General features: G+C 49.8%; 5 protein-coding genes and 1 long non-coding RNA gene across 20 annotated transcripts; 4 read left to right on the forward strand and 2 right to left on the reverse strand.

The window, feature by feature from the left end:
• Positions 1-49,256: 49,256 nt before the first annotated feature.
• On the reverse strand, positions 49,257-60,747 carry ACKR3 (atypical chemokine receptor 3). Of its 4 annotated transcripts, none has more exons than XM_041767007.1 (2): positions 60,632-60,747; positions 49,257-51,225 (listed from the first exon to the last, which is right to left on the reverse strand). In XM_041767007.1, the coding sequence occupies exon 2, from the start codon at positions 51,197-51,199 to the stop codon at positions 50,111-50,113; it is 1,089 nt and encodes a 362-aa protein (XP_041622941.1). In that variant the 5' UTR covers positions 51,200-51,225; positions 60,632-60,747; the 3' UTR covers positions 49,257-50,110. The 4 variants fall into 4 exon arrangements, with proteins under 4 accessions (XP_041622941.1, XP_041622943.1, XP_041622942.1 ...); XM_041767009.1 differs by lacking the exon at positions 60,632-60,747 and adding an exon at positions 60,313-60,596; XM_041767008.1 differs by lacking the exon at positions 60,632-60,747 and adding an exon at positions 59,294-59,487.
• A 52,600-nt stretch (positions 60,748-113,347) lies between these two features.
• Positions 113,348-257,420, forward strand: IQCA1 (IQ motif containing with AAA domain 1). The gene is made up of 19 exons (XM_041767589.1): positions 113,348-113,601; positions 122,756-123,080; positions 126,900-127,019; positions 130,140-130,331; positions 132,471-132,542; positions 148,711-148,916; positions 176,869-176,953; positions 185,176-185,307; positions 192,054-192,129; positions 199,053-199,159; positions 199,331-199,429; positions 206,790-206,854; positions 210,650-210,732; positions 217,388-217,495; positions 221,131-221,330; positions 234,828-234,914; positions 245,356-245,533; positions 251,824-252,062; positions 257,292-257,420. Exons 1-19 carry the CDS (start codon positions 113,591-113,593, stop codon positions 257,418-257,420), a joined length of 2,514 nt encoding a protein of 837 aa, XP_041623523.1. The 5' UTR covers positions 113,348-113,590.
• Positions 257,421-293,780: 36,360 nt separating this feature from the next.
• Positions 293,781-356,472, forward strand: ASB18 (ankyrin repeat and SOCS box containing 18). 2 transcript variants are annotated; one of them, XM_041767401.1, is made up of 7 exons: positions 293,781-294,036; positions 295,075-295,077; positions 312,026-312,145; positions 315,627-315,894; positions 336,312-336,816; positions 354,237-354,350; positions 355,081-356,472. In XM_041767401.1, the coding sequence occupies exons 1-7, from the start codon at positions 293,832-293,834 to the stop codon at positions 355,264-355,266; spliced, it is 1,401 nt and encodes a 466-aa protein (XP_041623335.1). In that variant the 5' UTR covers positions 293,781-293,831; the 3' UTR covers positions 355,267-356,472. The 2 variants fall into 2 exon arrangements, with proteins under 2 accessions (XP_041623335.1, XP_041623334.1); XM_041767400.1 differs by lacking the exons at positions 295,075-295,077; positions 312,026-312,145 and having other exon boundaries at positions 293,786-294,036.
• A 17,759-nt stretch (positions 356,473-374,231) lies between these two features.
• On the forward strand, positions 374,232-376,419 carry GBX2 (gastrulation brain homeobox 2). Its single transcript, XM_041764869.1, has 2 exons — positions 374,232-374,754; positions 375,806-376,419. The coding sequence occupies exons 1-2, from the start codon at positions 374,232-374,234 to the stop codon at positions 376,327-376,329; spliced, it is 1,047 nt and encodes a 348-aa protein (XP_041620803.1). The 3' UTR covers positions 376,330-376,419.
• A 28,332-nt stretch (positions 376,420-404,751) lies between these two features.
• AGAP1 (ArfGAP with GTPase domain, ankyrin repeat and PH domain 1) lies at positions 404,752-934,965 on the reverse strand. Of its 10 annotated transcripts, none has more exons than XM_041766496.1 (20): positions 934,342-934,965; positions 754,403-754,461; positions 747,771-747,858; positions 747,049-747,060; positions 728,546-728,631; positions 726,734-726,875; positions 722,291-722,425; positions 679,681-679,808; positions 678,157-678,312; positions 671,555-671,647; positions 609,362-609,466; positions 588,245-588,413; positions 568,252-568,410; positions 535,416-535,577; positions 500,718-500,795; positions 482,647-482,801; positions 478,998-479,088; positions 470,303-470,525; positions 413,389-413,644; positions 404,752-412,375 (listed from the first exon to the last, which is right to left on the reverse strand). In XM_041766496.1, the coding sequence occupies exons 1-20, from the start codon at positions 934,502-934,504 to the stop codon at positions 412,172-412,174; spliced, it is 2,664 nt and encodes an 887-aa protein (XP_041622430.1). In that variant the 5' UTR covers positions 934,505-934,965; the 3' UTR covers positions 404,752-412,171. The 10 variants fall into 10 exon arrangements, with proteins under 10 accessions (XP_041622430.1, XP_041622423.1, XP_041622431.1 ...); XM_041766489.1 differs by lacking the exon at positions 934,342-934,965 and adding an exon at positions 788,658-789,588; XM_041766497.1 differs by lacking the exon at positions 747,049-747,060.
• Positions 934,966-1,096,257: 161,292 nt separating this feature from the next.
• On the forward strand, positions 1,096,258-1,103,503 carry LOC121496485. 2 transcript variants are annotated; one of them, XR_005989252.1, is made up of 3 exons: positions 1,096,258-1,096,363; positions 1,102,960-1,103,140; positions 1,103,249-1,103,503. It is a non-coding gene; the product is annotated as an uncharacterized LOC121496485 (long non-coding RNA). The 2 variants fall into 2 exon arrangements; XR_005989251.1 differs by lacking the exon at positions 1,096,258-1,096,363 and adding an exon at positions 1,099,446-1,099,559.
• The last annotated feature ends 49,930 nt before the right edge of the window (positions 1,103,504-1,153,433 follow it).

Here is a 1,153,433-nt window from a genome sequence, read left to right on the forward strand (position 1 = left end):
TGCACCTGCCCGGGCGCTGGAGCGGGGCAGTGGGGACGGGCAAGAGACCAGTGGATAAACCACACGGTGCCCGTGCCCTGGGGTGCACAATCTGCGGGGGGAGACCCTGAGGACGGAGGAGCCCGCCCAGGGAGACGCTCCTGAGACAGAAGCAGAGCTCAGAGTGGATGGAGCAATGGGTTCTGCTGGGGCCTCAGGAAAGCTTTCCAGAGCAGGTGCATCTGGGCAGGGTCTTGAAGGATGATTACAAGCCTGCCTGGAGGCCAGAGGACCCAGGCAGAGGGCACACTGGAGAACGAGGGTCAGGAATGACCCCCACGAGAGGAACAGAAAGCAGGATGGTGGAAGAGGTCTGGAAGGACAGGCTGAGAAGGGCTTGCATGCCAGGCTGAGGAGGGCATCCAGCAAAAGGCTTTCAGGAGGTGAAAAAGGGGGGTGCTCCGATGCTGGATCGGGGAGGAGAGAGCAAGATGCCAAGGGAGAGGACTCCGTCCAGCTCTCTCCCGGGGCTGCTGGCTTCACGACAGGAATCTCCTTTTGGGAAAGGGGAGTTTCTGGTGGCCGTGGAGACATCCCGAGGCACGCGTGGGCTTGGAGCCCAGGGGACAGGACAGCTGCACAGAAACAGTGGGCTCAGCCTGCCAGGAGCGCGGGGCTTGTCGCGGGGACGGTGGGAAGAGAGCTCGGGACGGACCCGCAGGGGATGGAGAGAGGGGGGCAGGCCACAGAGGAACTGCAAACGGGAGAAGGAAGGTCCCCAGGCGATGAGGGGAGGTGGAGAGGCGGGGAGGGATTGCCCCGAGGGGCGTCCTCCAGAAAGGGGGGCTCACGGGAGGCACATCAGATGCAATGGCGAGGGGGCCTCATCTAGGCTGGACGCCGCCCCCAGTGCTAAGGCCAGCTCTGATCTCCGTGCTCCCCAAATACGCTACAGCTCCTCCCAGAGACAGGGTTGGCCTTCCCCTTCCTCAGTGTAAAGGATGAGGCCCGGACAGACTCCTCACCTGTCACCTGTTGGACGCAGGCCAGGCCAAGCCCCGCATGCTCGCCCCCTGCATTCTGCTCCCATCGTGCAGAGCCCGCATCCCTGAGCCAGGCTCCTGCTCGCGACTCAGGCTGTGGAGGACCAGGAGGCTCCAGGGCTCTGGGCCGCAGGGAGCCCCTCACAGACAGCGAGCTGCGTGGGCCCGAGCCTAAGTCACAGGAGATGCTTTCCGGGGGCCCTGGGCAAAGGCAGGATTTTCTGCGTCTGGCAAAGCACCTGTTGAGGGAAAAGAGGAGCCGACACACGCACACACGCACACGAGCCGTAACCTTCTTGCTACCCCTCGCTAAGCCCCAGTGGTGGACTCGCTGCTCTGGCCTGGATTCTTATTCCTCCAGGCTCCAGGATCCCAGACCACCTGAGTCGTTCCGGGTTTCAAACCTCACTTGCTGGGGACACCTGGGTGGCTCAGGCCATTAAGCACCTGCCCCCGGCTCAGGTCATGATCTCAGGGCCCTGGGATGGAGCCCCACATCGGGCTCCCTGCTCAGCAGGGAGCTGCTTCTCCCTCCCCCTTGCGTGTCCTCAATCTCTCTCTCTCTCTCTCTCTCTCTCTCTCTCTCTCAAATTAATAAATAAAATCTTTTTTTAAAAAATAAACCTCATTCACTATTTGAACAAATTGGTTAGACTTTGGTCTGAAGCTCTGATCAGATCCCCACTTAAATTCATTCTTTACTTGAAGGTCTCTGCAAGGCCCAAATCTGCCAGAGAACTTTCCACAACGGAGGTTTCCTGCCTGCCCTGTGGGCTCAGAAGTGATGAGTGGTTGGGATGACAAGCAGCCCTGCAGCTCCTTTCTCTCTGCTCTGATGTCCCGTCAGGGCTCGCCCTGCTGAAGGGGAAGCAGCTCCAGTCCCCCTCTGGAGCCTCCGCTGAACGGGGATCCCTCCGGTGGAGCAGATCATGGATGTGTCCAGGCATTACGTGGTTCTAGAGAGTTCCGGTGACTTGAGCAGATGATCAAGTTCACCTAAATTCTCAAAGACTCCCAGAAAGCATTTGAAATCCAGAAGATTCTGACTCAGTTGGTCTGGTGAGACTCAGGAGGCCACAGTTCTAAAAATGCCCCATTTGTCCAGCCAGGTGCCCAGGAAAAGTCATTGTGACCCCAACCGCGACCGCCTGCTTCCCTGGGGGCCTCAGCTCCTCCCTCTATCACGTCAGCAAGACAGAAGCTGATGTCAAGGTGCCAGTGGGGTGCACTGTTTCAAACTGCCTCCTAGTTTGGGGGCTGAACTAATTACCGTATGAATCTACACAGCCCCTGGTTCATCCCACAAGAGTTGATGGGACTTGCCCAAAGTCCCCCAATTTTTTTACAATAAAATAGTAAAATAGCAAAGGATTGAAAATAAGTTTCTCCTCCCTGGCTCAGAAGAAGGTCCACCCCCTGGTAGAGATTACTGAGATTCTGAATGAGCAACATCCAGAAGCGAAAGCCAGACGGGGGCACCCAAAGGCTCCATAAAGCCGCAGGTAGGGGGCAAAGCACTTATTTGGGAGCAAAGGGGAGGGAAGATTAAAAATAGTAGGAGCCAGGAGGGTCAAGGCCCTGAGCCAGAGGGACTCTCTCCCTTGGGCTTCTCACCATCCCAATGGGGGATGGGACGGTGTGTATGAGCTTCCAGCAGCCACTGTAACAAAGCACCACAAACTGGGTGGATTCACACAATGGTGATTTTTTTTTCTCTCACAGTTCTGGAGGCCAGAAGTCTAAAATGTAGGTGTTGGCAGGGTCACGGGGAGAATCCTTCGTGTGTCCCCCAGCACCAGGAGGCCCCGGGCATTCCTCAGCTTGCGGCCACCTCACTCCCATCTCTCCACACGGTCTCCCTCTGCACGTCTGTTTGTCCTCTCCTCTTCCCATAAAGACACCAGTCCTTGGGTTTAGGGCCCACTCTAACCCAGGATAACCTCTTCTCAAGATCCTGAACTAATCTCACCTGCAAAGAACCTAACTCCAAATAGGGGTTAGGGCACCAGGGGTTGGATATGAACCTATTTTGGGGGACGGAGGAGCCACTGTCCTCAGTGGATCCAACTGCGGGGGGATTACCACGCCACCCCTATTTTAGAGATGAAGACACAAGAGGAAAAGCTCAGGAGCTGATAAAGGCCCACAACTGGCAGGAAGCAGAGCCCCGAGCGGCAGTGTGCGCAGGTGTGAGCGTGTGAGGGTTCTGGAGAAGGAGAAAGACGTCTTCCCCTTCCGATTATATCCCCAAAGCAAAATCGAGCACCCAGAAATGGCACAGGTTTTGAGATTCTAGAAGCAGAGTGCCTGGGCAGACCGTCTCTCCCTAGACCACAGGCCACCCAACCAGAGTGCGGCCCACCCACCCCGAGTCCGCGCCGGCGACACCAGAGACACCAGAGACAACCGCCGCGAAATGGAACGACACGGTTGCAACGAACACACTCCCCGGCTTTTCTCCCTGAGCGAGCAAGGATGCTTCCCGGGCTAATTAACAGAGACTCCCTGGCACGGGTCTCACCTGGGGCCCACGAGGCGCCCTTAATTTATGAGGATTGATCATAAATCCTCATTTAATGCAAATCATCCCTCAGCTTGTGGGGAATATGTCAGCTGTCACAAGCGCCCAGGGGCTTCGCCTCCTCCTCTGGTGAGTCGAGCCTGATGCTTGGAGAGGAGGCGCACGAACCAACCTCTGGAAAAATCACAGAAATCCAGGAAGAGACGTCTGAGATTCCAGACCACTGGTCCAAGACCGAAGGAATGACAGCAGAAAACATGGCAGTGGCAGGACACTCGTCAGCCTGCACGTGCCACGTACTCAGAGGAAGAGGGCGGCGGGCGAGAGGACAGTACGGAAAGTTAATTAACCTGCCAAGTGGATAATCCGTCACCTGCATTTCGGAGCCAAGAAGAGAACGATGGGGGAACAAAGGAGAGCGAGCGCTTAGGAGCCGTCCCCTGGACGTGCGAACTCGAGACCGCAGAGACTGGGAGGCCAGCGGAAGTCCAGGCCCCCGGCCCAGCTCACCCCAGCTCGCCAGAAACCCAGGCCCCCCCTTCCGGGAGCGGCCGAGATGCCCCTGACGGTGAGCAGCTCAGCCAGGACTGCTTCCTTCCGAAAGCGGTAGCCCGAGGCCGCCGGGTGGGCCGGCGCGGGGTGTCGAGCACGGGGGTCAGGCTACGCTGGCCGGGCCGAGGGGTGTCATGCAGAGCCCAGGGCGCAGTGGAAGTAGCACAGCTGCTTCTGCAAAGAGGCCCAAACACAAGGAAGCAAAGATTAATGCACTGGAGTTAGCGTCTGATCCTCCCAAATGAAGGTTCCAGAAATGTAAAGGCCTGGTTATATTTATCTCCAACACATGGCTGGTGCGGTTGCGAATTTGCAGAGCTTGTCGATTCTCTGTCCTTCGGGCCCCAGGGACCCTGCTCCCGCCCGGCTCCTGCATTCACACCCTAGGACCCCATCTCCGGGTCCCCCACCCACCCCCACCACCCAGAGCGATGACCTGCAGATTTTAAGCCCCATCCCTCTCCGGCCGCATGGATCCCACTCTGCAGACGGAGCTGACCCCCTTCTGCCTCCTGTCACCCTGGAACCCGTCCCTGTGGTCCCCGTCAGGGGTAGCAGCCCCACCTCTGGCTACTGCTTCCATGAGGGCAGGTGCCTCCCTGAGCCCAACAAGCAGGCCCAAGTCCTGGCGCGACCCGCAGGCCCTCCACAAGCCACGTCCCACCGCCATCGGCACGGTACCTAGCAACCCAAAGCCACCCCCATTCCGGCCCAGCCCCCCACGCCACACCCCTCCCCACAGCCTGCCTGACCATCCTGTAAAACCCTTTCCGACGTCATGTCTGGAAAGCCCTCTCTGCCAGCTTCCAGCCACAGCGTCAGCTCCTTCCCCCCCTCACACCCCTCCCCATCTCAGGCCCTTGTGCCTGGCACCTGCCCTGCCGTCACCTGTCCCGCCACCACCGTTGTCCGCGCGTCTCCAGCCCTTCCACACCTCGGCCGGGAGCCCCTCCGCGGAGACCCATCTCGTGCCTTTCCAAATCCCAGAGCCCACTGCTCTGCTTGGCCTGGGTGTGTGGGTCACAGTCCCCACCGCCCAGCCTCGGGAACATGTCGTGTCGACAGTGATATGTGTGACAAGAGGTGCCCTGCAGCTCTCTGGGCTCCCTCTGAACCCCGCAACCCCCATCAAGCCACAAGAACAGCAAACAAACCCAGACGGAGGGACAGACGCTCTACGAGCCACCTGACGGCCACCGGACGGCACTCGTCACACACCCCTGCCCCAGGCAGACGTGAACCACTGGAGACGACGCCCACAGCGAGCCTTGATCCTTGTTCCGTGGCCACGTGGGGTGTCTTTACTGTAGGGTCAGCTGGCTATGGGGACTCTCGGGCACAGGGTGGAGCCCAGGAAGGGGTGGCCACTCCGCCACCCCGTGCCCCGGCCTCCCCGGTCTCCAGCCCGAAGGCGCGTGGCTGTTTCAACAGTGACTCGCAGCCCTTGGAGAGAAACCCGGAGTGTGCACTCGGGTCTGCAAGACTCTGCTTGGTGTGGCCCTGACTCCCCCACCCTTCTCACCGCGGGCAGCCACGCGACACCCCTTGCAGCCCCCAGCACCCCAGACTCCGCCCCGTAGGCCTGCCCTCCGCTGGGCCTCCTCTTGAACCCCCCCTTGGAGCAACCGCCCTCCCGCCGGGAAACCAGCGTCCCTCCAGCGGGGAGGGGGCTCTGTCACCGCACCCATCGTCGCCCTCAGTTACCATGTCCTGCCTGCTGCCCCCTGCCCCCTCTCAGGCCCCCATGAGGCAGGGATCTCCGACGACAGCCCCCCACGCAGACCCAGGGCCCAGCGGCTCCCTAAGTCTAAGGGAGGCGTCGGACGCAGGATGCTGTCTGGAGCGCAGCGTCACAGGGAGACCATGTAGACTCTGGGGGCAGATGCACAGGATCTGAAGCGGGACTTTGAGAAAGTGCATGTGCTACAGAGCCTCCTTCCCCATAAAACTGCAGATAAAGACGCCACTTAGTGAGGTTGTCAGGATTAAATACGACGGCGCGTTTGAAGAGCCAAGGGCCGTGTCTGGCACCGAGCGAGATGCTCATTATCCCCTAATTTTTTTTAAAGATATGACTGGGCCAACAGGATGTGTTGTTGCCATCCCTTCCCAAACCGATTTCATTGCTCTCATTCTTCCACACCCACCAAAGGGCCTCGCGTTTTATCTCCACCCCAAGTCACCAGAAACAGCACATTCTTTAAAAAAAAAAAAAAAAAAAAAATTCAACTTTCTGCCTTGCCCACATATCCTGAGGTCCAAAAAGATATAATTGACAATACGTTTGGGAAGCAAATGTGTCTTTTTTCTGCTGCTCGAAAATAAAAGGCAAGTCGTACAGCTGCCCCTGAGGTGACAGTCGCCGGCCTCGGTGGCGTTGCCCGAGCAGGGCTGCGGTCAGGGGTCGGGGCCGGGCGGGAGGGCGCGGACAGGCCCGTCTGAGCGGATGACAAAGGTGGAGAGAACAAAAGCACGAAGCCCAGCCGGCAATCCCACCGTTGCTTTTAAGCTTACCCTGGTCAAATTATAAAAAGAACAGAATCCTTTCCTTGGTGATAATTATAACACTTACCCCAAAACGACACAAAATGGGGGAAAGGCATAATTTATTACAGTGAAGACAAAGTCCGTCGGGGGGAACAATTCGCAGAAAGGCGAAGAGACTGGACTCCCCCAACACACCGCGCGGCGGAGGCAAAGCCTTGAATAGGGCCGCGGGGCCTGGCACCAGCCTGCCCAGGAGGGAAGGGGGTCACACAGCAATTTGCCCCAGAAGAGGACGCATAAAAGTGGAGAGAAGGTAGCCCTGCCGGGGACCCCTGTCACGGCTTCATGTCGGGGTGCTGGGGAGTCCGCTATGGATCGCCAGGGTGCAAGGGGCCCTTGTGCAGGCGATAAAGGGATGTCTGGCGGCGTCCCTCCCCGCGAGGGTGGGCTGGGCCCTGCTGCCCGGCGCTAGACCAAGCCAAGCCTGAGCCCGTATTTCCCGAGCAGAGTCAGGGCACCGATCGTGGGAGCGGCGGGAACACTGGGGTCCGTGCTTCTAACGCCCGGGCTGCAGGGGGCGGGGGGCGCTCAGGGCCCAAGCCCCAGGTCCGTGACCACGCTGGGCCAGCGCTGTCGGCCAGACCATGCTGCCTGACTTCTGAACTCAGATGTGCAAAGAAAGAACCCAGTCCCCTGCCCGGAGCCTGGACTCTGGGAAGGCAGGCAGGACAGCGGGGGACAGCGGGGGACAGCGGGGGACAGGGGCGCTCCGGCTCCGCAGCGTGGTTACAGCAGCTTCTGGTTTGGGCAGGCTCAGCGGAGCAGGCTCGGCCCCAGCCCGAAACACCTCAACTTCTGCAGGAGGCTGAGTGTTGGGGATCGAGTGGTGGCCCCCCCCAACAGATATGCCCACGTGCTGGAATCAGAATGTGACCCCATTTGGAAAAGGGGTCTTTGCAGCCCTCCCGGGGCCCACGTTCCTGCAGGCAACGGTTCCCTTCTCCCGCTCCCCGCACGAAGGCCCCCCCCCCGGCTGCATCTGGAAGCTCTGGGTCAGCCCTCGGTTACCTGCTCCAGGCTGGGGGACGGCCGACTGCCGGGCCAGCTCATGGCTACGGGGTGGGGGTGGGGGGGACCAGGGCACAGGACAAATTGTTCACGCCCCCTGCAGCCTTCGTGGAGGGTCCAGGCCCACAGAGTCTGAGAGAACGTCTGCCCTGAAAGTCACCTGCCCTGGGTCACCCCCTCCCCCGCTGACTCACCGGACACAAACCGTCCCCGGAGCCACCTTCCATCATCTCCCCAGGCCCCCACATCCCAGGATGAGCATCGAGGGGACAAGGGGTGAAAATGCCAGCGTTTCCTTCGCACTAATGTGCAGACTTTTGCCTTCCGGAGCCTCCCCACGGCCCCCAACACCAGAGCTTCTTATTGACCCCGGACTCTTGACGGACCCTGTACCTTCGGGGTCGTCAGCACAGGGACAGCCGCAGACGCCGTGCTGCCACCAACCCCTTTCCCACCACCGTCGTGTAGTAAGTCAGCTCCATCTCCCCAGAACGCGACACCAGGGATGATGAGACGGGCACCAACTTTGCACAATCCTGCCTCCTTCCCGGGGACAGGGAGGACCCGCTCTGAGGGTGGGGAGGCTCAGGCGTGCAGATGTCAGGGGGCCGGAGCCACAGCAGAAGGGATCATAGGCCAAGGCAGGTCTGAACCACCCCTCCCCTCTGATCCCAGGTAGCTCGCCCCAATCCCCGTTGTATGACACCAGCTCCCTCCTCAACAGAGGGGCGCACAGTTGTTTTACCCTGTCCATGCCCCGCAGGGTAGGGGTTTGCTTCCCAGGACCCTCCACGGAGACATGATCTTCACCCCTCATCAGCGAGCCTCTACCTGGAAGCCACTGTTCCCTTGGCTTTGTGGGCCGTTAGCCAGCCCTAAGGCGGCTCTTGGAGACCAAAAGCAAGATCTCACATAGGCTGGGGAAGCCCTTGCACCTGGGCCTCCTCCTCCCTGAGACCCCCAGGCCACCATAAGGAACGAGGAGGACAGAATGGGGACTGCAAGTGCATCCAGGTAAATGCTCAAGATCGACAGACGGGAAAATAGAACAAAAGCCGATGGGCGAAGTTCACGTCAAGTGGCCCCGTCGCCCTCCTTCCAAGCGTGCCACCCCATTGAAGGATGACCCGGGATCCTTGGCGTTGTAGGTTCCAAAGTCTAGGCTTCAACCATCTATACAAGAAGGAATCTGCCAAAGCATCCCTCCGACCCCGGCAGCGGGAGCTGGTGGCCAAGGGCCTCGCTCCGCTGGCGACGGGTCTGACCTCGCGGCCCCAGGGAGGCTTAGTCCCCTCCCGGCTCACGGGCAGTGGCCCTGGGGAAACAGCCTGAGGATGCTCCTGGGAAGCACGGGGACAGGAGAAACTGCCTCTCGGCCTGACCTGTGATGTGTCCCCGGTGTTGATTCTCGTCCACTGTCGCCTTTTCTGTGACCTCAGACTGAACTCAGGGAGAAACTCGTCCCTGTGTCCCTGTGCCTTCAGGGTCATCCAGAGCACTGGGGACACCACTCCCTGCAAGTGCAGAGCGTTCGCTCCACTATTACACCCATTTTGCAAATAAGGAAGCTGATCCTCAGGGCGCCTGGGTGGCTCGGGCGGTAAGTGTCTGTGTTCCGCTCAGGTCATGATCTCAGGGTCCTGGGATGGAGTCCCCGCATCGGGCTCCCTGATCCGTGGGGAGTCTGCTTCTCCCTCTGCCTCTGCCTCACCCCCCCCCCCCGCCTCCCTCTCTCTGTCAAAATAGACGAATAAAATATTTAAAAAATAGGAATGCCTGGGTGGCTCAGTCATTGAGCATCTGCCCTTGGCCCAGGGTGTGATCCTGGAGTCCCAGGATCGAGTTCCACGTCGGGCTCCTTGCAGGGAGCCTGCTTCTCCCTCTGCCTGTGTCTCTGCCTCTCTGTATGTGTCTCTCATGAATAAATAAATAAAATCTTTAAAAAAATTTAAAAAAAGAAAGCTGAGACTCAAAGATCTGAAATCACTTTGTCAAGATTTGTCACACAGTGGGGCCAGCCTCCTTCTTGGGCATCCTGACTCCTGTTCCAGAACTTATTCAGTTATTTGACAATGTCCATCACGGGCAGACTGAGCCAGGCACAGCCTCGGGGGGCGGGGGGCACATACCAATGTGCAAAATGAGCAGAAGCTCCTGCCCCTGGAAGCTCGCACCCCAGCTGGGAGGGCAGGTGCTGACGGGACGTGAAAGAGCAGGCCGGATGGTGGTAAAGGAAGCCCAGGCGGGCGCTGAGATGCCCTGTCTGCTACCCCGAAGGTCTCTAACGTTCCTTAAGCAAAGATGACTTTGCCCTGACCCCCCAAAAACCTTATGCAGAATTGCAAGAAGTGAAACTAATCGGGAGGGCTGTGTAGCTGAAACGGGAGAGGAATGGTCCCGTCAGCGCCCCCTCCTTGCACCCCAGCCCGTCCCTCGCCCCCAGCCGCTGGGGAACGTCAGCCCACCTGGGGAGCACCAGGATCTGTGGATCCAAGAGGAAGACTCAGTGCGGTGGCTGGGGTTCAGCTTGGACACTTTGGGCCACTCCACGGGGCCCCCACCGCCAGCTGCCCACTGAGAGCCTGGCCAGGCGCAACGGAGAGGCGGACGGCGCCCGAGACCCACCACCGTGCAGAGCCGCCTCCAGAGCTGGCCAGACTCCCTAAAGAGACCCCACAGGGGCTGCCCCCCTCCCACCTTCCCCACCACTCCGAGGCGCCTCCCTATTAAGAGAGAGGCCCTGAGACCCTGGCACCCCGTGAGAGAAGGGGGCCCCTCCAGGGTGCTTTCCTGGAAACCGATGACGGTGACAAATGGCCCAGGCCATGTGCCACATTAGCAAGGGTCCTGAGAAAGGGGACCGCCCGGATGGCCTCCCGCCACCCCATGCACACACCCATCGTCTCTCTGCAGCAGAGACAGAGGGCACCCTCCGGAGGTAGGCGAGGCGGGCTTCTGAGCAGCGGGCCGCGGGGACCCTCCAGACTCACGGGACGCCTCTGATTCTGCGTCCGCGGGAGGCCGAGCCATGGACCGGGACCCTGAAATGCGGGGCTGGAGCTGGGGGAGGCACCCGAGAGCCCCCCTGTCTTCCGACGTGGGTGCACCACCCGGAGGAAGCCCACCCCCACCCAAGGGCGCGCCCCACCCGCGTCTGCCCATCCCAGCTTGTGCACACCTCCCTCCAGCTCAGGCCGGCCCCTCGCCTCCTCCGCCCCCCTTCCCCAGGCCGAGCCCCTTCCTGGGCTTGCACAAGGGGCTCGCTTGCGAACGCCTGACAAACTGGATTAAAAAGCTGGAAACTGTTAAAGGCAAATGGGCATCAGGAAGCCCGGTCCCGTTTGCACCGGTTTCCAGTTGCGAACAAATGGGGAGGCTGAGGCGGCAGGCCCCCGGGGTTAGGGAGGCCGAGCATCCGTCCCTCTGCCGGCTCGGTGGATGCTCGTGCCCAGGTCCCCAGCTGCCTGGATGGCCCTGACGGAACCAGGTGTCGCCTCCTGTCTGTGACCCCAACACACACAGGCTCAGGGCCCTCATTTCGTCCCCACCTCTTCATGCCACCCCCCGCCAATCCCGGCCCCTCAGCCTTCCACACAGCACAGCTCCAGGGCACCTGCGATGTCATGGGGCAAGTAGGTGGCACCTTGCAGTTATCTGGGAATGCATTTGCACCCCCCACCCCATCCATGGTGCCCCAACCCGTCCACTGGGGCCCTTTAAGCACAGGAGTCCCAGCTTATTCATCCTGCACCCCAGGACCCACCTGCGCTTGGCACCCAAGGGGAGCTCAGCAAGGCTCGCCTCGACCCCCCAGCCCCTGACATTTCTTCTGTGGGGCTCCTCCTCACTTCCGCTGTGGTCCACCAGCCCCAGGCGGCCTCTCCCCCGAGGACGAGGGGCTGTGGTTGCCTTAGCTGTGCACCTTACGAGCTCAATCAGCGTCTGTGACAGTGAGCTATGGAATGGCACATGTCACAACGTCACCATGAGACATCCCGGCTGCGTCTCAAGCCCTAGACTCCCAGTCCTGAACGCAGCACGATCCCTCCTCGTCCCCTAAATGCGGCAGCTGACAAGGCAAAGTCGCCGACTGGAACAGGCCAAAATATTGTTAAACCAGGAAGCTGTGTCTGAGGCCAAAGCCAACCAGGAGAAGCCTGGGACAAAGCTGGAGAGCACGTCCGGGTCCCCAGTGCCAGCAGACGGCATCGCCATAGGTTAAGAAGGCTCAACTTCAGAAACGGGGAACCGGCACACCTCCTCCTGCCCGCAGCGTACCCTGGGAGGGTTTCCAAGTCCTCAGCCTCCTGCTCCTCCTCCAGAACCTGCTCCCCAACCCACACCAAGTAGACTAGCAGCAGGCTGCAGGGCAAAAGGTCCATTCCCCCCCACAAAAAAACAGAGAACACAGGGATGTGCTAGACCCTGGGACCTCTCAGAGCTGGAAACTCAGCCCCACTTCATGCACATCGTCTGCACGGTCCAAGCTAAGTGGGTGAACGCCTCCTCTCGGATGCCTCCTCGCCAGTGACAGGTGACTGGGACCTCACCACCACCAATTCACGTTAGGCACCGAGGACCCGAGACACCTCTACACCGGGTCAGTCTCTGGCTCCTCGCCCTGGACCCCCTCATCTGGGAGGGCACAGAATGAGTTGAACTCATGTCCATGGGTACCGCCTCCAGGCAGCCCTCCCGTTCCCTGACCAGTCCTGCCCATCAGCCCGACACACCCGACCTGTCCCCTCCCCTCTTCACCTCCGGCCCTGGGGATCCAGGGCCACACTGCAAATGTGATCTGAGCAGGGCACGGCTCCGGGAGCCTGCACCCTGACGTGATGGGCTATTTCCGTCGCAAGGCCCAGGGACATTTGGGCAGCCACCCCACTGTCCTGACTCGCTCTATATTTACAGCCTGCTGTCCCTCTGCCACTTGTGAAACCAGCTCTCTCAACTGTCCTTACCCAGTGGGGCTTTTCTGTACCTTAGTGTAAGACTTTGAAACAACCACCGTTGTCCATCTCTCGAGATAGCTGAGTATCGTAGATCGAGGACACACACGGACAACACACACACAGGCAACATGGAGAAGCTACCAGCACATGAAGGACACGCACAGCCCATTGCCCCGATTCCTAGAAATAAGATGATTATTACACTCGAGCAAGCTTTTGCACAGAGCCTCCTAGAAGACAATGCAAAAAGGGGAAGCATGACAGGTTTCCACGGGCAGCTGGAAGGAGGCACAAGGAGCCTTGAGTCAAGACCAACATTTTCGTGGCAGGAATTCAAAAGAGACATATGTGTCACGTATTTGCTTACATGAGCGCCCTTAGGAACCGTGATGAGGAAAATTGGTCACAGTGGGTTCTGCAGGTTGGCCTTTCTCCCAATCAGACAGGGGAGGAGAAGCCGTCGGGCGCTCACGCTGGGATGCAGAGGCCGCCGCCCCGTCCGGACCACAGTTTGGCGCGTTCGGAGCACTGGGTGATCCAGCTCCCCGGGGCTGCTTGGACCTGGAGCTGCTTCCAGCAAAGTGAATGCCCGGCACGGCCCGGGTCAGGTGGGAGTGCACACCCTGGGTAGCTGGAGTTTGCATCAGCGACGCTGGCGGCAGGGCCGAGCGGACGGAATAGGACGGGGTCAGAGGGCACTGCGCTGCGTGACTTGGACCACAAGATGTGGGCTTTGCGCCCCAGCCCGAGCGGCCTCCCACTGACCGGCATCTCTGCGGCCAAGCACAGAGCCCCCCGGGAGAGGGAGGCGCCTCGAGGGGCCAGGAGGGGAGGCCAGGCCTGTCCCACCCTCGGGACCGGCCGCCACTGAGAGCGCACGAGCCCCTGGCTGGCTCCACACCCCACCAGGCGGAGGCCTCAGGACCCCAGAGGGCCCCTCAGACCATGTCAGAAAATTGCTTAGATCCTAGACGACGACGGGGGCATCCGTTTCCATCCTTTCTTCCTGGCCTCCACGCTGCCTCAATCACGGCTTTCCTTTCTGGTTTGTGTTTCTCGTTTGTTTTCCCGAATATTATTTTCTACTTATTTGTATTGGTTTCAGGCCTAGTTTACTAATAAGGTAAGCGGGAGGCAGGGTGAGGAGAGTCTCCACCCTCGGCCCCGGGCCGGCCTTCCGTCCCCCTCCTCCCAGGAGAAAGTCTCAAGCACCTCCAGTGGTGGATCCCCATGAGATGAAACACACTTCTGGACCCGCCAGGACCCAGATCCGTGAGAGCGAGGGTCCTGCAGGCCAGGGGTGCTTCCCGTCCCCGATCTCGAGCTGCTTGGTCTCTGCCTGCGAGCTCACGAGGTCCCTCTGAGTGTCGGCAGCGGGAAGCCAAGAAGCCCCGGGTCTCCGGGAGGAGCCATGAGGATATAGGGGAGCACGAAGATCACAGGATCCAAGACTGGAGTATAAAGGCCCCAGGACTTTCAGAATGAAGATGTGACTGGTCGGAAGGGAAGAGAAGGGACTCAAGATAGACGTTGGCCTCCGTGTTGGGTAGAGAGGACAGGGCGGTGGCCGAGGGAGCAGCCCCTGGCAGGCCGGAGGTGGGGGCCATGGAGCTGAGTGTCCCACTCCCCTGACAAGACCTGCGGCTGTGCCATCCTCAGTGGCTGGCTCCCCCTCACCCCCTCTCAGCAGTGACATCGCTGGCGTCGCCCCATCTTCCTGCATGATTCCTGGTCCTCTGCAGCCCCTGCCCCTGGACCACTGCCCCCCACCCCAGGCTCTTGGAGTGCTCCTCTTTGGTCCATTTCTGGGACCTTACACCAGCCCCCCTTTAGGCTCGCCCTAAACCCTGCACCCCTCCTGCCACAACAGAGGCCCAGCCCACGGCGGTGTCCACGACCCGGGACACCCGGGAGGCTGAGTGTCCCGGGTTAAGCTCCCCTGAGGCTCCGCAGCTAGCAGGGGGCCGTCTGCACCCGAATCTCCTCCTCTTACCAGGACACCCCACCGATCAGATCAGGACCCGCTCCCAAGACCCCGTTGTGCCTCGATGACCCCTTGAGGATCACCAAACACAGTCACGTTCCGAGATCCTAGCTTCAACCCACAAATTAAGGGGGAGACAGTGCAGCCCCGAACACAGCCCCTGAACAAGCACCTGCAGAGGCCGTCCTCCCCTCTTCCCCTCGCTGAGCAGCGTCTTCCCAGCACCGCCAGGCGGGGGGCGGGGGGGCCGGGAGCATCTTCGAGGGCCTCTCATGCCCCCGGCTCACGTGGGTCAGGCTGCTCTCTGTGTAATTGTCCTGCTCCCGCCCTGTTCCTGCAGGAAGCAAACACTTAAAGCTCTTCCCCATCCGCCCCAGCTCCTTCTCCCCTCCTCCTGCCCACCAGGGGCCCTAAAAAGGTGAACAAACTCTGGGGCTGAGGCAGGGGCTGCTGCTCTGGCCTTGGCCCTGGGCCCCAGTCCCCACTCGCCCCTGACGCCCGGAGAAACCAAATCACAGCTCTTCTTTCCAGATCCCAGCAAATGCCCCTCCTCCTGGGCCCCCCGCTCTGGCTGGGGTTCTGGTGGGTCCCTCCTTCCCAGGTGCAGCCTGGGTGCTTGGTGCCCACCCGGTCTGCCCCGCGGCCCCGAGGGAGGCGGTGCGCACGCTCATCACCCAGCAGCTCGGCCTGCAAAGGCCGGCCCGGTTCACCTTTGCACGCACAGTGCCTCGGGGCCCACGGTGGACCCCCACCCTCCACCCTTCACACACACCCCTGCCGGGTACTGGACCGGCAGACGAATGATGGGTTCAAGGAGCAAAGCTGCAGCTTGGGGTCGATCCTGCCAGAGAGTACAGAGAGCTTATTTTGCACTACCTTGCAGGGCCTGAAAAATAAATAACTTTCTCAGGAGCCTGAGAAATCCGGTATCAAAGCCCTTCCCGGGGGAGGTAGGGTCCGATACCTGCAGGTTAGCGACCTGGTGGCGGAGTTGTAAGGCGCCCCCAGTCCCCGCACCCCCAAAGGCCCCGCCGCCTGCTGCGGGGACAGGGCCGCCCCTCGCGGGGCCCGGGCTGGACGTTCCACTCGGCCTTTATTTGCAAGCAGATGCGATTAAATGTGAAGGGCTCGGGCAGCCCCTAGGACTGAACAGCCTGTGACAGAGCCGAGCTGGCCCCCCGAGGCCCGGGCCGGCCCCTCCGAGGCTCCGGCTGCAACCGGGGGACCCTCCCATCGGCTCGGGGCAGGAAAGACTCCGGGAGGACGGGGGACTGGGTCCTGAATGATAAAGGGCTCGCGGCTTGGCGGGAGTCTTTGCAGGAACGAAGGCGCGGGCCTCCATCTCTCGTCTTCTCCTCCAGAAAGTGGGACGAAGCCCAAGCCCTCCGGTCGCGCTGTCCTGCCCCCCGCCTGCCAAGCCCCCATCAGTATCCCCTCCACGGGCTTCACCTTTTCTCCGGGCTCAGTGCAACCTTGCACAAAGCTCCTGCTCCGACGGCGGCCTGGGGGCCTCCAAAACAGCAGGTGGAGGGGCCCACCTCCCCGGGGAACCCGTTCCCGTCCCTGGCACAGGTCATGCCCAGCCTCTGGCCCTGATTCCCATGGGCATTTGAAGACGCTGACCTCAGGGCCCCCGCGCAGCTCCTCTGTCACAGGTGGGGATCTTTTCATTTCTTCCTTCCTTCAGGAATTGCTTGAGGATGCACTTGGCCCCAGGTGCTATATCCAGGAGGCCCCCAGGGTACCCACCGTCGAGAAGTCAGGCCAACCCCTGAGCTGTCTCCGACCCAGCCACCTCCTTCCCCCTCCGACACCCACCCCGGCCCCCCTCGGGATGACCAGTCACCATATGGTCAGGGACCATCTGACTTCCCGGCTTCTGTCCCCTGCCTCCCCCACTAGCTCTCCTTCTCCAAAAACAAGGTTCCCAGCCTTACCCCTCCCACCTGGCAGCAAGGTGGTGACATAGCACACCCCCGCCCCACCCAGGAAAACACCCAAGCCCTAATCCCTGTAATCTCTGTCTCTGGACATGGAGGGGTTCTCGTGGAGTGTCTGGGAGGGCCCTAAATCTCATCATAAATGCTCCTACAGGAAGGAGCCAGAGGAGGTTGGGCCCCAGAAGGGAGGGATCATAACCGTGACATCGCAGGCAGACGTGGGAGGGACCATGAGCCAGGGAACAGGGGTCTCTAGAAACAGGAAAGGCAAGGAAACAGGTTCTCCCCGTTAAGCCTCCGGAAGGAGCCACCTTGAAAACACCTTGATTCTAGCCTAAGGAGACCGACCCCAGGTTCCCGACCCTCCAGAACTTTAAGAGCATATTGTTTTGAGCACTGAGGTCGTGGAAATTGGTTCCAGCAGCCGTACTACCCTAACGCGTGCCTCTTCCCTCGGGTGGGGCTCTCAGGGCACGCGGGCCGCCCCATATTTCCCCAGGCTTCTGGTGTCCATCAGCTCCCTCCACGGGCCAGTATCGTGGCGCGAGCCTCCGTCAGGCCTGGGGCCGCCGCTGGGAGCAGAGCTGGCAAGCACTGCCCCGGGGCCTGCCCCGTGAGGTTGTCTCCCTGCCACGGGGCTGCTTGCACGTGTGCGGTGACAGGGAGCTCACCCCCATCCAAGCGATGCCCATGTTATCCTAGGTCCGATCTTGCTGCTAGAAAGTTCCTTCCTTGAACAGAAAATAACTGCATGTGAATCACTTCTTCTAACGAGCTCTGAGGAAGTGAGCCGCCCAGGGATGAACGCCACACTGGGTCTTCATACCTCACTCCTCACTTGTGTGAAATGCGGCTGCCGCGGAATCACTCACCCCTGAATCCATCCCATTACCCTCCTGGAAGGAACCCCGGCCCCTCACACGCCAGCCGTCATCAAACACGTCCTCCTTGTTCCTATGTCACTGGGTTTGTTTTTTTTTTTTTGAAGCCAAGTCAGTTTTGCTGATGAAAAGCCATCTTTTTATTTTTTTAATTAATATTATATTTATTTATTCATGAGAAACACAGAGAGGCAGAGACACAGGCAGAGGGAGAAGCAGGCTCCATGCAGGAAGCATGACGTGGGACTCGATCCCGGGACTCCAGGAGCACACCCTGAGCCAAAGGCAGGTGCTCCACCGCTGAGCCCCCCAGGCGTCCCGAAACCCCATCTTCTTAGCATGTCGTCAGTATTCTCCTCCAACTATGGCATCGATCCCATCCATACACTCCGCCGCTGCGTGTCATCAGAAAAAAAAACAGTTCTTCTATTTTGGGGCAAAGTCAAAAACGTCAGGGATACCTCCTTGCACGTGACACCTGCTACTCCCAGACCTGTCCTGCCGGGGGCCGCAGGACGCACATCCCCACGCCCTGCGGCCCACGCCTGTCACCACTCCTCGCCGGCTCCCCAAGCAAGAAGCGGTTAACACATCCCCAAGCCTCATCACCCGGAGGCCCAGATATCAGCCCCCCCGTGCGTGCATTCCACGAGCATTAGGGTACCAGGCAAAACCCTCCCACAGGGATTCCGCAGGAGACTATGGAGGCGAGGAGCTTGCTATCAGGACGCCGGCCTGCACCAGGACCGGTGAAGCTTTCCTTATCGCTCTCGGGAGCGCGCACTCACCCACCAGCAGAAAACAGACATGGGCCGTAGAGGCCTGCTGCTGAGTAGACACAGCACCTAGTACCGCTAGGAAGCCAAGTGTGGGAGGACTGAACGGAGACAATCAAAATAGATCACTGGGGTGTTGATCCAGAAGGGGGCCCTGAGATCCCTCCAGTCGACCCCACCACCAAGCAAAGCACCTCTCCCCCTTCGGGTCTGCGCTCGCTCGTCGCTCACGGGCTGGTCCCAGCCCAGAAATGAGGAGATGAGCCTCCCCGAAGTCTTCGTGGGCCGGCCAGCGCTGCCGTCGTTGGCTGAGGTTGGTGGAGCTCTACCCACGAGCGGCACGGGGCGCCTCATGCCCCATCCTGAACACGCGGGACGTGGCCCCGCCGTGACCTGGCGGGATGCCCTCCGCACACCCTGCAAGTCACCCGCCACACCTGCGTGCCCGCCTGCACCTTCAGCCCCGGGGAGGTCTCTGCTGAGGCCACCGAGCATCCTCCCAGGCAGAGTCCGTTGCTCCCCGTCTTCAGAACATGCCCCGCTTCCTCGTACTCCTTTTGCCCCCAGCACCTGCCACGGTGCCTGGGATGTGCAGGCGTTCGGTAAGTATTTGCTGAACGGATACGAGAACAAATGAAACTCATGCGAACTACAGCAGATGTGGGACTTCGGCAGCCCCGGATCCCCCACGTGGCTCCCAGCTCACCCTCGAGCATTGCTAAGGGTCCACACATCTGCATTTCCAAGTCGTTAGCAACCACCCCTCGATGCCATGGCCCTGCGACAAATGTGTCTTCCCCTATTCCGTCCCAGCAAAGCCCTTGGTGGAGCAGTAAGGAAGCAAAGGGAGCTTTTCGAGCACCGCCGTGTGCCGGGCACCGAGGTAGAGCTTTCAAGGCATCATCTCCCTCGGTCTCGTCCAGGAATTCCCAGTTGGTCTGCACCAGGTTGGACAGTGTCTCTCAAAAACCCATACCCACCCAGAACCTGTGGACGTGGCTTGGTTTACAAGTGGAGTCTCTGCGGCTGCAAGCCAGTTAAGCCGAGGCCACGCTGGGTAAGGGTGGGCTCTGAAGCCCATAGGGTAGAATTGGTGTTAGGGACCGAATGCTTGGGCTCCTCCCCCTGCAAGAAAATTAGGATCCCAAAATCCTAATCCCCAGGAGATGGTGTGTGGTTGTGGGGCCCTTGGGAGGTGATCAGGTCATGAGGGTGGAGCCCCCGTGGATGGGATCAGCGCCCTGGCAGAGAGGCGGCCAGAGAGAGCGAGGCCGGAATTGTCAGAAATAGATGCGGGACGTTTATAGGCCGCTGGTCTGTGGGTGCAGTCACAGCAGCCCCGATGAAGACCACGGGGATCCTCGCCGGGAGAAGAGGCCCGCAGAGCCCCCAGGGGTGGGAGATGGGGCGGGAGGGGCTGCCGCCTGGCCACCCCAGGCCTCTGCATCTCCAAGCCCAGGAGCTCTCGGGGTGACCGGCGGCCCCCAGAAGCTGGGAGAGAGGCAAGGGGGGGCCTCTCCCCCGCAGGTTTCAGAGGCCACGGGCCCAGAGACACCTTGCTTCAGACATCTGGCCTCCAGACTGTGGGACAACACATTTTATTGTGTTAAGCCGCCCAGGCCATGGCCCACTGTTACTGCAGCCCTCGGGGATGAACCTGCCGTCGGTCCTTCCTTCCTTCCTTCCTTCCTTCCTTCCTTCCTTCCTTCCTCCTTTTGTCCTTAGTAGTGAAGGCAGGGAAGCTGGTTACGCAAACTCGCACCCGCTCAGCAGCAGAAGCCGAGCCAGGGCCGCGCCACCTGTGGAGCCCAGCCCAGCGAACGTGTTCTCTTCTTCTCCTCCCTCTCTCTCTACCTGTCCAGGTGGGTTTATTTGCTATTTATGTCACTCTCGCTTGGGCGCAGGGATGCGAGCCGGGGGCCTGCAGACCTGCACAGGTGTCGGGCCCACCGCCCAGGCTCTGCCGGGGATGGAACAGGGTGGGTGAGAAGTGGGGCCTCAGGGGGTGCACGCTCCATCGTCCCATGGGACTTTGCTGACAAAACACAGATCCGAAGGTGAAACAGGATTTCCAGTTCCAGATGGCGAGGGCAGAGCACTAAAAGCCCAAGTGCAAGCCCCGCTGAGTGCAGGCCCTGTGACAAGCTGGGTCCCACCCCTGATGACACCAACCCAAGGCCGCTCAGGAGAAGGGCAGGAACATCTGAGGATCGTGCTGTGTGCCCAGCTCTGTGCCTCCCATTTCCTCCAGGCCCTGGTGTGACTATAGTCATTTTCCCAGATGAGCCCACTGAGGCTCCCAGCAGCCAAGGAAGGCGAGCCCTTCCCGGACGCTGGCATCGTCTTCCCACAAGTGCTCAGCTCCCCGTGACGGCCCAGCCACCAGCCAGCCCACGCAGCTGATGGAGAAGAAGGTGGCTTCTTTCCAGAGAAGGTTTGGGGCAATTTACACCAAGAAAGATGCAACAAATCCAAAAACCACTGAAGCATAAATAAAAAGAGTCACAGAATACGGTGGAGAGGCAAATATTCGCACCAGAAGGCCCGAGCGGAGAGGGGGGACCTCGGTGGCGGCTCAGAGCTCTGCTCCAGGCTCTCTGGCCGCTGTGACAAGGAGAGGGCGTGACGATCCCACAGCCCTGGTTCTGGGACCGCCTGCCCACCAGGACAGAGAATGTTTCTCCTACGGCAGAGCCGCAGAGAGGACGTACCACCTGCGTCTCCACGGGAGGGGCACAGAACAGCAGGATGGACTTCTAGAACTGGGGGACGGCAGTTTGCAGAAACAGGCAGAGGCTCCCAGTCCGGCTGTTTCATAAAACCACGTTTTGGATGAAGACGGAGGGCCCCAAGGCAAGGTGACGGTGCAGTAGAGAAACAGTGACCAAGGGGGATCAGTCCGCCAGGCTGGCCCTGACATCCTCAGCCCTGAGACCCCGGGGTGGGGGGGCCTCTGGGAGGACTCAGGAGGGAGTCAGCACGGCCTCGCTGCCCTGGACGTTCTCTGTCAGCGGAGAGGAGACAGAGACGCCTGAGCGATCGTGGGCTGAGTGACGACACCCATGGACAGGCGGACCGTAGGTGCCTCTCCCCTCTGCTGCTCCTGCATAGACACCTGCACCCACTACCTCCAGATGGCAAAAATCTATATTCAGCACAACAAATGGTTTCAAAATACTCCAAATATTATTCCCTTCTTTGAAAGGATGGTGGGTTTTTGTTTCAGTTGAGATAAGGATATGTTGCTGACATCATTGTTTTTTTTTTTTTTTCTGGGTAAAATGTGGCGGGGAGATGCTCATTTGGTGGCCTTGGCCAATGCCAACCTTGGAGAGACCGCTGGAGAAAAAAATCAACCCGGCAGGTGGTGTGAAGGACTCGGATCTTGCAGTCAAGCGTGGAGAAGTGAAGGAGCAGCTGCAGTTGGGTTTGGAGAGCCAGTGGCCTCCGTCCGGGCTTGAATGCTCCGGGTGGCCTGAGCCAGAGGGGGGCGGCAGCCAGATGGGCAGGGCCCCTCCCCGCCACCGCGGGCCAGCGCTGCGCCCCCCATGCAAGCCCAGCCTCCTCCTGTGTAGATCAGACCATAATGGTTAGAAGGCCCTGAGGATAAGCATCGAGGCCCCCACCCGGAGCTGGAAACACATCCTGCTGGACACCCCTTCCCTCCCACCCAGCCGGGCTTGCCCCCCACCGCACACTCACGGGCACACACCCTGTGATGCAGACAGAGCTCTGGACCCTTAGGAGAAGGCAGCGAGGCAGATAGGAAGCTCTTTGCGGATCCATCTCAGCCCAGAGTCTCAGAGTATGGAGCAGCTGTGGGTCACAGGACCTGGTCTCCTGATCCAGCTACAGGGCGCAGAGAGATGAGACCAGGAGGAGGAGAGCAGAAGGCAGCAACCTGCTTCTGCCATGCGGAATAAGGCCCGTCTGCGGTCAAGGGGGAGCCCCAGGGTGAGTGGCACCAAGGATTCCGGCCGCCCAAGGGCTTCCTGTGTGAGCCATGAGTGGACACAGCACTAAACCCTCCTCAGGGGAAAGGGAGGTACAGGCAAGAACTAAGGGGTTTTTTCGATCTGTATAACTGATCCCAGAGCCTGGAAGCCTCTGGATTCGCTTTCAGAGATCTGGAGGTTTCCAGGACCCACGCAAACCTTAGCTACAGACCTTCCCCATGTCGGACTAGGTCCCTTGCACAGAGGTGGCTTCAGAAAGGTGGCAGGTGAGCAGTCCCTTAGCTTCTGTGCATAAGGCCATTCATAGCAGAAACCAGTCGTTACCCTCAAACCATCCTTCCAAGAGATATAAAAGAAAACTGGAACTGTTAATAAATAAAGGTCATTCGCAGCTTTCCCTTGAGTAAACGGGTCACCTCATCTCTCCTGGGCATCCTGCCCCGGCCCAATCACTCAGCATCCACGTCCATGAACCCTAGGCCACATGCAGGTGGCTGGGGCTGGTGGAGAGGGAGGTTCCTCAGGGGACACGCCATCTGACACAGAGGGAGAACCACAGCCGGTGCCCACCACAGTCGGACTCTCCGTTAAAGAGCAGTGAGCTCAACCCTATGTGCTTCTAAGACCAGACTTCAACACGATCAGCAGGCAATGGCCAAGCTGTCTGGTCCCCAATTCCCCATGACTACGTGACCCAATGGAAGCTCCCCCAATTTCAGGCTTCTTTAGTGCTGGACCCCCAGAGTCAAGGCAGCTGACAAGTGTCACCTTCGGAGCCAACCCTCTGCTGACCAGCAGAGCGTCTGTGAACACCGTGTTAGAAGGATTTCAAGCCAAGCCTGCAGGACTCCGTGCCAGAGGGAAGCCGGGTGGATAGGCCGTGCCTGCCACCGCCACCACCAAAGGCCTTAGCGATGCCCCACGTTCATCCCCAAACCTACAGATATTTCTGTTCAGCTGGCTTCGCCTCCCTAGCTTGACCCAAGCACATGGCCCAACTCCTAAAGAGCTCCTCTGACTCGATACCGCAGCGACCTCGAGAGCAGGGCGGCCTCCACCCCTCCCGACTCACCGCTGGGTCTGAGCGTGCAATAGGAGGCCTGCCTGGCCCCGGGGTACAGCTCGCCTGAGACTGTTAGCAAAATAAATTTGGACATAATTAGTTCGCTCAAGCCGTCCACCGCCAAGAAACAGGCTAGAAGGTTTGGGCTGATTCATAATTGTTACTGACACAGCAGGTAATTAGTGTATAACGCTGAGCAGCTGAACCGTAATTCCACTGAGCTTACATCACAAGACCAAGCATTAGGAAGGATTACTTTCAAAGGGCCAGTAGCTATCGCTGAACTTCCACGTGCTCTCACCTGCCTTTGAACCAAGTCCAGGACCAAAGGCTCGCTGCCACCCTGACGTGGCTCTACGAAGGCCTGGTGGGACCACAACTCATGAGGATCGCTTTAATGAAAAACCCCAATGCTGAGCCCAGGACTGCAAACACCTGCATCTGGGAGTACCCTTTCCCCTGGCTGGCTTCCCCCACCGTCCCTCTAGTGAGGGTCTCTGGTTGCAGCTGTCCTTGCTACCCTCTGCCCAAAGCATGGCTTCCCTCTTGTCTCCTCGCCATCAAGACTGACGAGTCCATGGGGCTTGACTTCCCATGTGCTGTTGTGGTTGTCAGTACCTTTTATGAGAGTGACCAGAAGAGAGAAGCCCCTTCTTCTGGGGCTTTAGGAAGACCTGGTCTTCCTAAATCTGCCCCTTTAAGACCAAAGATGGTCCGTGCATTCCATTCGTGTACCTTTGGGGTGTGTTCTGCTTGTAAGAACATGACATCTGTCCCCTGGGCACTGATTTCCAAAATAAGTGGGTACGCTACAGGATTAACTCCCAAGTTCCTGAACAGCCCTGGACGTGCATCGTGAAGAGTCAAAGACACCCACTTGTGTCCTGCACGCTTCATGGGCTAATACAAGTGGTGCCACCCCAGGAGGAGCTGGTTCTGCTCTTGCATTGTGTGTGTTCATACCTAAGGCATGTAGACAAGTGCCTGGATGTGAGTAAGTGCCCTGTGAGTCTTCACCTTCACCAGCCAGTCACAAACCACCTCTTTCTAATTCATCCCAAGTCACATCAAGGAGAAAATCCATCCCACTCGACCATAAAGAAAAGGTCTTGGAATTAAGCAGACTGGAGCTCCAAGGCTAATGGCATTTCCCCAGGCTTGCTGGTAGGAGAGATCAGAGGCGTGCCATCTTGCAAAGTGGCCGAGAGCCTGAGGGACAATGGATGACAAGCCCTTATCACACCGTGGGCACCCCATGAGTTAGCCTATTGTCTCCAGGAACCTGGTGGCACAAAGGAACAGCACCTTCTCCCATATCTCTATGCCTGGAGCTCAGATCTTTCCCACCTCACTCAGGGTGCATCTCTCATTTAGTGATATCTCGTTAAGGAGCTGTCACCTAAATCCTTCATTTTATTTTGAAAATCAGCATTACACAAACAAATGGGAGGGGGGCATCATGGCTCCCCTTTTCATTGTTTTCTCACTTTTCTGTTTCTTTCCACAATAAATCCAAAGTAAATCACAAACATAGACAATAACTTGATTTTTTTTTTTTTAAGTAACAAATAAAAGTGAGAAAGGAAAGAAGTCAGGTGAGCTAAGAAGGCGGCTGCGATTATCACTTGCCTCTGAGTCTTGCATTTGAAGATGGCAGTTGGAGGCTGTAGACTTCATTCCCCTCCACTCTTAAGAACCCCCCATTGGATTTTCTTTGAAAATAGAAGAGAAATTCTGTAGCGGAACTGGAAAATAATGCTGGTGCCACCGTGGGTAATAAATAACAAGGACTCCCTATAGGTATGGCGCTCATGAGACAAGGACCCCATTTGCCATTAGGAGTGTGACAAAGTCATGAGGCAAAAGAACAAGGGCTGGAAGACGTTACTGCAAATATCTTTGGAAAATCCAATCTGTCATCATACTATTGACTATCTTACCATCGCCTCTAGTATTAACATTTAAGGAACTAGTTCGAATAAGTGGTATGGAGATAATTGTTTAGGATTCATCTGTATTTCAAAATAAAATTAATGAGGAGCCACTGGGTGACTTTTTATGAAGTATAAACAGGAGGTAGCCCCCCGACCAGTGAGCAGTAACACGCACAAGTGTGAGGCTGGCAGCTCGACTGGGTCTTAGACTGGTCCTGTGGTCTTTGCACCATGTTCTATGGCCATGCCCTGGGGCTCGCTGGGTAGAGGCAGGGAACAAGGGAGCCTCCTTCTCCTGACTTACACCTTAACCAGAGCAGCTGTGACTTTTCTCTTTTTCTCTGTATTTCGTTTCACCTGAACCACGGTCATGTATCTCAAAAATGCTTCAACACCATGAAGCTAATCCAATCTGCCTTGTTTATAGACAAGGAAACTGAGGCTGGCCTCCATGGGACCCGCTTAAAGTCCCAGAGCTGCCTGAACACCGAGCAGATCCCAGGGTTCAACTCTGTACCCTTATCCGGGGATCCTTGCTGAAACATCGGGCGGCCCCCACACCCCCGGGCTTCCCCGCATCTCTGTAATCGGGGTCGGTCACATGGTCCACTGTGGGGCCCTCACCACACTTCTGAGTCAGCAGGTGCTTTTGTTATCACAAAACATAAGCTGGAATTAGAACAGCAGAGTCACACAATGCGGCCAGACCTGACATTTTCCCCATAGGACTGGATGGAAAAAGGAGAAATTAGATAATTTTAGATTATTTCAGAAAATAAAATGCAAAACAAACAAGCCTGAGGATAAGTATGGCCCTTGGGTTCTGTTGGATCCTCAGAGGCCTTTCATTTCTGCTCGACTTGCTAAATAATGTCAAGACCCAAAAATGTCAGTGACATCTATTACTGGAGACTATGATGGGTTGTTTTCTTTTTTTTTAAAATGGTTAAAACCTGGATTGTTATCTCCTGTTTAGCTTGCAGAAATGTCAGGACGTGCACCACGTGAGAGCCAGCCAGCCCGACACACGCCTCGGACAGGCTCGCAGTCCTGGTACTTCAGATCTCTCATCTGGAATTCATTAAATGGTAATATTATTAAGCTCCTAGTCAAATGGAAAAAAGAGCTGTATTCATTGGAAATGCGAAGGTATTCGAATGTCAGCAACCAGGCCGTACCTCCAGGGACAAGGTTTTCTTGAAAGAAGTGTTACCACAGCAACAAGTCTGTTTTTCTGGTGATTTCACCATTTCCGCATTGTTGTCACCAAACCTCACCGTCAAAAATGATGTGGGATATGTAACAACTCTCTGTGTGGGTGCAGCACCTTCCCCCCGCAGTCAGCCAGCCTCCGTTCATGGCACCCAGCCCCCAGCCCCAGGGATGAGCAGGGCACCTCTCGGCAGGTCAGACGGGGTGGATGGACACAGCTGAGGTCACCCAGGTGAGAAGTGGGTGAGTTCCCTAGAGTTGGTTCTAGAACGCTGCTCCTCGGTCTCCTGGCTGAATGCACCACCCTGGGTGCCCCCTCCATGACCCCTGGCCCCAGATGCTTCTGCTACCTGCTGAACCGGGTTCCCCAAAATTCACGCATTGTAAACCTAACCTCCAATGTGACTGTATTTGGAGGCAATGCTTCTAAGGAGGTCATTTAAGTTAAATGAGGTCACAAGTGGGGCTCTAAGCAGGTAGGGCTGAGGCCTCATCAGGAATGAGGCCTCTCTCGCTCCCTCCTCCCACCCCACGTACACAAAAGAAGGGCCGTGTGTGGACACAGAGAGAGAAAGTGGCTGTCTGCAAGCCAGGCAGTGGGCTCCCACCAGAATCCGTGTTTGCCAGCATCTTGATCTCCGACTCCTGGCTTCCAGAACTGTGCAAAAAATAACTACCGTGTAAGGCCCCTGGTCTGAGAGCTTTGCAGTGGCAGCCCAAGCTGACCAGGAGCTGAAGGCCTTCGAGGGCCAAGGGAAGGAGCCCAAGAAGCAGGGCGGGGGCCCTTCCTGAAGAAGCAGAGCAGGTGGGAGTGCAGGTGTGAGTGCGGCCTGCAGGGGCGGGTGTGCGGTCACTGCTCTGCGCAGGTGGCCTCGGGGCCTGAGAGCAGGGCCAAGCTTAAAGCCTGGGCCGCCGCGCTCCCCAGCTGGAGGCAGAGTCCGCTGAAGGGCAGCAAGGCATTGGGCCCCACTCCTGCGGGCGGAAATGCGGAGCTGCAGACCCGGTGCTGCTCAGCGATGCCGTGGGAGCCGGGCCAGCAGCCCCCAGGCCGGAGGCAGTATCAGAAGGCAGCCAGGGCCAAGGGCAGAACTGGCACCCCAGCAGCCTCTCTGGGCAGTCAGGCCCCAGTAGGTGTCCCTCCACTCCGGCCAGTGCCAGGAGGACGCCGAGAGGGCCATCTCGACCCCTGGGGCCAGGGCAGGTGGAAGGAAAGAAAGTTGGTGGGGGCAGGCTGCTTTGTGCAAGCTCCTGAGAAGACACCGGAGGGTCCAGAGAGTGGGCAGGAGCCCAGCTCTAGGTCTCAGGCGGCAGGTCTGGACTGGACACGCAGAGCAAGGAGCGTACTGGCCCACAGAAGGGATGGGGACCAACATGTGACGAGGCCAGCTGTCACGGTGAATTGCCCCCCAGCCAAATCCGTTTGTGGAAGCCCTGGCCCCGGACCTCAGAACGTAGCCACACTGGGGACGGGGCCTTTGCAGAGACGCACAAATGAGGCCGTTAGAGAAGACTCTGCTCCAGTGCAACTGGTGTCCCTGCAGGAAGAAATGCAGACCCCCGAAGGACACCAGGAGGGGCAAGCACAGGGGACACACCAGATGAGGACACCAAGGGGAGATGGGCATCTGCGCGCCGAGGAGAGAGCCCAGCAGAAAGCAGCCCCGTGGCACCCTGACCTCCAAGCTCCCACCTCCAGAACTGGGAGGAAGTGAGCTTCGTCAGGGAAGCCTCGTCGGGGGCACCTTTACCGCAGCCCCGGGGCAGGGCCACACGTCGCCCAGGGACAGCGGGGGTGCTGCAGGGGAACAACGCAAGGGACTTGGAGACAGTAAGCCACGGAGAAGGGCCACTGAGCAGAGCCCCCCGCGCCCCGCAAGCTCCGCGGCACCTGCTCATGTAGACACGTCCCGGGGCGGGCACCTGCGCACGCAGACAGGTGCCCAGGAGGAGGCAGGATCAGGTGGGGCCGGTTCCCTGCAGAAAGCAAAGGCTGTTTCTGTGAGCAGGAGGGGCAAAGCCAGGGGCTGGACTGGGGGCCGTCAGGTGAGGGCCGACTCTGGACACAGCAAGAGGACGGGCTCTTCCCGAGGATTCGGGGTGAAGGGCAGGCATGACGGGCAGCAGCATCGGTGCGGGGCAGGGGTCCAGGGAAGATTTTGCAATTTTCTTTTCTTTTCTTTGGGGTAAAGAGCATGCATACGGCGTGGGCGGCTCGAGACTGCTCTTGTGGAAGACGGGGAAGCAGCGCGTGGCTGGAATGGGATGCATCCTGCACCATCTGCAGAAAACACCCGGCCTGCTCCGCCAGGACGCTGGGACCCCAAGGACAAAGCCATTAAACACTCAGACCCCAGCGGATGCGAACCAGACACGGTGATGCCCGCCCTCCCCATCAGGCAGCCGTGGGAATGTGGACGGAAGGTGTCGTGCGTCAGAGGGGCCCCAGGGTGGCTCAGTCGGTTAGGCATCCGACTCTTGGGGTCGGCTTAGGTATGATCTCAGGGTCCATGCTTAGTGCAGAGTCTGCTTGAGACTCTCTCTCTCTCTCTCTCTCTCTCTCTCTGCCCCTCCCCTCTGCTCACTCTTTCTCAAATAAATAAATGAATCTTTAAAGAAAAAAAAGAAGAAAAAGAAGGGCACCTGGGTGGCTCAGTGGTTGAGCATCTGCCTTTGGTTCAGGTCGTGATCCCAGGGTCACGGAATCAAGTTCCACATCAGGTTTTCCACCGGGAGCCTGCTTCTCCCCTTGCCTGTGTCTCTTATGAATAAATAAATAAAATTTAAAAAAAGAAGAAGAAGAAATCGTGCTTCAGAAGGACGTGATGTTTTTCTCAGAACTACATCGATGCAGGAAGGGATGGAAAGAAAGGCTTGATGCCTATCTCCTTTCACCTCTGATCTGGAGATCCGAAGGTCTGAAGACCAAGGGCAAGAATGCACCCTCGAAGGAGCCAGGCCACAGGGGTCGTGGCCTGGGCCACAGAGCAGAGGGGCTCATGAATTTGGAGGATGTCATGGGTAGACCGCGTCTTCCCAACAAAAGATATGTGGAGGTTCCATCCCCAAGCCCCTCAAAATGTGGCCTTTTCTAGAAATGACTTTGTTGCAGATGTTCTCAGTTACGACGAGGTCACACTGGAGTAGGTGGGCCCTCGGTCCAGCAAGAATGACCCCTGTCCTTAGGACAGGACAGCTGCGTGAGGCCAGAAACACAGGGAGAACGCTGTGTAAACACAGGGGATCCGAAGGATGCACATTCAAGCCCAGGAACGCCCAGGACGGCTGCCAAGGATTGAAGCCAAGGGAAAGCAGGGCAGGTTCCCCCTGGAGTCTCCAGGGAGCGCACGGCCCTGGGGCCACCTTGATTTCAGACTCTCAGCCTCCAGAACTTTGAAACCACAAATCAGGAAACTGCTGCAGGGAGATGGGCTGGCGAGCTGGCACATTTGGGCAACAGCCATGAGCAAAGCCCCGGCCAGAGGGTCAGGAGCAGAGGCAGTGAGTGAGCTTCCTGGGAAGACGGAAGGGGCAGGGCGGTTGGGGAGTGGTGGACATTCCAAAGGGGATGAAGGGCATGACCTTCCTGCCGCCTCTGCAAGGTCATCTGCCCGGATGTAGCTGTGGGGGCTGGAGTAGGAGTTTGAGGAGCCAGAGGAGAGCCAGGGACATCTGACAGGGAAGGGAGAGGAAGGTTCTGAAGAAGGACACAGTTTCAAGGGTCTGTATTAAAGGGCATCCGTACACTTGGCACCAGTCTACATGGTCTTGCGATTTTTCTCCAGCAGGAGCTATACTGGGATGGGACGGGATGGGGATGTGTGTATCAACCCCGGGCTGGGAACCTGCAGTGTGAACTCTGTGGAGGGGCACGACCCAGCAGGATTTTCTTCGATGAAGGAAATGTTCTCTTTTTTTTTTTCTTCCATTTAAATTCAGTGAATTAACGTAGAGCATATTATTAGTTTCAGGGGTAGAGTTCAGGGATTCATCAGTGGCATTGAACACCCGGCGCTCATCACATCCCATGCCCTCCTTCATGCCCGTCCCCTAGTTACCCCATCCTCCCACCCACCCCTCTCAGGTGACCCTCATTTTGTTTCCTATAGTTAAAAGTCTCTCATGGTTTGTTGGTTTGTCTCTGATTTCATCTTATTTTTGCCTCCCTCCCCTATGATTCTGTGTTTTGTTTCTTAAATTCCACATCGGAGCGAAATCATGTAATTGTCTTTCTCTGATTGACTTAGTTCACTTAGGATAATACCCCCTAGTTCCATCCACATCATTGCAAATGGCAAGACTTCTTCTTTTTTTTTTTTTTTCCTGATGGCTGAGACATCTGCACGGTCCAGTAGGAGAGCCACGAACCACACATGGATACTGAGTGCTTTGACACAGGCTGATACAACTGACCAACTGAATTTGCTTTATTTTCACTAACATAAAAGGAAATAACCACAGGTAGCTCTCAGCTGCCACGTTGGATCCGGCATGCCGTAGGGCAGTGAGGGAAGGCAAGGCTGGTTCGAGCCAAGGAGCGCGCTCAGGGAGGTAGGACCACAAGGTCGGAGGCCAAGTTGGATGCTCATCCAGGCAAAAGGACAGTCTGGAATCATTACATTGTTTCTTTATTAAACTTCTCAAGGGGGAAATTGGTGAGGGCCCAGAAGTTGGTGGGCAACGCCCTGGACATTTTTAGGGGTGACAGCTGTGTTGAGACATGAATGCTGGAAACTATGATCTTTCTCTAACACCACAGTTCTTTCCTCATTTGACACAGGCCTCCATGCCCTCCAAGCATCCTGGGCTTCTCTTACGTGTGAGCAGCTCTCTGAAATGTGTAAAGCCTTCCCAGATGTGCCAAGATGTGTCCCAGAGAAGCTGCAGGCAGGTATTTTCATGGTGCTTCGTTGTTTCATTGGATCCTTCCCCCAGCGTTTTAAAGAAAACCCTTAGGAGGGATAAGATGCCTGTTGATTAATTAAACTGTATAATAAGTCATTTGGCCTCTCCTGGGCCTTATAAAGCTACAGATATTCCATAAAGGAGCTCCTAAAGGAACTGCAGTGTCTGGAGAAAAATATTTAACCACCCGGAATCCTCTGCTAAGTTTCTCACTGGTTTTCTTGAAGACAAAATGCATTTTTGGAAGCTTGGCGGTTTCCCTTTGCTCACCCCCCTCCCCATAAATTCTTGGATCCTTAAATGGGGGAGCCATGCTCCCTAGGCATATTCCAGAAAAGCAAGCTGGAAAACGATCTCCAGGCAGAAAGCACCCAGCCCAGACCTCTAAACTCTCAATGCAGAGTTTATTCCCCTACATAACGTCATCTCCTGAGCACCACTGACCCAGAAAGAAGCAAAAAATTCACCCCTCTGGATGCCTGGGTGGCTCAGCAGGCATCTGCCTTCAGCTTAGGGTGTGATCCCAGGGTCCTGGAATCGAGTCCCATATCAGGCTCTTCACAGGGAGCCTGCATCTCCCTCTGCCAGTGTCTCTGTCTCTTTCTCTGTGTCTCTCATGAATAGTCTTTAAAAAAATTCACGCCTCTTCTCAAAGCTCCCTAAAATGTCCACCATGGTATTTACCCAGACACAAGGAGGAAAAAAGAACCAACTTACAAACAGCCACACTAAGAATTCTAAGTACAGAGAAAAATAAATGTTGGGAAATAGATACTTGTGCCAATAATGGAAAGACGTGCCCGCTGATATGTTTGAGAACAGCTGACACACTGTCCCATTAAGAGAGGAGGACACGGGCCACAGGGCCAGGCACCAGGCTCACACAACCCAGGGGGATGATGCTCTGTGCCCCAGATGCCAGTCACTGGCCAAAATAAATCTACAAGTGTAAAAAGTTCGGGAGGAGGGAGTAGCTGCCAGGTGTTCCCAATGAAAAAATTCACAAAATGGGGACCCCTGGTTGGCTCAGCAGTTGAGCTTCTGCCTTTGGCTTGGGTCATGATCCCAGGGTTCTGGAATAGAGTCCCGCATCAGTTTCCCCACAGGGAGCCTGCTTCTCCCTCTGCCTGTGTCTCTGCCTCTTTCTGTGTGTCTCTCATGAATAAATAAATAAAACCTTTAAAAAAAAAAAAAGAAAAGAAAAAATTCACAAGATGAATGAAAACTCACCTTGTGTAGTATTTTTCCTGGATTGACAAAAGATACCCGCTAACCCTGTGTTGAGGCCGGCTGTGGTCTCTGCTAGTGCCAGAGCTGGGGTGCATCTCAGGGCCCCGGGGCTGTGTGACCCACGTGCCCCCAAGCCCCCACGACCCTGTGCCCGCCCCCGTGCTCCCCACCGCAACCGCTGTGGCTCAGGGAAAGGGACCCCTTTGTGGGCAGCAGCTACTCCTCCGCTCTGTGGATTTTTCATACCTAACCCCTCAGTGCTCTACTTTTGCCGCTTCCCCTTTATTCAAACATAATTGACAAAAAAAAAAAAATCATTCAGCGAACCCTCATTAAATACCGTCGTTTTTATTCCAACGTAGTGGTGATGATGTCATTTGAGGACTTTTGAAAAACAACTTTTTTCCCCCTCCAAACCTATGAAGTTGGCCTCGCCTCTTGAAAAGCTGAGTGTTATCTCAGTAAAATGAGTATCCCCAGGCGATGTTTTCAGAGGCAACGGGCTGGTCAGCCCGTACACAGGTGACCAAAACGGCAATATTTCTCTCTAGCCAAACAGCCCATGAGGTTTCTCTTACTAAAGCAACATCCAGAGCTCGCCTTTGGCTCCTGCTGGTAAAAATCAATTTTAGCGCCAGCACAGACAGCGGGGTCTAGTGATTAATGGAGTCACTCTGGATGGGGTGTTTGGTAGCAGAGCTGACGTCCTTCATGAGCTGCAGAGCTAAACACAAGTCAGTCACTCTGGCTCGTGAGTTCTGTTCTCAGCAGGAAGACGAGACCGTTCAGGAGGATGTTGGGTGCGCCCCTCTCCTTCTGCAAGTCGCCTGCCAGGGCCCGGGGGCAGGTGGGAGTGCAAAGCAGCCTGAGGTCGGTCAGGAGGCTTCCCCATCACCCGTCTGGAGCAACGGCCCCGTCGCACCGCGTCCCCAGGACGCAGGAAGGCACAGCACCGACGGCCCGGGTTCCGTAGCGACCACTGTGTTGTCTGCAGATCTGTCCAAGGCGCGGCCCCCCCACCAGCCAAGGCTGCTCCCCGCACAGACCCTGCAGGTAATTCGAGAGGAGCCTGCTTCCCCCTGGGACTGTCGCCAATGAGTCCTGGCATGATTTGTGTTGTTTGGTTTTCATTAGGGAACAACCTGCAGATAGTCGCTTGCAAAAACGCAGCCCGCCCCGAGGATGGATGTGGCAGGTCTCGGCCCACTGTATGAGAGCTTCGTGAAGGTGCATAAAGCAGGCGGCTGGGTGGGAATGAGTGAAGTCTGCGGTCTCTCAAAGGGACGGGCCTCCTTCATTCGTTCCTTATCCCAGCAGGTGCGCGTGGCCCCTCCGGGACTTGGGCACCTATGAGGACGGGAAGACGTCAAGATGAGCGGGACGGTCTCCTGTTTGCTGCCCATCCTCCCAACACCTTCCAGGTGAGGAACACGGCAGAAGCTGGAGGACACACAAGTGAAACAAAACCCAGACCGTTCTCCCGTGTGTCGCAGGCGCACAGGTGGACACGGTGCCTCGCCCTTCTCTGTCACACCTGAGATCGCATCAAGATGGAGCATCAGATGCGCTGGAGGCTCAAGGACCAGTTGTGTGGATAGCGGCCTCGAGAAAGCCTGCGGGGTGCATTCGGATTACGATCCCTCAAGAAATTTCACCTCCTCCAGGAAGCCGGGGGCAAGCTGGAGCCCCATGCGTTTGCCCAAACCGAACCAGCGGACCTCAGGGCATGCTGCCTGCCGACCATCACTTCCTCAGGCCCTGGCGAAGAACCAAGGGTTACGTGAGCTGAGTCATCATAGGTGGGGTCAAGAATTTGTTTTTTATTTCCCCCACTGTTAACAATATTTGGAAATACGTGAATTCCCCAAATATTATGCATGTAACCACAGGGTGGGGCTTTAGAAACGAATCACAAGGGGCTATGAAAATGGAAAAGAACTTGACGTCTGAAATGTAAGAACAAACAACCTCTAGTAAATCTGTTTAAAGAGAGTGATGATACGGAAAGAATTCTTCTTCGAGGGGGCCAAGAAGAGCGCAGGGCAATCCGCCGCGTCCGGATGAAGTTACACCTGCCAAGTGTGCTGATGGGGTAACGAGCTAATCCACGGATGCGGTGCGACGACCTCCGAGGCCCGCCTGCAGGCACAGGCGTTCCCAGCCGTGTCCAGGCCTGCCCGTCACAGGCTTCCTCACCCCTGCCCCCCACAGCTGTCCCTTGACGGGACTGTCACACATGGCAGCAAGAGTGAAAGAAGAGGCCAACGGGCGAGAGGACGGGGAGCCAGCGCTGATGGACAAGTGGGAGGCACTGGCCTGTCCCAGAACTATCTTGACCACCTCTCACTTGGAGAGGGAGGCCACAGCGGAGTCCGAATTCTAGAGGAGAGAGTCCAGCTCAGAGGGGCTGACTCGCTCGTCCAGAGCGGAGAATTTGAATCTAGATAGGTCTGACTCCTAAGCTCTGATGCCATCTCCGAGCCAGAAGGGGCCGGAGAGAAAGCAACAAGCAGTTGGCAGGCAGAGGAAGCCAGCTTTGGGGGACGGGCAGTACTTGCTTCCAGAGCCCCGCTGTGAGCTCGGTGGTCCATCCCAGGGAAATCCCAAATCAAAGTCTGACTCATTTAGCTCCTGGCTTCGAAGACTCGAGCTGGTGGAGGAATCCAGTGAGGACTGGTCCACTGGTGTCACCTGGCCCACCCTAAAGCCCGGGACATTTGGAGAAAGGCAACCCAAAGTGGAGGCGAGCACACGTCCTGTGGCCCAAAGCCAGGCCTGACCTCCATGATTATGATCCTCTCAGTCTTGGCCAACTTCTTGGAGCTGCGTGAACATCCCAATGGATCCGCTCAGTCTGCACGTTCCCTACTGGCTGCCAAAGAGAACAGTCATTCAATTGTATAGGAAGTCAATGAGCCTCTGCGGGGCCGGCTACGTTGCCAGGCACCGTGCGAGACCCCGGAGCCACAGAGGTGCAGAAGCCGCTCCCCCCAAGAGAGGCCAGTTCTTGCAATACGATCGAATGAGAAACTGTTAACCACGGAGAAATAGGCAAACGCTCTGGCTGCTGACCATTCGAATGTATGGGTATTTTCTGGATCAATTAATCTAAAGTAGACACCACACGTGAGTGAATAGCTCACCATAGAAATGACTGTTGAGGCAAAGCCAAGCTTTCTGATCAGAAAAAGCAGCAAAAAGCTTGGCCTCCCTTCTCTATAAAGGATCTTCACCAGGGCGTGCAGCCTCTGATTAGCCTTCCCTAAAAATGCTATCAAGTTTCAGAACTTTCAGGATTTTATACCAAAAATGAGCCACGTGGTTTGGGGGTTTCCGCCTACATCGCCTACCATATCTTTATGGCAGCGACCCAGCCTCTAAGAATAAGCTTTTCATCCATGTGGCGATCAATATTATTTTTATAAGTTGTCAGGAGAAAGAATGAATTGCCAGCTTAACAACCTCTGAGTAACCTTAGAAGACCGAATCTAGCTATCCGAGAGAGAGGAAGGGAAAAATGAACCTCCAAGTAGAAATTGATGAACTTGGCCTGGTTTTAAACCTGCTTCTTCATCTGCCCTTCCTTTTGAGCAGAACCCCAAAGGCCCTATTAAACTATTTTCAAACGCTACTCCTGAATGGCAATCTTGTTTGGCCTTTGGATAACTTCCGACTTTGGCCAATTCTGTAAAATAAACGTGCATTTCATCAGGGTGCCTGCTCTTGGAAACGAAGAATCGAGGACTTATTTTCAAATCCACAGCTCAGAGGGAAGGGAGGAGAAACAGAATTCTTTTGTAAATTGGGTTTGGGTCTCTGGCAGTGCTGGCCTGGCTGTCTCAGAACGCCCCCTGGGTCCCTGACAGAGTCTGCGGAGAACGAGTCCTTCTGGAGGCAGCCTAGGGGAGCAGCCCCAGAACCCGCCAGGGAGGGTAAATGCATGAGGCTTAGGTTCCGATTCAGGCCTCATGCATTTACCCTCCTCGTGCCAGCACCTTTATGCATGAAACAAGGGTGATAACAGCATCTCCCTACAAAACCCAGATGGAAACCGAGTGATAAGCTTAGCCCAGCGCTGAGCACCTGCACTGGAGTCTCCTCCTCCCACCTGCTGCCAAGAGCTCAGACCTCAGACCGTGGTTGGGCTGCGTCCACTCCCCCGTCTCCAGTGGTGGCTCCCGTGGCATTCACTGCCGAAGCCACGAAAACACCTAAGCTGGAGCAAAACTGCCAGGAACTCCTGCTTTTAAATGCTAAGGAAACAGTAGTTTTTTGTTTTTTGGGTTTTTTTTTTTTTTCAGTTGTGTGGGCCTCATACTACTGTATAAGTCAAAACACATGGAGTTACTTCCTGTGCCTTTTGCACGGAGAAAAGAAAATCCATATACAGTTTGGTATCTTAGTGTCCAGGTCTCTGAGCAGGAAACCATTTGACACCGTGGGAAGCCCACGTCCGAGGCCGCCTCCTGCACAGATGAGCATCTGTGGACTGCGATGCCCTATCTGCTCTCGCCTCCGAAGGTAGCCACAGATGCACGTGCATGAGACCATCCTTAATTCGTCCAAACCGATGGTGCTCCTGCCTCCACTGTGACTGTTACCGCCGCGTCCCCTCTGCAGGCAATGTAAGGGAGGGCAAGCTCGGAGAGCCGCCCATCGTCCACGTGTCGGTTCACCAGCTCCACACTGAGCCAGGCTCGGAGCCGGGCCCTGGGCGAGCAGGGATGGTTCCCCATCCAGGGCCCTCGCGTCTCGCTGGGGAGACAGGAAGTGAAGGTGGGCAGGATGAAGCACGAGGGAAGCCCAAGGGGGAAATAACGTCTGCTGACGGCACCTGCCCCATCGTGAGGGTGCACGTCTATCAGGCATCGTGCCATGAGTGTATACGCTGTCTCTGGTGTAATCCTCACAACAAGCTCATGAAGAAGAAACCTCCAGTCTCTACCTAGTAGAGTCAGAGAAACTGAAGCTCTGAGAGGTTATGTAACTTTTCTTGAAGTCACACAGAGGTTACGTGGGGACTAAAACCCAGCTCTAGTAGAACAAAGTTGGGAGTTTTGACCATTCTTTGCTTTGTTTTTAAATATTTCACTTATTTCTTCATGAGAGACACACACAGAGAGAGGCAGAGACACAGGCAGAGGGAGACGCGGGCTCCATGCAGGGAGCCCGATGTGGGACTCGATCCCAGGACCCCGGGGTCACGCCCTGAACCAAAGGCAGACGCTCATCCACTGAGCCACCCAGGCGTCCCTTGACCGTCTTCTACACGCCGTCTGTTTCACCTATGACCTGTGCGTTGCCAGCCACACCTTCCTCTAGGTTGTCTGCTGTTCATAACCCCTGAGACACTTGATGGTAGAGGGTGGGAGGTAAAGGAAAATACCCATCTGTGAAGTATTATCAGTCAACCCCTGAGCTTTCTCTACAAGGAAGTGCTTGCTGAGCTCAGCACGATTTGGCGCTCTGAACAACCCTGGAACTCAGTCTGAGGATGAGATAGGGTCACTTATTAAACATAACCTATTCAACTCATTTGCAGATTCTTCTGTGCAGCCAAGCTTAACCGCGCGAGGTTAGTAAGGGTGGCACGGAGCCCTGCCCAGCCTGGCTCCCGCTCGCTGCAGGCTCCACCCAGGGTAGGGGGCTTCCAGTTCGATGGGAATCACCACTCGCAGGAGCCCTGGTCCATGAGAGCCGGAGAGCCCCGAGTTTTGCAGGTCGCCCTGTCCTGCATGGTGGTCACGCCCATGCCGTTGGATTTGGCGGCCAGGCCCGCTGCTCAGGCTCCCCTCTGTGGAGAGGTTTGCGCGGCCTAATTGCCTTCCTGGGGACTAAGAGGTACTTTGTGGATCGGTTCTAATCCACGGCCTTGGGCTCTTCCTAAAGTAGTTCCGAGTGGGTCCACACACTTCTCAGATGTCTCCGATGACTTGATTTTTCCATGTGAGGTTGAGCACGTGATACGTTTCCCAGGTTGGGTGGAAATGTGCCACACGCGTTTGCCGGGATGCTGGGCAAGCCGTTCACGGAGGAGACCATTTCCTCCTGTTGCTTCCCAAAGGGAGAGCTGCTGATTTAGCCGTCCAGGCCAGAGCCTCTGCAGGACACGTCTTCCTGCCACTCAACAGCAGTGCTAGCCCCTCGGGTAAAATCAGCTCCCCCACAGCCATGCCCAGCCCTTGAAAGGCAGGAAAGCTCTATCAAGGTCCCCGAGACGACATTCTGCAGGAGGCTCCCCGACGGGGTGAGTCTGGGGACCGATGGATGTGCCACGGCTGACTTCCCTCTCGTGCGCCTCCGGGATACTCACACTTACATCAAAACAAAGAAACAACTCAGCTCTTGGGCTCTGCGGCCCCTAAAAATCCTCCGTGGGCCTTTGAGTCCAAATTCTAATCTGAAGGATGATCAGAATCACCTGGAAAATTTTAGAGTGTAGATTGTAGGGTTCACCGTGGAGCCCTAAACCAAAACAGCCACGGGCAGACCCCAGGAGTCACTCCTGTTTCCAACCCTCCCCAGTGGGCATCCCTGTTGCCAAGCTTGGAAACGCTGCCAGGCTCAATATTAGCGCTGCAGGCTGACCCAGCCAGAAGTACACGTTCCGTAAGGAATGGGCTCCACACAGCCACCGAAGCTGAGGTTTCTTTGCTCCAAGACTTCCGGAGCCTCGGACCTGCTCAGGTGCAGGTGAAGTTCCCACCAACGCAAGGCAGCACATCCTAAACCTGGGGTCTGATCTGACCCCAGAAACCTCTTTCTCAGGGAACGCTCCGGGACTCTGGTGGGTCTGGGCACCCCTGGAGAAATGTCGCCAGGACACAAAGAAGCAGGCATCCCCTTCAATCGTCATCCTCAGCATTAGTCCTGGAGCTCATGCTGCCCGGAGCTGAACGCGGCTGAGACGCATTACCCTGAAACCAATCCCAACCATCCTGCCGGCCGACCTCAACCAGGACACCTGCGCTTGCTGGATCTGTTTCTTCCCCGTGCAACAGAGCTGCCTGAACCCCACAGTCTCGCATCTGAGAAGGGGGAGTCTGTAACCTGCGAGCGTCCCGCCTGGACATCCATCCAGGTCTGGTTATGAGGCCGGTCGGTGACCAGGCGCAGCAGCGCGGACTGAGCAGCCCAGAGATGATGAACTGTTGAAGTCAGCCTCGAGGCAGGCCACCCGTGACCACACCTCATTACTCACTGGCCACTCGGGGCCTCCCTGGCTGGATTCCGCTCAGGCCACCGGGGCGTGCTTCCTTCCGCAGCACGCGTGTCACGCGCCGCCCCAGACCGCTGGGTGCCTTCTGTTAGCACCACTGCCTTTGGTCCCCAGCAAGCAGGTGTGAGCTCCTGAGGCCCAACAAGGAGGTGTTTGGGGTCGCAGGGGTCTCCAAGGGCAGCATTAGAAATAATGTGATGTTGGACCCATGGTGTGACAAATACTGGAATTGACTCAGAAAAAAAAAAAAAAACAGGCAAGAAAAATGTTGAGTACGAAGGAGGAGGGATGGGGAGTGAGAATCAGGGCTGCTCCCACACCCGCCCTGCCCTCGACAGGGGACTTGGTCAGTTCAAGGAAGGACTCAGGAATGAGGAGGAGACCACGCCAGCCACCGAGGGACAGTACACAGCTCGGCGGCCTTCGGAAAGGTGCCGACAGCACTGAAAAGCCATTCAAGGACAATGAGGCAGCCCAGCGCTCAGGATCGGGGAGGGGACACCACCCCTGGGGCCCACGGGGCCGTGGAGGAGGTGGGTTCCCCGATCCAAAAGGTCAAGGCCACCCGGCAAGGGCAGGCTCTAGGCCCGGCACCACACGTGCCAACGAGGAGCACAGGACGGAGCCGCTGCAGAGCCGCTGACCGGAGCAGGGAGGGAGGACAGAGTGCCCTGGCTTCTCCCTCCTGCCCCACTGTCCTGCTGGGGCCCCTCAGTGGCCCAGGGGGGCTGGAAGCCAGTGACCGGGGGTCCCCGGAGTGCAGAGCACCAGGGCCAAGTCTGACGCTTGCAAGAGGGATGAGTTGGTTGGACAGAGACCCGGTAGGGGACCAACCAACCGATGAAACCGAGCTGAGGGCCCCCGTGGGAGGGTGACGGGTGGCGGCCGATACCCGGGGAAAGCAAACCCATCAGACGCTTGCCTGCCCTTCCCGTGGGACGCAGCAGGCACTGACTTACCCCCCACTCCCCCGCCCTCAGTCAGGGTCCACTCAGGAGAAGAAATTTGAACAGAGGAAGTTTAATACAAAGGGTTGCCAACCATAGCAAGGCTTCACTGGCGTATCTTCCAAAACCCTCCCTAGGGCGGCCCTGGAGAAAACTCAACCAAACGTAAATAGACACATACGTATCGTCTTTTACTTTCTATCTCCCAAGCCCATAATGAAATCCCACGTCCTGCAGAGAGAGAGAAACCAATAAGAAACAAATTTATTTATGCCACAAACCCCAGAAAGCCTTAGAAACTTGAGCTGCGGGGCACCAGCAAAGAGGGCAGGACGCGGCCCAGCGGTGCGGCGTGCGAGAGCCAACGGTCGCACTTCCAGACCTTTTGTCCATCAGTTACTAAACACAGCCCTTATTAAAACTAAATCATATGAACTTCAAAATGAACGCACCGTACGAGAAGCAGAGGTAATAAGTACTCAGGACGCGTCACGGCCCGACCCTTCTGTTCCGTGACCGACGGGACCGCGTCCACCCGCTGGAGGCGCCACGGACGGACCCTCCGTCCTCCACTCTGCCTTCAGCGACATCCCACGGGGAGCGGGACATCGGCCACGGTGGGAATATTTACCCCACGGGAACCAACAGATTCTAGACATCAGGACCTTTTTCTTTCCTCCCAGGAGCCAGTTGTTCGACGTTTAGCCAAGACACCCCTGGGTGATGCTGAAAACATGGTGATCTTAGACACCCCTGCTTCGAAGTCAGGAGACCACCCTTTCGAGGGAAAACTAGGTGCCTCCTGGGGAGACACTGAAGCGGGGTCTGGGCCCCAGGGCGGAGCAGCGGGTGGTGAGAGACAAAGGCTGAAGCTGGGGCGATTGAGCAAAAGTCATGATGGGGTTGGGGACACTCCCCCAGCCCACTTCCCTACCCCCTTCTCCTGCTCCCCTTCTAGAATGCCACAGACCAGGGCTACGCCTCCCTGGCAGACGGGGGGGTGCTCTGGGCGAGGAGGCCGGGCTGGGAGGAGACCCCCGCGGGCTCTGACACTCAGGTGTCCACCCAGCCACGTGGTTCTTCTGCGAGGTCGCTGCCACCAGGGCCCTCCTCGCCACACAGCGCATCCCGTCGGGCCTCCAGCAGCTCCTGTGAACCGGGAACAGGTCGCCAAAGACCTGTAGCTGTTTGAGGGAAAAACCTGGATGTGAAACATAGAAACCAAAACCTGCAAACGGGGACATAGGAGGAGAAAGGTGTGGCCGGAGGAGCCCGTGCACAAGCCCTGTGCACTGCACGCAGGGCTGGGCTGGGAACCAGGAGCCGGGGTGGCGCTGTGTACACCTGTCTGCCCACCTGGTGCGTGGGCAGGAGCATCCCTGCAGGGGGGCCGACTCGTGTCCCTTAAACAACACATCCACTCAGCTCACGACCAGGGGCTTCCTTGAGAAGGATCTTCTCAGATATCATTAAGGGTCCTAAAGGTAATGATGTCCCTGTAAGGACGGGGGGAGACCCAGAGATGCGGAGAAAGGAAGTCACGTGAAGCCAGAGGCCACAACTGGGGTCATGCAGCCCCAAGCCAGGGAAGGCCTGGAGGTGGAAGGCGTGACCGTCCCTCAGATCTGTCAGGAGCAACCGAGCCTGCCAACGCCTTGATTTCAGACTTCAGGCCCCCAGGAGTGTGAGACAATATGTCTCTGTGGTTGCAAGGCCCCCACTTTGTGGCCCTTTGTTACAGCAGCCCTAGAAAACGGCCTTGCCATCAGCCCGCAGGAAGCCGTGTGCACCAGCCGCCTTGCCCGGGCTGCAGACGCGCTGAGCCGCGTTCAGATTCCCGATCACGGCGGGAGGGGCAGGCCGGGGCCCCCACTAGCTCCCTCGGGCCCCGTTTCCTGTCTCCAAGAAGGGAATGCACACACGTGAGCATCCTCCCCAGCACCCACCTGGCTGGCCGGGATGGGGCGCAGCGGCACATGGAGGTGTCCTCCCGTCTCTGCGAGGGGCCGGCACACCGCAAGCGCTCAGGAAGTTCATTACACCCTGTGGGCTATGGACCGAGTGTTCCTGCCCCCTCTCCCAACAAAATTCATATGCTGAAGCCCTAAACCCCCACCCCACCCCCACTCCCAGGCTTGCTGTATTTGAAGACAGGACCTCTGAGGAAGTGACGAAGATGAAATGGAGTCATAGGGATAGAGCCCTGGTCCGCTGGGATCAGTGGCCTCATTAAGAAGAGATGCCAAGGGCCTCTGGGTAGCTCAGCGGTTGAGCATCTCCCTTCAGCCCAGGGCATGACCCCGGGGTCCCGGGATCGAGTCCTGCGTCGGGCTCCCTGCATGGAGCCTGCTTCTCCCTCTGCCTCTGTGTGTGTGTGTGTGTGTGTGTGTCATGAATAAATAATTAAAAAAAAAAAAAAAAAAGACATGCCAAGCACTTGGCCCCGTCCCCCCAGGGTGTACAAAGAAGGGGTCCCGTGAGCACCCAGCGAGAGAGCTGCTACCCACACACCAAGAGAAGCCTCACCATGCCAGCTCCCTGCTCTAGGGTTTCCAGCCTCCAGAACTGCGAGAAAATGAGTTGTTGTTTAAGCCCCCTCAGGATTTTGCCACAGCAGCTCCCCCACCCCCGGCCGTGGTTGTCAGTTCTCCCCACTGAGTGCCGAGCCCCAGGGAGGGAGCGGGAAGCAGGAGGGGAAGGGAAGACGCCGATGGAGGTGCTCCGGACTCCGTCCTGCCTAAGGCTTCAGGGCTGCGCCCTCACATCCCCATGCTCCCTGGCTTCGGCCCTGTGACCTCCAGGACATTTCCAGTTCTCTTCACCGACCCGGAGCCCCCCGTGCCCAGGACACCAGCTCGGGGGCGCAGGTCAGGTCTTTGGCAGGCAGGTGCACGGCCCAGGTAAGAAAGGAAGGGGCGGCCGGGAGCACTGCACAGGGGCTCCTCCTGCCACCCCGGGCAGGGCCCCGATTGCGGTTTCTAGGTAGCAGGTGCTCGAACCCTCGGCCTAAAGACCGTGCGTGAGATGGGGGGACAGAAGACCACGCAGACACGGACTCTGGGCGGGCTGGGGGAGCTGGTGGGATGCTGGCACTTATGGCATGGTCTCCGTCCCTCTGCAGTCACAGCAAGGACCCGTCGGGCCACCACGCGGGACAGCCAGCGGGTCTGGCTCGCAGAGAACCGCATGTTCCTTTTGGAAACGGGGCTCCCAAGGTACATTCTGGAGCTGCTGAGGGCGGAGTGCAGATTGCCCGAAGCCTCGCTGGCAGCTCCCCTGACTTGCTTGTCCTCAGACCTCATTTTCTGTCCCTGGGGCAGGGGTGACCATTAAGATGTCTAATTCCCGCTTGGAAATACGCTCCTATCACACAGTCGTGGGCGATGTCAGCACTCATGAGCTTCTGGCCGCCCCTCGGATGCCTTCACCGCCCGGTAACACATGCCCTCTCAAGCGTGACGGCATCCCAGCGACGATGCCGAGGCCTGCCGTGCCCCCGGGGCTGCCTGCTGGAGCCTGGCCGTCCTCAGGCTGGGAGAGCAGGACCCCTTCTTCGGAAGCTCCCCCGGTTCCTTCTGTAAAGCATCACTCTCGGGGATCCCCGGGGGCTCGGCGGTTTGGCACCTGCCTTCCGCCCAGAGCGTGACCCTGGAGACCCGGGATCGAGTCCCACATCGGGTTCCCTGCACGGAGCCTGCTTCTCCCTCTGCCTGTGTCTCTGCCTCTCCCTCTGTGTCTCTCATGAATAAATAAATAAAATCTTTAAAAAAAAAAAAAAAAAAGGATCACTCTCTCCGGTGGGCGCTGTTTCCAGAACAAGGCCACTGGATCCTTCTCACCGCGCCGCCCTCTAACGATCCCTCTCGACGTCTCATTGTCCACCTCTCCCCTTCCAGGCTGGGAGCGTATCAAAAGGAAACACAAAGCCCTGGCCATCTCTGACATTTTAAAGACAAGCACAGTGCCTGGCACACAGTGGGCCCTCGGCCGGGCCCGTCCGATCTGCGACTGAATGAACAAGCGCATGGATGGATGAATACATTAACGGGAACAAGTGTGGGATAAATTGCAGAGAAAGACGTCCATCGGTCGCGCAGCTGGGCCACTGACGACTTTTCATTTATACTTCAGGCTCCACACGAAATTCAAATTCTCATTACAGTACCGCATAAAACACAATCCGCACTTCCAACAACGACCCTGAGAAATGCGGCGGCGGCGGGGAAACCTTTAATGCGTTCTTCCTATTGATTACAGCTCTGCGAAAGGGAATGAAAAGATCAGCTTCAAACGCTTTCCTGTGAAAGGCTAAAAGGAAGCAAATCCAGCATGGTATAGCGAAGCCCGGGGCCCTTTCAGACATGCGGCGGCCACCGACACGTCGTGTTTGCGGCTCGCCCCATGACATGTTGCCGTGCCAACATACATTCTGAGTCACCCAAGCAGATTTAATGCCATTGCCACAATGACTCGCTCTTTGCTGTTTCTCCTAAAACTTGTTAAAGGGAAGATTCCGACCTACCTAGGAAATGATTTTAATCAGTTTAGTTCCGGAAATAACTATGGAAATTCAGATTTTGTTGTTGTTGTTGTTGTTGTTGTTGTTGTTTTCTGTTCCATTCGGTTGCTTCGGAACATTATATTGTGACCAACGGCTGACGGTCACCGCGTTTTCCCGACGCGTCCCGAGAAATGACATGATTGGCAGCCGTTCTGAATCCCACATGGAAAGGTCTGAGTGAATAAGCATATGAAAAGCCAACCAAGAGGAAGCTTTTGAAAAAAATTAGAAAAACACCAAAATTGCCCATCGCTCTTCTCATCCCGTACAGATGACCGTCCCCTCCTTCAGTAAGAATCCTCCCCCGGGGCCACTTATCTCGGTCCTTGGGAAGCAGGGCCCTGGGAAACCCAGACGGAGGCCGTGTGTACGGCCACATGCAGCCACACGCAGGTGAACAGAGAGTCACCGGTGGCCGTCAGACAAGCCTGGAAAGACGGGAGTGCACCAGAGATCTGATCACGGGCCTCCCCGGCTTAGGGTGGGGTTACATCCCAAGAAACTATAAAATCGTGGCAAATGCAAACTGCCTACAATAAGTCAGTCGGTTTCCTATCACGCCTGACCCAAGCTGCTGTCATTCCGTATCAAGGGCTGTTGGTGTCGAGATTCGGGGCTGCCGGCGAGCCCTGCACATCTGTGCACCACCCAGGACGTAAGGGGCTTTTCCCTGGCAGTTCCCAGAGCAGGACAAGGGGTGGGAAGTGCTTTATAACAGTGGCAGGTCTTCTCAAGCATTTAGTACCCCCACCCCCGGGGGACCATCACCCCGGAAGGACTGAAATCTCAGGGCCATGCATCCACCCAGAGACGTCCCTACGGTTTAGGAGCAAAGCCCAACCCCCTAGGAGGAGACTGTGGGGATGTGGGGACCCCCCTGCACTCATCAGCCCTTGCACTCAGCCCCATCCGGTGAACATTCACAGCTCCCCATGTGTCTGTCCGCTGGGGATACTGGGCTTAGCGTGGACAGGGAGTCGCCTGGACCCCAGGGAGGGAAGGCCCAGGGAGACAGAACCACGTGCCTCCTAAATAGACCCCATCCTCAAGCAGCTGCCTCCTGGGGGGGCCCTCCAGAAGCAGCCAGCCTGGCGATTTTCAACTTCTTGTTACCCAGTAAGAGATCTGAACGCAAGCGTCCGCGGGCTCTCGGGCCGGGTTGCCCTGAGTCTCCCCGGAGGGCTGAAGCCATTATCCAGGGGACAGATTTATTCCTTGATGCCCGCAGGATTTTACGTGTGGTGTTTTCCGCTGCAGGTCCCAGGAGGCTGCTTATACCCTGGCACACGTGGAAGGGGTTCACTAGCAACGCGAGCTGCCGTCCGCTCTGGCCCCTGGTGCAGGCCTGTCGCTGCCTTTGGAGCCAGGTCCAAGGGAGACGCTGGAGCCAAAGAGCCTTCCCCCGTCTCCAGGGAGGTGGGGGCTCCGGGCCGCTTCTCTCTCCACCCCACGTCCCATCCTCTCCCGCAGCCCAGCCACCCTTCCTGGGTCCAAACGCGTGGTGCGCTGAATTACTAACAGCTTCACGACCGTCTCTCGGGGCTGGCATTTTCAGGGATCTCTCCCTCCGAAGGGAGGCCAAACAAATGAACCTCAAAAGGGAGAAATGTCAGCGTGAGGCTCTCTGGACTCTGAATTTGAGGAGAGCCAGGGATCTTCTGCCCCAACCTTCCTCCCCTTAGAGCCCACCTCATACCCCAAACCTGGCACACGACTCCTCCCAACTCCACACCCACATCCACGTGGGTGGGACAGGATTTCTTTAATATTAACGGATCATCCGCTCCCCTTCCACGGAGTTCTGTGCCCCTTGACCTGCGCCTTCACCTTCCACCTGCAGTGCCGCAGTCCAGCGCCGTCGCTCGCGGGAAGGGTGTGAGAGCCAGAGATCCAAGGAAGAAGGGCTTTGGGGTCCGGATTAACCGGGGTGATTCGGGGCAAGTCTTCAAGCCCCAGGCAGCACAAAGAAGGGGGTTGCTAGGAGCAGAGAGAGCTTAGTCACCGCAGCTTCCCTGGGATGGAGCTTGCACCACAGAGACCCCACGGAGGTCGAGGGCACCACGTCCTGGGGTCTGTGGGCAGATGGGCAACCCCCACAAAGCAAAAGGTGGCTGCGTGGTAGGTCTAGAATCAGTTCAGCCTCTGCACTCCCTCCTTCCCTCCACCCCTCAGTGCAGGAGGGGGCAGCTGGGTGACTCAGAAACCAGAAAGGGGCCAGGGGCAATCCATCAAGGACCCAAGGACCCCATGACCCAACGTGAGGCTGGAAAACAATAGACGGAGACTCTGCAATAGGGTGACACAGAGGAGCCCTGCATAAGGACCGGGCAGGTGGCCGTGCACATTTCTGAAGGTGATGGCAGGGACAGACGGTGAGGTCCACCCCCAACTCTCCTCCCCACATCACCCCCTGCAGAGCTTGCCCAAAACCCCAGGGTGATTGGGCAGTTGTGGGGAGCATCTCCCCACAATTGAATTGAGTTGGGGCCTCAAGATAGAAATCGAGTTGAATGACTTTCTCTATCACACCTACTGCACAGCTGAGCTTAGGGCTCGAATTTACTACGTGGTGAGTGTGTTTCTCTCTGAGCTTAGACCCCCAGGAAGCTGGGAGCAAGCTGCAATCCCTTCCTATGGTCAGGAACATGTGTCTGGGGGCATGACTCACTGGCTTCGCCGTGCCATCCTGCTCTCGCTCGTCCTGGCTCTTGGGATCCTCACCTGTGGTTGGGCTGCTGTCCCACTAACTACACTACTGTCATCCAACCGGAATCCTATTTGGAACAAGGCAAGGCGCACACACACCTGAGAACGTGTGTGCATCAAGCAGATATTTAGATATTTAATTTATAACCCTGGTTTCAAAAGTGTCAGCTACAAGCCCTTTGAGGAAATAGGAGCTCCCCACCCCCCACCGCAGCAGGCTCGGTCCGTGGGCCCTAGGGGCCTGCTGGGGGGGGTAGCCCACCGCGAGTCTATGGGTGAGCCAACATGCACAGGGACTTTCCTATATAGTAGCAGCCCCCAAACCCACAGGGGAGAGTGGAGCTCCTGGCCGGGGTCCACCCTTGTGTTGGCAAATAGCTCTCCACCCGCATCAGTCCCATCGGAGGTGGAGATGCTAAGGGCAGCTTTGGGGAGCCGGGTCCTCCCCCTCAGATCCCGCCCGGACGCACCTGCCCGCTAAGGTCTCCACCACTCTGTGGTCCCACAGAGGGCGGGTGAGGGCACAGCAGAATGGGCCATTCTCAAAGTGCTCTTTCGAGCCACTCATCAAGGGGGAATTACTTGGTAATGCCCAGGCTGCCGATTCGCTCACCCCATGGCCTCAAGAAGAGGGTCCCTGATTGGTTTTATCTTTTAAATGAAGAGTTTGTCCCGTATGCAGAAAGAGAAAGCAGGACTTAAACCACAGGACCTTAGCAGGGGAGCGTCAAGGGGCTGTGACATGTGGCCCTGGGAGCACACAGGGTCATGCACAACGACAGGAGTCCTGAGCCCTGAACGATTCCGGGCCAACAGCAGGTGAGAACCTCCCAGCACTAATGTGGTCTCGAAAGCCACACCTCCCAACCACCTCTTCCCCCCAAATACATTGCATGACATTAAAAAAACAAAACAAAACAAAAAGCCAAATCCAAAAGGCCTGGGTGGCTCAGGGGTTGAGCATCTGCCTTCAGCCCAGGGCGTGATCCCGGGGTCCTGGGATCGAGTCCCCCATCGGGCTCCCCACAGGGAGCCTGCTTCTCCTCTGCCTGTTTCTGCCTCTCTCTCTCTCTCTCTCTGCATCTCTCACGAATAAATAGATAATTTTTTTAAAAAAAAATTCAAAAATAAATAAATAAATAACCCAAACCCTCAATACGCTCGAATGTTTTCCCCTTTATGTCATTTCCACAAGTGAACCCCTGGGGTTTTGCCTTTATGGTGGCGCCTTTCTCTTATACATATTAGGACAACCCGTCGTGCCGTATATATTTGTACTGTTATTACCACACATGCCACCTAAATGCCAAACATGCTTCTAACACTGAGACGCAGATGCCTTTTTTAGGAAAAACAAATCTTTATTTAAAAAAAAAAAAAAGAAAAATAACTTACAAATTGAGAGAACTCTCCGAAATAAGACTGTTCAACTTTGTGCGCGGCGCTGCAGCCTGGAGAGGTTCCGCTTCGTTTCGCTCTTTTAATGTAACTTTACGATACAATTAATATCACAAACTGCTTTACAGCGTCCTTCTTGTCCCATATCCCATGCGGGTAGCAAAGCACCACACAGATATAAAACTATCGTAAATAAAACATTTCAGCCCAGACTGGCATATATTTATATATTTATATATTTATATTTATATATATATATATATAAAATTTCAAAACAGCTAACAATTAATGTCATCCTTAGTCAAAACTGAAATCAAACTAGTCTTAAAACTACAACGCTCTGAATATATGTCAGCGTATGTATATGTATCGTATGTTACAGCGCCCATACGATATTTATAAAATATATTTAAACTTTCAAGTACATTTATAAGGTACGCCGATAATGAGAAAATAAAGTCTTAAAACTTAAATACAAGTCACCAAGTAAAACCTCCAGGGAACACAGAAAAGTCCTATTTTACAGAAGTGCAGGCGAGCCCGCCGCGCAACCGGCTTGGACGAGTAAGTAGTAGGGTCACGCAGCACGGCCCACGCCGTCAGGACGCACGGCCCCGTGACAGCCACCCCGGCAGCCGGACAAAGAGGAGAAGGGCCCACGGTGGCACCTGCTTCCCCACTTCGCGCGACTCAGGCCTCAAGCCCCGAAGGCGCCTTGCTTTAACTCTTGGAAACGATGCAACCCAGCGCCGTGTAGGAAGCGCGCACGCTTGTCCCCGAGGCCCCGCGGGGCCCGTCACTTGGCGTTTTGCTCCAAGGCGGAGTACTCTGTCTCCGACACCCTGGAGGCATCGATGAGCTTGGTGAGACCCGTCTTGGCCGAGTACTTAAAGATGAAGGCCTTCATCAGCTCGTATCTGTAGTTACGGTTGATGAAGCTGTAGAGCACGGGGTTGACGCAGCAGTGCACCAGAGACAGGCACTGCGTGACGTGCAGAGCCGTGAAGAGGAAGTTCTCCAGCTGGCAGGTGAAGGGGATGTAGTGAAGGATGGAGAAGATGTCCAGGAGCACCACCACGTGGTAGGGGAGCCAGCACACGAGGAAGACCACGACGTAGGAGAAGATGATCTTTCGGCTGCTCTGCTTCTCCTGGTCGCTGGACGCGGAGATGGCGCGGGCCAGCAGGCAGTAGAAGACGGCGATGACGCAGAAGGGGATGGCGAAGCCCAGGACCACCGAGACCAGCTCCATGCTGATGAGCCACTCCTTGACGCTGTGCTCGGGGTAGAAGGAGCGGCAGTAGGTCTCGTTGTTGGACGCCGACGTGACGGTCTTCAGGTAGTAGGTGTCGGGCAGGGACACGCAGAAGGCCAGCAGCCACACCAGGACGCAGACGGCGCGGCGAACCACCTTCTTCCTGCGGCTCGACGTGCTGGCGAAGTAGGTGATGGAGAGGTAGCGGTCCACGCTCATGCACGTGAGGAAGAAGATGCTGCCGAACAGGTTGATGGAGAAGATGAGGTGCGTGATCTTGCAGGTGAGCTCCCCCATGGGCCACTGGTTATGCTGCACGAGGCTGACCACCCAGACGGGGATGGTGACGACCACCCACAGGTCGGCGATGGCCAGGTTGAGGATGTAGCAGTGCGTGTCGTAGCCGGTGGTCTTGGCCTGGATGTTCACCCAGACCACCACGGAGTTGGCGATCATGCCGATCACGAAGATGAAGATGTAAATGAAGGACAGCGTGTACAGCAGCACGCTTTTGTTGGGCATGTTGGGGCACAGCACGGTGTCGACGACGATGCAGTCGCTGCTGTTGCACGGCCAGCTCATGTCGGAGAAGTTGCCTGGCTCGGCGTAGTCGAAGAGGTGCAGATCCATGGTGCTGCGGGCAGCCGGCGAACGGCCTACGCGGGAATGAAACAGAAAGGACGGAATGGAAAAGGGGGTTCACCGGGGAACACGGCAGGCGCCCTGGCAGCGCTCCACACGCTCAGCCGCTCTGCTTCACTCGTGGCGTCTTCCACCCAAAGGAGAAAAGGAAGCAGCAGAACGACGACAGGACACACGCCCAGCATCTAAGCCCCTGCGGTGCCCGAGTGAGAGGGGCACCGCCTTCTCTACCTTCTTACGGCTGTGATCTCAAGACCTCACCAGCCCGGCTGTGCCCGCAGCGTGAGATCAGCCCGGACCAGGGGCCGGGGGGTACGTCTGACAGCCACAGCGACGCTGACGCCTCGCTCATTCTCAGCAGGGGACACTGGAGCCACCTTCCCCGTGCCCCAGAGAACGGCAGCAGCGACCATCTGTTCCTGGCACTGCTCTGGCCCCGGTGTCCTGCTCTGGTGTCTTAACGAGAGGGCTTCAGATTCCAAGCGCGCATCCAAAATGTGACTCACTGCTTTTTTACCTTCCTGCAAAACGTGCATGTAAAGCCGGGTCGAACAGGCCACCTTCAGTTCGCCATCACGAAGACCACGTGAGACGTGAGACACGGTCAGCCCTGCAGCCTGGCTGCCGCCGCAAGCCCCCCACCCCCCGGAGACCCTGGGTTTGCCGTGGGATTTTCAACTAAGGGCAACCAACCAGCTGTCTGGCACTGTGGGCCACTGCCTCGTGTCTCCTTCTTTCATTAACCCAACTGCTTCAAGAGCAGCTTGTGCCAAGACCCAGGGCACAAAAATCACCACCTGCTGCAGCTCTGGAGGGGCAGACAATGGTCTCCACTGTCTTTCCTGCTGACCTGACGTGAGGCCAACACTCTGAACTGTCACCATTTTGATATTAACAGAGAAATCAGCTCTGAAGTACCCCTGTGCCTAGAAATGATCATTTCTCCCCAAATGCACCGGCTAGGAGAGCTTCCAGGGGCTGTCTTCTACTGCTGCCCCAGCCACTGGAGGGCCCTGAAACCCCACCAGGACACGGCCCTGGATGGGCAGCCCACTGTGCGACCATGGGAACAAGGACGCCCTGCGGAGAGTGACCTCGCAGAGGAATGCGGTTGTCCTTCCTTCTCACATGTCACAGGTAATAACTGACCCCAAGTCGAGCTTCTGCGCCAAGTTCATTTAACGTGGATTCCAGGTCACACAGAACTCCCTGGAGGATGGGCCACACCGGTCCACAGGTCAGCGCCCAGGTGGCTACGCTAACGGTATGAGGACACACAGCCGGGAAAACCAGCCACCCCGAGACCGGACCTTCCTAGGTGGGAATCCTGACTCTTTGCTCACCGGCGTTGAACCTGAGACTCACTAACCTGCCTCTGGCTGCATCCTCGAGACACCGGCACCATCTCCCAGAGGCGCCCAAGAACCAAAGGGCCCAAACCGGAATCTAGCACACAGCAGGTGGCCTGTAGCTCCCTCCCCCCCTTAATTCTTGCTCCACGTTTGAAACCAAGTCTCACTGCCTAAGTAATGCACGTCCCCGCCCGGAGGGAGACAGAGGGGTGCACGGAGACAGGCAGTCTGCTATGTTGGCCTTCAGGATAAATGCACAGGAGCCCTGACAAGTGAGATGCTCCCTGGTCTCCCAGGACCGGCTCCTGAGCCTCGAAACACATAGCACCTGACCTAATCCTAAATCTCAGGTAGCAGACATCACCTGCAGGCTTCTTCTGGGCAGTTCTCCTCTGGGGGTTGAAAGTGGCCACTGGTCCCTCTCCCGAGGGGAACCTCACCAGGTCCCCGGGGCCCCGCTACTGAGGGGAGGAGGCTGGGCCTCCCTGGAGGTGCCGGCAGCTGCTGGGCCCAGAGGGTACCCCACCAGGAGGAGCCCATGCCCTGTGACCACCGCCTTGTGCAAGACCAGACACACCAGCAGAGGAGGGCACCCAGGGAGACTCAGCATGACCATGTTTAGGACAAAGGAAACTGTCACGTTATGAGACTTCGGACCGCCTCGTCCTAAGCGGCAGCTTGCGGAGCCCCAAAGCCCATGGGTCCAAGGGGCAGCAGAGGATGCCCTCGAGGATCCACAGCTCCCTGACCACCTGGACTGGCCTCAAGGTGGGCAGCCAGCCCCGGCCCGTGCTCTGAAGCTACTCCTGCCACCTCGCCCCCACCCGGCCACTAACCCGCCTGCAGCTGGCCCTCCTCTCCCCATCCCACGAAGCCCCCAGCCCCAGAAGAGAACAAAGCAAGGATTTCAGCTCGGCTCTCCTATATATGGTTCAATGTGGCGAGCCCCTTAATCCCCCCATTTCCTTAACATGAAGCACATCTGCAGCATGGGCTGGTTTATAAAGCACTTTGGCCTCATGACCTCACCTGACCCCACAGTCCCTGTAGAGCGGAGGGGCTGTGCTGGAGGGCACAGCCGGGCAGAGGGGGGCCCAGGCCAGGCAGGGCCCCTCCCCAGCCCCATAAGGCAGGGGCAGACACAGCCACAGAGCCGTCACGGGGCCAGAGAGGAAGGAATGCGCCCCAGCCCTGTTAGCCTGACGGGGTCCAAGCAACCCCAGCTCTTTGCTCACCACAATGAGACAGGGAGTGAGCTCGGGCCTCCTGTGCCGCTTAGCGGAAGGCGCCGGGCACTGTTCAGTGTGGACAGCTGGACCCCTGCAGGGCCAAGGTTGTATGAGAAGCTACGTGCCTCTCACACCCCACTCTTTTGGAAATTACTAGGTCAAGATGTCCAGATCAGGGCGCCTGGGGGGCTCAGCAGCTGAGCATCTGCCTTCGGCTCAGGGTGTGACCCCGGGGTCCTGGGATGGAGTCCCCCATCGGGCTCCCTGCATGGAGCCTGCTTTTCCCTCTGCCTGTGTCTCTGCCTCTCTCTCTCTCTGTCTCTGTCTCATGAATAAATAAATAAAATCTTCCAAAAAAAAAAATAGAATCAAGTTGTCCAGACTGACCCTCTGGAGCTGCCAACCGCTCCAACCATGGCGCAGGGAGGGCTCAGGGCCCATCCTTGGTTTCCTCCTCTGCCCTCTGGGCAATGGAAACCTGATTAGTGATCACTGAGCCTCTGGCCCCCCTCCCTCCCTGGGCCACAGTGGGGCTCTTCCAGCCAGGGCCGAAGGGGAGGGCAGAGGCTTCGGGGCTCCCGGCTGGAGCGGGCAAGTCCGCTGGCCCAGCAGTAGGTGATCTTCCACCACCCATCAGCCCGGGAGCTGAGGGCCGAAGCCGGGGCCCTGGCCACTGCCTCCCCCAGGGAGGACCCCCGGCACCCCCTCCCAGGGTGGGGCGGCTTTCGTGGCCAAGAGGAGGAGGGAGACAGAGAGGAGCTGAAACAAAGCACAGTCTTCAGAGGCCCTGCAAATCCAGACAGAGGATTTGGATTTGGGAAACCGAACTCACAACAGCTTAGCCCCCTGCCCCATCATTTCAGAATTTTTCATGCATTTGGTTTTGGAAACAATCAAAGGCCGTTTCCAGAGAAGAATATGATTTGACAAAGACAACCTCATCTTATGTCCCATGTGGTCTGCAGCAAAGGCCCGTGGGCACAAACCAGGGTCCAGGAGGGCTGGGGCCGTCCCCATCCCGCCGATGGTGTGCAGCCGCCCCCGGAAAAAGGACCTTCCTAATCTGCTGGCCGAGATCTTAACAAGCGGCCCTCTCACAGCCACGGATAGGGCAAGCTACGGAGTGTCTACCCAGGCCCCCCTGGTTTCCACAGGCTGGCGACAAAACCCGAGGGTGGAGGGGTGAGGGGGCGGCCAGCGAGCGACAGCCCAGAGCGCCCAGCACCGGAGGCCCAGCTGCCCTCCAGCGAACGCAGGACACAGCCGGCGGACCGCACTCCCAGGAGTCCAAGCCGTCTGAAGACCACCCCGGCCCGGGGACACCCCTCATCCCAGCCGCTCCGGTCCCCTCTGCTGGAGGAAAGCCCCAACTCCATCCCGCCAGCCTGGGGCCAGAGCTTGTAGATTCTACTCTATAAACTTCTGTATTATTTATCTGACATCAAGAATGACGGAGATTTTAGATTTTGATGGAGGGAGGGTTCACAGAACAGTGACGGATCCAGTTCCGTCGTCCTAGGGCGCTGGGCACCCCCGACTCCCCCACACACCCTGAGCCCCGCCGACCGCTCCTCTCGCCAGGGCTCCCGGTCTCTCGACTCCCCGTCCCGCACCCGGACCCTGGGAGCATCGCCGGGACCACGGCCTGCGCCTGGGGTCTGCACAGGGCCTCAGCCACCCTCCCGTTCCTGGGGGGCAGAGGGGCTCCTTGTGGTCACTTGGAGGACCTTTCCCGGAGATGTGCCTCTCATTCCTCAGGTGCATGTGCATCCGCCAAGGATCCCTGACAGCGACTGAGGTGCAGCACGTGGTGGTGTGAGATTTCGCTGCCTCCCAACGGTGGCCTGAGCTCACCCGGGGGGCTGGGGGTCAAGCCAGAATTAGAAGGCCCCGAGGTCAGTGTGCAGGGGGGCAGTCGGCCTGCAGTAAACCGCCCGCTCACGGGCCGGAGCCAGGCCCTCCGTGACAGAGACTGCCAAGCAGTCAGGCCTCTGGCTGGCCTGCACCGTAACTGCCTTCGGCATGTTTGCAAATTCCCATCGCAGACAGGAAGATCATTCCGCACCAGCCCCTTAGCTGCTCCTACACCAATCAGCGCATCCTGTTTCTCCCTCTGGTCCCCTACCCAGGCCACACAGCTCTATTATGTGTCACTGCTTTTCCACTTCTCCATGTTCTTCCTGCCCAAGCCCTGCACCCCTACGACGTCTTCATCTTTGCATGAAGCCAGTACAATACAGGGGTTCAGGGTGTCCACAGTCAAGAAGTCAATAGTGATCATCAGGCTGCACCAAGCCCAGTGGTCTGAGGCCATCACTGGAACAGGAGTCCAGAAGAGACTCTTCTGAACCACCCCCCCTCATCGAACTGAGACAAAGATCACCCTTTTCATGCCCCAAATGTCTGTGGAGCCTCCCATGAGGGGAGCACTGCTCTGGAGGTCGAAGAGCAGAACCTCCATGCACCATCCTCAAGGACTCACCAGCCAACTGAGAAGGGCAAGAAGGCAGCAGGGCAGTGGTGGGTGCCCCTGGAGCAGAGGGTGAGGAATTCCCACTCACGTGGTTTATGGGGGTCATCAGGGAGGAATGCAGGGGTGAGATGATCAATGATAGAGACCATGGAGAGGGTCACCAGGCGAGGCTGAGGCCAAGCTCCCCACAAAGGAACGGTAGCAGGTGACAAGAGTCAGGGGCAGGGGTACAGGGAGTGAGGGAGTCAGGCTGGGCCTGCCCACACAGAGCCGTAAAGGTTTTGAGCAAGGGAGCAGCTTGTGGCAAAAAAAGGCTCTTGAGGGTGGAGGGGACACAAACTGGGTAGAAGGCATGCAGTGGGGGCCTCTGGCGGCAGGGTGCAAACAGGCCGCAGGAACGTGCTTGCTCCCAGTCCCCACTGGTGCAGGTAAGATTGCATGGGACCAGCCGACCAGGACTGGGTACCAGGTCGCACAGTGAGGGTCCTCCTGGGCCTTGGGGCTCCTTAGGACCTCTGCCTACAGGTGACCTTTCTTATTGGCCTTCTGTGGTTTGGGACCTGTGTCCTCCAGGATGGAATTTCCCGGAGCAGTTCACTGTTGTTCAAACGATCACCTTGCTCAGCCTCCCGCTGCTGCACACCTGCACACTGAGGCCAGGCCAGGAGAAGAGAGCCGCGTATCTCGGTTTGTGGCTAACAACGGCCCTCCCCACTTCCCCAACTTTTCCAGAGACTTCACCCAGTGGCAGCCATGCTCTGGCCTCTTTGCCAGTCTAGTTGGCATGCAGTTCAGGTCAGGAGAACTCACACCACATCTAAAAAAATCATTAGGCAATTGCCCATCACTGGGGTCAGGGTTTTATTTGTTTGCTTTTTGGTTTTTTGGGGTTGTTTTTGTTTTTGTTTTTACAGATGCTGCATTAAATCTATGGGCAAGTCCAGAAAAGCTTCAGCCCTGGCAGGCTCCCTGCAGCCATCTGCTAGGGCTGACAGCAGACTGGGGAATGGTCTGTCCCCCAGTGCCAAGCAAACAGAATGTGTCTTGACTGCACATTCAGTTGCAGACTACGAATTATTTCACACAAGCAAGGAATGGCTCTAAATCATTAGAAAACTCAAATAATAATAATAATAATAAAGAGGAAAAGAGGGGAAAAAAACTCCCTACCCTGAGTCATATATAGGTCCCTTATCCCTGGAGTCCTCAACCTACTTCCTGTTAACACATGGGGTGGGGCATCCTCGCCCACTTTTAAATATTTGGGGGAGAAAAGGAACCCCACATCCAGAAACCCGATCTGGTCTATTGTGCTCAGCTGCCCACAGGGAGGCCGTGCTGTGCCCAGAAGGGCAGATCCAAAGATCCACGTCACAAAGGCTGCCGTCTGGGTTGGCCGGGTGTAACCAGAACCCCAGTTCCCACCCAGCTCAGGACCTGGACGAGGCAGTGGGAGGTCAGCCAGGCTCTCGGCCAGACACAATAGAGTTCCCAGGAGAAGGCTACTCAATCTTGGACTCTTCTAATAAAACTCGGGGAAGAGCCCCACAAAGGTATTTGTTACGATTAGAAAATGTGAAGATGCTGGCTATCTGGCTGACACAGCCCCCCTGACCCAGGGTCCTCCATGCTGCCCACTGCTCCTCTAGCTGTCCCTTAGCCAACGGCCGGCGGACCGAAGCCACCCGGGTGACTCCCAGTCCCTCCACCCTTTAAGCACTAGGAACAAAACAGAGTCGGCTCCAAACCTACCTGTGGCTCAGCAAAATGTTCACAATAAAAATATTTACTCCCCTCCTCCCTTTCATCAGGAAAGCATGTACTTTTTTCACCAATTCTAAATCACTAGATTCTTCGGTTAAAAAAACAAACATCAAATATTCCCTGTAGAAACCATCAAATACAGAATCAGATAATTCTATTTTTCCTTTTCTTCTCTCCCTCCCTCCCTCCCTCTCTCTCTCTCTCTCTCTTTTTGTTTGTTTTTACTCTTAATAGAAACTGTGTGTCCCAAGACTACAATTTTCTGGACTTGAACAGCACTTTCCGTGACCTGGCCTTGAGTTTCTCTCTAAACTCTACCTACGTGCGTGTAACTAGAAAGGTGCTCTAAGACCATTCTTCTTCCTAAAAGTAAAGCTAAGTTCAAACCCTGTACATTTTAGTTCCAAAATCCGTTTGCGCCCTGCAAAACCACTAAGAAAAATCTAAAGTCCTGAAATCCTGAAGGTTTTTCTCCCCCTCAGTTTACTCTTAGAGTTTCTAGAGTGACCGTCTGCCAGTCTCAGGTTTGAGTAACTCCAGCCAGCTCCCTCACGCCTCCCTGAAAACAGAAGCCCCTCTGCCTAGATGAGCACACAAAAAGCCACTGTTCCTGATTAAGTAGGTTTTTTTGTTTGGATTTTTTTTTTTTTCACCCAGAAAGCCTATACTTTGCCTGTTCTGGGTCTGATTAGAAACCATAATACCTTCTCAATTCTCCCAGGACTTGCTGTTAATAAGGGGAAAACTCACCTCCAAAGTCCTGACTCAGTTAAGCACCAGCATGTTGCCTTGGCTATACTCTCTGGAACTTTTTTCAAACTATGATTGCAATGCATGCCACTTTTAAAAATTGGACGGGCAGCAAAATGCAGGCATTTCTCAATTTTCTTTTGCTCTATCACCCTCACCCTTACCCACCACCACCCCCATCCCCAGGAGGCTGGGGCATCCAGCTCAGCAATTGTGCACACATTCAAGTGTTTATTGCACAGACTGGGGGGGAAAAAGAGCAAATTGTTTCCAAGCTAGAGCTCCCATGTGCAAGTTTGCTTTAGAGAAAGGCTTTGCATCTGGGGAAGCTCGTGCGCTGATGGGAGGAAGGACAGGCAGTTTATCCATTTAAAATCTATAGAAAGTTAAGCACAGACCCCAGCAGCCTCCACTTTCTTTTCTAGGCAAGCCTATTTGATCTCCGCATTTTTGCTGGAATAAATAAAAGGACACAAAGGCAGCATCTGCGTTTAAAAAGAAAAGAAAAAGTTACCACATTGAGACTTTGCAGAATGAAGTTTCAGGGGATGTCAGCGCACCGAATACCCCTCAAAGAGCTGTAAACCATGTCAGGGGCCCCTCCTGCACTTCTGGAAAACCTAATGATCCCTGTCGTGAGCAAGTGAATTGAGAGAAAGAAAAAGGAAGGAAGGAAGGAAGGAAGGAAGGAAGGAAGGAAGGAAGGAAGGAAGGAAGGAAGGAAGGAAAAAAGAAAGAAAGAAAAGAAAGAGAAAGAAGAAAGAAAGAAAGAAAGAAAGAAAGAAGAAAGAAAGAAAGAAAGAAAGAAAGAAAGAAAGAAAGAAAGAAAGAAAGAAAGAAAGAAAGAAAGAAAGAAAGAAAAAGAGGAAGAGAGACAGAAAAGGAGGAGGGAGCGCAGGGGAGCCAGCCAGTCTGACTTTTACAACTTCTCATTCTCTCTGGAAGTTACAAGTCTTGGCTAACCACCCACCCCTGACCTCACTCCAAAGTTCTCACTGTCAGTCACCCCTCCAGTCTTTCTGCATGCTAACGAAATCCAACAAAAGTCAGGTTTTACCTGAAGGGTATATTTAAATTACAAAAATCCTAGACTTGTGCATGTGCCTTCCCCCCCCCCCCCCCAACTGCCAGTTGCACTTACCTTCCCAGAGCACAATAAATATTCAAATCAGATTAGCAAGGAAGCCATCCAAGACCCAAGACCGAGCTGCCTTTAACACTCACCCTTGGAGCTTCCAGGCTCCCAGGAGCTGGTGCTCCCTCCCGCCCCAGAGCCCTGGATTCAAATACATTCTGGAATCACAAAGATTCACAGCACCCTTGGGGGGGGGGGGCTTCCCTTAAGGATGCCCCCTCAAGCAAGCATAGCCCGTCCTGCAATGACACTTGTACTGGCCAGTCCATCTGTTTCCTTCCCCCCCCCAAGGACCCACGCGTGGAAGAGGCAAGCAGTGAGTGGTGCCAGGCGTGCCCGATGCCAACCCCGGGCAAGCAGGATGGACGGTGCGCATTCCTGCTGCGTCCTGCCCTTACCCGAGCTGAAACGCGCGCGGCTCTGGGTGCCTAAAGCCAACACACTGCACGGAGCGCTGGTTCCACGCGTGACTTAAGGACACCCGGCCCCTTGCTTTCCGCAGCAGAGCGCGGTGGCCCCGGCTTTGCAAGGCGCTTTGCAAGGCGCTTTGCAGCGCGCAGCGCCGTGCTCTGGGGAAGCAGACCTGCAGCCACCAGCGCAGCGACTCAGGAGTCCGGGCTGGGGGGGCGGGGGGGACCACTTAGCTCCAGGCTGGAAGCCCTGACCTCCGTGCACCCCCCTCGGTGCAGGCCGGGCTGCGGGGAGCAGTCGCCTTACCTCGCGGCGGGGCTCGGGCTCGGGGCTCCCTGCGCGCGGTAGCGGCGGCCTCGGCTCCCCGCCTCGGGGCTGAGCGGTTTGCAGCACTGAGCTCCCGGCGGCCGCCCCGCGTTATATACACCGCAGGCAGGCGCCTCTAGGTGGCAGCTTTGTAACCCGCATCTGCTCCCTCCCTCCCCGCCCTCCCCCTTGCACACGTGCACACACACACACACACACACACACACACAAGCGTGCATGCACGCGCGCGCACCCACGCACCTCTCTGTAAACCCCAATCTGTCCTCCCCCCCCCCCAGCTCTGCACCCTCACAAAGCGCCCTTGGGGGAAACCCCAGCCGCCCTTGGCTTGCAAAGGTCTGATGAAGCCCCAAGGTCCGGCCCCCACAGGGGAACATGTGTCAGCAGAAGAAAATCTGCAGAGAAACCCTAGCGCTTTGCAAAATCATCAAATATTTATCTGGTCCCAGGTATATCTTTAATAATCCCATTACCACCCAGAGTCCCTTTGAATGCCTCTTAGCTCCAGGGAAGACTTTGTTCCCAAGACAAATTGCTCTGACCTTCTGAACTTCGGTGTTGATTTATTTGGCCTGGGTTTTTCTTTGTCAATTCCTCCAAAACAGAAGTAACTGTTTTGGTTTTTTTGGTGGTTTTTTTTTTTTTTTTTTTTTTTTTTTGGTATGAGTGATGGATCCACACTATGTTATGTACCCTGACCACCGGGGTGGAGGGGAAAGCTTTGGAAACATTTTTTTTTTTAATTTTTATTTCATTTTATTTTATTTTATTTTATTTTATTTTATTTTATTTTATTTATTTTATTTTTTGGAAACGGATCTTAAGATTTTATTTGAATACTTTTATTTGTAAAGGATTTCGGGTCCAAAGTCCTTGAAAATCTAAATGATGCGTGTTCTCAAGTGCCTGCCCAGTGCTAGGCGCACTTGAGAGGTATCATAAATGCCTTTTGATACAGTCTTTTTTTTCTTTTTGAGATGAGTTTAGCAAATGTTTTTATTATTATTATTATTATTATTACTGAGATCTACAGTCTTATCAAGAAGTATGTACCTAAAAGTTCTGCCCACTGTGCAATTCAACCTAAGAATGTGTTTTCACCTCGAACACCCTATTTAGAAAAAAATCGACCCATAAAACAACGGATGTGAACTTTCACTTTTAACACCGTGCTCCCTGAGCTTTCTCCCCTAGGGTGCCCTGAGTGCACCGTTTGGGCTCTGGGCTGCTTTCTGCCTCTAGTGGGGTTCGCGATGGGGCGCATATGCCTGGAGGCACCCGCATGGGCCCACTTTCTCCCCAGCTCAAACTTTTTGAGATTCTTTTTATACATCTTGCTAAAAATAACAGCAGACAGCCAAATGCCAAGCCTGGGGGACTGGGGAGGTCAAACTGCCCTGCAGGCTGCAAGGCCCGGGTGTGGAGAAAGCCCTTAACAAAAGAAATACTCTGCTGAGATCAAAGCTTCCCATTTTTCTCCTGGGCGGGACACCAAAGGCGAGCTCGGGGCGCGCACCTGCTGCCCCGGGGCTCGCGGAGGGAGGGGGGCCCGCGCCCTGCCCTGCCCTGCGCCCCGGTCCCCGGGCACCCAAACCCCACCTCGGGGCGCGCGGGGCGAGCGCTGCGGGCAGCGGGTGCGCACGCCCAGGACCTAGGGCGGACCGACCGCAAGAGGCTTTTCCACGACTGTCCCGTCCCGGTTTCTTCTGGTGCGTGACCCTGTGTCTGAGCCTGATGGAAACGTGCGCCCCGGCCCGCGAGCAGGGGTCTCCTCTGTGACCCTGATGCACGCGCTTCGCTTTCTGGTTTCCATGAACTTGACGGTCCCTCCTCTGGAGAGCGCGCGTCTCCTTGGGCACCCTCGGGGCGCGGGAGCCAGCACCCGACCCGCCCGAGTCCGGAGGAAGGGAAACCCAAAGTCGTTGTTAAGGAAAAAAAAAAAAAAAAAAAAACCTAGCCTGGTTGAAAGCACCCCTGACTCCGCCCCAGCTCGCTGCGTGCGCCCCAGCCCCGCCCCTACCCCGGGACGGGAAAAGAGTTTCCCCCTTCCAGGGTCTGGGGGTGGGTGGGGATGGATGACAGGTCGAGTAAGCCCCGCTTTGTAAGGGGACCAGATCCCAGGGCCCCAGCCCCTAAAATATCTCTTGGAAGCTTCTGTGGGTGGAGTCCCCCAGCTTTGGGGAAGGAGGCTTCTGGAAGGGAGGCATTGCACAGCACGGGGAGCTCGGGAGGAATGAGTTTGGTTACCCCATCCCCCATCCCCCCTCCAGGAAAGGCTTAGGCAGGACCGGGCAGCTGTCCCTAGCATTGTCCCAGCTGCCTCAGGACCCGGTTCTCTAGCCCTGAGGACTGGCTGCGACCCAGGGCGATGTGGTTTTCAGCCAAGCTCGCCCCTGCCCCTCCTTCCCCATGTAAACCTGCACCTGGGAGTTTGGACGCGGCCCAGCGGACTCTCGGCCTCTGACCTGATTTCCTGCAGATAAAATCCACACCAATAAAAAATAAATTTATTATTATTTTAAAAAATCCTTATAATAGAAGCCTCTATTCTTGCAGGGTTTGGGGCCACCCAATGGGCCTACAGCCTGAGACCCCGTAGAAGCGCACGCACCCTGGAGAGCCAGCCAGAGCCCTGCTAGGCTGCGTCTGGGCTCCTAAGAGAGCCCACTCCTAAGGGAGTCAGCGTGGATTCTGGCGGCTGCAACCGTGGCCTGAGGTGCCCAGAGGCACCATCGGCCTGAGGACAGAAGGCTCACTTTGCACAACCTTGGGTCTTCATTCGCACCTCGAGTATCACACGAGGCATGACCGAGGCCTGGAGTCACGCCCCTGGAAGAAGCTGCATCATCCAGGCCCCGGCCTGGTGACAGTCGTCTCAGCTAGCCCTAGACATCCCCCCCTGAACAACAGCCCAAAGCCCCTTCTGGGCGGGGGGGAGGAAGATCCTAGAAGTGAGACGAAGGCCACCCCCAAGGAGATAGGCTCCCCCAGCCTGGGGTCCCTCCTGACTTGGGCTCCACGCCTCCTTAGGAAGCTTGGCCTTTTTGAATATGAAGTTCCCACCTTTAAAATAATTATAATAGGGGTGTCTGGGTGGCTCAACTGGTGAAACCTCTGATTCTTGATTTCCGCTTAGGTCATGATCTCAGGGTGGTGGGATGGAGCCTGGCATTGGGCTCCAGGCTCAGTGCAAAGTCAGCTTAAAATTCTCTCTCTCCTTCTCCCTCAGCCCCTCCCTATCCTCTCTCTTTGTCCTCAAATAAATAAATACAATCTTTTAAAAAATAAGAATTCTAATAAAGCTTTCTATTCTTGCCAAGTGCTTCTCAGGATTAAATGAAAGAATGCACATTAGAGACACCTCACAGGGATCCCTGGGTGGCGCAGTGGTTTGGCGCCTGCCTTTGGCCCAGGGCGCGATCCTGGAGACCCGGGATCGAATCCCACGTCGGGCTCCCAGTGCATGGAGCCTGCTTCTCCCTCTACCTGTGTCTCTGCCTCTCTCTCTGTGTGTGACTATCATAAATAAAAAAATAAAAAATTAAAAAAAAAAAAAGAGACACCTCACAGGTCCCAGAGCCGCTACTTCTCCTTCTCCTCCCAGTCCCGGCAGGAAAGCAAATTCCAGTGACACAGCGCATTTGGGTTTTTTTTTTTTTTTTTTTTTTAAGGAATAAAAGATATATAACCCAAGGCTTGTAACATTTTATGAACTCTTTGGTAGAGTCCAGACAGGTTTCATAATAATAGCTAAATCTGAGTGTTTGCTCTTTGCTGATCTAAGTGTTTTGCCTATACTCTTTCATTTAACCTCTACGGTGACCATAAAAGTGGCACTATTTTTGTCCCACTTTTGTAAGTGAGGAAGCTACGGCCCAGAGTGGATAACCTGCCCAAAGCTAGTGAATGGACGGGATTCAAACCCACGTTTGTCTGACTTCACAGCACGAGCAATCATCTGGTGCCACAGGAGGACAAACTCTTAAAGAGAAAAAAGAAAAGCCATCGCAAAATATAGATCAGGCTGTCTTAAGTGGGGCTTCCTAAAAGCAGCACCGCAGATGAGAATTCGGGGCAACCCATTTATTAAAGAAGTTCTCCAGAAGAAACTAGCAAGGAAAGGAAAAACACAACCAAAGGTTCAATTCTGGCCAGGTCTCAGCTGCAGCTGAGCCTTCGAAGCCTGCAGGACACCCTGACTTCACCCCCACTGCAGGCCAGGGTGCCGGCTTTCATACTCCTACACCCTCCAAACCCTGGATTGGGGCCTCCGGGTGGGAACGTAGCCTCCCTATCTTCCTGTTCCCACCTTGTGGGAACCTGAGGTCAGTCTCTCAAAGATACATTCCACTCACAAGCCTGGGCAGTAAACCCACATTAAATGGACACACAGACACACAGGGAGGTCGAATGCATCCAAGAGCAATGCCACTAGTGTCCACTGTGCTAATCATCAACGGCACCTCTTATGTCAATTTTGACCCAAATAAGAGAATACTCCCTAATTAATACTCAGATTATCTTGTTTCCGCCTCAGGAACAAGTACCTGACATTTTCTCTACCTAGAATGCTCTTCCCAATGACTGCTGTATGGTTATTTCCTTGTAATTCTAATGCTGACTTAAATATAATTTTTTTTAGAAAAATCTTCCTTCACTGCTCTGGCCCATGACAGTTACTCTGTCATTATCCTATATACTTCATAGAACATATTGCCACCCAAAGTTTCCAGTTTATTATTTGTCTTCTCCCCACCAGCATTCCTTGAGGGCAAGAACGTCGCTACTCTGCTCACTGCCATACCCTCATTGTCATCAAACAGGGTGCTTGGCACACAGTTGGAGCTCATAAATATCAACTGAATGAATAAACTTATAAGAATCTCACTTTTGAATCAGGTTCTTATCCCCCCCCATATTTCCCTCACCTTCTGCCTCATAGAAATGGTTGAGAGGATCAGTTAGGAAAGGACCCCAAAACATGTTTTAGAAAGACCTAAAATATATACATTGAAATAGACAAAAAATGTGAACAGGTGCTTCACACAAAGTTATGACCCCTAAAGATATGAAAAGTGTGCCATTACCTTAGTCATGGGAAGAATACAAATTAAAACATGGTGCCTTTACAACTAGACACCTCCAGAATGGCTAAGATGAAAATTAGTGAATGTTAGCAAGGCTGTAGAGCCACCAAATTCTCCCACACCAGTGCTTCTCAGACTATGTGGTGAAGGACCAGTGTTGTTTTTTTTTTCTTTTTTTTTCTTTCTTTCTTTCCTTCTTTCTTTCTTTCTTTTTTTCTTTTTTAGATTTCCAATGCAATGCACACCAAAACATGGTCCAATTGAGCATGACTAGGGAGGAGCTCCTGCCACTATGTGTCATCAAGTAAGTGCAACACGTGAAATGTCTATACTGCAGCCTGTCACACAAGGTTGCTGACCATGTTTTTGCATATCACAGGGATATCACGTTTCTTTAAACTTTTCTAAATGGTTTCTCACTCTCAATTTCAAATCCTACTTCTCTGAAGACTAGCAGCAAATAGCTCACAGCCCACAGTTCAAGGGACATACCCCAGTGGTGGAAGCGTAAATTGGCACAACCATTTTGGCAGTATTTACTAAAGTTGAACATACACATACCTATGACCTAGCAATTTCACTGCAAGGTAACACTTCAAGGTATATACATTGCACCAAATGAAAGACACAAGAATGTTTATAGTAGTATTATTTATAAAGACTCTAGACCAGAAATACCCAACATTAGCAGAAAAGACTATAATAAATCAATATCCCTCATTATACCTCGGGGGTCGTTACTGGTTAACTGCCCGCGCCAAGGCCTGGCTGGGCCGCTCTCCTGGCCTCAGCCCCTGAGGTGGCCTGGGTGCTGCCACTGCCACCACCACCCAGCAGGGAAGGAGCCTGGAGCCTTCCTCTGGCGGCAGGGGGAGTGCTGGCCACACCCCCATGTCGGGAAGGCCCTGGGGCGAAGAGAAAATCTGCTGGAATAGATTTGTTGGCTGAGGAGAGCTCAATAAAATGTTGTTTCAAAAAAAAAAAAAAAAAAAGGATAAAAATCCTTCAAAAAAATAGCAAATCAAATATAATATATACCATGACTAAATGGGGCTCATCCTGGAAATGCAAGACTGTTTTAACATTTGAAAATCAATATAATTCACTAAGTTCACAAAATAAAGCATTTGAAAAATTCAAAATCAATTTGTTTATATTTTATTTTATTTTATTTTATTTTATTTTATTTTATTTTATTTTATTATTTATGATAGGCACACAGTGAGAGAGAGAGAGAGAGGCAGAGACACAGGCAGAGGGAGAAGCAGGCTCCATGCACTGGGAGCCCGACATGGGATTCGATCCCGGGTCTCCAGGATCGCGCCCTGGGCCCAAGGCAGGCGCTAAACCACTGTGCCACCCAGGGATCCCCTCAAAATCAATTTGTGATAACAACCTTCAGCAATCTAAAGGTAGAATGATTTTTATTTGATTTAATTCTTCACTTTGGTATAAGGATATGTATGAATTTGAAATAGGGCATTGTGAATACTTAAAACTAACATCATACTTAATGGTGAGAAGAAGGAGAAGATATCCATTTTCACCACTTCCTTTCAGCATTATACTGGTGGGTCTAGCCATTGCCAATAAGGAAGATTAAGAAAAATGAAGACATACGGGTTACAAAGTTGTAAAATCGCCTTTATTAGTGTTGATGTGATTATTTACATGGAAAATCCTGATGAATCTGCAAAAGAACTTTAAGAACTAAATGGTAAATTTAGAAAAGAGTCAGAATACAAAGTCAGTATACAAAAGCCAATTGCATTTCTATGTATCAGCAGCAAACAATTAGAAAATAAAATTGTAGAATTCTTTTATAATAGCACCAAAATCCAAAAAATATCTAGGGATAAATTTAACAAAAAACACATGAGACCTCTATCACCACAGTCCTCAGAGAAAGAAGAGTAAAATAAATGGAGAGATATACCATGTTCATGGATAGGGGGATTCAATACTCTTCAATTGCCAATTTTCCCCAAATTGGTCTATCGAGTCAATGTCATTCTAATCAAAATCCCAGAAGATTCTTTTGTAGAAATCGGCAAGTTGATCTCTACATTTTTATGGAAGTTCAAAAGAGTTCAAAATAACTAAAACTGTCCCAAAATGGAAGAATGTTGGACGATTCACTTTGTGATTTCATGACTTACTATAAAGCCATGGCAAGCAATCTGGCATGGTATTGGCATGCTAGGCAAATAGAGCAAGGGAGCAAAATAGAAACTCTAAAAATGAACTCACATGCAGTCAATATTCATCAAAGGCACCATAGCAATCAGCAAAAGTTAAGAATGATTATATTACTATATCATAGTAAAATCAAATAATTGTTATTAGAGGGGTAGAGATTAACTGTAAGGGAATCTAATGGGGTGATGGCAATGTCCTATTAATTAGGTCAGTGGTTACATTGGGTGTATATATTTATCATATCACCTGTTCACTGAAGAGTGCTTTTCATTAAATTTTACCTCAATTTTAAAAAAGTTACACAATGTAAGCATAGAGTAACACCATTTATTTAAAGTTTTAAGGCACTGACATAAAGTACATATTATTTATGGGACTATGCAAAAAGCCTAACTAGAGGTAAGAAAGGTTACACACCAACTTGAAGACAGTGGTTGCTCTGAAGAAGGAGAGAGAAAGGGGATGGGGTGTGATACATAGGAGTACCTACAGTCTCTACAGTATTTTTTATTTCTTTAGGCAAAATATTCACATTTGTTAGCTCTTATTGGTTGAGAACATGGGTATACTTTATATTACTTGCTGTTCTCTGTTTGAAATTTTTCATTTTAGCTTTTAAATTTTAAGAAAAGGGGAAAAATTGAATTGAAAGTTCTGAGTGAAGCATTGCTTTCTCTCCACTTCGTTGTGAAGTTTGACACAGAGAAGAATGTTTTCTGATCTCTGAGTGAGTCCAGGAAACTTCTGCCATGAGAGTATATCAAAGTATGGAGGGCTTAATGAGATACCAAGCATCTCGGGTCAAAACCAAGTCTCATTTTTCTGAAACTTTGGCATCATTCTAAAGTACTGTGATTTCACACTTCTCAAACTTCAATATATAGATTTTTAGCTTCAAAGCCTAAAAATGATTCAGCCCAAAAATATCTAACCTGAAGATAAAGAAATATCTGAATATAGCTAATAAAAATTATTTCAGCTGATTCGAGTTTTGAGATTACAAATTTCATATATGCCAATAAAGTGACATGTTTTCATTTCCACTTATGTTTGAAAATACCCCTAAAAACCTTAAAACACCATGTGGTGTCAAATTAGCAAAAGAGACGATTGTTCCTATCTTCTTTCTTTCTTTCCTTCCTTCCTGTTTTTATTTTTTTCGTGTATTTCAAGTATTTATTTACTTGAGAGAGAGAGAGAATGGGGGGAGGGGCAGAGGGAGAAGGAGAGACAATCTCAAGCAGACTCCCCACTGAGCATGGAGTCCTACGTGGGCCTCAATCTCACAACCCTGAAATCATGACCTGAGCCGAAATCAAGAGTCAGACACTTAACCAACTGAACCACCCATGTGTCCCTATTTTTATTTTTAAATACTTGAAAACCTGCAGAAACTATTCAAGTGAGGGGCAAAAACTCTTTTTCTCTATGAACCAGTTGAGCCTAAGTTGTTGGCACGGTGCCCCATCACCCCCTAAATACTTAAGTGTGCATGTCTCACAAATAGGGATATCCTCTTTCTTTATCCAAATGCAACCATCAAAATCAGAAAGTTAACACTGATGCATTCCCACCTCCAAGTCCCATTCCAGTTTTGCCAATTATCCCAATAATCCCTTTTGCAGAGAAAGGATCCTCTGAATCCTGTTGCTTTGAGCTGCTATGTCTCTTCCATTTCGATCAGTCCAGCACACTTTCTCAGACTTTCCTTGACAATTATAACCTGGAACTGTCTGAAAATAACAGGCTGATTATTTTATAGATTGTCCTTCCATCTGAGTTTCTCTCAGATGATTCCTTTTGATTAGGTTCAGGTTATATGTTTTTGGTGAGAGCTTCACAGAAGTGAGGGTGTGTTCACCCAAACAGTGAACAGTGTCAATTTGTTCCATTACTGATGGTGTTCACTCCGATCTCTTGATTCAGAACAGTCTGTCAGGCTTTTCCACTAGAGTTACTCTTTTCTCCTATGTAATTTTGAGGGTAGATCATTTGAATCTATGCAAACACTTCATTCTTCCTCAAACTTTCCATTTATTCATTCATTTATTGACTCATATTTGTACAAACTTGTGGTTTCCTGTCTCAGTGAGTTATACTCCATTACTCTCAGTATTTATTTTGCAGCTCAGATTTTCCCTGACTTGGCTACTGGGAGCTGCATCTGTGTCCTTTTACTATACCTCCATCATTTTTTTGAAACTTCCATTGTTTCCTGGCACAAGAAGATGATCCAGGCTCAACTTGCACTTTCTCTAACCCAGCTGGGAACCAGCCTTCCAAGGAGCCTTAGTAGTGGTATTTAGAAGCCAAGAACTGGGTGCAAAACGTGCTTACAGCTAATGTGTACTGCAACTCCCTTCTCCTCAGGGACAATCCTGGCTTCCATTGCCCTTATTATGGTGATTTATTTGATCATTCCCCCTGTTGCTGCTGTAACAAATCACCTTTTCTTACATTTTTGACATCATCAGCCTGAAAGCATTGTTCCAGTGGGGATTCTTCCCTTTTGAAGGCTTCAGGGAGACACCTTCCTGCTTTTTCCAGCCTCTAGAGGCCACTCACAGGCCTTAATTTGGCCCCTTTCCCATGTTGTTCCAACCTCGTGTTCTGTCCTCACATCTACTCCTACTCCTGATTCTCATCTCCTGCCTCCCTTATATAAGGACCCTGTGATGACATTGGACCTACCTGGATAATCCAGATAATCTCCCCATCTTAAGATCCTTAGCTCAGGGGGATCCCTGGGTGGCTCAGCAGTTTGGCACCTGCCTTTGGACCAGGGTGTGATCCTGGAGTCCCGGGATCAAGTCCCACATCGGGCTCCCAGCATGGAGCCTGCTTCTCCCTCCTCCTATGTCTCTGCTTCTCTCTCTCTCTCTGTCTATCATAAATAATAAATAAATAAATAAATCTTTAAAAAAGAAGATCCTTAGCTCAATCACATCTTGCCATAGAGGTAACATTCATAGGCTTGAAGGAACAAAAGATGTGTTTGAGGATGAAAGACGTGGACATCTTTGGGAGGCCTTGTCATCCCCCTTCCCCTTATGTGGACATCCTCCTCACTCTTTCTGGACCCCAACACTCACTACAGGCCTGACCTGTGAGAATGCCCTGCTCATCCCATCCTGAGTCTCCACGGCTTCCCACTGTGGGAAGGACTTAATTGCTTTAGGATTGAATTGCTCAGGAAGAAAATGGAAGAGATGAAGAGGAGCAAGATCTTATTTTCTAGATATGCTTTTTCTAAAAATCATTATTAACAACAAATTCCCAGAGTTACTATTTAAAATTATATTAGCTTGGGATCCCTGGGTGGCGCAGCGGTTTAGCGCCTGCCTTTGGCCCAGGGTGCGATCCTGGAGACCCGGGATCGAATCCTACATCAGGCTCCCGGTGCATGGAGCCTGCTTCTCCCTCTGCCTGTGTCTCTGCCTTCTCTCTCTCTCTCTCTCTCTGTGTGTGTGTGTGTGTGTGTGTGTATGTGTGACTATCATAAATAAATAAAAATTTTTTAAAAATTAGCTTCTACAGAAACCCTGTATCAAGGAAATGAGACAATGACACCCTTGCCTTTTTTTCTTTTTTTTTTTTAAGATTTTATTTTTTTATTCATGAGAGACAGAGAGAGAGAGAGAGAGGCAGAGGCACAGGCAGAGGGAGAAGCAGGCTCCATGCAGGGCCCCCGAAGTGGAACTTGATCCCGGATCTCCAGGATCACACCCTGGGCTGAAGGCGGCACTAAACCACTGAGTCAACCAGGCTGCCTTTTTTTTTTTTTTTTCTTTTTTAGTGTCAGGAAATGTGGAGTTGGTATTCTTGACTCCTATAACCAAGCCAAGGCAAAGAGGCACTGGGGCTGGCCTCAGGGATGGTGGTCACCAGGGACCCCAGTAGCACCAGGTGCTTTCTCTGTGTCTGCCATCTCTGAGTCCCTCTCAACTTGGAGGCATTCTCTTTGGCTGGAGTCAGGGCTGGATGGAGGCAGCTTTCTGGACTCATTATATCTTAGCTTCATCATCCAGTGTGAAAAGAGATTTCTCTTTCCCCCCACCATTTTGAAAAGTCCCATTTCTAACATAGGTCCGAAGTCACTCCTTAGATCACTCACTGTGGCCAACAAGACAAGTGCCCCATTCTGTACTATCAGAACACATTTGGAACAGGTTTCGGGGGAGAGATGACCAAGTCTTGAAAAGAGACCCAGATCTGTGACAGTGCATTCATCCCCACGCTTGGTAGAGTGAAAAGGCTCTGAACTGTCAGAGAAGTCATAAGACGTGTCATTTACAGGAGACAGAAGCTTTGGGGAAGAAGCAAAGCAGAAAGACTGGCTTCCTGTACTTGAAGAGCTGGTCTTCTGTTGGGTGGCAGACATAAAGGTGAAGCAGAGCCAGAACTGGAACTGGAAGGGGGCTCAGTGCGAGGAAGGGCCGTCTCACCAGCCCAGGTGGTAGGCCTTGCCCTGGATGTCTCACGAGCTTGAACACCACTCAATGGGGATGCAAGGATTGGGATGCAGTAGGGCTTAGAACATCCCTTCCGAACCTGACACTCGGTGAAACCCTGCTGCAGGCTTAACGACTCACTGTCTCTCGGCAGCAAATTCACCCTTTTTTTTTTTTTTTTGCTCTTCTCTAATGGGTCTGAGCCCCTTAAATATTTTTACTGTGTCAGTTGGCATGATGTGTAGTTCTGTCGATGGAGGAGGCCAGAGGGGTGTGGCTTCCTAGTTTGGGTGTGCCAGTTAGGGGGTTCCCTACGGCCAGGGCAACCAGCAGCAGCCAGCGGCCTCCCCCAGCACCCTACGTGGTTTTGTCGCAGAAACTTGGTGGGTTTTTTGGTATAAAAACTGGGCTGCCTGTAATGAGACATTTCCTCCAGAACTGCCCCAGAGGAAAAGAGTTCTGGTTAAGTCCTGAGACTGAGTCACCATAGCAACATCTCTGGCGTCCAGGAAGCCCCGGCCAGCTGCCCTCTGCTGCGAGGCGCTGGGGGGATGGTTGCTCTTACATCCGCCAATCCTGTCTTCCTTTTTTTTTTTTTTTAATAAATTAATTTTTATTGGTGTTCAATTTACCAACATACAATCCTGTCTTCCTTAGGGCTCTCTTACTGCTTGCCAGAACCTTCTCTCCCTACTCTAATCCTCTGTTGTTATTAATAATGCTTTTCTTTTTAAAGATTTTATTTATTTATTCATGAGAGACACAGAGAGAGAGGCAGAGACACAGGCAGAGGGAGAAGCAGGCTCCATGCAGGGAGTCCGATGTGGGACTCAATCCCAGGACCCCGGGATCATGCCCTGGGCCGAAGGCAGACGCTCAACCCCTGAGTCTCCCAGGCACCCCGTTGATAATGCTTTACATGACACCTGTCCTGTTGAGGTCTCTGTGTGGTGTCTCTCCTGCTTAGACCCTGATGGATACACCCCTCCTTGGTTCTGGGTGCCTCATCTCTCCCTCCCTTTCAGAGTGTATCACCCGCTCCTGGATCCAGGGGCCCGTCATACAGATCTGAGGGCAAAGGCCTTAATCATAACTCATATTATTTATGTAAAATGTTACAAAGGGTTAACAACCCCTCAAAGGTAAGGGAAGGTGTCGTAATCACTTATCTTCCCAGCAGGGGAGAAGGGACTGGTCCCCGGGAAGCTTGTCCAAACTCTACTTTCCCGCTGTGGAAGTAAGTCCCACCCAAGATTCAGTGCAGCTCAGACCCCCAGCCATGCCCCGGGGTTGCTCCGTGGGACACTGTGTCCCACCCCTGGGAAGCAGAAACGTGCAAGCCCCGTCCTGGGCCCTGTCTAGCAACGGTGCCGAGGGCAGGCGTGCGAGCATGTTCTGATCAGAGACCGACACACTTGGCACAGCAAGATGGGACGAACCTCCCACGGCGGCTGCTACCTGTTGAGATGAAATCATGAAAATATCACCAAAGAGAACACTTTCATTTTCTGAAAGGTCTTTTTTTTTTTTTTTTTTTTTTTTTGAGACTCTTTCCACTCCCTTTGCTGCTACAGATGCTTACAAACCAAACCGCCTGGCTGCACAGGCCCAGCCCCGGCTCTTTCAGAACCGCCCTGAGCACAGGCCCGGGCCCCCACAGTGCACAGCCGGTCTCTCAGGCCTCTGCCCCCCTCTGTCTCACGGGCCCCCACACAAGCACCCTCAAGCACGTCCATGAGCGAGGGCCTTCCTCATCCATCTCAGATGTTAAGCAGGAACTTCTCTATCCGTGCCTCAGTTTACTGAACTGGCGATTCTGTTGGGAGCCACCACTGGGCCAGACTACAGCCGGGCAGGGTTCCCCGTGACTGAGACCCTGGGGACCCCGAGTGGTCCCTTCTCGCTCTTCTCTACTGGATCCTCCGCATCGTGGGCTCGTCCACCTCTAGGCTCTCTTTAAAGGGTCGCGAGAATGAATATGCCCAAAGGTCACCGGTGGCTATCTGCACGGGGAGGCGGGTGGGTGTCCAGGGCTCCCTTTGCCCTTTGGATCCATGCCCTGCCCCCGTCCTACTGGGAGGCCAAGGTGGCATGGGGCCCACGGGCTCAGGGCGCTCCAGCTTCTGGGGGTATGGGGCAGCGGGCAGGAGGGGAATATCACCCTGCTGCCACCCTCTCCCCAGGGCGCCTCACAGAGCCCCAGCTCCATGCAGCTGGACCCAGCTCAGGCCGCCCCCTTTCAGAAAAAGAATCCACGGTTGTGAATAGAAAACATCTGGGCCACTGTAAACCCCCAAAGGGGGGGGGGGGGGGGTGGCGCCAGAGAGGACTTGAAGTCAGAATGGGAAGAGAAATGTGTTTACCTGATGGCCATTGGAATGTGTTACTTCTGGGGATCCCTGGGGGGCTCCGCAGTTGAGCATCTGCCTTAGGCCTAGGGTGTGATCCTGGGGTCCCGGGATCGAGTCCTACATCAGGCTCCCTGCAGGGAGCCTGCTTCTCCCTCTGCCTGTGTCTCTCTGGGTCTCTCGTGAATAAATAAATAAAAACTTAAATAATAAAATAAAATAAAATAAAATAAAATAAAATAAAATAAAATAAAATAAAATAATAAAATGTGTTACTTCTACAAATGTTCCAAGTGATAGGATGTTCTGAGCAGCCACAAGGGCCTGGCCTCTCCTGGGGCCCAGGAAGAGGCCTGGGAATAGGCCCGCATTAAGGCTCCCTGACTTTGCCATGACCCCTGCTTCTGGCTCCAGGGACCACTCAGCGTGGCAAACTCTGTGTCACCCACCGTCTTGCTATGTAAGCCCTTTGTAGACCCATGCACTTCAGATTACCCTGTTCTGATGATGTCATCATTGTTTCTGTTTTCTTTTTTTTTTTTTTTAAGATTTTATTTATTTATTCATGAGAGAGACAGAGACAGAGGCAGAGACACAGGCAGGGGGAGAAGCAGGCTCCCTGCAGGGAGCCCAATTCGGGACTCTATCCCAGGACCCAGGGGTCACGCCCTCAACCACTGAGTCACCCAGGTGCCCCCATCATTTCTGTTCTCTAATTTTTTTTTCATTAGGATATTTTTTCTTAATTTTTTATTTAAATTCAATTTAATTAACATAACCCGCTGTCTTGCTACGTATGCCCTTTGTAGATAATGCACTTGGGATTACCCTATTGTGATGATGTCATCATCGTTTATACATTCTAATTTTTTTATTAGCATTTTTAAGTTTTTTATTTAAATTCAATTTAATTAACATAAATTCAATTTAGTTAACAAATTAGTAGTTTCGGGGGTAGAATCCAGCGATTCATGCAACACCCAGGGCTCATCACATCATGTGCCCTCCTTCATGCCCATTCCCCAGTGACGCTATCCCCGCACCCCTTCCCCTCCAGCAACCCTTCTTTTGTCTCCTAGAGTTAAGAGTCTCTTATCTCATTTTTTTTAAGATTTTATTTATTTATTCATGAGAGACACAGATAGAGAGAGAGAGAGAGAGGCAGAGACACAGGCAGAGGGAAAAGCAGGCTCCACGCAGGGAGCCCGATGCGGAACTCGATCCCGGGTCTCCAGGATCAGGCTCTGGGCTGAAGGCGACACCAAACCGCTGAGCCACCCGGGCTGCCCTCATCTAAATTTTTGACCAGAGCCGACATTTATAATTTCTTCCAAGTAAAATAACCTCTCCAGCACCAACACAGAAGTTGCTTTGGGAGACTGCAGCTCGTAGCAATCACCAGGGTCAAAGAACAAAATAGAGGAGGAAAAGCCTGGGAAAACACACCAAAACTCTCCAGGTGGTTTTCTTGGGGGCGGGGGGCGAGGTGGACGTTCAGTCACTTCTGGGTTTGCTAATTTCCGCAATTGTTCACCCCGTGAAATAGAAAGTGAATGAACTAGATGGACGTGGGCAGGTGGAAAGGGCTCCTTCCTCTGCCTGCCTCTGACCCTGCGGCCACCGCACACACCAGAGGACGGAGTCCCTTACCGGGAAGGCCTCCCTCCCTCTTCACTCCTCCCCTTGGGGTTTCGCTGAGCACCTTTACCCTTAGAAGATAATTGCTGCTTGTTCTGGGAAATCCCCCCGGACTCCCCCACAAAAACGTGAATGCTCCGAATCAGGGTATCGGACAGGAAGCCCAGCAGAAAGTCCCCGCAGGGGAAGAGACCCATTTCCATTACTAACAGGAGGATAGAAAGAAGAGTTTGATAATAAGAATCAAAGCCCGGGTCCAAATACTGGTTCCCCGAGTCCCAAAACAGGTGGGACTGGGGGCCCCCAAGCCCCGGCCCTGGGCGCCCGGAGGGGCCGGGACAGGGCAGGTGGGGACCAGCCTCCCTCGGCAGCTGCCGGCGTCAGAGGACCCGGGGCGCAGGCTCCAGGGAGACGGGGTCTTGGAGGTCGTGCTCAAGTGTGAGCGGGTGCTGGTGGACCCTGAAAATAAAGGCAAACAGCCCAAGACACGTTTTCCTGTTGCAGACCTTCCGTTTTGCCTCTTAGAAGCGTCATTCCGGGGATTAGTGGGGCAGGGGAAGCAGGTCCCCACACAAGCTGTTTTGATGTGGGGTCAGTTGGTACGTGAACCGGCAGGTGCCTGGGTCCCCTCCCACGCAGACACGGTGCACTTGGGGGGTAAGCTCGCGGGCCCGCCCCCTAACGTCAGCTCACAACAGTGTGCGGGGCTCCGTGAGCCCAGGCCCCTCTGAGACCAGCTCTCGGGTGGCAAGAGACCTGGGGGGCAGGTGCATCTACCTGTGCCAGGGGCAGCGGGGGACCAGGGTGGGAACTCCCGTGGCAGAGGAGACATTGCTCCCGAACCAGGGCTCAAGCGCCAGGTAAGGCTTAGCAATGAGACCTCAGAAGCCACGGGAGGGGGCAGGGGCCGATGACTGCGGCCACCTGCTGGGACAGCCAGGTAGGGACTACAGGACATGTCAAATGTGGTTTGTTTTTTTTTGTTTTTTGTTTTTTTTTTTTTTTAGTAATAAACGTTAACGACCATAACAATAAGTAAATATCGAGTATTTACTCTTGGACAGAGACTGCATTTATCTTTGAACCTGGTAACCGCCCTGCAGAGGGTATCAATACCCTCATTTTACAAATGAGGAACTGGAGGCTCAGAGAGGGGCCTTGTCTTGCTCAGAGCCGTGCACAGCTGTTAGGCGTCATTCAGCCCCCAGCCTGGTTAGGGAGACTCGGCCCTTTGCTGCAGGAGGACTGATCTTGCCTGGAGCTGGTCTGGGCTTCGGGCCCACCCTCAGCCTCACTCTTAGCAAGCCACACTTGCTTCGCCCTTAGCAAAACAGTCATACTGATGTGGATTCCCTCAGAGGTAATGCCATCAATCAGCACATATTTCACTGCCCCGTGATGCGGAGAATGTTGACTTGGCAGGACACCGACACACTGTCTTTAACCTGGTCCAGTCAGATAACAGGTGCAGAGGCTGCAGGGTGCCCACCCCACCCCCAGGTCTCCTGCTAGGGCCTCATCTGGCAAAGATATACTCTGGCATTCCAGGCCCACTCCTCCCCACATGGAGGCATGAGGATGGTGTCATTGGTTTCTCCTCACACAACCCCCCCAACACCGCACAGACTGGCCTGGGAAAGCTAGCCCCTCCTGTGACCATGGGGATGGGGAAAAAATGAGGTATGAAGAAGGAATCCACACTGCTGTGGTCTGGCTGGCAGCTGCAGAGCCGGAGCCCCTGATTAGCCACTTTCAAGGAGCACTTGTCAAAGGACCAGTGGGCATCCCTGATAGACGGCGCTGGATCAGCAACAGATGGTCCCTGCCAGCAAAGTCACACTGTGCAAGATTTCATCAGGAAGGCCAGAGAGGTGGAAGCCCCTCAGGCACATTAGAGAAATCAGTGTTTGGCAAACATGATCTGCCCATGGATCCTTTAGAAATAAGTGGATTGAGACATGGTCTGTAGCCAATTTTCTTCTACGAAACGTAAGACATAATGTCCACATTAAAAAAGCACCCTCCAGGGAAGTACTGGGCACTACAATGATTTGTAGCTGCCATTACACAAGGGCGCATCAGAGGTGGCTCATTCCCTTGCCCCTGCAGCGTGCACGGGGGGGCCATGAACCTTGCACCAATTCCCCCAGCCCTCACTTTCACTCTGTTCCTATTCTGACATCAGAAAGGCAACCAAGGGGGAGGAGGCTGCCATGATGAACATCTTCACTCCATTATAGCTTAGTGAAACATTAAGTCACCTGAAAAACCTGCTGGCAACATGCCTCCCAGTGATCCAGATCCAACAGTTGGTCAAGACACCCCAAAGAGAAAAGTCCTTGGGAGGCATGGATATGTCAGTGTGCCTTCAAGGAAGAGAGCCTTCTCATTGCAGAGGAACAGAGGGTACCTGCAGTCCCCCTCCTGGCAGGTGCAGGGGATAGATGGGACACTCAGAAGGGTGGTTGAGCAGGGACCCATGAAGAATTATGAGCAGCCTTGCAGAAACCAGCCAGGGACTGCGAAACAGTCTGGGACCAGCAAAGGTGGAAGCACCCCCTTGGCACAGCCTCCCAGGCCTGAAGAGTAAAGGCAGGGATGAGAAAAGAACCTGAGCCCAGCAGAGCTAGACCCACAGGAGAGGCTTGCTCCATGGAAGCTGTGGGCTCAGACAAAGCCCCGTCAGACAGGAAGAGAGCGGGGGCAGAAACACCTCAACCTTTGGAAACATCTCAACTAAATGGAAAAGAGAAGAGCGTTTCTCATTTTAGATAAACAAAATTTATCAGTCTGTGATGGGTTCTTAGTAACTCACTGAAGCAGTCTCAAATTCCCCCAAAGTTGAACTATGATAACTAAGGTTCTAGATTTAATTAAACAATCCTAATTTTTAACCAAAAGATGATCAAGTTAAAGTTCTAAGAATAGCATAAATGTGTGTGCCCTTGTTGTTTGTTTAGGAAATATATTCCAGAATGAGGATATGTCTGCTTTAGATACATGTAAATGAGCTTTTAATAAGCTCTTTGGCAAGAAACTCATCCAGTAAGTATAAATTACAATTACATAAATACTGAACTGTGCTGATGTGAGTTTTTATTGGCTGTTATGTCAGAAAAAGCTGAAGTCTGCAATTCTCAACAGTACTCTCTGATCTTCCCGTTCATGCATCACACGGGGCCCCCTTCCCCAGGTGAGCAGTTCCTCCTGTCCAGAGGTTTGCAATGTCCACTCTCTGTCCTCTAGCTGGATGGTTTGCCCAAGAAAGATGGGACAAGGGACAATGCTGAGAGGTTAGACCAGAGTCCTCCACACACAATGCCACATGCTCTGTGGAATGATTAAGAAAGATGGTGAAGAGGGGTGCGTGGGTGGCTCAGTTAGTTAAGCATCCAACTCTCGATTTCAGCTCAGGTCGTGATCTCAAGGTCATGAGAAGGAGCCCCACGTTGGGCTTCACACTGGGTGTGGAGCCTGCTTAAGATGTTCTCTCTCCCTTTCCCTTTGCCTCTCCCATCCATGCTGGAATGCACGAGCACACTCTCACAAGAAGAAAGAAAGAGAAAGAAAGAAAGAAAGAAAGAAAGAAAGAAAGAAAGAAAGAAAGAAAGAAAGAAAGAAAGAAAGAAAGAAAGAAAGAAAGAAAGAAAGAAGAAAAGAAGACAATGAATCTCAGGCCTGGTTAGAAAGGGATAAAAATATATTCCCTGACAATTCATCATAACAGCTCAGACTTTATGCAGGTTTGTGACCTAATTTCTCCCACCCTTGTGGCCCAAAAACATCTTGGTTGAGAAGTTCATATAAAATAGACCTTCCTGCAGCAGGCAGAGTGAAGCAAACACAAATGCTCCCTGGAAGAATATAAGCCAGGCCTCAGAGCTCCCTGAGAAGAAGAGCACTGGTCTAGAGCTCACAAGCAAAATAAACTTAGAGGGGCACCTCGGTGGCTCAGCTGGTTAAGCATCTGCCTTTGGTCAGGTCATGATCTCAGGGTCCTGGGATCAAGCCCCAAGTTGGTGTGTGTGGGGGGGTCCCTGCTCAGCGGGGAGTCTGCTTCTCCCTCTGCCCCTCCCCCCATTTGTGCTTTCTGTCTCTGTCTCTCTCAAATCAATAAATAATAAAATTTAAAAAATAAAAATAAACTTAGAAAAATCACAAAGCTCATGAGGAAACAACATACCATGAACACTGAGTCAGCAGAAACAACAAATGGCAGATCCAAACCTGCAAAGACACAGATACTGGGCTTACTGGATACAGACTGGAAAATAGGAATGTGGAAAACCAAAGACGTGGAAAATGGGAATGGCAGATGAAAAGATACGGGGGGGGGGGCAGTGGAAGTGGCCACCACATGTCTAATGGAAAATCCAGGACAGATAGAAGAAAAGCGATGACACAGTAATTGGGGGCAATTGATCTGAATTTTCCAGAACTGATGAAAGACACAAATCCACAGGTTCGGGAAGCACGACGGATCACAAGGAGAACACACACAAAACGCTCAACACCCAGATACGTTATGAAGAAATTTCAGAACATGAAGGTCAAAAGTGAAGATCATCAGGGCAGGCCCAGAGAAAAAACAGTCTAGCACAAAGAAATGGCAATCCGGCTGAAATATGACTTTTCAGAGGCCGGAAGAACAGAAGCCAGAAGTCAGGGGAATCATATCTTTAACATGATGAAAGACTGTAGCTGTTAATCTGGAATTGTCAACCCAGGACAATTTTCTATTAAGAATGAGTACGAAATAAAACTTGCTGTAATTGCATTCGACGCATCTGTTTAAGTGCACAGTTGAGTGTTCTCTGATATATTTATAAAGCTTTGAAACCATCACCAAAATCCAGTTTCAGAACATTCTCACCATCCCAAAAGATGCATTTAATTTTAGAGGTTAGTTCCAAGTACTCCTTTTCCCAAGAATATTTTGACAATAGCGTATCACACACGCACACACATGTAATGTCAGAAAATGTCTTTGGGGCTGCCAAAAATTGAGATTTCTACCAACAAACCTTCTTTAAAGGAAGAAATAAAATTATCCCCACCCCCCAAAAAAAGTATCTGATATGTAAGAAGAAAGGATGAGCAAAGAAAATAAAAGACTGTGTATTCAAATTCTGATCATGTGTTTGTGGAGCTTATTCTTTATGGATAAGTAATATGTATTCTTTTCTAGATAAACACAGAAACAAACTGCCTCCTTTCGGAGCATCTCCCATTTACAGCCAGACTTTAGTAACTATATTTATATATTTATGGTATGATTTGAAATATAGTAAAATTTAAAAAATATATAACATTTTAGAAGTGTCCCTATCTTAGCGTGGAGATACTCTGGGCAATTTTTATTTCTTTATTTACACTTTAATAGTTTTTCTGTATTTTCTAGAATCACCATTGCTGAGGTCTGAAACGATGAAAGGAGACATCCTGTGCCGTCCATGTAAGTGTGTGTCTGCGGCCAGGGAAGAGGTAGGGCAACACATCCCACCAACATCCAACTTCCAGGCCCCAGAATCTGCACCTCCAGAACCACTGCATGGGGGGGGGCTACCTTTTGGGGAGCAGGCTCCTGTGTGAAAAGCCAGGGAACCGATGCAGTGTTAATTTACAGTGAGAATAACCACCTCCAGGGTCAAATCACTTTCTCTCCCTGTGAACAACTAATGGAAAGAAGCCAAAATATAATAAGAAGTTCTCCCTATTGGGGTGCATCCAAAACAAAGGGAGGAGGTTAAGAGACCCCACTGCATTCTAGCTATAGATGAACATAACTATGTGTCCTTCTCAACAGGGCACCAGGTGACCCAAAGGGTCCCATCACCAGCTCCCTGTCCCATGCACAGTGTCTGCACGCCGCCCCCCCCCCCACTGGAACTCCACCTACCCCGGGGCTGACCAACATCCCCTCTTCCGTGAGTGTATAACCCTCACTCAGGAGGGTGGCCACGTTGGCAGGCCTGGGCACCTTCACCAGGAGGGCCAACGGCGTTGCCCAGCCTTGCACTTCACAGCTTAGATCTCAGAGGACACGTTTACTCCCTTAAATCTAGGTTCTACTATGACCACCCAGGACTGACGTGTCTTATTAAATTTGTAGTGGAAAAGTTAGCAGTGTGTTAAAACAACACGTGGAATAGCCCCACCCAGGCACACAGAGACTAAGAGACGGAGAGATCACTGGCCCCTGGAGTCAAGGCCCCCAGCAGGTCGGGCCCAAGGAGCCATCCTTCCAGAATGAGCTCTGACCCAGGCCGAGTGCCCCTGTGGGCGTGCCAGTCATCAAAGGACCCATGTTACCCACGATTCAGTAAGAAATGGCCTTCGTGTGGCAAGTTCAGCACAGTTGACCAGGTACCTAGTTTCTCGAGAGACCAACGCGGATTCGGGTGTGACCCTGAAATGTGCCTGCCGGGTGGCGCTTCACAGGTCACAAGGGGCCGCCACGCGTTTTCTCCAGCCACACATGCAACGCGTCTCCGAAAAGGAAGCAAAACTCTTGTGGTCAAAGTACAGCTCCCTCCTTTGTAGTCATGCTGAAAAATAACCCAGAGAACAGCTGCTCCAGAGCTTCATTTCCTTTCTCACATGCTGTAAAGCCGAGGCTGTGCAGTTCTCATCACGCCGCGAGCTTCAGGCATGTGAAATTCAGCAGTGGTCGACTCCACCATGCAAATCACTTCATGCATAAACATGGCTTCTCTTTCTAGTAACATACAAGTATTTGGCTTGGACAACACCACCAACGTGGCCCGGGGGAGCTGTAAAATCTATTCCCAGGGGTCTTAGTTTCCATCCCCAGAGACAAGAGAGCCCAGATCACATGCCATGAAATCTTCCTGTTGGAGAACCGAGCTATAAAGCGGAGCCTTAAAAAGTGGGCTGTCCTGAGGCCCCAGTCCCCCCGGAGCCCCCCCCCCCCCATCCGTCCCCTGCTCACTGGAGGAGACAAGTGTCGATGGGGGAAGGGGAAGTGGAATCTCAGGCCCCACTGAACTTCCTGGCCTTTAATGGTTTGACTCACACTCAGAAGAGAAATGTTTTGTTTCAGCTGGCCCCGGTTTGCATGCATTCCGAATATTTTGTCCATCCTCCCTGCCACATCTTGAACATCATTATCAAAGTATTCATCATATGGCTCCAGCACCCTGGTTTCATGACTGCGGGGTGTCCAATGAATGAAGCAGCATCCTCCTCTTTAACACTGTTGGGGGGTTGGTTTCCAAGGACCTGCAGATGTGCACAAAACGATAAAGACACATCACATCGAAACACTGAGTGTGGGTGCAACCTTGAGATGGTACATAAACCGGAAGACGTGGCCGTTGTATTTCCAGGCAGGGTGACAGAGGGGCAGGCTGCGAACACCCAGCAGTGTGGGCATTCCGGAGCTGAAGGATACTACACATGAGCTCCCTGGTTTGTGGGGGTGGTGGTGTCCCTGAAGATTGGGGTGTCTCTCTCACATCCTTCAGTTGCAAGAAACAGAGGTGCTCTCAGCCTCTTTACGCTTCCGTCAATGAAGAATGTATAGAGAAGACCCAGAGAAGACCCTGGAATTCAAAGGAAGCCAGCACTAGCGTCCTTAGGGACTGCAGTGGGCAAGGAATGCCAGCCCTGAGGTGCTGGGCCTCCTAGAGGGCCTATGTCTCCCCTCCGCTCTGCTCTGGTGGCTTGCCACCATCTGTAGACCAGATTCCTCTTCTTTGGGGTGAAAACCAGTGGCCCCGTTCCCCTATAAATATGTCCAAATGTCTCCAATTAAAATAAAACAAAATCCACATTGTGTCTTGTAGATTTCTGCCATAATTTCTAAGTTCCTTAAAATAATTGCCTACACGCCGCATCTCTACTTTCTTCCAAATCTGGCCCAGGTCTCTTTCCTGAGCATCAAACCCACATGAAAGGGGTCTCTCTTGATGTACTTCTAATTTGTGGTTGAGCCAAAAGTCTTCCCCCTAAAATCTGCTCCGCCTCTTCTGCTCCCCCAGCTCAGTCATAAGCCCATCATTCATCCAGCTACACACGCTGGGGTCACCTTCGCCCTGTCCCCTCCACGTTCACCGTCTATGCAGGCCCTCTTCCCATCCATCTGGCCTTCCCTAGGTCTCTCTCCTCTGGCCTCAGCTCTATGCTCCCAGTGGACTGCCAACCTGCCACCCTGCCAATGAAGGAAGCCATCAAGTGACAGAGCTCTCCTGTGATGACCCACAACACAACTGAGTGGCCTCCAGTGACTACGGCAGCAGTGAACACCTCCCCACAGCCTGGGCCCCTCAGTGTCTATATGAAGCTATGGACCCCGCTCCCAGGGGATGAAAAACTCATGCCCATCTGTACACTTTACATGAACAAGCACAATTCATGGATGGAATAATACAGCAATTTTATTTCGGGTACCACTGTCCCTTCAAACTGACTCTAGGAGGCAGATTCTTTCCCTGCCCTTGGATGGAATTTAGGTCATAAAAATTTAGGGCCATCATGATTCTGGTCACATCCAACCAATAAAAGTGCCCATACCGGTCAGGAATTAAAATGTCTGGTGTGGTGATTTGATCAAAATGTGGGATTTCATCTCAAGTTACTCCTCCTCACCAGGCTATGCCTACTCATGGCTGGGCACCTACTTGGGAGGTTGGGGGCTTCACTCTTCCCACACAGTGTGTGTTTACCCATCCACCCCCTGGCGGCAGGGTCCGGACACACAGCACATGAGTAACCCCAATATCTTCTCTTCCTCTCCAACCCCTTTTCTGTAGCCTCCGTGTTAAGAGAAGTAAGACAGCTTTTGTCTTCACTGCCTCCTGCACGGTGGCTTCAGAACCCCCTTAAGAAATTGGGCACCCATTTTGGGGTCATAGTTGAAATTGAAACAAAGTGGTCCCATCTGGGACACCTGGGTGGCTCAACGGTTGAGGGTTGACTTTGGCTCAGGGAGTGATCCCAGGGTCCTGGGATCCAGTCCCGCTTCGGGCTCCCCACAGGGAGCCTGCTTCTCCCTCTGCCTGTGTCTCTGCCTCTCTGTGTCTCATGTATAAATAAATAAAATCTTAAAAAAAAAAAAAAGTGGCTCCATCCATCTCACAGAGTCCACACCGCATGAGCCTTGTCCTTCCAGATGGGCACCTGCCACTGCTCCACATGCTGAGCCCTGGTGAGATAGATCCCTTAAGGCACAAGGCTCCTCTCATGCACTTTCTCTCCCCTCGACCCAAGCAACCCCCTTTCCTGTCCACTAGGATAACCCCCATCCTCGTTTTCTACCCCAAGCAGCACTTCATCTGGAAAGATTTCCTGATTTCTTTGTTGCTTTGATAAAGCATTTATCACACTGGACTGTGATTGCTTTATTTCTCTCTCTCCTGCAGAAGACTTGTATTCCTGGAGACCCACAAACATCTTCCTTGCAGCTTCCGCGGTCACCACGCGGTGTTAGACAAGTAGTTAACGAGGCAACAGAAACCTTGGCCAAGAGTGCAAAGAGGCAAGGCCTGCTCTGGGTTTTTACAGGACTCTCCTGGGAGGTTGGGGGAAGAACCCCACTCTGATGCTCATGCACCAGCGCCATCCCAGGTCGGTACCGTTGTCCTTTCAAGTTTGCACCGTGTATAAGAAACGTCATGTATTTTCTCATTTATCTGGAAGCTTAACTCCGACTGCAGTGGGACTTCTCTTGAAACACCACAATGCTGCTCGCCACTCCTTCCAAGCCCAAAACTCATGTGAAGAGGATTTTAAGTTTCTTACCATTGATTTGCTTTGATGGTATAGAAGACCTAGGAAGTAGTCCAAACTCTATGAGAAGATAATTATTGAACTACAGCTGGTGGGGGGATCTCCAACACTTTTTTAAAGATTTTTTTTATGTGTTTATTCATGAGAGACACACACAGAGAAGCAGAGACAGGCAGAGGGAGAAGCAGGCTCCCTGCACGAAGCCCAATGCGGGACTCGATCCTGGGACCCTGGGATCATGACCTGAGCCGAAGGCAGACACTCAACCACTGAGCCACCCAGGCGTCCCTCTAATACTTTTTTTTATAATGTGCCTCAGCATAAACAAGCATAGCAATTTTGAAAGCAGAGGGTCCTTATCTTTTGTAATTGCTGGAGTAGATGAGTGGTGTGAAGGCGGAGGTGGATATCTACAGCCCAAGGGTGGCAGCACTGGCCACGGCCACCAATTAGATACCATCTCTGGAGGACCCCCCTCTGCAGACCAGCTCCAAGATTGCTCTGGGGCTAGACCCCATCACAGCGCTCTGAGAGTGCGAATAGTGCGAATTGATACGGTGCACCCTATTAATACAGCGTGCTCGGGCAACAGTAGATGTCCATCCCTAAGACAACCCCCTGAGGCAGTGTGAGCCTTTCTGCACCACACTCAACGGCCCACGTGAAAACTCAGCCACTGGCGTGTCACCCCCCCAGCAGGAAGGTGGAACCCAGTGATATGCTGGTAAATGTTGGCCAACTTTGGGGGGAAAAAGGCCTAATCTGTAGCTCTTGCCAGTTTCCATGGTGTAGATGCTCGCATCACTGCTGATTGCAAGCTGCCAGCATGATGTCATGGTCTGTAGAGCTGGAAAGAGAGGAGGAAAGGTGACTGTGAATTGACTGCACAATCCTCATTGGGCCCTAAGTCTTCATCACCAACAGGTGCCAAGGGCCGGCCTGTCACTCATCTGTGTCGTCTATGAGCCTTGGACCCTCGGTGTGTATGCAGTACTGTACTGAGTCTCACGAAGGTCAGAGCAGCAGATCTTCCCTGGGGGCTGAGATACAAGTAATCTCTTACAATAAAGTATCAAGGTTTTCAAGTATTGACTATAGAAAAATAGAGATTTTCCCAATCACAAGGAAAGTCTGTGGTTTTCATTCAGATGCACATTTCCGAGCAGGGGAAAGCAGGGTGGACCCCTCACAGCTGCAGGGGAATGGCTCGGAAGGCCAACAGGACTATGGAAGCATGTCAGACGCGGGACACCACTGGCCCCGCTGGCCACGTGCTCTGTGACAGCAAACCAAGGCTGACAACTGGGGGGACTGACACGAACCACCTGGCATTTGTCTGCCGTGGCGATATTTTTGCAGCAGACGAGAGAGAAGACTGAGAGGTAGGAAGTTAAAAATGCCAAGTGCATTTTACTTGTAAGAACTTCCAACAACTTTTTATTTTTCTAGCACATAAAGAGAACAACATTGACTGCAGGGAGGGAGGATAAAGAAGCAGCATTCTGGGGCGACCGTCCTCAAAAAGGCCAGAGTCTACCCTGGTTACACAGAAACCTGAGATGCACGCAGGAAAAGAGGTGGGTTTCGATAAAAGTGTAGATGAAGCCACAGGTAGGCACCCATGAGGAACTGTGCTGAGAGGTTTCCTCCCATTGTCCTGCTTGGCTTCTCCCGGAAGGCGGAGTCATCTGGGATCCGTACTCAGGCACCAGGGACCTCAGGACTTACCGTAAGGCTCCAGGAATCAGGGCAGGGGGCATGGCTGTAAAGACAGATGCATGAAGCAAAGGAACAGAACATGCCGGAAACACACACATGCTCCATAGATCTTCACCCCAGACTGCAGAAAAGAAGGCCTTTTCAGGAAAGCACTGGGGAGAGAAGGAAGCTCCCCGCTCCCTTACTTTACACCAAACACAGAAAGGAATTCGAAATGGAGCATAGGCCTAAATATGCAAGATCAGCCTATACAACTTTTATAAGAAAATAAGAGGAAAATTGCGTGACTCTGAAGTAGGCAAAGATTTCTTAGAACATAAAAAGCACCATGCAGGAAGATACTTGACAAACTGGACGTAATCGAAAAAGTAGAGCCTGCTGCGTTCCCATCATTAAGGAAGTGACAAGGGAAGCCATAGACGAGGAGCTAGCATCGGAAAAGGACTAGTATCCGGAACGTACAAATAATTAATGACTCAGTAAGAGGACAAACAACCTAACAGAAATGGGCAAAAGAATTGGGCCGTTCTTTTTGGAGACAGGAAGGACCATGAAGCACAACCAGATTAGCATCGGAGAATTGCAAATCAGATACACGATAAAATACCATTTGGCAACTGCTAGGGTAACTGAAGTCTTAAAAGGACAGTTCCAGGTGGTGGCCAGGGTGTGGAACAGGTGCCGGCCTGGCGTGCCGCTGGTGCTGCGGTCTGCGTGTCCCACCCCGGGACGTGCATGCGTGAGTCCTCGCCCCGGCGTGATGGTGTTAGAGGAGGTGGGGCCCCGGGAGGCCAGCGGGTCCTGAGGACGCAGCCCTCCTGAGTCACGCTCACATGAAAGAGGCTCCATGGGGTTCCCCAGCCCTTCCCATTAGTGGAGGCCACAGAAGTAGGACCTGCCTACAAACCACTAAGAGAAGGCTCGCCCGAGTACAACCACGCTGGAGCCTTGATCTTGGCCTTCCAGCCTCCTGAACTGTGAGGAGGAAAAAAATTCTGCTCTTGCTAAGCCACCCAGTCCGCGGTCGTTGGTTGCAGCAGCTGGAACGGACCAAGGCGGCTGGTAGGAGTGCAACGTGCCACCACCGTTTTGGAAAAACGATTTGGCATTTTCTTGCAAAGTTAAACTCCCCCCTTAACATCGGATCCAGCCAATCCACTCTTAGGGTTTTACCCAAAAGAAGTGAAAATATACGTGTCCGCCAGGAAGTGATACGCGTCAAAACACACAGCAGCAGCTTTAGTCATTATCGATGAGAATTGGAAATAACTCCAAGGTCCTTCTCTCAGAGAGAAGACACCAAGTTGCCGTATGGCTTGATCCCATCTAGGTAAAGTTCTGGAACCTGAGAGCTCACTAAAGATTCCTGCAGACTTGATCAGCGAGGAAAGCCGGCACCACCTGCCTGGGCTCCTTTGCCCTGCGCCCTATAGGGTTGCCCGGTTTAGCAAATAAAATCACGGGACGCTTGTAATGTCATCTTTCAACTTCAGATAAACCACAGATAATTTTTTAGTGTAAGTATGTCCCGTGCAATATTTGGGATATACCTCACACACACACACACACACACACACACACACACATCGGATATACTTAGACTAAAACATTACTCATCGTTCATGTGCAAATCCAAATTAACTAGACATCCTGTTTTATCTGGCAGCTCCACACTGTGGTTTCCTGTGGCCTTTCCAAGGGCAAGGCATCGACGGACCCAGAGGTCCACGAAGCTCCAGCCTAACCGCAGCCACTTCTCAGAGAAGGGGCCAGAAGACGAGCGTGCCCCAGACCCCTTCCGGCGCACAAGCCCCTGCCCAGGCTGTGTCGGTTTTGCCCTGGATTTCTCAAAAGGTGCAAGGGTGGCAAGCCTTCCTTCCTGTCCCTGCAAGGCTCAGGTGGGGGGCCTGCCCTCCGTCCCCCACCCCCACCCCACCCCAGGAGGGCACAGAGCTTCTCCTACGCGGGGCCGAGCCCAATCTCTGGCTTAAATGGATCCTTTTGACCACTTTGTCGTTATTTCAAATTGTGACAATGTGTCATTACTGTGTCCCCATTTTCTGTGGGTTATTTGGGCCTGTTCTGCTTTTCTTTTCCGGAGACGTCTAAAGCTCCCCGTTACCTTACAGAACACACTCAAACACAGTTAATCAGCTAGAGGACTACGGCACACAAGGTTTTTAGCCGGTTTCCAAGAAGTCAAATACCAGGTGTGACAGCCCTGATATTAACTGCGCCTCGCAAGCAGGGGAAGTCTGATCTGTTTATGCTCCTTTTCACACTAGTAACAAAAGGAACCCTTTGAAGGAAAACCTGTTAAGAGTTGTTTGGGGAATTATTTTTTAAAGTACCTTTTTTTTTTTTTTTTTTAGAATACCTACTTTGAACATAAACACTTTCTTAATACGTTTTTTTTTTTTCTTTCCCCTCGCCTGGCAACTAAAAGAGGGCATAATTTGCAAGAGTTGATTCCCTGAAAGAAACACATTCACTTGCTTGAAAGAACATGAATATATATCAGTGAGAGAAAGGAAATTTGACAAGAAAATTATACCTTTTGGGGAAAGCACAAAAAAAATAATAAGGTGGTGGAAGGGAACCCTTTGAACATAAAACTAATATGCATTTTCCCTCCCCTGCTCTTCTTTGTGAAAAAATCTCTAACCCTGGCTCATAAATAATAGTTGCAAAAAGATAAAAAAACATAAAATTTGAAAGTAGGATGCATTAAAAAAGCAAAAGGAGGAATTCAGGCTATTGCAAAGGCCGAGTCGGATGGGCCTCGCCATCTCCAGGGGTGCTCTGGGCTCCAACCCCCGCCCCGGCACCTTTGGAAGTGACATTGGGATGGCCCAACCAAAGTGGGTCATGGATCATTAAGATCCTCATAAAAATCATGAACCTGCTTCTTGAAACTGCACACACTTTCCAGACCACTGCAAGAGGTTCAGACCTTAGCCCCACATTTCCTCACGGAGCCCAGGTCTGGAGCCCTGGCACAAGGCATGACCCACGTCTCTCCCACTGCCTGCCCCCTCCCACTGGCCTCCCTAGCAGCTGGCTCTTAGGGCTGAGGGGGTGCCCCTGGAGCCTGACCACTACCCACCCCTTGCAGCAGCAGTCAGCAGCCTGGGCAGCCCCCTTGCTGTTTCTAGTGTGAACGGGAATCCTAGGACGTTTGCTGCGGTGTCACACTGCCCGGTGACACCACATGGTGAGAAATTTGGGGCTGGAAATAGAGACGGGAGTGAGAAAAGCCCCACTGTGCACTCAGCAGGCGGCCCTGGGCAAGGCCCTGGTCTCTCTGAGTTTCTGCAGCCTTGTCTGCAAACGGGGGTGATGGTGGCAACGCCTGGGCTGAGCACTGATGAGCACTGGGTGAGCACTGGATGAGGACTGATGAGCACTGGGGGAGCACTGGGGGAGCACTGAGGAAGCACTGGTAAGCACTGATGAGTGCTGGGTGAGCATTGATGAGCACTGGATCAGCACTGGGTCAGCACCGGGTCAGCACTGATGAGCACTAGATCAGCACTGGGTCAGCACTGGGTCAGCACTGACGAGCACTGGGCGAGCACTGGGTGAGCACTGGGCAAGCACTAGGTGAGCACTGATGAGCACTGGATGGGCACTGGGTGCACACTGGGTAAGCACTGGGGAAGCACTGGGCAAGCACTGGGCAAGCACTGATGAACAATGGGTGAACACTGATGAGCACTGGGTCAGCACCGGGTCAGCACCGGGTCAGCACTGATGAGCACTGGGCGAGCACTGGGTGAGGACTGATGAGCACTTATCATCTATGGCCATACCACCCTGAACGCACCTGATCTCGTCTGGTGAGCACTGGTGAGCACTGGATGAGCACTGGGTGAGCACTGATGAGCACTGGGTGAGCACTAGGCGAGCACTGAGCAAGCACTGGGCGAGCACTGTGCGAGCACTGGGTGAGACTGGGGAAGCACTGGGTGAGCACTGGGGAAGCACTAGTGAGCACTGGGCAAGCACTGGGTAAGCACCGGGTCAGCACCGGGTCAGCACTGATGAGCACTGGGCGAGCACTGGGCGAGCACTGGGTGAGCACTGGGTGAGCACTGGGTGAGCACTGGGCACTCAGGGAAGAGCCTGGCGGGTGGCAGGAGCCCCAGAACGCGCAAGAAGCCATCTGTCCCGCTGCCAGGCGGTTCAGATCCGCTGACGTTCGCCCGGGAGGACCAGGGCACATTCGGACGGCGCGATTTGCAAAATGCAAAGCATCCCCCTGGGAAACCCGCTCTTGCTCCTTCGTTACTACCTCGCAATACCCAGGAGGTGGGAAAGTCAAAAACATTGTCCCCGCTGTGCAGATGAGGAGGCTGGAGTCTCCGATTTTCTTCGCTCCCTCGCCTGGTGCCTTGCCCCGGGGCCAGACCCCTAGCCGAAGCCCAGGACCGACGACAGCACCCCGGCGACCCCACGTGACAGGCACAGGCCGCCCAGGTGCTACCCGTGGACTTCCCAACGGCCCGGAGGCTGCTCGGTCCTGACACCAGAGGCCTGGCTTGGGATCAGGCCCCGGAGCCGCACCGACGTCCCCTCCTGGGACCCCTCCTCTTCAGTCCTGTGGCAGCGACCGGCTTCCCGCAGGTGCCAGCTTTCAGCACTTGGCTTCCTCACACCTAGGACACCTGCCTGTCGCCCATGCACAAAGGCTGGAAGGACCGGTGCAGCGACACCCGTGCGGTGGCCCCCGACAGTGCGGAGCAGGGGCCCCCGGTAACTGCTCCCTCTTCTGTCCACGGGGAGACCATCCTCGGAGGCAGAGTCCATGCGGCCCCCAAGAGGATCCCCGTGAACGGACCCCACGGCCCACAGTGCGGCGGGGGCCAGCGTGGGGAAGTACCTTCCGTAACCTTGTCTACTTGTCCCACGTCAGCCCCATGTCCCCGCGCTGCCGTCCCCGCTGCTCTGTGCCCACGTCCTTCCCCTGCCCAGCGGGGAGAGAAGGTCCTTCTCTCGGAAGGAAATCCGATGAAAATACTTCCATGTTGCCCTTAATCTTCAAAAGTCACAGGGTAATGGCTGCATCAGGGCTGTCAGTGCAGCGCATCTGTTTTCTTAATATTGGATATTGCTTCTCTACAGAAAATAAATTTGTTTGGATAGGGGCACCGGGTGACTCGGTCGCTGAAGCGTCTGCCTTGACCTCAAATCATGATCCCAGGATCCTGGGATCAAATCTCGCATCGGGCTCCCTGCTCAGTGGGGAGTCTGCTTCTCCCTCTCCCTCTGCCTGTCTCTGCCCCTGCTCATGCTCTCTCTCTCTCTCTCTCTCTCAAATAACGAAATCTCTTAAAAAAATTTTTGTATGGTTAGATTTTCCCTTTTCAAGAGAAATTCCCAGGAATAAGCAAACAAACAGATTCAGTATTCTAGGTCCCTTCCCGTGGGGGATGAGGGATGTACTCATGTCCCTTGACCACTCGTGGGGGTGACCATTTCTCCATTTTATTTACAAACGGTACTTATCCTTGTGAGGATGTGCACTCACCATCTTGCCCATTTATTCACCAACTGCTTGATGCTTCCAATCAATCTGTGTGGGTTGCTGCAACCTCTGCCCACCTATCGAGTGTGAGAGCCATTGGTGGGTCCATGTCTACGCTGTGCGTTGCACACGCGTGTCCTGTGAAGCCTTAAGCAACTTAACTCCATCATCTCCTGGTTGGGTTCAAGTGTTCTTACCCACAGGACAGAGAACATTGGGACATGGAGGCCCTTGGTCCTGTGGCCTGTCCTCATTTTGTAACCCCCAACAATACCATTACCGTGCTCTAGTCCAGTTTTTGTGTGACAATTGCATTTCCTCTTATAAAAAAGACATGGCCCACCCATTTTTGATGTGTGGGTTACGTTTAACATTCAATGTTGAGGATCAGTCATCATTCCATGTACTAGAAATCCTATGTTGAGAAGATTTTATTAGAAAAATTTTAAGTAATGCAGATGGCTGTGTATATATATATAAATACACACACACGATATTTGGTAGGAAACACTGGGTGAGAAGTAATTTTGCCTAGTTGAAAAATAACTAGCTGTTTAAACATAAAACATAACAGTTTCCCTTTTGTAACGTACCCTTGTGTTTTTCTTCAGCGCACAGGGTATTAGAACGTATATTGTATTTTATCTTGCGTGTACTTACTGGTGACAAGACTTCAAGTGGGACAAAAGAGAACAGAGTGAAGGACAGAACGGATCTGCGGAGGGAAGCACCTCCTTGGAGAAACTGAGCTGATGGGGAAGCCAGCGGTCCCTTGCTCCTGGCAGCTTTTCTGGAACTCTGGCCCTTGTAGGATCTCGCTAACTTTGGATTCTGGGTATGTCCTTGGATCTTCTTAATAACAAATTCCTCTTTTGGTGTAAGTTAATTTGGGTGGGATTCTTTTACTTTTACCGTGTGGTTCCAGTGGGAACTCTACAAGGCTTTCTCAAATTCAATCTTCTATCACGTGAGGCTCTAGAGTATAGAAGTCAGAGTATGGACTGGCTCTGCTACTCACTAGCTGCACGATTTTACAAAGTCATACGACTTTCATTTTCATATTTACATGGTAACAACGATAAAGCTTGCTTCATTATGAGGACCAAATGAGATATATGTGTGTGTGTGTGTGTGCGTATATATACATATATATGTATATATATATATAATGCTTATCAACTATAAAACACTACAAATAGCCATTTGATATTATTTTGTCCTCAAAACAATTCTGAATTTTTTTTTTTTTTTAAGGATACTACCATCTCAGCTGTTCTCTGGATGAGGACCTGAGTGGTGTGGTGCCGGGGTCACAGACCAGTCCTGGCTCAGAGCTTGGCTCATGGAAGTGTGGGCAAGTCCACATTGGTGGAATTAGAAAGGCAGTGCATACCATGAGCATGTCTGAAGGAATTGAGGGCTTTCCTTTCTGGAGAAAACACAGGTAAAGCAGTAGGTTGTAGGCAGGGCCTCAGATTCCCTCATCAGACCCATCCGGGAGGAGACCCAAAGCATTTCAAGGCACTTCTAGCCTCTTCCTGGCCAGGACATTTAGACAATTTGTGTTTAGTGCAATTACCGATATGGTCGGGTTGGAGTTTGCCATTTTGTTCTTTGTTTTCTATTTTTTTCCACATTGTGTCTTTCCCCCTTCTCTTCTTGGAGAGGTCTACAGACCAGCAGCAGAATGGAATCCCATAGAGAGATACCCTGTGAAGAGGCCCCATCTCAAGAAGGGAAGACCAGGAAGGGTTGATGCACCTCTCAGATTTTCAGGACACAAGAAGACACACAAGACCAATATTTAGCCCTTTGCCACCTGGACTATGTCTATTTTACAAAGCTAAAAGAGATATTTTTCACTTTGGTAAAAAGAATGGTTTTAATTATTCAAACTGTGGGTGTCAGCTCTATTTTTCTGGTTGCATGGGAAAAAAATGTTATTTTGGCAAAGGCTCCAAACTCTTTTCATCAAACTAAATATTCCTAAAAATTCAACAGTGTGAATTATTTCTTCCTTGAAAAATGGAAAAAAAAGACAGGCAATCACCGCCACAGATCAGGTGCTATAATGCAAATACATGAAGATACCACACCGCTCGGGTTTGGAATGAACCCAACACCAGAGGTTTTAAGACTCCAGCCCAGCTTACATTTCGGAGTGGTGGTGCTTTGTCCCGTTTTGTTGCCATGCAGTCGTCAACACAGACATTTGTGACCGACACATAACAAACAACTCGGTGCCTGTGAAGGGGCGATGCCGGTCCAGGATGATTCAGGGACAAGATGCAGGAAGCACAGTCCTGTTGAGCTAAGTCAGCTCAGTAAGAGACGGGAGGCTCTCAAAGAAATGCAACAACGTCCAATTAAGGTGTTTTCTGTCTGTCCTAAGCACTACGATAAGTCAGTGTGGCTTTGGTAGTAACATAAATACATAAATCATTGCGCTTCCCAGGGCTGGAGAAACAGGAAAGGGACCCTAGGCCCCAGACCCTCTGGCCACACATAGAGCAAGGGGTGTTCAGTCACACGCAGACACAGATCAATAGTAAGGGGACAGCGATCCAGAGCGAAAGATTCTGGGCCCTAGAACCTTCTAAAGTATTTGACTTGGTGGGCACCTGAGTGGCTCAGTGGTTGAGCGTCTGCCTTAGGCTCAGGGGGTGACCCCGGGGTCCCGGGATCAAGTCCTGCATCAGGATCTCCGCAGGGAGCCTGGTTCTCCCTCTGCCTGTGTCTCTGCCTCTCTCTGTCTCATGAATAAATAAATATAAATAAATAATTAATAAAAAATAAATAATTTGATTCCGACAGAACCACGCTGACGAGACAGACTGAGGGAGAGTCCTGCCCCGTGCCACCACGCAGGGCAGGAGACACCAGGGCATGGGAACAAGAGGACAAACCCAGGCTGGCTTGGGGTGAAGGCACGGCTGCCCCCGACGGCCTCACGTTTGCGAGCCAGTGAGCATCCCTTCTCGCTAAGCCAATGTGAGCTGGCTTTCTGCCATTTACAACCTAAAAATAATAAAAATAAATAATAAATAAATAAATAAATAAATAAATAATAAATAAATAAATGAACAACAGCCCTGCAGGAGTTCCAGTGAGGGGGCGATTGCATGAGGGAGCCGGTCGGAGGGGCTTGTGGCGACCATGGGATTCACCGGGTCCTCTAGGAATGCGGTAAGTGAAGGGAAGGGGGTGGTGGAGAGGGGCAGCAGGGCTCAGCTGCGAAGCCACGAGAGAGCCAGACACGCTGTTATAAAACAAGTCACGAGGATGAAAAGTAGGGTAGAGGGAAGATAGTCAAGAACGTTGTCATAAGGACATCTGGGGACAGATGGGAGGACGCTCATGGTGGCGGGTGCATAGAACTGTCAGATCACACCCTGTCCTGCACCCGAAACTAATACAATATTATATGTCTATGATGCTTCTAGTACAAGATTTTAAAAACAAACAAACAAAAAAACCCACAAGGAGTCATTTATGACCTTAGTCGGGCACGTATCACTCAGGAGAAGGTACTTTGGTGGAGCGGAAATAGAATTAAAATTTCGTTTTCTAGGGGTGTCTGGGTGGCTCCATCGGTTAAGCCTCTGACTATTTTTTTTTTGTATATTTTTTATTGGAGTTCGATTTGCCAACATATAGTTTAACACCCAGTGCTCATCCCATCAAGTGCCCCCCTCAGTGCCCGTCACCGACTCTTGGTCTCAGCTCAGGTCTTCCTTTTTTTTTTTTTAAGATTTTTTATTTATTTATTCATTAGAATACACAGAGAGGAGAGAGAGAGGCAGAGACACCGGCAGAGGGAGAAGCAGGCTCCATGCAGGGAGCCCGACGTGGGACTCGATCCCGAGTCTCCAGGATCAGGCCCTGGGCTGAAGGCGGCGCTAAACCGCTGAGCCACCCGGGCTGCCCAGCTCAGGTCTTTCTTGATCTCAGGATCGTGGGCTTGAAACCCCGCCCTGGGCTCTGTGCTGGGCGTGGAGGCTCCTTAAAATGAATTGTTTTTCTTTTGTTTTCTAAGAAGAAGGCTTCAGCCTTGAGAAAGAAAATGTGGTAGTTCCGTGCATGTTTTGGCTAATCTTTCATTGAGGAGATTAGAAAAATCCCTCGTCTGATAAACAGCCTGAAATTCCAAGTACTCAATCCTACAGGAATTCATGGTACAAATTTAGTCTTAATTATAGCATCAAAAAAGAAAAACCTAACCAAGCGGGAATTTTTAGCCTAAGCTGAGACAGGGCTGAGGTTGTTATGAAAAGCGTTCCTAGTGTGTTTACATTTAAGTAAAAGGTACCCCTCTCTGAACCCGGAGAATGAGAAAAGCTATCAATAAGGCCTCTTAACTTGTTACAAGTTCAAAGCAGGTCAATGTGCCGCTAATAATTCCATCATCCCTTGATTTATGCTGCTCCATCACCAGTGTTTATTGGAGGCCGGGAGCAAGAGCCTTCCTGCCATCTCCCCGAGCCCGGGAAGCAGCCTTTGCTCTGCTGATGGTACCTGAACCCCACGCCACTTGCTTCGGTCAAAAGACCATTGCACCCCTAGATCTATCTGCACCCCAAAGGTTACCTCCAGCAGTGAGGTCAGCAGCTAAGGATTCCCACAGGTCACCCTAAAGGCCACTGGTCACTACTGTGGACTTCAAGACTATGTCTGATGTCTATGTCTTTTTTTCCTTTCTAACTCCAAAGCAAACATAGTCCATGGAAGTGTCTCTGAGAAGGCAGAAAGCCTGGAGCGCCCCCCACTCTGCTGACACCATTTCTGGTTGACCTCAGGCGCTCGATAAATGTTTCATAAAGGAATTTGGCCCAACCTGCTTAGGAGGGCCTCCCGGGCACCAGCAGCCCGCGCTGCTGCATGAGGACGGCACTCAGCCTTGTAATAGGTGGCACTTATGGTGGATCATCGTCACTTTATTTTTTGGTGAAAATAAGTGAATTTGCAAAAAAGGCAAACTCTAGTTAGAAAGTTTCTAAATTGGCGGGCCAGCGAGGTAAAGCCCAAAAGATTATAAAATAAGCTGGAACCGGTTAACTTCCTACAAGAAACAAAGGTGCAGTGTGGGCTGGGCAGGTGATGGGCTCACTTCTGAATGAGGAAGAGGGAGACATCTAATGTGGGACGTTTTCTTGCACACACGCATGCGTATCTGCACACATGCACACATTCACATACTAAGCCTCTTACACCCCCAGAGCAGTGTCCGTTCTGCAGAAGCTTTCCATATACATGACTCACATAAGCAGTGTTGCAACAACCCCAAGGAGGACCCAGACTTTGTATAGTATCTCCATGTTTTCAAGCTGGACATGAAGAGGTCTACCTCTCAAGTAATGACTACTAATTATTTTTTCTATTAGCCAAAGTGTTTTTTTCCTAATCACCCAATTTAATAACCTGGGGCAGGTTGAGTTCTATAAGAAGGACCCAGAGATGCCCACAACCTTGATTGAAATGGCTGCATCACCCCTCCCCTTGGTGGATGGATGCACACCTGCGATGGCTTAATGGCTCCCTGGATCAGGGTACAACCTAGAAGCTCATCCACTGTCGTCCACTGTGGTTCCCCGGTGGCTGTGCAGAGGGGAGCTGCGATGTGCAGCCACAGAATGAGCTTGCAAGAGGAGGCCGACTTCCAGAAGGGAATGCAGCCTAGCCGGCACTCAATTTCAGCTTTGTGGGACACTGACCAGAGAGCCCAGTTGCCTGTGCTGGGATTTCTGATCAACAGAAACTGGGAGACACTGAACGGGTCCTGTTCTAGGCCCGGGTTTATGACAATGAGTTATACAACAATAGGAAATTAATACAGACTCATTTCCTATGATTTTTATCTAGTTCTTCTTTTTTTGTCGTCTTCACCTCTGACCTCTTATTTTCTCCACTTACCTCTGCCTGAATCCTGCACCCATTACATTATTTAATGGTAATACAGTCCCCAAGTTACAAGAAAAAAGAAAGGGGACCTTAGTTCTGCTTCTTGCTAATTCATCCAGGCCTTGAAACAAGCAGAAATAAAGGCAATCCCACTCATTTCTCAACAGGTGAACATATAGGATTTGATCTGGCAAATGATTGTCCCAAACTCACACACTGGCCAGTCTGAAAGAGCAGAGGGACAAGGCCTTTGTGCTACACTCTGGCCCGGAGCAAGCCAGGGCTTCTTTCAGAGTCTGAGGACATCCGGCATCCAACCTCCAGCCAGGGAAAGCAGGTGTCTCAATTCATATCAGCAGCATGGAGAAAAGAGCAGTAGAGCAGGGCCTCTCCTGGCTCATCTCCTGTCCTCTGTGCTGTGTCTTCAGGCTTCTGGGACATTCCTTCTCATCCATCCCAAGGTCTCAGGCATAGAGGAACATGGATAATGACTCTACACTCGAGCCATAGGTGAAAGGTTTGGACATTTGATGCTGAACCTTTCTGCACAAGAGAACTAGAGATGGACACATGTTTCCAATGATTTCTTGATGGGAAGTGGAGAATTGCAAGGAGTACTTGTGAACAATAACACCAGTTAATGGAGAAAACATGAAAAAAAGGTTTAATGAAATAACTGAAAATGAATTTGAGCATACATCATTCATTTAAATCCTAGATTAGAATGATTTCATAGAACAGTATCTCATGCATGACCCACCACTTTTCAGAAATGATTTTCTAATCCAATCTGTTACAGTCACAGAAAGGTTATCAGTACTTCAAATGTGGATGCTGCTGTTTCTTATTAATTTTATGTTACTATTATTGCCTGTGTCATTAAATCTAGATGTAGGTAAGGCATGAAAAGAACAGATGTTAAGAAAATGGTCCTGAAGCAAACAATATAAAGGAAGAGTATCTGTCAAAGAAGTGATCTATCGGTGCTATGGAAGAGGGAGCCTGAAAGTTAAAGGCAATTATTTATTAAAATAAAAATAATCAGAGTTCTGTCCAGCCCTGATGAATTAACTAGTACTGTGCCAGCCCTCCTGCTGTACACAACAAATTGGAAACAAGTTGTGTTTTAACCATTTTTCAGGTGTTTCCAAACAATAGGTGGTACGGAACCCAAGAGAAGACAAAGGCAGAAGTGATGCAATCATCTGCAGGAGGAGGTTGAGGAAAGACTCGGGCTGCTGTCCTGCCCATACTCTCTCGCTTGCTCACTCTGGCAGAGTCCAGCTTCAGTTCTGTGAGCTGCCCAGTGGAGAGGGCCATATGGGAAAGAACTGAGGAAAGCCTCCAGACAACAGCAACCCAGGGCAGATTCCCCAGTCCAACAGCTCATGATGAACTTAATCCTGCCAACAACCTCCCAAGTAAGGGAGGGACTTCAAGCCCACCCCCAACCCCACAACTGAGCCATCGGATGAGGCCACGGCACAGCTGACCCCATGAGTGCAGCCTGTGAGGAGCCTATGGGCAGAGATACCACTGTGCTGTGTGCAGATTTCAGACCCACAGAGATGCTGAGACAATAAATGTGTATTGTTGTAAGCCACCGAGTTCTGGGATGATTTGTTGCATAGCGATAGATAGCTAATATAGAAGACAGAAAATAAAGATAATTAATAAAACCCAAGGTTGCCTCTTTGACTATATTAATAAAAACGATAACCCCTAGCAAGACTAATTAAGGGGAAAAAGAGAGAGAAAACATGAATCACGAACATTAGGAATGACAAAAGGAATATCATCAATGATCACACAGATATTAAAAGGACGGAATGAGAATATTACAACCAATTTAACATCATAAATTCCACAAGTTGTATGACATGATCAAGGGTCCTGAAACATACAACTTGCCAAAATTGACTAAGAAGAAATGGAAAATCCAAATAGCCCTCTATGTATTAGAGACATCGAATTCTTTAAAACAAACAAACTTCCCACAAGGAAAATTAGGTCCAGAAAAATTCTAGTAAATATTTCAGAAAGAAATAATAACCATCTTACACAAACTCTTTTTAAAAATACGGAAAAAAGAAATATTCTCTAACTTATTTTATGAGGCTAACATAACCATGATAGTAAAAACCTCACACGGAAATCAAGAGAAAATTAGGGACGCCTGGGTGGCTCAGCAGTAGAGCGTCTGCCTTCGGCTCAGGGCGTGATCCTGGAGTCCTGGGATCGAGTCCCACCGTCGGGCTCCGTGCAGGGAGCCTGCTTCTCCCTCTGCCTGTGTCTCTGCCTCTCTCTCTCCATGTCTCTCATGAATAAATAAATAAAATCCTCAAAAAAAAAAAAAAAAAAAAAAGAGAGAGAGAGAGAAAATTAAAGACTGACAACCTTCATGACCGCAGATGCAAAAACCCTCAACAATGTCTTATATATGTAATGTTGCAGTGTATAACAAGGATAATCTATCCAGTGGGGCTTATCTCAGATATCCATTCAGAAATCAAACAATGAATTTCCCTATATTAACAGAATAAATGGTAAAAATCGTATGATCACCCCAAAGATTCAAAAGACACCCAACGAAGTTCGACACCCACTTGGAAAGACACCCACGCTTGTACAGACACTGGATTCCTGAGAAAGGTGTCACAGCAGGGCAGGAAGAAAATAGTCTTCTCATGAACAGTGCTGGTAGATTTGAATATCATGCAGATAAAAACAAGATTTAATCTCTACATCAGCCTTCACAGAAAAACTAATTCTGGATAAATTATAGATCCAAATGTGGAAAAATAAAACAATGCAGTTTCTGGAAGACAACGTAGAAGAATATTTCATCACCTTGAAGCAGGCAGGAAAATTCTTAAATAGGACCCAAAAAAGCACCAATTATAAAGTAATACATGAATATATTAGGCTTTATTAAAACTAAGAAATTCTATTCATCAGAAGATACCATTAAGAGAGAGAAAGGCAAAGCATGGTTATTGAGGAGTTATCCTCAATAAATATATTAAACATGGATTGTGTCAGAATACATAAATGTCTTCTAAAAATCAACAAGGAAAAGAGAAATTCTAATAAAAATCAGGCAATGGTTTCCACTGGCGTTTCACAAAAAATAATAATAATAATAAAAAATAAGAAGGATATCCAAGTGGCCTAAGAGAGGCACATGAAAAGGTTCTCAGTACCATTACTCACCAGGGAAATGCCAAATTAAAACCACAATGAGACGATAATACCACAATTTCAAAGAAAAAGAAAAAGATAGAAAATTCCAAGTATTGGTAAGCACATGGGGGCAGCAAGAAAAGCTGAAGAAAATGTTGGTGCGACCACATTGGGAGCTATTGGGGCAGCATCTGCTGAAGTTGACCATACCCGTACCCTGCCATCCGGCAAGGGGCGTGCTTGTGCACTAGAACATGTGTGCAAGAATTATTCACGAGGCTCCTGGGTAGTTCAGTCAGTTAAGCATCCGAGTCTTGCTTTCGGCTCAGGTTATGATCTCAGGGTGGTGGGATGGAGCCCCGCATCTGGCTCTGGGCTCAGTGCAGATTCTGCTTGTCCCTTTCCCTCTGTTCCTCCCCCTGGTCTCTCTCTCTCTCTCTCTCTCTCTCTCTCTCTCTCTGTCAAGTAAATAAATAAATAAAATCTTTAACAAAGAAAAAAAAAGAATTATTGGTGATAATCTCAGCCTGGGAGCACCCCAACTGTCCGTCGGCAGTAGAATGGATAAACTATAGTCTGATCGTACAGTGGGATACTACACAGCAGTGAAGACATGTTGCATCTACATGCAGAGACAGGGATGCATCTCACACTCACGAGTGGGTCCAAGCCTGACCCGAAAGAGCACACGTGGGCTAACTCCATTCACATAAAATGTATACAGGAAGGCTTCCTTTATAAGGGAAAAAGGAATCTTTGGCATCAATAGGGCAGTGGCTGGGGGAAAGACATAGGGTGAGCTTAGGAAGGACACAGAGGAGCTTCTGGGAGTCTGCTCCTTTGGGTCTTATCTATGTACTTATTATATGACTGTTTGCAGATTGAGAAAATTCATTACTTAAGAGTTGCACCCTCTTCTGCACTTGCTATAATAAAAAGTATTTTAGGGACGCCTGGGTGGCTCAGCCTTTGGTTCAGGGTGTGATCCTGGGGTCCTGGGGATCGAGTCCCATATCGAGCTCCTTGCATGGAGCCTGCTTCTCCCTCTGCCTGTGTGTCTGCCTCTCTCTTTGTCTCTCATGAATAAATAAAATCTTTAAAGAAAATTTTTTTAAGTATTGTAAAGGCTGTAGCTCTTACTGTTTCTATCCACATATCACACGTTAGGACAACTAAAAAGTCTGAAACAATGTCCTTGGCATAGAAAAGCAGAAGCCAACAGCTCCCTGGATGGCTCTTAAGGCTTAAACTCAGCACGGCCTCAACAGGCTGCCCTGGGGATCTGAACCAGTAAGCTGCCTCGGCCGGGGGGCCTGCTAGATGACACCATCCCGGGGCCCTGCCCTGGGACAGGCCAATGCCCCTTCTCAGGACTACTGCTGCACTTCCAGGGTGAAGGGACAAGCCAAGAGATGACCGGAAGACAGATGGAGGACGAAATGTGCATGTGAAAATCTTATTAGCCCTTTGTCTGATTTTTTTTAATGGAGATTATATTTCTATTAAGTCTAGCAGTGAGCTGCGATAAATGAAGAGATTAAATCACTATGTCCTCTGCTGCGAAACTGCAGCCAGGGCCACCGGCAATTCCAGTCTCTAACTACCTCCCGTTAATGTATCACTTTGTTTTACGAACAATGCAGCTGTTATTTGCAATTAGCTTTCTACCCTGGGTATCAAGGACTATTGTTTTATTATAAGCATTGTGAAAAATCCGCACAAGGGGAGGGAAATGGTATGAGAGTCCAACAGAAACAAAACAAAACAAATTGGACAGACACGTGCTGGTTATTCAGAAGGATTTTCAAAATACGGGGAGACAGTCATTTCTGAGGCGGTTTTAAGGCTGAATTTGTCAATGGCTTGTGGAAATCGTGTTCGTTTTGAAAGACAGCAGGTGTTCAAACAATGAGAAGTGACCTCCTTTGCACCTGGGTTACAAAAGCTGCCTCAAGTGTTTGTGAAAAAAAAAAAAAAACAGGATAATAATAATAATTTCTAAAAAACATCCTGCCTTTGGCTAGTTCCTTTTTACTTTTTTCTCACACTGGACAGTTTTATTTATAGATAATAAAGCAGCTTATAAGAAACACATACACACACACACACTCATTTCCCCGTGGAAGTGATGTTTATTTGACGTAAAATAGCTTTGCTGTTTGTGTCAGCTGTTGTCTTTGGAATTTCATCCAGAATATAATGTTCGGATTACTAATATCCACTTTAAATCTGTTTACTAGCATAGGCTCAACACAATCCATCAAACAAGACTCATTTCCAGTCCAATATCCTTTGATATGTTATTATAATGGGCTGGAGAGAAGCCAAGTTTCACAACCCCGACGTCGTACTGTTTGGGCGTCGGAGCCGAGTTTATAACTAATACTGTTATTAAGCCAATATCTATGCTATGAGCGCTCCGCTGAACAACCTGTATGGAACAGATCCTTGACATCTGGGATTTCTCCCGAGATCACTGCAAACCCCCAAATTAGGAGTACTGCTAATTGAGATGTGGATTTTGAGCAGACATCTCAGCAACCCTAGGAGCTTAAGGGATTAGCTGCCACAGAACAGCAGGTGGGTTCTAATTTGTGCCAAGTGCCCCGCATCCATTATTCATTTAATTCTTATAATAATCCTTTGAGGGAAGTAGGACTGTCCCTGTCATCAGTTCTAACACGTCACCAACAGGGGAGGTTGGCGAGGAGGAGTCAAGAGTGCGAATGCCGGGTCTTGGGACACCGAGGGTCTGCCCACGTGCACGTTCCTAACTGGGAACCAGTGAAACGAATGCTCTATTCATTTCCGGTTACGCCTGCAAATGTAACAAGCTCAGCACGTCACGGATGTGCTTTTGTACCGACGTAACACCAGACATGAAAGGTGATGTGTCGCAGCAGAGGGTCTGTATCTGACATTTTAAAATGCGCCTCTTGGGCCCAATGACATTCTACACTTAGAAGCATAGAAAATGTTTCTTACATCTAAGGTGAGAGGAGAAAGCCTTCGGATTGGATTTGAACCTGACACCTTTCCGCGTTTATCCGTCCGGGCTGCACGTCCTGCAGACCCCCGGGCTTACCCAGACGCCTGTGGGGGCAGCGGCCAGAGCCCAAGGCTTCCTGTCCCATTGAACGGCGGCCCGCTGCCAGCACTGCCCCGAGTCCAGCACTCACGCCGCGACAGCCTCTTCACAGGCCACCTACACTCGTCTCAGAAGAGAGAAGCACCAGCAGCGCTCAAGTACTGAGTTTTCGGGAAAACTCAATTTTGGGAGCTACAGCGACACACCACCCAGCTCCCTAGCACATGGCAACTTAAAACCATCCCAGCAGCCACGCTCTATGCTCTGAGTGATGGGGAGGGGGGGTTGATAAGCACGATCCTCACTCGGGGGTCGGGGGAAGCTTTTGGGGAAATCCCTAAATGGGTGAGGGCGGGAAGAGACACCAGTGCCACTGGCTGGCTCCGGCTGGAGGAACGAAGGATGTGCTGTCTTCCGTGGGATGTTACGGAGAACGTGCCAAGACTTACCAAGACTGTGCTCTGTGCCGACGCCACCTGGCCGGGGAAGGGCCAAATGCCACCACCCCGAGTCCCAGGCAAGGCCCCGTGTGCTGCGAGAACAGAGGGAGAGGACTGGCACCTGGGAGAGAAAGCAGGGTGGGGGGGTTTGAAGAGCCGTCCAGGCACATCGTGTCGGGGCGAGGGGAGGAGAGCCTTCTAGACCAGGGTTTAAAGGTCAAGTGCATGCATTTGGCTTTTTTTTTTTTTTAAAGATCTTATTTATTTATTAGAGACACACACAGAGAAAGAGAGAGAAACAGAGACAGACACAGGCACAGGGAGAAGCAGGCTCCATGCCGGAAGCCTGACGTGGGACTCGATCCCGGGTCACCAGGATCACGCCCTCGGCCGAAGGCGGCTCTAAACCGCTGAGCCACCTGGGCTGCCCTGCATTTGGCTTTCTTTCCATTTATCCTAAAAACGAGCTCACGCCTCCCTCCTGTGCAGCAGCTTCCGTGTCCGGTTATCCCTTTCGGGCTGCTCCCCTGTCTTCTCTCCCTCACTGAGCTGGGCTAGCCGGCTAGTGGTTGCTCCAGCTCAGCGGGCCTCAGCGCCTCAGCCCTCTTCTTGCAGAAGCGCTTCCTGCGTGATGCACCCAGCGCCACCTCCGGTTCTGCTGGTGGCCCCGGCCTCCTTCCTACCCTTGGCACCGAGCCTGCAGCATCACCCTTGATTTTCCCTCTCAGAGCCACACCATGCAGCCTGGGAATCATACTTTCTCACGTCTTTACACCTTCTCCTCCATTCTCGGCCTCATGCTTAAAAAGTCCAGGTCCAAATATATATATATTAGAAATATATGTACACACACACACATACACATATACATACATGTACATATATTTATACGTGTATATATGTGTACACAGTGCTAAATATATACACAGCAAGTTTGATGTCATATATATATATGCTATTCCAAGTGTGCAGTTTGGGGGTATTAACTATATTCTGGATGCTATGCGACCATCGACACTATTTCCAAAGTTTTTCATATGCCAACCAGAAACTCCATACCCACTAGGCAGTAACACCCATGCCCTCCTTCCCCCAGCCCCTGGTGACCTCCAATCTGCTTCCGTCTCTATAAATGTGCCTGAAGAGAGATGCCATATTAAGCGACACCACACAGTATTTGTCCCTTGGTGTCTGCCCTATTTCACTCACCCTGCGGTCCTCAAGTCTCGTCCACTCCGTAGCGTCATTCCTTCGCGTGGCCGAGTGGCATCGCACAGCACATTCACTCCACATTTCACGTATGCACTCCCCGGTGCTCCCTGACCTTTAGGGTCTCTGGGCTCCATGATCACGTCCCGTCTCCTGCTCAGCTGAACCTCAGCAGCTCTGGGGCAGCCACACACCTCGGGCCAACCTGCTCTGCCCGCTGGTGAGCGCACACACACCCCGGCCCCAGTCTGTGACGCCAAACCTGTTCCCAGGCCAGACAGAAACATCGACTCTCCAATGGTTGTACCCCCACACTTCTGCTCTCCCCATGGCGTTTCCTTTGCCTGGAATGTTCTTCTGTTTCCGCAGGCCACAGCCCTGCTCATCCTCAGCGTGGCCAGCTCAGGCCCCACCTGCTGGGGGAACACGTTCCACATTCCCAAGGGCACCTAGACTCACAGACGCCTTGACACCGTGGCATAGGGCCCCCTCTGACCTTACCTCTCCTCTGCTCTACTCTTCGAAGGCATAATTCATATCAGGGTCAGCTTTTTCCATTGCACAGCATCAAGTGCGGGGCTTTGTAGAGAACCAGCACCAATAAGCATTTGGCCAGGGGCGTCTGGGTGGCTCGGCCGGTTAAGCATCTGCCTCTGGCTCAGGTCATGATTGCAGAGTCCTGGCATGGAGCACTGACTCGGGCTCCCTGCTCAGCGGGGCGCCTGCTTCTCCCTCTCACTCTGCTGCTCCCCCCACCATGCTCACTCACGTGTGTTCTCTCCTTCTCTCAAATAAATAAAACTCTTAAAAAAAAAAAAAGAGAGAGCATCTGCCCAATTGATTTCATACATTATCAAGACGGGTATGAAGATAGACGTCCCCAGATACCCAGCAGTCGGATTATGAGGCTGGGTAAAAAGACATTTACATTTCATATGGAAGAAAACATCAATTGCCAGGATAAAACACAGCAAGTGCCAGAAAGACATTGATCAGGTTAGAGGAAATTACTGGAAACGTGAGTTGGAATCACGATGTGGGCCTTGGATGTCTAGCAAAGCACAGAGTATGGTCACTAAATAAAATGGACTCAAGCATTTTCACGGGGGAGAGAACCTAAGACCACCGAGGCGTGGCAGGATGGGACTGTGGGATGGGACTGGGCAGGCCAGAGCCCAGGCTTGCTCTGGGACACTCAGGGAGCTAACTCCCGGCGGGCGGTGTTGCCAGTGTGCCTGGGCTGGACGCTCGGTCCAGCTGGGCTTGCCGGGGACAGCTTGATCTTCGGGTGCAGCGCAGGCCTATCTTGCTCTGTTTCAGTCTGGCCGTCCCTGGGAAGGATGCGGGATGGGGGGCGTCAGCGAAGGAGGAGGGCGAGAACTGGTGAGTGGTGCCCCATTTTGACGGGTTAGTGGCCTGGGTCGCCAGGAGCTGCTGTGGGGTGCTGCATGTCAGATGCTGGCCTTCAGGGAGACTCGGGTGGGAATGAGGAGCCCACCCCCACCGGCGTAAATCTAGCTGGGTAGTCCCCGAGCGCTGAGAGACCCGGCCAGCGAGTTCTGAGGACGGGCTCCGAGCGGCAGGTGACTCGCAGAAGAGAAGAAGGCCAGGCGCTGGGCCAGGGGACTTCATGGGGATCAGCAAAATGACGTGTGAGTCCTTAGGGAAGGCACCAGAGCCGAGCGTCACCTTCCTGGGTTCCCTAAAACTCGGGGCACAGCAGCCGAGCCTGATCCTAAAGTGCCGCCGTTGCTCCTCGCCCTCGAGGGCGGTGCCGTCGGTACAGCGGAGCCGCGTGTTGGCAGATCCTCGGCTCACGGAATTGTCGAGAGACCCGAGCCGGATACCGGGGTGGCGGGGCAGGTTTATAACTTGCCAGCTGACGGAAGTTCAGGCACGTCTCGGGGGCCGTGCGCGGGCTCCCTGGCTTCCTCGTAGCGAACATTCCACCTTGGAACTGGTTGGGGAGGCAAAGACACTGAGCGACACAGGTGGCTCAGTGGGAGGGAGACACGGGGCGGGGCGGGGGGACGCCGGCGGACCATGAACATCCCTCCCGATCGACAGCGTGATGCTGACCACCTGGCCCGGCAGCCGCCACCTGGGGGTCCCGTGTCCCTGGCTTCCGTCTGCAGGAGCTGACTGAGAGCAGCGAGGCAGACAGGGGTCACAGGGGAGCAGGACATCTCCCGCGGCCGAGGACCTGAGGGTGCCTGCCCTGTGGTCGGGGGACGGGGTCGGGGACCCGGGGGCTGACGTGTTCACAAGGCCCTCCCCTGGAGGACAGCTGTTCCGCTCTGCCCGGGGCCTGGATGTAGAAGGGGAACGGTGAGTGCTACAGAACCACAATGAACTTTCTAGAGGGACCGGGTGGTGCCCGGTCCCGGGCAGTGTCGGCTGAGAAGGGGCGCTCGAGAGACAGGAAGGTCCTGGGCCTGCAGCCTCGGACACGGCCGGGTGGACAATGTCTGAGGCCGTTCCTCCGGGACGTGAGCCCGTGGTGAGGAAGCCTGAGCTCCGGGGATGGCCACCGCCGCGACTCCTGAAGGCCCAGTGCAGCCGGCTCTGTCGTCTTCTCCGGCGGCACCGTGCGGGGACTCGAGCTTTCTTTGCTCAGCACGACCATCAGCAAATATTCGCCCCAATGACTTGCATGTGTGAGAAGCTACATCTTCCCAGACACCTGGCAGTCTGCTTCCGAAGCGGCCTGAATTATCACCTACTGAGGACGGGTCACCTCCTCCACTCCGTCTACCTAAGAAGGCAGCATTGATTTTTTTTTTTTCCTTAAAAGATAAATGATTTGAGAACCACTGATTTTAATAACGTTCACCCCCTCCCGCCCAGAAAACAATTTTTTAGCAGGTATTAATTAAGACAGTTGTTGCTGCCAAAAAAAGGATGACAGACCGGGGTAGAGTCTTGCAAGTGAGATTACCGGGTGGTTCGAAGGCCAATTCCACCATCTGCTGGAGTGTGGCGTTGGACGTGCTGAGCCTCCCTCGGCCTCGGCCTCAACGTGTCCAAAATGGGGATGAAATCCGTCTCGTAATGTTAACAGGAAGGTGTCGTGAATGAACGTGTATGTCAGGTCCTACAGAGACCCCGGCGTAGGGTAAATGGTCTGTAAGTAGCAGCTGCAAAGCTCTTGGGACATAATCAGAGAAAACTAGATTAGTTCTCCTGCTTTGCAGACTTTGGGACACCTCGTTCCACTGTCTTCCCACACCGAGGACTTGTTCACCGACTTCCATCTTTTGGTTGCTGGATTTCACCCTCGAGTCGTGCTATTTTCTAGAAGCGCGAGAGTCATGCCTCTTGCTAAATGTTGCCTACATAGCAGCCTGCTTCCAGGCTGGCAGGGGCCTGACTCGGTTCTTTGCTCCACTGCTCTCTCTCTCTCTCTCTCTGTCTCTCTCTCTCTCTCAGAATGCAGATAAATCCTGATTTCTCTAAGACGACAACGGGGGTCACATTTCCCAGCTGGCCCTTTTGCTATCTCCTCGAGATGTCACAGAGTGAGGTTGTAATGTCTGGAGTCGCAGCAGGCATTTTATGACCATGAGGGCAGTCACCCCACATCTTAAGGATGACAACTCCAAAACGTGAAAACACCATCAAAGACGAGTGAGGCCACCGAGCCGCCGAAATAACCGGCTCCCAAACTGTCTCGCCCCTATTCTCGTTAAGAGAGACTATACCTCCTCATTGTTTAAGCCGTCAGACATTGGGTTTTCTATTACTTGCGTTTGAAAACATGCCAGTTCATACATGAGTGCTGCATCCCCTGAGGGCTTTCATATCTGGGAATATTAACTTCAGGGAGTAGGAATATCTTGGGTCACATTTTTCCCCAAAAACCTTTGTAAATGTTGCAACCTTTTCATCTGACGTTGAAAGCTACCGTGGAGACATCTGAGGCCACCAGGTCCCCCTGCCACTCCTCCCTGAAGTTCAATCACACATCCAGGAGATCTTTGGTGTTGGTTGTTCTATACCAGCTTTTCCTGGAACACAGTGAGCACTTTTGATCTGCAGATTTAGTCCTCTTCTTTCAGGGATGTTTCCTTACATCTTTGGGAAAAAAGGACATTAATATTGGAGGACTCTTTTTTTGAAGGAATATCAACTAACCTCTTCCTAATTGCTCAAATGACACAGTTTTCTTCCTGTACATTCACTGTAGCTGATCCAAGCGTTTCCTGTAATGCTCTTTGGTCTTTCCAATTTGGTTTCTCTACTGGACATTTCTGATTTTCATTTGGTTGCCTCAGCTGTATAATCTCTCTCTTCCCATTGTGCTGTTTTTATCTTTTCTCCCAGCCCTTATTCTATTAAGTTAGTGTCCTCGATTAATTTATTCTGTAACACAGGACACATGTGAAGAGTTTTCTTCTATTTGGTTACATTTTCTTCCACACTAGATTCTTCATCTCCCTCAACCATCATGTAATTCTTTTTGTAAAGATTTTATTTATTTATTTATTTAAGAGAGAGAGAGAGCGAGCACTCGAGTCAAAAGTGGGGGTGGGGAGAGGCAGAGGAGGAAGAGAAGCTGGTTCCTCGCTGAGCAGGGAGCCCCGATGTAGGGCTCAATCCCAAGACCTAGAGAACATGACCTGAGCCAAAGGCAGACGCTCAACCACTGAGCTACGCAGGCGCTCCTCTTTTGTTTTCTTTTTTTTCCCTTCTCTGGTTATCAAACTCTTAGATTTGGATGCTGGATTTGTTGCTTCCATCTTATTTATATCTAACAGGGATTTGCTCTTTGTAAATTTTCTGTTCAAATACAACGTGAGCAAATTCTCCTTAGCTGCTCTCTCGGTATATTTGAAAGAGTTTGAGAGCTGGAAGCTTACACTTTGATCTACTTTCCAATAACCCATATTCACAGTGAGGATTAGGATTGACCCAGTGGATGTGTGCAAGCCCTGGGCTCTGTTTGCTCCTAAGATTCTGGGAAACTTCTACCACCACCCCCGACCCTTGTTAGAAGCCCATCCTGTTTCTGTGGCAAACTGTCCTTGGATTTTGAACCTTTGCCTCTTATACGGTGCGAAGTCCTAAAAAATGGCAAGCCCTAGTGATCTGTTCCCAGCTCTGGGCAGGTCCTGTGGGCGGTAGGGGCTGTTCTCTACTCCCAATAGTTTCATCTCCCCTGGATTTCCCCAGGTGGCTTCCTTCTGTGCCCACCTTCCCATCTCACTTTGCAGATTCATGTCTTCTTTGTATCAAAAATGATTCGTGAGAAATCTTGGTATTTTCTCTCCTTGGTTTCCTTCCCTAGCAGAGATTTTGGAGGAACAGGGGTGGGATTCGGATGCCATTCTCCGCTTCTATTTCACCGAGTGCCATTTTTTGAAGTTTACGGTCACAAGGTCCTACTCGATTTTTTTGTTGTTGTTGTTTCCTTGCTCCTTTCTCTTGTTATTGTTGTGGCTGCTGATTTTTGCTGTTCTTTTGTCCATTTCATTAGTAATTGTGGGAGAGAGGCTCTGTGACCCATCACGCCGTCATTTTCATGCTCATGTCTCTTCTCCGTGCTCTTGCAACTGCATGGGTTCTGAATATATTCCTGTAGGAATCGCACGTCAAAAAAATTTTTTGTGTGTGTGCAAAAACAATAAAACTGCAAATGCATCTCAATCATTACTAAAGATGAAGAAAGGAGGGCAGTGAAAGCAGACACTCACAGCAGCTTGCTAATAAGGAACTTCCGCATAGCGTCTTCCATTTACAGCACACTAGCTCCTTATCTCACTTCCATTTCGCCCCAGAAGGCGCCCTGCATCCCCAGAACCTAAGTCTGCGCTTGGGCGGGAGAAGTCCCGGCAAGTCCGACTGTTGTGTCATTTTACAGATGGGAACACTGAGGCTACAAGCATCAAGGCCCACATGGGAAGGCGGATGAAAAGGGGGCAAACGGGGACGCGGGAGGACGGCGCGGGGGGACGAGGCGCCGGCGGAAGGGACCGGGGCTGGGCCCCGGGGCTGGTCCGCGGGCAGGTGGGCTCCTCCGCATCCCGGTCCCTCGCTGGCGCTGGACCAGCATCCCGCAGGCGCCGCGCCGTGGTTGCCATGGGAACCAGGCCGCCGCGCAGGCGCGCGGAGCTCGGGGGCGGGGTGGCCGGCACTGCGCAGGCGCGGCGTCCCGGTTGCTAGGTTCCGCGACGCGGCCCGCTGAGCCCGAGCCTCGGGTGGCGGAGGGAACGTTCGAGCCCGCCTGGCCGAGCCTGCGCGCGCCTGCCGGCTCTCGCCTTGTCCTGCCCAGAGTGACAGGCTAGCCCCGTCCCCCTCCTCCTTCTGGACGCCCCCGGTGGCGTCCCGACGCCTGCAGCCGGCCGCCCGTCAGCGGGAGACGGAGGAGCTTCCAGGCGGGCGAGGGAAAGAGGGAAATAGCCATGTCGAACGCGTAAGTGACGGGCGGCCGGCTTATGGCCTGGGCGGCTTCGCGGAGGAAGGGCGGCCTGCCCCGCTTCTTGTCCTGCTCTCCTCCCCCCTCCCCTCCTTCTTTTTACATTGCAGCAAAGAAAACTGGGGCCCGGAATAGAGTATCAGCCTCCTGGGGACCTGGAGCGCGTTCGCCCAGGCCTCCCTCCGCCCCGTCACTGCCTCCCCCCACCCCACCCCGGGGGTGAGCTCCCGCAGGCCCGTGGCGGTGCCCTCGCTGCCGTCTTTTTGGAAAAGCAGCATCTCCAGCACGCTCAGCCCTCGCCTGCCCTTTAGTCCCTCGTGCGCAGCGGCACAGGGGCTGCTCTGTGGGAACTCCCAGGTGCCCTGTGAGGTCGAGAAGGAGCTGCAGGACGCCCCCTTGCACCATGTCGCTTTCCACCAGGGAACCCCCATCGGGTGGCGGGGGTACAGGAAGGAGCGTGCCCCAGGCTCTGTGCTGTCCTCATCGTGCCCATTGCACACGTGTGGTGGGGCTGATCTGTGGGGGCTGAGGGTTAGAAATAGGGCAGGACACCTGAGCTTCACAGCACCCCTCTACACAGGACCTGTTACACTGTTATTCCCATTTCACAGCTGGGGAAACGACACAGAGAGGCTAAGTAGTTCACACCCAGCCAGCACATGGGCCGACCAGGCACCGCAGCTCCAGCCTGCAGCCAGGCTATTAACTAACCGCAGGTTTAGGCGACAAAGTAAGAGCAGAGAGGCCGGGGCACCTGGGGGGCTCAGCGATTGAGGGTCCGCCTTCCACCCAGGGCATGACCCCGGGGTCCTGGGATCAAGTCCCACATCGGGCTCCCTGCAGGGAGCCTGCTTCTTCCTCTCCCTGTGTCTCTCATGAATAAATTTTTTTAAAAAAAAGCAGAGGTCAAGGCCTTGCTGAGATTTTGCATGTGGGGACGATCCCTCGGGAGCTCGGTTTTGGACGTGTTGAGTTTGAAGTGCCCGTCGGAGATCAAGTAGGCACTTGAGTATTCGAGCGTTGAGTTCAGGAGAGAGGTCTACGTATGAAGTATAGACTCGACAGGTGTTGGTATGCAGATTGGCTTTATTGACACGGAGTGAGCGTAGACAGAAAAAGGGTCCACGGATGAAGGCTGGTGTCATCCGGTGGTAAGAGACTGGGGCGCAGGCACCAGCAAGGGGATGAAGGTGTGACCAGTGAGGAGGAAGCGAAAGCGCGGTGTCCTGGAAGCCAGGTGAACAGGAAGTAGTGTTTCTGGGCGGGGGGGGGGGTGAAGGATTCAAATGCTGCCCAGACGAGTCAGAAGAGAACCGAACTGAGCCATGCATTGAGCAACATGGGGCCCTAGGGTGCCCTTGACCCTTGTGGGGGATGGGGTGGGAAGGTTGCTGAGAGTGGGAGGGGACATTTGGAGAGACCCTGTAGACCGGGAGCATGGCCAGCTTTTTAAAGGGGTTTTGCTGTAGCTGGTGTGGGGAAGCGGGGCCAGGAGACAGATAGGAGGCAGTGACATGTAACCCTGCTAAAGGGCAGGCCTCGGAATGGACCGGGAGTCAAAGAAATGGGATAGTGTAGAGGAGGGGGGGGGACTGGGGTGATGTTGCTGGTGGGGGCATGAGCCCCAGCCGGCAGCTCCAGGTCTTGGCTTCTAGGGAGGAACTGAGTTGTTTATCACAGGGGAGTGAGGAGGGTAGAGTCTGTCGTAAATGCTCTTCATGGGGTAGACACCCCGTGGGAGCCTGGAAAGATGCTATAGGAGGAGACGGTGGTGACGCTGAGGGGCGGTGGTGATGCCACCCGGTGAAATGGGGTTCAGAACTAGGGGGTGGGGTGGGGAGAATGATCTGGAAGTGGCAGTGAGGAGCAGGGACCTTGACCCTCCAGCCCCGCAGTCGTCGGAAGAGTCTGGTGGAAAGGGAGCCTCTCCTGTGAGGGCTGCACGGGAGGACAGCCGGGCCTCCCTTAGGCAAGAAGGCCAAGGGAATATTCCAGAAAGAGGACAAACAGCTGCATAGTATTGGGAGAATCTGGAGATTTATCCTGTATAAAGTATCTTGGGAAGAATTCCCACTTTGCGAGATTTAGATATTTTTCATCGAAGCCCATGATGTCTGAACAGTCCGGTCTTCCGCTCCCTCACCCACCCAGCCACAGAAAATCTGCCAAGCTATGGAAATCGCAGGCTGGCCGTGGTCAGCTGTCACGTTCAGTGTTCTCCACCCACGGTCCTCCTGACTTCAAACTCTGAAACGTTTCTTGGTCATACGCCCAAGTCTGAAACCAATCACGCACTTCAAAAAAAAAAATTATAAGTAACCTCATGGATAAAATACCACCTTCTCTTTGCAAGGTGCACTTGCGATCCCCAGAACACTTGCACATCCGTGATCCCAGCCCGCAGTCATGCCTCGGGGTGTCAGAGAGGTGCCGTTAGCCAGATTTGCCCCTTGTGGAAGTGAGGGCACAGGACGTTGTGGCCTGAGACCACCCACCCCAGGAGACGATGCTGATCCGAAACTTACAGCATCTTGCCTTTAAAACCCTCCTTGCGGGACCCCTGGGTGGCTCAGCGTTTGAGCGTCTGCCTTCGGCTCAGGGCATGACCCCGGGGTCCTAGGATCGAGTCCCGCATCGGGCTCCCTGCAGGGAGCCCGCTTCTCCCTCTGCCTGTGTCTCTGCCTCTCTTTCTCTGTGTCTCTCATGAATAAATGAATAAAATCTTTTTACAAAATTAAAAATTTCTTTAAAAATAAAATAAAACCCTCCTTGCTATGCCCAAGAAAAATAAAAATACGCACACAGGGATGTTCACCGTGGCCTCATTCCCAACAGCCGCAGAAACAGCCCCACGTCCATCAGCTGGAGCGTGGACAGCAGGCTGCGGTGTGGACATGCCGGGAACATACTCGGCAGCCAGGAGAGGCACGTGTGCACTTTGGAAGGGTGTGCTGAGTGCAAGGAGCCAGAGCGCAAGGGCCACCTACTAAGTGGGTCCTTGGATGTGAAATGCCCGAGCTAGGCAAATAGAGTAGAAATGAGGTTAATGGTTGCCAGGGGCTGGGAGGAGGGGGCGGGGGACGGGGTGGCAGCTGGTGGTTACTAGCTGATGGGTGATGATGGGGGCTTGGCTGGCTCACACGGCTGCCTGATATTTCCCGTCACCCAGCCACCAGCCCCCCAGTGTCTCCAGCAGGGCCCTCTGGGACAGCGGCAGGTGCAGGAGGAAGAGGCCACCACCCAAATGTGGGACTTGGAAGGCTCGGGCCTCCGGGAGAATCGTGGCCCAGAGTTCCAGCCAGGGCTCCGCGGAGCCACGGCCCTGGAGGGGTTCCTGCCTTGACCCCGGGTGGAGGCCGAGATCGCGCTGAGCTGGGGCAGCAAGGCTTCCCCGGGCTGGGCCTGCCCCCAGGCCGCGTCCACGCATTCCTGAATTCTGGGCATGTTCCGTCCATCAGTTTGGGTGTTGTGGCCGCTGGCGGAAGCATCCTGTACCCAGCATCCCTCATCACGATGGGTGTGGGTCTTTGTGGGATTCAGCCTGCCCCGTCTGCACCCCACGAGGCAGCCTCCCTGGGGTCTTGCACAACCTTACTGCTTCCTGGCTTTGAAGTCTGATAAATGCCCCTGATTTATCACTACGGATCCCACCCCCACTTGTAGAAATCATGGCTATGATCGACATTAGTCCCAAATTCTCGGTAGTGTTACATCTGCATGTCAGTCTCAAGAGTCTGCTCGCTTTTTGTCCTGTCTTCCAGCCTCTGCCTGTTGTGATCCTCCTTGCAGCTAGCACTCTAGAATTTTCTTCAGTTACGTCTTGTGTGGCTCCCACCGTATCCATTCTTAGATATTTAATCAGTACGAGGAAGAAGGTTTCGTTTTTCCTATTTTTCTCTGTGACTTTTTTTTTCTTTGTGGCCTTTATCAATGTCTTGCAACTTTGCTGTACAGTTGACTTCTTATATCTTGTTGCTGATTTCCTTGGATTTTGCAACTGTGTCATTGACAACCATTTTCTGAATTCTTTTCTATTAATCCCTTTTTGTCTGCTTCCTCCTTTCTCATTGCCGTCTTTTAGATTTCTGGTGTGCCTCCGGAAAGTGTTTTTGGTCCATGGTGTTCAGCATTTTGAAGGGCTGACAGCGTCCGTCCTTTGGGGGTGTGTGGACGATATTCTTAATCAGGCCTATGCCATAAATTAAGTTCATTTTGAGCATTTTCTTGGCATCTGTGGAAATAACCTTCAGTTTGTGCTGTTCTGTTGCTGTATTTAGCTCAGCTTGTCTTTCTGCTGAATGCTCACAGATTCCTGGGGCGACCTCTTCCCCGGTCAGAGGGAACCACTCTTTTGATCCGGCTCAGTGTCCTGTTTGCCAAGTGGAATTTTCAGATCTGAGCTCTAAACAAAATTAGCCTGTAATTTTCTTCTGTAATGCTGTCCTGACAGGCTTAGGCCAGAAAACAAACCACATGGTTTTCTGTTTTATGTGAACATTGGTTGCACAGCTGGTGTCATTTGCCAGGTCAGGGGACACCTGGGTGTGCCCCGCCCCCCTCCTCCAAGTTCTCCAAGTCTGTGCTTCAGTGAACCAGGCACATACTCAGTTTCTCTCTCTCTCTCTCTCTCTCTCTCTCTCTCTCTTTAAGATTTTATTTACTTATTCATGAGACACACACAGAGAGAGGCCGAGACACAGGCAGAGGGAGAAGCAGGCTCCCTGCGGGGAGCCTGATGCGGGACTCAATCCCAGAACTCTGGGGTCACCCCTTGAGCTAAAGGCAGGTGCCTGACCACTGAGCCACCCTGCCGTCCCCCCACACTCAGCTCTGGGCACCCTTCCTGGCTTTACCTCTGCTGCTGGGCAGACACCTTGGTTTCAGCCTTTCCCAATCCTGTCCCGTTCGCCTGCTTTCTGAAGGCGCCGCCGGCCGAGTCACCACCGTGATGCCACCTGATGCTGGCACGAGCCAGAAGGTCCTGTGATGGGGTCGTCTCTGAGAGCCGCTTCGTCTGCGCCAGATGGCCTCTAAGGTCCCCCCTACAAACGTTCCCTCTGCCCAGAGTCATCTAGCAGCGTGCTCTTCGTTGGTAGTAGTTTTTAAAATATGTCCCAAGCTTGGAGACCCATGATGCTCGCAGCCCAGGAGCCACCCAAGGCAGTGCTCAGGATCCGAACCCAGCGGCCTTGGCGGAGAGGAGAAGTGTGTCTTCAACCGCAGATCTTTGCCCATCGTGACTGTGCCACATGATTCGTCACCCCATTTGCTCCACCCTGAGAACGGCGGGCCCCCAAGTGGCTCGGAGCGTGAGCCCTGGAGCCACCAGACTTCCGGGACACAGGGCAGCGTTGCTGTGTGTGAACGGCGGTGAGGGCAGCACCTGCCTCGCCGGGGGTTGGGGCCACATGAGCCGACAGCTGTCAAGTACTTAGGACGGTGACCGGCCTTACCTACTCGCAGCAGCTGCCACCACTGTCATCCAAACCCGAAAGGCTCTTCATGCACCAAGAGAAGCTTCTAACCCTTGGCCAAGGACATGAAAGTCTCTCGACTCTGTTCCAGGAACATAAAAATAAGAGATGAGAAAAAAAATTTTTTTTAATGTCTTATTTAAAAATTTATTTTTTAGCGGCACCCAGGTGGCTCAGCCGGTAAAGCATCAGACTCTGGATTTGGGCTCAGGTCATGATCTCAGGGTCCTGGTGTGGAGCCCCGGGTGGGGCTCTGAGCTCAGTGGGGAGTTGGCTTGTGCCCCTCTCCCTCTGCTCCTCCCCGTGCTCATGCACACACGTGCTTCCTCTCTCTCTGAAATAATTAATAAATCTTTTTAAAAAGTTTTTAATAGTTCTTTTAAGTTTATATTAATTGACCACACACTAATAATGCATTTATTATATTTAATAGTGTAATATCCCATTTTAAAATAAAATGAAAATATTTTAAATCGAAAAACTAAAGTTTTGGAATTTTTTTAACTCAAATTGAAAATCTCTACACCAGGAGCAGAGTGGGAGCACACAGCAGTGAGCAGGCCCATGCACAGGCATGGACACTGTGCTCTGGGATTGCTGCCCCTGGGGGACCTGGCTCCTGACTAGCCCAGAGGACTGCAGCTGGACCCCCACAAATCCCAGTGAGATCACCCTTCTCAGCAGGATGGAGGTGGAGCACAGGTGCCCACAGCCTGCCTGGGCCATGGTAAGATACCAGCTTCTCAGATGGAAGGCAAGCTAAGGAACCCATAGGCACCCAGTTTATATAAAGAACCCACATAGATTTACCCCAGAGATAAAGATGCAGTGAAACGCCGGGACACCTGCACCCCAATGTTCTTAGCAGCAATGTCCACAATAGCCAAACTGTGGAAGGAGCCTCGGTGTCCATCAAAAGATGAATGGATAAGGAAGATGTGGTCTATGTATACAATGGAATATTCCTCAGCCATTAGAAACCATGAATACCCACCATTTGCTTCAACGTGGATGGACCTGGAGGGTATTATGCTGAGTGAAGTAAGTCAATAGGAGAAGGACAAATATTATATGGTCTCATTCATTTGGGGAATATAAAAATTAGTGAAAGAGAATAAAGGGAAAGGAGAGAAAATTAGTCAAAATATCAGTGAGGGTGACAAAACATGAGAGACACCTAACTCAAAAAAAATAAAAAAATAATAATAAATAAAAAAATAAAAAATTTTAAAAAATTAAAAAAAAAAGAGAGACCCCTAACTCTGGGAAATGAACAAGGGGTAGTGGAAGGGGAGGTGTCGGAGGGGATTGGGGTGACTGGGTGATGGGCACTAAGGGAGACACTTGGCGGGATGAGCACTGGGTGTTATGCTATATGTTGGCAATAAAGAAAATTTAAAAAAAAAAAGATGTTTTGAAGATAATAAATAAAGAACTCCCATGAATTAATAGAAAAGCAATCCAATGTAAAAACAAGGAAAACAAATGGATAAACAGTCTGAGGAAGAGAACTTGCAAACAACCAACATGCAGGTGGGTATTCAATCCCACTTGCAACCAGACGAACGGACATGAAAACGTTGAGATCAAATTCCTCACCCATCATCCTGGCAGGAGTTATGATGATGTATTTTCTGGTGGTGGTGGTGGCGGTTCTTTCATTTTTGGTCAAGGTCGAGATGGTGGCACTGTGCTGAATGATGGTTCTGAGCTCGGAATCACATGCACTGGGTTCAGACACTAACCCCGCCTCTGAGGAGCAGGCTACCTCCCCCCACCTCAGTGAGAGTAACAGGAGCCCGGTTTGTGGAGCGTGGCAAGGACCTAGCACACTTAGCACAGGCCGCAGCGTGGGGTCGATTCCAGTAAGTGGTGCTTACAGTTTCTCAGAGGGAAGTGTGGAGCATGAGTGAGGAAGGACAGGTCATGGGACCAGAGCAGAGGACCTAGAGGGGACGCCCGGTAATGACCTTGGGAAGGTCAATGAGGGACTTCCAGTGAAACAGGGTGCATTGAATGAGCATCGTTATTTCCCGCTCTTCCTGAATCACCTCCAAAATAGGCTCTTCCTGAATCACCTCCAAAATAGGCAACAGAGGATGTCAAAGGCTATAAACACACAAGGGCCAAAGGGACATGAGAGCCTTTGACAGGAGATGCCATGAAAACAGAAGGAAGGAAAGCAGATAAGATGAGGGGGACGAGGCAGGCCAGAAGACGTGGGACCCCTGGGCCAGCAGAGGGGCAGCGAGGATAAAGCCCACCTTCCAGCAGAACCCTGGGAGAGGGGGGCAAGGTCCGGTCCTTCTGAGGTGGGGCTTGAAGGTGGTAGGTCTGCCTAAGGGGCATTTCGACCCCAGAGAGCAGGTGCCCAGCTGCCCCCATGCCAGCAGGCAGCCCGGGTCCAGGGATGCCACACACAGGTGAGGGTGGGGTTGGGAGGCCAGGCTGACAGTGAAGAGGACACGAGAGCCCTCCCTCCCCTTGACCCACTGGCTGCATCCAGGCAGAGACTGAGCCCCCCTGACCAGCACAGGATAGACCTAATGGGCTGTGGGCTCCCCCCTCATCCCAGGGAAGCAGCCAGGATCCTACCCACCCACTTCCCTCCCCCGGGAGAGTTAATAAGCCTCTTCCCAGACACACTGAACTTTCCAGTAGCTTTTCATCTGGTTCTTGGATATAAAGAGAGCCAAAAAATCACCCAAAATGTCAACACCACCAAAGAAGTCTGCCTTGGATGTATTGCTCAGGGTCTGGGCAGGAAAGGGATGACAGGCTCAGCAGGACGGTTAATAGAGGGACCGGCCGAAGGGACGTGCACAGGGTTCCATCGAGGAACCAACGAGGGGTGGCCTGGCGTCCCGGGGCTGGCAAAGCAGAGCGGCCACCACCCTGAGCACTCCCAGCCGGGTGCTCACCAGGGACGCCGTGGGAGAGGACACCCCTGCATCTCACTCTCCTCCGACTCGACCGAGGGCACGGACCGCTCATGCGGACCCGGGGGCCGGGCTCCAGGGCCAGCCGTGCCTCGCCTCTCATGCCCCGCGCCGTGGTTCTCAGGTTCATCGTCGCTGCGTAGAGCTGTGAGCCCTTCACCCTCCCCACTCTGGGGCTAGTCCACACCGCGGTGCGGTTATTTGTTCTTTTACTCCTAAACAATCACACTGTTTCCCTGTTTGGGCTATTATAGAAAATGCTCTTATGTTGATTCTTGATAGAGATTTCTAAGAGTTTCTCTGGGGTATGGTTGTTCGTTCACAGGGTCGGCCCGTGTCTGACTTTACAAGGTAAGCGCAGAATCACGTTCCAACGTGGTGTTGCTCTATCCCATGCCCCACCAGCTGTGTGTATGGACAGGTCGGTGGAATATTCTGGGTCACAGCTTCTTCATCTCTGAAATGGGTACAATCAGGCTGGTCTTACGGGTACGGTGAGGACTCACTTTTGTCATTTAGGTGAAAGGTGTTTTTCAAGCTACGTATTTGATAACGAGAGCAGTAGTCTTGTGCAAAAAGCACACGCAGCTCAAAACAAGACGTAAATGGTCTGAAGGGAACTACATGCCGTGTTCTCGGTTCACACTTGATGCTGTGTCATGGCAGCTATTCCAGCCGCGCATTTTGTATGGCTCACAAAGGAATTTATGCTTATTTTCTGTCTCCCCCCCCCCCCAGAATGTATAATAAGATGTGGCATCAGACCCAAGAAGCCCTCAATTCTTTGCTTGATAAAGAGTCCCAGAACATGATGGAATCACAAAGAAATCAAGTTTTCATCTTCCAAATGCTGGCCACCTTCTACATAAAATATGTGCAGATCTTCAGAAACCTGGAGGATGTCTATGACCAGATTGTCCACCCGCAGAAGCGAATACTGATCCGAAAAATCCTGGATGGAGTGATGGGTCGCGTCCTGGAACTGAAGAATGAAATGGTTGAATTGGAATTAACTGAGTTTCACTATTTTGATGACATCCTACAGGATCTAAAGTTGGCTCCTGTAAGTACTCAACTTCTTCTCTTCTCAGTTTCTAGTTGTTTTTAAATAAGCTGTGGAGGCCTGTGGTCAATTTCCTACTGACTTTCTAGACGTAGTTGCCAGTTGTTGGATGAAAAGTTGAAGCATTGCCCTTAGTTGGACCATGCGGCCATGGACAAGCATTGGGTTCCTGTAGTTTTGGGCATAGACACAGCTTCACACAGTCCTTGGGTCCATCGGACACTGAAGATGTTGTCTTCCTTGTCACCATGGTATCTGCCCAGGGCTGTTGGCTGGAGCAGGCCAACTCTTTGATAAATACCCTGTGACACAGTCCCTCCCGAGTCCCAGTCCCAGTGCCCACTCTTCTGCTTCCAAAGGAGATCTCCCTCTGGACTGTGTTTCCCATCATCTTCCTCAGGATGAGCAGTCTATTGGTTGCCAGTTCCTTATTCCCAGGTGGATGCATCTCCTCCTCTGCTTTGGGTCTCTGGTGACTCAGGCGTTTTTGGCAATAGGCCTCTGAGACTCAGACAAGAAAGAAGGACATCCTGCCTCTCTCTGATGCCCTGGAGCTGTGAGCATTGTGCCCCACGGTTGCCCTGGAGCTGTGAGCATTGTGCCCCCCGACCTTCACTGCCAGACACCCAGAGTCTCTTCTGATGCTCTGTCTGGCCGAGTCTGCCAGCGGCCAGTGGACAGCTCACTTCAGTGTCACAGTCCTATGAGCCCCGTCTTCATTCTGAAAAGAACATTTCCCTAAAATAAGATTAAAAGGAGACAGTGTTCAATTTTCTACCTGGCATTTTAATGCTTCTTCTTTTGAACATATTCAAGATTCTATAAAGGTTATGTTTCTTTCTGGAATAGACTTTCCTAGCGTTATTATTGCACTTTGTTAGAATGGACTATAAAGAATAGCTAAAATGATTGCAAATGTTGACAATCACTCTGGAACTTTTATGTTTATTGCATTCAGTTATAAGAGCGCGGATTAAAGCACCAGATTTTTTTCGGTCAGGTGTACTTTACTCACCCATGTGAGTATATCGAGAACAACTGAGGATAAACATGAAATAAACAGTCATTAAATCATATCCCTAAGTTGAATTAATAAAGCAATATTAAGTGTGTTAATTTAATTCAAAAAATATTAAATAAGATTCTTGAAGTTGAAGAAGACATTTATGAAATTTGTGTCGTGGGCTCCTTCAGATTTTCTTTTTTTTCTTTTTTTCTTTTTAAAGACTTTATTTATTTATTTATGATAGACATAGAGAGCGAGAGAGAGAGAGAGGTAGAGACACAGGAGGAGGGAGAAGCCATGCCAGGAGACTGATGTGGGACTCGATCCTGAGACTCCAGGATCACACCCTGGGCCAAAGGCAGGCGCCAAACCACTGAGCCACCCAGGGATCCCCTCCTTCAGATTTTCTGGTTCACCTAGATCATCCTTTCAGAGCCCATGAGTACTGAAATGGGTGACAAATGAGTGACAATGTCCAAGAAGCCTTCCTGCTGGAAGACTCTCAGCTGTGTTTTCCACCAGTTCTGGAGCATGCACCCTGAGCCACGTGATGACACCTGGGTCCAGGTGGTTAGGGGGTGTGTCCAACAGCAGCAGCGTGGACTCCTGGGCAGTGCCGGGCCAGGGAGACACACATGTACCAGCCCTGGGAGCTTCTGCAGGGCTCAGTTCTGCGCTTGAGGGTGGAAGCCTGACCAACCACCACCCCTGGGTCTGGGCTTCTGTGGCCACCACCCACACAGCGCACAGCTCCCTTCTGTTTTGTTGGGCTGGGACCCAGCTATCTGTACAGTATGACCCGCAGTCTGACCACAGCTCGTCAGTCCAAGGATGGTCCTGATGCTGCAACCAGGCGATCCTTTCCCAAGAGATTCTGAAACCAAGACAGGGAGGCGAGTGTCTGTCTTGAAGTCTCAACTACAGTCTCCCAAATTTGTAAGTAGTTGGAGCCTTAGCTCTCAGATGCCCAGAAGAATGAAGAAAGCTGCTCTTCAGAGTGAAAGAGGGAGAGAATGAGAGGGAGAGAGAAAGAGAGAGGCACGGAAGAGAGAGGACAAAACAGATTCACCAAGAGGAGGAGTAAATGGCGGCGTCCTGAAGGCATCTTCATCCCTGGACACATCCTTGCTGATGACAGACTCTCTGCTGTGTTCCTGCCCCAGATCCACAAAGCCATAAGTCTGTCCATCGTGTCCCCTCAGCTACACTAATCAGAAGAGCGTTTCTGCCGCCTGCCATGAAAGGAGCCTTCCTAATGTCGAGAGACGTGTAAGGGAGAGAGAGGGAGTTCCTCTGCGGGAACAAGTTTCCTTGATCCCACCCTGCAGAGGATGGGAAACCACCAGGTATCTGAGATGGACACAGAGTGTCAGGTGGATGGAGGCCTAGCAGCCGATACAGGTCTTCCTCTCTCTTCCATTCTCAACTGCTATATTTCCTCCCCCTCAAACTCTTAGCTAATGGACCAGATGGAGCCATGTCAATAAAAATGTCTTAAATGTTAGAAGAGCACATCATTTGAACACACTTATTAATAAATAAAATCTCAACATTAAAGTAGAATCATTCTCTTCTGACTGCCCTCCATCCGCAGGCCACACTCACTCCGTGGACCCTGGAAACTCACCTGAAAACTCCCATTAGTTTAAGAATTTTTGGTTTTTAAAAACAAATGCCACCTAGTACTGATACTGTCTCACCAAGTCCTAAAAAAGACGCTCCTTTATGGTTATAATGCTTCTTTAAGGGAAGGCCTGTTCAAAATCCCCTGGTCGGGAGAGAGGGTGTGGAGAGTCATGCAAAAATGGGAAGAAGGGGGATCCCTGGGTGGCGCAGCGGTTTGGCGCCTGCCTTTGGCCCAGGGCGCGATCCTGGAGACCCGGGATCGAATCCCACGTCGGGCTCCCGGTGCATGGAGCCTGCCTCTCCCTCTGCCTGTGTCTCTGCCTCTCTCTCTCTCTCTCTGTGACTATCATAAATAAATAAAAATTTTTAAAAAAATGGGAAGAAGGGGAGTTGACCCTGAAGACCAGAACCTTTTGCTTTGCTGGGCCAACTGGTCTACCAGAAGGCAGCCAGGAGTGTCTGAGAGTCTAGGACAGTGTTCCTCAATGGGGGTGGCCAAGGGCCCATCCCATATGCTTGAATAACACTTCTACACCCCCGATTGTTGACCTCGGGCTGATAAATAGTTGTGTGACCTCCACTAAGTGAAATATTGGTCATATGCATAAATGAAACATAGAAGTTTCTATTTATGGCATAAAAAGCAAGTTTCCTAATAAAGCAAATGAACTTTGCCAGTAATTTTTGTAATTTCAGGTAATTTAGGTAAAAATAAAAACAAATCATTAGGAAAAAAATGTGATCATTTACATGCAAATAATTAATGATGCTGATGATAAATTGTTATCAGGCTTAATTCAAAGATCTCTATGTCACAATACTTTGCTATCTTGCATTATTATTTTAGGTAGGCTGAGATTATTTTAGGTATTATATTTATTTAAAGACATTCATTAGGTTATTAGTCGATTGAGGATTAACTGATGTGAATTCTCAAGTTTTACTGAAATGATTAAAACAGGCCAAGGTGATGGTTTTTCCCCGTGATTTTGTGTTTCCTTAGCAGTAATGAATCCTCTTTATACCACTGGCCTCATCGCCTCTTAAATAAAGATGGGAAATGAAGCACATCTCTTTGACGTGCAATCCTTACTGTATATTGTAAATACATTTGAGTCCTGGAGTTGTGACAAAAATAACAATTGTGACAAAATTGTGCCTTTTTGCTTATTTTTTCTCCTCTCTAGCAACAATTAGATATTCCCATCCCCAAGTATTTTTTGAAGGAGAAATTGGAAGTAATCAAAGGAAGGGAGAAAATTCTTGCTCAAATATTAACCAGCACTGGATTAGATATACCCAAAAAGGTTTGTATATCATTTTAGTAAACATCATTCCATAATCTATTAAACCTTTCTCTGTGGCTCCTAATTGTGCAAGAGACAGATTATTTTCAGCAGGCAGAAACCAGCACCCACGCCTCCTGCTAGTCGGCATGTAAGAAGTTGCTTACCTTCTGGATGTATTTTTGATGCTTCGTGACCATTATTTTTCAAGAACTTAGACATCAAAACATAATGCTTTGTTGGTTGAGTCGGTATCTCCGAGACTGAGCAGATTTATCAGCTCAGATTCATTTTTCATCTCAGACACCTTGAAAGTCAGAAGCAGAATGTTTTCATGTGAAATAATTGTTAAGATAACATACTGGTCAGTCTTTTCCTTCCAGATTTTTCCATGTGGCACCACCATACCCAGCTTCTGGCGAGTCTGCTTATGCATTTCGGTGGCCCTCACTGCCTCCCGCATCTGTGCCTCACGTCCCCAGCTGGTCATTGCCCAAGCAGGGAGGCGGCAGCTGGCTGTCTAGGCTGGGATGATTCAGAGTAATTATCCATCAGTGACTCTGCTGAGGCCGCAGGTGCAGCCCCAGTGCCTGGGGAAGCCAGCACGTATGGGCTTCCTACAGATAGGGTATTGGCAGCCTGGGTCCTCGTGCCAAGAAGATTCCGGGAGCCACCAGAAGGGCAGTGGGGAGGGAGAGGACGTGCCCTGTCTGCCTGCCCCAGGAAGCAGGTAGGGTGCACGACTGTATGAGGTGGCTCTGTGCTATCTCCTGTGCACGGGCACACTCCATGCTGCAGGGAGGGCTTGCTCTTTTCCCTACAACCCAGCCTGTCGAAATGGTACTCACTTAGCAGAGCCCGACTTGATGCAGCATCCCTTAGGAAACCTGTCCTGACCCAGTAACTCAAGAGGGCCTCTCCCTCCTCCGCCTCTCCCCTCACTGACCAGCCCTCCCTCTGCATTGCATTCCTGGAAGTCGGTCTGGGGCTATTTCGGGGACGGAGGGTCATCTAGCCATCCTGGCACCTCTTGGTGTCCTCAGTTCATGCATCACACAGAAGGAAGCACTCAGCACTTCATCCAGCTCCCCCCAAGGAATCCCCTGGAGCAAAGCATTGATGAGCAGTAGAGAATTCACGGCAGATTTTATGGGGGAAACGGAGGAGGGAGGTGACGTTGTACACACTACAGTCAAACCCCCAAAATTCCTCTTTGCTGCTTCTCCTTTCTGGTGTCCCTCTCCGCTTGTGCAGAGTTAGCAGCAGGAAGCTTGCTTTCTCAGCAGCCAGCCCTAGCCGGCTCCGCTAGGTAGAGAGCCTCCCGCCCCTATCTCAGCCTCTATTTCTGATAGGCCTAACGTCAGCAAAATGCTGGGCTCTGGACAACCGCCCTCGACTTCTGGGTGACCTTCCCATGCCCTTCAGTGCCTCATGAGACCCCACTTTCACCTTAAGCTGCTTATTTCTTGATGATATATACAGCATATGCCCCAAAAAAGAATTTTGAGATGCGATTATTACCATCCAGTCCTACATCTTTAATGCTTAGTATTTACTCTAAGGCCTTCCATAAATTTCAAAAATCTTTGTCTTTTTGAGTAGACCTCTCAAACCCTCCAAGGTGCTCGGTAAGGGCTGTAATGATTTTCAGAGCGACAATATAAAATCTAGAAGGAAGTAAGTACGATAATAACTAGTGTTTGCAGGACACCTGCCATGTGCTTGAGCGCTTGTACGTACCTTGTCTGATCCAAGGCCAACATGATACCCACTGCACTCTAACACGCCGAGGGCGTTATTGGAGATGTGCGCTCACAGCATATCCAAGGTGACAAGATCCCACGGAAAGCCAAAGTCTGAGGAATCGTTGCATGAAAGAGGGAGCTCCTAGTGATGGTGGATGCACCACGGGGATGAGGGTCAGTCTTGGTTCAAGCTGGCTCCACCCCTTACTGACCGGGGGAACTCGTGGTGACTCTGTCTCTTGTGCCAGGCACAGTCTTCTTCTGAACTCTTGGCTGGTCACAGGAATACCTGCCTTGGAGGTTGCTTTGTGAATTTGCCAAGATTATCTACGAAAAGCATCTGGCTTCTGTAGGGTCTCGGTAAATGCCCCTTGCCTTTCCCTGGTCCTTCCTGTGCACTGTCCCCCCTACCACCACCCCGGGGCCATTACAGAGGAGACATCATCCTGAGAATCAGGGACCCTGGTGATGAACTGGAGCACCCCGCACTCGGGATCTCAGTGTCGGACATCATGTCCTGATAAGGACATCAGCCCGTGACTTTCTGATTCCAGAGGCCTCTCACTTCTGTCTCTGTCCCTGCATGAGGCTCCACCGAGCCAGGCCCTGTGCCCAGCTTCTCCCTCGCCCTGGGGACAACAGACAGGCCCACCGCTGCGCCCACTCAGAGCTCTCACAGGGCTCTGGGTGGCCCAGCAGCCTGGCTCCTGACCCTCCTCAGGAAATGGCACAGCCCCGTACCTGGCCCTGCCTCCCCGTGGCCCATCTGACATCTCCAAAGGCAGCATTTTACTGCACCAGCCCTGGTTTTTGTCCAGTCGTAATCTTCTCATCCCATCTGGATGTTTTGAAATGCAGATTTGTAATTAGCAGAGGACATTTCATGTATAAATTAAATATGCCTAAAATGATGTTAACATTACTCATATTTACTAGATCATCCTGTAATTGATTTTGAAGTCAGCATTTTACTTCATGTGTGTTTTACTTTTTAAGTTCTCATATTAAAGATATGCTTTTAATTTATATGTTGCTACTATTAAGTTAATAAAACATGGGTAGCAATTTTGAGCTTTATTGAATCCATTTTATTGGCATTCCCAGTATAATGTGCTGCCAACCTAAAATATTGTGGAACTAATTAGTATTTTGTTTGAAATGGTAGAGGAAAGCTTATGGGGTCCTTAAATATGGGACCAGAGCACGAGCATGGCACGTTATCAAAATTCACATAATTAATGAGGAGTGTGGTTAGTATTAAAGCACCGTCAGACTCTTTATCAACGGTTTGGGAACTCTTAGCAAGGTTGCCTTAGAAGTAAGCATGTGATGCTTCTGGGATCAACCAATGTAGTTAATGTGTTTCAACACTGATTTAACATGAATGTTTCTGCAGAAATACAGCATGAAGAGTATCCCCCTAGAAGAGGCTGTTAAGCTAATCCAGATCTCCGAGAGAGCACGGCAAGGTCGCCTAAGAGCGATGTTCATGAAGCAAATCTTCCTTCGAGAACACAGAGCAAAGCAAGCCAAGACACTTGGCGAGAAAGTCGCCGACGTGGGAGCCGCCGCGCTGCAGATTCAGAAGGTGCGAGTGTGGTGCTCATGGAGCTGGGGCACAAGTGTGTTGACACGGCCAGAGATGCACCCCAGGGTCGGGGGTGAGCTCTGAAACCCCAAACTCCAAAACCCTACCTTTACTAGAACTGGATTTTGAATTGCAGGGAGATTTATTATCTTACCCTGGAGAAGCTGTTACCTAAGCTTGGTCCGGTTTTGGTTTTGGCTTGTGGTCGTTTTGGGGTTTTGGGAGTTTTTTTTGTTTTGTTTTGTTTTTTTAGGTTTTATTATAAGTAGGTATAAAATGCTGGGCATTTGGTTCAAATATTTTTAAAGATCACTGATAATTGTTGGAAAGAATGTCGCTCAAAATATAAACCCTCAGTGAATCTTTACAAGTGTATTCACACGCAGACACAATCACAGAAGGGGCACAGGACCAACACCTGCCGGCTTGCGTACTGTTCACAATGCCCGTGGCCATCACCGGGCGCCAGGACGCCGGTGTTCCCTTTAGACGTGGGCCTCACGGGTCGTTCCCAGATGAGCACCATGGGTTTGCACCCCTGAGGGTTTGCACCCCATCTTTTCCCAAACGGAGGCTAAGGTTGCTTACAGGAAAATGAGGAAGCTGGCCGCGTGGGGCAAATTAGAATGAGATGAGAGGGAAGGAAGGTACCAGGACGCAGACCCCAGCCAGAGAGTCGCAACCACCCCATCCCTGCTGGGGTCTGAATGGGGACGGGGGGCCGTGGAGGCAGAGAGGCCAATAACAAACCATTTCCTTTCAAATTTCTGTGAATATGGGAAGTTCTAAACCATCATTTTGAGTTCACAGCTTGAGCTGTACCCGTCCTGGATGTGACCGTGTTAACCTTTCCCCACATCACAGTGGAAACTTCTTTGAGAGCTATGAAGTGCCGCCCTTAGATCTAGCCCCACGGTCCTGAAATCTGGAAGTTTCTCCTAAAGAAACCCAAGTAGGGGACTCTGGCTAATGAGAATTATAAAGTCACTTCTTCTTTCCCCGCCCCACCCACCTTTCCTGACGTACGACATTGTGCATATTTAAGATGTACAGTGTCCTGATTTGATATACGTGTCTACTGCGAAGTAATTATCACCATAAGGGTGACTAAAGCATCCATCACATCACAGAATTACCAGTTGTTGTAGTGAGGACGCTTGCAATCCACTCTCTTAGCAGCTTTCGAACACACAACACGGTGTTGGCTGCCCACCATGCTATGTACGGAAATCCCCAGAACTCATTCATCTGGTAGCTGGAAGTTTGTATCTTTGGGCCACTTTCACCTGTTTCCTCAACCCGCCCCCCACAGCCCCTGGCAATCCCGAATCTGCTCTGTTTCTGTAGGTTCAGTATTTTAGAGTCCACGTGTCAGTGAGATCATACAGTAGTCGCCTTTCTGTGACTTTTCTCACTTAGCGTGCTGCCCTACAGTCCATGCATGTTTCACAAATGTCAGGATTTCCTTCCTCTTTTGACTGAATAATATTCCATTATACACACGCACACACACACACATACGTATATCACATTTTTTATCCATTCACGGATGGTTTGTTTCCATGTGATATGTTGTAAGTAATGCTGCAGTGAACATGAGGGTACAGATATGTCTTCAAGACGGTGATTTCATTTCCCTCAGATAGGTATCCAGAGTACGATCCCTCCGTCATAGGGTAGCTCCGTTTCTAACTTCTGGAGAAACCACCACACTGTTTCCACAGGGGCTGCTCCAGTTTGCGTTCCCAGCAGCAGCGCACGAGGGTTCCCCTTTCTCCACATCCTCCGCAACACCCATTGTCTCTTGTCTTGTGGGTCAGAGCCACTCTGACAGCTGTGAGGCTGTTGCTGGCCCAGCGGTGGGTTGCACGGTTGGCAGATGTGCTTCCAGGGTCTTGGACGAGTGTGGATCCTGTTCGGTCCCCAGGTGGATGGGACAGCCTCCAGCACCCCTTGTTCTTTCTTTAAAATCTTTGCCCATGATCACAGAAGAAAAGATATTCCATCGTTGCGCACATACGTGCACGGCCTTGACTGTGTAGTCATCGCACTGTTTGAAATGGGAGAAATCATAGGACAATGTTTTCCTTTTTTATTTTTTTTAATACATTAGTCAAGTAACCATTTATTTGTTTTTAGGTTTGGCGAGGTTTCCATCAGTGTAAGAAAACCGAAAAACAGAGAGAGGAGGAGATGATATTCCTGGGTATGGTAAGTTCCCTTACAGGCCGGATATGCGTATGGTTTTCTTAAGTCTTGTGTCTTCCTTAGAGAGTTTTTGTGGGAAGAAAGGAAAGAAAAATAAGTGACCAGTGACTTAAGAGAACGGGATCACCTGTAATGTACGGGGCGGAGCAGACCTGCGTCCGTTTACACGTCTCTTAGAATACGTGGGCTGCTCTGAATGTGGAAACGAATAGTACGCGCCCCGCGTGATGTCTGCACTGCCCTCTGTTAGCATTCGTGGTCAACAGAATGGGCTTGCACCGAGACAGCTGGCTTTTCTCGGGCGACCTCCACGGTGACTGCTCCGCCAGAACTGGAAGCGTGTGTGTTCGTTATCTGTCGCCGTGGAACAACGTTACCACAGTTTAGCAGCTCAAACACACGCTCGCACCTCAGCTTCTGTGGCCCAGGGTCCGGGCTTCGCTCCGTCATCCACTCGGGATCTCGCAAGGCCGAGCGCAGGGTGACCCCCGAGGCCCTCCCGGGTGCAGTCCCCGTGCAGGCTGGTGTGGTTGTTGGCGGGACTCGGTCCCTCGTGGGCTACAGGCCACAGGCCTGCTTTCTGCCAGCTGTCAGCTGGAGGCAGCCCCCAGCCCCGCGCCGCGTGGGCCATTCCGTGTGGCAGCCTGCTCTGTCCGAGCTAGCACAGGAGACAGGGACACCTGCAGTCTCCAGCCATGTGCTTCACCTTTCCCTCTTTGGGTCCCTTAGAGGCAAGCCATGGGGTGCACCCTCACGCAGGGGTGCGCACCAGCAGGGGGGATAATTGGGGACCATCTTAGCACCTCTTTCTGTGCAAAGGAGTGTTTTGCATTCCCTGCCCCATGCAAGAGGCCCTGTCTCCACTGCCCCCCCAGTCCCTCCTGAACACCAGCCCCAGCTCCCCAGGCCAGCCCATTCTCATCCCTTTTAGAAGCTTCTGCCTTTCATTCCAAGGAAGCCCCAGGCCCCACAGGCCCCGCAGCAGCCCCGGGCTGTGGCTCTGTCCCCTGGGGCAACTCAGAGTGTGCCTGCTTCCCCTTCCCCTTCCACCCTCGAGCCTCAGGGACGTGCAGGCAGCTCTCGGGCCCACGCGCCAGCGCTTCTCAGAGCTCGTTCCTGCCACAGATGGCCACCGTTCTGGCGGGCCTGGTCTCCTCGCTGCCTTAAGGGACATCACGATTTAAAACAAGGCCTGTTCTAGCACTGTGTTGGTGCACTGGCATGATCTACATTATTTAGCGCCCCATGTTTAATGCCAGGGATAAAAACACTGCACCGGTGACGTTGATAGACACTGTGACCAAATCTTTGCAAATGCTGATCCCATACCAAGCTCTGCTGAGGCTAAAAGAAGAAAAGCAAATGTGAATACACTGTGTATAATCACAGATACCGATATGTTAAAAAAAAAAAAATGATTAGACAGTATCATGAGTGACTAAGGTAACAAATTAGAAAATACTGAACAGAGAAGATTATCTAGGGAAGTCTAAATATCAAAGCAGACCAAAGATACAAAATACCCCCAAAAAACCAATCACTACAGCGAGTGCCAGAGAGTTTTTCCGAGCGCCCACGTTCGTTTGGGTGCTATGAGGGGCAGGTGCCAGGCTGGACTTAGACACGCAGAATATGGGGTCCCTGGGTGGCTCAGCGGTTTGGCACCTGCCTTCAGCCCAGGGTGTGATCCTGGAGTCCCAGGATCAAGCCTCACGTCGGGCTCCCTGCATGGAGCCTGCTTCTCCCTCTGCCTGTGTCTCTGCCTCTCTCTCTCTCTCTCTCTGTCTCTCATGAATAAATAAATAAAATCTTAAAAAAAAAAAAAAGACACGCAGGATATTTACTGGGAGGAAGAGAGGGAGGAGCAGAGGGGCCAGGGGAGCTCCACCAGGAGGCAGGGGTGAGGGTGAGGGGTGTGGGGGAGGAGCCGCTTCCAAAACAGAGGCCAGCACCATCTTTAAAAATCTATGCTGGGGATCCCTGGGTGGCACAGCTTTGGCACCTGCCTTTGGCCCAGGGCGCAATCCTGGAGACCCGGGATCGAATCCCGCATCAGGCTCCCTGCATGGAGCCTGCTTCTCCCTCTGCCTGTGTCTCTGCCCCCCCCCCGTGACTATCATAAATAAATAAAAAATTTTTAAAAAAATCTATGCTAATAAAAGAGAAGAGAGGGGCACCTGGGGGCTCAGCGGTGGAGCGGCTGCCTTTGGCTTAGGGCATGACCGCGGGGTCCTGGGATCGAGTCCGGCATTGGGCTCCCCACAGGGAGCCTGCTTCTCCCTCTGCCTGTGTCTCTGCCTCTCTGTATCTCTCATGAATAAATAAATAAAACCTTTTTAAAAATAAAAAGAAGAGAGAATCAGGAATGGGGATGTCTGGGCAAGGACCCAGGGCCGAGGGCAGCTCAGAGACCACTAACGGGGATTTAAGTGGGCACCCACCGGCCTGAGGACCATCTGTCTCATCACAAACGTTAAAACCCTTATTCCTGTTTGCTCAGAAATCCTGACCCTTTGCAAACTTCTTTGCTGAAAAAAAGAAGAAGAAGAAGAAAGTGAGCAAAGTTTACAGTATGTCAATATTCCTATCAGAGTAGTTTTATAATTGTAGATTGGTGCCCAGAAATAGTTCATACAGTTAAACATCCCACTGTGCATCTTTCAAAGTGATGTTCAGAGTTTCTCTGTGTCGTGCAAATTGTGAACACGTGATCCTATTTTTACACTTTGATTTATTCTTACATCTTTCTAACATAAACATATATTTTATGTCTAAAAATTTACAGATAGGGGATCCCTGGGTGGCTCAGCTGTTTAGCGCCACCTTCAGCCCAGGGCATGACCCTGGGGTCCAGGGATCGAGTCCCATGTCGGGCTCCCTGCATGGAGCCTGCTTCTCCCTCTGCCTGTGTCTCTGCTCAAGACCTGAGCTGAAATCAAGAGTCAGGCAGTTAACCCACTGAGCTACCCAGGTGCCCCATGGATTTTTATGATTGAACACATTTGCTGGTGGCATATTATTTAGTCATAAAAAGAAGGAAATCCTGTCTCATGCTATATAGCATGGGCAGATTTTGAGGCCATTATGTTAAGAAAAATAAGCAGTCACAAAAAGATAAATACTGTGTGATTCCACTTATCTAAGACACCCAGAAATTCAGAGAAACAGTAGAATGGTGCCTGCCAGGGGCTGAGGGAGGGGTGGGGGGCAGATGTTGCCCAGTGGGTATGAAGTTTCAGTTTTGCAAAATTAAGAAGTTCTACAGATCTGTTTCACAACAATGTGAATACACTTAACACTGCTGAACTGGATCTTTTAAAATGGCTAAGGTGATAAATTTCGTTGTGGTCTTTTTTTACCATGATTAAAAAAAATTTTTTTTTAATTCACCGGGACATTGAAATGTACACTGAAGTGGTTCTATAAGAATCATGAATATTTGCTAGTGGTCAAAAATACAAATTAAAGGGATCCCTGGGTGGCTCAGCAGTTTAGCTCCTGCCTTCGGCCCAGGGCATGACCCTGGGATCCGGGATAGAGTCCCACACTGGGCTCCCTGCAGGGAGCCTGCTTCTCCCTCTGCCTGTGTCTCTACCTCTCTCTCACTCTCTCTCTCTCTGTGCCTCTCATGAATAAATAAATAAAATCTTTTTTAAAAATACAAATTAAAAATTAACTGACATACTGCATTTCCTTAAGTCCTGGTGTCATCGATTGTAAGATGCATCATGATTTTTATGTGCTTTTAAAGAAAGAAAATACTGTCAAATAAACCAAAACATGACCTTGATTGTAAGGTACATCCATCCCTAATTTCGGATATATTCAACTATGAAAACTATGCATCTTAGAATTGATGGAGTAGGGTAAGGTCTTTCTATCTATAAGCAAACAAAAAAGTTTTTTCAAGTTGTAATTATTGCCAACTTGAAATAGTTGAGAGTGAGAGGAGACACTCATTCTCCTGCACCATGAGTTACATCAACTCAGCCTTTCTAAAGGACCATGAGCCAGGTGCCACAATATCTCTAACATATTTATTTTTTTAATAATAAATTTATTTTTCATTGGTGTTCAATTTGCCAACATACAGAATAACACCCTGTGCTCATCCCATCAAGTGCCCCCCTCAGTGCCCATCACCCATTCACCCCCATCCCCCGCCCTCCTCCCCTTCCACCACCCCTAGTTCGTTTCCCAGAGTTAGGAGTCTTCATGTTCTGTCTCCCTTCCTGATATTTCCTACCCATTTCTTCTCCCTTCCCTTCTATTCCCTTTCACTATTATTTATATTCCCCAAATGAATGAGACCATATAATGTTTGTCCTTCTCCGATTGACTCATTTCACTCAGCATCATACCCTCCAGTTCCATCCACATTGAAGCCAATGGTGGGTGTTTGTCGTTTCTAATGGCTGAGGAATATTCCATTGTATACATAGACCACATCTTCTTTATCCATCATCTTTCGATGGACACCGAGGCTCCTTCCACAGTTTGGCTATTGTGGACATTGCTGCTAGAAACATCAGGGTGCAGGTGTCCCGGCGTTTCATTGCATCTGTATCTTTGGGGTAAATCCCCAACAGTGCAATTGCTGGGTCGTAGGGCAGATCTATTTTTATCTCTTTGAGGAACCTCCACACAGGTTTCCAGAGTGGCTGCACCAGGTCACATTCCCACCAACAGTGCAGGAGGGTTCCCTTTTCTCCACATCCTCTCCAACATTTGTGGTTTCCTGCTTTGTTAATTTTCCCCATTCTCACTGGATCTCACTGATCCCACTGAGGTGGGATCTCATGGTGGTTTTGATCTGTATTTCCCTGATGGCAAGTGATGCAGAGCATTTTCTCATGTGCGTGTTGGCCATGCCTATGTCTTCCTCTGTGAGATTTCTCTTCATGTCTTTTGCCCATTTCATGATTGGACCCTCAAGTTTATGGTCAACTAATATTCGATAAAGCAGGAAAGACTCTCCACTGGAAGAAAGACAGTCTCTTCAATAAGTGGTGCTGGGAAAACTGTACATCCACATGCAGAAGAATGAAACTAGACCACTCTCTTGCACCAGACACAAAGATAAACTCAAAATGGATGCAAGATCTAAATGTGAGACAAGATTCCATCAAAATCCTAGAGGAGAACACAGGCAACACCCTTTTTGAACTTGGAAGGAAACTTCTTGCAAGATACATCCACGAAGGCAAAAGAAACAAAAGCAAAAATGAACTATTGGGACTTCAAGATAAGAAGCTTTTGCACAGCAAAGGATACAGTCAACAAAACTAAAGACAACCTACAGAATGGGAGAAGATATTTGCAAATGACGTATCAGATAAAGGGCTAGTTTCCAAGATCTATAAAGAACTTATTAAACTCAACACCACAGAAACAAACGATCTCTAACATATTTAAATCCGTTGCCCCCGCGTTCTATTTCTGTCTTAAGGAAATCGTCAGAAATAGAGATTATGTGCATGGAAATCTCCTACAGCGTTCTTTTTAATAATGAAAAATTGGGAATAAAACCAATTCAGAGTAGGGAAGTAGTTAAATAACTTCTGGTGGACCTACATTAACGCAGTAGTATGTCACCATGGAAAAGCATGTTCATAGCTAATTTTTGATGACATTAAAGTGCTCAAAGTAAAAATTCAAGGTGTAGAATTACACATATAATACGATTTCAACTAAATACAGTCACACATCTGTGCACATGCAAAGGGAAGAAAAGATACCAAGTTCAAATAGCGCCCTTTTTTTCCACATGGGACCTTCAGAAGATTTTGTCTGTCTGTATTTTCCAATATGCTTAAATTTTACGTCAATAACTGGAAGCAAGCACACATTTAAAATGAAAGCAAATGGCTGTAGAATCATATTTTTTTTTCTCCTGAGATCTCCACACCATTTGGTGCATATGGAAGGGGAGACAGACATTGATATAAATTTGTTTCTCTGTCCCACCCTTCAGAGGCACACAGATGCAAGATGTCATGATAAAAAACGGTGGTTAACTCCAACTTTGTACTTTCAAAACTAAACTAGCAATCAAAAGATTCCATCTGAGATCATCTAAGTTTGACGTGAAATTTTACATTAGTAGTTTGATTCAACAATTTCCTTTTAATTTAATTCAGCAGCCATTTACTGAACATCTATGTGTAGCATGCCAGAAACCCAGGAATGGCCCAGCACCCTTTTTCAACCTGAAGTCTTAATTGCTTACACTGATAGCACACAAAGATAGAATTACATGTTTATTACTGTAATTTTTCTGTTTTATTTTGGAGTTTATATTTACTCAGCTGAAATCAAAGAAGTCTGTATTAATTTTTTCAGCAGTACAGGGTTTGGCTAGTATAAAAAGACCACGTTGTCTGTTTTGTGTTAAATGCGACTTTCTTCAGTTTGCCTTTTTTATCAAGTATGTCTCCTCCTGGTAGTGTGCATTCTATTGAGATTTTGCACCATTGAGAAATATATATGGATTCAATTTATAAAAGAATGATATCTTCTGTTCTCTGGCTGATAACCATAAAAATCCATTATCCCAAATCCAAGAAATGTTTTCAATTGAATATATTTTCCACCATATCACTAATGAAGATATTGTCCACTCACTTTAAAATTTCATTTTTCCATTATTTCACTTCGTGACTTCATGCCAATGAATAAACCATTGTCTTATCTGATCAAAACAGTATTTGGTGTGTTTGGGGAATCTTGGCATGTTTCCAGGTATTTAGTAACTAAAACCAGAATCAGAGCAAGAGACAATATTACGCCTTCCATTCCTGACCAAATGTTTCTTTTACCATTGTCATATAAATTATTTTTTGATATTGCCATTTTAAATATTTATATTCTAAAATCTACAAAAAAGAAAATAAATAGCACTCTAAAAATTCCTGTGCAGTTATTTTAATTGGCAGAGCCAATGGAGTGGATCGAGTGGAAGGAAACTTAATGAATGTAATACATTTCCTTCTGTGGATCTCTTTGAAATAATTTGTCCTACGGTCATGCCCATCATATATTTTATGTTACCCTGGAGCTAGCAATGTTTTCATTATAATAAAGAACACTGGGGGACACTTATTAAAGGGGAAGAACTGTCACTTTGAAATGAGTCAACTAAGTCCTCAAAGCACCATAAAACCCAGCTCACCTTCAGATTCTAACATCCAACAAACTATATTATAGATTATTTGTTGGTCAATTTGGTCTTTCTTATTAACAAATATCCCAAAGCTGGAGCTTGGGCACCCAGTGAGCTCCCAAAAGGCAGGTCCCTCAAAGGCTCCCCTTGGGAAGGCGATGCTTCTGGTGCCCTCGGTGGTCATGGGCTCTTCTTTGGGAACTGCTGTCAAAGCCAAAATGAGTGAAGAATCAAAATGAAATGCTCCTTATGGTCACACTTTAGTTCCAACCAAAACCCACGTCATCCTTTATGTTATCATTAAGAACCCCCAGTTACTAAGATTTCCTCATATGTTTTCTTTTAGAAGGTTTATAGTTCTTACATTTAGGTCTTTACTCCATTTTGAGATCTTTAAAAAAAAAATATGTGGTATGAACTGAAGTTCATTATTTAAACAAATGGATGGCAAATTGTTCCAGCACATTTGTTGAAAATATGGATTTTCTTTAGGGGTGCCTGGATGGCTCAGTGGTTGAGTGTCTGCCTTTGGCTCAGGGTGTGGTCCCGGGGTCCTGGGATCAAGTCCCATGTCAGACTCCTTGCAGGGAGCCTGCTTCTCTCTCTGCCTATGTCTCTGCCTCTCTCTCTGTGTCTCTCATGAATAAATAAAATTTTAAAAAAAAACCCACGTCATCCAACGCGGTCATGTACATAACTCATTACAGTTGTCTTCAGATGACGTTTGCTTCTAGAAATGAATTTATTCCCCCCAAAACGGATTTGTCATCATATGCCTTGTTTTAGTTTTATTTTGCTTTTTAAAGGCAAATGAGCTGTTCCTTTAGTGTCCCTAGGGGAGGCAGCATCTTAGAAATGAATGCATGTCTTCAGGCACCAGCTTTGGAGGGTTTGCTCTGCCATGTTAATAAGGAGCCAGGCATCAGGGGTGGCCAGCTGGGAATGTGCACCTAGCTCTACCACGGGGGCTGGTGGAAGTCATAGAGCAACATGCTTATTACCCTCTCCCGAGCCTCAGTTTCTTCTTCTGTAAGAGCAGGATGATGCTACCTATTTCACAGAGCTGTTAGAAAAGCTTCAAGAGAAATTATAGGTAGGGGGCCTGTCCTGGAGCTTGGGATGGGATATGCCTTCAAGGAATCGTGGCCAACCCCAATCATCGTGGAAGATTACAGTACATCGTCACAACAACTGAATCGTGAAGAAACGTGATAACTTTTCCATGGAACAAAACAGAATATATTCCAAAATAAGTTGTTGGATAAAGTACACATGCCGCTGATTTCCCAATACAAACACTCTTGGCCTTTGTTATTTGCTGCTCAGATTTATGAACTTGAAATTAGTGTGTTAAAAGTAGGATCTCAAAAACAGTGGAGTTGGAGCAGCCCATGGTGTCCGGGTCTAATCCGCAGCCACCTCCCCATGTCAGATAACTGTGAGAGTAGAATTCTGAAGACCCCCGAGGCAGTGGGTGCTGCCCACACACCACCCATGCTACGTGTGTTGCACCAGAAAAAAAGTTCGCAAACCAAGAAAGGCAGTGCCCCCACTACAGGTGTGCATGAAAGGCTCTTAGGTGGAGCATGGAGGTCAGAACTTGAGGCAGGACGTCGTTTTCTGTTAAATGGGATCTTCCAGTCTAGTTACTTGAGAAATTTTAGTTGGATTTTAGGTTGTTACTGTTGTGATTCTGCTTTACTCTTGTCCCAGATCCCCAGATCATCAGAAATTACATGATGAAAAGAGTTCTTTTCTTACCCTCCCTTTGTCACCTGATCCCAGGATACCTTTACCTCCATCCTAGGACAGGACATTTGTCTGTATCTATCTTGGATTAGGGCCCATTACATAGTCTGTTAATGCAGCCAGTAGAGTTGTTAAGTCTGAGAACTCTGGAGCCAGCCTGCCTGTGTTCAGATCCTGGTTCTAGGATCTGTGGGATCCTAGCTGTTGGGAACTGGGGTGGTGACTTGACTTGTTTGTGCCACGATTTCCACATTTGCAAGATGGAGATGGTCTTAGCACCTTGCTTGTAGATTTGTGTTGATTCCTCAAGAAATTGCTATCTGTAAAGCTTTTAAAACAGTGGCTTTCACATTGCACATGGGGAACACTAGGTGAGTGTTAGCTGTTGCTTTTCCTCAAATGGTTTAATATCATTGGTTTAGTTGTTCACATCATTCATGATCCAAAAATACTTACTAATTGCCTTTTTTTAAAATCTATTTAAGTCAGCGAAGACTAAAAGGGTTAATGTCACCATATTGGCAAAGTGTCAAAAGACAGACTCTGTCCTACACTGTTGGGATAATAAATCTAGTAACATGTTTGTGAGGCAGATTGGCAATATCTATCAAAATTACAAATGCACATTTTCTTAAAAAGTATGATCTATAATACCCATAAAAAAAAACCATTTTCAGACAAGATGCATTAAGCTAGAAGACCAAGCCATGCATGGAGGGTAAGAGCAAAGATGCCAGAAACAGCCCTCAGGCCGAAGCCCCAGTCTCCCACTGAATGGCTGTGTGATGCTGGGCAAGCTCCTTGACCCTCCAGAAACTTCAGCTTCCTCTCATATAAAATGAAGATCAGGGACACCTGGGTGGCTCAGCGGTTGAGCATCTGCCTTCGGCTCAGGGCATGACCCTGGGGTCCTGGGATCGAGTCCCCCATCGGGCTCCCTGCATAGCCTGCTTCTCCCTCTGCCTGTGTCTCTGCCTCTCTGTCTCTCTCTCTCTGTCTCTCATGAATAAATAAATAAAATCTTTTAAAAAAATAAAAAAATAAAATGAAGATCATAGTGCCACCTACTCATAAATTTATTAGGAGGAATGAATTAGTTAATATTTGTAAATCATTTAAAATCATGCCTCATCCCCAGAAGTGCCATCATCAAAGTGTTGATTTTTAAAAATATTTTTTAAAAAGTAAAACACAAAAGTAGCAGCTGAAGCTTCCATCACTAATCAGTTGGAAACTCAACTTGACCATTCCGGCTCCGCTCCTAATTTAGCACATCTTAAAATTACTAAACCATGTTTAGAAGTTAGGTTCGCGGGCTGGAAAAAAAATTATTATTTCATAGTTTTGCACCCACTAAACTTGCAGCATCCTAAAACCAGGGCCTACCATCACCACTCTGAGCAGAGGACCCAAGAAAGCCATTAGCTGTGGCTCTGCGTACAGTCTTTTCCCCACTTGTGCTGCTGCGTTCGTCTTTACAAGCAGGTATATTTGTATAAACACAGACGTGCAAATAGAGATGCGTTGCTCTAAATGAAATGATGGGACACAATGGCTTATTTTCATAAACTAAGGAGCACCCCACACACCGCCTTGAAATGGCCCAACCGCAGAGCAGCTCCCCTCACAGCATGAGGCATTCATTCCGTGGGCAAAATTAGAGCAGGAAGCGCGTGGCGGGAGTGGGGAGCCCACCGAGCTGCCTCTAAATGCTTCCTAATGAACCCCAGCCCACGCTGCGTTCAGTAGGCCTGGCGCTAATTAATCTATGCGTGGACGACAGCAAGAGATTTCACAGGATCGCCATTTGCTTGGAGGAGATGCTTCCCCTTCCCCTCCTCGCTTTGCCCTCAGTGACAACAAAGCCCCACGAGGAAGCCACACCGCCCCCCCCCCCCACCAAGACGATGGGCTTCTGGAGAAAGTGGCCAGCGTTAAATCAATCATCTGCCCATATATTTGTGACTGATAAATTGAACAGATCTTCATGTGGACAAATGTCCATTTTATCTGACTTAATTCGAACAAGGATTTTTAAAGACAAAGCCCATCAAACATTAGATAAGCATTTTAAGTTAATGGACCGTGGCGTCCTATTTCCCCACAAACCCGGGAAGCATCATCAGATGTCCTATTTTAACAGCAACATCAATTATTAATATGTATATTTTTGCTGACAGAGGACCTTGCTATCAACGTAGGTTTCGCTATCCCGTTCCGGGTCATTAACTGTGGAAAGCTTGTAAATATAATGGTTTATTCACATGGGAAGCCTTCATTAAGATGCATTATTCTACAGCTGATGTATTTCAATATATAGTGTATTATCATGTTCTCTATTTCCCCCTAATATTCGTAATTTATTTTTAAATGAGTTGCTGTTTACGCGGTGAGTTAACAAATTTGAATTCCATATGACCAAAGTTGCTAACGAGGAAAAGATGTTTTAGCCCAAAGGAAAAGCTGCTCATTAACATAGGACCTAAATATATTATAACCTTTAAATTCAAAAGCGACTAGAGAAAGAAGCTACAAATGACCCCAAATGTATTTTTTTTTTGTGGGAGAAAGTCTATACCAAGAACCATGCATGAATACACACATATTAACGGCACAGCATGGGGTAATAGGAGAAACATAGAACGGAAAGAATCTGGAAACCTTCCTGCCAGCTTCTTCATTAAGGTAGAATGACTTGGGAGGGCCACTTAGGTACGATCCTCAGTGTCCTCATCTGTTCAATGGGATGGTCACGTCCTCATTTCTACCTCCAAAATGCATGTGAACATCAGCAAGGAAATGTAGAAAGAGAATGCAGAGGACAGAGCACCACACCACTAGCATCATTAGAAAAATCCAGCAAGAGCTGAGAGATTTCTCTGCCCACTCGGAGATCATGGAAGCGCTAGGAAGTTGGCGGAATGCTTCATAGTGTCATAGAGCTATTGCCAAGACCCAAATCAGAGCCACCTACTCATTGCTTCATTTTTTAGGGCATGAAAGGGGGAAAGACCAGCTACACTATAGTTTATCCATGTACATCTGCCAAAGAAATCCGCTCTGAATTACCATAAGAGCAACGTTATTGGGAATAAAGCAATAGCATGCGATTGGTTGACAGAGTAGAGGATCAGAAAATGGATGCAAGGCCTCAAAACACTTTTGCACATTCATCACAGACAAAGAAGAAATTTGGGTCATTTATAGTAGAGATCCATTTTAACATCTTCATGAAAACCATGAACTTTAAAATAATCATTGGAGAGATCCGAAAAAAATTGCTCTGTGCATTATAAACTCCCACTTCATACATTTAAGTGCAAACGCTATCACCTGGAAGATATAAGAATTGGGGATTTTTTTAAATGATTAGATAAAGAAAATTTCTCTTTGTGTGTTTAGGCACAAGATACATAATATAGTCATGCCCTGAACACCTGCATAGGGAGGGAATTTACTTCATTTGTTCTTAACATTGTTCTTTCAAGTGATCCTATAATTTTCATTCTAGATTCACTTTTAAAGTGGTTTTAGCATTTTTTTTCCTACCATGAAAGTTGTACATTTTCATTATTCTGAACTCAGATCATTGGATTAGTTCCTTAGACTTTCTAAGGAATATTTTCAAAGTATTATAATTTTTTTCATCTTTTTCACTGACTTTGTGTTGTTAAGTGGGTGCTGTATTCTAACGGCATCTCGAGTGTGGTTTCTAGTCGAGAAATTATTCCCAGAGATTCGTAGGGAAATTGTGTGGCGTGTGAGTGTGTGTGCTACATGCATACTTGTTACAATTATGTATTGCATCTATGTGAAATTCATTTTGATATAGGGCATCAATTGAGTCTTTAAGAATATCTTTTTTTCTAACTAATTGATTTCAATTTATAATTTTGTTAGTGTCCTTTGTAACTAAGGCAAATTTTGTCCTATACTTGAATTTTGTCCTATATTTGTTTCAAAGCTTTTGAGATGAACTTTACTGTTTTTCTCTTATCCCTGCAGTTTTCTTTGTACAGTAGCCCTGAGCATCCCTGGGTTCACGCGCTTAGACGTTAGCGCACCTGACCTTATGGTGACAGTCGCCATAACAACGGCAGTAAATGCACCGAGGGGTCCCTCTGGGCCAGGCTCTGTAGCAGAGCCTCATGTACAGTGTTCCACTGAGTCTTCACAGTCCGATGCTGTACTCGTCAAAGAGGAGGAAACTGAGCCACAACCATGTCACTGACTTTTACAAGGTCACAGAGGTAGCAGTTGGCTGAGCCTCATCTTGCACCCAGGCTTCTGTCCCAAACCCCAGAGCATGGCTTTGGGTCAGATAAACCAGGAGTTGTTTCCTGCCTCTGCCATGTGAATTTGGGAAAGCTAATTAGCCTCTCTGGTTCATTTCTTTGTATTATACAAATACCTGCCTGGCAGGATTATTTAGGGATTGAGGGTTCACTTCTGTAGTGTGAGTATGTGCTTCCTCAGCAAACAATATCTACATCTTCTGTGATTCTTCTATTAAACAAATCCTCCCTTTCTTCCTCCTCCTCCTCCTCCTCCTCCTCCTCCTCTGCCCCCTTCTCCTTCTTTGTCATCACTTAGGCTTTGCAGGCCAGACAATCTCTGCCACAACCATTCAACACTGTCCTTCGAGTGTGAAAGCAGCCACAGACAGTGTGTAAATGACTGGGCTTGGCTGGGATCCAGTATAGCTTTATTTACAAAAACATGCATTTGGGTCCAGTTCGACCTGTGGGCAACAGGTTACTGAATCCTAACCTGGGTAATTGTCAGAATCATCTGAAGATTTTCCAAAACTACTAGTTTCTTCATCCTTCCTCGCTCCCAGGATAAAACTGGGGAAAAAAAAAAAAAGAAAATCTGGAAAAAATTACTCACCAGTGTATTTGAGGATATGTTGCATCTAAAAAAAAAAAAAATCCCCAAACAAAACGACTACTAAAAACAAGAAAGGAGCAAATATATTATAAATAAGATAGAATTCCAAGGAAATGAAAAGAAGGCTCGCAAAGGCAAAACAATAACTCCTCCCCCAAAAATATTAAATATTAATCCAAATAATAAATGGACATAACTGAAAAAGAATTTTTAAAAATTTACTTATTTATTCATGAGAGACACAGAGAGAGGCAGGGACATAACCAGAAGTAGAAGCAGGGCCCCTGTGGGGAGCCAGAATAGGGACTCTATCCGGTGACCCTGGGATCAGGCCCTGAGCCAAAAGCAGATGCTCAACCACTGAGCCTCCCAGGCATCCCTGAAAACCAAATTAGTTCTGGAAGCTAAAGCTCAAGAACCCACCTATAACATAGTGCAAGTAGGTAAAGGGGAGATGGGACATATAAGACAAAAGTTCAGAGTTGCAGGAGATTATTCTGGTGGCCTGGCATTTTATCTAATATTTGTTGCAGAGAGAGAAGTAAGGGGAAAGGAAGTAACAGAAGGGAAATTTTCACAGATGGAGACATAATTTTTTACGTTAAACGGACCCACCAAAGGGAGAATATGGTGAGTGAGGACCTGCCCACACCTAGACGCATTTCAATAAACGTTCAGAGCTCTGAGGACAAAGCAGGAGCAAGTCACTGGGGGCTCTGCATGCTAGAAGTCCCCTCCAGGGAAGCTGCCACGGTGCCATTCAGGTGGGAAGAGCCCAAGGAAACACGTCAGAAGGGCAAGCACTGAGAAGGTTCACTGCAGCGTGCATCCACTGTGACCCTTACACTCATGGGCACATTTCAGCAAAATGGAAACAAGAAAGATGAAGAGTAAACTGAGAAATCAGAATGACTTAGGGTTAAATTTAAATAGCATCTGCTAATTTCCATGGTGTAGATATTCCCATGATGGCCCATTCAAGCTAGTAGCGGGAACAACCCCTTTGGGAAGATGGGCACCTGGCACACCATCATATAGTATTTTCGCCGTAGAGATGCAACAAACATAAAGAACATCAAGAACATTGATGATATAGTAAGACCCAGCAAACTAATTAGGAAGTAATGAGTTTGGAGTATGGAGAACTTTGTAATATAATTTGCTTGATTGTAAGTTTATGCAACTTAGCATTTTTTAAATGGCTGCATTTAACTACCAGCTTACAAAATTCTAGAAAATGTGTCAGTTGGCTCTCATGAGCTGTCGTGGGCTGGCTCCAGCACACCACTCAATATGCCCTTCATTTGCTAAAGGGCCGGGCTGACTCCGTACTGCTTAGAGCCCAGACCCTTTATCTGTGAAGGAAACAGTCCTTAAGCTTGCAGAGGCACCACCACCTCATACGTGTTTTCCTTCTCCAAGTCCCTTCCAGTTCACAATGTCCATCCAAACCCATGTTGTGGTTGTCTAGGTTATCTGACCTTGTTCCCTACTATGTGGTACATTCCTCTTCTCTTGCCAACTCCATTTCTTTGGAGATTCTAGAGAGTGAGAATTATGTCTCAAAGTGACTTGGATTGTATTTTTGTTGTTGTTGTTGTTGTGTTGTTGTTATTTTTAAGTAGAAAACACCCAACGTGGGGCTTGAACTCACGACCCTGAGATCAGATCAGGAGTCCTATGTTAGACTGACTAAGCCAGCCAGGTGCCCCTCAAAGTGATTTTGTGTTTTCTCCTGCTACACGCCTATAGACGTTTGATGATAGACCAGTGCTGTGCATTTGATTGGTGCTTAATAGCCGGCTTCTGTTGACTTGCTAACCAACAGATTTTGAAGAAGAACATTCTAACAAAAAGATGTTAGCACTGAATGTGCTGAATGTGTGGGGTCATCTGAGAATTTCCTACTTGGGAGAACTTTAACAATAGAAAGGATGTTTGCAGAGTTGGGTTGGGGGTAGCTTTTCTTGAAATCAGAGCACCAAAAGTTTCTTCAAACTTTTCACCAGTCTCGCTTCAAATACTTTCTTCCTCTATATTCGTTGCTCTCCCATCAACCTCGAAGATCTGCAAAAGCTTTATTTTCTGAAATTTGAACAGTATTTTTTCATCATGTATTGACTATACATTTTTTAAGCTAGCTTCCGCCCCCCAGGTTCTGGGAGACAGTACTAAGGGATCCCCATCTTTCCTCCCCATGGTGGTGAATCACTTCTTCGGATTTAGATCTGATTCTCTTGTTTTGTATGTATTTCTCATAGGCCTTGATAAGGCAGCATCAAAGATGTTGACATACTTCATTAGTGCCCGATGCCCTTTACCAGCACAATAACCTTTATGATCTCGAACCTTTTTTGCTTGTGTTTTCAGAATCCACCTCCTCTGTTTAATGAAGTCAGTGCTACAGTCATCCAGGCTGAAAAGGTGGCCTCTCTGAGGAATGAGATGCAGATAAAGCACGAGATGAACTACAAAGAAGCCTTGGTTACAATCAAGGATGACCTGAAATTACTAGAAGGTCCAGATATCAAGGAGAACCTTCAAGACCAGATCCGGCATTGGTTCATCGAATGCAGGTAAATGCCAGCAGCACAGAGCTGTATCCTGACCGTCTCCTCTATAGAGGCTGAGGCTCTTATGGGTGTTCAAGCACCGCAGCATGTCCATATAGATTCATGGAGCTTTGGGCTTTGTGTTAGAAGAGTGAAATGTCAAGGCTAAGCATTCAGGAACTAATTTTTTTTTTAATGAGATTGCTTTTTGGGCTGGTGTTTGGTATTGGTATTTTTTAAAATAAGGTCCATAGAATGCTCCTATTATTGCATGGAATTGAATGTCATGGATGGATTTCATGAGCCAGGGTCTGTCTGGAGCCAAGGGGTCCAGGCACAAGCTGGTCCTGCGGCCTTCCCCTCTGGGGTCTGGTCAGCCTCTCCACTTGCATGAGCCTTGAGATTCTCAATCACAGCTCTGTTCTGTCAGAATTCTCTGAGACAGCTGCATAATCTGTGACCTGTCACAGAGGCCCCGAGCTTCCTTGAAATGATGGGTGGATAGTAGTTCTGGGGACAAGGCCCCAGGCCTTCCTGTATGAAGCATCTTCTTTAATGGTCCTAAGTGAAATGTTAAGTGATTTAAAGCTTGCTTACAAAAGAGCATTTTTGGAAAGTATTCATTTTTAGAGAAGCACACATAGTAGAACAAACACTCGGGGAACACAGAAGTTTCTACACAGTGGGACATTTTGTAGAAAATTTAATTAGAGAAATTTTTAAAATCTATTTTATTTCAAGAGGGGGAGACAAGAGGGTGGATTATAGTGATCAATCCCGGGAGCCGTGGGGGCCAGACCTGGCCATCTGTTCTATTTAACAGGTAATGTGCCACATCCTGTTGGGCTCAGAGACGCTCAGATACCATCTTTGGTTAGCTTATCAGAACTGGAGAATGTATCTGCAACAAAAAATGAAACTTCTTCTCAAAATATTACATTAAAAAATATTCATAACCATGGTGAGCAGCCTCTGAGATGACCTCCAGTGACCTCACCTTTTGCTCCTTGTAATGTCCTCCCCTTGAGTGTGATCTAGACCCAAAACATCCTTCTGAAGGAAAAACAGAGGCAAAAATAATGGAGTGTCACTGCCTTCTGGCCTGCCTCTCTTGCCCCCCGCCCCCCCGCCACCTCCCACTCTGAGAAATTCGGCTGCCCTGCATTGAGCTGGCCAGGGGAAAGACCCATGAAGGAAGGAACCAAGGGGCTCACTCCAGCAGCCTGGGAAGTACTAACTTTTGCTCACAGCCACATGATGACCTTGGTTGTGGATTCCCCCCAGGTGAGCCTTCAGATGAGACCACAGCCCCAGCTGACACTTGGTCTGCAGCCTGGTGAGAGACATAGAGGCAGGGGAACCCAGTGCATCCTCATCTGGTCCCTCCCCACAGAAACAATGACCACATAAACGTGCATTGTTTCTATCACTAATGTGTTCTGATATAACATGTTATGCAGCAATAGATATCAACTATCTATTGGTTACTTTTAGAACAATTTAGAAACATCTCAGCCATCATATACCCTCTTGCAGTAACTTTGTATGGGATTCAAATGCCCTGTTCCCTCAATCACACTTAAGTTTTATCACAAACTTTATGAATCTTTGATATAGCAATTAATTGCTTTCAGCTGGGGAGTTCTGTCCTTTATTATACAAATACAATTTTAAAATCCTGATGATTTTTAAACCTTCAAAATTGATTAAACTGGTGAGCTTTTCTTTTTATATCTTTGTTGTCAAGGATATGTTATAGCAAAATGGGACATTTTCAATGAAAAGATATTTAAAATGCTTGTATTATTTCTGTGCCAAGAATGATCATAACGAGGTAAATAAAGCTCTTAACAGAGAAGGAGGCATATATGTGCACATTGGCTCTCCTTTCTCCATCTTGTTCCGTCCTCCCTCCATTCTGGTCACGGTTTCATGGGTATAGTCAGAACTTATCAAACTGTACACTTTATGTGTCTATATATATATATTAATTATATATAATCCCATTAAAATGTTACGGTGTTATATCAGCAAACATATCAGTGTTTTCTAGTTCTTAAATAGCATGTTTTTCTGTTATCCAAATATCAAAACCCAGTATTCCCATCACTAACTTCCCATCCTTGAACTGTCCCCTCTTCTGCTCACAGACTAAGAAAAACTTAGCTTTGCCCATCGTAGGTACTCAGTGTCTTCTGGTTTGAAATAGTCCCTTTCAGGTTAACTGTCTGTTTTGAGTATATTTGGAGTCAATGCAAATGCCTCTCAAGAGTACTGTACCACTCTTCTCCTTATGGCATCTGACGACAAAGGGAGATTAAGCCCTCACGCCAACCACTGGGGGCTGGATAATGAGTGAACGATGTCTGGGCATGTGCTGTTGTCCATGCCCTGGCCAGGTCCCGCAGGAATGCAGTGGAGTTATCTGGCCCAACACAGGGTGGCCATCCCACCTGGTCCTTGAGGGCTTCCTTCTGTGATTTCTGCCACAGGACCCCAGTCACTGAGCACCCGCAATCCTGGCCTCTTGTTTCTGAGCGCACCTTTGCTGGGATGCTGGTTCTTTTGGGAACCCCACGTCCCCCAGGAGCACAGGTGGTGTCATGCCCAAGCCTTGGGGCATGGGCAGGCTCCTTCAGACCCTCATTGACCAAGTCCCCTCCTCCTCACTGCCATCTGACCTGCTCTAACCCCATCCACCATGCTGCCCACAGCAGGAAGAGAAGCACAGCCCAGATGTTCCTAGATTCTACTCAGCTCCTCTGGGAGTTCTGCTAGGGTCTCAGCATTCACCTCCTCCCTCATCAAGAGCCCTAGAGGCTGAGGCTCAAGGACTCAGGCAGTGTCCTCTCTCATCCATCTCCTCTTGCTTCCTCCTACCCCTCTTCTGCCTCACTACCTTCATTTTCAAGTTGATACTCTTTATGAAAACCCTCCCTGAAGAGTCTCCAGAACTCCTCCTTGTCTCCTGCTTGAGTTCCGACTAGCCCGGCACCCACCATTCCTGCCCCTGAACGTTTGCATAATGATTAAGAACACAGACTGGAGACCAGTGGGTAGCCTTGGGCAGGTCATGTAGTTTCCTGGTGGGTCGGTTTCCCCACCTGTGCCCTGAGGACAAGACTCACACCTACCCCCCAAGGGGCTGTGAAGAAACACAGGTTGCTTAGACCTCTACACTAGGCCTTTACTGTTTCTATGGTGCTGTAGCCACGTGCTCACTCACGTGCCCCTCCCCCAGTCAGTGGCAAGCCCGGTGAGGACAAGCCTGGTGCCCAGAGGGAGTGGTGTATGAACCCCACGTGTCAGCAGTGAACCGCCAAGCCACGGTCTCGCAGCGTTCCACTCTTATCCAATTACATAATTGTGTCCAGAGGAAATATACTTGGGGTGATTTGGGGGCGATCGTGGAAATTTAGGCGGAAAGGCATAGTTTCGAAAGAAATGAATCTTCTGATGAAATCTCATAGGTTTACAATAAAATTCATTTTTATAGTGAGAATGATACACCGTGTGTTCACGAACCCCAGTCATCAGGAACTTCCCTCCCCTTCTCTGAGGGCTGCAGAGAATAGGTTTCCACAAATACATTTCCTGTAAACGAAACGATGCTTTACGTTTTAAAGTCCAATTTACTGGTAGGTGACAAAACCAAGTCGAAAGCACCGTGTACAGTTATAACCCCGAATAAGCTGAAATCTATAAAATATATCCACACACACCCACGTATTCATACACATGTTTAACTTATTAAACATGTTTGTATGTGCATGGAGAAATTTCTGGAAGGATACACTGGAAACTGTTAGCATGGCTACGTCTGGGGACTAGTGTGGTGATATTACTTTTTATTTTATATTCTGTGCTATTGGGAGTCTTTTCTTTAAAAAAGTATTTTTCATAATAAAAAAGCCTCATTACAAATACATTAGAAAGCAAAGAAAGAAAACAATCCATTTGAGATAATCCAAAATAAATATTTACAATTTTAAAACCCTAATTTTCAAAAAAGTAGGCTAATGCGATGCCTGCATTATACTCTTGGAGATCATCCTTGATAAAAGAATAGGGAGACATGAGGCTCGCAGTAAATGTGAGGTGTCTTTGGAAGGCTCACGGGAGACCCTGGCAGGCCCTGGTGTAGGCTGGGGGGGGCCCTTCCATTGTGCCAGGGGCTGCAGGCTCCCCTGGAGACCCAGGCCTCGCTGGCCAGTCCCTCGAGAACACTTCATCCCAACATCACTGACCTGACGGTTTGGAGGCCAAGTTAGAGCAGCTCCACAGGTGTGCTGGGTATCACTGGCAAAGACATAAAGATTCCTCTTTTTTAAAGTAACATCGCTCAGTGCTCATCCCATCAAGTGCCCCCCTCAGTGCCCGTCACCCAGTCACCCCATGAGCACTGGGTGTTATGCTCTATGTTGGCAAATTGAACTCCAATAAAAAAATACAAAAAATTAAAAAATTAAAAAATAAAGTAACATCGGGTCAAAGGCAAATTTATTTTCTTTTTCTTATTTTTTATTTTTATTTTTTGCAAATTTATGTTCATAATTGGATTACATTCATCTGATGGACTTTGATAAAATCCTTTTCCTTGCTTTTCTAAATCAAAGACAAATAAAAAGCAAAAAACATCTTTTGAAACATAAAACTCAGTCCTCAGGCTAAATTCTGAGAGGACACAATGACCGCTTGAAAGGTTACCAGAAGTTACGATTAATCTAGGCTCCCACCATTTAGAATACGTATTCTGGGCTCCTTTAATCAATACTTAGAGCTGCCAAAGTACACGAGGACTCGGTTTTTAAGTCATTCTTTGAATTACTTTAAAGGAATCCTGTTTTGCCAATGTTAAAAGCAGCACATGCTTGAGTAGAAAATGCATGAGACAGGAAAGGGTTTAGAGAGGAAAATTAAAACCATTCCTGATCTCGGCAGGCCGAGGTCGCTACTGTAAAAGTTCTCGGTGAATTTCCTTCCGCCTTTTTGTGTCACGGAGGTACTTAATTTCACTTCTATGAATCCTTTTTTAATTTTTTGAAAGTTAACATTGGGTCTTCTCATGCCCTTAAAATATTTTCCAGAAGATGTTTTTAATGATTGCTTAGCCTTCTAGGGCACAGGTGTACTAGTGGATGAATCGATGACGGTCTTTTTCATCTTTTGCCAAATTGATAAAAGAAAAATCCTCTTGGTAATCTTTCCATTTGAATCCATCTTATTAATGGGGCGGGGGGGGACTCTTTTGGGTTTTGTCCGTAGCATCTCTTCTATGAACCGTCTTGTCCTGTATGGTTCGCTCTGTGATGTCACCCTTTTAAGCAATTTCTAAAAGGAAGTCACCTGTGTTACTGATACTAAAGCTGTTTCGGTTACATTATTATGATACTGACTTCTCAGTTATCGTGTGCCTTTGATTTTTTTCGCCGGCCTGAAAGAAAGCCAGAAAAAAAAAAAGAGGAAGAGTGACACAGAAAGAGAGAAAACACACAGCAGTTGAGAAGCCATCGCCCACTTTGCGTGCCCTGGGCGCCTCCGAGCCCCACCCTGGCCACGTGCACCGGGCGGTCACCACACCTGCCACCTGCGGTAGTTGAGGGCGGCTAATGAGACAGTGCAGATGGAACACCTGGGCCCCAGAAATTCCTTGTTGACGTTATGAATTTTGTAGGTATATTCCTATTTTCAATGAGATTTTCTCCAGATACCATTTTCTGTTATTATAGTCTGTTATTATATATTTTACTTACATGCATATTTTTTTATTACTGGAATGTAGTTGACATAAAATATCATGGTAGGTGTGCAACATAGTGACTGGACAAGCCTGTCCATCATGCGGCGCTCGCCACAGGTGCAATCCCCCTCATCCCCCGCCCCTCAGAGTTACTACAATATTCTTCACTGCGCTCCCCAAGTTGTCAGTTGTACGTTGTATAGAATTGGCACCATCAGCTACATGAACTCTCAGGTTATTTCTAATTAGTCTTTTACATGATTCTCTTGGATTTCCTTGGATATGTAGTCATGGTAAAGATGTAGCTGATTCTCTCTCCCTGTCGCCCTAGTTACTCTTCTGGCTCCTTCCCACCCAGGGGAGTGGAGGGCAAAGGGTGGGGGGGAGGCTCCAGGCTCCCTGCTGCATTCACCTTGATGCTCCTTCCTGTGCTCTGTTTCCCTTCGTTCAACACTTAGGCTCCAGGAGCTGAGAACCTTCCGGATAGTCAGGTGGTTGTGTTTATTGGGTCCTTTGGTCCAGACTGAACTAATAAAAATAGCTGTTTTTGTCAAATATTGCCATCTTGGGAACACGATTTCGGTAGGTGGGTGCTTCAGTTGCTTGTCAAGGAAACACCAGCTCCTTCTACCTAACCTTCCATCCCTCTTCATACCCTCCGAGCCCCCACTCAGATGTGGGCACCCACCGCCCTAGCTCACCACTGGCCTCCCTTGTAACTAGAACCATTTGCAGACTAGATACATTCAGTGTGTATTAATCTCAAATAATAATGATAACAGAGAGTAACATGTATTGAGCATTCAGGGCCAGGAGCTCCCAGTGCTTCACACGGTAATTGAACCCCTGCATGAATTTGCTGTTGCTGCTGTAACAAATTACCACAACCTTGGTGGCTTAGACCAATAGAAATTTATTTTCTCCCAGTTCTGGAAGTCGGAAGTGTGAAATCAAAGGTGTGGGCTGGACTGTGACCCCCACCCCACCCCGCCCCCCAGAGGCTCTAAGGGAGAATCTGTGTCTTGCTTCTCGTAGCTTCTGGAGACGGCCAACGTTCATCACAAGATGAAGCTTGTGGCTTCATCTCTCCAGGCTCTGCTGTGTGGTCACCCTGCCTCCTCCTCTTCTGCGTGTCCTGTGCTCCTGTCCCCTGAGGGATGATTGCATTTAGGGCCCACCCAGATAATCCAGGATAATCTCCCTGTCTCATGAGCCTTAATTTAACCACATCTACAAAGACCCTTTTCCCATGTAAGGTACCTTTACAGGTCCCAGGGATGACGACCCCATATCTTTGGGAACCGTTAATCAGTTGACCATAACCTTCAACAGCTATGAGAGAAGCAGTGTCCTTTTCACCCTATGGTAGCATTCGTGATGAAGGAGGGAGCTACACAAGTTTGCTCTAGACCAGTACTGGCCTGTCGGCCTTTCTGCGGTGCTGGAATTGGCCTGGCTCCTCATAGTCCAGGTAGTAGCCCTAAACCACAGCTATTGAGCACATGCAAGGTGATTAGGATGACTGGGGATCTGCATTTTGTATTTTATTTTATTCTAATTAATTCAGATTTAAGTTTCGATAGCCACATGTCATGAGTGGTACCACGTTGGACAGTGCAATCATAGGGACACTGGCCTTCAGAAAAATACCTTGCTACCGTTGGCATTTCTCTTGGCGTGGGACCTGTCATAAGCTGTCATTACGTTTCAAAATCCATCAATAAGCTTGATTTGACAGGATCATCAAGGGATCTTGGAAGTGCCCTCCTGCAACCCCTCAGGACTGCAAGTGAGAATGGAGCCCTTGGGACCATGGGCTCCCATCACCCGAGATGCAGCTCTCTGTGTCATCGGCATCAGGGGCATCAGGACACCTGAAAACTAGGGCTGACCCCAAGCCTTCGGGTCTTTGCAAATTGTCATGTTAAGGAGCATTGCCACTTCCTCTCCACCTAAATTTTGTTACGCAGCGGTGGAAACTATGCCTGATGTCCAGCTCATCCTTCAGTACAGAGAGTAACACCCCAGACAGAGCAATGGCTCTGGGATCAGCCCAGTGCCACTTCTCGGATTAAAGCAGACTCCTTTCAGTCCACATACTCCTAAGGGATCTGGAAGAGATGTAAATCAGGTAGCCTTAGTCCCTTTTTCAGGCCAGCACACGGTCAGTTGGAAGGGAGGGTTAAGAGGGAAGGCTCTGGGGGCTTGGGATGATCTTGGTCCTCAGCAGGGTGGGCCTGGCTGGGAATGTAGTAGACACAGTCACTGTCTTAATGTTATTATGTGATCTTACCGATGATGAACAAATACATTATAAATCACACACACGGGGGTAGAGGTTGTACAGCCAGGCAACATGGGTTGAAACCCCAGCTCTAGGACTTACAGGCTGCATGACCTTGCTTGAGCCAGTTACTTAACCTCTCTGGGCCTCCCATTTCCTCACCTTAAAATGAGGATTATTAATAGCGCCTAACTCACAGGTAGGACGACAGAGACTAATTCATATAAAATCCTCGGAGCCTTGTGTGGTGCACGTCACACCCTCCATGATTATTTCAAGCACAGAGGGAGGCCTTTATTTTCTAGACACAAAATTTGCAGTTTTCCTTCCTGGGGAGCGGGGCCTTCATATTCCCAGCTGTAAGCATCTTTTCAAAACGCTGCATTGCAGATCTCCAGAAAGAGAGACTGGCTGGCGGGGGAGCGGGGAGAGGCGGGGCTGCCGGGGGTGGGGGTGAGGGCAGAGCCGAGGGGTTAATAACAGGGCAGGCAAACAGAAATTAGACAGCGTGGAATGTGCTTCAGATCCCCAGGCGGAGCAGTGACACGTCCACAGATCACCAGCAAATGTGCATTCTCTCTGGAAGAGGTCTTGGAATGCTTTGTTTTGGGGCTGGGGGTGGGGGAGGGTGTTGTTTCTTTGCTCATTTCATTTTTAAAATTAAGATATAATTGAAATGCAGTAAAATTCGCCCTTTGGGGCACAATTCTGCGAGTTAAGCTTTGTCGCTTTAAGGTATCTGGATCCAGAGGGACCCTTCTCTCGCTCCCCCGGTTAATGCCAATCTGGGCTCCGGGAGCTCACACTGGAGGGGACTCTAGAACCTGTGTGGCCATACCCACTGCCCAGCAGAGCCCTGGGCCATGAGCAGAAATTCGCTGAGGGTGAGTGGTTTGGATGGAGGTAGAACACTGGTTCCCTGTCGGCGTGGGGAAATCAATGTCCTGTCCACACGAGGAGAGCTGTCCGGGTCCCTCCCCGCTCTGGCCTCCAGCGGTCTCGGGCCCATACTAGCCTCCACCACGACCCTCTCCTTCAGAAGCAGGTCCCCACCCACGTGCCCTCACCACTGCTCCCACACGAGAAACTGCTCCAGGATCTCCCCATGGGTGCCCTTCGGGGATCCCAGGGCTTAGAAAGTCTGCAACAGTGGCTCTGTCGGGGCCCATGGCTCAAGAGAGGCAGGGCTGGAATTCCTACTCAGGTCTCCGGATTCCAAAGGCCATGATGCTCCCACAACACCAAGCGTGTCTCCTGGTTCCGAGCATTCCAGAAGCAGGAAGCTTGTCCCGTGTGTCTTGACTCCGTTGTGCAGCGTCATTTTGTAGGAAAGGATGACGGTTGTCCGAGGCCGCCTGGCTCGTCGGACACCACCTGGAAACCCAGGGCTTTCCTTATTTCTGGTTCCTTCTCTCTCCCCTCCTCCTACACATCTGCACAGTGAGCACGCTGATGGTTCTGTGCTGGGAGAAGGAGGGAGAGGAACCGTGGGATTCTAGAGACCTGGGGTGCCCCGGTTATTTTATAGATTCCAGAGTGGGCTCAGAGAAGCGAGAAGTTGGCTAAAACCTCGGTATTTACTGGCAGAACTGAAACCCGGCTGCATGAAGACTTGCAGAAACGTGAATGTCTTGTAAAACCAGAACTGGTTTCAGGGCAGGGTTCAGAACTGGTGCCTCTGAGGACTTTTAAAGACAGAGAACAGAAATCACTAGAAGGTGCAACAGCGGATCTCGGCTTGTTCTTTCCTTTACACTCCAAGTTTCCTACACGGAGCATGAATGACTCTCAGAATGGACAAAGAAGCCTCCGGGGGACAGGGAGACGCTCGGTCACGCAGGGAGGGGAGTTTGCATCCTCGAGGAAATCCTCAAGAGCAGTTGTGGTCTGGAGAGGGGATGGGAACACGGGCAGGTGACTCATACCGGGAGGTGCGTGACTTTTCTGCGTCTGTTTTGGGTGCGAAACACACCAGGTGGAGCCCAGGACATAAGAAGAGGTGGGATGGGAAAATAAGGGCCCGGCGTTACCCACCGAGGCCCCGCGGACAGGTGCACCTCCCGCCCCGCCGCGTGAAGTCACACGGGTTGCGCCAGCCGTCCCGCTGCAGCAGATTCAGAGCACTCAGCATCCAAGGGTGCTATCCGGTGGCCTATCCTGTGGCCCATCTGGTGCCCATCCGGTGGCCCATCTGGTGCCCAGCCAGGTTGAAAGGCGGGCCTTGAGGCTCTCCGGTGAGTGAGGTGAAGAGTCGCCCTTTCCGTGGGCCGGGGACCCCTCCAGCTTAGACCCCCGGCCCCCCGGGCCCTCCGCTCTGCTGTGCTGCTCTGTCTGTCCGGCTAGACCACAGGCTTTTCGGGGGGACCACAGGCTTTCCGGGGCGCAGGGCAGTGATGTCTTCATCTAGTCCTTTCCCGACCAAGCACGGGGCCTGGGATTCAGCAGAGGGAATACGCGAGTCAGAGCTGAGCTAGTGGGCAGGGAATGGCTGAAGGTCCAGCTGAAGGTCGTAATTAATATTGGGCCTGACTGGGGATCTCTGGGGGGCTCAGCGGTTGAGCGCCTGCCTTGGGCTCCGGGTGTGATCCTGGAGTCCCGGGATCGAGTCCCACATCGGGCTCCCTGCGTGGAGCCTGTTTCTCCCTCTGCCTGTGTCTCTGCCTCTCTCGCTCTCTCTGTGTCTCTCATGAATAAATAAATAAAATCTTTTAAAAAAAATATTGGGCCAGACTGTAGTGCCTCTTAAATTGGGGCCTGCATCGGAATCAGCGAGAAAGCCTCTTAAAACACGGGTTGCTGGGCCCCACCCGTCAGAAGGTCTTGGGTGGGAACTGAGAGTCTGCATTTTTTTTTTCAATTTTCAACACCTCTCACTCTTTTTACTTTTATTTATTGTGTGTGTGATAAAGACACTTAAGATAGGATCTGCCGTCTTCGCAAATGTCTCAGTATACGGCGCAGTGTTGTTAACTGCAGGCCGAGTGCCGCGCGGTAGATCTCTAGGACTTGCTCATCCATACAACCGAACTTTCTATCCTTGGACTAAAAACCACGTCGTTTCTCCCCACCGCCCCCCCGCCCCATCCTCGACAAGCACCATGCTACTCTCTGCTCCTAGGACCTTGACCATGTGAGATTCCTCGTGCAAGTAGAATTTTGTAGCATTTCTCCATCTGTGTCTGGCTCATTTCACTTAGCATCATGTCCCCTAGGTTCATCCGTGTTATTGCAAACAGCACGATTTCCTTCTTCTTTATGGTTGAATAATACTCTCTTGTGTGTTTACACCAGCTCTTCTTTATCCACATACCCAGTAGCGGGTGTTTAGGCTGTTTGCGGATCTTGCCTACTGCGAGAAATGCTGCAGTGAGCACGGGCGCGCCACGAGAAACTTCCTCCCGTGTTTCTTCCCTGGACTCACACTCGCCTGCCCCACTCACAGTAGTTCACAAGTTCACATCACCTGTGCCACCAGGTGTGTGCATTTTCTGCACATCGAGCAGTTATCCTCGCCACCAGCTGGGTGCCCCATAATTCAGCGTGTTTCTGACACGACCCGGAGATGCACCAGACCCCGCAGACTGAGGGCCGGGTCACACGAGGGCCGGGTCCGCCACCTCAGATGCCATTCGCGAGTCTCCGGGTGTCACCTGTACTTCCGACCCTTCAGCTATCAACTGGGGTTCCCAGGACTCCCCCCTTCGGTTCAGTAGTTTGCTAAGACAGCTCACAGACCTCGGGAAACATGTTCACCAGTCTGTAGCAAGAGGAAGACAGAGGATCATCCAGATGGAAGAGCTGCGTGGGGCAAGGTATGGGGGGAAGGCGCGCCACCCTCCCAGCACCTGCGCTCGTTCAACCCCGACTGCCTGCAGACCCCGTACTTTGGGGGGTTTTCTGGAGGCTTCATCACATAGGCCTGATTGATCATTAACTCAGTTCCCATCCCTTCAGAGTGGGATTGAAAATTCCAAGCTTCTCATGCCTCCGTCTCCCTCGGGGTGAGCCCCAGTCTGCAGCCCACCCGACATCATTTCAGTAGAACAAAAGGCGCTCCTCTCACCCAGGGATTTACGAGCCCCTGTGTGAGGAAATGGGGTCAAAGAACAAATACTAGAACAAAGGATGCTCCTAGCGCTCTGATCACTTAGGAAATGACAAGGGCTTTAGGAATCTGTGTATATATATTTGTTCCATTATTTCAGCGTGCATACAACTCTGAGGTCCTCATTTCATCTCCTTTGGGTATATACCCAAAAGTGAGAACGTGTTTTTATAATGGCCGCACCAATTTACGCTCCCACCAACGGTGCACAAGGGTTCCCTCTTCTCATTATTTTTCACCTCCGGTGCCAGGCATGCTGACAGGTGTGAGGGGATAGCTCACTGCGGTTTTGATTTGCATTTCCCTGATGATGAGTGATGTTGGGCATCTTTTCATAATACCTGTTGGCCCTTTGTGTGTCTTTCTTGGAGAAATGTCTATTCGGCTCCTTGGCCCATTTCTTAAACAGGTGATTTTCTTTTTGATATTGAGGTACAGGAGTTCCTCGTATATTTTAGATGTTAACCCTTTGTCAGATACATGGCTTGCAGATACTTTCTCCCATTTTATAGGTTGGCTTTCATTTTGTTGTTTCCCTTTGCCATACAAAAGTTTTTTTTTTTTTTTTTGGCTTAATATCCTCCCCCTTGTCTATTTTTGCTCTTGTTGCCTGCATTTTTGGTGTAGACTTTGAGTTTCTAGCAAGCCCCAGGGTGATGCTGATGCCTCCACTCCCATCTGTACTTTGAGTGGCCCTGGGCCAAAGTTACTGCCACCCTTTGCACACCGTCTAGAGAAGGGGAACGTGTAGGGAATCACGTGAAGGAGTAGCAGAGCACCAGTAAAACAAAAACCAGTATTATCCTGGGAATGTGAAAGCCCCCAAATCTACCGATTGAGGTCACTAACTGAGAAAGTCAGATGACGTTGGACCATCTGCTTTCTAGTGCTTTCATACACAGTGATGGAGGACAAGCTGAGTGTTCTTTGGATCGAGAGCCTCTCTGTTCTAGCTAGCTCTTAACTTCCGTGTCATATGGTGACATATGTCAATATGTGTGTGTTGCTTCGGACAGAAATCATCCTGCCTTTGTGCTTCACAAATCTGCATTTGCCTGGGCACCTGGGTGGCTCAGTGATTGAGTGTCTGCCTTCGGCTCAGGTCATGATCCCAGGGTCCTGAGATCGAGTCCCACATCGGGCTCCCTGCAGGGAGCCTGCTTCTCCCTCTGCCTGTGTCTCTTCCTCTCTCTCTCTCTCTCTCTCTCTCTCTCTCTCTTCTTTCTCTCTCTCTCTCTCTGTCTCTCATAAATAAATAAATAAGATCATTTTTAAAAAAATTTGTATTTGCTACTTGACCAAAGAAGTTCAGACAATCTTCAAAATTAACCTTTATGCCCTAAAGCTGCCCTTTTCTGTGATTTCTTCTGTTGCTCTTTATAAGTGATTATTTTTTTTAAAAAATGGCACCTAAGAAATGAGTTTGAAACATACACATCTGACTATTTCTGCTAACTTACACTTTTCCTCCTATGGCCTGCCCTCCTAGGCTTTCCAGAACCTTGAGATAGACAAGGGAACGCTTTACTCCTTTAAGTGAGGAAGGGTTGGTGGAGGAAGACGCTGGGGTTTTGAAGCATGAGTGTGGGAACAGAACCTGATGGCAGTCTGTTTGAACGAGAAATCTCCACATTCCTTCCTAGAGTGACTGGCTCTTGCCTAGGTATACATTTTTCTTCACAAATAACTATTTAAGACAGAACGGTGAAAGCAGGTGTCATTTTCTCAACTGAAGAGTAAACCAGAATCAAAAGAGTAAATTGTGCAATCACTGGCATATTGTTTCTTTTAATAAAATAAGAAAGGGCGGAGGGTAGGGCGGGGAGGTCCCCATAGGATTCAGGCGTGAGCAAAGGTAGTGCTTTCCAATCAAGAAGGAAGCTTCCGTCTTGAGTGATAACTGCTTATAATATCCCACTAATAAGTAGAAACATCAGTGAATAAATCAGATTTTGTAACGTGCCACCATGAAACTGCCCTGCTTTTTGCACACTACTTTTTCCTCCTCTCCTTTGAGAAACGGTGAGCCCCTCCGTCTCCCAAGGAGGGCCATGGTAATTAAGTCCATGTGCAGCCAATTGCCTTTATGGAGTGTAAGTGAATTTATAGGCAGCAAGTGACACTTTTGGGGGGCTTCTGTGCAGTGGCACAAGCTGCTTTCTTTAGAACACAGGAGAAATTTATGAGTCTGCTGACATTAATGGAGGTAGCTGGATGACTTGGTGGGGGGACCGGCCGGAAACCCCTCCACCCATATATTTTTCATACTTGATGAAACACAGATAAATCTCTGTCCTGGGAGTCTGAAATGGTGGGACCCATTGAAGCACAGTGTCAGACCTCAAGGGAAATATTTATCATTTTAGTAGTTCTGCTTTCTAAATCACTTCAGACTCTAGAGCTGGTCATTTTCACGTTTATGCAAGAATTTTTGACAATACGCATAAATTTTTAATAGGCCCTAACGTTACCAAACGCTCGGTACCTCACATTTGCTAACCAAACGATATAATAAGGCACGGGTGTTTTTCTCCACAAGCTTCCTCAATAAAAGCGTTATAAAGTCAGATGGCTACGTCAAATATATTTTTATAAGAAAGTAACATTAATCACTGAGTAGATTCTGTAAGAAACTAACATTGCCTTTCCCCACCAACTTCCGCCACATATAAATCTTAGAGTGTCTAGAGCTGAAAGGAACTTTGGAAATGGTCTAATAGCCACGCCATACTTATTTTTTAACAACTGAAGGAATAAACCTAGTTCAACTACACCATTTGGCAGAAGAAAGCGAGCTAGGTCCCCACAGTGACCAAGCACTTCGCTTGCACCACACAGCTAACCAGTGGCAGCGACCTGGCTTTCCTCATTTCCAGGAAAATACGATGCTCGTGATACATCTAGCCACCCAATGCTTCTCTATTGCGTCTTGAGCTTTATTTTACAGTTTTATCACTGGAACTTCAACCGGCAGTTGCTTCCGACGACTATCGGCTCAGCTGCACATGGGTCCCGAAGGTTCTGGAGCTGCTCCGGGCCAGGCTCTGCGTGGGCAAGTCACTGAAACTTGCCGAGCCTCAGTTTTCTCCAAAATCCACTGACAACAATACTAGTACCTACCTTGTAGGACTGTTGGAAGCATTACACAGGAAGATGGTATCAAGTTCTGAGCACAAAAGTGTTAATAATGAGTATACTCTTATGGAAGGTTCTTTGCAATTCATTTCAATACATGTACTAGATGAGGTTATTGAAAGATTACACTGCATTTTCAATGACCATGAGTCATCACACTGAAGACATTCAGGATACAGGCAAGAAGCAGCAGCCGATATAGGGAATGGACCTGTCCCTGGGACCCAAGGACATCGCCCTTTCCAGCTGGAAAGGCCATCTGACTTGTAGTAGTCTCCCCTGGTTCTGTGGAATCATCAAGTTTGTCCAACAAATGCCCTATCTTGAGGCTGACTTGGGTTACATCGTATAGAAGGCAGTGCAATCATCTGAAAAGGGGTGGGGGGGAAATCCTGGCTGGGAAGTGCTGATAGAAGCTACCCAAATGTGCTGTTGGTCCCTCCTGTTTCTATCCCACCTCCTGACAGCCAGAGGCCCGGGGCCCAGGCCTGCATTCCTGGGCCTTCTCTGTCTCATCCAGGCTTCATTGACTCCCAAATATGAGTCCCCAGCCCCGAGAGACCTGGAGATTGGCAGTCCCCTCGGTATCACTCGGATGTCCAGGGGACCTCATAGGCTCCGCACGTCCAGACCCTTATTCCCTCAGAGCTGCCCCACACAGCCTTTCCCATCCCAGCAGATGGAGACCCCACCCTGCCCATGTCCTAGCCACAACCCTGACTCTGTCCTCTCAGCCCGACTTCTATTCCGTCAGAAAATACCATTGGCTTTACCTTCAGAATATGCCCCAAGCCCACCCACTGCTCAGTCCTCCGTCTTCGCTGCCACTGGGTCTGGTCTGAGCCACATCAGCCCCCACCTAGACTGCGTGGCCTCCTCACTCATTCTTGCAGTCGCCCTTGCTCCCCAGACCTATTTCAGCGTATTCACGATCTACGGCTGCTGACAGTATCACTCCGGCTTACAAACTTAGAGGCCTCAAACCACCTCCATAGAGGGTCTCACCGTTGCAGTGGATCAGGAGTCTGGGCTTAGCTGTATCCTCTGTTCAGGGCCCCCCAAGACTACAGACAAGGTCTCGTCTGTTTTCAAGCTCTGTGGCTGCCGGCAGCATGAGGTTACTTGTGGGACCTCGGAGCTAGCTGGAGTCACCCCAGATCCTTGCCACGTGGGCCTCCCAGTCTGGCAGTGTGCCGCATCAGAGCCACCAAGGGAGAGGGTCTGAGAGCAAGGTGGGAATTACAACCGCACAGAACAATCAGAGAGGTGACATCCGGCCACCACGCTTGCTGTATTCTGTTGGTTAGCAGCCAGCCACCAGTCCCACCCACACTCAAGGGGAAGGAAACACACAATGGCATGAACACAGGGACTGCGGACAATCTGTCCACCACAAGGAAGAAGAACCAGCCTTTAAAACCCTAAGGCAGGTCATGACCTTGCAGTGGCTTCCTTTTCACTCCTGGCCTCACAGTCCTGCGGCATTGACCGTGACCTGTCGCTCCCAGAGGCCCAGATCAGCCCAGGGACCCCTCCCTCCTCACAGCAGGTGCTGTAGGGACTGCAGGAGCCCCCTGCCCAGGAACTCTAGCTCCCAGACCCGTCCCAGGTGTGTGCTTACTTGCTTGCTGCTTCCCCAGGGTCTAGGAAAAGGGAAGTCAGAAGCATGTGATTAATGAGCTGGATCTTTATTCTGGACGATTTTTTTTTTTTAATTACATATCATGGGGCACCTGGGTGGCTCAGTCAGTGAAGTGTCTGCCTTCAGCTCAGGTCATGAACTCAGGGTCCTGGGACCGAGCCCTGTATCAGGCTCCCTGATCAGTGGGGAGTCTGCTTCTCCCTCTCCCTCTCCCGCCTTGTGCATGTTCTTTCTCTCTGTCCCTCAAACAAATAAGTAAAATCTTTAAAAATAAATAAGTGTAAATAAAATTACATGTCATGATTTTCTTCTTGTCCATCTCTAACCTGTTTGCATTTGGACTCTTGTCTCTGGCTCAGTCATTATTTCAGGGAGCGTGTTTAGATTCCCAACTGGCTCAAAATCAGACCACAAATGTTTATTCCCAGAAACATAAATAGTTAGGTGGTAGGAAAATTCAATGTTATGTGTACCAATAAAAGCGATATGATCATCTCAACTCATGCAGGAAAATCATTTCATAAAATCACCCACTTCATATTTTAAAACTTAAAAACGGAAAGGCAAGGATTAATTCTTGGCATAACAAAGTGCAAGCTGAATAGAAATAAAACCTTTACAGCTTCCACTTACTGCTTTTTTCCAAGTGCCTCGAACAGTGTCTGGCACATAGTAGATACTCAATAAATAAGCTCTGAATCAGTGAATGAACGAGTAAACAAATGAGTGATAACATCCAGTATTTTTTTAAAAACAAAAGAAAGCCCTGCACTTAATGAAGAAACACTGGGGGCCCCTGGGTGGCTCAGCAGTTAAGTGTCTGCCTTTGGCTCAGGGCGTGATCATGGGGTCCTGGGATTGAGTCCCACATCAGGCTCCCCACAGGGAGCCTGCTTCTGCCTCTGTCATGAATAAATTTTTTAAAAAATGAAGAAACACTGAAGGTATTCCCATGAAATGAAAGGGTGGTATGGATGGCTTTCACCCCTGATAGTCATCTGTGCCCTAATAAAAATTGTTTTCGGTAAGATGACATGAGAAAGAAATAAGAATAAATATTTTAAAGAAAGTGGCAAGATGTAGGTTTTAAAAATCAATGTTAGACTAAAGATGGAAGAAAAATATGCAAAAATTTAAGAAGTCTATAAATGTTAACAGGATGGAATGAAAAGAGACGTGAATAAATGGCCAGATATGCCACGTTCCTGGTTAAATGGAAGGAGGACACATCTGCTCTAGGTAATTTATGGAGAGAGGGCTATTCCAATTAGAGTCCGAATAGGCTTATTTATTGAACTTGAAAACATAATTATTAAAGCCATTAGGATTAAAACAAGAGAAAAACGACAGAGAAGGGCAAATGGCAGTGTGTTTTCAAGTATGTTATAAAGAAAAATAGGGACGCCTGGGTGGCTCAGTGGTTGAGCGTCTGCCTTCAGTTCAGGGTGTGATCCCGGGGTCTCTGAATCTAGTCACACATTGAGCTTCCTGCGAGGAGCCTGCTTCTCCCTCTGCTTGTGTCTCTGCCTCTCTCTTTCTGTGTTTCTCATGAATAAATAAATGAAATCTTAAAAAAAAAAAAAAAGAAGGCAAATATAATATACTCAAATGAAAGCATAAACAAAAGATCAGTGGAGCCAAGTAGAGGGCCCAGGCCCTGACGAGCAGATGGAAATTCATAGCGTATGATAAATTAAGTAAAGAGAAGTCATGGGAATACAAACAACATAGTTACGATAACTAGATTGATTTAATCATTAAGACCAACAAGGAGTAGAAAGCAGAATGGAGAATTTAATCCTCCTAGAGACAGGTCACAATGTTCTAACTTAAAGAAACAAAAATACTGTCAAAGAACATTGGACTAATTCTGTTGTAGAATTTACGAAGTCTGTATAAAAATCAAACCCTGAAATAAGACATAAAAGGAAACCAAAAGAACAAAAAAAAGAAAAAGAAAAAAAGGCAATCAACCAAATATGACATTTGTTTTTACTGTAATTTATTTTTCTTGATTGTTTTGTTGAACTGCCAAGGTAATTCCCATATGTCATGGCAAGAAAGCACTACAAACACGTGCAGAGAAGAGCTTCATGGCCTTCCTCCGTCCATTCCCACCGCTGTGAGCGAACCCAGCTGCACCTCGCTGGGTCTCAGCTGCCCGGTCTCCACGCACCTGCAGACAGAAACACGCCCGGGAGGCTCTCCTATCCCCTCTTATCTCCATATTGCATGTCACTTCCCAGCCTGGTCTTTCTCCTTGATGTCCTATGAGCAGATTAGTCTCTGTGACAGCTGAATTTACTCATGCATACGCGCGTTTACGCAGCGCCCGCAGCGAACAGGTAAAGAACAGATGGAGTCGGGTCCAGGAGCGGAGTTCCACCAGGAGGCTTTACCATGATTCTATAACCATTCCCCAGAGGGTGATTATTTGCAGGGTTTTACTGCAGTTTTTTTTTTTTTTATTTACAGTTTTTGCCAGTACAAACTGCACCACAGAGTACGTCTGCTTTCATTTCTGGGAGGCGTCCCAACAGTGGAACCACTGAGGCAGGCCGTGTGTGCATGCGGAAAGTGTTCAGGGCACACGTGACAGCGAAAGTGTTAGGAATCCTTTGTGTAAGGGTGGGTGCAAACGCAGTAAGTGGTTGTGGTGAACAGGGGCACCCGGGGCATCCAGGCACAAGTCCAAGTCAGAATCTGGGCTCTTCCCTTAAGGAACCATTTGTCTTGGGAATAAGTCGCTTGAACTCCCACGTTTCCAAATTCCCTTCTTTGCCAAATGGAGAGAAATGCTTCTCTCGAAGCATGTCTGTAAGGATGAAATGAGAAATTACCTTGTGAAAGGCACGCGTGAAGGTGCTCTGTGAGCACTCACGCAGCGGGCGTGTGAGCGATGAGAATTTCTGCGACACGAGTGGATCCAAGAAATGAGGAGACACAGATGCACCTGGCACATCGCAGAGCATCCACCTCATTAGCGGCCCAAGAAATTCAAACTCACATCTGGCTTCCATTTTTATACTCAAGTGGGTCAAAACCCCAAAAGGCAATACGGTGAAAGCATCAAGGAAGGAAGAGAGCTAACGCATCGGGCCATCAGGTGAGCGGCTCGCCGGGGACGCCGGGCCCCACGGAGTCGGGCTGGGATCTCCCTTCCCGGCCCCTCGGCCAGGGCCTCCCGTCAGCAGCCTCGGGAGATCTTCCGGAGACCCAGCAGGCATCCAGGAAGGCCGCACCACCCATGCCCTGGACTAACCTCGCTGATAAAATTTAGCATGAGGAAATATCTAAACGAGTATTTGTGAGATCTGTCAGTGTACGTCCTGCGGCTATTCCACGTCTGGAAAAAGCACCCAAATGTCCTGCAACGGGAGCTGAGACAAGGGCTCAGTGATCATATTTTCTCAACAAACCGGGCTCCGGCCTGACAAGAGATCCTTTTCTTCTTCCTGGTGCGAAGGAAGCAGACTGCACAAGGAGATCGGAACAGCGTGGCACGTTTGAGTGTGAATTCTCTTCTTTCGGAAAGGGACCAGGGCTGCCACCACCCCGCGTCCCCCAGAGCAGAGGCGGTGGCCCGTGGCGGGTGGTGGGTATGCACAATTGTAATCCCTCCCACTGAAGCCAAGGCGACGTGGGCAGCCCGCGTGGGGCAGCTGACCTCCCAGAACGGGCTGCTGCAGGTAGCAGGAGACACCCGGGACGTGTGACCTGGGCTGGCTCGGGGTGCATGGCAGTTCCAGACAGGCCAGGTGGGCTCCACAGGGTCCCGGGTGCAGAGGCAATTTCTCTGCCCCAGTTCCGGCCTCCACCTCCTGACCGTGGAGCCCTGGTGGAAGCAAATCTCAGGCACAATAAGGAAATGGCCTTGTCACCCTGCCGGATACAGGGCTGAGATACTTCCCACTTGCCCCATGGAGCTGGAGAGTGGGCAGGAGTGGCCACTGGCCTCGGGGCAGAATGGGGCCTCGGGTCCCCTGTGCTTCAGGCAGGAGCTCCTCTCTTAGGCTAAGAGAAGCTCAGAGCACCTGCCGTACCTGGACAGCCGGGGACAGGGCTTGGAAGTGGGATCATGGACCAAGGATTTGGATGCGGGTGGGGGCCAATCAAGTGAGCACGGATTAGAACCAAACAGTGGGATCGTTTTACTCATGTGAAGCCCATAATGGAAGCTCAGTTAGAGGAGAGCAGGTGTTATGGGTGCAGACCTCGCTTAGGGGCCAAAAGGTTGTAGACTGTCACCCTAAATATCTCTGACGGTGCAACAGGATTGTTAGAAGAGACTGGAAGGAATGTCAGACCACCACAGCTATCCAACCCTGGCACGGCTAGAACATATCATCACCTAGAAGATTAGTTCTCTGGCAGGGATGCAGACTCAGTGGCTCCTCGGCTTCCTTCTTTGGTAATATTCCAGGAATGATCAGACTCAGTGATACGGAAGTGTCGTTTATTTTTGAGAACTATTGAACAGCCTCTAGAGTTTGATATATATCGCACAGCGTTCCTACATCTTTCTAAATATTTTTAGAGAAAGGGTTACATGAATAACCTCAAATAAAGCCTATCTTTTGGAACTTAGACTTAAGACAAGTGAAATTTTGTTCCACAAAGCTGAATTCTTGCTTTAAAGCAAACGTGACCGCGATGGGATGTGCCGGCATTTGTTTGCGGGTGACTAAATGCTAAGACTCAGAAATATCTGACAAATCCATTCATCTCAAGCTCCTACCTGCTTTTCAAGCTTTGTGTTCTCGGACAGTTTTCCCCTTTCTTGCCTCTACTTTTCCGTTTTGTTCTGTGGACTTGGGTGAGAGGAGAGAGGCCTCGCCGGCGTGGTTCAGGTGATCTTTCATGCAGTCATGTGACGAGTTCCATTATCTGCATCCTGTGCTCCGTTAGGTGCCACACTGAAACACCCGCTCTGGCCTTGCCTGTTGCAGCGATTGGAGGACAAATGGAAGTTGGGGTGGCAGCAGTTGGGGGGGGGGCATCCAAGAATAGGCATCGTAGCACAAGCTGTGCATTCACCTGGCCAATCAGCAAAATGATGAAAGTTCAAAGATAACCCGATGTCTCTGGACTCAAGATTCCAAGTATAATTTTTTTTAATTTTTATTTATTTATGATAGTCACAGAGAGAGAGAGAGAGGCAGAGACACAGGCAGAGGGAGAAGCAGGCTCCATGCACTGGGAGCCTGACGTGGGATTCGATCCCGGGTCTCCAGGATCGCACCCTGGGCCAAAGGCAGGCGCTAAACCACTGCACCACCCAGGGATCCCCGATTCCAAGTATAACTGAGGGAAAGCTGTGACTTCAATAATTATGCACAGAGACCACATATTTAACACAACAATTTTGCAGAGATTGTTGTGTTAAAATTTAAGTAGAGAAGATCCTGGCATCTATTTAAGGGTTTTCCAAACTGCAAAGAGAAACTAAAGTAATTTTCCAAAAACATCCTTGTTCTTCTCCACCCCAGATACACCTACCTCAGCTAGGCCTTTGGCTGTCAGATAGGAGGAAATAGGTTTTGTTTGGCCAAAAATTCTCTTTTATACAAGATAGTCAGGGAAGAACTCTCTGATACAATGACATTTGAGCGTGTGTGTTATCTCCTCGGATGAGCATGTCTCTGAGGAAGGACAATCCAGGCAGACCAAGGAGCAGCTGGGAGTAGGAGAGCAGAAGGAAGGTGGTGGGGCTGAGCCAGGGAGGTGCAGAGGGGCGTTTCTAAGGCCACTGCAAGTGGAAGAAGCATGTAATTTAGTGTCCAAACCAGGCCTCTTAAGAATCAAAGGGGTGCCGTTATTAATTGCCTATGAACCAAGCCTGTAAGCAGGGACATAAAGTTAACCTGTACAGACGCCATATAGACGTTGGTTTTACTCTGAGTCCAGGAGATGGCTGACTTTGAGTGGAGACAGGCATGTTATGGCTTCAGTTTTGAAAGGATCGCCCTGGCTGCTGTGAGGAGTGTAGTCAGAACAGGAGCAGTGGGCTGCACGGAGACCAGTTCCTCAGAGTAAGGCAAGTGGAGATGGTGGTGGCTGGGACCAGCACAGGCAATGACAGGCAGTCAGACCACAGGTGTGGTCAGAAGGTAGATCCAGCAGGGTTGGCGGATGGACGAGGTATGAAAGAGGAGAGCACATGAGCAGGATTCTGGGTTTTCACCCTTGGAGCCACTAGAAGAACAGTTTGCATTTTCTGAAATGGGGAAATACAAGAACAGAAGAGGTTTGGGGGGCAAGGTGAGAATGAGGGCTGAGTTTGGGCCCTCTGAGCATGAAGAACTCACTGCACTTTGCAGGGGGATCCTGGGCAGGCAGTTGAATGGAGGCCTGCAGTCCCAGGGGACAGATGAGCAGGAGACGAGGTGTTGGGAGAGGTGAAGCATGCGGTGAGGTTTGAAACCATGAAACTGGATGAGACCCTGATGGCTGTGCACAGAAAAGAGCCTAAGAATGGAGGCCTGGGTCCCCCAGCACCTTCAGGTAGGAGAGACGAGGAGGACCTGGCCCAGAAGGCTAAGCAGGTGGTCAGCGGGGACAGGAGAGCGCAGAGGGAATCCAATTAGCCCTTCATTTCAGAAGGAAGGGACAGTGGAGAGCTCAAATACCGATTACAGACTGTGCAGTCTGAGCTCCTTCTGTGTGAGGCAGAGGAAGGGGCCCTAAAAAATGGAGGGTCAGCGAGAGAGGCAAGAGGAAAGGAAGCCAAGGAAGAGAACCTTCCAGAAAAGAGGACTCGGCCATCTGAAAGATCCACGGAGAGCAGAATGGAGTGGTAGAGCATCAGGGGAAGTTAGCAGCAGCGAATTCATCGCCAAACTCATGGATTAGCTTCCTAGGGCAACCGTAACAAGTACCATGACCGGGGCAGCGGAAACAGCGAGAATTCACTCCCTCACAGTCTGGGGCTTCAAGTCCAAGACCACTGCTGTGATGTTGATCCAGTTGTTTCCATGCACCGACTGTGAGATGGGCTGTTCCAGGCCTCTCTCCTTGACGTGTGGTTGGCCATCTTCTCCCTGTGTCTTCACACAGTCCTCCTTCTCTCCTCACACGGTCCTCCCTCTGTCCTCACATGGTCCTCCCTCTGTGCATGTCTACCCTGGGGTCCTAATTACCCCCTTTTATAAGGACACCAGTCATATTGGATTCACGCCAACTCTCTCCATCCAGTATGACCTCTTCTCAACTAATGCTATCTGCAATGACCCTGTTTCCAAATAAGGCCACATTCTAAGGTCCAGGGGGTCAGGACCAGACTAGCCCATCATGGAGAGCAGGGAGTCCCTTCCACCAGTGACAGAGGAGACCAGCCATCTCTACCTGATGGCAGTGCCCCACTCCCTTCCCCTAGGACACATTCAGACAACCGGTTGCAGATCCTGAAGAGGGGTGGGTAGGAGAACTTTCCAGGCCAAGAGCCCATCATTTTGCAATTCCAGTTGTTTGAATAATGGCAATGTTCACACCACGAGTCAGCCCTAAGCACAGCAGTGGGTTTTCTGTATGGGCGCCACTGGTGTTCAGATACCATGGGTGGTGAACATACATGTCTGCCCAGGTGAAAGGACGGCCTCCGCCCCTGGTGATCCGGGGACTGCAGAGAAGGCAAAGATAGGAATGAAGTGCCCATGCGGGGAGCGGCGTCCAACAGAAACCAGATACGTTGTTTCCACTTGTAATCTTTCCTGACACCATGTCATTGGAGGTCCTCAGTCACTCCCTTGGAAGTCCCCATCTTCACCTGCAGCCGATGCTGTCAGCGCCCAGCTATTTCTGCCTGGAACACGATGGGAGCCAAAAAACATCCTCTCCCCTCGCCCCAAGTCTGAGGTTTTACAGCTCACGGGGTGCTGAGCTCAGAGCGCCAAAGCCCTCATCACCACACAGCTTCCTTATGATGCGCAGCAGGAGAGATCAGCTGTGTCCCGGCTCTGGCACCCTGACTTGGGAGAAGGAGGCCCTGGCCCCATCTGTGCCATAGCACACAACTGAAAATGTGAGGCTGAAACCCAGCAGCCACGGAAACATAACATAAAATTCAAAACGTGTTTTGTCTCAGTGTGCGCTAGGTGACTAAGTCACGCACAGGAATAAGAGGAGAACCCCAATCAGGGCAAACCCAGGGCGCATCCGGAATATCCCAAAGCAGGGAACCAACTGCTGTGGGGACAGAGGACTCCTTGCCAAGGGAGGGAGAACATGCGGTGGTGTGAGCACAAGGAAGTGTGTGTGTGTGTGTGTGTGTGTGCACCCGTGTGTGCGTGCATGGTGCATGTGTGTGCATATATGTATGTGTACTTGCATGTGTGTGTGCATTGTATACTTGTGTGTGCACGTGTATTGCGTGTGTGCATTTATGTGCATTATGTGGTTATGTGTGTACATGCAATGCACACACACAATGCGCATGCACACACATATGCACACACACAATGCACAGACGAGCAAACACACACATATGCACACACACATACAATGTGCACATGAAGGTGAGACAAGCCTATCAGGCTACGCGATCATTTCTAGATGTAAATTTTAAAGTAAATCTTTTACAAGCAACAGTTGTTGCATTCTTCAGGGTCAAGACATCCAATTTCAGATTATCATGAATTACTTAACCTAATGTGACCAAAAATACTAAACATGTTCTTTTATCTGTTAAAAATAAATATAGTTAATGCTATTTTCGCAAAAAAGTACTACGAATCATGTAATATTAAATCTTCCTATAACGATTGATGTGTAATATAATTAAGAATTCTACTTTAGAAATGGCACAAGGAAATCCTTTCAGTTTTTAGTTTATATAAGTTTCTAGGTTTGTTCTGCATCCTCAAAAACACTCAAGCTTCAAAGCATGGAAATAAAATTAGACAGTGGAGCTGCCTATAAAGGGGGCCGTCAGGGGAATGGGTGGGTGCCCAGAAGAGAGAATGCTCGCGCTTTTAGTCCCAATGTGTTCATAGTTTTTATCCAAGACCTGTCAAGGCCAAGTGAGGCACAAAACCAGACAGACTGTGGTCAGGCAATTTAATAAGAGTTGAGATTTGAGTCTTGTGGACAAGCAGTGTCTGAGGTCAGCTATATGTACCAGCCGTGTGACTGTGGAAGGTGAGGCATCGGGCCAAGGGCTGACGTTTTAGTCTTCAGATCACTCTCTCACATCACTGCATCCAGACTCTAGTTGGTACTAATCAGGTGTTTGTTGATTGGATGGATGGATGGATGGATGGATGGACGGATAAACAGATGGACGGACAGATGGACAGATGGATGGATGGACGGACAGACAGATGGGTAAATGAGTGCATGTGGCCACCGTAGCTACAATGATGGTAGCTCCATTGACAGAAGGGCACACTTAGTGTGAGGTCGCCTCCAGCGTCCTTGTCCCTGCATTTGTCCACATGTGCCCCATTGTGTTCAGTTCCCTTCAAGACAAAACTGGGGACCTATGTCATGTTCCTACTGAACGAGCCACAGGAAAGCCCACAGGCGGGGCCTGCTGGCTCCTCGGCATGAAGCAGTGGCCCCAGTTCAGAATCCTTGTGGTCTTCACCATCATCTGCCTTTAGCAAAAAGTTTCATTTAACAATATCCTTGAGGACACTGTGAAATATAATTGTATTAACACTTGACCCTTGACCACACAGCTTTGTAGTATTCTATGTGACATAACTGGAAGTGCACCTGAAAGCCTCGGGCTGCACCCCGAAGTCCGATGGCCGTGAGGAAGCGCGCCTGTGAGGTCGTCTGCTTTCGGCTGACCTAGCCACTTTCCGTGGGGGAAAATAACTGACAAAAAAAAATAATAATGTTTTTGAGAAATGTTTTCGCAAAAATGAACCAAATGAGCCTGAAAGAAAAGCTCCGACATAGCAAAAATTAAAATTTTAGAAATCTTGTAATCACCTCTGTGAGCCTGAGAGCTTCTCATCACTTAGACTTTCGGTTTTGAGAGCAGGGGAGTTATTAATGAATGTGATTTTGATATGATGAAATGTGCCAAATGTGAGGACAGATTTTCTTCCCAAACTTCAACCAAAACAGCATATTGCAGCAGAATGAATACAGAAGCACATATGAGCGTGCAGCTAACTTCCATCAAGCCAGACGTTAAAAAGACTTCAAAGATGCAGAACAGGAACGCTCTCTCACTACTCTTTTTTTTTTTTTTTTTGGTTTTGGAAAATATGCTAAAAATGTTATTTATGTGAACATATAATGAGCTTATTATTGTTATCTTTAAGTGAAGTTAAAATGTGTACGTTAGAAATTTCTTGGTTTTAATATCTGTTACAGTAAACATCAATAGCTATAAATCACATAAACAAAAGCTCTTTGAGATATTTGGAAATTTTCAAGAGCATAAAGGGCTCCAAAGGCTGAAAGTTTGAGAACCACTACTGTGGTCTCATCTTAATCCTTAGATTCTCTGCTTCGGTGGATTCGTGGAATTTAGAAATCGTTAACTACCCATCCCTCCTGAAATTCCTCAATATTAAATTGCAAAGTCTGCTTTTTAAAATGCAGAAATTAGACGGTGGCACAACGCACAAATTACTACCTGGACCCCACAGGCGATGGAGCCTCAGCCCTATGGAAACCTCACGCGGGCCCGTGCATCTCACGCACTGTTACTAAATTTGTCTTCACCAACAATTCCATCCTTCTGTTTAGTTTCAAAACCCTGTGTTTATCTTAAGTTTTAAACAGGAAGAAATGATTTGTGCTTCTGTCTTCATTCCTAACTCAGGCACAGAGTACCTCAATAATTTAAAAAGAAAAGGGGGTGGGAGGAAAGGGAACAATCTGTTCTAGAGAGAGGGGTGTCTGTCTCCGAGTCACAATGACCTGGAGGAAGCAAACCTCTAGGAACGTGACCTGGTCCTGCTGCTCCTTCGAGGCAGGGTGTCCGGCCGCATGGGGCAGGGAGCCTCCCCCCTCACCGCCCTCGCCCATCTCAGTGACCATGCGCAGAGCCAGCCAGTGGGACTCTGAGGACAGAGTCCATTCCTACTTAATTTCCCTCCTTTTCTTCCTCAGGAACTTAACTGGCATGTTTCCTGAGTACCCTAACGTGGAAGAAGGAGGGTCAGCAATTATCTTTTCCAACAAGACTCCGCAACAGGTACGGAGATGCTGGAGAAATAAAACACGAATATACTGTAATCCCATTTCTCTAACTGTACACCCGATGGGTTCCTAGTGTTGGTAGGTTTGGGTGATTCTCCTGCAAATATTTGCATGGAGATATTTTGATGTCTCATCAATTCTGTATTTTTAAATTTACTTCAAAATGAATTCATGCTTTCCCCTGTCTTACCTTTGAGAGAGACGTGACAACAGAGTATTTATCACAGAAACCAAGAGAAAAGTTGCATCGTGCTCAACAGCAGAGCACTAGAAGCATTGCTATTAAAATTATCATGAAATTCATGCTAATATACTCCAGCTGATATACTGGACTACATAAAACTCAAAAAACAAAAAATATCACAATTGGAATTAAAATCATGTGAGAACTGGAGAAAATATTTGCAACATATGGGATGATAGCTATCTTTCATATATAAAGGGTTCTTAGGAAATATTAAGAAAAATCTGAACACCTCAGTAGAAAAGGAGGCAAAAAAAACCTGTTACCTTAATTTTTAAAACCTTTAAACTCACTAGCAAAAAACTTAAATATCTCTCTCTCTCTCTCTCTCTCAATAAATAAATAAACAAATCTTAAAAAAGGGGGGGGGCAGCCCTGGTGTGCAGCGGTTTAGTGCCGCCTGCAGCCTGGGGTATGATCCTGCAGTCCTGGGATCGAGTCCCACATTGGGCTTCCTGCATGGAGCCTGCTTTTCCCTCTGCCTGTCTCTCTCTCTCTCTCTCTCTTTCTGAATAAATAAATAAATCTTTTTAAAATTTTTAAATATAAAATAATGTTCCTATAGCTCTTTTCATCTATAGGATTGGTAAAAAATTTTAAATCCTGGTAATCACTAGAGTTGCTGAGCATGGGGAGAAAAGTCATTCTCCTACATTGTGGCTGGATACATAAATATATAAATTAGTGTGACCTTTTTGAGGGACATAAACCAAGTAAATATCAAATGTGTATATTACTTTATCCATAAATGCTATTTAAGGAATTTATACTACGAAAATAAGACATGTGGCCATAGACTAGAGACAACAACTTTTTCCATAAAGGGCCAAATAGTAAATTTGTGAGGCTGTGAAACATATGTCCTCTGCCATAACTATCAGCTCTGCGTGAACTACTCATTCTAGCATGAGTGTAGACACAGACAGTAGGTAATGAATGAGCATGGCTGTGTTCCAATAAAACTTTATTTACAAACTGGGCAGCAGGCCAGATTCGGCCCATGCAATATGACTTGCTCACCGACCCCCTGCCGTAGATGATTGAAACAGCTGTTGGTGGCTGCCCCGTTCATCGCATTGACAAAGAAAGCAGGCTACTGTTCACGAGGAGGGAACTAGTTAAGGAGCATGAAGCACTACACAGCAGTAAAAGCTCTGCTGCAAGTCAGGGTCTCTCCATCTCAGCACTGCTGACCCCACGGTCAGCCTCCTGACCCCCCACAACCCCATGCACCCCTGAGTGAGCCGTCAGGATTAGAGGGACGTGCTCTTTCCCCAGCCCCCTGTCAGAAGCTGATGTCAGCTCCTCAGCCCCCACTCCACCCTCTGGCAGACTGCTGTCCTCCTCAGAACTCAGTGACCATGTACTGTCCACCCTACCATTTGGTAGTTCATCAAGCCCTCTCCTGAGTGACTGTCATTTCAACTCGATGTTATTTCTCTTTTTTACATGGTTAGGTCTTGTCCCTGCAGCTAAACTGTCAGACACAAGTTGTGTCTTGAAAGCCCAGGACCAGAAACCGAATGCATTCCGTGTTAGTTTAGAAAAGGTAATGATTACAGAATTGAGAGTGTTGGTGCAATTTCTGAATTGTGCACAAGAAACATTCAAAAGTAAGGTTAATCTACTAAAAACAAAAGAAGATGAAGATGTCCGGCTAATACTTAAAACAAAGAAGGCCACAAAGCAGCATGACTTGTAAAGACAGGTAATTGAAGAGTACGAACAGCATAGCAGTGATGAACCAGTCCCCCCACACGCTGGGTCTGTGATTTAGACGAGCTGACTCGTGTACTGTACCTGCAGCAATAGGCATGGAAATCCCAAAGGAAGTCATGATAATTGTTACTAGTGGGAGCAGGAGGATGAAGAGACAGACCAAGCATGACCATTATGGCATGTACATAAATACTCAACTTTATGTTTGCAAAAAGCAAGCAATACAAACACCTTTTACAAAGTGAGCATAATCATGTAGATACCAATACTCCAAAAGAAGACCAAATACAAATAAAATCACAGATTAGTCTTCCTTACAAGTATTAATGCAAAAATTCAAACTGAAATATTAGCAGACCAAAACCAGCAGCACACTAAATAAGCAAAACACTGCAGTCAAATGGCATTTATTCCAGAATGCAAGAATGTCTAGGCTTGAAGATGTCTGTGAATACACTGCTTCCTGTAAAATGATCCAAAAGAAGAAAAACAGAAGTTCATCCCTGTGGATGCTGGTGGGGCATTTCACGAATTCAGCATCCATTCTTGATTTTAAAAACTAAAACGAAAAAATTAGAAGATAGGGATAGTTGTTTAACATGACAAGGTATTTCTTAGTTCAAGATCTAATATTATGCTTAATGAAATTTGCTAGAAACCATTCCACCAAGGTCATGAAATATACAAGGATGGCCATTGTTACCGCTCTCCCCTGGGATCCACTGAACGCTGTTGGACACGAGCAAGAACATAGAGATACAGAAATTGGAAGAGAGGAAGCAAAATGACCACTTTTTATAGGTACGCTCTACACCTAGAAAAGCAAAGAGAATAAACTGAAAACTAAAGAGTGTGAGAAGGAAGATGGGGAGTAAGTTACAGAGAGCAAAAGCTTTTATGTGTGCAAACAACAGCTAGATAGAAAATACAACAAAATGGTCCATTTACAACAGCAACAACAATCCAAAGATAAAGCATCCAGGAACAAACGTAATAATAAATGTGTGTTCTCTGTGAGGAAAAGTTTAAAAAAATGTGAGGGATGCAAATGGAAAGAAGGAAAAGCATACTGTATTCTTAGGTAGGAATACTCCACACACATCTCGTAAATACATCACGTCTCCCAAACATCAAATGCACGTGTGATATGATCCAAACAAAAATACCAAAGGCATTATGTTGGGGGTGGAGACAGGCCACACGGAAGGTGACCAACCTGATTCTAAACTTCAGGTGAAAGCAAATACACAAGAACAACCAGTAAAATTCTGAAAACACATGTAATGAAGAAGAACTAGCCCTGCCAAGTATTGAACCATGCTATTAAGAACCCATTGGCACAGACAAATCACTATAAAGACAGATCAGTGGAAAAGAAAAGAAAATCAAGAAATATACCCAAATGCATATGCCAATTTAGTACATAGTAAAGATGGCATCTTACCTTTCTTGGTAAGGGGAATGTGTAGAATAACCACATTGTCATCTGAAAAAAAGAAGAAAAGTAAATCTCTTTTACTTTATACCTCACCCCAGGATGATACTGGATAGATCAAAGATTTAAATGCCAAACAAAACAAAACAAAACAAAACAAAAAAAACCTAGAAGAAGCCAAGGAAGAAATGCTATAGCCTTAGAGTGGGAAGACATTTCTACGTCTGTTGCACAACCCAGGGCTCATAAGAGGCACAAAATGAAATTTTAAATGGCACACACAAAAATTTTCTAACCTGCATGGCAAACCGACCCCAAGTGAAGTCAAATGACAGATGACACAGTAGGATAATTACTTGTAATAAGCACCACAGACATGAGATCATTTTTCTCATATATAAAGAGCTCCTACAGCTCTATTAAAAAAAAAAAAGATCAATAACCCAATATTTTTAAAAAGCCAAAGGATATGAACAGACATCTCTCAAAAAAGAAAATGTAAATGGGTTTGAAACATAATAAAAGATGTTCGACATATAAAAAGATGATCAACCCCACACATAGAAATGCAAATTAAAACTATACTGACAGACAAAATTGATCAATTGAACCTCATCAAAATTCAAAACTTGCACTTCAAAAAATACCATCAAGAAAAGGCAAAGACAAAAACAGACTGGGGTAATACCTGATATGAGATTTGTATCCAGGATAAACAAAGAACTCTTGCATCTGAATAAGAAGACAATTCAATCAAAAAATGGGCAAAAGACTTAAATAGACAATTCACAAAGGAGAGCTAATTAGCACATGAAAAGATGCTTGGCATCATTAGTCTTTCGGGAGATAAAACTACTGTGAGACCATTTCATTCCCACTAGGATGGCCATAATCAAGAAGATAGGCAGTAAAAAATATTGTGGGTGTAGAGGAAGGGGAACTCTCCCGTGGTGCTGGTAGGAATACAGAATGGCGCAGCCACTTTGGGAAAGGCTTGTCCATTTCTTTAAAGTTAAATATAAACATACCAAATGAGCCGGCAGCCTGCTGTCAGTACTCTATCCAAGAGAAGTGAAAACGTGTCCACCCAAAAGAGTTTGTACACGAATATAGGAGCATTACTCATAATAACCAAAAAATTGGAACAGAATAAATATCCATCCATCAACCAGTCACTGGATAGGCAGATATGGTGCATCTAGACAATGGAATATTATTTGGCAATAAAAAAGGAAACACCAGTTGAGATACGCTACAACGTGGGTAGACTCAAAACCATGATGCAAAGGGAAAGGAATCAAACATGAGAGACCACACATTATATGATTCCATTTACAGGAAACGTCCAGACAAAGCGAATAGAGGCAGGGAGGAGATTAGCCGTGGCCTGGCCAGGCGTGAAGGACAAGGAAAGGGACCGATAGTGGACACGAGGGGTCACACTGGGGTGATGGGAATGTTCTAAAACTCGTATATGGTGATGGTTGTGCAATGCAGAAAATGTACTAAAAATGATTGAATCGTACTCTTGGAATGGGTGAATGTATAAAATGTAAAATATGCCACAATAAAATTATAATAAACCATTATAAAAGAAGAGATGTGGTGGGCCAGACTTGGCCTTCAGCCCCCACAGTTTACTGAAAATATGGTGGCTGGTTTAATAGGGCAATATAGTGCACTTCTCACTTTGGGAGGTTTTGCTATAGCTGAAGAGCATGAGCAAAGTAAATTCAGCACTGGCATCTAAAAAAAGAAAAAGAACTAAAACAACCACAGTGACATACCATTTCTTCAGCCGTTCCGTTGGCAAACATCACACACTGTGTCACCCTGTGTCAGAGCATATGGGGAAACAAGCACTCGCCTGCATGGCTGGTGAAAGTGTAAACTGGCACAGCCCAGTGGAGGCAGTTTGACAGTATTACAGCTGCACATACCCTTGGTCCAGCAGTTCTCCTCTTAGGAATTTATCCTGCAGATATGCTCACATACCTGCAAAATGATTTTTGCATGCATTTCTTTGTGCAGCATGATTAGTAACAGCAGACGATTGGAAACAACCTAATTCCACTGGTAGGAGAATGGCCAGATAATCTACGGGACACCCGTAAAAACAGAACAAGGAAGCCCTTTAGGTACTGCTATGACAAGTGGCCAGGGGCATTATTAAGAGGAAAATACACAACAAGGACAATGTGTACGATACACTGACATGGGTATAAAATGACCAATCGATGGTTACATCATGTATTTGTATGTATGCATGCGCACATATTTGTGTGCTTTGGAAGATTCTGCTAGAGTTGAAAATCAAGAGCAAAACAAATTCAACACTGGCCTAAAAAATAAAGAGACAAACTCCACACACTATTTTCAAGTGTGTGATTGGCAAACATAACACATCGGAGACTGGGAGAGTGTGTGCATGTGTGTACACATATATTTGCATATAACTTCATTAAATGTCCCTGGAAGCACCTCCAAGGTATTGATGCTGCTTTAGAAAGCAGATCTTGCTGGTGGGCTCACAGCATGGGAGCAGAACATTTCACGACATGCTCTTTTGTAAGTTTTGAATTTGTGGATCAGGTGAATATATTTATCAAAGTCTTAGTAAACTAAGTGAGGATATAGAGGAAATAAGTAGTACAATGGAGAAGGCTTTAAAAGATATGCTGAATTGCGCCACAAATGAGGATTCCTCCTTTTTGTGTAGCTGCTCACATTTTATACATCAGGTCATTTTTTAAAAATTGTCTGTACGTTTTTCTGAAAGCTTCCAAACATCCGAAGGGCCAAAAAAAAAAAAAAAATGTTCATGCTCCCTACATGCTCCAAACATAAAAGTCCTGAGTAGCCCCACTTTGGTTCTGAGTTGAAATGAGCTTGATCCCCAAGGAAAACACTGCCACTTGAACAAGGGACTTTTAATTCCATCTAAAGACACGCTTTTTATTACCAAATAATGTGCGCAACACATACGTCACCTCTTACCCTCGCCAGCACCCTCTCTGTGCCTCACCCCACCGAGAGCTTCACTGGAGCCTTGGGATGGGTTGGCCTCTGGACAGTGGAAAGGAGACACATGACTAATGACTAGAGTGTTGTTTTTAAGCCCAAATGGGACCAGAATATCCTGCTCTTGTTCACAGTAAAGCTATCTGTTATATTTTTTAAAGTGCGAACTAAGCTCCTAAGAACAACATAGGTATAAATATAAAAAAATGTAATACTAGAAAATAAACGTCTGCGCGGTAGTAAATCACTAATAAGCCGTAACAAGTAGACTTGACCCCAGGAGGGTGGTTAGTACGAAGCAGTAAAGGTGAAAGGATACTAGCCCTTTTGTTTCATTGCATACCCTGCTCTCCAGAGATTACCACTGTACTGAATTTGGTGTTTGTCATTCCTTCATATTTCTTTGTTCTTTGACTACATATGTATCCTGAAACCGTAGAGGGTAATTTTTCTATTTAACTGTATGCATTTTGTACAATAGGATAAATTTATGTGTGTCATTCCGCATCTTGCATCTTTTCTTTTTCCGTTGTGAAGGTCATCCTGGCGAGCACCTGTTCGAATCCCAGTTCAGCAATGGCCAGTTGTGTGTCCTGGGCCACATGGCTGATGTCTCTGTGCCCCCTTCTCTTATCAATAAAACAGGCTGGTAACAGCTCCCATCCGTAGGCCGCATTTAGCAGTAGATGAGTTCATCTTTAGTACCGTGCTGGGCTTACCGTAAGTCCAATGGATGGAAGCACTGACTTGATTTTAGGAAATGAAACTAGGAAACTAGAACCCAGAGATGTGGATCCCTGGGTGGCGCAGTGGTTCGGTGCTTGTCTTTGGCCCAGGGCGCGATCCTGGAGACCCGGGATCGAATCCCACGTCGGGCCCTCGGTGCATGGAGCCTGCTTCTCCCTCTGCCTATGTCTCTGCCTCTCTCTCTCTCAATCTGTGACTATTATAAATAAATAAAAATTTAAAAAGAAAAGAACCCAGAGATGTTATGCTACTTGTCTTGGTCACATGACCGGTGATGGGCAGAGCCCTGGGGTCTAACAAGAAATGGGTCCCATCACCGTCACCCTCATATCTCCCAGAAGTCGTGGCTCCCCCACCACAGCAAATGGGAGCTCAGCAAACATCCTTGTACAGAACAGATCGTATGGTTTTTCATTATATGGTTTTACTAATTCTCCAGTGATGCTGATCCGATATGAACCAAGTATTTCTTAAGAAATATTTAAAATTTGGGGAGCATAAGTGGGATTTTGTCACGCAGGACATACAGATTTAATCACAGGTGAAAGGAAGCAACCCTGAGAAGAGATGCATGATCATTTACAGGAAAGCAAAGTTACTGTAAGATCAACTGTCACGCAGAGTCCAAGCAGGAATCACAAGGTGTCCTCAGCTCATCTGGGGAAGAGGTGTGGGCAGGCCTGGCACACAGGCTGCGGCAGAGACACCGAGGAAGCCACGACCTCCCTCATGTTTACATTCATAGGAGCCCTGGGGACCAGAGCAGCTCTGAATTAGGGGGCAAGGGGGGCTGGGTTCAGAAATGTCCAACCTCCCTCAGCCTCCCCATCATCTGCTCCCACCCCAAGATCTGACTGTGGCCTCACTGTTGAATCCAACCAGAAGCAGGTGGCAGGCGGTGATGTCCCCAGAAGGGTCAGCCTCATACCCAGAGCAGGGCAGGGAGGGAGCAAGGACAGGTCAGCACAAATACGTCCTCCAGACAGAAAAGGAGTCCTCATCTTGATAGGGCTCCATGAAAGTGAGAAGTTGATTTTGTATTTCTTGCCAGGTCACTGAAGATATTATTGCAACCCAAGAAGAGGAGGAGAAAAACAAAAAGAAAAAGAAGAAGAAGAAGGCAAAGAAACCCAAGAAACCTAAAAAAGAAAAGGAAAAGAAAGAGACAAAGGAAAAAAACAAGGTAAGGGATTTGGAATTTTAAAAGAAATTTTTTTTTCTTTTAGGTGGATTTCTTGCTTTCAATCAATGCCATCGCCTCAAATCTCCTGAGATTGCAGTCATTTGTTTCCTAGGAAACCATTCTACCAACTGTTATTCAATATTTTTTTATGTTCCTCGATAACTGGTCATCCTCTTCTCTGTGACTTATAATAAATACCCATTAGCATGAAGGTGGTTTTCGTGACTTCGATACTTTATGCATTTATTCACATATGGGATAGCTTTGAATTTTTATTCCTCAAAATAAATGATCCTCCTCTTCTTTCTTCAAGGGTAGAGATCAGAAAAAATGCTCGCAAACCAGGTGACCACTACAAAGTCAACATAATCTTAACTACTTTAACCAAAATGTGTTTGTTCAAGTTTATCACTTTTCGTTGACATATTGGATGTATTTTAATGGAAGTTTTTGTTTCTTACTACCCAAAGGATATCAGATTTCAAAGAGTGTCACTTTGGGCCAGGCCTCCCCTCGTGCAGTCGGGGGAGGATGAGGCGGTGGGTTTACCAGGTGCTGCTGTCACGGGGCAGGAACTGGAGGAGTCTTTACCTCCAAGCTCGTGGACAGGTGCGCGCTCCCCGGACAGCGTTCTCTCAGCAGAAACTCCTCCATGGGAGATGGAGCTCAGGCTGGAAGCTCGCATCACCCTAAAGCATGATCATGTTTCAAGAGGCATTTCTGCACAGACGGATCCTCCTTCACAGCTGACCAGAACTCTGACCTGAATCGACTCGGGAGAATGGATCCTTAAGGGGTATGTCCGTGTGTGACTCTGTCCAGAGGCAGAGATCCATCTCTTGCTCAGGCCGTGGCAGTCACACTCCTCGTGTTCCAAGAGGTGCGTCCGGGAGAGAAACGAGACAGGCTGTGTCATCAAAGACAAGCGACTGGACCAAGGAGTCAGAAATTGTGAGCAGGGGAGAAAGGAGGACGGTGGATATACAACGGCAACACCCAAACGCCACAGAAATGCAACATTTTGCTTTTATGAAAGCCAACATTTTGTGATGAAAGCCAACATTTTGCTAAAAATCTCTTGCATGGGGGCGCCTGGGTGGCTCAGTTGGTTGAACATCCGACTCTTGATAATGGGCCAGGTCATGATCTCAGGGTCCTGGGATGGAGCCCCAAGTCGGGCTCCGTGCTCAGCCTGGAATCTGCTTCTCCCTCTCCCTCTGCTCCTCCCCACCCCCTCTAAAATAAATACATAAAATCTTTAAAAAGAAAAATCCCTTGCACTATTGTAGGCACCCAGCTGGAGGCAACTGCCCCTTTTGCAAGGCTCACCTCCTGCACCATGATAAGCAGAAATCTTCCAACTTCCCCCACCTGTCTTTGTCCCTTTCCTTAACCATGTACCATTGCTGGGAACAAAAGAAGAGAGACCTCTTACTGCTCGCTCTGGACACAACCCACTCCACTGCAGTCCCCAGCTACCCAGTGTGTCATGCTGACGCCTCACCTAATTCCTCCCCAGGAATTGTTCCGGGTCTAAAGGAGCTGCTCCATGCAAAGTTCCAGCACCCTGCCCAGGGAACTGCATCCGGGTCTAAAGGAGCTGCTCCATGCAAAGTTCCAGCACCCTGCCCAGGGAACTGCATCCAGGGACAAAGACCCAGTCCTCTCATGGGACATCTCTGAATGGTTCTCCTAGGTCCTGGGCTCCCCGTGGGGTCAGTTGACAGCTCACATCCAGTCACATCACAGCTCAGTTGCATCAGCTTCTCTGTCCGGTGTTGCTTCTCTCCCTTCTTCCCTGTGGGTTGTGTTCCCAGTAAACCACCTGCACAGCCTCCATCTGAGCATTTCCAGGGAATCCAGCCCATGAGGCCACCTGTTGCCCTACTGCTGGCCCCAACGCTTCTAACTTGTTGCAGAAAAAAAATAAGACGGGAGCTTACCTGATACGGTTAATTTTTAAAGCCCTCCTCTCACTTTGCAAGATAATTTTGAAGCAGTGCCTAAGAATAAGGACAATTGGAAGAATTTCAATTTTATTCTAAGCATTCTCTTCCGCTAAATATGCATTAGGGAGTTTGACACTTGCTAATTAAAAATTCACTGTTAATGAAGCTTGTTCCATAAAAAATCTGAAATTATCAGCTACACAATCTGGTCTTTGTTGAGTGAAGGTATTTTATTAACTAGCTATTAAAGAGTCATTTAATGATTAACAGTTTGGGACAAAAAGCAAAGTTTGAGTGTATCAGCATTTATGAAGTAGTTGCAAATGAAGGATTAAATCCTTCAGAGTTACTTAGAACTGAATTTATTCATGAAAAGTACAAGTCTACGCGGTGATAACATAATCAATGAAAGAACAAATGGTGATCTCTAATGAAAATTGATATCATCACATTATGTTCCTACTCATTACTTAGAGGTCAGATCATCTTTCCTGTTCACTTTTTAAAGTCTTACTCTAAAAGCAATCCCAAAGCCTCCAGAAGCATTCATGAGATGAGCTATTCAAATCCTTGTATGAGAATTGGTATTTGACCAGAAGAAAAAGTCATCTATTATTCACCCTAGTTAAAGGGTAATGCAGGGGAGACAGAAAACTAGTTTTGTTTAGCTTGCATAGATACTGACCCAACCCCAACCCTGTTTCACACGGTGGCACAGCTGGGAGGTTATCCTTCAGGTATTTTTATAAACTTGGTCATTTCTCAATTGCCAGTGCATTTATAGTCAGAAAACGTGGGAAAGACCTCATATTAACAAAAAACTGAGGATTCTCTGGATATTTCCACTCACCTCCATAAATGGAAAATAGACGCTTATCAAACTATCACCCAAGTACAAGCTTCATCAATCTGCAAGATGGCTGCAAGTGAGCATAAGTGGCCGAAGACAGGGCGTCGACAAGGGTCAGGCAGGGAGAGGATCAGAAGGCTGGACGGGGACCGGGGACTCCAGGCAGGATTCCAGGCAATGGGTGAGCCAGAGAACCATAGGACCACGTCAGGGCAGGGATAACAGAGGCCAGGGAGGGTGTGTGGTGTGGGGCTGGGAAAGAAAGCTTGGAGCAGCCATGGATGGGGCCTTTGGGTGCTGTGCAGAACCTTCCAGAGAAGACAAGAGTCATCCTGGGGGTAGTGACTTGAGCAGACCTCAGTTGTATGAGTTGTAGTCTAAGGCCTGTGGTTTGTGGCCAAGGTTGGGATGGCCCATGGGTGAGGAAGTGACCGAGGCAGGGAGACAGGTCCAGGTGGTGACCGCCACGAGACAGGAGGCAGGCTCAGTGCAAGCCCAGGGCCCACACAAGGACAAGTGTGGGCCAGGAGTCAGAGCACCTCAGAAGTCTGCATCCATCCACATGGGAGGACACATTGAAAACCAAACATCATTCACAAGGTGGAGAGCGAAGCAACTGAATTCTGTTTCCCTCGATTTTTTCTGAAAGTAATGAAGAAGGAAGGGTACATCCAGTGGTGATGCAAAGATCTGGGCTCATAGTCACCAACACCCGTCCCTGGCTCACAAAGACCCACCGTCACCCTTTTAAGATTGCTTCTCCTCGCACTTCGACCCTTGCCTGGGGTCACCTCTATCAGCATAAATGTGTGTCAGAGTGACCTGCCCAAAGCACCTCTCCTCCTGACCCTAGTGCAGCGGGCAGGAGCCCCCCTTAGACACTCTGTTATTCAGGATTTTGAGGATCAGGGAGTACCCCTGGGTGTCTTGAGATGTTTGAACCTGGAGATGCCTGGGATGAAGTTTAGGGGTGAGAACTTGTAAGTTTTGCAGTCTTGCTTGGATTTCCAATCTTCGGTGGGGCTGGCAGCCTGAGAAAAGAAAGGGCTGTTATGGTGGGTCTCCATAATCATGCACAACATTTTAAAATAAAATAACTGTGGGGGCACCTGGGGAGCTCAGTTGGTTAAGCGTCGGACTCTGGATTTCAGCTCAGGTCATGATCTCAGGGTCTTGGGATCAAGCCTCATGTCGGGCCCTGCACTGAGTGGGGTGATTCTCTCTCTCTCTCTTTCTCTCTCTCTCTCTCTCTCTCTTTCTTTCTCCTTCCCTCCCTCCCTCCCCGCCCCTACTCACGTGCACTCATGTTGTCTCTCTTAATTAACTAATTAATTAACTGTGGCTGGTAATCTTACATTCATTTGACCATTTTATCAAAAATTTTGCAAACAATTTAACATTGAAAGCATGAAAGTTTTCAATTTTTTATCTGGATCCATCTGGAGACCTCTATTCTGAGATGCCAAAGGAGAAAAGCAAACAGATTGGTCTAGGGGTTTTCACCTCACCAGACCTAGTAAAGGGAAAACATAGAAACACCCTAAACACTTTCAAAGTGAGCTTCCAGGGACACCTGGGTGGCTCAGTGGTTGAGCATCTGCCTTCAGCTCAGGTCGTGATCCCGGGGTCTTGGGATTCAGTCCCACATCAGGCTCCCTGCGTGGAGCCTGCTTCTCCATCTGCCTGTGTCTCTGCCTCTCTCTGTGTCTCTCATGAATAAATAATTAAAATCTTTTTTAAAAAAATAAAGATGAGCTTCCAAAAATTAATCATTTCATCCCCTAGACGAGAAAATGATCATCTACCTGTACCTTATATAAAAATTATCTCACCATGGATCATGGACTTACATGTAAAACTATAAAACTTTTAGGGAAAAACATCTTCAGGATCAAGGGCTCACCAAACAATTCTTACACTTGACACCAGAAGCATCCATAAAAGGAAAGGGGGATAAATTAGACTTCATCACAATAAAAAATAAAAAGAAAAAAAACCTTCTACTCTGGGAAGAGGATGAAAAGACCAGCTACAATCTGAAAGAAAATGTTTGCAAGCTATAGATGTGACAAAGGACTTGCATCTAGAATATACGAAGAATTCTTGAAATTTAACAGTAAAAAAAAAAAATTCATCTTTCTTTTGGATCTTTGGTTTGCAAACCATCTCTAAAAGATAAGGCCATCCCCTGTTAAGAATATGTGATGGTTACCCTACAACCCAGCGATTGCACTGCTGGGTATTTACCCCAAAGATACCGATGTAGTGAAACACCAGGACACCTGCACGCCAATGTTCACAGCAGCAATGTCCACGAGAGCAAAACTGGAAGGAGCCACGATGTCCTTCGACAGATGACTGGACAAAGAAGATGTGGTCTGTATACACAATGAAATATTCCTCAGCCCTCAGAAGAGATGCATACCCACATTTGCTTCGACGTGGATGGAACTGGAGGGTATTATGCTGAGTGAAGTAAGTCAGTTGGAGAAGGGCAAACATTATATGGTTTCACTCATCCAGTGAAAAGGACCATAAGGGAAAGGAGGAAACTGAGTGGGAAAAATTAGAGAAGGAGACAAACCATGGGAGACCCCTAATTCTGAGAAACACACAAAGGGTTGCAGAAGGGGAGGTGGGTGAGGGGACGGGGTGACTGGGTGACGGGCACTGAGGAGGGCACTTGATGGGATGAGCACTGGGTGTTATACTATATGTTGGCAAATTGAATTTAAATTTAAAAAGAATATGTGATAGAGGGGCGCCTGGGTGGCTCAGTTAAGTGTCTCCCTTCAGCTCAGGTTATGATCTCAGTCAGGGTCCTGGGGTCGAGCCCCGAATCAGCCTGCTTCTCCCTCTCCCTCTCCCTGCCTCTTCCCCCTGTTTGTTCTCTCTCTCTCTCTCTCTCTCTCTCTCTCTCTCTCTCTCTCTCTCCCCGTCAAACAAATAAACAAAATCATTTAAAAATATATATATGCTAGAGGAGAAAGCTAGCATCAGGAGGACATTCTCTGCCAGCCAAGAGCCATCTCTGCAAATGTGCTTTCGGTATCAAAGTCACAGCCCTTGTCTGACAGTCGCTTTAGGAGCCAGAAGAGGAGCCCCATGCGATCCATCCTTGCACCTCTTTTCTCTTTGTTGTTTTTCAAGCCATGTGTTGAACCACTTGGGCCTATTTTAGGTGGATTGTCTCTGTCCAGAACACGTGATCATGTGAATCCTAGAGTCTTCTCTACGTCCACCTAACGTCGTGCTAAATCCTGGCAAGAGCCTGGCACCCAGATCCAGCACCACGAGCTGTAAAAGGTGCCGTTTGTCTGCAGCGCCACCCAGCCTTTCCGTGACCCCCACGCCTCCTCTCCCGCCGCCTGGCCCACGGAGGTGCTGCTCCACGCTGGACCCCTGAGCCAACCACGTTCTCATACCATCTTAGGGGGTCTGCAAACTAAACTTTGTACCACTTCACAAAGAGGGAGACGCGCGCGTTGCGGATTTCCAGAGGCTGTTCTCAGGAATGAGGCCATCATCGTAGCCACGTCCTCTCCTCCAGCCTCTTCGGACATTCCAACCAGCTTGACGTCCCTACAAGGACTCAGGCTGGGATCAGCTTCCAGAGCAAAGAAGGAACCTGATTGTCAGACAAGCCCAGCGTGTGGGGTACCCCTGGAGAGGCACCTGAAACGGGGGCGCCACAGTGAGCCTGCAGGCAGGGCTGAATTTCTAGAACCATCCACGCCCTGGATGGTGGACACAACGCTCCCTGCTCAGACTGGCCAGCAGGGAACCTGCCCGGGTGGGTGGCCAGGGGCTGGACCTTTGCTCATAAGCCAGGAAAGAGCACGTGTGCCTTGGCACAGCCCGGGCATGAGGATGTGTGCGCCTCGTAACTGTCGCGTCCGGGTCAAAGTAGGCCTGTAATCAACAAAAATATCATTTTTCCTCAACAGGAAGAAGATGAGGGATGGAAAATGTCACCGAGTGTGTTCATTCCCATGATGGAGGAAGGAAACAACGTGTACAAAGGTTGGTGCCGGAGAATATGGGAAGGCAATGTGTTACCCATCTGCCCAGGGTGACCCCTGGCCCGAGCACCCGGCCTGTGCGGGGAAGAATTAGGTGCTCATCCAGGAGAGGCTGCAAACGTGCAGCTCATCGCCAGCACCTTCTGTCCGTCTCTATTTTAAAATTCCTTTGAGTCGCCGAAAGGCACAGAATCAGTAAAAAAAAAAAAAAAAAAAAAAAAGCCAGATATGAATAGTACGAGGACGTGATCTAAACCTCCGTTCTGTTTTTGAACCCCTAGGACCTCAGCTGAACATTCTCTTGCTGGGAATGAAAGGGATTGTCCCAGATTGTTTAAATTAATAAATCAATGCCTTGTGGACAATGAAATGTTTTAATCCTGTCAGACCAAGACAGGTGCCTGAAAACCCACACATGATTCTTCTGTCCGTTGTTCAGCATAATTAGCACCGTGGCTATCATCTGAGTAGAGCTGCAGGTGTAGGCATTGGTCTTTCGGGCATTTCTATTACAATTTACTGGAACAATTGTCCACGTCATCCCAACACAGAATGACCCGCCACGATGACCCTGGTTATCAGTACTCTTCGGTAATCCCTAAAATATGCGATTAGGACGTGGAGTCCGCCTTGCGTATCCTTCCTTCCTAATCCTGGTCTTATCTGGGCAGCAGGCATATTTTTTCATTGACTCATGGTTTTTACCCTAATGAATTGAGCCTCACCCTAAGCAGCAGTATCAGCGCCATTTCAGGTTTGAGATGAAAATGTCCACGTGCCACCGAAAATGCTTCCACCAAACACTAGTGGCAAGCGTCCCACCCTGCATGCAGTGCTGAGCTCGGGTGGAAGCCCAGGGGGTAGGTGACCCAGCAGGATTTGGCAACTGCTGTAGCTCAGGGAAGGTCAAAGCAGTGACCTCCTATTGTTAGATGCCCAAGACACGCAAGCCTTTGTATTTCTCATGCTCATCTCGTTTGATCTTCAGGACAACTGTGCGGGGGGGGGGGGGGGGGGGGGTAACAAAACTATCCCCCTATGGCAGGTGCTGGTAGAGTATTTTTTTTAACATTTTATTTAAATTCCAAGTTAGTTAACATATCGTGTATTATTAATTTCAGGGGTAGAGTTCAGTGATTCATCAGTTGCTTACGACCCCTAGTGCTCATCCCATCCCAAGCCCTCCTTGGTGCCCGTTCCCCCAGTGACTCCAACCCCCCACCCACCTCCCCTCCAGCGACCCTCCCTTTGTTCCCTAGGGTTAAGAGGCTCTTACGGTTTGTCTCCCTCTCTGCTTTTATCTTATTTTATTTTTCCTTCCCTCCCCCTGTGTTCATGTGTTTTGCTTCTTAAATTCCACGTATGTGAAGTCATATGGCATTTGTCTTTCTCTGACTATTCCACTTAGCATAATACTATCTAGTTCTACTCACATTGTTGTAAATGGGAAGATGTCATCCTTTCTGATGGCTGAGTAATATTCCATGACAGATGATAGATAGATAGATAGATGATAGATAGACCACATCTTCTTTATCCAGTCATCTGTCGATGGACATCGGGGTTCTTTCCATAGTTTGGCTCTTGTGGACGTTGCTGCTATAAACACTGGGGTGCAGGTGTCCCTTCGAATCACTGCAAACCACAGTGCGGAGCAATCACTGTCAGACACACTCACTCACTGGTGTATTCATTCAACCACCATTGTGTCCAGCACGCCAGGTGCAAGGCTACTGTGGAGATAGGAAGGTGGCACGTGCCATCAACATGCTTACAACATACTGGCCGTGGTGGAGGTGGATGGCGTGGGGACAGTGGCATAAGTTGAGTGCTTTTGCAAAGTAGGCAGGCAGGCAACAACATCCAAGGTCCAGCTAGGAGCCACATGCATCACACTGTAGGGTCATGGGCATGCCATGGATGCTACTAGAACTCAAGTATGTCTGCAACAAGAAGGGCCCCTTATTCAGACCTGCTTTCTGCCACATTTCTTTTGGTCTTTACGGCCACCGCATGGTTCCATATTCTACAGGTCTATCACCAGCCTCCCAGGTTTGCACCTTTGAACCCATCAGGTCATTTGCCGGCTCATGTTCTGCTGAAGTCCTCCCTCCTGGAGCCCTATCACCTGTCATCCCTGGACCTTCCTTCATCCTTCCTGATTGTCACTCCTTCATTTTGGTGCAGCCCATCCTCCCCCAGGGTGTCCTGAGAAGGAGCTACGGCAGGGGAGCTCTAGACGCCAACACACTTAAATATGGTCTCAGGCTTATACTCAGGTCATAGTTTCCTTCGGCATTTGGAAGGCCTGGCTCTCTTCTCTGAAATTACTATCAGGAGAGAATAAGGGGAAAGACAGGAAAAGCCCTCCTCTGCCATAACAGGGAGTCAGGTGCTCACGTCTCAAACTCATAAATCAAGAAGTAGCAGTATGGCCGCATGACGAGCATGGAACAAGAGACAAGCAGCTGGAGGAGCGCTCAGGAAGCTAGACGGCTTCACACCCACCTCCCATGGGTGTCCTGTTCCACCAGGGAGCCAGGCACTCTCACCTCAGGGACCTGGTGCTGTCTGTTCCCCCTGCCTGGAGTGCTGGTGCCTGCAGGCCTTCCCTGAGACCCTTGTGGGCTCACAGTCTCCAGCCTCACTCTGTGCCCACCCTGTTTTACTTACCTCGATCTGATGGGGATGTGGGTGTTCCCTGTCACCCCCACAAAGGGATTGCCAGGTCCCAGAAGGCAGCGCCTCGCACTGTCTGCCCAATCTGATAGCAGCACCTGCCCCATAATCAGGCTCAGTCAAGTCATGAACTAAGTAACTTATGAATGAATCAGATTTGCAGATAACTCTGAAACCATTCCATGAAATTTTATTTTAAGATTTTTATTTATTTATTCATGAGAGACACAGAGAGAGAAGCAGAGACACAGGCAGAGGGAGAAGCAGGCTCCATGCAGGGAGCCTGATGCAGGACTCGATTCCGGGACCCCAGGATCACGCCCTGAGTCAAAGACAGACGCTCAACCGCTGAGCCACCCAGGCGTCCCTCCATGCAATTTTAAATGAATGAATGAATACAGGAATGAATGAATGCCATTGGGCAATTTCACTGCAAGGCAGAGTTAGACAGTTATGTTATAATCCTTTCCATATTCTCCGACTTTGTCTAAAACAATGTGCATGTATTATTTTGGTAAAAACAAAAACTAACTTGGGGGAAATCTAATGTTCCCGTGGGAAGCCGAGTCTTGCAACCTGCTGACCCACTCAGGAAAGCTCTTGAGACTTTCCACACCGTCTGTGTAATATGTTTCCATTACGCTGTTTGTATAATATCTGTTTCCATAAAGCCTAAAAAAAAAAAAAAAAAACAAGCAGTGGTCATTTGGGAGCAGAAATCGTGAAGTGCCATTTCCCTAGCTGGATTTGTAGCGTTTCCTGTGTTATCTTTCTGGTAATTTAAAGAAATTAAATGTCTTCATCTTAGCATTTTTTTTCTCAAAAATCCAAGGTTTTCCTTTTCAAATAAAACATTAGCATTTTAATCACTGCCCCCCCCCCCCAACGTGAGAAACTGCCCCAGCCTGCTTTTCACATTCTCGGGATGAAAGCTTGTGGGGCAGTTGTTGTGCTTTGAGGGCCCTGAAAAGCTTCCTGCATTTGTAAATGTCCATGAAATTCTTGAAGGGATTGAGAGGTGCCCTGTGCAAAAGTGTCATGAGAAAAGCAAAGTTTCCTCGCAAAACCAAGACCATTCAAATGGCGGGAGAGGGGAAATCAGCAAAGGCCACCAAGCACTGCTTTATTCGCGGGACACAGTTACAACTCCAGAATGAGAATGTGTTACGAGGTGCCATTGCTTTTACATAAATAATCGCCTCGTGTTCCTTTCTGTTAAATATTCTGTGTCCCTTTCTTTCGGAAATGCACTGTTTCCAGATTTTAGTAAGTCTGTCTGGTGAAAAAGCAAAGGAGCTCCCTTGCAACAGCAAAGGATATTTTTTGCTTTAAAATATCTTAATAAAAACAGCTGAGTTTTGCTGTTGGAGATAGAATGATCGTTGCAAGGCGGAAGCCTGCTAGACAAGAGTGATCAGTAAATGGCACCTTTTAAAGACATTTAAACACTCCGTAGTATTTTCAAGGGAGAGAGTTTACAGTTTCAAACACATACGGAAAAGCATTATTTATACATGTTAAAGTTTTCCACAATTTAAGCTCATGTGCTTTTCAGCAAATGAACTGAGAAAGAACAATTACCCTCAAATGAGGGAAGTGCAAATTCGCTCTTCCTTGGGTGTACACGCACCTTACAGACCGACCGCAAAATCCACCTGCCAAGGGGGGGTGGTTCGGGGCCAAGATAAACTTTCAAATAATGACTTAACACGTGTTTTATGTCAGTGGGCTGGTGTAGACAATTTGTGCAACGCCTAGTTTTCATTCCCTGACTGTAAAACACAGGATAGGCCTCTCTGGCTGGCACTCAGTCATGGGAGTGATCATTTAAAATAACAACAATTCAGGTCCTAGCTTTCTGGCAATTTCCTGTGTGCCCACTCCTGCCACGAGTGGCCTTCTTCAGTCTGATCACCTGCCCCACCCAGGTGATGACATCCTCACCTCTAGGGTCATCTCCGACAGGCAGGCACCCAGGAGAGGTCAGCAAGAGAGACCAGAGGTGCCACATCCACTCCCAGCCCCATCATCCGTCGCCATCATCTCTGCCCCAGGGGCAGGGTCACCTGTCACGTGGCCACCCCAATGGGGAAAGACACATGGGTGAATTGGCTCTGAAAATTGTACCACGTTTGTGACTTGTTTCCTGTCTATTTCTTATAAGTCTACAGTGGCCACCCCAAGAGAAACTGGGGTCCTTTGGTCATCCTCGTTTTCCAAAATCTGTCCCCCCTGATTTGCCATAGGCTGTGACCATGGCAGAGACCCTGGCTAGCCAGCCCCTGGCACAGCCCTGCCCAGCCACACCCCCTCAGTTCTCTGGTGTGAAGCCGGGGAAGGCTGAGAGCCCTCGCTGGACCTGGATTCCAGATAGACTCTATTCTGGCCAACATCCCATCCCATAGGGAGTGAGGTGGGCCTGCCTGAGTGTGTGGCAACACCTTGTGGTGACCATTCCCAACTCTGGAGATTTCCATGCCAACCACCAGGAGCATTGTAGGCTCTTCAGCCTGAGGCTCCCACACTTTTGGAGAACTGGAGCTGCATTTCCACATCCCATCTTCCTATAGTTTTCCTGTCCACAGGATCCTGACTAATCACCTTGAGACGGCAGTCACTGGCCCTCAGGCATCCATCACTTCCACTTTGCTTCCACTTTTGCTGTGCCCAGAGCAGACAGGTGTCTGCTCTGGGCACAACTGTCCTGCAGAGTCCCTCTCCCCTGAGGAAGTGGGGATTGTCAATAAGGAGGATGAAGACCATAAGACCAACAGTCATAAGCGGTACAACGGGGTTTCCCCCTGGCTCCACCATGGGCTGCGTCCTATGGGCTGGCATCGGATGGCCAAAGACCTGCCCATTGGCCAGCTTTGAGTTGTGCATCAGAATCTCCTTACTGTGCTGTCCATTTTTCCAGGATCTGCAGCTTTTCCTGGGTCACAGCACATCTTGTCCCTTCTTTCATCTCTGGTCCCTCTTGCTGACCTCAGACCCTGGGATTGATTTGGCCCTCCCTTCTCATCTGTTTGCCAAGGCGTCTCTCCAGGAACCTTCTCCACTCTCCGTCTTCACGGTTGACACTCCTTGCTCTCCACAGCTCCCAGACATCTGTTGGTGACTGTGACTGTCCCTCCCTTCTCAGGCAGCTGCATCAGGAGGACTCATCCCTGGCCGGTCTCAGGATCCCCCTGCTGAGCCCATACGGGAGGCCATGGTTGAGAAAGCTCTGCCCATTCACGTGTTCACCTGCCCCCAGTTGCACCCTTCTTCCCAGGTATTAGCCTCTGCCTAAGACAGGTGTTGAGGAGCCGCTACCCGGCCCCCATGGCCCTCAGTTGCCTCCCCTAGTTGAAGGGCATCGCTATCCTAAGGATGAGCTCCCAGGGAAGTGGCCAAGCCGGGTGGTGGTTGCACGTTGAGTTCTGGCAAGTTTCCCCTCCCGTTGTGAACACAGATTCTGGGAAAAGGTCTCATTTCCCAGATGGACAAGTCTCATTTTGCACAGGACACCACCCCGTGTCCCAGTGCCAGGATCCAGCTGATCTGTACCTTGGCACGCATTTGGAATTCCCCTCTGAGAAATGAACTTTAGTTCCGTTTATTCCAGCGACACAGAATTATCCTTATTTCCTCTAAGGTCACATTTCTCTAACCATTCTCCTAACTGCCAGGCCAAGGCAAAAAGGGAAATGGAAAACATGTATGATTTCAAACACATCCAAAAAGTAATTCAAAAATATAGCTGTCAGGGGAGCATCAAGGGTACTTGTATGTTCAGTGCTGTCTTTTAACAAGGGGCTGGGGCTAATCACTGGTGGCTTCAGCCAACAGTAAAATCTTTCCTATTTTACTGAATCGTTTGAATAATGAAAGTAATATAAAACATATTACAAAAATAGTCATCCCACATTTGTCTAATTATATAATCCCACAATTAATGTATTATTTTTTACATGGTTATAATCATTAGAAGAATACTACTCATGTCATACTTTTTATTTTATGTTTTCACATTAGCAGTTTTCTTCTTTATTTTTTAGGTTATTATGCAAGCACATTTTTCTCATTTGGGAACTTGAGGGAACAGAACACACGAGTCCCATCACTCTGCCATCAATAAACTCTTGATTATTTTATCCAACCTTGTATTCCACGCAATGCTTTACATTGCAATAACTATTTTCGTTCGTCTTCATGTTGAAAAAAAAAATTCATTTTCTTTTTCTCAATCCTTCTGGACCACAGACTTGTGGAAGAATAGAGACGAGTCGTGGAATTTCCGGCAGGACTATGACCCGGAACTGATCAAACAGGAGAAGCGAAAGGAACTAGAGTCGGAGATCAGACTGCAGGTAACACCGCGCTTAGATTTGCGCAAAGACAAGTCATCAGTGGCAGCCATTGGGCTTCTTCACGATTTCCCATCAATGATCGGCCTAGATTCTAAGCTATTTTTAAACTTCACAAAGAAAACACAAGGCACACAAAGTCACTCATAAGTGGTGTGTTTTGTTCTCTCCTAGGTGGATGAGCTAATGCGACAGGAGCTCAAAAACTTAAAACTGGCTGTGAACAGAGAAAAGGAGTATCCGGTCAAAGTGGGAAAGAAGAAAGGTAAAAAGGTGAGTAGCAAGCCAGCATGGGAGGGATGAGGTAGATGCAGATTTGAATCATGAGCAGGAATGCTGCCCAAGCCCCAGAGTTGAGTCCTGGGTGCTGCCTGGCACACCCAGGTGGATTGTGGATTTGCCTTGTTCCACCATGTAGCCTTCAGGGACATGACCTCATAAATGCAATACATTCACCAGTCTGAGAGTAAACTGCTCACTGCAGATTTGCATTACCCAAACCCCACATGAAGGATGAGGACAATGAGGGGAGCCAGTAATGTACCCAGAATGCCTCCTCTCTCGTCCTGTAGGTAGATCTGTAGAGGAGGCCAGCGGCAATAAGCAAGTTCTTTGTGAGTAGGGGAATCAGACAAATTGAATTTTAGATTGCCACCAATCCATCTCAGGGTGTTTTGGGGTAACCATGTAAATCCTGACGTTCAAAGTTCATTTACTAAGGCCCTGTGAGATAATAGAAGATATATATAGGTCCCTGGCTCCGGTTCCTGGCACAGAGCTCCTGAAACCCTTGTAAATCCCTAAGTCAGAGAGTACTTGGAGCATATGTGTTCTAATGAGACAACTCTGGGTGGGCTCCCAGATGGCTCCTGTCTGGGGGCCAGTCACCAGGTAGACCAAGGCATGATTAAAAGCTTCGAATTTCCAACCCCACCCCCAACCCTCCAGAGAGGGGAGAAGGGCTGGGAAGGCAGCTAATAATTGATCGTGCCTGTGTGACGAAGCCTCCATGAAATCCCAGTAATGTCAGGAGGGTGAACACTTGGATGTATCAAGAAGGTGGCACAGCCTGACTCCGCAGGAACAGAGGACTCTCCCAGACCTTATCCTAAGGTCTGGCCATCAGTTGTTACCCTTTATCACATCCTTTAATAAACTGGTAAGTGTGAAGTGTTTCCCTCAGTTCTGTGAACCACTGTAAGAAACTAATTGAACTCAAAGAAATGGTTGTGGGAACCTAAGAGTTTTAACCAGATTTTTAACCACAGACTTGTGTTTGGTGTCTGATGTGGGGGTAGGGGAGCAGTCATGTGGGACTGAGCCCCCAACCTATGGGATCCGATGCTATTTCTAAGTAGATAGTGTCAGAATTGAGTCAAATTGTAGGACTCTCAGCTGGTATTTCTTGGTGGGGGAACTCCCCACGCACACACATACCTGGTGACAGAAGTGTTGTGTATGTGGTATTCATGTGGGAGCAAAGGACACACACAGGAGGAAAGAACTGGTTATTTCCTAACCTAGGCCCCTACTTCCACTTTCATTCCAGAGCTAGCCCTGCCATTGGGGCCAGAATCATCCAGGAAGAGGCCAGACTTTCCTTCCCTGGCAGGGTCAGCAGGTGCATAAGGCAACCTTTGCCCCTTTGATGGTTTTCTCAAGGTCCCATGGCTGATCAAACTTTCTTGTGGTTCACATAATCTCTTAGAGTTTTTCACACATCCAGCTACATGAGTGTCTAGTGCAGCCAGTCCCTTTAGCATGACGCCATCCTGATCCGTTTTGTATTGACTTTACAGTTTACAGTTTCACAGTTTAACTCTGACTTACTAGTTTGACACCTGAATGTCCTTCAAAGTCCTCCTTGAGGACATATCGCTGAAGCCTGATGAGGGTCGTCTGTAGGTTGTTCTCTCACCAATAGGTCTTATCTGCATGAAGAAGTGATGTTTTGATGATTGAACATGGAATTCAAGCCAAACAAAATGGGAAATGCAGAGAGGAAGTAGGTTTCTCTGGCTGAAAATAGGCTTTTTCCTTTAACCCAACACGTATCATTGTCCAGGCCCAAGATAAGAATTGGCTTCCTCACCCTCCTGCATGACTGCCTCCTCCATTCCTTGTAGTCTGGTATCTGCCCTTTCCATGTCATGGTTCATCATATGTCACAGGGAGGGGTTGCTCTGAATTTCCCTCTTGGAATTAAGCTGGTTTAACATTCAATGGTGTGCTCAGGGTATCCCAATAAATTGATGGTAACTGTGTAACTATGGAGTGCCCCAAATTCCAATCCAATGACTTAGGTATAAACTTTGGACACATATGTTGGATGTGGTTTTAATTTCAAGGCTGAAACAATTAACTATACCAAGTCTCATCCTCAGGAAGACCATTAGCATAAAGGAAATAGTCAACCCTGAACATAGAAAGAAGAAGAAAAGGGATTCAGAGAAATAGAATCAGGCAGTATTAATCTGTCAGCACCCACTTAAAATTACTTGATCAGAGACTATCCGCAACCTGAATCTTCCTTTCAAAATACAAACCTATTCTTACCACTACATGCTGAAACCCTTCAATGGCATCTTAATCCTCTAAGAATAGAGATGACAATCTTCAGCCAGGCTTTCTGTCCAACCTGGCCAATGTCCACTTCCCTAAGCTCTTCACCCACTCTCCCTTCTCACCTGTGCTTCAGCACCCTGAACTTCCTCTTTGTCCCTCAAACCCACTGTACTCCTTCCTACCACAGGGCCTTTGCACATGTTGTTCTCTTTCAAGAACTATCTTTGCTCCCATGCCCCCAGTCCCTAACCTAGCTAACTCCTATTAATCCCTTAAATCTCAGTCCAAGCCTTCCTTCCTCAGGGAAGCCTTCTGGGCCATCCATAGTAGGTCTGCTTTCTCTGCATACATATAGCACTGTATACTAGGCCTTCCAGGTGCTTTATCACAGTTTTAATGTTATATTTATTAGTGAGATCATTTTGTTGGTATCTGCCTTCCCGAATCTACTGAAGGACTATGACTGCAGGAACTGTATTACTGTCTTTTTTGCTTGCTCACCATTGTAACTCTTTCTGGCACAAAATAAGTCCTCAGTACATATTATCAAATAAATTAGTCAAATTGAGATCCCATGCAGATTGATCCTTATAAGCTAAATATGTGCCTCGAGATGTCACAGTATAGCATCAATTGTCCAGCAGTTCACAGCATCCAGCCACCTCCTTTCTGAATCCATATTCACCAAGCAACGTTCTGATAAGTTATTATAGTTTCCTGATGATTTTTCTATAAGATATGAGTCTACATGGTCTGTTCCTCTTGGCAATTGTATATCTGATTCTAAATTCACCAACTTAGATTATTCCACTTTCCACTTTCTCCTGTTATTTGTAGATCCAAAATTAGGCTTAGGGAGCAGACTATCTTTATTAATTTTTTTCATTCAATAGCATTTATTGAGTACTGTATGCCAGGTATATTTCAAGTCACTCAGAGTAGATAAGAGAACAAGACAGACAAAGCATCTGTACTGGCAAGAGCAAGTTTCCAGATCTGCAAGATTGGATCGCTCTGGATGTGCTGTCATCCTCATGATGACATCACTGGGTGAGGTCCTACCTCTCAGAGGCCCTCCTTTCCTAAGTTCTCCTCCTGTTGTAATCATGGAAGTTTTAAGAATATAGGAGTTCCTGGAGAAGCTAAGAAGCTCCTTGAGGGTAAAATCTTTGCCTATTTTTTGCATTTGCCAGAGAGCTAGCATATATAAATGGGAGAGGGAGGAATGCCTTATTTAAAAATAAATTGAAAATCTACTTTGAAAAGAAACAAGTGAACATTCTACAACTGAAAATTGCAGGAGCAGAAACTAAGAACTCCTTGAACTGGTTCAACAACAGCATGGGCATAGCAGAAGACAGATTGAGCTTAAAGACCAGCCAATAGGAAATCTAAATGGAAGCGCTGAAAGAACAAGAATGTAAAGAACAGAACAGAGAATAAATAAATTTGAGACATAGTCAGTGGTTGTACTGTATATGTAATTGGAATCCCCCACCACCACCAAAAAAAAGCAGGAGAATGGGAAAGAAGCAATATATGAAAAAGAAATGTCCATGAATTTTCCCAATCTGATGAAAGACATGAAGCCACAAATTCAGGAGCCTCAATGAGGTCAATGAGGTCTGAGTAGAACAAACACAAAGAAAACTACATCTCAGGACATCATGGTCAAAATGCTGAAAAGTTGAAGATAAAAGGCAAAATCTTAATAGGTTTGTTTTTTTCTTTTAAGACACAGTTCCTTTAAGGAAACAAAAATAAGAATAAGAATTACTGCTGACTTTCTCAACAGGAACTATGGAGCCAAGAGGCAACAAATGACATTTTAGAGATTGGAAAGAATTAACTGCCAACCTAGAACTCCGGACCCAGTGAAAACATCCTTCAAAAATGTAATGAAATAGAGATGTTCCTGGATAAACAAAATCTTAGAGAACTTATCAGCAGCAGATCCACAATATGAAAATACTAAAAGAATATTTTTCAGGCTAAAGGAAACTGATCCCAAATGGAAACAATGAAGTGTAAGAAGGAATGATCAGCTTTTGAAAATATAAAACACTACTTTTAGAATATTCTGTTTTTTAAGGCAAGAATAATAACAAAGTCTTAGGTATTTATATAACATGTAGAAATAAAATATATGACAACAGCAACTGATAAGGTAGGTAGGGGTAAATGGACTTGTAAGGTTATTGTGCTGTTCAGGCACCATAAAGTGCTAGTTCAAGGTAAATTGTAATAAGTTAGTATTATATTTTGTAATTCTTTAAATGATACTAAAATGTATAACAAGAAGTAATAGTGAAGATAACATAGGAAAATAAAAAATACCTGATTGATTAGGAAGACTACAGGAAAGGAAAAGGAAAAGGAACAGATTGCACAATTAAAAAACAAATATTGGAGGGATCCCTGGATGGCTCAATGGTTTAGCACCTGCCTTTGGCCCAGGGCATGATCCTGGAGAACCGGGATCAAGTCGTGCATCGAGCTCCCTGCATGAAGCCTGCTTCTCTCTCTGCCTATGTCTCTGCCTCTCTCTCTCTCTCTCTCTCTCTCTCTCTCTCTCTCTCTCTGTGTGTGTGTGTGTGTGTGTGTGCATCTCTCATGAATAAATAAATAATTTTTTTAAAAAATAAAATAAAATAAATAAATAAAAATAAATATGAAGATGATAGAATTAAACTAAACTATTGGTAGAGGGATAGATACATAGATCAACAGAACAGAATGCACAACCTGAAGTGAGTCCACATGAATATTCCTGACTGATTTTTGACAAAGGTACAAAAATTTAAGGAAGAATAACCTTTACAATACATGATGCTGAAACAATTAGATAACCACAGACAGAAAAAAATGAACCTTTACCTAAGTTTCATACATTGTACAAAAATGAGCTCAAACTCAAATGCACTTGAATGGAAAATTTACAACTATAAAACTGTTACTAAAATATAGGAGAACATCCTTGGGATCTAAGGCTAGAAAGAGTTCTTAGAATAAATAGCAAGAGCAGAATTCATAAAAGGCAAATTTAGACTTGATCAAAATTAGAAACTTTTCCTCCATGTAAGATTCTAAGGAGAACATGAGAAGACAAACTAAAGACTAGGAGAAAATATTTGCAAACCACATATCTGAGGAAGAGCTAGTACCTAGGGCATACGAAGAACTCTCACAACACAACAGTTAAAATGCAATTGATTAGAAAATGGGCAAAATACACAAGGAGGTATGGCACTGGTGTGGCTGTAGAGAGGGCAAGAGAGCATGGGAAAAGATGCCATTAGCCATGAGGGAAATGCAAATTAAAATCACAATGAGAGGTCACCACACTCCCATTAGGATGGTATCACCAATTGCTGGAGAAGATGGGAAGAAACGAGATCACTCATACATTACTGGTGGGAATGTGAAATGGTATTGGCACTCTGAAAAGCAGTTTGGCACTTTCTTTGCAAACCAGATGTGCAAGTACTATACAACCAAGCAATTGCACTCATGGGCATTTATCCCAGAGAAACAAAGACACACACACACACACACACACACACACACACACACACACACCTTCATTCACAATAATTCAAAACTGAAAACAGCAATAAAAAAGAACAACCATTGATATATAGTATGACCTGGCCAGATTTCCTGAGAATTATAACAAGTGAAAAGCAAAAAGATATGTACTCTGTGGTTTTGTTGATACAACATTCTCAAAAAGACAAAATTATGGAAACGGAGGAGAGATTCATAGTTTCTGGGGGTTAAAGATGAGGTGCTCATGAGAGGGAAGGGAGTGGGTCTGGAAAGGGCCCCCTGAGGGGTCCTGGTGGAAATGGAAATGTTCTGTATCTTGACTATTCCATTGTCAATACCAGTGTCTTGGTTGTGACTTTTGGTTCAGGTAGTTCTGTAAGATGTTACTTTTGAGAGAAACCTGGTAGATGGTACTCAGGATCTCTGTATTATTTCTTACGACTGCGTGTGAACCTACCATAGTCTCAAAATAAAAAATTTAACGTGTAAACACCTGAAAATCATGAAGTATAGCTATGTGCAACCACATTAAGTGAATCTTAAGAACATGATACTGGCTGAAAGAAGCCATAGGCAGTTTATATTGTACAATTCCGTGGACTGCAACAAGCAGTCTGAATCCACAGTGAAGTCTACCCACAGGATCTCTCTCAAGCTCCTTTCCAGGGATGGTGAGAAGACATTCTAGATGTTGATTCAGGCAGTGTTTATATGGTTATATGTAAAAAAATAAATGCAAAAGTCAGTCAGCCTGCACACGAGTATATTCACGGTGCATAAATTATACTGCAATAAAAATAATGAATGAATGTGGACATGGACGTGGAGGAATGAAAGATGCTAGGATAGTAAGAAAGTGCCCGACGGTCAGTCTGCATGACGGGGGAGCTTGGGCGGAGGCCTGAGAAAGAATATGAGCCAGTAAAGGAAGAGAGCCAGGCTGGAAGAATTGCATCCACCATGGTGGTGAACTTTAACTTCATCCCATGGGCGATGGGCAGGTACCAATGGGTGCTTTAAACAGAGTAGTGAAGCAACCAGCACTGTTTTGAACAATCATATTCCAAGCACTTCCCTCCGGCTATCCCAGTGATCAGAATGCAGAGCCCCCTGGGATGCAGATCTGGGGCCGAGGCTAACAGGGCATGAGATTGGATGTCAAAGACCAGCACAACTTGATGGCCTGGGCACGCGGTGCTCTCATCCTTTGTATGTGAGAGCCCACAGGAAGAGAGCCAGAATGCTCAGAACCTGTTGGGAATCAGGCCTTGTGCAGGCTTCGCAGTGGTGACCTCACCATCTACCCACCCAGGGATGTGCCCACATAAGCAACCTGCAGTTTCCCAGGCCAAGCCTTCCGTCCAGGAAAATGTGGCAACCGCACGTCCAGTGTGCCACAGTGGATGTTCCCATCCCATTCCCTGCCACCACTAACAAAACCAGCTGTCCTCCCTAGTATCTAGAGCTAATTTGCTCACTTGTTTTTACTAAATTGTTGACTGTTTCCATTTTTTTCCAGAAAAAGAAAGGGAAGAAAGGCAAAAAAGGGAAAAGAGGGAAGGACAAAGATCTAACAGCTGACAGGTGAGGTGTGCCCTAGTGCTGTTGTACTGCACGTGACGGGCTCCCCAGAGCAGAGCACAGGTCACCACAGAAGTCCACAGCTCCAGCCTAGGAAAGGCACCCCTCTCTGCCCACCGCACTTCTTCCCGCCTCGAAGTGCTGGGGCGCTCTGCAGTCCTGCATGAAATGCAGCCTCCTAGGGACACCTGGGGGACTCAGCAGTTGAGCATCTGCCTTTGGCTCAGGTCGTGATCCTGGTACCGGGATCGAGTCCCACATCAGGGCTAAGCAAGCTCCTGAGGGGAGCCTGCTTATTCCTCTGCCTATACGCCGCTTCCTCTCTCTCTGTGTATCTCATGAATTAATAAATAAAATCTTAAAAAAAAAAATGCAGCCTCCTAGCCTGCAGAGATGTACGGCAAAGGATGTACGCCAGGGTCACCTCTGAGATCATGTGAATTTTTTAAGTTTTAAAATTCATGGGGATCCTTTTGGTTTTAAGATTTTATTTATTTATTTGAGAGAAGGAGAATACGAGCACAGGGAGGGATAGAGGGTGAGAGAGAATCTCAAGCAGACTCCCCACCCAGTGCAGAGCCTGACGCAGGGCTCGGTCCCATGACCCCGAGATTGTGACCTGAGCTGGAAACAAGAGTCGGACACTTAACCAACCAAGAAGCATCCCAAATTTCATGGGGTTCTTAAGAAATTGTTTAAGAAATAGCATCCTGATCCAACTTTTGAGGGAGTACTGACACTCCACGAGGGCAGAGACTGTTCCCATTTCCTGCCCTGTCCCGGGCCCGGCCCACTGAGGCACTTCACAGATGCTCGTTGAAGGAAGGACAAAGTTTTGCCATGTTGAGGGATGTTTCCATTTCCTTGAGCTCTGCTGTCCGAGCTTTGATACTCATGAATCATTTTTAAATGCTCATTTTTTATGCTGAAATGGCCCTTCAGTGCTTTAACACTGGAAATAAATAGAACCTGGGTTTTCGGATAATTTCAAGGAATGTAGTGGAATCTAAAAAAACAAAACAAAACAAACAAAACAGATGCAGGAAATAAGCTAGTGGCCACCAGCTGGGGCAGGGCTGGGGGACAGGTAGAAAAAGGGGATCAAGAGGCACAAACTTCCAGTTATAAAATAATTAAGTCAATAGGATGTGATGTACAGCATAGGGAATATAGTCAATGATATTGTAATAACTTTGTATGGTGATAGATGGGGACTAGACTTATCGTGGGGATCATTCTGTAATGTATAAAAATACTGAATCACTAATAATCTAAAACTAATAGGATACTATGTGTTGATTATACTTTAAATAAATAAATAAATAAATAAATAAATAAATAAATAAATAAATATCGAACAAATACAATCCCTAAGAAAATGTCAGAAATCATTCTGAAGGTAATACTTTTTCTCCCATGGGTTTTATTAATGGGTGTCACATACATATTGCTCCCCTGTTTGGGAGTGTTTTCTAGTCATCCCCTGCCTACCAGGGATATATTCCCAAACTACTTGAGAGTGGATCCATGAGAAAGGAAGCCAGCTTAGAAGCATCCAGAAGGAGAGAGGAGGCCAGAGCATACCAGAGCTAGTGCACATGCCTGGAGCCTGCCAGGTAGCCCCTGGAAAGATAGCCAGAGGGTGTGTGGGCTTTAGGCTCTATAGAGAAAAGGCTCGCACAGGGTACCCATAGAGGCAGGTTTCCTCACTTGAGGCTCCATCATCTGGGGACAGGTTCAAAGTCAAGATGCTATAGCTGACTGATGCCTAAGAGGGGCCTAGTCAGCATCCTGAGAGTCAGGTGCCTATTCCTAGGGCACCAATCCCTCCAAGTGCCAGCACTAATGCCTCCTGGGGACCCAGGGAGCTCCCTTCCCTAGACAGGGGTCCAACCTATGAATGCACACAGTGCCACAGGACACAGCTGTTTTGTAGTAGCTTTTAAAACCCACCTTTCTCCTTTGCTCTTACATTAGCCCCAAAACCAAGTACATCTTTCAGGCGAAGAAGATTATGCTAAGTGCCTCATCCAGACACAAACCAGAGCTAAAATCAAATCAACCAATATGACCTGACCACTAAATTCAGGTTTATCATTCACATTCTCGTGCATATAAAGATGAGTTTACCAAATAAAATGCAGCTTTAACAATACAGATCACACGTATGTAGCTCATGAACAATATCCATTAGACATTGAATATGTTCTTACACTTGCTTCTGTATAATTGAACTAGCGTAAATGGGCCAAAAGCGGTTCTCTAGTGAAATAAAGAGAGACCAGGACTGTTTTATTCACTTTTATGCCCAAAAGCATAGAAGTAACTGGCTGTCTCATTCCTAGAAGACTTTTCATTTCAATTTTGGAGACCCTACGTCTCTGGACTAAGGCCAATCCCACCAAGACACTCTAAGACAACTTTCATTTTTCTCATCGAGTTAATATCAACCTGAAACCAGTACTTTTATCATATTTAAGGTACTTTTAAAGTGGAAAATGTTTTATTCCATAACAGAAGTTTATTTCACTGGAAAGATCCAAATACAGGCTTGTGTTCCAACCTTCTTCATGTATTTTGTTTTGATTGTTTTAGAGAATCTTCTTCAATTTTATGTTAACATTTTATGCATATATTCTATGTTTATTATTAAATCAATATTCTAGTTTAAAAAAAAAGGACAGTTGGTACTTTCTTGATACTGGTCAGATACTATTATCCCAAATCCCATTACAATTAAAACCTTCTTAATTCAACACAGAATTTTAAATGTTATTTTAATTTAAATACTATTTTAAATATATTTGAAAGAATAAAATTCTGGTCAATTGAAGAATGGGGTCATTGAATTAATATTTATCCCAATGGTATTTGGCTTAAATATAACTGATATTCTTGCTCACATTAACCTGGATCATAGAACAAAGAACTAGTGAAATATAGTTAATATATTTACAAAAATCCTTCATTCTAAAGAAATACTCGGGTAGAACTAAAGCATAAGGCCCCTAGAAATGAAAAGGGAATAGGCAAAACATCTCAAAGGATTAAACTCAATGTTTGAGCTTGACCTATCTAAATTCCTACAAACCAAGCCCCAGTTAATTTCACTGGGAGTTTCAATCATTAAGTGGGATACTGTCTTGATTTTTTCCCTCAATTAGTATAAATTACCAGTGTGCTGGCTATATGCCCAAGGCCCTCTTAGGGAAGTGGTTTTGACATCTGTAAACACTAAGGAAAAGTATAACATCCTCCAAAAAAAAAAAAAAATCATCACACTCACTGTGTTAGACATTTGTCTTTCGGAGTAGAATTAGCTCCCCTATAAGCCTTTGTTCTTTATAGATATTTCTCCTAAACTATTATGCTATTGGGTTAAAAAGGAAACATCAATTTCACAAAGGATTAATGATCTACTACGGCTTGCAGATGCTAACTGAATGTATAATTGTGGGCCCATTGCGCTACTATTATTGGGCAATTTCTAATTCATATCTGTGCCGTCACAAGGACTAATGAAAGGGCACACTGGAGGAGCGATAGCTGGTCTCAGATGCCCACAGATATCATTCTTATTAATGGGAAACGTCAGACGTACACACGGATGAGCAAAAGTATTGTTTTTAAAGCCTAATGTGTCCCCCAAATTGGAGAAACGCTTCCAAAAATCAACTTATTTGCATAGATGCAAATGTGCTTAGAAATAGATCTGGTGAAAGTTCTCTGTGTATGTGATTAACAGAAATGCTGATTTTATTGTCTGCTCATGGAATAGCTGGTCTGCTTTATCACCAGGACCATTGAGTCTCTGTATAAGGAACTGGTGGAAGAAGGGCTGCTGATCCAGGCTCTGAAAGTTAACCTCTCTGATTACATCGGTAAGATACACCAAGAATAACACATGTATGTACCACATATGTCGCCCCTTGGGTTGCGAGGTCCCGACAGCTGGAAATAGGTTTCCTTTGCGTTTCTGTCCAAACCAAAACCTGGCCCCCGTGGTGGCTTGTGGTTGATTTTGGTTGGCCCGAATTGATTTTAATTCATTCCGTGCTGTGAACGCACAGGTCCAGCTCGCTCCCAGCTCTCTCTGAGCCTACTAGCAAAGTTCCTTGAGGCGTGCTGGCTGGCATAAGCCAAACTGAGGAAAGGAATTGTTCACACTTTCAGATTTAAACAAAATGCCCCAGGGAACAGCACCTGGCATTTGCACAACACACAGTTCTTAGAGGAGGAATTCCTACCAGAAAGGGCCACCACAGAAGTAGCTGAAAAGAAGGAGGGGGGACATTTGCTATCAGCATCCCCAACTAATGTTTTCTCTTAATTAAAAAACAAAAACAAAAACAAAAACATAATGACCTGAAAGCACACTTAAAATTCTTAGTAATCATAAATAAATAAATAAATAAATAAATAAATAAATAAATAAATAAAATAGATAAAAATTTCTTCCTAATCCCAGCACCCTGAGGCAGGTATAATGTTCCCTTTCCCTGAACATTCTCATATGAACCAGAACATTCTCCCACATAACCACAAAAGAATAACCACACTCAGACAACTTGACATTATTACGATGCTGTTACTTAATACCTAGGAAGCGATCTACTCCCCCAATTGTCCTAATATTGTCCTTTATAAATGTTTGTCTTTCTGAATCCAAGATCCAATCAAGGACGGTGGCTGTGGTGCTCCTATCTGGTTAGTTGCCTTTCCTGCCTTTGATCTAGAACAACCTCCAACCCAACATCCTTCACACCATTGACAGTGTCAGAGTCCGAGCTGTTTCACAGACTGTCCTTCCACAGACGTGGTTTGATGGTTTCCTCGTGACTGGATTTGGGTTACACATTTCTGAGAGGCAGACTCCACAGGTGATATTATGTCCTCAGTGTTTCACGCTGGGAGCATGTGTGTCCCATCACTGGGGACATTAAGTTCCATCACTGGCCGAAGATCTGTTCCCCAGATTTCTCCACTGTCAAGCTTCACTTTAACCTTTGTAGTTAATGAATAACCTGGGGATAGGGGAGATTCTTCAAAGCTCTGGAGAATCTGTTCCCAACTGGCTTAAAGTTTTTATCATCCACTGATGATTTTTGCCTGCTTTGATTACTGCTAGGGGGGTTATAAAAGGTGGGTCTTCTATTTTTTTTCATCCTTACTATGTTTAGTAGGTGCCATTCTTCTAGAAAGATATGTCCTTCCCACCCTCTTCTTAAATTGTTGTGGCATCCATGTAGAAACATGGAATCTCTATCTTTTATTGTATTATATTTTACATTGACTTAATTTTAGCCTGTAGGAACGAGAAGGTTGACATTTCCCTCTGATCAAAAAAAAAAAGATTACTTTAATCCCTTTGAAATAAAGCTACATTTCCTTCTTGAGGGTCTGGAGGAGCATTCATTTTTCCTAATAGTAAAAGAACTTTGCCACAACATATACTGGGTTATATATTGGATTTCTATTTCTTTTATGTGTTTCTTGTTCAACTACTAAAGGGTTTTCTCCTGGATTCCCTTGATTTTGTTTTGTTAATTCTGTTCATGTGAAAAAATGACATTTTTCACAGAACCCTGACCCTTTCCTTGTGATTGAGATCTCTGACTTCTCCTCAACTGCCATCTCTTTTGACATTGTGTCTTTTTGTTCATCGCTGAATTTCTAGTGTTTATACAGTACACGGCACAAGGTGGAGTCTCCAAAAATAATGAACCTATTTCTCATCTTCTGTTTGATTTCTTACCCATCTTGGACTTTGCAATGATCTGTCCGTTTCCAGGCAGCATCTTTATGACACTGAAGGCCAAAGTGACTGCAATCAGACACTTAACAGTGAATTCAAGTGAAAATGACCCAGTCTAATGATAGACATTTTTCCAAAGAGGACATCCAGATGGCCAACAGACACATGAAAAGATATTCAACATCTCTCACCATCAGGGAAATGCCTCACAACCGCGATGAGATACCACCTTACACCTGTCAAAATGGCTAAAATTAACAACACAAGAAACAACAGATGTCAGTGGGGATGTGGAGAAAGGGGAACCATCTTGTACTGTTGGTGGAGATGCCAACTGGTGCAGCCACTCTGGAAAACAGTATGGAGTTTCCTCAAAAGTTAAAAATAGAGCTACCGTATGATCCAGCAATTGCACTACTAGGTATTTACCCAAAGGGTACAAAAATACAGATTCAAAGGGGGTACATGCACCCTGTTGTTTACAGCAGCATTATCAACAATAGCCAAACCATGGAAAGAGCCCAGATGTCCATCGACAGATGAATGGATAAAGAAGATGTGGTATATATACGATGGAATATTATTCAGCCATCAATAAGAATGAAATCTTGCCATTTGCGATGACATGGATGGAGTTAGAGAGTATTATGCCAAGCGAAGTAAGTCAGTCAGAGAAAGACACATACCATATGATTTCACTCATATGTGGAATTTAAGAAACAAAACAGACTAACATAGTGGAAGGAGGGAAAAAAGAGAGAGAGAAACAAACCCTAAGAGACTCTTAGAGAACAAACTGAGGGTCGATGGAGGGGAGATGGGTGGGAGATGGGCTAGACGGTGACGGGCATGAAGGAGGGCACTTGTGATGAGCACTGGGTGTTGTATGTAAGTGATGAATCAATGAACCGGAAACCGGCATTGCACACTGCATGTTAACTAACTGCAATTTAAATTAAAAATCTGAAAGAAAAAGAAAATGACCCAGTCTAACAAAATCAGTCATTCTGCCACAGGGGCTTTTCCATGTTTTCCTTTTTTTTTTTTTTTTTCCCTGTTAAAATTCCTTAGCTTGAAAGACAGCAGTGGATCGTGCCAAATCCCCACATAAAAATAGACAATGCATCCAGACAGCAAAGACGGAAACCTGCAGACAACATTTACACCAAAACTAAATGACAAGGTCTCCCCTCAAACCTCAAAGTACAAGCCACTAGGGACACAGAACAGAGGAACACCGAACCAACCAGCAAGCACTCACCGGGAAGCTAAGGCAGCCGCAGCATCTGTGACCAGGAGGGGTCCGGCCACCTCAAAACACACCACCGTGCTTTTAATTTATCTGGAAACAACAGAAGAAGGGGCTCCATGACAATTAAAAAGCTACCCAGAGCCAAACTTACTTCTAAAAGTATAGAAATGCTGTCTCATATAAAATTAACGTCTTGGAAACATCCAAGATCAAAGCCTATGCAAAGTTTCTATCAAAAAGAAAGAAGAAGGAACAAATTAACATCACAAAAAGACATGTAAATGGAGCCCACTCTTTCAAGCAAGCTAACACAATAAGAAAATTACAGAAGAAATGTAAGAATACACGAAATGGAATTAGAAAAACTCAGAAATGAGCTGACGAAACTCAAGGAATATTAGAAATAAAGAGAAAAAATAATTTCAGAAGATAAATTGCCATGCAGGCAAGAATGAGTAAGTAATGCTTCGAGAGAAATAAAATATGAAAGACAGAATGTCCCCTCCCCGACCTCCTCGCCCTTTATGGGATCCTTCTGTGCCTCAGTTTCCACAATTAGGGGAATAAGAGCAGCTCCGGCCTCATTAAATCGCTGTGAATAATGAGTTAGGGGATGAGGCCTTCGGGACATGCTTGGCCTGGCGCAGAGCTAGCTATTGTCCTGCTCTTGCTGGTGGCGGCGTTCTCGCCCAGCCTTTGGCAAGCTCAGGGCAAAAATACAGGGAGGATAGTATTAATCATAAATTAATATCCCCCCAAATTAGCTGGCCCCACTCATGGTTCAGCCACTGGGCTTTTGGGGGAGCATTGACCCAAGGCCAGAGTTACTGTGTTGGGACCCTCTCCTGGGTGTTCAGAGCCTGCCCTACAGAGGAGAAAACTCAACATCGTAGACGGCATGACTCACACGTGTACACATGAACCCCCCACCCCGTCCCCCAAAGCTTCGGAGAAGGTGATGCCCAGGCAGGTGCACCGTCTCAGCAGCGCTGTCATGACACGAAGTCAGCCTGGAGCCGACTCTCTGCTGACCTTGTCCTGGAAGCTGGGCGGCCTGCGTCCAACCCAACAGTCTAGAAACGGGAAATCATTATTATTTTCATGTCTTTTTGTGATGTTAATTTGTTCCTGACTCCTAAGCATGCAGCACGCGTCCCGGTCCCTGTCGTTGGAGGAGTGGAGGTGGCAGGATGTCCACCAGCACGTCTGCTCGTGAGCCTCGGCCCCTCATCCCCCAGGAACGTATTTAGGAACCTACGATTTGTTCAAAATTGCTCGGTTCTTCATACCCTTTTTATGCTATGTGGCGCAGAATGGAGTATTAGAGGCCAATTGGCACCTTTATTTCTCAATTACTTTTTGATTTCTCGTTATTTTTTTTCCCTGCTCTGATGTCCCCGTTCTCTCCCATTATTTCACTCCTTCTGTACCAGTTTGCTAGGGCTGCTGAAACAGGTGTCACAAACATGCCGTCACAGCCTGCAGGCCAGAAGCCCAAGATCAGGGTGTCGGCAGGGCTGGTTCCTTCTGAGGGCCTGAGGGAGAAGCTGTTGCTTCACTGAGGCCTCCATGCCCCCTCCCTCCAACCCCTGTCTCTCTTGCTCCGACTGCCAGCCCTCCTGCCCGGCCGCCCCGCTGTCCCCGAGCTCCTGTGACACTCTGCTGCATCTCCCCGTCCCCACGTCCACTCCACACGCCCTCCCCGTGCCCACGCCTGTGTGCAGGTTGCCCCTTTTTGTAAAGGACACCAGTCGTCATGCACTGGGACCCACCCTAAGGACCTCACCTTCACTGGTTATATCTGCAGCGGCCCTATTTCCAAATGAGGTCACATTCTGAGATATCAGGGATCTGGATTTCAACATAGGAATTGTAAGGAAACACTGGCCGACCCACAACACATCCCCTGTTTCTTTTGCATCCACTGTTGTAGGCTTTCTGGCCTTTGATCATGCCTTGGACTTAAAATACCTTTTCCTCCACCGTTTCCCTCTTCCCTCTCTGGCGGAAGACCTGGTATCCATATAGGGAATCCTGAAGTTTCTAAGCTCCGCCTGCGTGGATGGGAAGGCCTTATGGCTTCCACGTCCAGTGATTGCCAAACACAGCCACGAGCTTCCAGGATGAGACTTAGCCCTTGGCAGGTGGCCGGGGCTGGTCGTGTCCTTCACGCCATCAGAACCAACACCCACTAATTCAACTTAATATGATGTGTCTAAATAAAATCTGTTAGGTTCTAGAAAATATGGTGCATCTGTATATTAATATGGATTTATTTAAGCAGGAAAATTGGGGTCACTTTCAGATCACCTCCAATGTCATGTTTACAGCAATAAGCCCCGGATTTAGTGGTGGCTACAGGATCTCTTCCAGCTCTAGTGAAGGCAAAATTAACCACTCTCCTATTTATTACCTGTTCATTAAAAAGCACGGGGATCGGAAGCCGCAGTGGAAGCTTTCACTATCACTCATTCTCTCCAAAGTCCCTTGCCAAGGACTTTTTTTTTTTTTTTTTTTCATGTAGGAGCCTGCCCTCCACAACAAAACAGCCAGCATTATCTGGTCCTTAATTCTAATTGGCGTAGCATTCAAAAATGCTTTAAAAGCTTTTATTTCACATACACGTAAGTGCATTATATTTGACATACATATAGAACATCAAGAGCTCTGCAAGATCCATACCTCTTATAGAAAGAAAAAGTCAGGGAAAAAATGGTCCAGACACTGTGACTCATGCATTGAATATTTTTCCTTCAGATTCAGGTACAAATCAAGAGAGAACCGTATGAGCATATAAAGGTCCCTCCTCATGACAAATGGAGACAGGCAAACTAATTTTCTTGGTGACCTTATCTAAATTACTTAGAAAATAACACTTCAGATTTATGACTAGTTACAATTAAGACCTTTGATGCCTTCTAATTAAACCTGTAAAGATTTATTTCTGTATTATTCCTTTGGTAATCCTTTGAAAATGATAAAAATGTAAATGAATATTACCCTCAAAAGGAGATGTTTCTATTTATCCTAAATTAGACTCATAGCCTTCCTTTCAAATGATTGCGTTTTAGGTTCAGATTTACACTGCTCCAGTACAAATTCCACATGGATCTTAAATAATTTATTTTTAAAGTCTGTGCAAATGTTAGACATAATCGCTTCGAGTGAGAATTAAATAAAGCCTACCATGTTTTAGTCTACTTTGCATGTCCTTCATCTTAGAACTTGGTGCCACTTCACGTGTTCGATATTTCACAGGTTATTTTTTTTAGAAATCCCGGGAGGTTAGTGTCATACTCAGCAGACTTCCCCGTGACCGTAGCCAGGAGAGCAGTGCTATCGTGACGGGATGGGTTTTCCTCCAGGCCTTTGTCTGAGAGAAGATGTGCTCTTCATGACTCTCGGGAACACCATTCTGTTTGCTCAGAAGTGTTGACTGTGCATTCTGTGTTAGTCTTGCAAGTGCCAGAATGATGCAGCTCAGACCAGCCCAGGCTCCCACTGACTTATGCTGTTTCTGTTCCGCTAGGAGAGTACAGTTACTTGGGGACCACTCTTCGCCAGGTGTCCATAGAACCCATGCCTTCGCTCCTGGATGTCAGACAGCTCATCGCCCTGTACGGGATCTTGCCACTAGGTAAAGACTCCACACACTCGTGCTTTTCCAAGGAGCAGGGGTGCCCTAGCTTGCCGCCTTTGGCAGCCTCGTCCTGGTGGAACTCTTCGTGCTGACAGTTTCGAGGGAGGGTAGTTCTCTGGCCACCCTGCATCCCGAGAGCACAGGAGGGTGCTACCCGGGGCGGGGCACGTCGGCACCGCTTTGGTGTGCCTGCTTAACATTCTGGACTGAAGGTCCCCTCGGCAATCATCCGGAGAGATAATAACCCAAGCAAGCACCTGCAATTAAAATTAATCAAATTAGACAAAGGGCTAATGTTAGGCTTGCCTTTTACACACAGGCTTCTGTTACTAGGCCCTTAACAAGGCCGGCCTTTCATGAATCAGTGAAAGTGTGTTTCATGCATCTGAAGGATCAGGGCTCCACCGGTTTTCACCGACATCCACTCTAACTGCTAAATACAATTCGACCGTGATTGTTGGGGCCAACGGACCAGACTTCTGCAGCGCGCCGACAGGTGCAGGAAGGGCGGGGCTCTTTGTCACAGAGCTATCTGCTGCTTTCCTTCGCCCTTATCATTTTAATAACTTTTTTTATGTGCATGACCTGAGTCATCTGGGGCAGGGGCAGGGGCAGGAACCCCAGCCAGGCTTTGCTCTGATGGCAATTCTGGAATAGAAATCATGTTTTATTTGTTTGACTGGCTTTAAAACAGTATGGGAATCGTTTGGGCACTTATAATACTGTTCCCCTTTGACCTAGACCTACGGGCAAGAAATAGTTCATTCCTCTTTTTAATTTAATGCCGAAGTAGTAAGTGGAATTGGGAGTCAACATAAATTTCATATATATATATATGGTATATATAAAATATATCATAAATAAGTATATGATACTTTGGGGGTCAACAAAACAAATATGCGATATTTATGAGGCCCATGCCAATAAAGTAATTAGCCCCCAGCCCTCATCACAGCGTGATGGAAAGCAGTAGAGCAGAAAGCGCCAAGACCCAGCGTGTTTTTCATGGAACTCCTAGGACATGAGGGGGGCGGTGTGTTTGATCCTTGGCTCGAGGATAAAAAATGATGGATGTGGCTTCCAAACTGGCTTAAAAGCATCAGAAGAAGGATGGTCGAGACGCATCCCACTTGAGCCCTCCTGTTGTCATTGCGGATCCTGCAGTCGTTATGGGCTGCCCACCTCCCCCAGAGCCACCGGGCCTCTCTTCTCAGGGCCCGTATGTGTGTTTGCAAGACACAAAGAGGCCAGACGGCCAAGTACGTTCACAGGTCTGCTTTCAAGTGCTTCCTTTAAACTTCATAGATCTAGAAGGGTACCAGTTACTACAAGGGATGTGTTTGTGGGCCCTGGTGTCCAGGTCACCACTGCCAGGACCAGCCCACCCAGCCCCTCTGCAGAGGGCCCTGAGGACACACCGTGAGGCCACTGTGCACCCTGGGCCGGGCAACGCAAGCACCTGGTGGCCTCCAGAGCCCCAGGAGCCTCAGCCAGGGCTCCCGGGACGAGGCATGAGCTTTCCAAGCCCCCTGGGCACATGAGGGAGCACCCAGGACGCATCTGGTCAGCATCCCCCCAGTCACCCTCCCAGAAATGTCACTGTCCCACAGAACATGGAGGGAGGAGGGCACTCACGGAGCAGAAGCAGGGTGCTGACAAGTTTTACACACATCGTTTCAGTTCCCCACAGAATCAGTGGAGGTGAACATCCCCACGCTTACAGACGAGTGAGCCTTTCCAGGATCCTGAGGAATCTCCTCAGAGTCTGGGGTCAGAGGGGTGGCCGAGCAGGGTTTAGGAAGGATGCGGATCACCAGCCCCCTTGTGATTCTTCAATCCTCGGGAGCCGAGAGCCCGAAAGGGTAAATGCGCAGAGGCCCCGACATTCCCTCTGCCTCCCAGCAGTCCTGCGTATTTGTTAAATCTGCCGTTGAAAGGCGGGGTGAGCAGGAGAAGCCGTGGCCCGCGTGGCGGGGGTGCCCACCCATCCGATCGGCTGTGCAGGGGCCGGCGAGGCCCGAGTGCAGAGGCCTGCCGGGACCGCCGCCTCCCCCTCTCTGAGTGACCCCCGGTGACCCCGTCTTCCCCGGAGTGAATGGACCCCCCCCACCCCGTCCTGCCGCTCCCTCCCGCTGCCCCTCCCCGGATTCCAGTCCTCGCATGGTCCTCTCCGTGCTCCCTGCTTTCGGCCAGCACTCTTGGCAGATCTGCACCCCCCGCCGCCCCCCAGGGGCCCCTACGGGCGCATCAGTGTCCCTCCCCAGCCTCGGCTGCATCGCTGGTAAAAACTGTCTGCCGCTCCCCACTGCCTGCCTGACTTCCCAGCCCTCGTCTCTGCACGTTGCCCTGCTGTCCCCCTCAGAGGCCAGCTCAGGTGCCACCCTCGCCCGGAAGCCGGGCCTGAGCCCCCCGCACCCCGCCGCCCCCTGCCAACCCCGACCTGGAGTTAGCCTTCCTCTCTGAACCTTCCGTGGCTCACTCGATCTCAGCACCCTTAGCCTCCCGTCTGGTCACGTCGCTCGGGGTCAGCTCCCGGCCCGGCCGTAAGCCCTGCACAGCAAGTCCGGACCCCTCCACGCTGGAACCCCCTCCGGCCCCGGGACCAGGGGCTGCACGGCCGCCCTGACAGATGGTGTCTGTCTCCCATCATGAGACAGAGAATCTCCGTCACCGTGTGACAGTATCGTAGCCCTCACCGGCCCCGAGTAGAGCGTGCCTATGCCATTGCATTTTCAACAGAACTTGCTCGAAACCGGATCCCAAGTCTATGTTAGGGAACCATAAAAATTGTTTCTGCTCCTTTGCTAAATTCCCTATACATTTTCAGTTACCCCAGGGGGGGAAAAAGGCACAATAATAATTGTAATAGGAGTATATTTGCCGCTGGTCAGAGATGCCCAGTGGCTGACCAAAGCCGAGTCCCATGATAGTAGACGTTGTGACCACAGCACTTCCCAGGATCTCATTTTAGAATTGCTTAGTGCCGCCCCGCGCTCCGCTTGTGTTCAGGACGACAGAAGACACTCAAGCCCGAGCCCCGGAGGACGTGGACAGTGCGACGGCCTCTGAGTGCCTGCGTGGTGACTCGAGGCACCCCGCAGCCCCGAGTCAGGTGGACTCTGTCCCCACTGCCGGGCTGGGACCCGGGGCTGAACCGCACCTGGCTCTCGGTTCTCTCCTTCTCCTCCCGAGAATCATAACGAACATTCTCAGGCCCCTGACCGGCTGCGTGTCCACATTCCTTTCCCTAAGCTTTCAGAGAATGTCACACCACTGCCGACAAGCAGATCCGCCCCCCCACCCCAAAAAAATGTCAGAGGTAAGTTATGGCAGGAATGTTCTTTAGAATTATGAGTTGGAGGAAATTCTAGGGTGAGGGCAGCAGGAAAGCCACGTACAGAATAAGCAAGGAGATCCTGTGGTCCCACCTGGAGCCCTGACCTACAAATCAAAGGTGTCACGGGCCAACTAAGACGGTGAGGTGTGCCTCCGGGTAGAAATGCTTTGGACACATTCATCACTGTTGCAGAAACTGGGGTCACACCCTGCAGGGACAGCCGTGAGGGATCCCGGTCTCAGCGCCCCTTGGCTTCTCTGCGGGATTGTAGAGCCTGTGCCTCTGCATTTTGTAGGTTCTGCAACGGTGCACGAGAAAGCTCCTCTGGTGAAGTCCCTGCTGCTGGCAGGGCCATCCGGGGTAGGGAAGAAAATGCTGGTCCACGCCCTCTGCACGGAAACGGGCGCCAACCTCTTCAACCTGTCGGCAGCGAACATCGCTGGGAAGTACCCCGGCAAGAACGGCCTGCAGATGATGCTGCATGTGGTCGTCAAGGTACTTGTTGCATTTCTTGGTTTCCAGTCCCCCTCCCTGGTTCAAATCAGGTGTTCAAATCCCGCCGTTAATGTCCTTAAGCCAAGGAGCAGGGACCCTGGCAGATGGTTGCCTTAGGCTGACGCACCCATCTCTCCTGAACTCCCCGATCGCATCCTGCTGTGAGTCACTTCATCCTCGTCTGGTCGAGCATCCCACAGGGAGAAACAGCTTCTTCCTTTGTGTTAACCATCCCTGCTCCGCCGTCCAGATCAGCCTCCTCCCGCCACAGGAATCCTTCCTGAAATGCCCCTACCTGTCACTGAAATCATAAGCCACGATTTCTCTCTCCAGCTCCCTCCTTCCTTCCATAATGACGCCAGCCACTTGCATTTTGGGGTGATCTTACACACATGGTGTGAGCTGCCAGGGTATGGTCCGTTGGGCACATGCGCTCCCCACACAGGTGAGACGGAGGAGCCTGCAGGAAGCTAAGCTGACCACAGGGGAAGGTAAATGCTCCATGATTTCGGGGCTGGAGGATAGGATACCCTAAAAGATCCATGCACGACCCAGCCCCGTGATCTTAGGCGAGCTCTTCCCCTCCCTGCGTCTCTCTCGTACCACCAAAATGAAGCAATGGTACTGTCAGCCCTAAAAGCAATGATTCTCTGATATTATTTAGATGTGGGTGATGATGGTAATGGGTAGGTGTTAAATAGGTAGGTGACAGACACATCGGGACACAATATGCATTTATACACATAAGGATTAGCAAGTTGTCAAGCACTTGGATACAGAACACTCATCTTTAATATTAAAACCTCACAGGACTTCATTGTTATTTCTTTGAGTTGGTTGTCCTTATGCTGTTCTATTCCATTGTAGTTGCTAAAATGCCAGATAAGCCAGCTTTGACTGCGCAAAGGTGCCCACCTAGCAAGGACTCCCCCGTACCTGGGGCGAGGTGTCAGCTGCGCATCAGCTCGGGGGCCCGGAGGCACAGATAAACGCGGGCGCTTGCCTGCTGCCCATAGGACTGGTTCCTTCTCCACGTCATGCTGACAGCCACAGTGAGGACGTGATGGCGATGGGATTTTGTTCTCCTGGCCACATGATCCCCACCACTGCGGCGAGTCAGGACATGGCCCCCCTCCCCTTTCCCCACCTGCTTGTCCTGCAGGAATCCACGGAGAGAGAATTTTGAAGAGCTGGGAGGTGGGAGGGGAGGAAGGCAGGTCGGGAGTAAAGACCACTAAGCTGTTTAGGAGAGTGCCTCGCCTCGTATGGACCAGCTGGGTCGCCTCTTTGTGTTGTTACATTGCAGCCCCATGAAGAGTCCATCCTCATCCCAATTACAGATAAAGACCCTGGGCCTCCAAGAGGTCCAGTAACTTGCCCAAGGCCACGTGGCTGAGCTGGGGTTCAAACCTAGGTGCAGCTCTTCTTTGCCCTCCTGCACCATTTTTATTAAGGTAAAAATTATATATGGGGAAATGCAGAGATCTTAAGTGTACATCTCAAGTGCAAGCTTTGAAAAATGTACACAACCGTGTAGCCACCATTTTCACGGGGTTTTTGGTCCTCATGTAACTTCTTTTTTGAAGTATCTATCAGGTCATTCACCTACTTTTCACTACGTGGTTGGTCTTGTGATTTGCAAAAGTTCTTTGTATACTCTGGATATGAGTTCTTTGCCAGACACACGTGTTGCAAATATTGTCTCTTGTTCTATGACTTGCTTGTTCATTTTCTAATTTTTTTGTTGTTTATTTGTCCTATCACCTACTGCCATAGGGTGTTGAAAGCTCCCATCGTGATCATGTATTTCTTCCTTTCGTTCTGTTGGTTTGTGTTCACAGACGTTAGGAGCTGTGTCCACATTTAGGATGGGGGTGACCTCCTGTTTGGTTATTTTATCATCATGAAATGTCCCTTTTTTGTCTCTGGCAATACTCCTTGTCCTGAAGGCTACTGGCCTCATACTATTAGAGCTACATCAACTTTCTTGATAACTTTTATTTTCAGTGTCTTTCTGGTTATGGTGCGTTTTCTGTGGACAGCACATGGGTGAGTCTTGCTTTCTTATTCACCCTGACCAGATACATCATTTATTTGGAGGCTTTGCCCATTAGCACTAAATGCAGTTCATCATACGGTTGTGTTGAGTCCACCATTTGCTATTTTGTTCTCCACTGCCCCATCTCTTCTTTCATTCTTCTGCTTGTTCTTTCCTGTTTCTTTTGGGGTAATGCCATACTTTTTATTATTTTATTTGGATTCCTTTATTGTCTTTTTAGCAAAGCCTCTTTCTTATTCTGTAGTGATTGCTCTACAAATTACAATAGTCATTTTTAACTTAGCACAATGTACACTGAGTTCATATTGTACTGTTTTACACAAAACTGTGAGAACAATATAATCCATTTGTTATCCTGTGACCTTTAGGTTTTTATCATACATTTTACATGTAGTAATGTTATAAACACCATGATAGAGTGCTATTATTTTTGCATTATTTGTGATAGTCATTTGTCTCTTAAAGAAATTAAGGGGGGGGTGGATGGATTTAGCATTTATATTTACTCTTTTCAATGCTCTTCATTCCCTTCTACCAATCCAAGTTCCCACCTGGTGTCATTTCCCTTTTAGCTGAAGGACTTACTTAGCATTTTTCTCAGTGCAGGTCTGGTGGCAACAAGTAGTTTTTAGCTTTCACTGGATTGATTGATTGATTGATTGATTGATTTTTCAATGCCTTTATAACACCTCTATTTCTGAAGGCATGTTTTGCTAGATATAAAATTCTGGGTTATAGTTTTCTTTCCAAGCTTTAAAGATGTAACTCCATCATCTTCTTACCTCCTATTTCTGATAAAAAGTTATCAGAAATTCAAACCGTTGATCTCCTGTGTGTCATGTGTTATTATTCCCTGAATGCTTATAAGTATTTCTCTTTATTTTGGTCTCCCTCAGTTTTACTGTGATGTGCTGGATGCTCTTGTTTTTCCTCTGTACTTAAACTGCTTGTGGCTCACTGTGATCTTTGAATCCATAAATATATGTTTTATAACCAAATTCAGAAATTTTGGCCACTGTATCCTCAAATATCTTTTCTGCCCCATTCTCTCTCATCTCCTTTGGATGCTCTAATCACGTGTATATCTGACTGCTTGATACTGTTCCACGAGTCACTCACGTCTTATTCTCTCTAGTTTCCACATTGGATAATTATTATTAGTCTATCCTCAAGTTTACTTACCTTTTCTTCTAATGTTGCCCATCTGCTCTTAAGCCTATCTTGTGGCTTCTTTTTTTATTTCTAACATTTTGTTTTTCAGTTATGGGATTTAACTTTGCTTATTTTTATAGATTTTTATTTCTCTATTGCAATACTCCATCTGTTCATTCAACATGACTATCTTTTCCTTTAAGTTCTTGAACTTAAGAGGTACTTTATAGTTCTTGTCTGCAAATTCCAATATTGGGTCATCTTGGAGTTTGTTTCTATTGACTTTTTTCCTTAACCGTGTGTCACATTTTCCTGTTTCTTCATATCATTAATAATTGTTATCTGTATACTAGACATCATGGATGATATGTTGTTGGTACTCCAGGCATGCTGGGCTTTGTCCTGACAAGCAGCTAAATTACTGGCTGATGAGCTTGAGCTTGCAAAGGTTTTGTTTTCCATTTTGTTATTGTAAGTCTATTTTTATTTTGCCCTCAGTCTAAAGTGAATCTTTTAGTCCTAACACATCATTTTTATTTTAATGAGCCTTAAGTGGGAAGACTGGAGTGTTTAACAAGCACCTTTAACTTGGCAAAGGCTCAGATGTGTGCTTTTAATTTCCCAACTGTTGCTCTCCACTGAGCTTCTCAGAATCTTCTAGCATGCAAGCATGTTTCTGAGACTAGCCAAAGATGTGAACACAAGTTGGAATTTAAAGCCCAGCAGCCTCGCTTGTGGCCTCATATGCTTACCCACCGAGCTCTAAGCACTAAGTGCTTCAGAGGAAAAGTAAAAGAAACCTATCCTCTTGCCCCAACCCTGGGGAGAAAAAAACCCTAAATTCATTCATTCTTAAACATCTGATTGTTGACATTGTCAAATAACAGAAGCATGTAAATATTAGAATATTGGCATTTCATAAGCATCCGTATATACCAGAGCCTGTTCTAGCACCTCTCTATGTATTCGCTCATTCAACCCTCACAACAACCTTATGAAGTAAGCACTATCATTACCCTCGTTTTACTGATGAGGAAACTGAGGTGTAAAGCATTTAAGTAATTTTCCTGGCTAGCAGTGCTGCAGTGTGAGCCCACACCATCTGGGTCCAGAGCCACCAAGCGTAATAACTGCATTGTTCTGCCTTTAGCTGAAGTAGAGCTGAAGTAAGCCTCTTCTCCCTACTACCAAATAGCTCGCTTGCTCCTGGCTCGACTCTAAAACAGAGCCAGTGATATGATCCTGAGGTTCTCTCTTCTCAAAAATAACTTCTCAAGGAGTTATTTTTTTCTGCTGCTGAGAGGTCATCTCGATATCAAGTAAGCTATCTTTGCATTTATTAGAATCATTGCATACTGACATGCAGTCCGCAAAATGCCAATTGTCAAATTATGAAAATGTGGAACAGTGTGTTTATCCACCCAGGCCACCCCATGTCAGAATGCCTGACACATACCTCATTAAGCCTCACCTTTACCATGTATATAACTGATTAATGAAAGACACAAAGGTCTCAGGAGTGGGAGTCATTCAATTAAAAATCATGTGCAGTGAGGCCACTGTGTCCTGGCATGACTGACAGAGCAGCTATCTGCATTGCAAAGAGATATTTGCTTTTAATTAACCAAAGAAAAGCAGGAAATTATGCCTGTGCTGAAAAATCAAGGGCAAAGAAGCCATAGTGTATTCCTGTGTTATGTGAGCCAGAGAATAGGCTGTGGCTTGTGTGCGGCAGACTATGGATCTTCAGCATTTGCCGGAGAAGTGAAATACAACAGAAGGGCCTGTTACTCATCATGTCTCCTTATAAAGAATTCTTATCCCTGAATTAATCTCTAGGAAGTCAAGAATGTGATTCTTAGGAAACCCATCATGACTGCACACTTCTGGCTGGTGGCACTTAGGGCTTCACCCAGCACACTCCACATGCATGAAAATGTAGAAATGCACCTCCGATTTACTTTCATGTGCTCAAATTCCAATCCATTTTTATCATTATTTCTTGTGGGTTCCTTTGTTTCACACACAATAATTCTAATAGATTAACAGCTTAGATAAGGAGTTTCTTGAAGAAATGCGTTTACTGTACAAGTAAGCCACTATTGTCTAAAACGCCCTCCCAGACTAAAGCTACATGTGGAAAAGAATATACACCTACTTAGCAGGGAAATGTTAGAAATATATCTAACAAGAAATGTGATAAACGATTACTATTTAATACATATTTTGTGGACAAAAGAAGTTATCAAGGAGGAGCACCAGGGTGGTCCAGTCGGTTGAGCATCCAACTCTTGGTTTCAACTCAGATCGTGATCTCAGGGATGTGGGATAGAGCTCTACATTGGGCTCCATGATCAGTGTGGAGTCTACTTAAGGTTCTCTCTCTCTCTCCCTCTGCCCCACTCCCTGCACTCTTGCTCCCTCTCTAAAATAAATCTAAAATAAATAAATAAATTTTTAAGAAGAAGAAGAAGGAGGAGGAAGAAGGAGAAGAAATCAAGAAGGTGAGGCACCAGCCTCCTTGGGTCTTCATGACGTTGCATCAGGATGGAAAAGCAGGAAGGGCTTTCATCTGGCCTGAAGTCTGGCACATGCTAAGGGAGTTTACACACACTTTCCTTTTTAACTGCACCAATCTCTGATGAGGCTGGAATTTAAGTCTCCATTTTGCAGACAAGAAAAGTGAGGCTGACAATACTTTCTATGACCCAAAATTCATATTCAGGCTGGCATCTGAATTTAAGTCCACTTCTGACCCCAGAGCTGTCCCATGGCTCACGACTGGCCTCCAGGGGAGGGAAGCTTCCATCCTTCCCAGACTGTGGCTGCTGTGACCCTCATGGTAACCCAAGGGCAAGGGCATTCCTGGGTCAAAGTGTCTGATGGGGACACTTCAACATGAGAAGGTGAGGAACTAGAAGCTACCGCATACTGTTGGCACCCTGGCAGGTTTTGACGACTTCCAACTCCCCCTTCATCCAACAACCCCTTCTCCTGACCCTCCATCCTTCCCATGAGAAGGCAGAAGGGAGGCCAGCAGAGCCAGGAAGGCAATCCAGGCAGAGAATGCCTTGTCTCATGCTCTGGATCTTGGGAGAGATGTCTTCTCCTCCCTGTGGTCCTTGAGTCCTCCCTCTCTTCCAGTGTGGGCCAAACTTGGAGGGAGGTCGCCCCTCAGACCCGGTGTCAGGTCTAAGCCACATGGCCCATACTGGCCTGCATATTTGGACAAAAAGGAAGCCGTGATGTTTTTCGAGCCTTGGCACCACCCACCAGGGGCTCCTGGTTGGGTTCACAGCCAACAGCCTATGGCCGCATGCCCAGGGTTCTTGCCCAGATGTCCGGGAGTCAGGTGATGGAGAGCCCAGCCAATTATGTTTCTATAGCTCATGGAAGCTTATACTCCTGGTTAACAACCCAAGCAAAGGTATTTTGCTGTGTGTGGATGATTCTTTTTAAAACACACACATATGTAATAAATGTGATAACTATGGGAGTCGTCTTCACAAAGTAGAATTCAATAAGGATAAAGCAAACACCTATCACATCTGACCGCAAAACACAGATCTGCTCCCATGAAAGAAAGGGAGGAAGGGGGCGGTAAGAGGAGGGGGGAACAGAATTTATGATGCAGCACCAGGTATGAAAATAAAAGAGAGGGGCCGATGATGCTAAGTCCTGAATGAGTCTGCTGTCACAGGGCCAGGTCACCTTTCACTGCATTATGAGGAAATTTCAGGTTGAGGAAGGCAGTGCACATGGACACTAAAACCTTTTTTTTCCCTAGCATGGACTTTATATTTTAGAGCAGTTTTAGGTTCACAGCAAAGGTGAGCTGAAGCTACAGAGAGTACAGTGGACTCCACAGGGAGGGGGGCCCCAGACCGTGGATGCCTCAAGCATCATCTGTCAGTAAGGGATGTGCAGGCGTTCTGTGGGCTGTAAATCACCGTAAATATGGTGTCCATCTGCTCTTGTTCCAGGGAAGGCTAATGGGGATGGGCTAGAACCAGGGTCAATCCACAGGTATTAAAGAATTGTTAACCAATTTGGAAACACCAAAATCAGGGAAGGTCTCGAATGTGGCTAGAATGTGCCATGGGAAGTTGAGGACAGCCATGCACATAGGCTTTAACCCTGTGCTGCTCAAAGTTGGCTCAGTCAGTGCAGTTTGGTGTGAAACCATTAGCCCTAGTATGGCTGGGAGTGAGCTGGGGAGGAGAAGGGGTCCCAAAGGGAAGTCCAGGTGGTTTGTAAGCCTAAGGCCTACCAGCATTCAGACAGCTTCCACTTGAATACAGCCTGATAATTAGTAATAGCATCAATGTGTTCCTGTGGCTAGCACTCACTTGATTCCCCTCCCAGCACCTGCCACAGGCTATCCACTGGACCTGCATCTTTGCTCCTTCCTGGTCCTCTCCTCTGCCTCAGTTTACCCTCTTTTCCATACAGGGTCAGGCCGGCCAGGCTTCTGATTCTTGAGTACAACTCTGTCCTTCTTTTGAGTATCATTTATGGTTTATCCCACCTAACATCCAGTGAGGACTTGAAATAATTTCTGCAATCTCAAAAGAAATGCAAGGAAACTGAAATTTTAATTATTTTTAAATAGTGGAAATACAGAACAAAATGTCTTTACATGTTAAGTGTTTAGACAATCCAAGTGACTCTAGTCTGGGAACATGAGCCTCCCTCCTCCCCGAGTAATGCACACCTCTCCAACTCCTCCCCAACATGGCAGCAGCTCACTGGTGGCTGCCTCCCTGTCCCCAGCAATTCCTATTCAGACACAGAAACTACACACTCTATGCAGACAGGGACCATATCTCTTAATCCCCAGACACTCCTGTCTCCCACCACTGAGCTTGATACATCACAGCTTGATCACACCACAGCAAGTGATTGGATGGATGGATGGATGGATGGATGGATGGATGGATGGATGTTTGGATGGATGGATGGATGGATGGATGGATGGATGGATGGATGTTTGGATGGATGGATGGATGGATGGATGGATGGATGGATGGATGGATGTTTGGATGGATGGATGGATGTTTGGATGGATGGATGGATGGATGGATGGATGGATGGATGGATAGATGAAAAGAAGGATCAGTGGGTGGGTGGATAGATGGGTGGATGGATGGATGGATGAAAAGAAGGATCAGTGGGTGGGTGGATAGATGGGTGGATGGTTGAATGAAAGAAAGGAAGGATGGGTGGGTAGATGGATGGATGGGTGGTGGGTGGATGGATGGATGGATGGATGGGAGGATAGATAGAAGAAAAGAAGGAAGGGTGGGGGTAGGTGGCTGGTTAGATGGATGGTGGGTGCATAGATGGATGGTGGGTGCATGGATAGATGGATGGATGGGTAGATGGTAGGTGGGTAGGTGGGTGGATGAATGGACGGATGGCTGTGTGGGTGGGTGGATGGAGGGATGGATGGTTGAGTGGATGAGTGGAGTGAATGGCCCTTTTCAGTTTGATAAACTGAGACTCAACCATTGAAAAAAAATAGCTGGTTTTTTGTCAAGTTCTCTAAGGCAAGCAAAATAGGACATTTTCAGAGAGAACCTCCAAAGCTTCCAGGAGTCACTTGGGTAAATCATATTAGTAATTCAAGCATGCCACACACAAACAATTTTCATTGTGGGGCTATCATATTGTAACCCAAGAGAATCTAATCCTGATGGTGAATGTTTGACAGCATTTCTTTAGAGATTTAAAAAAATAATTAAAGCCAAAAAAATCAAAGCCATAAAACTCTCATGAAAGGAGAAGTCTTTAATTGTTTGATAGAGCTCCCCAGAATATGAAAAAGTACATGTTGTTGGAAATTCATCTTCCTCCCAGAATTGACATGAAACTGAGGTTATATTTGTGGTTATATTTGATAGGACTGAAGAGCCCTCTACTGGCAGCTGAAATAAACTGTCCTGTGTAACTTCTGGAAAGTTCAATTATGAATTAATTACATCTAATTGCCCATGACCTCAAACTATCTGTGGATAGTTTAAATGAAGGCTTTTCATTGCTAAATGAAAATTAAAAGAGCAAAGGATACCATTTTTCATTAACAAATTGGCAAAGAGTTTTTTATTGTTAATACTCGTTAAGGGGAAGAGTATAGAAAAACAGGTACACCTATCTACGGCTGGAGACACTGTAAGCAGAGAATCTCCAGGAGGGCAGGTTGACGATGAAGGGGGAAAACGTGAAAAACACAAGCCCTGAGACCCAGCAGCTGTGGATGTGGCCTCGTTCTAAGGGAATGACCCTTCCTGCGCCCCCAAACTCTTTGAAGCCCTGGTTAATTTTGTAAGAAGGCAGAAACCTTCCAAATGTTCAAGAACAGGACTTTCGACCAATATATTATGGGACTTCGTGTTAAAATGATGTTGGAGAACTAAAGTTCATGTTGGGTGAACCAGAACGTAAAGCAGTGTTGGGAAACAATCTGATTTTGGGAAATAATGCACGTCGAAGACGGTCTGTAAAGACAGGAAACGTCTGACAATTCACTTGAACAGAGGAGGCAGAGTCTGTGTGCCTCAATAGGCATTCTGAAAATTTTGCTAATGAATACTGCTTTTGCACAGCAATAAGAAAGGACGGAATTTCCACGAATTTCCATGTTCTCAAAGCTTGGTCTGTCTGCCCTTTGTATCTGCCAACCTCCCTTGTCTCACAGACGTGCAGCCTGCGCCGGTGGCCGTCCTCCCTCTCCCTCCCTCGGAGGTCATCCTCTCCTGACTCCCCTCCCATCCCACGCCACCTCCCATCTCCGTGCTCCCCATCCTTCTGCTCCCTGTAGGGTCCCTACCGTGCACGCCTCAGCCGCCATCACCTGGCTTCTGTCCCCTCCACGCCCTGCCAAGGCCCCAGACTGCCAGCCCCTCGGGCCAGCGCTGGCTGCGTTCCCCACTCCCCTCCTGCACCTCGGACCTCTCTGGGCTCTGGGGCGGCCCCCCCTACCCTGAGCCCTCCGGCTCCATCAGCATCCTCACCCCCTGGGCCCACTCCATAGCCCTCGCCGGGCCCAGCCCCCCACCTCCGCCACTTGTGAGCTCCTGCCTTCTGTTCCCACGTGCCCACCAACCAATTTCCCAGTTCCCCGGGAACAGCTGCCCAGCACCTCATGCTTCCCACACCCACCAGTGGGATTTCTCTATGACACAACTGGGATCAAAGTTCTTGATTCAAGTCCCTCAGACTCTCTGTAGCCTTCAGGATAGAAGCAAACTCCATAGGATGGCCACAGCTTTTATGATGCCTTTGTGACCTCAGGCAGCCCCACGAGGGCACACTTAGCCCTGCTCCCTGGCTCGGGTCCCCAGCATGGCCGGTGCGTCCCCCTCTTCAGGCTCTGTGATTTCCTAGAAGCCTCTAGAAGCTCAGTCTGCTAGGACCTTTATCTGCAATCTCCATTCTTGGTCACCTGCCTGACCCACTTGTCCCTCTTTCCGTCATTAGTGGGCCTTGCTGACATCCCATTTGCCTCGGGCCGCCCTCCCTTCCTACGGGCAGGTCCTTGAGCGCAGGGACCCCAGCACCACGCACAGCACCGGGCACATCAGAGCTTCTCTAGAAGCGCTAGTGAAGGAAGAGTCACGAGGACCGCTCTCATCCTACATTCTGGTGGGAATGGGCATCGTGTCTACCACGGCGGCGACAGGGCCTTCCAGGCCCGGGGGCGTCGGGCAGACCAGGTCCCACCCTGGGGTCCAACCTTTGTCTCACGCTGGTGGATGTGTTACCCTGTTGTCTGCCTCAGCGACCTCCTGTGTTAAGGGGGACACGCTGGGACACGCTTGGCACCGTGTGCGGCATGCGGTGAGGAAGGGCAGAGGCGCGGTGGTGGGAGATGGAGGCAAATGATTATTCCTTGGATTGTTCTTGCCCAAGAACTCGCTGGGGAAACCTCTGCTGCTTCCTTTGGTAAGAACGGAGCCCTTCCAAACCACGTCGCCACCAGGGTCCTCCACGCAGCCCTGTGTGGCCCCAGCGCAGGTGCCCGGTCCCGTCAGAGCCATGCGGGCACAGGTGCGGGTGACAAGCACAGGAAATGTGGGACTGGCCCCGGGGCCTCGGCGGGGGGGCGGGGGCACCGCCAAGTTCACGGACAGCTGTCCGCCCGCACAGCCCAAGCAACGCCGATGACCAGCACGATCTGAAATCAGGTGCAGGAAGTAAGACGGACGCTGTCTAAGTCACCCCGAGCTGAGGGGACGCCAGTCACCGAGGCTCACGTTGCTGAGAGGCCAAAGGAGGCGAGGCCCAGGGAGGCTCCCGGTGCTCCCCTGCGCATTTCCATCGAGCCGAGCGGCGGGGAGCACGGAGCCATGAGTGGGAACCATGGGAAAGCTCCCGCTGGCCGCGCGGACACAGGACAGATGGGGGTGGGGGGGGACACCGAGGCCTGCTGCTCCCGCCGCCGCACGACTGGCCCAGGACCACAGACGACGCCGGTCTCTGTAAGGACCGTCCTGCGGCGCCCTCCTGCCCTGAAGCTGCGATCTGTTTTAAGAGGGAGCAGGGGAGAGTAAGACTGTGCCTTTGTCATGATCAAGCGTCTCTTTCCTAAGAACTTAGAAGCCCGCATCTCGTTTTCTTATTCTCCTCGGGGGCTGGAAGTAGGGACGCTTTGGGCTTCCAGGAGCTCAACAGTGGCCGCGGGGAGCCCGCCAGGCAGCGGAGTCAGGGGCCCGCGGCCCGGGGCCCGGAGAAGGGGCAGCTGCCCCGGGGGGCGCCCAAGGGTGTGGCTCCAGGACAGGGGGCACCTGCGGGTGTCGGCCGAGCTTCCCGCAGACTCTGTAGCCGCAGCCCCGCGGCGCCTCCCGCTGCTGCCCCTTCCCAGCTGCGTGCGGGTGGACAACTCGCTTCGGTCCCTCTGCCGAGTTTTGCCGTCCGTGGTCCCGGGTGAGCAGAGTGGCACCTGCTGCCGGGGCCGTGGCGTGAGTGAGTCATCAGCAAGGGGAGGACGGGCCGCGTCCCTGTGGGCCTTGTGTGACCCATGAGGCCCTGGCCAGGCACACAGCTGCTCCCCAACTCACACCCGGCCACGCCGCCTGGGAATTGGGATCACAATTCGCGATTCTAGATTCTTAAACTCTATGGCTCTGTGTCTAAAAACTAGAGGCCTGTGGCACCTGAGGGGCTCAGTCGGTGAAGCATCTGCCGTGGGCTCAGGTCACGATCCTGGGGTCCTGGGGTCCTGGGATCGAGTCCCACCTCAGGCTCCTGGCTCAGGGTGGGAGCCTCCCTCTCCCTCTCCCTCTCCCTCTCCCCCCCTGCTCGTGCTTCATCTCTCTCAAATAAATAAAAATTTTTTAAAAATCTTTTTTAAAAAATGAAAACTAAAGGCCTACCAAACAGTGGTCGGCTCCTCCTGCTTCCTCCCTGGACATGCTGGTGAGTGTGAGACGGGGAAGGCACACAGCCAGGCACCCGGATTGAGTTCCATGCACCCCTGTCTTTAAGCGTGTGCAATCTGCTCCCCCTGGTACGTGATGCTGGGGAAACAGCCATGGCCACAGTGCCCCCGGCGATTTTTCCACCATTTATTAAATACCTGTCTTGGTTACAACTCACGCCTGCTGCCTTAATGATGTTTTAAGAAAGATAAAAATAGGAGTACATAACACTATATTTGCTGTGACCGGAGACGGCTTTGATCCATCACAATTTTGCACAAAGCACAAATTGTTGCAAAAATACCCGAACTTTGCTATCATGCGGGCACTTTGAAGAGATTGTTCGGCGCGTGGCAATTATTCACGGGCCCACGGTAAGTCCCAGCGCCGTCGCGAAGCCCTGCCTGCCGCTGCGGGGGCGCTCAGAGCCACCTCCCAGGCAAAACCTCCGCCACAAAGCACAGCCCCACGGAGGTGAACAAATGGCATCGCGGGGGCCCTTGAGCTGACACAGCCTCCCTCCAGATGAGCGAGTCTGAATGAACCTGGGAGCAGCAAGTAGGCTGTAATTAAACTCGAGGCCCCAACGCCCGTGTGTTTGCAGCGGAGAACCATCCGTTTATTTCAAGCCACCTTGACTCGAGGCTCCGGGTCCTAGAGCAGAATGTGCGGCCCTGGCGTGTGTCCCGCGCGGGAGGTGGGAGGGGAGGCAGGTGGCGCCCGGCCCTGCTGGTGCAGCGGAGCCCCCCCAGCCCCCGGCCACCCCGGGGAGCCGTGTCGGGGACGGGGACCACCACACCCTGCTGTTGGTTGGGGACCGAGAGACACATACACATGCATTCACAGCCAAGGCTCTTTTCCCTGCAGGTGGCCCGTGAGCTCCAGCCCTCCGTGGTCTGGATCGGAGACACAGAGAAAACCTTCTACAAGAAAGTCCCCAGCGCAGAAAGGACGGTGAGGGCTTCTAGATCTTTCTTCACTCGACCTTTTCTTTCCCCCGCGGGGACACTTACCAGGGACTATTTCCACTTTCCAAGAAGGTCCTCTTGAAGGGAGGAAGGGAGTGAAGGGGCAGCCGTCTCGTGCTGTGTACACGTCTGTATTTGAAACCCGTCAGTGGTCTGAGTTTACGAGGAATAATTTAGGGAAAAAAATGAATGAAAGTATGGAAGGAAGCGGTGGGGGGGGGAGAGGAGCTTTGGACCAAGCATGTGACTCAGAGGTAAGAAACAATTCAGAGAATTTGGCTTGGTTGAAGCAAATGGCACACATAGGAGTTATTATTAGGATTTCCTATTGTTCATAATAATAAATAGCAAAGGCCTGAAATTTATGAACAAAGACCTTTGACAGAACTGCTAAGTGCCTGCGTTTGGGGCCCCCAGGGAGCCCGCTCTCAACTTCTTCCTTCCTTCCTTCCTCTGTTTCTCTCCTTTAGAAGAACCCTCCTCCCCCCAAACATCCCCCCCCCACAAATCACCAGCAAATTTCCCACAAGTTAAAAAAAAATTGCAGATACACATGATTGTTATTCCACATCAATTTGCACCAAAGCAAATAGTGGTTAACTGTGAATTTCTGATTAAATTCATAAGGATTTTAATCACTTTCGATGCTTATGTATTATACATCATTTTTAGCAGGTAGAGATGATTTGGATAAAGAATGAAAGCTCCGTCTTTTCTTCCCCCAAATGAGCCTTGATTGCCCTGTCATTTCAGAAACTCTTAAGAGGGCTCATTCATTATTAAATCCGGGAATCTGGGAGTTCGCTCCCTCTGCTGGCCACGCTGCCGCATTAGAGGCCCCACATCCGTGAACACAGAGGCAGGGGTTCCTATCAATGAGCCGGCTCAGAAACCTCCAGAGACATGCAGGGTGTGTGTCGTGCCAGGTGTCACGCACCCGACGTCGTCGGATAATGGGCAAGGGCTCCGCACGCCCGCACTGGGCATCAGCCTGGGGAGCTAGGAGCCGGGCCTTGGGGCTCGCTCATTCAACCTGTGTGTCTGTGAGCAAGTATCCTAAGCTCTCTGAGCAGCCACTTCCTTGGCTACGTCGTTACAGGGGTCCAGAGAGCGCAGCCTCCAGTTTCCGGGGTGCCCCAGCGCTCTCGGCCGTGACCCCGCACCCCACCCCTGCGGGCTGTGGCTTTGCTCTCAGCAGTCCTCTGCACACCTGAGTCCGTGTGGAACAAGGCGAATGGGAAAGCTGGTGTGTAAGAGAAGCCAGAGGAGCCCCGGGGGAAGGGCCGAAGGCCCCAATGACACACGGGCTCAGCAGCCGCCCCCCACAGAGCACAGCCTGGCATGCAGCAGGCGTCTCCACCGCCTGAACCCCCCCACTACTGCTGATTCCAAGAGCCTCAGCCCAAGCTCCGGCTCCCACGGGGCCCGGGACGCGTGTTCTTCCAGCAAGAAATGAAGGCCTTTGGTGGCAGAGACTTTGCAGTGGACGAATCAGATCTCTCTCCTGTCCAGTTCTGCATTCGAAGAGCCCATTGTCTGCGGGGGGACCTAACTGAATCACACCCTCAGCTGATTCCCAGAAGTCCCGAGGGACAACAGCAGAGGGGTCCTCGGGTCCCTAACGTCCCCAGGGCCGGCTGGGCGGCCTGAGCCATCCCAGGCACAAACAGGGCCGTAGGAGGAGAGTGCCGAGGTGAGGGGGGATCGCTGTGTCCATCCCCCAGCTGTACATGGGAACGTGGTCCCCACTCGTCCCCCACGTCCTGGGCCTGCCTTCCTGGGAGCCCAGACCCAGCTCTGCCCTCCCTCCCCACTCCCAGCCTCTGACTTATGCCCCTACCAGGTCCCTCAGCTGCTAGGGCCAGAGCTGCCTTGAGCACTGGCCACCCCAGGGAAAGCCAACAGCCTTCCCCCTCCCGTGCTCCAGCCTCTGTCCCAAAGACTCCACGACCCCAAAGGCACTGAGGCACAGAGAAGAAAGTCCATACCTGCTACCATGTCCACCACCCAGAGCTACAACACAAGCAGCACCCCGCATGTGAGGGGTCCCGGAATCTCCCCCTGAAACAAACGCCTCCGTCACAGTGACTTACTCCCCCCTCGATGCCTCATCCTTTAGGTTAAGGCTCCCAAGGTGGTAAAATGTACGAGGATCACCCCGTCCTGAGCAGCAAAGCAAGAGAGAAGTCCAGACTGGCCGTGATGTCTACGGAGCTTGGGGAGCTGAGCTCCCGGGGGCAGGGACCCCAGGCCCCAACCCAGGACGGCTGGGAACAGAAGAAGAGGTTCCCAGGGGCATGACTCCTAGGTCGGGGAAGCTCCCAGCAACTGGTGGAAGGAGCCAGTTCTTCCCCCGTTTTGCACAAGAGCACAAAGGCGGCAAGAGAGCCTCAGCAGGCCGGGGAAAGTGCGGGGACCCAGAAACAGGTTTGTCTGAATGCAGAGGCCGAGCCCCCCGTGCAGAGGCACTGCCAGCCGGGATGCCACCGAGCGCCAGCCAGTCCACCCTCCCGCGGGCTTCCAGCCACGCACCTCATCAGCCCCCGGCTGCTCCAAACCACGTCCTGCGAACTGCCCGTGGGGCCTCCGATCGCAAAGCCCGGGCGCCCTGCTCCAGAATTCCTGCACCGCTGCCCACTTCCCCCCCGGTCGTCCTCAACACCCCGAGAAACCCTTCACCTCTAGACTCTGGGGAACCGCCAAGCCCCCCGCGGGCCCCACCCAGGCCCGGGCCCCTCCCCTTCTCGTCCTCCTGGGAGCAGGGCCACCCTCCCCACCGTCTGCGGCTCGAACAGCCAGTTAGCTGTTTGGGGACGACGCGAAGACAGCAAAGAATGAGACCAGACAGGCGGCGGCTGCATTTTCTGCACCATTACCCTTCGTTCCTCCATCCAGCAGGAGCCTTCCCGACATCGCGGGGGGCCCCCACGCGGGAAGCTCTTGCTTTGTTGGTGCTGGTGCAGCGGGGTTTTGCGGGGCCGCCTCAGAACGGCAGCTGCAAGCGGCTGCGTGGATGCTAAGCGCTAATTGGAAACTGCCCGCAATAACACTGTTGTGCGGGGCCTGGAGGGACCAGCCGCAGGGGCGGTGGCCGTGGAGGTGGCCAAGTGACTGTGGGGATGTTGGCTGGCGTGCCGGATGGGCGCCAGGGTCTCGTGCATAATGTTGGGGGGGGGGGGCTCTGAGCTGGAGCCAGGGGCACCCGAGTGCAGGGGAGCACTGATGGAACGGACCTGCCTTCTCTTTTCATCCCCTCCTCCTGGGACTCCACCTCACCAGCAGCAAGGATGGCACCCTGGCTGCGGCCCAGGATCAACATTTGTTATCCAAACAGGCTAATTAAGTCCAGGTGTCCCTGCCACTTCGGGACATGCAGGTAGCAACACCATCTGCCTCCGAACCAGCAGGCCAGGCCGCCGTCACCATGGCAACTCGGCTGCCGGGGATGGGCTCGGACCACACAAGCTTGTCTCTCACCAGGCAGAGTGGCCCTGGGATCAGTCCTCCTTCCACCAGCCTTGGGCAGCTCCCACGCGCACCCCGCACATCCCAGTCACCCCACCACCTGCCTTGTTCTCCAGCAAACGTCTAAAAAGACCGGTCTATTCTCACCACCTCACTCTGCAACCCGCCACCGTCTGTTTGCTGCCCTCCAACGCCATGGAGACTGCCCTCAAGAAGTTTTTCTTTGACATCCGTTTTTCCAACAAACTCTTTGGTTCCCTTGCTCTTCCTTTATGCCATGTTCAAGATGGATACGTTCCACCATTCTGTAAAACCCTCTTCCCTTAGCTTCCGTAGCCCTGGCTGCCTCGTACCCCCACCAACACTTTTCTCTGAGTTTCCTCCTTCCGTGTCTTCGGTGTCTCATTCTGTGTCTTCTGTGTTTCCATCCCAGGCCCATGGCCCATTTCTATCTCCTTGCCCTCGTTGGGCACCATCTCATGTCAAGAAAAAATCACACCCAAACCAACGACTGCCTCACTCCATCCCCAACCCAATGCTCTCCCAGAGGCTCAGATGCAAGCATCCGTGGGAACCTCCCGCACCCTGCTGCAAAGCCTGCCCAGACTCCTCTCCCTCACTGCCCACTACCCAAACTGCTGCTGCTCCGGCATTTTCAAAAGGTTGGTTTTGTTTGAAATAACCACTCTTCATCAGAGGGCTTTGGATTCACTCTGGTAAAAAGAGCCCCAAATATCACCAAACTCTCCAAGCCTCACCTAGGTGCGGTGGATTATTTCCTGGCACAGGTATAGACATTCCTATGAGGTCTCTTCTCCTAGGATCTCAGCAGAGGGCTTCCTTCAAGGGGCATGGCACCTAGAAGGCATCTTCTCAGAGCTAAGCAGATGAAGAACTATCATCTAATACAATGGAAACTCATGGGAGCTTTATACACAGTCATTTTGAGCTCTGTTGGCAAATTGCTAGTTTCCTCTCCATTGCAAAGCCCCCAGTTTTTCTGTCTCTTCCTTTTAAAAACCTGTGTCCTGGGGATCCCTGGGTGGTGCGGCAGTTTGGTGCCTGCCTTTGGCCCAGGGCGCGATCCTGGAGACCCGGGATCAGATCCCACGTCGGGCTCCCGGTGCATGGAGCCTGCTTCTCCCTCTGCCTATGTCTCTGCCTCTCTCTCTCTTTCTCTGTATGACTATCATAAATAAATAATAAAAAAAAATTAAAAACCTGTGTCCTCTATAGGGCAAAACTGACATCGTTTCCCACCAGCACTTGTATTTCAGACTAAAACACCAATTATCCCTTACTAAGCTCCTTAGTAAGCACATTATGCACATTATGCCGTGCAGTCCTCACAGCGTCCCTATAAGTTAGGCTCCGTGATTATCCCCATTTCTCAGATGTAGGGACTCAGGTTCAGAGAAATTGAGCAATCTATTCAAAGTCACACAGCTGTTAAGAGCAAAGCCAAGACTGCGATAAAATATATCTGTATCAAAATCTATGCATTTTAACATTTGCCATATCATCCACCTGTTATTATGGAGTTTCTTCCCTGGGCTTTTCTTTTCTTTGATGAGGAGGGGAGGGGGTTTGCACATAGGCTGACCCCCAGGTTAAGTTCAGTATTAAAGAAAAGTCCCAGGCCCCTGGGTGGCCCAGACGGTTAAGCCTCTGCCTTTGGCTCAGGTCCTGATCCCAAGGTCGTGGGATCGAGTCCCACAGTGGGCTCCTTTCTCCAAAGGAAGCTTGCTTCTTCCTCTGGCTCTAACTCCCTCTCTCTCTCTTTCTCTCTCTCTCTCTCTCTCTCTCTCTGTCTCTCACAAATAATAATTTTTAAATAAAATAAAAATAAAAAATAAAGTGCCAACAAATGCCCCTCCCTGTCCCAGGACAGCCCAGTGTCTGCATCTGAGAGATGGCAGGTTTCTATAAAGACTTAAGGTGGGGATTAAGGAGCAGCCCTTTCATGAGCAGGTCTTCATCCTCATTGTCAGAGCTATCTGTTTCTAGGATTCCAGGAACTCTCATTCTATCATCCCTCTCCTGTGCTTTCCCCTCTTTTAAGCTCCTCTGTTCTCCTGGGTGGAATCATGCAGGGCCATTGCTTCCTCCTGGTGGAGCTGGAGCAGGCTCCACATTCCTGTGGGTGCAGGCGGAAATGATAGGAAGATGCCTGGTGGTCTGGCCTCGGGCCCAGCCTCCGGGATTTATTTTGCTGTAAAAATTCCATCTCTCCCTCTGCTGTGAATTACATTATAATAAGTCTTCTCTAAACAGAATCCAACAACATAGGAAAAGGATTATACACCATGACCAAGTGGGATTTACCCCCGGTTTAACATCCAAAAATCAATTAATGTGATATACTACTATATCATTGGAAGAAAAGACAAAAACCAAATCATTTCAATACATGCAGAAAAAGCATTGACAAAATCCAACACCCTCTCATAATAAAAGACTCAAAAACATAGGAAGAGAAGGGAACTTCCTCCACCTGATAAAGGACAAATACAAAAAAGTCCACTGCTAACATCATACTTATTGATAAAGTATGCTTCTCCCTTAACATCACCTCTTCTCTCCAGCATTATACTGGAGGTATAATTAGGGGGGGAAATGAAATAAAAGGTATCTACGTTGGAAAAAAAGAAGTAAAACTATTTGTATTTGCAGATGGTATGATCTTAGATACAAAAAATCCTAAGGAATCTACTAAAAAAGCATTAGAACTAATAAACAAGTTCAACAAGGTTGCAAAATACAAGATCAATAACCAAAAGGCAATTTATTTCTATACAGTTGCAATGAAAAATCAAAAATTAAAATTAAGCAACCATTTATAAGAACACCGAAAAAAATAGGAATAACTTTAACAAAGGAAGTACAAGATTTCTACTCTGAAAAATACAGAAACGTCATTGAAAAAAAGACCTAAAAAATGGAAAGATACATCAAGTATCTTAATATTGTTAAAATGGCAAGAATTCCCAAACTGACCTACAGATTCAGTGCAATTCCCATCAAACTGCCCTCTGGCTTAACTGGCAGAAATGGACAAGCTGATCCTAAAATTCATACAGAAATTCAAGGAAACTTCAAGAGCCAAAACAATCTTGAAAAAGAAGAACAGAATCGAGGTACTTAAGCTTCCCAATCTCAGAACTTACCACAAAGCTGCAGCAATCAGGACAGTGTGGTGCTGGCATAAGAAGAGACATATAGATCAATGGAATAGAATTAAAGTCCAGAAATAAACCCTTACGTTTACTGTCAATTGACTTTTTGACAATATAATATTTTCAAAAAATGATGCTGGGACAATTGGATAGCCACCTCCAAAAGAATAAACTTGGGCCCCTACGTCACACAGTATTCAAAAATCAACCCCTAAGGCACAAAAGACCTACAAGAGCTAAAACTCTAAAACCCTTAGAAGAAAATAGAAGCATAAATCTTTGTGACCTTAAATAAAGCAAGAATGTCTTAGATATGACACAAAGAAAAAATAAGTTGCACCATATAAAAACTAAAAATTTCTTTGCTGTAAAGGACATCATCAAGACAGTGGAAAGATGACCCATAGAATGAAAGAAAATACTTGCAAATCATAGATCGATAAGGGACTTGTATCTAGAACATATAAAGAACTCCTACAACTCAATAATAAAAAGACAAATGACCCAATCGAAAAAATGGACAAAGGATCTGAATATGCATTTTTCCAAAGAAGATCACGAATGGCCGATAAAGACGTGAAAAGATGCTGAACCTCATCGGCCATCAGAGGGACACAAATCAAACCCCTTCATATCCACTAGGGTAGCTAAATTTTTTTAAGGCAAAAGAATATGTCTTAGATATGACACCAAAAGCTAAATATTTTTAAGAAAGAGAAAAGAAAAGCACGGGGACGCCTGGGTGGCTCAGCGGTTGAGCATCTGCCTTCGGCTCAGGGTGTGATCCTGGGATCCGGGATTGAGTCCCACAACAGGCTCCCTGTGAGGATCCTACTTCTCCCTCTGCCTGTGTCTCTGCCTGTCTCTCTCTCTCTCTCTCTCTCTGTCTCTCATAAATAAATAAATAAATAAATAAATAAATAAATAAATCTTTTTTAAAAGAAAAGAAACACACGTAATAACAAATGTTCACAAGATGTAGGGAAACGTGAACGTCAGCCACTTTGGAAGGTAGTCTGACATTTTTCTTCAAAAGGTTAAACATAAAGTAACTATGTGATTGAGCAACTCATTTCCCCTGCGTGTGCCCAAGAGAAATGTTCGGTGGCACTATTCAGAACAGGCAAAAAGTAGAGACAACCCAACTGCCCGTCAGCTGATGACTGGATGCATAAAACGTGACCTATCTGGACAATGACCATCATTCAGCAAGAAAAGTGAAGTATGAACATGGGTGAACCCCCAAAATACTATGTGAAATGAAAGAAGCCACAGACACGCACATACACACGTGTACCACATTTTGGGTGATCCCATTTCTATGGAATATCCAGAATATACAAATCCGTAGAGACAGAAAGTGGACAACTGGTTGCCTAAGTCTGGAGGAAGAGTTTGGGGGGGTACCATTCAGGGGCTGCTACTGGGCACAGTCGTCTGGGGATGGTGAAAATGTTCTAAGATTGAGTGTGAGGCGATGTTTGCACAACTCTACGAATATATTAAAAACCACTTGATTGGGATTCCTGGGTGACTCAGGGGTTGAGCGCCTGCCTTCGGCCCAGGGCTGATCCTGGGGTCCCGGGATTGAGTCCTACGTCGGGCTCCCTGCATGGAGCCTGCTTCCCCCTCTGTCTGTGTCTCTGCCTCTCTCTGTGTGTCTCTCATGAATAAATAAATAAAATCTTTAAAAAAAAAAAACACTTGATTGTACAGTCTAAATAGATGAATTGTATAGTATGTGAACTCCCCTTCAATAAAACTGATATGGATATATCACAATCATATAAATCTAATAATAAAATGTGACATAACACAAAATCATAATAATCAATATTTGTAAGCCTCCTTTGCAGCCCTCAACCGGGATAGGCCCTTTCCCAGGACGGGGGCTGGGGGGACACTCAAGCCCCCTGCACATATCCTCCGGGAGGGAGGGGACCCCAGTCGAGCAGAGAGTGGAGCAAGAGTCTGGGAGTCGGAGTCCTGCTTATTAACTCTGGGACTCGGGATGTCACTTAGCCTCTCTCAGCCTCAGATTCTCGTCTGTGAGTGAGGGGAGGGCTGTCCCCTCCTGGGGAGGTCTCTGTGTGGAGACAGAAGTACCTGGAACACAGCAAGCCCTCAGCAGCTGCTGCTACTAGGATTATTCAGCTAGAAGATGCATAACCAGCCTGGACATAAGAAGTGGGAAATGCAGCGTCAACATCCTGCCTTGTCCTTGGACATCAGCAGAAGCCCCCAGCCTCCTGCCTCGGTGGGACCAGAGGTCCCCGCGTTTCTGCAACTTCCCCTCGGGCTTTCCTCCCACCGGCCCCTGGGCCCCGGGGCTCCTGCCCTCTCCCACCTGGCCTCCCTCCTGCCCCTTGTCAATGTAGACGTGGAACTGGGCCTTCTCACTGGTCAACAGGAAAGAGAAAGAGGGATGCCAAGCACTGCTGCGGGCACACACGGCCAACAGCCTCATGATGCGGAACGGTCACCCCTGGGCTTCAGAGCCATGTGCAGCTCCCCCAGGCACCCCTGCCCTCCAGGGTGGTTGGCCACATCTAAGTCCCCCTCTGCTGTGCAGAGCAGTTGGTGGGCCCGACCCTGACTCCCAGTTCTGCTGGGTCCACCAGAGGCCTCCTCTGGGACACGGTTCCATAGCACACGGGCATCCTTGTCCCAGAGGCTCTGCATACCGCCCACAGCACCGTCACCCCTCCCGCCAGCGGTGGCTCCAACACCCTGCCACTCACTGTTATTCCCGAGCATGGAATTCATCAAACACCTGCTCCCCACCCCACCCCTGACCCCTGGTGTCACCAGCCCTCCCTGCCTCCAAGGCTTCCCTGAGCTGGGCTGTGCAGGGCCACACAGAGGCACCAGGCCGGGCAGCAGGGGCTGGTCTCTGCAGAGCACTCACAGTGAGCTCGGACCTGCTCTGCTCCAGGAAAGCCGGGCTGGCTTCTTCCCCTCCCGCTCGACGTTCAGATTCTAATCGGCTCAATCGCCCCCGAGCCAAGTGAGAGCAAAAGCAGCCAAGGCTGCGCTCGGGGCTCCTCTGCGGAGGCTCTCTCCATCATCACCCCAAGCGTCCTCCTCCTCCCCACGCCTCCCCCTCACGAGGCTGTGCCAGTGCAGGCTAATTGAAAGCTGGTGCATTGCCATGGCAACGTGGCCAAATCTGACCCCCGCGGGCTGGAAGTCATCCTCCCTGGGGTACCTCGCATCTTGCTCCTCTCCATCATTAGCGCGCGGAGACTTGGCTAAAATAATACAGGTTCAAACTCTTTCCAAACTGCTTCACAGAGAGAAATGTCACACTCTTTTGTAACCAAGTGCTTTTCAGAGACGTGAGATCCAGACCTTCGGAGGCTCACCGGCAGGGCCGGCAGCAAAGGCTGTCTTGGGTTCACCCTGGAACAGTTCAGAGGCCTCGGTCCGGCCAGCTCCCTTCCACTGGAAACCCACCCGGCTTCCCCTTCCGAGGGTCGAGGTGCTAGAAAGATCACTCAGGTCCTTCCTTCCTTCCTTCCTTCCTTCCTTCCTTCCTTCCTTCCTTCCTTCCTTCCTTCCTTCCTTCCTCCTTTCCAAATCTGAATGCCAGAGGTGGAGGAAAGGAAGAGCCTACAATTCAAGCCACCCCGACCAGGATGAACTCTGAGAATCATGATTCCCAGAGCTTTGAGGTCGCTCTAACAAATGCCAGCCACCGTGCATTCTACGAGTGAGTGTCCTTCCATCCTTAATCCTTTTCCTTGGAGGTGGGCTCATTTTCCCCCCTCTCCCTCTTTCTCCCAGATGGACCCGAAACGACTCAAAAAACAGCTTCCAAAAATCCTGAGACTCCTGAAACCGGACGACAGGATTCTGATTGTGGGGACAACCCAGCGCCCCTTTGATGCCGAGCTTCAATCTTTTTGCAAAGTTTACCAAAAAATTATTTTGGTTCCCAGACCAGACTATGCTTCTAGATTCGGCAAGTACCCCTAAGCCCCTTCCCCTGCGCGGTGACTCAGGGTGGGCCGGGTGGCGTTGGCTTACAGGCGTGTGACACCAGAGGTGGGTGGGGGCCCTGGTAAAGCAGCTGTCACCAGAAGGTGGTGGAGGTGGAGAGCCCATGCACTGGAGGGAGCTCCTGGACATTGGCAGAGCCTGGGCCGTAAACACAAACCACCAGGTCGTAGGGGCGAAATGTGCTTGTCCGTTCTGTTGTTAACATCGTGCTTTTTACCCAAAACAAAAGGAAACTGGACAGGGATTATTACTGGGGGCCCAGAAGATGACAAAAGTCCTTGTAGGTGCTAATTTTCGACGGGGGGATCAAGATGAGGTGTCTTGAACCCAAGGTGACGGTGTCTTTCTCAGAGAGCATCATTCTTTCCACTGGTTGATTTTTTTCTTTCTTCTTCTTTTTTTTTTTTTTTTAGCTTTCCATTCTCGAAGTATTAGTCTAGGAGCATGTTGACTTACTTAAAATAACCATTAAAGATAAGACCTCCTTTTTCGGTTTTTTTCCTCTTGAACAAATTCAAAATCTCCTTCTTTTGAAACATATTTTTAAGTGAGAATAATACCAAAAAAGTGACCCTGGAGGCAGTGCAGTGAAACCGTAAAGAGCCATGAGATGCAAGCTCTGAGCTTCTGAATCCCGGCTCTGCCGCGGGATAACTGGATGCCCTTGACAGCTCAGTTGACCTGCTGGCCTGCACTGTTTCTTCTGTGAAGAGGACTGTTAAGTCCCCAGGGCTGTTGTGACCCTTGTCTGAAGTGGAAAGCACAAACACCCAGCACCGGACCGGTTCCCACAAGAGCCCGTGTGGTGCTGGGCAAGGAGGAAGCCAAGATTGCGACCATGGGGATGGAGAAGGAGTACGTGACCCGGCAGCAGCTGGCCGTGGTGGTGCGGTGGTGGTTCCTATGATCCGCTGCTGTGTAACCAACCATCCCAGTGGCTTGAAACAACAAATGGTTCCATCTCATGGTTTGGAGGGTTCATGGGCTCAGCTGGCAAGGTCTCCTTGAAGTACCACAGGATGTCGCAGTCAGGTGTCAGTTTGGGCTTCACCTGAAGACTCGACGGAGCTGGACCTATGTGGTCGTTCGCTCCTGTGGCTGGAGTTGATGCTGAGACCTCAGCTCTCAGCCAACCAGATAGCCTACACCTGACCTTTCCATGTGGCCTTGCACAGCACAGTGGCTGGGTCCCACGGGAGAGCATCCTGAGAGCAAACCTTGCAAGAGGTTCTGGCAGAAGCTGGAAAGATTCTTGTGACCCAGTCTCAGAAGTCACACAAAGTCCCTTTCACCAAACTCTACTGGTCAAGACCAAGTCCCAGGCCAGCCCAGATTCAAGGGCAGTGGACTACACAAGGATCAGAATACTATAGTGCGGCTCATTGAGGGGTCGTCTTTACCTCTCATGGGGGTGGTGATGATGGTAATGGTAGTAGCAGATTTGGTATAGAGATGGTGATGGTGGTGTCGGTGTTACAAATCGCAGTGATGGTGGTGACAGCCTGGTACTAGGGAAAAGGAAAGTGGTCACATGGGTGGTGGTGGTGGTGGTGGTAGTGGTGGTGATGATGGCAGCCTGGTACTAGGGAGACAGTGGTGGTGGTGGTGGTGGTGGTGATGCAGTGGTGGTATGGACAGGATGGTGGACAGAATGGAGTAGTGGTAGAGGTGAGACAGCCTATGGTGGTGGTCAACATTAATAAGAGTAGCGAAGATGACCAGGTCAGACTTGGTTTCTGTTCATCCTTCTCCAGTCACAATAGCACCCCCAAAACAGAGGGACTCTGTGACGCTTTCTGGTTGGTCTTAAGCTTCTGGCCCATGTTAACTGCTAAAGAACAACCCTCTACCCCCCACATGTGCTTACCAACCACTCCATGTGCAGTGGGAGCTCATTTCTGTCTTGATAAACCGTGATCCTGGCTTCACAAATCAACGCTCTACACAAAGAACAGGAGGACTTTGATCTCCATTATTTTTCCATCATTCTAGCGGCTTCTCCATCTCCCAGAGCCTCCAGACCCTCTGCCGGGTCCTTTGCATTCAGCCAGCATCAAAGGAAAAGAGAGAAGACAGTAGAGAGTCTCTCACAGGAGATTTTAGGGACAAGACCCAGAAGGGCCAGCTGTTGTTTCATTCATGTTGCATCAGCCAGAAGGACTCCCACAGCCTCACTGAAGTTCAACGGAGCAGGGATGTGCAGCCCCACCAAGGAAGGGTCCGACATGTTGCTAGGTGGGCGCCAGCAGTCTCTGCCCACTGAGTCTGCACAGAGAATCCCACACTCTTGGTTTTCCCGCTCTCATTCCTGTTGGTCAGATTTCCTCTCTTGATCCCAGGGTTTGGTTTGGGTTGGGTTGGATTTATTGCGGATCTGTACTTTAAGCTACCTTAATGGAATAAGATAGGGTGTTATTCATTTTAAGGGACCAGACCATTATTCTTGACTTTGGATTGAATAGTTTCTATTGTTTGACAAAACCATAGGCCTTTTAAAAATGAAGCTGTTGATGTATATAACAAGGACAGTTGGGTTTTGGTTTTTATATATATATATATAAATGCGAGGCATCTGTGAGGACACAGATCACATTACAAATTCCAACGTGAATCTCCCCATGGCGGCATCACAGGGGAGGAAGGAGAAAGCAGCCTCTCACCTGCGGGCAGATGATAAACCTGCACACAGGAGTTCTCTTGGGCCCAGGGCTCTGTCCACTAAACCACACGCTTCTCACATATTTCTTCCATGGTGGGTGATTTGTTTAGGTGGCCATTCTTGCTGACATCATAAATGCTGTCCAGCCTTTCCTCCAGTGACCTTGAAGTTTTCATAGCCACAGTGGCTGGGACATCCATCTTAAAGAAAGACTGTTCCTGTCTTTGCAGTGATCAAAAATGGTCTCTTCCAGCCCATAAAGCCTGGGCTGCAAATCCATAACTTGGGCCTCTGCTTGGCCATCTATCTACCAGCAGCAGGGTGCCGAAGGTGTCGGGGAACATTCACGATCCCGCTTCTCAAATCCCTCCAGGCAGGCAGCGGGGGGAGTAACAGCACCAAGAAGGGAAGGATGGGTCAGCCTGAGGAAGCACAGTCCTTAAGGTTTACCAAGTAGAATGCCATAGCTACCTTCTTTCCCCAAATCAAGCTGTTTCCTTCAGAAAATCCACCCGCAAAATTGATTAATGCCTCTTCTGGTCCCCAGAAATCCCTCTGGGCCTCCTCTCGCCATATTCCTAATGCTTCCTGCTCTCGCCTTTCTTCCCAGGGGTCTGTTTCACTAATAACCCAATTCATCATAGGCCCCCACCCCAGACCCAGTGTCTGGTCGGATGAGCCCAGTCCACGTCTTCCGATTTTTCTGGAATTCTAGTCCTCAGAGACCACAAGCTCATCTAAATCATATTATCACTTCCTGTGCTTTTATAAAATCACGAATTAAAAAAAAATGACTTTCGAGATACTACGTCATCTCAAAAACACAGCTGGGAGCCAGGACAGAATCAGTATGGAACGTCAAAAGCAGAGAAGGGGATCCAAAGACCAGATTCCTTTCAGTCTAAAGAAGGAAAAGAGAATGTAGATTCATCTGAAGAAGTGAGGAGCCTTCGCATCCAAAACAAGGAAGGTGAAACACAGCACTCATCGGGAGAGCCGCTCCGCTGCCTTCAGCACGCTCCATTGGCTGATCCGGCCCTCCCACCCCACCCCTTCGTCAGTGGTGCTCTCGTCCTCTCCACCTGCACCACTGGGCCAAAGACTCTCAGCAGCCGTGGCTCCGGAGCTGACTGTGGGGGTCCCAACTCAATGAGCCCCCCAGGCTGTGACTCACTCAGCACCTGACTCCCCTCCCAGCCCCTCAGCTGGTGGCTTCGTAGAAGCAGCCAAAGCTATTCTGTAAAAGGCAAGTCTAGTTCATCAAATACGAGAAGTCAAAATGATTCTCTCTCTCCTTCTCTGGGTCTTGAGAAAGCTGTGGGCAAGAGGCCAAGTCCCACCATAGCCCTGACTGTCTCCACGGCTTCCCTCCATTAACAAATGGGGAGCTTTGGGGGGGAATCAATGATTTGTGTATTTTGAGGACCCTTGGCGAAAACTCTTCATCAGTATCATATCATACATTTTAAGAGTCAATAGTGTGTTGACGTGTACTTGCTAGACCAGAGTAACTGTAGTTTTTTTGCTCTGTTTTGAAAGAATCCTTACTTGTAGAGACACTCCTCGTGCTGCGAAGCTGGAAGGCTGGGCTCCCGTAGTTTAGCAGGGAGGCAGGGATGGGAGCTGAGGGTTGGTCTCTGGGAGCCTTGCCTTCCCCATTTGCTTACTGATGGGTCCCCTCCACGTCACCAGTGAGAAGCTGGCCTGGGATGCACAAGGCTGCCGCTGTCCGAGTCTCCAGCTGGGGACATCGACTGGGTCCTCGGCTGTAGGGGCGGTGCCCTGTGCTTCAGCATGAAGCACGCTCCCTTCTCGGCTTCCAGAGTCACCATTCAGACTGTTAGCACAGTTTTTTTCAACCTTATAAATCTGGACAGGGGCACTCTAGCTCCCAAGGAATGATGCCACCTGGTCGTCGTTCTTATTTTTCCCTCATGTTGTACTTCCTAACCCTTCCTCAGTTATAGCCGGGTAGGGGTGATCCTCACCTGCTACAATCTATTTTACACAATGATCCTTTGACATATTCTGTGTTTAGGCACTAATGAGCGTTAGGAGACCTTGGTACAAGGTGGAATGACTGATGATGAATCCAGTAACAACAGTAACACAGCTACAGAAAACAACGCACCCACCATATGCTAGAACAGGGCTGTCCCAAGCCCTGCGTGTGCACCCTCGTCTTTATTTCTCACCACAGCCTGGGAAGTCAATCTGTCTATTCCCATTTTATAGGTGAGCCTAAGATGGATTCAAATTCAAACAGACTCACCAAGGAAGCAGCAGAGTAGATCCAGGAGGTTAGATGTGCTTTGGTCAGTTGGGTGGCCCACGTGGCCCTTGATACCTAGCATCACACAGCTGGGAGACACAGAAGGCCCCCGGAGAACGTGCACGCCTTCCAGCAGCTCAGCTCCCCATGAGGCCAAGGGCCACCACCCCTCCCATCACCACCAAAGTGGATGGTGGAGGTGGATTGTTAAAATGACTCATGACTAAAAATCCCACTCGACAGTGTGGTTCATTGATACATGGCAGCTCATGCTATCCCTGGGCCGTAATCAGACCATTTCATTTTATCAAATATTTTTTAGATCAACGTATTTGAGTAAGCTAGGCATTTAACAGACCTGACAGAGTTCAGATTATATAATAATGGTCATTTAAAAAAAAAATTTCAAATATTCCTCAAAGGAGGTCAAAATGCTTGGGAGACATTTGACCAGACCCTTGCCAGCACTCAGAATGGCTCTGAGACAGGCGGCCTTGGCAATGCCTCACCTTTCTCACTGTCGGGGTATGACAAAACAAGCCACGGTGAATCTCATGTACTTCCCCTCCTTTCTGGAATGGAGGTAACTGCCTGAGTGTCATATCATTTCAGACGCTGGGTAGGAGTCCACTCTCTCTCAAGTTCAATAATTCCATAATTCACTTTCACGACATCCCAGTGTTCTAAGGAGAAATCACTCTGTTACCCCAGGTCCCACTCACCCAGAGGACAACGGGTGTACCCACCCAGGGGGGGGCTCAGTGAACTGCTGTTTACAGTTGTTGGGGGAATAAGGGTCAAATTGTACCCACAGGGACCTGAGCCCCCGGTGATGAATGGAAATTGGAATCTGCATTCCTATTCCACATGCAAAAATAATGCACCAAAACTTTGTAACTAAAAAAGAAATTAAACTCTTACTCATACAAACACTCAGAAAAATACAATATTCTGATGCACAGAGTATATACCCTCCCATGTATACCCTATCTGAATTTCCGATTTTGAAAGATTTTGAACAACTTTGAAGATATCACACGAAAACTGTACTGAACCTGCTTTCATTTTTCCTGCTTTTGCGGGCCTAGGACCTCAGGACCATCGATATGTTTGTCTCATGGTTGAAAATCACTCCAAGGGGGAAAAAAAAAGTATTTAGCTATGTGGCTTCCTGCTCATTTGAATTACAAATAAAACGGAGTGTTCCTCCTGTGTGTTCCTTTCTTGATGAGATGCAACCTTGTACCAAGAACTAGATCATACCCTTTCCCTGTGGTGACCCTTGTTTTCTGTGTCTTTTTCACCATCTTGGATACAACAGTTTTGTGGAAACAGATCATCCAACGCAATGGAGGCGTCATTACCAATGCCCTGAATATTAGTTGCCTGGCAAAGGTCACCGATGGCTTCACCCAAGGACACATAGTCCAGGTGGTTAAAGGTGTGCTCACAGACCGCAGAATCCGGCAGCAAATGTATAAACCGCTCACGGCAGTGGAGTTTATTGCGATGCTAGCCAGCATGAGTCCGGTGTACCAGGAGGAAGAAGACAGCTTTAAGGTAAATGGAGGGCCTGGGTGGCCACTTGCCACATGACCTCCTCCCTCTGGTTCCTGAGTTTCATGAATTTATCATATATGTTGAAATGTGGAAACTTGAAATTTTTTATCACACATTCTTTCCAGCCTTGCCGGTAAAACATGTACCTTCCAAAATTTAGGAACTGTGGTCTGTGACTTTATACATTAACAGCCAAACTGCAGAATTTTAAATAGCATGTTTGAAACCACTGGCTTCAAACACACACACATCCACACACATGCGTGCACATGCATACACACACAGATGCCATACATACATGTATGTACACCTTTTCCTGGTTCTCACTGGTTTTAACCTCATATTTCATGTAATAGAACCAGTTTTGTATGAAGAAAACCATTCCCTAGGGACGCCTGGATGGCTCAGTGGTTGAGCATCTGCCTTTGGCTCAGGTCATGTTCCTGGGGTCCTGGGATCGACTCACACATCAGGCTCCCCGCAGGGAGCCTGCTTCTCCCTCTGCCTGTGTCTCTGAATATCTCTGTGTGTCTCTCATGAATAAATAAATAAAATCTTTAAAAGCAAACCATTCCCTAAGTAGTGTATTTCAAGCCCGTGCTGGTTTTGTCCCATATTTGCTGTGGCATGCTTCATTTTTTTCAGCGTACTTACAGTAGTAAATCACAAGAGAACTCATCAAAGTTTAAGTTTTTCTAATTTTTTAATACATTTTTGTAATGTTTGTAGAATTCTTTAGATCTAGAGGAAACCAAGAACCAGCTTTTCCAAATCCCTCTTTTACAGGAGGAAAATAAGTTGCAGAGAGCTATGTGCCTTATCCAAGCAAATCTACATTAGAGCCCTAGATGCCCAGGCCAGCGGGCACGCCTCACACTCCTTCTAATCAAAATGAATATGGTTGTGTTCACTTTCTGGACCTGGAGGCAGTTTCCTTGGCCAACTGGGAAAACAAGGGAGGAAAATTCTATCCGTGCAATTATACCCACCACAACATTGGCCATGCAATCATCATAAAAAGAATCAACATTCTTGTCTAAACCTCGTGTGCCTGGAAGTCTGCTTGAGATTAGGAAAATTTCCCTCTGCAATGTATTACTTTTCCATCGACTCTAAAAACCATGTTTCCCTCCTGCTTTGCCACTAATTTTTCAGTACAAGGTGGAAAAGAGTCATGCTGATCCCTGAAATAATAACCTAGCATGGGGTTTGCGATCTTTTCCATAAAGAGCCAAATACCAAATGTTTTCGGCTTTGAGAGCTCCACAGTCTCTGTCACAACTATTCAATCCTGTATCACAGCACAAAAGCATTCACGCACAGTATGTCAATGAATGCACGTGGCTGCATCCTAATAAAACTTTATTTGCAAAAATAGGCAGCAGGCCAGATTTGGCCCATCAGCTATAGTTTTGTTGACCCGAGCTCTAGCAAAACTGCAAAGAAATTTCCCAAATCAAGATGGAGTTTCTGCCAAGGATTTGAATTAACGTTCTTTTTAAATGTTGAAACCTTGTTAAAATTCATTGCAAATATTTATCCTCTTCATGCAATATATCCTATTCTTTTCCAAAATTCCCAAATTTTTTCTTTGGAAAATTATCATTTTCCTCCCTATTCTGAGGAGCTAGGTTTAGAGTTTTAAAACCTGTGCTTTCTCTTAGCTGGGTTTTTAACTTTCCAAAGTGATTTGTAGAAGTTTTTCCGTCATGGGTACTTTGTGGTCCAGTAACTATAGCTGATCACGCTATTAAGCAAAGGAAATGCTACCCTGGATAACCTGAGATGAGAACATATATGCTTCTCACTTCCATTCTTGGCATATTTGATCATTTTTCTTTTTTTTAAGGAAACTAAATCATTTTTCCACCATCACTACTAGCCCTCTCCCCTCATCAATTCCTGCTTATTGTAGATCCAGAGCTTGGCACAGCACCTGGCCCCAACTCGATGTTCAATAACCTTTTTTAGTGGCAAATTTATTGAGCAGATGGAGAGATGGACTGGCACTGTCACACCAGGAAATAATGTGACTCTGTGGCTATAGTTGCTTGTGATCAGGCCAATCATTTCTGCCCCGAGAAATTTGACCTAACTGTGCTTCTGACAATGTGTCACACTGGGATCTTACAGATTCTCTGAACACATTGTACCCTATTCCATAGACATGATGGAGAAAATATTTAAGGATAATGATGATAATAATCATAATAATGTTAGCTAATACTTATTGACTATTTATGTGCTGGGCACTCTGTTATAATTCATTTAAACCTCATAATCTCCCTATTTTACAGTTGAGGAAATTGAGACATAAAAAGATATGGTAGGCAGAATAATGGCCTCCCAACGGTGTCTACGTCCCAGTCCTTAGAACCTGTAAATATGTTACATTACATAGCAAAGGGGAGTTAAGGTTGCAAATAGAGTAGGGTTGTTAATCCACTGAACCTAAAACAGATTACCCTTACTTATACTGGTGAGTCTAACGTAATCATAAAAAGTGAAAGAGGGACTCAGGAGAGAGAACCAGAAAGTTAGCAGCATGGGAAGGATGCATTGGTATTCCAAGTAACCCCATGTTGCTAGCTTGAAGATGAAGAAGGGGCCCCAAGCCCAGAGAACAGGTGGCCTCAGGAAAGTGCAAAGGATGAGGGAATGCATCTCCCCTGGAGTTCCAGAAAGGAAGACAGCCCGCAGACACCTAGATTTTAGGCCAGTGAGATCCATTTTGGACTTCTGACCTTCAGAACTGTGAGATAATAAATGTTTTCTTTTATATCACTAAGTTCGTGGTAATTTGCTACAGCAGAAAAAAAAGGTGGGGGGAGGCAAAGTGACTTGCTCCTAGTCACACAGCTAAAAGGAGCAGAACTGAAATTCAAACCATAGTCCAAAGACAATTTTATTACCCGTATTCTATACTGTGTCTCAATAAATTAGAAGTTCATCACCTAAGTCCTTGGCCACCTCACCTTACATTGAAAACAGAGCCAAAGTGAAAGGAAAGATGAGAAAAATCCCCAAGTACCAGAACCAAAGGTAAATCTCAAACACAGGGACAACCATGTGCCTGGCATGCAGCACAGAGAAAAGTCAGGGCTAGGAAACAAAAAGAGACTAGGGGCCAGGGAAGATAAAGTGGCAATACCTGCTGCTTCTGTGACCGGATCTGTGGTATGTCGACATCACCAAGGAGCATTCACTTCAAAACATCATTACAAGAGGTGCTTCTGGATTTGGCTTTAGAGGATTGTGTAGAAGCAGCTGCAGTACTGTGAGGGAGGGAGAAATAATGAGAGAGATCGAGACCACAACAGAGCTTCCTACTCAAAAGGAACCTGAAAATAAAAATCCCAGGACATTTTAGGAAACCTAGTGCTAAGTACAACCTGGCAAAGATGTTTAAATTAATATAATTCAGATGTTCAAAAAAAATAAATGAAGGCATCATTTCCTTTTTTAAAATTTGTTTTATTTAAGTTCAATTTGCCAACATATAATCTAACACCAGTGCTCATCCCATCACATGCCCTCCTCAGTGCCCGTCACCCAGTGACCCCATCCCCCTGCCCACCTCCCCTTCCACAACCCTTTGTGTGTTTCCCAGAGTTAGAGTCTCATGGTTTGTCTCCTTCTCTAATTTTCCCCACTCAGTTCCCCTCCTTTCCCTTATAATCCCTTTCACTATTTCTTATAGTCCACGTCTGAGTGAAACCATATGATGATTGTCAGAAGGCATCATTTCCAATAGAGATGTACACAAAGTTTTGAAACAAAGACAGGCAGAAATGGAATAAGACATAATTACTGGGGGGAAAAATCACAAAAAGAAAGCTTAGAAACTAAATATACAGTAGCTAACTTAAAATGGCAAAAAATAAAAGAGGTAAGATGTCTAGACTAGACATGCATGGTCAAAGAGCAAATTCATGGACTGGAGGATGCTCCCTCCCAAGGCAGCACAGAAAAACAAAAAGACAAAATCTATAAACTGCAATTAAGAAGCTTTGAAGACATTGACATCTAACTTATACAAGTTCTAGAAGAGAAAAAAAGAAATGTCAGAGGAACAATTATTTGAAGAAATGTTTGCTGAAACTTTTCTTGAATCAAAGACATGAGTTCTTAGAGTAAAAATGAACTCCAAGTGGCCAGCAGAACAAATAAAAATAAATCCACACGCACATGCATTATTGTGAACCTAAGAATAAGATAACAAGCCAGTCTTCAAAGATGCCAGATTGCCAACAAACAAGGATGTTGTTTGGGAGTTGCCAACTTCCAAACACCAGTGGGAGGCCAGGCAGCTCTTTGACAGCAATCTATTTCCAGAAGACAATGGGATCGTTTCTGCAAAATGCTGAAGAACAGTAACTGTGTACCTAACATTTACGCCCAACTAAACTAGCACCCAAGAGACAGGAGACAATAAAGACATTTTAAGACTTATGAAGACTAAGCTACCCTCCCACTCAGATCAATTCAGAAATATCCAGTAAAATTGAAGATGCTCATGCCCTACCTACCAGGAATTCTACATATATGCCCTAGAGAAGTTTTCTCATAAGTATGCAAAGAGATATGTACGAATTATGAATTTCACCATTGTTCCCAATGAAAAGTTGGCAATGGTCTATATGCCCATTAATAGGAGAATTGACAAACAACTTGTAGTGTAGTCATTCAGTGAGATATGATTACTACTATGAAGTTTGTACACTAAAATGTTTCTCAGCTTTCAAATGAAAAGTGAAGGTTGAAAAAAAAGGCATTCACAGCACCAGTTGTAACCACAAAGTGCTTTATTGGTATACTGGCTGCATGTTTTCGACAGTCCCCCTCTCAGTGTTTGTGTGGCCTTCCATGGCTCCCACATGGCCACCAGTCCAGCTTCTGGTCGCCATGTGTGAACCACGGAGTGTTATTCACAAGAAAGTCCATGCCCTCAGGAAGATTCTCTAAAAAGATAGATGACTTAGTTGAGCTGAATAGATTTGGCCTGTGATTCTCTGAAACTGTACACTTCTTGGGGTGGAAATTTCAAGTTGTGTCAAAATACAGGTTGGAAAACGCCTTGAGAAAGAATGTGTACTAAATATACATTAAACGCCCAAAGTTTAATGGCTGCTTGCCGCCTCCTTCTTATCAAGCTTTTCTTTGTTTTAAAGAATATTCCAGTGAATTTGTGCCATTTTGATATTTTCCTAAACATATGTTTTATTTCAGGACTGGTATGCCAAAACCCCTATGGGTAAAAAGCGAGCCTTGGCGCTAACAGAAGGGAACATTGAAAAGGAAAAGGAAAAAGGGAAAAAGAAGGAAAAGAAAGGAAAAAAGGAGAAGAAGAAAAAGTAATGCCTTTCTGAGGAACCATCCTTGAGTGTCTCAGGGATGGAGGTGGTCCTGACTCGCCGGGGAGAAGGCTCACCATTGCCTGTTCTGAAGAAGACTCAGGCCGACGCCCGGAGCTCGTCAGCCCCTGCATTCACTCAGCTCTTTAGTGGACTGTGCACCAAGTTCGATGACCCTCACCATTGTTTCTAGAGTTTGTAATTGTTGCTCAAACTGTGTAAAGTTTGTGTGTAACCAAAATCCACTCCACACACAATCTTTCCATCTCATCAGTCCTAGTCGCCAAATTTCAGATGCGATAAAAACTACTCTAATTTGACAACTAGTAAGTAACGAGTCTGTCACCAGCACTCCGGCTTTTCCTTAATCCATATATACTGTATATTCTCTTGCACATATTTTAATACATTAATTCTTTGCTCTATTAATATATTTTATATAATGGAATAAAAACTGTTGTCTTTGAACTGACTCAGTAATTCGGTTGTGGAGCTAAAAAAAGATGTTTAAAATTAATGAGTTTGGGGGCTCCTGAGGGGCTCTGTTAATTGAGCACTTGACTCTTGATCTCAGCTCAGGTCTTGATCTCAGGGTTGTGAGTTCAAGCCCCATGTTGGGCTCCACACTGGGTGTGCAGCCTACTTAAAAAAAATTAACTATTTATTAATCTTCTGACTTTGAAGATGGGGGAACATAGGTCCAGGGTCGCACAGTGGACACCTGGGACAGCAGGACTGAAGTCATCCTCCCTCCCAGCTTGGTGCTCTTGAGAAGCATGGGAACATGGACATGCCAATGGCCAGATGAAAAGTATCACATAAACATAAGGTCAATGTGGAGAAGAGGAAGCCTGAATGAAGAAGAAATGCTAAGTGAAAACAAGACTAAGGAATAGAAAAATAAGAGTCAAAAAGATAAATTTACATTTGGTATGAATATGAAAGTTTGGTGGAAGATGATAAGTAACCTGTGTCCACGTTGTGGTGAGAACGCCATCAGAGGAAGCAGACTTAAACTAAATATATTTATTTTTCTTAAGATTAAGTATTTATTTTAGAGAGAGAGCATGAACAGAGGGAGGGAGGGGGAGAGATTATCTCCAGCTCCACTGAGCATAGAGCCCCAATCTCACAACCCTGAGATCACGACCTGAGCCGAAACCAGGAGTCAGAGGCTCAACTAACTACACCACCCAGGTGCCCCCAGACTTACACTGAATTTCATCTGAAATTTAATAATATCCTAACTGGCAGTTTGGGTCACACCACCGAAGGTTGTAGGATCTCCTGTAGACTGAGCTAGCTCTCTGGGTTTTCTTGGATTTTCAGTAGGTTAGCTCTTCAGTACCCCAGACCATGTGTGCTTTCCAGGTGTCTTCTGGCCACCAGCACATCCCCCTCAGCCTGTGTCTGCATGGGGGGCAGGCACAGATTAGGATGGAGAGAGACAGACTCAGGCCCGCATGATGGGGATGTGCTCTGCACACACCCGAAGGCAATCTCCTGAGTCTGCCTTTGTACATGACCTCAGTTTTCAGACTGTCCTGCCTCAGACTTGCCTCCTTTCCCCTAAGGACCCAGGTTTTTACAGACGGCGGGCCTGCACCCCGCCCCACTTACTCACTTCAGACTGCATCTGATCAAGGCCCAAAGTAGCTTGAGAGATGGGCAGACTTCCCGCCCCATGTGTCCTGGTCAGTGGGACCGAGACCCTTCCTATCACATAGCAAGGGAACCAGACTGGTTATGGCCCAAGAAGAGACTTGAAGGCTCTGGCATTTGATGCTCATTACAAAAGAGTAGGGCCTGCATTGTCAAGAAATGAAAATCATGGGACGCCCGGGTGGCTCAGTGATCAAGCCTCTGCCTTCAGCTCAGGGCATGATCCTGGAGTCCCGGGATCGAATCCCACATTGGGCTCCCTGCATGGAGCCTGCTTCTCCCTCTGCCTATGTCTCTGCTTCTCTCTCTCTCTCTCATGAATAGATAAATAAAATATTTTTAAATAAATAAATAAATAAATAATAAATAAAATGGAAATCATGAGAATCATAAAGAAATAACCAGTATTAACATGTTACAAGCAGAGAGGACCATGGAACTTGGTCAGAACTCATACAAACCTGTGCTGCTGAAGCTTACCAAACAATAATTAAAAGTGTAACAGATACATGTGCATTCCGGCAGCCGCCATCCAGGAGGATTTCCCACAATGATCAAATGGTGGTCCGTGTTGGTGCTCGCCCGCGGCAGTAGCCAACAGTCTACATGGGCTACTAAGCACTCGAAATGTGGCTGGTCCAAATGGGAACTGGAATTTTTACATAATGCTAATTTAAATAGCTTCATGTGGCCCGGGCGACTAATACATCGAATAGTCCAGCGTCAGAGTAATTGGTAAAGAGACCCTGCCTATCGTCCCTATGTCCCCTGCCTCATGGTGCCCTCCCATTGAGACGTGGCCGCCCCTCGTCACACCATCTCCTCCCAGTGCTCACTCACAGCGCTAGATTTTCTCTTGAGTTCCCCGTGGCTTGACTCAGCCAGCTCCGTCTCCTGGTTCCCAAGAACAACGGTGCTGCCTCCTACCCCAGCGAGCTCACAGATGCTCTCTGCTCTGCACAAACAGACAGCCCCTTCCCCCCATACACCATGACCAATTCCACGGGAGCCTGACATGCTGCAACCCAGCACAGGTGGTATTCACCCCACAGCTCCTGCTTTGGATGTGTGGCAGGAGATGTGAAGATATGTGCATATTTGCTCACACATACATATACTCCACTTTTTTTTTTACACAAATGATTATATATAGGTTTACCCCCTTTCTTTTTTGACTTAATAATATACCTTAGGTATTATTTTATATTAACACATATAAATCAGCCTCATTTTATGTCAGCTACAGAATGCCCCACTTTATGGATCTAGCATAATTTACATGGATGGATAGATGATAGATAGATGATAGATAGATAGATAGATAGATAGATAGATAGATAATAGATAGATGATAGATAGATAGATAGATAGATAGATAGATAGATAGATAGATAATAGCATAATTATTTATACAGCATAACCAGTCTCCAACAGACATTTAGATTATGTCCACCCTTTTACTGTTCCATCAGTGCCGCAATGACCACATTTATATACTCTTCTTTCTCAATATATATGGGGGGAAAATCTGTGGGATAAATTTTTAGAAGAGACATTACTGGATCAAATTACCTGTGCACTTAAATGAGTATCTCTCACCAGGTTGCCCTTGAAAGAGAGGCCCAGGGGCGTCTGGATGGCTCATCTGGTTAAGTTTCTGCCTTTGGCTCAGGCCATGATCCTGGAGTCCTGAGATCGAGTCCTTCATGGGGCTCCCTGCCCAGCAGGGAGTCTGCTTCTGTCCCCACCCCTCCATGCCCCTCCCTCCACTCCCCACCCTGCTCATGCTTTCTTTCTCTCTCTCTCTCTCTCTCTCTCACATAAATAAATTAAATCTTAAAAAAAAAAAAAAAGAAAGAAAGAAAGCGGCGTGCAGCACACCTGTCCTGCAGGGGAGTGCCCATTATGTTGTCATGCACCAGGCATGCTACCAAACTATGATCCTTTCAGTGGCCAGTGCATAAAATCCCAAGTCCTTGGGAGAGATGATGCAGCAATGTGCAATCTCCCATTTCTAACTGACAGAGACATGGAGAAATGATGTGAGGACGGGGAAATACGAGGTGTGTGGGGTGGAGGGTGGCGGGGTTGGCAGAAAGAAGAGCGATAGGCTCTTCTGGGGAGTTCTGCTGGGGCCTGAGCTATTCCTGGGCCATTATGTGACATTTAGCTCCTCTTGAGCATGTTCTTAAGTGAAGGGGACAGTAATTAATGTCATTAACCCTCATTAAGGGAGGCTTCTATGGAATGGAATCTGATTAAAGTGGAATTAAAGCTCTTGGTGGCTCTGCACTCAGCCTGCCCTGAGGAAGGAGCAGGTTTCAGGGTCAGAAGCCTGATAACACGGCATTTCCTAAAAGGTGTCCCCGAGACCACCGGGGCCGACACGAACACCCCCGGCCAGAACTAGCAAGTTTAGAACACCCTAATGCTACTTGGAGGCTCTTCCCAGGCCCACGTCCCCACGTAACACAAAGGTAGTGATTGTGGTAGGCGTCACAGGGCTCTTTCACAAGAGCGACACTATTTTCGGCCACTAATGACACTAGGGGACCCAAATCTCCGAGAGAAGTGGCTTCCGATGTCCTTGAAAGTCCAGACTTGAGGAGATGCATGGGGTGATGCCGACGACAGCAAAGGACAGTAAAAGACAGTGGGCTTGGCACCAAGCAAGGAGCCATCTAAGCTGACATCTAAGCTAAGTGACATTCGGAAAACTGGAAGGACCTTGGCCCGGAGCAGTGTCTCCGGCCCCCGAAACCCCTTGGTTGGCACCATGGCACCACCCGGGCGTGCATGGTCCCGCAACTAAGCCGTCTCATTAGAATCCACAGCCGCAACAAAGCAGCGTTTCTTTGCTCATTTTCTGAGTCTTGAGCCGAGCGCCGCGTCTATGTGGCCCCAGGGTACAGGGTGCAGCTGCTTTGTGGCATGAATATGATGGGTGCGCGATGAGGGTGCAGTGGCTGTGCCTGGCCAAGAACCCGAGCCAGTCTCGGGTGAGGCTGGCCGCTGCCTGGCCTCGTCCCTGCAGGGACCCCTCTCAGATGGAGAATCCGAGCCTCCAGGCGGGGGTGGCAGGGTCTGACTGATGCCTCGCTCGTCCCATCGGCTGCGCCCAGGACCCACCCGAGACGGTGCTCAGGGGCCCTGGCACGTGGGTGCCCTCAGGAGGAGGGAGGCCCTGGGTGGTTCCCCCCCACACTCCGACCTGTAGCGGGGCTCTGCCTTCTCGCCCGCGGCCACGAGCCCCATCCCTGCACGGGGCACCCCCGCACCTCACTCTTCCTTCCGGCCCCGGGACTCAGATCTTAGGCACCAAATCCCTGCCGTCAACCCCGTGGCCTAGAGCAAAGCCCTGGGCACCTGGGGCGAGTGTCTCCCCAGCTCTGGCCCCGACGGCAGGCTCTGGCCTCTGCCCTCTGGGCCGCCCGGAGGAGGAAGCCGGCACCTGCCGGGGCCGGCACCACCTGCATGCTCCGGGTTCCGTGGCTTCTGAGGCCCCAGGTAGGCCCTGCCCAGCAGAGCAGGTGCTGCAGGGGAGGCGCCCAGCGTGGGTTAGGGGAGGGGGGGTGGGAAGCTCTACCTCGGGGGGCCAGTGAAAGAAAGGGTCCCTCCAGAAGCCTGGGGCTCTCTGCAGCACCCGCCTCACCATCCATCTCCAGCCCTCACTCAACTCTATTTCCCTGCTGGGGGCCGGTTTAGGGGGCCGTGGACCTCCGTGCCCTGCCCCTTGGATACCCCGGCTCCATCTCCAGCCCGCCCCTCACCCCAGCCTGGGAAGGAAGAGTCTCCAGCCCACTGGGAGGGACGTGGCTTCTGAGAAGCAGTGCAGGCAGGCCTTGGGGCACGTCCTAATTCACAAAGCAGCTGAGGGACCCTGGGCCAGTCTGGCCTCACACACACACACACACACACACGCACACAGCCTGTGTACACACACAGCTCACCATGCACAAGACACAGTGGGCATATAAACATAAACACACATAGAGACTTAGAAACACACGTATACACACGTCCCACACATGTGAACACATAGACACACACACACACACACTTACCCCACACAGCACACACACCTCCCACAAGCCCGCATTTCCTCAGCTGGGCTGATGGCACCCAAAGCTACAGCAGGGACCGGAAGCAGCAAATGAGTGAGATCCCCAGGCAGGTGCTCCTGGCCCCAGAGGGCGGGGGTGGGGAGCTTACACCAGTGAGTCTGCCATGAAAACATCCGCTTCCTGCTCCTCACAACAGGAAAGGCTGAGCAGAACCCCCATGGCTCCCGTTCAGCTGCACCTGCCGGGGGTGCGTAGCGCAGGAAGGGCCAGGAGGACACCGTGGATGGTCACCTGCCGGAAGTGCATCTCCGCTGAAAACCGAAACCATTATCCCCACCTTAGACGCAGGGCTCGGAGAGGTTATAGGACTTCCCAAAGCCACAGAGATGCTCCCCAACACCACAAGATCACGCGTGTAACTCAGAGAAGTAGGATGGAGACTGAACACGGGGTGATCTGGGGCCCGTCCTGTGGGGCCCCGGGTGCCACGTGTGTTTCCTCATGATTGGAAGACCTCGGGGGAACTCCATAAAGATAAAGATCCCTCTAGCTCTAAGTTCCTACTGCCCAGAGATAGGGATTTGTAAACCCTTGACCTGTGGCAGTCATCAGGGACACTTATGATAAAAGGACCATGGCCAGCTTCACCACGTCTTCCAAACAACTGGGCTCCAGATGCATCCTTGAGAAGGCACCCAAAATATCACAGCACTATGTCATTGGTGTGCCACCAGGTGGTCAGCGTATACGCAGCAAATGGCACCAGAGTGCCAAGATTTTTAACCTAAGAAGATGCAAGAAAAAAGGCAAACAGCCGGAGCTCAGAGCTGCTCGCCCCAGGGCATCCTCACGTGTAGGAGGCGGTCCCAATTTCCCCATGCCACCTCACAACCTTCCCACACATGGTGTAGCCGGTCCTTTGGGTGGTCACCACTCCGGAGTGGGTGTTGTGGCACCGAACAGTGACTTTAACTTCCCTCTCCCTGCTGAGTGCTGAGGGTGCTCACTTTTTTATAGGCTCGGGGACCATTTGGATCGACTCTTTTGTAGAAAACCTGGTAAGTCTCATGCCCCATCTTTGTCTATCTTTTCCTTCACCAGCTTTAGAGCTTCTGTGCTCTAGAGACACAGTGTTTGCAGGTGTGTGGGCTGCGCATACTGTCACCCGCTCTCCAGCTTCCCCTTTCACTGCCTTCACGGCGTCTGGATGAACAGCTCTTGATGTGAATGTAACTAAGCTTATCAATTTTTTTCTTTGTGGTTACACCTTTTCGTGTCCTATGTCATAGCTGGTTGGTTCTTTGCATCCTTTGCTACAGTCTCTCTATCCCATTTGTGTCCTATTGCCACCACGTTCTAATTCACTTGTTCTGACATGTGAAGTAATCGATGTTTTGAGTGTCAAACCAGCCTTGCATTTTCAAATAAAAAGGTTGCATTTGAAGCGGGTTTTTATAATAATTGTATTGTCTTTGTTAATATTTTGCTTGCAATATTTCCAGTTATGTTCTTAAATAAAACTGCTCTATAATTTTCTTCCCTCACAGTGTTCTTGTTGGCTTTTCATTTCAGGAGCTCATTCGATCAGTAGGAAAAGAATTCTTTCTTTTTATGTCTGCAAGAATTTGTGCAAGATGAGCATTACATCTTCTTTAAAGTTTTGGTAGCATTACAGGCAAAGTGAGTTTTCTTTGTGGAAACAATTTCAGTTTCCATTTAACCTCTTAAAGTATTGTAATGCAATTCACAATCTATTTCTTCCTGTGTCAGTTTTGGTAAGTTGTATGTTTTAAGGAATGCATTTAATTTCACATTTATTGACATAAAGTTGTTTCCAGTACCCTCTTAAAATCTTTAATATCTGTAGGACCTGACGTAGATTCCCTGATGTTGGTTATTTATGCCTTTTCTCCTTTTCCCGGCTCGTCTCTTCAGGACTTCATCATTTTCAGAGTCAGCAATACAGTCAAATTTGTATTGTATTAATTTCTGAACTTATCTTCACCACTTCTTCCTTTCCACACTTCATAGGGGTTAATTTGCTATTCTTTTTCTAACTTTTTGAGGACCACTATCTCATTGATGTTTAGCCTTTTTTCTTTTCTTTTTCTTTCTTTTCTTTTTTTTTTTCCTTTTTCTTTGGAGCTAAAAATTTCTCTCTGAAAATCTCCCTTGGTATGCACCATGTTTAAAAGAAAGAGCTCCAAGGATGAAGTATGATCAAGGTGATGCGTTTTAGGGCACACACACATACATGTAGAATGAGAAGGGTACGCACCCCCAGGAAGCGGGGTATAAGAATGTTTATTTTCCTTGTCATTTGCAGTTTTTCCCATACTTTTCTCATTTACTGCATACCACAATTAATTACCTAATGCATTTGCAGTTAATTAACTAATGCATTTGCAATTAGAATAAAATATTTTTTGAAAAACTAGGATGAGCAAGTGTAAATTAAAATAAATGAGATCAAAATCTAAAAATGGAGGCTCGAGCGTCTATACTGCTCTGTGTGAAAGCAAGTTAGAAAGAAAATAGGTCTAAAATGCCATAAATTTAGAAGATTTACTAAAGCAGATTCTATAGCTCTTTGCCCTGTTGTCAATTTTAATTACAATTTTTGTGCTAAAAACCTTATCTCTGTATATGTCCTCAGGGAGTTCATCTGGAATCCTATGATATATTTTTATTTTTTTAAATAAATTTATTTTTTTATTGGTGTTCAATTTGCCAACATACAGAATAACTCCCAGTGCTCATCCCATCAAATGCCCCCCTCAGTGCCCATCACCCAGTCACCCCCACCCCCCGCCCACCTCCCCTTCCACTACCCCTAGTTCATTTCCCAGAGTTAGGAGTCTCTCATGTTCTGTCTCCCTTTCTGATATTTCCCACTCATTTTTTCTCCTTTCCCCTTTATTCCCTTTCACTATTTTTTATATTCCCCAAATGAATGAGAACATATAATGTTTGTCCTTCTCTGATTGACTTATTTCACTCAGCATCATACCCTCCAGTTCCATCCACATCAAAGCCAATGGTGGGTATTTGTCGTTTCTAATGGCTGAGGAATATCCCACTGTATACATAGACCACAGCTTCTTTATCCATCATCTTTCAATGGACACCGAGGCTCCTTCCACAGTTTGGCTATTGTGGACATTGCTGCTAGAAACATCGGGGTGCAGGTGTCCCGGCGTGAAAAGCAAGACTTAATGTGTGGTCAGATTCTCAGGACAGCAGCGGAGCTATCTACCTGCATGTGCCTTTAGGCTGTTTGTGGTTTGTAAAGATCTTTGTTGAAGTAATTCATTTTACTTCTGAGTGGACCTTCTTGGGCTATTAGCTCTAGCAGTGTTAGAACTCAAAATGTCAGTTCACTGTGTGGACTGTGTTCACTGTGTTAGCTTGCTGGGGATGCCATAATAAAGCACCATAGACTGGCTAAGTGAGAGAAATTTATTATCTCATGGTTCTGGAGGCTGACGTCAGAGATTAAAGTGTCAAAGTAGTTGGTTTCTGGTGAGGGCTCTCTCCTTGACTTCTGGATGACCCTCTTCTCCCTGTGTCTTCACGTGGACTTTCCCTTGTGTGTATCTGTGTCCTATTCTCTTCTTTTTATTTTATTTTTTAAAAAGGTTTTATTTATTTATTCATGAGAGATACACAGAGAGAGGCAGAGACTAAGGTAGTCTCTAAGAGGGCTAAGGGCTAAGGTAGAGCACTAAGCAGGCTCCCATAGGGAGCCTGATGTGGGACTTGATCTCAGGACCCCAGGATCACACCCTGAGCTGAAGGTATGTTTTTAAAAAGCACTGAGGGCACTTGATGGGATGAGCACTGGGTATTATACTGTATGTTGGCAAATCGAACTCCAATAAAAAAAATATACAAAAAATAAAAAATGAAAAAAAGCAGATAACAGGGGTGTCTGGGTGGCATAGTAGGTTTGGTGTCGGACTCTTGGTTTCTGCTCAGGTCCAATCTCAGAGTGTTGGGATCAAGCCCCACATAGGGCTCCATGCTCAGTGGAGAGAGAGTCTGCTGGGGGATTCTTTCTCTCTCTCTCTCAACCAAATAAATATTTTTAAATAAATAAAAGTCAGATTACATTGAACAATGAAAAATGTGAGTTTTAAGGAATTGATTGATGATGAAAAATTTCATGGGAAACAAGCATGCTTTACTTCAGCTAATAGAGGCCCAGGAAGTAAGGAGGCAGAAGCACCTTACAGTCTCTGCAGAGCAGAAATTCTAGAGGAGAAGAAATAGACATGGGGGGCTACATAGTTTCCTGGTAACCCCCACCTGCATCCCCAGGTAACAGCCACTGTCCCCTCCAGGCCTGGCTTGGCACTATGCCGTTCTCCAAGACCTGTGGTTGGACTTCCAAGCGTGAGCTGGCCTCCAAGAAGAGACCCAGGAGCCAACATGAAGCCCCAGTAGCCTCCCTACACACACTCATCCCTACTCACCTGCTAACCCCACAGTCCAGCTGGTCCTCCCCATTCCTTTTGCTCTCTGTGCTATCTTGACTCTGAGCCTAGTAGTCTCATATCTGCTAAACTGTGACCACCGTCACCTGCCACGGCAACCCTGGGGCCTCGGGGACCCCCTAGGAGAGTGGGACTGTTGGATCAAAGCAGAGCCAGTTTGGCTCTGGTTTGGAGAAATGTGAATGATGTGGGGAGATGGAGGACAATCTCATCCTTGACAAGAAGGCTGGGAGGGAGGACCAGCCGGGAGGCAGGTGCAAGGCACCCACCCTGAGCCCTCTGATCTGGGACAGGGACAAACAGTAACACTTCACCCTAGGTATGGAGTAGCATGGCCCACTTCCAACCCATCTGCTGTGGGATGTGGTACTTCACCCCACCAGCCAGACTCCAATGTTTATGAGGCTCTGAGGGTGGGGAGCTCTCCTTATGCTGCACCCCAGTAGCAGTAGACCTGCACGGAAACTGATACCAGCCCAACACCTAGGTCTTCCCATGGTGCACATGGAGGGTGGAGGGCTGTGCTCATCTGCCCAGACCCGCAGGAGTCCTGGGAGCTCCTAGGGTCCTCTGAACACAGTACGTCATCCCCACAGGTGAGTTGGTGCTTGATCAAACAGCCAGAGAAAGGATGGCATCTTCCCTCTTGAAAGATTTTACTCCACATGGAAATTAATTGATCCTGCATGAATTCTGCAACTGGCAGATCAGCTGACGGGGAACGTTACCTTTATACAAAATAGTTAGCCTACCACTTCAAAGGGTTCTCTAAGGTAAATGCAATTACATCCTCCCCAACAAGACATCCAAAATACCCACGTTTGGCTTTTGTGTGTGTATTTATTCTAAGCACAATGCCCACGTCCTGTGACATTAGTATTTCTCTTCGCATCATTGAAAATATGAGTACTTTGGAACTAGTTGGAACAAATTATAATGCACCCAGCCAGGGCCTTTTGTTACGCAGCTCTTCAAAGGGGGGGCCTGCATGGACCTCTGAAAGCTATAGATCCACTGGAGTTCATTTGAGAACACTCTTACCCAAGTTGGCCTTGCAAATTATTTCTGCCCTATGCAGAGTTTTTATTTTCCTCATGGCATCAAGAGACTTTGGATCTTGCATAATAACATACACCAGGGAAGGATTATTGTGCCATCGGATTAAATAATGCTTATGGTAATGAGCTGATGGAAAGTGGAATGACTGAGGTTTTGTGTTTGTCCCTGGAGCGTGGTGGTGCCACGTCCAGTGGGCAGAGAATTTCAGGACTGCCGAGGCGCACTTTGCTCCTACAGAGGCTGACCTGTGCCATCTCCCAGAAGCTCAAAATCTGGATTTAAGAGTACATTTGGCCTTGGTGAGGCCTATTTCTAGTTTTTCTCCTCTTTCCAGGAAGGGAAGGAATGATAGGTCTTCCTGAGCTCAACTGATACTGAGATGACCCCAGAATGACAGGATTCTGCTGCTACTTCGGGCCTGGCTTCCTAGGTTGGACACTCCACCCAGGCCCTCAGGCAGACCCAGCCTGTCTGACCCAGCCGATCACAGATCAACCTGGGGTAGCCACCCCTCACCAGCAGTACCAGAGAGCCGACCATCCCTGCAGAGATTAGACCAATTCTTCTCACTCACATGGCTCCTCAGTGGCCAAGGACATCCAATGTTGTCTCTCTGCAGAGACAGCAGGCATGCCAGTCACCTGCCTCAAGGCCTCCGTCCTTGAGAAAAATGGAAAATTCTCTCATTTCTCAACCAGGACTTGGAGAGTTTGATCAAGAGGTGTACCCGTTTGGTCACCAGCCCAAGGGCCAGTTGAAGGGGACACCAAAATAATATTGGGATCACAGTGCCCTCAAGTGGAGATTTGTAAGCACTGCTCTAGCTCAAGGGGCAGGGGCCGGCACTAACCAACTTCAGCCTTTACCCCTGCCCCCTCCGTGGATTGTGATCTATCTTCCCACATGTGGTTATGACTGCTGCAGCGTAGGACAAAGAGGGGATGCTGGAGATGGGTGCTCCATAGGGCTCTTCTTGTGCGAGACGCTGCAGAGGCAAATCCTTAGCACCAAGAACCCAGGAATAGATGAATCCATCTTAACATCTCCTCTTGAGTCCTGAACACCCTAAGGGACCAGATGTTTCGTGTAGGCAGTACTGCGTGCACAAGGCAGGAGGAGGACAAGACTATCTCTGAAAACAAACACTTCACGTGAAGATTCCATTGCAAGCTCAGTCCTCCCATCCTCATTAAGATGCTCCACTTTATTATAGGGGCATGTGTCGTAATGGTGGAGAGAACGGGGTGTAGGATAGAAGGGGGTTATGCAAAAAAAGGGGGGGTTATACAGTAAGGAAAGGGGTGTTACCTATTTTAACATCTATGAAAATTTACACACAGAGTAATAGTAGCAAGTTAAGGTTGCAAAGACCAGATTTTTTAAGAGATGAATATTAACCAGACAGGCTTAAGATTCAAACAGATTTAGCAGAGATGCAGAACAGAAAACTGTTCCTTCTCCTTCTGCCCTTATCAGAACTAGGATTGGCTTGGCTGGGACTTCTCCAGAGCCAAATAAGTGTATTTGTCCATGATTTTCTTTTTGTCTCGGCCATTATATTGGAATACGACCGCTGCATTTACCTTATCACACCACCATCACTGCCATATACAGATGCATGTGCACAAGCGTGTGCACTCTCACACATCTCAGCTGACATACATGATTTGGAAGTGCTAAATCCTAATGACTTCCATCAAGTGTGGATGGAAGAGCTAAAGCCCCTGCAATAGGATGCATTTTTTCAAAGCCATCCTCTTGGTTGTCTTGATGAATCCCTATGAAATGGAGGTTGTCTTGGTGATAAAAAGGAAGCCAAATCAGGAGGGTGGAGGAGTTATTAGTGTATTGGGGCCAATAAAATCTTGAAAGCTGGCTACCTAGGGACTTCATAGTGATTTCATCTAGGTATCTTGCTGGCATTGTTAGGTCAATAAACTCTCCTAAGACTTCTGTGAGGGTGACCTGGAGGTGCTGGCAAGTGAAATTAGATGCCAGTGTCATGTAGATCCCCCCAGGGTGCCTGAGGGTCAACAAAATATTGCTAGAGGTTAACAAAATGTCCTCAGACCCTGCCCACCAGACCCCATCTCTGCCTGGGGTCCCTGGGACTTAAGGAACACAGACGTAAGTGGCAGAGAAGGCCCACTGCACAAAACAGATGGCTATTAGTAAGAAGAGTTCATAGTGAACCATAGCAGGTTGGAAAGTGTTTATGAATAGGAACCAGACTGCCAGGGAGGGAAAGGGAGGGGAGAGGTGGTGGCTCATTAAAGTCATCTGAAAGGTAAAGGATGAATGATCCAGCTTGGTCTTAAGGGACTTGCATAGCACAGGTGCATGAGAGGGCTCCCAGCAGAACCCAGTGCAGTTGCTGTCTGATATGGTCACCTGCAACCTGAGCCCCCTGCAGTGGCCTGCACTGCTGTGTCCCCGAGCAGTGCCTCTTCATGCCAGATGTGCACTTGAATCTCCTAAGAATCTTGTTAATATGCAGATTCTTTATCAGCAGGTCAGGACTGAGGCCTAAGATTCTGCATTTATGACAAGCTCTCAGACGATACTGATGCATCTGGTCCCCGAAAACATTACTATAAATACATCATCTTGGGCTCCACCCCAGACCTACTAAATCAGAATCTGCAATTTATTGCATCGCAGGTGACTCAAACGCACATAAAATTTCAGAAGTTCGAGATGCCTGGGTGGCTCAGAGGTTGAGTGTCTGCCTTCAGCTCAGGGCCTGTTCCCAGGATGGCTCTCTGTGAGAAGCCTGCTTCTCCTTCTGCCTGTGTCTCTGGCTCTCTCTGTATGTCTCTCATGAATAAATAAATCTTCCAAAAAATTTTTCCGAAGTTCTGTTTTAGGTACCATTTATGCACTGGGAATCAGAAAGGGGGCAAATCAGAGATAATTGTGGGCATTATTGCCATTAGATAAATAGCCAAATGACCACATGAGCAAGTCACACCTGGGAGCACCTGAGACTAAGTATATAGCCATGTGCACTGCCTATCCATGTCCAGGTAGACAGCCATCTGCCTAGTAGCATCTTCAGAATGATGCACTCACACCCTGACAGAAGAAATGTCAAGATAATGGTTCCATATGGTCCCATAGCAAACTCATTTCAAAGGGACCAAGTCACGGGTGCTCAGGTATTTGCCAGAGTGAAGATAGTAACTGAGACCCAATGGACATGAATCCAGTAGCCGAGAAGTGAGCTCTCCTGACATTTAAGACAGGTTTCCCAGAAGGCAGGACCTGCAGGAAACTGACTTTCTGCTCAAAAAGATTCTGACTCACGAAGACACCCTTCAGAGTGCTCAGATCTTCCCAAAGATCGCCACTGTGGGGAACAGAACAGGTGGGGCTGTGTTGCAGGCTGCGACAGGTGACAAGGTGCTAGAGGCCACTGGCTTGTGTGGCCGTGGAGACCAACAACTTGAAGGAGACTTGGCCATTCTGCCTGGTGGAGCTAAGAGCTAATGACTATTTTCATGATTAAGAAAAGCTATAGAATGTGCTAAAGACATGGGGGAAATGGGAAAAGGGGCTCCGAAGGTACAAACTCCCTGGTAGAGATAAAGAAGTCCTGGGGATGCAGTGCATTGAGTGGTGATACTAGTTAATTGTACTGTATGGCATATTTCAAAGTTGCTAGGACAGTAGATCATAAAAGTTATCATCAGAAGAAAAAAATTTCTATGTATGATGGCCAATGTTTGCTAGTCTTACTGTGGTGATCATTTTGCAAACATCGACTCCTTATGTTACACACCTGAAACTACTATAATGTTAAATGTCCCTTATAGCTCATGAAGAGGGATGAGGAGGAAGAGGAGGGGAAGGAGAAGGAAGAGGAGGAGGAAATGTTAGTGACGGTTCTGCTTGGCCTCCACTCAGCACAAAAGCCGCAGGACTGGCCAAATGCCCTGTCCGCTGAGCCCTGGGCTCCCAGCTCAAGACCCCCGTCCCCGTTCACATGCACAGTATACCTCCTGGTATATGTTCCTCCCTGTCCTTCTCCCACCTGGGAATACATGAGGTCAAAAGTCTGAAAACACTTTATTGGCTCCTTGTTGAATCTTGATCACGAGCGACACATTTTTTCACAATTCAAAACAAGTGTACAATCTTCACTTGCACATGCCTAATTGTCTCTAGGTAGCAGGAAAAAATATGGAAAACTTTATTGGGAATAGGTATAATTTATACATCTCTTTTTATACACTTCACTCAAAGATGATACTGTTAAGATCCATAGTTAAATCTGGAAATGGTGCCAATAGGAGACCATTAGGTCGAACCCTATTAGATGGGCTTTCCTCAACCACTTTGACCTACAAAAGCACCGATTTCACGGGACTGGACCGAACAGATGCCATGAGCTACAGCAGAAGCATCTACTCTTCCCCCTTCCCCTATCCTCACCAAGAAAAAAGGAGAGAAAAATGCCAGGGAAAGGCCAGACTTTCATCGTACCACCCATTAAAACATTATATTAAACATGAAGTAACCGCGCACAGTGAAAGGTAATCACTAGTACACTTTGGTGCGTTTTCTCCCAATTTTTTTCAAAATGTTATACTACCATCAATCTATTTATACTAATAAACATATCTCAGTAGAGCTGTTTATAAATGAAAGACTGCCACAATACCCCCATATCTATTTTCTAAGGAGCCATGTGGTGAACGGACAATTCAATGAGTTTTCACAAACCGAAGCCCCCTGTGTAAGCAGCACCCGAAGCCCCTCTCCAGTTACCACCCCCCTCCAAGCGTAACCCCTACCATGATCTCTCCCACCGTCACTTAGCTTTGCTTTGTTTCAAACCTTATATAAAATCACACTCTGTGTACACTTGGCTCTGGCTTCCTCCACTCAAACGTCCTGCAGGGATCATCCACCCCGTGCATGTAGCTGCAGAGGGTTTGTTCCCTCCGGACTGTCCCATGATGTGAACATGTTTATTTATTTATTTTTTTAAGATTTTATTTATTCATGACAGAGAGAAAGGCAGAGGGAGAAACAGGCTCCATGCAGGGACTCCGATGTGGGACTTGATCCTGGGACTCCAGGATCACACCCCAGGCCTAAGGCGGTGCTAAACCGCTGAGCCACCGGGGCTGCCCCGTGAACATGTTTATTTAACTATGCTACTGGCAGGGTGCGTCTGCATGATTTCCAGTTCCTTCTCCGTGTTACAAAGAGCATTCTTGTAGAAGACTTTTGGTGAAAGCGTGTGTGCATATGAGCCGGACATAAGCCCAGGAGTAGAATTGCTGGGTGTATGTTCTATTAGGTGTTTTCAGTGCTAGTAGATCTTGCCAAACAATTTTCCAAAGTGGTTATTCCGACTTACACTTGACCAGGAAAGTACCTGAGTTTCCTGTGCTCCACACTCTAACCTACGCTAGGATTGCGTGGGGGTGTTTTTGTGTGTGTGTGTAATTTGTTGTTGTTTTAAACCACTCTGGTGGCTTGCTATTTGCCATATTCTCTTTTTTTTTAACCCTGTATTCATCCACGTTGGGCTGTAATAACAAAGCTATCACAGATCAGTGGCTTGTGAACTAATCACCTCCCAAAGGCCCCACCTCCCAATACCATCACACTGGGGGTAGATTTCAACAGAGGAATTCTGGGCGGGGGGGGGGGGGGGGGGGGGGGGGGGGGACTCACACTTGCAGTCTATGGCAAACCCCAATTGGTAGAGTATTACCAACGTCACCAAGAACAGGAAACCATCCCCAAGATCTCCCTCTGCACTAACTCAGGTCATCAAGAGGCTAAGTAAGTGGGCAAAAGGGCTCCAGCCCCTGCAGAAGTGATACGGGCTGTGCCCTCCTAAACCTCTGCTCTTGTTACAGCTGTTTATGGAAAGTCTCCCTGTTTTGCATCGAATAACAGTGAGGCCGACACCCACGCGACCGCTTCACGTTCTTTCACTCTGGTTCTCTATCCTGAGGTGTCCTACTTCTGTAATCTGCTTTTGCTCAGGAAACCAGATACGACCTAGAGCTTTGACTGCAAATGCAATCACGTGGCTCCACTTCTAAATGAAAAATACATTCGAGACGCTACGTGCAGGTAGTTGTGTTTTACCCTTTCTCCCTAAACATCTGCAAATCTCAGAGAGAAAAGCCCCCCCGCCCCCCGTTCCTTTACCCATTGGTGTTTCCTTGTCTGCTAAGTCAAATGCTGACGCTGGCCAGGCTTGTCCCGATTCCTTGGTGACTTTACGGGCACCCTGAGCATCAGAATGAACGGGGCCACCCTCGGGGGGAAGCAAACGTCCGTCTTAAATGGAGTAAACGACGTCTGACAGCTCAGCTCTCTCCTTTTTTCTATTAACCTTTTTACTTTGAGATAATTGTAGATTCACATGCAGTTGTAATAAATAATACAGACAGATCCCGTGCACCCTTCACTCGGTCTCCCCCAGGGGTAACGTCTTACAAAATTATAGTACAATGTACAGCATCGCAACAAGAATACTGTCAAGGACACACTCCGCTGGTGCTGTTCAGATCCCCCAGCTTCACTTGTAGTCATTTGTGTGTCTGGGTGTGTGTTTCATTCTATGTGATTTTTTTCACATCCACGTTTCAGCACCCCCCACCACACTACGGACCCAACACATTTCCATCTGGACTATTTTTGAGTCACCCTTGTGTTAACCCCAGGCCCCTCCCCGGCCACCTCCTCCATGCCCAACCCTTGGCAACAACAAATATTTTTCTTTTTTGCTTTCTGTTTTATTTACTTTATTTTTTTAATTGGAGTTCGATTTGCCAACATATAGTATAACACCCTGTGCTCATCCCATCAAATGCCCCCCTCAGTGCCCATCACCCAGTTACCCCATTGCCCACCCACCTCCCTTTCCACCACCCTTTCCAGTTAGGAGTCTCTCATGGTTTGTCTCCCTCTCTAAATGTTCCCACTCATTTTCCCTCCTTTCCCCTTATAATCCCTTGCGCAACAAATCAACAACCACGTTACTGCCCATGTCAACAGTTCGTTCCTTTATATTGCTAAGGAGGGCTCCACAGTGTGGATGAACCACAGCCCGCTTACCACTTTCCTATTTAAAGACATCTGCGTGAAATGACAAATACCCACCATTTGCTTCGACGTGGATGGAACTGGAGGGTATGATGCTGAGTGAAGTAAGTCCATCGGAGAAGGACAAACATTATATGGTCTCATTCACTTGGGGGATATAAATAATAGTGAAAGGGAATAGAGGGGAAGGGAGAAGAAATGGGTAGGAAATATCAGAAAGGGAGACAGAACATAAAAACTCCTGACTCTGGGAAACAAACTAGGGGTGGTGGAGGGGGAGGTGGGCAGGGGGGTGGGGGTGACTGAGTGGCGGGCACTGAGGGGGGCACTTGACGGGATGAGCACTGGGTGTTATTCTGTATGTTGGCAAATTGAACACCAATAAAAAAATAAATTTATTATTTAAAAAAATAATAAAAAAATAAAGACATCTGCATTATTCTATTTGGGGTGATTACACCTCCTCCCCGGAAAAAAAAAAAAAACTGCTACAAATACTTGTGCACAGGTTTTTGTGTGAATGTTAAGTTTTCATTTCTCTGGGATAAACGCCCCAGGAACAAAATCTCTGGGGTCTGTGAAAATGTCCCGTTTAGTTTCACAAGAAATTGTCATCCTGGTTTCCAGAGCGGCTGCATCGTTTTAAATCCTCAGCAGCGACGGCTGAGCGCGTCAGCTCCTCTGCAGCCTCGCCAGCATTTGGTGTTGTCACGATTTCTTACCTTAGCCCTCCTGATATGCGTGCGGAGATATCTCCTTGTCGTTATAATTTGCGTCTCCCTGATGGCTAATGATGTTGAACCTCTTTTCCTGGGCTTATTTGCCATCTGCATCTCCTCTTCGGTGAAATGGCTGTTTGCGTCTTTTGCCCATTTTCCCTTCTTTTAACCAAATTTAATTAACTAAAAACTCAGTGCTGCTTTTAGAGGCATAGAAAACATGCATCCCTGCCAGGGGGGAAAAAATCAGAGATGTGCCTCCTCAAAGCATTCACAGACCTGCAGGAACAGCCTTTAGAATAAGCTGCACTCACTGAATATTGTCAAGATGAGCATCCAAGCACATACGCCAAACCCTCGATTGTTCCTGCCAGGTCTTGGAAGGTTCTGGAAGAATATTTCTATACGATGCTCTTCAGCAGATTAATATCTGTACTTATCCGGAGGGGGGTGGGTGTGTTCACCACGTGGCTAATGGGTCCTGGAGGCGCCGTTGGGATGCGGTCCTAATCCTAATATCCCGCGCTGACTCTAATACACTGCGCTAGTAGCAGCATATCAGGATGCTATTTTGGTAGGAAGGGACACGGAGGCATGCCTGGCCTACGGTTTTCCAGACCACAGTCATTTCTTCTCTGCTCTGTGTTGCAGCATGTTGGAAGACACCTGGGTGTTTGAGAAAGGGAGCCGATCGGAGTTACTTTGTTCCAGAGAAGCCCCAGCTCTGGGGACACGAACCTTCTGCAGCCCCTCTGAGCAGGCGTAAGGACCCACGGTGGAAACCAGGCCCAAGACCGGCTCCCGGCGAGTCCACACCCGGGTTCGCAGCAGCGGTATTCGCGAGAGCTGAGAAGTGGAAGGAACCCAGGCGCCTGCCCACAGAGGAGCGGATAAACAAAATGTGCTCTAGCCATACAACGGAATGTTATTCAGCCTTAAAAAGGAAGGAAATCGGGGATCCCTGGGTGGCTCAGCGGTTTAGCGCCTGCCTTGGGCCCAGGGCGTGATCCTGGAGTCCTGAGATGGAGTCCCGCGTCGGGCTCCCTGCATGGAGCCTGCTTCTCCCTCTGCCTGTGTCTCTGTGTCTCTGTATATAATAAATAAATAAATAAATAAATAAATAAATAAATAAATAAATCTTTTTTTTTAAAAAAAAAAAAAAGGGAAGGAAATCCTGTCCCTTGCTACGATAATGATGCGCCTTGGAGACCTTTATACTAAGTGACATAAGCTGGTCACAAACAGGCAAATACCATATGATTCCATTCCCATGAGCTCCTAGCGTAGTCGAAGTCACAGAGAAAGTCGAAAGGTGGTCCCCAGGGCTGGGGAGGGGCGAATGGGGAGCTGCAGTTTACTGGGTACCGAGCATCTGTCTGGGAAGATGCAAGAAGTTCTGGAGCCGGATGGTGGGGGTGGCTCGCGGAACAATGAGAACGGACTGAAAGCCACTGAACCGTGCACTTCAACATGGATAAAATGGCAAACTTTATGTTGTGTATATTTTACCATGATTTTTTTAAATGGGCTCGTTCCTTTCGAGCACACTTTGATCCGCTCTTCCCGGTTACAGCCCTGCTTTGATTCCCCAAACCTCCAGGGAAGAGCTAAGCCTGACAACCTGGCCACCACTTCTCATTACCTGACAAAGCAAAGACTGTTCTCCTGTTTGCCAGCAGTTGGGTCCAGCTTGATTAGATCCTCCTGGCAACACTCCTCTGGCCTTTGGAGCGGCAGGAAAAGCTGGCTTTGGAGCAGGGATTTAACAGAAATGCAGGTCTTGTTGGCAGAGGAGATATTTGCTGATTTTTTTTTTTTTTATCTTCGCCATACCTGGTGGACCCCGCCTGGGGGGATGCGAAGTACGAACCTATTCAGATATCAAGGTCTTCCAAACTACAGTGGGCCCTAGAGATCATTTAATCCAAGCCCACCTGGGGAAACAGACCACCGATCACAGCAGGAAGGGACAGACCCAGGCCACCACCCCGGGTCCTACAGCCAGCCTTGGGTATTTAGTGCTGTTTGTTACGCCGTCCCCCCGGTGAGGTTGTCACTACAGTTCAAGAGCCCTAGGAGGACAGTGCCTGGACTTCTTACCTGTGGCCACTCAGGGGTAGGTACTGAGCACTATTGTGCACATGAGCCATTAGCTAAATAGATCCGCAGTCTCCTGCGAGGAGGAGAGAGACTCCATACTCCCAAAGATCCCAATAAGCCCACCGTACACACAGGGTGCCACGTCCATGCCTCACTGAACAGCGTTCACAGAATCATAAAGGAACATTCACTGCGTCCTTGTCACGGGCCAGCACTGCTCCTCGTGTGTCAGTGCACGAGAAAGCACTACATTGCTCCCATCGTATGGATGAGACAACTGAGGCACAGAAGCCCAGTTAACTGCCCAAGGTGCAAGGCTGGTAAAACGTCCGCCGACCGCCTCCAAAGACTAAGACGGCAAGGGGCATTGCCTTATCCCAAGCTGACCCATTCAAATCCCAGGTCCTTGTGGTTCCACCCCTAACGACTAACCCCACTCCGCCTTCCGATGGATGGACAGCATCCTGCTGGGTGTGCCCTGTCACCACCTGCAGAGCCTCTCCTACCAGGCCTTTGTGCAGAGGAGTGTTCTGAGCCTGAGTGGGAGCAGGGCCAGTGACCAGGAAGAGGCTGACCGCTGGCCGCCGCTGACCTCTGCTGGGAGGCCTGGACTCCGCAGCCACATCCAGGGGCCCACAGCCCCAGCAAGCCACCTTGGGCAGGTGCATGCATGGCCAGCGATGGTGGGGGCAGGGGGTCATCCGTCCCCACAGCTGGCCCGAGGCCTATAGAGGAATGGGTGAAGGAGCTGGGGTGGATTTCAGAGCACCCTGAGACATCCTCCCCGGCTTCCCACTGAGGCCTGTCGCTCTCCGGCCGCGCTGGACCAGAGCCCCCCTTCATCCGAGGGAAGAGTTTCCACCTCACCTCTCCTCCATCTTCCAGGTATATCCAGATCCCAAGTTCCTGCCGACGCGTCCACTGCCAATGCCCCGGGGCCACGCCATCCGCTCCCCATGAATTGCTGCAGTAACTTCCTACTTGTGTCCCTGGTTCTATCCTCATCCCTGCAGCTGCCCCGAGCTCAGCACCAAGACTGAGTCATCTCTCTGCTCCAGACCCTCCGCTAACATCCCGTCTCCCCCAGCAGAGCTGCCGGGGTCCTTACAATGACCATCGCACCCCTCCGAGCCGCAGCTCCCATTCACTCTCTCACTGCACTGCAGCCCACTGCCTCCTGGCTGCTCCTCACACACACCTAGAGTGTTCCTGGATTGGGGACCTTCGCACCTGCTGTTCTGCTAGCCGGGGATGCTCTGCCCTCCGCGGTCTGCAAGGCTCTCTCCCTCCACCACCACCTCCCTCCGCGTTGCTCAATGTCACCTCATCAGAGGAGCTCTCCTAATCACCCACAGCAAACAGAGGCCGTCCTGGACACCCACACTTCCCACCCTCTTCTTGTCCTTGGGGACCCCCAAACCCCCTGTCTCCCATGCTGTGGACACTCACCGAGTATGGGGACCTCTCTTCTTAGGTTTGTGACTGTGCTTCCACCGCCAGGGCTGGACCAGAGGATCGCTGGTCGAGTTCATTAATTGATAGGTCAGCCCTGATCACCCCTTTACCCTCCCCCCTTGCCTTGCTTCTGCCCAAGTGTCCCTACCAGGAAGCACCCCCCCCCCCCCCGTCTCTCCAAACCATGCTCTGCTCTAAGGCCAGGTTCACTCTCACCTCCTCCAGAAGGTCTTCAGAATGAATCCCAAAATCACATTAATCTTTCTTCCTGGGAACTCCTTCACTTACATCTCTACCACCTTTCCCTTTGATGTAGTTCATTAAAAACATTCTCTGGATGTATGACTGGTTGTCTACTAGTCTTGTCGACATGTTATAATACCTAGGGAGGAGAGATTGTGTAGTTTTACTGTTCCCACGCTCTTACAGGGTCAGGAACAGAGAAGGCCTTGAATGCAGATTCATCCAAGGTACTAACTCTTCATTTTGCCCTGACTTCTACACATGGGTGGTTCCCAAACCCAGGGGAAATGGACTTCCACTCGGGGAGAGAGCGACCCTCAGCAATGAGTGGCCTGGAACCCTGCAGCCCCAGACCATCTGGCAAGGCACCGAGGGAGAGAGGCCCCCTGTTCTTTCCCAGCACACCTTCCTCCCCGTGGTGGTAGACCCAGGGAAGCAATGGGATTCCCACTGCATGACGGGCTTGCCCGATGGCCCATGAGTCTGCAGGGAAGCAACAAATCAGAAGAACCGCAAGTTCTCATATGCACGGGAGGCTCCTGCACATTTGTATGAAACCAGTGTCCCCTCCTTTCTATATTCCCTCTTCGATTCCACCCAACCTTCCCTTAGGGGTGTCTGAACCACCCACAAAAATTCCCCCAGCTGGGCATGGACAGCCACCGACCGCCCTCTTGGAAAGATATCCCAGGTGACCTTGGTTGGTGCCTGGAAATTCTTGATGATCCTGGGCGTCTAATTTCCTCCAGACACAGAGACCCCAGAACCCTTCTGGAACGCACTCCAGCTGGACCCTGCCGTGCTCTCCTCCAGGGCCCTCGCCAGCTGCAGACACAGGGGTCAGGGCTGGCGGGGAGGCGGTGCAGGGAGTGCAGCCAAGAACACAGTCCATATCCTGGAATGGCAACCTCTCAAAGAAGGTCGAAATCAGCCAGGATGGCAAGTGGCAGCCCAATTTAGAAGATAAGATACCTGGGGAACGGCTGCACGCCTCCGAGGCTCTACGGTAGAAAGTACAGATAATTCTGATTGTTGCCTTGCGCTCACTTCCCCTCCGCCCTCCTCCCCTCTCGCCACCAACGGAGAGGGGGCTTCAAGCCAGAATACATTTGAATGGCAAAATAATTTATGCTTAATTAGGGTGCTGGATTTAAAATTAGAAGTTTAAATGCATAATCACATGGATTGTTTAATCTCATTGTTTTGCCACTCATTAGCCAGTCTTTTTAGATGTCTGTGACACCGGGGCCTGCCCCCTATTCCGAGGCTCCCCTTCTGCTCCTTTCTGTAAACTATGCCAAATTAATCCGCCTAAAGTACCACTCTGGTCATTTCACAAATATCCTCTAAATAATTGAATAACTGCTCATAACAGCCAATCCCTGGCACCCGGGACTGTGCATGCTGACCCATGTCCCCTTCCCGTGACACCCCGCCCGCACACACACACCTTCCACCCCTGCTGGCCTGGTCTACATACCTAGTGGTCTTCCATGTCCCTTTGCTCATTCTCTTCCTCCATCTGGAAGGGAAACTTGTTATCCATCAAAATCCTCCCCCTTCTGTGAGAATCCATTCTGCCCACAAATTCTCTGATTATTAGAGCAAGAAGTCATCTCCCCACCAATAATGGTTGGGCTGACCAAGTTCCCTATTATGCATCCTATCTGGCTGGCCCTGGAACCAGGAACCTTGCTCTACAAGTCGTTCTGTAGCCTAAAAGAGGGGCTCCCGGAGATGATGCTTTTGGATTAAAGATTACTGAGAGGGAGGCCATGTCTGTCCTTCACCCCTCCTGACAGATCAGAGGAGAACAAGACGTTGTGAGCTCAGGGCAAGATGCTTCCTCCACTGTAGGTACCACTAACACTCACAGGCTTGCAATGCTGTCCACCAATTTTCTCCTGATCAACCTCTTCCATTAGCCACAGCAAGTATTTCTGATTTTCGCTGCTGTGTTCATACTCCCTACCCTACCCCCTCTTCCCTCTCTCAGCCACAGACTCTCACTCATTTCATCCAAAGACAAGACACCATTAAACCTCCTCTCACAGGAATCTGGACTCTGGGGACAAACGTACTTGGTCCTGGGGGCATCTCTCCCACCCTCCCTCCTCAGCATCAGGAATTTTCCAGCTTCTCTGCAACCAGAGTCTTTTTTTTTTTTTTAAGATTTTACTTATTTATTTATTTATTTATTTATTTATTTATTTACTTACTTACTTATTTATTCATGAGAGATACAGAGAGAGAGAGGCAGAAACATAGGCAAAGAGAGTAGCAGGCTCCATGCAGGGAGCCCGATGCAGAACTCGATCCCAGAATCTTGGGATCATGACCTGAACCAAAGGCAGACACTCAACTGTTGAGCCACCCAGGCTTCCAGGGATGGAGATCTCCTAAAGGCACAGTTATATCCCATTATCTCCCAAGCCTCCCAGGTCATCAAAGGTATTGAGGCAAGTAAAAGACCAAGAGGCTGTCACTGGAGGTCATGTTTGATAGATTTTCTTCTGCCAGAAGATTTCTGGGGCAAGGTGAGAATACAGTCATAATTCCTACCACTCTGGCCATTTGGCTGGACTTGTGCAACCAGAGTCTTATACTCACTCCCATCACCAGCCTTTGTGCTCATCACTGGCCCCAACTCAGGGTCCTCACCAGCCCCTCTGCTCTGTCACCAGCCCTAACTCCATCGCTTACTTCCCCTCTCCAGGGTATTTTCAGTATTTCTCTCTATATAAGGTTTTTACCTCCTAGAATATAAAATGCTCAAATCTCTGCATCTCACCATTAAGGTCCATCCTTGGGAAGGTTAATTTTATGTGTTGACTTGATTGGGCCCACATATGTGGTTAACCATTATCCCTGGGTGCATCTCTGATGATGTTTTCAAATTAAGATGAACACTTGAATCCCAAGACTGGGTAAAGACTGCCCTGCCCGGTGTGGGTGGGCTTCATCCATTCCTTTGAGGACCCGATAGGGCACAAAGGCGCGGGAAGGGAGAAGCTATCATCTCTGCCAGAATGGTTGAGCTGAGACGTTGGTCTTCCCCTGCCCTCAGTCTGGAGTTTGCCCCAGTGGTTGTCCTGGTTCTCAGGACTTCGAACAGACTGGAAACACACCACCAGCCTTGCTGGGTCTCCAGTTTGCTAACCACGGATTGTGGGGGCTCCTTGGCCTCCACGATCATGGGAGTCAATTCCCTGCAATAGATCTAGAGAGCTAGTCAGGTGATTGGACTGTGTCACGGCACCAGCTGCGCGCCCTCAAGCTTCCATCTTGTAAAGGAGATGGTCTGGCCTGTGGGTCTTTACTATTTGTGCTGGAGGCCAGAGGCAGAGGTCTTCTCCCCTGGGCTGGACTTGGCATTAGCATCTTGTCTTCTGCTGATCGACCCCCCATCTGACCAACTCCTTCTCAGATGTATTGATTGATTCAGTCATTTTATTTTTTTTTTATTTTTTTAATTTTTCATTTATTTATGATAGTCACACAGAGAGAGAGAGAGAGGCAGAGACATAGGCAGAGGGAGAAACAGGCTCCATGCACCGGGAGCCCGACGTGGGATTCGATCCCGGGTCTCCAGGATCGCGCCCTGGGCCAAAGGCAGGCGCCAAACCGCTGCGCCACCCAGGGATCCCGATTCAGTCATTTTAGAGCTGAATCTTGTGGATGGGAAAACCATTCTCCCTTTTTACATTTTTATATAGACTCTATCTACTGTGTGTTCTCTTCTGAAAGACATAGATGTCCATTACACACACAAAAAAGAAAGAAAACCACACAATTAAGTGAGCAGAATGTTCTTCAAGTCTTTAAATAAATGTGTGTTTTTATAAATATTGGTTCACAATATGCATTGTTTTGAAATAAGATGTTCACCAACCATAAACTGTAAACAAATTTCTATGTCATTAAATATGCTACTGTCACAGCATTTTAAGGGCTTTGTACAACTCCACTGAATCAATGTACCATAACTTATTTACCCAATTCCCTTTTGTTGGATATTTGAGTTGTTTCCAATCTGCAGAGGTTCACCAAGTGGACCCTCCCAAAGAGAAATCCCACCGCAGAAATGGCCTGCAATTCTCCCAGTGACAGTGTTTCAGCTTCAACAATTTTAACTAATATCCCCTGAGGACAACTTCTCCACCATCTCCCCCAATCCATTGGTCTGTTAATTCCCACACGGCACCGCATTTCTAATCATTGTCCCTGTGCACCTTCTGGGGGTGCTTGCATCTTTCGTTCCTCAAAGTTTCTTAAACTTGCCCTTAAAAAAATATATATATATATATTTTTTTTTCTAGCATGATCACAAAAGTAATTATTACATTGTGGAAAACAAAAAATATAGATAAAAATCTAAAATACTTATTTAGAGATAACCACTGTTAGTATTTAAAATCTGTCTTTCCAATCTTTCTCTAAGCATAAAATCATACATACTTTACCCAAAATAAAATCATGCTATACATTCTGACCTCCAGAAATTTTATACCCACCAGGAGTGTTCATAAATGCCCCTTTTCTTATAGTCACCTCAATACACAAATACGTACATTTTGAAACTTTGTCAGTTTAATATCTTTTTTAATTTGCATTGTTCTGGATGTTTGTGAAGTTTAACATTACTTTCAGCAATTTATTGGCATTTGAACTTATTTTCTGTGAAGCATCCATCCACATTCTTGATTGTCTTTGCCATTGGAGATTTGGAGTTGTGCTTATTGACTATTAAGAAGTCCTTTACAGGGCAGCCCTGGTGGCGCAGCGGTTTGGTGCCACCTGCAGCCTGGGGTGTGATCCTGGAGACCGGGGATCAGGTCCCACGTCGGGCTCCCTGTGTAGAGCCTGCTTCTCCCTCTGCCTGTGTCTCTGCCTCTCTCTCTCTGTGTCTATGAATAAATAAATAAATAAATAAATAAATAAATAAATAAATAAATAAATCTTTTAAAAAAAAAAGTCCTTTACATATGAAGGTTTGATTGTCTTTCATATTTCTCACAAGTTCTCTCCCCAATTTGTTTTTTAAAGCTTTTTAATATTTAGGAGTTTAAAGTTGTTTGGGCAAATCTTTTTTTTTTAAGATTTTTTTTTACTTATTCATGAGAAACACAGAGAGGCAGAGACACAGGCAGAGGGAGAAGCAAGGTCTCTGCGGGGAGCCCGTTGTGGGACTCGATCCCAGGACCCCAGGATCATGACCTAAACCGAAGGCAGACGCTCAACCACTGAGCTACCCAGGGCCTCTGGGCAAATCTATCTTCTTTCAGAATTTGCCTTTATTTTAATATTTAGAGAGACCTTTTGCATCCTGAGGTAATAAAAATACACAACTATATTCTTCTTTAATGGTCACATGGTTTTATTTTCCCTATTTAAATTTTTAAATCATCTGGGATTTCTTTGGGCATGTAATATGACAGATTTGACATTTTATTTTTCAGTGATCTCAGCTCAAATTATTGAAATCCTTCCTTTCATGGTGACTCAAGTGCCTGATTTCACATTCTAAATCTACTTATTGGTTCTGTTTCTGAACTTTCTATTCTCTTCCACTGATCTTCCTTAGGTTCTTCTGCCACAACCACACTTTTCGATTTACTGTAGCTTCTTGGACATTGGAATGAATTTATTTTTCCAGGATTCTCTCCTCCACACCTTGCCCAATTTCTAACTTTACTGGAATATAAGTAAGCTATTACCTTTTTTTTCATTTTGGGAGCGCAATAGGCCAGCTTGACGAACATTTATGGAAGTTCAAATGAATATTTTTTTCAGTTGGTTCACTTGGGTTTTTCAAATAGCTGCCTCACTGCAGATAATAACTGGTCATTCTGATTTATTTAAAGATATTTACTGGGGAAGCCTGGGTGGCTCAGTGGTTGAGCATCTGCCTTCAGCTCAGGGCATGACCCCGGGGTCCTGGGATCAAGTCCCGCATCAGGTTCCCTGAGAATAGCCTGCTTCTCCCTCTGCCTGTGTCTCTGCCTCTCTCTGTGTGTCTCTCATGAATAAATAAATAAAAATCTTTTTTTAAAAAGATATTTATTGTTCTTATTTTTTTTTCTATTTATCACACTGGCTAAAACTTCTCAAGGAGCATAGAATACTGTTAGAGGTCCCCGTGGCCTCGTGCTTCCATATGCAAAACTTGAACTTATATAGTGCTCCTGGTCTCCCTCTCATCTCATAATTTTTTTCCTGGAGAACATTTTATTGGTATCTTTGGGGAAAAGAAATAGCTCCCGTGGCTCAGCCCCTTCTGGATTCTCTACGGGTCTGCCTATCTCAGAGGTTATTCTGATCTCTCTGCGTCCTGGGAAGGGTCAGCCCTAGTTGGGTGTGGGCGGGGAAGGGAGGGTCAGAGCTGCCAGGGACTGTGCATCTTGCCTAATTCAGGGATTGCTAGCAAGCCTCTCTGGCTTCAGATCTGAAGCCACCTTCTTCAGTTGGCTTTATCATATTGAACCTGACATTTTGAGCCGCATCTGTTTGATGCCTCCATTTGATTGATTCCAAACTGAGACAGGAAAGAAACGATGATACTGAGCTTTCCTGTTTTGTTCCTGACCATAGTAAATTTATCTCTATTTCAGCATTAAGTGTGAGGTTAGTTGTTACTTTTAGAAAGATAACCTCTATCATGTAGGAAAATAATCCTTTAATTCTAGCTTACTAGACGTTTTCATCAGAAATGGGTCTTAGGCAGTGCCTGGCTGCCTCAGTCGACAGAGCATGGGACTCTTGATCTCAAGGTCCTGGGTTCAAGCCCATTGGGTGTAGAGATTACTTAAATAAATAAAAGGTTTTTTAAAAAAAGAAATGAGTGTTAGATGCTATAAAATGTTATTTTCGCGTCTATCGAGGTAATTATATTGTTTCTCCTTTGATATATTATGAGATAAACTATATTAGTAGATTTTTTTTTATTAATAGATTTTTAAAGTTAAATTTTGCAATCCTGCAATAAACTACTTGGTCACATGTATTATTCTTTCAATGCATTGGTAGATTTGATTTGTTGATATTTTACATGGAATTTCTGTAATTGTATTTGTAATTGATGTTGGTCTACCTTCCTGCTATGATTGTTATTATGTTTGCTATGTTTTATGTGGGCCTTTTGTAAATATTTATTTCACAGAATTTTTTAGCTTCATCAACAAAATTGATGTATGTTGGTTTTCTGTCCTTTCCTTATTTCTTTGTATTTCTTTTCATTTTCCTTAAAAATGACTCATTTCATTAAAACTTTAAGATGAGTTAAATTATTTTTTTCTCAAAGATTTTAAACTATGTTCTTTCTTTAGAGATAGCCTCTTTTGCCCTAAGATCATGTATTTGTGCCTGTTCTTTTAGTATTTTATTGCTCTTGCTAGAGGTTTTTTTTAAATATTTTCTTTTCAAAATAATGTTGAGTTTTTAGATTATCTTGGCTATTTTTCTATTTATTCTATGTCTTTCTTTTCTAAATATATTAGTCCTACATTCTTGCCTTTTTTTTTCATTCTTGCCTTTTTAGTTTTACTTTTATATTGCTGTTAAGTTGAACACTTAGTTCCTCTATTCCCTTCTTTCTTGTTTCATAATAAAAATACTGAGGGCTATGAATTTTCTTCTAAGGATGGCTTTGGCCACCTCCAGTAAATTTTGTTATACCTTGCCCTTGTTGTCATTCGTCTGGAACAATTTCTTATCACTGAAATACTTTTGTTTGTTTTTAATACCCAAGTGCTTTGATGATCTTCACTTGTCCTAAAGATATTGTTATATTTTCATTTTATCCACTTGTGGTCAGAGAATATACATACGTTTCTCTAGAAATGTATTACTACTTTCTGTATGGCTTTGGATATGAACAAATGTCTGTGCATCAACAAACACTGCAAGGACATTTGAAAAGACTATGTGCTGTCGATTCACATACCACAAAGTGCACTATATATCTACTATGTCTATTTATTTGTGATATAATAGTGGCCCATCCAGGACATTGGGCAGTTTCCTACTGATTACTTTCCAGTTTCATCTTGGTTGAGAAATATTTACCTTCACACCACAATTCCATCACAAGTCTCTTGTCCACCTTTCCACTAGGTTGCCTACCTTTTTCTAACTGATTTGCAGGAGCTCCCTTTTCAGTAAGATTTTGGGCATTCAGACCACTAAGAATGAGTTTCCCACAAGTGACAACTCAATGAGAAGGAGAGGGAAAAAACTGGACAATCTTGGAAACACCAAATATCATCCAAGCCAGATGCTGATTGGCCAATTGGTTGACCTTTAGAACACTGGGTCTAGAAGATGAGCTAAGCCCTGAATCAGTCCCCATAGAGCTTCCTAATATTCTAATGGAAAGTCAAGTTCTCCATTTGTCTACAGAGATATTTTCTTCCATTCTCCACCTCCTCTAGCCTATCATTTTTTGTTTTCAAAGCGTGAAAAAACTCTCAGCAAAAGCTCTTCAGGATATTTCTGTCTTGTATCTGTTTCAGCTGCTTTTTTCTTTGAAACAGTCTATTCCTATCTTTTTTATATTATGAAGTACAGATACCTACAGAAAAGTTCACACACATAGACAGCATAACAGTTCAATGAATTATTACACACACCCCTGTAACCATCAAGCAGTTCAAGAAGTAAAACACTGCCTGAAATTCCTCTGTCCCTTCCCATGCACTACACTACCTCCTTTTTCTCTTGAAAAAAGCAATCACTGTCTTGACTTCCCTCTCTATAGTTTACCTTTGCCTGTTTTTAAATTTTATGTAAATGGTGTCCTATGGCATTTATTCTTTTGTGTCAACTTTCCCTTATTCAACATTATGCTTGTGAGTCAAGCACTTATTGCAAGTGACTGTGGTATACTCCTCCTCATTACTCTAGCTTTTCCCCTGCAGGAATATACCACATTTTATCTATCCATTCTACTGTGGATGACATTTGGATTGTTCCTAGTTTAAAATGGCTGATGTAGGACCCCTTTCTGAAACATGCATGACTGGCCTTCTAAGAAGTCACTGCTGCCTCTGTCTGCATGTGCCAGACATCAGGAATGGAGTGCGACATGAGACACTGGTGTTCTGGGTGCACTGTGGTTCTCAGGGTCCCTCTTTGAACCTGTTGATGATGCAAAATCAACTTCATACTTACGTCAGAGCTCCTCTCTGCATTTCCTTCCAGTCACTCCCACTGTAAGCTGGTCAGCCCTTCCTCAATCTTGCCTGCTCTATTTCCTTTTTTTTTAATATTTTATTTATTTATTCATGAGAGACACAGAGAGAGAGGCAGAGACATAGGCAGAGGGAGAAGCAGGCTCCCCACAGGGAGCCTGATGTGGGACTCCATCCCCGGACCCCGGGATCATGCCCTGAGCAGAAGGCAGAGACACTCAACTGCTGAGCCACCCAGGTGCTCAGGAGTTGCTCAAAATTTTTGTCATGGTGATGCACTCTGCACTAAGTTCAACCACTGACATAGATTTTTTCTATTTTTCTCCTTTTCCTTTATTTCTAAGATTATCTGAGATGGGAGGAGTTAAGATTTGAAAGCAGATTACCACCTCGAACTGTTTTTCTGCATCCCCAAAGCAACTACACTATCTGCTTTCCATCGGGCTGATTTTCACATTTACTTCTCAGAAGGCAAACATCTCACCTTCCATCATTGTGCTTGATGGATGATGCTTCACTGTCACCCAATCAATGGCAGTGATACATGTAATTAGCTGTTAAGACTCTTTAAAAGCCATGACCCCAGTGGTCCAGTCTCAATACAATGCTTGGCTTAAGGGAACATCATCCAGCTACCAAAGATTGTATCTTTCTTTGTCCACTTACAGCGTATATGACAGTTGCTCCTAGACCTTTGTCTCCCAAAGTTCCCCAAATACTTGTGTTCCCTGCCTTGCCCTTGTCCCTTTCTTCTTCCCTCCCACTGTTTCCTCATCTTTTCTCACAAGACTCCATCTCAAAAAAGACAAAAGAACAGAAAGGCAGGAGTAGGGGAAAACAGAATACAAGAGAGCAGAATGGGACCTGCAGGGAGGGGGTCAGGCAGTGGAGAAGCTCGACCGGGAGTTTGAAGGAGCACACTTAGACTGTGCATATTTGCATCTTAGCTTTGCCTCTTGGCAGCCATGTGCCTGCAAGCAAATTGTCTCACTCCTCAGTTTCTCCCTCTGCCAAGTGGCAATAATGATAGCACTGCCTCGAAAGATTGTTACGAGGAGAAAATGAGTTTATATATGCAACATCTTTAGAAGAGTGCCTGGTGTGTGTCACGAACCATATCATCAGTATGTAGTATATAGTATGTTACACTCCCAGCACATGGAGAAGTGGCTGGCACATACACTAGGGCTCAAAAGTGTTGGGAGTTGAATGAAACTCATTTGTTATTTTGTCCGTGAGGGTTTCATTAATGGAAATGTCTGCATCTCCAATTGAACAACTACATCCTTGTGCCATCATAAATCATGCTCCAATAGAAAAAAAAAAGAGAAAAACCTTGCAAAAGTTGCAAATGGCTTTCATCACATCTCGTTTGTGCCCATGTCCCATTGCGTTGTTTCAAGCCTTCGAAAACACAAAGGAAATGAAAGGGGCCTCTGTTTTCTCCTTGCACAAAGAGCTGCCCATAAAGACCACATAACAATGCCACTTTACAAAGTGGCTCCCCATGGCCTACTAGGTTGATGGGCAAGCAAGTCCAGCCACACAACGGTAAATACATTCACACAAATGTCCTGGTTGAAACCATCAAGCCTGAAAAGCTATGAGAGACCCATTAAAAAGGCATTTAGGGGAAACTTCAGCCAAATTAAAAAGCTTCCTACCACAGGGAGAAGCATCTGTGTTGCTGGAGCAGGGAGGTGGGAGACTCTGGAATCGGGCTGCAGGAACCAGAGAGAGAAGAATCACAGAATGGTGAGAGATGGGAGGATGGCTTGGGAAAGGAGCCCCAGGGCAACGCTGAGCTGAGAGGGTCTGCAGCTGGATTTCAAGGTGAAGTATGACCCAAGAGCCCCCCAGGACTAGTGGGGAACTTGTGTGTCAAAGGAGCAGCTCTCCAGAACCTCAGGAAATAACAAGGGCATTTCAGGATCAAAGAGGATGTCAGTCTCAGAAGTGGATCCAATCCACTCTATGATCACTTTGAGTTAATCCAGATATGCCCAGTGCTTGCCCTTAGCCTGAGGTCACAGTGGGGTCTGGGGATTTGGAACTGACCATTTCTCCTAGACCACAACCCTCCCTTGGCAACTGACCCTCACTGATGTTCAACCCTAACATGGTGCTGAGACAGAGTTAGACCCACACGGTACTCATTTATTCAACAAACATTGTGATTTTGCTGCAAAATAATTCAAAACCAAAAATATTGATTTTTTTAAATCTGCACAGCTACACCAACTTCTGTACCAGCCTGATATCATTTGGATGTAAGCTCTCATGACATAAAAACCTCCAGATAATGTTTGTGCTTTTCTGTGAGGATCTGTGTTATTAGTTCTCAGCTAAACACATTTGTAAACAAACTGACAAAAGTCACATACAATATATCACTGAAAATACATGAATTATGGTGCCCTCCAGTGATTATTTAGACATTAAAGTAGAACAATGAAGCAACCTTTATCTGATTCAGAGAAAGGCAGTATCTGTCTACCATTGATTGCTTAAATACATTCCGTACCTTTCAAGGACAATCACTGATGGAGGTAGTCACATATAAGAGTTCCAAGAAGTTGGAGGGGGCAGGTATTGGTGCTGAGCTCCTTTCTCCTCAAATAATAGCCAGGTGGTAGGGCACTGAGGCAAGGTGGGCAGTGGAAGGGGTGGGTCACATGGGCGAATCAAAAAAAAAAAAAAAAAGAAAGAAAGATAAAGAAATAGAGATTAGAAGATTTCACACTGAAATAAAGAAATTCATGTTGCCTTAAATATAATTTGTGTTAGTTACATTTCAATTCCTAATTTATACATAGCAGGGTTGATAAAGAATTACATTATAACAAAATTAGCCAGAATAATTAGCATAGTATATGTGCTACTGATTAAACACCCAGCAGATAGCTTGGTAATTAAGATCAGCGAGTGCCATATTTTGAGGCTTTGTCATCTTATTATCTGCCTAACAAGTGCTTCATCTTTACCTCCCTTCTGATTTGAAGTTTGATAGCAATCTCTAATAATTCTTGGGGGTTTTTTTCTTTAAATTACCGTACCGAAATTCCAATAATTTTCCTATGGCCACTAGTCTCACTCTCTTTGTATTTGCACAAAATGGTGCTGGTGTTATATTTCTTTCTAAATGTAAGGCGTTTGATATGCCAAGCATTTGTGCTTGGAAATTCAGGTTCAAAAATCTCTCCCAAAACTCATCATTCTTTGGCCGAAGGAAGAATCAGAGGCCAACCACACTCTGCAAGTTGGTCAGACATCTGAAGTCTGATCCATTGAGTTAAGATCTCCTTTCTGGGCAAAACCCATTGCCAAGGATTCCCAGAATATCTCTAGTAGGGTAGGGTCCATTTCCAGTCTCTGTGACACCGGAAGGCAGTCTCTCAAGTGGACCTGGCCACTTGCTCATTGATGACCCCTGCCCACAATGCCACTGCTCCTCCTTCAAGGAGTCTGGCGTTGGCTGCTGTCTTTGCAACATACAGTGGGATCTCATCATGGAAGGCAAGAAGAGTTCAATGGCCAAAGACCAGAAGGCTTGGAGAGTTCATCACATCCCTTATTACAGGCTAAGCCACATATGCTGCATCTCTGTAGACTAAACCAGGACGTTTCCATGATTTTAAAGGTAGAGTGAATACACTACTTGTATCAACCAGAAATACTTTGAGCTGCAAGCCATTGAAAACTTGTGAACAGTGCTTAAGGGATAAAGACAGGAAGTCTGGTGGTTGGCGGTCCAGAGCTGAAGCAAAGGTCCAGAAAGGTCATCAAGAAGCCATCTCTTCCCCTCCAACTGTTCCATTCCCTTCAGTATGTTGGTCCTTCACTCTTGACTGTCACCTCATAGCTACAATGTGGCTGCCACATCTCCACACACTGTGTCCATGTTCAAGGGAAGAAAGAAGCACCAGCCACTACTACTTCTCCTTTCAATCAGTATCAGGGGCTGGTGTTGCAAATCATAAGGTCAGCCTCACAGGCTTGCAGTACCCCTCTGGATCTCCCTCTTCATCTCACTTCTGCTAAAAGAAAGCATTGTTCCATAGGGCCAATGAGGGCTCTCTTTTAAAGTAGTGTCCCCTTTTCATCTTCCCCCACTTGCCAACATCTGTACTGCCCCATCTCTAGAATAACCCTGAACCGAGACCTTCAGGAAGATAGATTCCCAGGGCCCTGTGGAGAGAAAGGCCGCCAGCCAATGGCCCTCCCCAGCAGCTGCAACAGGAGCCAAGGTTTGTTCTATTTATAACCATGCCCACAGTGCCCTGCATGACGCAGCTGCTACCTTTGGACTCACTTGAGAAGAAGAGAAGTTTAGTCAATACACAAACAACATTACAATGTCCAACTCCGATCGCCTTCCGGATTACCCGGTCAACTCAGATTTGGTGAAGAGATTAAAGTGTGCCCTGGACGCCAAGGATGAAGAGACAGTGAGCCACTTGATCTGCGCCGAAGTGAGGCACGTGGACGCCGTGATAGAACTGGCCAATGACGACTGGATGAAAGACCCCTCTGCTCAGCTCCCCACCAGCGTGCTCGTAGGTAACCAGGAGGTACCTGACGCCAAATTCCCTACCATGAGCGCATGTGAGGGGTGGGCCACTCCTGGGGGTGGAAGGCTGAACGGTTGAAAAAGGCACATGAGCTGTGCTCGGCTGTCTGGCCCTTGCTGATATACATACACACACGCTGCGTGTACTGCGTGTATCCGAGTGTGTTGCTGTGCAACAGCTGGCGCGTGATACAAATAATTCAAAAAGGGGGAAAGCACCACCATCTTCCCACAGCATCTGTTTTCATTTCTCCACTTCTGCATGTGGATATGTCCATGCAACTTTGTGTTCTGCTCTGTTGGGTTGATAGATCTAAAGTATTTTCCGCGGTGCTAGGTCGTCTTCTTAATTTCAATCACCTATCCAGGTGATGAATCACAAAATACTTAAACCAAATGCCTACAAGAGAGGCATATTTGTTTACGTTTTTTGCTCCTACCAATAAGGCCATAATTAGCATCTCTATTAGCATCCGAATGGCTTTTTCTTATTCAGGTTATCTCCTTAAAATAAATCGCCAGGGGCAGAATGATTGGAACAAGGACAGAAAAATTACCAAACTGTTTTCCAAAAGAAAGGGCTTCTATTTCCTCGACAGTGAGTGTGTGTGTGTCTTTGTCTGTAGACCTCTTCATAGGTGACGTGTCTATTCAGGTGGGCAATCTCTCCCCATTTCTTTGTATTTTGGGGGAGGTCATTTTGTGGATCTTCTTTGTGTAACATATGGAAATATGTTGCCTGATGCAAGATTTACTTTGAATTTCATGGTGTTGTGTTCTAGCTTGTCAGACGTGCTTGACCCCGACAAAATGCACGGGGCTCCTCTCCACCTGCTAGACGGAGTCCCTCCTGACATACATGTATGCGTGCATGCACGTACGTGTACACCTGCACATATGCACCCACACACGCAAACTCATGCTCACACATGCAGGAAGTATACCAAAGAGGAGTATGCATGGATCATTGGTGCTAGCCACTGGGGCTTTCGTGCGATGAAGAGAGGGTTCCAGATCAGTCCTGCAAGGGGGTGACAATCCCTCGACTCCCTCAGGACATGGATGTACTCCCTGGGCCGCCTTTCACCAGGGCCTTAAGCAAGCTGCTTTAAGGCTATAGAGAGAAACCATCCCCTGCTTCTTCTTTTCCTTGTTTTTCCTAATATCTATGGCCACTATCAGGGTGAGGGCCCAGGAGCCACGAGCCCAAAGAACAACACACGTTTGTTCTGACCCTAGCTTTACATAGACAGGCACCGTCATCTCCCCAAGTGCACCTAGGGATGCAGGAGATTGCACTGGGGTGGGAGGAGGGGACTTTGTAATCATAAACTGCAATTTGATCAGGAGCCTTGAGCTCTGTGTTTTGCATTTGCCTCCCCCTCCCGCGGCCCCCCGCAGAGCCCCTCTGCACACTGCCTGCCCTGTGCCTGCCTATGAGGCTGACCTTGTGAGTTATATCACCTGCCCAGTGCTCTCTGACTCCTACTGGGTGCAGCTAATGGAAAGTGCTCAGAGGAGCAGGAGAGGTGGGATATTTGCTCCAGGGACCCCTCCCTGCCAGATCTCTGCTGCGATTTGGCTTCATCCTTGTGCCAAAGGCTCAGCCCCTGGCTGACATCCCTTACCTCCCTACTCACCCCTTCAGGCACAGGGATGAGGGCTCCCACTGTGGCTGTGACCACCCCTCATTGGCTTCCCTGAATCCTGCCTACCTTTGTTATACCTCGTGGTTATGACATGTGTTTTCTGCTATACTTAAAAGCAAGTCTCCCCTCTCCACTTCCTGCTTTACAAAGCCATCCCAGCTCATTGGGGATCTTTGTATTTGGAATCCCCAATTTAAAATATCATTCTTTTCACCTTACTAATTGATTTTGTACTGTCCCCGCACCACAACTTTGCTGAACTCTTGCAATCAATGAAATTTCTGTTAGAGTTTCATTCTTTCCCACAATGAACCCATTACATTCTTAACCATATTTGTATGTACTTCTCCCCATCAAACTGCCCCATTCAGAAGGGCAAGAACAGTTCATTGCTGATGACATGTTTTAAGGTCTTGGGTTAGTTCGGGGTTGATTTCAACTCAGGGTGATTGTAACACTGAGTGATTAAGGCACATCTTGTTACCAGTGACTCTATTTTAGGGAAAGCCAGCTGTCCTTGAACCCGAGGCAGAGAGTGCAGCACGCTCAGTCTTGTGTTCTAGGTATGCCGCTCCAGGCACAATGTGAAAGTAAGACTTGAAGGAAACGAGAAAGGGAAGGAGAGCCTATTTAGGAGGTGACTCTCCAAGTGAGAGATGACAAGGGCCTAAACCAAGAGAGCAGGATAAACACAAAGATAAATGGCAAAGATGAGAACTGCATGGGTACCCACCCATGGGAAGGTCTTGGTGACAAGTAGAGGCTAATGCCGCCAACCGAGACCGAAAAACCAGAGGGACCTGATGGTGACAGTGTCCTGAGCCTATGCAGTGTGCCTGGCAGTATGGAGAGTGGAGAATGCAAACAGGAGTAACACACAGGATGCCTCCTAGGCCCACGGCCCAGGCAACGTCAGCGCTGGGTGGCTATTAAGGGTCTGGAGAAGCTCTTGCCGTGGTGTGGGATGTTCCAAAAGGAAGCTTGGGCTCTGCCACCAATGAGCTGTGTGGCCTTAGGAAAGTCACTTTCCCTTTCTGGGCCAATGACATGAAATTCAATTAAGGCTTTCCAAACAGGTGCATGGTGGAATGAGCTTGGGAGATGCTTCCTGCTGAGTCACATGCTCAGAAATTGGCACAATGGTATATTAAAGGCTCGGTGTGGTTTTGCCACCAGGGGAATTGGCAGTTTGTATATACTTTTTGGGAACCACTGGCTTGGATCAATGTTGAGGTTCCATCCATCTCTGTGCTTCTCTGAGGCTATGATCCCAAAGACTCATTGTCACAGCCTGCAACAGAGCGTGGGTTCTTTTTTGCTGAGTGTGGGAGCAAATGAGCTCTTTCTCCAGGCAACTGTGAGTCCTTAGGGACCATTCTTGGCAGGAACAAGAGCTGTTTGGATTTAAGTATACATATGGGGTCTTTAGAATGCTTGAAGAGTGCTCAGAACTTACAGCAATACCTTGAAATGCAGCCCATACTGGGAATGGATACTGTGAGGAGTTTAAATCCTCCAGGGGAAGAATATGAAGATGGGGAATGGGGCTGGGCCAGTGATGACCAGCACCAGGAATGCCCACTCAGGCCGGGAGAGGCAGGAGCCAAATGCCATGGTGGCAAATGCATTTGGGGGAGAGGAGGAAAGTTTCCATCTCAAAGACGACCCTGGTTGGCAGGTTTTTGAGTATTGTTCAAAAATGACGACTTGCAAAAATAAGAAAAAGAAAAGTAATCATTCTCTCTTGTGTGCTTGTCAATATGAACACACAAGGACCTTGTATCTGTCAGTGAAATCACCGTGTTCATTGCACTGTGAACTTATTATTCCATCAAATGTAACACGCAAAAATAATAATAATTTATTTCATTGCATCCACGTCAGTGTTACAATAAAAGCATAGAGAAAGAGAGGCACCAGCTGAGAAAATGGTGGGAACGGCTTTTTCTGGAGAAGTCTCCCCCAGGCGTATATGGCCCCCCTTGATGACGGCAGAGGTCAGAGGAACTTAAATTTTTAGCCCAAGCAGATCATGGGGCAAAGTGCAGAACGTATCCTCCCTACGCAGTTGGCAGAGAGACAGGGGAATGGTCATCAACTGGGATTCCCCTGAAGATACAACTCACATAGCCCCTGCAGGGCCATCTGCTCCCCTGCAAGGATAAGCTTGGGATGGACTGGGAGTGGGGCATGGTCAGTCTCTCTCTCTCTCTCTCTCTGTCTCTCTCTATGACAAACTGAACAGGGCTGAGCACAAAGCTCCTCCGTAATCAGCTCCCTGATCTGACCAACAGGAATCTCCCACCAGGCTGCACCCAAATTCTGGGGCACATGAGGACTTCTTCTGCTCACCTAAGCCACTCCCTCCTTCCAGACCCTGCTCAGTGGATGGTTTCTGCCCAAGGGCCACCTCTGCCCATCTGGCCCACAGACTCTCCTCCCTCCACAAGGGCATGAAGCCCTCAGTCTCAATTAGTTACTGAAACACAGGCCTTGCTGGGCTAGTTGTTATATGGACTAGATATTTAAAACTTAAAAACAGCTCCTTGCAGATGAGATCCCTGCCTAACACTTATTGGTATCCAGAGCCTGACACATGGTCTTTGCCCTGAGAAGGAGCTCAAGGTCTGTGTGTCCTGCCTGACATGGACAGGCTAAGCGCCTTTGCTGACATTTAAGGTGAGTGAACACAGGTCGCCTTCCCACAGATACTACTAGAGTTAGTCTTTCTGCAAAGAAACATTTGATTTTACTTTCTGCTAAAACCAAATCTCTACTGTTTAATATTAATGACAATTGCATCATTTGTCCTTGCATCTCTTCAGTGCCTATCAGCTCACTAACCACCAAGAACATGGGAAGGGAGAAAGGATGGCTGGGGGATGGGTGGTGAGACCCATCTTGTCCCCAAATGCATCAACTGTACAATTTGGTAACTGGCGTAATCAAACTACTTAAGAAACAACTGATTACTAATTGCTATTATTAAGGATGTCAGCATTCCATGATTTTGCTGCTGATATATTATATACAAGTCAAGATGCTACTTGAATTCTTGATTGAAACAGAAAACTAGAGACATTATGTTGTGTTTGGGGTAATGGTATTTAAGCGTCTGGAGGCGAGTTAAGAAATACTAATTGGGTTTTTATTAAGAGATCGCACCCAGCAGCACATATAGGTGGGGAATGAGTGTGGGGAGTGTGTGATAAGCGTGTGCATACATGTCAAGATGGGGTCTGTTTGTGGAATATAACCCTTATCCAACCAGCACCCCTGCAGGCTTGACACCAAGTCCACCACCACATTAGGGCAACATCCACCACTCCTTCCCTATGTATGGAGGAGAATATAACCCAGGGCAAACCAAACAGTCAAACATCAGTTAAATGAGCAAAGCCCCTCCCTTGTCGCATTGAAGCCTACAACAGAAGCATGCACACTGCTGGTGGCTCTGAGATTTGACGTATTGGGGACAGCAAGAGACTAACACTGAGATGATCCAGGTTCTTCCATTGGCTCTACCACTGCCTCTGGGGTCTTGAACTTGTCAGTCCATCTTTCTGAACCTTAATATCCTCACTTTAAAAAAATGAGATCGGTCAGGCCATCTCTCAGGGTCTTTATAAATTGCACTAACTAAGGTTTTGAGACCAATGACTTGTGTTTGTGGAGGACATTAAAAAAATCCCATCTCCTTTACATGCTGCATCCTAACAGAGGCCTGTGTAGATCCCACCCCACCTACAAAGAGATGGCTAACGCCACACCCATGGGAGAAGGAAGGTGTCTCCTGGAGTGCTGGTAGTTTAGGAACTTGGCTCAGGGCCAGGCTATTCTAATTGTTGGGGACAATACGTCCCCAAACCAGAACATGTTAGAACTGGATCACCCCTAAGTAGAAGCAACAGAGAGGAATCAGAGGTAGTGAGGACCTTCATGAGGTACATATTTCCCAAGGGCTTTTGTATTTCCCACTTACCCAACTGAGGAAAACAAACAAAATAAGACATTGTGTTACGTACCCGGGGTCCAACAGCTGGTAGAAAGTATAAACCCAATGCTCTTCCCAGCATTCCATGATGCATATAGTTCTTCCGTCCTACATCTGCATTTTACAGATGGGGACACTGAGGCTCACATTTGCTCCTCCACTGATCAATAGCCAGTTAGCAACAGTGTGTAAACAAGGTATGTTTCCTAAGTTTCAGGCAAGTGCTCTTGATACCTATCCACCCAGACACATTTTGCAGGAGCAAATTTCCCCACTGAAGCTGCATACAACCCTTTGATTTTACCTTACACATGCATATACTCACACCCACACACATCAATAGCATGGAGTCTCTGGCTTCAAATAATTCAAATATGAGTATTAAGAAAAGACATGGATGAATGAGTGGGGTCCCTGGTTGCAGAATAAAAACAGAAATGGCAAGCAGGAGGTCAGTGGTGACAGGGAAGCATAGACAGGGAGGCACTCCACCATCTCGGCTGCACACCCTGAGCAGAGAATGTGGGGGCAGGGAGACCCTGCTCGAAGCAAAATGAAATTAAACCTTTCTAAGTACTTATAAATCAGCACCTAATGACACTATCCCACCACCAGCCGGAGCATTGCTCTTATTACTTTGATTCACAAGCCAGGAAAAGATCCGGAATTATGCACAAATTATTGTCCCATCTTCTTAATTAACACTGATTGCAAAATTCTTGCTAAAGTCCTTGCTAACAGACTCAATTATGCGCTGCCTGAATTGATTCACCCAGATCAAGTGGAATTTATTAGAAATACACTTTCCTACAATAACATCAGATTATCTTTGAATATAGTTAAATTATTTAGGAATAAAATGGCTCCAGCAACCAGCCTGTGCTTTAGATATAGAAAAATATCTCCCACCACCTAGAATAAAGATATTTCTTTGCTTTCAACCAGATACACACACCCTAGGCTCTCTTCTTTCCCAGAAGCAGGTTGAAGCACTGTGATGAGATGAGATGCATGCCTTAGAGCTAATGGTCCAGCTTCAGAGCATATGGGGCAGGAAGAAAAATCCTACAGGGTCACGTCTCAGCTCCCCCCAGTATGGATTGTCACTGCCTGTGGAACACAGTGAAATTGCAATTAGACTAAATCAGGATATTTTCAGAATCAAAATTGAGAAACAGGCTAATAAAGAAATAATGTATGCTGATGACATACTTCTATTAGCATCACTCCCAAGCACACTGGAGAGTTTTGAAAGAACAAAAAGAAATGAGGATGATAGCAAAGAGGCTTTTCTCGTTCCCAGGAGGATGATGGTTCCTGCAATGGTGCGTTCTGCTTAGGAAAAACATTCCTAAGGCACTAATTGGAAGTAGCAAATGCACTACCTGTAGCCTGGTTCTACTTCCCAGTCCCATTGCCCATTATCTTCCAACACCAAATTCAGCAACTGGATATAAACAGGGGCTGGATTTGTCCTACTCACCATGTCCTGGCTCACAGTAGGTACATGATAAATATTAATAAACCAAATAGCATATGGACGACACTAAAATTCTCTTGGGTTAGCCTTTGATAGATGGATATGTTCTTAATAGGCTGGGATTGAAAAGAAGGGAATCCAAATAAAAGGAGCAGAGTGAGCAAACGTGGAGCAGACAAGGTCATACTGCCCTGTGCAAGGAAGAGGGACCTGCCTGGAAAGGAGGGTGTATAAATCAGAGCAGAGGAGGAAAGTCAAGGCAATTAAGTTGGGATAGAATTACGTGAGGCCACAAATTCTAGACATAGATGTTTACACTTATCCAGAAAAGGCAGTGAGGATCTATTCAGCAATGGAATGAGAGCATCTAATTTGGAAAAAACAAAAACCCTTTTACATAGGAAGGATGGCAGTGAGGGCCCAAAATTTACTCATTGAATCCCTCAGGCCATACAACACTCCCATCTCCCTTGAAGCTAGAGTTGGCCTTGTTCTAGTCAACAGTGGGCTCAGCAGTAGATCCAAGATGACAGAAGGAAGTCTGTGAATTTGAAAATAGATCAACAAAAAGCATCCAACCTGAAGAACAGAAAGTAATGTGATGGAAAATAAAATGAACAGGGACTGTGGGACAATTTAGAAGATCTAATGTACCCAACTAGAGCCCAAGAAAGAGAGAAGGAAGTAATGGAGCAGAAAAAAATATTTAAAGAAATAGACACCAAACATTTCCCAAATTTGATGAAAGACATAAATTCACAGATTCAAGGAGTTCAGCGAGCCAGAAGCAGGATATAGGTGAGGGAAATAAGTCAACTGTGTGCCAGGGTACCTCGATGCTCTGCGACTATGGTCGAGTTAAGTTTGCCTTGAGAATAGAAAGGAGGTTCACTGGAGCGAGGGGAGGGAAAGGCACACAGAGAGCAGGATGCAATAACAGTTTCCTATTCAGAAGTGCATACCTCTCCCTTTCCCAGAAACCTGCAGTGGCTCCCTGCTGCCTACAGCAAAGGTCAGCCAACCTTGCCCTGAGAGCTGGCTACCTGTTTTTTACAAGTAAAGTTTTATTGGCCATGCTCGTTCATTTTCATATTCCCAATGACTATTCTCGTGCTATCATGGCAGAACTAAAAAGTTGCCACAAAGACTGTAGGACTTACAAAACCTACATTTACTATCTGGCTTTTTACAGGAAAAGTCTGGTGACTCTTGTCCAATAGCTTCCAGTTCAAATTTTATAACAAGTGTTCAAGGGCCTGAAGGACATGCCAGGAGCTATCTTACCCCATCACTTGCTTCTCCCAGCATCCTTCCACCCACCCTATATTGCAGTGAGTGATGGATAACAGCACAAGTGAGAGCACAGGTGATGCCCTGCCAAGTGTTTGCCATGGAAATGACAGTAGGCATTTAAAAACATTGACAGCAGGCAGCCAGGAGGCTCAGCGGTTTAGTGCTCCCTTCAGCCCAGGGCGTGATCCTGGAGACCCAGGATCGAGTCCCACGTCAGGGTCCCTGCATGGAGCCTGCTTCTCCCTCTGCCTGTGTCTCTGCCTCTCTCTCTCTCTCTCTCTCTCTCTCTCATGAATGGATAAATAAAATCTTTTAAAAAATAAAATAAAATAAAAACATTGACAGCCACTTGACAATTAATAGGACAGTGAAGATTCCTGGACTTTTTTCCACTGTATTTTTTCTTGTAATTAATTTTAATTGTATTTTTTAAAAGAATCAGTCCATGGCAAATTGAGACAAAAAAAAAAAAAATCCCAGGTCCTTCAGTAGTTGAGAAACTCTCTCAAACCACACCCCCAGTGATACCATCAATCCCTTACACCCTTCTTGGCTGTTGGGCAAGCCACCTCTCTGCTCTCCTGTTTTCATCACCTGTCCTAACAACACGTCCACCCATCCTTCCGAGTGGCCCCGGAGCTTCAGGGGCTCACAGTCTAACACTGAGTGGAGTTTGCCCCACAGGATATTTGCAGAGCATGAACACCTGTGAAGAAAGGGAGAAAATTACCCTGGCAGAGTAGAGGTTGATCTGTGACACAGGCCCCACAGTGCCATGCGTGACCAGCTCTAGGGGAGCTCTGGAGCTGAGACCCTTCTCATAGTTTTCCCACATTGGGTCAAGATGGCAGGACCTCTCCATCCTCCACAGCTGAGACAAACCCCAAAAGGAAACAAGACCTCCCTAACAGCGGGGCCTGGGTGGCCTATCTCCATGGCCACCAAAGGTCTAGTCTCTACCACTCACCTCGGCTCTGACCTCCCCTGGGCATGCTGGCTGCTGCTTCTTTTCTACCCATATCTTCTCCCCTCCCTGGCCCTCCTTCCAGACTGCACCCATGGCCTCGTGCAATGCAGCCCTGAGGCTACTCCTTGCCTTTTGCTCAGCTAAAAATAACGGGATACAGTCCCTCGCTCCCACCATAGGTCAAGGAAAGGAAACAGACACCCTCCAGGGGACATGTGCCATCCTGGTCCCTCAGCTCCCTCTGTGCTTTGCACAGATGCCACCTGTGGAGAAAGCCTGTCCCATCCCTACTTCCTGTCACAATAACGCTCTGCTTGATGCATACTCCCCATCGGACCTGTACCTCTTGTTAGCACCAGTTACTGGTTGCCTCATCTATCTCTCCCACCAAGTGCAACACTTCCTAAGGCAAGGACTTTACTCTTTGCCTCTGTAGGCTGCTAGTACCTGAAAAATCCCCTGTACGTATAAGCTCAATATGGAAATTTACCCTTCCACTTGTAAACTAAGAAGCATCAGTTGTGCCTGTTTTCCAAAATTCGATTTTTTAAAAATCTTACTATTTTAACTTGCATCTGAAATCCGTGAAATTGTATATTGTGTGTGTCTTTAACAGTCATTTATATTTTTATAATGCCTTTTTCCTATCTTTCTGTTGGAAACCCAAAGTTCGCATTTTTCTACCAACAGAAAAATAAGTGAAGTCGGCTTAAAATCCATCAGATAAAACTGGCCCCAGTCTGCTCCACGCAGAGCTGCAAAGCAACCAAGCAAGCCCACCAGGAGCCCTCCCTCCTCAACCACAGGATCAGTCAAATTCTCGTTTCTGGAAGGGATATGAAGGGTGACAGGACATAATGATCAGATCAAAGCAACTTCAAGAGAGAAGTATTTTGCTCCCTGTGTGAGATTCATAAAAAACAATCAGTCTTAACATGCAATTTGTCTCAAGAGGCAGTAGCTGCAATTTTATCATGTAATTAAATCCCCATGACAGTCGTAAAGAAACTTCGTCACCTTTATCAGGGAAAGCTTCGATAATATGCTTTCCAGCAATGTCCCCAGAGTCTATAAATGTCCTTCCAGGGCTATTTACTCGTGGCTGTGCATGCTGAGGACCTGGCTGCTCTGTTTCACACTCCACCACGGTGGATATGCAGCACTCAAGGGCACCTTTGTTTCTGAGCTTCCAAAAAAGCCCTCCTGGGCTATGGATGAAAGCAGCACTTGACCTTTGGATAAGATCACATTCATAATGAGAAGTGACTTTGTTGTTTTGCGTAATCCACTTTGGGCTGGGTAGCAATGCCCGGGGAAAATAGGTTATGGAGGTGTTTCCCCCACCCCCCCACCCCCGCCATATTGTGTTCTTCTACATGATGGGAATGAGATTTCTTAATAATGTGGAATCAGTACAGACAATTTAAGTCATTATTAATAGATACACTTGATCTGAGGAAGTAAAATGTTTTAATGTTTTGTTAAATGAGGTGTGCTGTGCTAACATTGTTATTCAGAGAAAAGGTTGAGATATTTTAACACTTTTTTATATTAATGTCTGTGTGACTAACTCTGGTGGATGGGTGAATGTGTCCTGGAGCTCTTAAAAGCAGAGCCTTACACACCCGCCTAGCTTATTATTCTAAAAACTTTTTTTTTTATTTGAAACAGCTACAGGGAGTGGGGATGAAGGAGGAATGGCCTTTAGAAATTAAACGGGAGAGTGGGGACCAAAATAAGATAAAATGATTTACAGTGAAAGTAAATTCACTGTGAGACCTTCGCTATTGGCCAAGCGGTATAGTAATGCGAATATTCTAGGGTCTGATGGGAATTTCATACATGGCCATTTACAGAAACAATTCGTGTAGGAAGTATAAATTGACCAGGCTAACGATATACATTCACATATTTGAGAACATGCTCAGAATCTCACGATGTCCACCTGAGGAATGACTTCCTGCCCTAGCTTGTCCATTTACTTGGACACTTGACCCCAGAAGGAAGTTGACATTTGCCCAACAGCACAGGAAAGCATCCACCCATTTGGCTGTCTCCAAGAACACAAAATAATGGCAGGACATCTTGCGGCCTGGGGAACTCTACCTTGGGGCCTGAACACATGGAAAGTCTCTGTCCTGGAGAAACAGCCTGACCCTGTAATAAAATCCACATTTCAAGCTCAACTAGATTCTCCCACTAAGTACCACAGAGCTCATCCTCAGATACTTCTGAGCAAAAGAAAATCATTCATTGATTCAATGGCAGGATGCTAAGATCCTGACATCACTTGAGAATAATAACTACCATTTATTCAAACACTATCATTTGTACATCTCATAATTTCAGGGTGGATTTTACTTTTCCATCTCATTTGATCCCAAGACCAAAACTCCTTCTCACTAACTACCTACCCTTCAAGGCTCTGTGTTAAGAGCCAGTTTTTCTGTCTCCTATCGCTAAAACATTATGTTTATAAGTCCCAAAAATATTCTTTGCAAAATTATATTTAAGTCCAGTTGACTACCTGGATAGTTAGTAGAGAGATTTAGTCCATTCACTGGGCTGTCCAGATAGAAGCTGGGTATCCACCCCTATTTGGATTTTTGTCCTTCTTCTCCCAGGATTACTCCACTGTATGCAATAAAAGGCCACCACAATCAAATTTGTTTAGTATTCTGAAATGCTCCACAGATACAAGTTAAGTTCCTCCATCAAACAGGTATCGTTTGATAGCTCTTCTGAAGAACTAAAACTATTAAGCATGTGATTTGGAGAAAATTATTTTCATCAGAATCCCTCTCTTTCAAGAAGGGCGTTGTTTGCTCAGAAGAATTTCCTGGACCAGGTCCCTCGAGTTGAGGCTAAAACTGGCAGGGATGTGAGGATGCCTGAAACCACAAGGAAGGGGAAGGGTGGGGGAGGAGGGACTTACGTGGTTGAGCCAGAGACAGAGGAAGTGTGGACAGAGGAGAGAGGTAGGATATGATGCCAGATGCTTCATATCCTCAGGATAGTCACCAAACTCCCTGTGTGGAGTGGACTTAAAAGCAAACAAACCCAACCAAAAAACTAAGGAGCTAATTTTGTGCCCCAGTCTGGGGGCAGGACAGAGCGTACACAGTCTGAGCAAACAGGGAGCCATCAGGGTTCCAGGGAGGACTCTGGGTGCTACGAAGCCCAGGGTCCCAGTGGGGAAGGAAACTCAAACTGACACCTGGCTGACACGAGCGACTTTGTACCCATATGCTTTGAATGCTTTAAAATAATGTCAAATAGGGCAGCCGGGGTGGCTCAGGGGTTTAGCACCGCCTTCAGCCCAGGGCCTGATCCTGGAGACCAGTCCCACGTCAGGCTCCCTGCATGAGCCTGCTCTCTCTCTCTCTCTCATGAATAAATAAATAAAATCTTTTTTAAAAAATTTTTTAAAAAGTCAATTTGCTGCATTTATGTCAAAAATCCAATATATTTGCAATATAATTTTGCAAAGAATATTTTTGGGACTTATTTTGGGACTTAAAAAAATTTTTTTAAAGTCAATTTGCTGCATTTATGTCACCTAAATTTGGGTATAAACATTAGCAATAACACCACTTACCTCGGACCCTAAAATCAAAGAAAAAGGAAACTCTAGTACTACAAACAGGAGCCCCCAGCAAGGTGCAACAGTCTCAGCCACCTGACCCAGAGGACAAAGGGATCCTATGTGCCTGGGGTTTTAATGTTACCTTGGGGGCATCAACTGATTCAGCCCATTGCTCTGGCCTGTTGAGATCTTTTGTGACTGTGATTGTGTCAGGCTCCATGTCAACCACTGTCAATCTGATATCCACCCTTCCATATGTTCACATAAATCATCCACACGCATATATCATACGAGATCAGAATGAAACCCTTATCTACACATTAGAAGCACCTGTGGGGGGTGGGGGGAGAAGGTATTCTAACAGACCTGATGCCCCGGCTACACTCCCCAACCATGACACCAGGACCTCTCATGTTGGGATCCAGACAACTGTATCTTCTTAGTGTTCCCCAAATGGTTCCATCTTCAAGCCAAGATTTAAAACACTGGTCTGCAGATATTATTTCTCAAGTTAGAGTTTTTAGCAAGGTTTTCCTAAAAGAAGACCCATATTTTTTTTTCCACCTTCTCTAAAAGGTTTCCAGGAAACTTTCTACTACAGGTGGAACTATAACCTATGCCTCATCCCCTCTACATATTAATGAATAATTCCATGTCACAAAGGAAAATTATCTTATGCACTGTGACTTGTTCCTAGTGACCCACAGAGATCCAAGTACCCGCACTCCCTTTTCTAAATCTTCCCAAACCATCTTTTTCAACCCTTTTTAGGGATCTTGCCCAGCATTGATGTCAATTCAGACTTTGAGGAATCAAATTCTTTATTTATTTGAAAACTGAAACTCTAGTCTTTCTGGTTCTTCTGTTTTCTCATAATTCCTCAAGGATTTTGATAATCACATACACATCACATACAAATTCACTCTTGGAAAAAAGTTTTCATATGGGGGGATCCCTGGATGGCTCAACAGTTCAGGGCCTGCCTTTGGCCCAGGGCGTGATCCTGGAGTCCTGGGATCGAGTCCCACGTCAGTCTCCCTCTGCCTGTGTCTCTGCCTATCTCTCTCTCTCTCTCTCTCTCTCTCTCTCTCTCTTTCTCCCTGTCTCTTGTGAATAAATAGGTAAAATCTTTAAAAAAAAAAAAGTTATCATATGGACTGAAATAGGCAGAGAGGATAAGGTTTGAGTTGTATCTTCAAGCTTATGCATTGGCTTTGACTAAGCTGAGAAGGGTAAGAACAATGAAAATGAAATTAAAATGGCCTGATCCAAGCACGGTATAGGTGGAGAGAACTGCTGTGCAATGAGCAAGAAGGAATCCAGTGCTGGGGCAGGAAATAGTGCCATTCACCTGTCACTAAGGGACATTGTTCAGCTGGCCGGAAAGAGGACTAAAAACTCCTGTGTGTTAGGACCCTGTGGTCTGGGCTTTTTCCCATGCGATCTTTGGTGGCAGGATTGCTGTATTTTTTTGTCTCTGTATCCCCAAAACCTAACAACACACCCTAGAGCATAATATTTCGTGAATTCTTATTGAATGATAAACGAATGGATTGGTTCACAAGTGTTTGTAGGTTTTTTGTTTTTTATATTGTTTTTTAAATGTAATAATCACACATGTGGCTATTACTGCTCTTTAAAAACAAAAACTAAACACTCTTGTTATGCTCCTGAAGTAATCTACATGTCCTACTCGTGCTGTCTCCCATGAGCTATTTTTAAAGCTCTCACATGTCTGTTCCTGGACTACTACTCTCAACCCACAGAAATCAAGCTTGGATATTTAGGGCACTGTTGACAAATATAATGCATGGAAAGCTAAATTTAGCACAGAACACAGGCCAGAATGGCTCTTATCCCTGGACTCACCTCCAATTTTCCCACCCCTTTTAAAAATAACCCATGACAAAAGAGTTCAGGAACAAAGACATTCTCCAGTTTAAAGTGAAGCATAAGTTGGATCATATTGTAGCTGTGTATGAGTAAGTCCTTCAGAAAGAATCTAATCACAATCAGTCTGAGAAAAATAACATGGCAAATGGCTAAGCTTATAGAAATGAAAATCCAAAGAATTAATAGAGCAACTGCATAGTATGTAAATGAAGTCAGGAGAGGGCTTGGCTTTATTCTAGTGTCTATATAGTGCTGCCTTTCTTCATTTTCTGATGCACGTGTTTCTTATGTCCGATGGAGGCTGTGCATTCCCTGCAAACATGGTCCATATATTCTTTACCACTGCATTGTCCACAGTACCCAGCAGTGTTAGAGGCACATAGGAGGCCCTTGAAAAAATCTTGGCTCTTCCACAGTTGACACTGATTCTATCTTTGCTACTGATCTGGAGACAAGAGAGACAAAATTTAAAACATGTAAAACGAAGTTTCAAAGAGCCCTCTTATGGATCAGTTCTTACGGATTGAGAAAACCAGTATTGTTAAAATGTCCATAACACCCAAAGCAATCTACAGATTTAATGCAATCCCTTTAAGAACATTTTTTTATAGAACTAGAAAAAAATAATCCTAAAATATAGAGAGAACAGCAAAAAAAAAACTCAAATAGCTAAAACAGTCTTGAAAAAAAGAAGAACAAAGTTGAAGTGGAGGTATTACAATCCCAGACATCAATATACAATAGAAAACTGTAGTAATCAGAGCAGTATGGTACTGGCACAAAAGTAGACACATAGATCAATGGAATGGAATAAAGAATCCAGGAATAAACCCATGATTATACGGTTAATTATTCTATGACAAAGAAGGCAAGACTATCCAATGGGAAAAAGACAGTCTCCACCAAATGGTGCTGGGAAAACTGGACAGCAACATGGCAAAGAATGAAACTGGACCGTTTTCTTACACCATACACAAAAATAAACTCAAAATGGATTAAAGACCTAAATGTGAGGCCTGAAACCATAAAATCCCTAGAAGAAAACCTAGGCAATAATTTCATTGATATCAATCAGAAACATGTTTCTAGATATGTCTCCTATGGCAAGGGAAACATAAGCAAAATTAAACTATTGGAATTACATCAAAATAAAAGACTACTGCATAGCAAAGGAAACCATCAACAAACATTCAGAAGGGCAACCTACTGAATGGGAGAAGATATTTGCAAATGACATATCTTATAAGAGGTTAATATCCAAAATATATAAAGAATTTATAAAACTCAACACCAAAAAATAATAATCCATTAAAAATGAGCAGAGAACCTAAAAAGACATTTTTTCAAAGTAGACATACAGATGGCCAACAAGCACATGTTAAGATGCTCAACATCACTGATCATTAGGAAATGCAAATTAAAACCATGAAGAGATACACTTGTCAGAAGGGCTAAAATAGAAAACACAAGAAATAACAAGTGTTGGCAAGGATGTGAAAAAAAAAAAAACCTGTTGGTGGGAATGCAAATTGGTGCGATCACTGTGGAAAATGGTACAGAGGTTCCTGAAAAAATTAAAAGTAGATTCACCATTTGATACCATAATTCCACTACTGGGTATTTACCCAAAGAAAACAAAACCACTAATTCAAGAAGATAAATCCATAGGGCACCTGGATGGCTCAGTTGATTAAGTATCTGCCTTCGGCCCAGGTCATGATCCCAGGGTCCTGGGATTGAGCCCAGAGTTGGGCTCCCTCTGTCCCTCCCCCTGCTTGTTCTCAATCTCTTTCTCCATCTTTCTCGAATAAATAAATAAAATCTTTTTTAAAAAGAAGATATATACACCCTATGTTTATTGCAGCATTATGTACAAAAGATATAGAAGCGACCCAAGTATCCATTGATTGATGAATGTATGAAGAAGATGAGATATATAGATATATAGATACACACACACACACAATGGGATATTAGCTATAAAAGAGAGTGAAATCCTGCCGTTTGCATCAACATGGGTGGATTCAGAGGATATAATGCTCAGTGAAATAAGCCAGTTAGAAGAAGATAAACACCACATTATTTCATTCATATGTGGAATTTAAGAAACAAAACGAAGAAAAAAAAGACAAACAAAAAAAAAAGACTCAAATATGAAAACAAACTGGTGGTTGCCAGAGGAGAGGTAGGTGGGGGGTGGGTGAAATAGATAAAGGGGATTAGGAGTACACTTACCGTGATGAGCACTGAGAAATGCACAGAATTATCTAATTATATTATATACTGGAAACTAATATAACACTGTGTTAATTATACTGGAATAAAAAATGAAGCGCCCCCATGAAGCATTCAATAGACAGTCGTCTGAAACTTGGTAAGGCATCTTGACATGTGGGGAAAGGTAGGGTGCACAGTGAAGCCCACAGGTCTGCGGTAGAACCCCAGCCCCAGCATCTGAGGCCCTGTCCTCGGCCAGCCAAGGGTCCAGGTTACCACCCGAATTCCCTAAGGGAAAAGGGTAGCAGATGGCCAGGAACGAGAGGAATTTAAATGGAGTTGGGCAAATTTCAAGGACATCAATCCATTGGTTCTTTCACCATCTGCAGGGAGGACCAGATGAGAACCACAGTGACAACACTGTGGTAGGTACTAGAACTCCACGCAGATGGAGAAGCAGGAAAAAAGAAGGCCTGCCCGTTTTCAGGCGTCTGCCCTTGTGTGGAGAGCTGTCTTGGAGATAAACAGATGTGTTTGTCTCTCGAAGTCGAATCTATATAATCACAAAGGGGTGGCTGAGCACTCTGGCCTGTCAGTGGTCACATGATGCTGGTCATATCAAGTAACCATGATCACATCGGAGCCCGCAGGAGTTATAAATACACCACCACCGAGCCCCAACGGGAGGACAATTGAGTAATGACAATAGAAATAGCTCACGCTCCATAAGACCATCCTTCCCCTTCCTGAAGAGCTTCTCTGAAGTCAACGGCATTGCAATGGAGAGATGGTCAGAGCCAGTTAGAGGAGAACTTCAAATCTTTCAGAAGATGGACAAAGAGCCTCAAGCTGGAGCCGGGTCCCCAGTGCTGGAGTACCATGCTGCCTTGGTCACGGGAGACCTGAGCCGTCTGGAGCAGCTCATGAGCCGGTTCTTCCAAGATGCCAACGTGGTGTTTGAGATCAAGAAGGACGAGATGGAGTGGCAGGTGAAATCCCCAGCCACATTTGGACTGTCAGGTACCCGTTTGCCTTTAAAGCTCAGCTATTCATGTGTAGGGAGCTACTAACTAGCTGGACGTGTAACTCTGGTGTGTAGGCTGCTCACACGGGCGCTGCATTTAACCCACGCAAACCAAGGACGTCCATACATGAAATTTGGTTTGTGTGATGCTTTCGACGATGGGATGCGAGAAATCAAATTGGAAAGGCCAAAGTGTGGATGAGAAGTTGCTCATCCGATGCTGGAGGTGCCTCTTGTCAGGGAGCACTGGTTTGGGTGCTGATCCTCAAGTGCCTGCCTCTGGCAGCCGGGGAGGCAGGTCCCCTGGCACGCAGCTCTGTGCTTCTATGAACCTGTGAGCAGCACGGCCACAGCAGGGTGGCTGGGGCCCAGCGAGCGTCAGCAGAGGGACAGCCCTTAGCAGGTGCTCCTCCTGGAACCCAGGGGAGCCTGAGAAGGGAGAGGGAGGGGAAGAAATCAGAGGCCCCCACATCTGAGTGCATTCTTGCAGCCTGAACTCTCTGCTATGTGCTGGGCGGGCAAGAGACTTCCCCACATCAGGGAGAGAGACACCCCCTTCCCCCACCTGGGAGGAAGAGACTTGGGTACCACCAGGCCAGGGCTTTCTCGGCCAACACTCTGCATTGGGCACCCTTCCCCCGGGGTGTCCAGATCCAACACATTTACCAAGAGGGTTCATGTGTTGGAACCCACGGCACCTCTGCCAGCCCAAAAGGATTTGAGACTCTGTGGTCAGCGGGCCAACCGCCAATGTCCCATGTCCCATGTGCCTGACTTGTGGGTTCAGACAGGGAAAGAATGTGGAAGGTCGACTTCCAAAGAACGGACATCATCCTGTTTATACCTACACGGGGGGAAGGAAATAAACCCCAAACTGTCAAAGGACTAAGCAGCCCATAGCAACCAGTTAGGCAGCGGGGGCTTCCTGGAAGGCAAGTGCAGTTCTGGTCTGGGCCACAGCACCCCCCAGCTCAGGGGGTCCCGGAGCCTTTCTGGGCCTCCCCTCCTTCATCTGTCCCAGACAGGGGCACACATTCCTCCAAGGAGCTGGGTGGTGATTCGATCAAGAATGCCAACTGCCTGAATGCTCGAGCAATGTTCTTTTTTTTTTTTTAAACATTTGCCTCCCAGCCCTGGACACACTCGCCCACACTCAAATGTTGCAATTTCAGATATGTATTAATGTTAACCCAGGGTCTGAATCCAAAGGCTCTTTCCTTTTTTTCCACCTTACTCTTTCCACCCCTGAGCTCTGCTGGTTTTCTATGGCACGCGGAACCGCAGAAAGTTGGGGCATGCTGACCAAGCCGGGAAGCCGTTGCTGGGAAGGGGCAGCCCTGAGAGCCAGTGCTGGCCTGTGGCCTCCCTGCAGACGGGGAAGAGAGGGTGGGTGGCGCTCGGGACGGCCACATCCCATGCTCGTTGCTGCTCCACCGCCCCACTGTCCCTGCCGCTGACCCAAGCAGCAGAAATGACCAAACACTGCTTGGCAGCAGCACCGTCTCTCATCTGAGGACTTCCTGGTGGCCAGTTTCCACTCCCCCTGGAGGGAGCCATGGGCAAGAGGGTACCCTAGTGCACCAGGTTCACAGTGCCAGCCCACCAGCACCTCAGAACATCCAGGAGGGAACGCTGGCCCCACCCAGCTCGGGTCCAAGGACAGCGCTGGCACGAGGAGCTGATGTTTAGAGGGATGGGCCACATGGGGAGAATCCTCCGTCCCTGTTCCTCCTGGGCCAGGGAGTGGGGATTATAGGCAGCTGATTCAGGCGTTCTGTTCCAGACAGCTGCCTCACAAGGCAGGTTTTCCTGAAGGCCTTGTGGCAGCTTGTCACCATCTCCCAGGACCTGGACAGGAGGGCTGGCCCTGAGCATGGCTGAACCCAAGGGCCTCAGAGACCTCTCCCATCAGTCCATGGGAAGTCCCAGGAATCCAGGGTGGGTGAACAGAGCTACTGGGGTGGGTACAGTTAGGCTGGGAACGTGGTGTGCAGCTGGGGAAGGGAGCACCTCCTTCCTAGCCCCCCACTCACCAGTAGGTAGACATCCTGGTTCGGGAAAATGAAGACAGTCCAAACCAGGAGCTGGCCCCTGTAGGAATGTAGACCACGGCTGTCACCAGGGACTCTATGCATCCATCCCCCGCCAAATCAGAGCTGGGCTTCACTGGGAAGGGGAGAACAAATCTGTGCAGGCCCACATTCCCAGGCCCTCCAGCCACCATCATCCAAGGCCAGGACAATAGGCCCCACATCCCCCACCGAGTGCACAACAACCCTCAGGCCGGGCCTTGGGGACCCGGGGCAGGCTGGAACCCCGCACCACATGCAGGTAGGTAATTATGAGTGGTCTTTCAAAACCTGCTCAGCATGGGTCCCAGGAAGGAGGTGGCTTGTAAAAAGGGTCTCCTCTGCAGCTCATTACAGCCATGGTATCGATTCTTCCATCATTATCAGAAGGCATTCCTGCCATGTGAAATCCTGTCCCTTGAAGTGTATTCACCAGGGACTGCTTCCCCCATTTCCACGAGCGCTCCTGGCCGCTAACAACCTTCCACGGGCCTTTTGAAAGCCCAAAGTTTTCAGACAAGTACAATGTATAGCACCTGCTCCATTCATCCACCAAGAAAGAGCAACCCTATACGCCCGCACGCACACACACACACACACACACACACACCCCTAAAAAGCGCAAAGAAACAAACCAGAATTGTGCTGAATGTGGACACCACATCAAAGAGAGCCTCTGAAACCCAGCGCTTCCAAGAGGACTAAACTTTCTAAGGCCTTTCCTTGAGCAACCTTGGTGCGGCGGGTCAGTTTGTTCTGTCTGCTGTCTTCTCCTGTTAATGATAAAGGGATTAAGTTTGGGGTTCAACAGGAGAGAGCCGGATTCCAGAAAAATCCACAGCGCACTTTCCTGCCTCAAGCAGTCCCTAATTCAGAGCCTGGAAAATGTGAATTCCTGGCTTACATTCTCCCGCCATCCACCTGCTGGGCCTCAGATCCCCACGGAGTCCCCAGTCACCCCTATATTTGGCACCTCTAGCTTCTCTGTTCCTTCCAATCCCTCTGGCTCAGTTTCGGCCCTATTAACCTCCCTTTATTCCTTTACTCCCCCTGCCGGCTCCATCTCCCTCTCCTCCGGGTGCCTCTCCTGTGCCTGGTGACTCTTCTCTTCCCATTCCCTATGCTTTGGTTTCCCCTCGAGATCTCTCTCTGCCCCTCTCTACCTTTGTCTTCCCACCTCCATCTGCCTGGGGTGGGAGATATATATCCACCTCCCCTTATCTGTGGAACTCCCTGGGTTTCCCTGGGTTTCTTGGTCCCAACCTTCTGCGTCTAAGATACCTCTATATGGTCTATGTGCATCTTGATGCATCTACACCCCAACGAGGTGGCTACTTCTAAGAGGTGGTTTCACCCCATTTCGGCCTCAAGGGACCCCCCCACTCACTTTCCCTCTCCTCTCCCCCAGGCCTCTGGACCCTGGAGTACAAGCGCGAGCTCACCACGCCCCTGTGCATCGCCGCGGCCCGCGGCCACACCACCTGCGTGCAGCACCTGCTCAGCCGCGGCGCGGACCCCGACGCCAGCCCCGGAGGCCGGGGAGCCCTGCACGAGGCCTGCCTGGGGGGCCACACGGCCTGCGCCCAGCTGCTGCTGCAGCACGGCGCCGACCCCGACCTGCTCAGCGCCGAGGGCCTGGCGCCCCTGCACCTGTGCCGCACGGCCGCCTCGCTCGGGTAAGGACACGCGGGGGCCCGGACCCCAGAGCCCGCCCCAGAGCCGACCCCGACCCGGCCCCAGAGCCGGCCCCGCCCCCCGCCCCGCCCCCAGGCCCTGCGCCCGCGCAGCCCCCAGCCTGGGCCCGTCCCCCAGGACCCGGGCACACCCCGCGTCCTCACACCGCCCAGGATCGCCCCGGGGCTGTCCCCCCACCTCGGGACCCCGCCCCCAGGCCCTGTGGCCCGCCGCAGCCCACCCTACTGGCCCCGCGCCCCGCCCCCACACGCGGGACCCCGCCTGGACCCCCGCCCCGTCCCTCCCAGCCCCCAGCGGCCCCGCGGCCACCGGCCTGGCCCCGGCCCCCACCACCCACCCCCACCCTGAACCCCGGACCCCGGACCCCGGACCCCGGACCCCGGACCCCGGACCCCGGACCGACGGGAGCCCCAGCCCCTGCCCCGCGACTCAGATCCCGAACCCCTGAGACCCCGGACCCGACCCCACCGCGCCCCCGGGGAGCACTGGCTCCTCCTCCCGGCGCAGGGCCCCGGACCCCCCGGACCCGACCCCAGACCCCGCGGCCCCCGACCCCCGGGCCCCGATCCCCGGACCCCGACCCTTGGACCCTGACCCCCGATCCCCAGACCCTGATCCCCGGACCCCGGACCCCGACCCCGCGGTCCCCGGCCCCAGACCCCAGACCCCGACCCCACCGCGCCCCCGGGGAGCACTGGCTCCTCCTCCAGGTGCAGGTCCCGGACCCCGCGGCCCCCGGACCCTGATCCCCGGACCCCGACCCCCCCGATCTCCGACCCCCGTCTCCGACCCCCCGACCCCAGACCCCCGCAGCCCCCGACCCCCGATCCCTGGACCCCGGACCCGGACCCCGACCCTTGGACCCCGACCCCGCGGTCTCCGGCCCCAGACCCCGACCCCACCGCGCCCCCGGGGAGCACTGGCTCCTCCTCCCGGCGCAGGCCCCGGACCCCCCGGACCCCGACCCCAGACCCCGCGGCCCCCGACCCCCGGGCCCCGATCCCCGGACCCCGGACCCCGACCCCGCGGTCCCCGGCCCCAGACCCCAGACCCCGACCCCACCGCGCCCCCGGGGAGCACTGGCTCCTCCCCCCCGCGCAGGGTCCTGGACCCCGGCCCCCGGCCCCATCCCCGGCCCCATCCCCGGCCCCGGCCCCCGGGAGGGTGTAATTAGCGCTTGATTGCGAGCGCGGGCGGGAGGCGCCACACCGAGGTAATGAGCGCGGTGATCACAGGCCTGCAGACGCCGGCGCTGAAGAATGCTAAAAGGCCACTGGCGGGGTTGGAGGCTGAAAAATTAGGGTTTTTAATGATAATTTTATGCAGAATAATTGTCACAGTGTGACATAAATGGTTAGCTCCTCGGGCGGGGCCTCGGGGTCCCACTGGAAGCCGCGGAGTCTGGGCCGGCCCAGCCCGGTCCTGCAAGCTCCGAGGCCCCGGGTGCAGGGTCTGTCCCCACGGGGCCCCCGGGGGCGCAGGGGGCGGGGGGGGGGGGGCACAGGACTCCTGCTTGGGCTTCTCAGCTTGCGTGTTGTCATCATGACACTGCCTAGTCCAGCCCTGGGGGTTACATTTCCTGGCCTTCTCTCCCTGGGATGGATGAGGATTAAAATAAAATGACATGTTAAGAGCAGGCAGGCAGGGCTACCCGGCTCTGGGTGACCCACCCAAGCAGGGGCACCACCTTCCAGTATCACTTGACAGGAAACCAGGGACTCAGAAAGGCACGAGGGCCACCGCGTCTTCAGAGTGTCTGAAGGAAACAGTATTCTAATATATGTATTTTTAAGTAGCTTTGCTCAGCTTTACTGGCATCCAGTAAACTGCACATGTGCACAATCCGGTAAATCTGGACCTACGTAGGCCTTCCTGGAACCATCCCCAGGATCAAGACAGCGCACACACCCATGCCCATCACAAGGTCCCCTGCCCCACTGCTCTCTCTCCTTCTCTCCTCTTCCATTATCCCGCCGATCTGCTTTTTGTCGCTATAATTTCCTCTGAATTTGCCAGACTTTTCTGTTTTGCCTGGCTTCGTTCATGGAGCGTAATTACTTGGGATTCATCATATTTTTTTCGTGGGTCTATAATGCACTCCTTGTCATTGCTCAGTGGAAATACCACCGTGCGTGTATCCATGCATATGTTGAAAGACGTTCGATTGTTGCCGGTGGAGGCTATTACAAATAAAGCTGCTATGAAGGTTTGTGTATTTAGCCTTTGTGTGGGTGTTTGCTTCCATTTCTCCTGGATGTATACGTAGGATTGGAATGGCTGGTTCCGTATGATACGATTAAAAGATCACCTTTTAAGAAACTGCCAAACTGGTTTCCAAAGTGGTTGTGCAATGTTACGTTCCCACCAACAGGGCTCTGGTTGCTTCACATCCTCGGTAGCACTTGGTACGGTCACTCATGTGGTCGTTCTGATGGGTGCGTAGAAGTATAGTATTGTAGTTTTGATCTGAGATTCCTTAATGACAAGTGACGTTGAGCATCTTTTCCTGTACCTATTTGATACCCATATATCTGCTCTAGTGAAGAGCCTGTTCAAATCTTGTGCCCATGTTTTTCAATTGGGTTGTTTTCTTCTTAAATTTTGAGATTTCTTTATATATTCTGGCTAAAAGTCCCTCCTCAGACATGTAATTTGTTAATATTATCTTCTAATCTATGGATTATATTTCCTTCTCTTTAACGTGTGTTTTTGAAGAACAGCAATTCTTCATGTTGGTGGAATCTAGCTCATCAATTTCTTTTTCTGTTAGGGATTACGTTGGGTTATTATATCTTAAAAAAAAAAATCTTTGCCTAACCCACCTAGGATCACAAACATTTCCTCCTGTATTTTCCTCTATAAATTTAATAGTTGTATATTTTACATCCAAGTCTGTGACCCATTTTTAGTTAATTTCTGGATACGGTATGAGGTATGGATTGAAGCTTTTTTCTTTGCATGTGGATGTCCTATTGTTCCAGCACCACTTGTCAAAAAGCCTTTCCTTTCTCTGCTGAACTGCCTTTGTACTTTTGTCTAAAATCAACCGACTATATACATGTGTGGATTTCTTTCTGGACTCTCTTGTCATGTACACACAGGACAGGACAAGGTCTGACTGTTTCAACTAGTAAAGACCCAAAAAGCCACCCTTAAATTCAGATCATTTATCACTTACAGACACAGTGAAAAGAGGAAGAGTCAAAGGTGCCAACTCCTCATCCCACACACCAGGAAGGACATCTCTAAATGAAAGGGGCTAGATGATTCACAGTATGAGTCGTAGGACATCCAGTGGCCGAGCAGCCAACTATAGACCTCAGCTGAATGGCCTTACAGTCTGCAGCTCTATTCTGAGGAGGCAAGGCAGGAAGTCCCAAACCTCATCAGTACCCAAAAGATGATGACAAACTATCTCATGATAGGGAGGCAAGTGGCAATGGTCTTACAGCAGAACCTTATAAGATCCCCATCCATAAAGATCACAGGGTGGCCTGCCAAGACTTAGATCAGCAGTGGTTCAAGACTTTTGCTTGCATGGCCTATGTGGATACACGCAAGGTTGCCAGGGCTCCATGGCAGAGCCATTCCTTATATTTGTATTCTATATCATTGATCTATTTGTCAATTTTAACACCAATTCACATTGTATTGAATACTATATAGCTCTATAAAAAAAATTCTTGAAGTCAGGTAGAAGGTCTCAGGCATTGTTCCTTGTCAAAGTTGTTTTGCCTACCCCAGCTCTTTGCATTTCCATATAAATTTTATTTTTTTTGTTTTTTTAAAGATTTTATTTATTTATTTATTCATAAGAGACACACACAGAGAGAGGCAGAAAGACAGGCAGAGAGAGAAGCAGACTCCCTGTGGGGAGCCCGATGTGGGACTCGATCCCAGGTCTCCGGGATCACGCCCTGAGCCGAAGGCAGATGCTCCACCTCTGAGCCATCCAGGTGCCCATCCATATAAATTTTAAAACCAGTTTGTCAATTTCTATTTTTAAAAAAAACCTGCAGGGCTTTCACCTTGTTAAACTCTCTAATTGTTCTCCTAACTCATTGTGAATTCCATAAGATTTCTATGTAGGCAGCCATGTGATCTTTGAATAAAGTTTTACTTCTTTTTCAATTGATGCATTTTATTCCTTTTTCTGGCTTTATTGCACTGACTAGAACCTCCCGTGCAATGATGAATAGAAGTGGTAAAGAGGAGAAAACTTTTCTTATTCTTGATCTCAGAGGAAAGCATTAAGTTTTTCAACATTAAGTATGATATTAAACGTTGGATTTTATAGATGAACTTTTTCAGATTGAGAGAGCTCCCTTCTATTCTTGACTTGCTGAGAGTTTGTATTATGAATGGATATTGAATTTTCTCAAATGCTTTTTCTGCACATTTAGAAATGATCATATGGTGTGGTTTTTTATTTGGTTAATATGATGATTTACAGTGATTGTTTTTCAAATGTTAAACCAACCTTGCCTTCTTGAGATAACCTACACTCCATTCAGAGTATTATCCTTTTTAATAAATTATTGGGTTTGGATTAGATGGAAAATTTTTTTTAATCTTCATTTATGTCCATGAAAGGTAGTTGTCCATAATTTTCTTTTCTTGTAATATCTAGCTAGTATAAAATTGTTATCATTTCATTCTTAAATGTCTAGTAGAATTCATCACTGAAGCTATCTGGGTCTAGAGTTTTCTTTGTGAGAAGGTTTTTAAACTATTGATTCAATTTCTGTAATAGCTATAGTTTGCTACTTGAAATATTTCTTTCTTTTTGAGTGAGCTTTGATAGCTTGTATCTTTCAAGAGACTTAGCTCTTTCATCTACATTGTTGAATTCATTGGCATAAGTTGTTCTCTATTATCCTTTTAATCTGTAGAATCTATAGTAGTATCACCACTCATTCATATTCAAATTCATTATATTGTTTCCCTTATTTTCTTCCCTGATCAGTCTTGCTTTTGATTTTATTGATTTGTTTGTTTTTATAAATACACAAAGGCTTTATTATACACTTATGTCTAATTGAAATCCGTGTAAACAGTTACATTTAACACATTCTTTATGCACTATACTTGAAAATATAGAACACCAACCTAGAGTGCTTCTTAGATTAAGCCAATTTTTCTTTTTTCTTTTATCTTTTTTTTTTTTTTTTTGGCTTTCTTTGGCACCATAATAAAATGAAAAAGAAACGTACGTAAAAAGAAAACCATTAGGCAAAATTTTTAAAAACTTAATTTACCTATCATACTTAACATTCCCAAGTTTTACTGTTTTCCATTTCACTAACCTCCCCTATGGTCTTTATTACCCTCCCTTCTTTGATTTTCTTGAATTTCATTTGCTCTCCTTTTTCTAATTCCTGAAGATAGAAACTAATGTCATTGATTTGATGATTCTTTTTAATTTTCTAATATAGGCTTTTGGTGCTATATATGTCCCTCTATGTATTACTTTAGCTAAATTCCACAAATTTTAATGTGATATTTTCACTTTTAATCAGTTTTAAACTCTTTCTAATTTGTCTCTTGATTTTTTTCTTTGAATCATAGTTATGTAGAAGTGTGTTATTTAGCTTTCAAATATTTGGGTATTTTCCAGATATATAGTATTGATTTCTAATTTAATTGCATGTGATTAGAGAACTTACTTTGTATCACTTTACTCCTTTTAAATTTGAGTCTTATTATCCAAAATATATTTGGTCTTAGCAAGTGTTCCATGTACACCAGAAAGGAATTTGTATCCTGCAGTTGTTGAGAGGAATATTCCATAAATGTCAACTGAGTCAAGTTGCCTAATGGTGTTAAGTCTTCTATAACCTGACCGATTTTCTGCCCACTTGATTTACAAGTTGTTGAGAGATGTTGAAATCTCTGACTACAATCTTGGATTTGTCTCTCTACAGTTCTATCAGTTTTTGCTTCAAATATTTTGAAGCTTTGTTATTAGGTACATGGATATTTAGCAGTTATGACCTGTTGAAGAACTGACCTCTATGAAAAGATGTGTTTTTAGATTTTATTTAAAGTCAAGTTAATTAACATACAATGTAATATTAGTTTCAGGTGTAGTGTTGAGTGATTCATCAGTTGCATATGACACCCAGTAACATCCTTTGCTCTAAAATCTACTTAGCCTTGGCATACTTGGGTGGCTTAGTTGGTTAAGCATTGGACTCTGCTCAGATTGTGATCTCAGCCACATGTCAGGCTCTGCACTTGGTGTGAAGTCTGCTTGAGGTTCTCTCCCCCTCTCCCACTGCCCCTCTCTACCCTGCATGCTCGCTCTCTTTCTCTCTCTCACTCTTGAATAAATAATCTTTAAAAAATAAAATAAGTAAATTTGAAAAAATAAAATCTACTTAGTCTCATATTAATATATCTAGTCTGATGTGAATATAGATTTCTTCTGAACAGTGTTATCATAGCATATCTTTTTCTAACTGCATTAGTTTGCTATTGCTGCATAACAAACCACCACAGGGGAGCCTGGGCAGCTCAGTCTTTTAAACCCCCAACTCTTGATTTTAGCTCAGGTCTTTATTTCAGGGTCACAAGTTCAAGCCCCATGTTGGGCTCCACACTGAGCATGGAGCCTATTAAAAAAAATCACCACAAACTTGAAACAGCACACATTTATTACCTCAAATTTTCTGTGGGTGAGAAGCTTGGGAATGACTTAGCTCAGTTCTCTACTCCAGAGTCACTCACAAGACTGCAACCAAGACATCACCAAGCCCTGGGGTCTCATCTGAAGGATCAACTGGAAGAGAATCTGCTGCCAAACTCATATGGTCATCAGCAGAATTCAATTCCTCAGGGACTGTGGACTGAAGGTCTCCAGGGTTTTTTTAAGCTTTATTTATTTATTTTAGAAAAAGAAAGAGAGTGCTTGAGGGTGGGCAGAGGAAGACAGAAAATCAAGCAGACTCTCCACTGAGCGAGGAGCCCAACACAGGGCTGCATCTCACAACCCTGAGATCATAATCTGAGCTGAAACCAAGAGTCCAATGCTTAACTGACTGCACCATCCAGGCACCCCTAAAATTCTGTTTCTTCCTGACAACAGTTTGGAGGCCAGCCTCAGTTTGTGTCTTTATATTTAAAGTGGATTTTTTGTAGGCAGATTAAAATTGGATCTTTTTTAAAAATCCAATCTGAGGGCAGCCAGGGAGCTTAGCAGTTTAGTGCCGCCTTCGGCCCAGGGCGTGATCCTGGAGACCCGGGATTGAGTCCCACGTGGGGCTCCCTGCATGGAGCCTGCTTCTCCCTCTGCCTGTGTCTCTGCCTCCTCTGTGTCTGTCATGAATAAATAAAATCCTTTTAAAAAAATAATAAAATAAAATAAAATCCAATCTGATAGTCTCTGCCTTTTAATTGGAAGCTTAAAGCATTTACGTCTAATGTAATTTTGATATGGCTAGGTTCAAATCAAACATCTTGCTATCTTTGCTATCCATTCTTTGTTCCCTTTATCTTCTTTTTCTCTACCTTCTTCTATATTACTTGAGGTTTTTTTTGTGATTCCATTACATCTCCTTTTTTGGCTTATCCTATACAACATTTTGTTCTGTTATTTTAGTAGTTGCTTTGGTTTATAGTATACATCTTCACTTTGTCAGTCTGCTTTCAAGTAATACTACTACACATAGAGTATAACAGTATACCTCCACTTCTCTCCTCCTAGCCTTTGTGCTACTGGTATCATATATTTTACTTCTACGAATAAGTCACACAATGAATTATCACTGTTTTTGTTCTAATAATCAATCAATCATCTTTTTTTAAGATTTTATTTATTTATTCATGAAAGACACAGAGAGAGGCAGAGACATAGGCAGAGTGAGAAGCAGACTCCCTGCAGGGCCCCCGATACAGGACTTGATCCCAGGACCCTGGGATCATGACTTGAGCCAAAGGCAGACACTCAACCACTGAGCCACCCAGATGCCCCTAGTCAATAATCTTTTAAATATACTGAAATAATAAGAAAAAAGTTTTTAGGTTTACCCAGGGAGTTCCTACTTCCTATTTCTAATTTATTTCATCCTTTTTGAAAATCAAAGATTTAATCTAGTATCATTTTCCTTCTGCTTGAAGGGGGCTTTCTTTAATATTTTTTACAGTGAAGATATGCTGGTGATGAATCCTTTCAGGGTCTGTATATTTGAAAAAGTATTTATTTCACCTGAGTGTTTGAAAGGTGCTTTGTTAGGTAGAGAATTCTGAGTTGGCAGTTTTTTTCTTTTGGTGTTTTAGACATAACTCCACTGTCTTTCAACTTGCATTTTTTTTTAAATGAGAAATCTACTGTCTTCTTTATCTTTGTTCTTTTGTAATAATGTCCTCTTCCTAGCTTAAATCTTTTCTCCTTATCACTGATTATAAGCAATTGGATAATAATGTGTTTCAATGTTCATGTTTCTTGTCCTTGAGATTCAGAGGGTTTCTTCGATCTGTGGGCTCATACTTTTCATCAAATTTGGAAACGTTTTGGCAAATATTTCTTCACATTTTTTCTGTATGATCCCCTCCTCTCTTATAGAGACCCCAATTACACGTATATGACACCATTTGACCTTGCTCCACAGGCTCACTGATGCTCTGTTCATTTTTTTCTTCTGTAATTAGTTTATTTTTTGTTCTAAAATACCTGCTCTACCATTATTCCCATCCAGTGTATTTTCCATCTCAGACATGGTTTTCAACTTTAGAAGACCAACACATTTACTCAATATGTTCTGTCTTTCCTCTAGCTTCCCAAACATGAAAATCGATGTAATAAGTGTTTTACCTATCCACTAATTCTATCATCTAGCTCAGTTTTAATTGACTGAGTTTTTTTTTTCTTTGTTTATTTCACTGGGTGCTGGATATTTTTGTATCCCTATCCATATTCTTGATCTCTGCTCTGGAATGTACTTGGAAATACTTTATAATCTTTTTGGGTCTTGCTTTAAAAGTTTGTTAGGCAATAAATAAAAAAAGATTAAAAAAAAAAAAAAAAAGGGATCCCTGGGTGGCGCAGCGGTTTGGCGCCTGCCTTTGGCCCAGGGCGCGATCCTGGAGACCCGGGATCGAATCCCACATCAGGCTCCCGGCGCATGGAGCCTGCTTCTCCCTCCGCCTGTGTCTCTGCCTCTCTCTTTCTCTCTGTATGACTATCATAAATAAAAAAAGATTAAAAAAAAAAAAAAAAGTTTGTTAGGCAGGAGCAGGGCAGTATTTAGTCTAAGATTAATTTTTTCCCCACTACTGAGACAACACCCTTCTTAGTACTGTAACCCATGACCCATTATTTTTTTTCATATATATAGAAATATATTTTTGGTGATCCTAGGGGATTCGATAAATAATAAATCCCTAACATGTATACCTAATTCTCCATATGTATGTTGTTGTCAGGTTTTTTAAAGAATGACAGGGGGTTTTTTGGGGGGTATATTTTTTTATTGGAGTTCAATTTGCCCACATATAGCATAACACCCAGTACTCATCCCGTCAAGTGCCCCCCTCAGTGCCCGTCATCCAAGCACCCCATCCCCCCACCCACCTCCCCTTCCACTACCCCTTGATCATTTCCCAGAGTTAGGTGTCTCTCATGTTCTGTCTCCCTCACTGATATTTCCCACTCATTTTCTCTCCTTTCCCCTTTATTCCCTTTCACTATTTTTTATATTCCTCAAATGAATGAGACCACATAATGTTTGTCCTTCTCTGATTGACTTACTTCACTCAGCATAATACCCTCCAGTTCCATCCACATTGAAGCAAATGGTGGGTATTTGTCCCTTCTAATGGCTGAGGAATATCCCACTGTATACATAGACCACATCTTCTTTATCCATCATCTTTCAATGGACACCAAGGCTCCTTCCACAGTTTGGCTATTGTGGACACTGCTGCTATAAACGTTGGGGTGCAGGTGTCCTCATGGCCCATTATTTATGAGGTTTTACACTCTGGTTGATGAGGACGGGCACTATTCCTGAACCTGAACATATTATGGGCATGATTCCCTCTAATCCTTTTGGGGGCGCTATTTCTCCAGTCTTGACCAGTTCCCTCACGCATATGCACGAATCACTACTCAAATGCATACTCAAGGGAACCCTCTGGAAAGTTCTTTCTCTGTAACTACACTCTCTGCCCAGTACTTCGCCTTGCAAACACTACGTGCCTTGGCCTCCCCAGAATCCTAGATCCACCTCCTCAATTCTGGGAGTCCACTGGGCTCTGTCTGGGATCCCCTCATGAGCCCCAGTCTAGGAGCGCAGAGGCCCTTTAAGAAGTCAAGCAATTCAATGTTTACCAATCATGTTGCTAAGTTCAAACCTTGTGATCCATTTTTATCTTCAGCTGCAGGCATTCTCCACTTCCTAGCTTGACTTTAGGGGAAGCTGAGTGAGGGGCAGTTGGAATTCTCTGTGCTACCTTTGTAACTCTTCTATAAATCTAAAATAGTTTTAAAATAAAAAGAGTTTTTAAAACTGAGTCAGCTTCACACCTTAGGCTCCAACCTCCCACTTTACAACATCAGAAAAATATTGCTTTTTACTAAGAAGTGAGATAGAAACACCTACTCAGAGTACAAATTATTGTGAACCCCATCAATAGCTCTTCCAATAAGCCAACAAACTCACATTTGGATATCATAAAGAGCCGAGGTATATGCAGACCATTAGAGCCACAGCTTATACACTGTGTGATTGAAAGTAACTTCCTGGCTTGAGTTAGTTTTTCAGAAATCATACAAGTCCAGAATATTTCTTAATAAGGACTTTTAAAGTGCCTTTGTATTAATGTGGAGCTTTTTAAATCTCTTGTCTTTTGTCTTCCTCTTTCTCCTCCTCCTCTTCTTTTTCTCATTTCTCTCCTGCCTCTACGTGTCTCTCTATGTGAATCTTTCTCCCCGGTGAATTCATTTGACAGTCTTGACTTATTTAAATCCTGGTGATTGGGGGAAAGTTTGAGATAAGTGATGAATATACCAGAAGTTCAGGCAGAACCATGCAACAGCTGACTTAGAATCCCTTCGATATCAATGATTATAATGGGAAATGCTGGCAGATTCCATTGAACACCTCTACAATAACATAGCCAACTACCTTGAAGGATAAAAAGGTAATAGATGTCAGAAAGGGCTTGGGGTTTCGACCACAGCTTTTCAGCTCTAAAGAGTCCCCCTAAAGTTAGACTCCGAGGAGGTCTGGCTTCAGGTAGTATAAACATATTATCACTTTGACAAGAAAGAGCTACTTTCTCCAGAATCTTTTTATACATAGTAGATTTTAGGTCATCCTTAATTTTTTTACCGTACAGTAGAGAGGGGGTCGTTGACCTACATACAGAGCCATTTCATTTTCTTACTCTTGATGACAATGGTCTCCACACCTAGGGACCCACTTCTGCTCCAACCCCTTTTACTCAGCAATTCACCATGGGTGCAGGACTTTAAAACCTTTGAGTCTCTGAGTTCCTGGGATTAAAAAAGAAAAATTATCTGTGCTTCCTTCCAACCAGCAAGCTTCAGAATTCAGAATTCAACACACAAAAAGGGATATCGAAGCTTTAATCTAGGAGCCTTTTGAAGAGATTTTCCCAAAAAGAAAAGTTCCAGTAAAGTTACTCTCTTCACGTTAGTAGCCTGCATGTCAGCCTCGCCCTATTTATTATCAGACTCCTCTCCTTGACCCTTTTTTAAATTCTGAAATAATTAAAATGAGAAAAGAATTAGGAAAGTCCTGATTCTTTTTTTCATCTAAAGTTATCTTGACTTAAACAGAAGTGAGGAGGACTCGCTTCCTTCATGAACATATTTGTAAAAAGCATGCATGTTTACTTTTTTTTGGCCCCAGGTAGGTTCATTGAACCTAAAATATAATAATTCATAAGCCAGCATTGAACCTGTGAAAGCAGCTAATCACCTTAAAAATCATTGAAGAAAGTCATGAGACAATGCTTTCCTAGCTCAGACCAGGCAGGCTGAAATCTGAGCAGGGAGAACGTGGGTATTATTTTTCTTTCCTGAGGCAAGAAAGGCACTTTCTGCTCAGGTTCAAGCATGGATAACTGTTCAAAGTACTCACACCAGCCCCAAAAGTCTCCACCGGATAACAGGAAGAAATACCTACCTGTACAAGGTGCCAGGCTCACAGGCATTGATACATCATCCAGAAAACTGTCCACTCTTTCCACACCCTAGATGAGTGAGTGATTTATAGAGGGGAGAAAACATGGCCTGACCCAAAAGGAGTTATGAGGCATCATAAGGATACTAAAGAGCAAGGTGTCAGAAAGCAAGGTGTCACCCCATCAGGTGATCTGATTCTGTGCAGAACATCACCCATTCCTGAGCACTTGCAACTGTCTTACTGCCTACAGTCCTCCAGCAGACCTGCAAGGCACGGTTATCCCCAGTCTACAGATCAGGAAACTGAGGCTCATCGAGGGCCCGTGTTTTGCTAGTGAGGTGGCACACAGTGGAAATTGTCAAAAGCCAAGTCTTTATAACAATAAAGACAAATGCTGAACGATGACCTCTCCCTGGTTCACTTAAGTTCTCTTCAAAAACTGTGTATAGTCAGGAAGTAGCTCTGTTCACCTCTAGCCACCGCCTTTCAGACTAGTTCCATCACAAGTTTATGCCCCTTCCTTGACCCTGGATGGCCTCTCAGGCATATTTGTCACCTTTCTGGTCACTTGTCAAGTCCTATTTGAACATCTACAACTCATTGTCAGGAATGAAAAGAGGTAATGCAGGCCAAATCAAACCTTTACCCTCTGGGCAAAAGCCTTGATCAAACACTTCAAAAAAGACACACAAATGGCCAATAAGCCAATGAAGAGGTGCTCAACATCATTAGTCATCTGGGAGATGCAAATTAAAACCACAAAGAAAAATTTACTCTTTCACACCCAATAGAATGGCTAAAGTCAAAAACGCTGACAAATAGTGAACTTCGGCAAGAACGCAGAACGACCAGAACTCTTGTACATTGTTGCTGGGAGGGCATAATAAAAAATGTTTGGCAGTTTCTTTTAAAGTTAAATATACACCTGCCAGCAGTTCTACTCCTAGATATTTACCCGAGAGAAATCAGAAAATATGTCCTCAAGAAAACTTACACAATGACGTTCATAGCAGCTTTATTCACAAGAGCCAAAAACCAGAAATACCCAAATATCCGTCCATATCAATAGAGGAGAGAATTTGAAAGTCGCAGTATGTCCATTCAATTAAATATGACTCAGAAATAAAAAAAATGTTACACATGCAACAATGGGATGAATATTGGAGGCATCATGCGGAGCAAAAGAAGTCAGACACCAAAACGGAGAAAATTCTAGAAAAGACAAGACTCAACCATGAGAGAAATCAGAAACCAGGTTCCCTGTAGGGGGGTGATGACTTAAGGCAAACACAAGGTAACTTCTTGGAGAGATAGAAATACTCTACGTCTTGGGGGGGCCTGGATGGCTCAGTCCGTTAAGCATCTACCTTCAGCTCAGGTCGTGATCTCAGGGTCCTGGGATGGAGGCCCTGCTCAGTGGGGAGCCTGCTTCCCCCCCTTCCTTCTGCCTCTCCTCCCTGCTTGCTTGCACAAACACGCACACGCACACGCTGTCTCTCTCTCTCTCTCAAATAAATAAATAATCTTAAAAAAAAAAAAAGAAATATTCTACGTCTTGATTGAGACGTTACACAGGTGTATTCCTTTGTCAATATGTATGGAACTGTAGTCTTACGACCTGTGCATTCCTCTGTATGCAAAGTCTCCCTCACCTTAAAAATCCATCCATACATGCGTTCGTGCGCATATACACACACACATAAAACTTTTCTCTCATCCGATTCAAAGTTCTCCCACCTTATTCCTACCCCTCCTTAAAAGGGGAGTTGAGTCTTTTCCTTCTTCTTTTGCCTAATCTTCATTCTGCTCATCATTCTGATGTTTCTGGGCCTTCCTCCTCATCCAGTGTATTGGGACCAGGGGAGGAGAGAGAGTTTGTCCATTTCTTGTTGAGGAAGGGACACAAGTGAAGCTTCTAGAAAGTCAGACACTGCTGCAGGGGCAAGGGAGGCAAACAGTGGAACTGACGTCCCACTGTGCTCCTTCAATCATTTCTGTTTGCCAAGATGCAGGGTTTCGCTTGCAATCTGGGGAGAATTTGCCCAAAATATCATCACAGCCACAACCATCGATCACTTCAGAAAAAAACTGAAGTGGTGGCCATAGCTCCAAGAGAAACCATAAGGATGGGAATGGCCGGCCGATCTCTCTCTCAATCTTCCCCCTACCCTTAAGGATTTGTCCGTTCACATCAGCCATTTCAATTGTAAACACTTATGCCTGTTAGTCTCACAGCTTAGCATCCCTGAAGAAAGAGAAGAAACCACAGAACAGAAAGGGGCGGGTGGCAGGTCCCCGAAGGAGCCTCAGCAGAAGGTCCAGGGAAGTAAAGTGGAACCGCTCTTCCATCAAAGTCTTGGGGCAGTGGCTTCCCCGTCCTTCATTCGGAGCCAGCTGGGGAGTCTAACCGCGGGAGGGAAATCCCTTGCAAGGGCTTCATTAGAAAACACGGCTCTATTTTCCTCCCAAGTCTCTTCCCGTGGCCCCTGCCACCCACAGGCTGGCACTCGCCCAGTGCTCAGACGGTGGCTCCCACCCCCTTCCCACGGACCCGGCCTTGGGGGTCCGGCCACCCTACCCTGGGGACGTGTCTCCAGCCCATCAGCCTGCATGTCAGCTGTAAGGAGGAAACACAGCAGCAACGATGATCCAACCAGACTGGTTCATAACACTCACCGCGCACATCATCTGGTGTGAAACCCCCACTGCCTGGCAGCAGTCGTGGGCAGCAGTCGTGTAAGGAGGACGGTGAAGGGCACCGGGATTGTCCAAGGGCTCCGGCGGCCCCCGGCGATAGGAAACGCTGCTCAGGAGGCAGATGCTTAACACACCAGCGAAGCGCCTAGAAGCCCTGTCTGTCTCCCCGCGAGGAAGATTAAGTGATATTTCTGAATCTTGAATTTCACGTGATTTTGGAGAGTGCCTCCTCACTCTTTGTTGCATCGCTCCTTCGGGCCGGTGTCAGGGGGTGGCTGGACCATGCTATTATCCGGTGACAGCTGGAGTTCACATCCCAAGCTGGATGTGCTGGCTGTGGGTGGGCTCACCATCATCACCCACATCCCTACCCTCGAGATCATCGCCCAAACCTCAAAAACTGAGTCCAGCTGGGGAGAATGAGATCTCGCGTGCAGAGGTGCTAGCACGTCTGGGTGTGCTGTCCCCACCCCGCAGCACCAAGTCCACAAGGCCGATGACCTCCCCCGCCTTGTCCCTCCGTCTGGGTCCTGCCCCAAGTCTGTCTAGAAATTCTCGTGAAGTGCTCAGACAGCACACACTTCTCCCTGCCTTGAGGACAGTACCGTCCACAGCACGCACGGTGTTCCCTTTTACTGAATGAGTGAACGAATGCATGAAGCACTAACAGAAGAGTCCAGAAATAACTTCTGGAAGATGCCTCGCACAGTGCCTGGCACGGAGAGAGTGCCAAACAGATGATACCAGGAGGAAGAGGCAGCCGGCGGGTGGCATGGCTGAGAGCTTCGAGCCAGGGGAGGAAGACTTGGCTCTATGGCCCTTATGCAAGTCACTGATCTTTTAAGCCTCAATTTTCCCACCCACAAATGCCACCCAGAGTGCAGAGTTGTTGCAAAACCTGCAGATAACATTTTTTAAAAATAAATGTTAAAATCAAGTACTCGGGACCTCTCAGCTCATGTCCAGGGGCTGTGAGATCCCACTTTTGAGGGCCTTGTGTAAACCGAGTAACGAGGAGGAGGGAGGACAGCTCGGATGAAGGGAAGCCTTGAGCAGGTGCTGTCTCACGGGATGCAGGGAGGCTTGGCAGGTGCTATCAACCGGGACGGAGCAAGCAAACAGCAGGAAAGCCCAAGTACTGGTGTGGACTTCCACACCTGGGAGGTGACCACGTGGGGCCTCAGGGTGGGAGCCGTGTGTGGGACATGGACTCCCCACTTAGAAATAAGTTAAGATGATGTGAAGTCAACAGCCCTTGATAGGCTCATCTCTACTAACTCCTGCCTTTTGGCTCAAGCTCGTGTTCTATGTATTGTGAACCCCGGGCCCCTGTATGGGCCTGTCCCACGATCAAAGACAGCGATGAGGAATGGGGGGTGTTAGTGTTTGCCCAAGCTGCTTTGTATCGGTGGCCGTTCAGACAGCACAGTGTCTCCTTAATCCCTGCAAGATAGAGACGAGTGGTTCTGACATCGCCTAGGTGGGCTTATACCCCTGGCTCCCCACAGTGATGGCCCCACCCCAGCCCCAGGCCTTCCTGATTCGCCTGTGAGGAGAGTAGGAAACCTGCTCCCCGAAGCTGCCCCGAAAGAAAGGACTCAGCCGAAGCCGCCGAGTGGCCCACACAGTCCAGCAAAAGCTCGGGTGGTGCTTTCCTCTCTGGGCCATTTCTTCTTCCACCCGAGACACTGAATCCACAGGTCGGGTCCGGGAGGTGCCCCAAGACTGTCATCACTTACCGCTCCGCTTCTCACGGCCCCTGCCCGCTCTTTCAGGTTCTCCTTCTCGGAGGTACTGGCCATACATACTTTCTGAGATGGTGGCTTGCACCTGGAGAGAGCCATGGCAACTTGGAGCACGTTCTGGGGACCTGGAAAGCTCAGCTGACGTTCTTAAAATCCACGAACTGCTGCGGCCGGCGGGGGATGGGTTTGTTATAGTGGGCCTCTCTAGATGTTCCCTTCTCTAACTCCGATTCATTATGGAAATTTTGAAAATACAGGCAAGCAAAGAGGACATAAAAGCACCCCTCACCCCATCATCCGTAGGTAAACACATTGGCCTGTATGCTCCTGGGCTTGCTTTCTCTCCATGCCTGTCCGTGTCTGCTGTTTTTTTCTTTTTTAAGAAAAACAAGGCTGTTCACTGCTGTTTTGTACCTAATCTTTCCACATAACCACCGCAAATAGCTTTCCATGCCATTAAACAGGCTCCCACACCTTCATTTTTGATGACTGCCCAGTGTGAGCCACCAGACATCTGCCTCCCTCAATTGTTTGTGTTAGTTCTCTCACACCTGTGGTCTGCAACTTACATCATTACCTGCTCGAAGGAAGTGCCAAGGCCTAGCCAATTAGAAGCTCTTCATTAAAAACGAAAAAGGGCACCTGCAGCCCTCCAGAGGGTGGGTGGGTGCCCTGGTTCTTCTGAAGGGTATGCCTGTTGCAAACAGCAACCCGGCCATCAGCCAGTTAGGCTCTGGACGTGCAAAAGAGCCCGGTTGTATTTCCCGGGGGACTTCTTTGGAGAGGCGGGGCTGCTTTAAAAAAAAAAATAGGAGAAGGAAATGTTTTGTGATTGTTTGTGAGCACACACAGGCTCAGCGGCAAAATGAGACAGAACCCTTGATTTCTAACCTCCTGCTGCACTGCTCGAAATGCCTCCCAGAGAGGCAAAGAGGAAGCTGCTCTGAAGCACTCTGATTGTAAAATTTGCATCCTCTCTTAGCTGGTTATTGTCCCAAAGGACATTTCACATCCAATTGTACTTGTTTGTAAAGATTTTTCACCCAAGACAGACCACTTCTCCAGACACTGCTGATAGGGAGGCTGGAGAAATAGACAGGATTTAAAATACTGGGAGTCCCGGGATAGAAATACGAATGGATTTAAGGGCACCCACTTCCAGCCTGGAAACCCTCCATGGGTGATCTCGTTCGGAGCCGGGCCAGGTAAATAACAGGAGAAACAGCAGCAGCCCGGAGGAGAGCTTGAAAGATGTTCATTAACGAGCTGCGTTCATGCAACGTGCTTTCAGGGAATACAAATTGTGGGCTAGCTCTGCCACAGGCAGCAAGCACAGAGATGAAAAAAAAAAAAAAAACATTTCAACACTCAAGGAGCCACCAGTCTTAGGAGTCAGATGTGCTAATGAACATTTGAAACATGGTGTGATAAATGCTATGCCCGGGCACTTAATGCCCGAATATGACCATACAGAGGTGTGACCCTCTGCTGGTGGCACTGGGAAGGCGTCGGAGGGGAAGAAGAGGGGAAGTGAGGAATGCATGCGTGGTCAGATGGGGCGCAGCACCCCAGGAAGAGCAGCATACCAAAGCCGTGAGGGCACGACACAGCAGGTGTGTTCTAAGAACGACACATAGGCAGGATAGAAGCACAGGATAGAGCACCAGGAAATAAAGGTGAGGCCCAGGGGAGCTGGGGCAGGCCGTGTCCTGGGTCTGGAGGTGGGGAGAGGGGCTGGGGGAGAGGAGCTGAGCTTTCTGCAGTGGGCAGGAGGAGCCCTTGGCTTTTCAGCTGGCGCATGTCTGATTCACGCTGGAAAGGCTCTTTCTGGGTGGTATGGAGCGTGTTGGATGGGAGCAGGGGGCAGAGTAGGAGTCTGGCTCGGGCTCAGGCAAGAAATGGTGTGGGCCGTGGAACGCCTGGGTGGCTCAGTGGTTATGCGTCTGCCTTTGGTTCAGGGTGTGATCCCGGGTCCTGGGATCGAGTTCTACATCGAGCTCTCCACAGGGAGCCTGCTTCTCCCTCTGCTTGTGTCTTTGCCTGCCTGTGTCTCTCATGAATAAATAAATAAAATCTTTTTTGAAAAAGGAAATGATGTGGGCCTTAAGGGCAGTGCCAGTGGGAGCAGAGGGAGGAAGCCGCCCCAGTGATGCTTAAGGAGGTGGAGTCCACGGCGCTGGGTGGCCAGTTGAAATGCAGAGCAGCTGGGTGACAAGGAAAAGGCAAAGAACAGAGCAAGACCCCCTCCCCACGTCCCCGGCCCGCCGAGGCAGGACAGGACTACATCTGGGGCCAGACCATCAAGAGGGACTTCCTTCCCCAGATATATGGGGGAAGGATGGTTGCAGAAACAGATCCTAGTGGGTGTCAGGGTGGACTCGTGGGCAGCAGGCGGGCTGGGTGGCTGCTCCTGAGAGAGCCCGAGGTCTGGATGAAGCAGGACCCCAGGGCTGGCAGAGACGACAGGAGAACTGGACAGGGAGCAGCAGCTGACGACGTTTGGAGTCGCTATCAGAGGGCAAGGAGGGAGGAGCAGGCCTTCATCACTGGACTGTTGGGCGAACCAAATTTCCCGAGGCCGTTATTATTATTCCCGAGGAATAAATAAATAAAACCTTTATATATATATTTTTTAATTTCATTGATTTATTCATGAGAGATGCAGGCTCCTTGCAGGGAGCCAAGACGCGGGACTTGATCCCGGGTCTCCAGGGTCATGCCCTGGGCCAAAGGCAGAGCTAAACCGCTGAGCCACCCGAGCTGCCCAAATAAAATCTTTTTTTTTAATTTATTTTTTTATTGCTGTTCAATTTGCCAACATACAGAATAACACCCAGTGCTCATCCCATCAAGTGCCCCCCTCAGTGCCCGCCACCCAGTCACCCCCACCCCCTTGCCCACCTCCCCTTCCACCACCCCTAGTTCATTTCCCAGAGTTAGGAGTCTTTATGTTCTGTCTCCCTTTCTGATATTTCCCACTCATTTTTTCTCCTTTCCCCCTTTTTTTTAAATTTTTATTTATTTATTATAGTCACAGAGAGAGAGAGAGAGAGGCAGAGACACAGGAAGAGGGAGAGAAGCAGGCTCCATGCACCGGGAGCCTGACGTGGGATTCGATCCCGGGTCTCCAGGATCGCGCCCTGGGCCAAAGGCAGGCGCCAAACCGCTGCGCCACCCAGGGATCCCTCCTTTCCCCTTTATTCCCTTTCACTATTTTTTATATTCCCCAAATGAATGAGAGCATGTAATGTTTGTCCTTCTCCGATTGACTTACTTCACTCAGCATCATACCCTCCAGTTCCACCCACATCGAAGCCAATGGTGGGTATTTGTCGTTTCTAATGGCTCAGGAATATCCCATGTGTACATAGACCACAGCTTCTCTATCCATCATCTGTCGATGGGCACCGAGGCTCCTTCCACAGGGTGGCTACTGTGGACATTGCGGCTACAAACATCGGGGCGCAGGTGTCCCGGCGTTTCCCTGCATCTTTGGGGTCCCTCCCCGGCAGCGCAGTTGCTGGGTTTGCAGGTGCGCTCTCACCTGCGGCCCCTTAGCCAAGGTTCCGAGCTGCGTCCAGTCTGTACCCCCGCGGGCGGGGCAGGGGGGGCACAAGCTCATCGTCGCGCCCCCCACTCCGCCCCCAGCTCAGCCTGAACCCCCAGGCCCCGCCCTCCAGGGAGCCAAGGGCCCGCAGGGGTGGCGCGGGGAGCGCGCGGGGCGGTGCGGGAGGGGGGGCGCGCGCGGAGGGGCCGCCCCGGGCCCCCAGGTGACCCGCCGCGCCCTCCCCGGCCTCCCCGCAGGTGCGCGCGAGCGCTGCTGGAGCACGGCGCGTGGGTGCACCGCGTGGGCGGCGCGGCCCGGGACACGCCGCTGCACGTGGCGGCGCGGCGCGGCCTGGACGAGCACGCGCGCCTCTACCTGGGCCGCGGCGCGCGCGTGGACGCGAGGAACGGCCGCGGCGAGACGGCCCTGAGCGCGGCGAGCGGGGAGCCCGGGCGGCCCGAGGAGCGCGCGCGCCGCCTGCACCTGTGCGCGCTCCTGCTGCGGCGCGGGGCGGCGGCGGACGCGCGCGACGAGGACGAGCGCAGCCCCCTGCACAAGGCCTGCGGCCACGCGCGCGCGGGGCTGGCGCGCCTCCTGCTGCGGCACGGCGCGGACCCGGGCGCGCTCGACTACGGCGGGGCCTCGCCGCTGGCCCGCGCGCTGCAGGCGGCCGCCTGCGCCCCCGAGGCGGCGCCGCAGCGCACGGTGCAGGCGCTGCTCAACCACGGCTCCCCCACGGTGTGGCCCGACGCCTTCCCCAAGGTAAGAGGGCCCGGGGCGGGCCTGCGGCCTCTCGCGCTTTGAGGGGCCCCGCAGCACCCCGCATCCCGGGGGACTCCTCGGGATGCAGCCCTCCAGGTGCAGCAGGCGGGGGGCGCATCTCTCCCTGGCTCCCAGGTGAGGCCCAGGCCGCTGGGCTCGGGGCGCACTTGGAGGCTCAGGGACACGCCCACAAGCCCCGAGGCCAGAGTCACTAGGAAGTTCAGCCGCCCCCTTAGCTCCTGCGGTGCAACAGATGACCCAAGCAGATGACCCTTAATCCCAAGGTCGTGCGCTCCAGCCCCCACCTTGGGTGTGGCGCCTACTCAGATAATAATTTTTTTAAGGTGTTTATTTATTCATTAGAGACACAGAGAGAGAGAGAAAGGCAGAGACCCAGGCAGAGGGAGAAGCAGGCTTCATGCAGGGAGCCCGATGCGGGACTCAATCCCAAGACCCCGGGATGATGCCCTGAGCCAAAGGTAGACGCTCAACCCCTGAGCCACCCAGGTGCCCCTTAAAGAATCATTTTTAAAAGAGGAAATTGGTTACCCCGGGGCACCAGGCACTTAGTTGGGTGACATCGCGGTCCAAAATGTTGTGGCAGCTTATCTTTCGGGGTAATTGGTAGGCAAAGTCCGCCCAGTGTTTGATCTGAAACGAAATGTTCAATCGGACCACCTGCCTCGCTAATGAGATTAATGAAAGAGCTTGTGGCGTTTGCAGATCCCCGTCGTTCAATCCAAACCACCACGCGTGGGAAATAGGCCGGACGCCTGAGGTTCTCCTTCCATGGGTTTCAACCGGATGGAGTGGCCGGTTCAGGATCAGGGCGGCGTTGGGACCTCAGCCCCACTCTGCAGGCTTGACTCTGAGCCCGCCTGCCACTTTGTCCACATGGCAGGTCTATCCTGAAATGACAAAGAGGAAGAGTAAAGCTTGCCCGTCAGAGAAACTATTTCAAAGATGGGAAATGTTTCCAAATGTGGGTTGCAGTTAGTTGATCTTCCCAAAAAAGACTCCATGGAAGGGAAAGATTCCCTTAGGTGTCAAATTGGGGGTGCTCGATTTAAAAATTATCCCGGGACTCACTGATCATGTGCAGGAGACATACCTTGGCCTGGTAAGTTTTGAACAAATGGCTGAAAAGCTTCTGCTTTAGGACAGCGCTCTGGATGGTCTGAAATAGTGAAATGCACACATCTCTCTCAAATGCCAACTTTGCCTCGGAGATGCATGCAGAGTAACGCTTGTGTCTATTAAAACATAGGTGAAAGGGGGAAAAAAACCACCCCCACGACTCCCCTGGGTGTGTCCTCACCTCACAAACACCTGTGACAGGGTTTTTCTACCCCTCCTAGTATCTTTGAGTCCTCCGTGGCACTCCACTAATGTAGGATTCCAATATGACAGGCTCTTGAAAGGGAAGAAACATCAGCATTTTTTTCTATATCCTCTAACACTTACCTCTGTAGCCATCATTTACATTGTAACGTGCCCCAATATTAGCGGTCTTAGTTCATCAACTGATAAAATGGAAATGGGACACACCTGCTGCCCCTCCAGTTCATGCCATGTTTGCATTAAATCAAGATGCTCACTTCACCCTTCCTGGCATGAAACTGCATAGGGAAGGAACAAGAAACAAGCAAAACAAATGACTTTACGTGATGGACCAAAAGTGAAAAATAGGGGTGCCTGGGTCCCTCAGTCGCTTGAGCGTCTGCCTTCGGCTCAGGTCATGATCTCAGGGTCCTGTGGTCGAGGTCCCTACACCATTGCATCGGGCTCCCTGCTCAGTGAGGAGCCTGCTTCTCCCTCTGCCTCTCTCCTCCACTGGTGCTCTATCTGTCTCAAATAAATAAATACAATCTTTATTTTTTTAAAAAGTGAGAAATATTTGGGGCCAGTTCTTTAAAAGAAAAAGTCAATATATTTCAGGTGTGACTAGCAACAGTCCTGTGTTAGGCTTGGAATCATGCAGTCTGTGTGATCTTTGTAGACTTCCAAGTCCTAGGTGCAGCCCCACAGACATCATCCCTGGAGACAGGACCTCTAGCATCTGAACTCGGTCCTCAGAGCTGTAAGAATTACCCTAGCTTGACCTCGAGATGCAGGGCAAGGCTCAGTGCCTCCCCTCTGGGCCTCCAGGGGCTCTATCCTGGGATTTCCCCACACCTGTCAGCAAACAGGTGAATAGAGCATGGTCAGTGGGGGCTGCAGGCTGCAGGGAGGTTTGAATTTGGAGGTTGTTTGTTATAGCAGGGACCAAGAGGCTATGAGAAGTGCTTGGCTCCTGGAAGTGAAAATGAATCTCTCAGCTATTTAACACCATTGGGGAAGGAATTGGAGCTTCCTTGAAATATCTTAATATTTGGAGGTGTTCACAAAAAAGCATTGCCACCATTGTCACACACAGACAGACACAGACACACACACACCTACACACACATGTAGCGCGGTGCCTGCACCTGCAATCCCTCAGTTGGTGTTTGTTGAATGAATGAAGGGGATTTCAGCAACTCCAGGGCACAGGGGCCTGCCAGTTACATCTTGGGGAATGGGGATCCGACTTCTTTACGCTGAAGTCCCCCACACCTCCAGGGGGCATCCACGAAGGACTGCCAATGGGGCCCAAGGCCACCAGTGCTCAGGTCTGGAGCAGGTTTCAAAGGGGAAGGCATTTACCACCAAGCACCCAGCATCCTGTAAACAAAGATCCAAGTGTAACTGTTCTTGCAGCCCCAGGACAAACAGAGCAAACTCGGGAAATCAGGCAGCAGCGTGTCCCTCCCCCCACCGGGTCCCCGCAAGTGGTCCGCCGGGGAAGGGGTCTAATCGCCACTCCGGACATCAAAGGTACAGACCCGACTCTGCTCAGCAGACTCGGGGAGTGCGCAGCAAACACTGAAACGAGCCACAAAGATGCTCTGCAGGCAAGACTCAGCGCCGTGGCGGGGCGTACACAGAGGCACCAGGGAATGTCACAGAGCACGCCGTCCGTGGGCAGCAGCCGTGCTTTAAATAGATGTAAAGAGACACCCACGGAGCTCAGAATTACTGAGGCAAAGGTTTCACAGCGAGCTTATGACATAAATCACAGCTCCCCCATGCCCAGACAAAGGCACCGTCACCGCGGCAGGCGGACTCGAAGCATCCATCGGAGCCGTGCGCAGTGCTCTGCCCCGAAAATCAAAGTGGTGTCACAGCTTGGGAAGCAAGCATGTTGACAGTGCCAGGCCTTTCTGCCCGGCTGCCCGCTAGTTAACACCGGAGTCAGACGTCGGGGCGCAAGGGCAGGTGCAGGCGGCAGCCAGGTTTGGATTCTGGAAGTTGTCGGATGGGGCCCAGCCTGCGGGAGGGCAGGCAGGAGGGCAGAGAAACACACACCCGGGGACCCAGGCGTGTCGTGCAACTGTCACTAGTTGACCGTGGGTCGGATGCTTGGTCTGGAGTAAAGGGCTTCGCTCACTCGCTTCTCGTGCCCCTGGCCTGGGTGGCCTAAACCCTTCAGACTCGGTGCAGGAGCACGTACTCGTTCAGCAAGCATTGCTAGGAGCCCCTGTGCTCGCCATCGGAGTCAGGGTTGAACCTCGGCACGCCTCGGGGCTGCCCTCGCGGAGCTGCCAGGAGGACAGCCTTGCTTCAGACAACCACACACCCAATGTGAGGGAGCCATGGCCCCACAGCGACACAGCCCAGGCCCTCTGTAGCTTGAAAGTGCCGAATAGAGGGCCTGACCCAGCTGGGGCCGCGGGTGGGGTGAGAGGCTCCCCCCAAGCACTTAGTGAGCCCAGACTTTAAAGACTAAAGACTCAGCTGTGTGAAGGAAGGAGGAAGCACCATTCCAGGCAGGAGGAACAGCACAGGCAAATGTCCTGGGGCCGAAGGGGCACTGCCATGGGTGCCGTGAAAGATGGCCCAGTAGCTAGGAGGAAGCAGCAAGAGGGAGCAAGAGGCAGGGGCCTCGAAGGTTAAGGGTTTTAGCCTTTGTCTTAAGCACAATGGGAACATATTACATCATTTTAAGCAGGAGACTGACGTAACCAAATGAGTATCACGGATGATTTTTCTGCTGAAGTGCAGAGAGCATGCCAGGGTGGGGGACCGGCGGCAAAGCAGACTGCTGTGGCAGTCCGGGTGAGGCACGCACATAGCTTCAACAAGGCGAGATGAAGGCTGGCGGCGAGAATGACAGATTCTAGAAACATCAGCAGAGCTCAGGTCTTGCCTCGCCTTCCGGGCATCGACTGTGCTGGAAGAATGGACCTCGAGTTTTTGTTTTCTTTTTACCTGATTGCAGAATTAGGCAAAGCGACCTCGCAGTGTCCCCCAATTTCACAAGCTTTTTCATGGGCGAACCCCGGGGTTGCGGTAGTCAAAAGCCAGACCCCGTTTCCCGTCTGGGCAGAGCTGCGGGTACCCCCCTCCCCAGCGGCAGGGGGAGGCGAGCTCTCGTAAACAGCGCACCTCTGTTTTTCTTGCTCTTGTTTTATTTTTCCATCTACATATAGAGCAATGTGCCTGTGCGATTTTTTTCCCCTTAATTTTCTTTCTGCCGCCTCATTAGCTGAGGAGAGTGTGCGTGGACCCTAATGACACCAGGATGTCAGGGTAGTGGAGCAGCCGCTTCTCCGCAGACAGCAAGGAGGCAGCGGAGATTTTTAAACTGTGTTGGCATAAAAATAATGAAAGCAGCCAGCTGCCTGGCAAACATGAGGGGGCACAGTGCCGGGGGATCGGGGAGGGCCGGGGAGCCCCAGAGAGGTGGAACAGAGGAGAGACAGGAAATGAATTTCCAGAGACAGGCAATAAGACTTGGTCACAGTCTGTGACCCAGGGAGGAGGGGCCCGGGTGGGGGCCGCGTCTGCAGAGGGAGGGCAGCTCCTCCTGGGGGTGGGGGGGGGTGGCAGGGCGGGAGGGGCCTCCCCGTTGCATGCAGTCCCCGGGGACCATTTAACATTTTGCGGGGAGAACGGAGAGGGCCAACCGCAGGGTCACTGGCAGGGTGAAGGCGGTGGTGGGGGGGAGATCTGAAGAAGGGGGAATGGCTTAGACTAGGTCTGGAGGGGCTCCAGCGTGAACCCCTCCTCTTAATGATGTGGTTTCCTCCCAGCACAGAAGGGGGACGATTGACACCAGAGACTGCCATGCTCCAGGAAATGGCATGATAGCGGCGGCTCATGTGAGCCAGAATTATCCACACGTCGGGACACACTGTGCGGTGGTGAAGGAGTAAGGTTGGGCGAGGCTCGGGCGGGAAGGCGCTTGCCTGCCTGGCCCTCCCTCTGCCCCCCCCCCCCGGTGTCTCTCCTTCTCTAAAGCCTGCTTATGTCCCACTCTGAACAGACAAAAAATTGGGACAAAAAAACAAAAACAAATTTTAGGTAGGTAGGGGGCCCAGAGATGATCATCCGTACGATGGCGATATGATTACCAGCTTCTAAAGGGCAGCTGTTCCTGTCTTCGTTCTCTAATATCTGCAAAGACAGGCAGGAGGAGGGAAGGGAAGACGGGCAGGGAGGGGGAGGAAAAGCAAATCCGCAGCACCAACCAGATGACCTCACGTCTGAGCCAGGGGGCTCGGGCTCCTCGGCTGCACTGCCCTAAGTTCTCAGGCAATCAGCAGACGTTACAAAAATGTTTTTAAAGTCGACCAGGCAGGAGAGGAGGTCTTTGGAGATGCAGTGCAGGCTAGGAGATGCCGCAAAGTGCAGAGGTGGAAACGGAGGAACCCGGGTTGCATAGCAACTGCTAACTCTGCTGGGAAGAGGGTAGGGGAAGAGGCCTCCCGGTGGGGCCACAGTCGGCAGGTGGATGTGGAAGCGGAACAGGGCTGGGCATCGTCCTCGTGAGCCTTCCTCCACTCGGCCTCTCCACCGTCTCCCAGGTGGAATGGGAATGGCACCACCACCAGCTTCCCCTGCATATTGGCAGACCTCATGTCCGGATCTTGCCTTAATCCAAGATGAATAGGGAGATAAATAAATGGATTCACGATGAGGGAAAGGGAGGCAGAAAAACGGAAAACAGGGACAGCATCCAGAGATGAGAAAGGAAGTCCATGCCTCTCATCGGAAGATCCAGAAGGAAATCTGAGAACCCATGTGCCGGGTGTGCCATCATCTACAGAGTGAAAGAAGACAGCCTCTGAGTCCCTCAAACAGAGCCTGTTATGGGGACAAGGCAGTAGGATGACATGAAGAGGAAGACGGAGGAGACAAGGTTATAGGTGGTAGTTGGAAGCAAAAAGCAGAACTGATTGGTAGAAGGAACTGAGCTGGTGATGGAAGCAAGGGAGCTGTGCTGTTGGCACGCGTGCCCTCAGATCCACTCCCGGGTGTCCCCCAGCTCTGCTCTGCATGTGGACGGGGTGGGGGCAGCATAGCTGGACCTCTCAAGCTGAGCTCAGAGTCCCTACCGGCCAGCTTCTGGCCGGCTTCTGCTAAAGGAGACACCGTGGAAAGCTAGGTGTGGAGGGTAAAAGAAGCCGGGGTGTTTCTCCTTCACTTTCTCTGCCTTGGTAGCTTTGCCAGCAGCTCCTGCATGTCCAAGGCTCCAGCACCCAACGGCACCCTCATGGTCACAGCCCCCACTGGCAGCCCCTGACTTGGCTCCAGCCTCCAGTGTATCTCATATAACAAGAAGTGGGGGAGCAAGGATAGGCTTTGAGATTGGTTGTTTCTGTGTCCCCATGATGCCATCGAGGAACCAGATTTTTCCAACCTCAGTGAGTCAGCTTTGTCCTGAGAATGGCTCATCTCTTGGTCATAAGGTGGCTTCCAGCAACAACTGGGCCAGCCAGCTTCATATCCAATTGCCTTTCTCTGGAAGCCCTGAAGAGGCCCTCCTGTGTTTCGCCCGCCCCAGCTGATGTAAACATGCGCTTCCCCAAACCACTGATGGCAAGGGGAATGGAGTTGTCGAGACTGGATTAAAGGAATCCTTTGGAGTGTTGGAAAGTCAACCACAGTGTGTTCACTGCAAAGGAGGACTAATGTTAAAAGCTCTTCCTAAGTGCAAGAGAAAAAAAACAAAACCAAGAAACTAGAAGAGAAAGTGGTGGTCGTGAAGAGCAGAGGGTAGAAAGCTAGCCTACGGCAAAGTGATACTATTGAAGAAGAGCCTAGAGCCAATGGATCAGAAATGGTAATCAAAAACATAATAGAAGAAAACTTAGCTGCCCTAGAAGTCTTAACTCCTAGAAGTTGAATGGATATTCTCTGCAAATCAGTGATGGGAGACACATTCCTTCTTCTTCTTTTTTTTTTTTTTTAAGATTTTATTTTTAAGTAATCTCTACTCCCAACATGGGACTTGAACTTACAACCCCAAGATCAAGAGTTTCACGCTCTATCAGCCAGGCATCCTGGGAGACACATTCCTATATTCCTATATATTCCTATATTCCTATACACATTCCTAGACATATTCCTATATATTCCTATATACACATTCCTATATTCCTATATAAATATTCCTATATTTTGTTCTAGCAAAAGTGTTCTGAAAAACCATGAAAAAATCTTGCAAAGTATCTGAAGAGAAAACAGATTATTCATAAAGTAATAAAACTCAGGCTGGACTCTGATTTCTCTGTTACCATATTATCATAAGACAAGGAAATACCATCTTTAGATCTTTAAAGAAAAAGTTAGGGTGCTAGCCAAGATGGTTTTCATTTTGATGGCAAAACTAAGACCTTTTTAGATATCAGGGGCTCAGAAGACTTGCCTTCCATGGGACACCTGGGTGGCTCAGCAGTTGAGCGTCTGCCTTTAACTCAGGGCGTGATCCCAGGATCGAGTCCACGTCAGGCTCCTACAGAGAGCCTGCTTCTCCCTCTGCCTATGTCTCTGACTCTCTCTGTCTCTCATGAATAAATAAAATCTTAAAAAAAAAAAAAAAAAAAGATGGGCAGCCCAGGTGGCTCAGTGGTTTAGCGCTGCCTTCAGCCCAGGGCATGATCCTAGAGACCCAGGATTGAGTCCCACGTTGGGCTTCCTGCATGGAGCCTGCTTCTCCCTCTGCCTCTGTGTGTGTGTGTGTGTGTGTGTGTGTGTGTGTGTGTGTCTCATGAATAAATAAATAAAATCATTTTTTAAAAAAAGACCTTCCTAATGCATCAAAAAAAATACTTCTATTTATTTGATTATTTAGTCAACAAATATTTATTGAGCACCAACCATGTGTCAGCAACATACTAGGTGCTTTGGATACATGAGTGGACAGTTCGGGGGGAAATATTTCTGCCTTCATAGCACTTATATTCTAATGGGAAGACAAGCTTTAAACAATGAGCATAATAAATGGGCCAATAAAGTGATAAGGACTAGAGAGAGAGAGAAAGTGGGGGTGAAGGGGGGCAGTTGCAGTTTTAAGCTCAGTAGCTAGGGTGGGTGGCTTTGGCTCAAGACTTGAGAGAGGTGAGGGCATGGGCATTGCAGGGGTCCAGGGGAGAAGGGACCAGCCGACCCAGTATGCAGCCTGAGGCCAGAGTGGGCCTGACCTGTGTGCAGAACAAGGGGACCAGTATGGCTGATGGTGGAGAGAGATGGTGACAGTAGGAGATGAGACCAGAGGTGGAGGAGAAGCACAGATGGTGTGGGGCCTTGGAGGGCACCGTCACGACTTTGGCCATCAGAGGGGTTTGAGCAGAGTGGCAGGACCTGACTGACATTTGATGGGGACCCTCGGGCCTCTGTGCTGAGGAAATATGTCAGGAGGAGGAGTGCGGAAGTAGAGGGATGACTTACGAGGCTGTTGCCAGGATCCACGTGAGGGGTGCTGGTGGCGAGCACAAGGGAGAGGCTCTGATTCTGGATGTTTTTTGGAGGTGGAGCCACCAGGATATCTTGGCAGATCGGATGTGCGATTGGAGAGAAAGAGACGAGTCAAAGATGACTCCAAGGCATTCAGCCTGAGGGGCTGGGAAGATGGATTTGCTGTCAGCTGAGCTGGGAAGGTTGTGGGTTGTGGGTAGAATAAGAACTTGGGGGTTGTTTTGATACCAAGTAAGCAGTTGGCTCTTCCAGCGCAGAACTTGAGGGAAGGATTTGACTGACCTGCAGATACATTTTGAGCACTGATGGCATGTGGATGGTATTTATTGATTTTTAGTCAAGTATAATTAACACCCAGTGTTATATCGGCCTCAGGTGTACGATAGAGTAGATTTCACAATTCTGTACATTCCTCAGAGCCCATCACGATGAGTGTACCCTGAATCCCCTTCACCTACTTCACCCATTGCCCGCCCTCCCCTCTGGTAACCACCAGTTTGTTCTCTAGAGCTAAGGGTCTGGGTTTTTGTTTGTCTCTTTTCTTCTTTGTTATGTGTTTTGTTTCTTAAATTCCACCTATAGTGAGATAATATGGTATGTTGACTTATTTCACTCAGCATTATACACTCCAGCTCCATCCATGTTGTTGCAAATGGCAAGACTTCCATCTTCTGGGGTTTTTTAAAGATTTTATTTATTTATTTATTCATGAGAGACCCAAAGAGAGAGGTAGAGACACAGGCAGAGGGAGAAGCAGGCACCCCTCGTGGAGCCCGATGCAGGACTCAATCCCAGGACCCCGGGATTACACCCTGAGCTGAAGGCAGGTGCTCAACCACTGAGCCACCCAGGCACCGGACTTCCATCTTTTTTATGGCTGAGCAACATTCCATTGTGCACTTGTACCACATCTTCACCTATGGATGGTCCTTAAAGCCAGGAGACTGGATGGGACCACCAGGAAGTGAAAATACACAGGAAAAGAAGAGGAAGGAGAGCTGGTTAAGGGGTGTTCCAATGTCAAGAAGAGAGAGAGAGATGAGAAGACCACCGAGGAAAGGAGGAGTCAGTGAAGGAGGTGGAGTGAGAGCATGGCCTCCTGGACACGAAGTGAGGAACATGTCACAGAGATGTGGCCGACCCAGCCTAGCCGAGGCAGAGCACTGACCACCCGAGGTAGCAGCCATCAGTGCTCTTAGCCAGAGCGGGCTGCTGAAGGCCGGCGGGATGGAAGAGGTGAGGGGAAAGCCCATCCCAGGGATGGGAAACTCAAGCCTGCAGATGCCTCAACTCCACCTCCTAACGGTCTCTCGGGATCTTCCTCCTCTCCATCCTGGTGGCCACCAGCTGGGTTTTAGCTACTGCCCATCCGTCCTAGGCTGTGGAAATGTCCCCTGGGCTGGCCTCCCAGCCTCCAGTATTGCCCCAGAAATTGTTCTCAACGCTGTAGCCATGGTGATGCTTCGGAAATTAAAATCTGATCCTGTCACTCCCCGAGGTGCAGTCCCCCAGGGCTCCCCTGTGTCCTCAAGGTCATGTCCGCCAACATTTTCAGCTCCTGCTCACCTCCAGGTTTGGTCACTGTTTTCTCCACCTGGAACACTCTTGTCCTCAGAACCCTCCATACTTTTGTGACTCCTCCTCCTTAGCCAGGTCTTGGGTCCAATGTCATGTCCTGCAGAAATCTTCCCCTGACCAACTCACACCTATAGCAAATCCATATCCGACTTAGGTACCATTTCTAGTACGTTGTGATTCCCCCACCATGACACTGTGGCACCTGTTTTCTATTGTCATTTTCTTTTATTTGGGGCAGTAAAATTCTGTGAAGGCAGAGCTTGCCACTGTATCATGCGGATGTAACAATATCCCCAACTTCTGGTAGGAGTTTGGTAAATATCTGGGATGCATGGCTTCCTGGATGGGGGTGAGCATACCACCCTGTGAAAGAGAAATAACTTTAGTAGTTAAAAGGCAGGTTGTAAAACTAAATGCTACTACCAAAAATTATTTCTGAAGGAGATACATAACATAAAATACAATCTTGTAATAGTGGTAATCTGGGACTAAAACTCTAGATGTTATTTTTTTAATATTTTATTTATGTATTCATGAGAGACACAGAGAGAGAGGCAGAGACATAGGCAGAGGGAGAAGCAGGCTTCATGCAAGGAGCCCAATGTGGGACTCGATCCCGGGACTCCAGGATCACACCCTGGCCAAAGGCAGGTGCTAAACTGCTGAGCCACCCAGGGATCCCAACTCTAGATGTTATTAAGGAAAGAGAAGAATTGGTTATGAGAGGAACAGGAGAGTAGAGACAACGCATGTCTAGAACTCAAAAGATACAGTGTTGATGTTTAGGAAAGATAAGCCATTATTTTTTATTTTGAAGGTAACCACCTACTGGTGGTTTGGAAGGATACACACTTCCAAAATATAAAAATACAAACCTGTGAAATGGAAATCAGACAACAAAAGAAATGGGCATAAAAAACCATAAAGAATAAAATGAGGGGCACCTGGGTGGCTCAGTTTGTTGAGCATCTGCCTTCAGCTCAGATCGTAATCTCAGGGTCCTGGGTTCGAATCCCACATCAGGCTCCATGCAGGGAGCCTGCTTCTCCCTCTTCCTATGTCTCTGCTTCTCTCTGTGTATCTCTCATGAATAAATAAATAAAATATTTTTTAAAAATAGTTATATAATTGCAGAATAGTTAAGAAAGACAGAACCCTGTGCCTCAAAACGTATGGCTATGACCATATCTATGTTCAAAGGAAAATCCACACCATTTTAAAAGTTGCTTGTATTATGACTTGGAGGGAAAAAATGTTACTAAACTAACTGAGCAGTCAATCCAAGGAGGCAGAAAGAAACAGGCAAAGGAATTAATAACAGTAAATTCAAAAATTAATGGATTATAATATTTTAGGGGCACCTGGGTGGTTCAGTCGGTTAAGCATCTGCCTTCAGTTCAGGTCATGATTTCAGGGTCCTGGGATAGAGCCCCTCATTGGGGTTCTGTCTCTCTCAAAATAAATAAGTAAAATCTTTTTTTTTTTTTAAGATTTTATTTATTCATGAGATACACGGAGGGTGAGAGAGGCAGAGACACAGGCAGAGGGAGAAGCAGGCTCCATGCGGGGAGCCCGACATGGGACTCAATCCCAGGGCTCCAGGATCAGGCCCTGGGCCGAAGGCAGGCGCCAAACCGCTGAGCCACCCAGGGACCCCAGTAAAATCTTTTTTTAAAAAAGTTTAGAATATTTTAAGAGAGAACTGGTCAACAAAAGCCAATGGGGGATTCCTCGAAAAAACAAATTAAAGAAATTCCAGCAAGACTAAACAAGGAAGAACATTAAAAATATAATTATAGTGAATTTGAAATGAAAAAGGATGCTTACTCCTCGATATAGTGGGGGTATCTCCCCATCCAGATTTACTCTCCATCTACTTGGACACATTGAGAAGGTTCTGGGCCCTCTGCCTTCCTGCTGGGTTTCAGCAGTACTGTCTTCAGAAGACAGCGGGCAAAGGGGCATGAAGTCAGAGGGTGTCTCCATGTGGGCCCCTCACTGCCTCAGGCTGGTTGCATGTCCCCAACCCAAGGTCACTACTCCTGATAGCCCACCCGACTCTCCAATCTTCAGGCCCAGAGGTGGAAATACCTGTGCTTCCAGCTCCACTTTAGTCCACTGTCCCTTGACATCGCCTGTACTCACACCTGGCTAAACAGCCCCTGTATCAATAAAATAGAATAAAATAAAATAATAAAAATCAATAAAAAAATTTAAAAAATTATCCTGGAACAATCCTATATCAACGTGTCATCTGTTTCCTACTGGAACCCTGATGGATACATATGCAATGCTAAATTTGTTTAAAATGAAGATTGTTGCCATTTGCAACAACATGGATGGATCTAGAGACTGTAATGCCAAGTGAAATAAGTCAGTCAGAGAAAGACAAATGCTATAATATATGATCTCACTCGTATGTAGAGTCTAAGAAACAACAACAAATGAACAAAGAAGAAAGGAGACAAACCAAGAGACAAAACCCCTAACTATAGAAAACGAACTGGTGGTTACCAGCGGGCAGGTGGGGGGAAGGGTGAAAGAGTTGATGAGGATTAATAGAATAATTATCATGATGAGCGCTGAGTAATGTATAGAATTGTTCAATCACCATACTGTACACCTGAAACTAATATAACACTGTATGTTAACTATACTGGAATTAGATTTTTAAAAAAATGAATAACATAGGGATCCCTGGGTGGCTCAGTGGTTTAGCGCCTGCCTTCGGCCCAGGGAGTGATCCTGGAGTCCCAGGATCCAGTCCCACATCAGGCTCCCTGCATGGAGCCTGCTTCTCCCTCTGCCTGTGTCTCTGCCTCTCTCTCTCTCTCTCTCTGTGTGTGTGTGTCTCTCATGAATAAATAAATAAAATCTTAAAAAAATGAATAACATAAAATTAAGATTGTTTTCCAGGGAAATATGGATTTAAAATTGATTCAAGAAGAATTCAAGGGACGCCTGGCTGGTTTAGTCAGTGAAGCATGTGAGTCTCGATCTCAAGGTTGTGACTTCAAGCCCCACATTGGGCATAGAGATTACTTAAAAATAATATCTTTTTTAAAAAAGGAAGAAATCAGGGTGCCTGCATGGCTCATTCGGTTAAGCATCTGCCTTGGGCTCAGATCATGATCCCAGGGTCCTGGGATTGAGACCCACGTCAGGCTCCCTGCTCAGCAGGGAGTCTGCTTCTCTCTCTCCTTCTGCTGCTTCCCTGCTGTGCTCTTTCTCTCTCTCTCTCTCTCAAATAAATAAATAGAATCCTAAAAAAAGAAGAAGAAAAAATCAAAACAAAACAGACCAATAATCATGGAAGGAAATGAAAATATCAAATTATTACATGTGGCTTAAGGCCAGGCTTAGACAATGTTAAATGCAAGATCTGTTGTGCCTTCTTAATTCCAATAAGTATGTACTTTTAAAATCTTCCAGGATGTTAAAAAGATAGAAATTTTCTAAATTGACTAGTTGACATAAAGTGATACTAAAACCTAACAAAAGTAGCTTAAAAAATGAAATGACAAACCACATTTAGTTCTTAAATACAGAAATCTTAGCAAATTGAACCTACCATTTTATGTGGAATAGTAAAAGAGAGTCTGTGCCATGAAGACAAAAATGGGTCAATATAAGGAAATCCTGTATGAACTTGGTTAGAAAAAGGCAAAAAAAATACAATTAAATCCTTAAATTTGTAGTAATTTTTTAATGAAATTTTAAGTAGTTTACATCTTTTTTTTTTTTTAATTTTTTATTTATTCATGACAGTCACAGAGAGAGAGAGAGGCAAAGACACAGGCAGAGGGAGAAGCAGGCTCCATGCCCCGGGAGCCCGACGTGGGATTCGATCCCGGGTCTCCAGGATCGCACCCTGGGCCAAAGGCAGGCGCCAAACCGCTGCGCCACCCAGGGATCCCGTAATTTTTAAGATTAGAAATATACTTCCTTAATTTAGAACGGATTATCTATCTGAAACTAATATCCTATTAAAATTAGGAATAAGATGATGATGTCTGCTATCAATATTGTTATTTAACATTGAATTTTAGGGGCCCCAGCGCGGCTCATTCAGTTAAGCATCCAACTCTTGGTTTTGGCTCAGGTCATGATCTCAGGGTCCTGAGATGAAGCCCCTGGTCGGGAAGGAATCTGCTTGAAGACTCTCTCCCTGTGCCCCCTCCCCACTCACATTCTCTCTCTCTCTCTCTCTCTCTCTCTCAAATAAATAAATCTGTAACATTGGACTTTATAGCTCTGGTCAATGTAATAAGACAAGAAAAATAAATGTGAAATATTTATACAGAGAGAAGAAAATGCTATCATTTGCAAAAATGACTATCTGACTGAAAAATAATATATTTACAAATCAATGCAAAGAAATGAACATACTGTAGAAAAACTGAGCCAAAGATGTAATTTAGCAATTTACAAAGGAAGACAAATGGTCGACCAAAACAAGAGTAAATATGCCATATTGTGATTCGGGTAGGGGGAAAGAGGCACTCTCTTTTCTTTTTTTTAAGATTTTATTTATTTATTCATGAGGGACACAGGGAGAGAGAGAAAAGTGACAATATCTGACACATAGTGGTCTTTGGCTTATGAATGAATGAAGTGACTGTGACTTTTGAGACAGATAACATGCTTACGCTAAATAACTGTGGTTTTTTTGTAATAGGAAAGAGGCTGTGGTCATAATAGAAACTGGATCATGATATGTGTACAAGTGTACACATGATATGTGTACACAGGCAGAGGGAGGAGCAGGCTCCATGCAGGGAGCCCGACGTGGGACTCGATCCCGGGTCCCCAGGATCACACCCTGGGCTGGAAGCAGCGCTAAACCGCTGAGCCATCCAGGCTGCCCAAAGAGGCACTCTCATACTCAGTTCTTCATAAAGTGCAACCATTTACAGACTCACAATCTGACAGAATGTTTTAGAACCTTTAAAATGGACTTATGTCTTGACCCCACATTTCTACTTCCAGGAATTCAGTGTCAGAAGAGGATAGAATCATCTTATTATCTAAATAAGAATGGTTGGGGGCAGAAAGAGACAGGATTATATTCAAGAGTGTTCATTGTATATAACACTAGTTTACAATAGTCATTTCATTGAATACGTTATAATATATTCATAAAATAAAATATATGGTCCCTGAAATGATGTTGAAGTGCTCATTAATAATTTCTGAATTCTTCACAATTGATTTTTTTAAAGATTTTATTTATTTAGTCATGAGAGACACAGAAAGAGAGGCAGAGACACAGGCAGAGGGAGAAGCAGGCTCCCTACAGGGAGCCCCATGTGGGACTCCATCCCGGGACCCCGAGGTCACAACCTGAGCTGAAGGCAGACGCTCAACCACTGAGCCATCCAGGCGCCCCTTCACAATTGATTTTGAGGGGACAAAAATCAAGTTTCAAAATAATAGGCAAAACATTCGCCCACTTTTACTGTATATTTTAATTTTTGTCTAAATGCGTAAAACATGAGTACACACAAAATGCTAATAGTGCTTATCTCTAAGCAAAGAGATATTAATTTCCTGCTTTTTTTTAATATCTTTTAAAGGGATTTCATATCCGAAGGAAGCTTGGCAGGTTGTGAATGGAGCAACCATACTGAGTGATTTAGATCGTTCTTCTATTTCTGTTCAGAGAGCCCCAGTGAGCTCAGCTGATGGCCCTGCCTGTTAATTGTCCGCTTAGATATTTGGTGCCTGATCTTAAGAAAATTGCTTAATCTCAGTTTTCTCAATGAAGAAATACTAAGAATAATTTTAACAACATTTGGTAAATCTTAAACCTCAAAAACAGAAGACTATGAAGTTGCCCTGCCCCTCCCCAAAATCAGATCTGAATTTGATCCATCTTCCAAGTCCAACCACTAATTTATGAAAAGCAGAAGAAGAACATCGTGTTCCAAAACCCTACAGGAATATGGTGAGCAAAATCCCAACACAGAGGAACTCTGTGGGACAAATAACCTCCTGTTATTTGTTGCCTCCTGGGACAAATAACCCAGTTTCTTCAACAAATAAGTAACATGACACAAAAAAGTGAGTGATCTGATCATATCAACCAATCTCAACCCGGCTGGCTTTCTTTGGGTTCTCATTCAAAGAACCTTTTTGTTTTTTTTATATATTGGCATTTAAGAGAAATCTGTGAATTTAAACACTGGCCATATATTAGATGATGCTAAGAAACTTTTTAATTCCTCAAGTCTTATAATGATGTGTTTCTCCTAAAGTGCCCCATGAGAGTCTCACTGAAATATTTATAGATTAAATGACAGGATACATTGCATTGGTTTTAAAATAATATGGGGGGTGGCGGTGAAGGGCTGTGGGATGGGGCAGGACTGGCCATGGGCTGATGGTGGGTACTTGGAGGTCATCATACCGTCCAGCCTACTTTTGTGCTCATTGACATTCACCATCCCAAGAAACTTATTTTTTTAAAAAGCAAATAGTGCTCTCATCTTCATGATGAAACTGACAAACCTGAACTTGTACAATTTGCTAATACGAAAACCGGAATCCTTGGCCAGTGGGGACTGGAAATAAGAGGCCAAGCCAGGGGGAAATTTGACAACAAAGCAATTCTCCCTCAGTGTCCCGACATATTAGAAAGTTGACATGAGAAATGGTGAGCACCATCCTTGGACCAAACTGCCCCCCACACCTGGCCCCCAGCAGAACCTCCTTCCTTTGCTCTGGACAGCCATCCAGGGGCCGGACAGCCCAGGGAGGTGTAGGCACACGGCCCCTGGGCCCGTGAATGAGCAGGCAAGGTGCCCAGACTTGGGATGTGCAGCCGTCCGCACGCTAGGCCAGGCCCCTTCCCAGAGCGCCCACTCGTGCTTGTCTGGGAGCTAACTCCATGGCCCTGCTGTCCTCGAACGGTGAGGGCTGTTGTTCCCCATGTGGCATCGTGAGGTCCCACAGCCAGCAGGTGACAGAAGGGAGACCCCCACACACCCCCATATCTGCGGGCCCTTTCCCCACCTGGACCCCAAACCCAGTAAGCTTGGTGTCCCACCGCTTCCACCCAGGTGCTGAAGACCTGCGCGCCGGCCCCCACAGTTATCGAGACTCTCTTCAACTCCTACCCTCAGCTCCGCGTATCCGAGTCCTGGAGGGAAGTGATTCCTGAGGAAGTATTTCAGGTAAGGGAGCCGCCCGTCCCTGCACGTCGTCGGTGCAGCCCCGCTGTGTTTCTGCTCCTGTGTGCCCGTCCGCCCAGGGTGGCGGGAAGCGCAGAGCACCTGAGGAAGGGCACGGAGAGGGCGAGTGCAGGTGTGTGTGAGTATTGCTGCTTCGCTTCTGGAGGAATCACGCAGCCAAGAGCTGTTGTTGCGCTCGGGGTGCTGTTGGCTGCAAGGAGCAGAACCCCGACCCTCACTCGGCTGGAGGAACGTCAGAGCTTGAGTAACGCCCCCATCCCGCTGGAGAAGGGTGGGCGCAGGGAGCACCTGAGCCCACAGGCTCTGCTCCTGTGTGTCCTCTCCCCACCCACCCCAGAGCCTAGATGTGGCCGAGGCAGCGGCAGGCACCTCACAGGGACCCAACAGAGTCTGCAGTCACTGTCGATTAAGAAACAGGGAGGGCCTTTTATCCCCCCAGAAGCCTCCAGAAGACTTCCCCTCGTGTCTCATTCACTTGAGTCGGGGCTTATTGTGCAACAGCAGATGCACTGGGCGGCGCGGGGAGCAGAGCGGGATGGGAGATGACCCGTATGGGCTGTCTCCCCACCCAAGACGGGCTTCCCTCGGACCCCACGGGAAGTGCGCCTCCCAACACTATGCGCACCCTCTCGGTGGAGGGCGCTGCTTGCCTGGGGCCTTGGGGCCGTCGGGCCCAGCACCTGAGTTTACACCCCATCTGCCTTCCTTCCAGATGCACCAGGCCTTCTACCAGTCCTTCTTTGCCTTGGCCCACACCCCGCGCTGTCTGCAGCATCTCTGCCGCTGTGCCATTCGGAAATTATTCGGCAAGAAGTGCTTTCACCTAGTGCCCCTGTTACCGTTGCCAGAGTCCCTGCAAAATTACCTCCTTTTGGAACCAGAGGGTGTTTTGCACTGAAAACCAGAGCGTTGGGACCAAGGCTCCGGATCTCACCGCTGCCCTCCGCGGAGGCTTGTGCGGAGGCAAGCCCGTGGGGACGAGGGGCAGACCCGGAGGGCACCTCCCACGGCCCCTGGTGGTCGCACAGACCCCGCTGAGCCTCCCGGGCACTTTGGGAGGGAAAGGGTAATACAAGGCCTTTCTGCCTCTCAGGGTTGCTTGCGAGCCTCCGGGTTGTGATACCCTAGTACTCGTATCGGAAGGTACTCTTCGACAGAAGCTGAACTAAAAGGCACCCCTGTTTTCCCTGCATGGGCTACCAGCATCCATGCTGCCCCCCCAGCCTGCAGACTCTCTGCCTCTCAGGAACACCCCATCCCTCCTGGAGCCAGGCCACCTAGAAAGGCTCTGTCCCCAGCACATGTCCACACTGAGAGAGGACACCTGTTCCCGTAACAGGGACACGCCCCCCCCCAGGAGCCCCCTGGTGCTTCCCAGCACATTACAGTCCAGAACTCCCTAAAGGACATGGGGGGGATGGCAAGACCGACATTGTGATCCCTTGTGAGTCTTCTCTCTGACACCCTCACCAAACCCCAGCTGATTCGGCTGCGGCCAGCAGTCCAGGAAGCCAGAGGCCGGGAAGAGACAGGTTGGTAGAGGTTGGCCATCAGCCCAGCCTGAGCATCACATACAAGAGCGATGTTCTGAGGGTCAAGGACTGTATAAACCATGTGTTTCCTTTTCTGTATTCTGGTGCTTTGGTACCTGGGACCTTGCTCACCCTGGAGGGACTGTCCCCACCCAGGGTTAGCCAATTCCTAGAGACAACAAACAACTCACCCTCAAACATGCTTTTCAAATGCAAACCAACCAATCCAGAGCTCACACCCCCAACCACCTCCTTCACTGGGCTGTCGGAGTTGCACTACTAACCACCTCTCCTAACTACTAACCACCTGTCGCAACTGTCCTGGGGCCCGGTGCCAGACAGGTGGGGACAGCCCTGATACCTCAGAGCCTGCTGAAGTTATTCAGACTAGCTGATCCTAAGCCCGACTATCCTGCCTGGTCGTTCCTTCCCTGGAAAACACAATAATGGCTTCTGTCCCCATCCCCTCCCCCAACCTCCTAAGCAACCCTGGTGCTTCCCCATGTCCCCCCATGGTACCGTGTACCCCTTCTCTTGGGAATGGTGAGTAATAAACTATCTTTTCAATGGCAGTTGTCTCTTGATCTGTTGGCCTTACCAGACCTCAAAGTTTCTATTAATATCCCTTATTTTTTTAGAGAGAAAGCATGAGTGGGGGAGGGGCAGAGAGACAATTTTAAGCAGACCCCACACTCAGTGCAGAGCCCAACAGGGGGGTCAGTCTCATGACCCTGAGATCATGACCTGAGCCAAAATCAAGAGTCGGGTGCTTAACTGACTAAGGCACCTAGGAGCCCCTACCCCTAGAATAAGAACTCATGATGATCATCCTCTGAGGATGAGCAGTGAGTCCGAGTCCAGTTTTGCACTTTGAGCGAGCACCAGGTGCTGCTTAGACAAACCTAGCAGGGCGGGCCGGGGCGGGCTGTGCCTCCCATTGTCTCAGGCTGGAAGATGTGCAGCCCGGCGACCCCTGCGGCACAGGTAGGATATTGCGTGCACCGTAACGAAGCCTACAGAGGAGGTGGAAAGGGGCCCAGACGGGACCTACCCCCAGTGAGGGCAGACATCCTGGAGCGGGGAGCGAGCTGAGCCTTGATTTTAACACAGTGGGCCAAGAGGGTGATAGACCACATCCCCTAGCACCTTCAGCTGACCCACCTTTTTTTTTTTTTTTAAGATTTTATTTTTATTTGAGAGAAAGAGAGTGGGGAGGGCAGAGGGAGAGAGAGAGAAAATCTCAAGCAGACGCCCTGCTGAGCATGGATCCCAATGTGGGGCTCGAACTCCTGACCCTGAGATCATGACCTGAGCTGAAACCAAGAGTCAGATGCTTAACCGACTGAGCCACCCAGGTGCCCCCTGCCCAACTCCTGCCCTTTAAGACAAAACAACTCACCTGACCTTGAAAAGGCCTGTGTACAAATGGCTTTGGGACTCTTCACACCCCCACCCAGGCTGATGGCAACATGCAGGAAGGTATAGGGTGTGATGGGGGGACAGAGATTCATCCTCCTGGAGGGGAGGGTCCCCATGCTTTGGCAACTGGAAAGAAGAAAGGACGGGACAGCATGGGGCAGATTGGGAGGGCCTTGGCTTCCAGACTAGGGATTCTGAACTCCACCAGAGGAGGCATAAGGATCCACCCAGCAGGTGAGTGATGTGGTCATAGCGGGACTCTGGGGAGATTGTTTTGCCCCGGAGAGGCATGCAGCACGCCGCAGGACAGGCGGGAGCCCACAGTGACCCCTGAGATGGGGCCGCCCCCGATCAAGAACAGTTACTTAACAGAAATCGGATGTGATCTGCTCAGCTGGAAGGTACAAGTATCTGCACCCCTCTTGTTGGGTCAGGATTCAGTGAGAGACCTGATGGGAGGCAGGGCTTCTCCAGCTTGAGAAGGATCTTGTTGAACTGCAGATTCGGACTCTGGAGGTCTGGGGTGGCGTCCCCACTGAGTGCAGAGATAGAAAAGCCCCAGGTCCAGAGTCAGCCCAGCATAGGAACTCAATAAATAGTTCCTTCTGTTGTTATGATTGCACTATTTTGAGAATAAAATGGCCTGATAAAGAGGTAAGAAATGGAAAAGCAAAGTCATGTTATTGATAAGAACGAAGAAGGGCCAGAGTACAGGGTAGGCGAGAGAGGGAGCCCTGTCCTCACTGCATTTTGCAAACGACAACCTGAGCAGACGTGCTGTCCTGACAGGACGGAGTCTTCGGCCACCCTCTCCGTCCACCCACCGTGGAAAACAGTCGGGTTGTATTTCTGAAGTACATTCACATTTATAGATGTTTTAGAGTCTGGGAAAAAAGAACTCCTTTAAAACATACTGATTTTACTTTTTTAAAAAATATTTTATTTATTTATTCATGAGAGACAGAGAGAGAGGCCGAGACACAGGCAGAGGGAGAAGCAGGCTCCTTGCAGGGAGCCTGATGCGGGACTCGATCCCAGGACCCAGGACCTCGGGGTCACGCCCTGAGCCAAAGGCCACCCAGGCGCACCCAAAAAATACTGACTTTATATTTCTAAAATTCTGATGAATGATGATCAACTATTAGATTTCCCCAAACATATTTTTTTTCCCCAAATTACAGCTTAAAATGGCAACACGATTCTCACAGGGAAGCCCGGATGGCTCCCTATAGCTGTCTGGAGGAATTGTTCCTTTTTCGTTATTTTCACCTCCAGGAATTTTCTCTGAGCGTGGAGATGTTACCGGAAGAGCTAATCCAGAAGGTTCCTCCGGTTTCATCACTCACGCACTGAGTCAGCAGCTTGCTCATTGCTTTGACCCCAGGGATTGAGCCCACTCGGCTGGGGCTGCAAGACGGGCTCCTCCCCTCGGGCGCCCAGGGCCCAGCGGGAGCCCCACTGTCAGCGAGGCTGCGGGAGAGACCAGCTGGCCCACGCGGGGTGGGCCCTGCACAGGCCGGGGCCCTCGTGGCCGCCTTCCTCCAGCTTCGGCTCCGTGTCGAGGGAGAGATGCTCGTTTATCCCCAGGGCAGGCGGAAGCTCCGGCACCTCCCAGTCCACCCCCGTCCCCACTGTGTCCTCCACAGTCATGGAACCTTCCAGAACAAGCAGCCTCACCGCACCCCACCAGCCACGAGCACATGCCGTGTGGCCGGTACCTCTAGTCCAGAGCTCCCGGTCACCCTGGACCCATGTGCGACAGGGACAAAGCAATGATATCAGTACTCTACTGCCTCCAGCTCATCGGGAACATGACACGGAAGCTTCACCAGAAAAGGTAGAAAATAAACTGGCACTAGAAATTCATGCAAGGTGGGGATCCCTGGGTGGCCCAGCGGTTTAGCACCTGCCTTTGGTCCAGGGCGTGACCCCTGAGTCCTGGGATCGAGTCCCGCATCAGGCTCCCTGCACGGAGCCTGCTTCTCCCTCTGCCTGTGTCTCTGCCTCTCTCTGTGTGTCTCTCATGAATAAATAAATAAAATCTTTAAAAAAAAGAAAAGAAAAGAAAAGAAAAAAAAGAAAGGAAGGAAGGAAGGAAGAAATTCATGCAAGGGACAGCTGGGGGGCTCAGGGGTTGAGCATCAGCCTTTGGCTCAGGATGGGATCCCGGGGTCCTGGCATCAAGTCCCACATCTGCTTCTCCCTCTGCCTGTGTCTCTGCCTCTCTTTCTCTGTGTGTCCCTTATGAATAAATAAATACAATCTTTTAAAAAAACTTATTTTGATGACTGTATCTTGCATGTTCAACATGTATTAGGAAGTTCTCAAATCAAGGGAACTTACATAATTCTCCATAGATAAGAAAGAGAAATAGGGGGGAGGAGGAGGACAGGACCAAGAGGAGGGAGGCAGGGAAGGAAGGAAAGAAGTCAGCCAGGTGAAATATCCAAAAAGACATTCTACTTTTTTTTTTTTAAGTTTTTATTTTTAAGTAATCTCTACACCCAACATGGGGCTCGAACGCACAACCCGGAGATCAAGAGTCGCATGCTCCACCGACTGAGCCAGCCAGGCTCCCCAAGACGTTCTACTTTAAAGCCAGAATTACCCTGGCTGACTTCTCTTCCAGTGAACCAAATGTACCTTGGTATTTTTTTTTTTTATTATTAAAGGCTCTAAAAATGTTTTCCATTCTTAAGCAGTTCCTGTGGACATCATTACTTTTCTCTTTGGGTAGATTACATAAGCCCAATTCCACAAGCCCTAAATTGGTTTCTTTATAACCTCATATTTAGTTTTTAATGATGGAGTCACACGGTTCAAAAATCAGAAGGTAACAAAAGAGTAAACGCTGTTTCCACTAAAAAAAGATAACAGAGGAATAGCTTCCTTCCGCTTGTCCTGAGCGTCTTTGACGACACTACTTGTCATCCGGCCACTGAGAATTCAGAAAATACACAAGTGAGGTTCCCCACCAGCAGTGGTCCTGAGGACGTGGGCCTCCATGCATCCTGGCTGTGCCCCGCGCAGGGCAGACTGTCCTCAGGACGCTGCCCCCAGCCCCCAGGCAGTCAGTGCACGGCCGGGGCACCCCGGGACGTGTTAGGTCTACAGTTCTGAACCCGGCATTGGGCCGGTCTTCTAGGGTCTTTGTGTCTGTTTAATTCTAAGTTACTTGGTAATCCTCAAGGCAGCATGTTTTGAAGAAAATCGAAACCACTGACTATTAGGAAGCATTTGCTAAGCCCAGTGACTATCTATAATTGTCACATTTCCAATCTCCGAAATCACCCTTTAGACACACGTCGACGGGGCAGGCTGTTGAACTTCTGCAAAGAACACTTAACCCTCCACAAAAAAAACGGTATAAAATACAGGCTTGGGGAATGAGCTGGTCTGCTCCAGCGACCGGTCCTGATGCGGGGGCAACCGAAGGGAAGCTTAATCACTGCAATTGCAGATATTATTAGCTTGCCAAGTGCTTTTCATCTCTTAAGGGCTGCCCGAGGACCAAGTGATAAACCAGGGATATTGCATCTTTTATTCCATTATTTCAAGACTACATTACTCCTTAGTCAAGTTTTCGACGCACACTCGGGCTTTTCCAGAAACGCCCAAGTTTCAACTGTGATCAATACTGCATCTCACTTGTTGGATTTAAGTATACCTTGCAAACTCCGGGATTTTGTCTCGAAACTAAACAAAAACTAATTTCGGGACGCCTGAGTGGCTCAGCGGTTAAGTGCATCTGCCTTCGGCCCAGGGCGTGATCCCTGAGTCCTGGGATCGAGTCCCACGTCAGGCTCCCTGCATGGAGCCTGCTTCTCCCTCTGCCTATGTCTCTGCCTCTGTGTGTGTGTGTGTGTGTGTGTGTGTGTGTGTGTGTGTCTCATGAATGAATAAATAAATAAAATCTTAAAAAAAAAAAAAAAACTAATTTCATTGAACTGCTGCAACAAGCCAGAGGTGACGTTTCTAGAGCCCCGCAGAGGATTCCAAGTATTGAAACTCCTTTTCATAGAGTCCTGCAGGTGGCGCCATAAGCAAGCGCTCGTACCCTGGTCCACCAACCCTGTCTCCCCAGAATTAAAGAGAAGAAAACAAGATTTTAGTTCACATGAAAAAGGGGGAGGAGAATATAGGAAAGCTATAGAACTGTGACGTATCATATAGAACTGCTCTGCTATAATAAAAAATTCAGTAATTAAAATATTGATTATGGAATCGCCTACGTCCTTTGTATTAAATGTGCACATTTTATAGGCAATGTGTTTATAAATAAATATAATTTTAAGATGACTCTTTTATGACGCCATAATGACAGCCCAATCCTCATTTGTGTGTTAAACGTGTTCTTTAACAAAATTATACATTCGCCGTGGCAATGTGACTAGCCCAGCTTCCAGCCTCCATCTAATCTAACAGAATGGTATTTCTGCAGTCCTAACACTCTGTTTAATCACGCCAATAAAAAGAGTAGATTTCTTTGTAATGCAATTTGTAAGCAATAAACATGATTGAGAATGCAGTATTTGCTGTCGACTATGTTTAATGCAGGGTTTTAATTTGGTGTGTAATTATTCATTCGGTAGGTACTTTTTCCATTCACATGCCTTTGCCCCGCTCTAAAGAAAGTTGGTAAGTCTGCCGAACACTGGGGAAACGGGGTCTCCGCGTACTTTATGCAAACCAGAGTTGGCTGCAGACGTTATGGAAAAAAGAAAAAAAAATTTTTTTTTATCTGCTAAAGACAGGAGGTCACATTAGCTCGTAATACAGACACATAAAAATGTGATTATGGGTTCTAAACAGAACGCAGTAGGCTCCTAGTTAACACAATGAGATTTCTAGGAAGTGATGCATAAATTCTTCAAAAATGACACATTTCTCACGTTTCATTCCAATTAAATTACTGAGGCAGCTAACAGCGATGAGCACAAAGTATGGGGGTAAAATGAGGGTTTCTTCTTGTAACTGTATCGCTGTGAAAGTATATTTTTATGAGAAGCAGTTAATATTAAGCTATTATTTTTCAACTGTGCTGGAAGGGATGTCTCGAGCCTTCCTTGCCGAGCTCTCCCCCAGAAGAGTCTGCTCCTTTGTTTCATGGGTGCGCTGATGGGAAGAGAGACCTGCTGGGGACCGCACCCCCCACCCCAGCTCCCCCACCTCTGCCCTGGTCTCTCTTTCTATGGGGTCAGAGGGGCCAGCCAGGAAAGGGGGACCCCAGGGGCCCGACCCCAGGCCCCAGACTGGGGACCAATCACGGACCCCTGGGGACTCCAGGGTGCCCTGCGCCCCCACTGGCTTCCACAGCACCCAGGCCTGGGGTGCGAGCAGCAGGGCGCGCACCCTCCCGCGCTCCACCAGCTCTTGGGGCTCAGGCCCCGCGCCCGGTGCAGACCTGGTGGGTCCCCCGCGCCCCGCGGCCGTGCAGGGGGGGCTCTCGAGGGCGGGCCTGGGGGCTCGGGGCTCCAGCTCTTGGGGCAGGTGGGGCTCGGGGACCGCTCCCTCGCCAAGGAGCCCCGAGGGGGGCCGGGCCGCCCTGGGGGCAGGGGGGGGGAGGGACGTCGGAAGACAAAAGGATGCGCAGCTTTAAATGCAAAAAGATGTTTTTTGAAAGCCTCGTCCTGGGGTTTGAAAGGCGCACGGAGGACAGCGGCAGAGCGATCCCAATCAGAAATGCGATTTGAAGTCCTAATGAACTTGATTGCGTGAACATTTATAATCCCCCATGGCCCTAAATGAAATCAGATATAATCAGAAGATACAGGGAAGGGAGTGTTTACAGCCGACGCCGGGCGGCTGCGGGACGGGGAGATGCGGCTCCGGTATTGATGTCGAAAATGATGGATAACGCGGGAATGGCAAATATACTATTTGTCTAATGGCTCGGCAATTAAATTCCCCTGTAAATGACCCATGCCTCATTTCATCCTAATCTATGGAATTTTGATTGAATTCGTCAGCTCTAATTGAAAAATACTGCACTTTAATGTCTGCATTGCAGTTTCAGGACGAGAGTGGTTTTAATGAGACAGTGCCCCCCTGACCCGGGAATATTTGAGACTTTTATTCGGAATTTAAAGCCAGAAGATTGCTCAACTGAGCACTGTGATTTCCTCTCCTGTATCCACCTCCCTCTAGCTCCAGACGCGATTTAATAAACGCACTTGGGGATCAATGTGCCCCCCCCCCACCCTCGCACCAAAGGGGAGGCCCTAACCTGGAACAGGACCCGGTGGGGGGTGGCCCTGGGAGGGGGGGCGCTAGGAGGAGAGGCTGCCCCCTGGGGGGTGGCCAGGTGCCCCGCCCCCGCTGCTGCTTTGGTCCCCAGGGGCCCAGCTGCAGACCGAGGCCCCCCCCCTCCCCTCCTTCCCTGGCCAAACCCAGGCGTCCCCCCTGGAGGAGGAGGAGGAGGAGGAGGAGGAGGAGGCCCAGCTGCCTGCGACCTGGGCACCCCAAGAGGGGGCCGGCCCCCGATGCGCTTTCTATGCAAATGGAGAGGCGAAGCCATCCCTGAGAAATTAGCTACTTGCTGAAGCATATTTACTAGATTGAAATGAGTTAAAGAGAAACATTTTAAGTCGTTTAAACGAGATAATTGGGCCACATTAAAACCAGAGATGTTTGCTCCTCTCCAAAAAAAAAAAAAAAAAAAGCCCGGGGATGGGGGGGGCGGCTAAAGCGTGCACCCGCGCGCGCACACACACCGGAAACGGGGACCCGAGGCACCTGCTGGTTAGAGACCCGGAGCGCGCGGGACCCGAGCCCGCGACCCTCTGCCGCCGCTCCGAGGACCGATCCCGACCGCGGCCCGCAGGGGGCGCCCTCGAGCCAGGGTCCTGCACCGACCGCCGAGCCCACGAGAGGAAACCCGCGGTCACCCTAGGTCCTGGTCGCGCACCCGCGTGCGGCCCCCCAACCGCGTCCACCCCGGCGCCCCAGCCCCGTTCAGAACTCCGGCGGCGGGATCGCGACGGGAGCCCTGGGGACCTGGAGCTTGGGGGGAAGCAAAGTGCACGGGGTGCCTACCCTCTCCCCCAAAGAGTTGGGCATTTAGGGTTTGTTCAGCACGAGAACAGAATTTAGAGCTTTTATTTAAAGTAAGGTGGTCTAAAATGACAGCGAGGCCATCTGCCCTTCTCGTGCTCAGCCCGGGAGGGGAGGGGGTGAGAGCTCCCAGGATGGGGGGTGGAGCTGCCTCTGCACCTGTCACCCACCGAGCTGACCCAGGGGCGATGCTTTGGGACCTCCACCCTCCACCCCACCCGCTCCCCAGGCGTCCAGTGTGTTAATACGACACTGCATCCTGTTCCCTCGGTTTGGTTTTAAATGCTCCAGAGTAGGGATCCCTGGGGGGCTTGAGCGCCTGGAGATCCTGGAGACCCGGGATCGAGTCCCGCATGGGGCTTCTCCCTCTGCCTGTGTCTCCGCCTCTCTCTCTCTCTCTCTCTGTGTCATTCATAAATAAAATCCTAAAATAATAATAAATGCTCGAGAGTCGTGATCCGAGGCTGCCCTCAAACTGATGCTCTCCCTCTGCGCGCGCGCGCGTGCGCCCCTGGCCGCCCCATGTCCCTCCCGCGCCCTGCAACGCCCGGGGCTGGCGGGGCGCGCAATCCAGCTCCCCTACCAAGCAATCACTCTGGCCCAGGCCCCCTGCGGGATCTAATTCGCTCCCCGCGCGCGACAACCCGTGGCAGAAGCGCTTTATTAATTACCCCCGGGGCGGCTAGTGGGAGAGAGCCGGGGTCCTGCCCATTACGCAGATGGAGCGACAGAGGCTGGGCGATGCGCCCATGCCAGGCAGGCCCAGGTCTCAGAGGGTCTCTATCCCTCCAATTCCAGGATGAGTCAGAGTCAGGAGCACTCGGGTTCTAAAGAGAGTCCAGGTGGGGTTTCTATGATCACATCCAAAATTGGATATTTCCTAACACTTTGCGCAAACATGGTCTGATTTCCGCCCCCTGCTCTTTTGTGACAAAGGCTTCTCTTGTGTCCTAGACGTTTATAATGAGCAGAAATGGGGACTCTTTTTCTTATGCAATTGGGGGGCACGAAAAAAATAAATAAATAAGCGTCTCAGCCCTTCTATCCCCGAGAAGGGGTGCCGGGGATCCATCTACTCCCCTGGAACCGCGGAGCCCAAACAGGCTCCAAAGCAGATGCCATTACTCCCATGGCCCATAGGGGGCGATGCGGATCCCCGAGCGCTCTGCACACCCAGGTCGCTTTTCAGGCGGTTAAATCCTTTGGAAACTGTGAAGCCTCAAATAAAAATGTTTCCTGTCATTCCCTCATTCATTTATTAAAATACGTAATACACATTTGGGTTCTGTTTACAGATAGGAAGTGGCCTTGTTACATCATTACATTGACAATGTGAAATTTCTGTTGCAAAATACAAGAAAGTATTCAGTCCATTACATCTTAAAGTATAAATTTCCAAATAACATTCAATAATACAGAATGAACTGAATGTGAATGCTATTTGGGTTAGAATGAAGTTGAACTTTTAAAATTCTCTCATTTCTTAAGTGTCCTGGGTTTTTTTGTTTTTTTGTTTTTTTGGTTTTTTTTTTTTTTTTTTGGTTCTTGTTCTTGTTTTTTGTTTTTTTTTTCCCCCTTTGGTGGTGGTGGTGGTGCGTGTTTGTTGCAGTTTAAGGGGGTCTGAGAGAAACTTAGAATAGGTGGAAATTATAATAACCAAAAGATAAGGGAGGACTATCACAGCACAATGACAAACAGGTTCTACAATACTCATCTTCTCAAAAACAAAATTATTGAATAAAAGGAGAGGACATGGTGACCAAGGTAGGAGGAGGAAAGTCCCCTGAACTCAGTGAATGCATCAGATTGGTCACATGATGTCAATCACCCTCACTCTCTGTGCCACCATGATCAATTTCTGCTGCTTCTGAAGCTGCACGTTCATTATTGTCCCAGACTTCAGAGAACAGAAGGTTTGTCCGGGTGGAGACAAGCAGGATTGCTTCTGGCTTTGGCTCATTTCCCAGCAGAACCTAGTTTTTCACACATGCCCAGGGGAAGGGGAGAGCTGGAGACCGAGGCCTATGAGAGGCCCGCACCCCAAAGCCTGCCCCAGCTCCACTATCAGGCCTGCCACCCCACCCTGATGGCTGCTCTGCTGGGACCCCCAGAAGCAGCCCCCAAACCCTTCTCCTGGGGTCCATGGCAACATCCTCACAGGCAGCCCTTACCTCAGTGTGGTCACCCATGTGAATAACTTCCCCTCAAAGGATGTTTCAAAGTCACTGTGGAGAATAAACACTGGATAGTAAGGTATGAGCAACACGCTTTCTCTCTGTTCAAAGGAAGGAAGGAAGGTGGGAGGGAGGGAAAGAAGGAAGGCAGGCAGGCACTCTCAACACAGACACATGTACAAGGGCAACATGCCCCACAAAAAAAAAAAAAAAGTTTTCCTTTCCTACAAAATCCAGAAGTGTCCCCTAGGACAGTAATGGGACAGCATTCGAGTTTTCTGGATTTTTCCTGCTGGGCCTCAAAGAGCTCCTCTCTCCTCATTCCCTTCTTCTCCTGTGTGATCGACAAGTGCTCTAGCAGTTTGGCCCCTGGATGAAAACACTTGGGGATGCTTGAGTTTGCTCTCCATCCTTGCTCTTGGTTTCCTTTTCCCCTACAGTTCGGGGACCTCATGGTTACACGCATAAGGGAGATAACCGTTGGCCGCAAAGTCAGACAAACTCAGTCTCCCTGTATTTTTCCAGATGACAAGCAGGGGAAATTCCAAGTCTCTTCTGTTTCGGGGGCCTGGCAGGTCAGCGTCTCCAATGATTTCTGCAATCACCACCAGTGAGGGGCTGTAAGTTTAGGGAACCTGAGGGAGCAGGGACAATGAAGAGGCCTAAAAACAAGGACGCTCTCCTCCTACCACTGCGAGCTTCTCAGGCGGTAGCAGAGAGCAATCAAGACAGCGGGCGTGCGTGCACGATGTAACCAGGGAACGGTTTGAGACTGTCCCCGCCTGGCAAATACAGGTGCCTACTACTCACATTTCACTTCGCAAGCCTCACCCAAGGAAACTGGCTCACACTCCCTCATGGCCGATGGCCAACCGCTCACCTCAGGTCCTTGAGCAAAGGGGACAGGTGAGTCAAAGAGGATGGGGAGGAGTGGTAAGTTCTGCGGCCAGTCTCTACTGACTGCCCTCCTCCTGGACGCGGGTGCTCAGCATCTTGTCAGCCTCTCAAACAAGAGTCAAGGATGCACACTGGGGTCTTTCTCCAGTGTGGAATGCGTCCATCCCAGTGGCTCTGGAGCCAGCACCTTTCCTTTCTCAGTTCTGGAAACTGGGTGCTCTGTTGTAAGCAAAGGGTCCCTGTCTGCCTTTTTAGAAGGGGTTGGCCTCTATTGTTAACTTCCCAGAATCAAGGGCTAATCGAAGGGCCCTTCGCCCCCAGCAGCACACACCCCTGGCACCCTCTCTTTGGGAAAGCCTGACATTTCAAGGGGCCCCTGTTTGCGCCCCTGTCCCTAGAAGAAGTCAAAGCTGTCTTCTGGGAAAGCCTCAGTGGAGGTAGGTTGGTCAGGTACACACATACCCACCCACCCGGAGCTTTTCTAGGTGAGCTGACCGGGAAGGGAAATTTCACCGAGACCTTTTGCCCTGAACTCCACAGGAGTGACAGAGGCCATTCTCAGGCTCCCTCCCCAGGTAGCCAACGTCTCTCCCTCGCGTTTGCACCCAAAGCCTCCCCGGAAGCCAGTGTCCTCCTCTCTGGGAGACGCTTTCTAATCGGAAGGAGCGGGGAACCAAAGCCCACGGGCGCTCTGGTTTGCAAGTCTTTCTGGAAGGAGCAACGGAGTTGCACCCTGAGAGCGATGGCTGCTTTTGATTGGGGGACCCCGGCAGGAGTGAAAAGTGGGAGGGATGCTCCTCCAGGCGGGGCGGGCAGCTGTTGATCCCAACGCTCCCTGGATCGCCCCAGGGTGGTTTCGAAGGGGTTAAATGGATGAAGTCGAGGTGAACCTCTTTAAAAGACCACCGGCCCCGCAGGGGTCCGGGCTGTCGGGGGTGGGGGGGCCCTGCTTTGCGAGGCCCTGGGGAGGCAGCCGCGCGCGAGTCCTCGGCGGCCTCCCCCGACGCACGGTCCCCTCCCGGGAGCCGGGGCGCACGGGGCGCAGGGGCGCACGGGCCAAGGACCGCGAGCCCGACGCCCCCGACCTCAGCGTCCATCCGTGCCCCGCCCCGGGCCTCCCCGGGGAAGCCCCCCAGGCCCCGGCCGGCCTGCGCCCCTCCTCACCCCTCCGTGCCCTCTGCGCGCCTCCCAGGCCGCCCGGTTCGCGGCCCCGGGATTAGCATATCTGTGAAGTCCCGCAAACAATGCCCGCTGTGCGGGGAGATGAAAGTCGGGCGCCGGGTGGCTGGGGGGGCCGTTTGAAGTCCCCGAAAGGTGGGGCCGCGGGAATCCGCGGGGGCAGGTGGGAGGAGACAGGTGAGCAGCGCCGCGCCGCCTGCGCCTCCCTCCCCAGCGCCCAGGGCGCGGCCTCCCGGACCCCGCGCGCCAGCCCGGGCCAGACCCAAGGCCGTGCCCGGTCCCCCGCATCTCAGCCTCCGGCCCCCACCTGCAGCCCTCAGGCCCGGCCTCCGCCTGGCAACCCAGGGGCGGCCGGGTTCAGGCCCTGCAGAGGATCCCCCTTGCTCCCCACCCCGACCCCCACCCCGGGTTGGGTGCTCCCGGGACGCCCGCGCCGGGCTTCCAGGACCATCCAGGCCCATCCAGGACCCCCAGCAGTCACGCACCCCCCACTCCAAGCTGTGGAATAGCACTTCGGCTATTCCGAAGGGCAATGAGAACTGCCCGCGCCCTCGGATGCCTCGGCCGGGGGTCTAGAGCCGAGCCCAGGATGCGGGGGGCGGCAGGTCAGCGTGTCCACACCCGCAGCCCCCACACTCCCGGGCGGTGCAGGAACCCCAGACCCTGACCCCTAAATCTCACGAGGGCACAGCTCGCAGGCCCCCAAGCCGTGGCTCCCCCTGTCCCCCACCCCCAGCCCTGCACTGGGGTGGGGAGGGTTAGCGCAGGTGTTAAGGGTCAGGTTTCCGGGCCTTCAGGCCTGCGGGGAACATTTTCCAACTCCCCTAAGAAAATGCAAAAAAAAAAAAAAAAAGTCTCCTCCCCTTCACGTTTCTGGTTTGCGGTTTTGTTTCTGCTACTTTGAGGGTGGGGGATAAAAAGCAAAACTTTCTCCATAAGAATGTCGCAGCACACACAGTCCCGCAAAGTGCTTCTTCTTCAGGGCGCTTTAGAAAAACCCCCTGTCCTGCTTTCTGCATGGTCAAGGAGGAGAATAATGAAACCAAAGACTTTCATTTTATAAACCACTTGATCTTTGCTTGGGAAACTCTATTAATTGAATGGGTTTGCCTTTTTTGCCAGTCCCCTTTATCATTATTTATGGGCTTTAAATTGTTTAAAGTTCCCTTGACGTTCAATTTACAAGTTTGGGGACTTTTTTTGTTCTGCCTTTTGTCCTGGAGAAAGACATCGTGTTGGAAGTGCTTTGAAAAGCCAAACAGGAGAGGTTGGCAATGAAAGGGAAGCGGGCGAGATCCCTTTTAATTCCGTTCTGTTAGTGAATGGCTCTTTTACATAATTGCAGGAGCTATTTCAAAGCCAGCCAAGGGCTGACTTCACTTAGAACCACATGGAGTCTATTTTGGGCTTTCAGATTAAAAAAAAAAAAAAAAAAGGCTGAATAAAATAGTTAAAAAAGATGAGGCTTCAATGCTTTCTGCTACTTGCAAATTGGTGTGTCTGATGGGGAATTTTACACAAGCACCCCTTTGTAAGCGCGTCTTGGGCTTGGGAGGGAATGTTGTGGGTTTGCTGGGTGTGAATCCCAATTGCCCTTCCATAAATAAAACCCATCCCAAGCTATTTCCCAACGATTGCCAGGAGCAAGAGCTGCTGCAATGACCGAATGATCAGGCCACTCAAAGTCTCTATAAATAAAAACAACACGGTTGCCAGAGAAACCAGCCTGTCTCCTGGGACTGGGTGGCGGGCGGGAGCACCCAGCCCGTTGGGTCTGCGGGTTCCTCTGCACCCATGGTGATCCGGGGCGCCCACGGCTGCCCCTTGTCCACAACCGCCCTCGACCTCCACCCTGGCGGCAGCAAGAAAACGCGCAGTTCACAGGGCTTCCTCCTCCGGGCTGGACGCGGCAGGCCAACGCAAGTTTGCTCCATGAATATTCATTTACTTGTGCATTTAGCATTTTATACTCGGCCGCCATACACCTGCATGCAAACGTTGACTGGGACAGCCCCGAAGCGTGGAGACAACTTAATTACCATCACTTTTACTGACGTCTGAGGTTTTAAGTGGCTTAATGCGATCTTGACACCAGCTTGGCACTGGGCGAGGAAAGTGCCCAAGGGGTGGGCCAACTTCATCCCCACGGGAGCCTTCCTAGGGGGAGAAAAAAAAAAGTTCCCAGAAGTTAACTAGAGTTTGGAGGATCCAGATGTGCCTGCAGTGGGGTCCTTCCTTTTTCCCACTCCGAGGGAGCTAGGGGTGGGGGACCTCCGAAGACAAAGTTGCAAAGATCTGTGCCGGGTGGAACCCCCCCACACAGCCTGGGCCGAGCTGAGTCACCCCAAGGGCTCTGCCGTTTGAGACAGTCCCGAGGTGAGCAGATAGGAATCCGGAGGCTGGATAAACCAGGTACCTGTCGCTCGCTACCCATCAATCTCCCCGAGGAGTCCAGAAAGAACTCTAAGGGCTTTTATCACCCGCAGTCTCCGCGCTCGGAACGCTTTGCAGGTAGCTGAGGTGCCCCGAATGAATCTTGTTAATCACGGCGAAACACAAGAATCCTTTTATGACGCGAACAGTCGTTTTCTGAGCAGTTAAGCATTAGATGAGAAAATATTACTGCGTTGCATCCGCGAAAAAGCACACTAGTAAATAAAATTCATATTGATGAGAATTCTCTGAACTCACTAATAAAAGAAGATTAGTATTATAACCCCCGCAGTCAATACTTTCCACAGCAATTTATGGATGCAAATAATATGCCATCAAATTATTTCAAGTGTAGCTATAATTCAACGGACCTAAATCTTCTTGCTGAACTTTAAATGTAGAACTATCACCAAAATAATCAAAGGAATCCCTGTCTCTCGGAGGGTAATCAGGCGACGGAAGTCCCTAGAACAATATTTTTATGGCGAAATAGCAAAGTGCATGGCAAAGCTGCCTAGGTAAAATGAGTAACAGCCTACACGGGCACGCCAGTGTCAAGCGCCGAAGAGACCCGGCTGTAGCAACGTAAATCAAGCAAGGAGTCGAACAATTTTTTTTTGCCCTTAGTATTGAAAAAACAAGGTAACCAGAGACTGTGTGCCTGTAACTATCTCATAATGAGAGGGAGTATTTATTATGCTCATAAAGAAATCAGCCTTTTGCCCCAGGCTTCGATTTTTTTCTTCTTCTTCTTCTCCCTCTCCCTCTCTCCTCTTCCTTTTCTTCCTTTTCTTCTTTTGTAGGAGTGCAGAAGGAGGGAGCGAGCTTAGAGACCCCACAGACACCTCCTGCCCGGCGGATGCCAGCACCGCCTAGGCCACCTCGGGGTCTGGGCGTGAAGGGAGTGCAGGCAGTACAGTCAGCAGCGCCCTAATGAATTCCTTTCAAACCGCCTGCCGCCGGAGCCATCTATTACTGCGGCCTGGAGTGGGGAAGCGCGCTCGAGACGTCTTTGTCCGGGTGGGGAGGGGGGCGAGCGGGACCGGGGCGGCTGGCGGCGGGGCCTGCGAGTTTCCCCATCCCTCGGGGAGGAGGGGTGCGCCGGGGATGCACCCTCCTCGCTTCCCTCGGGGGGCCCTTTGGGTGGGCAGTGGGTTCCCGGCCAGACTGCGCGGCTGAAGACGTGGTCTGGAATTAAGACGTCCCCCCCCACCCCGGGGGCCTTGGGGTTAGAGCCAGAGAAAGAAGAAGAAGAGCGAGAAAGAAGAGCTTCAAAGAAGAGGGTCGATAAATTCATAAAGATCGATTTATCTTTATCTCCCAATTAAATGTGCTTGTAAGTGATACATAACACACGTCCAACACGGGCCAACTCCCCAACCACTAGCTCCTCGGCGTGAGCTGATTTTTAATGACTGATACAACAATGCCCTGCTCTCCTCTCCCCCCCCCAACCCCCCAGCCAGGTGCTCGGCGGCCGCTCCGGGAGAACGTCTAGACCCGGGGAGTTGGAGCCGAGGCCCTGGAGGCGCGTGGAGGCCCCGCGCGCGCTGGCGCGCACTGCACCGGCTGCCCTCGCCACGAATGATTCCTTCCTTCCTTCCTTCCTTTTTTTTTTTTTTTAAGGAGAATCCTAGAACTGGAAGTTTCTCTTTTTTTGTCATTGAGAAGGGGTGATGAGCATCCTCCCTCCCCGCCCCCCCCCCTCTCCAGGTCCCACTCCCTCCCCGGCCAGTTCCCAGACTCCCAAATTCTCACGTTTTACCATTGTCTGGAGGGACCCGGCTCCATCCTCAGCAGGCAAAGGGGGAACCGCGCGCCCTCGAATCCTCGCGCAGGGAACCGGGCGGCGGCGCCGGGGTGAGCGCTCCGCTCCCTCCGTTCTCAACGTGCCTAATTAGCGCCTATTTACAAAACGCAGCTTTTATTTGAGCAAACATCATAAAGCTTTCATCAGGATAATCTCAACGTTAGACAATCCGGAGGCACCGCGACTCCCCCCTTCCTCCCCGAGGATGGAGCCAGATAAAGGACTCGCTCTATTATCATAATTATCGTGGCTTGTTATTTTGGTGCGCGCGGGCAAAGTGGGTAAATAGGTGCGGTGATTGCGAACGTCGGTGAAAAGCGAGAAGGGGAGCGCTCGCGGGAGGGCCCGGGTCGGGATGCGCGAGCCAGCGCACCCCCCGCCCCCGCCCCCACCCCCCCGGGCGCGCGTGGGGCACCGCGAGCCGCCCCGAGGGCTCCCGCCCGGGGCTGCGACCTGCCAGCTCCCGACCAGCGCCCCGGGGGCGGATGCGAAGGGGCAGGACCTTGTTCCCAACTCCGGGAACCTCTGCTGGGCCGCGGGCGCAGCAGCAGCAGCAGCAGCAGCAGCAGCACCCAGCTGGGTTGGTTCCAAGGCGCTTAGCGGGGGGGGGGGGGGAAAGCAAGCGCCCTGGGCCCGGTCGCGGCGGGTCGTAACCCCGGAAGCTGCCCTCCACCAGCCTGGCTGCAGCGTCGGAGCCGAAAGCCCCTTTCAAGTTTGCGCGGCGCGGGCCCGGCGCGCAGGCTCCGACTCCCGGGCCCGCGCGCTCCGCCGGTGGCGCCCGCAGCCGGCTCCGGGCCGGCCCCGGCGGCGGGAGGGGGCGGAGCCTCGTTCCGCCCCGCCCCCTCCCGGCGCAGCCAATCGGCGGCGGCGCCCGGCCCCACGTGAGCCGAGCCGGGCCGGGCAGCAGGCAAAATGTGAATGAGAAAGAGGAGCGCGATTTAAAGGTGCTGGCGGCGCCCGCCGAGGACAAGTGCGCCGGCTTCGCGCGCTCCCCAGCGGCCCGCGGGAGGCGACGGACGGCGGGCGCGACCGACGGACGCACGGACGGCTGCGAGCCGGGCCCGAGGGTGGCACACGCGGCGCGCGCGCGGGCTCCGGCGGGGCGAAGCGGCGGGCCCGGCGCGCCCGCGGGGCCCGGGGGGCGCTCTCCGCTCCGGGGCGCACGGCCGCACCCCGCGCTCCGCCGCTCGCGCCCCCGCCGGGCATGCACGCGGCCCAGGGCTGAGGGTCGGCGGCGCCTGCGTTCCGCGTCCCGCCCGGGCCCTGCCCGGCGCGCCCGGCTGTGCTCCCGGCGCCCGGCGGGCTTCCTGGCGGCGGCGCGGCGCGGGGACTCGTCGCCCCTCGCTGGCCTCTCCCGAGCGCGTCTATGAGCGCAGCGTTCCCGCCGTCGCTGATGATGATGCAGCGCCCGCTGGGGAGTAGCACCGCCTTCAGCATAGACTCGCTGATCGGCAGCCCGCCGCAGCCCAGCCCCGGCCACTTCGTCTACACCGGCTACCCCATGTTCATGCCCTACCGGCCGGTGGTGCTGCCGCCGCCGCCGCCGCCGCCGCCCGCCCTGCCCCAGGCCGCGCTGCAGCCCGCGCTGCCGCCGGCGCACCCCCACCACCAGATCCCCAGCCTGCCCACCGGCTTCTGCTCCAGCCTGGCGCAGGGCATGGCGCTCACCTCCACGCTCATGGCCACGCTGCCGGGAGGCTTCTCCGCGTCTCCCCAGCACCAGGAGGCGGCGGCCGCCCGCAAGTTCGCGCCGCAGCCGCTGCCGGGCGGCGGCAACTTCGACAAGGCGGAGGCGCTGCAGGCCGACGCGGAGGACGGCAAAGGCTTCCTGGCCAAGGAGGGCTCGCTGCTCGCCTTCTCCGCGGCCGAGGCGGTGCAGGCGTCGCTCGGTGAGTCGGCGGCGCGCGCGACCCGGGCGCGGGGCCGGGAGGGGCGGGGGCGAGCCAGCTCCGGGCTCCCGCTGGGGCCGAGCCCCCGCGCGACCCCGGCCGGGCCTCCCCCTCCCCCACGGAGCAGCCGGGAGGACGCGGCCGAGCTGCACCGCGAGGCCTCCGGGGGGCATTTAGAGCCGAGCAACAAGCTGGGAGGGGGGGGCTGGGGGTGCATTTCGCTCCCGGGACCAGCTGTCTGGCGGCGACTTTGGATGCGCCTGTCCCCGTCCCCCCCCCACCCCCTCCCGCCTCCCGCCTCCCGCCTCCCGCCTCCCGCGCGCCGTGACCTGGGGTCCGGGATAGGTTGCAGCCTTTAGGGGTAGCGGACTGGGCTGCGCGTCCCAGCGGTGCGTGTGCTCGGGGGCGCCCAGACCTGTTAAACCCCGTCCCTGGGCTTGCTGCTTGCCCCGGAGAAGCGGATTCCGGGAGGCTGTGCGTCTGCGGGTGTGTTGGGGTTCCTGGTGGGAACTTCTCCTAGGGCTGCAAAACTTCCCCTCGGCCAACATTATCTGTCTCCCCCCAAAAAAGGAAAAAAAAAAAAGACACGGTCTGGGATCTGTATGTCCCCTGTGCCCCCACTTTGGCCGCGGTGTCATTGAGGTTCAGTAAATTTTCACCGTGGAGGGGGGGGGCAAGATGGATCATGAATTTCCCTGTCCGTCCTCACCCAGCCCCCACCCCGGGGACAAAGAGGAAGCTCTCCTGGGCCTCACGCCTCCTGTTCCTTCGGCCTTAGGCTGCCGGAGGCTGGGAGGATGCAGACGTGGCCTGGCGGCCCCTTGAGTGATGGTTCTGGGCAAAGGGCCGCCGTCTGTACTGTCTCCTCTCCTCCTTTGAGCTTTCTCACGCCCCCCCCCCCTCTCTGCCCCTCAAAGGCCAGGAAATCACAATGTGTTAATGTCATAGAAAGACAATCCGCTAAGGGGGGAAAGGCCCAAGTGACGGTGGGAAGGGGAGAGGAAGGCGAGTGTGCGAAATGTAATAAAACGCCGTTTGGTTTTGCTTTCAGTAGGGGCTGTCAGAGGGCAAGGGAAAGACGAGTCAAAGGTGGAAGATGACCCGAAGGGCAAGGAGGAGAGCTTCTCGCTGGAGAGTGATCTGGACTACAGCTCGGATGACAATCTGACCGGCCAGGCGGCGCACAAGGAGGAAGACCCGGGCCACGCGCTGGAGGAGACCCCGCCGAGCGGCAGTGCCGCGGGCAGCACCACGTCCACGGGCAAGAACCGGAGGCGGCGGACTGCCTTCACCAGTGAGCAGCTGCTCGAGCTGGAGAAGGAGTTCCACTGCAAAAAGTACCTCTCGCTGACCGAGCGCTCGCAGATCGCCCACGCCCTCAAACTCAGCGAGGTGCAAGTGAAAATTTGGTTCCAGAACCGCCGGGCCAAGTGGAAACGAGTCAAGGCTGGCAATGCCAATTCCAAGACAGGGGAGCCCTCCAGGAACCCCAAGATCGTCGTCCCCATCCCCGTCCACGTCAGCAGGTTCGCTATCAGAAGTCAGCATCAGCAGCTGGAGCAGGCCCGACCCTGAGGGCCCAGGGAGAGCCAGGGCCTGGGCCACCGTGGAGAAGCCACAGCTCTGGAGGGAACCACGGTGGCCTCTGCTGTGTTTGAAGCAAAACTCAAAGTCACCCCCCCCCCAACTTTGGACATCCCAAGCACATTGAGAGTATATTCATTAAAAAGGCTTAAAAAGACTGCTTTTGAAGGGGCTACAGCTACACCCGAAGACACACTAAATATTTATTATACTATCCTACTTTGTACATAGATATCTATATAAACTGGATCTCAGCTGCAGTATTTTGAAAGTTATAGGACCAAACAACCCAATAATATTCTCCACTCACATTCCAGAAGAAAACAAAACCTCTGCTGTAATCCGCCACGCATAGCAGCCACCTTTCCATACTTTTCCAAAGGTAAACATGACACTCAAGAACAAACCATAGGGGTTTACGCTCATTTTTGTTTCTATCTTGGTGGGGTTTTTTTTGTTTTTTTGTTTTTTTAGTTGACTGAAAAGCAGATGTTTTTGGGCAGCCTGGAAATTTGCTTTGCTTTGGTTTTGCCTGGCTTTCTTTCCTGGGGTTGCACATCCTATCTGAGCCATGTTTGAAGCACGTCTCCGTTGTGTTTTAATTTATTTCAATGTAGCTTATTTTCTTATAAGTTATGACATTTAAACAATCGCAGTCTTGTGAATAATAAAAAGGAAAGAGAGAGAGAAGGAAAAAAAAAAAAAAGGCCAGTCTCTGGGTGTCATAAGTGTGTCCAGATTCGACTGCTTCGAGGGCACTGCGAGAGGGTGGCCAGGCAGCTGGACTGGATGAAAGTCCCCTGTCCTGGTCTCTGCAGGCTGGCTGGACATGAGCCACCCTACACCTTACCAGGTTTTTAATTGGAGAGCAAGAGCTCTAGTTGGGTTATAAATTTAGGGGCGCCTCGTTTTCATCTTAGAAAGCTGACATCTCCCCTATTGCACGGGTCTGATCAATACCTAGGAGGCTGGCGAACTTGGGCCAGACAAGGAGGCGGGCGCCCGCAGGAGGGAAAGCGAGCGCGGGTATTGGTGGCGTCTCACAAACTCCTGATGCTCTAAATGGACCACAAGCCAGGGAGGAAACGCGTTTCCTTCCAAACATCCCCGGTCCGAAAAGGAGCGGTGCTCGCTCCCCGAGCTGGGCCGAGCGCCCCTAAGTCAGGCTCCGGGCGTCACCCTGCGGCGGGGGCTGAACCCTCTCCGGGCGGGGTCGGAGGGGCGGGACCCGGCCGCCGCCCCACCCCAAGGGCTCTGGGGCCCTCGGCGGCACAAAGGGGGTCGGGGAGAGGGATGCAGGCCGGGCCGCCGGGGCGCCTGAGAGCGGGGCAGCTCCGCGGGGCAGCCCCGGGGCGCGGGAAGCGCGCGCCCCGGCCCCCTGCCCCACTCCCGCCCCCGCGCGCCCCGCGGCCCCGCGCGCCCGCTGCGTTCCCGACCCCGACGCGCGCGGCCCGGCCCGCTGAAGGCTGTGGTGGACCGGCCCGGGGCTCGGGGGTGCTCCGGGGCCCGCAGCGGGCGTGCACCTGCAGCCCGAGGGCGGAGAGGAGCGGGGCGCTCCCGGGCCGCGGCTCCGGCGAGGGGCGCAGGTTCCGGGCAGCTGCGTGCGGCGCCCCCCACGGCGCGCAGCCCCACTAGGGGACCCGCTTACAGCCCGCCCCCTCCCCGCGGCGAGGGCCTTGGGGCCCAGGCCTGCGCCCGCACTTCAGGCGCAAGCGAGGGGCCCTCTCCGCCGAGCCACCGTTGCGCGCCGCCTTCCCGAGCTTTCCAGGGCCCGACGCGGCCCAGCCTCGGCTGCGAGCACAGTAAAACAGTGGCCGGTCCTCCGGGGGCCTCGGGGAGCCTGGGGGCTCCGTGCTGTGCCTCACGCGGAGCCGGGGCCTGGGGGGGACCCGGCCTGGCGCCCGGGCTGCAGGGAGGGCCGCCACCCCGACCCCGCCAGGGGCCCGCGGGGGCGCGCGCCCGGATGGCCCGTTGGCGGCACCTGCTCCAGGCCGGTTGCCCCCGCCAGGTCCCACACCCCCACCCACACCTGAGCCCGCAGCCCCGCGCAGGATGCATCCGCACCCCCCCTCTGGGGAACAGCGGGGTCCCAGCCCCAGGAGCCGCGGCCTCCGGGCGGGGGGCGCCCCTACTCGGCCCTCCAGCCTGCACGCAGAACCCCGGGTGTTGAGAGCGGGGTCCCCGCTGCAGATTCTGGGGGGCGCCCACTTCCCAGAGACCCTGACTCCATAACAGGTGTAACTCGTACCCGTGGTCTCCAAAAGCCCACGGTAGGGATGGAAGGCCCAGAGCGGCCCACAGCCCTGGCTGCACCAAGGGGAAAGGGGAAAGTGACTCCCCCTAGAAGTGGGGGAGGGGGCACCTTCAGGGACCCCCTCCCCGGGGAGGGTGGGGGGCACCCAAGCTGCGCAGCCCTCCCTGGCTGTGAGGTCCGGGCCCTCTGGATGCAGGAGGACACCCTCGCCCCTGGGCTCCCCCAGTCTTGCTGGTGGTGCCACCGCCAGCCCCTCTGCCCTCCCGGGAAGCTGCCCCCCTCCTCCCCAACCCCTGAATGCCAGGGCGCCCCGAGAGCCGGGTGCGGAGGCCGAGGCCCGAGAGACAGGCCAGGGGAGGAAGATAAACAAGCGGCGCTTGATGGCCGCTGTCATCATGGCCGTCATCATGGCTTTCATTTGGCTGCCTAATGAGTCACATCACAGGCAGAGAGAAAAATTGTCAATCGCCCGGGCCCTAATGAATTTTTTTGCAAATTGTAATCAAGCCAGGCCGTCTCAGCTGGCTGATTAATGAGACCCACGAGGCTCGGCCAGCACCTCAGCTTTTTATTCCATCCCGTCCTCCCTGCACTAAATTAACAGCAACTTGTCTGAGCTTCAAATTAACTCCCAATGATTAATTCTGATGGGGGGGCCTGAAGAATAGCTTGTTCTAATAGGCTCTGGCCTGAGATGCTGTTGGAAATTAATACACTTCCCCTTTGGCTGCCGGCTTTAATCCAAGGTTGGGTTTTGACATCACTATATTTGTTGTTACAATAAATTCCACTTACATCTGCAGATCAAATAATTACGCTTGGGAGCTCCCGGCCCTGCGCCCCCCAGCCACTCGCTAGAGCCCCCCGGGGCTGCTGGCACCCCTCGACCACCAAACGTGGGCAGGGGTATGTAACCTGGGGGGTGAAGGAACAGCCAGGCTACCCCAGACCCTCTACCCTAGGTCCCCAGGGAGTTGAGTGACCTCCCCCCCTACACACGCACACACCCTTTGGAGAACCAAGGGTACCCTGAAACGTCTACACAGTCCTTGAGCAGAGCCCTCTTGAGATTGGTCTTGGACCCCAAGCAACCTCTCCCACCCTCCCTGCAGGAGCTGGGGGTATCCTTGGGGTGTCCTGGGCCACCAGAGCTTGGATCTTCCCCAACCCCAGTCCACGGGGGGAATTTCTGGGATTTAGCACATGCTTCTACAACCAGCTTTTGCTCCCTACTCCTCAGCCCCCTGAGTGGTTCTTCCACAGGACCTGTTTCAGCTGAAGAGAGTGGACTGGGGTGGGGTGGGAGCCCCCCGGGACTGGTGTGCCTCCCGAGATCGCCCCGAGTCTATGGCTGGCTGAGCACCAGCAGTTCCCACTCGGCCTGTAGCTGGCCTGAGCACCTGCATTCCAAGACGCGGTTTCTCTTCGGGGTCAAAGCCCGCTTAGCCTCGCGTCTGTTTGTTCGAGCTTAATTGGCTTAATCATTTCAGCTGTGTCTGGCAAGCCCAGCACAGGGCCTCTGGGGCTGCTCCCTCTGCCCTGGGGCCTGTCCCAAGTGGAGTCTCTTGCTATCCCCCCCTTGGCAAGGGCTTCTGGATACGCCGGAAGCCAGGAGGGTCACTTGGTGGACCTCAGGATCTGGTCACCACCTTCCTTGATCCTGGGCCTTCCCAGATCCTATCTGTCCCCCCCCCCCCGCCCCCAGAAAGCTGGAGGTGGCTTCCGGCAGCCCCGCAGTAGAGTCCACCTCAACTGGCTCTCCTCCTCCGGATTGTGGGATACTGTGGTGACAATGCAGCCGAGTGGCCTGCCCACGCGCAGCCATGGCCTCCCTGGGAGGGAGGCTCCTGTACGCCTGCCTCTGCTTCTGTCCCCAGAGACCTCGGGCCTCTGCTCAAGCACACGGTCTGAGCAGGCCGCCTGCCTGGACCCTCTGCAGTGCCAGCGAAGCTTCCTGCAAGGCCCAGGCTGTCAGGGCTTCTTTCTCCGGCAGCTCAAGGCTCCGGCCGGGGCTCTCGGGTAGCGAGGCTCTGGGGGTCTAGGGGAAGCTGCAGTCTGGGGTCTACTGGGAGCAGCCCCAGGCAAAGGGAGGAGGCATTAATCTTCATTTTGGGCCCTTATGGTGTAAACAGGAGAAATATGATCCTGGTAACCTAACGTGAATGCAAATCACACCGTCAGAGTAATAAAGCACCTGAAAGCCCGACACACAAAAGCAACACCATATGTATGAAGACAACCTGCATAAATTATAAATTACATCATAAAAATTGATTGCCTATTTGAATAGTTCCGAAGTGAGACACCTAAGCTGACTTCCGCCCTCCGTGGCTTTGGGGAAAGGTCAGGGAGCGCATTCCCCCGAGTGGCCGCAGACGGGGTGACGGCCTAGGGTCTCCCGGCAGCGCAGCGCCGCGGACCAGCCTGGTGGCACCGGGGGCGGGGAGCGCACTGCCAGCTCTGAGCCACAAGGAGGGGACAGGCCCGCAAGCACGGGGCCCTGCGAGGCCCGGGCCGCTGGGACGAGAGGCACCCCTGGGGCTGCTGCACTTCAGGGCCAGTCGGGGTCCTGGAACCCCCCCTCCCGCCGCCCCTCCTGACCCCCAGGCCAGAGAGGTTGCCCCTAAATCCCAGCCCCAGCGGCCGGTGCGTGCTGCTGCTGCCCTGAAGCCGCTGTGATTCCAGCTCGCACCCAGATGTCCCGATGGGCGCCTCCGCCCCAGGAGGGCTCTCTGTGGTCCGCGGGTGTGGGAGTGTGCGCACGGGCGGGGTGTGGGCGCGGGGAGTTGTGCGAGTCCCTGCCCGTCTACACCTGCCTGGCCAAGAGGCCCAGCCCCCTGGAGGAACCAAAAACGCTGTCGGGGTGCCTACCGAGTGGAGCGCCCACCGTGCCCTCGGGTCTGCACCTCCGGGCTCTTCTGACTCGAGGACCGAATCCACCGCCCGCCACCCCTTGGAGGGGCCTGCGCCCCTGGGGTCCACCCTGCTTCTTTCCCACTGCATGGAGGCCCGGAGTCTGGCCTCTGGCCCCCACACCCCGCCCCGACCTCCGTGTCCCCCCACCGCGCTGGGCCTCTGCGATCTCCCCCCCACCCCGACCACCCGCTTTCTCAGCTCCGGATGACCCCCTCGCTGTCCACCACCCGCCCCACCCATCTGGCCTTTGAGCTACCCCGAGCGTGGACCCTGGGCACCACCTTCCCAGCCCCGCAGGCAGCACCTACACCCCCACCACCCCCACCTGCACCCCTTCCCACCGACCCCAAAGCTGGAGCTGTGCGGGGTCAGGGAGGGAGAGCCCAGGCCGGGCCGCGAGGGGAGCCCGTTCTGCCCGAGTCTTCGCGAGCCCCATGGACCTCAAAGGAGACAGGAGCCTGTGGGGTCGCACCCCCTCCCGGCAGCTCGGAGCCCCACGGAGGCAGGGAGGCCATCGGTGGGCGCCACCACCCATCCCACGACTCTCCATCTCCACCCTGGGCGACCTTGCTGGGGTAACTCTCCAGGGGCCTGCGCCCAATACTGGGGGCCCTGACCCATGGCGCGCCCAAGGCTAGAGAGAGCGGCCTAGGGTCCCCGCTAAAGCCTGCGACAGGGCCCAGCCTCAGGGGCCCAGGTCCCGCTGGGCGCCCACCCTCCCTCCTCCACCCGCCTCCACCTCCTGATTTCCCGCCATTGGATCCCTCGGGGGCCTTTGTCGTGCCGGTCTGTCTCTGGTGTGGCCGCGCATCGCCTTAAAGGGCCCGGCCCCCCAGCTCGGTCTCCGAGGCCACCGGAATGACAAAGGCTGAAATGGGATTACACCAATCTGATCCCATTAAGCCTCCCTCCCCCGCCTCTCCCCCACCAAGCCAGGCCTGGGCTCCGGTGGACTCAGATCCCCTGCCCGGTCCCTCACCCCCGGCCCCCAGCCCGACTTGTGCCCTAGCACCTGCAGTGGCCACCCTGCAGCGAGCTGAGCGCCTTGGGGGTTTGGAAGTGGCTGCTTGACCCCAGGGTGGGAGCGCGGCCCTGGCTCTGAATGACAAAAGGCGAGCCTGCCCCAGCGCGGAGGGTAACCCTTGGTGTGGGGGGTGGGGGCGACCGCACCAGGCCTTGGACGGGCCTCCCTGCAGGCAGGCGGGATCCATGCAGCCCAGACTGTCTGTAACCAAGCTGGGTGATTCAGCCTCGAAGCTTCCAGGACAGCGGTCCCACTGTGCCAGCCAGGTAGCTGGGGCCTAGGGTGCGAGTAGAATCAGCGATGACGTGGCCCTGTACTCAGCGCTTTCCCTGCCCACTCCTATCTCACAGTCGCTGGGGAGGCAGGGGTGAGGGCCCCTGTCTGCAGAGGTAGTAGCTGGACCACTAGGAGAAAGGGGGCCTCCAGCAGGACAAGGCTTGCTGTGGGGTCTGTTCTCTCCCAAACCTGATCTCTGTCTCTCCACAAGACTTGGGTGCTGAGGACAAGACCACTGGCCCCCTCCCCGGGTCAGGGGCCTGTTGGGGATGGGGTGGGAGGTGAAGGGCGGCAGAGGGAAGGGCTTCCAGGCAGCCCTCTTGCTGGTGGTTATGGGATGGTGGGGTGGGGGCTGGGGGTGCTTTGGTCCTGTTTCTAGTTTCCCTTTTTCTTAACAGAATCCAGCATCTTTATTTGGAATTGGCCAGATGCTGCGGGAGAAGGAGCCCAGAGTAGTGCAAAGGGCACAGGAAGGGGGCGGGGTGCAGATCCTAGTAGAGACCCCCCCTCGGCTAAACTGGACCAAACCAGTTCACCCATCTGAACCTTTGTTTCTTCATCTGATGACCCAGCCCAAGGGTCGAACCTTCCAGAAGTCTTGGTCTCCGAGACGTCTTGGTCTCCGGGGAGGTTAATGACGTAACACAGAGGAAGTGAATGGTAACATCAGGCCACGGTAGCAGCCCAGCTCCGAACTCAGGCCGCCTGGGCGCCCATCCTTGGGCAGTTAACTCTCCGACCTCAGTAGGGAGCCTCCTCTGTGCACTCCTGAGGACCCTCTCAACCTGTGCGGTGAGACCATAGCCCCAAGGCCGAGAGCCCCTGGGTGTGGCCGTGCGGTACAGGAGAGCCCTGCTCTGGCTCATTCTGAGTCTTCCGCATGATGCCGGCAGGGGAGGTCTCGGTGGATGTGTAAATCATGACTAATGACGTGAAGTCTCATTTCAGAAAGGCCTTCATCATTCCTAATATTTGCAGTGACTCCTTTGCAGGGACACCCATCTCCCTCCAGAGGTGGGATTCTTTAGGAAGCTGGTAGGAGCCTGAGCATTGAAAAACTAAGAACGTAAATGCTGTGGGGTCACCATCCTCAGTCAGAGAAGCTCCAAGTTGTGAACCCTCTGGCTAGACTCATCACTTGGGGCTCCGTGCCAGCCGGAGAGCCGACCTTCATGGGGTCATCGGGAACACAGCGAAGCAGTCATTTCACAGGTATGTATGTGATTTTTTACTTTTAGGCTTTAGAGTATTGATCATCTTTTAAATGTTTATCAATAGTTTTGAAGTGGAGTCCCATTTTCCATGACCATGGCTGGACTTTTCTCGCCAATAATTTTCATATTTCAGCATTTTGAAAGCCATAAATTGCCAGAAAAGAATGATAATCGCCCATCTTTAAATGAGAAATTGTTAATTTGGGATTTATAAAGGACTTTCCTTAATGAATAATAGTGAAGACAGATTTGTCTTCCTGCCTCATTTTGCAAAGTCACATTTGTAAAGTCAGGAGATTTCCATTCTTCCCCCTAATTACTCTCTCCCTCCAGGAGGCAGGTCTGCAGCAGAGTAGAGGCCGCCCTGCCCCGGGGATGAGGCCAGTGGACTCCAGCGGTGCCCTGGGTTCCTGAGAGCACCTCTGGAGGCCGCCCTCTGCCTCCCCCAGCACCACCTGTATGCAGAGCACCTCCATCCGGAATGTCTGGCATCGGTGGCTCAACAGTCTTTGCGGTGGTGTGGCACTGTCCCACGAATGCCAGAGGCGCCACCCAGTCATGTGACAGCCAAAAGTGCCCGCAAGGAGAGGGGAACTGTCCCCAGCTGAGACCTCTGTTGGCACTGTGCTAGGCATGGGGGACCCGACAGGAGTCTGGGTGCTGTCCACACCGTGGGCCCTTGGCGCCAAGGATAAGACAGCTACTTCCAAGCTAATGGCAAGGCCCTCATCCCCAGCCAGCAGACCGCCGTGGGGTGAGCAGAGGCCTTGAGCCTGGCGGAGGCCGTGGGATGAGCAGGCCTTCGCCAGCACCTCTCCCAGCTCCCCAAGCAATGAGTCTGTGGAGGAGCAGCTCCAGCCCCCGCCTTGAATCCACACAGCAGGGCTTGCGTCCAAGACTGTCCCAGACTGGCTGCCTAGAGCTCCGTGCCCTCTGGGGTCACCCCGGTTCCTCCACTAAGACGCCACCTTGGCTCCAGTGTTCCTGCTCCACAGAAGTCACATCCGCTTCAGAAGCTAGAGGAGCCATGTCACCCTTTTGAGCTGAGCAGCTGGGCTGGCTCCTGGGGAATCACAGCTCTCGAGCCACCTGGGTTTAGAGCCCACAAGGAACCCACCCTGTGGGCAGCATCTCTCTTCAGAGACAACTCCTGCTCTGCAAATGTTGAGACACCCTTGGTTCAGTGTCCCACTTCCTTGGACTCAGGACAACAGTGCACTCGGGGTGTCTTGGGGACATGAGGGCCCTCATGGTGGTTGTCCCCGTGCAGCCCTGAGCTCGTGGGGGTGTGCTGGCCTCGCTCCCCACCTGGTCATGTGGGCCTTTGGGAAGCTTTCTCAAAATGAGTCGATACTAATACTAATAACGCTAATGGTCCTTCCACCCCACATTACCCTGCTCCGGCCACCCAACAGCCACATAAATGGAGGGGGGGTCCAGCCTCATTTGGAGACATTTAGCCAAGTCCTTGGTGAGGTCAGAGCCCACAGATTCCAAGCAATTCAGCACATTAAGCCCGTAGCCGGCCAACATCCCCACACTTGCACTGCTTCAGCTGGAGGAATTTGGTGATGCTTTCAGGGAAATTTATCATTGGCATGATTTCTTCTTGGCACAGTTGCCTTGGTCTTGGAATACTGATTTGGTAAGATGAGCCCCTGTGCCCCCCAGGCTTCAGGTCAAATCTCCCTGTCTCTTCCTCCAGGTGGGAGACATACCTGATGTGGAAACATCGGAGGAGACTGGAGTCAGCTGGACACCAGCCAGTGGCTGGTGAGAAGACAGGGATCAAAGCTGCCAGTGCTCCCCAAATGAATTGATTACCTCCATGCGCTCCCAACCAGCATTCCAGAAGATTCATCTGAAAGTGAGCAAAGATTCCAGGGTACATCTGAAAAAAACCAAAGCGATGAATGTGGCTGGGGATTTTTTAAGGAGAAGCATAATGAGGAGAGGCACTTGCTGTAATAAAAGCAAACAACTGACGTCCATGGGAGATGCGCCCTCTTCTGAGCACTTGACATTCATTAATTAATTGAATCCTCGCAACAATCCTACGAGGTAGGTATTATGTTTAACTGTATGAAATGGCTGGTAGTTGCTAGCATTTTGGACCTATAAAGTGGCAATTTTGTATTATTGTCACCCACATTTTACAGATGGCAAAATGTGGTGACACAGAGAGGTTAAGTACGGTCCCAAGTTCATCCAGATACCCTGGCTGCAGGGTTGGTGCTCATGAGGTTACATTATATAATTGACATCTTCAGAAATAGAATCTAGAATACATGAAGATTTAATCTATGATAAAGAAAGCTCCACAAACCTGTGGGCAAAGAAGAATTATTGCATATACGGTATTTGCTAAAACTGGCTAATTGGGGAAGAAGATCTTCACCTCCCACCTTACCATGGATCAATTACAGATGGATTACAGAATTCAGTGTATAAAAGGAAACCTTCAAAACCTAGGAAAGAGGATTAGCTAAATAATTATCTGCTGAGTGGGGAGGACACAAGGAAAGAATAGCAAAGCTGTCTATATAAAAAACGGAAGCTCCTGTTCATTAAAAAGATCATAAAACAATTAAAAATACCAGGAACACTGGGAAAAATACTTGTCAGAAACATGACAAAGGGGATTAATATGTTTCCACATCAATGACTAGAATAAAAGGGAAAGGAAGTTGGGAAAGGGCATGGATGGGCATTTCATGGAAGGTGAAAAGCAAACTCATTGATCCCACACATATTTATGGGGTCGCATTATTTGTCAGACACTGTTCTGGTCTTTTTGGGATGTAGCTGGCATTCTAGGGGGTGAGAGCGACATTAAACAAATCAATAAATGGATGTCATATAATACCAGGTGTTATGCAGGTGATAGGAAGGAAAACAAAGCTAGGTAAAGAGGTAGAGGGTGGGAGGTACTATTTTAGATAAGGAGGTCAGGGTCAACCCTGTTGATAAGGTGACAGTGGGTAGCTCCCTGAAAGGAGGGAGCAAGAAATGCACAGATCTGGGGGAAGAACATTCTAGGCAGAAGGATCAGCAATGAGACTACTGCGCCTGGATCAAACTGGCAAGGAGGAGAAGGAGAGTGGTGGCTGAGACAATGGGGTTGTAGCCAGACGTCTGATGATGGAAGGCTTCGGAGGCTCTGGAAGTAGTTAGGATTTTATTTCAAGTGATACAGGAAACCATTGGAGGGTTGAGAGCAGAGGAATGCATACTTTTTTCTTTAATTGCTAATAAACATATACAATGGATCAAATTCAAAGAGATATAAATTAAGACCAAAATGAAGTAACACTTTAATCCTTTAACCAAGTTTTTAATATAAAAGTAATATAAGAATTTATAATAGGAAAAGTTTGTAAGACACTGATACAGTACAGTAAGGTGGCATCATTCATGGCAGGAGGAAGCACATCCATTCGATAAATAATGATTGAGCAGTCACCCTAGGCCAGTCTTTAAGGAGTTAGAGAGATGGCTATAAACAAGAGAGACAAGGGATCCAGGTTCAGAGATAGGGCACACTTTTTTTCTCTCAGTCTATTTTAAATCTGTTAAGCAACAAACTTTACTATCAAAAAATGAATAAGAAAGCCACTGTTACTACTTTTAGTCAGCATTGTAACTAGAGGTTGTAACCAAAGCAGTAAGATAAGAAAAATGAAAAGGTGTAAGGATGAAGAGGGGGAAATGAAAGCATACATTTAAAAAACAATAAATATATAAGATAAGGGGCTCCTGAGTCACTCAGTCGATTGAGTGTCTGCCTTCAGCTCAGATCATGATCTCAGGGTCCTGAGACTGAGCCACGCATCAGGCTTCCTGCTCTGCGGAGAACCTGCCTCTCCCTCTGCCTCCCTTTCTCTCTGTCTCTCATGAATAAATAGATAAAATCTTAAAAATATATAAGATAATTGGGAAAATTACAAAAATTTTCTTGAGATACATTAAAGAATATAAAAATAAATGGAGAGAGACACCATGATTGTTGATGGAAGGATCCAGTGTCATAAATGTGTCAATTATTCCCAAACTGTTTTATAAGATTCAGTGTCATTCCTTTCAAAACCCTAGGAGGATTTTTGAAGAATTTGGGTTAAGAATAAACATGATACACCTGAAGAAGAAAATAGAGGGGTGTAACCTATAAGATATCAAATTCTAGTAATTGAGGAAATGTAGTATTGCCATCAGAATAGACAAATTGAACAGTGAAACAGAATTGAAGGTCCAGTGCATATAATACCCCATGTATATGTGGAAACTTGATTTATCACAGAGTTTTAAATAAATAGTGCTGAAACAAGTGATTATCTCTCCAGAAAAAGTAAAACTGGGGACGTTTGCCTTTGGCTCAGGGCGTGATCCCAGAGTTCTGGGATCAAGTCCTGCAACAGGCTCCCCGAGGGAACCTGCTTCTCCCTCTGCCTGTGTCTCTGCCTCTCTCTCTGCATCTCTCATGAGTAAATAAAGAAAATATTTTTAAAAAATTAAACTGATGCTTCCCTCACACACCACACACATAAATTACAATTAGATTAAAGATATTGATGTAAAAGACAAAATTTTTAAAAATAGAAGCAAATATAGAAGAATATTATTTCCAAAAGATTTCTTCAACAGGTTACAAAATGCATGGCTCATCAAATGACAGCATTTTTTTTTTTAAGCCACAAACTAGAAGAAAATCTTTGTAAGGAATTGGTATAAAGAACACTAAAAGAGCTGCTACTAATGAAAAAGGAATAGATTAATCAGTAAGAAATAAGAAAAGTACATATTTCATAGATGAGAAACATGATTGGCAAGTAAATTTATGAGTATATGCTCAATCTAATTTGTAACCAGAAAAATTTAATTAAGGCCACTATGAAATATCATTTTACATCTATCAGATTGGCAAAAAATTTAAAAGCCTGACAATACCAAGTGGGAGCAAAGGTGTGGAGATGTGGAACCCTCACATACAGATGGTGGGGATGTAGATTCATACAGCCATGTTGGAAAATGATTTGTTTATTGTGAAGTGAAATATGTGCACAGCCATGTGGCAATTTTATTTTTTAGGTATTACTCTAAAACAGTGGTGCATACAGACTAAATATACAAGGAGTATGAGAAACTGATGGTTTTAAGGAAACGTATTTAGTTAAACTTCCAAATGTCCTCCTATCTGTTCTGCTTTCACCAAGGCACCCTGTTCCACTTTCCCTCCACCACACCCAGTCTTTGGTGCATCACTCCAGGTTGTAAAAAATATTGTAGACTGTCAGGCAAAGGTGCAATGAGAGATTCTGGTGTCAACGTTATAAAAGAGAATGTCCCATAAACCTTCTGCAAGTCAAGTAGTTTCCGATTTATTGTTTCCAGAGACACGGAAGGGAACCAAATCCAGTTATTAACTGGAACATTGTTAAAAAATAATGTTTAACAAGTAGAGAAATAAGATCACAGGAAGTTAAGTTAAAAATAAATTTTTTTAACTTTTATTTATTTATGATAGTCACAGAGAGAGAGAGAGAGAGAGAGAGAGGCAGAGACACAGGCAGAGGGAGAAGCAGGCTCCATGCACCGGGAGCCCGATGTGGGATTCGATCCCGGGTCTCCAGGATCGCGCCCTGGGCCAAAGGCAGGCGCCAAACTGCTGTGCCACCCAGGGATCCCAGTTAAAAATAAATTTTAACAAAGATTTTATTTATTTGCTCATGAGAGACACACACACAGAGAGAGAGAGAGAGAGAGAGAGAGAGAGGCAGAGACACAGGCAGAGGGAGAAGCAGGCTCCATGCAGGGAGCCCAATGTGGGACTCAATCTCCGGACTCCAGCATCACGCCCTGGACAGAAGGCAGGTGCTAAACCGCTGAGCCCCCCAGGGATCCCCATAAAAAATAAATTAAAAAATTTAAACATCTCTGCATGGCAGAGACATGTAATAAGGTGACCAGTAAATGACCTTTCAGGATACAAGTATTATGATTAAATTTTGTGGGGAGAATGAATGGAAACACAACTTCAAAGGGGAGAAAGGGAGCAATGTAAGCTTTCTGAGCTTCGAAGACCCTAGTCATGTCATTTTAAGTGGTATCATGCCCCATACAAAATTGCTATGGTGCTTGTATTCCACTGGACGTATTTCTACACTTACCTGTTTTTAAAATTGAAGTATAATTAATATACTCCATTATATTAGTTTCAGGTGTATAGTATGCAATTCAATCCAACAATTGTATACATTCCTCAGTCCCACCAGAGTAATCATAGTCACCAGTTGCACTGGACATATTTATTTTTATTTTTTAATTTTTTAAAAAGATTTTATTTATTTATTCATGAGGGACACACACAGAGAGAGAGAGGTAGAGACATAGGCAGAGAGAGAAGTAGGCTCCATGCAGGGAGCCCAAAGTGGGACTCGATCCCGGGTCTCCAGGATCACGCCCTGGGCCAAAGGCAGGCACCAAACCACTGAGCCACCCAGGGATCCCTGGACAGATTTATTTTTATTTATTTATTTATTTATTTATTTATTTATTTATTTATTTATTTATAAATTTTATTTTATTTTATTTTGGACAGATTTTTTTAAATGGTATACCTTGAAGAGCTATCAGAGCTAACTCTAAAATGAGACAAATAACAGTGTATTTACTAGCCATTCACAATCAGATTAGTTATATTCCTTCTTTGTATATTTGACAAAATTCCTTATTTTTTCCTCTTTTCCTTATAGAATAGGAATGACGTTAAAGACAGTGTACTTGGAATGAAATGAAATAAAGCTATGTTATCTAAAGAAATGCTATCATTTTAAAATGTTAATATTTACAATGTACCAAAATTCTATCCTTTCAACTCTTAAACCGATGATAAAAATTTGAGGTTTCAACTTATTTATTTATTTTTAAAAGATTTTATTTATTAGAGAGAGAGATAGCAAAAAAGCATAAGGAGGGGCAGAGGGAGAAGCAGACCTCCCCCCCCCCCCCCAGTGAGTAGGGAGCCTGAGGTGGGGCTCAATCTCAGGACCCTCGGGTCATGACCTAAGCCAGGGGCAGATGTTTCGCTGAATGAGTTACCCAGGTGCCTAAGATTTCAGCTTTAAAAAATGGAAGAGGAGGGGCGCCTTGGTGGCTGTTGGTTAAGTGGCTGCCTTAGGCCCAGGTCATGATCCTCACATCCTGGAATGGAGTCCCACGGTGGGCTCCCCACTCCACCAGGAGTCTGCTTCTCCCTCTTCCCCTGCCCCTCCCCACCACTCGTACCCTCTCTTTCATTCTCAAATAAATAAAATCTTTTTAAAAAATGGAAGAGGATATATAATTCTTCAAATTCTTTTAGAGAGTAAGAGAGGGGAAACTTGGAGACCTTGGGCCTGCAGGAACTCTCCAACACCTGCACCGGAAAAGTGAACAAGAATATTCTTGGCAGCCTGCGTGGTGATGTCCAAAATCTGGGATTGCAAATCAAGAGAAGAATGAATAGTAAACTGTGGTCCATTCACATTCTGGAATAGTACAAATGGATGAACTTCAGTGACACACAGCATAGAGAAATCCTAGAAAATCAGTAAGGTGGAAAAAATAGGCTTTCGGATTTATAAAGCTCAGAAACAAACAGAACAATGTGGTATATGACTAAAGTATTTTTTTTTTGAAGATTTTATTTATTTATTCATGAGAGACAGATTGAGAGAGAGAGAAAGGCAGAGACACAGGCAGAGGGAGAAGTAGGCTCCATGCAGGGAGCCCGATGTGGGACTGGATCCCAGGACTCCAGGATCACGCCCTGGGCCAAAGGCAGACGCTCAACCACTGAGCCACCCAGGCTCCCCACTAAAGTTTTTTTTTTTTTTTTTTAAGCAAGGAAACAATTAGCACAAAATTCAAGATAGTCATTACCTCTGGCAGAGGCACTGGGATAGTGAGTTACTTTATTACTCATTTTCATAGCTGATTACATCTATTTCATTCATCTAATTTCAAATGTTTACCAATTTTTATTTTGAAAATCTTCAAACGTATAGAAGAGTTGAAAGAACAGCAAGCAAACATCTATATACACTTTGCCTACATTCTCCATTTGTTAACAATTTATTTTTATTGCTTATGGCTGTGGAATCACTCTAAACCTTCATGTACCTTCTGAGAATAAAGACATTGGCCTACGTTACTTGAACCATCATCAGTCTAAGAAGACTGACAGGAATTCTCCAACAGCATCTCATGTCCAACCTATATTTGGATTTCGTCAACCATCTCACACTTTTTAAATAAATTTTATTTATTTAAATAAATAATTTAAAATTTATTTAAATAAATTTTATTTATTTATTGGAGAGAGGGAGAGCATGAATGGAGTTGGGTGGCAAAGGGAGAGGAAGAAGCAGGCTCCCTGCTGAGCAGAAAGCCTGATGTGATGTGGGGTCTCAATCCCAGAGGATCGAGATCATGACCTGGGATCGTGACCTGAGCCAGAGGCCGACCCCCAACCTACTGAGCCACCCAGATGCCCCCCCGTCTCACGTTTGATAACTTCATGAACGACCAGCTTCCAATCAAGGTTCATTAAATTGCCCTTGGTTATTATAAATAACCAAATTAGTCTCTCTTACTCTAGAATTATGCACCTGACAATGACTTTTTAAAAAAATATTTATTTATTTTTGAGAGAGAATGAGAGAGAGCACAAGCGTGAGGGGCAGAGGGAGAGGGACAGAGAATCTCAAGTAGGCTCCACACTGAGCACAGAGCCCAAAGTGGGGCTCGAACTCATGACCCTGAGACCATTACCTGAGCTAAAATCAAGAGTGAGATGCTCAACCAACTGAGCTACCCAGACGCACCCTGACATTGACTTTTTGGAGACTTCAGGCAATATTCTTATAGAGTTCCTTCCTGACTAGCAGTGTCCAAGTAGTGTTTCACTATCCTCTGTGTTTCCTACAGGTAATTAAAGTCCTTGGGGCGTGGGATGGCTCTAGGAAAAGAAAAACAATGCATTTTATTGCATAAGAGTCTTTCATTTTTATGTACTCAAATCTGTCAATTTTTCTAAGCTTTTGGTTTTTATATCTCCATGAGACAAGACTTCTCCAGGATTATAAAAATATTCCACCTATTTCTAGTATTTTTGTATCTTCTGTTTTTACATTTTGCCTCAATCTATTTGGAATTTATTTTTGCATATGGTGGGGTAAGAGTTGAAGTATACTTACCCCTAAAGGCATAGCCCATTATCCCTCCTCGTATATTAAATGGCTCATACTTACCGCCGATGTGACGTGCTACTTTTATCATATTCTATATTCCCATCTATCTCAGTCCATTTTATAGAACCCAGGAAAAACTCGATTTATTTGTTACAGGACAAGGAAGAGAACAGGAGAGGGAACAGCATGTGCAAAGATGGGAAGGCAATCAAATGGCACCTTCTAGAAAAAGCAAGGCCAGGGTGCCTATGGGAGGGCGGCTTGTGGAGGGGAGGTCGGAGGAAGAGTGCAGCAAGATCTCATGGCACTTGTGCAGGACGAGGTAAGCAACCAGATTTAATTCCAGGAATGCCAGAAGCCGCCAGCATTGAGAGCACAAGTATTTCAGGAGCTGACTTACATTTTATTTATTTATTATTATTTTTTAAATAATAAATTTATTTTTTATTGGTGTTCAATTTGCCAACATACAGAATAACACCCAGTGCTCATCCCTTCAAGTGCCCCCCTCAGTGCCCGCCACCCAGTCACCCCCACCCCTGCCGTCCTCCCCTTCCACCACCCCTAGTTCATTTCCCAGAGTTAGGAGTCTCTCATGTTCTGTCTCCCTTTGATATTTCCTATCCATTTCTTCTCCCTTCCCTTCTATTCCCTTTCACTATTATTTATATTCCCCAAATGAATAAGACCATATAATGTTTGTCCTTCTCCGATTGACTCATTTCACTCAGCATCATACCCTCCAGTTCCATCCACGTCGAAGCAAATGGTGGGTATTTGTCATCTCTAATGGCTGAGGAATATCCCACTGTATACATAGAGCACATCTTCTTTATCCATCATCTTTCGATGGACACCGAGGCTCCTTCCACAGTTTGGCTATTGTGGACACTGCTGATAGAAACATCAGGGTGCAGGGGTCCCGGCGTTTCACTGCATCTGTATCTTTGGGGTAAATCCCCAGCAGTGCAATTGCTGGGTCGTAGGGCAGGTCTATTGTTAATTCTTTGAGGAACCTCCACACAGTTTTCCAGAGTGGCTGCACCAGTTCACATTCCCACCAACAGTGCAGGAGGGTTCCCTTTCTCCGCATCCTCTCCAACATTTGTGGTTTCCTGCCTTGTTAATTTTCCCCATTCTCACTGGTGTGAGGTGGTATCTCATTGTGGTTTTGATTTGTATTTCCCTGATGGCAAGTGATGCAGAGCATTTTCTCATGTGCGTGTTGGCCATGTCCTATGTCTTCCTCTGTGAGATTTCTGCTCATGTCTTTTGCCCATTTCATGATTGGATTGTTTGTTTCTTTGGTGTTGAGTTTAATAAGTTCTTTATAGATCTTGGAAACTAGCCCTTTATCTGATACGTCATTTGCAAATATCTTCTCCCATTCTGTAGGTTGTCTTTGAGTTTTGTTGACTGTATCCTTTGCTGTGCAAAAGCTTCTTATCTTGAAGTCCCAATAGTTCATTTTTGCTTTTGTTTCTTTTGCCTTCGTGGATGTATCTTGCAAGAAGTTTCCGTCCGAGTTCAAAAAGGGTGTTGCCTGTGCTCTCCTCTAGGATTTTGATGGAATCTTGTCTCACACTTAGATCTTTCATCCATTTTGAGTTTATCTTTGTGTCTGGTGCAAGAGAGTGGTCCAGTTTCATTCTTCTGCATGTGGATGTCCAGTTTTCCCAGCACCACTGTCTTTCTTCCAGTGGACAGTCTTTCCTCCTTTATCGAATATTAGTTGACCATAAAGTTGAGGGTCCACTTCTGGATTCTCTATTCTGTTCCATTGATCTATGTGTCTGTTTTTGAGAGTTAGAACAAATTATTTTAAGATTTGTGTGGAATCAGAAAAGACCCCGAATAGCCAGGGGAATTTTTAAAAAAGAAAACCATAGCTGGGGGCATATCAGTGCCAGATTTCAGGTTGTACTACAAAGCTGTGGTCATCAAGACAGTGTGGTACTGGCACAAAAGCTGACTTACATTTTAAAAGGAGGTTTGATGAAAAGGGCAGTGGCAGAAGCAGGAAGAGCAGCCTGGGGCTTTGGGAGTAACCTGGAGCTTGGATGTGGGTGCTGAGCTGGAGAGGATGAGGAGTAGGCTGGTAAGGAAGGAGAGAAGTCCCCGACGGCCCCTGTGCATTTGGGGCACGGGGTGCTGGCGAGAGGTGCTGGCGAGAGCGAGGTGCTATGTACTAAGATGAGGCGTATATGAGGGAGGGTTATGTTGGGAAGGAATGCTGAATTTTTGTTGTGGGAAGTGCACTCGAGGTGACTCTTAGGTACCAGAGGCGCTGTGGTTGGCCAACCCAACGCCTCTTCCCAGCCCCTGTTTTCTCTTTCCCACCCACAGAACAGAGGCTGGAAAGGAGAGGTACCATATTTGCTCTTGCAATGTTTCTGCATACGGCCACATGACCAATACAGCCACATGACCAAGTTCTGGCCAATGAGACAGTTTTTTTTTTTTTTAAAGACTTTATTTATTTATATGAAAGGGAGAGAGAGTGAGCCAACGAGCACAGGAGCAGGGGGAGGGGCAGAGGGAGAAGCAGACGCCCCACTGAACAGGGAGCCCAATGTGGGGCTCGATCCCAGGACCCGGAGATCATGACCTGAGCTGAAGGCAGCCCCTTAACCGACTGAGCCACCCAGGTGCCCCCTCAATGAGACAGTTGTAAAGGGAGAATTTGCTGGAGAAGGTGGAAAATCTGGGAATGGCTTTGCTTTCCTGATCAAAAGGGTAGATGTGGCTTTTGCCATCCCTTTATCTACCGATGTGAATGCAATGTCTGGAGCTGGGGCAGCCATCTTGCTAACAATAACAGCATGAAAGAACCTGATTTTTTTTTTTTTAAATAACACTGCTGAGTCACAGCGTCAGCCCTGGACTGTCTGCCTCAAAATATTTTCTGTGATACAATTCAATCTCTTTAATGCTCAAGCCTCCGTCTGATACTTGAGTGTTCTTTTATTCGTAGCTCCGAGCACTCCTAACCATGCAATGGCCAAATATCTACTTAGCAGTGGGTAGAAGAGTCTAGAACCAGGAGAGAAGGACAGCTAGAGATAAATTTGGAAGGTAGGGGCAAATATTGAAAGGCTTGAGCCTAGAAGAGATCATTTAGGGAGTTCCTATAGGTACAGAATAGCTCAGGGCCTGAGCCCTGGGACACTCGATATTTGGAAGTCAAGAGAGGAGGAGGAGCAGCCAGCAAAGAAGACCAAGAGGGACAAGAGAGTGTGTTGTGTGTGTGTGTATGTACGCACAAATACATCCTTGCTTCGGGAGTCACATGCCAGAGGTATGTGCACTGCTCTGCAACCCGAACATTTTATTTAGCAGTATATTCTGGAAACCTTCCCCTGTCGGTACCTTATTCTTTGTAGCGGCCAATTATTAGTCTACTACATGGAAATTCCATAATTTATGTGTTTTTATTTATTTATTTATTTGAGAGATAGCGAGAGAGAGAGAGAGAGAGAGAGAGAGAACGAGCAGGGGTGAGGGCCAGAGGGAGACGCAGACTCCCCGCTGAGCAGGGAGCCTGATGCAGGGCTCGATCCCTGGACCCTGAGATCGTGACCTGAGCTGAAGGCAGACGCTCAACCAACTCAGCCACCCACGTGCCCCATGTGTCATTCATTTAATAAGGACTTTCCTCCTATTGCTTATAAATGGAGTTGGTAAAAGAAAAAATAAGGGAATTGGTATGATTAGCTAACCATTTGCAGAAACAGGAGATTTTCACAAATGGAAGAGAGATGAAAAGTTCGACTGTAACAAAGTTCTAGAAAGCAACAGGAGGTGTCCTAGAAGAGAAATGGAGGTTTCTATCATTGTGGGTGAGGAAGGACTTCTTTTTTTTCTTTTTTAAAAAGATTTTATTTATTTACTCATGAGAGACACAGAGAGAGAGGCAGAGACACAGGCAGAGGGAGAAGCAGGCTCCTTGTGGGGAGCTCGATGTGGGACTTGATCCCAGGACCCTGGGATCACACCATGAGCAGAAGGCAGATGCTCTACCACTGAGCCCCCCAGTGCCCCGAGGAAGGACTTTCTAAGTGTAGTAACCAAGGGTTTGTTACACGTGTCCAAAATCTGCACACTAAAAAATTGCAAAGTTTAAAAAGGAAATGAAATGAGAAACATTTAATAACATGTGACTTGTAGGGGGTAATGCCCTCCCCGCTTGTGCATCATTAAGAGAAAGATAAATACTCCAAAAGAAAAGTGAGCAGAGGACATGGAGAGGGGACAACTACAAAATGCCAAGTGTCTTTAAACATAAAAAGATAAAACACTACTGCAACCCAGCAGTGTTTAAATGCAGAAGAACCAAGAGACCCTCATTTTTGCTTTTATTTTTTTTATTTTTTTATTTTAATTTTTATTTATTTATGATAGTCACACACACAGAGAGAGAGAGAGAGAGAGAGAGAGAGAGAGAGGCAGAGACACAGGCAGAGGGAGAAGCAGGCCCCATGCACCGGGAGCCCGACGTGGGATTCGATCCCGGGTCTCCAAGATCGCGCCCCAGGCCAAAGGCAGCCGCTGCGCCACCCAGGGATCCCCTCATTTTTGCTTTTAAAATTGGAAAAACTTAAATAAAATGTTTAGTCCCGTATTGGGAAAGTGCTGGGAACCAGGCAGTCGTATTCGTGGCTGGTGAGTGTTTAAATCATATTAGCTATTTTTTTTGACATGAAAAGTTGTTCATGCTCATTTAAGTTTAAAGAAGTAGGTTATCGTGACAATTAAGGGCTCCGTGTGATTATTGATTGGATCTTGGATGAGAGGAAAATCAGCTATAAAAGACATTATTGGGACAATTGAGGAGATTTGAATATGGACTGCATATTATATCATATCAATGGTAACTATCTGGGGAGTGATAATGGTCTTGTAGTTACGACAGAGAAAGTCCTTGTGCTTATTTATTTAAGGGTGAAAAATCATGATGTTGGTAATTTACTTTCAAATGGCTCTGCATAGTGTGTGTGCTCATTGTCATCTATGTATCGTCCTATATCGTCTGTGTGACACCTATCTGCAGATCACCAAGATGTGAAAATGTTGGGACGCCTGGGTGGCTCAGTTGGTTGAGCATCTGACCTCGGCTCGGGTCATGATCTCAGGGTCCTGGGATGGAGCCCTGTATGGGGCAGGGGCATGTCCCTGCTCAGCGGGGAGCCTGCTTCTCCTCCTCTCTCTGCCCCTCCCTCCATTCATGCTCTCTCTCTTTCAAAAATATAAATAAACAAATAAATAAATAAATACATACATACATAATAAAATAGATCTATCTTTAAAAAAACCCATAAAAGATGTGAAAATGTGAGTAACTGGTGAATGCAGATGAGGTTTCTCTGAGTGTTTGCCGAAATATGCCTTTCTGTGGGCTTGAAAAACTTCAAAAGAAATATTTGAAGGGAAGAGTAGGCTACAAGATAGCCTGAAGAACGTTATTTTGTGTTTTAAAGATCTGTTTGTTGGGGGGTGGGGGAGTCGCAGAGGGAGGAAGAGCCCTGCTTGCGGGGCTCACAAGCAGGCTCTGGGCTGAGTGCAGGGGCGGTGGCGGGGCTCCACATCATGCCCATGAGCTCACACCTGAGCGGATTCAAGAGTTGGTTGCTCTACCGACTGCCCATATGGTGACTGCCCCACCACCCAGGCACCCATATTTTTTTAAAGAGTTTATTTATTCATGAGAGACACGTTGAGAGAGAGAGGCAGGGACACAGGCAGAGGGAGAAGCAGGCTCCATGCAGGGAGCCAGACTTGGGACTCGATCCTGGGACCCCGGGGTCACGGCCTGGGCCGAAGGCAGGCGCTTGCCGCTGAGCCCCGCAGGCGCCCCGGATTAGGGGGAATCTTAACGTTGTGTCTGCCGTGGCTTATCTGGGTGTCCCGAGTTTTCTGTGGCAATCGTGATGAGGGTGCGTTTTGATGCTTCCTGGAAGCTCCGTAAGGACCAAGCTCGGGTCTAAGTTCTTTCCCTGTATTATTAGGTCATTGAGTCCTCATGAATTCCAGCATGTGCAGGTGAGCACTGGGGCCCAGGGCCGGGCTCTGGGCAGACAGCCTGCCCGTCACCGTCACCGTCACCGTGCGGCAACTGGCAACCGCTCGGTTCAGCAAGTGGTTTTCCCGAGTGAGGCTCAATGGAAGGGAGTGGAAGTGACCAGATGCCGAGCATTCTGGAAGTGCATGCACCGCGGGCTCAGGCCCCGGGCCACTCTCCCAGCCGGCAGCACATAGTCCCCTGCACAGTCGGCGCAGGCACCTGCAGCCTCTCTGGGCCTCCTCCACTGAGCATTTCACGAGTGAGGGCCGGGCACGCACATCGCCCCTGAATGCCTCAGCCCATGGCAGTGGGATGCCAAGTCCCCATCCTCCCTGGTTGTGTGTGTGCGTGTGCATGTGGGTGTGTGTGACGTGCATGTGGTGTATATATTTGATGTGTGATGTGTGTGTATGTGTGTGTGATGTGCATGTGGTGCATATGTGTGATGTGTGTGTGCATGTGGGGTGTGTGTGTGTGAGATGTGCATGTGGTGCATATGTGTGATGTGTGATGTGTGTGCATGTGGGGTGTGTGTGTGTGAGACGTGCATGTGGTGCATATGTGTGATGTGTGATGTGTGCGCATGTAGGGTGTGTGTGTGATGTGCATGTGGTGCATATGTGTGATATGTGATGTGTGTGTGCATGTGGGGTGTTGTGTGTGACGTGCATGTGGTGCAGATGTGTGATATGTGTGTGCATGTGGAGTGTGTGTGTGACGTGCATGTGGTGTATATGTGTGTGTGATGTGTGTGTGCATGTGGGGTGTGTGTGTGACGTGCATGTGGTGTATATGTGTGTGTGATGTGTGTGTGCATGTGGGGTGTGTGTGTGTGACGTGCATGTGGTGTATATGTGTGTGTGATGTGTGTGTGCATGTGGGGTGTGTGTGTGTGACGTGCATGTGGTGTATATGTGTGTGTGATGTGTGTGTGCATGTGGGGTGTGTGTGTGTGACGTGCATGTGGTGTATATGTGTGTGTGATGTGTGTGTGCATGTGGGGTGTGCGTGTGACGTGCATGTGGTGTATATGTGTGATGCATGTGTGTGGTGCATATGTGTGGAGGTGTGTATGATGTGTATGTGTGTGGTATGTGGTATGTGTGTGCATAGTGTGTATGTTTGATGGTATGTGTGGGTCTGTGGTGTGTGATGTGTGTGTGGTGTGCATGTGGTAGGTGATGTGTATGTGCATGGTGTATGTATGTGTGCATGGTGTGTGTGTGTGTGTGTGGGGGGGATGTGTGTCTGTGGGTATGGGGTGTGTCTATGTGTGTGGGTCTCTGGGGTGTGTGTGGGTCTCTGGGCTATGTGGTGTGTGTGGGGTGTGGGGTGTGGGGTGTGTGGGGTGCGGCGTGCCCGTCTGGGGCCATGACACGCGTGGCGAGGAAGCGTCGCGGCGCGAGTGGCTGGAGCGCGGTCACCACCATATGCGAATAAATAAGCGCTAATTGCCTGCCGAGCCTCTGGGTGGCAGGTGCGGCTCCTGGGCCACATTTATGGGCCAATTAGGCGCCTTGCTGGCCCCGCGCGGTGATGAACTGCGGCGGCGGGCACGGCTGGCACGCGCGGCCGGGCAGGGGCCCTCGCGTGAGGGCGGCCCGCTGAGCTGGGCACGTCCGCGGCCGGGTGGGCGCCCAGCAGGGTGGGGGAGCCCAGGGTGCACCTGGGGGCCCGGCGGGGCAGGTCCTTTCCACGCGCTCCTTGGTTCAGGGCGGGCCCTGGGTGGCGGGCGGGGGGGGGGTGGCACCCAGACAGACCCAGGGCCGGAACCGCCGGAGGCGCAGGACCGGGGTGGCTCGTCCCACAGAGAAATGCACGGCGAAGGCCAGGGAGGGCGCCACGCACAAAGGCAGGGAGGCCCGGCTCGGGGGACGGGGCTGGGGGGACGTCTCTCAGAGGGACCTTTCATCTGAGACCCCAAAGGTTAGAAAGAGGGAGCGCACACGGTTGGGGGGGGAGAGGTGCACAGAGGCCGGGAGCAGGCCAGGCCGGGACGCTGGGGCAGGGCCGGAGCGGTCGGAGAGGGGCAGAGGGGCAGGAGGAGGCAGGAGGAGGCAGGTGACGGGGACGGAGCGGGGCGCAGCGCAAGCCGACAGTGGGGACCACCTTCAGGATGGCGGACCTGCTGTCAGAAGTGGAGTTGGGCTGCCGGGTGGCTCAGCTGGTTAAGCTTTGGACTTGATTTGGGCTCCGGTCATGATCTCAAGGTCTTGGGATCCAGTGGCGGTGGGGGCGGGGGGGGGCTCCTAGCTCAGCGGGGAGGCTGCCTGACATTCTTTCTCCCTCTCCCTCTGCTCCCACTCGGGCTCCCCCTGAAATACCTGAATGAATCTTATTAAAAAGAAAACAAGGGGGCACCTTCTTTGCTAAGGGTCTGCCTTTGGCTCAGGTCATGATCTTGGGGTCCTGGGGTGGAGCCCTGCATCCGGCTCCCCACTTGCAGGGGAGACTGCTTCTCCTTCTGCCCCCTTCCTCTGCTTGTGCTTTCTCTCTCTGTCTCAAATAAAATCTAAAAAAAAAGAAAAAGAAAAAGAAAAAGATGTAGGGAGCTATGAAGGGATCTCACAGGGAGTAGCGAGATCAAATCCCCAGGATTATTGGGCGGAGGGACAGGAGCAGGCAGAGGGAGTAGCTGTGATCCCCTGGGGGAGGGGCTGGGAGAAGCACCTGGGAGGGGAAGGGAGGAGGCCAGGGGTGCTGGGGTGGCCAGGCCTTCTAGAAGCTTCTATGTGCAGTGGGCCGGCAGTGAGTGGTCTCTTTGAATTTTGTTCCTCAGATTCTGTGAATTACGGTTTGCTCTTGGCCTGAATGTTTCCTAATTTTTAATCAACCTGTTTCAGGCGTTTACTTAATCAATTAACCAACCTTTCCTCCGATTTTAGTATGAGTGAAAATGTATTAATAATAAAATAAAAAAAACAGCCACTATCTCCAAAGTCAACGGCAAACCACGAGCTTGCAAATGTATCTCAAAATAACTTTTTAAAAATACTTTCTTACGGAGAAAAAGTGGACAGTAAGGAGTAAAATAGACACCATCCAGAACTCCCCATGGAGGCGGCGCTGCAAACATTTTGGATTCTTTTTTCTTCAAAATGAAATAAGGATATAAAAATATCTTTAAGAATATACATTCTTTATTGAGAGGGTCTTAGGTATATCTTCTGTATCCTAATTTTAAATTTACATGGTATCCTTTCCTCAAGCGATAAGAACACATTCGAAGTGACTCACCTTTCCGGGACTGAGTTAACTCTCCCCCTCCTGTTGCGCTTTGGGCTCGTTCCCCATATTTTGTTATCACGAATGCCATAGTCACGGACATCTCTTACGGAAACGCTGAGGTCGTCATGTCACTCCTCGGCCAGATTCTAGGCATCGTATTCGTTCATGGAATCAACACATATTTACGGGCTGGAGCCGTGTCTGGGCCTGGTTCCTGGGCCCAGGGGGTGGGGGGAGGTTTTCAGAGCCTTTGCACACAGATCCATATGGCTTTGTGGAAATGCTGTTTCTGTTTGACTTTGTTTCCCCCAATGGCGTGTCGGTGTCACTCTCACTGTAGCCGGGCCAGCCCTGAGCACTATCACTTAAAAAAAAAAAAATCTTGGCTGTAAAATCTAGACCTTCAGTCTTGTTTTGTTTTTTTAAATATTTTATTTATTTATTCATGAGAGACACAGAGGCAGAGAGAAGCAGAGACACAGAGAGAAGCAGGCCCCCTGTACCGGATGCAGGACTCATCCCGGGACCCCGGGATCACGCCCTGAGCTGAAGGCAGATGCTCAACCGCTGAGCCACTCGGGCGTCCCTCAGTCTGGCTTTTGTTACCTGGCCGGTGGACAGAGCTCCGCAGGGCATCTGGTGCATGCACCTTGGCTTGCAGCACAGGTGAGTGGGCGCGAGGTGTCCCCCGGGGGTCAGGAGCACGGGATGGAAGGAGGGGCCAGAGTCTCGGCAGGGCCGGGGCAGCCTGCGCACTGGCCATCTCTGTGGGAGCCCCCGCGTGGGTACTGATGGAAGGCGTCTGGGGGGCCGTGGGGTGCAGGCTCGGAGACCCTGCGCTGCCTGCCCAATGCCCGCCCCCCCTTCCTTACCACCAGGCCCTGCCCCAGCGAGCCGCCGTGTCCCCCGGCCTCCTTCCTAGCCCCGAGGGACCTTGTCCCCGTGTGGCCAAGGAGGAGGTGCGGGGTCCATGGGCAGAGTCATGATGGGCTTAGGGGACACTGGATAGGAGAGGCCTGTCCAGCTGTTTCTCTCCTTCCCGCGTGGAATGCAGATGCTGGCGGTGGAAGGGCCTCACGCGGGTGCCAGGCGGTAACACACGCCCACGAGCCACGGTTGACCAGATGGTCCGGGGAGGCAGGGCCCGGGTGCCCTCTGATGGCCTTGCCAGCCCTGGTGCCACTCAATCCCTTACGCCATTTAAGCCATATGTTAGCAGAGGCCAGAGAGCCAACACGCGTGTAAGTGGAATTGGTTCCTCCTAACGCGTGGAAGAGGAATCTGGTCCTTTTCCCTTTATCCCCCAGTCCGACAAGTAAGCTCCGTAACCTTCTGCATTTGGCCTGCTGGCTGTGGTGTGACCGCGTTGCCGGCGGCCGTGTGAGCTCGCGCGGCTGGGTGGGATGTGCTGTGGTGTGACGGGCTGCGCCAGCACACACGGGCCATCGGGAAATCTCCGCAGGAGACGTAACTACGGACATGTCCTGGGACCATGTGGCTTTATATGTATTGCCCTGCAAGAGTGGGTGAGGGGGTGGGCCTCTGGCTGTGTGCAGAGAGAAGCATCTGGAAGGTGTTCCCCAAAATTGCTGACTGTGGTGATGCCTGGGTGGTGGCAGTTGGGTGTTTTACTGCTCGGAGTTCGAAGGTAGAGATATGATGTATCTTGTGTGAGGAGAGTGGGATACTGTTAGTGACGGGAGTACTGGTGAGAGCATTCTGGAAGGGCTTTCTTTCCTAGCCACCTGCCGAGTCCTTGTCACACACCCGGGGTAGCGTGGTCCAGCGCAAAGATACTTCACAAGCATCTTCCGGGCCCACCCGGCTGGCGAAGCCATGGCCCCTCAGAGTTGCTTGAAGATGCACAAGTTGGAAGAGATGCTCCTTATCGTCCCCTCACGCCACGACCACAGCACGTATGTGCCAATTTCCTCACGTGAGAGGCTGCCCGGCCTAGCACGTCCCTCTCCTCTCTCTCCTCCCCGGAGCACACAAATCCCATCCGCCAGGACAGATGACCGACACCCCCCGCACCCCCAAACCCCAAAAAACCTCCGCAGAAGCAGTGTAGACATATTTTCATTTCTTTATTAGAAAGAGGTCTCTACACTATAGCCACCTCTCCCCATTACTTTACACATTTCTCTTTTTCTCTTTTTCTCCCCCCTTAGAATACTGTACAGCGGACACAAAAAAATCCCAATGCAGGAAAATACAAACTGGCATATTTAATCAAAACAAAATCATATGAAATAACAAGCAAAGTGAAATGTCTGTCAATGGTTTTAATTACAGTACAAACAATATAAATAGAGCATCATCGAGTCATTGTGAAACAAACTTGCTGAATGAGGTAATATAAAAACAACCGAAGGAAAAGAAAAAGAAAAAAAAAAAAAACCAAAACCCCAAAGAAACCAAACCCACCTCTAGATAAACCCCAGGCCGCTCTTCCATCTTCTATACATCACTATTTACAGAAACAGAAAAATGTGCTGCGGGGGGGGGGGGGGGGGGGCAGAGACTCGGTGTCCCCTGTTCCCTCCCAGAAATGCCTCCCTCGTCACCTTGGACCCGCTCGGGCTCCCGCTGGGAAGCACACCAGCTGCCACACGAGCACCCCCCCAATTCGGGGTCACGGGCAGGAGTCGGGGCCGCGTGGGGCAGGAAGCACTCCCGACACCTGATGGCCAGGCCTGGGCCTGGGGAGGCGGCACCCTCCGGGCCCTGTGGAGCAGCCTCGGTCAAGGGCGCAGGGCACCGTCCCCAGCACGTGGGTGCTCAGAGCAGGGCAGGGGTGGCAGCCTCAAGAGGCGCACGTGCTCAGCACAGAAGCCCAGCTGGGAGGAGGGAAACGGGGATGCTTCTGAGGTTTAGGAAGGCAGGATTTCCAACCTGGAGCCGCGTGACGCCGCAAAGCCCTTTTACGCTCCCGCTGCCTGGGCGCCTGAGCAGCCCCGTGCCCCCCTGCTGTGCACCCGGGGGGCGGGCCCGGGAGGGCGCCCCGGGCTCCCGCAGGGTCAGCAGGCGAGCTCCCGCCCTGGCTCCAGCTCCGGCGCCCTCGGGCCCCTCTGTCCTCTGCGGAGGGATGGTGGCCGCAGGGCTGGGAGCAGTGGTCACCAGCTGGGCGCCCCACCCCCCTGGCCTCTGGCAAAAGGCCTGTCACTACCTCCGGGTGCCCAGCCAGGGGCGGACAGCCCCAGGACGTCCTTCCTCAAGCCCGGACACGCACCACCTTACACGGGGCATCAGGCACGACTATGTGACCTCCTGGGGGTTGGTGACCCGCCTCGTTACTGGAGTTTGGGCCGGCCCAGATGCTGACTTCCCGGGCACCGTGGCCACGATCTGGTCCGGGGGATCAGGGCACACTCTGATTTAGGGGCAGCTGCTCCCGACACCTGAGCGTTCCGCTTGGAAGATTCCTCGAAGCTCTTACGTCTTATGTGGTTCTTTTCTTTCACCTGCGTCTCAAGGTGAAGGACACGGAGTTTCTGCTGACAGTGAACCCTAGGCAGCCCTCACTTTGGCAGGCGAGTCTCTATCATATGGCACCCCCCGGGCCTCGGGGGCGTTCTCTACAGAAGCCACACACCAGGCCAGAGTAGAACACAAGCCCTGGGCTGACCTCTCGCACCCCACCCCCCCGACGAAGGCGGCCTGCCCTGCACGTACCCCGCAGTGCTGGGCGCAGGGTGACACTCGCTAACCCCCCGGGCTTGTCTGTCCGCTTGGCAGGGGCAGCTCAGGGCGGGGCGCCGCTGGGCATACCTGCCTCCCCCTGCCCGCCTCCTGGCACCGCAGGCCCTTTGTATGGGATGGGGGCCCTCGGACAAGAGCATTTTTACCAACCAGGTGCAAGCCCCAGAACCAAATGCCGTCGTTTGACAGCGAAATCAGCACCCGCCCCCCACCCCCCACCCCCAAGTGAAGTGCGGAAAGGAGGGGTTTTCAAATCTGCCGTCCTGAATGCTTGCTTCGGGAGCGTGTTTCCCACGCTGGTGAAACTCAACTACTTCTGGAACTTGGGCGTTTTAAAAATCACAGGCTAAAAACCAGACTTTCTGGTCTTATAGCATCCTGTGCCGGTGGAATGTCCTCTAATTTCCCCTCTGGCCCACACGGAACAACTGGAACTGGAAAGAAGTGCCAAATCTAGGTAAAAAGCAGTAGGCATCCAACATCCAATAGGGAATCCATTAATATTGTTAAAAAAAAAAATCTATGTAAGGACAGCCTTTCTCCTCTAAGGGGAAGAACATGCGTGTTTTTGAAATACAAATTCTAACCTGTTCTGTGTCCTTTCTTCCTGGAGGGGAAGGGGGAGGGGCCCAGTGTGGGGGGTGTGGACCCCCAGAGCCGCCCTGCTGTTCTCTCCTCTCCAGGGTCCTGGCCATTCTGGGTCCCAGGGGTGCCTTCCTGGCAGCAGTGGAGAGAAAAGCCTGACACCACTCCCGTCTACTCCAGGGACCAACCCACGCCCCCTTCTCTCTTCTGCGTAATTGGAAGCAATTCAACGTGTTGACTGAAAGGCCACCTGATTTAGATGCTTGAACCGCGAAGGAGCCGTCAGGGTGCAGGGCACGGAGCAGAGTGGGGGCGACCCCACCGCCAGCCCCCTGCCCACTGTGAGCGCCACACCCCGGGGGCCCTGGCTGGGGTGGTGGGGCCCACGCCGAAGACTCACTGACCACAGGCCTTCCAGAGGAAAGCCACTTGGGAATTCAAGAAAGCAACACGTCGATAATGGTCCAAAGTGAAAAATCCGAGCCTGGATGCCAAAGGCCCTTATGTAGCTTTTGGTGAAGGATGAGGGTGAAAATCACTTGAAGACAGGACTTCACAATGTGTGAAACCCACGTTCGAGGAGGGAGTTAGAAATAAATTATATTCCCTGGGAAAGAAAGATGTGTATCTTCAGCACATTGCTATTTGAATTCCTTCCTGACTGGTTTTCAATTTGTTTGTTGAAGGACATAAATACAATCCAGGGGAGTTCTAGAAAGTCACACCGACCTTGGGGGGCGCGTGAGGGATGGAAATAGAGCAGATGGGGGAGGGCAAAGCAGCCGGTGGAGGGGTAATGGATTTGCTTTCCAATTATCTTTGCCTTTTGAGAAGTTTTGGAGGTCTGAGCATGCTTACTCTTGGAGCCTCTACCCTCCCTAGGTGGGAATGTGGAGTTATTTCCAGAGCATTCTAAATGCAAGGAAGGGTTGGCAGAGCTGGAGCCTCAGGGACCCACATCATCCTTGAGGGCAGTGCGGGCTGGGGGCTGGGCAGGACCCAACGGCCACCCTGGAGGGGAAGATGTGTTCACCAAGCGTGGGCCCAAGGGAAGCTGAACGCCGGCCTTGACGGGGAGGGAGGCCGTAGAGCCCGAGCCCCGTCGGCATGGTGCTCTCCAGCCAGCTCGGAGAACCCAGTGTGGGGAGTGTCCCAGCAGCCTCCTGGCGGCTTCTGAAGGGACGGAGGCCTGTCTACCACAGGGTGTAGCAGAGATGTGGTCAATGTTGGGCCTAAGGTGACCTTAGCGAATGCACGAGGGTAAGACTCAACGTTTTCTTTGCTTCTGGGAAATCGAACTCTGACAACAGGAATGGAGGATAAAGGTCAGGACGGGCTCTTCCCTCGGGGGAGGGGCTCTTTGGGAGTAGGGGCTCACAGAGAGCCTCACCCCCTCCTCTGACACTGCTCCCAGCGCATGGGGGTGGGGAAGGGCACAGACTGGCTTGGCAGAGGAGAGGCCCGGAGGCTCGGGGGGCTGGCAAACATGCTGTCGCTGACTCCCTAGGGCACTGGCTGGAGGATGCGCTGCCAGCGTCGAGGGGCAGCCTTCCAGGCACGTGCCCTGGCTTTGGGGCTATCAGCATTCCTGTTCCTAATGGACACTCCCATTTCCTGAGCATACAGCCCCTGGCATTTATCACATTGGTTGGAAACCAACTGGTCATCAGATCCTGCGAGGCCACCCCAGTGTCACTGCTGAAGAAGAGGCCCAGAGCTGGGTACCTGGCCAAGGCTACACGGGAGGGGCAACAGAGCCCAGGGAAGCCAGGTCTGCTCTCCCCTAATGAAGTTTGTGACCGCTCCTCTGCAGATGTACAGGAAGTGTACAGATGTTACAAAACTGGGCAGACTGGTCTGTAGGCCGGACAGCAGAGGCTGGGTCCAAGCAGACCTCAGCAGGCTAGACAAAACTCCAGAGGACAGGTGGAAAGGCATGGCCGGCACAGGTGCTGGGAGGGCCACCCACTGCCTGGGCTCAGGGGCAGAGAATGGGCTTGTAGGATTCTGGTCAAGAGAAATCCCACAAGGGCGCTCGGCAGCCCTGTGATCGACAAGCACCCCCACTGCCTTCCCCTGCTTTCTGGGGTAATTACATGCAGCGTGCTTTTACTGGGACACATGGAACTGCACCTGCTCATGGGGCCAAAGACTCATGAAAATGTCACTTGTGCACCCTCAGGCTGCTCATCTCCTGAGACGACAGGAGACGGAATCAAGGCTTCTTCCCCTGCAGGGTTTCTGGGGCCACAGAAGGAACCCCGCCAGATCGTGATGCTACATTCCCTGGTGACCACATGCACCCGTGCCTTCCGCAGCAGGTGGCTTCAGGTTAAGGGAACTTTAATTCTGAATAGAAAAGGCTATGTGGACTGTGCAGTGGCATCTTCTCATCACCGTCACTTCACGGAACCTTCCGTGGGAATAAACAGTGACAACAACACGACCCCCTTCCCAAACTGGTTGTTTCTAATGCCAGCCCTTGGCTTTATCTTCCCCGCCTTGGTGTGAGAGCAAGGCTTTAGGATGGAAGTGTGAGCACTGTACCAGCGAAGAAAGGCCTTCTGGTGTGACGCCGAAATACAGATTAGCCACCGGTCACCTTTATTTGGAGAAAGACCCTTGAAACCCACCACCGCCTCTCCCCTGTTGCCCAAACTCAGACTCAGGAAAGCTGGCTGCCTCCTGGAGCAGATCAACGTTGCTAAAAATAGCAGAGGAAGGGTCAAGTTTTCTGAGAAGGAATCCATAAAGTCCCCATGCCGGAGAGAGAGAGAAAAACAAAACCAAACCAGACCAATCTAGCATTCAGGTTGTGAAAGGCTACGTGAAAAAAAGTCGTTTGGGAAAATATTATATTATAAACACATATAATAATATGTACACACTCATATACATCTCAGAAGCCTTACAAGGAATTTTCCGTTTCTTTTCAAAACGAGGCTTTGCTATATGATAGAGCATTCCTAGAGCGGGAATTAACTACAATGAAATAATTTAAGAATTTCATTTATACTATATCTGCGTTCACTACGTAAAGTCTAGGCTAAAGGCTGTGCGGAGGCGAGTGTGGATAGCTGGGTTAGCACAGTAACGTGTTCTTCAAAAATAGGCAATGACATTTTTTTTTCTATTCACATTTAAAATAACTACACAGTGATGAAACACAGAATTAAAAATCGGGGCCGGAGGGGAGGATTAGGGACCTGGTGTCAAGGCTCTCAGCCTCGTGGCTTCTGTACCTGCTATTCCTGGAGCCTGCTGGGTTCCACGCAGCTGAATCAAGGTTACAAATGTCCATGAAACACTGACCCACATATAAATTCAGTGTAAAGATTTATTTTTTTCCCCACCTACTTAAATTTTTTTTTTTAAAAAGTGAAAGAAGAGAAAAACTCTTAGAAAATAGAAGGTTTAATATATGAGAGCAAGGAACTTGCCTGGAGGCTGCCGGGAGGACGTGGCCCTGCTCCTGTGCTGACAGCAGTCCAGAGTCGCCTTCCCAGTGGGATGACCTCTCCCAGGTCACACCTGCTAATGGGCTCTAGGCACAGCCACCCCTTCTTGTTTTTAACCCAAGGTGTCATGACCTGGTTTACTGTGTTTGCCCACCACGCTGAAGGTGGCTGGGGTCTCAGGCAGCCTGATGCCACAGGGACGACGGCAGGCCAGGTGACCTAATGAAGGAGAGGCGGAGGGCCTGGCCACCAAGTCAGGGGCCAGCCAGTGCCATAGAACCGTGGGTGGCTGGTCAGGACGGCCTCCGCAAAAGCACCCGGGTCTGGTATTCAGAAAATCATCCCCGGCTTCTCCACGGGGCCCCTTCCTCTGGGCCTGCAGAAGTGGTATCAGATCTAAATAATGAGAAATCACATGCCTCCTTCCCCCACTCTCTCATAGGCATCTAAGTGTCTTTTTTTTTTTCCTTTCTCGATTTTAATAAGCAAATTGTACCACCGTCTTCTTCTGATATGTTCCTTTTTAAAAGCTGTCGATCACATTAATGGAAGTGTTTGCTGCTGGGAGTGTTTCCCAGGTACAATGATCTGTAACCCTCTTATTTCAACTAGTTGCATGCTATTTGTTCACATCCAGTTCAATTTATAAATTAACAGAGGTGCCATTTGTCTGTACAAAAATCAATGCATATTTATGAACTTCTTTTATTCAAATAGATTTTCACAATCTTATCTAAAGACATGACACAGAAGCCTGTGTGACACTCCGGTGTGGCTCGGGACTGGCCGAGACAGCCACCTTAGCAAAAGGGAGTGAAAGCTCTCTCAGATTTGGGGGTGTGGCGGGGGACGGGGGGAGGTGGAAAAAAAAACATTTTATGCATTGACTTAGTTCACTACATGGCCTCAAAATGTTATTATTAGCTTGAATTTGTGATTTCCTTTTGAATTTGTGACTTAACTCTTATTTATTTTTTCCATTTTGTTTTTGCACCCAAGGAGACTCCAGTCAAATAATACTCAGCAACTGGTTTCCCCTCTTTGGACTGAAAAATTAAACAGATACTAAATTATGACAGTGAATTTAGAAAGGAGGGCTCCAAGGGCTCGAAAGAACATGTCTGGGATAATACGATGCTTCTAAGAAGTATTGCAATCACATCGTGGCAATCATCAGAGCGTGCTGCGTAACTACCTCCTCGGCTAATATGCTTTCTTCTCGGTGATGACTAATCATGTTCTATTAAACAGCGGTAATGCTGGAAGAACTCAACTATACAAGTGTAATGAAGCCAGTATTCTCCCCGGACAGATTAGCCACAACTGATTTGACACATACCATCATAGGGGCTTCAAACCTGACAAACTCTGCTTGCTTCTGATTTATGCCGTCAAGCTCCTCGGAGAGGAGATGAAATCCAAGTGTTCCGTTTGGTAGAGGTGAAATGTACTGATGTGCTTAACTGCCAGTTAAGGAGAGTTACCCTTCCTCTTGCTCCTTGCCCACCCTCCCCCTCGCGTCCCCGTCCCTTGTGCCGTGCTCTGTGTCTACAGGGCTCTGTGTCTACAGGCCGCCCGACGCGGGGGGAGGGGGGGAAGGGAGGGTCCCTCGCCGTGTGCTATCATCAACAAACCAAGGCCCGCCGGTGGGTCCTGCTTGTTGTTAGGGGAGTTCATGAAAAGGAATCCGTTCGGCAGCCTCCTGGCCTCCTCTTCTGCCCCAGGGAGGACGGTCAGGTTTTGTGATTTGCGCGTGGAGTGAGGGCGGGTGGGCGGGCAGCCGCCAGGAGGAGAGTGGGGATGTGATGGGACTCACGTGTCGTGACTTCCAAGAGGGGGCATGAGGCTGTGGGTGCCCGGGTGCGGCGGGCAGGTGGGTGCGTGGTCCTCAGATGATGGTGGGCACCCTCCCGCTGCTGTTGTTCCGGTTATTGTTCTTCCGGGACAGGTTGGGGGTGGCCATGAGCACGAAGCGCTCGTCGGGGCAGCCGTACTGCAGCAGGACGTCGATGCACTCCTGGCTGGAGGCCTGCCGGGCGTAGGCCAGCGCCGTGTTCCCGTGGGCGTCACGGGCCATGACGTCCACCCCGTACTGCGGAGGAACAGAGGGCCGTGAGGTCACCGGTGGGAGTGCGCCCTCCCGGGGACAGGCTACAGATGTGAACTGGCTGGGGAGGTGGGCGGCCCCACGGCGTGTTCTCTGAAAGACTGTGCTTAACAACTAAAAGGCCCTCCTTTCTGCAGGAGACCAAGGATAATTCTAGTGTTGCTAACTCTGTTTTGATGTTCCAATTGTAAAAACAGAAAACAACTGCATTTTGATCTCAGAAGCGATTCTTTTCCAGTGTAGGAAATTACATACGTAACACACAAGAGCACCGGGACAGTGGCTACCCCCGCGCTATCCGGGTCCTATAACTGGCCAGGGTTTCCCTCCGTCCACCCCCTGCCCCCCCAGGGAGTTCTCTGCTGCCCCTGGACCCCTGGATGGGGACTCGCGGTGGCTGCCACAGTCGGGCATGGACTTCTCTGAAGCAGCCCTGCTCCTTCACACTCTCCCTTTCCTGTCTCCATTCGGGCATCATGACTAATGCTTCCATAGAAATGTAAGAAATCATATTCCTAGAAAAAATTACCGAGAACAGGCCAGAAGAAGCCCTTTGACAAAGTCCTACCGTATCAAACATCACACTCTGGGCCCAGTATTTTTATGTCTGGTAAAAGAAAAACCACATACATAAACTAGCTGTGTCCCTGCTCTCCGCCACCTTCCAAAACAGAGATGATGGGAGGAACAAGAGGGACACCTCTGCCTGGCTTGACCCAGAGGGGTCAGGAGAAGCACGAACTCTGCAGACACCTTGGCTCCTTGCTAGCGGAGCATGTCCCGCTCACTACCTTCCTCCCTTTACTCAGTCCTCAAGCACAAGGGGCGTCCTCACGTTGGGGAGCTGGGGAGCCAGGGGCCTCGGTCCCGGAACCCTCAGTGCCCCAGCCCTGAGGCCTTCCATCTTCAGACCTGTACCCTTCCACCAGAAGGATGCCCGCAGAGCAGACAACATGCCCGTGGCAGCTCTGCTCCATGTGCGGCACCTGGTGACCTACCCAGATCAGGAGCTGCGCCAGGACCACGTTCCCCTTCCGGCAAGCCAGGTGCAGCGCTGTGCGGCCGTCGCCCTCTCCGCACGTCTCATTCACCTCCTCCCGGGAGCCGTGCGCCAACAGCAGGATGACAGCCCGCAGGTCCTCGTCGGCGGTGGCCCGCAGCAGGTGCTGGCCCAGGGACAGCTCCGTGCAGGGCAGCGGCGCCAGGAAGAGTTTCTGCTCATACTTGGCCCGGATCCACCGCTCCTTCTCTTCCCTGTAAGACCCAACCACACGGGCGCAGTCACAATCAGGAAGGGCAACCAAGGCCTCTACCTAGAACCTGTGTGGTTCGGGGGCATCCGGGAGGAAGGGCAATAGCAGGAGATGGGTATCTTCAGGGAGCACAAGGAAGCCCCCTAATCACAGGTTGATTTTTCCCAAAGTGGGGTCCCTGACCAGCAGCATCAGTAACCACCTGGAAATTTGATAGAAACGCAGATTCCCAGGCGCTGCCCCAGACCTCCTGAATCGGGGCCTCTGGGGGTGATTTAACAAGCCAGGTGGGGGGTTCTGATGTCTGAAGGTGTGCACAGAAGCCCTGGCCATGAGTTCACAGGGTTTTTTTCTGTTTTCGCGCAGAAGCTGTGGCCAAGAAGACCCTCCTGCCTGCCCGAGATCTGGAACGATGCAGGGCGGATGCCACAGCCCGGGGGTCTGTTCTGTGGGGAGCAATGACAGCGTCTAGCTGGGACTAGGGGCAGGAGGTTAGGGGCAGGATGGCCAGTGGGCTCCCCCATATGGGTGTGACCCTGAACTCTCAGCTTGTAACTCCTCACCCTAGAAGGGAGTGTGTGAGCCCTCTGGGGGCTCCCAATACTTCAGTTAAGGACCATCTCGCTCCAGGCCCACGTATGAAACCAGACACCCCAACGGGGGGAAGGTCTGGAAGAGACAAGCAGACTAACTCAGCTACTCTCTGGATACCTGGGGAAGGTCAAGGTGCTCCAGGGCCTAGCACCGAGACAAGGCAGGCGGCCCAGGCGGCCCGAGGCCAGAGCTGAACTAAGGGCGCAGGAGGGGAAGGCCCCATTCTGCTGCAGCGGCTGCCCCTCCCCCTGCAGCGTGGCCTGCTGGGAGTGTGCCCCCTGACCTGGGGGGGTGTCAGGGTCCAAGCTGCACAGGATGCTGCCTGTGACCTCTAGAAGGAGTGCTGGGCATATGGGGGGACGGCAGAGGGGGGCAATGGGAAGAGGAGGTAAAGAGAGAAAGGAAGAAACCAGCTGCAAGGTGCGTTGGTGGGTTTCAGTTTCTCCAAATGGCCTGTGAGGGGCACTTAAAGCAGCCCCGTCATCCTCACAGCTCTGCAGCACCGCCAGGGGCCAACAGGAGCCGCAGGAGCAGGAAGGGAGGTTTCACAAGCAGCTCTTGAGGTGGGGGGGTCTGAAGGCTGAGTGGGGGTGGGGGCCGAGCCTGGGGAGGGCTCCCAGGAGGGTGAGCCTGGCAGAATTGTTTAGGGGTCGAGTCTGGGGGGTGAGTCTATGGGTGTGAGTCTGGGGGTGCGAGTCTATGGGGGGCAAGTCTGGGGGCATGAGTCTGGGGGGCAAGTCTGGAGGGGGCGCGAGTGCCCTGGGGTGCAGGCAGGTGGGACGCCCTTAGCTGGACTGATGGGTTTTGATGAGGACCAAGAGAGATGAAAGGACAGCCCTAAAGAGGAGTGACTGTCATTACTGAGACAAATAATAACACAGCTTCGCAACTGCCCCCTCCTAAAATCCAGCGTTTCCTCCCGGGGAAGAGTCAGGGTACATAGCTACAAACTACACAGAGAATCACTTAGGGCCTCCGTGATACTCTAGAAAGAAAACTCATTAACCATGACATTTTTTCTTCCGAGGTACAGAAAAAAGGCCTTGTTTACACCTTTTACCCGTGTTTACATTGTTCCTAGTGATCTAGTGTCGGGTTAGCCCTAATCTGTTTTTAAATACTTAGGCAAACAAATACTTCCAGGAGTAAATCTGGATTAGTTTTGCTTCACTTCCTGGTACATGCGAGTGACCCCAGAGTGACCCCCGACCCTTTTCATGCGGAGATTTCCAGGACAAACACTGGGCTGCAGCTGAGAACCTGCACCCGCACTGTGCACCCCGTACCCCGCGCCCCGGGACTCTGTGGCGCAGGCAGCAGGCACCCTCTCCCTACTTGGGCCAAAATACAAGCACAAAAGCATTGGGCAGGACAAAGGCAAAACACTCCAAACAAATCATGTTTCTCATGGTATTAAAGAAACCTTATTTAAAATGTATTTAACATACGTTGATGCATTTCATAAATCACCAAAGAGCAGGAGCAAGACGTGAACGAAATGAAAAGGGACAGTGGTGAAGGATGCATCCAGATTTTCAAGTTCCAATTTGCTAACTCTCGTTTTTGGGGCAAGCATTAAAATCAGAGCTGTTTTATTCTGCTCTGGTGGGTTTTAATGCACATTGCCAAATCACCCAGGGATAAAACAGAACCGAACATGTAACTATTGCCCTCAATGTAATTATCCAATTCTCTTTTTAATATTCAGATACCCCAGCCAAGGACTGAGGACAGCCCACAGCCTCTGAGTCCTCCCTGGCGGCTGGCATGTTCTCCTGGGGGAAGTGTGTATCTTTCTGGCCTGGAGCCTGGTCACCCCACACAAGCTCCCCTGGATTCACGAACTCAACATGCTTCTCAGTGATTTGTCCTGTTTAAACTGTTCCTTGGTTTTCAAATTCGGTGCCGTTTATAATACATAACAAAGGTGGATCCCGATTTTATGGGGATGAATACTATTTTGGGAGCTTCTTCGGGAGAAAGGCTCTGATGTGATGTATATGAAATTAAGAACAGGTTCTCGGAGAGCATTCCGGCAAGGGAAGGCCTGAGGCTTGAACTCTTCCCAGCCGGTCCACCTGTGACCCCTGCAGAGCTGGAGCAAGGTGACTATTAACCAACAGGCCTTCAGAACCTCCACCAGTGCAAATACAGAAAGCGGGCTTGATACTGGGGGCGGTTCCCCGAAAGGCACACTATGAGGGCACAAAGCCTCCAAGTGGCCTTCTAGGTGAGGACTGCCTCTTCCAGCATCATGTCCACCTGCACCCACCACCCCCAGAGCTGTTTTAATGCGTGGCCTTTCTCATGTGAAACCAGAGCTCTTCACCAAAACTTCTCTGTTTAAAACCAGATGCTTTCCATGCTGGCTCCTGGGTCTCATGCATGCACTAGGAATACTTTTTAGCAACTGAAATCCAGTTGGTAGGACTGGAGAGCTCAGGAGGGCATGGGGGTTTTGCTGATTCAGAGAGCCCTATCCATGCTCAAGCACTTGCTGTTATCTAGAACCCAAGTCCTGTGGTCACCATGCAACCTGACAAATGAGGGGGTAACCTTCACCCTGTGGCCTTTCCACAGTAGCCATGGTGGGAGAAGAGAATCGCCACAGAGCTACAAGGCCCTGGTTCTTGGCAATGGAGACACGGCATCTACGGGCCTGCTCTGTTCCCTCTCTTGGTGTAGACTTCTGCACCTTCGGTGACCCCTTGGGCTCTGGCTTCCTCATCTGTAAAGTGGGCACAGTGATGTCTACTGTGGGCAGGGTGGTTTTAGAGCTGAGGCCACATGTTTGGAGGGTGTGCCAGCCACAGGAGTTGCCCTGCAAGAGGCAGCTGTTGGTGCTGCTGTGATGGAATCAGCATCTTTACGGATACACAATCGCTATCTGGCACCTGTGAACTCACCTGTAGGGCTGATGTGTGTGACAAAGGGGACTTGGGGGCCTGTGAGGGTCAAATGCCTGCCGGATGCTTTAGGTTTCTAAATCTGGGCTGTCGTTGTGTTCGGCAGGGTGAGGTGGGGGCCCTCAGCTCAGGGTCCTGACAAACCTAGTGGTGTCCTGTGACCACCCTCCACAGCCTACCACAGGCCAGAGGGGCTCGGGACGCTGGGCGAGGGGTGCTCAGCCAGTCTGAAGGACCTCATGGCTGTCAGGGTGTCTGGGGCCAAGTGTGGTTAGCCCCCATCCATGGCCTTGAGATGCCTGAAGTCTTCCTGGGGGCTAGGGACTGAACTGTGTTCCCCAAAACGTATATGCTGAAGCCCTAACCCTGGTGTGTCTGTAGTTAAGGTTAAGTGGGATCACAGAAGTGGGGCCCTACTCCAGTGGGACTGGTGTCCTTACAAGAGGAAGAAGAGACACAAGGATCTCTCTCCATGTGAGGCCACCGTCTATAAGCCAGGAAGAGCTCTCACCAGAAACTGACCCCAGCACCTTGACCTTGACCTTGTGGCCTCTAGAACTGTAAGAAAATACATTTCTGTTATCACAGCCATCTGATCTGTGGTATTGTTCAAGTAGCCTAGTCGGACTAATGTCCTGGACAACCACAGTCTCCATCATTGCCATCTGGCTTCTGTGCCAACAGTTAACATGTGAAAGATGGACACTGGTAATGACCGTTTCTATGAGAATATTCGGTCTAAAACCATTTGCCCTAAGAATCCAGATGCCAAAGCACAAATGCGCTAATTGTTACTCTTATGTTCCAATCTTACTTCTGGGATCCCCCGCTTGTCTTGGCTGAGCCTTTCATTTTCCCCAAGGAAGGCCAGTTCAAGAGCAGCGTAGCCAGCAGTAGATCACTTCACCTCATTCCAATCCCCTGGAGGCCCGCTGCTCACAGCCTCCGTTAGCTAATGAGCTAAAAAATGACTTATTGGCACGGCCGGCCGTCAGCAGAAAGAAGGAGGCCCAGCTCCTCATTTGAGCCCCGTGCTGACACACCTTTAAATAAATCAACCGCACGGGAGCGAGAGAAAATGAGAGAACGGGCAACTAATCAGGAGAAAGACACTGACCCAGTCCCCCAAAATAAAGAGAAAAGATACAATCGAAGGTGCCATAGTAAACATTTTCTTCTCTTCCTGCCTGAAATGAAACCCCCCCCTTTATTAGGTGGCCCTCCACCTTCTCCTGCCCCAGGGCCAGGAACTGCTTGGTGCCCAAGCCGTGGGCCGGGCCAGGTACTGAGCACAGGATTTGGGGATCAGAGGACACGTGGAGCCCCAGTCCCAGGAGCCGTGCATCCACAGAGTCTATCAGGGTCTCCCAGGCCAGGATGTGCTCTGGTCCTGCTGTCCGACAGACAAGTCTTTGCCACACTTGACCTTGACATGGCCAAGGCTCTGCGTGCCCCTCAAAGATGATCCCTGGGACGCATCCCACCTGCAGCCTGCATATTTTAGGGCTTGCCAGACAGAAACAACCCCCGGCACCATCAAGGACCACCTGGCACAGCTGATGAGGTGTAGCCTCCAAGTCCTGGGAGCACTTGCTGTGGCGATGCTGAGGGTGAAGATGATGATGACGGAAACAGGCTTTATTGAGAATTCCCAGTCACACCAGGCTCTTAAAGGGACCCCGGGCATGTTACATGTTTTCACAAAGGAGCTATGTACCAGATGCTAAGCAAAATGCACTTGATATGGTAGAGTCGTGGCCGTATTTTGAGAAATCATGACAAAACAGAAAGGCCTTTTTCTGAAAAGCTTCAGGGAATAAAGAAGATAGGGACAGTTTTGTCCCAAGTTGCAGAAGAGGTGAAAGGGCACACAGTCTCCAAAGGACAGCTCTTCCTATTTTGAAGCAGAGCAGCTGGACCGTGAAGAGCCAGGGAGCCCGGAGTTGGCTAGGCAGGACGGGCTGTGGGAGGAGGACACTACCAGCTGGTGGGCCACAGGGAGGCTCCCAGACCAGCTCTGGCCTTTAAGATGGGCCTTGGGGACCTGCTGTGGCTGGGGCGTTGGCTGGGCCACGTTGGCCTGTATGGAGACACGCTAGAGTGGGCAGCGGGGCCTTCCGGACTGAGTGAGTGCCAAGGTTCGTGCCATCCTGGCCGGAGTGGCACCAATAACTCCTGGGGCCCATTAATATAAGCCAGGTGATACACAGAGATGGCAGGGGCAGCGAACTCAGCGGATGACAGGATCAAGGTTAGAGTCAAAGGATGATCAAGAAGGGGGCGGGCCAAGGACAGAAATGAGCACTTATGCTTGCAAAAGAAGATGTGCATGGCTGGGGTTGGGGGAAGTAGAGCTTCATTCCAGTGCCTGGGACTGCTTGGTGTGTGTGGGCTGCACTGGGTCCTGCCTTAGGTTATGGGGTCCAGTCACGGAGTCAGGGCCACTGTGCCCAGTGCAGGCAGCACCACTGCAGTGCTTCAACTCCTGGGGAGGCAGGAGGGTCGCTGACTAGCCAAAGGAGATTGGACAGAGGTGTCTGGAAGCCAAGAAGGCTGCCAGGGCAAGATGTGGATGGTGCTGATGATTACTACGGCAAAGACATTGATCAAGAGGGTCATCTGTCCTCAGAACTGGACGGGTGTCCTGGGAAGGGCTGGGCATCCCCAGCACCTCGAGCTGCCCAGGACTGGGCTGGCACCTCTCTCTCCCCCCGTGAGCAGATACGCGGCCACAGGACAGCCTCCTGCATGAATTCGCCAGACCACCGCCCTCCACATTTCCTGCACAAGCATTGAGCCTCTCATCCTTTCTCCACCACTGTTTACAACTCCACGTGAGCCAAGCATGGGTTTTCGGTGACCAGCCTGTGTGCACATGTTGATATGCAAGGCAAGAGTCACTATTAAAATGGCTTGACTTGGGGTGGCCTAGGCACTTGCTGGGTTAAGTGTCTGCCTTCTGCTTGCTCAGGTCAGGATCACAGGGTCCTGGGATGGAGCCCTACATCGGGCTCCCTGCTCAGAGGGCAGCCTCCTCCCTCTACCCCTCTTCCCGCTCCTGTGTGGTCTCTAATACATGAATAAAATCTTAAAAAAAGAAATGGCTTGACTCTGTCATGCAGACTAGGAATGCAACCGCGAATGTCATAGCTCCCGTTTGGTACCTAAGGTGAGCCACAGTGGGGGGAGGACAGTTGTTCTGGGTCCCCCACCTGCAAGGGCCAAGAGGCCGACCCCGGGCCTCACTGGCTGGGCTCCTCCTCCGGGCTCCACTGCCTCCCAAATCAGAGACCTGACCCCAGGTTAGCACTTGCACAGAGGGCTTTTGGGCGGGTGTGTGGTACTGCTCTGCCCATAGGCTCTCTTTTGCTACCTCAACACCGGATCCTTCTCTGTGGGGAAGGGTTAGGTATGAGTCCTGTAAAGGACAGAGCTGTTAGGGACAGAGCTGCACCACCCAACCGGGCGGCCTAGGCCACCTGCTGGCATCTAAGTTTCATCAAGATAAAATAACAAGTCCACTTGGTTCCCTAGACAGCCCTCACACACTCCAGGTGTGCAGCAGCCACACGGAGCTGGTGATTGTTGTCTCGGACAGTGCACGTGATCTAGAACATTCCCACTGCTGCTTGCACAGGACAGCGCCCTTCTAAACACTGCCATTTCTTCCCTCACCAAAATCATTAAAAATAAAGAAGAAGAGAAAGGAGAACACATAAGCAAGAAAAGTGAGTGCAAAAGAACATGCCGGATACCAGGACCCATGGTGGGAGCACCACGGGGTGAGGGGCCTGAGTGCCAGTGCTCCCCAGCAGCTGCATCCCAGAGAGGGAATCTCGGTCACTGTCAGGGAGGTCCGTGGGGGGACCCAGAGAGAGAAGGAAGAGCCAGGCTAGCCACAGGCCACTGTCCTCAGAGAAGTGGCATCTTGATGTGGTGCGCCCGTCCCCGCTCCCCATGCATCACAGAGCTGCGAGGATGCAGTCGCACGGAACTGCCATCGGCTGCATTTTAAGTCTGGCAGGGAGGGCTCAGCAGGCTGCCAAGGGGGAACCAGGTTAATGGGTTGGATTCCCAGAAAAGGCAGTTTTTAGCAAATAACCACAAAGCTTCTGACTGGCTCTCGGCACTGCTCTGCGGCAGTCCAGGAGACAAGTCATGCGGGGCACAGACACGGGAGCGGTGACCAGACGCCACGCTGGGTCCTCACGGACCCGTGATCCTTGGGGGTGTCGTGTCACGATCGGCGCTCCCTGGAGGATCTGGCCGTAGTCTTCCACTCCGCACGAAAGAGGCTTTCTGGATGCCTCTGTACGACATGGACCAGCAATGGCCTTTCCTGAAAGCCTCCTCTGTGTCAAGTCGAATGTATTTGTTTTTTATGGGAACCCCTCCCCCCAAAACGTTAAAACACCGAGGATTTTTTGGGGGGAGCCTGTCACTTGTCACATTGTTCTTTTCGGAAACATCTCTCTTCCCTCTTCATAGGCTGGGTGAGGATTTGTCAACACTCATTTTAAAAGAGATTCTGGAGCAAAGTATATGCGAGGGAAGGACTGTCCTTGGTGGTGGTGGTGAGGAGACACGCTCGGCTTACATGGGGACGGGGACAGAGACAGGAGAGGAAAGACAGGGCTAGCTAGCAGCAAGGAATTTCCAAAGCGTCTTTCTGCCTCAAGCAAAGCAGGAACGGAGGAGGGAGGCGTGGAGGGGGGCTGGTGCAATATGTTAGTTAAACAGGGGGCTTCCTCTCTCTGCAGGGGAAGACCTCAGGCCGCCTTGGGCCGAGCACTGAGCACTTGGCTGCCCCTGGCATGCATGCCTTCTCCCCCAGCCGCGTTGCTAAGGGAGGATGGCCAACAAAGACCGATGGATATTTATTCCTTAATTACCGAAAGCTTTTAAGAAACTGGCCACTGTAAATCCCGTATGCAGAGAGCAGGAGGCAACGGGCAAGGATTTATGCTCATGGGGCAAAGACAAAATAAATATCCCGCCTGACTTCTGATCAATATTATGAGTGTTTTTTGCCAACCTGCAGGGTGTTTTATGAGCTCGGAGGAACAGAACAGAATCATTATTAATTAAATAAAGTCAACTGTATTAGGCTTATTACTTCTGTGAGTCATAGTTAAATGCGCCCAGCTGCAGGTGTTGGGGGCGGGTGGCTCTGGGCGCAGGTGCTGCCGAGGGCAGCCCGGGAGGTAGGATCATGTGCTCAGGGGCACTGCACGCCCGGTGCAGGCTGGCTCAGGTCAGCTTCCACCCAGAAGGCTGTGGGTGGGAGTGCTAGCGCCATGAGCAGAGCTGGGTCTCACACTCACACCTGCGTCTGGAATTCGGCCTAGACCTGGGGCCCCTGTGGCTCTGCTGTCATAGGCACAGGGCGCCTCCCAACACCTGTCTGCTCGGAATGTGGCCAAGCTATAAGCCACAGAGGAGGTACAATATCACCCCTCTCAAGTTTTGGGACAAGCTGCAGAGATTCTCCTTGGCAATCTCAGAATAGGCATAAAGGAGAAGTTAGGCTGGGGCATAAGCTTGAGTTGGCCTGGAAATGGGGAGACATTCGGCTAATTATGGATGAGATCCAGCTCCATCCTCACAAACTGTTTGTTGTCTACGATGTGCCAGGTGGTCACAAAGAAGAGACCTGGGCATCTCTGGGAGGGCCATGGCTGGCCTGGGAGCCCTTCTCCTGGGCCTCTACTGCCCCTCTGGAGAGGCTGGGGGATTTGAAGGCCTACTGACTCTGAAGTTTAAGGGGACATCTGCTTGAGAGGTAAGTTGTCATTGATGGAACAAAGGCGGGTGCTGCCTTACTGGGCTGGGGAGCCCTGCACTGCTCGGCTGATGTCCAGCTGGGCCTTCCTCCTCTCGCAGAGTCCACTCGAAGGAAGGCCTCAGTCTAGCTTCCCATGGGGACACAACTGCCTATAGAACACATGGCCCCCAGGCAGCCACTCACTTGGAGCTTCCAACCATCCATCTGGGGCCCAGCTCATGCTCACTGTTGTAGGCAGGAGCATTGGTGGGGCCTCTCCTGGTCCAGTCCTGCAGGATCTACAGATGCCATACTCCTGCCACCAGCACCGTGGCCAATGAAGGTGGGGTCACTGGTCCAGCCTGCGGCCCTCCAAGAGTGACCTGAACTGCATTCTCAGGCTCCACTCATGGGAACTTAATCCCAGAACAGAGAATCTGCTCATGCTGACTTTCTGGTCCTTGGAATCACAGCATGGGCCCCAGAGCCCATCTCTTGCCAACCTCTAACTACCCACTGGGGAGGTGACCGGTTATACAGGGTGGGTGTGGGGGGAAGGAGAGGCAGGGCCTGGCCTGGAAGAAGGGAGCCCAGGCACAGGGGGTGAAGAGGGGGGGCTGAGGGCAGCTCAGAGCAAGTATGACTGTTAAGAAAATCTTTCTGGAAACTCTGGATACCAGGAGAGAAAGGCGGAATGCCCAGACTATTTCAGAAGCAGCCACATGTTTTTATTTTCAGATTTCTCCTCATTTTCTAATCTATTGTAAAACAACACAGCAAAATGTAGGAAGTTAAAGGAAAAACCGCCTTGACCCACAAACTCTTACCGACCCTGTGCTCCCATGTCGTGTTCCACTCCCAGACATGTTAGCTTGTTGGGATTCTAGTAGACACCTTTATCATTCTGTGCAAAGCTAGTTTGACAAATTAAGTTTGCGAATTAATTTGCAAACTGAGCGAGTGTTTTCATATTGTAATCATGGCGAAGCTACAGTAGCCACGCACACTGGATGTTTCTGTACTTCAACATTAGGAAAAAATGTGAACTGTGTGAGAGCATAAATTCCGATAAATCTGTGCCTAGCGAGAGGGAGCCTGAGCTAGTCAGGTGAGGCGGTCCTAGATCCCGCGTAATGTGGCATGAAACGGGACGCGCCTCGGCAGCCCTCGCGGCAGCCCTGGTGGTAGGACCCCCATCACAGCGAATTAAGTTCACCATAACAGTGGCTGATGGGATCCGCTTTGGAACATATCGCATCATAAACAGATAAGGGAAGAGAAATGGTCCTTTCCCTCCACTCGGAATACTGTAAAATGGATTGAAGCCTCTACTCTATGTGCCCCGGTGCCCTTTAAATGCCAGGGAGTGGAACCTCTGGGGCTCTTCTTAAACACAAAATCAAGGGACAAGACAGAGTAATTGCAGAAGGCCAAGCATGACCCAGTGGCTTCTCAAAGACCTGTCCCCTAAGTGGTGGTTAAACACGCAGAGAGAGCGGGAAGCCTGCAGGTTACAGGCTGGAGGCACGCTCGCAAAGCAACGCAGAGCTCTGAGCAGCTTTCTAGTAAAAACTGCCAGGTGGCTCTAAAACTTGTACTTTTCAGTAATGGTATGTTTTATAAAAGCATATAAGACAAATGATTTTGAACAATAGAGAGTCTTTTCAATCTTCTTTTAATTTGGGTGTGTGGAGATGGGAATAGTCATGTGGTTTCTCAACAGCCAAACAAAACAATGATAACAAGAACGGAACAGATTTTACAAGAGGAAATGCGCTCCAGAGGGTAAGCAAATGGAAAAGGCATTGAAAATGAATTTGCATGTTCATTTTTTTCAAAATAGGAGAACACAGGAATGTACTGAAAGATACTAACCAGATCAGCCACCAGCTTGACCCACACGCTTGGTAAAATATACTTAACTGTACTAAAACCTAGATATCCCTCATTGAGAAAAACCCAACAAATGGGTAATGGCTGTTTCTTCTTTCTCAAATGATCTTAAATGTTGAAAATATTAGGCCCAACTAGGGGCCTACATCCTCACTAGGTACTTTTTTTCCTAAGTTTGGTCCTGTGCAGGTGCATAGGTGATCTTGAGAATGATTCACCACACTGTATTTATGAATTCTCTGGAGTAAGGAAAGCATGATTCTTTAACAAGCTAAAGTTAATTCTTTCATGAAAATCCCCTAACATCTAACTAATTGGATCAGGAGGCAGAAACTGGTCAGATGTTTTATTTTCCACAATTGACACAGCGTTTAACTTGCCCAGTTGTCATTCTTTTTGATAACGTGACATTAAAATTCTGTCCAGCTTTTTCCTGGGGAGGAAATCCTTAAACACTGGTACAGAGAAGACTCCAGGGGTTCACTAGCCCAGGCTGGCTTCATGGGGGTGCAAACTCTGCAGACACACATAGGGCCCTTGTCCCAGGGGCCCACACTTGGTTTCATGTTCTCCTGTTTTGAAATTCCTGATGTTACCAAACAAGGGCCTCATGTTTTGATTCTTCACTATGCCCCACAAATTCTCTAGTTGGTCCTGGATGGTCCAGTTGCTTTAGATTTCTTTATTTGAGAGAGAGAGAGAGCACACGAGTGTGAGCAGGGGAAGGGAGAGGGAGAGAGGATCTGAAGCAGACTCTGTGCTGAACACAGAGCCCAACGTGGGGCTTGATCCCAGGACCATGAGAACATGACCTGAGATGAAACCAAGAGTTAGGGATGCCTGGGTGGCTCAGTGGTTGAGCATCTGCCCTCGGCTCAGGGTGTGATCCTGGAGTTCCAGGATCGGGTCCCCCATACGGCTCCTTGTGAGGAGCCTGCTTCTCTTTCTGCCTAAGTCTCTCTCTGCATCTCTCATGAATAAATAAAGTCTCAAAATAAAAAAAAAAGAAATCAAGAGTTGGATGCTTAACCAATTGAGCCACCCAGATGCCCCCTGGGTAGTCTAGTTGCTTTAAAGTTGGTGGCAAAGCTATCTCTGGTCCACTGAGAAATGTCAGAACACGAATCATTTAGAAAAAGTAGACTTCTCTGAGATAGCCAACACTATTTAAATGTGTCAGAAATCTAGAGTCTGGGAAGATAGTAGGGCAGTTCCTCTAAAGATTAACCGTAGTATTACCATATGACCAGCAGAGCCACTTATGAGTATATAGGCAGAGAAACTGGAAACTGGATCCTGAAGAGATACTTGGGACACCCACTTTCACAACAGCATTATTCACAGTAGTCAAAACATGGAAGCAACCTCAGTGTCCGTCAGCATATGAATGGATAAGCACAACGTGGTCTATCCATATAATGGAATATTATTCAGCCATAAAAGGGAACGGAATGGGATTCTCTGTCCCATGCTACAGCAATGATGAACAACAAGGACATTATGCTGAGCAAAGTAAGCCAGTCACAGAGAGACAAATATTACAGGATTCCTCTTCTACGAGGTACCAGAAGAGTCAAAATCCTAGAGACAAATGGTAGAATGGTGGGCGCCAGGGGCTCGGGGAGGGGGACGGAGAGGCAGTGCTCAATGGGGTCAGAGTTTCCATTTGGGATGATGCAAAAGTTCTGGAGAGGATGGTGGTGATGGTCACAAAACAATGTGAACATATTTGATGACACTGAACTGTACACTTAAAACTGATTAAAAATGGTAAATTTTATGTTATGTATATTTTGTCACAATTAAAAAATAGTCCAGAAAAAAAAAATAGTCCAGAACATTAGTGCTATCTTGTCCTCCCCATGTGACACCACTGTGTGATACTCATGTTGTGTGCCTGTATCATGACGGCTGCTACTATTATACCCAAGCAACTTAACACCAACATAACTCTGTTATCGACAACACACAGTCCACACTCAGTTTTCCCCAAGTGATCCCCAACACCCTCGAGAGCTGAACCTTTCTTCTAGCCAGACATCACTTGATGAGGCTGTGCCACACCTGGTCGCCCTATACCCCGCATCTCCTTTCATGTGATGGTCTTCTCAATCCCCTCCCCTCTTCCTGGTCTCTTATGACATGGGTAATTTTGAGGAGTCCAAGAAGCTTGTACTGTACAACAGCCCCCAATCTCATTTTGTCTGAGTTGACTTGAGTCGCTTATTTGTGGCTAAGACACTATTCAAGTACCCCTGCTCCCCTCCCCCCCATCAGGAGTTACAGACTGGGGGGTGGTCCCACTAAAAGGCTGAGTACAGGTGAAGCAGCAACCCCCAGACCTGTCCTCTGTCCAGAACCTTCTCCCCTTTATGACTAACAAGTGACCTGGATCCCTCGAGATCCATCCTGGAGGCTAAGGACACCTGCAGAACTTTCTAGTTCTGTTCGTTCTTTCTCTGATTAGTAGTTGCCATTTCCTGTAAAGAGCCTACCCACCCCTCCCCCCATACCTCCTTCTGGGAGTATTGCCAGAGACCCACAGGTGTTAAAATATTCTGTATGTTCTAAAACCTACTACCAGTGTTTCTCTTTTTGAGGCTTACACTGTTCCAGGACTGGCCACTGGGAGCCTCCTGGAGCTGCCCACTCAGGACACATCACCCCTCGTCCCTGACAGCATTGTGCTTTCCGGCACAGCAACTATTCCCAGCTGCCCTTGTACTTTCCCAGATCTGAGAGGAGCCACTTCCCGACGGAGTCCTGATCTTTTTATAGAAGCCATCATTTATTTTGCTTTATTTATTTTTTTACTTACATTTTGAGATTTGCATGTAGTTTAAGGACATAAGGTGGGGAGATCCCATGTCCCCCTCAGCTAGCTTCCCCCAACGGTAACATCTCGAGAAACTACAGTACAGCCTGACAACAGGCAACCTTGACAGCGATGCAATCCAGCCATCCCGTGCAAATCCCCCCAGTTTTACTTGTAATCTGTCGTACCTGTTTGTGCACCTGCTTTAGTTCCAAGCAATCCTCACCCTATTTCCAGGTCAGGTTCCTGCACCCACCATCGCCATCACAGTCCAGGTGGGGAACATTCCCACTCCCGGGGTTCCTCTCATTCACCCTCCTGTAACCACATCCCCTTCTCTGTTCCCTCCATCCCTCACCCCTGGCAACCACTAATCTGTTCTCTATCTCTATAACTCTGTCATTTCAAGAATGCTCCATAAATGGAATCATACAGCATGTAATCTTTGGGGATGTGCTTTTTTCATTCAACATAACTCTGGAGATTCCTCCAGGCTCTCGTGTACATCAACAGTCCACACCTTTTCATTGCTGAGCAGCGTTTTGTGCTACGGGTGGACTACAGCTTGTGCAACCATCCCGCTGAGGGATGCCTGGGCCGTTACAAATAAAGCTGCTATGAGCTTTATTAGTAAAAAGGTTTTTGTGTCAACTTAAGTTTTTATTTCTCTGGGATAAATGCCCAGGAGTGCAGTGGCTGGGTTCTACCAGACTCGCATGTTTAGTTCTGTAAGAAACTGCCCAACTGTTTTCCTGAGTCGAAACTATGGGTTTTTAAAAACATGATTTGATAAAACTAAATTCCATTATGAGAGAGGAATTGAGAGAGACCTTATGATTTAGAGGAACGTGGCATTGTCTGTGTGTGAACCAGAGCACCGTGTGCTGGGTGACCCCGGCCCATTGGAACCTCCATCCACATTCCTCCAAAATTCCTGGACACAGAGGCACAGATGAGACCAGTTTCCTCTCTGCAAGTAGGTGAGACCCAAAACTGAGTCCAGGTGTGCAAATGTGTGTGTGTGTGTGTGTGCGCGCGTGTCTAGAAGCCGTGACTACAGAGATGGGGCATGGGGGGGGGTCGAAAATGCATTCATGACATACGTGTCATGAACGTGTACAGGTGGGGCCAGTACATATGTGGGACACCCCATCTCTGCTAGGTTTTGTAGGGAAAAAAGTGATGAAAACAAAAATCTGGACAATTGAAAACACATTGCAGAAGGGCCTCCCACACCTCACTGTCCTGAGGTCTCGGCCAAAACGGGGGCGTTGCGCTGGTCTGGCAAAGCTGTGTTTGCCTTTCTACACCTTTCTTCCGTTTCTTCCCAGTCTCTTCGGGGCACATTTGGAAATTATTTAAAAAGATAAAATGCCTCTAATCTGTTACCAATTAGAAGACACATGTGAATATTATTTTCTAATTTGTGACTCTTGAGTGTGTGCGTCTCAAACACCAGAGAGAAGTAATTGAAATAATTATGTCTGCTCCTGAATATTTCTATTATGTTCCTGAAATAAGAGGGTAGATGTGTCCTCTTTGCATGACGTGCCTGCGGGTTGAATGTATCAATAGGAACATCAAAGCCCTGGATGTGAGCGACCACAAAACTGCAATTTCCAGCCAGCCCATTGGTGGCCTGAGCAGCTGGAGCCCGAGAGGGGGCTGGCAAAGGGGGCAGCAAGACAGCACCAGCCATCGGTGCTGGTGGAGAACCAGAGGGGAATGTGGGCAGGGGTGCGGAGGAACGGGGGAGGGGGGCCTCCAACTGGACGCGGGCCCTTCCCTGCAACTCCATGGGTCCCCACTTCCCAATCCAAGGGATCGTTTGCAGCTGGAGGCCTGTGCTGCATCAGGCAGCGGCCTGATTTATAACACGAGCAGCGTGCACTTTTTTTCTTTTAAACCTAGTTATAGTGCGACTTGAGTGACTAACTCCTGAAAATTGGTAATTTCTTGGTGGTTAACAGTAGAGAGTCCACCAATGACAGGCGAGGCATGCTAATAAATTTATAGGGCGTTATATGCCAATTAGACCTCGTCAGCCATTCAAAAGGCAGGGATGCCAATCAGGTCATCATTCCACAAATGCACTCTTTATTGCTGACATTCTTGCAATTCAATCCCCCATTTATATGTTTGAAAAGCAGCACATTAATGCTGACTGTACAGGAATCTGTAATTTTCAGAGCGCCTTTCTGGTTAAACAACCTTTCTCTCCCTTCTAGGCAAACTTCTCTTTGTTCTCGTGTGGTAAACAACGACCCGAGATGACCACAGCATCTGCAGGAACGGGATTCATGTCACACTTCAGCACCTCGACCCTAGCAGAGCCAGCGCCCTGGAGACGGGGAGACCCAGAGGCAGAGAGAGGTAGCATTGCCGACCTGCCCAAGGAAAAAGTGTGGAAGTTTGCTCTTTCCATTAAAGCAATGGATGAGACTAACTTTAATTTCGTACGTGTTTTTTTTTTCGGGGAAAAAAAATCACAAAGTGCATGATCTTGAAGAAGTCAGCTGCCAGGAAATGGACAACGTGGACTCGGGCGCTGCCACCCGGCCCTCCTGGCCATTTCCAGCTCCGCAGGGCATCCCCCGTGCGGCAACCGCCCTTCTCATTCTGTTCCTCCAAGTGATGGGTGTCGGCATCCCTTCCACCTCTGTACTTTGAAACATACGATTCTTTTTTTTTTTTTTCTTAGATGGAGTGAGGTATTTGAATTTGATTACTACCATCATCCAATGCCCTATTAAGCATTCATTCTTTCAAGAAATATCAATTGAGCACTCACTAGGAGTTAGGCACCGCACCGAGTTAGGTTCTGGGCTAGAGGCAGACGGATAAATAAATACAGCACAATGGGGAGAGAGCTGTACTTGTGGTAGTAGCCGCTGCTATAATTTTGCAGGAACCAAACAAACTGGGCAAGACAGAGAATCCTCCTCCTCCGGGTGTTTATTACATAGACGGCCCTCGGTTTAAGTTCACCAAATTTAAAGTGTAGCCAACCCAGAGGAGAAAAGAATGCTTCTTCCTGTAGATTAAGAACACATGATGGGGGCGCCTGGCTGGCTTGGTCGGTGCAGTGTCTGGTGCTTGATCTCGGGGCTGGGAGTTCAAGCCCCGGGCTGGGTGTAGAACTTACTTATACAAAGTCTTAAAAAAAAAAAAAAAAAAAGAACACATAACGCATCAATCGGGGTTAGCACACCTACAAATTGTAGACAGATTCACTAAAACAAGTATTTACGTTCACAGACGCATCCACCCCGAGATACACTTACCATCCACTAACTTAATAGTACACGCAACCTTTCTGGAAATGCCAGGCCACCGACACGTTTACCAGAGCGTCTCATGTTTCAAGATGGTGGTCACAGAGAGGTAACACCAGGCCCAGACTCCACACGTGCTTGCTGCTTAGTGGGCCCTTCCTTCTTCCAGCAGAGCTGGTCACATAGCCTTTCCTTCAGGGTGCACAGAAACTCCCTCAAAGCACGGCACGAGAAAACTCCTTTGCGCATTCTGAAGGGAAAGTGCTTACGGACTCTCTGTAAGGTCAATAAAGGACACCACCGTCCAAGGACACCCAGTGCCCTATGTAGGAATCAAAATGTGCAACCGCACATAAGCATCGCTCTGAGAATCAGCAAATGCAGGAAGAGGACCTCTCTGAACCATTCCACTTGCTCCCAAACAGGTCTTCCGTAACAGAGAACTCAGTTGTGTTTAGTCTCTGTCCCAAGAGGTGCATCATCTAGGGAAGGCAGACTCTCAGCACGGGAGAGGCGAGAGGCTGGCACTACACCAAACTGTCCCCAGCTATCAGGTCTCCTGATCTTTTCCTAAGGGCCCCTTTATCCTTTCTAAACATCAGCTGCTCTCCCAGGACTGGCCTTTCCCCTTCCCTTCCCCTGTGAAGATAGTAACTAAGCTTGCAAACCATCCCTCCCTTCAGTGTTCACTCCTTTCTGATGACCTCCATGCAGGTAAAATTAAAAATCAATAAACCTGTGGGATGCCTTGGTGGCTCGGTTGGTTGAGTATCTGACTCTTGATTTTGGCTCAGGTTGTGATCTCAGGGTCCTGAGATGGAGCCCCGCATTGGGCTCTGTGCTGCTCTCCGCTTTGACCTTCCCTTTGCTCCCCTCTTTGACCCTCTTCCCTACACACTCTCTTTAAAAAAAAAATCAGTAAAGTTGTATGCCTTTTCTCCTGTTTATCTGTTGTCAATTTAAGTCACAGCAACCACCTTGCCACCCACTAACCGCAGCCACTGGACCTAGGAGGATGGAGAAGCTCCCACCCCCCACTCTTGGCCTTGCTGCTTTAGTGGAGCAGGGCACTCTGAGACCTGGCAAGGCTGGGACCGGGACCCAGGACAGGGAGTGTTGCTGGAGGTCCAGGGGTGACAGATGGGAGTGAGGTTCAAAATGAAAGAACAGCAGCAAAGTTCCCCAGCTTTCTGGAAATGACCATTATGGGGTCTAACCCCAGAAGAGACTTGTCAGCCCAGCAAATCAACAAACCGGACAACTATGCCTCTGTGGCCAGTCCCTCCGGCCAGGGGACACCGAGCACGTCTCGTGTGCCTTCCCTGATCCTGGCCTGGGCTTGGTGCTGATGTTGAGTCTGACTTGCCATGTCCTGTCACCTCTGTGGGAAGGCTGACCAGCCCTCAAGGTCTCCCCGCACCTCGGAGCAGGTGCAGCATCTCAAGCACAGAAGACAGTTGCCAGGCCCCTCCCAGCAGAGGTGGTTGCCCTATCACCTCCCAGGGCTGGGTCTAGAGTCCTGGGTTATGATTAATTAGTCTCATTAACTGAGGCCAACTTCCCCTCAGTTTGGTCCTATGTGGACAAAGAAAGCGACTGTCTGGTTGTCTCACACATCTGCCCCTGTGATTGGCCTTAAGAGACAAGCCGCAGCACCACGCGTACACAGCCACAAGCTTTTTAAAATGCCCGTGATCATGGTATCAACCTTCAGGAGGATCCTCGTCCCCAACATCACACGGGTCCAGGGAGTGGACGAGCCATAAGGTGGCTATTCCTGGAGAAGCAAGCTCTGAGGTCCTGTCTGGTACTGTAGGCTCTCTCTCAGGAAAGACAGGAGGGAAGATTCTGGTAGATTCGTGACCAGGGGCAAGTGGGATGTGTTAGGATAGAAAAGGTCAATGCTCCGGAAAGATGAGGTTCTCTTTTCTTGTGGTCTTTTCTTGGGGGGGGGGGGTAGTGGTGGTGGTGGTGGTGGTGATGGTGCTAGTGGTGGTGCAAAACTCTTTGAGTGAACACAGGACGACCCCCCACCTGGGGCTCTGGCTCCGTGGCTCCCACCTCGGCCCCTCAACAGCACTGAATGCCCCGCCCCCTGATGGGCTCCATAATGAGAAGTGCTGTCAATCACAGCTCCATTAGCCTGGACAGACTTTCACTTCCTGAAACAATTTATTGGATCCCCAGAAGCAAACGGGCCTTCTTCCTTTTCAGCTCTGCTTTTAGGGAGCTATTCAGAGGGAGTGTGTGTCCCTTCTGTTCCTGCTGAGCGGCCTTTGTTTTCCTTCATTTACTCATGAAAACAGTTTCCTGACTTTACCCTGCCTCCTCCGACCCGGGTTTCCGAGTGTTTGCCAAACTTCGTCCCCCCACTGCTCCGCTGCGCACAAAACCCGCCAGCTGTTTCCAGCTACTGAACCAGGGAGGGAGCTGCGAATTTTATTTGCAGATGTTTGGAGGGAGGTGGGGGGGGGGGGAGGCACATACCTTAAGAAATTAAATTCAGGTGAAGAAATAGAGAAATGAGGCAGAAGGGTGAGAGGCAGAGATGTCCTGAGTCAGGGGCCTAGCCTTTCTGCAGTTCCTCCGCTCTGGCCAAGAAGTTAACCGGCTCTATAGCAAATTAAAGACGCCTCAGCTCAAATGTATCTTCAGCGTGTCTAAAATTTTGGGGACTGTCTGCACATTTAGAAGGTCCACATAATGAACTGACAATTGTAGTTTTTACTGTGATGATGTTTCTAACTCTGTGAAAAATCTCATGCAATTTACAGGAGACCTGCCGGCCAACAAGTTTAAAAGGTCCCTATATCTCAGTCTCTGAGTAGGAAAAGATGATCCAAAATCACATAAAATAATATTTTTCCTCTCCAGCTCTTCTTAAAGAATAACATGCACCGTGCAACCACACTTGAGCAATACGGCAATACCCTTCAAGCATAAATCAGTTTAACTCTTAACCTGGGAAAACAGACTGAAGAAGGCAGAGTTATGCCTCGCCTTCTGAGAATTTCACGTCAATAGCAAACGGGGGAGGGGGGGCGGGGGGGCACATTAGGGCCTCAGAGATCCGAGTAGGGTAAAATTATGCAGCCACGTAAGAAATAATATCTATTAGGCTAATTTAATCACTGAATACTTTACAGATGAATTAGAATTTAGAATCCAATTATTTCCAACATTCAGACTGTCAGAGCCTGTTTCTAAGCAGAAGGAAAAAAGGGGAAGATTAGGGCAGGTTTTAAAGACTCGGCGGATGGAATGGACCCTCTCCGGTTCCAAGGCTGCAATGAGAGCAGAGAGATGACAACAGTGATCAGGGTTTTTGCCATCAGCCCACCCCAACAGGCCCAGTGAACCCAAGGCCAGGACGTGGGATTTGTTATCCCTGATGGACAGTCATTGTCCCTGCCAGGAGGGGAGCCTCCTCAAGGGCTGGCATGCTTCACAAAGGAAGGCGGCCAGGCTATATCCTGGGGTGGCCCTTGGAGCAGGGCAGCTCCCCAGGCCTGGGAAACCACAGGGTGCCCTCAGGGGCTACCACAGGGGCCTGGTCATGCCCTGGGCCTGCCTACCCCTCCTCCAGCAGCCTCCTAGGCTGTCTTGAGGGCAGTTTTTTTTTTTTTAATAGACAGTAAAGGCTGCCAGGGGATGATGCAAAGAGAGGTAAGAAGGAAACAGTCAACATAAAGCCTTCCAGGCCTCTGGGACCTATAAGAGCTGGTTCTCCCACCCGGGATGGTCTGTTGTTCCATGAGGCCCAAGGTGAGCATCACAGACCCTTGTAGCCAGAACGGAAGTAGCCTTGTAGAGTGTTCCTCTCCACAAAGATCCATCTGCCAGGTTGGGAGGATCAAGGGTATGTGTGTGTCTGTGTATGTCCTACAGGAATACGAGAAATTTTTGATTTGTACTTCAGTGTTCCAAAGGGAAAGAACCGGGTATTTCAGCTGCCCCCCACCCTCCATTTGTATGGATGCTTCAGGCAGTAGTGGAGTTGGGCAAACAAAAACTCTTACAAAGGATATTTGAGTTATCACTAGGAAGACAGATTTGTTCCGGGGCTTGCAATTACTTGAATCCAAAGAGGTTTCTCTAGAAGAAAATGCCTGAAAAACATTTTTTTTTTCCTTGAGAACAGAAATCTGCAGAAGACCTTTGCATTATGGCTGTTTTGCAATTCTCAAGAATCTCCCATGCTCCCAATAGGAGAGTGGGAATGTTAGGGAGGAACCTCCACTTGTAATTCATTCCAGAACAATCTTTACAGCGTGAAATGAATGCATGTACCATGCATTTAAATTTTAATATGCCGGCGGGTCATGGGGCTGGCCGTCAGGACTGAATACACTTGTTTAAGTTTAAGGGCCGCGCGGACCCCGCCTATTCAGGAAGGCATGACTAAAGCCAGCCACCGTTAGAGCCATTACCCGCTGGGGCCTCCCTAGCCCCATTCCCTGGCGGGAGGGGAAATTTGGTGTTTACAGGCCATGGGGGTTTTATGATGGGGGTGCTTCCTCTCCGGCTGAACAGACAGGTCCAACCCTACAGACTTTGTGAGTTCTCCTGCACATTTTCTTCCACCTGGCACACAATGCGTCCTTATTATCTCTTTAATTACTGAGCTGGACCGCCCTGCTCCCTCTCAACTAGAACCTTTGTGTGTGCCTGTGTGTGTGTGCGTGCACGCATTCACATTTGTCTCTTTGATTCATTTAATTGAGGGCAGGGCATTGGATAGGATCTCAGAAGAGGCATTCCTTGTTCTAGGATGATTTATTACAGCTCTTGAAAACACCTGTTCATCAATTTATCCTTTTGTACAAAACTCAGACTTACTAACCAGTTCCTTAAAAAAGATCTTCCTATGTAAACCATGAAGTTAAAAAAACCCTCACATAATTATGAGAAAAGAAACTGTATTTAAGAATCATAATAAAAAAGCCTCCCTATATTTGGGTGATTATTTCTCTATGTATGTACACACACACAAAGAAATGATTATGTGGAATGATTATGTGGAATTCCAGTGATGATTTCTTAGTAATGGGTATTCTCTATGTGGGAAAAGTAAGCTGGAAACTGCTTGAAAAGGAACAGGCTCTTTGAAGCAAAGCAAAGCAATGGGAGAATCATTTGAGTCATTTAGGCATCCATTTCAATAGGTACAGACCAAAAAAGTCACTTCCTTATGACGTAACCAAAATAACCCTTTCATTTTTCCTCCAGAGCAAAAGTCAGCCTCCAAAGTCCTACTATCGATGTCATGAGCCCATAAGGAAAACAACACTTATATGTCAACAAACTTAGCTCTTCACAGTGACGTCTGCATTATTGGCAGCACACAGGCTGACTGAAAAACCCAACACCAAAGGTGATCATCACCTGCCACTTTTTCCCCCCGGTCCACAGGCTAGTCTAAACGAAAGATGAGGCCTTTGCTTCCTAGGCCAATCACCACTGCGGGTCAGCTATCTGCCCTGACAGGTCCTTCTGGAGCAGTCTTCCTTTCTGGAGGGGATGGAGTGATGTCTTCCCCACCCCTAATCCTGCCTGGGTGCTTAGGAAGAGCTCTCCCTCCCGGAGAGATCACATGGGCAGCAGCCTGGAAGCGGGACCTGGTCGGTGAGCTACCGCCACATGCCTAATTAATGACCCTGCTGGTCGCAGCTGGAAGAGCTGAGCTGGGGGTGATTAATTAAATTAGCTGGCAGAGGAAATTACAGTGGAAAAGCCAAAGTTTGATTGCTCCATAATTAACCGCAGTGCAAATAATATCTGCATCTATAACTTCCAGCGATGAGATCAGAAGCCAATTGAATTTGGCACTGATTGAAGCTGTAAATATCCTGTGGCGAGAAATGATAGGTTTGTTCTAGAGGGAAAACTTACAGAAATGGACATCTAGCAAATGTGATCATGGGAAAAGGGCAGCAGCAGAAACGGCAGGGAGGAAGCCTTACCTTTCAAGCTGCCTCTTTTCCAACATGAAAACAACCCACTTTTTTCATATCTCTTTTGGATTAGTGACGAGTCGTGCTACCCTATACATCCTGTCTCCAAATTTCAGGTTTGACTTCCCATGCATGGAACCTATGTTAGGGTTCCATTTCCTTTCCTTGACCCAGGGATTAAAACTCGACTCTCCAACAATTTCATAGGCCGATACAGGGGGACCACTTTCATCTCCCCTAGAAAGAGGAATATTCTATGTAGACCATCAAATGCCAGGGCTATGCTGCTTTTCTGGATAATGACATTTTTTCCTTCTTTGTAACAATTTCATGTTCAAAATATGCTTTCATTAGCAACAGAATTCTACTTGGGAGGAAAAAAAGGTATGTTATACAGATAATTGCCTGGTAGAAACCTGCATAACTTTAGGTAGATGGAAACATTACATTTCCTACCAATCACATGTTTTCAAGTAAGTTATTCCAAGGTGGAAGGCATGCATCTCTACTAAAGATGCTTTGACTAATGACTTAGTGCCTTTTGACCCAGAGGTGTGACATCTGCATGGCAACTGGTCAACTTTTTACCCCACTCTAGACACATAAAACCTCAGAGTTAAATGGAGAAAACAGAACGAGTGGCAACATTTTAAATGTTGTATACTTCAGGGATCCATCCCAGGGCATTTTTCATCTGAGCTTCACAACCACTTAGTAGGTAGATAGGGCAGGTAGTGTTATTATTCTCCTTTTATTTTTAGAGAGAGAATCCATACAAGCACGAGTGGGGGAGAGAAAGGATCTTAAGCAGGCTCCATGCCTAGTGTGGAGCCTGACATGGGGCTCAATCTTAACAACCCTGAGATCATGACCCGAGCTGAAACCAAGAGTCAGACCCTTAACCAACTGAGCTGCCTGGGCACACGCTTTTTTTTTTTTTTCCCCAACAAGAAAGTTAAGACAGTCAAAGTACAGAAGAGTTTGACCCAGCTCTCTTGCCTGATTCTACACGGCCTTCCTTGCAACAGATGATACCCTCAGTACCCCAGACTGCAATATGTCCACAAGCATCATATCTGGGGAGAGACTCACGCAGACAGGGTCATGTCTTTGGGGGAGGGGGGCTGGAGGGTGTGGGCCACAGCATCTAGTGAGGACAGAAGAATGTGGTAGACGAAGTCTCCCCAAAAATGTCTGTGTCCCAAGTCCCAGGAATATACTGGCTCACGTGGCAATAACACTGGGAGGAAGGAGAATAGCAGGGTGCAGGGCCACGAGGCAGGGTGAATGGGAGGCCTTTACAAGCAAGTGGACTCCCCCGAAGCCTAGAGGAGGGACACAGCCACGTCCACCAACCTGGGCTTCTGGCTTCCAGACTTGCAAGATAATATAAAACTATTTACTTTAAGCCAGTGAAATTGTGGTAATTTGTCTCAGCAGCAGTGGGAATCCAATACCCATGCTATTGGGAAAAGAAGGCGTGGATGAGTCACACAGAGATTGAAGGTTGGCTGGCCTTGCTGAGTCTGGACCCATGGACTTGATGTTGGGCAGCAAGCGGCCTCATGGCCACATGCTCTCATGAAACCCTCTGCCACAGGCCCCCAACCTTTCCTCACTTCCTCCCTGCTGCCCCTCCTGCCTGAGTAGGGAGAGTTCTGGACTCTCATAGAATCTAGACTGGAGACATGATGAGAGTGTGTCTGACCTTGTTTCCCAACCTGTCGGGAAACCAGTCTTTTTTTTTGACATTTTTTTTTTTTAAGATTTTATTTATTTGTTCATTAGAGACACACAGAGGCAGAGGGAGAAGCAGGCTCCCTGCAGGGAGTCTCATGTGGGACTCGATCCCAGAACTCAGGATCATGCCCTGAGCCAAAGGCAGATGCTCAACCGCTGAGCCACCCAGGCGTCCGGGAAACCAGTATTTAGTGGTGGCCGGCATCTCTGCTAGTCTTTCCAGCAGCACTGGCTCAACTGCCTTTGTTTCCAATGATCCTTTTTTTTTTTTTTTTTAAGATTTTATTTATTCATAAGAAACACAGAGAGAGGGGCAGAGGGAGAAGCAGGCTCCATGCAGGGAGCCCAATGTGGGATTCGATCCTGGGTCTCCAGAATCAAGCCCTGGGCTGAGGGTGGTGCTAAATCACTGAGCCACCCGGGCTGCCCTCCAATGATCCTTCTAAGAACGTCTGCATGCGGAGCTCCCTGCACCACGGGGCGTCTCCCTCAGAGCAGAGGCAAACGCGCTTTTTGTCCATTACTGGGTTCTCCGAACTCAGGGCTCTGCTCCTGCTGTGCAGCCCACTGGCATGCCCAGATGTCCCATGACCCTGCAGGGACTGGGCAGAGAGGGCTGGGAAGCCACGCAGGTACAGACACTGTGGCTACAGATTTTGCTCTAAGGGATAAGCTTTTCTTTGTCTTGGGCCCCCAAAGAGGCAGGCCACCTTGCCAGAGTCGGGAACAATTTCAGACCCAACGCACTTTCTCTCTCTCTCCGCTTCCCCCTGCCCTGAATGCCAATCGTCAGCAGCAGCGAAATACACCTTGGTGCGTCCTCTGGGCTCCTCTTCCACACCTGCGCGTGTGTAGCTGCCTCCCTCTGTCCCACCAACTTCCCGACTGCTGTTCCCTGCTCGTCTCCATTGCCCTCTGCCTGCTTCGGCGTTTCCACGTGGCCTGTCACCAACGGTTTTTAAGAGTGGGAAGATGCAGAGGGAGAGGAAGGGAGAGAGTCTCAGGTAGGCTCCGCGCGGGGCTCCACCTCACAACCCTGAGACCACGACCTCAGCGCAAGTCAAGAGGTGGTCGCTCAGCCAACCGGGCCACCCAGGCTCCCCCAAATCCAACAGCTTTCAGCGTCTGTGTCCCCTCCGGGGTGTGAGACCCAGGAGGGCAGGCACCATGCGTCTCCTGCGGGTCGGGGTGCGGCTCAGGCTGCGGCCCTGCGTCCTCCGCTGTGAGCGCCGCCTTCCGCTGAGGGCGTGACCCCGGGGTCCCGGGTTCGAGTCCGGCGTCCGGGTCCCTGCGTGGAGCCTGCTTCTCCCTCGGCCTGTGTCTCTGCCTCTGTCTCTGTGTCTCTCATGAATAAATAAAGAAAAAAATTAAAAAAAAAAAAAAAGGGAAGGAGAGGCTGGGGGCGTGGGGGCGGCGCCCAGGGGTGAGGGGTCCCAGCCGAGACGGGCCGGGCCGCGAGAGCACGCGCTGGGGTCGCTGGCGGGCCCGGCGGCCGCGTCTGCAGGGAGAAGGCTCCGCACACTCACCTGTGCTCCGGCCACGCCCGCCTCCCCGAGGCCGCGGAAGGCCCGGGTCGCCCGCAGTCGGGCGTGAGGCAAAGGCCACGGTCCCGACCCCGACCCCGAGGGCGCGGCGCCACCACCTGAGGCCGCGGCGTCCACCGCCCGACGCTCCGCCAGCTCCCCGAGGGCGGGCGCCACCTCCACACCGCGCGCTCCCTCTGCGCCTGCGCGCCAGAGCCCACGCGCTCACGCGCTCACGCGCTCACGCACGCAGGCACGCACGCAGGCACGCAGGCACGCACACGCTCACACGTCCGCGCGCTGCCGGGCCCGCGCCCTGGGGGAGCCTGACTGACGCACGCCCCGCCCCGGCGCTGCTGGGGGAGCCCGGGCCTGCGGGCCACGCGCCGCCCGCCTCACCCGGCGCCAGCCTCCCGGCGAAGGACCGCGGGAAGGACGGTGCGTGGGGCCGGGCGGCGCCGGCCTGGAGGGCGATGCGGGACGGAGGGGTGCCCCAGGCGTGCGTGGCCCTGGGGGGGGCGGCTGCGTCCTCGGGGGGACCCGCCGTCAGCCCGAGTCGGCGGGGTGTCCCGGTGCGCCCTCACAGTCGGCGGGGTGTCCCCGGTGCGCCCTCACAGTCGGCGGGGTGTCCCGGTGCCCCCTCACAGTCGGCGGGGTGTCCCCGGTGCCCCCCACAGTCGGCGGGGTGTCCCGGTGCGCCCTCACAGTCGGCGGGGTGTCCCGGTGCGCCCTCACAGTCGGCGGGGTGTCCCCGGTGCCCCCTCACAGTCGGCGGGGTGTCCCCGGTGCGCCCTCACAGTCGGCGGGGTGTCCCGGTGCCCCCTCACAGTCGGCGGGGTGTCCCCGGTGCCCCCCACAGTCGGCGGGGTGTCCCGCTGCGCCCTCACAGTCGGCGGGGTGTCCCGCTGCGCCCTCACAGTCGGCGGGGTGTCCCGGTGCGCCCTCACAGTCGGCGGGGTGTCCCCGGTGCGCCCTCACAGTCGGCGGGGTGTCCCCGGTGCGCCCCCACAGTCGGCGGGGTGTCCCGGTGCGCCCTCACAGTCGGCGGGGTGTCCCCGGTGCGCCCTCACAGTCGGCGGGGTGTCCCGGTGCGCCCCCACAGTCGGCGGGGTGTCCCGGTGCGCCCTCACAGTCGGCGGGGTGTCCCCGGTGCGCCCTCACAGTCGGCGGGGTGTCCCGCTGCGCCCTCACAGTCGGCGGGGTGTCCCGCTGCGCCCTCACAGTCGGCGGGGTGTCCCGGTGCGCCCTCACAGTCGGCGGGGTGTCCCCGGTGCGCCCCCACAGTCGGCGGGGTGTCCCGGTGCGCCCTCACAGTCGGCGGGGTGTCCCGGTGCGCCCTCACAGTCGGCGGGGTGTCCCCGGTGCGCCCCCACAGTCGGCGGGGTGTCCCGGTGCCCCCTCACAGTCGGCGGGGTGTCCCGCTGCGCCCTCACAGTCGGCGGGGTGTCCCGGTGCGCCCTCACAGTCGGCGGGGTGTCCCGGTGCGCCCTCACAGTCGGCGGGGTGTCCCCGGTGCGCCCTCACAGTCGGCGGGGTGTCCCCGGTGCCCCCCCACAGTCGGCGGGGTGTCCCGGTGCGCCCTCACAGTCGGCGGGGTGTCCCGGTGCGCCCCCAACATGTTTCAGCCCCTCCAACCAAAGAGTCCCAGTGACCAAAGCGGAATGACCAAGGGATGGCTGGGCCATCGGGTTGATTAGAGGGACACCTTTAAAGAGTGCTGTCAGGGGATCCCTGGGTGGCGCAGCGGTTTGGCGCCTGCCTTTGGCCCAGGGCGCGATCCTGGAGACCCGGGATCGAATCCCACGTCGGGCTCCCGGTGCATGGAGCCTGCTTCTCCCTCTGCCTGTGTCTCTGCCTCTCTCTCTCTCTCTCTGTGACTATCATAAATAAATAAAAATAAAAAATTATTAAAAAAAAAAAGTGCTGTCAAAGGAATACCTGACACGGGGGAAGGTTCCAGACATAATGCTAGCCTGAAAAGGGCTTTACAGTGGTATGTTTACAAAAGGATTTCATCTATTTATTTTAGAGAGGGGGGAGGGGCAGAGGGAGAGAGAATTTTCAACAGACTCCACCCTGGCATGGAGCCCAAGGTGGGGCTCGTCCCAGGGTCCTGACATCAGGCAGGACATGAGCCGAAACCAGGAGTGGGGCGCTCACCCGACTGAGCCACCAGGCGCCCCTGCCTTAAAACGGTTTCTAGGGGCCTTTGGCTCAGGTCATGATCCTGGGGTCCTGGAACCCAGCCGACATTGGGAGGGAGCCTGCTTCCCCCCTCTGCCCGTGCACCCTCTTTCAAATAATATATATATATATTTTTTAAAAAAGGTGTTTAAAGCATTCTTAAAAAAAGTTTTACAGAGGAAGACGTATGTCATAGCTAAGCTCTGACAGGACAGAATCACAGATGTGCTGTGTGTGTATCTGCAGCTCTCCGCAGAATGCAGTCCCCGCTGACCTTCAGTTTCTCTTCAGGAAGTGTTGCATGGTCATGGCTGGGATGTCACGGTGCAGAGCTTCACCCTCCTGGGTTTGGGACGTGGTGCACATCATAAAGGAGCCCCTCAAATTTCGTTTATTTCAGTTCTCAAACACAACTCTTCTTCCAGGAAGATCTGTTATCACTCGCTGGAATTAAAATTCACAGGAGCGCATCTTGGAAATCAGGGCTTTGTTTGATACGGCACCCTGGCTCCTTGCTGAGAAGGTCTGGGCAATTCACGACCGTGTTTGAAACATTCAGGAAGTAGATGTTCTCAAGACTTTAAAAAAAACAACAACACAATCTCCTGATTGTGAAAAGAACCTCATTTCCACTTTCTAGATCTTCCTGAGAAGCACAAACAAGGGTGAGTCTTGGTGAAGAGCAGAGCTGCCCTGCAGTGGTCTGTCCGAGGCCTTGTGGTTAACTTGACCCCACCGGCCCCAGGGCCATGGCTATGCACTTCTCATGGAGGCTCCCTAGGAATGCTGTTCTTCTCCAAACACCTGTCAGATTTTTCTTTTTAAGGTTCATTTATTATTTTTTTTTAGTAATCTCTCCCCTCACCATGGGGCTCGCACTCACAATCCCAAGATCAAGAGTCATGTGCTCCTTCCACTGCACCAGCCAGGTGGCTCCATGCATTTCAGATTCTGAACCACTTGCCCTGACACAAGCTTTCAAGGGTCCGCGGTGGCATCTTCATGGCGCTCCAGACGTTGGCACGGCTGCTCCTGTGGGCAGAGGCCCCTCCGGAAGTGGTCAGAGATGGAAGTGGTCTGTGAGGCCCGGGACGGTGTGGAGTGTGCTGGAGACAGGCCTGCCGCAGGGCCGGAGGACAGGAGTTCCTAGCAGGGGCCCACGGAGGGACCTCAGGCCATTTCAGCACTGAAGAGGCCCCCAGCAGGTCCCACATTTACCAGAAAGGCTTTGAAAACCAGGGAAAAGGGATCATGCTTCCTCCTGGCAGGCTGGAATACCCGTCACTATTACGGCTGCAGCAGGGGACCCTTTGTGGCCTCACCCTCATTGATGCAGCCTCTTTGTCTTGTGTTTTCTTCAGTTTTCTTAATAAACCAGGAGCCCCCTGTGGTGGGGGAGGGCATTAAGTCTTTTTTTCTCCCCCTCACAGCTTTATGGAGGTGTAGTTTACATACCATAAAATTCACCTGTTTTAAGGATACAATTTAACCATTTTTAGTAAACCTAGAGAGCTATGTGACTATCACTGCTCTTCAGTTTGAGAACATCTCTGTCGCCCCTGGAAGATGCCTCCTGTCCACCTGCAGCCAGTCCCTGGTTCCACACCCAGGACCCAGGCCACTGTTCATCTGCTTTCTCTGTCTACAGATTTGCCTCTTCTGGGCATCTCACAGGAGTGGAATTGTGTGCTAGGCAGGTCTTTTCTGTCTGGCTCCTTTCACTGAAAACTCGACTCATTTTGTTCATTCCATAGAGGATAGTTAAGTAAACAAAAATAGGAATTGCCAATAAAAGACACATCTGAAAAACTGTTTCATCGAAGTCATCTTTGGTCACCATTCAACTAATTTATGTTTCATGAACTTTCTACACATGTATTTTGACTCATTGTGGTTCAGAAGTCCCTGCTGTGTTTACAGGTTAGGTTTTGTGTAGATTTGTTTAGTAAGAGCAAGCGGACTTTTGTGATATTTAAAATGAAATCCCAAGTTTAAACTTCTGAATATTAGGAACAGCCTGTGCCATGCCAGATAGAAACCGATTGTGAACGTTCCAGAATTCATATGGGAATGAACCCCTTGGTGTCTTTACATGTTAACCTTATGAAGAAACTGTCCCCTTCTGAAGTGTTAGGTGATTCCATGGAGAACTGGAAAGTCATTCCTGTATGGCATCGTGGTTCATACTTGTCTAACTCATACCAACAAAAACAAAAACACCAAAACCACAAAAACATCTCTAAGCTTTCTGTAGCTGACTACAAATGGGGAGGGAGAAAAGACAAGTTCACAGACTTTACAAGCTAGAAGGGGCTCCTCTGTGGTCTTCTGCTCAACACCTGCCTTTGCAGAGTGACACAAAGTTAACTGACCTGCACTGATGTGTGGCCCAAGCAGGCCAAGAATCTGCAGATTCTCACCAGAAATCTGGAGCCTTTACGACGTCCAGCTGCTGCCTTGCACTCAGCAGGTATGGGAGTACTACTTAGGAAGGACTTTACTATCAAGGACGTCAGGGCAAACCTCTAATGAAAACTGTCACTGGATCTTTAATGAGAAGGAGGGTCGTCTATTCTAAAGGACTGTCTGGAAGTAAAAAATCATGGGCTACCTGTTCCGGGGGAAGTCTGTAACCTTCTCCACAATCTCCTTCCACCTTCCTTGAGTGCAGCCCTGGGTTACTTTGGGAAGCTGGTGGCTGATTTTCCTGGAAATGAGTCACTAGGTACTTGCATCAGCTGATCAGTCCTGGGTCAGTCCTGGGGCTGTGGAGCCAGGTCTGTGTTTGGGGAAAGGGGTGTTTGAAGGTGGTGGCTGTCAGGGTCAAAAAGACTGAGGGAGGAGGCTCTGCTGGCCCAGGGGAGCTGGGGCCACATGGTACTTGAGTCTGGGCAGGTGGCCCTCACACAGTTCTTGGAATAGGCTGCAGTGTTGATATACACACGTACTGCTTATTGACCTGGGTATAATGAGGAGGTTTTACATACTTCTGGAGCCTTGAACAGGCATTCTCCAGACAAAGACACCAAAGTTGTGAGAAGCTAAGGGACTTGTCCCAAGCCACGTGGCTAGTGAGCACAGGAGCCAGCATTCAAACCCAGGTACTCTGCAGAGGTGGAATTCTTGCTGACCTTGCCCTGACTACACTGCTCCAATCAATTTATCCAGAGAGAGAGGTTAAAGCTGCTGGGAAATTTAAAATGCAATACAGCTCACATATGTCTGATTAGTGTTGGCCGGGCCGGTGGTGATGATGGGTAAGAAATCTGGGGAAAACGTGACTGTTCTTGGAGAGAAGAAACCAGTTTTTGAGCCATGGAAAACCACAGGTTATGGATTTTTTTCTCCTCTTGTGGGTAAGTATTCAGGTCCCTCCTAGAGCTGGCCGGGGACACCCATCTGGAAGGGAATCATTAAGGCCAGGAGCACCGGCATTTAGTGATGATTCTCAGTTCTTAACAACGGTGGGTAATTCCAAAATCTGGCTTAGCTTTTCAAGATGAGAAGATCTCTGATTTTGTATGTCAGCCCCACAGAGACCTAACAGGGCCAGTTAGTAGAGAAGCTCCACCGTGACATTAGGAGACACTCCCCTGCATCCCTTGTCAGTTTTTCTTCCTAATTTTGTTATTAATACTCTCACCTTTAACTGACCCTTTCCAGACTAACAAGCCCACATGGGCTCACTAGGCCATTAGAAGTCAGTCAGCCTCAGATGAGGTGGCACTTCCATCCACGGTGGCTCACAAACTCCCTGGCTCACTGTGGAGCCTCACATGTTTGCTGAGCTGGCGTCCCCCATGCATACAGGACACACGCCACGGTTTAGATAACACGGCTCTGGTGTGGGTCTGGAAGGCCACTGCTGACCTCACGCTCTGGGATGTACGTATCCACGTGGTTGGCCCGGCCATCCTGGCCTTTGCCATGGCTGGACCAGCAGTCTCCTGCGGGCAGCGTCAGCCTGTCCTTGTGTGGGGACAGTCCCTCTTGCAGAGGCCAGGGTGGGAGGTGCTCCAACGGGAGTCACTTGTATGCACATTTGGGTTCTGACTCGGGCATGACTGTGCCAGGAGCCACAGGCCCCTCCTGCTGTCACAAGCCAAACCCTGGGGGACACTTGGGAAATCCCACACGTTGACCCTGAATGACTCTCTGATCTTCTGGACACATTCTTCGGGAATAAGGCCACTGATGTCAAATGAAACAGTGCTGCCTCCAGAGCCGGATGGTTGGTGTGACCTTGCCTGGTCCTCTCTTTGCCGACGCCTTGTACTCTGGGAATGCTTTTATTTACTGTGGAAACATGCTTTTTCCCAGCTTCACTTAAAACTTCAGATCCTGTCTTTTCTTTTTCTCTCTTGTCGCTTAAAATGTGTGGATTTTTAAAAAAGATCTCACAGCTTTATTGAGATGCAATCCACATACCATATGATCCACTCATTAAAAGTATACAATTCACTGGTTTTCATATTTTCACAGTTGTGCGACCATCAGCACAATTAAGTTTGGCACATTTTTATCACCCCAAAAAGTGATCGCGCTCCTGTTAGCAGAATTGCCCATTTCCCTCTGCGTCCCCCTGCCCCCGCCCTAGCCCTTGGCAACTCGCAGCCCATTGTCCGTCTTCGGAACTGCCTATTCTGGGTGCTCCATACAAACAGAAGCCTACAATATGGGGTCTTTTGTGACTGGCTCCTTTCAGTGAGCATAGTGTTTTCAAGGTCATTCATGTTGTTATGTGAATCAGTACATCGCTCTTTTTAGGGCTGAGAAACAGTCCATCGCATGGACAGACCACATGGTGTTTATCCATTCCTGAGCTGATGGATGTTTGGTTTGTGTCCGCTTTTTGACCATTTGAACAACGCTGCTGTGAACACTGGCGAGTAAGTTTTTCTGTGGCCCTATGTTTTCGTTTCTCTTGTGTATATGCTAAGGGTCGAAATCCTGGATCATGGGGTAACTGTGTTTACATTTAACCTTTTGAGGAACTCTTGATGTTATAGACGTTCCTTACCTGACACCAGTCCTTTAAGATTAGTTTATTTAAATGTGGCTCATTCTCATTATTAATCACGCAGGTGGGGGGGACGTGGTGTTTTGGATGACCCCCAAATCCAGCCCATGGGATCAAAAAGAGAACAGCCAGGTTCTCCTCCAAGGTTGGAAACAGAGATCTGGGGAGGGCATGCTTCACGGCTGCGCAGCCCCAGGTGTGGGGAAAACAGCCATCTGAGATGAAGCCTACACAGCCAATAGCGTGATGCTCACATCCAGAATCTGGACATTTAGAAAAGGACCTGAGCTTAGGATGCCTGTCCTGAGTTGCCACTTGGCTTTTTCCAGCTTTTAAAATAATGACTTATAGTTGATCCTGAGCAAAGTTAGTGACCTCAGCCCCAGACAACTTGTAAGTAATAGGTGCTTACTACGCTACTGTCTTCTGTTGCCTTGTGACCTGGGATGGAAAACGGTGCTTCCCCTGGCTCACTGCCAACCCTCTCCTCATTCCTGGGATCTGTAAGTAACAATACATCTTGTGGCTCTTGTTAGGGTGCATTGCAACTGTGCCTTCAAACAAAACATCTAAGGTTTTCTCTTCCCCCAAATGGGAGCTTGGATGCTGAGGGAGCCACATGCTGCCCCCATGTGAGGGGGTCATGCCTCCTTACTCAGCAAGCCATAATCTGCATATTATTAGTTTAATACAACAGCTACGGGCCTCCGGACACACCAGGCAAGTGCACCCTTGGGGTGCGCCAATCTCATGCCATCTGAGAAGCATGGTCACTTACATGATGCTCATGCTAATAATATAGTCCTTCTAGTAGGGCTTCAATCTCCTAAGTCTTTTTATAAGAAAGTAAAAATTAGCAATTTGGGGTACATTTTATTTTATTAAAATGCTTTTAACATACTGTGACTTTCTCTCTGTTACTATATTTCTAGTGGCATCATTTTTAAAGACTTCAAAATACTTCACTGTTTATACTCTGTAGTATAATGTGCATTTTATGTTATATAAATAAATACCTTATTCATATACAAAATAAATAATGTGTCATCAGCTATTTTGGAATCATGCTTTATTTAAAAATTTTAACTTTGCAATAATCATGCAATGAACACCTTTGCAATGAAATCTTTTCTTATAGCCTCATCATTTAGAATAAATGATAGAAGTGCTGATAGGTCAAAAAGTATGTCATTTTGAAGGCCATTTATACATATTGCCAAGTTCCTTCCAGGAAGATTTTGGCCATTTTGCCAATTTTCACTGTCACCAGTGGGGAAAGGGGAGTTGGGGGGGGGGGACATGGGCACATTTCCATGAAACCCTGGATAACAGTAAGGATTGTTATTTTAATAAACTATCTTTTTTGCCTATAAGTTGTCACATACTGATTTGAAGCTAATTATTTGATTTCGGTAAGATCCACCCCATTTTATAGGACCACACACAACTTGCCTTTCCCTTTGCTGGACCAGCCAGCATTAGACTGGTGGCCGTGATCTGGAAAATCCACATCTCAGGGGTGGTCTCTGTTTGGCTTTTGTGACCACATGCGAAAATTCCTTACAATTCCTGAGTCTCACCTCATAGGTTTGGAACATGCAGGCTGCAAAGAATGAGGAGGATGTCCCTCTAAGAGGAAAGGCTGCCTCCCCAGAACTGGAGGGGAAATGTCACTTGATTCTCGTCTTCAGATATGTGGCCACTTGCAGTCTTAGCCATAGAACTGAGCACACAGTAACATACACTACTTTATGTTATGTCACAATAATTGAATTGTCTTTTCAGAAATATTCCTCTTGTCTGTCCCAAAGGGGCTGACACTGTACTGGGTATTACAGTAGATGAGGATGGAATGTGCTTATCATGGATTCAGAATGCTGTAGCAAATATGCGTGCACATTACCATTTTCACATGAGCTTGCTGAACTAGACCCCAAAGTATCTGAACTCTTAGATTCCCCCCCCCCTTTCCTAATGAAAGCTAAGAGAGGTGATATTTATCTAGAATTCTGACCATTATTTAGAAGATTTGGTATTCAGCCTTGCGTTACATATATTTGTTTACTTTTCAGAATCTTCCTGTGGGGCAGGTACTATAATTATCCTCACTTTGCAGATGGGGAGAATGAGACACAAGAGGTCAAACAGCCCAGGATACATGAGAAGTCAGTATAAACCAAGAATTGAACGTGAGTCTGACCTTGAACATTGGCTTTAGAACTGCATCCACCGAGACTGTATCCGACATATACTAAAGCTCATAGGTCTTGGTGATTAAAAATTTATAAAATGGGAAAAACAATGGTTGATCAGAAACTATATTCTAGACATTGTTTTGAAAGAATAAGGAATGCAAAAAAATTATATACCACTGATAGAGCCATAACACTTTTCAGTGTATTTTTTGAGGAATAGAAGTCCGTCACAAAACCAGTACATATCACAGGGCAGCCTGGGTGGCTCAGCGGTTTAGCACCGCCTTTGGCCCAGGGCATGATCCTGGAGACCCGGGATCGAGTCCCATGTCAGGCTCTCTGCGTGGAGCCTGCTTCTCCCTCTGCCTGTGTCTCTTCCTCTTTCTCTCTCTGCGTCTCTCATGAATAAATAAATAAAATCTTAAAAAAACAAAATAGTATATATCATAAAATACTATTTACATAAGTTTCTAGAATAGGCAAAATGAATGTGTCCTGATAGAGATCAAATCCATGACTGCTTTTTAACAGAGGGATTAGCTGGAAGTGGTATAAGAGTGAACTTCCTGGGGTGACAGAGGAATACAAAAGGAGTGTGAGTTACACAGGTGTATGTGGTTGTCAAACTGGAGGGACTATGTGTTCATCAGAGATCTTGGCCTGTAGTTCTCTTTTCCTGCATTGTCTTTATCTGGTTTTGGTATCAGTTGATACTGGCCTCCTAGAATGAATTTGGAAGTTTTCCTTCTTCTGCTTTTTGGAATAATTTGAGAATAGCTATTAAATCTTTGAGTGTTCAGTAGATTTTGCCTGTGAAGCCATCTGGTCCTGGACTTTTGTTTGTTGAGAGTTTTCTGATTATTGATTCAATCTCCTTGCTGGTTATTGGGGTGTTCCAATTTTCTGTTTCTTCCTGCTTCAGTTTTGGTGCTAGTATGTGTCTAACGTATCCATTTCTTCTGGGTTGTCCCAATTTGTTGGTAACAAAGTAGGTTTAGAGGGAATATATCTCAACACACTAAAGATCATATATGATCACATATGAAAAACAGCAAACATCATACTTAATGGGGAAAAACAGAGCTTTTCTCTCTAAGATCAGAAACAAGACAAGGATGTCCAGTTTCACCACTTTTATTCAGCATAGTATACTGGAAGTCCTAGCCACAGCAGTCAGACAACATAAAGAAATAAAAGGCATCCAAATTGGTAAGGAAGAAGCAAAGCTCTCACTATCTGCAGATGACATGATACTTTATATAGAAAACCCTACAGACTCCACCCAAAAACTACTAGAACTGATAAGTGAATTCAGTAAAGTCGCAAAATACAAAATCAACGTACATAAATGTGTTGCATTCCTATACACTAATAATGAAGCAGCACAAAGTGAAATTTAAAAAACCCCATCTGTAAATACATCAAAACCAATAAAATATCTAGGAATAAACTTAACCAAAGAGGTGAAGCCCAGTACTCTTAAAACTATAAAACAGAAACGAAAGAAATTCAAGGCGATGCAAAAAAATGGGAAGACATTCCATGCTGATGGACTCAAAGAATAAATATTGTTAAAATGTCTATGCTACCCAAAGCAATCTACAGATTTAATGTAATCCTATCAAAACACCAACAGCGTTTTTCACAGAATTAGAACAATCCTAAAATTTGTACAGAACCACAAAAGATCTCAAATAGCCAAAGCAATTTTGAAAAAGAACAGCAGGGAACCCTGGGTGGCGCAGCGGTTTAGCGCCTGCCTTTGGCCCAGGGCGCGATCCTGGAGACCTGGGATCGAATCCCATGTCGGGCTCCCGGTGCATGGAGCCTGCTTCTCCCTCTGCCTATGTCTCTGCCTCTCTCTCTCTCTCTCTCTGTGTGACTATCATAAAAAAAAAAAAAAAAAAAAAAAAAAAGAACAGCAAAGCTGAAGGCATCAGATTTCAGACTATAATACAAAGCTGTTGTAATCAAAATAGTATGGTACTGGCAAAAAACAGACACATAGATCAATGGAACAGAACAGAAAGTCCAGAAATAAACTCATAATTACATGGTTACTTATTTTCAACAAAGAAGGAAAGAATATCCAACAGGAAAAAAGTCTCTTCAATAAATGGTGCTGGGAAAACTGGACCATTTCCTTTCACCATATACAAAAATAACCTCAAAATGGATTAGATCTAAATATGAGACCTGAAACCATAAAAACCCTTGAAGACAGCACAGGCAGAAATGTCTCTGACATTGGCCATAGCAGCATTTTTGTAGATTTGTTTCCTGAGGCAAGGGAAATAAAAGCAAAAATAAACTACTGAGACTTCATCAAAATAAAAAGCTTCTGCATAGCAGAAGGAAATAATCAACAAAACTAAAAGGCAACCCACTGAATGGGAGAAGATATTTGCAAATGTCTTATCGGATTAAAGGGTTAGTATCCCAAATATATTGGTTACCACAAAACCAAATAATCCAATTAAAAACGAACAGACATTTTCTCCAAAGAAGATACCCAGATGGCCAATGGACATATGAAAAGATGCTTGACATCACTCATTGTTAGGGAAATGCAAATCAAAACCATAATGAGACATCATTGCACACCTGTCAGAATGGCTAAAATCCACAATGCGAGAAACAAGTGTTGGCAAAGTCGGAGTAAAAGGAATCCTTGTACACTGTTGGTAGGAATGCAAACTGGCACAGCCACTGTTGAAAAGGACCCTCCAGGGTCCTCAAAAAGTTAAAGTTAGAACTACCCTATGATCTAGTAATGACATTACTGGGTATTTACCACAAAAATACTAATTCAAAGGGACATATGCACCCCTATGTTTACCGCAGTATTATTTACAACAGCTAAGATATGAAAGTAGACCAACTGTCCATCAATAGATGAATGGATAAAAAGGATGTGGTTTACACACAAACACACACACAGCAGAATATTCTACAACCATAAAAAGAATGAAATCTTTGCCATTTGCAATGACACAGATGGAGCTAGAGTGTATTATGCTAAGCAAAATAAATCAGAGAAAAATCCGTACCATATGATTTCACTCATATGTGGGATTTAAGAAACAAAACAAATGAGCAAAGGAAAAAAAGGAGAGAGACAAACCAAGAAACAGGCTCTTAATTATAGAGGACACACTGATGGTCACCAGAAAGGAGGAGGGGAGAGGAACTGGTGACAGGGATTAAGGAGTGCACCTGTCGTGATGAGTACTGGGTGTTGTATAGAAGGGCCAAATGACTACATTGTACACCTGAAACCTTTATTACACTGTATGTTAGCTAACTGGAATTTAAATTTATTTGTTTAAAGATTTTTGAGAGAGCGAGCACATGGCAGAGGGAGAAGCAGACTCCCCACTGAGCAGGGGCTAGAGGGACCTCGCTGCACCCCCCTCCCCCCGCCCTGATCCTGGGATCATGACCTGAGCTGAAGGCAGACATTAACCCACTGAGCCATGCAGGTGCCCTTGGAATTTAAATTTAAAAAATGAAAAAAAAAAAAACCCCACAACCTGGTGGACTGATCAAACATTCAGGATGTGTGCAATGCACTATGTGCAATTTTTACCTCAAAATAAATTTTTATAAATTACCCCTCCCCTGCCTTACTAAATATCAAAAGGAGTCCTTTGGGAGGAGTCTCTGTTTTCCATTTGGACTTTTAGAATAAGGCATGCATATTTCTGGCCTTTGCATGCTCGTGTCAGCTCGAATGTCAAAGCTTCTCATAGTCCCTGCTTTAGCAAATGGATCTGCAAGGCGGGTGGCCTCCCCAGCTTGGGAGGGTGGCCATATGATGGCAATGGAGAAAGCAGAGGGGAGCCAATGCCTGGATGCGACCCTCAGACCTCAAGACCTTCCTTGGATGAGGGAAACAGCTAAGGAGAGCAAGGTTTTTCAGGATGCACAGCCAAGCCACGCTTGGGGCACATCCCCCCAAGGTGCTGAGCAGTGACATGGACATTGCTAGATGCACATCAACCACAGGACAGCTATTCCACAGAATGTAAGCAGAAGAGCCAAAGGGAAAAGCCCCAGAGACTCAAAAGTTCATATTTGAGAGCAAAAGGAGTATTGCAGGTGATGAGGAGTATGATGGACCCTCTCATGGCTTTGGGGGGCCATGCTAAAACCACTGCTGCGCCGGGGGCCCCAGGTCTTTCTCTAAATAGGCAGCCCAGCTGGTTATGGCAGGGCTCTCAAACTCAACACTAGGCGACCGTCAAAGAGTCCTCCTTTTAAAAGGATTAGTGAGATGGACCGTTCCAGCAACAATTGGACCCACTCCCCCGCCTTGGGAAACAGGACTTCGCCGTCAATCTGGATGTTAAAAGTGTTCCTTTTCTACTTGCTCTGCAGCCCCTGTGGGCCTCCCTTCGATCACCACCCAACTGCCCACGGGCTGGCCAAACACCATTCCCATTCTTGAGAGCCTGCCGGAGCGTTAGCAACATGTCAGCAAAGGTTTCCAGGCTGTCTGCGAACAGAACATTTAGGGTAGCTTCCTTTGATGGCTGCTTCACAGCCAGATGAAAACCAGCCACGAGGGGAGTGCATTTCAGAAATAAAGCGCAGCCAGTGGATGGCAGAGTAACAAGCAGGCGCAACAATAGGGTGGCCGGCGCCGGAGGAACCGTGCAGACACTCCTAACTCAAAGCCGACGCGTGGGCTCCCCGCGCTCGAGTAAGTGATTCAGCCTCACCTGGCTCGACGATTTCCAAAACCACACGTGCAAACATCAGGGACAGAGCCTTTTCAGCACCGCCGAAGCCAGGGGTTTTTCGGGAAGCCTGTCATTAAGCTGGAATGCTGCGTCTGTCTCACCTGAATGTAATCCATGCGAGGAGACGAACCACCTGACTGTGGGTCTGCAAGAGGCGCCACGGAGGCGAGGCACAGCACTGTGGGTTCATCTGTAGGCCTCTGCCAGCTAACACAGGCTGTCCCTGCCCACCCGGAGGGACATGTGGGGGTGGGGGTCAGCACTCCGCTGGCTCTGCCTGACTCTCATCACCCCCCTGCCCCAGCAGGACCCACTCTGGGGGCCTTAGGGGAGGGTAAGTGTCTGGAGGGATGTTGGGAGGTTTAGGAACAGGTGTAATGAGCATTTACAGATGAGGGGCAAGGCCCAGGACTCGAGTACAGCTGTGCCGTTCTGTGGCTGCACAGCACACCCCTTCACCCACACGGGCTGCTCTGGGGCCTGGGGAGAACAGGGAAAAGCAGCCCAGCAGCCCCTGCCAGCAGCTGCCACTCAGGGCTCTGCACAGGCCAAGCTCACCTTTCTGGGGGCACCTGGCTGCTGCCTCCCTGGAGAATCCTCGAGAGAACTACCTCTTTGCAAAATGGCTCATTTGGCAACAAAGCTGCGTTAAAGGGGGCTGTTAAAGGAGGGCGGGAAGTGACTCTGGAGCAAAGCTTGGTCTTCCCTTTGCCATTCACCCTATCGATAGCCAGAGCTGCAGCCCGTCTCCTAGGGGGCAGCCTCCACCCTCCTGGCCCTGCTCAGCCACCCCTCACACCCTGCAGGGCAGGTCAAGGATGTGCCCTGTGCTCATCCCAGAGCTGCAGGTCTGCTGGGAGGGGCTGATAGTTCCCGAGTCCTACCCACTCAAGGCCATCAAACTGCCCAGCATCTCGGGAGACAGGCCAGAGCGATGATCAGGTGGCCTAGACTTACCCAGGGGAAAAGCAGGAGGCGACCTCCACCCTTCAACCAAGCCAGAGACCAGAGGCTACAGCAAAGCAGGTAGACTGGGCTGGAAGGGTGTTCGAAGGCACCTGATCCGTTCCTCTCCTGCTGAGCCCAGTGCCGGTCCTAATCCTGCGCACATGTCCTGGCAGGAACCCAACAGGATGGGAGGGCAGCCCTGGGGCCCCAGAAGCCTGTGAGGCAGTGACTGTCCCAGGCTCTGAGGGCCGGCGAAGTGCATGCTTCTTTCCAAACAGCCTTCTACAGGCTGCCCACTTCTATTCCCTCCTCAGGGCCTGGTGGCCTTGGCACTGCTGACATTTGGGGCCAATAATGCTTTGTGGAGAGGCCTCTCCTGCATATTGCAGGATGTTCAGAGCACTTCCGGCCTCTGTAAGACCTCATATAAACCCAGTGACCACGTACGAAGCAAGAAGCAGTGGCCTTCATGAATCACTGCACATCGATGGTCATCACCAAACATGTGGGCCCAACAGGAGGGCACATTTTCTTCTTCCAACTGTAGGACATTTTATGACTTCACAGAACATTCCGGCCACGATTACATTTCAATCCCTTACCATTGCTTTGCTGGCAGCAGAGACTCGTATCCCCTCAGCATTGACTTTACCTGGAAAGGGTGCTCTGCTTTGTCACAACTGAATCTAGGAAGAGGCATCCTAACTTTATATGGGGGGAGCTGTCACCTCTACCAGGACGGCCGGTGAAGTCATCCTCACATGCCATCTCACTACATGGTACAGCCACTGGCTCTTGTTGCACTTTGGAACACAGGGTCGATCCAAGTGGATTGGAAAAAAAAAAAAAAAAAAAAGCTCATACATGCTTTGTCAAGATGAATGGTCGTTAGAAAACAAAACTGAGGACAGCCCAGGTGGTTCAGCGGTTCAACGCCCCCTTCAGCCCGGGGTGTGATCCTGGAGACCCAGGATCGAGTTCCGCATTGGGCTCCCGGCATGGAGCCTACTTCTTCCTGTACCTGTGTCTCTGCCTCTGTGTCTCTCATGAATAAATAAATAAAATCTTAAAAAAAAAACTGATTTAGACAGCACTGTAATGAGGGAAACGAGAACTTTTAAATCACAGGTAATTTTTTGGGAACTATATGGTTACCTGTGACAGAAAATGATGCAATATCCACACCTGATGCAAAATCTGCTTTTTCTTATGCATTTAAGCAGTTTTACTGTTACTGTATCCATGCTGTAGTACTGTCCTCTTCAGTCTTGTGTTACTGTAGCCGTGTGGAGTCCATTGTCCCCACTAGATTAGAGCCCCCTGGATGGGACCTGGATCCCATATTTGCCTCTCAGGTCCCAGAAACACTGCTTCCTACCCAAGTCTTCAGATACCCTATACCTGACACTCCTCTAAACTGTCTTCTGAGGTTTTAAACAAGTTTGCATTCTACACAGCTGTAAGCTGCAAGGGCACACGACAATGCCCGTCACATTCTCCAATTATTGGCATTCACTCTATATTGCATATGGAATTTTCCAATGGACTGATACTCCCTGGGGCCTTTGACCCACAACTTCCACTTCCTTTTTACTGCTATGTGTCATAGCCCTAACTTTAGTTTTTGGGGGAAGATAATTAAAAGGTAATATAGTCTTGTAAATATTTACTGAGCACCTACTGTGTTTCCTCTGGAACGTTATGGAGTATATGGTTATCCTGACTTGATGCATTTAGAAAGGTACAGTTTGGTATTCTAGAATGAAAACATATTCATCCGAGTTGATCTGCTGCACACCCCAGGAAGAAATCTCCCGGGAAAGGTGTGGGCTTCCTAGGGGTCTCCGCTGGAGTCTGTGAGAGGGTGCAGGCGGTCTGTGGGGGAGGGCTGTGTCAGCTCCGTCTGAGTAGCATGGTTGTTGGCTCTACCATGTTCCTCTGTAGGAGTGCTACCCGCAGTCACTCTGGGCAGAGCGATTCTTCATGTTTGGGCTTTAGTATTCCAGGCCCCGATGGTCTGTTCCAAATATCTCCTGGCCTGAAAAACCACTGGAGCAGTGGGAAGGCATGGCACAAGGCTGTGGTCATTTGTCCACAGAATTCCACGCTTACAAGCCATGCAGTCGACTTTTCTTAGGGGCCCCTTGATGGTTAACTCCATGAGCTACTCCTGCTTCAAGTCTGGGTTAGATTATAGGCGAGTCATTTTGCCTGCTGGGGGACATGGGTTTGGGGGGGGGGTCCTCTTCTCTGATTTTTAGACTGGTATCTCCCAAGCTCATGGAGATCGTGAGGATCCATGTGAAAACATACAGGGAAGCACTTGGGGGGGGGGTCCTTGAGGAGAAAGTCACCGGTAAGTCATCACAATTATGTATTTGTCCTCCAGGGTCATTTGTATTAGATCATGCACATTAGAGATGCTTTTTATGTGAGTCCGTAAGATCGAGTGATGTGTACTCCAGGTGATGTTCGTCTTCTGGACCCCAAGTTGCTGAAATTTTGTAGGGGTTACAAATGACATTTAATTATTTGAAGCTTTAATGGCACTGCCCCTGCTGTTCCACTCTCTGGGACCACAACCAGTTTTTCAGAGAAATCAGGACTCTACAGTTGGGGAGGCTTGTTCTGTCTGCTGGTTTTGGAGGGCATGCCCCTGCAGCCCAGAGATCCTGCTCCAAAGCCATGACAGGACAGGCACAGCTGGGCCGTGGCCATGTTGGACAGGCTGCGTGACCCCTTCTCAGCTTCTTGTGCAGCTTTTACTTTTGCTAATGTGAGATTGAGCCACCAGGGTCTTGTGACTCAAGTTACCGTGTTTGTTCTGCTGGTCAGTTGATGGCCTTGGCCTTTGTCCAATGGCCCAGGGAAGAACACTAGTCCTCGGACTGCAGATGCCCGTCTGTCCCAGGCTCCACATTCAGTCTGGGTGAGAGTACAGATGATGGGACACCTCTGGGTTGGATTCTGGCTCCTGCACTCAGGCCAGTTCCCTCGTTTGTCACAAAGGAGAATGATGTTGGTGTGTCATGGGGATTCCATGACACAATGGCTGGGCTGTGTCTGGCCTTGCACAGGTTCCCTGAGGGCCCCGGCAGGGATGATCACTGATTCAGACTTGATCGTTCACCTGGACATGAGGCACCACTTTCTATCCGGTCTCACCCTCCTTTGGTCTATCCTCCCAAGTGCAAGGAGTTCTGGCTCACGTGGAACCACTGCTCAAAGCATTACACTGAATAAACTCCTTCATAGTCACCCTATGACAAACTAGGAGCAGATGTGCTTGCCGGGCCATCCTTTCCCCCCTACACATGCCTCTGTACCTTTGCCCAGAATGTTCTCTCTTTGTGGGATGTCCTGCCCCATCTTTCTCCTTTGAAATTCCTCATCTTTTTTTTAATTGACATAACTTGTATGCCATAAAATTCATCCTTTAAATGTGTACAATCCAGTGGATTTTAGGATATTTCAAAGTTGTGCAGCCATCCACACCATGGAAATCCAGGTCATTTTCAGTACGCCTCCCCCCCAAACCACTCCCTATGCCTCACTGCCCTGCCTCACCCGGCCCCCAGCAAGCACTAATCTACCCCGTCTTCGTGGATTGGCCTATTCTGGTCGTCCTGTATAAACAGAATTCAAAGCGTGTGGCCTCTTGTGTCTGGCTCCTTTCACTTAGCATGATGTTTTCAAGGTTCACTCAAGTTGTAGCATATATGGTACTTTATTCCTTGATGTATGAATAACGTTCCACTCTATGGGTAGACCCTATTTTGTTTATTGGTTCATCAGTTGATGGACCTTTGGTGTTTTCTCTTTTTGGCCATTATGAAATTGTGCTTCTATGAACATGCATGTGCAAATTTTTGTATGGATATGTGTTCTCATTTCTCTTAGGAGTATACCTAGAAGAACTGCTTGATCACGTGGTAACTCTATGTTTAACTTTTTGAGAACCTGCCAGGCTGTTTTCCAAGGCACTCTTGTCATTTGCTATCCCACTAACAGTGCATGAGTGTTCTAACTTCCACATCTTTGCCAACACCCACCACTGTCTATCTTCTTGATTATAGCCATCCTCGTGGCTGTAGTCTCTCAATATGGGTTTGATTTTCATTCCTCTAGTAAGTAATGATGCTTGGCATCTTTTTATGTATTTGCTGGCTATTTGCACATCTTGCTTAGAAAAATGTTTCTTCAGAGTCTTGGCACATTTAAAACCTGGTTGTCTTATTATTCAGTTGTGAACATTATTTACATGATCTGGATGTTAGATCCTTATTAAATATGCTTTTAGATATCATAATCCATTCTTTGTGTTGTCTTTTCCCTTACTTGGTATTATTCTTTGAAGCACTGAAAATTTTAATTTCTGCAAAGTCTAACCCATTTTTCCTTCTGTTGCTTGTGCTCTAGGTGTATCTAGGAAACCATTGCCAAATTGAAGGTTGCAAAGACTTATTGAGGTTTTCTTCTAAAAGTTTAAGTTTCAGTTTTTATACTTAAGTCTTTGCTTCATTTGGAGCTAATCTTTGTATATGGTATATATAGATAGGGATCCAACTTTATTCTTTTGTATGTGGATATCCAGTTGTCCCTGTATCACCTGTTGAAAAGACCTGCCTCCCCACCGCCCTGTAGAATTATCTTGCAATCACTGCTGAAAATCAATTGACCATAGATCTATGGGTTATTACAGAACTCTCAACTCTGTTCTGTTGATCTATGTGTCTCTCTTATGCCAATATCACACAGACTTAGATTATTAAACTTCTGTAATAAGTTTTGTAATAAGTTTTGTTTGTGGGTCCTCCGACTTCGTTACTCTTTTTCAAGATTGTTTTGCCTGTCTGGGGTGGGCGGGTCCTCTTACATTTCCATATATGCTGTAAGATCAGCTTGTCAATTTCTATTAAACACACACACACACACACACACACACACACACTGACAGCTAAGATTTTGAGAGACTTTGTGTTGAATCTATGCATCATTTGAGGAGTACTGATATCTTAACCATATTAAGCCTTCTAGTCCATGAACACAGGATGTGTTGTCATTTATTTAGGTCTCCTCTAATCTCTTTCAATGATGTTTTGTAACTGTCAGTACACAGGTTATTCCTAAGTATATTTTCTTTTTGATGCTATACTAAATGTAATTTTGTTCTTAGTTTTATTTTGGATTGTTCATTGTGAGTATACAGAAACACAACTGAGTTTTGTGTGTTGATTCCATAACCTTCAATCTTGCTGAACTCATTTATTAGCTCTAATAGCTCATCGTGGATTCCTGTAGATTTTTGATATGCAGGATCATGTCATCTGCCAAGAGAGATACTTCTTCCTTTCTAATCTGGATGACTTTGGTTTCTTTTTCCGGCCTAATTCCCTGGCTTGAACTTCCAGTACAAAGTTGTAGAAGTGGTGACAGCAGACATCTTTGCTTTACGCTTGATCTTAGAGGGAGAGCCTTCCATACATTATCAATCAGCAGATGTTAGCTGTGGGCTTTTCACAGAGGCAGGCTGAGTATCCTTTTATTCCCAGTTTCCTGAGAATTTTTGTATCATGAAAGGGTACTGAATTTTGTCAGATTTACTTTCTGCATTTCTTGAGATGATTGCTTACTTTTTGTTCTTTATTCTGTTGATGTAGTTTTTTTTTTAAGATTTTATTTATTCATGAGACAGAGAGAGAGAGAGAGAGAGAGAGAGAGGCAGAGATACAGGCAGAGGGAGAAGCAGGCTCCATGCAGGGAGCCTGACATGGGACTCGATCCTGGGTCCCCAGGATCACGCCCCAGGCTGAAGGCAGCGCTAAACTGCTGAGCCACCAGGGCTGCCTAATGTCGTGTTTTACATGGATTGATTTTTTTTTGTGTTGAACCAACCTTGCATTCCTGGAAACAATGACATTTGATCATAACATACACTCTACTTGTACTGGAGCCAGACACCCTCTGTGGGTGGTAGCACCTGCTGGGTTGGCATACTGGATATACCAGGCAAGCATCTGGTAAACAAAGAGGACAGACATCTGCATCTCAAGAAATGAGGAAGTCTAGGGACTTGGGCTAAGACAGGGAGCAGACTCCAGGAAGGGTTGTAGACACTTGCTTATGCTGCTTGGTATAGACCAGTGCTTCTCAAATTTTAATGTGCATAAGAATCACCAAAGGGTTAAGGCACATCACTGGGCCCCACCCCAGAGATGCTGATTGGGTAGGTGTGGGGTACGGCCTGAAAACATGCACCTCTAGGTGATGCTGATGCTGCAATAAATCGCTTTACAGATATATAAAGCAAAATAAACAAAACCACATCTTCTATATCAGCAGACCCTTGCCAGAACCCAAGTGGGCACGGGCCACTCATCTCTCCCACTGTCAGCCAACATGACTCTGTGATTCAAAGCTGATTGTGTATCTTCTGGATAAAAAGGAACCCAGGAGGGGGACCTGGGTGGCAGAGTCAGTTGAATGTCCAGCTTTTGATTTAGGCTAAGGTTGGGCTCTGTGCTCAATGGAGAGTCTGCTCTCTCACCTTCTACCTCTACGCCCCCTCAAGTAAATAAATAAATCTTAAAAGAATAAAAAAGCCCAAGAGACTTTGTAAATATTGTTTTCTTTTAGCATTAAATCTACACGATCAAGTGGGTGGGAATAATAGCTAGTTTCATCTTAGAAAGGAGAACATGCCCTGTTTTTTGTTTTAAATAAAAAAATCTCCTTAAATGCTAGTCATGGAACCCTAACTAGAAATCTTCTGGCCTGCCTGTGCATTTCATCATGCAGATAAGAATGTGATTGTGAAGCTTTTTGGAAATATAAACTGAACATTTTCAACAGACAATGTTGGGTCAGGGATATGGACAGAGGGAGGCTCAAGCAGGAGGATGTAGTTAAATGAAATGTTGGGGCTCAAACCACACATCTGTGGTGGCTGATCCATATACTTAGGGCTCTCAGGATTAGTATCAACTGCAGAGAATTAAGACTATAGAATCATGACTGCATGACTTAAAAGATCAGGTCTGCCACATAAATGCAAACTAAAACAAATGATACTTTATCATACCCAAGTACTATGAGTGAGGCCACTGAATTTCATGGGTGAGAGATATGGTGGCTTTGTGGCCATATAATTTTACACTAGTGATATGTGTGTGTGTACACACACACACACACACACACACACAGACAGACACCATGCTAACAAGAGTGTGAGCTGAGGCCCTGGGGAGGAAAGGGATGCTGGTATCTCTAGAGGCCACAAGGGACCACTGGGATCTGGCCCCTGTGAGGCTGAGCAGAGCAAGGACGGGGGCAGCAGAAGGGTCAAGAGTAGGTTCCAAGGGGCAGATCTTGAATTCACATGATCTGTCCCACAGTCCTGTGTGTGACCCTGGACAAATGATGCAACGACTTTAACTCCACATTCTTGCTTGGAAAATGGGGATCATCCTGAGTCATAGGCTCTGGGCTAAGGAAACGCACATAGCATCATGAAGCAGAAAGGTTCCCTAGGATAAAGAAAGTTTCTGGTGCAAAAGAATCAAAACAACACTTTAAAGACCCTTTGGAAAATGCTCTATCATTGTAGGAATCTAAACTGAGGCAGTTGTTTTAGAAAGAATTCATAGGCCCATTGTTTAGAATGTCTTCCATGATACAGAATTCAAGCCCCAAAAGGTTAATCTTAGCATGACATTATATACGCTCACAAATGGACAGAGGCCCAGGTGTGCCCAGGACACCCAGAGACTGTTGGTGCTGGCCACTGGCTTGCATTTTCATCTACTACTGGTAATAAAAATTCTTAGAAATAAAAAACTCCTTAATTGTCTCCATTGCTACATTTCAGAGAGTAAACGATAGGGATTTTCAACTCAAGACAGCTCCCTGGTAGCAACACTGGCTCCCAGGACACATTTGGTTTCCTGCAGGATCAAATGAATACCGGGGTTCATGTGCAGCAGGCGGCCACAATACACCAAGAACATTACATTGTCCATCCGGTTCAAAGCCAAGTGGAAGGTACAGTTCTCTTGTAAAAAGCAGATCCCGTTTTACTTTACCAAAAGGAGAAAATCTTCTTAAATTCGCCTTTCTTACAATTGGAGCGAGTCTTAACAAGAGCTTAATCGGAGACCACTACAGCTGAGCATAAATTCCCGCCAAGCTCCCCGACCTCGGTTTACTGGATGAACTGCTGTATCTGTTGTCTGCTGTAATCTATAGGTATTATTTTTGAGGCAGTGTTAATGCACTTCTCATTTGTACATTTTCCTAATTGGCCTAATATTTATGGTGGAATATTTCTGATCCGGGAAGAGCTCCGGTAAACTCCAGCATATTTAGTAATGTGCTAATGAGGACCAGCCAGCTACAGAGGGGGGCTAAGTGAGTTATGGATCTCGAGTCTGATTCCAAGCTGGCCTGCTCGGAGGAGTCACGGAAATATCTTAAGTAAAATCCGAAGTCCCCAAGCAGCTGTTGGGTTTGCAGAGCCACGACCGTATAAACTTTACTGGCACTGACGTCAGAGTCCTGCACGCAGACGGCGTGCCTGTCAACCCACAGCTCGTCCGAGCCTGCCTCTGTCCCCACTGGCTCAGGATACTGTCCCCGCCTGGACGGGGAGGGCGGGCCGCTCTGCCGGCTGGGGCCGGGGCATGCCCGCTGACAGACACACCACGATGACAGAAATTCACTCTGAGTTGCAATTAGTGGCACTGTCATTTTCGGGGGCTCCTGCCAATTAATTAAGCCTGTCAAACAGCAAAACCACAGCGCTCACATGATAATTTATATTGGAAGAGACGAGCCTCACGCAGCACAGCAGCCTTCCTCCACAACCAGGATTCTCCCTCAGAGCACTGAAATAAATACGAGGAAATAAATAAAATAAAACAACAAAAAAGTGCAGGGGCAGGGGGTCGGGGGGCGGGTGTGCGTGCTCTGCACGGGCAAGAAGAAAGTTAAGCTGTCCTTGTTATAATTGTTAACTCTGATCGCCGGAGTAGGAGACAGGCTGATTAAAACTCCAAACGAGCCCCCAGCTCCCTGAACCCTCTGCGTCCGTCCGGGATGATAGAATCAGAGGAGTTTATTCATACCATTAAGCCCCAGAGAACTTAATTGAAAGAAGAGCACAGCCCGGACCTTGACAAGCGGGAGGTCACAGTAATTGCTGCCGGACATATTTAACATTAAGATAATCAGGCCATTAATTACCCTTTGGATCATTAAATCAGCCAGTTGCAAAATGAAATTTCTGCCTCTATTACTCACTTGAGAGACCACAGGGGTGGCCTTTAATTTATCAGTGAGCTTGAGATACAAAGGCTGGGGGTGGGGGAGGGCAGGCGGGGAGGGGGCCGCGGTGGCGACGGCGGCGGGGGCAGGGCATCAATCGGCCATGCTTGGTGATCGTGGCAAATTAACTAGGTAAGATAACCTCCGCTTCCAAAGGCAGAAGCTGGGGGTATGTAAATAGATGAGGGCAGACAGGGAGATCAGAGTCTGCACACCACTTAGCAGGATAATAAAGGAAATCATCCTTGATTATCAGTGCTAATTTGGACACTGCCGGTAGCTTGTTATGCGTGTTCTGAGTAGCATTTAATTAATTCAATTGCTTGTTAATGAGGGAAGTGACATGTGGGGAGCAGATGCCACCCAACTGCAGATGGGTTCTGGTCATCACTGCAAAGTCCTTCCCCCCCCCATTCCTCCCCCTGCCCATTTTTTTTTTTTTAAAGAAAGAAAATAGGAAAAGGTGTCAAGCATAGAGGAACACTCAAAAGAGACAAAACACTGACCTCAGCGGGCCAAGAACTGTTGAAAAATAATAAGATGAGATAATCCTGGGGCTGTGTGGGTACTCGTGTTCCCTGAGGCCACATTTGGAACAGTGCATCTTTATGCCAGAAATTTGAGCCTGAGATTACTATATTGTGATCTTATGATCAAACCTAACGAGACAAAGACGTGGCCAAGTGGTACTGCTTTTAATATCTCAGAGTTAACGGTAGGGATCCAATTATTTTCAGTTTGGATACATTTCCCCTTTATCAATATCTCCATGTGCATAAATAAGATGAAAGTGGCGATCCCAAATCAAAAAGGACCGGAACTCGTGTCACTGGGCAGACTTGCTCCATCTGGAAGTCCGCGGCCAGTCTCTCCCACGCAGATTTCTGACGTCCGGCCCCAAATCTTCCTCCCGAAGGTGGCATCTTTTTATAGGTTAAAGACAAGAGGGGAGTTTAGACATGCAGGTGACAATGACAGAAAGAAAAAGAACGCTCAAAGAGGCAGAAGAGTGTATCCTAAATCAGCGACTCGGCTCCCTTCCAAGTGGGATCAGAAGGAAGGGGGATTTCAGTTGGGCTTAGAGCTTCTCCCAAGGGCTCTTTGACAGAATTGAAAACACACGTCCAGGCTCCTTTGATTTCTGAGACCAAATCGGCTGGCTTCCAGACCACCGTGTAAATAGGCTACCTGCCCTGAAATGCAGCCGCAAGGGGTCCCTGAGGACCGTTGCGGGCCAGATGCCCCCCCACACAGAGACCCCAAGGTGGGAGACAGGAGGACAATCCAGGCAGCCGAGCAGAATCTGGCTTTTGCCAGGAGAAGCATGTACCGGGGGCTCTGCTCAGCCCTGGTAGGAAATCACGGTCACCGCAATCTGAGAGGCTCCCAAAGTGAAACAGGGACAGGAATGGAGAAGGGTGCACCGCAGTGACACAGAGAGTAGCCCCCTAAACACCACCGAGGGGCCGAGGTCTGCCCAGGCAGCTTCGCTGTGTGCCACAAACATGAGAGCCCCGATTTCATCCACGAACACACAAGCAATACCAAGGCCCTGGGGCAGCAAGAGTAGGGGGCACAGTAGTTCCACGTGGCCCCATTCCCATTTCCCCTCATTCACTTGCTCCTTCCTTCCTTCACTCAAGAGACACAGTTTTGCTGTCTCAGCCTCTAAGCCTACTATTCCTTGACTTGAAAGGGTCACCAAAGAGCTCCGTGACTTTGCCCTACTGTTGCACCGTGTGTCCTAGCACTGGAGCCGGGGCCCTGCCTGGTTGCTCCAGGCCCCGTGTCCAACTGCACACAACACACTGCGATCCGCACACTCATGTGCTATGTGTCACCAAGTCCTCGCCCTGCAGACAGCCTACAGCCCCTGTGTCAGCCCCTAAAATCTAGTAAATCCCGTCCACTGTTACCACAGCTCTCCTGCTTCAGCATCCCCATTTAAAAATCGATATTTTAAGTGTGTGCTTAAATGGTATCAATAGCAATTAGAGAGGGGAATTCTGATTCCACCCCAGATGCAGTTAATTGTTGTAGCATCGATATTCCTCTACCATGCTCCCCTCTCTGAATTAAACCTCCATTACTGAGGGGGGGACGAAGGGCATCCTCTCCCCTCCTGCGACAATAAATTTAATATCGAATGTACAGGGGAAAAAAATGGCAGTTGTTGCAGAATCCATCCAAAAAGATTTTTTTTTTCTTCCTGGGAGTAATTAAAAGATGCTTTTCTTGACTAATGATTCCCCGGTTTAGGAATGGGAAGTCAATACTGCTTCACTGCCGTCAGCTTCGATTGATCACAATGCTGCTCAAGTTTGAACGGCAGTTCTCAGGGCAGCTGAGAATCACTGGAACCAATTATGAGCCGTCCGAAGCTACCCTAATCAGGGGTGCAGGGACAACAAGCAGAAGGGCAGCCAGCTGGTCAAAGGCGCCAGTTTTCCTAACTCACCCGTGGGCCTGAGTGACACCAATATGAGGTGGTTTCAGGGGACTGGCTATTTCTTTGGAGAAAGATCTGCTCTGTTCCACTTCCCCGTGGTCCTAAATATGTGTGTGTCCGTACATGTGCGCGTGCGTGCTTGTGTGTTTGGGGGAGGAACGGCACATCTCTAATTATATTCCACTGTCAGAATGAATCTTCTGAACAAGATGGAATGGACTGAGCTTCTCGGGAAAACAGCTGGGCCCTTTTCCAAAGAATTAGACTGGATATATTGCACTTGGCCCTTCCTTGGATAGGAATAAAAATTTATTAAAATATTTCTTTTTAGTATTACCTTAGGGCCACATTAAAAGACCCCTCCAGCTGCTTGTACTAACAATCACAGGTTCTGCAGAGGGATGGGAGGCAGTGGTGGGAGGGGGCGTCTTTCCTTGTTTCGGAGAGGCAGGATCCAGGCTGCGTATCCGTTCTACCATGCCAGCCTGAATTCCACATGGAAATTCTAGCTCCAACTCTGAGTTTCTGATTTCTGTTTGAGGAGACTGCATGAGCTAGTGAAGATGGTGGGTGTCTGAATTATCGTTGCACTATTATGCTGACATGTTTCTTTATATTTTTGACAGTGGATCTACAGTTTTCACAGGATCTACCAGGACCATGGCCCTCCAACCAGCCTCCCTGCCTCATCTCCATCCCTTCCAACAATGCCGCTGGCTGCCTTTAGCTCTCCTGGGAACAGGGGGGTCACACATGAACATAGGAACCCACACCACTGCCCACCCTAGGATTGCTGTTATAATACGCTGCAGGCTCAAAGGCTTGTCCAGGCCTTTGCTCTGCTTTGGCCTTATCGTCCCCTACCCCTCCTCATTTACCTAGAGGTCCAGACCCTTAGCTGGTGACTTCCCAGTTTCTACACTTCCCCAGGGGCCTGGACTTTGCCTAGGCTATGCCATCCCCTGCAACTTACTACCCATGTCCCTAGGCCTGGAAATTGCTCCACATTTTATTTTTAAATTTTTTAAAAAAGATTTTGAGAGAGTGAGTGACCAAGAGCAAGACAGAGAGCATGTGCATGTGCACAAGCTGGGGCAAAGGCTAAAGGAGAGGCAAAGGGAGAAGCAGGCTCCTCGCTGAGCAGGGAACCCGACTCGGGGCTCTATCCTAGGACCCTGGGATCATGACCTGAGACGAAGGCAGGCGCTTAACCGACTGAGCCACCCGGGGGCCCCCACCCCACATTTTAAAGTACAGCTCAGATGCTGTTTTTCCAGTGACACTTCCCTACAGTGGCTGTAAGAACGCTCACCGTGCAGTGAGTTCTCCAGAGTCCTGGCGCCCTCAGCTATGGCCCTGAGAACATTCACCAATTACTGTAGGGCGATAATCACCATTTATCACTTCTTTTCTACAATAAAGTGCTTAGTGAATATTTGTTGAATATTAATTAAAGACGAAGCTCCCCGAGAGAATGACGAAAGGCACAAAGAAGCATTCAATCCTCAAAGGTGTTCATCTTCTGTGGAAACGCTATGACACAGCATCGTTGTCACCACAGCCTTGGAGAGGGCCGCAACTCAGCACAGCTCTTGAGGACAGTGAATGTGACCCAAGAAGAGCTGGGATTTTGCTGCGGTCACTCCACTTGTGAGAAAGGAAGACTTTGAAATGTCTCTAAAATATAAAGATGTGACGTGTATAATGCTGGAGAGAAGCGAAAGTTACGCACTCGGGGGTTTCACAAGGTGAAACACACACATAACCCTCACGAATGAAGATGAAATTCATATAAAATATTTACCAGTTAAAAATATCAACCCATATCTTTGTTATTGAAACACCCTAAACAGTGGCTAATTATGACAGAAAAACAAACTTTCCCAATTCAGGATACAAAAAATAATATATATGCTCCTTTTACACATAAACAGTAAAATGCATGATTAATTTTTTCCTAACTTATTTTGATGTTCTCTGCACTCCTACATTAAGCGCGATCCAATTCCAATCATATTTCATCATTAGACCTAAATGTCCTCCAAGGAAAACTATGAAAAAATAGATATTAATACGCAGATTTGTCTTGAAGGAATGCTCCTAGCTGATGGTCTGCTAATTTCTATGCTGGTGTTAAACAGATCCAGATAAAAGATTTAAAGGAGTGTATCATTTCTTCGCTTTGTAAGAAAGTTGCCCACACGGGTACCGCGTAGTGGATGGAGCTCATGCGCGAAGCGCTTGCCAGCAAACGGGGACGATGCCAGACAAACCTGCTCTGGGCGCCTCTTGCTCCCTCACCCCCTCCCCACAGGACACTGTACACGAAGAGCAGATTAGAACACGCCAGCTTCATTCTCTAAAGTGAACCGAAGGTGGCACCACAAATTCATTTTTCAGTGTTAATGAAACAAAGTCCACCGACTCTTCGCACAGGGTTGTGGCTTAGCACAGAAACCGATTTCTTACTCCTCGCGTGGGGCCCCACCGCAGACCGCCACGCGGACTCTCACGCTCTCATCACCAGCAAAACAAGCCCGAGGAATTTAAAAAGTGCTAAGGACAGGGGACCCCCTCTTCTCCCTTCACCTCTTCACACACCCACGAAGCAGAAGTGAATAGTGAGCCCCCAGCCCCCTCCTCCTGGGGTGCGGCCACAGGGACGGGGTGGCCCACTCTGCCTCTGTGAAGGTTTTCTCAGAAGACATGCCATTTTATCACCTCTTAGGTACATTAAATATGTATGTATACTCAAAAACGGTTTATAATAGCTGTAAATGAAAAATGAGAAAATAAATGGGCTCAAAATAAATGCGTTTTTTACACTGGGTAACAATTAACATTAATGAGGGAGTCACCGTACGTTCCGCTGTTAGTTGGCTGATTAAATGTGTTAGAAATATATTTTAGAAAATAAAATATATTTTGTTACTGCAAACTCGCTTATTGTGGGTACGTCGGGGGTGGGGAGGGAAACCTACTGAGTAGATGCACATCAAAGATACAAGAATAACAAAATTAAAAGAAACAAAAATTCATAATTAGTGTTAACAGCACAGCTTACTCCTATTAGAAATGTATTAATTAAAGTGATATATTCATCAGGTTGGAAGCCTAATACATTTCTAAAAGGGGGAGAGGAATCCCCAAGGTGTAAAAACAAACATAAAAAATTAAGGAGCCTGAATCATCCATGTCTGCTGAAAACCAATTTGAAATACAGACAATTCCTATAGGTCGCCTGGGCAGTTCCGGGGGAGGCTGTCACTGGGGTCACTTCCAGTTGCCGACCTGCTGACAGAATGCCCCGGAGCCACCTTCCCGCGTCCCTACCTTGTGGAGTCCAGTGAGGGTTTCGTCCGCCCCTGGCTGCTCTCTTCCCAGACGCTGTTGGCCAGCTCATTCCCAATGGATGACATCACCTTGATAAGCTCGATGGGCCAGTCGTCGAGGTCCAGCGACCGGACTCGAGAAAGGTGGGTGCCAAGGTTCCGGTGGATCCCTGAGCACTCGATGCACATGAGGGCTCCCAAGTTCAAACTGGCCCAGTTAGGATCTGTGGGAAGAGGGACAGGGTGCCACATGCGGTCAGACCATCATCACTCATTCCAGTGGCCCTCAGGATCTCTGGAACCAGAAGGCCAGTTACTAGACTTGACGTCGGGCAGTCCCTCCCTAGAATCAGGGGGCCTGAAAACGCTCCCCGGCCAGTACTCCATACTGGGTTAGGCATCTTGAAAGGTTTGACATGCTAGGGACACCTTTTAAAAATATGGCTCCAAAGCCGAAGACTTTCCTGCACGATAAACAGGTGCAGGCACTGGTTTGGACAGAGAGATGCACTTCCTAATACTTCAATAGCAGCGTCCTCGAGAGCACAGATGCACGTGGAAAAGAGCCGTGTGCGATCATATGTGACCATGGTGGCTGCTGACAGAGGGAAAGACAGGGAGTGCTGGAGAGGATTTCCAAAGCTACGACGTCCCTGGTAACCAAGCCATCTCCACAACCATAGGCACATCCGAGTTTTCATTAGTCACACGAGGGACGCGTTTGCAAATTTCAAGGACGAAGGCAAGCGTGCTCTGATGAAGACGTGGTTTCTGGTGATCTTTTTAAGGGCAACCTCTGGAGTGACCCCCATCATCTATTGCTGCTGGCAAGACGGTGGGCAGGGTCTACCGGTTAGGTTACGGCCTAGCTGGATCAACCCTGACTTGCACAATGAATGGCGATGCTTTAGGCTGTGATCGTGCACCAAGGACAACAAATGAGCTTAGAGAACACAACTGGAACCCTTGAGCTGGATCATTCCCTGTGTGCAAGTGGCCGGCAGCGCTGGAAGACGGAGAACTCAGGCCCATGGTTGGCTTCATGCCAGAACCTACAGCTGATTTGTGAAGACGGAGCTCACCTTGACAGCCAATGGCTTTCACCACTGATAGAAGAAAGTAAGGCTTAAATCATCCCAGGGATAATCAATATTTACTCCAGGTACATGTGAAGAGTCAACAAAAAAAACCCAGAAATGACCTTGTCATCAGAATTCATCAGAAACCGGCCGGCCATTTCTTTCCTATCTAATACTCTGGAAGGTGGGATGGATACCATGGGGGGATACAGGAGAAGAGAGGTCTGTGACTCAGACATGTTCTGGTCGGGAAGAGGAAACGTGTGTCCCAAATCAGAACAACAATAGAAATAAATAGAATGAGGAAATGCAGAGTAAATGCTGAAGGGTATAGTCAAGAGAATAAATGCACAGGCCGTGTGGGAACGAAGAGGTCACCCATAGCAGGTGCAGGAGGACAGGCTGCATGGAGGCTGGGCCTCGGCCTTGGGGGGGGATCAGAGAGGGTGGGGTGGTGAACAGTTTGCGGAACACACCTGCAGTGAGCCCCTTCCTAACCCAATTTCTACACTGGCCACCTCTGAGTCTGCAGCTCCCAATCCCAACGTGGCCTCTACCCCCACCTTTCCACAGGACAGGGTAGCCAGAGTCATCAAGTCAGGCAAAATCCGAAGGACCAACGTGTTTAGCCGTCATTGTACTTGACCTCCGGAGATACCATCTTACAACACTGCCTTTAGATGCCTTTTTGGTCAATACCCTCCCTGGATTTTTCTAGCACTTGTCTGGCTTCCCCAACTTGATTTCCTTCCCAACTTTTTCTCCTGAACCCCTTACCTCAGAGGGCCCTGCAGGGTCATCTCTTTCGATTCCATACTCTCTTCCAAGCAAACTCTACCCAACCCGCAGATCGCATTAGGACCCAACTGCTAACGACTATCCACAGACACCGCCTGCTTTGAGCGAACACAGATAAGCTCCTCTCTCTGAGCAGCACGTGTAACGACCACTGTACGTCTGCATTTGGAAATCTTGCAGGTACCTCCCTGTTACCATTTTCCTCTGTGAACGTCATCTCATGCCAGGCACAGCTCCATCGCAGCACATTCAGGCCAGGATCTTGGGAACTGATTCACCCAGGTATTCAAGCTGGGATCCTGATCCGATCCTTCCATCACCCCCTGCCCCACCTCCCCAAGCCAATCACCAAGTACTTCAGTTTCTCGATGTTCATTCCCTTCTTGCGCCTACTGCTCCCCCTGCCCCCATCACCAGCAGGAAGCAGCAGCCTCCTGTCCACGGCCACACACCTTCTAACACCCCACAGTCCACGGTCTCCTCGGTGAGCCTGACTGTGTCACACCTTAACTCAAAACCCCTCCGTGGCGGCCACTCTGCCATCCAGATCTGGGCTGCAGTCCTGACCAGCAGGATCAGAAGCGAGCCAGTCTCTCTCTCAGGAGCACTTCAGTTCCCTGAGACCCCTGCACCACGTACATCCCTCTGCCGGGCTTCTCTTCCTGCAGGCCTCGGGACGCACCTGGCCTCCTAGGGACTGTCCCCCTCCCAGTGGCCTCACAGCAGCCTTCCAGCTATTCCTAGGAGCCCCTCACAGACATGGGCCTCACTTCCCAAAACCCTCCCTGCAGAAGGGCAGTGCCAGGGGCCCCGACCTCGTTCATGACATCACCTCAGAGCCTGCCTCAGGCAGAGGAGGAGGAAGGACTGAAGGAATGGCCGAGCTAGAGCAGAGGACCTGTCCCGTCCTAGGGGCTGGCTGGTGCAGCTGGGTCTGGGACATGGACTAGGAGCCAGGAGGTTCACGTGCCCACCTCCACCCACTGCTGAGAGCCACTGGTGAATGCTTTTACACACTGTCCCCACTGTCGCCATGAGCCACTTGCCTCGACGTGGGAAGGTCCCCCCTCCGGGTGCCAATGCCCACCTCTGCAGCCATTCTCTGGGCTATCCTACAGGCACAGGACCCCAACGGTCCTGACCCCCGATTGGGAACCCAGCACACTGCCACCCCACCTGCTGCCCCAGGAGCTTCGGAGACCGTTGGTGTGGTGTCCCCTGAAGGAGAACATACAGGACACGTTTCAATGACTACACGCAGATCTCTGTGAAAATTAGAAATACTGAAGGTGGAGGGAAGTGAGGTATTGCTGGGACCTGCCATCACCTCAGTAAGACCAGTGGCTGCAGGGACGTGGCCTCTGAGTGTCCTGCTGCTGGGGCCCAGGAGGGACGGCCTTGCCTCTGCTCCAGTAGATGAGAACAATTTCTGAGCAGGTGGCAGCAGCATCTAAGCACTGCGAGCAACACTGCGGCGTCACACACCCTGCACCCACTAGGATGCATTGGGGCAGGCCCTGGGCTGCCGCCTCAGGCTGACAGGTGGGGCCAGCATGGCCTTAAAGCCCTGAATTGTCTCCCGTGTCCGTTCCAGTGCAGTGACCCCCACTGCCTGTCCACACAACCCTCCTGCCTGCCTGCCCCTTGCAAGTGTCTTCTGTTCTCCAGGCATCAAGTAAGAAACGAGGCTAACGATGCCCAACCCCGTGGGGCTGTCCTGGGCGTTAAGTGTCGGGCTTCGATTCCATGGGGTAGACCAACAGTGAACAACCTAGAACAACACACAGCATGTTGGGTAAATGTGTGCTCTGGGAAAACCCCGCTATGGAGCAGAAGAGGGAAACACAGATCTTATCCGTGTGTGTGATTTAGACCCCGTGGTGGTCAGGGAAGGCTTCTCCGAGGTGACATGTGGGCAAAGACCCAACAATGTCAGGCTGATAGTTACAGAATCTGCAGCTTCTTTTTATACCAGTAGGAAAAAGCAACAGGAGTAAGAGGCTGAATGTGCTCCTATGACAGGTTCTGCTGGGACACCCAGAGACTGGGGGGGGGGGAGGGGAGCCCCCTCCTGGGGCAGGTCTGGAGGCACAAGGGTAAGACAGGCTCCGAGACATCCGGCGGGATAACGGGAGAGAAGGCGCTTACAGCGTTCCCACAGCACGGCGGGGGATCAGCTAGGGTGGTTTCCATCCAGGGCAAGGGGACCAGCCGGGAGGGCGGGGTCAGCTCCGGCCCAGGGGGCAGGAGGGCCTCGTGGATGAGGGGGCCCCGGAGCGGTGGGAAGGCCGCACTGCCTCCGTGAGTCTGTCTGCGCCAGGGCTCCAAGGTGTTGGCTTCTCAAGGGCTCCTGACGGGGGCTTTCCTGACTCTCCAGCCGGAGAGCTGGCAACAGGTGCCCTCAACAGACTTCCACTGGCCGAAGGGCCTGGCCACGCTTTATCTTTACGGCAGATTTCCCAGAAGCACAGACGTCCTGGGGCTGCAGCTCCTCGAGGGATGGAGGCTGTGGGTTTTCAAACTGACTGCATCAGCGGCTCCCTCCACAGACGGCTCCCCCGAGCTAAGGAACCTCAGAGCCCATTCTGGAAAACCGTTCTGGGGTCTCCCAGGTGTGCAGACAGGCGGCTCCTGGCATTCTGGCACATTCTCAGGAAGAACGAGGGGTGGGTGGAGTGGAGTGCCTACAGCTCCAAACCCTGTGTGTCACGGAAATCCCCAAGCCCCATTCGCTCTGCCCCAGGGGGACACAACTAAACTGGGGGGACAACGTTCACAAGCCAGTGGGAAGGGCCGAGAGAGGCGGCTGTGGCCCCTGGAACCCAGGACTGTGGAGCAAATGGCCTCGCTCTCACAGGGACAAAGGCCGATGGAGAGGCCCATGCCCGAGTCCCCCTCCATCCTCCCTGAGATCCCTTTATAACCAGGAAAGGAACAGGCTCATTTAAAGACGTGTGTAATTATTAAAAAAAAAAAAAAAAGAAAAAACAAAACAAAACAAAACAAAAAAGACGTGTGTAGAGTACAAAGAACGAAGAAAGAAAATCTTTGGAACTACCACCCACTCCGATCGTGGACAGCTGATATTCTTTATCTGTGAGTACTTTCATGGAAGGAAGGCACTACACAGAAGACGCCTTCTGGCTCCTGTTCACTTGACATACACGTAAGCACTTCCTATTAAAAATAATTCTTTGTGTTGGAACGCAGCATTTATTAGCCAATTCCTATGGGCGCCTTCCCTCTTGCCACCTTTGTCCCCGACAGCGCGTGGAGGACAGGGGCTGTGCTCTGTCCTGGCTTCGGGGCTGCGCCGTCATAGCGGAGGGCACAGCCGCTCCCCTCGGTTTGATCCTGTCTCCCTCCGTCGGGCCACAGCCAAGCGCTGTCCGCGTGGACGGTCCTCGTCGGGGCCACCCGTCTCCGGGGCCAGCAGCACCGGGAGCCAGGCTGGCGGGGTCTCGTGGGGCCTCTGCTGAAGCTCCGTGCAACGAGAAGGGACCCCGGGGGACTGGGCCCCTCGGGCTCTGCCTTCGGACAGCTGAGGGGACTGGAAGGCAGGAGACCTCCGCGAGCAGCCCGTGGACGGGGCGGGGGCGGGAGCACGCTGGCCTCTGGTCAGCGCTCCTGGGGTCCGGCGGGCCGTGCTGTGCGAGGGGCTCCCGGAGAGACCCGCGGTCGCCCGTGGCCCCCTGTCCCGAAGGCGCCTGGCTCGGGCGGAGGCGGGCCCTACCCTCTGGGTTGCAGTTTGATAACGTCTTGGACGCGAAAGGAGCAGAGCCACAGCACGATCAGGCTGCAGCGAACACACAAAGCTACCCGGGACCAGAAAAGTCATGTTCTTATTCTCAATTTCTCTTTTCTCAAAAAACACAAAAAAAGTAAAAAAAAAAAAAGCCCTTCAATCAGTAAGAATAACAAAAACCCGCCGAGGCTGTACACCAGCCGGAGGCCCCAGGCCTGGTGCCCAGGACCCGCGTGGAGGGCAGGGTGTCCTTTCCTGTGTTAGGGCTTCAGCAGCAGAGTACGGAAGCCCCGATCCCACTGGCATCCAAGGAAGCGTCCCCTACACTGGTGGCCTGGCAGGGCCACCCCCTCCTGCCAGAAGCCCCTGGAAGCATGAGCGGGGACCTCCCAAGCTGTGACATCGGGGGCTGCAAGGGCGTCCTGTGTGCTCCCCGGGAAGGTGCAGGCAGGGCCAGGTCCCCGGAGGAGGAGTCAGGCTCTCCGGGGCCCGGCAGAAAGCTGCAGCCTCTTCTTGGCCGCGTTTGCTCTTCAACACCCAGAAACAAGAGCCTTTCCTTACGTTTAGTGTCTGGCCATTACGCGTACTTGCACACGCCAAGATACAGGCCCATTTCCTCAGACACAAGTGCTCACTGTAAAACAATCAGACGACCCCCATCACCAAAATCCTACCACTTGCAGGGATGCGTGGGGTCAATGTTTGTGGAATGCATCCTCACGGATCTTTTCCACCTAAATCCCTACAATGATTCACTAGGTCTCCTTGACTCACTGCCTAAATACCTTCTCATTTCCAGAGCATTATAAAATTTCTCCATCTCAATTTATATATATATATATATATATATTATATAATATTTATATAAATATACATATATAAATATTATATAAATTTATATAAATTGAGAAAATATATAATATATATAATTTTTTTAATATAACTATTTTTAAGTTTTCTGCTCTGTAAACAGCGTCGTGATGAACACCTCTGACGCTACAGCTTTGCACCCCTTTGCTCGCCCCCATGGCCCTGGATCCCGGAGCATGAGCAAGAGTGTGGGGCATCCATTTGCCTGGGGCTTTTCATGTGCGTTGCCAAACTGCCCTGGGGAGGTTTTACAGTTCGCTGCCAGCGTGTGGGTGGTGCACTGCCGAGCGTTTTCACCAGAATTGGGTATTTTGATTAAGAAAAAAAAAAAAAAAAACCTTTGCCAATGTGTCACCTCCTTGTGTCTTTGATCTCTGTCTCCCGATCTTCTCCTGGTTCTCCAAAAAAAGACAGCAGGGGTCAGGGAGCTCCGCCTGCGATTTCTGTGACCCGGGATATCTAAAGCGACCCTTCAGACCCTCCACTTCCTCCCTGTCAGGGGCCCACCTCAGCACCCACACTCTCAGTCACGAGAACTAAGAGCCCTGATGTTTAAGGACTGGGAGCTCGAGGCCTCTTTCTCCTCCACAATCCACTCTTGGCCTCTCCCCGCACCCTCTGTCCCTGCACAACTACTCAGGGGCCTCCCCTCCCCACTACCTGACCCCCACATTGGGGGTCCCGCGACCCCCCTGCTCCTAGAAAGGACTCCTGCCCGAAAGTGACCCACGTACCACGAAGCCCGTGAGCCCCGGAATCGGCCCTCTATGGGACTCGAGCTGTGTGGTGGGAATGACCTTAGGCACTTCTGATGGAGGCTCGAACGGCTATAAAAACTCTCCTTTAAAAACTTTTTGATAAAAACGCACACTTAATACTACTCTTTTGTAACTTCATTTCAAGACACATTTTAAAAGTAAAATTAAAATATTCAAACAAAAGAAGACACTTAAGGAAGAGACCCCCCTTCTCCCACTTGGAGGCCACAGACCCTGGCCTCCAACCTCTTCCGTTCCTGCCCTGCAGCACCAGGGCTCGCTCAGAGGAGGCTCCCTTCCCCTTAATCTGACAACCTGAGTTAGTGTTTGCCTCTTACCGTTTGCTTGACCATCCTTCTCAGTGGCCGCGCCCTCCCTCCACTCCTCTGTTCCAATCCACAGGAGGTGGTGGGGCCAGGACAATCTCCCCAAGCACAGCGCAAAACCCATCCGACCCCTGCTCTGAATCTCCAAGGAGCTCCCACTGTTTACAGATGCAGATCAAGGCTTTCATGTTCTCCACGTAGCACCCTCACCTCCTGCCACACAGTGCCCTCACCTCCTTTGGCCCCAACCAGCCTCCAACCTGAGCAGCAGGTGCTCTTTCAATAAATGTATAAACCTCAGCCACTGAGCTGCATGTCTTGCTGCTCCCCTGACTGCATGACTCCCTCAGTCACCTGTTCAGATCTCACTGGCTTCCACAGCCCCCTGTAAACACCGACTTCTGCACAAAGTCTGCCTGAGACGAGAGAGAGAGCACACACAAGTGGCAAGGAGGGCTGAGGGAGAGGGAGAGGGAGAAGCAGACTCTTTGCTGCAGGGAACTGGACGTGGGGCTCGATCCCAGGACCCTGAGATCATGACCTGAGCCAAATGCAAGCACTTAACTGACTGAACCACCTGGGTGCCCCGTGTCTGTTTTTTAACAACAACAACAACAACAACAACAACAACAACAACAACAACGACAAAAATATAACTGGGAAGAGTTTACTGAATGCATCCAGCACTGTGCGAAGGGCTGGAATGTAGAAAATTAAAGTCTGTCTTTAGCCTCAAGGATAACAACAAAATGACTTTCTCAGAGGGAGCAGAGTATTACGTATTGGACAGTGGGAACATGAAGTAAAACTCGGTTACTCCAAGGCAGGAAGCAGTAATTATGAAGTCTACCAGATTCCAACAGATGCTTTATCCTAGAATGAATTTCTAACACACACACAGAGAGAAAAAGAAAAGGAAAGAAAAGATAAAGACCAAGACCACTGGATGCCAAAATCTAGAACATATGATTCTGGAATTAAAAGTCATCACGTCACATAATACATCTTACGTGCCGAATGTCAGAAATGGGTCCACTGCAGCGTGGGCCTCTCAGAGCATCCCATCTCCCGTGAGGAGGGCCCATCCCCCCTCTGGCCCCACCTCCCAGCCCACACTTACTCTGGGTCTCGCAGTCCACGCAGTGGGAATTCCCGCGGATGTTTCGTATCGACTGCAAAGCCATGGCCTCACTCTGGCTCGTCAGCCGGGACTGGGCATACGGGAAGAAAGACAAATGCAAGGTGTAAGCACCTGGGAGACATTTCCACATCCGCTAGTAATGTCAGGGCAAAAATTCAACCCTTTTCAGCGGATGCAGGATGAAGACCACTCGAAGCAGCCACTCCTCTTCAGGAAGAAAGCACAACTGACGGAGAATGTTTCGTGCTCTGCGTTAAGACCTACGGGATGAGGTGACTCTACCAGAAACGAGGACGGAAGTAAGTTCTGGATCATTCGTGAGTGAACACAGACCCACCACCCCCGCCGGAGAATGGAAGTGGTTAACGTGCTTTGTCGTGTCTGCTTGCTGTGAAGACGGAAGAATGGGAAATAATCTGCTTATGAGCCATGGGTCAGGGCTTAATCAACACCATGAGACACAGCTCATGATTCCTCGCCAGGAAACCACATCCACACCACGCTTCATGCCTTAGAGATGCACTTTTCACATTAAGAGTGTCTCCGTTGCTATGCAACAAAGTCCCTAACTAGGGTGGGGGGCAGGAAGGGGCATTTGTTCTTAAATTGATGCTTAACCCTCTTCTCTCTACAAGTTAAAGAAATTCAGAAGGGGGATAAGAACAATATAAGAATTGATAAGCTATGTTGTGATCATCTGTACTTACGTTTTATTAACATCATGGGATCTATTCTTCTAGCCCGTTTTTTTTTTTTTTTTAATTTTTATTTATTTATGATAGTCACAGAGAGAGAGAGAGAGGCAGAGACATAGGCAGAGGGAGAAGCAGGCTCCATGCACCGGGAGCCTGATGTGGGATTCGATCCCGGGTCTCCAGGATCGCGCCCTGGGCCAAAGGCAGGCGCCGAACCGCTGCGCCACCCAGGGATCCCTTCTAGCCCGTTTTTAAAAGCACACCTGTACACATACATGTACTAAAAAAAAAAAAAAAGCCAGCACATATTGCTTTGGAATCTGTGCTTTTAGCCTAATGACACAACTGTCACTTCTCAATGCCACCAGGTGTTCTCTAACACCAACATATTGAGCGGCTGCATACCACTCAACGTTAAGAACATCTTTCTGGAGTTTTTTTTTGATGGACCTTTAGGTGGTTTCCAATTTTTCTCCACTGTAAATAGTGCTATAAGAACTCACTTGTTGCTAAATCTTTGTGCATTTGTCATTACTTACTGGTGACAAAGTTTTGGAAACAGAAGTGCTAGGTAAAAGGCTATGTGCTATTTTTTGAGCTAATTTTTAAAAAGTGGACTCTGTGCTCAATGTGGAGCTTCATCTCATGATCCCAAGATCAAGAGTCGCACGCTCTGCCGACTGAGCTAGCCAGGCGCCCAGGATATGTACTATTTCTAAAGCTAACGATGCACACGTTTAATAATGGTTAAACCCAAAAAAATTTTAGAGGACACTTAAGATAAGCTTGATTTTTAGGTCAGAATTTATAAATTGAATCATCTCATGTCAGATTTGTTTGATGTGAAACAATGGATTGCTGGGGCGCCCGGGTGGCTCAGTGGGATAAGCATCTGCCCTCAGCTCAGGTCATGATCTCAGGGTCCTAGGACTGAGTCCTACATTGGGCTCCCTGCTCAGTGGGGAGCCTGCTTCTCCCTATCCCTCTGCCTGACCCTCCCCCTGCTTGACCCTCTCTCTCTGTCAAATAAATAAATAAAAGTCTTTAAAAAACCCAAAGGATTGCTTACTACCTAATAGTATAAATTGTAATTTGTTCACTTCTACTATCTAATTAACATAATGCATCATTAAGATTTTATTCCGTTTGGTTAGATATCCCACTATTCAAAGCGTATTTAACAATTTAAGGTTGGCAGCTGGAGTAGGGGTGTCCATGAGCACGGAGGAACGTGCCTGTCTCTCTACCTGACTTCTACAGCACACGTACACATATGTACGCACATGTACGCCCACGCCTGAATTATCCACAGGCAGCTAAAATTTCTTAGAGCTCATTCTCAATGAGTCTGTATTTTCCCTCCAGCTATCCCTTGGATGTGATTTTCCTGCTGTGCACTCTGCCATCGATCCAGCAAACTCCCAAGGTGAACAGATATGGACCTGTCTTCCCCGGTGCTCAGGGAGTCCTCCCAGGGAGAGCACCCCTGAGCCCACACAGCTAGCAAAGGGAACAGCATTTTAGGCTGGTGTGTCAGGCCCAGATGTGATGCTGTCTGCTTTCCCAAAGAGCTGGGAAGACTCTGGCAAGGGTGTGAAACGGAACAAAGAGATGGGGGATTTAGCTCTTCCCGAATCGGGAGGATGTGGCATGGGTTCGAGTCTGACGTGAGATACTGCGATGGTGTGCACACTCTGGAGGATGTGTCTGCTCAGCCACATGCTCTCCCCACTCCTGTTCTTAAGCGAGGCTCTGTGCTTGGTGTATGACATGTGTCATCAATCCCTGTCTGCGAGGAGACCCAGAAGCTTCCTTGCACTCGCTTCAGGAGCCTCGTCTGTGGACGTGACTCAGTAAAGCCAAGGTTCTCAGAAAGGAAAGGCAGGGATTCTCTCCACCTTGGGTATAAAACATCTTTAAAGAAGAGAAGCAAATTACATTATAATAATAACGGCTGTGGTCTGGTTTACCCTGGTGAAGAGGGTAATAAAGAAAGACACTCCATCTTTCTGAAAGATAGACTCCCTTCTTAATGATGAAGCCGAGCATAAATCATTGGCAGAGATTTCTCCAAATGGTCACAAAATGAAGTTGCAGGTCGCGGGGCGGTGCTTTCTCTCCTTTCCTAGTTGGAGAGAGTGTGAAAAATCGAAACGCTCTTTGAGCCTCTACAGTGTCCCGGAGAAGCGGGTTGAGGCCCCCCAAGCCATGAAAATCCCAAGCCATAAAATCATGAATGAGAAGAAGCCGTAATGGGAAGAACGACTTTTCTACGAGGAGCATCCCTGGCAGGGCTCTAGATAAGGCGGCTTACGGGTGTTTTGTTTGGTTTCTGGCTAAACAACTGCAAAGGATCACCTCCGACTGCTGAACAAAACACATCTGGGGCTTCACCAGCAGAGGGGAGAGAATGGACGGGGTCTCCTCCCCCAACTCCCCACGCTCGTCTTGGCGCCTCCGCTGCGCCTCCGCGTCGGGAACAACAGTCGGTGTTCCACCTCGACACGGGCTTGAATTTTGTGCACTTGTGAGACGAGAACAGTGCACCTTTTAAGTCTGCCTCTCCTCTCCGGAGCGTATTCCACGCCAAACAAAGTAAATGTGGCCGCGTAAGCCCCAAGGGTCCAAGAGATCCCATCATCCACCATAAAAGGGTCAATGCTCTCTATCTGGGATTAGCTGAGAGTCAAGATTTAAAACGGGCTCCGCCATAGGGCCGTGGTTGGCGAGGATACTAATACTTGATACGTATCGACACAAAGTGTTTTTTATTCTTTTCAATTATTTAGCTTTCCGCTCAGAAGAATAACTGGGTCTTGTCAGTCACACACATCATATGATGCTCCCCTCCCTCGGGCATTACTCGGGGCCTCCACTTCCCTTTAACGATCAGTGGCTCTTGATTTCGGGGGGCAGCCTGCTAAGGGTCTTACCTTATTCTTGCTGCTCTCACATGACTGTAAGCTGGCTAGGATCTGGCTCTCGATGGCTTGGACCCACGCATCCCGCTCTTCATATGTGGTGGCTTCAAAGTGCCACGTCTGGCCAGTGAGGGACACAATGATAAACTCAAAGTTTTCTTCTTGTTCTGAAACACAGAGTGGTGGGGATGAAGAGTTTAGCTTTCATGAGACCGCGGCCCCTCCGCCAGTCCTCGGTCATAAAAGTGCCTTTGGGTTCAATCGCGCCTGCATGGGGCTGCAGCACACACAGGACCGGCCGACTACACAGCGGAGATCTGAATCCACAGACCTCCAAACACTCAAGACGTGGCTCCTAAAGCCAGCGTGGTTCAGCTGGGTTTCAATCAATGCTCAAGGGATGAGGAAAAATGACAATCAGTGTGTGATGTCAGTGTCTCTGCGCTGGGCACAGAGGGAGCAACTCGGGAAAATGACATTGTCACTCGCGCCACCGAGGTATCTGTGGGGTGAAAATTAAGTTAATAGCGCTAATCTCGGGGTAGAGTCTTGATTTCTTTCCGGCAACTGCCTGTAGACCCACAGATCCACCAGCAGCAAGTGGGGATGCCTGTGGGATTCTGTTCTAGAACAGCGGAAGACCCACTCCAGGGAGGAAGGCTCCAATTGCATCATCTTCTGCCTGGAGGGTGAGCGTGGATCCAGGGGACCTGAAGCGACTTCACGGCTGCCGTGGGGCGACGGTCTACCCCGGGACGCGTGGGACCTGCAATCAAAGCCTGTCGAACCACTTGCCACGGGGGAGTCTTGGGACCCATTCTTGGCTCCGGCTCACTTCCTTATCCTTAAAATGTGGGAAAGGCCGCCTACCTCATGGTGTGGTCCTCTGGCTTGGTGGCATGTGCCGCTCAGGCTGACATGGCCTAGACCATGGGAGACCCTCTACTTGTCCTCCCCTGCCCCGACTGCCACAGAGACAAAGGGACAGGGGGAGCCACATATAAAGAGCATGACCAGTTACCAATAACCATGGAGAGACCTCGAGCTGGAGTGTTAGGCGCAACAGCTCACTCGATCCGTGAAGCAGCCGCGTTACGATCGCCCGGTGAGCGTTGTGATTCCTAATGAGAACCACCTACCAACTACTGAGCTGACCACTGCCTGGGTGACCACTCTGTCACTCGCATGTGGCCACACCTACTGCACCAAGCCCCGCCCTTAACACCCATGGCTCCGGAGCCCCACTCAGGGTGCCCACAGCCTGACCTCGCCCAGCGCCCTGGGGCCCGGGTCAGCCCCGCCGCCTTCTGGGGCCTCAGCCACTGCAGCTGAGGGATCCCTCCCACCTGATTCAGTGATGCTGCCAAGCCCCACACCAGGGGTGGCCCCGGGCCCCAGAATGCCCAGCCAGCTCTGGGGAACCGCTTCCCTGAATGACCATCAACTGCCTTGGAAACAGGGCCATGTCGCCTTTACCTTTAGAACCTTGACGCATTCTGGTAACGCTACTGTGCAGTGTGTAAAATCACTATTTTAGAGCTTAGTCCCCTGGGGACCTGGAACCTGCTCTGAACGGCACCTGAACGAGGGAAGGTGGGCCCATCCACTGGCAAAACTGTTGTGGAAGGCCTTCTGTTCATGTGCCCGGTCCTGGGGAACGTGAATAGCATTTGTCTGACAGGAGGGTCCAGGGCTTCCCCAGCTTCTCAAAGGTCTGTGACAACCCTGGAGTTGTTAAAAGCTCCTGAGATGGGGGTACCTTGTGGGGTGCAGGTGCTGAGTGCAAGTCAGGCCTGGTCTCAGCTGCACTGATGCCCACCCGCCCCCCAAAAAGGGGGCGGAGCTGGGCTTCTGTGGAGAAGACCCAGGAAACCTTGGGAAAGGGGCTGAAGGGGGGTGCCCCATGAAAGGCGAGGGCAGGACTCCTGGAATGGATCGCGAGACACAGGGGCCTTAGGGGTCTTCCACTTGCTTGCAGGGTACGTGAGCACCCCTCACTCCCGGACTCTCTCTGGCTCGAGTTCTGGAGAGACAGTGATAAGAGTTCAGAAGTGAGGGGGCCATCAGAATTTTACCTCAATCTATTGTGCTCTTGAGCCTGAGAACAAATGAGCCCCCATGTTTACGTAGAAGCAGAACAGTGAACCTGCTGTGGAACAGGGAGGTGGGGGAGGATGGTGAGGGGTGTCCACTACCCACCCCCATCCCCCGCCCCCACCCCAGGATGCCCTTGGACACTCATGGCCTTGTTGGGATTTTCATTTTTAAAACCAGCTGTGGGGGCACCTGGGTGGCTCAGTCTGTGAATTTTGGCTCAGGTCATGATCTCAGGGTCGTGAGATCAAGCCCCTCGTCGGGCTCCACTGCTCAGGGCAGAGTCTACTTGGGATTCTCTCTGCCTCTCTCTCCAAATGAAATCTTAATCATAAAATCTTAAAATCATAAAGTCTTAATCCCTGACCCCCCAAAAAACCCTAGTTGTGACTTTCAAACAGGTCTCCCCAGGACTGACCTGTATCATACCTTGCAATTATTGGCTGAGACACTACATCTGTGGATTTTTTAAGGCCCAGCTTCTTCATCTACAGGGTTTTATATCCTAACACTATAAATCACAATCTCTTCTACACTGAATTTTGTTAAGATAGTACCCCGAATTCATGTACTTTGTGTAAAACCATCCCAATGAGCTGATAGACAAGATAAGAAAGAACAACGTAAGCCACAGGCGGTTGGGAAAACTCGCTAATTCACGGGTGTAGTGTGACAACTGTTGCTTCTATTTACTGAACAGGCTCACACTTTTCTTAATCTGTGAAATTCAGATGCACAACAAAAGATCCCGTGGATCAGGATTTACTGGATCTTTCAGTTAAAAAAAAAAAATCACACCCATTAACTTCCTAGTTTAAATTTCTGCACAATTTCTGACGCCTGGGTGGCTCAGTGGTTTAGTGTCTGTCTTTGGCTCGGGGCCTGATTCTTGGGTCCCAGGATCGAGTCCCACGTCGGGCTCCCTGCATGGAGCCTGCTTCTCCCTCTGCCTGTGTCTCTGCCTCTCTCTCTCTCTGTGCCCCTCATGAATAAATAAAATCTGAAAAAAAAAAAAATTTCCGCACAACTGGTCCCACAAAGCGTTCCAGCCAGAATCATGAGCTAAACCCCTGGAGCTAAGGGACAGAACGGAGTTTGCTTCACACCAACCATGGCTCAGTCACGTGGCTGCTGGGCACCGCACAGGGGTAGAGGGGAAGGGTTCCAGCACATGGGAGACATCGTCAGGGGGTGGGGGTGGCTGGGGGCTGGCGTACACATACCCTAAGATGATTCGGTACAAAGCAGTGAGAACGATGACGGGGGTCTGTGGCACAGGGACGCCAGTATTTTTTGTTTTGTTGCACTGCAGTAGCTGTGAGGGAGCGTTCTCCACTGAAACACTGGTAATAGCTGGTGCAAAGACCAAACTTTTAAATCCAGCCGCTACAGTGCAGTTTGGCTTTGCCCTATTAACTATGTTAAACAGAACTTACCTACGCATACAAAATCTGCTCAAGGGAACAAACATATTTAAGTGTTCACGGAAACGTCTGACTGTCAGACTTCATTTCTTGCTAATCTCCAAATGTACTCTCCCTGCAGCATCTCCTCTGCGGCTTCTCACTTTCAAAGTCAATCCCGCTACTTGTCTTCCGCATCTACTTAAACTGGACGCAAGTTTCCTTTTCTAGCATCTTCGACGTCTCCATTTGTGTCTGTACTTGCAGAAGATTCTCTCCCTGAAGGAGCTATCTGCAGATGAAACAGCCAACTGGGATGCCACACCCCTGAAGGGTTCAGTCCCCTGTTGTGTGTGTTTTTCAGAGGGAGCCCGGAGGATATTGAGCCTCTCAGAGATGCCCTGTAGAGCCTTTCTACTCTGAGATGCTACGGGAGGGATGCAGGACACTTCTCAATTTTTTTGTAACAGAGAGCTCTGAGCAGCCGCCAGGAGTCCGTGCAGAGGTTCCCAAGGCTGGCTTCAGGCTCTTGGAGAACGAGTGCTGCAGTCAATAGCAATGTTGGCCCTAGGGGAAGAGGGGGTGCACTAGGCATGCTTGCCATCGCCTTGCCATGCTCAGCTAGTTTCTTTCTAGCTTGTAAATCACAGCATCTGCTTCCCCTCCCTGGCTCTCCCTCACTGACCACCGGTGAGGTGAACATATACCCCAGGTGCAGTTCACAGCCTCCCGACCCCCCGTCACCACCTGAGGGTTCATTTCCTTCCAAGGCATAGGTTGTCACTTCTATTTTTTTTTTTTTTTTAGTCACTTCTAATATATGTGGACAATTCTCAGATTTGTATCTCTGACCCCCAGATCCAATCACTCAGGTATTTTAAACATGCCCACAGATATTCTTTAAATATTTTGTCCTCATGTCAAATTAACACGCATGAAATAGATCTGTTATGATCTCCAAATGCTCCTCTTTGGTTTCCAGTATTTCTGTTAATGGTTACAATGCTATGTCTGGTCATAAACCTTCAGAATCACCCAGATTCCACTTTTGCCCTCTTCCCACCGCCACCTCATTAGTTACAACTCTGCTTATTAATATCCCTGCTCTGTAGGATGCTCTTCATCCCCTACTTTCGGCCCTTACTTGACTGTTTCACTGGCTCTGGCTCAGCTGGAAGGGTCCCTCAGAGTTTACCACGCAATAAATGTGTGCCATACTCCTCCCAGGTGAGCACTTGTGCACCGGCCTGGGCGGGCCTTCCAGAACCTCTTCCAAACATACTGCCCTGTAATATGGCAGACAAACATGTGCAGGGCTTCCCCATAAGACACACTTGTTGCACCGATGGCCTAATCTCCAAGCCTCTAGCCTACCCCCTCTCCCTCTCCCCAAATCCCCAAGAATTAAGAAACCACAACAGTGAGCATTGAGTGCTACATGCCTACAAGTGAACGTCATCCTCAGGGACAAACACCTTTGGTGGCACAAATAAGGTCATAATAAGGTGAGAGAGAGAGAAACTCAAGAGACACCCCCCCCCCTTCCTTGCCCCACCACTCGACAATCAGGACAGGAAGGAGATACCAGTCCTACGTTTGCAGAGCCTCCTTGGCTCCTGGCATCTCCCTGCAAAGGAAGCATTCCACAAACATCAAGCACACGAGAACTCAAAACCAAGGACACTAAACACACAGGAAACAGGACAGTAGATTTAGATCCAAAGGATTACAGATGCAGAATTTAAAATAACTATGCATGAAATGTTTAATGAAATAAAAAGATCAATCCTGAATTTTTGAGCAAAAGGAGACCATGAAAATCAATCAGGCCATTCAGAAAAAAAAAAGGTAGATGTTTTGAAAATTCAGATTATGACTGTTAACAAAACAAGCCCCATGCCCCCCAGAGGGTGAAGGAGGAGCTGGGGGGGTGGGGTGGGAAGTGAAGAGCCAGGAGACAGACCTGGAGAGACTGGCTCAAACAGACGAAGCCTTGAGAATGCTGTGAACAGAAATGATGGGGAGTGTGGAAGGTGTGACACATGTCTTACTGCTGGGCAAACAGTGGGAGCCTCACACGACTGTGAATGATGGGGCTCTAGACATGGAAAACAACATGTACCAGGAAGGATCACAGCAGTGAAAACCACACCAAAAAGCTTCTGAAACTGGGGAAAAGCAAAATTTAAAAAGGCCCTTAATAACACAAAGCAAGAAAAGGCTGATTGCCCTTAAAAAAAATGGTAGCTCTGTGGATGAGGGACGTCTCAAGAACAACAATCCAAGCTACAAGACAGAGGGATAATATCCTTGAGCCCTGGGAAGAAAATAATGTGAATTTAGACAGGGGACCCAGGAAAACCTTCTTCTTCTTATTTTTTTAAAGTTTATTTATTTATTCTTGAGAGACACACAGAGAGAGGCAGAGACATAGGTAGAGTCCCTGCAGGGAGCCCAGTGCGGGACTCGATCATAGGACCCCAGGATCATGACCTGAGCCCAAGGCAGATGCTCAACCACTAAGCCACCCAGGCATCCCAGGGAAACGTTTTTGAAGGTAAAGAGTGGAATATATTTTGTGTAGAAAAAAAAGCAATGGAAAGGGCCTATTACCAATAGACCCTAGTTAAAGAAGCTACTAACAGATATGCTCCAGAAGTGTCTAGAAAGAAGGTCAGAACTGGGGAAGGACTGATGAACAGGTAAATAGATAGAGACATGCATCTAAAGCAAAAATTACGTTACATACTACTACTGAGAATAATGTCTCAATTGAAAGTACCAGAGACATGCTGGTGGGGTGAGGACATTAGAGCCAACATGTTCTCGGGTGGCATACTCTTCTAGAAGGGGATGAAGAATGAACCTTGGATTTTGGCAAATCAGGCACACGTGATAGAGGATTAGGGTAAATCTCCACAAGGAAAGAACGTGCACCTTCCAAATCAGAAGGGGGAAAACATTTAAATAAGAAAAATAAATTGACTGAAATATTTTGTTGAGCTAGGAATAGAAGGGAACCCCCTTACATTGGGGGAAAGAGTACTTATTGAACCCCATAGCATCATTGTACTTAATGATGAAATGTTAGAAACAATCTGTATCAGTTAAAGGGTGCTCAAGGCAAAGATGCTCCCTGTAACAGCCTGTGTTCAACCCTGTTGGCCAATGCAATAAGACAGGACAGAGAAATAAAAGATCCAAAGACTGGAAACCCCCCAAAATTTATGGGTTGCAGGACTATTTACATAGGAAACCACAAGTAATTTAGAAATTCTGAGAAATAAGAAGAACAGTTAGTAAATGGACGTATGTAAGACCAATACAAAGAAATGTTAGTTGCATTTCTGTACACTAGAATAAAACAAATCATATTTAAATAATTCTGTTTGCAAATATCTTTCTATCTGTGGGATGGGGAAGGACAGATTCAAAGAAGCACGAAAAAGCTGAATTAACTTTATTGTCAAAGTAACAACAAAAAAAGATCACTGGAATGTGCAGTCACTCATAATGAGTGGTAAAGAGCAGACCCCACCCTGCGTTTTAAGGTGATGGATTAACCACGGTGTGCAAGTGGCCAGAGTGAGTTTCACGCCTCATCCCTGAGATCCTGGCTGGTCTGCTAATTATAATAAAAAACCAGTAAGGCTCCACAAAGTGAAGAGCAAATGGATGAAAGACACCCTGTGACCCAAGCCTGGTGGACATGAGCCCTTGGGGAGAGGTGTGGGATCAGCAAGATAAGGCTGATGAGTAGCCCGAGCAACCCTGGAAAGCACAACTTAAATTTCACGATCCAATGAAGAGCCCAATGTGCAAACACTCAAAACTCTGATTCATCTGAGACAGCGTGCTTTCTGGTCACCCGTGGGATGACTTGTCAACCCAGAAAGGCACAGAATTACAGAAGTACTGAAGCCATGAATGAGGCCAAAGTGTGGCGTCACAGCAAGTGTGGTCACTGTGACATTTGTGTGTATGGTTTCTAAGGTGTCTGGAAGCATGCACGGAGGCCCCATCAGTCACAGGACAGGTGTGAGCTTGGCCCTCAGGACCTGTCCTCAAGGTGACGCACTCTGAGCAGTAGCTCGACGTGCAAACACTGACAAAGACCTCTTTGGGGAAGTTTCCGTGGTAGCCCTGGGCCTAGGTGCAGCAGCAGGTGCACCCTCCAGTCCTGCCCACGCAGCCTCCTGCAACGGCTCCCAAATGAAGAGATGACGGTGCCCTTGGTGCTGGGCTGGCCTCCACCAGGTGGGCCATGCGGATGGGGCTCCTTGCTGAAATGGAAACGCAAACATCCGGGCTACATGGAGGAGAGGGGTCCAGCTCCTGTGCTGTCCTGGGAAAGAGGCACCTTTCTAGAAGGGGAGCCACTCAGCCTTTTTTTAGATTTTGGGCCCTGGTGAAGATGTCTTGATAAGGAGCTGGGCAGCTGGGATGCCTCGCTCCCTGAATAAGGCGTTGAGACCTGCGCACGGGGTCCACCTGTGGTCCTCACACTGTCACCGCAGGGGGTCCGGGTGATGCCTAAGGCAACACGCGCTTCCCCAGATATTACTGTCTTTGTGTGGCCTTATTTTTTCAGGGAGGATAATATGTTAACCCTCACAGATTCATTCAGAATCTCAGAACTGAATTATATCTACACCATGACTTTGCTCTGCCTCCCAAGATTAAAACAAAATAAGAACAAGCATTACAGAGCAAGTGTGTTTTTAATCATGTTACGTATAATTTCCATGAAGGGATATTTTGTTTCTTTGTAATGAACCTACTGCATGGAATAATAAATATAAAACACAGTACTGTTGAGCCCTAACTCTGTCAGAAAAAATACTAGGATCTTATCAGCATTATCTCATAACATTTAATTATTCTTCTCTCTGTAAAGTGGCCAGCGATGCTCTTTGTTTCTTAAAAACAAACATTTAAAGGAAAGGAACTCTCAGGGGGTGTCCAGCGGGGGCTGGAAGGGTCTCCCTGCTTCCCAGTGCCTTTTTACTGCTACTTTTCCTTGCTACTGATGTCAGAAGGGCAAGGTGGTGGGTCTTTTATTTTTAATTTTTTAAAAAGATTTTATTCACTTAAGAGTGAGAGTGAGCGAGCGAGCACGTGTGCACAAGTAGGAAGAGCAGCAGGTAGAGGCAGGGAGCCCAATGTGGGGCTCCATCCCGGGACCCTGAGATCGTGACCTGAGCTGAAGCCAGACGCTTAACCAGCTGAGCCACCCAGGCGACCTGGTGGTGGGTCTTTTAAAAGCAATTTCTCAGCAATCTCTACTCAGCTCGTCACGTCTGGAGAATGCCAGGGGACGACTGGCTAGCGGAAGGCATCGCCCTGCTATTGTCACACCTATGACATGACGCCCTGGATGTGGCAGTCCTAAGCCGAGGTCTGTCCAGCTGCTGTCTTTGGTGATTGGTCAGCGCCGGGAAGAGGGACAGTCCCATCTATACCAGGACAATCAGAGCATGGGACACTCCTGGCTGCTGCGCTCTGTTCCACTGGGGTAGGGGCAGGGGGCTTGGGTGTCGTTTCCTCCTCCAGGTTTCCATACCTAGGTTGGGGCCACCATGCTCCTTCCTCTCTTACCAGAGACCTGTCGAGACGTGTCACACGGGTGCAGACGTCTTTGCCCGCTCTGTGCCAAGGAAGAGGTGGCGGATGGGGCTCCCACCCGGGCAGGTGAGTGGGCTGCTGACCAGCAGGGTGGAGCAGGAAAGGAAGCGCCTGATGCCCCACAGGTTCCTGGGCGCAGGGGCCCCTCTAGCCAGCTGTAGCCACCCGTCCTGTACTTACTCGCATGAGCCCATCCATCTCCCTTTTTTGGCCTAAATCTCTTTAAATTGGGTTCTGGTCACTTCCAAATCCAGTCCTGACTAATCCTGGGGAATAAAAGACGTCTCACTCTGGGGGGAGGCACTAACCTGCTAAGTGGCCACCCTACTAGGTCAACACTTAGTAAATCTCTAGACTCGGCCCTTGAGATGGCAGTGACTATTTACAGCGATTAAGTAAACAGCAGATTTTTGGACCCAAATATCTTCCCTTCTTCTGCATGGACGAAGGAATGAATATTACGCATGAATATGTTCCTCCTCATGATCTGAAATGCATTTCTATCCGACAACCCGGCCTTACTCACATCACCGATGGACCAGGAGGATTCCGTCACATAACGAGGGGACACTGTGATATTTTAGTTATATGCAACTAGATACAAAATAATAAAAACAGTAATTGGCAGTGCGAGGCCAGTCAGTCAGAAAGACAGATGGAGAATTATTCCTCATCATCAGCCTTATTTAAAATGTAAGGAGTGGGCGCTTGGACCCCAAGAATGTACAGTTGCTGTTTTTCCTTTCACGTGGTTTCCTTTCACTAATACAGACGGACTCTGAGCAACAATTACGGCGGCTTGTATTTAATTCATCCTGTAAAACCAGAACTCAGGTGGCCGGAAGGCCTGATGACACAGATGTCATGAGTGTGCTCCTTAGCCTTGGACGCACCCGTCCCCAGCCCCTGGACAGGGGAAATCGGAGCTACCGCGCCCGCGGTCCAGGATGAAGAACTGTGTTGTCGCGCGGCGTGACATTCCGGGGCTGAGCTGTTGAATAAAGTTTTGTGATTGGGCTCGCAGGGATTTGAACAGTTTTCCGTGTTTAACAGTTAGCTGCGGAGAGGTCCACTATAATAGTATTTTAGCGCCATGAACCTGTCGAAATCAACCTGCCCAATTATTCCAAACGACATTAATAACACCGGATATTACACTAATTGCGTCCAGTTTCTATGCAGACGAGGCCCCGTGGGGCTAATTTTGCCTCCTCAGGGGCAAGCAACTCAGCCATCAGACTGATTTCACGAGGAATCCCTCCTCATTACACAAGTCTGGCCTGTCAAACTTTTTTTTTTTTAAAGGTTAATGGGCCAATCAGTCATCAATTATTTTTGCAGAGTCTCAGCAGACAAAGGGTTAAAGGACTCCAAGCAGCTGCAACTGTTCTACATTTGGAAGCCGTTGGCAACAGGAGCCGGCCTGGACAAGGGGTGCGTTTTGGGCGAGCGGGTGAGAGGGGAATGGCTGGACAGACGTGCGCCTGTCTTCAGGGCCGGATCCGGAGAACGGGGCAAGCCGCACGGTGTTCTTGCAAAGGCCCAGGCGATCCGGGCCCTCGGGCCCAGGGGACGCACGGTGGCTCGACACTGAGAGAGGCAGGTGTGACACGGGCGAGGACGTCGACCAGATCTGTTTCTCCTATGGGGTGAGAAGGGCTCAGCGTGGCTGTAGCGGTCTTCACCGGCCGGAGGGGAGTCTGAGTCCGTCCTCCCGGCGCCTCTACGAACCTGGAGCCGGGACCCCCCGATGCTCAGCTATCCGTGAGGCTAAGCGTCCTTCCCGACATAGTTAGCGGCAACCATGTGATGAGGACGTGTGATCTAAACTGCAGGGATGAGACGCTCTGCACGAAGGAGGGACATGTCCACTGGCAGAGGCCGCTGGTAGGAGTCCGGGGTCCACAGGGCCCAAGGGCTTCCAGGTGGTCACCGTTTCTAAGTGATCCAACAGTAAAGTAGCCAAGACCTGCAGGGAGACGGCTGTCCTCTCCACTCTGGGCTTCTGCTGGTGGAGAACTGGGACTTGTCTTCGGTAATCCGGTGCCCAGACTAACATGTTACAGGAACTTAAACGTCTGGCCAAGACATTTTTTTTCCTTCTCTTTACCAAGTAGACGTAGCAATGGGTTTCTCCCAGTTTCTGCCTGAAACTCCACGTTGTCTTTTCTTTGCATCCTTCCGATTTTGGGGTCCTCTCCAGGAAAGCAGTTCCCTCTCCTGCCCTTCCTGCTCGGCCACCTGCCGCCTGGGAGCCACCAGCTGCCCATCCCACCCTTTGATCTGAGCTTCAAGTGCGAGGGAGGCAGCAGGCTGGATTGGGATGACAGAGGCGTGCTGTCCCTCCCTTTCTTTTGCCAGGAAAGACATCCATGACCGATCCCGAAGAGCCTGACGCAGCCTCAGAATCCTTCCTAACGCAACCCTACGCATCGCCATTATCACTTTGTCAAAGTTGGAAACAGAGAGGGGATGCATTTGCCATTATGCCGCCTCCCCGGGTCGACCACGATCTACACGCTCCGAGATTACTTAAGCTTATGTCACACGTGGCCCTGGGTGTTTACGCTAATTTTTTGAGCTATGCATTTTGTAAAAATACTAAGATAGTTCTGTGCCACCATAGGCATGTGGTTTAGGTATTCTGAACAATTATGAAAACCACACGTGTTTAAGGTTTCAGCCAAAATCAACCATAATATAAAAAGTCAGTTTTTATTTATTTTCAATATTCCTCCCCTTTTCCTAGGACAAAATAAATGTGAAGGAGAGTCTAAAGAATATGGTCCAGAACTGTGCAAAACCAAGACCTACGGCCACTGAAGAATACATATGAGAACACTCCCTCCTCCTCCAGGAGTTAATTTTGAGCAGAAAGGGGAAAACGCATTATTTCTGGCCATTATGAACACACATAGCTCATGGTTCTCAGGTAAATATTTTTGCAAGCTCTGAATTTGGTAAGTATCTTTGTTTAGCCCAGAGTCCAACAGAGGTGTTGTACTGTGGCTCAATTTAGGACAAGAGCAGAATTAATTAATTCTGCGGAGAAGTGAGTCCCCAGAGGGAGGTCACAAAGTTAGGGATGTTTACCACTGTTGTCACGGGAAGATTCTCATGAAACACAAAGGAGGTTTTATTTTCCAAACACATTAGAGACTAGCGCTGGGCGAGCGGTCTGCGAGCCAGGCACCACGGAACCCCATCCTGTTAGCTTTGGTTCGGAGCCCTGGGGTGCCAGGCATTTCGGAAATCAGCAGAGTGCCCAAGACAGAGCTCCGGGAAAAGTAGACCGTCAGATCCTGAACTGAGAACACTGCAGGATGGAGAAGACGGGCAAGTTAACGTGTTCCTGGCTCTGGCTCACTCTGGCTCACAGTCCGGGCACCACACGAGAGCCCGGGGCCCGAGCTCTTGGTTTACTAAGAGCAGGACACGCAGACGCATCTGCTGTAATTTATCTGGTTTCCCAAGCAATGCTCTGGGATACATCCATCCCTTCCCAGGCTCCCCGCGTGGTCCCCGGGGCCGCCCAGCCACCGCTCGCTGCGGGGACGGTCAATGGTATCGGTCACCCTTTCAGAAGTCGCGGGCTGGACAGACAGCAACCTCCCTTCTCTGCCCCCCTAAGTCAGTTCTGACATTAGTTCCTACGCTCAAATCTTCATCTATACGCAGGTCTTAATCTGCGCCGTTCATCACCGACCAGTGTCTGCTTTGGCCCATTCTGCCCTCGAGTTCATTCAACAGGCCTGGAAAGAAAGGGTCCCGCGGATACTCTCCCCAGACTGCGCTCTTGGAGTTATCTTCCGATTGAATAAGTCTTTATAACAATTTAACAGTGACCCCTGTGGCCACCCTGACACGGGCCCAGCTCTCTGGTCAGGGCTTCGTGGGGGTCAAGTAAGACCTTCTTCAATTATCCTTCGAGGTAGGGCTCACTGTCTCCATTCTGGAAAAAGAGAACTAGGCAGGGGAAGGAGAGGCCGCGCAAGTCACCTGAGTCCACGCAGCTGGGAAGTGGCAGGACTGGGATCCGCTCCAGGCGTCTGCTCCCAAAGCCAAATTTCCACATTTGACGATTCCTTTGAGGACGACAGTGAATGGAACTGGGCGGGGGGGGGGGGGGGGGGGGCGGGGGGGGACTTTAAAAGTCTGGAAAAAAGAGATTGGACTTTAAATGCCCCCTTACACCTCCAGGTGGATCTCCGCTCCTCGCCATGTAAACGTTTCTCAAGCTCTGAGGTTTCTTCGAATGACAGGATCTGTGGCACTCCGACACGACACGACACGAGGACGGGCAGCGGCGGGCGTGGACGCTGCGCTACCTGCCGCTGCATATGCTGATCACTGCCTCCGCGCCACCTGTGCAGTGGGCACCGTCTCCGCAGTCCGCAGACGGGGGACCGATGTACGGCGGGAATCCCGGAACTAGACCCAGACATCTGGCTCGAGTCTGGGCTCAGCAGCACTGTGCACACCGCCGCGCACAAACACAAGGTCTGCGGGATTTCTGATGGAGAATGCAAGTGCGACTGCAAGTACCTGACGTGCTCACAGTGGAGAGCCCTGTGTCTGAGTGTGGAAGGCGGCCTCGTGCGATGGAGCCCTGGGGTTGGGGCTGGATCCAGAGGTCACAGGACACAACAGTGGGTCACACCCGTGAAGGCCAAGCAGCCTCGTTTCCCTCCCTGCGGTGACGGCTGTCTACGGAGGCCGCGGCCCGAGCGGGGCGTCCACACCTCTCTGATGGAGGCCGTACGTGCTCTGTGCTTGCTACGGAGCCCAAGCCCAGGGTTCAGGCTGCGGCTCCCACCAAGTGCCCAGCCTTGGTCCACCTGCCGGGGTGCTTTCCCGGGGCACGTGATCGCCCCTCCCCACACCTCAGTTTCTCCTTTTGTAAAATGTGGAGGACACAACGTCCCTCGGGGGTTGCTGGGAGTCACAAGGTGGGATGCCACCAAGTGTTCAGTGCTGCGGTCACTTGTGGCTCTTGTAGGATTCTGGGGACCAGGAAGCCTTTCCTGACCACCTCTACCGTGCGGAGCTTCACTGCCCACTAACCCACAGGGCACCCTGGGCCTCCTCTGGAACCTCTCTTCCCTCACTGTGTGCCAGGGCCTTTGTGTGGTGTTTCTGGCCTGCTGGCAGGCCCTCCCTCCCTTTCCCCCTCCGCCCCGGACCCACACAGGGCAGCGGCCTGGGAGCCCAGCAAGCTCGTCACTCTCAGGCGTAAGCACCCACAAGGTCATCTACTGGCCTCAAGCTGAAGGAGACAGATGTCTTACCGGGAGCTCAGGGGGTGGACAGGCGATGGCAGTTAGGCCTGCTCAAGTGGACAGGGACCGTCCTGGCTACCTGGTGCAGGGGCAGCCCCAGGTGGGGCTTGTTCACACCCACAGTGCCTGGGACCTCTGGGTCTCTCCATTTGGCCCACTGTGGTGCATGGAGGCCGTGCAAATGGGTTTCACAGGTCTGTGTCTGGGGTAAGATCTGTCCACAGCAATGCACCCCCAGACAGGGTTGAGTGGGGACTTCAGGCTGATACTGAACCTGGCCAGGACCTGGGCGTGAGCATCATCTGTAGTGCAAAGTGGCTTGTTTGGCTCACAAAACGTGGGCGGCCCTGGAGGCCCAAGAAACACCCCCCCCCCCCCGTTCCCCAACACATGTGTCCTTTACCCATTTATGCTTCATCACATGTCCTGTTAGAGTCCCTGTGTCCCCATCTTACCGGGGATGGTAATCCCACCTGACTCTGGGTGTGCAGGGGGAGATGGCAATGGGTTTCCCATGGGCCCACTTTGGGCTGCTGCTGCTCACACAATCCGACAGGCCTTCCTCCCACGTCGTCCACCTTCTGCTCGGCCTTCTCTGTTCTTCCTCGGAGAGACGCTGACCATGGATGTGAACACTCCCAAGTGTGGCCTCAGCTGCCTGATGCTGAGGTGTTCTTCCCTTGGGCTCAGAGGCAGCGATGAGCTGGAGAGTCCCATCATAAGTAGGTCTTCCATCCCATTTCACAAACCTCTGAGACGGCGAAATGAAAGTTCATTCTTGTCGAAGGAACTAAAATTTCACCAACTTTGGCAAGGAGTTGAATTTTTATGAAGTAAAAGAGATGCAAAAATTAGTCCAATATATATACATAAAAATCAGGCTTCTATCTCAGTTTCGGAGATAATTAACCCAAATAGACAGAAAAAAGTGGCAGCCTATTTTGGTTTGTTTTCTAATCTTGTGTGTGTGCTTCCCTAATTAGTTTTGTGTGATTTGTTTTATCCACTCCTGACATCTATCCTCTGACCCTTTCCACGAGGATCCAGGAGTAGGTCCTGGAGTTGAGCTATCGGGGTGCACAATCTGCCTCCAGAACTCCCAACTTCTCGTCTCCAGCATGATACCTACCAGCGGGGTACTGTGGAGATCAGCTGAAAGAACCCAGGCCAGGGGTCAGGAAAGAGAGGACACAGGAGAAAAAGAGCATCGGAGTGAGATCACCAGGTCCAAATCCCGGTCCTGCCCATCTCTTGCCAAGCCAAGTCTCCAGGCAAGTCCAGAACACCTGAGCTGCACTCCCTGCATCTGGAAAAGGGGACGTGGGTGCCCCTGTCCCGGATCACGCTGAGGACCGCTGGGGAGACGTGGATGCACCTCTCAGATGGCACCTGGCTCACGACGTGTGCCCTCCCCTAACCCCCCGAAACTCAGGTTCTCTCTCCCCCTGGGACTCGGGAGTCAGCTGTGCTTTGGGGCTTTGGGGGGCACCCCGGACATATTACACAAGTGGTCACTTTACAAAATGCTCCCCCTGGGGATGGGTACATTCAGTGGAAACACTCGAGGCCTCAGGTGAAAACAAAACTTGGAATGCTCAGGATATGAATTTCCATAAAGGATCCTCTTAGAGACAGAGAATATGCGATGGCATCACACAGCGAGAGACTGGGGATCAGAAAGGCGTTCTGGTAATTTACATAATTACATGAATTCAGGAACACACTGCCAGAAGAGATATGAGAGGAGATGGGGTATAGACACAGCCTTAAACCCAAAGTCAATGAAGAATGATCACGTCACTTAACTGGAGATTCACAGATGTAACAACTCCACGCCGGACGGAAATGAGAGAAAATGGGAAGGAGGATTTGCCTTTGCCCACGTCCCCAGGACTGCCTTCCGGAGCTGCTGGCAATCGAGTAACAGGGCGTTATCTGGTGTTTACGGACTCCAGGGAGGCGCCCACGTTCCTGTCCGCTGTCCATCCCCAGCCAGGAGCACTGGGCAGGGCAGATACTGCAGATTACCTGGTCGGTCAGGCTGAGAAGGTTCCCCTTCTGCACATGGTCACACCTGTCATGGGCTGTAGCCCACCGGTGTCTCCAGGAAGGGCCGTCAGCAAGTCCCCAGGGGAACTGTCTGCCTCCTTACAGCCCCCCAAAACTTTGTACACGACCACACGGAAAACCAGACATCACTTTTTTTTTTAAAGGCCAGAAGTCAATAAACAAATTTGTTGTGACAAATGCATACACACACACACGAAAAACATACCTGAGAAGGACACAGGGGAAAGGAATGATATGCAGCCTAAGTTGAAAAACACACACTAAAAAAAGAGTGAATGAGTATACTGAACACCCTTTAAAATACGACAAAAAAATGATGTTGCATGAGACTGCTGTTCCTAAAATTCTATTATTTTCCCCTCTCATTTTGTCTTTCCTGAATGAATGCCTTGAAAGGAGATATACCGAGGGGGTCAAGCTCCACTGGTACCTTACCAGATGACAATTTCCCCTTGAAGAATGAGAAAAAAATTGTGATTAAAAAATAGGACTTTAACGAGCCATCGTGGAAATGTAGTTTTGTTTTCCAGATTCATTTTTTTTTTTTTCCTCCTGGCTGAGAGCAGGGCTTTCAGCGGCAAGGCAGGAGTAATTGTGGAAGGAAGAAGAAGAGGATGGTGATATAAATCAGCAAAGGTTAATGATCGGGATGTGAAGAGGGGGACTTGTTTACAGAAATAGCGTGCAATTTAAAATTTACAAGAGATTTAATGCCACCGCTTGGCAATCGCTAAAATCAACAGCCCAGAAAACAGTGACATTAAGAAAAATATTACAGTTATAATCATCCCCAAATAAGTCAATTAGTGTTAGGGCACGAGCTTGCGATTACTTGACCCATTTGGCTTGCACTTAAGTGAAAAAAAATGTCCCCCTATTATACCAAGATCGCTGGATTGTGACCTATTTTGCATCGTACGCCTTGTACACCAGCCTCCCTTACAAGCGCTTGGGCTGACGGTGGTTTTCCTTTGCCTGGCATCAAAATAATGCTGACCCTTGACATTTGTAATCATAAAAAAAAAAAAGGCAATTTATAATTGTGTTGTTCAAATGAAGGTGGGAAAAATTCAATCTGCTATTATACAAAAGCAGTGGCGGCTGTCTACGGTGGAAAAAGCAACGCAAGTCAATTTGTGAACTTTGGCACCAGGCGACCTTTAGAAACACAACAATATACTGAATTTACAAGCAATAGCAGCCCATGCAAATGACCCGGGCCTGGCTGCCTCTGGATTAGAGCCGCACACAGCATTATGGAGTATGCGTCCACAAAACAAATTAAGACTGTTACTTAAATGTCACGGCACACTATTGTATTTGGCTACAGATCATTACACCTGATACTCACACTTTTAAAAACTGTAATAACTTGGGAAATATTACATTGAGTGCCCGCATGTATAAAGGGAGAGGGGGGAAAAAAAAGAGGAGAAAATAGGTTTCTGAAGTAATTTAAACATCGCTACTCTAGGACTGAAGCGAAAGGTCAAAATTTAAGTAAGCTGAAAGGAACACGGATGGCGAGAGCAAGCACACGGACGGAGATGGAGGCGGCGGGATGAGCCCGCGGACAGCGAGGGGCATGCGGCTCCGGGCGGCGCGGCGTTACCTTCGGTGTTGGTGCTGCTGCTGCTGTAAATATTTCGCAGGCTACCAACACGGTTTAGTTTCCAAGCCTTGCGTTTGGCTGCATCCCGAGAGCAGGGGAGGGTGGGGAGGGGGGAGGAGAGAAAACAAAAAGGAAAAGAAAACAAATGAAAAGGGGAGAAAAGAAATGTCAAAGCAGCTTGTGACGTCAGCCCCCGGCCCGGCCGCGTCCCCGGGAGGCGGGTGGGCGTCCCCGGGAGGCGGGTGCGTGCCGGGCCCTCGCCCACCCCCACCGCCCACCGCTGTCCCCCTCGGAGCTCAGGAGGGGGCGGGGGGGGGGCCGGCCAGCCAGCGTCGTTAGGTTTGCACAAAATCAGACAACCAGGCAAGGAAGCCCATGCGTCCCTCTGGCCCTGCGGGTTGGACACGGGGCTCCCCCCAACGGTGCCACGCCGGCTTCTCCTTGGCTAGCGGCCACGAGCCCTTTGATTTTTGGCAAAATGCTGGGAGCCTGTCACATGAAAAGATGCCCTGGTGGTTAGCAGGTCACGTGTGTGTCGCAGAAGGCGGGTCTCGAACGCCCACCGCTGCCCACAGGGAGGACGCTGCTCCCCAGACCTGTTCTGATCTGGACAGTGGCAGCACCGGCAAGACTGCCAGCATCCTGCTGCCGGCAAAGGCCGGGGTGCCTCCTCCTTCCCATCGGGGCGCTGAAGGCTCTGAGTGGAGCTCCGAGGAGCCCGAAGAGCGCCCGCCTCAAGCTCTCAGCTCAGCCCGCGAAAGCATCCGAGAAAAGAAAGACAAAGAGCGAGTTACCCACAGAGGAACCCGGGTTTTGGGAGTGAAATGCAGAACGAATTTAACAGTGTGTGCAGTGACTGGGGTCCCCGGCCTCCTGAGGCAGGCTTCCCCAGGGACATGTTCTCATCTCACCTGTGCCCCCAGCTCATACACTCAGGACTGCAGACACCTGGCTCCTGCCAGCGCAGAGGAGACGTTTCATAAACAGCGAGGAGCTAAGTGGGGAGGTTCTTACGGTGCAAGTCTTCATGCCACGTAGCTGGAGACGCAGCCACAGACCGGAGGGCTGGGGGCCCCCCCCCTTGGGCACATACATCCCCGTTGGTGGTGGCCAGTCACCCACGTTCCTGAAGAACGTGCACACCGGACCGTCCCTCCCTCTCCATCTCCACCGCCAGGAAAAGAAAGTGGTCAAACCTGCCAGTAGGCCCTCCTTGGATAACTGCTGAACGCTGGTAGGAAAGAAGAGCTCACCTGGGGAAGGCAGGTGCGTGCACTGCCACACGTGTGTCTGAAGCTCACCTCGGAGAACCAGGGTGACCCTGTGGCTCATAGACTGATCCAGAAACAAGGTACAGGCTGGCGAGTGATCCCTCGCACGCCAGCCACTCCTGACTCACGACAGGCTGGCTGTTCTCACCTGCTGCCTGCGGTAGTGCTAGAGCCCAAGTACTCAATCTCGAATGGCCCGGGGTAAGCTCTGGGTGTGCCCAGTTCTGGCGGCCAGCGCACGACCTGCGGTGATGACCAGGTCATCCCCACGAGGAGTTGCACTACTGATCGGAATCTCGAGCACTTCGGTGCAAACTCCATTTATTTGGAGGGAGGATATAAGGTACATGCGAGAAGTGGGGACGTTTAAGCAAGCAAGTGCAACCCTGAAGCACATCCCGTATATTCAGGATACAAATTTTATGTTAACGATGAAAGCAAAAAAACAAGCTGTAGCTTAGCTGTTACCTGATTTAAAACGAAAAGAATAAGCCATAACTCAAACGCCTAAGAAAACCAACAAATAATTTAATAAGGAACGTAATCTCTGCAGTACTGGGCATTTAAGGTCGGTGATGCAGCCCTTCCACAGGAGATGGGTCTGAATTCAACATTGCACGGGTGGAGAGGCTCCCCCACCCCCCTCCAGGGTTGTGGACCACCTCCGAGGTACCTGCCCCAGGTAACATCCCACCTGGCAAAGGGAGCTAGCTGCAGGTACCCAGCAGCGCAAACGCCGAGACCTCAACACAAAGCAGACCAAACTGGTCACAGCTTTCAAGTGTTTAGAAATGTTCGATGAATATTTATCCGCTTCCTCAGGTATAGCGGATGCTTTCGTAGAATTAATTGTGTGTTTAATTATCCCAACACATGAAGCTCTGGTTTCTTGGCCCACGTTTCACAAGTTCTGGAAAGTAGTAGCCGCCAAAGAGGCTACAGGCTCCTCAGCAGACAACTTACCTCCTTCTCAAACATTTACATATAAATAGGCAGAGTCTAGGCTGGGCACCTCTCTGGCAGGGAGGAAAGCTCTGGTGCAAACCTCTTCCCTCGCCTGCTTTACACCTTGCATTTTTCATGCTCTGATCGCCCATTACCGTATGGCTGTATAAGCAGGAAGTGAGCTAACAGCCTGGTTTTCTATTAACCTATTGATGAAATAATCAATTTTAATGTGTAAAATGTCATGCCTCTTTCTTCCTCTTAGACAAATGGACTTTTTCTGGAGGATACCAAGGTCCTGATACGTGCATTTGTCTCCTGGGGCATTGATTGCTCTAGGTCCACTTGTTCAGAAGCTTCTCAAAGAGAAAATACAATCGTATTATCATCGATAAAATCTCCAGTTATGTGTGGTGCTGCCGCCTGGACTCCCTTCTAAAGGACACATAGAGGCTCCAGCAAGCCGCCGCAGGAGCACGACATCCTGCCGCTGCAGGCCAGGCACCTCGCTCTGCGCCACCATTACACACCATGCCCACCTCTGCAATAAGTGGTGATGCTTGAGGGCTTCGGGAGGACTAGTTCTGACCTCTAAATCTTCTGGGTAATCTTTAATTAGAATTTTTTTTTTAATTTCAGGGATACAGTTTCTCCCATTTAAACACAGGCTAGGGGATCCCTGGGTGCCTCAGCAGTTTGGCGCCTGCTTTTGGCCCAGGGCGTGATCCTGGAGACCTGGGATTGAGTCCCATGTCGGGCTCCTGGCATGGAGCCTGCTTCTTCCTCTGCCCGTGTCCCTGCCTCTAAGTCTATCACGAATAAATAAATAAATGAAATCTTTAAAACAATTAAAAAAATAAATAAACACAGGCTAACTTACTTTGATTTTTGTGACTAGCGTTACTCGTCACAAAACTACTTTTTGAATGTCAGAGCTTCACATCACTTGGACAGAAAGGCGGCAGCGCGTGAGCGTGCCATCGGGGCTCTCCATTCCGGCTGTTGTGCTCACTGGATACGCAAGTCTCTTCTCTAAACAGTTTGCAGTGCTTCCCAGAGCTACTTAAACGGTGTGATGTCTCGGCACGGTCTTAAACGTTGAGAACACAAACGCAAAACTCAAAGGACACACAACCCTCCAACATGTCATTTCAGACATAAAGTGAACTGTCAGCCCCAGATACAAATGGTGAGATGGAGCTCTTTTCGGTTTAGCCTGTGAATTATGGGACTTTCTGAACCCCAAAACTTGGGTCGGCAGGAGAGCCTGGGAGCCTGGGGAAAGGCTGCCAACGCCAAGACAGCCCTCTCCCCATGAGGCAGCAAAATGGGCACATGAGCTCAAGGCGAATGCCAGACCGTTACGTGAACACCATGGCAGGAGGCGGTATACGGGACACACGGCTGAAGGTTGAGAATTAAAACAGAGAAGGACGTGGGACTCATCATTATACCAGTTGGAACGTGTTTCGTAAGGATTAAAAGGACCACACTTCTTAAAAAGACAGGGTAAGACGGCAGCAGGGACCCATCCTCCGAGCTATACTAAAAGTTGAGTGCCTTTTGCTAACAGTGGCATTGTCAACTCCCCCTTCAAAGTGACAAAGGGCCCTCTGGCACATGAGCCCTGGAGTTATCATTAGCAAAGTGAATCTATAAGGTGATCTTTGAGTTACAAAGAAAGGTGAACAGAGGTGACTGGTACCTCTGGTACCCACACCCTGATGTTGACAGGTGTATTGGCATATGCACTCCGGATGTCTACTGACATGGTCCCCCCACGGAGATCCACGTTGGGAGGTGACGGATTTTCTTGGGGAGTGGGGGCCGCACTGACAGGCGGGGCAGGTTGTGACCCAGCCCACTGGGGTCTCGAATGCTGCTTATCCGGAGTCGTAAGTCCAAAGAGAAGAGAGGCTAGCATAAACTCCAACTCGCAGAGTATCTCTTTAAGGTAAGGCCTGATAGTTCTAAACGATGAATTCTCTGTCCACCCGGGTGTCCAAAATGAGGCACGGCACAACACACTCGACTCCTAATTACTAACAGACAGTCACGATCTTTTCAAAGGAGAGCGAGCGAAGGGGAGAACGTGCAAATTATGGCTTTCTCCTAAGTCGGAGTGGCTGGAATCATTTAGAGTTAACAACTCCCAATTATGACACATCTCCCTATTTCTGCAAGCTATTCCTTTTCATAGGAGTTCACACGATGACCATGAGGGACTCGAAAATTTAATTTTAAAGGAAAATTTGTTATTTTGTTGCTCTAAGCAAAAAAAAAAAAAAAAGTGAAAATAAAAAAATAAACCTTTTCTTTCTCTTTTTTTTAAACTGCAGCATGTGAATGGATGGCTGAGAACTGATCACACGCAGATTTTCCAACGAGAGAATCTTCCGACTAGCTCTTTATAAGTGGAATAAAAATCCTCCGCAGTCTGTTGGCATGCTCAAACGAGCAGGGTTTCATCCTGAACTCTTCCTCCGTCATTGCACCGGGAGACCACAGACCTATATTAATGTCAGCTCCGGTCTCCTCCTGACAGCACTCTTTGTTGATTAGATAAATATTCCTCAGATAGCTGATTAAAAAATGATGCAGCCGTGAGGTTGTATGTCCAAGCCCTGCCTGCCATGTTGGATGTTCAAGTGCGCCTGAATTACATCCCCGGCGTGGGCTGACCGGGGCGGCTGAACGAGGCTGGCGGTAGCCCTCAGAATCAATTATGAGAACTAATGGGATCTTTTTTTTACCTACACGGAGGAAGGGGCTGGGCCGGAGAAGGTGTGTCACTCATTTCTAAGAATGCCTTGTCTCCCGATGAGATGAAGAACCCCCTCCCCATTCCTACGAGGGATTGTAAACTTGGGCCTCTTAGAGAAGCCAAATGATAGCCTTGTCAGATAGCACCGCTCCCCGTCCACACCAGGCGCGGATTTTATTTATTTTTAAAGATGTCATCGGTGTAAATGCCACTGGTGCAGAGGGGAGCGCCCCTGCTCCTCGGGGCCTTGGGGACCGGGACACCGGATAAAGAGCATCCCCCTCCAGGGGCCCCCCGTGGGCGGGAGTGGGTCTTGCTGGGGTTCTGTGTCACTTCCAGTTTAGCACGCCTGGTACCCCGTGATCTTTTGTTGGCGGCGGTTTCATTGTGAGGTTAGAGATTGGAGATTTCTTTTGTGCTGGCCATTTGAACGTTCATTTGCTCAACGACACTGTGTAAATGTTCTGTTCTCTTATAAAAAGGCAGTGGTTTTTTTTTTTTTTCCATAAGATGCAACCCCGAAGATTCCTACGCGATGTGAACTCACTCCTTTAGCTGTGAAGGGGCTTGACATAACGGTCGCTTCCCAGAGGCTGCCACACAGAGAAGTAGTCACGTTGAAACGTCCATTAAAAAGGCCTTTCAGAGGATTAAACAAAACCAGAGGCCAGGCAAATATAGGACATATGTTCAGGAAGCAAAAAGAACTTCGTCGTTACCAGTTTCTAGCAAGACTGGCGTTCTTTTCGTAATCGGGAGCGCTAGGACTCGGAAGATAAAATACCCAATTGAAGAAAACCCGGAAATTAAGTCACTGACCCTTAATTAGACAATTTTAATTCAATTTCCAATAATTCACAATGGCTTTCTTTACAGCAAATACCATTTCAGTAGTGGTGGCTTCTTTAACGCCGCTAGGAGTTGCAAGCTGCCGAGGGCTTCTGCATAGTGGTTAATGCAGATGCACACAGAAAATACCATTAACCCCAGAAAACAGTGAAAATAAAAACTAAGCGAAAGCTCCGGGATGCGCCATAAAACCAGAAGTTCCAATTAGGTGGAGAGCTGGCTTTCCTCGTGGCCTAGAAACACACTGCGTTGCAGAGCAAGGGTTCAGGTGCACCCAAAATTAATTGGGTATTTCAGTACGATGCCAAGAGGATGACTTTTAACAGTGACTAAAATAAAATAAGAGCTGAAGCCGCACACACCTTTGTGATAAATCCGTATGTAGATTTTGGGTCTGGCACTTTCTCAGATGGAGATGAGAAACAGGTCAATACATAACGTTAACTTCTTTCCCTGTCTTCATGGAGCAGCTATTCATTTTGAGGAGGAAAGGCTTTGTGCGTGCGTGTGTGTGTGACTTGATAGGATATTACTGACAGTGGGACCCGAGAACAGACAATGGGCATGAAGTGCCCTGCTGGCTCCCCAGCTTTTCCTAGCTCTAGTTACTCCGTGAACGGCGTTTCGTATTACTGGACTGGATACTTGGCATTCCAAACAGAAAGAAGCAAACTGAATTGTCACTTAAGACAAAAAGAGGTTCAAGGGAGTTTTTCCAAGCTGGATGATGTGTGCGAAATACACCTTTTGTGAGATCGGGTCAGCCGTGTTCCCACATGGGCAAGCAAGGCCGCATCTCCCGGCCCCTCTCCGAGGGCCAGCCCAGGGCTCGGGGAAGCGGGCGGCAGGCGAGGGGCCGGCCACGCTGGGAGGGCGCGGGAGGCTGGGCACTGGGCCGCCCGAGCTTCTGACCACGGGCAGGAGTGATAATGGGAAACATTCATCCCCCCGCCCCCTACCCCTGCTTTCCTTCCTTCATTTTAATTTCTCAATCTCCTCCAAGAGAATGTATGCAGGCTTTTCTTTCGATTTTTTTTCTTCCTTTTCTTTTTTACTCAAAATCTTTCTCAACAATTCCAGAAAAAATAGTTTTTTAATAAAACTTTAAATTGCGCTATCACATTTCAAAGGCGATGACCAGTTAAAGCAACTAATCAAAGGCATAATTATTTAATGACGGCTGCTCGCGCTCCCTCGCAGGGCTGTAATTGAGGGTCTGTGATCACTGGACCACCAGCCTCCACAATGGCAGACGCCGCATTTGATCTACCATCTTTGTAGTTGACTTCCTACACCTGCCCGAGTGAAACGGGACACTTCAGGGTTATTCCATCCGTCACAGTCCCCTTCGACGTGGCCATCTGCATCCGAGAAGACCGGTGAAAACGTCTTCTAGGAAACATTTGCAACCTTTGGCATTTAAGAACTGCTCCGGAAATTCCCAACCGAATTCCGATCTGTAGCTCCAGAGACCACAGAAGCTAAGATACGTGGGTACCCGTGGAGCCAGCCGAGTAGGAGGACCAGTGTGGAAAACACAAGAGTTCTAAACTTTTGATTCTTCTTGCTATCATGACACGCATGCCTCGAAACACTGGCTGGCTGCTTCCCGTAAAACTGCTTCCACCGTAGCTCCGCAACGTGGCAGCTCGCCCCTTGGCTACTCTGCGTGAACAAACTCACGATTATCTCAGGAGGGCCCGAGAGGGGGCTGTACTCACACAGCAGAGTAACAACAGGGGTCTCATTCCTTTCTGTAAGAGTAACTTAAATACACCAACTTTATTCAGCCTCGAGCAAGAACATACTGGAACACTGCTTCCATATTATTGCAGAAACAAAGCTAATTTCCCATTAGTTTAATAGTAAGAACAGACCATGACCCATCTGACTATCCTTTCCATCGTCCTCTTAAAGTTCTTATCCATATATGTGCAGTTACCCCAACTCACAAGTATGGTCTCTACAGACACTGATACTACTTCTGAATGTAAGGCGTTAGGTTGACCATCGTTTTCAAGACTGTCCTTCCTAACGGCTGCGTCGTGGAGCTAGCAGATGTATCGTGTATATCGTAGTTGTGTCCCATTGTTAGGCATGTAGTTATTTCCAGTTTCACGCCACTAAAAATAGTATCTTATTTGACTTAATATAGATACAGATGGTCACATACAGAAATGCTTAGAGGTAGGTGTACACACACACACACACACACACACACACACACACACACGTCGCTCTTCTCTGCAGTATCTGCTGACACAGCCCAGGAGACTTGACGACCAGTTGTTACAAACAAATCCAGCCCACGGCTCTCGGTTTCAAATACCACTCTCCCACAAAAAGAACCGGGTCTCCTTGGAGAAGTGGCTCATTCTACAACTGGGGCAGGAAATGCATAGGGTGAGCCTGGGGCATCTCCTGGTTCTAGGAAGTAAGGAGGCGCTAGGACAAACAAGCAGACCCACCCTATGTTGCTGGGGGAGTGTGTGGGGGGTGACAAAAGAACTGGGAGCCAATTGGAAGGACTTCCAGAGGCTGAAGCTGGAACATTCTGAGCACAGAAATAAGCAGAGTGGTACTGGATTATAACCTAAAGTATATAGGAAATATCCAAGAGTTCATGCAGATGTAACAAAATAAGCAAATAAATGAATAAATGAGGAGAAGAGGGCAGCCCAGGTGGTGCAGCGGTTTAGCGCCGCCTGCAGCCCAGGGTGTGATCCTGGAGACCCTGGATCGAGTCCCACTTCGAGCTCCCTGCATGGAGCCTGCTTCTCCCTCTGCCTGTGTCTCTGCCTCTCTCTCTCTCTCTCTCTCTCTCTCTCTCTCTGCATCTCTATGAATAAATAAATAAAATCTTAAGAAAAAATGGGGAGAAGAGCCGAACCTCCCACGAGGAAGAATCCCAAATAATTTATGTTGATACATGACCCTAGAGGAAGAGGAGCTTAATTCCCCACTCCTCAGCGAGGGCTGCACAGAGGCTTCCCAAAAAGGGCTGTGTGGGCTTGGGGAGGTGATGGGCGTAACTTCACAAAGAGCCAACCTGCGAAACACAACCTCAAGCCAGTGATGATGGCAGCATCGATGGCAGTGGCAGTATGGACCTTTGATGGGGGTGTGATAAAAACAGCACTTAAAAAAAAAAAACTTTATTTATTTTGAGGAGGGGAGCAGAGGGGGAGAGGGAGAGAGACAAGCAGACTCCATGCCAAGTGCAGAGCCTGATGTGGGGCTCGATCTCAGGACCCAATGGAGGTCACAGCCTGGGCCAATGTCAAGATTGGGATGCTTAACCAACTGAGCCACCCAGGCATCCCCAACACATGGCACTTTATGTCTCGGGTCTTCCTCCTAAAACCACAGCCCCAGACTCATCCTAAGAAAAACATCAGATGAATTCCAAGAGCAGAGTGTCCTACAATATACCGACCAATCTTCCTCAAAACTCTCAAGGTCATGGAAAACAAAGAAAGTCTGAGAACATGTCCAGGAGGAGCTTAAGGACACGACAGCTGCACGTCACGCAGCATCCTTAATGGCATCCTGGAACCGAGACAGCAGTAGGTAAAACTATGGAAATCCTAAACAAGTATAGACTTAAGGTGATGGTGTATCAATAGTGGCTCATTACTACACCATGCTCATTAAAGACGTAAATAATATGGGAAATTGTTGTGCACATGTGGGCACGTGTGTGTGTGAGGGGAGAGGTCATTTGGGAATTACCTGCCGTATCTCAACTTTTCTAGAGATCTCTAGAAACTTTTCTAGAGAAGAAAGTCTATTAAAAATACTACAAGAAGCATCTTTGGGCAGAAATGGGAGTATTCTTCTCCCAGTCATTTTAACTGTTTCCTCAGAATGAAGCGCCACGAGGGACATTACCAAGGGAAAGGATTATCCTGTAGCTTGGAATACGTACAGAGGACACCATTACCTCATTGTAAGACATCACTTATTCTCACTAAACTGACGTTTACAAATTAAAGACAATTTGCAATCGTTGTGTGGCATGGACAGTGCGTGTCGCACATGCTCTGCAAATTCTTAACAACCTCAAAGCCTGCTCCACCTGGCAGTTGTGCTGAAAAGCGCAGTTTAATTTCTGATTGTGAACGTGAGTCTCAGGATGTGTTTGTGAACCGATGCTCTGTGGAGGCAGCAACTCACCACGGCCAGTGCTTCCGGATACGACGCTGTCTCCTTGTATTTCGTTTGGAATTACGAACCTTGAAATTACATTTTTTCCCCCTTTAGTGAGTTACAACATATATTTAACAAAAGTGCCCCTTGTTTGAACAATTCTCCAAGCTTATTTTCAGGATTAACTTCTAAGAGTCCGAAAAGGAGCTCGATCCAATGAGAGAAAAAAGTCTCCCCCCACCCCCCGAATTTAGACCTTTGCTTGTCGTCAGCACAAAAAAAACTCACCTTTTAACCAAAAGTGAAAGAGTTTAATAAAATTAATGACCAGGGTCATTTCAGGAAATTCAGGGAGACCCGTGCAAAGGTCTCTGCTCTGGAAAAGTCTGAACCCCAATTCCCAAGTGTCAGGAGACAAAAGCAGCACCTTTTCTTAAACAGAGGAATACTAAGTTATGCAGGAAAGACAAGTTTGTAATCACAAGTGCATCTGCAAAATATTGTCCCAAACAGATATATTTTACTCAGGCCTCAGAGATGAGGTGCAATTGGCTATTCTCACTGAAGCCCATTTCCTCTGTAAAAACCCCAAACTGCAGGAGAAAGGAATGCTAAAGTGGCTCATTCCCCAGAAGAAGGGAGTTCACGGCCTTCTGGTTTCCAACTATCAGTTTCATGAATGAATGTGGAACATATGAATCTGTACCACATATGCATTATTTGAGGGGGTTTTCTTTTATTATTTCTTTTTTTTTTCTAATTCTTTTCCAGGAAAAAAAATGATATTTTTTAGAATATGCAGGACATGCAAACTGCCGAGAAAAAAAGTATCAGGACAGCAATGGGCTGCTCCCTTCAGAGAGGAGACGTGGTCACAGGGACTGGTGGGTTTCCGTGGGTCAGTGGCCGAAGCGACCAGTGGTGAGCATCTGCTGTCTTCCCAGGGGGCGCACGGATGAGAGAAGGTAACGGAGAACAGGGCTGAGGAGGGAACCAACGCTGTGCCATCTGGCAGAGGCACAGGTGGCCACGGTCCCCTTCCACCTCCACCCCAGGGCTGCCACGAGGGGTGAAGGGGACTCGACACCGAGAGGGCCACAAAGTCAGCCTGGGCACACGGTGGCATCCTGCCCTTACCGCGTACGTGAGATCGACACCGCTCCAAGTATCCAGGTGCCTGGGAAGGAAACCTCGCACGGCACACACAGGGTCTCACGCACACGAGGAAGATGGGAAGGGAGGGCGGAGGAAGGGATCTCAATGGATGGGTCTGGACTGGTTCGATCGACGGGGCAGAGCAGACCCTCCCAAAGGAGCGGCCTGGGAATGTTCCAGTTTGCCAGTGCAGAGGTTTTTACTGGTTACCTCGGAGGCTGGCTCCACCGTGGAAGTTGGAGAACTTCTCCAGATTGCTGCTTCTTAATCGGCTGGACAACAGGTATCAACATGTGACAAGCCACTAATCACTATCGTGTGCAGTTATCTCAACGTGGATGCTACGGGGACTGAAGGCACGATATTCGGTCACGGCCCTCGCAAAAATATACTACACTCAGGGGAAAAAAAAAAACACAGATCAATCTTAGGATGGTATGGAAATATTTTTCAAAGTAGTGGAGACACAATTCAGAATGACTTCTAAAATTGTAATATTTTAAAAAGTCTTGTGGCATCTGGGTGGCTCAGCCGGTTAAGCATCCGACTCTTGGTGTGGGCTCAGGTCACGATCTCAGGGTCGTGAGACTGAGCCCTGTGTGCGTGCTCAGCACAGAGTCTGCTTGAGATTTTCTCCATGTCCCTCTGTCCCTCTGCCCCTCCTGCTTGTGCTCTCTCCCTCTAAAATAAATAAATAAACCTTAAAAATCTTTACTAGGGGCGCCTGAGTGGCTGTCAGTTTAGCGACCGGCTTTTGATTTTGGCTCAAGTCTTGATCTCAGGGTCGTGTGATCAAGTCCAGCATCCGGCTCTGTGCTGGGTTGTGGAGCCTGCTTGGGATTCTTGCTTTCCCTCTCCTTCTGCCCCAGCCTCACTTGTGCACACACTCTTGCTCTCTCTCTCTCGAAAAAGTCTTCACTGAAGTCTTCACACATACACGTGTACACACACGCCCCCCTCCACTCCCGGCCAAGTAGAGCTCCAGCAGACTAATCACGCAGGGTCTCTATGACACATATATAAATAAACTGAACTATTTATTGCCTCTTCTATGTTTTTAGCCAGTGGTAGAATTATATTTTCTGATAGACCGGAACCGAATGAAAAAAAAAAAAGGCAAAGATCCCTCTCTCGGTGGTTCCCAGTTTAAAAAAATAAGCAGGCCCCTTCTGATGATCATGATTTGGCAACATTCTAGAATGACTCTGCTTCCCGTGAATCACAGTGTCAGCGCACACCGACTGCTGTCTAGGCGGGTCCACACGTGGACTGCGGGCCCCCGGCGTCTCCAGAGGGTCGGTTACCTGCAGGCCTGGAGCCCAGGACCCACCCTGGTGAGCTCCCTCCAGGTGAGCTGGGCGCTGGACCGAGGCAGCCAGAGGGACCTGCCCTGCAGGCTCCCTCGGACGTGGAGACTCAGGTGCGAGCTAGAACACCAGCACTTCACTTCTCTAATCAAGACGGCTGACATTTAAATTAAAAGGCAAAAGCATTTTAAGTAAAACACCCAGTGGGAGGTCAAAGCAAAAGGCGCACCTGTTTGCTGATCTCACCGCCGCAGTCGGAAGGAACGTGTGTCAAAGCGTGAGCGGAAATCAGGAGGTGCACGAGGGGCGCTAGCTCTCTGTGACCTGTCAAGTGGCAGTGACCCAGCAAGAGGACGGGCGGGAGCAAGGGGCCCCGACCTCGGGGACCTCGGGGACGGACGGGGCCGGGCGGCGGCCCAGCCAGCAGCAGCCCTGGGCCGCGGCCCGAGTGACAAGGGCTGGCTGCTAATCGTTGATTGAATAATGAAACTGAAACAACTGATAAAAGGTTTCAATCCTGAGAAAAATGATTTATCGTTTTTCAGTTTACTGGCACCGCTATTTGTGTGACAAACGGCTGGCAAGCCCCCCGTTAATCTCCGCACACCTCCAAGCCCGACGTGCTTCGGCTCGCGCAGCCAGATAATCAGCAAGAGCTAATAACCCCGCCGCGTGGAGGCTGCGAGGGCGAAACACCGGTGTTTTATCAAGGCCCATCTCCGAGTCAATTTGCACAATGGATTTTTTGGGGCGATGGGCAAGGGAGAGAAGAGATCGGGGAAGAGGGAAGCGCCAGGAGAACAAAGATGGACAAGCCTCGCGGAGAGGCGGCGACGGACGGAGTGGGCAGGAGCAGGGGGCACGCGGACTTCCCATTGGCTCCGGCGAGTTCGGAGATTTTCTCAATGGCAGCATCGGATCCGCAGCGTCCCAGGGCCCTGTCGAGGCGGTTTGTCATCCGCCAGCCAGCCTGCCTCGTGTCCACACCGCACGAGCCTGCTGCGAGACGTGGATCTCCCCTCCCGCCCCCACCTGCCACGGGAGGGGGTCGGGAGCGTGGCTTTAAGTGAATTCAAGGTTTCCCTTATAAACAACACTCAAAATGACACGTGTCTTTCCCCGGCACCATCTGCTGAGGATCATCCTCATTCGGAGCGGCGTTTACTGATGATGAAAATCAAATGCATTAGGGCAGCCCGGGGGGCTCAGCGGTTTAGCGCCGCCTTCAGCCCAGGGCCTGATCCTGGAGTCCTGGGATCGAGTCCTGCGTCGGGCTCCCAACAAGGAGCCTGCTTCTCCCTCTGCCTATGTCTCTGCCTCTCTCTCTGTGTCTCTCATGAATAAATAAATAAAATCTTAAAAAAAAAAATCAAAGGCACTCAACATACTCTCTCCCCGAGATGTTGACGTAACACGGAAACCAACACACCCTGGCGTTTTGAGCCTTGTACTCCTGCCTCACGCCTGTGTGTGTGTGTGTGTGTGTGTGTGGGTCAGAACTAAAGAGAACGCACGGAGTGCAATTAGCGGATAGCTCGGCAGACAGTAAATAACGAATGGTAAATATGCCGAGGATTTGTCTTTCAAGTTTCCAAACAGAAAGAAGCAAACCTCCGTTTATAATGTTCTCCCAAAAATCAGTAAATGCAAGATGTACATAAGCGCCAGTGCTGAAAGGCTGCATCCTCTCCAGCCACTATCACGCGGCAATGAAAAAGTCGGGGAATGGTCCCAAGCGTGACCTGCTTTCGGGAATACAGAAGAACACGCGCGTGGAAAAGATGCTAAATGCAAGAGATTCAAGCAGAGGTCGGCATTCTCTAAGATTACCTGAAATGAGAAAATCCAAGTGCAGAGTTACTAAAAAGGACACCTAAGGGAAGTATGTAGTGATTTCAGGTGATCCATAAAGTGAGCCGTAATTCCCGCCTGGAGCTCTATGGGAATCGGGGGCTGGGGGCCACGGGGCAGGCGTCTGTACCACAGCTGTCCTGGGAGTGCGGCCTTCCAGAGCTGAGCAAACACCCAGGACCTGTGTGCCGCTAGGAATGTTCTGGGTTTTCACATGGGTGAAATCCCACATGTTCACTAACTCCCAAATTAGCAGGGGGGAGGCGTTGGGACATCCCCGGTGCTGCTGGATAAGCAATTAAAACACCGTACTCCCGAGGCGCCTGCTGGCTCAGGAGGTGGGGGCGTTGAGACTCCTGATCTCGCAAGTTGTGAGTTTGAACCCCACGGTAGGTGTCGAGATTATTTAAAAATCTTCAAAAAATCTTTAGAAAAACAACACTGTACTCTTTGATTTAAACGTTTCCCAAAAATGTGTTCCAGAACAGAATGATGGTCCTGAGGAGTGAACAAGAGTTTAGACAGGTATGGTCACATGTGCCTGGTGTCAGTTCAGGTAAGTGAGATGAGGATTTTATTTTCCTTCTTTTAAAGATTTTATTTATTTTGAAAGAGAGAGAGAGTGCATGGGCAGGGGGGAGGGGAGAGCATAGGGAGAGGGAGAAGCAGGCTCCCCACTGAGCAGGGAGCCCCTTGTGGGGCTTGATCCCAGGACTCAGGGATCATGACTTGAGCCGAAGGCGGAGGCTTGACCGACTGAGGCCTCTCCCCCCAGGCACCCCTTGTTTTCCTTCCTTTAAATGGAGGGCTTCCGAGAGCCTTCAGTCTGCTGCTGTCCATCTAAAACTCCATGTTTCCCTAAACTTTTTCCTCCAGAGCATCTTGGTGGATTCATGCTCCATAACACAAACTTTTGGGCTGATGCCACGTAAAACCAACCCGCACAAAAGGAATACCTGGGAAAACCAACTGGCACTTCCACGTGGGCCCACGGAGGTTCTCTGCCTCCTTTTCCTGGTGAACTGCACATCTACTGCACACCACGCACACGCGTGCATGGTGCCGGGCTTTTGGGGGACACCAGCAAGCATCAGGTTCATGTCCTGTCTTTTGGGGGTTTCAATACAGTTGAAGGGCAAGACTAACCCGTGTGGAGTGTTTCTAACAAACGCCTCATGGACACAGGATGAGCTGCCCCAGGCAGAAAGTAACTGTCACCCCAACAGTGTAGAGTCACGAGGGAAAATCAGTGTGCTCCCCTCGCTCCCCCCAAAAGGGTCAGCCTTTCTAACTGCACCGCTGGAAACTAGGGGCGCTCTAGACCTCCTGCTGCCAATGCAGAGGGAGAACAACCCTGCCGGAGTCTCTAAGACGCAGAGTCCGTGTTAAAGTCATCTCTAGGCCATTCGTAGAAAATCCACACCTGTAAAGTAAGTCATGTTTCTTCGCTTCTAATGCACTTTTGCCACTATTTTAATTAGGGAATTTTCAATGTCTTTTTTTGGGGGGGGGGGGCAGGGGGGGGTGGATTTCGGATTTCCAATGTTAAAGGCAGCCAGGACGGTGCAGCCAGCCTTTGGTTTGCCTCTGGGGCCGGACAGACTCTGCAGGAGGCGGCGGGTGGTGCTCAGCTCAGCGGGAGATCTTACTGGAGAGGAGTCTGAGGGGTGGGCCCTGAGGCAACAGGCCCCTTCCGCGTGGAAACGGGTCCTGTCCCCGCCACGGGGCAACAGGGGTGGCCGCTCTGCCACGGGCGGGGGGGAACAGCAGGAGGCAGGTGCTTTGGGTGTCGGGGACTCAGCCTAAAAATTGTGGCCAGTGCTGTTTAGAGGATAAGCTCTGACAGCTACTGTCCACATTTGAAAAAGCGCAACTGACCCAGGGACCCCTCAAGTCAGGATCTAGCGGTGCCCCCGGGCCTTCTGGGGGAGCCCAGAGCCTCTCCACATACACTGCAAGTGATGTGGCTCCCAAGACACTACTGTGGTATAAACAAACCGAATCCCCAGGCAAGAGCGAGGGGCAGGCTCTGTCCTCCGTGCTCGGGGACTCCCGATGGTCACCTCATTTTACAGCTCAGAGCACTGACATGAGACGAATGAGGAGCCCCGGGCCTGGCCACACCGCCCGTAAGAGGTAGAGCCGAATTCAAACCCAGCAGGCCCGGCTCCTACCTGCCTGGTCCCGCAACTTCCACCATCGACCCTCTTCACACACGGCCACCTGCGGGCCCGATTCGCCACGTCCTTTGCAAAAAAAAAAACAAAAAAAAAAACACCAAACAACCGCACAGCTGGCACCTGAGGGAGAGGAGGGGGATCTGGGCCTTGAGATGCTTCCCACGTCGCTTTCACGGACGGTGAGATGCTAAGCGTCTCTTAAAAATTTGATTCTGTGCAGAATCTTTACTCACCCTCACCCCCGACTTGCAATTCAGTTAGATGTTATAGGAGACGATCACAGCAAGAGGAACATTTTCTGAAGTCGGAGCAGTGAGTAGAAATAAAGCCCTTCCAAGAAATAATCCAGCAAAAGACAAATTTCTCCTTCGTTAGAATAAGGGGTTGCAGAGGGAAATGCCTTAATTACCTGTGGAGCAGGATGACCTCATGTGACTGTCTGCATCTCAAGAGCACGGGTAAGGGAACACCACCTATTAAGGGCGTGTCCTTCTCCTACTGTTGGAAAACTTCTAATGCCATTCACCCAACTCTGAAAATAATTCCATGCAGGATAAAAAAACTTTTTTTTTTGTTTGCATTTCATCTTCTTTACCTTAAGCCTTTACCTTAAGGCTAAAGTGGTACACAGAAAAACTGTCATTTTTCTTGAGCATCCCTTTGGTGGGTCTCTGGACCACCTTCAAAAACAGTACAAGTTCTGGTTCCTAGAGCTGCTTGGCAAGGACACACCGCATAATACTGGAATACAACTCTATGTGGGGAACAGGCTAGGAAATAAGAATATATTTCTGTATTGACTCTTCTATTAAAGAATGGAGAGAGAAACATGTAGCAACTCTTAAAAAATTAAATGAAATTATTTCTCCTGTTACTTAACCACGCCGACCCCAGGGGACCTGTGGCTCCCAGCTTCCCCTCCACTGGGTCTCCTTGAGTCTTCCAGGCCCCTTCGCCCATCGCAGAAAATAACCCTGCCCCCTGATGGTCCTGAGTCCTCCTGCCCTGCTATACCTCATTCCGCTGCGTTGATCACAACCTGATGCATCGTGTATTCATTCGTTACCTGTCGCAATTTTTCCATAACGGGAACAGCCATATGTGACATTCATGTGCTCTCCTGGGACCCTGCCATCCTCCAAGCAAGAGACAGTCTATTTCCTTACCTGGAACCAAGGTGGGACGCTGCGACCGAATTGACAGATTACGGTAGAACAGACACTGTGTCCTCGGAGGCTCAGGCACAGGAGGAAACAAGGCTTCCTCCTGGCTGCACAGCTCCAGCTCCTACGATGCTTGGTGGTCACCATGTCGGGAGGAAGCCCTGGCCACACGGAGAGGTCGTGTGCAGGTGTTCTGGCCGACAGCCCCAGCAAAAGTCCTCACAGGCAGCATCAACAAGCGACAAACATTCCAGAAGTTTCCAGCCTCTGGGCTTAAGTCTTGTAAGTGAGGCCCTAGACACTGGAGCAGAGACAAGCTGGACCCTGTCCTAATACCTGAGCCAGAGACTGCAGGGAAGCCTCTTTGGGCCACTGCTCTGGGGGGCAGACACCACACCTGTTGGCCTGGGTGGCCGGCGGAGAGGAAAGGGAGGGACAACAAGGGCTTTTTAAGGGGCACGATGTATCCCAAAAATAGCAGCTTCTATTCAAAAAGAAACTGTGGTTAACAAAACAGGCATCTATACTTGAGCTTTTATGGGTCTGAAATTTGATTGAAACCAATAAAATAAGTAGGATAAAGATAAAAACAGTATAACGAATGGGGGATGCATACGGCAGACCACGTGGGGCAGTTTAATGATAGAACGCTGTAAGAACGTCTTCTGGGGGCAACCAGGTCCTGGTGTGAGACCACGTCTGCACCTTGTGACGCTGGTCCTACATGCGACCTAGCTGACCTTTCCCTAAATGTTAGTTCTGAGCCGCATGTGTATCACCTGCAGCACAGGCTCTCTGGGGCCAGATCCCCCCCGCCCTCCATCTCAGCTCTGAATCAGACATCGGGACCTTGTCCACGGAGCTGGCCAGGTGGCCACTCCTGCTGCTTCTAGGCCAGAGGAATCAGGTGGCTCCCTTGCCTGTGGCACCCACCTGACCCTCCCACGCCTCCAGGCCTTTCCTGTGGGGACAGACGGTCATGCACATCTCTGATCCTCCCTGACTCCCATCCTTGAGACTGCGTCCCCACTACACCCCCAGAGGCTGGCATGACCCGAACTCTCCAGATCCTGTTCCTGCACCTCTCACATCTCCCCCCGCGGCCCAGGGACTCCTGTACGTTCCACATCCTCGTGATCACATGGGGCCCTCCTTGCCACTGCTTATGGGCACAGGATGTGCACCCTCGGGCCTTCACTCTGGAGGCTATGATCTTCCAGCTCCATGTATCCTCCCTGATGGCCCACGTGTCCCTCAATGTGTCACCGTGTAGCTGCGGACCCCACTGCTCCTCAGCTCATCTGTCACCTACCCGATACACCAACTGAGATGTGGTTTCACGAATCAGGATTTCAACCAGGACCCTGTGACCCCTGAAAGGCCACACACCCCTGGACGGTGGGGGTCCTGGTGGGCAAGGCTGCCTCTAGCTTGGCCCTGGTTCTCAGGAATGGCTCAGAACAGCGTCCTCCTGGGAGAGGACGGCCAGTAAGTGTCTGTTATCGACCTGAATGAAAGATTCTTGCGTTCCAAGGACAGAGGAAAGTGCCAGAGGTAACACGGTGTGTAAGGACCTGCTATCACTCCCATCCTGAGCTCAGTGTTACCAATAATGATAAAAACCCCAAAGATATAGGAGAGGAGGCCTCAGAGGACATAGATTCCAAAGAGCAGAAGAATGAACGACTGCGTGACTACAGAGAGAAGCATGCAAACACGGGCTCACAGCAATCGGACGCATTCCTTTGTAAACCTGAAGTTCGAAACGACGCAAAGGCAAAGATGCGCTGAGAGGTCACTAGCGCTCAGCCCAAAGTCATCTTGGAAATTAAGTGACTGGTACCAGGGACCAGAAATAGTGGGAAGTCCTGTGAGGAGGGCAGGGAAGGTGGCGGCAGGACCTCTCGACCCAGAAAAAGTAAGGAGTAATAATCTCTAGTCGTTAAGGCTTCACGGACCCACCGGGCCACTCATTCCTGGGAAGTTTTGCAGGCACGCCAGTGTTTTGCGGACAAGGGAAGAGGCTGGCCTCTGCAATTGAGCGAGCCCAGTGAGCAATGGCTGTGCCGCGACGTGGGGACACGTGTGTGGACACAGGAGCACACCCTCTGGGGACGCTGCCCTGTGGCTCTGAGTCTGCATGGTTGGGAGAAGTCTGTGGTCTCGGACGCAGAGATTTCCAGCCAGGTGTGACCCAGCCGTGCGGTGGGCATGGGGAATCCACCCCACTCACAGACCAGTGAAAGGAGCTTTTAACTAAAATCATCGAGGGCTTTTTAAAAAGAAAAAGGGAAAAAATTCAAACACATGTTAAAGTCATATATGGCTTTGTAACTAAGAGGGAGACACAAATTAATTCTCTCAACTGTGGGAGGTCCTTCAAGTCCACGGTGCTGATGAGGAAAAAAAGGAAAGTCAGAGAACAATGTAAGGAAAGAGGGGATCCAGTTGCTCTTCGAAAAGCAAAGCACGCTGTTACATACACAGTGCAAAAAAGTGAAGAGAGAGACTCGGGTATTTTATGCCAATGTTTGCCACAGCATTACATGACAGCCAAAAGTGGAACGGTTCCAGTGTCCACCAATAGGTGACCACAGAAGCCAAACATGGTCTGTGCACTCGTGGAACATTACTCGGCCTTGAAAAGGAAGGGGGAGCTGACATGTGTGCCACATGGGTGAGCCCCGGAAACAGGGAGAGCAGGCATGAAGGACATACACTCAACGATCCCATTTATGGACCATGTTCATCACGGGCAGATCCACGAAGTCTGAGTGATCTGCAGTCACTCAGGGCTGGGGGAGCCCTTTGGGGCGACAAAGTTTTGGATATCACCAGCGGCAATGGTTGGAGGACACTGTGATTGTGAGGTCAATGAGCTGTAACCTCAGAGAGGGCAAATTTTATGTTACATGTTTTCTCATGATAAAAAGTTAAAGAAATGAACGTGCAAGGAAAGAGAGAAAGTAGGGAGAAAAGTCTATTATAAGGTGTAGATGGGAAAAGAGAGAAAGAGAAAAAGAGAAAAAAAGCAGGAAAAGTCCCAGATAAAGGAAGATCAAGAAAGAAAGATCAAGAGTGAAATGAGGGGGAATCCTGGGGTGGCTCAGCAGTTTAGCGCCTGCCTTTGGCCCAGGGTGTGATCCTGGAGACCTCAGATCGAGTCCCACATCAGGCTCCTGGCATGGAGCCTGCTTTTCCCTCTGCTTGTGTCTCTGCCTGCATCCACCCTGCCGTCTTTCATGAATGAATAAATGAAAAAAAAAATCTAAAAAAAAAAAAGTGAAATGAGAAGAATGAGGGACAATGGGAGGACAGCTGGAAACGAAGGATGGAGTCCAAGGAAATGGTGAAGGGAGCACCTGCCCCTCACCTGCAGAGCAACGTTGCCTGGATGGAGCCCCTCCCAGCCCTGGTTCCCCCCTCCCCCCTGTCCCCGAAGCATCTTTGCTGCGGCCCCTCGGTCCCACCCCACGTGGCCCCAGCATCCCGGGAGCTCCGAGTCTCCCCGAGGGCACTCTTCCTCCCATGGAGACCACCTGCAAATGCCCTGCAGTGGTGAGTGCCTTTCTTGACGCAGACCTTGAGCGCTCATAGAATGTTCCATCACGTTCACACAATGTACTTGCTTGACCTCAAGGGTGTGGAGGTGGGAATATGGAACACTTTGGGGTTTGGAAAAAAAGTTACACCAAGAACTGGATTTGGCCTATAAATTAAACGGCTTCAAATCACGTTTTAGAATTCTTTAAGCGAAGGAACTTGGGACAAAGAATCCTCTTGGGTAAACTACTCTGATCAGCTGTGGTCAGAAATAGAAGGTAACAAGTTACTGACGCCAGCAACATATTCACCTTCAAGTGTTCAAAAGGTGAACAGACCAAGGCCACCATTTTGGAGACGGTGGCCGGGGGCTGGCGTCGTCTCGTCCCTTCCATGAGTGCTCACGGTGGGGGCGTTTCTACGCTGCTCAAGGCCGAACAGCCAACCCATGTCTAGGTCCCTCCGCAGCCCCCACTGGCAGCATCGGGAGGCGGCTGCCCACACCTGTCCTCAGCACGCCCCGAGAGCCAATGATGACACAGGTTACGCTCACTGTTACGAGCTGTTGGAGAAAATAGTCCCAAAGCATCAACCACGACCTGAATCCTTCCCTTCCTCCTCGTGTCCGAGCTTTAAGAGACTGAGCTCCCAACAGTGTGGGGAACCAATATTGGTGGGGTGGGGTGGGGGGTGGAATTCAAGAAAGTAGTTGGTCTTAAATTGTTTACATCAATTGATTGGCCCGTTCGGAGTAAATTACCTGTTAATTACAAGAGCTACTCTGCACTCACAGGCCAAACTCTCTGACTTTATTGACTCTTCCTCTTTAAATGTGAACACTAGATTCACTTGTTCAGTGAAGATTACCAGGCTGAAGAGTCCTCCTACTTCATGCTACACTCTTCTAAAATTATGGCCTTTAAAATGTGCATTATTTGCTGGGGATTTGATATTTTCCAGTTGTTGTAAAAATATATTTTGTCAACCTGTTGACATGTAGCCATGGGTAAGAGGACATAGGTCTTCAGCAGCTTGAATAGTAACTTATCAAAATCGAGGAATGTCCTTTTGACAGCCTATTATAAGATCCTTTATTTTATATGAATTTAGGCCTTAGGAAAAGTCCTAGATAAGCCACGGTTTGGAGTGGGGATGTGAATAAGAGGCACAGGCCCCCATGGGGGTTGAGAGGCTACACACAGGGCCTGCAATTCTGGCTGTAAATGATGGTCAACTTTTCTGTTTTGTGGTTTTCTCTTTTAAAGAATCACCACTGGGACACCTGGGTGGCTCTGCCTTCGGCTCAGGTTGTGATCCCGGGGTCCTGGGATTGAGCCCTGCATCGGGTTCCCCGCAGGGAGCCTGCTTCTCCCTCTGTCTCTCTCAAGAATAAATAAATAAAATCTATAAATAAGTAAATAACCACCACTAAATCTGCATGGATAGAAAATAAAATATTTTCTAAAATATTTTAGAAATAAAATATTTCTAAAAATTGAGAAAGGAAAAAAATCCCTCTGTGTGCACACGTGCACAGAACAGGGAGTGAGGGATTCTGTTAAGCTCTCCTAGGGCTGTTTGGTAACCTTGCCTACAGAGAATCACGGCTTCTGCAGAGAGCCACTGAAGAGGAAAATTATTCCCACCTGCAGAAGGCAAGAACGCTCTAAATGAAAACCAAGTAAGAGAACAAAGCTACCTATTTACTCAATTAAGAAGAGTCAAGTCAGGTTTACTGAGGCACCCCGTGGCGAAATGCCACAGTTCACATCTCCGGTGTCAGTCACCTCCACGGCTAGAGGTGGACTCGAGACAGATTTCTAGAAACTTCTCCTAAATCCCTCCTCCTCCCCCGGCTTTGGCATGTCCAACTCTGAGGTCCGTCCTGCATATTAACATGCATAGGACACGTTCAAAAGATATTTCCTGTCTGATGATTCTGAGACCAACTACACATCTAGAACCTGGGTTGAGAGGCTGACACAAGGAAGCCAAAATCCTGGCTCATAACCGTGTTCTCTTATGCACATTACCATTTTCTTAACTGGGTTAGCTTCAGAACGGACAGTACCGAGTGATCATTCTGGTAGGAAAAAAAAAAATCTCATCCTTTCAAGTATCCCTAGGCTCTGAGATCAGTAAAGGCAAGTACACAACTACAGAAGCCACGAGCTAACAGCCCTCTCGGGCTTCGGGTGGCAGAGTGTGCCCAGCCGGGCCTCAGTGCCACGCGTGCCACAGTTACCTGCGCCAAGCCAGCCAACTGCACGACGAATTGGCTACCTAGTCCCCTGCAGACGACGATCTTTCTGGGTAATTAATGCCTCCTGGCCAAGGCGGAAGCTAAGTGACGGAGACCCTCCTCGAAGCCTGGAGCCTCCCCCGGAACCGACCTGGGACCCCGCACGCGGTGGCCACGCACTCCAACTGCCCTCCACGCGTGCGTGATGTGGGTGCGCGGCGGAAGGGGACGGGGCCGTCTTAAACATCATCAGACGTCGTTACCATTAAGCGGGAATTAGACAGAAACAAGGGAAGCCGAAGGATCGACTGGGAGTTCAGGTGCTCTAAATGGCTAATACGTCCATTTTTCACCTGAAGCCCTCTCCAAATGCAGTTTTGCTATTAAGCAAAACCCAAAGAAAGGTAATCAATTCTAACTAAAAAGCACTTATCCTGGGATGATGGTGTGCAAGGCACTTCAAACCCCTGGCTGCCTGCCAGAACCCAGACAACAGCCATCAATGTTTCTGACTATCCGAGAGCACAGGGGCCATGCATAATTGACTAGAAGATGGGCTAAAACTGTGCCCAATCAGTGTGTGATCAAAAACGCGTGGAATATTCAGCACCACTTGATTACATGGAGGCTTGTCCTTTCTCTCTCCTCATGAAATCTCTTCAAGGTCCAGAGTACTGTAATAAGATCATTACTGTCAAGCGCTACGAATCGCAGGCAATGAGTCTTGGGATAGGAAGTCATACTTCACAAGCTCCCCTGGTCTCTCTCTCTCTCTCTCTTTTTTTTTTGTATTTTACTGCATGCAGAGGCAGCAAGGCGACAAGGTGGCAGATAATGATCACATCACTGTGTGGCAACTAGAAAGGCACTTTTAAAGAAAAAGCAGAGAGAAATCAGCTTAAGAGAAACTAAAACATTTTCCCTTTGCTTTTTTCCCCCTTAAAAAAAATTAAATAGAATTAAACTGTGTGCAGTTGTCGCTCTTCATGAACTCTGATATAATGTCATTGAATTTAACCATTTGAGAGATTTTCATATCGCAGCAGAGCCCATTACCCCACAGACAAATGGCCAATTTGCTCCATGTCCCGAGTACAAAAGAAGCCCTTGATAAGTTGTGTGTGCGTGAGTGGCGACGCCCGGCGTGGGGCTCGCGGCGCCTGCCCCTTTCATCGGCGAGGCCACCCCGGGCTCGGGGCCTGGCACCCACGGCACAGCTCAGACGGCCAGAGATGGACTTGAAAGCGGGAGGACATTAGCGGAGATTACTAAGCAAGCAGTTTACCTGGAGCCACACCTGCTCGGGAGCCGCACTCACGCGCTGCGAGGACACGGGACAAGGGAGTGCGCCACCATCAGACCTGGCGGACACTCGATTAATGGTGGAGTCCAGTGAGGCAGGGGTTCGAGCACATGCTGGGGGCCCCAGGGGGCTTCACCACCGCTTCCCTCCGCCCTCCATCTTCAGACTGCATCACTCCCCCCGTCCCCCCTCCCAAAAGGGGATCATCCTCAGAGCGAACCTCAAACCACAGATTCGATGCATCGGAGTTAAACATCCCTCCCCAAGTTTTAAAAAGTTTCAAGAGTGACATTGCCTTGTCACAGACAGGAGATGGCCCGTCCTCGAGTCCCACATGTCTCAGTTTCTGCAGAGTAGCTGACATAGGGGCTCCCAAATTTCACTGGAATGTACCAGGGTCCATGTACACACTCGGGAGAGGAGTCTACCAAGACGCTGTGCCGGCACAGAGGTCCTGAGGAACGATGCTGAGGCCACAGGTGGCAAAAGAATTGCTGCCTCTGAGGGTTTTTATTTTTTTTTTAACGTTTATTTATTTTTTAGAGAGAGTGTGTGTGTGATTTGGGGGAGGAAAGGGGAGAGAGAGGAAGCAGACTCTCCATTGGGCTTGACCCCAGGACCCTGAGATCACGACCTGAGCCAAAATCAAGTGTCAGAGGCTAAACCCACTGTGCCCCCTGCCGCTCCCCCTCACCCCGGCTGCCCGCTGCCTCTGAGTTCTCCAAGGTCATGGTGGGAGTGGAAGCCCGGCTGTGCCCAAGGCTCCTCCTTGCACCCCAGCCCCTAAAGTCCTTGCCGGTGGACAGCACGGGGCCCAAGCAGGAGTCCTGGAGTCCTGAGGCAGACCCCAAACTCCTATCACCTGCAGATCCGGGGCAATTGCTTCACAGAACTTGCCCTTCATCTGTGAGAATGGAGACAACACTGTGAACACCACCAGGTTCTTTGTGGAGGCTGCAATGAGTCATAGACACTGTACCATCCTGGCCTCCCTCCCTCCCACTTAATGACACGTCCTGGCAGGGGACCCAAGGCCCTGAGAGGGAGGTGTCAAGAGAAGGTAGACCTGTCTGCAGACCTGTCTCCAAACCGAGTGACTGAGGCCATGAACGGTCTTCTTCCTTCAGTGGCGCAGGAGGGCACATCCACACCCACAGGTATGAACAGAAAGTCACAGGTTGTACAGGCTGGATGTTCGTGTCCTTCTAAAATTCTTCCGTTGAGGCCTGTGGTGTTCGGAAACAGAGACCGTGGGAGGTGACCGGGCTTCGTGTGGAAAGGGTGGGGCCCTGGTGATGCACTCAGTGGCCTTAGAAGAGGAAGAGCGAGCGCGTGCGTCATGGAAAGGGCCCGAGGACACCTGGGAATCGGGTCCTCACCGAGAACCAGCGGGGCCTCCCTTGCATCCTCCACAACCATGAGGCATGAAGTCCCCTCGACACTGAGTGGGAGGCAAGGCGCGGCGTCCTCAGCTAGAACGTGTGACACGGAAACAGCCAGGTGCCCTCAAGTCCCGAGGTGCCCTAGATGGAGCGGCTGATGCAGAACGCACCAGCGTCTGAGGCCCCCAAGAGATTCGTCACATCATTCCATCTTTCTTCTGAACATTACAGTTTGCCTCCTGTACTTTTTGTGACAAAATACATGTAGCAAAGTAAGAGTATGAAAAGCGCCCAGGCAACGGGAACGGCCAGGAGCACAGAGGCTGAACAGCACCGGCCCTGCCCCTGCGGGCTCCGGGGACCACAGTCAAGCAAAGCGCATCACAGCCAGCTCTCGATTTTGTCAGAGAGTGAAGTGATAACCAAAGGTCCTGAAGCTCTAGGGGCCCGAGAACACCAAGGAAAGGACTTTGAGGCATTATCTTCTGGTGACTCAGTGTCCCCAGCTGGGCAGCATTCCAATCCCAGGGCACCCAGAAGGAAATGTGCCATCTTGCGATCTGTCAGCGGGGCACTGGAGGCTGTGGGCAGCTGGCGCACCTCCAAGCTGAGGGAGAGGAAGGGGCGCTGAGGTCCGTCCCAACCTGTACTTTGGGACAGGAACCTTGAGAGGAGTTTGCACCTGTCATAGGGGAGTCCATGCTCGTGGATGGCGGGAGACTGAAGAGGGCGACTTGTGGCCCATCCTACTGGGAGTGTCCCTGGGAGCCCCAAGGTGCCTTATAACAAGACGTATCACCGTTCACTTTGTGTATTCCCCCTCCTTTTCTGGAGCAGCAGAGATTTCTTCTCTATGTAACGGGACGTGAATGAACGGCTCGCCGCCTCTGCAGAACCTCCCTCAGGGACCTCAAGGTGCCAGGTGCCTTGGGTTCCCAGCACAGGCTGCTCGGCAGCCGCGACCTGGTGGCGGATGCATGTGCTCACCTGACAGTGGGCTTCCTGAAGGCAGGGGCCACCTCAGTCACTCTCCCACCTGGCACCAGGCAGAGCTCTTGCCGTGCACCAGGTGATCAATGCACTTCCAGGGAACTAAATCTCACTCTTTAGTTTGTGTGTGTACTTGGGGGGGGGGGGGGAAAGAAAGAAAAATCCTTCTCTTGTTTTTGGCTCATCATGATGGGGCTTCTCTGTTCTGACTCTTCCTGCTGTGGTCGACTCATCTTTGTTTATTTCTGACCCGTCGACTTCCACAAAGGAGCTGTGTGCGCCTCCAGCTCGTGCATGTCGGGAGGACTGCACCCTGCAGGATGGCTTTTGAGTCCACTGGCCCCATCTATAATGTCAACGTCTAGAGTAAACCCAGAGCTACTCAAATCCAGCCAGTCTGTTCTCGTGGGAGCTGGGGTTGCAACCTGAGCAACTCTCTTTGGAAAAAATGATCCGGTTTGTGGGGAGTAGTGAATCCCTCTGAAAACGTGGCGCCCCCTCTAACTCCTGGCTCCAGAGCGAGGAAACCCGGCCACCCCGGCTTCCGCATCGGAGTTACCATACTTCAGGAATATCTTCCAGGAAGAAGTTCCAAGTCTTGGTTTTTCATATTGACTCGGATGGACTGCTCGACTCAATGAGTCAGACACACTAACTAGTTTAATAATGAGGAAGCTCGATTATGAAGTCTTTATTGTTATAAAAAAATTGTTGGTGATTGTGGAGTTTTTGTGGAGTCAGTTATGGAGGTTTCTGACTCCTTGTGTTTTGACTCAAGGCAGCTGCCAAAATTAGAACGAGGGAGGGAACTGCTGGAATGTTCTTGAAGATTACAAGCAGGGAATCCAAGGTGATGTGTGCTAGTAATGCCAGCACAGGTTTTGTGTACCTTCTCCTCTCCCCCTCCAGACACCTCTGATTAATTCAAAATTAAGTGAGAAACCCCCACGGACAGGAAACAAATGGTGAAGGCAGTTCTTTGGCCCTGACCTCAGGCTGGTGACATGCACCATCACGGGCACCACGGAGTGACTGGTGTGCCGGCTGTGGCCAAGGAGAGAGGAAGGATGAGAACATTTTGGAGATAAAGACACTTCCATGACAGAAGAAACACACCCCCCAATGTCATGTGCCAAATTCCCAAATTACCCAGCGGTGCCCCCAAACTGCATGACGGCCAACACAACCCAACAGTCACAGATGAATGCAGCTTCAATGCCCCTGGGTCTTGCCTTCTTCTAACCCTAGGTGTGCAGGAACAAGACTGGGCGATGCTCGTGTACGGTTATTTCTTCCCCAGAGGGCCCTCTGAAACCTCAACTGATAAGTAAAATGTTTTTCTCTTGAGGTAAAAGGCTAACTAGCTCATCAGGTACAGCTACACCTGTTTTCGTAGAAGCTAAATGAAAGCAAAGACAAAACTCCATTTGGCGACAAATTCAGTCAACACCGCCGGCATTTTAAGTTGCAAACAGAAGACGTTTAATGAAAACGTGATGCTTTCTGCAGCATCTTATTACGTAAGGTAACCACACAGACTCAATCCGCAGAATGTAAGACGGAGAGGTTCAGCATGCCAGCTTCCCGACTCCCATGACTCGACGCTATCCTGTCCTGCTCCGGAACTACGCACGCGCACCTCTTTTTAAACGTGGGTTTCAAAGGTAGGTAGTCTCTTGTGTGTGTCTTATCTCCAAGTTGAGGCTCGAAGGGCCTTTGGTGGGGAGAGAGGAGCCGAGTCTTACTTCTCATGGCTCCCACGGAGCCGAACACGTAACGCTTCCTCTGTGCTGGCTGCTCGATACTTGATGAGAGAATAAAATGATTCGCCAGGTTCTTCAGTGCAAGAGGGAAGGGCAAAACCCCATCTGGGCCGACCTCTGCGTCACGGACTTCATGAAATTAGTCAACAGGCTCAGGCCTGGCCTCTGATTGCTTAGTGAGTGCAGCCAGGGTGGGCCGTTCGTTCGTTCTTTTATCCAAACAGAGAGAGGCCGTTTGTGACTTTTCCTCCACAAGATAGTATTTCGATATCATCCAGGATCAACCATACAGTGGGGTTCTATAAAGACCCAGAACGAACCAAGGGATCGAGATGAGAAGGAGAAAATTAATTCCCTTCTGAGACCTTTGGGACAAAGCACTGTGAACCCAAGGCAGGGAGGGAAAATACAACAGGATTTCTGTGTAGCCTCTCACAGAATAAGATTGGGTAAATCCAGACTGGCTCCGCATTTTTAAAGAAAGATCTTTGCTACACAACTTCTAGATGTTAGGATCCATATAAAAGTCAGTATCTTTACGTAGAATCTGAGAAATATCAAGGAAGCTACTCCGTCTGCCCCACTCCTAGATTCAAAAGCCGCTCCACATACCTCAAAGACTTTCTTTTTGCCTGGTGGAAAGAGCTTGAGGCAGAGAATCAAGAGACTGTTCTGTCGCCTACCAGCAACCTGACCCTGGACAAGAAAGCCACTTAACCTCTCTCTACTTCCACCTTTTCACTGGGGAAACAGGGAAATTAACACTTGATGCAAACTTGCATGAATGTTATAGAACTAACGAGAACCACCAGATTTGGGACCACAGAAGGAGAACGCAGGGCTCTCTGCTTCATTGCTGCAGCGGTAAGCTCACTACTGGACCCTGGGGAAGAAGACGCCCAGAGAGTATCGCGACGCAGAGACAAGGCCAAAGCACGGCAAGTCGTTAAAGATCCGCATAGTTCCCACTGCCCGGGGGTTTCTGGGCACCCGCCCTTCAACTTGGTTCTGGCGACAAATCCAGGGCCCCGACAGCTGGTGCCCTTCCAGAGCCAAACTCCACTGCAGCAGGTGCTGTGGCCATGGCAGGGGACAAGGTGCCCCCACCTCTTAGGAAGTTTTCCTTTTAATATCGGAACCGAAATCCCTCTCCTTGGAAGCTTCGACCCATGGGTCCCAAAGAAACCCACCTGGGCCCCCCAGGACAGGCGAGGGCTGTCCTTTCATCACGTGAACATGGTTCATGTGCCCCCATGCCCCGTCCTTCCCTACAGCTCTTGTAGGTACTTCAAAGATTGCCTCCGCGACATGGGCTTCAGTCCCCACGCCCGTGCTTCTTGCCCACATCTGAATCGACCTTCCTTGGTCTATAATCATCCTAGAGTACAGAGCCCAGATCTGAATATACATTTTCCTAAATGTAATTAATCCTGAGAAAATTAAATCCAATTTAAAATCAAGATCACAGATATTTTAACATCCAATGTTCTCAAGGGTCTATTAAATAGGAGTACAAGTAGAACTGGGATATGTGGATTTAAAACAAATGTAATGACCACTTGCACCTTTTTTTTAATTGCATGGCTAGAGGATATTGGCTTCCACGAGGCTCGTTCTTCTCAAAGTTAAACTCGATGAGAAAGTGTCCTATTCCTGCTCAAAGTTAGCAGCCTCAGATACCAGCCCCGGGAGTAAAGAGGCATCCATCACCTTCCCGGGACACTCTGTTTTCAATGACATATGATGTCACTCTCACAAAGTCCGAGCTCACCACTCTAACTTGAACCTCACACTTCTTCCACACCACAACCAGGGGGCTGGAGTATTTTTCATTTTTGACTTTTTTTTCTAAAGATTCATTTATTTTACAGAGAGAGAGAGAGAGAGAGAGAGAGAGAGAATCCTGAAGCAGACACCTCATTGCACGCAGAGCCCCATGTGGGGCTCCATCCCATGACCTGAGCCGAAGTCCAGAGTGGGCCGTTTCGCTGTCTGAGCCATCCAGGTGCACCTAATTTCTGACTCTTTAAATGATACTAATAGTTACAGAAAAGCCCAGTGACTGGCCTGACCCTCCAAACATCTCCGGCGCTCACACATATACATACGTAATCAAGTTAACTTGGAACTCAAACTATTTATGAAGATAAGGAATCGTTTCATGTTTACATTTATACAGATCATAGTTTCTGTTCCAATAATTTATTAGATTGACTCCATTCCTTTTAAGTTATAAATAGAAGCACATGGCCGTTCAACTTAGGTTCTAGTATCTTCGGCCATCGGGTGCAGAGTTTAATCATCGTTCTTCAGCACGAGGACCGTGACAGCTGACCGTGAACGCTGGTACAGCAGGGAACTGGCTGGACAGGATGTCCTTCCTTCCGTCAGGAGCACTGACAGGCTTCAGGTGGACAACAGCCACATTTCTGGCTTTTGCGGCAGCATTAGACCGAGGATATTCTACTTCTAGCTCGTACTTTCTGAACGAGCAGGTCACCAAGGTAAAAAAAATCTGGCACCAGGATCGTTGGCTTGGCTGGGGAGTGGAACAGAGGTGCACAGGGGCACTCAGGAAGCTGGGGGCAGGCCCTCAACGGCCGATAGCACGCACCCCTGCCCTCTCGAGAGCCTTCTGGTCTACTGCACTCATGCCAGGGTTGGGCACAGGCTTCCCCAGGGATTTCTAGGAGGCGCCATCAAAGGCATGAGCAGCACCTTGCTTCTTTCTGGGGCTTCCTCTCTACCTTCTGTCTCTGCCTTGGATGTGGGCCCGTGTGGCTGGCGCCCTTTGGCTTCTGCTTGGGTTTAGTCAAAGAGGGGGCAGGTAGGAGATCAGAGACAAGGAGGGAATGAAGTCAGGGCTGTCCTGCTGGTCCCTCTCTGGGCCACCATGGGCCAAGTATGTCCTTTAGCTGAAGGCCATAGCTCCTGACTGGAGGCCTTGCCCAGACAGCTCTCTCTCCGGGTCCTGATAACCGGCCCCTCCGCTGCCCGTTCCACTCCTGGGGTTCTGCACCACCCCGTAGCTCTCTTCCCACACCTCTGCAGACCGCCCCATGGTAAACTCTCCTCGATGACCCAGCTTGAGGGGGTCATGTTCTCCCCTGGGGACCCTGACTGAAGCAGCGTTCAGTGGAACTTTGTTTTTCTTATACTCTGAAGAGGTTTGAATCTACTCATCTGTTCCAATGGCTTATGTCAAAAACCGTATAATTCAACTACTTTTCAAATGTCTTCTAGAGAACTTTTTATATCTACAACTCCAACTTTTCGCCATGAGGTCAGTCAGCACAGAATACAGTGGAAGCAACCAGTCACAGTGCTTTACAGGAAAGAGAAATAGATATATTTTCTGATAATTAAAATTGAACAGTATCCTCTAAAAATAAAACCAATATAACTAGCTGTAACTTCAAGAACGGATGTTTAATTTCGACAGTTTACGCCATTTACTTGAAGGAGCTAATAGCTGTCAAGACTATTGCAAAATATTGTGTATCATTGAATCTAAAATGACCTTAATTGTAGGTCGCTTCATGACTTCAGAGATGTTAAATAGTGAAAAAAAAAAATGTGTACCTTAGAAATAATGAAATATAGCATGTCTCGCAAAAATGACTCATTTACTGTTTTGTATGTAACCTTTTCTAGGGTAAAATGATACATTTTCTTTTTACAGAGAACCTGTTGCCTTATTTCCTCCTGGAAAGATGTCAGGGCCATTGGTATCGCAGACACAATAATCCGTTAACTAGGAATCGAGGGGCGGCTTCCCTTCTGATCACTGGTGTTGAATTTCTGAACACACGTCAACCATTACTCATTGTCCATGCTTGAGACGCTGTGCAGATTTCCAATTTGGGTGTTTCTATGGTGCCGGGGAAGTCTGTCTTTCTGTCTGTGTCACCGCTGCAGCAGTGAGGCCTTTTAATCAACGGGTCCATGGTTGTTTGTGCGTTGAGGATCTGTCTCAGCCTTATACGCTATTGCTCAGAGCCCAGGATATGATCCCAGTAACTCAGAAAACAGGCTGGGAGCTTCTCAGGTGTCCTACAAGCTCACGGATACCCCTCAAACTTCCTTCAATTCACCACCGGCCGACTGGGACACTGGTTTCAAGCAGCAGAGTCCAATTAGACACGCAACCACTGATTGTTTACTAAGGCTCTATCTTACTAACATAGTATTCTCGATGTCGGTAGGTGGGTAGGATGTAATTAAGAAGTGTCAAATACATGTAGCGTACTTACAGGTGGACCAGATAATCAGTTTCTATCAAGTGGTCCTTTTGAAAAAAGTCATCGGTGAGAGGCATGACATACCCAGTGCGATGTTCATCTGTGACTTGGACTGGAGGCCCTTCCCTAGAGCAAATCGTACTCTCCCCCTGGGCACATGTGGCACACGTCACCCACCCAGGTGAGGGGCCAGGCTTCTTCCTGGTTTTATTCCAAACCTCCCGTTAGGGTGGGGTGTGGCCACATGTGCATGGCCAGGGCTGGGAGCTCTTTGCTAACGGGTTGTTTGAAAGAGTCTCCAAAACACTTGGCATCAGCAGCTGACTCCTTTCTACCGCGAAGGTCAGTAAAGTTTGGGTGGATGCTCAGATCCGTGATCATTTATTTTTTACCACTGATGATACAACAGAATCATCCCCATTTATCGTAACAGGAGAAAATCGGTTTTTATTGGCCAAACCTGTTAGCAGGAAGCCTATGGGAGGCAATATGGTAAGAAATGTAAAGAAGGCGGCTTTCAGACTCTTCCCTGTTCAGCCACCGCGAGAGCCCCGGAGCCGCTGGACACCCTCAACCTCCGGAACCGCACTGCCCTCAACTCACAGAATCACGTAAGCAACAAACTCCGCGCACGCACCGCAAACTCTGTTCCTTTCCTGCTAATGTAGGCATCGTGGGCTTACGGGCTCGTGGCTGGAGACCAGGAGGGAATAAGCCACTTTCTGTAATGCTTCAGACTGTAGTTCTGAACTCAAGTAGAGGATTCAGGAAGAGCACGGCAGAAACAGAGAAAGAAAAAGGGTATAAATTATAGAAGTATTTCTGGCGCGTGTGGAACACTTGTTGAAGACCGACCCTTTCCCTATTGATGGTTCCTGTTAAATGACGATGCTACGAATTTTTAAATTTCCTTTGAAGTATCTCTTCAGCTCATTATAACTGCATTAATTTGGCCTCTCATCACGTGTGTGTGCGCACGCGTGCATGCATCTCCACTTTGCATCTGTGGAATAAAAAAGATAAATCCATCCGAAGGCGCCACTTCAGAAAGCTCCCATCAGGCCATGACTGAGAATAAAAACCAAGGGCTCAACAGGTCAAAGGAGAACCAAGATAAACCGTGACAAACCGAGACAACTGGAATATAAATAGAGCCCACGGAACAAAAAGAGCGGACGGACGCCCACAGAAGGAACGTGGATCAAGATGTGTTGCCGAGAGCCAGAGGTGGGGAAGCTGTCTTGTGAGAATCAAGGCCAGCCGCTAGCAGGAAAGACTGCTAGGACGGGAGGGGCCCCGTCGACTCCAGGTGCGGAGGCAGGGCGACACCCAGAGGTGCTGTCACCCCAGGTGCGGCACGGAGAGACCACGTTACCTTCTATGGGACGGCGACTGCCAGAGGCAGGAGGGCTGACCTGGCTGAAGGGTCCTGAGAACCGGGGATGGGAGGGCTCCGAGGGCCCTCTGGGGCCACCCCGTGCGGTGAGCAGCCTGGGGGCCACCTGTGGTCCTGAGGGCATGCGACTACCCCCGGTTTGAAGCATCAAAAGTAATTTCCGGGAACGCAGACTGTCGCCCCGAAGTCCCCGGGAAACCTTACCTTCAGCGGTGCCGGAGAGCCCGTCGGCTTTGAAGTTGCTGGTGCTTTTCTTCCTCCGGTGTTTTTTTCTGTTGGCGTGAGGGGAGGGGGGCGGGTCGAGCTTGGGGCTGGTGGTGCTGGAGATACTTGGGCTGGAGCACACGGAGTCGCCCAGCCCCGTGTCTGCCATGGGACCGGAAAAGGCAAAAGAACGCACAAGTTAACACTTGACAGAGTAGACTTTGCGGCAACGCGAAAGCAACGTTCCTCCAGTACCCTAACCGGCCCGCCGGGCTGGGCAGCGGACGGCAGGGCCCCGAGGCCCGGAGCACCCGCGACAAGTCACGGCGCCATTCGCTCTCACGTACCACCTGCCATTAAAAAAAAAAAAAAAAGGCCTTTATTTCTGGATCGTCTGTAGGCTGTGGGGAGTTTCAGGTTCTCCGCTTTGCAGGACTGGTGTTCTGGAAAAGCGAAGAGAGGAGTCCATGCTTTTTGCCAGTCTATTTTCCCTTCCCACAATGACCGTGATACGTTAGAAGAGAAATAAAGACATCTGGGAACGCACGCGAGGGTGTTCTTGTGGGTGGCTCTGCTTCGGTGCGCGCACGTAGGAGAGCGGGAATCCGACTCTCCCCTCCACCCGCGGCGTCACACATGACTGCGCCATCAGTTTTTTATTAGGGAAACACGGCACGCCGCGTCTCTCGCCATAGCAGACCTGCCGATTTTTGATTCACTGAAGCTATTTATAAAACTTTAAGACCGACCGGTGCACCAAATGTGCTAATTCACTGTAAGTGAAACTCAATTCAGTGTCCCCATCTTTCTCTTTATCAAAGAGAACACCAGAGCCGTGCTGAAAAGAGCGGGGAACGAACACGGAATTCAACCGGAATCAGAGAGTCCTCCCAAAATGTGAAGGTGAGGCACCCTCCAGACACCTGCAGAGCCCGAAGAACCCTTCATCTCATGAGTCTGCAGCTCTGCAAACTCCAAGGACACCAAGCGCTCAGCAAGGTTGTCCAGCCAGTCACCGAGTATTTTATGAGCACCTGCTGTGGGTCATCCTTCTAGGTGCTTGGGATCCAACACCGAGAAAAACAGATTAAGATTCCCCTCAAGTGGTCACCCATCTAGACGCAGTAGAAGGTGCTAAAGGGTCAGGAGAGGGAGCGGGACTGCGGGGAGGCCTGGCCACCCCCGGGCCCCTGAGGTTGGTCAACGGGGTCCACTGAAGCACTGTTAACCATTTTAAGGCGTCTCAGGAAGGGTGACAGTTGGGTGTCTCAGGGGCCTTCCCTCCGCAGAGACTGACGTCCCTCTTCCCTCTGCTTCCACCAGCCTCTCGCCCTCCCGGGCCAGGCATCTGGTAAACCTCTCGGGCTAACTTTACCCGAGGCACAGCCTGCAGGCCGGAGGCCCCTCTCTGCTGCTTCCGTGGCTGTTCTGGGCGGGAGACCAGGCTGGAGAAGGCTGGAGAAGCCTGGGGCTGCCAAGAGGAGTCTCTATTCAGAGTCACCACTTCTTTTTGGCCTGCCTCTCCAGCTTGCCCCGGCCTGGTCCTGCGTCCCCCGCCCCCCCCCACCCCGCCCCAGGCCTGGGCCACACCGCTGACATGTCTCTCTCCTTCCAGCACTCCACCTTTCTTTTTCAGACATTTTTTTTTTTAATACAATACTCATCTAAAAGTAGCAATTCTTACACGTATTTTAAAAATACTACATCCCAAAAAAAAAAAAAAAATACTACATCCCACTGGGTATCAGGTGAAAACTGTAAATATTCCCTCCAAAAAAGGGTTATTCTAAGTAACATGCGCACACAATTTCAGAGGGTTCAGAGACCGCCTGGTGTTGCTAAGGAGTCTTGGGATCCGAGAGCATCAGGTGGTCCTAAAACAACCCTCATACGATGTTACTCAATGCTCACACCTTAGAATCAATTATTTTTTTGTTCATTTCCGTATCTTGTGTGTAGGCTGCAAGTCTTCATGCACTCTCTGACCTATCCTGACTATTCAGTGTAAAGGCCCTACCCTGTGTCAGGCATGGTGACAGGCAATGGGGGAGCAGCTGTCACAGTGACCGTCCCCACCCCTGACGAGCTGAGCCCTCATCATGGAGGCAGACGAGGAAAACGGGCAAGGACAACGGGCCTCTGCTCAGGCAGGGCTGGCCTTCTGCTATTGCCCTCTGTCCCTTGGGCATCCACTCAATTCAACGCACCATTTTCATTCTCAACTGTGCGTCCTAATCCTCATGTCACTCCACTGCTGTAATGCTCTCTCCCCAACTAACATATCTCATCTCTGAACTACGGATCCCAAAGTTGGGCTTTCTGCACTCGGATGTCTGTCTGTCGGCTGGATCTAACTGGCACACCGATTCCCCAGGGCAGCTAAAGATGCCCATGTCCCCCCACAGGATACTGAACATGGAGTGGCAGCACCGTCATCACACAAGCATCCCCAGGTCCCTCCCCTCACCCAGTACTTCTTTTTTAAGGCATGCAACAGTATTTCTTTGCAAGATGTTAAGAATCTACTCCTGAGTTACATGTCGTCACAGGAGAGCCGTCACACACGTGTGGCAGCTCTACTTCTGGACTGTTTCCTTCCAGTATTATCTGTCTGCCCTGTAACAGCACATGGTCTTGAATGGAATGGCTAAGTCATCCTGGTGCCCCACACGGCAGGGCAAGTCCCTGCACAGTTATCCTTCACGAGTGCCCCGGTTATTCATTGTGAGCACGTGACTTCATATATCCACCCAAGTCAACGGAAAGGACGTGAAACGGGGAGGGGTCAAAACAGAGCCTCAAACTTTCAGACACAACAACGCACGACGAGAAGCACTGGAGGGGGCCACCCAACAAGACCCAGATACGTCACATCGTCTGTGCATCCCACTCACAGAGCCTTGGACTCGCCTACAGAGAAACTACCCAACACCTTTGCAGACACTTTGCTGAAGGGCTACATGGCCACCCAACTTACAGATTTTTGACAATTTTAAAACACTAAAGGGAAATCCATGTAATGTTTTCTCCCCTTAATGAACTATCCTGTTTAATCAAGTCACTGTTTCCTTTTCTGGATATGCACAAAGCCCTTCTCTATCAACCTAATTTAGAATCGGACTTGGGAATGACCTTAAACTCACTGGTATACTGGTCATGATTTACCTTCCTGGGGAACAGAATGACATGTGACTGTTTCTAGGGATTTCCCTCCATTCCAGATGCAGAAAATCGTTCCTAAAATCATTAACAGAGACCTGGCAATTTCATTCCCAAGTTTTTTGGTATCTTGGAATATTCGTAATTGAGGGAGAAATCCCTGACCCACTTGAAGCAAGTAGCTGAGTGGCATCCTCGAGGAGGAGCCACATGGCAGCAACGACACCCCCTTCCCCCCGGGGGACCATCAGCAGCCCCTCCAGCCTTCTTTCCACGGGCACCCTTGAACATCAGGGGGTCCATTCACCTGTGGCTCCACAGCCCCACTAACCCACTGGCTCTCAATGGGAAACCCCTGCCCAGGGACGTCTGGTAACGCCTGCAGATATTTCTGGTTATCAGACGGAGTAGGTGGAGGTGCAACAGGCATCGAGTAGGAGATGCTGAGAAACACCTCACAACACACAGGACAGTTCGCGGTGCAAAACCCCAACAGGTCTAAACTGTCAACAGGGAGAGACATACGGGATGTGAATTATTCCATTCCTCATCACCTGCTCGGTCTCCTCCTGGAGTCCCCGTCTGTCCGTGCAAACTCCCTCATGGGAGCAAACCTCTCAGAACACTCGCGTCTGAGTGTTCTCTCCAGATGCAGCTCTCCCCAGGGGACACACCTCCCAGATGAGGGCACTGGTGTCCCACCCCAGGAAGCACACAGGTGGGGCAGTTGTCCTCCCCGCCCCCGGGCGCTGCTTCCTGACCACTCTCCCTCTCTCCAGCTCTACCCCCTTGAAGTGATGCCCACCGCCCCACCTGTGAGCCTGCTCACACCACTGACCCCTGGCATCTGCCCCTTCTTTGCTCACTCACTGTTTCAGCAGCAGCTCACCCTGTTCTCACTCAGGAGGGACAACATCCAGCTCCTCCCAGGTGCTCACTTCAGCGTCCTGGCCTCTCCAGCCTCAGCCTCCACCTCACTAAGCTCCTTCCTTCCCTCCAGCCCTCGTGGCCCTAACCCAGGCCCGCCACGGGGAGCCAGCTCCTCTGGGGCTTACATCTGTCTCCCCTGCTCCGGGGAGCCACCCTCTGAGGGGTGATCTCGTGGTGCCCTCCTTCCTCTGCCTTTCCTGACCATTAGACCAACTTCCACCCCCCACAAGCTTGGCGCCTGAGCCCAGGCCCTGCTGGAGGCACACAGCCTCATGCCCGCTGGCCGCCTTTACACGTAGGACCCCAGTGCCGGGCTGGGGCAGAACTCCGGCCTGCCCTGCCATCCACCACGTTCCTGGAGTCAAGCCGCTCCCCACTCTCCAGGGTCTCAGTGCCCCACACCTCACTCCATTCCCCACAGAGGCATCATTTTTCATGTTGCCAAAAACAAAACAAAACAAAAAAGAAAAACCAAACCCAAAAAGCAGCAGAGAAGAGCATCCTCCTTCCTATCCCTGGTCCCCACAGACCTGGGGCCTACCCCCCTGCCCCCCCACGCTGGGAGCCGAAATCTTCCCCATCTTGCCCCTGGAGGGACCCTGCCCCCCGCCTTTCATACCCTCTCCAGCCTGCATCAAACGTGCTGTATCATTGTACTGCCTCCCGTTTCTAACAAAACCCTCCGTGACCCCATGCCCTCGCCCAGCCACCACCTGATTTCTGATCCTCTTTAAAGCAGAGCCCCCTGAGCCTCTCCCTTCTTTGCAGCTTGTGTCTGGTCATGGCTGACCCTGCTCCAGTCAAGTGCGCCCCACCGGCTGCTGCCATGCCCTTGCTGGGGCCGCCAGCACCGCCACAGCCCCGTCAGTGGACAAGCCCCAGCGGGACTGTGCGGGTCTGGCCTCAAGGTCCCCTCTTCTGTGCGGAGGCCAGAGTGAGCTTGACGTGAGTGAGATCACAGGGACAGCAGGAAGGTCTGGGTCTTAGAAGCCAAAGGGGAGGCCCCTGGAGAGGCTTCCCCCACTCTGGCCACTGCCCACGAGGCCATCCAGTCCCACGGCCTCATGTGCCAGGGGCCACTCACCACGTGTGATGCTCCACCACCCACGGGTGTGGTCCCTGCTGACAAGTGCCTTCCTGGTGGGTGTGAGCCTTATGAAGGCAGGGATTTGCTTCAGCCTCTTAAACGGGGAATAGATTTGGGATGAAAATGGGAGTTCCCTGCACACTTTGGAATTCAGTTTTCTAACGAGTTGACCTCTCTTCGAGAGGCGCCCACACAGGTGGACAGCACTGTTTTCCGGTGTGTAACCGAGAAGCGCTCTGTGACGTGGCTGTAACACCACGGGCATACTTGAGTTTCCAGCAGTGGGGGGCCTGTTGTCAGGTAGCACCTAACTCCACAAAGGCAGCCTATTTACACCAAGACTACTTCCCTCTGAGACGCCTTATACGCGCCACTTACGCTTCATGAGCACTGAGTGCTCTACGCGCCAGCTCCAGCCAGGCACCTGGGGTTCATCACAGAACAAAGGGCAAAAATCCCTGCCCCCGTAGCCCATTTCCAAGGAGCAAAGGAATGCCTATCTGACTTCTTGCATGATGCCTTCACAAAAAAGTGTTTTCCTGGGGCCACGCTACTTGAATAAAGAAGGAAGGGGGCTCATGAGCGTGGTGAGCACGTCAGCTCTAAGTATGTGTTCACAGTGTGTAAGTTCACACAAGTGCCCCTGTGCATAGACAGGAGGAAGCAAGAAGCCGTCTAACCCACCCACCGCGTCGAGCGTGCCAGTGGCCCTATGGCTCCCCTGAGAGACACAAACATGACTTGGGACCACCGCTTGGGACATCAGGGCTCAGAGACTGAGTGTGTGATGACAGGGAGACAAGGTGCCACCGAGTCAGGAGAAGGTCCTGGTGTCGGGGAGACACATGAGCCCTAACCCAGCCACTGGAAGAAAGGATGGAGACGAGCTTTTAGGATGACACGGGGTTGGCATGAGGAAAACAGAAAAGCAGGACCACCGTTTGTAAGGCCTGTAAATCCTATTTCAGACAAGGAGGAAGACGGAGAAGGTAACCGGTGTGCACAAAGCACTTGGGATCCACGAGTCCTGTCCTATCTGCCATCTGCTGTGCGCAGGGCCCAGGTCCCACCCAGAGGACCACCCCTGCTCCCATTTAGAGACAGCAAGCCAGTGCCAGGGCCAGTGACTTCCCATCACCCTGCAGGGAAGGTGGAGCTCCATCTCTATGGTCTCCTCCACGTCCATCACTGCCCCTGTGCCCCGTGGCCCCCCGGGCTGGGTGTCTACTGTGGGTGGCTAGGGAGAGAAGTAGCTGGAAAAACCAGCTGCTCAGGCCAGGGGTCGGGGGTGCAGGCAGAGCTCAGGAGTGTAGGCCTGGGGTTGGGGTGCCTGGGGTCAGGGGTGCAGGCCTGGGGTTGGGGATATAGGCCTGGGGTTGGGGATATAGGCCTGGGGTTGGGGATATAGGTCTGGGGTCAGGGGTGCAGGCTTGGGGTCGGGGAGTACCTGGGGTCAGGGGTACAGGCCTGGGGTCAGAAGTGCCTGGGGTTGGAGAGTGCATGCCTGGGGTTGGGGGTACAGGCCTGGGGTCGGGGGGGTGCAGGCAGAGCTCAGGAGTGCAGGCCCGGGGTCGTGGGGTGCAGGCCCAGGTCAGGGGTGCAGGCATAGCTCAGGGGTACAGGCCCAGGGTTGGGGGTGCAGGTATAGCTCAGGAGTGCAGACTTGGGGTCAGGGGGTACAGACCGAGCTCAGGGGTGCAGGCCTGGGGTTGGGGTTGCAGGCATAGCTCGGGGGTACAGGCCGAGCTCAGGAGTGCAGGTCTGGGGTAGGGGGTGCAGGCCGAGCTCGGGGGTGCAGGCTGAGCTCAGGAGTACAGGCCCGGGGTCAGGGGGTGCAGCCCAGGGTCGGGGGCTGGAGGGCAGGCGAGGCCGGGCTGCCACCAGAGCAGGCTGCATATGCCCAGCCTGGCGGCCTGGCCAGAGGAGTCCCCCCTACAGCGCCGGGCCCCAACCTGTCCAGGGAGCCACGATCGTGGCACGGGGAAAGCAGCGCTGGTGTTACGCGGACGGAGCCAAGGAGCGGGGGACCCTAGGGGGGGGGCGGGGGGGCCCGGAGGCTGGCGGCGGGTCACGCGGGGAGAGCTCGGTGTCCGGGCGGCTGGGCCCTGAGCGGCTCCCGGATCTCGAGAACTCCCCTTCCAGAGTTGTTTAACATTCCTCCGGTTTAAAATATGAGCAATCAAAATGTACTAGGCTTCCATGCTGTGCTTTTCCATTTCCGACGACTTCTCTTGCCTGACAAGGTATCCCTCAAAGTGAAGAGGCCCGGAAAGCCCGGCGCCGACACCGTAAACGAGCTCCAGCCGCAGCCACGGACGCCATCCGCTGCTCCTGACTGAATACAAATAGCGCATTTTATTTTGTATCAATTACTGGGCACCGGGACGGCCGACGACAGAGCTAAGTACGGGAGGGTGGAGGCGACAGAAGAAAGGCATGCCAAATTAAAAAAAAGCCAGCGCCTCATTACTCCCCATCTAAACCGGCTTTGACGGAGGGACGCGGGGTCCCCGGGCCGCGGGGCGCCGAGCCGGGATGGGCCGGGCCGATGGGTGCTCGGCGGCAACCATTAGTTCTTCCCAATCGGGCATCAATGTTCAACGCACACCCCAAAAAATATATAATATGAGCAATAATGATAACAATCTGCAGTCTCTCCAGGCTCCGGTACGTGAAGTATGAGTCAAAGACGCGCCTCACTTTTCACTCGGAGAGCTGACAAGCATGACCGGAGGGGAATAAAATAACATTCCGTTCGCATAAATATCAAGCAGCCTGCTTGAGACGGATGGCCAGGAATGTATTCTTAGCTATCATTCCGGCAGACAGGCCCAAGGACACTCATAACTTATTTTACAATCATTTAGTTTCAGCTCAAGTGGAAAACGTGACAACTTATCTCTGCTGACAAGATGCCATATCGAACCTTACAATTAACTCTCCTCCGATTATCTGCCCAGCCGATCATTAGCTGGGCCATTTCTGATGAACTGTTGCGGGGAGCTTGCCTCGGTGATAGCCGTCACTGCCAGGTGTGTAGATAGGTTTTTGATATCCTGGCTGATATTCAAATACGCTGGGCTCCGGGCGTGCGGCTCCCGAGGCCCTGCCGCTCCCAAGTGTCTGGAAATGCGTCTGCTGGGGAGTGGGGGAGGCGTCCTTCGGCCCTGTGCTGGAGAGGGGCACCCCAGAACCACGAGGGGCCCGCAACAGCTATTGCTCTTACGGCTGCCGCTGACCTGGCCGTCCCCGCGCACGTCCCTGGTCCCTGCCGAGGTCAGAGGTCAGGCCCTTCCCGGACTCTGGAGGGAGCACGTGCCCACCACGCTTCCTTAGTGGGCTCGGGTCTGGAGCGGCGATGCCAAGGGAAGCCACCCCCACCACCAGAGGAGCTGCTAACGGTCCCCAGGGGGCTGGCTGGCTGTCCGTTTTCCATGTGTCGAAGACAGATATGAACACCTTAAAATGCGTGTTCGTAGGAAGGACGCACCTCTATAAAAACAAAGGCGGCAGGAGAAAGGTAAAGGACAAGTGCGTGCGTACCGGCCCTCCTCCCCTCCTGCTCTCACATACTCATCTGGCAGAATTAGGTGGCATATATTCCTGAAAATCTCTTTTATTTCCCCTTTTGGGTATTAAAAGAATACAAAATGATCAAAGACAAGGCTATTTGTCGGTGCTGGGCTGGGGGCGGGGGGCATCAGTGGAGGGCAAAGACCTTCTGAAAACCCAAGATGAGGTCACGCAGGAGCCAGGGAATTAAAACACATTTCCTTCGAGACAAGGCCAACCATATAAAGCTCATTTGGATCTTTAAGAAGGGCTCTGTTCTTTCTGAAGCTCAGAGAGATGTGCGGGCTGGTAAATAAAGAACAGGCCACCTCTGCCATCCAAGGAAATCACAACATCCCGGCCTCTGTTAAAAGGTGAGTGTGAAGTGAAGTTCAAAACCTCGCCCCTTCTCACAGTCCTTTTGACGGGAGCTTTCAACAGGAGGAGGTTTACAATCTCTGAAGATGTTTCAGAGACTGGTACATTGTCCGGTTCCCTTTGCCGCTCACGGCGCTCACACAGAGGTACACGGTGTCAGAAGAAGGGGCAGCAGGGACACGATGGGGGTTCGAGGAAGATGACATGTGTTGGGGGAAGGAAGAGACACCACAGTGTTAGACTGAGTTACAAAGTGGGGAGGAAAGGGATATAATAGGAGGGGCCAGAGTGGAGAGCAAATGTGGGGGAGAACCATCTCCTACCTGGGCCATGCTCCATCGCACCAACGTGTCTCTGTAAATGAAGCTGAAGGCCTGGGACTGATCTTCATTTACGTGGAGCCCTTACTTACTGAAATGTGTGTCTGTGATAGCCTTAAAAAGATAAGCACAAGGCTGATCACTAATCAGGGTGCAGGATTCTTTTTTTTTTTTTTTGAGGTGATGAAAATGTTCTAAAACGGACTGTGCTGATGGTTGCACATCTCTGTGAATCCACTAAGACTCCTGAATTGTACACTTTGAGCGAGCGAGTGTATTGTTAGGTGAGTTTTATCTCAACGAAGCTGTTAAAATAGAGAGGGAGAGAGAGAAAGAAAAGAGGGGGGATGGTCATTGCGTTAAATGCTATGACGCAATCGAATACGGAAAACAAAAGAAGTCAACGTCATAGTCTAGCATGATGCATGGATGGGATCAGGGTGAGGGTGAGGAAGCGGCCTGGGGGTTGGAGGAGACGGACGGCCTGGGCCTCCAGCCACCTGCCAGGACCTGGCTCTACACTTCAGGTGAATGCAGACCCTGGAATGTTCCGTCCTTCTCGGAGGGAGCTGTCCCGGTCTTCCCCTCATCCTGCGGAGCCCAGCACATGGCTGCAGGCAGGACACCCTTGCTCCTCTCAAGTCTCCCTAGTTCTCTCTCATGCCGGATGGCCAGCTTGCATTGAATACCACCATCTCATCGTAGGGGATGAAAGGTAGAGCATGTTGTGGTTGAGTGAGGCCCAGAGCCTGAGGAAGTCAATGTGGGGACATGCTGGGAAGGAACGTATTAGGGAATGCAAGTCAGGGTTTTGTACTTGAGGGTATAAATCACATTGTTCTCTACTTGATTTTTTTAGCTGAATTAATCCAGCGTACTCCGAAAAATGGAAAGGCGCTCTGAGCAGTGCCGTTGGGAAGAAATGAAATCATTTCAAGAGACGTCTGTTTCTTCCCAGGCTTCTCTCTTTTTACATAATCAGCCACAACCATTTCTCAAGTTTGGTGCTTACGACGAGTGACTGACAAAGAGATCCCGGTTCACGTGGGAGAGGCTCCACTGGCTGAGCAGGGCTGGGGGAGAGCTGAGCATGTCTCAATTAGAGAAGTTAATTAAATGTACGTGGCTCCCTCTCTGATAATGTAAATTTCTCATCTTTAGGAATTTAGCTGTTTCTATGAAAAGTCACACAGAGTCAAATTACCAACTGCTGCACAAGAAAGCATCCTGTCAGGGCAGGAAAATCTATGGGTTTTCAGTAGGTAAGGCTGGGGTGGGGGGTGAGAGGGTGGGGTGGGGCGGCTGTCCAGGGTCCTGAACGGGTTCACTCAGGGCACTGTGTTCAAGGTTCAGCCATCCCCAAATAAGGCTGCTTCCTCATGACACATCCCTGCTCTTAACCTGCTGGCACCATGTGGTTTGAAGAAATAGAGTGCTGGTGTCCTCAGCTTTAAGAAAATCTGATACATAGACACCCAGACTGAAAAAAGAGGTAATTTGGTTGGGACATATCCCACTGCTCCAGTTCAATTGTTTAAAACCAACCAACCAAAAAAAAAAAAAAAAAAAAAAAAATCAAGAAGAACAGAATACATTTCTTACTTTGCTTAATTGTTTCTTTCCTGCTTAGGATGGATTTCAAATGTTGACCAAAACCAACACTTATGCATATTTTTAATATTTGGAATTATGACATTAGGGCAGTTTTCAAGATGCGGGCTCAAGAAAATACGTATTTGTGGGGCTCTGGATACATGCTGCTAAGCTCTGTGCCAGTCTCGCCAGCAGGGTGTGAGGTCGTCCAAACCACGTCCTTGACGCCTGCATACTGTGTGCTGCCCGATTCGCATTTCAGCTCCTCTCCTGCCCACCTCCGCGAAGCAGCCATGGTGCTCAGAATGGCCTACATCAAGTGGCATAAGATGGAAGCATGTCGAGGGCAGGGAGAGAACCACAATGTGTTCCATGAAGAGGAACCGGCACAGCTGAAGAATCAGAAAAGCAGCTTAAAATCCTAGCCAGGCCACTGGGCTATATGACCTGGGATGATTCGGGTCCATCAGCCTCAATTTCTTCACATGTAAAATGGGCAAAACAGCCCTCCTGAACACCTGCTCATGTCCCAACCTGCTGTTTCTCCATCTTGGTCAACAGCACCCACATCCTGCTGCTGCTCAGGCCAGAGGCCCTGGGCCGTCCTGATGCCTCCCTTCCTCTCATATCCTACACCCATCCAAGAGGACACTGAGCCACACTGTGCTTCGGCCGTGTGCTCAGCGTGGTGGCGGGCCAGCTGCCAGACAGGTGGATAGACGGCAGAACTGCTCACCAGCATTTGGCTCTCTTCTAGAGTTCCAACAACACTAGTACACAAAACACAGCTCCCGTCCTAAAGAGCTTCCATTCTAGTGCAAAAATATTACCAACAGACACACACACACGTTCATAGGCATCAGAGGAATGATGGTATGTGCTGTGGACAGATGTGAAGCACAGAGGGAGATGGGGAGTCTGGACGGAGTGTGAATCCTGAAAACCACGCAGAGCCACAAAGGGTAGTCAAGTGTCCTAAAACAATGATCATCCAGTAAGTGGAAACCAAGGACTCTCAACACAGAAAACTACACGTTACTGATATCAAAATATTATAAACGTAGGGGGAAAGTCTGGTAACTGTCAGAAAGGATCTTGGGAGATTTGAGATAGTCCATCACCCCAACTAGACAAACCACAGGGCTGGTAACAGGCCCCTCGAGGGTTCCTCAGTGGTGGGAGCGCCAGGGCCAGATGAGCTTCACCATGACCTCCGGCCCCTCTTCCATCTCCCTCTGAACCCAGGGCTCTGACCACCGCCTTCCCTCGGAGTGCCGGGATTTGGTCTGTGGTGTTTCTCTCTGTGGTAGTGTTCCTCTGATTTTCTAACTTCTTTATATGAGCCAGTCGGGCACCAACCAGCAAAACCGGGGGCCCAGTAAAAAGGTCTTTGGAAAAAAGAGACTGTCCCAAGACACAGTGGACAGCACAAGGAATGTAAGTGTGAGTCAAGGTTTTCTGAATGCCGCAGGAAACAGAAGTCCAGTCTATCTAGAATAGTACGTTTCAGACCTGGAGATTTTTAAATATTATTTAAAGGCCAGCTGAAAAAAAAAAATAAAGGCCAGCTGAAAATTCTGTATTAAGTATCCTCACAGTTTTGAGTATTTTGCAGAGTAAGTTATTTTACCATACGAAGATGATAAATTATATCTTTTTAAAAAGATCTCCACTTCCCTCAGGCATCCATCCCCTGTAACATTTCCTTATGTTTCAAGTCAATGGTTATTTTCGTTTTGAACGAAATCAAATGCTAATTTGCAAAGTCAGAGAAATGATATCTCATCATTTAAGATGATACTTGAAAAACTTCTCGTTCTCTGTGATTTCACCACTCTCTCCTAAACCGTGGGACAGGCAGCTTGATTATGAAAAGGGATCCTGACGGTTCCCAAGCCTTTATTGATGGTGGGTGGCACGCCACCGTCAGGGGGGTGAGAGCACTGTGGTATCAGGTGCCTCAAACGGAAGGCCCGGCCACTTGAAAGAGAGGCCCCGCAAGCCTCAGAAACTCCATCCCCTTCCGCCACACCTGGGCCCTAACAATAGCTCCAGTCAATGGGCTTGAGGTTACTGCTTGGGGCTCCCTTGCTCCCTGAGCCACGCAGCCCACGAGAGAACTCTCAGCGGTTGGGCTCCATTGGTAATCCATCCACAGGAAGCCTTGGAGCTGATGGAGGGCAACCGGCAACCACTCAGAACCACAGGTGATGACTTAGGGGAGCATGACCTTGACTACATATTCAGGGAGTGTGTGCATGGACATGTGCAGACTCCACATAGTTACTGATCTGACAAATAACGACCCGGTGCCTGCGTTGTGGGGTGTGCTTGTTCTGGGTTAGGCCCTGGGGAAAGAGCAGCGAACAAAACAGAAAGACAGGATGGGTTTAAAACACAGAAACAAATAATAGTGCATAACTCTAATGGACTAATCCAATTGCAATTCCGCATCGCTACAGATGGATTTGTGCGGATGCTGAAGATACCAAAATACGTGAACCAAACTTTGCATCAGGAGCTCCCTTCGGTACCTGTTCTGTGTCGGAATAACTTTTTAATAAAATAAACATTTTTGGGAAAAATGTACAAACAGCCCCCTCCCCATATTTAGATGTGAAAATTTGTCCCATGGAATTTTTTTTTTTTTTGCAAAGTATGAAATGACTCCTTTAACAGCCACTGAAAGTATATTTCTCTTCCTGCTGTTACAGAATTTTGCTAACCTGCTGCTAATGACTAATGACTATGCTACATATTTTATGTAGATTCCAAGGCTGGGGTTGACCTCTAACTCTTCTGCCTTAAAACCAGATATTATCAACCCACTCATGTCTCTAACTAGTGGCAGGTGAGCCGCGGCAGCACACTCATTTGAATAAGGAAGTTGAGACGGTAAGGTCATCCGTTTATTGAGTCCTGGAATCAATCTGGTGTGACATTAATGAGAAGATGAGGTTAACGACTTCTTACTTTTGACACACTATTAAAACACTGTATTTAAAATATTTACCAGGTCACAAATATGTAGCAGGTCCAGATGGCAAACGAGGAGATCCGAGTGGACTGTTTCCCATCCAAAATCCGTAGTTAAGATTTCTCCTTGTTGCAAAGGAGACAGTATCTATCCTACGTTGGGCAAGCTCTAAAGTTCTAGGGGTGTAAAAACAGCCCAGGCCACGAAGGGATGAGCGGGCTGGCGTGGTGCGATGCCACCTGATCGTGTGACATAAGAGGATACGGTTGATTTTGTGCTAGCATAAAACGAGTGACTCCCATGGGTGGTACCCGTGAGAAATCAAGGTGCCCCCAAGCTTAACGAGGGTGACGATCTCAGTTTATGCCTGTTTCTCACCATAATTATTAACACATGGACACCTCAATTTTTTTATAAAGATTTTATTTATTTACTTATTTATTTACTTAATTTATTTATTTACTTAATTTATTTATTTACTTATTTATTTATTTATTTACTTACTTAATTACTTGACACACGTGTGCACATGAGCAGAGGGAAAGGAAAAGAATCTCAAGTGGACTCTGCACTTAGCATGGAGCCCAACGTGGGGCTCAAACCCATGACTCTGAGATCGTGACCTGAGCCACCCATGGGCACCACAATCTTAATCCCGCTCTGCAACCATTTCCCAAAATGAGAAAAAGAACAAAGCTCCTAGGAAACCCAGGGATTTTGACTATTAGGATTTGGGCAAGTAAGAGGTTTCAAGAAAATGGGAAGAGCACCTCTGAAAAGCTGCCCTGAATCTTTGTGCTCTGAGCCACCGGATCTCCTGACAATCTCGTGTCAAACTCCAATCAAGAAACCCACCTGGACTGGTAAGTACAGGAAAAGTTTGTAACGTGACAGATCATTTTAACCGGACTGAAAACCTGTCAAATTTTATACTTGGGATAACTGCCTTCACCGGTAACCCCATGGATAGAGATACCAGGAGTAGTATCTTCGTTCAGAACCGTAGACCGAAGCTCATTTCGCTCCTGAAGTGCAGTTTAAAGCACAGCCTTTTTCAATGGATAATAATATTGGTCAAGTGAGTGGCTCTTACTTTGTCTTTTCCCCCCAAATGACAAATCACTGTCATCTCTAAAATCAATGGTGGTGTGTAAAACCTAGGATTGAACTTGCTTCTGACAAAAAGCAGTTAATAATTCAGCATTACTTCTAGAACATTCTTTTAAAGAAAAGAACAGGCTTCGTTGCTGCTACAACAGTTTTATCGTCTTACTTCTACCAATTGTCTTGGAACTTGGGCTTTGTCCTGGCAAAAAATAAAATAAAATGCAACATGATAAAGTGTTCGGAGAGTCTGAGTGGGATCTGCTTTGAGTTAAAGCATTTTCTTTATCGTGGCTAAAAATTTTGTCAATATAGTTCAATCAGACACTATGGTTGATCTTTGGGGAAATTGCTGTAAAATAAAATGAAAGATAAGATTGTGTTCCCAAACATAATAACTGACATTTTTCTCTTTTTCCTTAAGCAGAAGCCCAGCCCCCTGTGGCTGACGGAAGGGTCAGTGGAGGGTGCAGCAGCCCCAGCACGAGAAGTGGAATCTGCCGCTTGCTATTCATCAAAGAATCGCTCATTCCCATTCTTCCCTACTGCTGCCTTTTATCCCCTGGGGTGAGGTTAAAAGAAGCAACTACCCACCAGCCTCCCCAACCAGGATGTGGGCCTCCTCCCTGCCTCCGCGGCTCTGCCCGCCCCCTTCCTCAGGAATACATTTCTTTTCCTCTTCTCCCCCCACTTTGGCAGAAGGTTCCTGACGAGCCACAATTTTCTCCTGAATGCACTCTTGCCAGACATCCCTGCCCACACACCCTGGGATGGCCCACCGTCCAGCTGTCTCCGGTCTTGGGGATTCTATGGCTCCGGGGGCTGCGGGAGACTCTGCGTTGCCCCCAGGAAGCAGGGCTTCCAGGTCCTCTGGACATGGGGACAGAAAGGGTCTCTCACTCCATGTTTATGCGGACGCCAGCATCACCCCACTTCCCTGGGTCTCATACTGAGGTGTACACGTGTCTGGCCCCAACTGGCTTTTACCAGTAAACACCTCCCTCTCTGCTCCTGGTGGCCAAGGGCTCTCGGGAGCAGCCCCACTGCTGCTTCTAGAATCCTCTCGGACTCCCTGGCTCTGGCCACAGAAAAGGAAGAAATGGGTGTATATATTTTCTGCTGTGAGATTCAGGTTCATGTTCTAATTCTAGATCCAGGGGCACTTCTCCACAAGGAAAGTGGTCTCCCTCTTTTGAGTACACTTTGTCATTCGGCTCGACCCGAGACCCTGACCTTCGTTGGGTGGGGGGGCAGCTGTCCAAGGGACAGGATATCCCACGGGCCGGGAGAGGCAGCCTGGCCGGGGCAGCTCAGCTCTCCTGCGTGGTGCGCACAGCGAGGGCGACTACGTCGATTTTGCTCTTAGTTTATGAGGCAGAGTGGGAAATAGAAAAAAAAGGAGATGCTGGTAGGAGTGAAAAGACCATGGCACCGACAAGCTTAATGCAAAATGGGCACAAAGATGGAATTCGCTAGGCATGCTCAAAGTAACAAACCCATATAGCCTTGGCTACGCGGGGGATTTAAGCGGATCTGCTCAATTGTGAAGAAAGAACAAAATGATGACATGGAGACAGCGTGCAGAAGAACAGGCTGAGATGAGGCATAATTAGGACTTTCACAGTGTTTTCGAGCCCCTCTGGGGAAGCACGGCCCTCTTGTGCAGCGTTACAGCTACGCTTCTTACGAATTCAACTTCAATACGCATTTGCAGGAAGAAATTAGAAGCGAGATTACACACAAAAGTAGGGGGTCTGTTGATGTCTGACTTCTCACCCGGGACTTGGCAGAAACAGGTCTGCTGGCTCGAGCCGGGCTTCGCGCCGGGAGAGGAGGGGACGGGCAAGAGCAGGGTTCAGAGCCCTTGCTCCTCGTCCCGGCAGGCGAGGCTAAGCATGGACTAGGAAACCCTGGATTTGCTCAATATAATTAAACTCTAGGCTGAGGCGCATCCTACTGCAGCCGATTCCGGTTTGTGGACGGCTCCACTCGCTGCGGGAATGACGTCGGCCCGGTGGGAGACGGGGCCAGGCTCTGCAGAGCTTCACCACCACCTGACCCACTTGCTGTTTGGTTGGGTCTTTCCATGTCTCTAATTCTCCCGAGTGGCATGTGGCACAAATAGGGGTGGGGACGCAGCCGTCCCGGCTCTCCCACTGCGGCCCCCAGGGCCCCGAACCTCCCCCTGTCCCCTCCATAGCCAGGCAAGGACCACTTTCTATTACCACAAAGAAAGACTCACTGCTCTTCTTCTTTTTGGATAAATTAAGGTTTCGAAGTGAATATATCTCTACTGATAAGTGTTGATTTGCAAATGTTGACCTCTTAGTTTTCCTAACTACAGAATTCATATTTGAAATGACTTCATTTAAAATGCTTTGACACAAATAGTACGCATTTACTGTTGGAAGACAAAAAGAGAACGGGGGAAAAAACATTTATGATCTTGGAGGTGTCGGCAGTCTTTCTATTGAGGTGACTTTTACACATGCACATGCAGGTGGGCGCAGAGGCAGGCCGGCCCGGCCCACGGCTCGGGCTCCCATCTGTGTGTCACCTGCATCACACATGATGCCCTGCCAGCTATGTGACCGTGGGCGAATCGTTCAAACTCTCGAAGAGTCCATTTTCTCAGTTAAAAATGAGGATAATGACGGCACCACCTCACAGAGCCATCCAGGACGTTGGATGAGCGCCGTCTGAAAAGCACCCAATCTGGGGGACCACGTAGCAGATAGTAACAGCCAGCTGTACATCCCATTATCTAAAACCTGAAGGAATGTTCGCTGGGTGCACTGAGCAGGGCAGCAGAGGGTTCTAGGGCTCAGGAGCTGAGCTGGGAACTTGGCTGTGTACCCCCCCCCCCACACGTTCAGGTGGTGGAAGGTGACAAAACAGTAGAGGGGGAAATCACAAAGGTGATGAAGGGGGCAGAGGAAGTAAGACAGGGAAGAGGGGTGGAGGTCACCAAGGCCGTATGGATGAGGCGGTCTCTGCTGGGGCACCAGGGCGGGGACAGGTCTCCCAGTGCAGCTCGGGAAAAGGCGCTGGTGGGATGGGCATGGCCGGGAGGGCGAGGCTCGAGCCCCTTCACGGGACAAGGACTCCCAGGAAGGTCTTTCCAGAGACAGCGGCCTTCTCATGGCTCTGCAGCACCCCCTTGCAGGGGCTTACCATGATTTACGTAACCAGCCCCCTACTGCTGGTCAGAGAGGTTGCTGCCAATTTCCCAGTGTTTTTAAACAGAGTGGAAGGTGAACATATTTACAGCTAAAGTCAGTTAGGATATAATCCAACTTTGGAAATGAATAAGAATACAGATACACACGGAAGGGTGTAGTCTCCCCAAACTGAAAACTTAGTATATAGAGTTGCTTGTTTTTTGTTTTAAAGATTTTATTTGCTTATTTGAGAGAGAGAGAGCACAAGCAGGGGGAGCAGCAGAGGGAGAGGGAAGAGTAGGCTGCCGCCTGAGCAGGAGCCTGATGCAGGACTCCATCCCAGGACCCCGGGATCATGACTCCAGCTGAAGCAGATGCTTAGTCGACTGAGCCACCCAGGAGTCCCCAGAGTTTGTTTTTAAAGCAAAAAGTTTCTCTGCATTTTCAATTTTTCCTAAACTACAATGTTTAATAATTAGGAAAAAAAGGGCAAAGTTATTATTGCAAAAATTAATGAAGGCAAATGGTAGTTAGCCACTCGCCAGAGGAAAGAAGTCAGGCTTACCAAAATGGGTTGACACATGCACAGCCGACACCAGTGTGACACTGTGTTCTAGCCAAAGGACAGACGTCACATCCATTTACTGGTGGCACTTTTATACTAGTGCCTCTGTCATCTATGTGTCTAAAAACTAAAAAAAAAATCTTTTTTTTTTTAACTTTTTCTTCAAAGATTCTAACCCATTTATTCATGAGAGACACAGACATAGAGGCAGAGACACAGGCAGAGGGAGAAGCAGGCTCCCTGCAGGGACCCCGATGTGGACTCAATCCCAGGACCCCGGGGTCACGTCACGCCCTGAGCCCAAGGCAGAGGCTCCACCGCTGAGCCACCCAGGTGCTCTCCCACACAAGGGGTTTAATAATTGCACCCCAATCAAAGAATATTTTAAATGAAAAACAGACTAGGGGACACCTGGGTGGCTCTGTGGTTGGGCGTCTGCTTTTGGCCCAGGGCGTGATCCTGGAGACCCAGGATCAAGTCCCATGTCGGGCTCCCTGCATGGAGCCTGCTTCTCCCTCTGCCTGTGTCTCTGCCTCTCTCGGTCTCTCTCATGAATCAATAAAATCTTTAAAAAAAATTGAAAAACAGACTATAAATTAACACAATTCTAAGGAAAAAAAAGGAATATTGTATGAAATAATTTCTTCTAAAACTGATTAATTGTCCAGGAACTTGTGTAAGTGTGACCTGATTGCTAACACTCTGGGTTATAGTTTTTCAGCGGCCGCAGAAGAAAGTCGCATATAAAAACCAGGTGCTGGCTCAGGTAATAACCCACACCTTGACTGCTTTAGATGGTATCATATGATGATAATTTTTCCAGGATGTGTGGTCTGGATGGATGCTGTTGCTGTACAAATCTCATCTGGGGGCCTGACCCACGTGTCTGGCGGGCGCTGCCACTGCCTTCTGATTGATAGGGGCTGACGTGCCCCCAGACTTCAATTTCCCTCTGCACCCCCACCGTAAAGGCATCTCGCATGGAGTGGTGAAGTAGTGCTTCTGGACACAGGCTTTCCTGGACATTCTGAGGTCAAAGGAAAGCAGTCACAAGATTTCTGAGGTGTTGTTTTGGGAAGTAGAGATGCTTATTTGACTTTTTTTACACGGAGGCAAAGCTGGATATGAAATGAGAGTCAACAGCTGGTTGGAAGCTGAGTTTCTGATCTTGGAAATATGAGCCTGGAGTTCCGGAGTACGTTAAAAAATTCTGTTTTCTTGTTATACCACACGTAGAAAATATTTCTCAAGTAGTAATGCTTATCTCACACTTACGACTTGAGGTCGGCCAGGGACTACTTATTCACAAAACTATGAGAAAGGGAGCGCCCATCTGCAAACTGGCAAGGCTGTGAGCCCAACCACGCCTGCAGACCAGCCACCACGGGAGAGCAGAAGTCTGCGACCGCAGCAAGATGGCAAGCCGGGGCGTGGGAAGCGCATACCACGTTCATCGATAATGCTGGCCCCCACGATGGATCTCAAATGCAATTGCAATTATTTTCCTGTAAGTCAGTATACATTTTAAGACTCTGCCATATACATAAGAAACATTTCCCTGTGACTGTAGTAAGACTTTAAAAACCCCACTGCAGAAATAATGTAGCAATTAAAATGGCATTTATAACTACGTATGTTTAAAATGTTTCTTCATACAAAAGGATAAAATTTTAAGTCATTTAAAATAACCATCTGTTTCCTCGTGATATAAAATTTTTAGTATCATTGTATAATTAATATTAATATCACTTTCTGTTAATAATCTTTTCTGTCAGATAATAAAGCAAAGATGTAACAAAAGATATATTCATTGAAAGAAGTAGGAGGATGCAAAACCAAAGCAATATACAAAAGCTAGAGGAGGACATACAGAGGGTTCGAGGATGACGCTGATCAACCACCACACAGCTGCATCGATCATCTATCTACCTACCTACTTACCATCTATCACCCTACCTACTACCTACCCATCTCATCCTTCCACACATCCACTTTATCTCTTATCTATCTATCTATCTATCTATCTATCTATCTATCTATCTATCTATCTATCTATCTATCACTCTACCTACCTATCTCATCCATCCACCCACCCATCTGCTCACCAGTCTGTCCATCCATCCATCCATCCATCCATCCATCCATCCATCCATCTATCCACTCATCCATCCAACCATCCATCCATCCACTCTACATGATCCATCTACTTCTAACCAACTCACAATTACTTATATTTTTATAACCATTCCTCCCACACTCTTACTTCCATTCCTTCCTTTCTTCTTGGCACCTAATTTTTTTTAAGCCCTGTAGGTCCTTCCGTTTTTGTGTGTACTTGTAAATTCTAAGATAGGGAGCATGGAAGACACTGAAAAAGACTCAATCAAGTTTTATTCTAAAATGAACAAAGTCACCAGGAAGACAGCACTACTAAAGTTTCTTAAGCTACTTGATTCACAGCTTGAGAACCTGAGCAAAATACCGAAGTACAAAACGAACATTTTTCCTGGCTCAGGAGGGATATGAAAACATGAGAAAAAGTCCCAGATTGCTGATCTGAACATCAGATATTTTAACGAGGCAAACACAAAAGATCACTTAAAGTTTCCTTTCTATTTGGAGTAAAATATATATTTGACAAATCTTCTTGTACTGCTCTACTATGTACGATTGGATGCTAGGGTAGTAAATGATGCTTTCTATCTTTAAAAAAAATACCCTAAAATTCAAAGTTTGCAACTAAAACTGCAGGGACCCCAAAACAAAAATAATAAAGCGCTAAAATAATTTCATAAGATTTTCAACTTCTGTATTTTAGGAAGCTTTAAAATTTTAACAACACATTGTTGTGTTGAGGCCAACATGAAATGATGTTACTAAAAATTCCCAGGGGATGAGAAACACAAGTCTCGATGTCAATTCCACCAGAGACTTCTAGCCTTCCTGGAGAATCAGGAGCTGCCTAGACTCAGATGTCCCCTCTCCTGGCGCACCTTGGCCCCACCTCTCCATACATGCGAGGAGAACCCATGCTGGCTTGAAGGGCCACTTGTGAAGTCACATCACTCTTCTCCTGAAAACCACAGGGGCACCCAACTGCCCAGGGTCAATCCCAAGCTTTCTAGGATTCTTGCTCTTATGCTTCATGATCAAATTTGAACTCTTCCAACCCTGTTTGATGTCCCGCTATTACCGTCTGTCATCCCACAACACTCCCTGATGCCTTGTACCCTCTCAATCTTTGCACACTCTTCCTTCTGCACGGGGTACACACATGCCCTCTAGCCTCCTGGTTGTTATCTGCATTTAAGATCCAATTAATGAGGAATGCCTGGGGTGGCTCAGTGGTTGAGCGTCTGCCTTTGGCTTAGGGCCTGATCCCAGATTCTCAGGATCGAGTCCCACGTAGGGCTCCTTGTATGGAGTCTGCTCCTCCTCCCTTTGCCTGTGTCTCTGCCTCTCTTTCTGAGTCTCTCAAGAATAAATAAATAAAATCTTTATATAAAAAAATCCAATTAATGAATCTGTCTTCCTTGGGGCCACTTCCAAATACATACGGGGCACCACTGCATGTGGTAACAGTGCTTACTGTGTATTTGCTCAATGAATGAATGAATGAACTCCTTTCATACTTTATGTTGGAAAAATACTTCATAATTTACACATTTACGCCAGACCTGATTTCAGAGCCCAAGCATTTATGTCTTAGCCACCCTTAACCCTCAATCTACTTCTCATCACCTGACAAAGCATATTTCAATCTGTTTACTCATTGATTACCTGTCTCTTTTCCTTTCCCCTTCCACAGACCCAGGAATTACCCGATCCCTGCTCTCCCATCAGGCCAGGCAGTGGCTGGTACAAAGTAAGTGGGCAATAAATATTTGTGAAATACATGAAGTTAAATAGAAAATTAAATAATTCCTGTGAAATGCACCTAATCTAGATTAACCCTTAAGTAAGCATGGACTTTGCTTGTGATTCCAAAATGGGTTGAGATAATTGAATTATGGTAAGAAACTTAGTTTTAAATTCTAACTAGTAACCAATTGTAAAAACACGTACAATGTGTTTTCGACGGTTCACTGTCCATGCTCTCTGCAGACCTGGGCGCATCCTGGTCAACATGCTCTGTCCTAGGTTAGGGGCGTCAGCTCTGTTAGCAAACGGTTTCTAGAGTACCACACAAAGCATTTTGTTTCAAAGGGGAAATGTTAAAAACTCAATGACTTTTATCACATCAGACTGGGCAGGCCTTGGCGCTTCTGTAAGCACACGGTGCCAACCTCGTCACATGTGGCCCATTCTTCCCTGGGGATGCTCTGTGCCCATCCAGGTGTGCTCACTCAAGGACTCAAGAGCGAAACCAGCAGCTAGGGAACAACGGCAAACACTGGGGCTGTGTGTACGGTGTGGTCCCAGGCACTCATGAAGGGAGATAAGACGACTCTGAAGACTCTTGTGAAGTTACTTTCTTACAAGAAAACAAGACGAGATGACTCCAGACAATACAATGTGGTCACTGGCTAGACAGTGACAGGAGCAGGGACATTGCTTCTGACAGGGCAGGAGACAAGCAGGTGTACTGTGGAAGCTGGGTCCTAGTAAAGCCAAGATAAGAAGGGAGTCTGGGCAGGGCTTGAAGGGGAAGCGAGGAGCCACCCGGGGTGATGCACAGGCAGGAGCTCACCCAGCTCTGAGCAGAGCAGCAGGCTGGAGCCAAGGACAGGGAGATGAGAGGAGCAGATGGGATAGGGGATAAAGGAACATCAGGAGCCAGACCAGCTGGGGCCTCATCAGCCAGAAATAAAACATCAGGAACATAGTCCCTGTAACAGGGGGAAGCCACTGCAGTGTCACGTGGGGGGAGTGGCAATCTGATTCATGTTTGTTTGTTTGTTTGTTTTCTTAGAAGATGAGTCCGGCCAACCTCAGGGAAGGAAAAACACATGGTGGAAGTTGAAAGAGGGCCAACAAGGCAAAACTGTGACGGGACCCGTGGGCAGAGGACAGGCAGGTCAGTGGGCAGCCTGGTGTGCATTCAGGAAGAGGGGAGAGGACCAGCGGTATGAGCTGATCCCTCGAGGTGAGGCTAAGAGGAACCGTGCGTGTGGCCCGAGCTCCCAGGAGGATGAGATGGTGGATTTCAGAATGAAACCTGGAGTTCCCCCTTGGAAATGCAAGTGGGAGCTGGTTAACAGTCCTCCAAAGTAGATGGATGGTTACCTGTGTTCAAACGGAGGACAGCATGGTCCAGCTGGACACATGAACTTGGCAGCCTCTGTGTCTAGGACTAGGCCCTCTGGGGGGTGGGGGGCACGCAGGGAGGAGAGAAGGTCTCTGTGTCCAGAGCAACATCAAGGATCTGAGGTCTGACGATGATCCTGACAAATACCCAAGAAAATAGCAGGAAAATGCAGAGAATGTGTCATAGGAGAAGCCAAGAGAAGTTTCCAGCAAGGAGATTATGAAGGGAACCAAGGAGCACCCCACGGTTGACAAGGTGAGGGTCTGGCCACAGAGGAGAGCAGTGGTCTCTGGCTGGGACAGGTCAAAGAGGAAGTGGGCAGGGAGTGCTTGGGGATGGTGGGTACGGACAGCTGTCCTGGCAAAGCGTGTCAAGAAGGAAAGCAGGCCAAGGCTTCGCAGCTGCTGAGGGCCCTGGCTGGTGCCAGCAGGAGAGACATCGGGACAGGTATGCATGGTCTGAGGCAGGATCTGACAACTGGGGAGACCCTGGGGACACAGGAAGGAGACAGGATGAATGAATATAGGAAGAGAGTCCTGGGACCTGGAGAGCTGAGGGGCCCAGAGGTGGAGGGCATGACGCTGGCCACACTCCCTCGTGCAAGCAGGACGCAGAGCAGACACAGCAGCCCCAGGTACAGCTGGGGGGGAGGGTGCAGGGGCCTGGGCAGGGGGAGTGAGCGTGTGTTCCCCTATTTCCTTGGTAAAGGGAAAAGAGGGTCATCAGGGGACGGAGGAAGTAAAAGATGTGAGAAGAACAAGCTGGAAACAATCATTTTGAAGTCTTATGCTGCGTCACATTACTTTATGCTACTTAGTATCAGGACCGTCACCAGGATCTTTCCTGCCACGTGGAGTCACTGCTCTAGTCCAACGTGCTCAGGATGCTGACAGAATCATGCTCACATTTCTCATCGCAGCCGTGGTTCGCGACCCCCTAGAAGATCTCAACCTTGGATGCGCTGGGGAATGTTCTGGGGCTCAGGTTCGCCCCTGGCCAAGAGGACGCACATCGCCAGCCCTCGGCCCCAGGAACTGGGAATTTTAAAAAGCATCCTCGAGCCCAAGATGTGCAGCCAGATTTGAGATCCCCTGTCCCCCTGTCCTGGAGTCCACCCTCCCAGTTCCTCAACCCCTCTCTATCTGATGTGGGCTTCAGACTCGTCTCTACACCCCCATCCACTGTGCTGGACACTTCCCAGTGTGGCCTTCTGGAAACAGGGCTCCACAAAAGAAGCCTGCAGGCCAGGTGCATTTGGGTGGAGGTGAGCAGGGGAGCAAGTCAGAGACCTCCCATTCCCTCAGGGCAGTTAAGTCGATGAGCAAAGTCTAGGCCGGCTCCCCGGGGCTGGGCACCCCACTGTAGCACTTGTACATGGCTGGTTCGCTGAACCTGAACTTGAGATAGGTGTTCTCAGTTTCACTTTGTGGCCCCTAAGTCTGGAAGGTACCATGATTACACCTGCCATCGGGTGTTGTCCACAGACTCACGTAGGCAACAGACAGACCTGCCAACAGCCAAGGCCATCCCGGGCTTGTGGGGCCTTTGCTTCCTGGCATGGCGCTCTCCGGGGCAGCCGAGTGGGTGGTAAAGAGGGCGGCGCAGTGCCTGAGACACCATCCGGCCCTGGCCAGTTGGGTGGGGATCATTCTAGGTCTTCATCAGACGGGGCTCTGGTGCCTGGCAAGCAGCACTGAACATCAGAGCTGGTGGTAGCAGTGAGGCGGAGGGCAAGTGGCCAGCCTCGGGCTTCTGCCTGGGGAGAGGGTCGGAGACCAAGCTGGAAGGCCTGCAGGGACCAGACACTGCCTGGGGTTGGCTGCAGTAACTCCTCCAAGGCAGGAAACAGGCTGCCTTCTCCCTGAGGGGGGATTACTTAGCTCATGATGGAGGACAGCTCGGGGGCTGCAAGACGGGACCACAGACCCACATTTGCATTGCCTAGCTCACCCCGGCACTACTGACATTTTGGGTGGGATCGCTTTTTGGGGGGATGAGGGTGCTGCCCTATGGTGCTGAATTTAGCAGCCTCTGTGCTACTAGGTCTCAGGAGCACACCCCTCTCTCTGCCCCTTAGCTGTGACAACCCCAAGGGTCTCCAGATAGAGCCACATGTCCCTGAGGGTGGGGAGAGGGGACAAAACTAACCCTGGTTGAGAAATCGGGTCCAGAAGAAGATGCTGAGGGGCAGAGCAGGCTAAGACACTTAGTGCAGGTGCTATAGCACCGGGCCACAGGATCCCTCCTTCTCAGCTGTTTAAATTTCTAGACTTCTGCTGGGGAAAATGAGGACTGCCAGCCTTCAAGCATGAAATCTACTGCTCCCTGTTCTGATATTGGGGGCAGTGTTTTCTCCGGTCAGCACCTGCTGCTAGAAATAGCTGGCAGGAGAGGACTAAGGAGATAAAGTACAAAGTAACAACGTTTTGATTGAGAGGGGAAAAAAAATACACCTTTCCCCCCCCCTGTGGCCAGTTACCCTAGGAAGCTTCTGCTTTCTCCTTGGCCACATGCAGAGAGAGGAAAGCAGGCTCTGAGCACAGAGGGAGCCGGGGTCATCCCTTTAATTAGGCCGAGCGGCCCAGCGAGGGGAGCGGACCTCGGCGGCTGAGACAGGGTGTCCGGCTTTGAGAGATGAGAGCCCACGGGCCCTTTAACACCGCGCTAAGCTGAAGGTTGATGACAAACCCCAGGGAATGCTTTTTGAATGCCAGCCAGGACCAGGGAGGAACTGATGATAAAGGGGAGAGTTCAGGAGAAACCAGAGAAGGGAAAACATTATTTCCTTTAAAAGCAAGCTTTATAGAGATAAACAACTTCTATGGATACAATATTAAGAATTCGAGTCTCTTTTAAAAAAGACAAAAAACAAAACAAAAAAAACCCTCCCTTAAAACCGCAGAGGAGGAAACTAGAAGCTTTGGAAATCAAAGATCTGGGTTTGAATTTTGGCTAATTATTAAGAGTCTTGGGTTTCTCAGCCTGTTTGAACCTCGGTTATCAAACGGCGACGGTGATTCTCAGAAAGTGAACATTAGACACAGAGAGGCCGCGCACAACAAAGGCAGTCCCCACCTTGACCTCCTCCTTTCCACCCTCACAAATCCTGCAAATGAAGCCTCCTGGTCCGAGCGGTGGCGTCACACTACCACCACCTGCTGGAGACAGGCCGAAATTGTCAGCATAATCGCCAAGAAGAGAAAAAAGTGCTCAAACTGTACCAGTTAGAATGGATGGACGGACTGTAAACATCACAGCACCGGCTTACAGCACCCTCTCTGCCCCCGAGGGGCTGCCTGGCCAGCCTCGGGTCAGCCCCCGGGACGGGAGAAACAGAGAGACGCGTGGGACATACAACTAGCAGAGCTGAAACTTGTGTGTTTCATCTCTATGGTTACAACAGCTGTGCCAAAAAAAAAAATAAAGTTCATAATGAGAAAAAGTCTTTAAAAACCTCAAAGGCTTCAGACTCAGGATCAATGGTCCAATAACAGATTCTGGTAGATACTGGCTGGAAGGTGCATGATTCAACAGTTGGAGGGAGACGCACATGTGCACACACGCCTTCACGGAGAAGGCTGAGCATGGTGTGTGTACTTGGCACTGTCAGGGTGGCTGTCCGTGGGCCGGGGGTGGAGGGAGGTGGAGGTAGGGTCCCAGAGACGTGCTTTAGAGCCATCTGAAGCAATGCAATATTCACGGCGATGGCCAGCCAGGGCAGCAAAGATTAACTGTTGGAATGGAGCAATCGGGGGACGGGGTGGAGCCATCAAAACAACCTGACAGCCCAGGAGTGGGGGGAGCGTGGCTGCCACGGCAACAGCAACAGTTGAAGCCCTCGGCCCTGGGCTGGCACTGGGGGGACACACGGCGCGGCCGGCCTGCCCGGCTCGCTGAGAGGCTCAGGACGCACACAGCACGCAGACGTCGGCGCACACCCTCCGCACAGGTGTGATGCATCGAAACACGCATTTTGCCTTGGAGCGAGAGATGACAACCAAGCATCTACAAACGACTCCCCGGGGTCCCCTGCTACCCGCGGTACTGTGAACTCTCGGCTAACACTTCTAGAGAAAATTACCTACAGAGAAAAATGATTAATCCAAAGAAAGAAATTACAGGCTCCCAATAAGACTCACGGAAACTCTCAGCCAATAGTTGTTGCAGAGATAATTGTTCTGAATCTATCAATAAAGCTAAGCTGCCCCTTCATTGACTGCAAACAACAATTTCTTTCACCCAGGATTATAAGTTGGTGTTCACAGGCTCACTGCTGCCATTACGGTGATAAACAGTTTAAACCACAACAGGGTCTGACATGTAGATCAATTCTGCCTCCATAAAGAATCTACACAAGAGGTTCCAGGACAGGAATTTACAGCCACCAGTTTTTATTCCCTCTTGCTGCAAAAATTACTTCTGTCAAACACTTAGGAGAGTGAGGAAAAATGTAAAAAAATTAATTTTTCATGTACTGGCGGAGCAGCCTCTTCCAATGCAGAAGCTCAAGATGAATATGTTTCCGCATTTAAAAAATTATGCTGAGCAGCATGTGGTGCTTCACCGAAGAGGGACCCAATCCTCCGCGCTGCTCGCAAGCCGGCAGACAGCAATTTGAAACCCTGAACTGAGCTGTCTGGATTTCCTCTAAGGGCAGATGCGGGTCTCATGTTAGCAACGCCAAATTATATTAGACATTTAATTTTAAACCTCAGGTACTTAATGTAAAACCTTACAACAGTAATAGTCATAAAGCAGTGGGGCATTCCATTTCACAGAATGGATTCTTCTTCTCCTCCTCCGTTAATTTAACCAGAACCTCTTGTTTTGTAGTTTTGCACGCTACAGAGTAATCTATCTAATTAGGAGTTGCTCACAGCTGCTGGAAAGAGAGAAGCCCCCAGGGTACCTGCGCCTTCGGAGGGGAAGCCTTTCAGAAGTTCTCTGGAGCCAAAGTCTTAATTTAGTGTGGACGAGGGGGCAGAGAAAAATTGACTCCCAATGTTTGTTGTTATTATGTCTTATAATAAAAGTGGATGACAATGGGAAGGCAAATTCACCAATTCAGGGGCATTTTGGATTCAAAAGCTGCTTAGCTTCTCTCTGTCCCTGCTGCTAGCACAGTGCAAGCTTTTGTGACGCTGACATCCAGACCAGATACTCGGGGGAGGGGGGAGGAGAGGGGGCGAACAAAATAAAATGATTAAAAAAAGGAAAGAGGGTGGGATTTGTATCAACCGCAACTTGAGAAGAAAAGAAAAAAGCATGACAGAAAGCTCTTAATCATGTTTGTTTCTTTTGTGATTGTTTCGCGGCGCGGCAGGAAATGTTGATGTCCAAGTTGAGGTCCGGAAACCCATTCATAAATGCGTTTTCTTGAAGTCGCCTGTCAGATCCGATGGCCCCGACGTTCATTAAAAATTGCCGTGGCTCTGGCGACGTGATGGATCACGGAAGGCAGGGACGGCGCGCAGCAGCAGGAGCCAGGATGCTACGGTCACTGTAGGCGGGGACAGGGCTTCTCGACACCCAGGTGGACCAGCGTATGGGGGGGGCGACCTGGAGCTCCCGCCGAGCGAGTCCCGGTGGGCCTGGCTGGCTGCATTTCTAGCCAACTCCCGGGGCTGCCGAGGCCAGAGCGGTGGTTGTCAAACTTCAGCGAGCACATCATCCCGCGCGGGGCTTGCGAACACGGGCCGCCGCGGCCTGGCCCTGAGCTTCAGATTCGGTGGGTCTGGGACAAGACTAGGAATATGCACCTGTAACCAGCTCCGGGGGAGCAGGGGGGGCGGGAGGTGGAGGTGGGGGGTGTGGGTGGCGGCGGGTCTGGGAAGCACGTCTCCAGCAGCACCGACGTGTTCTCAGGGTTGCATCCGGGCCCGTACCGGAGTGGGACTTTGGACGAGCGACGTGTAGCGGCGTCTCTCCACCCGTCAGGTGGAGCTAACATCAGTATGGACTCCCTGAAGATCAAAGATCTTCCACACGAGGCCCTCCGTAAATAGCTCCCGTTACTGTTACTGCTGCTGTTTCTCTTTTCAACCTCCCCTGGTTGTGACGTGCAGTCAACCCTCAGGAAACAGAGGCATAAAGAAGGATCGTGCAAGAGCGTAGGAATCCTCCTCCTGTCCAGCGTCCTGCTGTCTTTCCGGATCTTTGCTACTTAGATAATGCCAGCTCTGAGCCTTAAAATTAAGATGTGAATTATGAATTTTGCCGTTCAGACCTCTTGGTCCTCTTCCGGTCCCGCCTGCACCCATTCTGCTGGCACGGAGCTCCCACTGGCCCCTTCGCGTCGCGGCGGCTCCCCGGCTGCTGCATTTCCCCTTTCCCTCCTCCCTGAGCCCTTGTCCAAACTGCCTCCGTGCTTATAATAACTTCCTCTTGTGGTTTGGCACCAAAAAACTGGTCTTAAGCGCTGCTCAAGTTTGATTCTCTCTGAGCGGCTCTCCTTGTCTGACTGTCCCTAAACCACGGGGGCTCTCCCCCAAGTCCCCCGTCCACGGCCCACGGCGGGGTGACTCAGGGCCAGACGGGAGCTCCTCATCTCCCGTGTTCGGGGTCCAGGCTCTGTGGCCTCAGGGAGCCTGACTAGTCTTTACTGAACGTGCTGTTTGAATGAAGAATGGGCGTGAACAGATGAGAAACCACTTTATCGATATAAAACAGCATCCATGTAGGGAAGCTTGGTCTCTTAGAGGAACTTTCTAAATGTGTGCGTAGGGACCAGTGCGATCATCTTCTGAGGAACGCCACTTCCAAGCAAACGGAGGGGCTGGAAATAACGGAGTCCTGCGCTCTGGTGCTGTGAAGCGCCCACTGCACACACGCCCAGCCAGACGTGAAGACCTGCAACCCAGGGCGGGGAGTTACCTGGTGAGGCTTAGTCACAGGGATAACTGTGCAGGTTTGCTTGCATAGAACGGACTTAGATGAGTATGCCGCTTCCCATGCCTCTTCTAGAAAATATATATATATTTTTAAAGTAGGTTCCGTACCCAGCGTGGAGCCCAACGTGGGGCTTGTACTCAGGAGCCTGGGGTCAAGCTCTGAGCTGAGATCAAGTGTCAGATGCTTAACCAACTGAGCCACCCAGGTGCCCCTATAAGTAAAGGGGGGCAAAGATTGGGGGTGATGGTCTCTCTCTGGAACTTGCTCTTTTATCCCCCTTCTCCCCAAATAGAACCCCCCACAGCACCTAAGGAGAACTCAAATGCTGTCACTCAGGCCGTGCTGGGGGCTCCTCAATGCAGAGGAGGAAAGTTCTAGAAGGTCCCTGCTGGACAAGGCAGGGCCAAGGGGGTGTGCCAAGCAGGCTCTGGAAACCCCTCTGCAGAAAGGCAGTGATGGAATAAACCCAGCGGGCTAGTGATACCGACCGAAAACATCACCTCCATTAAAAGCATCTGATGATGTGGTAATTATGTGAACTGCTTGCTCCTCCTAAGAAAACCAAGTCGCTGTGAGGACAGCAGCAGACACTGAGCTACAGAGACCTCGGGCCAGGTGCTGGGCTCACACCTAAACCCCACGAGGGAGGGAAGCACACCCGTTCCTCAGATGAGACAGGCCTGTGGAGGGAGGGTGGAGGCGATGCTCTGAGAACAGGCCGTGTGATGGGAAGGCCCTTCCCGGGCAGGGGACGGCGGTGAGCACTCAGACGTCACAATTCCAAGGGACCAAACTCCAGGTGCTTCGTCTTCAGTGAGTCAGACCCCCTCCCCTGGGGTTCTCAGGGCATCGCAGACATCTGCTGCCTCCCACGCATCTTCCCCTGGGTGAGGAAGGAGCATCGGGCCGTGCCACAAGCTCTCCCAGACCCACGCTGCTCCTCGGACTCCATTTCTCCTCCGCACCTTAGTCTGGAGATGTCCGTACTGAGAGCCTTCACTTGGCAGGTCTGCCAGAGGGAGGCGAGTAACTAGAAATAAGGATTATGTTTACCCAAAGCAAACGTCCTGCTGTAGCAGCTGGTAGGTCTATAGGGAAGACCTGATGCTGAATCTTTTAATTAGAACAAATTATGCTAAAATTACTTTAAAACCCTGCCTGATGGATGACATACAACAGTGGGAATTCCGTTAAATACCGGTGAACAGGCCATAGACAAGATGCCACAGGCAAAGCGTGGTGCTGCAAAGCCAGCGCAGCCTCGATAGTCCGTAATTCATGATTCCATACAAACATCAAGACAGCTCCCGACGTCCACACTCATCTCCCAAAAAGCTGCCCACACTCACCGAAAATAAAAAATAAAAAATAAAAAAAAATAAAGAGGTGGGTGGCAGGGGAACTCTCCAAAATGTAGAGGGTACATCAGGAATTTGGGGAAAATAAGGAGCATGAATGATGTGTTTTCCTTTCATGAAAAAACACACACACCCAAGCCCTGGCGATGTGAAGTGTGCAGCGGTGGTGGAAGCGTGGCCCGGGTCTCACAGGAAAGCGTGACCTCGATGTGGGTTCTGCATTATTGCTCGCCTCCTGTCACGGGACCGTGGGGAAGCCACTCTGCCCCGTGTGCAGCCTCACTCCCCAAATCTGACAGGACACCTGCTCCTCCCTGACCAACAGGAACACGTGGGACGGTGTGCGTGAGACCTCGGTCAAGGACCAAATGCTCCTGCACGGATCAAAGGGGACACGCGCACCGCTCACGCGGCCGCCCCACGGGGCCTGCACTCAGGGCGCCGCACCCGGCCCCTGGCTCACACCGAGGACCGTGGGGGGCCGCGGGTCCGTGGGGCTGCGCCCTCTCTTACCACTGCTGATGGCCGAGTTTGCAATGACCGTAGCCTCACTCCACTGGTCGGCACTGGAGACTGAGTAGGAGCGCTGCTGCATGCCATCCGGCCGGCCGCTGAAGGAGCCCAGGCTGACGCCGCTCGCCATCTGAGACCCAGACGCACTAGTGACATTCCCTAGGAATAAACAAGTCAGGTGAACACCACCTCGGACTGCAGTCCCCAGAAGCCAGCACGACTTAGTCTAGAGGCCCAAGTGCTTGCACACGGTGGGTCGTAGCACCGGGAGCAGCTGGCGCATCTTCCACCTGCCCCAGTGGAAGACGGAAGATCCAGGAGGAGGACAGACACGGTGCAGCAGATCTCCGGGGGCCTGGAAGCGCACTGCCGAGGGCCCTAACCGCACAACACGATCCTGAACGAAGACGCCCACGCAACGCCGCCTCTGGGTGGAGCAGAGGTGAAGACCAAGACCCACTTCTGGGAGACGCCGCGGACCCGCAGGCCAGCGAGACGGACCCTACAGGAGCCCCCGCTGTGCCAACGTACCAACGGAGGTGACGATGACCACGGATGGCAGCCAGCTGCCTGGTGCCCGAGACGACGTTCACGGTGAAGCTATACTTTACGATCAGCGCGGATCAAAGCTGCGAGACGGGAGATCGGAGGAAACGCAGGCTCAACCCAGGTACGTGTACCCTTACCCCCAAGGCGGCCAAGCAGGGCAGACACAGCCGAAGCCACACGCGGCCAAACGGCGGTGACGGACTGAGATACGGTCCGAAGCTCAACATCGGAATGAACGATTTTCGTCTCACGCCAATTTCAGACTCAAAAGCATGGATCCAGCACGCGTCTGAAGCCCGGCCCTTGTGCTAGTGAATTGATTTGTTGGATGCGGATCTTCAGAGATACCACGTTTGTTTGGTTTTGGACTCTCCTCTGATTATTTTAGTTTGGAACCAATTAAGTTCTAAACTGTTTTAATAGAAGGCTTTCCTAGCACAAGGTTTTACGTGCAGAGACGGGATCCACAGTTTCTTCATCTAACCAATTACCAGAATTATCCATGGAGCTTTTTAAAAATAGAGGCTTCAAAATATTTGTATTTTGATTCCGAAGGCCTGGGGCGGGGTGGGGGCACGGCGCTTAAGAGAATACACACTTTCCACGCCCCTGCGGTGGTCCTGGGGGGCCGCCAGAGGTAGGGAGCAGGACTCCGCCACGAATAACCCACCTGACCGTGTCCCGCGGAGCACGGGCAGGTCACAAACTCACCTACTGAAATGTGTATGTGAGCGATGCAACAAACAAGCGGCCAATGGAGATGAGTGATTTTGCTTCAAAAAATATATTTCTATCTTAACAAATGCTACCAATTTTATGCTGTTACTTGACCCAGGCACACTTTGAATGTCACAAGAAGCTCTTCCTAGGGAGGCCTATCCGATTCCAGAAAAAAAGCCGAAAGAGTGACACCTCGGGAACTGTAGAGTAGGAGGAGGACACAGATCCTCCTAAGAGTGGTTCTCAGATCAACGGCAGCAGCATCGCCCGAGAGCATGTTAGGGATGCAGACCCCCAGGCCCCACTCGCCCTCACCCCTGCTTTTCCAGAAGATGCTCAGGTAATGTGCGTGCACATGAAATTCCGAGTGCACCTGCCAAAGCTCAGACACCAGAGGGGACTACGAACATGGGACAGCAGCTATGACTGGAGCTCTTCACCACCCCGGACTGCCGACAGCAATCATGCCTGAGGGAAGCACGCGGGACTGCAGGTCAGGAGCCCGGGTCTTGGCTCCTCTGTCTACAGCTGCAGCGTCTTGAGCCAGTTTAACCATTTCCCTCCTAGGACTGATTTTCGGGCACGCTCAGGCCCTTAAATCCTGGAAGCACACATGCCCTGAATGACAGAGCTGGCTGGCATTCCCACTGAGCCCCCCGGAGGCCTGGAAGGACGGCCTGGCATCTGGCAGTAAGGGACACAGCTAGGCTCCTCAGGGACCCTCTATGTTTAGGGCATCCTAAAGCTGTTTCCTGGATGGGCTTCTCCTCCGCCAGGCCCCTATTACAACAGGGGCTCAGACCACTGCAGGGCAGCATCTGGGGAGCATATGAGTGCTCCCACCGGGAAGCGCAGTGTGGGCCCCCCTGCAGCCTGTGTCCGTACCTGTGTCTTCCTGCCGCCTTCCTGCCACATACTTCCTCTGTCCTGCTCTCCTGGGGGGGCGCCCACTGGGGCTGCAGCCGCGGGCTTCTCGTCGGGCTCCATCATGGGCAGCAGGTGCGTGAGAGGGGCATGAAATGGGTTGTGCTTTCCCAGGCTCCCTCCACAAGTGGTCACCTGGGGCTGGCTGTCCCTGGGGCTGGCTGGGAGACCCCTCCCCTTGCCCCACGGGGCCCACGCTGGACTCTGTGCCACTTCTGCTCACCCTGGGGCTCACATCCCCTGATCCTGGGCCCGCCCTTCCCGGTGCAGATCCTGATCTCACACACCTACACTTAGAGCCACGCTGGGGGCCAGGCTCCCCTCCTCCAGAGCCCCAAAGCCACTTGTACTTTCATCACATGAATTCTCAGCACACAAGGGCTTCGGGGCCTTGCTAATATTTTTATGGTAGCGGAAAAGAGAAAGATGGAAAGAGGTCAGAGAGAACAACGAGAAGATCCACAGAAGCTGTGACCCCACTGCCGAGCCAGCCCGCGGGCACACCTGCCGTTTGGCAAAAACGTCAAGGAGATCATTCATTTCCTCCTTTCGCTGCCCAACCCCACCTGTGACAAGTCACCATCAAGTGGGCCCTGTCCACAAAAGCTCATCTTACACCAGCTCTAGGTACACAGGCCAAAAGCACCTGAAGATCCCAAGACACCCTCACTGCCTCTGTCTTTGGGCCGATGACGCCAGGACGACACTCGAGCCCGCCGTGCAGCTTCCCTTCGAGCGTGGCTCCCGGAGGACGACCAACCTAAAAACCTCCTGATACACTTCCTTGAGAAAAGGCAGAGGGAAGTTGCCAAGTGCACCTGTCCCCGACTACGTGAGGCACAATCCCAGGGGCACCCACAAGCACATGGCACAGCCACGTCGGTCTGAACTCGGACTGGAGCGCGCGCAACGTTCTAATGGAGGTTACTGGACAAAGCGCTCATCTTAGGTGGACAAACTCTCCATCTCCAGGACAAACAGCCACTGTGGAAAGAGAGTAGGTTCCCTGAAACGTTTACACTGAAGCAAATCTACGTGCCGGTGGTGGTCATGGGTCTGCAGCTGGTCCCCTGGTTCTTAATCTTCTAGCTCTGGGTCAAAGGAAATTTTAAGCACAAGTTCAATATATAAAGCTGCTGGGGGAGCAGGTCTGGGGTTTGGCTCCTGAGGGGATCCCCCAGCTGGGCCGTGTGGCGTGAAGAACCTCCTGGCCGGACTGTGTGCTCCTGGTGTCGGATGTGGAACTAGTGCAAGACCCAAAACAGCATTGAGGGCTTCTTCGGAGAGCCGAGCCTGAGGGCCGTCCAGCGTGTGAGGCTCTCCTCAACCCAACCACGCTCAACCCCCACCCGTGGACTCACGATAAACTACATGACTGAGCTCTGGCCCCGTGAATGTGTGTATATGAACACACGGTCGCAAAAATAAAATTTTAAAACAGATCCGTAGACTTGCAGCCTGGAGTCTGGGATGCGCTCAGAGATGCCTTTCTGCTTAGTAGTCAATGGTCTCTCTTTTAAGGTAGAATTTGGGAGATGTCTTCCTAAAAATCTGTGGTTTCTGGCATCATTTGAAAAATAAGAGTATCTGGCAGCAGTGGGCATGTGTCTGCATGCTCTGCATCGGCGGTGCGGCGGCCAGGGCGCAGGCCCGCCTGTCTGCCCGGGGCCTGACCTTTGCTAACTGCGGGTTACAAAACCTTTCAAAAATATGCATAAGAAGAATTTCGTTTCAGAAGTAAAACGTATCTGATTTTCTCGCAAAAGAACAAATCTTGCTTTAGTATGTATTCTTTTTTAACGTCAGTTATGACTCTCCTAAATATCAATAAGAGATCCACTAACTGCAGCGTAACAAAATAAAGTTATGAAGGGCAAAAAATCCTGTTTCTGCCCTAAAACAGATAGCTCCAGGATCCACACAAATAGGCACTTGCCTTGAAATGTAAACACACGAAGACACAGGCTTTAGCTCTGAGGCAAACCAGTGGTCCACGGATGCGGCCACGGCCCCGTGAAAGCAGTCTCACTGGCGGGCGGTGGCCCGTGGAGCATCTCGCTCCGAGTGAGAGCCATCCCGGCCCAGTGGTCACACTCGGGGGCATTTCTACTTGCTCTGAGTGAATCCATTAGTCAAAGAAACCAACAGACCCCCAAATGTTTCACGAATATCTTAAATAATGATATAGATTTAAAATCTAAATATGGTATTTTATGTCAATTTCGGATGCTTATTTTTCAACACACACACATGGCGCCCAACAAGGCTGATGCATAACTGCATTTCTGTTCCTGAATAGATGTCACTAACTGTCACCAGTCAGGCAAGGCCCCTGCTTCGCAGATTGTATACGTACGCGTTCAGCAGCATTTGGCCTACGTGTCACCACACGGCGTCGTTCTCACTGCTTTTTTTTTTTTTTAAAGATTTTATTTATTTTTTTGAAAGAGAGAGAATGAGCAGGGGGAAGGGCAGAGGGAGAGGGAAAAGCAGACTCTTTACTGAGCGGGGAGCCCCACGCGGGACTCGATCCCAGGACCCTGAGATGATGACCTGAGTCGAATGCAGACGCTTCACCGACTGAGCACCCCAGGCGCCCCTCACTGCTCCTGCAAATACCTCTGAAGCAGGTAAGGAAGAGGCTAACCTTAAAGTCACTTTATTTTCTCTCCAGGTACTCTAGGGCCATGTCTGCCAATGAACGGCAATTCATCTCACATTAACAAGTTACTAGTTAAGGCTGCAGATCTGGGTTCTCGTCTGGGAAAGAAGCCCACGACTTGATCTGGCTTTCTGGCTGCCAGGGATCAGAAGGCCAAGACCAGATGAGATACAGGGAGGTGGGGGGTGGAGGGGGTGGCTGGGGGTGTTGAACACTGGGGGCCGTGCCCGGACAGCTGGGGTGAAGGGCTCCGGCAGGTGCCCACCTGAACACATGTGCGTCCTGCGGAATTTCATTCGTGTGGCTGAGAAACAAGATAGCACACGGAGGTCTAGCAGCCTGGGGGAGAACGCAGCACACGGCTGGAAACCACTTTCTTTGTGGGCATGCCCGTCTCCTAGAGAAGAGATTCCAAAAGCTGGATCGAAGGTCCTCTCTCTCGGGGATGAGGAGGAAAGTCTAAGACTTGATCCCACCTCATTAAGCTCTACGCTGGGGTCAACAGACAGGAGGGAAGCTGATGGGACACACCTCGACCCCCACCCCCCACCCACTGTGGGGCCTGAGGACCAGAGCCGCAACCCCCCGGAGGGTGGGGAGGAGGGGAACCTTCTGTTCTTTCCTGCCCTTCCTCCTCCTCCTCCCCACCTCCCACTCCCTGTGCCCCTACCGGAATCCCCACTGCACCCTATTGCATCTAGGCTGCTCCTCGGATCTTGTGTTTCTCCATGTCGTGTGGCCCAAGCAACACCACCGGCACCCTTTTGTTCTGAATGGCCTTTTTAGGGACGTCTGTATGGTAAACAGGCTTGGATGATAGAGAGAAAGCTCTTCCTCCACAGGAGGGCAGATCTGTTTACGGTCGCCTTCCGTGGCGCTGGTCAGGTAGGCTTGTGTGCGTTCCATCAGAAAAGACTGAGGTTCCCTAAACTCGGGGTCCCTCTCTGTGATGCAACCCACTGTGCACTGGTGTTTCCTGGCCCTTGCGGGAACAGGTGCATGACAAGGGTGACACTCTGGCCACTGTACTACAGCTGTGATACCCTCCCATGAGTCCTGAAACCAGGACTCCCGTCATCTAGGACACCAGCAGGCTGGCCCGTTAGCTTGCTAGCAGGTGCCTGCCGCCTCCTCTAACCCTGACCTCCTGGGCCACCCGGTCCCCACACTGAACCCCTGGGCACAGGGACAGAAACCAGAGTCCGTGCCCTGCGGGGAGCTACCGTGTGGTGCAGAAGGTTTCAGACAAGCCCACATGTGGCCAAAACATAGGGCTGAGGACACAAGAGCCATGAGAAGGTACGAGGGGCAGGAGAGAACAGCCCCTGGAAGGTTCAGGACAGACTTCACGGAACACCGCAGATTTCTTTCAGATTTTGGACACGGAGGCCCCTCCCTCCAGAACAGTATGGAAAGAGGAGTCTCATGCCGTCCCAGGACAACCCAAACCCTCTTCTCACCGACTCTCCTGACTGTTCACTCGACGGTCCAACAGGAGTCTCTTTCTCTCTCTCTCTCTCTCTAGTTTCCTGTTTTTCCTTCACCTCAGTCCAGTCGGAAGTCACACAGATGCGCCTAAACACCAGCGCCAGAAAGCCCGGGCCAGGATGCTCACAGCAGCGCTCCTCGCTGCGGCCCCAGACCAGAAACGGCTGGATGTTTGTCGACCACAGGCGCCCCGTGGGACGTCCTCACGGTGGAATCCCACACACCAGGAAGGACGGGTAAATGCTGACGTGGCCACAACAGGAGGGACTTCACAGACCGGGTGCGCAGAAAGACCAAGCCGGGCACCACCCGCTGTGAGCCCACCCAATGGTTCACACCAACAGGAGTGAGAAATCTGATGGTGAGCACCCTCATGGGGGGGTGTGCACGTGCGTGTGCATGCGTGGGCAGCAGGGACGGGGGCAGGGGGTGCCACGGGGCCTTCTGGGCTGGCAGCCACCTGCTGCTTCCTGACCGGAGTACTGGCCACCTGTATACAACTTATCTCACCCACCCACCCACCCACCCACCAAAAAGCTAAAAAGGGGGCCATGTGAATAGCTCGTGAATACAGAGGCCCAGTTCAGCAAGTAGGAGAGACGGAGGTGAGCGGGGCGAGGGCACAGGTGCACCAGCATTAAGTCCCAAAGAGGGACCCAGCCCTCCGCGCCTTGAGTTGCAGCTTCCATGGGGGGTGGGGTGGGGGGCAGGAAAAGACCTATTTGTGATCTGTCTCCGAATCTCTTCCCCGGATAGTATCTGCATTACCAGGAAACACATGGGGGACTACCTGGCCCGTTCTGAACTCAGAAAGAGTGTTTCCTCAAACACCCCGACTCCGGATCAGCTGGCTGCCGGCCTTGATTAGCGGGGGGCAGCGGCATTACCATGCTAATCCACGGAGTCCCAGCGCCATCTCCTTGATATGGATATGTGTGTGCTTACGGCCGCCCTGATTAGCGCCAGCTTCCATGTGTCAAAAGCGCCAGATTCTTCCCAAGGAATAATTTTAGCTTTACTTATGCCCCTAAAGTGTAAGAGTTGATTTGAAAAGGTACTTACCTCCACCATATGCTATTTTTCTTAAAACAATTTGCATTTCAAAGTGACTATGGCATTTATATCTGAATGAATATCAGTATGTTGCCTGAACTGATCTCAAACGAGCATGAAAAAGATGCTGGTTTTCTATTGAACGCGAATGTTTTCATCCACCAAATGACATCAAAGACCGAGTTCTCGCTTTTAAGCTATAGGCTTATTACATAAAAAATAGCTTGCTCTGGTTTTTAAAAACATACTCTGAAATAAGGCTTTTCAAAGCATTCAAGTAAAGATTCGTCAACAATCCTTTCTTTTAAAATACGAAATTTCGCTCGCTGCCCGCTCCGTTTTGGTTCATCATCACAAACAGAGCTCGGCCTTCTCAAAGACTCGGAGTAGAAAAGGAATAGTTGGCATTTGGACGACTGGTTAAGTAGCTTAAAAAGGAGCAGCAGCGCTTGGCAATGGGTGACAGACCGAAGTTTCCTGTGACTCGCGCGAGGCGGGCGCAACCCAGAGGGTTTACGAGGACAGCACAGACGTTGGTTTCCGTTGAGCAAACTTACACCTTTTTAAAAAACAAATCGTAATTCCCACACAGGGTTGGTAGGAGCTCCCCCTTCTCCCAGGGGGAACCTCCAGGGGAGGCCTCCCCCTTAGAAACCCACGGAGACCGCTCTTGGGGGTCGATCCTCATTCCTCTGGGGCCTCCGATGTTAGAGAAGTTTGGGGCGCGAGGCGGCCTCACAACCTCCCGGAGCACAGCCCCCCGCTGAGCACGCAAAGGGAGGCCAGTCTGCTGGAATCAGAGCGGGGCGACGGAGGCTACTCTAACGGCCACACCACTTCAAAATAGGCCTTCGCCATCTGTTCGTCCTCTAATTATAAACCCAAAAAGAATATAATTCACAACACTACCATAAAAAGTGAGATAGGGATGATTTAAGTGCCCATGAGCAGGGCCGTTCGCCGCACTATTTGCATTGGAAATCTGCCCTCCTTTTTGGCAACCAGGACTTCAGGCTAAGAGGATTTTTTCCAAGGACACATTCGGTATCTTAAAGATGTAGGCGTCCGGGATTCTGCGCTGGGGTAAAATGACACTTGTTTCGTTATCGAGTGCTTTCAACACACCCACTATGGAGGCAGGGATCGCAGGCTTCTCAGACGGCGACGGATCCCTTTGTTGTGACAGGTCTTCCACACGTGCTTACCAGGGAAGAGAGAGGACGTATGGAGTCCAGACCCGGCGCTAACAGAGGATGCGATCGCTACTACACACAACAGCGTGGCCATGCTCAGAACTACAGTCCCAGAACCAGTTTCCTCTTATTTCCTAAAATGCAGAAATAGATCACTTTGTTCAGATTTCTCCCTGTTCTGATTATGATGCCAAGGGTGGGGGGGAGGGGGAGGAAAAACAATGAATCTTTTTTTTTTTTTTGGTGGTACAAATGTCTTTAAAACTTACCTTGCACGAAGGACGTAAATTAGAAATCTTCCGAAAATCTCAAGTAACAGATCAACTCGTTATTGGACGTGAGCGTCAATTTTTCTTAGTGATGGCCACAGAAATGACGTGATTTTTATATTACACGTCTTTCTTATGACTTCCTAACCATGTTCACACTTATTCCATAATCTTCATGATCATTTTACATGCACAACATCTCACTGATTTAATGCAGACCATATTTTATACTGCTATTTTCTTACTTTTGGATAGTTTCGTTTCCAATTCCTCATCAGTGTAAACAACACTGCAGAGGACATCTTCTATTTAGACTTTTCCTTAGGATAAAAATCCCAGGAGCGTCATTCCCTGGGTCAAACAGCATTAGCATCTTTCTGACTTGTGACGTTGGTCGCTGATTTTTCTCAGGCCATTGGCCGAAAGAAGATGGAACTGGGCATCTTGAAAACAATTCAGTTCATGGTTTGTAAAATGGATGGAACACTAATGATGATGACAATAATACGCCCCACGTGGCTGATTGATATAAACATCAAATTGCGTAAAGCGCTTTGTGAACCGCAAAGCCTTTGTGGGTATTAGCTGTTATTAATTTCACCAAGGGTGAGTTTTCCTTTTCTCTACAGTTTGTTTTTTAATAAAAGCTTAAGATGGTGATACTGCTAATTTTGTTGGCCTTTAAAATCTCCAAGGTCTGACTGTCTCCCTTACGTTTTTCTCGTGATGAGGTCTCCTCGTGTGCCCCCTGCGCACGTCTGCATTGTGGCAGTCATGGTGATGATGCACGCTCTCGAAGGTTTCCTGAGCACCTACTGCGCCGACCAGTAGGCTAGCGCTGGGACGATGTGATGACACTCCTACCACTCCAGGTCTTCCAAAATACCCACCGTGTTACGACCAGTTCTGCCCAAACTGTCAGAGGCACAATTTATAAAAGGAAAGAAGGAAATGAAATCATGAGCTTGGGACATGGTGCCAGCGGTGGATGAATGGTGTAACCAGATGGCGAGGAAAGGATGGTGAGCCGGGGAACCCGTGGGCCGGCTCACACCCCGCTGCCCGGCTGCTGCTGCTGCCTCCTGAGGATGGGTGTAATTTGGTATTTGGGACAATTCAAGATGAAAATAGTAAGCACGTCAGAAGGTAGGCTCTCACTGAAAGTGATTATATTTAGAGATCAGTCTAAATATTTATTCCGAAGACAGAGTCTGTTTCCTAGTTACTGTGAAAACAATGCCTGCTCTCTGCATCTTGGCCACTGCCACCTGCCTCAGGAACGCTTGCTACTGCAGACTCAGAGGCGCTTCCTCACCCAGGCCGTTCACCGAGCTTGTGTGGCCACCACCCGTTACGTGTGCGGGTTACACAGACGAGCGTTATGCGCAATGCTCGATAATGAGGTACATTACACGAAAAGGAAAATAAAACTAAGGGTTTTCTTTAAAGCCACAAAATAGGATTACAACGCTCACGTAGTAACGTCGTGTAGAGCACAGAGCCCGAGGCGTCCACAGCTTGGTTCACTATACTCGCAACAACTACGACCAACGTGGTTTCTTCCTTTGCTATGGACGACGTGATACACACAATAGGTGTTTTGCCCAAAATCCATCTTGAGAGCAAGGTTTCTCTGGCTGTCAGCACGTTTACTATCCCTTCAGGGAGGAGACCGCCGTGGTCATGGGGGCCGATGCTAAGAAGCGCTCACTTCTTTCTCTCTGTTCTGGGCTCATGAGGTCAACTCTTACAGAGAAACTACAGTCGTGGTGTGGACGTGGGCTGCTTGACTGTGGTCAGGATGGGCCTGGCTTTTACCATTCACCAGGAATATTCCAGAAAGACAAGAGTTCTCTATACAAACAGTAACTACCAAACACTGGGCCACAAGGTTCAGACACGCAAATGCCAGGGCTGCTCTGAAAATTCTCTGCCAGCGTGGGGACGGGAATGCAGCAAGGAGGCCAATCGTGGGCTTGACTCTAGCACACAACGGCTACTCGAGCCCCAGGCCGGCACTCAGCCGCCCTCCTGAGGGCCGAGGTCCTTCTCAGGGCCTGTCTCTGCTCTGGCTCTTCCTGTGCCAACCACTTGGTGGTCCTGAAAGCATCATGAGAACGGCAGAAACACTGCTCTTCACTGAGCACACATTTCTGAAAGGGGGCAAAGAGTTTCTAATGCAACTTTTATTTCCTTATGGGGATATGTGTCCCCGTGGCGACGGACAGCGCAGGGTCCCTAGTGTTTTTAACTGAAATCATCAATGGGGCGCCTGGGTGGCTCAGTCGGTGAGGCATCTGCTTTTGGCTCAGGTCATGATCTCGGAGTCCTGGGTTCGAGTGCCGCATCGGCATCGGGCTCCCTGCTTGGCGGGGAGCCTGCTTCTCTCTCTCCCTCTGCCTCTCCCCCTGCTCATGCTCTCTCTCCGACAAATAAATACAATCTTTAAAATAAAATAAGCTGAGATCATCCGAATCAAGGTGTTTCTTGCCAGTCCTTACAGAAAAGAACACCCCCCCTTCGAGTTCAAGTAACTGAAGGAGGTTTCCTTAAACTGGAGAGTGTGCTTCTGTCTGACGCCTGAACTACCCCCAGGGGTCCTGCCCGCACGGTGCTGCGTCACAGGAAAGCGAAGAGCGAGCGCTTCCTTCCCTCAGTGGTTTCCCTTCCACGTCACTTGGTGGGCGACGCTCAGCAGTAATGACTTAATGATAAAATAACTGTGAGGTCACGAAACCAGGAAGACAAGTTAATGGTCTACACCTCAAAGAGCTCGCGGTTTCATGACGGAAGCGACGGAATGGACACGTGCCTACACGTCAGCGGGACAAACGTATCCACGCGGAAAGAGCGGGCAGCAAGGATGCGCTTCTCACAAAAGCTGAAGGTGCTGAAACTCCTCTAAAGAACCGTTAACTCTGGGGCCTCCTGGTTTCAGACGCAGCCAACGATCTGACGTCTGGGTCCGAGCAAACCCCCCCAAACGATGGGTTACGAAATAGCCACCCGACGGCCCCGGTAAAGCCCGGTGCCCGGAAGCCGATGAGCACGGATACGGGTTTTTGGCTTCTCTCTGAGCAAACCCATCCTCGACCAGCCACGCTTCCATTTGCGAGCGTCCTACCGGGCGGCGGCACCCAACGTACGAACCGGAGGCTTGACATCGCGAACCAGGCCCCAAGTGCGCAACGGGAAGGGGTGACCGAGGCAGAAAGGCGCCCCCTCCTCCCCGGGGGGTCCCCGCTGCGCGGCCCACGACCCGGGAGACGCACGTGAGCCCCACGCCTCGCCCCGGCGCCCGGCCCAGGCCCAGGCCCAGGCCCAGGCCCAGACCCGGCGTCCTCCCCGCGCTCTCCAGACCATTTGAAACTAAACAAAGAAAAACTTTGTTTCTAGGAGACAACAGCGGATCCGGGTTGGATGTCGCCGCTATTTATTTATTTATTTTTTAATAGCTATTACCACTGTAACAGCAGCTTAGCGGCTCGGCGTCTGCAGTGTGAGCAGTTTTGATAAACAGCCTCTGCGGGCCACACAACGGGGATAATGTATCCTTAAGTACCGCCAATGAGCTGCCATTCTGCACAGCCAATTACTTCTGTGCGTCTGTCACTCAAAGGAAAAATGGCTGAGCCCATTAGATCAAACCTTTGTCACTGTTCCTAATGCACTCTTAGGCCTCATTAATCTCCGGGAGCAGCAACAGAGCCGTCGGTGTCTCATTGCCCCCCCCGAGCAGGCCCACGTGAAGCCTCTCATCTCTCCCCCAAGTGCACGGCGTTAATCAAGCTCTCCTTATTACCCCAGTCCCTGTCACGGCGGAGAGCGCGCTCCCTCTTAAATGCTCTCATTATGACCCATCTTTAGAGCCGGCTAAGTGGAAAAAAAGAGAGAGGGAGAGAGGGAGAAAGAGGACGGGAGAGAAAGAGGAGAGGAAAAAGCAAGTCCGATCACATTAATATTCATGACAATAATTAGTATTCTAGGTCACTGAATATTCATGCTATTAGTTTGGTTTTTTATGGGTTTGCTGGATGTCCTGATTACTGAAGTGTGGAGGCAAACAGCATGGTTGAGACTTTAGATGTCGACGGCGGTTCAATACTCCAAACACATCGAGATCCCCGCCCCCCAGCCCCCTGGAAAATCAGCCTCAACCCTCCCGGCGGCTTTAATATTTTGAAACCGCTGGGGGCCCGGCGCGGAGGGAGGGAGAGGGGGGCGCGGGCGAGGTTTCCCGCTACAAAGGCCCACGCGTCGCTCTGCTTGCGATAAAAACACCGTCAGCGGGCCAAATGCCCAACAAAGGCACACTTTCGGGCAGGGAGGTATCGGGCATCTCGGAACAGAATGTGGCAGTTTGGGAACAGAGATGGGCGCGGGAGGGGGACACGGCACGGGAGCCCCGTGCCCACGGACACCCGGGAAGTCCTGCAGAGCATCTCTGCCCGCCGCTCCCAGCATCGCAGAGGGAATGCTGTTGGGGGGGACGTGCACGGGCTTATTGTGTCCAACCCACGATGGCTGCACACGGGCGACAGAAACAACAGTGCCTGGCATTAAACAAATCTATGCAAGATTTCTGTCCGCTCTGAAGCTCCTGCTTCCTTCTGTTCACCAGTGACAAGCACCACGATAACTATGGGGCCCCACAGCGTCCTGGAGACTCGCCCTGGGCCACGCTCCCAAGAGCCACGGCAGGTGCATCTTCCCACCGTAACGGTGAGGAAGTGGATGTTCACAGGGACACCTGCATGAGGTCCTAGGACGGGCAAGGTGGGATGCAGTGTGGGGTTTCTGCCTCCCAAGGCCCTACTGTGGATCATCACTGTTTTCCTGTTGTCTACCTAAACGTCACAGTAACGTTCAGACCTGACAGGACTCTGTTCCATCGCACGTGGATACAATTCTATCCAACCAGCCTGGCTAAAAACTCGCATCAGAAGATACTTTTGGCCACGTGACTGCCTTCCCGGGAAGTATGCCTGAAGTCCCCATCGGGCGGATTCTCCAAAAGGTGGCTTCTGGTGAGGATGGTGACGTAGGTTCCAAGCCACAGTGGTGGGAAGGCAGATACTGGACATCCTGAGCGAGCGGACTTGGAAGAGAGAGACGTGATGGGGAAAGGAGATTTGACCAGGCCTCAATAAATGTCTTCTGGAGTCCTATTCTTCCTCTTTTTTGCTGGAGCAGATGCTTAAGCAAATTTTTCAAAAAGTCATTTGTTTTTGTATCCTTGTACGTCATTTAAAAAAAATTTTTTTTTTCTACTTTCACACAGTATTGATGGTTTGGCCCCGCATTGACGTCTAGGTTCAAAATGACTTGTCCTTAGAAAGGAATTCTTCCATTGTCTTTTAGCCTGTGGTGTTTGCTCTGAGAAGCCCACAGGCTGGAAGGGTTCCCTCCCCGAAGGTAAGTACCCAGGTCTCCTCCGATCTGGGACGCATCCTGGGATTGTGTGTTTACGGAGCCTCCTCTCCCCTCCAACTTGACATGGACTCTTCCGATGGGAGGCACCAACATGTCCTTCATCGCCTCCAGCAGGCTTGCTTCTGTCACATGTACAGTCACCAACAGCACCCTGGGCCATGTTCTTCAGAGCATTTAATCTATCTACTGAATTTTTAAATTTCTTTTTTTTTTTTTTTTAAAGATTTTATTTTATTTTATTTTATTTTATTTATGATAGTCAGTCACAGAGAGAGAGAGAGAGGCAGAGACACAGGCGGAGGAAGAAGCAGGCTCCATGCACCGGGAGCCTGATGTGGGATTCGATCCCGGGTCTCCAGGATCGCGCCCTGGGCCAAAGGCAGGCGCCAAACCGCTGCGCCACCCAGGGATCCCTGAATTTTTAAATTTCTAAAAAAAAAGATTCTTTTTAAATTTTCTTTTATAAATTTTTTTTTTTTTTGGACTCTCTCTCCATAGGATTTTCCTATAACCTTTAGTTTGTTTCACTTTATGAACACAACAATTAATCTCTTCAGTTTTCCTCCTTCCCCAAATATCACCCTCCTTCTTCTAGGATCAGTTGTCCTTTTGTTTATCTTGGTTCCTCTCATTTTCCCCGTTGGTTTCCACAAACGCCTTGGTTGCATATCCATGAACGAGAGCCGGCGGGTCCATGGGGCTCTCCTTGCAGCCTTCGGGTAGATGCGTGGCCCATGTTGACTGGTAGGTTCAACGGTGCAGGGCTCGTGGGCAGACTGGTGTGCCTCAGTTATGTCCCTCATGGTCCCCACCATTTACTTATGTCTCTCTGTGATGGTACCTAAGTTGCTCCCTTCTCTCTCAGCAACAGCATCCACATTAGATTGGAGGTGGGGACGCCAATGGCCGGCTCTTCCTGAATGCGTCCCTCAGCCCACCCTGCCCGATTACACAGCTGCTTGATGGAGTGTGGGCCACCCCATCTTCCCTGTGGCTCTTCTGCTCCACTTAACCTGTGATCCCCCAAGGGAGACCCGGGCTCAGTTATCAGTACACAAAGCAGCTACTTCGACGTGTTTTTCCTCCTTTTCCCCCCAAGCACAGGGCAAAATTTGACATCAAGATCATCACACTTCCAGCATTTCAATGTATGAAATGGAGTCAACATTCTGAGTTTGGGGAAGCACCTCCCAGTACTGGGAAGAACAGAACCCCCCCCCCCCGCAACCAGTGATTTTCTATCCAGTTGCCCCCCCTTGAGCATCGATCACCAACTCCAATGGTCTTATCTGTTTATCTTCTGACCCCTCCGCCCCCTCCAGAGTGCAAGGCTCCTGAAGAGAGGACTCTGTATGGCCTCTGAAACTCCAGAGCACTAATTGGGGCTGAGCAAACATACTGCCGACCCAGTAATGATGGTACATGAACGATACAGGAAGCAAAGCAGTAGGTATCCAAATCATGAAACTGGTTGGTTCGCTAAAAGTCAACGCTAAAAGTCAACACTGACATACAATTAGGCACTGTAATCTTTGAAATGTGAGATGCATTATGATCATATACTAGAAAATCAAGAGAAACATCTGAATTAATATCCCCACTAACAAGAGTTTAGTACGATGGCTGGACACACACAAAAATAAAAATTATGAGCTTTCTTATTTCTTGCAAAGTAGATGTGATAATAACCCTCTTCTTCCCTTACCCCCTCTGGAAAAGATTAGCCTCCCATTTCATCAAAAATTATAAACTAACAGAATGGATCAACATGATACATCTAAATGAAGAAAAGTGCCAAAATTTTACAGAGGGGTATATATTAGGTTTGAATAAATTGGGCAAGACTTATGTTCCAGGACAAGAAACTCAATACAGTAAAGATGTCAGTTCCTCCACAGTTAACTGATAGATTAAAAGCAATGCCAATTAGTCACAATGAGATTATTTTTCAGAGGAAGGAGATTTCAAGTTACTCTGAAGTTTACTGGAAAAAAATAACTGAGTGGCAACAGCCAAGAACAATGATAAAATGAGACAGTAATATCATTACCAGATATAAAGTGAATCACAGATCTAAGACATTGTGGTAAATTCATAATGGTAGTAACACAACGTGGAGACAGTAGGTCAACTGAATAGATTCTCAAGCCCAGCAACACAGTGATTTTGATTAAATGAGTTAGTTGTACAATAAAGGTGACACACACAGTCGTAGTAAACCAACAGAGAAAGGACAATTAGTTACCTATTTGAAAAAGGAGTTTAATTAGATTTCCTACTGTGTATAATTGACCCAAACAAATTAAAGGTGGATTAAAGGCTAAGTATTTTTAAGAAAGAAACAACAATAAAATTGTAAGACTCAGAAATACGTATATATGAGCTGTGATCTGTTTTCAGGATTATTAAAGGCTTTCTAGTCACAGAATTAAAAGACCGATGAAGTCATTATACGTATATATTTTTGATCAAGTATTAAAAAGGGACAAACCTCCACCTGTAAATAAGACCATAAAATTTAAAAAGCAAATAATAAACTGGGGAAATAACTGCAGAACACATTATAAAGTGTTAATATCTTCAACATATAAAGAGTTCTTATGTATCAATAAGAAAAAGACAAGCCTGGTACAAAAATGGGAAAAGATACATCTAAACAATTGCAATGTAAGAAATACCCGTGATCAATAAGCACGAGATGGTCGGTCTTAGTACTAACTGAGGAAATTCAAGTAAACAAAGCCTGAGATATTTTTATTGCTCGTCGGATTAGTACAGATTCCAAAAATGATAACAGCAATGCTAGCAAGAGGGTAAAACGGGTACTCACTTTAGAGATGGAAGGTTATTTGCATAACAACTTTTCTAGAAATCAATTTGGAAATGCATATCAAGAATCTTGTAAGAGCTTATATCCGCTAACTGAGTCGCTTTGCTTACGGACATTTATTCTAGGACAGTAACAAGTGTTATGCCCAAGGATTTAGGAACATGCACGTATCACATCTATGTAAATGAGAGAGTTACTAGAAGGGAAGGCACAAAACAGTGACCTGGTCCAGTAACTGAGATAAAAAAAAAAAACAAGTAAAAAGGAAAAGCATAAAAAGAAACAAACATCTCCACATCAACTTGGGCCTCCAGAACAAAACAGCAGAATTGAAATGAGCTGAGAAAAAAAGACGCGGTTAAGTAGCACGTGAAATTCTTTGGCAAACAGTGCGAAATATAGCTAAAATAATAACTATTTTTAGGTAAAAGTCCATGACTTAAAGCAACATCAATTTACTTCAAGCTAAATTCACTGTGTTGGAACTCTTCCCGTGAGAGGGCACCCACGGACAAGGGAACGGATGGCCACCCGCCCCTGACGTCACCTGCACGCTGAGATAAGGGTGCCATGTCCCTGGCACTGTGCTCCTGAGGACGTCATACCCCCACTTCCACGCCCCTACTTGTGACCTGAAAGGGGGAAAATCAAGCAGGCTCCCGTTAAGAGGAATTAACTTGGCTGATGGTTGGAAGAATGTACTGTCATGAGCTGTGTGAGCATGGAAAGGGATCCCAGCACGGCCCCAACTCTCCCATCCCCCTAATGCAAGGGCATTAAAGAGAAAGAAGTGGGTGCTGAGACACTCCTTCTCCTTAAGCTGAGGCACAGGACATGAGCCGTCCCATGCACAGGATGAGGTTACACAGCATTTTCTATTTACCAAATGTTACATTTTCCTTAGGAAAACATGGAGCAGCTCAGCAGCCAAGATTAAAAAACCCAAACGGCAAACATAACATGTGGAAAACTTCCTCATATCCCTGAGGCGCTTCTTCCCTCATCCTAGTACAGGGCAAATTCCTGTCCTTTATTACACCCAGCACAGGCACCGCCCGAGCCCTGAGCCTGCCCCACCTCCTAGGGTAGAGCGGACACGTGGCCCGGCCCCTGGGCCTTCAGGCCCCCTGTGCACTCCCCTACCGTAGCCTGCTGTAGGGCACTGCATTTACTTGTCTGCTGTCTTTCCTCCCCACCAGAGGGTGAGATTCTCGAGAGTAGAGATGATGTCTTCATCTTCTGTGTCCCCAGAGCCCAGGACCATACATCAGAAATGCCACAAATGTTTGTTGACTTGAATAAATAAATAAATGGATGGATTTGACATGGTGGGTTAGAAGGGAAAGTGGAAAATAAGTTAGTTTTAAGGTGTCTCCCTTGTGTGTAGGTTCTGGAGATGAGGGACTCCATTCCACAGCATACACAGCTCCTGGCACAGAACAGGTGCTCAAAAGATACTTCTTGAATAAATTAAGAAATACAAAGTAATGGAGACATTAGCTTTTCATTCAATACAGAACTTCGCCCCCAACCACCACCCCCCGGCCCTGCCCCCGGCCTTGGACACTCCTTTGCTCTCTTATCCCAGAGTTAGCACACCATCCTGAAAAGGGAGATTCCATGTATGTCTTAGAAGGAAGGTCAGCAGGTCCTAAGAGACCCTATCACCATTCAGGAATAAACTGATACCTCCTGTAGCAGAAAGCCCAGTCTTCTTTTGATTTTTAACAACAGCTCATGTTTGCATCGTACTTTATGAGTTTCCGAAAACTTTTTTATGTGTTATCTTACCTGTCATCACATCTCTGTCACATATGCAGGCCAGGCAAGATGCACCTAATATGGCAGTAAAGCTTGGCCAAGTTGGTTGTCCAACGCCACTTGGAATCATGAAGTAGACCCCAACGGACGCCAGTTCTGGCCCCTTTCTACTACCCTGCTTTCACCAACCAGTGCCACGTATGCCACAGGACCGTGGGGTCGGCACCATCCCCCTTTAAAAGCACCTGACATCTCAGAAGGGAAAAATGCAGCATGTTTAAGAAGCAAAGACATATGCCAGAAGGTACCACAGGACAGTAATTTATTTTGTGAAGACTGGATGTAGGTCAGAGAGAAGAAAGGGACTTTCTGCTGGAGAAAACAAATCCGTGTGTTGAAGGGTTTTAGAAGGGGGACTCAGGCCTGTTCTCTGATAAGTAATCACTGGACGGTCAAAGCCAGAGGGCAACCATTTGCAAAGACTCCTTCACAAAAATGAACCATGACATTTTGAGTGGCCTGCAATTGCACACAAATGCCAGGGATTTCAAAACACACCTAGGTTTGAGAAAGCATTTTCTCTGATCCTGAATTCCTGAATTAAAGAGCAAATTCTCTTTTCAAAACAGAGTAAAGAAAATTAAAGTTGTGTACAACATAAAACCAAGAGAATTTAAAGTTTAAGTCCACTGGTTTTGTTTAAATCTTGCTCCAAATAGCTCTTCCGGTTTTAAACACTTGGGTCACTACAAATACGTGTTAATCCTTGACACTTTCACAATTCGTTTACGTAGTTTTAGAAGGCTCTTAAATCCTCAATCACATGTCAGACTCTCCTTCCTTCCAACTACACACCTCTGGGAAGACCTCGTGGTTTGGTTTGTGCAATCGTGACTCAAAATGGTGCCACGTGCTGGCTGGTGGTCACGGAACCACAGGCGTAGGGGAAAATGACCAGCCACAGAAGAGACACCATTTCTAAACCTGAACGTACAATGTCAATGGCTCAAACCTCACTTCACCTCCAAGGCTCCGCACTGTCCTGCGGTGACCAGCGGCATCTACCGCTGCTGTCACCCTGGATTCTTGCGCGCGTCTGCCGTGAGCTTACCTGAATTTGGTGAGATGTGTAAACTGCTCATGTCCTTGGACAGGCCGTTGGTTTTAGGGCTGGAGATGGGCGCGCAGGCTGACGTGGCTCGGGGTGGCCTCTTCCCTGGGACTTTCACAGTGGTTCTCAGAAGATCAATCTCTTTACCATGAACATTCTGCATGTAGTCCTGTTCAAAATGTTAAACATCCAAGAGAGATTAAAAAGGAGACCTCATACAATCTAGGACACAAGGTTCTATCAGACGCCACGAGTTGTAATCCTATGACCTTTCCACTGTGGCAAGCACTTTAAAAATAACGAGGTTTTGATCTGTCTAGTATGGTGGCATCATCATTACACCGAAACCACAGCCTCCGTGTCCTGAACTAACCCAGACCCTGGAAATGCAAGGAGACGCAGAGAATGCTTCCATCGGGGGGATGAGAAACCAGCTGGAGAAAATAAGTGTCCGTATGAAGTCGTATTTTTTAAACTGCTGCTTATTACATAGCACACTAGGACCCCAGGCTCTTCCTCTAAGTTTCAGGTAAAATTCCAGGCAGTAGGAAACCGTTTTGTAACAACTGCTCTGTCTCAGCAGACGGCGACACCACCAGGCACCTAGAGGAGAATGAAGCTGTCTGGTGGGAGCTCAGGTGGAAACTAACTATAAGGTCAAGCATTTCACTAAGGATCAGGAAGTGCCCAAGGAGTTGGTGGTGTGCTGTTGAGCAACCACGGAGCTCATGGAAGGATGTGTAGTAGCTGGATGCTGAAAAAGACGACTTTGAGTGCTTGGTTCTCAAGCATCGTGTTTCTCTGAGTGGTTTACTGAACCCAGAAAAAGTGTCTTGCTGTTCCCCTCATTCGGCGGTAAATGACTAGCAGGTGACAGGGAACCACAGGGAACCCAGCCTACGCTGACCCAGTGATGAGAGACCCAGTGATGGTCTCCGTGGAGGCCACCTGATGTTTCCATGTGGAGTAAAATTTCATCTAAGAGTTGGATGCCGAGCGGGAGAACAGAAGCCAGGGGGAGGGGCCTACTGCTGAATTAGGAATTACCAGGCCTCCAAATGCAATTTCTGGGCAAAGTGTCCCTTGTCTCCACAGACATGAAATCAACCTCGCACATCAAGAAAGGACGTATTCTCAAATTCTTGGATAAATAGCGTCTTCAGCGTTTTAAGAGGAAACGTGAAATGGAATAAACACAGTCCTTCCTTGGCAGAACCTTGACAGATTCCTTTTACAACATAGAAGGGAAAAGCCGATAAATGCGTAGTGAGCATAAGCCACTTAGTTCTTAGGCCACGTAATTCTAGAGCTGCCAAACGAACCAGCGCGTGAGCTGCAAGGGACCCGGGGAGGTTGGAAAAGGGAGGTGTTTGCTGGTGACTGCTAGCCAACAGTCCAGCGATGCAGAGAGAACCAGATAAGTTCTAGAAGCAGAGTGTGAGGGACAGAGGCCCCAGCCAGTCTGTGAGATGAGGAAAGTCCGCCAGAGCGTGTCATGGAAGCCCGAGGGGGGGGCCCAGACAGTGGCGGGGAGGCTGAGACGAGGATCCCAGTGGCTTCTGGGAAGCAGGCCACAGATGGTTTAATTGCGGGATGATGTTCACATTCTAACCGGTTGGAGGGGTTGAGAAGCAATTGTGGGCTCATCAAACAGCAGGACGACCGCTGACAGAAGCCAATCACACAGAAAAGGAAGCAGAAGCACAAGATTCCAACCCAGGAAAGGAACCCAAATGTGGGGCCTCGGCACAGAGAGAGTGCAAGAAGAGGTGTCTTCTCTCCGCCGTCTGCAGCACGGAGGGCCAGCCCTGAGTGTCGAAAGCAGAGACCTCACCCTGTAACATAAGCACGTGCCAGGTGGAGGGCCATACGGGAGCCAACCCGGACCAGGAAAGAGGATGCAGGAATTCTCAGCAGAGGAGGAAGGGCTGGAAGAGGGACCAGAATGCGAGGGCATGGCCACGCTGGGAGACACGTTCTGATGGAGAAACGTGCAACTCGAGAAGGTTTAAAAAGCACCAGCTCAGGAGGAGAAGATGCTACAGGGTCTCTAGTGACTTCCTAAGGATAGAACTCAAATGGTCAATTCTTAGCAGAGAACAAATGCTCAAAAGGCCACACGGGGCTGGAGCCAGGAGGAATGTGAGACTGAAGACCACCGGAGAAAGGAGCCGCAGCTGCACCACAGTGGGGCAGATACAGACCAGCTCTTCACTGGGAGTGGGGAGGCTGGGCCTCCGTCAGCAGTGGCTACACCATCCAGAGGACAGAGTGGCCTCCACGAATCTGCTGTCAGCCGCCGCAGCCGGGAGCAGAGGCCCGGATGCACCCTGATCCTGCAGGACAGGCTGGCTGGACTTCGCCTCAGCCATCTCGACAGACCCAAGCCTCCACAGTCAAGATGCTTGGGAAACTCCTCAAAATACAATCAACTGTGAAAGAGCTATGGGTTTGAAAGGACGTGGCTGAAAGACACAGCAAGTTGTTACCATTAAATTAGGTTGAAGGCTAAGATGGACTGGAAAAGATACAGGGAACCTCATGACTGAGCTCGGGGGTGTGGAGGATGGTGAAGGAGAAGCACAAAGGACAAAGGAAGGGATCCTTGGTCAGTGGAGGGCTGAGGGTCAAGGTCACTTAAAATAAACACAAAAAAGGTTGTCTTTAAACATCTTGAATTTACTTCCATTAATACCCACCAAACACAGGCCAAGCTAAGCTCCGACATCAAAGTTAAGGCTTGTTCGTAATGAATTCATGCTCGCATAGTTACTCTTTCAAAAATATCAACTTGCTATAACTTTCTTCTTTAATGCCAATTCTTAACAAATTAAAATACAATAACAGGAGTGTAATTGAGCATTTATTGCTTATGGGCTCTAAAATGAGGCTAATCAGATAGTGACTAAGCCCCAGCGTGGGCTCTTTTAATAGGCGTGTTTTAACATACAATAACCAGGATATTTTATTTAAAATTATTATAGAAATGTACCAAGTGTCTGCTCTTTGGATTTGAACGCGGCAAGGGAACACATTTATCTCTGGCTCAGCATGGGCCAGGGAATCTGTTTTCTCGCTTGAGTTGGGCGCCGACACTTCAGAGGAACTAGATCTAAAAAAAAAGAACCAGGATATATAAACTCGGTGATTCTTGTAGTGCAAGCCCCTAAGATTCTTGCAGTCCTTACAAAATGCATTTCCTAATCCATAAAAGCCCTTCAACGTGATGCTTCAGAAACAGGTGGAATGCAAACATGCGCGAGCATGCGGCTTCGAGGTTCTCCCGAGAGGGAAACGACACTGAGTTTCCTGTTTTTGAAAGAACCCAACCTTTCATCTCACCCCAGCTTGGCACTTGAGGAATTAAAGCTAGGACCACTAACCAATGACGCCTCCTCTGAAGTGGGACGCGCAGCCCTACGAGGTCTGAGGTAGGGACCTCGCTGGGTGCAGTAAAGACAGCAAGCTTGATTTTGATATGCAAATGGTGCAGATACTACCCTTCTCGTGTTCCTTGTAGAAAATGCTGATCGATGATAAAAGGGGAAAAAACCCTTTAACAAGGCATGAGGGTAATTCAAAGCCAAGTACTTTTAAACAGCACTTAACAAGTCCCTGGGGCCCACTCAAGAGCCAGGCCCCCCAGAGGTGCCATCTCCTGCCCCTCAACAGCTTGAAAAAGTAGTAATTGCAAACCTATTTGCATTTTTCTTCTCAAGTTGTCCAGGCTCGCCGTGCGGATTATTTTTTCCAAGCAGGCGCTGGAGCAAAGGGACCCGTTGCCGAACGTGCGGATAGCTTGGTAACTGCGCCGCGTCCCCCTGCAACCCCACTCTTGCACCTTTGCCATCCCTTGTTTTTTACCTCTCGCTCCTAATTATGTTGCATCTATTGCCGTACACTTAATTAGCTGCATTAATGTGATTTCTTTTCACATAGTCAAGCAATTAAGAGCTATGATTGAGTTTCATTCAATTAGCCTCAACAAACATGCTAATTGACGTCCCAGATGCAAATGAGGTGCAATGAGAGAAACCTGCTAGCAATTGAGAGCCGTGTCAGAGACCCACAGCTTCCAGCTTGCTGACAGAAGCACGGCTTAAAGCGGCTCCCACCTTCTGGGGGGCTGCCTTCAGAGAGGGCCGTGGAGTCATTAGTGCCGCGGTGTATGGGATCTCTCCGGATACCGAGAATTAATTGATTTGCGGCTGCACAATCCTGTCCTCGAATCTCCCGGTTACGCGTGACCAGGACCTGGAGGTCATCAACTGGCTGGCGCCGGGCTCCGCGGGGACAGTAAGGAAGCCCTCACCCGGATGCCACAGGAGGCTACTAACGCAGCCCAGGAGCGCTCCCCAAAAGTGCAGAGGGAAAGGTGTGTAGTCCTGTCTTGGCCGTCTCAGAGCCCTCTACGTGCGTGATGGCCTATGTGGTTCTCAGTAAATGGTGAGTTCATCTTAGTCAGCTCTGGGGCATCTGGCGCTTGGACTTAAGCTCAAAATACAGCAATCCATCAATAGTCCCTAAAAATACTCTTACTATATTGATTCTCACTGCCTCCCATCCCGACATTACCTTTGGCTGTCTGCTGAAAGATGGGTCTGCTTGATGTGTTCACGGGGGTACCGAAAGCAGTTAACAAGATCTTAAAGCCAACCCCAAATGCAGAAGCGGTATGACTGGCATCTCAGGATGAGAGCATCTGAGTAAGACACGCGGCTTTGAGACTCTACTCTTCAAGTACAGATAATGCAATCAACGCTGCTCCGATTTTACCCATACTTTTTAAAAAGTATGGAGACTCGTTTTCATAATTAAATGATGCGGGGCGGGGGGGGGGGGAATCACAGGTTTTTGTTCCAATTAGGGTTTCCCAGTAAGTTCTGGTTTCTAATTGTACATAAATGCTTCGAAATTTACTATATTAACACATAAATGTATTTTGCCTGGGTTAGATCATCGTCAGGACAAACTGATACTTGCCGTGGCCAGTATTTCAGATTTTTCCTCTTTGCATGACCTGCTTGGCAGTTCTCAATAGGGTCCCCGATGCCCTATCCAGGGGTTCACGGCTTCGGGGCTATTTTCAACACATCCCAAGATACTGTCTGCCTCCTTCAGTGTTGAAATTTGTTTTTATGGTGATGAAAGCTGCTGGCCAGAGCACGAACCCAGGAGTGGAACCCAACTGTACCAGCCCCTAACTGTCATTATCCACTGCCATGCTCTCTAAATTAAAAAAAAAAAAAAAAAAAAAAAAAGGGAGTTTCACTGAAGAATGTTCTTGGGTGCCTGGGTTGCTGGGTCGATGAAAAGTCTGCCTCCGGCTCAGGTCATGATCTCAGGGTCCTTGGATCGAGTCCCACATCAGTCTCCCTGCTCAGCGTGGAGCCTGCTTCTCCCTCTGCCCCTTCCAGCCCCCAGCTTGTGCGCTCTCTCTCAAGTAAATAAATGAAAAAAAGAAAAAAGGCAACTACTGATTCTTAACCATTTCAACCCTGAGTACATATGCATCTTTTTAATTTTCTGAGTAATGACATGACAAGCACACATGGGTATTAGTGCCACACTCAGAAGCTGTCTGTCCTGCTGAAACATACTTCTGTGATTGTTTGAGTTGCAAGCTGAACTAGCCACATTTTTGTCAGGACACATTTTTACTCAAAAGAATGACTATGTCAGACATTAACTATGATTATTCAGTCTTGGGCCTTCGGCAGGTATTTTCTTGAAAATGAACAAAGTGAGCACTGCAGGAAGAACAGTGGACAGTATCTGTAGCTAGCGTATAATTTGAGCTTCCAGTGAGGATGAGAATCTTGGCAACTTGTATCTCTCCCCATGAGCCTGACACTTTCCAAATACTGATGCTCTTTCCTGACAAGATGGGCAGTGATATAAATGAAAGTAGCTTCTGGATATTCTATGATGAAAAGTGTCACCATTTGAAATGCAGCATACCTCTGTTAAACAATATTTTTCAATTATTTACTTATTAGAGAGAGAGAGAGACAGGCAGCGCACACATGTACACACACACGAAGAGGGGCAGGGGGTAGGGAGAAAGAGAGAATCTCAAGCAGACTCCTTGCTGAGTGCAGAGCCCAATGCAGGGCTCTGGATCTCAGGACCCTGAAATCAAGACGAGCTGAAATCAAGAGGAGGACACTTAACTGAATGAGCCACCCTGGGGTCCCTAAGCAGTATTTTTGAAATGAGCTATGCATGGTGTCACATGGAAGGATGAAAGGTCATTTAACCTGCAAGATGGTTCAGTGGATTTTCACTGAGCAGAGAAGGAAATATTTAGTGATACTGTTTCAGGTTCCATGCTGCATTTCTAAGTTATAATAAACTGTCACGTGTTGCGTCTTGGTGTAGCGTCCAAAAACAACATCCACAGTAGATCTAATGGCTCTTAAAATATTCCTCTCTTCCAGCTAAATACCTGTATAAGGTGAGGTTCTCAATATACTTTAATCAAAACAATGTATTGCAGCAGAATGAAGGCAGATGGCAGGTATGACAATCCGGCTCTCTTTTATTAAGCCAGATATCAATGAGCTTTGGAGAAACAGTTAAGACAATCCTACTCTTCTCAAGATTTCCTTTCGTTGTGCAAAATGCATTTTTCCTAAAAATGTTATTTATGTAATAATATTCCCTAAGGGTGGTTTATCACGCTTTTAAATAAATTATATGATTTTTCTTAGTTTTGATTTCTAACATGGTATCAATTAGATAAAACCCACAGATGGGGTGCCTGGCTGGCTCAGTTGGAGGAGCGTGCGACTCTGAATCTCGTGGTTGGGAGTTCGAGCCCTATGTTGGGTATAAAGATTACTTAAATAAAAAACTTAAGAAGAAAAAAAAAAGATATAACCCATGGAAACAAAAACCCTTTGGATTCCTCGGTAATTTTTAGAAGGTAAAGGAGTCCTAAGGCCAAAAGGCTCAAGAACCACTTGTCCAGTTGAATGTTCACAAAATGGCCAGGGGCTACGAGTGCACGTGGACTTTACACATGCAGCTGGGGGAAGGCAGCAAAGGCCTGGTCTATTCAGAGATAGGAGAGATGCCCTTCAGATTTGTTTGTCTTTTCCTGGAGGAAAGGTTTGACTCATTCTCCTGATTTTCACTATATTTCATGAATGTCCAGGTTCAAAGAGGGACAGTAGTTTGTATAAGTTCTATTTTTAAAAAATCCTTACTTCTGGGCTCGGGGGAAAAAAAAAGTATGTAAGAGAAGCCATTGTTAGATGCACTGCTATTCCCAACTCCATTTAATACTATTTTCAAAGGAAACTAATCTATAAAGAACACATAATACCGTCCATTCAAAGAGACTAAGCAAGTGTTCGAGTCCAACATTTCTGAATAATAAACAATAGGCTCATCTGCAGTGACAGGCACAGAGGAAACCGACACCCTAAAAATACTATGAAAATATCGTAAAACTAGGAGAATCTTCTGGCCATGTCCTTTCAGATCACATAACTCAAAAGAAGACAATCTCTCCTTCTCTCCAAAGGACCAGTCACAATAGCGAGGTAGGAGGCAGCTTCAAAGTAGAAAACCCTAGGAGAAATGATTTTTGTTTCCCCAGATAGCCAACAGAATTCCAGGGTTTCGCTTTCGGAGTCGCCTTTGTAAAGACCGCTCAACCAACGCTCAACGTGACGTGCGGCCACCGCAGGAAGAAGGTAACCCAGCAAGGTGGACGTCTACTGGTGGCCGTGACAAATGCAACAGCAAATCCAACAGTTATGACAGGTGGTTCCTCGGTGACCAGAGACATTACAGGGCCTGGTGACCACGTGAGGCCTGGCAGGGCGGCGGGCTGGGCAAGGATCACGGGGAGGGGGGCATTGGGGTGACGGGCGTCATGCACCGTGGAGGGCTCCGACACGCGGTCACGGCCGACCTCTGCGGCGGCGGAGCACCCACCACGTGTGGGCTGAAGTCCAACGTCAGCCCTGGGGAATAGGTTATTATGATATAAATCAAAACAGCAGAAAACTCCAAATTGAATTATGAATATACCTTTTGCTTCCCGATTGTCTCGGTCTTGACTGACCTAGTATATTGAGCTTTACACTGCAAGAAAGATTTTCCTCATTTTCGGTTAAATTGAATATTACCCAGTTGTAACCCATGCGTGCCCAAACCCAGCCCGCACGAAATGAATGCGTCGGGGATGAAAACGGCTTCCTGTCCTCGCGGTCACCGCAGGCCTCTCCCGAGGGCAAGCCTGAGTGAGATTTCACCGCGCTGGACCCCGAGGGGCCGGCCCCGTGCCTCGGCTATGGCAGTACTTTAATAAATAATTACAGCTTGAAACAACTGGACCAGCAGCCGGATCTGGGAAGTTCTGAGCCAGACAGGAACGCTCGTCATAGTGATATTCGATCTGAAGCTCTTTAAAACTGGAGACTTCTTGGGGTGAATCTGCTAGAACAGAGCCCTTAAAGAAGCGGATTTTAAGACAGAAGAGCACACAGTCTGTCTTGGGGGTGGGGGTGGGGGTGGGGGTGGAGGCACTACTGATCGTCATCCCTGGCCTTCCACCATTTGACCCCGTGCAGGACAGCAATCTCCCACATCCATGGTCACCCACCAGAACACTGGAGGACGCGCCGTCACACCTGTCTGGTTTCTTCTGCTGCCTTGCTTTTATAGGACTGACTCTGTTTCCCTGATGTTACAGCAGCCGAGGTGGCTTGCGGTGCTTTGATCAGATTCATTTCCCACAAAGAGCAGTCAATTAACGTTCTGATTTCCTTCCTTCGTTTGGAAGTCTGCAGAGGACAAAGTCGGCTTCCTTGTGGCCAGAGTTACGGCCGTGGGGACCCTGCCCGGGACCCAACCTCTGGGATTCAGCAGCTGTGTGCTTGGGGCCTGCTGCGTGGTCCCTGTTTCCACGTCTTTAAAGCCAGGAAGATGAGCAGTTCCCGCCTCCTGGGACCATCTGAGGATGCTCGGAGATCATGTGCGAACTGTGTACGAGGGAGCCAAAGCCCTCCAGAAACGACAGCTCTTCCTACTGCTGTCCAGTGAAAATCCTGAAATCTTTGCCCCCTGATTCTGTGTGGTCATTTCCTGAGCTAAACATGTTGTTCCCACCCGACAGGATAAGCCATGAGGGGTGACCTGCAAAGTGACTTTTCACTTTCCAGCACAGGAAAAAAGAAATCGTGTCCTCTTGCAAACGTGTGACATGTTCTACTTTTAATTTTTCTCCCTCTCCTCTTTCCATCCTTCTTTTTCTTTCTTCTTCTTCTTCTTCTTCTTCTTCTTCTTCTTCTTTTTTTTTTTTTGGTGGGGGAGGCAAGTACACAGTAGTCAGACATTTTTATTGCAAAATGCCGTCTGGAAAAGATGCAAAACAAAATTGCTAAAATGCAAGGGAGAAAAATACGGGGGAAAAACAAAAGGCCCCCTTCCCTTTGCTTATTGAGTTCAAAGGCATAACATGCAGCACCCTGCAGCAAATGGGAAGCCACACTAATTTTAAAGCCATAAAACGCTATCAAGTGCCCTGCGGGGCAGGACTACACTGAAGCTAGTGGCACCTAAATAAGACATGGTTCATTTACTCCGCAGCTTAGCCTAATGTAATCATCAGCGGATTTTCGCCTAGAGTTGTAACAGGCAAAGAGCCGATGCAGCAGAGGTGGCACTCCCAGCCATCGAGGGGGCCGCCGCTAGATTGCTGTTGATTAGAAAATTTTTCAGTTTTGACAAGCACTTAATGAACATAAATCGCACCTTGATTGGTTTCCATTTGGGGCCATGGGCCCACCTGAGAAGAGGCAGGGCCTCCACCTCCACCTCCTTCTTCCTTGCAAGACCTTCGCAACAAGCCAGCAATTGGGTTATGAGCCACAGAAGAAAATATTTATAAAATATAATAATGGAATTCAATTTCTTGGTGGAAGCGAAAGAGTATTTCCTCACGACCCCCCACGTCCATCCTCTCCCGCGGAGAGCTCTCAGTAGGGACTAAGGTCAGGGGAGAAAACCAATGGTCTTGATTTATTTACCTTTTTGCAAGAATTCTGGCTATAGTTAGGAACACTAAAAAAAAGGACAAAAAAATGACAACAAAACGAGATGGACTGGGTGTTGTGTACCGATGAGACAATGTCCCGTCGACTCCACTAGAAGCTTTTGAGACTCAAACCCACAAGCTATGTGGTCAAATCTGCATATTTACAGAAACATGTATATACACGTGTAGTATTTGTTTTTAATTAGAAAAGAAGGCAGAAGCGTTGTTTTTTTTTTTTTCAGTGTAGAAAAAAAAGAAGTTAGGATCTGGGATATTTGGTGGTTTGATATTTTAAACAAAATATGAAGACTTTTCTTGGCCTGGTCATGCCCTACTTATGCACAATCTGTGATTGACGTGAAGACAGCTTGTACCACAGTGAGGAGGCGTTTTGGCTGTTTTATTTGAAAATCCAAACACTTTACAAACCCTGAGAGCTCTATAAAATAAACAAGAAATTCCTTAGGCAGAAATAAGACTTTGATAAAGAATCTAACTTGTTTTGTGTATGCGCAAAAGGTCTGAGTTTTTCGGTAGTCATTCTTTCTAACCCAAGTTGTAGATATTCCCTGAAAATATTTATACTACCTTGGCGGGATCCTTCCACGGGTCTGACAGCATTGATAGGTGGAGAAATCATCCATCACCATGTGTGAGACTGGGTGAATGCCCGGGACAGCTCCCAGGTCCCCTGAAGCAGAGGCAGGGCAGCCCAGGGCACCAGGGCCGGGTGGCTGCTTTCACACCACCTGGGTTCCTCCGTCATTCTCTCTGTTCAGGACTGGGCCCAGAAAATTCCCCAGTGGGCCCTGGTTAAGACTGGACATCTCTGAAATTCAGCGTTTCTCTCTGCTTCTCGCATGTTGTAGTTTGGACAATAAAACCCGAAGCTTGGAAGGGGCATCAGCACACCCAGGTTCAACACAGCAGCATTACTGAGGGAAGCGATCCAAATGCCCATCCGCAGAGGAATGGATAAACAAAATGTGGTACAGACCCAGAAAAGAACATCGTTCAGCCTTAAAAAGGGAGGAGACCCTGTACTGTGCTCTAACATGGATGGCCCGACCTCAAGGATATTATGTTTAGTGATATAAGTCGGTAACAAAAAGACAAATCCTCTATGACTCCACTCAAGTGAGGAACTCAGAGCAGGCAAATTCAGAGACAGAAGGTAGAACGGTGGTTGCCAGGGGTTGCGGGGAAGGGGATGGGGCTTAGTGCTTAATGGGGATAGTCTCGGCTTTGCAGGATGGACCGTTTCTGGAGATTGGGGCCACGATGCTGAGGATACACTTCACACCACTGAAGTGCACACTCAGAAACGGTTAAGATGGTAACTTTTATGTTGTATGTATTTTACCACAATTAAAAAGACAAAACAAAAACCTTGAGCTCCTTTTCCACCTTGAAGACCTTTTTTTCCATCTTTTCTCAAGTGGAGCCTGGATAGGACTGTGACATATTTTCGTGGCTTAAAAGCATCGGGAGGTGGCTTCCTCTGCTTAAGATTTCGGGAACTGCAGGCCTGTAGGTGTGAGGACAGCCTGAGTGTGTGGCCCATCGAGCCTCACTCTTTGTTTGACAAGACAGTGCCGCTGTGGAGGAAATGCAGCTGATAGGACCCCAGGGGTCTCTGTGCCAGGGGCTCCCAGGCTTGGGAGAAGCAGGCCACCGGATGAGCGGAGAGAACAGAGAGACCACGTACATAGCAAGGGGAAGGCACACGGACAGGTGCACCCCAACAGGCCTGGCTGAGGAGTGTCCCTCAAGACTGCACGGAAGGATGAGCAGAAGTCAGTCTGGCGAGGAGAACAGGGGAGGACAGCTACATGTTGGGGCCCGGAGGCCAGAGGACAAGGCAGGTGCAAGCTGCTGGAAGGAAAGTCCAGCAGCGGGGGGGGGGGGGGGGGATCAGAGCCAGTGCATGGGGAGGCTGCAGGCGAGGCCTGGGGGTCCCACGGAGGGAGGCGTGAGGCCCCCCCACCTCAGCACAGCGGGGAGCCTCTCCATCATCGACACATTTAAAATAATCAAGTGGCAGGAAGTAACTAACATGACGAAAAGCACACGGCGAAGTGAAAAGGATCACAGGGAGAGCTGCCCCTCTCTGCACGGCGGACAGTGGCCGAGTTCTGGAAAACCAGGTGGGCAGGGCGCCACACCCGCAGGCCGGAGCAGCCTCGAGCCCAGGAGAGGCGGGGGTTTGGGGACTCCACCTCCGTCGGTGGGACTGCTGAGGTCCTGGGGATGAGCTCCGGGGAGGACGGAAGGCGGGGACCAACAGCCCGACCTGGTCACTGCGGTGCCAGAAATCACGAATGAGTGCGGGTTCCCACCGCGCATCAGAAGGAATCGGCCTGGGACGCCGATGGGACACCTCAGAGATGAAGGCAGGAAGGAGTTGTAAGATGCGCGGAGGTAAGGATGTGCCGAGGCCGCGGAGATCCACCTCACGGGACTTCCCGCCGTAAGACAAGTTAGGTGGAGCTCTGTGCGTGTGCACGTACGGCCTCTGTTCTTCTATCGTGACGTAGGTGCGTGTCCTTACTCTACTCATGTCAACTGCCTGTTGCCAGCTGCCCGAAAGCCCCTCTTGGAACGAGGCAGAGCGTCAAGCGCGATCTGAAGCAAACAAAATCCCTGCACGGAGCCTGTGGAGGGGCTGCCCCAACCGTGGGCCTGCAAGGCCAGGCGTGCCCGCGGACCCACGCTGCTGGGATAACTGGACAGCGATTACTGCGATTACTGCTGCGGCAGGCAGAGAACGCTGGCAGACCCAGGGCACAGCTTCTCCCCCAACCTCAACAAGGCCCCACGGACCCCACCCCCAGGGCGCACCCCGTCAGTCCCCATCACAACTAACCGGGGGTTTTCCGCTTCCCTGGGGCTGGCGCCGGCCACTCTAGAAACTCCCACTGCTTAAAAACCCGTTCCCCTTCTCCTTAAACAGGTGGTCAGACTAGAAGAGCGGGGTTCACTTGTGGCCAGAGTTCCAGATCTCTGCTCCTCAGGATCCAGTTTCCTAACCGGCGTTCACATGGATTCTGTGAGGACGTCAGCAGCGTTTTAAGGTTTTACGGCCTTTGTAGAACACTGTTCTCCCCTCCTCACGTAAGCTCATCTACACTCAGGGAGGTCTAGTCGTGCACCACGGTTCATTTTCTCCACCGCGTTTTCAAAGGAGAGCCAGGACCGTCACCCGTGAGGATCCCAGCCCAGGCAGCGTAGGAGCAAAGACACTGCATGAGCTCTGGGACTTGAGTCCGTGTGCCACACAAGTAGCGGCCTGGGTGCCTAGCACACTCTAGCCCCGGGCCAACGTGGGATCAGGGCACGGTCCCTGCCCTCAGCTGGACTATGCTGGACGGGGGCCGTACAGACTGGAAGGCAGCAGGAGAACAGGTGGCCTGCATGCAACCAGGGAGGACCTCTCGTGGAGGGAGGCCAGGAAGGGCCGCCCGCACGATGGGCAGCAGAGTGGACGGAGAAGAAGCCAGGCTGGGAAAGGACACCCAGGCCAGAGGAGGGCAGCCGGCAGCAGCACTGCGGCTTATGAAGGGGAAGCAAGACCAAATAACTGTTCATCACAAAATTCATTACGCTTCCTGCAGAGCGTGTCACACAGCACGCATGTGACATCGTTCTTCCCAGTTGGGGCGGGGGGGGGGGGCTGTAATCTCAGGGCTGTGGCTCATCCCGTGACTCAAAGGTTCTACATCTAGAAATTTGGGCTTCAAATCTACCATCTAGACTCAAGCTAGTGTGACTTCGGCAATGTCTTGGGGGAACCAATGCAGTGTCTCTGGGAAGAGGACTCCATGTTCTCCACCTCAAGCCATGAGGTCCACCTCGGCAGGTGCGCGAAGCTCGCCGAAGGGACGGATCACAGATTCGCAGTGGATCGTCAAGTAAAACGCCCTTATTTTGCACGAGGGTTGTATTTTTATTTTTTAAAAGATTTTATTTATTTATGAGACAGACAGAGAGAGGCAGAGACACAGGCAGAGGGAGAAGCAGGCTCCATGCAGGGAGCCCGACGTAGGACTCGATCCCGGGTCTCCAGGATCACACCCTGGGCCGAAGGCGGCGCTAAACCGCTGAGCCCCCCGGGCTGCCCAAGGGTTGTGTGTATTTTAAATGATGACTGCTAGTGGGTACAGGCCACAGTGCTTCTCACTACATAAGTATCTTCCTTTTTTTCCGTGTGTTATTTCTTTTGAGAAAAAGACCCACTCAGGAATTCATCCCAGATCTTTTTGTCATTCTTGCATCCGTAATGAAGGGGATTTTCTGTCTGATTCTGAACCCGGAAATTTACTGAAATCAGCATTCGGATGTGACAATTCAGAGTCCAACTTTGACTCTACCGACGTGGAGAAAAAAACAACCACCACCAAACAAGCGTCAACAGCACAGAGAAGCAGGTGCTGCGTGGCAGGGGCGTCTCAGCCGCCTGGAGAGGTGGAGCCACCCGGGGAGGTGGGTGCTGCGTGAAGGAAAGTCGGGCTCCGTACGTCAGGGAGAAAGGACAGAACCATGGCTCCTTCCACCCGGGGCCACATGCAGAATGGGGACGAAATCCCAGGAGGAGGTTTTCCCGCCCGCGTCAGCCAGGTGGGACCTGCCGGCCGCCCACGTCCTCAGGAGGAAGGTCAGCCTTCTGGGCGGGGCCCCTGGAAGTCCCTGGCCCGACCGCGTGGCCAGGAGCTCACGCTCAGGAATCCGGCGCACACACCTCTGTCAGCCGTGCCCTCGACGGTGCTCTCCCGACACGGAAGATGAATAGGTGGCGATGCTGGACTGTGAAGCCCCCAGGTCGGAGCTCTTTCTCATTATCCCCTCCATTTTTCTATCAAGGTGCTCCCCGAGGCTCAGATTTAAAAGTCCACAGAACAGGCTGCCCTTTGCCCATCCCGACTGTGATCCAGCGAAGTGTCATAAACAAGACACTCATACCTACCTCCCCCCAAGAAAGTGAGGCAGGGAGGGCTTTTGAAAGATCTTACAGACATAAAGGTCCTCAGAGAAGCAAAAACCCAGGCTGCAGAGCGGCTTCAGAAGTCGGCCTCGCATACTCGAGTCTTGCTGGTTTAGGGCTGTGTTTGCAGAACACCAGGTGGAGATGGGGGAGGGGGGCAAGTGGGCCAGCCCTGGAGGGAGGGTGACCACGCTGGCCTGCTGCTGCTCCAGGATCTCTTCCAAGGCTCTTCACAGGCCTCCCCTGGCGTTAGCACTGACGGGCCTGTGTCCTGGGCGGACACTGGGCCAGCCCACCCGAGCGGTGACAAACCCAAAGCAGCTTCGTTATTTTGGCCGAGCCTGCCACCTGGTATCAAAACTGGGGGTTATGGGTTTCACTTAATTAAAAATAGCGTCTGGAGAAAGAGGCATCAAGTGAACCGGGTGTCCCGGGCCCCGGGCTTCACCTTCCCGTGTGACCCAACGATCCCGCCCGGCAGCTCCAACCCTGGGGTGGGCTTCTCCTTAGGGCCCAACGGACTCCATCAGCCCGTCTGCTGAGGTGCCGGTAATGCCTCTGGCGTGACCTCTGAACACACGGTCGTCAAACTTCCCGCCCAAAGGACTCTTTCCCCAGATTTCCAGAGTGGAAGCGTCCAGCCCGTTTCTCAGGGTCCGCCGTAAGAGGCCCGCCCGGCAGCAACGCTGAAGAGCACAGACGTGTGCTCTGAAGCACAGGCAAGTTCCCGCTCGTATGTAGAAGGTGGGATGGCCCAGGCCCAGTGCACAGCAGCTGCTGCCACGCTCGGGCACAGGGCCAAGGTGCGGCACGTGTGCGTCCTCTCAGCCAGAGCCTGGCCGAGGCACCCGCCGTCCTGAGAACCGCGAGGGCTGAGACTCACCACCACTTCCACCTCCTATGCCCCACGTCCTGGTCCTCCCCACAGAGGGGGCCTGGCAATGCTTGACGGGATGCACAGTGAGCAAACCTGGGGTGGGAGGTACCGGCACGATCAATGTTCAGGAAGCCTTCTCGGTCTGGGGTAGGCTGGTCCACCTTTCTCCTACTTCCTCCTGGTTTCCAGAGAGACCGTCACGTCCTACGATGGGGCCATGCACAGGCATCCCGGCTTACAGACCGAGGTTCTCTCCTCCGTGAGAAGAATGTGCAAGGTTTCCAACAGCAGGAAACACGGACGGCTGGGGTGAAAGGCTTCCTTCCAGAACGTGTCTCTGTCACGTGGGGAAAACCTGCCCTAAACAGATGACAGGCGAGGCCCAGCTGTGTGTCACGGCCTCCGAGGGGGGCTGGTCTCCTAACTACTCTGTGCCAGGCCTGCACTTGGGGCTCACGATGAACAGACACTTCTGGGGATGATGCCACCAAACCGGGAAGAATGAAGCCTTGGAAGAAGATGGGGCTGGGAAAGGATGGGAAGGAAAGAAGAGGAATCCGAAGGAATGGGACCCGCAGTAAGTGACACTCCGGGGCCACCACCCAGTGAGGTCCCTGGCGGATGACCTGCCGCCTGGAGAACCGTGTCTGAGCTCTGAGAGACGGGCAGCCCTCTGAGAACAGCTTCGGGGAGCTTCCCTGGGAGCCGACCCGCTCCAAGCACACGGCGAGCTGGCCGGCCTCACGCCAACCCCACAGGGCGCTGCAGGGCCCAGTCTCCACGCCGCTCACGCCTGCTTCCGAAGCCACAGTTTCAAAGTGCACGTCACTCGGCTGGGAGGCCGCAGGCCTGGCCCGTAGCTGGGACCACACGCCGATGGTCTGTCCTGTCAGGAGGCTGGGGGTGTTTGCTCTCCTGCCAGAGCACTGGCTTGGGATTGAAACTTGGGGTTCGTGTCTGCAGGATGACCTTTTCCATAAACACGGCCACAGACACCTGTGTAATGAGACTGTCCCAGGTTCTTGAAGGATGGCAACTCCCCTCTTCTGGGAGATCTTCTTTAGGTGCATTCAATGAAGACATTTAAGCTTCCAAGATTTTTTTTTTTTTTTGGTGGCAAATTTAGGAAATGGTCAGTCTCCTGCTTCCATGGTATCCAGAGTGAGCTAAAGCCAGAGTCTGCTGCTGCTTCAGGATCTTTTCCAAGCAAAGCTCTGAGGAGATCGGCACTGCCCAGCTCCTGCAGCAGCCAAGGCATCGTCCGGCGAGTTAGGAAGCGAGAAGCCTGCGGGGACAGCGCACGCTCTACCTGTCCCAGGAAACTCCTGCCCTGGCCTGTCTGTCTGTCTGTCTGTCCAGGAGTGCTGGGGGGCTTGGCTGGGACTCTAATTTGGCCAGTGAACACCGAGTCCTGCGGGGGGAGCTGATGCCCGGCTAGGGGCCGATACTCCAAGGTAAGCCGAACCTTGCACGAGACGATGAAGCGCCCTCACCGTGCCGGCCTATTTCCCTCTGAACCTGATTCGATCCCTCACTCGGCCCCAGGTGCAAGAACCCCACCAGCTCCCTGGGTTCACCACGATCACCATGTTGAAGGTGGCTGGTGGTGGAGTCCGGGTCCAGCCCGAGGCGGGCCATGAGCAGCACACACGTGCATGAGGAATACATGTCTGTGCTGGGGAAGAGAGCTGCAGGGCAGCATGTTGGTTTTCAAGGAGCTGCCGCGTGGCCCTGCACGGTACCTATTCGAATCGTACGTGGTTCGTGCATCCTCTAGCCCAGGGCTCTCAAGCCCCCACCGCTCACCCCAATATGGAAGCATTACCTTAGCAGACTCCCATCCTCAGAAAAGCATGTCAAGCTCCTTTTGGGTAAACACGTCACCTAATCATCGCAAGTCAGTGCTACGCACCAGCAGTGGGCCCGGTTACTCCACTGAGAAACACTTAATCTTTGTAGAAAACTCTATTTACAGATATCAGATTACTTAGCCAGACTCTTTCCCTTTGCTCCCTGGAGAGACCTGGGCTGTGGGCTACGCTATTCTGGATCCGTGCAGATGACAACAGAGTGACACTCCCCACTTATGAAACCCAAAGCCACCGACCCGGGCAGATTTCCCCAGTCTTTAACCACCCACAGCAAATGTACCTGCGTGGGCTTCCAGCCATAACACAGCCCGGAGATTCCCAGGAAGTGGGGTGTCGCTGCGCGATCAGCGCTAACTGGTATCATTGGGTTCGGTCACCTTTTAAAAGTTCCTAGACTAACACAATTGGGACGGTCTTCACGGCGGAGAATTTTAAGACTTGAATTTGCAACACATCTGCATGCTCTCAAATCTGTCATGAGAAAAAGTCACGGGCATCCCTTTCATGTGTCTTCCCATTCTGAGCCAAAGACTGTCAGACAAACTCCGCGGTTAGGGAGCTGGAGCTCTCGGACAGCTCGGAAGAGGACGCGTACCTGCAACTCACTTCCTCTCCAAACTTCCATCCGAAGCTTGGTTGTGATAATAGAGTCAAAGGAGGATTAGGGGGAAGGCCATGCCATCTCTCTGCGCTCCAGTAATTAAAATCCACCCCCAAACTGCACTACTCCCTTAGGGAGGAGAGTACCTGCACTAGTAATTTCAGTTCCCAGGAGACAGGCATTAACTGAATTGCACTTTAAAATGATATTGGCTCTTGCTTGTCCTATAATTATAGCAAAGCCCTGCTGTGCTCCTTTTCCGGGCTCCAACAACACCCATGCACATGTACATGTGTGTCCATGTAAAGGAATAGGCGAGAGCTGAGGGGCATCACAAGAAGCAGCTCACGTGGGAGAATTTTCAAATAATTGATTGTGATTATATTAATTGAAGGGTTGGAATGGGAAGGGAGTAGGGATTATCCCTCCTACAGGAACTTTCTGGGACATACTGCTGTCACAAGCTTTTTCCCTTGGCAAGGAGAAGCAAACGTCCCTCTGATCAAGCCTGGGCTTAGCAGGCGAGTGTAAGGTAGCTTGGAAGGCTCATCGGTCAGACCTCACTTTGTCTGGTCAGTGAGTCCTAGCAAGAATATTTTGATTACGCTTCTCTCTCTAAATAGCACAGAGTGACTGGGTCAATCATCAGACCTGTGCTCTCTGACATGAGCCAGCGAGAGGGCAGCTGACGGGGCGGCGCTGGGGAGAGAACCCAGTGAGGACCTGGCCCTGCTCTGGTGCTCTGCAGCGGGGCTGCATGTGGCGTGGGAGCGGTCATGGGCAGGCCTCCTGGGACTGGCATTAAGTCTCTATTGTGGAGGCCACCTGGAGAAGCAACCTGACTCTATTCCCAAATCAGCCAAATTAAACCAAACACAAAGGAATTTGCCAGGTACCATGAAGATTTCCATCTCAGAAGTCTACCTGGGGGTAAGGCATGGGAGGCGTTCCCGTCAACATCAGACACAAGTCAGGGGGGATCCCTGGGTGGGTCAGTGGTTTAGCACCTGCCTTCGGCCCAGGGTGCGATCCTGGAGTCCCGGGATCGAGTCCCACATCAGGCTCCCTGCGTGGAGCCTGCTTCTCCCTCTGCCTGTGTCTCTGCCTCTGTCTGTCTCTCTCTCTGTCTGTCATGAATAAATAAATAAAATAAAATTAAAAAGAAAAAAAAAAAAGAAACAAGGATGCCTAATGAAACACCTGCCTCCTAACATGGTTCTGAAGGCTAAAGCCACTGCTGCAGGACACGCAGAAGAAGGGAAATTCACCCCAGGAAGCAAATTAGACAGTAAGCATACCACTTGTTACCTGTAATTCTAGAAAACGATAAATACACTAGGACACTGATGAGTTACCTAAGACATTAAAAAAAAAAAATCAAAGAATTTATTTGCCAAACGTTCATTCTGGAGACATTATTAAACCGATTAGGGCACATCCACACTAATGTCCCATGACTGGGACGTAACCGTTGGCAATGGTGGCACACAGGCCTATCTGCTGGCACGGGGAAGGCGCGTGCGATCTGTCAGTGTCCAGAGAAGGGGGCGCGGACGGCGCACAGGGTGGCCACGTGGTCCTGGAGGATAAAGCACTGACGCACAGTGAGCGGCCCAGAGCGCACACCCCGAAACAGTAGCCGTCGTGTTCCCCGGCGGGAGGGGGGAATTGTGGGAACGACTTCCTTCAATCTCCTTATGTGTGACTTCTTACCCATAACTAACTGTGTCATTTTTCAAGTATTTAAACATTTTTAAATTCAAAGCTTACCATTTCGATACAATCCGATGAGCAGCTAACACTAGATATCCCCCTTTTTGTTAAGATTTATTTATTCGAGAGAGAAAGAGAGCGAGAGAGCAAGCACGCACACCACAAGCACGGTGGAAGGGCAGAGGGGGAGGGGGAAGCAGGCTCCCCGCTGAGCAGGGAGCCCAGTGCGGGGCTCGATCCCAGGACCCTGAGACCCCGACCTGAGCCGAAGGCAGACGCTTCACTAACTGAGCCACCTGGGCGCCCCAACGTTATATATTCTAAACTACACATTTATCTACATCGAGACCAATAAATATGCAAGATTCGTGGGATGTGCTGTTAGAGAGCTGTGATTAATACTCCAGCTAAAGATTTTTATCAAGGCTTCCTAAGAGATCTCACGGATGGGTAGGATGTCCGCATTTCCCCCCAAAATAAAACTAATTCTGCTTTTTTAATTCTGTCTTCCGTACGCCACCGATACATCGCATTTTATTAACACGTGTAGAAACGCTTCTCTTACCTTACAAACGGGCGTGTGTGTTTATCTGACAATAGAAACTGAGTCACGAACTGCGTTAAACTTAACTGTTGTGCTCAGCTGCTCAGAGCGGAGTCCTGGGCTCCGATCTAATTGTGCCCTTTGTTCTGGATTTTCAGATACGTGCTCGCTTTTCTTCTCTTTTGCTTATCTGCTCTTGTCTTTCTACTTTCACTGGAAAACTTTACCTCATCCGTCCCCTTTTTTGGGACTCCTTGCAGAGTCAGAACCAGAGATGGGCTGTCAGGGAGGGGCAGGGAGAGACACACGGTCTGACGAGGGCGAGGGGCGTGCTCTTTATCTCGTGGCGGAGCAGGAAACCCTCGACTCCTTCGACTTCAACCAGAGACCGAGGCCGGAGGACCCCCACCCCCGCCACACACGCAGCGTGGGAGCTGAGCTGCGGGCCTGCCACCCGCACGCCAAGGGTCCACACTCACATGTAAACTTGGGTGGTAGGTCAGCACGCCGTTGTCGCACAGGGTCACGTACTTCTTTTTCCACTCCTTGTTCAGCGATTTGCCGCTTCGCTTCAGCAGCATGCCCTAGGAGCAAAAAGGAGGCACATATTCATCCATAAATATAAACGACAAAGTCTCGTGTTTTCTTAAAAAGGAGGCACACAGGTAATCTGAGGTATTTTAAGCATTCATTTTCTCCTGTCATTGTTAAAACGGAAATCACTTATGTTTAGTTTGGTAATTTGGCTTTTCTCCTCTATTTTATGCATGACACATATGTTCGACCAATTTCCGTGTGTGTGTGTGTGTGTGTGTGTGTGTGTGTAGATCTTCACCGTGTGATGCTACCGAGTGTCAGAAGATGTGCCATCGGTTCCACAAATACGACACCAGCCACCATGATGCACCAGGCACCTTCTCTGAGTGAAGACGCCAGGGCTAAGCGTGCAATGTTTTAAGAAAGGAAACCTAGGGCAACCCCGGTGGCGCAGTGGTTTAGCGCCGCCTGCAGCCCCGGGGTGTGATCCTGGAGACCCGGGATCGAGTCCCACGTCGGGCTCCCTGCATGGAGCCTGCTTCTCTCTCTGCCTGTGTCTCTGCCTCTCTTTCGCTCTCTCTGAATAAATAAATAAATAAATCTTTAAAAAAAAAAAAAAAAGAAAGGAAACCTAAATGTCCTTTTCTAAAAATAGCATAGTAACTGAATTCCAAAACTTCTGATATTTACAAATAACAGCGTTTTAATTTACAACTCTTCACTCTGGATTTTTAATTGATTAAGAATGAAATTCCACTTGTAAATGTAGCAACCGCATTCAAAAGATAAATCGTATATAATGTGATCCATCTTTAACAAAGCCATCTTAGGGCTTTTTTTTTTTTTTTTAAGATTTTATGTATTTATTCACGAGAGATATAGGCAGAGGGAGAAGTAGGTGCCTTGCAGGGAACCTGATTTGGGATTCGATCTCAGGACCCCGGGGTCATGACCTGAGCCGAAGGCAGATGCTCAACCACTGAGCCACCCAGGTGCCCCTATCTTAAGGCTTCTTGATACTCGTTCGGAATTTGAAGCCAGTGCACTGAAGTATGTTTGGCCCAGGCCTCCTCTGACGACGGATGGAGCATGCTCCTGCTTGAACTACCTGGGCCCAGCCAACCTCCCACATCATCTGCAGGCTCTTCTGGAGTGAAACCTCATGCCTGGCACTGAGCTGAGCCTTGGCTTGGGGCCTTCCTTCCCGGGTGGGGCTTTGCGCCCTCCCACGTCAGACTATCTCAACTTGTGCTTCCAGCTCTGGATTCTTCAGCTCCTGACCTCACAGAACAAGGGAAACCAAAGAGTCTCCCACTTGCTCTCCTTCTCACTGTCCTCTTAGGAGCCCCTAGGATGGTGGCTATGACTCAGAAGGCACAGGAATGATGCTAATTAATTCACCTGGACCGAGGCCCAAGCAAAGTTCGAGTGTGAGAAGGAATCTAACAGAAGCAGAGGTGCCCATGAGACTCCTCGGGAGCATTCAACCAACTTCCTCCGACCCCCTAATTCTGCTGTCCCCTCAACAAACCACAACACGAGGTAAAACCAAGGGAACGCTTTTATGTGATAATTAGGTTCAAGTCCCAAATATTGTGACAATACTACTCTTTATACCAATTTTCACAAATGTAATGGAAGCCGAGCCAGCTGGGAAGTCTGACTGCCACTGAAACATTGTTTCTGGGGGGAAAAGATTTCTCAGGTTGAAGACACTCACAAGGGACCCTTTGGAAGATCATCCCTCCGCACGTTCTTATTATTTAAAGAAAACACAGCGTAACTCAACATACCCTGATTTCTTAGAATCCGAGAAAAACCAGTCTAAAGCAGACATAGCACTGAGACCAACATGAGAGGCAGGTGCAGGGGACCAGGCCGGTTACAGACCCAGGTGAGTCCAGTTCCCCTGCACAGTAAGGACTCGGGAGAGGGCCAGGCACCCTTGGGGATGTGACAGTAGATAAACGATCCCTTAAAATCATCCAATTTCCCTCTCTGGCAGATTTCTAAGATTTTTAAACTTAGCCTAACAAAACTTCACAGACGTCCTCCTGTGGGCTCGCATTTTTCCAGCATCTGTTTCAGATGGAATTCCAACAATACCAGGGGCTGGGGGTCACCTCGGTGTCACCGGTAGCTGAGAGCTGCTCCAGGCTTCAGAAAGCTTCGTCCATCTGCACTCAGACAAAAACGCAGGCTGAACCCCCACTTGGCCTCGGGGCTCCACGCAGACGGACCCACGCAGCTCCTGGCTAGATCGTGGGCACTTTCACGAGCAAATCCTATATGCACAATTATCCTCTCCCCAGTGGGGGCCATGGGGACTTACTCCTACGGGGATAAAGGGAAACTGTCTAACCAGGAAGCAAGGAGGAGATGGCGTTAAATTAGGCTGACTTGGTGCTGGGGAAACTGAGTGTCTTGGTGAAAGAAAATAAAACATCCTGAGAATCTTTAAAAGATTCTATGGTCCACCTTGCAGGATAATCTCCGATTATGATTCAAACGCTGCAGAAGCCAGCAGAGCTGAAGGACACCCCGGTGTCCCAGGAGCTATGCCTTTGCCCTCTGGCGGGGGCCCCAGCTGGGTTCATTACCCGACCCCCCAAGATTTCTGTGCCGATGGAGCTGCTCGGGTGCCCGGCTCCCTGCACCCGCCTCTCTGTGGCTGATTGAAAGAGCCCATCCTGGGAGGCGGGAAGAGATGCGTGCTCTCCGCTGAGCAGCCGAGGCAGCCGCAAGGTGAAGTTTTATAATCAGAGGCTCAATCAGATGACAAATGACAAGACTCAGCAAACAGCTCCTGTGGATTCAAACGTGTTCTCTCATAGTTTCTTTCTTTTCCTTTCTTTGAGGAAGCGAAGGCCAAACACTGATTTTTTTTTCAGAGTATTTGTACCAAGTGAGAATCGGGGAATCTCAGAGTCTAACAAGACCCTGGAAGGTACACCACTCAGTCCTGAATCTGTTAGACTAGTATTTTTTCATGGAATGTGCCCAAAGTCACCCAGGCCTTCCTGGGCCGCCGTGTGCCAGGGAGCCTGCGGGTGCGGACAGCGGGAGCTGCAGGAGCCGTGGTCTGCTGCCGGAGGGGTGAGGATGAGCCTGGTTCATGGTTCTGGAGCCACGTGGAGAGACGAGGCCCCCTCCGACGTGCCCTCGCTAGGAGGAACGGAGAAGGGCCACCATGAAGCCGCAGGGAGACATCCCATCTGGTGGCTCTGTCTCGGGAGTTCCTTCTTAGTCCCAGACTCTTCCAGGAGCTAAAGGTTCCAGGTGCTGTGCTGCCGTGCCCACCCCCCGACCCCCCAGGATCACAGCATCCCCCAACACGCCCAAGAAAGAGCGAATGCACTGTGGCCCCGTGGGACAGACTCGTATCACTGCAGCGGGGCCACTACCGTCCTGGCAGCCCCCTCGCACTTCATCACCCACGCTCCTGCCATCGCGAACTCACATATCGTCTACTTAAGCACCAAGAAAATGGGAAATCTAAAAACATTTCATTTTCAACTTTTAGAGGACACGAAGCCATGGTCCCACAGCCAGAAGATGACAGAGGCTGGAAGGCTCTGTGCCAGAGACATGCGGGCGGGCAGTTCCCATCAGCGAGAGCAAATGGCCCTTATGATTCTAAGTCTCTTTGACTCTGCGTTACCCAGGGCAAAACGGCGGGAGGACGTCAGGATGCATACTCGGCCCATCTTTCAGATGCCACTTCTGAACACGCGCAAACAACCTCTTGCTTGAGAGCGCTTCTCGCTGACCAGCTACCGCAGCAGAGACGTCATTACAGTTCGTGTCTTATTTCGCTCGTATGTGGCTTATGCATCTGTTTCTAAAATTCGCTGTTTCAAAACAGTATCGGGCCCCCTGCTCTAAGAGCCTTACCGGTACTAAGCCACTGAGCGCTCACAACCTGACGTAAGCGGTTACCGTGATCATCCCCATTTGACAGATGAGCCACCGAGGCTCGGTTTACCTAACCTCCCCCGCACAGCCAGCAGGCAGCTGGTCTGCAAGGACGGCTCCGCGGCACCACGCCGCCAGGTAGTCACGCCCCCCGTGGAAACCGTCCCACGCCGACTCGGGATGCCGGGGGCTTGCTTCAACCAACAGAAGCAGCGGAAGGGATGCTATCTACGCCGGGTTTACATGTTAAGAAATGTTGGCAGCTTCTAAGCTTTGGGAAGGTCTGAGGGAGAAGCCATGCTGTGCTCTGTGGTCTAGAGTCACTGAATTATGAGAAATAATGACTGTTTTTCTGAAATCACTAAGTTTTGGGGTAGATTCTCAGGCAGTGGTAGACGAGGAACACAGAATTAGAGCCCTATGCTGCCGTAATAAAATCCTCAAACATGGGCTGCTGGCTTGGCACCGGGGCAGCTGGCTGAGGCTGCAGGAACCCAACAGCTGTGGACGGAGGTGAGGACGACAGAGGGGGGGAAATGCCACCTGAGTATGGACAACGGGGACCCCAGCCATGCACAGGGCAGAGCCACCAGCAGACCTGCTGTCTGCAGAAACGGCTGGCCTCAGGAGCCCAGGACCTGGCGAAGGAGATTTCTGAGCAGAATGCTCATGTTGCTACTGCTTCTAACGAACTGGGATGGGGGGGTTGGGGTGGGGGTGGGGGTCAAGGGTGTTCCGTTTTTCAGCAGAATTGGAGAAAATATCCCAGCATGAGAAAAATCGTTTCTCACTCCCAGCTTCTCCTGCCAGGAGAAAACTCAGGCTAAGACTTGGTCTGAGAACAAAGATCTAATCCGGGGGACGCCAGGAGATGTGATCTCAGGATGAAGACCCAGCAAGGTTGCGGCATCGGACCCTCGTCTTGAGAACTCAAAGATTTAAGGCAGGGCCTCACAGACCCTTCCAATTAGACAGCATGTGTGGACCAGAGACGAGGACCTGTGGGCTGGCTTTTGTCTAATGGAATAAATTACAATTTGATACAAAGGACACCCACAAGGGTTTTAAAGGAATTGTACCTTTACAATTGTACCTTACAATTGTTGGACTAAAAGGCACAGAGCACATCTAGAATGAAAAGGGGCCTCTGACCCTCACACGAAGACCAGCAGGAAGCAGGCTGAGAAAGCCACACAGCTGCAAAACCAGGCCATTTCTTGGGGAAAAGGAAGGTCGCTGAGACAGCAGAGCCCCAGGCCCTGGAGGACACCCCCCAGGAGAGCACATGAGCTCTGTGTCCAGAGCAGGGTGACTAGCCACATGTGCCTGGCTGGGTTCAGAGCTGCTATGGACCAGGAACTGTTCCATACTGTTCCCATCTCTCTCCTCTTTGGCTGAAGGGCACCTGCTGCAGTGCGCCCACCCGGGGTCAGCACCGGGCATGTGTGTGCACGTGCACCTGCATGCTGTCAGGGAACCCTGGCTCTGGGGTCCCCTGGTCTTCAGATGTCAAGGGTCATGTCCAAGGAGCCACATCTGTGTGTGCACCTGATGCAGATGACAATCCCTAACTTCAAGCCTGAGATGGGCGCCACCACGGGATGAGGTTTTGAGAATCCAGGGGCAGGGTGAGGGGTGCTTTGTAGGTGCAAGGGTAGATGGAAGTAGCTAGTCTCCAAAGACTATCCTCAAAAAGATCTGCTCCTGTGGGGTTCCTAGCCCTTCTGACTCAATTTAACCCACAGAACATGGTGGAGATGATGCTAGGTCTGCTCTGGCTGAAGCCTTAAGAAAGTCTGATAGCTCCTGTTCTTACGCCCTTGGGGGCCCTGAGTGGCCTCATCCTGCTGGGGACACAATGAAAAGGGAGACCCCAAGGCTACGTGGAGGACAGCCCAGGTGCCAGCTACAGGACTGCCAGAGATGTGAGTGAAGAAATGATCCTGGCTGCTCCAGCTCTAGCAGGCATCTCTGGGGCGAGGATGTCCCCGTTATGCCTGGCCCCGATTTCCTGACCTGCACAATCATGAGAAATAATAAAATGGTTATGGCTTTAAACCATGACGATTTGGGTCAATTACCAGCAACAGGTGACCAGCGCAGCGGGAAGAGCCAGGAATAACGGTCTATACCTGCAACCCCAACGCCAGGCCGCCTCCCTGTGAATCATTTTGCCCTCCAGACCGATTTTAAAGCTTTGATATCTTTTACTTGTTTGCATAGTAAGAAACGGAAGGGCTCTGTGACCTCTCAAATGTTCCTCTTATCTTACTTGGAAATGGCACATGTTGATCTAATTGCTACCTCCTAGTTAATTTACTGGTGCATCAAGAAAGACAGGGATTTTAATGATCGACAACCAGAATACCAGGATCTCAGGCAGACGCGTTCTGCTTTTTTTTTGCTCAAGGAACTTTTCCTGTGGTGGAGCAAAGGGTAGGATTGTCTTTTGGCTGCAATCTCTTTATCAGTCATGTGTATTCCCTGCCTAGTCCCAAGAGGTCACTGAAAGCCAAAAGCAATGTTAAGTGTACAAGCTTTAAATAACTTACAAAGTTAATGTAATGAATGTAAGTGCGATCTGAAATCCATCACTCAGTGCTTGCTGCAGCCCCAAGCTGTGATAAAACACCACTCATAAATTTATATTAAAACTCTGCTCGATAGCAATTATTTACCAACAAAGATTTACTGACTGCATGAGAGACTTGGGGTCTTAACCAGGCAAATCAGTCTTTGTTTTGAGTGCGAGGGACCAAGGGACGCGGGTGTCCGTGAGCACAGAGCTTGTCAGGACACACGGGAACATTTAATGGCCAAGGTCCTATGGAACGAGGTGGTGGGGGTGGGGGGGTCAGCGCCATGTGAAGCTGCAGGCTGGTCCTTGTGAAGATCAGACCACGCTTTCTCCCGAGGTGGCATTTCTCATCGGCCTGGACAGCGGCTGGAGGCCGTGCGCCCGTGACTGCACATAAACGGGAGCACATGGCTGGTCTCGCAGTGACACAAACTGAATTATCCTGCTGCGCCAGAGGGGGTGCCAACAGCTCCCTAATTAGTGAATTTAAAAACACAAGTTTGCCCGTGGTCTAAACAAATCCACACAAGTCCAGAAAGCTTTGCTGTTTCTGTACTTAAGAAAAAAAAAAAGTGATATCTGAGTCCTTTTTGCTTCCTGGAATAAACACCTGTTACGGTCCTCAGGGCTTCATGATTCACATCCGTAATAGTTTTGAAAGTTCTCGGGATCCCTGGGTGGCGCAGCGGTTTGGTGCCTGCCTTTGGCCCAGGGCACGATCCTGGAGACCCAGGATCGAATCCCACGTCAGGCTTCCGGTTCATGGAGCCTGCTTCTCCCTCTGCCTGTGTCTCTGCCTCTCTCTCTCTCTCTCTCTCTGTGTGACTATCATAAATAAAAATAAATAAATAAATATCTTTAAAAAAAAAAGTTCTCATCATAGCCGTTAAAAGGTTTGTATGTATTTCTAAAATGCTGCGGAGAGATGCTGGCATCTTTAACAGAGATCCAAAGAGTATGCACTCTAATCAGTCTTCACATTTATGTTTATTATTTTTATTCTAATCAAGGTTTTTCCTGTAACATGGATTAAACTTGTGGTTTACTTGAAATAACTGACTTAGAAAATAAAACATAACCAAACCACTTAGAGGGGCACCTGGCTGCCTCAGTCGGTAGACTATGCAACTCTTGATCCTGGGGTCGTGAGTTCGAGCCCACATTGGGTGTGGAGCTCCCTGACAAAAACAAAAACACTCCCCCCCCCCCAATAAACCAAAAACCATCCCCCGTCCACCACCCAGAAAAGCATGTTTGGGTGGGTGGAGGGTGGACAGACTTTTACCATTAGAAATTGGGGAACACAAAGGGGTGGTACCAGGAGCAGGGACGTTCTTCTCGCACGTCACGCGCTCCCTGCTGTCCCTCTGAATATCCTGCTCTTCCAGAAGGGGAACTTACTGCCCTGCCCACCCCTTATGCTAAGCTGTCCCTTGCAAATAACACACTTTCCAAGAGCACACCTGGACTCGGATGCGTGGGCGGTCACTCACTGCACACCTGTAGTGAGGGTCAAGTCCACACAGGCTCGCCCCCACGGCCCCCATCACTGACACTCGGCCCTAACGTGGATGGTCACACGCCCTGAGTCACGATGTGTGATCCTGAGCACTTGGTTCGCTGCTGTTAAGCACGGTCTCCCAGTCCAGGGCACCTGGCTAGGAACTGTTGGTGCTGGGAATCCCACAGGACCGGGGCCGCCACAGGCTGGCCCGTGGGCCAAGTCTAACCTTCCGCCTCTTGGTGTGAATGTGGTCTAACGGCAACACGGCTACTCTTGCTCGTAAATGCTTCTGCTAGCTGAGCTCAGTAGTTGCAGGAAAGCCCAAAGCACTTGCTATCTGGCCCTTTACAGAAAATGGGTGTGGAGCCCAGCTCCAGGACACGAAACTGGCCAGCAGCCATACATTTTATTCCAAAGTGCAAATTCTGTTGCAATCCAAAGGATGCCCCCCTTGCATCCTCCCTTTCCTGCCATCCTGGTGGACACCCCTCTTGCCTTCAGCCCTGAGCTGCGGGGTCATGGGCTCTGGGCTTTGAGAACCTCTAAGCATCATCCAGACCTTCAGATACTGGCTGTCATGAGCTGAATTATGTCCTCCTCAGATTCCTATGTGGAAATCCTAACCCCCTGTGCTTCCAAATACGACTGCATGTGGGGGCAGGTCTTTAAAGACGAAGAAGGGATGAATGGGGCCGTGAGACGGGCCCTGATCCAACCTGGCTGAGTGTGCTTATGAGAAGAGGGGATGAAAATAGAGACCAGGCCCCAGGAAAAGAATGAGAAGGGTCTACCTACATGTGTGCCAAGGAGACAGGCCTCAGGAGGAAACCACCCTGACCTGGATGCAAGTCTCCAGGACTGGGAGGAGATACACGTGTTGTCTGAGGCACCCGGTCCAAGGCACCTTGTCGTGGCAGCCCCAGCAGATGAACGGGGTGGCGTGTGAGCGTGTGACGGGGCTGTAGGCTGCTGTAGCACAAGGAGGCCCTCCTGCCCGTCAGCACATCCACACAGCAGACGGGACACTGCTGGCTCTGCAGCTGTCATGTCCCCACTCATGGGACCTTTGCATCCCAGTCCCAACTGGATGTCCTTCCCTGAGTGTCTATCAGGCACCTCGAACCTCCAGTCCCCAACTGGATACATGGGTCATCTCCCTCCGTGGCCGGGAATTCTGTGGGTGCCTGGGCTCCCAGATTCCCTTATCGGTGCCCGGTGCGTGGTTGGTTGGTCGGTCCCGATAATAATCACCCTAATTTACAGCCGTTCCTTGTTCTAAAACGTCTCCAAAAAAATCTGAAGCGTCGTCAAAAGCCAAGAACCAAAAATTAAAAAACGGGGAAGGAGTAACATCCTGCCACTCAATTAAAATGCCATCAAGTCGAGTCTGGACGCGGGAACCCCACATTACAGGGTCTAAGAGGGAAAAAAAAAGAAAAGTGCGACAAAAATGACAAGACCACAGACCCACCACAGGTCAAACCAGCTTGTCGTCCAAGGTGCAGAAAATGCTCTTAAGTGAAAGCAGTAAATCAATGACCTAATCATTCACCGTGTGCAAGAAAATCATCCCAATTAGCTCGCTTCCCCAGATCCTCCTCAGACGCAAAACTTGCGGCAAAGCCACAAACGTGAGGCCTGGCTGCGGGCCTTGGCACGAGGAGACGGACCAATTGGGCCAGCACACGTGAGGCCGCAATTACAGGCCACCTTAACTTTCTTCCCAGTTTAAAGGGTTTCCATAGAAACAACGGAGCCCCCCCCCCCCGGCCCCCACTGAATTTTTTTTTTTTTTAAGTAATATTTGTCTCCCTCTCCCTCCTCCAGAGGACCTATTATACCACAAATGGAGGCTTTTCTCCCAGCTTGTTCGGAGCCGGGAGGGCGTGGGGGAGGGGGCCGAGGAGCCGGTTCTGGATCTTTAACCAGCTCCCTGGTGACCCCCTCCCCTCGCTGGTTAGTAATATTTCTGTTATTCCGCCGGGCTGTAGGGTACAAAGGGTTACACTTTAATTGAGCTGTCAGCATCTCCGACAATCCTAGAAAGCCCCGATTATGCACGGCAGGGTTAGTGCCACACTTGTTATTGTCGATGCCCTATTTGCGAAACCCAAACCTGCGCCCCACACAGGTCAGCTCACCCGCGCGACCTTGCTGTCATTAGCCGCGTCTATTCCTACCTCACTGCTGAGAAAATCACACGGCGCGGGCTTCAAAGCGCCGGCCGGGACTGGATTCGACCAGGAGCTAATCACCCACAAATCCAGCTCAAATGGCAATAATTGGCTAAACCGGTCCCCTCTCCAGAGCTCAGCAGTAATTTGGGATAATAAAGAAAGGAATTATTCAGCTAACTGCCCCGAAATGTATGCTTTGTGACCGACACACTTCACATTTTAATAATGATGGACACAGGACCCGATGTAACACCGCGTCGCGCCGAGTAACGACCCCACGAACAATGACGGCGGAGGGAGAAAAGTTGGTTGGGTTTCTCCCCCTTTCGGGCACCGCGGCGGCCGCGACGAAGGCCGGGACGGGCGGGAACTGAGCGCCACCGAGGCCCGGGTCCGTTCTGCACACGCGTGGGAAAATACCCCACCGAGGCCGCTCCGCGTCGGGCCACTTCCCGCCACCGCGCCGCCCGACACCTCCCGCGGCCCAAGACAAGCAGAGGACGCCGAGGAGAGACATGTTTTTCCACCAGGACTGACAGATCCCTTCTTGATTTTTCCAGTTAATATTATCTCTTGATCACCTCGTTTTTCTTGCCTTTCATCCTGCCCCTTTCTGTCACTAGGTTTGCAGCAGCAGCAGGGGTGACAATATCTGCAATCCACAGCTGCGCGGGGCGGGGGGTGGGGGGCCCTGCGGGTGGGCCCCTCCTTGGTGGTGGCCTCCCCCCGCCTCGGCTGCCCTGGGGGCCGGGATGCCACTGGCTGCAAAGGGCTCCTCGTGGCCAGCCGGGAGGGCCCTCCTTCAGCTGAACGAAATGAACCTGAGCTCAACCACCCGTCCAGGGAGCCCGCGCCCCGGGGGGGCCCCGGGGTCACAGTGAGGCCAGGGAGGGAGGGGACCCCATTCCTGCCGTGCCGGGCACCCGCACAGTGACACAGGGACAGGGCACAGAGGAACTCCTAGGACAGCAACAGGAAGAAACCTGCGGCTGCTTCTTTGTTTACGTAAAGCATCCAGAGCCCCACATCACCACAGACACCTGCACGGGCCCTGGCACCTGTTCCTTAAAGTACATCCGAGCACCAGGCTTATGTGCAGAAGTGGGGTCGAGGATGAGTTCAAAGCTCACATGTCAGGTAAACTATGGAGAGGATTTCAGGTCTACATAAGCTATTCAGAAATCTTCTGCATGGGCGACCCATCTTTTCTCCACCTCCCTCTCCCTCCCCGGCCGACACCTGTAAATCCGTTCTCCTGGGAATGCACCTGTTCTCACTCCAAGTTTCTCTCCCGTGTTTCTGCCCCTTTCTCACCTGCTTGACGCTTAAGGGCTGCTATACATGGAGCTTGCTTCTCTACGAGTTACACTCTTGCCCTAGAAAATCTCACCCCACTGTGGACAGCACTACCTGGTGTCCCACAGGTAGAGCAATCTCCACCTGCTGACACCTGAGCTCCCCGCCCCGGCCCCCCACGACCGGGCTTCACCAGTGCTCCCCTAGGAGCCTGATACCCCCTGAGCCCACGGCACCCACGTCACGCTACCTCCTCCCAGCCGGCTGCCGTGCCCCCTCGCTCTGGACATGCTCCATTCCGAGGGCCCCCATGAGCCCCATGTGACAACTGGATTCCACCCTGGTCGGTTCTGAGGTGTACCCCTGTACGTGGAAATATCACACCTGCTCCTGAAAGCTTAGTACGAGAACTTTTTACGTTGATGATATGTTGAAACGAATAGATTTTAGACATAGCTGCTAAAACAACAAATTAGAATTAATTTCACATTTTTTCCCCTCTTTCTACTGTGGACCAGTGGTTCACATCCTACTTCTATTTCTTCCCTGCCTGGCTCCTTAGCTTCTGCTTCACTGGCTGAACAATGGCAGAGACCGTTCTTACCTTGCCCATTTCTGTTTCCTGTAACCTGGCAAATAACAAATGATCAGAAAAATGCCTGGTGAATGAATAAACAAAATGGCTGAATGATTATACCGTCACCGTGAACGACAAAACCTTCCGTGGAGAGCAAGTAACTACACGCCAAGAAGACCAGTGAGGAATAAAACCCAGATCTGAATCCATGTCACGTGGAGGGCTCCAGGCCTACGATTGTAGCCGCATGCATATGCCTCGTGCTATGCGGAAAAATTGCTCTGGAATAGTCTGCTCATGCAGAGATCTTGGCAGAGACTAAATCAACACAGTCTTATTGCACATATTCTAAATGTAAACCGCTACTCTGGATATGGGGGGGGGGCATATACAGAGAACCACAACCCAGGACCTGGCCCTCGGGATTCATCGATTTCAGAAATGAAGATGTGGGCAGAGGAAGGCAGTGCGAGCCTAGAATGGGAGGGAATGATGACTCACTCTCTTCCTGGTTAGGACAAGAGAAAGGTGGGTGTAAACACCCACGTTTTGATCTTAGGCGAGTACCTAACAGGACTGGCATCCGCTTGGCAAATGGGCTCCCACTTCCCTACCGTGAACTGACAGCAGACAGCACCCTCCACGACGAGCCTCAGAAGCTTTCTCAACACAGCACTCCAGGTAGCCTCTACTCTAAATTAGCGCGGCACGGAAGAGGAGTCCCACAGGCTATGTCCTGACCTGCAGAAACATCCATGGGCATAAGAGCAGCTCAAAATACTTCTGCTGCTGCTGTCCCAGTGGTGGCTATGATGACGACCACCACCATGACCATTCTGCAGTTTATTGGATATTGAGTAACATCATAAAGTGATTGGAAAAAAAAAATTTTTTTTTTTTAAATGCGATTGTGCTTCTGGAAAAACAAAGCAAATCTAGTCAGCGTCCTGTCCTGGGGCTCTGTGTGTGTGGAGCAGTCACTGAACACCCAGGGCAGCAGGGTCCCTGGTGGTGTACATAGACTACATTGTTCGTTTTCTCTCTCTTTTTTTTTTAAAGATTTTCTTTTTTTGAGAGAGAGTGTGTGCCAGTGATGGGGAGGGGCAGAGGGAGAGGGGAGAGAGGGAGAATGAGAGAGAATCTCATGTAGGCTCTACACTCAGCCTCACCTGGGGCTCAATCCTATGACCCCGAGATCACGACCTGAGCCAAAGTCAAGAGTTGGATGATTAACTGAGCCAGCCAGGTGTCTGGTTCCTTCTTTCCTTTCTTTTCCTTCTTTCTCTCTCTCTCTCTCTCTTTTTTAAGATTTACTTATTTCAGAGAGAGAGTGAGCTGAGCTGAGGAGGGAGGGGGAGAATCTTAGGCAGTCTCCCCACTGAGAGCAGAGCCCAGTGGGGGGCTCGGTCCCAGGACCCTGAGATCACAACCTGAGCCAAATTAAGAGTCAGACACTTAACTGACTGAGCCACTCAAGCGCCCTGAATGCTGCTTTTCTACCAAACATCCTCCACGAGTGTCTTCTCAGCTCCAACTGAGAGACTCTGAGAAAGACAGGAGTGTCGCTGCCACCAACAAGGAACACATTTCCAAATTATGGAGTAAAATCAAATCGTGCCCGTGACAGCTTACTAATATAAAAAGTCTGGATAAAATTTCCCAGCAATGGTCAAAATGCACCTGGGGAAACGACCACATAGAACAGACTAGACCTTATTTCACCCCGAAGTCCTCTAATGCCAAAACTGAAAATATAAAAGAAGACTAAGTAGTGTTCAAGAAATCTGATTCATCCCATTAAAAAAAAAAAAAAAAAAAAAAACAACCACAAAACAAAACCTGCTCTACTGGGCCCACTATAGAAGTTGATTGTTAATCAGGACAATTTAATGATGAAACACTGCAAACATTGTGTCAGCAAGTTAAAAATGGCCTTGTTGTTTCAATATAAGAATCACTTAGTATATACTATATATAAAGTGTTGTATTTCATGCCCCATTTACTGTAACATATTAGTGGGCTCAGTCATCAAGTAACAACTGTTTCCTTGCGGGGTTCAGATATTGGGGAGGGGGTCTGCAGCCGGAGAATAGCCCTTGGAGTTGCAGACGGCTGTACGCACGTACGGAGACCTGGTACTGTTCCTTTCGTAGGCCCATCAACATCAAACGGTCGCACACCTACATTTTTAGCGAATACTAGCTTTAGTGAATACTTGTTTTTTTAAATGCAACTAATTGAAACACCATCTGACATGTTGCTCTTTGTTTAACTTTTAAGTTTATTCAAAAAGAAGACTGGCTAGCAGAGCCTCCCTGCAATTACCTGAATGATTCACTTCACTATTAAAACGTTGGAAATATTTACTAGAAAAAACAGATCGTAACTACCACCTCTCTGCAAAGCAGAAACGCGTCCAGTCTTTACTTATAAGCTGTCTGGAGTCTCAGTCACTTCGTACGTTAAAAAAGAAAACCCCAAATTGAGAATCAGACAGACGGGATAGTTCACCTGTTGGGACCCTCGTTTACGTAACACTCCTCTAGATACTGTTAATATTCACCTGTGATGGGAGGGGAGAGGGTGCAAGGAGACAGTGGTGACTGGACACCAATGTAATCAGAAAATGCTAACTCATATAGTCCTCCTTGAGGTAGTGGCGGGGGAAAAAGCAATTGCAACCCATGGTTTCAAGTCAGTTAAAACGCGGTTACGGGAGTGCAGCTTGCAAGCTCTACGGAGGAAGGACTTCCAGCAGAGCTCAGAACTACGGCTTCCTTTCTGCCTCCGGTGCCAGGATGCTCACAGTTGTTGTTCTGAGTGTAGGTTTTCTGGCGTAAATGTGTTTTCCGTCGTTGCCTGGCACTTCACTCTCTATTGTTTTAATGAGTGCCTGGGTTTCATTCGGTGTAAGGTACATGCTGGAAGGAGGAGGAGGAGGAGGAGGAGGAGGAGAAAAACAATGCAGAAGCAGGGTTAGCCCTCAGCTTAGCATGACTCAGAGCATGAGAAAGCAACGAGGACGCTGGCTCGCGAGGGGAAGTTGACCTGTGTGGTTGGTGATCCCAGCCCGGTGGCTTCCCGAGAGCCGTCCACAGCAGCCACACGACCTCTGCTCGGTGGTGGTGGACGGCGTCGGTGCGCAGGCAAGACCCGAGCTGTCCTAGAACCTGAGCTGTTTGTGACTTCTTGCTGCCCAAAGAGGCGACGCTCCGGGGCGGAGGCATTTCAGGCTTTTGAACTGCTTGCAGTGCTGTGAAGGGCAGGCAACAGCTTTTCAGACAATAGTTGAGAACTTGTTCAGCAAAGCTTGGGTTTTTTTCCTTCAAAGGTTGAAATTTGTTCTACAGATAAAAGTAATGCCTTTGGGGAAAATAACTGTAAGGCATTTGTGACAAATGCAAGTCTCTCCAAGCGTCAACCTACTATTGTGTCAAGGTACAGTCAGCTATGGAAATATAGTTGGGACATGGGAGGCCAGAACTTAAAAAAAAAAAAGAGAAAAAAATACTGCTCAGAAAAAAAAAATCAGAAACTAGAATGGGCTGTTCCTATCTGAAAGCTTGGGAGACCCCAAGAAGTTTGTATTTAGAGGTACTGTGCTTCTATTTTAAAAGAGGAGGGAACCAAAAAAGAGGGGTTTATCGATTTTAGGACGTAGGCTCTAATAGGACAGGTAACAGCCGTTCTTCCCCAGGAACACAGAACGGTTGGTTCTCTGGCCTTGGCCAATAATTCCTTCCATTTAACTTCTTTTAAAACTTCTCATGGGTGGACAGGGAGTTAATAAAAGAAACAATATGTATAAGAAAATGCAAGGTGCCCAGAGTACGGCTAATGGAATTTGATGCTGGCTTTAATTTTAATGAAGAAAGTTGCCAGTAGCAACAAAACTGTCAGCCGCCGCCGAGCACCATTAATAAAGATGGAGACGACATTAGTGCCCGGCATCAGTACAAAAGGTTCCCCTCGCTTCATGCTGTGCTAAATTGGCTGCCCAATTTTTCTTAAGTGTCCATTCTATTTAGAAGACAATTTATTAATTTTTGCCATTCATTGTCAGTTGACAGGCCATCATTTTGTAGCCCGAATTTTAGATGAAAACTAATTGAAAAGACTGGCAGTATTTATGAGGGGTATTATTTGTCAATTACGGCGGCAAATACTCCTTGCTACCACCAACTTTGATGCCCCTGTTCTCTGGGTGTGAGGCCTGTTACTGCTGGCATTAAAATATGAGTAAGTCTCTCCCGGCTCATCAGCTCATCAATTTCATAGGCATGGAAGGAAACCACCTTTCGTGTTATATGGACCTTTCATGGTAGATGGATACGTTATAACACTTGACAAAGGGGAAGTACACATCACGTAATGAGCACATATAATTGTGAACACAAAATATAATTCATTGTGAAATCATTCCTATTCATTACTTCGTATCAACCTCTGGGGTAGCAGTCTCAAGAATTCCTTGAAAGGCCTGCTTTCTAAATTTTGCATAGTTTTTAAAATACTCTCCTCCTCAATTATTCTATCTTAAATAAATTCAAGTAGATGGATATATTCCGAGTGTCAATTTGCCAACTTGAAGGCTCAAAGTCTTCTGAAAAAGAAACAATAAGCCTTATCTGTTACAAGGGAAAAACACTTTTTGTTGGTAAAAAGCCCTCTAGATCTTTGCAGCTATCAAGTTAGATCAATGTTTCTCCAAAAATGTGATGTTCATACTCTATGGCAGTATCTTCATTTTTCAACTGCTACCAAAACGCTGGACAATGTGCATCAGAGCCAGTCAACAGTTACATGCTTATCAGCCGAAGGAGAAGTAAATGAATTATCATCTTTTCTGCCCTACTAAGTTTCCTCTCTGTAGTCACGTTGACAACGGTATTTATTAGAGACGGCTATTGAGCCCGAGTTATATCCAGTTTGAATTTATACTAAGTTAAAGGTCTCCGCCATTAAGAGACGCTTCCCCCTCCAAAATGGCAAAACTAAAATAAATGCCTGTACAGCCGTGGTGCCTCGTCAGTGAAAATTCCCTGAGATCACCCAGGCAGCAGTGCCGACCGGAGCTACACTCACCTAATGCATTCAAACGGTCTAACAAAAAACATGCACACTAGCACAGATCAAAAGGCGTATTTCAGGAGGAACTTCAGCAGACTTCTGGGTTCTTCAGTGCTTTTAACTGGAAAACCTGTCTTTATACTCAATTGATTCCCAAATGACTTCTGTGCTGAATTCCTGGAGATCAGTTACAGACATACATAGAAAACGCTTGTCTATTCGTCTTTCCATATCACTGACTGACCTTGTAGAACTGAGAGCCAGTTGGCAAACCGACGAGATGCTCGTCCGCGTCCTTCAGGTGTGGTGCACGCGCGGAGAAACAAAAGGTCTGTATGTGATGTGTACACACTCAAGTTCTTGTGTGACAAAAATTTTGTCTTTGTCTACTCTTGTTTGTTTTATTTTTTTAATTTTTTTTAAGATTTTATTTATTTATGAGAGAGAGAGAGAGAGAGAGAGAGAGAGAGAGAGAGAGAGGTGCAGAGACGCAGGCAGAGGGAGAAGCAGGCTTCATGCAGGGAGCGCGACGTGGGACCCGATCCCTGGGCTGAAGGCAGGTGCTAAACCGCTGAGCCACCTGGCCTTCACTATTGTTTCTGTTTTAAAAGAAACGTCTGCAAGGAGGGTGCATGCTTCTCAATGGATGTGCTCCGGGCAATCTAGGAGGGTGGGGGACAGGAGGAGGAAGGACCCTGTGTCTTGAGGTCTCCTTGTGATAGTCGGGGAGGCTCCAAAGAGCAGCATCCTGGGAATGTACTGCCTCTCCAAGGAGCTACTGGCTGCTGAGAATCTGGGGAGGGGGGGGGGGCTTCCAACAAGGGCACACCAGCAGGAATGCCTGGCTCCCACATAAATCTGGGCCCATGAAATAAGGTACAACTGAGCTTGTGTGCCTCTGCTTACCTACAGCCATCGATCTCCTCAGCCCTGCTCTCACACTGATGACGCCCAACCAGACCGCAGAAACCAAGTGGCTTCTCAGACGCCAGAGCTCATGGCTTGAGCCGACCCTTAGCAAATGGTCTTCAGGGTTCAGCCTCAAGCAGGCAGCACTACCTGATGTTTTGGAATTTTTTTTCTAAAGATTTTATTTATTTGACAGAGAGAGCACAAGCAGGTGGAGTGGCAGAGGGAGAAGCAGACTCCCCACTGAGCACGAAGCCAGATGTGGGGCTCGATCCCAGGACCCCAAGATCATGACCTGAGCCCAAGGCAGATGCTTAAGGAGTCAAACCCCCAGGTACACCAGATGTTTTGAAGTTTTAATGGTTAACTATGGGCCAGGGACATTTTTTTTGGTGTCTGTGCTGCACCCTACCCGGAAATCACACGGCTTGTAGGCATCTAATGTTGTGTGGGCAGTTAACCTTTTCCCACCTTGGCCTGCGCACTGTGGCCCAACACGAGGCCTTACATCAAGGTCATCGCCTTGCCATTACACATTTTATCCCCAAAGTCACAAGAACTGGTTCAGCATTAGACTGCAAGGTGGTCCACGTGGCGCTGCTCACAACTAGAAAGAACCATTTCCAGGACTTCTGTTTGGGTCTACTGCTGGCTTGGATGTGGAAAGGGTACAGAACCACAAGTGCCTGCGTTTCACACACGGAGCACAAGAATATGCCCAAACCCAAAAATATCAGAGCCAAGAGGTGCCTCCTGCTGCCATTATTTGGGGTCACCCTTGTACTTCAGTGAGCCAATAAACTCCTTCCTCGCAGACACCAGGTAAGCTGGATTCTTTGAGACACGCAACTCAGATAATTCTGGGTGAGCCAATAGGGGATCCAAACAAACCTAAGAGAGCAACAGCCTCAGGAATGCTAAATTCAGATGAAAATTTTAAATGTCTTTGGTACTTCTGAGACAAGATGGACTTTCTGAAAATGCAGTAGCCTCTAACCACTGAGAGAACCCCAAAGAGTAAAGAACCCCATGTCTCTACAGCATCATGGTCAAAGAAGTATCCTTGCTACCCAGATGTCTGGTCATCCATTTACAAAACCATGTCTCCAGTTCAACTGGACATCCTTGGACCTGAAGTGAGAGAGGTGGCTCAGCTCTCCTGGTGGTCCCAGTGTTACGGAGGCAAGGGGATGAGGTAGTAGCTTCGTACTCAGAGTATAGAAACCCAGGGGCGCCTGGATGGCTCAGTTGGTTAAGCATCTGCTGTCAGCCTGGGTCATGATCTCAGGGTCCTGTGATCCATCCAGCCCCCACTGGGCTCCCTGCTCAGCAGGGAGTCTGCTTCTCTCTCTGTCTCTGCCCCTCCCCGCTGCTCGGCTCTCTCAAATAAATAAAATCCTTTAAAAAACCCAAAAAAACAAAACAAAAAAACCCCACAACAATATAGAAAGCTCAGGGCGATGAATCTAAAGGAACTGAAGACTGACTGAGACTCTACATCTAAACCTGGAATCACTATTTTTAATTTAGTATAACTCAAGTTAAAGGCTTTGAAAATCTAAGCTAAGCTTAGAATTAGGTTCAAAAAGTGATAGTTTTGTAACTGATTTAATAACTATGTCTGAAAAATACTGATGCTATTTAAATAAAAAACAAAGAGAACTTAGAATTTCAGGTGATGTCTACTTTTGAATCAAACGTATTAATGATTGAATTTGAAATGCCTGCCACACTACCATTAATTCCTTGATACACCCAAGCCACCACGTTGCAGGTAGACCTTTCGCCAGCTGTCCCAGAGCTGGCCAGACCTCCCTGCTCCCCTCCTTGATACCGCCCCAGCACGAGCGTCAGGCAACGTCAACTTTCCACGCGGCCGGCCTGAGAACATCACAAAGGACTACCTTCATCTTTTCTTCCTTTAAATCTTTTCTGTTTTTCCTTCACACAGTTGGAAAGGGCCCATTAGTCACCCTAGTTTACAATAAGGAAGGTTGAGATTTTGGAAGTGATGACCATGGAAAGCAAGACAGACAGGCAGGAGCTCCTCTGAGCCACCCGATCCCGCCAAGCATGTCCCACGGGGAGAGCTGACCACCGTGGCTGGGACCACAGAAGTGACCTCAACTCCCAGGAAGGCTTCACAGGATATTGGCTCCAAAAAGGAGGATGTCTAAAGAATTGTTTCTTGTTATTTGCTCCATTGAAGTGTAGGTGAGAAAGAAAAGAGGGGAAAGGTAGAAAAATAAAGTGAAGGGGAAATCAGCCATTTCTGAGATCCTACCATGAGACACCTATCACACCACCGGGTCAACGAAAGATGCCGGTGAAGTTGAGATGAGGGATGTTACTTCCCGAAGTCTTGGTTGGTATGTGGAAGTGTCAGGACTGGGAGCCAGGCTAGTGGGTTCAAACCCCTTGTTCCCGCCAGTCTTAGGCCCTGCCGCATCTCAATCAGCTGGTGGAGGAGCCTGTCACCTTGCATCAGCTACAGCAGATGACAGCAGACTAGCCAGCTGACAGGTGAAATCCACAGGGTGGCCCAGCTGACCCTGCTGAGAACAGGCCTCAGGTACCACAAGGGGATGAGAGTGGGGCAGGATGTGCAAGAGCTCTCTGCTGTGCACCGTGTGGTCTGGATGGGGCCATGATGCACGATTCAGAGGCAGGTGGAGGAGGACCATGGACGGGCTCCATACACGGTGCTCTCCGTCTGGACTGGAATGAGGAACTGGGTCTACACTGTCCCAGCTGGGACAGGAGCTGACAGGGCTTGATCACTGATCACACTGGGTGTGTTGGAGGGGACCCCGACAACTCTGGTCGACAGGGCAGCTCCACTGTCTCTAGCTGAGTAATTCGGATTCCACATCTTGCTGTCAGTCATTCCAGGAGGCTACGCATCTAATTCCTTTTGCTGCTCCCACAGAATGCCCAGAACGGGCAGATATACCATATCTGCTTCACTTAAAAACCGGAGTCACGAGGTGTGGCTCATGGCAGCGCCCAGCACTGCTATGCTGGACACCGATGGAGAAGAGTGTGCGTGTGCCGGGAAATGTTTGCTAACAGCGATCTTTCTCAGACGCATCCTGAAGACAGTGGGTACCTCTAACCAAACCCAACAGGAACCGCCTACTGTCCTCCACTTAACCGTGCATCCGTCTGTGGGTTTCTCGTCTTTTCTCCCCCACAAAAGTGAACTCGTTTGTTCTACAAATTTCAGCACTTGTAAACGCACTTATCATACTTTACTCCCTAAATGAGGTTGAATAATATATTCAGTCTGATTAAATTTTCATTAACATTCAAAATCATTACTCAGTCATATTGTCTGGTAAAACATTCTGGCTTCTCAGTCCCCAAATAATTGCCACCGGGTCTCGAGAAGCGATGCCTGCTTTGGGCTCACAGGGAAAGCCAAGGCCGGGGCCTGGACTGTCTAAATCGGACGGCAAGTGTGCATGGGCAGAAGGGTCACGTCCTCTGACCTGCCGCATCCCTGGCGCATCGGGGGGCTTACCTGCACCCGCCTGGGGACTAATCAAAAGGAACAACTCAAATCACAAGGAAAGTGGCACCGTAAGCCGAGTTTCTCCAACTCCGTGTAAGAGGGTCGCAGCCCTGTTGTGTGAAAAATTCTTCACTTCACGTGTCCAGACACAAGATTTCTAACCTTCAAACAGAGAAGGCAGAGAGGTGCCCTTCCCCGCGCGGTCTGTGAGACGCAGCGAGGACGGATCCCCTTGCACCGTCTCTGATGCTCCTGCCTTACGTGTTTACCGCGGCTCTTACCCCAAACGCGCAAAGCTCCGATAAATGGGATTTTAAAGAAAAAGGAAAAAAAAAAAAGCCCCACGGGCTCCTCAGAGAAAGGGCAACTGCTCATTGATCCCCTTCCTTTGTGGCGTGAATTGCCGGGCTATAGAAATTAAGGGGTCTTTGTAAGTGGCCCAACTTTCCGGAGAGCCCTCCGTTCTGTGGCTCTGCCTCCTCTAACCTCTTTGTTGGGAGGTGTCAAAGGTCTCCCCGAGCTGCGGCCCGGCCGGCGCGCCGCGCAGCCTGCGAGCTATCGGCCGATCTGGAGTCCACCTCCGAGCGACTCCCGCCGCTAATTCATCACGGCCCGGACAGCTGGGCTGATTGCGGCCCCGCCAGCACAATGCGGCCGCCGGCCACCCGCGGCCCTGGCCGGGGGAGGGCCGGCGGCTCGGGCCCGCGCGGCCGAGATAAGTGCTGGCTGTCAGCGCAAGGACAAAGAAGGACAGGCCCTGGGGAGAGAATGGAGATAAAAAAAAAAAATCCTCACAACTGCTTGATCTGATGAGGGTTATGGCTAATTAATTATAAACTCAATTACCTAACCCTTACTTCAGCAGTCTCTACTCATTAAGAGATAAAACTTGACTGACGGCTAACTTTCTCCCTCGCACACGGACGCACCCGGCAGGCCTGCGCCCCTGCGCCCCCACGAGCACCCCGCTCCCCACCTGCACCCCTGGAGGCGCCCATGCCTGCGGAGGTGGGTGGCTGGTGCGATGTGCGGCGATGGGGGTCCCCTTTCCCAGAAGGGCCCCATAGTCTGTGTGCCAGGGGGACCCCCTCTCTCCACCCTGCACCCACCTGCGGACACGGATAGGCAGCTGGCACCATGTTCCAGGGCTGCGCGTCCCCTCTCCCTGTTGGGCCCCACTGCACATGTGCCAGGGGCCCCCTGCGCCCTCGCGAGCACACAGATTCCCACCTGCACCCCCAGAGGCACCCACACCTGCGGACGAGGGTGGGCGGCTGGCGCAGATGTGGTGGCCCCTTTCCCAGCCAGGACCCACTGCGCATGTGCCATGGAGCCCTTCGGCTCCTGCTCTGCACCTCGAGGCACCCATGCCTGCAGACGCGGGTAGGCGGTCGGCACCATGTGGGGGCAGGGGTCCCCTTTCCCAAGCGGGCCGCACGGTGTGTATACCAGGGGGGCTCCCCTCTGCACCCCTGCAAGTACCCCACTCCCCACCTGCACCCTGAGAGGCACCCAAACCTGCAGATGTGGGTAGGCGCTGGTGCCATGTGGGGGGATCCCCTTTCCCAGCAGGGCCCACGGCACGTGTGCCAGGGGGGACCCCGCTCCCATGTTGCACCCTGGCAGCACCCAGACGCATCACAAGGGCCACAGCGTGCGCCCCTTGCCCCGGCTCCTCAGGGCTCCACAGCACTCGGAGCACATCTTCCAGTGTGGGTGCGCACTCGGGGGGAAGGGCCGCGGGAGGGCCCTCCTCTTCCCGACGTGGGCTCCCGCTCAGGAGGCGGCACGGAAGGAGCCCGCGGGCAGGCCGTGATTTTCCATACGCATCTCCGTCTCCCCTCGAAACTCTGGACAGGCCTGACCTCCTTTTTCAGCTCCTAGCACCTTGTCTGGGAGCCGGCGGCAGCCCACAGGCCTGTCTCATCAATAGGCTCTATTCAGCGAAGGCTGTTAATCTCTCTCGCCCTCTCCGCTTTGCCCTCTTTAATGTATTTTCATGTCTATAAGTTCTTTTAATAAGCTGGGAGGGTCCGGGAGAGAAATACTCCAGGTTTCCTTGCTGCTCGTCGCCAAAACCGCCTCTGGCTACTGCAGTCAGACACGCTGGTGGCGCATCCAAACACAAGGCCTCGCCGGGCCGCAGCTCGGCAGCTCCCTGCACCCGCAGCCCGGGAAGCGCCTGCCACCCCGCGGTCCTCGGGTCCCGCGCTCCCGCAGCGCAGCGCGCTTCCCAGGCGGCCTCCCAGTGGCTCGAGGTGCGCACTGCTGCGGACCTCCGGGGTGCAGGGGCCCATGCACCAGGAAGGGCTGGGCCGATCCAGCTAACGCTGCCCGGGAGCCCCGGGTCGGTGCTCAGCACCCATGGGCGGGCCGGTCACCCTGCCTGCAGCACACCTGCGAGCCCACGGATCCTCAGGCGTGGACCTGCCAGGAGTGGCTGGGGCGGCCGAGCTCTGCAGGATAACCGTCTGTAAGCGTCTACACGGTGCATGGCGGCATGAGGCCCACCTTGGCCGGGGGTGGGGAGAAGCCTCAGCGGTCATGGACGCAGGTATCAGCCAGGGCATCACGAATGCACCGCGCCCCTTCCGAGTGCCCCCAGGTGCTTCTTTACAAAGCCCTCCCCGCCAGCAGCCTCAGGTAAAGAAAACCCTCGCCGTCATTTTTCAGACGCGGTCTGGGAAGGGAGCGCTGCCTGGAACGGAACGGCTGCCCGGCCGGCGAGCTGATGTGTGACGTGGGCAGTGCCGCACGGGGCCCACACCGCACAGGGGCTGGGGCGCACGGCCGCGGTCCCCGCCCCCGGGCAGGTGATTACCTTCAGAACAGGAGGAATGACACTCATCCCCAAGTTGTGATTACGGGACGGGCAGCAGCGAACGACTCGTGGCTGTTGATGTTTCTATCCCACTTAAGTAAAACACAGAATTTCTCAAGTGTTTTCTGCACGGGCGAGAAGGGGCGGCTCTTCCTCCGCGAGTCTCCGCTCCTTCGGCTCATGCACAGCGACCCGGGTTGGCTCCATGGTCGCCGCACCCACTCGCGTCATGCCTGTGTTCTCTGCGTCCCGAGGAGGAAGAGGTGCAGCTGATGGCAGCAGCCCCGTGGGGGGAACAGGGACCCCCGCAGGCCACAGCTGGGGTGGCAGGGAAGCCTGGGGGTTCTCAGAACGTTCTAGCAGAAGCTCCTACACCTGCACTGAAGAGGGCTGTCCCGCAGGGCCAAGGCAGGGCAGGAAAGGTGTGTCAGAGCAGGTGGAGGGGCTCAAGGGGCAGGGGACTGGGTACACTGAGGGCCAAGAACGCATGTTCTCCCCCGACCCCAGGGGCAGGGAGGGGGCTGGAGGAAGAGGCAGGAAAGACCACGAGTCCTGGAGATGGGTGAGGCGGGGGGGGCCAGGGAGGCAGAAACTCCAAGCCCGGCAGGTAACCAGCTGCAGCAGGTAGTGCCTGGGCCAGGTGGGGCCAAGGAGGGCATCGTTTCTGTGTATTCGATCACATGCTGAAAGCCTGCTGCCCACGGGGACGGTCCGCAAGCCTACGCCGCGGGAGGAAAGCCCGCTAATGCAAAACGTAACGTCAGCTTGTTTACATCATCCACGCCACTCCAGCGGAGGAATCGCTTTCAGATTTGATTGGAAACGATGAATACTTGGAGAGACATTCAGAAAAAAACCAGTTAATTATAGTCATATGTGTGGTCATAATTGGCCCTTGTTGGCCAATAGAAGGAAGACATTTGCAACTTTTCCCAGGAAATTATATTCTAAATCCTTCACGAGGTGGACCTCGTCCTTTTTCTGAGAAAACTTGATGGCAGTCTTTAGTATTCACTGGCATAATTAGGACTGCAGTTAATTTCATTAAATTCTCTTGCTGCTAAATGAAGCAGATTATGAGACATCTTTTACTGCAAGGCGTGAAATTACAGCCTGTCAGCTGCCAATGGTGGGGTGAAACTAATGAATTACAGGGTAAATAACCAGAATTAACCAGCCAATTTAACATAGCGCCATGGAACAAAGTCATTTTTACTTAGAGCTCTAAGGACCAACATGGCCAAGGCACCCCTAAAACACATGTGAATGGGGGTTCAGTCCACTGAAGACCCCAAGTCCGAGGGGCAGGCGGGGCAAGGACAAAGAGCCATGCACACAACCCAAAACCCTGATATTGGAAAAGCATTAAGAGCCTCAATGAGAGAAACCCCTCCAAATATTTACAGGAAGGGGGAAAAAGAGTTACGAAGGTGCAACTGTTGAGTTCCCACTCTGCTAGAAGACCCGTTCAACTTCATCTGCTCGCGGGGTGATCGTGCGTCTGTCTACGCAGTGTGGGGGGTAGAAGGGAGCCGTAACACCCCCACAAGTGGATGACGTCATCAGCATTATGCTCACGAGCGAGGATCTCACCGTGGTCCTCGCAATCAAAGGACTATTATGTTCACTGTGAGTTATTTTTCCCTCTTGCGAAGTCCAAATCCCGGTTGAGACCATGCGTATTTTCCTCCTTTTCTTAACCACGTTCTGATACGGCACCGACAGGGTAACTGCTCCAGGGTAAGGATGCAACTACTTGCCTATGAGTAGGACTCTGCCCACCATCCATTTACCAAGTGCGGACTCTGCTGGGGGAGGGGGTGGACATACGGCGACTTGGCCATTCCTTCACCCTGGTGAGCCACGCTGATGGGTGAACACACACTGCAGATCTTATAGGACTGACCGGGAAGCGCTTTATGTCCAAGGTTTTAACACTCCCTCCCCATTGTACTGACCATACCGTGAACCTGTAAGACCTTATCATCTGGGAACAGGTATTAAAGGCAGCTGAAGTCCTGATTTCTTATACTGACCATGTGCAACATGCTGAGAACGAAGTGACTTTGTGGGGTTTTGGCCTACTTGGTAGAAGAAACAAAAGGCGGAGTCCCAGGGAGGCCCGGTCCAAGCTGTCGCGAGACGAGACGCCAGGGGTCAGGCCTAGCGTTCAAGGGTCACCATCTTGGGCCAAGAAACCTAGAAGGGCACGTCTCGTGATCTGGAAACGTAACTGCAATGGTAAATGGTCCCGTTAACGCCCTAGCTGTACTACTTCAGTTAGGAGTATTCACGCATGTTGAGGAGGTTTCTTGTTTGATAAAATGACAAATTGCTACGGCCAGCACGGTTTTACGGTAAACCTGATTCTCTCCAACCCTGCTGTATCTTTTCACAGGTGCAACCTGCTATAGAGAACGGACTTCAAGCTACGTGTGTGTGTGTGGGGGGGGGGGTTCCTGCTACGTATGAACGTAGTACGGCACACGCACACAGCGCTACACCACGGTTTCCACTGCGGCTCATCTTCCTTCTGGACAAAATTGAAAGCATGAGTGGTGTGAATGCAAAGAGGGCTCTGAACTTCGGGGTTGTGGAAAGAACCAGAATGGCCACACCCGAGGGCAAAAAAAGGTGATCACATGTGTTTTGGTTCCAGTTTCCCTTCGAAAGCAGGGGTTTTTTTGTTTTTGTTTTTGTTTTTTTCCCTGAATGGAATCATCTTTTCACTTGATCTCGGCCGAAACCAAAAGGCTGAGAAACTATCTAAACCGTCTTTTCTTCCTTGGTTTTCAATTCTTTGACCTGAACCGCCACCCTGGGGGCACCTGGTCTCACAAGATGCTCCTTATTTCAACACGAGATTCACGATGCCGCGGAGTTCTGGGGCGCCGGTCGGTCCCCAGGGGCTTGCTGCCTGCACAATGGCCTCCTCTTATTTGGCCCCACATGCTCAGCCTGGGGAATGAAAACTGGTCTGCGGCTCTTGGGTTCTGGGGAGGCCACGGCCCGGCGGGAAGCACTGGGATCCCTTCTGAGAAGACACACGGCAACTCCCACATTCCGTGTGGGCTTCAGGGGTCTGTGAACTTCAGGCTAAGAACCTACAGATGGCCTTCCTCAAGACCTTTTTCCTCGGAGTCCTACGTCCAAATTTCCAACCATCCATTTAACAGGATGTCTCTTTAAACTCAAGACAGAAACTCACCCACATATAGTCAATAAAATACGGTTAAGTATGAGGGAAAGTAAGTTTGAGCATGCAGTGAAATAAAGGTTTCTAGAAAAGAGGGGGGACATCTAATCTTGGCAGAGTTGGTGTGCTGGGGTCCCCCAAGGGGTCGACAGCTCGCTCAGAGGACTGCCGGGACTCAGCAGGCAGCCGTGCCCGAGGCTGTGGTTTATTACAGCACAAAGATGCAGAGCGATGAGCAAAGGGAGAAGGAGCACGGGGTGACATCCGGGGGGAGCCAGGCGCAAGCTTCCGGGAGTCCTGGGTCACCCCGAATTCCTCCAGCAACGACTGTAACAACATGGGTGAAATCTTCCAGGGACACTCGTCAGGCAGCACGGGGACTTCACTGGGGGCTGGTCCCGTAGGCACCCTCCAGCTTCCCAGGAGGAGAGCAGGTGTTCAGCCTCAACCATGCTGTTTGCACACAGGCCATGCTCGTCAGTGCTGGGGATGCTGGGGACCCCCCCAAACTCCCAGACACCAGCCAAGGGCCACCTCCCGAGTTGGCCTTCCCAAGGATTAGTGGTCATGTGGAAAAGTGGGCTGGACATGGTGAATGTCCAGGAATGAGTAGGGAAAGGACAGTATGAGGAACCAAGGAGACCCTGGCTCCTGACGTGGGTGACTCCGTGGATGTCACTGACAGACATGCAGAGACAGGCAGCCTAGTGGTTCAGGAAGAGGAAGGAGAACAAAGGTCTATGATAGATCAGGCCAGAGGTGACCCATGGCCAAGGCAGGGCACCCTCAGCAGGGCCAGGCCGAGGGTGTGCCCAGCTCCCTGAGCTTCTCCTGGGTGCCATTTCCCTGTTAAGAAGGGCTGTCGGGCATAGCATGATTTTCTGTGTCCGTCTGTAAACATCTGCATTCAGAGGGGTGGGCACTGAGTCTGTCTGGCTCCAGGTGAACACAGCCTCCATGTGTTCTGAGCTGCTCTGATTATAGAATTAGCCTCATGGCCTGGTCTGACTCAGCACATGGCTGGGGTGTGGCCCCCTTCCTGATCCTGGGACAGCCTAGCTCTTCAATGTCCCCAAGGCTCCCCAACATGCCTGGTTCTTGGCATCAAGATTCAGCCTGGTGCGTATTTCTGTTCCTGTTCAGGTAACCTGCCTGACATGAAGCAGGGCCCGTGACCTGAAAGCTCCTTGTTGATTGTTCAACAACAGATCCCAGCTGCCAGGCCAGATTCCCCACTAGATCCTGGGGACGCCCCCAAACAGTAGCTGTCACTGGTGCCCAAACAAGAAGCGCGATCGAGTGAAGGAGGCAGAAAAGATCGTGAGTTGTCATTACCCACTGTGCTACGGTGTTTGCGTGCGGTGGGCCATTTAGAGAATTAAGGGATAGGGCACAGAAAAAGGGCCATGGAGGGGAAAGCCAGGAGGGCTTCTGAAGGGGAGGCGGCTCTGACGCCAGTCTCAGGCCAGCCGGGTGGAGGAGTGGTGCTTGCCGGTGAGGCAGCACGTGGGCTGGGACGTGGGTAGTGGCTGGGCCGGAGCCGGAGGGTGGAGACGGGGCACGCCAGCCTAATGCTGTGTTAGACGCAGGAGATCCTCGGGACCGTGGGGACGACCCGGAGCGGAGACCAGTCCTGGAGGGTGGGGGCCGTCTCCAGTCTACAGTAGTGCTTGCTTCCACGAGCCACTACAAGTGCTCAATTCCATTTTTTTGGAATCAGTTGTCAACATTTACAGATAAGATTTGATACGCAAACTCAGATTTCTGGTTTCCCTTAAAAACTAGGGCCATCTGGAAACACGGGTCACAAGATAAGGGAGTGGGAGTGAGTGCTGCTCCTATAGTAGGAGCTGCCCTCCCCGGGACCCAAACCCTGAAACCTCACCCCCAGAACGCACTCCTCCCAAGCGCATCTGTGCCCCTATAACGCATTGTGTTTGCAACTCCTGCGTTAAATATTTTGATTCGTTCGGCCACAGACAACCCAAGTCCCAGCTATCCACCGACATCCTGGGGTCAGGTGGGAAAGTTGTGCAGGAAACAGTACTTAGGGGACCAGAAGATCTCCAAGGGCTATGGATCCTGGAGTGGGCAGGCTTAAAACAGAGGTCTCTGATTCAGGGCAGAGAGGCACCAAGGGCTGGGGGCCCAGAGACGGGCACCGCAGGGTCTGAGGGGGACACGGAGGGTGAGGTGCAGCAACCCCAGGGAAGAAAGTCACGTGGGAGGAAGAAGGGGCACTGGCCCCAGCAAGTACACTTCCACGTGGGAGAGTGGGGTGTGAGCATGAGGAAAGGTCAGGAGAGACGGCCTGGGAGGGCCGGGAGACACAGGGCAGGGGGAGGCTCAGGGGGGTGGGCAGGTGCCGAGCCAAGGCGCAGGAGCTTGAGCCACTCCTTTGGCCCTGAGGGCTCCACCGGGGAGAAGCGAGGAGGGGCACAACGGGACAACATACCTCTCCCTTTAGCTTGGAACACCCGTATCCCTGATTTTATAAGAAGCTTCACATCCAAGATGTCAGACATTTTCAGTTCACTGAGTGGAAGGGTAGGAAAACGCTGAGATACTGGGAGCACTGCTTGCAGACGGTGGAGTCTTTGTAGGTTCTTTCCTAAGGGCCTCTTCCAGGGATCGCGTCTTTAAATTCACAGGACTAGGGAAGAACCAACTGAGCCGAAACACGGTCCTCCAAATAGGAAACACACACGTGCGGCCGGTAAACATGCCGCCTCAGTAACACTTTAGGCACATCTAGCGGCAGACCGGCCACCCTTCCAAGCACAGAGTACAGGGACCCGATCACACTCTCCGTGACGACCACAACGTGAGGTGGAAAGTTCACTGTGTCCGTGGGTGACACGTCCCAGGCTCCGCTATGGCTCCCGTGGGTTGCTGCCTGCATTCGAAGGAAATGCTAATTCCCTTAGAGGCCAGGAGACCCACTGGTGACCCCCTCGCCGCCATCCTCGGTCTCAGATCCCTGAATTCCATCTGCAGGGCGCTCGTTAAGAGCTCTGGCTCCCGAGCACCTAGCGTGGGCTCTGCAGCTAAGTGGTCACTCCAAGCACCCTGAAGCCGCCTGGCTAGCGAGGCGGCAGGACTTCCTTGCTCTCCCACGTCCAGTCTTTGCTCTTGAGCTAGGATGTAAAGAACAGAAGGGAAGGGCCGCCTGGGTGGCTCAGTGGGTTAGATGTCCAACTCTAGGCTTCTGCTCAGGTCATCATCTTGGGGTCATGGGATCAGGGCTCCTGTTAGGGTCCACGCTCAGCGCAGAGTCTGCCTGAGATTCTCTCTCTCTCCCCCTCTGCCCCCCACCACTCAGGTGTGCGCTTTCTCAAAAACAAAAAACAAAAAACAAAAACAACCAACTTAAACCCCGAAAACAGAAGGGAAGCCAACCGACCAGGTGAGCTCCTGCTTCCAGACAGAGGGCCCATCCCCCACGAGCGGCACCTTGTAGAAGTAGGTACGTCTGTCCACCATCATCGTGGAATGGGGACCACAAGATTCCTTTTTAAATACAGAGACGCTTCCTAACGCAGGGCTCTGAGATCTTCAAGTCACTGACGGGAGCACAGGTGAGACCAAATAAAGGCGCCTGGAGCCCTGGGGGGAGGGAGAGGGTGGTGGGTGCACAGGTGGGGACGGGGACGCGGGCAGTGGCGAGGAATGACCAGGTGAGGCTGTGAGAAGGCACACGTGCGTGATATAATTTATTCTTCCAGCAACGAGAGAAGTCAACAGAGAGTCACAGCCGTCGGGGAGACGCTGGCCCGCGGTGGAAGCCGACGCATCCAGAAACGAGAAGCCGAAGCGTGACGCCTCGCACGTGGGGAGTGCTTCATAAACACCGGTAATTCTTCATCAACTGCTAAATGGCAAGCAAGTAACTATTTAAAAATACCTGTAGGTCTACTCAAGGGATTCTGAGCGAGGTGCCGGTAACTCTTCTGCACGGAGCCTCACTGCGCTACTGCCGCGGGTCCATCGGTCACTTCTGCGCTGATTTTTCTTTCTCTCCCCAGTCAGGCTGCTTTCAAGTTGTCTACCCTCGCTGTCCCGCATCCTCCCCGCTGCTCATCATTTGACAGCCCACAAGCTAGCTTCCTCTCCATCGAGTCCCTGGCAGCATCGATGGCCTCGTCACTGCCCACCCAGCAGGCAGCTTTTTGTCCCCTCCTCCTGGAAACAGAAGCCAGGTCCTGTTTCCTCCCTGATGGCACAGTCAGTCTCTCAGATCCCCACGCCTCCACTCCCGTCTCCCCGTTCGGGCTCTCCTTCACTTGCTCATGTTCCTCAGATGCCACCTCAGCCCTCTGCTCTCGTTCTGCACGATTCCTCCATCCTCTTCCATCTACACTCGCCTCTTCTCTGCTAACGGCCCCCAAACGTGTACCGTCAGCCCAGGACTCCCCCAGCTGTAGAAACATCCACCTGATGGCTTGCTGGGCTGTTCCACGGGGGATGTCTAGACCACGTGACACCCACCGCTTCTGCCGAGGTCCCATCCCTCCTGCCTTCTCTCATCCCGCGACTGGGCCATCTTCTGTGACACTGACCGAGCCAGAAATCTCAACACCATCCTTGTTTCTCCTTCATCCTGCACACCTGTCAGCCGCAGCCATAAATTCTCCCAGATACGACCCCTTCCCTCCACCGCAGCCACGGCCCTCAGAGCCCTCCCCAGGCTCCCCAGGCTGTCTCACTTGGATCACTGCTCTGCCTACCTTCTCACTGGGCTCCTGCGCCCTCGGATCCGGCCTCTCCAGCAGCCAGAAGGGCAGTGCTGAACTGTATCATGTTTGCTGCTAATAAAACCTGGGCCGATGAATGCTGAGTTTTGACCCATCATTGGCAAGGCTTCCAAAGGGAGGAGTTAGAAAAGGAGCCCAGAAGGAGGCCAGAAGAGAGAGGAAATGTTTCCAGCTCCTCCTGGGCAAAGGGGCAAGCGTTGTGGTGGACCAGCACTGTTTCCTCTCTCCCTGTGTGAATGTCACTGCGCTGTGTCTCTAAGCCATTTCTTCTCTTAAATGGATTCACAGTGGTTGAAGCCTTGGGAACAGTTGCCAGTAGACAGCAGCTTATCCTCCCAAAGGACTGGCCATCAACAGGTGTGTCACCCCGGGGCGTCTGCTTGACGTTTACCTGACTGTAAGCCCAAGGGGGGGGGTACTAAAAGTGTGGCTGCAGGGGGATCGTGAATTCCCCGAAGATCACATTGTGGTCTGATTACAAACATTCCTCTCAAATGTTTTGAGTAAACAGCTAATATACTCTTAGCTGGAAAATTATTTTGCTCATAAATTATTTCAGATTTTAATTTTCCCCTTTTCTGGTTATGCCGCCTCCCTTCATTGACTTTCTCATTTTAAAAAGAAGTTCATAATTCTTTATAAGTTTCTCTCATCCTGTGTTGGTGACATCTATTTCTGAGTGGAAATCAAGCTACAAAAATGTCTTTCAAATGATGATAATCTGCAAATAAGGAACGATTTCATGTGTGAAAGCAAAAATACTCCTTTCGCTAGGAATCCCAGATAGGAGACACAGAGCAGCCTTTAGGTTTCCCTAAAGTGGCAGTTCTTAATGGGGTAGGATGGCTGTGAAAACGGACTGGCAACAAACCTCCCTCCCCACAAGCCAACTCACAAAGCCTGGGGTCTGGCTCTTCCAACATTATGTTGATGGGGTGTATGCGTGTATCTGTATTGTGCAGAGACGTGCGTGGATATATCTCCAAGATCAAAAACAACTGGTCCGAGGGCTTCTCTGAGGCTCTTGTGCAATATTTAAATGGAAAAGCACTACTTGTGATCTCAGATACTTTATTCCCAACTCATCCTATTGTTTGTAAGCTTCCTCTACAAAAGATTGCTTCATGTTAACTGTACATTAAGGTCCCTGAGGAAACACCCATGTGCACATCTTCTGGCATCCAGACCCGTGTCACATTAAATATCAAGCACTGCAGATTTGTTAAATACTGAAACATCAACATGTTACCTCCCGAATAAATCCCATATTCACGAGAGGAAGCTTAAAGATGGCTTTATATTTCAAACTTGAATTCCTGGGCGGCAAAATTTAACCAGCAACTCTTAGAAACTGGATTTCTACTATAAATCTGAAAACAACAGTACTTATTTCTAATTTATGCTTTAAAAAACCAAGTCTTTCATTGATTAAGTTCCAAGAGAAAAGGCTTTCTGTTCATGAAGTGTCATCTATAGTAAACACTCAAAAGCGATGGACGGTGCATATAAAATGCAGAACTACAGTGAATGCTCCGTTCTGGGTTTCCCCGGCACTCCCTGTTGTAGCACCCGGTAGAGTCTGATACATACCGTAGCTACCAAGACAAGCTGGCTTTCCTGCTACGTTGTGAGTTCGTGGACTATATTCTCATTCGAGTCACTTTTGTTTTGGTAACTCATGATGGTGGCTAACACACACACAGTCCGCAAACGCCACCTGAATTTATTTGCAGTTAACCTAATCATTTCATAGTATTTTGGAGCAAACGATTTTGAATTACTTAAGTCTTCTAAACTCAACACATGAGAAAAACTGCTAGAATGAATACTCCAGAAAGCACGGCTCCTATTCCTCATCCTAATATGTGAAATGCTGTAGCAAGTAATTTTCCACTTTTAGCAAAATTATGGTGAAGGTGTAATAGTGACCAGTGGTGGCCTATTCTTTGACATTCATCAGATGTCTCAGCTCCAATTTAACATGTTTACAGCTTTATAAAGTAACTTTGCCACTCCGTCCTACAACTCCACTGAGGCTCGTACTCCTCATCTTCCATTTCTTTTTTTTTTTTTCATCTTCCATTTCTATGGTCACTTAAACTTTTTTTCATTTATCTGAGATTAAAAATAATGCCTTTATTGGTGGAAAGGAAGCGTCTCCTCCCACAGGTAATTACTGTGGTCTAACACAGTTGAGTATATGGTGTTTACCTGTGTTTACTTTTATGTGGCTACAAAGATGAGGAGGATGGTGACTGCTCTTTCTGGATCTGTATCCCCCTGTGCCACCTGCTGTACAGAGGTCACTGATCTCCTACTAATGCTCCCAACAACCGTGCAAGGGGCTGCTGTCATTCCTACTCTACAGACGAGTTAACTCAGGTTCGGAGGGAGGGGGAGCATTTGCCCGAGGTGCACAGCTGGTGTGTGGGGTCTCCCTGCAAGCTTAGATCTTTGCGCCTTCGGGCAGTCCTGCCCCTGAACGACAGTGTCAAGGTTCACGTCAGCATTGTGTATTTCAATCCTTTATACAGAACATTCCATTTGGGTAAACCCTCACTAGTGCTGCTGCTGCCTTTTTTGTTTGTTTTTAATGTAACACCATTACCATATTTAACCTGAGCTCTTCCTCAAAACCCCTGCATCCACCTGCTTGGTTCATGGCCTCCAGTTTTATAGCAGCATTTTAAGTATCTATAGAGGTAACTGTGAAAATAAATGGTCAGTGGGGCCACACATTTCTTCCCTTCTTTTTGTGCTGACACCTCTCTTGCTTTGGTTCTATTTTTCTGTCCCTGAGCTCTAACCAAGGAGGCAACTGTAGAGAAAACCCCAAGGGGCAAGATTCTTCTGGAGCTGTTGGGATGCAAACAGGCCCGTCGCACCAGCGAGGCAGGGGGCTGCCTCCATCCTCTCTCTGTAAAGTCGATGAGCCCTGAACTGCTGGAATCAGCCATCTAAACTGGTTAATTTTAAATGCCTGCTCTTAGAAGCATGCTGTGCATCTACGTAGTCTGAAATTAGGAGACTCCAGGAGCAGGAAGACAGTCTGATGGACAACAGAGTTCAAATTTCCGGCCAGGCGCCTTGCTGCGTGTGGGCTCAGCATTTACGTTGCTACTTGGCCGTAAGGTATGAGGGGACTGAGTTCGGATGCCAGTATTCTGAGGGATTAGAGTGCACTTCCCTTAGACTGCTCCCGTGGGACCTCTCCCCCTGGCATCCTCACCAGGTTCCTCGGGGTCACCATTACTTGGGACCACCTGCCGCGGGGCCCTAATTTGACTATCACACAACACGTATCGCTTCTGATCCCAGTACCTTCACCATAGAACTAAGGCAACAGGAAATTTCCAACAAAATTTGTAGCATCAGAAGTTTGCTTCATTCAGAAACCGGCTAAAGGCCTTTAGATGCTTGCTGTTCAGTTGACTCTTTTGATTGCTTTGCCACTATGTAAATCAATTTGTTAATGTTCCTTACAAAATGCATGAGCCAGTTATACTGACAAACACACAAAGCTCATTCGTAATTAGCAGTTAATTAGTAAGAAGGAACAGATGCTGTTAGAGTTTCAGCAGGCGAACAGGTTCTGTAAACAATGCTTATAAATCTAAATGAATTTATTAACCACAATACAACTGTCAACATTTTGTTGGCAACCATACAAAATATGGCGCGGAATCCCCAAAATGTCTTTACAATGTACATTAATGATCGTGGCGACAGCCACGGCCTCTCCTGTCCCCGGCTGCCTCTTCTCAGCCACTCTCCCTTTGTCTCCCGGACACGCAGTGCCTCGGTCACTCCTTTCTACCTAAATTGCCCTGACACGCCGATGAGTAAACCACACGAATGTTCCACGTGGTGTGGACTTCCCACATATCAACGTGCAGCAGCACATCCAGCAGCAGCAGGAGCCAAGGACCCAGAGTCCTCCAGGAACGCCCTGTCCGTCGGGAGAGCCAGATGTGCATCCCCACGGCCTCCCCAAGAAGTTAGTCCAAGGTGCCAGGTTAACTTAATAAAGGAACAGAGTGCTAAGAGGAATCGCGGGGGGTGGGGGTATCCAGGCCTTGGACAGACATGGGCGGTTCCCAGGGAGAGGGACCGAGGGGCGGCATCTCACAGATGCCAAGTTTAGGTGCTGGGTAAGGTCGAAGGAGGCAGCACGCTCCAGAGCCTCTGTGCGGAGGGTGGGAAGGCGCCAGACACACGGTGTTGGGAAACCAGGAGGCGTGGGGAGGCTCTGAAACCAGACCAGGGCTGGTGGTGGGGGGCAGCTCTGGGCCCCTGGGTGCGGGGCAGTGAGGCGTCACGGAAGACTCTCAGCTAAGTGGTAACAGAATCGAATTGGCCTTTTTGAAAGCAGCCATTGGCCTCAGTGTGGGACTCTGGTGCCGGGGAACACGGGTGTGGGGGGGGGTCCCCCCTCCAGAGTCTGTCCTGCAAGCCAGGAGAGCAGAGCAAATGGGGAGCAGGCGGGAGAACTGGCGAGGCACTTCCTGCTGAGGTATGAAGAACGGGGCGGGGGTGTGAAGGCGGGTGACACCAAGGTCTTAAGGGCCTCTCTTCTCCGCGGAGTTTCTGAGTTTGGCCACGATTAGTGCGTCAGAGGCTCTCATGTGGTTATATAGACGATTTGGCAAGAGTCGTGACTTAGAATCTGTCCTGCTTGCTTCAAGAGATTTCCATGGGGCCTCTGACGGAGGCGCTGCACCCTCTGTCCCTTCGCAGAACCTTAATATCCCGCCAAGCCCCCAAGAGCGAAGCCTCCCCCACCAGTCGCCTATTTGATTTCAGAGCTTTTCCTTCTCTGCTGATCTTTTATTTAAATGGTATTTCCCATCCTCTCGTGGAGACCTCCTTCATAATAGTCTGCAAAATGCATAGTTGGTGAAAATGATTTCCGACTCCAGCAGACAGGGCCCCCCAACACTGACACTCCTGACAGGGCAGGCGTGGAATTGACCGTTGTCGTGATGGTGTGGCCTTGGAGAAACGTGGGAACTCTGCGCCCCCCTCCCCACGGTGCTCACTGTCTGGGTGCTGCTCACCTAGGTTAACCGGCCCTGCGACCGGTCTGCAGCTGTTCCAGCGAGATGACATCACAAGTCAACATGAGCATGGATCCAACATGGAAAGACCTCACCACGCTCACCCAGGCCATTAGGACGGTGTCTACAAAAAATGTGAGTCATGCCGACAGCAGGCCATGAAACCACTGTCGTGAGTTGCAACCAGCATTTTTTAAAAAGCAGGACAGGAGGGAAGAGACTGAAGTACAATGCACCTAGTAGCTATTATTTCACAGAACTTACAACTATACGTATGCACGTGCATAGAGACCTTCTACAGTCACAACACGTATGATCTATTTCTCACTTAGCATGTGCTGTGGTCAACGAAGTCTGAAACATCTGGTAAAAAGAGGGCTAGCTTTGTGGTAATTTTTGTAACTATCCCAACATAGGAACGTGGCCAAAATGAGCTTGTACAGTTAGTTACTTGCTCAATTATATGCTGGAGTGCTGAATGCGCATAAAAATGCAATGTGAGAACCAAGTCACTGATCCCCTCGGAGAGGAAACTCATTTGAAAAAGCAGAGGGATGTGCGTGGTACCAGCAGGGCCCCCTCCACACTCCTCTCAGCAACCCTGGCCGTCGGTCAGCCTCCCGCACAAGACGCGCTGAGCGGGGCACCGTGGTGCTCGGCCCTCCACGCTGATGCACCAGCTCCCGGGACCTGGCACCTCTCAGCACCACAGGCCTTTCTGCCTGGCCCCTGGGGCGAGGGCCTCTGGGACCCTGGAGCACAGGCAGTCGTCTCCCTATGCAAGGCCACTCTCCCCTCTGCCTAGATACCCCTTGGAGGGCAGCCACCAGACTCTCAGAGACCAGCTTTCTGGGGCCTCTGCTCAAGTATCATTTCAGCCAAGGTGTGGAGCTCTGGAAGACCCAGGGCACAGGGGCTGTGTCTGGACCACGACCCCGAGAGGGGCCCCGAAGACCCCAGTTTCACACATCCCTGTCATCTGGGCCACTTGCCACGGCATGAGCTCACAACACTGGACCCTGGACACCTGACCCAGCGCGGATGAGCTGGGGGATCTTGGGCAAGTGACCTCACCTCGTACAGCCACCTGAGGGCTCTGCAGGACCACACGACAGAAGTAAACTGGCACCAGCGCCCCGCCTAGAGCAAGCTCTCCAGAAGCGCTGTGATGAGCGTTACTTCTATTTGTCTCACGTTCTCCTCATTTTACCCCCTTGGAAACCAACTGCCTTCCTGATAACCGGCGGCTCCCATTCCTTGGGGACAGAAGGAGGGGTGGGGAGCACTGGCTTCACGCCCCAAGGTCACCATAAACCGTTCCTCTCCACTCCTCCAGAAAAGTCCTTCTCCCACCAGATTTTAAAGCTTAGTTCAAAACCTGCAGAAGTAACTCGATGGGATGCGGCATGGATCCCACCAACGCAACAGAAGACAAAATTCCCGAGACACTGGAAGTTTACAGGACACAATAAAGGTGGCATTCGGGTCGACGGGGAATGGATAAACCTATCAATTATCGAAAGCTTAACTAGCTGAAAGAATCAAACAGCTCAACAGTAAAAGGATGAAGTTTTCTATCCCACCCATCCCAAGGATGAATGAGAAGACTTTTAAAACATAATAAAAGAGGACACACAAGATTAAAATTTGATGCCAAAATTTTGGAAAAACTTGTCCATGCCCAAAACTATTGTGAATAAAATCGAAGCCAAAAGGTTAACAGGAAAATGTGTAATGTGTCTACGAGCAAATGGCTAATATGCCTACCGAACAGGCCAATGATGAGAGCACCCATAGGAAAATAAGCTGACAATTAAACAGGTGTTTCACACACACAAAATACAGGTAGCCAATAAAAATAGTTTGTAAAACTGGTAATAACGGAAGTTTGTATTTTTCGAACAGGAAAACGTAATTCTAAAATATTCTATAAAACTCATGAAATTTTAAAAAACACACATGAAATACCCAAATGAGGTAGAAAGTATGTAGAAATATCGCTTGTACGAGAGTGAATTACTTTTTTCTTCTGGAGAATAATTTATGGAAATAGGTACCTGAAGACTTAAAATTCCTTTGCCCTTTGACTAAACAAATTACAAGTTGGGCACTTACGATAGGGAAATCGGGGAGCATAAAGAATAAGTGTGATCTGGCTGCATAGATGTCCCTGCGTCCCTTCTGCTGTGCAATCACAGGAGCCTGGGGTGCAAGTGGATCTGTGGAGAACGTGCCTCAAAGGATGCCTCCGAGGCTTGCGGGCTGGAAACCAGAAGCAGGTTCCAAATGGCCTATACGGTGTGATCTCATTTTATAAATATAATTAAAGACACACCCGTTACTATTCCATCCATTCATTCAAGGAAGGCTTACTGAGCACCTACTACGACGTTAACTGTAATCAGGATTCCTTCTCTCATGGAGCACAGAGCAGATGGGACCAACCAGGGTGATGCAGGTGTCCCGTGGAGGCCAGGGTGGCAGGAGAGGGTCTGTGTAAGCACAGGGGATGGGGAACAAGGGGCATTGGGGGAGGGTGGGATAGAAAAAGTTTCAAGAGACCGTGAACTTACACAGGAATCTGAAAAAATAAGGTAACCACTGTTAGCTCAGGAGTTAGCATCACAGGTTACCTTCTTTTTTTTTGGTCCATATAGGTTTTCTAATTTTGATATGATGAGCCTGTATTACTTTTAGGGTTTTTGTAGTTTGCAGAACAATTCCATCCAGCCCCCTCCCCCCAAACTACCCCATCCTGGCCATCTCCCAGGATGGGGTGGCTCCTCCCCATGCTCAGGGGAGCCTCTTCTCCACCCCTTTCCCCGGGCATCAGGTCCTCCCTGTAGCTCCAAGCCCTGCCAAGAACAGTCCCCTCCCCCCCACTTTTCAGTCTTCGAGGCTCACGTGTTGCTACTGCTGACACCCTCACCCAGGCTGCAGGCCAAGGGTCCCTCTGCAGTGCCCGCCCCAGTTGAGAATCCCTGCACCCAGCAGCCTGCCTGCTGAACACAGCAATCCTTCCTCTCCCTCTCCAAAGACACCTGCTCTTAGCTTTCTTGTTCTCTTCCACTCAGTTCCCCAGCCTACGGGCACCCCTAGCCCCACTACCCTGTGACCAAGTCCATGCCTCAAGAATCAGATGGGACGTCATCTCAGCCAAAGAAGATCCTGCCTCTTGGGGAGGGGCAGCTTCCCCCCTGGATCCTGGTCAGCACTGTGTGCTGGGGGCTCACCTGCCTTCTTATCCAGGGGGTAGCTACCTTCTCCCCAGGCTCAGACAGGCTTGGTCTGCACATGGTTACTCTAGACGATAAACACAGAAGCAAACAGGCAATTGGTTACTCCCCCAGCTGTTAATTGCAGATGCTGACAGTGACACGAGATGGGGAGAATTATTTCTCGGAAGAACTTTTGCACGTTCCTGAATGCTTATTAATTAGCATTAAGTTTAGAATGCCTATAATATAGAACTTGTAGAAGGTTTCACCCATTCTCAATGTAACACAACACATAAAGTACTTGTAAGAATTACACACGCTTCTCAGCAATTATGTAATCAAGAGCTGATGATTCTGAGGATGCATTTACATACAGTGTATACTGGCAAGAGTTCTACTAACCTCCTAAGAAAAGACTGTTGGGAGCATTACAGGCAACCCAAAGAAGCCCACCATCACAGGGAAAGGGGCACGTCGATATGGACACAGGGAACACTAGAGGGTAATTATTAGAAGGGGAAGCAGAAATGGGGAGAATGAGAAGGCAAGCCACAGGCTGAAAGTGTCTGCGCCACACACATCTGGTGAAGGGGTGTCATCCAACTTGTATGAAGCATTCTTAACGATAAGAAAACAACCCAAGAGAAAAGTGAGATTTGGACAGAAACCTCACCAAGAAAGATACACAGATGGCAAATGAGCATCAGAAAGGGTGCCCGGGGGCATCTGGGTGGCTCAGTGGCTGAGCATCTGCCTTTGGCTCAGGTGATCCCGAGGTCCTGGGATCAAGTCCTGCATTGGGTACCCTGCAGGGAGCCTGCTTCTCCCTCTGCCTGTGTCTGCCTCTCTGTGTCTCTCTCATGAATAAATAAATGTAAAAAGTCTTTAAAAAAGAAAAGAAAGAAAAGAAAAAAGAAAGGTTGCCCAGCATCACAGGTCACCAAGGAATTGCAAATTAAAACCACCGCTGCACACCTGTCAGAATGGCCATAATCTCAAACACTGACACCACCAAATGCTGGCGAGGACGTGGAGCAGCAGAAACGCTCCCTGCTCGCTAGCGGGGACGCAGAACGGTCTGACACGAGGGAGGATAGTCTGGCAGTTTCTGGCTGAACTAAAGCTATTCTTACCATGCCACCTGGCAACCACACGCTGGTCTCTACACAAGTGAGTGACAACTTAAATCCACACCCAAAATCTGCACCCAAATGCTTGTCAGAGCAGCTTTATCCCAAGTGCCAAAAGCTGGGAGCAACCAAGATGTCCTTCAATAGGTGAAGGGACACACAGACTGTGTTTCGTCCGGCAATGCAATAGCGCTGGGCACTAAAAAGAAATGGGCTATCAAGCCATAAAAAGACATGGCGGGACCTTAAATGTGTATCACTAAGTGAAAGCAGCAATTCTGAAGAATCAACATGCTTTATGATTCCAAGCACCTGACGTACGGTTCTGGAAAAAGCAAAGGTACAGACACGATAAAAAGGTCAGTGGTTTCTGCGGTGGGGACGGAGGGGCGAGCCGGCACAGAGTGGAGGATTTTCTTCAGGGAGGGACACCATCCAGGAGGACACTGTAGAGATGGATACACGTCACTGTGCATTTGTCTAAACCCACAGGTCGCAGGCACCGAGAGAGACTCCGACGGCAACTGCGGACTCTGGGCGGCGATCACGGGCCGCGGCAGGCCTGTACGCTGTGGCCCGGGTGCCGGCGTGGGGGCGGAGGCGGCTGTGTGCGTCTGGGGAGGGGGGCTTGGTGGGACGTTCTGTGAATTTAAATCTGTCCTAAAAGTGAAAATCTATGGGTGATGGTAAAGAAGAAGAAGAGGAGGACGATGGGGAGGCGGGGGAGGAAGGGGGCAAGAGTGGCTCAGGGCCAACCACGTCAGGGCCCAGGCTGTGAGCTACCAGCAGCTCCCATCACCATGAGTGCCTGGGAACTCGCTGCTGGGGGACCCGTGGGACAGATCACCGCCACTGACATGTCGTCCCGGTGCCTCTGAGCGCCCACTGGCCTCCCGGAGAGGCGCGTCTCATGAGGCCCGCACAGCCCAGCTCCCCCACCGGGACCCCGAGCGTCCCCCGACCTCCAGCCCCAGGTGAAGCACGCTCACCTCTGGGAACGTCTCGTCGCCCTAAGGGAGGCTCTGGGGGTCCCAGCTATGGGACCTGCTCTCCAGCGGCCCTGGGAGGAGAGCCTGAGTGTGAAGACCAGAGGGCTCGGCCTTGCTGGGACCCGCCAGACGGCACACGTTGCCTCACACGACTGCGAACGTGCAACTGGTCGTCAACCCGCTTCGGAACCAAGTGGCCTGGTTAAGTGCAGCTCGGTTCCGAGTGAACCACCCAGATGGCCCAGGCCAGGCCCACCTGCTTGACGTCGCCACGGAAACCTCCAGAGCCGGGGTGGCTCCCTGGGCTTCCCCACGGGCCTCCCCACGGGCTCTCGCTGCTCCCTCCTGGGTGGCTCCTGGCGGCCTTCCTCGGACACTCCTGCCGCAGCACCCCCCCCCCCGCCCCCGCCACGGCACCCTGCCAGGCTCCGCACTGCGCACTCCAGCGCGTCCTGCTGCTTCCAGTGTCCGGGTAGGTCTGCCACCGTAACCGTCGCTTCCCGCAGTCCCTCCTCCATCCCCCAGCACACGCCCCCTCTCCACGGGCCCCAGCCCTCGGTCACGGGTGCCCCACGCTCCGGGCTTCCTGCCCAGTGCGCTGCCAACTCCAGGCGCTGAGGGGAGCCCCCGTCCATCCCGCAGCTGCCTCGCGGCCCCCCACAAAGCCGCTACCCAGCATGGCAAGGACGGAGGTCCTCGTCAGGCTCCAACACCGAACCCTCGTGCAGTGGCCTCCCCCAGAGGAAAGGAGGCAGAAACGACATCCCTAGTCTGAAAAATTACAAAGCGTTTATCATCGACACGAGAAAAAGAAAAGTCTCTTCAGCATAAAAAGCTAATGTCATGACTGATCTTCGCGGAAGGGCAGGGTAACGACCAGACTGGCCCCCCTGGGACGCTCATGAATTACCTGAGGCATCAAGCACCCTTCTGGCCACCACTGACTCGGATGCCATCGTGGCCCCTTCTCGCTCAGAGTTCTTATTCAAGTTAGGACTTGGTTAACACAGCACAGGATCTCCGTCCTGGGAAGACTCCCGCCTTTGGAAATCAAGGTGATGGACTGCCCAGGCTGCCTCCGTGATGTAAAGGACACGAAGAAAATTACTCCTTGACCAATAAAATGGAATTCTGACGAAGGTCACAAGCGGCCCAGTCCCCCCTTCAGGAAATAAAATGCACCATCAGTAACAGCCTGGCTAGGATCGGTCCTACAGGCCCGACAGACTGGACCGGCCAAGGATGGCCATGCTCTGGGGCGAGCCCCGTGGCACAAGGAACTCTGGAGAACCCAGGCTGTGGAGAACGTCCTGACGCCACCACCCCACCGTCCCAGAGGTTGAAATACCAAGGGAACAAGAGAAAGTGTCTCAGGTTGGCCTCTGCACACCAGTGCATGAAACTGCCTCTTGAACCATGACACCTGATCTCTAAAACTGCAGATCTGGGCCTCAGAGCAATGGAGTCTCAAGACATGGGTCTTGCAAATGAAGACACATGCTCCGCCCTTTCTTGGAGGTTCCAGTGCCAAGGAGAACAGTGAAGGTGCTAGGAGTCCTGACAAAAGGGCCCTGTCATCCTGGCGTGGCCCAGCTCTGCTCAGCTGTTCGTCTCCCAGTGACACCCAAGTGACATGTGAACCTGACAGTCCTGGAATGCTCTTTGGGAAACTTGCTTAGGTGAGCAGAAGCTCCCAGAATTCTCTCCTCAGCCTTCCACTCTTAGGGCAACACATTCCAAAGGAGACCCAGGCCTGGATCCCTCCTTGGACTATCCCCAACTCTCCATCTCCAGAAGTCTATCAGCTGAGGCACACCAGGCAGGTTCCTTGTGGAGCCTCCCAAGGACCTTCCAGAACAAACGTGACTCTTGGGAAGTCACATAATATTTAAACCCCAGCAATGCCATTTCCAAGCTGTGTGACATTGAGGAAGGGGCTTAATTTCTCCAAGTACTCGTTCTGTTTGCAAAATGGAATTATACTGTTATCCACATAAGGTGGTTGTAAGGATTGAGATTTTTTTTTTTTCCCATTCAATAAATATTTATTGAGCATCTATTGTTCTGGAGGCTTAGGATATACCAGTTGCCAAAAAGATGAAAACAACAACAGCAAAAAATCCTGGCCTTGTGATGTTGTGACACACGGATGGGTAAGCCCCAGGTAACAGCATCCATTGGCTCTTATTTGATTATTCTCAAAGTGTTTCCCTTTCTGGCAAATCTTGTGTCCAAGGAAGTACCCGTGTTATGCCCATTACTTTCCAGAAACCCACGAACAAACCAGAAAACATTTGTTGTCAAAAAAGGCAAAATTCAGGATGGTTATCCACACTGACCTTCCTTTGGGATACTTGTCGTGATCCTGCCAAACGCCCCAGACCCAGTCATCGGGACCCACGGCGGCCCAGGCCTTAGTCTCGGGGAGGCCTCCTGCACCCGGCAGCAAGCTCACTGAGCCTACCTGCTCCAAACCTCCAGCATCTTCAATTCCTTTTCCTGACGGCCTCCGCTCCAATACACACTAGCAATTCCCCAGCTGGTCCTCTGCCTGGTGGCGTGGGATACACCCCTGCTGAACACCCCTGCTGAACACCACCTTCCATTCCTGAGGCTTATGCTTCTCAAGTATCCGGAGAGTACAGGCAAATGATTTTTGAGGGAAATCCTCCACGACAAACCTTGGAAGTGTAATTCACCTCCTCTGACAGGATGCAGCGATGGGCTTATTCTTGGAGCCCGCAGCTGGTGTGACACCCACTAGTGACGGCTCAGAGAGAGCGGGAGAGAGGGTCACGACTCCGGACACTCCGTTCTCGCCCCTCCTTTGGGGGGCTGTGGCAAAGCATCCTGGCAGACTAGAGAACTTTTAAAAGTCATTGATAAGGCTCATTAATGTATCAAAATGTCACCTACTCAGTGTGAACCGTTAAAAATTATTAGTACAAGGATTAGTAGAAATAGTCATTAAAGTGCAGAAATATCATGAGAAATATCATGGAGAAATATTCATCACCTTGGAGCTTCACGGCCAGCCCTCACGCCCTGCTCCAAATCTCCAGTCCTGCATGGCCGGAGACGCAGCCTGTGGCTCCACCTGGGGTACTCAGGTCAGGGCCCCGGTAAACAAGCGAGGTGACCCAGTAGAACAACAACTTGGCTCAAATATTTGGAGACAATCAGCAATTTAACTAAGGACAGAAAGCACAGTCCAGCATAAGATATGCTTATGAAGCTGAAGACAAAAGTCACGTACATATTTAAAAAATAAAAGGTATAGAGCTGCGTCCTTGCAGTCTCTCAAGGGGATGTCCTTCCTCTCCTCTGCCATTTGGGGAGAAGCCAATTCAAGCACAAAACTGTCCGGGCTTGTGAACTGCTCCCCGCCCCCAAGTGCCCTACTCAGGGGTCAGTGATGGGACCGATGGGGACCTGGTGCTGGATGCTCTCACAAGGGAACCACCATCCATGCTGCCTGAAAACTCAGGGCAGGTTGATCTAACTCCACCAAGGCTGGGGGCTTTGGGGGAGCGGGGCCTAGAAAACAATTGCTTCTGGGGTGGTTAGCTAAATTTTGGTCATTTTGAAATAACTGGGGGAGGAAAAGTGACACAGATAGGTATCTCCCCGGGAAGCTTCAGGAAGTAACTTTCAAGATGGTGAGTTCTAGGAGAAAACCTTTAAAAATAAGGTACGGGGGACTGACGCAATGGGTATGGAATTAGAAATAAATAAGACCACGGCGTACGAGGATGAGGCCGGAAAGGCACCCGTGAGCCTTGGTCAGGTACCAGGTCTGCCCAAGCAGCATCTCTGGCAGGGAGCGCGCTGCATCTCAGGGGCCCCATGGACCAGGAGAATAGGAGAATGAGGAAAACACCAGCCACCCCATTAACGGGCGGCGAGAAGGAATGTGTCTGGAGCGCAGAGCACACAGTGTTCCTCCTCCGTCCACTGACGCCAACATCCAGCCAGGCAGCTCTTCGTCAACGGCCATGCCCCCCAGTAGCCCAATTTAGCACGCCTCTTCCGTTCCCGGGTGAAGCTAGATTTGGGATGGCTTTCATTTTTCGGGATAAACGTTACTTTTTACTGCTGTAACTTTGTACTTTTTAATAGAGACCAGGCTAAATGCAAACATCTTCCCCTTTTCCTAACTGAACAGAAATCACTAGCTACCATACGTTTTTAAGAGCAGACACTGAAATGAGCATCGCTGCCTGGAATTGAGCAAAAGTGTGATGATGTTTTTAAAACAAGTAGGAGACGGTGCGGGAGGGCAGCACAAACAGGAACAGACGGGCCTAAAACTACGGTAGCGGTGTTTTCCGAAAAGTCTCCGATGCCACAGGCACAGCCAAGAGATGCAAGCAATGTGTTCTTCACCGTAAAGATGAGGCCAGCGTGCTGGCGGCTGTCCCAAGGGTAGTCAGGTTCTTCTCTGAAAAATCCAAAAGGACAACAGCTTCTGCCTCCTGCATGGAAGCAGCAGAAATATGTGCGTAGATGCCAACGTCATCGCCCGTGTCCGTCAGCCAGCAGCAAGGGAGGGGGCCGCCCCCACACGGGGGGCCCCTGGAGGCTCCCCCTGCCGGCCTGGGCCTCAGGGCCGCGCCTCTCGGACCCACCGCTCAATCTCCACGGGAGAAACGGGTCTCATTCTCTTCCAGTATCATTTCCAGGAGCAATCTGCACTTTTCTACAAATGGTCTTTTGTATGGTTATTCTTGCTGAATTGCAAACAATAAGCCTTTCATCAATCAAGTCTGCCAAATCTCCTCCACTGTTGATAATAAAATGAGGGCTTCCATTAGGGGGGGAAAAAAAAGAAAAAAAAAATCAGAGCAGCCTCCTCAAACGCAAGACATAAAAACACACTTCCTTTTTGCGGAAATTATCCAGTCTCACGAATGCACGCACTGGTTACCTTGATGAGTACACATAAAACAACAATATGCTGGTTGTAGTTAAGGCAGGTATTTTTTTTCTTTTTTCTTTTCTTTTTTTTTTTGGTTCTGCAAATATGAATGTGAGTGGTCTGATGTAAGGATGTATCTAATCTAAGTGTGAAAAATATTTTCATTGCTCTGGGAACAGTCACTGTTAACTGGATGCAGCAACAGAAAGGGGGGAGAAAGGAAAAAAAAAAAGAAAGGCAGACCCAAGGGAATTACCAAATCAATTAACAAGTAATTCAGGAACTAATTTCTATATTGCCTCTTAGCACAAAATTGTATCTTTAATTTCTCCTGCAATAAGCATCTCTGTGATGGTCCTGACACACGCTGCCGCCGTAAATGAGTTTACAAGGATCTCTTTTTGATTGGCTCTACCACATTATTTCTTCACAGTTCAATGCTACTGTAGCCAAGTGCTCTGAAATATTTAATTATCCTGGTAGCTACCAGTTACCAATTTGCAAGACCCACAGTGAGTACAGTACATTTTAAAGAACTAGTAATCAACTAATTAAAACCACAGTGAATTCCAGATACTCCAATTACAAACAACCGCTGTGGAATACACTTAGCGGCTCCCTGAGACCGGGGAAGGCCTCTCGCGGGAGGCCTGGCTGTACCGTGGAGCGCGGGTGCCGCCAACCGAAGGCCCCTGGGTGCCTGGCTGTCGCCCTGCGCCTGGCTCTTTCTTAGTACAACCCAGGAGGGCACGCTGGGAGCTTGGCAGTCCACGAGGCCATTAAACGCGAAGACGGCGTGTTTTGGAAAGAGGCACAGGACGAGGGTTTGAATCCTGCCTTTGCCTCTTCCTGGCTTTGGGAAATCCTGCACTTGGGCCTCAGTTTCTCATCTGTAAGGCGTACGGAGTAGCACCACAGCGTCTTGGGGGGCGGCTAGGGCCCCAGGGAGGATGCTGGATAAAGAAATCCCCCCACGGTGATTTGTCCACCCTTAGGAACCAGATCCTTCCAAATGCAGTACTTTTTACTTATTCTCTTCCTCATTTTTACAATAAGTGGATCAAACAGTATGGAGAAGGGCCCCACTGAGAACGAAATGGCCAGTCACAATACAGTCAAGATGTGTGCCAACATTATTTATTTCTCTATATTTTTTAAGCCTAAGGAAGAAGGAAATGCCCAGGATGTTGGTGTTAATAGTGGAAGGAGCAATGGTGCGAGCATCTGGAAGGATGGGACCTGGATCGTGTCACATAAGGAGGGGTTACCCTGGGCAAGTCACGTAACCTTCTCAGGATTCAGTTTCCGTAACGTGTAAAAGGTGGGCCTCCTCCAGCTTTAGAAACAGCACGTTTATTATGCTAAGTCCGGTATGAGCCCCAGCAGAGCATGTGTTTATTTGGGCAAAAAATGGGACACTTGGAGAGAAAAAAGAAAACAAAAACTTCTTATGGTTAACACATGGAATTTGTATGTATTAATACGTCCCATAAAATATATGTGTATAATACATACGTACGCGAGTGGCCATGTCTTCATTCTCTAAGATAAATTACTTAACAAAAATATGTGAATCTTAAGTAGAACTTCAATTTCCACGCAAAAAAAAAAAAATCTGTGGGCAACCTGGGAGGCTCAGTGGTTGGGCGCAGGTCTGCCTTTGGCTCAGGCCCTGATCCCAGGGTCTTGGGATTGAGTCTGTCATCAGGGTCCCGGCAGGGAGTCTGCTTCTCCCTCTGCCTATGTCTCTGCCTCTCTCTCCGTCCCTCTCATGAATAAATAAATAAAATCTTTTAAAAAAAGATCTGAGACTAAACCCAAGAGATCTTGCTTTGCAGGAGAACCTTTGTGAAGCTTCCTTCCTGCTTTACACCAACCTGACATGGCACCTGAACCACAGAGGTGCTTGGTGCTCGAAGCATTAATCACTCCTAAGATCTGCCAAGAACCTACCACGTGCCCACCCTTCGAGGCCCATGGCCTCCGGTTCCTCTTGAGTTTGCAAACTGCTTCTCCATTCTCACCAGGTCCACTCACTCCCAATGCTCACAGCTCCTCCTCATCCCAGGGCTCCTCCTACCCCTCCTCAAAGGCCCACCAACTTTCAAAATTGTCCTCACTTGCCCCTTCCCTCCAACACAGGAGGGAGGAAAGAAGCACGCACTTCCATTAATTTACCATCTAAGAGCAGTGAAGATTTGAAAATGAAAGAAACTGCTGGAGGGGAGGTTGGTAGGGGGATGGGGTCACTGGGTGACGGGCAGGGAGGAGGGCGTGTGATGTAATGAGCACTGGGTGTTACATGCAACTGATGAATCACCGAACTCTACCTCTGAAGCTACTAATACACTATATGTCAATTAAATTCAAACAAAAATTTTAAAAAAGAAAGAAAGAAGAACATTGGGACAATCTTAGCGGTCCCTTCAGGTTGTGAGATATTTTTGCATTGCACTATTACGATCAGGCCAGTAAGTATTTAAAGATACTAGCGTATATAACTATTGCTCTTGCAATTTCCTTGGTTAGAAGAGGCATTTCATGGTACTTGAGACTTCTAACTCCCTCAGTATAAAGGAGGGGAAATTTAGCTTTGCTCTATTTACACACACGTACACGCAACTGTGCGGCACCCAGGGCATTTTATCCAAGACAATGTGCATTTATCAGAAGGAAACTGTCTTCATCTTTTAAGACCTACTTATTGAATACAATTTACATCATTAAAAATATTTTTACAGACCACCAGCATGTTCTCTAAGTATTTCCCCAAGATATCCGTCCATTCATGGTCGCCAGAGGGAAAAATAATCCCTTCCAACAGAAATCTAGCAGACCCTACTTTCACCAAATGGCCACGGTGACCGTGACAGTGGCTGTCACATGCCCCCTGTCGAGGGCACCGAGGCACCGAACACCCTGTGGTTCTCCAACCCAACACGCGTAACCTTGAAGGCGTCCCCAAGCGGCAGGCAATGCTGAGGGGGGCTGTCCAGTACTCCCGCGGCATTCCTGAAACGGCATCAAGGTCACGGAAGGTAAGAGAGACTGCAGAGCAGCGTGAGGGTGCAGGTGACCGAGGGGACCAAGCGACCCTGTGCAGGCAGGGACCCCAGGCTGCACCCGGGGATGGAGCGGAAACGAGGCTTACGGCAGAGCTCGGGGCACCGCCGTCGCCGTCCTGGCTGCGATCGCTGCGGCCCTGGAACCGCTGGCGTCAGGCGGACCTGGGCGCAGGGCGTGTGGACTCTGCACTGCTTCTGCAGCTTTTGCAAAATTATTTCACAACGAAGAGTAAAAAATATTACAGTTCTCCTTTATGCCCCACCTCATTTCTTGTGTTCCTACTCACCCAACCTTAAACCAAATATACAATTATTTTCACGTTGTGATTATTATACAGTTTCAGGCTTTCATTTAATATTTTATGACCCCTTTTCACACCTCTCAAGAGTCTCCATAATGAAAGTTCTAGAGGCTGTCTACCCTAGCACGATTTAGTAACCATCACTAATTTAATTCCTCGCTTGTTTGGGACAGCAGTTCCTAGGATTTTGATATTATCAATAATTCTGCTATGAATATTTTTGTACACTGAAGATCTTCTTTCTCCTTTTCTCTTGGTGAATTATTCCTCTGGGATAAATTTCTAGCAGAGAGATTAATGGGCGAAAAAAGTGAAGAGATTTTTTTAATGTCGGTTATGAACTGCTAGATTACTCTTCAAGAAGACCAGGCCAACTTTTGGGGACACGGCAATCTGCTTCTAAAACTTTCTTTTTAAATTAACTTTTGCTAAGAGTAGGATTTGATCAGGCTTTGCTAGTTATGATCCTAAGTATAAAACGATTTCTCATTGTTTTAAGTTTCTAATACTTCAGATATCTACAAAGAAAGGGCAAATCCATCCACGTTTATTTGATTCCTGTGGTTTTTCATTTCCAAATCATCTCTTGCAGGTTACTTATAGCCGCAGTATGTCTGTATAGCAGATACATTTATAGATTTCCATAAAATTTAATATATTTTAAAAATAATATGAATCCTCTTTCCACAGAATAACTTTGTGAAGATTAACATGTTCTTGTTTTTAGCACGAATTATAGTCACAAAGGCTCTGGTTGATGTAGAATGAAGAATAGGTGATTATAAGAACAGTCCACTGTTTAAATTTTTATAAACAAGGTACATATGAAGATATTTACTTAAGTGGAATTTCTTCTGTATGAATATTGAAAAGTAGCAGAGCAGTTTCAGAAGAAATCGATTTCTGCAAATGATTTTGGTCACTGATAATGGTTTGATTCTTTGAAGGTTAACAACTGTAGCTCTCGTGTTTTACCTAAATGTAGCACTCTATGTACATGAATCAAAATTAAGTGTAAAGAACACTGAATTAAAATTTATTCCATTTTCCAGAAATATTAACAACGTTGAGTGCAACTTCTCCAACGGAACACACTCTTGACAGCAAACATGAAACTTTATACTAGTGACCTACTCGGTCTACTCGTGTCCCTGCTCAACACCGCAGGAGAGGAGCTCTGCCCGCGAGCCGAGCACCCCTCCAGAAGCGTGTGAGCACACGGGGGGCGGGGGGCAGATGCACGAAGGATGCACATGCTGATGATCATCAGACAAGATGGCAGCAAAATCCCAAGTCCTGATGGAGTGTTGCAGGAGGGAGGAGGGAGACAGACACATCTCCTTGAGGACAAGGTAAGTTTTTCTGAACAGACGGCATCTGACTTGGGGCCCAAAGACAGGAAGATTGTGACGAGCACAGATTAAAGGGACCCATACCAACCAGGGCTAGGAGCCATGCGTGTTCAACGGGGAAGGGAAGACGCCGCAAGTGACCAGATCAGGTCACAATCTCTCAAGAGCCAGCCCTGACCAGCCGGTCAACCCCCAGGTCCTGAGGCACACCACCCTGTAGGTGCCAGTCAGCCTGGGTGCCAGACAACACATGCATTTGAGGACGGCCCCCCATGAGGAGAAAATACCATGTACTTGATTTCTGATCTGGTCATTATAAGCATGGATTAAATTGGGGGAATAGGGCAGGGAAGACTTTTCTAGAAACATACTCTACAGGACTCTTGGATTTAAATCCCAGCTCTGACATTGGTTAGTGCAGGGACCTCATCTGCTGTAGGACTTAGCCTCCCTAAGCCTTGGATTCCCATCTGCTGTTGGCAGAAGGTGTGCCCGAGCTTGGCAGAGAATTACATAAGGTCGTGGGATTGAAGCATCTAACAGTAAGCGATGCACAAGAGACGCCCAGGAAAACGGCCAGCACGGCTATGGTAAATCTAACACAATCATCATCTGGTTAACTGTGCGGACGTTTTAAGCAGGTGGAAAAGTGAGCCAGTAAGAACAGCAGGCTGTACGTCTCCCTGAACTGGGGAAGTCGAGGTTTGGGAAGGCCCTGAGGTGTTGGTATTTTTCTTAATGTGTCTCCAAATATAACACATATATATTATATATATGTTATAAAGTACCTACGAGGTTAGGTACTTTATAACAGTGTCTAACTCTGAATATATTTCCCAAGCCTAAACCCTTCCATGCCCATTTTGTACTATTTCACCAAATATCTACATATTCAATTACGGCTGTCTGCTTTGATACCAACGGCGTGAAGACCTGGCCATCAGGAAGTCCGCGGGAAAGAAGTTCCTTTGAGAGATGCAGGAAAGGAAAGGGTGTTTTTGCTACACAAAACTATCTGATAAAAGCGTCACTGTCTGGGGGGGCGCCTGGGGGGCTCGGTGGGTTAAGCAGCTGCCTTTGGCTCAGGTCATGATCCCAGGGTTCTGGGATCCAGCCTCATGCTGGAATCCATGCTCAGTGGGGAGTCTGCTTGTCCCTCTGCTCCTCCCCCAGCTCTAACAAATAAACAAAACCTTAAAAAAAAAAAAAAAAGGAAAGCACCTCAGTGTGATGTCTCTCCTGAGACAGGGACTGGGAAGACTCACAAGGTCACCCTCTCCAGCTCTGGAGCAAGCACCAAGTATGAGCGCACTGTGGGCCAGGAGCACACACAGGGGCCACGGACCCCGGGAAACCCGACGCACTGGCTGGTAAGGCCCCTGGAAAAGTGTCCAGTCCAGCAGCCAAAAGCCCCACAGAATTCCACTGTTGCTGCTTTTATACCAAACGTGAACTTCGGACGGTCAGGGTGATTCTTCCTGCTGGGAGGAGAGGAGCTCACTTGTTTTCTAAACTCTCTATTCACAAAGGACAAAAGCCAGCTTGGGAGAAGTCCTAGTCTACGCTCTGTGGCTCTGTGTTCTCACGTGTGGAGAAACCGAGTCCTCCAGCAGGAACTGCTCAAAGCAGCAGAAATGAAATTAGACTGGGAATCTAGGATTTTCCCGGACACCTCGGAAGACCTATTTCCAGGCAGTATCTGCAACGCGTGGACGGCGGTGACGGGTTTACAGCTGCCACTGGTCACCTGCACGGGGAGATCTCTGCTCCCACCACACCTTCCGTTCAGTCATGACAGGTGTTCTCTGGGCCTCTTCTCTTCTACCCGGGATAAAACACGCAGAGCTGTGGCTTTTTAGCACAGGGACAGGGTAGCTAAACTTGTGGACACAATTGATTTTTGGGGGGTTTTTTGGAAGGCCAGGAGCCGTGTGTCAGATTAACCCCAGAACTGCAGGGACGTGCTGAATAAACATGCTTTTCCTGGCCTTTCCCAGCTGCAGGCCTGACATTCGCCCACGGTCCCGAGGAGCCGCCCCTGCGTGGGAAAGGACCCACTGAAATCACGGATTATTTCAGCTTTTTTTTTTAAAACCGATCTGAAGGGTCTCCGCTGCCGTAACAGTTACAAAACGCTCCGCACAGAGAGGGAGCTACATGCTTCGTGAAACGATGTGTTGCCCGAGTCTTAACTTCAAAATTCTCACTTTACTGCAACTCAGGAGGATATGGGCTAAGACCCTCAAATCAGAACGTTCTGACCACTGTGCGTTTCTTATCCATACACGGAGCCGCAACAGGTAGGTTCTTCCGATTCTCAAACGTACGGGCAGGAACACGGCGGCCTTACCTTGAAATATTAGGAAGGCCCGAGGCAGAAGGATATTATAGGGGAGACGGCTGCAGGTGGCCCTTGGGGTCACACGCCCCTGAGCTCCTGCCCCAGCTCTGCTATTAATTAGTCCCACGTTATGGGCTGAATTCTGTGCCCCCCAAATCCAGATGCTGGAGCTCTAACTCCCGGTGTGACCGTCCTTGGAGACGGCCCTCAGAGGTAAGGGATGCTAACTGGGGTCCTGAGGAGGGGCCCATCTCCAGGGTGACCAGTGGCCTCAGTAGGGGAGGAAGATACCAGGAGAGGCCATGTGAGGACACGGGGGGAAGGCAGCCACACGCAAGACAGGGCGTCCTCACCGGAAACCGATCCTGCTCGCGCCCCGACCCTGGGCTTCCAGTCCCTAGAAATCGGCACCCGTTGCCGAAGGCCCTGGGCGGCGGTACTTTGTTCGGGACGGCAGCCCCCGCAGCCTGACACACCGTGTGACGCTGGGCAGGTACTTTTTCTTGAAACTTCCTTCATCTCTCGAAAGGAGACAGTCTCCGGTGCTCAGAAATAGTAAGTGTTGGCGACTGCTAACACTGATGGGTTAGAACTACCCGTCATCATACACCCGACGGGATAAAGCGGCAGGAGGAGGAAACCCTCGGATTAGGGAGCACGGTGGCGAGTCGCTCTACACAGGCAGGGCTGCTCTGGTGCTTGGCGTCACTGCCGACAGGCGCTGTCCCCGGGGCTGGCAGGGCCCGGAGCCCTGAGCTCTGTATGGTCCTAAGTCTCACACCCCTTTGCTGCCACTTTGTGGAGACACAGCCCAACGCCCCCCCAAGACGACACGGGGAAGCCAACACCCCTCCCAAAGTCAGCCGGGGCCTTTGATCATGGGGCACCCCAGCCTTCAGGCTCCTCGCACCCCTCCTTCCTGCTTGGCTGCTCATTCTGTCCCCCACTGCCTCCTCCTGTCCCCAACCTCCTCTACACAGCGGCGCACGTGACTGCTACAAGCTGACTGTGTCTGCTAACCCTAACCCTAACCGTAACCCTAATCCTAACCCGTACCCTAACACTAACCCTAACCCTAACCCGTAACCCCCACTGCCTCCTCCTGTCCCCAACCTCCTCACCCCCACACCTTTCCTGCATCATAGAATCCACCGATCCTCAGCTCCTCAGGCTCCCAGGGTCCTCCCCCTCAAACCTCCATCACCACACTCATCCACCAGGCCCGGTGGTCACGGGGTAGGGTCTCCACCATGCGTCTGAGCCCAGCCTGGCTCACCGTCGTCTCCTGTTTCCCTGCACCGCTGGCGGGGTGCCCAGCGCACGTCTACACAGGGGAGCACGCGACTGCTACAAGCTGACTGCGTCTGCTAAGAAATAATGCCTGGAACAAATACCCTATTGATTCAACCAGACACAAATAAACTGATTTCAGGCCCGCGTTAGCTTTGGGGAATCTTCCTCTATTTTCGAGTGAGCTTGTGTCGCTGAGCTCGTGGGGAATTGGGCTTCACCATCACTGTTGAACTTTTAAAGAAAATAAACAATGTTTTGCTGAAATGAATCACTTAGTCAGATATTATCCCAGCTCCTGGATTATGGATACACAGAGGACACATTGAGTCTTATTGGAAAGAACATTATGTCTGCATGGCAGTTTATAGTGTACAAAGCGCCTGAGCGCACATGGCTTTGTATCACCCTCCTGCAGCCCACGCCACCAAGGGAAGTAGCATTTTAAATTGCTTCGCAGATTTATATTTAAATGACAGATTCCGTATTTTGGTTAATGCCATTTCTTCATGCACTTTGTTTAGACCGTACCATCGTCCACCTACGCTGCCAAAGTTGGGGTCCTGGGACGGTGGGGGGGAGGGGGTGTGTATGTCCTACTCAGTCCAAGCCGGACGACTGTCAATTCCTACCCAAGCACCCAGATACCCTGAATTGTTTTTCCAACGACAGTGTGATATTTGAGGAGTCAAATTAAAAGCCTGTGATGCACCCACCTGACCCATTAAATTAATAATCGTAATTGGCTGAGTCTGTCGTGAACTAGGCCAGATGCAATCCTCTCAGGGAGTCGTTCACCCAAGTGAGGTAAATTAGCTTTCAGGGCACTGGGGTCCACGTCAGTAAATTATCTGCTTCTGGGGAACTAAATGGGCCCCCGATGCCCGGGCAGAGCTGATTTGCCACATGGGTGAACAGCGTATTCTCAGGGCGCCTTTGGCTCACCTTGGCTCCTCTGTGGTCAGGCCTGACAGACATGAGCCATGGGGCTGACACCTCGCAGATGCTGCCGGGGGGGCGGTGTGGGGCTGTGCTCCTGGAAGAAGAACACAGTGCTCCTCTCTCTCTTCCAAATCCCCCCCCAAAATCGCAGACCGGATTTCAATTTTGTTTCCTCCGCAAAAGCACTGGCTGGAAGCTGACCAACCGTGACCGGAGTCAAACTTGGAGATGCTAAAGTTAGCGTCATGAGGTAGTTTTTGTTCCGCTGGGGCCACACCATCCACCCCCACCCCAGGCTGATCCCAGGTACCAGAGAGCACGGGTCAGGGCCTACGGTAGGCTGGCCGAGGGGATTAACTCCAGGGGTGTCTTTCACTTAATCGACAATTGCTTCTTTCTACTCAGCTGAGAATCAAAACCACGCACCACTTCAAACAGTTCCTGGGCCTGACGGTGGAGTGCTACCGGAAAGTTCCACGTGGGTCGGCCCTTCGGCTGAGGGCTTGGGAAGGGTTTTCTGGTGGCTTCAGGTGGCTGTTGGGAAGTATCTGCTCTCCCTGACTGTCCCCTCCAGAGGGGACCGTGACATCCAGGTTCGAGGTCAAAATTAAGGCTTAGAGACAGGTGTTCTGAGGGCACGTCACGGCCCTGGTGTATCCGTGGGGACAACCATCCCAGCCTACATGTGCAGACCTCGGCCTCGGCGGTAACCTCGCAAGCCCGTGGAACAGAAAGTGCTCAGCCAGATGCGCGCACGAGAACCAATGGCCCAGTGACTCCTGAGTGGCCACCGCAGCGGCCACCATGCACAGGTGGCCCACACACGCCTCTCTACCTGCCTCTCGTCAACATCCACGGAGCTAGTTTCTCTCAAAATACCACCCAGTTGATGAAACAGATCAAAAAAAAAAAAAGCCTTCAGGAAGCAGGAAGCAGATGCCGTGTTTTGCCCATAAATCTCTCTAAAAGTTCACGGTGAGGCCTGCTGGCACCTGGAGCTTTCGTACACAAACGGGCAGGCGAGGGCCCCCACTGATGACCGCCACAGGCCCGAGGGGCCGCCGTGAAGGCAAGGGGTCCCTGCCGCAGCCCGACTCGCGGGGGCGCCGTCCACTTCCAGAACCTTCCGTCCTCACCATCCCTGGACACCCGCCGCCTCCGGGCCCACGGCACATGTGGGAAGGGGGGTAAGGCCGGACGAATGCTGGTGGCTGGTCTCAAGGGGGACGACCAGCCTCCCACGCAGAGGCAATACATGAAGCAAAGATGGTGTTTTTTTTTTTTACTCTTCTTCATTCCTTGGAGCCTGGCCAGAGACGACACACGCCAGTGAGATGCTCGCGTGTCCGTCCCGCCGAGGACAACCTGGATTTTCAACTGTGTGCGCACGACGAGGGAGGCCAGCCGACCGGGATCTTAAAGATTCAGAAACACGCTGGCGTAGGTCACGAGGCGGGAGGCGAGGTGAGGCCACCGGGTCGGTGTCTGCGGGGCAAGCGCGGCGGCGGGAGGCAGAGGCGGAGGCGGCCGGGAAGGGGAGAGGCCAGGGCTGAGGCTGTGTATCTGTACCATAATATAGAGATTAAAAAATGCCAAAGGGAAAGAAAGAAAGGAGAGCACACAGCTGCCGTCCCCCAAACAGACCTCCCATCTGCCACCCACGATTTGCATGTCACCTTCTCCGGGCTCATTTGTACTTCATTAACTGCCATTGACTTAACAAGATTTATGCAAATGACACCATAGGAGCTCCCTAACTCCCACTGCAATCAAGTGATTATGTATGTACAACTCTCCACAGCAATGAAAAATTAATACGTGACAAGCCCACTCGCCGCTGAGCCGGGCCTCTGGCTTTTTTTTTTTTTTTCCCTTGCTTTGCTTTTTAATTTTTATTCGAACAGACCTTATCTTATTAGTAAAAGAAAAAAAAAAAAAGAAAGAAAAGAAAAAATAGAATTCTCTGAACCAGTTCTCCTCGAAGGCCCTGAAAGGACAAAAAAAGGAGAGGTGGGCTCCGGTCCTCAAAAAAAAAAAAAAAAATGAAGTGGTTTTGCAGAAAATCCATGATATTCTTGATGAGGGATTTTTAACTGGGGAGAAAGGGAAGAGATGAAATCCTTGCCTATCGTGATCAAGCTGGTTCCCACACTGGCGGAAGAGAACTCTGCTCTCAAAATGAAGCAGCTGTAAAACGTGAGCAAAACATGGTTAAGATGATCCACCAGAACGCAATCTGTACAAACACGAGTCTGGCCGTGGAGCATGTTGAAGACCGCCGGGCCTGTGTCCTAAATCAGCTGCTACGAGATTCCTGTGAGGAAGAGGAGGGAAGAGTCTGCAATGATCAAAAACACTGGCTGGTCCAAAACCCAGCACCCAGGAAGGTCGCAGGGGTTCCAGGACGCTTTCTCTGCCACCGGGCAACGCACCCATGAGCCGGGGCATGGGGCTCCCAGGCGCAGAGCAAGCCTTGAACGTGGAAGAGCCTGTGTGTGAAGAGCTGGGGCTCCGTGCCGGGCAGAAGGGCGCGTGGCAAGGGAAACCACTGCGGGCCGAAGCGAGCCCTCCCATGCTGGGGCACAGGAGGGCGGCTGCGTGGTCCCCAGAGAAACGTGCTGTGGCTGGCCGTCGTGGCAGTTTCTTCTACACAGGCAGAGGGTACTCGTCTGAGGTCAGGGCCCACGTGTTTAATTTGCAACATGTAACTTGCCTTCTAAGCTTTCTGAAGGCTTCTCCCCAACAGGCCACGGAGAGAGTGCAGGCGCTGGGGCAGGGGGCTGAGGTCCGGATCCTGGCTCCATCGCTTCCTAAACGGGCTGGTCTGGACTACTCACCTTGCCTGGGTTTCATGCAAAGCAAGGATAAAACTGCCACCTTACCTGTGGCGGTGTGGAGGGTTCAAGGGGACGCTATATGAAAACATGTTTCCTCAACAGCAGCGAGCATCGAGGACGTGCCAGCCATGGGTTCCTTCCTCTGCGGCCCTGCTCCTCGTCTCTGCTGCCTGGAGTCACCACGCGGGGAAGGTTAGGAACTCAGACTGTCTCTAATGATCTCGGATCCCTTATAAACACGGCACAAGCGGGCGTGCGAGATAAATCTGTACGACCATCTGTAAAAGCCCACATCAATCCCTGCAACCCACAGAAAGGCTCCGACAAAGGTGTGCCCTGAGCATGACTAATTGGGAAATCCAGTTTTGCTGGAATTTAAAAAAATTCTCTCTGGCATCTTCACATCCCAGCATTTCAAGGGGCTCTGATGATCACGCAGGGCCCATTTCGCAGATGAGGAGTCCGAGGCCTAGATGGTCCTGCCACGGGGGGGACTCTGATCCGACAGGTGTGCACTTCTGGGAAGGAGTCTGCCCGTGGCTGCCCGTGGGGGACAAGGAGCTTCGAGGGACAAGGAGCCATGTTTGCTCCTCTACCACGATTCATCGAGAAATCAGACCATAATTTAGATTTCGACGAGATTATTTTGAACATTCACAATTGAAAGGCTTCCAAAGACTGGATAATACTCATTTTACGCTTGATGGTCAACTCCAATCGGCACACATATTGAAAACCTAGCCTGCAAAGCGGGCCCCCTCTGCAGATGAGCAGGGTACAAATTGAGTGAAGGTTCCAATTACACCAGGGGCCTGCCCAGCCCGGGTGGAGGGCAGCAACCCCCCTCCCCCAACTGACAATAAGCTTGAATTAAGGACAGTCTAGAATTAAGTTTTAATATTCCCAAAAGGAAATGTCCCCGGACCAGTGTTTTAAATGAGAGAAAAGGAGTCAAATGATTTTCATAATTCCAGTCGAAACAGCATCTACAGAAAAACCACCCATTAAAATCACCTTCGGTGGATGGTTTGGTGTATAAATAAAGACAGACAAAGAAAATAATAAGTAACTACGTGCATGGACTTGGACAGTAACAAAACCACTTTAGAGGGAAGATGTCACCCACCAGCAAAGAGGAGGGATGAGGATTTCTCCCGACGGTGCCCTGAGCTAGTCCACACATCTGTGGCCTGGGATCCGAACGTTTCTGGAGTCCCTGCTCCGGACTCATCCAAGACGCCATGGCCCTCTCCAACCTGTTCCCACACGTCCTGGCTGAAACCGCCGGGCCCCTGGCTAACACTGCATTCCTGCTGGTTTCAGACGGCCGAAGTTATATTTGTGCACAGACTCCAGCCCTTTGTAAGGGCGGCCAGTGCCAACCCGAGTTCATGGAAAACCGTCTAGGTGCCCGCAGTGGAAGCTGGCAAAGAGCAATCACCCAGAGGGACAAATTGGTCACAGCCGTGTTCTCAAGAAGCAGAGCTATTATCCTGCCCACAGATTTTTTTTTTTTCCTCTCGAGCAGAATGCACTCTAAATCAATTGGACTTCTTTCACAAAGTAAAAGATGCTATTTCCAAGAGCCACAGTGCTGGGTCGAAGTCTTTATTTTTATTTTCCTTGGAACTATAATAGCAAAATACATCACGTGGTTTCCCATTTTACTTGAGACATAAAGTAATTTGGTACCCGGTTTCTGGGCTAATGAAAACCTATTCCAGGCTAGCAACATAGGCCAAAACAAATGCTTGAATTCAAGTCCTGTTGTGTAATGAGGAAGTTTAATTAAGGCCCCACATTACAGCTGTAAATGTTCCTTTATATAATAAGGTCTAAATGAAACTGAACCTAATCAAAGTTACAATTCCTTCATTAGCAAATTACAAACAAGAGCGCGCAGCTGACACACCGGCTATGATTATCACAACTAATTGCCTCGTTGTTACAAACCAGCCTGAAACAGTGTTCAGATGTCCGTCTGCGAGAGCAAATTAGGGCCACATCGGGCTATTCCTGTGATCACAAGGGGCTCTTGTACGGCGATCTGATTTACCCCTGTCGACTGGCGGCCAGCGGCCCAATCAAAGCCGAGCTACAAAGGCAGCCTTTGAAGCCAGCTCAGCCTCGAAACACACTCCATATGCAGCGGGCAGACTGCACTTCATTAGATCTGTTGTCACATTTTTCCCTCTTCTTATTCTAATGATCCTATTTTAATACACACAGGAACCTCTTCTAATTGATGTCAAGTGAGTGACTTCTACATTCATCAACAGAACACATCAAACAAACCTTGGCGCGCGAGCCAGCATCATAGCAAGGAGAGACCGAGGTGTGTCTCCAGCTCCAGGAAGGGGAGAAAAGGGGGAAGCAGCGTACCTGTTTAATTGGGATGGCTCGACCGCTCCCGATGCTGTCCGCTCGGCTTTCCAGGCCTTTCTTCTCTTTGTCTGGGTCACTTCCTTTCCGAGACTGCAAAGCAAAAATAAAGTTAGCATTTGGGTAAGGGCTGCGGCTCGCGGATCTGCAGGCCTGCCCTTCCCCGGACAGCTTCTGCGAATCCGTATGGAGAGGCCACGGGCGAGGTGGGCAGGTGCCCGGGCGCACCCGAGGAGCAAGCTATTAGGTACTTGGTTTCCACCGGCCCATCGTTTTACGGAGAATTTTCTAAACTTTTTCCCCTACTTTTCCTCCACAAAATTATCTTTTAATTCTTTTTTAAAGAGCTCAAAATTCAATCACTAGGAACCAATGGACCGTATAGGAAAGTAACGCCCAACAGGAAAGCAGAGTCTCAGGCTGCCGTTAACCCAGCCGAGGAGAAGAGGCCTCCTTGCGGCTTGTAGGGGAAACCTATCACAGAAGTGCATATGCTGGCTTAACGTCTGAAGGATTTTTAAATTCTATTAACGGCGGAGCTGAACAATTTAACAGCGTACCCTTCATTCGTATCAAGGTGCCGTTAACGGTTTTGGTTTTTTATTTTTTTTAATTGCTTCTGGGTGGTTAAAAAGCAGCACATTCCGAGTCAAACTAGCATACCATGCCACAGAAAAGAACAAAGGGAAAAAAAAGTTGAAAATCTCTTTTTCAACGAAACTCGGGGTAGGAGGAGAAGCTTCGTCTGCCCAGCGCGCAGGACGGCCTCGGACGCCGTGTGGACCGCCCGGGAGCGGGTCCAGCGCACGGCCACGCCGGGAAGCGGAAGGAGGAGCACCCCGGCTCGGTCTCAGCTCCGGATGGCATGAGAAAGTGTGAGCACAATGATTTTCTGACAGATTTATTTTATTATGAGAGAAAGATCTGAAACTCGTCCTCCTTAATAACTGTGCTGACAAGTGACAACTTCACTCCATTACTTTTCAATGGGAACATTACTCACGCAATATTGAAAATGGAGAAATATTTTCATGTGCTTTTCAAATCTGAGATGATATATGAAATGAACAGACTTCGTGGTGTCCGGTGCTGCAGTGAAGAGCTAATGAAATCCAGTTTCAAAGGGGTGTGAGACAGAGTGGCAGATTTTTTTTTTTTTAAATATTAAAAGGGGGCAGTGTCCTGGGGTGTGCGAGAGAGAAGTCCCACGATATAAACTCAGATGTGGCACTTCAAAGAGCACGTGTGCTCATTAGGAGACAGGCCGCTTTGAGGAGGAAAAGAGCCGACATTTACTGAACACCTACTATGTGCCACGCACTGTGCACTTTTTTCCTGAAGGATGGCAGATGCCTGGAATGAGGCAACAGGAGAAGAAAAAGCAACAAGCAGGAAGTTGCAGAAAAATGTAAGACTGAGTCTGTCCGTTTGGGCTAAGAGGAAACGGGAGATACCAATTCCTTGTCATGGATTTTAGCTACAGGGTAGGGCTCACTTTTCTCTTTAATTAATTCTTTAATTAATAATGTTCGGTTAGAGCTACGAAACAGCCCTCAATCCTCCTTTCGCCACATTGTAATGCACAGGCAAGTTGGAACTTGAGCTTTTTATCTGTAAAATAAGATTCGAAGCTCCCAGTGATAATATAAAATATATATGTATTTTTAATCCACAGGGCTCATTAATGAGATTCTTGGAATTTGATGAATTCCAAATCTCCAAACTTGAAAATGCACCTTCATTATTCTGTGTTAACCAGAACAATTAACAAAACAAACATAAAGGAATTAGCATCTTCCTCCAGGCAGCACGTCTGCCCCCACGAGTCCGTCTGCTGTCCGAGCAGGGCTCCCCGATTCCCGGGACGCAGGACGCCGGAGAACCCAACTCAGTGTCTGATCACACACTCTGACGTGAACAGCCCTGAAAGTTAGGGAGACGTCACCCCAAAATGGCAGAGAGAAATCCCCCGATGAGCCTGGGGCTCTGGCGGGGGAGGCTCAGGGTGCGGATGCTTCAGGGCAGGAGCCAGGCTGAGCTGCTGGTCAGGAGGGCCTGTCGCACCCGCCACCCAAACAGACACCCAACCACCCCCGGACGCATGAATCTGCAGGACGACCGCCCGAGTCTTCCACCAGCTTGGGGACCACATGGCCCATGGCACGTCCTCCCGCTCGTGCTGACACCGCTCCGTGACACCCTCTGGTACAAAGCAGCGCGTGTCATGAGTGACAGTGCCAGGGGACCAGCCAGACGCGCGCAACTGGAAGCTAACAGGAGCTGACCACGCTCAGCACAGGGGTCAGCAGCGAGCCCGGGGAGGGACCCCGAGCCTCACCAACACCGAATACAGAAGAAAGAGAGGTTAAAGACAGTCTCGTTATCACCTGCTCCTCTGCACAAATGTTTACCCTCCCCACGTGATGCAAGAAGCCACGGAGGGACACCCCATCAACCACCTGCCCACGGGGACAGGAGCCAGGCCTACCCAGGAGCCCTCGCCACCAAGCAGAAGCCTGCTTTTCCCCCTCTGACCTACAACTAGCCTCTGACTAGGACACCCTGTGACCGGACCCGTGACCTCCTCCGCCACAGGCACTGCTCACACGGTGCTGCTCACACCCTAACCCTGCTGCCTCGTTTTCCCGGTGAGCTCCTAGGAGTCTGCACAGTGAGGCTCCTGGGTATGCCCGGCTCCATTTCATGGTATCGGCGGGCAGCCAGGGGGAGCTTTTAAAGGGATCACGGAAGTGACAGTTATTTTAAAGTCTGACAAAAGGCAGAGTAAGGCAGTGCCCGGTTACAGACACGTACTACAGTTAAGCTTAAGATGTGGATGAGGATGATAAACACCAAATTCAAGGTAATGCTGATCCTCAGGTGGGGGGGGGGCACTGTATTCAGGAGGCACACCTAGAGGGCTTGACTTTTACAGAGAGGTGTTATTTCTTAAAGTAGCAGCAGCGGCCACAGCAAAATGCAAGTGTTTGATGAGCTCCAAGGTCAGTATGTACATGTGGTTTTTTTTTTTTTTATTCCTATGTATGAAAATATTTTCTGAAAAAATTAAAATTGCTATAAACCTAATAAAAATTAAAAAATAAATTTTAATCACATGTACATTTGGACAACTACAGTAAATTAACTAGCCTAAGAACCTATATTGTAAAACCAAAAATTGAATGGGCATAGCCTTTTAATATTTTTCTCAAGACAATGATTTCTTTCAAAGAAATCAGCAAAATAAGATTATAATGTAGTTTTTGACTAATTCCTACTGCAAATAAAATTTGCTACTACAGAAGCAAAGTTAAGTTTATTCTAATTTGTGATGAGTACACTCTGACTTTTGTCTAAAAATGTGTATATACGTAAATAAACATCTGGGACCGGGAAGCATGAGCCCAGAGTGGTACATTACAGGCCTACTTTACAAAATTTATAAGCTCAGTATTTGAAAAATGATGTGTGTACTACTTAATTAACTCTGGCCTCTTCATGACGGTCTAATAAATAAGGTGGACAGTGCCCCTTCGTCTGGGTGTTACGGTCCCAGCTTGCATGGATTTTTACTCACTAGGATTGTTCAGCATATGGCACATCTGTCCTCCTCCTAGACACTTTTAAATAAATACACATTTCCCCAATTTAAGCCAATAATTACCAACAATTGCCAGGGATGAAGAGTCTATGAATTTTACATATTTAAGAACAGGGGCAAACTGGTAATAATGAGAATTTAGTTTCTTAATTGCTACAATTTCAAAATTAATTTGCCTCTTCTCATTCCTTGGATGACACTGACATCTAGTGGAGTTCATATTTCTAAGATCTTTAGCTTAAAAATACCCACGCATCACCATCAACATCACCACCCCACCACCGTTTTGTTCAACGTCAAACCCAATAATGACCCACATTTGGGTCCTACCCAGGATTTTACCCTTTCTCCTTAAACACCATGACGCAAACACACTGTAGTGTTTGCTTCTTTCATAACTCCAGATTTCTGTTCCCGTTAAGAACAGCTGCACAGCTGGACTCAATTTCTAAAATGGTTTACTCTCAAACTGTTTTCCAACATTTACAGAGAAAGAGAGTAAGCGGGGATAATGCACAGGTCCACAGGCCGGCTTCTGCATTATTAGACACGTTAATTAAGACATAACTAATGGGGATTTTTCAGTAACTGTAAGGATGAGTTTCTCTTGGCTCCAGCACCTGCCCCGCCCAGCCTGGATGGTTGGGGGTCCTGGCCTCTTCTCGGATGCCCGCACAAGGGTACACTCACTCGCACTCGTGCACGCCCCCAATTAGCAGGAAGGGCGCCGCTTATCCCTCACTCCTCTGTTCTCCTCTTGCTCCTCCTCCTTCTCCGCAGACAGCAGAGGGAAAGGAAGTATTTATTAACGGAGTTAACATTATTTTTGATTCTTCCTGCCTTAGAGTTTTCTCCTTTGTAAGTGACCTGGGTGGTTACAGTTACCAATGGACAGAGTCTGGGATAATATTTTCCGGCACATTCCAACTCCAGAGCCACCCTTTAAAGGGTGAGAATGGGGATGTGTGCAGCTCTCTTTATAAACAGCCCTATTTTTAAAGATACTTCCTGGCTTCTCACCTCTATCCTGAGAATAGAAACCAAAGCCGATGACCAGTACATGCGGCCCCCGGAAGCTGTTCTTTCTTCCCACCAGGCCCTACAGGTGTGGCACAGATGAAGAAGCCTCCCTGGTCCATGTTTGAAGCCGTCACTCCTCCCTGGTATTCGGGCATTCTGCTCACCACCAACCCTCTCTGCACCTTCGGGAACTGGCTGCCCAGGTCCACGAGTGACGAGTGAGCACAGAGCCTGTCCTGCGGGTGACACCCCCCCAGCTGAAAGGCCCTGGCCTGGATGCAGACCAGTGCTGCCAGTGTTGGGCGAGCTGGGAATTGCCGTTACTCTTGGCGTGTGAATAATTTCACAAAGCCTCTTAGGTCACGTATGAGTTCATGACCCAATCACGCATCCACCTGTGTTCAAGCTGAACACCCTCCTCCCAGTCAGTCACACGGTCCTACAACTGCTTTTGCTCAGCGCTGTCAGAGATCCCCTTCACAGCCACAACGGTGATGATGCAGAATGGAAATCCAGGCCACAGAGACCCTTCACCCCCATGGGGGAATCTTCCAGAAGCACCACTCACAGAGAATGCTGCGGTCTGGGTCTGGTATGTCTGGTCCTCACTCTGCACCCCCCAGCTCTGCGTCCCCAGCAGCAGCATCTGCCAGAACCCACGTGGCAGAGGGCACTCAGCAAAGGAGAGGGCCGGTCAGTGGCAGATCCTGGCAATTAGGACTCTCCGACGGGACAACTGCCTCGAACATGGTGGGAAAGGCGTGGGGGTCTCCTGGCTTGGCAGCCACGTACAGCAACAGGAACACCCTCTCTGAGTGAGGCAGCAGGTCAGCTGGGGCTCCCAGCCACCCCTGCAGAGCCCCCCCTCAGTTCAGGATGGGAAATCCTGACTTATCTGCTCCAAGTCAGCAGACACCAACCAAAAGAAGTCCAATGGTTTCAAACAGGGTACGATGGACATGAGGGGCCGGCGACTCCTTGCTGTATCACTGACCTGGGCTGGGGGGATATTTAGGGGCAACCCCAGCTGTTACCCATGACGGGGCTGGCTCCCAGTTGTGACAACTCAAACGTTCTCCAGAAACTGCCAGATGTCCCCAGGGAGCAAAAGCACTGGTTTAAAAGCATATACTTCTAATGCACAGGCCTGGTCCCAGGAGGGAAAACGTTTTCTGAGGTCAAACGATTCCAGTCACATGCCAGCAGTCTTGCCTGCTGCTCTGGGCTCAGCCTCAGAGCCGCCTATGACTGACTGGCGATGTCTGCTGGGTGTGAGGGCAGGGATGCGGTTGGAGTACGTTTGTCTCCTTGCTAGTGCAGGGGTTCTCTGCATCCCAATCGCCCAGGGAGCTTTTAAAAACTGCACACGCCTGGGGTCCACGTACAGATTCTGAGTTCATAAACCTAAGCCCAGAAGGCTGATCTACAGGTTTAAAATGCTCTACAAATGGCTCTGAAGAAAAGTCCAAGTGGAGAGTCTCAGGTCGAAGAGCCTCTAAAAAATACTGAAGGCTCCTGGCGCCGAAGCCACTGCCCCTCACCCCCACACCCAGGGTAAATCCTCAGGTGCCCCAGCCTGAGAAGAGGGGGATCTGGGCATCGAAGGGGCTGATGCATCCCACAGGGAGGGTTAGAGGCACACGCTGGGAATTCTGGCACAGTTTTGTCATCTTGTACCCAGAGTGACAAGTCGCTTGCTAAAGACCAGGACTGTCACGAGATAATAAATACCTTCGTACAACCCTTCACTCTTATCTGCACACACGTACCTGAACTCCCTGTGCCCTGAGAAATTCACACTTTACTCAGTACCCAAACCTTTGCTTCTCGTAACTCTGTTAGACTTCCACAGAAATCAGTGCTACGCTCGTTAATTTAGTCTGGGTTTGAAAATAACACTAAACCATCTGGCAACTAATAGATGGATTGTGATTGAGGTTTTCTGAAATCACTTCAATTTCTTCCCAGGGAAGACACTCACGGTGAAAAGGTTGGAGCGGCGCTTGGACTGCTTCCGGACAGGTGTGGGCGTGTTGGCAGTGGGGGGGACGTCGATTCGCAGTTCCTTCTGGCTGGTGCTTGGCGTCGACGGGACGGAGGAGGAATAGTCGCTTAAGCTCCCGCCTCCATTACTGGTCTGGAACAATGAAAAACCAAGGTTTTATTAACAATGCACTCCAGGAACCTAATGTCACCACCTTTGAGGGGTCATCAGGGACAAGTCAGCAAGTCACACTGAAGAGGTGCCGCATGACAGGTCGGATAGTCTCTCTGCCTTGGCTAGTTGAAACACTGGACTCATTCTAGAAGATACCAATCATCTCGTTTAGTTGTTTTTTCTAAGAAAAGTCACTTGAGGAAAAGAGGTCTCTGTCATTCGATTTAGTAATTGGCGGGAGTTAAACTGTCATTCTGTTCAGTTTCCTCTGAAAGATGAAGGGGTTGGCTGAACTAAATGAGCTCTACGGCTCCTTCATGGCTCTAGATCAGATGCGGAAGGAGCCCTGATTAGCTCAATAGAACCCAACGCACGCTCTGAAAACCTGAAAACTTTGGGAGACATTTAAAGATTCCCAGAACATGAAAGACTCCTCCAGTGGAAACATCCACATCCTTGACTCTACCTTCATAGGCTCCCACACTGTAAAAGCAATCACTATGGACTCCCCCGAGGAAAACAAAAGCAACCCTACCAAACCCTCTCGCCTTTGAAAAAGTCCAATATTGGGCAGCCCCGGTGGCTCAGCGGTTTAGCGCCGCCTTCAGCTCAGGGTGTGACCCTGGAGATCCGGGATCGAGTCCTGCATCGGGCTCCCTGCATGGAGCCTGCTTCTCCCTCTGCATACATCTCTACCTCTCTCTCTCTCTCTCTCTCTCTCTCTCTGTATCTCCCATGAGTGAATAAATAAAATCTTAAAAAAAAATAAAATAAAAAAGGTCCAATATAACATTAGCCTACCCAAGAAACGCTAATTGAAAACAGCACAGGCAAAACCCAAGTCAATGGTTTCCTGGCAGGCTCTGGGTTTGGTTCTTCAAAGTGACAATTATTCTGTTTGCTTCCAAGTAAATAATTTGCCAGAATGTTACTCTGGAAAAATGTAAACTAAGGGAGGTGGTAATTATAATTGAGACTGCTACCAAATTTAAGCATATAGGGGGATTAGCTGCTCACAACCGTTCAACCCATGAGCAGACCAGAACCAGGGCGGACGCAGGGTAATTGCAATCACCAGCAAAGGCAGCAGTGCACACCTCGAGTCTCTGCCCAAGCCAGCATGCCTCATAACACAGGCAGCATGAAGACGGAAATGCTGAAAAATGATTCCCATAAAATCCACTTGGCCACAGCAGTTTCTCAAGGAAATGTGAAGTCAATTATGAACATGCTGTTATTTATAAAGTTGAAAAGGGAAAAAAAAAAAGATCCACCTCAGAAGCGGCTTCGAGCACCCTTGGGACCGGCACGCTCCCCGGTTCTGATGTGCCTTGCCGCCCCACGTACCTGGCTTATGTGCACGGCAGACACCTGTGCGGAACAGACGGACGAGTGGCTGGGGGAGTTGGGCAGCGACTTGCAGGGCCCTATGGACAGCTGCTGCTTCTTCCTCGTGGCCACGATCTTCTGGGCAACTAGTGGGCAGGAGACAGAAGGGATCAACGTGAGGCTGGTCTCCAAATACAGGGCACATGGCAGAGACTAGTACCTGTCCCCGTCCACCATACTCCCTCTCTCCGCAGTAACAGAGCTCCTGATGCTGGGCTGGGCACGGGACCATGATAAACATGGCATTGCCCAGAGCTTCCTCCACTTTGTCCCTCCGCATCCCCAGCTAAGTGCGGCCATACAGGCAAGTGCTGGCCGGCGGGATGACCGCCGGGGGGTCATGCGGCAGCTCCGAGGAATCTTCCCTGAGAGGGCTGCCCTTGGCCCCTTTTGTCCTTCTGTCTTTTCCTTCCTGCTGAAGATGCACAAGTGCGAGCTGTAGCCTCTGCAGCCATGCTGGGGCCAGGGGCCAACGCATGGTGGGACACAAGACAGAGGGAGCTGGCCCTCTGGCTCTACCAACGGCCTCAGAAGCCTGCTCGGAATGCCTCAGAAGCCTTGAACACCAAACCAAACAAAAACACACACCTGTCCTGTTCAAATTATTCTAACGTTGTCATTTTCTTTTTTTCCCCCAGTCACTTGCAGCAAGAATAACCCTAAATAAGACAGGGTAATTTCGCTAAACCGCCCCTCCCCACTTGGAAATTAAAAATCTATTTCTTTCTTTTTTTTTTTTTTTGCACAGCCTCAGGAATTCCTCTTAACTTTATAAGCTATTGCACAGAATTATATGCAAGGACATGTAATTATATCAAAGACCTTATTTAAATACATTACTACGCACATTGGAAGTTTATCTTAATCAATACAAATCTAAATTCAACCAGCCATAACTTCTCTTGGCAAATAGGCTCGCTGATAAAGCATGCGGGCTTTAATTGGAAAGGAAGTCCACGATAAGAAAACTCTTCCCACACCAATAGGTGTCACTGCAGAATAACTACAGCTTTTGTTTGAATAGATGTGTGTCTTTGGGGACCGGCTGTAATGAAGTTCAATGGTGCTCAATCCTCGTCTTGGCCCCGAGAGCCGCTATTTTTAAAGACACCCGTGCAAAGGAGCACATAGATCGCCGTCCCCGGCGATAGGCTGTAATACTGAAGCAGCACGCGCGGCGTCCACAGTTTCTTTTCCAAATGAACAAAATTTTAATAGGGAACTGGTGTGTCCACAGCTTATGGCTTTCCTATAAATGAATGATCGTGTAAATATGATGAAGCGAAAACGCAAGATGTAAAAAATGGCTCTCAGAGATGAAGCAGCAGCTTCATTAGTTACATCCCGCCTCCAACGGGCCTCTTATCCCGAAAGGATGATATCAATTAATTTATCTTCCCGCAGTGTATTGATCACAAGCTTCATCAGCTAATCATGTTTAAATTACAGAGGAATATCGCAGCATTCTGTCATTTCAGAACCATTGGCGTATCGATCCGGGGTCTTTGAAGACGTATATTAGAACATTTTAAAAATCATTATGTGAACTCAAGAAATAAAATCTAAGCTCAGATTCCAACAGCCGCAAAACAGGTGCCAGGCAGGCAGAGTGAAATACAAAGACCAAAAGTCACGGTTGTGGGATCCCTGGGTGGCGCAGCGGTTTGGCGCCTGCCTTTGGCCCAGGGCGCGATCCTGGAGACCCGGGATCGAATCCCACATCGGGCTCCCGGTGCATGGAGCCTGCTTCTCCCTCTGCCTGTATCTCTGCCTCTCTCTCTCTCTCTGTGACTATCATAAATAAATAAAAAAAAAAATTAAAAAAAAAAAATGGTTCAAAAGTCACGGTTGTTGGGATGATTGCTAACGTATTTTTTTTTTAAGATTTTATTTATTTATGCATCAGCAACACAGAAAGAGAGAGAGGCAGACACACAGGCAGAGGGAGAAGCAGGCTCCGTGCAGGGAACCCGACGTGGAACTTGATCCCAGGACTCCAGGATCATGCCCTGGGCTGAAGGCGGCGCTAAACCACTGAGCCACCCACCCGGGCTGCCCACATACTTCTTTTTTTAAGGGGAGCAGGCAGAAGGAGGTTTTTGATGATCAACCCAGATGCATTTTGGTTTCACTCTGGCCTCTGAGTTGCAATTCTGCCAGATGACTATGAACTCTTGCATCTTCAAGCTTGCAGAGAGGACACGGAGCCAGAATGGAACAGGGCTAGGCTCTTGGAGAGCTTTACAGACATTTTCCATAGATGTTTTCTATGCTAAGGCAAGATTTGAGAAACTTTCTAAGGCAAGTCAAATGTGTTATGAAATCTTCATTTTATGAAAATCCAAATACAAATGAGCATTCCACCTCTCCTGGCTGGAGGTTGGTGGGAGTGAGCTCATGACCCAAGAGAATGTAAGGCTTCTCCCTGAGTGACAGCTATACAAAGCATGAGCCCCACATTAAGTACTAAAATTGTTTAATTGTTCCACCCCATTAATTCCATAAACTGAAGTGAGAACTTCTAAGACCCGTAGCATCTTGTTTTCACTAGAACTTTTATTCGTGTTTGTTCTATTTTCCCATTTCCCCATAATTTTTAAGTCTTCCTACCTCAATGAACAAATGGCAAAAGGAAATGAATTACAAATATTTAGTTCGAATATATATAGCCTGCTGGGCTCCACACTGGACATGGAGTCTGCTTAAGATTCTCTCCCTCTCCCTCTGCTCCTCCTCCTTGCATTCTCTAATAAATTCAATAAATAAATAAATCTTAAAAAAAAAAAAGACTGCTTTAGAGCCATAGGACGATCCCTATAGTAGGGATAACTTAATGATGAGCAATGAAAGCATGAGACTCAAGAATAAAAATGGGAGCGTGGGGGAGGAGGAAGCAAAGTGACCATCTTATAAGGAATGGCCATCCTATCCTCCCCGCCATAGTGAAAAACCAAACCTATCCTACAGTTAACTGCTGCTGTTGTTACTTGCCAAATGCCCCAAAGAGGTGACCTGAAGGGTGACGTCTCTGTGTGCCTCACTTTGATACTTTGCAAGATGAATTGTTCAGGTGTGCAAAAGCCAGCATGACCATTGCCTGCTAACATAATGTCATGGTCCATCATCCCTAGGATGACCTTGCTAAAAAGTCAGAGTGATCTCACAGGAGTCAACCCCACGGTGACTAGGATGGATGGATGGATGGATGGATGGATGGATGGATGGATGGATGGATGGATGGGTGGGTGGATGGATAGATGAATGGATGGATGGGTCTCCCTCCTCCAGAACAACTCACAGGCAATGGAATGCCAGAGGGAGGCACTGCTTTTCTAAACCGTAATCACTAACTACTCATGATATTTACAACACTGAAATGTTAACGGACCTAAAACACGAATATTACCCTCAGATTATAGTGGCTGGACAACTGCTATCAAGTCTTTGTCTACACTTGCTCATTCAACAAATGAAAAATATGTTTTTTTTTTTTATGATAGTCACAGAGAGAGAGAGAGAGAGAGAGAGAGAGGCAGAGACATAGGCAGAGGGAGAAGCAGGCTCCATGCACTGGGAGCCTGATGTGGGACTCGATCCCGGGTCTCCAGGATCACGCCCCGGGCCAAAGGCAGGCGCCAAACCGCTGCGCCACCCAGGGATCCCTGAAAAATATGTTTTAAATAAATACATGGATGTGAATGGATGAATTAAGACACACACAATCACGAGCTGAGAATCTGGAATCTATCACTGGGAGGTGCTGTTTTCTTAGTTTCAGAGACATGAGCTACACCTAAGTCCTGAACGGTGTCATCACCATATAGTCAAATGTTTGTTTTACCCAACACTGCTGACCAATTTTATTAGCCTCCTAATACTTCAGTACTGATGCTCTGTGTTGTTTTAAGTCACTTCCTCCACAATTTGGAAATTTTATTTGGTTGAGCATCTGGCTCTTTTCCCTTTTTTAAGATTTTATTTATTTATTCATGAGAGAGACAGAGAGAGAGGCAGAGAGACAGGCAGAGGGAGAAGCAGGCTCCACGCAGGGAGCCCGATGCAGGACTTGATCCCAGGACCTCAGGATCACGCCCTGGGCAGAAGGCAGATGCTCAACCACTGAGCCACCCAGGCATCCCTGGAAATTTTATTTGGATAACATAAAAGATATACCTATGATCAGGGCACAAGGGGCGTCTGGGGGTTGGTAGTGGCCCCTACCTGATGTGAGTGATGACTTGGGAAATTTTTTTTAAACCACACTCTTAATTATACTTTCATATACATATTTCCATTCTTCAATTAAGAAAGAAGTTTACTCAGGTACTTAGGCAACACGTGAGTTACACATTTACTTTCTCCACCAATTAAAAATTTCCTATTGGAGAGATGATTGATAAATGGCATCGTTTAAACAGTGATAAAAAGAAGATTGATAGTTCCAAGTAAGACTCCATTAAATTGGCATGATACCCAATTTCTGCTTTGGCTTTTTTTTTTTTTTTTTTTTTTAATCATTCGCACCAAACCAGGAAAAGAACAGCGTGTGGTCACAGCGGGAGTCGGGAGTCAGGCCTGCCTCTCACCCGCGCTGTCTCCACCTGGTCACTGAGGCTGACGTCTGGACAGTGGGCCGGGCGGTCCCATCCACTAGGTCACCCGGTGTCATGGTTGAGGCGGAGAGGGCGGGGGGGCTGGTGGCAGCAGCGGGGTAGGGGTGCGGTGGGTGTGGCCCTGCCGTGGTGGCAACAACGCCGCGTGGCCACGGGACAGGCCTGCCCGCCAGCATCCCCGGCGGACTCGGCGTCTTCCGCTCTGGATCACAGGGAAGGGCGATGCGGTGCCTGCCCCGGGGACGCTCGGCCGACGCTGGTTCAGTCGAGCAGTTGGCCGTCGTCCGTCTCCCGTCAGCCGTCGCCCAGCAGGGGACCCCCAGGCCTGCTCCTCTGGTCCGACCACCGCACCGTGGCCTCCACCTCCTCCCCTCGCACAGCCGGCCACGGCCACGGCCACGGCACGGACTGGAGGCCACCATCCTACTGGACTTCCAGGCAGCATGTGGTGTGGCTGACGGTTCCCTCCTTGCCGGGCGCGTTTCCAGACTCGCACTGCGCCCCCTCGGCTGCCACCTCTGCTCCTCAGCCTCCTTCGCTGGCCGGCTCTCCACGTGTGGGTGCTTCCAGGCCGCCTCAGCCCCCCTCTACCTCCGTGCCCTCCACTGGAGTGTCCCCCACCTCAACACCGATGGCCCCCGAATCTGCAGGACAGCCTTGCTCGGAAGGCCTCTTGCATTCTAGAACCGCGTATCCCATGACCAACTCCACTTCTCCCCTGGGACGTACTTCGAAGTCCACACGGCCCAAGCTGAGCCTCGCCCTTCTGCACCGAACCCCCAAACCCGGGACGGAGGGAGGGGACACGACACATCACTGATTCTCGCACCAGAGCCTCACGTTCTTCTTCACTGCCCCTGCCCTGGTCCGAGACCTCGTTCTCCACGGCCGGTTCCTGGAACGGCCTCCGAGGCGGCCCCCAAGCGCCCCGCTGCCCTGAAGGCCGTCGTGCCGGGCGCTGTCCTGCTCACACTTCAGCTCCCGGCAGGCGGACCTTACAGCTGAAGCTCCTCGGCGGAATGCACTGTCCACGCGTGCCATTTCCTTCCACAGACTCCCTCTGCCCGCACGCTGCTCGCCTCTTCTCAGGCCCCCCTGCAAAGGCGCCGGACCCCGCTGGGAGGGGGACTTAGGTCCGGCAACGAGCTTCCCTTCTGAACCCCCCAGTGCGGGGGCCTGTGCGCTGGGGCTCAGCGGGGAGCACGGGGCTCCCGCGCTGCCTGGAACCCAGTGGGCGACACAGTCTGACTCTGGCTTCCACAGAAGGAAGTCCGGGGAAGCCTCATCTGCCAGCACAGCTTGACCAATAAAGAGTAATGATTTGACCTGCGAGGGGCCTGGGTCTCTGGTCTTATTTCTTAATCGGTTCGGAAGCCCAAGGAGGACGGGATCCCTTCCCGACCCAACGCTGCTGCCTCCCCAGCCTCACAGCCAAGCCACACGGAGGTCACCAGGTGCCGTGGCTCTGAAGCCCAGAGCACAAGCTGTCACCACCATCCAGAGCATACCCCCCTCCACTTCCTACCCCTTCTCAGAAGGCACACTTGGGGCCCCATCTCCCCTCAGCATCCAGACCTTCAGCAGAGGCCCTGCACCCCAATACCCTCAGGTGCCAGTACAGCTACTTTGGGAGTCTCCCCACGCCGAGCTGGGGCTCCGCTGCATGTGCAGGAGCAGGTAAGCACACAGGCACGCACACGTGCTCACACCCGGTGAGGACTGTGCCACGCCGAAGGGCTCTACTTTCCACCCCTGGATCCCTCGCCTGGCCGACAGGAATCACTCAGTATACGACCGTGTAATAAATTCCCCAAACCAGATGTGTGACGCTTCACGGCAGGTCTGGCCTCTCGCTCTCTCACTTGCAGAAAGATCCCGGGGGCCAGGGGCTCCCTTTGAGCTGCCTCTTGCGTGGCACAGCCTGGCTTCTGCAACATCCTAAATTAAGCCTTTTTGTTTCATTAATGATTATGACATTTTTGGCATAGTCCAATAAACGTCAGTAAATTTAATCAGCGAAATATCTCCTCCGGTTTAAATGATTTGCTTGAATTAATCAATTAACAAGAACTTTTGAAGTGGTACCTGTGAGCCAGCAGAGACAGGGACAGAAGCAGGGGGAGAGGAGGGACGGACGACCCGGTGTGTCACCTCAACGAGCTCCCACCCCAGGAGCTCCGACGTTTCCATCAGAGGTCACCAGGCCACTGACCTAATGGCTCCAAGGCTCCTGTGGGCGGCGTCTTCCCCACTCCGTCACTCGTGATTCGCTCAGACGCCCTACACGGTCCTGAGCGTCCAGGCTCCGAGGTGGCCTGCCCCTTCACCTCGCCCCACCCCAACTCACCGCAAGCTGCAAGGGATGTAACGAGCCGACTGACTTTGCAGTTTCACTATTCAACGTCCTACGTTATTACACCCTCTATGATGTCAACTTCCACTACCTTAGTGCCACCGTATACACAGCACAGGCTCTAGCCCCAAGCACTGAGGCTGCATTGGGGAGCAGAGGGTCGCAGGGAGCGGGAGGAGCCAAGGTGGCACTGCCATAGCCTGTGGATCTGACGGACACAGAAGAGCCACACGGAGATGCCAAGTGGAACGTGTGCAAATTGGACCAGAGGTGAGGAGGACGATTCTTCACCTGCTGGGGAGAGAGCTGAGTGCTGGACGCTGAAGCCCGGACGGGGGGAAGGATGGAGACAAATGGATGGAAAGCCCAGCCTGCGTGAGCAATGTAAGACGGCAATTTAAGCAGGAATAAATCCAATAAGAATAGGATTTCAAATGTTTACAACAGACATACTTGTAAAAAAAAAAAACAAAAAACAAAAAACAAAAAACAAAAGACCACACAATCAATTAGCATGAGAGTCTAACTTTACTCCACGGGAGTATTTTAAAAGCACAGATGGAGGATGAGGTCCCGGCATGTGTCACGTCGTCTCCGGAGCTGCCACCCGAAGGTAAGGTCCAGGGCACCTCTCCCTGGAAGGCTCTTCAACCAGAACCCCAGGGAGGACTCCCATAAATAACGCACGCCACCAGGGACTGTAAATCTTCCAGTAACAAATAAAAGATCCTCTAATGTCTCAACTCAGTTTTAAATTACAGCTCAGTGATCATTAAACTATCTTATTAATTAAGAAGAAATTAATTACCAAATTACCAAATTATAGTTCTGAATTTGTGACTTCGTTAGGAATGAAAAGAAACCCGAGGTGGGATTTCTCTTGCTGAGAAAATCTTGAAGTTGGTCAATGTTAAGGGAGGCGTGTTCGGTATGCGGGTAGCCCTACACCCGTCTCTTAGATTTGTTTTCTTATCACCTGAGTTTTGAGTGTAGATGGGGCTACGCCAGAAAACAAGGGTGGGGAGGGGCACGCATGAAGGTCTCTTGGGTCGTCTGAGGCTTGATGACATTAGTGAACCAGAAGGATCCACGGTCTGGCCTGGCACCTATGAAGACCCTGCCAACTGGGAAATACGGTTCCCTCATCTTCTAAGACGAGGGGTCGACTCCACGGAGCTCCTGACTATTCTGGAAATGCTAGATACCAAGTTTTCTTTACCTTCCTAGGACCAACGTGTACCTGACAGTCAACACGCACTGACCAACTGGGTACCTGAGTGAACACATGAACCCACAGTGGGGTTGGGGGGAGTTATGAGAGAAGGCAGGAAGAGCTTAAAAGGGCAACTGGAAACATCTCTAAGGATCTCATATGCAAAGAGGAGTGGCCAGTGTGAGCTTTATCCTCGAGGCAACAGGGGCCAGTGAAACCACTCAAGGGCCGGAGACAAGCCCCAGGCTTTGGAAGAACACCTGGTGTGGTGTGGGAGCCGCAGGTCACTCCATCTGGATGTGGGGCGCGTGGGGAGCGAGGGGCTGTAGCAGAGCTGCTGTGGCCTGGATGCCAGAGCCTGGACACGGACCTCCAGTCTTGAGACTCGTCTCTAAAACTGCTGTCACTACCTTCATACTTGATTAATGCTTCCACAGGGTACTGAATACTAGGTGGACCTCACATCATTTGACAAATTCAAAGCTACCCGAAGGAGTTGGTTCTTTTTTTTTTTTTTTAAGATTTTATTTATTCATAGAGACAAAGAGAGAGAGGCAGAGACACAGGCAGAGGGAGAAGCAGGCTCCCTGTGGGGATCCTGATGGGGGACTCGATCCCAGGACCCCAGGATCACGCCCTGGGCCAAAGGCAGACGCTTGACCGCTGAGCCACCCAGGTGCCCCCAAAGGAGTTCTTCTAAGGTGATTTGAAGCTCAGTGATGTGTTTGGGGGGAACCTCTACAGTCTAAAAACTTGCATAGTGGATTTAGTCACTTGAACTATTCTAAGCCAAGGTTCCCAAAGCCTGAAAATGTTGATCCTCTTGAGAAAGACCCGCCTGGACCCCATTCCTGTTCTCTGTCCTACGTCAGACCTTCCCGGCAGCACAGGGGACCTGCAGAGAGGAGCTCACTGTCCTGGGTCTAGCGAGGCTCTCCCCCCACCCCCCTGCCACTACCTGTGACCTCCCCCCGCTGCTCTCAGGAGCAGACGTGTCCCATTCATTCCAACCCACCGTTTGCACCAACGCAACATTTATCGTTCCATAAACAGGCCTGCTCATTTCCACATTTCTGCCAAACAAACCATAAACCACCAGAACAGTTTTCTAATTATGACGAATATTAATAAAGAAGGAAAGGGACCCTGTAACTGAACAGGTCATAAAAATAATTTAGGGGTGGGTACAAAAGAAATGATCTTCTACGCATCCACTCTCTGTTTCCTCATCAGTGAAAACCTGGCTTTGGACAAGAATCAACTGCTGGCAGCTGTGCCCCAAGCGAGTCATCAGGAGAGAGGATTGGGGTGGGGGGTAGAGGGGAGATCCTCTGATGACTTTTCTAACGCGTATCTGAGCGTAAACCATGACAATATTTCTATTATAGATATATTTTTAAATCTCAAATCCAAAGCAGGCTGTGGTTAAAAAGCCAAGCTCACTTCTGTTTCTTCTGGGGAAGCTCTCAAGTTTCCTAGGAACTAATGAAGTCTGAATTCTTAATCTGAGATTCAGTTCTTGTCTGTATTCTTTTTATCTCGTTGTATTAAAACAAATTTATCTTCATTTATGTCGCAATTACCTATTAGGGTTGTTAATTTGCTGGAAATGAAGCTATTGTTTAATTGCTCCTATTAATCGGGGGATTTAAATGCCGAGTGTAATAAACAGTTACCTTCAGGACGGAGCAAAGTCATGGCTGCTGACATTAATTTCAGAATGAGGGGAAATTTCTACCATGTCCAAGGCGGCTGGATTCCCCACTTCACAGAAAGTCAAAGAATGTAAAATGAAGAGAAACCTGCGCTGAAATGAACACGGTTGATTCGATGTTCCTTTACACACGTACCTAATTTTCATCTCAAGTTATTATCTGTGGTCATGGAGACATCAAATCTTCCTGCAGAAAACTCACACGTCTTTCACGACACCACTGTCCCCGAAGGTCGAGTCCCAAAGGGCAGCCGCCAACAGGAAAGCGAGTCCCACAGTCGCCGTGGACACCAGGCCGGCGGGGTGGGAACCACGATGCTGACTGCCCGCTGGGTTCCAGGCTCCCAAGGACACAGGGTCCCTGGGTCCAGACCCACAGGACCGCAAATGTTCACTTCTCTGATAAGTGTCAACATATGCCAACACCACATTGTCAAGCGTCCTTTGGCAGGTGCTGCCAACAGCCAGTCTGACCAAGGGACTGCTGGGGCTCCAATCGGCTTCGATCAGCATCTCTCCCCTAGGAGAAAAGGCAGGCATTGCAAATGGCACTGCCTGGGGTCCCCCGCAGGACTGCATCTCAGGCTTTGGTCTGTGCCGTGCGCCAGCACGACAGGATGGTCAGTTCTGGACCTCCTGGGGGATCCCCCAGCTGCCCCGCCCTCCCTGACCACAAGCCGTCTGGTCTTCCCTCGGATCCACGCTCATAGCCATGTTCTCTCCAGCTGACGGACCCCACCAGCACCGTGGTCTGGGACCTTCACTACGTCACCCCTCCTCACTGTGCAGGCTCCTGGCTGGCTGTCCTCCCTGCACATATGGGGTGCAGGCTCCCTCCTGGCTGTACGCCCCTAGGTCTGCACCAGGCTCAGGGAGACGAGGCTCCCTCCCCAGCTGGAAGGGCCTCTTCTGTGTCTCTGGGTGGGTGTCCAGACAGGAGGTTCAGAAGGGACACCATCCCACCCAGCATCTGGTGTTAATGTGATACTCGGTGCACACCCGGAGAAGTAGGGACGGGCTTAGGCCCCTGAGAGCCCCTGACACCCAAAGGACACTGGTGCTGCTGTGCTGCTTGGCTCCCAGGGGCACCCAGTGTCTCCAATGGGAATGGGCACCAACGATCTGAGTGATGCCTCTCAGGAGGAACAGAGAGGGAGAAGGAGGCATCCCAGCTCTGCTCCCACCTCCCTCCACCACAGGTGAGGTTGGGATGAAACCGTGAGGCGTGTGTGACCCAGAAGGTGAGGCAATGACACCAGTGACCTTGGTCATGCCTGAGCATTGCCCATTCTCTGCTCACTCTGTGGGGTTGGCGCCTTTCCCTTCTGTGTGTTGGGGAGTCGTCCTCAGAGACTTTACCGCATCCCTACTCACTCCCTGTTTCTTTCCTTACGTCACAGAGCAGCTAGTACACGCCAGGCAACCTGCCGGACGGGGAGAGATCGTGAGAAGCTGTTGTCACCATCACTGACAACGGTGACACTGCAGCCAGGATGCCCAGCATGGCTTCTGCTGTTGGAGCATCCCACAGAAGAGACCATTCAGGCAACTTCCCATGACATTTTACTAAGGTGTCAAGAAGCAGTGCTCATCGGTCTTGGCCTAGAACCCCGGAGCCCCTCACTCCCCGTCACAGAATTCAGCAAGACTTTCTGGGCACCAGTGTGTCAGATCTGTGACAAGCTGTGTGAGCATGAGCAGCTTTAAAGGCACAAAAGTCCAGATAATTCTCAAAAAGGGAAATGCTGAGAAATTACAAATCTTGCGGGAATGCTGATGAATCCTTAAAAGCAGGAAGCATTTGGAAAAAACGATCAGAGAGGCATGAAACACGAGAAGTGTCATGCCTGCCGAGTGAGTGGTCAGCAGCGTGGGATGAGTGTGGCTTCCAACGACCGTGAGGCTGGTGTGGGGCCCCTGGCTCAGCTCTGAATCGGGAGAAGGTGGGGAGTCTTAGCACCCATGAGCCGGGGGACACGAGGGAGCAGCTGCTGGCCACAGACCCCAGGGCTCTGCTCCGAGCATCACCAAAGTGAGATGCTGGGTGGGGGGGAGCTGGTCCCCCAGCAGGTGTGGAGACCTGGACAAGGGCTGGGATGCCATTTGGTCACCTGGACCTCTGGACAGGGGGCTTCTCCTTCGGGATCTCTCCAGCTCAGAAATCAGGGCACTTTGCTCTTAATATGCTGCCAGGCAGCATTTTATTCACTGTCCACGTAACATTCAGTATGATTCCTCCCCTTAATTGAATAAATAATCATGAAGACAAGTCAGCAGAGCTAGAGAGTAGCTAAGGTAGGTTAGGTTAATCTGAAATGAAGAAAAATGTTCAAAAAGTGTAAATTAAAGACCTTCCAAAGAGGGAAGCTTTCTGGACTAGATCACGAGGATATTCCCACCGAGACCTAAGTTAGCACGGAGCTCAGCACAGACTGGGAAGAGGAAACATTCCAAGTGCTACAATTAAACCCCGTGCAAGGCCGTTCAAAAGACCAAGAGATGATTAACTTTCTCTCTCACTTATTCTCAAGTTGGATGCAAATCAGTGTCTTTCAAGACGAGGCACGTGAATATCCCAATAAATTGGCAATACAACTTAGATGGCAGGCAGGATCTGAAAGATAAATGGCTTAAACAAAGAGGGGAAAAATGAGCCTGTCACTTCTTCTCAACTCATCAAGCTGTCTTGCGGAGAAAGTTGATGATTCCAGAGCAGAAATGTCTCCGACACCCCCTGAAGGTGAAAGCTCATCCCGGATCCTTCCCCCTGCCTGGCGAGGCTCTGCGCCCTTCCTGCTGCGCCGCGTACATCCATCCACCCTTGCATCGAAGGTGAAACCACCGGCCACAGAATGTACTAACCCAGTTCACAGGGGAAGTGAAAGCAAGGCAGACTCGGGGTGAGGGTACGGACACACCACGATCCCCAGGGGTGTGGGGGGCACAGGATCCCACGAACACGGAACCGACGCGAGGGGAGACACTGCCGTAAGGATCTTCGAGCGGGGAAATGAGGAAGGAACCACAACGTATGACAGACACATATTGCTGATTATGCTAAGTTATTCAGGCCAAAGAAATCACACAAAAACTTAAAGCCAGACGAGAGGAGGATCAACGAGGAACAGACAGGGCCCAGAACGAGAGAACGGGCAAGTCGTCGGAACCACGCACAGGTTCTGAAACCAGGGAACCCGACACAGAAACAGTGAGGTGCAATCTCCGGGTGGTTTCCTTTTTGCAAAAGTTAACAGAGTCTGATTAATATTGGCTTAGCCCAATTCATCGGGTCTAATTTACTTCCTGCTTGAAGATACATGTTTAAGGAAAAAAGGAGCTTAGGAATTTCTCTAATCTCCCCGTTTGCCACAAGCGCATTCTCCTTCAGAGATCTTTTAACTTTCAAGAAAAATGGACTTATCTATCACAACTGAAGCTGTTTTCCTATTTCCAGAAATAATTATCCTTACAACAATCTCCATAAAAAAGACATTTCCCTCTTAAAGTGGGAGAGGAGATGTCTTGGTTGGAACCAGAGAAAATTATTCCTCTCCCCCCGGCTCTGTTAATAATGAGCCAATGGTGGTGGCCCCAACGCGAGAGGCCTTCGAACAAGTGACAGTGACACACAGGCTGAATTATACAATGTAGTGTGATGCAATTAGGAAGAAGGATGACATGACAAAACAGATTTCCACTCGGTCTTCAACGGGACTCCGTGCATTAAGTCATTGTAACGCTCTCCCCGCCGCCCATCAATTATTATTATGTAACGGACGCTACCACCCAGAAACCCACCCTTTCAAACATGCAAGATTCCTTTGGGCATGTCTTGCCTTTTGTGATGTTCTAGGATGTTAGGCAGTGAAGTTATACGCATTCGAGGGCCCAAGTAAAGGAATGATATAATAACTGTTTAATTAACACACAATTCTGGAGAATTCTTTTCCATAGGTCGTGGTTACTGAAGAGTTAAGTAGATCATGTAGAAAAACTTTCTGTAAGTTTTCTCTTTTTTCCTTAACAAGAAATTAAGTTTATCAATTGCCATTGTAATTACTCACAGCACCTCAGGTAATTAAAAAGGATCTAAATCTAATTTTATTTACATTTAGAATACCGGAGGTCATCGCCGATCAAGATTTCACGTTTGTGACTAATAATGTTTAAGTGTTAATTAGAGTCCAGCAGAGAATACGGATTGATTTTGAATTTGTAATCTGCTGTGATTTAGTGACGGTGGGGAAGTCAAGCTATCCCTATCTGTTACCGCCAGTTTCTCTGAATTATGGAAATTCTTAAAAGAATTGTGCATCCATTTTAATTCCAGAAAGCCTCATCTTAGAAAGGTGAGAGCGCACAATACTATTGCACACCTCCACCTGTGAGTGGGAAAGTACTTCACGTGAGATGTAGTTTCTCTGGACCATTTTAATGTAAAATACTCGTAATGTAAAATAATATTTTAAACGCAAGAGCAACTATTTTGAGTCTTCCTCAATTTTTAAAATGCAAATTTTTAAAAACCTGCACAAAAAAGTTGAAAAGAATGAATGAATGCCCAATTACTTACACACCACCTAATTCCCTAACTGTAACATGTTGTTGCTATAGCTGCGTTATCACATACCCATCCATCGACCCATCCATCTTATTTTTTGATGCATTTCTAATCCGCTGCAGACACTAGCTCCCTCCACCGGATACATTTCAGCATGCGCATAATTAACTCATTAACTGTTCAAGGCTCCTTTCGAGATTAAATGTACATACCATAAAATTCAAGAATCTCAGCTGTGCCTTTCCACTGGGAGTTGTGACAAGTCCCACAATTCAAATCACCACGAAGATTCAGATGTTTCCATCCCCTGGGGGGGGCTCCTGCGTGCCCCCCACATCCCTTCACTCTTCCTCAAATCCACCCTTCTGGGTCTCCTGGCCATAGATTACCTTAGCCTTTTGCAGAATGTGACATAAATGGAATCCTCCACTTCCTGGCTCTTCACTGAGTCATGTCTTGTAGACACAGCCACAATCCCAAGTTTGCAAACTACATCACTGGAGCACCAAGATACTAGAGTCCCGGGGAGGGACATTACCAGGTCGTCTTCTCATCCCAGTGAAACACGATAGTCCTTCCCTGCCTTCCTTGCAGGTTCCTAGAGGAGATGGTGATCTTCTAACCATGAAGAACACTGACACTTAATTATCGACTTTCTCTGGTCCTGCCAAGGATGAGAAAGGGACTACGTACCCATATCTTTAGATCAGAAAATCCATTTATAAATTTATTTGACCCGGGGTACATGCATTGGTTGTACATAGATTATAAAATGACCCTTTAGACCATAAGTTTGAAGCCCTTTCTCCTTTACTCAAAAGCACTGTGTTGACCCACCCTAAGAACACATCATCCTCAAAAAACGAACAAAAAACTGAGGAATGCTATCCTTGATGACACCATGGCTCAAACTTGCCAAGAAAAACGGAGTTAGAAAAACCCAAGGTGGACACATGGGTCCACATGTCCACATGGTGGTCCACATGTCCACATGGTGGACACAAGTCATAGACTCACAGACTCAATTCTCAGACAGCAACCAGCAAGCAGGTCATGAAAAGTTATCATTCGTACCCCAATGGTTTTAAGAGGTTAAAAACTCAAAAAACGTTCCACACAAGTGATGGCACTTCCAGCTGAGGACAGTCGACTCCTCTCCGACACCTACTGTACTGCTGCAGGATACACAGATTCTACTCTTAAGACCATAAGCAAAAGGCACACCTAACGACTATATCACCAGGTGTCTCTTAGGGTCAAAAAACATGAAAATTGAATCTGCAATACTGCTGCTTCAACACCATTCAGGGGTAATATTTAAAGAGAAAAGAAGTGACTGTGACTTTTATTTATTCAAAGAAAGTAGATTTTCCCCCTGAGCTCTGCAGTTCCTCCACAGATACTGCTACTCATCGCATTTTATCTAATAGCAATAAATATGTTTACAGACAAGCTTTTTGAGTGAAGCTTTTGGGAATTCATTTTAAGGGGGGGGGGAACCCAACGTGGATAGATAAAAAGAACTCAAATGTGTGCTAGTTAAGAACTCAAATCATTAGTATCTACCTCAAGAATTAAGGAAATTAAAAGGAATGTTCTCCCTTCACCGAAGACACTCAAAATACACCTGTGAATGAGGCGTGTAAGTAAAAGGCAAGTTTCAGCCCAGGAAATTGAATATGCTAAATAACGCTGTGAAAGCAAGTTTAGAAAATCTGAGTATTTAGTACCTTCCTCCAAAAACAATGTAATAATGTAAGTGAGAAAAAATAATAGCATTGTCTTTGTTTTCAAAAACAGATTTCTCTTTTGGTGGGCAAAAAGACAAGGAGAAAATGTTAAGTTTATAGAGGCTGAAGCCAGCCTTCAAATGTATTAAAGATGCACCCAACAGGGGCTTTGATTCAAATGCACATGAAGCAGAAGATGAGGCTCTCACTGCTCTGGACCTTGACCTGGCCCCTCTGTCCACCCCCCATGGCTCTCCTGGGCTGCAGCGGGGGCCCTGAGCAAAGAGCCAGTCCTGCTGCCTGGTCACCTGCCTGCAAACATCAAATCCACACACGACAACAGCTGGCCAGCAGACAGTCAAAGGAATCTCACTGCAGCCCGCGGTCTAGAAAGTAAGGAGAGCATCAGAGTGGCCGCGACTCACAAACATGTAGCTTTGAGCCGCCCTGACCCTACAAGACGGGCCAGAACGTGTCACAGATGAAAGGCATTCCAACAAAGGACAAGACGTCTGATGAGAAGAGTAATTTACATCCCACGAGCAAACTGGCGATGGGAACAGCAATTTGCTGGTTTTTGTATTTTCCGAAACCGCTTCCGTCGGCCGTGTGCAGTGGGCTCCAGGAAGCACGTGAGGCTACCTGTCCTGAGAAGGCTTGCTTGCAGGTGCCCGAAGACCATCAACGCAGGAATTAACAAGTGTCCGCCGGGAAGATGTCTGCATTCGGAAAGCATGATTCAGTCTCCTGTAAAGACTCAACTCTGCATTTGAGACTTTCTGGCCTTTATAAGCATTTAGCTGTCATAACATCTATAACTCAGCCCAGAAAAGGCATCATAGAGCGTTTATTATAAATCTTACAGAACATATAAGGCCCCTTTGCACTTTAATCATTTGCTAACAGTTACAATAAGATTGTATTAAAAATTTAAACTGCCCTACTTAAGCAATTTACCTTCAAACGGCCATTTCCAGGGAATGAATCCAAGGGATATGAATGTCGAACCCTTGGTCAGATTTATTGCGCCAAAGAATATTTCTCCTGATACAGCTCTGATGAGTGAAGGCTAATGACTTTAGTTTTATTACTTTTTAAGCACTTAATGGGGAAATTTAGACATTTTCACAAGACTGAGCTTAAACAAGAATGGTGCATTTAAAAGTGGCAGGCAGGGAAAGCTCTGTGAGATTGCTTTGGACATCCCCAGATTTAATACAATCAGGAAATTTTAAGGCAATGACTAATAGCACAGACTTGCCTCTACCATTATTAGTATGGGGTTTGGGTTTTTTTTTTTTTCCCTACTCTCTTAAATATTTCGGAGAATATTTAGCAAAGAGTTAGCCATAGAGAATTTTATTATTATACGTGTAAAATTTTAAAGCCATTTAAAAAACTCCACAGTATTTAATTTTTTTTTTGGCCTCACACTTGTAAACCAGTTACCGTAGGGAGGTCACAAAGGCAATGCCATAATTATCTCTGTGTAATTACCCAAGCCCTGGCAAGGAGCAACTGTTTCTACCACCAACCATACTGTCAGCAGGAAAATTATCTCTGAAATGTTCAAAAGTGCATCTAAAAGTTTTCCTTTACTTGAAGTGATTTTTTTCCCCCCAACTTAAGCCCACAGCTGTGATCCCTCAGATTTCAATTAATGCCGAAGCAGTAATCCTATCAATCACCGAGGACTATAAATTTCTTATCTTTCTCATTAGCTACACCGTTGCACAGCTTAAATATAAACATACCTTGCCACAGGACTGTAAATTATTCGGCGCCAGCAACTCTACCCACAGTCAGAAGGGGTAGGAATGATTGGAGCAAATCCGTGGTGCACTTGCTACACTAAAGCTGATTTACACTTCTCAAAAAAATAAAAAACCACCGAGATTCACACTGACAGCGGATCTCTTTGAGTTTGCTTATTTGGCTTAAAACCGGTAATGACCTGTCTTTATTAGTATTACTAAGTTTTATGTGCAAAATCCAATTTTCTGGGGAAATATATTTTTTGCTGCATCTGCCAATAATATCTGCTGCGGTTACCTGTAGCTATTAATTTTTTTAGACCTAAATTCTTCAACTTACTTTGAAAGCTGTTCAAAAAAAAAGGAAAAAAAAAAACCCACCACCCAACTATCTCCTTGAAATAAAACCGAGCACACCTGTACCAGGACACGGCAGAGGTGGGGGCTGGGAGGGACAGCGCCCCCAGCACCTGCCGCCTCCCTCCTGTTCACACCTGCGTCCGAGCCTCACGCGACCGGCCTGATCATCACGTTTTCCCTAATGAGACCGCGTCGTCCGCTCCACAATACGCACTTTGTATTGTCCCATAAGGACAGAAACTTCATGAACCATGGACCGTGCGCTCCGAGCAGGCCCAGGGAGGATTTCGCGGGCGCGAGGGACAGGCCCTGCCAGCAGCTGAGCACGCGTCTGCGGGCTTCCCGGCCGATTCCCGGCCGATCCCAGCCGATCCCGGCCACCTGCGCCTCGCCTAACCGATGGGGCTTGGGGCTCCCGAATGAGAACCTGGTCCTCGTCCTCCGGCGCAGGACCTCCCCACCTTCAGCCCGCTGGGCTCCCCGACCTCAGCCGCAGGAAGCCCGGGCCGGTGCTGCCACCTAGTGGCCCCGCCGGCAGCCCGGGCGCCAGCCTGGGACCCGCAGGAGGCGTGGGGCTAAGGCGGGGTTAGAGGCGAGCTAGGGAAGCCCAGAAAGCTCTCAAGAGCTCGGGGACACTGGGCCAGGACGAGGGGCCAGCCCAGCCTCGGGGGCACAGAAGCGGCCGCCGAGAATCACTATCTCTTGGCGGATGACAAACACCCCAAGAGAAGCTGTGGCAAAAAGCCAAGGCAAAAACGAACCCCCGACCCGACACAAACCCAGAAAGGAGCCTCCAGCCCAGGCCGCCTCCACCCAGGACTCTGACGGCGGGTGAACTACACTTCAGTAAGATCGGGATTTTAATTTTTTTTTTATTTTTATTTATTTATGATAGTCACAGAGAGACAGAGAGGCAGAGAGGCAGAGACACAGGCAGAGGGAGAAACAGGCTCCATGCAGTGGGAGCCTGATGTGGGATTCGATCCCGGGTCTCCAGGATCGCGCCCTGGGCCAAAGGCAGGCGCCAAACCGCTGCGCCACCCAGGGATCCCCAAGATCGGGATTTTAAAAACTCAGTTCCTAGGTCGCCTGGGTGGATTGGCGGTTGAGCAGTTGAGCATCTGCCTTTGGCTCAGGTCGTGACCCCGAGGTCCCGGGATCGAGTCCTGTGTCCCCTGCAGGGAGCTTGTTTCTCCCTCTGCCTGTGTCTCTGCCTCTCTCGGTGTCTCTCACGCTATGCATGCATGCATAAAATCTTTAAAAAAATAAAAAATAATTAAAACTCAGTTCCTCAACGTTTCTGTAAGGACTTCCTTTCCCAAGTTCTCCTGCAACGATTTATCAAGTTCCCAAGGACTCTCTGTGAATGACTCCATTTGGATTCTTGTATTTACCGATCACCTAACAAAGGTGGTGCCAACCCGGAGGGGCACGGGTGTCCAAGCCAGACACCTGGGTCCCGATCTCAACTCTGCAACTGAGGACTTGGACGGCTGGACAGGGATCTAGCCATTCTGCGCCTCAGTTTCCTTATCTGTATATGCCACACAAGGGTCACCATGGTGCCGGGGAACACGATGTAGGGACAGCACACAGATGATGATCATCACTAAGCTTGCTGAGCTCCTGGGTTCTGTTGTCAGGATCTGCTCTAGGCACTGAGCCATAACTCACTCACCCCCCGGTCATCGCTTCCGTTTACCAACTGAGGACACTGGCACCTGGCCCAGGTCACAGGGCGGGCCAGCCTGCCATCGGGGTTCCCATCTAAGAGCGGAACTGGGAGGAAAGAAACCTCTCCTGAGATGGTGGTGCAGGAGCTGAGGGAAGGGGAGGCACCCAAAATGTAGGTGCCCAGACTCCACTCGCAGACGGGTCTTCACGCCCAGGGCACTGGGGAGGTGAAGAGGCATCAGGAGTTGCCTCTGTTACATGTGTATTTAGAAAGCTCCTCTGGCCACACTGGGAGAAGGACCGGGGATTGGGGGGCGGAGGGGGGGGGGAGGACACCGACAAAGTGTGCAAAGTGGTAGGAACCCTGGGGGGGGCGGGCAGGGGCTCGGGCCAATGCACCGGCGGGGGTGGCCATACCAGATGTGGGACCAGACGGCCATGCGGTTAAACCAACCCACCCTGAGGACCCGTGGACACGGGGAGGAAGGCAGAGAGGAGTCAGACCCGCCCTGGCTGTCTAACCGAGTATTGGGGTAGATGCACAGGGACCCCAGGATGCAAGGGGCACCTGTGAGCCCGAAGTGCCTCTAAGATGCCAAGCAGACAGGTGATGAACAGGTCTCAGCTTGGCTGCCGGAGACCCAGAAGCCATTAAACCCCCACATGATCCTGCCTGGGTCAGAGGGGAAACAGGAGGGGAGAAGCCAGCCCAGGACAGAGCCAGGAGGGGTCACAGAAAGCCCCGCCCCAAGCCCCCATTTTACTGGGAACATTTCCGAGTATGATAAAATTTAACCAAGAGTACAAGGGAGCAGCTACCGACATCCAACAAATGCAAATATTTTCTGTACTTGGTTTTTTGTTAACGCAGTGAAGTCAGAGACATCATTTCCCCTCAGCCCTAAATACTTCAACACGCACCTTCTCAAAATAAGGACATGTGCCTACCGGGCTGCCCTGCCGTGGGAGCGGCTGGAGCACACGAGGGGACGCGCTGCAGGACGGCCACGGCAGGGCCCTGTGTCGGGTGCTGCGTCGGCAGCCGGGGCACCACCAGGGCCCCGCAACACAGAGCTGCAGAGGAGACCGGGGAGCTTCTCGGCTGCAAGAGCGGCTTCTGTTGGTCTCCAAAGACGGGGGGCTTCGGCGTCAGCTGATGTGGAGGGAAGGGAGGGCTCGACCTTGGGCAGAGCGAGCTCTTCACAGTGGTTTCCCTGGTTGGTCGCACATCTCTCTCCAGGATGAAGAGCTCAGGAAACCCGTCTTTACGTGCATCCTCTCTCTGCACAGTCCAGGCCGTCCTCTCCAGGGAGCGGGTGCGTGGACTCCCAGGTGAGGCACTCCCCCGGAGCTTACCTAGAAGGCGGCTCGGTGCACCAGGAGCCCATGGGTGCGGAGGGGAGATGGGACGGGGGGACAGGGAGGGAGGACTTGTCTTCAGGACGGCTTCTGGCTCCCACCACACTGCCCCTGGGGACACGGGCCGTCCAGAGCCGCGGCCAGCGCCTGAAGCCCGCCGGGGTGCCAGGTGCTGCAGTCGGGAACCTCGAATCCCCTCGCTGCCGTGGCCCCGGCGAACCAGCCTTCCACTGAGGAGACCCTCCCAGAGAGCGGCTCCCGGTCACAGCCAAGTGTGGAGACCAGTGTGGCAGACACCAGAAGTCGCCAATGCCTCTGAGCAGGAAAGAGTCATCATCTGGGCCACAGGGAGACCGGGAGCGGGTCGCCCGTCTGCGTGCGGAAGGCGCGCCGATGCCAACCCACCGCGGCCACGAGCTTTACAATCCAGCCCGCCTCTGCTCTGAACCGTATTTAGGTTGAACCCACCATATGCCAGACACGGTGGCCGAGATTTTGAAACAGATCCACGTCCGCTCTCGTAGAGCTTGTTAAAATAAATACTCTAAATGGGATTGCGAGTCCAGCGTGTCCCCAAAACAACATGACCCCAAGTCTCCCTGGGGGTCCGACACCCCATGTCCATACTTTTCTGAGAAACTCCGAATCTGACACTGGAGGAGAACCTTGTAAGGACCAGGGTTGGCAGGTGAATGCCAGGCCCCGGGCAGCTCAAGGGCCTGAAGAGAATCAACAGGCCGTCTTCAAGTTAAACCACACGTCTGTGTGACACCAAAGGACAAACAGCACCTCCCTAAAAAAAAAATCACGTCCCAAATTCCTACAATTCGTTTCTGACATTTTTCTTTGAAATATGTCCAGCAGATGACGGCCCTGATGGATCGCAGCAGCGGACCGTTTCGGCCCACACCCCGGCCGGCGTCCCAGGTCCCCGGGTTGGAGATCCGGCGGCCGGACTGCCTTCACCTCGGCCTCGGGGAGGACGGTGCGGAGCTCCGCTGGCTCTCGGAGGACGGAGGACCCAGGTGGTGACACACACCAGGAACAGATTTCCGGAGCTCCCTGTGCCCACCTGTCCTGTCCCCAAGATGCTTTCCTTGTTCCGATGCCAAGAATGTCACGACATCTGCGGTTGTTAGAGAACAGTCTTTATTCTTCTCCCAAGATGACTGTACTTTTGTTGGTTTAAAACGGTCCCATGGGGGACCCCTGGGTGGCTCAGCGGTTTGGCGCCTGCCTTTGGCCCAGGGCGTGATCCTGGAGTCCCGGGATCGAGTCCCACGTCGGGCTCCCGGCATGGAGCCTGCTTCTCCCTCTGCCTCTCTCCCTCTCTGTGTCTATCATAAATGAATAAATCTTTAAAAAAAATTTAAAAAACGGTCCCGTGACTGCTAGTTACTGCAGTGGCCAGGACACCACGGGAGAGGGCGTGGGTGCAGGTCTCCTCCCTCCGAGGGTGACCCACAGTGGACGAGGAGAGCTAGGACGGAGGGATTTGTGCGGGGTCACGGTGCATCACCGGTCCGTGCCCGCGACAGGACCCGTGGGCTCCCGCACCCTGTTGACCTCCCTCGTTTGTGCCAGGAGGCTGCTGGCGGACGCGACCGCCTCCACCCATGACACCGATACGACCGCTCGCATCCCAACTACTCGGGCCTCCCTTCCGTCACTCCCAGGATCTTAAGGAAGGGATAATCCTTTCCATGAAAACAAACCACTTTGGCTCCCGGAAGCGCTGACTCTCCCCGGACTGACGCTGTCACGCCAACTGGGGCCCCTCGGGGTGCTGGGGCCCAGTGACCCGGCAGGACACACGAGCGAAGGGACGCCGCAGGAGGGTCGCACCACTCCGTCACCTCCCTGGGATCTGCCTGCCGCGGCGCACACATCTCGCTCCTCTGGATTCTCTTCCACAGGATGAAAAACGGTTATAATTACCGGAGAACTACATCTGTTTTCTACGGTGAGACTTCTCTGAAAACACCAACGCAAGTTCATTCGAAAGCTCTGATTGGAATCCAAGCACCGCCATAAAGATGAAGGCGGCCGCCGTGGCGAAGGTAATCGAGAGCAGCCTAGCAACTATTTTAATTACCGCATTTACACCGGGCTCTACTTCAGAGCACTGGCGGTATTTCCATTTTAAATGCTTCATTTCTCCATCCTGGATCGCTTTGCCATCAGCAGTTCTTAGGCTCTGATTTTTGGTTCTTACGTGCCCACTGGCCTACTAGTCGTGCCCGAGTCTGCGCGGGTCGGGCAGGACGGGCGCCCACCCACGCGCGCTGTGCACCTGTCCGCAGCAGCAGCACCTACGCCGTGGAGGCCCGTCCCGACCTCCGGAGGCACTGCTGTCCTCTTCCCCAGGCAGGGGTCGGGGTGACACCACAGACTCTCCGAATGGCTGCGTTTCTGTTCTGTGCATTTTCCAGACGTGGGTTCCCCGTTGGACGTCCTCGTTAGACGTGCCCCCATATTCCGGGGGGAAATGTGCGCCGTATCCAGACAAAAGCCAGCTGTTACTTGAACGTTCAAGATCTAGTAAGTTCACGGACCTGGATATTTAACGGCAGGGCCGTCTATCAGCGTGAGCAAGACTAAGGAATCCAGCTTTTGCTCAAGTGCTAACTCGTAACTCCTGTCTGTTGATGCTGCGTATTTTGGTTAAGGGCCCCAGAACAAGAGCCTGGTGGAACTGACCAGCAAGTGAGATAAATACTTATTTTTAGGCAGGAGAAAAGAAAAATTTCTGATGAATTTTGTTAATATTTTCAAGAAATACATCTTCTTGGGTGCAGGTACGAGAAAGGAAACCAGGGCAGCCCTGGTGGCTCAGCAGTTTAGCACCACCTTCAGCCCAGGGCGTGATCCTGGAGACCCGGGATCGAGTCCCACGTCGGGCTCCTTACATGGAGCCTGCTTCTCCCTCCGCCTCTGCCCCCCACCCTCACCTTCTCTATCACACACACTCCCTTAAGGAAAATCTTAAGAAAAACCAGGTGCTCTGTTCTACACCTGGACGGGCGCGGAGCTGTCCGAGGGCTCCCGGCTCTCCCTTCAGTCTACGCCGAGTGGATGAATCTTACGGTGAACACGCTTTTGCTCACAGTCACGCCGCCCTCCCAGGCTTTCTGCTGCTTTGTAACAGGCAGACATTCTCTTTCCCAGCCCTCGAAGCGAGGGGCAGCTGTACTTGGGTCATGATGGGCATCCCCGGAAGGAAGTGGAAGAGGAAGGCGTCCCCACTTCACGGCTGGGCAAACTGAGGAAGTGAGCTGCTGCATGGTCACGGGTGGTGGAAAGAGCCCGGCTGCCGGCTGCCCCCGGCCTTCATCCACGGGCGCCCAGGAGCGACGCCTTCCCGGCCACCGGACTCAGCAGGAAGCGAGACCACGCTCCGCACCCGCTGACCTTCACGGAACTCAGGGGCAAGTCTGTCAACGGAGACTCTACAGTTTCTCCGGGAGTCACGTCCCTGGCGACGGCCCAGCCTACGTGGTCAGCAGCCAAGGTACAGGAACACCCGTGCCCTGGGACGTTCATTTCCTTCGCCTACCTTCTCAGCACAACAGCTACGGAAATCCACCTGCGCTCTGTGGTTTGGCTTCCAGACCTTGGAGCAGGTTTCACTGCCCACGCTGCCGCTTTTGAAACCCAAAAGGCTGAATGGTAAAATACAAAATATAGTAAAGTTGCTAAAGCGAGAACATGTTCTGACTCTTAGACTCACATGTGAACATCTTCCTAACGGTCCACCAAGCATCCCTCTAGCCGGTCTGTGCCGTGTAGACCTGAGGTTACCTTGGCCTGTGTGGCCACGGGTCAGCGGTCCAGTTATCACGTAGCGAGCAGGCTGGTGGACACGCAGTCCTATCCCGCTGGGGGGGGCCGCCTGGCCGCCCTGGTTCTCTCTGCTGCGTGGTGTAAATACCTCACCCAGCTTCTTGCCCAGGAGATGTGCATCCTGTGTCACTGAAATGGACCTGGGTTCTGTCTGGATCCACTGTGAAGGGACATGGGGGCCTGGGACCAGGTCCCAGTGAAGTGAGTCGGTGACAGGCAGCACACAGGACACCCAGAGAGAAGAGCGGCCACCCTGAGCAACACTAAACAAAGCCGGTGTGGAGGTCAGGTGTCACAGGACGAAAGGGTGTGTGTGTGTCAAGGCCACCAAGTGATGACAGCATGAGGACAGCGACTGAGTGAGGCTCCTGGATTCGGGAAGAAAGGTCACTGATGACGATGGAGAGACAGGAGGGTGGAGGGGTGAGGGGTGGGAGGCAGGAACCACGGAGCCCCCTGGTTGCACACGGTGTGACAGAACCAGACGAGGGTACCAGGATTGCAGAGAACAGCCAACGGGCAGGCTGCCCATGTTCCCGGCCTGAGCTCCTGGGCCTGGGACCCGATGCTGGTCGTCTGTCTGCCTGCCGGTGTCAGCACACAGCCATCCGCTCCACTGGGTGGAGAGCAAGCGGCCTTCTCGCCCCCACCTGCCCTGGAACGCTGCTCCTGCTGTCCTGGGCTGGCTGTCACATGGCGGGCCCACAGGCTCCTGCTGATGCACCTGCTGCAGGTGTGCAGGTTTGCACGGGTGCAGTGGGAGTCTGCTCCCCAGAGCCCAAGGCTCCTCAGGCCCGTCTATGGCCTCTGCGGCTGCAGCTGACCACATTCCTCGCGGGGCTCTCAGGCCTTCCGGAGTCACCAAGCCTCTGTCCATCCCTCGTAGCTTCCAGGGGCCCCATGAACAAGGCCCTACAGACTGGAGGCACGACACGACGGAAACAGTCTCGCCAGGTTCTGGGGACCGAGTCCTGATTTGTACCACTGGCCAAAACGGAGGTGCAGGCAGGGCCGCACTTGCTCCAGAAGCTCTAGGGGAGAACCTGCTGCTTGCCTCGCCCGGTATCTGGGGGCCACCAGCGTGCCCCGGCTGCGGCTGCATCACCCCAATCCTCACGCCTCCCCCTTCACGGCATCCTATCTCCATGGGCGGCCACATCTCTGCCTCCGTGACGGGGGTTCGTGCACTTGCACTCAGGGCCCAGCCAGATGATCCGGGACCATCCCTCACGCAGAGATCCTCACCCACATCTGCAAGTCCTCAGGCTCTGTTCACGGGCTCCAGGGGCGGGGTTGTGCTGTGATGGGGGGGACCACAGCTTGCTCAGCCCCCCACCATCTCAGGACGTGGCTCAGACACTCCTGAGCTTTGCAATCTGCTACTTCAACACAAATCATCCTCACAGTGATAACCCAGCAAAGCCATTCTTTTTCTATTTTTTTTTAAAACCATATCTATCGGCTTTTCTAAGTACTTTTAACAAAATTCTAAAATGATGGGAGTCTTCTTCTAAGACCTGCCTTTCAATTTAAGCCTCAATTTTATTTCTAAATCTTGTGTTTCAGAGGGCTTTATATTTGGATTAATGAGTACATGAGGTTTAGAATTGGGTCTTTACGAAACCTGGCCTAGTTTTGTTGATTTTCCCCAAAAAGGGGGTGGGGGTAAAAAGGGCCTATCTGGTCCTTTGTAATTTTTGCCCACTATACATATTTTTTTAAAAGATCTTATTTTAGAGAGAATGAGAGAGAGCCTGAGCAGGGGGAGGGGCAGAGAGCAGCAGACTCCCCACTGAGCAGAGAGCCGTTGTGGGGCTCGATCTTGGGACTCCAGAATCAGGACCTGAGCCGAAGGCAGACGCTTAACCAAATGAGCCTCCCAGAAGCCCCTCTAACATGCATATTTAATGGTATCGATTCTTTATGTCCCATAAGACATCTACACTACAGAGACGGACTCCCAAGGCCTTCAGGCAGGGACTTCTGGAGGCAAAGGCCACTGGAGCCAGTTTGCAGCCACAAGTTCACTGGTGGCCAGGGATGCAGGAGAGGCAGTCCGTGCACACACAGTGGGGAGGGGCAGACACCTACCCAGGAGTGCGTCCCCGTGCACCCCCTATGCACCAACTGGTCTGAGCAGGCTTGCGAATGTCACAGCTGACGACACCAGATCTGAAAGGTACGAATCTAAGATGCTTCAAGCAGGAAGCGGGCATTGCTGGTACCCAACAAGGCCCTCAGGAGTTATTTACAGAACAGATCTCAGGAAGGGGAGTCTCAAGCCCTCTGTCTCTGGGCTTGGTAAATCCATGCAAGGTGTATGCAAGTTCTGAAAGGTACGTACGCTGCCAAGTTGCGAAAACACAGGCTTTAGAGGAAATGAAATAACAGAGTAACTATTCTGAGGTCTTTTTAAAGCAGGCTACTTAAAAGGACATAAAGTCCCAGTTTTGTTTTGAAAGCCGACTCAGAAGGCATTCAATAAAATGTTTATTACTAGGCAGTGGGATCACGGTGGATTGTAATTGTCTCTTTTATAGTTCTCTTTTTTTTTTTGGTGTGAGTTTATTTCCTTGTTTTAAAGCAAGAAAAAGAGAACACGTGTGCATGAGCTGGGGAAGGGGCAGCGGGAGAGAGGGAATACCAAGCAGACTCCCCGCTGACTGCGTCAGGTCAGGAGGCAGACTGGGGGCTCCATCTCACGACCGAGATCATGACCTGAGCTGGAACCAAGAGTCAGACACTAAACCAATCAAGCCACCCAGGTGCCCCTAGTTTTCTGTAGTTTTATAAACAGGTGTTATTCCAATGGAGAAACGAAACACCTCTTTAAATGTACATAAATAGGGCAGCCCGGGTGGCTCAGCAGTTTAGCGCCGCCTTCAGCCCAGGGCATGATCCTGGGGTCCTGGGATCGAGTCCCATATCGGGCTCCCTGCACAGAGCCTGCTTCTCCCTCTGCCTGTGTCTCTGCCTCTCTCTCTCTGTCTCTCATGAATAAACAAAATCTTTAAAAAATATACAACATAAGTAAAATGCACATTTATGTATATTTTATATATTAACAGAAACAGATATGAAACACAACTATGAAACGCAAAATCCACGCAAAGGTTGTGATGCTATTTTAGCGGCAGAGGGCAATGCCCTCCTACCTCCCAGGGCTGACTCCCTCGAACAACAACCATGCTGCCTCCCTGCCTCTGTCCCTGACCAGTTAGGGAAGTCAGAGAACAGAAAATGCTAGTAAGGACCTTGGGCTGGTGCTTCTGCATGGTCACCTGACCAGGTGAGCAGTGGCACATGGAGCTGTCCATATTCATTTGCTTGGGGTTTCTCGATTGTCCCTCCTTACATGAGCCATCGTATTCTATAGCGATTAGGGTAACTGTATTATGCTGAAAGATTTCCTTTGCATATCACTTCATTTCAAGGGCTGTTTCCATCCAGCACAGCCACGGGAGCTGAAGAACTACCTGTCTGTACTCCTCTAATCACCATTTGGGGACAGAGCCCGTCCAGGAGAAAGAGCACAAAGCAAACGAAAGCATGGTGCCCACCGCTGTCCCCCTAACGCCAACCCTAATGCACCATCGGGAACGGCATGAGGCGGCAGCGGGAGGGAAAGCAAAACACCCACCAAGAGATCCAATTCCTGATTCCCTGGAGATTTTCACTCACACTTGTTCTGAATGACCGGACTGTGAGGGTATTTGCTGAGGTCTACGATCAGGGATAGATTTATGTGTCTATGATCAGGGATAGATTTAGGAGATCAGGGTTTTTCCAACAGTACTGCGGCAGCAGGCTTTCCTTGTTCTGGGGGAAAAAAATCCATCCCCCGGTTAAGCGATTCCTCTGTAGGAGTTGGCAATAGCCTCCTTCTGTGGGTCCCGAGCACCCTGGTGTCTGGCAAGTGGCTAAATGCAGAAATTACTGAATGCAGCTGAAGCATCCAGAACCTGGAGCACCAGAGCTGGTCCGACCCCCTTCCTTTGGCACTAACGGACAAGTCTGTGAAAGCTGCCCCTCACTTGGATGGAATCCCCCGAGCACCTCACTTCTCTTGTTGCTCAAACTGTTCTGCCAACGTTCACACCATTCCAGGGGCTGGAAGCTGGAGGGCTCTCCGAATCACAGGTTACTTCCTTGTAGATCCTAAACGCTCAGTCTGTAAGTGATCTGATAGAAACCATCTGTATCGAGGGCGTGATTTGACGGGCTTCTCATCCGAGGTACCAGAAGTGCAGTAAGTCCCACCGTCCACATGAAGAAACTGGAAACATCATGATCTGAGGCTCAATCGGTACAGCGTGTGACTCTTGATCTTGGGCTTGTAAGTTTGTGCCCTGCGTTGGGTGTAGACATTACTTAAAAATAAAACCTCTAAAGGAAAAAAGTTGTGATCTGAGATGCTACAGTTTCTACTGCAATTTATGTAGTGGGAGAAAATAAAGTGTGGATGGATGGATGGAAAAGAGCAGAGAAGAGCCCTCAACCTTGGGGAAGGGGGTGGGATGCAAAACTCAAAAAATGAGACTTTTCTCTCTAGGTGCCCCAAGCCCACTGCTGGGCACCTGGGGGAGCAGCAGGTGCGAGCCCTCTGAAGGGTCCTCCCCTCCTCAGTGATCACAGCCACTCCACGCCTCAGCACTTCCAGGAACACGGCTCGCCTCCATAAGAATATCTGCGTTTCCCTAAACTGAGGGGACTCCCGTCCCTCTGTCCGATTCCGTCACTGACCTTCCTCATCAATACCAGGCTGCCCGCAGAAGCCACGGCGTCCCAGCAGGGGAGGCGACAGCCAGGCAGAGAGGCTGATGGCAAAGCCTCCGCCCCAGCATCGGGCCGAGGATGCACCACCCTAAAGAGGGACACCTGGGCTGTCACCAGACCCACAAAACCCTTGGTGAGTACATGGAACTAAATATTGAGTCTGTTTATTATTTGCTAGTAAAAACAAACAAACAGCATCTCTTTTGTCAATTTTTCTTTGAATCTTCCCTAAAGTTACATACCAGGCAAAAGGCAAAAAAAAAAAGGGATCTGGGTCCCTCTAACCATAGAATATATCATTCCGACTTTATTTTGTCCTCCTCCCCAACCCAATGAATGAGACTTTACTTCTGCGTCCCCGTACTGCTGATCCAGTAACTTCACACGCTTTATGGAGTGTATCTTATTGCGGGTCTAAATGATCTCTTAAACCACTGTGTTAGCTTTATTAGGTCTGTATTCTCCGCAGTGACAGCAGAAGGGAAAAATATGCCGCCGCGAGGCCTCCTTACGGGCGCTTCTGATGCCCCCTAGTGGCTTCTCCCTAAACTACCAAATCAAGTGCTTGAAACCAAAGGTGAGTGTGTGGGTCACGGGAGTTCGCACCGGGTGGACCCCGTTAGAGATGCGACCTCCCGTGACCCACACACTCACCACGTGCAGACGAGCGCCCATCGGGAATAACCCATACGCTGACCACAGTGTCCCCGAACTCTCGGGGATGACGTGCCTTGGTTTTATTAAACATGATCATAACGGAAAGGAGCATTTCCACTTACTGCCGGGTCTTAGACTCAGTCCGAGGCTCTGGACCCTCCAGGATAAGGGCAAGCCCGTGCCGCCGAGGTGGACGGGCCCCAGCTGCAGCTTCCGCTCTGTGACCGAGCGTGCTGTCCGGATGGGCCCTGCACGTTCCCCTGCGGCGGGGCTGGGGGCCGCTGAGCCGTGATGCCCGACGCGTCCGTGGTTCAGGCAGGAGTGAATTTAAGAGCAAGAGAGACGCGGGTATTTCATCCAGTACCGGGATCGCGGTGCAGGAACGGGAGCATTTCCTTGCGCCCACGTCACGGCACCAGCGTGCAGCGCTCTCTCTGAGGTTTACACACCAAGTGAAATACGAGGGAGCTTCCGGAAATTGCAAAAATCAGACACAAAAATTATCCATGAACCGTGGCTGCCTCTGCAGTAGAGCTGAGGGAGGACGGGTCACAGGGGCCCTGCAGGTGCCTCAATGGGGCACCACCCCACAGCCGGAAGGGAGGCTCACGGTCCCAGCCACCTGGCGAGGCCCCGTCCACTCGGCGAGGTCCCTCTACCTGGTGAGGTTCCCTCCACCTGGCAAGGTTCCTCCACCCGGCGAGGCCCTATCTACATGGCGAGGTCCTTCCACCCGGCGAGGCCCCGTCCACTCGGCGAGGTCCCTCTACCTGGTGAAGTTCCCTCCACCTGGCGAGGCCCCATCTATCTAGCCAGCGAGGTTCCTCCACCTGGCGAGGCCCTGTCCATCAGCATTGCTCATGGCCCCAGGCCTGGATGATGCAACAGCTAGTCAATCCTCCAAAGTCTTTTCAGCTTCTCTTTTCTTCTAGGACTGGCCTGCCATTTATTCATGTGCCCAAGGCACGGCCAGCCCCCCGGAGACAGCATAAGGCTGTGGCTGAAAGTGGTGGTACCCGAACGCACCCTAGAAAAACAGGCCTCCACCACACCGCAGCATTACTGACACCGGAGCTCCACCTCCTGGGGCAGACACCCTGTGCCAGCGACACTCAGGATACGCCTGCCGGAAAAAGAATGCATGATTATGCTTTAATTCTCTGATTTTCACAGGACTTGCAGGGCTTCCTGGATTTTGACATTTCAAATAGAAAACAATGAAATATGATTTTTATGTTCACCAAGGGGAGAGGTGCTTTGAGCATCCAGCAAAGTCTGGTCCAGATGACGGCCTGGGCCCCCACTGCAGAGGGATGAGCCCCAGTGGCAGGACAGTGGCACCCGGCTGCACCACGGCCCCCTCTGGAACTGCTTCTGTGTGGAAACGAGGGTGGGTGTCCAGAGCCCCTTGAGCCCTCCAGAGCACTGACAGGACATGAAGCTCAGGCAAGGCCCAAAGGCCAGAAGCCCACCCACAGCAGGTGTCCATCTCTAAGGCGACACAAGGCAGTGAGCGTACTGGTAACACCACTGGCCAGAAGGGACAGACGCAGTGTGAGGACCCCCACTTCACCATCATGGCTACACACACAACCAGCCACGTCTCTGGGCCGTCTGCCCTCTGGGGAGCTGGGGTGCTCCAGCCGCAGAGAACCCACCATAAACACCAAGGCCATGTCTATACCAGCAGCAGGGCACACCTGCTCCCACGTGTCTTCCCAACACATCAGACTTCTGCTTGCCCAAGGGACTGACTGCCATCTCCTAACAAAACTCCCAAGTGCGGAAGGTGAGCTTATCTTCACATGAAGCAACAAACCTATTGAAAATATTTGAAACAGAACTAAAAATTATGATTATTTTCTATTTATAAGTGATAAAAGTTTCTAAACTGAAAATACCCCATGTGGCCAGGGTACAGAAAAAGGACACCTGCTGGAGGGGGGGCGACCCCATAGAAGGCTCACGGGGCAGCAAGGACCACAAGCCACAAGGCCACGCGGGCCACTGAGCCTGCAGTCTCCCCTCCACGGCTGTCTCCTAAAGAAAGGATTAAGGACGGAGACAAAGATTTAGGTAAAGAGTCATCCCCTCAGGCACTGATCCTAAAACAAACACATAAATGGGGGTGGAGGGAGTCCCTAAATGTCTAATAGTGGATTGGGCCAAAAGAGAGTAGTTCTAGTCACTCAATGGAATGCAGTGAGAAAATACATTGCAGAAAAAGTACTGATGTGAAAAAGTAGGTTGTACCATGTCACAAGGCCCGATGATCCACTTTTTCCAAACACATGGGCACACACAGCCATACCTCCCCCCCGCAACCTCAACGGTGACAGCCACTGGGTGGTGGGGTTATGGGTGGTTTTTACCTCCATATTTCACATCCTTTAAAAATCGTTTCTTTAGGGTCGGCTGGGTGGTTCAGTCGGTTAAGTGTCCGACTTTTGGTTTCAGCTCAGGGTCGTGAGATGGAGCCTCGCACCAGGCTCTGCGCTCAGGGTAGGGTCTGGGATGCTCTCTCTCTCCCTTTGTCCTCCCACCCCCACATTCTGTCTCAAATAAATAAGTAAACCTTCTTTTAAAAATCATTTCTTAAGCCAATCTCACAAAATCCAACTTAGCCGTCAAAGTTTCTAGAGTCCATTCTCCTTCAGACAAACAAGTGTACGGTCCACCCTTCACAGCTGCCTTCTCCCTAAATCAGGGAAGATCCATCCAGCTGTTGGGATGTCACCTTCTCTTCACAAAACTTCCAGTGACTCTGCACTGCCAAGCTGACCCCGGCTCCCAGAGCCTGGCTTTGCGGGGGGACGCCCAGCATCTGCACCAACCTGATTCCCCGCTGCGGAGTGTCGTGCAAAAACATCGGCATCCATGGGGTAAAGCTATGCGTTCTGGTGCCAAAGACCTTCACAACTTCCTCCTTGGAGGATGACTCTTCCTTCTCTCTTGTGAACGGAACACATGGGTGCTGCCAACCCCCAGGCATGAGCGGACAGTCCCTCGGTGAACGGAGGCCACTAAGAATCTGGTTATGTCCTTATTCTCTATGGGAAGAATGTTCTAAATAGGAGACTTCGAAATACATTGGAAACATCAGCCATGAAGTGTATTGATTTCTGACCATCCTATTTAAGCAACATTTTGATCAGAGGCTGGGGACAAGGAGGTCAAAACGTACATCATTGTTGAATCATTTTAAAAACATCAGGAAGAGGGATGCCTGGGTGGCTCAGTGGTGGAGCACCTGCCTTCGGCCCAGGGCGTGATCCTGGAGACCCTGGATCGAGTCCCACGTCAGGCTCCCTGCATGGAGCCTGCTTCTCCCTCTGCCTGTGTCTCTGCCTCTCTCTCTCTGTGTCTATCATGAATAAACAAAATCTTTAAAAAAACAAAAACAAACCATCAGGAAGAGAATGGAGCGGCATTATGAACAGATTACGAACTAAAATAAAAGCCATTTGTACGCATTAATGATACGTCAAGCTAATTCAAGCTGCCTCAAGTCATTAACGGGATCCTGGGGCAAACCCCAGCTACGACGCCACAGCGTAGAGAAGGAGCAACACAACCGTCTTCTGTGTCTTTGATAAAGTTAATTATAGGAGCGAAAGACAGGAGTCTTGACGAGAAAATCAGAACAGAGCACACTTACTCAGAGCGTGCGAACGGACCTCACGCTGCAGCGTCAGAGTTAAAGCGGCGTCTACGGGCACACGTGAGCGCTGGTGCCCCAGCACGGCGGCCAGGAGGGAAGCGCAGTGGGAAGACCTTCCCGACCCAGCGTGCGAAACTGCCAAAGAGGATGACAGCCTCCACGGACACAACAGTCTACAAAACTAGATGAAGTACGAGAGACTATTTCTCATCTCTTGTTGTTTGAGCCAGTATCAACCTTGGGATCAAGATTTTAAGATGACTTCTTTGGAGGTTATTTTGGAAAGAGTCAAAAAATGGAACGGTCCTCTCTCCACCCGAAACTAGTCTGAGAATTACCGAGTTCCACACCTGATTCCATGTTAAGGCCGCGAGCTCAGAGCGTGAAGTATGAATCACACCCATGATGGAGATACTCCTCCCTACCCAAACCCTTCCAGGCTGGATAGGTGATTTTTAAGCAAATCAACGGATACACAGAGGAGTTAATCCCTCTGTAAACGTCCAGCCTCTGAATAGTTCAGTGGATGAGAGAGAAACTCTCAAACGTGGAAATTTCTAGGCAAAGATTCCAAACAAGAAACCAGCTAATTTCACATTTACGTCCAGTTCATAACAGTATCTTAAAAACCCTTGGATTATTCCAGGGTCATCACCTTCAACAAATTCTCAAACGAATCCTGACAATGTTCTCTTATATCCTGCTCATTAGTCCCACCTCAACACAGTCCCCATTTGTCAAATGTGCTTGAAAATACTTGGCTGCAAATCAGCTGCCAAATGTCTGGCTTGTCTTTACAAGAAGCTTTAGAATCTTATTTTTCCCCCCAGAAAATAATAATTCAAAAGTTTTTCTTGTTTTTCTTTCGGTTTGGGTTTTGTTGTTAAGCCTCTGAAAATATGGCTTAGTACAGCCAATGTTGATATTTTAGCTGCAGTATTATTTCGTTTTGTGATTTAACCCCTGGTATAGAAGAGTTTCTCGGGTTAAGAAACAAACTGAATTTAAAAAGGCATAAAGGATACTGACAATGTCATGTTTTATTAAGAAAGGGATCCCTGGGTGGCGCAGCGGTTTAGCGCCTGCCTTTGGCCCAGGGCGCGATCCTGGAGACCCGGGATCGAATCCCACGTCGGGCTCCCGGTGCATGGAGCCTGCTTCTCCCTCTGCCTGTGTCTCTGCCTCTCTCTCTCTCTCTCTCTCTCTCTCTCTCTCTCTCTCTGTGACTATTATAAAAAAAAAAAAAATCCATGTGAAACATGCATGCACTTTCCCATCCAAACCTAAACCAGGCTACAGCACCAACAGGAAGACCCAGCCAATCCCAGGCCTTCTTGCTCACTATACACATACCCTCCCCACCCACAGGCTCAACCCAAAGTCTACTTCATGTCAACACCAGACAGGTATCTTTTTTTTTTTTTTTTGACAGGTATCTTTTCTTCTCTTTCTTTCCTTCCTTCCTTTCTGTTTATTTGTTTTCTAGATTTTATTTATTTATTCAAGAGAGACACAAGAGAGAGAGGCAGAGACACAGGCAGAGGGAGAAGTAGGCTCCCCACAAGGAGCTCAATGCGGGACTCGATCTCAGACCCCGGGATCACGCCCTGAGCCAAAGGCAGATGCTCAACCACTGAGCCATCCAGGCGTCCTGTTATCTTTTCAATTTAATGAGCGGCTACAAACAACGGGCCAGATGTGGTTCTTCTGGAGGCAACTTGCAGATTCTAATTTCCATGGGTTTGGGCCACGTTGGAAGCTGCCAGGCAGTGACAGCCAATGACACTCGTGGTTAATGAGGACAGCAGAGGGGCCACCCAATAGGTCAAGCCCATATTACATACGACTCAGCCGATTACCTCCAGAGGAGCCTGATGAGCGTTTTCCTTCTCTTCCTTTCTCCTATTTCGGCCACACGCAGGCAACTTTCTCATGTCATCCTTGTTCTTAGAAAGTTTTAAAATATGAAACCCCTTGAATTTAAGCATAAAGTTTGTTTGCCCCGTCGTAAAATGAACTAACTACCCATCTGTCCCATGAAATCTTGAACATATGACGTTTCAATGCAGTGAGGAGAGGGCGGTGGGTGTGCGCCAGGGGCGGGGGGGTGGGGGTGGACATGGGGACAGTGACAGACACAGATGCACAGGGAAAACCACGGGCAGAAAAGGACACATGGGCCCAAACCGACTGTACGGAGGAGGGCCTGTTAGACCTACTATAAGGGCTTCACATCAGAAGCCCTTAAACTAGGACATAAATAACTACCAGTCATCGTTACAACTGATAAGATACAAATTAACAGACACTAAGTGACTCCTTGGACATTAAATATATACCTTAAAGACCCAATGGACACACACATATGGCCTGCTTTTAAACATGGAAAGTCTTATTTTTGAAAGGACTCCTTTGGAAAAAAAGTCCACAAAGATAAAAATAAATGGACTCCAATCTACTCCGTAATGTAATAAAGAGGAAAAAAAGGAGCAACAAAACAAATAACGAAATAGGCCACCCCAACAATGAAAATTAAGCTGGTTCCAAGCAAGCATGGAACAGGGCTAATTGACATATCCTTTAACAGCACAAAAGACTGTGGTGTCAGCAAAACAAAATGGCACAGGATGATGCAGCACTCGGGAGCAAAATCCCTAAAGATTGCTCCCACTTAATGATGCTCTAACACATGCAATTAGGTTGTACAAACCGGGCTCATTAATACAGCTACTCTTGTGCTGGACACTCCTGTAATTAGGACCGAGCAGCTGCAGACATTTAACGTGAAATAGGACTCTCCGTACATCAGGATATCAGTCTTTGGAAGCAAAGGCAGAAAGCAAACGGAGGCTTCCTGACTTACAGAAAACCCGTGGGCCAGGCACGCAGCCTCTCCTGGCTCAACCCTAACAGCACAGGGCACAGGGAATGCAAGGCCAGGTGAGCCATCCGCAGGCAGGGGCCGGGGGGCAGCTTCTATGATAGAGCTTTCCGGAATGTGAACTGCAACACGAACGTAAAGAGCCACTGTGACGGTGCTGGGAGACTGATGTGGATCCTTCTAGAACAGGATGGTGCCATCAGATGGATGCCCAGCCACAGGACACTGCGTCAAACTGTGTGATGACAAAAAGCCCGAGCATGCATTCCGGCTGTGGCAGCACCAGCAGTCAGCACACAGAACCCCTCTAATACTCCTGCCCAGCCTCTCCACCCACATGCACCTCAGAACCCCTCTAATACTCCTGCCCAGCCTCTCCACCCACATGCACCCCAGAACCCCTCTAATGCTCCTGTCCAGCTTTTCCACCCACGTGCACCCCAGAACCCCTTTAATGTTCCTGTCCAGCCTCTCTACCCACATGCACCTCAGATCCCCTCTAATACTCCTGCCCAGCCTCTCCACCCACATGCACCCCAGAACCCCTCTAATGCTCCTGTCCAGCCTCTCTACCCACATGCACCTCAGATCCCCTCTAATACTCCTGCCCAGCCTCTCCACCCATACATATGCACCTCTCCACCCACATGCACCCCAGAACCCCTCTAAAGCTCCTGTCCAGCCTCTCCACCCATATGCACCTCAGAACCCCTCTAATACTCCTGCCCAGCCTCTCCACCCACATGCACCCCAGAACCCCTCTAATGCTCCTGTCCAGCTTTTCCACCCACGTGCACCCCAGAACCCCTCTAATGCTTCTGCCCAGCCTCTCCACCCATATGCACCTCAGACCAAATGGTCTCTTTTTCATATAAATAATGTGGAGCATTGGGCAGCCCCAGTGGCGCAGCGGTTTAGCGCTGCCTGCAGCCCAGGGCGTGATCCTGGAGACCCTGGATCGAGTCCCACATCAGGCTCTCTCTCTCTATGATGCCTGCTTCTCCCTCTGCCTGTGTCTCTGCCTCTCTGTGTCTCTATGAATAAATAAATAAATAATCTTTAAAAAAAATAATGTAGAGCATCTACCCTAGAATGAGCTGTCCTCCACATGAGATCACTGAACTATCCAGTTATTCTTGATGACACAGTGGCACGTCCCAGCAGTCTTGGAGAAAGTCAGATAGAAAGACGGTAATTTGTGATTTGTCTAGAACTTGGCTTTTATGGATCTTGACCAGGTCTGAACAATTACTGTCAGAGCAAAATGCTGCGTTCAGGTTTTCCTACTGTCCTATGAACACAAGCTTAGGAAGGTAAGAAGTTAAAGCTCTAGAGGGGAGTATGCCTTCATGTGTAACAGGAAGCTTTCAGTTGGGATTTAACAAGTGGTAACAATTTTAGAATATACGTGTGAGAATATTAAATTCTGTATACAAGACAGCTGGTGGCCTAACAGGAACAACCCAAATATAAAACCACACTGTGTTGTAATACAGACAAATCTCGATCAGCTCATTATAGGAGACGGAGGGAGGGAGGGAGTGAGAGGGAGAGGAGGGGCATAAAGTAGCTTCGATAAGAGAAAATTAAATATTTTGTACCACTGTCAGGTTCTACACATTCTTTATGAAAGGGAAACCACTTTTCTTTATATATCAGGGATCTTTAAAATCTCAAACACCAGTCAGATACCAGAATTTGAATATCATAAAATATACCCCCCTTGGAAACTTAGGGCATCTATTGGCTCTACCCCATAAAACGTCAACACGAACAACTGATTCCATGTCACGCTTAGTTTGAAAACGTGAACTCCGCTAAGATACAAATCATGACGCTCATCATACATCCATTACCCGATCGCGGTCATCAAAGCAAAACAAGCTAGAAACAAGGACGTTCGGCGTAGGTTGAGAAATTTCAAATTGTTTGAAAAAGAGAGTGAAATTCCTCATTTCCAAACTCTGGTTTCAGGGAACTAAAATTCCCAACGCTCCGTCGTGAACACTGGGGAGGCGGCGCGCACGTCAACAGTCCGGGGGTCCCCTTACACACACGGCTGTTCACTACCTCTCAGCACTGCTTGGGCTTCTAGGGGGTGAATTTATTTTTGTCACCGAGTTCTAATAATTTTAGGTTTGTCCCTGAATATCTAGGTCGAAAAAAATCCCATCACCTACGCTACCCTCCTTTACCTACCCAGAGGCCCCACTGAAACGGCCCGGACGACGTGCCCGGCAAGGGCTTCTCCCACGCGGCTGGTTTCTTTAGGGAGCGAGAGAAGCTCCTCTGGAATAAAAAAAATCCTAACACCAGAGAAGCAATTCTCTCTGCAGAGAACCAACTTTATGTTTCTGTCCTCCTTCATCTTCATGAATCCAGGCCCTGTGACAAGTGACCAGGGGAGGGGCTTTCAAAAAATTTCCTGCCAAACTTCAAAATCACCACGGTAAGAGCCTGAAGTTATTAATCATCCAGACACGGGTGGCCGCGACCAGAACTGCCCACAGCTGGACAGACGGACTCGGGGCGGGCGGGTGGGCCGTGCGCAGCCTGGGGCCACCGCCCCCCCTGGGCCGGCCCCTGGGGCCCGAGCCCCCCGCAGGGCTGTCCTGGGACCACACACACAGACCCCGCGGCCCAGAGCAGGGAACCAGGGGTGCGTGACTGCTCAGAGGTGAATCTTTCATCGCAGGAGCCCCCAGAGAGCTGTTCCATGAGCCACACAAACGCAGCGAGAGGAGCAGGACTAAGGACGGCCCCGGACTGCTGCGAGCAGATGACAGCCACCTGGTCCGTCGCACACGTCCCCCACCCTCGGGGAAGGTACAAGCTTAGGTCTGTGGGTGCTGGACTTCCACCTCGCCGAGGCAGGGGCCCTCCCCGTACCTGCCCTCTTCTCATCCCCGAGCCAGAGGTACGGCGTGTGCAAGGCCCTCGGGGGACGGAACCAACGGCCCTCCCTGCCTCCTGACGCCCCTGGTGCCGACAGAGAGCCTCCCTCCTGGATTACTTTCCCAGAGCCACCTGAGAACGACGCTCTGGAGACAAAAATAAACAGACGTTCTGCTTCTTCATTAATTTTACAATTTGTCACAATGCCTGGTGTGGCTCAGCAGTTGAGCATCTGCCTTCAGCTCAGGCTGTGATCCCAGGGTCCCGGGATCGAGTCCCACGTCGGGCTCCCTGGTGGAGCCTGCTTCTCCCTCTGCCTGTGTCTCTGTCTGTCTCTCTCTCTCTCTGTGTCTCTCATGAATAAGTAAACTCTTAAAATTTTTTTTTTTTTTTTACAATTTGTCTTCAGTGTCAGGATACTAACAATTCAGAGTTAAAGAAGCAGACTACAGTCGTTGGCATCTTAAAAACTAAACCCAGACAGCCGGCTGACTCGAAAGCCTGGCTGGCAGGGGCAGGTGGAGGTGGGGGTCTGCCTTTTCTTCTTTCGGTGGTTAAGGTAAATGTTACGCAGAAACCACACGCACTTTCTTTTTCCTTCTAAAAGGACAGAAAAAACACATAAACAAAAGCAAGCCTTGAGGCCAAAGGAAGCCAGAAAGAGAAATCTGAATGACCGGAGTCTGTGAGCGGGTGGTGGGCCTGCTGCCCGCGCCCTCTGCCAGCCTCCCCCAGGGAAGGACCCACATCACCGATGTTTTAATGACACAACGGGTAAGGCTCTGGGCTCCTGCCCCCAAGACAGGCGTCCCATGCAGCCCCAATGCCTTTGGTCAAGCTACGTAATTTTTCTGAGCCTTGATTTACCTCCAAATCTCACAAGGTTTTGGTTTTTTTCCTTATGGAGCAAAATGGATTGTTCTTGTTCATGATTGCTAAGTCCTGAGCACAGTCCCCAGTCGGTCAGCAAATACTCTTATCACTAACAAAGAGTCCACGGCTTAATAAAAAGACAGACCTTGTAATTACCTGGCAAAACACGTAGAGTAAACCCTCATTTTATTTTTAAAACTTATCCTCGTATAGACGGAAATATTTTAAGGACAAAAATCATAAAAGTCACAGAAAATGTTGTGTCATGGGTTTCATTCCCTGTTCTGACTCCAGAGACGGGCAGGGAAGCCCAGTAACCTGTTGGGCATCCCCTCGCATAACTAACTCTCGAGATCATCATGTATGGGCTCATTTATTTACGGAAAGTTCACGTTTGCAATAAACGCACAAGGTACACAATCACTGTGGAGCATAAGGTCATCCATACAACTAAATTCTGCAAATATCCATCAGAGACCAGCAAACCTTCCACAAAGGGCTAGAGAGGAGCCATTTCAGGCCTGGCGGGGCCGTGACATTTCCACGTGAACCACGGAACTCTGCTGTGGTGACAAGGCCAGCTCAGCCTTGCGCCTGGGAAAACACAGACACAGGTGGTTGGCCAGATGGCGTCTGTGCACCCAAGCTTGGGGATCTTCACCTGTAATGGCCCCACAGGGTCTGGGCTGCTCAGGGGGCAGTGAAGGGGGCGGACAGTGCACCTGCCCCGTTGGGCGCCCCCAGGAACCCCATGTACCTCTGTGCATGCTCTCCGGTGAGGCTGGGCTGACCGGGGGCTCGGGGCTCCACTCTGCAGCCACCGACGTCAGCCAGAGGGGAGGCAGCCTAGGAGCTACTCCCCGTGACTCCAGGCGGAAATCGGGAGCCTTTGCAGGGAGCATTGTTCTTCTAGGCCTTCTAGGCTAGCAGGGTCTCTCTGCCCCAGACCTTCCTGGCCCCTCTGGCCACAGAGCCCCTCCCTTACCCCCCAACCACCTCCCCCACTTCTTCATCCACCCCCTCCCTCCCTCTTCCCAGCCCGACACTTGGCATCACGATCACGTACGTGAATGTCTCCCCGTTAGGGAACCCTCCTCCTCCAGGGGGGCTTCCTGCCTGCTGTACGGCTGTTCCGGGGGTGGGTGATCACTAATGAATTCAGCAACAAAGAAACAATTCCTAAATTCTGCTGCTGGCTCTCAGCCCTGAGTCTTAACGTGGGATTGGTTTTGTTTTGTTTTGTTTTGGGTTTTTTCTTTTTTGGCCCAAATTTTTGATGCTCTTTCCTCTTTCGGTTTATTCTCTCCAAAGCCTAAAACATGAAATAGGCTGTTTTTATAGACGGGTTTAAATGAAGAATGAGGAGCTACAGTGAAGAAGAGATGGCAAATGCGTTAAGTGTGACACACCATGTGCAGAGATAAGTTTGGGAAATGCTTCCCTCTGTGCACAAAAATCCTGTGCACACACAGGATTCACCACAGGACTGTTGGGTCTTCTGAGCACACCCACAGCTGAGGGGCACCTCTGGAGGCAGGGGGCGCCCAGATTCGCACCGCGGCCCACACATCAGGCCACGGGTTCCGTCGCTGCACAGACGGGGACCTGCTCTAAGGGAAGGGGATGGTGACCCGCAGCGGGGAATATTTACCGTCCTGAAAGACCCGCTCCACGTTCAGCCCGTACGTGGCACATGTCTCGTAGTAGGTGCACCTCTTGAGGTCGCTGGAGAGCTTCCGCGCCCTGGCGTCGTCGATGACCCGCGGGTTAGTGGAACTTATGGCATCTGCAACAGATGAGCAGAACGTAGTGACACGATGACCATAAGCAGCTGAGGACTTCCCACCACTTAATGTCTCCAAGTAGCTCAAAACCCGCACCCTGCTCCTCGTGCTGTGATGTGTTTAAGAACCTGGAGTTTTTAAAGCTTAGTTTAGGGACACCTGGGTGGCTCAGTGGTTGAGCATCTGCCTTTGGCTCAGGGCGTGACCCTGGGGTCCTGGGATCGAGTCCGACATCGAGCTCCCCGCAGGGAGCCTGCTTCTCCCACTGCCGGTGTCTCTGCCTCTCTCTCTCTGTGTTTCTCATGAATAAATAAATAAAATCTTTGAAAAAAATCCACAAAAACCTAGTTTACCCTCAAAGTGATGATCTCAAACATTCAAAATACTCATCATTTGTAAAACTTGGTTTCAGAGGATCCCGCTTCTGAAATGGAGGTAAAGTGATGACCCGAAAGGAATTAAATGTGGCTCTAGAGGAGGATACTTTAAAAAGGAGGAAAAAAAAATCACACCCCAGGCTCACTCTTTGCAGGTGACTTCTGGAGCACAAGGCACCCAGCTCACTGGGTTCTAGCTGCACGATTCCCCAGGTGCAGCCTTTCACCTGTTCAGTCAGTACCTGCCCACAGAGCCGCCCGGACGCACCTGGTCCTGTTCCGGGCACAGAGCTACCCCAGGGAACACAACAGACAAGGCTCTGTGCTCCTGAGTGGGGAGGGGAGCAATCAGGTGGGCCAGGGAGGGAGACCTAGGACAACTTCGACTGTGAATGGAGTGTGGCCGCGAGGGCGACGTCAGGCAGGGCAGGAGGCCCTACGGTCAGTGGTCAGTGCAGAGCATGCTCGGTGAGGCTTTCGGGGCCGCCCCACCCGCGGGGAAGAGGGGGCACCTGACCAGCCACTCCCTGGGGGCAGAACGCCTGGGGCAGGGGGCGGCCAAGCACCCGGTATGTTTGCGGGAGACTGAGGCAGGAGTGGGAAGTGAGGGGGGCAGTGGAGGGCCGTAAGCAACAGGGCCGCTCCTGGGCACACCCACTTCCCACGGGATCCAGGCACGGACGCGGCCGTGTGCGCAGCAGAAAAGACGTGGGCACCTGCCCCCTTCCCCTAAAGATGACAAACCAGGCTTCTTTATCAGCTCAGCGTCCGGGAGGCCTCCAGCCATCCCGCCACGCGTTCTCGCGCCTGGTGGAGACAGCAGGTGCTTCCCAGGGACCTTCCAACGGGAGACTTTCTCGGGGGGCTTGAGGCTCCGACGCCACCGGAAACACCCAACTGCTTTTGAAAACCCACCGGCAGGGTTTTCCCCGCTAGTCAGAGGAAGAGCAGCACAATGGAAGTCTTAGGAGACCTTTTAAATTTGGGGTATTTTTGGGCTCAGGAAGTGCATGTGACATTTAATTTTATAAGTACAAAAAAAGTGGCATCTTGAGGGAATAATTTATTCATTTTCCCCTCTCTTTGTCTTACTTCCTGTTTTATTTTTAGCCCGTGGAATAGGCCTGACCTGACCGTTTCCCTTTGAGAAATCAAGACTAACTCCGATTCAGGTCTCTTTCTCCGACAATGGCCTGCGCCACCTCAATAGATGTTCTAGAACATTCCCTGGCAAGGTCCCTTAGAGGGATTTCTTCAAAGAACATCTTGTCCTGTCTTCTTGCCTTACAGACTTGGGTTTCACAACGCTTAAGGAAAAGAAGTATTTTTAAAAGGTGCAACCGTCTTAAAAAAAAAAAAAAAAGGAAAACAGTAAAAAACGAAGTAAAAAAGAAAACCGAAAACAAGGCTGAAATCCGTAATTCTTCAACACTCTAGTATAACGTCCCTCCAGGTGCAGCGACAGGTCGAGGCGAGGCCGTGGGGCCCCCGACCGCGTTTCCGCCGGCCTGGTCTCCCCTCCACCTGCAGCTCCGCGTCTGCTCACAGCTGCGCCTCTCCCTGCAATCGGCGTAAGGCGCAAACCTTTAGGAAAGAACCAGCGTAGCAGACGTCCCGCCACCACGGCCTCACGAGTGTCCGGTCCGCTCCGGCCCCCGCGCAGCTCCCGGCCGCACCCGGAGAGGACGCCGGTCCGGCGAGGAGGCCACACGCCTGCAGGCCCGGGCCTAACTGCTCATCCTTCCCACCCCCGACCCTCCCAGCTCGGGGCCACCGACCCAGGCGCCGGGCAGGGAAAGCTCGGAGGCCCCAGCGCCTGTAACCGAGCCACCTTGTACCTCTGGCATCACCTGCGGCCTGAGCAAAAGCACGACAACCATTCAGGCTTCCCAGGAAGCAAGGCTGCGAGCAGTTAACATGGGCCTAGGAGTGGAACCTTCCAGAAGGCCACACTCACTCCACCCCCGGGGCACTGGGGCTTCTGGGGCACCCTGGAAATGAGAGGTGTGAGGACCAGGAGGACCCCTCGGGTGAGGAACACCCTCCGTGAAAACAGTCGTGTCCGGGACTTGGCGGGGGCGGGGGGCGGCTACGCTCAAGCGTGAACAAAGTCCCACAAACAGCCGTGAGGAGCCTGCGGCGTCCACCCGGCACCCAGGCTCCCTGGTTCAGCTGCTGGCGCCTCTGGCCCTTCCCGACAAATGCTCCGCAGGTGCGCAGGGACGCAGGGGAAGGGCTGCCCAGGGCCTCGCTCTGCAAACGCGAGCGGCCCGGCGGAGGAGGGGGGCCCGTGTCCTCCTTCGGCAGCTCCAAGGAGGGGAGCAGAGGCGCTGCTGGCGCCCAGCCACGCCCTCGGGGACAGCCACGCTCTACGGAGGTGCGACAGACACAGGAAGGCCGCTGCTCGCCAGGATGCACCGATGCCAGGGCTGCGTGGCCCCAACCGCCCACTCCAGCTCCAGGACCGAAACCAGGGCTGCGCGAGGCGACAACCGCGTCACACAAGCCTGCAGGCCGGAGCGACACAGTCCCTGCTCCCCAGCATGGCGTGCCCATGGGGAAGCGCGCTCGGCCTGAGACACAGACCCCGTGACTCAGACAGCTGGCGAGGCGCGGCTGCCAAAGGCTCCACCACGGGGCAGGACATGCCATCAGGGAGCCACCCCCCTCCCCCCCCAAGCGGGCTGACAAGTGTCAGGACACAGCCCCGCAGCAGAACAGAAGCAAGGGCGCCGCCTTGGGCCACGACGACCAGCAGAGGGCGCCCCGGGCCCGGAGAACCTGATCGTCCACCCGGGAGGTGGACTCCACCTGCTGCCGGGCCTGGCGCGGAGGCCCCGTTACAGGTGCGCGGAAAGGGGAGCGGCGGCCCCCCGACGCCGACACTGTACAGCCAGGACGCGGAGAGGATGAGAGGATGCTTTCCATGGACTCCATGCCACTTCCCGATCTCACAAGACACACACGCGCCCCCCGCCCCCATCCTGGGCCTCTCCACGCAGATTCCCGGCAGGGCAGCGGGTTCCGTGCCTGAGCTCGCGCTCTGCGCACCAGACCCGGGACCAGGCGCACGGCCGGCCGTCCCTGCTTCTTCCACGCAGCCGGTTTCTCATTCAGAAAGGTCTCCCATCCGGCCACCCGGGCATGGCAAGGCAGACAGACGCGGACGGCATGGACGGATGCGGCGTGTGAGCCCCCACGACAGAAATGAAGGCACAATCCAGTTTTTCTGGACAGGATTCCTTTCTAAGGCACCCATACTGCTGACAAAGCAGTTTTTAAAAGTAACCTGCCTGTGGTTTTTAAAAACTTTCTACGTGGCTTCCTAAGACCCAGACGGGAGGTACCAGTGTATCAGAGAATCGGATCGAGGACAAGGACTTCAGGGATGTCGCTTTGCAAAAGGCCAAGTTTTAAGAAGCCCAGCAGAAAGCAGGAAACGTGCTCATACAGGATGATCCCAGGCTCTGAGGCACCTGCTAGGTGAAAGATTATATACACATCATAACACAGGACAGGGAAATAAAAGCAAACTCTGCCCTAAGAAATCAGCAAAATTTTAAAGATGTACCAAAGTTATAATCGACCACCTTTTAAACTCCTTGTGAATTATCTCACATAACTGAAAGAATGAAAGAATTAAGAGATCCTATTACAGAAAAAGAAAGAAAATGGATTTCTGTTTTCCCTAGAGCACGTGGGAAGGGGTTGTTTTACTCCGAGGGTGCTGACCGTGCGACTTCTCCAGAGGATCGAACCAGGAAACGGGACGGTTTCAGTGTCATGGATTCTCATTGGAAACAGCCTTCGGTTGGAAATGATTTCTTCTTTACATCATTTTCAAATCCCTTCACACCAAACCTATGGCCCTGAGTCCACTTACTGCCCAACCGCCGGGGTCCTTTACTCGGAGGCTGCGCGGCCGGCACTCACCCTGGGTCCCCACCAGAACCAGAGGGATCTCGCTCGTGTTCCGATAGTTGGCCATCCGACTGTAGTAGTGGTAAACGGTCTGGAAGCTTATCTCATCCTCCAGGCTGAAGACAAATATCACAGCGTCCACCCACATGGCAAACTAGGGCGAAAAGAGGGAGGAGAGAAGGAGCTGAGTGACAACCGTCGGAGAGAAGGGTGGGGACGGCGTCTTCGGGAGCACAGGACGCGTGGTCGGCCGTCCCCTGCGCAGGATGGGTCCGATGCCTGCCTTCGGCTGTCACACATGGCTGTGGCGTCACTCACGTCCTCCACATTGCACACCTGGAATGGGACCTTCACCCCCTTCCCTCCCAGGCCACCCCGGTCTCCTCAGGACACAACCTGGGATATGCTTCCCTACAGGAATGTCCCCCTCGGCCCCAATCCAGCCAGCGGCAGTCCACAGGCAGGGCAAAGCCGGCCTCGTAAAATCGGAAAACAGGCCCTGACAGCAATCCCGAAGCTTTGCATTTCACACAGGACCCCCTTCCATGGAGTGTCCAGGAGCCCTGCTGGACCCCGGCATTGGGGCGGGGGGGCTCCTCTTCTGGGCTCCCATGGCCTCCACCCAGGCTGTGGTCCACCTTTGGGCTACAAGAGGAGTTTTGGTTGTTTTTTTTTTTTAAAGATTTATTTATTTATTCACTCAGAGAGAGCAAGAGAGAGGCAGAGACACAGGCAGAGGGAGAAGCAGGCTCCATGCAGGAAGCCCGATGTGGGACTTGATCCCAGGTCTCCAGGATCACACCCCGGGCTGCAGGTGGCGCCAAACCGCTGCGCCACTGGGGCTGCCCAAGAGGAGGTTTTTGTACTGGAAAGATCACCTGCCACTGAATTCTTTTTTTTTTTAAATTTTTTTAGGTCATCTCTACACCCATCCTGGGGCTTTAACTCCCAACCCTGAGATCAAGGGTCGCGCACTCCACCAAGTGAGTCAGCCAGGCGCCCTGCCAGCGAGTTCTTAAAGGCCTCTCTGAGGATGTTATTACTTATGGTCCAAGAAATTTACATAGCTACTTAACAAAATTAGCAAAAGTCAGGGAGAAACATTAAAATCCCACAACAGGGCAGCCCCGGTGGCGCAGCGGTTTAGTGCTGCCTGCAGCCCAGGGCGTGATCCTGGAGACCCTGGATCGAGTCCCACGTCGGGCTCCCTGCATGGAGCCTGCTTCTCCCTCTGCCTGTGTCTCTGCCTCTCTCTCTCTCTCTGCATCTCGACGAATAAATAAATAAAATCTTTAAAAAAAAATTTAAAAAATAAAATAAAATAAAATAAAATAAAATAATAAAATAAAATAAAATAAAATAGAATCCCACAACAACCTGACTCGTGCCATCCTGTCCTTGTCTTACCTGCATCCAGGTGAACCTCCATCACATCTACTTTTGGGGGCAACTGACTGTACGGCCAGTACATACCATCTCATTTAACACTCCTAAGCACCCTGTAAGGCTGGAGCCTCGGGAGTGCCTGGAGGGCCCCGGAAGCTCAGCCGCCCCCCAGAGTCCCACAGCAGAATCGAGCAGCTCAGCGGGGCACCCAAAGACCCTCCTCTTTCCAAGTGGAAACGAAAAGGACAATAGTAACCGTCATCAGCATCATCCTGTTTACCTCCTTGGAGAAGCCGCGGTGCCCAGGTAAGGGTTTACCAGCCAGGGCGTCAGCTCCGACATATCTGGGCGCATTTTGGGTGGGGTGAGCTCGGATGTCACGCGGGAAGGGAGCTCAAGGCGCAAGCCCAGGGGCAGGGGCAAGCCTGTAGTACTCACCTGCGCCTCTGGGGGGCCCCCCTCATCTCTGATCAGCAGCAGGTAGCTCTGCCCGTCCACCACGATCTCTTTCTTGAATCTGCCACCTGCCACACACAAAAGGCCTCGTTACACGGGGAAGACGGGGTGCTAGGAGGGCAAACAGACGTGGGCTTCGCTTGTGGAAAAATACACCCTAGGCTGTCGCCCTGGAGGCCACTCTCTCAGTATTTAGGACCAGCGACCACTGGACTTTAAAAGCAGTACTGAACTCAGACTTTTAAGTATTTGTCGTTAAGGACCCGTGTTCACTTCTGGTGAGAGTACACAGCCTCCCACGCAACGCCAGGGGCGCCCGTGGCTGAGAAGGGCAGGATTCTAACACAGGCTAAGTTTGCAAACGCAGGAGTTCTCTCCCACTGCGAACACGTTGAGGCAGAGTTCAGAAGCAGAGAGCGCTGAAATGATCATTCTCTTGTTGGGCTCACGAGACTGCAACCCAGTTTTCGTGTTTAACAGGTGCCTAGTCTACGACATTTTGATAAAATTCGAGGGCTGCGAACCTGTATTCTCCTCAAGAGAAACCCAGTTTTTGAAGGGAACACACAGAACATCATGGGGATGGTGTTTCCGTATTCACGGGGCACGAGTACGGGGGATGCTGAGCTACTACACACGTGTTAGACAGAACTACTGGATGGCATCTCCGCACAGGTGGAGACAGAGCGGGACAGCTGGCGGGGGGGGGGGGGTTAGAGAGCGCGCCGTGTTAGCGAGAAACGTGTGTGCGTGTGTGTGCGTGTGCACCTGCGGGAAGGCGGCTGGCCCTCGACATCTCGGCCCTGCACGCACCCAGGTGGGCAGGGACGCGCCACCGGCCGGAGCCTCTCTCCTCTCCTCGGGAGCGCCCGGACCGCTGCTCTCGGACACGGGACGCAGGTCCACTTCGGGTCCCTCTGCCATCTCCAAAGCCAAACCACCTTTCGAGAGCCTGGGCTCTGCGTCCACCCGCTCCAGCTAACCCTCACCAGGATCCCAAATCGTGCGTGAGAGACGAACACATCAGCGCCTGCTCTCATTCTCACAGTCCCTGGCCTTCCAGAAACAGCACCTAAACCCCACGTACCCGCACCCCGGAGAACCACGCCGGCAGAGCTTCCCCAGCCGCTGCGTGCACTGCGGCAGGCTGGGGGGGGGGGGGACACAACCTATCCAAGCGGTCACGCGTGTGCACACACGCAGATGCTCATGCACCGAGGTGCACACACTCCCACTCTCCACTTCCTTCCTGGGCACGTGAAACACGCTTGTTCTAGTTGGTGTCCCGTCTGCTCAACCATGAAACCTGAAGAAAACTTTCCAACGTTCACACAAAACCGAGAAAACTTTCGTTCTGATTGGTCCCTTGCACGGCGGGCACAGCTATCACAAGGCAGGGGGCAGAGAACGGTCATGGGGGGGGGGGGTGTAACAGGCGTGTGTGCCCGCTGGATCCAGACAAGCGGAGGTGTGCTTTCTGCACCTCTAGGAAGACTGGCAGACGACTCAGGGGCCCCGAATCACAGAGTCCTCGTAGGTAAAAAAAAAAAAAAAAAAAAACCACGGCACCCTTTGCCAGCTGGGCCGTCGTGATTATAAAATGAGCTGGGAAACACCCAGCACCCAGCAGAAGCCCCAAGCCTCAGTGTGTCTCAGCCATGAGACTCCGACGCTGGGCCGGCTGCCTGGGCGGGTCCCGGCACTGCCACACACGCCACCTGGGGGGCTTCGCCTTCCTTATTCACCTCTCTGTACCGCAGGGTCCCCAGCTGTAAAACGGGACCCCCACCACCCGGGGGGGCAGGTGCCCACCCACAGGGCAGCAGCTCTGGCAAGCATTGCTAGCGTGTTTCAAAATTTCTGCCAAGAGTTTATCACTTGCTTTTAGAAAACATATATCTAACGTTTAATAGACCTACTCACAATAGAAAAATCTGCATATGTTGCAACAATAACCAGTATCATTTATTTTTTAAGACCTTTAAAAAAAGAGATGCTGGAAACCTGCAATCTCTCCAGAATGAACGGAATTCAACCTTTCATGAAAAACAAACAAAAAAACAATGTTAGATGGGAAATCTATTTCTTACTTTGGAGAAAACCTTTCCCTTCCCATCTCGTTCCTAGAGATCTGAAGGGTCATGCTGAGGGGGACAAGGGGAAAGCCACAGGAATTTGTGTACAAGTTCACAAGTCTTTCCTCTGATTCCCGGTGGGTCTAGGCACCTGAAGGAGGGTGACAGCCACTACAAAGCAGCCCGAGGTAGCAGAGCGCCCCAGACCAAGTCCGTGGACAGCACATCTAATGCAGACTTTTAAAGCTCTCACATCACAGGAAAATACTTGTGCTCTGAGTTAAGTGATTTCAAAGTAGTTCCTATGATATCACATCAGCTGGGCCCTCCGGTGGTAGCGACTGGTCTGGGCAGTACCCGGAAAACATCCTTTTAGCAACAGAGTCCTGTCTGTGCTCAGGAGAAAGTGAGGAAGGGAGTTTCTCGGTGGGCACGAGGGCTGAGCTCTGGGGCCTTTCAGGGGGGCACAGGAGGCGTGAGGATCCAGCAGGTACTTAGAAAAACCCCGATAATCATTAAGCATCCCCTGATCTGTCAAGTAGCTAATTATCATATCCCAAAGAGCAGCGTTACTCTCACGCAGTGTCCCACTACTACCTCTGTCATGGGTCGAACTGTCCTCTCCTCCACCCCAAATTCGTATGCTGAGGTCCAAATAAGATCAGAACATGACCTTATTTGCAAATAAAATCAATGCAGATGTGATCAGTTAAGACGAGTTCATACTAGGGTACGATGGGCCCCTTACCCAGTGACTGGTGTCCTTAGACAAGGAGAAATTTTGGTGAAGATAAAAGCAGGAGCTTTATAAGCCAAGAAGCCCCAAAGATGACCTCCAAACCATGAGAAGCCAGGAGAGGCCTGCAACAGACCCTCCCTCACAGGCCCAGGAGGAATCAAGCCCACCGACACCGTGACCTCGGGCTTCTGGGCTTCAGAAGGGTGGGAGCATCAACGGCGTGGTGTGGAGCGCCGCTATCTGTGGCCCTTCGTTACCGCCGCCCTCGCGAACTGATACAACCTCCGGAGCCTCACGCTACACCTTCACCCACAGTGAGCTCACACACGCTCTCACACTCTCTCCCGCCCGCCTAGCTTATCCCTATAACATTTCAAAACCCCCTGTATTCCCTCCATCCTGTTTGTTGAAATCATCCAGGCTTCCCGGGGAGGTTTCTGCAGGAGTTTCCTGCTGCCTCACCCCTGCAGGCCCACGCCCACAGCACTCCACAGCCCGCAGGTCTGACCGGGAGGGAGTCCACCCTCTTCCTCTGCGCCCTGGGACCCTGCCTCCCCGCCGGCTGGCCCTGCACCCCCAGCAGCTCCCGGATGCGCCAGCAGCTGAGGGCATGCTGACCACACGCACCAGGTTCCTCACTGGACTTTTTTATTTTTATTTATTTTATTTTATTTTATTTATTTTTATTTATGATAGTCACAGACAGAGAGAGAGAGGCAGAGACACAGGCAGAGGGAGAAGCAGGCTCCATGCACCGGGAGCCCGATGTGGGATTCGATCCCGGGTCTCCAGGATCGCGCCCTGGGCCAAAGGCAGGCGTCAAACCGCTGCGCCACCCAGGGATCCCGACTTTTTTATTTTTACTGTAGTTTTTCCTCTTTACTTTGGCAAAGGATGAAAATCATTTTTGAGTTTAAATTAGCCTTTGTATAGCATATTATTGCTCTTTTCTGTAAGAAAGAGGAGGGGCATCGTCCTAACATCTGCTGAAGCTGTAGCTGGGCTCTGGTGCTCCCCGTGGCTGCAAGCTGGCCTCGGGGTGGTCAGTGGTCACGAGCCATGGCTCAGGCTAGGACACACACCAGGGACTGGGTCTCCTACACTCAGCGTGCAGACATTCTTGGCTGTGAAAACCTTACTAACACTTGCCTAAAATGTTCTTCTCCATACGGCCCCAAGATAAGATAAAATGTCTGCAAATTTCATTGTATCATAATTTTTTAAGACAAGTGGAATGAGAGGGATACACTGAGAAAGGCTATGAACTCATTTCTCCCTAAGAGAATTTAAAAAAAAATTAATCATGAATGTGCCAGAGACGTTTTGAAGTTAATTTTGCCCTTTAAAGTTTGACGAAAATACCAAAGTCCATAACTTATTAACAAGGAGGCCGTGGAGAAGCTTTGTACTGTGACATTTAAAAAGAATTTTGGGCCATGTTACTTTTTCGCTGGGAAATAAAGTCTCATCGGTAATGTAATAGTTTACAAAATTTAACTGAGTCAGATTTCATTTTCTCTGCCAATTTTTGTTTAAACTTACGTTGTTTAAAAAAAAAAAACAAAAAACACCCAACAGTAACAACTATAAAAATGTAGCAGCAGGAGGATTAATGCGTGGTGCCCACTAAGTGGTTCCACGGGTGAAAGACTCGGGGTTAGGACTCGGCCAAGATGAGGTTGGACACGGTACTTCCTCAAACAGGCCGTGGTCTCTAATGACTTCATTTCACCCAGATCTAAGTAAAATAACAAAGGAAGATCGGGAAAGAAGTCAAAGTTCCAGGTTAGGATGGCAGATCGGACTTCACTGTGACTGCATTTCCTTTCCTTTATTCCTAATAAAACAAAGGGGGAAAGAGTAAGCAGCAGGAGGAAGATAATTCACCCTCCACTGAGAAAAAGAGCGAAGCTTCACAGAATAAAACCTCAAAAACAGTGGCCTTCGGATAAAAAGGAAGACTCCGGGGCTGGGCAGGCCCCTAATCCCACCCCCGGAGTGAACAACAGCCCCCGACGGGCAGGGAAAAATGGAAGAGGCAGCACGGCCTTATCCTTGGCCCTCTGCAGGCAAAGAGGACGCCAGAATGGAAGGGGGGCCCCGCGGGGAACACAGTACGGAATCCAACCCCCGCCCTGTGAGTGAAGGGAACCCCATAGTTGGACATGTGCAAATTTACAGGAAAGGCAGGGCCGGTCTGTGACTAAGAGCAGACCCCTGTGGTTTGGAGGCGGCTCCCTCGGGGGCGGAGGAGAGGGATGGGCATTTATACTGTAACTCCCCAGGCACACAGTATCCAGCCTCAGGTCCCACGGCCCAAGCGTTCCCCACCTTTTTTTTTTTTTTAAATTCATGAGAGACACACAGAGAGAGGCAGAGAACAGGCAGAGGGAGAAGCAGGCTCCATGCAGGGAACCCGACGTGGGACTCGATCTCGGGTCTCCAGGATCACGCCCTGGGCTGCAGGCGGCGCTAAACCGCTGGGCCACCCAGGCTGCCCCGTTCCTGGCCTTCTCGACAGCCCAGCCGTGTCTGTGATCCATGGGAACCCCAGAGCAGGGGCAGGACAGCACCTGTCCCAGCAGCGAGAGGGTCCCTGGAGGAATGGGAAGAACAGCAGATACCACAGGAGGTGGGAGGGAGACAGGCAGGGAGCACGCAAAACGCAGGAGCCAATGCGTTAGAAAACAACTCAAAAAGCAGAAGGAAATCCCTGATGATCGCTTCCCTCTCTAACGCATGTTAATAGTAGGCTTTCGAAACAACGAGAATGCCAGGGAGAAGAATCTCAAATAGGAGGTGAGGTGGAAACCCCTAGAATGGAGAACCACAGCGACACTTTGGAACAAATGAGTAAAATTCAAAAAAATGTAAGGAAGAGAAGAGACGGTGCTCAAAGCTGCGAGTCTGACACAGAGGGACGGCTTGAAACAAACAGCTGGTGAGATGAGAACGATGGAGGTAAACTGAGGCAGAAGTGAGCGGACAGGACAGACCGACCTGAGAGAAGAATAAACGGGGTCGCTGACAACAAACTCCCCCCTGCCCCCAAGAACTACAAGACTCTTGGGAGATAAAAATACAAAGGAATTTTCCAGAAATGCAGAGAGATCTGAATCTGCAGATCAGAAGACCGCAAGATGTTCCAGGAAAATGTGACACAGACTCTCATCATCACTTTAAAGAGGAGAAAACAGAGGCGCTGGAGGAAAACTCTTCCTGCCAGCAAAGGTGCGGCGGCCTCTTATCAAGCAGCAGGGCTTCAAAGCTACTCAAAAGGACTTCCCTTCAGCGAGGCTTCAAGGCTTTTTAAAAATGGATGATTTAAGCATTTTTATGTATACATAACGGGTCGTGGAACTGAATCCTAGTTAACAAGGAACAAGTACGTGATCCGCTCCACAGGACCAAGAACAATGCGGATCTGGCTGTGTCGGTAAACTCCTATGTAAACGCAGAAACCCACCTTCTGGAATGTTAGTGGCGTGGCGGCTTTTAACCTGGCCTTTTAGAAACCTCGCCCTGCATGTGTCTGCACCTGGAGTCTACACGGACAAGCACCTTGCTTGGGGACGTGTCCCATGTTCTCACGACCAACAAGCCGGGCATGTGTGCAGGCTGTGGTCTAGAAGCCGGTTGAGCAACACCAAGTAGTTCACTAGCTGACTCTGGGGTAAGTCGTGGCACATTCAGTGCTTACTGTGACCTGGGGGGCCTCTGTCTAAACAATCTGTGGGCTGAGAGCAGCTGCTTTCATTATTTCAACACGAGACGTAAAACCCAACCATTCCTCCTACTTGGGTACTTGGGGTCTGTTTAGTGGAAGGGCCCCTCGAAACAGCAAACGGGTTGGTGCTTTTTTTTGTTTTTTTTCCAAGTGTCACTCATGCAGCTCAGGTTTTCTTGACCCCAAGCCAACAAAACCTAAATTAACTGGATGGAAAGGCAGACGTCACGCTGGAACCGGGGGAACCTTGGGCTCTGTTCTGCGTTCACAAGAGGAGCTTCGCTGCCGCCTCCGGGGAGCAGCAAGTGCCACTGGCGGAGCCGTGATGCCCCAGAGGCGTGCCCAGGGGCTCAGGGACAACAGGATATTGCTGCTCAAACAGAAGCTGGAAAACTAAACGTTTCAGGAAGTGGTTTGTTGCTCAACAGTCAGGATTTCCTCACAGCGTAGCCTCCGAGAGCTTTGAGGAATACGTAAACCCGGAGGTTTAATACATGAAACCTATGGAGAGTTCTCTCCTTCAAACCATCTCTTTTGAAGACTAAAATAAACACGGCAACTCCGGGCAGGTGTGAGGGTTGGATTATCCAGGCCAATCTCCAATTTTCAACATCCAGCGACAGACCTAGTATCACTCTCATTAAGTTTTAGGAGCTTCTCCCCGCCCCCCAAAAAAAACACTACCTAAAATTGCTTTAAAACACTATTATCCCCCCCAAAAGTTATCTGTAATTAGAACTGCAGCTCAACTTTTGCAAAGAATAATATGTGCTGTGGGTTGTCATGGACTCCAGAAGGCAGGCAGGCAGGCGGGAGGGGGGTGGGGGACAGAGAGCTCAAGGGTCTCCAGGACTCCACCTGGGAATAAGGGGTCCGCCCTCTGGAAAGAGGCCTTTGCAATGGGAGTGATTTCCCTCCTACCTGCCCTCATCGCACGCTCATGGGTGTAATGCTGACCACCCAGGCCTCTTCCAGCAGGTCCCCCCTCTCGGATCACGAGCCAAGACCAACCCTGGCACTTGACCAGCCCTTTGGCTCAGAGCCCCCAGACCTACTCCGTCTGCCCTGGCCCCACACACTCGGGATTTTCCTGCAAAGCTGCTTGGGAAGCTAGAATCCAAAGCCCCAAAGCTCACTTATGTGCCTCCACATAACTCAGGATGTTCCCCAATAACTTGGCAGCTGTTCCAGGGGTCAAACACCCTGCGGTGGACGGCATAGCCCGGCCCTCAGTATGCACGGTGACCCGAGGTCTTCCCAAGTGCCCTGAGCCCGGCTGATGAGCTATAAAGTTGTGATGGCGGGTGGTGGTGCTTCCAGGCAGCAGCAAAGGGGAAGAGACACAGAGCGGCCCACCGTGGGGCCCACGGGGCCCATACCCTGAGTGGTGCCCGTGCCTCCTGGGGCCTTCATTTCCTCGTGTGCAACCTCAGGTCATCAGAGCACCTGACTCATGTCGCCACAGGGAGGGGGCATGAGCTAGTCCACGTCAGCTCCCCACGGGGTCCTTAAATGTCACAAGCGCCTCGCAAAAACCAGCAAGTAATTGCTACAGTTACGATGACGACTTTACTATTTCCAAATGCAAACTCACACTTGGAGGCAGAGTCTCAACCTGCAAATGCAGTGACAGGGGAGCACACCAAGGAGGGGGTAACTGGCCAGCGAAAGACAGGGCTCCCATTCCTACAGGAAAAACCAAGACTCTGCCTAATCCTTGGTCCCAATTCCACATGTTCTGGAAGATCCAGGAGAACAAGTCAAGACAGCTCAGGAAATTGGAAGTCTTCGACAGTGCTTCTTAAATTGCTCCAAGGGGAAGATTCTCTACATCTCTGCTGACAAGTCTGGCCAGGCTTCCATGCGAGCAAGTGATAAAGTAACCAAGGGACAGAATGTATCGGATTTGCACTCGGGTGACACCACTGGGTTCCTACTAGCAGCAGGCAAGAGCCTTGCTGGGAGTGAGCCTTTCCCAAGTGCTTCCTGCCAATTCCACCTTCCCTCCCGGCACTGGGTCCACCCAATCGTGGTCTTCGGAACCACCACTGGTGTTTAGCAAGCCAGGTCACACGCCACGCACGGCACTGGGGCCAAGAACAGAGGCCACGAAGCAGAAGCTCTGCCCTAATGCAGCTTGTGCTCAAGGGCAGCGAGCAGGAAGGAAATGGACAAGAGTCGGGCCTGGTGTGGGATGGACGGCAGGGAAAGCTGGGCACCACAAGCCCCTACAGGCCCGGCCCCCAGGACCCATGAGCGGATGGGGTGGGCGGTCCTGAATCTGCATTCTACAGAAAACAGTCCTATATAATGATGGACCCTGCTCTGTAAAATCTGACTTACAACCAAATCTGTAAACTGTTTATTGAAACTGTTCCAATGCCCACCGCTGTGGTTGTACTTGAACATTCCAGCACCTACGGCTGCCCCCGAAATAGCTTGCGTGGTGAACGTAGTGAAATACAGTCTTGCACATTTGTTCCTTTGCGGGGAAAACATACTTACGGTTATTTTTAATATTCTGCACATTTATTTTAAGCATCAAAAAAGGTAAACTTACAGAGAGTTTTATAGCTTGGGGCACAGGAGCCAAGCTCCTCGCCCAGAATATTTAAAAACAAGGCTTCCTTGACCAGTGACACTACCCGTGGCCTGACACGTGTGTCACGGGCCTGAGTGCGAGAGCGTGAGGGGGAGCCCGTCGGCGGCGAGCAACAAACAGAAGCTGGATGGTGGGCTATTCAGCTACTAGCACGCAGGCAGACGGTCTCTCAGTCCCTCAGATTTATTGTTCTCGACTGGTGCAGTCCATGTGAAAATAACGTTCCGTTAAAAAAATAATCTGGTGCATAAACGCTATTTTTAAATATGCAATCCTAGAATCGAATATGGAAAGTAAAAGGCTTTCAGAATTGCTCACTCACGGGGCGCCTGGGTGCCTCAGCCGGGTTACGCGTCCAACTCTTGATTTTTGCCTAGGTCGTGATCTTGGGGTCGTAGGATAGAGCCCCACGTCCGGCTCCACGGTGAGTGCAGTCTGCTGGAGAAATCTCCCTCTCCCTCTGGCCCTCCACCCCTCACTCTCTCTCAAAATAAGAAAAAAAAAACGGCTCACTCACTTTCTCTGAATATCAATCAGATGTCTGCTTCAAGAAATTATAAAAGGCTGCTCACTGTTAGTCAAATCCAACGATACATCGTCATGAGTTGATGTTTCTACACACCGTGGAGCAAACGATGACCAAAGGGCCAGATAATAAATAGCTTAGGCACTGGGAGCCATGTTCCTCTTTTCTGTTGGGTTTTTATGGGCCTATTTATTTTTATAAACGTTTAAAAACGCACGCCTCTTCCAGCTCACGGCAGTCACGGCCCGAGCAGGCGAGCCGGGCTCCGCTCTGACGTCTCCTATGCCGATGTGCAGATTGATATTTTCCACCATCTCTCTGGAGACTCTGTGGAACTGTTAGAGTCCTATGGAAACGCTGTATTTACTTCAGTGGAAGGCATCCAGGAGGTTCTGTCTCCAGCCTAGAGGGAGCTCTGGTCCGGGAGAGCGCCCGATGCCAGCATTGAGCGGGAGCCCGCTGAGCAGGCCCCAGGGGCCGTCCCACAGGTGTGCGAGTGCGTGTGTACACGTGCGTGCCTGTGTCACCGCCTCTCAAGCTGACCCGGCAAGGCCCAGGAAGCTCCTGCACCTGGAACGAGACGGGGCTCATCTCAGGCCCCTGCCCAAGCCGGACGGCGCACCAGGGCCCAGCGCCTGGACAGCACCAACGCACCCTGTGGCCAGAGCTAATGAACGGCCAGCACTCCCGACGGGGCTGCGGAGGGCTTGGAGGTCACGGGGACCCCGCGCTCCCTTCCATCAGCACGTGAATCAGTTCCAACCTCCAGAGGCTGTCGGCGGACTCCTCCCGCTTGTCCCTACCTCCTTCTCCAAAGCCAGGCTCATGCAAAAGCCTGTCAGCAGCCCGGGTGCGGGCTCCCCGACGCCCTTCAGAACGCTCCTATGTCAGCCAGCCACCAGCAGCCCCCACGAGGGCCTCTTTCCCACCTGGGCTGCCAGGGACGGGCCCAGAGTGACTGGCCTGACCCCCTGCCAGGTGGCGCATCCACCGCACCTGGGCTCTGTCTCTCCCACGCCTCCCCCACGCTTGTCGGGGCGCCAGACCTCCCTTCCTCATTCACCCTGAACCCGCTCCCCCACCTCTCAGAGCACAGAGGCAGGAACACGCTGCAAGGTGGCTTGAGTGCCGCCCCCCACCCCGCCTTCCGCTCTCTGCACGCCATCCACACACTCAAGTGGTCCTCAAAGAGCAAGTGCTATTTTTTTCTTTTGCCTGTGATGTTATTTTTTAAAATTGGCAAAACAATTAACAAAATAAAACGGGGCGGGGGTGGGGTGCTCGGGAAAGGGTAACGAACGTCGGCCACACACGCTGCTCCTCAGGACCCCATGAAGAGAAGACCCAAGCAGCTTCCAGATCCAGGGCAGGTGCCATCTACTGATCGCCCTTCATATTCCTCTTGTACTAGAGCCTGCCTCAGAGTCTCCCAACACACTGCCTCCAGGAAGCCACCCGGGATGGACAAAACACTACGCCAAAGCTGAACCTGGTTTCCACGTCTGGCCTGGGTTGATCATCAATGAAGTCATTTGAACCCTATGAAACCGTCCCCCGTAGCAGATCACCGGGAGATCTGCAAGCGCGCAGGTGCGCACACACAGCTGGGCCCGATGGAGCGAGTGGCTGGTCCCTACAGAGGCCCTGCCCTGACTCCAGCAGGAACACGTGACCCGGAGGGGCGCTCAAGGGCACTTTCGTTATACCTCCGATCCTCTCCTGTAGTTCTGGCACTTGGCCCCCGTTGCCCGCTGCTGTTACCTCCCTCGGCACCATGTCCTGGCCCTTGGAGCTTGCCAGGACGCCAAAGGGGAGCTCGCACTTGGGAGCTCTAAGATCAAACAAGCATGGTCTCGCAGGGTGGAACATTTTCTTCAGACAACGTCAACCGCTCCGTCTCTAATCAGCCGTAACTGAAACGTGAGCTCCATCCATTCAAATTAATACCGGGCCTCCTCCGGAATGTAAAGCTCTCCACCTTGACCCATAGCCAGGCAGGGAGCTTCTCCCAACCCCTGCCTTCCCCCACCTCCTCTGTGCACCAGACATGGGCCCCTCACCCCCTTCTCCTCTGCTCACCCCAAGGCTGGCCTCAGCCCAGCATCTCTCCCTTTCTGTACTGGCTTCCACGGAAAGCCTCTCAACCTCGGTGGGCAGCTCGCCTTAGCTAAGGATGTTACAAGTGTCTGGTCTCTCCCACTTCCTAGGACCAGTAAGACAACTGAGGGGGAAGGAGGGGAGGGGAGTTAAGACAACAGCGGGGAAGGGGATGCAGAGAAACGGCTTTGTGAGCTGATATTTCAAGATCCAAGCAAACGCGTAACATTCCCAAGTCGGCTGCCCTTGAAAATCAAGAAGGAAAAAAATGCTTGAAACACTTGAGGTCTGAAGCCAAAGCCAAAGTGACGGTAGGAGTCATAGTGGTTTGCCAGGGGGAGCACTGGGGGGTGTTCAAACTGTGCCTCGCCGCTGCCACACTGAACACCCAGACAACGGGTCTGTTAGTGGGGACAGAGCTCTGCATTACGAGCGTCCTGTCGGTCACCATACAGGAAAACCATGGGGCTCCAGCAAGGCAACCAGAGCCGTGTGGGATCTTCTGCTGGAGCCACTGAGAGAATCAGCTCTCCTCCCTGTGTCCCAGGGACACTGAAGGTCACATGGTCGGGAGGCCACCAACAGAATGCTGGCCACCCTCTGGGGAGACACAGCTGAACACGAAGCCCACCGGGGGCAGGGAGTAGTGGGGACAGATCATTCCTCGTGTGCTTGTGTGGATCGGCAGGGCCTTTCTAGAGCTGCATCCGTCCCCTTGGCCACTCCCAGGACACGAGTTAATAAATCCCTGCTCTTCTATTTGAGCTCCTTGAAGTTGGTCAACTAGGATCCAGGCTAATACACTGACCATGCATCCTGTGGCTTCCAGATCAGAGCAGGCCGCTGCCTGGACGGGAGTCGGACTTGCTCTGCTGCCACTCGGACTCCCTGGGACGGGAGCCAGCTGCCAGCAGGAGGACAGCATCGAGGCCAGAGATGGGGACAGATGCAGCAATGGACCAGGGTGCTTTCACCCGGATGGGGGCCAGCTCTGGGGCATCCAATGACTACTATTTAATTTGCAACACAGACGGCATGCATTTAAAGCAAAAAAAAAAAAAAAAAAAAAAAACCTTGGTATTAAGATTTCTCTGGGAAAAAAAAAATAATCTGCAATGGCAAAGGGTGAAACTTTCTGGACCCTCATCTCCCTTCTTCCTAGTAAAGAAAGGGTTTTTGTAACAACTTGCGACGTCCTGAGAGGTCTCAGGAAAGCCACAGCTGTGTCAACAGCGTGCACGGTGCTATTTGGGGGCTCTGTGGCCTAAGTGAGCACCTGCGGGCTGCAGGGGGATCCTGGAGCTCTCCCCCGCAGAAGCCAGCATGCCCTCTTCAGAGCGCTCACAGAGACCCGTTCAGCCAGGTGTGAATCACCGCCTTGAATCAGAGTTTTGGAAACACAAGGCTCTTCTCTCTGGAAGGTGCCCAGCTCTCAGTACGCCCTCGGTTTCTTGTTGAATTAATTATAACACCATGGGAAGATGTGTTCTGAGTTCCAAACGACCAACTCTAAAACACATTTTGTCCTGCCAGCTTGGTCGATGCCAAAAGCATGACGACCTCCTTATTCTTGTTTTACAGCTTGCTTTTCCCCCGCTCAAAACAAAGTAGAATGTGCTTGTCTGTTATTCCTTGTGGCTCTAGTATTCATCTCAGTATCCCTCACCTGTTCCGGACGACACCCCCGACCCTGTGGCTCTAAGTATTCATCTCAGTATCCCTCACCTGTTCCGGACGACACCCCCGACCCTCAACACGGCGTACATATGGGAGGACAGAATTAAAAGCAGGTGGAAGAGAGCGAGAGGTCAACGATACTTCCCCAGCCAGCGGTGGGCTCGAAAGGACTCGAGAGGGTCAAAGACCTGACTTGTGCCTGGTCTATTAAACCTACCTACCAGCAGGCTGCTCGTCCTCTCCAGGTTTACAGATAATCCTCATTAAAAAATTATCACGTACTCATAATCACTTCGTTACAAGTAACATGGCAAAATTATGTTGGAACATTTAAATGGCTAGATTTCAAAACTACTCAACTTTTATTAGAGTTTACAGATTTTTTTCATTGGGACGTTCAACAGCACAAGAAGACGTGTTTAGAAATAAGCCCTAACATCTGTTGAGCAGTGGTAGCTGACAAAAATTTTTTTAAGTTTATTTGATTTGGAAAGGGTTTCGGGGGCTGACAGCTTAAATGCATTTCATGTGTCCCAGAAAATACGGCTAAGTGTTTACCACATGGTTTGTTTCTAAGCAACCAAGTAAACATTCACTAAAAAAAAAAAAAAATCTCAGATACATGTGCTCCTGAGAACATATCTCCTGCCCCGAGACAGACACATCTGCTGGGCAACAGCAGCTGCAGGCAGAGTCCTGAGGACGGGAGGAGGGGAGGGACAGCCAGCTTGCAGGGACCTGACCGCCATCAGGCCGCCCTCGCTGCCAGGACCGGTGAGCACAGACCTCTCCACCCACACGTGACACGGGCAGCCAGGACCGGAGCACCCCGGCACCTTTCACCCCGTTTGGTTCCCACAGTTCCTTGAAAAAGTAGCTAAGAGCAGTTAATCTTATAATCACAGGAGGGAGGCTCCATGGACATTCTTAGGCTTGTCTCTACTGACCTTAAAATATTCCACTGAGGGCAGCCCGGGAGGCTCAGTGGTTTGGCCCCGCCTTCAGCCCAGGGCCTGATCCTGGGGACCTGGGTTCGAGTCCCACGTCGGGCTCCCCGCATGGAGCCTGCTTCTCCCCTCTGCCTGTGTCTCTGCCTCTCTCATGAGTAAATAAATAAAATCTTAAAAAAAAAAACTTCCACTTGGCCCAGAGGACAGCCAAATCTTGGCTTTGAGAGCTCGTGGGCCCTGCTCTGTCCACCACCCTGCCAGTGGCTGCTGGCCGTGAGCTCTTCCAGGCTCCAGGTCCTTCTGCACGAGCTGTCCGCGCGGCTCAGCAGGGCCCACGGCCTGAGAGAAGATGAGTAACGCGAGGATGTCACAGGCACAAGGTTTCAGAGCCGTGACCTGGTTTCTAAAGCTCAACGTCTCGAGGACACCACCGTCCACAACCTCCCAGGGCTCAGGGCAGGTGTCTGCCAAATTCCCACCGAAGCCAGATGGCCTAGGTTCCTCTTTCTCTTCCTAATTTTCAAGGGGAGAGAGTTAAAAATCGTGAGGCGGTCACGGGGGGTCTGTGGTGGGGAAGGTGGGGTGCACAGTGAATAGTAGGCACACACACGAGGTGGACGCTCCCATTCTATGCCCAAACATCATCCACGATCCTAATTAGCAGCCGCTGACAGGGCTCCGAGAGCAAAGGAGTCATTTTCACCTGCTTCTCTTCACGGAAAGTGAATGACAGCTGTGAAATCCCCATCAGAGGCGTGAAGGTCACAGGCAAGCTCGGCTAACCTGTGGAGTTCCAGCACACCAGCAGGGAGCACCACCTCCAGGAAGAGCTGGGGTGGGGGGCTCGTCGCTCCCGCTGCCCCCAAGTGGAACGGGGCCACTTAACCGCCACATGTGTAACACACGTACGGTCGTGGGGGCACGATTCCGTTCCCTAGATGTTCGCGTCCTAGCCCAATACCTGCCATGTAACCTCATCTGGAAATGGGGTCTTTGCAGCTATGACAAAGATGAGGGAGCAGGGTGGGCCCCGAGTCAGTGACTGCCGTCCCGTGGGGAGAGGGAAACCTGGACAGAGACACGAACGCCGGGGGCACAGACCACAGGGAGGGGGAGCCTACCAGCCAGGGCACGCCCACCCGTGCTCAGAGCCTCCAGGAAGAGCCAATCCCGCCGACACCTTCATCTCACACCTTCATCTCGGCCCTCGGGTCTCCAGTGGGGACCGTAAGGTGCTGGTGATGTCACCATGCAGCGCGTGGTAATTTGTTATGGCCCTCGAGCTCACTCACTCAGTCACACACACGACGGAGCGCATACTTCCCTCCACAAACACCTCACTCCTCGCATTACTCTGATGGAATCACTGGCTCCCTGCTGAGTTACCCACTTTTGCACTAATCCACTAATTCAAAAACACACAATATTTAAATTCATCCCCGGGCACCTGAGTGGCTCAGCGGTTTAGTGCCGCCTTCAGCCCAGGGCCTGATCCTGGGGTCCCGGGATTGAGTCCCACATCGGGCCCCCTGCATGGAGCCTGCTTCTCCCTCTGCCTGTCTCTCTCTCTATTCTCATGAATAAATAAAATCTTTAAAAAAAAATTCATCCCTCATTTAAACTGCATTCTTTAAAATGACTGAAATCGTGTTAGTCAACTCTCTTTGCTACAAGAGCATCAGCGAGAACGGATCACACGATTAAAGCACAACAGCTGTTATCCTCGGAGACCCGGCTACAAGGGATCTGATGAGAAGTATGTTCCGGCAAAGTCTGGGGTCATCCCGCACCAGTTTCCTACGGAGACCACTTCCAAAAACAGGGCCTTCCCCACCTTAAACTGCCAGAGATGTAAAGATCCCGCAGCTGTGGGGGGCCAGAGACGTTAAGAGACATTCACATGCTGATTAAGTCAAGGAATGGCCCTATGAAGGCAGGACAAAAGCTCCAGGGAGCCCAGGCTGTGCTCAAGGCCACCACCGCAGCGCAAAGCTCTGTGCCGGACGTCACTGGCACGTGCAGCCGGGGCAGTGCTCACTCCAGCAGTTGTACGAGGGAAGGAGGCCAAGTGAGAAGTGGAGAGGCATCACCGCGTGCTGGACGTTCACTCCCCCAGTGTGGCCCCACTAACCTGACCCCATGTCTCTGCGAGTCGTCGCAGGTGGGGCTGAGCTGTGCTCCATCAGCCACCTGTGCAGGCGGGAGGGGACTGCATCGTTCCCACGCTCTGCGCAAACCTGGGCCACGATTCAGTACGTTCCAACTCCAGAACGTTCTGAAGATAAAGCTTCTCAATGAAGCAAGCACACGTAGTCGGTTGACACTGACACATGTGACAAGAACTGAGATCGCTCTCCAGCTACAGGCTCCCTAGAAGAATTCCAGTCCCAGGAAGAACTCCAGTGTGGCCAGTGAGAAACTGAGGCTTTCTTCATTCACGTCCTTTCAGAAACCACCTGATTCTCCTGCTGCTAGGAGACTCATGCAGGCAAGTGGACAGGAAGGGGAGTCAGTTCCCTGGCCCCCCTACGAGAGGCAAGGACGTGGTCACCTGCCTGGTTCCAGGAAGGCACGGGGATGGCCCCAGGAAACAAGATTCAGGGGGGCTCAGGGGTTTCCAGGCACACGGCGGCACCTGCCCACAGTTCCTTCTGCATCCAGAGCCCTGATGCACAACCACTCGGGCCCACCCTGGGTGCCCCATCCCTGACCTGGAGTCACACATGAGAGGACGAGTGGGCGGGCTGAGCCCCTGGAAGATCATGGACAGTCTTTCCCCTGATCCAGGACGCCGGGGACCCTGGGCCACAGGCCCCACTGTGGGGGATGAGACTTTGCAGATGAGGAAAGGGATGGTTTTTTGGCGTACTCATGCATGCTTCTGCTCTTTAAAATAGTGTATTTTTAAAACTGTATGCAATGCCATGACATTTCAGTAAAATGTGTTAAACAATCAAAGAAGTGGGTTCATTAGAGACCACAGTTTAACTCACCCCACTGAGTATAATTTTTACCTTAAGTATGAACATTACAGAAAAATGTCTTCATGCTCATCGAAATACAAGGGCCCCTTGCAAAGAAACCACAGCCCCAAACGGGATGGAACAGACCAAAAATAGTACATGGGAAGAGAGCAAAAGCCACAATAACGACAAGACAGCACTACACGGGGAAGCGACCGGCGTCCACCACTCAGGGACTCCTGCAATGACCACACTGGACACTGAACCAGACACGAGGGAAGCCAGAGCACTGGCAGGAAACCAGGCGCCCAGACCATGCCAGCGGCGACCCCCGAATGAGATCGGGGCATCTAAGGTGAGTGCGGGCAGATTTACTTGGAAAGGTGATCATGTGAGGTCAGGCTAGCCCGTCCCTCAGCATCTGGGGTCATCATCCTATGTAACACGTGACCGCAACAAAGCAGAAAGCCCAAGGAAAAAGCTCCGACTCGCTGGGTGGAATCAAAACGACTATGGCTAAAATCCATGCTCAGACACCAAAGCAACAAACGCAACGCCAGCACAGCCCAGGCACAAATCCCAGGGAGGAAGTCAGAAGGACCTGGAACCTTCTCTCCCCCGTCCCTCTCCAGATCGTGCCACTTCCTAGCCACCTGCATACATCCTCCACTGGATGGCCGCACTGCTTCTCTTGGATTCCCAGCTAGAAGCCTCCGCGTCTGACCTCTCTACCCTCATCTCCACGTGGACAACGAAAAAGCGGGCCTTTCCCTGATGTGACCACCGCGAGGCTTGGATGGCAGGGTTGCAAAAAAATTCTGCAAAAGGACGGCAGAGCCCCAGAACGCCAGCCTTCCGTACTCTTCTGAATGGTTACACGGTCTCCAGGACGAGAGTTAAGTACTAGAACAGGTGTTACAGGGAACATGAGAAGCTACTCAGGACTACTGCTAAGAAGACATCTAAGGGACAAAACAGGGTGAAATGTTTAACTTAAATAAAAGGATAAAATGAAACAAATCAGATGGCACACAAAACGAGGAGGGAAAGAAACACTACAGTGCGAAGTTGTGCCTGTCCTCTCTCTTCAAACAAGACAAGCGCTGCCATGAAGAAAACGTATAATTACCTGCATCCATATCTGCAAAGAATGGAACAGCCAGTAAGAAAAAGAAGGAACCAGAAATTCAGTGTCTCAGAGTTGGATTTTTAAAAGGTTATACGGAGAGAAAATATTAATTCAGAAAGCCGCCTGTGAACTCTATGTTGATTAAAGACACAGGGACTGCATGGCTTCCTGTCGTTTACCATAATTTTATTTAAAGCAAAAAATAAAACATGAGTATGTTAACTGAAGAAGCAAAAGCCTAATGGCAAAAGAAATCTCTTACTCTCATGCAAAATGATTCTTAAATGTTTATAATACAATATATGGGGGAAACATACTCAAACATATGGTGGTGGTCTCCTAAGAGGCTCCGATCTATGACCGGGTAGCAGCAGGTACAAGTTACGGGTAAACTCGATATCCAGATCAGAGAAATGTCCGAGCAATATTTAAAGGGGATGACACTGGATTGACATTTGAAACGCCAGGGCTATTAGATAAGAAATAAACTCAACAGCATTTCAAGGCTCTGCTCTACTGTTCCAAATGCCAAAGTAAACATAATCAGTTAGCTACAAATACTATGGGAGAAACAACATACCTAAGGATTTTTTACTGCTTTTTGATATTTTACTCTTTTTCTTGAAATGTGCTGCATAATAGTCGTGATTTAGAATACGCTACAGAAAAAATTTAATAAACTCAATACTCTCGAGCTCGAGACAGCCTGCCAGACAGCATACCTTCGGGAGACTCCTCCTGGACGTACGTGCCGGTCAGATACCGGTGTACCAGAGCCGACTTGCCACTGGCCAAGTTACCCACGATTCCCTGAAACAAAGAACCGGATCACCGTTCATTATCATTACATCACACGAGTCGTCGATCTGCAAACGGAGAGAGGTTAACATGTGCCGTTAAGTGCAAGCACGATCATCACCCAGCATGGGGGGGCGGGGGGGAAGGCCCCGAGCCCGGCTCATTAAACCCTCCTCCTGAAGTCAAAGGGGGTCCCCAAGCGCTCAATTTCCACCTCCCGCTCTCATGGGCCCCGCGGGCTCTAAGAGCGCCCACACGGTTTGGGCACGCACCAGCGGCGGCCTTCCTCCACGCCCTCGCCTGCGCCCGCACTGGGGACCTCACTCCCTCTCCCCTCCCTGCGAGCTGCCCAGCAAGAACCCCCCTCTCCGTATTCTGATCTTTTCCTTTCCCGCCAGAACTTTCCTCTCTGCATTAGAGCATGTCGAAATGAATTCTTTAAGAAATACAAAACAGGAGCCCTGTCTCTGGACGCGGGTCTCCTCCCACGAGAGCCCGCCTCCCCTTTCCCACCGGGGCCAGGCTCAGGGCCATGCTTGCTCCCTCCGGGTCCCAGTCCCCACACTTAATCTCAAGTGCTGATCCTAGAGCTACAGGGATGCTGCCCCAGAGGTCAGCAGGGACTTCATTTCTAGAAGCCTTTGTCTCGCTCCTGACCCAGCCCATCACCAGAAGCTGTAGACGAGATGAGCTTTCCTCAGACTCCCTGCCCTGGGCTTCCTCCTAGAATTTCCTCTCTGCCCTCGTGGGCTCCTTCCAGATCTCCTGGTTTCTTCTAGATCCTCCACTTTCATGCCCCCGCTGTGCCTGTTCTACCCCCCAGGAAGCTACTGATCCCCAATCTCATCCTCCAATACCCCAACCGGCCTCTCAACCCAGAAACATGGAAGCCACCCCAGATGGCCACCCCTCCCAGCCACGGAGCCCCTGCGCTCATGGGCACCTTCCCCGTCACGCTGGGGCAGGCCTGCTGTCTACTGGATCACGGGGTGAGGGGACAGACGTTAGCTGCTCTCTGCCTACCAGCTCCCCTCTTCGCCCTCCAACACTAGGGAGATCCTAGAAACTGCCTCATCCTGGCCTGTCTCCAGACACTTGCACCCTTCTCCTCATCAACCACCTCCTGAAACACTATTCCTGCTCACGGGTCAGCAAGCCGTTCAGGTGGCACCTCCTCTGAGAAGCCGTCCTAATGCCAGCCTCAACTGGATGCCTCTCCTTGGGGTCCTCTTCGTGCCCTCCTCACCCCGCTGTCTTGTGACCTTTATTTTACCAGCATCGCTGCACGGGTCTGACTGGCGATGCTGACGATTCCTAAAGGGCAGGGTCTGGGTCACCTTGTCTGTGGGTGCCAGCGTCACCCCCAGCCTGGGCGGACTCCCACCAGCACCGGCTGCATAAAGGAGCCAACAAGTGAATGGTCCAGCACGCGTACAAACAGAGAGAGGCTCCGCTGCTGCGGCACAACGCCAGGAGACGTGGGCAGATCCTAAATAAAGATGTTTCCCCTCTCGAGGTGACTCATGTCTTCTTTTTACCTGGGGCCTCTATAATCTGAGAATTTCTACCTATTAATTATTCTTTTGCTCAAGGGCACCTGCTGTTTGTCAGCTTCACGCTGAGAAAATCCAAACCAGTATGCCACAGAATTAAATTTTTAATTAAGATTAGAGTTTTCTCTTTCCTGAGGAGGAAAAGGCTCCGAATCGAACACTGCTCGGTCTGTGCTTTGTGTCTGTGGCAGTACCTTTCCTCACACGCCAATGCTCTGCAGAGAAGGAGCTCAGCCTCCAGGAGGAGATAATCAATCAGGCCTGGGGAGGGCGGGGGAAGGCCCACGCTACGTCTGAACGGGCATCTCACAGACCTCCTTATATTCGCACCCCAAATTAGTCTTATGCTAACTGGGAACACACGCAGAACCTAAGAGCTGGGGGTACGAAGGAATAAAACAAGGGGGAAATGCTCTCGAGGCTGTGAAGCTCCACTGGGATCCACGACTGCTACTGGGTGTCAGGGAGAGAATGGAGCCAGCCCGGCCGTCGTCTACAGGCTCCGTGGGGAGACTCGTGGGAGCCGGGGGAGGCGTCTGGAAGAGTGCTCACAGCCTCACCTATGTCATACGTCAGGTGGCCAGGGGCTGTCACCATACCAAGCCACAGGCCCTGCGCCCTCTGGTAAGGCCACGAACGGTCAGGTCCCCACGCCCCACGGGGGCAAAGAGTGCCCTCGGCCTTCACACTGATGTCATCCCGCACCTCACCACTTACCTGCTGCACATGCAGTGTGCTGAAAAGAAGTCAGGCTGTCAGTGAAAATCCCTGCTGGGAACTCCATGAAAACCCACAACAGACAGGCTGTGACCAGTTGCTGACGCTCCCCTACAGGCAGGCTGTCGAGGCTGGATCTACTCTCTGCCCGGCGACAAGCACCGAGCACCACCCAGGTACAGCCAGCGGCATCTGGGCCCGAAAGCAACTGGTCACTGATTATCTGACCACAACACGACTTCAGAAAACATAAGGCATGGTACCACCACCCCTGAAAAGAAAGCAAACGCTGACATTTGTCCTCTGACAGATTCCAGAAGATTTATTGCAAGATATTACATAAAGAGTCCATTTGAGGCTTGCGATTATGTCATTTACTTGCTGTGTTTGTCGAAGAGAGTCAGGGATTCCGAAGGCGCTGACCTAAGGGGCCACCTGTCTTGGGGGGTGTCGTGTCGAACAATGGACACACACAGGCTGCCTCTGAACAAAGGGGTGCTTTCTGCAGAGGGACAGAGGGGGGACCCGCTGGGGCGGCCAGTGAGGAGCCGCCGACCCTTCCCGGGGAGGGCGCTGTGACCAGAGCCGAGCAGAGCCGGCGTCGGCCAGGATCTGTCCATCCACGCGCAGCTCAGGGGCAGGACACACACAACTTCCTGCGCGCGGATGCAGAACCACATTTCCTCATCCACGGGACGCGGCCAACCCTTCAGCACATTTGTGCAAACCTCAAGACGGTCACGTTTTGGGAACACGAATCCACGGTGGCTCTTGATGTAATCACCTCCTACACCTCTGAGCGTTCACTCCAGGAAATTACACGCTTTTGAAATGCCAGCAGAAAACCAGTTTTTAGGAGTGCGCAGCCTCTACTACAGGCTGGTATGAACACGTGGGCTCTAGCAGGACCCTCGACAGACTATCAAACTCGGGTCTAAACCAGAGGGTTCGATACTCAGCGATCACAGACTGTAACACGGTCAGAAGGGAGCCCCTCGCCTCGGGTGGCTCGTTCAATTTCACTTAATTAAATTTAAATGAGAATTTTAAAATCAGCTCCTCAGTCACACTGGCCACGCTTCAAGAGCCCAGCAGCCAAGTGGCGCCAGCAGCTAGCGCCCTGGGCAGCAAGACAGGAGGGTCCCATCGGTGCACGAAGCTCAGCGGGCAGTGTTGATGCAGAAGCACTAAAGCACAGGTTCAAATCCCGGCTCCACCACTTGCTAACACTGAGGCTCTTGGGAGTTGTCAGGACGCTGAGGGCGCTTCCTCCTCTTGAAATAGGGGGGTAACAACAGGACGTGGTTCACGGGCAGTGGGCAGGCGAACAGGAGGTGCTTGTGTGACACACTGACAACACGCCCCGGGCAGAGCAAGCACTTGACAGCGCGGCCCGTGTCCTCATCACGACACCATTCCCATTGTTTGCTCCGACTGCAGAACGGAAAGGCACTCTGGCTGTTTTATGAACGTGAGGCTCTATCTGCAACTGGCAAATCTTCCAGAAAAGTTCCCCATAACATTATTGCCAACTCTGTAGCATTCATTCATTCAACAGGCACTTCCTGAAGGTGTCCGCCCGATGGCATCAATCCTGTGCCAGGTACAGCGGATATAAAACACGAGAGAGAAAGAGGTGGCTGTCTCAAGGCCAGTCTTGCAGAACCCTGGCTTCAGGAAGGGCCGTGGGATCAACAGACTCTGTGTCTCCCACGAGGAAAGGGAGCTGCCAGCAAGGCTGCAGGGAAAGGTCAAGCTCTGGCGGGAAGGACGAGGAGAAATGAGGAGGAGGTGGGCCCCGATGAGGACACCCAGCAAAGGCAGAGGGACGGCCATGTCAGCTGGGACCAGAGGCCTGCAGACCACCTGCAGACCTCAGCGTGTCTTCCCACGTCATCCTTTCTTTCTTATGTTTAAAAACATGTTTTTCCCGGTGACAAAAGTCATATACACTCTCTTCAAAGTCTGGATGTTCCTTATGGCTCTATCTCCTCATCTCAGAAGCGAGAAAGCTGAAGGGTCCTGCCCCTGCCCCAGGTCATCCACAAGGCACCACTGAGGTTGGGGCTAGTGAGTGTCCAAGGGCCTCTCGGGTAGGGTCCCTGGCAGACAGGCTGGAGCTGCCAACAGCAACATGGATCTCGGGAGAAAGACCGTATACACACCAGTATATGTGAGGGGCCAGGGAGAACCAGGCTGACTGGTGGCACAGAACAAGGAGGGCCTGTCTGCAGGCATTGTATGGTCAGGACCCACCACTGGAGTTCACACAAGTACACACACATGTGCATATAAACATATATACGTATACACGTGCGTGCACACACACACCACATACAAATATACATTTGCACACACCATACACAAGTATACACACATGCACACATACGCAGATACACACGTACCACATACACAAATACGTACATATCTACACAGATATACACACACATGCCACACACAAGTGTACATACACATATACACATATAAACGTTTATACAGACACATGCACCAAATCCAAGCACACGACACATATACACATAAATGTATATAAGTATACACACATGCATGCACACACACATCACACGCGAGTATACATGCAAGTATATGTGAATGTATATATACACACACACAAACACATACGTATATATGTGCACACACGCAGCACACACATAAATGCACATGCACATAAATGTACATATCTATACACATGCATACATACCACGCATGTATGCAAATATATATGTATACGCATATAAATGTATATACCATATACACACACCAATGTACATATACACCAACACATGCATACATATAAATACATGCACAAATATAAATACACATATACACATAAATGTATATACATATACACAATCACATACACACATAAATGTATATGTATACACATATATGCACATAAATGTACATGCGTATACATGCAGGTGTGACACAGTTTACATACGCATGCCCCACAAGTATACACACATATGTGCATATATATGTATATACCCACACATGAATATATACATGCACAAATACACATATCACATATGCATATGTGCATATATTTATACACATACACACATGCATATATAAACACACAAATATATACACACATACACATAAATGTGTATATATACACCATACACATATATACACCACACATATACATATATACAAGCGTATGCATGCACAGCACACAAATACGCACATGTATATGCATCTATACACATATATGTGTGTACCACCAATACACATCCATTTATGCATATGAATGCATATAGAGGTGCACGTACATTCACGTACATATATATGCACACATGCCACACATGAATTCACATGTACACGTGTCAAATATACACATTTACGCATAAGTATATATACATACAGAATATGCAGCACAACTATATATATGCATATAAATACATATGCACACATATGCATATATATGCCCCCTGCAAATGTCCAAATATGCATATATGCACACATATAAACAAATCGTGCATATAAACATGTACACATACATGTGCCCGTAAATACACACACACACACACACACACACACACATTTCTCTCAAATGCCACTTACATCATGACAAAGAATAGGATTATTTAAAACTCATACTAGTCCCTTCCTTCTACCCTAAGGTGGGGAACATGTAGTGGAGGTGTGGTTGCAAGAGAAGTCCTTTTTATGTAGAGCAATTTAAAGCTTTAAATAATCTCGATGAAAGAATATTTGAAGTTTTTAATTAAAAATAAAATCTTTAAAAAAATAAATAAATAAATAAAATATTTTATGTTATTACTTTGTAACACAGTAAATGACCAGTCACATTTTTTAAATGATGAATTCCAAAGTTTGACCACTTGTCACAGAAACCTTCCATGACATCCTGGCAAAGGATAAAGCGGGCCACATCTGTGCACGTGTGCAGGACTCTGTCTCTCTCTCACATACATGTACACACACACACACATATACATCTGCAGCCCCAACAGAGAGAATAGCGGATGGACCCTGCCTTGCATGCACAGGGCCGCTCTGGCAGGCTGGCTGCCGCCAGCTGTCCCAGGCCCACTCAGGGCTCCCAGTCCCAACCTGTCAGCGACACTTGGCCTTTCCCAGGGATACACCCAGGAGTATGCTCCACGTGTGGGCCCCAGGGACAGCCAGGCCCCCGACGTACGCAGGCCTGGGCGTGCTCACCGGCCTCATGCCACCTTATACAGAGTCCCGCTTCCTGCAGCCGAGGAACCACAACCATGGAGACCAGAAAAACCACTCACCACTTTGAGCTCCGGGACAGATCGACTTAACGTCCATTCCTGGCTATTCACAAAGGCATCTGTAAAATAAGAGGGAAAGCGAGGTTAGATTCCACAACTCACTTCAGTGCAGAGTCAAAATGCCCCCATGTGCCAGCCCCTTCCCAAACCAGAAAAACACCGAGGATGGTGGATGCCCACCTCCTCACACTACTCCCACCCCGTCCCTATCCCAAGTCTGTGTCTGTCTCCTAACCCATGACATACAGCTCGTCCAACAACCCCAAGGGGCCTCCAGAACTCAGCTTTTCCCCCTTTAAATGTCCCTGCCTGAGCCCCACAGGCCCACGCTGTCCAGGGGGCAGTTACGACCCTTGTGATGCTGCTTCACTCGCAAGCGGGAAGATCAAGGAGGCCCTGGCTTTCCAGCAACTGACCCTCTAGCTGCCAGTCAACTTCCGGTCTTTCGGTTTTTCACTAAGATGGTCTCGTCTGAAACCCCACCAATGCCCCCTTGGGAGAATGACTGAATTTTAAAAATTCCAAATGTTCAAAATACAACAGCCATTTGTGGTTTAGAAGACTTTGTGGGGTGGGTTCCAATACACACAAACATATGATACGTAAAGATCCAGTCAAGACTCTAAGACATCAAAAAGACAGGGGGTTCCCAGCCACCGTGAGGCCTTCTGCAGAGCCCAGCCCCATCCTGGCCAGCAGACTCAGGGTGGCCTCCCCTGGCCGGCCCCCTCTGCCCCTCACCTCACGGGTCGGGTCAGGTGGGCTCACCCAATACAGATGACTCAATGACCTGCCTCCCCGTGCCTCTCGCTCACCCCTTATCAGTGAGACCCCAAAACACCGCCCATATTGCGCACGTACGATGGAGCTGGGCTCCCAAAGAGGTGGCAGTTGTTCCCACCACAACCAGTCGAGGGCAAACACCATCATTCCTAATGGGGTTCCCTATTTATTTTCCACAAATTCACCACTCTATGTATGTCCAAGAAGAAGTAAAGTGATTCACAAAATACCTAAAAGTCAAGGCATGCCATCGTTTTCAAATAAATACATGATATTTGAATATCACGGCTGCAGGAATGGAAGCAAAGGGCATAGTCCTGCAGTTCCGCTGGGGGTTCCTACGCAGGACAAGAAACGTGTCTGAAGGGAAGCCAGGCGAACACGATCCACGGAGACACAAAAAGCAAGTAGGCAGCCCCCCAACAAATCAGACCCCGCCAGCCCTGCAAAGACACACCAGACGTGGGACAGCCCATCACAGAGGACTCTGTGGATTGGGAGAAGACAGGCGGCCTTCAGCGGCTGGGGCAGGCATGTCCAGTCACCTCCAAACTGATAAAGGGACTGGTGTCCCACATCAGAGACGCGGGACTCTGGGGGACCCGGGTGGCTGGCCAGCAGGCAGAGTGGGTGGGCAGAGGTGCGTCACCAGAACTCAGGAGGCAAGACATCCGTGAAAGCAAAGGCGAGAGCAGCTTCTGCTCCCCCCTGAAACGAGCACACACAGGGCTGTAGAGACGCTGGAACACACAGGTGGCGGCTCTTTGCTTGCAAATAGATCCCCACTCCGATGCCATGTTTGTGTTCGTGGCAAGAGATTAATAAATGCTTCACTGACGACAAAAAGAAAAACAAAAACCTCATCTTCCATTAAAAAGGAAAACTATTTTAAAAACTTTCATCACTGGTCAGAACCTAATGCTGCCTCAGACAAGGCGCAATGAAAAATAACCACAGATCTGGAAAGATGGACATCCCAGGATGCGCCTTGATCCTTCCGTCGGGAACTCTGAGGGCCCGAGGCCGCGGCCCCGACCCAGGCGAGCGGACCCACCTCAGGGCAAGCAGCCCCAGGCCAGGCCAGCTGCCCTATTTCCTACTAAGTTCCCAAGGGCAGTGCCACTCGCAGAATGAAGGTGCTTTGGGGGCCAACACCTGGGAGTATGTGCCTGTGTGTGCACAAGCATGCACACATGGATGTGTGTTCACAAGTCAGCTGATATCAAGTCACAGAAGATGTGTCTCATTTTCAGCAGGGAGCATTCTGTACCCCACTCAACTCCCTTGCTTGGATAAAATAGTATTAAGAAAGCGCATTCTTGGGAGCTGAGGCATCCACCTTCAGCTCAGGTCATGATCTCTGGGTCCTGGGATCGAGCCCTGAGACGGGGTCTGCTTGAAATTCTCCCTCTCCCCCCCTCTTGCTCTCAAATGAAAGAAGAAAAGAAAAATAAAAAGAGAGAAAAAGAAAAAGAAAAAGAAAAAGATAAAGGAGGGAGAGAGAGAGAGAGAGGAGGGAGGGAGGGGAATAAATGCATTCTCATGCACTGTTTTAAATGCTACGAAATTTGATTTTAAAATAAAACACGGCGGTCACCACTGACTGCTCTTAGGCTGTTAGCAACACTGGGGGCCCTGAGCCGCTGTCCCTGTCGGGGGTGGGGGGCAGCCCCGGCCGCCTGGTGCGGAGGGTAATCCACACGAGTCGAGGAAAGGGAGACATGCAATCACTTCTTACCATTAACAAGGCAACAATTCGAATGACCTTACTTAAATTTAAATCAGGATATTAAGAAGAAAATCTCCAAGAACCCCAAGATGAGTTCCAAGATGACTGTGAAGTAGTAAGAACTTTTTCAGGAGTAAAAAACCCAAACTATCAGGTTGTCTGGGGCAGAAGTCGGGAGGCAGGCGGAGGACACAGCCCTCCCGGGGATGGTTAACGCGGATTCCCGGGGCTGGGGCCCTGAGGACGCAGGGGGTGGTTACATGCAGAGGCAGGAAGCCACAGTTACTCAACATCAGGGGGAAATAGTATTATTAATAGAAGTTAAAATTCTTAGCCCTCGTTGTGCGATTGAATCAATAACACAATATGTAAAGTTGAGGGAAAGCACAGCAAATCCCCGCTGCCAGAGGGGTCTGGGTCCAGAGGCCAGACGCACCCTGAGTTACTGCTTTAGCGCTCGAGGTAGCTCTAAATGACGCGACATGGGCGCCAGCACAGTTCCTTCCAAACTTAACCCTGTGCAAGAAAATACAAAGTCCAATAACCCTCAGAATGTCCAAGTGCTCTGCAAACACAGGTGCAAGCACAGTCACTACCAGGCCCAGGGCGGGCGCTCCCACAACCGAACTTCCAAAGGTCAGGAGCATTAGCGCTCACAAGAAGGGTGCGGATTCAAAATACCTGCGTGGTCAATTCAGGGCTGTCTTAGCAGGGTTTTTTTTTTTTATTTTTTGGCTTGCCTGTATTTCTTACAATCACCTTTCGTCAGTTTTAACAGTCTGGCTAAATATGCTATGAAATAAAAGTAGGTGGGCCCGTGCCCGGATTGCATTCCATGTAGGGGGAGGAGATGGAGACGTGAGGGTATTTATGCCACAGTGTTTTATCCCCGTTTGGGTGTCCCGCACTCCTGAGCGGTCAGCACGTCTACACAGTGCACGTCCGTGGAGAGCGGCTTCAGGGCTGCAGCATGAAGACCGCTGGTCCTGCTGCTGCCCGGGCTCCTGCCAAATGCAATCACCTCCACTTACTTCCAGCAGATGCCTCACCAAGAGGATCCACCCGGTGCCGTAACAGGGGCGGGGGGATCCCAGTGCCAATGTGCTGTGGTCAGCTCTACTCAACGCCCCCTACACTCCTGCTCGACCTTCCGAGGGGTGAGCAGGACTCGACTTCCTAGCTCTGACCCTGCACTGCTGTTGGTGGGGAAGAATGTGGGGATTATACCAAACACCGAGGAGAAAGCCCCCTCCTCTAAGGAAAGCGTGCAGAGGCCAAAGGTGCCCCTGCACCTGTGTCAATCTGGCTTCCTCCTCCTGGGACGCAGGGTCTGCCCTTGAGTCTGCAAATCCGCAGGCTAAGGTCCAAGTCCTGCTCTGCTTGAAAATGTAAGCAAGAGCTTCCGTCCACACGTCAGAGAAACGAGCCTCCGATTCTGAGCTTCCCTGCACTCCCGGCTCCAATACTGGCCTGACTACACCCCCGTATTACAGCACGACGGCACGCAGCCCGCTCGGCTCGGAAACAGACCGGACCCCCCAGAGGACACACACAGACCAGGGCCCTTGGCGGGTCTCGGGAACGCATCTTCAGCGCTTGCCCCCAGACATCCCAAAGTCCGTCCTTGTTCTTTTAAGAGACACAGCCACAGAAAACTCAAGGCTTATTTCAGAGAAAAGCTCCTCTCCCCACAGTACAAGCTGCTTTTCTAAGAAAAGCATGAAAAAAAGCAAAGGGGCATGAAGGCTATCTTTCCAGAATCTTCCAGGCCACCTCCAGTCACACATTAGAGACAAGACTCTGGACCCCAAGGGATACAAATACCCACTGATGCTGACAGGTAGGAGAATGGACCTACGAGCATCTGGGCCAGGGACCCACAGGAAGAAACAAGACAAAAACCAAAACCCAAACCAAAGCTATCCAGTTGTTTACTTTTATTTTTATTCCAAGTAGAACAGTATCGTTTCCCTTGCCTGGCTGCTCTTGAAGCTCGAGCGGACTACTCATCGCTTCGTTCTCTGTTTGCTCCTAACACTAACTGAGGAACTCAGCTCTAGGTTTGCCCTCAAAATACTCACATGCGAACCACAAATGTAACCAGGAAATTTAAGGCCCTCATTATAGGATATACAAAATATAGGCTCCAACTTGAAAGTCAGAGATGTCCCTTTCTGGCAAACCCCCCTGTGCGCTGAAGAGCAGGAGCAGGAGCACAACGGGGGGGGCGGTGGGCGGGTGGGGGCGCCTGCCTGGTCCCGACTGCTTCATCAGCTCCGTGCTGCCCGTCAGGGCTCATGACTGATCATCTAACTCCTAATGGTAGGAGCGCACGCGAAGAAAGGGCCCGAGAGCACACGGGGCACAGGAACTCCGTATTAGACTTTAGAAAACTCGGTTTTATCTTTGTGCTGCTGTATTGTGTACCGTCGCAGCACCGACTCTTCCATGCTCTTGACTTGAACTTGATGTACTAAAGGCGAAAATTCAGGCAGCCCAGGAGGCTCAGCGTGATCCTGGGGACCCAGGATCCAGTCCCACGTCGGGCTCCCTGCATGGAGCCTGCTTCTCCCTCTGCCTGTGTCTCTGCCTCTCTCTGTCTCTCCCTGTGTCTCTCATGAGTAAATAAATAAAATCTTAAAAAAAAAAAAAAGCGAAAACTCAAGTCTTGAAACGGACAGAATTTTGCAAACCTGCTAAAAATTACACCTTGTCCTTCAGCATTTTTCCTCCGACATCCCCGAGTTCATTTAAATGCAGGGCACGCATGAAGATGGCCACAGCCCACATTAGCCTTCTGGTTCTAGCAGGAATCAGGAACGCTGGGGGTAAGAGCCAGCAGTGCAAGCACCTCTTCCTCATGTCCCGTTTCTGCTGAGCCTGACCTCAGAGAAAAGCATCAAGCTGTGGGGCGACCCACTTCGAGCTGAAAATGAGCATGCTTTGTAAGAATAAACACGCAAATCTACTGGCATAGCAGTAAATCTCAATGAAAATAATTAAGCGGGATCCCAGGGTGGCTCAGTGGTTTGGTGCCTGCCTTTGGCCCAGGGTGCAATCCTGGGGTCCCAGGATCGAGTCCCATGTCGGGCTCCCGGCGTGGAGCCTGCTTCTCCCTCTGTGTCTCTGCCCCCCTCTCTCTATCTCTATCATAAATAAATAAATTAATTTTAAAAAATTAAGCATGATATTATTAGCATATCAGGTGGAGGGAGGCTACAGTTAAAAACAGGAGGCATTTTATTTTTTCCCGGCCCTCCGGCCCCCACCCCTCCCACCGACACGGATTTCCTCTCGCCCCTAACACCAGTGGGAGAGACTTCTCAGAAGCACAGGCGTTAGGAGGAAAAGCACACATCTTCTTTACAAAAGACAATTAAATTTCGTTGCCATCCAGGCAAACAATGCGATTTCTCCATCACAACTAATTTGGAGACAAATGATTCCAGTAATAAAAAAAAAAAAGAAGAAGAAGAAGAAGAAAATTGCCCAGAGTACATGTGACTTTACCACTGTCTACTTAACGAGTAATAACAACCCTGTGCATACACAGGAAATGAAGCCCATAGAGAAAACAAAAGATGGTTCTGTGCTCATGTTCTGTGATCGAGCACGCACTGGGCCCAGGCTCAGGAGCCACCAGGGCGGCCTGTGGGTAGGTCCTCGCTGCTCCCGCTGCACAGGGCCAAGGTCACATCAGCAGTGGCAGATTTTAAATCCCTCTCTACTGTTGCTCAGACCTCCTCCTCACCCCACTCTGCCTCAGGCTCATCAGCTCAGGCTCATCCTAACAAGAACCTCAGGATCTTGACAAGAAGTACCAGTTGGCGAGGATGTGGAGCAAAAGGAACCCTCGTGCACCGCCGGCGGGAATGCAGACTGGTGCAGCCCCTGGGGGGAACCGTATGAAGGTTCCTCGAAAGATTAAAAATAAAAATGCCATATGATCCAGTGATTCCGCTACTGGGTATTTTCCCCCGAAGAAAAACAAAAACACTAATTCAAAAGGGTCCACGCACCCCTATGATTACTGAAGCATTATTTACAAGAGCCAAGACAGGGACGTAGCCCAACTGGCCGTAGGCAGGTGAATGGATAAAGAAATGGAGTATTAATCATCATAAAAAAAAAAATGAGATATTGCCATTTGCAACATGGGCGGATCTGAAAATATTATGCTAAAAGAAAGATCAGTGAGACACAAATACCATATAATTTCACTTACATGTGGAATCTAAAAACAAAAAAACAAAAAAAAAAACAGAAACAAGAATCATATATACAGAGAACAAATTGGTTGTTGCTGGAGGGGACGGCAGTGGGGATGGGTGAAAGCACTGAAGGGGACAAAGCAGTACAACCTTCCAGCTATAAAGTACACACACAAGCCACAGGAATAAAGCCAATAATGCTATAATAACGTTGTATGGGGACAGATGGGACCACACGGGTCCTGGAGCCCTGAGCAAGGTGCAGACTTGACCAAGCACTACGTTGCACACCTGAAGGTAAGGTAACATTGTGTGCCACCAATACACTTTCAGATTTTATTTATTTATTCGACAGAAAGAGCAAGCACACAAGCAGAGGGAGCAGCAGGCAGAGGGAGAGGGAGAAGCAGGCTCCCCACTGAGCAGGGAGCCGGAAGCCGCTGGATCCAGGGTTATCTCAGCGCCACAGCAGAGTGTTTGGTAGCATGCTATTTCTGATCGTTTTGTTAAATGAATAAAACAGACACACAAAGACTTTTCTTTTACAATTTTATCTGACAGAGACAACACAAGTAGAGGGAGGGGCAGAGGGAGAAGCAGACTCCCCACTGCGCAGGGAGCCCGACATGGGACTCGATCCCAGGACGCTGGGATCATAACCTGAGCCGAAGGCAGATACTTAACTGACTGAGCCACCCCCCAATATACTTCAATTTAGAAAGAACTTCAGAATCTGCATTTCCAACAAGCTCCCCACAGGAGTTCTTGACCTAGTTACTCTAGTTCTTCAGCTTTATACAATTTGCTAAGTGGATGCTGCAAATGCAAAATTCTAACTGCAGGGGACGGGAGCCCTGTTTCTCCCACCTGGCCCACCACCCTGATGTTCAGGGCTCACGGCAGAGGGAACTCAGTGCCAGAGCCTCGGAGCCTGAAGTCCTGGCTGGGGTGGCCTTGAGCTTGGGTGACGACTTCCTGAGTCTGACCCTTGTTCCCTCCTCAGTAAAATGCAAGCATTTCCCTCCTACGGATTCCACAAGGACCTGAAGCCATGATGGAGCCTGTGCCCAGTGAAGGGCCTGACCACCCACAGCGGAAGCCCTCCTGCTGCCTTGGAGGGGGTGATAAAGAACAAGGCTTCGGTGCCCTGTTCCTGGGGTGCCACAGCCACTAGGGTGGACACACACTCCTGTCCAGCCACAGGGGGGACTGATATGACATGTGGCTAAGAAAGCACTGGTCCAGCAAGCACACCACGGCTACCATGGTGCAAAGCATCCTCAGTCTCAACTGAAGAAAACCGGCTAAAAGATACCGTCGGTTGGTTTCAATCCCGGTCCAATTTACATTATGTTGCATCAGGTGTTCACTGCTGTTTTACAGATCAAAGGTGGTTGAAAACTGGCAGCTTCATATGGTTCTACCTATGGCAGGCACATAAGACTGCACAGGCAAAAATCATACCCACATGGTGTGATTACTAATACAGATCAGAAGTGCTGCAGAATTCTGAAATCCTGAAAATCCCTCCAATCACAGGAACAGAGCAAGAGGACAAATAGGCTAACCCAAGAGCTCTTCCAAGGGACCTGAACCGCAATAAAGCTCCACCTGCCGGAACCCCACCTCCCCAGCCCGTGAGACTCTAGCTACCCAAGGACCGGGGAGGCCAACCCGGCCTCCACTTAAGCTCCGGTTCCTCTGCTTGCCCTGAGCCCTCCTCGGAGCTGAGAGCTTGCAGCTAGAGGCTCACCAGCAATCATCTCATGCTCTCATCTCTCACTGCATTAAACTCGCCATCCTCTGGCTGGTGGGCTCAATCCCCAGCAGAGCTACGGACTCTGATTTCTTCTTCCAAATTATCAACCGGAAGCACAGCACGCGGCCACAATTAGAACTTTATGGTCTCTCCTCCCCTCCCCTCCTGATCCTGATCCCATTTGGCTCCAGTGATCACAAATACAGGTTCCAAGCAAAACTCGTGAAATTATACACAAGGGTTTAAAAAAAAAAAACGGAACCTGACATTGCAGGTGAGATTTTTACAACAATGCATTACCTCAGGGATTGAGATGCCCATTTAAAAACCTTAAATTTGGCTCAGCAGTTTAGTGCCGCCTTCAGCCCAGGACCTGATCCTGGAGACTCGGGATCGAGTCCCATGTCAGGGTCCCCACATGGAGCCTGCTTCTCCCTCTGCCTGTGTCTCTGCCTCTTTCTCTTTCTCTGTGTCTCTCATGAATAAATAAATAAAACCTTTTTTAAAAAATTTTTTTAAAACGTTAAATTTCACAAGGACTTAAAAAAAAAAAATTCTTTTTTAGCGAGCTAAACAAACCCACACGAGCCCTGGTGTGAAACAGAAAAATGAAGGAGCCTTTACTTTTACTTTAAAGCATGTGTAATCCCAAAACATAAATCGAAACAACAGGAAAAAAGCAAGCACATCTACACGGAGGAAGAGCACTGCTGGAGACCCGGGCTCCCACCGCGGCATCATTTCTGTGCTGAGAAAGGAAGTGCGTGTCCTTAATAAAATAAAGAAACCCATTTCAATGCAGCAGGAAAGAGCCATGCCACAAACTGGTTAATTTGCTGATGACTCGCAAAAAGGAGGACTTAACAGAAGCTCACTGGCATCATTCGCCAGAGTATGATTTAATTTCTCATTTTGAAATCTTTGAATCTCTATAATAAATGGAATAAAGCATAGACCGTTGGGATACCAGATTCATGTTAGGGTTCCTTGAAAGTTCAGGTTGCTTTTCAGTGGCCTCAAAGATCCACAGACAAAAAAGCTCCCCCCTACCCCACCCCACCTCCATTCATTAGCTGTGCCCGGTACAGGGTGACAAGCAGGGCCACCAAGATGCCCCAATCTCACCACCAGGCTCACACCAGCAATGCCACCCCAGGCATCTACCGCCACGAGCCCTGGTGTGACCCAAAACCCTTTGGGGGAATTACTGGCCGTTAGTGGGACCCTTTCTTTTCTCCTCTAAGGAGCCCCCAAGGCAAAACTGCTGCCACCGAGATGAACTCTGGGGAACTTGCAAGGTTTTAAGTCTCCAGAGGATGAGGACTCCCTTCCCTACACCGTCCTCAACAGCGTCCCTGAGTGCTTCATGGCACACCCTGTTCCCAAGCCCTGAGAACACCGCTGCCATGGCTGGCGGGGAAGGAACAGCTCGGAAGACTGGTGTCTGAGGGTGAGAGAAGGAGAGGGTGTGAGGACCTGGGCATGAGAAAGGAGAGGAAGAAGTCAGATGCCCACCCAGAGCCTCAAGGAGGACAGGAGAGCCAGCCGGGAAGGGCTCTTCTGTGCAGCTCCAGGCCTCTGAAGACCTGTGTCTCCTTCAGGAGGACACGCATTTCACTGCTGATGCTGCTCCTGACAGTTTATTCAAACAAGAACTTGACAATCCCACAGCCCATGCCCGGACTCCATTGGATCCCCAAATTCACTGTTACAGAAACCAGGGTGCTGCCTGTCGTCCCAGCAGATGTCTTTCTGGGGCAGCTTTGGGTCCCCAAGCAGGATAACCCTACATCCCAGCCCGTGTCAACCTAAGACACAGAACACAAGGTCTGTCCCTAAACGGTGTCTCAACGCTGGGGTCCCAAGAACTGCCCACACACGGGCCCCAGAAACACCTGCTGCGGCTCCCTTGGCACTTGTGGCAAAACATGACACCCTGCTGTCTGCTTACTTCAGCAGGGTCTCCCTCCTAGTTTTAACTCCCAAACCCCGACAGCGAGGGGCGAGTTTAGACACCATCACTGGGAGCCAGTCGGCTGCAGGACACGCAGTCCGATGAGGCCTTGTCTGCTACCTCGCCTGCGCAGGAGGACGGCGCACCTTCCAGGCCGTGAAAACGCCATCGATCAACAACGGTTTCCAAAGTTGGGTTTTGAATTACGCTAACCCTTAGGGTAGCAGAATGCAACCTGGGAGTGGCTCTTCACTTTCCGGAGCCTAGTTCACAGCAATGCAGAGTAAATTCTGGCCACAAAATGCTCCAGAGGTTTTAGAAAAAGAGAGAGACTCAACCAAGTGTTTGGGGAATCCCACATAACCAGTGGGAATTCAAAGGGGTCACAAAAACTTCAGGGGAAAAAAAAATACATCCAACTTCAAATATCTATCAGGGTGGCAAGCAGAAATGTTACAAAAAGCCAGGCCAGGGATCCCTGGGTGGCGCAGCGGTTTGGCGCCTGCCTTTGGCCCAGGGCGTGATCCTGGAGACCCGGGATCAAATCCCACGTCGGGCTCCCGGTGCATGGAGTCTGCTTCTCTCTCTGCCTGTGTCTCTGCCTCTCTCTCTCTGTGTGTGACTATCACAAATAAATAAAAATTAAAAAAAAAAAAAAAAAGCCAGGCCAATCTCCCCAGCTAAACCAACTGCTGCCACCCCAAACCTTATCTTCTACTTCAGGCTTTCTACACCAAGACAAGCCCAAACCAAAGGCACTGCCCGTGTCTGTAGGTCTCCCGGGTCCTGGGCCCCAAACCAGTCAGACGCAGCCTGTCCCACTCCCAGGCACTAAAGACTATTGAGCAAGGAGAGCCACGCTCCAAGGGTGGGATCTCGGGACACCTCGCCTCACCAGGCTTCTCTCCTTCCTTCCTTCCCACACAAGCCAGGGGTCACAGCCCGTCAGATGCCCGCAGTGGTCCAGGCCGCCAACACCCACTGCATGGCCCCCACCTGCCACAGGGGAGGTCTCCCTCCAGCCCCTCCCTGCTGCCAGGGGAGCTCTGCTACCCCAGGATCTTAGCACAGACCATACCTCAGGAGGACCGGTGGCTGGGCTCTAGTGACCAGCTCCTGTGATGTGGGAGTTAACCAGAACTTTAAATGTAGGGCTGGTGAGATGAACAGTTAAGGAAGAGTAATGGCATCCACTGCACAGGGCTGCTGTAGGAAGTGTCCCGACACAGTGACCCTAGCAACACCCGGGCCACGGCCCCACGGCCACCACGCCAGGCGTCCTGGCCAAGGACGCTGGGTCTCCTGCCGGTGGCTCCTGGCACTTCTAAGAAGCAGCAGAACCTTGTCTCTCAGACCAGTCAGCTTCTACAAGACTTAAAACTGTGAAAAGACTTTTTTTAAGGATACTTGAAAACATTTTAACACCTCAAATCAAACTGCAGGATCCTTGAAAAGGCAGATGTTGAAATAAGGACATGTGATGAAAAGGCAGCAATCAGAAATTACGAGGGAAAACGGAATCGGCAGGTTAAATTCACAGCCGCTTTCCTGAGATGGTTTACAACTGCTTCTCTTACGGAGCTTTGCGTGGACCCAAGGATTAAGGGGGAATTTCTACCGCGCGGCTTAGATGCCAGAGGCAGGCAACACCCACTGTACTTGTGGAGGTTAAGACGAAGCTGAAATAGGCAGTTTCCCCTGGTTAAATCAAATGCTGAAGAAAATCGAGGAGAACAAGCCCCAAGGTGTGCAATTCGTATACAGGATGTGTCAGTCCTGAGCTGGAGAGGACCCGGCCAGGCAGTCTGAATTCCATGAAGAACTGTATGTACATGGCCAGTGTGCATTTTTAAATTCATGGTGCAGCCGATGTTTCTGATGAGGGATGGCTTGATGATAGAGGACAATGAATCCGGAAGAGGACAGAGGTCGAGCGATCAGAATTCACCTGTTCCCAGGAGCCCTGGCGGGGTCCCTGGGCCCCACGGAGAGAGAAGGCACAGAGTCCGCTCTGTCACCACCGCCAAGAAACATCACTCCCTCTGGGGCTGCGAGGAGTCCGTCGGGTCAGCCGCTTCTCCAGGAGCTTCGGGGGACAGGTTTGCTGGAAGGCGGGGACGCTTGCTTCAGACCTACCCTCTGCACCCAACAGCCTGGCGATTTGGGGCAAGTCATCTCGGTTCTTTGGGCCTCAATCTCGTCGTCAGGGGCCTTCTGGATCTCTTCTCTTGCAGGAACAGCCTTCTACCCACACAGCCACGAGCGCCTGGGGCAGTCCCAACACCGCTCACCGAAGTGGACCCACACTGACCCCCAGGGAGGCTTCAGAGGACCCGGATCTTTCCCACGGCCTCATCAGGGCCTTCCACTAACATAACACTCAACCTAATGTCGATAAAAGCAAGTCAAAACAAACTGGAGCAAAAGGGGTAGCTCTTTTGGGCGGGGCGGTGGGGGACAGGGCTCATCTTGGGATTAGCCTGAGTGATTCCTCCCCACACAGAATAAATCTGCAGCCCGGGGACAGGAAATGGGCAGTGATTTCACGGTGCCATGACCAATTCTGTGGCTGCCTTACATGATTAAAATACTGCCCATTAGCTCGTGATGCCCGGCAAATCTAATCATGGTCCTGGCAGTGGTCTGCTGTGCCGGCCAACATCACGGATCCGTCTCCCTCTCCGTGGGCTCGCTTGAGGCCTCACATCTACGACTATGCTGGCAGCCACAGAGGACAGAGGCCGGGTCACCTCCATTGTCATACTTAAATGCCCACTGAGCACTCTAGGACCCCATGTGACCGGGGTCCCCATCTGTCACAGACATCCGGGGTCAGTGCAGGTGGCGGGCAGTAACTGGAAAACCAAACAAGGGTGCCAACCTCACCGCCCTCCGGGTCAGGGAAGCGTCCATTGAGGGACTGCCAGGCCCAGCCCCCCAGGCCTGCTCCTTCTCGACCCTCCTCTGTTCTCAGCACAGAAGAATCACACAGAAAGGGACGCGACCATGAAGTCCACGCAGATGGGCTGGTGACGGTCATGGGCATCATCAGCACCTCAGCCTGACAATGCCACGTGGCACCTCCGAGTGTCCACATCAGCCTGCTCGTGAAGCCCCCTGGGAAGGACAGTCGCCACCCTGCTCATCTGCTTTGTTCCTTCAGGCCTGGTGCTCCCACGGTCCTGTGCACGTAGATGGTCTCCTGGTACCACCTCTCCCCTCTATCCCCCAGCACGGCGTCCCCGCTGCACCTGACCCTGGGCGCCCTGCTCCGCTCAGCAGTCGCTGCTGTCATGGCCTGGGGGCGCAGGGGGTACGCCTCACCCCACAAGCTACTATGCCCGGCACAAAGCCTGGCCATGCATGAGAAAGTCCCACAACAAATTAAATAGAATACAGAATACATTGAGCATCAAGACTGCATTACAGGACACGTCAGCTGAGCCCACGGATGTACAGCAGGTATTTAGTTAGATGGACAGCACACCAACAGCTGCAAAGGTTGTCTGGAGTTCTATCCAACCGATCATACAGCAGAGGCTTCTCCGAGGGGCGGACGCAGGGGGATTTTATCTCTTTCAGTGATTTGGGTCCTGTTTTAATTCTCTGCCCAGGGCACATATTATTTCTGTAATAAGAAAAAGCAGTAATACTTTCTCCGGAGTAGCTCCTTTGTTCTGCGTCTAAGAACTATAGTGTCAGACGCCTCATCCTCCTGTTGATCAAAGAGGCAAACCATGGAGACTTTAAAGGTCAGCCTCACCGTCCGGGCATCACAGAGCATGATTAAGAAGGAAACACGGGAGAAGGTCCCCACCAGTTCTGTGATGCTCAGTCCTCAGACTATGAAGGTCAGAGATCCCAACCTCGTCATGAAGTTGCAAAGTCCATTTAATAGTAAAATAAGAGACATGAGCTCTTGTGATGTATCTGTTCCCCAGCTCTGGGCTGCTGCTTGGCCACCCTCCCCCCCCATCAGCACTCTCTGCCCACCTGGTACAGCTCGCGGTCACTTGGGCAAACATGCTGCACCGGGAGGGAGGCTCTGCTGGGCATCCCTGCGAACGTCGTGCAGGTAAAGCCAGCCAGATTTGGGAAGAAGGAACCGGAGTCCCCACACTTCCTGGTGCTGACCCACGTCTAGTAACGTGTCCTAAGTCTGAGGAGTGTCTGCTGTCTGACCACACCAGGAACCAAGCAGGTGCACAGAAGCAGGCTTCCTAATCCTTGTCTTCATTATTCTTTACGTTACTAAACCTTAAAGCTAAATGGACAGTTACCTATACTCCTTCCAATATCATATAGCAATCTCTTTCACCTTTTATGAAACGTTCGATATATTTTGCAAAATTAGGAGACATTCAAACTGCTGTATTTGCCAAATGGGAAAGCCATCAATTACCGCCTGCTAGGGAGCAACCCATAGGACCTGCTCCTACTGCAGACAAACCAAAAATATTTCTGGTAGACAGAAGATGTTCTATGCAGGAATTAAAAAAAAAAAGCTAATTAAGGGGCGCCTGGGTCGCTCAGTCATTGAAGTGTCTGCCTCTGGACCAGTCATGATCCTGGGGTCCTGGGATCGAGTCCCGCATTGGGCTCCCCGCTCAACGCTCAACGAGGAGCCTGTTTCTCCCTCAGCCTCTGCCCCGCACCCAGCTCATGTGCGCTCTCTCTTGCTCACTTGATCTCCTTCTCAAATAAATAAAGTCTTAAAAAAAAAAAAAAAAGGCTAAGATCAATTCTCAACTTGGTAGGATGGCCAAGTACTACTTCTAAGGAGGTTATAAGGAGTTTTCAGGATTATTTTCGCACGACCACATGGGTGGGGCTCTGTCCTTCCCTCTGCCCTCAGTGCCTGGCTGTGGAGTGCTGGTGGCTGAGACTCCTCCAGTGACTGCCCTGGGAGTGAAGAGTGGGGCAGCCCAAGGACGTGACCCCTGAAAGGCACACAGATCAGTCATGGGTATGAAGGCCCGGCCCCCTCACCTAACTTAGGACACTGAGAATTGTCCCAGTCCAGTTGGACTTTGCCGACCTCCTCAGGGTGTCTAAACCCCTCTGGTGGCTGCACTGCAGCCCAAAGCCACCCTCCTCCCAAGAGCAGGCCTCAGGAAATGCCCTGCATGCTGCTCTCCCTGCAGAGCTGCCTTCTGGAGGAGCTGACCTCCCACAACGGCTGTACCCAATGGGAAATGCTGCAGAACATACACAGAGCTCCCACCACGAAGGTTCTCAGCCCACAGAGCCAGACCCAGGGAGGCGCTGAGTCTGACACAGGGAACACAGGTAACAGCAATTCCCCCGTTCACGGCACCCGGCCAGTTTCCTGACGTAGCCGCCCACAGCACGTACTACTGCTCACTCACTGACTCACTCATTCACCCGGGCTTCCTGCAGCCAGGCCCCATGCCATGAATTACGGAGATACTCATGACCAACTCCAACTTGATGCTACCCTCGGGAAGCATTAGTCTAGAGTAGATGACCAACAAGCCCACAAAGAGAAGTGTGAAGACAGACCATGAGCATGCTAGGCAGGAGCACAAGAGCCCTTGTCCGGGGAGAGGCTGGCTCGGGGAGGGCCAGCAGAAAGGCTTCTCTGAGTTGCTGGGCACCTACATGCTGGCACACAGAGGAAGGGGGCAGGCCCCACTCAGGAGGGGGACGGAAGGGAACAGGATGAAGCATGCCTTGACATCACGTTGTTGGAGAGGTCAGATATTATCGTGTTGGCAGTGGAAGTCAGCTGGTGGCTTTGGGCTGAAAAGGTGACATAAGTCACACGTTTTGCCTGATGTGTAAGACCGGGCTGCAGAGGACAGGCTGGAAGGCCCCTCCTGCTCCTGCAGACCCAGTGGTGGAGGTATGGAAGGAGGAAAGCAGACAGGAGAGGAGTGGAGGAAGGAGAGAGTAGAGGAGAAGAGCAGCTCTCTCAGCACCACTGGGGCGGGGGGAGGGGACACTGAGGGACCAGACGTGACAGGAGGCCAGGTGTCTAGCTGATGGAGCAGAGGGAAGGTGAACAGCAAGCTCAGATCCGGGGAGAGGCTAGAGGCACAGGGGTAGGGGTGAGGGGAACCTACCCGGAGGCGTCTACACCTACCCATGATGGTCACTGGCCATGCAGGGGCTGTTCCCATGGAGCCTGCCAAGGAGGCCCTCTCAGTGTTTGGCTTAGGATACAAAGCCCCTGGGATAGATGCGCATATCTGGTGTCTGAAGTCATTCTGTTTCACTGATTTACATCCTCCGAACAAAGCTTTATGGTTTTGGTAATTTGGTCTACCTTGCAACTAGCTATCATGATGGTGCTCAAGTCTTTGAAGTTTCCCAACATGCTGCAGGTTTATGTGTACTAGGAAATTTACTTTTGCATCCCCGCCTTCCCTCCAGCTCCCTGGAGCTCATCAGCCCCTGGCCCCAAGTGTGGTAAGTGCTTCATCCCCACAGGGTGGGGGGGTGGTGAGGGGGCACCTGGATGCCACACAGGCAGGGGAAGGAAGGGGCAGTGCAGCACCTGCCAACAACTAACCATGCTTATCTGACCAGCTTAGACCAAGCGTTGCTCTGTGGTGGGGGGAGGAAGGAGGAAGGTGAATCAGAGCCAGCCACAGACTCCCGGAAGCCTCAACTTGAGGCTGTAAGCATATCAGTTTACTTTTGTTTGCTACAATGGAAATGGGTGGAAATTCCTGCCTAGGAGAGTCAAAGGCCCACCTGTCCCCTCCCTGGATGAGCAGCAGCAGAGCCATCTGCCGAGGCTCCAGCCTTTCCCAGGGCAGCAGTGGACCCTACAGCCTGGACCCTCAGGAAGAGGAACGCTTGCATGGGCTCTGCCTGGCCTGGGGAATGGGATCTGGGGGGAGGGAGAGGATCTCCTAGTAGACAACCCCCAACGCAGGGCTCCAGCCCTCGGATCTGAGCCTTCTGAGATCCCCAGCTCACAGCCTCAGCAGAGGAAAACCAGCATCAAGTGATTTCCAAGAAGGCTTCTGGCATATTTAAAATAGCAGCCACGACTCCATGCTGAACCCTCAGGCTCAGACTCAGTGTTTACATGGCTGAATTTAGAACTCTCAAAATAAAATCATTGGTCTGGACTTCTCAAAACCAATATTACTACTGGACCGAAGGCACGGGCTCCAGCAGGGGCTAAGAATACAACATACTTTGCTTCTTGCTTATCGATTTTATTTTACTCTAAACCTGTGCCTCAATGTCTCAAATGTGCAATATCAAATCTAATCGGGGCTCTGCCTCTGGAACCAAACATGAGCCTGCAGGCCAAGAGGGAGGGAGGTGTGGTTGTGTGGGACAGGCCCCACTCCTGCACCTGCCTGAGCCCACCTGGTCCAGGCCTTTCAACAGGTACTGCTTCTACCTTCAAAAAGACAGGGATTATGGTTGGGAAGTGGGAGGGCCAAGGTCCTTCTAGCTCTGACCTTCCAGGTTGTTTTAGAAATGCATACTCGGGTGCCTGGGTGGCTCAGTCGGTTAAGCACCTGCCTTCAACTCAGGTCATGATCCTGGAGTTCCAGGATCGAGTCCCGTATCAGGTTCCCTGCTCAGCAGGAGTCTGCTTCTCCCTCTACCCTCACCCTATTTGTGCTCACTCTTTCTCTCACTCTCTCTGGGTCTTTCAAATAAATAAATAAAATCTTAAAAAAAAAAAAAAAGAAATGCATATCAAGTCATCTGAGCATGAGAAGTGAGGCCACTGCATTGGCCCCAGGTGTGGGTCAGGTAGCCCAGATGCCTCCTCACCCAAGGACGGGATAAGAGAAGCACCTTTGGGCTCATTGATGACAGGAGAAGGGACTCGTGTCAGCAATGCCTGAAAGCCAGTGAGGAGGGAGGATGAGGAGTCTGTAGTCACCCCTGCATTTACAATCACATCACACTCATCAAACACATGCAAGTCTTAGATCCATCCACCATCACATAAAATCAATCCAAGGAAAACAAGAAGAAGCATTTAAAAAAAAAAAAAAAAACACCATATACCAGATAAAATACCTAAAAATAAAGCCACCAAGGAGATGAAAATATCTGTAGTCTGAAATCTGTGAGACAGTGATGAAAGAAACTGAAGACAAAACAAATAAATGGAAACGTATTCCATGCTCATGGATTGGAAGGATCAATACTGTTAAAATGTCCATAATACCAAAACAATCTATAGATTTAACACAATCCTATCAATACCAATAGTATTTTTTTTCCAATAGTATTTTTTTTAAAGATTTTATTTATTTGAGAGAGCTTGTACCCAAGCCAAGTAGGCTAGGAGCAGCCCAGGGGGAGGGAGCAGCAGACTCCCGCTGAGCAGGGAGTCCAACGCGGAGCTCAATCCCAGGACCCTGGGATCATGACCTGAGACGAAGGCAGACACTTAACCAACTGATCCACCCAAGGTGCCCCAAAACACCGATAGTCTTTTCCACAGAAATAGAATAGTAACCCTAAATTTGTATGGAACTGCAAAACATCCCAAATAGCCAAAAGCAAACTTGAGAAAGAAGAACAAAGCTAGACGTTCACAATCTTCAAGTTCAGGATACACTACACAAGGCTTGAGTAATGAAACAGTATGGAACTGGCACAAAAGCAGACAGATCAACAGAACAGAGAATCAGAAATAAACCCAAGCTTATATGGTCAATGAATATATGACACAAAGACATGATTTTACAATGGAGAAAAGTCAGTCTCCTCAATAAATGGTGCTGGGAAAACTGGACAGCTACGTGCAAAAGAATGAAACCAGACCACTATCCTACACCACACACAAAAATAAACTCAAAATGGATTAAAGACCTAAATGTGAGACCTGAAACCGTAAGAATCCTAAACAAAAACACAGGCAGTAATCTCTTGCCCATTGACCTCAGCAAGGTATTTACGGAGAGGTCCTCTCAGGCAAAGGAAACAAAAGCAAAAATACACTATTGGGACAACACCAACATAAAAAGCTTTGCACCATGAAGGAAACCATCAACAAAACAAAAAGGCAGCCTACTGAATGGGAGAAGGGTTTGCAAATGACATATCCAATAAGGGGTCAGTATCCAGAATACATGAACACCTTAGACAACTCAATACCAGAAAAACAGATAATATGATTAAAAATGGGGCAGCGGTTTAGCGCCGCCTGCAGCCCAGGGCGTGATCCTGGAGACCCTGGATCGAGTCCCATGTCAGGCTCTCTGCATGGAGCCTGCTTCTCCCTCTGCTTGTGTCTCTGCCTCTCTCTCTGTGTCTCTATGAATAAATAAATTAAAAAAAATATATATTTAAAAAAATGGGGAGAGGATCTCAATAAATATTTCTTCAGAGGAGACATACAGATGACCAATGGACACATGAAAAGATGCTCGACATCACTCATCAACAGGGAAACACGAACCAAAACCACAATGAGCTCACATTTGTCAGAATGGCTAAAATCAAAAACACAAGAAATAAGTGTTGGCGAGGATATGGAGAAAAAGCAACCTTCATGCACCATTGATGGGAACGCACACCGGTGCAGCCACTGCAGAAGCAATATGGAGGTTCTCAAAAGATTAAAACTAGAAATACCATATGATCCAGTAATTCCACTACGGGGGCATCTCCCCAAAGAAAATGAAAACACCAATTCAAGAAGATAGATGCACCTCTATGTCTACTGCAGCATCATTTACAATAGCCAAGGCAGGGACGCAACGGGAGTCCACACGTATGTGAAAGGATAAAGATGTACACACATGGGCTCCCTGGGTGGCGCAGCGGTTTGGCGCCTGCCTTTGGCCCAGGGCGCGATCCTGGAGACCCGGGATCGAGTCCCACATCGGGCTCCCGGTGCATGGAGCCTGCTTTTCCCTCTGCCTGTGTCTCTGCCTCTCTCTCTCTCTGTGACTATCATAAATTAAAAAAATATATATGTACACACATATGTGCATATGTACACACACACACACACACACACGTGAATATTACTCAACCATAAAAAAGAATGAGGTATTGCCATCAGCCACAATATGGATGTGGATGGACCCAGAAGGTATTATGTTAAGTAAGTCAAGAAAGACAAAGACCATATGACTTCAGTTATACGTGGAATCTAAAAAACAAAACAGAGGTGCCTGGGTAGTTCAGCTGCTTGAGTCAGTTGGTTAAGTGTTCGACTCTTGATGTGGGCTCAGGTCCTGATCTTGGGGTCGTGAGATCAAGCCCCGTGTCTCAGCATGGAGCCCACTCGCGAGTCTCTCTCTCTGTGCCTCTCCCCTCCCATGCGTGCGTGTGTGTGCTCTCTCAATAAAATCTTTATAAAACAAAACAAAAACAGATTCACAAATACAGAGAACCAGTCATTGCTAAAGGGAAGGTAGTGGGATGGACAACGTGAAGGGGGTTAAGGGGTGCAAACTCCCAGATATAAAATAAGTCGCAGCAATGACAAGCTCAGCATGAGGAATACAGTCACTAATACTGTGATGACGTCATCTGGCGACACGGTAACCACACTCGTCGTGGCGAGTAGCAGCATACAGACTCATCCAATCACCACACTGTACACCTGAAACTAATCCAACACTATGTCAAGCCAACTTCAATAAAAATTTTTAAAAACCAAAACACTGTAAATACCACTAAAGGCCCTGAAGTGCTCAGTAACAGGCCAGAAAGCAAAAAATCCAGCCTGACGTCTCAGCTCTGAAGACTCCCGGGCAGGGTCCTGCTGGGGCAGCAGCAGCCCAGCCTGCCACCTTCGGGGCTGCGGGCGCGACTGGGCACCATAGGTGCACAGCCGTGCGGGGCCATCTACCGACGTCCCATCCTCCCTCTAGGGCTGGTCCAAAGCAGCCCCACAAATGCCAGGACCCTGGAAATGCTACTGATCTTTCACCAGGTTTGAGATGGGGGCAGCGGGTGGGGGAACACCCCTACCTGCCAACGCGGGGGCCATCAGAAATTACGTATCTGAAATGACAATGGAAGGGGAGGAGGGCAGCCGCCAAAGTGACCTGAGACCTCCGGACGCCGCACGGGACAAAGCCACCGCCACCACCACGCTGTGCTACTGCTGTGGCTTCAAACACACCATCGTTTTCCTGCACAAGCCTCTCTGCCTCCTCTCCCGGAGGCCCAAACCGTGAGGTCCTGGGGCGACATGGACACACACAGCCTGCTGGTCTCTGCAGAGTAACGAGGGCAGCGATACGGTGTCAGAGACCCAGAGGGCCCCCGGAGGGCGGCAAGTTCCCGAGGTGCCAGCCCATGGGGTGTGCATTAAGGACTCGCTGCCCGGCACCCAGGGCCACCGGGTACGATAGGGCACAAAGAGGGGGTACATCCAGGATAGGCAGGGGGGTTATCTTCCAAAGGCCACACAGTGGGTTTCTGTTTGTCTCTCTTTAGAGAAGCATCCTACTGACCTATGGGGTGATAATCCACCTCTACCTCCCAGGGTTGTTGCTGGAATCAGCGACGCACCTCGTGCTTCCAAGTGCGCCAGCCTGCAAACACTCCGGGGTGTGGCTGCTGCTGCCGCGCTGCCACTGCCTTATGGGACACAGCAGCAACACGGGTCTAAAAATAGCATGACTGGTTCCATTCCTCAAGTGGCAGTCGGGTGGCAGGAGCACACATTGCAGGGCAGAGCGTAGGACGAGGCCCGGTCTGGCCGTGTGCAGGCTCTGCTCCCCTGAGCTGTCACCTGAGCAACCCGAAGGTCATTCCCTGCACCGCCAGGCACCCCGGAGGGCCATGTCCCCAGAATAAAGGGCGGCTTTCCTTCCAGTGGCAGCAACTCCCTGGGCTAGTCACAGGTGCACGAGCCATCACACGCACAGTCACAACACACAACAGAAGGGAAAGCTTCCAGGCCCCACCACCACCTGACGCTGGAAATGCGCCACCCCAGAGCCCAGCAGGCCCGGGGTCTGACCAGGTGGGATGGGAGGGTCCTGAAGGTGGCCCGAGCGTGCAGGACACACTAAAGACCCGGGGGGGGGGGGGGGGGAGTCCTAGAAGTGTATCTGAAGCAGAGGGGCGGGCAACACAAAAGGTGACAGAGCCCCCCGGCCGACTCCCAGGGCGGGCAGGTGCTTCACGCCCAGGACCTCAGACCCCAGCAGGCACGGGCAGAAACCCACCCCTAAGACGCAGGCCCCTGGATGCACGGGTGACAGAGCGGCAGGGTCCAAGGTGAATGACCTCTCATGGATTTACGCGGCATCCTCCACACAGATCACGCCGTCACCCCAAAGGAACACGCACTACAAATGAGGGTCAGGCTTCCGAGCCCGGCACAGGGGCGCAGATCTGGAGCGTGGACGAGGTCCGCTGCCACGTGCCACCCGGAACGCTACACTAAAACCGCCGCCCGTTTGGAAATGGAGAATTTAATCTCCTGCCCCGGGATCTACATCTACCTTAAGACTTTAAGGAAAAGGAAATGCCACAAAAATCTCCTGCAGTGTGGAAAATTAACTGCCTTGGGAACGTGGATTTGTCGGAGAGCAAATGGCCAGGTCCCTCTGCTGAGAATCATTATCATGCTCACTGCAGAGCGAGAGCGAGGGCTCCTCCAGTCTCTGGACACGGGAAGCAGAGGCCAGGGGACGCTGTCGGGTCAGCGGCGCCCTCCTGGCCTTTGACCTGGACGACAAGGGGACAGGAGCCCAGTAACCAGGCCTTTGGGATCCATCGGGAACTTGGTCATTCAAAACCCCTTCCTGTGAACCAGAACTTGCAAGTGCTTGTGACCAAACCCCCGTGAGTACTATAAACATGTAAGTGCCCTTCCCAAGGGGACAGCAGGGCGGACTTGAAGCCTCGGAGCATCATGATACCGCACTGTGAACACGCGCAAACCAAGTCAGACCCCCTGCAGGACTTGACTCACGTCTGTGCGTGCAGAGAACAGGACACTCCCAAGTCCTTGCATTCTGGACCTGCTCCCCCAGTACTGACCGACTCTCAGAACTCAGTAACCCAGCTGTGCCACAGGCGCACCACTTCCTAAGCACTGGTCACGGCTGGCGACGGATACAAAATTAGGTTAACTGCATCAGGCTTTTAGGTTCTATTGCATTTGACGTTCAGTTGTTTTATTTATTTATTTATTTTTAAGATTGATTTATTTAGTTTGAGAGGGGTGTGCTGGGAAGGGGCAGAGTGAGAGGGAGAATCACAAGCAGATTCCGCGCTGAGCACAGAGCCCGATGCGGGGCTCGATCTCAAGGGCCCCTGGATGTTCACTCTTGAGATCTTTTTAGTTTAAGAACAGGTAAGCGAAGTCTTCAAACTTGAGCGAGGTCTGGAAAGAGACAAACGCCTTCCTCTGTGGCTGTGTGTCTGGCTGTGTCAGGAGAAGGGGGCGGACAAGGCGGCTAACTGCACTGGGAGCAGCGAGCTCAAGACCACAGCACTGGACGGGAAACAGCGTTCCTCCAGGGTGTGTGCTCCCCTCCTCCAGGGAGACCCGGTGCCAGAGTCGGGGTGAGTGTAGGAGGAGCAGCAGACTGAGCAGCTGGGAGGAAAAGAAGAGTGTGTGGCCACCGAGTCCTGAACCGCAGCCGTGGGTGCTGGTCACCCCACCCGGTGCCACGGCCCCGAGTCAGCCCGGTGTACAGACGGGCAGTGCGCCCGGGGTGATGCAGTGAGTGACGGAGTAGGATAGGACTCTGGGCACAGCCTCTGGGGGGCCTGCAGCCTCTCTTCCCACTAGCCCGTGCCTTTCCTGACGAGGCCTGAAGGTGACACCCTGCATGAGAACTGTCAGAACACTCCCGATAAGAGGACGACAAGCGCCACAGGCTACCTACCAGAAGGCACACTTTGAGCATCAGAACCCGTCAAAACATATGTCACCTGCTGCCACGCAGAGACAAAGCCTCGGGGAGGCCAGACCTCTGCCCTCACCTGGGTCCCCTTTACGCAGCCCATGGGGGCATCCATCACACAGCACTGCCCAAGACTGGTCCAAATGAACAGACCCAAAGGCACTGCCTAATCCCGCAGCTTCCAGAGGGGCTCCTGGACCCTGATTCACGGGCATTCACGCTCCGCACACGGGCATTCAGGCTCAGGCCCCACTCCATCCCACCACCACTGGGCTCAGGCCTGACGCTTCCGCCACAGCCAGACCAAAGCCCTAACTTCTGCCCAAAGTTGCCCAGTTTTTAATCTTTGAGCCCCTGTCCACGGACAAAGCAGATTTTCTCCATCTTACGCATGTACCTCAGTACCTCTCCTCAGTCGTATGGGTGAGGGTCCCTACAAGGAAGCCCAGCCCTGGAGCCAGCTCCCTGCGCTCTCACCTCTTACATTTAAACCCAAAAGGCCTCTCACACTAGGATTTCTCACAGGTACTAGTGATGAGCATGTTCTGTTCTAGCAAACGGTCAAGCTCGGTGCTTTTATCAAGGCAGTAGCGCTGTTCGGAGGGTCCCTGATGCACGAGGCCGCAAAACCAAACGCATTCAGTCGAGCCCGTGCTGGTAGCAACGTGCGGTACAATCCTACTCGGGACCCAGGCCAGCAGCGGCTCCCAGGGAGCCACTGATCACAGGGTCAACAGCCAATACACTAGCAACCGTCCTGCGTCCACGAAGACACTGTGTCTGTCACTCCCAGGGTTCAGCACGTTGCACGAGACAGTCAGCACTTCATCATCACACAGGCTTTGCGTAAGAGGATCCTGCTGAACTGCAGGCCAAGGGAAGCGTCCTGAGCGCACGGACGGCGCTGGGTTAGCCTATCAGATGCATTTTCAACTGAGGACGTTCTCAACTTACAACGGGCTTATCGGCACCTTGCCCCTTGCCCCACCGTTAAGCCGCGGAAGATCTGTACGTAAAAAAGTGAGTCAGGACGTCGGCTTGAGAGCAACACAGGTCCAATGACACCATCTGTGTCATTACAGTTGGGAAAACCTAAATATTACAAGATACTGTGGAATGCTCCAAGTGATCTTTATTACAAAATACTTCACCGAATAAACTTGACGAGCATGTCATACCAGGGCCATATCACCACCAAGAGCACGATCAGTCACTAACACGGGAAGGGGGTGTCTTCCTTCAGGGACACGGGGCCCTCTGCTCTTCACGCAAGGCTGTCGGGCTGCCAGCCCTCCCGGGGGAACCAGGAACAGGGACAAGGAGAGGCTTTCTGAAATAAACACGTCCTTGGCTTGGATCAGGAATGACATGAATCCATATGTGGCGGCGAACAGTGAAATCTTCTAGTGACATGAATAAAGAAAGGGGTGGAGGGGGGACGACACCATAGAAAAAAAGGGGACTGCTCTCCTGGCTTCTGATCTGAAGGCGCTATGGCAGTCACTGAAAAAGCAGCAGCTAAAACTGCAGATTGTGAGAAACACAGGGTGACGTACTGAAGACAAAATACGAGGTGGATTTATACTGGCCGTAGCCTGGGGAGGGCACTTGTCCCACCCGGGGAAAGGCACATCTCACAGCACCTGTAAATCCAAGCACATCCACATATTCGGTACTTTCTATCCCTGGGTCTTTTGCAAAACCTCTCAGAGGCAGTAATTGCAAAGCAAAGCTGATGCCGTGGAGCCACACGGCTTAGCGCGCGTTCTCACGCCCACCTCCGGCCTCCCCAAGAGTTAGCCAGGTGGGGGGGTGAACGTCTTCCCTCAGCGTGAGAGGCGGATGGGGCTCAGCGCAGTTACGTGACACATGGGGGCACGGTGCTAGCCTGCGTGTCGCAGCCAAAGCCAGACTAAACCTACCCCACCGACTCTGCTTCTCCACACAGCAACCGACAATCTCCCAGGTCGCGTAGAACATTCCTTCTCGCCACCTCTGTGGGATCACTCACATGCCCCTGAGTCGGGGCACCAAGAGAAAGTGAGCAAGGAGGACATGCTCTGATGCCACGCTCAGACGTCCGCCACCACCCTGGTACAAACGGCATCAGGAGCTCCAGGGGCTCAATGGCCCAACAGGAACCGAGGAAGTTCTAGCTGGGGGGCAGGGGGGCAGGGAGGGAGACTCTTTCTGGGCAGCAGAGCTCTTATCACCTCTCAGATCAGCCAGGAGAAGAGAACAAGAGCCCCAGTAGGGGCGGGTTTGCAGACACGCAAGAGGACGAAGAAATTCCTTGGAGCTTGGGAGAAAGTCACTTCCTACGAGAACACCAAGTACAAAAGCATCAAAATCCTAGATCCTGAAGGGACTCTTGACCTTAAAACTGGGATGAGGCTTTCTAAGCCCCCAGACAACAAACCCAGCACACCTTCCAGGCTCGGACACCTCCAGGGACAGGAACTTTTCACATGAGAAGGTGGCCTGTTCCACAGTGTGAGAGCTTAGGAAGTGCCTGTCTACTTCTGAGGCAAAAATTCCTTTCCCTGGAAGTTTCCCTCGTCAGTGCTGACTACTGGGTCCTTCTCATGTCTGCTTCTCAAATACTGGCAGACAAGTCTCCTCGCTCCCACGCTTCCCTTTCAAATGAGAAATCTCCAGTGTCTTCAATGAATTCAGCTTCCAGAATCTTCCATGAACCAGATCAAGAAACCAGATTTGGTCCCTACTCTTGAATACAGGAAGGATCAGAGTCTCAGAAGGTGGGGATTCTAGTTTGGGAACTAAAGGTGTCAGAAGAAGGAGGCTCCAAGTATCTGGGAGCTACGGATGAGCTTGCTGCATGGCATGGAAGGAGACAGAAGCAGCCTCGCTCCCACACCAGCAACTGTGCCTGCTTCTAAGGCAGCGGGACGTGAGCTGTTGGAAAGCAAATCACAGGTAAGCATCCCTAAGTCCAGAATCCTGTTTCACATACTTCACAGACCGACTAGTGTTTGGTTGCTTTAAAGCCCCTGCTAAGGGCACCCAGGTGGCTCAGTGGGTTAAGCATCTGCCCTTGGCTCAGGTCATGTTCCCGGGGTCCTGGGAAGATGGAGCCTCACGTGTCAGGCTCCTTGCTCTGCGGGGAGCTGATGCTCTCTCTCCCTCTGCAGCTCCCCCTGCTTGTGTGCTCTGTCAAATAAATAGAAACTTAAAAAACAAAGCCCTTGCTAAATGAACAGGAAGGTACAAACTGGATAAATCCCGGCTGTTGCCCCATCAGCTGAAGAAGTGGCATCTGAGTGAGTCTGATCTGGGGGAGGAACTGGAGAGAATGGGAGCCGCACCAGAAAGGCTGGGGGCATCGTGCAGGGACTCCGCATTCTGGAGTTGGTCAGCAGGGACCTCTGAGAGCAGCCCAGGCAGGGACAGCCACAGAGAGGACACAAGACTCCCTTTGACGACCATCTCAAACAAGTGAGCGTCCGCTCCAATGACCATGTCCCACTGGCACTCAAAGACAATCCACCGAACCAAGGGAGCAGTCCCGCGTGCTCACCCAAACGAGCGGCACGCCGTGGGCTGCAAAGTCTTGCACCTTCTATCACAGCAGAAACAGATTCAGGACTTGGTACGACCCCCAGCAGAGGACTGTGCAGGAAAGTGACCTTCACTTCCCCTTCACTCCTGCCAACTGAAACGCGCCTCTTATAACGATCTGCGTTTGTTAGACAAGGAGAGGCCAAAGGATCCCTTTCACAAGCCTCTCACTAAGGCGCCCGGTGCAGAATGAGTGAGCAGAGCGGTCTACTTTCCAACCCAGAAAATCTGATTTTCTCCATAAGCTCTGAGTCTTTAGATCCATCAGTGATGTTAGAATCGAAACCCAACTGCAAATAATGGAAATAGCGAGAGATTATGAGAAAACCAACCAAAGGATGGACGGGGACCGACATATGTTTAATTATAGAGGCATGTATGTTAATCCTTACTTAACAGGAGTGAAGAGGACTGATGTGAATGTCTCTGTCAACTGAAAAACCTAACCAGACACAGAATTTCCAGGGCCGTCACCTACAAACATCGACACCCACAGCCGACTCGGATTTGAGCTGAACAAAGCCCAGAGCAGAACTATGGCGGGCAGATGGTACTTCTCTCAAAATGATCCAAAGACAATAATCTCCCTTCTTTTTGCTAATCTGTTGACCTTAATACCAATTCTGTTCATCACCTGGGGACAGAACTACAGCTGTACATACTTTCTCTCTCAGTCACTGTCCTTTATAAAGAAAACCTTTATTTACTCTTATTTTACTGTGACATCATTTTAAATTAATGACTGTTTCAAATCATGAAAGTGGAAAAAAAAAAAAAAACAGCCTAAAGGAGCTTTCCTACCATAAATAAACAACTTATGCCAAAAACAAAACAAAACTCATTGTGGAAGCTGTAATGTCCTTTCTTATGCTTGATGTTGGTAATCATATAGATTTTTTTTTTTAATGTCTTATTTATTTATTCATGAGAGACACAGAGAGAGAGAGAGGCAGAGACACAGGCAGAGGGAGAAGCAGGCTCCATGCAGGGAGCCCAGTGTGGGACTCGATCCCGAATCTCCAGGATCATGCCCTGGGCTGAAGGCGGCGCTAAACCGCTGAGCCACCCAGGGATCCCCGCTAATCATATAGATTTAAGGAACAGGAATGACTTCTTAGATGTTAATTACAGAAACTCCAACCAACCTGCTGGTGGAGAATCTTCTCTTTTAAACTCCTAGTAATCCTGCAAGACCCAAAGCATTTTATCCCTCTGTGAGGTCTTCATTAACTCCTTCTCCGGCTCAAGAGCAGTTGCTTCCCTTGTTGTGTCCCCTAGTCCTCTCAGTAATCTCACTCACAAACATTTATTGGCTCTTATTAGTCTAAGAGCCATGGTGCCTGGGTGGCTCAGTCAGTTAAGCATCTGTCTTCGGCTCAGGTCATGATCTCAGGGTCCTGGGATCGAGTCCCACATCAGGCTCCCTGCTCAGTGGGGCGTCTCCCTCTTTCTCTGTCTCTCCTCACTGCTTCACGTGCACGCACATTCTCGTTCTCAAGTAAAATTAAAAATCTTAAATAATAATAATAATAATAAATCCAGGAGCCAACAAGCACAGTACTCTTAACTCCGTGGTAAAAAGAGGAATAACATGGGTAATGCCCAGGAGGGATCCACTATTAGAACTGGCAAGTATGTAAATGAGGTTATTACTACATACTGGGATTACCAGCGCTCTAACAGAGGTATGTTGTGCAGAGAAATACAGTCATACCTTCCCCTAAGTATCCCGTGAAAATTGTGATTTGTTAGAACTTCTCCATCCCCCAAAAGACTATCGGGACTCCAAGAGACAGGACTTATGCCTTAATTAGCTCTAGCTCCTTCCTCCTGTTCATAACATACCACAGAAGCTCAATAAATATCTGTTAATACAACAGAAAACCAAGACAACTAAAAAAAAAGGGGGGGGGGGTTAAGTATTACCGGTGGTTAACAGTTGAGTCCTCTACTTCCAAACAAAACACATTTATTAATTATATAACCAACCAGATTTTGTTGCAAGGCGCCAACTGATGTGGTAAGAAATTTTAAGACCTCTCTTGCAGATGTACTTTCAAACATTTCTTTGGTGGCAAGATATTCCGGGCCCAGGCTGACCTAAAGAAAGGTGCTAACAGGTGGGTATGCGGAAACATGGACTCCACGTTGAGGAAATTAATGCAGCAAGACACCGTCCAAACCTCCAGGGCCTGCCTAGAGCGTCCCTGGCTGACCTTTGTCGAGGCAGCTCTGCCTGGATCCCAAGTGGGCTGCTCTGTTCTCCAGGAAAGCAATCTGACCTTATACAAAAACAATGAAGATTTTCCTAAATTACCATCTAGAGTCATTTATAAAAAAGCATGTGATTTCCCAAATACGGACTACATAATTAGTTTAAAGTGTTTCTTTTTTTTTTTTTTTTTTTTTTTTTTTTTTATAATGTGTTTCTATCAGAGAAGATGGTCTAGACCCCAGTGAGTGTAAATTCTAAACTTCTCAGCTGGCCACCCGGACTCACCAGTCTGTGGGGTGAAGGAACCCAGGAACAGTTCCAGCTGTTCAACTTTCTTTCTTTATTTCTTTATTTACTTATTTATTTATGATAGTCACAGAGAGAGAGAGAGAGAGAGAGAGAGAGGCAGAGACATAAGCAGGCTCCATGCACCGGGAGCCCGACGTGGGATTCGATCCCAGGTCTCCAGGATCGCGCCCTGGGCCAACGGCAGGCGCTAAACCGCTGCGCCACCCAGGGATCCCCGTTTAAAGTGTTTCAAACGAGAAACTCTGAATTATACTGTATCTTTAAAATCACGTATGTCGGGATCCCTGGATGGCACAGCGGTTTGGCGCCTGCCTTTGGCCCAGGGCGCGATCCTGGAGACCCGGGATCGAATCCCACATCAGGCTCCCGGTGGATGGAGCCTGCTTCTCCCTCTGCCTGTGTCTCTGCCTCTCTCTCTCTCTCTGTGTGTGACTATCAAAAAATAAAATAAAATAAAATCACGTATGTCCTTTTCAGCAACAAATCAAGTTAAAAAATAAAAATGTACCAAGTTATTTCAGTAATTTCTATTTCATTTAATCACTGCTTCCTCTCTTTCTCCTCTGAAGGTTTTCCCCCCTTAAACTATAAAACAGTCTATCAAGCTGCACAAGCTGAGCGACAGAAATGAAGGAAATCAGAAATTAAAGAACAAAGCCACTCGTAAAAAACGTGCTGTCAAAAATCAGCTATAAATTACTAATTTAAAAAGCTAACCTCAGTCAGGGTTATCAATGAATCACTTTATTGCTGCAATCAATCCTGGAGGACAGCAACAGAATATCCCGAAGACACTTGCAGCCCTACATGAGCACTGCCTGCAGCTGGTTCCAGGGAGTACCGGCAGGCAGGGGGAATGCAGACAGCATGTGCCAGGAGTAACACCCTACAATGTAATCAATCACTTATTAGATCTTTTTTTTTTGCATTAAGTTATACTTGTGTCAACAGACTCTGCCCTGCTACATGGGTATCACGTAATAGGAAACTGCCCTTGATCCGACACAGAGGGCTCGGAAACATTCTGGGGCCTCCAATGGTTAGAAGGGGGGGAATCAGCCATGAGTCTCTGGGAAGCAGGTGTGTAACAGTCAAAGGAAGCAGAAAAGCCTCAATAGGGATTAAAAGGTACAAGAGAACCATCCTACAAAAGCAGGTGCTCCAATCTTTTCATCTTAAAGCCTTAAGAATACAGGAAAAACCATATATGCACGTGATGTGTAAGCCTGTGTGTTTTAAAAGACTGTCGTCCTTCCCCACTGCTAGTGTAGGTACCTCGTCTAAGATGAACCACGCAATTCTAAGAAGCCAAGCAAACTACCTGACGTAATAGTTACTTGTTTTTTTGAAGTTATCTTCCCATAGCCAATTCACAATTTAATAGCTGAAGGAGCCGAAGGAAAGGAAAACCTGCCTCAATGACAAGCGTCCTCTCATTTCCTTTATGATACTTGAAGGAACTTCAAATTTTAATACATTGGGGCCCATGACTTAAAGAAAGCTAGAGATGCTATTCATGATGTATATACTGCGTTTTGGTCTCAGAATAGTTCTGAAATCCACGAAGGGCTGAAGATGGAAGCTTTATTCACAAATGCTTAGAAGACTCTTAACGGCAAAGCATATTTATCATGCTGAATGTGAGCATCTCAGGCTTTGCTGCACATTATTAGTGCCTGACTGCGGAAGGCTGCCCCACTATCCATGCGGTGTTCTGTAACACACAGCATTTTACCTTCCTAAGATCCGAATTTTCTAAGTCTTGCAAGCCTACCCGGCTCCATGGCTTAAGAAAGACTTTGTGGACTTGTGCCCTATGGACACAGGGAAATTGAGCCTGGGTTCCACTGCATTGAAGTGTTATTACTTCATAGCATTTTACCTTAAATTCAAAACCTCATTTAAATAGCACCTAATTCTGAACGATTTATATCAGAGGAAGCAAATACAGAAAAAGGTAAACAGTGTAATAAAGGGGCTGCATGCACCTTTGTAGTAAGAGCCACGGACCTTACCAAACCTCCAAAACACAGACCCTGCTCCAGGCCTTAGAGCCAAAGGCAGGTGAGAGATGCGGCTTTTTCTGTGATTACCTAGAACTTCAGAGTAAAGTGAGGTCCTGGAATTCGGACTGTGTGTGCTATAACCCAGTCCATTCACATTCAGTCCTTCCACACAACCCAGAATGCTAACTAGTGATATGTCTCAGGCCAAAGTAATTCCACCCCGAGAGGGGCTGGCCACAAGAAACAAACAAACCAGGCGTCATTATGATTATTACTATTATCGTCTTACACCGTCCTCGAGGGAAAAGTTCCAACACACTCCACACCTCTACTTACCAAATCTATTATCAGCCCATCTGACCAGGGCACCAATATCCAAACCCCAATATTTCTAACTTGCAGCAATAGGCAGCACAATGAAATGTGTTCAATCTAAATCATGTGTGTGCATTTCCCATCACCCGCCACCCCCACCACGGGTACTTGTCTGGAACCCAAGCAGCTAATTACTATTTTCACCAAACCCAGGAAAACAAAGACCCAGCCTGCTATTATAGGTAGAACCCGGCCCTGAACTTCAGGAACACAAAGAACAGCAGTAGCAACTTGACACAAACCAACTTTAACCAAATAACTCTTCATTTTTTTTAGAATGGTAAGGGCAGGCAGGAAGGGATGGAGTCAGGGTCCCTTCCCAAACATTCCAGAAGAGCAGATTAACCCCCAGATGTGCATGGCAAGTTAAACTAATGCAAGCCTTGCACGTAACTTTCCGTCACAACCTTACCGGTAAAAAGAAAATTTCAGATTTTAACTCTACTACCCTGTACTAGATGCTTAATTTCAAATATGCTCTATCACATTCTGAGGTTCGTCGGAGGCATGTTACAACCTAACATTTACGGATCTTCGGTTTACCTTAAGAATTCTTTGCGGAGGGGGGCGATTTCTTTGTAACAGCTGTTTGAATACGCAGCCTGGGCAGTCAGCTAACTGCCCAGGGAGGAATACAGTCTCCCGGTGTGGTCAGTCACCAGCTGAAAATCTCTAATTAAAAGCCCCGTGCTGCAGTGCTAGTTCACCTACCTCGCCTCTCGCAGCAGCAGGGTTTGCTAATCAGCACAGGCATGCTACTCACGACTTCTCGGCGGTGACTGTAAGGGGACAGTATCTCCCTCCACGCCCTCCGCCTCCATCCAACAAGAGCAGGGTGCAACAACCCAGCACCTCCACTCAGCCTTAGCCTCTTCCCTGTAGGGTGAGGACCCTGCACCCGCACTCAGAAGGGATCTGCGTTTTGCAACTTCCGACCTCCAAACACCACCAGATTATCCAACGCTTGCAAGAGAACATGGTCACACCTCCCTTCAAAACCTTCGCTAACGAGGTCCCTGTCGGAGGGCACAGGACAAGGGGGAAGTGAAGTTTCAGAACAGGCTTCGGGGTTGTGATTATTCATCCTCCCTGGGTGGTAGGGTGCGTTGCTTGCACACAGAAATCAGTCCCAGCCTTGCCCTCCTGCTGCTCAGCCACCGGAGGCTGCAGGGAGAGGCCTGCATCCCTGACCACCACCGGATGCAGCATCTTCAGCAGGCACCCGAGAGAGGAGAGCTGCCAAAGCATGGCCCTCACAGATGGCAGCGCCTACGAGGGGGGCCAGGCTCGGGGAGGGAGGGAGGAAGCAATCAGCCCAGAGGGAGGCGGCTGCTCCAGGCCGTGCAGCAGCACCTGTGCACCAGCCCCGGCTGCAGGGCCGCGCCTCCCGCGGCGCACAGGTGCCCCCGCCGCCAGCGCGCAGCGGGGCCCGCGAGCAACGCGCCCCGAGGGCAAGTCCCGCGTGGGGGCTCCCGGGGCCCCCCCGGCCGCGCTGCCCACCTCTGCGCGGGGACCCGTCGATGCTCTCGGCGCTGGACGAGTGCGCGTCGGCCGGGGCCCGCCGCAGGCTGCTGAAGTAGCCGCGGGCCCGAGCGGCGCCGCCGTCCCTGCGCGCGAAGATGCCGCTGAAGAAGCGCAGCAGGCGGTGCTCGGAGGCGGCGGCGCGCGCGCGCTCCAGCCGCTGCAGGTCGCTGTTGTCCAGCGTGCGGTGCTTGCCCCGGCCCCGGCCCCGGCCCCCGCGCGCCCGCTCCGGCAGCGCCGCCCTCCGGCCCAGCGCCTCGCCCACGTCCAGGGTGTTGCGCTTCTCCGCCGCGGGCTGCGGGGCCGCCCCGGGGGCCGCCGCGGCCTCGCCCCCGCCCCCGCCCCCGCCCCCGCCCCCCGGCGCCCAGCCCAGGCTCCCGGCGCTGCTGTGGCGCCTCCCGCCGCCCGGGGCCCGGCTCCGCGGCGCCTCGGGGCCGCCCCAGTGCCTGCAGCTGAGGCTCCGGCGCAGGGGCGCGGCCCGGCCCGTGTCCGCGTCCGAGTCCGCGTCGGGGCTGCCGGGGTGCGGGGCGCGCGCGCAGGGCCGGGGCCGCCCGAGCTCCAGCTGCCCGGCGCTGCGGGTGCGGAAGGTGCGGGGCGCCCAGGCGCGCGGCCGGCGGCCCTCGGGGTCCTCAGCCGCCGCCGCCGCCGCCTCCTCGGCCTCGGCCTCGGCCTCCTCCAGCAGCCGCCCGGGCGCGTCCGGGGAGCGCGCGGGCCGGGGCCGGGGCCGGGGCCGGGGCCTGCGGGCGGGGCGCGGGGCGTCCAGCTGGTCCCTGCGGACCATGGTCACGGAGATGCGGTAGACGGTCCTCCGGGGCGCCCCGCGCGGCATCGCGTCGGCGGGCGGGGGCGGGGGCGCGGGCGCGGGCGCGGGCTCGCCGCCGTCCAGCAGGTACATGTCGCGGGCGCCGCGGCCGCCTCCAGCGCGCCGCCCGCCGGGGCCCCGCCGCCTCCAGCGCTCCGCGGGCCGGGCCGCGCGGGGGGGCGCGGGCGGGGGGGGGGAGGGGGGGGGGGGGGGGGGAGGGCGCGCCCAGGGGCCCACGCCCCCCGCCGGCCGCGAGGGCGGCGCTCAGGCCGCGAGGTCTGCGCCCGTGGCACCCGCCGGCCGGTGCACCGCGCGGCCCGAGTGCGGGGGTCCGGGCCCGGGGCGCCGAGCCATGGGGGGGGGGTCAGGCGCGGGGGCGGCGGCAGGTGCGGGCGCGGCGCGCGGGGCCCGGGGCGGGCGGCGGCGCCCGCGGCTTCATTGTCTCCGGCGCGGGGCCGGCTCGCGCCTCCAGGCCTCCGTGCACCGCTCGGCGCCCCGCGGCCCCGCCGCTCCCGGGCCGGGACGCGGGCAGCGGCGCCGGCTGCAGCCGAGGGCGGGCGGGCGGGCGGCGGTTTAAAATGGAAACGCGCGCCGGGGCGGGGCGGGCGGGCGGGCGGGGGGGGCCGGCGTGCAGCGACCGCGGGCCGCGCGCCCAGCCCGGCGGCCGAGTCCCGGGAGCGCGGCGGCGGCGGCGGCGGCGGCGGGAGCGGCGGGAGCGCGGCCCGCGGACACGCACAAGCGCCGGGCTGGATCGCCGCCGCGCGGACCGGAGCCTCGGGGGCCCTCCCGGCCCTGCGCTCCCCCTGCAGCCGCCGGGCGGCGGCCTGCAAAGCCGGATCTGCGGGCCGCCCCTCACCTGTTTACCTGGAGGGCCGCAGAGGATGCAGCTCAAACAAGGACTTCCCTAAAGAGCAGGGTTTCTCCGGCGCCGGTTACTCACACACTTGTGCTTGGGAGGAGCAAGTGCGTGCTCCTCTCTCTCTCTTTCATGAGTAAATAAAATCTTTTTTTTTTTTAAGGGTTTTTTTATTTTTTTATTTTTTTTTTTTTTAACGATAGTCATACAGAGAGAGAGGCAGAGACACAGGCAGAGGGAGAAGCAGGCTCCATGCACCGGGAGCCCGATGTGGGATTCGATCCCGGGTCTCCAGGATCGCGCCCTGGGCCAAAGGCAGGCGCCAAACCGCTGCGCCACCCAGGGATCCCAGTAAATAAAATCTTAATAAGATGTTGTAGGGGTATTTTCCCAATGTGTGGAAAAAGGCCAGGGGACAGTTAACAGGCAGAAGAACACTGGCTCAGAGCACGAAGAAAGAAGACCTGCCTGTCTAAGCCTGTCCACTTCCTGGCCATCTCAGGATTTTCCACCTGGAAGGTGGGGATGCAAAAAAAAAAAAAAAAAAAATCGAACCTAAACTCAGCATTCTCATGAGGACTAAAGGAGCTAAGACCTGTGTGACAGGCATTGTGTGCTAAGGGCTAAATAGTGAACACTGAGTTTCTCTTCCACCAAATATCTCCACTTGCTATCACTTGGCTCTGTAGATCCTGGTTCTTGGGATGACCTGACGCCGCCGCACAGTATTGTCATATAGCTGATCAACCCATTAGTTCCTGATGATTTCCTGAACATAGGGGTTGGGTTTCCGTTTGCTGGCTTAGAAGTTTCCACAGCAAAAATGTCATAAATATTAGAACTATAGTGTCCACTCATTAAGCTGGATGCTTACACAGGCTTCTCGAGGCCTGGAAATGCCAAAGACACATGAGAAGCTTTTGGGGGGGGAGAGTGCTCACAGCAAGGCGTCATTCTGAGATTCTATGACCATCTGCAAGCCCTAGTTTCCTCTTTCACCAAATAGTGTGTTAATGGCATTGAAGGGGATACAAAGATGAATGGCGAGGTCTCTTATGAAGGAGGTTATGGCTTAGGATACCTGGATTTTACCTCAAAGGGAAATTATTCAGATTTAGTGAGATAGATCAGAAAGCTTGCTAGGGTGATCCCATTCCTTTTTATTTATTTATTTTCAAAATTTATTAAATGACAGACACAGAGAGAGAGGCAGAGACACAGGCAGAGGTTAAGAGCAGGCTCCACATAGGGAGCCCGACATGGGACTCCATCCTAGGTCTCCAGGATCAGGCCCTAGGCCAAAGGCGGCGCTATACTGCTGAGCCGCCGGGGCCGCCAGATCCCATTCCTTTTTAAGAAGATTCTTCAGAGCAGAGGATTTTTAGAACAGGGAAAACACTCCATATGACACGATAATGGTGGACATGTGTCATTATACATTTGTCCAAACACATAGAATGCACACCAAGGGATCCCTGGGTGGCGCAGCGGTTTGGCGCCTGCCTTTGGCCCAGGGCGTGATCCTGGAGACCCGGGATCGAATCCCACGTCGGGCTCCCGGTGCATGAAGCCTGCTTCTCCCTCTGCCTATGTCTCTGCCTCTCTCTCTCTCTCTCTCTCTCTCTTTGACTATAATAAATAAATAAAAATTAAAAAAAAATTAAAAAAAAAAAGAATGCACACCAAAAGTGAACCCTAAGGTACACTATGGACTCTAGGTGATAACAACATGCCCTCGTCAGTTTAGCGATCGTAACAAACGTACCACTCTGGAAGGAACGTAGGTAGTGGAGGAGGCTATGCACGTGTAGGGGCAGGAAGTATATGGGAACCCTCTGTACCTTCTCCTAAGTATTGCTGTTCACCTAAAATGGCTCCAAAAAATAAAGCCCATTAAAAAAAAGGTTATGGGACGCCTGGGTGGCTCAGTGGTTGAGCGTCTGCCTTCAACTCAGGGTGTGATCCAGGAGTCCTGGGATCCAGTCCCACATCAGGCTCCCTGCATGGAGCCTGCTTCTGTCTCTGCCTGTGTGTGTATCTCTCTCACTCTCTCTCTCTCATGAATGAATAAATCAATCTTTAAAAAAGATAAACAAAAATTTTTTTAAAGGTTGAAACATATCTGACCACCCCCAGTGGCTGTACCTAACTGCCACAACCATAGGGTCATTGCAAGCTCTGGCACCCAAGGGTTCAAGAGGAACACCTCTGACATCTCCACAAGTGCAAAGTTAGAGAACCCTCCCAGGACAGATCAGTCTTACCTTCACAGTTTGGATAAAAAGCCCTCTTTGATTAAGACCCGGGAACCAGCAACTCTTCCAGAGTGGGAGGGAGATGGATAATAATCAGCTATTACAATGACATTCCCGGAGCCCCGCAGGTTACGTGGATGCGGAGGGCTGAGAGAGGGTGGGTGCCTTCCCCAAGGCTACACAGCTCGCTGCTGAGAGCTGAGCCTGGGGTCACACTGCCTGTGCCCATCATCATGCCACAGAGGCGTTTTCTGACTTCGTAAGCATCAGCATTTACTTTGTTGACCAGGAAGAGAGAAATGTGCGAGTACTACTGAGCCTGGCACTAATCAAATGTTAATGATCTCTACACCTAGCAAGTTTCCATTTACTCATTCACTTCTCTACTTGTTCATTTGCTCTTTAAATATGTGCTGGACACCTACTGCAATACGACGCGGCGAGAAGACAGTCTCTGTCCTCAAAGAACTCAAGAAGCTGTGAAACAGTGGTCTTTTCAAGGTCTTGTGATTTAACATAAAGACAGGGAGGGAGGTAAGAGGACGGGAGACAGAGCAGCGCCCGGCCCCAGTGGGTCTGCAGGGTGAGCACCACTAGCATCGGGTGGGGTTTACTGTTTGATAGATGTAGCTGTGTGGACAGAAAGGTCAGGCCGGATTTAAGGGGAAACAACGGAACTCGGCCATGCAGAGTGGCAGGGACCTCTCTCCGTGAGGGGCCCTGGTGCGATCGGAACCCAGGACTCCTAACTCAGCCTGGGATCCACTCTCACTTTTTAAGACCAAGGCAACCTTCAAATGTTGAGATGCATTTTTACTATGAAATCGGCCCAGGATTAAGACATAGATCTTCTTGTCATCTGAGCCCAAGGTAAAAAGTAAAAGAGAATTCCTTAAGCGCTTGAATCTTGAATGGCTGGTGTCTTCCGACTCCTGCCAGTTGGGCTGTGTACAATCCAGCCCAGGGTTTGTACTTTGCTGTCGGAGGATGCAATCTGCAGAGTAGAAGATTCCATTTGATCCACCTTAGATGACTCCGAAGCTCAGATGGTGCTGAATGAGGGAACCTCTTTAAGCCACAGCCCCGATGTTCACTGGCCCCTCAGTGCTTTCACCTCCCCAGAAAGCATTTATCTCCCACACCAATCACAACGATTCCACACCAGGTCTGACAGTCCAGCTAGAAAAACCCGGGAGAGACCCCTCTCCCCACTGCCCTGGATACATGGGCTCTTCCAATGCAAAGAATCAGAGGCTCAGATAGATCTTGTCACTCCAAAATCTAAATCCCCTTTTATGCAGCCAGACCTGCCTTTTAAAAATAGAAACAGTCATGCTCTATGTGTTCAGGTGGCACCTATGCTTTATTTTTCTGCTTTTGAAAATGACCCCTCTAGACAAGCATTTCTTAAAAAAAAATTTTTTTTTTCTGTGCCTTATAATATATCACCATTTTGGCTTATTTAAAAAAAAAAAAAAAAAAAAAAAAGCCTGTAGTTGATCTCACTACTCCATCAAAACCAAATAGCCGGCAGGCAGGCAGGCAGGCAGGCAGGCAAGCAAAGCCTCAACGCTGCAGAGGGTGCAGTGCGTGACACAGAGGGAGTACAGAGGGGTCCAGGGATGGGGGGCACCCTTATGCATACCCCCACCGCATCGCCTCCTGCAGCTGGCCTCGCTCCCCCATTCTCAGTCTACGGGACCTTTTGGCCACCCTCCCATGACCCCGTCCTGGGCCATTTCTAGCTAACCATAAATTAAACATCCTCCATAAGAATATTATTTTCAAGTGTTACTAGAGCCTTATTTAAAGGAAATCTCTGGTAGTCAGCTGAGCCATCTGCTACACAAGCCGACTTTCCAAGTAACAGAACTTGCCAGCTAGTGATCACATCCACGGTATCTTAGCAGAACCACGTGTGGGCCCCCGCAACCAGCCAGCCACTGACCTTGCCCAGGCTCTGCACACCCACCCCAGGAGCAACAAAGCACCTCCCCCAGTTCATGGCATACTTTAAAGACCACTTTCTGGCAGCAGGGTGACGAAAAGATACAGATAGAAGCAAAAAGAAAGGCATTTGTGCTAAACCCACACTTCCTTGATTGACCTTTAGGCTCGAGACTCATGTCTGGTCACCAGGGGAGGAAGGCTTTCTGATCCAAGATCTACCGTGGTGCTGGGCCTCTGTAGACTGACGACCCTGCGATCATCCCTGCCTGCGCTGAAGTCATTAGGGGCCCCATTTCTCATTGTATAATAAGCTCAAAGTTAAAAGAGGAGCCATGAGGGCAGCCGGGTGGCTCAGCGGTTTAGTGCCGCCTTCAGTCCAGGGCCTGATCCTGCAGACCCAGGATCAAGTCCCGCGTCAGGCTCTCTGCATGGAGCCTGCATCTCTGCCTCTGTCTCTGTCTCTCATGAATAAATAAATAAAATCTTGAGGGAAGAAAAAAAAAAAGAGAGGACCCATGAAAGAGAGAAGGACCTGTCAGAGAGGGACCAGTGTGCTGGGTCCCTAAGGCCAGGACATCCTGAGTCAGCAGGAAGAAAGAGGTCCCTCCAAGCACCTACATCCTACACCTACACTTTTCCTCAAGGACCAACAATGATGCCGCCGCTGCCAACAGAACCTTGCATGGTCCTATGTGTATGAATACACAGATCTTGTAAGGCAGCACTTGTGCTCCACACTCTTCCATTTTAACAGGAGGCCCTACAGTGTCCCCTCTGTGGGCAACGCCACCAGGCCCCAGACACAAGGAGTCAAAGGTCAGCAACTACTTATCAAAACCAAATCTTGGGGCGCCTAGGTGGCTCAGTCAGTTAAGCATCTGCCTTTGGCTCAGGTCATATTCCTAGGGTCCTGGGATTGAGTCTAGCATGGGGGGGAGGGGGGGGTCCCTTCTCAGTGGGGGGCCTGCTTCTCCCTCTCCCTCTGCTTGTGTTCTCTGTCAAATAATTTTTTTAATCTTAAAAAAAAATCAATGAAAAAACACTAAAAGAACAAACAGCAACAACAAAACGAATTTGGTTTAGTCGACTTCCCATCTGAAGGCATCCGTAGATCAGAGAATCAGGCAGCGTTGTGCAAAGCAGCCAGGACATGGGCACCTCTGTGGGAAGGGTGAGGCAGAGGAGTGAGAGGCACTCTCCCACCCCTGATCCACAGTACCCCAAGCCCAGCCCAGTGCCCCACAAAGGGCTTCTCTAGGGAGCCCTCCCCTGATTCTGGACCACAGATGAACACTGCAAGATGCTGATGCTCAGTGAGCACACTTGTGTGGGGGGCAGCCAAGATGCTTGCACTTTGCTTGCCCACGATTCTTGCAAGGCAAATACAAAATGTGGCTCCGAGCAGTCTGTGACCTGCACTATGACAGCAAGAGGCCCACCTGCTCATCCATTTTCTGCTTTCCAGCAGGTAGACGGCAGCATGAAGCACACCGACTGCACCCAGAGCCTTCTGCTCAGTGATGGGGGCACTGGGAGGTAAGGGGACTGAGAAGTGTCCTAAATAACCCGACATCAGCAGAAAGTGTTTCATGTATTCATTTGGGGAATATAAAAAATAGTGAAAGGGAATAAAGGGGAAAGAAGAAAAATTGAGTGGGAAATATCAGAGAGGGAGACAGAACATGAGAGACTCCTAACTCTGGGAAACGAACTAGGGGTGGTGGAAGGGGAGGAGGGCGGGGGGTGGGGGTGACTGGGTGACGGGCACTGAGGGGGGCACTTGATGGCATGAGCACTGGGTGTTATTGTGTATGTTGGCAAATTGAACACCAATAAAAAATAAATTTATTTTTTAAAAAAAGTGTTTCATGTGACAGGAAGGACGCAGGTAAGCAGGTGGCAGAAAATGGCTATTTCTAGCTGAAAGATTCAAGAAAGCCTTCAAGAAGGAGGTGGCGTTTGGCATTCATGCAGGCACAGTGGTCGGCCTCTGCACCCCAGCCACTCTGGGCTGGCTCCTCCTTCATGGACAGTCTATCCTGTGTATCGCAGGATGGGCAGCATCCCTGGCCTCCCTACCCATGCCAGTGTACCCCTCCCCAAGTCATGACAACCAGAAACATGTGCAAATATTGCCCGTTGTCTCCTGGGGAGCAAAAGGTCACTGGTGGAGAACCACTCACTGCTCCAAAGAGATAAGCAAGGTGTGCTCGTGTGAGAAAATGAGCAGTGGCTCCTATGTCTTTCCGACCTTTCGTTTTATTATTTTTTTGATGCAACTGTTTTCTCTTGCCTCTGTATATGATACTAAAAAGCTCGAGATAGGGGATCCCTGGGTGGCTCAGTGGTTTGGCGCCTGCCTTCGGCTCAGGGCATGATTCTGGAGTCCCGAGTTCGAGTGCCGCATCAGGTTCCCTGCATGGAGCCTGCTTCTCCCTCTGCCTGTGTCTGTGCCTCTCTCTCTCTCTGTGTGTGTGTGTCTCTCATGAATAAATAAATAAAATCTTAAAAAAAAAAAAAAAAGCTCGAGATAGTCCCTCTGTTAAAAAAAAAAAAAAAAAAAGCAGCAGCAGCAGCAATTATTTCCAGGAATCCTTCCTAAAATTGGGAGAACACCAACCATTAGAGATGAGGCCACTACCAGTCCTCATTCTGTGAAAGACAAATCATCAAGTACAACTAGTTTAAATCAGCAAGTATCACGGACATGATTAAATTGCTGGAAGGGGGGACGGGGATTTTTTGTTTTACCCACGTTCATTATTTTAAATTCAAAGCAACAGAATGTTGCTTCATCAGAAAAGGCCCTAAGCGCGGTGCTTGAAGACTTCGGGCCGCGAGCCGCGTGCGGAGGAGACAGGCCGGCACTGCCCAGGCCTCCAGAGAGCTCCGGGGAACCGCGACCTCAGGGAAGCTCGCTGGCTTGCCCTCCGCCGAGCTCCCACCGCCAGGAGCCCCCGCGGGGACTTGTGCCAGGGCTGGAGCGGCCTTGCCGCACTGTCTCCCATTACTCCCCACCGGGTCAGGCTGGCACTGCTCACACACAGTGTCTTCGGAGAGCGGGAACCCGGTTTCCACACCGCGAGCGAGGGTTAGAAGAAACCCTAATCCCACGCACTGTACAGACAAAGCAGCTACTTCCAGGGGAGCAGGAGAGAGATTTCCCCACACACCCTGGCACCGGTGGGCCAACAGGAAGCATGTAAAACCAGGCTGAAAGCTCACACGCCCTTCCATGGGCCAAGGAGATAAACGTCCTGATTTTAAAAATATGCCACCAAGAGTCGCTTAGTGAATAGATTCTCACTCCCAAACAAAGGAAACGGTCAGAAATTTCTTGGGGGTCTCTCTTGCCACACACCAGGCACAGGTGACTCAAGATAAAATTAAAACCAAATGCATTAAGCGTCACTTTGTGGTCTGTGTGGCGACCACAGCCTGCGCCACCGATGGTCACTCTGGAAGTGCTGGGCACTGGCTGAGGCCAGAGCATCTCCTCGCCGGCCCCACTCCCCCCGGGGATGCTCTGCTTTCCTCGCCAGCCTCCAGCCCTCTGGGGAGACGCAGCTGAGGAATCAGAAGGGTTTAATCAACGGTAACATGCAACTGTGCACCTGTCCCTTGGACAGCTGCAAAGAAGCTCTGGAATTTGTGTGGAGAAAAACCAAGAAATTCCTCCCAATTACCTAATCTTCCCAGTCTTCGAGTGCACACAGGACCAGGCCTGTCTGGCGGCATTTTCCTCGGCAGGACCCACCAGAAGAGATTCTTCTAATGATACCATCTGCACGAGCATCTTCCTACAGCCGTTACAACCAGAACACAGGGAAGAGTCTAACAGCGATGCCGCCCGCACCCCGAAGAGCCTCCCAGAGTGGAAACAAATACCACAAGCTGTCAGAGAACAGCCACCTGAGCATGTCTGACCACTTCTGGATGCCCACTAAGTCTGTCTGTAGATGCACGGACACCCCCACCCCGCCCAAGATTCGTGAAGTCCAGGACTTCTATGAAAATAAAAAATCTTGGCCACAAATAATGCCCTGAGAATTTCTGTCCACACCATTAGAAAGCTCAAGAAAAGCCTATTTTGGCAGAGTTATCACTTCTGCATCCCATTTGGGAATTGGCTGCTGAGGTATCTGGAAATCTTTTATCTGTGCCCGGGGGACTTGAAGGTTTGATATATTTCTCTCTAAACGTGGAAAACAACATGACTAAGATGCCTGTTCAAAGCCCAGACGCACTCCCCCCCCCCCAGTCAGCGGTGGGGGGCACGTGACCACCCTCCTGCCTCTATTAGCCAATGTGTCACCGGCCCGGTTCCCTGGGGTGGAGGATACACACAGCACAGGCGCTGCTGGCAGCAGCCACCCCCTCGCTAGTTAGATTTGCATAAGTGCTCCCGAGAAAGACGAGAAGTGGGTCACGGGGACCAGTTCTGACACAGTAAGATGAAACAAAACATCCGTGTCTTCTCATCTGCTCGCCACGCACGGCTCATCAGCAACCTGCCTGCGGGGAGCAGGGGGGAGGCGGCCCTGCGGCAGGGAGACGCCCCGGCCTCCTCCCCGCGCCAGGATGTCTGCTGTGCTAGGCTGGCCACCTGGCTCCAGAATCTTCCACGAGGGAAAGTGGAGGGATGACAGCAACAGTGCCATGGCCAAACAAGCGGGAGGGCTCCGGCATCTCTGCTGACCCCACCCCCGCCCATCATCGTCTCTGTTCCTAGGAGTGTTGCTGCCCGTGGCCACGTGGCTGCTTGGGCACCAGCACAAAACTTCCCGAATCTGGAGAAGGAGGTTCATGGCCCCTGCAGAAACTACTGCCAGTGGGTCAGCGGCAGCCCCCAAAGACTCCAAACTGCAAAGTCCTACAGCCACCGAAGACACTACTAGGTGGCTTGGCAGTGAGTGGACGCAGAGAACTGTGATGTACGTGCCGTGCCCCGGGGCCCTTCTCCCTGTCCCCGCCTCACAGACACCCCAGAGGAGGTGCCGAGGGGTGCGGCATCCCTGTGGGGGGCCAGGCCACACTGTCTCCTGCACTCAGGTGGTCCTTCCCTTCACTAGTTCCCGCAGCCTTCTCCCAAGGTCATGCCCTTGAATTAGCCAACACTGGCCACCCCACGATCTTAGCCCCTAACTATCCCCCACCTGGCCCACAATCCTCCACGACAGCTGTCCTCTTTCTAGCACTTCCACTCCTGCCGTCAGGAGGCTCGTGTAACACCCCTGGCCCTTCCGATCTGCAGGCCTGTCTCTATCCAGCACAGGCCAAGACACACCCCTGTCTACTTCACCTACTGCTGTCAGCCCCTGATGCCTCCGACACCTCACCTGGGCCCACCCCAAAGGTGGCACCATCCATACACTCCAACCCGCAGGATGGGTGCTCCTCAATATGTGTCCATGGAGCAGCCTGGACCTGGGACTCCAGCCTCCCACCCCTCCCCTCCGCATCTCTAGGAGATTCTTGTGCGTGCGCAAGTGTGGGAACACTGAGTGTACGTCCCGGAGCCCCAGGGCAGATGCTCACACAGCTGAGGGGCGGAGCACCGGCACCCTGCAGCCCTTCCCTGCAGCCCTGGTCCCCCACATTCCCATTCCAATGATCTGAGCCTCCAACCTGCCCTGAAAACATGGGGGTACCACACCCCAAGCTGCTGCACTCTGGGCCTCCCAGCCATACTCGCCGCTCCCACTCGGAGTTGGCAAATGGACCGTGTACATCAATCACGATCCTCTCCTGTCCTTCAGCCAGCACTGAAAATACTCAATTATCTCCCACTTAATAAAAAACAGAAACAAAAGCCTCTCCTCCCCGTGTGTGCCCTCCGGCCCCCTCCCAAGCTCCTCCCACCTCCCCTGAAGAGTGCACTTGGCTTCCTGCCTTTATATTCCATCCTCTTCATCCTTCCCTGGGCTCCCAGAGCAAGGGGACAGCCAGCCTTTCAACCCTGATGGAAGTTTTAGGCCACGTTTCCACTCAGAGAGTCCCTGTCAGCTACAGAACAGAATGCCCACTCCTTAACTGGCTTGCCAGGCCCCCGAAGGTCCCCAGCCACCTCCTGCTATGCAGGGTGGCTAAGGCGCTGAGCTCTAACGCCAGAATGATGCAAACCCTGTATGACCTCAGGAAAGTGACCTTGAGTCTCTGAGTCCAGTTTCACTTGGCAGTAAGGCCGTGATGATAGTGGAGATGTGACAATGAAATGTGATGATGCATATGAAGCATTTGACCCAATGTTTAGGACAAAGGTGGGCTGCCTGCTGCCTCCCAAGATCCTTCATTCCAACACAGCCAACTCCCATCCAGTCCTGACCGTACCATACCCAGTCTCCCCACAGCCTCCTGCTGGGGCTTGCAGGATCAGGGGAGTCCTGCTCATCGCTGGGGCCTGGGCCACCCCTTCCCAGTATCAGTCCTCCTGCTCTGACCCAACACTTGCCCTTTACATAACCACCTCCTCTAGAAGACCAGGGTCCTTGACACAGGATCAGCAACTTTATCTCTAAACCTCAGGCCTTATCAGTGTTCTGCTTAATAAATGCTGCCTGGTGCTTAACTTTACCCAATCCAGGCAGCTGATTCAAGATTAATTCTGGAAGGGAGCAGTAGTGCCTCGGTCATGTTGCAAGTAATAGCAGAGGTCAGCTAACACCCCTGTTTACACTGCTACACCACACAGCAGCCCCCCACCCCCCATAAGTTTATCTACAAAGTCTCTAGCAATTAGGGAAATGCATGGAGAGGAGGGTGATTCATTCCTTCCCCTGGCCACAAAAATCCTCCACTGCGGCTGATCTTGGGTGGCTGCCCCTAGAAAGCATGCCCCTCCTTCAGTGGACTTGAAGCCATGTCTGGGGGTGGGGAGTTTCCAGAAGTGTGAATGCCTAGGGAAGCAGTGGCTTCACTTCAGAGCTGGTCAGAGAGGAGGGGTCTAGAGCCTGGAGGAAGCCCTCCAAGGAGGGCTCCTGCCCTGCCTACCCCTCTAGCCTGGGTCATGCTGATGATACAAAAGCAGCAGACATCCCAGGATAGGGGTGGTCAGCTGGTTGGCCAAGACTCAGCAAGGGCTACCTGCAGGGCACTGGGCCTTTACTGACCTAGAGGAAATGCATGCCATTGATCCTGGTGCTCAGGACACTCATGAAGAACTTGAAGGGCACCTGAGCAGCGTAGTCAGTTAAGCAGCTGCCTTTAGCTCAGGTCATGATCTCAGGGTCCTGGGATTGAGCCCTGAGTTGGGTTCCCTGCTCAGCGGGGAGTCTGCTTCTCTCTCTCCTTCTGCCCCTCCCACTCAACTCATTCTCTCGAAAATAAATAAAAATGTTTAAAAAAAAAAAAAAAAGGAACCAGAACCCTTGAAATAACTTAGAATTATTTACAAGGAGAATAATAATGGGCCTATCCTAGAGTTAATCCAAGGATCTAATAGCCTGGTCCTTGGCACCTGGCACTTTAGAGGTTCTCAAAATAGGGACGCCTGGGTGGCTCAGTGGTAAAGTGTCTGCCTTTGGCTCAGGGCATGATCTTGGGTGCAGGGATTGAGTCCCATATCAGGCTCCCTGTGAGGAACCTACTTCTTCCTCTGTCTATGGCTCTGCCTTTCTCTGTGTTTCTCATGAATACATAAAATCTTTTTTTTAAGTTTTTAAAAAGTTCTCAAAATCATGTTTTCATTTTTCAAACAGCACACTGAGGGAAGCTGTCAGGAACTGCAGTGGGACCCTGCACAAGGCATGGATGGCACTCTGGGGAGTCATCCACAGAAAGGGCTGCACTTGTGTGTGCAAATACCACCCCACTGTACCCTGACTGTCAAAGAATTTCCAGAGAAGCAACAGCTAGCACTGGACATTTCTGGGCATAAAACAGTGACATTGGGCAACAAGATGTTCACACAAAAGTACTTTTTCTCGGGAAGAATGCTCTAGGAAATCAGGAGTTCGTGTGTAAGGAAATGTAACCCTTGAGATGGCCATTTACCCAAGTCCGCTACCCAGACTCCCCACCGTCTCACGCCATTGCTCCAGAAGGTTCCAGCATTCACATTACGCCCCTGAATGCCACAGCAAAGGGATAAACGTGGGGCCTCAGGTGCTCACACCACTTCTGCACCATGCAGGTGGCCTGGGTCCACACTCTGCCGGCCTGGCCAGAGGCAGCCTCACTCCTAAGAAACAACACACAGCAGTGGTATGGCCAGGCTTGGGCAGCCGTGCAAGCAGCACACCTTCAGCTCACCTACTGGCTTACAGGTGAGACAGGAAAGCATTTTACACTGACTGAAGATTCACAAGCCCAAAAAAACCTCACTGTGTGGGGCTATGGCCTACCTGAGACAGTCAGCCTGGGCTTAAAAGGCACCAGGCCATCAGCAACCCCACCATCAACCCAGACCTTCAGGCACCTCTACCTAGAGGCCCCAAGAGCCTGCCACCCAGACCTTCCCTCTGCAGCTCACAACCGCCCCCCCCCCCCAAAGGACCTCAGGGCTCAGCCAGACCAACCCTCAGCCCCTCTTTCCACCCCTGGCCTAGGCCAAGGCCAGGCCCAGCTGGAGGCACCTCAGAGATATTAATTCAGTTAATTCAGTTTACTCCTCCAATGCTCCCAAGAGGTAGGGATTATCGCTATATCTCTTTTTCAGATACAGAAAGCTGCACAGAGAGGTAGCAAGGGGGCCCTGGGCCTCACCCTAAGGGGTGGAGCTGGACTGGAGGTCAGAGGCTCATCAAATCACCAAGCCTACCCAAGGGGTAAGGCTGACACCCCCCCACCACCACCCTCTCCCCCCTCCCCAACCCACCCCACCCTGCATGTGGCCTGCCTCTAAGGAGAGCCCAACCAGGTCTCCGGATATGCAAAGGGAGGCCACAAAGGCAGTCGGAGTGCCAGGAATAAAACTATGAAAGAGCTTTGCTGGAGAAAGTCAGAGCGCGTCCTTCCTCTGGGCTTGAGGGGCCGGGGTGGGGGTGGGGATGGGGGTGGGGAGGGAGAGAAGGGGGAAGGGAAAGGAGAGTGAGTGTAAAATGTTTTGGGAGCAGGCAGGCAGAAATGGTGGTTCACACACACACACACGTCCCTGGCCAACTTTCAGGCACAGGGCACTGAAATATCCAAACAGACTGGGGGAAAACCAGCTCCTTTTTGTGGTTTTTTTTTTTTTTTTTTTTTTTTTTTTGGACCTCAAGGACAGGTACCAGTTCTGAGGTCATATTACCCCTTCAAGGGTTCCTGGAAAGAGAGTAAACCCTGGCTACCCCTCTCAACCCTCCCCCCCCCGCCCCCCCAGCCTCAAGCTGGCTTCTGCTTTCACCCCAGACTCCAGGGCAGCCCTCCCAGGGATACCAGTGAGGCCCCGAATCGCGACATCCACTGTCCAGTCCATCTGGTGGGTCCGCCTCCGCCTGTGAGCCCTCCTAGGGCTCCCCAGTGCCCTCTCAGCCTCCCCCTCCTGCCCTTGACCCTGACCCTGGAAGGCCAAGGGAAGTCTGCCAATTGTTGACCTCCCTTCCCTAAAGCGGAAACACTCACTTATAAATAAGCCATAAATTCTTACCCTCAGACACATTCCGGATATAATTAGATCAGTACAAAGGCCTGGGCGCTTGGAAAACTGAGCCCTTCTCAGAAGACATATAGACCTTCTGAGGTTAGTCAACTCAGTACCTCCAAATGTAGCATTAGTAGCATTATTAGTCTAGAGCAGGACCCTCGTCACCTCTAGTAACAAAAGTCATTCTGTTAACAGAAAAGGTGCACACAAACAAGCAAAAACGCTCTACAAGAGGAATAAAGGAAAAACTTCCATAAATATTTCATTGGTTTCAATGACCCTATCAAGACAAACATTTCAAAGTTCATCGTCTGCTCCGGCTGCCTTAACAACGTATTACAGACTGGGGGGTTTAAGCAACAGGAATTTATTTTCACAAAGTTCTGGTGGGTGGAAGTCTGAAGTCAGGGTGTCAGCAGAGCTGACGCCTTCTGAGGCCTCTCTGGCTTGTAGACGGCGTCCACCCCGCAGTGTCTTCACGTGGTGGTGCCTCCATGCCTCTGTCCTAATGTCCTCTTATAAGGACACCAGTCACACTAGATTAAAATGAAGTCACTAGGATGGACCCTAATTTAACAACTTCTTTAAAGACCCTGCCTCTAAACAGTCATGTTCTGACATTCTGCGGGGTTGGGGGCTAGGGATCCGACTTAGGAATTTGGGAAGAACACCATTCAGCCCACGACAGCGCCATCATGATCAGCAAATAACAATTCTCTCTCTCTTTTTTTTTTTTTTTTTTAAGATTTATTTGAGAGAGAGAGAGCACGAGAAGGTGGGAGAGGGGGAGAGGGAGAGGCAGGAGCCCCACTGAGCAGGAAGCCCGATGGAGACTCACAGAGTCTTTGACTCCTTTCTTGTGTGCAATTATGTTAAACTATTATTAATATATACAAAATCAAGATTTTAGGTTTGAAACTCTCTTTGTTTTAAATGTAGCTCCAGAAATGAGGATATGACTGCCCTACAAAGAAGGTACATGTCTTTTTCAGACCCGAATATCTCTTTCCATAGTGGTAAAAAGACATCAAGATAAATGAAAGCAATATTCTCTCCCATGTGGTATCCTCATTAGCAATCATGAGCAGGGGCGTGCCCCCAGGCCAGTGGGAACAGGGGCTGCAGTCCTGGGTCTGGCTGAGGTCTTTTTTTAAATTTTTTTTTTAAGATTTTATTTATTTATTCATGAGAGACACACAGAGAGAGGCAGAGACACAGGCAGAGGGAGAAGCAGGGTCCTCGCAGGGAGCCCAATGCAGGACTCGATCCAGACCTGAGCCAAAGGCAGACGCTCAACCACTGAGCCACCGAGGCATCCCTCTTGCTGAGGTCTTAAAGAACCACTTCTACATCCTTGCTGGGAAGAAAAAGACATGCCAGGCACCTGCCTTCCTGGGACACAATGCTCTCTTCAGTTGCCCAAGGAAGTTTGTGCAGCTCTGCTGGTCACTTACTAGAAGCATCGAAGCTCTGACAGCCTTGCCTCACCTTGCACTGCCTGGCCCCACCTTCTTCCTTAAATCTGCAGACCAAAGACCAAGCAGGAGCTCTTGCCAGAGATTCATCCCCCCAGAGCATGCAGGACAGGGCCTCACTGCCCCTCACTGGGGCAGAAGAAAAAGAGTTTGGAAATCTCCACTGAAGAAACTCAAGCAAGAATAAGCCATACTGGGATCCCTGGATGGCGCAGCGGTTTGGCGCCTGCCTTTGGCCCGGGGCGTGATCCTGGAGACCCGGGATCGAGTCCCACGTCAGGCTCCCGGTGCACGGAGCCTGCTTCTCCCTCTGCCTGTGTCTCTGCCTCTCTCTCTGTGTGACTATCATAAATAAATAAATACATAAATACATAAATAAATAAAAGAATAAGCCATACTTTTTCAAATGTATCACAAATATATACATATATGTATATACACAAACATCTATATATGTGATACTGTAGACTACTTCCCCACAAAGTAAGAAGTCCTGCTCCAAGGAGACCAGGAGAGCGAGATGAGAATCACCTACTCTGCTCTTCTCAGATGTAGCTGCTGTGCTGGGGACCAGACACACACACACATACACACACACACACACACACACACACACACACACAGACACGCCACCTGAGAAACATCATCACTGTTACTAGCTGCTCAGATAAAAGCACTCAGGACTGTTCCATTATCCCCATCAGCTTTCACTTTTGGAGCCTGGGGGTGCGGAGTATTAACAGTGGTAAAATAAAGGGGAAAGGACAAAAGTTACTGAGAAGTGAGGCCATCGAGGCTGGAAGGAGACAAAGCCATTCAGATATGATGCTCGGACTCCCAGGGAGATCCCCGGGCATCGTGGGCACTACCATTCCTAGAAACAAATTCAAGACACGTCACTTTCTGGTTTTGTCTCTGTCGTGGCTTCCACCCTACTCAGGTTATTAATACCCACTGCGAAGAAAGCAAACACCACGCACGGTGGCCGAGTATGACCTCCCAGGGGAATCAAGTGCTTTACGGAACAAAAATGGAGGCAGTGACCCTTCTATCTTCCAGCTTCTGTACACTTAATTAATTCCATGTTCTTGATTCCAACACGAATAAATTTTCAAGGCATATGTCTGCTTTTAAGTCTATGCTGACCTTGTATGGAATGCACAAATGTTTCTGTTAACACAAAACTAAAAAAAAAAAAAAAAAAAAAACACAAAAAACAAAAACTGGGGATCACCCTGGGTACAATAATTAATATTCCTTATTCATGAAATAGCTTTGTTTGAAATTACATGATTCAATCAGAAAGTCATTTTCTTTCCAAGTTTGCTGGGCTTCCTATATGAATGCAAATCACACTGACAAAGACACAACATAAGGATGGAAAATGCACTTCTTACTCCTTATAAATGTTTAAATTTGCTCCCTATATAGCCATGAGAAGCAGCTCAGAGATTCTGATAGAATATGTTGGATATTTTTATTCTAATTTTCTTGAGACCATTTGCCTCCATGAAAATACCGCAGAGACCCACGAAGGAGACTTTTCAGAGGAAATTATCATCAAGCACTGTCCTGTGGGAAGGAAAGAGAAGGTCCTCAGAAAGCCCTTCGGGGTTAAGAGGAGAGCATGTCACCTTCAGGACCAGTCCCCCCGGGGAACTACTGAGTACCAATATCCAGTTCATGTCACTTGTCATGTGTCACTGTCCTGAGATCACTTCATCTCTGCTAAACCCACACACGGATGTCTGTGGATGACCTTCAACTGGGTGCACCACTCTTTATTCTGGTCTCCGCAATGGGACAGTGACGTACCTATTAAAATCATTCTTCTCATCACACCATCAGCAGTGTATGTGATGTGGTTTATGGTGCCCCTTTTCAATCCATCATGTATTAAAATTTTCAATTGGAAAATCTGTTTCCTTCATCTTACCATTGTAGCTACACAGTTAAGCAACCCCAGCTGTCCAGGAAATGCCACCGCAATGAACACATTATTGGGCAGAGAAGAATCAATTGGGGCTCCTGTCAACCATTTCACACGCTACACACAGAGGCCCAAGGAAGGAGAAAGAGCCCCCATGACATTAAAGATGTCTTATGTACAAAAGCCCTCCTCGCAGTCCAGATTAAAGTACACAGCTAGAGAACACGAATTCTCATCTCCTCTCGGTTTACTGTTAAGACTTCTCTCCCGGTGCTTTCTCTGTATTTTCTAAACTTGACTTGTATTGCTCTGGCGTCATGGGCCTCAGTGAATTAAGGTCTTGCATGGGAGTGGCATGCAACTCCCCAGTGAGTTAAGGTCTTCTCAGGTCTTGGTTTTAGGGGTCATGAGTTTAAGCCCGCACTGGGCTCCACCATTAAAATTAAAAAATAAAATTGACCTGCATTGTTTTCTAAAAGAAAGGTTATTTTTAATTTTTAAACTTGGATTTAGGCTGGCATTTCAACAATTCTGTTTATGCTCCGAATGCAATACAAACGATTTAAAAAGCTATCTTCACATCTATTTCTGTGGTCTGCTCAGGGTGACCACCTTTAAAATCCTCTTGGAAAGTTTCCCCTTTAGTACTGAATCCATCCAATAACATGCGAAGTTGGAAAGAATCACAGAGAAGAAACCAGTGAGTCTACACCCCTTTTCCTTAAGAAACAAAGCAAGAGGGGAACCCACAGCAGCTGGGTCCAATTTCCTTTTTGCAGAGGAGGAAAGGGCTCTGAGAGGTCAAGGACTTGCCCAAGGCCAGAGAACTAGTCAGTGGACGGTGAAGGATGTGGAGTCAGGGCAGCTGCCTCCAAAGCCAGGCTCTGCTCCTTCTTGGTGCTGTGCTGCCATCCCACACTTGTCGTGGGTGGAAGAACTGGTATCTTGCCCACCTTGTTCCGCCCTGGTGCTGAGCCCTCTTCCCTGAGTGTTCTCGAGGTCTATGAAATGACATTGGGGGATCATTACATTCCCATGCATGCCCTCTCCCCACCCCCAGTAGATCTCTGTTCCCTTCAGGTTTGATCAGTGCTGTCACCCCCCAGACATGGGATCAGCTCACTTGCTTAGGGCAATTCCTCAAGGCTGGGTGAACCAACAGGGACAGTGTAGGAGACAGGGGGTCTCAGGGACACAGGGACTCAGGGGAGGGCCTCAGGCCAGGAGGGCAGGATCTCAGCCCGAGGTAGACAGAGGCAGGAGGGCGACCAGATGGCCCGGGTGGTATCCTCCATAAACGTGGAAGCAGGGCTCAGTCCAGGGGTCAGGTGGGCTGCTCCCAGGAGGGCAAGCTTGAGGCATGTCCATCCGGGAACTCACCCCAAGACCCTTTCCTCTGCCATTTGGAAAGAGGGTTGGTGAGTCTCTTGCCCAATCAGGGTACACTGTAAATAGGTCAGCCGACCCCCTTTAGTACGGTGTATGGTTAGCATCCTTCTATATTTCTTTCCCAATTACATAATCGTCAAAAAATCAAGTTCAAGGACGCCTGGGTGGCTTAGCTGTCGGACGGCTGCCTTCAGCTCAGGTCGGGAGCCCGGGATCCAGGATCGAGTCCTGCATCAGGCTTCTGCAAAGAGCCTGCTTCTCCCTCTGCCTGTCTCTCTGCTTCTCTCTCTCTCTCTTTCATGAATAAATAAATAAATCTTTAAAAAAAAAAAGTTCAAAAAACAAACGGTGCCCTAAACTTCAAGCATTTCATACTAGAAGACACTCAGTGTGACGTAAGACTAATTTTCATCAAAAGAAGACATTTTCAGAGATAGTATCTTTCCTTTAAATACCCACCCATCCCTATAGGCTGTTTTATATCCTTTCTGGAACAAGACAGGGTAAAAATATAAACCAACCCATCAATCACTGTGAAAATCTATTTCTTTCGTTTAGATTCCTAGAAGCATAATTCCCAGGTCACAGCGTTATGAACCTTTCATTGATTCAACATTTCCAAACTGCTTTCCAGAAAAGGTAAACGATTTCAACTCCATCTTGGGGAGGGTGGGGGATTCAGTGCTGCCCACCCCTGCACCCTTACCCACCCACACACAAGCTTCTTCTGGTAACTGTCCAGCCCACCCCGACAATAAGGCTGTCGAAATGGCTGTTTCTATGCCATTGTCATCAGTGGTTTTAACATTTGCTTATTTGCTCAAATACCGACGTCTCAGATTATCTAGTTTCTTGTCCCTTCCATTTGTAACATTCACTGCAACTATGTTTTCCTTACCTTGACAAAATGGAGATAAGAGTACATCAAAAATAAAGAATTTTAAGAATATTGCCGATGTGAAGATTCAGGGCACAGTTTCCTCAGCAACAGCAAATCTGTCTCCCACTGGCATTACCCATCCAGCAGTTTCCGTCTTGTGCTGTCTGGGGCACATGCTAGAATAAAGTTTTTCTAGACTCTTAAGATACAGCTAAAGCTATGATCATAGGTTTGTAATTTGCAGGAACCACACTTTTTTCTACTTTGAAAACTGGTACTCTTTTTTTTTTTTTTAAGATTTTATTTATTTATTCATGAGACACACACACACACAGGCAGAAGGGAGAAGCAGGCTCCATGCAGAGAGCCTGACCTAGGACTCGATCCTGGGTCTCCAGGATCAGGCCCTGGGCCAAAGGCAGGCGCTAAACCGCTGAGCCACCCAGGAATCCCTGGTACTCGTTTTCATGTTGAGTTTTCTGTGTGCTATTTGCCAGGTATTCCTCAGGGCAGCAGAGTGGGCAGGATGGAGGGCAAGCTCCTGTGCAAGAATGCCCAGGGCCTCAGAAGGCACTGTGTGCCACAGCATGAGCCTATGGAGTTCATGTTCCTTTGTCTCTGCTGTATCCCCAGGACCTGGAGCTGCTTGGAGAACTAACATATAAAGGATGGACAGGTGGGTGGGTGGATGGATGGATGGACAGATGTGATGGATGGGGCAACAGGACATGGAAAAAGAGGGGAAGGGGTAGAAATGGATGAATGAACCCACAAACCCCCCAGCTCGCAGAGAAGCAAGGGACTCCATCCCAATCTCTTCACTCCTCCAAGGTCTGATCCATGCTGATTTTCATCTTTTTCATCCAAAGATCAAGCTCCAATCAAAAAGACATTTTTCTGATTGCCTACCACCTTGGTCATCCAGTTTGATTTAATGAGTTCTGTTACTTCAGAAACTCCATAAATTAGCCCAAGATAGAAATTAAAAAGCCACTGCTTTGATAGAAGAGGCACTCCAGAATAAATAAGAGAAGCTAGCCCATGATCTAATGGAAGAGATGAAGTATTCCTAACTGATTTCCTTTTCATCAGCCCATGAACCCTACGCACATCCCAGATCTCTGACTTAGTGACACGTACACTGCATAAATACCCTTTAAACTCATGGAACTTCTAGGTGGTGTTTCTTGGCATGTGGTCCCTGGACCAGCAGCATCTGCAGAGTACAGGGCATGTGTGTTAGAAATGCAGAGTTTGGGGGCGCCTGGGTGATTCATTCAGTTGAGTGTCCAGCTGTTGGTTTTGCCTCAGGTCATGATACAGGGTCCTCAGATGGAGCCCTGCATGGGGCTCTGAGCTCAGCGGGGAATCCGCTTAAAGATTCTTCCCTTTGCCCCTCCCCCCACTCTTGTGCACAGGTCCTCTCTCAAATAAATAAATAAACCTTTAAAAAAAAAAAAGAGGGGCACCTTGGTGGCTCACTTGGTTAAGCATCTGCCTTCGGGTCAGGTCATGACCCTGGGGTCTTGGGATTGAGCCCCACCTTGGGCTCCCTGCTTGCTCAGTGGGGAGTCTGCTTCTCCCTCTCCCTCTGCCACTTCCCCTGCTTGTGTTCTGTCAAATAAATAAAACCTTTCAAAAACATTTTTTAAAAGAAAGAAATGTAGAGTCTCAGGCCCCACCCCAGACTCCCTGATTCAGAATCTCTGGGGGCAGGACCCAGGAATCTGCTTCAAGAAGCCTCCAGATACTTCTCTGCACATGCGTACAAAGCACCACTCTAGGGCACAGAGTGTTGACATCTTTTCTGACATTTCAGATGTAACAGATTACATTTTAGATAAACAATTGACTCAAATGTCTTAAAGTGACTGATTTAGTAAAAAGCCAAATGTTCTCTCTTTCCCCACCCTCCCACATATCCCTCATTTTTGGAAGAAGGGTACATCATTTAAAGGATCATTAAAGCAACACATTTTAAAAAGACATATATAAGTGTGACAGGCTTTTAAAGTGTGACAAAGTCAAGAAGAGAATGGAAAAATTAAAATCTTTGAAAGTGGAGACAGAACTGCACCCAAAAGGTCACTAGGACTTATTTTGTCATAGAAAAATAAAACCTCTCTGCTGGACTCACTCCCTGATTTAGGAAAAACTGACGTTCCCCCTCCACCCCACAAAGTCCTCCAGGAGCTCTCTGCCCAGTGACCGCAAGCACCTCCTCCCGGGGCTAGAGGGGTACCTCTTCCAGAGAGTCCTCTCCCCATCTCCCTAAACAACAATACAACTAAATTCCAATGCACATCCAGCACAGGGGTTTTTAATAAACCTTCTAAAAGTGTTTACCCTCCTTTGGGACTCTCACAAAACTCACACTGTCCTGTGTCCTCCAAGCGCCAATCAGAGGAGCCACTGTATTGACCTGGTGTTAGCAGGGCGACCACAGCTGGGACCAGCAGCTCAGGTGCTCAGAGCCACAGGCAGTAGGGGGTGTGCACGTTAGATACACCTAGTAGGTCCCCAGCAACTTCCAGAGTGGGTACCACCACCCTCCAACTTTTTCAAACAACAGGCTAGCGGCTTAGGGGGAGCCATGCAAATCACACAGCAGGGAGGAGGGGAGGGGACAGAAATTTGAACTCAGGTCAGACTGGCTCTAAAACCCCAGCTCCTGACTTAATGGAAAACATGGAAGAGGAGGAGGAAGGATGCTCTGGAGGCCAAGGGCACAAGCCAACAGGCACAGGCCAACGCGTCACTCCCAGATTTTGGCTTCAGCCTGCGGTGAGGAGAGGCTGTGCTTCTCAGGCTGTGGGTGAATTCACAATGCATGGGACATCTGGGGGGCTCAGTGGTTAAGTGTCTGCCTTTGGCTCAGGGCACGATCCCGGGGTCCTGGGATCGAGTCCCGCATCGGGGTCCCTGCATGGAGACTGCTTCTTCCTCTGCCTGCATCTCTGCCTCTGTGTCTCTCATGAATAAATAAATAAAATCCTTAAAAACAAACAAACAAACACACAAATGAATTCACAATGCAAATGGAAAACCCTCTTTCCACAGAAGGAACCATGCCACCAAGGGAAGGAGACGTAAGGGCGCCCCCCCAAGCTTTCAACCCTGAGTTAAGGTGCTTTCATTCAGGCAAGTTCATAACTGCCGTCCGCAGGCTCTTCAAGGGTCTTTACTCTGCAGCTCTCCCTCTTCTCCCCATGAAGAGGGACTGGGTGCCCCCCTCCCAATGGCCCACCCCTGGGGCCGATGCACACTCACAGCCAAAGCCTTCTCCATACTGGCCCACAAGCATGCATGGCTTTCGAAGAATAATGTGGGAGGGGCTGGCCTCAAGATCATAAGTCATCTGTGCCAATCTCGTCACCCTGGTACTCCTGGACTTTTCTGGTTATACTGGGGGAGGGTGGAGCATTGACTAAAGGGTTTAGTTCTTCTGAAACAGCACCCATCTGCTCCAATCCAGACGGCGGGGATCCCAGCCCCCACCACACACACACACTGTCAGGTCCTAGACAATAAAATAATGATGAGGTCAGACCAAACCACGGCAGAATTCCATTCCAGATGTCAGGGTCCACGATGCTAACACCGGGGTTCCTTTTGTAGACCACCAGCTCTGGAAAGCCCTACAGGTTCAAAGGCCTCCCGTCAGAGCAGAGACTTGCACACCGCTCAGGTGCCCTCAAGTAAGTATTTTCTCCCCACTCAGCAAGTCACTTAAAAACTTTAATGGCAGGTAGACTGCAACTATTGTCAAGATAATAATTACAAGACTCATTTGCACGTGGTTGTGACCAAACCATGAGAGCTGGCACCTCAAAACACAAGCAAACACCCCCCTTTGTGCCGCGGGGCTCCTCTGTCAGGACTCTGATGCAGGGTTGACTTCCCAGGACAGGAGCCCTTGCGCGTCTCACCTCCTTCTACGTTGGCCAAATCCATCTCGGTGAGCACCTCGGCACAGGTTTGCAAGGCCACCTGTTATTTTATGTCCGGCTAATGATATTTCACCCTTCACGCTACCCTGCATGCCTTGTGGCAGTCAGCACGCACGTCTGAGATTTGGAGCCTGCATCCTAATCAGCGGTGCCCACTTCACTTCAATGTGCTCGGCAGAGGTCCCCCTTCAGAGACAGACGATGACACGCTATCAGAAAATATTTCCATATAAGCCAATCTATTAAAAGTCTCCACGGACAGGTCATGGTGCAGGTGGATGTGGCACCACATGGCAGGACCTCGCCGCCACAGTCCACTGCGCTGCATTTCGGGTTAGGTGTCAGCCCCAGAGCCCTTCAGCCAACGTCTTCTCAGAGATGACCTGTGCACTGCATGTGGGCCTCGGCCTCGCCGCCCTGCGGCGTGTGTTTATTCAACACACGTCTGAACGATTCTCGCCCAGTGGAGACACTACAGGCGATCATCTCCAGCTCAGGGGATTGAGACCCTGCGAGGAGACCACTGATTCCAGAGCCGAGAATGATCACGGGTTACTCTCTGAGAAATGGGGCAGGGGGTTCTCCTCTGAGGCTGCAGGGTGTAGACTCCTTGGAAACGCCTGTGTAAGTGCCAGCATGTCCAGGAGACAAACATCAACAACGAACCCTCAGCAGGGGTCCCCGGGGACACACACGTATCCCTGAACATGCCACATGACCGTGAAATGGGAAAGACAACGCACTGGCAGCGTGCGGTTTCCTCCTTCCCACTCCTCGGCATTATCTCATCTGGAAGAAATCTAACTGTGCTCCAGGATTGTTTCTCCCATCCTCTCATCTTGCCTCCAAGGAACCATCCAGTACTTCCCAACCACCTGCAGTGGAAGCAGCTCAACTAGCCCTGTGACATCTGCAAGGCTGAATTTGCACGGCTTCTAAAGCTCCCCATTTCCAGAACGCGAACCCCGCTCGGCAGCACAGCACCTCCACTTCATGGCTGGGGGAGCAGCCTCCTTGCCCTTTCCAGACCTCATCCTGCACAGGCACAAAACCAGGGCAGCACACCATGGGACCCTATCATCTGCTTCCTTTGATTCATCAGTTTTCCCTTAAAGGACGATCACAGGGCGCAGAGGAGCCAAACGTGCATGCTGGCTCAGATACCCGGGAACCTATTTACGAGATAGTGTAATGGGGAAGATAAGCCGTGTTTGACGAAGTCTGTTGCTACGTTATGCTTCAACAGTGCGCGTCTCAGTTTCTGGCTTCCTATCCAAAGTCAGGGAAATAGGATTGCACTCAGACTGATCCGCAAGATAACCTGATCTCCTGGGGGCCCTCAGATGGAGAAGGTATATTCCTAGCACTTACCCAGTGAAGATGCTCTGGGTCTTACTCTGTAACCCCAAGTAGGTACATTCCCCTTACGTTAAACAGAGTTAGTTTCTTCCATTTCTTCCATGTCACTATGATCACTCTTCCTTGAATTAAAGGCCAATTCAGAGAAAATCATGAATGTCCTTTATACTTTCCAAGAACCCATGTGTTCATGGGCACCCTCACCCTGGGCCTCGGTTCCCTCCCCTGTAGCCGGAAGGCATAGGAAGAAGACGGTGGTTACTAAGATCTTTCCCCAGCCCTCCTGGGGGACTCTGATGCAAAGCCAAACTGATCCTCGAGTCACATTTTCTTCCTTCTAAAAGCAAGACTTACATCTGTGCTTCCTCATAAACACAGCCCTCCACTGCTGTGACTTCTGAAGCCAAAGGACCTTGGCTGCAGGACCAGCAATGATTCACCTCGCCGTGAATCAGCCGAGTGGAGGCCGGGGCGCTCCTGCCCTCACCGGTGGGCCTGCCTTTGGACAGCTGGCCCCTGTGGATGCCTTTGCCGACAGCTGCTGGGACACATGGAGGGTGGGGAGGACAAGTCCAAGCACGACTGTGCACGGCGGTCCTGGCAAAACCAACCAGAATCTGCACATGGATGCCTGTCCTGTGCCAAAGCTCTCCTGGAGGACTGAGGGGGAAGTCCATCCAGATAAATGCACAAGGCTCTCATGATCTTGAGGCCAGGCTTTTCTTGGTCAGGAGACATCTCTTCCAGTCGATGCCAGTGGTCACAGCCCCAGGAAGGTACGTGCGGCAGGCCCCAGCCACATTGCTTTGTAAATCCTCCCCACCAAGTGCCCCGAACCTCAGTGATGAAAGAAATGCACGCTGGGGAAAGAGACCCCACTGTAGCAAGCGGCCAGCAGGTCCTGGAACAGGAGTCCCCGGTGCTGGGGGTGCTGAGCTGAGTGGGGAGACATGCACCACGGACGGGGATGCTCTGGGAACCTTTGGGAAGCAAAGGAAACAGGAGCGTGCGCTGCCCTGGGCCCACTTTGGGACTCCACGCTGGGCACCGGATGACGGCAGGCACAGCCCGTCAGGAGTGAACAACCTACTGCTCATGGAAAGGAAGGGATAACAGAAACGCAGGCAGAGGCACAGCTGAGAGGACCCAGGGCCACCACGGAGATGCTGAGCCTGGAGACGAGGCTGCCCTGCAGAACGCGCTGGCCATCGTTTCTGCACCGTGTTACCTCAGGTCATCTCTGCACACAGAACAAGGCTGGAGGAGGACACGGGGAAAGGACACAGGTAAACTGCCAGATTGGTGAAATCAGAGGTTGGGGGGCGGGGATCTTTACTGATGATTTCCTATACTGTGGTAATGCTGTAGCAGCAACACTGCGAAATAAAATGTGTATTTTTTTTTTTTTTTTTTTTTTTTTACAGGTAGAAGACGATGTCACAGGACAAGGGAGAAAAGTGAAGCCTTTGGACAAAGAGAGTACAAGCAGTTCTCTGAGGGACACTACCCAGCAGGCCGCCCTGGGGAGGGAAGGAGCCCCACGACGCACCCAGAGAAACACTGACGCAGCCAGCTCAGCGCCTCCAACTTTCTGACATTTACCAAAGTGCTGCTTGCATTAGGGCTCTGGAATGAAAAGGGGAGGCATTCTGTGGAGACACACACACACACACACACACACACACACACGCAGAGGGTTACTTTTCTAATTACAAGGTTCCCTAAAATACAGCCGGGACACATTTTTTAAAAATCCACATTTTGGGGACATACACATACTTGTGTATGGTTTGATTTGTCTGCATTTGACTGTAAGATTAGAGAGTATTTTTTTAAAGTTCAAAAGTGCCATTATACGTTGTTTCGGGTTATGTGCAGGGCTGCCCCACTGCATTTCTGTAATTGGCTGGTGGGCAAGGACATGTGCTTTGGGTAATTTACGGGAAAAATACCCTCCAATCACAAGCCAAATTTAATTCCCAGAGGAAAAAAAGAAAGCACCATTGTAGGTGCGGGCCTCAGGCTTGTCATTACAAAAATGCCCGGCTCGGGACTGTGTTATTAGACCAGAGCACAGACAGAGGTAGACTTGGCTTCACCACCTGCCTTGACACCCCGCGGAACAGACCAGGACTGCTCCCTCCACCTCCCCGTGCACCCAACTGCACCCAACCCCGCCCCAGTTCTCCTTCCGGTGGAAAGGAAGGAAGGAATCTGCAAAATCCCTTCCGCCTCAGCCTCTCAGGCAAGCTCACCAAAAGGGAAGCTCAAAGGGCTTGCCTGCCAAGGTTTTTAGAATTTGCCCCCAAGCCATTCTTGAAAGGTTGGGGGGGGGGGTGGACACAGAAATAGTGGCAGGTAGCAGGGCCTGCGCTCAGCCCCTCTGCAGCCCTCCCCAATTAGACAGCTTAATTACAGACCCCGCTTTCAGGGCTGGATGGAGCAGCCGGTAGACCGGGAAGCGCAACTCCTAACTGGCCTCTAATTAGGCCGAGCCTGTCAGTCCACCGGTGGGGGAAATGGTACTTTGGAGTTTTGGGATTTCTTTGCTTCTGGGCTCTGAGACGGGGACTCGGGACCTGGGAGGTACCCCACGGTGCATTCCTCTTCTGGAAGATCATCGTTCTGCGCCTGTGCCCGGCCAGCCTCTGCCGACCCTTGAACTTCTGCGGGAGGAAGGACACCTTCCCTTCTGGCCTGGGGCCATAATGGCCATTAGGCACCATTTTTCTTTCTTAACTGCACAGTAAACCAGTCAGAACCGTGGGAGACGGGCCAGCAGGAACCAAACACAGGGCAGGAAATGTAGCAGCATCCCGGGCTCCCATAGCACAATGTCCATGTTTCACCCGAGAATCGAGCAGAAAACAGCCGATCCCTGACCCATCATGACCGATCCCTGACCGGCCTGGCTGTCCACGATCGGCCACCTGTCAGGGGCCGATGGCACCAGGGAGTGATGGTGTCAGCGCACCCCAGGAGGGAAGAGGTTTCCAGTGAACAGGGAAATGGAACTAGGTTGCCCTGGAGGCTGATAACCACCCCCTCCGCGACCAAAAATCAGAGACCCTCAATGGAGGAAAACCATAGGTGCTTTTTGGGCAACCCTGCATCCCTGAACCTCATATGGGACGAGCCACAGCCACAAAGACCCCAAATTCCCAAAAGGGAAACTGTCTATTCCTGACGACATTACCAGTTTCTGAGTATTTCAACACCTGACAACTAATCAAAGAAAGTCCTAGAACAGTTTAACCTGCCCGTATAATGTTTTTCAAGCTCTGAGAAACGGCAATGAATGGCCCAGCAACATGGGGCGAAACACACTATTTTTGGTTTGCAGACAGAGCCGTATGTAGAGCAGGCCAAGCTCGGCCATTCTCTAACAGTGAGAGAGGTTCTGTGTGATCCTAAGACGGCACACACGTCCTCTGCGCCCAGACACACAGACGGCCTAGCCAGTGAGGCCGGGGAGCACTGAGTGGACGGCGGGGCCCATCCCACTGCACATGAGGTCATCCACCATCGTCCACGCCTGCCCCGGGGCCTCCCCCTCACCGCCCAGCGGTCACTGAGCAACACTCCTGGACGAAAACAAATTCCCTCCTCAGCCTCCTCGTCCCCTGCCCACCCTGGAAACGCTGGGATTCCCCGGGCCTCGACCGCAGGCCCACTTCTCATGCTGCGCGGTCCTCCCGGATGAGTTCATCCACCCCCAAGGCTTGCTCTCCGTCCCTCCATGACCTTACAGCGCTCCTGCTCGGATCTGGGCTTGGGGAGGGCTGCCCGGCCAAACAGCCTTCCGAACAACCCCACTCAGCCACCCCCACAGGCACTTCACACTCCACATCCTGGGCCCTCCCAAGACCTGGGAGCTCGGTCATCCATCCAGCCCCGAGCCTCACCCCCACCCTGCAGTTCAGCCAGTGTCAAGTCCAACCAACCACCACTAGGACCCCAGGCTGGGAGGGAAGGTGTCATTCTGCCTCACCCTCCCTCTGGAATCTCTCCAGATTGGCCCCCTTCCTTCAGCCCACTGCTGTTCTTAAGACAATGGTTCCCAACAAGCCATCCTGTTCCCCAGGGGACACTGGAGTGGACGGCCTAGAGATGTTTTTGACTGTCACAAGTGAGGAGGGGTTGCTACTGGCATCTTCCAGATCCAGGGAACAGGGATGCTGCTAAACATCCCACGAGACGTGGGGCAGAACTGTCCAGCTCACCATGTGTATTCGCGCCGAAGTTGAGAAACCCTGTTTTAGGCCAACATCATCCGTCTCTTGGATTATTGCAAGCTCCCCGACTGGTCTCCGCCTTCCAGTGTCTGCTTTCCTCCAGCCCATGGTCTACAGGGGGGTTGGGCCAATCGTTGAGCCCCAAGACACAGATGATCCCAAGGTTCTTCTTCTCCCAATGCTGGAAGGCAAAGCCAATGACTTGCAATCTCCCTACTCACTGATCGCTACTATTAATACTGGGCTATTTTCATTTTCGATCTATTATCTGTGTATGCGCAAAGATTTTTTTTTAATGTTTTTAACCAAATTGAGATAATATTTAACCTACCATTTTATAACTTGTTTTAATTTAATAACATGACATTAGCATTGTCACATATCACTCTGATGTTTTTAATCTTTAGATTCTTCACAGTTTTTCTTCTGGGAGCACACTCCAATTTTCTTTACTGTTTGAGCCAATGTTTATGGAACACCTACCACGTGCTGGTGCCGGACACCAGACAGGATGAAGACACCAGCTCGGGGGCTCCCATTCCTAAAGCTATAGCCGTGACACTGTCACCCTCACCCGTCACAGTCACACTATCTTGGGGCTGAATGTGCTCGCCTAGTCCAACTTCCTGTTTGACAGCCAAGGACATTATGGCCCAGGGAAACTGAAGGGACACAGCCAGGCCATATGGCTAGGACTTGGCACAACCAACCAGCATCTACACTTACTGGCCACACCTGTGTAACATGGTACTACTTCACCGTCCCATCCAGGAAGGTCTGAAGATACTGTCTCTGGCCCAGAGCACCTCGCTTCCCATTCCCTCTAAAAATAACTACATTCTGAGATACCACGAGGCGCTGGGTACCCTACGACCCTATGCGGCAGGTCTAATCCTCACCGTACAGATAAAGAAACAGAGATCAAGGGCAACTGCCACGTAACAGGAACTGAATCACACAATGAGTCAGGGGGTGTTTTAGTTTCCCGGGGCTGCTGCGTGTCAACCCCACACTGATAGCCTAAACAACAGAAATATAGGGTCATACAGTCCTGGAGGCTGGAAGTCCGGGATCAAGGTGTGGGCTGGGTTGGTTCCCTCGGAGGCTGGGAGCGGGATTCCGCTCCGACCTCCACCCCGACTCTGGAGGTCTGCTGGCCATTGTGGGGGTTCCTTGGCTTGCAGGCTCTGCCTTCATCTTCACGTGGTGTTCTCCCCGTGGGCATGCTTTGTCTCCAAATTTCCCCTCTTTGTAAGAACACCCGTCATACTGGATTAGGACCCACCCTACCCTAGTAGGAATGATCTCATCTTAACTACATCTGCAGTAAAGCCTCTTCCAAGTACGATCACGTTCTGAGGTAGTGGGGTCAGGACTTCAACATATGGATTCTGCGGGGACACAACTCAGCCCATAACAAGTCGTGATACAAGGATTCGGCCAGGGTGCCCCACCACTAAGCCAGCAGGGTTCTGGGAAGACTGACGTGGAGGGTCCCAGAGGCCAGAGGAGTGGGCACCTGGGCCTGCAGAAGGGGAAGATCTGAACACATCTCCTGCTTCTGGACAAGTCCTCTTATGTCCCCGACACTTACCCAGAGGCCTCACGACTGGACATCCACTTCCCTTCCCACAGCCATGACCATGTCCACCATCAACGGGCTTCCCCTTCCCATTCCTTCTGAGTCCAGCAACCCCACAGCAATGCACTGAGGCATGTGTTTACCCTTCAGTAAAGTTACTGCCTAAAGCACAGGGCACCTCTTCTCTGCAAGAGGCTCAAAGTCCTAGAAAGACACCCCAAAGATTCAAAGCATTCACTGAAGGAAAGAAAACCACGGCTGAGGCAGATGGAAACTTCAGGACCAACCTTTCTTCAGAATCCTGTTCTCCATACGATGAGATCTTAAAGCACAGAAAGGTAAAAAAATGTCCTACCCAGAACAATGTTCTTTGAACATCCCCACCTCCCTCAAGTCCACGTCCCCGGGAGGTGGCTCCAGCAGCACAGCTCTGGGAGAGACCCAGGGAGAGCTCTGCAGAAGGCCCCACGGACAATGCGGACGCTTAGGTACAAAAGTCACTGATCTAGTTGATTCTCTCCAAAACTAAAATCAAAGTGCATCCTTCCTTCGATCTTGTTTAAGTGCCTCCTTTCTTCTACCTTCTTGTTTCTCAGAGACTTAATCCACTGTTACCCAATCATTTTCAATAATCCCAGAAGCGGGAGTCTTCTGAATGATGGATGAAAGCGTTAATCCACCTTCCATCCCTGAGGACTTCTCAAATATTCAGGGCAACCTGTTTTTCCAGGCAGGTCTCTAACCAAACAAATCCCATGAAGCAGAGAAAAGGAGAAATGGAAGGAATGAATACCTCCTGCATTTTCAGGGAGCCTGGCGGTGACCACAGTGTGTTCATGGAAGTTTATCACTTCCTTCCTGAAATCACGTTGGGTAGGTAGCCGGGTAGCTATTCTCCTTTTACAGACCAGGAGACAGAGGCTTGGAAAGTTATGGCAACTCACCTGCTGCCATACAGCTGGGCTACAAGATCAAGACTCAAACTCAAAAAAAAAAAAAGACTCAAACTCAGGACACCTGTTACTTATACCTCAGGTGCCTCTTGACCACCAGGTCCAAGGGCAGGAGGCTGCACAAGATTCCCTGGCCGGAAGAAACGTTCACACTTCTGGGGGCAAGCTGGTCCCGGAGCTGAGGAAGCATCACAGAAAACCCACACGGATCCACGATCATACAGCTGACCACCACCACTGACAATTCAGACGATCTCAACATCATGAAAAGATATTATTTTGACCAACATAAAAGCCCGCGTTCTTGGTTTCAGTTGCGCAACTGGAGTGGGAGTGTGGAGAAATGTGAGAGGAAAGCCTCACTCCGAATGGGAACGCCGAGGAAGGGCTTGCTGACATTTGCAAACATACCAGAAAGATTCCCCAAACCCCCCTGCCCCGGGAGGCATCTCGCTGTGCACCCATGCAAACTCAGGCATGTCCTTCCAAACACATATAATAAATTATTACCAGAACTGCAAGAAGAAATTCAAGAGACGTAATTGTGGGAAAAGCCAGAGAAAAGCCCCCACAATCTGTCGAACAGACACAGCTGCTTCTTTCCATCAGCGGCCAGCCCAAGTGCAAGGGTCCACCCACTCGAGGATGTAGGGAGATCAGGGGAAAGGGCCACAGCTTCCGGGGGACAGGCTCAGGCAAAGCGGAACTCAAAAGTCCTCTAAGGTCACCCGGAGTGAGGGGCTGAGACTTCACAGCTGACGTTTTTTTTTTTTTTTTTTTAAGGAAACAGAGATGATACCCCAGGGATCATTGTGCACAGGTAGGGCCAGCCAGGTGTTCCAACGGGGCTTCTTCCATTTTCCAGCCACGAAGCACCTTCCACTAAAATACTTGCTGATGTGAAGACAGGACACGTCTTACAAGCTACACACCGACATGCCACAAGGAACACCGAGCAGCCGAACGGCTGCCCGTCTCCTAGTGCTGTTTCGCAGGAGACACACGACCACCTTGACAGAGAGGGCCAGGTGCAACAAGGAAGGTTCTGGTCCGCAGCCACACCCTCCGAGTGCCTGCCCGATTCCAGCTCACAGAACCAGCCGTGCGGGCCGCGGCCGTCAGCAGGTGGATCCAGCCCCCCACCCCACCCCCAGGCCCCTGGGTCTCTGACAGGCCAGCTCGCCACAGCCGCACCGCACACGCACTTGACACGGCTGCGGCCGGCACTGGGGCTCCAGGGGCTCTTCAGAGCACAGCGCAGGGGTGCTGGGGTCCCCCGGGGCCCTGCCCATCCCCAGCAGCCAGAGCCTGGCCAGTGGGCGGTGGCCGGGGGGGTCTCCCCAGAATGCTGCTCCAGGGGTAAGACCCGCCAGCAGAAAGCCACTTTGCTGGTTCACCTGAGGACGTTTACCTGCCGGGCGGCTTAGCCCTGGGGGCTCACAGAGAACACATTCTCGGCTGGCATCTTTACTGCACGCAGGGCTCAACACTCCCAAGGAGCAGCGGCTTTAGCCACACTCCCAGGTATTTCTCTCTCGCATGAGTGAAGTCCCCAGGTGGGCTGATGGCTCCAAAAGCCCACGCCCGTCCCAATTCTGATGTGACCGGCATTGTCTGGGTCCGCTGTGCACGCAGGAACAAAGTGGGGGGTGGGAGGACATGGGGGGAGGGACCCACCCCCAACCACTGTCTTATAATGAGATGTGCCAAAGGCTGCCACATAATAACTCCACACCCATGAGCAAAAGGGGTTTACTCTGGACAACCGGCTGCGGACCGGTCCTCACCAGGACAACAACCTGCACCTCGCTACCATTTCCCCTCTGCCCCTGCCTGTCCGAGCATTTGCCCACACACCTCTCAGTTTCCCCAACGCCCCCGCTTCTCCAGCAGAGGACAGCAAGGCAGAGAGGTTCAGTGACCTCAGGCTCCTCCAGACGCCAGCCCAGGGAGGCTTTATGGGAAGCCCGGGGACGGCTGCCCCCCAGGAGGAAGTGGCATAGGGGAGACCTGGCCCCCCGCAAGGGCGTTCCGTGAGCCTACGGGCCTCCAGCAGGCAGGGCTCGCCGGCCACAGCAGGAACAACCAGGACCCCCGTGGCTTGCTCCTGGGGCCCAGGCCCCCTCCTGACCAACAGTTCCCAGGACGGGAGGGGAGTGGCCCCCACCTGGGCACGCCCTCCACCCAGCATCCATGTGGCCACTTCCCACCGCCTGGGGACCCAGCATCCCTCCGACCCACCATGCCAGGCTCCACGTGTGGGTTTTCCCTCGACTCTTCAGGGAACCCCTCGCAGCCCCGGGCTCTGACAGCCCGGCAATCATCAAGTTTACACGTTAGAAGGAAAACAGAGGGTTTCAGCGAGTTTATTTGCAGGAGCGTTGAACCTCCCCGACCTGGGTCGCCCCTTGTGCCGAAGCCAGGCTGGTGGCCCCGGACCAGGCACGGGCCGACACATTTGCATATGAAGGAGCGAGTCTGGAGGCCCTGTCAAAATATTTTTTGACAGGCCAGAGACGCGTTTTATGACACGATTCTCAGTTAGCAGAGAATGTGTTCACAATATGTTTCCGCAATCTGCCCATCTCTCAGAGGCGGGCTCTTTGTTTTGATCAGGCTGTGCGCTGGCTGTCACTCGGGTTCATGCATTATGCAGACCCGGCACCGGGCTGGGGCAGCGCAGGGACGCGGCTCAAATAATCAGGAGGAGGGGGGGGGGGGACAGAGCGTTGCCATGGCGGCGCGAGGGAGGATGGGGGGGATGAAGGACAAACACCCCGTCTATGCCGGGTGAGCCGGAAGGCTGGAAGACAGGGAATAATAAGCACAATTACTTAATGGGAGATGGAGACGCAGCGCATCCCACTAATTCTTCATCAAATGCAGACAACGGAGAGGATGGATTTGCTGGATCACACCATGATGTGCAAATGACCTAGGCCGTCAGGCTCCAAAACCCTCTCCCAAACACCTTTTTAAAAAATCACGCACAGAAAAATGTTTAGGGAAAATTTCACCAAAATACAAACAAGGTTGTAGGACAGGACTCCGAGTTCTCAGAGACATAACTTTTCTTTCAATGTGTTTTATCTGCCACAAAACCTTTCTACGGTTCTCTATTTTAAAGTCTCATGTTAATGTAGGACTACTCTAATAGGACAAAAAAAAAAAAATAGAAGTGCCACAAAATATTCCATATAAAGTGGTGACACGACGAACGTCTGCTCCAGAAGATGACACCTCGATCAACGGAGTGTCGTTACTATCCTCCAAGTGATGGTCATTTGCTGCCTTCCGTGAAGTCCCTCACGTCCATTATCAACAACAGTCACCCTGCTGGACAACTGGTCCCGTGCCCGGAGACACTCCTCCTGCGTGTCGGTCCCATTCTCCTCCTCCTTGTCTAGAGGGTTCGGCTGTGGCCGCAGCATCTGAGCTGGCCTCGTCCTCCTGGCTCCCCAAGTCAGGTCACACTGCACCTTATCTGAGAGCCCTCCCTCCCTCCAGAGCTTCCTGCCCTTCTTCCCTAGGGCAGTGGCCCATCCCCCTGCAGGGCCTTCTTCTGACAGGCCCAACCCGGAGTCCAGGCACAGCACTCCTCCTCTCCGGGCCCACCCCAGCCCCTGGGGCTCCAGGCCCCATGAATACTTCTTCCACCCGCCCCTAAGAACTCCCCCAGCACAGTCACTCACAAGGGTCTTGCCCTCCCCTCTCCTCCCACCAGACACAGCCTAACCTGAGGCCAGAGGAGACTCACCTGCAAGTGAGTGGAGGACCGGACCATTTTCCTGAGCCAGTCCAGGACACGAGGTGCCTACCTGGCTCACCTCCTTTTCCAGCAAGCATGCCATGCCTTTCCCAGGTTCACCTCCAGTGACCCTCTTCCTCCTCCACTCGAGGAGATTCCAGGGCATATTTTTCTATTCTGACCTCATCTTCATCTCCTTTTGGCCAGAATTCAAAGGGAAACAAAAACATTCAAACCACTGAGAAAAATCACACACACACACACAAAATTCCATGTTCTGCAACGTGAGCCCAAAAATGGCATCATCTCAAACAGCACCATGTGCGGCTAAAGCCCCAACCAGAGAGCGAGTGTCCTACTACGACCATCCTGGGATTACCTGAGGCTGCTGCTGCCACCCCCAAATGACTGGCAGAACTGGACTCGGTACCATGACGGTGAGCAACGGAAGCCAGAGATGGGCACACCCAACCTACAAACCCCGAACAGCCCCGCGGCCCCGGGACACACATATCACGGAAAGACTGCTCCCCTTACAGAAAGACAGGATACCTTCCTTAAAAAGGGTTCTGCAGTGTCATATTCAGTAGCAACAATGCACATTATATCTTTTCAACATACACAGTCTGAAGTCTTGCTTTATGAGAACAATAAAAATAAAACCAATATATCTATTGGTGGGTGGTTTGCCCAGCTTTGCTGGATTTCGAATATTAAATCTATTAGAACAAAGGTCAAAAACTAGGGCCCTTGGGCCAAATCCCACCCACCATGTGTTTCTGTAAATAAAGCTTTACTGAGACACAGCCACACCCATGTGTTTCTGTATTTCACACTCTAACAGCAGCTCAGAGGTTGGAGGACAGGACAAGACAACCCAGGAAGCCTGTAACAGTCACCATCCGGTCCTGTCTGGACACTGCCTCTAACCTTTGCACTAGAACTTGTCGCCTCCACCATCCTTTGCTCCTTGAAAAGAAATTGTTAATATCATTCAAGTTACTTCTTTTAAGTAACCTCTGCGCCTCACGTGGGGCTGGAACTCAGGACCCTGAGATCAAGAGTTGCATGCTCTACCAAATGAGGAAGGAAGGAAGGAAGGAAGGAAGGAAGGAAGGAAGGAAGGAAGGAAGGAAGGAAGAAGAAGATAGATAGATAGATAGATAGATAGATAGATAGATAGATATTACTTATTTATTCATGAGAGACACAGAGGCAGAGACACAGGCAGAGGGAGAAGGAGGGTCCCTCCGGGGAGCCCGATGCAGGACTCGATTCCAGGACCCCAGGATCACGACCTGAGCCAAAGGCTTTCACTCGACCACTGCGCCACCCAGGTGCCCCAAGTTACTTCTTTTTAAATAATTCCTTTATGTAAGTTATATATGCTGAGGAAAAAAATATGTAATTCCCTTTTGAGTTGACATTTTTAATGAATTAAAATCTGGTAACTTATCATCACAAAAAGTAGCTATTCTGTTGAGTTAGTAACAGTGTCTTTCCAAAGCAAAGTTTTGTCTTCCTTTGGACTATCAGGCCTACCATTCCCCACACAGGTAAGAATACACCTTTCTCCCAGATACATGGAGCCAGCCCCGACCCCAGCCCCATGGGACACCTGCAATTCTCCTCCAGCTGCCCCAGCCAGGCTCTCAGAGGCCCATGGCACACAGGTCATCACACAAAGCTCCCTGTGCTCCCTGATGCAAGGCAGGCATCCATCCCAGAGACTGAGATCTGAGCTGTCTAGACGGTATCCCAAAGTGTCCAAGTCTATAGTTTACTGCTAGATTTGGAGATCTCGAAGTGATGGAGGAAGAGACAGGCACCGCAAGTCTCGACCCAGCACCCCGAGCAATTCTCAGAGCCCATCCATCAAATATGCCCACAATGGTCTGGGGGGCTAAGAGCCTAATTCCCTGGGCAGGATGTGGGTCCCCCTGGGCCCTCTCAACACACTATGCAAGCACTTAACAAGTGTAACACAGGTACACACATTTCACGGCACATGCATACACAGCAAGAAAGAATTTTTAAGCATGTAAAAAAATTGTTTTAACTCTTTAAAGAGATGTATGTAACTATGAAATAATTCAAGTTCTAAATGGAATACTCTATAGCAGATAAAATGGGGAAAAAAAAAAAGAGAGAACAATCTGCAATGACGCACTTATGTTTTTCGTTCAAACTGCAGAAGGGTGTCTCCAGCACGTTACCACTGCAGGTTCTTACCTCTCACACACACAGAATACCAGATGCCGTCTGAGGACACGCGTCACCGATTAAAAGAGACGTGGGTGGTAAAGACACAGCCACCGTCAACAATGGAGAAGAGCAGCGATGGGCCTTCCAGCATGTCTGTAACTTTCTCTTTCAGAAACATAAACACACACACCCTTTTGCAGAGAGAGAAAATATGATAAAATTTTCAATCAGGGAGATAGATAATAACACCCATCATGGTCTTCTCCTTGCACTTGAGTGTCTGAATCTGTTTAACACTTTCAAAAAGTACAATACGAGGGTCTCTCAACGGTTAAAAAGTTTCCTTCCGGCAAGGTGTCACTTGGGATGCAGGCTGCAGAGCTGATGTTTGGCCACTAGCCCCAGAGTGGGCTGGCCGTATTTCGTATTTCGGAGTTCTTCTGTTAGTAATTAGTGGCGAGAGAGTCTCCCGGGACCCCGCTTTACGGACGCACTTGCTGTGATCTAACTTATCCATGAGGCAGCTTGCGTTGGAATCATCTTTAAAACGGAAACAAAATTTTCCTCTTGGGTACTATACCTTATTAAATATGACCTTTTGTCATATTACAAATACTAAGCATTTCACAAATACTGAAAAACACTACAGTACTCCAAAAAAAAAAAAAAAAATTCTGTCATAGCAAAGAATGACCTAGGGTGGCAGAGAGTAGAGTAGAGATGCATCATTCATTCAGAGAAAACGTCTTAGGGTGGGGAAGGGAAGCAGGGAGGTGGGGGAGAGCCAAAAGACAAAAAATACACCCCAAATGTGTCGTTGGGAGGCGTCCAGGAGTGCAGTTTGACGGTCCTCCACCACCACATCCTGGCCTTCCACTCTTGCGCAGCCGCACTGGGAGGCCCAGGTACCTGCTGGGAGCCCCGAGGTACCGGCGTGGGAGCCAGCAGCACAGGGTGCTGAGCAAGGGGCTATGACAAAAGTCTTGACCCAGGACAGCTCAGCACACCCTGAAACCTTGAAACAGCAACTTTCAATGCTGCCACGTGCAGAACAAATGGCGTCTAATAAGCCACCATTTCCAAATTAGCTCATTTTCTGTCCCCAAAACATGTTTTGCTAATGTTTATACAAGTTGGCATGAGGCAAAGCAAATCTTGCTCCATAGGCTGCCGCCCAGAGAGCTCTGTGTGGTGCACAGACCACGGAACGTGCATCCCTCCCCGGAGCGGTCAGGCCGTTTGGATGCACTGCTTGTGCAGCTCTGCTGGAAGTTCCGGAGATACGCAGAGGCCCACGTACATAAAAATATCAGAGGCCTGGAGGACGCAGGGCGATCCACAGGAAACTAAGCCACCCTAGCGCACACTCAACTAACTGACGGCATCGCCGTTGCCGCCCTACTGCCCCCAAGCCCAGCCCACCAAGACCTATGCCTTCCCAGGTCCTGTGCCCCTTCCTGGAAGAGCTGACCGCAGTACAGCCTAGAAGCATCACGGCTGCCTCGCTACGCTGACCGACCCGCGTGTGCGGAGGTGTGCGCACGTCCTGAAGGCTCACCATACAGCCGGGCTTCCGGTAAAGGACTCAGGGCTGAGGACTGAGGCCGCGCCGTGTAGGTGCCCGTGAACACTACGTCCAAATGACTGAGAAGACCTGTGTGAGTGGCCACAGCACAACCGCCTGCTTCTGTCCCGGCCAGGGGCTCCCAGGGTCAGGGTCACAGGTCTGGTTTTCAAAACGGACACTGCCCAAGGGGTCAAAGCTGACTTTGGTTGAGTCTACGAATCAGAACGAGACCACCAGACATCCGTTACAGAAAGCCAACACGGTCCTCCCAACGACTGTCTCCAGATCACGCTTGCCTGGCTGTGCGGAATGGGTCCAGGAACAAGGCACGGGTGTGCACACGGGTGACAGGAGAGCGCCCGCCTCACAACCCCAAAGGGGCCCCTGGGGGATGAGGATCCCGCAGACCAGTGACTGGTCAGAAAGTACACGGGATCATTTATTAGCTCGGGCCAGAACCTGCTGACAGTCCACACCACAGCCAGTGCTCTACAAAGCCAGCAGGAGAGCCAGGCGTGCCTGGCGGATACTGACCATTCTGGAAAGTTCCTTTCTCAAAGCTGGGAAGAACACGAAGAGAAACATCAGCTATTGACTTGAGCTATTTTACTAAATCTTACTTAGTGCAGGAAAAACAAAAACATAAAACAAAACGGAACCCCAAGCCAAACCAACCAAGAATGTCTGATCGTCTTGGACGGCCGTCTCCGTGTGATCTACCGGCCACACACCAAGGGAAGGTCACAGTACTCTACAGCGATGAACAGGATTTCACGTGGGACAGCAGCCCCGAACACCAGACAGGACGTGCATTTTAAATTCTGCTTCATGTGCTGCAAGAAAAGGACAGCGTCTGTAGGAGGCCCCAGGAACTGTCCCCAGCGCAGGCCTCCGTTCCTGAGCTGCACCCTCTCCACCCCCACGGAGCCAGGCCATCAACTGCTGCCCCTGGGGGTCACAGACGTGCCCCCCTCTTCTACACGGAGAGCGGCTCAGAGGTAACAGCCTCCATCTTCACACACGTGGCATATGAACCCACGGCAAGGAGCAGACCCTCCCAATTTCAAACACAGACGCAGGGGATGACCCATCCTCCTGTCAGAGAGACCAGAGGGGTCACCGGCATTAAGTTGGAGAAGCCTGGGAAGGCACAAAGCGCAAGGGCCTTGCCCCGTTTCCAGGGAAACCACACCAGAGATGCGATGTTAGATGGGATCCCTGGATGTAGACAAAAGGAGCTGGGGCACCAGGCTGTGTACCCGGCACTGCTCTACATGCTCGCGTCACCTCCCCCCACCCACTCTGAGAAGGAGGAACCAGGACATGCCGTTTTACATGACAGATGAGTAAACTGAGGCACAAGAAATGAAGCAACTTTCCCAAGTCATCTAGCCAGTGGGGGAGTACAGCCAAGACTCAGATGGGCCCCCAGGGCTCCAGAAGTCACAGTGACTCCCCCAGACCTCATCACCTCTCCATCAGGAGGAGAGGATACCAATGACTCATCACCAATCAAGGTTGATACGCTATGGTTCAAGGATGATCTACCACAAATGAGAAGAAAGCAGAGCGAATGCAAGATTCAATCACCTGCACACCTAACAAACGTGGACAAAACCCGCCAGGGGCTGGAGCCTCACCTGGGTGCTGGGCACACGGCACCAGATGGCCCTGGCGGATCTTAGACTCCAACCAGTGAGCAGAGAGGAATACAAGTAGCATGTGTGTGCTGGTAAGTTCCACGGAGAAACAGGAGACAGGGTGAGGGAGAGGGGCTTTGGCGGGGCTTTGAGGGGAGCAGGGGAGCTGGCCACGAGGCTTCTCCAGGGACTCCTGCGTGGAGGCTGGAAGGGATATCTGTGGGGAAGGCCATCAGGAAGAAGTAAGCGCACACAACACTAAGAGGCACGAGAGGGACTGTGGCATGTTGAAGGGACAGCAGAAAAACCAGCGTGGTGAAGAGGAGCAGGTGGGGGCGGTCAGAGGAGCCAGAGGGCGGTATGGGCGGCTTGAAAGCCAGGAGGTTCTGTTCAGAGGGGATCACAGCCTGAGGGGTTCTGAGGGCTCCCCCTGGGTGCTGTGTGAAGCCCAGTGTCAGGGAGGGCAGGAGCCGCGGCCAGAAGACTGCAGCAATGACCCTCCCCACCACCACCCCCCGGCAACGCGGCTGCCCAGGGCCAGGGTGCCAAGAACGGGTTCCTAGAAGGTGAGGAATCTCGGCACGGGGCATGGCAGGGCTTCAGATGGGAAGGAGGGCGCCACGGGCAGGCGCTGCAGAGGCCCGGGAAGGCAGCACCCCAACTGAGGGTTGAGCAACGAGGGCGAGTACGACGCGTTTCTCCTGGTGAGCCAGCCCACATCAGAGGCCTGGCACACACCGAGGCCCAGGAAAACCGAGGCAGCACTCAGGGCACACATCCTGGATGGAGGCACAGAGTGAGGCAGAGCAGGAAGGATCACCCGCCTCGGACAATGGACACGGGCCAACGGGACAGTGACCAAGATGCCCGGGGACAAGTCCCTGTGAGTAAGCCATCGGTGTCCAGTAGCTGCTGCAGCACATCACCACCAACTCGTAGCTCATAACACCGATTTCAGATCTCACATCCAAAATCAGCAGTGGCTAAAATCAAGGCGCAGGCGGGGCTGTGTTCCTTTTGGAGGTTTTAGGGGGGAGAATCCATTTTCTTGTCTTTTCCAGCTTCTGGAGAAGCAGCCCCTATTCCTTGGCTTCTGCCCCATATCTCCTGAGACTCTGATGCTCAGGCCTCCCTGTTAGGAGGAGCCTTGTGATGACACGGGGCCCACCTACAGGACCTGGCTAATCTCTCCATCCAAAGGGCTTTAATTTCTTCTTTCTTTAAAGATTTTATTTATTTATTTATTCATGAGAGACACAGAGAGAGAGGCAGAGACACAGGCAGAGGGAGAAGCAGGCTCCATGCAGGGAGCCCGATGTGGGACTCAATCTCAGGACTCCAGGATCAGGCCCTGGGCTGACGGCAGGTGCCAAACTGCTGAGCCACCCAAGGATCCCCCAGGGCTTTAATTTCATTATATCTGTGAAGTCCATATAAGGTCCTTGGGGGCCGTTTTTCTACCATACTTACTCCCCTGGGGTTTTGTTTTATTGTTGTTGTTGTTTGTGAATATTAAATGAGATTATACATGCCATTCAACCAGAGCTTGATAAAATTTAAATATTACTATCTAGAGCTTATTAATAATAGTGATTAGTGGGACGCTTGGGACGCCTCTCTCTCTCTCTCTCTCCCTCTCTGGCTCTCATGAATAAATATATTAAAAATCTTTAAAAAAATAAATAATAGTGATTAGTAGACACTATTAAAACTAAGTCCTCCAATCTTAAACATTTACGGTACATTGTCTACATACAAGCTTAATAATGGATCTTATTAAAGATACAAAGAAGAAAATAATTCAAGCCCTTTTAGTCCATAAATCTTTTACCTTGAAACTCGTTAATTTGTGCCTGAATCATGCTGCAACATTTTTTTAAGACTTATTTATTTATCCATGAGAGACACAGAGAGAGAGAGAGACAGAGGCAGAGACACAGGCAGAGGGAGAAGCAGGCTCCCTGCGGGGAGCCCAATGCAGGATCACGCCCTGAGTCAAAGGCAGATGCTCAACAGCTGAGCCACCCAGGTGTCCCATGCCCCAACATTTTTGCATCCATGTAAAATGGGTCTATAGGAAATTCAAAATTAGAAAAGGAAAGGCACTTCAGGAAGCCAATTAAACTGACAGATCGGGGTGTAAACCGTAAGAACAGAGCAGGTGCCCAATGATGATGCATTGAGCTCAGCAGAATTGGGGTGGGGCCCACAGAAGCCACTGCTCCAGAAAATCACCCACAAACACCTACTGAAAATTTTCAGCCCCTGTGGTTCAGTAATGATGATAAAGAAATCGTTAGTATCCCATGAATTTGGAGCTCTGGGTCCCAACCACAACACTCAAAAGCCACCATTTTGAATGCATATAATGGTTTTACAAATCAAAACTGCAGTAATGGAAAAAAAAAAAAAAAGGAGGGGGGTGAGGAGGCATAAATTGCAGGCTGAAGACTGAATTTAAACAACCCTTCAAAACGTATATGTGCAATCAATGATGTGAGCCTTTCAAATGCTGGTTTTCTCAAAATTAGACAAGTCACATGTGGTTGATGGCTCCATGAAATGTTACTGAAGCCTTGGAACTGGACCCCCTCATATCCCACTCCCAGCCTGCACTCCCTCCAGAGACTCGGGCTCCCAAATCACGGTCTTTGTACTTAAATCAAAAAGGAAGTTCACACATATCCTAAAACTAGTCCTTGTATTCACTTAGGTGATAAAAAGAAATCTGATTTGAGAGAGTTTTAAAAATAAGCAAACCTCTTGAAGGTAAAATGTGTTTCTACCCAAAAGCTCTAACCAGGTCACAGATTTGAGATTAAGACTCAAGAGCAAAATACTCTTAGCGACAAAGCGGCGGCAGCAGCACGCTGCAGATTTGGAATTCATTATTTCAACCACTATACTACCTTCCTCTGAAAACTCCGGTGTTTCAAAATTGTACAAAGAGTAACTTCCCATGCTTTGGACAGAACAAAACCCAATTCTCTGGACACATGAACCTGGTTTTTAAAAATCATTGTTTCGATTGCCCTTGTTCATTTATTCACACATATCTCTTCTGGGTTTTAGGAATGTTTTTCCCACATTATAATTAATCCTGAAAATTAAAGTCACAATCCCCTGTAAGGCCACTTCAGCATGCCAAAAATGAAAGCAAATGTTTCCCTTCTGCACTGCAAATTCATAAAATGTGAGCCCTGCCCAATCCCTGGAGAACTGGTGTGACTTTGACTTTTTAATTCATTCTAAGCTAAAAAAAATAAAATAAAATAAAAATTAAACATTCACATTTGTTCATTTTACAAGCCTCTCTAGGGAAGTTAATGGCATTTAAAATTACACAATATATCCCCCCCTCACTTCAAAGATGAAACAAAAAGGGCATCTTTCCCAAGCTTTTGTCAAACTGCAAAGTCGTTTTTTTTTTTAATTGTATGTCAAAAAAATTTTTTTTTCTTTACTGATAATCTTACAAATCAGTTCAGGGCAAAAACATTTATTGAAGGTCTCCTCCATGCCAGGCACAGAGTGATGTCACACTGACCACAGCTGGGCAGGATGAGACCCCACGTGGGGCCAGAAGCCATAAACTGATGAGGTCGTCTGTACACTCAACACATGTGTTTTATTTAATGGGTTGAATTAATCCAGGGTTAAGGGTTGGCAGACAAAAGTGGACCCTGCTAGGTCAAAGGCTACATACGTTTTTAAGGCTCTTATTACATTGCGTCAAATCTAACATACAGGGGGCTACTCCAATTTACATTCCTTCCATTAATGTGAAAGGGGAATACTAGGGCCTGAACGTGTCTCCCCAAAATGTGTAGGCTGAAAACTAACGTATTAGGTGTTATTAGGAGGTGGGGCCTTCGGGAGGTGATGAGGTCGTGACAGCAGAGCCTTATGAGCAGGATTAATACCCTTATAAGACAGATCCAAGAGCACCCCCTTGCCCCTCCCTGCCATGTGAGACATAACAAGGAATCTGCTACCCGGGAGACGGCCTTCACTGGGCCACGCTGGCGCCATGATCTCAGCTTCCAGTCTCCAGAACTGTGAGATTTGAATTTCTCTTTTTAACCACCCAGCCGAAACAGACCAGACAGGGACCCATTTCCATATGCTTCTGCTTACACAGGGTCTTTCCCTGTTTCAATATTCTACTTAACTAGGTTTAAAAAAACAAAAAGAAATTTTAATTGTTCCTTAGTAATGCTAAATACATTTACATACTATTGGTTCCTTTATTTCTTTTAATCAATCTGTGACCATTCCTTTCATTGGAGAATTCTTCTTATTGCTTTATAAGAACTCTTTACATATAAAAGACAACCCTTTGCCATATGCTGTAAATATTTTGCCTTTTAATTTTGCCTTTTAATTTTGCTTCAAGTGTCTGTCATGTTCAGATGTCATTCAGTTGTTTAGATGTTATCAGGCAAACTTCTTTTACTGTCTGCCTTTGATGGCCATCCCAATAATATATGACTTTTGAGATTTGTTTTTGAGGAAAGGATTCCGTCTTTGGAATAGCTATAGGCAAAAAGAGAAAAACAATAATTTGACCTAGTTTCACAATAACCCAGCTCCCCAAGAGAGGCAAAATGCATAGCTATCCTGTGAAGTCAGGAGACCAGAGCACAGCTGACCCTGCTGCCTCAAAATACTTTCTCTTGGCATAAAAAATAGGGCTACAATGGCTCAGGGCAGAGAGTAATGCCAAATGTACATCTGATCCATGTTTATGGATAAATTTAGGAAAAATGTAATAAATTCTCCGCCTAGAAACACTAGAGAGATAATCCTTTGAAAAACTATCTTGGGCGGTGAGTAAAGAATGGGATCCCTCCAATTTTAGGTCATTTTAGATCATTCCAATTTTAACAATCCTGGCAGGCCTCTCAGTGGGGTGAGTTAAAAGACAGTACGACGCAGAGTGAAAAGAGAGCGGACGCTGTCGTCAGATGCCCTGTGGAGCCTGGTTCTCGGGCTCCCAGTCACGTGGCCCAGACGCCACTCCCCACAGCTGGACCGTGAGGAGACTACACCTGCCTCTGACCAAATGGAGCACCAGAAGCTCCATGTCACCCCCTCACCCTCTTTGCGGAAGATGCTGCAATCATTTGCATTGCATTTAGAAAAACAAGCCCCAGAAAACCACTCACCTCGCACAGAATTCTTTATTTGAGCACACCACCCACAGGCAGACACTGGCTTGGCCTCGGTTGTTTGGAAGTTAGCCCTAGGATTACAGAGGCCGAGGGAACTGAATGTGTTGTAAGAATATCACATGTGGCATGTGCTCTAAGTAGAGAAAACATCTCAGCTAAACAATGAACAGCCACAAAATCAAATGTATTCCTAAGAGGCAGAGAAAATGGAAAAAGATAGCACCTCATGGTACCCAATGTTTGTTGTATTTTGCACAAAAGAACTCGTGGTGCGCACTAAGGCAGCAGATCCAGCCTCTTCCCCCACCACGTGGATGCTTGTATCTGTCTGCCCCGGTGCCTGGCACATCCCAAAGCCCATGCCAGGTTGCACAGGGGTAGGGTGGGGAGGCCCAGGCTCCTGCAGAGGGGCCTGCAGTCCTCCCAGTGGGAGGCTGACGGAAGACCTTACACCAGGAAGCCTTCAGTGTCAATGACTTCTCCCCTGCTCACAGGCTTTTATAAGGAACAAAGTCCCTAACCTCACAGGCATTATAGGGACAAAGTCCTTAACTCCCACTCCATGCTTCTTGCATTCTCTATCCCCAGGAGCAGCTGCAGCAGCCTCCTTCCATGTCCTCAAATATGCCCCTCCCACCACAGGCCCTTTGCAGACACTGGCCCCTTTGGGACGACAGGCACTCCTCCCCACAACTAAGACCTCGGGGAAGAGCAGCAGCTCACTAAAGTCTCCCATCTCTGCAGGAGCCCATCCTGATCCCACTTCCGGCACATGTGCCCCACACTAGCCACCCATCTGATGGGTGATCACACTGTTAACTTTATGGTTAGTAGGGTGCCTGTGGCCAATGCTGCCTTTCCTTCTAGAGTCCAAGGGCCCCAGAGGCCAAAGACCTTGTCTGCTTACTCACCAGCACCAACAGGGTGCCTACCTACTGCATCTGTAGGTGTTCAATAAATATCTGATGAATGAATAAATGAACGGACATCGACAAAGAAAATTTAGGGGTTTCCACAATCATCCGGCCAGAACACACACACGTGCGTGTTTAGGCACATATCTACTCGTATATATATATATTTTTTTTATCATAGTTAGAAAATCATAGCATGGACTTTGATTCATCTGTACATTCCTAAATGACAAAGAACTCTTGCTGGCCACTGCTGGCCAGGTGTCACCTCAGCTCCCTACACAGCAGATGGGCAAGGACACCCGCCGACCGCACAGCATCGCGATATGCTAATCCGCTGTTAATTACAGCCTCTCCGCACAACTGCCCGAGGAGGGCCCGTTCTATGGGGAGGGCTGTGCCAATTAGGCACATCCACAAAGGAATATTTTTAAACGATTGCCAGTTTATTTCAAATACTCCTTTTAATGTATCGGTAGATCACCTGGAGTAATAAGCAATAAAGTGGCTCCCTTTACCTGTGATGTGTTTTCGGTTTTCCTTTTCCTGACAATTTCTAGTGGTTTTTAAGAGAGCGCAGGAGAAAGGGGGGAACGTCCACGGGCGACAATGCTGTCAGGTTTAGCTAAACATGCTCTCCCCAGCCTTTTTTCCTCCTTCAGAGGAACGTGGTGGTACCAGTTTCTGAATCCCCGGTTTCTGCTCAAACAGATGTAATACTTCTCATTAAAGGCACCAGAAAGGTTCGGGGGGGGGGGGGGGGGGCAGGCCTTCCAGCATACGCACTGAGGGAAACAAGCTGCGGTTACAAGTTGCCAAATTATTAAGGCACTTGTGTTCCTAAGGCTGTTTGCTTCAGACTCTCACGTAAAGAGTAAATGGAAAGCCGTTTCTTTTTTTTTTTTTTAAAGATTTTTTATTTATTTATTCATAGAGACACAGAGAGAGAGAGAGGCAGAGACACAGGCAGAGGGAGAAGCAGGCTCCCTGCAGGAGGCTGACGTGGGACTCGATCCAGGGTCTCCAGGATCATGCCCTGGGCTGCAGGAGGCGCTAAACCGCTGAGCCACCAGGGCTGCCCTGGAAAGCCGTTTTGATCCAACTTCTAGTTTATTTGCTCGCCTCACCCTGGGAAGCAGGGCCAGGTCCCCGGAGCTGCCCAACAAGAACACCCCTGGCCACGAGGAGAGATGCGGAACATGGGAAGGTGAAGGACACCACGAAGCCCCGAGCTCACAGTCTCACAAGGAGGCAGAAACTGGAAACTGAACGTTGGAATCAGAGCGTAAGCGAAAACAGTAAAGCTAAATTTCAACGTATCCGTTTTATAAAGCAGTTTAGGTTATGGTGATTTAGCAGAACACAGGAAAACAGGAAAATGTCACACTTATACCAAATTAAGGATGTTGAGTTATGTTACTAATGTATGCAACTTTAATTTTGTTTAACACTATCTGCCAAAATAAACTTTATTCCCTATAAAAAAAAAAAAAAAAAAAAAAGGGGCTCAGGCTAATGCATCCACAGGAGCACAGGGCCGGCAGGACGAGCCCATGGGCGATCTCAGGGCCGGGCTCTCTGGCCAGCCCACCACACCCCAGTGACCCCAGCTACGGTAGCAGGGAACTCCCAAACTCTGTCCCTCGGAGCCACAGCTCCCTACACCGGTTCCACCGCTTGGCAGGTCCTCCCGGGGAGTCAGAGGGAAACCCACAGGGAGTCAGGCCCGGCTCCCTTAGCACCTGAATGTGATTAGCTATTAAGTGTGTATTTGTCAGTTTGAATAAGCACAAAGGCAAAGACCAATTCATAGATCATCTGGAGGGGTCCGGGCACTCGAGGTGCCCCTGAGATCTCATTACTAGCGGCAGGAGCCCCAGCTGACATGAATTATTTACCGCGGCCCCGGCCCTGTGATTATGCACATGCGTTGCACGCGAGAAGGTGCATCTGGGCCCCACTTTAAGCAGGCCAGGATCCAGAGGCACCCACTCCGGGAGGATGGCAAGGTGCGCTCAATTAGCAAGCCCGCTGACGTCCCAGGGAGATGAGAGGCCAGCGCCGGGATCAGATGCTCCGATCCCTCCCTCCCAGCACGGCCCACCCGCCCGAGGCCCGCGGCCGGCGGCCCACGAGGGGCTGAGCTGCGCAGAGGGGAAGTACGAAACAATGAGCAATTTGGGAAACAAAAATCCTAAAATTAAGCTCGGATTATGATTATAATTGGAAAGTCAAGCATGTCTGATGGTTCTCCAGTGACTGGGCCGGCTGCAGCGCAGAATAATTTTCCATAATTATCAACATCAACACTGGAGGAGGGCGAACGAGGCCCGGTGCCGGGGTTTCCGACTGGGGGGGGGGGAGCCCCTGCCCCAGGCCCTGTGCCCACGAACACGGTGCACGACAGCCGGCGTGTGTCCCAAAACCGGGACAGAGGAGGGAAGCGCTTCTTTGTCTGCTCTGTAAATATATTTATGTGAAAACTCCTACAAAGCTACGAAATTCAAATCTTATTTATAATTGATGAGTCCTCTTTAAAGATCCGAAGACATTTACACCACATCACGGTTTTAGCAGGAACTCGAGGTTGTGTTTTGGTGTAACCGTAACTCCCGCACGGCTGCTCTCAGCACGGGCTCAATCCCCGCTCGTCCGCGAGGCGGCCCCACGAGCTTCGGAGCCCTGCTCAGAGGGCACAGCACGATCCTCTGGCTGCACCGGGTCCGTGTCCCAGCCCTGAGCTCCCCCGGCATCGCCACCAGCGTGCTAAGTCTTGGCTTCGAACCCCCGCCACTCGCCCTCACCTCAACAAAGAAAACCACCACAAATAAGACGGGAAAGGAGGAGGGGAAACCACCAAGGCTTCTGTCACAAGCATCCTTCAAAATGACAACGCTCCGTGCACCATTCCTCCTGTGCCCCGCGTGACCACCCCTTCCTGTCTCTGGGTGACCTTGGAAGAGCCATCTAACCACGTAACCTCTCTGAGCACGGGGGCCCCCACATCTGCCCCACTCCTCCAGAGGGCAGTGGGAGGCCCAGCCCCACTGGGGGTGGGGGGAGAGCCGGCGGTAGCTGCTGCAGACCCTGGGGGGCCTGGCCACCCCTCCCTGAGGACGCACCGGGCCGCTCCACCTTCTGAGGACCACACCCAGTATAAGCCTTGCCAGGCCCTCTCAGCTGGAAACTCCGATTAGCAGCAGCTCTGTTTCCAGAGCCAGATTACAAGGGGAAAAACCACACACCATGGAATTTTACAGAGTATCGCCAGCCTGCTCTGATTCCGAAGGTCTCCCACAAGGCTGGCCAGCGCTCCTTCCCCTATAACAAGGAGAAGGGACCTAGAAGTGCACCAGGCAAAGACTATCACTGGGATGTTCCAGAAAAGGCAGCTGTGATGTCAAAGCACCAACCAGCAGGGGCGCCCGGGTGGCTCAGTCTGTTAAGCAGTCTGTTAACTCTTGATTTCGGCTCAGGTCATGATCTCAGGGTCCTGAGATCAAGCCCCAGGTCAGGCTCCGCACTCAGCGGGGAGTCTGCTTGAGATTCTCTCTCCCCGTCTCCCTGCCCCTCTCCTTTACTCTCTCCCACGCACCCATGCACACTCACACACCCATGGTCTCTCTAAAACAAATCTTAAAAGAAAAAAAAGTACAAGCAATCAAGCTACAGAGCTACACAGTTCAGATGCAGGACTCTAACCCCGACCCCATCCGCCACCCCACAGGCCAGGGTGTCCGTCAAGGACAGGCCCAGCCAGCTTTTCTGGCTCCCTTGAGATTGGGACACAGCGAGCATTGACACCATTCACACAACACGTTTCTATACCAGGCTGAGAAGATGGGGGTGCACTTTGGGTTTAAACTATTTTCAAAAGGTCAATTATTGTTTTGGTGGGAAACACCTAGATATTATCTATCCTTTTATTTCTTTTTTTAAGATTTTATTTATTCATGAGAGACACACAGAGACAGAGAGAGACAGAGACACAGCAAAGGGAGAAGCAGGCTCCATGCAGGGAGCCCAACATGGGACTTGATCCCAGGACTCCAGGATCACGCCCTAGGCTGAAGGTGGCACTAAACCGCTGAGCCACCCGGGCTGCCCTTATCTATCCTTTTAAAACTCTAAAATACAACCAAAACCTCAAAGAGTATTCCCAGCACAGCATCTTGGGGCTTGAGGCCCCAAACCTCCAGCAGCACACTGTCTCACCTCCCAGCTGCTCCTCCATCCCCAGAAAGACGCCCTGGAGCAGGATCTTCAGAGCTCTGAGGGGACCCACATTGACCCCTCAGTTTGCCAGCTGGAGGAGGCCTCGAGTCCAGCCCTTTGGGTGGCAGGTGAGAGGGGCTGAGAGAGACCCTGAGCCATCCTCACTCCCCCCAGCGAGTCCCCTCATGCCCAGCAGGCCCTCCTCCTGCCCTGGGCTCTGTGTGTTATTCCTGAAGGGAGACAAACAGGACCGCACATGACAGCAGGGATGCAAGTAAGCAAGCAAGGAGACTGCCCCGTGGCTGGGCACATGGTATGAATGAGGTGAAGCTGATGGCGGACAGCATCCAGGATGTGCTAGTGTCGACTGGCTTCATCGTGCACTGGTCTTCTATAACATCTCCCATCTCTCCCATCTAGGGACCCTCCCCTGCATAGGAGGGGACAGCCTCGGGGGCCAGGGAGAGAGATGGTTCTGGGCTTGGAGACACAGGAACTCACTTGGGTGCCAACTGCATGTGACTCGGGGACCTGGGAGAGCCCCTCACCCCCCTGATCCATTTTCTCATCCACAGGATGTAAACAGGATTTAATGCCCACGCTTCCTTCCTCCCAGCCTCATTGGGCAAATGAGATAATGTGTCTGAAATCGGTTTGTAAGCAATTGTAATCTATGGTAAAAAGTGCTGCTCCTCTCGTTCAAGCTTCATGGCACCAACGAGTGCTTCTGCCATTATTCCCCCAGGATGGTTTGCGGCTCCCTTGGTGATATGCAGGGGTCACAGTGATGCTCCATTACCATTAAAGGAAAAAAAAAAAAAACAGCTAAAAACAGCTAACTCTGGATGCAATACTAAGGCACTGAGAAGCTAAACCCCACTGATGGCTCAATCAAAGCAGGTTGGGGGGCTCTGAACTATTGGGAGCCACACACCCCAGCCTGAGAGGTGTGGACAGCTACAGGGTGAACTGTGTTCATCTCGGGCAAACCAATTTTGCTTTCATTAAAAACCGACACGCTACCAAAGTTCTCGGCCTCTCGAGTGGGCTGCAGTAGAGAACGGCAGCCCACTCTGTCCTGTCTCCTGCACCAGATTCACCAAGACGTTGAAAAAGGCCGCTGGTAGAGCCGCTATCAACACATCTGGACAGCAGTAAGCAAGCGGCAGACGGCAAGTAAGCAAGTGGGCCCAGAAGCCTCACTTTATACCGATGAAAGGCTCAGAAAACAGCCGATCTTGGTGATCGCTCATCAATATTTACTAGCGTCCAACGAGTCCTCTGCAGACCTACAGACCTATTAGCTTGTTTTGTTTTCATCATAAAACACATGATACTAAAGTCTAGAAAATTCTCAAAAGTAGAAGGAAAAAAATCTAATTCCAGAAGGCGAACATATCTTTGTGTCTGCAGCGTTGAAGCAACCAGAGCTCTCTCCGTGGGCCAACCTGGAGCCTGAGCCACAGGAGGAAGATGTGCGTGCCCGTTACCATGGCAACGTGGGGCAGAGAGGATGTGCGCTGCTTCCGCTACACTCTTCAGATCCATGGCAGAAATTCTAGAGTCATCAACTAATTGCTGGTTGGGAAGAAATGTTGCACAACAAAAATGTGCCGAGCGGGCTTAGCTGGCCATTTTTGGAAAGCAGTGTCTTCAGAGACTTCCAATTCCTGATATAAAGCCTAAAATTTTGAAATTTCTGTAAATGTGCGTCCATTCCTTAAATGCTGCTTCCCTTTCTCCCTTGGAGTGTCCTGTTTGACTAGTTAGGTATCCACACTTCACAACACGGCAAGGAGAAAATAGCTGATGTTGATAAAAATGAAACGATGCTAAATGATATAGTGCTGCATGATGCATCTAGAAAGGTTAAGAACTGATTCTAGGATAAGACCACATGTGGCAAAATCCAGCAGCCTTGGAAAGGTACAGAGTCCCAGAGCCTGGCCATCCCCATCTGCAAAACAGGGATGGTGATAATACTGATATTTTTTAAAGTTTTTATTTGAGAGAGTGCGAGAACAAGCGAGGGAGGGGGGCAGAGAGAGAGGGAGAAGCAGACTCCCCGCTGAGCAGGGAGCCCGACATGGGTCTCCAGCCCAGGGCCCTGGGATCATGACCTGAGCCAAAGGCAGATGCTTAACGGACTCAGCCACCTCGTCACCCCCTATAATACTGATGTTATTGAAGGTAATCTATCTGAAACACACAGAACCCGGAGAGCCCTAGTGTTAGCCCTGCCTATTCAGTTTTATTGTTATCAGTTATTAAAAATTATTTGCCAGAGGAAATATAAAGGTACAACCTGACACAAAAAAAAAATGGCATAAAGACAAGTGATAAGCAATATCCCTTTTACATATACAACTAGAGAAGGAATGACAAATCTGAACAGAAAATTTTTTTAAAATTCCATTCCAGATGCCAAGTTATACAATTAAAGCTTGCCTCAATTCTGAGGGTAAGGATTGTAGGTCTTAAGAGAAAGAAGTGAGCAAATGCAATGCATGGCTACAGAGCTTGTAATAAGCCCCACCTGCCATGCAACAGTTTTGTAATCTAAATTTTTAGATGAGGGCTCTCTTAATAGAAGCTTTCCAAAAGCAACAGAAAAATCAAGATGGGGAATAAGCAGTGGAAGGGGGTCTTGATCTCATGAATGCCAGAAGAAACCAGAGTAACCCAAGTCTGGTCTTCCTACGGGTGTGTGTGTGTGTGTTCGTGTGCGGTGCGTGAAAGGGGGCCAAGTACAACCATGTTTCACTTAGAGATGGGAAACCAGCCCAGTGCATCTCTTTCTGACCAAATGGGATTAAACTAAAGTGATTTACTACCTAGCAAGAATCCTGGTGTTCAAATCCCCCATGAAATCCTTCACGGCTGCAGCACCTACAAGCAGGACTTTGCAGATACGGGAAAATACTTCACATGCATGCAGAGACATTGTGGGGATTGAAAAACATACTTTATTTCTTTAAAAAAAAAAAATCACTGAAGGGACACCTGGGTGGCTCAGTGGTTGAGTGTCTGCCTTTGGCTCAGGTTGTGATCTGGGGGTCCTGGGATCGAGTCCTGCACGGGGCTCCCCATAGAGAGCCTGCTTCTCCCTCTGTGTCTCTGTCTCTCATGAATAAATAAAATCTTAAAAAAAATCGCTGAAAGTTTCATAGTTATAGAATGTAACATGTTTTTTTTACACAAGAGAGGAGATATCTGACAAAAACTGCCTTCTCTGGTGTATACTACAAAGACAGTTTTAAGTACTCTATGACTTATACACCAAGCCAAGCACCAAAACTGTTTTATATTTATTCTACACTAAGCTTTTCAACACACTCGGACTGCGCGTGTGTTGAAAAACTTAGTGTAGAATAAATATAAAACAGTTTTGGTGCTTGGCTTGGTGTATAAGGACTGCGCACGATGAAGCAGTGCTTGCTACACATCGGGGCCCAAAGAGACAGAGACCCAGACCTCGGGAGCACACAGTCTTGCAGCGGGGGCAGCTCAAAAGCAAATGTAATAAGAAGCACGTTCAATGTTGACTACTGCTCTGGGAAGGAGGAAGAGAAGAAGGGGGGGAGCAGGGAGGAGACACATCACAGTGCTGAATGGGGTGGCCCGGCCACGCAAGCCCTGGAAGGAAGTGAAAACCACGGAGGAAGAGCACACCAGGCAAAGGGCACAGCTGGATGAAAAGCCCTGAGGTTGGCACATTGGAGAAACGGCCAAGAGGGCAGCATGGCAGGCAAGGTCGTCAGGGAGAAGAGGCTGGAGCAGGGCCCCCCAAACTTCTGTCACGGGCCCGAGTACAGAGTTTGGGTTTTACGAGCCAAAAGACATGACCAGGGGTATTATGTAGGTCTCTGTCCCAACTACTCAACTCTGCAGATGTCCCCTGAAAGCCATCACAGATGACGGACGCATAAGCCAATGGGTGTGGCTGGGATCCAATGAAGTGTTACCTACGGACACTTCAATTTCACCAAACTTTCACAAAATACCTGCCCGCCCCCGAAGCTTACAACTTGAAAAAGCCATTCTTTACTCAAGAACCATACAGAACAGGCATAGCAGGAAGGATTTGGCCTGAGGGCCGTAGCTTGCCAGGGAGGCCCCTGCCAGGAGCTTCGAGGGTCACCGTAAGGTCCCTGGTGCTTATCATCAGTGCCATAGAGGTCACAGTTGGTGCTAAGGCAGGAGTAACATGATCAGAGCTGGATTTGAAGACTCACCTAGAAGCTTTCTGAGAATGGCCCACTGGCCACCGGTGGGATGAAAAGCAAGGACACCAGATAACAGGCTGCTGCTGTGAGCCTGGAATGAGACAGTGGCCACCCAGCAGAGGTGACAACAGGACTCCTCATGCCTCCCCACCCCCAGAACCAGGGGGTCCCAGCTAGACTGGACAGGGGGTAGTGACAAACAAGAGGCACTAAGATGACTCAGTGTTAGGTTTGGGGCCTGGCTGGAAAAATGCAGTGACTGCCGGCTGAGATGGGAAAGGCTGAGCTGGGGCGGCGGGAGCGGGCCGAGTCAGGGCAGAGTAGGGCAGGGCTGAGGTGGTGTAGGAAGGGGGGGGGAGGGCAAGGAGGGCAGGGGGAGCAAGGGGAGCAAGGCAGGCCCTGTGGGGATTCAGGTCTCAGGCCGGGGCACACTCAGCTGAGCCTGCGGCTGACCACCAGGAGCAGAGCCGCAGTAAGACTGGAGAACGGTGACCCAGTGCATGTCCCTCAGGGGCAGCCCCGAGATCGGGCGCTGACAGTTACACAGGGAAGCAAGGCCACGTCCACCTCAGGGGGGATAAAGAGAAGCCACAAACACCGTGTGAGGTCATCCAGGCTGGCTCTGCCGCGAAATGAGCTACAGAAAGTCCCATTCTTACCAGTTTTTGCACGTGGGGCAGGGACCTGACCCCACATCTGCTGAATGAATAACTACAAAGGGTCAGGGAGCTCCCTGAAGGCTGTTTGTATTCGGTTTACTCCCTGAAGGTGGTTTACTGCAGCTGCAATTTGAACCTAATCCCTATTCGTCCTTAAAATTGTCCAGAAGAGGGCAGCCTCGGTGGCTCAGTGGTTTAGCGCTGCCTTTGGCCCAGGGCGCGATCCTGGAGACCCGGGATAGAATCCCACGTCGGGCTCCCGGTGCATGGAGCCTGCTTCTCCCTCTGCCTATGTCTCTGCTCCTCTCTCTCTCACTGTGTGCCTATCATAAATAAATAAAAATTTAAAAAAAAAAAAAAATTAAAAAAAAAAAATTGTCCAGAAGAGGGCAGCCTCGGTGGCTCAGTGGTTTAGCGCTGCCTTTGGCCCAGGGCGTGATCCTGGAGTCCCGGGATCGGGATCGAGTCCCAGGTCAGACTCCCTGCATGGAGCCTGCTTCTCCCTCTGCGGGTCACGGAGCAGGTGCTCCCCAGAACATCCTCAAGATTGGGCCCTTCCCATGCAGAGAGAGGAAGAAAGAGCTCAGAAGCGTTCTGGCCCAAGCAGAACAAATGGGGACGGAAGAGGGAACCATGCAGGAGGGACGTCCACAAGCCCTCAGGTCTCTTCTCCCTTTATTCCAGCTTCACGGAGATGCAACGGACGTGTAACCAAGTAAGTGTAGAGTTCACAACCGGATGATCTGACACACGTATGCACTGAGAAATGACTCCCATCGCGGGCTTAGTTAACCCCTTCACCCCCTCACATGATTACCTTTGGTTTTGTGCTGAGAACATTTCAGATCTACACTCTTCACTTTCAAGTATAAATTACAGCCACCTGGCTCCGCATTAGATCCCCAGAACTTACCCACCTAATAACCGAACACCTGTACCCTCTCCCATCCCCGCCCCCCCCAACCACTGGCAACCACCACTTTCTTCTCTTTTTCTGCAAGTCTGGTTTTTGATTCCACACGTAAGATCAGTATTTGTCTCTCTCTGACTTCACTTATTTAACACAACACCCTCAAAGTCCATCTGCGTTTTCACATAAAGCAGGACTTCCTTATTTTTTTATGGCTGAATAATATTCCACTGTGGGTGTATATATGCCTTACTTCCTTTATCCATTCATCTGTCCGCGGACATTCAGGTTGTTCCGTAGGTTGGCTACTATGAATAATGCTGCGGTGAATGTGGCGATGCAGCTATGTCTTCAACGCCCTGTTTTCATTTCCTTTAGGTATATACCCGCAAGTGGGATTGCTGGATCATATGATAGTTCTATTTTTTAATTTTTTGAGGAAGTTCCACTCTGGTTTCCATAGTGGCCATACCAGCTACAAAATGGGGACAGGAAGAAAGAAAATACGCACACCCCACTCAGTGTAACTTACTCCAGCCCACATACCCTCGGCGGCTAAAAATACACACCTGCCCGGACTCTGTCAGCATTTGAGGAAGGGATCAGCTGCAGTAGACCAGGATGTCTTCTAGAGACAGCCAGAAGTTTCCATTTTGTTAGTTTCAAGTAGGTTTTCCACAAATAAAAACAGAGGAAGAATTTCAAATGGATCCAATACAAGTACCCAAAGGTATCTAAGTAAATGCATATTTACCTGGTCAGAGGAAAACACTGAGCTCATCTGTGTATACTACCACACAGGGAAGTATCAACAAAGACGACAGGCTCTCGGCTCACTGCGCCAGCCAAATATTTAAAGCAGCTGAGCCCATCCACAGCCCCAAATATTTAGATGAGTGAACCAAGAATTCATTTTTCGCGTGCTTTTAAAATAAAAGCACTTAATCTGGTGCATGTAGCAAGTGAGAGGAGGATGGGGCCCTAGCTCATCCCTCTGCCCACAAATGAGAGTCAAATTGCTCCTCTCCCCAAGGATTTGGGGCTCACAAGGGAGGAACCATCCTCTAGGGACGCTGAGGGTCCCTCTGACAAGTCTCTCCCACCCACCCTGGACCACCAGACCCACCTGCCCTGAGCATCACATGATTCCAGGGGAGGCAGAGGGCTCCCGATCTCATGTCCCCAACGGTGACACCCTCCTGAAGCCTCCACTCTGCCTGGGCCTCTGATTTAATTATCAGGAGCATGCCGCCCATGTCCTTAGATGATGGATTCACCTGTGTGAGTTTCTCTCTGCTCAAAAGCAAGGTCCCGGCTGCCAAATCCGAGTTTCCTAACAACTTTTTTTTTCTTTTTTTTAATTCATGAGACAGAGAGAGAGGCAGAGACACAGGCAGAAGGAGAAGCGGGCTCCATGCAGGGAGCCTGATGTGGGACCCCAGGATCACGCCCTGGGCCAAAGGCAGGGGCTAAACCACTGAGCCATCCAGGGATCCCCAACAACTCTATTTTTTTTTTTTAGATTTTATTTATTTATGAGAGACACAGAAAGAGCTAAAGGCAGAGACACAGGCAGAGGGAGAAGCAGGCTCCATGCAGGGAGCCCAATGTGGGACTCGATCCTGGGTCTCCAGGATCACACCCTGGGCCAAAGGCAGGTGCCAAACCGCTGAGCCACCCAGGGATCCCCACAACTCTACTTTTTAAACATGGTCCCTTGATCTTAATGGGCAATGCCTGGGAAGTGAAGACGGAGCAATACTCCCTGAGAAGCACCTGAACAGGGTGTCCTAAAACACCCGCACAGCAGACTCAGCTTCAGGAACCTTCAGGGCTTATGTGCATTTTCATTTTGGTTAAATCTCTTTAAGAACTAAAGACTTTGCTGTGAGCGCAGTAGAGGTATCTGGAGAACTCAGACACCCCAAACTCAGAGCCCAGCCGTCCTCCCCCCACCACCCGACTACCACAAGTCACACCTGAGCTACAGCACAAGCACATCAACTGTCACATTCAAAATAAAGTGGTTCCTTCTGTTATTGCATTTAGTTTAGTAACTGAATCTGTAGCTGATTACCCAAGAATGATGAGTATAAGCAGGTAAAATCTCACTTTGCACAATACATTGGGTAACCATGAAATAATAGTACCAGCCAGTGGTGAGGCAAGGAGCACAGGAACATTTTTTTTTGGAAGCAGTGCTCGAATCAATTGCTCTGGGGTTCGGGGCTCTCATCCCAGGAGAGAGAGTAATCATCCCACAAGCAGGAGAGGAGGAAGGACCCAAAGAGCAGCAAACCAAGGAGGGCCCACAGGGTGGTCAGGGTACACAGCCAGGAGGCTTCATTGCGTGTGGACTGTCCATGGGGTGGTGCCAGGGGGTCACCGCCCTGGACAAAGTGCTCCACGGGCCCAAGGAGGAAGTGAGCCTCACCCTCGTCTCTGGGAGCTGTGTCCGTTCCAAGAGGGTAGGCAGTCCTGGCGTACACAGCCATGCTACGTCCCGTTGCTGCGCTGGCAGTGCGGTGCAAGGATGGCCAGGAGGTGGCCCCTGGCCTTGAGGCATGGTGTCAGGAGAAGCATCATTCCAATGGAAGACCTCTGGCCCTGGAGTCTGGAACCCTGATTCTTTTCCCTCCCAGTTCCCTTTACCTGCTGTACTACTCAGGTTCAGGCTTACGCGAGCCTCTGTGACAAAATCCCACAGATGGGGTGGGCTGGACAACAGAAACCCATGTCGCACAGTTCTGAAGGCTCAGAGTCCAAGACCAAGGCATTTCTGTTCCTCGAGAGAGCTCCGTCACGGCTTGCAGATGGCCACCTTCTTGCTGTGTCCTCACGTGGAGGACAGAGGGATAGAAGCAAGGCCTCTGATACCTCCTCTTAGCAGGGCACTGTGCTCCCATCAACCAGGCTCCATCATCATGACCTAATGCCATCGTGGTAGGGGGCTAGGGCTCCACATATGAATTTGGGGGACCCAATTCAGTTACAGCACTGACCTGAGGAGGCATCACTGGCTTTCCTGTCTCTAGGACTGGGATGGGGAGAGAAGAATTGGGATCGGTCCCCAAGGTTTCCCCGAGATCTAAAATTCCACAATTCCAAGTATCAATTTAACAATTACTATGTAGTTACACAATCCCATCTAATACAGCTGTACACCAGGTCTCCCGGGTGCCCCTTCCTAGGTCCCTGGCTTCCAGTCAGAGACACAGACTCTCTCCTGGGACTCACAAGCAAGTCTACTTCATCCGAATCCCCTCCTGAGGCTGTCTCCCATCTGAGCACCTGTCCGGAGTTCCGACTTCCAGCTCAATCCCTACAGAGAGGGAGGTGCTTGCAGGGTTCCTGCACTGCCGTGTGCCACTTGCATTGATTTGAGATCAGAGTAAAGGCTGTGCTGGTGGGTAATTTCCAAGGAAGCACAGCACCCATCAGGGCAAACCATTACACTCACACAACCATTTTCAAGAACACAACCTCACACAGGCATGGGGAATGCCTGACCCAGGTATACAATGTGCACAAAGCAGCATGCCAAGGCTCCCTTCTGAAAAGAAAACATTTTGACCTTGTGCTTCCCCATAATATTTTAATAACCTGCCCCAGTTTATGTTGATTTATTCTTAAGTGGTCCTTAGGAAGGCAAATAAAGACAGATTTTTCTTAATTAAAAAAAAAAAAAAACAGAACCCTTCCAAAATAGACTTTGCCACCTCGCAGAGCCGTCGACAGGTCATTTTCTGCACATACATCATCAGCTACAAGTGTCTCCCCATATCTGCGGTGGACTGATCAGCGAGCGACGGGCTCTCTCCTGTTTACGTGTCTCACTCCCTCCATCTACTGGTCGCTGCTGAAAACGAGTCCTCACAAAGCCCAGGCCTAAGTTTTAAAACAATCTGCACGGCACTGACAAATCCACGTAGCATTGCTTTACTTAGGTATAAAGGACAGCACAGTGTGGAGTGCGATCCTTATTTAACAAAACTAAAACCATATGAGCAAATGAAGGCAACAGTGGTCCCACGTGTACGAGCAAGCGGAACTGTAGACTTTGGTAACTCGTCCTGAGAATGTATTTTGGCATTCACGATGGACCCGGGGTGCCTCAGGTTAAGATCATGACTCCTGGCCCCTCAGAGGACGTGCTTCCCTGGTAAAGTGTCAGCTCTAGGAGCCGGTGACAAGCCGACGATGAGCCCGTCACCAGGCTAGTGGCCCCCCAACAAGCCCTGGTTTCCCCTCCACTTCCCCTGGGTGCTGTGCTGCCCTTTCGCCCCTCTTCCAGGCACTTCTTCAAGGCTGCCCCTTACTCTCTGAGACCTCTTTTCTGGGGAAATCCAAGCAGGCCCTCCTCTGGGCTCCATACTCATCTCACCAGGGCCACCCCTCGCCCCTAGGACCTTAGGCACAGAGATGTGCCTCTTCCTCTTCATCAGTGCTCAACACCAGGGTCTCCTGCGTCCAGCCACTACCTCTCAATAGAGTGAGACTACAATTCTTTAAAATTATTTTAGTGTTCTTATAACCATGTTTGTATCATAAAAAATAATCCAGGAAATTACACATCATATTCCCATTTCTTTACAAAAACATGAGACGGTGGTGGTGGTGCCTGGCACGTTCAGAAGCTCCACGTGTCAGCTAACAGAAAAAGTACACCCGCCAGATAGAAAAATAAAATCATTTTAAAAGTCAGGACAGTAGAAAGACCAGAAAGTCATTCCTGGGTCTCATGGAGCAGGAGGGGGACAGAGGAAGAGAGACTATGGCTGATTCCAGTACTTTCTTTCAGGTTCAAATAATGAAAATAATATGTAAATAGGAAAAAAATCAGAATGCAATTTCATGGAGAACAGCTAGTATCAGAGTTAAGTTTAATCACCGGAAGGGGGCAGCATCTTAAAGACTATGGAAATGCTTGCTCTCCTGTCTCTCCAGCAAGAGGCTCCCGTACTAAAAAAGCCCATTTGAGAACTAAAAATATGCCAGATTCAATTTAAATACCTCAATCTCCAAATCTCCACTCCTTTGCATCGCTTAGAAATATTTCTTACCGCACGTGAGCCCACAATTAAAATAAAATTGTAATTAACATATATACCGAGGATACAAGTTGACCCGGATAGTGGCTCGTGCTTTTCCTTACATAACTGTAGAGCTCTCTTATGTTATTTGAATACACGGTTTTTTAAAACCTCAGGGCCAAAGCAATGGGTATATATATTTAAGCATATGTCTATGTGTACAGAAAAATATGTTATAAACACATTTATCAGATGTTGTTTGCTTAAAGACAGAAAATCTTCAAAATATTTTTTAGCGAACCACATCAGAAACATTTTAAATGTAAACCAAGAAGGAAAAATGTGACCAAAAACAAACATAACTTCTCCCCCTGCCCCAGGGAAGTTTAATCATCTCACTGCACTCCGTTTTAAAACTGAAACAGATTTTGAAATCTAGCTGTTTCTCTGAGTGTGGTCGGTCTCGTATCAGAGCCGGTCTTTGGAGGCACCTGTGAGAACACCATCCTCCCTGCACAAGGAGGGCTCACGTTCACCCACCCATCACTTCCATCAGCTGCACAACAGAATCTTCTGGAAGGCTCTATGAACACAGCTGGCCTGGACCGTGCTCAGGAGCCACAAGTAACCCCGACTCACCCACAGGCTGAGGGTGGCACCCCGTCACCACCTGGCCATCCACACCTGACCAGGTGAAGATGTGCCTGAGGCTTGTTCTAGAAGCTCAGTGGTCCTCCAGACCCCCACGCCCTCCAGGTACAGTCCCCAGACCTGTTCATCTGATCATCACTGACTGGCACGCTCAGCCTGCCTCTCCTTGAACCAAGTCACACCTGCCTTCCTGGGATCCCAGGACCCCAGGAGCCTGCAGGAGTTACCCTCCCTTCTATTTCCCGGCTGGTCTCCTCTGCTCCAGGAAAACAGCCCACCCAGTACCCTCAGCCCTGAGAGGCCCTGGCTTTCTGGCCGCTACCTCCCTGAACAACCTCGGCCAAATGCAGCCTTCTCGTCGGAAGCCAGAAAGGTGCTGAGGCTCACATGCTCTGTCTCAGTGTCCCTCCCGGGCGTGGCACACCTGTAAGCTAGACAGGCCTGTTGGGAATCACTCACACCCAATAGGGTGGCACGGACTCCTTCTGGAGCGCCCTGCTCCGCCAGCCATCTCCCCACCACAGTCCTCGTTCTCAAACCATCAGCCCAAAACCAGCCTCTTCTGGAAGTTACCCTCCAAAACCACTGGAAGACAGGGTCTCCTCCAGAACCAAGAACCCCACTCTCTGTGACATGGTTTCAAGGCCCCTTCGCCATCGTGCTCAGTCTGTAAACTACGGCTTGTCTCCTGGTCTTCAGGAGCGAGGTTTCCAGATTAAAGGCCACACGCCAGTGGTCAGAGCTATGCAGGCTGAACCTCAGCTCCTTTGCTGCAGGGCAGAAACAACACGCACAGTTCCAGCCACCTCAACGACCTCCCTGGACACGGCTCCCTATGCTGCTTGGCCCCCAGGACCAGGGATGCTCCATTTACTCCCACCTCAGACCCACGGCAGCGTACGTGGCACAGCACATGGGACACACAGCTCCTCTGAAATCACATCTAGACTATGGAAGAGAAGGATCCTCTGAGCCCAGACCCGTCAGCCTCTAGGACAGGTCCAGGGCCAAGATGACGTGTTATTTCCTACTCAGTTCCATCAGAGAGCCAGTTCTTTCTACCTCTGCAGAATTCTCGAAGAATCCTGATCCTACAGGAAAGGAGTCCCCTGGACAGGCTGTGGCTGAGGGCGGAAGCAGAGCCTGGCTGGTGACGTCGGGGAAACCTCTCCAACACTGCCTCCCAGTGGGCCCGAGCAGACAGGAAAGCCCTGGGCTGAGGCTCTGATGCCTCCAACACCCGTGCAGTTCTGGGCAGGAGCCCTGCCCCCTTTGCATCTCATCCCAAAACAACACATAAGAATTGTTTTCCAAAACCACTTTTGGCTTCATGACCAGACTCAGCCTCCTGCCCATCTTGCCCGTGGGCATTCATCACGGGCTTCAGCACCTGACTCACATGCCAGGGACACAGGGCTCCTTCCTCACAGCCAGGACGTGCAAATGTGGCATTCGAGAAAGTGTAAAGGATGAGCACCAGAGGGTTCATCAAATTTCTCTTTGTGCAGAAAGATTGTGGTTGCTTTCTCTTTATGTTTTTATACTAAAAAAAAAATTATAATAACTAGTTTTAAAACTTCAAACCTTAAAAAAGTTCCCTTTGAGTAAAACTTGGGGGGGGGGGGATGGCAAGTTAGAGAAAAAGAAAGAAAAGACACTTCCTAATCCCTATCCCCACCAGCACCTCCCTAAGGCCACACCTCATTCTTCACCTGGACTCCCCAGGATCCAGTGTCCCCTCATTGGGAGCGTGCCGCCTGGGCCCGACCTCTCCTTCCTGGCAATACGTGGCAGCACGAACACCAAGACGACCATTGCTTCCTCCCATCATCTTCACTCCAGAAAAAATGTGAAATATAAAGACCGCTTTCCCAAAGGGAACATGACACCGATAGTTGGCCCTACATCTTCCCTACAAAGAGCCAGGAGTTACATCTGAAAAATTCAGCTGGAGTGAACTCCAACTCGAAGCTCAGCCACTGAAAGAAAGGGGTCTCTCGGGGCCTAAGGGCATCCACCAGCCTCCCAGAGGGCCTGAGGGCTGCACCCTGGAGGGGCTGGTAAAGTGCCTCTCGGAGAAAGGGGCCCTTGGGAGATCTGGCAGAGATATTACTGTGGACTGAATGTGTCCCCACAAAACTTATGTTGAAACCAAACCCCCAAGGCAATGTGTTAGGAGATGGGACCTCCAGGGGTTGACCAAGGTCCCACATGGGGAGTCCTCATGAACAGATTCGAGACCCTGGAATGTTCCCGGTCCTTCTTCCACGTGAGGGCACAGGGAGAAAAAAGGGTTAGGCCCGTGAGCCAGGAAGAAGACCCTCACCACACCCCACACCTGCTGGCGCCTTCATCTCAGCCTCCAGAACCGAGAGAAACGTTCTGTAAGCCGCCCAGTCTGTGGTATTTTGTTACAGCAACTCCCAACCAACGGAGACAAATATATTCCACATAAAGGAAACACAGCCGTATTTCCATAAAGAAAAGCGAGAAATCTGAACTGCCGATCACCTGGGGGCTAGTTAAAATTCTGAAATAGGCTAGGAGAAAACAGGCCACCTAGGACCCTCCTGCTGGAAGATTCTTTCAAGGGTCCCATCAGTAATATTAATCCCTAACACACTCTGTACCGGAGCCCAGCTGTGTTCTCAGAGCCTGTCGATAAACTGTACTTGGTAACGACACGGCTCGCTCGATCTAGAACTGACGCTAATCATCTCCGAGGAAAAGGTGGATTAAAAAAGAAACAGAAAAATAACAACATATATATCACTCGGTGAATTTAAGGAAATCCAGAAATTTTCCCAGGAAGGAATGTAGGCATTTGCATGAACAGAGCATAACTTAGCCCGGCTGCTGGGTGGACTGTTAGTAGTTCTACCAAAAGCCAATGGTTGTTTTTACTAGGATTTCACTACCCAGAAGGGGTTGAGTGTCAGAGGCTACGCAGGACCAGGTGTGTCAGCAGGAGTGAGCACGGTTCTGAGGCTGAGGCTCCCGGCCTGTGGGCATCGAGAACTGGGTGAGGGCTGGGGGGGCTGCCGTCACATAAAGGATGGGGTGCAGCGGCCCTACATCATAGAGAAGTGCTACTATGGAAAGAAATTCCAGGTTTCCCTTTTTTTTTTAATATTTTTTTCTTTATTTATTTATGATAGTCACACAGAGAGAGAGAGAGAGGCAGAGATAAAGGCAGAGGGAGAAGCAGGCTCCATGCACCAGGAGCCCGACGTGGGACTCGATCCCGGGTCTCCAGGATCACGCCCTGGGCCAAAGGCAGGCGCCAAACCGCTGAGCCACCCAGGGATCCCCATCCAGGTTTCCCTTTCATTTCTGTATTTCATCCACGATGAATTCTGAGAACTACCCCTCCCCGTGATAGTCTTCACTTAGTGGCCCAGGACAAAATCCCCCGGCAGAAGGCTGGGCTCCGGAGCGGGGCGACTGTGGGGTAGCAGCGGGCCCGGGGCTGACGGCCACAGCGGCCTGGGTGGCTTCCTGACCGCCCGCAGCCTCCAGCCCCCTCCTCCCCTGGTGACACCGTCCTGGGTGGTCAGTGCTGCTGGACAAAGGCAACGACAGCCTTCCAGTCCTCTGAAGAATGTCGGGCGGCTGCGGTCCCTGATTCTCCTCCCCTCCGGGTGCCAGTAGCTCCCTCTGCTTCGAGGGGCAAGACTCAGTCCTTTGACTGGAAACGGCCTCCTCCGTTTCCACGGGCTGGTGCCTCCGTAGATCACTCCTAACAAGCAGGTAAGAGGTGTCTGCTCACTGAACAAGCAAAAAACGTGATTCTAGGATTACTGTCATGTTGCTATTTGGGGAGGACCTTCTCCCTACAAAGTGCTCAAAAACTATTCAAGCCACTGACTCATCCACCAATTGACTCACCGAAGAATTTGGTGAGAATTTCCCCCATTAAACCGCACGAGAAGCACCGAATGACGGAGCTCAGCATTGCAAGTGTGTGTGTGTCCCCAGGACTGTCCCTCTGCCCCCGGAACGTGCCTGTCCTGGTCCGGTCACCTGTCATACATGTGAGCTCCTCCGTGGGGAGTTCTCCAAGCTGCACAAGGCGGCACCGCGCATGTCCGTGAACTCCAGGCCAACGGAGCACGTGCCCTGGAAGCCAGCAGACCCCGGTGCCCCTGGCCAAGCCCCCTACTTCCTCCTGGGGCTGGGGAGGACAGGACAAGCCATCCCGTGGCGGCCTGTTTGGTTCACATATTGAAACCCAACTCTGTAGAGCAGTGAGGGTGTCGCAGGAGGGTCCTCACGCTGACAACACGAACCCTAAGGGCCGTGAAGCTGGGACCCGATGGCACTCAGATTCTACTAGCCCCAGCGCCACATACGGTGGCCTTCCACCGCCTCCCCCACAGGACGTGGTCCGTGCCTGGGGGGGTCCCTGTCCCCCCGCACACAGCCTCCCCTCCAGCCTCACCATCTCCTCTCCCTCCCAGTGCCACACCCCCAGGGCCCCAGCAGCTATGCCTGCCATCTGGAGCCTGCTTGCACCCTTCCACTTCTAGAAGCGAGTTTGCAGAAGTAAACAAGGTTGGCCTGGCCAGTGCTGGGTGCAGGGAGCCTCTGCCTCTCTTCCAGGTAATATGCACAGGTTGGCATATTACCCAACCTGGGTGGCGTGTCTGAGCGAGTGCACCCACAGTGCAACGCTGACTCATACTGAGCCTGAAGTCCGCTAAAACCCTTATACCCACTGTCTTCCAGGTGTTTCTATTCAGCCACCACTTCCTCAACAGGTGCCTGACTTGCAGATTAGATTAACTAAGATCACAAGCCTCCCCCCTCCCACCCCGACTCTGGCCCCACATCTGATCTGTCCTCAGAACCTGTCCAAATACACCCCTCAGCACAGGCTACAACCTCACAGTGGGGGAGGCGCCAAGGGGTCACAATGTTGTGTGCAACAGACCTGAACAGAGCTCGTCCTTTTAATGTGGAGTTTCTAGAAAGGAAAATAGGTATTTAGTAGAAATAGACTCACAGTTCTGTAGGATCTTCCTCCAAACCTACCTACGACCATTAACGTATTTCTGTGAATTTCACACTCAATCCATTAAAAACAGAGACAATCTCGTGATCAGATCCTGTGTAAATCTGGGAGTCAAAGCCTAAGCTTCACATGTCAGCACCTGTGTGGGCTCAAAGTCCCACTTTCACCGAGCACCCATTTCTTGATTAAGAAAACCTCATTCCGGGATCCCTGGGGGGTTCAGCGGTGTAGTGCCTGCCTTCGGCCCGGGGTGTGATCCTGGAGTCCCGGGATCAAATTCCGCATCCGGCTCCCTGCATGGAGCCTGCTTTTCCCTCTGCCTGTCTCTGCCTGTCTCTCTCTCTCATGAATAAATAAATAAAATCCTTAAAAAAAAAAAAAAACTCATTCCAAACCTCACTGGGTTATTATCAGGAGATCATGTAACAATACATGCAGAAGTGCCGTGTAACCTGGAAAGGCACACGTGTGAACACAACAGTTAGCAGGGTCTTGCGTGGGGCTACATTCGACCAGCCGGCAAAGGACCCGCTTTAGAAGAAGAAAAATCGCCTCACACACTGAGGCTGACTCAATGGTTATCTCTTGATTTTTTGCCTCCTACCCCACAGGTGAGCTGTTTGGTTTTACTCCCTACTGCCGTTGTTGGCAATTATTAAAGTACCACTGGCAAATAGCAGAGGCCAAAGAAGCCAAAAAGGGATGAACACAAAGAGAAAGGAAGGCCATCAGTTAACAAAGCAATCCTAGATGAACGGCTCACCCACGTCCTGCATGTACTCGAGGACGCCCATAAACACAGCCACCCAAGTCCCTGCTCTTTGTCACACAAATGTCACGTATGCTAAGAGAGAAGGACCCGTGGGTTCATTTTTTTTTTTTTTAAATCTCAGTTCCAGCACAGTTCACATCAATGTACCATCAGTTTCAGGTGTACAACATCAGCCCGCGACCCTTGGATTCCTTTGACGCTGCCTCCAGAGCACACCCGTCAGCTCCGGGGGGCTCCTACGCAGAAGCCAATGCCAGCGCGGCAGAGGCAAAACAAAATAGCAGCTCCGCCCTACAGCAGGCAACTGGCCAGGATTTCTATATTCTCAGTATTGATTAAAAAAAAAAAAAAAAATAGGGCAGCCCTGGTGGCTCAGTGGTTGAGCATCTGCCCTCAGCCCAGGGCGTGATCCTGGAGACCCAGGATCGAGCCCCACGTCGGGCTCCCTGCATGGAGCCTGCTTCTCCCTCTGCCTGTGTCTCTGCCTCCCTCTCTCTCTCTCTCATGAATAAATAAATAAAATCTTAAAAAAAAAAAAAAAGAAAAGAACAAGTAACTCAAGTACGTACACCCATCTGCATGTTCAGAGCAGCACTATCCCTAACAGCCAGAGGCGGAAACAACCCACACGTCCAACAGCAGATCGGCGGTTAAACAAACCGCGTACGGGCATTCGGTGGCGGAAATACGCAGCCATAAAAAGGAACAAGGTCCTGACACCTGCTGCAACGTGGAGGAACCTCGAAAACATCATGCTGAGTGAAAAGAAGACAGACACAAACGTCCACGTGCTGTAGGATTCCGTCCATTGGAAACATCCAGAACGAGGAGAGGCCACGAAACAGCGCAGACGGGCAGTGGCCCGGGGCCAGGGGCGGGGGTGACTGCTAACGGGTGCAGGGTCTTCTGGTGGGGCGGTGGATGGAGCTGCTCTGGAACCCGACAGTGGCGGGGGCTGCATGACACTCGGAATGTTCTAGCTGCCCCTGAAGTGCTCACTTTGAAATGGTTAATTCTATGTTCCGTGAATTTTGCCTCGATCGATCGCTTACAAAATGGCAACAACAAGACGGGCCACTCCACCTGCTGGGAGGTGCCCCCGAGCCGCACCAAGTCCCAGGAAGCCTGCAAGGGGGGGGCGGGTGGGGGGAGAGGTTTGGGCTGCAGGGTGCGGGGGTGAAAGGTCGTCTCACCGGGACGCACCAGCCCATAAGCAAAGCTCCCTGTCCCGACCATGGCTGCTTCAGGACCGTGGCCTGACTGCCCCCAAATGCTCCTTGTCTGGCCCACAGTAAGACCTTCAGACGGCTGCTTTGCAAGGAGAAAACAGAGCCCGGCTCACCAGAAGCCAGCTGGTCGCCAACAGAGGAAACCCCTCATTCCTGAGGTCCTCCCCAGGCCGGCTGACATGGCGTGTGCCCCTACACGCAAGTTTTATTAGAGCAAACAAGCCGGGAACATAAGCACGTCACTGCGACAAGAGACGAGGAAAGCTGTTTCATGGTGATAACTCGGCTTCCTGATTTTCTTTCCAAGATTATTAAACCGGGTACCTTTTAACTTCGGCCAGTAACAATAAAACCCTTCTAATACTTTGACTGTCAAAGGAAACAGAAATAAATTAGACACCTGTCCCTACGTACAGATACACGGGAGCAATAGCTGCCAGGCAGACAGATACAAGTACACGACAGAGTTAGAATTCTGACCCTAACTGCTGGAAAATGACTGGGCTTTAGCACGAGTACTTTTAAAAATCCAGGACTCTCGTCTTTTAAACTGGGGCAAAAACATACATAACACGAAGTGTACCATTCCAACCCTTTTTAAGCGTGCAGATCAGTGGCATTAAGAACATTCACGTGCTGTGTGCTCACATCAGTGTAAAGGTCACACTCGCATCCCTGACTCCTCACCAAGACACCAGGAGTGGTGCAGGCAGCAGGCCCCAGTGTTCCCGGGTCGTTGGATACAAAGGCAGGTAGGTCCCGGGACCGAGGCGTCCTGGTGCTGGGGCTCTTGGAGAGACGACCAGCCTGAAGTCACCATGATGGCAGCACATGGGATGGTCTCAGGTACAGGCCAGGTGCCCCTGCAAAGGCTACCCCCCTTGCCCCTGCAATAGGAGCCTCCCCTCAACAGTCCTATTCACACCAGGCCTGGGTTTGGGTTTTTCCAGTCAGTACAAAGGCAATCTATCAGGTCTCAAGCCCGCAGACATGAGGCTTTTGTGCAGGCCTGAAAGAGGGATTACATTTCAGGAATAGCCAACCTACTCTCCCTCCTGGAGGAGGCAGCCGACAAGTCTGCGTTGAATGCACTGTTTGTTCGTGGCTCAATTAGCCGAGCCATCACTGGGTGGCGGCACATGCTCCCCACTTGCTGAATGTTCAGAATGCTCCCAGTTAACTGGCCCCACACAGAAATAACCCGGGGTGGGGGCAAGGGGGTGGCAAATCGCCTGCTTGCCCACCAGCCACGCAGAAGTGCTCTGGGCCCCCACTGACCCCAGCAAGAGATGTGGGACCTACTGACTTCCCTATAAACACAGGAGGAGTCCGCAGACGCTCAGCAACGGGCAGCATCTCTTCCGCAAAGGCTCTGGGCAGAGGGTCACGAGACCGGGATTAAATCAAAACTCCAAGGCCATGCTGTGCCACATGGAAGCTACCAGCCAAGGTGGCTTCCGCGCACTGGCAATGCAGCTGGTCCAAACAGGGAAAGCCGCACACGCTGTGATCCAAAGGCTCGGCACCAAAAGAGAATGTAAGGTACCTGCTCACTAAGTCCCACGTAATCTCCAATCAAAAGGGCAACAAACACGGTGGGTATGTTGGGTTACACAGAAGGTATCGGTACCATTGATTTCACCTGTTTCTTTCACATTTCTGTGCAGCCACTGGAGAATTTTCCAGGGCTCGTATGGCTCACATTCTATTTCCACTGGACAGCCGTGCTAAGTGACCTCAAGGAAGTCCCAAATTTGACAATAATATATTCTTTCCTTGGGGAAGATGTGGAAGCAGGAGCCGGGCATTCAGGCTGGGAATGGGCGATAGGAGGCCGGTGGAAGGAGGGCAGGCGGCAGGACCGACCAGAAGGAGAGGCCTGGGGACAGCCCAGCCCCGCAGGGGGCCCTGGAGCCTGTGTGCCGGTGTGCACCCCCCGGGATGGGATGGGACGGCAGGACCTTGGTGCCTGAGTGGTGTGTGTGTGCAGCGGTGGGGGGCCACAGAAGGGTCTCTTATGTGGGTGTCCTCTACAGGAAGACCAGTAAATCGGGAAAAATTCAATTTTCCCCTCCTTCTGCGTAGGAAATGTGCAGCTTTTCCCTATTATGTCTTTCTTCCCTGTGTGTCTCCTTTACCTTCACACAGAACACTTCAATTCTGACACTTCAGGCCAACAAATGTGTGGAGGTGTTCCCCACACCAAGCAATTCTCTGTGACACCAGCTGGGGTGGGGGTGGGGGTCCTACAGTTTAACTCAATTCTGACATATCTTCATGGAGACCGTGTCGGATCCCACCCGCGTTAAGGGCTCAGTTCCCCCAGACTGCCTGCCCGCACACACAACCACACACGCACACACAACCGTACACACACACCACACACATATACTTCAGACACCAGCAGTGAGCCCGGGATGTCACCTGACCAACCAGCTATGGATCAGAAGTTCCTACCACCCTTTCCTTAGGTTGATTAATTTACTAGAGAGGCTCCTCAATCTGAGGATCAAGAGAGTTGGTGTTTAACAGAAAGAAAAAGGACGCCAGAGACAAAAGACAGTTAAGACAGACATACGTGTGGAAAGAAAAAGCTGAAAACGACTTTTGCAAAACAACAAACCAAAAAAACACACAACCTTCCATAATAGTAAATATGCAAACCTGCGCATCTGCGCTTCTCCCAAAGGCGGCTCCATTTCGCAGGTTGTAGGGACACAGCCCAGGCTCAAAAGGACAGGTCTGAGGATCACCCGGGTTGAGCGCCTCGCCTGCCACTGCACGGAGCATGTAACTCACCAAATCAGAGAAGTGACAGGCACAACAAGGGGGACGCTCACTGATATTTTCTTCAATAGTCGATCACCAAACGGGTCCTTAAAAGGCTCAGCCTTAATTATACTTCCTTGGCCCTGCCCCCCAAACCTCGCAGGCATCATATCCTACCTTCGTGATTTTTGCCACCATCAAGTACCACCTGTGCTGTTCACTTTTTCAGGCAACGTTAAATCTTTCACATCTTAGATTTATCCTAAGTACTAATTACTCATAAACTCAAGCTTTTGATTTCTTTCTTCTCTGCATTAAAATACAAACACAAGGGTACCTGGGTGGCTCAGTGGGTTAAGCGTCTCCTTCAGCTCAGGTCATGATCCCGGGGTCCTGGGATCGAGTCCCACGTTGGGCTCCCTGCTCAGTGGGGATCTTGCTTCCCCCTCTGCCCCTCCCCCTGCTCTTGCTCTTTCTGTCTCTTGTTCTCACACAGAATAAATAAAATCTTTTTAAAAAATAAAATACAAACACAAACAGTCAGCAAGCATTGCATGTAACACCAGTTCAAGGAGCTTTTACACCATGCTACATTTTATTCAACTCCTGAGCAAGTGAAAATGCACTGAATCCAACCAGCTCTTCATTCTGTAAGGTCACTTATCAAAAGTTTAGATCCTAGGCCAAAGATCTCAGAAAACATTCAAAATTAGTCTTGTTTGACTTCATTTCATTGCTTCCTCCCTCCCGGCTGACTCAGCACCACCACTCTGCACTCTGGACACGCGTCTTCAGGAAGCAAGATGCTCCCCTAATCAAGGCATGGGCACGGGCTATTCAGTAGCTGTCATGCCAAAGCAGATCTAAAAGGAGAATTCTTTGCTTTCTGAAGAGCTTGGAGAGAACTTTCAAATCAAGAAAAGCAGAATCTTCAGAGGTGGGAAGTGTTTGAAGAGATCTGAAGATATAACCTGATAAGGACCATCAGAACGAGAAACTACACTGTCATAAAGGGTTCTTTACGGGTGGCTGTAATTTATATTCTCTATTAGACGATGCATCTTCACTACTTACATTCTGCAAAACAGATTATGTATTTAGCAAAGCAAAAAAAAAAAAAGCAAAACTGCACCATACATGCAATTAAATCAGTCCATTTATGTCATTCCATTAAGTAAAGGAACATATTTGGATTTTCTGCTCAGAACATTTTAATGCCCATAGCTGGGAGTGGAGATTATTTTTTTTTAATTTTTATTTATTTATGATAGTCACAGAGAGAGAGAGAGAGGCAGAGACACAGGCAGAGGGAGAAGCAGGCTCCATGCACCAGGAGCCCGACGTGGGACTCGATCCCAGGTCTCCAGGATCGCGCCCTGGGCCAAAGGCAGGCACCAAACCGCTGCACCACCCAGGGATCCCGGGAGTGGAGAAAAAGAGGTGTTTTTAGAATGACTACCCAAATGACAGACTCAGCTGTCATGATCCAGAAGAACCGGAGAGTCCATCCAGCCTGGAGGTCCTGAGGTCTCAGAGCGCGTTCATGCAAATACTGTACACCCGACTTGGACTGAGTGCCACTAAGCAGGCTGCAACGTGTGAGCGACGTCTCTGCAGACGCCAGACCTCTGAGGCCAGGTCCACATGCAAGTCAGTGCACTTGCAGCTCCACGTGCAAGTCAGTGCGCAGGACGCCAAGGTACTTGGACCCTGTCTTCACAAGAAGTTAACAAACAGCTGGGGTTGGTGAAGCCGGGGCCTCCTGGTCAACACGGTAAAGGTCAGACTGGAAGGAGAGGTTGTGCAGGAGTGGAGGGAGTTGGATAGAATGCCAAGGGGCCCGATGATCTTGCCTGGAGCCCAGCCTCCAGCCTCTGAACTGGCCCGTCCCAGCGACAAGGTTGGGGGAAACTGGATCTCAGAAATTCATATTCCACATGGTAACAGCGATCTTGACCAACGGTGCCGACTTGACTCTGCAGAGTCACCGGGGGGCCCTTTCCTCCTAAAACACCTGCCAAGCCCACCCATGCCAAGGGCAGGTGGCTAGGCTGCCCACACCCTTCCACACCCACCAACGGAGAACGTAGTCCTCAAGAGCCTCACTGTTGTTCCAATCCTTATCCCCACCGTACTTAAACTGTAATTACATCATTTAATTAAATATTATGCACATTGATTCAATGGAAGTTTTAATAAGAGTCAGTATAATTACATCATTTGATTAAACATTACACAGATTGATTAAATAAGAATTTAAGTAAGAGGGTTTTTTCTTATGAAAATTAAGTTGAATGTTTTAGGAAGTCTTGATGAAGACAAACTGCCTTTTAAAAAAACAAGGTTTAGGTAAGTATACACAAGAGAACCTTCAGGAACGGAGGAGGAGAAGGCAAAGGGCTAGCAGCAGACGGCACATGGTTTCTTATTTATTTGCACGGATCTGCTCCTGTTCTAAAAGGAGGTCAAGCAGAATGTCTGCTCACAGCCCTCAACACCCGTGTCTAGGAGCCCCTGCAGGGCCAGGCTTTGGTGTTGTGCGCTGCTGCGCTCCAGGCTCTAGCACATCTTCAGCACACAGTAGGTCCTTGTGAGCATGGCTGACGTCAAGGACCAGACATACGTGACGGTCTGGCTCTGGAGAGGAAGCTGCAGTAGCATTTCAAAGACTGTGAGGTGACTTCTGGCTAAGGGGATGGGGAAGGAAGTCGCTATACCCCCAGAGAGAGGAGATCTGGGCTGTGGTGAGGTGCGGAGAAGAGCGCGGGAGGAAACCACGGGAGGGAACACGGCAGCACGAGCCAGGGTGTTGGGGATTGTGGGCCAAACAGTGCAAAGCAGGGAAGATGCGAGAAGTCTGGAGGGCAGGAAGGGGTGTGCAGCAGGACCTAGCTGACGGGCATCACCCCAGCCTCCTGGAGACGTGCAGCAAGCAGGGCCCAGGTCCTGCGTTCACACAGCCACACAGGTGACGCTGTGGATGGGGCCCAGACACCTGCAGGGGAGGCCTCCAGGCCACTGTCTGCACAGGAGCTGCAGGACAGCACTGTCGGGGGGCACTTGCCTGGTGACGCTAAGCCAAAGCAACTTCTACATGATGTCCTGAATGCCTTTCCTAGAATTACGTGACTGTGAAAAGCTGAGTCAAGCGGCACACATGCAGATGAGGGCAGCTGTGCAGAAGGGCCAGTCGACACCAGGAGGACGAGGCAGAACATGGACCCTCAGGGAAAGCAGAGCAGCATCCAAGGGCGACGTCTCCTCCCCGCCACCCACCCCAATGGTTCTCAGGGATGCTAAGCGGTTAATGCCTTTTCACGGCAGCTGTTGAACAAAGTGCAGTGAGGCTCAAATGCAAACAGAGGTTGAGCCCACACCAGTGCTAGAGCAGAGAGGAGACCATGGACCTCTGGGAGGCTGCTGGGCCTCACGGGAGGTCGCTTTTCCTTTATCGAGTGCAGACACCACCCTGGGGTCCTGTTGGCCTCCTGAAGCCAATCCATCCTTCCATTTTCTAAAAAAGTTGTCATTAGAACAAAAATTCACAACTTCCCTGTGACACAGAAAGAGCTTTCCAAGTAAAATAAATACTGGAGAAGAGCCCGTAAATTGGTTTATATGCGAAGAAAGTTCAGGTGGCTAATACTTTAACCTTAGCCGGACCAACACCGGCCAACAGAGCTCTGCGACGCTGGAATGTTCTCATCTCCGCTGTCCAACATGGTAGCCGCCAGCAACACTCGGCTGTTGAACAGTAACGATGTGGCCATTGCCACTGAGAAAGTGAATTTCTCATTTAATTTATATTTAAATAGTTCCATGTGGCTAGTAGCCACCATACTGGCACATGCAGGTCTAGTTACTACAGAGATGCATCTTAAAACATTTTACCATAAATAGTAAAACACATAGATTTCCTGACTAACGCTACTTTGCCAGGTACTGTCCTGATCATGCATCATCACACTTAATCCTGAGACAAATGTTATCAGAGCATTGCCCTAGTCCTACTTTATGAAAGAAGCATCGGAGGTTCAGTAAAGCTGGAATCTAAACAATCTTTGAACTTAAAAGAATCATGGGATACCCTCACAAAATTAATTTTGAAAACCAGGGTCTAACACGATGGCCAAAGATCAGCACTTAATAATCAGTGGCCGTAAAACCGCCACCAAACTCACCTAGAAAAGAACCAAAAGAATTTTCAGTTAGTGAATCACTTCTTTCTCTAAATCCTTGCAGAGCAGGAATGAGAGGCTGTGCTGACATATAATGTGCTTCCTACACATAAAAAGGGGACCCAAGTTTATTTGTGTGGTTAAGTCTCCATCCTTCTCAAGAAGGGGCTTTCCCAGACACTAAGGAGGAAAGTCTGGCTGTGACATTCCTCGGGGCCATGAGGAGGAAGACCAGTGCTGATGAAGAAATGTCCCACCCCCATCCAGGCCTCATACATCGATGGCTTTCAATGGGGTGGGGCTGATTAGCAGGACAGTTGTCTGTGGGGAGTCCAATACGATGTCCTTCCCCACCAGGACAGACAGCACCCACCGCCGCCCCAGGACAAGCACTGTGCGGACGGCACCCACCACCACCCTAGGACAAGTACTGTGCAGACAGCACCCACCGCTACTCCAGGACAAGCACTGTGCAGACAGCACCCATCGCCACTCCAGAATGAGCACTGTGCAGACAGCACCCACCACTACTCCAGGACGAGCACTGTGCAGACAGCACCCATTGCCACTCCAGAATGAGCACTGTGCAGACAGCACCCACCACTACTCCAGGACAAGCACTGTGCAGACAGCACCCATCGCCACTCCAGAATGAGCACTGTGCAGACAGCACCCACTGCTACTCCAGGACGAGCACTGTGCAGACAGCACCCATCGCCACTCCAGAATGAGCACTATGCAGACAGCACCCACCACTACTCCAGGACGAGCACTGTGCAGACAGCACCCACCACCATTCCAGACAAAGCACTGTGGACAGCACCCAGCCGCCCCAGGGTGAGCACTGCATGGACATAAATACCAAAAACCCTTCTACTCAGGCTTAGCCCAGCAATAAAGCAAAGGCTCAGTGGAAGGGAAGTCTGCAGACTCGTCTGGATAAAGGAAACGTAGTTCCCCATTGCTTTCTCTTCAAAAAGCAAAACACTTCAAAGACATGGAGACAAGGAAAGAGAGGGACTAAGTCCTGAAAGAGGCGAGGGGAAAGAGGACCAGTTCTCTACGTACCTCCAGGCCAGTCACACCATTTTCCCCCTGAGAAACACAGTGCTGCTTTTAATGTTTAATTCTGTAAGTACCTTAAATTGATACTCTGTGATTGACGAGGGATGAGAGCGCGCCAGTCCTCTGGGGGCACTGATTAGCAACGGGAATTCCAGGCGCAGGCAGCCCAAGGAGTACATGCTCTGAACTGGCTCCAAGCGAGGACCAGCATCTTCTGAGCCTCGTCCAGGTGAGAGGGTGAGCGCCGCACACCTGCTACACAGGTACAACCCTCCAGCGCCCTCCCTTCTCTAAATCACCTGAACCTGTGCACAAGGGTTGCTCCCAGACAGTTCTTATGTGGGGAGAAAGGCAGAACTCTGGTCCAGAAGCCTGACATTTTGTCCTCACTGCATGTGGGTGCCAAGAGTCGAGCCTCAGTGTCTCTACCTGTGAAGCTGAATAACAAACAGGCCTCGGAAGGCTGCTGCGCAGCATAAAGGGATGCCTGGCCCCAGGCAGGCATCACAAAGTGGTCGTGTTACTGCCCTAAGGGCCTTCTTCACAGAGCCAGGCGTACTTATTCAGGGGCCCCAAAGGTGCCCACTTCCTAGTCCTGGGGCCTGTGGGGATGTCACCTCACATGGCAGAGGGACCTCGCAGGTCTGATTAAGTAGCTTCAATTAAATCTGGGGTGTCCAGATGGGCCCAATGTAATCACCAGGGTCTACTTATGGGGAGCAGTAGAGCCCGGGTCAAAGGGCAGCGGGACCATGGGGCAGGACAGGGACAGGCTGGACCATGTGACACAGCTGGCTCTGAAAGTGGAGGAAGGGCCCCAGGGGGGACGCCGGACTCCGGAAGCTTCCTGGAAAAGACAAGGAAACAGATTCCCCCCTTAGAGCCTCCAGAAGGAAGGCAGCCTTGTGGACACGTTTAAGGACTTCCGACCTTGAGAACTCCCACAAAATAAACGTGTGTGGTTTTAAGTCACTGTGTGCCATGACCGGTTACGGCAGTCATAGGAAACGCACGCACAATGGTCTTCCTCTCACGGTCTGCTCCGGGACGGGGGTGACCCACATCCTCTCCCCAACACACACACATAGAATTGGCCCTTTCCTGCGTCTGGGCCACAGCTCTGCCCCTCCGACCAATACTCCGCCAGCCCACGCTTACGGATGCCCATCACGTGCTGAGTGCGAGTGGCTTCGGGACACGCTGGACGTTGCCAATGAGCCTCGGCCTCGTTCCTGGCACAGTTAGGTGTTAACTGTGGAATCCAGGTAGTAGGTATACAAGCACTCCCTGTAAAATCCTTTCCATTTCTGCGTTTGAAAATTTTAATAATAAAACATCGCAATCAATAGTTCAGTCGGATAACATCCTTTGAAAGTTTATAAATAGCAGTAACACGAAAAGCTTTGGTATTTATAGTTCCCAATGGCCTTTTAAGAACATTTTCATCAGAAATAACTAAGAAGAGCGTGTATTCATAGTAACATCTGAATATGTGAATGCCTGGTTAGTTCCTTCGAAGAATCCCCTTCCATGTGTCACACCACCGACTACAACGGGAGGGCAGGCAGCTCTGTGGCTATACGTACGACACTGGAGAGCACTAAACACGTGAGCCTTTTAAAATGATCCCCTTAATTCCCTTCAACCAAATACCACAAAGCTCAGCAGGGCTCCTCTACATTGGTTTAAGATGCTGGCAGGGGGCTGATGCCAGGCCCTGGGTGAGGATCTAGATGGATACCTGCTCCCGAGTCGGCTCGTAGCAGGCAGGCCCTCGACGTGTTCTGTGCATGAACAATACAAGAACCTGAAGTTTGCGAGTGGGACTTGAAGGCATTCTCAAAAGTACCAATACTGCTACAGGATTTGCAGAAAGCTGGTCTCAGGTACTTGGCCTGAGCAAATGGATGAAAATCCTCCCCCCACCACAGGCACCAGGAGGCCTCCCTGGCCCACTGCATGTCAGACAAGATCAATTTCTGTGGAAAATAATGCTCAGAAATAGTAACAGCAGCCCCCAGAGTCTAACTGCTCAAAAGCAAGGCTCAAGGCTGCAATTTAAACCTGGTTCGTCGGTCCAAGGAAGGCATCACGTGATGTCAGTCTTGGTCATTAGTAGCTGGACCACTTTAAGATTCAATGGATATTGGCCAGGGTCAAGATCATAAATAGATTTTAAAAGGTTGTGTGGGCTGAAAAAAGTGTGCAGGATGAAAGGTAATTGCCAAGAGGAAGACCTCCTGACTTCTCCGGAGATGACTTCTCCTCAGCAGAGACCCACAAAGCAGCAGCAACGCACATTCTCTCGCATGAAGAGCCGTGAGTTTGGAAACCAGAGACTCACACCGATCGGCTTCTCTTTCTGGCCACGGGACCGAGGCAAGATTCCCAATCTGCCCCAGCCTCAGTTTCCTTACCTGTGAGTGGGACACCACCGCCTCCCTCCTCGGGGTTGTAATAAGGATTACATCAAAGGTCACTCGGAAGCAGCTGGCACCGTGCCTAACGCATAGGCACTCAATCAACGCTAGTTTCCTTCTCTCTCTCCGGGCACGGCTCCTTCCCAATGCACAGCAAAGTTAATCAGAATTAAGAGAATATGACAAATTCCTAGAATTTACCCAGAAACCCCAAAATCACCCTCCTAAGAACAGAGTCCATTTTACTACAACATTCCAAGTCCCCAGGGTCACAATGTATACAGAGAGAGTCCTAAAACTACAACTTCCTGTCCGATTATAAAAATAGAGCAGTGTTTGTTGAAGATCCTGGATCCAATTACGGTACCAATTTCCTCTGTAGAAAGAGCCCGTGCATCTTAGTCTGTGGGAATCAAGGCTGATCAGCCAGGCTCAGGAAGCTGAACATGGGGGCCAGGGGCCCTGCAGTTGCCGGGGCAGGAGTTAAGGCAGATTGATTAGGTGCATAGGGTAAGGCAACAGAACCAGGCACAGAAGGGAAGGGACAGGACAGGAGGCATCGCCATCCTGAGGCGCTGGGACGCGGAGTGGCTCTAGGGCTGAGAGGTCTGGCCAAGGCCGGGCAGCCAAGGGCACGAATCGGAATCTGGCAGGAGGCCCCCAGAACCTGCAAAGCTCCAAGGTGCACGGGAGATGTGTGCCAGGCCCTACACCCACACTCACACCACAGCCACTCCAGGAGGTAAGTGCATGCTGCCACCCTCCCCTCATTTTACAGTTGGGGGCACAGACACACCCTGACTCGCCCAAGGTCAGCTGGCTGCCAAGGAGCAGAGCTGGGACGAGAACCCAAGCAGTCTGCTCCAGCGGCCTGAGGTTTTCACAACAGAAGCTACAGGGAAGAGGGTTTCAAGGAAAAAAGGACTGAAAGCCCCTGGGTCTGACAATGAGGAAGGCTGCTGCAAAGCTCCAGGCACAGGGAGAGAAGTCAGATGGTGGGGAGCTGCAGGGTGGCCTTCGGGGCTTAGGGGTGGGGTAGGGCTAGAAGCCCAAATGAGGACATGCTGGGGGTGGTGGGGTCTGGGGGACCCAGGCCATTCAGGAAGGATACGCCCTGCTCCAGAATGCACGAAACCACCCCCACCTCCTGCCCCGTTAGTGAAGAGCAGCGTAACAAAAGACCTAGCATCCCTTCCTCATTCCTCAACCCCGCAGCGGCAAAAAATACACTCGTGTACTATAATCACTTGATTACAGGCCATAATATGTTATGATTTGACTACAGTGCTTGCTTATTATGGCATGAGAAAATAAAAGTATCGTTTCAATTATGCCTAATGTAACCGATGAATAAAGGAATCACTTTCAATCGTGGGGAATAGCCTTAAAAGTTAAACACTCCATTCAAGAAGATCACTTGAGATCATCTTTTACCTGCAAAAACGCAATACGATACAGACCCCAATCTCTAAGCTCAAGTATTTCATCATCTTTTGTTGAGAGTTCTGTGTGTCCGCCCATTTTGACAATGTCCTGGTATTAGCTACTGTTTAGAAAAAAAGAAAAAGAAAAAAGAAAAAACCCTCAACCCGTGGAAGAGCCATCAATGTGGGTTAAAATTAAAAGCCTTGTGTTTTACAAAACATGACAAAAGTCGACTCGGGAGGGCATAAAGGAAGTTATGTTTCAACTTGACTGGAAGTCAGCAGCCTTCCTCTGCAAACAGAAGCAGCTTACGCTCAGATCTGTCAACAGTTTTTAAATCAAAGGCCTTCATTTCTGCCTTGAAAACTGAGTCAATTAAAGTTGTAATCCAAAAAAGGTAACTAATGAGCCTTTATTTAAATTCAGATTTTTTTTCCAAATACTGACTTAGCTATTTGATCCTCTCAACATTCCCAGCACATCCCCAGGCGGACAGATGGCTGTGGCCTGGGGCCGGGTCGGCCCAGCACCAGGGCAGGGCCAGGCAGGCCAACCCGGGCCCCGCACCCCCTGCAGGATCCCGCCCCCCCTCCTGCCCCCCAGGTTAGCAGCCAGAGGAAGCGTGAGATAAAGGAGGCACCTGCTCACACGCCAGAACCAACCGAGGGACTCAGGACAATTCAAACATGTCAGGAAACTCTAGGTGCCGACCCCTACCCCCGCCCGCAAAGCAGCAGGAGAACTCAGTGAGCCCTCCCTGCCCGGCCCCACATGCCCTGGCAGCCCTGGAACTACAGGGTTTCTAAAGGTCACTCATTTATGGGTAGTTTAGAATTCAGGCCACACTACACTGGGAATGGTGGCTAAGTCCACTGCCAGCCCACTGAGACCCCGTGGCCCACAGTGAGGCTGAAATTCTCTGCTCACACGAAGAATGCAGACTCGTGGAAGTGCTGCCAAGGCAAGACCAGTAAATCCACCACAATACGGACGCGGGCGCCCTGCAGCTCCAACCTCAGCACTCTCACCTGGTGCGCCACCTTCTCCTCCCGCAGGCCCTCTCCACGTGGCCCAGACATCAAAGTGGCAGCGCGCACACTTCCAGGGATCACTCAGGCCCCTTGTGTGCACTGACAGTGTGGTCAACGTTTTGGAGTGACTTCTCAACAGAACACAAGGATCTCTGACAGAGGGCAGAGTGCCTAGCAGTGACCTGACGCTTCCAGGAGCATCACCTGCCTAGTAGACAACGTAACACCTGAAGTGTAAAGCGTCGGAAAAGCCAGGTGTGTTCATTTCCTACTGTGGCTACACTCAGTGGCTTAAGACAATTTATGATCTTACGGTTCTGGAGGTCTGACGTGGGTGTCCGACTGGGGCTGCGTTCCATTCTGAAGGCTCCAGGGGACAGTCCATTCCTTGCCTTTTCCAAAAGCTTTTAAAGGCCACACATATTCTTTGGCTCACAGCCCCTTCTCCCACATCAAAGCCAGCAGCATCACATCTGATGTGATCATTTTTCCAAAGTTACATTTCTCTCTCAGACTCTCCTTTTCTACATGTAAGGGCCCTTGTGATTATACTGGACCCACGAGATAATCCAGGATAATCCCATGTCAAGGTTCTTAACCACAATCGCACCTACAAAGTCCCATGTGCCATATAAGGTAACATAATCCCAAACTCTGGGGATTAGGGCATGGACATCTTTGGAGGTCATTTTTCTGCCCACCACAACAGTTAAAGATGAGGACGATTTTAACCCTTATGTTTATTTATTTTTATTTTTTTTTAAGAATTTATTTATTTATTCATGGGAGACACAGAAAGAGAGAGAGAGGCAGACACACAGGCAGAGGGAGAAGCAGGCCCCACGCAGGGAGCCCGACGTGGGACTCGATCCCGGGTCTCCAGGATCAGGCCCTGGGCTGAAGGTGGCGCTAAACCGCTGAGCCACTGGGGCTGCCCAACCCTTATTTTTAAAAATGCGTTTCAGGGGCATCTGGGTGGCTCAGTTGGTTGAAAATCCAACTCTTAATTTTGACTCGAGCTGTGACCTTGGGGTCATGGGATCAGACCCCCAAGGGGCTCCATGCTCAGCGGGGAATCTACTTGGGACTTTTTCCTCCCTCTCCCTCTGTCCCTACCTACCCTGTGCGCACATGCGCACTCCCTCTCTCAAAAGAATAAGTAAATCTTTTAAAATAAATAAGGCATTTCATCATATGCACGAGGATGGTCCTTATAGCACTGCTTAGAACTGGGGAAAATGGGGAGGAAGCCAAGCAGAGCCACACTGAACAAAAGTCTAAGTAAACAAGTGATGGCAGAGCCGTATGAGGAAATGACACAGGTCCCTTGAAAAAGAAAGAGATCTGAACACGCTGAGGTGGAGGGCCGCCCAAACACACTGGGAAGGGAAAAAGTAAAGAATTACCCCTATGTCACACCGTAGACAAAAAAATAATAATAATAATAACTCAAAATAGATTGAAGGAGAGCATTACAAGAAAACACAGGAGTATATCCTCATGACCTCAGATTAGGCAGTGATTTCTTACACAGGACACCAAAAGCCCACACAACCAAATAAAACACAGGTAAACTGGACTTCTTGAAACACTTGTGTACATCGGAGAACACCATGGTGAGAAGACAATGGAGAACTGACGTGCAAATCACGTATCTCCTAAGAGCCTAGCAATCCAGCATATACAAAGAACTTTTACAACTCAATAAAAAGGCAAATAATCCGATTAAAATATGGGCGGAAGATCTGAATAGGCATTTCTCCTAAGAAGGTGTACTGATGGCCGCTAAAAACGTGAAAAAGGGCTCAACACCACTAGCCATCGGAAAAATGGAAATCAAAACCACAATGAGACACCACTTTACACCCACTAAGATAGCGGTAATGAAAAAGACAGTAACCACTATTAGCAAGGATGTAGAGAAATGTAAACCCTTCTACCCTGCTTGTGAGCACCGATTTATAATAGCCAAAATGTGGAAACAACCCAGTGTCCATTCAGGAATGAATGTTTTCACAAACGTGAGCTCCGCCCTCCCTTCTTCCCGGTATGAATTCCGTCTTAAAAAGAGACACACGCTATACCATGGATGAACCCTGAAAGCATTTTGCTAAGTGGAAGAAGCCAGCCACAAAAGACCACATATCCTATTATTCTATTTATACAAAATGTCCAGAAAAAGCAAATCCACGGAGACAGAAATTAAATTAAAGGCTGCAGGGCCTTGAAGGGAGGAGGGAGAAATTAAGACTGTCTGCTAATGGGTACAGAGCACTCTTTGGGGTGACAAAAATGTTCTGGGACTAGAGAGTGGTGTTGAAACTCTTTGTGAATAGCCCTGTGAATATACTAAAAACTGCTGAACTGTACACTTTAAAGGGCTCAATTGTATGGTCTGCAAATTATATTTCAATGAAAACTATTATGTTTAAAAAGTAAAAAAATTATATATTGCACAGAAAATGCGCAGAACAACCTCCAAGAAACAGCACATGGGTTCCCTCTGGGGATCGGGATGAGGGCCGTCCTTTACCATCCTATCTCCTAGCTTTTTCTGCATGAGTACACATTACTCTCAGAATGAGAATTTGATTTAAAATCTTCTCAGAGAATAGTACTTAGAAGTGGGGACACTCCCAGCATCCCAATCAACTCGCCAGCGCAAGGCAGCCACGCGCCCAGCGGTCCAGTGATGCTCCTTGGACGGCCCTCATTTGCTGGCCAGAGAAGCACGTATAGATGCAAAATAAGACATCAGTGCTCACCTCCCTGGACACCTTTCAGACACTCTGGGACACTCACAACACCCCCCTCATCATAGTCTCATCAGTTCAAAGCTGGCAAATAATCCTAAGAAACCTCAATGGATGTGTAATAAACCTCTTTTTTCTAATGACAAACAGACCTGTCTGAGGCTATGGTAGTGATTTCCCAGAGCCCATCTGCGTATTTGCTCGACTTCTACCCTCCGCACCTTGGGGCTCCTTAAGAAATCTATTTGCACAGAGTCTTTACGGCTGAGCGTAACTGTAGTATTATAAATCACGGCCGTTCAAAGTTGTTGCATCTTTCCGACCAAAGCCTCCAAGGCTGTGTCCTCTGCGAGGAATGCGGCGCCATCCCAGCATCACACTGCTCCCGTGGGAAAAGCAGCCGAGGCTTCCTGGAACTCAGCGCGAGGGAAAGTGGGCTGGAATCTCCGGGTGCTCTTCCTTCTCCTGAAGGCAAAGGCCGGGGGGTGGCGGGGTCACGGTAGAAAGAGAAAGGAAGTTGATGGAGACGTGAGAACATTCCGGAAGGGCTCGGGTATTTTCAAGGGTTTGAGAGGCTGTATTTCAACACATTGGGTTTTCCTGGGCACACGTCGTTCCTGGGATCCGTCACACGCACTGGAAGTGCCCGGGGAGGGGAACTGAGGCAGACACACGCAGAGGCCCACAGGGAACAAAGGCCTGCCGGGGCCAACAGCAGACGTGTTCTCGTGGTTAGCGAGGAAGAGGCGCAGAAGGACGCTCAGGGCTAAGAAGTGGTTTGAAATAAGGAGGAAAGAAGTGGCTAAAGTCACGGGACGCAGATAGGCAAGGAAGACAACACAGGATGAAGTGAGAAAGAAGTCGGGAAGTGGGGGATGAGGCACCGTGTGTCTGAAAGAGACGGGCTCTTCGCCCTGAGCGGGGCCACAGCATGAGGGGGCGGTGGGGGCCTGTGCGCACACACACCAGCTCACACTCACACACACACACACACAGGCCCCACGGCCTCCAAGGACCTGACTAACCACCACAACCGTGCACACTTGCCGCGTGCCCTCCATGGACAGAACCACCCTTTCTGTGCAGGGAAGGCCTGGTCCCTCCACCAGGCAGCCCCCATGGCGTGCACCGTGCTCCCACTCAGAGACGGGCCGAGGCTCAGGAGCACTGAGCACACAGACAGACGGATGACACGGGGACGCGGCCCGGCAGGCCTGCCTCCACAGCAGCACCCCCGTTCATCACCCAACCAACAGGGGAGCCCACTGGCAAGAGCAAGGGCCCACGGAAGGGCCTCAGTCTCACCGCGGCAGCGACCCGTATCTGCAGATTGAAACTGCCTCTGCGGGGGGAGCCGGGGGAGGGGAGGGAGCGCGGGCAGCCCGGAGAGCCCAGAGAGCCAAGGGAGCCCCAGGAGGCCAGGGAGGCGAGGGAGCCCGGGGAGCCAACGTGAGCAACTCCACATCGTGGGCCCAAAGGCACACACGAAAGTCTGCCAGAGCAGGCCTCGGAGCTGCCGGGCCCTGGGGGCCTCCCGTACCAGGGTCCCCACCCCGTCTGAGAAGCCCCTCTGGGCCTCAGTTTCTTCGTCTGAACAGCAGGGAACGTTCTGGAACAGGACAGTGGGGGAGTAGCAGGCCCCTTTGGGTTGAGCACCTCGAGCACCTCGAGCTCCTGGCACAGAGAAAGGCCAACACGTGTTCAGGGCTCCATCATTTCTTGGTTTCCATTAGTTCTCGAAAGCCAGGCTCTCTGGAATGAGCCGGAATTCCATTCCTTTCACCGAATCAAAACGGCCCCAGACCCCTGCTGCCGGTGGTGGCCGTGTGTGGCCAAGTCGCCTGCCCGGGAGCTGGGAGCTCAGCAGCCCGAGGAGACCCCACGGAGGCCGCCGCCCAGAGGAAAAAGCGCTTGTGAGTCGCAAGGAAGGAGTCGGGCCTGGGAGGCTCTGGGTGGCCCCGTGGCAGGCGGCGCAGGTGCCACCGTCCCCTCCAGGCCCCAGCTCCTGGCCAGGCACCCACGGGCACCGCGCCGGATGGGCTCCGCTCCAAAAGCCAGCAGGAAGCAGACCAGGTGGCGGGGAGTCCTTCCCACCAGGGCCCTGGCAGCTGGGCAGCCCGGGACCCCCCTTCTCACCTCCACGCCCAGTCTCCAGAAAGCCAGCGGCCCCGACAGTGCCCACCAAATGCTCAGTGTCGTGGGACCCAAACTAACCCAGCTCTCGGTTCCAATCTGACTTCCACGTTCCCAGTGGGAAAGCAGAGGACCACACAAGCTTGCGTCAGGAATTCAGCCAAAGCAACCTTCTGGAAACACAGACGCATAAGGCATAGCGCCCATCCGCACGGGGCAAGCGCACCTGGCGCTGGGCTCACTTTCACGTCTGGGCCCAGCCGCAGCTCAACTGTACCAATCTAGAAAAACCGATTTCTAGAGTCAAGGCGCCTCCGGGCCTGGCAGAGAAAACGCTACCGCACTTTCTAAGGCAGCTGGTAAGTTAGCGTCTATCCTGGTTCTATTCATTCATTCGCGTTAGTTCACTTAACCACACATATACACGTGGAGGGAGGGGACACAGGCGTTCAAAACAAAGCCCCCCCCCCCCCAAACTCTGGAGGAGACTCTAGACTCCCTCCCTCTCCAGGCAGGGTCTACTCGGGGGGCACCCAGGGGCCATCTGAGCGGGCAAAGGCGGTTTTGGCACTCGTGGCCTCTCTACTGCAGCCCTTCCTGGGGTTATGTCAGCCCAGCCCTCCCCCAGGGAAGTGAGGCTCCCCCATGGCCCCTGGGGCTGCGGCCTGAGTCTGAGCCCCAGTCCCTCCTGCAAGGCCCAGGTGTGGGCCAAGGAGGCAGCCCGCCCCTAGGGCCACCGGAGCAGCGGCTGAGGCCTCAGGTGCAGAAGGCAGGTGCAGGCCAAGGACAAAGGAGCCCTGGGCCATGCTACCAACCTCACAGTGGGCGGCTCTGAGAAGGGGCAGCACCTCTGCTGGCCAGCAGCAGGGGAGAGGTGCAGGCAGGACCCCCGGCAGGCTCCCCTCACCATGCGCATGTACACACACACACACACACACACAGACACACACTCTCACACCCCTCCAGCCTCAGCCCCGGCTCTCCTCCCCTGGGTGAAGCTGCAGCCCCTTACCCACCGCCAGTCTCCCTCACAGCTCCTCCAACCAGCAGCTCCCACGAGGCCCACAATCAAACTGGAGGACAGAGGGAGCCAGTCCTGGGAGGCCTGCCTGCCGGTCTCTGTGGCCTGACCCACGTGGTCTGTCACGCAGAATAGGTGCCCAAGCACTCAACGACCAAGCAACCGTCCAACGGATGACCCCACCAGAGCTGCAATGGCATCGGCCACTGGCCACAAGCCTCTGACAACCAGCGTGCCACCTGCACCTGGCTTTTAACCTCAGATGCTCAGAGAAGGCAGCGACCTCCAGTTCTCTTCCTGCAGCATCTCAGTCACCTATGGCTTCACTCGAGTGAGGCTGCCAAGATCAAAGCAGTAGTTCACACAGGTGCTTTGGGTCACTTCCTCCCAACTTGCCAAAAGTCTGTCCTGGGTCTGACGAAAAGACCCCAGGACAGACCTGCTTGTGCACAGCCCAGTCTCTGAACACAGCTCTCCCTCCTATTGCACACCTGGGGGTAGCAGGGGGCGGCGGGCACACAGCATAAACTTCCTTCACCTGCAGAGGCAAGCGCCCCAGCCCCCGTCCAGCCCGGGAGGCACCTGCACAGTGTGCCACCTGGACACGCGTGCACCCATTTGGCAGACCCAGCACACCACAAGCGTCTCCCTGAGTGTGTGGCCAGGCTTCAGACACTCAAGCTGGGGCTGCTTTTATTCAGAGACTGAAAATGCAAACCCGATGGGCACAAGTGGACAGCAAGCCAAATAGTCGGGGCTGTGTCACCGACGCTTCTCAGCTGAGCAGACCCAACGTGCCAGTGGGGAGGCCCACAGAGCAGGCCACCAAGCAGTCTGCATCACGGAGGGACAGAAGCGTGGTCTGTTATAATGCAGGCAAGCCCCTTGGCTCGTTTAAGGAGAAATACTTTCCTCATTAACCCAGATTCCTAAGGAAATGATCCATCTGGAGAAAAGAATCACAGAGTCTCGGGGAGATACCAGGACCCCAGGCCACGCCATCTCCCGACTTCCCACAGGGCTCTCCCAGGGTGACCCCACGGTTCCAAAATGCTTAGAAACCAAGTGCTCATACCAGGGGAAACCACCTCCCCAGACCCCCCTACAATTTTATTGGCTGGAGAGAAAGTTTGTTTGGCATACTCAAAAAATAGTTCCAAATGGCATCAAGACTTTTATGAGGCCCTTGGAACCTCCAACCACAGGCGTGTAAATGGAACACTCTTTCCTCCCTCCCCGAAGCTGGAGGGCTCCCTGGTGGTCTCCTGAGAGGCACGGGGAGCAGAGGCCCAGGTTAGCTTCTGGGTGGAGGGGCCAGATTAGGGCAGTCTGGTCCTGGTTTGCTTGCCTTACCGGAAAGGTCCACACGCTCCCAGGACGCCCCCCAGATGGTGCCCCTCTCTCACCCCAGGGGATGTAATCAAGAGTCCCAGTCACAAGCAGACTTCCCACATAGGAAACCCAAACAAATCATGAGGAGCCGCTAAGCAGGCCACACTCTGCTTCGGCATAAACACACAGGCAGACCGACCCATGCTAATTAAAACGAGATGCTGAAGATCAGGGTTCCTAATTACGGGCCAGATTAATGCACTGTCTTACAGGCTCCCTCCTCCTCCCCGAAGCCCACCTTCCATTACACCCTCCTACTTCTGAAAACCACCTTCCCTGGAGCCCTACTGCAGGTCTCCTGCAGGACTGGACTGAATGTTCGCTACCAGTTACCTTCCCTGAATTTCTGGCCAGAGGGTACTCAAGAGAAGAAAGCCTCTGTCCACCCAGTAACAGGCGCCTGGGGCTGGCCTTGGTTCAGGGCAAGTGGGCTGGGCTGCTGCATGGATGGTGGCTCTCTGAGCCCTAAGCTGAGCTGCCTTCCCACATCAAGTGACCTGAGTTGAGACATTTTCAGGGGGAAAAAAAAAATGCTACTTCTACTGCAGAACATAGGGTAGGGATCCCTGGGTGGCACAGCGGTTTGGTGCCTGCCTTTGGCCCAGGGCACGATCCTGGAGACCCCGGATCGAATCCCATGTCGGGCTCCCAGTGCATGGAGCCTGCTTCTCCCTCTGCCTGTGTCTCTGCCTCTCTCTCTGTGTGTGACTATCATAAATAATAAATAAAAAAATTAAAAAAAAAAAGAACATAGGGTGATCCACTAAGGAACATCAAACATGCTTACAGGTGCCCTGAATGGCTCCTCCACCTGCAGCCCCACCACACCTGCTAGAGGCCCTGCCCCTGGCTGACTCCAAATCCAAAGCCCTGGGAGGTGACCACCGAAAAACAGGCCTAGTGTGTGGCTCCGCATACAACCTGTTAGCCGGCATCTCCAGGGACCAGGCTCCATCCCACACACAGATCCCACTGCCGATCGGTACAGGAAGATGTGCTCATATACAGCACAAGGGTCAGCCAGTCCTTTTAAAACCGACGATGACGACGAAGACAACGGTGACTGTAACAGCAGTAATGATTCATGAAGTACTTACCGTGTACTAGTGTTCTGGAAATCTGTTTTTCTACACTAATCCTCACAACACAGCAAGACAAGTATTAATGCTACCTGCTGATGAAATAAAACTGAGGTTCAGAGAAACACACATCTAGGGGGATGTCACACTCACACCCATATAAACTCTGTGTGCCTGTGTGCATGTGCACAGTGAGGACCAAAGTGGGCCCCGGCGCTCTGTACTAGCTGAGTCCACAGAAAGGCCATCGTTGCACTGCAGAGCCAGCACCTGGCTCAGGTGAGAGGGACATACGTGGCCCCTCACTTCGGGTACTACAGTCTGCAGCTGCGTTCCTGTAACTCAACTCTCTGGACTGCAGGCCCCGCTCTCCCCTGGTTCCTCCAACTATACGAGCCCTCCTTGTGTCCTCTGTCCCAGCTCTCAGGGTCCGAGTCTCTCTGCATCCACAGGAGCTCTATCTCTGCCACACCCGGCTCCAGACCCCCGACAGATGCTCATCCTTGTCCGTCATCCCCGCAGGTGAACCAGCTGCTCCCACCCCACGTCCCCACGCCCGACAAATGGGAGCTGCACCTCTGACATTTCTGATGAGTCAATGACTGAATGAAGGAAGGATCGATGGAAGCATTCCACCCTTTCCGGAAAGTCCTTTCCCCAGGGTTCTGCACTGTATCCAAAGAGCCGGTGGTTCTGCTTGACCAAGTGACTCCACTGGTCTTCTGGCCTCCACCAACAGCAAACATTAAACACACAATGAAATCCCATTTGCATTATAAGTACACCAGGGAAGCGTTCCAAGCCTGGTTTCCTAAACTATTTCCAGTTATAAAATGTCCCTTGATAAGTTTCTTGGCTCCAGCTTCTCTCTTCTCCCTGCAGTAACTGTGTCTCTCAGTGCCAGCAACATGCAGAATTTAAAGTGGATCTAAGCAGAGCCGCCCAGATGCACGTGGCCAGAGGGCAGGTTAGCAGCCGTTCAGGCGGTTCTCAAACTCATCTGTGTAATGCTTCCCCAAAGTTCTGTTCCAGTGGGGATCGGGGCTGGATTTAAACCATTCACACCAGAATTCTCCAGGAGGCTCTGCACACTTCCTGTACCTTTTTAGACGCAGGTAGAATAAACCGGGAGAAACGGCACGGGGCCTCTCCTCCCTCCTGAAAGCACGCACTCAGGCTTCCACTCAGGAGGAAGGGTGGCAGCTCCCCGGGTTTCTGCATCACCCCACGTGCTGGGGTGCACGGTGCTCTCTGCAAGTCCTGCTCAGACCACCCTCCCCTTTCACCTCCCAGACCAACTGGTCATGGGAAGAGAAGTGAGCCCCCTCCACATCCAAGAGAAGACTCTCGGGGTGTAGCCTTCCGTCTCTAGAGGTGCCCCACCCAGAAATCCTTGGCAAATGCCCTCCAAGAATGTGCCTAGGAAAGAAAATCCTTTGAATCAGTCTCACAAACAGGCCCGAGAACCTGTCTGGCTCCTCTCCCTCCACCTGCTCAGAATAAGCTGGGGAGATGGGAGGCCTGGAAATTTCATTTCCAGAAGGCAGGAAAAGAAGTAAATAGGGCTCCTCAAAGGAGGGGGAGGGAGGCAGACACCAGGACAAGGCCGAACCTTTCTGGGGCGTCTCACCTGCCCCGGAGGTGGGCCAGTGGAGCACGATGCTTCTGCCCCATGCATGGAGCACCAGCTGCCGTGTCCTGTCCCACAAAGTCAGCCACCTTCCTCTGACATACATGCACTTTTAAGAAACACTATTTTAGCACCAGACTCAAGATCCACAAGAAGGATCAAGGTTCTCCATCCCATTCCAGCATCCTGCCTCCAGCTCCAGCTTCTCAGGTATGGGCCAGAAGACAGTCCTAAAGTCCTGCCAAGCCCTCAGCACCACAAAGGGAAACACACCCTGGCGGCTCCCAGGGCCGCCCCCGGCAGCGGGGGTGGGGTGGGGCCCGTGAACTGGCCCTCCTGGCAGCTCCCACCCCGGCTGGTGCCATCAGTGGCACTGGGGACGTGGGGATGAAAGGACAGAGCCCGATCACGACCTGAGAAGCCACTTGGCGCTCTCGGCTGACCTCTGTGGGTGAGCAGCTGGCAGCAAAGGGCTTCAGTTCCATAAAGGGCTCAGAGGGAACACCAGGGAAAGAACCACACGGGACGGCGGCATCAGGCCCAGACACAGGGACAAGCGGGCATGACTGAGCAGGACCGCCAGACACTGTGAGGATAAGAGCCTTGGGCCACCAACCCGTTCACCTACCCAGCTGTAGGCTCTGCCCAGGCCCTGCCCACCCCCAGCCAGCACTCCAGAAAAATCAAGTCCTGTTCCCACTTCTACCCAGATGTGCACAGGCCCCAGATCACTACAGCACCAGCCCTACCTGATGCCCCTAAAAAGTCACCTGACACCACGAGGACAGATACAGGACGTTCACCATTTCACACACAAGAGACCACAAAGAGTGAGCTGCATCCACGAGAGTCCACAAGAGCCGAGGGCCAATCTTCCTCCTTCACGGAGGCCCGCACAGGTCACTTCTGGTCACCTGAGAAACCTGCCACATCTCATCGTCCTGCACCTGGGCAATGCCGGTCCTAATGGTCACTCTGGCAGCCGTCTGTACCCTCCCTCTGGCAAGTAGGAGCTGCTGAACTCTCAAGGCCCAGCCTGACACAGGGAAAGCCCAAGCAAGCACTGCCCGTGGCACGCGAGCCTAAAAGCTAGCTAACAAGAGGTAGCACTGCAAGTGCCACCAGTTCCAGGTGACTTTATGAGGATAAAACTTGCTACAAATGTACTACACAAGGTGTCTACAGCACAATCTCTGCACAAGGCTGTAGTAAGGGGCCCCAGCACATGGCCAGGTTTGACAACAGGCTTCCCCGGGCAGGTGATGGTCCCCCTTAGCTGGTGGCAGCCCTGAGTGCAGTCAGGAATCCCTCTGATGAGGCGGCTTGGAGGAAGGGTGGGTCTTGGCTGCAAGGAGTAGAGAAGGAGCTGCCCATTCCTGGACCCACAACGGTCCTTCTCCTTTTAGGCCCAACCCGGAATGCTGGGGAGGATGGTGTCCTTCCTTGCCTTCTACACAAGGGACACCACACCTGCAGCGTAACCAGGTCACCATGTCCGCACCACGGACCAGAGAGAATGGAGCTGCTGCTGCCTCCTTTCCTGACTCGCTCCACACAGGGTGAACCATGTACAACAAAGCATTAGCACGAGGGATGAATGGGTCAGCCTGGAGCTTCTCGACCACAAGGCGTCCGGCAATCACGTGGGGATCCAAATGCACTCAGGACTCGAGCACACATCTTCCATTTCCAAAATGCTCCCAGGGGACAGGGGTCTTCATACTGTGAACTGCTACTAGGGTGTTGTCCGTATTTGCTACCTTGTTTCTTGAATTTAACAATTCTGAGTGGCTTAAATGGGGCTTTCCTATAGAAAAGGCTAAGGGTGCTCATAAAACAGACTCACATGAGTGCTCAGAAATTATTAATTTCTGTTGCTGTGATTCACCAGATGCTAAAATGCAAACAGTATTAGGCTCATTTTTAAAAATTAGATTGTGGAAAGGGGCTTTAAAATAATAATTTAAAGGGAACAAAAGCTGCCCACAAGGCATGCAGAAAATTAACGGACAAACTCAACTTGTACCAGGAAAGCTGGGAGCTAGGACAGGCTGGCAAAGCTAAAAATAGAGGCTGAACGTGAAGCATTTCATGCAGGCTGGTGAATACCCTGCGTCTCCCCTAAACCTCTATCACAGCTCTCCAAACAAGGGGCCGGGGCGAGGGCTGTTCTCAGGAGTCCTCAGAGAGCCTGAGGCTTATGCAGTGTGCAAACCTGGATGCTGTCCTTCCAGAGGGAGGCAGATGGCAAGTGGGCCTCCTGCCAGGCTGCACTCACTGATTTTCCCCAACTGTCTTGCTCTGCTCCAGCACTCCTTGCTTGATTGCCCTGCCTACAGGGGCCTCTTCCAGACCCCATTCCTTATACAGAAAAGAACTTCATTTCTTTTTTTTTTTTTAATTAATTTTTATTGGTGTTCAATTTACCAACATACAGACAGAAAAACACCCAGTGCTCATCCCGTCAAGTGTCCACCTCAGTGCCCGTCACCCATTCCCCTCCAACACCCGTCCTCCTCCCCTTCCACCACCCCTAGTTCGTTTCCCAGAGGTAGGAGTCTTTATGTTCTGTCTCCCTTCCTGAAGAACTTCATTTCTTTAGCGTCCCTTCCTCCAAGAACTGGGAGGTACACAACGCCAGAGGAACTGGAAGCCTTGAAATATTTAGCCACCTGGGTGAGCTCCATATACCCTGAGGCTGTTTCTCCCTTTCTGCCCAAGCCCCAGAATCCAGTGTGTTCCATCTGAACTAAGCCATCATGCAAACTCCTTGGTTTCTCTCTAGGGCAGGGGTCAAGGCATTTCTGCAGGGGTCAAGGCATTTCTGCAAAAGCAGCCAATGGCAATGTACAAACAAAAGAGTGTGGCTGTTTCAATAAAACTTTATTTACAAAACAGGAGTGGTGGGATGGATTTGGCCTGAGAGATGCTGAACCAGCTCTCTAGAACAGCCCTAATCAAACACATGGAAAATCTGAGAATGAAATGTGTGCACTTTCATACGTATAAAGACCAGAACCAGACTCCCAGTTGAAGAGCCCAAGCTTTGCTGCAAACTTAGGAGCTTGTGGACTTCTGTATACCCCAGTGTTTTTGCAGGCAAGTTGCGAGAGAGGGGAAAGAAATCTTCAAGTCAAGGAGAGGATCTCAGTATGTACCGCCTGCAGTGTTTCACCACTGGAATCACACAACAGAACACTGAGACTGATGGGGAGCAGTAAGTGCCTCCGGACCCAGGCATGCCAAGGCAAGGTCGCCACCATCCCCAGGAAAACAGTTGTCTTGAGTACGGAGTCAACTGGTGCCCAAAGCACTGGACTTTCCTCTCTGCTCCAGAATCAACAGGAACCTTATAACCATCACTCTGTTTTCTTGCACTAAAATGGACAGAACTATTTCTCATGACATTTGGGCAGAAATGGCAACGAGGAGGAGGCTAACCTTCCCCAAGGCCTGGCTAACAGGTATCCATCATACCTGTCGCTGGTGTGTAGGTATTTCCATAGAACCGTTTCAAGAAGAGGCTACTACACATATAGATCAGCAGAGAATTTTACTGAGGTCTTTTCTTTTTGATGCAGACACCCAAGCATTCACCTGTTGCCTCCACCCCCAAGCCTACTCCCATGCCAACAAATTCACCTTCTCATGGGAACTGCATGAAACAAGTCCAACACCATGGTTGAAAGGGCTCATACGAGCTGAGGTCACCCAGGAGGTTGGCATCATAGGGTTTGAGTATCTCCTAGGAGAAACAGACTCCTTTCCACATTGGATGAGGAAGATGCACGTTCTCGATGGCATCGTTTCAAACGAGCCCCGTGTTGAATCTCAGGCACACTAGACACACTCTGTGAAGAAGGCAGGACCTAGAAGTCATATTAATGCAAAGGGAACCCAGCAGACAAGAACAGCGAAGGCCCACTCACCTTCCAACGGATGGGCTCCTGGGGTTCGCTAATCTTGTGTTAATGGATTTCACAGCACCCACAGGTTCTACGCCAGGCTGAAAAAAAGGGCCTCACAAGTCTGTGGTCTCACTCATCTGTATTTAGTTTTCCTAGGGCGGCTGATGGAAAATGCTGGAAGACTGTGACTCGTTTCTCTTATTGTATTATAGGTGCTCCAAGCAGCAAACCAATGTTCATAGGACCAGGACGAGGAGACTCACAGAGAGTCCCAGGTTCTCTTGAGCTTCCAAGAGTTTGAGAAGACATTCAAGAAGTCAATAAAAGCAGCACATAACTCCCCGGAGGTTTTTTTTTTTTTTTTTCCCCCCCAAGAACTGGAGAGGAAAAAACCAGATATGTGGCAAAGATTCCCTCAAAGAGTTCTAAAAGCCTTCTAGAATCGTAAGTGAAGGTATGCAACTGGCAGCGGGTACCAAATGGCTACGCTAGCTCCCCAGGGCGGAAGAAATGGGGTCTGACTCCCAAGCCTGCTGCTTCCATCACTTCTCTGCTCTCCGCCAGTGGGTAGAGAACATCCCTCCATGGTGTCGTCTTACACCACAACCCTAAAAATGTGTGTTTTCCCTGAGACACTTAAAGCCTCCTAGAGATGAAGTCTCTTTCTCCCGTAGTTCACCTCTGCACAGCTCCATGGCTAACGTGGCAGCTGCCTATGGATTCTGAGCTAATGACCCATGATCCCACCTTCTCACTCTACTTCCACAAACTGCTTGGTTTTCTTCAATGGGCAGGATTTTCCATAACCTTCTTTAATCTGTTTCAAGATTCACAGCAGTATCTAAATAAAACCTTCTCATCCTGTCCAAGAAAGTGAAGATTTCTGTCTTCTGAAATCCAGATTTGGATTTCTGTCCAAGAAAGTGAAGAGCACAGTGAAGCAAGCTACAGGGCAAGGTAGTGCTCACAGAGGGCTCTCCAATCAGCAGGTCCTCATTCGGTTCCCCCCGAGGGCCCTCTCATGGTATGGGAGCCAAGGACGAGTGGGGGGAAGGCAAGCCATCACTGTCACCCCCGAGGATCGCCCTTCAATCTCCCCATAAGCTTCCACCCCATCATCACCATCAGCTGCTAAATAATCCGAGTCTTGGACAGAAACCAAAGTCATCTTGGAAGGACCCCAGCCCTGTTTCCCAACAGAGATCCGGGACAGATGCGCAGATCCCAGGCATGCTTCTGGAACCATTATTCTTCCTGACAGGATGCCAAGAAACACCAGGAGTTCAACCTGGTTAATTGAAAACCAGGCTACTTCCAGACTACAATCTCCACTTTGCTTGTCCCCTCTGCCCCTGAAAAAAGATTTGTAAGCTTCTTATTTTCCATTTCACAGGATAATCCAGGCCCTAAAGAAGCAGGACAGCTCTGATCAGGGTAGGCAGGGGGCCTGCCGGGCACTCAGCCTCGGTGTTCCCTGCAGCCTCAAGCTTGGCTCAGAGCAACACTCACACATGATGGCAAGGAGACAACTGAGGTATGGGAGGTATGGGAGGTATGGGAGACAGCCCAGATGGGTTTGGCCTGCTTTGGTGACAGCTGTCCCCATGTCCCCGGATTCCTGCCCTCTGACCCCCTCCATCACAGACAGACCATTACACCCAGCATGGAAATCACTGCCCAGAGAGTGAAGCCTGTGCTGAACCTTGAAGAGTGAGAAGGGTCAGCCAAGACCTTGGGGTGGGGGTGGACATCCAGGACCCCAGGAACAAAGACCTGGAGATTAAGAATCACACTTTCTAAACCTATTTCATTATTACCCAACCTAAGAAGTCTTTTCAGAATTCTTTTCCTAATCATCTCCCCTGTGAAACTTTAGCAGCAGAGATACGCTGTACTCCTGTTTGTGTCCTGTGCACAGGAACCATTGTAGCATTTGGGGCTTTTTCACCTCTCAAGAATGGATTTTCACCCCTGTTGAGAGGTACAGAATAAAGGGGTTCCAAGCAGCTTCCAGTAGGGGACTTGTTCTGCCAACTGGTGGCCACCTGCCGTCTGTAGCCCACCCTGTCCTCCAGGGTCAGGAGAGGTCTCCCAGGCCCTGCCTGCCCCACCCGTAGCAGAAGCCCTACCTTTCCCATGTTCTGTGTCCAAGAAGCAGGCAGCAAGTGCCAACCAATGCTTGGTGCTTTGGCAGATGACGGGGTATGTAAACGATGGTCCCAGGCCGCAAGTGCTTTCAACTCTAGCAGAGCAGAAACAGTTCAGCTCTGTCTACCCTAGAGCCACAGCCAACAGGGCCAGAATTAGAGTGTACTACTGCAGGAGCAATCAGGGCCAGCATCCTAGAGGGGCCCCGGGGCGGGTACATGCTGCTTTCCCCAAGCAGAGGCTGCAGGGACAGCTGCAGGGGACGAACTGCAACTAACTATAGGGATATACACCTCAAAGGCTTCAGAAACAGTTCCTGGATCTGACTAAATCGGATCAGGTGCTGGGGGCAGAAAACCTCATCTCCTATTGCCCCCTGCTTCATTATCAGCAGGGGCAAGAGATCCAGACAGGTTTCACCTTTGTCTCCAATTTCCTCTAAATAAATCTTGAACTCAGATTTCCGAGGCTGGCCCTGCAGCACTGTCATCAGGATGGAGGCAGGGCTCCTCTTGACCCTCACAGCCTTGCAACCACCATCCCCTCCCTGCGGCAGGCAAAGCGCTCAGACTCGGCCGCATGGTTGAATGAAGCTGTGTTCACTGATGCCCTTCTTGAACACATACACTGATCTTGACATGGGATGGAAGAGAGAAATCGTAATGACCTTAACCAACAGTACCATGATCAATAAGCCCTTTGAACCCCGGTGGGTCACTGGAGTCAGCTTTGGAAGTACCCACCTCGCTGAGAGCACAGGATCCTAATCCCCCTAAGGGACTGATCTACACAACAAAACGGCAGTAACCCAGGGGAAAGAGGAACCGTCTGATTCTACCCCAAAGGATGCAGAAGATACGTCCGCCGTGTGCTGAAATGACTGCTGGTCTCATTAGAATATTGTTTAACTCAAGCCAACATTTAACAACTATACTATAAGAACCTCTATCCACAGAATACAGGGCCATTGAGAAGAAGGTAACATGACCCTAGCTGGCCCAGCCTCACCCACAGGAAACAGAGCAATTCTGAAACCTGACACGAAAGGTTCATAAAGTCGACCTTCCAATAGGAAGACAGACTTTCCCGTTTAATCAACTGGAAATTCAAGTTTGACAGTCACAGCACGGGAAGGCCTTAAGCAAAGGGCTTCGTGTGATAAGGAGCTCTAGGCATCTTAATGGGGGTGGGGCTCAGCGGAGCGCCCCCACTTTCACCAGGCCAGGCAGGCACTGTGCCACCCTGGTGGCCAACAGGACCTAACTCACAGGGGAAAGGGCCAACGTGCTGAGCCTCTGTGCTTTGAGAACTTGACTTCCAGAGAACAAAAGCCTGTTTCCAGCCACAGTGACTCTGAAAAGGATCCTATTTCTACCCATGGAGGCTGGTTAAGCCCCAAAGAGCATCCTCCTTTCCTTCTAAGCTTACATAACAGGAACTACACACAGATCCATGTAGAGGGGAAACAGGTCCTGTGGCAATAAGGACTCGGAGCATTGCTGGGTAGCACGGAATCCCACTGGGTCGGGGACATTCTTCACGAGGGCAAACGGCAGCTTCCCGTGTCCCTCTACCAGCTTCATCCTGTCCTGCCACAGAGCCTGATGGGCCACTGCACGGACAACTGGCCTGGAGACCTCTGCCACTGGCTCCCGTCACGTTCTTGGTACCAGCAGAAACCCATCTGAGCAATGGGTCATCACTCATGCAAATGGCCATTCAACACGAAGTGTTGGTAAGCCCTGAACACTCTCAAGCTTACACCTCAAGAAAACACACCCCCAGTCACTCTGCTGTCAAACACACTTCGAGTGGAGGAGAGGGAGGCAACAGGGAGGCCAGCACACACGGAACAGGGCAGCACCAGAGCCAGAGGAATACACATGCTCTGTCACAACTGTGGCAGCGGGGGAAGAGCAGCGCAAGTGCCGAGCCCTTGGTGGGATGTCATCTTAGATCTGTCCTGGGCCCTCCTTCCTGAGCCTATGCTTCGGAGGGCACACGTCACCGCTGGATATCCCAAAGTACACCTGCCAGCACTGGTGAGGGCTCTGAGGGGCGCCTCCTCCACACCACCCAGCTCCTGCCGCTGCTCCTCAAAGGCGTGAGGCCTGAGCTCACTGCAGGTGCTCCTGGCTGAGGTCACATCTACGATTACTCTGTCAGGGGTGCCAAGCTGGAAAATGAATTAACAGGAACTGGAAAAGGAACAAGAGGGGATCCCTGGGTGGCGCAGCGGTTTGGCGCCTGCCTTTGGCCCAGGGAGCGATCCTGGAGACCCGGGATCAAATCCCACATCGGGCTCCCGGTGCATGGAGCCTGCTTCTCCCTCTGCCTATGTCTCTGCCTCTCTCTCTCTGTGTGTGTGACTATCATAAATAAATAAAAATTTTTTAAAAAATAAATAATAAATAAAAAAAAAAAGGAAAAGGAACAAGAGGAGCCTAATAGGATCTGACCAGAAGAACACTTTCTGCCTTCACAGGAGAGCTCCTTTTCTACCCCGGAGCATCCATTCTGCTGAAAAGTGCTCAAGAAACTCCTAGAAAATGGAATCCAATATCTTCTCTTGCTCAATATGCTTGGAAACAACATGTCAAATGGTACCAACAGATCTACACAAGAGGAAGCCACGTCCCTGGGTGGGGATGGGGGGGAATCTCCCAAGGAGGAGGTGCGGTAGGAGTGGGGATACCCAGACCCCAACCCTGGAGCAGAGCCTGGCCCTGCCTCCCTCCAAGGTGAGCCACGTTCATGTCCTGCTCTGTTGTAACATGGTCCACATCCTCTGGAGCTGGCTGGTCCTTCAGAAATATACTTTGTTTCTCTAAAGCAGGAAAAATGACCTTTCTAAGCAGGGATGCTCCAGGCAGCCTCCCGGAGGAGGCCAAGCCAGGGCAGCACTTCAGACTGGAAGGACAGGAAAGAGGGTAAACTTGAAAGGAAAACCGACGGGAGGGCAGCCTGGGGCCAGGCCAGCTGCCGGGCGTGGTCTCACCCCAACTCTCGGCCTGCAGGGCAGAGCTCCAGCAGGCACAAAGATCCCTGTGGGACAGAGGTGCTCAGGCCTTCAAGCTGTCAGACCCCTGGGCACAGCTCCAGGCCTGGGTGAGGCCCCGAAAACCACCGCAGCCCCAGCCCCTGTCCTGAAGCTCAGGCCAACAATCTTCCTCCAACTTCTCACCGGGACGCTCCGAGGGCCCGTCGTTCCCTGCAGAAGATGGAAAGCCAGTAATTCTGCCCATGCTCAGGGACAGGGAATGTCGGCCAAAACGCCGGGCTGATTTAACGATCTCCTAGTGAGCATGCTCCTCTGCAGGAGTGGACACCTAATAGAATGAAGCAGCTCTCCTCTATCCCACAGAACGGCTACATCGTGACCGCCCAGCTCAGGCACCTCCCCTCTCGGAACCTGCAGGTGATACTGACCCTTTACCTGGCCCAGCCTGCCCCCAGGGCCTGTCACAGGCTTACCCCTGTGGGAAGGGGCCAGATGATGCCTGGGGAAGGACAGTGCCTCAACCTACCCAACAGGTCCCGAAGAAAAGCCAGCCCTCAGCCAACGGGTAAACAGCTCCAAATCCCAAAAATGAAGGAAAAAATCCCAACTGCAATTTGGTGCCCCCCTGATTCTGGTGGTCTAGCTCCCAGAGGTAAAAATAAAATTCAGAGACTATCAAAAAGGCTATGAGGGCCATTAGTGGGACAACTGGGAGCTATAAATAGAGCCAGCAAAGTAGAGGGTGGTACTGGCTTAATGCTCCATGGCCAGCGGTTACTGAGAATTACTTCCTCATTTCTCAGGGCACACATGTGGCCATGTCTGGTGCTCAAGTGTCCTAAAGCATCATCAATGGTTCAGTAAAACAAACCAAACATACATTTACATAGATACAGATAAGGTGAAAGCCAGAAAGAAAATCAACTTTCTTTTTTAAGATCAACTCCTATAAAACATATAGTTTTATAATCATTTCTAACAATTTGAATGAACACATTAAACTCCTGTGTATCAGGTAGGTGAGGGGGATTTAAGAATTCGGGGCCTTCCGGGCACTGTGCAACTGTTTTCTTTTTTTTTTTTTTTTTTTAAGATTTTATTTTTTTATTCATGAGAGGCAGAGCAAGAGAGAGAGGCAGAGACACAGGCAGAGGGAGAAAGCAGGTCCCACACAGGGAGCCCGACATGGGACTCGATCCTGGGTCCCCAAGATCACAGCCTAGGCTGAAGGCGGCACCAAACTGCTGAGCCACCCGGGCTGCCCTGTGCAAATGTTTTCAACAGCGAACAGGGTATTGCTAGAAAGACGAGATTTTACTTTTCCGTGATGGAGCCTGGGGACTGACAGGCTCTTCTGATCTGATAGAGAAGCCGCCTGAAACCGCAGGAGGAAATGAGCCATATATACCGCTTCCTTTTCATCTACGGACTCACTTCTGCTCCACGTGTCCACACAAGGCAGGCTCCCTGAAGGCCAAGGCCACAACCCAGGCCTGGCACTGGCCCTTATGCTCAGGATGGTCCCCGCTCTCTGGGATCAAACACCTGACCCAGGATCCCTGATGAGTGGCCCGCAGGCCCTGCTGTTTGAACCACACTCCGCTCCCTGGCTCCTGCCCTGCAGATGAGTTGTATACAAACGTCAAAGACACTGAGCACACCAATGTTTTGAAGCCTGAAGAGCATCACCCTGCTACCACAGAGAACAGCAACTTCCTTCCTGGGAGAGAATGATCGTTCACAATCAGGGTCCTTGATCCATTTAAGACACGACATAACATCCAGCGCCCACCGGGGAAAAACAAAACAAAAAAAAACGACATGTCCATTAGAAAGAGTAAGACACAGCCACAGTGGTCGTCATGCTGCTTAACCTACAAAATGGAACAGTACACGGAGCAGGAGTGGAGGGACCACAGCTCCATGTACTGCCACGACTAGGTAACAAAAATGATGGTAAGCCAAAAAAAAAAGCAATCGGAGCACCACATACACATAAATCACATTTATGTAAAGCTTACAAGAACAAGCAAAACCGAGCAATACTCTATTTTAGGTTACATCTACTAAATGATAAAGCTGGAAATGAACAAGGGGAACAACAGGGAACAATGAATGAGACTGAGGCCAGTAGTGACCAGGGGGAGGAGGGAGGATGATAAATCAAGGGAGAAGGGGTGCGTGGAGGACCCCAAAGGTCCCTGTTCCTTCCACTGGATGGGAATGCAGGCGTCCACTCTCCTAGCCCTCAGGCCGACCCAGTGCAGTGTCCCCTCCTGTTTGTGAGGGGTCGTCTATATGTCCTGAGGCAGAACTCTGTCCCACAGATACTGTTAAACACAAAAACTCAAACATGACTAAGAGACACATGCTTAGGTAAGAAAAAATTTCCGGAATAGTACAAAGAAAATTAACTATAATTACTTTTGGTATTTATACTCCTTAAAAACAAAACAGACAATCCATGAGCAAGTATTATTTTTATTTTTTTAAAAAAATGCTCTTCAAACCTGTGTCCACCTAGACTTTGTTCGAGCAACTGAATGATCACACAAAGGACCATACTGGGGGGGAAAAAAAAAAAGGCTGCAAACATCCTTCCAGGTCTGCAACTTTTTTTTATTCCAGAAGTCATTTATTTCTGCATGAGGTTTATGAGGCCCCCCGGAGTTGCCTCTTCACTTATGCTGTCCCAGTCCTGGGAAGAGAAAGAGATAAACGCCCTGTCTCTACGGGCAGCTCCAATTTCTCCTGTATTTTTAATCCCTTTATAATGGTCTCTGCATCCCACTTTAATTCATCTCAGGCTTTCTCATTGTCTACTCTCTTAGACACTGTAAGAAGATTTTGTAGAGATTTTCTCCCATCTCCTCTTCCCCTCCAAAGAGAGCACACCCAGGAGAGTATGCAGAGGCTTTCTGGAGTCTTTAAGTATCATTTGCTTTCCTGATAACCAAGCTCTTTTCTCTTTTTGATCTTATTAAATAAAAATGACACTCTCTCCTCAACAGGGATGTAGAGAAGGACGATGGTGAGAACCGGAGTGCCCCCCACTACCCCCAACTGCCAATCGCCGTGCGTGTCCTGCTCCCGAGGATGCTGTGGCAGGAAGCAGGACCCAGTGATCCTCAGCCTGGACAGAGACCCAGGAGGTCCGAGGTGGGTCCCCAGGTGCAGGCACTAGAGCAGCTTCCTTGCCCTGGACTGAGAAAGGGCTGTGTTTCCTTTGCCCAAAACCCTGGTGGAAAGAAAATCTACGTTCCTTTGTGGCTCTTCTTTCTCATTCCACATCCACCGTCTCTCCTAGCCCCAACACGCCCCCCCCAAACTAACACATTTGCCCAGAGACCCCAGAGGCCCCACGCAATCCCTCACTCCAGCATCTTTAAGCTTCTCTTCTCAGAAACGAAGGAGTAGTGTCTTCAGGAAGAAGTGAAGATGAGACCTATCTCTGCTGCCTCTGCCCCAGCGAGGGCCCCTGGAGGCTGCTGCAGTGATCTGTGCCACCTCATACCCGGGTCCCCTCCCTCCCGCGCGACAGGGGGAAGCACAGGAAGGAGGGTAGAGAGAAAACTTACAGAAGTGGGTGCAACGTGAGAAATAACCACTCGTGGCAGCTGGCGCCCTAAAAGGGACCAAGAATGGGAAGCAGGAGAGACTGCATTCTAGTTGGGCCAGGAGCCCCTCAACAAGCAGCCCTGGTCAGGGACAGGATGCATCTCCCATCCCCGTATCTCAAGAGTTGGCAAGGTGTTAAATGTAAAAATCCCCAAAAATCATCTCCTGGCTCAGCTGAAGATTCCAAAGCACTGTTCCTGCTCTGTGCCCTTCCGGTCATCTCCTAGCATTAACAGTTCAAAGCATCATCAATTTCAGCCACAGGAAGTAACATCCCTAATCCCAGGAGGAGGTGCACAGAGTAAGCTACTAGATGCAGTCAGATCTTTGCACAGCAAGCGCGGCACTGCAGGCGCCCTTCCTGACAGCGGAGATCACCACTGTCACAGGTTTGCTGTGCTTTCCTACAGCATCCGCAAGCCGGTATGTTAAAACACAGATGATGCTTTACTGCAAACAAAAAATAAAGGATTTGAAACTTGCACTTTAAAAAGTGGATAATGAGGGATGCCTGGGTGGTTCAGTGGTTGAGCATCTGCCTTCAGCCCAGGGCATGATCCCGGAGACCCGGGATCGAGTCCCGCATCGGGCTCCCTGCATGGAACCTGCTTCTCCCTCTGCCTGTGTCTCTGCCTCTCTGTGGGCCTCTCATGAATAAATAAATAAAATCTCTTAAAAAAAATAAAAAATGGATAAGACATGGTTTTCTTTCTGCCTTCCACCAGGAAAAAAAAAATGGTTTAAAATGCTATATAAAGGAACAGTAATAATTTTCCACTTATCTTAATGATGTTAAAACACTATAATCAACCAATAATAAACTTAAAAGGGGCGCCTGGGTGGCTCATTCAGTTAAGCGTCTGCCTTCAGCTCAGGTCATGATCTCAGGGTCCTGGGATCGAGCCCCATTTCGGGCTCCCTGCTCAGTGGGGAGTCTGCTTCTCCCTCTGCACCTCCCCCGACCTTAAACAAATAAATAAATTTTAAAAACGTCTTCCCTGTTCTTTTTTCCCAAGGTAATCCAATTCTTCCCCACTGGTCAATTCCAGGCCCTTCTCCAGAATACTAAATCCTATGCTGAATGACACACATTTTAGAAAAGTGTCCTCAGAAAGGAAAAGGCATCCAGAGGAGGGGACTCTGAGGAAAATGTAAGAAGCGGAGCCCTAAGAGGAGGATGAAGGCTGCGAGACGGCTCAGGGTAGACCGAGGGACGGGGATGGTCCTTGCCGTGGGAGCGACCACCAGTGATAACCTGCTCTGTGCACCAGACAAGGGACAACGTGGCATATGAAACCTGTGCACAGAGAACATTCCAGAGAACAGCCCCTGGGCTTGGGAGCATCTCCATCCTCTGTGCAGAGGCGCGTGCACACACACAGACACACACACACACACACACACACACAATGGCTGGGGGGGGGGTGGTACATACTCAACAATCAGAATATAATCCAATGGGCTATGGGACCAAATAATGCTCATCACATAAGATGCTCCTTTTTCTTCAACAGCATCACCACAGATGCAATACACCTCAGCTGAAAACTCATCTTGCCCCTGCCTCAGGAACTCAAGATTTTACATTGTATCAGTTACACCCATTGGTACCACCATAAAGGCTCAAAGCCTCCAAATAAACCTCTCACCCTATTTTCTTTTCAACAACATGACGATATATGGATTAGACTCTACAGTTGCTCTCTGAATTTACCCTGAGAAGAGCAGGGCATAATCTGAGATTTAGCATGTATTTTCAATGTGCAACAATTATGACCACCCCAGGCATATTAGCTACTGCAGAAAATATGGAGAGCTGATATGAAGCCACTTAATGTGGCTGGTACGAACATTAGAAGAAAGGCTGCTCTTTTGGGAAAAGCATGACAGCTTTACTGATGACAGGCACAAAGTTTAAAATGTGGCTGACTTAATGCCACAAAATGCCGAAAAAAACAAGGAGGGCAGGAGAAAAACAAAAACAAAACCATGCAAGTGCCTTCCAGCGTGAGTCTCCCCAGATCACTCAGTGACTGGGGCCTTAAACCATCCGTGACTCTCAGCCAAGGTGTCCCAACTGTTGAGAGAACTATTGGGCAAGATTCAGAGTTCAATCACTTGAACTTGAAAGCGCCTATAATAATCTTAAAAGTGATCATTAGAATCAAAGTGATAGTTTTCATTCAGAGAGCCCCAAGCCTCTAAGACTGTTCCTATCAGACATGGAGGGGAGGGGGGCTGTAGGGGACTGTGGCTGTAAGTGCCCTGCTCACACCTGCAGCCACCCAAGGGCCACTGAGGGCCACCCACTCACTGCCTACCGTTCACTCACCCTACATGGGGCCTCTACCCTCCCGCACTGCTCCCCTGAACATGTACAGCCCTCTCCCATGGCTTCTAAAATGTTCCTAAAATGCCACATTTTAGGCTCCCTCTCGTGGCTCTGCCCAGAGCTCCCACCACCCCAGCTGGCCCATGTCTCCATCCCTCTTTGCTCCCTCCCTCCAGGTCTGTGGCCAGATGCCCCCCTCAGCCATGCCTCCTCCCATGACCCCCCCATTTCCACACCCCCACCTGCACACATACACCTCCCCACTCTTCCCCGCTATGTTCCACTCCTTATCTGCATATCACACCATAGACAGTGCTCAGTTTCTCATTTATGTCTTCTAAACTGTGCAGGAGGGAGGGATGGAGGAAGGGAGGGAGTGGATAAACAGAGGCACTATTTGGGCTTCCATATCTGCCCAGATGTCAGAGAAGCAAGGAGCTATTAGTCTGTCATGCTGGAAGGCTGGGGGGAAGGACAGAAAAGCTGCAGATCAAGGGAGGAAAAAGTCTCTAAAACCTAAGAAAAGCACACTTGATGAGCACTGGGTATTATACTATATGTTGGCAAATTGAACCTCAATAAAAACAAAAGCAAACCAAAAAAAAAAAAAAAAAAAAAACCTAAGAAAAGCTGACACACTGCCCGAACCAAGCACACAGTTAAAAATACGTATGTGCTGGGGCACCTGGGGATTCAGATGGTTAAGCATCGGACTAGTCTTGCATCAGGCTCCGTGCTCGGTAGGGAGTCTGCTTGGGATTCTTTCTCTCTCTCTCTCTGCCCCTACCTCAATTCATGCACACTCTCCCTCCCCCCACCCCCTGCTCTTTCTCTGAAGTAAACAAATCTTTAAAAAATATATATATTTACATGTGAAACTTGGGTGAGACTCTCCTCCCGGATGGAGCTCTGCCTACACTGTTCATGGAGCTGCACTTACGCACCAAGCTACACCGCGCAGGGGGATGAAGAGAACAGTACCTGTGGGACACACACCTGCACACCCATGCCCGTGTGCACACACACACACGCGCAGAAGCGTGCATGTACACACACACACGGCTCCATGTGATCGTGCTGGAATGAGAGGGGGCCACAAAGAAGGTGATTCCAAGTCCCATGGGGACCTAAAGGGAGACAGTTTTCAATGGACATTTAGATCCATTGATCTGTCCTTGAAAGATTATTAGGACTTTCACTAATGGAAATGGAAATTTTTTATTCTTAATGGAAAAAAAAAAAAACCATCAGGAGCAAGGAGAAATGCAATGCGATTTAGTAATATAAGCTCTAAAAGATGAGCCACTTACAGAGACAAGCAAGTAACAGGGTAAGAAGCAAAGGCCTAAGTCCTGTGTGACAGGCCAGAAAGGCCTCTGTGGCCAGCCAAGGCCCTGAGCTCCAAACACACATGCCCCAGTCAGAGAAAGTTCTGGAAAGTGGACCACTGCCCACAAGAGCATACAGGGGAGGCAAGGGCAACATCCTCCCACCACAGTGGCCTCACGCTGGACTATCAGAGCTCAGAGCTCACTATGCACACAGGCTCACTAATCGGGCAGACCAGTTCTGCTAAAGGCTGCACACAATCAAGCCCCAGAGAGGGCAGCCTTTGCACGCGGACGCCCCAGGCTGCTCTGCGGCTCTGACTGCACTAGAGGGGGGCCAGACATACAGTCCCACCTCTTCCTGACCACCTTTCTCCCTGAAAGTTCACAAGCATGCTCTGGGGATGGGGAGCAGCACTGGGGTCGCCGCCCACCCCCTCTGTGGCGTCTCCTGCAGGGACACAAGCACAGCTCTCGAGGCGGGGGTGTTCATATGGCGGTGGGTCCTTCTCCATCTGCAGACACACCAGCAGAACTCCAGGGGAGGAGAGTGGGAAGTGCTGGAAGGCGTCTGCAGGGAGAAAGCTCCCTGGGTTCCTTCCCTAAGGCTGGTGCCTGCTTCCCACTTGCTTCCTGCCTGGGTTTCTCCGCACCATTCTGTAGAAGGCCAGTGCTGCAACTGGTAACTCATCCACGGGCCCTGAACATGGCAGAATGAGGAAAGCAAATGGCCCAACAATCTGAGACAGCGAGAGAAAGCCGCCACGGTTCCTGAGCATTCACCTATACAGAGGGCTCCCAACACAGCTCTCGGGACGAACTACCTGGTCATTGGACCAGGAAACTGAGGCATGGGGTATCGCTGGGATTTAATTAAGAAAGCAATCTGGGGCCCCTGGGTGGCTCAACGGTTGAGCATCTGCCTTTGGCTCAGGGCGTGATCCTGGAGAGCAGGGATGGAGTCCTACATGGGCTCCCTGCAGGGAGCCTGCTTCTCCCTCTGCCTGTGTCTCTGCCTCTCTCTCTCTCTCTCTCATGAATAAATAAATAAATAAAATCTTAAAAAAAAAAATAGGAAGCAATCTGGATGTGATATTATGATGAACCAGAGTAACAATGTATACATGAATGTATGTGTATAAACAGACTTCTGATCTGATTAAGTTTCAAACATTTATCCAAAAACGTAAACTTGGGTTATGGAGACAGAAGCATCAGCGCAATGAGGAGCCAAGGGATCAAGGGATGGTGTGTGTTTGGGGGGGGGGGGGGCGGTGCAGATGGGCAGACCTCAGAGCTCCCAACCGGGAGAGAAATGCTACCAGATTTGCACTGGCCTCCCAATGCCACTTCTTGAGCATTCCTTTTCATTAGAGCAAAGGACAAAAGAACAAAGACCAAAAAAACGTAATAAAGAGCCTGGCTGATGATTTTAAAAATTGGAATAGGCTGTTTGCCATGCATTTAATCTGAGCCAGAGTGTAATTTTGCTCAACATTCCAAGCAAAATCTTTGTTTTGATCCTTAGCACAAAATGCCACCCAGTTTCTAATGATCTGACATGCGCCTATACAATTTTAATTATCATACAGTAAACTCATGAGTAATGGATGTACACATTTCCCTAAGACCATTCTCCACTTGTCTAATCCAGAAAAAATTAGTCATTAAGCTTCCTTACATAATTTCCTATAAAATCCGCTTGATTTCCTGCCTACTACAAACATCTGGATCTTCATTAATTCTAAAAAGAAAAAAGTCAAAACCTCTTTCATCGGAAGGTGGATGACTGTGGTTTTTAATGAACCTGACCATTTCTGAGTTTTAATGGACTACGAGTAGATTGAAAAAATAATTTTTGGAACAAAACATGCACCGTAGAGCCCATAATCTTACAGTATCTCTGATGCTCATAAACCTGGTCGTGGCTCACTCTGCAGCCCTTCCCTCTTACCAGATGGGCACCACACATAGTTTTGGGGGGATTCTTCCCTTTCCAAGACCAGGAGCAAAGCAAAGCTTGTTTTCTGTTTGCTCCAAACACCATCATGCCCAGTCCAAAGCACTGAGGACACAACCAAAGAGAGCAAACCATGTGTCTGCCAACTTCCAAGAGACACCAAGTGTAAGGGAGACCACAGCCACCACTCACCTGCTCCAGGAGGGAGCAGAGCCACACACAAGTAAATGTGGGGGGGGGGGGGGGGTGCACCTGGGTGGCTCAGCAGGTGAGCCTCTGCCTTTGGCTCCGGTATGATCCCGGGGTCCTGGGATCAAGCCCCGAATCAGGTTCCCAGCTTCTCCCTCTGCCTGTGTCTCTGCCTCTGTGTCTCTCATGAATAAACAAAATCTCTATTTAAAAAAAAAAAAAGGAAAGGTGGGAACACAGACACCCCCCACACACAAGTAACCATGGTTACTTGCAGATGGAAGAGTTACAGACAATTTTCCTCCTTCTTTAGAGTGTCGCATATTTTCTATATTGAGCAGGTTAACAGGTTAGTAACCAGAACAAGAGTAGTAGAATTTACTCCCTGCAAATTCTACTTTTTGGGTTCAGCTCTTTTTTTTTTCCTGTTTTCTCTCTGTCCCATTTAAAAGTCTAAAACCTAAACAAGCATCTGCCAGGTGTCCAGGTCAGTGGAGGCACCCACCTGGCAGGGCTGGGGCTCCTGCTGGCAGCGCAGGGGCAAATCTGGTCAGAAAACCACAGTCTGCCAACCCCTTCGTCCCCTGAGGGATGCTCATGAACAAGGCATGCATCATTACAGTATTTCCAGGCAGACAGTGGCAGGTGACACAGGAGAGGAGGTCATCATAAGTCATAGGGTTCAGAAAGAGTGTCCAGGGGATGAGGACAGGCTACACCGCTGCCAAAAGATGGGTCGTGTCCCCATCACCAAGCAGGAGGGGACAGGCAGTCGGCAGATGGGAATGCTGCACAGGGGAGAGCAAGCAGGTCCCCTCAGTGCCCAGGAGCAGGGGCGAGGCTGGCTGCACAGGGGGGAGGGGAGCCCACGGGCAACAGTCTGGACCAGGAGAATAAGCTGGATTCCAAACTCAGCCGCCCCATACTGAGTCTAGATCCATGGTGCCCACCCATTAGCTGGCCTGTGCCAATCGCCCCAAATCACTGTCCAGCTTCTCATTTCCTAACTGTACTTTTGAAACAGTGGCATGAGTTAGCAGATGGTGCCAATAGCCTGAGACTCGGCAGGGCGCCCACCCAACCCTGAGGGGAGAGCTGAGCCCCAGTGATGACAGGTACACTCCTGCTCTGGATGTTGGGAGAAGAATCATATGCAGGAAGAAACAAAGAGTAAGGGGACTGCTGGGACCAGCAGAAGAATGCGCCCCCATCCAGAGATACGCACATCCCAATGCCCAGATCCTGTGACTGTTACCTAAGGTGATAAAGGTAGGACTAAGGTAAGGATCTTGTTCTAGATTGTCCCGATGGGCCCAATGTAACCATGAGCATCCTAACAATTTGGCAACGGGAAGCAGGGGAGAGAACCAATGTGTGGATGGAAGCAGAGGTCAGAGAGAGAGTCTGCCCTGGAGGATGGAGGACAGGCCGTGCGCCAGAGAACACAGGAGAAGGCAAGGGCATGGGCTCTCCTGTGGCGCCTCCAGAAGGAGCACAGCACCTTCACTGTCGGCCCATGCCCTCAAGAACTGTACGAGAATAAACGTGTGCTGCTATGTTGGGGCTTATTTGTCACAGCAGCAGCAAGGAACTAATACCGAGGCCACAGGGACCCTGTGCAAGCCATGTAACTACTCGCTACAGGAAGCAAAAGGACAATATTTCTTTTTTGAGATTTTATTTATTTATTCATAGAGACGGCGGGGGGCGGGGAGGCAGAGACACAGAGGGAGAAGCAGGCTCCATGCAGGGAGCCTGACGTGGGATTCGATCCCAGGTCTCCGGGATCATGCCCTGGACTGAAGGCAGGTGCTAAACCACTGAGCCACCCAGGCTGCCCACAAAAGGGCAATCTAACGGGATATTCCATCTGGCAGGAGCCAAACCAAGAGCACACACCCCCACAAATGGATTCTCGGACTCTGACATGCCAACACCAGGAATTGCCAGCATTTGCTCAGTCCAGTAACCTGGTGATAACCTGGCCCAAATTTTACTAAGTGCCTCGTGCACTCTGGACACAGGTACTTTGTAGCTCACATCCATCCAGCACCCGTTCTTCCACAGAAACTTCAGACTGCAGCTGTGTCGGCCTCCGTGACAGGTGTCTCCACACAGAGGAGGGGCGTGGGGCGGGTGGGTGCTGCTCTGCACCTTCCCTGGACTTGGGCGCCACTTCCTGCCTCCCCAACCCTAGGATCCCAAAGCCACACTGAGACCTAAGACTCACTAAGGACCTCATACACCTCCCCTTGACTTTCCAAGCCCTGGAAGACAAGGGTTCCCAACTGGCCCCCGTCACCCAGGGAGGCACACACAGCGTCTGCCCAGATGCCGTCCTGCCGTCACCACTGTGCACCCTCTCCCCAAGGGCTCAGGAGGGTGGCAGACCCCAGCCAGAGCTCTGTCTGCCTTGCTTCCTTCTCTCCTCCGCTGCTCCACCTCTTGCTCCTGATGCTGCCAACAGCCCTGACTCACAGGTCAGGCTGTGGGGGTGAAATGCATGACGGTCCCAAAGGTTCTCGAGCACATGTGTGTACCTTACAACCTACTTGGGGGATCACCCAGCTGGGGACGGATTAACTAACACAGGAAGGAAAACCCCCTGGATGCAGATGCCTACTCTTCCCTCCTGCTCTCAGGCTCTGCAGGAAGGGAGCTGAACTCTTCTGGCCCGAGCCCTCTGGCTTCTGTACTAACTCCCTGGAGCTGTCCAGTCTGATGCTGGCTGTGGGCTGTGCACCTCTCTCCCTTGTCTCAAGGACACTTCAATCTCTACCCACAGGCTCTGGGGTCAGGCAGCCTGGACACCAAACCTGGTTTCCCCATTCCCCAACTGGAGGACCCCACATGAGGTTCACATTCTCTGAGTTTCTTAATCCCTACAATGACATGATAATTTGGATTTTGTGGATTACTGTAAGAGGTAGCCAACGTACACAGAATTCTTGGCACACAGTAGATGCCCACTAATTGCAGCTACTACAACCATGAGCACAGAGCAACCTCTGGCACATGCTACAGAAACACTCGTTCCCTGGAGAGGACTTAAAACAATCACTTCCCACAATATAAAGAATCAGTGTTCTAACTATGACAAGGCAATACTGGGGCCTTCTGGCAGTCCCTACCACACTCTCAAATTCCAGACCTGAAAACACCCACAACTCCATAATCAATATTCTTTTTTTTAAGATTTTATTTATTCATTCATTCTAGAGGGTGTGTAAGCAGGGGGAGAAAGAGAGAGAAACTGAAGCAGACTCCACGCTGAGCAGAGAGCTTAACATGGGGTTCAATCCCACAACCATGAGATCATGACTTGAACAGAAACCAAGAGTCAGACACTTAACCGACTGGGCCACCCAGGTGCCCCTCATAAATAATCAATATTCAATTTAAGGCACCTGAGCAACTGAAGGCTCAGGTGGAAGGGGGAGGGGAAGCAGAAGGAGGGAAGACTCTCTCCACCCGAGGCTTGTAAAGTAGGATTAACTCCTCCAGAAGCCAGCACCTACCCCTCAACGCAATGCTTGGCAGGGGGAGCCAAGAGGAGGCATCCTCTCTCACTGGAGGGTAAATGGGTACAAACTTTCTGGAGTCAATGCAACAATACATTATTTTTATTGAAGAAAATGTTGACAGAAAAATGACCCATCTAGGACATCACAAGAAGTGCTCAATGCAGGGCATCTGGGTGGCTCAGTGGTTGAGCGTCTGCCTTTGGCTCAGGTCATGATCCCGGGGTCCTGGGAGCGAGTCTCACGTCTCCCAACAGGGATCCCACTTCTCCCTCTGCCTCTCTCTCTCTCTGTGTGTGGCTCTCATGAATAAAGAATTTTTTTTTCAAAAAGTGCTCAATGCACTTATTATGAAAACATCATTTACTGTATTGTTCAGGACACTGAAAAGTCAGAAGGAACTTCCATGTCCAACAAAGTGACCAACAAAGAAATGTCCACACATTTGAAAGGATGACAGAAGCAATCTGGTGGAGATGCTCTAGGAGGACCGCTATGTGTAAAGACATCCTGAGAGCCTCTGTCCAAAGATGTGAATGGAAGCAAGATCCTAAACGACATATCCAAAACCTATACACTGCATCTTAAAATGCTAGGTTTGGGGTTTTTTTTTTTTTTCGGTTTCTACTTTGAATAATCCTACAATGAACACAAATCATAAATGTTTAAAGTAATGATCTGTTTAAAAAGAACAGGTTGGTTGTCTTTCAGGCATTTTCCCACTTATTACTAACATCTTCACTGAGGTCCACTTAGACACACACACCACACCTCCGCGCTGGAACTGCCGCCTGGCCAGTGGCTCGCTAGGGAGGCCAAGTCCTCCCCTGTGGCCACACACCACCCGCCGCGTCCCGCGTCCCAGGGACTGTGCAACCTCCCAGCCCCTGCCCATCACTGTGACGTGCAGACCAAAACATGAGGTTGACACAGACGAACTGCTATTTCACGTTCACTGGAGAAAGTCCTAGGAAGACTCCAAGTTGGACAGTATTTCCACTCCATGAGGAAAACAAGACTGGATGACCCCCAACCCAAAAGTCTGCAGAGAGATGCCTCCCAATAGGAGCCACCACGGTGGCTCCACTGTCTCATCCCATCAGCAGAAGTCTGCGTGCATATTTCCTGGACAAACACAACCAGAAGTAACCCACTTCCACCTATGATTTGAGAGAAAACAGTGTTCCTTTAACTTTTAGGCTCATTATGCATCAAAACTATTCTCAACCTAAAGAAGCACCACGTAAAAAAAATTAAAAATAAATTAAAAATAAAAAGCACCACCACGTGCCTCACATTTCCAACCTCAGGATGGTGATGGCCTTTTACACCTCATTCCTACTGTTCACACCCACATCTGCACCTGCTTCTGGTTTTAATTTATGCACAACAATCTCATAAAGATCCTACTGCTTGTTTTTTTTTTAAATGTTATTTTTAGGATTTTTTTTTCTCTAAATTCATTCCTTGTTACCCTCACTTATCCACAAGACTTTCTTTTTTAATGTAAACAATTTTGTGAGACAGGATTACAAAGATACTCTGTATTTCCAAATGATTTTCTTGCTGAAAAAATTAAAATCTAATTCGCAGTCCCCAAGTAAACAGAGATAAATTATCAACAAAGGCAACAGCCATGCCCAAGCCTGCCCTGGGAGAAGGGGCAGGCCAGGGCACCCGTGCTACAAGGAACGCCATCTGGGGACGCTCCTCATAGCTGGTCCGCAGGTTTACATCCACCACAAGAACCCAAATGTGCCTGGGTTCATCTGCCTGAGTGGACACCTGGGGGGCACCTGAGGGGCTCAGCCGATTAAGTGACGCCTTAGGCTCAGGTCACAGTCCCGGGATGGAGCCTCACGTGGTGCTCTCTGCTCAGCGGGGAGCCTGCTTCTCCCTCTCCCTCTGCTGCTCCCCCTGCTGGTCCCCCCCCCCTTCTCGTAAATAAAATTTTTGTAAAAAGAAAAATAGCCATCTGGCTGTTAGCTCTCAGTCTACCCACTTTATAAATCAGTCCCCTCTCTCATTACGGAGACGTTTGTTTATAATCGCATCAATATCTCAAGCTTCAAAGGAGGCACTGACATGAAATACAAATTTAACATTAAACAATTTCCAACCCAAAAAGGGGGACATAAATGTAGTGATCAATCTCAATTTTCTTTGCTAAATTTCAAGCCCGCCCCATCTACTCACCTTAAGAAATTTAAATTTAACCCTGACATTTTAAGGTGATATTCACATTCTGCTGACTCAGGAGAAATGCAAAATGCATTTTAAAGCTTTTATTTTGTAGTGAAAAATCCGACTTTGCAACAGAGACACTGTACCTAGAATGTGAATGCACATTTTTTTTTAAAGTTTCATGATCTTTTTTTTTTTTTTTTTTTTTTTTTTAATTAATGATAGGCACACAGTGAGAGAGAGAGCGAGAGGCAGAGACACAGGCAGAGGGAGAAGCAGGCTCCATGCACCGGGAGCCCGACGTGGGATTCGATCCCGGGTCTCCAGGATCGCGCCCTGGGCCAAAGGCAGGCGCTAAATCACTGCGCCACCCAGGGATCCCATGAATGCACATTTTATCTAGAACTTAACACCTAGTTAGCCAGCCGTAGCCAAGAACAGACCCAGGAGACCCCTGACCTGATCCCTACAGAATGCCTCCTTCCCATTATATCTGGTCCAAGAAGGTTGCTAAATAAAGTGAAGGACGACACGCAGCCTATTGTCTTGTTCTCTCTGATGCACGTCACCTCCTGCGCTCAGGGAGCAGGAATTGTTAGGCGCCTCTCCAGTTACAACCTTCTGTTTTCCTACTTGGTGAGCCGAGAATATTTGCAGGGAAAGTGAGGTGTGTACTGCCAACCAGTCCCTTGGGAGGTGCCTCTGGGGATGAGGGTGGGGCTCGACACGTCCACTGGGGCCTGGTCAGAACCACAGGGGCACTGGTTTCTAAAAGAGGTTTTGAGCAACGGTCCCCCCACATCTTCTACTGTCTAGATTCTCAGCGAGAAGCCTCACACCCACCCACCAGGTCAAAGCCTCCTAAGAACATCTATTTTCACTCCTACAACACAAGACACTGCAGTTTCCCGACGCCTTGTGCTTGTACCATCAAACCCAACAGCCGTGCAGGGCATCTGGGGCCTGGGCCAGCCCTCACCTCACCCCAGGGCAACCCACTGGTTGGTTCCAAGCAGAACTTTTTTTTGTTTTTTGTTTTTTTAAAGATTTATTTATTCATGAGAGACACGCAGAGAGAGACAGAGACACAGGCAGAGGGAGAAGCAGTCTCCATGCAGGGAGCCCGACGTGGGACTCGATCCCAGGTCTCCAGGATCACATCCTGGGCTGAAGGCAGCGCTAAACCGCTGAGCCACCTGGGCTGCCCCCAAGCAGAACTTCTAAACAAAACCAATGTCTGTGGGTGTCGCTGGGTTCAGGGTCTGCTGCACGCACTGCAGGGACCCAAGTTCAGCCAGAGGTCATGTGACAAGGGTGCTCCCCCCAACATGACTGTGATAACGATGCTCACCAGAAGCACAGACTACACAGCGCCTGTACGGTGCCAAGCCCCATGCTCAAAGGGGCACCCCCTCCAGGGCTTTTCACCCCTTTCAACACTCATCACACAACTCACAGGAAATGGGTGGAATCATCCCTGTTGGATAGGTGGAGAAGTAGAGGCGGATCCCATGATCCTCCTGCTGAGGTCACGCAGTGAGGCCAGTGGGGCATCAGACGGCCACCTCCCCATCTACACTCATGGCAGCTCCTTTCCTGTGGACATCAGGACATCAGTCCAGCCTGCCCTGCAGCGGGATGAACACTTGCTGTTACTTCCTTGCACAGCATGAAACACTTCTCAAAATAGGCTTATGACGGTGAGGAGGACAAGAGACGGGGCAGGGGAGCTCAGCAGACGGCCCCCATCCTGGAGTGGGAACTGGGCCACCTCTCCCAAGAGCCGGCTTCGGCAGGATACCATCCACCGCGGGTCTGGATCTAGTCCTAGGCACTGATCCATCGGCTTACAGGAACCTGCTCCCTTCCCTGAGGTGCAGCAGAGGTGGGCAAGAACTAGACCAGCATAAAGAAAGGTTTTCTCCCTGAGAGCTCCCCACAAGCAAACAGAAGGAACGACAGAATTACAAAGTTAACTTTCCGCAACCTCTAAGTGTAAGTGGATCCAGACCGTGACGGCTGCTACCATCAACGGGAAGACAACAAGAAGGTGTGTTCCTCCTGACGAAGCCCAGCCACCACCCAGGAAACTGTCCACCAAACAAACCAGAAGTGAAATCAAAACAAGCCTCCAAAACCGTCAATTTATGGGAAAACACAGAAGGCAAGGGGACATGTAAGTAACCCCAAAGGGATGCAATTAAAAAAAAATCCCAGACTAAGGAAACACCACAAGATGCCAACGTATCACACGGGAAGAGGGGAAAGATGGCCATAGGACCTACTCGTTAGAAGAGACCTAGAAGGATCAGCCAATCGCACTGTGTAGACATTAAATGGATCCTGATCCAAACAAGGTGAAGGACAAGAATTATGGTACTCCGATTTCCAACTGGACACAAATGGGGTATTTGGTGATATTATGGAACTGTCACTTTTTTGTAGATTTACTTATTTGAGAGCACGGGCACGCACAGGGGTGGGGTAGAGAGAGCAGCAGACAAGCATACTCCCTGCTGAGAGGAGAGCCTGCCGAGGGCCTCGATCTCAGGACCCTAGGATCATGACCTGAGCTGAAACCAAGAGTCAGACACTTAACCGACTATCGAGGTGCTCAGGGGCTATTACTTTTTTAAGTGTGGTAATAACATGGTTGTGTGTGCATGCGTGTGTGTTTTAAGTTCTCATCTTCTGAGACAGGTACTGAAATATTTATGGATCAACTGATAGGGTGTTGGGCTGGCCTGAAAATAACATTAATCGGTGGCAAGGTATATGGAGGAAATAAGACCAGGCGTGGGCTGATAATTACCAAAGCTCACTGATGGTATCTGGGAGGTCATTTTATGTATTCTTCACGAGTTTGAATTTTTTTTAAGTTTTAGAAAATAATACCACAAGGGCGCCTGGTTAAGCATCTGACTCTTGATTTCAGCGCAGGTCATGATCTCAGGGTCGTGAGTTCAAGCCCCGTGTGGAGCTTACTTTAAATAAAAAAAACACCGCAGGAAGTTCAACTTAAGACTTTCTTGTACCTTCTCTCACACACATATGATTCTCTGTTTTCTATGCATATCATTACACCTTCCAGGGAGGGTGGGAGTGAATTATCATTCAATACCCTTGGTCTCAAGGTTCCACATCTATAAATTGGCAATTGTATCCATCTTTGAGTTGCTGTGAGGATTAAACCAATTAATAAATATAAGCTGATTAACATGATTCATGTCACATAATCTGCAAATTGTGCTAATTAACAGTGCCAGTTTCCAACATGTCAAGGCTTTCGGCTGCCGCCGCCCCCCCAAACAAGGTGGAGTCCCCTATTGCCACAGCCAGATGAGGCCCAGGGAGAGGACCCTCCCCTGCACAAAGGAGGGCAGTCAGAGTCACGAGCTTGGAAACAAAGTGAACCTAAGGATTATAACCACTGGCTGTGTCATTGTCAAGATATAGGAAGTATTATCATTTTGAGGATTTATCAACTGAATCATCGCTCATCGTTTTTTCTTGGTTTGGTGTGGGCTGAAGGTTGTTTCCTATTCAACACTCCAAACTTTACATACTCTTCTTCTCTTTGTCCAACAGCAGGAACACCAGCCTAAGGGGCGCTGCAGAAGCTCGGCGCCCCTCCCAAAGGCCGGCTGCGGGGACAGCTGACACAGGCTGACCTGCAACTGCCACCCTCACTTCTGTGTCAGAACGCGGAGGTCAAAGCCAAGCCCAGATGCCCAGGGGCTCAGGGCACAATCACGAGACGTCTTTAGAACGGAACTGAAAGAGTATGGGACTTGGACTGGTGGCCGATTTTATTTCTGTCCTCTTTTAAAGTTCATAATCAGAACTCCTTTTTTAAAAGCATTCAAAGATCACCGCCGGCAGATGAAGAGTCAACGCCACCGACCCAAATTGTGGAGACTCGAGATAGGATTCAGTCAGTCAACTGATTATCGGTATAAACATTTCTACCGTTCCTACCTGGATTTCATGACACAGCTACGGAAGGAACTGAACGTGGCAGACAGAATGAGGCAGGGCAGTGGTCTTCAGGCGAGACAAAGAGGCACCTGGATATTGTTTCTGGGCCCAGCACAAGCCCAGGCTGCGGGGCCAGAGGAGCTGAGGCCTGGCTGAGCCCGCCGGCCCTCTCCCCTTCCAGCTGGAGCAGAACTGCTGCTGTGACAACCGCAAGAGGTGCCCCGAAATGAGGCCTCACCCCCCAATCACTCCACTTTTCTTTAAGCCAAATTTCAACCAAATTTTATTGTTTCACAATCTGTTCTATATTTTTAAAACATCGTTCTGATCTAAACACAGTCTTTCAAATTTTCATAACATAACACCCTAATGGCTCTTATATTTTCCCACTAAAAATGAAACCTCTACAACTTCAATTAAAATGAGGTTATAATAAACATGGGAAAGTACAGATGTCAGATAAATACAATTAAATATATGAAAATAAAGACATTACGATAGAAAGATATCATAAGAAATTACAATAAGGGTGGTTCAGTTTAGGTCCAGAAATTCACTGTTCCCTGGTTCCATCCACTTGGGAAGTCCGTGCCTGAACCCCCCACCCACGCGGACAGGATAGACAATCTGAGTGAATAATGAAGCACCTGTCATACTGCAGCACCAAGTGACCTGGGGAAGAAGGTAGGAGCAGGGAAGGACATGGTCACGGATTAATCTATGCCCCCTCCGCCACCCCCACTCCTATGCTGAAGCCCAAACCAACAATGTGGCTGCACCTGCAGGCAGGGCCTCTTGGGAGGCAACCAAGGTTAAGTGAGGTCATGAGGGTCCTAAGTGTGGAGCTCTAATTCAGCAGGACTGGGATCCTCAGAGGAGAGAGTCACCAGGGATGGATACACGCAGCGAAGGCCACCTGAGGACACAAGGAGAAGGTGTCCATCCATTAGCCAAGGAGAAAAACCAACCCAGCCACCACCCTGATCTCAGACTTCCAGCCTCTAGCACTCTGAGACAATCAACGTCTGTTGCTCAAGCCTGCCAGTCTGTGACAGTTTATGAGGACAGCCCTGCAGAAGGATACAGACACCAAGCTCTATGCATACCCCACAGCGTCCCCAGCCAATCAGGTCTTACCCTGCAGGATCCTGGATGCTTCTGCCTGCAACTGCCCATCAACAGCATTTGCATGGTTGACTTTTGGGTCAATCACATTATAGAAGGTGAATCCTGCTGTGGCGACCCAGCTGGTGGAGGACAGCCCGACACTGCCTACTCCCTCAAGCTGAGCATCCACACTGCTGACCCCCATAATATGGAGATGATCTTAAGTCTCCCCGGGGGAGCCAAATGAATGCGCATCCACCAAAGAGACATCTGTCCTAGCGTCTCCGGGTGTGATGGGAGGCCGGTAGAGGAGATCAGTCAGGAAGAGTCCTCGGAGAACAGGCTTCTGTGAGGCTCAGAATTCAGAAGACCTCCCCAAGGCACACAGCCGGAAAGCCAGCAGCAGCACCAGACTTCCCTCAAAGACTGTCCCTGCGACGCTACCTACATAGTCAGGAAGCAAAAAATGCCATAAGGAAGGTTCAAATAAAAGACTCCTGAGTTGGACAGCTGTAAAGGGCACAGCATCTCTGTTTTGTCTTGGGAGCAGAGGACACCCAGGACGCCCTTCCTTCTATAGGGCATTCAGTACTGCCCGGCATGCACAGAAATGGGGTGGCCCTGGGGGACAGGAAGACAGGAGGCTACAACAGTGCAGTCTGGAGAGGAAGGAAGCGCGGCCAAGTGCACGCCCGTGGGAACCACGCGGTCTGCCAGAGTGGCAGCAGCACACACCACGCCCGCCACCTGTCACAGTCCGCAGGACACTGGTCTGCGAAGCCCACACACATCCCAGCAATGTCTCCCCACACCTAAGCGGGCTCTTGAGACACCCCGTCACTGGCCCACCCCCACTCTAAAAATACCCACTTCCACTAGGGCTTAAAAGGCGACGCTGTCCACCAGCATTTTCCCGGTTCCCTGGAGGTTTCATTTCCGTCCTTCCTATTTGCAAGGCGTCACTCGAAATGTCTGAAGCTACTGATGAGTTTGCCTGTGATGTTTGTACATCTTAAAGATTAGTATCTGTGTCAAAAGTCACCAAGGAACCCATCACATTGTCTTTTAAAACCACAAAGTGTCCAGCTCAACAGAATTTTTTAAACAGAATTACGAGGAAGTGGTGGACTTTAGCAGAGGCATGAAATCACGCTCGTGACTCAGGATGAGCATTTCGCTGCTGCCCAGAGGACCCGCGCCCATTCTCCCAGCTTCTGGAGACAGCTTCTCCGCTGGCCTTCCTGAGCCTGCCCCTCCTCTCTGCTACCGTCCTGGTGGGGCCGTCAATCAAGGCCAGGAGGCCCAAGTGGTGGCAGTGGAGAAAAAGGCAGTGCCTCAAAGACTGGGGACTTGTGCTTGCTCCCTGGACCCTGCCAGCGACCCGGCTCAGTCCACCCCCAGGGCTGGTTCTCAGGCTGGCCTCCCACGCCGACTCGCCCCCACATCTGCCCTGCATGAGCTAGAATGGGATCCTGATGTTTTCAACCAAGGACCCAACAGACCAACCTACCAAGCTCACCAGCTTAAAGTGTAAGCAAATTCTGCTCTAAAAGCAAAGACTACCTGCTTAGGATAAAGATTGCTTAAGTTTAGGAACTTTTATTTTTTTTAGTGCCTACATTCTGAAGGCAATTCCCAAAATGGCAGCTACGGCGACCTCAAATTCCCAGTTGCATAGCCTCCTCGACTCATTACCATGACCATGGGCCTCTTCTCTGGGCACTAGACTACGTGATCACACATCGAGCATGCACCTTGTTGCTTCCTGTGGACTCAGCCAAGGGATAAGGCCTTTGACGTCCTTCTGCTGTCAGGCAGTCAGGCTCCACGGAGCTCTCGCCACCCAGCAGGCCCTGGATGAGCTACTGGGGTCCAGTCCCATGACCACAGTCCCAGAGCCCTTTGAGGCCACACTGGGGAAGGCTGAGTGATCCTACAATTGGATGAAGCACACAGGCCACCCGCCCAGCACTGGTGTCAGGAGTCTTCTGAGTGACCTCAGGGGCCCAGTGGCACTAGACCTGAGGGATACAGGTATCATTGGGTTAGGAGAAGAGACATGCCTGGGACAGGATGAGGAATGCCAGGAGCCTGGGGTAAATGAGGCGGCCCCCCAGGGAACTGTGTGCAGGGATAGTGCCCCCAGGGAGGGGCAAGACCAGGCAGGCCTGTGGCCCAGGGCCCCGGGTACTAAATAAAGTTAACTCCTTTTTCTTTATTTACCCCATGACTCGTTCTCAGGAGGGTTAGGGGTGAGGTCAAGGAATTTCAACTTCCTTCTGAAAGCCTGCCGAGCCATTAGAGGCTTTTAAGCAGGGCAAGGCCTGGCCAGATTTGTTTTGGAATCTATTTATGGGCGAGCCAAGCTGTCAAACACGAATTACCACATCAACGTCCTCGGACATCTGAGCACAGATGCACAGACAAGCTGGCACACACAGAGGGAGACCTGATGGGATCGCCTGGGCTTCATCACGTAAATAAACACACGTTCCTCACTCACACACATCCAAGATGCAGGAGAAGCACACAACCTGTCAGGCTGAGCACAAAACATCTCAATAGGATCCTAGGAGTTAGGCTCTAACATCATTCGGTTGGAAGAGCTCAACGTTCTCTAGAAGGTCTAAAGTGGGGAGCTGTGTGGTGTGAGTCCCACGAAAGGCCTGAAGACCACCTGACCTCCCAGGCGGCACATGTGCGGGTAGAGACAGCAAGGCTGGGCCTTCGGGGCTGGCACACGGGGGAACACTGGGAGGGAGAAAAGGATACCCCAAACTGCATCAGCTCTGATTGTCTGGTGTCGAGAAAATGCTGATAGTGAAGCCCAATCAACAGGCCCAATAAACTCCAAACTAGGGATCCCTGGGTGGCGCAGCGGTTTGGCGCCTGCCTTTGGCCCAGGGCGTGATCCTGGAGACCCGGGATCGAATCCCACGTTGGGCTTCCGGTGCATGGAGCCTGCTTCTCCCTCTGCCTGTGTCTCTGCCTCTCTCTCTCTCTCCCTGTGTGACTATCATAAATAAATAAAAATTAAAAAAAAAAACAAAACTCCAAACTAGATGGGAAGAGAAGTGACCACACCCGGCATGAGATGGCCTGAGCGGGCCCAAGCGTGCCCAGCTCCATAACCACGGCCAACAAGCATCTCAGAACTAACGCTTTCATTCATGTACGTTCATTTCCTGGACGGGGTGGGGGGTGAAGGGCAGGTGCCCTGGCTGGCTCAGAAGCTCCTGTGTCACTTGAGAGCTGCTGAGCACGGCGGGCAGGAGCCCAGCGAGGCCAGGACATACGTCCAGTCCTGAGGTCTGTCCTGCAGCGAGCACCACGGCACATCCACATCCTGACTGGGAAAGCAAGGTGGATGGGGAAGGACATGTGGGAACTGTTATTGCTACGTCACGAAAACCACTTCTCATCCTTGGTATGCTCCCCCAAAAGTAAAAAAACTGACACCCCAAACTCCCAACCAAGATACAAGTCAGCTCTCCAGCGCTTTGCTGATGTGGCATCAGGGCAGGAAGCAATGCGGACAGGCCATCGTCTCCCGCCGCTCCAGTAAACCCCACCATGAACATTTCCATAAAACTCCGCAGGAGCAAAATCCACTCTGAGGGTTTTACACAGGGTTTCCCCCTCGACCCTGTAAGCAAAAGAACTAAACTCTCCAGAATGTGGAGTTGTCAAAAAGACTTAAAAATAAAAGTTTCCAGGTTTACTCTTGGCCAGAGAACAAGTGAGTAATTTCCCTGAGCCAAGCAAAGGTTAATAATCAAAGAAGTTCGTTAAGGCTGTCCGGAGCTCAGGCTGCCAGGCAGTTAGTCACAGAGACGGTGGAAGCGTGGAAGCGCTGACTCCAGCAGCTGGAGGCGGGATGGGAAAGTCACACCCCACGGGAAGCCGGTTTCCTAGAAAACTTGGGGGAGAAGGAGCCTATGGGGGCTCCTGCAGCCCCTTACTTCCCCCTCCCGTCAGCCTCCCTTACAAGGAAGTCCTCGATCCCAGTGAGCCCACAGGGACACACACCTGCAGGTGCCACCTGAAAAAGGCACACGTGCCGGGCAAGCCTCGGTCAGCAAGGGCTCCGTGTGCCGATCAGGGGCTGAGAGGAATCGCGGAAGTGCAGCGAGCTGGGCCCCTTGGCAGCATCCCTCGTCACCACCCACCAGATGCCAAAGTTGTGACAATCAACAATTTCCCCAAACACTGCAAAGCTGCCCCCTCCCCCTCGCATTAAAAACCGCGGTTCTTGGCCAAGCACTTGGAGTTACAAGCTGGGAAATAGGCCAAGGGTCACAAAGTGGCAAAGGACAGAGACCTCACTCCTGAGGTCTGTCGACAGCCTCCCGCCCACCTCATCTCAAAGCCCCACGCCTCGTGCCTGCTGAGGAGGCACCTGCAAGGCAGCTCTTGGACTTTACCCAGATGGTTTTAATGTTTAATCTCCTACTAGCACCCAAATGGGTCTGATTAAGAGCATGAATGTGTGTGATCACAGCTCCTCTCCCTTGGGCGTCTTCACCTGGTTCCCACTCGGCCTCTTCCCCCACCTGGGCCTCACCCCCGCACCCCCATTAGTACAAGACCCTCATGGCCCGTGAGACGCAGATGGCACGCGCTCTTTCCGAAGGACAGGTGCCTCCCGAAGCAGTCACTGCCAGTGGCCCACTGAGCCTAAGCCCTACGTGGAGGCTCTCACGCTGCTGGCGGAGCATAAAATCAAACAACTGATTTGGAAAAGTTGGGCGGTTCGTTAAAAGTCAGATATATACCCACCACATCTTCCGGGCGCTTCACTCCTAGGTATTTACCATGGGACACTGAAAGCAAGTACCCATATGAAGAACCACACTCGGGTGTTCACGGCAGCTTTATCTGTAGAAGCCAAACCCCATAAACAACACGCTCAATATCCATCAACCGAATAAACTGCGGTAAATCCACATAATGTGATACTAGTCAGCAACGAAAACAAACCCTGCCGATACACCCAACAAGCTCACCGAATCTCAGAATCAGCACAGTGAGTGGATGAAGCTGGACAAATAAGGAGTCTGGAACTGCATCACGTCATTGCTATCAAATTCTAGAAAATACAAATTAACCCGGAGACAGAAAGCACATCCAGGCAGGCAGATGGGGGCAGCAGGAGGGCTGGGTCACGAAGGGGCACAGGGAACTATGTGGAGAGATGGGCACGTTCTGTATCTCGACTGTGGTTTTGCGGGTGTGCCTATCAAAACTCATCAAATTGTAAACCTGCCTCATGTGCAGCGCCTCTTACATAAATCTTAACTCTCTGAAACTGAATGTGTGCAGAAAAAACACTACTGTTAAAGTTCACCAGCAATTTTTTTTTAAAAGACTTGAGAGCGCGCCTGCATGAGAGCACAAGAGGGAGGGAGGACCACAAGCAGATTCCCTACTGAGCATGGAGCCCAATTCGGGGCTCGGTCTCAGCACCCTGAGACCATCACACGAGGGCGCGGGCCCTGCCGAAGCACATGAGAACCTCACAGGTGGGCACACTCAGGAAGCAGTGCTGCACGCCGCCCCCACACACACACTCTCTACTACAATGCCAGGGAGGAAAGGGGGGCACGGCCTTCCCAATCACCCAGCTGCAAAGCCCCATCGCCCCTCACGGAGCCTGCGGCCCCAGAGGCTCTGCGGCCAGCTCCCCACACAGGGGGACAGTCAGGCCCAGGACAGGGTAAGAGTCCAGACCACCACTAAATGCCCCTGGTAGGAATGCTGTAGACAGAGCACCAGACGGGCATCAGAGAACCCCATCCTGCAAAGTCAACCACCGCACGAGCCGGGTGAGTTACGGCCTGCTCCCCGGCCCAGGCCCCGCGTGAAAGACAGAGGGTGCCAGCTGACCCATCCGCCCCACACCTGTGGCGCAAAGCAGCTCCTGGGCCGAGCTTCCCAAATGGAAAACTGGCTCCGCCCCCCCACCCCCACCCCACTGAGGCAGCCACCAGGCCAGAGCACTAGCTCTGCCACTCCAGCTCAGCCACCTAACTTTGCGTGACCCCGGGCAAATCCCTTTGATTCCCAGGGTATCAATTTCTCCCTATTATGCTAATTATAGCCCAGAGGAAAAGTAACTTCTATTTATATGTGTTAAAAATTAACTGCCTGCTAGCATCTCCATTATTAAAATGTCACGTAATTCCTATGGCTTAAATTTAAGAGCTCTCCATCCAACCCACCCAGATTCAAGGTGCTGCAGATTTTCTGAACCTGTGTGAATTTTCAGTGGCGTGCCATTTTGGAAACTATCCGTGTCGGGGACCTCGAACCTGTCACCGCAGGCAGCCAGCCTGCCACCCTGTCTCCTCCTCACGCAACGGAAACCGCCAGCCAGTGTCCCAGCATCACCAAACCTCAGCAACGGGATAAACATGATCCAGCTGCTTTCATTTTCTTTATAACGTCAGTGATAAACACAAGACTGGGTGTAAGCGTGAGCTTCGAATCACAAACTGGGATCTGCAGGAGGTGCAGACAAGAGGGAAGGCCCCCAGGGCCTCTGCAGACCTTGGTCTGATGGGAGAGGTTTCCTTTCTGTTTTATTAAAACATCAAGACTGTGACTCCTGAGTTCAAATCCTAACTCAGCCAGCTCAAGAGTGTGGGTGGATCCAGGCAAGGCTTTAAACTCTAGGCCTCAGGCTCTTGATCTGCAAAATGAGGGTTCTGCTACTACCTGTGTCCAGGGGGGACCTGCATAAAATGACACAAAGCATGTTGGAGCCCTTACCATGGGGTCCCACGCACGGCACACGTTCAATAACCAGCCAGAGCTGTTACAGGTTTTACTAAGTGAAGAAAGGGAAGCAACCAGGAGTGTGTTCATGAAATGTCTCATAGAAATTTCTGGAATCCGGAGCAGGAGCAGCTGTCAGAGATGCCTCCAGGCAATGGTGTCATTTACAAGACAAACCTGCTGCCGGCCTGGCTGGGGGAGCAGAGCTGTGCCCCAGGCCCGCAGGGGGACACCCGGACCCCCGCACCAGCCACGGCCCTGGTAGCCTCTCCCTGGACGTCTGCATGGTGCTCTCAGGCTGCTGTTTCTGTCCTCTCTTCCTTAAAAACGAATCTGTAGCTAAGGTCTGGGATGAAGAGCTGAGGCGGGGAGGGCGCTGAGGCTCCCGGGCCAGTCGGCTCCAGCGCTGGGCCTGGCACACAGGACTGCTCATAACCAGCCGTCAACCGCCCGCCTGACAGATTCCCGGCAGCTGCCTCATCTGGGGCTTTCCAGGTACAGAAGCTCGGCGTGGAAAAAGACCACGAGTGGTCGCCAACTAACTCCCCAAAGAAAGAGCAGGAACGAAAGAGCAGGAAGTTCTGAGGAAGGGCTCAGCGAAGAGGTGGCCCAGCCCAAGTATGACCTTGGCGGCCTGGGGCTTTATTTTTATTTTTTTAAAGATTTATTTATTTATGATAGACATAGAGAGAGAGAGACAGGGGCAGAGACACAGGAGGAGGCAGAAGCAGGCTCCATGCCGGGAGCCTGACGTGGGACTCGATCCCGGGGCTCCAGGATCACACCCTGGGCCAAAGGCAGGCGCTAAACCGCTGAGCCACCCAGGGATTCCCGGCCCGGGGCTTTAGAGAAAGAATCAGCAAGTGGCTATTCGGGCTCCAGCTTCCCTCAAGCTCAGGAAAGGGCTGGAAGCTAGCCTGAGGTCACAGTGCTCGTGGAGAAACCATCAGGAAGACGTAGTCTTCTCAACTCCATAAGCAGACGGTTGGGGTCTCAGGCTGACGTGCTGTCCACCAGCCCCTTCCTCCCCATCTCCGCGGAGTGCGGGGGGAGGAACGACCTGCATGGACCTGGGTCGGGAAAGCAAGCATTAAGTGCCCGGCTTGCGGTGTGGCCTCAAGGCTCAGCGGCCCTGCTCCCGTGGACGCAGCCTCTGACAGGTTCTAATCAGGAATATTCCCCCAGTGGCATCCTTTCAAACCAGCAAAGAAGCTCTTAGTCAAACAAACTCAGGTTTCTAATTACAAGTCCTGTTTTGATGTCCAGAAAGGCCCCAAAAGGCAAAAAACATACTCACCATAGTTTAAGTCATGTTTTTCAAATACCGGAACCCAAGCTCCAAAAACCCCAGTATCTAACAGGACTTATGTAACAAGAGCCAAGGTAACAGTAACCATGGAAAGTGGATCTTCCAAACACAAGTTCCTGGAAAAGTTCACTGCAATTAGCTTTACGTGGTATCTTCCTACAGAATTTGTAGGCAGGGACTGTTTTCAGAATCAACATGTGGCTGCAGCAGGGTGAGGACTGTTCTCTGGCGTGAGAAGGGGTAGACCCCAGTGTAGACAGTCCATGCATTTCTCCACCGCCCACCCTTCCTGTGGACAAGCCTCTGCCAAGTGTGCCGGGCTGCTCTCGGGATAAATGAGGGGAAAGACTTCCTTGTGCGTGTACACACACACACACACACACACACACACACAGCAGAGGGAGGGATGACTAGCGAGTCCGGCTAGGCGGGGTGGACAAGGCAGGCGTCCCTGGATCCCTGAGAAGTAGGATTTAAGATAAGGCCTCAGAACAGAACATGAGAGACTCCTAACTCTGGGAAACGAACCAGGGGTGGTGGAAGGGGAGGTGGGCGGGGGGTGGGGGTGACTGGGTGACGGGCACTGAGGGGGGCACTTGATGGGATGAGCACTGGGTGTTATTCTATATGTCGGCAAATTGAACACCAATAAAAAACAAAATTAAAAAAAAAAAAAGTAAGGCCTCAGAATCCTCGGAGCGGGCCAAGCCGTAAGGAGGATCTGGGCTGCCTGTTAGGAGATGAGCAGGTGAATCGTACAGGCAAGCGTTCTGGAAGCGCCGTCCACCATGATCACACGTGAACGAGGCTGGAGCCGTCTTTTATAAACCGAGCTGCTCCACCCCAGACGCTGTGTTCAAAGTTCAGCTTTTCCCGCTCTGGGGAGAAGCCTTCCCACCCCGCGAGAAGGGGAGGAGTGGGGAGAAAGGGGGGCACGCGGAGCCACCAAGCTTCTCTTCCAAAACTCAACCCCTCGCTGAGCGACAAAGAGGTGACAACCGAGCCATTCTGCCGTAAATTCCCCTCCGCGCTGAAGACGCGACAGTGACCAAATGGAAAGGCAAGCCCGAGCTCTGGCTAGAGATCCTGGACACTCGGGCCCATTCAAACCGCGATCTGGTGTGGAGACAAAGGCCGGGCCGCGAGCGAAGATGCTGCAGCCCCGGGAAGGGGGGAGGCGCGTCCCACCCGCCGGCAGAACCCGGGCCGCCCGGAGAGGACTCGGGAGAGGACTCGGGAGCTGCGGTGGAGGCTTCCAGAGAGGATCCGGGAAGGAATCTGCTGATTCAGTGCCCCCCCACCCCCCGCCGCGGTGCTCTGGGCCAGTCCTGGGCAGGATGTGGGGAGCACTGCAGGGGCCAGGGGAGGAGGCGGCTCGGGACTCTAGCAGCCCACTGTGAGGTCACTGCTGGCTCAAGGACAACCCCGAAGACGTGCCCCATTTGGGCCCAGTTGGGAGAACAGGAATTTGGGGCCAATCAGGTTCTATAATTAACACTGCAATTAGCGCTACACAGACAGGGATCACACTATAATTCAGCTCCTCGTTCAGGGCCAAGAAGACTCCAATTCTGGAGGCTCTCCCTCAAACTCACGGACCAGGGAGGTGATTTAGAGTTTAATTAGACTTCTAGGATCTGCCTTCAAACCTGCCGTAGAAGTCATACACACAGCAGACTCGTTCCTCCCACCGGCAGCTTTTACCACAAGGCCGACAAGGACGACGACACACCGTCCCCAGGTCAGACAGCTGCGCACTTAGCCACGACGTCTGGGGCGCAGAGTGTGCAGGGCGCTGGAGAGGACCATCGCCGAGGTTCTTCCCGCAGCCCTGCGCGTGCTCGGGTGTCAGAAGCCTTCAACAGATGCACCCGAGTTACACCAGGCACCCAGCGCTGGTTTTTCCACGTACCACATGGGTCACACACACACACAATATGTTTCCTTCCCTTTACTGGATATTGCTCTACTGAGTGGTTTCACTCTGGGTTTGCTGGAGGAGGAGCACTATGGATGAAACAGTTCAACCCAAGGCCTAGGGGCAGCCTGGCTTCATCTGACCATCGCCTCCCCACCCTTCCACCCCCACCCTCCACCAGACTCCGTCATTTTGGGGAATGAGGAGCAATGGATGAGGCAAGGGCAGTCACCTCAGAGACAGGAGAAACCTTGAGATCAAAGCTCAATCTCGTGGATTCTAAATTGAAGGCCCAAAAGGACACGTATCCCAAGAATCTCACAGTGAGTCACCGAGGCAGGAGCCTGTCTCGGATCCCCAGGCCAAGAGCCGTGGGTGCGCCCTACAGGCCGCAGAGTCACAGGGCCCTGATCCTCCATGACATCACTCTACTTCCAGGAAGTGGACGCAGAGGAGCTTATTACACAAGAAAACGCCTGCCTTCCACATCAACACATTGGCTGCTCCTAAAAACCAGAGTCTTCTGTGCTGCCCCATGCCCCAAAACCGCGGAGGCCTCAAGAGGGGCCGCCCTCCCGAACACACACACGTGTGGGGCCACAGCACTCAAGTCAGGGTTCAGTTCAAAGCTTCCTTTTGGGTTCACGTCTGCACTGAATCAAGATTAACACAACAGAAAGCTGTCCTTCCAAAGCACGAATTAAACCTCCTCTCCTGCAGAATGAGACACCCTCCCATTCGACCCACACTCGGTAAGCACCTTGCCCCCGCTCCGAGGGCGCCACACGTGGGATCTGACGCCAAGACACCGTGACTGGCGCCCTTTCCAGAAAGCCTCTGGATTCCAAGCCAAAACTGGAAAACTGTGCATTCTACTACGCCAGAAGCTAGATAGCCATCCTCTGATGGATGGGGAGATAGGCCGCACTAACAAGTAGAGAAGCGAGGCAAAGGGAACGGGACAGTTGCCTCTAAACGTTCTTTCAACTCTTCTGTTTGAAAATTTTCATCACAAGACGATAAGGAAAAGAAAGCCTCCTCGGGTTGTGGCTAAACTGCAAATTTCGTCTCTTAGTCACAAAACGCCTTGTTTCTGTGAATCCCAGGCCCTAGACTAGCGGCATATCCCCATGCAACAAGCAGACCCAGGAGGAGTGCCTGAGACCCCACACAGGTGGGTGAGGGCTCCGTCAACTCGGAGGAGCAGCTGCCTCTTCCCACACTCTGCTCCACACAAAACGCCCCAATATTCACACGAACAGGTGGAGGGCGGCCGGATCTCCCCAGACCAGTAAGACTGTACCACTCTATGATTCTTTTATCTCTAAGCAGGCAATCTGCAAAATGAAATACCTAAGTGCACAGCAACCCGCACCCCATCAGAAAGAAAAGGTGGAATCTAGAAGAACACAGGCTCTTATGTCTAACTCTGGAATTCCAAGCCACTTTCTGGAATGGAAAAGCTGTACTGCCATCACGTCCACCCTCCCTTGGCGTCCAGGCAGGGCCTCCGAGCCTCACAGAGAGAAGCACAAAACACACCTGCCCATGATTTTATCACCACTCAACATTCTCCTGGCCAGCTGGGAATTCAGGGAAAGAGTGTGGGGTTTGTGGGGCCTGAACCAGGAAAAATCCTATAGATTCAGACTGCGGACAAAAAGAGATTAAAAAAAAAATTTTATTCTCTAGTATGAGATGACCAGAAAGGCAAACACAGATCGAGAAACCTCAGTAAAACTGAATTTTTTTATATGAAAAAAAAAAAAAGGAAACTTTGTGTGAAGACAGTGTGATTTCTTTGGGGAAAGTGAGAGTTTCCCAAAACCTCCTGAATCGAGATGACAGGGCGACCTGTGAACAACACCCTCCCCCCATGTCATTAGTTTCCCACCTTCTGGGGCTCAAACAGGGCATCATCCAGGAGCCCCCGGGCCTCTTCATGGCACCCTCTCTACCTCCCTAGCCCACTATACACCTGGCCCAAAGCACACACCTGTCCTGTTTACACATGGCAAATGGCCCACTCACCTCTGTACTCCTAGCACCTGGCTCTGAAAGTCTATGGATTAAAGCCATTAGGTGAAAATTACACACACCTAACAGACTCAACCTAGACTTAGGTACAGATATGAATGTGAAAATATAAATTTAGACGTAGCTGGAGATGGATACATCAATCAAGCATCGTGGGCTATGCACTCCGCAATGCTCTGAAAAACGCACAGTTGGCCAGGAGACTACCTGGTCGGTCAGACAAGCAGGACCTCCGAGGCCACCACAGTCCAGGGTCTGTGAGCAACAGCTCAATCACCCAAGTCCCCCCGTGGCCTGATGCAGCTCCTGGACAGATGCACACCAGCCCCACTCCCGAGAGTGTGAAATGGGAGCCACACTCCTATTTAAAGTCTGCGGAGGAGGAAGGGGCCACAAGACATCCCAGATGCCTGTCTCTCAGCCTGTTCCACAGCCTGCAACTCCCCGATCTATGTAGGCAAACCAAGCCAAGGACAGGGCCCTCTTCCACAAATCCCAGGTAACGGCTGTGCATGGCCAAGCACCCCCTGCCCAAACCTCAGGACATCTATAGATGGAATCCCCTCAACCAGGCCCCACTCTGTGTCCCCAGGATCAAACCTCAGTCTCTCATTCCCCACCCCCCCCCATCCTGAGGCTCACAGACCAGGCCAGCACCTCCATGAGCACCCCCTTGGGGCCGGCGCTGTTCCCACCTTCCCCCATAACAGCCTGGGTGTCGTCCCCACCTCTGAGCCCTCCCTGACAGTCCCCACGACTGCACCAGCCCTTGCCACCTCTAGCCTACAGGGCCACAGTGGAGCATCACAGTGCTCCCCTCCCCAAGCAGAAATCCATCATCAATAGCTTCCCACTGTCCAATAAAAGTGCTCCGGACCTGCTCTCTGGGGCTTGCAAGGCGCTGCTCCATCCTCCTGGACTCCTCAATTCTCTGCAGACTGAGGATTCAGTCCAGATGTGTCAATCCCATTACCCTCCAGCCGGAAAGCCCTCCACTGCCTGCTTCCAAATTCGGTTAATCCCATTCCCTGCAAGGCAGCCCTCCCTCTCCCACATGGCCTTGCACTACCGTGGCCAGTTATCTCAGTTTGTACCCCTGTGTGGCCTCCTGAGCTAGATCTAAAGCGTGCCGGGAGAGGGGCTCAGGTCCCACATGTCTGTGTTCCCTCTCCCACCCTCGATTTTAAAACTGCTCTTTGCCCGTATTGTAGGTGCTCAACAAAATCCCGCCTCTTGATTCTCACACTAGCCGCTTCCCATGCTAGACGGGGAAGATAAACACCGCCCTCCCACCCCCAGCCCTCAAAATAAACATTTGCTTGGGTGAAGCCACTGGAGAAGCTCTCACGCGCACACACCCTTCCATCCTCAGGGGCTCCCAGGCCTGGCCTCAGTCAGTGCAGCCTTTGTGGAGGAGGATGGGCAGCTCCAGGACACAGCAGAAGGAACAAAGACAATAACCCCTTGGGAATAACAGAGTTGGCAACACTTAGCTTTTTTTTTTCTTTCCTGTCTTGCACATAATTGCTACAAACAACAGAAACGGAGCAGTGCTAGTATGTAACTGTAAGACCACAGAACAGCTTAGGCCCAGAGTAGAAAATGAGTTTTCCTTTCGAATGCCAACACAGATCCAAAGGTTAGCTAACACCCAGGGTGGGGGTGGTGAGATGGATTCTGGGCTGGGCAGGGCCCCTCCAGGAAGGGGACCCCAAGTGATTACTGATTTGCCGAGAGCCAGCGAGGACAGCCGGAAGGAGCCCATTCGGGCCTCAGGGGGACTGTGCCATCGAGTTTTAAAGAAAGTACTTCCCCGTGAGGACTTCACTCGCACAGCTCCCTTTACAGAGCCAGAACTATTCAACTGACGTCTAAGACAGTGCCGGAAATTTATTAGCCACTTAAATGTTTATGAACAAACAACGCAGAGAATTAAAATCAAAGGAGGAAGGCGGTACCTACTCCACCTGAGTGTCATGAACTGAACGTTGACCAGCGGGGAAAGGTCTCTCCAGATAGGGGCTCCCCCCGCCCCCGTAGACGGGTTGCACGGCTGGCTGTGTCCACACAGGTAACACAGCACTGCTCCCCACTCCCAGGCACCAAAGACGAGAGCCACAACGTGCGCAGCGGCGCTGCTGGTACCAGCCGAGAACAGGAAGCCACAGATGTGCCCTCCGATGGGAGAAACAACCCGTGGACCATCGGAACCCCAGACTTGGTTGCTGACCCTGACACCGGGGCAAGGCTCCTGTCTATGGGTCTGGCTCAGGTTTACCCGCCTGTCGTGCAGGTGCAGGCTGTGTTAGGAGGTGGAATCACGGCTCACAGCAGCACCCCAGATCCTCAAAAACCACCACAGAGGGTTGGCGGGCAGGCTTTCCGGAAAGCACCCTCCCTGGAAAATATGCCAGTTCTCCCCTCGCAAAAAAAAAAAAAGATGACTGGAAACACAAACAGCTGAACCTCACGGCCATCGGCTCCCGCCGAATCAATTCTGTCGTCATTACAGAAACCAGCAGGTAACCAGCTCACCTGCAATACCACACCTTGCTGGGGCCACCGACCGTCCTGGTGCAGGGAACACGCTGCTGGGCTTGTGCTTAAGATGTAAAAACTCCACCAGGAAACCAAGGTGGGCCTGGTTTTGTCCCAGGCATCGATAACAAACTACCTACCTTCTTCCGTTCCTCAATACTGTTGGAATGTCCCTGTCAACTGACACTCCTCGAACCTCAACTACATGGACTTCCTAAAGCCGCCGCTCCGCCTTGACGGCTACCGTCTGAGAACACGGGAACGGTGGCTTCGGGAAGGCTGTGTCCTGAGCTGGAAACCGACGTGGTGCTGTCTGCGAGAGCCTGTTGAATGTTGACATTTCTGAGACCAAACATAAATCGTTTGCGGACATGGCCGGTAATTATTTGAATTCTTCTCCCAGAACCATGAAAAGTGTTTCCCACCCTTAAAAAATAAAAAATAAAAAGCTGCCTCTAAACCACGATGCTAATGACAACCAGACGGCATGAGCAGCTTTAAAGAGGAGACAGTTGCTTGTGTAGAAACACTGTACAAATACTCCAACACTGAAGCCCAAAAAAAGACAATCCCCATCAAACAGCGGGAGAAGTGTGAAATTTGCAAATGAGCCCCTGGTTAAACAAAAACACCAATCTGTTCCCAGACAGCTCAGGGTGGCCACCTGTTCCGGGCTGGTGGCAAGTTCTGATTACCAGTGGAAGAAACAATATCTGAGGGATGACAGCCCCCTCTTGGGCCCGGGCCCCCACCCTCGAGCCTATATTTAGTCTGCTCTTTATGGAAAATGTTCCGACCTCGCACACAGACAAGCTATTTGGCTGGTTATTCAAAGGGTCCGTTAACAACCTCTTCTGGAGGGCGTGGTACTGCTCTCCTTCCCTCCCAACCCCCAGAGGCAACCAGGACACCCCCTTCCGGCCTTGGGCAGTTGTGAGCAGGAGCACAGGCAGGGCTGGGGGACTGGGCCCAAAGTGCCCTGCTCCCGGAGGGGTCGTCACTGCATCCTGGGAAAAGTCACCCCAACGCAGCCCTGCGTGCGGGCTTCCCACACCATAAAGCCAGAACCAAAAATCCCTCTCGGCCCCTCGGCAGCACACAACTCCCAGGAGAAGGGGGCCCGCCGCGGCACATACAAAGCCTTGCCCTCGTCCCCCGTACAGAAGTAACAGATGCTGCCGAGATTGCAGATTAACATCTGTAGAGCGCGTTCTGCTTCTCAGAGAAAGGTACTTAACAAAGGGAAGGAATTACGTAGCTAAGCACCAGATCAGAACCCCGAACCCTGGATTTTGAAAATAACTAAGCCTGATCCGCTTTGCCAAACTCAATCACTTAAGCAAAGGACTCAAAGGATCTGCAGTGTTGAGAGCGGGGGTGGGGGTGGGGGCGGGGGCGGGGGCCACGAAGGTGGAGAAACATGAGACAAGACCGATCAGTAGTTAAAACAAGCCAGAGCGAGACTCACCAACCATAAACACCTGCGGGGGACACAGGGAAAAAGAAGGCTGCAAACTGAGGGATTTCAGTCTTAACCAAATAAAAAAAGTGTGGTTTGGACAAACACACACACACACACACACACACACCCCAGAGGTGGTAGTAAGAGGGCCACAGGTTTTGTTGTGAAGGTTCCTGCAGCTGCTCGAGCCGCTTCTCCCTTCTGACTCACTTCCTCAGCTCCCTGTCAGCCCTCCCGGGCTGCTAATAACACACAGCTCTCCTCCTTCCCTGAAATGCGCTTTTAGCTCCACACCAGCGATAACAAAACACATCATCTGACAAATTATCATATCAAGTGAATATCCAAGAACCCCATCGAAATACACGGGAGACTCCACTAAGTATCAACAATCTCCAAAGGACTGGCAGGCAAGTCCACAGAGCAGCAGACTGAGACTGAAAGGAAATGAGGCATCAGCTGGTCCTAAGTCCCCCCCCACCCCCTTGATAAGGTCCCCTCCCCCCCCAATCTGACCGCTTCCCTCACAGGGCGCTCAGCCTCAGGCAGGTAGAGTGAACACAGACGTGAACCCATTGGGACCTGGATTGAAATCCTTCCTCCACTAAGTTTAATCTGCGTGGCCCGAAGCAACTCCCCGGCCACTGGCCGTCACCTGCAACCTGCATGAAAGAGACTGCACGAGAAGATGCCCCTCCCGCCCGAGCTCCTCCACCCACAGCGACACTTCTCAAAGTGCGGTCCCCGGACCCGCAGCACTGGCAGGCGCTGGAAACTCGTTGGAAAAGCACATTCTTGGGCCCCACTCCAGACCTAGAGAGCTAGAATATTCGGGGGCGGGGGGGACAGCAGTCTGCCTTCCCGAGCCCTCCATATAATGTGACTGCACTTTCCACTTTGAGAACCAGAGGTCTCCATGGTACACTGAAGATACATTATGGGCCACCTATGTCTGAAATTCACTTACACCCGCCACAAAGAAATACCCACCTTTTGCAGATAGCCTGGCCGAAAAAGGTGCTAGATTCAGCAAACAGATCCTTCCCTTCCCCTAGCCACACTAAAAAAAAATCTCATTTCCACCCCCAAGCATCACATGGTGTTTAGTTTCCACCCAAGCTAAAACCCATCAGATCCAAAAGGTGCCCAGCCCTAACATCCGTACTCTTGTGACAAGTCTCAAAATGCCCTCAACTTCTGCCAGAGGATAAACACTATTTATATTACTAACGAGGAGCAAAAAGCCTCAAAGCCTAGGGAAAAGGTTAGCCCCTCTGGCAAGTGAACGAGTCAACAAACAATTCCTGGGCATCCTCCAAGGGCCACACAGGACACACTGAATCTCTGAGGACAGAAAAAATGAACAGGACTTTATTTCTGCCCTCAAAAAGCTCCCAGTCTTTCAGGCTAGAGATGAGCCAAAGGACACAGAGCAGGGGGGCCATCAGTCTGCCTGGGAAAGGTGGGGGAAGATGCTGCCCTCAGCCAGGCCAGAAGGAACACCTGGATTGCAGAGGAGTTGGATCCTGGGAAGGCATGGAATTTACCCTGGAAGCAACCAACAGCCACCTGAGAATTATTTTTAAGGAAGAAAGTGCAATATTTTATATCAATAACTAAAAGGCCCCATACCTGTACCCTTTGATTAAATCTGCAATATTATGAATTCAGTTGATACTGGCCAAGAAAAATTATGCTCGTCTGTGGCAGGAAGAAGGTATTTATTCCCCACACGTGTATACATGCAACAACCAAATTAAATCATTTTCTATATGAAAACCAACTCTTACACGTTCCGCCACAGTCAGCAGCTTCACAGAGAACGTAACAGTCCCGGTTACCTGCAGCATTCCCAAACCCTTCTCATCTTGGGGAAAGGAAACCCATGCTTGGGATGGTGGCACATACGGCCTGGGGAAACCACGAACAACCAGGAGCTCCACTCTGTCTCGTAAGGAGCTACCGAGCCGGCACCAAGGTCAGACCAATCCAGGTCCACTCTCTTGGGCAAGTGTCCTACACTTTCAGGACCTCAGAGGTGGCATCTGTTATGGGATCATCACAGGATGAACTGACATGATGCATGCAGGGACAACAGATGCTTCACAATGCGGCTGGGTCATAGGATTAAGTGGCCCCTTTCCCCACCTACCCAGGTCCCCCACTTCGGGGGCTCAGTCCTGGAACACCCCCGCCCTGTCAAAGTGCCCTCACCAGAGGTGCCAGGCTAAGCTGTCCCACTAAGGACTGGGCTCTTGTGTCTCCCCAGAGGAAGCCACACAAAGCACCTGTGGGGCCAGTAAGGTGCCTGGTTCCCCTAATCTGCCACCTGGTGAGGGTGGAGGCAAGAAAGCCGGCTGGGGGGGCCCAACCACTGCCCCAGTGAATGAGCCTGCTGCATTATTAGTCCCAACACAGTTCTGTGGCTGACGAGCTGAATTACAACGTGCAGTTGCTAATAAAGGCATTATCCCTAAAAGAAGAACAAGCTTTATTTAACAAGAAAGGCAGCTGACTCATTTACCTCAGCCCCATCAACCCCAGACAGATTTTTTTAAAGGAGAACCAAAGTGGGGAAACCCAGACAACCTGTCCACAATGGAGGCAGCAGGTCCCAGACTCTCGTTTCCGGGTATGGAGAACACCCGTGCTGCAGAGCTACATTTCAGAGCCTGCCGCACGCCTGTGGGACACCCCAGGACTCTGATCAGGTAAATCTGAGAACAACCAGCAATGCTTCCTTGAAATTCAGAGATTTAGGAGAAAAAAAAAATCTCTCAATGTCTGAAATAAAAATTTGAAAAAAGTATTTTTTGACAAGGTATTAAAAAAAATCATATTTCCCATGCCCGCAAACAGGGTCCAGAGACATAATCTTATTTGGGAATCTTGGTGAGCTCTTTCAAATAAGATGTGCACAATTCAGCCCATCACTAAGAGATTTTCCAATTCAGACCCATTTAGAATCACTTTGAAATGAGCTTTGAGGGGCACCTGGTGGCTCAGTGGTTGAGTGTCAAGCCTTTGGCTCAGGTCATGATCCTGGTGTCCTGGGATGCATCCTGCATCGAGCTCCCCATGGGGAACCTGCTTCCATAACATGCTTCTCCCTCTGCCTGTGTCTCTGCCTCTCTCTGTATGTCTCTAATGAATAAATTTTTAAAAACCTTAAAAAAAAAAAAAACGAACTCTGAAAGGATGTGACAAGGCCTTCCCTTTGACAAGGCCACGCCTCACCCCAAGAATAAAAATTCTTGAAAACACCAAAAAAAGGAAAATTCTAAATAAATTATGGCACAGCCAAGTGCTGGTTATTAGGCCAACGCAAGAAATCTTATCTCCAAAAATTTTTGTGACATTGAAAAGTGCTCACAACATGCTAATCAAGAAGCTTTGTAACATATAAATCCAACTTGGGATATGTACCCACAGAGGTGGGGAGAGCCTAGCTGGATAGCCTCTGAAATGCAGACTGTTTTCTGTTTGGTGGGACAACTGATCTTTAAACTATCTGCTAGGACGTGCATACGCCTTCCTGATTGGAAACGGTTCTATTTTAAAATCCAGAAAGACATATTTTGCTCCTGCTGTGTCATCCTGACCTGCAAGGTGCTCAGCGGGGCAGATCTGTGTATGTCTGAGTTACTATGACGCTCCGGGCCCATGCTCACGTACAGCTCTGAGTTCCTTCCAACAATGTCTGCAGTCTCTGTACCCCACAGCCACTCTCTTGGTTTCCATCTGAGTGAATAACCCACACCCCGCACAATTACACAAAAATTGTTTCTGCGCAGTGTTCTTTTCATAGCAAAAATGTCATCCTGCCACAATTGAGCAATCCTCTCAATTTCCAAAACACCAACAATATAGACCTAAATCACACCCGTATATTGAAATTGGCACAGAATGACATAACATTTCATTATCACAAATGAACTTACTCTTTCATTAGAAGGGCCAGCGTAAGGTGGTTTGGGAGGCCACAGACGTGGGCTCTCTATTCAAATGATCCTTTGGTTCAGACCAGACTTTGAATGACCTCAGTCAAATGTTCAGGAGGTCATTATCCCTCCCTGAACTGCCATCCTTTACAACATGAAGATAATGAAGCTGCCCCACATTCTCACAGGGCTGGTACAGCCACACAATGAGATGATGAATGCAAGAGTATTTCTGCTAAAGTTCTACACAAATGAAAGGTGGTACCACTGCTGATAGTAACGCAAAGAACAGAAACATACTTGAATGGTGCTTAAGCTTCATTACCAGCCAAACACAACACAGACGTTCCTTTCTCTAACATAAAAATAACAGCATCATCAAAGCCCCAAACAAGATTCGTTCACTGATTGAGCCTTATTAAAAATGACAAGGATTCCAGCCAAGAAAGGGCTTATCTTGTCACATGGTAAAGGTAGACATCAAGCTACCAAAAACCATCATCTAGGAACCACATAATTTTTTTTTAAGACAGAAAGAAAAGAAAAACATAACCACATCCTCTTGCTAGAAAGTCAGATTGCTTTGCTCGAAGTGCTCGAGACCCCAGAGCTTGGCTTCAGGAATGAAAAATGGTAACGAGGCACCATGAATCACACTCAGCTAGAGGTCTCAGCACAGCCACTAGGCGCTCTCGGCCAGGTGCATTCAATACTTGCCACTAGCTTTCAAAGTGTTTCATCAGACTTCTGATGAGAGCCACAAAGAGACAAGGAAAACAAGAACAGTGCCCCTTTCACTTTTCACTTTTTCACTTTTTCACTTTTTCACAACAGAGCCAGTGCTCAGGCACTTGGAGGGACCTTTGTGCAAAATCACCTGGCCATCAGCAGACGCATGCAGATCCCATGGCCTCCCGCAAGTCTTGCTGGAGGTACACGGAGACTCTACCTCTTAGGGAATCCGGAAGTATCTTAAATTGCCAACAAGGTGGCCCTGTGCTCTGACAGCCAGGTCCCTCACAGGCTCCAGCACTGCTCAGATCCTCCCAGGGAATTAACAAGTCCCCTATGGATCCAGGTGGCCAATCAGCAGCCCGGCCAGGACGTTGTTCAAGTCCACGGGGCTGCCAAATGCCAAGGGGATCGGCAGTATAACATCCACCTTCCCCCATCTAAGTGGCCAAGTGTCAAACCAAGACACTTTGGGGTTAGTAATTCAGACTGCGTGGTGCCAAAGCAAAGCCTTCCTGTGGCCGATGCCCTCACAGATGGAGGGGAGCTGGGCCAGTGCCTGCAGCCAGGCTTTTGGACAAACTCCTGCCAAGCCTTGGAACATTCTCAATGTTCCTCAACAGCGGCCCCAGTGGCCTTTGCTAGGACAGTCTGTATCATGGCCCACCCTGCAGGCCTGGTACCATCTCTGGCCAACAGAGAGGAAAAACTGCTGACTGAGTGTGTGCCGGGGGTAGAACTCCACACGGCATGCTGACATCCCGCCTGGTCCCCCAGGTGGGTCTTGGCAGGGGACGGGGGCAGGCCAAAGGGATGGAGCAACGAGACAATCCAGAAGCTCACCAGCCGAGAAATCCCAAGAGAACACAGGCCCGTGGGAGGCAGAAGTCGGCTACACATCTCCTGCAAGGGTCGCAGCCTAACCTGACAAGCTGGGCCCGGGAAAGTGAGCTGGTGAGGCTGAGCCACCACTCCCCTGCCCCGGTCCCCTGTCCCCTGTCCTCCTGGTGGGTGGGAGGGTGCGGGCTCTGCTTCTCACCCAGCGCCAAGACTTTTGATAGAAAACACTCTACGGAGACCAGGCTTTGCACACAGGCAGGTGGACATTCACCTGGACACGACACTCGCTGCGGCCCGGGGTTGCTGTCTGCAGCGGGCTCGATACAGGGCAGGGCCCCACACGCAGGGGATGGTCCTGCCCGGCCTGAACACGCCGGCCTGAGCCCCCAGCCCAGCAGCGGCGGCGGCAACGTGTAGCCAGATGCTCGCCGGGGCCTGGTAACTGTCACGGGTCCGGTGGCACCAACGTCCCCCCCAAGGCACCCACCCAGCCCAGCTGCCACCGGGGTCACCAGGGCGGCCCAGGGCGCAGCAGCATCCAGCCACCTCCACGCAGCGCACACCGCGCTCTGCCCATGATGGAACCAAGGCTGCGGGTCCACCTTGGAGCTGCCGTGGCCGGGCCTTGCAGGACGCGGAGCACCCGCAAAGCTCCTCCGCGGGGCAGCCGCGTGCCACGGCCCGGCGCGTGTGTACACACGAGCGCACACACACTCACGCGCACACACACGCGCGCACACACTCGGGCGCGCGCGCGCTCCCCCGCGCTTTCCAGCAGCCCCGCGGCGGCCCGGGCCTCACCTTCGATGGCGATGACGTGCTCCCGGATCTGGTTCTGCAGCACCGGCTCCTCCACGCGCTCCAGCAGCTCGTAGATGGAGTAGATGTTGGGGTGCACCGACTCGAAGCGCTGGATCTCGGCCCGGATGGCAGCCGAGTTGGCCAGCTGCTGCTGGTAGTTCATGGTGCAGGCGCCGCGCCCGGAGCCGCGCGCCCCCCCCGCCGCCGCCCCGCGCCCCGCCGAGCCCGGGGCGCCGCAGCCCCCGGGGAGCCGGGCCCGCCCGCGGCGGGCGCGGGAGGCGCGAGAAGAAAGGAGCGGAGCGGCCGGAGCAGGCGCGGGGCCCCGCGCGCTCAGTTCATGGCCGGGACGCGCGGCCGGAGAGCGAGCGGGCCCCGGCGCCCCGGGTCAGCGGGCCCCCATGGAGCGCGCCGCGGCGGGCGCGCCGGCCCCGGAGGAGGCTCGCTCGGGCGCCCGCCCGCGCCGCGGCCGCGTCCCCCGCTAGGCGCTGCCCCGCCGAGCAGCCATTAACGCCCGAGCGCCGGGGCCGAGGGCCGCTCCGGGCGGCGGCCGCGCCGTGGTCCGCGCGCTGCGTGTGCGCCCCCGGAGCCCGCGGCCCCCCGCGCCGCCCGCCGCCCGCACCGAGCCGGGACCGAGCCCAGGCGCCGCGCAAGCCGCGGAGCCCGCCCCGAGCGCCGGCCGGCCCCCTCCCCGGCACGCAGCGCCCCGGCCACGTCGGCCCCGCCTCCGCCCGCGCCCCGCCCGCCCGCGCGCGCGCCCGCCCTCCGCCGCCCTCCGCCCTCCGCCCTGCGGCCGCCGCGGCGTCCTCCGCGGCGCTTCCCAGCGCGCCGGCTCCCGGGGAGCCGCGCCAGGCCCCGCCCCGCGCCCGCCTCTGCGCTCCCTGGGACTTGTAGTCCGCGCCGCGCCGCGCCCCAGCCCGCGGGGGCCCCCTGGAGCAGGGCGCGCGCCGGCCCGGGCGCCCCGCAGCCCCCGCAGCCCCCGCAGCCCCCGCGCGCCCCGGCCCCGGTGCCACGCTCCGCGGCACGCACCGCGCCGCCGTCCCCCCGCAACCTTTTTTCTTTTATTTCCTTGCTTAACTTTACGCCTCTTTGGAGAGGGGCACGAGCGCTTCCTCTTGCATGAAATTCAGCTCAGCTCAGGTCTTTTTTTTTTTTTTCCCCCTTTTGTAAGATTTTATTTATTTATTTATTCATCAGAGACACAGGCAGGGGGAGAAGCAGGCTCCATGCAGGGAGCCCGATGCGGGACTCGATCCCGGGCCTCCAGCATCGCGCCCTGGGCTGGAGGCACGTGCCCGACCGCCGAGCCACGCGGGCTGCTGGTGAAATTGCTAAGCGAAGGCGAAAAGCCTCCTCAGCGGTGGGGGCGTGGAGGTGGCGCTCCACGAGTGAAGTTTGCACCGGGTTGGGGGAGGGGGTGCGAGGGGGTTGTTAAAAGACCACGGAGGCTTCCCAGGCACCCTTGCCCTTTAGGTGGAAAAGGTTGAGGTTTGGGTTCTACGGATCCTTGCCTGTCCCCCACGCACCACGCACCCCCACACACACCCACCCACCGCAACCCCTGCAGGACCTCGCGGAGCTGCTCCGCACTGCAGCAGCGGCCTCAGGGCTCAGCGCGCACAGGGCTCTCCCCGCAGACTTGAAGCAAAGGGATTGGCGCAGACGTGCGGAGCCCCGGGGCCAATCGGCGGCCCCATAGGGCCTGCTTAGTGCGCGCCGGCCCGAGTCCCAGCCCCCACGCATCCGAGAGGGCTTTGGAAACAGAACTCAGCCGCCCAGGCATGCCTGAGCAAAGCCAGCCGAGCCTTCCCCAGGTTCACCTGCAGCCTGCGTAGGGCACCCTGATAGCCAGCCTCTCTCTGGTGACCCTCTCTGGCCTCACAGATCCCCCGACCATCCTCGGCCTTCTGAGCCTTTGCTCATGCCCCCCTCCCCATCCCCAGTCCCAGCAGGGTTCCTGACACACTTAGAGCTCCTTGCTCCATCTGTGATATGCCTCTGGCTTTACACTTATTGTAACTATAATAACTGAGATGCCGGCATGTGGCCTCATTTTACTTAACCTATCAGCAGGCATTGGTCACCCCCTCTCCTGGAAACCCCTTCTTCTCCTGGCTGCTGGGATAACGTGCTCATATAAGGCTTTCCTACTACCTTCCTGGTTGCTCAGTCCCTTTTGTGATTCCTGCTTACTTCCCTAACGTCTTAAATACAGAAGGCGGGGGTGGAGGGATGGTGTTCATCCTTGGGCCTCTTCCCTTCTCTGTTCTCTGTGCAGTGACCTCTGTCCTTAGGCTTTGAATATCAGATGCAGGTTAATGAACCTCAGATTCATATCTCTTGCCCAGACCCCTCCCCTGAATAACGAATTCATATCCAACTGCCTCGACATCTCCTGGATGCCCCCTGGCAATTTAAATCCAAATTCTCAAGCTGAACTTTGGCTCTCCCCTCCCCATGGCCCCCCCTGAAATCATCTCCATCCCAGTTTGGGGCGACTTCTGGCCTCTCTCTGCTCAGGCTAACAATTTGGTGCCGTCCCGATGCTTCTCATCTCATACCCAAATAGTGGCAGGTCCACCTCCAAAAGATCCAGAATCTCACTTCTCACCACCACTGTGCTGCCACTGCTGAGTCTCTATCATCTTGCCTCTGGGCTCTTGCTAGGTGATTGACCTAGCCACTGATCTCCGTGCCCCTTCCCTTGTACCCTTACAGTCGATTCTCTATAAGGCAGCTTTGGTGAATCTTTATAAAACCTAAGTCAGGCCATGTAATGCCTCTGCTCAAAACCCTCCCATGACTCCCATCCCACTCAGAGTAAAATCTAGCTCCTTACTCTGGACTCTGAAGCCATATAGGCACCGGTGCCCATCAAGAGCTGTCCAGGGTCTGAGCGTTCCCCGTACTTGTAAGCTAACAAGCTAGCCTGCCTCAAGTTCATGGATGCTACCAGAAGACATGAGACTCTTGGGTCGGAAACAAAGGACTTTTTATCATCCACAGCAATAGCAGTAGGTAGAGCATCAGCATTTTCATGCACCAGGTCACCTAGCCCCCATTCCCACGGGGCAATGAGGTCCGGAGGCACACATCACATAGTGGGTTGCCCTGTAGGAGAGGAACCCTGAGCTTAGAGCACCCCAATCTTTTTTATGGGAAGTAAGCATGTCTGCCCTTAACTGTGAACAAGAAACACTATCTCTATCTCCCAAGGCTGTTTGCCCTAGAGAGGGTCTTAAAGAGATGGTTCAGAGCGGGGCCCTTGTGTGGCTCAGTCAGTTAAGCATCCGACTGTTGATTTCAGCTCAGGTCATGATCTCAGGGTTGTGAGTTCGAGCCCTGCTTGGGCTCTGCACCGAGTGTAGAGCCTGCTTAAGATTCTCTCTCTCCTTCTCCCTCTGCTCCTCCCCCATCCATGCTGGTGGGTGCACATGCTCTCTCACTCTCTCAAATAAAATAAAATGGCATCCCTCCTCCCCAATCCCTCTTCCTCAATACCTCATGTCTCACTTCCTTGTTGTGGCAAGAAAAAGGTGCCCATATCCTAACCCCCGGGACCTGTAAATACGTTCCCTTACATGACAAAGGGCTTTGCGGATGTAATGAACTCAAAGATATTCAGACGAGGACATCTTTCTGGAACATCTGTGTGGATCCAGTGTAATCACAAGGGTGATTCTCCCTTCACGAGAGAGAGGCAAGTGGGTCCACGTCAGAGAAGGGGATGGGAAGACAGATGCAGGAGTCAGAGCGAGAGAGAGAAGTTGGAAGTTGCTATGCACTGCTGGCTTTGAGGATGGAAGAAAAGGCCATGAGCCTAGGAACATAGGTGGCCTCTAGAAGCTAGAAAGGCCAAGAACATGGGTCTTCTTCTAGGGGTTCCAGAAGGAACACAGCCATATTGACCTGCTTCTGACTTGTAACCTCCAGAACTATAAGGTAATAAATTTATGTTTACACCACTAAGTTCATGCTAATTTATTCCGGCAGCAATAGGAAAATAATACACTTGCTTTATTTTGGTCTTAGCACTTCTCTTTGAGACAATACATAGTTTACTTGTTTATCTTAGGTATAGCCTGTGTCCCCCACTAGAATGTAAGCTCCACAGAGACTGGGATTTTTGTCTCTTTTGTCCCTAATTCCATCCACAGCACCCATAAGAAGTGCTTGACACAGTAGATGCCCAAGAAGTGCCTGTCAGGCGAATGGCTTCCCACCTAAATTGTAACTTCCATGAAGATGAGACCATCTTTCTTCTGCACTGTGCTTGGTCATTATGGGGGCAATAAATATTCGATGAATTAATGAATGAACAAACATCTCTCAAACGGGAAGACTTTTGCCATGCCATGCACATAGCTAGGTAATCAATAAATGTTAGCTGCACTGAAATAAAAGTTAGTTTTTCTAGCAACATGAGACCCAGTGGCATTCACCGGAAGATTATTTTAGATTCATCTTAAATGAATACAGCCAAGAATCCTGGCCATTTTTGACATGCGAGTCCTTCCAAGGATTTCAGTTTATGAGTCACTATGACAGCAAGCTGGCCCTCAAAGTATTGAATTTCTCCTGTGACCAGAAGTATCAAGGAAAGATCTAAGGGTCATCCCATTCATTCATTCATTCTCTCATGTAGTCATTCAACAAATCTTTTTTTTTGTTTGTTTACCTACTACATCCTGGGCAGGGTGCTACATTCAAGGAATACAAAGATGAGAGAGATGATACCTGCCTTTCATGAGCTTACATTCCAGGGGACTATCTGTAGAAGTCCCCTGCTTTTAGTGTTCAACATCTGAATCCACGTCAGAGGTCATGGACAGAGAGTGAGGGTAGCCACAGATGAAGGCATGAAGGCATGAAGACCACCCCCTTCCACACACACGTGGACACAGGGTTCACGCACAAAGACATTCGGTGGCTGAGTTAGAGTCGGGTGAATAATTCTGGTAATTATTTACTGGTTTGATTAAAAGTGTGAATTAAGGATAATTCTTCTAGTGTCTAGCCATAGACATACGTGTTCCCCTCAGTATGGCAGTGTGAATTGTGTGGTCTGCAGGAATAATTTTACAGCCATAACCTTAAACCTCAAAATGCTCCCCATCCCCTAGACCTACAAAACTGCCTTTATACATAGCTACATTCCACCTAAAATTATCTCTAAGAAGTTGTTTTCAGAAAATTCATGAAGCAGGGGCACCTGATTGGCTCAGTCGGTTAAGCATCCCACTCTTGGTTTCAGCCCAGGTCATGATCTCAGAGGCCTGGGATTGAGCCCCCATCATGGGCTCCCCACTCAGCAGGGAGGAGTCTGTTTCTCCCTCTCCCTGGGCCCCTCCCCCTGCTCATGTGCTCTCTTGCTCTCTCTCTCAAATGAGTCTTAAAAAATATTAATGAAGCATTACGTGCCTTTGGATTTTGTGTGTGCTTTATCCATTTGCCTCTGCTTGAATTGATTTCATTAGATTACATTTGTGGTTGAAGCGTTCTGGGATTTTTGTTTGATATGTGAGAGGTCAGTTCATCTCATGGGGTCATCTGCAGAGGGCCATAGGTAGTTTTGGAGAATTGGTGTCTCCTAAAGGCTCTGGGTTCCTGGTGGAGATGGGGAAGAATCATATAGGGGTAGGAGAGAAGAGCAGGACCAAGGGGAGGGGAAACTCAGAAAGAGAAAACATTAAATTTCCTGACCTTGCATTTGCCTATGGGTAGATGTTCCCCTCTGGGGAAATGACTCTATGATGGAGACCAGAACGTACCCACAGTGTTTGCAGTTTTGGACCCTTGGCAGATCTTGGCTGGGCTCTCCACGTCCGCTCACCTTTACTCCATGTAGCTCTCATTCTCCACCTGGCACCATGCACTGGACCAGGCAGGTATGTCTCTTAGGGATGGTGGAAGTTCAAGAGAACTACCCCTGGTGGGCAAGCATTATTTCAAGGCATCTGCACTCCACACCTGCTGACATCCTTGCGGTCAAAGGGAGTCACAAAACCGAGCCCAGAGTAAAGGGAAGAAAGTGCTCACAGAAGGATGGCCCTGGGACATTGTTGGTCAAGTGCGGATAAATAATCCTGCTGCTGGGAGGTGGCACAGAGCTGGTTCCTAGCCTGGTCTACCATGCCATCCTTGGCCATGCAACCGAGCTGTCCTGCTGGGATACCGTTCGTCGTTCAGTCTTTGGCCCCAGGAAGAAAGCAGTGATATGTCACAGGTGGTCATGAACATCAAATGAGATGCATGTCAGACGCTTTCTCAACAGAGTGAGGTTATCTTTAAGCCTTGGTTTCCTTATCTGTAAAAGAGAGATTATACCACCTCAAACACAACTCTCCCAAGTTCACATGGCTATTATAGGTGACCGAATCTGGATCTGTTTTACTCCGCTTCTCTAAGGGAAGCACAGAGGGACAGCATCCCCCCCTTCTCTGTGTGCAAGTTCCCAACCATCGAAGGCAGAAAAAGCAGTGAAGCGGGGGGTCATATAAAGCAAGACCACTTCTGCTCGTCTTTTCTCCTGCTTCAGCCTTCTTACTGCTCCTCCCACTTGCCGTTGGCCACCGTGTTGGGAGGAAGCCTAAGCCACACGGAGAGGCCACCTGTGAATAAAAGATCCTTCGGGTGGTTCCAGCTCCCCAGCTTCAAGTCTTCCTGCTGAGGCCCCAGATACAGTACAGTGAGAAAACCCATCCCCTCTGTGCCTTGTCTGAATCTCTGACTCATAGAAGCCCAGAAAGATGATGAATGATTATTGCTGTTTCAAGCCGCTAAATTCTGGAATACTTTGTCCTGTAGTAATAGATACTGATAGAGAGCCAATCCCTGAACCCTGTGAAAATGTCTGAGCATCGTGGCAGACATGTGAGAGTACAGGTGTAAGACATTTTTGTTTCTTGGTTCATCATTCATGGGGCCTTTGCCCTGAACAAGGGACCTGTTGAGGGAGAGCCTAGTTCCCCATTGTCTCTGCCTATCAGCTCCAGGCAGCCCTTCTCTGATGGCCATGACTCATTGTCTGAAGCAGCATTATTAGTTTTCCATTGCTCCACAGACTTAGTCCTGTAGGTCAGAAGCCTGCCTTGGGTCTCATCAGACTATAAAATCAAGATGGTGGTGGCTGCACTCATTTCCGTAGGATCCATGCAGGATCGTTTCCTTGCCTTTCCAGCCTCTCCGGGCTGCCTGCACTCCCTGGCTTGTGGCCCCTTCCTCCATCTGTTTTGCAGCCAGCAATGTTGAGCTGCGTTTTTCTCCCATTACATCTCTCTGACCCCCTTTCTTTGCTGCTTTCTCTTGCATTTTGGAGAACGCAAGAGAACACTTGTGATTCTATTAATTCCACTTGGATAATCCAGGAGAATTTCTCCATTTCAAGGTCATTTTATGCACTTATTCTAAGTTAGCGTTCAGTGACCTTAAGTAAAACCACGCCATCCAATCTGCAGAACTTTTCTGTCTTGTGAAATAGGAATAACATATCCATTAAAGAACAATTCCCACTCCCCCTCCCCCCGCTCCTGGCGACCACCCTGCTACTTTCTGCCTGTATGAATTTGACTCCTCTAAGTGAGATCATGCAGTATTTGCCTTTCCATGTCTAGCTTATTTCGTGGAGCGTGATGTCCTCCAATGTCCACCCATGTGGCCCCATGTGGCCGAATTTGTTTCCTTTTTAAGGCTAAGTAGCATTCCATTTTATATGCACACATACATATAATGGCTGTTTATATCACATTTCTTTATCCATTCATCCCCCAGCAGACACTTGGGTTGCTTCCATCCTTTGACTGTTGTGAATAATGACGCCATGAACATGGGTGTGCAAACATCCCCTGGAGACCTTGCCTTCGTTGTCTTTGGGTGTATTTATCCAGAAGTGGGATTGCTGGACAAGCCAAGTCCTTGTAACAACATGTCAAAGCAAAACTCAAGTCTGCTTCCAGGGGGTCGCAGCTCCTAAGATTTGTGCCAGGGAAAAGTAATTGGCAGGCAGCAGTCTGAGTGTCACGGAATCAAGCTGTGCAAAGGGACCTCAGAGTCCCTTTTCTGCACGGATAAGAAAGGCCCCGTGCGTGAAGTCACTTCCCCAATGTTCACTGCTTGTTAGAAGCAGAACCAGGAGCAGCATGGAGCCTGTGGAAGCCACCAGGTCCCAGCCCCATACAGGGGTGGGAATGAACAGGGCTACAGACACAGCAGGTTTGTGGCGTCGGGTAGCTCAGAGCAGAGGGGGGTCCTGGCCCCAGGGCAGAAATCCACTGCCCCTTCCCGATGGCCATACAGCCACCCAACAACTGTTGCCCTGGCGGGTTTCCACCGGCCCAGCTGCTGTCACCTCTTTGCTTTTCCCAAATGAAGGTAAACGGCAAAGATGTTTTATTCTCCTAGCAACCCCCTCAAGCCATCTTCCACGTGCCACAGAAACACTGGTCTGTGTTCATGTCAGCACCTGGGGGTGTGAAAATGCATCTACCATTTGCACACTGACTTCAGATTTGCAGCATCTTTTAAAGTGGGGGTTTATGGAGACACGTGCTCACACAATTGTGCAAATCGTCTCTATGTATCGAGTGCAGAATGCATGATAATTCTGAGTGTATGAATTTTTCTCTCATAAAAAGGGAGATTAATTTGCTTATACACATTCTGTGCACAGATTAAATAGCTGGTTTTATACACATGGCTTTGGCTGATGAACAAATGAGACATTGAGAAATCAGATGCAAATGAGTAGTTTACAGACACTTTTGAAATTATATAATCGTCTCCCAGATCATGTGAAAACCAAGTAATGATTTAGAATGGATCTACTGAGGCAGCTAAAAGGACGGTTTCTGTGATGTTTACCAACTGTATCTCTCTCATCACACTTGTCATGTATTTTTGAAAGCATCTTCATGTTCTTCATTTGAAGATTCCCTGCTACCATATCAGGGGGTTTTGTTAACTTTAGGATTTCATATATTGGGTAATCCGTTCCTCCCGGCGTACCCTCTGAATGTATGCAAAACATCAACCAAAAAGGATTGCTTTTCTGTTCTTCGATTTTCACTGGGTTTCCAAATATAGGTTCAGTTTAAATATTTATCAAATTGCCACTGAGTACTTGGCACCTTTGGATGTTATCTCATTTAACCTTCTCAGACCTTGGGTCTGACCTGCTGGGTCAGGGGGTGGTGACGTGCCCACAGCGATGCGGAAGCGACACACTCAGAATTAAAGACTGATTTTCTATTTTCTGAGTGTGAGCACATGTGCCTTCCTTTCTAACCACAGCATCTCTCCTGATTTTAAAAACACAGCAGAATTATCATCAGCGTGATCACAGAGACATTTTGTGCTGTGTGGAAGACGTGCCCACTACAAAACCTATCTGGAGCGAGATGGGTACGGTTATTGCGCAGCTTCCAAGAGCATTTTCTTGCCCCACCCTTGCTCTCTCATCTCACCAGGCACAGCTTGGGACTGTGAGCTGCTGCCTGGCTAAGCTCTGTGACCCACCCAGCTCAGCACACCAGCTGTAAGAATCCCTTCTTGCTATCCACCCACTGTCACGCCCCCCGCCCCCCCAGAGTGTGAGATGAGGCTCTGGCATGTGCCCGGCTTGGATCCAGGGCACACCTGGTGTGCAGCCCGCCAGGCAACTTTCCATATATCTCCCAAGATGGTAAGACTGCCTTTGGAAAAGAACAGCAACCACTTGTTTGGACTCCCCTCCTCCTTTTCCTAGACCCAACAGTTGTCAAACTATGTTCCTTGGAACCCCCAAAGAAGTCCACTGGCGGGGTGGGGGATGGTCTGAGTGCACTGAATTATCCCAGCTCCCCTTGTGCCCAATCCAGGTTCCTTGTACATAAAACTTCCCCTTTATCTTAATATGTGAGATTCCCCCACTAGACTCACTTTAGGGGAAAACTTAAGAAGCAAGAAGCCCCAGCACAGGGCATCAAAATGCTTCCTAAGTAGTTAAATATTTTCTAGACCTGTGACACTTCTTCATTATCATCTGTGGGCGTTATCCGCTTGGAGCATTTTTGCTCTGCTCCTCGTGGAAGGAGTAAAGAGATGGCGTGGGCAGAGGGGGAATTAGCGAAGAACCCTTCCCTTTGCTTTTCCTTTTGACACCACCCTCAGATTCTACTTTCCTTCCCCATTCCCTCCACTGACACCAGAGGGGGTGCTGACGGAGCACTAAGTTGTGGTTCTGCAAACTGCATCCTGAGGACAAGATCCCAACTACAGCCTGTTTCCATACGGCCTATAAGGTAAGAATCGTTTTTACATTGTAATGGTTTTTAAAAAGTCAAAGAAGCCTATTTCATCACATGCACAAGGTATATAAATTTAAGTTTCAGTATCTGGATAAAGTTTTATGAGAACGCATCCGCATCGAGTCATTTGCATGCTATCTATGGCTGCGTTCACACTGCAGGGTTACGTAGCTACGACGGAGACCATAAGGCCCACCAAGCCTAAACTAATTCCTGTTGGGCCCTCTGCAGAAAGGGTTGGTTGACCCCTACATCACTGTTGGAAGGTTCTACCTGCTTTTAGAGGGGTCTCCAGAAGATGTCACCTTAACAGCAAATCTCTAATGGTAACAGCACAGGAAATCACAGGACCAGTCTGGAATGGAAGTCAGGGGGTCAATAATCTGCACTCCCTTGGAGTTTTAGCTTCCCTGTGGGGGAACCTATGGATACATAAGGAAGGGGTAGCAAGGTAAGTACAGAACTTTCATCCTGATGCCATGGGGCTGAGCACACAGGAATTGTACAAATATGCTAACAGTATAGACCAAATTTTGGCAGCTTATTTCTAAATTTCACTAGTTATGTCGTACCAACGAGGCCTTTGAAGTAGTTGTATAACCAAGAACATCATGCAAAGCTGGACAGAGCTTGATGGGTGGACTTGGCATCCATCCATCCAATATTTAATGTATGTAGATGCAAAGCTGGGCTTTCCAGGGGAGTAGAGAAAGAGGTGCCATGGGGATATCATGAGCCAGCCCTAGTCTCCATTCTCCATGGCTATTCAGTTCCACCCCAAACCTGCATCACTTATCCAGCAAAAAATTCAGCTCTGGAAGGCCCTGGAAATCACCCTCTGTAGAAAGCAGCGTGGCAACTATCTTTGGGTTTCTCACTGCAGTCCAGTCGGACTCCTTCAGGAGCAGACCTGGAGATGAGGATTTGAGTGCAAGGAGGTGATCTGAGAGGTGATCCCAGGAAGCCCCACAAGGGGTGCTGGCAAGTGAGATGGGGAATGGGAGAAAGCCAGTGTAGGGTGTGCCCCTAAGAAGGATGCTGCTATAGGCATCAGGGGGTCAGGTCCCCAGGGTGCTCTAGGAAACTGTGCTGGGGTCACCGAAAAGGATGAGGAAGCTGGGATATCTGCTCATCAATCCACTGAATGGTGGATTGGCTATTTTCTGAAGCCTCAGTTCCCTGACATTTCTTTCTTTCTTTCTTTTTTTCTTTCTTTCTTTCTTTCTTTCTTTCTTTCTTTCTTTCTTTCTTTCTTTCTTTCTTTAGATTTTACTATTTATTCATGAGAGACAAAGAGAGAGATAGAGACAGAGACATAGGCAGAGGGTGACGCAGGTTCTTCACAGGGAGCCTAAAGCAGGATTTGATCCCAACATCCCCTGGATCATGACCTGAGCCAAAGGCAGACCCCCAACCACTGAGCCACCCAGGCATCCCAGTTACCTGGCATTTCAAATTTAGCACACTCCTGTGATCACAGAAATCCTTCGGGTTCCCACAGGGAAACTCCATCTATGTGTTTAGGCCGTGAGCCTAGGGCGTTGGGAAAGGCACCAGCCATGTTCTCTACACCCTTCTCCACGCACTGGGCAAGAATCCTGGGAAGAGCACGTTCTCCAGCTCGGTTCATTTGCAGGGGTGTTTTGGGTCCCTTTCAGTCTGCTGCTCTAGGAGGCCACCCAGCTGTCCCACCTCCATCCATCTCTGGGGCTCCAGGAAGGGGAAGACAGCCTCACAGTCAGGGAGAAGGTGCTGGGGCACAGTAAGCAATAGTGATCCTGCCTCAGCCGGGGGTCAGAGGTCTGGGGTGTCCCAAGCAGTGCCACCAACTTCCTGTCACCAGAGTAAATGACATCCTCACCTGGGCTTCTGTTTCCCAACTTGAAAAATGCAGGATGGACCAGAGGACCTGTAGCCCAGCACTTCTCAGATGTTCATATGCTTACAGATCACCTGGAGCCTCACTAAAATCCCAGTAGGCTCAGGGAAGGCCTGAGATTCTTTGCTTCCAACAAATTCCAGGGGGAAGCCATTGGTCTTGTCTGCCCATCTCACGTTGAATAGCCAGGCTGTGGCACACCTGTTCACCAAAAATCTCTCGGTAACCAGGACAGTGTAGGGATGGGGTCTTGCAACTTACATAGCTGTTAGTGGGAACATTTTTGTTGTTGCTGTTCTAATCCCTGCCATTAAATTTCTCTCTAAAATGTTTTAGACCACAGCTCTGTTTTTGGAAAATCATGGTATTTTTTAAAAACCAGAACAGCTTCTAGAAGTTTCTCAGAAATGATTGCAATCGCTGTGTCTTTCCCTCAAAGATTCTGGGACTCCAGAGGTCCTACTAGTGTCTCTACTTGTGTCATTTATCCCACACCACCTGCCTGGGTTTACTAAAAGCACAAAGTCACTCCCAGGTTTACAGGGTAAAATGTCCTAATTGGGGTGAGGTGGGTTCTTGCCAATTCTCCCCACCCCCCACTCCCTCTCCACCACCCCCTCCAGAACTGGAGTAGAACTTTGCGGTCCTTGACTTCTGGCAGCAATTCTGGCCCTGGGAAGGTCACCTGCCTCCACCTCGCCAGCAGACTGGATCACGGCCTGGCTCGCTTTCGGCCAAACTGCTCTTCCTGGAAGTGGTGATGGGCTCCACCAGTCTTGTGCCCGTGATTTCAGCATGCCAGACCTGTGCACAGCACTTCCAGATGGCTCTTATTTATGGATGGGAAAACAGTGGCTTAAAGCTAGCCTCAAGTCACCCAAAGGTCAATGGCAGAGGCAGCAGTAGGACAAAATGTCTGGTCCAGTGCCCTCTTCACAGAACCATAAAACTAACCATAAACAGAACCTTGCACATGCCAGTTTGCTAGGTTCAAATTCTGGCTCTCCCTGTGTTCACTGTGGGGCTCGTGTGAACATCCTGTCATCTTCAAGCCTTGGCTCCCTCATCTGTAGAATGGAGTTACTAAAATATCTACCACATATGGTATTAGGATGATGTTTCTGGGAATCGGCCTTACCCACAATCTTCTTAGTAACATCAGTTACTAATTTAATGCACACATGTGAAATTACAACAGTTTCTCATATTCTCAAACTCTGAGTGTGTCTGACTGAGCTTAGAGTAAATATGCCTTCTGCAATTGTATTCTTTTTCGGGTTATGCACATTCATAGGCTAGGTTGGGGGTAGCATAAACACGGGGCCGGCCAGCCAGTCAACAAATGTTTATTGAACACCCATTCTTTCCAAGGCAGTGGGCCACAGATTTGGGACACTGTGATAAACAAAATAGTCACTTCCTTCCTACAGCTGTCCAGGGGGTCGAAGGTAAGTAAATACTGTCTCATGGGTACTTAAATCATTTCAGGCGTGTGCTCCCATGGACTTGAGATAAGTCACACTTTACATCAGCTTCAGTGTCTTTGGACCGAAGGTTGGGCCAGATTTCCATTTTCCTTTTTCCCAGCTTCAGGTTCTTATGACCCTGTAGCACCTGAACTTGCCTTTGACCTTGACCTTAATGGCCAAGATGAGCTGAAGTCCTAAAGATGGGTTTGAGGAGCAGAATATGGTTGGGTTTTAGCAAACGATAGCGTTGTTTGTTTTATTTTAAGATTTTTTTTTAATTTTTTATTTATTTATGATAGGAATACAGTGAGAGAGAGGCAGAGACACAGGCAGAGGGAGAAGCAGGCTCCATGCACCGGGAGCCTGACGTGGGATTCGATCCCAGATCTCCAGGATCGCGCCCTGGGCCAAAGGCAGGCGCCAAACCGCTGCGCCACCCAGGGATCCGCGTTGTTTGTTTTAAAGAGAGAGTACATGTTTGCACAAGAATAGAATTGAAAAACCTTGGATGATAAAAGGTGTTTTTTTTTTTGAGGTTCTATGGGAAGAGATGGGGGAGATGGGGAGAGGCTCACTGATAGGTAATCTGGTCAAAAACCTAGAGAGAGAAACAACATGACTAATGGGGCAGTCTCATTAAATTTTATTATATGACGTGATTTAAAAAAAAAAAGATATGGCATTCTTTTCTTTCCATGGAAAATCAGTAAAATCTACATTACTTGCACATGTGTTGGACCTAGATATGAAGTTTTTATTTTGGATGGAAGGAACGATGAGTCTGGGTGGGGAAGTGAGCAACAACACTCAACAGTTCTCCCATAGGTACAGGGTGTGGTAGGGTAAGCGCATGGTCGTGCCATGCTTGCTCTGCAGCCTTAGCCACCAGTTCTGGTCTTGGGGGCACCGCATGTCCTTTCAAGAAAAATCCCTGTGGTCAAAGTGTTGATCCACCTAGGTCCTGTCCAGTGCTGACTGCCCAGGACGTATCAAAGGTCCAACAGAGGACAAGATGACACATTTGCAGGCATGCTTTCTCCATCTTACCTTGAAAGGAAGGGGCCCTCTTGTGTGGGATGATGGTAGGGGATGGGGACTGAACTGTGGGGAAGGCGATGCAAAGTAGACTCATCTTTGTGACACTCCTTTGACCTCAGCCTGAGCTCATGTACCACCTGTTGCCAAGGGGCTGGTGACATCAGGAGGCCAAAAATGTTTTTAGAGATTCTCTAAAGCAAATTAACCTGTCTTCATGAAGCTATACCAAGATGCCAGGGAAGCTGGAAAGGTTCCTGGTGGTGGTATCAGGTTAAAGTAAGGTCCCAAAAGATCAGTGGTGGGAGAACCTGAAATCAGATGACTGCAGGCATGTTTGGGTCTAGAATGTAATAGCTTCGTTCCCAATTTGTATCAGCTGAGCTCATATTCAGTGATTATCGTCTATTGTAAACAAGCTGGGTGGAATGGCCATCCAGGTCTCAATAGGAAAACTGGAAAGCCTTCCCCACTCCCTGGTTTTGTTGACTTTATCCCAGATTCCTTTAAGGTCAGAGCTCACGTTCCCGTCCCACATACCACACTCTGGTTTTTCTCCAGAGAAGTGACTGGTGTGATTTTGTCTCTATGGATGAGCTGGGCTTAGATGGTCCAGGAGCTTCCCTAGTGGCAAGCCTGCTGCTACAGATGGAACTGTGTTCCCCCTAAATTCATTTGTTGAAGCCCTATCTGCCAGTGTGACTGTATTTGGAAACAGGGGTTTTAGGAGGTAATTAAGGTTAAACAAGATCATAAGGCTGGAGTCCTAATGCAATAGGATTGGTGGCCTTATAAGAGAGCTCTCTTTCTTCTCTCTCTCTCCGCCATGTGAGGACACAGAGAGAAAGGGGGCCATCTATGAGACAGAAAGACAGCTCTCACCGGAACCAACCCACGCTGCCACCCCGATCTCAGACTTCCAGCCTCCAGAACTGTCAGAAAAGGATTTCTGTTTTTGTAAGCCGCCCATCTATGGTATTTTGTTATAGCAGCCCAGCTGACTAGGATAGCTAAGGCCTCCCTGGCTTTCTGGTTGCATCTTTGATCATCGAAAACCATTATAACCCACCTGGGAAGCAATGTGGAGATACGTTGCAAAAATGTGTAGGTCTTTTGTCTTGTGATTTTGGTCCTGAGTATTTTTAGGAAGAAATCTGTTAGGAGGAAAACACTGTATACACTGGAGATGCTCACTGGAGTAACATCTTTCAGGTTACCAAATCGGAAGTGTCCAGCGATGAGCAACCACCCAAAACAGGAACAGGGTGTCGTCTTGGTGAAATAATGGACTTGTAGTCCATTGTAACTATAAGTAGGAGTGCCACGCAGGGATGTGCAAAATACAGTTAATATTACATGGTTTAAAATGGCAAAATGTCATTGGGGGGGGGTATGTTTTAATTAGAAATGTGGAAAAAACATGCATCCAAGTGAAGAAAGAGAGGAAGAGAATATGTCAAAATAAAATGAGTTAACACAGGGTGGTGGGATGTTAGAGAATGTGAAAAATTTAAACATTTTCCCGTGTCCTGGAAGCTCCATTGTTTCCGCAGAGAACAAAACAAGGCTGCTGCTTGTCAGCTGACATCCCTTCAGTGCCTCTCGCCAGCCTGTCTCCTCCAGGCTGTTTCTAGACCCACAAGAGGTCTTCTGAGCCTCAGTCCCAGGGGCTCTGTGTGATGATAGAGAACATCCAGTTGTCCCAGAATTGCGTCTCTGCAGCCGCATAAACTGTCACAGCCGTCCCCAACAGCCTGCTCTGCGCCTTTCCATTAACCTGGCACCTGAGTTCCCCTCTGGCTAATAGAAAAACCTCTGTGAAGCCCGGAGCCAGGAGCAAGGTCAATTTTCCACGGCGTTACACGGGCCGGCTGTTACTCTTGCTGGGTTGTCACATGATTTACTCTTGAAGACAAAATTCCCTGGAACCAGATCCTTCTCTGAGTCAGAGCTGGAGCCTCTCGCCGCGTATCCGGTAGCTGGAGTTAGGTGATACCTGGCCTGGCGTTTTGACACTGAGACATCAGGAACCGGGTGCTTTTGCTCCACGGTGGCAACAGCAGCAGCTCCCGTGTGCAGCGCGTGCTGGGCCACTTTGGTCTCAGAGTCTCCAAACTCATCTCGGTCCCTTTGTCTACCTTAGCTCGGGGGGATATCATCTTTTGGGAATTAAATTTAGGTAAGAAGTGATGGCTCTCTTCCGTTTATGCAGTGACTTTATCATTTTTTAAAACCAGATCCTTTTTAAAACAAACAAAAACAAACAAACAAAAAACCAAACTGGATCCTTTCTAATATAAACAAATGAATGCATAAGGTAAAAAGCTCCAAAGCACAAAAAGATCTAAAGAGAAAAAACAAACAAACAAACAAACAAACAAACAAAAAAACGATGCCCATCCCCCAGCCCAGTTCTATTCTTTGGGAGCAATCATTAGCAGGGTTTTATGTCCCCTTAGACCCGTGCATATTTACACGTATGCAGAAGCTATATGTATATTTTGTATATCTGAAAACAACAAAAACCAAGTTAGGACCATACCATGCACTGATCTTGCCTTATATTTTCCTGTTAATTATGTAACTCAAGGATCTTAACTTATCAGCACATGCGTTTTTTTTTTAACACCTATGTTTTTAATGCGTGCATGATACCTCGCTATATGACCGTAGCATGATTTATTCAAATCGACCATTTAATAGACATTCAAATTTTTGTTTTGCTGCAACAAATAATGCTGCAAGTGACCATATGCAAGTACATAACTTTGCACACACTTCCAAAGTTATTTGCAGGGGAAATTCTTAATGATGGAAATACCGGGCCGAAGGTAATGTGCATTTGGAATTTAGATTTCTGCTGACAAATTGCCTCCCAAGTGGTTGCTCTAGCTTACTCTTCTACCAACCATGTATGAACCCACCAGATTCTCCACATCCTAACTCACGATGCATGCAAACCTTGTAAAAATATTTTTTATTTTTACTGAGATACAATTGACACACATCATTGTCTAAGTGTAACATGGATAGCATAATGGTTTGAATTACATCTATTGTGAAATGATGGCCATGGTCATTCTAGTTGCCATGCATCATCTCATATAGATACAATAAATAGAAAAAAAAAGAGAGAAAGAAAAACAGTTCTCCTTGCGTTGAGAGCTCTTAAGAGCTCTCTGCAGCTTTCCTGTCTACCCTACAGCAGCATTGGCTGTCGTCATCGTGGTGTGCATTACATCTCTAGATATCTTGTATCTGGAAGTTTACCCCTTTTGACAAAGGTTTACCCCTTCCTTCAGTAACTCCCTTCCTCCCTCCCTCCTCGACCCTGGTAACCACAAATATGACCTCTTTTTCCATGAATTTGGGTGTTGTTGTTGTTTCAGATTCCAGATTGGAGTGAGGTCACACAAGAGTTGTCTTTCTCTGCCTGATTTATCTCACTTAGCCTGCCGCCCTCAAGGTCCATCCGTGTTGTCTGTCACAAATGGCTGGATTTCCTTGTTTTTCGTGGCTGAATAACATCACAGCTTCTTTATCCACTCATCTGTCAGTGGACACTTAGGTTGTTTTGCCATCTTGGCTGTTGTAAATAATGCTGCAGGTATCTTTCCAAGTCAGTGTGTCCGTGTCCTTTGGGTATAGTCTCAGAAGTGCAATTGCTAGATCGTAGGGTAGCTCTGTTTTTAATTTTTTGAGGACCCTCCATACTGTTTTCCAGAGTGGCTGCACCAGCGTGCGTTCCCATCAACAGTGCACAAAGGTTCCTTTTGCTCCACATCCTCGCTGGCATCTGTTATTTCTTGTGTTTTTATCTTAGCCATTCCGACAGGTGGGAGGTGTTATCTCCTTGTGGTTTTGCAAACTTTTACATTTTAATCACTGAGTTTTAAACTGGCCTCTTCCATTATCCAAAGACAGATGGTATCATCGTTATTTAATTTTAATTTGCATTTCCTTAACTATGAGTGATGTTTTCCTATATATCTTTGGTTCTGTGAAATGCCTGGTCCATGGAATGTTTTTCTGTTGGTATTTTTCTTATGATTTTATTAAGAAAATTAGCTCTTTGTCTGCTTATGGGTTATAAACAAATCTTCTGGGTTTTTGCTATGTAAAACTTAGGTTATTTTTCATACAGAGAAAATGTTGAATTTTTACTTGCTGAGTTGAACCATTTTTATCTGGTGTCTACATTTCTGAACCATTTTGAGATCCTTCTTCATATCAACATTTTAAAATTTATGTTTATTTTTCTTCTAGTGCTTCAGTAAGGTAAGTTGTAACATTCAAACATTTGAACCATCTAGACAGCCTTGTTTGACAGAACTTTCTGTGATGACAGATATGTCCTGTGCTGTCCAGTCTGGTGGTCACTAGCCACATGTGGTTCTTCCCCACGTGAAATGTAGCTAACGTGATTGAGTAAATCACGTTTAAATTTATTTATTTATTTATTTATTTATTTATTTATTTATTTATTTATTTATTTATTTAAGAGAGAGTGTGTGCACAGGCAGGGGAAGGCGCAGAGGGAGAAGGAGATTCCCCCCTTGGGCCAAGCCCAACACAGGGCTCAATCCCAGGTTCCTGAGATCATGGCCTGTACCAAAATCAAGAGTCAGTTAACTGACTGAGCCACCCAGGTGCCCCTCCTTTTAATTAATTTAGATTTAAACAGCCACACATGGCTAGTGGCTGCCATATTACAAACTATACATCTAGAATTCACTTTGGTGTTAAGACTGTGGTAAGGAGGGGTACCTGGAGAGCTAAGTCGGTTAAGCACCTGCCTTTGGCTTCAGGTCATGATCCTGGAATCCTGGGATTAAGCCCTGTGTTGGGCTTCCTGCTCAGTGGGGAATCTGCTTCTTTTCTCCCACTGTCCCTCCTGCCCCTAATCTCTCTCTTAAATAAATAAAGAAAATCTTAAAAAAAAAAAAAAAGATTGCAGTCAGGATCACTTCCCCTCTCCCACTAAATGCCCTACCAGTTGTCCCAATATCATCTACTGAATCTTTTTCCCTTGATTTGAAATGTCACCATTATCATATGCTGGGTTCCTGTGTGCATTGGAGTCTATTTTTGGACACTCCACCTGACTCCATTGATTATACTGAACCTCTATATCTGAAAAGAACTTTCAGAGAGCTTCTCTCATTACAGTATCTCAGAGCAGTAGGATCACTGAACAGAAGCATCTATTTGCCAGCCTGAGCACAGCAGATGGTAATTCATTCCTTGGCATTTCCTACGCTTTTATATCCCATTTCCATCTATTTTCACCTTAATATTTAACATCTAATATCTACATTAACAGTAATGGTAGGCTTTCTGCTCAGCAGGGAGTCTGCTTCTCCCTCTTCCTCTGCGATCTTGCTCTTGCTCTCAAATAAGTAAATAAAATCTTAAAAAAGAAAAAAACCTGATGAATTTGTATGACTGTATGGTACCCTCTCTTCTAGCCCTGCCATTATGGGTGCTGACCCCATCAGGGCCCTTCCGTGGGGAAGGGTCTCCCAAACCCAGCCATCTAAGCTTCAGCCCAGGGCAGCAGGATGGCCAGGAGTTTCTACAGCTCAGTCCCCATTCAGGCAGGGGACAGCCAGGTAGCAACACTGTAAGGAATGTTTTCTTGGAGCTTTCTGAGGTTGGAGGTGGGAGTCATGAGAAACAGTTAGCTCCTTCCATCCCCACAGCACGACTCTTCCCTATTCCTACCATTATCCCCAATACCCTCTAGTCGTTGCCTGGAGAGCCTGCTCATGGTATTAGGTTTGAGGAGCAGAACCTAGGAGGTCAACTCAAGATAAGTCCCATGGGCATGTGTCTTGGAGGTCTACTTTAGAACCTGAGGTTACAATTGCCCTCAGGAAGGGGAAGGGGTCCTCCCTGAAATCCTAAGACAACAGAGAAAAAAACATTCAAATATGCCTGCCCATGAACACCTCCTTGCACGGCTTTCGGATCGTCCCTGATTTCCTTTCCCTTCTCCCTCTCTTCCTTGTGGCATGTCCTAGCTCTCTTCAGAACAGAGAGTACAAGGACAACCATCAGGGAGCAAAAAAAGAGACATTAAAAAAGTTGGCAGGTTACTATACCCTGTTGTGCAGTTCTTTCGGGTTTCGGTGCTGCAGGCAGTGGGGTTGGGAGTGCTGCTCCCTCTCTGGCAGAAGCTGACTTCACACTGTGTACCCCAGCTCCCGTGGCAGGAGCTACCCGGCTGGCAGGTGGGGGGCATTGGGCACCAACCATGGAGCACAGGTGCACAGCAGACATGCCACGGTGCCCAGCGGCACTATAGGGTCTACCCGTGGGAACAGGCAGCAATGATGCTGCGTTCAGGTGAGAGGTATCTATCTAATTAATAAGAATTTAGAGAAGACCAGTCTGTGCTCCACGCTGCACAATTCCACAGATCTGTGGCCACGTAGGGACCACACAGCCATCATGGGCCTAGCTGTCCTTTATTGAAAAACCACAGAGCCCAGTTGAGAGACGGTAAAAGGGCTTCAGGAAGGAGGTATCTGGTTCCACGTTCCTTTCCCTCAATTGCTTGTGAACAGAGAAAATTTCTTCGCAAATGAAAAACAATATTGAGTTTTGAAAATCAGGTTAGAAGGCTTCTAGGCTTGTATTTAAGTACCAGGAACCCAAATCTGTCCCCGGAGCCAGACTGCTCCCTTTGTCAGTGCTGGACCACCTGAGCATGGCTCCATTTCTACTCCGCTCTCGGTAGGCGTGTGTTTCAGCGTCCTCTCTCGGGTGGAACAATTGTTTTGTTTGCCCCACGTCCCCTGAGGAGTATTGATAACGAGCTCCCAAATGAGTAGCAGCAGGTGGGAGGAAGAGCATTAGGAGATGCGGGTTCTGATCCTGGTCCTGGGTGCACTTCTGAGCCCTTTTGCGTTGGTTTCCTGGGGCTGCTGAGACAAAGCACCACAAATTGGGCGTTGTAAGACAATAGAAATTCTTTCTCTCACAGTATAGAGGCCAGAAGTCCTGAATCAAAGGTGTCAGTGGGGTTGTCTCCTTCTGGAGGCTCAGAGGTCAAACCTTCCATGCCCCCCTCCAAGCTCTCCCAGTAATTCTTGGCATTCCTTGGTTTGTGAACATATCACTTCCCTCCCTGCTTCTGTGGACGTGTGGTCTCCTCCCTGTATATGTCTCTTGTCTTCCTCTTATAGCGACACCAGTCTTACTGAAAAAAGGACCTACCCTACTTCAGTATGATCTCAACCTAATTTAGTTCTTAATTATATCTGTGAAGACTCTATTTCCAAATAAAATCACATTCACAGGTACCAGAGGGTTAGGACTTCAACCTATGTTTTGTGGTGGTGGGAGGGGCACAAGTCAGCCCTCAACATGCTCTAACCCCGGCTCCCACTGTTTGAATATATACTGGGAGCATCATGAAGAAGATCTCTGGTGCCAGGCTTGGGCTCGTCCAGCTTTCCTGGTCATACCCAGCTAGCCTGTGCATAGCTATATCCTCCCCAGTGCTCTTGAAGAGCATTCTGGGCTCCTGATGGCAGACCAATAGTTGTAATGAGTGTTCTTCATTTGGTCACAAAAACCTCAAACTGATGCATGAAAAACAAACGCAGAAGGCCGCAGTTCGTAATCGAACTAGTAAGATCTATTTTTACCTCTTATCCACAAATTGCAAATTCTTCTTAACCACTGGCCTTTGGTCTCATTGAATGACAGTAGCTATACCCTGGATGTATGTAGTTCCTTCTGAGATCTGAAATGAGTTTCCCTGTGAAAGCACACACTTACCACATTTGTTCTGAATTCTAGTTACTTTAATTCTGGTCACCAACACCCATGCTGTTTCCTGTGCTAACAGACCAACGGCTTTGCTCTTATCTTCGTTCCCTGGCAGCATGACTCTGGGCTGTGTCCCCAGATAGGGTGTAATTTCCACCAGTGTTTATGGAACATTGCATTGATCCTGCCTCCTCCATCTGCCTCTCACTGTGTTCAGATTGGGAACCTCAAACTGGCCAATCCTGGCGGTCACCCAAGAGGCACACGTGGGCCACCAGCCTTCTCTGCAGGGTCACCTCTTCGTTCCGTTTGCACAACTCAATCACAGTCTTCCCACCTTGCCAATCTCTTCCAATGGCTGGACGTTTCATTAGGAATTGCTGATGTTGAATTCTTCAGGCCTTGTCTGGAGGAGATGCTGCTAGCAGCCTGCCTGAAGTTGAGGTTCCACAGTCTGTGCCCGGGAGCTGTTAGAGCAGAGGGCCCAGGGTGTCAGCATCCAGAACACGAGAAAATTAGCCTTCCTGTCTTCAGAAGCGGCCCTGCCCTTGAGGAAGCCTGTGGCAGCCAGTCTAGAGGCCGTCTGCCTCACTCTCTGGAGAGGGTCCCCTTCCAGGCTTCGCAGGGCAGGGCGGGGGAAAGAGGCATCCCTCTCCTTGGTGTAGCTTTATACCACTCCCACTCACCTCACTACTGGATGTACCTGGTGCTCCAATTCCCAGACCTTCTGGGGCCTCTGCTTCTTGGTTCTTAGCTCTCACTACCTGTTTAAGCTGTCTCAACCCTGCTGGGTCATGGTCACTCTTTGGTCTGCTTCCTCAGTTCCAAATCCTACTGCTATTGCTTAGACTTGCATTTGTGCTATTTGTACACCTTTCAAGTATCGTTCCACTGTTGCATGACACTATTTTTAGAATTTTATTTATTTATTTATTTTTTAGAGATAGAGAGAGCAGGAGAAAGGGCAGAGGGAGAGAGAGAGAATCTCAAACAGACTCTGCACTGAGCAGGGAGCCCATGTGGAGCTGGATCCCATGACCATGAGGTCATGACCTGAGCCAAAATTAAGAGTTGGTTGCTTAACCAACTGGGCCAGCCACACGCCCCTGCATGACTCTGTTATGTTTAATTAATCAACTTCTATTTTGGATATTCAAATTGTTTCCATTTTGTTGTTACAAAGAAGCTGTATTGAACAGTTTTATATGTACATGTTTATACAGCTCTTTGACTCTTAGAATAAATTCTTGTAAGAGAAATTGCTGTATACACATATGTCCATATATGTTATATATGATACATATGTATCAAAAAGTATCAAAAAGTATGTCAAAGTATCAAAGTATCAAAAGTATGTATCAAAAAGTATGTCTACATATGCTCATTCTGTATACTCATAAACTCATATGTGAGTGTATATATATATTCATAAGTATTATAGGCAAATGTATTATATCCATATGTATTATATATGCATCCATGTGTAGTTTATATACTTTTATATATATTTTTATATATTATATATTATATTGTATATTATATATTATATATATTATGTAATATAATATATTATATACTTATATACTTATATACAAGTTTATTATAAAATTTGGAATATATTATAATATAATATATTATATAATATATGATTATATATATAAATATATATACTTATATAAGTTTATATACTTATATATTATATATTATATTTACATATTATATTATATAATATATTATATAACATAATATATAATATACTTATATACTTATTATATATAAATTTATTATAAAATTTGGAATATATTATAATATAATATATATGATATATATTGCCAGAAAAGGTTTTGGTACCCAGGTTTGTTTTTCTTCCTTTTTTTTTTTTAAGATCTTATATATTCATTGTGAGAGAGGGAGAGCATGAGAGTGGGATGAGGGGTAGAGGGAGAAGCAGGCTCCCATCTGAACGAGGAGCCCAATGTGGGGCTTGATCCTGGGACTCTGGGATCATGACTTGAGCTGAAGGCAGACACTTAACCGACCGAGCCACCCAGGCTCCCTGCATGTTTGCTTTTCTGTCATTAACTTGAGGGTTTGGGGATCAGACTGCATGGCCTCAAATCTCAGCTCTTCTGCTCCTGGTCTGTGTAATGTTACTGAGCCTGTCTGTGCTTCAGCCTATCTGTACTCATCTGTGAAATGGGATGATAGATTGCCTTCCTTCTGGACCAGTAGTGAAAACTCAGTACCGCAATATTGTAAATATTCCTGTAGGGTCCTGGTATAGAGCCCAGCACAGGGCCAGACCTCAGTAAGGGCCAGTGGCCTTTGCTTTTAGGGTCGGCAAATGGCACTCCTGTCCCTCCTCATTTCTGACTAATGGTGAACTGAGACAATCAGCAGGCAGAGGCCTCAATGTTACCTTTATTATTGACAAAGCCAGGTTCAAGAATGGCCTGCGAGCATCCTGCCTGCAGGTGAGACTTGGTATAGGCTGCAAAGGGAGAGAGTGAACCTGTGCCCCATGGACACACTTTATCCCGTCCCACCTTGTGCAGGTCTGGGAACAGAGAGAGAGGGAAAGACAGACTCTGAGGGGCACAAGATTTCTATAGGTTGTTTCATGCAGCCCAGTATCTTTATTACCCACAAAACTTACCTGCTGGGGCAACGGTCGTCCAAGCTCCACATCTCCGAGGAGGAGACCAATGGTATGTCAGGGCAGGGCTGCACCCCACTCCCCACAAAACCAGGCTCTGCTCCCGTATGGATTGTCTTAGGAACTTGGAGAGCAGTATACTCTGCTCCCAAACAGCTCTGAAATCAGTGGGAATACTGCATCGAGTTAAACCAACTCAAGGTCACTTTTTTCCCTCAAGGCCACACACTCACTCCGTCTTCTGTTTCCCTTTCACATTCTATCCAGCCACGACGTTTGACATGGCCTGCCAGAGCTTCTGCAACAGATCAAGTGACATCCTAAAGATTCTCCAAAAATTGAGGCAGTAATAAGATTCCTCATATGTGAATACTAACCCTGTCTTCATTAAGAAGTTTCTGGGGATAAAATAAAACTAGAAGATTAGGTCCTCTCGCCAGTAAGACCTCAGAGAAGTGGGAATCCAGAGGAATAAAATTTGGATATCATTTTTTTTCCTTTCTGCCTTTGTGAGTTAAAAGTCAAAGAAGTTAAAGACCAGAAATCAAGCTCCCGTTTCTAATTCCTCTCTGGCACAACCAGACACATTCTTGATGGGATGTGCAGCAGACGGAGGGTTCTTCATGCAACTGGGCTCTTTTCCATTGGAAAGGGCAGGGGTTGCCAACTTGGCCACATGGGACAGTCAACTGGTGTCTTCCCTTCCTGGGGCTACTATAACAAAATGCCGCAAATCGAGGGGCTTGAAATAACAGAAATCTTCTCTCACAGTTTTTGAGGCTAGAAGGTCAAAATCAAGATGTCACTAACTAGGGTTAATTCCTTCTGGAAGCTCTGAGGGAGCAACCTTCCAGAAGTCTCCTAGCTCCTGGTGGTGGCTGGAAATCCCTGGCGTTCCTTGACTGATTGACCCTTCCTTCCATCCCATCTCTGCCTCTGTCTTCACATCGACTTCTCTGGGCTCTCTTGTGTCTAGTCTGTCTCTTATAAGGGCACTATTTCCAAATAAGGTGACATTCTGAAGTCTGGATGCCCCACTACACCTGGAGAGTATGTACAACTCCCACACCTGTTCATTCAGAATCTCTGGGGTGAGACCCAGGTATCAGTACTTTCTCAGGGCTGCTCAGGTGATTCCATTGTGCAGGAGGTTGCCCGAGTCTCTTGAGTGTGGCTCTTTGAAATAATCCAAGAGGGGGGATCCCTGGGTGGCACAGCGGTTTAGCGCCTGCCTTTGGCCCAGGGCGTGATCCTGGAGACCCGGGATCGAATCCCACGTCGGGCTACCAGTGCATGGAGCCTGCTTCTCCCTCTGCCTGTGTCTCTGCCTCTCTCTCTCTCTCTCTGTGTGACTATCATAAATAAATAAAAATTTAAAAAAACTGAAATAATCCAAGAGCTGAGAGGACAGGCATAAGAAAACACCCATGTCACACCCACTGCCCAGCCTTGCAGTGACCCAGGTACATTAACAAAAGGTGTGGATGGAAACAATCTTGGTTTCACCCCCTCCCCCCACAGGTGCCCATCAGGCTGTGTCAGTTGGCTGAAGTCCTTGACCTCTGAGTTAAATTCAGTTGGGAGAAATATGCCTTGAGACGTTATTACATAAGTGCTGTGTTCATCTCATCTAGGAAGAATCCACCTGCACACGTGCGACGCGACACTGCTGCCTTCTTGCAGAGCTTAGACATTCATAGTCTGAGACCCGTTCCCAGTCTCGGGTTTTGGTGCTTTGAGGCCATGCCCTGAGCTGCCCCACTGGGAGTGCTCCCTTTCCAGGGCCTGATGGTGAAGCATCTGGTGGCGCGGGCATCCCTCTGCTGTCCCACTCTTCAGAGGGCCCCTTGAGTTTCCAGCAGCTCAGGCCCCTTGCTGAATGGCTCCCTCTCCTTGTCTCATGGGTGTTGGGTTAGGACTGTTTGTCTAGCCTGAGTGCCTTTTCTCCTTCTATTTCCTTGTGGCTTTTGTTCCTCAAATTATTCCTCCATATAGTCTTCTGAGGCTGTCAGAGCAAGAAAAAGGGAAAAAAACTGCCCTAGGTCTGTAGCAACCACCCACTGCCCATCTCCTTACAGCCCATCTCCTTACAGCCCCCTTCCTGAGCCACATCATTCTGCCATCAGATAGGATCTCAGCCAGGCCTGGACTCGACCTGTTGCTGTCCTCTTGGCTCAGGGCATCTTGGCACCCTCATTCCTGGCGCTTGTCCTCACAGGGAGCACACACTAGTACCACATTGACCATGTCACCCTGAAATGCACCCGAGGGGGCTGCTTTGAGCGTGTGACACTGGTCTGAGTGGCTTCTCTCAAATCTCTTCAGATTTTCTCTAACCATTTGAAATGTCTGCCTGACCATGAATGGTGGTTTCCCAGTTGCTTTGACCATGGATTCTGATGCTCTAAGTACCTCCTCCAGGAGGTCCTCCTGGCATAGCTCCTGAGAGGGCAGATCTACCAGATTTCACTGGGCTCTATCACTGTTTCTGATCTGTGAACAACCAAGATCACTATTTCCTTCTAAGAAGAGTTAGAGCTTTCCTGTCTATACCTGTCTCTCCTGGCCTGAGAGCCCAATACTTATCCTTTCAATATGGTTTTGGATGTCTGCTAAAATCCTGCCATTCTCCTGCCTCTTAAAGAAATCTCTCTCTCTCTCTCTCTCTCTGGTTTAATCCTCCCAGTCTGCCTTATTTTATTTTTATTTTTCCAGGACTAATGTTCTGACTATAAGCCTAAAGCTTTCTTTTCTTTTCTTTCATTTCAACTGTCACTCTGATTTTTCCTTGATTTTCTGAGCAAATGTGATCCTTAGAGGCAAAGGCATTCCTGGCTTTTGGGTTTGCAAAGGTTTCACTGAGCTATTTCTCTAACCTAAAATGACAGCTTTTGCTTCATGAGAGACTCCTGTTTCTTTTTCTTTGTTTATTACTAAAAATCCACCACCTTGTGCAGATGAGGCTGTTCAGGTCCCTAAAATCTAAAGCCAGGAGTGGGGCTTTTGCAATGAGCATGTCTAGAGCCAACATGGGGCCCTGTGGGGAACCACGTGATTAAAGCTTTGTCCCTCCAGCTGCCTCTTCGGCTGTGCTTCCAGAATGGAATCGGATGGCCAGTGTCTCGCTGCCCATCTCCCCAGGCTTGTCACCCACATAAAAGCTAGACCTAACTCCCTGCAGAATTCAGCTGGCTCCCAGTTTAAAACCAGAAACTGTTCTGACAGCCAAAGTCAAGGTCAAGGTCAAGCCTTAGCCTCACCTGTGATACAGGTACTGGTGTGCCTGTTTAAATGTCAGCTGTGTCTGCATAGCTCAAGGTCAAGCTGTACCAGCTGGCACCCCACAGCCGCCCAGGCAGTTCATATTTGGCTAATGCACCTACTCGGTCCCAGTGGCACCTGCCCTTGCTGAGGCCCGGGCTCTGTGGCCTCCTACCACCCACCTGAGTTGGCTAAGGCTAGGAGCATTTGCTAAGGTGTGTGTAGCTTGTGCTCTGTCAAGGTCAGAGCCTGCCGTCCTTCCTTTTGAAAAACAACACTGCCCAAAGCTGTAGTGACTCACCAAGATCAAATCTCACTTGGACGGCCTTAAATCTGCTTGAAACTGTTAATATTCAAAATCTGCAAGGCCTATCCTCACTACAACCTCAATCGACCTGTGTTTTTTGTAATCCAAAAAGTACTCCTGGACCAGATCATGGTTTAGGATGTGCACCAGGCTTAGACCTCCCTGCTCAACCACAGGCAGAGACAAGGAATCACAGCCCTCCACGTATGTGATGGTGGCCCTGGAGCCCTTGGGGCTGGGAGGAGGCAGACCAGAGCATCTCCTCTTTGCTGTCAGGAGGAGGATGGGCCTGTGGTGCATGCCTCTTCTCTTCACCTGATTTTCCGATCTGCTCATGGACCCCAGCTCCCTTGGGAAAAGTAGGAGACAGGACAAGGAACTGGAGTGTTTAAGGGAAATTCCTCTAATGGAAACCAGTGTAGCAAGGGACAAGCTTCCACATGCTATTACTATTATATGATTAATGAGGAGGACTTGACTGCCTTTGGGAGGATTAGTGCTATTTTGGGGTCATCCCTGGTAAGTCTTGTGTTAGCTTGTATAACACAGCAGGCCTCATGCCACGTGAGTACCTAACCCCTGTGATTTCAGTCACCCTCATGTGTGAATTCAAATCATATGCAGCTCTTTTTACCTGAAATGCAATGAGTTGCTGTGGATTGGTAGAGCTCCAATGTTAACAGAGTGTAATTTTAAAGATAAAATTCAGCAGAATATAAGCATCTTGATTTATCTGAATCTTTGCCCGTCAGAACATTTGGAAAACTGGCAATTGGAATTAGGTCATTTTAATTTTATTTTGTATCCTTGGTTTTATGAAGGACAAAGGTGATATACTTATTCCTAATGGACGATGAGCCCTTATATCTGTTTTAAGTCATGGCACTCCAGGGGGAGCTCAAGTAATGTGCCCCCTGAGATGTATCTCTGAGACCCCATGGCTACAGGATGGACTGAGGGTGCGGAGGATTGGTTTTGCTGTCACTTCTGTGACACTGGTTGCCTCTCCATTGTATCTACCTAAAAAAGGTGTTGAACTGGGATCAGAGGTACTAGTAGGAAGTTTTATTTTATAGAGATAGTTAGAGCTAGTTAGAGAAGTAGAGATGTGGATACACACATGCGTTGGTTGCTATATTTACATACATTTTTATTTTTTAAAGATTTTATTTATTTATTCATGAGAGACACAGAGAGAGAAGCAGAGACACAGGCAGAGGGAGAAGGCTCCCTGCGGGGAGCTGGATGTGGGACTCGATCCCGGGACTGGGATCATGACCTAGCCAAAGGCAGATGCTCAACTGCTGAGCCACCCAGGCGTCCCTATTTACATAAATTTTAAAAAGGTTGTTATTTTCATTCCAGTTAGTTAACATATAGTGTTATATTAGCTTCAGGTGTACGATATAATGATTCATTCCTTCCATACAACAGCTGATGCTCATCACGACAGGTACACTCCTTCATCCCCAACACTTGTTTCCCTTCTCCCCCCACACCCCTCCCCTCTAGTAACCATCTGTTTATTCTCTATAGTTTTTTTTTTTTTAATTTATGATAGTCACACACACAGAGAGGGAGAGAGGCAGAGGGAGAAGCAGGCTCCATGCACTGGGAGCCCGACGTGGGATTCGATCCCAGGTCTCCAGGATCACGCCCTGGGACAAAGGCAGGCGCTAAACCGCTGCGCCACCCAGGGATCCCTATTCTCTATAGTTAAGAGTCTGTTGATTTGTCTCTCTCTCTCTCTTATTTTTCCTCTTTTCTTCTTTGTTTTGTTTCTTAAATTCCATATATGAGTGAAATCATATATGTCTTTCTCTGATTGACTTATTTTGCTTAGCATTATACTCTCTAGCTCCATCCATGTCATTGCAAATGTCAAGATTTCATTCTTTTTATGGTTTAGTAATATTTCTTTTTATGTGCTTAGTGTGTATATACATATATACATGCATATATATAACACATCTTCTTTATCCATTCATCAATCGATGGATACTTGGCTGCTTCTATATATCTTGGCAATTGTAAATAATGCTGCTGTAAACATCAGGGTACATGTAACCCTTGCATTCTTTTTTTTTTTTTTTTTTAAATTTTTTTTATTTATTTATGATAGGCACACAGTGAGAGAGAGAGAAGCAGAGACACAGGCAGAGGGAGAAGCAGGCTCCATGCACCGGGAGCCCGACGTGGGATTCGATCCCGGGTCTCCAGGATCACGCCCTGGGCCAAAGCGATAATTTATTCATTCAGCTATGACTTAAGCACCTAATTCACGCTGCTGTTTAGACGGGGTGGCGGGGGGGGGGGGGTAACCCTTGCATTCTTTGGGTAAATATCCAGTAGTGTGATTGCAGGATCATAAGGTAGTTCTACTTTTTACTTTTTGAGAAAACTCCATACTGTTTTCCACAGTGACTGCACCGGTTTGCATTCCCACCAACAGTGTGCGAGGAATCCCCTTTATCCACATTCTTGTCAATACCTGTTTTTTCTTGATTGTTGATTTTAGTCATTCTGACAGGTGTGAGGTGGTATCTCATTGTAGTTTAGATCTGCATTTCCCTGATGATAATAATGATGAGCATCTGTGTGTCTGTTGGTCATCTACGTGTCTTTGGAGAAATGTCTGTTCATATCTTCTGTCCATTTTTAATTGGATTATTTGGTTTTGGGTATTGAGTTGTATAAGTTCTTTATTTACTTTGGATATCAATCCCTTATCCACTATGTTGTTTGCAAATACCTTCTTCCATTTTGTAGGTTGTCTTTTCATATATTTCTTAGCTCTGTCCTCTGAGAAAGCCTGGAAGCAGTGACACCCCAGTAACAGTGAGCATACCTGCTGCTCATATCTTGTCTCCAATAGAAGGAACCAAGGGAAAATGGTTGGTCCCAGTGCTGGGGAAGGGAAAATGCAAGATGAGCCTAGAACATCTTGTGCCAAAAAGTAAGGAAATACTTAAGAAAAGATCAGAACCTGTCAAAAGAACATAGGAGCCAACCTGAAGGAACCCCAAGTGGCCAAAGTGGAAATGTTTGAGAAACAAAATAAATGATGATAGTATTGAATTCTAACATGTAGAATAAAATAAAAGGCCACCACTATTTTGTATTAGTATATGTAAATAATTGAATAATAAGTACGTAATTGAGGGAGAAGAGACAGCTCTTCCTCAAAATAGAATTTTGATTGTGAAATAAAGACAAAAGAGGGAAATAAAGAATAACCATCAAGCAAACACCTCAGAAGTAATTGTTGTAGACAGGATCCCTAACAACTAAAGTTAGAGGGAGAGTCTGAGAAATAGGGTCTGCAGAGTCTCAAAGATCTCCCCCAAGATTCTTATCCACTACCAAAAAGGGAAAGTTAGTGAATTTATGATGGGAAAACTCAACAAATGCCAACTTAACCAAAATGACCAAGGAAAATGTCATAATTAATAACATGTACTGGTGTCAGAAACTCCTTGATGAGATGCACTGAGATGTAATGTCTTTTTTGCCATGTTCTTGCCAAACACGTACCACCTTGCTCCAATCTTGAGGAAACATTGGCCAAACCTTAACTGAGGAACATTGAACAGAATACCTGATCAGCATCCTCCCAAAATGTCAGAGTCCTGAGAGACAGAAGACTAAGGAACTGTCCTATACTGGAGAGGCTAACCGGAACCAGCAGCTAAATGCAGTACAGAATCCCAGATGGGAGCTTGGGATAGAAGAGGGGTACTAGAGGAAAAATCAGTGCAGTTCTAATAAGGTCTACCATTTAGTTTATTTCCTGTTCTTGATTCAATTGTAGTTGTGTTCACAGGAGCTGGAAGCAGGGTATCCTACTTTCACAACTTTGTTTTACATCTGAAATGAACTCAATGAGTTCAAAAGGAAAACAGTTTCTCTCCCCATGCAGATCCTGATTTTGTGGGGCCTGCAGCTTATACAATTTTGTTGGGCCTCATTAAGAAGAATACAAAACTATGAATATAAAATTAGGCACAAAAATGAGTGTTTATAAAGAGTAAAGAAAGTGCAACCGATTTTTGATTGCACATAATTTTGTAATTAAGTTGTTCTCATACCACGAACGCTGACTTATAGAAAAGTACTACTTTCAGTGAGAACCTTATTTGCTTAGGCCATTTTGCTGTGTGGGCAACAACTTTGTGTGCCGTTTCACCCAGAACCATCAGGCTTTGTAAGGACATGATACATCAGATACCCAAAACCAGGATCCAGGAGTTGGGGTGCATAAAATATGTATCTTTATACCCAGATGTGTCTACTGTTTCTGTTACTCATGCAGGTTAGTGCAACTTACACAGAAATTATGATAAATTCTATTTACACAATTCTGTGGTAAAGAAGAAGCTATGGTCCATTTACAGCTGTCTGTGTGGCATTGTAGATACACCCCCGATGGGAGTGAGAGGGCTTCCATGTTTGCAAGGCATCCACGAGAACTGAATTCTCAGCTTGTAATTTTATATATATAATGTTGGAAGGATATTTCAGTCTAGCTCCTGATTCTTATTTTAAACTTGGTTTTGCTCCTTTATGTACATCCTTGTGATGCTGGGAACAAAAGGATACCTTCATTTAGAGAAGTGGCCTCCAGGGCAGTACAACAGGAGAGTCACAGAGAGGGTGATAGGATTATTCCTGGCAGCCATTCCCATGCTGAGATGGCTAGAATTACCATAACTATGCATAAAAGTAACCACAAACCAGATAAATATATCCACTAAACCCCAACTAAATATAGGCAACTTCACTCTAACAACCACTGACCTGAGGAGAAGGTGACAGAGGGGAAGGAGAGAGACAGAGAGAGATCATAAGTAACTGTGGTTAAAACATCTTACTTTTGCAAAGTTTTCACAAACATATACAACCATGTCAACATATCACTTGGCCCCTCCCAGGGTCTTGGGAGGGGCCCTTGTAAACCAATGGCTCCAAAATGTAGACTCATTGGCTTCAGCTGAGTCAGCTTCTGGCTGTCCCCCTCAAGTGAAACTACAGCTTTCTCCCACATTCCATTCCTCATTCCCAAATCAGCCCCTCCCAGACCTTTGGCCAGAAAGCTTTTGCTGCCTCTGTTTCCCATCTCTCTCCTTGCTAGTCCCACATTATGGGGACCACCTTCTACTCTTTGGCTTTCTTTGTTCCTCTCTTCAAAACACCGCAAACAAGAATCCTTTCCCCACAGAAGCTAGAGACAAGGAGAAGACTTTTGGTGACCCTGCAGTAGGATTGCTTATCTCCATTCTACACTGTTGGTTTGGTTTCAATTATGATCATAATTCATTACTGATGGTTCGTTTTACTGAGTGCCAGGTGATTCCTGTGCATCCTCCCAAATATCCCCAGTGACTCTATGAGACAGGCAAGAATACTGTTGAAATTACTCAACTTTGTTAGGGCATGAGCAATGGTTGATCAAAAATGGACTTGGGGTCAGCCCTGGTGGAGACCCGGGATCGTGTCCCACATCGGGCTCCCTGCATGGAGCCTGCTTCTCTCTCTGCCTGTGTCTCTGCCTCTCTCTGTGTGTGTGTCTCTCATGAATAAATAAATAAAATCTTTTAAAAAAATGGACTTGGCTCTGGTGATAAAGAAGGGAGTTGCACTGATGTGCCAGGCATGAACCCTTTAGTTGTGGAAGAATGAGGGAGAGCCTGGGGGAGGGGCAGGAAGAGCTGACATGCAGAGTTCAGGCAAATTGATGAGGGCAGTGGCTATTCACCCACTAGAACAGGAGTCATTCAGCATTTTATAGCCTTCCTGGTGCCAACAGCCATGGAAATACCAGTCCTGGAGATAGGAATTGATATTGACATTCTTTTACTGAGGAGATAGAGGTTGAGAGAGGTCAAGTAACTTGCTTCAACTCACATGATGGTAGGTAGTGGAGGTTGGAGTCTGCTTAGTTTCTTGACCACTGGCCCCAGAGACTCTAAATGAAGGGCCTTCATTCTCTGCTGTGTCGTTTATTATATCCCTTTGGGTTGTTGCACAGGGACCTACAAGCAGGTGGAAAGCTAACCCCATGACTTAAAGGAGCTGAAATATAGCAAGAGCCTCTTATTGGGAATCATCTGGGCCCCGGAGTAGACTCATGGCACCTGGAGGGGCTTTCTCACCAGAAGGATACTACCCCCGACCCCTCAGCCTCTGGATCATTGAAGGCCAAACTAGATTTTGTATAATTGTTAAAAAACAAAAAGCAGAACAAAACAAAAAAACAACTGTAAATATTTCAAGAGTATCTGACAAAAATTAACGAGAGTCCCTTAAACATGATTTCAGCCAGTGTGAGAACACCTTTCCCCAAATCCTCACCAGCATCAGTTACGTCCCAACTGTTCAGTCTTTGGTAGTTAGGTGGGTGAGAAATGGAACTACATTGTTGCTTTGACGTGCATTTATTTATGAGTGAGGTTGAACACTTTTAGAGAAGTTTTAGGAAAGTAATTTAGCTATGTTCTCAAGTCTGTACTCTTTTGCACATGAATATTACTTGCAGAAATGTATTGTTTATTCTTATAAAGGAACACAGAAATTTATAATAATAATATTCAACAATTGCTGAATGTTTGCAACATGCCAGATGCTCTTCTAAGTGCTTTATATTATGATCTCATTTTATCCTTACAATAGCCTATTGGGAGGTACTATTTTTATTTCCATTATTCAGATGAGAATATTGAGATAGAGATTAATTATCTTGCCCACAAAACACAAAGCTAATTTATTATAGCACTGCATACAATCACAACATCTAGACATTACTTACATAGCTAACAATTAGGAACTGGCTAAATAAATTTTAGAACAGCTATTCAATGCAATACTGAATAGATGCTTGGAATATTAACATAGACACTTATTTACCTACTGATAAATAAAGATGTTTAAGATACACACATCTTTACAGATACAGATATATATATGTAGATATGTATCCTATGTGTATATACATAGCACATACATATATTTGGTGCAAAAAATCAAGTGGAAAATAGTATTAGCTGACATAGATAGAAAAATGTATATGTCATAAATGTATCATGTGGGGGTCTGCTTCTGTATGTACAGGCATGAACTACAAAGATATATAAGAAACCTATATAAGACACATAGCCTACTTGTGGTTACTTAGGGAGTGAGCATTAAGTATTGGGGTGGAGGCCGGAAGCCTTATTTTTCACTTCATATACATCTATAAAGTTTGATTTTAAAAAACAAAACATGAATACTATTTTATTTATTTATTTATTTATTTATTTATTTATTTATTTATTTATTTTTATTGTTATTTATTTATTTTTATGAATACTATTTTAGAAAATTTTGAAAAAGTATTAAATTATGGGTTTTTAATTATTTTTAAAAGATTTATTTATTTATTCATGATAGAAAGAGAGAGAGAGAGAGAGAGGCAGAGAGAGACACAGGCAGAGGGAGAAGCAGGCCCCATGCTGGGAGCCCGATGTGGGACTCGATCCCGGGACTCTAGGATCGCGCCCTGGGCCAAAGGCAGGCGCCAAACCACTGAGTCACCCAGGGATCCCCCAAATTATGTTTTTCTTTTTAAAAAGATTGATTATTTATTTATTTATTTCTTTATTATTTGTGAGGTAGGGGAGTTGCAGAGAGAGGGAGAAGCAGAGATTCCCAAGCAGAATCCATGGGGAGCACTAGGCCTGACATAGGACTCTATCCCATTACCCCAAGATCATGACCTGATCCAAAACCAAGAGTTGGATGCTTAACTGACTGAGCCACCGAGGCACCCCCAAAATTATATTTTAAATGGATATAATGGTCTCTATCTCATGGAACTGTCTTAAGAACTAAATGAGATGGCAGGGAAAGTGGGGAGCCTGTGCCCAAGTCAAGGCTGGGTATCATGACTGCTAGTCCTGAGTCTGATACATAGGTTGGCCCGGAGCACACAGTACATCATTATCGATTGCAGAGTGGGGTTCAGGAGCCAATTTTGCACCGAAAGGCTCCTTGAGCAAGGACCCCAACTGCTTGAAAACTAAGCTTCTTTTTAACTAAAATGACATAAGAAAAATAGCATCTGGCTTGTATAACTCAGGACTGTTACAAGGATAAGCATGTCATAGAGAAAATAATCATAGATTTGGCCCCGAGAGCTGGGTTAACGCCTTAGCTCGGGCATGTGAGCCCAGAGACTGTGTGGGAGTCTCGGGTTACTGTGAAGATCATTAGCTAATGCACCCAAAAGAATGCCTGTTGTAAACTGTAAAACACTACTCAGAAATTCCAGGGTTTTGTCTGATGTATGTAAAAGTATCGTACAAAACAAACCACTCAATCCCTGAATGCAGCTACATGGATCAAAACCAAAACCAAACAAAATGGACTCAAAATAAACTTAATCCTTTTAAAACCCTTTTATTCTTTTCAGAGAAAGGTAGGGGGGAGGATGGGGCTTCTGGATTCTGCTTAGGATGGAAGAAGGTGGAGAGGACAATAGTGCTGCACTCTAAAAGCGAGAGAGGCAGCCAGGAGCCTGAAATCTGGGGAGACACTCATGGCTCCATGGGGAGCAGGACATGAGAAGGATGGGGCCAGTGTGCAAGCAGCTGGGTGAGTCTACCTAAATTTTTAACCGATTGTCAAGGCTGTATGTGGGCTCTTCTGAGAGCACAGAATCCCAGGGAGGGGCAGACACAAGGGGCGTTGGCACCCAGTCCTGGCTCTTCTCCATGGATCTCACCAATGCATGGTGCACAGGGAGGGGTGGGATGGGAAGGGATATGGGACAAAACCTTCCTAGCAGTGGCCTAGGCCTGGGGAGAGCAGCTGCTGCCTCTACAGGGGCACCCAAAGGCCCAGCAGGACCTGCCTACATGGGAAACAGGAGCCTTAAGGTGTTTGCGTAGGGGTAGCAAACCCAGTTGCTCCCTAGGGCACAGGTCAAGACCCACTGTACCTGGAGGGAGGGAATAGGAACAGAAGAGCCCTCTACTCCTGGGAGGAGGGTCAAGAAGGCCTCCTGGACTCAGAACATAAGAAATCTCCATGCGGGGCGGGGTCGAGGGGATAGACCAGATCATGTAGAAGGTTGCATGCCCAGGGACCCAGGGACCCAAGACCTGCCGGAGTTTGAGAGTGAAAGAGGAAAACGTAGCACAGGCTGGGCCCAAAAGTATGACTAAGGGATATGCAGTCCTCACTGGGAGAGGGGCAGGACAGCAGAGAGACCCCTCTGAGTTCACCTTCCCCAGAAAGCTCTCACTGTAGATGGAACAGCAACATTGAGAAACACTTGCCACCTTTCCCCCCACCCCGGGGGGGCTTTGGCGTCTGGGGGGAGGGATGCCTGTGAGCCGCCTCCCTCCCCACCCCATCCCAGGGGTCGGACTTGCCACCAGCATACAGCAAGCGTTGAGCTTTCCATTTCCCCTCAAACTTCTCCGTCTCTCTCTCTCAAATATAACATATATGCACTTCTGTAATGTGAATGTGCTATTTTGATTAAAGCTATTGCTAGAACAAGCCAGCCAAGTCTCCTTTGCCAACAGGAATAGAAGTGACAGACTCTGATATTTCAAACCCTTCAGGGAAGAGGCTGGTGGCAGCGCCAGCCTCATGCCGTGGGCTGGCGGCGGAGCAGCTTTCTGCAAACAAACTTCCTTCATGCAAGTGAGAAAAGGCACCCGATGACCTTGAACCTTCATGTTTGCTGGTCTAATGATAAGTTGGAAGGAAAGACCTTCTTTTTGCCCTTCTGCTGTCAACTCAGGGCTTGACCACCAGGCCACCCACACCCTGGAAGCCACAGAGTGTTGGAGGTGATCTGGGTGGGCTCAGCGGGCTGGTACCAAGAGGTGTGAAGCACAGCCTGCATCCCCTGGGCATGAGCTTGTTCACCTTAGCAGTCCCTTGAGCCTGAAAAAGAGGGAACAAGTGAGAGAGAGAGAGAGAGAGAGAGAGAGAGAGAATGAGAGGGATTCCCCAACACAGGAGCCATGCTTTGCCTTCAAAGGAAACAAGTTTCTTTCTCCCTCCCAGGGCCCAGGCTTTCTCCAACCTCCTCATTTTTCCTTACCTTGAAATCTACAGACTTTTAAAAAGTTTACTATTATTATTTAAAAATATGGGACACCTCGGTGGCTCAGTGGTTGAGCCTTTGGCCTTTGGCCAAAGAGCGTGTGATCCTGGAATCCTGGGATCGAGTCCCATATCTGGCTTCCTGCAGGGAGTCTGCTTCTCCCTCTGCCTGTGTCTCTGCCTCTCTCTCTGTGTCTCCCATGAATAAATAAATACAATCTTAAAAAAATAATAATAATGTCGAATCCTTCCTGACCACCTGGCCAACTCAGCTCTTCTGGGTCTTGCTGTCTCTAATTTTACTTTTCAGTTCTTCCGCAAACAGAAAAGTTAACATCAGGTTTTCCCATCAATAAGGCCATGGGAAAAAGAGGTGCCGGTGCTAACTTCTGAGCTGTGCGTTGAAATAACATTTCCCAAACACCGTTTCATGGAACACGGGGAAGTGTTTGTGGTTATTCTGCGGGCAGAGCACCGGGTAGTAAGACAACAACAAAACTGGGGGAAAAAATCGTGAATATTGGTGATTCATGCAGAATGAGCATTAGCATTTTAAAAGCATCTGTGGATAAGTTTTGCAGTAAAGAAGCCTGTTTAACATTGTTACATGTAGAGTTTTCCAAACTTATTTGACTCTAGGAAGAATATTCTTTAAAAAATTCCCATTCAGTTTGAAAAACTCTGAATTGCATTGAATAAATTTAAGTAAATTTATGACTGGGCCTACTTCCTTACAAACAGTATAAACACAAGCTTGAGTTCTGCTCCAGGAAGAAATAGCAAGCCTCCGTTGGAAGGCTTCCTAATGGCTCCTCTCTTCTTCTAGTGTGTCATTTGCCCTTTGGGTCCTAGGTGGTTTGTTCCTTAGTTGGTTGGTTTACTCACTCATTCATTCATTCATTCATCCACTCACTCACTCATTAATGAATGTAAATCGTTCATCAATGTGCTTAGTACTAAGTACTAAGAGAATCCAAATGTTTCTCTTAGAGTCTCTGCCCTTAAGAAGCTATAATCTACAGATGAAGGACATGACAAATGGCTCCACTAAAGAGCAGAATAATATGAATAGGATTGATTAATCTATTAATTAACCTCATAATCGAGTGAATATTTTTCGAGGGCCTTCCGCGTGCACTCAACCAATGGAGGCACTGGGGAAATGCCAGTGAGCAAACTCCCTGCCCTCATGGAACTAGCACTCCTTTGGGGAGACAGCAAACAAATAAGTAAGTAAAATTCTGGTACGTCAGGTGATAGGTGGCACAGACAAAAGCGAAGTAGGGACAGGAGCACCAGGTTGGGTGGGTGCGAGGTTTGGGTTGGCTGGAAGAGGCTACGTCAGGAGGTGACACTGAGCAGAGATGCAAAGGAGGAGAGGAAGAAGTTCTTTGCTCTCCTAGAGAAGTGCTTTCGGGCAAGGGACAGAGCTAATGGTGGGGCAGGTGCATGCGGTGGGTGGGAGACCTCTTTTCACTGATTAGAATTCTGTGTTTAAGAACAGCCCTGCAGGTGAGGAGAGAGAGTTATGTGTCCTTCCCTGGTTTGTTACAATTTCCCACAATTGAACAAGACTTAACCCACCAGATTGTGCTTCCTTAAACACTGCTAGACCCTTCCCTGTTTCCTTCCAACTATGGTTCCCTAGGAGTGGTCCAGCGGGTTGGATGTGGCCTGACACACCAAACACCCAACCTACATGGACATAGACACAGTTCTCCTATCACTGCAGCCCAGGATGATATTTGGACACATGACAGCCCCATCCTTGAACTTGTAGTCAACTTCTGCAACACAAACTGCTGCAAGGTCTTGTTCATCTGTCCTGTAGAGGTGGTGATTTCAAAACTCACAATTGAATGTTGCCTGGTGACAGGCCTAAGGACAGGTTGGTTGAATGATTAGAGATTCAAAATTACCCCATAAGATAGAACAATGGGTGGAACTAACACAATCTTTCTTAGAGATCAATTTAAGAAAGATTGAAATTCCATGTATAAAGTCAAAGCAGATCTTCTGGTTCCTGATGCAAACATGTGTTCAAGAAGTCGATTTATTCTGCTTGGGCTTCTTGAATCTTTTTGTTCCAATTCCATAAGCAGCTTGGAGAAAATGTCATAGCACTAGACCTTTGTGGTTAAGTATTGCCTCCCTTCCTACCATGACAAGGGGATGATTTACAGGCTGGCTTTGTATATGCGAGTATGTGTCTGTGTCCGCATAGACCAAGGTGGTATTTCAATCAAGCCTTTTCTAGGCCTGATTTTCTAATGGAAGGACAATAACTTCACCAGACTATAGCTATCACCACTTCATGTTAGCCAGGAGTGTTTATTAGTTATCTATTGCTTCATACAAATTATTACACACTTTGTCACTTAAAACATCCTGTTTATCATCTCACAGTTTCTTTATATCAGGAATTCTCTCATGATTTAGAGGGGCCCCCTGTTTAGGTTCTTGCAAGGTTGTAATCAAGATGTCACCTGGGCCGAGTTCTCATACGAAGGCTTGGCTGGTGAGGAGTCCAGGTTTCAGCTCATTCAGGTAGTTGGTAGGATTCATTTTCTTGTGGTTGTGGGACTGAGGGCCAGAGCTTCTTGCTGACTGTCAGCTGGAGGCCGTGCTCAGCCCCGAGAGGCCACCTGATGTTCCCTACAATGTGGGCTTTCCCAGTGTGGCCACTTACTTCATCAACCCTCATTGAGAGTCTCTAGGTCTGGTCTGTTTAGAGTCTCATATAATATAGCAGATTCATGGGGTGACGTCTCATCATCTTTGTGTATTCGGGTCATTGGAAGCAGGTCACAGATATTGTCTGTACTCTGGTGGAAGAAATTGCACAGCCAGCCAGCACCAGAAGGCTGAGATCATGAGCATCATCTCACAGTCTGTCCACCACGGAGCATATCCCCTGGAGGTCAGCTGTCAGGAGATGTTCAAAAACTCATGTCACTGACAACAGCCCACCCAAGTATATTGAGAAAATACTTCTCCTGTAAGCTTATTGAGAATAGAGACCCCTCACCTATACATTGCTGTACCTTCAGGCTCTAGCTCAGATATACAGTTGGCACTCAATAAGGCCTTTGCGAAATTGAATTACACGGAGTGAATTGGTATACATGACAGAATTTTGAAGTTACTGGCAAAGGTGAGCTGCTCTGGCAAACACTGGTGGTGGTGATAAAAGTACGGTACATGCCTAATGATTTGAAATAGAGAATGGATATATTATTATAGAAAATTTAGTATGTTCCCTGAAACTTTTAAGATCTTATTAAATCATTGTTTGTGAGGCAGTTACTTGGAGCCAGCAAGTATGCGCTTCCAACAGGTCATTCTGCTCACACAAATAAGCTTTTTACTGATATGCAGACTGGAGGAGCAAATGACGAGAATGTGGGATCCCATGGACATCTCCAGGAGGTTCCTAAAATCTTCATGCAATTGTCGATGAAGAGCTCACAAATGGCCCCAGATTATGGTCTGTACAATCATGGGTAGCTGTTGAAAACTGTACTCACAGAATGTTGTATCATTGACCAATGTGAATGTAAAGAATGGGTTTTTAAAAATTGTTTTATTTTTACATTATTTATTTATTTATATTTTTAAATCTTTTCTTCTTTTTTAATTTATTTATTCATGAGAGACAACATACACAGAGAGAGGCAGAGACATAGGCAGAGGGAGAAGCAGGCTCCAAGCAGGAAGCCCGATGTGGGACTCGATCCCGGGACCCCAGGAGCACGCCCTGGGGCAAAGGCATGTGCAAACTGCTGAGCTACCCAGGTGTCCCTTATTTTTACATTTTTTAAAGTTTATTTTTTATTTTTTTTTCATTTTTTAAAATCTAAATTCAACTTGCCAACATATAGTATAACACCCAGTGCTCCTCCCATCAAGTGCCCTTCTCAATGCCCGTCACCCAGTCACCCCATCCCCCGCCCACCTCCTCTTCCACAACCCTTTGTTTGTTTCCCAGAGCTAGGGGTCTCTCATGGTTTGTCTCCTTCTCTAATTTTTCCCACTCAGTTCCTCTTCTTTCCCTTATGATCCCTTTCACTATTTCTTATATTCCACGTATGAGTGAAACCATATGATAATTGTCCTTCTCCAATTGACTTATTTCACTCAGCATAATACCCTCCAGTTGCATCCACATCAAAGTAAATGGTGGGTATTTGTTCTTTCTGATGTTGAGGAATATCTAATGTATATAGACCAGATCTTCTTTATCCAGTCATCTATTGAAGGACATCGTGGCTCCTTCCACAGTTTGGCTATTGTAGACATTGCTGCTGTGAACATTGGGGTGCAGGTGTCCCATCATTTTACTACATCAGTATCTTTGGGGTTAATACCCAGTAGTGCAATTGATGGGTCATAGGGTAGCTCTATTTTTAGCTTCTTGAGGAACCTCCACATTGTTTTCCAGAGTGGCTGCACCAGTTCACATTCCCACCAACAGTGCAAGAGGGTTCCCTTTCTCCATATCCTCTCCAACATTTGTTGTTTCCTGTCTTGTTAATTTTCACCATTCTCACCGGTGTGAGGTGATATCTCATTGTTGTTTTGATTTGTATTTCCTGATGAAGAATGGTTTTATATAGAGCTTTACCTTGTTCTGGTCAATATTAAAAAAATCCAAGCCCCTCACTCATTTGCGGGATGTACTCCTCTTTTATGGACTGTCCTAGTCACAGCTCTTGAGCTGAGATTAGCCATGGAACTGGCTTTGCACAAAGCCCCCTTCTTGGCGATCATGAACACCAAGATGGCCTGTCTCTGAAGTTGCAGCATGTCCACTCGTTAGCTCTTCCTTGTTGCTTAGCCTATAATTAGCATGGCAGTTCTTCTTATAGACTTAGCTACCTTCTTGGCGGTGAACTTGTTGCAACTAGAATTTTCAGAGGCTTTGCTTTTAGCCGAATGAGACATCCAATGGACACCAAGTTCCTTCATATATGTCATGCCACATTTGGTTTTTGTAACTTTTTTATTTTTATTTTTTATTCATGAGAGACACAAAGAGAGAGAGGCAGAGACACAGGCAGAAGGAGAAGCAGGCTCCATGCAAGGAGCCCGATGTGGGACTCGATCCCGGGTCTCCAGGATCACGCCCTGGGCTGAAGGCGGTGCTAAACCACTAAGCCACCAGGGCTGCCCTGTAGCGAATTTTTGATGTTGAATGACTTAGGTGTAGGATGGAATCATACCCATCCTCTGAAAGGCCTCCCTCTCCCATTTAAGATGTTAGTCCCAGGTGTTCAATCTTCTCTCTTCCTCCTCCCTGCCCCAGATTAGTTCCTACTTCTTTATAGGCACACCTGGGGCCTCCAAATCCTACTAACTTAGCCAACAGGGTTTAAAGCAAGCTTAGAAGAGCTCCTCTTAGGTTGGAAAATGAGAATTCTTAATTAAATGATGGTAGACTATTCAGGGCTAAACATCAACCTTTTCTTTGGACAGTTACACAATTCTATCCCTTATAAACATTTAAACCTGCAAAAAAGGTCATGAATATACAAGGAAGCATTTCAAAGTCACGGTGGAAATTATGTTCTGGGCTGTGCTTTGATTTTCGACTGGGAGTAGGACACACAGTTGAAGTAATGTCCCTTCTAACTTTGGAAGTTGTTTTTATAAGTTCCAGGAAAGTCTTAGCGGGTCCCGGGCAAGTTCGACTTTTCTCAGTTGTGTTCTCTACCAGGGGAGAGAGCCTGCTTCCTTGGGAGAGAGCCCGCCTCCTTGGACTAAGTCCCATCCTGTGAAGTTGGAGTGGCATGAGTATTGTTCTTGGCAAAGCCCAGCTTTTGTGCCCTTAACCACCGTGGTCTTTCCCTTGGGCCCCTTCCAACAGGATGGTGTGGGCATACGGGTGCCAAATGACCCAGAAACAGGAGGCGAGTGGAGTACAGAATGGAAATCTACCTTATATCCTGACGTCCACACAAACAGCTCGACTCCACATGCAGGGGGGTTTGAAGAATAGCAGAGGAAGAAAACCTGCTTATGTTCACATCATGGAACAGTGTGAATTCATTCTCACAGTTGAATTTTCTATATTTAGGCTCTTCCTTCATTGCGGGAAACACCTGCAGGTCATTCATGCTCTATCTCAAGGTGCTGATCTCCTTTTCCTCCAGAAATCAACACATCTAGGGGTTGATGTGCTATCACGGCATAAAAATAGTCTGACACTTGCAATCACTGAAATATGCTAAAGGGGTGTAGAGGACTTGTACTTGAGAGTTGGCACATTAGCACATTATTGCCTACTGGATTGGTTTGAAAATTTTGTATTTCTTTTCTGTATGAGTCACATATGTTCACTGCTGAACTATCAGAAGACACAGATAAACCAGGAAAAAAAGTGGGAAAAGTACTTGTTATCTCAGTGGTGGCAACATTTAATGATTCACTATGTGTTCTCTTTTTTAAAAAAATTATTCATTTCTTTTAGAGAGAGAGAGAGCACACAAGCAGAGAAATGAGGACAGGGAGAGGGAGAGAATCTCAAGGAGACTCCATGCTCAGCATGGAGCCAGACATGGGGCTCGATCTCACAACCTTGAGATCATGACCTGAGCCAAAAATCAAGAGTTGGCGGCTTAACCTACTGAGCCACCCAGGTGCCGCATTTGCTAGATGTTCTTATGGAATGTTCTCTATTTTGTGTATGAATCAATCACACATAGTATTTTATAATCTGCTTTTTTACTAATCAAAGCATCATGAATAACTTTCTATATCAACTTATTTCTGCAACTCTGGTTCTGATTTCAGTTCCAGTGTGTGGATTTTCTCCTCCACATAGCCACGCAACTCTGACACCAGCTGGGTGTCCTACAGTTTAACTCAGTTCTGACACTGGAGACAGCTTCAGATCTCAGATCCCACAGGTTAAAGGTTCAGTCCCACAAGACCACCTGCCTCCCCACCCCTCTTCAGGTGCCGATCATGAGTCCAAGCTGTTACCTCTGCTTCCGATGGCCTGGCTGCAGAGGTTCCATTAATTTGCCAGAGCTGCTCACAGAACTCGGGGAAGCACCTTATTTACTAGGTTACTGGTTGATTATAAAAGGATGTAACTCAGGAACAGCCAGATGGAGGAGATGCACAGGGCAAGGTGAGCAGGACCTTCTGTGCTCTCTGAGTGCTCCATTCTCCCTCTATCTCTGCGAGTTCCTCGACCTGGAAGCTCTCCTAACCCCATCCGTTATGGTTCTGGGGAGGCTTCATGACACTGCACAATTGATGAGATCACTGGCTATTGGTGACTGAACTCAATCTCAAGCCCTCTTTCCTCCCGGAGTGGGAAGGGGGATATTGAATGGTCCAAGCCTCTAATCACAGGGTTGGTTCCCCTGGCAACCAGCGCCCTTCCTAGGTGCTCTCCAAAGGCCGCCTCATTAACATAACAAAAGACATCTTTACCTTCCTTCCTTAGAGGAAATGCCCAAAGTTTTAGGTGTTTTGTGCCAGGAACTAGATGAAGACCAGGTCCATGCTTCTTATCAATCCTGACATCACAGTGCTGTGTACTTTTTAATGGCTGCATTGCATTTCATCATATGGATGTGCCATAATTTATTTGATCGGTCTCAATTATTGCACAACTAAGCAGCTTCTAGTCTTTCACAAATATTCCTGGCTGTGCGTGTTCAATATTTTCCTGCTTGTTTTGTATCGTAGACACACGCAATTGGATGGCTCCTGGCCTCCAGCTCAGGGCACTCTGTCTTCATTAAACCATTAGAAACATTTTGGGTTATTATATTTCCTTTTTCATTCCGTCCCAAATTTCATTCCTTCGCTCCTTCACAGATCCCTACTTTGGAGTAATTTACGTGCGTGTGTCCTTCTGATCTATTTTCTAGGTCTTTAGTTACACATACGTGTAATTGGGGGAAACATTGTCACCTTGTGGGTTTTAAAACTCGCATTTCTTAATTTTCATTCAGCACTGCAGGTTGAGCTTTCCTCTCGCTGGTGTCCACGGCGTCTGCTCCCCCCTCCCCATGTCTGGAGAGCATTTAGTCTTGTGTGTGCACTGAGAATACGTACACTCTCGTGTCTTTCCCGAGAGCCCTGGGAAGAGTCCTGAGGGAAGCTTTGCTTACTGGCTTGAGGCTCATACTACCCTCGGGAGCGAGGAGAAATGGCTCCTCGATTTGAAGCCACACAGAAATTCCCCGGAGAAGAAATAGTTGCCCAGAAGAGGACACGCATGCTGGGCAGATGAACGTATGTCCGTATTTTAAATTTTTCAGTACGTACTGATTCCAGAGTGGTGAAATCAATTTGCATTCTTAGAAATAGTCATAAATGTCTATTTCTTGGCACCTTCCTAACAGTAGGTATCATCATTTTAAAGAATTTATGAGTTTAATAGGCAAAAGATGACCTCATTATTCATTCAGCTTGGATCTCTGTGATTACTACAGGGGTTGAGCATATTTTCATATGTTTATTGGTCATGGGCTCTGGCAGGATGGGGCATAGTGGAATTGGTTCCTTGTTTTTCCTTTTTTTTTTTTTTTAAAGATTTTATTTATTTATTCATGAGAGACACACAGAGAGAGAGAGAGAGGCAGAGACACAGGCAGAGGGAGAAGTAGGCTCCATGCGGGGAGCTCGATGAGGGACTCGATCCTGAGACTCCAGAATCACGTCCTGAGCTGAAGGCGGACGCTCAACCGCTGAGCCACCCAGGCGTCCCTTTTTAAAAATGTTTGAATGTTTTGGTTCCTTGCCTTTCCCAGGACATTATACCTAATGGGTAGAGAGGAGGCTGGCCTGTTCTCCGGTTGGAACACCCAAATCTGAAGCTGGGGTCAGAAACCAGGGCCTGTCTGTGTTTCATGAAGCGAAGCAGGGCCTGTTCAGCTGGATCCTGGGGATGCCCTTCCTAATCTAGCTTCACTCGCCTGGTAACTAGTGCCAACTCTTCCCAGATCCCCACAATAGCTCATATTGTCATTTGGAAGTTGCCCTGAGCTTCCATATTCTCCATCTTCATGGAGACTGGGGGCTGTTGTCCAGGCACCATTTAAACTAGAGGCTGGATGTTTTTAGATTCCAGGATCGGGGGAACCTCTCCTTCCTGCTCAGTCTCACTTGGTCATGGGTGCACACTTGTGGCTTTGAAGCTTCCTACTGGAGACGCTGGGCACCCCTTGGCCCTCGACAGTCCCCTAATGCCATGTGCCACATGCACCCTAGAAGCTTCTTGCTGCTTTCCTTTAGGCAAGCTCTTGGAAAGGCCTTCCTCCCTGCACACTAGCCATCTCCTCTCCTATCGCTAGCCATCCGCATGCTTGCTTCCGCTCTGGCCAGGAGGAGGCCACTCCAGTGAGGTCTAGCTGGGCACGCACCCATTCCATCCTCCCTTTCCGCCCAAGGTCTACTTTCTCACCAAGGACAGATGGGGGGCCCGGCCTCAGGGAGCGATGCACGAACAGTCAACCTCTCTGCCTTCATTGTTTTAAAATGCATTGTTTTCGGGATCCCTGGGTGGCTCAGCGGTTTAGCGTCTGCCTTTGGCCTAGGGCGTGATCCTGGAGTCCTGGGATCGAGTCCCACGTCAGGCTCCGGGCATGGGCCTGCTTCTCCCTCCTCCTGTGTCTCTGCCTCTCTCTGTCTCTATGTCTATCATAAAATAAATAAATCTTAAAAAAAAAAAAAGCAGGGATCCCTGGGTGGCGCAGCGGTTTGGTGCCTGCCTTTGGCCCAGGGCGCGATCCTGGAGACCCAGGATGGAATCCCACATCGGGCTCCCGGTGTATGGAGCCCGCTTCTCCCTCTGCCTGTGTCTCTGCCTCTCTCTCTCTCTGTGACTATCATAAATAAATAAAAAATTAAAAAAAATTAAAAAAAAAAAGCATTGCTTTCAAGAGCATCGCAATCGTAATTTCCATTAAGGTCTTTCGGAGTTGTGATATTTTTATTTTCAAGAGAGTTGGTTCAGGGGCACCCGGGTGACTTAGTTGTCGAAGCCTCCGACTCTCGATCTCAGCTCAGGTCTTGATCTCAGGGTTGTCAGTTCATGCCCCGCATTGGGCTCCACACTGGGCATGGAGCCTACTTAAAAAAAAAAAAAGGGAGTGTTCACGCCAGTATTGAAAGCCCCACATAGGACCCACTTAACAATAACAGCAACAATAGAAGCCATTGCTTTAGTTCTGTCCTTGTGAAAACTGTTCTCGGATTGATAAAGAAGTGTAGGAAATGGTCCCTTTGCTCAGGGAGGACGCACATCTGCAGTGGTGAGACAGGAACCACACACAGGTGCAGCCTCACCAAGCAAGTCGGTGTGGGTCAGGTGCGGGGCCCGGGAGACACAATCTCACTGCGGGCCGGTCCTGTGCGGGCTGCCTCCCCTCCTGCACCCGCGAGGCTACACACCGGTGGAGGAAAGCCACTCAGCGGCTCCGCACCTGCCCGCGGACCGCCCTCCGGGGCCTCCGGGGCCTGCGATCCTGCCCCAGTCCCCGCAGCACTGACCGCTGTGCTGGCCGGCAGGGAAGCCGCCCCCACCACCGCCACCACGGGGGACGGACCCCTCCCCTGGTGGTCCTCCTCTGCCTGGTGGCACCTGCATGCATCTTCTTGTTTCCCTCCTACCTTCTGGGGGGAGCGTGTCCTTCTGAGCCTTGGATCACCAGGGCAGGTCCCTCTTGTCTGCCTTCGTGGGAGCCTTCCCCTGCGGTGGCCACCTTCTCGGGCGCTGACAGCTTCTCCCCTCTACTGAGTCCTGGGCCTGGCATCAGGCAGAGGAAGTAGAGCTGCTTTGTTCCACCCTGGCTCTCCCCCGCCCCCTAAAGTGGAGTCTAGGCAGGCAGGGCTCCCCGATGGCCAGGAAAGCCGGAGACACTAAAGGAGCACCTGCAGTCCGGGTCCTGGGGGAGCTGACAGGCCAGTCACCACCCAGGAGCCCTGGCCTTGGCGCAGCTGATCCATGCTCCGACTTGGGGCTGGGTTAGCATCTAGGTCATAAGACAGATTCTGGGGGAGTGAGCTGGAGGTTCTGGGGAGATTGAGAGGAGGCCAGACTATAACCAGTGCTTAGACCTGTGCGGGGCGGCCTTCCATTCATGCCGTGTGTCCACAAATGTAAGGGGTTTGCGGGGTTCGGAGATGCCCAGTTCTCCATATCCTCTATCTGACTGTGTAGACCCACAGCCTTCACTGTGATCCAGGGATTGTTACGTGCAGACAGGGAGGACAGGCAAGGGGCTTGTGTGGCTTCTGATGGCCGGGCTGCCCCTTTCTGGGGGTGATGGGAGCCCGGAGCCTGCTGGACAGAGAATGGCCCGCTGGAGGACTGGTCCCTGTGCCGAGGGGCACGTGGGGCAGAGCAGACGGCCTTCCAGGAGACAGAAGGCAGGCACCTTCCAGGTTCCCCAGGGGAGGTCGCGGCCAGGGAATGTGCATCAAGGCCCAGCGTAGGACTCAAGGAGAGCGCTGGCGGCCAAGCGTCTGCTCACTCTGCTGGGCGGGGGACAGGCGAGGCACAGGGGAGACCTCACTGGGTCATGGACACCGGATGTGCAGGCGGCCGGAATCGCCACCCTCACGTTCCGGATGCGCCAGGAGGCGTGGGCACTGCAGTCATTCTTGAATGTGCCTTGTGAACCCTGGATGTTGAGAAAGTCCAACTGGTGGACCTCAGATGGGTTCCCACAGGCGAGTTACTGTGCCTTGTGGGCTGGGGAACCCAAGTCCAGGGACTCGTGTTTTACTTATGACCTCGTGTTCTTACTAATGAGGTATCAGCAGCCTTGAAGATGAGTATTTTTCAACTAAAACTGATGTGTTACTAGCATGTGCTGAAATTCCTTTTGTTGGTTTCTATGAAAACTGGCTGCCATGAGGTGGTAGAAATTTCTACCAAGCCTGTGTACACGTAGATTATCGAGATCCTTATTTTTGGGGGGCAGGCATCTTGTTTTCTTCTTAAAATGTTCTAATTGGTACATAATCCCTGTGACCCTCAACTGAGCGGAGTGATTGACTTTTAGCTATTTTATTAAAAAGGCAACTTTAGGGGCACCTGGGTGGCCTAGTGGTTGAACGTCTAGCTCAGGTTGTGATCCCAGGGTCCTGGGATCGAGTCCTGCATTGGGCTCCCTGCAAGGAGCCTGTTTCTCCCTCTGCCTGTGTCTCTGCCTCTCTCTGTGTCTCCCATCAATAAATAAATAAAATCTTTAAAAAAGGGCAACTTTAAGGCCCAATTTACATAGGACACCATGCATCTGTTTTCTAATATACAATTTGATGACTTTTGTTAAGCGTATTATAATACAACCTCCATCCCAACCACAGTGTAAGATCTATCCATTGCTCCAGAAGGTTCCACTGTACAGAGATGCTCGGTTCTTCACACCCTCTATCCACCTCTGCAATCGAGCTCCACCCCAACCCCCCATGCCTCCAGGTAACCACTGATCTGATGTCCATCACCCCTGGCTAGTTTTAGCTACTCTGGATTTCATATACATGGCACCATCCAGTCTGCACTCTGGTGTAACCAACGCCTTGTGCTCACATCCAGGTTGTTTTGTTCTCATAAGTTCATCCTCTCATTGCAACAGCAGCTAATGTCACTTTTTAATTACACATTATGATGATCCGAGCACTCTCCTAATGTTTGGAAAGCCGTGGGCCGTGTGTCCATTCTCTCTGTGCACTGATATGCATTTCCTCAGTTATTCTTTTGAGTTTGCCAACAATTTTAAACATGCATGCAAAGCAATAAATGTGGCTTACCCCTACCTCCCATTGCTAAGCCAGACGTGGTAATATGTCGCGAGTACTCGTGAATTTGGGATATTTAAATAATTCGTAATACACGAGGGGAACATACTAAAATTTCTCGGTTGTTTTAGTTTGTAGGCCATTATTTTACCCTGGAAAGTCACGGGTCAGAGCACATGCTCTTCTGCAGTTTGGTAATAATACCGACTAACTTTCATCTCTCGCTTTCTGCACAGGTGGAAACCCTGGCGGAGTCACTGTCGCCCTCGGGTGTTTAAGAACTCCTTCCGAGCCACCGAGAGACTCCACATGGTGAGCACGCCAAGGCCGTCATCTCCCATCCTTTGCCTCTATCCGGCCTCCCATCATTTGTTCTCCTGTCACCGAAGGCACCTGATGCCTACACCTGTGTTTTTCATATTATGGGTCGTGACTCTCCAGGGGGTGATGGGATCAGTTTGGAGGGTTAGGATCTGCATTTTAATACAGCGAAGCGGGACAGAGAAAATGAGAGAGCGTATCGTACTGAGTAATAGCATGCTACGTAATGAGAGCACACTAACAATAGACAATGTTTTATGTGGGAGTCAGGATGGACTCTGTGAACAGAAGGAGGGCATAAGAGGCCTGTCTCAATGTGGCAATGGATGCCTTGGATGGCTGGGGAGAGCCCGCGGGCCCGGCAAGCTGGCAGTCCCCTGGGACCCCTTCTGGCCTCCTGCCCTCAGGAGCAGGACAGGAAAAGCCTCTCAGACTCTTCCTCTGCTCCAAGTGCCCTTCTTCCTCCAAGCAACCTACCCAGGCCTTGTGAAGTTGGTTTCCTGCTGGTTATTTAGACTTGGAGAGTCTTAATCTAAATGCAGGTGATCTAACCTGAGCTCCAAATCCTCCTCAAGGGCCCAGTTCATGCAGACGAAGCTTCAGGACAGAGTCCCTGACTCTGGCCCCAAGGGAGAGTCCCAAGTTCTACCCAAACGATGGCTACCACATGTTTGGTGAGGGGTGCGGCACTCGGGGTGGCAGGGATTCTCCCGGCCTGGGCCTGCTCTCCGCACACACCCAGCAGGTAGTGCACAGACTCTGCTCTGGCCTTGCAGGAGACTACTTCCCGCCGCCCATTCATAAACACAGTGTATTTGGATACGTGGTTTCCTCCTGTTCAAAACTATACGCCCACTGAGGCCACAGATGCTACCTCTTTATCTCATCTTTCCCGACCCCGCCAGGTACCCACACACAGCAGGCGCTAACTGAGTAGCTGTTGAATAGAACTGGAAAGTCAATGTGAAATGTCCTTCTGTCTCACAACGGGCTATTCTGTTCTCTTTTGAAATCTCCCTCGAGGGGATCCCTGGGTGGCTCAGCAGTTTGGCGCCTGCCTTTGGCCCGGCCCACGATCCTGGAGTCCCGGGATCAAGTCCCGCATCGGGCTCCCGGCGTGGAGCCTGCTTCTCCCTCCTCCTGTGTCTCTGCCTCTCTCTCTCTCTCTCTCTCTATCATGAATAAATAAATCTTAAAAAAAAAAAGAACCAGTAATTATTATAAAAAAGAAAAAAAAAAGGAAAAGAAATCTCCCTTAAGAGCTACACTGCAGTCATCCACACGAATCGCGGGTCTGTGTTAGCTCGGGCTCTTCTTCATGCGGTGAACCACTCCTTCTTCTTCTTCTTCTTCTTCTTCTTCTTCTTCTTCTTCTTCTTCTTCTTCTTCTTCTTCTTCTTTTTCTTCTTTTTTAATAGCTACACCTCCTATTTTAAAACTTGCCTTCCTACTGGGAAAACAGCCCCAATTTGTGCAATAATTCCTTGCTGGAGAGGTGGGTGTGGGTGTTGGGTGGAGCAGGGGGAGGGAGGAGGTGTTAAAACTCCACAGGAACGGGATGCGTTGAAATAATTAAGGGCCAGGGTGGTGGCTGGGTCTTCCCATTTAATTATGTGACTAAGAGTACTGGTTCGATGGAGCTCCATGCACAGATGCACCAGCAGGCCGGCTGCGGTCACAGGAGCACCAGTGCCCAATACCGAGGGTGTCTGTGGGCTGCCACTCTCCTATGCCTGCACCAAGGAGACGACGCAGATGGCCACGAGGCCACATGAGGTGGGGGAGGGCCTGGAAATTGAGAGAGTTAGGAGGCAGCCTGTGTCCAGCCTCTGACCCACTGAATGACTGTGGCAGATCATTTCACATCTCTGCAATTCAATATACAGGGTTGGATGAGTGACCCGGAGGTCTCTTTCCTGGCAGGCATCTTGAGCCTGTGATTTCCAACATTCTCTACTTCAGAGACAGAAGAGTGAGGAACAAGGCCCAGATTCCAGGGCCCGGCCATGGCTTAGGTCAGGTGGGCGCTGCTGAAGTTGTCTGGGTGCAATGCACAGGTGCAAATGAAGGTCTGGCCTGCCCCTTGGCATTCTGAAATTCTCAAGCCATCAGAATGGCTAATGATATAGTTTTTCCAGTTCTTCAGCCCCTTAGCTATTGAGGGCATTTATGAAAATCTCCTAAAGTGTGAGCAATTAGGCCAAAGATTTTTCTACTGGGGTTCGGCATCGCACATCTCACATACAAGCACATGTCCCCAGAGCAACCATGCCTTGGAAAGGCAACATGTAAACTTGACAGTGGCCTGATGAAGTGGCTTGCTGCCATAATGGAGCCAAAGATAAAGTACGTTCAATGTGAGCAAATAATATCATTCACACTCAAATGATAGGCCGTGGCTGTGGGAAAATATTTTGCATCCGTACAGCTTCACAGAGGACACCTGGTTCCACCCTCCTCTCTCCCACCTGATGTTCCAATTTTCTCCACAAGGGGTGAGCTAAGCTGGTCTCCAGCTCAACATTCCTCAGACCTGTTGGACAGCAAACAGACTCACCAGGGAAACTTTTTCTTTTTTAAAGACACCCATGAAAAGTATGCCATTTGGAAAAATGTATGTCCCAAACTATAAAATCAATACAGTGTTTTGGATGTTAGTGTGAAGGTGAAAAGTGGTAAGACGAAATATATTAAATGTTGACGTGTTCTTACATGGGAATAGGGATAAGCACAAGACGTCATGGAGTGAGAACTTCAAAAAAAATGTTATAAGGCATCTGTGTTCCTTAGTAACTTTTGAGACCTGGAGGACCCCAGAAGCAGGGAGCTGTACTGTTCACATGACATCACTTTACCAAGTGTTGGGGTTTCAGGAGACGTCTTTACCATGAGGTACACGGGGTTCTTAGAAAACAACTTAAAAACAACTGTTGCTTTAAAAGCCCATAAGCTATAAAGAGAAAAACAGGTGCTTTTGCACAGCTGCAATGGGGTGCTTCAAGTGCTTTGCCCAGAGATCAATATGTTGTCTTAGCCTGGGCTGCCATGATGGAAAACCATAGACAGGGCAGCTTTACATGGTAGAAATGTATTTCTCATGATTCTGGAGGCTGGAAGTCCAGGGTCAAGATGCTGGCAAGGTGGGTTTCCAACTGAAGCCTCTTCTCTTAGATTCTGGGTAGTTGCTATCTCGCTGTGTGTTCATGTGACTGCTTCCCGTGCAAAAGTGGGGAGAGATCCAGAACTGTGGTACTTGTCACTGCGTCATGGGAGCCCCCTTCCCGACTGGCCTCCCAAAGACCGCTTCTCCAAATACCATCCTCCTGGAGGGTAGGGCTTCAATAGATGAGTTTGGGAGAGGGACACAAACATTCACTCCATAGCATATATTTTGTGTATATATTGTGTAAGTGTGTAGACTTTCATACACATATTTACTCAAAAGATAGACATCTTTAGACTGTTGCCTTGAAGGCCAGCATCCAGAAAAGTCAGGAACACATGGACATATGGCCAATGTGAGGGGGCTTCCAGAGAGGAGGTGAGTGGAGCTGAAGGGACAGGTCCCAGCAGGCAGTCCGGCCTGGCCTGGTAATGGGAATTGGCGGGCACCGGCTCCATGACCAGCTCTGTACGCCGCGTTGGGAGGGCGCGGGTTGGTGGGACTGGCAGGACAATGCTCTTTCCATTTGTCCATGAGTTGACTCTGGATGAGAACACTCATATGAACCACGGGACAGCCATCTGGGAGAGCTCTGACAATCACACTTAAACAACCAGAGCCATATATAGTAGAACAGTCGGAATTCCGAGAGGCTGTTTCTCACTGTTAGATTTCCTGCTTTGTTCCATGTGAATTCTGCTCAACCAAAGTTTTGCTCACTTCCTCTCAACCCCCAGATTCTTTGCCAGCCTGGTCTCAGCTCACATATCAGTTTCCCTTTGGAGGGAAAGACGTGGGCCTCCTCTTTAACCATCCGATTCTTCTCTTCCCAGTCTTGCCTCATGGAACAAGTTCTCCATGACCTTCCCAGAAAACTCAGCTTTCCAGGAACCTGACCAAGCACACAGCACATATTCCCTGTACCAGCCCAATCACCTTGCCAATTCCTTGTGCCATCCACACTGAGATTTTGAGGTCTTTAAGGTGAGGGGAAAATATAACCAGATCCTTCTCTGAGCTGAGCTTGCTCAGCTGTGGAGAACCAGGCTGGTTTGCTGTGTTTGCTGATTGCATCAGCCCCCGGGTCTCAGCCTTGGCCAAACAACTAAGTAAATGCAGTCAGAAAGTCCTTTCCTACATCCAGGGGCATTTTATTGTTGTTGTGAAACATTATGAAATTCATGACACTGTGCTATTACAAAGCTGTTCCCAGCCAAGTATTAGAAGGAAGAGAGAGAAATCAAAATTTATGACCATCAAGTGATAGGTCTATTTTAATATATTTTTTCATTTTCACATAAGCCTATGAATTAGGTATTTGTTTTCCTTTATTACAGATGAGGAAGCTGAGCCTTATGGAGATTATGTAAATTACCCAAAGCTGCACAATTAAATGACAGCACAGAGAATAAAACAAACTTAGGTTGTCTGCTTTCTATGTTTTTTTTTTTTTTTGTATATTAAAGAGACTTCCAACACATTGTATAGATCCAACTATATATTTTTTAAAAATTTATTTATTTATTTGAAAGAGACCAAGAGAGAGAGACAGAGAGAGAGAGAGAGCACATAGGGAGAGGTAACTGTAGAGGGAGAGGGAGAAGCAGCCTCCCACTCTGAGCAGGGAGCCTGACACGGGCTCTAAGATCATGACCTGAGCTGAAGGCAGACGCTCAACTGACTGAGCCACCCAGGCACCCCATGACTGCATTTAGTCATGGTAAATCTTAGATGAAAACATCCTCTTTGATACCAGGAATTAAATAGATTAATGGGTTCTCAGAGCTTCCCTCCTTCACAGTGTGCAGCGAGTCTTTACCTGGCTTGATAGCTATGACTAATGTCTGTGCTCTGTCTGGGCCCAGCAATCCTTTATCTACCCAATCTGAAGTGATGTTCTTTAGCACCTTCACATCACTTCTTAAGTCAAGAAGTCAGGCATTTATTTAGCGTTAAGAAAGAACTTTAAAAAAGAAAGAGCACATGAAAAGATGATCAGTATCTTTAGTCATCAGGGAAATACAAAGCCAAAACCACAATGTGGTATGATGTCACACCTACTGGATGGCTTTGATCAAAAACACAGAAAATAGTGGTGCCTGGGTGGCTCAGTCAGTGAAGCATCTGCCTTCTGCTCAGGTCATGATCTCAGGGTCCTGGGATCGAGCCTTGCATCAGGCTCCCTGCTCAGTGGGGAGTCTGCTTCTCTTCTCCCTCTCTCTCAAATAAATAAGTATAATCTTTAAAAAAAACCCACAGATGGGATGCGTAGGTGGCTCAGTGGTTAAGTGTCTGCCTTTGGCTCAGTGTGTGGTCCTAGAGTTCTGTGGGATCAAGTCCCATGTTAGGCTCCCTGCATGGAGCCTGCTTCTCCCTCTGCCTATGTCTCTGCCTCTCTCTCTCTCTCTGTCCCTCATGAATAAATAAATAAAATATTTAAAAAACTCACAGAAAATAATAAGTATTAGCAAATATACAGAGAGATTAGAACATGCATACATGGCTGGTAGGAATGTGAAGTAGTGCATATACCTTGGAAAGTAGTCTGGGGGGTTCCTCAAAACGCTAAACATAGAGTTACCATGGGACCCAGCAATTCCGCTCCTGGGTATGTACCCAAGAGAAATAAAAACATATATCCACACAAAACTTGAGGGTGAATATTCAAAGAATTTGAATTCATAATAGCCAAAAAGTAAAAATCAACTAAATGTCCATCAATGGATAACATGAAATGTGGTCGATTCATACACTGGAATGGTTTTTTTTGGCAGTAAAAGAGAATGAAGTGCTGCTGCCTGGGTAACCTTGGAAATCGTGGTGCTCAGTGAAACAAGTCAGTCACAGAAGATAATATGTTGCATTATCCCATTTACATGAAATGTTCAATATAGACAAATCTATAGCGACGGGATTAGATCAGTGGTTCCAAGAGTTGGAGGAGGGAGAAGTGACTGCTGAGGATAGAATATCTTTTTCAGGTGATGGAACATTTTAAAATTAGATGGTGGAGATGGTTGTACCTAAACATGCATGTACCTAAAACTATTGAATCATTTGAATGATTCAACTATTGAATCATCACTATTGAATCAAACAGGTGAATTGTATGGCATGTGAAATATAGATATATCTGTTATTAAACAAACAAAAATAAAAAAAGAACAGGAAAGAAGTAAGGAAGAAAAAAGTTCAAAGGGTATTTCTACTTCCTGTACTTATAGGGCATGGATGGGGTCTGGTTCATTCAGGGAACTGGCCTACTAGCAGTTTTTCAAGGCCTCCAAGTTCCTCTTCGACACCATGCTTCTATGCATCCTTTTCTCCTTCCTGGAACGTTCTTCCCCTTCCTGGCTGCTTGGCAGACCATCCAGCCCACCATCAGGGCCCTGCCCCTCCACACCCACACTTCTCTGTGCTCTTCCTGGACCAACATGGCATGTTGCCTCACTCTGTTCTCTGCGTACCCAAAGACCATGCTCCTTTTGGACCCGTCGTGTGGCATCGTGGCTCCTGTCTATCTGTCTGTCTTTCTGATGACCCCGTGAGGCTCCTGGAGGGCTGAGACACTGTCGCATTTGTTATTGAGTACCCAGCAGCTAGCACAGGGCCTGGCAAGACAGCAGGGACGAGGGAGATGTATGTGGAGTGGCTGCGCATGCCTATACAGACACAAGCAGAATTTACTGAATTTTTCTTTAGCCAATTTCCTCCTTCCTGTTACATTTTGGACAAGCGATCAGATATACATGTTCCCATTATGGTTGAAAAAACAAACAAAACAAAAGCCAAGTTTGACATTTAGGCAACTGGAGACTTGGCCACCTGGGGCCAAGAAAGGCTGGCACGTTCTGCAAGAAATTCAGAATGCCAAAAAGTCAAAGGCAATGACCATAAAAATAGCAACCTACCTAGTGAGATTGGTATATTGTGGCTGTGTACAATAAACAAAATAGATTTAACTTAATAATTAGCTAATTCTGAGAAAGCTTGGTCAGAATAGCAAATGATTTCAAGGAAGATAAATATCTGCTGCATGGCAGCCAGATTAATTTGTTCACAATTTAGATGCATTCTATAAAAGTTCTTGAGAGTATTGATGGGAAATTCTGATTGCTAATTGATCAATGCTGGTCTTTCTCAATTACATCAGTATTACTGAGGAATTTTGGCTGCAAAGCCCAGGAAGTCACATGAGCTGCTTAAGCAACAAAAGAAATTCATTTATTAGGCATAGGGTCCTTTCTGAACCCATGGCCTGGAGGCTGCTGGTTTCAGGGTGGAAGGGAGCCAGGCCCTGGATCTTGATGGAACCTTCCAGGAGACCACTCTGAAGGACTTTGATTTTTCCTTCTCTCGGTTTTTGCGTCAGGCTTTCCACTGTTGCAGAAGGCCCACCTCTGTACCCCACTCGGGAGAGTTCAAAATGGTGCCCCCAACAGCTCCCATATTGGCCTCTGCTCCATCCAGAGACAAGCGTGAGGCTGAGGTGGAAAGCCTCACTTCCAAATTAGGTATATGTTAGACTTAATCTTGGTACATTTTGGGTTAGTGGGTCGGCAGGCTTTCAGGCCCTGAGAGCAGATGGGACTCAGGCATGAGCCCAGGATGCAGCAAGGGACTTTGAGCTTGAATAGGGAGACCAGGGTGCTAAAGGGTAGGAGGGAGGTCTTCTGTGAGAGTGACAACGGCGCTGGCCCCCTCCCACTGGTAGAGCTGAGGCTGCGTTGGTCCCCACTGGGACTGGCTCAGATCCGGGGAGAGGCAGTGGCCAAGCTGGTTGCAGCTCGGGCAGCCGGTTACTTCTGTGGTTTGATGCTGATGGAACGAGGTGGGTTATGGTGGAGGAAGAGAGGACGGGAGCACCTGCAGGGAGTTGGAGGGGGTGCTGGCCCCTCGGAGTGCAGGGAGACCTCGGACCCGGCTCTGCAGCCCTGGGCTCTCCGGACAGCACTTTGCTGGGCCGTCTCTGATCCGGAGGAGCTGCCACCTCCCAGCAGGCTTCCTCACCTGCCACAGGTGAGAAACACTAACACCTGTAAGACTCACCATCCACGCCATTGAGTGCCTGGCACAGAGCCGTCGGCACATGGTACATGCACTGGCGCTCACGCCCTGCCCTTTGGCTTCTTTGTGACGCCGATCAAACCATCCATCTCACGGTCACACCGAAGGGGAAAGAGCACCTTCCCTTCTCCCTTCACAGGGACGCTGGCAGGTCCGAGTGACAGCGGAGACGTTAGGGAGGCCAGGCCATGACTGCCGGTGACGCCCCCCCACACCCCAACCTCCTGTCTGCCTTTCAAGGTGTCCCTTGAAGTTGGGCTGTGGCTGGAGCCCAGCTGAGGGATGGGGGCCCAAGCCTGGCTTTCAGGAGCTCCCCCACTCCCGCCTCTTCCCAGCTGCTACGAGCTGGGGAGCCCCCGAGGAAGCGGGCTGCCCCACCTGCCTCGTGGGAAACCAACCGTTGTTGAGGGTTTGTTTGCTCCTGAAGCCGAGCTGGGACCATCGTCCCCCAGACAAGTCATCATCTACAATAAAAGGAAGACTTGGGAAAAGGCGAGGAGGTAGTAGCAGAAAAAGGAGCAGAGGAGAATTAGGGAGCGGCTTTTAGTATTTACACACACACACACACACACACACACACACACGCAGCCTCCAGTTTCCCAAAAAGGAATCCTAGAAGTGTCTAGAAGGGGATTCTAAGTCGTGCACAGGCCCAGGAGTGTGAACTTCTTGCCCGAGGACTGTGCACACTAACTTAGCTCGAAAATGAAAAACCCAGAACCAGCGGATCCTTCACAAGATGCCGAAGTCTGTCATTTCCGAGGAGAGGTGCTGATCATTCTTAGGGAACGCCAAGAGAGGAAGAGGAAGGAGGAGGAGAGGAAGGAGAGGAAGGAGAAGGCTTGGGCTTCGGGCACCCTGAGACTCGCGGAGCAGGAGAGCGCTGGAGGTAATTTCGGAAGGAAGGGGGGGGGGCGAGCTTGAAGACTCAGCTCGCTGGGGTCCTGCTGGCAGAGTAAGGGTTTGGGAGACAGGGGACCCCCCCTTCTGCGGGCAGGACCCTGGGCAGGTGGGGTGGCGCTTGTGTCCGTGCTGCACAGAGCTCCTCATCCCGAGTGCATCCTTCCATGAAGCAGCTCCCACCACCAACGGGGGGCTGCTGTCCGGAGTCCCTGGGGGGGCTCCCCGAGGAGCCTCAGGAGCCTGCGGAAGAAGCTGGCTGTGAGCCTGAGGCTGCAGATAGCTCAGGGCAGCGACCGGCCCGTGGAGACGATGCTGACGGAGTGAGACCCAAGCCAGAGCCGGAGGCGGAGGGTTTGTGCAGCAGCTCTCCTTTACCCAGGCAGGACCCGCTGCGGAGATGATGCTCCCCCCGAACCACATCCCACATGGGCACCGGGGTCCGTTCCTCGGCTCCGTCCTTGAAACGCAAACACGAAGCCCCTCATAGTGCTCTTCCTGGAGCTTTAAGGCCAAAAGACAGGAAGCCCTGGTTTTATAAAGAAAACCACCAGGGCTCCTTTGCTCCCTAAGACTTTGGATTCAGCTCAGCTTGATATAGATTTGAAATGAGCCCTTCCATTAAATAAAAGCAACACGGGGGGGAAAAATAAGACGAAGACTGTAAACCCTTCATGGAACATGTCATTGATGTGACCTGGGAGGGCTGATGGCCCCTATCAAAAGCTCGGTTTTCGTTGTATGGCCAGCTTGGCATTCGGACAACACTAAAGTGGCTTCTTGCTTCCAGAACTGGTGGTTTGAGCGAGTGTGACATGTATAGAGGGTGTGCAGCGACCTGACTTACAGTGGATCTATTTCTACAATTTAATGTTCTAGGCTAGAGGGTTGTTTTATACTGGTTTTCACATTTTAAAATTAATACCTTATACGGTATAAGACAATCAGAGCATAGAAGGGCATAGCCTGAAAGGTAGAAGTCACTCTCCCCATCTCAAACACAGTTCTATGTTCTATTCCTGAGACAGTTTTCCTCACAGCTTCTCTTTAAGTATAAGTGTGTAAAAAAAAAAAAAAAAAAAAAAAAAAAAAAAAAAAAAGATCGCAATCAGGATTATCCTGGGCCTATTCTTCAACAATCTGCCTTTTATATTTGAAAATAGACTTTCAATATGTTACGTGAAGATATACTTAAAAAATTGCTACATGGTCTTCCATCAGGTGAATGCATGTGAATAATTTACTTAAATATATGGTTTTCAGAATTATCAGTTGCAGGGGCGCCTGGGTGGCTCAGTCAGTGAAGCATGCGCCTTCGGCTCAGGTCATGATCTCGGGGTCCTGGGATCGAGCCCACATTGGGCTCAGCAGGCAGGCTGCTTCTCCTTCTCCCTCTGCCCCTACCGCTGCTTGTGCTCTTTCTCTCTCTCTCAAGTAAATAAATAAAATCTTAAAAAAAGAAAAAGAATTTTTCAGTTGCAAATAGTGCTGCCGGAGACACCCAGGTTGACAGCTTCCCACACTTGTGGGGCTTCATCTGGGAGGAGAATTTCTAAGTCAAAGGGTATGTGCTGTAGAAATGCTTGGAGATTTTGCTGACTTAAACTTCTAAAATATAACACCAATTTGCACTCCTGAAAGGGTATGTCAATGCAATTTACGTATTCATGCATGCATGCATGCACTCAGTCAATCGATTAATCAATCAGTCAGTCAACAAAGTACTTATTGGGTTGCCTTTTATGTGTCGGATGGTCTGTGGATACCGTGCTGAGGGAAACAGAGGTGACAGAGGTGTGATGCCGTGACACTGTAGAGGGGAGAGGGATGTGAATCCTCTAATTTACTTTTTTTTTTCTTTCTAATTTACTTTGGTAAATGTGACAAGAACAAGCGTGAGGGACCACAGAGTTGTTGGTAACATCTACGTTGGGGGTGACCACTCACGCTGCTTGCAGTAATGACCAAGACTATCTAACACACAATATTTTAAAAAATTGGGGCGGCCTGGGTGGCTCAGCGGTTTAGCGCCTCCTTCAACCCAGGGCGTGATCCTGGAGACCCGGGCTCAAGTCCTGCGTTGGGCTCCCTGCATGGAGCCTGCTTCTCCCTCTGCCTGTGTCTCTGTCTTTCTGTCTCTGTCCGTGTCTCTCTTGAGTAAATAAAATCTTTAAAAAATAAACATTTATTTATTTACTCATGAAAGACGCACACACACAGAGGCAGAGACACAGACAGAAGGAGAAGCAGGCTCCATGCAGGGAGCTCGATGTGGGATTCGATCCCAGGACCTGGGATCATGACCTGAGCCACCCAGGAGTCCCTAGCACACAATATCGAGATCTTTCAAAAGCTAACAAAGGAACTCTCTGTGTTCTGTTTTTCTCCTCCTCTGCCCCCCTTTTTTTTTTGCCTTGATTCATATTTATTCCCTTTGTTCTTTATCACCAAGCACCACTGAGCCTGTCACGTTTCTACTTTCCTTCTTCATTAAATAGAACCAACTGTTGATGACCTGTCTTCCCTTTTACTATAAATCATTGTGCCTTTATCTTTTTTTTTTTTTTTGTGCCTTTATCTTTATATGATGTTTAGACTTTGGCTTCCCCCCGCAAAAAAAAAAAATATTATTATTTAAAGAATTATAATTGTAGTAAAATATACATAACATTAAATGTACCATCTTGAGCATTTTCAAGTGTACAGTTCAGTGGCGTTGGGTAGATTCACGTTGTTGTGCGACGTCTCCAGAACGCTTTATCTCCGGAAACTGAAACTCCATCTCCATCAAGCAACAACGCTGCATTTCCTCTCCTCCAGGCCCTGCAACTATTATTCTACTTCCTGCCTCTGTGAATTCCACTCCTCTACGTGTTCTCGTGGTGTTTGTCCGTGTGACTGGCGAATTTCACTTACCGTGATGTCTTCATCCATGATGTAGCAAGGGAAGGGGTTTCCTTCTTTTTTAAGATGGAAAAACCTTCCATTCGTTGGATATACTGCATTTTCTAGTCATTGTCAGTGGACGCTTGGGTTGCTTCTACCTTTGCTTATTGTGACGTGCTGCTGTGAACCCAGGGGTGCAAATCTCTCTTGGACACCCTGCTTTCTGTTCTTTTGGGTGAATGCCCAGTAGTGGGCTTGCTGGATCATATGGAAATTTTGCTTATCCTGCTGCACCATTTTACGTTCCCATGATAGTGAGTGAGAGTTCCAGTGTCCCACAGCCTCACCAATATTTATTGTTTTGTGCTTTTCTTTGAGAGCAGCCTTCCTGATGGGTACGAGGTGGCTTCTCATTGTGGTTTTGATTTCCATTTCCCTAATGGTTGGGGATGCTCAGTATCTTTTCATGTGCTTGTTGGCCATCGGTATATCTTTGGAGAAAGGTCAACTCAAGACATTTATCCATTTTTAAGTTGGGTTGTTTGTTTTTATTCCTTTCTAAGATAAGAATATGCAGAAGCAAGTAGATGAATTTTGAAAGATGCCATTGGAGCTTTTATTCTGAAATGATAGTCTCAACTCCAGGCCTTGGGCAATGTTCTCAAACTCAGAAGAGTCATTTCTCCTACTCAAAGTTCAAAGAATTCAACACCCACAGAGTTGTTTTCAGAGCATTGGCTGCAGGCCAAAAGGGCGAGCATTATGTTCCTCCAAGGGCTTTATGTTCCTGCAGGGTCTTCTCCCGGTTGGGAGGCTGGGGAGAGACCACTGGGCCGGTCTGCTTGGACTGGAGGGTAAGTGGTCCAGGAAAGGGATGCCTGATAAAGTGCTCCTGGGTTCCCCTGCCTCTGAGACCCTCCCTTACTACCTTGCTCCCCAGTGCTCCCTCCTGTCCTACTCAAGGGTCCTTGAGAGCAATTTCTGCGAGGACTTCAAGGGTACCCCCAATGTGTCCCCAATCCCCACTGTTCCTGGCCACCCGTGTTGGGGAGCTGCTAGGGACTTGGGATCTGGAGGCCCTAGTTAGCCATTCGATGACCATCTTCCCTCGGTGGCAACCAGAGCAGCTGCGCTTCTCAGTTTTCATCCCTGATTCTCTGGTTGTGACCTAAGTCTGGAGAGGCACGGAGGTCTAGCTCATGACAAGAAAGAAGCCTTGACTGCACGCTGACCACGGGCTCTCGTGGAGGGGCTGGGAGTGGAGGCTGGGCCTCTGCTGGGGCGCGGGGACCCACAGGAGGCAACAGGCCCCCCCCCTATTGTCTGTGCTGCCCCCCCCCACCTTCCCTTCCTTCCCTCTGTTCCTGCTGCCTCCCTGCTCTGTCCTCCTGGCCCTCACGTCCCTCGGGGTCTGAAGCCGGAGACATTCCCGCCGCCAGCAGCCCTTTCCTCACTATGACTGGCCAGTGCTCATGGCATCACTTCAGGTTCCTGAGGTAGGCCAACAAGAATTCCGTTCTTTTTTTTTTTTTTAAAGATTTTATTTATTTATTCATGAAAGACACAGAGAGAGGCAGAGACATAGGCAGAGGGAGAAGCAGGCTCCATGCAGGAGCCCAATGTGGGACTCGATCCCAACCCCAGGATCCCGCCCTGAGCCAAAGGCAGATACTCACTGCTGAGCCACCCAGGCATCCCAAGGCTTCTGTTCTTAAGAGAGAGATTTTTTCCAGAAAATGAGATTGGGAAGGAAGAGGGCACAAAGGGCTCCCACATAAGATTTCATTTGAAGGAACTTCTGCACTGGTTTAAAAGGAAGGAAGGAAAGAAGGACGGAAGGAAGGAAGGAAGGAAAAGGAGGGGACAGAGATAGAGAGAGAGGGAGAAGGAGGAGGAGGAGGACAGAGGAAGGGAAGGAGGAAGGGGAGGGGAGGGGAGGAAAAGGAGGGAGGAAGTTAAGAGGGAAGGAGGGGGGAAGAGGAGGAGGGGGAAGGGCCAGTGCAGAGCGATGTGTGAACACCATGACTGTCAGTGTTGGGGTCCAGCCAGGAGAGGGGTGACTTGGGACCGTGTCGCGGGGATTCTGGGTTTTGCTCCATCCTGGGAGCGCTGGTTTTTCCCTTCCAGAGGCTGGGACAGAGCATGTGTGCAAGGCTTCAAGGCTCTTAACCAGGATGTTCCTTCTCAGGAGGGGTGGCCTCTGCATGTTTAGGACGTCAAACCTTGGCTTCCGCACAATTTCTGTGCGTTGGGTCCTTGGTCCCCAGCCCAGCCCGTCCCTGGGCCCGGGAGCGCTGCTCCCACGCGGAGGGCCACAGCCGGGGGTCCCTCACCTCGCCACCCCCCCCCCCCAGGGCTTGCAGAAGAGGCAACAAGGTGCACGGAGGTTGTGCAGCTGGGGTGACTTCATGTCCCGCTCACAGCCCCGCGGACAGGCGCGCGGCCTGAGGAGGCCACAGCAGCCCCAGACCCTCCAAGGGGCAATTCTGCACGCGCCCCATGACTTCACACCCTTTTAGAGTTGGCAGTGACCCTGGTGGTTACAGTTTGGGGTGGAAATGGGGGGGGGGACTGAGAAAACAGTTCTCCTTTTGGTTTGAATTGATCTGTGTTCCCGCCCACCCGAAATTTTTACAATAAGCATATTTCTTTTTTAATAGGAAACCACACGTGGATGGAGTCTTAAACACGAGGCAGGTGTTATGGGGGATTACTGTCATCTAGAGCAGGAGCCTACAGTTCCAGAACTGTCATTCCGGCTGGAAGCTGTCGGGGTGGAGCTCGATTACCAGGGAGCTGGTACCCCCTTCCCGGCTGGGCCCCGGGCGGGCTGCTCGCCAGCAAAGCTTCCTCTCGGCCCGTCTCATATTTAAACTGTGCTTGTGAGACTTACAGTACTTCGCACACCTCATGCCCACCCTGTGACTTCGGGACCTGTGGATTATTTTTCTCATTTTACAGTTGAGGAAACTGAGACTCAAAGAGATTAAGTGACTTGCTGGCGCCAAGATATAAAACAAGTGCCAGAGGCAGGATTTGAGATGAAAATCCTGTGTGTTCTCTCCTGTATCCAGACCTTACACACTCGTCTACCTGCTTCCACAAGAGCAGGGCTGCCTAGATGGGCTTTGTGTAGTAGCATCTGTACCAGGAGATGCGGTCTAAGTATTTTGCATCTCTGACGATGTGTCTCCCACCCGCCTCTGCTCTCTTCCGGGGGTGGGGGGGTAGGGTGGGGTGGGGGTATTGAGGCCTGTGCACTCCTTCCACCACTATACTTTGCATCTGGAGGCTTCCTCCTCCTGAGAGCATTTGCATGGAGGAGAGTTTTGAACTTTAAGATCCAAAGGAAAGAGTCTCAGAGATGGTGACATTCCAGGGCAGAGACAGGCGGGTGTTACGTAGGGACAGGGCCCAGAGCTTCGGTTACCCGGAGAGTCAGTCATACTACCGTCACATGGTGCTGTTGTTACAGGCATTCACTCAGCCAGTTAAAACATATTTATTTATTAAAAAATTTTTTTTTCAATTGGAGTTCAATTTGCCAACATTTAGCATAACACCCACTGCTCATCGTGCCAAGTGCCCCCCCTCAGTGCCCGTCACCCAGTCACCCCACCCCCCACCCACCTCCCCTTCCACCACCCCTAGTTCGTTTCCCAGAGTTAGGAGTCTCTCATGTAAAACATATTTATTAACGGCCTGCCACGGGTCGATACCAAGATTCCATTTCACCTATGAATCGGTTAATTGAATAGCAGTTCACGCTCACAATAGATGGGTGGGGTGGCTTTTCCAGGGTGTACCTCGTGTTCTGGTGATGTCCTGATTGACCAGAGCTGTGCTGCTTTTCCGCAGGCCTGGTGAGGCGATGGGCCGTTCCAGTTTGCCTGGTGGTGTGGGGTTCCTCGAACGCCGGACTTTCTGTACAGCAGCTAGAAAGATCCGGGCAACTGAGGGTGGGCGGTCAGCCTGTGACAGAAGCACAGCTCGGGCCGAGAGGCCTCCTCACTCCTGAGACCGTCTTTTTCAGGGCCTCCAAGAATTAGCTGACTTTAAATGTCTTCTTTAAATGGATCGTGGGGGATCCCTGGGTGGCGCAGCGGTTTGGCGCCTGCCTTTGGCCCAGGGCGTGATCCTGGAGACCCGGGATCGAATCCCACGTCGGGCTCCCGGTGCATGGAGCCTGCTTCTCCCTCTGCCTGTGTCTCTGCCTCTCTCTCTCTCTCTGTGTGACTATCATAAATAAATAAAAATTAAAAAAAATAAATGGATCGTGGTTGCTCTTTACTCTGGAAGTATTTATGTGTGTGAGAAATGTTTCGAATTAAACAAAGAACCAACCAAAAATAGATCCCAAGATTGCTTGCCTATGAAGTTCAGATGGCAGTTTGAAACAAATGGTCCCTTCCAGCGGTTACGGATTGTACTGGGTAGAGCGGTGTTCCCCCTAAATTCATGTCTACTGGAAGCTGTGAGCGTGACCTTCTTCGGAGATAGTCTCTGCAGACGTGACTGGGTGAAGACGAGGTTCTCCTGGAGGAGCGCGGGCGCTAAATCCAACGTGAGTGTGGTCCTTCCAAGACCAGGGCCATTCCGACGCCAACAGGAGGGAAAGCCACGCGGAGATGGAGACAGTTTGAAGTGACACCTGTACAGGGTCAAGGACTGCCAGGACCGCCAGCACCATCAGTAGCTGGAAGGGGCGAGACAGGACCCTCCTCTAGAGGCTTCGGAGGGAGCGTGGCCTGGCGACACCTTGACTGCGGCTTCTCCCCTCCTGAGCTGTGACAGCATACATTCCTCTCGTTCTAAGTCACTCAGTGTGTGGTCATTTGTTACAGAGGCTCTGGGAAACTAACACGAATCAGGTCTTTTTTTTTTTTTTTTTTTTAAGTGAAAAATTGCTATGTGGGTAATTTGAAGAGGGACTCGTTGCTGTTCCTAATGAGAAAATGTTCCCCTTAGTGTTATGCTCATCACCCTCGCAGATGCTCCCAATGACCGTGGCGTGCATTTTGTGGTATTAATAGTTGTTTCCTTGTCTCTTCTTCTTAATTTTGGCCTCTTCAAAGCCTAACAATGGGTCCGATCAAGAATTTATTCTTTCTTTTGTTTTGCAAGATTCATGAGCATGTTGTTCTCACACATCTGGGTGGTGGGGCTGACACAAAAATTTATGCTTAATAATATTTCTTGGATAAATAAATGACTGTCAGATGCAGGCTTTTTTTTCTTTCTCTTGAGCAATCTATGATCATGGAAGCATTATTTTAATCTTATCTATGCCACAGAGGATAAATGACCTTATTTTAAGATAGATACTGACTTACTCTGGATACAGAAAATTGGAATTAGGATGCCAAGCTTTTTATTTTTTTAGATTTATTTATTCATGAGAGACACACAGAGAGAGGCAGAGACACAGGCAGAGGGAGAAGCAGATTCCCTGTGGGGAACCTGATGCGGGACTTGATCCCAGGGCCCCAGGATCAGGTCCGGAGATGAAGGCAGATGCTCGACCACGGAGCCACCCAGGTGCCCCTACTCAGCATCTTTCAAGGGAGTCTATGCTTTCATCAGTCTCTTCTTGGTCTATCCTCATACAATACAGTGGCTAGAAAGCTGAAATTCAGGGTAAAGGGAATTTTATTGTTTAGGAAAGAAAGGGAAGCAACACAGAATTGGTGGTAACTTTCTTAAAAAGAAAGGAAAGTCACTTTCTGCCTTTGACACCGAAACAGAGTTTTGTTACTTATTGCCCAGTAAAGAAACTTAAATTCTGTTTAAAAACAACAACCAACTAATCTCGTTTAATAATGTTCTTGGCGAGGGGTGGGGGGCAGGGACAGGAGTGGTTCCAGCCAGGAATTCTTACTTTCATATCTGTATATTGCTTGAATTTTCTAAAGCAAGTCTGTATTACTTTTGTGATCAGGAAAAGCAATAAAGAGAAATTATTTCCTTGAGGGTAAAAATGTTGGGAGGGAATGGGCCCTTTTAGAAAACAATTTCTGGGAAGCTTTATGAAATTTCAGGTGAGCTTTTGTTGCTAAGGAGTTGCTAAGGAACGTCAAGTTTCTAATAGAAATCTACCGAGCAGTGATCCATGGGTGGAAGCAAATGCCATACTCCTTTCATGGGCTGGAGAACATTCTTTCCTTCTGATTGGAAATGACCCGGGCAAAGGTCACGGTTACCGTACCAGGAGAGAAAGTCTACTTCGCCCTTTGGAAAGCCAGTGCGAGGGGTTAGTGCCAGTGGAGTGGGAAATAAACCAGAACTCATCTGGGAACATTTGCCGCAGAGCTTGGCGCAAGGCAGACGCTCGCACATCTTCTATCTCACCCCCAAAATGGAAAGTCCCTGGGGAGGGGGGGTGGCTTCTGATAAAGATGGGAGGGGTGGGGATGCAGAAATGAGCCGAAATATTCATATTCAGCCAGCATAAGCTTTTTGTCGTTAATCGGTTCAAAGCCAGGTTTAGCCTTGGAGCGCTGGATTCAGGAAATAGAGAATTACAGATATATTTTACAGGGGGTACATTTTAATCTCTGTCTCAACGTAATAGGGTTGGAATTGGTTCATGACAGTTTAGGAATACTGATAAACGTACTAAATTAAAATGAGACGTTTTTATGATTTCAATCATTGATGGAGAAGGAGAAGGAGAAGGAAGTCGACTATTTTGAATTTGGGGAAATTTTTCTTCAATTTTTCCGAGGGTTTCAGCAACTGAGGTGGTGGCCAGTATCCGCATCAAAGCCCATCTGTTACTTCATGTTGTGGAGGGCCAGGCTTGCCTGACCGGGTTGAGCATCTGCCTCACTGAAGCCGTGAGGACTGGGAATGGTGTTGGGGAAGTGAGAGAGAGTCTCACTCAAGGGAACCCTGAAGAAAGCCGAGATTCAGGTGATGGGGTGGTCAGGTACTTAAACTCCATGCACAAATGTGGAAAGACAGTATTGAACTTGGGATAGTGACATCGAGGGTATAGGAGCTCAGCCTGAGATCAGGGTCATAAGAAGCAAGAAAATAAGTCACGGTGACTGTTAGGATCATCTTGGGATGCTCCCAGGTTTTCCTGTTTTTGGCTGGTGTCTATGTCCTGTGTGAGCTGAGCAGGCTTAACACGAAAATACAAGGAGGGTATAATTCTAGTCGTTCTTGTCTGGGGCTCGGGCGCTGGCTTCATGGAAGGGCTCTATGGGAATGTCTTACATTTGTTTGCAAGATTTTGTGCACATGTGTCCTCCTCCATTTTTGCCCTGTTCTGCTGTGGCTTCCACCTGTGGGCTGATACCCCCAACGAAATCGCCTAGCTCCCTTGGCTGAGATGTACCAATGCCCAGGCTTCCATCTCCAGTGCTTCCAAAGCAGATGGTTCTTCATGTTCTTCTGATCTCTTATCTGCTTCTCCCCAAGCCAAAGTCTTCCCTACAGCCCCATTACTGCGTGTTTGTTTCCTGATGCTGTTGTAATACATGGTCACAAACACAGACGTGTAAAGTTACACACACTCTTTATCTCATAGCTCTAGAGGTCAGAAATCCAAAATGGGTCTCACTCACTAATATCGAGGTGTGGGCAGGGCTGTGTTCCTTCTGAAGGCTCCAGGGGACACCTGTCTTCTTCTCCAGCTCCCAGAGGCCCAGCCTCCTTGCCTTGTGTGTGGTCCTCTGCTGTCTCCAAAGCCAACAGGTCCTCTTCTGTCTCCAAAGCCAACAGGTCCTCTTCTGTCTCCAAAGCCAGCAGGTCCTCTTCTGTCTCCAAAGCCAACAGGTCCTCTTCTGTCTCCAAAGCCAGCAGGTCCTCTTCTGTCTCCAAAGCCAACAGGTCCTCTTCTGTCTCCAAAGCCAACAGGTCCTCTTCTGTCTCCAAAGCCAGCAGGTCCTCTTCTGTCTCCAAAGCCAGCAGGTCCTCTTCTGTCTCCAAAGCCAGCAGGTCCTCTTCTGTCTTCAAAGCCAGCAATGTCCAATCACATATTGCTCACATGGCATCACTCTGGCCCTGAATCTCCTGCCTCCCTCTTTCACATTTAAGGATCCTGGTGATTATATTGGACAGCCTCAGAAAATCCAGGATAATCTTCCCATTCTGAGGTCAGCTGATGAGCAATCTGAATTCCCCTTTGCCATGTAACGTAACGTAACACAATCCCAAATGCCAAGGATAAGATGTGGATGTCTCTGGGGATGGTTATTCTTTCCACCACAGAATATAAAAGTCTCCATGTGTAATTCCAGATGCAAATAATTCAGGTGGGAAGCACTACTGTCTACCTTAGAAATCTGGCCCCCTTTGGCCAGCCCCTATTTCCCGTTACACTCATAGCTATGCTTGTTATTATTACATAAAATGTACCCTTTCGTGGGACAGAGCTACTGTTCTGTGTGTCCAGCTCTCTCCTGTGATAGCATTTCCCTTCCAGCGTGTGGTGGCCTTGAGTCTCCAGAGTTAGAAAAGTCAAGGTCAAGAGCTAACAAACATGGACCCACAGACCCAGTCTCCTGTGAGAACCTGACCCAAGCCAGGCCATCCTACACACCTGCCTGGGGCTTCCCACACCGCACCTGAGGGCGTCTGTCTGTCTCTGCTGGTGGGGGACCTAAGATATGCATCATGCTGGGTGCTGGCCACTGTGTTTCCAGCCTCGTGGGGAAAGCAGCCCTGGGTAAGAGGGCATGAGGCTGAGTGGCAGGCAGGCTGCGATGACAGACACGTGGCTTCTGAGCCTAGGTTCCAGTGACTTCAGCTGTGACCTGCCTTTCCCACGCTCTGGCTGGACAGCGTCTCCTCCGATGAGGACTCTACCCATTCCCCCTTCCCCAAATTCTCCCTTTGGCCTAAGCTAGTAGGTGTGTGTAGCTAACAAGCACACTGATCTTCAGTAATATCACTTATATGTAGAAATAGAGACTAGGGGTTTTAAGGGGACCAGTAGTTAATAAAAAAAAGGTGTTAAAGGCAGGAGGAAAAAAAACTGCAGCAGAAAACTAAGGTATTTTGAGTGTGAAACAGAAAAGACTAAAGAAGACGTGAAGAACGGAAGCAGAGGGGCACCTGGGTGACTCAGTGGTTGAGTGTCTGCCTTGGCTTACGGCTCAGGCCATGATCCCAGTCCAGGGATTGAGTCCTACATCGGGCTCCCTGCAGGGAGCCTGCTTCTCCCTCTGCCTGTGTCTTTGTCTCTCTCTGTGTCTTTCATGAATAAATAAATAAAATCTTAAAAGAAGAAGAAGAAGAAGAAGAAGAAGAAGAAGAAGAAGAAGAAGAAGAAGAAGAAGAAGAAGAAGAAGAAAAGCAGAGGCAGTGTGGACCTGGGCAAGCGAGCCTGCCTTCCCCCAGAGAACCGAGCAGTGATGTCTCAGGGCATCAGTGTGTCCAAAATCCTCTGACAAAGATACTCCATTAATGTTGTTTTCTGTCTCCCTTTCTCTCCAAATTCCATTCCGTGACTTTCAGTTCATAAAGAACGATTCTGAACCTAGGCTAAAGCCACAGACCAGAGGGGAACTGGGCTATATCAGATGGTGGTGACCTACAGGGCTGCCCTGAATGGACTTCAGAAAACCCTCCTTCTGGGGCTCGTCCCCCAAGCTGAGAAAGGTTCTGTAAGATGAAGATGTTCCACGTGGGACATCGCACGTGAGGATCCAGCCCAGACGTGGTGGCACCTTGATGGCCGTCTTCAGAATTGTAGAGATGGAAAGTTGCAAAGTGAGAGAAATCAAGCAGGTCATGGGATGGAGGGGTAGGGTGGGTGTTGGTGAGAGGGGGGCTTAGTGGAGCAAAAACAGAGCTATTATGAAGGGGCTGGAAGGGGGGTGCAGGGCCAGGAGATCACAGGGAAGAATGGATTCAGACATCTTACCCCAGCCCGAGGCAGGGTGGGTATAAATGGGGCAGACGGTGAGCCATTCCAGGTTTTTTGCTCACACAGTCCTCTAGCTGGTGGCGTTCACTGGCCAAAAGTTTATGAATGTCCTTGACCCCTTGCCAAGTGGCCCGCAGGTACTCCTAAGCACAACGGAGTCTCCCCAGTGACTGGTCCATGTCTGACCTCACCGCAGCACCTCACCGCACCGCATGGCGGGGAAGGTACGGGGTAGTGAGGCAGTGCTCTGGGTAAAAGTGTGGCACAATCAGTCGGGTGATGAGCTGGCTGGGGGACGGGGCAGCAAATGATCAAGCTGAAAATTATTTGCAGGAAAGCAGTTTGGCAGAAAGCACATTGGTCCACACGGCCATTTGGTCGAGACAGCAGTTCTGTTGCTAGCGGAAGCCCACGGTGTTTTGAGTGCTGGTGTACAAACACCACAAAGATGGTTTTGCAATAGTGTTTTGGTTAATTTTTTCCAGATTTCTTCCCTCACTCCATTTACCGAACATTTCAAGTTCACTTCCAGTGAATTCTTCTTGGTCAGATGAGCTGGAGCTGGAGAGCACACGTGATCTCGACCTTTTGCTCTAAGACGGGGTAGCATCTGAAACTGGGGAGAAGACAGATGCCAGAGCTTGGAAAAGAGGACGGGAAGGGAATGCTGGCTGGGGGAACGAGGCGCGGAGGGGCCTCCGAGACGGGACGGTAGAGATCGAGGGCCCCAGGGCCCAGGGCATCACGGGCCGGGGCCGAAGGCTAAATGGTCAAGGTGGCATCTTTCCAAAATCGTGGCTTTGGGAGATGTTAGGTTCTCTGCCCCATGGGGAGCATCCCGGGGTCGGAGGATGGTGGAGGGGGTGCCTGAGCACTGCCTTTGGGAGAAAGGCAGGCGAGGCTGATGGAAATCAGAAGGTTGGAACCGGTGTTCCAGAAGGAACCGGCCAGTGGAGTTTCCCGTGGTGGGAAGGGCGGGGAGGGGAGGGGGCGCACCGTCCGCAGCCCCGGCCTCTCCTGCCCAGAGAAGCGGCCGGTCTCCGGTCAGCCGAGCGCAGGGCCGCTCTCGAGGGCATCGGGCTGCGGGCTCCGCAGGCCAAGCGCCCGTCGGCGCACGGGGAGCGGCCTCCTTCAGATGTTTGCTAGCCCTTTGGTTTTATTTACTTTGATTTGATGAATTCTAAGCCAGCCCAGTCCTCCTGGCTTCCCCAGGGTAGTGTGATTCGTGCAAATGCATCGCGGCTTCTCTGCAGACAGTTCGGTGGCAAATAGCTCCTGGCGGCGGCCCGAGGACCAGAGCTGGTGGGGGTAGGGGTGGGGGTGGGGGTGGGGGGGTGGAAGGCTAAGGGGGGGCGCCCTGTACCCTCGGAGACGGATGTGCATAAGTCAAAGTTTTAGCAGAACTGAAGGCTACGTAATGAAGACAAGATTCTTCCTCCTACTGCAAGCCCTCAGTTCTCCTTCCCAGGGGAAAACTGTTATTTCCCAGGAGATGCACTCTTGCTTGTGTGTTCTTCCAGAAACTTCCTGGCTTCTGGCTTTGAACTAGCAATCAGCCCCTTTCAGACAATTGTCCTCCTCCTGAAACCTGGCCACAGCACCGGGAGAGGGGCAGGGGTGTCGCCAGCAGAGGGTCGGGGGGTGTCCTCCCTGCAAGGACGAGGAAGGAGATGACCCAACGGGACGAGTCTAGGGGGTGACTTCCAGCAAGGGCAGCCGCCCGAGCTAAGCCGGCGGGGTCCGTTCTGCTCTCTGCAGGCATCGGTATTTTCACTCGTTGCCAGTGTCTGCCTTTCTGGTCAAAGGTATCATCAGACTGCCAGCCAGGCCGGAGGAGCGCTGTGCTAGCGACGGTCAGATGCCACCACCGCATCTGAGCTGAGAGGCTTCCTCTCCTTCCCTGTCCCCGGGGAGGCCCGGCTCCTCGCGGCTCCTCTGGGCCTGCACGCGGGCCCATGGTAGCTGCCTGTCCCGTCCGTGGATTTATGGCCCGGAGGGAGAGAAGGCGTCTGTTGACAGTGCATGGTGTTCCCAAGCTTCATTATTTTTATGACAGCTGTTCGCGTAAAGATTAAAATCCCAAGGAATTTTGAACACCCGCATCCCACCCCCCAAATCAGGCCAGACCGAATGCTAGAGTAGGCACTTGTTTGTTGATTTTCCTCTTAACTCTGTGCAAGTCAGCTATGAGTTATGTGTACTGAGGGAAACCCAGTTGATATATTTATACATGGTGGTGCCGAGAAAGCCACATCTCCACAGTATTTTATATATTTACAGAAAACAAACATATGGCTTGGCGGTGTGTTGAATGTAGATCCTATCTCTGTATTTCTACTTTATGTCTGTATCTCGAACCATAGATTATTAAAATTGAAATAAACGGGGGGTGGGGAGATCATCCTTCAACTGGTAGACTCCAGGTCTCTGGTTCATTTTTAGGTGAAGGAAACAAAAATGTAGAGGCAGTGAATTTGCTATAAAGTTGGTTTTTCTTGGTTCTCTTCCTCCATCCACCCTAGCAAGACCCATTCCCTGCCCTCTCTGTACCCCCAGAGATTAGCCCCGATAGCTGTGTCTTCTGGGGTCCCATCTGGTTGGCTTTGATCACTGGGGAGGCACTGGCATGAGATGAGTGGGCAGGAAGAGAGAGGGGCTGGGGTCCTTCTTGCCACCCACCCACTGTTTTGACATCTTGTCTCTGACTTTTCATGATGACACTCCCTTCCCTGGGGTTTCATTTCTCACCTCTCTTCCTTATCCTCTTGATCCCCTTGGCCCTGGGGATGGAAACGCTGCCCATTGTGACAAGGCACTGGGTTCCCCACCATCCCTTGGGTGGTCCCCTAGCCATCCCCTCACCTCTGGGCAAGGTAGGGATCTTTTCACTGGAGTCTCTTCATTTGAACTGTGTTTCCTGCCATCATCAGAAAGGAAGGTGTCCTGAAGAGTGATGAGTCCTTAAGTGATCTAGTGTCATTATCATCATCTGTCTTTTTATAGATGAGATATCCAGGTAACGGGAAGCAGGTGTCCTGAATTCTCAATGCTTTTTTTCTTACTTCTGCGTGTTGACTTACGGGCATCCATGCCGTGAAGCACAGTGCTTGGTACACATTTGTGGAGTGAATTAATGAATGCATACACAATGTAATTAATATCTGCAGAAAAAGCGAGAAATTCTGAAAAATGAACCCGTGATGTTGTCTAATATTTGAGCAAAATGTATTCCTTTTGGTTTTCCTAAGATTGGAAAATAATGTTGATGAGCAAAAAATGTTTTTTGATGACCAAAAAAGTGTTCTAAGAAAGCACAAAGGCCATACAAGGAGAAACACTGTAATATAACAGATATATGATCTCATTTTTGCTCCAAGCTGAGGAAGCATGGCCAGCAGATGACATGTATTATGTGAGGCAAATCAGAAATTGCTCTTCTGAGTAGGCCAACCACAAACCACAACGGGAGAGAGTCTGTGAAGGTCTTAGAAATCTTTTTGTTCTATTTCTTCATTTTACAGAAAGAGATACAGTCTAGAGGAGTTAAGTGAACAGGGAGGAGGGGTGATTAATGCCCCCCAAAGAGGTCCACATCTTAATCTCGGGAATCTGTAATGTCATCTTACCTGGCAAAAGGCAGTTTGCAGATAGGATTGAGTTAAGGATCTAGGGATGGTAATATTATCCCGGACTACCTGAGTGGCTCCACATCATCATGGGGTTCTTCTATAAGGGAAGTAGGAGATCAGAGCCAGGAGAAGGAGATGTGAGGATAGAGCACGAGGCTGCAGTGGCGTGAGGAAGGGCCGTGAGCCTAGGAGATGGAAGAGGCAAGGAGATGGCTTCCACCCGGAAGCCTCCGGAAGGAATGTGCCTCTACTGAAACCCAATGAAACCTTGACTTTGGTCCTCCTGAACTGTGACATAGTACAATTGCATTGTTTTAAGCCACTAGGTTTGCGACAATTTGTTACAGCAGTGCCATGGTCAGAATCCTGTCTCCCCCAATTCATATATGTTAATGAGTAAGACTCCAGTGCGACTGTATTTGGAGATGGAACTTTTAGAAGGTAATTTAGGTTAAATGAGGTCATAAAGGAGGGGCCTTGATCTGCTAGGATGTGTCTTTATAACAAGAGACACAAGAGCACTCTTTCCCTCGCTCCCTCCCTCTCCCCTCCATGCGCTTTCAGAGGAAAGACCATGTGAGGACAAAGTGGCTGTCTGCAGGTCTGGAAGAGGGCTCTTGCCAGAAGCCAGTGTCTGCTGGACCTTGCTCTTGGGCTTCTAGCCTCCAGAACGATGAGAAACAATGTTTGTTGTTTAAGCCCCGCTGACTGGGGCGTTTTATTTATCATGGTGGCCCCAGCAGACAAATGCAGTGATGTAGTATAGCTCAGAAAAGCCAGGGTCTTTCCTAAGCTTTATCACTCATGGGCTGTGGGATCATGGGCAATCACATACCACCTCTGAACCTCAGTTTCTCCACCTTTATAATTGGTGCTAACAGGGGAACCCTGAGTAGCGCAGCGGTTTAGCGCCTGCCTTTGGCCCAGGGTGCGATCCTGGAGACCCGGGATCGAATCCCACGTCGGGCTCCTGGTGCATGGAGCCTGCTTCTCCCTCTGCCTATGTCTCTGCCTCTCTCTTTCTTTCTCTCTCTCTCTCTGTGACTATCATAAATAAATAAAAATTAAAAAAATTTAAAGAAAATTAAAAAAAATTGGTGCTAACAGTATGGGGCTTTGAATGCTTCATCAGAAGGCACTAAGAGACTAGTGCAATAAGTAAATGTTCTTTAAAAATTGTACCGAATTGGGGTACCTGGGTGTCTCAGTTGGTTAAGCGTCTGCATTCAGCTCAGGTCATGATCTCAGGGTCCTGGGATGGAGCCTTGAGTCGGGCTCCCTGCTCAGCAAGGAGTCTGCTTCTCCCTCTCCCTCTGTCCCTGCTCATGTGTGCTCTCTCTTTTGCTCACTCTGTCTCTCGAATGAATAGATAAATGAAATTGTACAGAGTTACACAGTTGTAGAGTGTCATATTTTCATAATCTGGAGGCTTGGGTGGTGCGTTATCCTCAACTGCCCATCAGGGAACCTCCTAGCAGCTGGATACCTCATCCACTAAAAGACAGATGATACTAGACCACATAGGGACCCATCGCTATCCAGACTGTGTATACGCAGCCCTGCTCCTCTGATATCCACACCAGGTGGGGACACTCAGGTCTCAGGTCCCCCAGGAAGAGCTCGGTGTCAGGGTCGCTGGACGAGAGCATGAACATTTATGACAAAGAAACCAGAGTTGCCACTTCAAGGCTCTAGTTCATGGAAGTCATGCTTTAAGGAAGTCCTTAAACAATGACTTGGGAATCCAGCTATTTGGAAGACAGATTTGGCTGACTAAAACAACTTGTCCAGTCAAAATGCTTTTGTTAGGAGAGCATTAGCTATAAAGTCACAGCAGTTTCTCTTTGGGTATATTATGGGGTACCTAGAAAACTGGAGGGCACCAAAGATGATCCACGTCCTACAGGAACTCCAAAGCAAATAATTATAGAGGTATAGATGACGAATAGAAGAAATTTCCAGGGATCAGAGGCAAAACCAAAACAAAATAAGCCTGATGCAATCACATCAAATTAACAGTTTATCTTTTTTGTTCAAAACATACACTGAAGTTGCACGACTTGGTAATAAAAAGATAAACAACCCAACTTGAAAATGGACAGTGGATCTGAATAGGCATTTCTCCAATGAAAATATACACATGGCCAGTAGCACGAGAAAAGATGCTCAGTATTATCAGGGGAGATAGCACTCCACACCCACTAGGATGGCTGTTATAGAAGAGACAGATATTACAAGAGTGGGTGAGAATGTGAGGAAATGGAGACATTCATATATCGCTGGTGGCAATGTAAAATGGTGCAGCTACTGGGGAAAACAGTTTTGCTATTCCTGAAAATGTTAAACGTAGAGTCACGGTATGAGTCCACTTGTAGGTCTATACCCAAGAGAAGGAAACACTGAAACACATATGTCCACACAAAATTTTGTAAATATGAATGTTCTCAGCAGCGTCATTCATAACAGCCAATAAGTGGAAACAACCCCAAATGTCCACAAACTGATGAATGGATAAACAGAATGTGGTATATCCATACATATTATTTGGTAATAAAGAAAAAGTACTGACGTGGCACAGTTCATTTGTCTTGTTCATAATTACAAGACAAATGAAACTTGAAAACATGATGTTAAGTGAAAGGAGCCAGACACAAAAGACCACATGCTGTATGATCTCATTTATATGAAATATCCAGAAGAGGCAAACCGATTGAGGCAGAAAAGACATCGGTGATTGCTTAAGGACTGGGTGCTTGGTGGGATGGGTTATGGAGAGCAGCTGCTAATGGATATATGGCTTCTTTGGGAGAGGATGGAAATGTTATTAAAATTGGTTGTGGTAATGGTTGCACAGCTCTGTGAATACATGAAAAACTATTGAATTGTAGACTTCAATAGTATACTTGTAATTGTGCAGCGTGTGATTTATAGCTGGGTTAAATTGCCAAAAAGAAAGTGCACCATTGAGAACAGATTGGTGGTTGCCAGAGGTAGGGGTAAGAGTGGGCAGGAGGAGTGAAGGAGGTCAAAAGGTACAAGCTTCTAGTTGTAAAACAGATATGCCATGAGAGGTAGTGTACAGCCTGGTGACTATAGTTAATGATACTATATCATATTTTTGAAAGTTGCTCAAAGAGTAGATCTTAAAATTCCTCATCACAAGGAAAAAATTTTTATGACTATGTAGAGTGATGGATGTTAGCTAGACTAACTGTGGTGATCACTTTGCAATATACACAAATATTAAATCACTATGTTATACACCCGAAATTAATGTTACATGTCAATTATACTCAATAACACATTTAAAAAACGTAATTTAAAAAGTGCACTATAAAGTGAGAAAAAATAGATAAAAGTGAGATAAGAAGTTTGCCTTGTCTAAAACTGAAGAGGAAATCACGTTTAGAATATGTAAGGACACCTGCACGATGTTTCTAGCAGCAGTGTCCACAATAGCCACACTGTGGAAGGAGCCTCGGTGTCCATCGAAAGATGATGGATAAAGAAGCTGTGGTCTATGTATACAATGGAATATTCCTCAGCCGTTAGAAACGACAAATACCCACCATTGGCTTCAACGTGGATGGAACTGGAGGGTATTATGCTGAGTGAAGTAAGTCAATTGGAGAAGGACAAACATTATATGGTCTCATTCATTTGGGGAATATAAAAATAGTGAAAGGGAATAAAGGGGAAAGGAGAAAAAATGAGTGGGAAATATCAGAGAGGGGGACAGAACATGAGAGACTCCTAACTCTGGGAAACGAACTAGGGGTGGTGGAAGGGGAGGTGGGCTGGGGGTGGAGGTGACTGGGTGATGGGCACTGAGGGGGGCACTTGATGGGATGAGCACTGGGTGTTATTCTATATGTTGGCAAATTGAACACCAATAAAAAATAAAAAAATTAAAAAAAAGAATATGTAAGGAAATACTGCTAATTAACAGCTAACGAATATGAATTGGCAATTTATTGAAGAGAAAGCTCAAAGAATAGTGATCATATGAAGAGACACGCTGACTCCTTTGTAAAAACAAAAATGCAAATTAATACCACTGTGAGACCTCACTGTAAATCTACTGTGTGTGTGTGGTGAGTGGGGGGCAGAGGAAGCCATCTGGAGCACCCATCCCTTCGGGGGTGGAGAGGGGGAACGCGATGGACACACACCTACCCCGGGGCTCTGAGTGGCACTTAAGAACAATGCGGAAGCTCACTTGGCAGCACGAGTGTATCCCAAGCACTCGGTGCAGTGTGAAAAAGCAGAAGCAGCAGCTATTCGAGGCAATCTTGCACATAGAAGTCAAAATAGGGGTACACCCCAAGAAATATGCACTGTTTAGGGATACATTTAAATTGAACGATGCCCAGTAACGCCTTGGCAAGGCTTGATGAGGTGGTTGAAATAGGAATGTGAGAGGGACAAAATGAATAAGTAAAATGAGAGAAGGACATAATTTTAAAAATAATTCATAGGGTTCTGCTCTCCCAACCCCCCAGATAAAGCAGCAGGGGAAGCTGTTCTAACCGCCCTGAGCAGGCCCTGATTTCCTGAGCTCCAGTGGCCCCTCCGGAGCTCTCTCCACCAGGCAGCTTCCAGAGCTCTGGAGCTTCTTTTTTGGTTGGTTTGGGGTGGGAACCGGGATTCTGAATTAACGGACTCACTTTGTGATGGCCCTTGCTCAATTTGAGAAACCGAGCAACACAGACCTCATCCTCCCAGGTCGGGACACTTCCTTTCCTTGACAACGGCTGTGGGGTTTGGCTTCGGTGTGGCCTGTGGCTTCTCAGCCGCCCTTGCTCTGCTGGGATCTGCTGCGTGCTTTGTGCTCCCTGAGAGCTGGCCCGGGCCCGACTCTGGCTTTGTCTGGCGGGTGTGGCATTAGCCCCGCACCCTTTGTCTCACTAGTTTCCTTATGGCCACCATCCCAACTCAGTGCTCACAGCTCCTGTGGCCTCCCCCGCAGGAGCCAAGACAGGGTGACATCTCTTGTCTCCACTACAGGTGACAGCATGTCCTCTGGGCCTGGATCAAGAGCCGTGATGGGCACCGACAGCCTCCAGGAGCCCTCTGCCCACCGCGGACACCCTGCCCTCTGCGGTTTGCATGGCCTGGGGGAAAGTGCAAATAAGGGCTCCTCCTTGCGGGTGGCACCCACCATCCTGGCAGAAAAACAATGGGCCATCATTTGGTCATACAGCCCCAGAGCCAATCGGAGAGCATGAGGGAATTCATAGAGCAAGAAATGAAATGTCCCCTCTCAGAGCTGCCAGGCCAGATGACATGCCCCTAACAGTCACCACTTTATTTTTGAAGATGGAGCTGCATAATGCACATCCCGGAATCGAGCCCATCACCCAGAGAAACAGAGGCCTTTTCTTTCACAGGCTGGTGACTTCATTATACATTCCAGGACCGCGGGAAGCATCGGGGAAGCCTCTCTTCCGCCAGGCCTGGGGACAATGGCTGGGAAAGTAGGAGAGAAGCACGAGCAGGGCCCTGGACCAGATCAGGCAAGAGAATTAGGTGGGAGAGGGTGAGTTGCACGTCGACAGCCCTGATTGCCACGCTGATCATGTCCAGCCTCGCCAGGGCACAAAAATGCCCTCAGTGTGAAGGAATCAGCTGGGCTGGGGGCTGGTTTCCCTTCCCACCTCCCCTCGGGAGAGGCTTTGCCAGAAAACAGCAGGCTGGGCTCAGCAAGATAGGGAAGGGTGGGGGTAGGCTTCTGTTGCCCGTGGAGTTTGAGTGACCTCATTCTGGAAGCTCCCAGAGTCTCCCACCTCAATGGGAGATCACAGTGTGCCCTACAGGGGATGGTTATGGGATTTAGCCACATCGAGGGCACAACAGGCCTCGCTAAAATAAGAGTTAGGCATTAACGAACTCTTCCCAAATGCTCTATGCTCTACCCGGGGTTGGACAATTAGGCCTTAACACCAGCGGATACCATGTAACAGTTTGCAAAACGAATCCCTAACATCCATATAACACCACGGTCTACTGTCCATCCGGTCCATGTTCCGATTCCATCTGCTGTCCCAGTACGTCTTCACATGCAATTAGTTTTTCTGATTCGAGCTCTGGTCCAGGGTCACTCATCTCACCTGGCTGTCCTGCCTCCTTAAAGCCTTGAATCTGGAACCACTCCTCATCCCTTCTCCATGTTTCATGACATTCACAGGTGATGAGGCTTGCAGGCCAGGTGTTCTGCAGAACTTCCCTCCAGTTGAGTTTGTCTGGCTGCTTCCTTGACATGAGGGCCTGGTGGTCTATTCTGGCAGGAAGGCTTCACCTCAGGGAGCTCCTGGTGTCAGTTCCTTTAGCCCGATGACATTCGATCCTGTGGCTGTCACATCATTACTCCAACCCTCTCTCCGTGGATGGGCTTTTAGATTGTTCCCGGTGTCTGGCTAGGGAAAGCAACGCTGCGGTGACCCTGACAAGGAGTGTGTTCAATGTCAGAATGCATGTGATCAAGGAATGAGGGAGAAGAAAGAACAATGCGGGAGATGTTTGAGTTAAAGGGACCTGGGTGTGACCCCGGAGGGAGGGTGGCTGGCTGATGTGGGGGGTGGGATGTGTTGGTAAAATGTACAATCCTCATGGCTGCAGTGGGGAAAATGGGTTGGGGAGGCAGGGAGGTCATTTTGAGGCTGTACAGACGGCCCAGGGAAGAGAGATTGGAGCCCTGATGTCAAGCCGTGGTGGTAGGGATGCAAAGAAACAGAACGATTAATAAAAATTTAGAAGAGGTACTGATGCATGTTATGGCTCGCACAAATCTTGAAAACCTGATGCCAAGTGAAAGAAGCCGAACACAAAAGGCTACAGTTGCATGATTCTTTTGCTATAGTCCGTCCAGAATAGGCAAATCCATGGAGACAGGAAGCTGTGATTAGTGGTTACCAGGGGCTGGGAGGAGGGTGGAGTGGGGTGTGATTACTTAATGGACATGGAGTGTTTTTCTGGTGTGATGAACTAGAGAGAACTAGAGAGAAGTGGTTGCACAAGGCTGTGAATGCACTAAATGCCCCTGAATTATACGCATCAAAATGATTATGTGAATTTCGCCTCCATTAAAAAATGTGGGAGGTATAAAACATCAAGACCCAGACTTTGATGGGCCCTGCAAAGCGAGGGAGAGGACAGAGAACGGGCTCTCCCCCAGCGTTCTGGCTTAGTACACGGGGGGAAGGGGATGCCATCCCCGAGATGGGACTCTCAAGAAAAGGAGCAGCTCGGACTAGAAGAAAATGATGTGTCAAGATGTTTAAGAAGCTTTGAGATGGTAAAATGTCACATACATACAAAAGCACACAGAGGAGGGTAATGAAACCCCTGTGCCCATTACCCAAAATCAGCAAAGGCCAGTCACACGGCCAATATGGCTTTTCCTGTATCTCCATCCACCTCCTGCTTTCATATGATTTTGAAATAAATCCCAGACATGGTATCCCATCATCCATTACTAGTTCAGGAAGTCTCTAAAAGATGAGAAAAATTCAAAATGTGAATATTACAACAAAAAATTTAAGAGTGATTCCTTAATATGATCACAGTCAGCTACTGATTGAATCTGTTTCCTTATTTTTAAAAATTTATTTATCTATTTCTTAAAGATTTATTTATTTATTTGAAAGACAGAGGGAGGGAGATGGAGCCTGCATGAGCGGGGGAGGGGGAGAGGGAGAAGGAGAGAAAATCTCAAGCAGATTCCGCACTGAGCATGGAGCCTGACGTGGGACTCGATCTCAAGACCCTGACATCACCACCTGAGCCAAAACCAAGCATCAGACACTTGACCGACTGTGCCACTTGGGTGCCACTTATTATTATTATTATTATTATTATTATTATTATTATTATTTATGTTTTCTTTGAGTCAGGATCTGCATAAGATCCATATGTTGTGGTTGAATACACATTGTTTTTACCTATAGATGCTCCCTACATCTCTCTGTCTCTCTCCTGGTGTCTGTCTCTCTTTCTTCACAATTTATGTTTGAAAAAATGGATTATTTGTCACATAGCATCTCCTATGGTCTGGATTTTGCTGACTGTTTCCCTATGATGTCCCTATGACATTCTTCTGTCTTCTGTATTTCCTATAAATTAATTGATGGTTGAGTCAAAGCCTGATCAAATTGGAGTTCAATTCTTTAACAGGATATGATAGATTCTTCTATCAGGAGTAGAATAATACCCCCAATGGTATGTGTGCGTGTGCATGAGTGTGTGTGTGGGGTGTGTATGTGATGTTAACAGCTGTTGATGATTAATGTCTAGTTAACATGGGCAACCTGCTCCCAAATTCCTGACCCTCAGAAACCATGAGAAAATAGGGGTGCCTGGGTGGCTCAGTCAGTTGAGGATCCTACTCTTGGTTTCGGCTCAGGTCGTGATCTCATGGTTGTGAAATCAAGCCCCTATTAGGTTCCATACTCAGCAGGGAGTCTACCTGAGATTTTCTTCCTCTGCCCCCGCCCCACATCACACACTCTCTCTCAAATAAATAAATAAATAAATAAATAAATAAATAAATAAATATCTTTAAAAAAAGAAACTATAAGAAAATAAATGTTCATTGTTACTTTAAGCCATTAAGTTTTGAGATGATTTGTTACTAGCACCGGATCGCTAGTACAGTGAGGTTGAATCCATATTAAGAAATCCATTAACATAATCCATTATATTAATAGAAATAAAGATGACAATTTAAAAGTCCTCTCCAAAGATGCCAAAAAAAAAAAAAAAACCCAAAGCATTTGACAAGAGGCAATATCCACTTAATAAAATAAGATTTCATGGATACTTTCTTAATAAAAATTCAGACACTCAGGTAACTGAGCCACCCAGGAGCCCCTCATGGATACTTTCTTAATAAAAATTGTATCTCAGGCCCCAAACCAGCACCTTACTTACTCAGAAAGCACTCGAGGATTTCCCATTAAAGAGAGCAATAACACAAGCCTGCCCTCTGTTTTCACTGTTATTTAATGACATTGGGATGACTAGCCCATGCATTTTGACAAGGGAAAGAAATAAAAGGCATTTGTACTGGAAGGAAAAACTGAAACTATCTCTATGTGTAAATGATATGCTTATATATCTGGAAAACGCAAAATAACTGATGGAAAGCCATAAAAACCAGAACTTAGTGAAGCAGCCACTTACAAAACGAGTGTTTATCTATCGATCCCTTTATGTACGAAGAAGACAAACGATGTAACAGGAGAGAAAATCCAATGTGACAGCAAGGAAGAAAATAAAACAGCTGGAATGAACTTGAGAAATGCCTCAAACCTGCCCGGAGGAAGCTGTAAACCCTCCTGAATCAGGAGCAGGACTTGAACACGTGGACAGACACGCACATGTGCTTGCGTAGAAAATGAAGATGTTACGTATTAATTTACACCTGTCACATAATCCCACCCAAAATAGCCACCGTTTTTGGTTTGTTCCTTTTATTGGAGTTAAACTATTTGATTATAAAGTTCCTCGGAAGAACCAACCAGTGAGAACAGTCCGAACGGGCTTTCCCAGGAGGAACACTGGCAGTGGGTTGAGGCCCCAGGGAAGGCTGGTATTGGAGAGGCCGAAGTAGGTGAGAGGTAGGGGATGAGGCCGGGAGCTGGAGAGGGAGGGCTGGGGGAGGCCAGGGAGGAAACTCCAGGGGGAAGAAAGAACCAGGAAGGAGAAATGCCACAGGAAACAAGTACGTGGGAAGCGAGGTCCCAAAAAGGAGGTGATGAGAGCAAGGAGGTGAGGTGCTCTGGACCGTAGCACCTCATCTGGGTCCGGCAGGTCGGTGTGACCAGCGGCTCGGTGCTGGAGCTTGAAACCTGTGTGTGCGAGGTGGACGCGTGAATGAGATCACAGCAGGTAACTCAGATGTTTCGGTGACTCTCCTGAACGTTGCTCTGTGGCTGTGCACACGTAGCGTCTATGCACACACATTGCAGAGAAAGGGGGTCTTATAAGCGCACTGTTCTATGATCGACTTTTCTGCTCAGCAATAGGCTGGGAAACCCACGAAGTCACACTGTAGTCATCTTCACACAAGAAAAGTCTAGTCTGACTTCACACAACAAAAATGTGGGGGAAGTGGACTGAATCAGATGGATTTGTTCACTCATTTACATATCTCACGGATGCTTCCCGTGTGCCAGACGTTATTTTGGACACTTGAGGTACGCAGTGAACCAAACAAAGCTCCCCCCTTTATGGAGGTTCTGTTCTAGACAGAAAATAAACACCAAACATGGAGGGTATGTAGAGGAAGAAGGTAGTAGGTGCTATGGGAAAAAAAGATGGGTAGGGGAAGGGGGCTTTGGGAGAGAGGGTGGGTGGGTGGCAGGTGGCAGTTGGGGGAACAGGGATGGGCAGGACTCATGGGAAGGTGAGGTGTGAACAGGGCCCCGAAGGAAATGCAGGGCAGGGGTGCTATTCATGGGGAGAGGTAATGATGGAGGTGGGGGGAACAGGGGAGGGCTGGGGAGGGACACAAAGATGACATTATTTCCCTGTGTGAGAGTCAAGGACCCTGTTAGACGTCAGAAAAGGGGATGTTCAATGGGGGCACTTAGTGTGTAGGTCTAGAGCTCACAAGCAGTGTTTGGCCTGGAAGAAATGAAGATTAGTGAGATTATGCAAAGCAAACGGTCCTCAGGCTTTAGCACGTGTGGGGCCCCAACCTCAGAAATTCTGACTTGGTGGGTCCAGAGTGGGGCCTGAGAATTCGCATTTCTAGCAGGTTCCCAGTTGATGCTGTGGCTCCAAGGGCCACCCTTGGGGAACAACTGGGGTAGAGCAAAGGAAGCCGAGTTTAGAATTTGTAGAATAAAGGAGAGTGGATGACCAAAGCCTTCATGGAAGTATAGAAGAGCAGAGGACGAAGCAGCAAGAGGAGACCCCAAAAGCCAAGTGGGGGAAGGTCTCAAGGAAATGGGAGAGGGCCGCAGAGTGAAATGCTCTGACAGATGTGGCGGAGACAGGCTTGCTCAGTCTGGCCGTTGAGGACCTTCCCGATACCTGTTTTTTAGTGGTTAGGGAAGAACAGTGGGAAGAAGCTAGTTCTAAAAAAGCTAGAGGTCGGTCTGATGACGGGGGCATGAGGTTAGGTAGGGAACAGGAGCTCCTCTGTTTCTTGGTGTTTCCTTAATTTCTGCTCCTTGGCACTGAACAGGGACAGAACTTTTACAAATCATCACTACAGAAGGACAGAGTTTCTACTAGACCGACTGGTTTAGGCATGTGTTCTTTAATGACAATTGTTGTAGCTGTTGGAAGGGACGTTTGAGGTGAACCTGCCTATAAAGTGGGAGCAAGTGTCTCATATTTGTAGGATGATAGTTTCCCAGGAGCACCGATTGCTGCTTATATAGTCACACACACACACAAAATCGATGCCCTGGGCACGGCCCTTCAAGAGCACATTCAATCAGTATTTAATTACACCATATACTGATAGAACATAAAATATGGGACAACGTAGCAGAAGCTATTAAATACACAGCAGTTTAAAAATGTGATTTAGCAATGAGATCCATCCAACCAGAAATCACAAAGCAAAATATCGGTGGGTCTTACTATGCATAAGAAGACTTTAGTATCCCCAAACATATCATATTCAAAAATGAAAGGTGAACAACAAATTAAGAGAATCTCAAATATATGTGTTTCTTATATATAATAAAGGGCGAATATTTTTGCAAGCTTGAAAAATTCCTTGAAATTGGTGAGAAAAAGAAAAACATTCTTTTTTTAAAAAAAAGATTTTATTTATTTATTTATTTATTTATTTATTTATTTATTTATTTATAAGAAACAGAGAGAGAGGCAGAGGGAGAAGCAGGTTCCATGCAGGGAGCCCGACGTGGGACTCGATCCCAGGTTTCCAGGATCAGGCCCTGGGCTGAAGGCTGTGCTAAACCGCTCAGCCGCCCGGGCTGCCCAAAGACAAACATTGTAATGGATAAAAGACAAGTAAAATTCTCAAAGGAAGAAGAATTAAAAATTGCCAGTAAATATTTTTATAAATATTTTATTTATTTGTTTTAGAGAGAATGAGAGAGAGAGAGAGAGCATGAGTGGGGGGAGGGAAGGGGAGAGAGAGAGGATCTCAAGCAGATGCCATGCCCAGCGTGGAGCCCAATGGGAGAATCGATCCCATGACCCTGAGATCACGACCGGAGCAGAAACCCAGAGTCAGACTGAGCCACCCAGGTGTCCTGCCAATAAATGCTTTTAAGAATACTTCTTTATTCATAGCTCAGGAATAGTAATTAAAGTAATAATCAAATTTTCACCTTTAAACATTGACACAGTTTTTTTTTTTTTTTTTTTTTTTTAGTGTTAAAATATAGTATCCTGACAGGGGAGTTGTATGTTGTAGAATTTTCCTGCAGGGGGACGCCCGGGTGGCTCAGCGGTTTAACACCTGCCTTTGGCCCAGGTCGTGATCCTGGGGACCTGGGATCAAGTTCTGCATCAGGCTCCCTGCATGGAGCCTGCTTCTCCCTCTGCCTGTGTTTCTGCTTCTTTCTCTCTCTGTATCTCTCATGAAAAAATAAAAATAAAGTCTAAAAAAAAAAAAAAAGAAAAGAATTTTCCTGCAGAATAGTTCCTGCAGCGACTATTTTTAATTCTTCAAGACTGCAATATGTTTGCAAGAGAAAAAAATTGGAAGTAAACTAAACCTGCAATAATGGGAAAGTGATTTTATAAATTATGGGGCAGTAATATGGGCACCCTCATAATTCTGGAAGAGGATGGTAGAGAAAAAAAAAGGATGGTATAGAAGAAAATGGGTTGGGGTGGTGAGTGACCTTTCTCTTATCTGTTTGGTTCACTGGTCCTGCAAGATGCAGCTCTGGGCAGCCACCTCTGGCTTTCAGGGAGGATTAGCCTCTCCTTTGCTCTGATGGAACTTGGATAATCATTTTCTCGGCAACCTGGTCACCGTGGACAGCGGTGATTTATCCCCATTTCTGTTATTTGTAGCCGACAATGAGCTTTCTCATTCCAGAGCTGTGTCTTAATTTCTCACAAATCCCCTCCCTCATCCCCTCTGCACCCAGCATAGCCCCTGACCCAACGAAAGTACTCAGGACGCACGTGCTGAGTGAAGGAAGGAGATGGTGCTGCAGTTGGTAGCAAAGCCAGAGAGCACAGATCATGGAAGCCAGAGTCCGCAGACTGGCCTGTGCTTGCAGGCCTGACTCGAGGTGAGAACCAGCTGGGGTGATTCTGAGAGAAATGACTCCTAAGCCCCACCTCATACCACGTGGGGCCTGGAAATCTGCATTTTAAAGTCCCGGCACAGGTGTGAGTGATGCTGCCAAACCAGGTGAGGCTCGGGAGATGCCTCAGGGAGGCCCTGGGCAGAGCAGGTGCTGCGCTTGGCCGGCTGGAGAGGGAAGGAGCCAGAGCAAGCATGCGCAGGTGCGTTGGGCGGCTGTTTGGAGTCTGTAGGGGTGGGTCCAGGTGAGCTTCTGGTAGATTCTGACCTGGGGCTGCTTTATCCTCCCCTGTGACTCTAGGAGGAAGGTTTCCAAGGAGGCAGGACTGTGGGAGCCAGATGGGATTTCTGCTAGAGCTGAGACGTTGGGGCAGGGGACGGGGCAGGGGGAGGTCGGTGCATCCATCCTCATGAACAAGTGTGGGTGACACAAGAGGAAACGGGTTGTTTGGAAGCTACAGGTCCCAGAGCCAGGGCAACAGAGAGAAGGCCTGCCTGGTGGCGCTTACGTTACACCACACACCTCCCAGCCATCGGCGACCGCCCGCGCCGACCGTGGCGTGCTTCAGAACCACTTTTTGCCTTTGGGTTTCACGTAAGTGACAATTTTAAGTAGAGCGGTTGCAATGTTTCCTGCAATTGCAACACAGCCTCTGAATAATTAGTTGTGCTTTACCTGAAAATTTTGACCTGGCATCACAGGTTAGTCTGGTACAGTTTCCTGCTGCAGAAGATGAATCACTTATGGCCCCGGCTGCTCCCATTCCAGGGACAGCGCCACGGTCGAGTGTCCTGGGATATCAGGAGGAGCGTGGGATGCCCACGGCTGGGCCCATCCTGTGTGTGGATGCGCCATTCCTGGGGGGCTGAGGGCCCACCGTGGCTTTCGTGGGACTCCGACATCTAGACCTAGAAAGGTCAAATGATTCGGTCAAGCCTTGAAATAGGATGACTTACAGTCTTTGGAGGAGACAAGCTGATTTCTGCTCAGTTTAATTCTTGCCCAAGAAACCACTTCATGCCCCTGGGCTGGGGTCAGAGTGAGCCCAGAAATGTGGCAATGGCAGCTTTGCCAGAAGGAGGGGTTTTCTGGAGTCTCTGGGTCTCCCTCCCCGGGGACAGCAGCTCTGTGATGCTCAGATAGCCGTCAGTCGCCAACGGGATGAGGCTTGTAGACTCTGAACCAAGTTCAAATGCTAATAGATTGTCAGCCGAGACCTCCCGGCCCAGGCCTGGCTTTGCTCTAGACCTCCTGCTCCTTCTCTCTCTCTCCCTCTCCCTTTCTCTCCCTCTCTTGCTCTGTGCCTTGCATGACCCAGCAGCCAGGCCAGATGACCCATGTCCCCTGAGCGTGCATCGCGACCCCTGGCCTTTGCACGTGCTGGCCGGGCTCCTCGGGAGCCCCTCTTCCTCTCTGTCATTCGCAGCCCTTCAAAGGCCCAATCCAAATGTCAGCTCCTGCAAACCACCAGCCTGTATCTGGTAGCTGGACACAACCTCCCCTCCCTCCAAACCCCCTCTGACTTCTTTCTGTTCCTCGTTCACACTTCGCCTCACGTACCCGCTGCCCTGCCTTGGCCCCGGGACTGAGGTACGCTCTCCCACCACCGAGACCGTATCTTGCTTTTCTCTGGTGCCGGTGCCACGTGTGCAGGGCCGGTGCATGCTCCCCGGGCACGGCGGGGGCTCTGGAGGTGTCTGCCCCCAGGCCTGAGGGGAGAGGAGCCCCGTTTGCGAGATGGCGCAAGGACGCTGCAGAGGACGGTGGGAGGCTGCGCCGGAGGAAGGTTTGGAAACGCTTCCCAACTTTTACCAGGCTGATTACGAGACCTGGTGGACTTGGTCTCCCGAGCGTGCTGCCTGCGTGGGAAAGGACACGGCTAGATCTTATTTCCCTCTTTTATTTATAAACTTTCGAGCAGGGAGGCAAATTGTTCACTCTAAACTACTCACACGTTTATCAGCTTCCCTCTACTTCCCACTGGTGATGACTCTCGAAAATGTGATAATTTGCTTTGCTTGGAGCCCACATTTTTGAGCTCAGGATGTGTTTAAACTGTGATTTTGGAGCTCTTCGTGATGACACTCTCTTCCTTGCTCGTGAAATGAGCAAGAACCTACATTAGGGAAATTCATTTTCTCTTGCTTCAATGCAAATTCTCACAGATTGGGTTTGCTGCTCCTTTTCTCTGCAAAACCTAAAGCCTGCAAGTGACGGCGAAGCCTTAGAAGTGCGTCTGTCCTAGAGCTCCCCAAATCCAGACAGCCCCTTGCTTTAGCCGCCGTGGATATTTCAGATGCTTCTCCGCGTGTTTCTAGGTTTCCTCTGCCGTGTGATAATGCACGTTTTCCTGACGCGCCATCCCTGTGCCGAATCCCTTCGTAAATGGGGAGTCCGTGAGAATTCCATCACGAACCCGTCAGCTCTCCAGCCCTGCCTCACTTTCCCGCAGATGCACGAAGAGGAGGGTGGTCCCTGCTGGGCCTGCTGGTCTCCTTCTTTACCATGTCCTCACTGGGACACCTTGGCGGCTTGTCTGAGGGGAAGCACCCACGTGTGTCCATGCCTCGTCGTGGTGCTGTCACCAGCGCACCACGCTGAGACTTAGAAATCCTTGGGATCCCCGGGTGGCGCAGCGGTTTAGCGCCTGCCTTTGGCCCAGGGCGTGATCCTGGAGACCCGGGACTGAGTCCCACGTCAGGCTCCCGGCATGAAGCCTGCTTCTCCCTCTGCCTGTGTCTCTGCCTCTCTCTCTGTGTCTCTCATGAATAAATAAATAAAATCTTAAAAAAAAAAAAAAGAAATCCTTAGGTCCTCCTGTGTGGCCCCTACTGGCCATGTTCCCCTGATACTTTGGATGGACAGAACATAGGCACGGAGGAGTTGCAGGTCTGCAGGAGGTGAGGGTGTTTCCAACTGGTGCACTAGCGGTGGTGTGACGACTGCTCACTTTCTGGATGTATTTGAAGGTGGGTTGATGCAATCTTCTGGTGGATTGGATGAGAGGCAGGAGAGGAAAGAGGAATTGAGGGGGGAGGCTGTTGCTTTGGCCTTATCCAACTGGTGGATGGCTTGTCCTTCATGGCGGTGGGCTGGTTGGGGGAGCAGCAGGTGTGAGATACTAAAACAAGAGCTCTGGACAGGTAAGCTTAGGAGACATCCACACAGAGGTGAGGAGGAGGCTGATTGGTACATGTAGAGGGAAGTCCCAGGATGAGCCTGGGGCAGGATAAACATGCTTCGGAGCCAGCTGGCCATTGGAACTGGCAATGGGAGATCATTAGTGACCTTGACTGGGGTGGTTTTGGTGGAGTGGTGGGGAGAAGATGTTGGTGGTAGGGGGCGTAGAGAGCATGGAGGACCAGGACATGTGGACAACTCTTTCCAAGGACTTTGCTGCAAAGAGCAGGACAATGGGGTGGGGGATGTGGCATTGAGAGGTCATCAGGTGTGTTTGAATGATTTCTAACATCTTGGCTCCTGACCCCGCCCCACCCCCTGCTTGTTTCCTCTGGTGCCATCATGATGGCTGGTGCCCACAGAAGCCCAACCTAGGACAGGTGTTAATGTGCATCCTTGCACTTAATGAGGCACCTCATTAAAGCTGACACAGCCAACCATAATGATGCCTTGCGTCACAATTCAAAACCCCCTGACTAAAAATAACAACACTGCAGAACCCTTACCCAGCGCTTTGCCAGTTAATTAGCTCATCCTGAATGTGCCCCTTAATGACTGATGTACACATCTCCCTGGTGAGGCAAGCACCAAGCTGAGGAAGGAAGCACTGCGATCTGCTACCACGGAGGAGCCGTACGGAGCCCCAGGTTTGCAAAGCCTGGGCCTGGCCTTCCTTTCCCAACTGCTGATGCCTCCTCAGGCCACAGAGTAGCCCCTGTTGCTGTTCTGCTTTTGGCTGCATGGTCCAGAAGTTGCCCTTATAGGGGGAAGGACGGCGGGGGCAAGAAGGTGCTTCCACAGTCTGGGTGCACAGTTGTGGGAGCTGGAGCCTGGGGCGTGGTTGGAGCAGATGAAGAATCTGGAAATCTGGGGTGTGAGGATGCTTTGCATATTCTTGCCCCTCCTCTGGTGCTTGCATATTTCTACCCCAGCCCACACTTCCTAATAAGACCAAAGGATGAGGTTGGGTCCTGGTTTTAAACATCCATGTGTTCAGCATTTGGTTTGAAACCAAAGTGTCTTAAAGCAAGTCTTTGGGTGGTTTCCCTGTGTCGGGGCTGTAAAGGGCCGGGCGCATGCCCTCCTCACCCACCAAGCCCCTCCGGACTTTGTCATTCTCTGTAGCTCAGGCCACAGGGCTGTGGTTCAAGAAGAAAATGCCACGGATTCCAGTGGGCCAAGAGCTCACCGCTCTCGCTGGGCAGGTCAACGGCCAAGGATGACAAGATGGAAGACAGTGGGTGCTTTCCCGTCCTGCTGGGAGAACGTTTCCAGAACAAAACAGAACTTTACTACTTATTATCTTCCCAGGTTCATTGTTAATGGCAAATAATTACAGTCCTACTTGCCTTGGAGATAGAGCCGAGAAACTCTTCCACTGCAAGTGAAAAGGAGCCTCCACCACCCCCGTGTTGTCCATGATCCTTGGGGCTCTACTGCATCCTTCCATGCTCTGCTCTTGGGGCAGGGGCGGGGGCATCTTCCAGCATCAGCTCTCTTCCCTTCCAGGTAGCCCTCCCCTTGAAAGGTGGCCTGTTGACTGAGATCCCCTGCCCCACCTTGACTCTTCTCCTTGGGCCCTGGGAACCTTTCCTGCCGGTGAGCCTCGGGTGGTGGTGAGGAAGGTCTTTAGGAGAGGCCCGGAGAATGTGACTTCACCCTCTGAAGAGACAGGTGAGACTAACACATCAAGAATATCATTCTTAAGCAAGTAATGTCAAGCTTGCTATGCTTTTTTCTCAGATTTTATGCTAAAAAAAACCCCCAAAAAACCCAACCAAGGTCAAACAAGGTCACCCCAAAATGAAGTGCTTCAAGCAGGAGAGACATCCTGCATCTCTCCTTCCCTCCATCCTGCCCTCCCTCCCTTTCCCTTCTTGTCCTTCCTTCCTTCCTTCCTTCTTCCTTCCTTCCTTCCTCTTACACGGCTTTCTTTAAGGACAGGTTATAAAGAAACTTATCTTTTGCATCCTAAAGAGGGAAGAAGGAAGTTAAAATCAGACTTTTACCATGGCCTTGTAGCTTTTGTCCCAAGGTCTGGGTAGAGAGTTTCAGAAGCTCCCCCACCTGCATACTGGCAGGGACACTGGTGGTGTCTGCAGGGCTCACGGGTGGGTCACAGATGAGGCCCTGGATCATCCCATTCTCAGTCACAGAGTGACAACCTCTGTCACTCTCTGAGACACTCTGGGTCTCAGGCTTCTCCCAGCACTGAAGGTCCCTATCTTCAGGCAGACGTTGGGGTGATACAGCAGCTTCAGGACAGAGCATGGGTCGAACTTGATAAGGGGATGGCGGGCAGAGAAAATCCTTTTACTGGATTCTGTCCGTGATGTTGAGAAAGGTCCATTTCACTGAAATCAGCACCACTGATGTGACGGGGGCTCCCGAGAGGAGGCAGTGCCTGGCCAGGCAGATCAAATGTGTCAGCTATGTCAGGAGGAAGACTAGGTCTCGGGCCCTTTTAAGACGTCAAAGAGGGTCCTGCCATCCTTTCCCCAAGGCCACGGTTAAGTGAATGGCATAGGAGAGGCCACGCAAGTGATTCTTCTAGGACATAAAAGTCACTCTGGGTGACCGAGATGGCTGCTGTCCCCAAACTGGAGAAGCAGCCATTGGTTGTTAATGGCAGTCTTCTTACTGGTTGTTTCAAGCCCCCTCCCCCATCCAGGACCCCCCCCCCCGAAAAGACCGCGGGGAGAGGAAGAAATATGGTTGACCTCCTACAGTTGGCTGACAATTTGACAGAGACAAACCATTTAGATCGCAGATCCTTGGCCTCCGAAGGCAAATAGGAGTTTGCTAAATTAGTGGAAATGTTCACAATTATAAGCCCAGTAACCACCAAGGTGGAGAGCACAGAGTATTTAATGCTTATGATTCTCATCCCCCCGCCACCACTAAGTAATTTTCTGGCTCGTGAAAAACAGGCCGTGATGAAGATATTAAGATGATTTAGGTGGTGACTGATGAGATCGGGCGTCCGTCCTTCCATCAATCCTTCTGCAGCCATTAGGTCTGATCTTGAGCGCTACTGACCCGGAACAGGGACATCACATCTCCTCTGCTGCTTTCCCACCGAGCCTCATAAATTCTGCATGTGGCGTTCGTGCCGCATCTCCAGCTTCTCTTGCTGCTAAGGGCTCGTGTTCCCCGTGGTGGGTTGGCGAGGCAGTCTCAGCGTCAGTCCCATGGGACACTGGTTCTGTGGGGTGTGCAAGGACACGATGGGAAAATACAATTATTTGGGGAATGCCGGCGTGGACAGGTCTTCTCATTACATGACTACGGAGGGTCCTTAACTGTGCAAATGTGCGTCTTCGAGGGAGGGATGGAGGATGCAGAGGGCCCTTCCCATACCTACCTGCCGAGGGCAAGGAAATCTTTTGATGGAGAACACACCCCGGGACTCTAGTGCTCAGGTGTATATTTTGGGAAATGTTGCTGTCAAAGGAATGGTGGAGTCTCAGCCACCTTCCAGGCCAGCGCTGTCCGACAGCAACATGATGTGAGCCACAAAGACAAGCCACAGCCGTGATTTTAATTTTCCAGTAGTCCCATGAAAAATGAAACTAAATAAGTGAAATTAATTTCAATAACATACTTAATCCTCTGCTACATAATATGAAATTATGCATAAAAATATAGACTCTTACATATAAATATGGATTACGTATACAATGACATATGTAACTTGTATCAACAATATTGTCGTTTCAAGAGGTAATTGATATAAAAGTATTGGTGTTTACTTTTTTTTTTTTTTTCAGTCATTAGGATCTGGTATGCATTTGACTCTTGCAGCACCTCTCAGAGTAGCCCCCCTTCAAAGGCTCTGTAGCCCCATCGGTGGGCCTGCCATATGGGGTGGATTGACTCTATCCAATCCTGGCCCAGTGTAGGCTCCCACCCCATGCACCAGCTACAGAGGCCATTCAGACTCAGTGAGACCCCTTTAGAGGTACAGCGATGGGGGCTTGTTGCCAAAAGGGGTTTATGCTGCGTTGGTCTTTGGCATACCCCTCACTACCTGCCTAATGTCCCACTGGGATCTGAAGAATCTGCTACAAGATATCTGGAAGCAGAAACATTTGGGGGTGTGTGGGGAGGCGTTTTAGAGCAGGTTTCTGCCTAGTATCTGATCTCTAGTCCTAGCTGGGAAGAGTGATCAGATAAGCCAGAAGGAAACTGTAAATATCCCCTTGACTTTGGGGTCTGGAGCCTGGAGCGTCCAACTCTCAGCATTTCTCCCTTGGCCCCTGCTTCTCCCTCCTGACAAAAGTGCCCCCGTGGCTGCAGCCCATACTCCATGCTGCCACCTGGGAGGGAGGCTGGGGGCCAAGAGTGGAAGGGGCCATCACCATCCTTTCCCTTCTCCTACCAGGAGGCTCTGTCCTGGATCTATGATTCTGGGGAGGGTCTCGCCCTCTGACCTGTCTGAACCTTCTCCTATTTCTTTCACATCTGCTTTTGATGCCCAACACAGTTCTCTGAGGAGGTTGGAACAGAGCCCGGGGTAACGACGTGTAACTCGCAGGTCACCTCCTTCTACCTACCTTTCCGGCCTTATGGACCCTGTAAGGTCTGCCTTGGTAGGCAGCTGCCTCCTCTCATCGTGTCTTCCGTGCTGGGCACTGGGCTGAACACCCAGCAGGGATGGTTTCGTTTCATCTACAGCAGAGTCTGAGATGAGTAGGGCGCCACCCCTCACGCCACAGATGAGGTCACTAAGATTAGGAGCCAGGGATGCAGCCGGTGAACAGTGGGGCTGCGGGGAGGCCCAGTCCTGGTCTGACGCTGGACAGACGCCACGCGGAAACACTCTCCCCTCCAGCTGCTCTCGTCATCAGAGCTCAGCCTCGGGGCCACACGGGCCATGATCATGGCCTCTTGCAAAAGGCAATCCATTATTAGGCCTTTCCTACATTTTTGCTTGGCGCAGTGGCTTTCCTTCCTTCACTGGGAGATGGGACAATGGTTGCAGAACTGGTTGCTGGTCACCATAATTTCTTTAAAACTGACACCTGCCCGGAGCTAAGGCCTGCACGGTGGCCTCTTCCCACTGCACAGCGGGCCCTTCTGTCACTCCTGGCCCAGAGTGCAGCCGTGGTGTCACCCAGACAGAAGCGTGTGTGTCTAAAGCAGGCCCCCAGGAGTGGAAGTGGTGCACGGCACGGATTCTCTGCGCAAGGCCGGGGAGGACGCATTAGTCTCCAAAGCACGTGTGTCCAGACACAAGATGCACAGAAACAGCCATCCCGTCTCTGTAGGGAAGCCTCACTCGGGAACCAGGGCTGAGAGGCATCAGAGCACTTCCACGAGCCAGCCCGGAACCGCAGAGGGCGCCCGGGTGGGTCTCCTGTGTCCTCAGCCTGGGGGACTGGGCATGGACATCTGCGTCACCAGACCTGTGCATCTGGCCTCTGTCCAAGCGGCTGAGGCTTTTGCGACACCAAGAGCCTCATCCCACTCAGAGATAATGATAGTTAATGTGCTGGGTTGACATTGTTGTTTCTTCCCACCTGTTGCCTCTGATGTTTCTCTAAAGCGGCAGCTCTGAGAGCATCCCTGGACAGCAGCAGCTCAATAGATATTCGGGTTCTCTGCCTCACCCGGCCCCAGACCCACCAAACCAGAACCTCTGGGTCTGGCCCCCAGTGCCCTGTGTTTGACCAAGTCTTCCAGGCCTGCACTGCCCTGGGTGGCTGCCACTAGTGTCGCTGTGGCAAATGAACACTTGAAATGTGGATGGTAAGGTACACACGACTTTGTTTGTTTGTTTGTTTGTTTTAAGATTTTATTTATTTACTCATGAGAGACACAGAGAGAGAGAGAGGCAGAGACACAGACAGAGGGAGAAGCAGGCTCCATGCAGGGAGCCTGATGCGGGACTCGATCCCAGGACCCCAGGATCACACCCTGGGTGGAAGGTGGTGCTAAAGCCCCCCGGGCTGCCCAGTGACTTCACACTTGGTATGAGAAAGATACCTCCGATACCCCATTCAATTTGTTTATACTGGTGACATGTTGAAATAGTAATATTTCAGATACATTGAGTTAACTGAAATATATAATTTTTAAAATCAATCTTACCTCCTTCCTTTTACATTCTTTTTAGTGTGGCTTCTAGAACATTTAAAACCACCTAAGTGCGTTGTTCCAGGTGATTCTGATGCATGTTGACACGTGAGGACAGACACCCTAAAGCTTAGGGCTTGGAGAAACTTGAGAAATGCCAGGACATCATTTCTAGGAGAACAGGGCCATGAGCCACAGGCCAGGAAAATGAACTGATTACCTGCAAGGACCACAAGCAGGTGGGATGGGGGCGCGAACTTTCGTTTCATATGCTCTGGCATCGGCTTCTTGTCATTATGCTCTCACCAAGCTCCCTAAAGCAAACAAATAGCCCCTGCCCCTCAAAGCCTCAAATCAACAAACCAATGAACAGCTAGGACTCCAGGGCCGGGGACGGGTATCTGCTACATTTCGTTGAAAGAGGAGAGGAAGGAAAACCTGCTTTCACCTCTGTGTTCTAGAGATCCCAAATACTCAGTAGCTGACTTGTCTGCAGGTGCCACTGTCATGCTGCTGCCGTGCACATTGGTCCTTTTGCTTTAGAACAAATGCCTTTGGAGCATAGGTGGAAGCAGGGCAACCTCCGACACTCTGATCTTTTCTGGCGGTCAATCATCGCAGCACGCTTAAAAGGAGCAGCTTTGTTTGCTTTGTGTGTGTGTGTGTGTGTGTGTGTTTGGCCTTGGTGAGTGAACTAAGGGAGAAGGACGATCAACTGAATGCATGCATGGCTAAGGTGGACATTGCCATCAGGGATGATTTAGGAATAAGGAAATGGACACCTGGATCCTGACTTGGAAGGACAGCGTGACCACTTGAGACGGTCTTTCTGCATTTACACGATTCTCTCTGTTGGATGCAGAGATTTCTTTTTCTTTTTTATTTATTTATTTATTTATTTATTTATTTATTTATTCGTGAGAGACACACAGAGAGAGAGGCAGAGACACAGGCAGAAGCAGAAGCAGGTCCCCGTGGGGAGCCCCATGCGGGACTCAATCCCAGACCCCAGGATCACGCCCTGAGCTGAAGGCAGGTGCTCAACCACTGAGCCACCCAGGCGTCCCTAGAGATTTCAAGAGCAAGTCCTTCAGGCTTTGGGAGAAAGAAACTCAGACTTTCATAGATGGGAACTTGCTCAGTGTACATCCACCAAAGCCCTAGATGGAGATGCAGAGGACCGGCCAGTCCAGAAGAGCCATTTTCTTCTCTTGACTGCTGCCCACTTATTTATTTAGAAAATATTTTATTTTTTAATTCATTCATTCATTCATTCATTCATTCATCAGAGAGAGAGTGAGAGTGTGCCCATATGAGCAAGGGGAGGGGCAGAGAGAGAGAGAGAGAGAGAAGCAGACTCCCTGCTGAGCACGTAGCCGGATGTGGGGCTTGATCCCATGACCCTGAGAGGGTGACCTGAGCTGAAATCAAGAGTCAGATGCCCAACCAACTGAGCCACCCAGGTGTCCCGACTGCTGCCAATCTAGAACCAATTCTGTAAAATCCTCTGGCTGCCAACATTATGTCAGAGGACAGTATAGACGGGGCAGACTGGGTTCCCAGTATGAGCCCGTCTTCCAAGCTTGAGGTTCCACGTCTAGGAAGCTCGGTGGTGGGACAGTCATCCCCACCTAAGCCGAACCTGCCATCCTGGAGGGCCTCCCAGGTTTGTATTGTCTCAAACCACATGTCTTAGAATTTTCCAGAGAGACAGAACCAGTAGGATGTGTCTTTATAGGGAGGTTTATTTTAAGCGGTTGGCTCATGTGATTATGGAGCCTGACAAATTCAAAACCTTCAGGGTTGGGCTGTCAGGCTGACGACTCAGGAGAGCGGGCATGTAGTTCAAGTCCAGAGGTGGTCTAGCGCAGACCTCCCTCTTGCTCCAGGCAGCTCAGTCTTTTTGTTCTATTCCGGCCGCCAGCAGATGGGATGGGGCCTGCCCAGGTGAGGGAGGGCGGTCTGCTTCGCCCAATGTCCACTGATTAAATGTAAATCTCACCCCAAAACCCTTCACAGAAACATCCAGAATAATGTTTGATTGGATCTCTAGGTACCGGGTTGCCCAGCCAAGTTGCCACGTAAAATGAACCGTCACTCTGTATAACCTTGTGTGGTGCTGACAGTGTCTTGTTTCATCCCTAATGTTGGAGGGAAGGGAATGGGATCAGTTAAGTTCCTGGCCCAAGTGCCCTTGGCTTGACCTCCCACAGCTTGTGTTCTGTCCCCACGGGGAGGAGGACGCCGCCGGGGACCCAGTTCTCCTGACAAATAAGGAGTGCCAGGGGAGGGAGTCCAGCTTTGCTTCCGAGCTGGGCCGACGACTTCTGTTGCAGAAGGAAACCGTGGGAGTCTTCTCCCACTTTTTGGAAAGTATGACGTCAGTGGACCATACTTTTTCAATTGTAAGCATTTTTCTACTTTAACTTTGCTCCAAGCTTCGGTGCCTGCCTCTGCTTCTCTGCTAGTCGGTGCCAATGGGCCATGTGGGCCAACCTGCAGAAGCAAGCCCCCTGTGGCAGGGTCTGGAACTGGCAAGCCGCCTCCTCTGGAGCTGGCACCTGGTGACCTTGGCAGGTTACCTAACCTTGCTGTGCCTCACTCTCCTCACACAAAAATTACCCCTTCAGAGGGCTGTTGGGAGGACCCAGGACCTTCCTATCCCACTCGGTTTGGGAGCCTCTCATGTCCATACCTTAGCCTTGTTTTCCGGGCTGAGGGCCCAGCACTGGCTGTGGTTGGGAGCTGGGTGGTAAGAAGCACCCACAACGACAGCTCATTCCTCATGTGGTGGCAGCCGTGGCCTGACAGTTCCTCCCTCGGGTTTTGCATCCCACCCCTGGTTCTCCCATTGCCACTGAGGGGTGAGACCCCACTGGACCTGCTAGGTGCCCATGCATGCAACGGCCTGGCAAAGGCCCAGTGAGAGGCGGTGGGTCAGAAGGCTCCTGAAGGCTGGCGTATTAGGATGGATTTGCCACGTGGGATCTGAGGGTTCGGAGTGCCAAGAGGGTATTCCCCTTACGAAATGGAGAGGAGATGCACAAGGAAGGGTCTGCTGGCATCTCTGAGGAGCTTGACGGGGCCATCCTCTGTGGCCGACCCAGAGAGGCTCCCGTGGAAGTGGGGTAAACAGAGTGGTTGGAGTCTTGGACACCTAACCAGCAGAGACAGGTGAAGGAAACTCAGGGATGGGTGCCAAGGCCTTTGTGGCAAGCCTGGGCCCTGGGTGGTCTGGGTCGATGATGACTCAAAGGATGACAGTTTCCTTACGGGAGAATGAGATGGGCAGCCTACGACGGTGGTGCTTGATTTCTCTGATAAAACGTTGTGGGTAGGCTTGTGACCCCAGAAAGATGTGTGGAAGTCCTGACTCCCCCTTTGGTCACCTGTGACTGTGACCTTATTTGGAAATCAAGTCTTTATAGATATAATCAGGTTAAGAAGAGATATACTGAATTGAGGGGAGCCCCAAATCCAATGGCTGGTGTCCTTATACGAGGTAGTGATTTGGACACAGAGACCCAGGGAGATACCCTCCCAGGGAAGAAGGCCACGTGATGGCCGAGGCCGAGATTGGAGGGAAGCCTACAAGCCAAGAGCTGCCAATAACCACCAGGAGCTGGAAGAGGCCGAGAAGGATCCCTTCTAGAGCCTTCAGAGAGAGCCTGGCCCTGCCGACACCTTGACTTTGGGCGTCCAGCCTGTGCAGCTGTGAGGGAAGAGATTTCTGCGGTTGCAAGCCACCTGGTTTGTGGCCGTTGGTAGGGCGGCCCTCGGAAGCTAGAGCAAGTCAAGAACCGGCAGCAGAAAACTGCCACCTGCTGCTACACCGGGGACGTGTGCCCTCATGCGGTTTCTAAATCCAGATGAGCTCACAGTGGGTCAGTGGGCGTGCAAAGCCCCCGGTCCATACATGGGAGACACGGGCCTGGAAGCTGTCCCTTCGCTGAGACAGGCAGTACACGTGGCACAGTAGAAGGTGCCCCGCGGAAGCAGCCGAACCACCACTGGGCCGGGCCTGGGTTCAGGTGCTGCTGCAGAGCCTCAGTGGTGGTTGGAATCACTGCCGCTGCTGGGCCTGCTGTGGTGGCTGCTCCGGGTCCCACTCGCCACTGGCACACGGGCTGCAGGTGCGCACCTTCCTCCTTGCTTCCCTGTCGTGGCTGTGGTGTGCCGGGCCACCGGCCTCTCGGGCTCCCAGAGGTGCAGTGTTACAGGCAGGGGAGGCCCAGCCCCTTGGGCGAATCCAACCAATGGGAGACAGGGCCAGGAGGCTCACTTTCCTCTTGGCCCCCACTGGGACAGGCACTTGTTTTTAGAAACTCGCCAACCACAGGGAATGGGCTTTGGAAAGGCTTTGGCCTGGGGCCAGCTCCCTTCCACTGTGTCCCTGCTCTGTCTGCGCAGGGGGTGGCACCCTCCCTGAGCCTCAGGAGCACAATTTGCTGGCAGTGCCCCCCACCATGGAGAGAGGCGGCGGGGGTGGGGGGACACCTGTGGGGCCCCTTCTAGAGAGTCTGCCCCTGATGGGCCCACCTATAGCTCTTGCACCTCCTCCTCTTGTTGGGGATCCCACCCTCCTGCGTGGGGAGCGCTGAGCCCTTTGACGCCTCCCTTCCCCACACACCCCCAGCCCTTGAAGCCAGGGCTGCAGAAAAGCATTAAATTAAAGTAAGTTGGTCTCATGCATTTGAAAATTAGGATTCTCACTAGCAGAACTTGGGTCTTTTACAATTGATCTGTGTCACCCGTGACAGCGATGGAGTCCTGCTCAGTCTGTTCACCCTCCCGATGCCCTATCCCCCGCCCACGTCACACATCCCTGATTTAAGGTGAGGTGGGAAGGTGTCAATCAGTCAGTGGCTCAGCTGTTCGGTGCCTGTAGGCGTTATCTCGTGGGGTGTCTGTCTCCGACAAATACTCTTCCACTCGGTATCCTGGTTGCTGTTATACCCACCCGGCTGTTAAAGGAGACTCCTCATGAGACCTCATTACAGCTCTCTGTGACAGAGAGCCCGCCTTTGGTAAAACCAAGGCCACGGAATATAATTTACCTAAATAAAGCTTACTGGGGCCGTGGCACTCATCCCAACGACGCCAAAAGAAATAATTCCTGGGACGCCTGGGTGGCTCAGTGGTTGAGCATCTGCCTTTGGCTCAGGGTGTGATCCTGGGGTCCTGGGATCAAGTCTGGCATCGGGCTCCCTGCAGGGAGCCTGCTTCTCCCTCTGCCTGTGTCTCTGACTGTGTGTCTCCAATGAATATATAAAATCTTAAAAAAGAAAGAAAGAAAGAAAGAAAGAAAGAAAGAAAGAAAGAAAGAAAGAGAAAGAAAGAAAGAAAGAAAGAAAGAAAGAAAGAAAGAAAGAAAGAAAGAAAGAAAGAAATACTTCCTCCTGTTTCTCTCTTCACATTATTTCCTACGGTCGACATCGTCAAAAAAAAAAAAAAATTAAACACACACAATCCATAAACCTAAGCAAAACTCCACAAGCCACCAGATGTGGGGTATAACCCTCAGAGTCTAGACAATGAAGCCATACTGGCAGCAAGATGAACAAAGAGAAATTGTTTTTATAGCCAAAGACTCTCTTCATATTTTACTACATTATTCATAGTTTGGGGAGGCAGGAGCCTTCACAGAGAGCTGCCTTTCCAATGTATACAGCGACCGTAATGTAAAAATCAACTCTGACTGTATATCTACTTGAATTTAGGTTTCCATTTATTATGGAGGCAATAAAACACTCAGAAAAAAAAAATCAAGCTTGACATCTCATTAGAACGCCCAACCAATTCCTTTAGCCCTTACGCCATGTAAGACACGAGTCTACATTTTTAATTAATGCTTCAAAGAATTCCATTGGCCGGCTCCCATTGCCTGTTTCCTTCCAATACCCTCAAGGTGCCGATCTTGCCCACGTCATAGCATCAAGGTAGAAAAGAATAAAAGATGCATAAGTCATGAGGCCGACTCCACCATTTGGAAATGTAGCCTTTGTCGGAGTGTTTCCTCGGGAATGTGACGGGTCTGCGCTCATCTCTGCAGATTATCTGGCTTCTTCCCTTTGGACCAAAGTTTCTCTCCTTAGGCTCTCTTGACATTTTGGGCTGAGTCATTCCTTGGTGTCGTGGGTCCTGCGCATGGGAGGAGGGTGAGCAGCATCCCGGCCTCTACGCCTAGAGGCACCTGTTCCTAGCACCTCCCATCCCCCACTGAGATCATGGAAAATGTCCCAGGTGCTGCCAGATGTCCCCGGGTGGGGGGAGGGGAGTCGTGACCCACTGCTCTGGATGGTCATGGCTGGCATGACAGCCTCGGTGCCCTGCCCTGAGAGAAGGTAGGTTTCAAGGTCAGTAGGGTCAATCCCTTTTTTGCAGGATTTTCATGGGAAAAGTGGAGAGGAAGAACCAGTCCCTTTCCTCCTCACTCTCCTTGGGTGGAGCTCCTCTCTGTCTTCAGGGCTAAACGGTCAGGGTGAAGCCAGGGTGGAGAGGTGGGGGGTGGAAGGGGAAAGAGGGAGCCATGTTTTATTTCATATCTGTAGCACCCCATGGTTTCTGGCACCTGGAGGGTGCTCGGTGATCTTGGTCCATCCCCTGAGCTTGAGGGGAAGTTGTGCAAGTTCCATCTGGAAGCCTTCCCTACGCAGCAGCCATGGCGTCCCTCCTGACCACTCGTGGTGGCGTCCGTCCTCATCGTGAGCAAAGGGACCTCAAGACCTTGGGGTAAAGCCACCCAGCAGGCGTCATGTCTTTGACCTAACTTGATAAACATGTTCCATACTTGCTAACTTCCTTCCCACTTCTGGATGTTTCCATCCTTCTTTTTGGTAATAATCACTGACTGCCTGATGGTTGGCTGGCTCGCTGAAGTGACCTCAGTTGTTCCAAGGACATTGCTCAGTATGGCCCGGGCCCCTTCCCTCGTGGTGCCACAGCTCTGAGTATCAATCACGGGTGCACGTTCGGGCGGGTGGACTGCAGCCGTCACTCCCGTGGTGAGGCGATGCGCTGGCATTTAAAGCATCATACATAGCACGGGATTATTTTTTTTTATAAATATGCAGTAATATCCAATTCAAAGGAGATTGCAATGACACGTTTGTGTATACCATGCTTGTGTATACTAATATATCCTGTGCTGTGATTAATGGAACAGTCACACGGCCCCGCAGAAGGCAGCGAGCGTTCTTGATCTGGGCCAGGAGTGTGTCTGCTGATGTTCGTCTTGAGACCGAGACTCCACGTGCACATCTGCAGTGTCGACCTCCCTCCCGAGTCCCAGCCTTCAGGCCTGACTCCGCAATGTCCAACAGACCTCTGCAACCTCTTATGTTTAAAACTGACTTCTGGATGCACTCCAGCAGCTTCCTCCCGTCTCACCGATGGCAACTTTGGACTCCCAGCAGCCCTTCCAGAAGACTGGGAAACCTTCCCTCCCGTGCCTCTATCGCTCCTAACATCAAGGCATGAGAAATCCTAGCGACGCCGGGTTGGCTTCAGAATTTCTACAGAACCCGACCCTCTCCCAGCCCCCTTTGCTACTGCCCTGTTTTATGCTGCTGCTGTCTTTCTTCTCTATGACTGGACTGGTCTTCCTGTTCCCATCCCTGAGTCCCCAAATCTTTTCTCAAAGCAGTAGATAGACTGATCCCTTTATTTTTTATTTTATTTTTTAAAAAGATTTATTTATTTATTTATTTATTTATTTATTTATTTATTTATTTATGAGAGAGAGAGAGAGAGAGAGAGAGGCAGAGACCCAGGCAGAGGGAGAAGCAGGCTCCATGCAGGGAGCCCGACATGGGACTCGATCCTGGGACTCCAGGATCACGCCCTGGGCCAAAGGCAGGCACTAAACCACTGAGCCACCCAGGGATCCCCTAGACTGATCCTTTTAAAATTAAGTATGACCAGGTCACTCCTCTGCTCGACAGCAATCTCCGTGAGAAGGTCTCCCATCTGATTAGAATAGAAGCCCAAACTCTCACAGTGACCTCTGAGACCCACCCATTACCCCCTGGCCTCATCGGCCCCATCCTCCCCATCGCTCACGGCCACCCTGGGTGCCTGCTGTCCTTGCTTGGCCTGAGATGCTCCTGCCCCATAACCTCACGCTAGGACCTGCCCTGCCGGTCTTTGCTCAAACGGCATCTTCCCAATTTGGCCCGCGATGGCCACCCTACTGACGCCTGAACCTGCTCCTCACCCCGGGAGAGTCTCAGGCCCCGCACCTGCCCTGCTTCCCCCTATTCTGTTGTGTTCAACGTCTCCCAACCTGCATGCTGCTCTGTTCAAGGCCCGTCTGTCCGCCAGAAGGTGAGACTCTCACCGACAGGGATCTTCCTTTCTTCTGCTCCCTGATGCATCACAGCACCAGCCCAGTCTGGTACACAGCAGGTGCCCAATGAGCGCTTGTTACATGAATGTACGTGACTGGATAGATCTCTCACTTCTCCTTTCTCAGTTCCCATCTCATGTTTCCCCTAGAGTTCTGGAAACATTTTCCCATGTGTTCTGTTGGGTTACGTTTGCTCTCCGAGGCATACAGTCTACTGTTTCCCACCCCTGCTAAGTGAAAATACTCAGTCATCTTATTCTCCACGTAGGTCTCTTTTTGATTTGAGATGGTTCTTTTTTTTTTCTTCTTTATTTTCCTCTTTTTCCTTCAGGATAGCCTGCTTTGATTTTAAGGATGTACCGTCCTTTCGAATCATATTGAGAATATGGTTGAGTTTAAAAATGTGGGTGCTTCTACTTGCAGTACGGCTTCCGTGGGGCTTCCGTCTGATGGCCTTGTTCGTCCCTTTGCAACTGGCAAATCTGTTAGGCCATTATTTTCTCCAATCTGCTCCAGGGGTGCCCGAGTTCTTCCCTCCTCTCCACCTCCCTGCTGAGGCTGTGCTTCTAGAGCTGGACTGCTTCTCTCCTGGGCAGTTCTATCTTCTTTTATGTGGACGTTCCTGCTCCCGCTCTGGCTTCCCTCCAACCTATGCATGTGCCCCGGCTTCCGCTTGACCTCCCCAGATCATAGCTCAGGTCATGTTATTTCCTCTGCTCAAAGCTTTCTTGGCAGTAAAACGAAACCCACATTCCCTCTTTTGGTGGGGATCCAATGGGGGGTTTGCTCCAACTTCCGAGTCCTTTCGGGGTGTCCTGCTGTGCACACGCTGCCTCCCGCCGCACCACGAGCTCGGTGGATCCGGGACGGATGAGCCCTGCACATGCCCACAGTTGCTCAGTGTCCCCTCTGCCTGGGGCACCTGGCGCCCCAGCCTCGCATGTGTCCGCCCTGCCTCCTCCGTTCCCCATCCCTGCTCGCCCGCTGCAGCGGCCTGTGCTGCTTCGCGGTCCCCCCATGACATCCTGCACACTTACCACACTCTACCTTCGCTCAGGTGCTTGTGCGCGTGCCTTTTCGCCCCAACACCGCTTCTTTGCTCGCTGTACTCGCGAGCATAAGTGACGCTCGCATAACCGCAGTAGACACCCCTGAGAGCCGTGGGGACCACCTTTTCAGACCAGGGGTGGCTAAGAGCTGTAGTTACGAGCATGACTTTTCCAGTTCGACCGACTGGTGTGCCCGCGGTGTCACCAAGCGATGTGATCTTGTAAGAGTTACTTAACCCCCCTGGGCAGCAGCTCCCTAAAGATAACCACTGGCTCGCAGGGCTCCGGGAGCTGGGGCAGGAAGGCCCTGCGCACAGCACTTGACCCGTCGCATGTGCTCTGGAATGTAAGTACTAACGTTGCAGCACTGTCCTTCCTTCTAAACACAGAAGCAGGCCAAGGCAATTGACCCCTTAGACTTGTGCCTCCAGGGGTGAGCGGGGGACGGAGTGCAGCCAAGAGGCTGACACCAGGCGGCCGGCCAGGGCTCCTTACTGGCCAGGGGACCTTCCTGCACAGGCGCTGCAGGATGCCCCGTCCTTGCCCGAATGACCCCTTATTCAACCTGGCTGGGACCTCTGGGGGCCACTCGGGAGTATCTGAAATCCAGGAGGGCAAACCAAAGCCCGGCTGGGCACTCTCGGAGGCGCCTCACCGGGGAGCAGACCAACCCGCCCCCCATCCTGCTCTCCGAGGGCCCTGCCAGCCGGAGCCACGTGCCACGTGCCCACGTGCATGTCCGCTCTCGTCTGTTCAGGGCTCCTCCGATGACCTACGCCACGTGGCCAGGGGCCCAGGCCGGCTCTGGAGACTTCTTTCTCCTCTGCGTTCACCTGCAGCACGACGCTGTCTTCCCAGAGGCCCCCTTGCTTGAAAAAGAAGCAAGTTTGCTCTCCCAAGACAGGCATTGATTTATCAATAATATTACAATAAATCAGCGTGGGCTGTGGTCATGGTAACAAAGCTAGAAACTATTGTTCTTTTTATCTTATTTTTAGATGTTCTTAAACGCAGCACCATCCTTAATAAAACGAGAGGCATTTACTTTAGAACGAACTCATAATGACTGCCTGGAATCGCGAAAATGCTAATAGCTGAGGTGACAATCTGTCTCTCAAAACCGTAACGCGGGTCTCGTTTCCTGTTCTTGAGCAAGCCTCCGGGATTGCCTAGCACCCCCGACGCCGGGCTGCTCGTTCGTGCTCCACGCAGGGTCCCAGCTGGCCCTCCTGAGGCTGCCTGGCCGGGGCTGCTGAGTCACAGAACTTGGTGAGGTTTGAAGGAGGAGTGAGTCACCACCTTCGAGAACACGACTCGATCAGGTTTCCTAACAGACGAAGGGAAGAGCGACAACTTATCTGGGAGAGGTTGAAGCTTAGTAATGAAGACTAGGATTAGGGGCACCAGGGTGGCTCAGCGGTTGGGCGTCTGCCTCTGGTTTAGGTCGTGACCCTGGGGTCCCGGGATCGAGTCCCCCTTTGGGCTCCCTGCATGGAGCCTGCTTCTCCCTCTGCCCGTGTCTCTGCCTCTCTCTCTCTGTCTCTTATGAATAAATAAATAAAATCTTAAAAAAAAAAAAAGATTAGGATTAGGAAAAATGCTAGAAGGTGGGGGCAAGCTTTAAGACGGGGAACACTTGGATTGGGGCCCTGTGTACAGGTTGGGGTGGGAGCTGCTTCTGATGAGTTCTGCTCACGCCTGGAGAGGCAGTGCTGGGGAAGCCGCAGTGACGCATCTGGGACACCCAGTCTCCGCCCCAGCTGGGGGTCCTGGGGGATGAGGAGTACTCCAGAGGGGGTCACCACCAAAGCAGCATCCTTGACACGGAGCCAGGAGGTGGTAGGAATATCCTGTGAGGGTGCGGTGAGGTTGGGGGATATGTTTTCAAAGGAATCAAAGTTCCAGAAGGCAGGATGGATAGGTCCTGAAGGAGGAGGAAGGCTGGGGGAGCCAGGACTGGGCAGAAAGGGAGATCAGGGCAGAGTTGGCTGGGGACGCTGGCAGCCAGGCTGGGAGGGTGTCCCTCAGGTTGCCATGGAGAGTAGTAGGGGTGCAGGCATGAGGGGCTCCCCACGCATGCCTTCCCTGGAGCTTGGACGGGATGGACATTTAAACAGAGAAATGAGAGAGGAGGCCTGTATGACCTGGATGTATCGGGGGTCCTGGCAGGACAGGTGTGCCGGCAGGTCGGGTTGTTGGTAAAGGGCCATTTACAAAGGTGTGGGAAGGACGCAGGGAGAGCTCCAGGGGGAGGAGCACACCCGGGACAGGTGCCGGCGGAGTGCTGCTGTTGCTCCCAGGCCGGATGGACAGAGGACGGGACTGGGACTGGAGCCCTCCCATGGGCTCAGCTCTTGGGTCATCAGGTGAGGTGGGCAGCCAGCCCTGCTGACTCCATCCGGGGGAGCAGGGGCCACCCCAGCCTCCCTGACTTCCTCCTCCCACCTCCTGCCTGGGCTCCCCTTTGGCCAAACCCACCAGAATCCGAAGGCCAATAGACCCCTGGAGGTGGTCTACACCTGCCAGCCTCCTGGGGCCGAGGGTGGGCAAGGAAGGGAGAATGGACGGAGGAACCGCGGGGGCTCGGCCGACTGAGTGTCCCCAGGCTGTTCGGTGGTGGCCGCCACCAGCCATCCTGGGCCACCACCTCCTTGGGTATTTTGCTCAGGGACAGCTCTACTTTGTCTTGGTCTGAAGAGCGCCACATAAGCACCCAGCCGTCAGCCCTGCTTGCCCCGTCCTCCGCTGCTCTGCCCGAGGGAGCTGGCGCGAAGTGAGACCAGGAGTGAAATGCTGGTGCCTCCAGGGTCCCAGGGCCGGGCCTTCCGTCCTCTGGGTCTGCGCAGCTGGCGAAGCGCCTAATGCCCCCAGGGTGTCAGGTACATTCTTTCCTCCTCCCCATTTCTGGACTTTTCCTTTGCAAAGGAACATGTGAACGTGAGCCTCAAAAGATGCACCTGAAGGAAAAGCAAAGCTTGCTTGGGAGAAGGAGAGTTCGCCTGGGCTGCGTGACCCCAGGAAGGAGGGGCCTGAGCCGCAGAGCGCGGTGCCCACCCCCCCCGCCCCCCGCCTGCCTCGCTCGCGCCCCGTGTGGCCCAATTACCGAGGTCTTCCTCTCCAGGAAGCAAGAGGGCTTCTGAGGGCTTCTGGCTGAGAGGGAGCTGTTCTGATATTTCAAGACCTAATGTGTTTCTAGAGAACTGATGAAAAACTATGGACTTTAATCTGCCCTTAAATTGCATTTGCCGATGTTGCTCAGAAGTGTGCTGATTAGATACTTTCTATTTCCAGAGAAGAAATTCAGCCCTGAGTTAGGTCCAACCTGGGATCATGGCATTCAGAAAGGCAACTTGAAAAAACATGGGAAAGCCTGGAAAACAGGGTTTTAGGAAGAAATCTCCTTCTCCGTCATCGCACCGCTTCCTGGGACGCCGTCTTCCCGTGCACACACACAGTCGCACGCACAAACCACGCTGCACACACCACAGCACACCCTCCGCCGCACCACAGCACACACACTCCCCTACACCGCATCATACATACACGCCAAAACACATCAACACAGGCCACACTGCGACACACACGTGACACCACACATTCACCCCACACATACCATCTGCACCCCTCACACACACACCCCTACTCTGTGCCACACACATGCCACGACCCATCCACACACACACACCACCACCCCCATGCACACACCCCTACACCACACTACACACACAGCAAAACACACCAACACACCACACCACACACAGATACCACCCCACCCCACATGCACACACTGCACCACATATACACATGCCATATACCACACGTGTACACACACACACACAGGTACCAAACACCCTACACACCATGCCACCTGCACAGACGTTCCACAGTATGTACACATAACCCGCACCCTGCACACTGCACAACATAGCACTAAACAACCGCCTCTCTCTGCCTCCCGTCGTCCCTTAAGTCAGACTGCCTGACAGGAAATTAGATTTTCAATATAGAGTTGACTAATTTTCTCTTATAGAGCAAAGGTGATCACAGGGGAAGCTGGATGAGCCGGCCGAGACCCTGGCAGCCGGCACCCCCCCCCCAACTAGATGAACCATCGTCATAGGACAAAGGTATGCGCTCATGCTGTATTTGCTGAAGCTCAGTGGTGGCTTGATCTTCCCTTCCTCCTCAGGTTCTGCAGCTGTGAGTGTGTGTGTGTGTGTGTGTGTGTGTGAATGCATGCGAGTGCACGAGCAACGGTGTGTCCATGTGCGTGTTTGTGTGGAGACACATGTGAGTGCATGAGGAATGTGCCCACATGCACGTTTGCGTGGGGACACGTGTGCGCACACAAGGAGGGTGTATCCAGGTGTGTGTTTGTGTGGGGATGTGTGTGAGTGCACAAGGAGGGTGTGTCCATGTGTCTGTTTGCGTAGGGACGCGTGTGAGTGTGCGAGGACCATGTGTCCGAGTGTGTGCTTGCATGGGGACGCGTGTGAGTGATGTGTGCCCACACTACATGTTTGCGTGGGGCTATGTGTGAGCACGCGAGGAGGGTGTGCACATGTGTGTGTTTGCATGGGGACGCGTGTGAGTGCATGAAGAGCGTGTGTCCACGTGTGTGTTTGGATGGGGACATATGTGAGCGTGTGAGTGACCTGTGTCCACGTGCATGTTTGCCTGGGGAACACGTGTGAGTGCACGAGGAGGGTGTGTCCATGTGTGTTTGCGTGGGGACGCGTGTGAGTGCACGAGGAGGGTGTGTCCACGTGCGTGTTTGCCTGGGGACATGTGTGAGCGTGTGAGTGACGTGTGCCAACGTACATGTCTGTGTGGGGTCGCGTGTGATCATGCGAGGAGGGTGCGCCCATGGTGTGTTTGCGTGGCCTGCAGGGGGCGGGGAGGACAGGAGTGAGCCCGTGGGAGCGGCGCTGGGCGGTCGCACGCTCGTCATCTGGGTGACCTGCCTTCCGAGACACGCGTGAGGACATCCCGCCACCACGGCCCTTCTGCCAATCGGCGCTGGGAGGCTGAGACGGGGCCTGGTACCAAACTTCCAGAGACTCATCCGCACCGTCCAGCCCAACCAGGGCCGTTCCCGCTGAGGCGCTTTGTCACTCTAGTGTGTGTGGGAGCCACGAAGGCCCGGCCACAAACCGTCCTTGTGGACACGGGCATCCAGCAACCGTGGGAACGTCAGGGGCCGCCGTGGGGAGTTTCCAGTGGGGAGCCCGCGGGGTCACCGCCCACACGCGCCTGGCCTTTTGTGCCCCTGGCGCTGGCTGGTGTGACCGGCTCCAGGGGAGCCTCCCCCAGGTTCCTGGCTCTGGGGCGCAGGGCGGGGGCGGGGGAAGGAAGGAGCAGGGGGCAGGCTAGGTGAGCCTTAGCATCACTGGAGAGCTGCTTACCAGGCAGAGGGACCGGCCTTTCCACGACGTGCTAACTCAGACTTTCCACAAGCGGGCCCAGCCTGGGTATTTCCGAGCAGCTCCCCAAGGGAGAGTGAGACCAACAGTAATGTGTCTTGAGGTTTTGCTGTGGTTTAACCCAGCTCACCAGGGGAAGGGAGCAGGGGTTTGGGGCAGGAACTAACTCCATCTTGAAGGATGGGCTTCTGTTGGCTTGCGGCCTGTCTCTTTGCTTGTGGTGTGAGATGCTTCCTGCTACTCTTTGCCTCATTACGCCGATTCATTCTTTAGGCCTCATGCTATGCTTTCTCTCGCCCCATTACCTGGGTCCGGTGCCCCTTCTGTTCAGTCCCATAGCAGCCTGATGTGTTTCTATCATTATCTCTAACCTACAGAGTTGTGGTTCCTCGTTAACCTATCCAGGGTTCTCATCACATAATACGAGGGCAAGGTAATGTTTTGTTTGCATTATATCCCTAGAACCTGGCAGAGAGGTTACTCATTGTGAAGGCTTATTATTATGAAGATTTTCTGGCAGGAACCCCCCCTCCCCAGGCACAGAGCCCTAGAAAGGAAGCAGATACAAGAAAACAAAGGACAGGAAACATGATTAACACCTGAAAGGCTTCCCTTATATCCAGACTGTGACCTACTGTAACGTCACTGCGAAGTGTATCCGTCAGCTATGTCTACGATAACGCTGTGTAAGAAAGCAAACAACAATATCTACCCTTATGCTCATGGGTTCACTGCAGTGTGGCTGGGCCTCAGACTCAGGCCAGCTCTACCTGTCTCATTCTGGCTCTGCGGCCAAATGGGTATTGGCCACCAGAGGCGTCCTCCTCCAGGTAGAGATCAGAAGCTTCCAGACACCACATCAGGCTAGCAACCTCTGCTTGCATCATGTCCACTAAAATTTCACTGGCCAGACTCAAATCTCAGTGAGGCAGGCTCGTATATCCCATTCACAGTGTGAAGGGAAAGAATGAACATTTTTTAAATAATGGTTTAAACTACAAAATAACAGTTCTTTTTTCTTTTTTTTTTTTTAAAGATTTTTATTCATGAGAGACACAGAGAGAGAGGCAGAGACATAGGCAGAGGGAGAAGCAGGCTTCCTGCAGGGAACTCGATCCCAGGACTCTGGGATCACAACCTGAGCCAAAGATAGATGTTCAACCACTGAGCCATCCAGGCACCCCAAATTAGTTCTTATTATCTTAAGATTTTGATAATTTCCTGCTGAGTAGGGATAACAGTAACAACAGGTCATGTTTTTCAGGTCCTTATTATGCGTCAAATGCAGTTCTGTGGACTCTGTATATGATTTCTCAGTAAATCCTCATAGAAATCCTGGGGAGTAAGCACACCACGTGTGTGGCTTGCCTGAGACACACCACTGGAAGAAGCAGATGTGAACCCAACTTTCCAAACTCCTCCCACCCCTCGCCCCACTAATAGTCTCCTCTTCTTTTTTTTTCAAGCATGAGGTTGGGTAAACCTTTCATTCACTGCCAGTGCTTTCATCTTGGTGCATATGATCTGGCGGCGGTTATGGGGGGGGGGGCGGGGAAGAGGGAGAAAGAAACTCTAAGGGGAGGCTGAGGGAGTTGCTGAAGCACAGACAAGGCTCAAAGCCAAAGCCAAGCTCTCCCGTTTCCTTACCTTTTCTTGAGCTAATCCAGAACCAACACACGTCTTTCCAAAACGACTAATGGCCGATGACCAAGAATGTAGGATGTGACAGATGGCAGGTACCAGGATGTTTAGTCCAACCTCCTCATTTTACAGATGAGGAATTGGAGCCTGAGCAAAGGGAAGTAACTCGCCCAGGACATATGGCTCATTAATGGCAGGCCGAGATGGAAACTAGATTTGTAATTCCAAGTGGAATGCTTTGTTTTCCTCCTTGCTCTGCAGGAGCCAGGAAGGTGGTATTGAGTACCACTGGCCTGGGAGGGCTTCCTGGTTAATTGATCATGACAGACATTCAATTGATCCTAAAAAAACCAGTCAAAGCATTTGCATAGTTAAGTCCAACAAAGCAAACAGACTGAAAAATTCAATTTACAGCTGCTTGCTTGGCATCCTGTAGGCACTGCTTTGATGGGTTTTACATAACATGCAGCCACCTGGCATTTGTATATTCCCACAAATTACTTAGTGGCAGTGATGTAAATATTAACTGTCAGTAGCCTGCTTTATTTAACAGTGAAGAAATGCAAAATCAACGGAATGATAGGTTTATGGGGGCAAAGTTACCTAGAAATGGGGGCCTCCTGTTAATATTTTTTTACATATTTAACATTTGTTCTTTTTAATAGCTGTCTATATGTAGGGAGAGTGAGATTGTTGAGTTGCTTTAATTGTATTTTTGTTTTAAAGATTTATTTATTTGAGAGAGAGGGCATGCACTCATGTGCACGAGCTGTGGGGAGGGGCAATAGGAGAGAGAATCTCAAGCAGAAACCCCCGCCCCTGCTGAATGCAGACTCCTACACAGGGCTCAATCTCATGGCCCTGAGATCATGATCTGAGCCGAAATCAAGAGTCGATTCTCAATCCAGTCGGGTGAGCCACCCAGGTACTCCTGGTTTAATTATGCTTTTTTAAAAAGATTTTATTTATTTATTCATGAGAGACATAGAGAGAGGCAGAGACACAGGCAGAGAGAGAAGCAGGCTCACTGCAGGGAGCCCGATGTGGGACTCAATCCCAGGACCCCAGGATCACGACCTGAGATGAAGGCAGATACTCAACCACTGAGCCACCCAGGAGCCTTAATTGTGCTTTTTAAGGGTGGAGGAGGTATAGGGAAAATAGAGTGAAGAAGCCTGCAAAGTTTTAGATACTTGTTCAGATGGCCAGATTAAGGCTGCAGAAAGATAAGTGATTAGAAAAGAAACATTAAAAATGGCATTGAAATCATGTTAAAAATTATTTCTAGCACAAATCAGTTTCATTAGATTCATAAAAACTTGTCCTGGAAAGTAGCCGTTCTTCCTACTAACTGCCTTCAGCTATTCTGGAAACACCAGTGTGGCATTCTGATGTTCTGCTCTAGAGTTCTGAACTGTATCCTGAGTAATGGGCAGGGGGTCTGGTACAGAATAATTTATCAACATATATTTGTTAAATGTGATGTTCTTTTTTAGGTTAGAATGCAGAGATCACAACAGACCATTGCTTGCACCATAAAAACTAGAAAAAACTAAATGAAGTACAAAAAATAGTATACTAAAAAAAACTATCAAAGAGCTGTGATGCAAAGAAGTCCAAATGAACAAAATTTGAAACAGAGACAAGTTGTTCCTAGGGGAGGTAAGATCAGCAGACACTTTCCTTTCTGAGGCAATTGCCACGTCTGGGCAAGAGCAGACAGAGAAAATGTTCTGGGCTAAGAAGAAATCAGCGGCATTTTAATGACCATGTGGACTGGTTACATGAATGGAAATCAGAAGACTCAAATCAGCGGGCTAATTCTCTTTGCCCACTTATTATCTCTCATGGGACAGCTGAGCGCACGGTCTGCAGAAAGTGAAAGGGATGAGGTGGAGATAGGTGGAGTAGGGGGGTGAGGAAGAGCAATAGCCCCCTCCCCAAGATGGGAGAGAAGGTGGAAAATTTTCAAAAAAAATACTTGATTAACCCAAAAGAACATAGGAAAAGAAAAACAAAAGGATAGAACCGATGGGACAAACGGAAAACAAATAACAAGATGATAAACCCAATCATATCCACACTAAATATATATAAATGAAACAACCCAAATGAAAGATGGAGATTGTCAGATTGGAGCAAAATCAAGATCTGTTAGTATATATAATTATAATTATTATATATATTCCATTTATAAATATATATAAACAAGATACACACTTGTACGTGTGTATGGACCCAGATATCGACAGAGATACATCGAAAAATAAAAATGGGAAAAGATGTACCATGTAATCACTAAGCAAAAGGAAACTAGAATGACTACATTAACATTAAAGTCTATTTCAAGATGAGCATCACCAGAAATAAAGAACACTATATAATGATAAAAAGAACGATTTATTGGAAAGACATACTAATAAAAATGTGTTTTCACCTAACAGCTACAAAATGTGTGAAACAAAAATTGACATAATTATAGGTAAAGACATTAAGACACCACTCTTAGTAACTGATGGAAAAAGCAGAAAAGAGTCATTGTGGATATAAAAGTTTTGAACAACTCTATTAACCAACCTGACCCGGCTGACATTTACAGAATGCCGCTTTCAACAACTTCAGAATAATCATTCTTTTCAAATACAGATGCAATGGCTCACCAAAATAAATCATATACTTAAACCACAAAACAGGTCTCCATAAATATTTAAGGATTGAAATAAGAGAGTGTGTTCTCTGATAGAAATGGAATTTAACTGGTTATTAATAATAAAAATACCTAAGATTTTTAAATATTTGGAAATTCATCAATGTGCTACTATAACCCATAGGTTAAGATAAATTATCATGGAAATTAAAAGCACAAATTTATTTTCAAATGAATAATAATAGGTACGATGATAGTAAGTACAATATATCAAAACTTACGGAATGCAACTAGAGAAGGATTAGAGAGAAATTTATAGATTTGTATAAGGAAAAAAGTTTAAAAATCAACTTTAAGCATTCATCTCCAGAAAGTTTAGAAGTAAAGCATATTAAAACCAGAAAAGAAAGAGATTAATGGAAATAATAAGGGTAAAGACAAAAATGAGTAAAAGAGAAGATAGACTTGTGGTAGAGAAAACAAGTAGAATGTCAGGTCTTTGGAAATATTCATAAATTGATATACTTGTGGCAAGACTGAGTGTGAAAAGGAAGAGCAAAATAGAATTATCATGATTAGGAATGGAAAGGGTAAACTAGTACCAACCCTGATATCTAATGGATAATAAGATATGATACTATATTTTTATGGATTTTATAAATAACAAAGTTGACAGATTTAGGTGAAGTGGAAGACTATTTAAAAAAGAGAATTTGGGGATCCCTGTGCTCAGTGATTTAGCACCTGCCTTTGGCCCAGGGCACCATCCTGGAGTCCCGGGATCGCGTCCCACGTTGGGCTCCCGGCATGGAGCCTGCTTCTCCCTCCTCCTGTGTCTCTGCCTCTCTCTCTCTATGTCTATCATAAAATCAATCAATCAATCAATCAATCAATCAATCTTAAAAAATAAATAAAAAATAAAAAAAGAGAATTTATCAAACCTGAGACAGAAAAAAATACAGAAAATACTTATTGAATAAATGAATATTTTATGATACACAGATAAGAGCTTTTCCTGGAGTTTTGACCCAACCCTTACTGGTTTAAAGTACAAAGACTTTGACATTTGAATTTCCCATGTTTTTACATGTTTTATCAAGTGGCTTATTTAATATTTGGACAGTTGTAGACCTTCATGCTACATATTTTTGAGGCTGGTCTTCATCCATACATTGCAGTTTGGGCAACATTATATCTTTTTCCTCTGCATTACTCCATAGATACGACCAGGGGGTTTATGTGAGATGCAGTGGGACTACTTAGAGTTCCGTAATATTCTTCGATCTGGAGTTTAGAGTCTTTCATTATTTTTGGAAAACTCTCAGCTATTTTCTCCTCTAATATAATTTTTGCTTTGTTTTTCTCCTTTTACCCTTCTAGGATAGCAATGATATGTACATGTGGCCATTTGATGTCATCCCATAATTCTTCAAAGCTCTGTGGTTTTTATTTTCTTGACTTTTCCTCTCTTTGTATCAGTTGAGTATTTTCTATTGACCTATCTTCAAAGTGACCAATTCTTTCATTAGCCTTATTATTAATAAGGTCCTTAGCCAAGTGAGGTCTACTGATTAGCTCACTGAAGACCTTCATTTCTATTCCCATGGCTTTTTGTCTCCTGTTTCTAAAATTTTAATTTGGCTTTTATAGTTTTTGTTTTTCTATTGAAATTCTCCTCCAGCTGTTCATACATGTCATCCACCTTTTCTGCTAGAGTTTTGACTTACTAATCATATTTATTTTAAATTTCCTGTTTGAGAGCCTGGTTTTGTTGATTTGTCTTTTGGAGTAAGCTTGCTGCTTCTCACTTTTTTTGTCTCAGAATTTTTGTGTTAATGTTGGACATCGTGTGTAAAAGAGTAGAGACTGAAGTAAATGGGATTATGTTGAAGTGGGCATGCCTTTTCTCCTACACTGCCAGTGTGAGTTACTCGTGTCAGGAATTGAGCTGGGTTTGGGTTTTCTCGTTGCCGTGGCTATGTCCATTGCACCACCATCCTCACTGCATTCCTCTAGTGTTACCTTATACTTAGGGAGGGAGGGATCTGGGGTGTTAGAGGTCTTCCTCAATTTCTCAGCTCCATATGTAGCTTTAGGTTTTGTCTCTGTTTGCTGCAGTTACAGACAGGGGGTCTCTCTTCATACTCTTGCTCCTTTCCCAGTAGAAGACTCTTAGTCTTATTTCTTGGTGCTTGGTAGCCCGGTGATTGAGGTGATTGGGTTCTCTATTGTCCTGGTCAAGCCACAGGCTTAGGATAGCCTGTGTGTCAGTGTCTTTGGTCTGGTGCTTTCTAAGTGATGCTGCTCTTCATCCCTGTGGTGGCCATTCTCTTGGTAGGAACGGCCTTCAGTGGTATTTGTATAGGACCCTGGGCCCAGCACTGTTTGCTTCCCCAGGTTGGGAGTACAGAGCTTTTATTTTTATCCTCTCTTAACCCCCAGTGGGTCCTCTCTTATGCTCTGTAGGAGAAAAAGCTCACTGCCCCTCTCCCAAAGGCTTAAGGCTTTTGCTTCCGGGGGAGTAGGGGTCAGGTAGGGCTACATGTCTTTCCTCACCTATGACTGCTCCATTCCTCCAGGCTGGCATCACTGAGAAAGCTATTTCCTGTCACTTCCCCAATCCCTGACCATTTTTTGTAAACATTTGCTGCAAGTCTGTGGAAAATAGCCTACCAGTGGGTGCAAATTCCTCACGTGTCTGCTGAGGTCATATACTCCATGCAAGCACAGGTTCAACCTTTTGCTGTTCCTCACAACTGTAGAAGGATTTGTCTTGCCTGCTGATAGATCTTAGTGTCTCCTCTCCTGCTGTGCTTCGGATGAGCGGGTGATTGCATCCTACCTTCATTGCTACCTGATTGGAGCTACCTTCCCTGCTTTGGATTTTAGGACACTTGGTTGCCCTGCAACTTCTGATCTCTGACAGGGCAAAACATGTTATGATTTTGTAGTTTGTCCTGCTTTTTCTCATCATTGGAGTAGGAATGATGCTTTTTCCAGCTTTCTGCATCCCAGATGGAAGCAGACACCGTTTCCTTTTTCTCTGTTCAACTTGAGTTTTCTTTTGGGATTTTCCTCTAAATATTTCTGAAAAAAAATCTTGATTTCTTCCCAAATTTGATGCTTGGCTAATGGAGCTTCCAGAAGCAGCTTCAGTTTTGCAGGCCCTCTGAGTCTCTGTGAAAAGAGGCCTCAACAATTGAATTTAATTTTAATTTTTAAATTTGTAGCACATCTAACCTTATAATTAAAGGCCTTAGGATAACCTTAAATTTCTTTTAAACCCATAGGCCTGACCTATTTTTTTTCCTCATTGTGACAGGATCTGATTATCAAATATCTGAAATTGTCTTTCTTCCTGTCATTCCCCATATCATGTGAAATAGTCCTACTTTTATTTTCTAAATATGTCCAGGAAATACAGACATTCATGGGAATCTAGAACAAAATTAAGTACTCAGAAATCACAATCCTGTGAGGCCTCATTGATCTAGGTACTCTGGAATTCCAAAGCTATAGCTCCTATTCTTTAAGAGAAAACTGCTTCTCCTTGCAATTTTCTCTGTGTGATGTTTTCTTGTTGTTATAGGCACAGATGACTTCCCTGCATCTTTGAACTGGGAGTACCAGAGGGGAACACCACCGAAACACTCTCTTGGGCTCATGGCAGTCTCAAATCTTCTGATCCTGTCATAAACACAGCCTTCAATGAGCCTTGCTGAAGTCTGGATTTAATGGCCACTGGAGTCATTTCCAGAATTGACTGTTTGGGGTGGCAATTAATTTATGGTTAATTAACTTTGGTGTTAAGCTTAGTCTTGGCAATGACACTTGAAGTTTAAAGAGGGGGACAAAAGGAAGAGGAGGAGAGCTTACCCTGGCAAATGACAAAAACGTAACTAGAAGACTCACAAAGGTAAATATGAAGAATTTATGGGGGAGTATTTTATACCACGACTTCTGTGCTCGTATGCTTCATTTAAGTTAATGCCCACAGTTAGAATAAAGTGGCAAAATAAGCTTCTTTTGGTTGACTAGGTGTTGGCTTTAATTAGCAGTATTATTAGAGCCAAGCAGTATTCTTCATTAGGCAGCGAGAACCATTAATAACACAATTCATGTTCTAGGGCTTTCTCTGAGGAAAGGGACAGGGGGTGGACTTTTTCAGTGCATGCATCCTCATCTGCATGACTTGTGGAAACCCCACAATGGCCTGGGAGTGCTAGACCAAGGATATGATCCAGGGCACAAAGGGATGTGCAGATCTCACCCCCAGCTCCAGCAGAGTGCAGAGGAAAAGGAGCCAGCCTGCAGAGTTGATAAGATGACAGCTAAGGCATTGAAAACTCAGAGTTCCCTCTACTCTCTCATCTGACACGGGTGGGAAGTGAGGAGCCGCACAATATGAATGTTTTAGATGACAGCTGGGAAACTATAGCCAGGAGCCAGGTCTGGACCATTACCAGGTTTTATAAATAAAGTTTTATTGGAACACGCCCATGCCCATTTGCTTAGTGTTGTTGATAGAGATTATTATTGCTGTAGAGATTGTATAGCACACAAAGAAAAAATCTGCCAATTCCTATCCTGGATTACTGAGGCACCAACACATTGTGATGCTTTAAGGTGCAAACCTACCCAGAATGCAACGTATATGTTGTCTTTAAGATGGGAACGCATGGACAGTAATTTGACTTTCAAGAAAAATGGCAGCGACCTGCCATTCCGTGGAGGGACAAGCATCTTCACACCACTCAGAATCCTGGGCATCATGCTTGCTGTGTTTCTGATGATAATATTAAGCCATCGATGGAATCAGTTTGTCTTTTTTTTTTTTTTTGCTTGTTTCAATATTTTTTTTCTTACTGTCAGCCTATTAACACTGATTCTTGCTGCTGTCCCTTATACTCACCTCTAAATGTCCTAATTCTTCTGTTAGAGGGCTAATTTGATCTTTTAGGAAAGAGGAAAATAATCCTGTGGGGATTGTGGCTGTAGTTAGGGAAGGGGCTGCTTCTAGTTCCTTTATCCCAGGGCCCATGGTGAGGGCCGATGTGCCCATTCTCTCACGCGGCCAGTACTGATGGAGGGACACTCTGCTTTTTTTCCTGTTCTCACTGCCTTGCCAGGGGTCTGTCATTTATTGGATGCTGGGATATTTGATACAGACTGTGGAGGAGGCTCTGACAGCAAGGAGCCAGGGTCTGACATGAGCCTGTAAGTGAGGAGCCTGACTTTACCTGGAGGGCTTCTGTGGGGAAGGAGGAGTTGGAAGTGGCCATGGGAACTGCCTACAAGGCTCTGTCAGGGGAGGGTCCATGGTATAGTGGAGGCCGTGAGGCTAGTTTGGTGGAGAGCACTGTGAGGTGAGGCCAGGTGGGGGCCATGACAGGGCCACATCGTGGAGGGCCCTATAGACCATGGAGAATGGTTTGGAGTGGTCTTGGCTGAGACTTCCCAGGGATGGTGGGCAGTGAGATTGATAGGGTTCCATTTGCATTTTGCCAGGAAGGGTCAGACAGAGGAAGGAGTCCAGGTAGGGACCCAAAAGGTTTTACAGAGTCCCTTCAATTCCTTGAAGGCCCTGAGACCCCATGGCCTGTGCTAGAAGTGGCACCTAGTCACATGACCTTCCTTGCCAGCACTCAGAGGCCAAGAGAAGACAGTGGGAAGGTACTGACCCTCCATTTTGGTGTCAATGACTCATTGTATAAAACAAAGACTATGACATGTCTGAGATCCCCTCTGTCCACATCCCCAGAACTCTTGAGGCTAGAAGATTCTCGGGGTGGGGGGGCAATTTTGTGCAGTCCTAGGCAGGACTCCGTGTGAATCCAGATGTCAAGGCTGATCTAACTCCTCACGGGGCTGTGGTATGTGATATCAACTTCCTTCAGGCCTGGCTGAGTCTTTGAATCGTTACCTCTTTCTGCTTTTGAAAAGCAAACAAACAAAATCTCTAAATTGCATTGGTGATGTTGCATTCCCAAGAACACAGGTGACGAGATAGAGGAGTATTACTTGAGCATCACCATCTGGCTACCTGGACAGTCCCATAAAATGGCATAATCTTGGCCCATTAGGTTATGTCCAGGGCCTGGTCCTCAGTTTGTCATCTTCAGAAACTATCTTGCTTTGCACTGAGGCTGAGGTTGCCATGGCCACAAATCTGCCTGTGTCCCCGAGGCTGGTGCTCATGTCTACCTGCAGCTACGGTCATGGGGTGCAGACGCTTGTAGGTGTGCATGCTAATACATATGTACACATGCATACATGCATCAAGCCACTTCCTGGTCTGCCATCTTTCAGGAGAAATGTGCCTGTAGAGTAAATGCTCAAGAAGCCCGACCTCAAGGGAAGGTGGTTTTTTGGGAGCACAGAGTCAACACAAAGGAAGCTGGTTGATCTCAGGAAGGTGGCCTGAGTCACTGGCACTCAGGGGTGGCCTTGCCAGGCAAGTCATTATGGTCTGAACTAGAGCAAACTTAGGTCATGCAGTGATAATGTTTTGCTCTGGCTGCTATAAGAAAGGACAACAGATTGAGTGGCTCAAACACCAGAAATGTATTTTCTCACAGTTCTAGAGGCCGGAAGTCTGAGATCAAGATGTCTGCAGGGTCAGTGCCTTCTGAGTCTCCTCTCCTTGGTGTATAGACAGCTGTCTTCTTCCTCTATTTTCATATGGTCATCCCTCTGTGTGTGTCTTGTCCTAATCTCATATCTTTCTAAGGACACCGGTCGTATGGGATTAGGGCCCACCCTAATGACCTTATTTCAACTTCATTACCCCATTAAAAACCCACATACAGTCACATTCTGAGATGCTGGGAGTTAGGACTTCAGCATATGAATTTTGAAGGGACACGATTTAGCCTGTCCAATGGCCAAATCTAGGACACCAATAATGTTTGCTTCCAAGAGTCTTGGTTTTTGCTTTTTTGTTTTTAACTAATTAATTTTAGAGAGGGAGCAGAGGAGCAGAGGGAGAAGGAGAGAGAGAATCTTAAGCAGGCTCCATGCCCAGTGTGAAGCCTGATGCAGGGCTCGATCTGACAACCCTGAGATCATGATCTGAGCCAAAATCAAGAGTCAGACGCTTAATCAACAAAGCCACTCAGGTGTCCCACTTTTTTGTTTTTTAATATTGCGACTGCTGGCCTACTCTTCCTCTATGCAAACAGGCTATGATACAAATTAGCATATTTCTGCTTGTTACATGCCAATCATGACCCAATCCTGCCTTCCTGAGATTTCTCTTGGTTGGTCCTTTGGTTGTGCTCAAACTTTCCTGTTGCATATGAACAACCTCTCAGTTCCTTCCAAAAGATGGCTAATCACAGCCACCATGGGAAAGTTTTACTACCTGAGTTTGGAGAGTGGGTTTATGTGGAAGTTCTTTGGGGTACCTTTCTGTCCTCTCCCCCAGCCACTATCCCCAAACTGCCAACAGATATGACTACATTTCCAGAAAATAGGACAAGGAACATAAAAAGTTATTGTTACTAGGGCCATGGGAATTACAGAGAGAAAAATCTGAACAAAGAAAACATCCATTTCTGTGGGTGATAGTGCTGGGAGAGATCCAAAAATACCTTTGACAGCTTGGAGTGGTGGCCTGTCTTTAGGATAAAGTCTGATTGCGGATAATTGTGCAATCTGGAACTTGCATTAGGATAATTCAGTGGTAAAACATACATGGAAGAGATGTGGCTTCACAGCAGGGAGGTGACTTTGGTTGGCAGTGAGTTTGCTGTGAGCCAACCTGGGTCAGCCCCTGAGAGCCAGTGGAAGCAGAGCCCACAGGGGTAGTAGCACTGTGTTTAAGGGAGGGAGGAGACAGTCTCATTTTTCTCAGGACTGATCAGATTATTCTTTCCAGGTGGACACCACACTGTAGAGGGGTGATAGCAAAATGGAATAATGGTCCTTGAAGCTATGTCCTAGGAGCAAGGGAGAAGGACTGAGGGTGTTATAGAGAAAAGACTCGGGAAGGGAAGACCATACCGTGCATACTAGAGGTCGGAGATGGATGGGACTCCTTCCATGTGGATACAACAAAAAGACCACTGGGTGGGAAATTAAAGGGAATTTTGTATTCACCAATATAGTATCGAACAGTTACTTCAGGTTGGAGAAGTTTAAGTAGAAACTAGGCTTGGGGGGAAATTTGGAAGAGGCATCGTAGAGGAGATTCAATGACTGAGAATGAAAGAAAAGTCATAATTTAAAAAAATAGGAAACAACACGGAGGAAATAAGTCCAAAATACAGCAATAATTACAACAACTGTGAATGCATGAGTGCAACCATTAAAAGATGTATAATTCAAATAGATGTTGTTTACAAAGGTAAAACATGGGCTGACACAAAAAGCTTGAAATTAAGGAAGTAGAAAAAGATATACCAGAGAAATATTAATGGAAAGGAAAACATGCCTATCACTAGAAAGTAGCAATATGAATATAAAAGTATATATATATTATATATATGTATGTATATAATTTAAGGTTACACTGATTCCTGTATTTTAATTCTCTGCACAGTATTTGGCATTACCTGGTATTTTCTCTCCCCCTGTCTCATGCTAGACTACAAATTCCATGAGAATAGAGACCTTGTTTATTCTGTCCATTGCTTAATCTTGAGTGCTTGGAATGTTTCTTGGATCATAGGAAATATTCAATAAATATTTGTTGAATGAAGTAATGACTTCAAAGACTTTTGTGAGTATTGACATTCTAGGATGGAGGATGTGCAAACTCGCCCTTGTTCTGGTTGCTGCAGAGCAAACACCCCAACACTCAGCAGCTTAAACACCAGCTCATCATTTCTGACTGTGGTCCTGTGGGTTGACTGGGTTCAGCTGGGCAGTTCTCATACAGGCTGTTTGATGCATTTGCAGCCCGCATGGCTGGAGCTGGAATCCTTTAAAGGCTCAACTGTATGACATCCAAGATGGCGCACTCAATGGCCGGTCTTCATGCTGATTGCCAGCATTGGGCCCAGCTGGAGCTCCCCACCAGAGTGTCCGTATGCGGCCTCTCCCTGTGGCTCAGGCTTCTTACAGCCAGGTGGCTGGAATCCAACTGCAAGTGTCGTAAGAGACAGGAAGTGGAGGCTGCCAGTCTCTTAAGATTGGAGCCCAGAAAAGGACACAACACTATTTCTGTCACAATCTATGGGTCAAGTGGTCACATAGCTGCCTAGATTCAAGGGAAGGGGTGCAGATCTCCTCCTCCTCCTCAAGCCCCTTCTCAATGGGATCCATGTCAGGAATTTGTGGTCATCATTGATCTACCACAGATATCTGACGAGGCGGACTGTTTTCATCTCTACAAATGCCAGTACTTGATAGATATGATTTGCTGGGTCTGAGGCCTATCTCTTCCCAGGGAAGGAAAATTCTACATGGAAAAAGAGTGCTATTCTAGAATCTGCAGGGTGTGTGGGCTGGACCAGATGCCCTCTAAGACCTTTTTCCAGTGCTGACATTCGCAGATGGAAACTTCAATGAACAGACCAGGGAGGAAGTCATAGTGACTCAGTGAAACATCAGAGGGCTGCGGGTTTCACTGAGGGGAAGAAACTGAGGTCTGCCCCTGAGAACAACATTCTTCCTCCTCTCTCCTTTCACACCAGTTAAGCACTTTTATCTAGAGCTGCGCATGTGGAATTGATGCCAAGGACAGTACTCTAAGCAATACGACACCTGTGTTGGGGACCATCATACCTCAGAGAGGTGCAGAGTGCACCAGGTGAAGGCTGGCCCCCGGATGGTCCTCTGTGGAGACCTATTTTTTCCTCTCAAAAAGCAATTGTAAAAAAAAAAGGAAAAAAAAAGATAATAGTGGTCTTTCCAATGCTTTTGGTGATGGTCAATTTGTAGATATTGGACTCATTTTGGAAGTTGCTTGTTAATTTCTCTCATTTGCTTCCCACCTCTCCGAATGATTAGCAATGAGTCCTTCGGGAAGTTACTTGACATCTCTGTGCCTTCTTCTCTCACCTGAAAAGAAAAGAATACTAGAATATACCTCATAAGGTTGTGGGAATCCGATGAGTGGAGACAATATGCGAAGTGCTTCTTTAAGAAAATTTCAAGGCAGCGCTTCATAAATTCAAACTATTATAATGTTTCCTTTAACATGCATTTTAATGATTGCACAACAACTTGTGACATGAGCGTTCTATAAATTATTTTGCCCATCTGTGAATTTCGTGTTTCTCTTTGCCACTGTGAAAGTGATATAACGAATATCTTTATGGGTGGTAGGTAGGTGCCTACCACTTGGATGAAATTCCCAGAAGTGGAATTTTGCAAGCACACTTTTGGGCTGCGTGATGAAGTCTAGATAAAGTTCAAAGTAACCAAGGCCGTGGGTGTTTGAGTCTAACGGAACTGGTGCTTCGATGTACGTAGAAACATATATTCATCACTATCAACAAAACAGAAGTCTACTGTGCTTCTCTGCGCCACACGTGGGCTCCCTTCTAGACCCCGGGCACAGCTGGGTTTCCGGCTCCGCATGGTGGCCTTCTGGTTGCCCGGACCCCGTGGGGCACTTCCATGTCTCTCTGGCCCCCATGACACACCTATTTAGCAAGTTCCCTAGGCTTTCTAGGGGCTCTCCCTCTGCCCCCACTGTATTTCGAGGCTCTTAAGATCCTGTAGGATGAGGGTCTTTCCTTGCCTTTTCCAGCTTGTGGCCCTGTCTAGTGGGGCAGCATCGTTGCACCTCTGCTTCTGCTGTCACCCTAAAATTCACTCACATGATACAGTTAGTCCTCTCCCTTCCGTCTCCCTCCTTTCTCCACCTGCCATCCTGATCAGACTTTTCCTGGTGGATGAAGGGGACGGGGGCTGCGTTATTGCACAGAAATATCAGTGGTCTCTTCCCACTCTCCCCAGAGGCTTACTCGGGGCCATCCCCTGGCTTCCTACGATGCCACATCCCTTTTCCCCGGAAGCCGGCCTGTTGTGTGGGTTTTGCTTTCCAGAGATCCAGGAGCCCGCTCAGCTGTGGAGTAACATCTGGGCTTTCAATCCATTTCCAGCTATGTTACTGCCGGTGGTTGCTAGGGATGGTGGATCAGTGGGGAGCCCAGGGGAGGGCCGAGCAGTAGGATCACGTGGTCAGCCTGACCGAGGGCCTCTTCCCCACTGCCTTCCTGGGGTTGGGGGGAGAAGCAGAAGCTGAGCTGCTCGCCTCAGGATCGTCCCCGTATGTGTAATAGAAACAGCGACAAGAGGCATTACCTTAGGCCTAGGTTACTGTTTCCATCACAAATGACAAAATCTATGAGCTTCACGGACATGAAACCCAACAAGGAAAGCAGCGAGAAAATGTTTGCACGTTTCAGGGAAATCTGTAATGGGAAAGAGTAAGTCATGGTTGCCTTTGCCAACAGGTAGGGCAGGGTGAGGGATGTCCGCGTCTTTTCTTCACAATCCTTACCCCTTTGAACATACGATATCATTTACTTCTCCTCCTTATCATAAATGAAGTTCCTTAGGACCAGGGGTTTTCCTCCATGGATTTATCCTAAGTACTTGGAAGAATTGATAATATATGGGGCACCTGAGTGGCTCAGTGGTTGGGTGTCTGCCTTCAGCTCAGGGCGTGACCCCGGGGTCCCAGGATCAAGTCCCGCATCGGGCCCCCAGCAGGGAGCCTGCTTCTCTCTCTGCCTGTGTCTCTGCCTCTCTCTGTGTGTCTCTCATGAATAAATGAATAAAATCTTAAAAAAAAAAAAGAATAGATGGTGTATTGTGGATGCTCAATAAATACTTGTGGAGTGAATCCACGTTGGTGGGTGAGTTTCTTGGAAACCATCAAGTGATAGTGATTTAAAGGCCACCAAACCCTCACCACCTGTCTGGCCCCATAAAGGTGTGGCTGACTCCAGAAGGACGTGGGACAGGAAGGCAAGGAAATAAGTCTGTAGAGGAACCTTGATGAGAAATCACAGCACAGGGCAGCCCGGGTGGCTCAGCGGTTTAGCACCGCCTGCAGCCCAGGGCCTGATCCTGGAGACCCGGGATCGAGCCCCACGTCAGGTTCCTGCATGGAGCCTGCTTCTCCCTCTGCCTGTATCTCTGCCTCTTTCTCTCTCTGTGTGTCTCTATGAATAAATAAATAAAAATCTTAAAAAAAAAAAAAAGAAATCACAGCACACACAACTTTATACAATACAGTTGCCCCGGCTGCATGAATTAGCCGATCCATATTCCTACAGAGAGGGCCTTCTGCGCGGCGTGGGTAGGGTGCCATGGGCAGGTCCTCAAATGTGGAATCAGAATTTATTCCTGTGTAGTTGTCGTTGGCCCCTCAGGAAGGAATCCTCTGGATACTGTTAAGATCGTTTCGGTGAGAGGGTCAGACGGCTCTTAACTTTGACTTGTTATATTTGGCTCTAAGCAAAACTCCTCTGCTGGATCGAATCTCTTTTTAAGCCTCCTGTGGACCTGATTTTCGGTAACAACCTTGAAACACTAGCCAATTCCTTTCTCTCAAAGCTGACCTTCTGAATTGAGATCTGCTCTTGCAATTTCCATCCGTCTTGCTGTTTTAGCATCTGCAGACCGGTGCGGGCTGTTTGACGCTCATCTGCTGGGTTTCCCTCGTGGTCCATTGCTTTGTTAGTTTTGGGATTTCAAGCTCATTTTCAGTCCCCCTTCCTCCCCCACCATTAAATCCCCGGGATTTTCCATTTAACTCACTGGTGCCTCAACTGTGTTATTAGCCCTCTACATTTTTTTGTTGTTGTCGTTCTATTTTGTTTTCCACTAGCTTCGCAGCCTGGAAATTCCTATAACTATGAAACCAAACATCAAACCAGCGGGAGGTGAAGGGAGACATGTCTCCCCACCCAGGGTCTAATGAGCCATCCAGTTCCTGGTCCTTCCCTGGGGCCGGCTGGCACATCTTCCCGTCGCCCCCACATTAAGAGCCCTGACTTATGCATGGACCTCAGTTTCCACTCGACTCCTGCACAGGTTTTCCGAAGCTTGCTCTCTGCTTCCAGGCTTGAGCTGTGCCCACTCCTGCTGCAGGGCTGTGCTGGGCCAGCCGCTCGCCAACCACTAGGGTGCCCGGCCTGGCTCTGCACAATCACCGTCCCCGGCCTTCCTGGGTGGAGGCCTTCACATTCGCTCTCTAGCCATCTTCCAGCAAGCAAAGGCGCCTTTAGCTTTCTTCCCACCCTGCTCTCTCTCTGGATGCATTAGCCGAGGGAGGTGTGGTGTGGGGCTTAACGGTATCTTTTTCTTTCATTGTTGACATTGTGATGTCTGAAGCGTTGACTTCATCGTCTCCTTGTGGTGACATACACTTCCCCGCAGCAGCGGTCTCTGCGGGGCGTGACTTTCCCCGCCCAGGGACAATGGGTAATGTCTGCAGACCGTTTTTTGGTGCCACGACCAGGCAGTTGCTGCTGGCATCCAGTGGCTAGATTCCGGGCATATTGTTAACACTGAGCAGAATGCTGAGGACAGCCCCACGGCAAAGGGTGATCTGGCCCCAAATGTTAATAGTGCCACCTTCGAGAAAACCTGTCCCGCAGGAATGGCACCGTCTTAGTTAAATATCAGTGATCACTGTGTGACTCTGTGGCAATTCCCCACGCCCCCTCCATCCACCCCACACCTTTCTCTGCTCTGCAATCCAGGGGGCTGCTCCTGCTGCGGCTTCCCCTGCTGGCTTTGGCTTTCTGGGGGCATTAACTAAAGTTGGAGCAGAGAGAGGGATCTGGATGTTTCTTTGCCACTGCCTCCCTGCTCTGGGCTGCTTTCCTCTGCAGGTGGCTGTATTCCTACATGATTCCAGTTGCTTTCGGGCAGCCCCATCCCCACGGTTTCCCACCCTTGCTGGGGTCTTCTTGGGCCATTTCCAAATTCAGGTCATTTCTTCTCCTGTCCCTTTGACCGGGTGTGACACCCCCTACCGCGTGGCTCTGGGTGCCTCAGCATCCTCCTGCCCACAGCTTACCTGCCCACAGCTCTGGAAATTGGCTCCTCTAATCGCTCCTGACCATTTGAGTTGGCTTCTGTGTCCTGCCAGGAATCTGACGTGATCACTGTGTTTTGTTAACATACAGCATGGCAGTAACGCTGTTTGATGCACCAGAGCGTCTTTCATCTCCACCCTGGGTCCCAGCTGCACTAGACTCGTGTGGGCCCATTACCCAGAAGGTGACCTCTGTCTCCTTACAATACAGAGATACAGTGGCGTCTCTCCGCCTTGTGCTTTATGTATGCTCAAAAATCTCCATAATAAAACTTTAAAAACAGGCCACCAGACATTCTCTGCTCAGTCCTCAGATCCCTAACGATAATTGGTTAAGGGCTCTCCAACATGGGATGGGGCCTCCACTGGGTTTAATTACCAGCAACACGAGGTCACACGATCCTGCTCCAGGTGCAGGTGCAGGAAGAGTGTCCCGGCTGGAATCTGCAGGTGCCGAGTTCCTTTACGAGAGCAGGTGCGCAGGTGAACGGTCGCTGGGTGAAAGTGAGGGCTGTCGTCCTCCGTCTTCCCTGGCTGCAGGCTCCAGGTGGAGAGAGGAGTCCAGCCCCAGGCGTTTACTTGGGAGCTAATCCTAGCGAGGACTGGTGGAAAATGGAATAATGAGCCAGGGAGGGGAGGAGACTCAGTGACGAGTGCATCGTGCAGCCAGTTACCATAGGGGACCCTGGCCCGTAAAATACTGGGGAACCTTGGGCCACCCATGGACATGACTCAGTCCATCCTACCCTGGGCGCTGGGTTATTGATGTGCCAATTGTCAATCTTTCGTGAGAGTTGCCCCCTGGGGGCTTGACTTCTCACTGCAAAGTCCCCAGGCAAAGAGGTGCAGCTGCTGGGTGGGAGGCCAGGGAGAGGCTGGAGGGCTGGGGGGAGGCACAGACATCGCGGCCACCGCGGCCACACGTACCCACCGTACGCTGAGCCGTAATGCGCTCTCACCCCGTCCTGGCCCACATCCTTGCAGCCACCCTGTTCAGCGTTCACGCAGACGATCGCTTCTCTCCCAGGAAATGGTCTTAGTAGCCACCGCCTTCAACCTCACCTCTTCTTTCAAGGCATCCCGTAGATTCCCAGAGAAGCAATATTGACAACGGAAGAAAAGTATGAGGCCGTCTCTCCCGCTGCCCCAGACATCCATTATGCAATCCGGCTCAGTGAAAGGCAACAGGAGTGACTCACACTTTCAAGGCTAAATGGAAGAAGAACGCTACTATACCTCTGGCTTCACCACACTTCCTTCTGGGAACTCTGGTCCCTGGCAGCACCATCTTCCCGGGCTTTCCAGCAGCCTGAGATCGCAATTAGGAGCTATGCGTCTGGTATCTTGGTAGCCAAGGGATGACCTGGCCCCGTGGTACTCATGAATATTTGACAACCGGCTCTCAGTGGGGAAAGAGCCAAAGCCTGGATTTTTAACGTTTGCCCATTTCTGTGATGTCAATGGTCCTACAGTGGCTGGTGTCAAGCCTCCGCTGCTTGAACGACTGGCTTGCAAAATTCCCAAAAGCTTGCTATTTAGCTCTTGTGAGCTGTTACCAGCTGGCTCTGGCCCACTGGGGCCGCAGAGGACCACCCCTCTCCAGGACGCCTGGAGTTCAAAGCCAGTCTCTGCAAATCCTGCTGGCGGCTCCAACAGCACGAACAGGACCAGCCCTGCAGGAGCCAGAAGGAAACAGGGACCGACGCACATCCTCTGCTCAGAGCACCAGAACCTCACAGGGCCCCGCGCAGACCCTTGCCAGCTCTGAAAACCAAGAGAGGGGAGCCCATGAAAGCTGGAAGGACACCTGTCACCGACCCACAAAGACCACAATGCAGGAGTCGCAGCCACAGGGACGCCCCTCGTGAGGCCAAAGGGGAAGTTTGTCATGTGGATCATTCTGCGCTTACCCCTTCAGGTGACACAGCCCCGGACATGGAGGTGACCGAGCCTCACTGTACTACTTCACCTAAATTTCGTGATCATACACGTACCCTCCATGGATCACCTTTTGCTTCTTTAACAGAAGCCAAGTTTGTTTGTGAGCATTGCTCAGAGCCCAGTGTTTGGGGGGGGACAGCTAAGAGAGCTAAGGACAAATGTCCATTTGCAAGTGAGGGTGGGCTTTTGTACCCAGAAAAACAGGACATTCAAATTCTAGAAAACTTCCTCTTCAGCCTAAATTCAACGATAGGCTTTTAGTTAGTTGACTAATTATATTTAAATCAGTTGACTGTCAAAATTGATGTTTTGCTGGAACTCTAGGAAAATGTAGGTGGAGGGAGTAACCTGGATAGGGAGATATTTTTTAAGAACCTAAATCTAGGATAATTTGAGAAATTATTTTTGGAGATTAACCAGAAAAATGTTATAATTAAAAAGCCTTTTGTTTGCCGTAACTAACATATTTGCACTACGAAGTGGCATTTCTCCCTCACGTTGAACTGACAGGTGAGAGTTTTGTGTGTTTCTGTTGCGTGTGGAAAGAGCTTAGCATCACACAGAAATCTCCCAAAGCTCAGTAGTTCCTCGTTTCGGGCTGAGGACAGACCTCGGCCAATAAAGCTGAGCCCCCCGACCCCGTCGTTTACTACTGGAGAGCTGAGGGATTATGGTTTTATTAGCAGGTTTCCACGCCAGGAACGAGCAAGTAGTCCTGTTCATTTTTTATGTGTGATATAATATCTCAGTGCTTCAGACTGGAACCAAAATAAAATAGGACAATAAAGAGAAAGAAAGAAATCCTCTTCACTTATCCTACAAAATCCCCAGAGATGACAGGTGTGCTGTTGAAGGCAAATGACCCACAGATAAAGGACATCGTATGCAAATACAGCTTGGGATCTCCCTTAAATTGATCTCTTTTTAAGTTGGTTTTCAATGCATAAAGCATCTTTAAAAACACTCTCCCTCTTGTGTATGTGGTCCGCCTTGTCCGTGATCGCTAACAAATGAAATCTGCCGTAGATGATTCAAAATAACTAAAATCTTCTCTTAAAAGGCCTCTGTAGCTTGCCCTCAGATATACGCGTGTTGCTTTCAGGAGACTATTGAGAGGGAGGGAGGATGGGATAGGGGGTGGGGTATGGAGACGGGAGACGAGAGAAACAGAGGCACTGCAGGTTCGAGAAACAGGTGCCCGTGGGTGGGCCAGTCATCTTGGGGGAAGGGTGCTTGGCAGCGGCGTGCAGGGCGCTGCTGGTGGCCTTGCACACAGGACAGCCCGGTGTGGTGGGACCGAGCCTCTGAAACCAACTCTGCTCCCAAGTGCTCTCCCCTCCCCAGCAGGTGTGGAACAGGGAGAGGTGTCATGGGGAGATATATTTTAAAGTGAAAGTGATGGGATGTGGGGAAGAGAGGGGACAGAGGCCAGGCTTTTGGCCCAGCCTCACCCCTGGATGTGACCCACTGACCCCCACTGTCCCTGGACCCTCTGCACTGGCGTGCAACTGGTCCCTGCTGCCTCGCTCCCCTGTTGTGGCCCTCTTGCATGCGGTGGCTGGAGGGAGCTGGAAACTCAAGGGACCCCTGCCACTGCCCCCCCGGAGGGCTTTCCCGCTGCAGCCCGACCCGCTTGCGTGAGGTCCGGCCTGGCCTCCAGTTGCATCTCACCGCACTTTCCCCTGGTCCCGGGGCCCTTTCTCTCCCAGGGCGGCCACAGCCGTGCGTCCACCGCCACCTCCAGGGCGCCCAGCACGGGGCCCGGCACTCAGCAGGCATCAGGGGTGGTTGGAGAATGAATTACTTGAAGAAACCAGGATTTTTACAGAACAGGGCAGCAGATGGAGTCTCATTTGAAGGGCAAGACACTGATTTTTTTAAAGGTTTTATTTATTTATTCATGAGACACACACACACACACACACACACACACACACACACACAGGCAAAGGGAGAAGCAGGCTCCATGCAGGGAGCCTAATGTGGGACTCGATCCCGGGGCTCCAGGATCAGGCCCCGGGCTGAAGGCGGCGCTAAACCGCTGGGCCACCCGGGCTGCCCAAGACACCGATTTTAATCTTGAGCAGAGTGGCGGTGGCCTGGGTCTTCCGTGCTCACACAAGGCAGCAGGGAAGCCTCATGGTCCCCACGACTGCACAGGGGGTGTCTCGGAGAGGCCCGGGGCTGCCCCCGCTCCTTGGTGAGCAGGTGATACAGCCAGGCTCCCCTCGGGGCGGGCTCATCTCTCAAGCTGGCAGCGTGTCCTCGCTACCTAACTCCCACCGACTTTGGGGTCGCTACTGACGCCCACGTTCAAGTGCGGGTCAGGCGGTGTGGAGGGTGGGGAACCAGGCTTCGGGCCCCTCCAGCTGCTGGTAGTGGCTGAGTCTGTGGGAGCTCGTGAGGACACCAGGGGAAGCAGGACACGTACGGAAAATGTTCCAAAGCTTCTTGCGCTTCTGGTCCACCCCTCACAACTCTTCAGGAGAGGATGTAGGGTGAGCTCCCTCCACAGCAGTGAGTCCCCTGGCTCTGGCCCTGGCTTGCAGAACAAAGTATCAGTGGATGGGGTGAAATCCAAGTAGGGTCAGTTTTGGCTCTTTCCAGAAAATAGCCATTTGCAATCCCTCTAGGCTTACAGGTCACTTTGAGATTTTGATGAGAGCTAAGCACTTCCTAGAGAAATCCACCGAAGCATCCATACATAACATTAGCAGGGTCTTGGTTCCGTGGATCACCATCCTGAAGTCTCCTGGGGGCCAAAGATTCAGATTAAGAAGTCCTACCCTAGAAGGTCTTTTCTAGGGACTCCTGGGTGGCTCAGCAGTTGCGCATTTGCCTTTGGCTCAGGTTGTGATCCCGGGGTCCTGGGATCAAGTCCCACATCGGGCTCCCTGCAGGACACCTGCTTCTCCCTCTGCCTGTGTCTCTGCCTCTCTCTGTGTGTCTCTCATAAATAAATAAATAAAATATTTTAAAAAGAGATCTTTTCCAGCAAGATAGGAGAAGGGCTTATGTGTGGAAACCCTCTCGATCAGAGCTCCCGAGGGTGCCCCAAAGATAAATTGTAAATTGTATTAGGCTTGAAGTGATTTCACTTTCTAGAACTGAGTTCAGAGTAGCATTGAACATGTTTTTCCACGTTGGGAACGTATCACTTGGCTGCCAACCCAGAGATGGTGATCAGAGGGGCAGAATGGACATCGGTTATGGGCATTGGGGCGGCAACTGGGACATTATGAACTGCGTGGTCTGCTCAGTGTGGGACAGTGCCAAGAGTGCCCTATGGTGCCAATTTCTGAGTGTATCCTTTGAAGTGGTTCCTTTCACTGACTTTGTGAATTCCTTCATCATTCATGGCCTCTGCCAGACTTTGTTTCCAGGTGCCAGCAGAGTTGGGGGAAGAGGAATGGGCCCAGGTGGCACAGCCTGCTCCTTGGGGCCCTCTAGTTGTCATTCACAATGAAGGTATTATTTTCAAGAGGATCCAAGCCTCAATTCTCCAGGTAGTGCCTATTTCATAGTTTATACAGGGATGTTTTAGTAAGAGAAACTTTGGGGAAACAGGGCCTCTTTGAATGTAGTTATGTAAATATAACCACTTACAGTTAAGGGGCTGGAGGAACTTAGTTTGGTGGTTATAGGACCGGAGGAGGCAGACAGGGAAAGGAGACAGGAGTTCTGTCCACCTAGCACGATCTCCACCGTTTTGGGAGAACTTTGCTCATCTGTCTTCCAGTCCATTTCTTGGCCCCCATGGACGCTGCCTTGACAGTGCCACCGCTGGCAACAGCATATGAGGTCTTAGGTGTGCACTTGACTCAACACAGGCAAGAGTGCTTTGTGGGGTTTTGGGCTTTGATTTGAGAAAAAGAAGTCAGCCTCCTTCAGGGCCCAACATTTAGACTTGCAGCGGTGGTTTCTGCCACATGGGCTAAAGAAGCAAAGGAAGCTGAGCAGGGAGATGGGGGATGAGAGACCCCTAAGGCTGCAGTCCTCACCCCAGATTCATTTGCTTCTGAAGTCTTGACGGATTCTTACTATTAAGTTCTTGAGACAACCCCCCCACACACACATTTTAAACATATGGCCTCTTTTTGCTCACACTATTTTGAGTTGGGTTTCTTTGGGTTATTTGCAACCCAAAGAGTTCTCACTGCTGAAATCTCAGGAGATTCAGAGGCAGATCCACGCAGGGCATGACCCTAGCCCACCTGAGGGGAATGCTGCTCAGTCAGGGGTCATAGCAGAGGGTCAGGCCTCTGAATCATTGCGGGCAAGACAGGAAAATTGGAGATGAAATGTCCCATGAGGATGCAAAAAGGAATGGGTCTGCCATCTTGCCTAGAAAGGCGGTTAGAAAATCCTATCTCGAGAGTCTTACCAGTGAGAGGAGCTTCAGCCCAGCGTGCAGCCCTTAGACTCCAGCGTTTCTGTTTTGGTAGAAGGGTGTCTGATGAGACACGTTTCCTTTGTGAATCAACTTGTCCTTGTGTGATCTACATACCAGGGATCACTTTGCTATACGTAAAGAATGGATGTAAAACCATGAGCTAAAATTTCTTCAATGAATGCCTTTTGGATTCATGGAGTTAGTTAATGACTCATTAATAGAACCAGAGTTGATGATCACCTGAAAGCCTTAGCTATGAAGATCGAAGTGATAAGAACATTAATTGGGCATGAGTTATAGGGACAAATTCAAGTTTACACCAGGAAAAAGGAAAAACAGTTTCAAAGCATAGACATATTTGTGGTCTCAGAAAAAAATGTAAAGTATGTCCAGCATCTGGCCGTACCCAGTGGCCTTTTCCCTACTGGCATCAGAGCCTTTATTTCCCACAAATTTATTTGGATGAGACCCAGGAGAGGTATGACAGGGGCAGGCTGCTCTTCAGGGAAAGCTGGCAACTTTGCACGTCTCCATCTTTTCCTTCCTCCAAAGGGCACCTTTATCTTGGAAATATAAAACGTGTAAGCTTGTAGAGAACTAAGGTCACCCAACATTCTTCAGCGAGGACTCTGGAGTGGGTTTCCCTTGTTCCACAATCCCCCTGAAGTGTACATGAATATTGTGTATTACATTTTTCTTGGGAGAAGATCACAGCTCTCATCAGGTTGTCTCAAGACTGGTGACCCCAAACTGGTTAAGATCCACCATCCAACCCACTCCTTACAGATGAAGAGATGGAGGCCTAGGGAGTGGAGAGTTTGGTGATGATCCTGTGGATAGGTGATAGCAAAGTCTGGATGAGGAATGAAATCTCCAAAGTCCCAGCACTCTCTTCCCCTATTATTGTGCTTTGTAAAGAATCCATCCTAGGTTCTTAAGGACACTTAATTTGCTTTAAGGAAATGTGACAGCTGTAAGGCATGCTTTCCTTAACTGAGAATTAATGAGAAAATAAGAGCTCTCCAGCTTCTAGAACATAAGTTATTTTAATGCTTTAGATTGTGACTTGTATTAAAAAAAATACTACCCACCAATGTTCTTAAGGTCTGTGTAAATATTAACTCATTAATCTTCATATTGGGCTCACAAGGCAGAATTTTTTTTACTTGAAAATTACAATTTTCTCCTACTTCCATTAGACTTAAGGCATCTTAAGAGTTAAAACTCATAGAGCAAAACAAAATACCGAGGAATGAATTTAAATATCTATCTAATAGGAGGGAAAGGATCTTAAATGAATTATTTTCTACAATGGGGCATTGAATTTGGCATTAAGATTCCTGGTCACAAAGGCACAAGGGAAACATAGCTTTCATTTTTCATTCATGTACCCAAGACAAACTAGTATTTATTCTATTTTGCCATAAAAGAAACACAGGAGCTTATTTAACATTTGTTCTCAAACAAATAACTTGGCATTTCACCATCGTTTACCTGTTTACAGAAACAGGGCAGTATTGGGGGGTGCCCCCTTCCCAGGAAAAGCAGGATGTGCTGTGATGAGAATATAGGACATTTTGCCAGCCCAATGCCATGCAGGTGAGCCCACCAGAGAGGTGAGGACAGGTGGGAAAGCTTGGAAGCAGCTCACTTTGCTTCCATCTTTTGGAGTCTCCTGCAGAAATCGTCCTTCATCTAACCGTAACCCCTCATGAACTCAGCTCCATTGGTATGCCCACCCTTTCAGCTTCGTATCTTGTCATGGTAGGTGAGTCCTCACTGAGATGACTTCCGGGTCTCCCCAGTTCTGTTGCCCAAATGCCATGACCCCCACCCCCGCAAACCTACCATGTGTGTGTCATGGCATCCTGGGAGTCAATGCAGGGTGTCTGATGGGCCATCATGAAGATTTCATGATGAAATAATTTAAGAACCAGGTTACCGATCAGGAAATTGGTACCCAACTACTCCCTTACTTCCTTTAATCTGTCATCCACTCTTGTAACTCTGCCTTTTCCAAGGTCACCAATGACCACAAGGTATGGTGGGAAAATTACCAAACTGATCGATTAATTTTTACAAAATCCACTTATAGTTTTTCTGAATATACACATGATACAGTTCTTTGAAAATATATGAAAATATATGAAAAATACAAAAAAAAATACAGATAATTCTGAAGTCCCCTTTCATCACATTAGAGATGTAGCAATGCTGTTGATGTGTTGTTTTAATTTTCCTTCAAGAAAGAACTTAACATTCAGGTACAAGAAGTGTAGTGGTTAGCACCCTTGGGACCTGCCTCAGCAATGGAGAAGAGGCCATTCTCTCCTTGGGCAGTCCCTTGCTAATGATAGAGTATGGTCAGAATATTAAGACTTGGTCATTCCTGCTCAATGAGACTCTTCTAATGGGCAGACTTTACTCTAGAGCTCTTTCCTGGGTTGGCAGAGGCCAGAAAACTCTCTAAAGTGTTGTTCTCCATGTTCCATTGGAAGGCCTGGGGACAGTTTACCAAGGCCATCAGGAATGTTCTGGTAACAGGGGCACCAACATCACCAAGTTTAAAGGGGGCTCTCCTACTTTGCCCCACTCCAGGATGCCACGACCCTGAGCCTTTCAATCCCTTCTTCCGTCATCTGCCATGATGATTCAGGCATGTCCCATTTGTTCCATGTGAGCTGATTGTTTCTCCTTGGAGCTGCCATGGTCCGGGGCTGATAGTAGGAGAGACAGTCACAGAGTTTGGCTCATTGACAGCGAGTTTTATGGACTTTGGAGACCCTAAAGCAATAGATACCCTGGGCTAGCACCTGACCATCAGAAGCCAGATGGTCACAAGTATCAACTGGCAAAATTGGAGTGGCGGTGAGGAGCATGAGTTGTGATGATAATTTCAGAAAACATGGTATTTGAGGGGAGGAAAAAGGATGAGCCTCCAACAGTGGTATTTCATATATAAATTCAAAAGGAAGTGAAAATGGAGGAGCAGGAGGCTGAGGACAGTCATTCCAAATAAAGTCACAAACTGTTGCCCAGGTCCTAGACCCAAGTCAGGCTTCAGACTGGAAACCCATGTGATTAAAGAGCTCCCCAGGTTCCCAGAAATAAAGGCCCCCCAACATTGTCCTAGCTATCTAGCATGACAATACCCCCAGTCTCTCCCCAAAGGGTCTGTGGTCATGTACTCAAGTGCCTAGACACTGTGGAAAGGAGAATTCCAGGACGTTTTGAGGACCAGTAGTGAAAGAATCTGTGTTGACACTGTTACTCAGAGACCAAAAATGTCTCATGGTCCCCTGTTGGAATGAGGGTGTTTGGAGACCAGCTAAATGGTATCCTGGTCAAAGTCCACCTTAGAATGCATCAGGTGATCTGGTGAATCCATCTGGGAGTCTTTTCCTTAGCTCCCCATTAAATAGTTAGGATCAATATATTTGAAATAGTTGGAAGAACCTCCATATTGGTTCAGTGGTTCATGAAATGAGAGCTATCACAGTGGTGATGGTTACACGGAAGCCCTGAAACTGCCCCCTCCCCGGCCAAAGATAGTAAATAAAAAATAAGATTACAGGGGCACCTGGGTGACTCAGTCAGTTTGGCGTCCGACTTCAGCTCAGGGTCCTGGGATCCGGCCTGTGTCAGGACTCAGCAGGGAGCCTGCTTATCTCTTTCCCTATTACTCTGCTCCTCCCACTGCTCATGCTCTCTCTTTCTCGCTCTCAAATAAATAAATAAAATTAAAAAAAAATAAGATTACCACTTATGAGGGGAAGTAAGGAACAGTAGTGTATCATCAAGATCTAAAATGCAGGGTACCAGTTCCAACTATAATCACAGTTAATTTGCCAGTTTGGCTTCTGCAGAGACCAGGTGGACCCGGAGAGGAAGTCTGGACGACTGCAATTTCAGACAAGTAGGAGTCGCACGGAAGCTGCTGCCCAGGATGTGGTGTTGACACCGCAGAAGGTGAATACGTCATTGATTCGGTGGCTGTATTCTATCTCAGTCGGGGAAGAGGCTCGGAAACCATTCGTATTCGCCTTTTATGGACACTAACACACATTCACAGTTTTTCCAGGAGCTGAATGCGTCAGAGAGCTTTGGCTTCACCTGGACGTCCTGTAGAACATCACGTTGATCCATTACATCAATGACAGCGTGCCGTGGTGAGCGGGAGGTGGCTGCTATGCTGGAGGCCTTGGCAAGGCACATGTGCTACGGGGTGGCAGGTAAACACTCTGGAGGTTGAGGGACCTGTTACTTCAGTACAGGGTTTAGGGCCTCAGTTGTCAAGGACACGTCCAGAATGCCCTCCAGAATAGAAGATGAATTGTTGCATCTTGTATCCTTTTCTGAAAAGAAAGAAAGGAAAGGAAAGGAAAGAGAAAAGAAAAAAAGACCTATTAAGCTTCTTTGGGTTCTGGAGGCAACATATTCCACGCCTAAAAACACTGCTCTGGTTCGTTTGCAAGGCGGTGGCATGCAAGGCGGTCAGTTTTGAGGAGCCTCAGGGCAGTACAGGGATCTTCTCCTACCTCTAGAACCTCCACGACCTGTCTGTTTTAGAAGGGCCTGACCCACAAGCCTGGAATCTCACACAACATAGCATTTGCCCAGAAGGGTAGAAGGAAGGTGGGAGTGAACCCCAGCACGCAGTAGGCACCCTGAACCACACTGTGCCCCCGTAGGAAGAAGACTGCATCCTGGAACCTAGGGCAACGTAGGCATGCCCTGCCTTACCCCAATTTCCAATGACCCACTGGGGACTCGGTGATTCCTGTCCCAGCAATTCTGGGCTCTATGGGGTAAGCTGTTGTGGCCTCTAGATGGGACGCACTCTTGCCAAGGGACACAGCAAGAGCCACCACTGAACCACAAGCTGTCCCTGCTGTTTTGAACTCCTTGTGTCCACAGGTCAACAAGCAAGAAGAGTTTTTTTGTTTTGTTTTGTTTTGTTTTAGGATATTTATTTATTTATTTGAGAGAGAGTGTGTGTGTGTGTGTTTCTCTCTCTGGGGGAGGGACAGGGGGCAGAAGAAAAGAAGGAATCTCAAGCAAACTCTGCACTGAGTGTGGAGCCTGATGAGGAGCTCAATCTCACGACCCTGAGATCATGACCTGAGCCAAAATCAATAGTTGGGTGCTTAACTGACTAAGCCACCCAGGCTTCCCAAGAGGAGTCCTTATGCGGGCAGGAGCCATCACCCCGGACCCAGAGGCAAGGTGGGAACTGCTGTTACAACACAAGGGCCGGGAAGGGACACGTGTGGAACCCAGGTGATTCAACGAGATATCTCTTGGTGTTTTCTTGGAATTAAAAAAAAAAAAAATCTCTTCTTCCACCAAAGTAGCTTCTCAATGGATTAAAAAGTTTAAAAAATCAGATTTAAAAAAACTGTTAGAAATTAAAATCGACGACTGTAGGGAAGAAATAACATTCTAAACTTAAAAGTGATAAAAGCAATCAACACATGGGTATCACTGAAAACGAGAAATTGTGAATGCGAGAAAAATGCCAGGATAAAGAGGCCGACAGCAGGCTGGGGACAGACAGTTCTAACAAATACCAAACATGTATTTCCTCTCATTGGGGCTGTGGACAATATATTATATTTTCCGTGTTTTCTCCAAGATGGCCATGTAATGGCCTTCCAAGAAGTCATAAATTCATTTTAAACAGAGAGGAAGAGAAACATAGCATTTTTTTCCTTTCCTGAAAAAAATAACACTTGTACAACAGGCAGTTTAAAGAAGTACTGAGATAAAGGACTTCGGAAATCAGTTTGGATACTATCTCTGAACTACATTAATGTTAAGTTAAAGAATGCAGGGGGCGCCTGGGTGGCTCAGTCAGTTAAGTGTCTGCCTTTGGCTCAGGTCATGATCCGGGGGTCCTGGGATTGAGCCCCGCATTGGTGCTCTGTGTTCATCGGGGAGCCTGTTTCTCCATCTCCCTCTGCTCCTCACTCTCAAAAAAAAAAATTTTTTTTTTTTTAAAGAAAATCTTTTAAAAAAATGAAAGAGAATAAAATTTAAGTTTTGAGGACTTTCTACGGTCCAGGAAGAAAGCACTGCTGTCACATGCATGCGCCAAGTCTGGGTCCCCAACACTCCCCTAAAAAGGATGCTGAGAATACTTTGGATGGAGAAGCAGGCACATAAACATTTCAAAAACTAAACATGGGATTAGGATCTTCACAGCCCTGTAGCTAAACAGATGTTAAGCAGCAAACAGACAGAAAGTAGAAATTTTGGTTTGACAGTCAACCCAAAACAAAACCTCCATCCTTCCTCACAGGGACAACTTTGCGGCTCATCAGACATAAAGGTTGTGGAGCAGAACTTACCATTTCCATCTCCCAGGGTTTTTTTGTTGTTGTTGTTGTTTTTAAGATTTTATTTATTTATTCATGAGAGACACAGAGAGAGGCAGAGACACAGGCAGAGGGAGAAGCAGGCTCCATGCCGGGAGCCCGATGCGGGACTCGATCCAGGACCCGGGGATCATGCCCTGAGCTGAAGGCAGGTGCTCAACCGCTGGGCCACCCAGATGTCCCTCCACCTCCTAGTTGTAACAAAGGGAGCAAGCTGCTTCCTCAAGGGTGGCTCATTCATCGAATTCCCTACCAGGCTGACTTCAGGAACCAGGAGACCCAGAGCTGGGATGAGCCAGGTTGCGTATGGTCTACATGATTAAAATGATCGAGTTGAATCTGGAAGGATGTCATTATTCTCCCGAGTGTCGCTCAGCGACAGGGAGGATAACCATATGGTGCCCACCCCAGGACTGTCTTGATATGCTTCCTCTGAATGATGGAACATCAAATGTGATAAAAATGCTGCAACTCACGGGAGACCCTCTGCACGCGGGGGCTCAGCCTGCGATTTGAGAATTGCCATTGCATGCTTTTTGAAGAGGCAAGGCTGCTGGTGCTAATGATCCCGGGGGCTATCTCCCAGGAAGGGAACAGTCTGGAGACCGCCTAAGCCCCACCAACGCAGTGGCTTGCAGAACGCCACCTTCCTCTGTGCCAACTTGCTATGGAGGCTTGCGGTGGCAAAGCCATCCTGCTGGGCTGGCAGCTCCTGCAAGCGTATGCCGGCCTCTCTCTGACCTGTGCTGGCATCCTGTTTGATGTGGCTGATGGTGATGAGGCTGAAGGGACACGGGGGGTCCAGGGAACAAATAAATCTCTCCTCCCGCGATCAGATGTCAGGCCTAAACTCCGTTGCAATCTGCGTTCTCACGAGCGATAAACCTTCCGGGTCTGGTGCCACTCCGGTAAGTCATCTTCCCTCTTAACAGGTTGGGCAGCGCTCTGGTCCAGCCAAGACAACGACACATGGTTGCCAAAGTCCTTGCCCACATCCCAAGTCAGTATTTATTATGACGGTCTCTGAATGGAGATTTTTCTGATTTCATGATTTGTTTCACATGTTATTAGCTGGTATTGTACTGTAAGAAGATTTGTTTCTTCTCACTTTGTTTGTGTTGGTCAGCATTTTATCATTATTTGTTTTAAGACTTAAATTGTCCCTTGGGACACTTGGGTGGCCCAGTGGCTGAGCGTCCGCCTTCGGCCCAGAGCATGACCCTGGAGTCCAAGATCGAGTCCCACATCAGGCTCCCTGCAGGGAGCCTGCTTCTCCCTCTGCCTGTGTCTCTGCTTCTCTCTCTTTGTGTATCTTTCATGAATAAATAAATAAAATCTAAAAAATTAAATAAAATAAACAATGATGACTTTAAAAGCCATTACACTTGAAAAAAAAAAGAAATCAAGATGGATGTGATAGGTACTTATTACCACTTGGTATCATTGATTCTATGGCCTCTACGAAGACAGAGCAAAAGAAATATATCCATATCTACCCCCCAGCTACCTACTATCTATCATCTCTCTATTTCTTTCCCTCCCTCCCTTCTGTCCTTCCTTCCTATCTTTAAAGCCACGTGTTCATACTGTGATCTCTAGTACATCACTTTGGGTTCACTCTAAACTTTCTTCTTTCCATATTTTTAAAAGATTTTATTTATTCTAGAGAAAGAGCTCGAGCAGGGGGAGGCACAGCGGGAGAGGGAGAGGATCTCAAGCAGACTCCCCGCTGAGCATGGAGCCCAATGCAGGGCTTGATCTCATGACCTGAGCTGAAACCACAAGTTGGATGCTTAACCGACTGAACCATCCAGGTGCCCCTTCTTTCCATATTTTTAATTTCCTTCCTGGATGAGAAGTCTGGCTCCCATGATCCAAAATACAGTTACTTATTTCCTCAGTTCAGAGCAGTTTCAGAAGTGCTGACCTATGCCCCTGAGACAACTAAACCTTAGAGTTAGAGTTCAATTTTTGTTTACTGTTCTTTCTGTCTCTGGCCTAAGGACACAGAGCCAAAATATTGTTTCTAAATGTTATGGGGTTTGTTGTCCATCCTCATCCTTCAGTGTGGTTATGCTATAGGTTTGAGATCACATAATAAGTTTCATTTGTAAGGTGAGTTCTGTGCGTACTTTACTGCTAGTTCTGGTCTCGTTCTGATTGATTTTATGTCTAGAAGACGTTAATTAATGTGGTCCCAAAGTCAGCACTAGACTCACAGGTACCTGCCCTTCCTCATCCTTTCACCCTATAATCTTGAGGGTGACCAACGCCATCAGTTTATCTTTTCACACAAATGAGCAGAAATATACACGCATATTTTCTTATTCTCCCCTTTTTCCTAACAGGAGGTAACATACCTCAGGCCCCTTTTGCATTTGGCCTTTCTGTTTCTAATGTCTCCTGGAAATCCTTCCATATCCTTTGATCTTTGCCATCGCCTTCCTTTGGACAGCTGCATAGTACTCTTGGCACCATATGGATGCGCCATGGGTTTTGCGTCCACCGTCTCAGGTATGGGCAACTAGACTGCCTCCGATTCTAACTGTCGTTGCAGGGAACCACCTTGTCTTCATATGTAGGATTGCTAGATCACATGATAAACACATATGTAGTTCTACTAGATGTTGCCAAATTCCTCTCCAAAAGGGTTGTATTAATTCGCGTCCTTGCCAGCAACACAGGAGAGAGCCTGTTTCTTCATAGTTTCACCAATAGAACGTGTTGTCATACTTCTGAATTTTTGCCAATCTGATAAGTGAGAAATGGAATCTCTCTGTAGTTTTAATTTACATTTCTCTTACTAGGAGTGAGATGGAAAATATTTTCATGTTTGTTGGTCATTTTTATATCTTTTTGTGAATTGTTCATGTATTTTGCCCATTTTTCTATCAGGTGTTTGATCATTTTTTTCTCCATTTTAAAGAATTCTTTCTATTGGAGATAGTATCCTCTATCCCTGATAAATGTTATGAATACACCCCCCAAATATCATTGTCTCTTAGCTTTACTTATGATGATTTTTTTTCTGTACGAAAGGATCTTTTTGTATATATTTATGGAGTCAAGTTGAGCACTCCTTACTTTTGTACAAGACTTTCCCTACCCTCAGCTTAAAGGGAATTCGCCCTGGTTTGTATACAGCATATACATGCCTTCACATTTCCTCATTCAGTCACCTGGTCCCCTTGGACTTGACTGTTACATATGGTGGGAGGTGTGGATCTAATTTTATCTTTTCCCGAATGATAAAGTTGGCTTTATGCCATTTATTAAAACGTCTGTCTCTGCTCTGGCAATTTGGGATACTATCCTTATCATATATTAAGTCTCCATATGTACTTGGATCTATTTGGGGATTTTTAAATTCTATTCCACCTGCCTATCAATTCACTGTTTTACTTCCAGAGGCCTTATAAGGATGTTTTCCTATCTGAAAGAGCTGGATCCCATCATACATTCCCTCCCACGTCTCCCTAGCTGTTCTCCCATGTTTGATTTTCCACGTCGATGCCAGAGTCAACTTTTCTAGCTTCACAAAATTACTTGTTGATATTTGTATTGGCATTTTGATGAATTCATAAATTAATGAGGAGGGAACTGAGATCTTGGGATTGAATCACCTGCCCTTAACTCCCATCATTCAGCTGGTTTCTCTGATACTCTGGGTATGATTGTGTGAATCGGGTCCTTGGGAAGCAGATCAGGACTGCAGGAGGATCCTGGTGGCTCAATGTCTATGAAGGTGACTAAAAGTGCGGACATGATGCTATTGGACACAGGGATGTCGGGCTGTCGATGTAATGCAACACATCAAAACAGACGGCCAACAGCAGTCTACGGGCTGATAAACCAGAACTGAGTGGTAGACACAGTATTTAGACACATGGAAGACCCATTGGAAAAGAGGAACAGAAAGTTGAATGGTGCCCCCTCGGGAGCAAGAGCTGGAGAGATAGGAGTGCAAGCAGGATTTGCTGCCTTGCGCGAATATTCTTCCTGAATTATCTCTCTTGTTTGGACCACGAGCAGGTTTTATTTTGTTGAACAACAAATCAATTAATGACATAAATTCCAGATTAATAATGGTCCTAGACAACCCTGTCATATAACTCATTAAGGCCTCAATGGCAGCCTGTGGGAACTCAACGTCAAAAAATGCAACGAGAAAGCAGACGCTGACAAAGAGGGCAAATGAAGGGAATGGTTAATTCGGAGGTTGGCTTACACACCAGGAAGGAAATTTATTCCGGGCATCACTGTTCTGCAGCGAGAGGGGGATTCGTCAGCCCGCATCAGCTGGCTCCCTAATTATATCCTTGCCCATCCAAGACCCGTGGAGGCGTCAATCACCCTTGTCCAGGACGTCATTCTGAGCACAAAAAAACCTGTCCTTTCTTGTAAAGGCGCTTTCTAGGGTTGTCAGCGGACACAACAAGCAGTTGAAGGTGGAAAAAAAAAACCCCACGGTTGTTCACACAGCTGTTTTGTTTATAATTGTTTTGCTTATTATTTTTTGAAGCAGATGGGTTATTTTGATGTCAGGTAGCTACGGTCTCAGAATCCCCGAAAGGCTGGAAGTCGAGCGGCGTTGGCGGAGCTTGGATGCTCGGATGCTCCCAGCTGGGGTGCCAACAGCCAGGCAGGGGCAGAGTCACGCAGAAAGACACCGTGCGGGCCGCAGGGGCTGTTTCCTAGCCACCTTCTTTCCTGGTAGAGTCAATCTCCCTACAACTGACCCCAGGAAGAGTCAGCACCTGAAAGTTCATGCTGAACGGAGGGTACCGATCAGGTGAACTTACCCATCTCCAAATGCGCACGATAGACTTATTTCAAGCGCCAGCTTCAATCAATTTGCCCTGACCTCCTGAAAGGCAGTTTGAAAAGCGTTTGGCTTACCTCATTTAGTATAATGTCCTTCAGGTTCATCCATGTCCACGCAAATGCCAAGGCTTCCTTATTTTATGTTTTTGATAAAAAGTAATATACATTTGAAGTGTGCATGATTCGGAACACCCATAGATAGTGAAACTCTCACCAGAATCAAACTAATTAACATATCCTCTCCTAGTAGAATTATTGCTTATTTTCCATGTATGATGGGAGCATCTGAAGTCTACTCTCTTGGCAAATTTCCGGTATTCAATATAGTATTAGCAACTTCAACTGAATGCTGTGCCTTACACCTGTAGCCCCGTTCATCCTCCATAACTGCCACTTTGAAACTGTAACCAAGGATATCAGCTTTTTAATATTTTTTATTTTTTTTTCTTCTTTTTTTTAAAAAAGATTTTATTTATTCATAGAGACACACACACAGAGAGAGGGACAGAGACACAGGCAGAGGGAGAAGCAGGCTCTATGCAGGGAGCCCGATGTGGGACTCGATCCCGGGTCTCCAGGATCACACCCCAGGCTGCAGGTGGCGCTAAACCACTGCACCACCGGGGCTGCCCAGATATCCGCTTTTAAAAAAATTTTAAATATTTTTAAAAATATATATATAATATATATATTATTTATCTATTTATTTTAGAGAGAAGTAGAGCGCAAGTGGAGGGAGGGAGAGAAGGAGTGAGTGAGAGAGAGAGAGAGAGAATCTTAAGCAGACTCTGTGCTGAGCACAGAGCACTCAGGTGTCCATCTGACTACCCTGAGATCATGACCTGAGCCCAAACCAAGAGTTGGACGCTTCACCAATTGAGCCACCCAGGGACCTTCTTTTTAGATTTCCTTCTTTTTTTTTTTTTTTTTTTAGATTTCCTTCTTTTTAAAGGCTGAATAATATTCTTCCATAGAAAGAAACGATTACATTAACAAAAGGCACAATCCGAAAGCAATTGTCATAGGGACCATTAGGCATCAAACAGTTAATACAGAAAGCGTTTGAGAATCAAAGGAGAATCTCACAGAAGCTACACTGGAGGACACATACTGTTCTCATGATTCAACAGATCAAACAGAAAAAATGATGCAAGACCTGAGTAATACATTAGCGGTAATTAGCAAGTACGCAAATACTTAATGCGCTTTAATTAGTTACTTCTATCAGGTTTTGCTGAACACCTGCTTTTTGTGGTATATTGGGGAATTAGCGATGACTAAGCCAAATGAATCTAGGTCTCGGGGAGGTTATTTCAGCAAGTAGGCAAGGCCACCTGCAAGCCACGCGGGAGGCTGGGAATAGAGTTTGAGGCACTAATGGCCAGGGCTGGCCACATAATTTTCAGGATCCCATGCCCAACGACCATCCAAAACCTCTGTTTGAAAAGCAAAGGCAAAACTTTTCCTTCTTCTGTGGGTTTTCTCTCTACCTGCCTTGGTGGGTTTTTTTTGCTGTGTAACGTTAGAGATGCTGATGCTCACAAAGTGCAGACGGACACTCCCCAGTGTCTGAGCCCTGCCCCCAGACTCAGTGCACCTGAGGTGCACCTGCTGACCCCTTCGCCCCCACTAAATCCACACCCAGGACCCCAGTTACAGTTGCTGGGTCGGTGGAGAAGGTGATGGAGGAGACGGTGGGAGGTGAGCCGAGGCTCTAGGACCCCAGTGCACATTCCATTGTCCCATGGCACTTCACTCATAAAACACGAGTTCAAAGAGAAAACTATAAAGAATTTTAAGACATCAGCCACAGAGACTTAAACTCCAGGTGGGGGGCCCCCGGCTCACGAAGCCAGCTCTGCTTGTGGCCTCTGTCATGGAGGCAGGTAGGGGAGGAGGAAGCAGAAACATGCACCAGGTGAGCCAACCCATAGCCTCCACCACCTTGCGAAAGGCTGCTGGTGCTCTGAATTGCTATCGGTATAGTAAGCCACTGAGTTCCCCAACTGGTGCCAACTCAGAGCATAAGGGCTTTCAGCAATTCCTTAATGCTATCCTGATATTTTCAGCCTCACTTGTTTTTATTTGAAATACAACAGAGCAGAGGATGAAAGAGTAATTTTGCCTAGAATATTTAACAGGAAATATGAGTATGAGCATAACAGGCCTTTCCTATATATGTCATATTTGAAGGACACTTGCACCATCAAAAATGTACTATTGTCAATCTAAAAATGATTTTAAGGAAATATTAATGTATATTAACCACTTCTTTCAACATCCCCGAAAATAACTTGAGCTTTCTCATTCCCTCCTACCATTCTTGTGATTCCAAGATTCCAGGATTTTTTGTTTTTGTTTCTTTTCTTGCCTTTGTATCCCCAGTACCTAGAACAGAACCTGGAACACAGTGTTGGTAACTGTTTCTTGAGTGACTGCATGACTGTATTCAGAATTGCCACTTGGGTTTTGTAAGGTTACAATATTCATTATAAGTAAAATCAACACAGAAGGGCTGATGCCTCATGAGCCTCATTAGAAGGGTTTTCTCTCCCCTGTTGTTTTGTAATAGATGAGTAGAATTTGTTTTGCAAGTTGCTTAAACATGGAATTTAGGAACTCCTGTTTATTTCAATTCTGGGTTGGGCTGAAAACAGTACCTTTGACAGCAGAGTTATGAAAAGGATCAAGTCAGGTGTCTCAGATGCTTAGACTGAATGTCCTATCTGGACAGAGGCTGAGACAGAGAAATTGGAACCGGAGTCTACAGCCCAAGTATTTCTACCTTAGTGCCCAAATAGTCCTTTTTTGAGTTGGTGGCAAGCAGGTGGAAGAAATTGGCCACATGCCCTTCTAGCATGTGATCAGGGATCTATATAAATTAGAGAATGAGCTCCACTGTTAAGCCTAGTGATCTATCTATTAGACAAAAGCCAAAAAATGCCCTTTTAACCAATATGTCCAGTTTCTACAAGCCTGGGGCACAAAGTCATCCTCATAGTGAAACCCCAAATGCCATGCTGGGGCTCTACTGTCCCTGACATGGCTAGTAAAGGGATCTTTCATCTTGAGGTCAGGTCTAGTGCTTCTGGACCTTTGGCCAGCCAGAGTCTTCCCTAATGTCTAGCTAGAGTGCCAGTTACTCCAGACTGGCCTTTTCTCTCCCTATGGCCCATTGAAGATTATGTGCCTGAAGATGAGAGAGCCTGGTAGAGAGTCATTGTACCTGGGGCTGAGAGATGCCCAAGGTTAGTTACCACAGAGTGAGGAGGATATGGCTCCTTCTGGAGCTGTCTCATTAAGGGTGCTGATGGTGAGGTTGGGGGGCTCACTGAATGAGTCATTCAGTTCAACAATATGCAAGGAATTGCTTGATTCCTGCCAACAATCATGTGAGAATAGAAGGAGATCCTTCACTCCTGGAGCTTTCTGATGAGACCACTGCCCTGGCTCACACCATGGCAACCCTGTTAGATGCTAAGCAGAAGATGCAGCTAAGCCATGCCCAGACTCCAGATCCACAGAAACTGTGAGATAGCAAATGCATATGGTTTTAGGCTACTAAATGCATGATAATTTGTTACACAATAATGGATGACAAACAAAGGGGTTTAGTCCATCTTTGACCAAAAGCATATAAATCCTGAATTCCCTGCATATATTGGGAAAGATTATCAGATGCCTTCCACCTTAAAAACATGAGGTCATCCCTGATTCCTTTTTAAATACAACATAGAGTTAATCACTGGCTATATAAATAAGTATTCAGAGCAAATATCTTTGTTATCATCCTGGTGTTCTAGGAGCAAATGCAAAACATGATCAGGAGTAAATCCTGCTAAGACATCGTTAATCAGTCAAGCTTGGCATGTGTTCAACCAAGGAAGAAAGCCTGCTCCACAGGCCAAGTGTGTGGAGGAGCAGCACAGTCCCTGTTTGTCAGCAAAGCTGAAATAATAAAGCAGGCTAGACTCTTTAAAATCGTCAAGCAAGGGAAGAGGCTCACAGTGTCTGGACAGTTCAGTGCTGTGTGTGTGTGTGTGTGTGTGTGTGTGTGTGTGTGTGTTTAAAGTAGTCCCTATGCCCAGTGTGGGGCCCAGTGTGGGGCCCAATGTGGGGCTTGAACTCATGAATCTGAGATCAAGACCTGAGCTGAGATCAAGAGTCGGGTGCTCAAACGATGAGCACCCCCAGGCGCCCTCTGGGCCATGGTTTTATCCCAAGTATACTTTTGTCTAGAAGATGGTTCATCCCTTTTCTGAAATATGTAAATTCCTCAGAAAAAGATAGCTTCCCAAAGATCTTTTAAAGGGATTAAAACACTACAATTTTGATGAAACATCCTAGATTAAAAAAAAAAATCTGTAACCCAGTTCCTAAAAATAACTTGATTTCAACATCAGGACTGTCATCTCAAAAGGTTTCATTCTTAGCAGGAATTAAAAACGAGAAAAGGTGAGCTCAGAACACCAAAGCCTGGTTCTAGAAAAGATGTCTGTGATATAATATGTATGCAATAACATTGATATGCAGGTGGAAGGACCACTGTTGTAAAATGAACGGGCACTCCACAGCAGAAACACAAACAACTACATTTCCTTTACCGAAGATGGTTTTAAGTGGTCTCGGGTTTCTTTCTTACATACAGAAAAAGACCCAGAAATAATTTTGATCCCTTCCTGTGATTTCATTAAACGCTCTTGCTCACCACACAATTCCCCTGGCTCTCGTCACTATGGAATGGTCTATGAGGAGAGGTGGGGGTGGATCACTTGTCTATAAGTCCAAGAAGGAAGTTGAGGCAAATGTGAGAGTGTCAAGAACCCCTGTGGAAATCTGAAGGAAACCACACACACTGTCCCCAGACAAAGGCAAACTCATGCAGGCCCATGTTGTGCAATAATTTCTTAACATGTCCTTGGTCATTGTGAATCTCAAAGCAGGAAAACCCCAAATGAGGGAAAGTTTTGCTCTTGGTTCACACCCACTCTCTAGGGTGGATCTCCTAGGCTCTTAGATTTATCATAAGACCTAGGAACATGTGCCCCTTCATGTCACTAGGCTTTATTTTGTGCATTAGGTTTGGGCCAAACAACCACAGACTGGTCTGGGCATGGCTTGTCAAGACTGCAGCGAGAGGAGTGACTTCAGGTTTTCCCAGATACCAGGCTCACCCCCCACCCGCTGCCTCCTGTTTCCCCTGCCCCTTCCTCCTTCCATGCCGCCTCCCAATCCTGCACACCTACCTTCCATCCTTACTGTTCTGATTCATTTTATGCAGATATGCCTAGAAAGAGAAATGCTCCTAATGTTTCATGATTTATGACATCATTCATTTAATAACTATTCATCCTTGTGACTTAATAAATACACATTATGACCTCACAGATTACCTCTTGTTTCATAGTTCGGCATTTTACTTACATTTAGGTCTATGATCCATTCTGGTGCAAAGTCTGTGTCTAGATTCATGATTTTGCCTGTGATGTCCACTTGTTCGAACACCATTGGTTGAAAAGACTAGCCTTTCTCCACTGAACTGCTTTTGCTCCTTTGTCAGAGATCAGTTGGTGACATGTGTGTGGGCCTCTTTCTGAGTGCTCTATTCTGTTCCAGTAATCTATCTGTCTTTTCTTCCACCGATGCTACACTGTCTTGATTACCGTAGCTTTATAGTAAAGTTTAAGGTCGGGTAATATCAGTCCTCCAACTTGGTTCTTCTTCTTTAGTATTGTTGGTTATTCTGGGTCTTTATTTTTTTTAAGATATTATTTATTCATGAGGGACACAGAGAAAGAGGCAGAGACACATGCAGAAGGAGAATTAGACTTCCTGCAAGGAGCTGGTTGCAGGACTCGATGATCCCAGGACCCTGGGATCACGCCCTGAGCTGAAGGCAGACACTCAACCATTGAGTCACCCAGGAGTCTATTCTGGGTCTTTTGAATTTCTATACAAACATTAGAATGTGTTTGTCCATAGCCACAGAATGTTTTGCCTCCCATTGAAATTTTGCCTATCCTTAGTTGGCTCTTTTCTGAGCCAGTCCTTACCAAGATATTTGCAAAATGATGATTTTTTTTTCAACCTAGCTCTGCCTCACAGCTACCAGCTTGGTCTCAGCATTTTATTGAGAGCAAGAGACCTGCCACTCATCTCTCCTCGAGGATCCATGTAGGATATCCTATTACATTTACTTATACATCCCCTTAAGGTCTTCTTGGCTGACCCATGAACAGTTTTGAGGAGTTTTGGTCAGGCAGTTACCACGCGTGGCCCATACTTAGGGAGTGGGGGGCTTATGTGCACACTCCCACCTCCTCCTTGACAGGATATTTACATAACTATTTGAAATTCTTCTCCATGGGAGATTTGTGTATTCTCTCCTATTCCTTTATTTATTGAATCGTTTATTTACCTCAGTATGGACTCAGGGATATTTATTTTATATTGGGTCATAACCTAATACTACTATGTTTGATTGCTCAGACTATTCTAGCTTTGGTCATGGGGAGTGCTTAGAATTCTCATGCAAGAATTCAGGCTTTCTCAATAATGAGCCCACAGCTATAAGCTAAGACAAAGGGATGTAAAGGGTTGGGAATGAAGGAAAGAAAATGCCTCTCATGTGCTCCATTCTTCTAAAATGTTAAGAAAAATGCATAAATAGATCATCTGATTTCATATGCACTCAAAAGAGAACAATGATTTTGGACAATGACTCACAGGCCTGAAGAAAATCTGTGTCTTAGTAGACGCATTACAAACATATGGCAACTTGTGATAGCGAGTTCCTTGTGGTCGCCTGTAACCAAAATCTAACTTCCTCCGAGATTCTTTGTTTCTGTGGCTGGCCGCTGAGGTTGTGTTGGGGTTGCGGCCACCCACAGTTTTTGCTTTGTAGTTTCTCTGGTATGCCAGGTTATGGCACGATACCTGCAGAGTTTAATCCTCACTGGCCAACCCACATTCTTTCCATCACCCAGGATTTTTTTTTAAACATTTTTTTTAACTTTTTATTTATTTATGATAGGCACACAGTGAGAGAGAGAGAGGCAGAGACACAGGCAGAGGGAGAAGCAGGCTCCATGCACCAGGAGCCCGACGTGGGATTCGATCCCGGATCTCCAGGATCGCGCCCTGGGCCAAAGGCAGGCGCCAAACCGCTGCGCCACCCAGGGATCCCCATCACCCAGGATTTTTAACATGAACCAAAGAATTCAGAAACATCCAGAAGGAAATGTTCCTGATAAATATCCAGTCGTACCAAAGTTATGGAAGATATATGTCCTTAAGTAGAGTTCAGTGACACAAACAAAGAAAATGCTAGGAAAATAATGTTGGTCACTCGTATTCAATGTTGGTTTGCTTTTTCCGATTCTACCCACAGTGTCATCCAAGGACCCCCTCTTCCACATCTCTAGTCAGGTGGGTGGCAAAGCAGGTATTACTTTCTCACTGTGTGAATGAGGAAAGAGTTGCTATGGATGGAGTAAGAGTCTCTGCCCCAGATGACTCACGGGGTAAGAAAGCCAGGTGTGCACATGCTGGTTAGCAATTCCTCCATCTTGCAAGGCAATGGGAGAGGCAATGGAGTGGTTGAGGCAGAAAACTGGGAGTCAGGAACAGGGTGTTGCTCCAGGGGGGGACCAGCCAAGTCGTATAATCTTTTTGGGTCTCACTTTCTTCTTTTTTCAAGAGTGAGAGGATATAGACCTTAGGATTCTGAAAATGAAGGCCCAAGCTTACAGCTATAGAGGAATATAATCATTCTTATTGTACCATGCTACTCATTCATTCACTCACTTAATACATTTTGACTGTCAAAACTGGATTACAAGTCATTGACATGCAAGCATAGACCTACGTTGGATGGTGTAAAGGCGCACTCCCATTGTGCCTGGTAGCACACGATGAACTGTTTATGAACTTGGTACCATATCCCCCAAATGCCACTTCAGTGGCAGACACAGAATTATTCAAGTCCTGAGCAAAACTCCCAATGGCCTAATTTTCAGGTGTCTCGTTTCGCCTTGCTGATTTACCCAGCTCTATGAAGAGATTTTCGTTCCCAAGCTGAGTTTTTCCATTGTCAGCTTAATGTTGTTTTCATGCTCTTTGTGAAGGGAAAGGAAGGTGCTACATTCCTTAGGAAGTTGACAGTATTTGACCAAAAGCAGAGTGGATCATGGATGGACTTTATGGCAAAGAAAGATGTCAGTTTATGTGGAGCATGAGGCATCTTGCAGACTACTAGAACCCCAGGCTCGACAGAGCCTCAGCTGTCCTCTAGTGCAAAATTCCATTGGAGGCGTGGTCGTCATTCCCTCTTACACCATCTTAGAGGTGAGTCTTTTGCAAATGCTATTAGGAAAGGCCAGGTGGTCAGTTAGCAGGTGTGTCCATTTATCAATCGCCAAAATTGGATTTGCATGGGCAAGAACAGAAATGAAGCAGCCCTTCCAGGTAGGACATTTGAACAGAAATATGTTGAATGAATGAAGCTCTTTTGAGTCCAGGCAGAATGGATTTATTATGAGGTGACAATAAGATTGACTCCAGTAAATGGATAATGAGACTCCGAGAAGTGGACAGACTTTGTATATAGTTCCATTCACCCGTTAAGGGTGAAGGAGAAGTTGTTATTTGTAAAACGATATTTTGATTTTTCTCCCATTCCTCTGTCCTTTCAAAGTAAATGGAAAACAAAGCAGAAAGATGGAGAAAATAGGGTGAAAACGAAAAAAAAAAAAAAAGATGTATGGTTGAAAAGCAATGTTAAACATTAAAGTAATGTTTAACCAGTCGAAAAAGAATTCTCACTTCTCAGTTTATAAAAACAGAAGAGGAGATGGGCAGAAGTAATGATGATAAATATAAATCTGCTAAGTGAAAATATGTTAATTGTGGAAATATATTTAGCCAAGAGAAGAAGAAAACTGAAAACATAGAAAAGTCACCTTAAAAATAGTAACTGGAAGTAGAAAAGCAAAAATCAACTGGAAGATAACGTCTGTAACCCTTCAGGGACTTCTGAGTAGGCAAGACATTTCAGCATCAAGCATTTTATAACAAGACATTAAAATAATGCTTGTATTTTCTCTTTAGACCCAGAATGTAAACACAGGTTTCCTAACCATAATAAAGTCTAGCAACTTCCCTCTGAGCCTCCACAGGCCTGGACCAGAAGAAGCTCAACAAAGCTGGTGGGGACCTACTATGGTTGGCGACCAAGAGATCTGGAGGCACATGAGCCATGCCAAGTGTTGTCACCATTACAAGGAACACTTACTCCTCTTTGTGAAATTTCAGGCAAGGCTCTGGCCTGCAGATACAGAGAAGGGAAGGAAAGGATGGAAGGGAAGGAGACTTCTGCTACGTGAGCACCTACTATGTGCCACTCATTGTGCTGAACACTTTGCCCACAGTATCTCATCGAATCCTTACTTATGCCTTGAGGGACAATGACCGTCACTTATATTTGGATGATGTGGAATTTGAGGTTCAGTAGGGTCAAGACATTTGCTCATGGGTGTGCAATTTGGAAATGGTAAACCAGTCTATGCAACCACGGAAGAGAATGATTCCATATCTCTTAGGGGCTGAATTATATCCTCTCAAAATTTGTATGTTGATGTCCTAACCCCCAGTGTCTCACGGTGTGACAGTATTTGGAGATGGGGTCTTTCAGGAGCTAATTCAGTTATAACAAGGTCATTAGAGTGGGTCCTAGTCCAATCTGACTGGTGTCCTTATAAGAAGAGGATATTTGGACGTCCAGAGAGAGATGCTGGGATACGCACATACAGAGGAAAGGCCATATGGGGACACGGCGAGAAGGTGCCCATCTGGACCCTAGGAGAGAGGCTTCGGGACACAGCAACGCTGCCAGTACCTTGATCTTGGACTTCCACCCTCCAGAACCGTGAGGACGTAATGTCTGTTGTTTAAGCTCAAACAAGCTCATACAATATCTGATATGAAAAATGTTATCAACTGTTATTGTTCCGGGTTCTACTCCTGTTGATTGGAAATGACTGGCAAATGGTTGTGACTCTTGATCTTGGGGTTGTGAGTTTGAGCCCCATGTTGGGTGTAGAGATTATAAGTAAAGACACTTAAAAAAAGACCAGCAAATGGTATCTAGTCAATGCTCCATGCAACATGCAGATCTGCAGAGATCAGGGGCTGACCCAGGGGTGGGGGGAGGCTGGGCATGTCAAAATGCCCCTCATCCCATCCCACCCCACCCCACCCCTGGCTTCAACTACAGCCTCTTACTACATGATGACATGAACCAGGGGAGAAACATGTCATATCAAACAAGTTACATTATGGCTCTGCAGTTGAGCATCTGCCTTCAGCTCAGGGTGTGATCCCGGGTCCTGGGATCGAGTCCCACATCAGGCTCCCTGCATGGAGGCTGCTTTTCCCTCTGCCTGTGTCTCTGCCTCTCTGTGTCTCTCATGAATAAATAAAGAAAATCTTTGGAGGGGAAAAAAAGTTCTGTTGGTTGAAATAAAATGTACTGATTCCACAGAATAAGACAAATCTACCTTGATTAGCAAACACGTGTCTCCATCACCATGGCGTTTAGACACATAGAGACGATGAAGGGGAAGTGACTGTGGTTTTGGTCGTGCGGGGCAGCGAGAGTCCGAGTGGAGATGGGAGAAGGTGCTAGTTTGGGGCGAGACCAGGGGGCTGGTTGAGACCAGACTGAGCTTCGGCCCTCGTGCCTTCCTGCCGCTGATTTCCTGCCAACCGGATGGAACCGGCACGAATCACCTGTCCTGCTTGCCTTTGTGCACGGAGGGCCCCCGGGCCCCCAAGAGCATGCAGTTTGGAGCCACGCGGGCAGCCCCCACAGCCCTCCCGTCCTCACCACCACGCAAGAGGGCTGAGCCTGCGGCGAGCGGGTAGGGTGGGCCTTGCAGACGGTTCCGATTCTGTTCCGAGGCATTACGCCAAGAGCAGGATGGAGCAGAGTTATGCACTTCATAAACGTTAGGTCTCTGTTCTTAATAAGACTGCACACTGATTTAAAATGAGATTAAGTGAGGCTGTTTAGAGCTCACGAGACCCATAAGAAATGAGAGCAGATGACACTGATTGATGCCAGTGGGATTCAGCTGCACAAACGGCCAGATCCGTGCTTCCTGGCCCAGGAGAGGATGCGGCTGATCGTCTGTCATCCCGTGGGCATGGGCTTGGCATTTCTTTTCTAATAATTCTGGCAGGTTACACGGATTCATCTTAAAGCGTCCATTTACTCATTTAACAGATATAAATAGATTGTCTGCTGCGTGAGTCACAGTGGCTTGTGCTGGGGCTTCGGCAGAAAGCAGGACAGCCACGGAGACCATGTGACAAGGGCTGCAAAGGGGCACCGATAATTGCGAAATCTGTTCGTTGTATGACAGTGCTCTGGCCCGGCGAGAACGCGGCATTTCCTCTTTGCTCTTTGTTTAGGCGAACCACCAGAATGGCCACAAAAGGTGAGGGTCCCCTTGCTTAGTCTCAGTGTGAGGGGTTTGGACAAAGAAGGGTGATAATAATCGGCATTAGGGAGGGGAGGAGGGAAGGGAAGAGGAAGGGAGGAGGAGGGGAGGAGGAAGGAGGGATGGGGGAGGGGAGGAGGAGAGGAGGAGGGTGGGCAGAGAAAGGGAGGGGGGAGGGGGAGAGGAGGAGGGTGGGAAGGGGGAGGGGAGGTGGAAGGTGGGAAGAGGAAGGGGGGAGGAGGGAAGGAGGGAAGGAGGAGGGAAGGTGGGAGGGGAGGAGGGAGGGGAGGAGGGTGGGGAGGGCAGGAGGAAGCAGGCGGAGAATTGCTGGTGTGGGTCTGTGTGGAGCACCAGGCACAGTGCTCTGAAGAGTGGGAGGCCAGTTGGGGAAGACGAGGAGGTGTGAGGCTCACAGGGACCTGGGTGACGGCGGGTCAGCAGGTCGAGGCCCAGGTACCCAGCCCCATCAGCAAGAGGGGATGGGCGGCTAGGGCTCTGATGCTCTCAAGCCAGTTCCTGGGGGGCCCCAGCTCCCCGGATGGCACAGGGCAGAGGCTGGTCAGGCGGGTCCCGCGGAGGCAGGAAGGATACTGGGCCGGCTGTGTCCAAATCAGCTCTCAACCCGGAGCGAAGGGGTCGCTGAGACATTAACCTCCACCCCTTGGGTGGCTGCGGGGATCTCAGGCGGGGGGGGGGGGGGGGGGGGCTGCCAGCCAAGGGAGGGGGGTGGGGACGTGCTGCTGAGCCAGTGGGGAGTGTGGGGACCTTAGCAGGTCTGGGAGCGCAGGATGCAGAGGGCACAGCGCGCTGAGCGGATGAAACCCCCGGGTGCCCCCGGGTGCCCGGTGAGGGAAGGGAAGCCACAGGACACCGTGGGCCGAGGTGCGGATCAGGCAGGTGGGGCAGAGGGGGAGACTCCAATGCCAGTTAGCCTGAAGCTCTCCGGCCAGTGGCGAAGGGGACACCTGTCCCAGCGGCTGTAGCCTCCTGCTGCTCAGGTGCATGATTACGCTCTTGCTCATGCTTTCCCCCGAGGGCCCAGGTTGGGGAGGGCTGGGGAAGGTCCCCAACAGCTCGCCCTGCTCCAGAGTGGAGGGGACCAACAGAGGCCCAGAAGTGGCTGAGGACGAGGGGCCAGGTCCCAGCTGCTTCTCCTGACTCAAGTTTGGTAGGAGGGCCGATGTCCCCCAGGGGTTCTCTTACCTGCCACCAGCCCTGAACTGGCTATTGGCAGTCTCTCCTCCTGGGCCCGGCATGCATTTGACTGATCCTCTCAACCACGTGTCGGGGGGTGGGGGGGACATTGCTCACCTCACAGATGAGGAAGGTGGGGCTGGGCAGTCAGGAAGTGTGCAAAGGGTCATACAGCTGGGCTGCAAACTGCTTTCATCCCCTGGCCCCTTCCATGCCCTCTGCACCCCATCTCCACCCGGACTCTGCACGGGGGTCTCTCCGGTTGCCCTGAGGTCCTTGCTTGTTGGCGTCTTGGTTTTGCCTTCACTTGTGCAGGGCACAGCTGGGTTCCCCCCCAGGTGCTATTTGTCATGCTGTGCTCTGCATCCACTGGGGGGTGGCAGTGGCAGGGCGGGGGCGGGCGCGGGGACTGCCGGGTGCACTCAAAAGGGATCAGCCAAGAGCGGGTTGTCCACAAGGAGAGGGCAGGTTTCCGGGAAAGCCACGGGGCACCGTGGAGCTCCCTGGGGCTGGGGAGGGACTGGTCCTGGGAGCGGGCCGCGGCTGTGGAGTGGCCATCTGGCAGGAGCCGTGGGCTTGGCAAGGGCCACAGCCGGGCCAACCCGCAGCCCAGCATGGTGTGGCCCAGAGAGCTGACACCCTGGCTTCCTCCACTCTCGGCCCTGCCAGTACCTTGGAGGTGGAGGCCCCGCCTGCTCCACCTGCGGGAGTGCACCTGCGGGATGGGGGTCGGGCCTGCAGGAACCAGGAGAGAGAGCCAAGGCGCTGCAAGGCCCCACCATCAGGCCCATTACCTCACGGCTTTAATTAGCTTCCAAAGTTAATCATGCACTTCATCCTATTTCATTCTATTGCTACAGAGTCTTACTCATAGCCTTAGAGCCTAAGAAATCGAACACTCCGTCTAGATATTTAAGGATTTCATAAAAGCATCTAGTCCATCCTGAAGGTTCCTCCTTCTCAGATTTTCTGTTCCTGTGGCATGTAACCTACTGAGCCTCGGAAGGTTCTGGTGGTGGTTTTGGTAACTTGCTTCGGGGCATTTCTCTGGCCTAGTCTCTGCCCAGTAGAGACGGAACGTGGGCCTCAGATGGAGCCCACGCATGCAGTTTAAAAATGTCTTGGTAGCTGCATTAAAACCGTAAGAGAAACTGGTGAAATGACTCTTAAAATCCATTCTATTTCACCCACTGTATCCCACATGTTGTCATGTCAGCATATGATCAGTGCCGAGGAGACACTTGGCATTCTCTTTGCCGGGCCTCACGTGTGTGCCACACAGACAGCACAGCCTGATGTGGGCTCACACACGCCACGTGCTCAGCAGCCCCAGGGAGCCAGTGGCCTACATGCCAGTGTAGACAACCCAGGTCTACACTCTGCCTGCTAACCTGTCTCCAACCCCCCATTTCCCATCCTTATCTCCCTGTCTGCTCAGGCTACCCGCAGGGCCCACCTGCTTCCCCAAAGCCCCCAGGCCCTGCCTGCTGCACCCAACAAGAACACAGGCGACCTATTTGTGAACGTGAAGATACAGCTTTGGCTTCTGGGAACTACGATCCACGCAGCCGAGCCAGGGTGAGAACCAGGATTCTCTCCCTGGTTCCCCATCAGGGCCCCTCAGAGGGGGAGCTGCAGCCTGTGAGCCTTGCAGTCTGGTGGGCCTGGGTTCCAGTCCTGACTCCGTCCGTCATCTCTGAGCTGGGTGACCCCGGGCAAGTCACTTGTCCTCTCTTGAATTGCAATGTCTGAATCTGTAAAAGACATACTATTCATTATGGGTTTGGGGATAATTAGTTTTTTTAAGGATTTTATTTATTTTTTCATAAAAGACACACACACAGAGGTAGAGACATAGGCAGAGGGAGAAGCAGGCTGCAGGACCCGGAGATCACGTCCTGAGCCAAATGCAGAGGCTCAGCCACCGAGCCACCCAGGTGCCCCGGATCAATCACGATTTATAAGGAGAAATCAGATTCATATGATTTTAATGACAGAGGTAAGGAAATCCTTTATCCTTCTGCTCTTCCAAATAAGACAAAAAAAGGTGAAATGTGGTTGGAAAGCACCTTCCCCCTCTCCCGCCTCTTGGCTCTGTTGTCCCTGGTGACCACGTCAGTCCCCAGGCAAGAGGAGGCTCATGACCTGGGATGCTGCAGGCCCGTCCAGGGGAAACAGGAGCAGCTTTGTACCCCGGGGTCCCTCTTCCACACCGGAGGGGCTGATTGCTGAGGCTGGAGAGGGAGGCCAGGTCCCCAATGAGTCCCCGGGGGGCGGAGGGGGCAGACGGCCCGCTCGGGGCTGGCCGCATGTGCAACACGTCTGTGTTCTGTGGCGGCGGGCGGTGCAGTGAGGGAGGAGCAGTCCTGTGACCAGCAGAAGTAAGGGAGGAGCGGCCCTGCCTTCCCTGCACCCCAGCTAAGAGGCCCGGCCCCTAATCGCTGGGGCTCCTGGGGTGGGGGTGGTGGTGGCACGATTTGAAAACCAGCCCATACCTTCCCTGCTACTCTCCCCCCCCCCAGTATATTTTGCAAATAAGAAAAACTGAGACAAAATACAGAAAACAAAATACAGACCATCCTTAGTATTTGAAGCCTACAATTTGCAAATGTGCCTCCCTGTTAAAATTTATTGGAAAGCCCCAAATTGGTGCTCCCGGTGCTTTTGGGGTCATTGGCAGACATGAGCAGAGCCTTGAAAAATCTGAGTCACTCACTCACCTGCCCATCTGCTCCCAGGTGAGGTGGAACAAGGTGACATTTCGGCCTTCCGGCTCCTGCTGTCATGCTGTAGACAAGTGTCCTCTTCACGGTCCCTTCAGTGCCATGTTTTTCACGTTTTTATGCTTTTTTTGTCCATGGTTTTGCTGTTTAAAGCGCCCTCTACGCACAGAGCTGAGGTGCTGCCTGGTGCTCCTCCGTGCAAGGAGGCTGAGATGTGCCTCATGGAGGAAACAGGAGCATCAGCTCAGTGTGGCTCAGGCATGAGTGACAGCGCTGCTGGCTCGGAGTTCAGCGCTAATGAATCCACGTACATATTAAATAAGTTGTCTTTAAACATAAACGCACCCAGGGGAGCCTGGGGTCTCAGTTGGTCAGTGTCTGCCTTTGGCTTAGGTCATGCATGATCCCAGGGTCCTGGGATCGAGTTCTGGGTCGGGCTCCCTGCTCAGCAGGGAGTTAGCCTCTCCCTCGGCCTCTCACCGTGCTTTCTTGCTCTGGCTCGCTCGCTGTCTCTCAAACAAATAAATAATTATTAAAAAAACAACCAGGGCAGCCCAGGTGGCTCAGTGGCTTACTGCTGCCTTCAGGCCCAGGGCCTGATTCTGGAGACACGGGATCGAGTCCCATGTCAGGCTCCCAGCATGGAGCCTGCTTCTCCCTCTGCCTGTGTCTCTGCCTCTCTCTCTCTCTCTCTCTGTGTCTCTCATAAATAAATAAAATATTTTTAAAAAATAAATAAAAATAAAAATAAAAACAACCAAACATAAATACACGTAAAACAAGACTATGTATTGACTGGTTACCGGAAATGTTGGAAAATGTGTCCAGAGGCTGACAGGATCTTCACCACGGGCAATGACGTGGTTACTCACCCATCCCGTGTTTGCAGTGACTTTACGGACGGTGAAGACAATGAAGAATGAGAACTGACTGGAATCCCTCCAGGCCATAGAGTCACCCCATAAGCCAGTCTGCTGCTTTCTCGTTCCGCCATCTGCAATGTGGGGACCTAGATATGGGGGTGGGGGGACAGGGAGGCCAGGTCGGGAGAAGATAAAGCAAAAATATGAGAACATTTGAAGAGTAGGAGAGGGAAAAGAGAAGTTGCATCAGCAAAGCTACCGAGGGGTGAAGTTGTAGACTCAAAGGCATGCTGGGCTTGACGCCCCAACCACTTCAACGGCCTTGAATGTGAGCATCGGATTTGTGTTTGGGGATGAGACTCTCGTTAGCCCCAAATCCCATAATTGAGCCTTGTCCAAAAGTTGTGTGAACCCGCCGCAAGTTTCAACAGAACTTAGTACAGGTCCTCACGATCTGTTTTGCCAAAATGCTTTCGGGAACGTGAAGCCTTCGGTTTGCAACAACGCCTGGTCTAGACAATTAAGGGGAACCCAGAGAACGTAAATGCAAACCACAGGATGCAAACTAAATATGCAATTGTTCTCGCCCTCTTTAAAGATAAATGTCTGAAAAAATAAAAATAAATAAAAATAAAAATAAATGCCTGCGTCTGCTTAATAAAAGGGACAAGGGAACTTCCTGTGGCATTTGGAGATTCGCAGTAACGCTTACCCTGGATGTGGAGAACTGCATTTATTAACTTCCAGTTATAAATTCCGTGGGTCATAGCAGAGTGAATTTACGCACCGAGCTGCTGGCGTGATTAAATCACAGGCTCTACCTGCGCTGATGCTGTCACATGTGACCTAGCTGTACATCAAACCTCCCACCAAAGCCTCCTCCCTGGGACAGTTCTTGTGACGCATAAATAAGCGAGTGATACGAGCAGACTGATATTGAAATATAATCTACGTGTTCAAAGCACTTTTCTCTCACACATACTTCCCTGACTTCTCTGCCCTTTGAGATTAATGATTCCAAGTTCGAATTTCAGGATCTTATAAACTCTCTGTTCTTTACCCCAAGAAAATCATCTGCTTTTCTTTCCCAAACTCCAAATTCATTTTTTATTTTTTTTAAAATATTTTATTTATTTATGCATGAGAGACATAGATAGAGAGAGGCAGAGACACAGGCAGAGGGAGAAGCAGGCTCCATGCAGGAAACCCGACGTGGGACTCGATCCCGGGCCTCCAGGATCCCACCCTGGGCTGAAGGCGGCTCTAAACTGCTGTGCCACCAGGGCTGCCCCAAATTCATTTTTTAATTTTTTAAAAATTTTTAATTTTTATTTTTAAAGATTTATTTTTATTTATTTATGATAGACAGAGAGAGAGAGAGCGAGAGAGAGAGAGAGAGAGAGAGGCAGAGACACAGGCAGAGGGAGAAGCAGGCTCCATGCAGGGAGCCCATTGTAGGACTCGATCCCGGACTCCAGGATCGCGCCCTGGGCCAAAGGCAGGCGCGAAACCGCTGAGCCACCCAGGGACCCCCCAAATTCATTTTTTTAAATAAGAGTCCATTGACTTTGTTTCCTCAAGGGGTTCGGAGAGATCTGACTATGCGTGACTGGAAAATTTAGGATTTTAAAAGGCTTTATGCAGCCGTAGCACGAGCCGCAATTTCCCGTTTGCGGGGAATGTCCAACAGCCTTCGCTGTAGCTACTGTTGGGTTTTGTCCTTTGAGACTCGCACCTGCCTCCGCCGAAGACGCTCGCGGGTTATCTCTGCAATTAGTGTCTGCTTCAATTCATCAACCTCTTTCTTCCAAAGCAAATCTCGGTTTTCTCCTACGATGGTCTTGGATGACAAGCATTTGGGAAAATGCTTATGTTGCTGTTTTAAGTGTTCGAGAGCAGGCTTGTAGAATCTCCCGGGGATCTCCCACGCACCCATGGTGCAGATGGCAAGGCAGGAGGGAGCATCTTGCCGGCGTTGTCGAGTGGTGACTCAGGTGATGTTTCTTTCCTTTATTTATATTTTTCGGTATTGTCAAAGTTTTGTAAGATGTGAAGTAGTTACTTTAAACATGAGAAATAAATACGCTTGGCTTTCTTTTCAGAATCGGTTCCAGCAACGTCAGCCACTCCTGCTGCTTCTGTCAACTCCGGCCTCCCCCCTCCTTCATGGGCATCTACATGGCCTCCTGGGCACACACCTGTCTGGAGCCCAGAGAGGACCCCTGTCTCACCGGCGGCTGCCCTCTCCTTGGCGTCGGCACCCTGACACCAGTGTGTTCACCCCCGCCACGGCTGCTTTGTGTTTGAGCATCACCCACCCGCCCACTTCCCAACCAGGTGCCACGCCCACATGGGTGCATCTTTGCTGGCCCAAATCAACTTCCAGAACATTCCAGAATGCTCTGCCCTTAGCCTTCCCAACTGATCCTTTTTCGGGTCTTTGAGAATCTCGTCAGGCTTCATCTCTGCAAAGTCGGGGAACGGCTTCTGTAAGGAGGCAGCCCTGAAGTTCTGGCTGCAGTTTCAAGCAATTAAAAAAAAATTTTTAAAAATCTCATTCTGGACATTTAAAAAATACATAAGATCATGGTGATGTCAGTTGATAACACTGTCTTGTACAATTGAACTTCGCTCAGAGACTTAAATATTCTCAGAAAAAAAAGAGGTGTTCAGGGATGTCAGGTTGACCATGGGAGGAGGGATCTTCACACCACGGACGTTGTCAAGTGCTACACACTGGGGCTTCATTTACTGTTGTGTTAATTGTCTAGACTTAAATTGATGGAGAAAATGTTAATGATGCCACTTAGGTCTGAAAGTGGGCAGGTGTACAGCCACTATGTTATAAAGAGCGCCAAAAAAAGTGAGGACATTTTCTGCAAGTGTTCATGAATTTTTTAAAAAGATTTTATTTATTTATTTGAGAATGAGAGAGTGAGCAAGAAAGAGAGAGAGAGCACGAGAAGGGGCAGAGGAAGAGGGAGAAGCAGACTCCCTGCGGAGCAAGGAGCCTGACTCGGGGCTCGACCCCAGGACCCCGGGATCACGACCCCGGCTGAAGGCAGATGCTTAACTGACTGAGCCACCCAGTGCCCCTGTCCAAGTGTTTAAAAGTACTACCCCATTTGGCAACAAAGATGCTCACACCAGTGATAAACAAGTGTCCGCACACAACTTCATTGTTTCGTTTTTGTCTTATGAGTTAATTGTCTTCACGATATCAAATGTCATTTGTCTCCCAACTGCGTTCCTTCGTCAGTTGCAGCCATAGGTTGGCCGTGGTTATGAGTTCACCAAAAATCAAGAAAGATCCTTCAGAATCAATCACAGAATTTATGGTCAAGGGCATTGCATGTTTCGTAATTTGTGAACGTTGTTACACAGTCTTTCTGTCGGGGACGCTTGTAACAACCGTAGGCACATACTTAGGTTTGCTCAGGGGAGGGTAGGAGATGTGAGTCCCGCTAGATACTGACGCCTTGACGTGGCGTTAGTTTCAAGGAGCAGAAATATCTAGAAAGTTTGGGATTCTGTTCAAGGTAACATTAAGGAATGAAAGGCAGACTCGACAATATACGTTTTGAGATGTTGATGAAAGCAAGAAAAAGCCCTATTTCTGTCTCACGGAGTTACAACTAGTGACCGAAACACCAGGCTGGATTTGCCCTGCTGACTGTCAGGTTTTTATTGTACGTGCAGTGACATTTTTCTCCTCTTTTCGTTGCTGAAAGCTCAGAGCTAAACCGGGGGCCACCTCTGCCAACGCGCTAGGACACGTGCCATCATCTGCATCATCTCCCTGGACCCGCTTCCCCAATGCTCTAACTTCTTCAAATATTTAATCTTATGTTGCGGATCATGAGTGGTTTGTAAATCACCTTGATTCGTGTTTAGGAAGAGGGGAACTGGGGACAGGGAGACCCTGTACTCCTGAGGGAAGACCTGACCGGGGCATCTGGGATCCCAAAGGAGGAAGAAGACACCTGCCCACGCGGGACGTGCGACAGGTCAAGAGGTCCGCGTGGACGGCTGAAGAGTGTGGCTGGGGGCCCAGCTTGTGTCAGTACTGGCCGGGCCCTCGGTTATCATTTCCTTTCTTTCTGGTTCTTACTCTCAGGGCAGGAGGGTTGAGTCAATGGCTCTTCTCAGTTTGGGGCACAACTTCGCTATAGGCCCCTGCGAGGTGCTTCTTCGGCTGCTCCTGCGGTCCCATTTCGACTCCTCCCTCTGTCCTCCCCCAGGCAACCGTCTGGATGTATTTAATGTCTCTTTCCTGGTTCCCATGTACAGTAGGCCTCTTGGGGTGTCGTAACAAAGGACCACAGAGCGGGCTGCTTTAACAACGGGCTGCTTTAACAACGGAAACGTGTCCTCACAGCTCTGGGGCTGCAAGTCTGAGGTCCAGGGTCGGCGGGGCTGGCGTCTCCGGAGGCCTCTCTGTCTCCCCTTGGTGTAGGGATGGCTGCTCCCCACTCAGCCCTCAGATGGTCTTCCTTCTGTACGCGTCTGTGTCCTAATCTCCTCTTCTCAGGAGGACACCAGTCAGATTGGATTGAGGCCCTGCCTAATGACCTCATTTTTAGCTTCATTACCTCCTGAAAGACCCTATCTCCACATAGGATCACGTTCTGAGCTACTGGGGCTTAGGGCGTCAGCATGTGGATTTGGGGGAAACACGATTCAACTCATATAAACAGCATGAATTCCTGAAAAAAGTCTATTTTTGTTTAGGTGCATTTTCAAAAAGCCAAGTTGGACACCTTTTCATGTTTTTATAATCGTGTATTTTATTGCCTTTTCTCTGCCATGATACGTGTTTCTGTCTTTATCCCTTCTGGTTCTTGAGTTGTCGGTCTTTTGTCAAATTGATTTGTTGGAGCTATTTTAAATATATATTCCAGGTACTGCTTCATTGTCTGAATGTGACCTGCAAATATCTCCCTCCAGCCAATTTTTGTAAACATCTTAAGTGTGCAGCTGAATGAATCCTCCTCTTTTTTATTGAAGCATAAGTGACAAATAAAATTGTCTATATTTAAGGTGTATAACTTGATGTTTTGATATATCTATGCCCTGTGAAATCATCACCACCATCAAGCCACTTTATGTATCTATCAGCTCACATAAGTTACCTGTGTGTGTGTGCGCGTATGTGTGTGGTGAGAACATTTAAGAACTACTTTGTCCTAGTAAATTTTTTAAAGATTTTATTTATTTATTCATGAGAGACACGCAGAGAGAGGCAGAGACACAGGCAGAGGGAGAAGCAGGCTCCATGCAGGGAGCCCAATGTGGGACTCGATCCCAGGACCCCGGAGTCACGCCCTCATTTGAAGGCAGACACTTAACCGCTGAGCCACCCCGGGATCCCTGTCTTAGTAAATTTCAAGGACATAATATGTTATTGTCACTTGTTGTCACCGGGTTGCACAGATCTCCAGAACTTTTCCATCCTGCATAACTGAGCCTTTGTACCCCTTGACCAACATCTCCCCATTTCCCACACTCTACTCCCTGGAAACCACCACTCGATTCTCTGCCTCTATGAGTCTGACTATTTCAGATTCCACATATAAGTGAGTTCATGTCCACGAATGTTTATGAAGTCCACACACACGTGATAAGCACTGGGTTAATAAGAACAGGGCAGCCCCGGTGGCGCAGCGGTTTAGCGCCGCCTGCAGCCCAGGGCGTGATCCTGGAGACCCAGAATCGAGTCTCACGTCAGGCTCTCTGTGTGGTGCCTGCTTCTCCCTCTGCCTGTGTCTCTGCCTCTCTCTCTCTCTCTCTGTCTCTATGAATAAATAAAATAAAATCTTAAAAAAAAATAAAGCAAATTATAAAAAAAAAAGAACATTTCTTGGCCCTAGATCCCCTTAAATGCTATTCACTTCTTGGTTCTCAAAGGTAACTACTGTCCTGATTTCCAAAACCATAAGATTCGTTTGCCTGTTTCTGCATTTCATATAAATGAAATCATAAACAGGCATTCTTGGATGTCTGGTTTCTTTTAGTCAACAATATATTTCCTTTAAAAAAAAGATTTCATTTATTTATTTGAGAGAGAGAGAGTGAGCATGAGTGGGGCAGAGGTGGAGGAGGAAGCAGACTCCACGCTGAGGGGGAGCCCTGACGTGGGACGCAATCCCAGGACCCTGGGATCATGACCCGAGCCACAGGCAGATGCTTAACTGACTGAGGTGCCCCTCGGTGATAGATTTCTGAGACTCGTTCATCCCAGTGCACCTAGGTTAGTTTGCTTTTATCACCGTATACTATTTCCTTGTACAGTTATATCATAATTTATTTATCCACTCTATATTTATTGGACATTTGTATTGTTACTGGTTTGTAACAATTACAAATAACACTGCTATGGAGATTCTTGAACACGTCTGTCTTTGCACAGACATGCATTTTGTTGGGTATAAATCCAGGGGTGGAAGTGCTAGATACATTTAGTATTCCTAGATACAGCCAAAGAGATCTCCAAAGCGGCTGTAGAATTTCTATTTCTTGCTAGCAATGGGTCAGAGTTCCCATCTTTTCACATCCTGCTGTCACCAGCTTAGCCAATCTTTTAAAATTTTACCTGTTCTGGCAGGTGTCCAGGGATAGCTCACTAGGGTCTTCCATTATGACTAATGAGAATAAAAATTTATTTATGTTTATTGGTCATTTGGAGAATTTCTTTTGTTAAGAATGTGTTAAAATTCTTGCCATCTTTCTTCTGGTTCGTCCATCTTTTTTGCATTCATTTGTAGGAATACTTTCTAGTTTCCGGATACAAGCCCTTTGTCAGTTCTATATCTTGCAAATATTTTATTTCACTCTGAGGTTTGCTTTTTAGACCTCGGAACGATGTTGTTTGTTGAACAGAAGCTCCTATTTAAAATGCAGTATACTTTAGCAACCTTTGTCTTTATGATTAATAGTTCTTGGTTTCTGTTTAATACATCTTTGTCATCTCAAGATCATGCAGATATTCTATGTTTGCTTCTGGAAGTTTTATCACTTATCTTTAGTCCTTGAGACTAAAGTCGTGGTGTAGGAATGAGATGCATTCTGCTCCCTATGAACAGCTGATTGACCCAGCACATTCTGTGAAGGAACTTCCATTTCCTTATTGCTCTGTGGTGCTCTTTGCCATAAATCGAGTATCTCCTTATGTGTTTGTTTTTGGATTCCCTATTTGATTCCATTTTTCTATGTATCTTTGACCCCATCCTGGTTAGTGGTACTTATCCTCTAAATTTGTCCTTAATCTTCAAGATCATCTTGCCTGTTTCTGGGCTTTCGTATTTACATACATATTTAAAAACGCACTTGCCAATTTATACCTATGCACAGACACACACACATGCACACACTATTAGACCTGTAAGAGGAATGGCATTGACTCTAAAGATCAGTTTGAATTAAACCAACATCATCAAAACATTGAGCCTTTTAATAAGTGAACATGGTATATCTCTCCATTTATTCAGGTTTTATTACATTTTTTTGCATTAATATTAGTATCTTGCTTTATAAAGGCCTTATACTTCTTGATAAGACCCATTCCCAGGTATTTGATTATTTTTGATGTTACTGAAAATGTTTTTAAATTTAATTTTCTAGGGACGCCTGGGTGGCTCAGTGGTTGGGCATCTGCCTTCAGCTCAGGACATGATCCTGGGGCCCTGGGATCGAGTCCTACATTGGGCTCCCCGCAGGGAGCCTGCTTCCCCCTCTGTCTGTGTCTCTGCCTCTCTCTCTGTGTGTCTCTCATGAATAAATAAATAAAGTCTTTTAAAACATTTTAATTTTCTAATTGTTGTTGATATGAAGAAATAAAACTGAAAAACATTGGCCCTTTTCTCAGTGACTTTGGCATATTTGTTTATGAACTGTGACATTTAACCTAGCTTTTCTAAATAGCATCATGCTGTCACAAGCAATGAAAGTTCTTATCTTTCTTTCCAATGCTTATGTCTTTTTGTTCCCTTAGTTAAATGCCCTGGTTGGGACCTCCAGCATGATGTCAGCAGACAAGAGGCTAGCGGGGCACCTGGGTGGCTCAGACATGTAAGCATCTGACTCTTGGTTTTGGCTCAGGTCATGATCTCAGAGTCCTGGGATAACAGCCTGTGTTGGGCTCCATGCTCAGCATGGGGGCTGCTAGAGAGTCTCTCTCTCCCTTTCCCTCTGCCCTTTCTATCCCTCTCAAATAAATAAAGAAGGAGAAGGAGAAGGAGAAGAAGAAGAGATGCTAGCTCGCATCCTTGTCTTATTCCTAGCCCAAAAGAGAAGCTTTCAACAATTTACATTTAGCCATGAGGCTGAGAAGGGTTTTTTCTTTTCTTTCCTTTTTTTTGTGGGTAACCTTTATCAGATTAAGAAGGTTCCCTTCATTGTCAGGTTGATGCCAACCTTTAACATGAGGAGTGTTGAATTTTGTCAAATGCCCCTGCTGCCCCTTTCGAGATGGTCATGTGATGATGCTCCTTTACTCTGTTGATGCACTAAAATGTTGTGATGTATTTTAAAATTCATCCCTGGAATAAATCTAACTTGGTTATGACATATTATTCTTTTGAAAAACCACTGGATTTGATTTGAAAAGAAAACACCTTTAAAGTGTTTTTCTATCTGTGCACTTGAGCGAAACAGACCTGTAACATTCATTCTTCATCACCTCCTTGTCAGGCTTTGATATCAGGGGTATGCTGGACCCGTAAATGAGTTCTCCTATTTTCTGGAAGATTCTGTGCAACAGCAGTATTATTTCTTCCTTAAATGTTTGGATAATTCTCTGGTGACACCATCTGAGAACAAATTTCCTTTGTGGTTTGAACAGGGAGCTATATATTTTTGTATTCTCTGTTGACTTGGGTAGTTCCTTTCTCTCTAGAAATTTCAGTTTCTTTCAAAATTCAAAAATAAATTGGCATAGAGCAAAAGTAAGACTGTTAATTTCTCAACAGAGATGATAAAATCCAGGAAGAAATGGATAAGCTTGGAAGTACTGAGACCTAGCTCAGCAACCTGGAATTCTAAGCACGTGGCTTAAGGGCAGATTAGAGACTTGTGAGGAGGGAATTAGCACACAGATAATAAATGATCAAAAACAGGAAGAAAAGTTCTAAGAAACACAAAGGGCACAGTATAAAGGTCATGTGTGAGTGTAGTCTCTTCAAATCTGATAAATACTCCTGCAAAGCAAAGACAAAATAAAGCTGTTTTCAGATGAGCAAGATCTGAGAGAAAGGATAGTAGGCAGCCGTGCATTAAGAGAAAGATAAACGACGTCCTTGTGCTGTTAAGGAGCTCGAGTTTACTCTCCCAATACAGGGGTTTTTTGGTTTGCTTGTTGCTTCTGGAAGTCCACTGAGCTACACATCACCTCCACTGGTTGCAGGGCAGGGGGGGTTCATTGCTGGCTGTCAATCTGCTGTGGGCTGGTCCATTGCCTGTTCAATTCTCCTGCTGGGGTGCAGTCTTGAGCAGGAGAATTGAAAGCTTGGTGTGTTTATAAAGCCCTCCTCGTTGCTGGGTCCAGAACACTAATTTTATCCCCCAAGTAAAGACAGGAGAGGCTCCTGTAAGCTCTTACTGAAGAAGGGGGTCCCTTACTGAAAAGGAGGTCTGTCCTTTTGGAAAAGAGCAAATGCACCCCAAAGGCAGGCGTCACCTCTTCTGGTTTCATTCTTCTTCTGGATCTTCCTTCACACAAATATTTTCTATATTTTGTCCAACTGTTTTAAAGTCTTCATAAGTGGGACGTGTGACCTAAAACCATCTCAACAGAATATGTTTTTTTATTTTTATTTTTATTTTTTTAATTTTTATTTATTTATGATAGTCACAGAGAGAGAGAGAGAGAGAGAGAGGCAGAGACATAGGCAGAGGGAGAAGCAGGCTCCATGCACCGGGAGCCCGAAGGGGATTCGATCCGGGGTCTCCAGGATCGCGCCCTGGGCCAAAGGCAGGCACCAAACCACTGTGCCACCCAGGGATCCCATCTCAACAGAATATGACGGAAGATGAACTCTGCGAGTGTATTTTAATCTATTTAACACATATGCAAATAATATGTAATGTATGTAACTTTAATATATGTAAATTTTAACATATATAAAATGTCATAGGTGATATGGTAAATATGATACGGAGTTCACAGACATTTCATTGTGTTTCTTATTCTTCACTAAGAACTGTTTTTAAGATGCATCTGTAATAGTAAATATTCTTCTACTTGATACATAATACGCTGGAGAACACATGCATCATATTTTTCCCTATTCTCTGCTGATAATGGACACTTGAGTGTCTCCAACTCACTACCCCCATAAATAATGCCCTGATGAACACCTCTGTGCACGCTTCCTCATACACCTGGCGATGAATTTCTTTGGGATAATGCACCAGGCACAGGATTTCTGCCTCAGAAATTGGTTGTCTAACCAGGCTGTGTAATGCCCCATCATTTGGAATGGCTGGTCTACCCTCCCTGCAGCAGTGTTTAAAGGAATCTTCTGACTCTGTATTTATGGCTATCAGTTTGTGCACAATGACAGCGGTAGAATAATCCTTGTAGTTGTTTTTTTTTTTTTAATTTATTCATGAAAGACAGAGAGAGAGAGAGAGAGAGAGAGAGAGAGAGGAACAGACACAGATAGAGGGAGAAGCAGGCTCCATGCAGGGAGCCCGACATGGGACTCGAACCCGGGTCTCCAGGATCACAGCCTGGGCTGAAGGCAGCGCTAACCGCCGAGCCACCTGGGCTGCCCTTGTAGTCGTAATATGCAGCTTTCTGCTTCGAACTAATGAATGTGAGCAATCATCATATATGCTTGTTAACTGTTGAATGTTCTCCTAAAATGCTTGTTCGTGTCCTTTGGCCATTCTGTTGTTTATTGCCACATTTCCCCTGTAGATTTGTAAGAATTCCTCATATGTTCTACATGTCCATCCCTTGTCAGTTTTAGACATTGCAATTCTGTGATCTGTCTAATAACACTGTCCAATGTATCGTTTCCTTCCTTGAGTAGAAATCCTTAATTTTAGTGTGCACAAACGTATTCATTTTGCCAGGTATCTTTGCCCTTGGAGTTTTATTTCACAAATACTTTCCTAACCCAAGTCCCCAAAATATTCTACAGCATTTTCTTCCAGTTATTCTATAATTTTACCTGTCACAGTTGGTATTCAACCTAAATGGAGTCCACTTTCAGATGTGGTGTGGTGTAGGCATCCAGTCTGGTTTTTCTTCCTAGAGTGAGCCAGTTTTCCCAGGACGTCTACTAACTGATTTGCCCATTCTTCTTGGACATGTGCGTTAATGCACAGTAAATTGCATGTTTCCTGAGCTCTCTCTGCCTCACTTCTCCGTTTGACTCTTCTAGGGCCCATGCCATGTTCCTATGACCTTGAAGTATGTCTCAATGACCTGGGAAATCTTCCATTTCCTTTTTTTTTTCCATTTCCTTTTTGTAAGGTTGACTCATATGTCAGTGAACTTTTATTTTTTCACATAATTGTTAGTAAGTTTCTGAGTTTCTAAAAAAAAATGGACTAAAGTTTTGATCGAGGTTATATTGAATTGATGTGCTAACTAGGTGATCACTGCCATCTTCATAATAGTCAATCATCTCTCCCCAATGTATGCAGCATTTCCAATTACTCAGATCATCTAGGACGTTTGCTACGAGGCCGAAGCTTCATGACAGAAACTTTGCACGTTGCTAGTTAAGCTCATTTCTAAATCCAGCTAATTTCTAAATTTCTAAATACTTAAGGAGGTGTTGTTCTTATGAATGGGTTAGGACTTTTATGTCAATTTTCTTGTCGTTGCTGATGTAGAGCAATGATATTGGAGGTGGATCTTGAGGCCCAAAACATAATGAATTATTATTTTTAGCTTCAATGCTTGGTGGAGATGATCAGCTTTTCCAGGTAAACGATCATGCAGTCTGTAAATGGTGACGCTTTAGTTTCTTCCTCTTTAATCTTTATGCCATTTATTCATTTTCTTTCCTTTTACCAGCGGCCAGGACCTCTGACAGTATCTTCAACAGCCCCAGGAATAGTGGCATTCTTGTCTTGTGAGTAATCTTAAAAGGAATATGTTTAAGATTTCTCCATCAAGAGCAGAGGACTGACCGCAAGCGACTGGTATAAAATTTGCTCACATTATGGAAGTTCACCTCTTCTCCCAGTTTGCTGAGGACTTCTTTTTTTTTTCATTAATAGATGTTTGCGTATCACAAAATACTTTTCCTGTATCAGCTGAGACAATCACATGCTTTTCCTTCTTTAGTCCATCATCTTTCTACATAACTGTCTGCAGCTAATTCCACAGCTATGCTGAATGGCAGCGTTTGGCAGCATTCTTCCTTCAACAGAGACTTAGAAACATGTAATTTGGTGAACCGGTCTAAACTGTTTTTGTTTTATCGTTTCCAAGGTTACAATATCAAGCTTCGGCTCAGAAAAGCGCTCTCTAAGATGAGTTTATAGTCCAATCTGGATAAAATACTCTTGAAATTCTCTCAAGTCTGGTCATTTTTTTTTTAAGCCGTGTCATTATCTTTATATCCCCGAGCATTTTAGCAATCATACCGCTGATAGGCAGAGGAAGAAAATCGAAGGGGGGAATAATTGGGAGTGCCCATGCAAACGGTCCCCTCTGTCTCCCTTTGTCACGGCGCCGCTTCCAAAAGATGTGGTTCCTGGAGCGAATCTTTGTGTTTTGTGTCAAGTTTATCTGAACTCGCTTTATAAACCGCCTCACAATGCCCTACTTGGCCACCAGGACTACCGTGTGGGGTTCCTCGCATCACAGCAGCCAAGATCTCGGCTGGGACGACGGGGCTGTGCACAAAACCAACTCCATTGGGGGGTTGGGGAGTAAATCTGTGGCTCCTGGGACATTTTAAACCTCCTACAAGACCAAATATAATCTAAAGGGTCATGGAAAGAGACAAAGTCTCTATTTGGTGTTTCGTCCCCAAATGCCACTTCTTGCCATGCGTCCGTTGTCGGAGCTGTGTGCAGCTCTGGGGATGCCATTCTGTTTAACTGTGTTCCCAGTTTTAACGATCCTTTGTTGCAAAGTCTCATAAATACTGAGTTGCATTATGACACACACTGCGGGCTGGCGGGTCACCCCATTTGTCTCTTGGAAAATGAGTGTGTTTTGTGACCGTGGGAACAGCCTGTTCTCTGGAGAGGCATCCTTCTCTTCCGGCGGAGGGTCCATCGCTGGCTCAGTTAGAAAGCAGGAGCCTCGTCCCCCCCCCCTCATTCCCCCAGCCCATGTTTGGCGAGAAGCCTTCTTCCGTCACATTTGTTCCTACTGTGGTTTTTGTGGTTTTTCAAAGAGAGCAGAAATGTTCGACCATCCTGCTTTCCTCCTCCAGCTCTTCTTCTTCTTTCTTCTTCTTCTTCTTCTTCTTCTTCTTCTTCTTCTTCTTCTTCTTCTTCCGAAAACCCACTCTTATCTCCCCAAGGACTGGCATTTTGTGAAATGTGTCTTAAAAAAAAGAGATTTTATTATTTATTTATGAGAGGCAGAGACACAGGCAGAGGGAGAATCAGGCCCCCGCAGGGAGCTCCATGCCGACTCGATCCCAGGCCCCCGGGGTCACGCCCTGAGCCGAAGGCAGATGCTCAACCACTGAGCCCCCCAGGTGCCACTGTGAATCGTGTCTGTGAAAAGCACTCCGTGTTGTGAAATGCTTATACCTGAGTCTGGAAAGCTCCTTCTGTGACTCCTGCTATCAGGAACCCAGGGAAGTGGCTGTCCCTTTGGCTCGCATGAGTCCCTTGCTGCCAGCGGGCGTGCAGGTGGCTCTGTGGTGGCCCGGGAGCTCAGGCCCTCCGTGGACCCGCCGGCCTGCATGGATCCTTCCGTTCTCAGGCCCTTGACTGCATCCGTAACAGGAAGCTGGATCAGGGAGTCTAAGGGGCCTCCAGCTCTCAGCTTTTTAGCTTCGTTTCCTTCTTCCTGCTGCTGCTTTGTTGGTTATGGGGCCCACTGGCTTGTGGGGAAGGCATGGTGCCCGTGGTGAGGGCCCGCGACAGGCACCTCGTGGTCAACCCCAGAGGGACACACTGGGGCTTTGGGAAATGGAGTGCAGGTCACAAAAGTGGGTCCCCTTTAAATCCTTCTCTCTGAAGGCCACCCTGGGGAGATTCCCGGGAACGTTCCAGAAGAGCATTCTGCAATGGGGCAAAACAACTTTGTGAGATGAAAATTGAGGCTGTTCTCCCCCTCCTTGCCCATTCAAGGCGAAGGCAACTGTGCAGCGTGCAGGCCTCAGACCAGGTTTGGGGCAGGGTGTCCCGGTGCTGGTTTCCCGACACCTCAGCAGTCAGGGAAACTGAGAAGAGGCGTCCTTGCATGAAGTGATACCCTAGGCCTTTGGGGAAATGTGGAGAGGGAACCGTCCGGACCAGAGGTGATTCCAGGACCTGGGGAGAAGGGACTGAGGTCTCCAGACATGGCTGACTCCAGAGGGTGGACCAGCAGGGGACACAGGGCACACAGGTGCCAAGGCAGAGTTTGGCAGAGAAGACTGCCCCCAGGCCTGGACAGCTGCAGGGCATAGTGAGGACAACCGCGAGGACCTCTGCTTCCGTGGTGCTGTGGTCCTGAGGCCCCTTGCATGGCCCCTGCACACCCGAGAGTGAGGCTTGCAATCCATTCCTTCCGCAGCAATTTCCAGCAGCTGGAGGATTAGCACAGGTTTATTTTAGCAAGTGCCATGGAAAATTCTGAGGCTCATAATTTTTGCCTCTGGAAGTAACTAGGCATCTCCTTCAGGGACATTTCTGGGTTCCACCTGCCCTAACAGGTATCCCTGAGGAGGGGGCTGTATGGCTCCCTCCTTCCCTGCCTTCTGGTGTCTCCCTCCGCCTCCCACGCTCCATACTTTCATACGGTGCCTACAGCTCACACACTTCCCTGACCATCTCTGCACTTACGAGCCTCAGATTTTTCTTTTTATTTTCTTATTTGTTTTTACTGTAGTTCGATTTGCCAACATACAGTATAACACCCAGTGCTCATCCCATCATGTGCCCTCCTCAGTGACCGTCACCTGGTCAGCCCATCCCTCCGCCCACCTCCCCTTTGTGTTTCCCAGAGTTAGGAGTCTCCCATGGTTTGTCTCCTTCTCTAATTTTTCCCACTCAGTCCCCCTCCCTTCCCTTATAATCCCTTTCACTATTTCTTATATTCCAGAATATATTCCGACTCAGAATATATTCTGAGTTGGATGCTTAACCAACTGAGCCACCTAGGTGCCTCCAATCATCACTTTCTCCTTAAAACCGAGGAAGCTGGGTCACCTAGTTAAGTAACTGGATGCCTAGTTACTTCCAGAGGCGTCCCTGCAAGTCCCCTCCCTCCCAACAGCCTGAAGGCATCCCGGGACAGCAGAGCCTAGGGGAAGAGAAGGGGCGAGAACAAGAGGGTGGAGAGATCCCCAGGGACATCGTCATCCTTCGCCAGCGCACCTGTGCCGGCGTGAGGAGGGACCTGTGGTCTCAGCAGAAGGGCAGCTATGCAGTGCACTTAGGTCGGGTGTGTGACAGGTGGTGGAGCACGGGGCAGAGTGTGGACCTTGGAGCCAGACTGCCCAGGCTCAAATGGCAATTCCATTGCACCAGGGGCTGGTGACTTAGCTTCTCTGTGACCCAGCTTCATCGGTTTTAAGGAGGAAGTGATGATTGGGGGCACCTGGGTGGCTCAGTTGGTTAAGCATCCGACTCTTGGTTTCTGCTCAGGTCTTGATCTCAGGGTCATGAGATGGAGCTCCCCCTCAGGCTCTGTGCACAGCAGGGAGTGTACTTGAGATTCTCTCCCTCATCCTCCCCCCACTCCTCCCTCCATTTGCACACACACACTCTCTCTCTCAAAAATATAAATGAATGAGTGAATGAATGAATGAATGAATAAATAAATAAATAAATAAATAAATAAATAAATAAATAAAATCTTCAGAAAAAAAGGGGGGATGCCTGGGTGGCTCTGTGGTTGAGTGTCTGCCTTCAGCTCAGGGCATAATCCAGAGGTCCTGGGATCGAGTCCCACATCGGGCTCCTCGCAGGGAACCTGCTTATTTTTCTGCCTGTGTCTCTGCATCTCTCTCTCTGTGTCTCTTATGAATAAATTTTTTAAAATCTTTAAAAAAAAAAAGAAAAAGGGAATGATGATTCATAGTCATGATGGTTAACTTTATGTGTCAACCTGGCTGGGCTATCGTGCTCAGATATTTAGTTGAACATAATTCTGGATGTTTCTGTGAGGGTGCTTTTTGGATGAGATTTTCATTTAAGTTGGTGGGCTTTGGGTAAACCAGATTGCCCGCCATCATGTGGGTGGGCCTTATCCCATCAGCTGAAGGCCTTCACAGAATAAAGACTGGTTCGGCCAGCAGACGGCCTTGGGACGTGAATGTCAGCTCTTCCCCGAGTTAACCTGCTGGAACCGTCCCATCAGATTTGAGACTCACCAAGGCTCCACAATCATGTGAATCAATGCTTTGAAAGAAAACTCTCTCTCCCTCCCCCAATATCCACGTCCTGTTGGTTCTGTTTATCTGGAGAACACTGATGAACACAAGAGTATCACTCATCTCCTAGAGGGCCGTGAGCTCTATCTGGTACACCCGGTGAAGAGTACAGTGACGGGCCAGAGCGAGCTTGGTATACTTAAAAAAATCCTCATAGAGCAAAGACCTGGATTGGTGGTTGCCAGGGATTGAGGGCCGGGGGAATGGGGAGAAATTGTTTGATGGGCACAAAGTTTCCTTTTGAGGCAAAGAAAATGTCTTGGAACTGGATAGAGGTGGTGGTTTCACAACATTGTGAATGCACTAAATGTCACCGAATTATTCTCTTGAAACAGTTAATTTGATGTTATGTGAATTTCACTCCAACTTCATAAAAACTATTCGATGTTTTGGGAAAAACAAAACAAAACAATAGTCTAGTTTTAAAAAAGCCAAACCCCTGGCCAAGTATGGTTTATGTCAGAAAAAGACTATGTGTGTTAGGACTCGTCATCCGTTGAATCATGTTCCCAAAATAGATGTTGAAGTCCAATGCCTGGCACCTGTGACTGTGAACTTACTTGGAAATAGGGTCTTTGCAGATGATCAGTTTAACATGAGGTCATTAGGGTGGCTGGTGGCTGGTGGCTGGTGTCCTTATGAGAAGGGGAAATGTGGACACAGAGTGAGAGGTGTAGCTGACACGAATATATCTAAAGTCAAGGATCCCTGAGGCTGTGAGCAGCTCAGAGAGGGGTCTGGACTGATCCCTCCCTCACAGCCTCAGAAGGAACCGGCCCTGGTGATGCCGGGGTCTTGAACTTTGGGGCTCAGAACTGTGAGATGCTATCTGTGTTGTTAAGCTTGTGGTGCTTTGTTAGGGCAGCCCCCCAACACTAACCCAGCACTGGTGGCCTCTTGATGCCTCTGCTGGTGCCGTGCAGGATCTGCCACTCCCCAGTAGACTCCATGCTCAGAGGGGAGAGGAATGGGCCATCTTCTACCCTTCTGTGGGCTGCATGTGGAGCCTTGCTTCTGACCTGTAGGATGTGGCAAAGGGGAAGGGGTGTCATCTTCATGATTAGGTCACATAAAGCTGAGGCTTCCTGTCTGCTGGCCGACCCTCTACTCCTTCCCAGGCTCCTCATGTGGGTGACACATGCTGTGGTGTTGGAGAGGCCCAGTGGGAAGTGAGGGCCAGCAAGGAACTGGGTCCTTCCAACAACCACGTGCGCTTGGAAGCTGACCTTTCCCCAGTCTGCTGACAGCTGCTAACGCCTCGCTGATGCCTGGGTTCTTGCCCGTTAGACATCCTGAGCAGAAGGCAGAGGATGCAGTGCGGCTGAGCTCAGATTCCTGATGCACAGAAGACAGGAGACGTGGGCTGTCTCAAACCACTAAGCTTCGGGGTAATTCCTTATGCAGCTTCGATAGCCAATACACACTCCTCATAGTCAACTGATTTTCGTCTGAACGTGTTTTAGATCCATTTCCTTCCCTTAACAATCTGTGGGATTTTGTCTCTCTCTTCTCCACCCACATGTCATTGTGATTCAGGGGATGGTGTGGCTCTCAGACTTCTCTCGTCTCTCCGGGGGAGCCTCTCCCCCCGCCACTCACAGTCAAGCAAGACATGACGGTGTCCTGTGTGCAAAAAAGACACTGGAGTTCAGAACTCATGAAAGAAATGGGGAATGCCAGAATTAGAAGGAATCAAAGCTCCTCTAGTCCCACTTCTTCACTACATAAAGAGACCCGAACAGACAAATGGAGTTTTCTCATCCCACCAGCTAGTGGTCGTGTTGGTATAAAATGCCAGGCCTCTGGGTTCTGGTCCAGTCTGCATTTAGTTGCCGAGTAGAATAAAAAGAAACCTTTTTTCAGGGCGAGGTCCTTGGGGGGGGCGGGGCAGCAATCTGGAGGACGGCTGGCAGGATAGGTCTCATCCTGGGGTGTGCTCGCTTAACGTCAGGTCAGCTCGAGGAACCCCGAGCATTTCGGGACAGGCCATCCGCATGGATCTCACCGACATTTCCTAGATAGGCTGCTGGTTCCAGGGAATGCGGCTCAGAGATGGCGCTCAGCCTCTCCAAGACCCATCACTGCGAGTAGCAGTGTTTTGCCATCTGTGGTGTCTGCAGCTCCGTTTGTTTTATGGCTTTTACTGAATGACCCCATCGCTTCCCCAAATATCAACTCTCCCCAGTCCCATGGGTTGTGTTTCCTTCTTACTGTGATCCTAACTGGTTACGTAGCCGAGATTATTGGTGTGAAGGACAAGATAGTACCAGATGTAGGTGACCTAAGTCTCTGCTTTGCATGGGTCCCGGAACACTGGATGCTGAATACTAGTGTGTGAGGGGACGGTGTTTATTGCCTGTGGGTTTCTGGCCTGAGAGATACTCTTAGTAAAAGCGTGGCTTAGGGTGCTTGTGATTTTTGGGCTGCAGGTCGGGGTGGCTCTGAATGCTGGCTGAAGAGTTCTGAGATGCTAAGCCCGTTTATATCGGCCTCATGATCTTGCCAAAATTGGGACACCTTCAAGCCCCGACGTGTGCACGCACTCACTTGTTCATCGAGAAAATACTTACCGCGTGGAAGAGGTAGACGCAACAATGCACACAGTCAGACAAGCTTTCAGGCCTCGTGACCGACCTTATGGTGGGTCGGGAAGACAGATGTTGACCGCGCTACAACACGCTGCTGCAAGCGTGGGCCCAGGCGCTTGCAGGGAAGGCTCCCATCAGAGAACGGTGCCTGCACTGAACTGTGAACGTAAGAAGGGGTCTGGCAGTGGGAGGAGCACATGCAAAGGCCCTGTGGGAGGAGGGGACCCAGGGAGTGTATGAGGATGGGAGGTGGCTGGTTTTTTAGGGAGTAGACACGGTGCGTCTGGACACACATCTGGGATCAAGGAGAACCCTGTTAGGGTATTCCGCGCGGGTTTCTGGTGAGAAGTGGCAGGCCCGACACACGCCTTGAGTAACCCTTCTTCCTGAAATACCGCTGAAATGATTAAAAAAAAGGGGTTCTGAAAAAAGATATGAGCCCACAAAAATAGCGTGAGAGAAGTGAGAAGAGCAGGGGAAGCAGGGAGAGCAGGGAAGCAGGCCTACTTACACCGCTGCCCCAAGAAGCCCCAGGGCAAGATGCTCAGACTCCACTTGACCCCTGATGCCCCCCTGCCTCCCCGGAGAAGGTCCCCAGAACTTACTCTGCGGGCTCTGTCCAGCCTGAGATGACCCCCCACTGCTCGTCACAGGGCTCCCACACTTAGCATACAGATGGAGTCTCCCCAGACACAGGGCCCAGGTGGTGCCCCGACAGTGAAGACTGACCCCTACGGGAACCCCACACATCCGCCGCCCCCCACCGCCTCCCACCCACCCCCAAACCTTCCTGTTCACTTTTTAGGGCCTGGCTCTTGGATATAAACTGATTGCCGAAGACTATTAGCCTGTGGAAACAGCTGTTTGGCATCTGGGGAATTTTAAACAAAGGCAGCGCCTGGCACTCTCCCCAGAGTCCAACTTAATTGTCCTGGGGTGGGGTCTACACAATGTTTTTTTGTTTGTTTCCCCATGTTTTCCTTGTTTTTGTTGTTAATGAGTTGCTTTTAAGCAGTTGTTTGCTTTTTTTACAAAAGATTTTATTTATTTATTTGAGAGACAGCGAGCAAGAGCGGGAGGCAGAAGGAGAGGGAGAAGCAGACTCCCCACCGAGCAGGGGCCTCCACTTGGGGCTCGATCTCAGGGCCCTGAGATCACGACCCAAGCTCAAGGCAGACGCTGAACTGACTGAGCCATCCTGGTGCCCCTAATGAGTTGCTTTTAAACTCTCCAAATGATTCAATGTTCAGGAGGGATGGAGAACAGCTGGTAGAGGATGGAATTAGGAGTCAGAGCCCCTGGATTTGAGCCCTCGTCCCACCTGTCACCAGCCATGTACATGCATGTGCTCATATGTATGCGTGTGTGGACACATATATACACACAGAAGGATGAGAGCATTAAAATCACCCCGGGACTGGGAAAAGCACAGGTTCCCGGCCCCCACTCCGGAGGTTCAAATGCAGAATCCAGAGATGGGACGGAGAATCTGCATCTCTGACAGGTTCCCAAATGCTGCTGCTGCTGGTCTGGGGACCACACTCGGAGATTCGCTGCCATTGGAGCTAACTGTGCCCGTTGGGGGTTCAGGACCAGAACTGCTGAGTTCAAGCCCCGGTTTTCCATTGCCTGGCTGTGCAGTCTTAGTAGCAGTATCTAAATTCCCTCACCTTCACTTCCTGTGTGTATACAGTCAGCATGGCAAGGCCCCTGCCCCTCTGAAGGTGCCATCTGGAGACGAGGGGAGAGAGGTCATAGGTGAGCTGAGCGCGGGACCCGCCGAAGGCTGCGCTGCTAGTGGATGCACCTCTCAACCTCTCAGCTTCGCTACAGCCCATCAGACAAAGCACACACAGACCCGGATGCTTCACAGGGCAGGGAGCAGACAGAGCTGAGACCTCCCGAGCTTTGAAAATGACCCCGTGCCACACAGGTGTGAGCCACCACTGATTTCGTGACTACGGCCCAGAAGCGGGAGCAATCTCAGTCTGGCCCTTGATGCACTTGTGTTTTTTTTGTTTGTTTGTTTTTTGTTTTTCCTTGATGCACTTGTAAATGCTTTTCCTGGGTGTTGTTCAGTGTGTCCTCAAGAAGGGGGCTTTTGTAGCTGGATGACTACAGGCAAATAGACCCCCCAAAACAGCTCCCCCCCACGTAGGTTAATGAAAAAAATGCAGACTTTACTTCCCAGGCCCATTGCAAAGATCATACAAATTCTCATCCAAGTCATTATTATTTTTTTTTCTACAGTGAAATTCACTGTCTCCAAAAAAATGTGCAAGTTTAGAAAGAATTATTATTACAGCAGAGCTCTTGGAATGAAAACTAAAAATTAATTATCTGACATCTCAGCTGAACAGCATATATTGTCCCACACTCCCCTTTTTCAGTTTGAAAGATCACCTACCCAGCTCCTCCCGTGTATGCTGTTTCGGATTGCCTAACCCACAACAGGAAACCCTGTGTCAAAATGTACAGCGTTTGCATTTTACAAAATTTGCATTTTCTGATGAATGTTATGAAGCTATTAGAACTTCCTCTTGCAGTTCCCAGATGTCTGAGTTCTTCAACGGGTATACCCCAGGGCCAGGCTCGGTGGAGGGAGCTGGGACTACCTGGCTGTGCCCTCTAGGGTCTGGGGGCTATAGGCAGGGAGAAGAGCCAGCCGGGGAAACTGAGGAGAAGCAGGCAGCTGCAGCCGAGGCCCAGGACCCCCGGAGCCAGGTTGGGCCGGGCCGCCAGGGAAGTCCTCCCAAAGGCCGTGAAGAGGGATGAGGCATGGGCAGGTGCCAGGAGTGGAAGGCAGGGACCTGCTGTGCCCCAGTTAGCGCTGCCAGGAGCCAGGGTGCTGTATCTGGGGCAAGACTAATGCTGTCACCTGACATCGTGTGACAATTTACAGCCACAGCCACTGTTTTTACCCCCTAGGCTACCTTCCCATGCTAGTCTAAGCGCACACGTGTTTTCCATCACTGCAAACACTAGCATGTCTGCCGTTGATGTTCTTTTCACTTATCCTATCTTTTTTTTTCTTTTTAAAGATTGTATTTATTTATTCATCAGAAACACAGAGAGGCAGAGACACAGGCAGAGGGAGAAGCAGGCTCTGTATGGGGATCCTGATGCAGGACTCGATCCCAGGACCCCAGGATGACACCCTGAGCTGAAGGGAGATGCTCAACCATGGAGCCACCCAGGGGCCCCCACTTACCCTATCTTTCAAGTAGCTCAGAGTTGGTTTGATCACAAATTGAACGATAGAGTCGATTCTTCAGCGGATAGGTTTTATTTCTGCATTGCCACATTGTTGGGTGCTGGTGTTCTAGCCACACGAGTCGTGCTGCAGCCACGCCTTCACTCACACACCTTCTGTTCCCTCGACCTTGGTGATGGAGTACAGCGACCAAGAGAGAATTACACCCTGGGCTTGCCTCTTGGCCTTGCCACATCCTGCTGGGGTGCCTCTGGGTGAGCCGGTCATGTCCTTGGGATTTGCTTCCCCATCCATAGAATGAGAACAACATCACCCTCTGTGGTACAGGGTGGTTGCCAGCGACATGAGTTAATAGGTCATTGCTTAGAAACATGTCCTGCGTATAGGGAAACTATATTGCTACTTAATTATGTGTTCTTATTTATCTTTTCATCTGTTATATACAAGTTCCTAATGAAGGATGCACTGTGGGTTAAAACCCTTTGTCTCTCTACTCTTTGGACCTTTAATTTTTTTTAATTCCATTTCCATGAGCTCTTTATGGCGTCTGGATATTTTTTGGGGAATATTTTATCTCAGTCTGCCCTCGTTTATATAATTTAAACTTAAAAAAAATCTCAACCCTTTTTTTTCAAGATTTATTTTTTTATTTGAGAAAGAGAGAGAGCACGAGTGCGAGTGGGAGGAAGGGCAGGGGGAGAAGGAGAAGAGAATCCCAGACAGGCTCCCCGCTGAGCGCAGAGCCTGAGGCTGGGCTTGATCTCATAACCCTGAGGTCAGGACCTGAGCCAAAATCAAGAGTCAGATGCTCAACCAAAGCCAGAGCACCCAGGCGCCCCTATTACCAAACCTTTCCAACATCTATTTTGTGATTTTTTTTCCAATTACATCAGAGCTCATAAACTAATTCTGCATTCGAAATCTAATATTAAATTACCTCTTTTAAGGCATGGTTTGATTTATTATTATAACTTATAATTTGATTTCAAAATATAGCGTTTTATTTTCCAAATCAGTTACCCTTACGTTCTTTATTTCATTTGTTATATGTAAGCATTATTCAGGAGAGCACTTAAAAATGTTGGAGGGGATGGAGTTTCTCTGGCTTAAATATAAATGGCTAATATCAGATATTATATCGGGGTCATAAACATGGATTACAAGATTTCTTCCAAATTTATTGAGAATTTCTTTATGACCTTGGAAAAAAATGTAATCACTCCCCATAAATATTATTTTGCATCTTTTTTTTTTAATTTTGCATCTTGAAAATGACTAACATTGTTATGCTGCCTTGCAGCTTACAGAACCCTTCAGTATTTCTCATGATCCCCCAGACAACAATTCGAGGTGGTCGTGATTGTCTGAGTTTGGGCAACAGTGAGTTATTATCTCATCTGATGGTTGCATTGCTGTCTGTGTCCCTTGAACGTCCCATAAATTTTCCTTTGCATATTTTGTTGCCATGCTGTCCAGCACATGAAATGAAATGGAAATTTATTGGGCAACTACTTAGGCACATTATTGCAGGAGTGCTTTCAGACACAGCTCATCCCAAGCCACAGCTACCCCATGGGGTTGCTGCTGGTGTTTCTGCCATTAGGTACAAAGAACACGGCTCCGAAAGAGACTGGTGTCCCCAGCTTCTCTGGCTGACAGCGAGTCAGTGCAGAAGTCTGAGGAGGCCCTATCATCCATTCATTAAAAACGATAAGGTTTTGGGGTCGCCCGGGTGGCTCCCGTCAGTTAAGCATCTCCTGATTTCGGTTCAGGTCATGATCTCAGGGTGGTGAGACTGAGCCCTGTGTCGGGGAGTCTCCTTGAGATTCTCTCTCTCTCCCTCTGTCCACCTGCCCTCTCTGCATACATACTCTCTAAAATAAAATCTTTTTTTTTTTAAAATGGTAAGGTTCTCCACCACGTGCCTTCTTAATAAATCTCCACTTTGTGTTATGTCAATATTAGATGCCTGCCGTTTCTTTGCTTTCCTGCTCTTTCCCCTTCACCTCTGGTCCTTTTCTTGTGGTTCTATCAGGGTTTTTGTGTATGTGTTTGTTTTGCTTTTAATCTAATCTTATTAGGACATTTTCTTTTTTTTTTTTTAATTTTTATTTACTTATGATAGTCACAGAGAGAGAGAGAGAGAGGCAGAGACACAGGCAGAGGGAGAAGCAGGCTCCATGCACCGGGAGCCCGATGTGGGATTCGATCCCGGGTCTCCAGGATCGCGCCCTGGGCCAAAGGCAGGCGCCAAACCGCTGCGCCACCCAGGGATCCCAGGACATTTCCTTTTTAATATGGGGACCCAGATTCATGGCTGTACACGTTTTTATTTTAATACACAAATGTGCACTAGAACAGAGCAGAATGCAGATTGCCGGGGCCTGGGACCTGGGGGAACAGAAGATGCTGGTCAAAGGGCATAAACTTCCGAGTTAGAAAGTGAGTAAGTTCTGGAATCAAATGTTCAGCATGGTGACTGCAGTTAACAATACTGGACACGTACTTGAAAGTTGCCACCAGAGTAGATCTTAAATATTCTCATTACAAAAAAAAAAAAGTCATGTGAGGTTACGTACGTGTTAACTAAACTTACGTGGTAATCATTTTCAAATATGTGTATCAAATCACATTATATACTTTATGCTTACACCATTTTATTATATGTCAAATACATCTCAATAAAGCCGGGGAAAATAAAAATGCGTAAAATAAAACGAACCCTATAAAATTTCGTAGATTCTCTTACAAACTCTCATTGCAGAGATTTTGGAAAATACTACAAACCACCAACGATCCTTCTAGGCGGACAGAATCATCCTAATGTTTTTGTTTTAGTGACATTTTTGTGTGTAATTATAAATATGTAACAAATATATAAAATATAAATATACGTAATTGATATGATGAATATAGTTTCAAGTCTTTTCTTCCCCCAGTTAACATTACCTCACGAGCAATTTCACGTGCCATTGAAAACAGATTTTGATGACTGCATAAAGGGGTGAATTATCGTTTCTCTGTCATTCCCACCCTTTGACTTATTTATGTTTCCAATTTCTGCTTTTATAGATAAAGCTGAAATAAACAACCCTGGCTTGAAGCTTTTATTGGATCTCTGACTGAGTCCCCTTGGCAGATTCCTGGAAGCGGGTGGGAATATTCTCAAGGCTCTCGTAGCATATCACCTAATCACTTTCCATAAAAAAAAAGGCCCCAGCTTATGAGCCCATTCTCTGTGCATGAGGAAGCACCCTTCCCCCAAATCTATACCCACCCCCGATCCCTGGACACAGGGTCTGAAAACGTCCTAATTGTTTGCTGCCATCAGCAAAAAATGCTATGCCACTTCCTTTTGTCCTCCACGGTTTCAGATGAGAACTCTGCTGTTATTTGAATTGGTGTTACTTTATAGGTAACGTATCACTTTTTCTGTTTTTAAGGGTTTTTTTTCATTGTCTTTAGTTTTTAGTAACAATTACAATGGGTCTTGAGAATTACAAATTCTCAACCAGGGAGGCCCAAGATCCAAGATCAACTCTGGTTCTGCTGCTTAAAACCTGCAACTCAGGTGACCTCAGAGCTTCAGTCTCATGATGGAAAAAAAAAAAAAAAAGCTGTTTTCACTCCCTGGGGAACGGCAGATGGGGGAAGATTCGAGATCCCCCGGGCTGTGGTCAGCCCGCAGCGGCCTGGGGGTCAGCCCTTCGCCCCCGACACCCGGAGAACACGCGCTGACTTTTGGGGTCTCCGCGAAGATCGGACCTGGTCTCGAAAACTTCGCAAAATAACAATCGTGTCATTGGATAAATACACCGCGTCTCTCCCAACAGTGTCAGAGGTCGAGGGGCGGCGGCGCACAGCAGGGCTCGGGGCGCGGGGGCAGCGGGGACCCCCGAGAACCGAGCCCTGGGCACCGAGCGGCCGCGCGGGGGCCACGGCGTCACCCCCTCCTCCTCGACTAGCCCAGAGCCCGGCCCAGCGGTGCCCGCACTCGAGGCGCAGGACCCGACGCCGAGTGGGGGGGCCCGAGGGTCCTGCGGCTCGGTGAGGGTGCGGGTGGGGGGGTGTCCTGGGGCTCAGTGAGGGTGCGGGGGTATCCTGGAGCTCGGTGAGGGGGGGGTGTCCTGGGGCTCGGTGAGGGTAGGGGGGGGGGCGGTCCTGGGGCTCGGTGAGGGTGCGGGGGGTCCTGGGGCTCGGTGAGGGTGACGGGGGGGGCGGTCCTGGGGCTCGGTGAGGGTGGCAGGGCGGTCCTGGGGCTCGGTGAGGGTGGGGGGGGTCCTGGGGCTCGGTGAGGGTGCGGGGAGGTCCTGGGGCTCGGTGAGGGTGCAGGGGGGTGTCCTGGGGCTCGGTGAGGGTACGGGGGGGTCCTGGGGCTCGGTGAGGGTACGGGGGGTCCTGGGGCTCGGTGAGGGTACGGGGGTCCTGGGGCTCGGTGAGGGTGCGGGGAGTCCTGGGGCTCGGTGAGGGTGCAGGGGGGGGGCGGTCCTGGGGCTCGGTGAGGGTGCGGGGAGGTCCTGGGGCTCGGTGAGGGTGAGGGGGGGGCGGTCCTGGGGCTCGGTGAGGGGGTGGGGGGGGCGGGTCCTGGGGCTCGGTGAGGGTGCGGGGGGTCCTGGGCTCCGTGAGGGTGCAGGGGGAGTCCTGGGGCTCGGTGAGGGTGCAGGGGGGGGCGGTCCTGGGGCTCGGTGAGGGTGCGGGGGGTCCTGGGGCTCGGTGAGGGTGAGGGGGGGGCGGTCCTGGGGCTCGGTGAGGGTGGGGGGGCGGTCCTGGGGCTCGGTGAGGTGCGGGGGGTCCTGGGGCTCGGTGAGGGGCGGGGGGGAGGTCCTGGGGCTCGGTGAGGGTGCAGGGGGGGGGGGCGTCCTGGGGCTCGGTGAGGGTGCAGGAATGGGGGGCGGTCCTGGGGCTCGGTGAGGGTGAGGGGGGGGGGCGGTCCTGGGGGCGCTGGTGAGGGGGGGGGGGGCGGTCCTGGGGCTCGGTGAGGGTGCGGGGGGCGGTCCTGGGGCTCGGTGAGGGGTGGCGGGGGGGGGCGTCCTGGGGCTCGGTGGAGGGGGCGGGGGGGGCGGTCCTGGGGACTTCGGGTGAGGGTGGGGTGGGGTCCTGGGGCTCGGTGAGGGTGCGGGGGGGGGGCGGTCTGGGGCTCGGTGAGAGGGTGGGGGGGGGCGGTCCTGGGGGACTTCGGGGAGGGTGGGGGGGGGTCCTGGGACTCGGTGAGGGTGCGGGGGGGGGGTGTCCTGGGGCTCGGTGAGGGTGCGGGGGGGGGGGTCCTGGGGCTCGGTGAGGGTGCGGGGGGGGGGGGGGGGTCCTGGTGGCTCGGTGAGGGTGCGGAGGGGGGGGGTGTCCTGGGGGCTCGGTGAGGGTGCTGGGGGGGTTGTCCTGGGGCTCGGTGAGGGTGCGGGGGGGGGTCCTGGGGCTCGGTGAGGGTGGCGGGGGGGACCTGTTGGTGAGGGTGCGGGGGGGGGGGGTGTCCTGGGGCTCGGTGAGGGTGCGGGGGGGGTTGTCCTGGGGCTCGGTGAGGGTGCGGGGGGTCCTGGGGCTCGGTGAGGGTGGGGGGGGGGTTTGTCCTGGGGCTCGGTGAGGGTGCGGGGGGGTCCTGGGGCTCAGTGAGGGTGAGGGGGGGGCGGTCCTGGGGCTCGGTGAGGGTGGGGGGGGGCGGTCCTGGGGCTCGGTGAGGGTGGGGGAGGTCCTGGGGCTCGGTGAGGGTGCGGGGGGTGGTCCTGGGGCTCGGTGAGGGTGCGGGGCGGGGGCAGGTCCTGCACCGCTGTGCTGACGTGGGGATGCGGAGACGTCCCTCTCCTTTACTCTTAGGGACACGGTAACCGCTCGCAGGCGCCGCGTTGGGGCAGCTGGGGCAGCGCGGGCTGCGTGGAGGGAGAGCCCGGGGACAGCGAAGGACGGGGCGGCCCCCGGGGGGGCGGACAACGGGCTGCAGGCGGGCGGGGCTGCTCGGAGGCCATGTCCAGCGGCGACACTCCACGTGGGCCTGCGAGGCTCCATCTCCACAATCAGGGTCCGCGCCCCGGCTTCCCGCCCCACCAACTCCGGGGTGAGCAGAGGTGAACTCCCCATTGGAGGAGTTTGGTCACGTGACCACGCCCTATTGCAAGGGACGCTGGGAAAGAGCGGATGCAGGGGATCCCGGGAGAGGGTGGATGCAAGGGACGCTGGGAAAGAGCAGATGCAGGGGATCCCGGGAGAGGGTGGGTGCAAGGGACGCTGGGAAAGAGCGGATGCAGGGGATCCCGGGAGAGGGTGGGTGCAAGGGACGCTGGGAAAGAGCGGATGCAGGGGATCCCGGGAGAGGGTGGATGCAAGGGACGCTGGGAAAGAGCCGATGCAAGGGATGCTGGGAGAGGGAGGATGCAAGGGACGCTGGGAAAGAGCGGATGCAAGGGACGCCAGGAGAGGGAGGATGCAAGGGAGAGGGCGGACGGTCCTGTCGTCAGGTCCCGACTGGCCTCCGCCTTGAGCAGAACACAGACGTCACGGATGCACGTGACGTGGTCAGAGCGCCGCCGCCTCCCTCTTCACCGGGCTCCAGATCTCCCAAGTGGCTGCCGGCGGGCCCCGGCGTCACGATGACCCGTGGAGACGCCGTGTGCATCACTGAAGGGGTTAAAGGCGGCAGTGGCAGACGAGGTTTTGGAAAGCTGGGGTTTGGGGAAATAGTTTACAGGGAAAGAGGTCTGCAGTACCCCTGTCCTCGGCCCAGGCTGCAGGTCTGTAAGGGAGGGACCTGGGGGGTGGGAAGTAACAAAAAAAAAAAAAAAAGAAAGAAAGAAAAAAATTGGTTGGGGGTAAGAGAGGAAAACACAGATTTTTGGCACTCAGGGCCAGGGCACCGCTCATTAGTGCTCGTTGTGCTTTTTAGCCTGAATCGCTGCACATTTAGAGCAGAAACAACAGTTCCCAATGGGCCGGTCCAAGGAGAATCTTGGATGAGGCTCCTGCACCCACCCCAGCTCCCTGAAAAATGCTCTCTCTCTCTCTCTCTCTTTTTTTTTTTGTCCTCTGTGGACTTCATTGTCCCATGGGAGCTGATTGCACAACAGGCAATATTTTCCCCAAATATGCCTTAGAACATTTTGTGAAACAGCCCCTAGCTGGGTTTTTGACAGGCAGTGCCTGTTTCTTTGGGAAAACGCGAACGCCCCAAATGTCTTTTTTTATTATTATTTTTTTATTTTTTATTTTTTTATTTTTTATTTTCCCAAATGTCTTTGACAAGAGTGCTTGCCATTTCTGTAGAAGCCAGAACACAACTAGAAGAGGCCGCTGGCCACCTCTCCGACCACGTGAACCCCGGAATCTTTATGTTTCACAGCAGTGGCAGCCGATTGGCTTCTGGATCTCCCCTTCACCACCCCTGCTCGCATTACTGCCCTGCAATTACAATGTGATTGTGCTGTCAAGGAACAATCCCACAGTTACTCTAGCATAGTGGTTTACGAAACTGGAAACGTCTTTTTGAAAGAATTGTGAAAGTTCCTTTTCAGGCGGCATTGCTAAATCCTGTAATAATTGGTGCTTTTCTGGGCATCTCTCCAAGAGTTTCTTAGCTGTCACACTTTTAAGGTCAACTGTACAAATATTAGCTTATCATCTACTCAGGGCTTCTGAAAACATGGTATTAGTTATCTGGAGTGATCTAATTATTGCTTTGTTTGGAAAATAGATAATAAATTCTTTGTGCTTCTGAGACATCGCACATTCCAAGAGCTCTAAACCTTGTCATAATTCCTTAAGGATGAAGAATTACAACTTATCCTTGAAGCTCTGAAGAAAGAGAAATTGGAAGGAGGGAAGGAGGGAGGGAGGGAAGGAAAAGAGGGAGCAAGGGAGGGAGAGAAGTTGGTTTTGCTCTCCAGGGTCCAGGGAGAGCTGGGACCTCCGGGGCAATGCCTGCCACCTCTCTAAGGCCTCGGTCTTCTCACCTCTCCGTCTTCCCCCTTTTCCCTTTGCATTTCTCCTTTCCTTCCAGCTTTGCCTCCCATTAACGCTGTTAGGGAGGGCAGATACCGGGCTGCACTGGTAGCAGCCTCATGTTTCAGAGTGCCTGGTGATGCTGCTGGACACGGGATGCCACTCCTTACGTATTAGCTTTCCTGGACCCGCATCAGCACATCCCGAAAAGCTGGCATCGCCGGCAAAGGTGAGCTCCGGCCTGCCTGTGATGGCCTCATCTGCCTGGCGTTTGATGTCAAGCTGGCCCCTGCTGGAGGAGAGGCCTGGCTCCCCTCTCCCCTGGGTCCCTGACCCAGAGTGTGGCTGGCAAGCAGAGTCTCAGGAGGAGGGAGCGATTGTACTCCCGTGGTCTGGCATCATTGTTGTTTTAAAATAAAGTGCACGTTTGCAGAAAATGACATAGTGTAATAATGACTTAGATGATGATTAAAAGTTTACATTCTTGTGTTCACGTTTGTGCATTCTGTACAAGTAAAAAGCAAACGAAAAGTCAGGCAAACAGCAGAAAAAGCTCCGCAGGCCTGCTGCTTGTCCAGATCCCCAGGATAGGTGGAGCCTCTTCCCTGGCCCCAAGCACATCGGCACAGCACCTCCTCCCATCCTCCCCAGACAGGACCCCCCCCCCCCCCACCAGCTCAGCTTCAGATCTGTGTCATTGGGTATTTGAAATCAGATCATTCTAGAACATTCAGCACTGTGTGTCTAGTTGTGGGTAATTCGAACTGCTTCACTCACGTAACGAAGCAGGGTTTGCTTGGTTTATTTTGTTGTGTTTGCCAGAGGGCAGTGCCACCTGAACACCCATTTTTCTTTCATAATTATCATTTCCTAAGTGTTAGGTATCCGTACTTTTGCGCTAGAGGGAAATGAGGAACGGTTAGTCTGAAGCGCTTTGCTGTGATATATTCTTTGTGGAAACGGAATTTGCTAAACCTGAGCTCTTTGTTACAACCTCAGATATTCCTTATCTCCCAGGTGCCATCTGAACAATCTCCGCTGAATATCTTGAGGTTTGAGCATGCAAATCCTGTGGAACTAACAGGTTGTCTCTGCTCAGATTCTTAAGTTATAAGTAACAAAATGAAGGTAGATGAGGGGAAAATGCGAGATTCTTGAGTTACGAGCAGCAGAAGTAACATTTGGATGGATTAAGTGGAAGCAGGCCACGCACTATGGGTTTTGCAGTGTCTCCTGCGGCCAAGGCAGAGCGAGGTGGTGGAGGACTAGGAGGCTGCAGGACTGTCTCCACTGCTGCTCCCTGTCCCCTCGAGGGCCCAGCCCTTTCTTCTCTTTGCAGACTGCAATCCTTCGCCTGCCTGGCCCACCTGATGGGATGTCGGCTCCCCTCATGGCTTAATAAGGTGCCTTGCCTGACTCTTCCTGACTTCCAGACCCCAAATGGGGTTTCCCTTTAAATTCCCAGGGTGAAAATCTGGCCCAGCATAGGTCCAGCGTCTGCCCTGGTCACCCAGGGATGGCCGGGAGGATGGAGTCGGGTAGACCAGAGAGGGTGTGCGGTGCTGGGGCTGCAGCTCAGGGCTGCTTTGCAGGGAAGGAAGAATGCTTGTTAACCAGGAGTTAGCCACGGCATCCCGCGGACAGCATGCTGACCGAGCGCGGTGGTGTAGCAAGAGCCCAGCCAAGTCCTCGCCTCTCCAGCACGTGGCCCTCCCCATGGCTCTTCTTCCTTCTGTCTCTGTGTGTCCATGGGATCGAAACTGTCCTATGTATTTCAGAGATCCTAAGGGAATTGCATAGGTAAAACTCTGAAGCAAACAGGTGATGGTGTTGTTTTACTGTCCAGAAAGTATTGATGTGTTTCTCTAAGGAGGGAAATGATTACCACGGGCAGCGGATGCAGGCCGGAGCATGAGGACAGGGTGGGGGTGGCCATCGTATGAAATGGGACTGGAAGCCAGTGGGGTCTGCTGGTCATTCAATCAACACTCAGGGCCAGACACGAGTGTATCTCTAATACAAACACAAGAAATAATTCACCTGTAGTTTTCATTTAAAGAATGTTTACACTGAGTGGTATCAGGACAACCAAATCGAACTTCTCATGGAGAAAAAACTGAGCTCCGTAGAGACCAGAGTCTAACGACTCTTTAAATCCTGTTTTTTTGTTTTGTTTTGTTTTGTTTGGATACCTGGGTGGCTCAGCGGTTGAGCATCTGCCTTCACCTCAGGGCATGATCCCAGGATCCAGGATTGAGTCCTACATCGGGCTCCCTGCAAGAGCCTGCTTCTCCCTCTGCCTGTGTCTCTGCTTCTCTCTGTCTCTCATGAATAATTAAATAAATCTTTTTTAAAAATTAAAAAAAAATCCTGTTTTTTGTTTTAAATATCTCTACATCATATAAAGATGATGTCATAAATGTTTATGATCTTTCTTCAAAGGTATGATAATATTTATAATAATCTCAGCTGAGTACTGTGCGATGTGCCAAGCACTATGCTATATTTTTTTTTATGGTAACCTGAATTTAATTCTCAAAACAACTCGAGACAATAAATGTTTTCTTGTTTTTGCAGTCAATGAAATCAAAGCTCCACGAATCATGGATCTCAGGAGAAGCAGGTGAAAACTCACAGTTGAGGCTCACCGTTGGATCAAGTGCAACAGCTGTCTAAAGCTACGCAGGCAGGAATCAGTGTAGCCAAACGCTGGACAATTTGTGCTTCTAAGAATGTTTTCTTAAAATGAACCTACATGTAATAGGCAAGACAGGGCTATTTCAAAAAAATCTGACTTTGGAAAGAAACATTTGCTATAAAATGGGAGCTAAAGTCATCCCTGATTTACTGAGTTTGCCAAAAGAAAACCAAAAAGGACAGCACAGGTCGGCATGGGTTTCTGGAAGGATGGCTTTGCCAGTGCCGAGAGCTGGACATTTGCTCAGAGATGGGACTGATGGTCCCTTTCTGGCATGTTCTGAGTGGAGAGGGGGCTTCACTGAGACCCGCCAGCCCAGACACAAGAAAGCCCTGGGCTATGGGTTGAGGGTCTGTCTTTTCAGGGATGGCTAAAGGGCCCACTGGTCACAGGAGATCACTGTCCCCTGAGTCCCTGAGGGCAGGGGCTGCTTCAGTAGGTTGGCTGATGGGTTCATTAGGTCTGGGGCCACAGGCTTGAAGTTTGTCCCTGGGGGGTCTCCAGTTGAGCAAGGACCAAGTGCCTTTGACTATGAACACACAGCAGAGCCCAGTGGACAAATTCAGAGGTAGGAGAGCCCAGTGCAGGGCTAGGGGGCTCCTGCGACTCCCCTTTCTGCTGATCTGTGTCCTCACTCCTGCCATTACCTGCCTTGAAATCTTCCCTCAGCTGTCCTCCTCCCCACCAGCTTTTGCCTGTCTAATGCCTTCTGATCCTTCACAGCTCAGGTTGTGTCCTCCAGGAAGCCTTGGCAGCCCCTCCGGGTAAACCTCCACTCACCCCCACGCAGGATTCCTGCTTACGCTTATCGCATTACACTGGCATCTACTTGGGGGATGATCTTAACCTTAAAGCGTAAGTTCTTCAAGGAATTATGTCCTATTTTCTTTTTGTTTGCCTTCACAGCAACCAGCATAGTACCTGATGCAAAGTAACTGTTCAAGAAGTGTGTGGAATTGCGTGAAGCCTCAGTCGCAGGAAGAGCAGCCCTAGTGACACACGGTGGAAGGAAGCCTGTGGGAAAAACACTCACTCCTGAAGCTGTGGGATCCTTATGGTTTGCCAAATGCCAGAGTAACACCTGCTCCACCCCCGCGCCCAGGAATCCAGGAGTGCTGGCCCACCCCTGCACATAGCACCACCAGGCCACAAGGGCAGCAACGTGGTTTTAAAGTCCTCCAGCCTGCCTGCCTTAAAATTATGTGATTCACGATGTTTTGGCTTTAAGGAATTGGATTGTTTCCAGTCTTTTGCATCTAGTTAAAATGCATCGATTTAAAAGAATTCTGGTATTTCGAATTTGCATAATTTAAATTCACAAATGTGGTGTTATATTGGATTGTAAATGAAACACCAAGGTGATCTGAGAGCCCCTGAAACCAGTGCTGGCCTGGTCACCAGCGGGCCCGTGACCCTGCATCTGCGTTGGCCTTCGGGCTTCCATAACAGGCACGGCCACTTGCCCCCGGGATGCAGATGTCCACTGGCAGAGGAGCAGTGATAGTTCTGACGCAAAAATGCTGGATTTGTGCCGTCGTGGAGAAGCAGGCCACCTCGTGTGTCTCAGCTTTCCCTTGGCTCCTCCCCGAAGCAGTTCAGCTGATTGGCATGGACTGGAGTTGGCTAATAACATGATCTATCCCTCCACTCAACCACAGCCTCTGGAGGAAGTCTGCAGGAAGGCTCTGGGATGAGGATCAGAGCTCTCCAGGGTTTGTGGCCAATACCAAATGGGAGGCAGACTCGCCTTGGGACAGTCTCCATCCACAGCACTGCTCTCTGACAAACCAAAGCACAATCATATTTTCCCCTTGGATTGAAGAGCACTGCTCTCTGTTTCTCAAGACAAACCAAAGCACAATCATATTTTCCCCTTGGATTGAACAGAGAGATTCTTGAAAACTGAAACTCCATGAATTTAAGGAGGCAGGATTTTACACCAAGTTGTTCCTAGGGTAGGTTTCGGGAGGGGAGAGTTAAGGATTGTTTGGGCTGAGACAGCGTGTTTTGAGTCAAAGGGGAGTTGGTTGTACTGTCTGAAGCCCTGTAACATGATAGCAGTAACCTGGTGACAGCTCTGGTGACAAAGTTGCCCAATGAGCCTTCAGGAGACTGAGGACAAGACCTGGGTGGTACTTCAGAACCCAGTCCTGGTTTCGTGCGTTCATGAGCACTGAACCTCTCTGAGTTCCATTCACAGCACCTGTAGAATGGCAATAACAGCAGCGATCTACTTCGTGGCAGCCTCCCTATATGAGAAATGATTGATAAGAATAACTCAGCTGGGTTGTACATGTAAAAAGATCGAATATAGAATGCTCTAAAATCTCACCAAGATGCCTGAAGATGCATATCCCTCCACACAGCTCTGAAAGATCAATAAGAAAAAAACAAATAGCCCAATAGCAAAATGGGCAATGAATAGGAACAGGCAACTAACAGAAGAACTACAAATGGCCTTTCAGTTGAGGTAGGTGTGCAACGTGACAATGGTCATCAACAACACTGTTGTGTATTTGCGGCTCACTAAGAGAGAAAATCTTCAAGGTTCTCCTCACAAAGAGAAAACCGACCATAACTGTGTGAGGTGGTGAATGTTAACTGATTTTATTGTGGTGACTGCTTTGTAATATATACGTATATCAAATCATTGTGTTGTACACCTTCAACTTAGACAATATTATGTGTCAATTGTATCTCAATAAAACAGAAGAAGTAAATAAATAAACTTATGGGAATGTAAAACTTGCTAGCGACTAAAGAAATGCAGACTGGGGACACCTGGGTGGCTCAGCCGTCCAGCGCCCGCCTTCAGCTCAGGTCATGATTCCAGAATCCGGGATCGAGTCCCACATCGGGCTTTCTGCAGGGAGCCTGCTTCTCTCTCTGCCTGTGTCTCTGCCTCTCTCTCTCTGTCTGTGTCTCTCATGAATAAATAAATAAAATCTTAAAAAAAAAAGAAATGCAGATTGCAGGGTTGAAACATTGGCTCTGCCAGGTTGGAACCATCAGAGACTGATACCATCTGGTGTGGAGCGGGCATGGGCACACAGGCGTTCCTCACACCAAATTGTGTCGATTGGGACCAGCTTTGCCAAGATCAATTTCAGATTGCATGTTAAAGTCTTGAGTTTCTCATCCTTTGATGTGAGAGTTTCACTTATAAGAATCCATGTTAAGGAACGGTAGCACGAATTCATAAGGGCATATATCTAGATAGATAGATGATAGATATAGATATTTAAAATAAGATTTTGCCACAAAGATGACAAGAGGGAAAAAAATCCCTCATATTACCTCTCCAAATTCCAGGAAATACCAACCCCCAAATATGGATTGTACGTGAACTCAGGACTGGGAAATGTGTTTAAATTTCTTCCCTGTTACAAGGTAAACTTTATTTAGCAAGGCAAAATGTGAATTATAGCTTAACTTGACGTCACTTTGAAAATCCCACAAACTGTGGTAGAGTTTTTAATCTTTGCAGTAAATTTTTTGGGATGAAATAGAGAAAGTTCTGCCAAGAGTACAAACTTGTGTCTGGGTACAAATTAGCCCCTGCTCATTTTGTTATGGTGACCCCATGATTTAAGAAATCGTAAACGAATACCTTGGGAGAGCTAATGAGCTCCATGAAATGGCTGGATTACATTCAGGGAAAAGATACTGGCTGAGTTTCTGAGAATATCAGTAAAATTACTGAGCAAACAGATTTCTCTGTACTCTGTGGTTTGGCCAAATTTGGTGGTTAAAGAGATTGTACAGGAGGAAGGAAAGTGGTTCCATAGCCTGCTCTATAAATGAGGAAGAACTAATGCAGCTCTCGGGTGCTTATTTTCTGCTCCATAAAAATGCTTTGGGATGTGCAAAGTCATGAACGTGTTTGATGCACAAACAGCATCTCACTGAAATGTGTAACATGCAAATCACTAGAATTGCTCCAAGAAATGATCAAGACACAGTAATAATGGAAGACATTAATCAACTCAGAATTGGCCAGATGGAGACAAGAATTAACTAAGGAAGGAAGAGGATCGCACATCACAATTAACATATTTCTTTTAATAGACATGTTGAATTTTGTGCCCTGCAAATAGACACAAGGTTTTTTTTCCCCCCAAATAACCATGGAATATTTATAAAAGTTGGTTATATATCGCCTAAAGGAAAACTTGATTATGTACTACAAAGCTGAAATTACCTAGGTCACATTATTTAACCAAAAAGTATTAAATCTAGAAACAGACTGCAAATAAAAAATTAAAAATGAAATTTAAGTACTAGGACATTCTGAAAGAACTCTTTCAAACAGTTTTGAGTCAAAGAGCAAATCAATTATTGTCAAAGTAGATTTACGAATGAATTAGAAGTGATAATGATGAGGGAAGCCTGGGTGGCTCAGTGGTTGAGCGCCTGCCTTCAGCTCAGGCGTGATCCCGGAGTCCCAGGATCGAGTCCCATATTGGGCTACCTGAAGGGAGCCCGCTTCTCCCTCTGGCTATGTCTCTGCCTCTCTCGCTGTGTCTCTCATGAACAAATAAAAAATCTTAAAAAAAGAAGAAGTGATAATGATGATAAAATTCATATTTAATATATGTTGTGAATTTAAAGTCATAGCTCTACAGTCCTTTACTATTGGAGAAGAAAGGTGTTATAGAATTAACTAAGTGTTCAACTCAAGAAATTACAAAAAAATAAGCAAGAAAAAAATCAGGATTAATCATGATAAAGGAATGTGATAAGGTAGAAATAAAATGTGTAGATGTGAAAATAGAGACAAGATCGGATTCTTTGACAAGACAAGCAGGAAGTATGTTCAAGGGGAGGAAAAAGAGAAATTAAAACCTTTGGATTTGCATTTGGATTTTTTAAAAGAGAATATACCCACAGAGAGAAACTAAAACTTTTAAGACAAATAACATGTTTTTCCCTAAAGAAACAGTGTTCTTAGTAGTGACAAATAAGTGAATGTTCGTCAGTAGGGTAAATAAAATGTGGCAAGTGTGGCACACAATACTGTGCTGCCATAAAAAAGAATGAAATGGGATTTAATGTCCTAATCTGGAACATTTGTAAGTGTGCAAATGGAATGCTTTAATTTGTGTAAAAAAGGTGGATACACTTTGTCTCAGCTTCCATATGTATTAGAGACTCTGGAAGAATGGATCTGAAATCGACGCACTGAGCGTATGTTGGATGCCCTGCACGGTGAAGACTACTCCGATGGAGATGGAAGGATGGGGGTCTTTATCATATACACCTTTACACTTTGAGCTCTTCAAAGCTTCTGAATGCACTACCGATTCAGCAAATTAAATAAATAAGATAACGCCAGGAGCCGAATTTAAGCTAATAAATTTAGGAATCCGGATGATGCGGTCCATGTCTTTCCAATGTATTTATAAGTTGCCAAAATTGATCAAAGAGGAGACTTCAAACCCAAATAGGCTGACATCTCAACCTCATCTAGTTATCTATCTTTTTTGCCCTCTGCCTAGACAGTGTTGTGCAAGTTCTCTCTTGGAAGACTTTTCCAGAGGCCTCCCTTCATCTTTACCCCATGCCTCTGCTCTGGGCTGTGGGCACAGAATGCCACGGGACAGCCCTCTGACGAGGCTTCCTACCTCGGCTGCTCACCCTGGTCGGGCTTTGGTGGGACTGCTGAGACCACTAGCTGTAGACACCGAGAGATGGGAGTTTTCCTACTGCCTCTGAGTTAAAGGTTACCTTTCTGAGCCCCCACTCTTCATCCGGAAAATGGGATAATTATAATAGCGCCTCCATTACATCCTGCTCCGGGAGTCGGATGACAGAAAGAAGGGAACATGTTTGTAAGAGAGCATATTGTGCACCCAATAAACGTTAAATTTATTTAACATCCTGATGCACTTGAACCTTACTGTGGCAGACATGGAGGTGCACCGCTTGGCCTCACCTTCTAGAACAGGTGGGCTGCTCATTCCTCCACCTGTTGGCTCCTTCAGCGGCCAGCTCAGCGTCTGAGTCCATTCTCACTGTTCTCAGGGAGGTCTCAGACAATGACGGGTCATGTCTGTCCACGTGGGCCTCCTTTCGTGGCGGCTCGTGGAGGGCAGGGTTTGGTTGGGTCTGTACCCCTCACCCCGTTCTGCATCCTCTCTTTTCTGTTTACAGATGTGACTCCTCAACAAACCTCTTAAGCCTGTCCTCCTAACTCTGTCTCAGCATCTCCTTCTGGAAGAACCCAACCTGCAGGCTCACCAGGTCACTTTACCTGACCCCTCATGGCTGCAAGATAAAGTCCAAACTCAAAGGTTTGGCCTGTGTGCTAGAGCCACTGCCTTAGAGGCGTCTCTTCCGTTTCTTCCCTGACAAGTTCTACTTAAGCTTCAGGAGAAATATTTCTGGCTGAAGTCCTCCCTGAGACCTCAGACAGCCACCTCCCTCCAAGCCCTTAGGTCACTCCATTGTTTGTAAGGTTGCCTGGGATAACAGGCCAGACTTGGGACTGTCACAGGCTGTGGGGACACCAGCCCATGACTGTGCTATAAATCCCCACGGCAGTCATTTGCCTTAATTTTCCCCAAGTACTCTACACCCCCAGCAACAGTGATGGAATTGTCGAATTTAAATTAGAAGTTTCAGGAGATAAATTTCCCTCCTCTTTTAAAAACAGAATTACCCATCTAATAGAATTATAAATGTATCAGTCAATACATTTCCCCATGTGATTCTAATAAATGGAACCATCCACATCCTTTCAAGGCTCAATTATACTGGGGGGTGGGGTGGGGTGGGAATGTGCTTTCTTTTACATAGTATATTGATTTTTTAAAAAATCTGACGTGAATCAGAATTCCCTTATACAAATACTGGTAAACATATTCACGAGGTCATCATACACAGCTCAAGGGGAAGCGTATAGGGATAATAACTGTACGTCAGTGTCCAGGCTGTCATTTCCAGGCTAATTAACATGGCCAAGTGCTGGAAAGGACGCTTGGATTCCCAGTGTGTGAACAACAGGGTAGGGAAGGTCTGGAAGGAGGATCACATCGATCAAGCATAGATGCAGAAATCAATGTGAACTCTGTGGCATGGCTTCAGCTGGATGATATATGGGTTTCCTTTAATTGAATCTCCACATGGAGCTCTGAACCAAAAGGAGGGTGAGAAAGGTGCGTGATGTAATGGGGCCACCACCCAGCTCCACCTGCCCTGCTCTCCCACCCAGCGAGCCCCAGGTCTCCACCTGCGACAAACAGATTCACTAACACCCACTTTGGTGGGTCCTTCAGAAGGCAAATGAGGCAACGACATCTGGAAGGTATTTGGTGGAAGGATGAGTCACAAGCCTAGGTTCTGGGAATTGGAAGAGTCTTGAACGTCGTGAAGTCCAAGCTCCTGTGGTTGTAGGTGAGGGGGCTGAACGCCAGATAAGGCAAAAACGTTCTTAGATGTTTCTGGAAAAGTAAGACCTAGGATTCATGTCTCCAAACTTCTGTTCCTGAACCTTCCATCACTCTGCCTCGTTGATGAGACCTTGCACCACCACAGGAAGAGCTGACGATTGTCACCGTTTATCCTGTGCTACGTGATTTTAACTCATTATCCTCATTAATTCCACCAACAAGCCTATGAAGCTGGTATTATTATTTCCCTTTTATAGGTAAGGAAACCCAGGCTCAGAAAGTTTGCAAGCTTGCCTAAACTTGCAGCTGGTACATGGTGCTGTAGAGCCAGGACCCCTGTCCCCAGGCTCAGTGCGCCACCCAACCCTCAGCATAATGGGAACTCTGTCTCATTCTCCAAAGTACACCGTGTAATAGAGTTCATGCATAGAAATAAGAACAAATGCATCATGTCTCCAGAGAGTGCATTAAAAAAGTGAATGCAACCAAATGTCTCTTTTTCAAATATGTTTTTCTTTTACCTTAATGGTTTTCCCAGTTTTATGGCCCGAGAAAGAAAACAGAAGTGTTAAAAGGAGCTATCCACGCATGTCTTGTGTTTTCCTCCTTACTCTCTTCTACTTTAAAAAAATCTAACTTGTTCTGTCTTCAACATATTTATGCTTTAATTAAAATGGCCTAAGGTGAAGTTCGTTTTCCTGGGACATCACTCCTCACTGATCTTCAATTATAGGTAGTTGCTAGAGTTACATCTGAATTAAGCAAGATACATGATAGGGTAACTTTGCAATATAGAACCTTCCCCTGACATGTGCACAGCCACCCCCCTCCCCCATCTGTTGGGTAAGTTCTAAGGTTTTTCTGGGCTCCCTCACTCCTATCAGCTTCAAGAAAAGTTGGGTATTGTCATAAACATGAGCAAAGCAAGGGGGATGGGTATCAAAGGGAAAAATTAGGTCATTGCAGTGGTCCTGTATTTCTGGGCTATCACTGTGTCTTTTGGGAAAGAGTAAAATAAAACAGTCACTCTTTAACAAAATCTGTGAATTAGTCACTTACCAGGCAACAACAAATATTTCTGCCAAGGCTGAAGTAGGAGGGTCTTTCCCACTGTGTAATTTAGAACCTCCGTGAGGGGCATATTTATAGTGAATGAGGACAAGATCACACATAATTTTCAATTTTATAGAGACAGCGGTCAGAACAACAACAAAATGCATGTGGCATTGACTTATACATTAAAAAAAATTCCTCGTTAATCTTATCAGAATAGAAAACAATTATATGGAGAATGATGAAATACAAACCTCCAAAAGGATTTCTTGAATATTGAAAAATATTAACCATAAGGTAGAATCAAAGATATGGCTGTTTTTGTTTTGTGCTTAGAGCATATTTGTATTTTTAAATAAATATTCAGTAATAGACATATTTGCAGTATGTTGGTTTAAAATTCTTTTTCTAAATATGTCTTGGGAAATGCTTAAGGATTTTTCCTAAAAAGTCATAGATTTTTTTTAAAGGTTTATTTATTTAAGAGAGAGTGAGAGAGTGTGTACTGGGATGGGGAGGGGATTAGAGGAAGAGAGAGAGAGAGAGAACCTCAAGCCAACTCCCTGCTGAGCACAGAGCCTGATGCAAGGCTCAATCCCAGGACCCCAAGATCACGACTTGAGTCAAAATCAAGAGTCAGTGCCCCTAAAAGTCACAGATCTTGAGTGAGTCTGGATCTTGTACCGTCCCCACCCCATAGCTTTTCTTTCCACACAGAAAACTGGAGAGAGAAAAAGGGATGAGAATTTAGGAGCTCCGTTTGCCCCAGCTCCCTGCTGGGCCATCTTCAGGACACCCTAAAATGCAGGCATCATGACCCTTGCTGGCATGAAGACAAGCTTCCCAGAGACAAGGGCTCTTCAGGGAGGTGGGAGCCAGGACTCAGCCCTGGGAAGCCAGCAGACAAGTCTCACCTTTGCCCCCCGGGGTATGTGTCCTTCCCCTTAGGGGCCATATTGGTGACCCCAAGGTCCCTGTGGTGCCCTGCGTTCACCCTGCTGTCACAGCGATGCAAACATGCAAACGTTTTGGGAGAGAAATCGGGTCTCTGCCACACATCTGATTTGGATATCAGTCAGACTTCTAAATATGTTTTTGTTTTGCAGCATTTCTCCTTTTGTGTTGCCCCAAAATCCTAATCTCCATGTCACTCAATTTCTGTCTTTCTTTCAAATGCTGTTGTCATTGTTAACTACAGATCATTCTGAAATGCATTCAAGCTCTTCTCTGGCTTTGAGCTGTGGTTCCTCCCTGTGAGAGCTCCATCAGTACTAATCGGTAATCGTTAGCTGGGAGTCTGGACCCTCTCAGTAGGCCTTCATCAAGTGTTTCTCCTCTCACATTATCTATTACCCATGTGGACAATGATTAATCTTATTAACAGAATATAAATCCAATTTTTAAAAGATTTATTTATTTATTTATTTATTTATTTATTTATTTATTTGAGAGATGGAGAGAGAAGGGAGAGCACAAGTAGGGGAAGGGAGGAGAGGGAGAGAGAGAAAGAGAGAGAGAATCTCAAGTGGACTCCCTGCTAAGTGCAAAACCCAACATGGGGCTTGATTCCAGGACCCTGAGGTCTTGGCCTGAGGTGAAACCAAGGGTTGGATCCTCAACCAACTGAGCCACCAGGTGCCCCTAAACTCATTTCTTGGTTTGTTACTTCTCTCTAAACCAAATTCAGCCCCTCCAGGAAATAAAAATGCATCTGTGTCCTTGAGTCATCAGCCCAATTACAAGGCTATGCTTTCCAACATCTGTAACACCCTGGCCAGGTCAGCAGCCTGAGAGGGGAGCTCCCTGGGACAAAATTCTCTTGAGGTTTCTGACCTCCCTGCCATCCTACAGTGAACTTCACTGGGCCTGGCCTGGGGACACTGAGACAGATGTCACCCACTGTACCTCCCAGGTCCTACCTCCTGTCTGGGGACTGGATGCCAATAGGTACAGGCTCCTCCAGGTAATTTCACAGCAGTGGTGTTCTAAAACAGATCCACAGTAGGTACCCATTCTTCCTTCATCTGTTGCCACTGGGATTTCCAACAAAATTGGGGAAGAGTTCATGTGTGTTCTTTGACCTGCTTGCCTCCCCTGCTCCACCCAAGATCCACAACCACCATGTCCCCCAGGCCTGCCTTCTCACACCCCAGACAATCCATCCCTCTCCCGACCACTTTCTTCTGAGCATAGGCCCAGCAAAAGTCCCTTCCTTAGGATTTACACAGGAAGTAATGAAAATGCTTCACAACAGTAACCAGAAGAAAGGGCAGCAGCTCCCACTTCCCCTGGGGAGAGCTTCAAGCTCTCTGTTCTGTGAAGAAGACACTGTTGAAGAAGGAGCCATGAGGACAAGCCATGATGGGACCTTCTCTGTGCTCCAGGCATGGTTCTGAGTGCTTCAGTTCTGAGATCCAGTTGAATCTTGCCAGCTCCCTGTACCCTTGAGAGTGACAGGGATCTAGAAGAATTACGTTGAGACATCAGGCACAAAGCAGGACAGTAAGCAGACGAGGTAGGTCTTGAACTTGGGTGGTTTGGCATCAATAGCGATGTTCTTAATGGGACAGACCCTTCCATTGCCCACTCTGCTGTCATCATTTCAGGGCCAGGAAAACAAGATCAGGCCACTGACAAGAGGCCAGGGCATGTGGGGAACGTCCTGAGCTGAGCTCCCTCAGATGCTCTGGTATCTGCAGGGCCTTGGCAGCTTGTTACATAGCAGAAGGGCCAAGTGCTCACAAGGCTGGGAAGTGCTTCCCCTTGGAAAAGCAACAACACCTGTGTGATCCTGCACCATGAGGAGTATGATGGAAGAGCCTTGGTTTTGGAAGAGCCTCCTCGGGGGGAGAAGTCTTATGAGAGCAAGCTGGGGGTGATGCCACTGAAAACTGAGAGGCTGTCGGGCAACCTACAGATGTAAGAGAGTTGTCCCCAGCATGTACCCTTGCCGAAAATAAACATCATTGTCCGAAACAAATGCCATCCCAAACACATTCATCCAGATGACAGAGCAAAGACAATCAAGCCTGAGGAAACTCTCGTTCCTGCCCTTGGCTCTGATTCTAGTTCACGGGCCAACCGGTGACCCCAGCTATCTTGGTGCCGATGGTCGGGATCAGTAGCCACCGGCTGGAGCCCTGATATTTTGCTTCCATGTGGCAGAAGGCAAAACACATTCTCAGAATCTGAGGAAGGAAGGTACCACTTTGGACAAGAGGGAAAAGCCAACAGTAACTACTTTGACCAACAGAAAACGTCACCTGAGAAAATAATTTTCATGCACCAGTGTGCCTTTCCCTCCTACACAGAAGCCAAACAAAGCAAAAAGAACTGTTCTTTCCACTCTGTGATCACCGGGGGAAGACACCAAGTTCACGACTACGAGTCTGCCCTCTGATCTTCTGAACTGCCTTCTCCTTACAGAGAGGCCACTGAGCCTAAGTGTTTTTTTTTTTTTAATTTTATTTATTGATTCATGAGAGACACACAGAGAGGGGCAGAGACACAGGCAGAGGGAGAAGAAGGCTCCCTGTGGGGAGCTCAATGTGGGACTCGATCCCAGAACTCAGGGATCACGATCTGAGCTGAATGCAGATACTCAACCACTGAGCCCCCCAGGTACCCCCTAAGTGCTTTATGCTTAGCCTGTGCTAAACAGAAGTGTTCTCCGACTCCACACTCCAGAAATGTCTTAAGTGGAAATACTATAAACTGGAAAGAATAAGCTGTCCTTTGTCATCAAGCAGCTAGGTTGGCACGTGCCAGGGCTGACTGAACTGTAAAGGACAAGACTAACTGCAAACTCTAAATACATGAAGCCACTAACTCGAATATTCATCCTAGACACTTAGTACTTAGCAACCAGAAGTACTTAGTGCTTTTCTGGGGTCTGCAATTCACTCAGCACGAAGAGGAATGGGACAGCTGAATGAGCTGGTATTTCAGGGGGGCAGGAGGGTGGGGGCTTTCCATTGAGTTTCTTCTCTAAGACCCAGGACAGTACAGCCTGGAGCCCAGCATGACATTCAAATGGGCCTCTGAGAATAGGTTTTGCAAGTAGATGGTTTCCAACCACTGGTATGAACATCATTTTTTGAGGTAATTAGGGATATTTCAACATGAAAAGGGCACGAACTGGTATCAAGGAATTCAGATTAATTATGTTAGTGTTGTGATTATGTAAGAAAATGCCCACGTTTTAAAAGAAATGCATGCTGAAGAGGGTAAGGGAGAAATGATCTGATGTCTAGAATTTGTGTTAAAATATTTCAGAAGGAAGGAAGGAAAGAAGGAAGGAAGGAAGGAAGGAAGGAAGGAAGGAAGGAAGGAAGGAAGGAAGAAAGAAAGAAAGAAAGAAAGAAAGAAAGAAAGAAAGAAAGAAAGAAAGAAAGAGAAAGAAAAGGAAGGAAGGAAGGAAATGATGTAGCACTCTTTTGCTAATACTTGAATCTGGGTGATGGGTATATGCGGTCATTGGAGAGATAATTTTGTGATGTTTGATAGTTTTCCATATAAAAACAAGCAGGACTTCAATATTCCTAAGCTACAAGAATAAGAGAAAAGATAAGAAGGAGGGGAGCAGAGAACCACAAGGAGCAGGGGTCTAGGATGAACATTTAGAACAGATCCTTGTTACAACAACCAAGAGGAAAGTCTTTGCCCTGAAATAAATTAATTTCATTGAACAAAGAGAAGATTTATACAGGGGCGTTTTTCTATTCTTAAAGAGATTTTTTTTTAAAGGTGCATAATCTTTTCAACAAAAGCATGATGGGGAAATGGAGAACAAGGTATGCAATAAACCAAATACCGTCATTGTTGGAAGAAGGAGAAATTTTATTTATTTATTTATTTATTTTTATTTATTTTTAATTTTATTTATTTATTTATATTTATGATAGTCACAGACAGAGAGAGAGAGGCAGAGGGAGAAGCAGGCTCCATGCACCAGGATGTGGGATTCGATCCCGGGTCTCCAGGATCACGCCCTGGGCCAAAGGCAGGCGCCAAACCGTTGCGCCACCCAGGGATCCCGAGAAATTTTTTTTAAAGATTTATTTATTTATGATAGACACAGAGAGAGAGAGAGGCAGAGACACAGGAGGAGGGAGAAGCAGGCTCCATGCCGGGAGCCCGACGTGGGACTTGATCCCGGAACTCCAGGATCGCGCCCTGGGCCAAAGGCAGGCGCCAAACCGCTGAGCCACCCAGGGATCCCCAAGAAGAAGAAATTTAAAGAAAGAAATAGCACTTCAGAAAGCTGAGCTAGCAACAGGGAAAACAAAAATTGAGAATATCTTCAAAAACGGTGTAATTTTTTAAGAAATGAGAAGAACATGGATAAAAACAAGAAAGCATTTTTCCCATTAGATTTCATGCTTTGACCCTGGCTGCCCAGATATAAGAAATAAGCATAGTGGTCTGGAGCCTGTGAACTACAAGTGGTTTTAAAGGACCAGTTGGCATTATCCATCCTCGTGGTCGTGGCACAGCGACGGGATACCATCCCAGCCCTCCCTGCTGTGTCTCCCAATGAGGTGTGACTAGGGTTCCCACTCAGTCCTTAGCAGGGTATCTGGCCCCGTGGCTGCCCTCAGGGTCATTTCACCCATCCTATCACTCCTCTGGGAAACTTCCCAGCCAAACATCAGTGACCTCTGTGCATCCCCACAGGTATGAAGAGAAAGTTCTTTCTATCTGCCCTCCACAGCTGAGGGGCCCAGGACACCTTGGGTCTCCTCCTGACCATGTGTTTTCCTACCCAAGTCTTTAAGGGAGCAGGACGTAAAAGCCCTATAAGCTTTTCATTATACTTTAATGAAAATTTTACTAAAAAATGAAGAAAGCATCCCAATGCAGAGGAGCTTGTTGGCATGTAGGGCTAATTAGTCATAAGCCCTAAATCCCCTCTGAGTTAAGAACTTGCTGAGAAATAAGACTCCGAAGCCATAGAGATCGAGCTTTAAAACCAACAGAAGGAATTTAGTTTGAGAAATAAACGTCGACTGAAGAGCTCCATTTGGATTTATGGCCCCAACTGGGCTTCTTGTCAGCTTCTCTTCCAGGCCAGCCCTTAGGCTGACTCACAGGGTGAGGGGTTGAGGTCTGCAGAGAAGGAAGACTCACAGAGCCTGACACATCACCCACCACCCAGCCCCTGTGCCTGGGGACAGAGAAGGTTGGTGACCGGACCTGCACCTGACCCCGGTGGGCTTATGGCAGCAAAAGGGAGCTGAATCCACCCTCTGATCATCCGCCGTAATGGATGGTTGTGCCTGCGTCTAGTCTAAGCAGCCAGAAAAGTCTTTGGGAGGTGGAAGTGAATGGGGATGAGGGAGGAGGCCAGTGGAGACTCTCCCAGACTTTCCCTCCTGGAGACAGAATTGGGAATCCTCCCCACAGTGGTCCCCAGGGCTATTCCCAACATCCTGGTTCTCTCCCACCTGAGCACATGGGGGGATGCACTTCCCCACCACATGCAAGATTAGTGTGACTGTCTTAGACCAAGGAGGTGTGGGCGGCTCGTGAATCTGGGGCAGAAGCCTTTGAGAGCGAAAGACTCACCATGTGATGGGCAGCGCATCCTTCAGTAGAGTGTCCTCTGGCATCCTGAGTTCCCGAGTAAGCGTGAGGTGGTTGGAGCAACCAGCAACCTGTATTGGTCATGTGCAGAGTAAGCCACACACAAACTGGTTGTTCTAAGCCCCTGAGAGTTTGTATGTGTTTGTTACTATGGTGCAACCCAGTGCACGCTGACCAATACATCTCCCCTCCATGAAAATGTGGGACGTGAAGAGTAATGCTCACCTTGAATTCTGTGCTGTCAGCCTGTTGGACTCAACAATCAGGCTCATGGTCTACCAGGGGTTTGTGGCTGGACCCTATGGGGGAGAAGAGCTATCACTGCCTTCCAGCTTCGCATGAGGCTGCTCCCTAATTTCACTCCCTGTTCCTCTGTGTATCCTCCGGGGACCAGGCGACCACTGGTGAGCCATTCAGCCTCTTCCACAGGATGGTTCTGAGACGTGCTGAACAGAACATTAATCAAATTTGCTTCATGCCATATTGTGCCTGGAGCTGAAAATATACTCTCGGTCCCAGTAATTGTCTAAAATGATGTCCAGCTAGTTGTGCTCTGCAGCTCACCAGAGGCTTTGCAATGTGATCAGAGGACTGCACAAAGTCTGCATCAAGAGGCTTCAAGATGCAAAGCCAGCGACATTTCCAAAACTGCCGTAGAGATTTGTGTATCTGAAAGAAAAAAAAGGCAGACAGAGGCAACGTGGAAGGAAGCTCTTCTCAATTTCACTCTTGCCAGGAGCATCGGTGTCACCTGCCTATAACCATAATCTAGAGCTCCACACTCCTTGGAGAGCAATCTCCCATCAGGAAAGCGGTCAGTTGGGTGACAGGTCCCTGTCCTTTATCCCTCTCTGTAATAGATTACATGTCCAGATTTCTCCCCACGTGACTTTGCAGGGCCTCCCAGTGGAATATATGGAGGATAATCTATATCTGTAGTTGACTTAGAGCTTCATCTCACGACTTGCTTTTGCTGGCCAGTGAGCACACAGGATGCTGATCGAGGTCTCAGGAGTGCCCAAGGCTTGGGTTGGCCTCTTGCCTTCTGTCATGAAGGCACATGCCTAGCTAGCTACTCTCTCTAAGGAGAATGAGGAGGTGAAGGAGCAAGCCTGAGCTAAGAGCCACAGCCCGGAGTCCAGCCCGGCCTTGTCCAGTTGGGCACAGCAGAGCCACAGCCTGCACCCAAACCTAGGAACAAGAAATACAATTTGAAGTTCTGGGCTTGTTTGTTAAGCAGCATTATCGTAGCAACAGCTGTTAGATACAAAGAAGAGAAGTCCAATACCCGTTTTCTTCTATGCGAGAGTAACATGTAAGATGTCTCATATCTTCGAAAAATTTTAGGACACTGAATGATGATGACATTTCAATCACCAGATCTTAGATTTGGGTTCCTCTTTGCACATTCTAAGTATAGAAAGATCTTTTTTAAAAAATCATTTTTTGTTTATTTATTTGAGAGAGAGAGTGCATGGTAGTGGGGTGGAGGGCAGAGGGAAAGGGAGAGGAAGAGAGAGAATTTTAAGCAGACTGTCCACAGTGGCCAACTCAGGGCTCTATCCCAGGACCAAGAGATCATGACCTGAGCTGAAATCAAGGCTTGGATGCCCAACTGACTGAGCCACCCAGGTGCCCCTTAAGTATAGAAAGACTTTGATTTTCCACTTCCCTTTGAGCCCGGAGCTCCTGGCCCCTGGGGGCTGCACTGAGGGTGGGCCGGTCGGGCCACTGAGTGACGGTGTCTTGGCCATCCTGGCTGCTACCACTGCTGTTTGCTGTGGAATTGCTCTAGCCAGAAAAACCTAACTTCTAGAGGTTAACTTATTTCTCCTTTTTGGCACTCATTTTGGCAGGATACTCACCCCCAGTAGATTTCTAAATAGCAGGGGCCACTGATGATTCTGAAGTGCCCAGTGGCCCAGTGGGGTCAGTGCTCTTGCTCTCCCCCAAACCCATCTTTGCTCAGCACTTAGCTCTGCAGATGGGAGGCCCCATGCGGGAGTGGGCTGTGTCCAGACTTGCCTCTCTCTCTCCAGTTCCATGGTTTCCAGAAACTTCTCTGACTGCTGCCTTAGGTCTCTGCAGAGTCCATGAATTGGAAAAACCTCCAGTCTCTCCTTTCTGTGTGTATCCTTTACTTTTCCACAGAACACTTCCCTTCTGACCTTTCTGGTCATCACATGTGTGGGATTTATTTCCCCCACCAAGGAACCCTGTGACACCAGCTGTGTGCTCTACGATTTGACTCTGACGCTCTCCAGCGGGAGATAACATGAGATCCCGCCGGCTAGGGCTCGGGTCTATCAGACTCTCCTACTTCAGGTACCACCAGCAAGTAGTTGGTCCCCAGGTTACCCACAGCCTCTGTCTGACTCGGTGACAAGTTGGAGGGCCCCATGACCTCCTCTCCCCTCAGATAAGATTGTTTGTGAGAAGAGCTCATGGAACTCAGGAGAACACGGTCGCCAATTTACTAAAGGGTGCGGTAAAGGATGAAGACCAACGGCCAGAGGAACAGACACACGGGCAAGGTGTGGGAGCATCCTGAGCTCAGGAGCTTCTGTCCCTGGCAGGTTGGAGAGCCTCACCCTCTTTGTATGGATGTGTCCACCAACCTGGATGCTCTCTGAACCCCGTACTGTTGGGATATTCTGGAGGCTTCTTCACTTTGGCATATTGGATTATAAACTCCATTTCTAGCCCCTCTCCCTTCTCTGGAGAAAAACTGAGTAGGGGCACTGAAAAATCCCAAACTTTGGATCACGGCTTGGTCTTTCTGGGGACACAGCCTCCAGGAGCCCACCCGGAGTCATCTCATTAGAGCAAAAGTCGCCCCTATCACCCAGGAAGTTACAAGGCATTTTGGAGAATGGTGTCAGGAACCAAGGTCAAAGACCAGATGTTAGAACAAAAGATGTTCCAGGGCCCCTGGGTGGCTCAGAGTTTGAGCAGACGTCTGCCTTTGTTTTTTTTGTTTTTTTTTTTTTTTATTTATTTATTTTATTTTTTTTTAGACGTCTGCCTTTGACTCAGGTCGTGCTCCTGGGGTCCTGGGATCAAGTCCCACATCGGGGCCCCTGCCGGGAGCCTGCTTCCCCCTCTGCCTGTGTCTCTGCCTCTCTCTGTGTGTCTCTCATGAATAAATAAATAAAATCTTCCAAACAAAACAAAACAAAACAAAACAAAAAACCCCACAACAAACTCCAAAAAACAAAAGATGCTCCTGGTGCTCTTATCACTTAAGAAATGACAAGACTTTTAGCAGCTCTGGCCAGGAAGTGGGGGCAGAGGCCAGTGTCTATTTCCCATGATCCCAATCTGGGACAGCCCTCCAGATGTTCCTGCTACGAGACTCCTGTCCGGCTTCCCCCCTGCAGATGGATGTTCATGTCCTTCACCCTGACTTTCATGTCATTCTCCCATGTGGGTCTCTACGCCGTTGCCCTTGTGTGTAAAGCCACCCCTGATGTCCCAAATCCAGAACGGTTGGGGTCGCCTTGCCAGATCACAGAGCTCCGAGAGGTTAGCTTAGCTCTCTAATGGGGGGGGGGGCTCGCTACCCCCAGAAAACCCCGCCAGCACCGTCGATAAAGGTCAGACCAGATGAAGAGGAAGAGGGGAGATCCGCCTGAGAATAAACACCGAGCTGGCTATAAGACTGGAGAAAACCCATAAAAAAATGCCAGCTGCCAGGACCTGAGCAGCCTGGGCCCACAGCCCTCCTTGGCCAGGACACCCAAACACTCCTGCCCCCACTCTGCAGCCTCACCATGACCCAGCCCAAGGTGACCCAGCCCAAGGTGACCCAGCTCAAGGTGACCCGCCTCTCCTCATGCCCCGGCTGCTTCCTCGCCAGCTCTGAGCTTCCCGAAGCTTCGGGCTGCTGCCCCGTCCCAGCCCAAAGCTTCCATCTCCCTACACGTGAATTCTGGCCTCCCAAACGCCAACCTCTTCCGGCCACCTCTCCGATCTACCTAACTGCCAGAGCCCAGCCTCCTCGAAGGTCAGACATGGGCTTCAGACAGACAGATGTCCTAAGTCAGCTTTCGTCCCGGGAAAGCTGGAGGGGCCAGCTTTCCTGGGGGGCCCCGAACCAGCATCTCAGAATGATTGCCCAAACCCAGGGTCTGGGTCCCCTGAGCAGGACCCACTTAGCCAAGACCTCCAGAAGGAAGTTGGGGCCCGAGGCCATGGGCTGAGCACAGGGACGCAAGGGCACAGGGGAAGACCCCGCACAGGCACAGACAAGGAGACGGGAGCACCCAGAAGGGCT

This window comes from Vulpes lagopus, chromosome 8 (genome assembly GCF_018345385.1).
Source record: "Vulpes lagopus strain Blue_001 chromosome 8, ASM1834538v1, whole genome shotgun sequence".
Lineage (NCBI taxonomy): Eukaryota > Metazoa > Chordata > Mammalia > Carnivora > Canidae > Vulpes > Vulpes lagopus.

Bases quoted from the DNA above. Each gene is read 5' to 3' on its own strand.
- AGAP1 (XM_041766489.1), bottom strand. From the start codon at position 789,573: ATGTACCTGCTGGACGGCGGCGAGCCCGCGCCCGCGCCCGCGCCCCCG. The intron at 722,426-726,733 runs GTGAGTGCCGGC...CATCTGTTGCAG, and splicing joins GGTTCTGGTGGGGACCCAGG to ATGCCATAAGTTCCACTAAC. The intron at 671,648-678,156 runs GTGAGTGTCTTC...TTTGCTTTGCAG, and splicing joins GCCGCTCCAACCTTTTCACC to TCTCGGAAAGGAAGTGACCC.
- GBX2 (XM_041764869.1), top strand. From the start codon at position 374,232: ATGAGCGCAGCGTTCCCGCCGTCGCTGATGATGATGCAGCGCCCGCTG. The intron at 374,755-375,805 runs GTGAGTCGGCGG...TTTTGCTTTCAG, and splicing joins GGCGGTGCAGGCGTCGCTCG to TAGGGGCTGTCAGAGGGCAA.
- ASB18 (XM_041767401.1), top strand. From the start codon at position 293,832: ATGTCCAACTCCGATCGCCTTCCGGATTACCCGGTCAACTCAGATTTG. The intron at 315,895-336,311 runs GTAAGGACACGC...GCCTCCCCGCAG, and splicing joins CGCACGGCCGCCTCGCTCGG to GTGCGCGCGAGCGCTGCTGG. The intron at 354,351-355,080 runs GTAAGGGAGCCG...CCTTCCTTCCAG, and splicing joins TTCCTGAGGAAGTATTTCAG to ATGCACCAGGCCTTCTACCA.
- ACKR3 (XM_041767007.1), bottom strand. From the start codon at position 51,199: ATGGATCTGCACCTCTTCGACTACGCCGAGCCAGGCAACTTCTCCGAC.
- IQCA1 (XM_041767589.1), top strand. The intron at 127,020-130,139 runs GTTTGTATATCA...ATGTTTCTGCAG, and splicing joins GATTAGATATACCCAAAAAG to AAATACAGCATGAAGAGTAT. The intron at 210,733-217,387 runs GTAAGATACACC...CTGTTCCGCTAG, and splicing joins TAACCTCTCTGATTACATCG to GAGAGTACAGTTACTTGGGG.